General features: G+C 46.9%; 1 protein-coding gene across 2 annotated transcripts; it reads right to left on the bottom strand.

Annotated features, from left to right (window-relative positions):
* Window positions 1-189,834: 189,834 nt before the first annotated feature.
* Window positions 189,835-679,250, bottom strand: BEND4 (BEN domain containing 4). 2 transcript variants are annotated; one of them, XM_069631744.1, is made up of 5 exons: window positions 678,682-679,238; window positions 509,633-510,199; window positions 470,937-471,028; window positions 307,248-307,488; window positions 189,835-191,608 (listed from the first exon to the last, which is right to left on the bottom strand). In XM_069631744.1, exons 1-5 carry the CDS (start codon window positions 679,088-679,090, stop codon window positions 191,391-191,393), a joined length of 1,527 nt encoding a protein of 508 aa, XP_069487845.1. In that variant the 5' UTR covers window positions 679,091-679,238; the 3' UTR covers window positions 189,835-191,390. The 2 variants fall into 2 exon arrangements, with proteins under 2 accessions (XP_069487845.1, XP_069487844.1); XM_069631743.1 differs by having other exon boundaries at window positions 191,466-191,608; window positions 307,319-307,488; window positions 678,682-679,250.
* Between the last annotated feature and the right edge of the window lie 411,319 nt (window positions 679,251-1,090,569).

The raw sequence follows: 1,090,569 nt of genomic DNA, 5'->3' as shown, positions 1-1,090,569 counted from the left end.
ATAACTGGTGGCGCTACCAACAGAAACACATGTACACTGTTTAACCATGCGTGACTCATCACAATCACGCCAATACCAAACTGGAGGCGCTACCCCCAGATACCATAGCATGTGGCACTACCTCCCAAATTCCTTATGGCATACCGACCCACATCCATACTGAATATTAGGCTGAAGGTGCTACCCCCAGCAACCACATTGAGAGGACATGCTGAACTGGCACTCATACCATCAGCAACCATACTTAAACATTTCATATAAACTTCACCCAAAACCAAAAACATGGGAGGCGCTACCGCCTCAATCACCAGACAATCATATTGACACCCATACAAGGGATAATTGAAGGCGCTACCCCCAAAATGACTAAACTGCCCAGATCAATACAGATGTTCCATACTGTAAACCATACATCACATAACACAATATGCAGTTCACGTTGCATTGTTCTATACATTTGAATTGATGCATTTCTTAAGACACTATATATATATCATGAAGCCCAAACCAAATCCACTCCTGAAAGTCCACATCGCAATTTAGCGACCTAAATGCTGAAAATCCTCAAAAAGTTACATCTACTCTCTAAAACATTAGATGCCATGAACCGACCCAAATCCAATCCTAAAAATCCATGTTGTGGACTAAAAGTCCATGTTGTCATGGGACAACGTAAATGCTGAAAATCCTCAAAGAAGTCAAAACTAAACATTCGGGAAACCCCGACTTCCATGCTCATTTTGGACCATACCATACACTTTACTCCATACTAAAAGTCCATGTCGCTTACTGCGACCCTAAACTGCGAATCCTCAAGAGTGTTAAATCTAAAACACACTCATCACATCCAAACCATACCCATCCATAGTTAAAAACAAAACACCAGATACCAGCCTGCAATCCATGTATGTGCATCCAAGTAAATTACTTTTAGGGAGGTAACCATACCTGAGAAACTTCTAATCATGAAACGCATAAAACCATCACTGTGCAAGGGTGACATCTGCCCAGCAAGTGTAATCAAAGACTGTGCAGCAACATTAGCCCCGTTCATCACAGCCTTCATTAACGCCTCCTTCACCTCTGGCATTGTACCCGTCTCCCTTAAGGAAGCCTGGGACCGGCCTCTCCTGAAAAAACCGACACTAGACCCAGACTCCCCAAACAACTACAGGCCAATCACCACGGTGCCTTTCTTGTTGAAGATCTTGGACAAGGCGGCATACCTACAAATTCAGTCCTACCTTGAATTGCAATCTGGCTTTCGCTCACGGCACGGCATGGCACAGAGTCAGCTCTGCTAGACCTACAAAATCAACTTTTAGAAAACCTGGACAAAGGCAAGGCTGCACTCCTCCTGCTCCTCGGCCTCTCTGCAGCATTTGACCTGGTCGACCACGAGATCATAGCTAGACACCTCAGACACTCTGCCCACTTCTCCCAAGAAGCCACCATCTGGAATACATACTTTCTGGAAGGCTGGGCCATGAGGGTTTTCTCGGACCAGGCCCAGCCAACCCATCCCCTATTGGGTGTGGAGTGCCACAAGGCTTGTGCACCTCTCCCACACTCTACAACCTCTTCACTCTACCACTATTCAAGGACTTAGAAGACTTCGACATAACTTTCACCAATTATGCCGACGATACACAAATTCTTCTCCCTCTAACCGGTGACTATGAGCAAGAGTTGAAAACCCTACAGCATATCTACGCTATCATCCAGGCTTGGATGGCAGCTAACGCCCTCCGTCTCAATGGGGACAAAACTGAAATCTTACTAGTTGGCCCCAAAGAGACTTTAAAAAAACTAGACACCAAATACTGCAACTTCCAAATTGAAAGTGCTATCATCCTTGCTTCAACCGCAGTAAAAACTCTAGGCGTCTTCCTGGACGCCACCCTCTCCATGGACAGACAAGTTAGCTACATCGCGTCTTCAGCAGCATTCACAACTAAAATCATTAATGCCATCAAACCTCACCTCTCATCCAAAAACCGCCTCAATATTGCAAGAGCCACCATAGGGGCAAAATTGGACTACTGTAATGTCCTCTTCCTAGGTACTTCCTCCAAAAACATTAATAAACTACAAATATCCCAAAACAATGCCCTCAGAGCTGCGCTCAGCATCCCTAAGAGAGAACATATCTCTCAGGCTAGACAAGACGCCCACTGGCTCCCTATCAAAGAGTGCATTCTTTTCAAGGCTCTCACAATCACCCACAAATGCCTATCATAAGCTGCACCCCCTTATCTAACCGAACGAATACACCAAGCACCTTCCACCAGACCCAAACGTGACCTATACTCACACCAACTCATAATCCCCGACTTTAACAGAGCCAAAGCAGGAGGCTCTAGTTTTGAAGTGCTCGCACCAAAATCATGGAAGGCACTCCCGCTCAGACTTAGGAAAGAATCTTCTCTCATGGCCTTCAGAAAGGCCTTGAAGACCATTATTTTTAAGTAGACCATACTCTCTCTGCTGCTATGCCTTATAAGCTTACCTTACTGTATATTTACTGACCTTACAACTACCACCTTACTGTATAACATGTATGCCAACCAACAATGTACCCAACACGTAAACTGCATGTATGTAACAACTACACTGTAACCTAACACCAAGACTTTCTCCAGCACCTAAGCAAATATTCTTGTAACAGCGCCACGTTGCCTGAGGGCCGTTGTGCGCTTTATAAATGGAAATAAATAAGATAAATAAATGAAACACAGATAAGCACATAAGCAAAATACACACTAGGATGCTCCACATAGTTAATTTTCCTTCAATCCATAGAGCGAGCAACTCCAACCATTTTACCCAAATCCATAGCTCCATAGCTTAAAGCATACATAGTTTTACCCAAATCCAGGCTCCATGGATCTGTCCCACGCCGTACCATGTCCAAACACCTCCATCGTGCAGATGTGTCCACAATGTTACCAAACTGCGCAGCTTTTACCAACCTCCATTACATATTCCGATCCCCTTTCCTCAGACAGGGTAAAATAGCCCCGTATTGGCTGCCGCGTAGAACCAACGCAGTCCGAAATTCACTGCCGAGAACTTCCTAATCACGTTGTGGACGTCATAGGGTCCTTTATTCTAGGAGCGAAGCCGCTGCTTCCATTAATGGAAATGCAAATCCCTTTTTGTATTCGGAATTAAGAGAAAAGCCGTCAATTACTTTTGAAGCACTGAGCGTTCCACCGCAACGCCATCTCCCCGCACTCCTATAGTGACATCATCACTTCACACGGAGCACAGCATGGGTCAGAGCTCCAACTACAATGATCATTTCAGGTACATCTACACGCCTCGCAGTTGTAAGTGCAGTAATGACAATGCACATAAACTCAGCTATGATGTTAGGCTTCAGTGCACATAGCCGCAGAAGCAGTTTTTAGTGCACATAACCAAAGCAGTTATTCTCTAGACCATCAGACTCATCTCTCCTGAACATGAGACTCGCTTCACCTGCCATGCAATTCATGACCAGCATCCACGCGCTATGCATCTTCCATTAATTGGCACTACCCCAGAACTGGGAATATGACTCCATAAAGATGTCCCTGGATCATAATCCAGCTAATAACCAATCCGTTGTTCCCTCTCCTGCTTATGGGTCCTAGCTACGCCTCTCTCTCCTGCTGATGGAAACAACTTCCCTTTCTTCAACATAAGGGTTAGCGTCCCTTTTTTACCCCTGCAGTACCCTGCCACTCTGGGTGATGGGCCTTACTTCATTTGGGGGCAGTGTTGTCCTCTTCTTCCTTCCTGCACCCCCCCCCCCCCCCGCAGCAGGGCGGCAGCTTTACATCTGTTTCACATGTAGATTCTTCTTTTAAAAGACCAACTCGTCGCCATTGTAGTGAAGCAACTCCCAACCTTCTTAGGTTGACTTGCTAGGTTTATTACCAGCTTCATTGGTATCTTTACATTGCAGTCAATCAGGTTACATATAAGTTACAAGTAGAACATATAACACTGGCAGCCCATCACTCAGGCCTCTGGCTCCAACTGACCAAGTTAGAACATTCACCCATGCATTCCATCACTCGGGCATAAACACTCCACATGACATCACAACATTCCTTCTACAAAGCCATACACAACACATCTCCTCCCTTTACATTACACATAGCAAAGCATTACACAACAATGTGCAATGCCAGTAATGATACCTATACTGTGTAGAGTCTTTGAGATGAGCAATCCACTAAGAAAGCCATATGTGAAGTATCCCCGAAAGGCTGATCTCCTGAGAAAAGCGCCTGAAGTATGAAGATGTGAAAAGGAGAAGCTAGTGACGTCATGAAGAATGAGAACGATGACCAGAGAAGAGAATGCATAGGTGATATAGAATCTGATGGCAAAGTAAAGAATTGAGAAGACTTTCATGTGTGGAACAAAGATTGCACGAGTGTGCAGAATACTGAAGAAAATGCAAGCCGTTAAATAACTGTACAGATGCTGTAATGCAAGTAGGCTAAGTATTCATAAGGCTGGCTATATGTAGCATGTAGACTGCAGGCGGTGCCTCCAATATATGTGTATATATAAATAAGTTCTGGACAGTCGATGACATATTTTAGTAAGCGTATCTCCATGAAGGAAGATGGATTTGAAGCTACGTGTGTCGCAGCAAAGAATAGGCGTCAATTCGAAGCCAGATCAGAGAGGCTGTCTGGCTTGATGTCAAAGACTGGAAGCAACCAAGAATTGGTTATCAGCGTGCGAAGAACAGTACACGCAAGAAGCCACGGCATCCCTTGTTAAAGTTGCAAAGAAGGAACACCATGGGTACCAGGTTTCTTCACGAAAAACAAATACATGCTATAATACAAGCAAATTCACGGTCTCTGATCACGTGTCATGAGGGTGAAAATAGATGAAGAGCATGGTGCACCGGACTGAAGATAGCAAGGGCTCATACTCCCATATATTCCCAGAGACGAGAAGCTACTGCAAGGCCAAGTTCAAAGGCAATGTGAATGGCAGACTGCATGAATGAAGAGAGATGGCAGGCTAATTGGGTGGGAAGATAAGGTCAAGTCCACCCACCAGCTGCTGGGGTACCAGCTTACGTGCTGTTAGTGAGTCGAATGTTCCAGAAGGGTACAAGCGTGCCAACCAATTATAGAGGGCCATATAACAAAGAGCCTTATAGTTTAAGAGACAATGAGGTGTTATGTTTCTAATTATTGTTGAAGATGACGTGCACAAAGAGAGGGCATGAGTGGCCCACCTGACTATAGAGATCCAATCACAGTCTCAGCCCATATAGAAGTATACTCAGACATTCCCCTTGAGCCAACCACGATCCCATGAAAGTTTTCTTAATTTGCCACGTAGTATGACGTCAGGAGAGGTTTTGCTATAAAGGTGTGATTTTTGTTTTTGTTTCTAAGAATCGCTGAGTTCATGCTTTGCGATGTCTGTTGATGTCTGTTGTACTCCCTGTTTTAGATGATGGTTAATAAAACAATGTTGTTTGCCAACTTCCTGAGTCAGTCTTTTTGTCTAGTTTGAAAAGTTATTCTCTGTCGCATCCATAGTAAGACATGTTACCTTGAGTAAAAGGGCTTAAGGGTTCACGTGGTAGCATGTCAGATGGTTCAGAAGACCTATCGACCTAGTAAACTCTAGTGCTTCGGACGATCGAGTGCTCTTTCGCCATATAGCCGGAAGATCGCATGGTTTCCTGTGGAGAGCGCCAAGTAAAGAAATTCTTACAAGAAAATCAATACAGGTGGGACGGGCCCCTCTTTCATGAAATCCCTCCTGGTTTCCACTGGCTCTTTGCGGACGGAAGGCGAAAGTGGTCGATTGGAGAGGGGAGTTGATACTGAAGGTCTCAAGCTGAAAAAGCGAATGGTGAGTAGACTAAGGGGAATGGCAAATTGAGGGAATGGGATTGTGGTAAAATGTTTAAAAGTAACACGGAAATTTAGAAACTAGTGAAGAAACAGTGATGAGTGATATTTTTGTGTATATAGATAAGACCAAGATTCCTGGTTCAAGAGAATCACAGAAGAAGTCGTTATACACTTCAGTCGAAGTAAACTAAGCGATGCAGAGGATAGATCCATGTAAGATAACCACTATCACCCCTATCGGAGTATATTTTGTGGCAGGAATAAGGAATAGAGCACTTAGGATTAATGTGAAAAGTCGACTAGACTCTCTGTTTTGAGGTGTCAAAGAGTGACGATTATGTAAAAAGAGTTGGAAAAAAATCAAGGAGATATAGTCTATTTAGAAAAGTTGTCCGTACCGACTTATAGCTTGGCTGGGGATATTGAGAACTTAGAGGTTTTGAGCAGTAAATTGTTGGTGTGCACTCATATTTGTTGTTTTTCATAAACTAACTTTTAAATCACCGGTAAGTATTGACAGTCAATTGAGACTTGTCACAATGGAAGATGTTACTCTTCTTGATGCATCTGTGCAAAACCTTGCCAAAACTCATGCCCAAGCTCAAACAGTAAAGCGCGGAATGGGTGAAAGGCACGGCAGATGAGATGTTCATGTCGTGGCCACAAGGGGGATCTTTGCAAAGGTAGTATTGCAACACATGACCACATACTGGTACGCTGCATACACAGGAAAGAAATTAGAAAAAGAGGTTCGCTATTTTAGAGCTTTGGAAAATGTACCAGGAAGAGATAGGATCTGCCACCTGAGGACTGGGTGCTTAATCAGTGTAAGGAGGAAGGTGTTGAGCCTTCTGCTCTCCGTGACTGAGATAAAAAGCGTCAGTACAGAAAGCGAAGGATTGTATCCATTGAAGGAATTGAAAGCAGCGACAGGGTATAGTAATGCAATATACAAACTGCATGCTTAGAACAGTGACGGTAGTCCAGAGGAGACTAGGAGGAATGAAGAGACCTTTAAAGTCTTACAAAACAGGGAAGAGAAAAGTGAGCGATCGAATATATCAATAGAACGGGAATTTAAGAGATGAAGGGAGAAAAGCATAAAGCTGACAAGGTAACGCTCGTACAGAATGAATGGATGGGAGGACAGATATTGCTTAAACTGGATGGGAAAAGCATCGAGGAAGTTAGGCAAAGGGAAGCTCAAGATGAGCAAGACCGGAAAGACAAGGAACGAGAAGAGATTACAAGAAGATGAGCTAAAAAGGAAAAGCTGACAGTGGCGAGAACAGCTGTATCAGTAAGAGCAGCAGAGGAAAGAAGAAAGGGCAGAAGAACAAAAGAAGTATGAAAACAGGACAGAAAGAAGGAAGAAGAGGAAGCGCAGAAATTAAGAGATAAATGGATACAGAGACGAAAAGAAGAGGAAGAACGGAGGAAAGGAAAGAAGAAATGAGAAAGAAAGAGTAAAGAGTTAGATGGGAAGCAAGGACGACAAAGAATTAGAATGAAAAAGGAGACCACGAAATGCAAGACTATTCACATTCTGAATGAATTAATGGAGCCAAGTCCAGTGATACAGTGGAGCGATATAGAGGAGTTCCTCCCATTACAGGGAGCAACGTCAGGACCATCTAAGTTTATATTCGATGTGAATTTCGATATAAGAAGCATTGGAAATAGGATCGATAAAGCTTATTAGGATTTAAGAGAAAGAGGTGAATCGGGAAGCCAAGAAATGGGAAATCGATCTATAGTCTCCCAATCACAAGGCGAAGAGGGAAGCTCCCTCGGTTTTCAGCTTAGAGCCCTGTCTTTTAGCAGGCTAACTTTAGATAAGGTTGAAAGAGAAGAAAGCCATACTAGTTTGGGACTAGACATGCCAGATGAAGAGAGAGAATCCTTCAGTGGGGAGGGAAGGAGTATGTGTGCCCCCACAGGCGGCTTACAGGCAGACCTGGGGATAAGGTGGTCTGATTTAGAACTACCTAAGGATAGGACACCAGATCCTATAGCATACCCAGAGCACCCTAAAGGACGATCGTATAGCGAAAGGGGAGAATCTCCTCTTTATGTAAATCGGTTAAGATCTCTGCCAGGAAGAAGGCGTTCAAGAACTACTGTGCCTACCATGGATAGACAGACGATAGGAGCGGATTTTGGAATAGGATTTACGCAATTCCCCCTGTTAGAAAAAGGCGGGGCGAGACCACAGTATATTCTGTGGCCACAGATGGACAAGGATAATTTAAGGTGTAAACTTCCCAGCTTAATGGCAGGTGTGGGAAAATGGATTTATGAGTTAGAGAAAATGGCCAGAGGAAACACGTTTACAATAGGGGATATTAAGGGTCTTTTAGCAGCTATTCTTGGGGAAAGAGCAGATGACACTTGGACAAGAGCAGGCTGTCCGATTGTCGAGGCACAAAACATGGAGCACCATTTGATATGATAACTATAGGGCATATGTTTGGAGAGCCCTTAGAGTACAGTATCCTGACATGTCAGATATGGGTGCGATTATGACAAGAAAGATGAAAGAAGATGAAAATCTGCTTGCTTACATTCAGGACATTCAAGAGTGTGGGCCTCTTGAAATGCATGAGCCATGGAGTAAAACAGTGGTGGTATTTTACCACATTTTGTGTCCAGGACTGCCTGAGCCAGTACAAAGGCAGCTCAAGAAGTTAGTGGGGATGGAAGCAAAACCATGGCTTGAGATACAGTTGGCTATAGTGCATCACTGTCGACTGTTACAAGAGAAGAATAAAAAGGACGGTACTAGAAAAATTGAGGAAGCCAGGTTAGTTCAGCAGAAATTGTCAAAATATGCCATAGGAGGAGCGATATTGATAAGCAGAGAAGCGCCAGAAGTACAACAAGCAGTGAATAGGTTGCAGACGAATAATCAGCACCCGATGAATCAAGAAGGAAGTGTTTTATACCCTGAGGTAGAGTTATGGTTTACAGAGGAAGGGGTGGATTCCAGAATACTCAAGGTGGGTTTGAAAATGGGCAGAATGAGAATCAGAATATTCAAGGAGGATTTAATCAGGAAGGGCTAGTTAGATGCAACCCTCCTGTATGTTGGACGTGTGGAATGGCAGGGCACATTGTGGGCACATTTGGAAACCAAGGGTATATACAAAATGGTCAGTATTCAAGAGGGGGGACAGCTTATCCTCCAGCATATAGCTCAGAGGCTAGGGATGGATTCGCCCAGGATCAAACAGTGTATCAGACACGAGCGCCACAAGTGCTACAGATGAAGCAGCCACAGCAATCGCAGCAGGCACCATTGAGTTGAGTTTACCACAAGAGCAGTCGCAGCATGCCCCCATGCAAATGCAGGTGAATACGAACACAGGACAGGTATTGACACCTAGAATAAGGGGGTGTCCGCGTAGTAGGAGGGAATCCGTTCTCAGGAACAGGGGTATGTATGTATCCACAATAGGACAGCTCACAGGGCGACTTGATATGTTCAGTACTATCCGTGACACCGGACCCTCAAGAGGAACCAAGGATTGATGTGACAATATGAGGCAAATCCTTTTCACTTTTAGTTGACACTGGGGCTTCTCGTTCATGAATACGAGAGGGAAAATACCCAATGTCGGGAAATGCCATGAATGCTCAAGGATTCTCTGGAGCTACAAGCAGAGTTCCTTTTACTGATGAATTGCCAGTCTCCATGTGAGAATGTGATATGTCTGTTCCATTATTGTATTCACGGCAGATGCCAGTTAATATTCTGGGAAGAGACTTAATGACAAAACTTAAAATGACGATTTCCTTTACTGATGAAGGTATAATGTGCTCCACTCCTGGGATACACTATATGAATGTGGGTGAAGTTATTTTGGCATTTTACAGGGCAGATGGCTCTGCGAGGTGTGCAAATAGATCCAGAAGTTTTCCTTTACAGGGCGAGCATTCTGTCAACTTGGTTACCTGGTTTAGTGGGGAAAACTATGAGGATACCTGCTGAATTTCTGTTTAGACCACATGTACCAATGGGTGAAGGGGGGGGCAGACAATGCCCTTAGAATTAGATGCAGCCATAGTATGAGGGAAAATGGCAATGCTTGAAGGCACAGATAACGAGGGTAGAATATGTAGAACAGTGATTGCCATTGAGGAAGGGTGCAGATTGACGGAAGTCACTGACAATGACATGTTTAGAGATGATCCATTAGATAATGAAGTGGTGTTCTTCATGAGCATTATGTATTGGATCAGAATAAAGAAAGGGGAGATTCCACAATTTATGGCAATAATGCGTCAGCGTCCAGCATTTTTTGATGAAGACTTGGAGAAAGTGCCCAGTGTTTTGGACTACAGGCCCCTGTGATATAGGCCTGTTAAAAATAGTAGGAGAGGTCAAAATAAAGATGAAAGCACAACCAATTTTACCTCGAGTGAGGCAATACCCAAATTTTCGATAGGCAGATGAGGGCATTTTTTAAACCATTGTAGCATTGATGAAGCAAGGTAGTATTTTGCTACCGTTAGTAATTGTGTAATGCCGCGGTGTAACCTGTGAAGAAATTAAAGGGAGGGTCGTGTAGATTCATACAAGACATGAGACCAATTAACCAGATTGTAGCGGCTGAGTTTCCTTTAGTTCCAAACCTGGTAATGATACTATGTAGTATCGCAGTGGAAGCACAATCTTTTACAGTGATTTGTTTGAAAAATGCGTTTTTCTCAATTCCGTTGCAGAAAGACTCACAAGACTTAACTTCCTTTATGTTGCGCCAAAATCGACTGAAACATATTCTGTGGCCTCAAGGGTACTGTGAGTCCCCGTCGATCTTTAACAGGGCCCTGCAGATGGATCTTGGCAATATTGATTTGAAAAGCACTGTGATACAGTATTTGGATGACATTCTGATTTGTAGCATGACAAAAGATGTGTAGACAAGACTCGATTCAATTAATGACTATCCTTGCAGACAAGGGATACAAAGAAGATAAGGAGAAGTTGCAGTATTGTCAAGAAGAAGTGTTGTACATTGGTCAGTTGATCTCACACGAGGGTAAAAAGGTGACACCTGAAAGGTCTGAAACGATCACGAAAACTGTCAAACCGCAAACGATAAAGCAGATGCAACGATTCTTGGGATTGTGCAAGTATGTAAAAGCCTGGGTATTTGACTACAGCTCATACACAAGACCCCTTTTGCAGGCTTTGAAGAAAGCACAGGTGAATAAGGAAAAGATATAATGGACTGAGAAAAGAGAGGAAGAATTTGAAGAGTTAAAAAAAGCAATTTGTACAGCTTCCGTTTTAGGAATTCCCAACTATGCTGAGGAGTTCTTCTTCTAGATGCAAGAAGTTCGTAAATAAAAATATTCGTAAAGGGAGCGCTTCGTCGGGCTGTGAAAAATGCTCCCTGAAGACCCAGGAGTCCGGGACAGGTGAGCGTGTGCCATAGGCTTACAGAATCCACACAAAGCATGGATTGTTCTCTGGGCGTGGAGGGAAACAGGAAGTGCTATTCTACCTTACTGGCATCGAGGTCCCTGTGAGGTGAAAGGATGATAAACTGTCTGGCTCACCACGCCCTCATCCACCTTGTCCCTGCTTGCCTTTCTTCCTTGCCCTCATGAATTAAGAATGAAAGTGGCCTGGATGTGGGACTCAGGCCTGCACCCCATGACAGTCCTCCCCCTCAAGGCTCCACCCAATGGTGGGTTTCCTGGACCTGGTTTATTGGGGTTGTCTTTATGGAACTTGCTTAACAACCGGGGGGCATGGATGTTTTCACTTGGTTCCCATGACCTATCCTGGGGCTCGTATCCCTTCCAATCCACTAGGTAATACAGAGTGTTCCTCACCACCTTGGAATCTAGTATCTGCTTAACTTCATACTCTGGTTCGTCCCCCTCCACTACTATGGGACCCGGTGGTGTTCGTATTCTGGTTCCGGGGTGTACAGGTTTCAGTAGGGAAACATGGAATACCGGATGTATGCGCATCTGAGGTGGTAAGGTCAACTTCATGGCCACTGGGTTAATCACGGCTTCCATCGTGTGAAAGGACCTAAGAACTTGTGTTGGAGTTTTTTGGCCCCTTTTAACGTGATGTACTTTGATGCTAACCATACCGAATCCCTGGCTTGGTATTTCGGGGCTTCTTTCCGATGACGGTCGGCATACTTTTTCTGTGTTGCCTTCGCTATCTCTAGATGCGCCACTGCATCTTTGGTTGCCTGAGTGGTGCGTTCATGTAGGGTCTTGATGGCTGGCATTTTGATGGTATCAGCTGGGTCATATGCAGATATCCATGGGTTGCGCCCATACAGAGTGTAGAAAGGAGTCAGGCGTGTGGAGGTGTGCATATTCGGCCATCCACAGGATTTCCACCCAAGAGTGTTCTGTTTGGTGCAAAAGACAAAGGAGGTACTGCTCCAGAGTTTGATTTGTGCGCTCTGTCCATCAGTTTGTGGAAGATGGCTAGTGGACAATTGGATTTCAACTCCAGCTAAGTTGCAGCATTTCCTCCAGAACCGCAACACAAACTGGCTGCCCCTGTCAGAAATGATCACAGACGGAAATCCATGCAACTTAACAATGTTGTCGAGGAAGATTTGGGCTAGGGCCTGGGCGTACGGAATACCTTTTAAGGATATGAAATGGGCCATCTTGGTGAATAAATCGACCACCACGAGGATGGTGTTAAACCTGGAGCTGGGAGCAAGGTCCGTGATTAAATCCTTCGATATGGTGTGCCAGGGCGAAGGCGGTATTGCCAGTGGTTATAATAGGCCTGCTGGTCTTTGCCTCAAGGCCTTGTTCTGTGCACATGTTCCACATAAGTTGACAAATTCGGTGGTGTCTTGTCGCCAAGTGGGCCACCAGTAGGATCTTTCAATTTTTTCTCCGGTCTTTGCAACTCCAGGGTGCCCTTCAATGGGTGAATTGTGGTAATTGGCAAGTATTTCTTCCTGCAAGGCATGAGTTGGGAGATAGAGGCGGTCTCAGTGATATGGTAGACCGTTTTTGATGGAAAAGCGAGTTCCTTTTTTGCTCCACGTTAGTAGTTTCTTTGCGGGCATGCTGTCTTTGACTTTTTTCTTGAATGCCTCTCAGGAAGGGGTTTCACCTCCGCAAAGACCTAGGATCTTGTTTCCTGGAATGATGTCCACTGGATCAGAAATGTTGTAGGCTTGTTCCCCTTTTCCAATATGTGATAATGCGTCTGCCTTGCCGTTCTTGACTCCGAGTCGGTAAGCGATCACAAAATAGAGCTCCGAGAGAAACAGAGCCCAGCAAAGCTGTCAGGACGACTGCGCTTTAGCCGAGTGCAGGTACTGGAGATTCCGATGGTCAGTTATGGTTGTGATTGTATGTTTGGCTCCGAGCAAGTAATGCCTCCACTCCTTGAGGGCTTCTTTAATCGCTAGCAGTTCCTCATATGTGACTGCATAATTCAGTTCTGCTGGGGAAAACTTCTTCGACCAAAATGCCACAGGTGTAGGTGGCCGGTCTCGGGATTCTGTTGAGATAGGACTGCCCCCATCACAACACTTGAACAATCAGTCTCTATGATGTAAGGGAGCTCTGGTTGTAGATGCTGTAATAAAGGGGCAGAAGTAAATGTGTTCTTTAGGGCATGAAAGCCTCTTCTGCTGCAGGGGTCCATTCAAATTGTCAATGCTTGCGTAGAAGGGAAGTGATAGGGTGCACCATGTGCGAAAAACCAAGTATAAAGCGCTGATATAAGTTCAAAAAGCAGAGAAAACTCTGCACTCCTTTGAGGGCTGTGGGCGACGGCCAAGTTAGAATAGCCACCACTTTTCTGTTGTCCATTCTGATGCCCTGCGGTGACGACACAAATCCTAAAAACTCTACTTTCGGTGACATGGAAGGAGCATTTTTCAAGCTTGGCATAGAAGTTATTTTCACGTTACTTACGGAGAACTGCCTGTACATGCGACACGTGTTCTTGTAGGGTGGCCGAGTAGATGAGGATGTCGTCAATGTATACTACGGCACACACATCTAGTAGTTCTCGTAGAACATCGTTCCTGAAGTGTTGGAATGCCTCCGGCGCATTACATAGCCCAAACGGCATTACCTGGTATTCATAAAGACCATACCTGGTGTGAAATGCGGTCTTCCATTCGTTGCCCTAATTAAGCGCACCAGGTGATGGGCCCCTCGGAGGTCCAGTTTTGTGAAAACTTGTGCTTGCCTTACTTGATCGAGCAACACTGGGATTAGAGGTAACGGGTGTCTATTCTTCACCGTGACCTGGTTCAGCGCTCGATAATCTATGCATGTTCTTAGGTCCCTCTCCTTCTTGGGGACAAAGAAGAGGGGAGAGGCAGCAGGAGACTTGGATGGACGGATGAAGCCATTCGTGAGGTATTGGTCCAAATAGTTCTTCAGATGAGCATTTTCCCCTTCCGCCAGGGCGTAGGTTAGACTGCAAGGGACTTTTTACTTACCCCAGGTACCAGGTACCAGGTCGATTTGGCAGTCGTAGGAACGATGCAGGGGCAGTGTGTTCGCTTGCTCTTTGACGACTACGTCTTGGAACTCCTGATATTTGGTGGGCAGGGCTCCTAGTAACCCCAATACTGGTGCTGTCTTAGGATATGCGAGTAATGGATTTTTAGATATATGACTCATCCCATAACAGTGGCTGCATTTCTTTGGAAAAATTAGCATTCTGTCACGCCAATCTATTAGCGGGTTGTACTCTCGAGCCAAGGTATGCCAAGGATCAACTGGAATTGTGGGGCCGAGATAAGCTCAAAGAAATGTCCTCTTTATGTCCTTTTTGACAGAGCAGAGTGACCTTTGATGTGCATTGGGTTACAGGGCCAGAAAGTAGCTGTGTACCATCAACTGCGTTTACCTTGTCTATGGTATCTTTTGAGCGAACTGTCAATCCGATCCTTACTGCCATTTCCAAGTCCACGTAGTTTCCAATGGCCCCACTATCTATGAATGCTTCAAGAGCATGTAACTTGGAAGGATATTGTCGATCTACAATAATTACCGGGATGGCAAAGTGTGAGGTCAGGTGGATCTTTGCTGCGCTCGACAAACTGACCTCTATGTCTGTCGGGCGTTGAAGTTTTCCGCCTTGGTCGCTTCTTCGCCCCCATCTATAGCTCCTACAGTCTTTCGAGGGGGCTTAACCGGACAGTTACAAAGGAAATGGCCTGATTGGCCACAGTACAGGCATAACTGCTCTTGTCGTCTTCTGTCTTGCTCTGCCTTGGTGAGCAGACCTCGGACTCCGCCTAGTTGCATGGGTTCGGGTGTGTATCCGCGGGCTGACGAACAGGCGCCTCCTTGGGTCGCACGTAGAATGTTCTGCCCTCTGAACATGCACAGTCGGCTCTTCGGGTTCGCAGTCAGTGATCGAGCTGGATGGCTAAGTCGATGTATTCCGCACAACCATCCGGAGGGATGACGACTTGTGCCAGAACGTCCTTGAGCTCTCCTCGCAGGCCTCTGTAGAACAAGGTGTTCGTTTCTTCTCGGGCCAGTTTGCCTAGGCTACCAGGCAGTTAAATGTTGCCACCTAGGCCAGGAGATCCTGACTGCCCTGCCGAAGGGATAACAGCTTGTCATCCAAGGCCTGTCCTTGCGTACGGCGATCAAAGAGTTTCTGTAGCTCACGCTGGAATCCCGCGTAGTTTTGGAATAAGGGGTCGTCCCTGTTTACTAATGGCACCTACCAGTCCACTGCATGGCCTCCTAAATACGACAACACAAAGGCCACTTTTGATTGATCTGTTGGGAACAACCCCGGTTTGCACAGAAAGTGCAAGCGACATTGATTCATGAATGTTCCAAATTTCTTCGGGTCTCCTGTGAACCTCTCCGGTGGTGTCAATGGTACATTCCCTGGAATGACCACCTGTACTGGTGCAATAGTGCGATGGGCTGAGATTGCAGTTTTTGTGTTGACGTAGCCCCACCCGGCAACAGGGCCCATACCCGCCAGGGTCTGCAATAGTTGACGGGCGATCTCGTCGGTTTTGTCCCTATTCACCACCAGCTCACGCCTCAATGCATTTGTCTCTGCACGGACTGCGTGTACCTCCGCCCGCAACTCCCTCAATAACTGTGACAGCTGATCTACTTCCGAGGTCTCCATCGCTCAGGCAGAGAGCTTTAAGAACGCTCTTCGTGTTCCGTCACGCTCACCTGAAACTCTGCAGGAGCGATGCAATCCGCCGGTCCCAGTTTTACTTTCTACACCAACACGGAATTATGGGAAGGTTACTTGTCAAGAGAGTGATAAATTAGAAGGTTCCCCCCCTTCCTGCCTCCTGAATATTGGAATACTGTGATTGTGTTGGGGAGGGCGTGGCTCACCTTTTAGTTCAGGATGGTGAGCTCTCCGTCCTGCATCTGCAGGGGCGCTTTGGTCCAAAGCCCTGTGGCTGGTTACTTCACTCAGCGCAGGGTCTACTTGCTGTTACTGCTGTGCTGCTGTCAGGTTGTGGCAAGAAGACTGCGGCTGGTCTGGATAATGTCCATATTCCAAGATTGCCGCTCTTCAGTTAAGTGTCCCCAGAGACCATTTACTGCACTGGTTGAAAACAGTTGAATCACTGGATTCAGAGTCCGATTTGCCAGGTAAGTTTCCCAGTTGCCTCACTGGGTCTAGCGTATGATAGTTCAGATATGGTTGGTAAGAGTTAACGAGGTCAGAGCAAGAACTACGTGACCAGATTCTAACATTTTGCTCTTTTTCCTCTTCCTGCAGATGTCCAGAGTTGCTGTGGAGCTGGAGGGCTGCAAGCATCTAAGAAAAGGTGGAGCGGAGAAGACTCAAGGGTCTGCGCATCAAGGCAAGGTCAGCTGGAGGCTGGAGAAGTAAGTATGGAGACACAAGTACTTCTGCCTTCTTCTTTTAGATGCAAGAAGTTCGTAGCGCGAGAGAGCGCTTCCTCTGGCCGTGAAAAATGCTCGCTGAAGACACAGGAGTCCGGGACAAGTGAGCGTGTGCCATAGGCTTACAGAATGCACACGAAGCACGGATTGTTCTCTGGGCATGGCTTATGTAGGCAGCCACACCCAGAGACTAGAACGTGCCGCTCACTTCTGAACTGGCCTATACAGATCCATGTTGGAGGGAAACAGGAAGTGCTATTCTACCTTATTGGCATTGAGGTCCCTGTGAGGTGAAAGGATGATATAAACTATGTCTCGTTCGCCACACCCTCATCCACCTTGTCCCTGCTTGCCTTTTTTCCTTTCCCCCATGAATTAAGAATGAAAGTGGCCTGGATGTGGGACTCAGACCTGCACCCATGACATTATCTTAATGTTAAAATTTACAGCGGAGGAGGCTACCAGGGGGCGCACAGGTGATGGCAGCCTTAGTGCCATGCTCCTTCCAGGTCTAGCTGTTTAGGGACCTGAGCCCACCCCCACCCCCTGGGAATTTGGGATGTGGGGCCAGTGGGGAGACTGCCTACAGCAACCCCTGAGGGAAAACCCGAAGTTGGCAGCTGCCTGCATCCCAGAGAACGAGCCTGCATCGTCCCAGGCAGACGGAGAGAAGAAACAGCGTGGAACATCCAGGGCGGCAGGATCTGGGCCAAGCGGGAGAGACCGCAGCACTGCGAGGGCAAGGCGGCCCCCTGGGAGGTAAAACACCAGGCGTCGAGCGACCCCCATTGCCCCCACCTCCCCTCCGAGGCAACAAGGAGGGAAATTACGTTACCCCGGGAAGAGGGACTGCAGCGCGCCACACAGAGGGAGGAGCAGCTGAGTGGATGCACAGGCTCTAAAGAAAGTAAACCTCCCTGGACCACAGGACAGTGCCCCCCCCACCCGAACCTAAGGGGGAGGCGGCAGGAGGAGGAGGTTCGGGGCGGGTGATGGCCCCTGGGCCCAGAACGGAGCAAGCCCGGAACGGGTGCCCCGCAGCACGTCAGCAGAGAAGGCGGGCAAGGCGCCCGCCATACTGGGACTGCAGCGCCAAGCTCTGACAAGGTGAGCAGCAGCGGGACATCTGGAGGCCTCTCCGGGCAAAGGACGGGAACCCCCATCGAACTTTGCGGGGGCAGGTCCGGAGAGCACACTTCAAAGGCAGCCGACAGGCATTATCGGAGGAAGAGGCCACCAGTCAACATGCTACACCCCCCAACAGACGCCGCGTACACGGCCCTGAGCAAGGGGAAGGCCCCGGGCCAGGTAGTGGGCCTACACAAGTGTTCCCCCACAATGAGCTACATGACCCGTTAGGATATTGTGGCTGACCTCCCTCCCACCTCCACAACAAGCCTAATCTCATACGTTTGGTCCCCACCCAGGTCAGCCCAAAGTTGGAGTCAGCTACAGGGTGGGGGACCACACAGCGGACCCAGAGAAAGGAACCTGGCAGCCCCTGGCCATTTATCCCTGCAATAGCCACGGAGAACTCGCACAGCAAAAAGCACACCTGGCTGTGACTCTGGGGGGGGAACGGCCAAGATAAACCACCGCTTGAAGGGGCAGTAAGGCCAGAGAGAAGACGCCATCCTGGGTGGTGACAGCATTTGGCACAGACATTAGAGCGGATCGAGGAGAAGAAGACTCCAGGGTGGTCGACCGCCTAGGTGGTGGCCTCCGGAACCGTTCCCGGGGCGTGTTACTGCTAAGAGGGGCCTGTCAAGATAGCTCCAGGTCCCAGCACGAGCGGAATATCTAGAACAGTAGGGGGAGGCCTGAAGCCTTGAAGAGTAGTGGGACCACCCCGTTTCCCAGCAATAGCCCATCAAGACCCTGAAAGAAAGGGGGGGCATGAACAGAACCCTCACATAGTGAACATATTAGGTGAAAGTGACTGGGCCCCCCGGAGCCTCTCCCGGGGCGTGGTGCCCACTCAGGATAAAGCAACTGCACGGCTGAAGGCAGCCCCAGTAAAGAATCCCTAATCAACGCAGATCCGCCCAAATGTAGTAATAGCCTTTGGTGCCCGCCACCTCCCAACGGTCTGGCACCCTCACCCACAACGGGCCAACAGCAAGCACAAGGGCGCTGCATGAACTGGAAGAGGGCCCTACAGGAATTCCGGTTTCAGGAGACACCTGAAGATCAAGGGAGCCGGGGTGTGGAAATCAGTATGGATCAGGCAGGGAACCTGACGAATGACGCCTGGGCCATGGAAAAGGGCTTCGCCGCCGTACTACAGGAAATCCGAGACATGCGCTCAGACATAAACCAAAAACTGGAGAAATTGGATCAAAGAGCGGACAAAGCGGAGGACATACTGAACCAACTTGAGTTCAATCAATCGTCGTCCACCATTCTGGAGGCTCCGATAGAGGCAAGACTTCCCGCCCCGGGGCAAAAAAGACAAAGAAAGAGCCCTGCAAATGGATGACTTTCGAGAAGAGGGAGAGGAGGAACAATCTTCGATTCTTTGGCATTCCTGCGGTGAACGGGGAAACAGAGAGGGATATTTGTCGGGGTGGTCAGAGACGTGATCCGCCTATTGTTTGGAACCTACAATAGATGGGGCACACAGAGCGGGGGCGGTCGGGGGCCCCCCCGCTCCATCCCGGTGTGCTTCATTATTATACTGAGAAAATGAAAGTCCTTGAGGGAAGCCAAGAAACCTGAGACATTATGTATAATAATGCAAGAATATCGATCTTCCAAGACTTGTCTGCCTTCACGCTGGCCAGACGAAGGCTATGCCGCCCCTTGACTTTATGCCTGCAGGAGAAGGGGGTACACTACCGGTGGGGCTATCCATTTTCTCTATCCTTCGAATATATGGGCCAGAGAACACGCCTGGTCACTGAGGACGACATTAGAGGGGTCATCCAAGAATATGTGGACTCCTCTGACTAGAGACAACCCACGGGAGAAGCGGCCGCCGGATCGAGAGTAAAAGGAAATGTGAGGGACAGAAGACAGACCCCTGGATCCACGAACATTAAAAAAACTGAACACTCAATCTTCGACCCGTGATATAGACCGGAGAAGCCCCGACTGATGACAGGGGCCTCAGCCTGGACCGAGGAAACTGCCCGAAGTTTCGAACGGAAACACAGCGAGCTCCCCCAGCGAATAGTAAGTATGGGGGGAACGTCGGTGAAAATGCAGCATCAATGATGGGGGTCAGAGGGGAGAATTGGGGGCTCAAAGAGGGGGACAATTTTAGAAATGGGGCCCGGCCATGGCAGGCACAATGGTGGTCCAGTTGAGCACCAGGAACGGTCGAACTTCTTGGCTGGGTGTCGGGGAAGGGGGGTGTGGGAAAACGGATTTATCTTTGAAAGTTTTGCAGGAAGGATGGGGGTGCAGTTGGGGTTGTGCTCCACCCAGAGGGAGGGAGAAAGCGGTGAAATTGGGAGGGGGGAAGCAAACAAAGGGAAACCGTGGTCTCAAGCTCACATTGAACCCCTCATGCGGTGCTCATGCAAGTCAAGATAGGTCAGGGGGCTGACCCATTGATGTCTATTAGAGGTAACCTCGTTCTTGGGAATGGCTGAACACCTACCGGTACTGGAGATAGGCTCCCTCAACGTCAGAGGGATGTACTCACCCACGAAGAGTTCCCTGCTAGGCAGGGACTATAGAAGGGCCAAGTTAGACCTTCTCTTCTTCCAGGAGAGACACTGGGTGAAGGGGAGGGAGACAGTCTTTTGGGGTAGAGGGGTAGGGGAGGTAATTCATGCTTCGTACAAAACAACAAAAAGGAGGGTGGCGATCATCATGGGCAGCGAATTAGGCTTCAAGACAGAGGCCTTGATTAAAGACCCGGAGGGTCGTTACTTACTAGTAAAGGAAACCTCCAGGGAGCCCAGCTGACCCTAGCAGTGGTTTACGGCCCGAATGAAGGTCAGGGGTTATTTTGGGAAGGGGTAAGGCACAAATTAAAACTCTTTGTAGAAGGCACCCTAATCGTAGGGGGGGCTTCAATATGGTAATGGACCCCTTGAGAGACAGGAAGAGAATGGCACCCCAATCCCTTCAGGCGGCGGACGACCCTATATCCCAGAGCTTCCGCAAAAACACTTGTGAGCTGGGCCTGGAAGACACGCTCCCGTGCTCGGTGGAGGGGGACCCTCCGTTCACTTACTGTTCGAAAATCCATGAGACCTTCTCCAGGATTGATTATATCCTGGTAGATAACTCCCCGCTCGCCCACGTGAAGGACCATAGGGTGGACGCTGTCCACTGGTTCGACCATAATATGGCGAGGATCACCTTGATGGGTGGCTGTGGCCGACAACGAAGAGTCAGATGGAAATGCAATGAAGCCCTGTTGAAGGACCCGGTAGTTGCCAAAACTGTGCTGGAAAATATAACGGAATACTTTGAAGTGAATAACTGGGAGGTCCGTCCACATATCTTGTGGGACGCATTCAAGGCCATCATTTGGGGGAACCTGATAAAAGTAGGGGCACAGACGAAAAGGGAAAGGGATGCTCAGGAAAAGGCCCTTCGGGACAAAATAGCCGACCTTCCGCTGGGACAAGTGCCAGCCAAGTCCATCACCATAGAGCGGGCGGCGCCCCTAGACCAGTGTAGCACCCAGTTAAAAGACCTCTTACTGTCTAAAACAGAAAAGAGCCTTCAATTCCTCAAACAAAAATATTACAAGAAGGGGGACAGGGAAGACAACATTTTGGCGTGGAAACTGAGGGAAGCGCAGAAAAGTAAAATGGTAAAAGCTACAATATCTGACGAGGGTGAATTAACCTATGACACCCCGAGCACAGGTGGGGCCGTTAAGCAGTATTATGAAAAACTATACAAGTCTGAATTCGATGGCAACGATGCCCAAACTGAAGAATTTCTTGGAAAAATCTTGATACCTGGTCTTGTGAGAGATGCGGCAGAGAACCTAGAAGCCCCCATAACGGAGGAGGAAATTGTTCAGGTGATTAAGGCAATGGAGGGGGGCGTGACTACGGGGGAAGATGGGATCTCAGTGAAATTTTATAAATTGTTTCATTCCGCCCTCGCCCCGCACCTGTCTAGAGTCATTAACGCAGTCCTTACGGGGGAGATCCTGCCCGAGACGATGATGGGGGCCTTAATTGTGGTGTTACCAAAGGAGGGAAAGGACCCGACCGAGTGTTCCTCGTACCGGCCAATATCACTACTCAATTCAGACATTCAAGTTCTGACCAGAGTGATCGGTAAACGAATGGAGGGGATTATGGCCACACTGGTCCATGGGGACCAAGTGGGGTTCATTAGGGGACGGCAGGGCTCGGATAACATCCGCAATACTATAGACCTTATCCACATGTCCTGGAAACAGACCTAAATGCTTGCCTGCTTTCCCCCGACTCAGAGAAAGCCTTTGACCGAGTGGAATGGCGGTTATTGATGATGGTCCTCCAAAAGATGGGATATGGGGAGCATATGAGGAAATGGATAGCCGCCTTATACAGAGCCCCCATGGTGAAAGTCCAAATAAACGTGGGAGCTCACGGCTTCCTTTAACCTAACCCGGGGTACTAGACAGGGATGTCCTTTGTCCCCACTGATATATGCACTCACAATGGAACCCCTAGCTATAGCAGTGAGGACACTTCCAAAAATACAGGGGATCTGTAGGGGCCTGGTTGAATTCAAACTCTCCCTGTTCGCAGATGACATCCTGGCCTACATAGTGAACCTGCACTTGTCGCTCCCTCCCCTTCTCGCTTTAATCAACACTTTTGGGGCTTTTTCTGGGCTGAAAATAAATCCAAATCTATGTTGTTACCCCTCCGACCACACTACCCAATCTTGGACTCACTGTTGAGCTTCCATGGGGTGAGGGTCGAAAAATCTGGAATTCGGTACCTGGCTGTCCTTGTCCCAAGGGATCTCCTGACACTGGCCTCTGCAAACTATTGTCCCCTATTAGCCAACATCTAGACAGATCTAAACCGATGGGGCAACATGATTCTCTCAAGGTATGGCCGTATGACGGCACTGAAGATTAACATTTTACCAAGACTACTATACTTATTCCCGGCCCTCCCCACGAGAGGACCAGAGCATATTTTTAGAGATCTCTAATCGGCAGTGCAGAGATTCATCTAGCAAGGTAAGCCCTCGAGAACCAAGAGAGCCACTCTCACCCTTCCGTCACTATCGCAAAGCGGCTCAACTCCGGGTCCTCCTGGAACAGATGAAAGATGAAATTGTTACGTATTGGACCTACCTAGAGGGTATGGACACCCATCCGCTCAAAGTAAGGGACTTCCAGTGGGCCCCACATAAAGAAATTCCAAGTAGATTACGCTATCACCCCGCGCTGGGGTAACTGTGGTCCTTGTGGAAGAAAGGCGCACACAAACAGAATACCTTTCTACATGGCACTCTCCAATGGTATCATTATGTGGTCCTGTACTTGGGTTGGGAGACAGGGGATTCTGAAATGCACAGAACTGGTCAGAGAAAGTTCTGGAAAGGGTGGGTCAATTGTTTCGGGAAGGGGATTTCCTAGCATATGAGGAGGTGGTTGAGGCCCTGGGACCAGACACAATTGCAGTATTTGAGTGCCTGTGGTTGAAGGGTCTCCTGTGTGACCAGAAATTTGGAGAAAATTTCAAGAGACCCCTAACCCCCTCTGAGAGAGCCCTCGACTCAGAGAGATGAGGGTTCCCCCAATACTGGAATCACCTAGCAGGAGAGGAGCTCAGGGAAGCGGTGTGGGGCAAGGTCTTCAGAATAGCTTTCCACTGGAACCTGTTCACAGCAGATATGGAGCACAAGTTCAAGGTACTCCAGGGTTGGCACAGGGACCCCCTCAAAATATCTGAAATGTCCCCGGGAGCCTCCCCACGTTGCCTGTGGGGGTGCAGCCTCATAGGCTCGAGGGCCCATATGTGGTGGCACTGCCCATGAATACAAGCATATTGGGAAAACTTGTGAGGGTGGATGGCCGAGGTTACAGAGGAAACACTCCCGCAGGATCCATTGACTATGCTATTGGGCTTACCGCTGAGAGACTCTGAGACATACAGATACCCCAGGATATGGGAGACTATGTTATGGGCGGGGAGGGTAGCTCTGGCTCAGAAGTGGGAGAGACCAGGGATCCCAAATAAAGAAGTATGGCTGTCGAAAGTGAGAAACATGTTGTTAATGGACAAACGAATGGCCATGGTGAATGACGAGTTGGCACCTTCCGAACAGCCTGGGATGGGGCAAGGCAGCATTGGGAATGGGAAGTCCACTGAGGGAAGGAGCACTGGCAAACACTATAAAACAAGGTAGCCCAGACACTGAAGCAGAATTGACAAAGGAGGGGAGAGGAGGGGAGAGTACATCACACGAGGAAGGGGGAGGGGAGGGGAGGGATGGAGAGTCGCCGGAGGGAGGAGAGCCAATAATAACTAGCTTGATAAATAAAGGTAACCCGTAGCATCAAGATGGTCCACCGAACTGAGATCCCAGACCTGGGAAAGATGTCCACCGGAAGGGGTAGAGGACCGGCAGAGAACTGTCAGCCAAATCGATTTGTCTTCCCACACGCAAGAAACCACTAGCACTGTTTGGGAGGGGGGAGGGAAGGAGTTAGGGGAAATGTTAAGTCTATTAAGGACGGTCTCAAGGTTCAAGAAGATGTGTTCTGATGGTCCTTGTTTGTTTGAAATTCTAATAAAGATCCAAAGTAAAATAAAACTAATTTACAGTGCAGAGGCCGACACCCCTCCAAAGTTGTTGATATATTGTGGATATGATTGAGCAACAGCACCTAATAAGGAATTGGAAGCATGACCAGTGCGCTGATTCTTTTCGTACAACGCAATTGTTTGGTTGAATCCATGGTTCTGACAAATGATGATGCCCATAGGATCTTACTTGCTGTTTTTGTATATATACTTTGAGCTTATCCTGCTATTGTTGGAGCAGCGTTAGCATACCTATTTTTCTGCATGATCCTAAAAATGGCCCTGCGATAAGGAGGCTGCTTATGGCAGTAATTGAACAGATTCTGCAGTTACCTGAATTGCCTGATTCAAAGTAAGTATCCTTAAAGAAGTATATAGGCATGATGAGGAAACTTGAAAATAGCATGATTTCAGAGAATGAGCAAACTCAAGAAATACCGGAGTGGCACAAATGGTGGGGATTCTGGTGTATAATAGCTGCATGTACCGGGTCTAATTTTGTTTTTCTGTTTCTTCTTGTTCACACCTTTTACTTTTTGTTCAGAAATAGTGGAAACTCCTTTGGTTCTCCCTACTCTAGGAACTCGCACAGATTTGCCCATTTTAGACAAGCCTAGGTCTTGAGTGCTTTCTGCGCAAAGCAGAGCTGCTTTAGAGTTGTTTCCATGGGCTGCAACCATTATGATGGGAAGGCGCAAGAGAAATATAGAGGAAGATGATAATGGGATTAACACATACTTAGACAGTACAGTACATTTCAGTAATAACGTGGTATCAACACATGAAAAAGGTGGGTGAAAGGACATCTAAGGAGGGTTGCTACGTCTGTTCTCTCGTACCTTATGCCATGAGTACTGCTTGAACTTTCATTGCTACAGAGAAGTATCACAGTATGATGCCGGATGTCTCGTTCACCTTGCTGCATGCATGACTCGAGGACAGTTCCAAGGACATTGGGCCACCCTGCGATGGAGATCGAAATGGTCGTTCCTATTCCAAGATTATATGAAGACTACACGGATAGAAAAGGAGCCTGCATGGAAGAGAAAGATGCTCACATACCGTAGGGCAGGACAGGATGAAGTAGTCATAGCAAAAATGAATAGAAAGGACTGTCCAGATAAAGATGAACTGACCTGGATGCCTGGATGCTGGGAAAGAACGCAGATGCTAGTCTATGATATGATATGGCATTTATAACGCGCCTATACACAATTGTTTCAAGGCGTGACGAGGCAAGGGAGGGGAAAAAGGGGAGGACGGAAACAATCCTACTAGGCCAGGTATCAATCAGATCGCATAAGTGCGTGGGAAGGGGGCTGGGACAGTGCAGCAAGTAAGGACCAACAAAGGATGGGAAGGAGGATGGATGTCCTTTACAGCTCATCTTTTAAAGAAAGAATATGTATGAGAAGTACAGAATGTGAATGATGAATGTCTAAAGTCATGGGTCAAGCATGCCAAGCTGCTGACATGGGTAGAAGATGAATCAGGACCAATGTTTGTAATCCCATTGACAAATGTGACATTGTGTTTTCAGCGGAAAGGGAGAAGACATGTGGGAGATAGCCTAGGTTGCAAGACTATAGTCGATGTTTCCGCTTTGGGAGCCGGAACAGCGTTTCTGATCAATCCATATTGGGCATGTGGACCTAGAGCCTACATGAAGTTGCCCACGGATTGGGGAGGAATATGTTCCTTAGTGCTTGTCTATGCTCCAGCGTTGGTGATTCAGAAGAGTGTTCTGAATATTGACGAATTTCCAAAGGCAGATGCCCATTTGAGGAGGAGGAGATCACTCGAGTTCCTCAACCGAACAAGGAGAGAGAATTACTTTTCAGCAAAATCGATAGATGCTTTCGATTCCATTCTGTATGATCACAGGCTGTTCAACAAGACCTCCTCGATATTTTCGACTGTCTTTATGCCTGGGATCCAGATGATGGCAAATGCCAAATGGCTACAGATTACCAGATGGGTGCTCCTGCAGACGATCAACAACACTATTAAGGGATTTAATGCAATCAAGGAGGAATTGAGAGCCATACGACTGATGACTCTCCAGAACAGATATGTCCTTGGTATGATCACAGCAATGGATGGAGGTGTTTGTGCCAAAATCTGGCCATCATGTTACACATTCATACCTTCTCATGATGACGAGAATGGGACCTTGACGGCGGCCATAACGTTGCTGACGAAGTTACATAATAAGATGGATGATGAGACAGAAGATGTCGCAGATGACATTTGGTTTGCATCGATCTTCTCATGGGTTCCACAATGAATGGCGAATACCTTCAGGCTCCTGGGAGCCATACTTGTGATGATAATGTTTGGATTTTGTGTAATCAGGATGATTACACAGTGCAAGAAGACAACCAAGAAAGCAGTAGGAATGACGGTCATGATCAACGTCGAATCAAGGTTCGAATCCAAGGAACTGACAGATGAAGAAATCAAAGACTACATAAAGATCAGTATCTTAGCATAGGATGGAATGAAGTTCCTGCATCCAAAAAACCACAAGGAGTATGTGGGATGATGGATTTACTGCAACCCAAATGGCCGATGCAGCCTTATGATTTGGAGTGTTAATGAACACGTAAAATCAGCAGGATCCATGAAAGGAGAAGTGAAAATTTGGACTCCCTATTCTGGCTATATGTTGGAAACCAGAAGTTGCAACATGTGCAACACCAGTAATTCTAATTATACCGCAAAGAGTCTTTGAGATGAGGTATCGACTATCCCCGAAGGTCTGATGATCTCCTGAGAGAAGCGCCTGAAGAAGTATGAAGATGTGAAAAGGAGAAGCTAGCGTCGTCGGGAAGAATGAGTATGACACACTGAGAAGGATGAAAAAAGAAAGATGTGTGGATGCACTCCAAATTTATAAAATAAGAGGTAAATGATGTACACAATTTTTAAAGTTTTCAAGGTGCGGGGGAGGACAAGTGGATCTGGCACAGGTCCACTACTATAACTACGTAAAGAAAAAAGAGGGTCCAAGAATGTGGAACCTTCCCGTCCCCTGCACACTATTACTAGTCCGTTATAAAAAGGTTCAACAATTATTTATATCCAACTATTGTTATTCAATGACTGTAACTTATACACATGGTATTCAAGAAAATGTTTTCATTAAAAAAAGCAGTTCTTTATTTGCTCAATGATTTCTTAAACATCAGATTCTTAGATGCAGAAAATTAACACAAAGGAACAAAGGATTTTGTAGATAAATCAACAATTAAAATGGCTGACGCGTTTTGAGAATCCATTCTCTTCTTCAAGAGCCAAATTTAGAGCTGAAAAGCAAAAATAATGCTGTTTAAGAAACCTACCAAAGGATAGTCTTAGTATTTTCCCGATACATTGTAAGTGATAAATCAAACAACTAACAGTCCATGCTATTAACCGTGATCTTTACACACCTTTAAAAATGTCATTGTCACTGAGAAGGATGACCAGAGAAGAGAATGCATAGGTAATATAGAAACTGATGGCAAAGTAAAGAATTGAGAAGACGTTCACGTGCGGAACGAAGATTGCACAAGTGTGAAGAACACTGACGAAAATAACTGTACAGACGCTGTAACGCAAGTAGACTAAGTATTCTTAAGGCTGACTATGCATAGTATATAGACTGCGGACGGTGCCGTCAACATATATGTATATAGAGTTCTGGAAATTGTATGACATTTTAGTAAGCGAGTCTCCATTAAGGAAGATGGATTTGAAGCTACGTGTGTCGCAGCAAAGAATAGGCTTGATTCGAAGCAAGATCAGAGAGGCTGTCTGTCTTGATGTCAAAGACTGGAATCAGCCAAGAATTGGTTATCAGCAAAGAACAGTACACGTGAGAAGCCAAGGTATCCCTTGTTAAAGTTGCAAAGAAGGGACTCCATGGGTGCCAAGTTTCTTCATTAAAGACGAATAAATGCTATAATATGAGCAAATTCACGGTCTCTGTTCAGGTGAGCTGAAGCTGAAAATAGGTTAAGGGCATGGTGCACCGGACTGGAGATAGCAAGTGCTCATACTCCCATATATTCCCTGAGATGAGAAGCTACTGCAGGACCATGTTCAAAGACAATGTGAATGGCAGACAGTATGAGTGATGAGAGATGGCAGGCTAATTGGGTGGGAAGATAAGGTCAAGTCCACCCACCAGCACCTGGGGTACCAGTTTACATGCTGCGAGTGAGTCAAATGTTCCAGAACGGTAAAAGTGTGCCAACCAATCAGAGGTCTGTTTAACGAAGAGCCTTCTAGTTTAAGAGCCAATGAGGTGTTGTGTTTCTAATTGTTGAAGATGACTTGCACGAAAGGAGGTCATGAGTGGCCCATCTGACTATAGAGATCCAATCACAGTCCCAGCCCCTATAGAAGTATACTTAGGTGTTCCCCTTGAGCCAACCACAATCCCATGTAGGTTTTCTTAATTTGCCACGTAGTATGATGTAATGAATGACAAGTTTTTGCTTTAAAGGTGTGATTTTCTTTTGGTAGGAATCGCTGAGATCATGCTTTGCGACGTCCGTTGATGTCCGTTGTACTCCCTGTTTTAGATAATTGTTAATAAAACAGTGTTATTTGCCAACTTCCTGAGTCTGTCTTTTTGCGTAGTTGAGAAGTTATTCTCTGTGCCATCCATAGTACGACATGTTACCTTGAGTAAAAGGGCCTAGGGGTTCAGTCCTCACCATTGATACATGCTGGGGAGATGTGATGGATGCCCAAGGCTTGTTCCCTGGTTGCTGCTCTGCTGTGTTGCGCACTCCCAAAATGGCAAAATCATCCTTTAGGTGGTCTGTTCTGTGTAGAGATTCACTTGCCTGTTGGATGCCGCTAAACCTTCTTTAATTATCCCATTCTTCAGAGCCTCTTGTAGCCCATTGGCAGATGTCCATGGTTGACATGCCAGCAGCAATTCCCTACAGCCCACTTGCTGCATGGCTGCTTATTATTTCATAAGCTGCACTAATCCCTGGCAGGTTCACCATACCAGAGCTGCAGCATCAACCAATGCCTATATTTCCACTGCACTTGCTGTCCAGGCAGTAGACCTATTTCATCCGCTGCTCCCTTTTTGAGGATGGGTGTTAAATTTGGGGTGTGGTGGCATGTCTGTTCATGGCTGAGCACTCCGAACTTGTTTGGGTTGCTCTCAGTTCTCTACCTGTCCTTGACACTTTTATGAATTCAAAGAGTGTGATGGTTCCCAATTAGAGGCCACAGGAGAAGCCTCTTTGTATAAAAGTCCAGGATGCATTATTATACATTAATTTATTTCATTTGTATAGCACACATACAACCCGGAGGCATTGAGGCGCTGTTGCAGGTACACATCAAGAAGGCATGCTTGATCATACAGTCATGATTTTGTCAAATTAAGACCGAGTAACATTGGTGCAATTACAACTGTAGCAAAGTTACATTAATCGTGTGCCATTACCATACATGGTGATCATACTGTGTGGTGGTGTAGTAGAGTTAATTAATTGACGAGTAGGCGTGGTGGGCAGGGTTGTGGGGGGGTTAAGAGAAGAGCTGAGTTTTGAGAGCTTTGCGAAAGATCCAATAGGATTTCTCAGCCCTCAAGGCGGTGGAGGGGGGGTGTTCCAGAGATTTTTTCAGCAAGGGAAGCTGGAACCTCCGGCTTTGCATCTCCTTACTTTGGGCACAATAAGTCTGTTGGTGTAGGGGGTCCTAGTGGGTCTTGAGGAGTGAGATTTGATGATTCATCGTGTGAGGTATGGGAGTGCTGTATTGGAAGAGTCACTTGTGGGCCATGGATAGTGTTTTAAAGGTGATATGCTCCTGGATGGCGAGCCAGTGATCTTCTCTTCTAGCTTTGGAGATGTTCTCATTTCGGGATATTGAGGGATGCTCTCAGGGCATTATTTTGGATGACTTGAAGTTTGTGGATATTTCCATAGGAGGTGCCTGTGAATATGACGTTGCAGTAGTCTTATCTTTGAGCCGATGATAGCACGGGCAATGGTAAGTCAGTTATTTTTGGTGAGGAAGAGTCTGGGTGCATTGAGGACCTTAGTAGCGTAAGTTGCTGACAAGGCAATAATGCTTACTCGTCTGGACATAGTGAGTGAGGCATCAAGGTAAACTCCTAGGGTCTTTACTGTGGTTGAGACAGGAATTATGCAATTGTCGATCTGGAAGGAGTAGTATTGATTGTTGTTGAGCAATTTACAGGCATTGGGTGGGCCGACAATTAAGATTTCCGTCTTGAGGCAAAGACGGTTTGCTGCCATCCATGCTTGTATTGTAGAATAGGTGTTGTTGAGGAGTCCTCTGTATAGATGCCGGAGAGTGGGATCAAGATTTGGGTATCTTCGGCATAGTTGATGTAGGCTATGCTGAGGGAGTCTAGGTTGTTAGTGGCCTTGTAAGGATATTGTATAGAGTTGGGGCGATGCAAGACCCCTGAGGTACACCGCAGGTGATGGTAGAGAGGTTGGCGTTGGCCGTGTCTGAGAAGAACCTCATGACCTTACCTTCCAGGAAGGAAGCAATCCAGGCAGGTGGGGAGAAATTTGCGTGGGTGGTTGAAGAGGATTTGGTGGTAGACTAGGTCAAACACCGCAGATAGGTCTGGGAGGAGGAGCACAGTTTCCTTCATCCCTTACATCTATCAGATTTTTCAGGTCGAGAAGGGCAGATTCAATGATGTGCCCGGGGTGGAAGCCGGATTGGCGCATCCCTAGGATTTGGACACATGTACAGTTCCAGTTATTCATGCTTTATTTTTTACAGAATCCACCCCTGGATATCCTCATCTGCTCCTGCACCCCCAACTGACACACGTTCACTCAAAGCGTTCACCAACATTCTTTGCTGTCAATCATGGGTGGCCAAACAGACATCCAAACTCGAGGTACAACAGGCGCCTACATCAATGATCTAGATGTTCGAGAGTTGATCGACGGGAGACTGTACATACATCTGTTGGCGCTGAGACTGATTTGCCTCACTCTACATGCTTCTCAGTCACAATTGTAGGGCAAGAGACGATGATCCTGATGAAAAGCACAACTCCCATGCACTAGGTGAAAAGGTGTGGAGGCATGGGCTCTCTGATGTTTTGCAGGGAGGTACAAGCACTGTGGGTGTGATGGATTGCCAGGGGAGTTTGTCCAGGTAGTCAACCACGCAGGAGAGAGTAGGCACCGACCAGTGATGCACAAGTCGTCTCTGCTGGTGGACCATATCTTCAAGATGTGGGGTGATCCATAGGCGGACTGTAGTGCTCCAACTTCTATATTATATTTTTGTCTTTGCAGCGTGTGAATACGAGTGTGCATGTGTTCATATATTTTATTAGGCTCTAGGATCCAACCCACTTTACCTTTTTAAAAGTACTACATTTTAACATTATATTGTATTGCCTTTTAGAAATCATTGTGTTAGTTGAGTGCATTATGTTTTATTAGGCTCATTGTGTTTTTAATCGCTGTATCACGTCTGTTTAGAGCTTACCCAAGAAGTGAAATACGTTGTGAAATACAAATCCCAGCACTGTGGTAGTCACAAGGACTACAAATTTGCACAGCGGGTGCGAGAGCATCTAGTCGGTCTCCGCCGACTATTTAAACAGCTGTCTCCCCTTGTTCGGATACTTATATTTTTGTCCATGCAGTGTGTGAATTCAAGTGTGCGTGTGTTCATATATTTTATTAGGCTCTAGGATCCAACCCGATTTACCTTTTTAAAAGTACTACCTTTTAACATTATATTTTATTGCCTTTTATAAATCATTGTGTTAGTTGAGGGCATTACGTTTGATTAGGCTCATGAGTTGGGTGGTAACCCTTAAATCCGGCGGAAACGGTATTGGTGCTGCCAATACCGCTCCTTTGGATCACGACTGTAAATCCCACCAGCGCTATTACAGCCGGCGGTAATATCGCCGGCACCCAAACGCTAATACAGAGCCATCACAAGGCCGGCGTTGGCACTCTTAGCGCCAGAAAACAGGCGGGTAAACTGCCACAAATACCCCTGGCCAAATGCTGGAGGTAAAATTACACATGAGACAGCAATAAGGGCCCAGGTGAAAACAATGCACACCAGAGGTCTACAGAAGACCCACCCATGCACAACACACCCTGCCCAACACCATGTTGCCATTTGGAGCCGGGAGCCTTGATGTGGACATGTACTTTATGCGCCTGGAGCTACAGAGGCCTTCCAACCAGCTCAGGGCCCTGGGAGCACAGGGGGTGGTGGGGAAATGGAGTAGGAGGAGGCGGAGGAGGAGGAGCAGCAAGCACCAACAAGTTGGCCAGCCATCCCCAGGGTCAGGGCAACACCCTGGGCCCTGACTGACGGGCAGCTGGAGAGTGAGTACAGGTTGAACAGGGCAACTATCACCCAGTTGCTGGACACAATCCAGGCTGACATAGGCAGCCATCTGCACTACTGTGCCCCACTTGTGAAGCTTGTGTCCGTTCTACAGAACCTTGGGACTGGCAGCTTCCAACACACCATTGCCATAATGCATGGTATGGCCCAGTCCACCTTCAGTGCCATGCTGGGGCAGGTGCTGGATGCACTGCTGCTCCATGTCAATGAGCACATTGCATTGCCAGCCACACAGGCACAGGTCACCAGCTCAAGGCACGGTTACATGCCATTGCCCAAGTCCCTAACATCATAGCCCTAGACTGCACACATGTAGCACTAGTAGCACCCCGGGAACATGAGGCAGCCTACAGGAACCGTAAGAATTACCATTCCATGAACGTACAGATGACGTGTAGCCCTGACCTAACCTTCACCCACTCTGCGCTCGCTACCCAGGATCCACCCACGACTCCATGGTCCTGCGCAACAGTACCCTGCCAGCCTACACTGAGAGGCACTGAGGCCAAAACACATGGATGTTGGGTGAGTACAAATGTATACTGAAATGCATGCCAAATGACACCTGTTGGGGATAGGGGGGCATACACACAGGAATCCCTGCATGCCCGCAGGACAGGCTGCACTAGCGCAGCACCATTTCCAATCATGTGCCTTGCACGACAAGCCTTGCACACGTTCCGCACAGCAGAACACACCCATTCTGAATGGCACACACTTGTGAAAGCACAGTCGCATATGGAAGCCTAACTACCACAAAGCATCTTGTGTGTGTTGCAGTGCGACTCCTCACCCTGACACAGAAGAGATAGCCCACCCTGGCCACCAGACAGTCATGCCAATAGAGTCCTAATGTAGGCACATCCACAAAAGCACCATACACGAGTAGTTGGAGTCACGACAATGACCATCCCTGAGACAGTGACCCTGATTGGCCAATCACATGCCTGGCCAAATGTACATGATTGTGTCAGGTAGCAAATGCAACACTAGCCATAGCGAATGCCACAACACATGGCCTACCAAAATGTCACCTGAACATGCAGATATAAGGGTACCCTCATCCAGAAATAAGGGACAGAGTACTGTGGCATTTAGACACAGGGGTGGTGCATGCAGTAAGTACTTCTTGGATTGAATACTGCACCTTGCACATCACACACCACAAGGAAAGTAGGTATATGAAAAGTAGCGTATGTGTACTACATGAGTGTGACACACATAAGCATTAACATGTTAATTGATACACTGCTGCATGTAAACCTCAGCCCATGCATGTCCCGGAAGGCGAAGGATGTATGACAACATTGCACTGAGATAGCATGGACCTTTTCAACACATACTTCATTCTGCTGCCAATGTCACTGATGTCTGTGCCTTGTACACCCACTGAACCAACCTTGGCCTAATGTCTGCATTCTCTTCCCTGCAGGTGATTCAGAATACTTGCAGTACATATGGCTCATTACCCCTGTGCGTAATCCACACACTCTACGTCGTCCTCCAGTGTTGATTGCGTCGGATCCTGAGTATGAGGTGGCGGATCTATGTGATTCTCGATACCATCGAGGGCGGTTACAATACTTGGTAAATTGGAATAGATACTCTCCAGCTGATCGTACATGGTAACCAGAATCAGCAATTCATGCCCCACGTTTAGTTAGGAAATTCCATGCCCGACATCCCGACAAACCAGGGGGAAATATCTCTAAGAGGGGGCATACTGTGATGACCACTTCGTACCCTCTGCAAAACCCCTGGTGTAATGCCAATAAGGGGAGCGTTTCCCAAAGGGAATCCTTTCTGACTCCTTGCTGCAGTCTAGTGTCTTCATCTCCAGCTCCGGAGGCTCCGCCCACTTCCAGAAGGACAGTATATCCGGACGGCGAACCCCAGGCTTGTCGCGTTGCTACTCTCTTAGGAGTACGCCCACGCTCCGTGAGTTCGCCTAAGGATTATTCTCTCTAGGTTGCTCCAGAATTCTAATTTCAAATTTCATATTCATGCCTTTCCTCTTTTCTCTTACCGATACAGATCTGTTACTCTGTCTTCAGACCGAGGCCTCGTTCGGCTCGGTTAATCATCTTCGTTCAATCTCCTACGAGAACGTCGCTGCCAGACTTCACAGTAAGCGTCAGACTCCACCCCTTTTCTTGTAGGCATTATTCTACGCATAGGACGCGTTTCCCATTCTTCCTGTTTTTACTGCGCTCTTCCTATTCTTTGTCCCTCTGCAGAATCAGACTTTGGTTCCAACTTGTACTCGACGCATCGGTTCCTCTTTGGTTCGGAACACTCAATCTGTTCATACCCAAACGAATCTCGGTTCCAATCTGAGGTATAGGATTTCGGAGATATTTTCATTCAGCGGTGAGTTCGCTACACTGGATCTGTCTAAACGCTTTCCATTTCTCCTTTCTACTTTTCTTTCGTTCTGTCTCAGATTTCGATGGGAATCATCCTTAACTTCACCTTCAACATTTAACTCTAAAGATTCACGGTCCGAGGGTAAGGAAGACAGGAAAAGGGGGTGCTGTTAGGGGAGAGACTTACCATTTTTATAACATTCTCCTCTCTCTTTCGGATTCTGTAGACATCCAGCCCTGGTACCCATTCAATGGGTAAAGACAACAGTTCCACTTCGGCTTGACAGCCTGTCCTGATCCCAAGGAGAAGACATTCAGGAGTCTACGAACACTAGCTGCTCTTCTCAGGGTTTTTTCCCTTTGGGGTTTCCCTGGGGCCTTCACTGAGCCCAAGCCTCGGGCCGGGGTCCGGAGAGAGTCTCAGGGGGATTTCCTTTTGCCACGATCACGATTAGGAAGACATCCTTTCCTGTACCGGGCAGAGAGAAGACGGCTAGCAGGATACCGGTAGGTGCATGATGGGCCATTTAGTACTCTGGGTGAAAAGCGGAAATTTAGCATAACAGAGCTGGCATACAACATTGCCCATGGGCGTACACGCATCTGTGTGGAAATGGCATTTGGATTCCTGAAGGCATGCTTCCGGTGCCTAGACCATATGGGCGGGGCATTGATGTATGCACCAGAGAAAGTTGTCAAAATCATACTTACCTGTGCCTTGCTGCACAACATTTGCTGTCGCAGGCATGTGCCACTGGCCCCTCCGATGCTGATGGCCAACTACCTGGGCATGGGAGTGATGATGAAAATGTGTTCAAGGCCGGGGCACATGCACACAGGGATGGGGTGAGGGAGGGGAGGTTAGCCAGACAGGTCCTGATTGACAATTATTTTTGATCTGGTGGATGGGTACATGTAATACATATCACTTGTAAAATAAAAAGCACTTTAACACAATCATGGATGTCCATGCTTTGTATGCATAATGAACAGGATTTATTATTAGTTGAACAATCCCCCCTCCCCCTGTGAACTCCCCAGCACACGATCACCCCTGTGAACTCTCCAGCACACAATCACCCCTGTGAACTCCCCAAAAAACAGTGCAAGAGGTTTCTATGCCCGGGGTGCGGCACAACTGTACTATGGCCACCTAGGATGGTCGTGGGCGCTTCCTACGTCCGGGTCCCTCTGGTGAGTGGTGTGGGAGATTTCACAGGGAACAGTGCTTGGACAAAGCCTCCAGGGATCCCTCTGTGGGTGTTGTAGAGGTAGATGGACTAGCTCTTGAGGACTGCAGCTGCTGGCGGAGCAGATTGTTTGCCTCCCACATCTGCTCAGCATGTGCAGATTGGAACTCACACAGCTTGCATACTCTTTGCCCGAATCCTGTCAGGGCCCCTGTATATCCCTCCACCACTACAGGTGCACGCATTATCATGTGCCATGGTCTTGGCAGCATTGCGTATGGCATGGCTTATTGCCTTGATGTGGCGGTTGTGCTCAACATACATGGCCTCAATTCTCAGCTGTCTAGCCTCCATCACATCCAGCCGCCCCTTACAGCAGGTACCATGGCGATGGGTCTGTCAGGTGTGTTGTTGATTGGACTGGTCTGCTTGGAGCGGCAGGGGGACTGTTGGGGGACATGGTGGCATCTACGATGTGGCTTCTGTGGTTGGAGGGGGTGGCTTCAGGGGGAACCATATGAAGGTGTGTCCACATCAGGCACAGGTGTGCGGGCACAACATACACGCACAAGTACATGGGGAGTGTGTGCTTCCACTGACCCCTGCTCTGGGCTCCCTTGGGGTGTGCCCATTTCATGTGTGGCACTGTGGCTGGGTGAGGACTCCAGTGCAGTGTGCCGTGACGCAGTGGTTGTGTGGCCCTCATCCAAGTTCGACCCACTGGTGGCTCCCTCCACATCCTGAATGTCCATGGTGGCTCCCAGCGTTTGTGGCGGTGACACCCTGCGGCCTCGTGGACGTTGCGCCGGTCTGAGCGGGCTCTGGTGGGGTGACCTAGGATGTGTCCTACGTCTTTCTTTCTCATGCTGGGTCCTATGCCGGGGGCGGGGTGGTGGCAGTGCTGGTTGATGCACGTCGGGACCTGCGGCTGGATGTTGATGCTTGTTCACCATCATCATTGCCCTGCGATGTTCGCTGCGCGCCTGTGGGGTCCATAGGGTGTTGTATGAGTTGAGGTCAACTTACTTTTGTATCATGGATTTCATGCCTTACAGTGGGTTAGGGCACAGTTTTCATCATGCTTGCCCTTTGCATATTACTTCATCACTATGTTGTGATTGGTGGAACGTGCTACAGGGGAGGGACACTGCTTGGACATGTTGGTGTGACATCCTCAGATGTCTGTTGTGAATGCACAGCTCCCATGTCGCTGTGCCGGGGGGGGTGGCTTTGATACACACACACACATCAAGTTGCTGTGCCATGCCCATGAATGCCTTTCCCTTGGGGCTTAGGTTACCAGGGGGCTCTAGGGTACACAGTGGTGCGAGGGGGCACTAATAGGTGTCTGCGGTGCGTCACTCACATTGCAAACACATACTGGGATTGGAGGGGTTTGCCTAACATGATTATGCAGTTTTTGGGGGGGGGTGTACTCGCCTGCAGCCTCCTGGGTATCGGTGCCTGCCTCCGCTCCGCCGATTTACTCAATTGTGCCCATGTAAATCAGGGTGGTCATCTGCTCCTCCCAGGGGGTCAACTCTGTGGTGGTGGCGCAGGCCCTCCTCCAGTTGCCATGCTCTCGCTCCTGTGCTGGGCCAGGAGACCACAGACACAGATCTGCAAGTCATTCAGCCGCTTGCGGCAATCCTCCCGATCCCTCGGCACACGGCCCACCGCTGACACCTTCTGGCTCACTTCTCTCCAGGTCTGTGATCACCGCATTGGACTTGTCTTGCGCTGCTGGGGGCCATACAGCTCTTCCTGATGGCCCAGAACCTCCTCAACAAGTATGGCAAGCTCCTGATCTGTAAATTTGGGTTTTCTCACCCTATCCAAGGCTGACTTGCACCTGGTACGTTCCTGAGACATTTTCCAAGCTTAACAGGAGTGGATGGCTTGCAGGGGCTGTGATTTTTGACGGATTGTGATTTCCAAGTTGGCCGCTGCTTTATTTCCCGTTCCGGCAGTGACCCATTTCCTGTGCGCTATTAGCGCCGTGGCTTGGGGGTAGCGCAATGCGCGCTGGATTTATGAGTTCATGGCCACTTTTTCCACCAGGCGCAATTTGCGTTCACGCCATGACCCTGTGCACGACGACTAATGATCTGGCGTTGTTTCCGCCAGACATTGCGGCGTTATCGCAAATAACGCTCGATGGAAAATATGCCGGGGTTACCACCCAACTCGTGATGAGGCCCATTGTCTTGCTGTGTCACTTCTGTTTAGGGTTTACCCAATAAGTGAAATTCGTTGGGAACTACAAATCTCAGCACTGTGGTATTCACAAGGACTACAAATTTGCACCGCGGGCGCGAGAGTTCCGGCACGGGTGTGTCTAGCCGGTCTGTGCTGGTCCATTTAAGGTCCATCTTGTCTGAGAATTACTTCACTTTGGATCACCTGGAACACATCCATACATAATGGGAGTTGCAGAAGTATTGGAAGCCATCCAAAAGGCAAGGGATAGGCTGAATTCCAATTGTATGACTACCCCATGTCAAGGTAAGATCATTACACCGGAAGGCTTTAATCGCTTTTCATTGGCCTCGCCTGCCATCAGGGCGGCAGCGGAACCCAAGAAAACCCTTACCACACTCAGGATCATAACTGGCAGGGATCCGAACCCCCATGAGGACGCTTTCAAGGCCCTTGGGGAGGAAGACCTGTCATATCGATATAAAAAGGTGCCAAGCCTTGTGGAGAAGGGGCCCAGTTCTAAAACAACCAGTCCTAGTCCAATACGGTCTCTACCATATGGAATTAATCGCAGTCTTCCCCATCTGGACTTTGTCAGACCTGTACTCTGTCAGGAGGCTGCTTTAAAGACCCTGGAGAAGGGAGTTCTGATTACCCAGACGGAGGAAATACAAGACATAGAAATTGATACTTGATTTGAAATTCCCTAATATTATTCTTGATGGTGATTTTAATCTGGTTGTTGATCCTTCTGTACACTGCACTGGGCGTTCGGCTACTCAGAGAAAGGATGCGCATTTCTGCTCTTTTCAGAGGCTAATTGGTGATTTTTATCTGAAGGATTGTTGGAGATTGCAGCATCCTGACTCCAAAGAATATACGTTCTATTCTGGATCTCACAATACTTATTTGAGGATTCATATGTTTTTTACTGCTGGTGTGACGACTACGAGTCTTTTGAGTAGTCAAATTGGCTGTATTGCAGTCACAGACCACGCGCCTATTTTATGGGCCTGTCTTTGAGTTATGAATGTTGTAGAACTTTTCAGTGGAAAATGAATACCTCTGTTCTTCAGGATGAGGTTATTTTGGAGAAAATTAGAACAGAGGCTGAATACTTTGTGAGTGAGAATAGCTCGGATGAGTTTAGCAAGAATGTTACATGGGAGGCGTTTAAATTTACAATGAGGGGCATTGCTTTGGGTTTATCCTGAGGAAGGAGAAACAGAATGGTGAAAGCTCTGTTAGATATTGAGGCCCATATTGCTGTGGTGATGGATGGTTTGGTACGTGATCTGACCAACTCTGATTTGAGAAGGGAATTGAGGACTTTGAAAAAGGAACTGAACGATACGTTGTGCGCTAGAGCTGAGAAGGATTTATATGGAATCAAATATGCCTACTTTGAGAAGAGAGAAAAATGTTTCAGATGGCTCGCCTACCGACTAAGACAGCAGGCTTCGGAGGGGGCCATCACGTCTGTAAAGAATTTGAATGGGGCGGTCACTTTTGATCCACGTGACATTAATTCCATTTTCAAAGAATTCTACATGAAGTTGTATGATAATGAAGCTGGTATTACTGGTTGTGGCTATTGCTTTCTTACTAATTTGAATGTTCTGAAAATTTCTGATGAGGAAATGGCTGGCTTGAGCCGTCTGGTGACTTTGGATGAAATTAGGACTGCTATTTCCGGTTTCATTCTGGGAAAACACCAGGGCCTGATGGTTTACTGGCCGAGTTTTATAAAAGTCTTCCTGAGGCGGCGTTGGGGCTCTTGAGGGATATGTATATTGAGTCCAAAGAGAGGGGATTGCTTCCGGAATCAACCAATCATGCTAGCATTTCAGTATTTCTGAAAAAGGACAAGGATGGTGTCCTACCATCCAGCTATCGGCCGATCAGTTCAATGAATACAGATAACAAGATACTGGCTAAAATACTTGCTTTGCGTATTGAAGATGTGATTCAAAAGCTTATTCATTCTGAGCAGTCTGGTTTTGTTAAACACCATAGAACTTCTAGTAATGTTCGACATCTTTTGCTGACCATGTCACAAGCCCTGAATATAGATGAGGATGTGGGTGTGTTCTCTCTCGATGCTGAAAAAGCGTTTGATCGTGTTAATTGGCAATATATGTTTGCAGTGTTGAGGGCAATGAATTTGGGAGATGAATACATCTCTTGGGTCTCCCTCTTGTATGCTCGTCCCACGGCGGATGTTAAGACGAATGGCTTGTTGTCTGGAGATTTCAATCTTTGGAGAGGCACCAGACAAGAATGTCTGCTTTCACCTTTGCTGTTTGTGTTGGCCATAGAACCACTCGCTATTGCTTTGCGGGGTGATTTACGCTTGAAAGGTGTGTCGTTCAATGGGGCAGAGCAGAAAATTTGGTTTTATGCAGATGACCTCTTATTGGTTTTACGGGATTTGGAGCTTTACTTTACCATCTTTGATCAGCATCCTGGATCGTTTCCATGTGGTGGCTGGATTTAAAATTAATTGGTCGAAATCTGAGGTTTTGCCTATCACTGGGAGCTGTGATAAATCATTCGTAACTGGTTTTGGATTTCAATGGTGTTCACGCAAAATGAAATACTTGGGGATTTGGTTGACTCCGGTTGTGTGTGATATGGTGGAGGTGAATTTAGGGGAGGCCTGTCGTGAATGGAAGTAGTCTACGCAGAGGTGGTCGGCCTTGCGCTTATTGTTGTGGGGCAAGGTGAACGCCCTGAAGATGGTTGAGGCTCCAAAAATCAACTATGTTTTGAGTATGCTCCCTTTAAAGGTCAGTGCTTGTTGTTGGAAATTGATTGATATGACTCTACAATCCTTCCTTTGGGATGGAAAGCCTCCTATACTAAAATTATGGAAACTGCAGTTGCCTGTTGAGAGGGGGGGCTCGGGGTCCCCAATTTTAGGGCGTATCATCTTGCCTTCTCTTGCCAGTTTTTGCTTCCTTTTCTGGTCCGAATGTTTGGGCGGTGGCAGAGGGGAGCGCTTTGGGCCCTCTTGCCCCGCAAGCTGTGCTTACGACTGTTAGCAAACGCGGTAGCAGATCTCAATTGACTGAATTTCTGAGGGATGTGTGGAAGGGCGTTCATGATATGTGTGGTTTAGTTGCTTTGAAATCTCCTTCGTCCTCGATTTGGCTTAATAAAGAAATCACAGTGGGTGGTAGACCTATATTATGTCCGGAATGGTTTGTTGGTGGGATTCATTGGATTGGTGATGTTTACAGGGATGGGAAATGGTTTGATTTTTATGTGCTTTGCGCAAATTTCACGTTTGATAATCTTTCAGTTGAGGACTACAGGAAATTGGTGTGGTTGATGGGAATGAGTCTGTGGATCTGGATTTTTTTATGGTGGGCTATCAGTCTATTGCGAGCAAAGTGTATCGCCAAATTGTTGCTAACTATGAAGGGAAGACTGGTTTGAGGAATGAGTGGAGTAGAAGACTGGATTATGAGATCGATGCTGATATGTGTCTTGAGTTGTGTGCAAATGTGAGACTCTGTTCGATTAATTTGTGTGAATGCTCTAGGCAAATCAAAATTCTCAACAGAGTGTTTTGGTGTCCGGAGAGACTCAAGAATAGGGGCATGTCAGATTCTGATACACTTTGGTGCTGTGGTTTGGAAGTTGGCACTCTCGAACATTTATTTTGGGATTGTGTCAGGGTCAGGGGTTTTTGGCAGGAGGTTTGTACTTTGTGTTTGCGGGTACTGAGTTGTAGTATTGATTTGGATTTTAAGACGATGGTTTTGGGTTGTGGTGTTTTACTTGAGGATCTTTCCATCTCTGAAAGAAAATTTTTGTTCAGAGGAGCGTCGACTTCCAAAAAGATGATTTTGAGGGGGTGGAAGTCCTGGATCTCACCTATTTTGGATGATTGGGTTGATGAGATGGTTTCTTTGGCGGCTATTGAAAAGGTGATATACAGGAAGTTTGGAAAATTGCAAATGCATGCCAAGATCTGGGATGTGTTTTTGAATATGCACTAGGGTTTTTTTTCTCTTTCTTTTTCCTTTCTTCTTACTGTTCTCATGCTGTTAATATTCATACTCTTTTATGCAATATTGTGTGTTTATTCTATTACATGATTTCTGTGCTCTTGTTTGGTAAACTGTAAATAAAGAATAAAAAAAAGATATAGCAAAAAAAGACACTATAATAGGACCCCAGAACCTTATTTACCCACAACAAGCCAGCCCTTTAACTAAGTCAGGTAAAGACAATTTTGCCTCAGACAAATCGCCAACCAACACCTTGAAAATCATGCTGCTAAACACCAGGTCCCTAATAAAGCATGCCATAGAGGTTGCCACTCATATTGAAGAAACTCTTACAGATATCTGTGCATTAACAGAAACCTGGAGTAATGAGGTAGCCCGACCATCTTTAGAGCTTGCTATTCCTGCTGGATACAGCATCCTTAGGAGAGATAGAAAAGATGGTAGGGGTGGAGGCGTAGCTTTCATTTTCAGAACAGAATTTAACATATGGGAAACTAAAATTGAAGATATTCCGGAGTCAGAACTCGTTGTTAAAATCAGAATCAGTCCTGAAACGACCTTGTATATCCTACTTATTTACAGAGCGCCTGGGGTAGCCTCAGAATTCCCTGAGCAGTTTTGTAATCGGGTCTTACCCCTACATAAAACCAGCACTAAATTCCTAATATTGGGGGATTTTAATCTATGGCATGGCAATAAGTCAGACATCATATCAGGGGAGCTAGAGGGTTCTTTAGGCTCCTTTGCATTCTGTCATTTGGTCAACGTACCAACACACTCAAAAGGCCATACCTTGGACTGGGTGGCTGCCCACTCTGTGAATATGGTGGCACCAGTGGTCTTAACCTGTCCTTGGTCAGATCATTCGTGCATCTACCTTCAGATCACAAATGAACTCTTCTCAAAGAGAATTGTTAAGACCAGGACTTTAAAGGCAGCCAGAAGCTATAAGAAACTTACAGCTGAAGCAATTAAACCACAGGCTATATCCTCAGAGATTCTGAATTCAGACACACTGAATAAAATGACTCACTCATTTCTTAATACCTTCCATAATATAACGGAATCATTAGCCCCAATAAAGAATAAGCTTTGCCAGGAGGGCCACAAAGACAATAAATGGTTCTCAACTGATATCCAGAAATTAAAAACTGAGAAAAAAAAATGTATGTTTGGAGAAAAAGTCAGAAGTCATTTGTTTTTTTTAATACTTTATAAAGTCAGTTAAAGACCATAAGAGCAATAATTCAGGCCAAAAAACAAATGATTAATAACAGGATTGCAGAGTCAAGTCTACATCATGTACTTAAGACATTTTTAAAATGTTAAGAGAACAGGAAACTACGAAGGGCCCTAATAAAGAACCTTTGATTAAAAATGAGGGTTGGTGTACATCAATCCAAGAGACAATGTCAAACAAACTGGCAAACATCAAAAAAGATTTTGAGGCCAAAAGAGACTCTTCAATAAAGCAGAATACTGTAGAAAATACCCAGTCCATAGACAAAGCGAGATCCTGCCTGAAATTTTACTTCACTCAATTTCCGAAGAAGAATTAGCAATAATCATCAGATCACTTAAAACAACCAGCTGTAAGGGTGACCCGTGCTCGGCTATGATTATTAAGCAATGTCCTGACATCTTATTGCCGGCACTCACCAAATTCGTTAATGCCTCCTTCGAAGAAAACCTGGTCCCGACTCGACTTAAACAAGCATGGGCTACTCCACTACTAAAAAAACCTAACCTATCTCCAGCCCCTACTACCAATTATAGACCCATTACCAATACACCCTTCCTTCTTAAGATTCTGGATAGGGTGGCATGCAATCAGATCACTCTGCATCTTAATTACCATCCTATCCTTAACAATCTCCCATCAGGATTCAGGTAAGGGCACAGGACCGAGACAGCCCTCCTTGACCTGAAGTCCAAGCTTTTGGAAAGAATGGACAGTGGCTCCATCTCATTGTTAATGATTTTGGATCTTTCAGCCGCGATCGACCTGGTAGACCACACTATCTTGGCCACCCGGTTGAGAAATGTTGCCCACATTTTAGAACAGGCAACTCAATGGATGATATCCTTCTTGAGTGGGAGACAAAGTAGAGTGGCAAGCTCTGAGGCAGAAGCCAAACCGTTCACGTTGACTTTTGGCGTCTTGCAGGGAGCTTCTGTCTTGCCCACACTGTAAAATATTTGTATGGTCCGTTCTTTGACCTCCTGGCCCTTAACCATATCATGTTTACAAACTATGCCGATGACATGCAGTGTGTCATCCCACTGACCGGATCGCACAGTATGGATGAAAAAAGTGTCAACAGTATCTATGACATCATACATAACTGGATGGTGCAAAACGGACTGGCACTCAACAGTGCAAAAACGGAACTCATGGTGGTTGGCTCAGTAAACAAGTTGGCTAAAATAAGCCCCCAATATAGTAGTTTCACTGCAGACAATCACAAAATAGACACTCAAAGGAAAGTATAAACATTAGGAATTACTTTAGATTAATGCCTGAACAAGAAGGCACAAGTGGTCTTGTCTCGACCGCAGCGTATTTTATAAAACTACTTAAACATCTTCGCCCTTTTATATCACAAGAAATAGCAGAGACAAAAGCTAGAGCCATTATAGGTGCAAAGTTAGATTATTGTTGCATCCTCCTAATGGGTGTAGCCCAAGCCGAGATTGGTCGCCTGCAGGTCATGCCAAATAGCGTAATTAGAGTGATCAAAAAGAGGCCAGGCGTAGCTTACACTGGCTTCTAGTAAAAGCAAGATTCACCTTCTGCATGCTATTGATCACACATAAATGTCTGACAGGCCCAATGCCAGCTTATCTATAGGAATGCATTGTGGTGAAGCAGAACCAGAGACAGCTAAGATCCAATAACACAAACCCGTCTCTGTAAGACGTCCAAAACCGTGAAGGGGTCCTTCAGTATAGCGGCCCCTCTGGCATGGAATAAACTCCCACTTGACTTGTGAGAAAAACAATCTACAAATATGTTTAAGAAGAAACTGAAAACTCCCCTGTTTTACTAGACACATAAAACTTCATCAGCTACAATCACTTCGCTCTCTCCTCTATCATGGACCGATCATTTCCTGGTGTCCATGACACTTTCCACTACCAGAGAGACACTGATAGCACCCCAAGAAGCCCTACCTTGTCTAACCAGGCTAAAAAAGAACATAACAGTGGACAGTGTGATCCCTAATATTCTACCCACCTTAAACTCTCTGCCTGACAACCTCGACCCAAGCGCTATGGTGCAAGAATATAATAGGATCATGCTCTCCACCTTGGACAAATTCGCCCCCCTTAAACTGAGAGCGAGTAAACCTAAACTACATCTCAACAAATGGTTCACTCCTCAACTAAAAGATATGCGACTTTTAAAAAGAAAATGCGAAACTGACTGGCATGCCTGCCCCTCCCACGAGAATAAAAAGAAGCTAGCAACCACTGCATCACTCTACAAAAAAGAAATATGCCAGGCTAAAAGAAACTCCTATAATGAACGAATAGCAAATTCCAACTCCAGTATGAGGGAATTATTTACAATCCTCAAAGAACTAGAGTCCCCTATCTCCCCGCCTGACATCTGTACCAAAGACAAGAACTGGTGTTCAGAAATACAACTAGCTCTAACTAATAAAATCAACACCCTCCAAACCAAAATAAAAAACAAGAAAGACTTGCTAAACTTATCTCCACCGTCCGATACCAACAACTACCACTCCCCTCCAAATGGAAATACCTCTGACCCAAACACCATATTCTGCTTCACTAAAACAACTATCCTGGAAGTGGAAAAAACCATCCTATCTCTCAAACCATCGAATTGCAAAGGAGATATTTGCCCCGCATACATCATAAAAGAGGCTGCCAGAGACCTCTCCCCCTTTATATCTAAATTGATTAATGCTTCCTTTGCATCCGGCACCGTTCCAGCTAATCTTAAACAGTCCTGGGTGCTCCCGCTTCTCAAGAAGCAAACATTAGATCCACTCATCGCGACCAACTACCGACCTATCACAACGGTACCTTTCTTACTTAAGATTTTAGATAAAATTGCTTACTCACAGATCCAGAAACACCTTGAAAAGCATAAACTTTTGGGAGTCCGACAGTCAGGTTTCCGACCATTGCATGGGACGGAGACTGCACTGATAGACTTGAAGACTCAGATTGATGAGCTGAGGGATCAAGGGAAAGCAGCATTATTGCTGCTACTTGATCTCTCAGCTGCATTTGATCTAGTCGACCACAAGGTCCTTTGCAGACATCTAGTCATAGCAGCCCACTTTTCCACAGACGCTGTCAAGTGGATAGAATCATTTTTGAATGACAGAACGAGCAGAGTATTCTCACCCACTGCAGCTGCAGACCCTACACCGATTACGTGTGGAGTCCCCCAGGGTTCCTGTGTGTCTCTCACTCTATACAATATATTTACCAAGCCATTGTTCGATGATCTGGACCTTCTGGGTGTCACCTACACTAACTATGCAGACGACACTCAGATTCTCCTCCCTCTTTCTGGGGATCATGGCAGGGACCTGGCGTTGGTAAATAGAATTTATCTCATCATTCAGGCATGGATGGCAAGCCACGGCTTATGCCTGAATGATGACAAGACAGAGTTGTTAATCCTCGGTTCTCCCTCCAACATCTCCAAATTAGGACATGAATATACCTCCTTCATCATTGACGGCAATACTACCATTGTCTCCAAGGAGGTGAAAACATTGGGCTTCTACCTCGACGCAACTATGTCCTTTACCAAACAACTAAATTCCCTGGCGTCCACTACAGCCTACACATGTAAGCTGATTAGAGCAGGTAGGCCCTTCCTCTCTAAAGATAATTGCCTTACACTGGCCAGAGCTTTAATCCTATCAAGACTTGACTATTGTAACGCCCTTTACAGTAGTGCCACCAAAACGATCATTCAAAAACTCCAAACGTTACAAAATAACGCCATCAGAGCTGCACTAGGCATTAACAAAAGAGTGCACATCTCTGCCATCAGAGGTCACCACAAATGGCTATCTACCCACACTAAAATTCATCTGAAAATGGCCTCCCTGACGTACAAAGCACTACATAACGCTACACCAAGCTACCTAATTAACAACATTTCTAGAAGAACCTCCTTTAGACCGTCTAGAACCATCAACACGAACTGTCTGGTAGTACCCAGATTCAAATCCTCCAGGATCGGCGGCAACAGCTTCCCTGTTAAGGCCGCCAAACTTTGGAACTCCTTACCACACCAGTTGAGAGCCGACATACCTTATCCTCTCTTTAGAAAAAACCTCATTACTCACCTCAACCTGACTGAAAATGAGCTCCCCTCTGTAACTGGGAGACACTAGCGCGTCTTGCTGTTAGATTGTATACTTGCTAATTGTGCATACCTATAGCTACTAAGATGTAAATAAATGCCTTCCTCGTATTGTAAGCCTGTATATTTTATTACTTCCTGTGTAATGTTACTGGCCATTTATTGTCTGTATTATATGCAACACTTGTAAGCTTCGCATATCCTTTATGCGCCCTGCTACTCCTGGGTCTGGTGCGCTTTATAAATGTAATAAACAAACAAACAAACAAACATAAACTCTTCTTCACTGTGCTCGCGCCCTTAAGCCCACGGGTACTCGGTTGAGCGCTACAAAATACATAAGTAAACTAAAGGGACTTTCCCCATGAGGGGATTGTTGTGTAATGCTCTTCTAATTCTGTGAATGTTCTCTCCGATCCCCCTGATGAAGATGGTCCTGGAAATTGAGGCTCTGCAAGGGGACCATGATTTCCGTGGCCCTGGAGTGACAACAGATCTGGTATGCCGACCTGCACAGCATCAGTTGTGGGATATGTTGTGGGTGTTTACTTGTGTAGATGGCTATAGTTTGGGAAGTGTTGTGATTGACAGCAGATCGATCCTTTTGCTGCTTCACTGGCTAGCGTGCTGGAATTGGCACAGCAACTGGTGAGGAAAGGTCTTCAGGTGTCTACACTGAGATTTATCTAGCTATGTTGTCCATCTTCATAAGCAAGGCACAACAGGGATCGTTTTTTAGAGATCCTCAGTGTGGTTTAACTCTTGAAGGGTCGGGTGATCTGATCTGTCACCCACTGGCACAACACATGCTGTCGCAGAGGGACCTGAATCTGGTTCCAGCCCTTCTGATGGTTGCGACTTCCCATTTTTTACATTTCAATCCTCATTTTTAGTAGCCATCAGTTCGGCCCGGCGGGTGAGTGAGTGATAGACCCTGCCCTGCCAGCTGAAAGGTTATATACTTTTTTATTTTTTACCAAGGTATTGGCGTGAAGCTATCCTTTTTACCGAAAATGAGAAGCGAGTTTAACGTAAGTCAGGCAATGGAGCTTCTGGCTTTCTTTCCCATGCCAAACCATTTGAAGGCGGAGGAAAGGCTGTACATTCTTGAAGCCAGGAGGGACTCGAGACATATTGCCAGGTCAGATGAATACCGAATGGACAGGCGGATCGTAATGGCTTTTGGTCAGCATCCAGGGTGGTTGTCTATGTACAAACAAAGCATCTCCAAGTGGATTGTCACCTGCATCAGCCTTTGCTATGAGGCAATGCACATGTCTCCCAGGGAGGGGATTGTGTCACATTCTACCAAGGGTTATGCGCCTGTGGCCGCTTTCCTGGGAGGTGTTCCATTCGAGATTTGCAGGCGAGTAACTTGTGCGACTCTGCATACATTTACATGGCACTATTGTCTGGATTCAGATTCTAGGGTTGTGTCCTTGTTCAAAAAATCTATAGTGGCACACATTTTTGGTTGGGGTCTTTTCCCCTTCTTCCTGGTGTATCCGATACACCTGCATCCAAATTTGTCAGGCTTTTCTGGAATAGGGCTTCATTGGAAGTTTAGAGGTGTGTGGAAAAAAAGTAGTGGTAATTCCATTTTGTCCACTTTGTTCGGTGGTAACGGAATTACTGTTGTTATTCCCACACCGCAAAATTATTTTTTAGCGGGTTTACTGCCGGTGGAATTACTCTGTGGTAAATGCATCGATTTTTGGAAGAAAATGGCAGATTCACCTCCAGCTTGTTGCTAGAGGTAAATCCTCCCCTTTAGTTTAAAAAAATCAACATATTCACTGTGCGGTAATCCTGCCAATGGTGAATCCGTCAAAAATCCCCATGTAGTACTCTGAACTCCATGAACTCTATAAATGAGGAATTGCATCGCTCTACCAACACTTGTAATCCTGTGGTAACTCCATGGGACCAAGTGGCGATAATGGTAATGAAGCTTTGCAGTAACAAGGCGGATTTACCGCCAAATGACCAGTAAAGTCTTAATGAAGCCCATAGTCTCAAAGATGCGGTATCTGAAGAGGCAATAGGATAAATTACGTACCTTACAGGTAACGCTGGTTCAGATGGCCTCTTTGTCTCTTCTGCTGATTGCTTGTCTGCCTGCTCTCTTCCGCTCATTCGCCTTTGAATGTACCTAGTCTTTCTGTGGCAGGTAGCATCTGGGAAACTGTTTGGCTCGGAGCTCGTGGCACCATCACAACCCTTGACACCATCACAACCGGTGGAAGCTACAAGTGCACCCTTCTGGCACCAGAGGCGTGTGTGGCGTCACCTGGTGTTGTGCTACCCCGAGACTAGACCTTCCAAACTCTACACCTGCATTTTCAAGATCGGAAATCTCCAGGAGTCAGACACATTGGGCCTCATTACAGGTTGGGCGGTCCGGAAATAACTGTGGAGGTAAACCCGCCCGATCCCGACTCCTGCAATTGAGCTGGAGGTGATGTTCCCGCCAGGTCTGACCTGCAGGCGGACGTGGAAACACCAGCACCATCACGAGATGGTGCCGGTGTTTCTACTTCCCCATTCCCATTCAGTCCTATAGGACTCAATGGGAATGGGGGATTTACCGAATTCCGCCTCTGGAATTCCCGGGACACCAGGGTCGTAATACCCTGGTATTTCCGGGAGTCACAGAGGTGGAATGGTAATATGAGTCCGGCGGTAACCAGGCAGTTTTACCGCCTCGGTTACCGCCGGACTCGTAATGAGGCCCATTGTATCCATCATAGCCAACTTTTCAAGGTGAAAAATACAGGAGATAAAAAAACTTTGTATTTAGCTTAAATTCATTGTGCAAGATAAGCAAATGTGTTTTTTCCCGATTTATAGAAACAAAGGTGATTAATATTTGCCACCCTCAGTCAAAAATATGCACTTTTTAAATTCCATAGAGATTACAGTAAAAAATATGAATATTATTTTCCAGTACATTTTTGTAGTTTTACATCCTGGACTGCAATCGCCTGAAAACAGACCAACCAGAAATCTTGGTATGACTAATCTGTACTTAACTGTCAACCGTGGAAGTCACAATTTGTACTGGTGTAAAATAACCTAGAAGTCGTTCTAAATGTTTCTTCTGTGGCTAATATGTTTTCATCTATATCGGCTCTTTTTCCCTTTTATAATGGATAGCGTATTTGGAATTAGTTTGTCTCCCATTTGTTTATATTTTCCTAGTGTCTGACTACAAAAATCATTGAAGTGAATGTCCGTTCTCCACCACAGTGTAATGCAAGACAATACATTTCAACAAATTTGGGCTCTTGCATCAATGTCATCTGCGCAGACTATGCACAGGCTTCCACATATCAGTAAAGGAGACGTAATGTAGTAATACCTACCAGCAGCAAAGTTTATGTTTCAATCTGTCAGTTTTGAAGAGTCATCAGACATTAATGGCCTCATTCTGAGTTTGGCGGTATCCTGGTGGCAGAACCGGCAGGATACTGGCAAATGTAGATACAGTTTCCGGGAGCCAGTCGCTGGATTACGGGTGCCGGAGAGATGGTGTAAATCCCCATTCATGGAGTCCCATAGGGCTCCATGAGGGGATTTGCTGTCCTTACCTGCAATGCCGGTGCCGGTAATGGGGGTATTTTTGCTGGTAGGGTGCCTAGCTTACCTCCAGGAGGTAAAGTGCTGGTATCCATGAATACCAGCACTTTTTCACCAGATCGGCCAACTCCGAATGAGGCCGATTGTATGTTGATATTTGAAATTAACATTGAAATTCATAAGGCTGAATATTATGAGGGTACAGCTGGAATCTGATCATGTTCTGATTACAAATGAGGATTAAATGTGGGCTGGACCCTTCAAAATACGAGTCACAGTTTAAGGTGCCTGGTTTTGTCTATTGAATGGTTGGTAGGTCCCCATTTGTTGTTTAGCAATGTAACTGGTAGCCGAAGAGCTTGAGCATATATGGGTACTACGTTGTTTCATCAAAATAAATACCTTTGTGGTCCTTTATTTCGCAGAAATTACATTGTGGAATGTTTTACTTTTTTTTCTATAATTGGGCTGCCCACCCCCATACCACGCTCCACCCACCCCTATCTTTCCCATCCCACTTCCCCTATAGCATATATTTATATTTCTGGGGCTTGTGAATCTGCTTAGATTCACATGCTTTGCATAGGCCGTCATCTAGTGGTTGGTGCCGAGTATGACATAATGTTTTTTCGAATTCGAAAATGGGCTTCAAGATGGGCATACCTGCAACACGACCACTACTGTGTGTGCGGGTACTCATGCGTCGATGTCTTCAGATTGTTTTTTCCACCATTAAGTTTCGATGTAAAGCGCAGTCTGTTATTCTGAACAGATCAATTGATTTCAAAGCTTATATTTACTGACTTCCATGTGATCAGCGATGGCGGCAGCGGTTGACATCACGCTGCAAGGTGCACCACGCCAAAGGGTGGTGCAGTACGGAGAGTGGGGGAGGGTGCGATATGGTTGCACACTTAAAGACTTTTGTTTTGTGAATGCTTTTAACCCCATAAACATTTACACTAACAAGCTTGATCGGTTTCTTGCCACCCCAGGAAGAAAACTCCATTGAAATTTTGCCTAACTTGCAACAAGGTTGTGCAATGGCTGTTTTCCAAGGGACTATGACGACCCACGGTACCAAGCTTGCAAGTTCTTTAAACCCCAAACCCTTAAGGGGCACCAAACAAAATGCCATGCTGTGCAGGCAGAGAAGGCCGTGGGTGAGCGGAAGGACTCCAGGTGGAAGAATTGGGCATCAGCTTTTAGAGTAACACCAAAGAGCAAACCAAGGAGGAAACATCAAACTTTACCTCTCAGCCGGTCGCCAGCTACGTAGGGCCGATGTCGGGTCGAAGTATGGAGAAAACCACTGACGTCCACAAGGCTGCTCACGAAAAGCACAGGCCCAGATCAAAATCTGAGGACACGCCACACAAACATATGTCTGATCAACCAGCAGGGGGGAGAGTTGGGGAGTACCCCTTTTAAGCGATGGGTAAGGGGAGGATGAGGGGGAAGGAAGGCCTTTCGGCTCTGGGTTGAAGGTAGCTTTGGATGGGGCTCGTGAGACCATGAGGGCGTGAAGGGGAGACGGGGGAAAAGATAAGTGGACCCATCTTAAGAAAGGAGCCAATGCGAAGAAGTGATGAAACGAAAATGAAAAGAAAAATGGAGAGGCATCCTAAAAAAGGAGCCAGAGCGAACAAGTGATAATGAAATGGAAATTAAAAAAAAAATGCATTTAAACTGAGATGGGAAAATAAAATAAAAATAAAATAAAAATGGCCGAAAGGTAGAAAGGGACGGATAAGGAGGGACGGCCCCGCGACGGGTCCGCAAGGACCGGAAGGGGCGGGGGTCGGGTTAGGATGCTATTCCTCAGCGCAGAATCTGAGGGTAGAGGCGAAACGGAACACCTGTAAATTAACTCCTGGCTTTATGTATGTAATAAAGTTTGCTGTGGCAATTTTTCTCCCACTCAGTCAAATGGTCATGCCTCTAATTTGGGCTGTGGAGGGGTTGGGCCCCAAGGGAGGAGGGTAGCGGTTAAGGAATGGGCAAGCCTGGGTGTGTGTGAGCAGCGGATGAAGACGTGCCCCCACTGAGAGTGTCGGCGCTAAGTCCCCTTTAACACTGAGGCCTAAAAATACAGTCAATCAGTCTGTTTTATCACAGAGGCCTAAGCATATGGTCGAACAATTAACACTTGTGTCAAAAACAAAACACAGGAACACCGCTCAAAGACGAACATAGAAAAATACAGTTCCAAGGCCTTTTCAAACCCCAAAACACTGTCTTAGACATATGAGGAGGTGAGAGGGACTCTTTCAGCAGCTATGCAGAAAAGGTGTACTGTTTTCTCTTCAGAGTCCGAGAGTCTGAAGTAGTACTAGAAGAAGAGAGGTTTAGAAAGAAAAAGAGCCATCCGGATAGTTCACGGAGGATACCTTGGACAGAAGAGGGGTTTGCAAAATGCAATCCCTTATGGAATTTTGTGATGGAATACCTAAAAAGAGGAAAATTGATATTTTAGGGGAGACTATTAGGGAGAATTCTCATTCTATGGCTAATTTCCCTTACCCAGTGAGTCCCTCAGCAGCCTTGCTGGATTTCTGGAGTTTATTTTTTCCACTTAGTAAGAGTGTGAGCTTTTCCCCACTCTTACCTGTGTTTTGCCATGTGTATTTCATCTGTTTTTGTGATTGTGGACTCTGGAGTACACCACTTCAGTAGCCCCACTCTTTTGTGTGTTACACAGCACCATCAGTGCAGTGACACAGGGTTGTCTTTTTGACTTCTCACCGACTCCATTTCTGGGGCTGACTACTGTCCCCCAGAAAAGGGTAAAGTTGCCATTAACTTTACATAGTCATTTAACCACAGATCCAGTACACCCCATCTAACATGGAGTATTGGAAAGGGTTAATTCTTAGCCCTTTTTATCTGTACCTCGTGGAGCCTTGTTTTGCTCCCTTAACATTAAGACTTGGCTGGTGGCAGTGGTACCTACCTAATAGTCCTACCGCGATTATATTACATAACATGGTAGTGTTTTAGGCTATTTTAGTAGCCTCGAACTTTAAACCCGCTAGCCCAAATACTTTTTATTTCGACTCCGGTTGGGTTTAATCGCCATTTCTTTTTGTTAACATCCTTCTTGGGTCTTTCTTTGCGCGGCAAACCCCGTTTGCCTCCTTTGTTTGCCGACCTTTGGCGGGCTTCTGACCAGAAGCCCTCCTTTGGCGTATGGGTGTCTAGGTGGGCTGAATGTGAGGGAGGGGTGTAGTCATCCCCTGCACAGGGTCTCCTTGGAGACCCAAGTCGCACTTTGTGTTTATTGGCTGAGGTGGTTGTCCGGGCTGGGCAACCCCCCTGCTGAGTGATTGACAGCCAGGCTGAGTGAATGGGGGACTTTGACATAAAAGGCAGGACTCTTGGGCTAGAAGTCAGAGTCACCACTGGAACTGCAAGGAACTGAAGAGAAGCGAAGAAGAAGACTGCTGCTGCAACCCCGAGTCCCGGTGAAGCCCTGCTGCAGCCCTGAGCCATCTACCCCCTTCAACGACCAGAGAAGATCCAGTCCGGAGTCTTCTTCCCTTGAACCTGGTGGGATCAACCAGATCGTCTTTTCTTCAGTCAGAGAATCCTCTCCTGGGTCGAAATCACTGCTGTGCTGTAGTGGTCTGGATAGCCATCAGAAGAGCCCTCTCCTGATTTAAAGAAGCGCACCTTTTATTCATCGTCTTTTTCGCTGCTGCTGGCCTCATCCGTGGGTAGTGCAGATCTCTCCAGACGTCGTCCTTCTTGTCCCCACGACTGAAGCCGCAGGAACTGTGAGTCTGCAGGAACTACCAAGAACAACTGCCGTGACACCAGCTTTTCTCCAACGGAATAAGGTACTGTGCACACTTGGTCATTCCCTCCATCTGACCAGCCGGAATCGGGGTGAACCCTTTTCCTCCACAAAGATTTGTTCTTTCTTCCCTCCTTCTTATAACTTTTCCTTCCATTTGACAATCTTTACGAACTCTTGGCATCTCGAATCTCGAACTGTTCAACGTGTGATCCTCGGCAACTGAGTATCTGCTCCATTGACACTGGCACAGGCCTATTGACTTTAATCTTTATCTTTGAATAAGTCCTCGAGTCTCCTTGAAGAAGTATTGCCTATGATGTTTATCCACTTTTCCCTTGTTTGAAATTCTAAAGTACAAAGTGTGTTTTAACTTCGTGAGCATTTCTGTTCGCGGTTATGCGTTAGTATCGCAACACCGGTCTGTCAAATCCTAATGTACTTACCTTGAATTTACTGGAACAAGTGGAATTGATTGTGTGTAGTGTATTTTACGTGTGGTTTCGAATTTATAGAAGTGAAGTGTTTTCTAACACATGGTTTAAAAATAAATGTACTTATATTTTTTTACCTGAAACCTTGAGTCAGTGTTTGCTTGAGTCACAGAAAATGTGGTCCTTTGTGTAATCTCTGCTACTGCTCATTTACTCTTGAGATAAGTCTGGCTGCTCCACTACTGCCACCACTTTAACAGTGTGGCACAGGCTTGTACCAAAGGTGAACTTGTATTACCACTTGTAGTCTTAATTGTGTGTAGTGGTCCTTAAGGGCACTGCACAGGATTCTGCCTAACAAGACCACTTCAGCTAAAATGGGAAGGGTACACACAGAACAGAATAAACAGCCCTTATGTAGAGGACATAATGAAGGAAGATTATTCAGAGGAGGAGTTTGTTATAGAGGACGAGGATATAGACCCAGATGATTATACTTTACCATCACCTGATATTACAGTGCCGCCAACCACTTCCTCACCAGCAAATCATCTAGTTCTGTGCGCCAACCTTCTATAACAGGACAGCCACAAGATTTTACATTCAGATTCATAAATCTGAGCATGAAACAGATTAGAAGACATTTTAACGGAAAGAACATCTATCTACCAATCTATACCTCTGCTTAAACGTATACTGAAGAGGGCCCTTCTCTGGCAAACCCAGTACAAACCAAGCTGGCAAACACTGGCAAAGAAAAGAAGTACGAGCCAGTGGACAGTTAAAAGTAGCGTCACTGGCGGCTACAACATCACGGAAAAAATGAGGGGCTCATGTGTCAACAAGCGAGTACCCCCTTAAAAGGAAAACAAGAAACTGAATTCTTACGGGAGGGATGTGGCATCATTGGCTGCATATGAGCTGAGAATTATGAACGCTACAGTCCTTATGGCATGACATAGTAGGGCAGTAGGACAAAATAGAGCACCTAACAGATCAAGTGCAGAACCACTCAAATCGTCTATGATAGCAGATCACAAACATTCGGCTAACGCTGGTATAAAGAACTCATTGGATGCAGCAGATAATGCTGGTAAGATATTAGTGGATCTACTGCTATTGAGACACACTCTTGGCTTAGGGGTTCAGGAATTAAACCACAGACTCAGACTACCTTTAAACAAGAGTGTTGAAGAGTCCTACTTCTTTGGGTCTGTAGTTGATGAATCTCTTGAGAAAGCTAAAAAAGAGCAGGAGACGATTAAATGTCTATGCCAAATCACTGGTAAAAGTTTCCAAAAGAGGGGGACGTTTTCCCGGTAAGCCGTCTTTTCAGGCCTAACCATATACTCAACGAGCGGGACACCCTAGCTTTCCACAGGGATCCCCTGGCTACTAAACCACTTTTGCAAAAAGAACAGGGTCTCTCGAGAGGTATGAAAAAGTCTTCAGTGGTGGACAGTTGGAAATGTGGTAGGCTGCACATTGCTAACACCTTACAAAGAACCACATACATGTGTTGGAATTACTAGTAATCAAGATGGAACTTTGCTTTTTTCCAAAGCAAGCGAAGAGGAAAGAGCATTCTTATGAATACAGACAACACAGCAGTCATGTTTTGCATCAGCAAGCAAGGTGGCACACATTTAAAACAGTCGTCAGTGCACGCACAGAACCTTTGGCACTGGTGTATACAAACAAACAAGTTTATCCAACCAGGGGAACACAACTGTCTTGCAGACACCATTGTACTCAAACAGATATTTACAACATGGCAATAATCATCCATCGACCCCTTTGCAATAATCAGGAAAATAAATGCCAAAGCTTTGCGTCCAGTTACCCACAACCAGGACCCCTAGGTAATGCATTATGGATGACTTGGTAAGGGATATTTGCATCCGCTTTTCCCCCAACTCCACTAATTCCCAAGCAAATTCACAAGTAACACCAGGAGGGTAAACTAATGATACTCATTGTACCAACGTGGGCAAGACAACCGTGGTACTCGCACCTAATGACAAATCAAAACGTTGTGCTATTAAACACGGTTCATCATTCCATTTCTGCATCTCTGATGCAGAAATGGAATGATGAACTGTGTTTAAAAGTAAAACGATGGATTTGCGATCAGATCCAAGGACACAGTATTCCGAGCATTGGGAGCCAGACCGTTGTGATTTTTCATCAAACAGTGTACTGGTGTAGGCCATCTCATGAGACCTTTTTTAAAAAAAATTGTCCTGCCCTACTGTTGAGGAGCAAATGTGCACTTTCGCACGGATAAAGAAAATAACAAGCACCATAAGCAGTGTTTTGGGTGTTGGCTAGGCTGTGGAGACCAGTTTGCGCATCCGTCTATCTACTTAGAAACTGTGGCTTTTTAGCCCCTGAAGAAGGTCCTGTTGATGAATTATAGGGACTGAAACATGTCGGGCAGTTTATAGCACTACACAATGGGGCCTAATATTGATCTTTTCTAAGGCTTAGGTGCTTGGAGTCTAATCAAATCTTGTATTGATGTTTTTTTATGTATGTGTATTTTGTACAGCTTTTTTATGTATAGTGGATGCTATTTGGTATGTTACATTTTGTGCAACTTTACCCGTTTTTGATGATTTTAACACAATAAAACTATATTTTTTTGTTATGACCTTGTGTACTGTATGTAGTGGACTGTGTGTATGTGGGATTCTTGGGGCAGTGATCACTAATTCTTAACAGTTTTGATTTGTGTTTTGATTTTCTCTCTTCCGTATATACGAAGAATGAGTTTCCCCAGATAATAGAGAGGATAATCTTGAATCGGTTAGCCAAGGTTTTACCTGGGGCATGAAACCAGTCGCTCTGACCTCCAATCAATCTCAATCCAATCTCTGCCATGCAAAAGCACATATAATCTAGCCAAGCCCGCAGACAACTAGCCTCTCAGCCTGGCCATAGAATTTGGCCATTTGCAGTTGCCCACACGATGTATGGATATATTGTGAGAAGCAAGAAAGCCTAATATGAGACACTCTTATTTCAACAAGTGGAAAAGGTTTGTAATCTGTTATAACGAGATACAAATTCAAATTATCAGCAACAGAAGTAATGCTCTACCTACTGCATCTATTAGACTCCGATCTTGCTTACAACTCACTCAAGGTAAATCTAGCAGGATTATCTGCCTAAACCACAACAATGGATATCTTGGTGGAAAGTACCAGTGATTAAAGCCTTCATGGAAGGAGTAAAGCAAATCTATCCCCCCCCACCGAATGATGTCCCCTTTTCAACCTATGCATAACGCCTAGGTAAAAGAGCTCTCATATAAAGTGTCTTTTCTTATTGCAATCACATCATTCAGAAGGATTAGTGAACTGCATGTCCGGTCAGTGGCTGAACTTTGTGTAACAATACATATGCATAAAGAGGTACTAAGAAAATAGCCTAGATTTTCGCCTAAATTCATATCTGAATTCCACGTTAATCAGCCTATTGAATTACCTGCTTTCTTTCAGAATCCTCAAAGCAGGAGAGAAAGGGTCTTACACATGCTTGACGTTCTTCGGGCAGTCATGTACTACTGAGACAGGAGTAAAGAAATGAGAAAACACCCATTCTTCATATCAATGGCAGTGGTGCATTCAAATCTGCTATACTCAAGAAAACAAAACATTACCGTTTGCAACTAGAGCACATTCCGCATAGAGTACTTGAGCAGCCTTTGCTTTTATTATTTTAATTAGGGTATTTATTGGGGGTGGGCCTAGCTTCGGAAGGCAACAGAGCGCTTTATAATCATAGGGGGATTCCTTCCTGCACCGTAATTCAAGTCTGCACCTTTTCTTACTTCTGGTGGATCGCAGGCCTCTGGAGATGCTAAGTTACTCCATGAGGTAGTTTGGGGACTTTAGGATGACTGCCTTGTAGATGATGCAACAGGATTTGAAGAGGATACAGGCTTGTTGTGAGAGCCAGTGCAGTTCGATGAGGGTCAGGGTTATGTGATCGAATTTGCAGAGTCCTTTAATGAGACTTGCTGCAGCATGCAGGGCACCTTTCAGGGATGCCAGGGCAGTCACCGGAACACAAAAGCAAAAAGGCATTGCACCATCCAGGTGGGAGAGGATCAAGGCTTGGACAGCAGATCTGAAGTTGGTTTCTGGGGTGAAGGGATTGATTTTCTGTGGGGGAGAAAGTTGGTACCAGGCCGTTTGTGTCTTCCTTGCTATGTACTGTTTGAACATGAGGAGTCTGTCGATGTTGAACCCAAGGAACTGTGGTGTAGTTGCTACCCCAAGATGGGCAGGTAGGGAGGGTGATTAGGAATCTGTGGGGAGAAGGTCCATCAGAATGAACATTACTGAAAGAGAAGTAATTTGTGCTTCTAATGCACTCCTTCCGCCAATGGTATCCTCATCTATGATAGACTCCCAAAGCAGAATAACGACCTGGAGGAGGGAGGGTAGCAAGGACACCACCTAAACCAGACAGCCTTACCAAAATGAGCATCCTGGCTAGACATATACTCCAAGCAATAATGTTTAGAAAACGTGCAAAGAAGCCCATGTAGCCACTTGGCAAATATCCAGATCAGGCAGTCGGTATTGCAGAGCCGAGGTTGCGGCCAACCATCTTGTGGAGTGAGCACACAGACCACCCGGGACCTCTTTGGTGGCCAGATTGTAGCATTCCAAGATGCAGAGAATAATCCATTGAGATAGGGTCTGTTTGGTAAAAAGCCCTGCTCGCTCTGACACCCACATAACCAACGAAAACATTGGTCACCAAAGGCTTATCCCTCCTGACGAACCGTCACCAACTACAGACGCAGAAACACGTGTCGACATTTAAAAACTTGTTATTAAAAATGTATGACAAAAAATATACTTTTTTTTAAAGAAGGTATTATACATTAGTTAAATCTCTATGAAAATATATTGCACTAAACAAAGGAATATATTACAAAACTGAAAGGATAAAACTAATGTGACATTAAACTACAGTTTGGCGCAAGACGAAGGATTTCTACTTTTTCTTTTTGTTCACTGTGTTAACTGACACTGGCTTGGCCCACAGTTCCATCAATGGCACTACTACTGCCTGAGCAAAAGGTAGTAGTCTCCTTTCCAAGATATCAGTCAGATCAAACTGCACGTTTAGACATGAAGGAGCCCGAAAGTCGACCGGCTTCGCTATTGGATGCTGGAAAGCAGCCTGTGGTTTTCTAGGGGTAGCAGCAGGGATTATGTTGACCACTGGAGAGGTATCCAGGCCACTTGCCTCCTGCAAGTCAGCTGCTAGGTCCACCAAGTCACTGTGTCCCCATAAAACTCCTTTTCGGAAGTTTCTCCCTTCCCTGGGGTGGAAGGGCTGAAATCTGAAACGGACAGGATCCCCTTCCTCATCATAAATATCATATAACCGGGACAGATTTTCCCTTCTGGGGAGCGTTAGGAACTGTTTAGAGACTTTGACGTCAATAGGCGCCATTAGACAGAGACCATAAGTCAGGGCACTGGCATCCAGAGATAGAACGGTGTACCCCTTAGCTGCAATCTTGCCAGCTCCTCCAAGTGCAGTGAGATCTGTCGGCTTGGCCTAAGCCATCAGCGTCAATGCTGTGACCACCAGCATCAGGGCTGAAGCCGCCCAGGCCTTGGCCAAGATGTCTAACATTTTCATTCAGAATGCCTCCCATTCCTCTGGAGTAGAGGACTGGGTGGAAAAAAGTACCAGCATGGCCTCTTCCTCACTGCCCTCCTTGGAAGAAGAGTGATGCCGCAAAGAACTGCCTGAGGATCTCTACCTCTTGTGGTGCTTCTTCTACGTTTTGTCCTTTTGTACAGAGGACCCATCCTCTGTGCCACAGTCCACACCCGGCAACTTCGAACCAGACTGCTTATCACCTTTTTCCTTGTGGAGGAAGGTGAAAGGTTTTGCTTCACGGTCTGTAAGAGCCTTCAGATGTATCGATTTGCAAGACGCGCAGTCCTGCGCATTGTGGCCTTCACCAAGGCAGTAAAGGCATTTGTGGTATTGGTCCGAAACAGACATCTGACGCCCAAAATCCACACAGGGTTTATATCCTGAAGTCTGCGTCGAATTAGGCATCGCTACAAATTCGAGAGATGTAACACTCAAATTCAGTAATGAATAAGAGTTAAGAGCAGTGTTGCTAGAGCGAGCAGAGTGTGCAGAAAAAAGGAACTGAGGTAATGGGGCACGGCGCCTCTATATATACTTGCCCCGACACCATGCCTGGCATGAGGTGTGTAGAGATATCAGCACAGAGCCACGCTGTGCCCCCTAGCAGTGGAAGAGTGTGCGAATAGCAGTTGGCGCTGGGAGATAGTTATCATACATGAGGAATCCGTGGGAGTGAATTAGAAACACTTTCCATGTTCTTCTCCTTGGCATGTACCCTCTCCCTTGGTAAAATCGAAGCCCAAGTGACATGATTAAAATCCATATAATTCTTCCCAGCCAGTTTGGCCAAACTTGTTAAACCCCTTATCTCGATCAACTCCTCTATATTGAAATTTAGAGGCTATTAACATGACTGTCATTGATGCTACTCTGTTTTCTAGATATCCACCCATCTGACTGACAGCTTTTATCGGGTGGAACATTTTACTGCATTTTACTGTGGGGTGAGTAGAGGGATGGGGTAAAATAGAGGTGTGGAGTTGGGTGGGTGCTAAAGTTGAGCTATGGGGGCCTGGCTCCCCCATGGAAATACCCCGATCAAATGCAGTAGAAATGTCCCTGATGGCCTGTTAGGGTTAATCTATTTTCTTACAGCACTTGACGGGTGTAGGGAAGCACAAAAGCCATCTTCAACTTGCCCAGATATCCCCCAGTATTGACTGTACAGTTCACTCACAATGTTATTCTTACTAATGGACCCATTGTTAGTGTCCCTCTTTACTCTGTGGCTCTCACCGCCCCACATCATTGTCTGTATGCCATTCCTCCCCATATCCATTTCCTTCATACATTGGTCTTCAGCTACCCGTTTCAATGGTGCTCTTATTTTTTGTCTGGTGCTTATCAACCTCTTTTCCGTCTTGGACGTCACAATTCATGTGAAGATACCCTCAGCCTCTTTGCCACCCTAGGCTAACAGCAGGACCCTTGAACCCCTTCACTGGATCTGCCCTCACTCTCTGAAACAGTCAACTTCATGCCAATCTGGACAAGGAGTTAGTTTCTTCCTTTGAAAGGTACTTGCAACTGGATGGGGTACTCCTCCCTGCCCTGGGTTACTGTGTCCATTCTTCCCCTGCCTTTTATTCTTTGGCGTCATTGATTGGCACAAGCTGCAATCAGCTATTTCACGAGACACACTTTAAGAGGATACATTATCAACATGTATGCCGTTGTAATCCTCACATCTTTTAAAGCCAGGGGGCTTTGGCGTCGACATACTGACAAGAAAATCAACACGTGATATTCTGGAGTGTGACGATCGTTTCAGAGAAGCGTGCTGAGCATGCAGAAAAAAAGGAACTGAGGTCATGGAACGGGTTGTGAACTAGTAATACTGACATCATGTCTGCCCTCAATGATGAAGAGCACCTGAGGGACCTTGACACCTAGTGCTGCATGGCTCCTCAATCTGTCCTCTGTCTTTGACACAGTGAACCATTCTATCCTCATGAAACGACTCCTTGATACCCTTGACATCATGGACCGGGAAATGGAATGGCTAACCTTCTTCCTCACTAACCACCCTACTCAACTGCAACTGGGCCCTTTCTCCACCACCACACTCTCCACCTGTGGCGTCCCCTAGAGCTCTATTCTATCGCCTTGGCTCTTCAATATCCATCTCACCCTCTTGTTCACCTGATCTCTTCCTCCTCGCCTCATTTCCAGTGCTATGCTGATGACACACAGCTTTCCTTCAAACTGCCGTCTACTACTGTAACACTTGCCTCTGGGGCCCTGCAGGAGCGCCTGGTCCGGATCGTCGGGAGTGTGTCCCTCTGTAGTGGGATGTACTATCCAAGCTACTCCTTCCCCAGTGTTCCACTGAATGACTATTGCACAGTGCGCAGTGTGGTTGGGAGTAGTTTGGTGGATACCCAGTTCTGATGGCATAGTGATGGGACAACTGGTAGTTCAGTTTGGGTATCACCTAGAGTAAAGGAGAGAATATCAGTGTCTGCATGCCTGCACTCCCGCCCCTCCCTGCTATGATCACCCGGGTTTTCTGCCTGGCTGGCGGGCTGCACAAGCAATCTGGCTCACCTTAGATTCTGTAGTTGGGCACCCAAGTGCCTGGATATGCATCTAGTCCAGTTCCTTCACTGGAGAGTAGTGGTCCAGGCCAGCTACAATGCACGAGATGCACAGGTAAATGTTCTGTTACAATACTGCACTGATAAGTGTCTTTGTAGTGTTTTGTAATGTCTTTCCAGTCTTGTGGACGCTGCGATGCCAGGCGTGATCGCAGTTCAAAGGTTCATGTCTTTGTTTTGTCTTTCATTGCAGGTGCGGGATGCCGTGGTTCCCAAAGCCGAAGATTGAGGGATGCGCCTGAAGAGTTTGAACGGTAGCGAATGGAGCGCAGATGTCCACTCACAATACTCAGTGAGGTAAGTTGGTTCATGCTTACTGTGTCTTTCCTTTGTTGCACGTGCGGATCGATGCCGCAATGTCAGAGCGGTGACTTTCTCCAGCTGATCAGGGTAAGTATTGAAGAGGAAAGCTGTCTGGAGCTCGCGCAATAGCGTTGGAGTTAGAATCAGGTAAGTGGAAGCATGAAACAGGTAAGTGGAGGTTCCAGCCAGGCGCCGGAGTGAAGAAAACAGGAAACTCAGCACACGTGGAGCCAAGGAACCGGAGCAGTAAATATTACATTGCTTGCAGAGGAGCAGAAGAAATGCTAAGCACATGGTGTGGCCCGGGGCGTGGTTTTATAGCCCTGGGCTGCACCCTGCCACTAGACCACCAGGATTACTGAAAATATGAGCCATCTGGGGGCCATCATGGGTTCAGTCTTGCATCAAAACCTGGTGGCCATTTTGTGAGGGTAATCAGAGTTGCTAAACAGATGCTTGCGCCAACCAGCCACCACATTTAGTGTCCACACCGTGTTAGGCAGAATCCTGTGCAGTTCCCTTAGGGAGCACTACAGAAGATTAGGACTACAGGTGAGCGCGATAAATCCCCTTTGGTATCAGTCTGTACCACAAAGATTTAGTTGGTAGCTGTGGCTGAGCAGTCAGACTTATCTCAAGAGGGAGATGAGCAGTATTCAGGGTTTACACAATAGGCCTACAGTACTATGGCACAAGGAAACACTGACCAAAGCTTTGTATTAAAAAGTAGATATATATTTATTTTATACACTTCTAATAAAACTCATGTATCACAGTCATCAAGCAAGTTAAAATAAGTCAAAGGAAAAATATACACACTCCCTAGTTCAATTGTAGACCAAGTGAACAGAGTGAAAACTGAGGAAAACGGCACAGTGAAAACCACACACAAGGGATACTGTAGTAATTTCTCACAAGGGAGCGAAAGCACAAGTTCTATAGAAATAGCTTCTTACACACCCTAGCAACACTTCCCATAAGTTTGTGAACCAGTTTAAGCAAGACAGTGCATCAGTATAGGAAATACTTAGATGAAAACTGAGCAAAATGGCATTTCCCAAGGTTTAAAAAGGGGAAGAAAATGGTAGTTATAAGAAGTAGGTGCATCAACACAGTTCTAGTTGAGAATCAATCTAAAGAACGCAGTTCTAACAAATGTAGCTAGAGTCAGTAGGCCTGTGCCAGAGTCAGTGGTACAGGGCAAGGGCCCAGGAGCAAAATGTTCTTGTAGCTGCAGTCAAGTCTTTGGTTAACGATTTTGAAAAGGTGGATGCAGAAGTTGAAAGACAATGTTAAGAGAGAGGGGCGGCCAACCCAACAGGTAGGTAAAGGATTTAAAATACCTTTAGTGCTACCGCGAAGAAAGGGCGGCCTGGCGGAACAATGTACCTTTAAAATGAAGAAGTGGCTCCTGCGGTGGCGGTTGTTCCTGGTAGTTCCTGCAGTTCGGGTGATCCAGCAGAGGAAGAAAGGCTCTTGTCGTGGAGGAATGTTCGAGTTACTGCACTACCCACGGATGAAACCAGCCGCGGTGCTGCCCGATGAATAAAAGGTACGCTTCTTTAAATCGCGGTCCGGGTGTACTGGTGCCTGGCTATCCGGCCTCCGAGTACAGGGTACTGGTGATTCGACCAAGGCAGGTCCAGGAAGGCGATTGGCAAACTGGTTGGCCCCACCAGCTCAAGGGAAGAAGGCTCTTGCAGATGAAGATCTTCTCTCGTCGTGTGGAGAAAAGTGGTGAGACGCTGCAGCCGGGCTTCACCGGTGGTTCAGTTGTTGCAGATGTCTTTGGCTTCTCTCCTCTTCAGCTTTTTAGTTCCAGTGGTGACGTCTTGCTCTTCCAGTCCTCAGGACCCTGCTTTTATGCAAAAAGATCCCCATTCATACAGCCTAGCTGTCACTCACACAGTGGAGTGGTCATCTTGGCGGGAGACCTTCCAGCCTATCAGGATAGAGTTCGACATGGGTTGCTGAGGCAACCCTGTCCAGGGGTCCTACTCCCCCTCCCACCCAATCGACCCACCCCAGACTCAGTGGCGCCGAAAGGAGGGCTTCTTGTTCAGAAGCCCACCAAAAGGACGAACAAAGGATCCCCGACCTGGGTTAGGAGTTTAGAGAAAGACTCGAGAAAGAAGTTATATTAAAGTTCTGGCAAATAAAACCTACCGGAGTAAAGTTAATATTAAAATGCACCGGCGGTATGTTAGAGGCTGTCAGAAAAAGTGGTAGCCTCGAACCATGGGAAAATCCCATAGGAAAATATTTGCGGTCGAATATTTATGGTAGTAACCTCTGCCACCAGCCAGAAACTTTTGAGAGAGGGACTGTACGGTACCCTCTCGAAAATGAACATAAGGGAAAAACTATTAACCCTTTCCAGTACCTCCATAGTAAGATGGGTTGTACTGGTTTAGTTCATAGAAATTAACTAGTAAAGTCAATTGGGACTTTACATGCCCTGGGAGACAGTAGTCAGTCCCATGGAGTCTATGTTTGGGGGTTGTTACGACACCCCTGTGTCACTGCACGGAGGGTGCTGTGTAACACATGTGAATAAAGATGGTTCCCATGGAGGTGAGAAAAACCCATAGACATTAAACACAAAAATATCCTAGAACACACATAGCAAAAATGCCTAAGAGTGGGAAAAAGAGTCTCACTCTTAGCAGGAAAAAAGAAACAAACCCTTCAAATCCAGCAAAGCTGCTGGGGGATTATATAGGTAAGGGAAATTAGCCATAGAATGAGAATTCTCCCTACCACACCTTCGCTGTGTTCAAGTCTTTATGGGAGAGTGCACCCTGTAGCCTGCTAGGGTTCTTGACAACTATCACCTCTTCCTCCCCCTCTCATCCCTGATTGTCTGACCGCCATCCAGGCATGGTGTACGGCTAACAATCTCTGTCTTAATGCCAGCAAGACAGAGATCCTTCTCATTGGGACACCTGCGCGCTGGTTTCCTCCTATCCACTGACTGCTCACCCTGTGCCCTTTACCTTCTCTATCCTTTGAGGCCAAAAACCTTGGGGTCATCTTCGACTCTGCTCTCTCCTTCACCCCTCACATCTTGGACCTTGCCAAGAAGGCCCAATTCCAGCTTCACCGCCTCAGAGGCATTCTCCCTTTCTTCACCTTCCCTCAGAATCTCAATGTCTCCAGAGCTCTGGTCCTTTCTAGGCTGGACTACTGCAACCACCTCTTCCTCCATCTCCCCCTTACTCCTACGTCCCGTCCCCTTTCCTCCATACTGTATGGGCATCCCTTGCTAGGGACGGGAGACGGAACCTTTTTCACCAGAAAAGTCATCTTCCCCTTCAAATTTAGATGCACGCGGGGGTGCCGCCCTGGGAGCATGCGCTCCCTTGACACCCACCGGCGCCACTCCCTTGTCCTCTTTTCTGCATCGACAGGAACGGACCACTTTCACCAGCGCTCCTGGCTGAGGCCTCTGGTAATTCCACACGCTTTTCTCCAGAGAAGTATTGTCTTCTTTTTTCTTTTCCAATATTAGGTACTGCTCTGTCCTCTGGTGCCACGCTCCTCCACGACGCATGTCGAGGACGGCGTGCTTCAGCAGGTGTCTAGCCTGCAAGGAGCTCTTCCCAATGTCCAACCCCCATGCCCTCTGCCTCCGGTGCCTTGGCCCAGACCGCAGCTGGCAGGGCTGTTCCACGTGCAACGCCTTGACTCTGTGCACTCTCAGGAATCGATTAGCCAGGTGGAGGGAGCTCTTCGGAAGATCGCCTCCAGAGGACCTCAAAGCTTTCATGAAGCAGAAGACCAGGCCCAGGTAAGCGCCCTATCTCCTCCGCACCCCGCAAAGGTGACTCCTTCCCAAGGAAACGCCCAAGCGGGAGGGACCTCTCGGGTCCTAACACCAGCAAGAACACTGAGGCTGTTCCACACCAGGCCGAGGGGTTGCAAGATCCTACCAGTGCTACTGCTGAGGGGCCGCAAGGCACTATTACTGGGAACCAACCCGAGGGGCCATGCCCGAACACCAGACTCGTGGGCGCCTGTACGCAGCACTATCGGTGCCACAGCCGAGGGCACTCCGCCCACCAGGCCTCGACCTGAAGTGCAGGGAAGGCCCCAACCACCAGTACCACTCAGCATACTGGTGGAAGCCGGTCCAGCTCAGCAAGTTCCACGACACAGGCAGGTGGCACGGAGCAAAACAAAATGGCTGCTGGGCCAGACAAAATGGCGGCTCACCCGATTGGTGAACCTGTCACTTGGTCCATATTCTATCCATCCACTTTGCAGGGCAGATACACTTCACCCTCTGCAGCGAGACAGGGCATGCCCAGGACACAGCAGCCTCAGTGCTCGACCCCTATGTCCATACTATCAGGCATCCCTGCGGCCTGTGAAGACAGTTTGTTTGAGAAGTTCCTCACACTCATGAGATCACCACAGATGGGTACTATCCTCAGGGATGTGATCAGGGATATGCTTCCTCCTGTACAGCCCCAAACAACCACGGCCACACCGCCCCTGGGTCCAGCTCAGCCCACGGCTCCCATGCCTGTATCAGACATGGCAGCCCCGGCTCTGCCACATTAGCAGTTTACGGCACTGATAATCAGTACCCACCGGTGCATGCGCCCAGCACTCTTCCAGCTCCACCTGACAAGAAGGACACAACAGTGGACACAGACGAGGAGGAAGACCCGGACACCTCGTTGTCAGCCAAAGCTTTTCACAAGCAAATGGCGGGACTGGTTGAATACCTAGGAATCCCTCAGCCACAGGTGGAACAATCAGAAGCGGGGGTATTGGCAGAACTTCTTATGCTCTAGAATGGGAATTCCGTTCAGAAGGATGTCGTAGCAATTGCCAAAAATGGGTGCCTGAAGCCACACTCTACCCAACCTACCAATAGGTGTCTCAACGCGAAGTACAGGCAAATGGAAGGGGACACCCTTCTATTATCGGCACACCCCTAACCACATTCCTCTGTGATAGCAGCAGCATCACTGTACTCCAAGCCACAATCCTCCTCGGCATCTTCGACCTCTGCACTCCTGGGCAAGGAGGAAAAGCTGTTGGAGGAGTTTGGGAAGAAAATGTAGTCTAACACCACTCTACACCTGCATCAGGCCAACGCCGATGCAATGTTGGGAATTTGTGCGGGAAATTGCAGATTTCCTCCCTGAGCTCCCCACACGCAGCCAAGCTTGTTTCAAGGCTGGGCTCGCAGATGCCAAAATAGTGGCACAAGACATAATGGAGTCCACGGAGGCCCACATTGACATGTCAGGGCGAGCTTTTTGTATTGCCACGGACATGAGAAGGTTGGCTTGGCTGAGGGCATCAAAATTCAATCCAGATGTGCAGGAACGCATACTAAACCTGCCTTTGAAGGGGGGTGACCTGTTCCATTCAACAGAGGATGAGGACCTTGGTAAGAAAAAGAATAGCTCAAAGACAGCAAAATCTTTAACCATCCTCACTAAATCTGCACTAAAGTTGTGACAGGCCCATCCGGATCCACAAGTCTCCAGTGGAGGGGGGCAGGCTTGCCCTTCATGTACACCGCTGGTGGACAAAGTTCACAGACCCATGGATCCTCCCGGTGGTAGCCACAGGCTTCCAGCTCCCCATTCCTCCTTCTGCTCCTTCCTCCCTTCTGCTCCTGCAGATTGGTACAGCAACTCCCGCAGAAAGGCATGGGCTTCTATTCACAAATTTTCACCATACACAAAGAACCATGCTGGCCTGAGAGTAGTTCCACCTTTCCACCTTAAACCTTTCCCTCCCCTCCAAAAGTTCATTCCTGAGCTTCAGGATCATGGGTTTTCACTTTCAATACAGGGTTCTACCCTTTGACCTCAATTTGGCCCCCAGGGTCTTTACAAGGCCAATGAACGCAGTGGCAGCCCTATTCAGGGCACAGGGCCATCACATTTATCCATATCTCGATGACTGCCTAGTCAGGGCGAGATCTCTAGAGGCGGTCCAGCATACGGCCTCCGTTCTCATGGATACACTATTACGACCTGGGATTTTCCATCAATTTCAAGAAGTCACAATTATTGCCCACGCAGAGTCTGAACTTCCTGGGCCTTATCTGGGACACAAGTACTGAGAAGATCTTCCCCTCAGAGGACAAGATCGCACCTAACAAGAGGGCCACTGAGCATTTTCTCAGCAGAGCAGTGACCTCGGTTTGGTGGTACCAACACCTGCTGGGAGTCATGGCCGCATGTCTCCTCACAGTACCACATACAAGGCTCCAAATGAGGAGGCTGCAGCTACACTTTTCAGCCTCCTGGAACTAGGCGAAGAGATCGCAGGCGGAGCAGGTCAGCAGACCTCAACATCTCCACCAGGATCTAGTCTGGTGGGGTACAGACAACAACCTGTGGATAGGCAGGCCTTCCGGCAACCAATCCCTCAAGTCACCATTACCACAGACTCATACCTAGAGGGATGCGGGCCTACTCTGGATAGCCAGTGTCCAAGGAATATGATCCTGTCAGGAGCAGCTGGCGCATATCCACTGGCTCGAGATAATGGCTATCTGGCTCGCTCTCAAAGCCTTCCTACCCATGATCACCGGCAAGGCAATGCTCATTCAGACAGCCAGCTCCACCTGCATGTGTTACATCAACAAGCAGGGTGGCACGAGTTCTCATCCCCTATGCAGACTGGCAATCGACATTTGCGAGTGGGCTCTGTTGAACAACATGCACCTGTGTGCAGTCCACCTCCCGGGGGAGTCCAACCTAGAGGCGGACAGGCTCAACAGGCTGGGCATAGAAAACTACGAATGGCAGTTGAACGAGGAGGTTCTTCAGGGGACCTTCGCCAGCCGCAGGTGGTGAGGTGCCCTCAGTTTGCCTCCTGGATGGGACAAGGCAGGGGTTCACTAGGCGATGCAATACAGATCCTGTGGAACATGAACGTGTATGCTTTTCCCCCCACTTCCTTGGTACACACGGTCATCTACAGGATCCGGGTGTCGCAGGACCTTCCGATCATCCTGATAGCTCCATGGTGCCCAGCAAGACCCTGGTTCTCGGAACTTCTCAACCTGTCGGACCAGGTCCCGGAACACCTACTGCTGGGCGCAGCCCACCTACACTCTCAGCAAGGGGACACAGTGATTCAACGCTCGCGGTAGAAGTTATCCCTCGCAGCATGGTTCCTGAACAGGTCACCCTGAAGCATCTGCATCTGTCACAGGATAACCTGGCCATCATCCAGGGTGATCGGAGCGATGCTACCAGGAGCCAGTAAAAGAACAAGTGGATTCGGTTCTGCCATTGGGCATAATCAAAGGAAATTAATCCACTGACTTGCAGAATCAAAGGAAATTAATCCACTGACTTGCACGTTGGACGCATGTAGATGGCCATTGGAGCTTACTAAAACTTGGAAGAGGAAATATTTTCATTCTCCCTCGAATCCGGTGGTCAAAAGGCACTTGGCGGGCCTGACTAGACTATACCCACCTATCAAGAAACCACACCCCGGGTGGGACCTTAATGTGTCCTGGGCGCCCTGATGCATAAACCATTTGAGCCTATTTCGTCCGCGGACATCAGGCTAATTACCATCAAGACGGCCCTGCTAGTGGGCCTTACCTCGGCACGCCGAATCGGTGAAATTCAGGCACTGGTGGTGTTGGAGCCATATACTACATTTCACAAGGATGAGGTGGTGCTTATAATACACCCCGCATTTTTACCTAAGGTCTCCTCTTTTCACCTAAATGAGGGGATAGTGTTACCAACATTGTTCGTGGACCCCAAGGATGATGCTCAGAGGGTATTGCACTGTCTGGATGTCAGACGGGCGCTAAGATTCTACCTTGACAGAACCAAGAGCTTACGTAAATCAGATGCCCTCTTCATCCCCTTTGGGGTTTCAAAGCCAGGCTGTCATGCCTCCAAGGCTTCCATAGCAAGGTGGATGGTTATGGCCATTAAGGAGGCATATGAGAGGTAGCACAAGCCATTGCCAGCAAACATGCATGCCCACGCCATTAGAGCTAAGGCCACGGTGGTAGCTCTCCAAAGACACGTTCCGTGGCAGGTTATCAGCAAAGCGGCTACGTGGGTGTTACGCTCACCTGGTCTCTGCGGGGACGTTGGGGCATGGTTGGAGCCCTCCCTGGACTTGGCTCCCCTGGATCGGCACTCTCCCCAGCTGCTGCGAAATCAACTGCTCTGGATGCTGGTACTGCCCCTGTTTTTTCGTAATGATGAGCTCTCCGGCCTGCTTCTTGTAGCAGTGGCGCTTTGGGTGGACCTAGTTGCTTCACTGGTCTGTGGAAGTGGCGACCCAGACCGGCTGCGACCAACCACTTAGAAGGTGAGTATTCTTCGCAATGATTATTGTTCGTATTCTTATTATAATGTCTTTTGCCTTGATTATAGTTCGTAATTCTTGCAATGTCTTTTTTCTCCTCTATAGGTGTGAAGATAGCTTCCCTGAGTTGCGGTGTTTGGAGCGAGTCCAGTGATTCCCCAGAGGATGATGAAGCCTTAGAATTAGATGGTAAATTGGCTTTTGGGGTAGAACGCTAGGCTCAGGTATGGTGCGGCCGAGCGTTAGTTATTTATGCGACTTCTAACCTGTTGTGTTCTTTTCTCTTGCAGGAGAAGACTGGCGACGTCGAGCGGAGGATGACTGTTTGGAGGCCAGTCCGCGGCTGCAGGATAGAGGGTTCCGCGAAGTTTGTTAGGGAGAATTCTCATAAATGGCTGATTTCCCTTACCTAATGAGCCAGTCAGCAGCTTTGCTGGATTTATAGGGTTTCTTTTTTTTCACCTGGTAAGAGTGTGAGCCTTTTTCCCACTCTTAAATGTGTTTTACTGCCTCACCTACTCCATGAGCATCATTTTCTATGTGTGTTACACAGCACTTTCAGTGCAGTGACACAGGGTTGTCTTTTAGACTTCCCACTGACTCCATTTTTCTGGGACTGACTACTGTCTCCCAGAAAGATGTAAAGTTGCCATTAACTTTATGTAGTCTCTTTAAATCACAGACCCAGTACAACCCATCTTACATGGAGTATTGGAAAGGGTTAATTCTTATCCCTTTTTGTCTGTTTCTCTTGGAGCACTGTTTCACTCCCTTTTCATCAAGACTTGGCTGGTGGCAGTGGTAACTACTCTATTTTTCATACGGTGGTTATTTTATATAACCATGGTATTGTTTTAGGCTATTTTATTAGCCTCGAACATAAACCCGCTAGACCAAATATATTTTATTTCGGCTCCGGCTGGGTTTATTCGCCATTTCTTTTTGTTAAAGTCTTTCTCGTGTTTTACTTTGCGCGCTAAACCAGGTTTGGTCCCTTTGTTCGCCGTCCTTTATTTTGCTTCTGCACAGAAGCCCTCCTTAAGGCGCCTGAAAGTCTGGGAAGGCAGGATGTGAGGGAGGGGTCTTAGGACCCCTGCCATGGGTTCCCTTGGTGACCCAAGTCGCACTCCTGTTTGATGGGCTGGGGGACTGTCCTTGCCAGGACAGCCACCCTGCTGTGTGATTGACAGCCAAACTGTGTGAATGGGGGAAAACTGCATAAAAAGCAGGTCTCTGGGATTGGAAAGGCAGAGTCGTCCACTGGAACTAAAGAACCAACGAGGAGCTGACAGAAGAGGACCCCTACCACGACTGAACCGCCAGGTGAAGCCCTGCTACATGTCCGAATCTTCAGAATCCGACGACAGAGAAGATCCTCCAGCAAACATCTTCCCTTGAGCAGGTGGGACCAACCAGTTTGCCCAAACTTCAAGCCAGGACCCCACCTCTGCTCGTATTCGCTGTACAGAGCTATAGTGGGCCGGATAGCCAGGAAGATCGGACCCTGCTTGGGTTATAAGGAGCGCACCTTTTATTTGTTGCTTTGCTCCGCTGCTGGTTTCTTCCCTCCAGTCTTCCTACTTCTTGTCAGTCTGACAGTCGCTTCAGGAACAGTGAGCCTGCAGGAACTACCAGGAACATCCGCCTCAGCTACAGCTTCTTCTCTGTTTTAAGATACTGTGCAAATCCGGTTGTTTGTTTCGTTCAGCCACAGGGAAAGTGTTTGAAATCTTTCTCCAATCCGAGGGCTTGTCCTTCTCCCGTCTTTGAACTAACTTTTCTGCCAACCAACCTCGTCCGGAACCTGTGGCACGAACTTTACCGCAAACTACCCTGAAGCATGTGATCTTGAGCAAAAGACTTTTGACCCATTGACTTTGGCCTTAAGCCTTTTCTACCTGATTCTACTTACCTGTTGGTGTGGTTCAATTTCTATTAACTTTGTCTTTCCCTCCCTTTTAAATTGCTGGAGTGCCCTTTTGCTCCCACTTCATTTTGTGAGCTTAACTTGTCTGGAACTTATTGTGAGTGGTATGGTGCATTAAGATTGTGATTTTTAAAACTGCGTACCTTAGTGAAATGTTATATAACAAAAGAGTAAATAAATGTATATTCTTTTACTTGGATACCTTGAGTTAGTGTTTGTTTGAATCATAGTTATTGCTGTCCTTTGTGTAACTATTTGATACTGCTCACTTACTCTTGAGATAAGTCTGGCTGCTCAGCCATTGCTACCACTTTTACTGTGTAGTACAGGCTTGTACCAAAGGTGAATTTGTACTGTCACTTGTAGTCTTAACTGTGTGTGGTGTTCCCAAAGGGTACTGCATATAATTATGCCTAACAAAGCTCCCGCTTAGCTGGACATTCGGAACAGGTGAGGAAGCGCTCCAACTCCGATGACTATGGGAATCAGGTAAGATGCGACGCGCTGCAGAATCTGGAGTGCATGAGACAGGTAAGATGCACATACAGCGGTGGTATAGCTGAAGTCAGGTAAGGTGCGCTTTCAGCGATGGTGTAGCTGGGGTCAGGTAAGGTGCGCTTTCAGCGATGGTGCAGCTGGAGTCAGGTAAAATGCGCCTTCAGTGATGGAGTAGCTGGAGTCTGAAAGATGCACGACGAGGAGATGAGCAGCAAAACAGGTAAGGACGGCGGTAAGCGTTACGCTGCACAAGGTAGACTAACGCGAAGTGCCAGTATGTGGGTGGGTTGGCCTTAAGTAGGCTGACCCCGGCCCCTCCCTTTGGCCCCGCCTTGTGGCTCCACCTTGCCACTCCCAGAGATTCTTGCACGTGCTCCCCAATGATTCTCTATGGCCACGTGCCTTAGGCACAAATTTCAACAGGCAGTGCTAACTGTTATTCAGGGAGTTTCCTCCAAGAGGAGTAATGGGGGACACCTTCATCATGGATAGGAACTTTCTGCTACGGTGTGTGTTCCCACAGATCTGTGTTATTCCCCATTTAATGGGGAGTTTCAGAGCAACTATCATCCTAATTGCCCCGGATCTGGCTAAGAGAATGTGTCACCCGGATCTTGTGCACATGACCTTCTGGTCTCCACTGCGTCTTCCCCAGAGCTCCACTGTGTCGTCTTCCCCAGAGGGCTGATCTGCTCTTGCAAGAGGGAGGTCTGGTCGTTCACTCAGGAGTGGGCATGTTCAATCTGCACGCCTGGCTTCTGAAACGCTAAGGTATAGGGATTGGGATCTTCCTAAGGATGTTAGAGAGTGACAAAGCAGACCATATCAAGATGGATTCTATTGTGCACATCTGAATGGTACTCTATGGCAGGAAAGGACATCCCTAAGGGCTTCAGAGCACATTTAACTAGAGGTGTGACTGACACGTTGGCACTCTAAGGAGGGGTAACAAGCGGCAATGTGTGTTTCTAGCCACATCGTCGCAGAGCATTATTGCTTGCATATTCTATCAGGTCATGGGATAATGCTATTGGTATTCACTCCTCCTGCAATTTAATACTGCTATGGGAGTCTATCTAAAATGAGGAATCTATGGGAGGGCACAACTCATTAGAAGAACAAATTGCTTGCCCCTGGTAATGCTCTTTCTTATGGATGTTCCTCCCAAGATTCCTTATCGCCCTCCTATGCTAACACACAATAAGAGAGCTCTCTCCTTGTTAACTTCTTCAATGCTGGCAAGGTGGACCTCATAAAACACTTAATGCCCAATGAGGCAGAGCCTGGGCAAACAAAATCAAGAAACTGAGGTCACAGAGCACTTTGCAGGCTAGTTTTGCCGGCGGCATGTCCGGCCTTGGAAGCGGAGAGTGCACAAGGACCTAGACGCCAATGCCACAGGATGATATGAATCTAAGATGAGGAATCTGTTCGAGAGCATCCGTTGGAAATAACATTACCAGAGGCAATTCATGTATTCTTCTCACTAAAATGTTACATCTTTTGCTTTTTTAGCTGCTCTATATACCTCGGCAGCAGATTCTCTATCCATACCAATGCCTTTTAGACATATGTACAGTTTTCCTTGCACCAACAGGTAAGAAGCACTCCAGCTAGTGCCCCACTTGCAGTCTCAGTATGATGATTGCAGGTACACAGCACACATTGGCATCATCACCCACATGAAACAGTTACAAAGGCCTCTGCTATGCTCCGCCCACTCCTAGAACTACAGAACATGCTGCGAAAAACCTTGACTCGGTTGTTGGGACCCCTACCCCGATTGCCTTCTACAGTTGCACAACTCCCACTGTATCCTGTCCTGGATCCACTTAGTAGTAGAACAGCCTGCTCCTGCAGAAAACGCCTGTTACTGACTCCTTTACTTTAAAACATTTATTACGCGCATCCATGGACCCTGGGGCTTTAGGGTGCGACAAGACATACTCAACATAAATACAAGTAGGCCCTAGGGGAATCCTAATTCCAATTGTCAGTAGTTAACTTACCTATGAGAACAGAAGGGTTTTCAATTTCTTTTTAAATCTAGCCGTAGATTCCAAACTTCTTAGCTCTGGGTGAAGATTATTGCAGATTATAGGAGCAATCACAGAAAAGGCTGTGTCCTGCCCTTTCGTTTCCATCAGGACTATTTACAACACTGAGCTTTCTGATGAATATCTTGTGGTTGTCATCTTGAAGGAGGTGGATCATCTTTTTTGTGTGCTAAATGACCAAGGCTCTGGGATACAATCTCCCCCGCCTTCTACACTGGGGCCATCACTAGCAGCTTGAATGGCTTGAAAAAGAAGCGGAATGACGTTAGTACATGGACCTGCAGCAAGATCGTAAAACACTGTCGCAAGTCCATTGACACAGTAGCTGGCTCTCCACCAACGTTGGAGCTGCAACCATAGGAGGAGAAGGCCAGGACCATCATTGATCTTACTGGTCTGAAGAAAGGGGCCAATCTTGAGTACCAAGCAACTTATGCAACTCTGGCGCCAGATTATCATACCTAGTCAATGTGAATAATGCGGTCATCTGCACAACTCCCCGCAAGGATCGGTATTACTGTATATGACCATTGCATATGTCTAAAAGTGCTTAGCATCAGTTAACCATTTCAAATGCCTGCATTGTACCTCAGCATTACCACGACTGTCCACTGATTCTGCATAAACTGGTAGTTGGAATTGCAGACCCGATTCGGATGCGAGTGAAGGCCTCAGCCATTGAAGAGACACTGTGTGGTCTATCTGATCACACCAGGTTCTTCTGTGCGGGTTGTAAAACTGTCCTTAGTAGGCTTCCCCTTCCCTTGGTACTATGACATCTCCTTGTCTCTTATTTTCCAGCAGGCTTTATCACATTCTAATGAGATGTAATAGGTTTGTGTGAGGCAATGACTGTTTCCTGTTGGACTCTGTAGCATGCACATAAGGTAGGACTGGAATGTGCGGTCTTATTGAAACTGAAACCACAGTCTTTTAGATCCATGTGACTGTATAAATGGGTTAGGACCAGTACAAAGGATCGCTCAGAAAGGGTGAATGCCCCTTGGAAGGATGCTTTCACTGAGGACTTGTCGTATATGATATGATGGTAACCAGAAGTTCAGTTCAAAGGAGGACTAAATCTGAATGAACGAGGTATTGTGTTTGCGGGAGGCGGGATATTTCTGCCGGCTTGTGATGGTTTCCCGAATGTTCTTAAGTTTCGAATCTGACAGTTGTCTAGTGACCTGTAAAGTTGAGGAGTCTATAGGGCGGGTTAGAGCTTTTAGTTCCCAGTAGACATCAAACTCGTCTTCCAAGACAACAATAAAGCTACCTCTGTCATCACCCGAAACTGACGATTGATTCTGGTTTCTCTGGCCATTCTGGTGTTGTGGACTCTGACTTGAGATGCAATGCTGGGGCACCAATGACTTGTGGACTTCCTCCTCCCAAATGCCTCCAGCGCCGATGAGCTTAGGTAAGTAGTCCTAGTTCAATTCCCCTGCTGGGTTGTCGAGAGGAGACTGACCGTAAGGGGTGTGCTTGCGTAGCTGCTCAGGGGAACCAAGGTTTTTCAAGGTGGCAAAGTACAAAACAGACTTCTTTGAGGCTTATGCTAATACTCATCTTAAATTCTGGTTTGGTAAATTTTTTCTGGTAATTGTTTTGACCTGGTTAATTCATGTGGTACTTGTTCTGGTACATTTTATTCTTGTCTGGTAATGGTATAGTGACCCTCTGGTAAACTGTTCTGGTATGAAGTTAATTTAAATAAATGAATGCATGAAACCGGAAAGGGAGACAGAAATAATCCATTGTAAATAGGGCCAGTTGGGGTGAGTACTAAGTGAGTACCTAATCCCTTTTAGGACCATCTGATTTGTAAACCCCTTCCCTTTCAGGATCATGGAGAAAGTAAAGTTGCAGTTTGGGTGGAACAGGCACGAATAGAGTGTTGAATGAGTGGTGCTAAAACAAGGACAGTCATGGGTTACTCAAACCAAGTGCCAACATCACCTAAGTATATTGAGTTTTGGCACCATTTGATGCAGGAGAATAGAAACACGCAGTTTTCACTGGAGGCAATCTTCCATTTGGAACGGGGAGACGCATTAAAGTGTGCATTAGTACCAAAGAAGGGAAAAATAAATTGAGATAGTGGAGGGCTTACACTGCCTGGTTTGAAGAAGCTTCAGAGAGGCAAAACATGTCCAGAATTAAGGGTTTGAAGGATGAAAATGAAATTAAATGATGGTGAGATTGAAAAAGGTCAGAATCCCCTGCTCATGTATCCACAAATTATATATAAGGATGACAAAGAAACTGCAGATATTTTCCCCAATGTACGTACTGACTGTTCAGGGGGAGGTGGTTGCCATTGCGACAGCCCCACAACGAGCGGTCTCTCCGAACGTTGTTCCACAATCCCAACCACCCTCTGGTACCAGTGATGCACAAACCCACAACAAACACTCATGAACCTCTGTTCAGTTTCAAGAGGGAGCACTGGCCCTTGGGTCACTGAAATACCTGCTGCTTTCGCTTTCACAGCATCCCTGACTAGAAGTAGTGCAAACTATGGATGAGACAATATAACTTTCAAGGAGCCCTTTAGGCAGTTTCCTGGGGCAACAGGAGGCGAATGTGACGACAGCCCATGCCCCATAGACTTTGGGTGACTTGAGGAACCTGCCTAGCTATTTCCCCAGCATCCAGGAGGTGCCTCGTGATTTCATTGAGGAGCTCCAAATGGTTATTCAATGTTCTAATCCTACCTATGCTGACATTGCACAATTATGCGTATAATTATGCCGCTGGAGGTTAGACAGAGACTCTCTCTACAGGACCAAGGCAAGCAGCAGATCACAGGATAGATGGCCCATTAGAACAAGCCCCAAATAGACCCATAACAGCTATCCCTGAGGTGTGTTCGAAAAAGATAGATTGAGGAAAAATATGCAACTGCAGGCAGAATAATGGAGAATCAGTGAATTCGACATACTAAAGTTATGTTTTCTCAGCATTCAGGCATCGCGAAACTGGATGAGTTGGCCCGGGGGTGATGGCTAACGCTTTCATCTGCCATCGCCAACCCAATCTCCAAGCTGGGTTAAAGAAAAAATGTGTGTGGGGTTGAAAAATAAACCCTTATTGGAATTGGTGACGGTAGCGAATCACTGTGTCTAGCGTTCCAAGAGTAAAAGAAATAGAATATTAAAAACTAATTCATGGCACTACAGTTACAGAATTTACAGCGGTAGACACTTTTGAAGTGAGGAGGAGAGGGAGGGAAAGAGGAGCACCAGCTGGAACCCAACAGGGGCAGCCTAGAGAGTATACAAGTCCTATGACTTGTAATTATTGCAAGCAAGTGGGAAAAGGTACAAAATACCCCAGAACCGCTACAGTGGACACCAGAGGCAGAAAAGGCATTTTATACCATCAAAAAGCTTTTGCAAGTGCACCTACATTAGGCCTTCCTGATTCGAAGAAGAAATTCACTGTGTATTTTCAATAGAAAAATGAGTTTTCATTAGCAGTGTGTACACAAACAGATGTTCAAGACCAGAGACCCACTGTATATTACAGCAAGCAGATCTCCTATGTGGGAGTGCATAGATTAAGAAGGGAAGTGAGGGAGTGGTTGGAGAAGAGAGAGTCGAGTTCAAGTTGGAGACTAGCAGAACTTTTTGGGAAGTTTAAAATCGCCCAGTTTGGAGGAAGGTTTGAGAGGGTTCGGGGGTTTGTAAATAAGGAAGAGCAAGGGGTGTAAAGGAGGACTTGGGTAGTGATGAGTTCTAAGGAGAGCGATAATGAGTTGGAGCGAGTAAGGGGGCAAAGGAGTGGGTTTTGCTGATTATTAGGGTCACACCACCAACACTTTGGGAAGAACAGGAGGAGTGTGAGAGGGCAGATGGAAACATTGTGCAGGGGAAGCTGAGACAAGAGGGGGGGGTGATTCATTTTACAGTAGTGCCTTTGACTGCCAGTGGGTGGTTGTGAGAGTCAGTGATTTGAGATGTGGGGTTTGTTGCGGATGGAATGCGCTTTTGAGTGTAAGAATAATGGGTGAAGGTTGGTAGGAAGATGCATCATTCAGAGAGGGAAGGATAGATGAGGTTAGAGAAAGAGAGATGACAAGCATATCATTTAAGGGATGAGCCACGGCAGGGACGCAGCAGAAAGAGGTAGAGGGCAGCGAGGAGATGATGGGAATATGTAGACGGCTAGAAGACGAATGGAGTGAGAGAATGATAAGAAGAGGGGAGAAGTTGCAGTTTGGAGATGGAGGAATGAAAAATGGGCCAGGAGGAAGTCACAGTAGGGGAGAGTGACCAGGCAGAAGGAGGGAAGGTAAGTAGTGAATGGAGGGTTAGAGGAGGAAGGTTACGAATGGTAGGCTAGGGAGGAACACGACATGGTCGGTTAAGGGCATCCAAAATGTATTTTATAAGTTATACAAGTAAGGGGCACAGGGGCAAGGCAAGGGCAGTTAAAATGCAGTTTTAAAGTTGCACAGGGGCATTGCCAACCAAAATGCAGTTTTGGAGTTCACAAGTAAGAAGCACAGAGGACACAAATTGACCAAGTCCTTCATGAGTGTAGATATGATGATAGCGCTAGGGATGAGGGTGGGTAGGGGTCACAGAGAGATCATCTACACACTAGAGAGGGGAAGAGAAGGGCTGAACTCATGTTGTGCCCAAATGATACATGATGCACAAAGGTCAGCAGTGTTGAGACGAGGGCCAGGGCACAGGGCTGCAACCCTAACAAGGCCAAATGGACCACTACCTTAACAAGGACAGGAGGTGCAGGACGCAAACAGGAATGGTTTAAGAGCGGCACTTGACACACAGCCAATATCCAGAATTGTACTCCTTGAACTCTGGGGGTGTGATGAAATTGATCAACAAATCTTTGGTTCATTCCAGAAGTGATAGATATTGACACAGGAGGCACATACATCGGTTTCAAGGTCTACACATGAATACAGGCTGATACTGGTAAATGTATACACCCCGACATTGATGATCCAGATTTCCTCTTGACCTTGGCTGATCAAGGTTTTAAGCATTCAGGATCTAATATGGGCAGGTGATTTTATCTCTAGTTTAGACTTCGTTTGTTTGTTTGTTTGTTTGTTTGTTTGTATCGTGCTTGATAGTACTAAAATTAGGGGTCATCAGTTATCCGCATCCACAAATAATGACCCATATAGACATGGCAGAAGTGGGGCTACGATTTAATCTCTGTACCTTGAAACATATTACAGGCTTTGCAGAAATGTTATGTTCTTAGCAAAATCCAATGTGCTCCATACTTCTCTGCGCCCACTCTGTCAATTGCCCAATCGTGCAATAGCTCAATCTGGACATCAGCTCCAATGGCAACTATGGAGATGTCAGTCAATGGCCTTGAAGGATATTATGTTTCAGATTCTGAGCATATTGTATCCTGTTTTGAGAATAACATTGGTTCGATTTTTTGTCAATCTATGGTGTGTGATGCATTTGAATCTTATATTAGGGGAATATGCATTAGTTTAGAGAACAGCCTGTTGGAAGCTATCCATAAGGAGTTGATCTACCTTGATTTGTCACTCAAGGTTTTGGAAAATTAATATTCTGACGCTAATGATATTGGTATTATGCAGGATATCAAGACTACTCTAGATAAATACTACATTACTGTGGATCAGGGAAATGAATTTTCTATAAAAACTGGTATTCGCTTTTAGTTTCAGGCAGGGTGAGAAGGCAGGATGAGTTCCGTCCAAAATGGTTCATTGTGAAAGGTAAGGCAAAGCATGTTATATGCAACGAGCAGGTGGCATTAATGAGACATTCAATTTTCTTTAAAAAAATCAGGAATTCTTTCCAGACCAGGATCAATGGCGGGTTTGGAAACAGAGCAACATCTCTGGAGTATCCCACTGCAGGCACTTTGCACTGACATTGCTGCAGAATTAAACCTCATAGCACTACACAGGAGCTGATGAAAGCGATTGAGGAGCTTCCAACTGCCAAAGCTCTGGGATTAAACAATTTGAAAAAATGAATTTTATAAAGAGTTTTCACCGCTTCTTGCCACCGGCTGTTGGCAGTCTGGGAGGAAGGTAGGGTGATTGGTTGGCTCCCCTCCTTCCATGAGGGAAGCAGTTATACAACTCTTCTTAAAACCTTACAAGATCCTTATCTAACAATCTTAAAAAGGCTGTTATCCTCAATTAACATTGATGCAAAAATCATAGCTACAGGAGTTGCCTGCAGAATATGGGCCCATTTAACGTTTCTCAGACAACTTGACCATGCTGTTTATATCCCTGGTGATCTACAGCATTTAACCGAACATCTTTTCTGTGACTTTTCGCATATAAACCGTACATTTTCCACCGTTGCTGTAACGTTATATGCAAGAAAAGCATTTAATTCTGTGTGTTGGAAGTATCGCTTTGGGGTTTTGACTAGAATGGGAACATTGGAGGACTTTGTGAACATACAAGACCACAATTAAAAGTTTGTTCGTACAAAGAACATTACCCCAGGTATGTAATTTCTTCTTCTAATGGATAGTGTCCTCCCACAAATGCCTCGCCTTTAGATAGAGTCCCATGGCAGTATAGAGATACCAGAAGCAGGAAGAGAGCAGGGATACTTTCCTCAAACCAGATAACTCTGGAGAACCGCGTGACTGAATCAAGTATCTTGTGTGCATCAAATCTAGATAACGTTTGAAGAAAGAATGTACAGATGCCCAGAACAGGGAGAGCCACTCCTCTAGTGGAATGGGCCCTCAATCCTGAGGACACCTGTTTCTGATCCAGCTTGTAGCATTCAGTGATACAGAGGGGTTTCCACATGGATAATGTCTGTTTCAAAACTGCTGTACCCTGTTTAGGGCCTGTTCCCTGCATGGGCTATGAACACTTTGTCATCTTACCTGCATTCCCTTGATCTGGTGACATAAAAGCCAAGTGACCTCTTCGGATCTAAGCAATTAAGCCTTTCTTCCTCCTTGGAGGGGTGAGGCTGTGGGTAAAATACAGGCAGATTCCTTTCCCGACTCAAATGAAATTCCAATATATAGCCTTTCCAAAGGAGTGTATCACACAGTGAACGTTTGTTTCCTGAAGTATTTTTCTACATCTGCCATCTGCCAGCACTGCGAGCCTCAGACTGCTCTTGCTGCAAATCGTGCGTACTCGCCTTTAGGAGGAGGCGGAGCCCTCCAGCCTGCGCCCACGTGACAGATCACGTGACCCTGGGACTTGCCTTAACTCGGCTGCAGGCACCTTTGCGGCGATAAGCCCGGTGGAGACAAGTCCTCTGGTTGTTGTGCGGCTGTTTGGCGCTGAGGCAGCCCCCCCAACACCAGCTGCAAGAGTGAGTAAGAAACTTTATAGGCAGAGTGCGAATCGGTGTGAACTTACACACATTCAAGCCTCCTTTCATCGTGCTGTTATTGATTTATTTAACCTCTTACCTTTCGAAAGAAAGCCTCATCCATGAGTTTTCGTTCCTATACTCTAAAAACAAACATGCCTGATATACGTGATGCTTCAAATGTTTCGCTAACCACCTCTTTAACGACACCAAAATTAAAGAAACTACCACGCATTTCTAGGAAATCTATCACGCTGACTCCAATCCTACGTACTCCCCTGGCGAACAAGGACATCTGCACCTTTTGTGCGAAACGCAAAGAATGTATGTTGGATGAAGCCTCTATATTGCCACACCCACCCAGTCTAACGGCATCTAGTGCTGTAGGTTTAGGCTCCTTACCATGCCTTCCTACCGTCTCAGATGCTACCATATTAGCGAATGCCCAATCTGAGTCGGTGTGTCAGTAGGGAAGAATTGTTTTGCCAATTGTATGTCCATTAGCCACAGTGTTGGAGGTGTCGGCTCATGTGCCTCATTTGTCTGATGTTTCTAATATTTCAATACATGCGAGTGATGGGGATTTAAGCAGATCTCATGAAGATTCTCCTTGTGGAGAAGTCATCCGAAGCATCATGGGTTCCACCATTCACTCCGTGCATGACTCCTTCTTACTGCCCACACCTAGGCGATGTTTGCCAACTGGCGTTAATTGAAATTACCCTAGCAGCTGTAAATACAACTCTAACGAGCCTATACAAATTATTTGAATCTCTTGACCAAAAAATATCTACTCAAGCCTCCCAAATACAACAGCTAGCTGAAGGGATTGAGAAGTTTCCTAACATCGATTGGATGATACCAAAGCTCACCCGTAGGGCTGATGTGGCGGTAGGCCCCGACCTCCCCTTGTTTGTAACACAGGGGGCCAAGGGTCCTATCACCTCAAAGTCAGCCTTGCCTGCTTTTGCAAATATTATTCGTCCTGTTACATCGCTGTCTCCCGATTGCATGACCATTAATGACTCTTGGATTAATCTTGATAGTACCCCAAAAAATAAAAATATGCATGCTGCCAGACAGTCCATTCTTACTATCACTGACTTACAAAAAATATCAAAACTCTATGGTGCCCGAATAATAAAGTCAAAATTTAAAATTGCACCTAGAAAGAAGGGCACTCTGGCCTGCCAACATCAGGGGGTTACACAAACTCCGCCACCATCTTGCCTTCCCTCAGCACCAACAAATGTGCTTTTACCTCCAATCCCTAAACATCTATTTACCTCCAATGAAAAGCATGCCGCCTCTGTGAGCGTGGTTACACCCAATGCACCAAGTGAATATGCCCCGTTGACAGAAATCATTGACTTAATTGATGACCCTTTGAATAGGATTCCTGCCTTGATTCCTTTGCCTCCTTCCGTTACTCAGCTCTGGGCGACCACTGCCCTCAACAACAAAGCTGGACAAGCCGCTCTGGGATGTTCAAGGTTGGGGTACCCCGTTAATCAATCTGATCTTCAAGAGCAGATTACATCAATAAAGGCGGCGGTAGAGGCATATTTAAGCAAACGTGCTGCCTCCTGCCCATCTGTTAATGTCTCAAGTGAGACTAGTTTGGGCCTGCAGTCGCACACGCATCCAGTATATACTAACACCAATACAGTGTCCCCTGCGCACAAGCCTGCAACTGAGAATCTGGGTGGTTGGAAGAAAGTAAGCTTTGCCCCTGATTTGGAGCGTACTCAGAAAAAACAGAATAATTCATCCACTCCTGCAACCAGAAAGTTTGGCACACAAAATCGTAGGCAGACGTGTGGCAATACCTTTGCAAACTGTCTCTCCTTGATTCTTAAATGCAGAGATGCGCCACATGAACAATATGATGTATGCTGGGCTAGCATCCTAAATATCTTTGGGGATGTGAACAATCTGCAGGATATTGCATCAAGTGATATTGACCAGGTCGAATTTGTCTGTGATCAAAACCTTGCAATTGTCCGACTATGGATTAAATCTGGGTTAGTCCTGAATTCGATCTGGAAGGAGAAAAAGGAATTATTTAAAATGGGTTTCCTTATTGCCCAGGACCCGGAACGCCTCATAGCAGAGGCTAAAGAGTGTGAACTACCTCCTTGCACACAGTCCGTTTCCCAAGACCCTGCCAGATGCCTCTGTTCTTATTGTGGGCCGGCAAAACTTCCTATTAATTCTTCCACTAGTATTCCTCAAGCATAACCATTAACAGAGTATTCTCAGGAAAATTACACACTAGTTTCTTGGAACACCAGAGGCCACTCTAATTTGCAATGGTCCTCTCCTTCTAATATCAGTAAATATGATATTGTGGCCTTGCAGGAAACATGGCTTGTCACAACTCCTACATGGGATGACCATGATGTAATTTTGCTTCCGGCCTCTACGGCCACTAGAGGGAGACCAACTTCCGGCTTGATGGTGGCGGTCAGAACCAGGAAAGGACTAAGGATTACCAAATGGGCCTCACCTAACAATCTCATTCAATTGGTTAAAATCACAAGGAGCTAGAGGCGAGGTAGAGGCAGTCATCGGCAGTCTCTCTACCCTCTCTACTCTTACAGCAGTGGGTGGACCCACTTATACTTGTGTGCAGAGCGGAGCGGCGAGCGGAGCTAGAGGCGAGGTAGAGGCAGTCATCGGCAGTCTCTCTACCCTCTCTACTCTTACAGCAGTGGGTGGACCCACTTATACTTGTGTGCAGAGCGGAGCTGCGAGCGGAGCTAGAGGCGAGGTAGAGGCAGTCATCGGCAGTCTCTCTACCCTCTCTACTCTTACAGCAGTGGGTGGACCCACTTATACTTGTATGCAGAGCGGAGCGGCGAGCGGAGCTAGAGGCGAGGTAGAGGCAGTCATCGGCAGTCTCTCTACCCTCTCTACTCTTACAGCAGTGGGTGGACCCACTTATACTTGTGTGCAGAGCGGAGCGGCGAGCGGAGCTAGAGGCGAGGTAGAGGCAGTCATCGGCAGTCTCTCTACCCTCTCTACTCTTACAGCAGTGGGTGGACCCACTTATACTTGTGTGCAGAGCGGAGCGGCGAGCGGAGCTAGAGGCGAGGTAGAGGCAGTCATCGGCAGTCTCTCTACCCTCTCTACTCTTACAGCAGTGGGTGGACCCACTTATACTTGTGTGCAGAGCGGAGCGGCGAGCGGAGCTAGAGGCGAGGTAGAGGCAGTCATCGGCAGTCTCTCTACCCTCTCTACTCTTACAGCAGTGGGTGGACCCACTTATACTTGTGTGCAGAGCGGAGCGGCGAGCGGAGCTAGAGGCGAGGTAGAGGCAGTCATCGGCAGTCTCTCTACCCTCTCTACTCTTACAGCAGTGGGTGGACCCACTTATACTTGTGTGCAGAGCGGAGCGGCGAGCGGAGCTAGAGGCGAGGTAGAGGCAGTCATCGGCAGTCCGCTGTCATGTCTGCGGTTCATGACCCGCCGCCGCTAACAGTGAAACACCTTGCATCCAGTGAAGGATTTACCACCTTTATACTTCAAGACTCCCAAGTTTTGCAAAAAGTGCTTCCAGAATCCACACCGGAGCAAAGACTCCTTAGAAGCAACTTTAAAATCCCTGATGTGACGACAATGGTAAAGCCTCCTGGTATGAAACCCAAAGTCCCAAGGATCATTACGCTGACTCCGGTGGCTAGCGGAACTCCTGACTGCACCACGCTAACCCGGAAAACATGCTTTGACTTCGACTTGGAAAACCCTTATAGGGGTACTAACCACCAACTTCGTCTTTCTTCGGGGTCTTCAATGGAGCGGGCTGGCAGCATTACAAAGGCCCCAAAGCAGACGACTTTCTACCTAATCTATCTAATCCTCGGCTCGACGTAAAAAAACAAGAAGCACGTACCTTGGAGGACCGCACAACGTCAGCTGAGAGGGGTGGCGATGGGGATGGCTGTGCGGATCCGTCGGGACGCCAGGCTGTGGGTCCTGCGGCCCCCTCGCTGTCTCCCTCGGTGAGCCCTATTTTCCCCTCCCCTCCCCGTGCCGGCACCCAGTCTGTCCAGCCTCCCCGCCCGGCCACGGCCACGGCGAGAGGTGCGGTTTTTTCGGCGGTCGGAGGACCGTCGGAGCCTGCACCTGAGCTCGCGGGCAGGGTGATCGGCTGGGAGGGGGCGGAGCAGGAGGGTTTCCAGGGGGGTTTCCAGTCTGGCGACGGAGGCGCTGTCACGAGCGAGATCATGGATGCAGAGGCCCGGACGCGGGGGAGGCTGCTGGCGCCTTCGCCTCTTGGTGGCGCCCCGCCTTCTGCAGCGGCAGCATCCGCTATAGCTGATGACCAAACGATCGATCTAACAGACCCTGGTAAGAGTCCGCTAAAAACTATGGAAACGTATGACACACACCGGTCTCCGGTCTCAATTTTAGCCCAAATCCATGCCTCCAGTGAACCTTCCCCTACAAAGACCCAACAGAATGAAAATAATGTTGAAAATAATTCAGGTCCCAAAAATCCTTCGGTGCATGGTACTTTCAGACTCCTTAATGCCAACGCTTCGATGGAACACATCAAGGAAATAGTGGAGGAACTGCCCCTGGAACCTCTAACACCGAAAGCAACTTTTAAGACATCAAATCGTGAGGACCAACCTAAAAAAACAATAAACCTTAAAAAAAAATATAAGAAAAAAGACGCAGGAAAAAAAAGCTTGCCCCGCCCACTACTATCATCAGCGTTAAAAGATTTCTTTAAAAAACAATGTAAAAGAAAATTGGACGAAGTCAACAAACTATCGGACGCAGAAATTTTGGAAGCAATACAAGACCTTCCCCCGGCCACCAAAGCAAGAAAAACTTCTTTGTTTGTCAAAAAAAAACAGATTCTCCAGACACCACCAAAAAAGATCTGCATTTAGACAACTCCCAAAATAAAAAAATTACTTCTGTAAAATCCAAAGTAGGATTCATTCAAACAAATGTAAATGAATGCACCCAAAATCCCACGTTCGATCTAGGGAAACCAGCGGAATTATAAGTACTAATTTCGACTAACTTAGGTCAAATGGAGGCACAAAAAAATATCAAAGCTCCTATATCCTTGAATGAAAAAGATCAAATTGGTGGTTTGCAGCCCCAACCCATCGACCTATCTCCGGAAAAAAATCTCGACAATGGAAAGGCTCTTCCCTCTTGTCGAGATCTACCCAATCAACATCTTTTGGAGCTACAATCAGAGTCGCAGCCGTCGCGGGAGAAACAAATACAAAAAAACCAAGATCAACTTACTCAAACTGACGAATGTACATCTTCTTCGGAACAATCTTCATTCGTATCCCCACGTCTTCGCTCGCCACCAAGAAACAGGAGGCTTAGTGAAATAATTCCCCCTAACCCAATGGACTCTCCCTAAAAAAAAAACGATCTAGCAACCATTATGTCGGCGATTACAATAGCCTTGGCTCCCTTTGGGAAGCTTTATGAAAATATAAATGATTCACTAAAGGACAGCATCACGGTGTCGGCAATGATGCACACAAAATTGATTTTCGTAGGAGAGTTGGAGCAAACTAACAAGATTCATAGAGAAACCTGGGATTCAAGTTATCAACCTTGGAAGAAAAATTGAGGGTGCTACAAACGACAAATTCTGGAAAAAGTTCTCCGGCTGAGAAAGAAGGTTCGATTTCACCGCAAATACATCCCACAAAAATAGCCCCGCTCTTCGTTAACGAAAAATCCAACTTTTCACACAGAAAAGCTAACCCACCCAAAACAGTGTTGGTAAAAATAAATCCTAAAAAAACGTCATCTTTATCTTGTTCCCAACCTCTACTGAAGCTAACAAAAACTTCATTACCAGACTGCTCCAAGAGCAATATTGAATCCATAACAGAGCAAACATCACTCGCCAATGAACCACTCAAACAGACCAAAACCAAAACAATAGACAAAGAAATGGAATACGAAAATGGTCTCACTGACCTAGTCCAGCCCATTCATTCGCCCCGTTCTGTTGAGGAGTTCATCTGTCAAAGTTCATTGATAGATGTTTCTCAACACGACGACTTATTAGAAATCTTTGAATCTGATACCACGAAGGGAGAATCCAACAGCCATCCCGATAAAACCAGATCCCCACCAAAAAAGGAAGAAAGAAATATACCTATACTTAGTCATGCTGGCAAGGGCGAAGCGGATTTAAAGCAGGTGGTGGATTTGAGTATTGATCAATTGTATGAAAAATTAAAATCTACAAACTCTTCCGTCTCAAACAGATCCCGTCCGAACAAGGCAAAACGGGCTAAATCTATACATCAACAGGAAATCTTTGTAAGAGCCAATGAAAAGACTCTAGACTCAGTGCGGCTCTTCAAGATTGAACAAAAACCAGCTGATGATCATTATATGATCTTGAACAGGAGAACCGTCCTTAAAATTTTGAAAAGGGTCCATATACTAAATTCATTGAAATCTGACGATTTCGTCCTCATTGAGCCGTATCATAGAAATAACCAAGCAAAGGCCTACCTCCACATCAGGAACTCAGCTCTTCTAGATGTCCCTCAAGAGGCCTACGCAAAGGTGGCACAAGAAGGTTTTATCCTTTCGGAGATTATGCCTCAAAAAACCATCAAGAGCCAGTCGGAAAACACGGAAACCCCGGCAGCGAAAATAAAAACACATAGATATAAATCACAGACGGAAGATCTTTATAGATCAAAAAGACGGGAACGTACACCGTCCCGCTGGGAAAAACCAGCTTCCCACGAATCTAGAACGTCGAGGCAAGCCCAATCAAGATCCGCCAATTCAAGGCATTATCGATATGTAAATGAAGGAAAGGCAGACAGAAAAGATCCGAAATACTGGAACGATCACAGAAGATCAACCACACCACCGGATACAGCGCGCCGACGAACCCAACGACCTGTTTCTCCAGCATACATTTCACGAGCTAAACAAGATGCCGTCCAGTCCGCTTCACATCGGCACTGCACAGCCACAAAGGATACGTGGTCCTGGCTTCGTAACGCCTTTACTCCGGGACATAAGAAATAGCAGCAAATAAGGGAAGCCTCTCATTTCCATCGGCGACCCGACTTCACAAACCAAGATCAAATAAATGACAGAATATCTATAGCATCCTGGAATACGAGAGGTCATACGCATCTTACCAAGATTGGCAGCTACAATCTGGGAACCCATGACATCATTTGCCTCCAGGAAACGTGGCTCTTGAATAAACCGGCACTTGACGGTTACACGATTGCGATCTCGCCGGCGCTACAGGGCCCCTTTGGCAGACCGTCTGCGGGTCTCCTAACTGCCATCCGGTCTGGGTCCAATCTTCAACTTCTTAAGATAATTGCAGCCACCTATGCCTTTTTGGGAGTGCTTGTAAGAATAACCCACGGAAATGATGCTGAGATTTGGGCAATTGTCAATACATACTGGAACCCTCAAAGAATGTCCACTGATAAATTTTGTGATGAAGCCACAAAGATCATCGACGAAATTATGATAGAACACAAAACCTCTAACATCCTCATCTGTGGTGACCTGAACTGCAATTGTCAAACAGAATCTGAGTCAACGCCCGCAGCTAAAAGAGGTTCGAAGTGGCTTGATCTAATGAACTCCAAAAACCTACGCAATGCGGCGAACTCGACAAACCATTCCATAATTCCTACATGGGAGCGGGAACAATCGTCATCAACTCTGGACTATATTTTTGTTGCAGAAAGTATCGATGCAAGTATTACTACCTTTGAAGTAATCAGAATGGAAAAAAGCGATCATAACCTGCTACATCTTATATGTAGAACGAAGAGAGGAGTCCAGCAATTTTTCACCACAAAACTTGAATCAAACGTCCAACGCTCTCGCTTGCGTATGACGGCAAACGACGTCAAATATCTGAGCAAGGAACATGAATCGCTCACTAGAGATACCGAAGCAAACGAAGAAACATCTAAGAGCAGCTACATTCCCTTACTTTTGCAATTTAAAAAACCTGGGAAAAAAGTGAGCAACAGACCTGAAAATTTAAACCACACTTATAACAGGGCCTTAGTGCTTAGACGGCACAATTTAAGGAAACTAAAAAAAGAGGCATCGATGATGAACTCTATTAACATATGGGAAGCATACCAAACGGAGCTCAGATCTCATAGACAGTGGCTTCGAAGTAACAGAGCTTTACTCTATCAAGCCGATGCAGAATGTATGATGACAACTATGGCCAACAAAAGATCAAGGGAATTTTGGAAACTGATTAACGACATGAACCACCATTCGAACTCGCTAATGATAAACACTGTGTCGGAAGAAAGCTGGTTCAAACATTTCTACAAACTATTTGACTACCCTCCTTCTGATATTGAGAGGGTACACCGGCCATTTAAATCTAAAGCCAACTGGGTGGACCTATCCGATATAGATGACATAAAGGCAATTATCACGAAATTGAAACCTTCACGGGCCCCGGGACCGGACGGGCTGGCAAACAGCGATCTGAAGCAACATCCAGAAGAATGGTCAGCAGTCCTGAGCCTGATTTTCAAGCACTGTACGGAACGAAGGATAATCCCCAGCTCCTGGACGCGAGCAATTATCGTTCCGATATTTAAAAAGGGTAGATCCTTCCAATTACCGACCAATTGCCTTATTGGACGTTATTGGAAAAGTCTTCGCTACTTGTTTGTTGAAACATTTTCGGAACTGGACAACAACATCTCCAGCCATGGATATACTGCAAACAGGTTTCCAAAAAAATGCCAGTACTGCAGTTAACTTAATGATCCTTAACATCCTAAAAGAAAAAGTCCTACGTGGTTCGCCGAAAATCTACCTTGCATTCGTCGACCTGTCCCAAGCTTTTGACAGAGTAGACAGAGACAAACTGTGGGCCAAGCTGAATAAGTGGAACTGCCCTAGCCAGATTCTCGATCCCATCATGGCTTTGCATACGGATACTGAAATATTGGTCAGGCTAAACAACAGTGGCCTACTCTCCAATCCAATAACTTCAAACCGAGGAGTCAAACAAGGCTGTCCCTTGGCTCCAGCCCTTTTTATCTCTTTTCTTGGAGACTTTCAAACCACACAAAATTCTATCAGATCGTTTCCTCCAAAAATAGGAACTACAACTATTGCGAGACTTCTGTACGCAGACGATCTTATTATTTTAGATCAGACGAAGGTGGGCCTCCAACGTCAACTGGATAACTTGCAAAAATATATGGAAAAAAACAACCTGGAGATAAATAACTATAAAACGAAAATTCTGATCCTCCAAAAGCAAGGACGCAAGAAAAAAGATTTGTCAAAGTGGGTTTTGAATCAAACACAAATTGAAGTAGTATCCTCATTTAAATATTTGGGAATAACCATTGACAGCTCAAAAAAATCCCTCACTATGCAAAAAAACTCTGTGGACCAAAACTAAAAACCTAACAGCGCAATTACGTGCTGTGGACAGAAAGTATGGTAAATTCGGTCTTCTCCCTGCAATTCAATTCTACATGTCCAAAATAGTCCCAGACATACGGCATGGACGCGAACCTTTCCATTCCAGCGACCCTATGGGTTAAGCTAGAAGGCTTTATTTGGTCTGCCCAAATCAACAGCAATGGCGCCGATAAGACGTGAACTCGGGCTGCTCTCTTTGGAGGCGGCTGTTGCCCAGTCTACGATCCAGCTTTATAGAAAACTGCAGAACAAAGACAGTTTGGAAATATATAAAGTGATTTCTGAAGAAATATCAAAGGGAACTAACAAATCCCTCATCGATTGGGCAGAGAAACAAAAGCATACGCTACAAGAAATAGCCTGCTCAGAAGAGGAGCTAATTCAGAATCCAATGCGAATAAAATCAAAAATGAAATGGGTAGATTGGATAAGGACAAATGACTGCACAATTGCGAATAAGTTACTAGTCCATCTGCCGCCAATCTGCAATAAATTAAACAACCAATGGAGTATTGTCTGAAATACCCAAACAAACGTCTTATGAGAACTCTACTTAAAGCCCGCATAAATGCTCTGTCGACACAAGAAGTCTTGGCAATGCGGTCCGTATCGAAAGAAAAATCTTGCAGACTCTGCAATGATCCTAAAACAACAGAAACCATTAAACATCTTTTGATGGCGTGTCCGCCTATTGATCACGAAAGAGAAGCCTTCATTGGACACATAGTTAAATCATCTTCCTATGTTATGGACTACAATACATGGTGGAACCGTTTGATTACGGGTGCTAAAACAAGCTGGTTAATAACTGCATCTACATTAATAGACATTGCTTTGGAGAAAATTCGGCTAAGACAAGAAACTGAAACTGTTTGATCTTCATGTCGTTGCGGTTTGAACATTTCCTTTGACATAGGAGATGGTTGATTACTCTTTGTAGTCGATGACTAAGTAAGAAAGAAAGTTTCTGTTGTTCGACTTTTGTAAAAATCTAATTTTGATTATACACAAAAAAAAAAAAAAAGCAAGTTCTATGCAATCATTGGCTCTAATAAATTTGTATCGAAACCCCGTGGGATTGACCGATAACACCTTTTATAAAGATCTCACCATGATGCTGGAGTTGATAGCATGTGACAAGGATGTCAGCACCATCTTCATGGTTGGGGACTTTTACCTTAATTGCATTGCCCCGAAAAATCTTTGTCAAAAACGTGAGACAGCCAGATGGCTAACCTTTGTTAAAGACCATAATCTACATATGGCCAATGGTGCAGTTTCAGGTGACATTCTCGCGAGAGTGACATGGGAAAGAGGAAAGTCTCAATCAATCATTGATTATGTGTTTGTCTCAGATAGCCTTTTTGGGAGGGCCAATAAATAAATAAAATAACCCAATCTATTAGTGATCATCACATGTTAGTCTTTGAATGGCAAGACCATTATGATCCCATGCTAGCGACACAACGCTGGTCAAAACAGGTTTTAAGTGTAATAGCTGCAAGAACATGTTTTAGATGGACTGCTGCCTCTTTGCATGATCTTAATATTGCTACTCAGGGGTTATATCTATCCAAGAAGGACCTTTATGCAGATATCCTTCCTAGTTTTGGTTCTGTGTATGTTGATGGAATGCGCAATTCTCATACACACAAACATCAATTTGATCAAATTTTACAAAAAGCAAAATGCACCTATAGGAAGGCGTTAAGAGCCACACTCGGATTACCTATAAGCACACGACAACATAATAGACAGAGAATTAAATGTCAATATCGAAACTGGTATCGGTCTAGAAAGGCAATTTTGTATCAGCGTGATGGTGAAGCCTTCTTGGCTGCTGCAAGCAATAAAAACTCTGCTCAAATATGGACATTACTTAACAGTGCGACGTCCCAAGCTCAATCGAACCTTCAATTGTGTGGAGTTACTGAACTTCAATGGTTTGAGCATTTCTCGAAATTATATTCTGACCATAGATATGCTAATTCTGTTTATACACCTACTCCTCTGAACCATTGGGTCTTGGAATGCACACCAAACATTATTGAAAACCTTATCAAAAAGTCCTCCTCCTCCCGTGCTGCAGGGCCTGATGGGTTAAGTAATTTCATGTTCAAACAGAGCCCATCTGAATGGGCGATGATACTGAACAATCTATTCCATCAGATTATACGTTCCAAAAAAATCCCAACATCATGGCAGACCTCGCTGCTTGTTCCAATGTTCAAAAAGGGCGATAGGGAATCTTCGTCAAGCTATCGACCCATTGCCCTGCTCGACGCCCCAGGGAAAATCTTTGCTAGACTTGTACTGTGAGATTTTTCCCAGTGGACTGAGATCGACAAGCAGCGGGATCCCTGTCAAATGGGATTTGTAGCCGGGCTGGGTACGTCAGTCAATTTACTAACCCTTAATGCATTAAAGGCCCAGGCACAAGCAACAAAACAACCACTATATTTTGCTTTTGTTGATCTTCATACAGCTTTCGATTCCGTCTCCAGAACCAAACTGATGGACAAATTATATCTGGCTAATTGTCCTAAAACTCTGTGTGACATCATATAGGCGTTACATTCATCCACTTCCATCATGGTCCGATTAACTGTCTCAGGTCTTTTGTCTGCGGCAATTTCGAAATTTCGAGGGTTGAAACAAGGCTGTGTGCTGGCCTCTGCCATCTTCAACTTTTTTATACAAGATGTGAAACAGACCTTCCATCATGTAGTCTCAGACTCCCCTAAAATGAATGGCGTTCCTATCAAAGCTTTGTGGTACGCCGATGATTTAATGTTGGTCTCGAAAACACTGATAGGCCTACAAAAATTACTTGCCGCACTACATGAGTTTTTGAAATGTAATGAATTGGTAATCAATCTAAGCAAAACACAAGTTGTGGTTTATGCTCCAAAATCCACCAAACAAACACAATTCGACTGGAAAATAGACAATAGGATTGTCGAAGTAGTTCCAACATATTTATATTTGGGAATTTTGTTTGATGGCTCAGTACCTGTCGACTTGCACTCAAGGTCCTTAGACCATAAGATCATGTCTGCCATATCCCAGACAAAAATTATTTTGCACAAATTCAGAAAGGTTACCATTAGTCCAGCCATAACCTATTGGAGGCAAAAAGTAGTACCAAATATACTATATGGTCTTGAGACCAAAAAAATGGTCAGTCCAGACACCCTGCATAAATTAGAGGCAAAATATTGGCGAGGTGTTTTACAACTCAATGGAGGTCATTACGACCCAGGCGGTAAGTACATCAACTTTACCACCATGGTGTAAACTACGTTTACACCATGGTGGATGGTGGATTTACCGCCCCATTCCAAGGTGAGTGGGGCGGTAAATCCCTATTTCCCATTTACCCTTCCCCATTCCCATTTTTGCCCCATAGGGCATAATGGGAGTGGGGAAGGCGCTAATTACGGCACCGTAAACTACGGTGCCGTAATTAGCACCAAGGCGGTTTAGCACCATGGATTTTAACGCCTGCTAAAAGCAGCCTTTAAAATTGGAATCAGGCGTTAAGGGTTAACGACGGCGTTAACCCTTGACGCCTGGGTCGTAATGACCTCCAATGCGTTACAGGACCATGGCTAAGATTTGAATTGGGTTTGACGTCCTTGAGTGCAGAATACCATTGGAGGTTATGTGCCTTGTTTCGAAAATGCCTTGCTTATGACAAATCCGATAATATACTGGCCATTTTGTCATCCTATATGTTAACTTCGAATCATCATTTTGTTATAACATGGATGGCACAGATATACAACATTTTAGCGGGGTTTGATCTGTCTTTGAAAATGCTCATTGATAATCCGACAAAGGCAAAAGAGAAACTATTTAGATGTGACTGGATCCAAACAAGAATGATGTGCCTGTCATATAAAGATTTTGGAATGCTGACCTTTGAACATAAAACTCGTGTGGTATTGGCCTCATACTTAAATCAATCCCCCTCTCTGCAAATTAGAACAACTATTTTACGCCTGTGATTTAACCTTTTTCCAACTCGAGACATTTTGGTTAGAAGGAAGTTGTTGCCGGCAAACAAAAACTATTGTACGTTCTGTAAGATCTTGGCAATTAAAGAAACACTCCAACACATTATCTCAGAATGTCCTGCGTTAACTCTACTAAAAATGAAATATTTTGAATCCCATTTACCTTATTTTAGTGAATTATCTTCTGAAACTCGGTAGTCTGTCTTACTATCCACCAAATCAATAAGTATCCGCATTGCCACTCATAATTTTTTGGAGGCAATCATGTTGAAACTCAAATGTCTGTCATCCGAGGTATAAAGCTATGAGGGCGACTAAAACTTGGTGTTGTCTGCAAGTATAGGAAAAGTCAAACTAAATTTGAGATGGACCTATCTACAATTTACGGAAATTGTCATGTCGTTCAATGATGAGACTTATTGATATTATTAAGTTAAAATAGCATTGGGAATTTGATATATGCTCTTGTTTACAGTGTGGTAGTTAATATCTTATAAGTTAGTCTTAGTTAAGTCTCTCATAATTTCGGCCTATCCCAATTGTTCCAAACTTGTTCTTAATTGAATTAGATATTCATGGTTTCATCTTAGCTGTTGTTAACTGTCAATTTTATTATATATCTAAAAAAATGATTTTATACTGTATGACTGGTTCTTGTGCATATGTAATTTCTAAATGAATTTGTTTGAATATTGAAAAAGTTGTTTATTCAACTATATTCAATAAATATTAAAAAAAAAAAAATTCCAATATTATTTTGTGCAGAAAAGAGCGTCTGACATTCAGGAAAACCTTTGTTGTGGAAAAAGAAAGAAAAGGATTGTTAACCAAAAGGACTTGCCATTTGCTTACCCTCCTGGCTGATGTGACTGCCATTAAGAAAACCATCTTCAGAGTCAGTAGTCTCGGTGAACAGGAATGCATCTGCTCAAATGATGAGGAAATCAGAAAAGGGAGTACTAGATTCAAATCCCATGGTAGTACTGTCCTGGTAGAAACATGTTAACTAACCCTTGAAGAAACTGAACCACTATAGGCATTCTGAAGTAACACCTAAATTGGCAGCAAAGTAACTGCTCAATGTTCTGGTGTGTAGGCCGCTAGAGAGTGCCCATAGTAAATGCAGGACAATAGCTGCTCAACAAGCAAATGGATCCAGATTCCTCTCCCCAAACCAAGAGTAGAATGTTCTCCATCTGCAATGGTCAATGGCTTTTGTAGCTGACCTGCGGGTAGAGAGGGGAACCTCCACAACCTCTTTGGACAGACACCTTTGCCTATACCTCAGTTTATCAAGAGTCAGGTATGCCATGACCCCCGAACGAGTCTGGTGCGATCAGAATCATTGTGATCTGGAACCGCCTAAGAACCTGCAGGATGATGAGAATTGGTAGGAATGCACTGAGTTGATTAAATTCCAAACTACTAAGAGCGCATTTCCTACTGCCCCTCTCGGAGAAATTCCCTGGATCAGAAATGTTTGCACTTCCTTTTGACACTGGAATTGAACAGGTCTAGCTGAGGCATTTCCCAAAGTTTGAAGATTTCCACAACTCTACCCACTTGTGGTAGAGGGAACTCTACCTGCTCAGAGGGCCTGGCACCACATTCTCCTTTCCAGCTGGATGGGCTGCCTGCAAGAGGATCTGATTATCCAACACCCATAACAATAGCAGCATTGCTTCCCTGCAAAGGGACAGGGACACTACACCCCCTTTCATGTTGATGAAGTGCATAGCCACTGCGTTGCCATTCTGAATTAGGGCACCTTTCCACCTGATGGAAGTGAGGAAAGCCGACAGAGCATGTCTGATTGCCCACAGCTTCAACAGGTTGATGTGCAACCTATATCCTGCCAAGGTCCACTTCTCTGTCACTCTGAAATCCCTCAGGTGGGCATATCAGCCTTTAAAGGAAGCATCCATTATGACCTTTTCCTCCGGTCACGGCTGCCAGAATGGCCCACTTCACTTAAGGTTGGCTGTTGGGGCCCACCATGATAGGTCCTGGGACACTAGAGCCAAGACTCAGGCCCAATCCCTCATCCCACCTCAAATGTAAATTGGGGCTATTGTGACCTGATGGACCACAGAATAGATCTCATCTGAGATTGGGCCTGAAGCACCAGGCAAATGCAGAAAGCAAGAAGGTACAGAAAGACTAGGGCTGGCAGGTACTCGGAGGTCTGGAATCGTCCGACCATCTGCAAGACATTCTTTACCCTGTCCTCAAGGGAGGGGGTAAGGATGGCAAGAGGATCCTTTCCCAAGTGAGAATCCAACAAGGCTCTGATGAAAGGAGCATCTGTGAGGGGGGTCCTCTGGCTCTTCTTGAATGTGAGGGAGAAGCCCAAATTATATTGGGGTTAGCACGGCCAGTGTTGATGGAAAACTGCTTGCTCCAGGGAGCTGGCTTTGATCAACCAGTCATCAAGGTAGGGGAAGACATGGAACTTTTCCCTCTTAAGCCCCACTGCAATCACTGACATTATTTTGGTGAAGAAATTCAAGCGGAGGTCAGCCCAAAAGGGAGTAGATGATACTGGTAATGTGCCTGGCCCATCGCAAATATCAGGAACCGCCTGTGTTTTCAAAGGATAGTCACATGGAAGTAAGTGGCTTGGAGGTCTAAGGACACCAACCACTCTTGGATCTATACCGCCTATATTCCATGCCTTTCTTTGGTACCAAAAAACAGGGAGAGTATCATCGCTTCCCTCTTGAACCATTTCTATTACTGCTTTATTAGCATGAAAACATCTCCCATCGGGGCCAGGTCTGTGGATGTTACACTCCCTAGAGGACAATGAGCCGGAGATCTTCGAATGAACAGGAGGCAATACACGGAAGAGACCACCTGAAGGTGAAGTACTCAAGAAACCTCTGACTCTGCTCCCCACTAGTTATGTATGCAGAGGTGCCAAGTACAAGAGGTTTCTGGGAGATGGAAGAAATAGCCACCAATTTGTCTTGGGCTTTTTTGTGTGTCTCTTGAATCATCGCTAGACCCCTCTGCCAGCCGTGAAGCAAGGTTTTCCTTACTGGAAAGGCCTAAAGCCGCAGTCCCTAGACAAAGCCAAGAAAGCAGAGGCAAAAGGTTGACTTGTCAGCTAACGATTTGCCTCCGTTTTCTACTCTTTACATATTTCCATTGAGTCATCGGCCACTGCCCGGAATAACTGAACCCCATTGAATATTGTGTCGAGTAGCTTTGGTTGCACTTCTGCTGGAAAGCCAGAAGTCCTCATCCTTACCCTCTTTCACCAAATCCTTGAATCCGTCTCTGATCTCACCGTCAGGGAGATGGTTTGCCACTTCTGTTACCACCTTCCACAGACAGTGCAAAAAGTTTGCCAGTGCACATAAAGTGTTTATGCCTTTAAGGGCCACGCTACTAGCTACCAACATTTTCTTGCCAAGTGCGTCACATTTTTTCATCTCTCTGTCTGGGGACAGAGTGGGAAACACTGATCCTCTGGTGCCATCCGTTGCTGCCCAGACCACCAAGCTGTCTACAGAAGGGTGCCTGGAGAGATAGACCGGGTCTGTCGAACCCAGCTTGTATTTTTTTGCTAAGTCTCTGATACCCATCAGCATTGAACAAGGGATTCTCTATGGCATGGTTACCGGATTAGTGACCGCCAGATTAGATGGAAGCACAGTTTCTCTTTGGGGACCCCTGTCTAAGTTGTCTGTGAGTTTATATTGTTCTACCTTCCTTGATGGAGCTCAAGGCCACAACCATGTTTTGTATTGTTTGTGGGAAGGCTGAGTTCAGGTGGTCATATGGTGAGGCCTCATCGATGTGGAGGCATGCTGAGTTTGCTCGGGGCTCTGAGGTTGGTGCAAGGTCAATAATGTGCAGTTCTCTAATAATTGGATCGAAAACCAGATCTTGTGGCCCCAGACCTGAATCACCCTTGTCATGGACCTGTCCAAATGGTTTGAGGCTGAAAGGTTTTGAGTCACCTTCCTTGTCATAAATACTTTTCATGGTCTGAACATACCTGCTTCTGAAGACTGAAGCATCTTGTGCCACATCTGAGGGTAGCAAGAGAAAGTTGGCACCTCCTTGCCCGGATGCAATTTCTATGGGGGGGTTCTGTTATCAAAAGTCAGCATTGTGGCCTTAAGCGCCATTTTCCTTTTCCAGATGAGGTCAAGCCATTAGGTGTACAGACGTCTCTCTTCTTTGGTGCCCTGCCGGCATATAGAATCATGGTGAGACCCTCTCTATCCGTCAGTATCGATGTAGTGACCATCAATGCCAAAGCTTTTTTTTAATGATAAAAAATGTTATTTATTCTTGGCAGACACAAATGAACAGCAAATAAATAGCAGACATTACTTGCATTAAGAAAGACCTTGAGACTCCTGTTTTTACAGGGCATATGGCATCAACAGCATAGAACAATATTGGTAAAACCGTGTGCCCCACATAGACATTTGATCGTGTCAAGTTCCCTTCCCACCCAAATCACCCTCAGGAATCATTAATAATATACTGGAGGCTGGCCAGGTAGACCCAGTATTTACACCATATGTGCTTTGGTTTGGACATTGCCTCTAGCATGGCGATACAGAGAGGTCTTCAAAGTTCTCTACCAAAATCAAGTCGGACATCCAGTCTTTGGCCAGCAGTGCCTCAGCATCCGTCCACCTTCTTAGTATGCACCGCTTAGCAATGATGCACTCAATATTAAGGAAGGATATCATTCTACTCTCCGGGACATTTTCCCACAATCAGAACAAAACACTCATGGGCGTATATATGCCAGTGTGCGACTTGCAATTTGCGAAAATGTGTCTATCACATGCTTCCAAAACCCCTGTAGTTTATAGCAGCCCCACAACATGTGCAAACGATCTGCCTCCTCTTCGTGGCATCTGGGGCATCTACCATCAACCTCTGGATAGATGATTTTAAGCCTGCTGGGGATGTAGTGTCGTTTATGTAGTATCTTGTACTGAATGAGCTTAAATTTAGAATTAAGGGACAGTCTTGGTCAGCGAGCACATCCTGGCCTACTGTTCATTGGATATTTCGACCTGTAGCTCATACCCCCATTTTTGTTTAGCTTAGGGTGTATGCTCAAATGACTTATCCACAATCGGCCCATACAGTGTGACAAGTATTCTACGGCATACCGAGGAGTTGGAGATATTTGATTTATTTTTGTTTTTATTTTTCTTGTGATTTTAGTTGCAAGGCAACCTTACACAAAATAAAACCAATACACAGATACATGCAGAGCATTTACAATTACATTTACAATTATGATTCCATTATTATGACATGTATTTATTCAAGTAATTTCGCAAATTAGAATAATTGCTATATGTTAAAATGTTTCTTGTTATGTGGGCATACGACATTCTTCACTCCTAATCCTATGAATGATACTGAGGTATCCCTCAGCTTCACTGGTTTACATTTATAAATATTTTAAAAACATGCATTCTCGTTATATTTACCAAGTTAAAAAGCATAAAATCAATTCATGGACACTATCATTTACGTCTCTTTGTCACATACAGCATGACATTGCATATACTAAGGCCCCAGTGCAAACAAGATCTTTGTTTATTGATCACCTTCTAAATTTAACTTCCGTAGGAACTTAATTGTTGCAATGTTTAGGGAAATATCTTTAGGATTTAATACTCTAAACTTTCCTAGATATTTGTGAAAATGTTCCTTCCGCCAGGTTGTAAGATTTCTGTATTTAGTTAAAAGATTTTCTAACGTTTCATTTTCAGAAAGTACAAAATCTGCAGAACGTGTCGCCATTCGCTTGTTTATGTCTTGGGGCCCTTGCATCTCTAGTTGGCCATAAGTTAAAGCGTAGTCGCATTATGTGCGCTCTGTATTTGTGGTCAGGGAATTGTTGGATGTATGTCGGCATCTGATGAATTCATTTCATTCTAAAGTTACCGGCCTTGAAAATGTTGTACTTCGTACAAGAGTCCCATAGCGCTATCCAATCGTGATCTCGGAGGTTTTATTTTAGCCAACTCAGGGCTCTCCATTAGTATGGAGGCCTCTATATCAGCATCTTTCATGATGTTTATGCAATGTTCTCTCCAGGGTTTTAGTTATCTATCATGCTTGGCGATTGATGCTTAGACAAGAGCCGGGAGCAAAGTAGATGCTTCAGTATCCACTAGTAGGCATTTTCAATGTAGAGCCAGGGACTGCCATGCGACTATTGTTTGAATGGATGTTATGCCTAATTTGTTTGAATGGATGTTATGCCTAATTCAAATCTAACTATTTGAATGGGGAAGCTTTTGGGTAAAGCTAATAATGATTTCCAGTATATTCCCTCAATTAAGTTCCAATTTGGCTGGTTTTCTTTTTTTTTTTAACCTTTATTTAAGAAAGTGTGTTTGACATTAGAACAAGAACAGTATGATCAGCACCCAGCACAGCGAATTATGCATTCTTACCTAGACATTACAGTGAGTATTGTATAGAAGTGGGGGCACACAACATTGTACACCACGAGCGGGAAGATCATAGGGTGGAACTATTAACATTGGGTCCGGCTGGTTTTCTTGATATTTCACCTATGCGCCATAAGTCACGATTGGGGTGACTTTCTGTTTATAAAACATTATGATTGGCTTGCATGAGAATTTGTCATACTTATGTATTATTTTCGCTTTTGAGGTTAAAGTCTCCATTTTATATCTAATTTCATTTTTATCCGCTAATTCTTTCATGTTGTTATTAATGTTTGGCCAAGATATTTGAATTCATGCTCTCTTTCCAGATACATGTTACCTATGCTCCACTTATACGGTCAAGTCTTTATTTTGCTTTTTGAGATCACTAAAGTGTTCGATTTTTGGATATTAATTGTTGGTACGTTCTTTCCTGCGTATGCTTGTACCGCATTTAGTTTTCTTTGTAGCACTATCGGAGTTTGGTCAAATATTACAAGGTCATCGGCGTACAATGACCATGAAATTGGTTTGTTTGTTTTGTTTGTTTGTTCATTTTATTTCTATAGCGCACCTGACCCTGAGGTATCTGGGCGCAATTAGATCACAATAATAAGGTTACAGTCATAGGCAGTAGTCAGATAACAGTTACATAGGTGGGCATACATATGGCAAGAATACAGTTGAGTGAACATGGTAATACATTTGAATCAGTCAGAGGCATGAAGTAGAAAATTAGATACATTTGTAAGGAAATGAGGGTGAGAGCTCCTTATCTTAGTTAGTTCTTGCTAATCAGTCAGGAGATGACACCTCTCCGGAAGTTGGAAAATAGCTGGGTTGTCTTAATAGCAGGTGGGAGGGTGTTCCACAGTTGGGCCACCATGACGGGGAAGCTGCTCCCTCCTGATCTTTTTTAGGGACCAGTAGGCAGGTCGTGTTAGCTGAACTGGTGGCATGTGTGGTAGATCTGATGGTGAATTTTTCTGTTAGGTAGGGTGGCGCTGTGTGGTTCAGGGATTTGAAGGTAAGGCACAAGGTTTTTAGCTCATTTATTTCTTTTATGGAGAGCCATTTGTGTTGTCTTCTTATTGCTGAAATGTGCTCTCTTCTTGGTAAATTTAGGGCAGCTCTAAGTGCATTATTCTGCAGTATTTATCGTTTGTTCCACGTTGGGCGGGAAGGATCTAGTGGTTTCAAACGCAACCTTTATGTCTTTTCTGTAAAAATTAAAAAGTGTGGATGCGAGTATACAGCCTTGTTTTAGGCCTCTGTGCGTTGGTATGGGTTTGGTTAGTAAGCCTTGGTGGTTCCATTTTATCGGTATTGCTGTATCTGTGTAAAATTATTGAATTAGCTTAAGTAAGTATAATGGACAGCCTGCTTCTGACTAATTTATACCATAATAGTTCCCTGGGAATTGAATCAAAAGCTTGTTTAAAATCAATAAATGCAAAATACTATGGGTACTCCCGCTTCTAAAGAAGCCTTCTTTAGACCCGAGTATCCCCACCAACTTTAGGCCTATAACAACTGTCCCCTTCCTTTTAAAGATCATCGATAAAGTAGCCTATATCCAGATACAATCATAATTAGAGACCAATAATCTATGAGGACTCTGACAATCTGGCCTTAGACCCCAACACGGCACAGAAATAGCCCTGATTGATCTGAAGATCCAGATTGATGACCTAAAGGACAAAGGAAAATCAGCCCTCTTGCTTCTACTCGATCTGTCTGCCGCTTTCGACCTGGTTGAAGTTACGCTCACTTGGTCTCTGCGGGGACATTGGGGCACGGTTGGAGCCCTCCAAGGACTTGGCTCCCTTGGATTGACTCTCTCCCCAAACTGCTGCGAAATTGAAGACTCGGTATGAAGATGGCCCATGAGTGGGTGGTGATGGTAGAGAGTCAAATCCGGAAAACCTACAAGTGGTAAATTGACTTTTCCGGATGATGTACCACGTTCGCGAGTTGCACTGCCCAGCGTTGAAAGTTTTTGCAATTACTAACCTTGTGCTCTGTCTCCTTTGCAGCATGATGTCAAGTGGTTCTCGAACTCCTGCCGGCTGCCAGATGAGAAGATCCACGAGGATGCTGCACCGAGAGATGACTCAGTGTTGATTGGGAGTTCATGACAGGTAAGGATGCAAGGCGCCGCCCGAAGTGGATTCGAGGAGACAGGTAAAAGGCGTGCGGCCGCTGTTGAGTTGGAAGCGAGTAGAAGCGCTTGAAGCGATGGCGTGGATGATCTCAGGTAAAATGCGTGCGGTAGCTGCAGAGTTGGAAGCGGGTAGCAGAGCTTCCAGCGATGGCGTGGCTGGCCTCAAGGTAAGATGCGCACGGCAGCTGCAGATTAGGAAACGGACAGCAGTGCTGAACAGGTAAGGATCTGTAGATGGCGGTAAGCGTTATGCTGCACAAGCAGATTATCGCGAAGTGGCAGCATGCGGGTGGGGCTGGATTATATAGCCTGCCCCAGCCACTCCCTTTAGGCCCCGCCTTGTGGCCCCACCTTGCCACTCCCCCTGTCTTCTGCACGTGCCTTCCATGCATTTGTATGGCCCCGCCCGGCCTAGATACACGTGCCCTGAGCATACTGTGTGCAGAGCACACTTTGAAATGAGCTTGGTGTCTGAGGCGTGAAGACTGGGTCCATTGGGACCCTGCAGGATATAAAGTGAATGGCCCTTGACCAGTGGCCATGACAGCACTCCCCCCCCCCAAGGCCCCTCTCACGGTTGTCCTTTCCTCTGGTCCTGGTTTGGTGGGGTTGTCCCGGTGAAATTGTTTGAGTCGTGGAGCATGGACGAATTCAGCTGGTTCCTAAGTACGATCCTGGGGCCTGTAGCCTTTCCAATCGATTAAACAGTAAAGTTTTGAGCGCACTTTCTTGGAGTCCAGGATACTTTTCACCTCATACTCAAGTTCACCTGCGATGATCTCTGGTTCTGGTGGTGTTGAAATTGGAGTGTCCGGTTTCACTGGTTTTAGAAGAGAGACATGAAAAACTGGGTGGATTCGCATGTTGGCTGGTAAATCCAATTTCATTGCCGCAGGGTTTACAATGACTTTAATTGGGTATGGTCCCAGGTATCTTGGCCGAAAGGCATGAGGTCCCTTTAATGGAATGTTTTTGGATGCCAACCATACTTTACCCCCGACATGATACTGTGGGGCTTCTCTCCTATGTCGGTCTGCAAATTTCTTTTGTTGTTCCTTAGCTCGGTTTACGCTTTTGGTAGGTTCTTTAAGAGACTGAGTAAAAATTGTATGCATTGACGTGATCGCTGGCATCTCCAATTCGTCAAGTGGATCAAAGGAAGATGTTCTTGGGTGCCGACCATTCATTGTGTAAAATGGGGTCTGTCCAGTGCTGTTATGAATAGAGTTGTTGTACGTGAATTCACTTAACCAGTGGATGTTTTTCCAGGACCCTTCTGTTTGTTGCAACATACATCTCAGGTATTGTTCTAGCGTCTGGTTTGTCCTTTCCGTTTGACCATCGGTTTGGGGATGGTGACTCGTGGATAGGCGAAGGTCGATTTGGGCTAGTTTACAACATCTTCTCCAGATGGCTGAAACAAATTGAGGTCCCCGGTCAGAAACCAATACGCATGGGAAACTGTGCAGCCGGACAATTTGTTCCAGGAATATCATGGCCAGAGTAGCAGCTGTGGGGAGTCCCTTCAGTGGAATAAAATGTGCCATTTTGGAGAATAGGTCTACCACAACCAATACTGTATTAAACCCATCACAGAGTGACAGATCGGTAATGAAGTCCATAGACAATGAGGGTCATTACGAAGTAGGAGGTAACCATGCCGCTGTTTGCGGCATGGCTACCCCCTTACCGGGTATCGGGTCCGGGTTCAATGAATGAGGAATTACTGGGCCATTCTGACCTTGCAGGGCCCGGTATTTCCTCATTCAAGGAACCCGGACCCAGTACATCCCCATTCCCATTCGAGCTCCATAGGGCTCAATGGGAATGGGGAGCATGCTAACAACAGGCCCATTGTTAGCATGCTGGGCTGCTCGCGGGACCCGCTAAGGCCGCCTGGTAAAACCAGGTGTCCTTAGCGGGTCCCGCAAGGAGACTCGTAATGAGGCGGTAAGGGGTTGACGGCTCTGGCACCGTTTCCGGCGCTGTTAACCCCTTACCGCCTACCTCGCAGGTTACGGATGCGAGCACTGCAGGAGTTCCTCGATGCCTGTTGGATGCAAGCGGCGGGCAGCTTCAAAGACAGGATCTCACTCAGCAAGACTTTCCGCCAAGTGATCCGGTGGTGGGGCACCCGCACGGATCTAGCGGCGGGCATGGACTTCCAAACCCCGGCACATCAGGAAACGGTGATGACGGACGCCTCCCTGGAAGGATGGGGAGCGCACACCAGAGATCTCCACGCAAGAGGCCTTTGGCTCCCGGAGGAGAGGTCACTACAAACGTCCTGGAGCTCCGAGCCGTGTTCTGAGCCCTCAGGTCATTCCTTCCATCCCTCAAGGGCAAGGTGGTAAGGGTCTTCACCGAAAACACCACCACAATGTTCTACATCAGGAAGCAGGATCTGTGGCACTGGGCCATTGCCCAAGGGATGTTCCTGGTACCTTTCCATCTGGCAGGAATAAAGAAAACCATCGCTGACTTACTCAGCAGGGAGCTGCGCTCGTGCCACGAGTGGGAGCTTCGGCAGGATCAAGTGGATCTCCGATTCCGACGATGGGGCAATCCCGAGATCGACCTATTCGTGAAGGAGACGAATGCCAAGTGCCGGAGGTTCGCCAGCAGGTTTCCCCAGCCGGGGAGCATGGGCGATGCCTTCTCATTCCCCTGGCACGGCCTATTCCTGTATGCGTTTCCTCTGTTGCCGTTGCTGCTGCGACTCATCAGTCAACTCAGACGGTCCCGGTGCAGGATGATCCTCGTAGCACAAGCGTGGCCGAGGCAGATCTGGTTTCCGGATCTTCTGGACATGTCAGCGTCCCCCGGTCAAACTACCGACGGACGCGGATCTTCTCGCCAGGGAAGGAGGTGCCATCCTCCATCACGACCCAGGACCGCTGAACCTGCAGGCCTGGCTCCTGCAGCACTAGAGTTCGGAGGGTACAATAACCCGGCGGACTGCAAGGAGGTGCTCGCAAAGGCCAGGGCGTCCTCGACTCTCAAGTTCTATGGACAGAAATGGAAGAGGTTCTCTGTCTGGTGCCGTGCACAGAAGATTAACCCTCTGCGGATTACGGCCCCTCAAGTGCTGCCGTACTTGCTCTCGCTGGCCAAGGCGGGGCTGGCACATGCCTCCATCAAGATCCATCTGGCGGCTATCTCCCGCTACACCAGAACTCCGGGGCGGTCATTTCTGTGGTCTCATCGCCTGGTGAAGGAGTTCATGAAAGGACTGTTCCGGTCGTTCCTGCCGGTGAAGGCCCTGGCCCCGGTGTGGGAGCTCAGCGTGGTGCTGACCAGGCTCATGTGGCCGCCATTCAAGCCTCTGCATTCGGCACCGTTGAAGTTCCTGTCGTGGAAGACAGTGTTTCTTGTGGCCATCACCTCTGCACGACGAGTAGGAGAGATCCAGGCCCTCTCCTGTAAACCTCCATACCTGACATTCCACGAGATGAGCATAGTGCTGAGGATGCACCCCTCCTTCATGCCCAAGGTGCCGTCGGACTTCCATCTCAACAAGCTTTTTGTGTTACCTGTTTTCTTCCCGTCGCCTTCGTCGCTGGCTGAGAGGACTTTGCACTCACTGGATGTGGCTAGAGTGCTGAAGTTCTACATGGACCGCACGAAGAGTCTTCGGAAGACATCATAGCTGTTTGTGAACTTTGGACCTGTGAACTATGGGAAGGCTCTCTCCAAGGCTTCCATTTCCAGACGTCTCTCCGGCTGCATCATGCACTGCATCATGCACTGTCACCGGTTGGCAAAACGACCGTTGCCCAGCCGTCCGAGAGCCCATTCAACCAGAGCGATTGCTGCTACCATGGCGTTCCTGTCTGGTGTGCCCCTGCTGGACATCTGCAGGGCTGCTACGTGGAGGTCGACGCACACCTTCACGAGATTCTACTGCGTCGACCGGGATTCCAGGGAGGAGTCCAGAGTCGGCCAGGCAGGGCTGCGCAACCTGTTCGCCTGAAGGTGAGCCTGGTGAGGAGGTAAGAGATGCTTAGTGTTGAGTTGTTGAAATGCTTAATGTTGAGCCTTGCCACCTCCCGTGGTTGTGCATGTGTGTACTGCTATGTATTCTTGTATTCATGAGCATGTGAATCCATGCCAGACCCCATGCTGGAGAAGGAACAAGTTACTTACCTGTAACTGTTGTTCTCCAGCATGGGTCTGGCATGGATTCACATGTGAACCCTCCCTCCAACCCCTCTGCGGCTCTTCTCTTGGTCCTACTGCCACTTTACGTGCTACCAAATCTGAAGATGGCTGCCAGAGGAGGGGCTTAGGTAGAGGGCAGTCATTGGTTGGGAGCAGGATGACCCAGAGACCAGTGATTGGTTACTAGTACAAAGACAGTTCAGAAACAAAACTGAAACTGATTTTTTCTTTACCGAGGATTCCCAGCCCGACGACTGGGAATATTCATGAGCATGTGAATCCATCCCAGACCATTGCTGGAGAACAACAGTTACAGGTAAGTAACTTGTTCCTTACTTCCCTTGCTTTCTTATAGTTCTTAGGTCAAAGGCTTTCGACTGTACAGGGATTTTGCTTGACCTCCTGTATGACCACTTTGAGCTATCTCGACGGCTCTCCTACGGCCTTCTGATATCTGTAGTTTCACTCAGGGATCAATCAGAGTCGACCAGAGTTTCTCAAAGCAGCACCCACGTGGTGCTGGTCCCCTTCTGCAGCTGGTCTCCCCTTTACAATTTTTCTTTGAACTTCTTTTACTTTGCCACTTTGCAACTTTCATTCCCCACAGCCCGGTTCTTATCAATTTTCCCTTCGACTCACTGGCTGTGATGAACCGCTTGGTTTTCTTCGCAACTGGAGTCAAGGACGGTACCATGGTAGCAGGAGTCTCCCTCGATCCAGCTTATCAGCGTCAATACGCTCAGTGTACCTTTGACATCTGCTGCAGGACACTTGGGCTATTGTCCTCGGTTTTACGATTCCTTTTGCAGAGGTTTCGTTGGGTTTTGTCAAGAAGAACAAAGTCGTGTCTCTCCTCGTCTGCCTCTCGATGTTTGTCGCCTTTCTCCTCCTCTTGAACTGCCTGGTCTTGATAGCTGTCTCATTGTGCGGTCTGCCTCGCTCGTACTGTGCTCTCTATGCTCTCTTCCTCCCCTTTTTATCCCTCTGGGGAAGGGAAAGGGCCGTCAGGTGTGTGTGATTCTGATAAATTGCTTGACTTTTGCCTGACCCTGGTTTTGAGACAAGTCAGGTAAACGGCTCTGGTGTTAGTCCATTGGCTTTCATGTTGTGCGAAAGTGTTCGTGTCGGAAAAGGGGGGTGGGCAGTGTTTTTGAATGTCCTACGGAAGAGGATGGGGAGAAGGTGTTGAAGGAAGGGGGATACCACGTCTCACCCGTCAGTGTCCCACTCCCACTCCCCGAGGACACCCCATCCAGGTGATCCTCCCTCACTAGTCCACCCACAGGATACAATAGCGATGGCCATGTCTTGGCCACCTGGACGACAGATCTCCGGGATTTAGCCAGGGTGACACCTTCAGGTTTCTCACAGCGGTTAAACAGGCATAGGGTGAAAGCTTCAATCGGCCACTGAGTGACTACTGTATGTTTTTTATGTTGAAGGGAAAGTGTGAAAGGGAATTGTATCTGGGCAATCACAAACAATGGAGGCTCTGCCAAAACTAGGGTGAGTTGTCAGTTAGTTGACAAGTTGTCCCACTGAGCATGATCATAACCCTGGGGAGTGGCTTCCTCTGAGGGTTTGACAACTGAGAACTAGCGCTGCCTCCCATCACAGTCTTCAGCTACAACCCAAACAGACTCATTTTTGGGACACTGAGAATGCTAGGATCCCTCACTGATTGTTTCAATGTGTCCCTCCTCAGCACACGAGGGAAGCGGCTACAGCCCCCATGCACAGCCCCCACCCACTCACACAAATACTAGAGCAGCGTCTTCTGATTCTAGAATAGGTCTCTGAAGTACAGGCAAGTCCCAGTTCGGTCCAGAACCTTGCTACAACCCACCTCAGCAAGCTCTACCCCATGAGGCAGACGGGCGGCTGTAAGCACGGCCTGCCGCAGGGCGTCCTTCTGTATCTGGTGGGTGATAGGGCACTGCTGCCACACTAGCTCAGGGAAGCCTTTCAGAAGCTACCCTGTACTGGTGTAGCAGCAACGTCCTATTTAAATGAAAAGCTCCAAGCTGCTGTGTACAAGCGGAGAGCTTATCACTTAAATAGTGCGCCGCTGCCACATCAGCATGGGCAGTCTTTCAAAGGCTGTCCCATTCTGGTGTAGCAGCAGTGCCCTATTTAAATGAAAAAAGTCCTGCTCCCCTGCTGGAGAACCCAGAAGAAGGGACATTTGGTTTTATGAGGAGCAAATCGTACTATATTTTTCAGTTTTTCAGGGGTGGGCTGCAGGGGCCACAGCTCTTCCATTGTTTAGAATGGTAGGTATGTGCAGTGCATGTAACAGACAAATCCGAGCAGGCATATTAACCCTTTGTGCAATCTAACTGGGAATGGGAAATTCGGACCCGTAGGATACAAGTATATCTCTGTAACAGAGACATTAACACCCCTGCCTATATTACAGGGACTCGAACTTACTTTTATCTCTTATTTGATTCATTCTTTATTTGACTTTTTATTTTAGTAGAATGATTTGAGTACTGATTACATTTGAATTTTTAGGTTTTGGCTCCATGAGGTGGTGGTTTAGTTCCCCTCTGCATGTGAGCCAAAATTAATGCCCTAAATGATGACTAGGAGATAAGGCGTCAGGTTCAGTCCTTACCTCTTTGCTTCTGGACTCCTTTGCTGGGAAGAGGTAAGGCCTGTCCTTTCAGGTAGCCACCATGCAACCCGATTACAGGATAACAGGTAAGCACTACGGCTACCCCGGGAGCCAGGTCCCAGGGGGAAAAAAACCTTGAGCGGGGGAAAAAAACAAGGTGCTGAGAAGACGTTCCAGGTAAATTTGTTATTCTGGGAATTTGTCTTTACGGGAATCAGGAAAACACGAGGTCGCAAGGCAAACTAGCGTTCCGCAATACAAAACAATTGCAATGCGAGAAGCCTTCTGAATTACCTCTATTTATTTCCGGGTATCAGATGTTGCAGATCACGTGAACGCGATGATGACACCGTGTGGCAAGAGTGTCTGGGCGCCATCTTGGATCAGGACGCTATTTGAAAGCGTTTCCAAAATGAAACCTGATCAGATAAGTGCCAAGTAGGCAAAAGCATGACATAAGGGTTGGCAGAGGCAGATATAGAGTCTGGCTTTTGTTTGGCTGAACTGTCTTTTGTCTTGGTCATCTGCAGTTAAAAGGTTTTGCATTTTGCATTATTCATATTACCAAACGTTTTTTAGGATCAGACAACAGGCAACCATTGCCAAACACAGTTGGCCATTGCTGACTTTCGCCAGCGTCCAAACCAACCACAGTTGCCTATCCCCAAGTCAATCATTGCCAACCATGGCCCACCATCGCCAATCATAGCTAAACATTGCCAAGCATCGCCAATCATGGTCAAGTCTTGCAGATCATGGACAGCGATTGTGGACCATGGCCGATTATAGCCATCTGTTGAGCCAGTAAGGTTGTTCTGTGGGTTAAGTCCCCACCACAGAGATCTGAGGAACACCTCTAGACTGCACCTTATATACTTTCAGGGTCTATCAAAGACCTTGAAATGATATGAGGTTAATGGTCAAGTTATATTATTGAAGTGGCAAGAGTGCATTTAGTTTATGGAGGGTGTTTTGTCAAAGATTGTGTGAGAGAGACAGGCAGAGAGAGATAAAGACAAACACTTACCATTCCAGCACCCAATATGGCATCCTGAAAATCATCATGGAAGGGATAAACACATGTTATAAATATAATCCCCACCTGTGGAACACCACCAATCACTGGGGCACCCTTGAACTACATTAATAAGCATGCCAATTAATCTGTTTTTGCATACTGCCTGTGCCTGCTGTATGCATCTCCTTCTTAACAAATGTATGATATACACAGCCTATAAGATAGCTAGACTGGTAATATTGCTGTGGAGAGGATTAATACACTTGCTTCCGTGATCTCCAGAGGAGCAGGTACAATTTTTATTTTATTTATTTCAAATATTTTCATGGTGAAACATATTATAATGAGGCCTCACAGCGTTGACAACATTGGCAGCTTCCACGGCCGCAAAGTTGATGAAATAGGAACAGTTCCACTTTCTAAGAGTATCATCTGGTATGGAAGACTTTGCTATACCAGGGGATTACACCAAGAACTGCACTAGAAGCAGTGAACATGCTTTAACAAGCTTGTGGCAGTGGGGTTTGAAAGGGAAGGCTGTATCAATCCTACTCACTGACAAATAATTCGGCAGGGCTTCAGTATTGATCTGAGCAAAAGAGGAATACATCAGTACAGTACTCCACTCATGCACATCTTCTGAACTAAGGACGTGAGACCAAAGGACATACAGGAGAGAAGAGGTGGCACTTTGCAGCAGCACAACATCTCACTTATCTCCTGACTCAGGGTCTAAGCCCAGGCTATTGTAAAAGGGAGGCAACATAATGCGTGCCTGCTGCACCCATGCACCAAAGCAGTATCCCACGTGTGTTCGGAATTGAAGGTTTCTTACCTGCAGATGCTGTAATGGGTGAGAAGCACAACATGTATGCCTACTGTGTTGATGTTTCTGCATAGCATACTGTATTGCCCGCATTGCTCTGCCCCACGCCACAAGGGCACTCTGTTCGTGGTCGAGGAGGCCTGTCAAGGTCTTGCAGGGCGCTGCACAGAAAAGCGCAGAGAGGTTGCTCCCATGGGGCTCTCCTGCTTGTGGAGTGAACTACACTATGCACACCAGCCGGGTGTGATAGCAGCTGTTACCGGGCCGGCACAGTCGTAAGTCACCTTTATGTGTAGAAATGCTCATTTCTACACATATCTCTCAGGCATATTACCTCCATGTTCCTCTTCCTTGTCCCAGTACCTACTTTTAAGGTATCAGCCTCTTTGACAGAAACCCTTCAGGTATCGGCATATGAGGAGGGTCACACAGCTTGCAGACTTAATTGCTGCTGTAAACATACTACTGGTGTAATATAAATGAAGCCAGGTCTGCATTCAGCCACTTAATTTATAAGCACGCTGTGTTCATTTCATTGAAGTGCTGTTAAGCACAAGGATTGGCAAAGCCAACAGTTTTGGCTTGTGTATAATATTAGGAACTTGCCGGGCACTGCTTAGATGCCCAGGTACTGCCACCATTTTGCACCTGCAACTACCAATGGGCAGTTAATACCAATATGACTGTGCCTGACAAGTGCCTTTGCCATGCCTACAAAAAAGCACAAACTGTTCGCATTGCTAATGCTTGTTGTATCAGTGTGCTCTGTCTTGTCGATGTTCTTGTTGCTGTCTGTCACAAACACACCTTGTACCCACCGACTTTCCTTATGTATTGCTGTTTGTGGTTGTTTTTATTAGTGCCTCTTTGATGGAAAAATGTATTTGAAAGGTTGCATTTCTTGATTTGTGTAAGGAATCGGTGGCGGATATGATGAGGATGTATCACTTTGTTGAAATTACTGAAATTACTGTTCACACTCTTTCTTGAATATAACATTTTGACAAAAAAGTGTAGAACCTAATGGAGGAAGTCTTATGTGGTGTGTTAAAGCACTTCAATCAGGAGGATGGGTGAAATGCACAAGGGTGGTTCATGAACTAATAGATGTGGCACCAGGGACTGTAAAGTTTCATACCTTGATCGGCTGGAGAACACCTGGACACAGTGGTGTACCAAGCGGGGGCTAGGGGAGCACACTTTTGAGAGCCTGACCAGGACTTTCGTCAGTGGGCCACCTCTCCTGTTCGGCACGTCAATGAAGGTGCCCAAACGGGAAAGGTGCCCCCCTGGCAGGACAATGTGTGCTGAGTAATTCCTGCTCAGCACAGTAATTGTCCTGGCAGCAGGACACCTTACCCTTTCCGAAACATCTGCCAGGACAATGTCCCAAGGAGCTCAAGGTAGCAGCAGAGTGGCTCGCAAGTTGCTCTGTGTCAACAGAGCATTTCGATGTGAACCATTAGGCACTGATGGGTGGGAGGGTGGACTATTAGCAGGGACTTTTGTCCCTTTAGAAATGTGCATGGGAGGGAGTGATCAGGTGTGAGACGGTTGCATAATGCTGCAGGCTTTATGAAATAATGAGTATGGCTTTACCCAAGGGGGGTTTGTTGGGCTCACATTAATCTGCATGATGCTATTGTGACTTTGCATGCAGGATGGGGACAATAACACTAAACCCATCCTCTTATTGTTCAACATATTTCTATAATGATGTAAAGTTAATAATGAAAGGGTAGTTTCTTATGTAATGTGCTTCGCTTCCAAGGCATTGCTATAAATAAAGTATTATTTAAGCACATGAAATGCAAAGGGAAACATTAATAAATATCTATATAAACTAAAACTGTGAAGATGTGCTCAGTTGCTTAAATTGCCCACATCCCATTTTCACCATTTAACCAAAGTGTGTGATCCTGAGCAGACCATGTTATCAGACTGTGTCTTATCTGCAGCTCTGTAAGTGATTCACTTCAAAGTTTTAATATATCATGCTGTTATTTAAAAAAAAAAAGCCTGACTTGCTCCATATATAACAGTGCAATTTAGGTATTTTGCACCACAAAATTATTTGCCAATTGGCTTACTTATGACAACTTATTCTAAAGTCGGTTGCATTCTGCCTCCAAGTATCAAAGACTGATGATGCTCCTTGCGATTTTCTTTCTGTGAAGTAATTTCTGTTGGTGAAATCCATATGCACATGAGGAGGTTTGTATGTATTTTGCCCCAGAGGGCCTGGACAGAGCTCTAATGGATGAGTTCCCTGCATCTGTAATGATTCTGCCGTTTTTTTGTTGCGTTAAAATGCGAGATGCCACTAGTCAAGTTACCAAAAAAATAGATTGGGGCAGGGGTGGGCGGTTTGTGGGCACGAATGAGACAACCTGGAATTGCGTGCACTGCATTTGAGGGGAAAGTAGCAGGAGTTTCACCGTGGCTGTCCCCCTCACCACATCTTGCAATGCTAAATACTCCACTTACAGGATAATATAGGGAGGCTTGTCATAAGATGTAACGGTCTTGTTATTACCACAAAGCGCAGCTCGACATTTCATGAACTGTAAGGAGTCATTAATGGCTTCAGTCGAAGCCTCGTATTTTAATGACAAGTTAAAGTTTATGTAATGCCGAGCTTCGTTGTGGGTATAGATTAATCACTGTTTATTATTCTGAGAGAAAGCTTCACATCAGCGGCTTCCTCAAACACAGCCTCGCGTTTTAATGCAAAGCTTTCTCTCAGAATGAACAGGGTTTCTTTCATCTATTACAGCAACGGAGGCAGCTCGCGCGGTGCTCTGCTGCTTATGTCTGTGACAGCTCGGAAGAGGGGCCGCTGCTCAGGCTTAATGCAGCCAATCAGCAATGAGCCGAAGACATCCGAAGACCAGGGGATACTGGATCCGTATGGGATACCAAATATTACAGAACACCACCCCCTTATCGCCCGCACTACTCCCACCTTGTGCTCACTCCTGCCACACCCCAGAACTTCCATCTCCCTGTTGTGAAGTAAACCTAGGTATGGTTGGTGTGTGGTTAAGGGAATGCTAGAGTGTGTGTGGGGGTGGGGGGAGGTAGTGCAGTGGTTGGCGGTTAGAAAGTGATGGTTGGGAGAGGTCAGTGGAGGATCTAGACTGGGACGACTGATTGGGGTAGCCAAGATGAAACGTGCCAGGCAGGGGAGCAGCACCAGTGAGCTGTATAATTGGCCCTCACCCCCCGGAAATTCAGGACTGTTGCTGAAAGTGCTTGTCCAGTTTCAGAACCGTCATGAGCAGGACACAATGCAGCACCTCAAGAAAAGCCCCACAGTTACTTTCACATTGCTTTTGTTATCCGTAGCTTCATTGTGCGTGCTGTTTTAGGCCATTAGCGCTGTGATGGGACATTTCCAACTCAAGACACTATACACTTCCATTTACATAGCAAATGTGTCTCTGCTTACAAGGCCATTAAAGTGAGTAACACAATAAGGCTCCCATTTAAAGACAAGTTTATAGCCATGATGTTTACTAGCTTGACTTGCAAAAAATGTTTGCTTATATGTAACTAGGTAAATGTTAACATTGTGCATAAAAGCAAGCTGCAAGTTCACTATGTCCATTCTGTCCTAATTCCACATTTTGTTAGTGTGTCTCCAAATAAAGTAGTGTGAAACGGGGGTCCCTTTTTGGGCGAGCATTGTTTTGCATTCTGGGACATGCAGTTTTCCATTCTTTTGGTTTACAATGTTTAAGTATTTACATATTTTCCGGTTGCTTTAATATCCGATTTGTGTATTTTGCAAGATAACTCTATAAGACCGTATTATTATCGTCCTTCAAAGCACAAACTTAAATATGTGTATCAAGTAGCTCGCAGAACGTACATAATCGTGGTAAAATGTGCAGAACAGGTTAAAATACTGGGTTCCTTGTTTTACCAAAGTGTGTGATCAAGGACGAATAACTTAATCTCACTGCAACTTAACTTCAAAAAGTGGAGTCCTTAAAAATAATTACATCTACTCCATTTGAAGGAAAGACTCCCTTACAAAGGGGCAGAGTTGAATGATTTTAGGGACAAAGGGTGGCTTCTCGTGCTCCTCTGTTATTGGTGCCTGAGGCCATCACCAAGAATTACGTTGTTGCACTGTTCCTTTTTCATTCCCATATCACTTAATTTGACAGGCAGCAGAATAGTCTCATGAGCCAGTCGTTGCACCAGAAATTCTACTATGACGGACTGATTGAAGAAGAGCCAACGTTTGTTTCCTGCCCTTTTGATGCCAGTCACTGAAGTAAAGTTGCTTGGGCCATTCAGAGTACTGCCCCAAAAGAATGAGTGAAATTCTTTGCTGTGCCATTGAGTCTTGTATCTTTCATGTCATGGTTTATTCGAGCTTTATATCGCCAAGAAGTGAGTTATAGAGCTAAAATAGGAGCGGGGAAAGGTTGCTTTGTTGTGGTATTGATGTGTGCATATCTGATAAGATAAGACTTTGTGTGTGCGTTTTGAGATATTTTGTTACTTGTCTGGAGCAGTGAAGGATGTGTGCTCCAAGTTGCTAATGTACATATTTTTCTGAGCTTGTCTGTGGTGCCTGACGGTAGCATTTAAGGTGTGTAGAGAGTTGTTTTGGTGTGTCTGTGGTGGGTTAGTGTGGTGTTTAGGGAAAAATTTAGTGTAGCGTACATGCCCCACGTGGGGATCGTGGGAGGGGGGGGGAGGTGATACTTTGTCATTGCTGTCATGGAATGTGGCCCGAAAAAGAACAAGGTTGGCCTGCTCAGAGACACAGACCCCATTCCGTGAGGGGTCCCAGGAGGAGATTGTAGTGGATGATTTTGTTTCACACCAGTGGTTGGCATAGAGGAACAAGTGAGGGAGAAGTTATGGAGGGCTTTGTGTTTTGGTCAAGACACGCCTGGCGAGTGTGCAGGTGGTTCTGACAACTCCAGTGCCATATATACTGGGAGTTAAAATCTTTAGACCGGGCCAGGTGGACCTCTTAATAGTTAATTTCTACAATAGTCCCTTTAAACGGGATGGGAAAAACTGTCTGGCTGTGCTGGCTGCTGTCCTGGAGGCACTCTCTGCTGGGCTCTTTCTGGGTAATGTCTGTTTGATACTGGGAGGTGACTTTAATGCGAAACTGGGGGGGGTGGGCCGGAAGTTGATCTGTATGACAACACAGAAGATGCTGTAGCAGGGATATCTCCTCCTGTTATGATGGACAATGGGCTTTGTGCGGAAGGGCTGCACCTCTGGCACTATCTTTATGAGTGGGGACTGTGGTCAACAAATGGCCGTCTGGGTGGGGATACTCCTGGCAGAGTTATTTTTTCCTCTGCGATGGGTAGCTCAACAATCGATTATTTGTGTGCGCCGGTTGTGCATTGGGGCCTCATAAAAGGGTTTGGGGTGTTGGAGAATATCTGTAGCGACCACTTTCCCATTAAACTCGAAATTAAGTCAGCCTCAAGGGTGGATAGGCTGAGCCAAGTTTATCCTCTGGAAGTATCCCTAGACACCTCCCGGCGTAGGCTCAAATGGAAGGAGGACAAGGAGGATGACCTACTAAAAAAGGCAGTACTATCAGGCTCACGCAAACTTGAGATTCTGCTGTGGGGGAACCTGGAGAGTGAAACTATACTGAGGAGTTTGGAACAATGCTGACCCCGCTTTCCCAGGTGTTTCCCTGCACCCAAGGCAAATGAGAAAAAGAAAGGGGGGGGGATTGTTTTACTCAAGAGCTAGGAAGAATCTCCTACTCACTCTGAGTACCTTTGGAACCCCCCAAAAACTGCCATCATAGGTGCTAGATCCCATTATAAGAAAACTCTGGCCACCAGGAAAAGGGCAATTGAAGAAGCATGGGAAGCCTGGGTGGTGGCCGCAAGGGATGATGACATTAAAATTGTTTTGGGAAATTGCCTAGAGAGGCCCATACTATAAATTCAATATGGATACCCTGATCAATAATGTTTCGGATAGTGCCTGAATGGACACTTTTATAACTCAATATAGTGCAGGGAGAAGGATGAATGAAGAGGGGCAAGCGACCCTGGGTAGCCCGGCATGCAGTGAAGGGACGGGCACTGAGATAAGCATTGTGTTCTCAGTGGATGAAATAAAGAAGGCTATTGGTTACCAACGGTGTACCCGAGCTCCGGGCCCGGATAATGTTCCGGACGATTTATTCGTTATGGCTCCGGATCTCTTGCACCAGTATTAACACAAGGGTTTAATGCAATATGTGCGGGTGGGGCTATCCCACCCTCAGGGTCCATGGCGGTTATCCAGCCAATATACAAGAAGGGATCTCCGGCTGCCCCAGCTTCGTACAGACCCATATCCCTCTTGGATTCCCTATTCAATATATTCGGTCATGCAATTTTGGCATGATTCGAGGACTGGATTGTGAGCAGCGGGGTCCTCTCTCTGGTACAGCTAGGTTTTAGGCCAGGGCTGGGTACAGCTGAGCAGATACTCAACCTTTATTTGGTAGTGGCACATTCACTATATCTGAAAGAGGAGCCCATTTATCTGGCATTGATTGATCTGGGCATGGCAGTTGACAAGGTCAACTGTGCTAAACTGTGAGATATGCTCGGGTACATGGAGTTGCCCGGGCCACTGGTAAATCTTCTTCCCAGGTTGCATAGTACTACACAAGCATGTGTCAGGAGTGGTGAACATGGGCATTGTACTGGTTCCTTTCCAGTTGAACTGGGGGTACGCCAGGGATGCGTGTTGCACCCTTACTTGTTTGCCTATATATAAATGGTCTCTACAAGCACCTCCTAAAATCCTCTCTAAATGTACCCAAAAAGGGTGGCCGGACCTTACCGGTGTTAGTTTATGCAGACGATTCTGTTCTGATGGCCCACACACCAAGAGCTTTGCAGGCCCACTTTTCGGAATAAGCCGTCTTTATGGAGGGGTTGGACCTGGTGGTAAATGCAGCAAAGTCAGCGGTGATGACATGTTGGGGAGACGGAGAATCAATTTTAGAACCATGTATTGTGTGAATCGTGTTATCCCCAGCGTGGAATCCTTCCACTACTTGGTGGTCAGATTCTCTGCCAATGTAGGTGCCACAGCCCATGTAACCAAACAGGCCTGACAGTTTAAGCAGGCTTTGGATGGTTTCTCCAGGGCCATATCTATGTAGAAAGCCAAGCCCTGTTGCAGCTGCACAAGGGAAAAGTGGCCTTGGTTGCCAGATTTCGGATGGCACTGTGGGTTATTCAAATGTCAGTGCAGTTCAGACCGGAAACAACAGTGCTGATAAGCTTACTGGCACCGTTTTTTTTTCGTACGGCAAAGTACAAGTCTGCCTGCCGGAGCCGCTGTGCCCGACAGGTTGGACCCTGCCGGGCACAGCGGCCACGGTAGACAGACTGTCACGGAAGCACTGCCACAGTTAGCAACAGTGCTGGTGCTTCCGTGGTCCCCATTCCCATAGACTCCGACAGGACTCTATGGGAATTGGGACTTACAATTTACTGGCGCTTGACTTCCTGGATCGCCGGGGTTGGAATCCCCCGGTGTTAGCAGGAAGTCAGGCAAAGGTAAATCATTCTGAGTCAGCGGCAACCTGCTGGTAGCACCGGTAGGTTACCGCCGGACTCGGAATGAGGCCCAAGGTCTCCCTGCAGCCAGTATTGCACTCGCTCAACTTATGGGGTAATGATAAAGCGTCACTCACCCATGACCTGATTATCTTCCTGATAAACAAGGACCCGGGAGACAAGGTCTCATGGCTCTCGCATATTAAGAAACAGCTGAGGGTGATCAATACTACGCATCTGTACTGTGGGATGTATTTACCCATGCATCTGAGCCCTACCTCAAAACACTGCAGTACTGACATGGAAAACATCATGATGGCCAGAGCTTCCCAGAAAATGCACAGGGAAATGCATGAAGAATAGGCTGCCACCCATTTTTGCCGCTGTTATGGGCACAGAAGGACACTGCCTAAACCACCAGTGGACTACCCACACAGTAGTCTGAAACCATTGGGAGTGGCAATGCTGATTGCCAAAAGCAAACCCATAACTGTTGGGAATTCATTTTCTTAAATCCCAAAAAGGGGTGCAGTACCAGTACTCACCACTATCCAAAAGCCGGCGTTTTAAAACCACCAGATTTTGTAGAAAACTGAATAAATGAACCCAAAGCAAGCCAAAGAAAGACTTACTGAGAGGTGGATCCAATGTAAAGTTATATTCTGAAGTGACTTGAAGGTTTATAACAAGACTGGCTGAGCTGTGGATTTCAGCAGTTTAAGTAAATTTGGACTGAAAGACACTACAAATCTAAATGTTCAAATTGACTGAGTGACCTACTTTTGAGTGTCACATAGGTTGAAACTGTTTTAATGTCATAGTTTTAAACTTAGAATCAGCATTATAGCTGCATATGTGAAAATGTTTAGTTTTATTTGAATGCAGAAACTGGGGAACAAAAAGTGACATTTTATCTGAAACCTGGCTTAAAGAGATTCCAATTTTGCCTGGCAACTACCCCCCATCAGGAGTGAAACTTGAGTCACAGCTGTGTTCCCAGGCCTATCTGCCTTTTGCTGGCCACACTAAGGATATGCCATCTCTCTGATAATTGAATTAAGGGGAGCCCCCACAGAATACAGGAGCTCTGAACAAAGCCCTGTCCTGACTCAGGCAAATGTTTTATTGCAGATGTCGTAAACAAAATCTCTTGCCCCGGAAAGTCTGCCTCCTAAGGAGCAGAGGGGGGGTAGGAGAAACAAAAGACCCAAACAGACTCAGTTTGAGGAGGAGGTACAGATCTTCCAATTTGAGGGAGAGGGATCCTCAGAGGATCCTGGGAAAAGGATCTTCTCCTTCAGAGAGGGGGGAACTCCTCCCAAAGAAAAATGGGTCCCTAGGGATGCAAATCCAGACTGGGGAGATGTGGAGACTGAGCTACCGCCGCCCACCATCTCATCCCAGAACCAACAGCAAGAAAATCCCCTGGTTCAAACCCACCCTGGGGACTGCCTCCAAAAAGGGGGGGGCGGCCCAGAACCGGAACCAGGGGAACCCACAATGGCTCTGATCTCCAGTTGCCAAATTTTTCTTTCAGATTCCCAAGGCTCTCCACAGAATTCTGCCCAAAATTCTTCTCTCGCGATGTCCAGAACCAGAAAATTAGCCCACCAGTTGTCCAAAAATGTACATTATCTGTGCCCCCTTGAGGAGAAGGAGGGAAGATATTATGCCCCGGTACAAGTACAGGGGCAGGGTACAATCTCGGCACTGGTGGACACTGGATCTCAAGCTACCCTTCTGTCCAGAAGGGCCTTTGATGAACTGAATGCAGGAAGGGGAGAGAATTACCAAATTCCTCTCACCTCTCTTCCTGGACAACTGCAGAACTTTGACGGGAAGGAAATTCCCATCGAGGGGACGGCAGATTTGGACATTAAAATTGGGCGACATAAGTTGAAACACCCGGTCATAGTTGTGACCCCAGAGGGCACCCCTTGTTTACTAGGGAATGACCTCCTGAGAAGGTTGTCACCCCTAATAGATTGCGTAAACAAGGTCCTCTGGACCCAGACTAGCCGACCAATAAAATCAAAAAAGAGTGTCAACCATGTTAGTTTAAACGGCACCTGCCACATGGTTGAACAAAAATCTGACCAAGTAGAATTTCACTTCCAGAACAACCAAATTCCAGACGTGACAGTAATAGCAGTAGGACAACAGACTGGTGATGGGGGGTCCTCTCTATTTCTGAAAATCAACCTTCCTTCCAGTTTAAGGTGGTATTCCACGCTGGAAGGAAACACTCTGAAATTCTATACTAATCCACAATCAGAAACTCCCACTCCTATAGTCCAGAAAGATGTGAAATCAGCTCAAAGCCTGGCTGATATTCAGCAAATTGGGGAGCAGTTGTTCATCCCTGTTCAGTTAAATGATGGGAAGGACTCTGTTCTCGCTCGAGTGTGTGTGAACAACGGTAAGAGCTTCATCAGCGAAGCCATGTTTCGCCAACTCCCAAAGGATCCAGCCATTCCCACCTTCAAACTGATAGACAAATGGGAAATGGACCTGGAAGCACCTAATTCCAAACATCTCCTGCCAAGCAGGTGTATGCTCAAAATCTCCATTGGCAACAAGAGCATAGTCCACAATTGTTGGGTCGTGCGAGACGTCCCTGCCGCCTTTTACTTAGGCAGTGACATTCTCAATCGCTTTGCCATTAGTTTGGACATAATAAACTTCAAAGCTTGGTCCCGATTAGCGGATAATCCCATGAGCTTTGATGATCCAGAAAAAGCATTTAGGTCAGCTCAATTGCTACCTTATGCAGTTGAAATTCAGGTTAAAGAGGAAGTCACCATCCCAGAAAGGACCCGACAATTCTCCCTGGAAGTGAAAGTTAAAAGGGGACAAGAGTTGAAAAACCCTGATGCTTACATACATCTAAATGCTTCTCTCCCACAGCAAGGGTTGGGGGTAAACCCAACACCATTAGTCAACATAGAACGTGACACCATTCTAATAGAGGTGGATAACTGCGACTTAAAGAGTATTACTCTAGCCGCAGGCACCATTATTGGAATGGCGGTTGATGACCGACATTTCTCCATTGATCTTGGAAATGAACTGTTAGGGCCAATCCCCAAGGACTGCTTTGACAGTGACAGTGACGACAATACAACACCAGACAGGATTTTTACCCGGCATGGGGGGAACTTCCTGGTGTACACTTCTTGCCCTTATGGTAAGGAAGATGTGACTTGTGAAATCAGGAGGGATGAGGTGATTTTCCAAGTCCATGAGGGCTGCCTTTCCCACCTGAAGCCTCCAGTCCAAATCAGCACTCTGACCAGGGACTTCTCCACCCAGCTGGAGGAGGCCGCGGAGATAGCCAAACCAGAAGTCTTTCCAGGCTTCAGGCAGATGGTGGAAGAGAGAGTCAACCTAGCTGATGCCTGTGTGACTCTGGAACAAAAGCAAAAGTTGAAACAAGTTTTCTTGGATTTCCAAGATCTCTTTGCGGTAGACTCATATGACTGTGGTCGCACTGACATCCACACAACAACAATCCCCCCGGACCCTGGCATGACTCCTGTGTTTGTGAAGCAATATCGCTTGCCTCTCGCATCAATGGAGTCCCTTACTGAAATAATTAAGAACCTTGAGTCCCGGGGAATAATCCGTCCAGTCCACAGCACCTTCAATAATCCGGTGCTGGGAATATTGAAGCCAAACGGCCAGTGGAGACTCTGCGCCGACCTCAGGGAGCTCAACAAACGGGTCCAAACTTCCCGATGGCCACTGCCCTACATTGACCAAGGGCTGGCCCAGATCCAGGGGTCACAGGTATTCACTGCCATAGACCTGACCAATGGGTAATGGACCGTGCCTGTCAGTAGGGAGGACCAATACAAACTGGCTTTTACCTGTGGGGGCCAGCAGTACACATGGACCCGGACTCCCTTCGGATACCTCAACTCCGGCAATGAATTCAACATTTTTCTACATAAGGCCATGCCCGACCTGGGTGCGAGGGGTAACCTGGCTTATGTAGATGATGTCCTCATCAAAAGCTCAACTGTGGAGGAACACATAGCGGAGATCCGTTATGTTCTGACACAGTTGAGGGCCGCCGGAGCAAAACTTTCCTTTCAGAAAGCACAGTGGTGTAGAACCCATGTTAATTTCTTGGGGCATGAGATTACTCCTCAGGGTCTCTGTCCCCAGGAAAAGAAAGTGGAAGCACTTCAGAAACTGAAAGACCCCACAACTCTGCGGGAACTAAGGAGCCTCCTTGGACTGACTAATTACAGCAGAAAGTTCATTGAGGGCTACGCAGAGATCACCAGACCCCTGATTCATCTCCTGAAGGGGGGGGTCAAGTGGGAATGGGGTCCAGAACAAGCCGAGGCAGTAAGACAACTCAAGAGAAGCCTCTCACAAGCGCCTTGCCTAGCTTACCCTGTCAGAAACAAGGAGTTCTTCCTGAAGACGGGGTTCTCTAATACGTGCTTGACGGCAGTATTATACCAAAAGCATGCCAAGGTCAATAAAGTAATCTCCTATGCGAGCAAAACTTTATCCTCTGTGGAGGAAAAATTCAACGATTGTGAGAAGGCACTCCTGGCAACGGTGTGGGCATTGAAGAATTACCGCCCGTTTATCCAGGGGGAACACATCATAGTGGAGACTCCACACCAGCCTCTGCAATATCTCCAAAGTGACAGAATCCGGGCCGGAAATGTGAGTAATTCCCGAATTACTTCCTGGATTCTGTCAATGCAAGGCTTTCCTGTGGAGGTCAGATATGGCCAAAACAAGAAGAGTCCCCTCGCGCAAGGTCTGGCTGACTTGCATGATTGTGCCAGAGAAAACTGTCTCGAGGACGAAAGTCTAAAAATCAAGGACAACATGGAGGCATACCTTAATTCCCCACACAAAGTCTTTGAAGAAGACAAGTGTGAGGGAATGCCCACTGTCTATGTGGATGGATGCTCTTACCATGTTGACAACAACGGGGAGAAAGAACTGGTGGCTGGCGTAGGGAATGCATGGGTGAATGAGTCCCCAGAACCCTCCGCTGGATACAAAATTGGTCCCCGAAGTAGTCAGGTGGCAGAATTGATGGCTGTGCATCAGGCCATCCTCACTGCTGTCCAGCATCAACTCCGCGAACTGGTCATAATCACAGATTCGGATTATGTACGGAACGGGTTCGTGGAGCACCTGGTTAATTGGAAAACCAGAGGCATGTTATGTGCTAACAATAAACCCTTGAAACATGGGAAGTTGATCCAAAACATTGATGATCTGGTCACCTCGAATGAGATGATCTATTGGAAAAAGATCAAGGGTCATTCCAAAGTAGAGGGACCAGACAAAACTGGAAACGACTTAGCTGATCAGCTGGCCAAAACCGGGGCCATCCAAGGGGATCTAATTGAGATTGAGTCCCTGCTGGGGGAAATCCAGGTCACTGCTATCACTAGGTCCCAGACAAATGCTCACAACGACCTTTCAATTGCACAATGGAGTAAGGAGACCCCTGATGCTGATTTGATTACCGCTCAGAAGGGGGATCCAATTATTGGTAAATTTTACCAGCACCTTGAGGACCCTGAGAACTTTCCCCTGACGGATACCGATTACATTGGGAAAGAGGACCTAAGAGTGTTGATGAAATGTCCAAAAATGTTCCGAATCCAAGACGGTTTGCTGGTAAGGAAATCCAAAGCTGGCCACGATCAGTGGGTGGTTCCTACCTCATTCCGAAGCCTGATGTTAAGTCACGCCCATGATGCGGCCACTGCCGGTCACAGGGGGTTTCACACAACATTGGAAATCTTAAGAGAGGTTGCATACTGGCCACACATGGGGCAGGACCTCGACCAATACTTGAAGGGGTGTCTTGTGTGTGCACAATTTCAGCCATCATCCCTCACGCACCGTGCGCCTCTCCAAAAGCGGGGGATGACCCTGCCATGGTCAGATTTACAAATCGACTTTGTAGGCCCTGTGATTCGCTCTGCTAGGGGGAATAAGTACATGTTGACTGTGACATGCTTGTTTACCAAGTGGGTGGAATGTCTCCCAGCCCCAAACTGCAAGGCAGAAACGGCAGCTGCCTTGATGATTAACCACATCTTTTCCCGTTTTGGTCTACCTCAAAGGATTGAGTCAGACAGAGGTAGCCACTTCACCAGTGAAGTAATGACAAAGATGTGGGAGATACTGGGGGTCAAGAGAAAGCTGCATATTGCTTATAGACCAACTTCTTCTGGGGCAGTAGAGAGATATAACCGGACAATTGTGAGCATATTAAAGAAGTTTGTGGCAGATTCTGGGCCAAGTTGGGATATCCGATTACCTCTGGTCCTAATGGCCATCAGATCTACCCCTTCATCTGCAACCAAAATGTCACCATTTGAATTGATGACTGGGCGCAAGATGGTGCTTCCTCAGCATTTGCTCTACAGGACCCAAGAGCAGACACTAATAAATGCCTCCACAACTCATGAGTATGTGGAGAATTTAAGGAAACACCTCCAACATGCTTTTGCTTACGTTCAGCGGAATCTAGAAAGATCAGCTGATAGCATGAAGACCCATTATGACCTGAAGACTTCCAGGAAGGAATATCAGGTGGGGGACCGGGTCTATCTATACAACTTCCAAAGAAACCAGGCCAAGCAGCGCACATTTTTGCCTACATGGAAGGGACCCTTTGAGATCATCGACAAGATCTCCCCTGTGGCCTACAAAATCCACATCCCCAAAGGTCCTTTGGCAGCGGGGGAAGACAAGTGGGTCCACATAAACCAGTTGAAATGTTGCCATCCCAGGCACACTCTGAAACAACTGGAGGAATCCTCTGGAATCCTAGCGGGTACTGTCTCAGACTAATTCAGTTCCAACCATAAAACATACCACATCTAGTCTCTAAAATATTGTGATTTGCATGAAACTGTATCTTAGTTATACTGTTTTTTTTTCAAAATAAGAATGTAATGTTTCGTTATGATGAAATGCATATGCTGCCCCACTATCTCAACAGTGGTGGAAAAATGTCTATGAATAGGTATTGCCGCTCTTCCTTTGTCGTCCTAGGAGAGATGAAACCATGGAGAATGACCAAGGAGGACGATCCGGAGACCGGGAGCAGAGACGCAACGGGCCCGGGGTACCGCCCAATATTCCCATCAGGACCGGCGAGGAGAACCGATCGATCCGACCGGATGGAGAAAAGATGCTGAACTGTGCCATCTATTGGAAGAAGATGAAGAAACATCCAAGGTCCTGCGAGTCCCATCAGTGAAACCGAATGGCCATCGCAAGAGGGGGGCTTGTGGGATGTATTTACCCATGCATCCGAGCCCTACCTCAAAACTGTGCAGTACTGACATGGAAAACATCATGATGGCCAGAGCTTCCCAGAAAATGCACAGGGAAATGCATGAAGAATAGGCTGCCACCCATTTTTGCCGATGTTATGGGCACAGAAGGACACTGCCTAAACCACCAGTGGACTACCCACACAGTAGTCTGAAACCATTGGGAGTGGCAATGCTGATTGCCAAAAGCAAACCCATAACTGTTGGGAATTCATTTTCTTAAATCCCAAAAAGGGGTGCAGTACCAGTACTCACCACTATCCAAAAGCCGGCGTTTTAAAACCACCAGATTTTGTAGAAAACTGAATAAATGAACCCAAAGCAAGCCAAAGAAAGACTTACTGAGAGGTGGATCCAATGTAAAGTTATATTCTGAAGTGACTTGAAGGTTTATAACAAGACTGGCTGAGCTGTGGATTTCAGCAGTTTAAGTAAATTTGGACTGAAAGACACTACGAATCTAAATGTTCAAATTGACTGAGTGACCTACTTTTGAGTGTCACATAGGTTGAAATTGTTTAAATGTCATAGTTTTAAACTTAGAATCAGCATTATAGCTGCATATGTGAAAATGTTTAGTTTTATTTGAATGCAGAAACTGGGGAACAAAAAGTGACATTTTATCTGAAACCTGGCTTAAAGAGATTCCAATTTTGCCTGGCAACTACCCCCCATCAGGAGTGAAACTTGAGTCACAGCTGTGTTCCCAGGCCTATCTGCCTTTTGCTGGCCACACTAAGGATATGCCATCTCTCTGATAATTGAATTAAGGGGAGCCCCCACAGAATACAGGAGTTCTGAACAAAGCCCTGTCCTGACTCAGGCAAATGTTTTATTGCAGATGTCGTAAAACAGCTTCCTCTTGGCAGAAGCTGGGAGGGGCAGGGTCTCTGAGCTTGGCAGAAACTGGAAAGACTGGTTTCTGTACCATGTGACCTGAAAAGACACACCTCTATAGCCAGAATATGGTTTTAGAAAAAGATGAATAACTCGTAGTACGGACTTGTGAAAATTATTTAAATGATACCATAATTCTTGTGATTTTTCTGCCCACATTTTAAGAGGTTTTTCGAACCGGTGGCATGTTCAGGGGGGTTTTAGCGGAAAAGAGGATATTACTCAAAATGTGTGCATGTGAAAAATCTGACACTTCATCAATTAATGTCCATACTCCTTGCGCACATGTGTGTAAATTTGGGGTAATGTCCGGAGTTGCAAACCAGTTAAAAAGTGCAAAATATTGCCATTTCTGAATGCAAGCCCCCAGGAAGAGCAGAGTTTGAACAGGGTATACCTCCTGTAATGCATGATGGGTGCATATGATTTTAAAACAATATGTACCTCTGCAAATATGTGTTTGGGTCAAATCTAGATTTGTGTGCAAGTTGACAGGAGGAGTGGACTTTCTGCAGGCTGTAAAATGACATCACTCTGACACAACTTAGCTCCCCCAATCAAGTGAGAAATGGAAGTTTGACCAATTAGAAGCTGAGAGAGAGGTAGGGTCAGTGATGCTAGAACACACCCACATTCTAAACACATAAAAGCAGAGAGACAGGACAGATAGAGACCTTCAAATCCATTTGCAGCTGGAAGCTCTGCCGGAAAAATCCATACTTTACCTCCATCAACCTTCAGAGAGCCAACCTAGAGACTTCAATCTATCCACCTTCAGAGACCCAGACCAGACCAGAGGCAGAGCTGACCTGTTAGCAGAACCAGAGAGAGCTGACCCAGACCCATGTTAGCAGTTCCAGAGACCAGACCGCTGTGCGGAGAGACCGTCCGTGGCGAGTGAAGAAAACCTGACCAGATCCGTGACGAGGCCCATTTAATTCAAGAATATAGTGTGAGTACATAGTAAAACTGTACCAAACCAAAGCTCTTAGTTTAAATTCATCTAATTCAATCTATTTAACCTAAGTAGAACTGCCTGATAACTCCAAATCTGTCACCTGTCATTCTAGCTGCAAAATCTGTCACTTGTCATTTTGAGCTTTTAAAATTTCAAATCTGAAAAACAACCTTTACAAAATCGCTCATATCTCCGCGACCGTTTGTCTTAGAGACTTGCAGTAACTTTCATTTGGAAGCTGAGATCCTAGGCTTTCCTAGGACCCCAAAACGATAGTGATAGTCCTTGTAGTTCTTCTGTAATAGCGCCCGGCGCATTCGCGAATTTTACTGCGATTTGCAAATTTCTCCACGTGTAAAAAAATCTGCTGCTGCTTGCCTTCCATTTGCCAGAAATTCGTTTAACCTGCTAATCATTCCTGAATCATTGCAAGAGTGAGCCTGGACTAATATTAACTAGATACCACTCACCCTGAACCTCTGAAAGGGAATTAAAAGCATTTCCAGCATATTTCTCATCCATTGATAGCACATATAAAAGCATTTGGGCCTGTGTTTTCAAAACTCCTATCTGTTTTCTTTAAGCGTGCTTGGGGGGGATTGAACTGAATTACATTGATTGCATTTCTGAGAACTGTGTGCTTTCCTCCCATTTCCTTGCATTGCATCAAGAGGGGGGGGAGTGAATAGCCAGAGAAAAGTGATTACATTGTTTGGTTGAAATCATATTGAGTATTTTCTGTACTGCATTCATTGAATATTGCATCCACCTGAGCTTACATAAAGCATTCTGTACCACCTTCTTCTTTTGTTCCTATTCACCTGTGTGCTACCTTATCCATTTCATGTCAACTCCTTATTGATTATAGAGAAGCGTGTTGGTGCCAGATTCTCCGTTGTTAATCTTTATCATATCAGATTAAGTGTGCTATTCAATTAATAATTTATTATAAAGTGTGATATATATATCTATTGTTTAAAGTCTCAAATAAACCTTTTAACTTGCAAAACAGAACTACTTCTTGGCTCAGTGGGGTCAGGGGGATTCCAACAGAGGGGTGTTATATAGGGGTAGTCATCCAGAACGCATGAACTGGACATAAAGATATATCAATAAGGGTTTTCATTCAGTATTATAGACTAGGCGTTGACTTAGCTGTAGTGTTGAATTGAATCCTCTTACAGCACCCACCCAGTTACATGCTTTTATCTCGGGGAGATAAGTCGATGCACTGCATACTTTCATGAATCTGTGAGAAAGGACAGAGAAAGTATAGAAATAATGATACCCAAGAATCGTGGGTTGATGACCATTATCATTATGTCCCTGGGTGTTCAGCTCTGCAGATTGCAGCCTCATATCCAGGGCAAGGTTTAACTGCATCCACCTAAGGGCCATGGTGGCAGCATGGTCCGGGGGGCGTTTCGGGGGTGGGTGCAGATTGGTCCGGTGTGTGAAGCCCCATACGAGGGACCTAGCACATTTAACTTTCTTTTGCCCTAAGTATGCACAAGCTAGAAGACGGCTTATACGAACCCTATTGCAGAAATGTGGGTTTGTACAACACCGGCCTGCCCTAATATATATGTTGTGGGTGGACTCACCACGTGCGCGTTGGTCCTTACGCACATACCTGAAAACAGCACTTTATCTCAGGAAAAGTCTGCTAAGTATACCGCCCTGAAATGAATTGAGTTAATGCATATTATTTTATGAATTGTATTTGTAAATGCTTTTTAGCTGTTATCTTTGGTGAGGTTTTTATCATCATATGTTTTACTGTGTTATAATTGGTATGCATTCTGCACTGTTTTTATGGAATGTTTTTATGCATATCCGAAATAAACACATGATGATGATGAAGTCAATTCCCATGTAGAATGGTAACAAGATTGTGCATGAAATTTCGATTTAATTTGATTCCAACTAATGAATGTATAAGTATACAAACATAATCTGGCATAGCAGAACGTACCTGCTGTTTTTGTTAAAAACTAGATCCAATTGAAACATTAAACCATCTTTACATTGAGTGCAAGCCTTTCATTGAGGTTCGTGAACTGATCTTTTACCGATTTGCTGTCAAAGAAAATGTCCTGTATTGTGTTCTGAGCAAGACATGTTTGGCAAACAAGTTTCACTTATTATTGCAATTGCTGAGTATCCGATGAGAATTATGAAACTGCTTTAAATGGTTGCAAAGATTGTATATAGTGAGAATAACTTGTGTTTTATTGTATGGAATGAAAGGTTTTCATTTGTTTAACCAAACCACTATGAAATACATTTGTAAATGGACACAACATATGATCTCCTAACAATACCTTTGTGCAATGCAAGCATGTATTCACTGAAAAAAGCATGATTTATGTGTTACAAAGGACACTTTCTATTTGTAACTAATTTGTCTATTATCACTGATATGGTCCTAAAATAAACATGTGTGCATAATACTACTTTCTGTGAAAACCTGCAGACAAAAAAAAACCTGCAGAATTTGAACAGAAAGAAACCATTCCTTAATGTATTGTATGCTGTTCCTTACAGAAAGACTCAGTGCACACAGCTCAGAAAACAAATGCCCATTTCATACCTCTCTGGCTTGAAAATTCCATCCAGGCAGAAAAAAATCAAGATGTGTTCTGGTTTCTGTCAAGTCAACTGCCCTTTGCACTGCCTTTTTCTCTCAACTAGTGCATGAAATGATACACATGGAAAGATAAGAGTTGTCGTATTTGCAAGATTTTCATGAATAAAAAGGCCTTGTATGACACACATAGGGAGTCCTGCTTCCAGGAGAAGATGTGCATGATCACTTGAAAGCCGCTCTTGCATAGGATGTTGTAAAGGACCGGAGGGGGTGTCTGTACTTCCGCTCTCTATATGGTAGAGGAGAGGCACAGAAGACCCCAGCCAAGATTTTCTATTATTGGTAAACGTGGGCGAGCAATCAAGGCCTAGCTTCTCAGGAGGTGATGCAGGCTGGTTCTTAAGTACCGTGTAGTCCCCAAACCCCCACAAAGGAATGCCCACACACTGTATTACTGAAAACACAGTCTTTATATAGTTGATATTCAAAGGTATGTACACTATCACAATAACGCACTTTGTACTCAGAAATCAACAATGGTAAATATATACAATTCTAAAGTGGTACCACCAATATTATCAGATCTCATTAAAGTGCATCAACTATACTGTTAAAATGTCACACAGATCAATAAAAAGGAAACCAGCAATAGAGAGAGGAGGGAAAGCAAGATTGTTGAAACAATAGGCAGAATACTGAGTCAGTCACCTAAACACAGTTCTGTGTGGAGATCCCCCCACCTGGGCAACCTGTAAAATAAAGATATAGCACAAGCCCAGTCCATATATTGCTCAGTAGTCTTATTTCCTCCTATAATGTTTTTACCCCCCCAATGTACCTGGTAGAGCGGAGTTCTTCGAAGAAGCGTTGATGGATCCTTCTTGAGTGACTCCCTTTCAACCAGGAGTCACGGATCGTCGAGAGGCGTTGAAGAAGGTGAATTTGGCATCGACGGCGTCGATGAGAAGTTCGAGGGTGCCGAGACCATGGCGCCGATCCAGGCGGTGCTCGTCAGCGACATCCTGCGAGGATGAGGTGTGCGGGGCACCTCGGCGTTTGATAGTTCTGGACCGCAAAGAGTTTCAGAAGAACTGTGGCCCGGCAAGGGTGTCGAGTCGTCGAAGTCTTTGTGGCCGTCAGGTGGCGGGAAACCCACCGGCAGATTCTCCTCGGCACGTCGGCGGCCTTGACTCTCTCCGGCAGGATAAAGCGGTCGTCGGTGCAGACAAGGGAGTCCTTCGATTCAAATGTTCTTAGGCAAAGGAGCGGGCGGCTCCGGTCATCGGCGGCACGGCGTCAAGTGATCCCCTCTTCTGGGGCAACACAACTTCGACGGGCCTCCAGCGGTTACACAACCCTGCGAACCCTGGTCGACGGAAATGGACTTCGATGGTGGCGAAGTCCGGGTGCTTCACTTTGATTTCCTCGGCGGTCCCGTCTCCGGTCGGCAGCCTTTCGAGGGTCTGACTTCCAGGGAGCTTCGGCGACGGTCAGCGGTGCTCGATGGTCCCTCGGAGCACGGGAGGAGGGCGCCTTACCAGGTCCTCTCTTGGATCAGTCCTTGACGAATTCGTCAGCTTTCAGATCAGGATGAAGCAAATGCGACAGCAAGTCTTCTTCTTCCAGCTTGGTGTCGAGGATCAGCAGTTCCAGTTACTCTTCAAGTGTAGACACAGCTTCTGAACAATTTCCAGTGGTGAGAGGTCCCCAGATATACTATCCTGTCTCTCATCCACACTGCTGGGTCACACTCAGCAGCCAATCATACAGAAGGGCATTCATTCAGCCAATCAGGCATACAGTGCATTCAGGCCATCCTCCTCCCTCTCAGACACTCACAACAAGGAATGTGGATTGGGACAAGTACCCAGCCATTCAACACTACACACTGTATTCAGGCCAGTTTCGGGCAGGGCTGTCTCAGTCTTTGTCTCTCATACCAGAAACCAGACAGCCACAACAAGAAGTGCATATTGGTCACACACTCCATTCCCCCAGGTCCAACCCACAGGTTGTACCCACAACATACAGTCACTGGGAATGCTCCAGCCAGTCTGCACTGGACTTCACAACAACACCATATATGGAACTTCCACCCAACAGCCAGTCAGGGGGAAGGGACAGAGTCAGGGCTTCCCAGGACTTTGGGAAAACAAGGTAACAAGCAATAGAAAGCAAGAGGCCACAGGGGCCATCTTGTTTTCTATCAGGAATCAACTGATTCCAATGGCAGGGCCTGGGTATCCCAAAATGGAGGATACCCAGAGCACCTGTCGAATTCAGCATGGAGCTGCCACCAGCCCATACCCTGCTCTGTGGGCCGCCCAAAAACATACACTAGGGGCACAGGGTTGTACCCCCACCCATGGGTGCTATAAGGATATCCCATGGGTCTGTACACCAAACCAAAAACAGGAAGAGCTGCACTGCCAGGAGTCCCACATGGACTCCTGGGCAGAAAATAATACAGAACACAATGAAAAAGGACTACAGGACTGTCCCTCCAATGCATTTCCAGCATCACAGATGTGACCGAGGAGTACATGGTGGCAGTGGTCAGCCCAGTCATTAAGCGCAGGGGTTTGGATACAAAGTAGCAAAAGTAAACCACAAGGACAACCTTATCCTGAAGGGAATTGAGGAAGGTTCAGGAGCTGGAGAGCTCACAGTTTGAGAAACCGTTCCTGGAGTTTAAAAAAAACACTCAGCTAATTATGACAGCAGGGAATTCGGTTTCTCAAGTGGAACTTAGGGAGCAGGTCATGGAGCGGGCTTTCGAAGGACATCTCTGCAGCAACATAACAAAAAGGAGAATAGGTGAAGGGTACTAATGGCCCAGCATGCATGCTGGTGATAAAGATGTGGTCAGGGACTGGGGGCCTTGTAGGATAATTAACTAAACAAAGAAGACTGCATGCCAGTTTGTTCAGCTCGTTGAGATCCCGAGTAACGTTTGATCCAAGATAGAGATGGACATAGTGGGTCCGTATGAGACTTTGGGTTCATCAAAAATTACACCCTATTCCTGGTGGACTACATGTCTTAGTGGGTGGAATGGTGCATCATCATGGGAGGAGTTGTCTCCCACAAAGTAACATTTGTGACCACCATTTTTGACTGTGAGGATGCCTCAGAAATAAAGCAACTTATTGTGATAAAATTCTAATCCAACGAGATGCAAATCTTTCAAAAGGACTCCACATTAATTTACATATCTATAGCCCCTCTGATAGCAGCCTCCTGGAGCGAATGAACAGGTTCTTAAAAGGTAGGAGCCCAACTGCAGCTGGTGAGGTCCCTCGAGTGGAAGAGTTAGAGAAACATTGTTCGCCTACAGGCTCACACCGCATTCAAGCACCAGATGGAACCATTCATATTGATCCTGGAATGGAAGCCAGTCGGCCGAATCAACCAAACCTTGCTAGTCAAAGGGAATAAAGTAATAAAGGTAAGAGTGCTGTGTTTGTCAATGTCAACTAAACCCAAGGGCAGAATTGGGCCTATTATGATCAGAGGAGGGCAGTCAGGGAATTAAGGGTAAATTCAGAGACTGTGCAAGTTAAGGAACCAGGCATACACCTTAGGAAGAAGAGTCAATATTCCAGCCTTTGTAAAAGGTTCCACCAAAAGGAGAACTGTCACCCTGGAGAGAGGAAAATGGTGGTGTTACAATGACAATGGGAGAGTGGACCGAACACAGTTTTCCAAACAAGTCACAGGGATGAGCAGCTGGCATACACTCGATGTAAACATCAGAGATGCAGACCCAATTGTTGTCAGGAGTTGTTTTACTACTGAACTTCCCTTCCTTTCGCAGCTGCTCCCTCGCCTTTTATTTCTTGCAGTGTTAACAGTGATAGATGTTAAAGTAATCCTTATGATTTCATTGCCTGGAATATCATGCCATCAGAGGGAGAATATTGCAGTTCAAGTTATTGTCAATTTCCCACTATGCCTGGTCAAATGGCAGTACAGTGGGGGTGGGGTGTTAAAATAAGACACCCTTCCACATAGGTTATGTGTCGTCCATGGTGTGAATCTTAACACAAGGCAGAGGCCAGGATTCGGCCACAGGTATTTGGCCAGGGGCAGGGCTTTGTACAGCCTCGTGGTTGCAGGCCAGGGCATGGCTGGAGGACGACTACAGTAGGGATCATGCAGCAGGTAACAGATTGTAGAGTTTGCCAGGAGCCTGTGTAGTGGAGGAATGTGTCGCAAACAGTCGCATTTAGGCTTCCGGACTTTTCCAGCAGCTGGGATGGTGTCAGGGGGGTTTGCAGTGCTTGGAGTTGCTGGGCCCCTCGTACGTTGAGCAATTCTGCGCGCATGTGCATATGCGTCGTTTTGATGTAATAACCCGCATTTTTGTGTGTGCATATTTACACAGACCTTATTTACAGAAATTCGGCAGGAGCGCACGTTTTCACCACGAGGCCCATATTCTCATTAAAATCAGCCAGAAATTACCCAAACAGGATGCGTCAGCAGTAGGCTATTTTGGAACATTCACTCTATCCCTCAGAATGAAACTGTCCGCGTCCACCCCGTCTGCTGAGTCGGATCTTGAAGAAATATAAAAGGCAACTGCTATCCAAGAAGACACGTGATCATCAGTGCAAATGCACCCTCACGGCATCTCACGCTGTGTGACTTTATGTGGAATAGGCGCCATCTAGACACATAACTGCCAACGTGTGGGTACCTGGAAAGGTATGTTGCATGCTGTCATTAGTTCATGTGCTACATCAGAAGATAAGTGACGTTAAAGGTCCAATCAGGCGGGCACAGAAACAAGAAGCATCACTGGGAGGATGAACAGCACATTCTGTGATCATGCAATTGACGAGCCCATCGGGCTATTACACAGCCTTCCTTCATCAATCAGGTTGCAGTCGTTAAAGCAAAGCACATCAAAGACAGGCTGATTATTTGGCGACCTTTAATGCAGTCGGACACATGACCCGCTGTTACACAACGATTGCCAACACTAGGCATCTAACCAACACTTGGGACAGACTCAGTTACACATATTATTTTAGAATTCTCAATATTGGCTGTTTCAAAAATAGGCATACGATTTTAGGTTTTTCAAAGAAATGTGTTGTCCGTGCGTCGAAAGCGTGGGCTGCTTCTACAAACTGCTACAAGAAAAAATAATTTGTACAAAGTGCATCTTTAAATTGGCAGTTACAGACTGTTATTCTACCCCAACACTGTATTTACTTCACACAGTACAGCCAGCAATAAAATCTATTGAAAAATAATATACTGCATCGTTATAATACAAAAATATTACGGTTAAGGAGTACTGAATATGCTTGTTATCACAGTTTCTTCACAAGAATAATTTCTTTTAGAAAATAGAGGAAAAACATGGGCTACTGGTACAAGGTATTCCAATAAAACACACATGGACAAAACAGATTACTGGGCGAATATGGGAAGTATAGTTAAGCAACCGGTCCATCGTAAATCTGTGTCCAAGATAGGTGTGTGAGTGACATTACTAGTGACACACGTCTCTCTTTCTGTTTTTCCAGTGTAGTGCCTTGCACCCAGAGTTGATGGTCCACCATGGTCTTGAGCGAAGAGTGCATTGTCCCCTGAGCAGCCTCCCAGTGCACTGAGAGCCCGTGGCATCACAGCTCTGCTTCCACACAACATGAGAGCAGACCATGTTTGCAGGACAGTGCGGCCCTAGGGAAGACACCACTGTTTCTGCGCCATCCCGACTGGTCAGTCGTGGCGTTCCATTGCGCCCTGTCCAATTCTTCATTTCTAGCTCAATGTAATTATGAACAATGTCGGGTTCAGACAGTTCTGAAGTTAGCTTCCTATCACAACACATTACACGAAGACAGAACAGTTTACAATGTACATTGATCCGCACACAGTCAGTCTGAACACAGGAAATGCGTTTGCACTGTTGTCCCTGTGCTGACTGTAAATGAAAGTCCTTGCCGCTCTTCTTATGAGACAATTCTAACTTGCTAACACTGGGGCTCATCCGAGACTGCCTGTACAGGGACGTGTAGTCCTAATTCCTTTCTTTGCAGGCGGTGGACCATACCATGTGCGATTACTATCGACAAACAATACCAGGGATGTACAAACATATGCATTTTATGACAATAATTTCCTATCATGCCATTATTATTTTAAAATAACATTTGTGGTTTAAAATAAAGATCCAGAAATGAAATGTCTGAAGAGCAGAAAAGATGAAACAGATTAATGGGGAGGATGTTTGAGCAATAGAGGTTGCATGGTGATACATGACTTAAACACTGAGGTACTCAGCGCATGCCCCAATTTAATCACATCACCCTGGTCTGTATGTTGGTATATTTGCTTGATCAGGTGATCATTATCTTTATATCTCTCACACACACACACACACACCCCACCCCTCCCTCCCCCGCCATAGAATGTCCCTCGGTATTGACCTATGTAGCAAGAAATCCATATGTCAGAGTTTCTGACTTAACCCCTCAAGTTTTCCATCTCTGGTTCACACTATAACTGGACATCACATCGCCAATAGCCATCTTGACCAAACTCACCACCGTCTTCATGAGGAAGAAATGACATTGGCGGATCCCATTGGCAAAGGTATGGGGACATCCTTGAACTCCTGCTCGGATGAACACTGAGAGGTGGCACGGGGATCGGGGACTAATGCTAAGGTCACCCACCTGCATATGAACATTCACTGACCTGTGGTCCAATTACCGTCACGTAGCCAAGACTACAAGCAAAGGGGCCCAAAGTTGGCATTCAAGTGCCTCAAAAAATATATGGGTATGCAAGCAAGGCCTGTAGTGTGGACTTCACCAAACAGCTTTAACGGTGCATGTTTCTAACATATGACCTCCTATGGTGGCGGGGCACCCTAGGTTATAGCTACTAAATCAACCCTGCTTTTCTGGGCTCATAATATTGTGGTGTTTCTCACAGGTTCGCAACATAACAGTGTTTTGTTAGCTGCTTTCTGAAAAAGCAATGCCTCTGGAGTAGACCTGGCAGGCTCAGACCTGCCTCACCTCATCTAGCCCTTAACAATATGCTATGATATGACATTTATTACGCGCCTGTACACAAGTGTTGCTACACTTCTAAGCAATGGAGACATGAATCCCTGTGCATCTATAAACTAGGGTGTTATTGACGAAATACCCAAAGGTTTAGCACGGCTGCGCCAGTCAAAAAAGCAATTAACCTATAAATGTGTTCTTTAAATGGTGTGCCCATAGCCATGGGTAAAATGTGCATCTAATGGTGGTGTATTTTGGGCTATGAAAAGGGCTCCATCAAGGTAGGAGGTTCCGTTAGCGTCCTAGTGAGGAGGTAATGGAGAGGAGTGCCTACAGTTGTTGGTCAGAGAGGGCGAGCACAAAATGACCTTCTCTCTCGGAGGAATGTTGCCCTCTGGGCTGCCATGTAATGCAGTCTTCATCACTATATCAGTGCCTCACCCATGCTGCCACCTGCCCACTGGCCCACCTCGGATCCTCAACACTAACACCAGGCAACGACCTCCTAACAGTACTCCAAGTGCTGTTTGACCCTGGATGGCCACACCGAAAACCAAGGAACTAATCAAGGACGACAGGCAGTCCATGGGAATGGCAGGATACAGGGAATGTTGCCAGAAAGAAGCGTTAAAGTACCAAGGGCGAGTCCCTAGAACAGAGAGACCATTTGTTTCAGTTGAAGTTCTGTCTAGATCAGAGTGCAGAAACTTCGACGAATGGAGCTGCTGCACAGAACTTTCATCCTGTGAATTCAAGGTAACAAAACATTCAGCAGGTGTTCAGGGGATGTACAGCTCTGTGCCTCATTACGACCCTGGCGCTAATGGGTTAACGGTGCCGTAAAAGGCTGCGGTGCCTTTAAGCCATTAGCGCCTGATTACGAGGTCCCTTTGCGGGACCCGACCTTAACGGCTGGTCTACACCAGCCGTTAAAGTAGGGACCTGCAAAGGGACCTTGGTGCTAAGTACGGTACCGCAATTTGCGGTACCGTACTTAGCACCTTCCCCATTCCCATTGAGCCCTTTGGGGCAAAAATGGGAATGGGGAAGGGCCATGGAGGAAGGGGGAATTACCGCCCCGCCAACCTTGTAATGGGGTGGTAATTCCTCCTTTCTCCATGGCGGAGTCGGTAAGTTACCGGCATGGACCGTGGTGCTATCAGCACCATGGTTTTCCGCCTGGGTCGTAGCTTGTATTTCCCACAAAATGATAATCTCTTTCTAAAAGCAGCTACAGCAAAAGCACAACTACCCAGCACCAGTAGAAAGCCAGTGATGCCAGATAATAATAATGCCGGCTAAGGAAATATCAGTTCTCCTAGCCATAGTCTGTCATCCGGCATCTCCACTATTACTGGCAATAGAAGTGCCGGTTAATAGTGTTTGGATTGACTAGCTTTTATTGTACATTCTGAATGGAATATTGCAGAATTAATCAAACACAAATGGAAACATTCTTAAACGCATTTTAACAAAAGGAAATGTCACGTGTAGCCGCCAGTTTTCTCACACTTTTAAGTGGGAAACACTGGGATTTGCCATCCCTCACTCGCATTTGGTGTGCCCAGCCACAGTAAGCGGCGTAATACGTGTGAATACAATGTGGATATTATGAGACGGGGCCACCTGGCCTAACCGCGGCAGCCAGCGAGCAAAGCCTTGCTTGATTTGGAGGTACAGTGCAAAGGCATAATGAACGATGTTCCTAAAATGGCTGCAAGTCACAGTGCAGTGTGTGCGTAGAGGAGGGTGCCACATTCAGCTTCAGTGGCACTAACAGCAGCCCCTTGGCACCACAGGCTTCCAATGTATGCAGTGAATCCATTGAGGCCCTTAGCTGGCCCGTCAGCGGTATAAGACAGTGCCATGTTCTCCTCAAATACCCCAATAAATAATACAATTATTTTTGAGCTGTGCATGGGTTGCTCAGCATTTGCCCCTAAAACGGACACACAAGAGACAAACACACCACCACGGAAATAAAAATGTCTATTGATCGCCATGTGGTGTGGCTGGCCTGCCTTCTACATCCTCTGCGGCCTTTTTAGCTCATCATTCCCTTGTAAAGAAGCCACTCAAATAAAAATATAAAAAACGCCGTTTACTGGAGAATCCTCACTGAGTTTTCCAGTTTCATTTTAGTCGATCGCCAACCATCCGAGGATGCTGAAACCGGCGGCAATAATTGCTTCCCATTGAACGTCACTGACCAATAACAACACCATCACTGAACACATCGCCTGGTGATGGCACGGTCAACGACTCCACATATAATCACTACCCCGCCTGCCGGCAAAGACCATCCCATCAACCAGTACCATCATGCTGACAACACGATGGAGGTGGTTCCTTTAAGTCTAGAGGGCAAAAGGGCAGTCAGGTCTATGGGTGCGGAACCCTGCAAAGTATAAATCACCATTTTACATGAGTTCTTCTTGGGCAGTGCCCACTGCTCCTCCTCAAGCACACCATACACCTTCACTGGTGCTTTCCATCAGCAAGGCAGGTTTTCACCTGCCCGCCAAAGAACTTAAGCTAAACGTTAGTTGGAGATAAAGTGGTCTTCAAGCACCATCCCTGCTTTTTGCCAAATGAGCCCTCTGGGTTCCCTTTGGCATCATCAGTGACACTGCCTACCTTTTTAAGCTAATCACACTTCAGCTGTAGAGTGGACACGTCATATTCTGGATGCAAGATGGCTGCTCAGATACTAACTCAACAATGCAATGCAATGATATGTTATTTATAACGCGCTTAATACACACAGGTTTCTAAGCGTGGACCCGGGGGATCGAACCTGTGTTGCTCCGTGTCGTCTTGCTTCCAAGGCGAGCACGTTGCCCCTGAGCTATCCTCCCGACAAAATATTGATGCTTGTAGCATTGCGTGTTTTTTGCCTTCAGCCACTCTACAAGAGGCTACAAGAAGAGCATTGAATGCTGAAGCAATCTGCTGTATGCTGCTTAATGGAACACGGATAGGCGGGTCTCTCCATGGGCATTTCATCACTCATTCTGCAAGAGCTGCAGCTACAATGACGGCATGCCAGGAGAAGAGTGTCCATGAAGTCCGATTGCAAGGCCACAACCTGGAGGACACTCATATATTCACAAAGCGCTACTGAGTCAGCAGTGGTGCAGGCTGTCCTTCAACAAGGTGGGAACAGCCTCTTCCCATATGTATTTGTCACGGCTCTGAATTAAAAGCACGCACATCTATGAAAGCCAATTGTAAAGAAGAATTACTTTACCCTCACGCGCTACCCAGCCAGCTCTCCTGCAAGGCTGGTAACGTTGTGTATGTTGGCATGCAACACGAGTGCTGTGTTACAAATCCCAAATGCATCCCCAGGGTGGAGCTTACACCTCTCTCTCCCCATCACTGCTACACAGGACATTGGATATATAGCAGACTAACAGTTTATTTGACTGATTTGGTATGTGCTTATTTAAAGAATGAATGTCATTTCTTTAGGTAAAATAGAATTGATCATCGTTTTAGAGGCTACTCCGTATTACATTTTAAAAGACAAAATACTTCTAAAATTAAGTTAAACATGGCACCGGGCATGCATAAGCTAAAACGTCATGGTTGGTCTTTATAAAGCGCCTAATACTTGGGCTTAGCCTGCTTGCAATACTTTAAATTTGAATGCACTTCACAGATACTTGTATAATATCCACTCTCTTTATTTACCACTAACCAACAGCTAAATGAATTTAAAATCAAACATTCACACGTTGCGAACTCCAATTCCCATTGTGACTGCTCCGGATAACCCTGTGACTTCACTGCCTCGTTTGCTGAGATTGCTTTTCTGATGCAGATCTTCAGCACTGCTGGGAGACATGTTGTCTCGTGTGGAGGCATCCATTTTTAGCGGTTTGGTCCATGATTATCATTACTGATTGTGGATCTCCGGGTTCATGTGTAATTTCCCTGCTTTAGTAATCGCATTTGCTGAAATGTGTGTTTTATCAACCAAATCACTGTAAAGGACGATCCCCCCTGAATAGCCCCATTACTTGAGGCATTACTCCTTCCCTCCTCAGAGGTGGAACGTTCCCCTTTGGTTTTTCTCAGCTAGTGTCCGACTCAACGCCACCATCCCATTCTCCCATGACAGACATGTGGGCGTGAGGCGCTAAATGCTATTTCTGTCCTTGCTTTTCTGGGCACCTGTAACTACACCTACTCCCTGGCTCTGGGCCCACTCAAGGCACCTCTGTCTTTGATGGCATCTGTAAACGCAGAGCATTACAGTAGCTTTCTGTCCCAGGTGACAAAGGTCAGCACACCTTATCGCAGAGTCCTTGTCTGCTCCCATAGCATCCCTAAGGCTCTCATTCGAATTCGGATTGGTCCAGGCTCTTGGCTGGGTTCCCTTCCAAGCATGCTCCTCTCCTCACAACAGTGCATTAGCGCGGAAGGTTCTATACCTAGGAGGGCCCGAGATGGGTTTACTGTTCTGTCTGCCATTCGCTGGCCCCTTGAGAATGATGGTGTGCTGCATTCTCGCAACCATTCCACTTGGGATATTGGTCTCTCGGCTTTCCTTGTCCTCTCTGGTAAACCACACGTCTAACTCAGATTAGAAAATCTTGCATAACAAATGCAAGATATCTCCACACAGGGTGGAAAGGGCCCCATCAGAGAGCCCACAGGGAATATTTTTTGCCTGGAGATGTTGAAGCACATCACCAACTGGGAGCCAAGTTCTTATAGTGGGTTTTCTATATGCCCCTTTGAGAACATCCACAAGCTCCCATGCCCGATGTGCGATAGCCCATGAAAGTGCAATGTTCTTTATGGAACTGGCTCTAAAAGCCTCCCACTCCAGCTGCAACAGGTCTTACAACTGGTCTTACAGGTCCTACAATTGTTTTAGAGAATGCCAAAGCAGCCTTTTCTCCAGAATGATGTTGCATGGTCTATTTACAGTCCCTCCAAAGCTGCACAGATAGCCTCCTGGAGGTATGGGCCAGAAGAAGAGCACACACTCTTTGTCCTGCTTTGCTTTGGCAGAGCTGTGAAGTAACATTAAGACATTAAACAAGACTTCAGAAGTCAGTGATGACCCTTTGCAGTTCATCTGACAGCCAATGTGTTTGCCACAGGACTAGAAGTAATGGGTCGTACCTTTGTCCATGACTGGTTCTTTCCCAAGGCCTTCGGCAACGGTTTTGCTACTTCCACCCAGCTACAGGTTATGGACAACACAGGGATTTATGTGGAGGCTCTGCAAATGGAATGCTCAGGACAGATTTCTCTGTCTCCCAAAATGCAACTGTTCCTACATAAAGCAGCAGGTGAACACCAAACTTCCTTCTTCGTCATGCTCTTCTTTCATTTGGCCTTCTTCTCTACCTATGGGTCTTGCACTTTCTGGGCAAACCAGTTATGCAATTGGGTCTTGGTGGTGATGCAATGCTTACGCAGCAAATCCATCAGAGGTTTAAGCTGTACTTCATTGTGATTCTTTTTCGCGACTCCATTACAGAGAAGCTTTGCTTCAAAATGGGGAAGGTGCACGTTCTAGAAGAGCATTCCAATCTCACCCACAAAGCAACATACATACAGAAGGGTTTATTTTCCTATAGATGATAGCTTTGTATGCACAATGCCCACGGCAAAGAAAAGATACAGCATGTTACACCGGAAGACTCAAATGTTTCTAGTTTGCAATTACTTAAGAACCAGGGTACTTTTCTTCTCAGCTGTGGCTTTCTCAAAGAAGCGAGGATTGTAAAGTTGGACAAGAAGGACACTTACCTATTAGTTACAGTTCATTAAAAATATTGCTAATGGTTAGTTTTCCCTTGGAAAGGGGAAATATAAGAATTGGAAGGCCTTCTCTTTGGCTCATCGTCGCCCCAAAGATCCTTAAACTGGTGGTTGTGTGGATGTGCACGAGAGGTGTCTGGTTGACGATTACTTGGACAGAGTGATTTTAATGGCTCAAGGGAACAGTTGTCTGGGTACAAACGTGGCAGTGGTCATCAATCTTTTGGAAGAGCCTGGCTTTGTAAGCAATTGTTCCTTATCAGCCCTCGAATCCAAGCTAACATTGTTTTTCTCAGGGCTCGACTGAATCTTTGCAGAGCTGGTGAACTGCACTAAAATGGAGTTAAGTGCATGTCTCTTATAAGTTCCCTCTGAGAACCTTGGTGAAGGTCATCAGCCTATTGAAGAGTTCGATCCAGTCCATATTTCTAGGACCAGGACATTTACGTCATCTGCAGGATATCGGTGTAGGACTGAGGCAGCTCAACATATGCCACCATAAATACCAGGAACCTTATTTGGGCATGGTAGGGATGGTGGATTTATGAAAGATACTGATTGACATGCTCTTTAACAAGCAGAATCTTGTCTATTAAGCCTATAGCTTGATGGAAATGTTAAGTCTTTGTGCCTATCCATTTAATTCCCAGCAAGATCTCACCCCTATAGGTCGTTTTTCAAACAGTCCTTCCAGCATGGTAGGCATCATAATTTGCTGCAACAACATCAGCATTTTCTTTTTTCTTAAATGTATTTCTATTAAAGGTTTTAATAATGACATAATGTGAGCTGTGCCCACTATGTGAAAGGCCCTCACACCACATAAAGATCGACAGAAACAAATTAACAATCGGAGGTGCTCCTGGAGGTCCTCGTTAAAGCGTATGGTGGGGGCCGAGCCCACACTGAATTACAGGGCACACCATTGTGTCCTCTTTAACCTCCATCAAGAGCTCACAGATGTCTGGCAAAATAGATCGCCAGTGTACCCCCCCCCTCAAATGCCAACCCACCTGGACCTATATTTGTCTCAGATTCGCTAAACCATTGCCCAGAGTCCATGTACAAGGGTAACCCGAAACAAACCTTCTATAAGGACCAAAACACAGAGGCATGTAGCTGGTATCGCTCTGCTCGGTAAAGCCCCATGTCCGGAATACCCTATCTTCCAACCTCTAACCTTCTTCTGCAAATCGTTCTGGCAAGGTTCTCAGAAGTTCTTGGGATCCCAAAATAAATATTATTTCCCTTTCCAAGTTACCCTGAGTTTTGCAGGGTGCAAGATGACTGCCTTTACTCCACATGCAAGAATCGCCTCTTTAAGATATTTTTAAAAGTCTCCTTCTCTTTTCCGTGTCTGGCACCAGGTCCGGAAAAAGATGGATCCTCTTCTCTTCATATTCCAAGTTCCCCTTCTCTTTAGCCGCTTTTAGAATTCTGTCTCTGGCGTCGGACAGTTTGACACTGAGCGTTGGCACCACTGCAAGATCACTCTTTTTATCTGTTTTGTCTTGCTTGATTCTATTACACCTGTCGATGTATACAAGGTACTCTTCAATGTCCAAGTCTAGCATCTCGGGAAGCCAAGAGGAGACAAAGCCAAGCACTCCGATTTGCTAGGTGCGCACTCTATTTTCAAGTTGTTCCACTCTCCTTTCCATAGCCTCATTACTCTGTATCACTACTTCAACTTCCTTGCACATCCGTTTCACTATCGGAACCGTCTGAGTATTCTGCTTCTCTATTTCCGAGGTTTTGTGCTCCAAGATTGCTACCCTGGTCTCTAGCTGGGCCACCTTTTTGCTTAGGCGATCAAGTTTGCCTTCTAACCTAAGACTCTCTTGAGATCGGGATGAAGCCCAGGGATGGTGCTCCACGGAACACGGCTTGCTTGTTGAGCCTTGTGCGGTGAAGAAATCCCCATCAACCAGCTTCTTATTTTTCCCAGACGCCATAGTGGAAACACTTTCCTGATCGAATATGGCACCCCGCTTCACGGTTGGGGCCAATGTGGAAGATTTCCCTGCAGCACCTATGTTTATTCATGGTTCAATCACACTGTACATCTTAGTAGAATTACTCAATCGGGACCAGGGTCATAGCAACGTGTGTGCTACAGCTTAGCTTAGCGTCCAGCAGAGTTGGCTCAAAATGATGTTTTACATATTGCCACCTGTTCCCCAAAACTCCTACAGTGGCGAGTGTTCCAATTGATTGGTGAAGCCACACTGCTGTGTACATAGAGACCCTGACACGAGTTGCCTGAGACTAACTTGGCCGCCGTATGGTGACAGTCTATGCCCCTCTTCTGTTTTGGTTACCTCATTGTCGCATGTCTGCCACCTCTAACTCCACACCGGCGAAGCATCGGGATCAGCAGTTGTAGAGTTCATCCTGCTGGGCCCCCAAACCAGTTCACGAATGGACTGCACGGGTTTGTCCTTATGTATTGATTTAGGACTCTCTGGCCCTTGTCCAAAGCACTAGTCCCTCCCTTGGCGGAATTGGATGCTGCTCTCCTGACTTCTTATTATGAACGTATGTGCCTCAGCCTTGGAGTTCACCAACACCAAAGATGGCTGTACTTAACCGAACCAGTAGAGCACCACGTGCAGGAATGCTTGATCTCTCCGTGATACTGGGGCCCTCTGACACATCACATGTGGGTCAGGAGAGTAGCGCTGACTCACTTCGTCTACTCTTCCCACCTTAGCAGCCAGCACTCAGCGACGACAGGCCCCCAGGAACCGGCTTTCCCACTACCATTGGGCCCGGAGCTAACACAGGACGCTCCCTTACCACCGCCATCTTGGCCCCACCCACCCCAACAGCAGTATTATCACATGACGGTGGCCAGATGGTCAAGCCATGGAGGCATCTGCAGAAGCAATCCTACCTGGTCCCGCACCCTCATAGCCACAGGGTCAGAAACCAGCAGTTACAGCCTCGGTGGGAGTAGATGACTTACTGAAAACCAGTGATTGTTGAAAACAGTTTGGTCAGTGTCTACCGCCTGCCCAGTCTAGTTGCCTTTCTATCCCGGTGTTCCTTCTCTGCAGTATCATAATCTGGTTCAGGAGGATGCAGGGATTGTCTGCAAGAACCCAATCGAGTGGAGGCAACTTGGGGAGCTTACAAATGTATGGTATTTGAGACATTTTCCTATGCACAAAAAGGAAGGCCATCTACGGTTTATGCTAGACCTTCACTTCTTGAAGAAGTTACTGATAGGAAAAGTTAATTATAGTGACGTTGCCTTATGTTCCCCAACCACATCTGGTAGGAGACCGGTTAGTGTCCATAAACCTCCAGAAAACATATCCCTAAAACCATCCATGTGAAACACAGGAGATGCCTGAAATTCGTCATGGGCCAGGGAGTGTGGGGGAAGGGAAGTTACTAACAGTTTAGTTCAATGCCTTTTGTCTTAACATCAGCACAGAGGTCTCTATGAAGATCCGGGTTCCTGCCCGATGAGTGTGTTCATAACTTTCAACAGCTGGATGAATGGCTGTTCGTGTTTGAAGAGGCCACTGCACTGGTTGTATTTGTTGTCAAGATCATGCCACTCAAACCAGTGTCACCCAAAATAGGATAATCAAGAAAGATTATGCTGGTCAAGTGAAAACGCCAGTGGTGAGACGATTCTTGCTTACAGGAATGTGAATACGATTCTGTAATGGCACAGATCCAAGTACATTGAACCCATTTAAGTGAGTAGTTGATATTTCTGTATTTCCGAATGAGCAAAATACATTGACAATTGAATCAACAGATTATCATCACAATATTTGTAGGATTGGAATCAAAAAATGGCAAACACATTCACAAAAAAGTATCAAAATGAGCTTTCGCCGACATGGCCACCTACTTAATCAATGATTAATATTAATAAATCCATACATTTCGAATCGAATAGAGTTCTATTTCATATTGCCTTTCTCCTTTTGTGGCAATGTCAATCAAGATTTGTGCTTTATGGGAAGGAATTTTCTTCTTAATGGCTCATCTGTTGGGAAAGGAGACTATCCTTGCAGACCACTTCAGAAGGTGGTATCCCCTGAGTGAAAGCTGCACCTGGTGGTTGCGGAAAGTCTTAGTTACTTATCTGTAACTGTATCTCTCTAGCATTGGTATCTTTCATAGATTCACATGCTTGAATATTTCTCGTCGTCAGACTGGGAATCCTCTAAAAAATGTTTTAAATATATATATACAACTCTTTAAAAAAAAAAAACAGAAATAAAGATTGCCTTTTGAGCCTGAAAAGGCACTCATTTGTGTAGTCCTTACACATCATTTTGGTTCTTATGGCCTTAACCAATGAGATGGCGGGGTATAGGCTCCACCCCAGTCAGCCATCTTCAGATTTTGAGCTGCATAAAACTACAACTCGTGGATGCCTGGAGACGGGAGCCGCCTCCTAGGGGAGGAGGAGGCGGGCACATGTGAATCTATGAAAGATACCAATGCTGGAGAAATACAGTTACATGTAAGTAACTAAGACTTCTCCAGCATTGGAGCTTTCATAGATTCACATGCTTGAATAGAATACCAAGCAATGAAGCATGCCATAATTGACGACACATTGAAGGTTACACTTCAGTATAAATAGCGTATAGCAACTTACTTTAAGCTACATATACAGTAGAGAAGGAGAGAGAAAATAGGCTGCTGAGAAAATAGGCTGCATGTAGAGCGTGCTCCAGGTAGCCACTCTACATATGTCTTTTATTGCCACTCCTAGGTGGAAAGCGACAGATGCTGCTCTACCTCTGGTGGAGTGAGCTGTCGGTGGGCTAGGAAGCGGATCACCCTTGGACTAATGGCAGTGGCTGATGCAATTGGCTACGCGAGAGGCCTTGTTTGGAAATGCACTGTCCCTTAGTGCGACCTGCGAATGCAACAAAAAGTCTTGGAAAGTTACGGAAGTCTTTGGTTTGATGTATGTAGAACATCAGGACTTGCGCAGGATCTAGGGAATGAAGCGTGCATTGTGCCGCTGAAGATTGGTACAATATGCTCTGAGAGGATCATTTCAGAGACTACCTTAGGCAAGAATTGAGGACGCGTTTTTGGAATGACACAGTCTTTTTGGAATATGTTGAAGAGAGGTTCCATTGAAAGGGCCTGGAGTTCGCTGATTCTTCTAGCTGACGTAATGGTCACTAAGAAAGCAACCTTCCAGGACAGAAACCATAGTTCACATCTACGGATGGGTTCATAGGGTGCCTCCATGAGCGCAGACAAGTGTTTAAGCTCCAAGCGGGCACCGGTTCAGGTGTTGGTAGAAATGTGTAGAGTAACCCCTTGAGGAAGACTTTTACCGCTGGATCAGCAACTAAAGAAACTTGAGTGGGTTCGTGGAATATGCTGAAATGGCTGAAAGGTGTATCTTAATGGAGGATAGGATAGGGAAAGTCTGGTCTTAACCAGATGTAATAAGTAGGGTAACACTTGCTCTACAGATGTTGTAAGTGGCTCTATTTGTGAAGCCTCACACCATGCAGCGAAGCGGGTCCACTTATTGGCGTATGTTGACCGGATGGATTGTGCCCTAGATGCTCTAATGATGTCCCAACATTCAGAATGTAATGTAAGATTTGTTAACCTTCTCTACTCAGGAAACATGCTTTGAGTGACCGGCTCGCTGGATCCTGGTGGAGAACCTTGTTGTTCTGCTGTGTCAACAGCCGTTGATTTGTTTTGAGACAAATGGGCAACTCTTGGGACAGGAGTAGGAGGATCTGATACCAAACCTAGTGAGCCCACTACAGAGCAATGAGGATCATTTGACATGGTTGCTCTTTCATCCTGCGCTGGACCTGTGCTATCAACAGGGTTGGAGTGAATCTGTATAGAAACCGCCCCGTCCATGTTAGTGAGAACGTGTCCCCAGCGACTGGGCCTCTGGGTACCTGTGGCGAAGAGAGTGCATTTTGCATTGTTGCCGGTGGTAAATAGATCAATCTCAGGGTGTCCCCATCTGCGGAAGATCCACTGCGTTTCTCTGTCATCTAATTCCCATTCGTGAGCGATGTACACACCTTGACCTTGTACCTCCCTGTTTGTTGGTATAGGGCATGGAGGTTGCATTGTCCGTTTGTATTGTGACTACCTCCTGTCCTGATTGTACCAGTAGGAAAGCCTTCAATGCCCAGCGGAATACTCCAAGCTCCAGAATGTTGATGTGGAGCCGAGATTCTTGGGCTGACCATGTGGCCTTTATTTGGAGTTCTGCTAGATGCGCTCCCCAGCCGGATAGGGATGCGTCAGTCTGGAGTAGTAGTGTTGAAATGGGCTCTTCAAACGGCATCCCTTGTTTTAGATTTTGTTCGGCACCTCGACCCCCCACCACTGCAGTGCCTTGTGAAACGCTGGTGGCAGCCGTATGACATCTTCCCAAGAACCTGTAGACTTGCGTCCATTGGTGGTCCAGGACTTCCTGTATCAGTCTCATTCTGAGTCTGCAGTTAGGTTTGAGGTATATACACCAGGACATCCTGCCCAGGGTGTGACTTGAATCGATGTACTGTGGCGGTGGCATTGTTGAGATACCACAAGATCCGCTTTAGCATTGTCGATATTTTGTCTGAGGACGGTCGTACCCTGGGAATGCACGTATTGAGCTCCGCTCCGATGAAAAGAGCAGTTTGAGCCGGTACCGTTCTGGACTTGGCCTAGTTCATGGTTTTTAGCAACTTTGTCATTTTTGCAACCGCTGTAGTTGCAAGGATGTGCGAACCTGCCTTTATTAGCCAGTCATCTAGGTATGGAAAAAACTCAGTCTCTGTAAGCCTGAGGTTCGCTGCCATTGGTGCTAGGCATTTGGTGAAGACCCGTAGGCCCGACTTTAGGCCGAAAAGGAGGACGCAGAATTGAAAGTATGCATTTCCTATTGCGAATTGAGGTACCTTTTGTGTGCTGGGTGGATGGGGATATGGAAATACGCGTCTTCCGAATCCAGCATCGTTAGAAAATTGTCCTTGTTTATCCATGAAAGCACATTTTGAGGGGACGTCTTCCTGAATTTGATGTGCTTGACTAACTTGTTTAGGGCCCTTAGGTCTAATATCGGCTGCCACTGACAGTTATTTGTCTTGATTAGGAAGAAACGAGAATAGAACCCTCTTCCCTTTTCGTTTGTCGGTTCTGGTCCATCAAAAGTCATGACCAAGATTTGCGCCTGCACCTCTGGTCTAAAATTGGTTGCCTTCATCCATGCCTGCCTTCTAAGGACTGTTCCATGAGCCATTTGCCTATAACCTGATTCAGCCACATCGACAGCTGGATTGATCATGTGATCCGAGGTGGCTTCCCCATCAGCTATTATAGATTTTGGCTCTTCCTGGAATTCCGTTGGTAGAGGCTTGGCTAGCCTGGACATACGTAGCCAGAGCTCTCTGTCAAGCTGAGCGGTCATAGCTAATGCATTAGCTGCCCTGACAGTTAGAGATGCCGACAACAAGCCCTTTCTTCCCATGGCCTCCAGTTTGCAACCTTCTTTGTCTGGTGGTGCCGTCAGCAGTGAAGAGGGGTTTGCTAACTTCTTTTGCGCAGCCATTGTGATAACTGAGTCGGGTTGGCATGTCCCCTTAGGCACAGGGGGCTGTATCCGGTGCCTTGTGTTTTTTCTCCGGACGTGAGACTAAGGTGAGCATCGATAAAGGGGTAGATAGAATCTTTTCCCCTGCTTCCCAAATAGTGTCCAAAGTGGGATAGTTGTGGTTGTCCTCTATCGTTTATCTCTGTGCTCATAGAGCACTGATTTCTTTTCTTCTGAAGCCACTTGGAGATGGAAGATATCTGCTGCCTTGGCAATTATAGTGTGGAAGGACACTAAATCATCAGGAGGTGATGCTTCCCCTGGGGAGTCTCTCTTCTGCTATTTTTCTATCACATAATCATCCCATTCACTATTTTGTTGTGTGTCCTGTGTGATCTCTCCTTCCTTCGGTTCGTCTGTGTCTGTAAAACCCCTATACGGGTCACAGTAGGGTTAATCCAGTGTGTGTGTCTGGGTCGTCCTGCCAATCCGACACTGACACTGTGGATGGTACAGCTAAGATTAGATCTCTTGAGGGTGAAGTTCTCCTTGTTGGAGGTGAAAGCCTTCTAGATGGAGGAGAGAGCCTTCTTCGTTAAGCATTTCGTGACTGTGATCTCTCCCTGCACCTGTAATGCGGCTCCAGGGATAGCCAACGTTTCCGGGTCTACTGATAGTGGGAGAGCCCCATGGTGAAACCTGTGAGGGTGTCATGTTTTGAGGTGACCTGTCCCTTAGTACTTGGTACCTATTGTTGTTGTTGATGCATTTCTGTGTCTGGAATTAGAGGATCCTGAAAGTTGAACCCTTTGGCGTCTGTTGAACTCCTCAATAATTTGTTGCATGGACTGCATTAATGTAGAATCAAAGGGGGCCACAATGTCTACCGTGGCTGCCATGGTGGGCTATTTTCTTTCAGGGTATGAGTGTGTTCCTCACACACATCTTCAACCTCAGAAAACTCCTGTTGTAGGATAAAATCTGGTAATTTCACCTGGTCCTTAATTGGTGACAAGTGAATTGTAGGTATTGTCAGAGGTTCTTCCCGTCCTCCTGTCGTGGTCGGGGTTTTCTCAGGCAGATCTTTAGCCTTGTATAAGTTTTCCTCTATGGACGGTAGGCCTCCCATCAACTGGATGCTGCTTGTGGATGGCTTTTCTGGCCTAACCTTCTCCTCTGACGAGGACGTTGTCGGCCTTGTCGACGAGAGCTTTGTGGACGAGTGATGTTTTTCTTTATCCTTCGATGAGGATTCTTTCATCGTCGACAAAGATTTGGACAACGAGGACTTGCTCGTCGACGGTGATAGTTTTATAGTAGTCGTGGATATATTATCCTTTGTGGGTGGTTTAGGCGTTGATGATCTACTGTCAGTTTTGGCAGCACGGACGCTCGTGGACGATGTACCCATTGACGACGGCCCTGTGTATGGATGTTCCGTAAATGATTTTTTAGAGGCCGGTTCCTTACCTTTTAGACGTCATCTTTCCTTCATGGTGATGACTTTTAGAACCTTGAGGAATAGGCAAGGGAGCCTTTTTCAACCTTTTTCCTGCTGTTATGAGGCGGGGGGCCTCCCCTCTCTACTGAAGAGCCCCTTGTCTTGGATGTTTGTTCTCTCAGCTTCCGTGTGAGATGAGACAGGGAATGTTTTAGCAGACTCATCAGACGATTGGCACTTCGACTCCATGTGTAAAAGTAGACTTCTGTGTCTGTCCTTTAGGGTTTTGTTGGAGAAGTACTACAAATCCCACACTGATGTATATCATGAGGATATAGAGAGTAAATGCACTGTTCATGGGGATCCTTCATGCATACCAACTTCTTTTTGCACCGGTTACACTCCGTGAATAGGGACGGCTTCTTGGCAGGTTCTGCTTCCTCAGCCACGGTCCGGAGGTGGTGTTCACTCGACGAAAAATGGCAGATAAAATGGCTTTTCTCAGCGCAGAAAGTTGATTGACCTTGAAAAGGTGAATTATCTGTTGTAGCTTGTAAGCTAAAGATAGAAAAAGCCGAATGATAGCTCAGAGTGACAGCAGTGACAAATCTGAAGATGGCTGTCTGGGGTCGAGCTTATACCCTGCCCCCTCATTGGCTACACAAATGAGTGCTTTTTCAGGCTCAATAGGCAATCTGTATTGCTGTTTTTTTTTTTAAAGTTATATATATATATATATTTTTTTTTTTCTTTTTTTAAAACAATTACAGAGGATTCACAGTCTGACAATGGGGAATATTCAAGCATGTGAATCTATGAAAGATCCAATGCTGGAGAAGTATTGTTGCTACATGGGAGTTGGGAGCAGATGATCTGTTAACATGCAACCAGAAATACAAGTGCTCTCTACTTTCACAAAGAAAATTTCTCCTCGGCGTATCTCCAGGGGAAAGGATAGATTGCGGATTGGTATCGTCATTTAGTGTAGACCTCTAAATTCAATCCCCACGCATCGGTTGAGATGGTATAGCTCAAATCATGATCCTTGTGCTCCAGACTGGGTTAGAAGGACATCTTAGTGTGTATGCCTGCATCTCTTGAGTTACCTCTGTTGAGGGGCCCTCTAGTTTAAGAGGGACTAAGGAAAGTGTTTGCACTTGGCCATATGAACCTCAATGCCTGACTATGAAGAAGTGATGCACCAAAATTAGGACTGCTTTGACATTTTTCTTGAAGCAATTTTAAGACTGCAGGTGGAATAATATTGTCATTTGTTGCTGTTCTAAAGGTGTTGATGAGGTATTGTGCCCATCCATGCTTGATGTTTAGGAATCTATGCTGTCATTGTCTACAACTTGGCTTAATGTAGACACTGTTATGGGCTATCTAGTTGCTATATTTGTTTACAACAGTATTGTAATGTACTTTGTAATTCCTATTGTCATACTGTTGCTAAATTGGTTTACCATTTTCCTCTAAAGAATTACTTGGAAGAAGGGATCCATGCTCACTTCTCATTTCTACAAGAAGCTCATTTCAGGCAAAGGAAGTCGGCCCGTGTGTTTTACATGTATAACTTGATAATGGGATCTAAACAGTCCAATCTGACTGTAATCATAAGAGGGGTTGCAATCCCTGTTGGAAGAACCTGGATTGAGGCATCCTGACCAAGGCAAAAAACACTTTTTTTTATAAAAAGTGTTAATTGCATGGAGATCACCAACGTCAGCACTTATGTACTGGTCGATCCCCTGTGCGCAATTTTCCACATTTAAAAAACAGGATGTAAAAGCCAGGTATAAAAACAGGGCAAATCACCTTTATTTATTACTTGCGTTTATGCTCCATTTTGAAAACGGTGTAAATGTCTCTGGCCAATCAAAAAATTACAAAGTTGTTCCTTGAATATGCAATTTATACAGGTGTTCATACATGTTGAAATCCTAAGGTTGTGTGCTCGATCATGCATTAGTTAATGAAATAAACGAGACATACCACCAGTTGAGCATCCCAGGTGATTCAGCACTCAGTTTCACACGATGTTGTATAGTAAGGTCAATAGCTTTATTTTTTTTAAATCATAAATTGCATGCAGGGCATCACCAATGTTGGCATTTACATGTTGAGTACCCGGCATGCAATTTTAAATTTCCCATGAGGGGCAGTAGACCATGAAAGAGATAAAAGGCAGCCAAACATCCACTTACTCTTTGGTGTAAATCCAGAAGGCACTTGAAGGTAGAGGTGGAATCCACAGGGGGAATGTTACATTTGTTTTGGGTCCCTATTGCGCCTCCAAATAGTTTCAAAATCCCCCAGAGTGTGTAAGTAAGGTGCATATGACTTACACCTTGGTTTTACATCTTGCATTAGATTCCAGGGCTTAGAAAATGACCACCTGTGTGTCACACTTCTTCAAGGCAGGTTGGCCACATTTCGTTAATTTCTTATTATGGCCCTATAGCGGATCATCCCTTATCCTTGCAAGATATGGCTATGAGAGTTAATACATCTCTGGTCAAATAATCAGTGATGATTCTAACGTTACTATGCCGAATTATTCTGATATAGATATTAGTTTAAAGGGTGCTTTTGCACAACATTTGAAGAAAGAAAATAAGAATAGGAAAACAAAGTTGCATGCTTGTCTTAAACATATCATGCCCTTGTTAGAGGTCATCGATATGTGGAGACAAAAGTACCCAAATATCACAGGATCTGCTTGCATGAGCAGAAGATATGGGGTTCTGCTAAAATGGACTTTACCCTCTCATATAGATCCAACTAAAGTATGTATGTACGTACGTACGTACGTACGTAAGTCTGTATGTGTTAGGGTGTAGCTGTGAACAACAGCGTGTTGTACTGCAAGGGGATACAAAAATATGGATACAACTACAAGGGGTAACTATTAAGCATATAAGTGTGTTAATGCTGATCTACTTCCTATGATTTTTGTTTTAGACACCACCTTGATGTGTAATGAGTTTGAAATGATTGCACAATGATTCATTAAGGGTTGAGGCCATGTTGATTATATAATTCAAGCTTTTAGGAACAATACTTCATTTCCCAGACAGATCAGTGTAGGTCCAGCTAGCGATAGTATGGTCGGGATATACTCCAGGCTTAGTGCCCTGTTAAGAGTATGGCAGTATCCCTTATGAAAAGTCAGCCAGAGAAAAAGAGCCCTACTGCGGTGGTATTTGCCACTGTGGAGGTAATGGTATTCAAAATGCCATTACTGATGCAGCAAACCTCAGATATTTCTATTACTGCCAGCAGACTTGCAGAAGTTTGTTTCTGCCACCACATGGATAACATCCACCATGGTGGGCATTTTGGCATTTTTGATCCTTTATTGGTGAGCGGCATCTAATCACAATGAGTTAAAAAAATTGGATTATGGGGCCTAGGGACGGATGAGAAAAATCAAGGTCTCGGAAGATAAAGTTGCAATACGGGTGGATAAGACCCTAAAAGAAGTTCCTTACCTATCATAGAAAAATGCAGCACGTGGGGGCACCCCACTTCTGCCTCTGCTCCCCTCTCCCTTGCACTTATCACCTTGTCATGCACCTGCACGGTAGATTGTCACAAGACCAACATAACTGTTTTTTTGTTGTATTCTTAAGATTTCCCATTCCACCCTTCCCCTCTTGTCTTGCGGCGGTTGGAAACACCTGTTTATAGGGGCCATACAAAGGCGTGGCCTGGAGCTCATGGTGGAAGGAGGCTAAGGCACCGAGCTCTGGCCGAGACGCTGTATTACGATCCTTTCTCTGGCCGAGACGCCGCATTACGATCCTTTTTCGACCGCATGCAGAAGACCTTCAGGCGACAAATTTAATCAGAAGGTGGCGGAACCCACTGCTGACTAGTGACAGCAGTCCCGAAGAAAATCGGCGCTGGGAACACGCAAATATAGCCCTACACGGACCCCCCCCCCTCCGCCCTCACTGGTGTCCAAGATGGCGGCCTCCACGCTGCACTGACGCCGCCTGGGACTCCGCGGCGGACCGTCGTTGCTGCGGTCAACACACGGGGGAGAAGGAAAGAAGCGGACGCGAATCCGTGGGCACATAAACCCCTGTGGCTGCGAGGCTGGGCGCCCGTAGCCCCGACATCACGCAAGGCGTTGCGGGCCGCCGGGGCGCGCCGATAAGAGGGCGTGGAACCAGACCCCGAACTGCTCCTACAGAGTCGCGGCCTGATAAGGCGGAGCGCGGCCTCCCATACACCCGCTCCGCCCCGCCAGAGAAACTCAGATCACCGCTGGGGAGAGCCATCGGGGGGAGAAGACCCCAGACTGCTCCGGAGGCACTGAGGCCCCAGAAGGCTGAGTGTGGCCCCCCCCACACAGCCACCTGGCCCCACCGGAGGTGCGCGGCGCGCATAACACGGAAGAGCGCATACACCAGCGACCTCTGAGGAGGAAATCGATGGACGCCACCGGCTCGTGGCGAGAAGACACCCGATCCCCCGCCTGCGGACAGCACCGGCGCGCCCGCGGCGAGGAACAGGGGCTCACAAGGTGTGGAGACCGGGGTGCCCCGCAAAACAACACAGAGGCATCAGAAGCCACCTCCCCGGCTCTGTGCCTAATACTACTTAACCACCCATCCAACGTATCCTCCCCAGATCCTGCTACGGGAAGAAGACCCAGACCCTAAGGGGAGGTCAAATTTCCAGCCCCCCCCACCGAAGGGGTGCCTGGGGTGCATCTAGAACGAACTAAACACTCCTGCAAAACCTGCGGGCCACTGACATCTGACGCACTACCCCTTCATAAAGCAAAACCCCGCAACACTCTGGCAGGGCACCATCACCCGGTGCCCACCTGACCTAGCCAACGCAGGGAGCAACATTAATACCCGCCCAGGCAGGCTCGGCAACACATATCCACGAACTTGCCATGTCCTCCAGAAGCAAGCCAAAACCCGCTACAATGGACAACTATGTCTCTACTAAACCTAAAAACACGGCTGACCCGCACCCCTCCGCCCTTGAACCCACTCAAACAAGAAACGCGGACCCCCCCCGAGAGCCAGACCCAAGTGTTGGAAGACATAGCGTCTCTGCACACATTTATAGATTCCAAGACAGACGAATTCAGGTCGGACATTCAACTTGTGCGACAGGATGCCAGGAATTTAACCGACAGGGTTGCCACCTCTGAAGCAACAATAAAAGAAACAACTGAAAACACAGTTGAACTGAAAGCCAAGGTAGTGGATCTTGAAAGGAAGGTGGCTATCCTCGAGGCGAGGGCCGAGGAGGCTGAGGGGCGCGCTAGAAGGGGCAACATCAGGATACTGGGAATTCCGGAACGTGACGAAGGCCCAAACCTCACTGCATACATAGAGTCCCTGCTGCAACAGGAAATAGGCACCGGAAAACTCACGCAAGGCTTCGCAGTCGAAAGGGCACATAGGTCCCTCCAAAAGAAGCCTCCTCCGGGTTCGCACCCTCGCCCAATAATCGCAAAAATACTTAATTTCCAGGACAGGGAAATCATCCTGAGGTGCTGCAGGGAACGAGGCCCAATAGAACGCGGCAATTCAATGATATCCATTTACCCGGATTACACCCCAAAAGTACAAAGGGAGAGGAACTCATTTGTTCTAATTAAGGCCAGGTTGCAGCAACTAAATTTGAAGTACATGCTGCTTTAACCGTCCAGATTAAAGGTCATCTTCAAGGGCCGCTCGATCTTCCTAGAGTCTCCAGCGGCCGCCAACATGTGGATGGAGGACAATAACCTAGCTCAAGGCGAGGACACCCATCCCAGAGACAAATGAGAGAAGCTAAAGATCGGGACACATGAATCGTGCATGCTCGCCGAAACAAGAACTCACTACAAACACATGCACCCTGCATCGTGGAAGTAACTTACACTACAGTTAGCCAGCTAAATGCGGCACTCGCTTGGCCCCACACCGGACACAGGACTTTGCCCCCGCGAACAGACCAGGACAGGCCAGTTGCCTGACCAACCCCACTCGAGCCCGACGCCTGGATGGGTTCCGACGGCGCGAGAGCGCCTGAGCACAGCAACAAGAATGCAGTCGCTAGGCGCACTAGTTATAGTTATGTTAATCGTTACGTTGGCTGCACAGTCTTCACACTACTACATCCGAAAAGACAGCGGACGAGACCGACACAGCACCTGAACACAGGCAGAAATGAGAGACGAACGCCGAACCCCGTTAGCGAGAGGCTGAATCCACTGGGCAGACCCACCACGGAGGGGATTGGAATGAGCACCTATACACCCAAATGGCATCATAACTAAAAATAATGACGTGGAACGTGCGTGGGATGAACTCGTACCTGAGAAGGAACCGGATTCAATCCTATCTTCGCAGAAAGAAGATCTCTATTGCAATGCTTCAAGAAACCCACCTGACGGCGGAATCCTCATCCAAGCTAGCAGAACGATGGGGAGGTATTGGAAAAGGAGCACCTTACTCCAAATACGCACAAGGAGTCTTCACGTGGGTGAACCCAGGCGTTCCGTTTCGCCTACAGGGCGTGGAAGCTGACAAGGAAGGCAGGTACCTGATAGTGTGGGGGACCATCGAGCACACCACAATATGCCTGGTCAACTCCTACTTCTCACAACATGGAATACCATCACACATTACAATGTTGTGCTCCAAAATAGCTCATCGCAGAGAGGGCACCTTCATTTGGGGTGGTGACTTCAACTGAATTAGAAGTGGTGAAATGGACAGGTCTGTGCCCCCCCAACAACCACACAATGCCGCTACCACGGCTCTCAACAACGCCTTGGAACACCTGGACCTAGTAGACATCTGGAGAGCACAACACCCAGTAGAAAGAAGCTACTCATACTACTCAGCCCCGCAAAAGATCCACACGAGTCACTGTTCGTAGACAGGAAACAAATTGCATCGGTGGAATCCACCACATACCTGCGCAGATCGATATCTGACCACTCACCGCTAGTCATGCAGTGGAAACTAAAAGGCCTCAGGCCCCCGATACCGACATGGAGATTGCCCCCCACAACACTTACTGATCAGGACTTCAGGGAAGATCTCGGTACTAAGCTCGAAGACTACATCGACAACAACAAAGGATCTGTATCGAGCTGGAGTACGCTATGGGAGGCGATGAAAGTGGTAACAAGGGGTGAAGCGATCTCTGCAGCGGGAGGCATTCGAAGACATCTGAAAGAGTCATTAGAAGAATGTGAAACAGAAATAACACATCTCGAAGCCGACTCAGACGCCACACCGGAGACGGAGGAGATCATGCGGGAACTCCGAGACGAATGCCGAACAGCCTGGGACAGACTGGCTAAATTTGACTTTGCAGCTAATACCACCAAGGCCCATAAAGAGGCCAATAAGCCAGGCAGACTACTGGCATGGCTGTGCAGACGTGAACATCCAAGACACTTCCCTACAGAGATCAAAGATGCACGTGGAATAGCACATAAGTCACAACTGGACATCAACACTGCATTTGCGGAGTTCCACTCTGAACTCTACTCCACCCAGGGAGGAAATTAGAGCCGCCCTCGACGAGATCGGGCTCCCAAGACTGACTGAAGAACAGAGAGAAGCACTAGACACTGAGATCACCACAGAAGATATCACTGACGCAATCAGATCCCTAGCCACTAGCAAGACCCCAGGGAGCGATGATCTCCCACCCGAATTTTACAAAGCCTATGAAGCAACCATTACCCCGATACTATACGGGGTCTACACGGAAGCATACGAGAAAGGAATTCTCCCCTGCACCATGAAGGAAACCATCATAATCCCCATGCTCAAACCAAACAAGCCACCCGAATGCTGTGATTCCTATCGCCCGTTAGAGATGCTGAACTATGACAGCAAGATTTTGACCACCATTCTGGCTGAGAGACTCGCGAGGGTGGTGGGGTCTATAATACATGAAGGCCAAAATGGATTTGTCCCGGGACGCAACACCACGGCCAACCTCCGGAGACTACAACACGTCATAGCGGAAACTTATGAAAGAGATGAGGACCTGGCGGTGCTGTCACTAGATGCCATCAAGGCCTTCGATTCCATATTCTGGGAATGGTTGATCGAGGTGCTGAGGGAGTTTGGATTTGGAGAGGGCTTTGTGAGATGGGTCAAGGTCCTGTATAACTCACCCATGGCCAGAGTGAAAACCGGCGGAATAATATCTGAAGCCTGGGCGATACAGCAAGGCACCAGGCAAGGATGCCCGCTGTCACCCATGTTGTACATCTTGGGACTGGAACCGATTGCCATCTACTGCAGGAAGCAGTTCTTTGATGCGGGCATAAAACTAGGCAATCGACACTTCATAATCTCCTTGTACGCCGACGACGTACTCTTATACCTAAAGGACCCACATGTAAACGCGCAGGTCTTGCTCGATGTCCTTGGTAACTATGCTCGCTATTCCGGGATCAAATTCAGCAGATCAAAATCTTGTGCGTTCCCGCTGGCCAGACTTAACGAGGTGGGAGAAGCCGATTTGCCAGAGGTGGGAATAAAATGGCGACCAGGTATGTTCCGATATCTGGGAATTAATATAAAACATACCCCAGTGCTTACACATGACCATAACACCGAAATAGCAACAAAAGCACTCCGCAACTCCATGAAGTTCTGGTCAAAACTACCACTCACCATGATGGGCAGAGCAGCAATTGTGAAAATGATTATCCTTCCGAGACTCCTGTATTACTTCACGAACGTCTGCTACTACATCCCCCTGCCCTTCTTCAGAAAACTGGAATCACTAATCAGGGACTTTCTATGGGGCCCATCCAGATACAAGCTACCCCTAGCGATCCTCACGTTGCGACACAAAGAAGGGGGGGTGCAACTCCCAGATTTACACATGTACTATCTAGCTGCACAGCTTAGCCATGTGACAAAGTGGCTCCAAGAGGACCCGAACGCAGAGTCAGAATTACTAAGGCTAACACCCTCCAACCTGTTCCCCAAAGAGGCACTTTGGAACCCGCTGAAACAAACACGAGACGTCCCCATGAGCGTACAATTAGGCAGACAGATCTGGACCAGAACCTGCTCCACCCTCCAATTGAGTCACCCTTACTCTTCCAACACTCCCATCCTTGTAGATGCATGCAAAACCATAACAAACCTCAGGGTGGCGAGAAGCTGGGAGCGCGCTGGGATCTACGCATGGGGCGACATGTTCGAAGACGGCAAATTCAGAGAATTCGAATCGATCCTGGAGTCAGAGGGGCTCAGTGGAGGCCAATTCCTGTGGTACCATTGCCTCAGACAGGTCGCAAAAAAGAAATGGCCAGATTGGCCAGAAGAACCCAATTCAGACCCCTTGCTCCAAGAGATGCACCAGCTCTCAGACGGCTGGAAACCAGTAACCCGACTCTACGGTCGATTGATGGACAGACCCAACCCCAAAAGTGCAACACTAAAGGAAAGATGGGAGATCGACCTGGGGGCCACGCTGACGGACGGTGAATGGGAAAGAATACTACTTTACCCCAAGGAGGTCTCTAGGAACACTAGATTCCGACAAATCCAACTCAATGTCCTCTATAGAACGTACATGACTCCGAAGAGGGTGGCCGGTTTCAACAAAAAAGCATCGCCGAACTGCCCTTGGTGCGGCAGCGACGCAGCAGATCTGCTGCACATGTTCTGGACCTGTAACAAGGCGATACAACTGTGGTGTAAAGTAAAGCAAACTTGCATAAGTGCTGGCATCACCAGATACAACTGGGAACCGAAAGAATGTCTACTGGGAGCCCACCCCAGGGTGAGCAAGTGCAAACACGTGGTCAAGCTGATGGACATTTCCTGCATCCTGGCCAAAAGAACTATAGCTATGGCTTGGAAGTCAAAAGGGGGTCTGAGGTATGAACACTGGATCAAAGAACTAGATCGATGGACCACAGCTGAGACCAGAGCCTGGCAAGACGGAGCTAACACCAGTGCAGACGACATAAATAACACCGTTGAAGCATGGAAGGCCCTCCTTCGTGACATACCCTTCTCCGCAGACCACAAACCCCCCTGAAGAACCTGCCCGTCCCAACATAAAATAAGGCAAGAAACCACTCAACGCCTCGACTCGGACTTCTCGTGAGGCCTGAAACGTTTTCTTTTTACTCCGCCACTTCAGAACCTAAGCTGAAGACATCACCCTGACAAATGAAGACTGTGCTGTCTGTTGTTACTATGTTGTTATTTGTTAATATGTTTTTTTTATTTGGCTAATCAGAACCATTATTAAATCTAACCTGCAATGTGTACTTAACCAAATGCCAATAAAATGCGTTTAAAAAAAATAGGGGCCATACAAATGTCCTATAAATAAAAATAAAGAATAAAAAAGGCACCATGGTAGAGGATCACCACAAGATAACAAGGCAGCCACAGTGCCCACCCCTTACTGCACTGCTGACACAAGTCCACAAGAGGTGGGATGAATTGCAGGAATGAGGGTAAGGGCATGCGTGTCACAGCACAGGAGGGAGAGCATGGCCAACATATGTGAAATAGTGGAGCCACTGGTGCTGTGTGTCTGGGAGGACAGGGTGGGTGGGATCTTGGTACCTGTTGCAATAGCAGGCTCTGGTACCACAGAGGTTGGCACAGAATGCCAGTAAACTCGTAGTGAATACACACAACTCCTGCACGTACAGGACGACAGGTCCCTTACAAAATGGGAAATGGCCCTTCTGATCAGGTCCACCTGTTTTAATTTCTAGGCTGGTACAGTTGAACTAACATCTCCAAGATACAAATGGGCATTTTGCCATGTGTCACATCCTTTCCACACAGTAATGCAAAGACCATTGTGACAGCCATGCCTGTAGCAATATGAAATGTGGAGACCCATTCAGTAGTCTGGACCAATACTCACAACATCCAATTCCTTACACTGCATGTCGCACAGTAAGAAAAAGAAGAGCAAAACAAAGTATGGTAGTGTGTGGCAATGATTTGGAATTCTATGTCAAGACCGGAGGCAAGCATTATGCTTCATCTTCCTTTATTTCTACTCTTCCAGCAGATTAAAATCCCGATATTTCAATAATATTATTTTTTTGCATTGTTTATTTATTTATTTATTTATTTAACCTTCAAAACAGAAAACTATCCAAAAGACTTCATCTCCCATGAACCCCAGTGTCTTTGGTAGTGCCATGTCCATATCTTTTCCCGTGAGCCACCTCTTGCCCAGTTCCATTCCTCTACTTATTCTGCTCTTCTAAAGAAATAAGTGCATATCTGTGTAGCTCCGACTAAGGAGATTTGAACAGAATAACATGTGTTTTGATAAAGAAACTTTTATTTTGCCTAGCGGAGGCCAGCAGAGCACACACTACGGAAGCGCAGCCGGACCCATGAGTATCTTACTCACTGCAGGGCCGCAGCTGTGCTCCGCAAGGCACCCCCATTACGCTGACATCCTGCTGCCGAACAAAGCCTCGCCCAACTTCGATTCAGCCACAGAGATGTTCGGAGTAGAGGCATGGCTCGTGCACGCAAAGGCACAGTGGAAGGTGCCTTACTTTAAAGTGGCAACGTTTTCCACGCTGTCCCCAACAAGCACGACGCATTCGGTGTCTCCAGCAGCATTGGATATCGAAACACGGATTACAGCGGCTCAGCTCTACAGCGCTGCTGCCTTATATCACAGAAAGCATGTGCAAGCACCGGAGGGACTCGCTGAGCACGAGTTTGGTACACTCACAGCCACGGCAGTACAGAGCTGCAATAATGGGCTCAGAGAATCTCTGGCAGTCCAACTTTTGCTTCAGGCAGGGGGTGTTCTCAAGGCAGCATTAGCAGTATTGATCAGTACTGCAGCAGGACCTACATACTCCTGCAGACTGGGCTCCAGCTCCAGTGACATTATACAGCCAGCAAAGGAAAGAGGCTGAGTAGACTATACAACTGCATACCCCCCATAAGGCGCCAAACTCACTTCAACCTCCCAGAGGACGTGCCATTTAGCCTACACTGTTTAGTTACCTAGGCACCAGTGTAATAAGCACACATGATGGAATCAGATGATGGGATTATGGGGAGCCAGGAACAAGTGTTTTCCGAAGAAGAATCCGACCTGACACTTAGTTTTAAAAGAGTTTTAGGAGATTCCCTGGTCAATGCAGTTTCACAAGGGGTGCTCCCACTCCAGGATAGGCTGAAAGCCCTCAATTCATTAATTGGGGATGGCCCTAAGAAAAAAGGTCCCGAAGTGGTCATAAGCATGTCCTCTGAGCAGCCTACCACCAAGGCAATTGATAAGGGGAGAGCCCAGACCCGTAAACGAAAAAGCCCTTCGACTCCCCTGGGTCTTGTCGAGGAAGGAAAAAGAAAGCCTCCTAAGGCTGTCGACCCAATCGAAAAGCTTAAAGATGTCTTCATGATGCGGTCAAACGTGCCGAGCCTCCATATGGCACAAAATATAGGGGATGACGACGCCTCACCAGAGTCTGCAGTGTCCGACTCTAGAACCTTCCAGAAATCCAAGAGTGGCAAGAGAAAATGCAAGGAGAAGCATTTAGAGGAGCCCAAAGAAAAGTTGACAGACATGTTTGACCCCAATTCAATAGTGCATCTGAGATCAAACGACTGGCTGCCATCACCAAGAGTGACCACCTATATGACCCAAAGGCTACTCAAGACGATTTAAAAAGAATTGAGACTACGAATGTGCTCAGAGTGTCCCAGGCTGGAATGACCCAGTAAGGTAGCGGAGACTCCGGAATCAGACCCACAAATGATCACATTCATATCCAAGGCCTCCAGAGATCTTAGAAAGGGCATGGACCGAGCCTGGAAGGGCTGCCAGGAAAACGTCTTAGACATGGCAAGCCGCATAGCTAAGATCATGAACTTAGCAGAAAGAGCTAGGGACACCGGGGAACTGGTGGACCTGGACACCCAAGCCAACTGGGCACAAAGGGCAGTGTGCCTCCTAGGAAATGCGAATTGTGCCCTATTGTCCGAGAAGAGGAGAGGTGTACCATTGAAAATTGATTAAAAACCAGGAGATCTGATGTCCTACGAGGTAGGTGAAGCCGCTCCAGGATTGCTATTTCACGAAGCATTCGCGAAAGAAATTGGGAGATTTGTGGGCACTTATACAGCCCTCGAGAAGGCCCAGACAGCCATTAAAAAGATGTTACCATCAAGAGTTTTTGCCCTGACCGGTGGCAGCAGAGGTCATGCGTCTGATCATTTACACTCAGAGAAGAACTCAGTATCAAGGGCCCATTACTGGGAGTCCCAACAACAAGATGCGTTCAGCCCTACGCAAAGGCGCAGAAACCGAGGACGCAGAGGACAGGGTTATTACCGCCAGCCAGAAACACAGTCAGGTGAGAAGTGCATTAACCTAACAGGACACTGTTATGCTTAAGAAATTGGCAAATGCTTTCAAGCGATTCATGGCTGCTACAGACAGTGGCAGGTTATCAGCTAGAGTTTGGGGCACTCCCAGTGCAGCGAGCCAAGCCGAAGCGGTTCATGCTAGGGCGCAAGGAGTTTGATCGCCTGGACAGGTAATTTTCCCAGGTAGCGAGCAAAGGCGCCATAGAACGCAGCGACAAGGCAGCAACTGCCTTCATAAGCAACATGTTCCTAGTGCACAGAAAAGAGAAAGTGAGGCTGCTTATAAACCCGAAGGAACTGAATGGGTGGCTGGTTTACAGGCACTTCAAGATGGAATAAGTGCACCTCCTCTGAGGCATTCTCCAAAAGAGGGACTGGTTAGTGAGGTTGGGCTTGAAAGATGCCTACCTGAGAATTCTGATTGCCAGAGAGCACCGCAAGTACCTTGGCTTTCTATGGCACGATCAGGTATGGCAATTCAAATGCCTCACGTTTGGGCTTGCCTCAGCACCCCGGGCCTGCACAAAGGTCATGAGGCCAGAGGTGGCAGCCATGAGAGAAAGATGTATCCGCTTGATCATGTACTTGCACGACACCCTCATGCTGGTGAGCGACAAGCGAGTCCTCGTCAACCAGATGCAGTGGGCGTCCCAACTTCTCTCCTCCCTACGTTTTTGGATAAATCGGGTGAAATCAGAGCGGGTCCCAAGGTAACACCTGGAATTTCTGGGGTGTGTAATAGACACAAAAAAGGCAGCCCCCAAGATGAGAGCATTAAAGGGCTGCATTACCGAAGCCCATGATATCTCTTCGAGCTCTGGCGAGTAATGTCGGACTTCTAGCAGCCTCCATCCAGGCCATCTTTCCAGGGTCCTTACAGTACAGAGCCTTTCAGAGACTGAAGATCCATTAACTGCAAGAAGATCCAGGATACCATCAGCTAGTATCCCTAGATCAAGAAGGGAGGTCAGAGCTGGAATGGTGGCTTCCGAACATGAAAGCCTGGAATGGGCAAGCCATCTTCGCAGACATCCCGGAACTCTTAACAGAGTCCAATGCCAGCAGAGGAGGCTGGGGTGCGAGGTTCAGTCATCTAGAGACAGGCGGCAGATGGTCACAGGAGAAGCTATCCTCCACATCAATTGCTTGGAACTGCTTGCAGGCTCTTTGCAATAAAAGTCTTGACCAAGGACAAGGCAGAGAGTTGTATCCTGCTCAGGATGGACAACATCTCGGCAGTCTGATGCATCAACCACCTAGGGGGCACTCGGTCACGTATGCTGGTAGAACTGACCAAGGACTTCTGGCATTACTGCCTCAATCAGAAGATCTCTGTGACAGCGGAGTACCTCTCGGGCATGCAGAACGTAGTGGCGGATTGGAAATCTCGCTACTGGCACGATTCCAGCAACTGGATGCTGCACAGAGAAGTGTTCGCTCAGACTGCAGCCCTCTGGGGACTCCTGAACACTGACTTATTTACATACCGGTTGAACTAACAGTTACCAATGTTTTTCAGCTGGAGGCTGTTCCCAGAGGCGCGGGGGGTGGTGGGGGTTCTACAAGCGTGGTCGGGCACAGTGCACTACACCTATCCCCCCATTCATGATGTTAGCGAGGGTGTTAGGAGAGAAAGGGTGGAAGTTGTCCTAATAGCCCAGAACTGGAAGGCGAAAGTGTCTTTTCCAATTCTGATGGAACATTTTCCGGATTTCCAGCTAGTGCTTCCTCCTATGGAGGATTTCCTGATGGACTCATCGGAAATTATCGTCCTCTGACGAGAACATGCCAACTACCTCTGCTAGCGTTCAGGGTATCAGGAGCAGATGAAGCCTGCCGGGCATTTCTGGACCAGCTGTGTAATTTATCAAGCAATCGTGGGCCCTCCTCTACACTCAAGAGTTACAAAGCGACATGGGGGAGATGGTGCTTATGGTGCAGCCCGCGCAACCTTTATCCCGTTTCAGCCCCTTTAGTGCAAGTGTTCAACTTTGTAGTGTCCCGGGCCAGAGGCGGCAAAGCATTTTGAACCGTCGGGGTTTACAAGTCAGCGATCTCTGCAGTGCACGATCTGTTAGACGGAGCACCTATAGGGGAGCACCTTGTAGTAGTGAGGCTGATGCGAGGTATTAAAGTAAGTGCGCCCCCCATATGTTCATCACTGGGACGCCGACGCAGACCTGTGGTTGTTTATGAACTGGCCGCGAAACAAGGATTTCTTTGACCAACAGCTTCCAGGGAAGTTAGTGATGCTGTTGTGTCTGGCGTCATGTAGGAGAGTGTCAGATGTAAAAGCCCTTGAAGTTGACAGAAAATCCTTTGGGCCATGTGGAGTGACTTTCTCCATCGCAAAAAGGAGTTATATCCTATTCCTATTTTCTAGAACAGCCTAGGTTGTGCATAGCAAAGTGCATCAAAGAATCTGAAGTAAGGACGAACGAGGTGAGGCCGTCAGGAGTGCCTCAGCTGCTCATCATACGCAGAAAGGCGTTTAACGCGGTAGCAGCAGCAGCTACAGCCCAATGGGTGCGAGAAATTATGTCCCTGACAGGCATAGATGTGACGCGATTCGGAGCACATTCCGCTAGAGGCGCCATGGCTTCCAAACCTTTTGGAGCCGGGGCAAGTCTTCAAGACATGTTGAAAGCAGCGGGTTGGTCTAGCGACGTCACGTTTAAGACCTTTTACTTTAAGCCACTAGCGAGTGTGGCAGCTGCAGTAGTGAATAGCTTTAAACAAGCATAATGCTCGCCTCTGGGCTTGATATAAAATGAAGATTACCACTGCTGTAGCGCAGGGAGTCTTGATTCTATTAAAGACATGGAGGCAAGCATTATCCCGCCCAGCAATGCAAAGCGTTGTTAATGAGTTCTATTATAATGTATGTCATTCGTCTATAGTACGTTGCATCGTATGACCCTCCCTAATGAATGTCTTCTCTGACAGATGATAACCAGATGACTAGCTGAGAATTTGAGAGCAGTAGTGGTGAAGTTTTGCAGTCAAAGCTGCCGACGTTGGCCATTAGTGGACCCCTTGTTGGAGAGTTCCAGTTCAGGTGCAGCTGGGAGTGGCGTGTTGGTTTTTTCCATTTGCAGTGTGTTGGTCGAATGACCGGATGTCAGTTGGAAGGCATCAAAGAAGAGGAAAGGATCTGGGCAAGAGGTGGCTTATGGGACAGGATATGACCATGGCACTTCCAGAGACACTGGGCTTCATGGGAGATGAAGTCTTTTGGATGTTTTTCTGTTTTGAAGTTTAAAATAAATAAATATATATATATATATTATTGAAGAAATATAGAGATTTAAATCTTCTGGAAGGGTAGAAATACAAGAAGATGAAGCATAATGTTCACCTCTGTGTTGTCTTTAATAGAATCAAGACTCCCTGCGCTACAGCAGGGGTAATCTTCATTGTAGCTGTAAAGTGCAAGTCATATGTACATGTAACTCCTCGTCCACATACTGCATGCAAGAGGAGATGGTGAAGCATTGTGAAGTATGGTGGAGGAAGAGGCAGGCAGAGACCCTGCATCAATGTGGGCAGGTGTGAAGTGAAACACTGCCAAGTGTCCACATTGATATATGTAGAGAGTAGCAATCACGCTTGGATTAATGTTCAGTCTGATGCTACCCAACCAACATCCCTCATGCAACAGGTGGAGGACCATGAGTTATCTTTAGCTGAACTAATGTGGCTCGTAATGTAGTGTGTCAATAGGACAAAGGCAATGTATCTGAGGAGGGGCCATGGTGTCTGTAGACTGAAAGATCATTGCAATCCATGGAGGAGTATGAAACAGCACCCATGAATAGGCATATGACAATACTGCAAGGACAGACAACCATATGTGGTCAGGCCTGCCATAGGAGTGAGACTGAATGTCCAGTAGTGTGGTCATCATGTATCACTACATGTAGTCACTGCCTGGGTTCCTTGGATTTACCTGAAGGCCATTTGTCCCTAAACCTGTATTCCCAGGTCCGGCATTCATGCCACAGGGAATCCGTTGTCATGGTCCCGCTCCCCCCAGAATGTTCCTCTTGTGCGGGGGAGACCCACGCAATGCCCTGTAAGTCCCCCACCCTTCTCATGCGGGGTATAACTTCCCCTCCTGGGATACTAACCCCTACCACCAGTGGTGCCCTTCCCCCGCATGGTCACAGAACCTTTTCCTGGGCCTCCTTTGACTCTCACTCCTTACCTTGTTGGCGCACGGGTTGCCACTTGCGGGTACATGCCTGCATTGGTGATTTTGGCATGCGTTATTCCCAACAGGCTGTAGTTTGGCAAAAGCAGCATGTCAGGAATTTCTTTCTATCAAAGTGGCCTTTCCCACTGCTTGTGCGTACAGCATTTTATGATAATACCAATGCTATATGTAAAGGAAAACTGGGGATTCGAACTTCCCAACCACAAATCCACAATAGGAATCAGAAGGCCAACAAGTACCAAAAGAAAACACTTCTGCACCGGACAGGTATGTGAAGCATAAGTCTAATGGTGATCAAAGTAGTGTTGCAACCTCAGTACCGGGTATATCCACTGGTCATCTGTAAGTAAGAACATCTCTCCTGTGCTTATACGCATAAACCCCATGCAAGGCACTATGACATAACACAGACAGCACGTCAACATGCATTGGGTATATGACAGTATATGTGACCACTCACAGTTCTACATCATATCATCAATGGGCACCCATTCCATCACCTTCTTGAGGGACATCTCAGCAAATTGCAAAGGCCTAACATCCAAGGGAAGGACGTACACATACATCTGGATTGGCATGCGTCGCATGCACACTTCAGATTCACTCTGCCAAGAATCATAATGTGTGCTGTATACTTGGCCAACAGAGACAGTGAGGCAGAATCTCAGGAGAAAGGGACTTATGCTCAAAGCGCCACAGGATCCAAGCCAGCATATCACTACCACCGATGCAACCCTGAACATGGGTACAGCCTCTCATGTTCCCACTACTGCTCCACCTTTTGACATTTTTGCACCTCCACAGAAAAATAAATATACTGCAAAGCAACATCCAAGAAATCAACACTGCCATCTACTACGGCACCACCAGCTAATTCTCCTGTTGGAGCTTGGTACGACAGTCATGGCGATACTGCAGGAGGAGGAAGTTCAAGACACGACTGCACCTGAGACGGGTGGTCAATATGAGCATCTCCCTTTTCTGCATCAATATGAACCATTCCCTGGTACTGATGATGAGGGAGATGATCACATCCAGTTCCTACCCCCTCTGCAGCACATTCAACACCTTCAACAGGGCCCAGACCTGGTTGACTGGAACACACTTTGACTCTCCGGCAGACCTTGTCCATGTCATTTCCCAGTTCCAATAGATTGACAGGTGCAAGGACACACAGAATGATCCAATGACTCTCACTAGTATGCCGCCATGTACTAGGGTGATGGAGTTTGCAGCTGAGAGCCTTACATGGAGGAGGATGTTGAACCCTGCCTGTAAGAATGTCCGGAAGATGAGCCCATTTCCTTATGAAGTAGACAATAATATGCCCTGACCCTAAGCTAAACTTGAGGAAAACAAGATTTCCCCCTGATGTGTGTAGCATTGCAACAAATGAAGCAAGTATCTGGTTCCTAAGAGTAGTACACTTGACTCATTCTCACATGTGCGATTTCTGGATATTGTGTTCTTCCATAACAGGAAGGATAAGGGAAGCTACAGTGTTTAATCTTCAGGTGATATCAGAAGGGAAGACATTCTGTTTTGTATGAGTGCGGAGACATATGCCGATGCTCTATTGCCACCATAACAATCCTTGATATTATTGATCTGAGAAACAGGCTAACCAATCCTTGAAGCCCCACTCACCAGACACTGCTCTACAGGGGGAGGCTAGCATTGACATGTGCTTGAAGGTGGGTGGCTTCAGCTCTTTCAAGGATTGTGCCTAGGAGAAGAATGTATGTGATGCAGCAGTAAGTGTAGAAGACTTCCAGGATCAACATTTATTTATGGTTACAGCTGGTGGGTTTGTATACTTTTGAGGGTGGTGCAGAAAGTGTCCCGAGTCATAAGTATCAATAGGAAAAGTACATGGTCAATACAAATGGACCAAAGCACCCTTCAGGGCTTTCCTATATTAGCGTTATTACTTACTTTACTTAGAGCCCTTCACCAATAGGATTCAGGCGAAATTGGAATACCCTCCACAGTAGGTGAAACTTCAAAGATGACAGTTTATGTGCTCTTTATTTAACGCCAGACAAGATATTTTGAAAACCTGATGGAAAGTTATTCTACAATATCGTTCAGGATATCGTTTGTACGCTACGACACACTGAATACATTCTAACTAATACGACCAAACAGATGAATGCTGAACAACTACAAGGCATGGACTCTCATCGTAAAACCTTATCCTAGAGTAAGATTCAGTCAATGTCTAGAAGATTTATATAGTCTATGTTACACCCAATTCTATGACAAGACAGGAGGCTCACATTATGCTTTTCTTTCTTTAATACTGCCATAATAGCATTTCAAAAAACATGACTTTTTAAACTTTAGCATTTGTGCTTTTCTATTACAACAAAGAAATAGCCAAACTGAGGTTTTAAAAGTCCAATTAAAGTGATCCTTCCTTCAAGATGACTATAAAACTAAAACTCCCATGATGCCTATGGGGTGTTGTAGTCCTGACCCTAACTCCTGCTCCAGTCAGCTCATAGGTCAGTCTATAAGAACCTAGCTCCCCAGGTCCCTTCCTCTTTCTTTTTTGCTGCCAAAGATAAGTACCTCACATTATCTCTCTGTAGAATATTTGTGTGCGTATGTTCATAATCCCCATCGCAGCGTATATAGAACGCTTATATATATGAGTGTGTCCTTCATTGACATTAGAGCGTATATATATATATATATATATATATATATATATATATATATATATATATATATATATATATGGTAATATTTACAATTGAAGAGATTATAGTAAGTAATCCGTGTCGTTTGGACGTTTTGAATATTCTTTCACTCGTCGTTGTTCCGCGGCGTGGCATTGTTCAGGTTCTGAGGAGGCGGGGCTGGCGCTGCGAGCGAACGCGCTCACCTCAGGCACCCGGCCCCGCTCCTCGAGGTTCCGCGCCGACGAACAAGTTGGGCGGTAGGACCCAGGAGAACGGAAGGAAAGTTCAGTCTCCCAGCATTCCCTCGGGGCCTTTTCGCGCGCGCGCGCAAGTGATTTCATTGCGTTCGCAGTGAACAGTGAGGAAACAACGACCTAATACCGGCTATATAAAAAAAAAAAAAAAAAAAAAAACTCATATCTCACCGGAGTGCTATTTAGGGGACAGCTAGAGCAAGAAGTTCGGATACTTCTTTTCAGGCTCTGTGGAAGCAGCCCTGCACAACCCTGCAATACACATATCTCTGTGGAACAGGGGCCTAGCTGCTGTTGTTCCCTGCTGACAGCCCAGAAGTTGGTATTACCAACACTAGAGATGGCACAATCCAGCAGCCCCGGTGCTCCACCTTCCACCTCTCCGGAGTGGTCTGAGGAAGAGTGGGGAGAGAGCCCATACCAACAGGACACGGATCTCTCACAGAGTTTTAAGATGGTATTAGGTGATTCATTATCGAAAGCGGTATCGCAAGGTGTGCAGCCTATTGCGCAGAGGCTTGAAGTTCTAGAAGCCATGATTCAAGATCAGCAAGCCCAGCTTGCCAATAAGAGGGAAGCAGAAGAGTCAGTCGATCAGCTGTCAGCCAGACATCCCTCTGAAGGGATTGAACGTAAGGGGCGGAAAGCAGCTCGGAAAACTAAACATATTTTGACCCCCCCGAGCGATCTTGATAGGGAGGATGAGGCTCCCCAAAGACCAGACGACCCTGTCGCTAGGCTGAAAAGAGCCTTCCTGGAAAAGAAGAAGCAAGGCCAGGATAGATCCCCTACCCCAGGGGTGAACAATCTAGGGGACGATGATGAAGGCTATATGCCAGAGGACGAAGGTGGAGACGACGTTGACTCCGCGCAACATGCAGAGGAGATAGACAGTACCACCGATATGTTTGACCCAGAAGCTATCAGGCACCCAAAGTCTTCAGATTGGGTCCCGTCGCCCAGAGTAGCAGCCTATATGGCGCAGCATATTAGGAAACCTCTGGACAGGGAGGTAAGGTCCAGGATGCGGTCAGAATGCCCTCGACCAGAGTTGCCATTCAAACTGGTGGAGACACCGGAGCTTGACTCCATGATGGTCACTTTTGTGACGAAGACAGCGCGAGATATCCGGAAAGGAATAGACAGGGCCTGGCGAGGGTGCCAAGATAAGTTTCTGGACATTGCAGGTCCCTTAGCTAAGATAATGGACCTGGCGGAAAAAGCCAAGGACACAGGAACACCAGTAGACGCTTCGGCTCTGGCGAACTGGGCGCAAAGAGCTGTCTGCCTCATGGGCAACGCTAACTGCGCTATGTCTTCGGAACGAAGGAGAGGTGTTCTTCTGAAAATAGACAGTAAACTAAGTGAGCTGGCCTCGTATGAGGCTGGTGAAGGAGCCAGAGGTCTATTGTTTGGCGAAGCCTTTGCGAAGGAAATGTCGCAATTTGTAGGCACGTATTCCGTGCTGGAAAAGACGTAAAGCGCAATCAAGAAGATATTCCCTGGTCGAGTTTTTTCCGGGACCGGACGTTACAGGGGTCGTACGTCCGGTCGCTTCAATTATTCCCGTAGACCCCAAGGGCCGCGCGCCCAATACTGGGAAGGGAAGCAACAGGACACCTTCTTCCCGTCTAGAGCCAAGTTCCCCAGAGGCCGTAGAGGAAGAGGCTCTCACAGACAACCCAATGCCTCAGGAGGTGAGTGTAATAAGCGTGAAAGTAGGAGGGAGAACCCTTCAATTTCTGAGCGCATGGCAGGCGTTATCGCGCGATGCATGGGTATTACAGGCAGTAGTGGGATTACAGCTAGAGTTCATACAGGACCCCATTCAGGGCTCAGAACCCCGTCCTATCCAGGTGTCCCGGGGAGAAGAAGAGTTGTTACACAGAGAGTTGCTCAGCCTAGCAGACAAGAACGCAATAGAAAAAGATACGCAGGGGGGACCAGGATTCCTCAGCAATATGTTTCTAGTTCACCAAGGGGACAAAAATCATCCGGTGATAAATCTAAAAAGTTTGAACGAATGGGTTGTTTACAACCATTTTAAGATGGAGGGCATCCATTTACTGCGAGACCTCCTCCGAACAGGGGACTGGTTAGCGAGATTAGATCTCAAAGACGCTTACCTCACGATTCCGATGGCCCAGGATCATCGGAGATATCTACGGTTCCGCTGGGGCGGGGAAATATGGCGGTTCACGTGTCTCCCGTTCGGCCTAGCATCAGCGCCTTGGGCCTTCACCAAAATCATGAGGCCCGTAGCAGCGGCTATTCGGGAAGGAGGAATTTGTATTATCGTCTACCTGGACGACATTCTAGTTCTAGGGTCAGACAAAACCTCGCTATCCAAGAACGTGCAATGGATATTCACGCTCTTGTCATCTCTGGGCTTCTTAGTGAACTTGGACAAATCCCAGCTGGTACCTGTGCAAAATATAGAGTTCCTAGGCTTCAACATAGACACAATCAAGGCTACACTCGAGCTTCCAAACCACAAAGTAAGAGCGATAAAAAAGGAGATCAGAGTACTGATAGCAAAGGAGATGATCTCTCTTCGAGCTCTAGCGAGAGTAGTAGGCCTCCTAGCAGCCTCGATTCAAGCGATTTTTCCAGCCCCACTGCATTATCGAGCATTACAGAGGCTCAAGATAAAGCATCTACAGGGAGGACTCGGTTATCACCAGCTGATAACCCTAGATCAGGAAACGCTTTCGGAGCTTCAGTGGTGGCTTCTCAACATGGAAGCCTGGAATGGCAGAGCGATTTTCGGAGACATTCCAGACATCATTATAGAATCAGACGCAAGCAGATCCGGATGGGGGGCGAGATGCGAAAACGTAGAGACAGGGGGAAAATGGTCAGGACAAGAGTTACAACTACATATAAACTGTCTCGAACTACTAGCGGGATCGTTCGCAGTGCGTGCCTTTACGAAGGACAAAGTGCAATGCTGCGTGCTGCTGAAGATGGACAACATCTCAGCAGTGCGTTACATAAACAAACTAGGAGGAACGAGATCCCGCATGCTGGCAGAGTTAGCAAAAGACTTCTGCCATTATTGCCTGCAGAATCAGATAACGGTTACAGCAGAATACCTACCAGGGAATCTCAACAAAGTAGCAGACTGGAACTCACGATATCTGGTGGATTCCAGCGATTGGAGACTGCATCCCAGGGTGTTCAGAGCGTTAACAGACATTTGGGGTCCAGTACACATAGATCTGTTTGCGTCCAGACTGAATGCTCAGACACAGACATATTTCAGTTGGAGGATAGACCCGGGTGCAGCTGGCACAGACGCGTTTCCCCAATCATGGAAAGGGGCGCTTCATTATGCCTTCCCTCCTTTTCTGATGATCACGAGGACTCTAGCGAAGGTACGCAGAGAGCAAGCAGACCTAATAGTGGTGCTCCCTATCTGGAAATCTCAGCCATGGTTTCCAGTAGTGATGGAACTTTCTACGGATTTTCCGAGGATTGTTCCGCACCAGCCGGACCTTCTACTCGACCCGACTGGGAGAGCGCATCCGCTAATCTTAGCGGGCACTCTACGACTAATGGCCTGCAGGGTTTCAGGAGAAAATGGGAATTGCCTGGCATTTCGCGACTCGCTGCAGACTGTATCAGAGATTCGTGGGCGCCTTCCACCATTAAGAGCTATAACGCCGGAACGGTTAGGTGCACTGGTGTGCAGAGCAGACTGTGGATCCCGTTTCTGCCCCTGTAGTGCAACTGCTAAACTTCTTAGCAATGAGATTTCAGGAAGGCAAAGCCTTTAGAACAATAGGAGTATTACGATCCGCAATATCAGCAGGGCACGATCAAGTTGAGGGTAACGCCATTGGCGAACACCCCACGGTGCTGTGACTCCTGAGAGGTATGAAGTTGAAAAAGCCTCCAGAACCGAGATACACAACCCTATGGGATGTTAAAGAGGTCTTCCGGCTTTTCCTGGAATGGCCAGATAACGGTAATTTATCCCGATCCCAGCTGTCATGCAAGCTAGCAATGTTATTGTGTCTTACGGCATGCCGAAGAGTATCGGACGTTAAGGCATTAGAAATAAATAGAAAAATATTCTATCCCGAAGGAGTGGCCTTTACAATAACCAAGCGAACGAAATCAGATTCACGTGTTATCTCATACCCCTATTTTACGGGAAACAAAAAATTATGTGTAGCGCAATGTATCAAAGATTACAAGACCGTCACATCGCAGTACAGACCGCTAGGTGTTACACAGCTGCTAATAGCGCGCAGGAAGCCTTATCATGCAGTAGCGACAGCGACAATAGCTAGATGGGTGCGCGAGGTCATGCAGTGGGCAGGAATTGACTTATCCCAGTTTGGTGCACATTCTGCGAGGGGCGCTATGGCTTCTAGAGCTTTCTCCGCCGGAGTGCCACTCCAAGACCTAATGAAAGCAGCAGATTGGTCATCTGAATCGACCTTTAAGACATTTTATTTTAAACCTGTATCCGATATACCTGATAGAGTGGTAGCGAGCTTTGAATAAGCATAATGCGAGCCTCCTGTCTTGTCATAGAATAAAGATTGCCCACGCTAACAGCTCAGGAAGTCTTCATTCTATTAAAGACGAGGAGGCGAGCATTATATCCCACCCGAAGTGTAGACAACTGTTGAACTAATGTAAGATTTATTTAAGATGTTCAACTTGTTGTGATACCCACCCTCATAATTGGTTCTCCGTTTTTCCCTAGGAGACGACCAGAAAGTAGCATGATCACAAGGTCTTCAGAGCGGAGTCAAGTTATTCGCCCAGGAGTTGCAAAGAGTTACAGTTCATGGACCTGGGGCACAGTTAGATTGGAAATCCTGAGTTGATTGTTCATAAAACTGTTGAGTTTGTTACCGGAGAGTTGGACCGCAAAAGAAAGAGGAAGGGACCTGGGGAGCTAGGTTCTTATAGACTGACCTATGAGCTGATTGGAGCAGGAGTTAGGGTCAGGACTACAACACCCCATAGGCATCATGGGAGTTTTAGTTTTATAGTCATCTTGAAGGAAGGATCACTTTAGTTGGACTTTTAAAACCTCAGTTTGGCTATTTCTTTGTTGTAACAGAAAAGCACAAATGCTAAAGTTTAAAAAGTCATGTTTTTTGAAAGGCTATTATGGCAGTATTAAAGAAAGAAAAGCATAATGCTCGCCTCCTCGTCTTTAATAGAAATAAGTCTTCCTGAGCTGTTAGCGTGGGCAATCTTTATTATTACAGAAAAGGCCAAAAAAACTTTCCACTTGGCACAGGTTCCCCTTGATAATACAAAAATGGATTACACTCCCCAGTTGTGTGATTTTATTTCAGATGATCCCTGGCAATCTAATGTACTCTTTCTTTAAGGAATTTACTTTGAAATTACATATTTGTCTGAACAGGAAAATCTAGTCTGAGTTATAGGAAATAGTGTAGGACTCTGGGGGAATGGTCCTGGGCACTCCCGAACCTTCAAAAGTATTATTGGGTGCCAGTGATCCTATTTCTTTTCAGGGTGACTTTTATTGGCTGGTAGTGACCTTTTATATATCATATGTTAATTTCAAAGGAAAGTGTGTGTGCCTAATTACTGACCAGCTTCTTTTTAAAATTTTAAAACATGATATGTTTTACGAAAATAAGAAATACATGATGACAAAGTGCTTTCTTTTTAGTATTCCTGACTTGGATGATGCCACACCATTATGGGATAATCCAGAGTTCCCTGTGCCTATCACTAGAGACCATGAAAGGAGCAGGTAGATTGTGGTGGTGTTAAATCTGGTAATTTGTTTGAGGAAAACTCCTAAATCTTGTAGAACCAATATGGACTTGGATATAGATCACACATTTTAGTACATATGCAACTATTTGTAGAAGAATATCATTAGAGAGTATTACTCCAAGAAAATGCTCGAGTTGCTAAATGATGTGTGTGACTGGTAAGGATTTCAATGGAATGATCTAGACTACTCTAGACTAGACTCCAGGAATTTTATTGGGTCATATGTAATCTGTAAAAATTGTATTGCCACTGTGACTTTGTTCCATGTATCAGGCAGCCGGATGGAGTTCTGGAGATCAGGAGAAGCAACACACTATTTGAAGTAGATGAGGGATTAGGCACTAGAGGCTGAATCAACTCACGCGTGATATATATTGTATCCAAGTTTGAACTGTAGCAAGATCACGGGAGGGGAGGCATTGCCCACACCTCGTATATTGACTAGGAAGTAATGGACCCTGCATATCTTGTGCTGATGAGTATAATTAAATAATTACTAATCATGGTTTCCAAAATCTTTCCACAAAATGTTTTAATTAATAGTTTGAATTGGTCAGCCAATAAGTGTTCCAACCCATTCGTGTCTTTCTTAAGGCTTTGATGCTTGAAAACATGCCACGCACGGTGGGTTGGTTGGAGTGTCAGTTCGATGAATCCAGATTGGGACTAATGCGGATGGCACTCCTGTGCCATCCAGGTATCTGTTGCAACTCGATATAATAATGGCCCAGCTGGCCATGTAATTTTCGGGTGTAGTGCAGAATGGTACACGGCCATTCGGCACGGCTAATGTCCCTTAATGATTGGATTTGACTCCTGGTGGGGGTAGATGAGGGTTACCCCAAAGACACTTTCCCTGCTCCATCCTTCTAAGACATTAATTAATCTTTTTCAGCGCGCATAATACTGGAGACCAGTCTCTAAGCGTGGGACTGGGATTCGAACCTTTGTTTCTCTGCATTGTCTTGCTTCCAAGACAAACATGTTACCCCAGAGCTATCCTTCCCGCCCTGTCACCACATTGGCTATAACACCCTGTGAGGGAGAAACAAGTTGTATGGATTGGGTTAGAATGGCAGTCTGCAATCTGGGACCACAAGCTGAACTTTTGCGCACGTGCAAATTCAGAATAAGCGGTGCATGTGTCAGACCATAGGATCGCTTGTTCACTTATCAGACAACAGGGAGGTGTCTGTAATTTGTAGAGGAAGCTCACAGGGAGACCAGAACATAGACAGGAGAGTCAGTGCAGGATCAGGCAGCCACAATGGCAGTACTCCCCTCCCTGATCTCAAGTTGGCATAGGGCCCTTTTATGCTCCGTACCCATGGTGCTGCAGGAGTAGAAAGCATTGAGCCATACACCATTCAGGCAATGAGGCCACATCTGGCACTTGAGAAGGCGGGCACATTTAGAATGGGTCAATTCCACGAGCCAAGAGAACATGGGAATAAGCACGGGAGCGGTGTAGCACACACTACAAGAACAATCAGAATCTGCCTCACACCATAAAAACAGGCAAAAGGCCTTGAGGAAGTTGGGCGGAGGTAGACGGAGGAGCAAGGGACAGATTGGAGGAGGAGAAGGGAAAGGAGGAGACGGAAAAGGAATAGAAGGGAAAGAAGGAGCAGAAAACAAAGATCCAGAGAAGACAGAATGAGAATGAGGTAGAGCCTGAAAAAGGTTATTCAGACTTTTGTTCTTCAAGTGAAGTAAATTGCTCACAGCCTGCTGTGGGCCATAGTCGAGATTCTGGCCAGAGCCATTGTGAAAGTGTGATAAGACCCTGAGATCTCATACAAACTGCACTGTTGGATTTGAGCATGCAGTGAGCTCACCACCAAAGCTTCTGAGCCTGTAACAAGCTATTGTTGTACTGAACAACACTTAAAAGAACACAATTAGCACCACTTTTACACGTACCGTCTTACTTGCAATGAGTCCCATTATGTCCCTTTTATTTTAGGAGAGGTTTATTGCGCACACTTGTTTTGTAATGTGCTGTTTTTCCTCCATTAACTTTGCACTTTTGCACTTAAAAGTATCCCTCTTTTGTTTTAATTTCCAGCCAAAGGCTCCTGTTGGTTTTCTTTCCAAACCCCTGTGATTGATGTGAATAAAACAAAGTTAAGACTGGTCTTTCTGTGTTCCGTTCATACTGTCACACTACCCACTGTGACATTACCCAGATGAGCAATACAAACTAGAGATTGGGATAAAATATTTTGGTCCCGTTACAAGCTGCAATCGTACTGAAAGAGTATTTTTGAGTCCATTAGCATAAATATGCATCTTAAAATACTACAGCACTAATGCAAGGAGCCAATGGGGTTAATGGGTGACACAGAGCATTTTGTGCTTGAAGAAATGCCTTTACTGATTTTAAACACATTACAAGTCAGATCATGAATGACTATTACAGAAGCGCCTTCGGGGGAGGAAAAGTAAAATACAGAGAGCTATGAAGGCAGAAGAAGAGTAATATTTGAGGAAAAGTGAGTCAGAAAGGTTTATAAAGGATCTGGGGCTAGATATCCTCCATTCATTTATGAATAGAGGATAGCACAGGGGCAACACTCTAGACCACGCAGAGGAACAGAGGTTCAAATCCTCGATCCGCACTTAGAAACCAAACTCAGGTATGGTATTAGGCGCGTTATAAAAAACCAATTAAATAAAATTCTAAAAAAATATGAGAGTAGAGTGAGATGGAAGAATGACATTGAACATGACAAGTACATGGTTTTGTGTTAAGCACTTTAGCTCAATGTCTGTTTAATCAAAAATAGTTTTTGTCCATTTGGTATGGGTAATAGAAAAATAGTTTATTGTTTTGCACTTTACATTTGAATACATGCCAAATGTTATCACCTAATGACTATGATTTCTATGTATGCACCCTTATATTCAACGTTTAATATGGATGAATGGTAGAGGATTTACACTCTGTTTCTTCTTTACTTTATTATTTGTTTATACTTTTTGTTATTTCCAATTAAAGGGCAATTCATTGGCGAGTTCTTAAATCCGGCAGCCCTAGCTACCCTGAAAATAGAACATCTGAAGCTAGTTTCGTTAGCTTATGCTAACGATTTTTACATTTTTGGGTTGACCCTAATTGGATTACAGCATCTTTTGTCAGACTTTTCTAAATTTGCGGATGTTCCTAAATTGAAAAACAACCCCCCAAAAAAACTAAAAGAATACATTGGACTGGCAAACGTAGATCTAGATCAACATAGATCTTTTGTTTGGCAAATCAATCATGTGCCCCTCGAAAAAGTGAAGGGTTTTGTAAATATGGGATTCCGCATTTTGACCAAACAGAATATACCATTTATTAAGGACTGACTGTTTTCTCTCGGAATGGCACTAGGCAATCAATTGGTACGAGTGGACCTTAAGTATGGGAAGTTTTCAATTGTGCCAGCTTTGAAATTTTATGAAGGGAAAATTATACCCAAGATACTTTATGGCTTTGAGATACTTCTATTTTGGGCTCTAGGCTTGCTTTCAGATATGGCGGGTCGGTTGTGGAGGAGGATACTTCAGGTTTCTCATGGTACTCTGCTATTCGCTATGAACTGGGTTTAATCTCACTTAAAGGTCGTGCCCAGTGGAAGTACTTATCTCTTTACTATAGGTTTTTATGTCCACCTTGTGCTCCCTCTTCATACATGGAATTAAATAAGGTGTTGATTGATAGAAAGGACGTTTTTATGCTTCAATTTTCGGATTATTTGCTCGCTGATTTGGATCTGGTAACAGCTGATCTTAAAGACAACCCATTGCTTTATAGGCAGGACTGGGTAAATACGATCAAATCTTTTCATTCATATGAATCGCGTACCCATTCAAAGTACGACTCCAAACCTGTTGGAATGGTTGCTCCTTATCTCGCTGTGTAACCTTAAAGATTTCTGAGATTACAATTTTTTACGTTTCAAATGAATCAAGTATACACTAAAGAGATCTTGATTCGTTATAAAAGATTAACGGTTGACCATGGTTCATGCAGCTTCTGTGGCTCCATTAACACTGTCGAAACCCTGGAACATTTGATTACATCGTGTCCTCACCTTTGGGGTCTTCGAGAGTATCATTGTAGATGATTTTTTATCAATTTTAACTACAATGTCATGTGATTCTTTTATGCAATTTTGTTTAGCAGGACGCTTCACTTCGGTAGTCATGTCAGTAACAGGCTTTTTTAAATCTTTGCATTTGGAATGAATTGTCAATACTATGAGCTTTCTCTTTCCATAGTATGTTAGTTTTCTTGCATTTGTTAGTATTATGAATTTTAGTGTTGCATGCCGAGTGTTTTATAACAATAAATAAATAAATATAAATAAAGGGCAATTCAAACATTTTTGGGGGGAACTTGAATTTTGTCTTGAGGTTTCTCATTGAGTCTCCTTTGCAGCGTATCCCTTCTTTCTAAGACTTTTCACTATGCAGGTTAGCCTTTTGGTAGCTGTCACATCAGCATAATGTGTGCATGTCTTTGAGGAACTCTGTGAAGATCTTTTTTTACCGGTGTTTGAGGGAAAGGCTTAGCTTGAAGATGAAAAAGTCCTTTCTTCCACCAGTTCTCAGTTTCCCCCTCTCAGAAAATGAAACTGACAGTGTTTTTCTCACCTCTTAAACCCGATGAGATGGAAGGGAGGATACACTGCCTTGATCAAGAGAATGTGCTCAGCTTTTAGTGGGGTTGGCTGGTAGTCTGAAGGGCAAAACCACTACTAAGCAAACGTGATCCTAAAAGCATCTGGCCCATATTAAATGCAGAGGGGTGTGCACTCGTGCCCCGAACCAAACCAGTCAGGCTGCAACATGGGCTCCCCTGTATTCTTATGTCAAGCATTATCGCCTGGACCCTGTGTTAAGCCAGGATGCCCATTTTGGATGGTCTGCCATACAGCAGTTTCTTATTTAAGGTATCTGTTCATAATCTATTCCTCACCATTCTGAGTTCTAGTGTTCCTCTGGGAACCATTTAAAAGAAGAGTAAACCGTGGGAAGACGTCAGCCATAAGAAGCACAAATTACTTAACTTCAGTAACATTCATTCTGATACCTTCTACAGATTCCTCATCGTCCTAATTGGTAGTATGTGAGGTCACGCAATCTGGGTTGTGCTCTCGTCACTGCAGTTATAGCATTCTTTTTGGCTCTTGTGGAGCATGTGCAATTGAGTGACAGAGGTATGGGGCAGGTGGGGTCCCACATACATTTACACATATGCACCCAAGCTATGTCACTATTGGCACCAGTGATGTCTATGACAAAGCTGTCCTGGAGTCTCTCAGAAAGAATATTATGAAAAGGTTAGTCGTGTGTTCTTTTCCAGCAACTGGTGCCTGCTGCTAGCTGTGTTTGCATGCATTCACACTATCCGGGGCCTATGCATATTGGTTCTATTTGCAGACTGATTCAAGAGACACATACTGCTCAGCTAAAGCTGGAAAATGGATCTGAATGAGTTGTAACAAGTGCCACTCAACTGGATTGGTGTTGGTGACGGATTAAGCCTGCCCTCCATTTGCCAGGGATTGCTGTAGCAAATTGTCTTTCAAAGGACCTCTGTAATCCGGTTGCCACTGCAAACCCCTAATGCTAATGATGATAGTTTGTCACCCCCTTCACTATATGGAATCATCATCTGCAAGGAGATGAAGGCAGTTGCATCTCTTCAGTGTAGGTTAAATTGCCATGTTGGGCGGGGTTTAGCTATGTCAGCTTACATCATACTGGGGAGAGAATTAGGGACCTGCTATTTGTAGTGGATTGATTGTGGCCTCCCTTCTCACTGCTCAGGTGCCCTATCAACACCACTACGCTGTGCATGTTGTCTCAATACAATGGATATGCACATAATCACTAGCAAGAGGCCTATCCAACCACGCACAATGTTACAATCATGCACTTCTCAACTGGCGCATTAGCATGCTGACTTGTACCGACACGTGATAGATTACTGTCTGCTAATAGTTATGCATCAATTCTTTTCAAAGCATTTGTGTGCCAACTGTTTACCATTCTGCAATGCCTTACTTAATTCAATGTATTATCCAATGTTGTACAGAATGCAAAAACCGTAAAACCTGGCACACCCAACGCCCATCATGAGACTCATAAGCATTAGGAAGATCTAGCCATGCTCTAGATAAGCTGGCTGCTGCAGTGGGCAATGCATGGATCTGTATCAAACTACTCTGAGTTAACCGTTTCACTTTTTTAAAGAGGTTCTTTTGTAATGCACAACAAATGTGTACCGTGAGGCAATTTCAGTATCTACAGTTAGGATATTACTTTGTGGGATATCATCCATTGAAGGGGGTCAATCCTCCAAAACTGAAATATTCAGTTCTGTGGGACATGACCTTTCTTTTTGCAGTAGAATATGGACTGTGGGTCAATCTTTCAAGTTCTTATCTGTGAAAATAGAAATGTTGCTGGTTTTGGCACCTTAGGTTGGACTTTAGAGTTGGCCTTCCTAGAAGCTTTTGATAAGGCTTTTATAACAAAGGAGCTTGTTTCAAATTGGTGACAAGCACTAAGGTTTCCATACTCAGTATTCTTCCTCTTTCCTAAGACCCTTTCCTGTGTGTGGCTAGCAATGACACAACTTATTTGGAATCAAAGGTGGACATCTAGTTACTTACTTCAGAGAGTGCCTTCTGTTGTAAGACCTCACCTTCAGGTCCATTCAAGCACCTTAGCATGTTGGGTCAAGAACGTAATGGGGCGGAAGCTGGGAACAATGCCAGCTTTTTTCTTTGGAGTTCCTTCCATTTTTGGAGAACTGTGATACCTGACAGGATGCAAATGGAGAATTGTTTTAAGAGAACCAATTGGGCCTATGCCTCAATTTGAAGACCTTGCTGCCTCTGAAATAACATCACACTCTGCACACGTTAAACATTGGTGCCTCAAAATCACCACCTATAAGCCAAAACCGAACAGACAACTTCATCAAATGGAGCAGGAATTTGGCTGCAGGTTCACACTCATGGAAACAGAAGGGTTTGATTGGTTTTGTTTAGTACTGGTTGTAAGCAGTAAATAAAGAGACTGCAGATTACTTTAAGCCTATATAATTCATAAAGTTAGGAATGTCCAATTACGGATGAGAGAACAGCAACACTCTTTAATCAAGGCATGCACTTGGGATCTGAACTTGGTTCCATAGCCAATACATTAACCACATCACCTCACTCGAAATTTGACTTTTGATGATCCTGAGGAATCTGTTCGTTTTTGTAATAAACACTTTTAAAAGTTTGCATTTTGCAATGAGACTAGAATCACAGTGTATTCCATCAAAGAACCAATAATTTAAAATTGGATACAAGAACAACGTTAGTTCTCTTATTGCACAACTTGGAGCTTTAAGACAACTGATATTCCATTTAACACACACTAAAGATTTGGCTAGCTGCACTGCACACAAAAGAAAGTGTATTAGAGTTAACACTCATCAACAATTTGTATTACAATGATTGCTTATTGATATTATGCTTTTACAGTACATTAGAATATGTTTTGTGATCAGTACAAGTCACCCAGAGCTGCAACAACACCTTGCTCATGTAAGATGACAGAATGAATCTTAAAGAGGCATCAGCCGTTTGGATTGCTCAAAATAAATCTGGTTGATTCTCAGAACATTTCAAGGGATGAAAACATTTAGAAGCAAATGATGCATACTTTAGTGCAGACAGAGGACATGCAGTTCTACTATAGGCCTAATTTACTGTCATTTTACAAATTACAGTCTTCAGGGGGCAGATATACAGAGAACAACATACATGGACCTTAAACTGCATTTGCATGTCTCAAAGGTAAATACTGAGTGAAACTGCAATCCCCAATAGGACCATATTTTCAAATCAGACGCAGAGGTGTCTGTCTGCATGCATGGTGCAACATTACAAGATGAGACTCTCGCAATCAATATAGCATTATTGCCCTCCCCACCCTACAAGATGTCCACCATGGGGGAACCCCTTTTCTGAGCTCTGAGATTTATAGTGAACTTAAGGAGACCACCCATCTGTATGAGGTCATGTGTTCAAAGGAGGCTGCAAATGTGATATCATTTTGTAAAATGTTCTTCAAATGAAAAGTTCAACAGTCAAAAGCCAGAGTAATCAAATATTTACACTCTCAATAGACAGCTTGATTCCAATTGCATTATTAGTCCTTGGTATTATAATTCTAAAATATCCTAGTAAAGGCTATAAAAATGTCAACTCTAAGCATTTATGAAAATAAAATAACATGGAGGAGGTATTGGGGTTTGTTAACGACCTACAACATACACATATCCTTGCATACATTAATCTTTGTGAAAGTTTGATTCAAACCCAATCTTGCATATGTCCACATTCTATAGAACCTATAGGCTGATAAGGCAAATTATAAAGTGTTTATATTCGATACATCTCCTTTCATCAAAATGTTATGAATACACAGCATTGATGCAACCGCTGGCAACCAAGGAAATTGCAGGTGGACACAGAAATGTGCCTACTTTTGCTCCACTAGACTTGGTGCTGAGTCAAGGGCATGATCCTGTAGGACTGTGCATTGAACCATGGACAACACTTACGTACTTTGGGCTCCTAAAGGTGAACGTGAGTGAAAGTACATGTTCTAGTGGATACAGTTCTATCAAAGATCATCAATCTCCGGATCCATCTTGGGAACTTCGATTAAAGACCTCATTGTGAAAGTCGTGGTGGTCAATAACATCATAGTACGAGTTACCATTATGAAGGAATGTCCCTACAGCACGTCCTTGACGAGCATGTCCTACAGCATCACTGAACACCTTGTTTATCTGTTCTTCCGAAGGCATCCACCAATCTGGATTGGATGTACAGTGCATCCTAATAAATTCTGTTGGGAAAAGACACACCTGATTAATTGACAGCTTATTTGCATAGCTAAACATATAACCAAATGTGACACAACCTTTGAACCTATCATAGTCATTGACAATTTCTTTAGGCAGCTTTCAATTTTATCGTTATTTAGCATATGTGTGCTATCAGAGAAGAGATAAAGACGTACAGACCTCAATCATAATTCCACACCAGAAGGGGAGGTCCGGCCATGCTGCTATGTCGCCGCAATGTCACATCTCTGTCTGTCATTCTCATGGGGAAGGTATGTCATAGCAGTCTACTTTTGACTGCTAATTTTGGGATGTACCAAGACTAATTGGCACATGGATTATGTTGAGAATGGAATATTGCACAGAGGAATCTGGCAGTTGTCACAATTAATTTAAATAATTACACTGAACAGCATTCTACTTGGAGTTATACATATAGGCCCTACAATATTAAAGTAATGGCATCATTAAGATCATGTGTATTCTTTTCTTTTGATGCCGGTTATTGTTCATGAAGTTTGCATCACAATGAACCAATAAACGAAAGGTAGAAATAAGGTCATACTATGCAGCCCTTTCAATGAGTAATTGCACATTTTCATTGTTAAAATGAACAAGGTGTCATCTCCCTCCCTGCTGCTCAACAGAGGGCCCTGAAGGCTACATGCACATGCATTTACATTAAGCTGGCTGCCTTGGACATTAGCCCCTTGATAAGGGTGCATGTTGTGATGAAGTTCAATGCTTAGATGATGTGACTGGGAAAGCCATTGAGGCCCGGGACCACCAACTGCACCTTGATATAGGCCCCAAAGGAGGACCTGGTAGATATGCCAGGCTTCTGAGTCCATTCCTAGCCTTACATGTTTCAACACTTTTAAGAGGTCCCTTTACCTGTTTGGCTTAAAACCCTTAGCCACAGTGAAGAACACCTTGGGGGTTAGGTGATAAGCCGGACCTTGATGGCAAATAAACAGACCCCATGATTGTGCCAGCAGTCCATGTTAGTTAGATCAGGTTTAAATGGTACACTATTTTATGTACTATAAGGATTGTTGACTATGTCATCCCACAGGTTCACTCCGCAGACATCCGTGACTTGAATACTGGAAATAGCACTATCTGATTTGACTTCCTCTTGCGAACCCTGTTCTCGCACAGAACGGCCTGAGCTTGACGAATAAGGAGTCGGTGAAGGATTGCTCAGATGTTGAAAATCGTAACGTGTCCTTTATCTTTGCACCAAAGTGCAGGTCTATGTTGAACATCCCCGCCAGTGAGAGGCAGCAAAAGAAATCCAAGATGAGGGGAAACATGCACAAATGAAACAGATGCAACTGGGGGGTTGGTTGTTCAAGCAGTTGTTCAAGCACGAGCAAGCCAATACAAATCAATTATGCACTCAGCAGGCAAACTGACTATATTGGGGAGTATTGTGGGAGTTAGGAGAAGGAGGCAGACTGAGTTGTTGCATGGCAGGGATTCGAGGAGAAGGGAAGAAACGATTAAGAAGGGGAAGAGACAGAAAGAGGAGAGGAGCAGTTGGAGCAACGTAGAAGAGGTGAATACAGTGAATTGACAGATAAATAGAGAAGAGGCAGAAGGACCATCAGGTGGAAGACCTGAAAGAGGGAGAGAAAACATTAGTAGGAAGAGGAGAATAAGAGAGGTGTGGAGAGAAGCTCAGTAAAGGGAAAACAAGAGTAGAGAAAGGAGGTGGTGATTTGAACGTCAAGGGCTGGCGAAGCAGTAGCAAGAAGCATCCCAGTGGAAGGAGGGGCCGAAAATAAGACTATTGAAACACAGAAGGGTGTTAAGGAGGAGGTGGTAAAAAAGAAGAGCGCAGAGGAAGAAGAAAATAGAACACCAAGGAAAAGAGTCACCAAGGAGAAGAGTAAAGAGAAAGTTTAATTTGTAGCATAATGTCAAAGAAAAAAAAAGAGTAAATAACCAGATGGGTTAGAGAAGGAAGCAGTTAATCAGTAGGGAGGTTGCAAGGGAAGAGAAGAGAGGGGTATGAAGGAGAGAGGGTAGACCAAGACCTGGTCATCTGTAGAGACACCCTGGTCATCTGTAGAGACACCCGACTTGATGGGGAAGCCTGAGCTCGGAGAAGGGCTCGGAGAAGGAAAAACGGGGTTAACAGAGTTAAAGCACAAAACGCAATAAGGTGCACCTTACCGCTTGCACCAATCTCAGCTATAGAGTTCAGAGTTAGAAAAAAGGAAGCAGAAACCCTGCCATGCTGGTAGGGGTACTGGGTTCATGACGGCCGCCATATTGGTGTGTGAAGGACCAGCAAGCATTGTATTGCAGCTGCAGAGGGAGTAAAGACCCCAAAAAGGCCAGATGCGCCTGCCCCGACGTTGTGGGCCAGGTGAGGCATGACAGCAGTGGCGTAGGACTGCGGCCCTGAAAGGAATTTCATTGAGTTGTCTGATTGTTCACATTAATGACAGCCATCCCTAATCTGTTTTCCGTTGGAATAACCCTTGCTACTTGACATCTGGTTGCAAATTGCCTATTGATCTCTCAGCCTGTGACAGTATGAAGAGATGTTCATCTCCCAGGAACTATGTACATGATGTGGGGATCCCCCAGCTACGGTACTGCTGAATTGCATTCCACAAGAGGCTGTATTGCTAAGCCCAGCTATTCTGTTAGCAACTGAGAGCCGGGTCTTTTTCGATACACTGCCCCCTGGCTCCATACGTCTACTGTAGCAGCAGATGTGTGCAAGAAGGCAGGAAGTGAGATGCCCTGCTGTAGCATGCCCACCGGGTTTTCAAACACTGAAATATATTCAGCCCTTCCCTCAATATATCTGCTGCAGCGAGGAGGGGCATGGCTAAGAGACACTGCTGTGTAGGGTACACCTTGCCTCAAGCACTGGGCCATTAAAGACGGCTTCAAATGCTAACCTGGTGCAAATGTAAACACCCTGCTGAAGGGGATGTGATAAAAAAGTGAAGCACCATCAGACTGCTATGCAGAGCATGCATGCAGTAGAACTGCATAAGCATTGTATATGCTGGCAGACTTCTTTGCCAGAAAGAGAAAGACAAAATTAGGTCTGTACGTCCTCCTTTTCTAAATAAACACGTGTAAGTAGAGCGTCCTCGGCTACCTTTGTCTAGGTTGTACCCAATAAGGACTGAGGGGGATATGGGAGGGTGGGTCCCCTCCTCAATCAATAGTTCCAAAGTCTCTTTTCCAAAGCCCCTACATTTATAATAGATGCAAATCTTATATTTCACTCCCTCTGTATTTATCAATTGCAGTTCCAAGGAAAGAAGGCCTTAAGTGCAGCATACATGGAGCTGTAGTGCTTGAGTAAATGGATATGATTTGGGATTTCTGCTGACCTTGGGAAGGGAGATATTGTTGTGCCCACTTTTTGTTTTCATCATTTTTCTCTTGCTGGGAGACAGAGTTGGACCTTTTTCTGCGGTTGGTATCTTGTTTGAAAATGTTTATTTCAGCATCAACAGGAACCCGTCCATCGCAGATCTTTAGCTGGAGGTTGGATGGTGACAATCTGTTGAGCATCAAGCCACACATAAAATCAGTATTTATGGAACAGGGTCGTTTACAAAAAGATCTGAAATCATTTGGAAAAGGTCCAATTGTAAACAAGGAATTCCGGCTTGTTCATTGACAATACCACTCCCATGTGGGCCTGCCTTGGTTAGCTTAGAAGCCTTGTCTTTAATCTGAGCCTTCCCATTCATACATTATGGGACGGAATACGTTGAGCCTATGGTCATTGTGGAGCGAGTAATATTAGTGCAGTCTGTGAACACCAAAACCATGGATTGGTTGGTTGGTCAATGTGGAACCGCCATCACCTGCTTTGGCATGGTGGGAGTGCTAAAGAGGCCCTTCCATCTGCTACTTATGAAGTGTCTTGGTCACCTCCAAGGTGTTAGATTGCTACTCGATACTGGATAGCAACGACTGACAGCAACATCTTTACTGCCTGTCCTGAATAATTTGAATGTGGTCATCTAGGAACTTAAGCTGCATGAGCAGAGAGTGGTAAACAGTGTGCTGTAGGATTGAAATGCTGAGTCCAACCCTAGTAATGTGTAAGTATGAACATAGGAATAAAAAGCAAACAATTGTTGCTCAAGTGAAGCAACCACAAAGGCTGGCAGTGAGGGACTTTTTCAGACAGGACCTGGACGCTGTAGAAGGGTTGTGCAGCAGTCAAAGCACCTTCAGTCTTGCAATGTAATGTGCCAAAAATAGAAATGCTGTATTTATTTACTTAGAGCCATAAAACAGGGATTTAAGGTGGACTATTAAACATTTTTTGGTTATTTTGATTGCTATATTTCTGTTTTACAACCACTGTGAAAGATTTTGCAGCAACATAACATTACTGTAACCCACTACCTTTAATATTTATATCATAACACAACTTTAATTGAGTGGCCTGCATTTTTGCAAAGGTCTTTGCATCTCCTTTCAATTCTCTTTGCTTGGCCTTTAAATGCATTCATAGACTTGCCATGGCCTTTCTCACCTCCTTAATATCCCCCTATGTTCCCCTCCATCCCCCTTTACTCTCAGGCTCTAAATACATTCTGTTCCTAACCCTTGCTGTGACCAGTTTAATTTCTGATCCTTTGCCCTCGCTCTAAAACACATACTTATCTCAAAGTGTACTTTCTTTCTCTTCTCTCTAACTCTTAACCCCTCCGATTCTTTTATTTTAAAATAAATGTTTTTTATTCGTTTTTCAGAAACAGAAGAAAGAAAGCACAAGGAATAATTCATTGTGATTTCATGAATTGGCTAAAATGTAACTAGCGCTTTGGCGAAAGCGCTCTATGAACCTCAATAAATACAAATACAAAATACAAAGTAAAATCTCTACACAAGTGAGCTATACATTTAAAACTACAGTTAACACAATTGAACAGAGCAACAAACTGATATTCTTAAAAAATTACCTTAACTATAAATCAATATTAAAATTATTTTTGTTTGCCATTTTATATCTGCTTAATCTTGGGGACTGTTAAGTCACTCGCTACACCTTATACACAGCTCGCTTCGTGATCCAAACTTCAGCAGAACCTGACGTTTGTTTTGGTCATCCCTAAGACCAAACGAGTGAATGGTCTGGAAAGGTCTTTCCAGGCACAGGCGGCACGTCTATAGAATAATCTCTCAAAAGACCTTTGTGTAGATAGGAATCACATATCTTTTAGGAAATGCTGGAAAACAGTCCTCTTTGAATGAACAACTCCTGACTCTTCTGTTTGAACCATTCTTCTATCTTTTGCGCCCTGATGCCTGCCGGTGCATTACAAATATGTAAATAAATAAGAATAAATAAATAGAGGGAGAGGAGAGAGTGGGCAGGATGTCCTAAGTTTTAGTGGTGAAATGAGATGCCAGAGCCATGTAAAGGGCCTTTGAGGTAACAGGAGAGGTGGAGACTACAGCAGGATTGGACAGCTTTTTGCAGATTTTGAAAAGTTTGTCTGAGTTGTTAGAGGCCGCAAAGATGCAGGCTTGGATGTAGGCTCTTTTCTTAGACAGGACAGCAAGTCTGTATTGCCTTTGGAGCAGGCAGCATGCCAGTTTGTCAGAGGATGAACATGATGCCCTCCACTTCTGCTCAGCCACTATACACTTGCGCTTAAGGGTGGTGAGGTTGGATTTCTACCAAGAGTTGCAATTAGATGTAGGCTTCAAACGGATCCTCATGACAGGGGCAAGGACATCCAGGGTATTAGAGATTGAGAGATGAAGGTTGGAAAGGGCTTTGTCAGAGTGTTCTACCCCCCCTTGAAATGACCTGATCGCAATCCGATAAGGACTGCAGAAAGATTTGTGTGAATAATCTGACTGTGGTTGATTCAGATGCTAGGGGAAATTGGTCCTGGCTGGCTGGAGTTTTGCATTCAAATAAGAGGTAGCTGAATTTAAATACCAATTTAGGGAGAATTTCCATAGCCTCTTGGAACACTTGTGACTTCTCTCAGCTCTTCAACTTTGGGAATTGTCACTGGGCTCAATATATTTTTTCTTTGCAAGAAACATGGTTACAGACACCCCTATTGTTAGACGGCTATTCACTACTTTTAAACCCAGCAAGCAAGCAACCGAGAGGGAGACCGGCAACAGGCTTATTAGTTGCAGTGCATAATAATGTGGGAATAGCGGTATCTAGCTGGAAATCTCCAAACCCCTTTATCCAGTCAATCGTATTAGCCTGGGACCCATTATACTTTCCAGGGCTAGGTTCCTTTCTATTAATAAATGTTTATTGGAACCCAGCTAATGTGACTCCACAAGTCTTTCGGAATGCTGTTGAAGATCTGTTGGACAGTTGAATTACATGCCCAAACTCTAATGCAATTCTAATCTGTGATGATTTCAATGCCACATGTTTTGAGGGAAACAAAAATCTTTTGAGAAATGGAAAGTATAGTTCCTCATCGATGAAGTGTGGGGCAGCATGGATATACCTAATGGATACCTGGGATTTGCACATATTAAACAGGGAATGCATTGGAGTTGGAGATATCCCTGCTAGAGATAATTGGGGTCGGGGTATCCATTACATTACATTACATATGTTATGTGCACTATTGGTCCTCAGGCATAAAGGCGCAGACTAGACAGACAATAAGGAAAACAGGGAAAGGGACATAAATGAACAAGAGAAAAAAAGGAAACCCTGAGTAGTGTAAAACAAGGGTCTCCCGCAAAGCAACTGAAAACAGGGAATCACATCATAAAACTGTCTTACTAAGAGTCAGAAAGGTATGATTCCCGAGTCCTGGTAGAAGCAAATCAAAGAAAAGAAGGTATCCAGCATGCCTTTATAGATTTTATGTTTGTCTCCGGAAATATTTGTCAAAAATCTACTTCCTTCCAGATAATTCAGTCCAGACAGAGTGTTCATTCAATTATGCAAATGGTATGGAACCTTCGGCACGCAGGAGTTACTAATGGAAAGTGTGTTTCAAATGGGAGATAAATCCCAGGCGAAATAGACATCTGTGAAATTTAAAAAATGTTGAAAAGCTAAATAATCTTTGAACATTTTCAATAAGCAATATTAAGGACCCTGAACCCAACTAACCTTTGAATTAGGTAGCTATTCTGGTTGGTTTTTCATGAAATCACCCATAGTTGTGGAAAGGTCCAATTTAAACATAAACATGTTTTTGACCATGAAATCAAACAACAAAATAGACTGTATAAGAGCAACGGGCCCAGTTATTACTCCTGAAACTATAGCTAAGGTGAAAAAAGTGAAGTTAAAATATAAGAATTGGGTGTTGTGAGAAACCTGAAAGTGTCTCCCCGACTAGTCCCTGAGATCTGTCATCCAGGTGGCAAGGACACGGCCATCGCTATTGGATCCAGTTCCTGGGGGTGGACTAGTTAGGGAGTATCACCTGGATGGGGGGGTCTTCGGGGAGTAGAAGTGGGACACTTGACGGGGGAGACATGGTATGCCCTTCTTTAAAACACCTTTTCCCCATCCTACTCTGTAGGATATCTGAAAAATCACCCCCCCTTCTTAACACAAACACTTTCTCACAGACCGATTACCCTGAAAGAGAACGGACTAACATCAGAGCCGTATACCTGGCATGTCCCAAATCAAGGGTCAGGCAGTCAGGCAATTACCACTGATTTCACACACCTGATGGCCCTTTCCCTTCCCCATAGGGATAAAAGGCAGAGCACAAGAGCAAACTCGGCGCATGGCGGAACGTACAAGGACGCAGTGATTCCAGGACGGCAGTTCAAACAAAGGAGAAAGGCAGCACGACCTGAAGGGATGTCAAGGAGGGAATTGCCCTTGCCCTTTTTACCCCAGACCCGCAAAGCCTCCAAACAAAGAATCGTAAGACCGGGAATCGCAGCTGGCGGATGGTGTGACTGACGTCAGCGGTACATGGAACCCTCCTGCACTGATAGCCAGGGTTGGGAGACGAGGTTGCCATTGTGGTACCATACTTGACTCCAGCAGTAAAGGAAATGCCAATGAGTTCAGCAGGGCCAGTGAGTCGGAAGAACCTGATAAGAGCCGGACTGTGTCAAACCCAAGGTTGAAGTGGCAACACTATAAGATCAAAGGTATAGACTGAAAATACCCGACAGCCATAGGGGAGGCCGACAAATGGTGTCAAGGTGGTCATACAAAGGTCCAGTCAAATACCTTATACAATCGAAAGTCCTTGACGCCTTATTAAAAACGTGAGCATTGTGAAACTGGCGTTTGAACCGGTTGAGGGGAACGTCGTATGAACTCTGTAAAGCCTGACTGGGGGCTGAGAGAAAGCCTGACTGGGACTAAAAGATAGCCTGACTGGGGCTGGATGAGCTAGTGGTTGGTCTGAGCCCGAATGAGGGAGGCTAACATACACAAATGGATCAGAGCCCTGCCGGCTGAGGGGGATGCTTGGGTGAAAAGTAATCACCCAACATAAAGAGAAATTAGAAGGAACTTTTGTTTTATCATTTTGAAGCATCAGGGCATCGTAAGTAAGATACTTTACTTGAAGGAGTCTTGGACACGGAAGATGCCTGGTATAGTTGGAATGATACTGTAACCTTGTATTGCAGAAGCCAAGGAGTGCTAGAGAGTCCCGCCTTTGTCCTGTGCTTGAAAACGTGGGGAAGTGGGACCCCGGCCATAACATCCTGACCTATTATTTGTGAACACTTCTTTCTTTTCTTGCTAACACTACCCGATACTCTTTTGTAACTTGTAGTAAGAATTGGCAATAGTTTTCTTTTTAGATAGGCCCTTTTTATTTGACAAGATACCACTAGGACTGCCTTATTATGATTTGAGCGTTGTAGCTTGCTCCCAATTTAGATTTAAGTTTAGATTAGGTGTTTTCTCACCCAATTGTACAGTTTAATAAACACCTTTGAACTGTGATCACTTGTGTCTGTCTTTACTGTTGCCACCATGAGTTCCTTACAGTAGGAAGTTATAAAGCTTTACTAATTCAGAAAGATGTGGAAAGGATGTTAAATGCCTTATCTTCCAAAAACCCTGCAGACATTTGGAAGTTGGTAAAGGGTCTTTATAATCCTCAACTAGCGTTACATTTAAACCCAATTCCCAAAGCAACATAGGTCGCTCACTTCTCATCGATTTACGCAAAGGGGTTTTTGTTGCTTGCACCTATTATATTAAACTCTGAAGGATGGGACTTCTCATTTAATATTGATGATGCGTGTCTGCTCATCAAAAGAAGAAAACCTTCTGGATGGATTGTCCAATGTGATCCTGAAAAACTACCCGGACCTATGAGCCGATGTTTTACACACAATATTCAAGCAGGTATTGAGGGATAAATGCATTCCTGTTCATGGAAAACAGCAATAGAAGTCCCCATCTTTAAGAAGAGAGGCAGCTTAATCCCCAGAAATGATCGTCCCATCAAGTTATAAGACATGCCTGGGGAAATGCTTGTCTCTTTAGTCCAAGCCCAATTAAATGTGTGGGCAAAAAGTAACAACAAGGTGGACATTTACCAGGACGGCTTTGTGAAAGACTCAGGGACCGCCTTTAATGGCTTTGTATGATTTTTTTTTTTAAAAGATCTCTTTCCGAGGAGCCCATTGTATATCTGGCCTTCATCGACTTGCCCTAGCTTTCGATAGTATAAATAGAACGCTTTTATGGAATAAACTGCTAAAATTGGGATTTTCAACACATCTGGTAGGGATAATAAAGGATCTCCACTGAGACGCTTCTTTAAGAATTAGACTGAATCAAAGTGGTCATTTATCAAAACCAATCCCTACATATATGGGATTAAAACATGGTTGTATGCTATTCCCCGATTTGTTCAATCTTTTTATTTCAGATATAGGAGGAACTTTATGTGAAGCTAGATCCTTTCCTGTATAGGCGTCCATGCAATAAGCTAGCTTCTTTATGCGGATGACCTGCTTTGTTGGACCAAACCTCCATAGGATTGCATACGCCAGCTTGACAAATTACACCAATATGTACAATCTAATTATGTTTTCCGTAAATGTTGCTAAATCTAAATTGTTGGTACTTAGGTGCCTGACTAACAATATGCTAGATGGGGTAATGTCCTTCTAATACTTGGGGTTTTGCATTAAGGGAAGTTCAAACAATACATCTAGAATTACTATGCTAAAGCATAAGGCAGTTTTTCGGGCCTCTCAAAGGTGTGCATTAGAGAACCGATTTGGTTGTTTTTCGATAGTTCCATTGCTCAAATTTTATAAAGTGAAGGTCATCCCAACGTTGACCTACGGAGCTGAAATTTCCCTGACTATTTCCCCTACACTGTGGAAAAAATTAGAGGGATTGTTTTGGAGAAGAGCTTTGCATCTCCCAAACAGAGTTCCTATTCAGATTATACAATTTGAGTTCGGCTTCCTATCTTGGACTGCTATGGTCTAATGGAAATTACTATCGTTATTTAGGAAATGTTTGCTTTCAGAGAGGGACTCTTTATTTTACACGTTGAATGAAGTTTTGAAGAATAAAACGGGTATGTTTTTGACAAGTTGGGAAGAGAGATGTTTGAATAGTACTTAATTATTTGTTACTACATTGGACATATTCATTCAAAACCCTTTAGCTCTTAAGCAAAAGCTCTGGTTATATGACTGAATAAATATGGGACTGGAATGTAATAATGATAGATTATTTTACCATGTCAATCAGGAGGAGAAACCTCTCAACACTATTCCTAATTATTTAAATACATTTCCAGCTGCTTCATGGAGAGGTCAGTTATTAAGATTTCGTTTTAACGTATATCCTACAAACAAAGTTATTGTTGCCGGTTTCAAACAGGATAGAAGTTCTTGCATGGGTAGATTTTGTAAAGACATAAATGCCATAGAGACTTTAAAACACGTGGTGGTATCTTGCCCCCTGCATTAAGAAAATTGAGGCAATTACACTATGGCCCTTTTTTGATGCATTATAGAACTGTAACCCCCAGAGGAATGGTGGGCCAGAGTGATTAGCGGGTTGCATACTAGCTTAGCATTAGCTACTGCTAAGTTTTAAAAAATTTTTTTTAATGAAGATGATTATGTTCCTGAAGCTTAACCAGTTGGTGTTTTATCCTTTGACTGATCACATTATGTTTAGTTGATAAGCTTTTTACCATAAACTTGTATCATGATCTTTTATTTTGAATTATGTATATGAAGTCACCCATATCTTTGATTTATGATCGAGTTGTTCTGATATGTATTTGTGAAAGGTTTAAACTTTCAAGCCAAGCACAATAATAAAAATACATTACTGCCAAGGTACTCGTTATTCAATTGAATAGTTTCAAAAACATCTTACTATTTATATTATGAATTTATGGTAAAATATCTATGGAGAAATCACACAACAAAAAATAAAGTCTGCCGCACAATCACATTGCCAATAACAACCATATACTGTGCATTGCCAGATATCAAACATGGTTTTATTGTTAACCTTTCACAGATTAGGACTCTTTCACTGTTGCCAACATCCATACTAAAAATCACATTTGTTTTTCTTTCTATTCATTTTTAATTTTGATAAATATTGCATAGACGATGTTCAATATTTGTTATAAACACAATTTGCAATGCATGCAACTGTAACTTATTAATTTAGTAAAAACAAAATGTCAGCAAGTTATAACAAACTTCGGCCAGATATAAAGTATCACACCACAAATAATAGATTGGTACTTTACTGAATGAAACACATTCCATAGATTTACCCTTTTCTATTGCAATGAAAATCCACATTACTAGCTTGCACATGTACAATGGCATCTAAAGAACCTCTGCACATGCAGTAAACTTGCTGGAGCACAGGTCAATATTATTAGGATTTGAATAAAGAACGCTGGGAAAATTATGGGATCTAACAATCCTAACAACATATGGTTATCATGGAATTGACCCAGAGCTCTACTTATCTAATTTTACATTTATCTTTTTATGCTCTTTAGCAACACCCATGCAGCAGGTAGGGTTGAGTATAATTATATTGTGTTTCCTGTAAATATGCATAAACTCTGCCAGCTCATCAAGGAATTATGTATTACTATTATGAGCTAGTTTGCTGTACATTAACATACATATTTACTAACTAGCACAATGATCCACACAAAATGATGATCCAAAATCATAATATATTTCCCTATATGCCCAAGAAAAGTAAATAAACTCTGTATGAATTAATCGCATGTGTTTACTAATTGAGAAATACAGGTAAAACAAACCTTATTAGCAATTTAATAATCTACATAGTTATTTGATTAACACATTTCTAGGAGTTTGTGCTACACTATCCCTGGGTAGATCCCAATGCTTTGCAGAAAGAAACACTTTAGTGTATGTAAGATATAAAAATATAAAAATGCTGATACTTCATTTTAATCATTAACAATTTACTAACACAACATTGAAAATATTTTCCCAACATCAAAATGCACGTAGAACTTCTAATAATACACCAGAACTACTGCCATCATTAATAACAGTTTGGGCAAAACTAGACACAAGATAGAAAATAACTAGGTAGAACATCCATATTGAACTGTGTTAAATATGAACCGACAGTTACTTTCAAGATATTATTTACATGTTTTGTTTTGTATGCAATCCCCGTCACATTACAGCTTTCATGATAATGTAGTATAACAGTATGATATTGTGGGAACTTAACAGGGTTCGAAATTGAGGGTAGCTGTGAGCCATTTAGCCCCTGGACAGAGCCTAGAGGAGACTGGTTAGCTTGACATGAACAGCTATTAGAAGCTACTTTTGGCTACTCAGGCCAATGGATGCCGAACAAACAAACCTATGTGAATTTGGTTCAATCTGTAAATAAACATTCAAACACATCTGTATGACATTTAAAGCATAAGTGGGTCATAAATAAAGGACACAATGATATCTTTGCATCTTATGTGGAAGTCAGATTTGCAGAACTCGTTTCCCAGTGGTAGCTCCTGGTCACTGGTTAATGCTGGATACCTAGGCGCTACTTTTAGCGCCTTCTTATCAAATCTTAATTTTGATCCCTGAACAGTACTGCGTATTAATAACAATTAAAGACTTAATATGGCATCATTATTATTATGGTATTTACTGACCGTGGGCCTAGCTTTGAGAAGCAACAGAGCGCTTAACTGAGGTATACAACAGTGCAGACGCATAACAGCACTTTTCAGAGGTAACAACAGAACAGATATACAGCGGGGGTAGGATAGCGAGGAGGGGTACAGCTGTACAGGGTTGCAGGGAGGAGAGGGGCAGTCGGCATCTAGCAGGGCTGACGTGATGGCCTAAGTGTTGAGGAGAGACTCCTTGGAGAGGTGGGTCTTGAGTTCTTTTCTGAATTGTAGGAGCGTGGGGGCGAGTTTGATGCTGATGGGGAGGAGGTTCCAGTCTTGAGGCGTAGACAGAGAAGGTTTTCTGATCCTTTCCTTTTTGCAGAAGCAGATTTCAAGTCTGCACGCATCCTGGCTTCTGTTGGGCTGCTGTCCGTCGCAGATGCTGTGTGTCTCCACAAGGTAGCTGGGTGTCTTGAGGGCGACTGCCTTATAGATGATACAGCAAGGCCTTAAGATGATTCATGCATGCAGTGGGAGCCAGTGAAGGTTGATGAGGGTCGGAGTGATGTGGTTGTATTTGCGTAAACCCTTGATGAGGCATGCAGCCACGTGTGGGACACTTCTCAGGGGCACAAGGGAGGAGGACGGAAGGCCTTCAAGGAGGGCATTACCTCCATCCAGGTGGGATAGCCTGGGTGAAAGGGGGATAGCACAGGGGCAATGTGTTGGTCTTGGAAGCAAGACGGGCAGAGCAACAGAGGTTTGAATCCCGGATCTGCTCTATTTAGCGTGTTATAAAACAAAATAAAAAAAACAATTAAAATAAAATATAAAATAGGACCAGTGCTTGAACGATGGATCTAAAGCTGTCTGGAGGGAAGAAGGGCTTGACTTTACACAGGCGGGAGAGCTGATACCAAGCTGTCAGAGTTTTCTTAGCTATGTGTGTCTTGAAGGAGAGGTTTTTGTCGATGTGGAACCCGAGGCACTTGGCGCAGGAGGCGAGCTTTGGTGTGAGGCCCTCTGGGTTCATGGTTGATAGCCAGGTCTGTATGTCTGGGTGTTCGGTGTTGTTGGTGAGGAGTAGGAATTCGGTCTTGAAGGGGTTGAGCTTCAAGTATGTACTGGACTTCCAATACTGGATCAGTGAGAGGCAGGTTTTGAGCCTGTGGATGTCCTGGATGGAGTAGGTCTTGAGGTATAGCTATGTGTCGTCAGTGTATTGGTGGATGTTGTGTGAGGCAAGAAGGGCTCCCAGCAGCTCCGTGTTTAGATTGAAGATCAGTGGGGAGAGGAAGGAAGCCTGCGGTACACCACAGGTGACGGGTAGAATTGGCAATCTAGATGTGTCCATCTGAACAAACTGCTGGCAGTTGGCGAGGTAGGACTTGAGCCAGCGTAGGACAAGGTCACTGATCGACATGCGGCGATGTAGGATGTTCATGAGAGCCTGGTAGTCTACTTTTTCGAAAGCGGCTGAGTTACACTTTTTGACATTTTACACACTGATACTTTCATACAAAAATTATTTTTCCATCTTAGAATAACAGGCTTGCTGGCATGGGCGCTAGGATATATGAATTATTAGCGTGCACCGTTTCTGTGTGAAAATTTCCACATTTACCAAATTTACATAATGAACATAATGTCACAAAAATATTGTTTTACATTTAGTTGATAGAGCTTGTCACCATCAATATTTGCAAAACAAATTAACTCTAGGACATTTCATCCAAAGGTTACACGCAATACAGTGATACTCAATGCAAAATTCAAAGGGAATTTTTTTTTCTTATTTCCAAAATATTGAATGGCATCACCAGTTTCTCTGCATGGTGACAAAACATCTGGTGTCCTATACTGTTAGTTTCTTTGAACACACGGATAGGGAATTTACAACCCAGAGAAGCTTGGTCGTCAGGGCGGAGGTTCTTTGATGTTAGGCTGGCAGGGCTATTTACTACTTCAGTCCCACCTCCTTGTCATAATTATAGCCACTTTTTATCACTTCAGTCAGACTCACAGTCTTCGGCGGTCTGAAGGGTTCCCTTCAGGAAAGGCGTTGCTGATTGAAAGATCAAATTATTTGCGACGGGACGGCTGACGTGACCCTATTTATTGAATACTTAGGGTATTTTTGCACAGACCATGTGGCAGATAGATGTTGTAAATGGGCAGCCTTTGTTTATATTACCTAGGCATGTCTCTGGAAACCAGGATACAAACAGAGTCATAAGGTTATATGGTGAGCTTCTAAGGCCAGTGTTCACACATTTATTCTTGGGAAAGCAAACCACCCCTGTCCTGTAGCTTGTTGGGGAATGGAAGGCCATTTGGCAGCTGAGGCCTAGTTTCATTCAGGATGGTTTCATTCACAATATGCAGCCTTTAAAGTAATTTTCTTTTTCCCTTGCTTTTACATTTCCACAGAACATGGTAAAATGATAACTCTCTTTGCAATCAAAGTCCTTTCACAACTTATTTTTGATATCTTTGTCTGTTTCTTGATATAAAGCTGATTTTCAGTCTTGTAAAGGAAAATATTCACAATGCAAAGCCCAAATTCGTTTTTTCCTCTCATGTGACATGCTATGCTTTTCATTTCAGATTGGACAGTTCCTCTATTAACAATACATCTTGGATTCTTCCATGGGACTAAAAAGATGTGTTTTTATGCTTTGTCTTTTACTTACATATATTCTGATTTCCTTGAACATGTCTTTTTAAAATGCTGTGCGCAGGCTACAGCTCAAATGCTTGTTTTGAAACTGGCGCAGTTCTTTCTTTGCACACTTTTCTTTTGTATAGATTTCCCCACTGATCCCCCACTCTTGCTTTTGTCCCTTGCAGAAGCATAAGGAGGAGGAGGAGGGCATTTTTCTTTTTCTTCTGGATTCTTTCTGGTTGATTTTTGGGGATCAAACAAGGTTAACTTCTTTGGATCTTCTCCTATCTCCATTTTTTCTTGTAAGTACCCTTCCCCGCCCCTCAGGCCCTGAAAAGAATTCTCGAATTTGTTCACTACAGACCGGTGTAGAAAGGGTGGTTTAGTAGCACACAGACACTGGAGCTCTTTCCGACTTTGGCAGTATGGTAGAAAAGTGGCAGTAATTCCTTTACCGCCACTTTCTTTGGCGGTAACAAAATTACCTCACTTTTTCTCACCAAATTACAAGCTTTGGTGGAATTACCACTGGCAGAATTACCAAGTGGCAATTTCACTGTTTTGTGGAAAAAAAGTAGAGACTTTACCTTTAGCATGATGCTTGGGGATTTTTGTCAGAATTACCACCACCAGAATTACTGAGTGGCAATTACACCAATTTTTGAAGGAAAAGTTGTTTGCGCCGATGTTGAGTTGGCGAACGGTCAGGCAGCCTGGACCTCTGCTCTTGGAAGCCGCAGAACCATCTGTATCTACGCCCCTTGTCCGAGTGCTGCTCTGACTGGGTGTACGTTTTGTGCATGGTCTTTGTCAAGATGGATAAAAACGTGGGCATTTGTTAACTGTTTTTCTTTTTGTCCAGCTCCTCGTCCGTTGTGGAGTCGAAGAGGTCACTCCCTTTGAACGGAAGATCTAAGATGCGATCCTGGACATCCGGGTTGAATTTCGTAGCACAGAGACAGGCCGTTCTTCTCATGTCTGTGGCAATGCAGATGGCACGGCCAAAGGTGTCAATGTGGGCCACGGGGGACTCCATGATGTCCTGCGCCACCATCTTGACCTCTGCCAATCCCGCCTTGAATCGTGATTGGCTCTGTGCTGGAAGCTCTGGGAGGAAATCCGCAATATCCCGCCAGAGCCTCTGGTTAACGGCTGCCAGCACGGCATCCACGTTGGCTTGATGAAGGTGCAAGGACATGTTGGAATACAGCTTCTTCCTGTATGCCTCCAAGATCTTCTCCACCTTGCCTAGCAGCGCCGCAGAGGAGAAGGCTGAGAACGACTGAGGCTTGGAGAATAGTGATGTTGCAGCGATCACTGAGGAGTGTGGCTGAGGATGGGCCGATGGCAATAGTGTATCCCCCTCAATCTGCCTGTTCTTGGCGTCCAGGCGTTTATTCACCGGCTGGACTGAGTGAGGCTTGAGGCAACCCTTCTTGGCCAACGCAACTATGTCCTTCTGCATTGGGACCCCCATTCTGGTCACAGGGCATAGCGTGAGGACTTCTGCAAGGACCCCCTCTACTGGTTGCTCGACCTCGGGTTGAGGAAGGCCCAAGTACTCTGCCAGCCATGCCAGACGTTCATGGAAGGCCTTGGCTGAGGTTGGCGTGTCAGGGTCCTCCTCCTCATCTGTGTCCGCCTGAGGGTCCTGTTGATCAGGGACTGGAGGAGGGGAGTTGGGAGCCGGGGGCTGCGGTGTGGAGCCCGGAGCGGGAGGCTGAGGCTGTTACGGAACTGCCTGGACCTGAGGCTGAACAGGGACCACGGGCTTCTGTACCGGGGCCTGCGGCGCCGGAGTCATTGGCGGGAGCACGTCCCTGATGGCGTCCTGAGGATGTCCCCCATCCGAGGAGATTTCATGAGACCGAGGAACCGTTCAAAGAACCTGTCCTGGATGGCCGGAGTGGTGGTAGGCGATATTGACGGGGTAGCGAGAGGCTGCTGGAGCCGGTGGGTGCCCTGCCCATATGGACGCAGCGGGAACCTGCCTTGCACAAAGGAAGGGTAAGCTGTAGGCCACATACCTGGTTGACACCAGCCCACCTTGACGCACGTTCCTCCACCTGCTGCCTTCCCTGGAGAGGCATCGGCCAGATGTCTGGATTTCCTGGCACGGAGGCCATTTTGTTGAGCTGCCTTCCACGTGCCTGCCTTGTATTGCTTGGCTCACTGGGCCCAGTCCGTCCAGGACACTTGAGTGTGGATCATGGGGCCTACCCTGTTCCTCAGGCCGAGGCCCGGTAGGCATTTCGCCCTCGGCGAACTGGCGATAGACCTGCGCATAGGCGCCCCCTCAGCCATGTTGCTGGTACTAGGGTTTAGCCCCTCGGGTAAAGACCCGGTAAAAGAACCTTCCAGTCCCTCAGCACTGTTACCGGGAGGATCTACTGACCCCTCAGCCTGTTGGCCGGTAGCTGATTCAGCTTTGGTACTTGTGCTGGTACCAGGACCTGGGCAGTCCGTTCCGCGTGGGCGAGTCCTTGGGAAGGAGTCTCCCTTGCGGGGAGCACTGGAAAAGAGCGGCCCTACCTTGGGGCTGGATCAATGATAGACAAAGTCCTTTAGGTCCTCTGGAGGCGATCTCTGGACGAGCTCCCTCCACCTGGCTAGTCTGTTCTAAAGAGACCTCGAGGAAAGTGCGTTGCAAGCGGTACAAGCTTGCCAGCTGTGGTCTGGGCCAAGGCACCGTAGACAGAGAGCGTGGGGGTCTTAAGTCGGGAAGAGCCCGTCGCAGGATGGACACCTGCTGAATCCTGTAGAAGTTGACATTCACCGGGGAGGAGCGTGATGCCTGAGGACGCAGTACCTGAATGATAAAAAGACAAAAAAGACAGAAGAGAAGAAGCATCCGCGCGTGGAATTACATGGCCGAAGCCAAACCCAGGAGCGCTGGTGAATTCTGCCCGTTCCCGTCGACGTGGAAAAGGGGACTGAGGTGTGGCGCCGAAGGGCGGAGCCAGGGCAGCGCATGCTCCCAGGGCTGCACCCCCGTGTGCCTCTAAATTTAAAGGGGATGTCATGATTCCTACCCCCGGGCATCCGGACCAGGTCCATCTGTCCCGGGAGCAGGCATCCAGATACTTGGGAAAAACCCAGCAGCCCCGGCTAGGAGCTATCTGGGTACAGTCCTGGCGCCATAGGCGCCAGGCTCATAGAAGGGGTCAGTCCTGGCGCCGTAGGCGCCAGGCATTTGCTTTCACTTACCTCATGCAGACCATGCTGCTCAGCCAATGTGACGTCTGAAGGGGGACTACTTTATGTCAGGGACTATTTTCTTACTCGGGTGTGGTCTTGGGAACTTCTTACCTGGGACTACTTTGAAGACTATTTAAACCACGCCCGAAGAGCAGCTCACGCTTCGCGTTGTTCTGCATCCTGCAGCGTAACACTCCGTGCCTGCAAGCCAGCATCCAGTCTTCTGCCATGCCCACCTCGAGTCTGGAGCTCCTAGAGAAAAGGGAGAAAGAAGGAAAAAGGTTAGAACAAGAACAATACTTTTTCCTCACCTGATTCTGGATCCATCGCGCCTTCGAATAGGAAGAAAGACATTATTTGATGCGCGTCGCATCGCCTGCTGCAGTGCCGCGCTATACTCACCAGCCTTCGCAGCCCTCCACGATCCACCTCTGTCTTCTTCATTTCTTCGCCAAACTCCGGCACCTAAGAGGAATAAAGAACAGCAAGGTGAGCCGAGAGAATAATAAGGCAATATTAGTCACCACAATAGACTTACCTGATTTTACCGCCGGACGCATTCTTCATCTCCACGGGCCGGCGCAGTCTCCTTTCATCTTCGCCGAACTCCGGCATCTAAGGGGAACAAAAGGACAGCCAGGTGAGCCGAAAGAACAAACCAAGGGAATCTCCTTCACCATAATAGACTTACCTGATTTTACCGCCGGAGGTATTATTCCTCAAAACACCATAATTCTCACTCAGCACCTGTAATAAGGGAGAAAGCAACAGATTACATACAGGTGTAATTTACCGGACAGTGTTGGATACTACAGACTCTTACCTGAACTTTACCAGCCGCACTAGGCAATCTTCTCTAGGGTCAAGCTGCCAGGAATCGGACAAGAGTGAAAGTCAGACATTTTGAACTCTTACGAACTATATACTTACGGCTCCTCGCCAGGAATCAAGTCAATATTGTTCTGGAACTCTCCAATTCCTTTGGACCAATAAAGTAACTGGTTATCCACGCGCCCCTGCATTCTACGCAGGATGGAGAGGTCATCCTTTAAAAACCTAAGGTGAGAATATAAAAAGAGACATCGCAGGTGATTAGAGGGGAGAACAGTGGGGTTTGGGGGGGGTTATCACTCAAATCCACGGGTGGCTAATTCCCTTTCTCCACTTTCAGGAGAATACTTCTTCGGGTCAAGCAGATGAGATTAGGTGGGCCAGTCCAGTCTGTCATCTCTACACTACGCGTCACATGGGTGGAAACCGCACCTGTCCAGTTCCGATCGACACCCCTGTGGGAGCGCGGTGAGCGTAACAGGGGAAGAAGGTTTTTCTAGTGAAAAAGGTTCCATCTCCCGTCCCATGGAAGGGACGCCCATGCAGTATGGAGGAAAGGGGATGGGGTGGGACGTAACAGTACTCCTTTTGGGATGTGGATCTTATAGGCAACAGGAGAAATCTTATAAAAATCACCTTGCCAAGCAGATAAAAACTTCTTCTCCTGAGCTTGGTTTCTTTGAAAATTTGAGAGGTAAACCCGGTGACCTACCTCTTTCTGCCTTTTGGTTGTTATGAGGTTGTAGTATGTTCTCATCCCTTCAACAGACTTCTCGATAATGCACTAGGCATATTCAAAAGCATGCCATAGGTGTTTCTTCAAATTCTTAATGTATTCATGAGTAGTTGAGGCATTTAACTGGGTCTGCTCCAGAGATCTGTAAAGCAGGTATTGAGGTAATACCATGTTTCATCCCGTCATTAACTGAAATGGAGACATCTTGGTGGCAGAAGAAGGTTTAGCTCTCAGGGCCACCAAGACAAGTAGCAATCGCATCTTCCAACCTGGTCCAGAATCAACCACAAATGTTTTCAAGATACTCGCCATTGTTTCATGTATCTCTCCACACACATGCTCGATGCTAGGCAGTAGACACTGTGGAGTTTGCTATTCACTCCTACAATTTCCCACATCTTAGCCAACACTGCACTGGTAAAATGACTACCTTAGTCGGACTCAATCATTTGAGGAAGGCAAAAGTGAGAAAAGATGTAGTTGCTCATCAAAGAGGCTGCTGTCTATGCCTTGCAATTTGGAGCAGCAAGGCACTTAAACAACTTTGTTAAGAGGCATGTCACCATCAACATGCATTTGTTTCCTCTTGAAGAATGAGTGTGTGGTCCAATGAAGTCTACTTACAAATCAGACCAGGGCAACATCATTCCTCTTTTCTGTGGAGTAAATCTGTGTGTGTGTGAGAAGTCGGTTGAAACTGAGCACACACGAGACATCCATTTAAATATGTATTGAGATTGTGGCCCATGTGGGGCCGGTAAGCGACCTCTGGCAGTGTTTTGAAATCCCCTCTTCATCTTGATGGGACAGTTTGGGTCCAGAGAGCATACATAACAATCAGAGGGGTGAGACTCTGAAGGAAATTGTTCCTCAGTAAACAGGGTGCGCCCTCTGGAGCCACAATGATCACTGGAATTTTCAGACACTGTCGCCCAACTCCAATCCACAATCCCATTGACGGTAATATTCTTTCCGTCAACATTTTGGAGGTCTCTTAGAATAGGGTTGAGAGGAATTCTATGACTCTCCTTACTATATTGAGTTGGTATAAAAAGTGTGTTTTGAAATCAAGGTCGCCTTTGACTGTGTCTACCAGTGCTGATAAATCACACTGACCTTGTTTAGGAACAGGAGTATAGAATCTACCTTCTTTAATTTACAAAGAAAGTGTGAGTTATTAGACAGCACAGCGTGAATTTTCATTGTCATTTATTTCTCAAACTTGTCCTTGAGTTGCCACCATGTATGCACTTCCTTCTTTGAAATCAACTTCAAATGAGTTGGCTTTGGGAACCTGTCAGAATAAACATGCATTTGGAGATAAAATATGGAGTATGTGTGTGGAACTAAGCACACACAGGACCTTTTAAATATGTCCTGAGATCCTAGCCCCTCCATGGCCAGTAAGCGACTTTTTTCGCAGTATCTCTAGTCTTTTGAAATTCCCTATGGCCGGCGGTAGCATCGGCATGGTTTTAACATCAGACTTCAAATAAGATAGGTACCACCCATTGGTCAGAGTGAGATTGAGGTTTCCTCACCAACAGTCCGTCTTGAATCGTGAATATTTTCTGAAACGTCATCAGAATACAGCTCTTCCTTTCCTTGAAAACTGATTAGATCTTATAAATATTGATAGAATTTACCACTGAAGGAATCCTTCTTTTGAGCTGTGATCAAGCCTGCATCAGGAGAATCTTTACTTCTCTGAGCAGCTGAAATTTCACTGTCATTGCAGGTCTGTGATCGGGTCACCGCCGTGACTTGGATTTCTCCCAAGAGGTGTTGCATATCTATGAAATCCCCATGGCTGATTGGCCAGCCAAATAATTTCCAGATTTGTAAGGACCTTCTATCTTGGAATGACCTTTGATCTTTTCCCAATAGTTGTTAATTTCATCAGACTTCACCAGATCATCAATAGTCTAGATCAATCTACCATATTTTAACGGTTTATTATTTGCACAAAGCATTCCTCGGTTTTTACAGTTAATCAGGTGTTCCACAAACCCATTTTGCCCATAATCAGAATCAATGATAATCACCAGTTCTGTGAGTTAGTGGTTCATGTCAGTGAGTACAGTTTGATAAACTGGCATTAGCTCTGCCACCGACTACTTCAGGGACGTCTTTTGTAACCAGCAGAGGGATCAGGACGATAATGCACCCACGCGACCCCAACGCTAGCAACCAATTCTTTTGCCTGGTCTTCAGCAATGAAACTGCGGGTATCTTGTGACAAGCGTTTTCTTAATATACCTTGTGTGGGGATGCCAGGTATGGCTCCATATTATCAGTGGTTATTAGATGCTCATCCTCGAGACAGTGTTCTTCACCAAATCATGAAGTTTGCCAAACCTTGAGCTACAGGGTTCTTCTTCTTTTGGCCATACCCACACTCCACAGGAAAGCCCTGCAATGTAAGAATCCAAGAAGTAATTATTGAAAAAGAGAAATTATCAGCCCATATTTGATCACTTTCTAGATATATTAACAGTTGGTGCGAGTTCTCTACTATGATGTGCTCCCCTGGATGAATGGGCGGTAGTTCTTCCAACACCCACACCGTTGCCAGAAGTGCTTTCTCACAATCATTGAACTTTTCTTGTACAGAGGATAATGTTTTGCTTGTTAAGGAGATTACCATGTTAACTTTGCCATGTTTTTGGTGTAACACTGCCATCAAGCAGGTGTCTGAGAAACCAGTCTTTAAGAAAAACCCCTTAGTCTTGATAGTGTAAGCAAAACAAGGAGCTTGTGAGAGACTTCTCTTCAGTTGTTTCACTGACTCAGATTGTTCTTCACTCCACTCCCACTTCGGCCCGGCCTTCAATAAGTGGACCAAAGGTCAAGTGATTTCTGCGTGATGCTCAATGCATTTTTTACTGTAATCAGTTTGTCCAAGGAGGCTTCACAACTCACCAGAGAGTTCTGGGATTCTTTAATTTGAGTAGTGCATCAATCCTCTCTTCCTGGGGATTGAGACCCTCAGCAGTGATGTCATGCCCCAGAACTTTCACTGTGGTTTTGCACTATTGTGGAAAGATCATTTTGCCCAGCCTTTTGCAACAGGGCAAGAACATATCAGATTTCTGCCAGATGTTCTTCCACAGTTGTGTTTTTGATCAAGAGATCATCTGCATAGTCCACATTTCCTCTTTCACTCAGATTAGGCATGACCTTTTGAAGGAAAATGTAGAACTCATTTCCTGAATTGATGTATCCAAAGGGCGTACAGGCCCAAGAATATTTCTCCACCCCAAAGGCAAAGGCAAGCTTATATTGATATTGCTCATTCACAGGTACTGTCCAATAACCGTTTATCAGGTCAAGGGTTGAGTACACTTTTGATTCTTGGATCTCTGCCAGTACTTGGTCAATATAGGGAAGAGGCCACCTTAACATTTGGACATGTTTATTCCACTCCAGAGGTCAGCACAAAGTCTCCATTGTCATGGGGCCTTGCCCATTCTGCCCTGCAGTGTAGGAGGAAAGGGAAAGACACCATCCCATTTCAGAATGTCGCCTCATAATAGAAGGACCATTTTAGCAATGGTTTTAAAAGGCCAGGTACAATATAGTACCTTGAACGAGATAAGCAAATGGATTCCTATATTACATCCTGGAGGATATATTATATTATGTTGAATTATAGGTAGCAAAAGTAGTAGCATGATACATGCTTAAGGGCAGTACAGACGGCAATACCTGTAGTGTTTAGCACTGCAACAGTGTACTCAAAGCACGTTAGTGCTCAAAGAGGCTCCCAAGGGCCTAAATAAGCTTTGTGGCATGTAGCAGATCTGTATAGCAATGGAACTTTAGTAGTAATGTCTCAGACACAAAGAGAAGTCTGTTTTTGAGTTAGAATTCATTCATGTATGTAACCATATAGCATAGCAAGGCGCTAAGCAGCCTGGCCATATCATATCATACATACATACATGAATGCTAACATGTGTAGTGTAGCTAGACTAAGCAGTCCCGTTCATTCAGCCCTATGCAAACTTATAGTCAATATGAGTAGGCCATGGAAGCAGGTCCACTCCATTTTCTTATTAGCAAGATATACAGCAACTCATGATGTTGAGACCTTGAGCAGGGACACTCAGGGCATGTTAGATAGATACATTCTCTCTGAGCCGTTACTGATAATTCAGCTTTGGGATTCTACTGAAAAAAAAAAAAAGGGTCTCGGAGTGGTACCAACCAATATTGTTTACCACTGTAAACAGATTATCCTAAGAACGGGAGGTACTTTGAATCCAGAAGCCAGAAGCTGGGGGGATTCGTCTGACAGTGGAGCTTTTGCTTAGCGGGGAATTCCAAGTGGGAAACATTATAAATCGGCTTCCAACCCACAGAACCAGGCTGCTGATGCCATAGCAGGTATGGGGGCTGTGGGCTCTGAACCTCACCTAAATGTCATGGTTGCATTTATTCTTTGCAGTGCATTTGAATTGTTGATGTTGAGTTTGCTTGACTGAACAGTGTGCATTTCAGGTTCTGCGGCATTGTGCTTTGCTTCAAATAGTTTAGATGCACAAGCTGATTGAATTATGCATCTTGGTTTGTTTTAGAAGTAATAGAAATGGTTTGAGAACATTTAGAAGTGTTATGCCTTTTGTCACGGAAATGGCTTTAGTATTCAGAAGGTGCATTGAGGATACCAAGAGGTTTTGCTAAAGAGAAGTGACTAGATCCTCATCTCATGTACAGTTGAGCTGTGGTTTTTGTAATATTAATGACAATGTGTTTGGAAAGTTTGTTGATTTAGTGAGAACTCAATGGTGATTGTGATGACCTCTGTAAATAAAATGCTTATTTTCATACATTCACATTGCTTGCTCTTGTCTCTGGTACATTACTGGCACATTTAGTTTTATGGGCATAGCTTGTTTCTTGAACACTGGCAGAATACAGGCTTCCTCCGCATTGAAAAAGAAGTTCCCTGTACTTGTCAAAACACACAGTATTACCTTCTTTCCCAGTGACTGCTGGTTCTTGTAGTTCCTTTTGTTATGAGTACAGCTCAATATCTCAGTATCAGGACCTTCTGTGCCAAAGTCTCCTTGCCATTCAAAGTCTCTTTCTACAGAGGGTCTGATGTAGCAAACAAAACACAAAAATGATTTCCTTTGTCAAGATTCTCACATTCATAAGTTCACGATTGGTCTCCCTCCTTCGGGCTCAGACCACAAGTCTCCCTTGTCTGGGCTGAGATTCCTTTCCTACAATGTTCACAATTTGGTCTCCCTCATCGGGGCTCAGACCATGGATACCCCTCTTCCGGGCTCAGATCCCTTTTGACACCAGAATCAAAGATTTTCGACTTTGCGTGGGATTTTGCTTGACCCTTTGTATGACCACTTCGATTTACAATTCATTACAACTCTTTAACTTTCACTCTGCCACTTCTCAGCTGGGTAACTCACAGAGACCTTTGATTGGGCACACACGTGGTGCCGGACCACTCTGTCTCACAGCTTTGCTCTTTTAGACTACAAATCCCAGAATGCACATTGGAGATTTAGTTCCCACAGTTACAGGAACTTTTGGGATTTACACAAAGTTCTTGACACAACAGGTTATCCCGCCTTAGCTTCCCTCTAGTCACAGGGTCTCCATCTTTTACCCTCAGGGATGAGGTGTTAGCTGGTCCTCCATGGGGATTCACTTGAGGTCAGGGTCCCAGCACCTGCCCCTCAACTACCTGGATTTCTACAACTCAACCCAGGGAGCAAGCAGTGATTTAAACACTCCCAGAAAAGTGTAGCTGGAGATTTGGTTCCCTGGGGCACCACTCCCCTGCCACAATGTAGCCCCCATTATACTCAAAGGGCTCAGTGTCTTGGCAGTCTGTGCCCCCCTTCTGGCATCCCAAGGTTCTCCCAGCTGCTGAGTTCTCCTTCTGGTATTCACTGTTCCTTCAGCATTCCCAGCTCGCTCAGAGTGTGCCTGGGTGTCTGACCTTTTATACTCTTTGCAAGAGTTGATTGAAGTCATGTGTGACTAGTTGTCCCTCCCTGCCTGACTCTGCCTGACCTCATTATCGGGATAACATGGAGACTGCCGATAGGAATCCATTGCCCATTGATTCCAATGGGTAGTCCTCATGACTCCCATCTGCCTCTTCTTCGTCTCAGTAGTTAGACTTCTAGAATAGAAGAACAAGTTACTTACCAACTGGTAACGTTCTTTCGACTGGATGTTCCTCCAACGTATTCCACATCTTTGACATGTAATGTCCACAGCTGTGCTGCTTTGTAACTTTTTTTGGTAGAGGGCGTCCTGCGTCAATGGCGTCGGGTCGATGTCCCTCGAAGGCCTCCGTCGAGGGTGACGTCATCGGATGTTATAAGTAGCACGCACGGGGCCTGTAGCCTCAGTTCATGTTTTTTGCCTCCACAACGTGTGACATAACCGCACACAATGCCTCTTTGACTGCACATAGCCTTGTGAGAATGCAAGCTGCAATAGCACAGGAAATCCTTCAGAGGGGCAGGCTGGGAGGGCGATGAGGAATACATTGGAGGAACATCCAGTCGAAAGAACGTTACCAGTTGGTAAGTAACTTGTTCTTCAAATGGATTGTGTCCTCCAGCGTATTCCACATCTTCGACAGACTCCCAAAGCAGTATCAGTGATTGGAGGAGGGAGAAGAATTTAGATATACCCAATCAGATGGCAGAATAAAGCACTGCTTTACCAAAGGCCATATCTTGACCATGGAAAGTATCCATGGAGTAATGCTTGACAAAGGTGTGGATGGAAGACCACGTTGCAGCATCACAAATGTTCTTAACCGGAACTCCCCGTTGCAGGTCTGTGGATGTAGCTACGCTCGTGGTGGAGTGAGCTCACAAACCCTCAGGAGGGTCCTTGCCAGCCAATCTGTAACATTCAGCAATGGTGAGGACAATCCACCTGGACATGGTCTGTTTGGTAACAGCCTGGCCCAATCGGTGTGTAGTGTACCCCACAAAAAGTTGGTCGGCCACTCTGACCCTGGACATCCTAGAAATAGAAAAGCTCAAAGCTCTCCTAAGGTCCAACCTATGGAGTCTCTCCTCTTCCTTACCAGCATGAGGAGGAGGATAGAAAGCAGGAAGTACCACCTTCTGGCTCAAACGAAACTAACAACAATCAAAAAGGTGGATCAGTGGAATAGGATGACACTGGTTAGATATAAATCACATATTTATTTGGAAAAACGCATCACATGAACAATTATTTTACTTGCATAAAAATGACCTAAAAAATCTTCCATCAACTCATACCTTCATACGTATCCACATTCAGAAATACATTCGAACATCCATCGATACAACACCCTAGTGTGATAATAACACCAAATTGTGTTGTTCAAGAATTACTTTCTAAAAATATTCAATTAACATTTCCTATGGTGACCCAGTCCATAATATCAGGTGACATCATATAACCGGTGTCCAATATCACCAGCTATCCCTCCTAGAGATCACGTCGACACGTGTTTCGGTCAGAGACCTTCTTCAGGACGTCAGGCTAGGAGCACTTGCTCCGCCCGGTTCTCCACGTATCTGGGCCAGTAGCGAATCCCCACTTATTCCACTTGCGGGACGGTGAGGCAGGGCGTCGGAAATCAATCCTCCATGGACCTCAATTTGACTGTTGAGCACTAACAACGTAGCTGATGGAGACTCCTATCGTTCACAAGACCCAGGAGCACCTCTAGTCCACGTACATCTATGTCGGATGAGTCGGTCACACAAAAAATCTCCGTACCTCTAGCGTACCGCGCCGCTCCCTGCAGAATAGAAAATCAATCCTATCGTCCGGTCCTCCTGCTTTCACACAGCGCCGGAATCTTAAGCAATGACAGCAAAAATACCAAATGAAACTAAGACATTACCTTAGGTAGGAAGGACGGACGTACCCTCAGTACAACCCTATTCTTGTGGAATAAAGCAAAGGGTGGCTTAGATGAAAGTGCCTGCGAGCAGATGTAACTGCAATCACGAAAACCATCTTGAAGGTCAACAGTCTCAAAGAACAAGAGTGCAAAGGTTCAAACGGAGCACCCATCAAGAATTTCAAGACTACATTCAGATCCCAACCCGGCACCTGAAAAGGGGACGGTGGGAACACATTTGTGAGCCCTTTTAGAAACTGGTTAATCAAAGGAATCTTAAAATAAGAACATTCTTCAGACGAGTGCTTGAAAATAGATAGCGCTGCCAGGTAACCTTTAATGGTACCCACTTGAAGACCCTTGTGGGCCAAAGAAAGCAAGAAAGAAAGAACCATCTGAACGGAGCACTGAAAAGGATCAACATTGTGTCCTCTGTACCAGTCGCAAAACTTACGCCAACGGCAACGGGACAGGGATTTGGTTGCTGGACGCCTGGCCGAAAGCAACACCTCCATCACGTCATCCGGGAGGTCCCAATCCTTATATCTTAACCTTTCAGAACCATGCGTGAAGGTTGAGAGTCTTAACCTCTGGATGGAGAACCCACACCCCCCTCGCAGTGAGAGAAGATCCTCTCTGTGGGGAAGACGGCATGGAGGACAGATGGACATTTCTAGAAGGTCCGTGTACCAGGCTCTCATGGCCCAATCCGGAGCAATTAGGATCATGTGGGACCCGAAAGACCGCAACCTCCTTAGAACCTGAGGAATGATAGGGACCAGAGGAAACGCGTACAGAAGTGGGAATGACCAATCCAAGACGAAGGCGTCCCCTAAAGCTCCTCTCGGATGAAATTCCCTTCAGCAATATGCCTCGCACTTCCATTTGGCACCGGTCACGAACAGATCCACTTGAGGGGTTCCCCAAAGGGCAAAGATCTCCTGAAGGACTTCCTGAGCTCGCTCTGCCTGCTCAGAGCATCCGCTGTCGCATTAACCTCTCCGGCCAAATGAACTGCCGAGAGTGAGATTCCTTGCTGTATCGCCTCCGGCCACGGTTGCCAAAAAGGCTCTCCCTTGATCAGATTCCCTTCGCTGGCCCACCACAGAAGATCCTGTGAGACCGTGAGCGGAATCTGAAGGAAATCCGACATTTTGCCTGAGAATTGTGACCACTGCATCCTGAGAGTCCATTGAAGGGATCTCATCCTCAGCCTGGCCTCTGGCACCAGAAAAATGAAGGATGCCATGAGGCCGAGCAACCTTAAGAATTCAAAAGCCGGGAGACTCTGGGCATGTTGAAATTTGTTGACCATCTGGACAATGTAATGAGCCCTCACCTTGGGTGGCGAGACTTCCCCAAGGATGCGTCTAATACAGCCCTGATGTACTGGAGCTGTTGGGAAGGTGTCACATGCGACTTCTTGAAATTGAGGAAGAAGCCCAGCTTGTGAAGGGAGTGGCAGGTGAGGCTGAGATGATCCAAGGATTGTTCGGGAGAACATGCACAGATCAGCCAGACGTCCAGGTAGGGGTAGATGTGAACACCCTCCCTCTCCCGAGGTACGCTGCCACCACCACCATGAGCTTGGTGAAGACCCTCGGGGCAGAGGTCAACCCGAATGGCAGGATCCAAAACTGAAAGTGCGAGTTGCCAACCACAAACCTCAGGTATTTTCTGTGCTTTGGATGGATCAGCACATGAAAATAAGCATCCTGTAGGTCCAGTGACACCAACCAATCCTGAAGACGAAGGCCTGAAGGACCTGAGAAAGAGTGACCATCTTGAACTTGTCCTTCCTGAGGAACTTGTTCAAGCAACATAAGTCCAAGATGAGTCCTCCGTCTTTCTTGGGAATCAAAAAATATAGGGAATACCAGCCCTTGTTCCTCTCCGCCACAGGACTAGTTCTATAGCGCCCTTCTCTAGCAGGGTCAAGATATCCTGCACAAGGAGCGGATCCGGAATCTTCAAAGAGAGCTTCTGCGGTGGATTGGCGGGAGGCAGACTTAGGAAGGGTAGGCAGTAGCCGTGGGCTATTGTTTCCAGAACACACGGATCTGAAGTAATGGCTCGCCACTCTTCGAGATGCTGAGACAGTCTGCCCCCAACTGGCGAACAATGAGACCTGGCCTCATAGCTGTTTTGGAGCGGCTGCAGCAGCGCCTGAGGGCAAAGGGGCAGCTGCATGAGCGGCTTTGGCACCTCTTCCCCGTTCACCACGAGGAACTTTACAGTGGCCCCTTTGACTGGCTGCTCCTCTTGCTCTCCCAAAAGAGGAGTAGTAACGAAAGGAACCACCCCTCCACTTCTGTCCCCCCGGACGAAAAGGCGGAGGTTGACGCACAGCTGCGCCCAAAGATTTAGCAGCTACTTTGGAGGTCTGCAACCTCTCAAGGCTCTTGTCAGCCTTGCTACCAAACAAATGAGAACCGTCAAAGGGCATGTTGAGAAGACGGGTCTGCACATCCGTTGCAAAACCCGAGTTCTGCAACCACGCAAACCTGCATATCACGGTGCTCGCAGCCATGGACCGGCTGACACTATCAGCCGTGTTCAACCCAGACAGAAGGGATTCATACATGGCATCCTTGCCATCCTGCACAATAGCAAGAAACCCATCCCTTTCTTCCCCTTCGGGAATATGCTCAGCCGCCAGAGAGACAATTCCACAGAATGTGTGAACATTTTGCCAAGGCACAGGTGGAGTTGGCCGATTTCGGTGCCATACTCCCTGCCGAAAATACCTTGCATGCCCACCCATCGAAGCACTTGTCGTCCCTATCAGGAGGGATGGTAGAGTATGCCACCTGCCTCGAGGTGGCCGTGGCCGCCTGAACCACCAAACTCTCAGGAGTGGGGTGTGTGGATAGGTAGCTGGGGTTGCTACTGGATGGGCAGTATTTCTTAGTCAACGACTTGTTGACCGCCGGAAGAGATTCCGGGGTATTCCAAGTAGCAGCCACCCTTTTCTGTAAATCCATGTGAAAAGGCAACACTGGGTCAGTGGACGGTCCCTGATTTCAAATGTCAGTCAGGTTATCCTGATCGAATTCAACTGGAGGGCCGGACCACCCTAGGTACTCTGTAACTCTCGACATCAACCTCCTATAGGAGGATTCAGCATGAGACCCAGGCTCTGGCCTACCAAACTCCATTTCAGGAGATGTGTCAAGGCCACTGGCATCATGTAAAGACTGACGGAGATCCTCCATCTGACTGTCCTCAGAAAAGACCATGTCAGGAGCTTCAGGTGTTTCACCAGGACTATGAACAGCTCCAACTCCACATCAGACCTCTCCTCATCCTCATATATGTTCTGTAGAGAATGAAAGAACTCCTTCCTAGGTACAGGAGCAGACCTGGATTCAAGAATAGGCTTCACAGTCTTAGACAGAGGCTTTCTTGAAGGATCCACAGCCACAGGGGCCTCCAACGGCAAATTCTGGCCTCTAGGCCCTGATGACATCGAGGGCGCTGACCGCTTCGGCATCAACAAGGGCGCTGAAGGCTCCAAGGGCCTGACCGAGGGCAAAGCCCTGACAGCCGCACTTGATAGACACAGCGCCGATGGTGTCAACGCCTTCCTCAACACCTTCCCAGACTTCAACGGTTTCGTTGGGCCGAAGACCGTGACCTGGATCTGGCACGTCCCTGGCCATCTACCGGAGCCTTGTCCGAACAGGACCTCGGCGGTTCCCGATGTTTATCGCGCCAACAGCCCAGGCCCGACGGCGTGTGAGCGTCGGCCCGAGACCGTTCCCTGCCGGCTTCAACTGAAGGTTGTGAATAGAACAGTGCCCTGAGACTCAAAAATCTCCAGCATTTTCTCCCTGAATGCCTCCCATTCCTCCGGAGTAGAGGATTTAGTGGGACAAGCCACTTTCCTCGCTGAGCCATCATCCAACGAGGAGGGAGCAGGTGAACAGGGACGCTGTTCCCGGGAGTGCCTCGACGAGCAGGATGAGTGGCGGCAACCACTCTGGGACGAGATCCCCTGGACTCCCTTCGACAGGGAGAGTCACCCCTCGAGTCGTCAGTGGAAAGACCAGTAGTCTTTTTGGATTTACCGAGTTCGGATAACCGACCTACCTGCAATTTCCCCTTACGCTCCCGCAAGGCCTTGGCAGTCAACGACTGGCACTTCGAGCAGTCGTCCATGTCGTGGCTCTTGCCCAGACACCACAAGCAGATACGTTGAAGGCCCGTGATGGACATCTTGGACTTACGTTCCCTGCACCTTTTGAAGCCAGACCGCGGGGTTGGCAGGGTAGAAGAAGAAGACATTATCGAAGGGAAGTAGATAACACGAGGGGTGCCAAGTTCTCAAAGCAAACACGTTTGCGGAAAAAATGAAACTGAGGCTACGGCGCTGTGCGTGCTACTTATAACATTTGATGAGGTAACCCTCGACGGAGGCTTTCGAGGGACATCGAGCCAACGCCATCAACCAGGGACGCCCTCCGCCAAAAAGGTTCTGAAGCAACACAGCTGTGGACATTACATGTCAAAGATGTGGAATACGTTGGAGGGCACAATCCATTCGATTAGGGATTGTGGGATTTGTTGGTTTTCCTGGAGATCATGGAAAAAACCATGTACGTTTTTGTCAGGATGAAGAGGGTAAATGTACTGTGATGGGTAAATGGATTTTCTATTGGGTTTTAATTTCCCTGGTTGTTTTCTCCTTTTTCCTACAGAAAGGTACTAAGGTATGATGGGACTCTGGTGACAAGATCCCATGACAACTGAGGGGATGTTGGGTAGGGGTGTATCGGAACAGAAGGAATACCATTCTAAAGCCCTCGCAGGACAAGGCCACGGTGTTGAGCGACGCAGGTGTTTGGTGGCGATGGGGTTGCGGTGTAGACAGTGAGTACGGACAACCTCAACATCATGTCTGCGGCCGCCAGGTAAGAAGGTTTGAGGAGAGTTACTTGGCTACACTCCACAGAGCCCTCCTGACCCGGTGCCCCTTCTCACTCTTACACACGCATTGTTTTCCCCCTGTGACCTGTCCTCTCAGCCCCCCCAACCCCCTGCCTACTTGCCCTCCCTCGCATCTTAGGCCACACGCGCTCCCTCACAACCCTAGGTTGTGTGTGCTCCCTCCCATCTTAGGCCGCATGAACTACCTCGCATCTTATGCTGCATGCGCTACCTCGCATCTTAGGCATCGTGTGCTACCTCGTATCTTAGGCATTGTGCGCTTCTTCGCATCCTTGGCCGCGAGTGCTCCCTTGCAATTCTAGGCTGCGTGCATTCCCTCACATTCTTGGCTGCGCTCCCTCATAACTCTAGGCAGTGTGCACTCTCTCTCTACTCTGCCATGTGCACCCCTCCCTCTCTTAACCGCTGCACTCCCCCACATTCCCTGCAGGCCCTCTCCCACCCGACTTTCCTAGCTCCTGTCCCCTGACCTATTCTGTACTGTTCTTGAGGTTTTGTTCTCCACGTTGCTGGCTTTACATTGCATTGCCGGAATCCCTGCTGTGTTCATTCTTTTCTTCTAATTTCCTTTGGTGATTGTTCTGTTTGTGTCGTTTTTCATTTCTGCACGGTTGTTTGCTTACATTGTACTGCCTGCATCTCTGCTGTGTTCATTCTTTATTTCTAGGTTTCGCTGCAATCGTTCTGTTTTTGTTGTTTTTCTTTCTCCATGGTTGTTTGCTTACACTGTACTGCCTGCATCCCTGCTGTGTCCATTCTTTACTTCTAGGTTCCGTTGTTGATTAACGTTTGTCTATGTACTGCATCTCATTTTTTGTCGTCATTCTATCCTCTGTGTGCCCCTCCTCTTTCTGTGTGTCCCCCAACCTAGTGTTTCCCCCACCTGCCTGCTTCCCAGCGTTACCACCCATCCACCCCCCCCCACCCCCCAAATCCCACTCTTCCTCTCTCCACCCCTGCATTCCCTCTCCAGGCCTATGGACACTCCATATGGTCTCTGTTCTCTCTCCTTTTTCCTCTTCACCCATTAGTGGTGACACCCAGTGGGAGGCACTCTCGGCCCTCTTCCACTCCTCCAAGACCATCATTAACGTCTACCTAAACGGCACTGTCTTTGTTCAAGGCCCTCAGGCCAACCTCCTCCTTTTTGAGAGACGCTTTCTGTGCCTTATCAACTTCCTTTCTTCTCCAGCTGTCCCTTCTTTCCCCTCTCTGGCTCCTCTGCCGTCTCCATCCTCTGCCACCTCCACGGCTGCCTCTGCTGCTTCTCCGGACACCCTGTTGCCTCCTTCCTCTGCCAACCCTCTGGGATCCACCTCCTCCTCCTTGGCTACCTTGCCTTCTCCTCCTTCCTCCTCTGCCCATCCTCGGGCACCTGCAACACTTCCGCAGGGCATACCTCTGACCTGTACCCCTCCATGGAAGTCCTGCAAAAAGGGCCGCCCGCTCCACATTGCTACTATTAACTCTCGCTCAGCTGTCAAGAACTCCTCTGACATCTGCTTTACTCCTCGAAGAACTCAATCTGGATGTACTCGCTGTGACTGAGACGTGGTTCACGGCCAGCCCTGTCACAAGCTTTGATACTCTCCTTCCTGATGGCTATAAGATCCTCTCTACACCCAGAACCAACCTTCCCGGTGGGGGTGTAGCCTTGATCTTCCCATAGTGAATCCAAGCTTCTATCATTCCTATGCAGGACTCCTCCCCCTTTGAATGCCTGGTCTGCGGACTCTCTATCTCTCCTGGCCTCTCTCTCACTGTGGCCACTATCTAGAGACTGCCCAGCCAGGTCGCCTCCTTCCTCTCTGAGTGGGCGGACCTCTCCTCCTCCCTTCCCACCTCTCAACTTCTCCTCCTCAGAGACCTTAACATCCACCTGGATGCTACCTGTCCTTCTGCAGGACTGTTTTGCAACCTCTGTGACTCTCTCTATTCTTCCCTCTGGCCCGACTCACTCTGCAGGCCACACCCTGGATGTTCTTTTTTTTTTTTTACTTTTATTTTTGACGGCAGAGGTTCACAATAGGCACATACATCAAGACAAAGAATGTATATCACAAATATACTTTAGAGCAGCACATTGATCACAATACATTCATTACAGCAATGTCGACAGACCATCACCTGAGAGGGAATGATAGAGAAATTACTGTTGTGGGAGTGGTTCCTGGTGGGGCAGGGGGCAGATCAGGCCCGGGTCAACCTTCACTTTGGTTGTTAAGATAAGTGTTAAATTCGAGCCAGATGTTCTTGGGGCGAGAGTGGGAAGGGAGCATGGTCAGGTATTCCTTCTCACAATTTCGTGACCAAGTGAGCAGGCGCAGCCATTTCTGAAAGACCGGGCGGGAGGAACTTTTCCAGCTCTGGAGTATACATTTTTTAGCTATCATACAGCTTATGTTCAGAAATCTAGCCACACGTTTAGTGTCATCCGTTCTCCACACCCCAAACAGGACTGCTAAAGGATCAGGGTCAACCACGGCTTCAATAATTACAGTGGGAGTTTCTAAAATGCTTTCCCAAAATTCAAGCAGTTTATTACAGGTCCAGAACATATGTAATTGGTCAGCTTCTTCCGTTCCGCAAAGGGGGCAGGAATGCACCTTGGTGTGGGTGAACTTCGAAGTCCTATGTGGTGTATAATAGAGCCTGTTTAGAAGTTTGTACTGCATGGTGCGGTAGCGGAAATCAAGGGAGACCTTTTTGGTATGCAGGCACATTTCCCCCCAGACCTGATCGGATATTTCTAGGCCCAGTTCAGTTGCCCATTCATCTCGCGCCCTGAGAGCCTGCGTCTGGGCAATGTCCTGCAGGATCTTATATAGTGAAGAGACGACGCCACGGGCGCCTCCAGAATTAGCAATGGATGCAATTACCGGATCGTCTGGGGGCTCATCTGGGAAGGAGGGCCATTTAGTGCGAAACGCGGCCCGGAGTCTATAATATTGGAGGGTCTCTAGGGAGGATCTGGTGTGCCCTGGTTTCCATGTTTGGGGATCAATGAACCTGCCTTCGGGGTAGAAGTCAGCCAGTGCCTGGTATCCCAAGGCCCCCCAGTGTCGGGCCAAAGCGGCATCATGCGTGGGTTCCTGACCAGGGAAGGACTACACCGGGAGCCATTTATAGTATGGGGGAGGACTCGGTTGCCGGACATAGCAAGCGAGTCCAGGCACGAAGGTTCATGTTGATTGGATCGATAGGAGAGTCAGGTGTATAATGCTGATGTAGTATTAGAGACATTATGTTGGTACAAGCAGCTGCCAGACCCTCTAATTTGACATGCAGACCTGCTGGAGAGCCAGGAAACCAATACGTGGCGTGCTGGGCCTGGGCTGCAGTCCAGTAAAGTGTCAGTTCCGGAGCCGTGAGTCCCCCTTGTTTGTACGGAAGCACCATGTCAGTCCACTTCTTGCGCACTGCGCCAGAGTGCCATAGGAACTGTGCACATAGTGTGTGTAGTCTGGTAAAGTATGCCTTCCCAGGCCATATGGGTATGTTACTGAAGGTGTAAAGAAGCTTGGGAAGTAGAATCATTTTAATGAGGGAGAGCCGACCAGCCATGGATAATGGGAGAGCTCGCCACCGTGAGATTTTGGTCTCAACTATTTGTGCTACCACCAAATAGTTATCGGCAAGTAGGGTGGATTTGGTTAGGGATATCTGGACGCTCAAGTATCTGATACCAACCGGGTACCAACGGATGGGGTATTCAGTTGTGGGTTGCTGGGTAGATTTGGTAAGCGGGAAGATTTCCGATTTTGAGTAGTTAATTGTGAAACTGGAGTGTGTGCCAATGCGAGTGATATCTCTCAGTATGGGGTCAAGATGGGTTGCAGGATCTCTGATGTATAGTTGTACATCGTCTGCATATAGGGATATGATTTCGGGGTTATCTTTCAGTCTAATTCCCCTGCGGGCATGGCGTTCTCGCTCTATTGCCAGAGCAAAAATGATCGGGGAGAAGGGGCATCCTTGACGGGTACCCCTGAAGAGCGTGAACAGGTCAGATGTCAGTGAGTTAGCTCGTACTCGCGCCACCGGGGAAGTGTATAGTAATTTGATGAACCCAATCATGTTTGGGCCGATGCCCATCATCTCCAGCACCAGCCACATGTATCTCCAAGAGACCATGTCGAAGGCCTTCTGTGCATCTAGAGTAACCGCCACAGCTTGTACATCTTGGTCTATATGGGACATTACATTGAACAATCTTCTGATGTTATGGGAGGTGGATCTCCCAGGGACGAAACCTGCCTGATCCTCATGAACCAAATGTGTCATGATGGGCAAAAAGCGGTTCGCTATGATTTTGGCAAATATTTTTGTATCAAGATTCATGAGAGAAAGAGGTCTATAAGACCCACATTCGTCGTCGGGTTTACCAGGTTTGAGCAGTACCGTGATGGCAGCTTCACGCATACAGGGGGGAAGAATAGAGACACAGAGTGATTCATCCCAGACCTCAAGCAGCCTGGGAGCTAATATGGCGATGTGTTCTTGATAGAATTCGGTAGTGAGCCCGTCAGGGCCTGGCGCCTTACCTTTAGGCAAGTCGGAGATGGACGTTACTATCTCGTCTAGTGTGATTGGGGAGTCTAGTTGGTCCCGGGTAGGGGGGGAGATTACTGTGGTAGGGATCTGGCCTAGAAGCTCACGCATGTGTTGTTCAGTATGCTCAGCAGGCTAGGAGTAGAGAAATCTATAGAACTCAGTGAATATATCTAAGATTTGTTGGTCCGCCCATTGTGCGTTACCATGCTCATTCCTTGATGGAGGTAATCTGAGTCCGGCCAGATTCCCTTCCCACCAGTGTCGCTAGTGTTTTTCCCGGTCTGTCCCCCTCCCCGTACTTCCTGGCGGCCTGCGGGCGGCTGAAGTATTGGACTTAGTTGGAAGCGAGCGTGTTGTACGCCTGGAGTTCTTTGCTGATTTGGGCTAGTATGGCGGGGTCAGGACCAGTTGAGCATTGCAGCTCCAGTTGTTTCAGTTTGGCTTCAGAGCGACCAAGGGCGGCTCTGATTGCTTTCAGTACTCCAGCTTCCCGGGAGATAGACATTCCCCTAATATACACCTTGAAGGCGTCCCACCTAACTGCAGCTGACGTGACCTGGAGAGAGTTGTGTTCAAATAAGGATTCAATGTCAACCAGTATTTCAGCCTTGAACACAATGTCTCTGAGGGCTTCGGATTTAAAGTGCCAAGTGCTGAATGACGGGATAGCTATTCCCAGCCCCACAGACAATGTAACTGGGGCATGGTCTGACAATGTGCGGGGAAAAATCCGGGATCCCTCCACCCTGCCCATGATTTCACTTGACACAAAAAGTAGATCTATCTTGGATGAGCTGTCGTGCATCGATGAGAAGTAAGTATACTCCCGCCACTGGGGGTACAGTGTTCTCCAGGCATCACAGATGTTTAGTGTCTTAATGTGGCCCTGTAACCTGCGTGCAGCGCTGGCAGGGCTCGGGCAGCAGCACCAGTTCTGTCCAAAACAGTATCTAGAATAAGGTTCATGTCTCCCCCCATATAATGGTGGTTACTGTGTCAAAGAACTCAGGAGAGTCTACATTGGGGCAGTAGGTGTTAACAAGCAGATATTCTTTGTTGACCAGCATGCAGTGTAGTATAACATAGCGTCCTTCAGGGTCAATGTAGCTTTTATGTAATATGAATTTAATTGATTTATGGACCATCGTAAGGACGCCCCTAGATTGGGTGGAGTAGGAAGTAAAGAATCTAGCAGGACCCCATGCTGGGGCCATGGTCCTTGGCATGTGACCCTTGGAGTGTGTTTCTTGTAGAAATAGTACCTTGCAGCTATGCCTACTAGCGTGGGCCATGATCTTACGGGCCTTGGTATAATTGCTTAGCCCCCGGACATTCCAGGACATTATGACGGTAGACATTTCAATGACAGAGCACTAGCCCCATACCCCATGTTTAATGAACCTCCCAGATCCAGTAATTGCGTGAGCTCCTGAGATTGGAGTTCAGAGTGTGCTCGTAGCCTTTTAATGCGCGTGCCATGCAACCTTGTGTGCCTTTTTTAGATAACACCCCATTTTCATCCCCCTCCCTCACCACCAACCCAAGATTAGCAGTGTAAACATAACCCACCCTTAACTGTGCACAGCTGAGCCGTCCCCAACCTGGCCCAACCTGTGAGGAAGCCCAACTGGGACTAACACACAACCAAAGTGTATCAAAGAACAGTGCAATCGCAGTGGGGTGCGCCATTGCCGTGCACTAGCACGCATGGAACCAAATGGTTCCGTTACAAAACGAGCAGTATTAGCGGTCGTATAGTGTATGCCCCTGCATTTTTAAGTGGGAAACAGGGATCTACATATAGAACATTGGAGCGTTGCAGCTGGAACAGGAGGATGTAGAGATATGAGCAAGGTAAACAGTTCAGCATTGTATTGGCTCAATAGTATATATCCCAAACATTTTACGACAGAGATAAACAGAGTATGTAAGCCAGTGTGGCGTTAGCACAGCATCGTGTGCCCCTAGAGATCTGTTTGTTATGTGGACAGTAGGATCATAAAGTGCATGTGTTGTTTTCAAACGGAGTGATATTGCAATTTGGAGGCGGCACAAAGTTTAACAACATTTGACAGGCGGCATGAAAACCCCCTTTTTTTGGGATAAACACTATACGGAGGCTCAGCAGTGCATTTTATTATGCTAGGCTAAATGGAGATGCGTTTTTGTTGGGCTAAATAACATATTGAGCTCGGGCTTAGGATGTGTATATTGAGGCTCACTATTGGCGTATATGCCTTTATTTGGGGACGCACTTTGCAGATCATTTATGTGCCTTTTTTCGTGGCCTTGGAACTGCAGGAAAATTGTTTGTTTAAATAATACCCTAGTGAACACTAGTGAACACAGTGGTTGATTACTTCTTATTGTGTTTAATCTCCACAGATTGTGTTCGAAGATTTAGAACTTGACACAGTAGCCGTTTCACGTTAAAGACTGATCATTCTCCTCAAAGGTTTATTCTCTTTTGGGAACACATTTGGCTACCGCATTTTGCAAGGTATGTGCAAGCATGTTCCTTAGGGGGTGTTTTGACTTTTTATACTCCAGTATGATTATAGTGTGATACAGTGTGTCATTATGTTTTCTTCTCTAGTGTGTTCTTACCCAAATCCATTGAAAAGGATTACTAATATAAGCGGCTGATATCCGGCTGGATGTGACTGTATTATTGGCGACATTGGATCCTTGGAATACACAGATCCCAAGGTATATATGTTTACAGCAGATTTTTGGTGCTAAGGGTTCCCGAATGGGGACTAGGTACGGGTGGCTTTATTAATTCAGGCTTCCGTGTTTGTGTAATATTGACATATGACATTAAAAGTAGGTAAATCTTGGGAAATGTTGGTGCACACACAATTTTTTAATATGGTTGTATGTTTTTATACATTGCATTAAGGATCAAGTTCAGATCCATGCCCACCAGGACTGGAGGGGACGATCACTGTAGAATTTTAAGAAGAGCTACCCCTGATGAATGTCAGACATCTAAGAGTCAACAGACAGAAACATGTTGGGTTATATATAGATTGCAACAAATGAATTTTTCACTGATATTTGTATGGTAAATGTTTTTTTAGTTAATGTGGTATGGTTGTTTTTTTATTTTAACATTGATGTTGTGTACGTAATCGTCCTGTTTTTTGATAACCTGGTTTTAGGGTTGTTCCTTAATCTGTGTATTATTTAACACAGTTTTAATGAGAATTATGTCTTTTTTCTATAATAAAATATTTCTCTTAATGATATAGCTTTTGTGTGTTACACCTTTCCTTCCCATTAAAATGTGAATTTGAACTGTTTTCTTCTATACTATAAAATATTGTCTTGGGGTCCCCAGACAGTAAAAACAGTAGGTCTATGTAACGGACCTTGCTGTGGGGATTGCTTTTGTTTTGATTTGACCTCATTTGTACTGCTATCTAATTTTTCATGAAAGGACGCAAAATTTCTCGCCATGAATTCCATCATAACAGTTAAATCCGTGGCCGGTACCTCAGCGGGAGCCGTCTCATCCATATGGTCACTTGATGATTGGGCCGCGTCTAGCCTCGGGGTTGCCTTGGCAAATTTGTCCATGGCGCCGGTTTTGTTCACATTCCTGAATCTGTTCGATAACATGCGAGACAATGACCGAAACTCCAATTGCCAGAATGAGGTGTCAAGCAGTGGGGTAAGTGCGTGGCGCAGGGGGATGGAAACAAGACAGGACCCACTGAACACTCAACTCGGGGCGAGGGCCCTCTCCAGAGTCATGGGCATGTTACGGATTGCAGAGCAGGCCACCAAACCCCAGGGGGGCACCTCAGTGTGCAGAGCAGCGTATGCGTCACATATGACAACAGGGGTACTCGGCTCTGCCAGGTGGGGGCAGCCCGTGTCCCAAGTGGATATTGCAGAGGAGTAATGCAGGTGAGCCTGGGAAGAGAGCAGTTCAGTAGGCCCACAACAGGGGCTGCGCCAAGCCCAGCACAGTATTAGTACATGTGGCCAGGTCCACGAGTATACAGGAGCCCAGTGACACTGGAAGGCGAGGAGGCAGTGCTGGAGGGCGGCGGAGGGGGCCTATATGCATCTCCCCCCCCCACCAGCTCCTCACCTGATGTGTAGTAGCGTGTCCTGATGTCTGGCAGTGGGTAGCTCCCCGGGGCCCATGAGGGCTTCGTGCCTTTCGAAGGGAGGGAGTGCAGCCGCGCACTCCAGCGGATCTTCAGAGGGACGGAGCCACCGCGCCCCGTCTCCGCGAGTGCTTCCCCCTCTGAGGCCTGAGGGTGGATTCCCCCCAGCAGTAACGCTGCAGCCGGCCGGAAACCGCAAGACCGCAAGAAGCCAGGCGTCTCCCCAATCAGGCGAGGAGGCGAGAAGAGCCAGGGCGGCGGACACTACTGCGGGTCTCGCGGCCCCTCCGTCAGCTGGTGCATCTTCCAGCACGGTTTGCCGGCCGTCTGCATGAGTCGGCCCGCTCCGGCCGAGGGCAGTATCACCCCCGGAGCAGTCCGAGCCACGGCCCGCTACAGGCGCCACTCCGCAGGCCACCAGGTCTAGGGGGGCAGCAAAAGAATATTATCCGGCGGGCAACCACTGCAGGCACACGGCCCCAGCCTGGCCGCCAGCCAACACGGCAGGATCCCTCGGCAGTGTCGGGAGCGGCGTCTCGTAGACCGCCGCGTGACCCTCGGCAGTGGATGAGAGGGCCAATGCCCGGCCCGTTGGTACCGGGGGTCAGCAAGACGGCCTGGGAATCGGCCACGAGGCACCAGTTTCTGCCCAACTCACATGTATAGGTCGCCCTTAATGTCAGCAATGCAGGGGGGTAGGTGTAGAAGCCGGATGATACAGATTACCGCTGATATCAGCGGATAAGGCGCAGCTGTGCTCGGAGCTAAGAAGCTAAGCGGCCATATTGTCGGCTGCCCAACAGTGCCCCCTCACCTTGGATGTTCTGATCGCCTCAGACCTCGCCCTCTCCAACCCTCTCACCACTCCTCTCTCCTTGAGTGATCACTTTCTCCTTTCTTCCCACCTCTCTCTCTCTGCCCCTCAGGCCAATCCAACTCCATCACTGCCACCTACCTTCTCGGTCATCTGACTCATGAAGCATGTGTCAGTTAAGACTTTCGCCGCTACTTTCTCTCTGCACCTTTGGCTGGCTCATATCCTGACACAGCCCTATCTAACCTGCATATTTCTATCTCTAACACTCTTGATGTACTTGTCCCTGTCATGAGGATCCGCTTGAAGCCCAAATCCAAGTGCAACCCTTGGCAGGACTCCGAACTCATCGCCCTCAAACAGAAGTGCAGGTTGGCTGAGAGGAAGTGGAGGGCATCAGGTGTACCCTCTGACAAACTGGCTCCCGCCTGCTCCAAAGGCAATACAGACTCGCTGTCCTCGCCAAGAAGAGAGCCCACATCCAAGCTTGTGTCTCTGCGGCATTAACAACTTGGCCGAACTCTTCAGAATCTGCAAGGAGCTTGCCAATCCTGCTGCAGTCTCTACCTCTTCTGTTCCCTCCCAGGCCCTTTGTATGGCCTTGGCTTCGTATTTCATCACTAAAACTCATGACATCCTGTCCACCCTCTCTTCCCCTTCCTCCTCCTCCACTCCTGGCCTGCCTGTGCCCGGCTCTCTTCCCCGCTTCTCTTCCTTTCCCTTGTTCACCCCAGATGATGTTTGTAGACAAGTCCGATCTATGAAAGTCTCGTCAAAACAGGTTCTTCCCTGTTCATCCAGAACCATCAAGGACCACATCAACACTCATGTTCCAACCTTGGCCGATTTCTGCAATCGCTCTTTTGCCACTGGAACCTTCCCTTCCCCTTTTCCCCTTTAAGCACTCCTTTGTGCAAACGCTCGTAAGGAATCCCCGTGCTAATCCTTCCTCTCCGTCTAACTATCACCCAATCTCCATCACTCCTTTCCTGGGCAAACTCCCGGAATAGATGGCCATCTCCCAGCTTAATCTGCACACTGAATCCATTGGTTGGCTCCAAAAACCACCAGTCTGCCTTCAGAGCGGGCCGAAGCACGGAAACTGCTCTCCTGAACATCTGTTAAGACTTGCTCTCTAACCTTGATTCTGTTATGCTCACCTGGTCTCTGCAGGGACGTTGGGGCACGGTTGGAGCCCTCCTAGGACTTGGCTTTCCTGGATCGACTCTCTCCCCCAGCTGCTGCGAAATCGAAGAGTCGGGATGCTGTTACTGCCCCTCAGAGAAGATGAGAGGCAGTGAGAGTGGCGTGGTGGTGTTGTGATCCCCCTCAACACTTTTGTGCCAGAATGACGTGAGCAAGAGTTTGCCCATGCAAGCTCACCTGTTTTAATGTAAGGATGAGCTCCCCGTCCTGCTTTCTCTCAGCAGGGGCGCCATGGTTGGACCTAGTTGCGTCACTGGTCCTTAGTGTGGAGGGCCCCAGACCGGCTGCAACCTGTTCCGCCTTGAAGGTAGGTGTATATAACAATGATTATTGTCTGTATCCTTTGTGGAGATTTTCTCCAACGATTACTGTCCCTAATGTTATATTGTCCTTTCCTCTCTTTCTAGGTATGAAGATGGCCCACGAGTGCGAGGTGATGGAAGAGAGTCCAATCCGGAAAACCTACAAGTGGTAAATTGACTTTCCGGATGATTTGCCAAGTTTGCGAGTTGTGCTGCCCAGCGTTTAGAGTTTATGCAATTGCTAACCTTGTGCTCTCTGTCTCCTCTGCAGGTGATGGCAAGCGGTTCCCCGAATGCCTACCAGCTGCCAAATGAGAAGATCTGCGAGGATGCTGCGCCAGAAGATGGCCGCGTGTTGCTTGGGAGTTAGGGGCAGGTAAGTGCAAGGCGCCACCCGAAGTGGATTTGAGGAGACAGGTAAGAGGCGTGCGGCCGCTGCTGGGTTGGAAGCGAGTAGAAGTGCTCCAAGCGATGGCGAGGCTGATCTCAAGTAAGATGCGCGCAGTAGCTGAAGAGTCTGAAGCGGACATCGGTGCTTCCAGGGATGGCGTGGCTGATTCCTGGCAAGATGCTGGATGGGTTCCGTAGACTGAAGATGATCGTGCTGAACAGGTAAGGATCGGTAGACGGTGGTAGCGTTACGCTGCACAAGCAGAATGGCGTATATAGCCTGGCCCCAGCCACTCCCTTTAGGCCCCGCCTTGTCGCCCCACCTTGCCACTCCCCCTGTCTTCTGCACATGCCTTCCATGCATTTGTATGGCCCCGCCCGGCCTAGATGCACGTGTCATGAGCATACTGTGTGCAGAGCACACTTTGAAATGAGCTTGGTGCCAGAGGTGCCAAGACTGGGTCCATTGGGACCCTGCAGGAGATAAAGTAAATTGCCCTTGACCAGTGGCCATGACAGCACTCCCCCTCAAGGCCCCTCTCATGGTTTCCTTCCCTCTGGTCCCAGTTTAGTGGGGTTGTCCCGGTGAAATTGTTTGATGAGTCGTGGAGCATGGACAAATTCAGTTGGTTCCCAAATACGATCCTGAGGCCCGCAGCCCCAATCGATTAGATAGTAAAGTTTTGAGCGCACTTTCTTGGAGTCCAGGATACTTTTCACATCATACTCAAGTTCACCTGCGATGATCTCTGGTTCTGGTGGCGTTGAAATTCGAGTGTCCAGTTTCACTGGTTTTAGAAGAGAGGCGTGAAAAACTGGGTGGATTTGCATGCTGGCTGGTAAATCTAAGGGTTTACAATGGCTTTAATTGGGTATGGTCCCAGGTATCTTGGCCAGAAGGCACGGGATCCCTTTAATGGAATGTTTTTGGATGCCAACCATACTTTATCCCCGACGTGATATTGTGGGGCTTCTCTCCTATGTCGGTCTTCAAATTTCTTTTGTTGTTCCTTAGCTCGATTTAAGTTTTCGGTAACTTCTTGAAGAGACTGAGTAATAATTCTATGCAATGACGTGATCGCTGACATCTCCAATTCGCCAAGTGGAACAAAGGAAGATGTTCTTGGGTGCCGACCATTCATTGTGTAAAATGGGGTCTGTCCAGTGCTGGTATGAATAGAGTTGTTGTACGCGAATTCACTCAACCAGAGGATATTCTTCCAGGACCCTTCTGTTTGTTGCAACATACATCTCAGGTATTGTTCTAGCGTCTGGTTTGTCCTTTCCGTTTGACCATCGGTTTGGGGATGGTGACTCGTGGATAGGCGAAGGTCGATCTGGGCTAGTTTACAACATCTTCTCCAGAAGGCTGAAATGAACTGGGTTCCTCGGTCAGAAACCAATACGGATGGGAAGCCGTGCAGCCGGACGATTTGTTCCAGGAATATCGTGGCCAGAGTAGCAGCGGTGGGGAGTCCCTTCAGTGGAATAAAATGTGCCATTTTGGAGAATAGGTCTACAACTAATATTGTATTAAACCCATTACAGGGTGGCAGATTGGTAATGAAGTCCATAGACAATGTATGCCATGGTGTTGGTGGTACTCCTAATGGTCTCAACAATCCTGCAGGGTTTAATTTTTAGGATTTGTTTTGCGCGCAGACACCGCAAGTTGTAACAAACTGGGCAACATCTTTTCTCCAAGAGGGCCACCAATAGTTTTTATGGATCTTGGCGATCCCAGGATCTCCTTCCACCAATGACTTGTGATAGTTTGCTATTATCTTGGTTTGCATTTCCTTGTCTTGAACATATAGTCTTCCTTGAAAGTATGGTAGATTATCTTTGATGGAGTACTGATCCCCCTTACTCAACCATTCCTTTTGGGCTGTTTGGTCCATCTGCACTCGGATATCAGTCTTCGAGTCTTCCCAGCAGGTAGTGAAAGCAATATGATGTTGAATCCTGTCTTTGGGAATAATGGCTATCGGTTTGGATGGATTAAAGGTGTCTTTGTCCTCTCCCATATGCGATAGGGCATCTGCCTTTCTGTAATGCCCTTATGGTCAGTAGGTTATTACATAATCGTACTCGGCAAGGAATAAAGCCCAACGGAGTTGACGTGAAGATTGAGCCTTAGATGTTTTTAAATATTGCAGGTTACAGTGATCTGATCTGTGATAACGGTGACCGTGTGTCTTGCCCCTAAAAGGTAGTGTCTCCAAGTTTTGAAGGCCCCTTTGATTGCCAGGAGCTCTTTCTCAGTGATTGCGTAATTCTTTTCAGGTGCAGAAAACGTACAGGACCAGAATGCTATGGGATGAAGCTGCCCCGTCTCTGGGTCCTTTTGCGATAATACGGCTCCCATGGCAATACTGGAGGCGTCCGTTTCAACCACATAGGCTAAGTCAGGCCGAGGATGTTCAAGTATAGGTGCTGAGGTGAAGGCTTGTTTAAATTCCTGAAAGACGTTCTCAGCCTCAGCGGACCAAAAGAATTTCTTAATCTTTTTTAGAAGAGATGTGATTGGATGGACGATCTGTGAAAATGGTGGGATAAATCGTCTGAAAAATTTGCAAATCGGAGTACACTCTGCACCCCTTTGGTAGATGTCGGGGATGGCCACTGAAGGATAGCCTCAACTTTACGTGTGTCCATATGAACTCCTTGTGGAGTAAGCATGAAGCCCAAAAATTCGACCTCCGTCACGTGGCAGGAGCATTTTTCTAATTTGGCAAACAGTTGGTGCTGACAAAGCTTTTTCAACACCTCTCGTACATGGCCAACATGATCTTCCTTTTACTGCGAATAGATCAGGATATCGTCAATGTAAATGAGGACACAGACATCCAATAGTTTGTGGAGTACATCATTCATAAAGAACTGGAATGCCGCTGGTGCACTGCATAACCCGAAGGGCATCACCTGATACTCGAAAGGTCCAGAATGCTGTTATCCACTCGTCGCCACCTTTAACACGTACGAGGTGATAGGCCCCCCGGAGGTCTAGTTTCGTGTAGATTCGAGCGCTCTTTACCTGATTGAGTAATTTGGGAATGACTGGCAGAGGATACCTGTTCTTAACCGTGATTTGATTCAATGCCCTGTAATCGATGCACGTTCTGAGGTCGCCTTCCTTCTTGGGTACGAAGAAAAGCGCTGAGGAAGCAGGAGACTTAGATGTGCGGATGAATCCGTTAGCTAGGTACTGGTCTACGTCGGTTCTTCGGTGTTGATTTTCTTGCTCCGTTAAAGCGTATATTCGACTGCACGGGATTTGAGCCCTGGGTATCAGGTTGATGTGGCAGGTGTAAGGTCTATGTGGAGGCAGGGTGTTTGCTTGTTCCTTTTGGAATACGTCTTGATAGTCCAAATATCCGGGGGTAAGGCACCAGCAAAACCCAGAAGCACTTTTGCCTTGATTTTGTGGTTTTGCAGGTCCTTATGGTAACAAGTTTTGGCGCATTCTTGCGGAAAGGTATGCACTTGTGTTTTCCAATCTATTCTGGGATTTTCGGTTTCTAGCCACGGCATTCCTAGGATCATCTGGAACTGTGGTGCCCCAATATCTTTAAAGGCGATGTCTTCCCGATGACCGTCCTGACACATCAGCATAACTTTATCGGTGTGTTGAGTTACTGGCCCAGATGATAATTGAGAGCCATCCACTGCCGTTACGTTTTCCGCTTGTAGTTTCTGCCGAAGAGGGAGGCCTATTTGTGTGGCTAGATCCTGATCAATATAATTACCCACAGCTCCACTGTCAATATACACCTCCAAAGCGTGTACCCTTGATGGTTGCTGGTGGTGGACTATGAGTATCGGAATGACTAGATGTGAGGTCTCAACTACTTTCTTCATTTCGCTCGACAAGTGGACCCCTACACTACACTACCGCCTTCATAGAATATCATACTACTGCCATAGGTACAGGCCCCCCTCATTTTCCCTAAAGTAGTTCTCTATGGCCAGTGCAATACTGTCCCACAGGGCCATATCGTGCAAGATAGGGTCAGACAATTTCCAGGGGGACCTGCGAGGTGCGGATGGGTCATGCACTCAGGAACTTAACATATTGGGCACACGGTCCGAGAGGACTCGAAATCCAATGGCAATGTCATCTACGTACGACATCAGCTGGGGTGAAGCCAGCAGCAGATCTATGTGGGATGAGGTGCGGTTGACATGCAAGAAAAATTAGTAGTCCCGTTCCCAGGATGGAGTAGCCTCCAAGCATCCACCGCCCCCAATGTTTTAAATGGGTCTAATATCCCCATTGCTATCCTAAAGTCCCTTGCCGTGGGCAAGTAGAATCTATCTATGTTGGGGTCCGTGATTCCATAAAAATCCTCTCCTATTACCACTTCAAGCTCTTGAAACTCCTACCATTCATTCGGGGTATACACCGAAACCAGAGTGCAAAGCGGCCCAAATAGCGTCCACTTCATTCCCACATGCCTACCCCCCAGGCCCTGTTGGATCTCCAATTTGACTAATGGGACATCCTTCCCCAGGAGGATGACTGTGCCCCCTTTTTTGGAGCCATTGGATGCCATCACCTGCAGGGGCGAACTGTCTGCTCCGCATTCTTACATAATCCTGCAGAGCCAGGTGAGTCTCTTGTAGAAAGGCGTTTGAGCAGTTGAGGTCCTCCAGGTGCCGCTGAATGGACTTGCGCTCGGCTTGAGAGTTCAGGCCTGTTAGATTGAATGCCACATATTGTGACTTACAGTGGGGAGGGAGTGCCAAGAGATCCTCTGCCTCCTCCCTCATAGTGGAGATGGGGTGACGGGACTCATCTGCCACCTGTGCGTTGTCAGTGCAACCAGGGTTTTGTAATATTTACAAATGGGAACCAAAACTTTGCAAACAGTGCAAAAACAAAAATGGGCCAACCGTCTAAGTGGCCTCTGAGTGGCATCGCACTCCTGGACTGGGGAAGTCCATGCGAGGCCCACTTCCAAGTTTATTTTGCCAGAACTGACGGTCAGTGAGGTCAGTTAGACTGCAGCATACCGCTGCTTCTTATTGCAGCCTTCTGGTCGGGACTCATGTCTGGTGCAGAAGGGCTCTGGACTTCCATGATCTCCACACTTACGTCCACATGTTACGCTGGGGTTTGAGACCATCCCCCTCTGTTAGTGTAGGGAGTTTTGCTGGGGATCCACCATTTGCACTAGGATGGGTCTCCCCACACATTTCCACAGCTGACTCCAGCAAGCTGATGGTTCGCGTCGTGCTCTTGAAGGTGAACTGCAGCGTTGCTGGGAAGCGCAAACGGTACCTGATCTTCTTGTCTTGCAGGACGATCGTTAGCGGCCTGAGCACCTTCCTTTTCTGAATCGTGGCCACTGCTAAATCTTGGTAATTTAGATGGAAGCTCCCCAAAAAAATATCTCTGCTTGCGCCCAGCTTGCCACCATGATGTCCTGCTTGGCTGTGTAGAAGCAGACCTGTGTGATCACATCTGGTAGGGGGTCCGACGTAGATCTGTTCTGCCCTTATAGCCTGTGAGTACGGTCCAGTAGCAGTACAGCTTTATAGTGATGCAGAAAATGCATTTGAAATACCTTGCCTACATACTCCCGCAGGGCCTTATCTGGTATAGAGGTAGGAACCCCTTTAATTCATAGGTTGTTACTATGGGCCCTGCTCTCCAGGTCTTCTTGTTTGGATGCCATGGTCTCGTTTTTTTTCCCCTCTAGCGATTGAACTCAGTGGTGTAGGTCTGCAATCACTGACGCTTGCTCCATAGCCTGGTCCTCGACCTCCCCGGGCCTTTGCTCCACCTCCACACTCTGTTGTCCAGACGTTCCACCTTCGTTAGATCTCCACCATGTCCTCTTTAGTTGCCAGCTGGCCCAGGAGGCGTTCCAGGCAGTGTACCATGGCCCGTACGGTGTCCAACCTCTTCCCATGCCATTGCAGGAGGGCGTGATTGTCAGCACTCTTCTGGGACTTCTGCTGCTTGCCCATCTTTTGCTTCTACGGCTGCCACTATCACACCAAATCCTGGACTGCCCTCTGACTTTCACTACAGTGGGCGCCTGAGACCCACTCCTTGGCCCTCCTAATGGCACCAGCAAAATCAGTCACACAAATCAGGCACTACGGCTGGTGTTATTTAGCAGTGTCTACCAGATGGGTCTGGAGCCCCATGGCAACCATTGGGAACCACAGGCATCCGGGTCCCGGAAGCCTGTGCCTCCTCTGCACCAGCGGTGGGGGCAATTCACCCAGGCCAGCTCACCACTGTCTTAGGCCTTCTGGAGGCCTCTGCACCTCTCCAGATGACAGAATGTCCTGGGTGGCAACCCCAACTGCTCCTCCTCCCGGTTTGCATGGCCTGCACTCTGATGTCACAGGCACTCGCTCCCCAGGTTCCCAGGCAGCAGGGCTCCGTTCAGGCCTCTACACTGGCCTCCCGCTCCAGATGCCTTGCAGGCTCCCGAGCACTCCTGGGGCAACCCCCACTCCTGACAGCACCCTCTGCTTGGGCGCCTGCCCCAGGCCGCCAGCTGCCACCTCACCCCTGCAGGGGCTTCTACTCTGCTGCCACCAGTGGCTGTACGGCTCCAGCAAATCACGTCCCGCCAACATCCACTCCAGGATTCTCACAGAGGGACTGCCTCCTCCAGGTCCTCCCGCAGGGCTCCATCCAATGCTTCCATCACTGTGATGCAGCCCATCCCAGCACTAGGGCTACCACTGGGCTTCTCTGTCCTTGCTGCCTATTCACGTCAGCCAGGCCACCTGTATCTTCGCCGAACCCAAGGAGGTTGGATCAGGGCTATGGACCAGGTCTCCGGGGATGACAGGCACCATCTTAACTACTTGGCGTGGGGATCCGTGCTCCGAAACTCTCACTGCGCATAGGGAGCAATTACGCTGTCCCCCGCCGCTGCCTGTCACCTCAGTGTGCCCCCTGACTTTGCTGCACATGCTACCATTCGATGGGACCCCGGCCTTGGTCAAATACCGGTGTTAAAGGCCGATTGATATGGGCTTCGCGCAGAGGCTCTCAAAGGGGCAACCGCATAGTCGGCGCTCATAGCCCCTCCCCCCTCCCCTGGCAGCCTTTATTTTTATTACCTAGTCATGTACCTGTTAACCAGGATCCAAACAGGGAAATACGGTTTTATGGTGAGCTAAGGCCAGTGTTCATACTTTTCTCTGGGGTAAAGCAAGGCACCCATGAACTGTAGCTTGTTGGGGGATCGAAGGCAATGTGACAGTTCAGGCCAAATTTCACTCACAGTTGTAGTCACATTTTCTTTCCCCCTTGCTTTTACATTTCCATAAAACACTGCAACATTATAACTTTCTCTTTGCGGTCAAAGTCATTTAGCAATTTATTTTTGCCATCTCTGATGTTTCTCGATATAAAGCTGATTGATTGTCAGTCCTGTAAAAAATAAATATACACAGGCACAAATTCATTTTTTCTTTACTCACTTGTGTGACATGCTGTGCTTTTCATCTCAGATTGGATAATTCTTCAATTAACAAAAGATCACCGATTCTTCCATGTGACTGAAAAGATTCGTTTTTGTGCTTTGTGTTTGGACATATATTCTGATTATAAGTGGGCTGCTAACGGTATAGATTTCCCCACAGAGCTACAACAGGGCTTTGATCTTATATATGACAAATAATTATTACCTAGGATACATTAAATAAACATACCAACACATGTTAAGTGCACATAATTGAATACAAAAATCACATATATCCTGAACAAGGTGTGAAATAAAATAGAGCAGAAAAAAGAAAATAATCAAACAATCCATTAATTGTTTACCAATAATGAACACAATGCATCTGTTTGATGACATAGAATATGTAGAACAATACAATACAATATGAATTCAATCCATTTGAGTCAATCCGGAAATCAAGCTTTTTTAATGATTTGCTATATGAACAACCAACATTACATACAATAGTTAATTACATGATGCGATAGTAACAGCCATGATATGTTCTGCTTGAAGTTTGGTTTCAAATTTTTAGGTTATGGATAATGTTTTTTAAAACAATAGTATAACGGGCACGCATTGCGCTCCACAGAAATAATTTACTTAGACTATACTGGTGAATCTTAAATTTCATGTCACTTACCAGCTCACCTATTGGTTCCCTGTATATGTTAAATAACATGGGCGATAAAATGGAGCTCTGGGGACACAATTGCTGCAGGAACAAGAGATGACATTGATTTTTGTATTATCACAAATTGTGCACAATGTTGGCAGTATGAGGGTAACCATTTGTGCACTATTCAATTGATGTTTAAGCATCTATTCATGGTATTAATGTTGATCTGGCGCTCCATAGGAGCGAATACTGCGGATAGATCAAGAAGTAACAGTAGACAAGGTTCTCTGTGGTGGATTCTCTCATGCATCCTGCTCCGAAATTAGACTGGTAGTCTCCCAGTTTTCCACTACATGCCTGGTCAGATGAACTGCTACAAATCACTCAAAGGAGAGCCTGGTGATAAGGTGGTAATTGTCTAGATCGTCTGGGTCAGAAGGTTTCTTTGGCACACTTTTAGGCTGTTTGGGAATTCACCCAAGTTGTATTTTATTTGATTTATACCACGCTTCCGCTGAAGCGCTGAACAATAAGATAAACAGGACAATCAGGTGAAGCAGTATATTCTATATAATGAGAACAATTCGTGGGGGGTAAAGCTTAGTTGTTGTTAAGAGCGAATAAGAGATGAGATCTGAGATTAAATTGAAAAATATGTAGGGAAGAAGAGGAGAGCGTTCCAGTGCTTGACGGACAGTAGGGCAAAGGGTTGGAACCGAGAAGAGGCACAAAGGGGTTTAGGGAGAGAAAAAAGAAAGTGGTTTTGGGAGCGTAATGTGCGACTGGGAGAATAAGGTGATATTAGTGAGGAAAGGAAGAGAGGGGCGAGACCATGGATACACTTAAAGACAATAGAAAGAAAGTGAAAAGGAAGACGTGACTCAAGGGGAAGGAGAGACATGAAGAGAAGATGAAATTGAAGAGCGGGAGGAAGGGAAATAAGAAGACAAATAGATGATTTAAAGACAGAACGGGGGCCAGGTGGGAGCCAGAAAGACCAAGTAGAAAAGCAAAGCAATAATCAATGAGAGAAAATCAGAGAACTTATGTAGAGCTTGGTGGCATGAAAGGAAAGGTTAAGGATGTGCACAACAGATGTTCAATAAGGCATAGCGAGAGGAACTAGCTATGCTAGAAATATGGAGGGAAAAGGAAAGCGAGGGGTCAAAGGTGACACCCATATTACAAGCAGATGACGAAAAGGGGGAGGGAAGGATGAAAGGAAAGAAAAGGAGGGGGAAGGAGCAGAGATTAAATGTAGCGGGGGGAAAAAGAGGACCTCGGTCTTAGATGGATTAAGGTGGAGAAAGGTGAAAGACATCCAGGTTTGGACAGTGGAGAGACAGCTAGAAACAGTAGAGTGTAAAGACTTAAAAAAGGAAGACAAGTAGAAAAAGATTTGGGTATAGTCTGCATAGAGATTGAATAACAGGTTATAAGAAGCAATGAGAGAAGACAGTGGAAGAGTATAGCTGGAGAATAGAAGAGGCCCCAGGACAGACCCTTGTGGGACTATGTAACTTACGGGTAGACGAGCAGAGGACTTACAAGTCAAGTGACAGAGTAGGAACGATTAGTTAGATAAGAATTAAACCATTGGAGAACAGAACCAGAGATACCAAAAGAGGTGAAAGTAGAGAGAAGAACAGTGTGGTCGGCAGTCCAAAAGCAGCAGAATGATTGATAAGGAAAAGAATGGAGAATTTGGAGGGTGTTGGAGACGTGGAGAAGAGCAGTCTTGGTCGAATGGGATGGACGGAAACCAGATTTAAGTGAGTGATTGAAGATTGAGGTAAGAGCATGTCTGAGAATAGGCAGCACGCTCAAGGAGTTTAGAGAGGAAAGGGAGAAGAGAGATAGGGCAGAAATTAGCGAGTACAGAAGGGTCAGGAGAGGGCTTTGTCAGGATAGGGAGACTCGTAGCATGTTTAAATGCAGAGGTTATTTTTCAGGACCGTTGAAAAAGTAGACACTTAAGTGACCCGAGATGTCACCCCAATGCAGAGCGAAATCCCCTAGAAGGATAATTCATAAGTTGGGTAGACGTATGGTCAATACATGTTCTATAAGAGAGAATTGTCTTTTTTGGGGGGTTGTAGTTCATACAGATTCCAAGGGCTTTTAATGGGGAGGTACTGACTTCAACCACCAAGCACTCAAAATGGAGTATGATTGGTATTTTATCTATTTTCAGAGAAGGTTCTTTCTGTGGATGAAGAGCACCACTCCGTGGTAGCTGCCTCAGATGGAGGGGTCAGTTTAAGTGTTGTGGTAAGAGGGAGCTGAGGCAAGTTAATGAGGTCAGAGTTTTGGTCAGAAAGAGGAGGACACGGTTTACATCTCATATCATATCCACCAGTTCCAATGGCTGGACTGGACAGAGGCGGAGCTGCAATTGTAAAGCAGCCAAACCAAACAGGCCTTCTCAGAGATAGGAAGGGGGGCTGTCCCGCGTGTAGCAGCAGCAAATCACAGTGAGAGTGCCAGTGAGTGTCAGTCTGCAGTGTAAACTGCTGGAGGAGTGCTTTTGCTGGAACCTGCCAGCCCGCCCTCATCAGCTGATAGCAATCACCTGAAAGAATAAATACGGCTGAGTCCCTCATAGCACAAGCACGTCACTGAGAGAGTGTCAGTCTGCAATTTAAACTGCTTGAGGAGTGCTTTTGCTGGAGCCCACCCGCCTGCCCTCATCAGCTGATAGCAATCGGCTGAAGGAATAAATTTGTCTGTGTGTCTGAGAGAGTGCTGGTGAGTGTCAGTCTGTAGTCTGTGCTTGGAGGTAGGGTGGGAGATTTTCCTTCCCTTACTCAATGCGATACGGTTTCAAGCATTTGTAAGTGATTACTAAATTTACTGACACTTTTTTGAACTCATCAAACAAAATTAACTACATTTTTGACCTTACCACAATCATTTGAACTTGATCATGCCACCTCAGGCCAGAATGATTCCATCACACCCTCCTTTTAAAAGGCACCAGAGCTGGATAGTGGACATAGTTGAAAATGCAATCTACCCACTAAGATAGAATGTGGTAAAATGAAGGGCTATTTCACCACGGATAAAACCTAGGCCACTACTAAGTGGCAGAGATAATGAGCTAGCTCCAACAAATCATGACCCAACATAAACCAACAGAACTAACCTCTCGATTATAGTCAATCATTCCCTGTTAGATTCATGTTACCTCCTACAATGGGAAACAAGAGGATTAGCTTGCAAGAATAAGCCAAATGATAATCTGCTTGTAGCCGCAACTTCAGTTATATATCATGGGAGGCTATCAAATAGCCCCAATTTGGTCTGCAGTGAAACCAGTGGGCCTTCTACAATTAAGGGTTATATTGAAATCCTTACTGCCGAGGTGTACTGCAATACAAAAGGAACTAAAAGTGCATTTCAGCCTATTGAAAACAATTGAAAGCTCTATTATGATGAGGAAATCACAATCGTCCTTTCTCAAACTCAGTATTGTGGGAAATTATGAGAGGATGCGAGGGAAGTTATTGAAGATCCTAAGACTGAGTCTATCACACAAATTAAAGCAGAATTTAATGAGGTTCCGATGGGGGGAAAACAAAAATGTTAATCCATTTATCAAGCATGAGTCTGTGCAATTGAAGAAGTAATCTTGGAAAAGAAAGTCTAAGAAAATGAAGATAAAAATAAGATCCAACATAAAGTAAAACCTAACACAGAGTCTGCAACAACAACAAAAATCTGCACTATCTCTAGATACCAGTACAGATAACTATATAGTTGTGGAAACAGGAGTGGAGAAATTTAAGATCAAAGACGACAACAATGAAAAAAGGTGCAAGAAATCCAATAAGCGCAGAAAGAAGACATCAGCCCTTGATAAGTGGGTGGTCAGACCTAATACCACAGAATCTTCAAATACATCTTCAAGTCAGACAGTAAAATTATTACACGTCTGTGTGCGTCAGAAGAAAATCTCAAGATCTCTATAAGTAGCAACTCCAACATGGATAATTCAGTAATTACTCTGAATGACCAAAACAACATCACAGAGGATGAAATGAAAGCCTTGCCTATAAGACCTGAAACGAAATCTATGCAAACTATTGACTCAATACTGTCTAAGACCATCCTGCTGACTGACATTTTTGCCACTAGAGATAGTCTTCAGATGAATAGTTCCTTCATATTAAGCATATTACATATGATTCCATCATTAAGGGTGATCACTACGAGAGACATTCACTACATAGAACTATTTGATGAAACCCATTTTAGTAATTGGTCTAGAATACGTTGCTACTCTACACGAATAGTGGAATTAATCATCCAACAGGGCTTATCGCTATTGAAAATGGGGTATGGACTGGAAACCATTAAAATATATATGATATGATATAGCACTTATAACACGCCTCTACACAAGTGTGTGACATGGTGAAAGACAAAAAGAGGCAGTCAGAGTATCATCTCCAAGAAATCTTAAAGTCACATGTAATGGGAGTAGGCTTACACCTAGAGAATGATGAAACTGTTGTTAATGAAGATAGACATTTGAAATCAAAAGGCATTGACTTGGTTACCCAAAATCTTAAAATCGAGGGAAACATTAAGATTCCTAGCCCTAAAACAGGCCTTAGCCTGGTTTCCTGGAACACCAGAGGATACATGTGTCTTATTGAGAGGCAAGATATTGTAGACAGATTGAAGACATTTCAGATACTGGTGTTTCAGGAGACCTTGTCAACAGATAAAATGTCCTTGTAAGGTTGCCAGACCTTTATTAGACCTGCCCTAAAAAAGGACACGAGGTAGACCTAAATGCTGATTAGTAATAAGTGTTCAATCTCATTTGGTTAGAACTGAGTATAAAAATGTTGCAAGCAATAATATATTAAGTGTAGAAATATGTATGGAGAGTAGAAGAGTCAACCCCAACCTTTTAATCATAAATGTGTATGATCCCCCAGGAAGCGATTGCTCGGAATTAGTTAGGACCGTTATTATGGATGCAGTCTCCTCCTGGCATGAGGTAAATAAAGGTAATGTTATAATATTTGGGGATTTTAATTCATATTGCGTACATGTGCAGATAGAACAGAATGATTTTAAATTCCAGGAAACACAAGTATATGCTTCAAAAAAGCACTCTAAGCAAATGTCCCATGGTGATAAATGGTTGAATTTCATGGATGGATTATGGCTCCATATGGTAATGGTCCCTTATAAGTATTTAGACATGGTAAAATACCCTTGTATTACCAGAGTACAATCGAGCTAAAAATCGGTGGACATGTTAAGGTGAAGGGCAATATCCCAGCCTTCTTCCCTCAGCTTCTTGCCTAGGAACCTTTGCTATGCTGAGTCCTGCTACTTGTCTGTAGGTACCCATCATTGCTTCTTCACAACCTTGCCCTCATATGCAATTCTCATGATATCTCTTCCTTTCACTTCTACTTCGCCCTCCACTCTCCTCCTCTCAGAACAATCTCAACTCGCTTCCCATCACCATCATCGCTTATGCTCGACGCCACCCCTCTTCTCGCTTCACTACTACCCTCCATTCACAAAACCGACTCCAATCCCAGCTTTCATTACACTTCCTCTTTTCGCATAGTCTCCCAAAGCCTCCCCTTTTCTCAGACGCAACGTCACTATGCTTCTACATTTCACTCTTTCTATTGCTCTTTGGAATGCACAGTATGTCTGTAATAAAACCTCTTTTACCTCTGACTTCTTCCTCCTACCTCATTCTCTGTCTCTTGACCTTATTACTCTTATTGAAAACTGGATCTCTCCCTGTGAATCGGCAACCCTTTCTGCCCTTCATGACCCTGCCTACACCTTTACCCGCTCTCTCCATCTCACTGACAGGGGTGGTGGTGTAGGTCTGTTTTCATCTTCCAAACTTCCTATCCCTCCTACTCCACTATCTCCCACTAACTCTCCCTCTCCACAATCACTGCCTCCTACGGCATTCATATCATCTCTCTCTATCGATCACCTGGTCCAGTAGGTCAATTCTTCAACCACCTCTCCCAACTAACTGACTCTCTCCTGCCCAATCACCACCTCATTGTCATTGGTGACTTTCAACTCCCCTCAGTCTCTGTTGCTCTATCCATTGACTAACACTCTTCTCAATAACCACTCACTCTCTTATGTGCATTCTCTGGCCACCTATTCAAATGGAAACTCCCTCAACCTTAATCTCATCTCCGCCTCTAATATGCACTGCTCCTTCTCCCGCTGATTACTATCATCTTTGCCTCAATCTCCACTTCTGATTCGTCCTCACACTCTCCATCTAATATTATAGCTACTAGGTGCAAGTTTCCCGCCACCAAACTCCCGGACTACCTCTCTGACCTAGACCAATCTCTCTACTCCTATGCTGAACTCACCTTTCCATCCACTGAAGAAGCCTTCACTAACTTGAACACTGCTCTCTATGCATGCTTCTCTTCTTGCTACCCTCCTTCCACATGCGTTACTAAATCTTCCCCACCAGGGACCTGGATTACACTTCTGATCCACACCCTAAAAATTATACATAAAAAGCGTTGCACTTGGCAAAGGTCAAGACAATCCTCAGATCTCCAACTCTAGCTAACTGTTCTTCAAAACTACTCCTCGGCTCTTAGCTCTGCCAAACGTGACTTATCTCTCACATTTTGTCTCAATCCTTCCAACCCAGGCATATTCAAAAATCCCTCGAATCCATTCTCTCACCTGCTAAACCCTCCTCCATCTCCTCCCCTCTTTCTGAAAATTATATTGCTCTCTACTTTGCTTCCCGAATTTCTACTATTCGCAGTACCCTCACTACTCATCTTCTATCCCCTCCACCTGCTCACTTTTCTCTATCACTCCTACCCTCCTCTCCTGCTACTTTGTCTTCCTTTGCACCCACTAATCCTGATGAACTTCTTGCCTTACTCCTCATGGCTAACCCTTCCTGTACCACCACTGACCCACTGTGAAGCACATAGCTCACACTGTTGCTCCACATCTTACTTTCATTTTCAACTCCTCTCTTGATAATGCTATTGTTCCCTCCTCCTATAAGTCAGCTACTGTCATCCCTCTCCTTAAGACACCTGCTCTCCATCCTAACTGTCCTGCCAACTTTCGTCTTGTCACTTTTCTACCACATTATTTCAACCTCCTACATCGAGTAGTATTCAATCAAGTCACTGAGTTCCTTAATACTCACAATCTCTTATACACTCTGCAGTCTGGTTCTGACCTCTGCATTCTACAGAGACAGTGCTCCTCAATGTCAGTAACTCCATCTCTTTGCACGTCATGCAAACCATTCATCTATTCTTATTATTTTCAACCTCTCTGCTGTCTTCGATACTGTTGACCATTCTGACCTTCTCCCTACATTATCTCTCCTTGTCATCAGAGATAAGGCCCTTGCTTGGTTTGATTCAGACCTTGCTCCTAGACACTTTCAGGTGTCATGGAACAGCCTTAACTATCCACTCAATGCCCTTACTGTTGCTAGGGTCTGTCCTTCATTCTCTTTACTTCAGCTCTTGGCGCCCTGATCACCACTTACAGCTTCTCCTATCAACTCTTAGAGGACGACATTCAGATCTTCTCCTTTCTCTACTTATCCGACGAGCTGTGGTCAATAATTTCAAACTTTCTCTTCACCATCAAATATTGGATGGCGTCTCACTCGCTCAACTCCAAGACCGAAGCTCTCTACTTAACAGCCAAACATACTATAGTTTCCTTGCCACCTCTTCTTCTCTCCTGAATACCTTCCTTACTCTGATTCAACTTGTAACCTTAGTGTCATCTTCAGCCCATCTCACAACTTCTCGCTCTTCATCTCCAAGTCTGCCACTGCAGCCAGACTCAACCTCCTTAATATCAGAAAAATCTGTCATCATCTTCCTTTTAATACTGCTAAACTACTAATCTCTTTCTTAGTCCTGTCTAGATCCGACTACTGTGCTGGTCCCCTTTATGACCTTCCCAGCTATACTTTTTCACATCTGGACAAAGTCCTCAACTTCGTGACCACACACTTTTCAGCCTTTCTCACTTTACCTCTACTTCCTCTGCCCAGCAGCAGATTGCCTGTCTATCTATGAAACAGAGATAAGTATAAACTTCTTCTCATCATCTTCAAAAGTATCCATGGACTTGCTCCATCCTACTTATCTGCTCATCTCACACCTGACCCTCCTGCTCGCTCATTACAATCATCATCGGCTCACCTCCTTGCCACTATTTGAGACCATGCACGCTCTCGTTTCCTTTCTCTCCCACTCTTCGCTCCCCTAATAAGGAATGCTCTTCCTCTCCCTTTCCGGACTACTCCAACTCTACCACTATGTAAATCCAACCTCAAAGGAGTGAGTGAGAAGGAGAGGAACAACACAAGCGACTAATATACTAGGTCTGATGACGATCTAGAGCAGTGCTGGAGGGGGACGTGGGAGGGGAAGACAGGGAGGGAAGGGGGGGAGAGACAAACAAGCTGCTATCACAAAGGTCAAGAGACAAATGATAGAGTAAGTGCTAATAACAGTAATAGGTAGGGAGGAGTGCGGGAGGATGAGAAAGACAGGTGGCTACAATTATTATGCCTGATGGCAATTGAGGTAGTGCCGGAATTTAACAAGAGGAGGGGAGTGGTGGGGAGGAGGAGAGGGCCGGTGAATGATATCCTTCACTAACTACACTGACAATACACAAATACCATTGCCCTCTCCAGCAATTACCTTAAGGACTCATCCGCTCTAAATGCTGTCTGCATGACCATCCAGGCCTAGATGGCCACAAACTGTCTCTGCCTGAATGATTGGAAGAGATCCTCGTGGCAGGCCCCTCAGCGGTTATCAAGAAGCTTGATGCTACTCTAATTTATCATCACTCCAGGCCACATTTCAAGATCTGCTGCATTGAGCATTAATTGTAAGGCAATGGCACCTCGACAGCCTGCTTAATTAGCTGACCAATTGCACATTTCCGAAGGTTCAAAACCCACTGGGACGCCCAACATTCTCAGACTGATTTCGGTTTGCCTATTTTTCTGCCCAGGACTTCTCTGCAGCTGCTCTCCGAGCCATTAACGCCGTGCTTTCTTTCATACGATGCCTTCCTACTTTTCATTAAACTAACCGCATTTCAAATTGTAATCATCTCTCCTCTTCTTTAATCTGTTCTATTTTCAATTGTATCGTTTTTCTCGCTATATTGATTTGTTGTGTGATGGTGCTTAAAACTGCAAACGAAAATAGATTCTATTGCTAAAATGCATTTTACGTGCTTTACAGCGCCCGGCTGCCAGACATGAGCAGGCATTGTGCGAAGACAGGAATCTCCCAATGGAGATTTTTGGTTTCTGATTGGCTGTGCTTACTGCATTCCTGCAATTCGAGACTCCCGAGCCTCGACTCCCTGCAGCTCCAGCTTCCGAGCATAGATTTGAGTGCGCCGGAAACCCACTGGATCGCTCAAAGAATGCTCGAACTGCGTTTCAGGAGTTAGAACTCTGGCACTAGTTCTAGCTGCCTATATTCAACACCCACAAAATAAAGGCTTTATGGGCAGATTTGGGCAATGAAGATGCTGGAGGGAAAACTTAACTACAGGGCAAGTACAGTGGGACTCTGTGAGAATTCCATTGTGGAGGCAGCTTCTCCTCCATTTGCATAGACCATAATGGTCTAAATCAATGATATTCAAACGTTCATATGCTGAGCCCCCCCCCCCCCTTCGGGTAAACAATTAGTAATCAAGCCCCCTTCTTGAGTTACACCCCCGCCACCCGATGCCATATCCACAGTTGCCCCCCACACCCCACAAGGTGACACAAGCCCCACAGTTTGGAGACAACTGGAGATAAAGGTGAGGGTGATAACCAGGTGCAAGGCCCGTCTCTGGCCACTTCTGCAGGGCTTCACAGCTTTTGGGAAGGGGTCCCACCTCAGGAGTTTAGCATTGCAATGCAGCCAGACAGCACCATGGTTTATATTTACACATATGCCTTTTGGTCTACCCATGCTCTCATACATTTTAATAAGCAGGGCTAAGATGTTAAGCATCGAAGGCTTCTCAAAATAATAATATCCCTTTTTAGAAATGGTTTCAGACAGAAATCACTGAATTAAATGCAGAGGCGTAGACAGGGTAGACCTGAGCGGGCTATGCCCAACCAACATCTGTAAATGCCCACCCAGCAGCGCTGCGTGCTCATTTACAGATGTTAATGCCACTGCGGTGGGCCCAACTACATTAGCTCCAGGCCCCACTTGTTAGATAATCCTGGCTATGTCTATGATTAAATGCTTGCAATGGCATTGTTTATAACACTGCATGTCGGGTGCGTGTCTGAGGCCAGGAGGTCAAAACATCAACACAATAGCGTGAGCTACTTCCGACGAACGTAAAGCACTTGTGACGCATTACATTTAACAAAAGCGCGTTTAACCAAGGTTTGAGCTTTTGCTGGAAAAGGAAGCAGGCTGGTGTAATGGTTGTTCGAATAACTGAAGCCTCTTCATGAAGGTGCAGGTTCTAGACGTACTTACGTTCATATTGTTTTCATCAATATGTTTTCAACGGCGGGCTTGCCCCCTAGTTTCGGTTTGTGCATCCCTTCTATTCTATTTGCAATTCCAACGCGTGCAGGTTACCCCATCCTTCCTGAATCTAGAGCCACTATTAATTTAGTTCTGTATTTTTAATGGTTAAGTCAAAGCACAGGCCGTTCTGATGAAAGCTCCCCACAACCACTACAGCATGCTTGTGTGGGTCACTATCCATGGCATTTAAACCTTTTGGCTTATTTGATGGATCTTTAACATCCTGCCAGGTTTCAAGCAGTAGCTTAAAAAAGGCCATTTGTTAATTTGTACTTATGCAACACTGATGTATTTTTTTTTTAATTTTCACCCGCTTACATTTCTATATTGGAATTAAAATCTGCTTGACTCTTCTCCACTAATTACTAATGCAGTAAATGGATATGAGAAATAATCAGAAATGGAAAGCACAACGCTGGGTAAAACACAGGCTGGCTGTGAGGCACTAGCTAGAAGTATCTGCATGAAATGGGCCGGCTGATTTGCGAAAAAGGAAATAAGTGTCCACTTCCTGTAACACATGCCTCCAGGAAAGGTGAAGGAAACTGGTTTAAAGCATCTTCACACATCGTCAAAACACGATCAACCAGAATCTCAAAGTATACAAAAGGCGCAGGGAAGTTTCTAGACAATCATGGGCGAAACACTGGAACATGTATCGCCCCCTCTCGCCCCCCCCCCCCCCACTCCACGTTGCACCTCTACTGGTACCCAGCACTTATTATGATGCAGCGCAGGCTTTGTTTCTTTCCCCCAGCCCGGACAGATCTCATGTCCAAACAGAAAGAGCCCTTGCATCAGCTTCGCTCTTAAAATCATTAATCATTACTTCGCTGCGATGAATAGGTAGAGCTAGCCACACGAGGGCACTTGTAAGGCTTGGCGGTGAACTGAGCAAAAGACTTGCTCCGATGTAATGTGCTCTCCCCATATCTACCAGTTACACATGTCCCAGGGATCTGCTTGACGGGCAAAAAAGGTTACCGGCTATGCATGGTTAAACTTGGTATCTCCCTTGGGTAGTGCTTTAAGTGGGGTACGAAACTGAGGGATTGGGCGTGGCGTGCCTGATGGGCGTGGCCTAAAGAAGAGCATGTAAAAATGAACAGGGGTGGTCTCCTCTACATAACTAACCGCATACTGACACACTGCTGGTACAACCAAAACGTGTGGTCCTGGGCAAATCATTTAATTGCACTGTGTCTTATCTGCAGCACTTAAAGTCCTGGTGTAGTAAATAGTGACAGAGTGCGATATAATGCTACAGTATACAGCAGTGTAGCCCCACAGTGTACAGTAGCGCCTCCTCCATGTGAGATTATTTTGTGTATCCCCTCTTGTGAATGCAGAAATGACATGAACCAGAATGCAAAGTTAAGGAATCATAGAATCCAGTTGTGGCTCGTCATTTCATACCTGAAATGGGACAGGTTGCGTTTTTGAGTAATCATAACTAGTTTTTCAGAATGTTTTTTTTAAATTACAGAAAGTCAAAAAACTAAATAAATCTAGCTACGCCCCAATGGTAGAACGGCCAGCCAATCCTGAACCTCTGTTACCTCTGTCCTATAGAGGCCATAATCCACTCCAGACATGCGTGAGCTTCATAGGTTGTCATGAGTGAAGCACAGCCAGGAGCTATGGGCAACGCCAGCTAAGTGCCACATCTAAGCATAGCCGTGCCACCCAAGGCATCTTTCCATCCAACACTTTTTGGTGTTGTTCATTTAGTGAGTCCCCTTTTTGCATACTGAACCGAGCTGCACTTCACTGATGAGGCCCCACACAGTCCAAATATGTTGGGTGTTCCTTGCAGAGTGGGTGTTCCTTGCAGAGTGGGGCATGAACGTGCATTTAGGATGGATAACTTCCGGCAGCGGCAGGACGAAAACTGATTTGCATTTGGTTGGTACCATTGAGCAGCGACTTAAAATTCTGGGATGGAAGGTATCCAGAGGAATTGCCAGTGGCTATGATTAATTAAGAGCTTTCCATCCACCAAGGTAAGCCGAGACCTTGATTCAAGCAAGGTTGAAACATGTCTGGGGTTGCGCTTGGGGTTGAAAGGATGTGTTCTTCAAATACTGTCTGCAATAACAACAGGACTTCAAGGTGAGTTTCCATAATGCTCAATAGAGGTGACCTATAGAGTTTAATGCTCACACCTTACACTTATGAGATATGGTATCACTAGAATAATGTTTTTCTTTGCCGGTTGAATTTAGAAACCTTCAGTCAAATATCAGAAGTGTCTTAAGTGACGGATTCCTCGTGTTTTATCAGCTGTTTTTAAATCCCAATCAGTAGCGGTATGACAATACTGTGCCGCCCTTTGAGGCACTATTGATCTGCCTGGCAGGTTACTGTTATATTATGTTATACATGACGCGGTCCACAGAACCCTGTGACAGAGCTTCGATCTTGGAGAACTCTAACGTTCTCGTTTGTTCAGTTACTGCAGGTCCGTCCTCCGCAGAATAAAGCTCCTGCACATACTTACGTGTCCTGCCTCCTTTACTTCATTTGGCGACGAGGCAGCGAACCTCGGCCCCTGGAGCACACCGGACCGCGCTGCCTGCCAGCCACAGCCCACAGAGACGAGCTCCATCCGCTGTCGGGCAGTGCTGTGTGCACGGCCGCCGCGCCTCTCCCCAGCCCTGAGAGAGCAGCGCTGAGCAGCGGCGAGGAAGAAGGAAGAAAGTATCCCCAGCATCCGACATCCCGGCACCTACAGAGGTAATCCTTTACACTTAATTTTTGAGAGTTTCAGAATCTCCGCTCTCCCCTGTCATAGCATCTTACGAATCGCCGTCCAATGGCGGTTCGAGGAAAGGACCTTAGTACGTGGGATTACGTACGGCCATCTTTGTTTTCCTCTCCACGTTACCAAGACAACCATGACTATACACAGTCCCGATTCAGCATAGCCACATCAGCTGACCCAAATAAAAAAAAATAACTGTAATCTCGAACTTAATGGGACAAAACCAGTCAGCAATATTTATATCTCAACCCCGATCGAGCAACACTCGCCTCACCTCGTTCAAAAAAAAACTCGGAAAGGGAATCATAAAACAACACTGCAACCAGATCTACAACACATGTACTCGACCCCATCGATATTAACAAAAAAAAAAAGAGAAAAGCACCTGCAACAGTGGAAATCCATCTCTTAACCCATACTGGACAGCACCACATCCATATCCATCCCACCCGGTGCACATCAAGACATTTTCCCTGCTCCCTACAGAGTGCTGTCAACTCTCAGACTCCCCACTGATCATCTTTCCCACAATCCCTAAGACCACTGAACTGTGCATCACTGTCCACCAACCAACCACCGCCACACGCCGTTTACCACCATGCAGAACATTCCACACCCAACCAAATTTCTCGTTTGCCCAGGAACTCCAACCTGCCCCTGGGAACAGTGGGTTGATGGATTCCACGTTTACCTCAGAGCCATTGGGGGCAACAAGTTCAATGATGATCTTAAGAAGGCAACCCTCTTGAATTGTATAGGGGCTGAAGCTCTAAGAATCTTCAGGGCATTACCAGAACCAGACAACACTGGGGGCAATGGCAATCACAAATTTGACACGGCTCTAGCCAAGCTCACCAAACACTTTGGCAACAAAACCAACATAGTACTGGAAAGATACAGATTCTTTACAAGGAAGCAGTTGAAAGGTGAGTCAATCGACTCTTACATTGCATCACTGAGAGTGCTAATGTCAACTTGTGAATTCACTGGAGTCGGTGACGAGTATTTGAGAGATCAGCTTGTCCTTAATGTGGGCGACCCACGAATACAGCAAAAGCTGTGGCAAACAAGGAACCCCTCCCTGGACCAGGCCACTGAAATAGCAAGAAGCATGGAATTCGGTGACCACTGTATGAAAGAAAGGCTGACCCAGAAAGAAAGCTTCGAAATAAAGTCTGTTGAAACCAATCCTGAATTTGACGCCACCGATAATTTACTAGCCCTAGTCATAAAAGCTCCTACCTTCCGAGGCTTAAGACCTAAGCCCAGGGGAGGCAGAGCTTCAGCCAGCTACGACAACAGAGACTCTGCTCACTGTGGCTGGTTCAGGCACGAAGATCCTGAGAAGACATGTCCCGCGAGCAATGCCGAATGTTACAAATGTGGCCAATTTGGACACTTTGCAAAAGTCTGTCGAAGCATGCGAGGAAGGCCAGGTAGGCCCAACAGATACCACAGGATCTGTGAGGTTCATAGAAAACAATCCGTCTCACAATGACATGTTGCTCATTGACCAAGCTCCTCCATCAATACAGATACTCACCATCACCTCTTCACAGGAGCCAAAAGGCCCATGGGTCGACATGTACGTAGACGAGACACCTTTGCAAGTAATGGTGGACACAGGCTCCCCCTATACGATGGTGGATGTCCAAACGTTTCTAGGAACGCTCTCCAAGAAGATTCAAGACTTGCGACACACACTGGTGAGAGCCACGGGCTACAGAAAAACTCCTATTGAGATAATTGGATACACATGGGTGAGACTCAAGTTTCACAACAGGGAGACATATTGCAAACTTTTTGTGGCCAAGAACGGCTCTTCAGTTGTAGGATGGGAAGAACAGGCCGCCCTGCAAATAAAAATCCACCCTGGGGAAGAAATTCCTGTCCTAAGTGTACTGGGTAACACCACCAACATAGAGTCCACCGACATCAAGTCTACTTTAGACAAAACATTTCCCAAAGTTTTCACTGATAAGGTGGGACTTCTCCAAGGTTTTCAACACAGGATAGTCTTGAAAAAGGGCGCTATTCTCGTAGCCCATCGCGTCCGAGGAATCCCTTTTGGTACCAAAGAAGCCCTGAGAAGGGAACTCTCACGCCTGTGTGAGGAAAATATCATCCAGGCCATAGAGAGCTCTGAGTGGCTCGCTCCCATCGTCCTGGTAAGCAAGCCCGACAAATCCATAAGGATGTGTGTTGATTTGAGAGACTTAAATAAAAACATATGGTGAGATAGACACCCCTACCCAACATATCTGAACTTCTGTCAACCATGAAACCAGCTAAGTACTTCAGTACTCTCGACCTCTCGTCAGCATATCATCAGATTGCACTAGAGCAGACCTCAAAGAACCTTATGTCGTTTGTCACACCCTTGGGGGCGTTCATGTTCAACAGGATGCCCTTCAGTCTCGCCTCGGCTGCGGCGGTATTTCAGAGGTTAATGACACACCTGTTTGGAGGTCTTGACGGTGTACACTGTTTTCAAGATGGCATCCTCATATCAGCCAGTACGGAGGACGAGCACGATGCTAAACTTATGGATGTACTCCAGGTGACCCAGAAGAGTGGGCTCACTCTCAAATTGGAGAAATGCAATATAAAATGCAATCAAGTATCTTATCTTGGTCATTCCATGGATGCCAAAGGGATCAGCCCCAAGAGAAAACTCATGGATGCCATACTAAACATTGCTGATCCCCGAAAACAAAGACCAGCTCAAGAGTTTTCTCGGCATGACCGAATACTATCCAAATTCATAAGCAACTATGCCAACAAAACACAACACATGAGGAACCTCACGAAAAAAGCTACCAAGTTTGTTTGGTCCACAGAGTGCAAGAACGAGTTTGAACAAGTCAAATCCAACATCAAACAAGCTCCCGCGCTAGCGAAATTTGACTGTAAAGCAAAAATCATCATCTCAGTTGAAGCTAGTAAGACCGGTCTTGGCGGAGTTCTTGAGCAACAACAAAAAGGGAGTACAGTGACCATCGCCTTTGCTTCAAGAGTACTCAGAGGTGCAGAACTAAACTATTCCACCATCGAGAGAGAAGCGTTAGGGGTGAAATGGATCTTACAACACTTCAGGAACTTAATATGGGGCTTACCCATAATACTCAAAACTGATCACAAACCTTTGGTAAACGTCCTCCAGTCAAAGACACCCCATCTCATCTCTCCGAGGATTAGACGTTGGTTCCTCGACATCATGCAATACAATCTCCAAGTATGTTATACTCCTGGTCCCTCAAACCGAGTGGCCGATTGCCTCTCCAGATTGTCCACCCCCCAAGAAGATGAAATCCAACTCTCTGGTGAGGACATTATAGCTATTATCAATCCAGCAATTCCCAAGGATGACTGGGTGAGCATCGCCAGCACCGACATAGAGCAACAAGAAATCAGGAAGGCCATAGTCAATGGCTGGGTCGAACCTAGTCAAGCTCTTGCGGAATTCGTACCTATCAAAGATGAGATATGTATGGACGATAAACACATCTTCTGCGGTGATAGGCTGATCCCTCCCATACCACTCAGGAAAAACACTGCTTGAGCTGGCCCATGAAGGTCATTTAGGGAGAACTCTGACAAAAAACAGAGTGAGAAACAACTACTGGTGGCCGGAAAGAAGCTGAAGAGACAGTAAAAAACTGTTCCGCCTGCGCCATGAGTGACAAATCAAACATTTTAAGGAAGACTCCTCTTCAAATCATAGAGCCACCCAAAAATGTTTGGTCAAAGATTGCCATAGATATTATGGGTCCTTTTGAAAACATTGAAGCTGTGAAGATATACATAATAGTACTCGTAGACTATACCTCCAAGTGGACAGAATGGGGAATTGCCGAAACAAATGTCACCACCAGAAAAGTCACAGAGTTTCTGACAGAAATATTTAGCAGAGAAGGGGATCCCACAGAAGTGGTTTCGGACAACGGATCTCAGTTCATATCTTCTGAATTTCAAGAATTCCTCAAAAACAGATCCATCAAACATGTGACCACGTCCCTGTACCATCCTATGTCCAACGGATTAGTGGAGAGAATGAACAGGCTTGTAAAGAGCATAATTCAACTAGCTTTACCAATACTCTTCCATGGAGAGAAACTCTCAAAGATGCCCCGAGTGCGTACAGAACAACGCCACACACAACTACCAACATTGAACCGTTCACCATGATGCAAGGCAGAGCTGCAACCAACCGTCTTAGACCAGCTTGGATCTTCATGAATGGCAGAGAAGCTAAACTAGACATGGAACAAATTCGGAAAAGAATACACGAGAAGCAGACAAAGTACAAAAGATATTATGACTCAAAAAATGCTGTAAGAGAAATGCAAATTCGAGAAGGAGACTGGGTCTGCGTCAAGGAACCAAAAAAGACACTCAAGCGCGAAACCAATTTCAGATCCCCACAAAGACTCATCCATTGTCAAGGCAAATCTGCCGTATTAGATGATGGGAAGAAGTGGTCGGGAGATGACCTCGTAAAGATAACAACTGATATTCACAGACCCAGTACTTCAGAGCTCATGACATACGAGACTCCACCAGGAAAAAACTCCCCTTCCAAGGGAACACTACACCACGGTCAGCTGGAGGATAATGAATCACACAGAAATACCGATGAGACCTCAAGTGGTAGACTGTCGAAGAGAAATCGCAATATCATCCAAAATTTCAACAACGATTTCATATACTACTAATCACCTTCGTCTACCAACACTTCATCATACAACGTTTGGACATATACCTTCTTCTCCTACCTGCCTCCTCCCAGTTCATTCCTGCCCCCCTTGCCCCCCGCCACCCTCTCCTCTGTTTTGTTTGTTCTCCCAGTAAGGGAGATGTTATATTATGTTATACATGACGCGGTCCACAGAACCCTGTGACCGAGCTTCGATCTTGGAGAACTCTAACGTTCTCGTTTGTTCAGTTACTGCAGGTCCAACCTCCGGGGGCCACAGAATAAATCTCCTGCATATACTTACGTGTCCTAGCTCCTTTACTTCAGTTACTCAATGACAGGCTTTCCGTGAAGTGAAGGCTTTCAGAAGTTATTGTCTGCGCCACGGAGTTAATGGGTCAAACATTAACACCCTTTTGTCTCCACTACTGTTGTGCCTGTTACAGTGCACAGCTGAAACAGAACTCTTACTCTCAGCCTTACGCTGTAAAAGGCACAACAGGGAGTGGAGACAAAAGGGTGTTAATGGTGGGGATGCTGTGCATTTCCTAAGCTGTGACTAACAACTAACAAGTGCCAGCCAGCCACAGCTTCGCGCAAACTAGTTTGAGCGAAGCTGTGACTGCCCTGCACTTCTTTCAGTCACAGCTGCCTGACTTAATGACGGTGGGCTCATCTCCCGTCGCAGCTGCTGCGGGACAATGACCCGCTGTGAAGCGGTGGGACAGGGGGGCCCCGGCAGGGCCCCGACTCAACCTCACTTTTTGGAGACAGGCCCAGGCCTACTTAAAGCACTGCCCTTGGGACAATTCCTCACGTTAGATGAGTTCCGGCTCTTGGGGGCAGGTCAGCATTGGATCTGTTTTTATATTTCAGACTTAGGAATGTTTTAAAGGAATGGTGTCCCTCCTTTCCAGCGGCTCTTCCTCTTGCACCACTTTTACACGGCACGATAGAGTCAGAAGGCAATGGGAAGTTGGTTTCATGTTTGTACGATCAGGCTAGGTCAGTGAGTAAAATAATCACTGGCATCCATCTAGTATATACAGGCTTCCTTTTGCTGGGCACTGCCCAGAGCTGAAGGCGCATTTTCTACATTTCAGATACAAAAGTTAGATGCATCTTCAAATGTGTACATGAAAAACATGTAAGTTGTTTTCCACGTTAACTCCCTGTAAGAGCACACAGGCTTAGGCAGATGCCTATTAGCAATTCTACACATATCCATACGAAAGGATCGAGTTTGTGAACATATGCTATTAACTAAGGAAGTATGCTGAGGTTGAAATTCGCCTGGCAGCCATAGAGTTTTATTTAATTTCCTGAAGACCCATGTTAACGTCCATTGACATTACCAACATACGCTCAAATCTAGTGGGCATTTCCTAGCATACCATACATTGAATTCTATATAACACCAAAGTTAAAATAATTTGGCAAAGGAGGAAATTGTGGAGGACAGAGAAATGAAGCTATAGCCAATTCCAATGTTACTTATTCTAAGTTGCCAAACCTTGCCTCACTTTCACTAGTTGAAAAGATAACCGTAACATTCACTTTAAAAGCTTTCCACCCTCTGAACAGCTGGTATGTGGTTTTAGTCCCATCCTGGAAACCCCTTGCCCTCCCTTACATAAGACATTCACAGCCCAATAGCTGTGGGAAGCTGGTTCTCAAAGGTTGAGTTGATTGCATCAACAGAGCAGTGGAGACTAACCACTGGGCTTGACCAGGTAAGGGAGGGTAATCGCAGAATCACTTGTTTTTTCGTCAGGAAACTAGACATGAGCAGAGCTAACACCCCCAGGGAGATATTACCAGCTAAAGACCGTTTCACCATCTTTTACTCAACCCCAAAGTGACTTAATTTTTTGGAGTGGAGACCTCTAGGCGCCATTCACCTGCTAGTATTGTTCTACAAACATGGGAGCCCATCACTCTGCTCATTCTTGTTGGAGTTGAAGACAGCTCAAAGTTCCCTCATCACATACTGGAGACAGCCAGTGCTGGCCGTTGGCAATTTTCTACTAGGGTTTTCTGCTGTCATTCTTTCATCTAAATAGTGTCAGCTCAAGCTGCCAAATCTTTTAAAAGAAATTGCCAGTAGAAACTGATCGATTGTTAAAATAATTATACATGTGGAAATTAGAATGTACTTTAAAGTTGGCTTGTATACACAGAAACAGACTAGATCCTTGAAACGAGCCACATTCAAAATAAATGTTACTTGGCACTTCTTACATAACTCTCCACCTCCTGCAGGGTTGAGAAACTTCCGTAATGCTGTGAATAGGTTTTCTTTTTTTAACTGACCTTACTGGCCCCATTAAACAGCCTTTTTTCTTGCATGTATTGAGTCGGGGAAGTCTGTTAAAAAAATAACCGCACTCTGGGAAGTTTCCAAGTCCTAAATGAGGCTGCCTATTAGTTTAAAATGTCCTAGTAACATTTTATGTTAATTTGGGCATGCAAATAGTATTTTTCTATTCCTATTATTACAAGCACACGCCACATTTAACCACTTAACCACATACAACATGAGATAAATAAAACAGCAACTGTAAACACCAAACAGACATAAGGATGTTCAGTTTTTTGAGACATCGACTTTATCCTGAGCCTCTCCGCGCTTTGGTAATAATATTCTTTTGATTAGAGGGTGCAGTGTTAGTTTCTACCTGAGGAGCGACACAGAGGAATGAAGTTTTCCACCTGGTGTTCGTCGGAGGCTAGGCTACGGTGGCGGGTTTCGTTGTTGACTGTCTTGTCTTTGTTCTTCATCTGCACAAAATAGCCTATATGTCCCTCTGCCTAGTTCCTAGAGGTTGGATCTCACGATAGGTGTCTTCTTGAGTGTTGCCCCAAGTAGGGTCTTTATACAAGCGTTGCACGCAGGGTGAGTTTGGAGACCTTCACTTCGCAGCTACTTGGCGCTTGCTGTTACCAGGGCAACACCAAGGAAACTTCTAAACGCGCCAGTGAAGTCAAAAGCATTACTCAGCAGGCAAATAAGTGGATTCATAGCTACTTCCTCCTCATTTATCGCAGTTTGCTCCCTAACTAGCTCCTAAACTACCCCCTCCATACACCCCCAGCCCATGCTAAATGCAGAAAGTCAGTATTCAAGCTGTTACATCTCAGGCAATTGTCTTTAGCTTTGGGATCACATTTATTTGATCTTTGCCATGGGATAATACAGCGGGTGTAGGAAATTGAAATGTGTGAGCCCATGCTTTTGGTTAATGGATACCTTGCACGTTTGCGGGCCGATTTTCAACCACATTTCGTCCTTAGTTCGAGCAGGCATGCCTCCCACCTCTCTTTAGTTACAACACTGACCAGTTTACACAAAGTTATCATTTTTATACATAGTTGAGATAGCATGTTGAAGTGCACAGTTTCTGTCAAACTCTGCCGGGGAAGGTTGCGCTGTAACTTATTCCTGTAGGAGGTCTGTGCGTGGAGTGCTCAAACTACTCAAGAGTCCTCTTTCTTGGTCTACTAACAATGCGTCCCGCCAGCCTGCAGGAAGAGGAAGTGGGGTATAATTACCCCTGCACTCACGATATGCGCTGAAGTGCGCAGTGTCTACAGTCTTTGTGTTGTTGTGGGCTATTGGCAGTAGTAAATCTGCATTTAACTGCTATTCCAGTGGCAAAGCGGCTCTGGGATGCTGATGAATCACTCAGAGCCTTTTAATGGTGAAGATATTCAGCCCTCGTACAAGCAACTGGTTGCCCAGTATGGGCGATGAGTCCTCTAGTAAAACTTTCAGAAAACCTTGAAAATAATATTCTGAGTGCTGGAATGGAGGGAGATAATCTCAGTAAAATAACTTGTGTTGTGAACTTACAGGGCTCGCTGAGCAATATGGGTGGCTCTGATGGCTGTAAAGAAATAGTTTCTTCAGGGTTGGACTCCTGTTCTTTGGAGCACATTGATGCAGCTGCTCTAGAGCAATACCCGCATGCCAATTTGATAACAGATGTTTCAATTTTGGCGCCTGTGGTTTTGCATGAGCTGGCCAAAAGGGTACGGCTTTACTTGGATTTAAGATCAAATTTTTCACTGATGTTGGATGATGGGGAGGAAGTGAATCTGCATAAGGCTATGCTTTCGCACTCTATGGAATCCTCCCTAGTGAGTTTTGGAACAAGCAATTGTGTACAAAATCTGCTTGGAATTTTGCCTCAGCAATATGATAGATTCAGCCTGCTCGCCAATCCCTCCGTGCCGGGGTTCGGCGCCTGACACTGTTCTTGCTTATTCGTCTCTGGAAGTCAATATGAATGTTAAACGCTCTATTATTGCCATTGTGGCTCATCAGGTGGTTGATGCCCTTCGTTCCCTGTTCTTTCTTGCATTCTCAATACTATGTACAAGGGCAATGACAATCTTAACTTTGAGTTGCAGTAGGTACGGTCTGTTTTGAAGGATTTATGGTAAAAAATGTGCTTTTTAGAAGGTTTAATTTCGTGAGGGACGGTGGGATCTACTGCGGTTATGGTCTCGCGGATGCGGACACTGGCTTTGGGGGTGTTCTTGTGGCTCAGCAAACGCCAAGGCCTACCATTCCTGAAGTGCTTGTAGGTACCAATGAGGAGTTCTTGGTATTGGGGTCAGTAGATTAACAAGCAAAGCCACATTTGGTGGGGGAGGAATTGCTATTTCATAGGGGTGGTCAGGCGGGTGACTTGTGTCCGCACCCTATAGGCAGAGATCCCGAAGACCAACCAACCTGTAGCTTGCAGGAGCCCAGTGATCAACACTGAAGTATCACGTAGTGATTTACGGACTAGCTGTACAGAATTTACAGAGAAGGGTGTTACACCTCATAATACGCCCTCTAAGAAGAAGTAAAAACAAACTAAAAATATAGCAAAAGAGAACTTTCAGGCAGATTTTCGTGGAGGTGTGGATTTCTAAGAAGGAGGATTTGGCGGGTGGCTCTTGTGCCTTAACTCCTACCCAAGGGGAGCCTCTGGCAATTCAGAGAACTCGGTCTACAAATATGCAGAAAAGCCTAAAAATATGAAATCTGTAAAAGTCACTAAGAACTGTTGATCTAGAAAATTCTTAGGTAGCTTGAGAGCTCAAGTGCTGCCATTATAAAAGGAGGGTTCTGGTCCTGTAAGGAGTGGTCATCCTGAAGCCCCATTAGAAAACGCTGAGAAATCACACAAACAAAGGAAAGTTCCCGGTAATCGTGCGTCTCCCGTCCGGTTGAAAAATGAAAGCATTATCCCTCCTCGCCAGGGCTCCATTTTGCCTTTTTAAAATAAGATACCCCACCAGACCCAAGATGTTGAGGCGACGAAAATGGAGGAACATAATGAAGACACTTCTTTATCAGTTGATAGTAACAATGATTATGAGACTGAACAGGATGGGTTTTTGGGCAGTCTCATTTTGGAACAGATCCTGTCATCTGAAGATTCTGTTCTCTGAATAGGACTAATGTATTGAAGTTTTTCTCCTATATACCAGCCTCAGGGAATTTTTTTATTTTTATTTATTTTTTTAAACAATTTTTATTGATTTTCACAACAAACGACAAACATTCAACAAACTAGCAGTATACTTTATCGGTCTACAACATCTGATGCTTATCATTTAGGCTCTGCTGTTTACTATTAACCCTCCCCCCCAACTCGAGCCTACTCCACCTCGCATTTTGCTGCTCCTCCGGTTCAAGGAAATTCTGTAACCTGCTCCTCAGCTGAGTCATTCTCGCTGAGGTCATTCTGGGCGGGCTTATGTAATGTGGCCACCATATGTCTGCAGGCCATCAGGGATTCAGCTTCCTCCTCCCCCCTTCTATTGCTTGCCTCAGGGAATGTTTACTCCAATTATATTGTTTTGATCATTGTGAAGGGAATTTTATAGGGCCTCAGCCGGTGAGGTCAGTTGTGGTACATAATGCAGTGGATGCTTTGGTCCCTAAGGCTGATGAGTGCTGCTGGTTACCGGGAGGTCTTGCCAATCATAAAAACCAAGAGGATGGTTAGATTTCAAACATAGGATTCCCGGATCAAGATTGCCACTTGGAATTCCAGGGGATTTGCCAATCTTTTTAAATCAGGGAGTGATACAATTCTACTAAAAGGGTTCCATGTAATCAATCTTCAGGAAATATGGCTGGTGGATGCTCCTGTGCTTAATGGATATGAGGTACACTTCTTAGCATTATCCAAAGGGCTGATGGGGAGGCCTTTGGGGGGATTATTAACAGCCCTTAGGGGTTACTTGCAGTTGTCTCGTGCTCGTATTCAAACAGAGCATCCCAGTATTTTGGCTTTGTCATTATCCTGGAACTCGGAGGTGCCAGGTACAGTGAATGACATGTTGCTGGTCAATCTATATTGGAACCCTAATTTTCCTCAGGCAAAAGATGTTCTATTTAAGCAATATGACCCGAGCGGCGGGGGCATTACCGACTCAGGTAATGCCCGGGGCCCATAGTTATAGACCCGAGCGAAGCGAGGTCCTTAACGAAGGCCCCGGGGCATTACTTGAGTCAGTAATGTCCCTGCCGCGAGGCTCATATTGCTATTAGTACCCCGGCCCGCATTATGTGCGTGACCGGGGCACTAAAAGCATTTTTTTCTGTCCCGAAACGCTGTGGCATTTCGGGACAGAAAAAAAAAGAAACGATCAAGAAAAGTGTTCCCAGCGCATCCGCTCCCGAAAAAAAAGAAAAAAAAGAAGCAGAAGGTAAGTGGGGTTGGGAGGGCGGAAGGGAGGGAGGGGAAGAAAAAAAAAAAACTTACCTGCGTCCATGCTGGGGGACGATGGAAGCCTCCAGCCGTGTGGAGGCGCGGAGCGAGGATGGCCCCGCTTCGAGCCTTCTCATTGGCTGAGGGGTTGCCACGCCCCCGCCAAGGACAAGGCAGCTGGAATCCCGGCCGAGAATCAAAGGATTCTCGGCCGGGTAAGGACCCGGCGAGAGAAAATCAGAATGCTTGTTGCATTCTGCTTGACTCTCGTCTGGTACTAATATGTATTGAGAACTTTTAGGAGAATTGGCTATGTTCCGGAGGGAGGGACATTATCATTCTGCTGGGTGATCTGAATTGTCAGTGTGGGGATGAAATTGATGATGTGACTTGGAGGAAGAAGTCTTTGTCTTGAATGAGGAGAATAGATGAGGCTATTTTGGCACAATTTACATGTGATTGGATATGCATTGTGTGAACATGGCATTTGCTAATGGGAAACCTCTTTGGAAAATGTGGCACTCTAGTTCTGGGTCCTCAACCCTGGACTATATCTTTGTGTCATGATCTATGACGAATATTTGCTATAATTCTTATGTGAATGAACCCGAGAGCAGTGACCATTCCCTTTTGGGTAGCTCCTTTCACCTAAGGGTGATGAAATGAGAAGGTTCCTCTGTTACTAACCTACTTTTAAATAATTCTGGAAGTAGAGTAATTTGGAGACCTCTGTGAGGGGTCAGTAATGCGAGGCGGACAACTGCTTGTGGATTTGTCAAAATATGCTATTTTATTCAGTGGTCGAAGTATACGAAAACAAGTAGTGGCACTATGTTCCCTACTGGCCTGCACCGCTGCCCACAAACCCCATTGCCACGCACCCTCCCACACCCAATACAAACCCCAAAACACATGCTGCTGCTATTTAGGGGAACGCTCAGTGCAGTGCACTCAAAGTGCAAGTTTCAACTTCTTCCTGTACTTTCATTTTAAAACGAAACCATTCCGGAATGGTTTATTTTTAAAATGAAAGTATGGGAACAGTACAAATTAATTAAAAGAAGTACAGGAGCATCACTCCCGCCCACTTCGGCCACTGGTTTTATTAAATAAAATATAAAAGAAAAATGTCTTGCTTACCCTACTCTACAAAGGAATAAGGGAATACATTCTAGCATAGGGTGACTGGCCCTCACATTAAACAGCCAACATACAAAGAACATTTATAGCAATACAATAATAACACAATATCTGAATAACCTTCTTGTGTCCTGGATAAGGTCCCTTCCCCAGGATTCAAAGTCAACTCAAAATGTTTAACAGACAAAAAGAAACGTGTTGGATCAGTTCTTGATAGTTCCAAGTCAAAGAAACAGTTCATCAAACAAAAACCCACTGGAAACAACTCTTTGTTCCTGGATGATAAGTTCCCCTTCCAACTTCCAGAGAACAAATAGCACCATTGGTAATCCTGGTTATGGTAAATTGTCTCTTCTTAAAGGTAGTTTGTTACTGTTTAAAAGAAGGTATAATATTCTTCAATATCAATAATACACAGTTCTTTAGGACTTCATTGGTTACAACTTTACATTGGTGTATGTGTCAGGATGATTTCTTTGTGCCCCTATCACTTCAACAACCACACATCTACTGGTGGTACTATGACAACAGACACCTTTGTCCTACAGTACGGCTTATTTTTATATTATTTATATTTATATTATTTTTATTTTTTTGCCTTTATATAGCGTGCGCAAGACCTCAGGGCGCTTTGGTGAACAGGTTACAAGAGGCCCCATTAGGCCCAGAAGGTGGTTACAAGTTACATTGAAGAATAGATTACATAGTTGCATATGGTTAGGGTAAATAAAAGACAGTTACAGTGAAGCATTGATTACATAGTTGCATATTGTTTAGAGTCCATAGAGTCCAGTATAAACTGTAGGTACATATTGCTGAGGAGCTAATTGAAAAGCCAGGTTTTGAGACCTTTGCGGAAGGCCCAGCATGAGCTTTTGGATCTGAGATTGAGTGGAAGGGAGTTCCATTGCTTAGCTGCAATGACAGGGAAGCTTGAGCCACCTGCTTTTGCTTGTTTGAAGGTAGGTTGCACTAGCCTTTGTGCGTAGGGTGTTCTGACAGTCCTGGACGATTGCAGTTCGGAAAATCTTAGGGACAGATATGGTGGCGCGGATTTGGAGCTGATTTGGAGATGCATCTGTGTGTAATGGTTAAGGTCTTGAAAATAATTATTTCCCAGATGGGTAGCTAGTGTACCTTCCTATGGGCATCTGATATGTGTTCGGTTTTGGGGATGTTGAATACAGCTATTAAGGCATTGTTTTGTATGACTTGCAGTTGTTTTAGATTGTGGGATGAGATGCCGGTGAGAAGGGCATTACAGTAATCTAGTCTAGCGCCTACCACAGCGCGAGCGATCCTCAGGCAGCTATCCTGTGAAAGGAAGGGTCTTGAGGCGTTATGGAGTTTTGTGGTGTATGCCGCTGAGGAGGCGATGGCGTTGACTTTTAAAAAAAACTTTATTTAACTTTCACAGGGGTACAGCGTTGCAATGGAAGCATATTCATTGGGTGAATTATGAGCAGAAATTGTAGAGCAGTAAACATCTCTTGATATTGACATTTGTGTACATGTTATTTTCATATCATAGTTACATCATCATCTTCCTCCACACTTTGACGAGCTAAGTATTGTTGGAAACTGCACCATATGTCTCTTGGACGACTTGTCGGTGGTACCAAGACACCATACACTTCCTCCCTATCATTTGCGCAGCCAGTTATCATATGTAGGGGCTTCCTTGCTTTTCCACATTATTAAAATAGCCCTTTATGCCAACACCAGGCCAAGATGAACCAATTTGCGCTTCAATGGGTTCAGTCTATTCACATATCCCAATATACATGTCGATGGTTCCCACTTCCTGAGCTGCTCCACCACCTCCTCCAAGGCCTGACACACCTTATTCCAATATTCCGATAATGCCCTGCTCGCCCACAGCATATGTGTTATATCTGCATCCACATTTCACATCTGGGACACATCCCTTCCGAGGTGGGATACATCCTCTTGAGGCGGGCCAGGGTAAAATGTGTTCTAATTAATACCTTGAAACGTATCAGCCTGTGCCTGGAGTTTAATGATATCTACCTTGCATATTTGTAGCCAATGTGTGTCAGTGAAAGTGACTTCTAAATCCCTCTCCCAGTCACCCCTAATGTTTGTTGTTTGCACCTCCCAGGACGTCTGCGCAAGTTTATACAATGCTGAGGCTGACACTTTTAACTACATAGTGACCTTAGACGTGATGAAACACTGATGTGAAGCCTGTTCATGTGGGTACTCAGACCACACCGATGCCACAGCTGAGTGAATCCGGCAAAACTGGAGTTACCGAAGCGACGTGTACCCAACAAGCATCTTAATCATGTCCCATGACACAAATGACCCCTCATGGAATAAATTATCTAAGTTCAATATGCCCGCCCTACGCCAATGTGTTGCCAGTAATTTGTCTTTTGCTGGGCCTCTTGAAAGGCGTGCCCCAGATTGGCATGGCACGGTTATATAATACAGTATTCTTGGGCCGCTTGACTTGCTTAGTCCATGCCTCTTGCGTGACTGTCACTGGATCCAGTTGATTAGTGTTACACCATGTTCCCATGGCCAGCCTGTGCATCAGAGTTGCCGGTGCCACTCCTTGTCTTTCCAATCTGATATAAGATGCGTGCGGTCCTCTCTCAACCCAATACACTGCATAATATGCATGGGCAGGAAGGTAGTACAACTCGAAGTCAGGTGCTGATAACCCTCCTAGCTCATACAGTAGTGTGAGGTGCCTCCAACTAACCCTTATCTGACCCTTATATACAAATGAAGAGCATGCTCTGGCCACTGTAGCAAAGAAATCTCTGACAAGCCATAACAGAACGTTGCTAAATAAATAAAAAAGCTTGGGCAAAATAATAATTTTTATTAATGCAACCCCACCCCATCAAAGAAATGGGAGCTGGTTCCACCGCTCCAGTTTAGTACACATCTTGGTGATCAAGGAGTCATAATTAAGGGATTTGTCAGTTAGTGGGAAGACCTCAGACTTGTTACTATTCAGGCGCAGGCCGGAGTATTTCACAAACTCGCATACCACAGCTGGTATCCTCTGCAGGTTATTTCCCGGGGTCCCTGATATACATCATTATATAATCTGCATATAATGTTATGAGGTCCGCTTGCCCAGCAATGCTAATGCCGGTACAAGCGTGGCGAGCCCTCATAAGATCTGCCAGGGGTTCTATCACAAATGCAAATAGCAGGGGTGACAACGGGCATCCCTGTCTGGTGCCTTCTGCCAATGCTAATATCGGTGAGAGCACTCCGTTCACACAAATATTTACCCACTTCACAAAATTCGGTCTGAACACATAGTTGTGTAGAACCCTGAACTGAAATGGCTAATACACTGTGTCCAATGTTTTCTGCACGTCTAAAAACACAGCAATCCCCTCAACATCCCGTGGCATCCACGCCATTACGTTAAGCATCTGGTTAATATTGGATGCCGTTGATCTCCCAATATGAACCCTGCCTGGTCCTTGTGTACCATGTAGTGCATTAGCGGGTTAAGCCTAGATGCCAGTATTTTTGCAAACCCTTTTGTGTCAGTATTTATTAGCGATGCTGGTCGATACGATCCACATTCGTCTGGGGGCTACCCGGTTTTAGTAGCAGAATAATAACCACTTCACGCAGCGATTCAGGCAGGGTTCCGAGTTCCAGTGGGTTTGACCACACTGACAATAGATGGGGAGGAAGCACATCTATACACTCTTTATAAAATTCTGCTCCGAGTCCATCCGATCCCGGAGCTTTTCCGCCTGGAAGATCTCCAATCACTTCCTTAATTTCAGTCAATTTTATCGGTTCTTCAAGCACATTACGCGCATCTGCCGACAGTAGTGTTGTGGGGAGTTTAGATACATTTTCATCTATCTCGGCAGTCGTAGCCATACTTTGGGGGGAATATAATCTCAAATAGAAGTAATAAAATATCTCGCCCACCTCATCCACTTTGTTGGGCACCGTATCCTCTGCCCTGATTATGTTCGGGATATTGGTGATACCCCTCTCACTGCAAACTGTCTGCACCAGCAGTATCTCATGTCTCTCCTGTGCCCCGTATCAGAATGCTGCTGATGGCCTGCTAAAGTATCGTCCCCCACCCTCATAGTACCCCGAACCTCGATTATTTTTATCCCTTACCCTCTGCCCCCCCTACCCTACCCGGCCCAACAGATATATGCACTTGCGTTGGCAGCGACTGCTACCGTGGTGAGTGGAGATCCCCGCTTCAATAATATATTGCCGTGACGCATAACTTTAAGAATCAAAACAAGCATTGCCATTAACATATCGAAATTGCATAGTCATGGGCAAGATACTCAGATACTTTCATGTACTTATTTAGCTCCAGGGATCTGTCCCGTCAAGTGGAATGTTGGCCTCTATAAACGATTCAGCTTCCTCAGGGAATGTAAAGAAATAGGTCTTGTTGAATTGTAGACATAGTCGGGTGGGGTAGAGCATAGCATAGGGTATTCCCTGTTCCCTGAGTAGTTTATTAACACCAACAAATGTGCGTCTCTCCTACTGTACTGCCAATGTATAGTCAGGGAAAATGCAGATCACGCTAGAACCCATCCTTAATTCTGTTTCTCTTGCACGGCCTTCAGAGCTAGAGCACTGTTCCTGTAGTTCATTAGGCGTGCAATTAATCGCCTGGGGTACCTCCCCGGCCTTGGCTTCGCTATCAGCGCTCTATGCGCATGTTCCACCACAAACATCTGGGACCAGCCGGGATCCCCAGCAGTTCCTTCAGCAGCTCCTCTATTGCAACTTCCGTTGGCCCTTTCAACACATCCTCTGGTACACCCCTAATGCAAACATTGTTCCGCCTCGATCTCGCCTCTAAATCCTCACATTTCGTCTTGATGCTGCCCAAGTCTTTAGCCAGTGTCGTCACCATACCCTGTAATGCTGTTATGGCATCCTCCGCTGTGCCAATCCGTGTTTCAGTTTCTGTAATTCGTTGTATAGCTTTTTCCAGCTGGGCACGGATCGTAGTAACATTAACAGTGATTCCATCCAGCTTGTCGTTGATGGAAGCAAATCCTTGTTGCATAATGGCCATGACACCCTCGAGATCGAGTGATCCCTCTGCATGCACTTGGCTACCTGTCCCTTCGCACACTGTTTCCACATGCTTTGGGGGTGGGTTTCGCGTAATTATCCATAGGACCACTTTTCTTGGGACCAGCCCCTTTAGGCATAATGCTGCACCCTCTGGTACCCACTCCCAACTTGTAGTTCAATAGTTGCTGGGCCTCGGAAGTAGCAAAACATGCAATATGCACAGCCAGGGTGTATACTAACTGGACAGCCAACCATGGCCAGGGTTCTTGTTTAGCAGAACTTTCAAAAGTTGCCCGTTCAAACTGCACCCACAGCTGCATGCAAGTGCATCCTGAGGCCACTGGCACACTTAGACCCTCAAGCCACTCACTGTGGTACCGCAGGCGAAGTCTCAGCCGTAGTAGAGAAGGAGGTGGAGCAGGAGAACGACAGGTCGAACAGGAAGTGCAGCACCTTCCGGTCCACCCACCCAGCTTGCAGCCTAACAGCCACTAATCCTAGGACAACCAGAGAGCGTTATATGACCAGATTAGGGGAGTATTAACTGGGCAATGGGGTAGCAGTGTATCAGTTCTCCAATGCCACCCCAGTCAATAACCAGTTCTGTTCAGTGTACTTCTATGGCCGTCTCTTCAAAATGTGTTCAATCAATCAGCTTCCATTGCAGTGTTCAAACATGACATGGGACCATTAGCACTCGCAGTCCCTCATTTCACTCCCCACGACACCCCAGGGAAGGGCACAGCCGTAACATAGAGAAGAGAGTAATGGAAAAGAAAAGCGGGGGAGTGGGAGATTTACAGATCCCACCGGTCCCTGCTGCATGTGATCAAAGAAGGCTCCCACTTATCTGAATTGCTGGTGTCGGCGTGGTGTGTTCGTGAAGCTTGTATATGTCTTGGCGTCTCTCCTGGAGATGGTTGCAAAGCGGGTCGGGGTCCTCGCACTGGCTGCAATAATTCTCCCCCGCTCTCCAGCCAGCATCCACTGCCCGCAGTCCTCGGACGGTGGTTGCAGCCCAATAGGCTCTGTGCCACACACGTGCAACGCTGTGCACCTCTGGAAGTCTTCGATCAGGCCGTCCCTCTGCCCGATCGTTGCTCACTACGTTCCGGGGAGCCCCGTGTGTGGCAGGGCACAGCCACAGCACCGGCGGGAGACTACGGGGTGAACCGAGCGGTGTACCTCTCCTCGCCTCACTGACCACCGACACAATCCCCAGCTTCCTTCCCCACCTGAACCAGGAGGGGCCTCCAGTTGCGCAGTTCCTACGTTACGATCAGCCGCATTGTCAGGGCCTGCCATGACTCGCAGCTCCGTATCTCGGCCGGGTCTGCCTTTTACAATATCCAATCAGGGCTAGATGTGCCTTCACCCTTCATGCAACATCTCAACAGTTTTCTCCATCATGCAGTAAATTTGCGGGGATTTCACCTCTTCCGCAGAGCTCACACAATGGCCACCATCTTGGTAAACGCGCAACAGTGCCCCGCGATGACGTTGACTTGTCGGATGAGTGTAAGCGATGTGTCTAGATAGACTCCCAAGGTTTTTACTGAGGGTGAGACTGGGATAGGGATGCCATTGATAATCAAGGTCGAGTAATCTGGGTTCAGTTTGTTCGGAGCTGTAGGGTGTCCTATGATGAGGAGTTCTGTTATATCATAGTTCAAACAGAGGCTATGGGTGGCCATCCATGCTTGAATGATGGTGAACGTTGAGTGTGGCATCATCCTCTGAATAGATGCCGGTGAGGGGGAGGAGAATTTGTGTATCATCTGCATAATTTGTGTATGCAATGCCAAGGGGGTCAAGGAGGTCCAAGAGGGCTTTGTGAATAGGTTATAGAGTGTGGGCGAGACACATGAACCTTGGGGGACTCCGCAGTTGATAAGAGAGGGTGTGGTGCTAGCATTCTCAGAGAAGACTTTCATTTTTCTACGTTGTAGGAAGGAGGCTATCCATGCTTTTGCTTCTGGTGAGGAGGAAGCTGCTTGGGTAAGGTGTTGGTAGAGTATGCTGTGGACAACTAAGTCGAACGCTGCAGACAGGTCTAGTAGTAGCAAGAGGGTAAGTTTACCTTTGTCCCTGATGTCGTCCAACTGATTTTTTAAATCGAGGAGGGCCGATACGGTTCCGTGCCCGGGCTGAAACTGGATTGGCAGATACCGAGTATGTCATTATTTTCCAAATGTTGCAGTATTTGGACTTATGCAGCTCTGTCAAGTATTTTTTACAGGAAAGGGACAGTTGTGATGGGGCAATAGTTATTGGGTGATGTTGCATCAAGGGTTGGTTTTTTGAGGAGCGGTAAGACCCAGGCTTCTTTGAGGCTGGCAGGCACCCCACATAAGGTAAAAGATGAATTTACAACTGCCGTGATAAACGGTGCCAAGGTTTCAGCGCAGCCTTTGATCAAGGGGGCTGGGCATATGTTGCCTTTGCATTTAGATGGTTTGAGGCTTCTCATGATGTTTAGGGTGTTTTGGTCGGAGAAGGAATTGAATTTGAATAGTGGTGGGGTGCCGCGTGGCGCAGAGTTGGTGGCCTCGGGCCGGTGATGGCCTGGGTGAATTGCTTGGAGATGTTGTTGTTCAGGGAATTTGTTTTGGTGATGATTTTATTTTGGAGTAGGCTGTTTTTATTTAACATAGCGCTCTGGATGCTGTCGCACCATGCGTGATCTTTGGATAGCGGAGATGGAGGGGACACTAGGGCCTCCAGTTCAATGAGGATGGAGAAAAGTTCTCTAGTGTTGGAGGTTGCATTGGCAATTCTGGAGTTAAACGTATTGGCTTTGGCTTGAATAATAGATTTTTTATATTCTTTGGATAGAATCAAGAACTCCTGTTTGAGAGTGTCAGAGGGCAGGTTACTCCAGGAGATTTCAGAGTGTCTCTTTTTTGTCCTGAGTTCAGCGAGGTCATGGGCAAACCAGGAATTGGAGTGGGCTAGAGGTTTGGCTTTTTTAGGAGCTAATGGGGCTATCGTGTTGATAACATTAGCTATAGTTATGGTATATAGGTTTACCAAGTCGTTTGTGTCGAGGTTGGTAGGGATAACTTGGCTGAGGGCTTCTACATGAGGTTTCTTTGGTGAGCTTACCGGCACTACGTGCGAGGGAGGGGGAATCGTGGTGGTGGAAGTCTTGGTTGGTTGACCGATGGGGAATCTGAACTCAATGATATGGTGGTCTGATCATGGGGTGTTTGACATGATAGAGATCTTACAGTTAAGGTTGGCTATCCAGTCTAGGGAGCTCCTTTGTTGTGTGTGGGGCTATGGATGCAGTGGCTGAAACCGACTGCGGATAAGGAGTTTGCAAATGAGGTGGTTGGTATGTCATTGGGGTCATTCAGGACTAGATTCATGTCGCTGAGGAGAAGTATTTGTGAGGTCGGTTTGGTGTTTTCTTGTAGGATTTGAAGAAGGTCTTCTTCGAAGGTCTGGGTGGGGCCGGGCAGACAGTAGTCTAGATGGGCGGTGATAGTGTTGTAAGGAGATATGGGCATTTTTAGTGAAAGGATATCACAGTTGTTGTTGTGGGAGGCATTGGTCTGTCTGATGCAAAGGTGGTATTTGCTGATGATGGCTGCCCACCTCCTTTGGAGTCGAGTCTATCACTCCTGTGGATGGTGTATCCTGGTGGTATGGCGAGGGAGAGAGCTGGTCCTGCGGCCGCTTGGAGCCAAGTTTCCGTGATAGTTAATGTATCAAGGTTTTTAGTTGTTAGGAGGTCGAGGATGTCTAGGGCCTGGGCTGGTAGGGATTGGGCGTGATGAGGGTTTAGTTTGAGCGAGAGGTTCTTAGGGGGTCTAATACTTTATGGTTGGTGGTAGGGAGTGGGTGGAGAGGCAGGGGGGTGTCCATGTTGGATGGGCACGCACTCGCCATAGGCGTGCAGATAGACAGAGGGCATGCCGGCATTGTCAGAGGGCTTATTATCAGAGGGAACACAAGCAGCTGGTGGAATTATGCCAGTGGCAGTTAGTCGATCACAGCTAGGCCAACAGGCATTGGCATTGAGCAAGCCGTTGATTGTTGTGAAAACGCTAGCATTGGTGAGAGGGGGGTGCAGGCTTTGGTCAGTTGGGCATTAGTTAGGGTGTTAGTTGCAGGGGGCATATGGCATTGGGGTTGAGCAAACAGGTAATTGTAGTGGGCAGGCATGCATTTTCCGTATGTGGCCGGGGTAGATTAGGGGTCTGGCATGAGGGCTGTCTGTGTCAGGGGCAGGTTACTTATATTCGCAATACCTTGTGAGGGTTGCATGGGGCATGGTGAGAGCCTGGATCCGATTCAGAGGTTGTGTGATTGCGTAGATATCGGGTGGCTGATGTAGGGGCTGCGCACAGAGAGGTGTTGGTTTAGATGCGTGCGGCCTGGTACATTCTAGATGTAATTCTAAGATTGCGTGAATGCGTCGATGCCGGGCAGCTGGTGTAGGGGCTGCTGGCAGAGAGGCGCTGTTGCGTGTGGCCGACTTCGGGTTCTAGATGCAATAATGAGATTGCGTGATTGCATCGATGACGGACAGCTGATGTTGCGGCTGCGGGCACAGAGGCGTTGTGTTTGTTGCATGCAGGCTAGTGGTGTTCTAGAGCAAATTCTAAAATTACATAGTTGCGTGGTTATAGGAAGACTAAGGACTGGGCTAAAGGCCGGGAAGCATGTGGTGCTGGGCAGGCACCAGCAGAGAAGGGCATGGTGAGGGGTGGGTATGTTGGGTGAGCTGTATGGGATGGTCAGGGTGCGGGGGGTAAACTCTTGGGATCGTAAAGTGGGCAGGAAGGCAGTGGGGTGGAGGGTGGAATGTGGAGGCAATGTGGTTGCCAAGTTCAGAGATAGAGTGTGATTGCTACTTTCCCTGTGAGGCGGGAGCATGTACCGTGTGAGTCCGGCGGGCGGATGAGAGGCAGCCATCTTAACCAGCTGGAGCGATGAGCGTGGCGGCTCCAACCCACAACGCCTAACACCACCGGAGCACAACTACGTGCCCTTGGCCTGCGCTGGCTTTGGCGGAGAGGGTCGGGTGCGTGGATTTTATTATACGTGAAGGCAGAGAAAAGGCGTTATCGCGGCATCAAGCGTCGTGTAGAACGAAGCGTTGGGCAGCATGCTGTGTGGACCTGCGGAGCACAACACTGCGCCCTTGGCTTGCACAGGCTTTGCCGCAGAGGGTCGATGGCGTGGGTTTTATCATACATGAAGGAGGAGAAAAGGTGTCGCACGTGGTGTCAAGTGTTGTGTAGAATGAAGCGTCCGGCAGCATGCTCTGTAGGCCCGCAGAGCATAACACTGCGGCCTTGGCCTGTGCAGGCTTTGCCGCAGATGGTCGGGTGCGTGGGTTTTATCGTACGTGAAGGTGGAGAAAAGGCATCGAACGTGGCATCAAGCATTGTGTTGAATGAAGCTTTGGGCAGCATGCTCTGTGGACCTGCGGAGCACAACACTGTGCTCTTGGCCTACGCAGGCTTTGCCACAGAGGGTCAGGTACATGGGTTTTCTCATACGTGAAGGCGGAGAAGAGGCAACAAATGTGGCATCAAGCGTTGTGTAGAACGAAACGTCCGGCAGCGTGCTGTGTGGACTCGCGCAGCACAACAATGCACCCTTGGCCTGTGCGGGCTTTGCCGCAGAGGGTCGGGTGCGTGGGTTTTATCCTACATGAAGGGGGAGACAAGGCATTGAACGTGGCATCAAGCGTCGTGTTGAACAAAGCATCGGGCAGTGTGCTCTGCGACCTGTGGAGCACAACACCATGCCCTTGGCCTGCGCAGGCTTTGCCACAGAGGGTCAGGTACATGGGTTTTCTCATACGTGAAGGTGGAGAAAAGGCAACGAATGTGGCATCAAGCGTTGTGTACAACGAAGCCTCAGGCAGCTTGCTCTGCAGACCTGCGGAGAACACCAATGTGCCCTTGGGCTGCGCTGACTTTGCCGCAGAGGGTTGGGTGCATGGGTTTTATCTTATGTGAAGGTGGAGCAATGGCATTGAACGCGGCATCAAGCGTTGTGAAGAACGAAGTGTCGGGCAGCGTGCTCTGCGGAGCACAACACCTCGCCCTTGGCCTGCGCTGGCTTTGCCGCAGAGGGTCGGGTGCGTGGGTTTTATCATACGTGAAGGTGGAGAAAAGGCGGCAAACATGGAGTCAAGCGTCGTGTAGAATGAAGCCTCCGTCAGCATGCTGTGCGGGACACACCGCCGTGCCCTTGGCCTGCGCAGACTTTCAGGTGCGTGGGTTTTATCATACGTGAAGGTGGAGAAAAGGCGGCGAACGTGGCGTCAAGCGTCATGTAGAACGAAGCGTCGGGCAGTGTGTGCTGCGAACCTGCGGAGCACATTACTGTGCCCTTGGCCTGCACAGAATTTGCCGCAGAGGTTTGGGTGCGTGGGTTTTATCGGATGTGAAGGCAGAGAAAAGGCGGCAAACATGACATGATGCATCGTGTAGAACGAAGCGTTGGGCAGCATGCTCTGCGGACCTGTGGAGCACAACACTGCGCCCATGGCCTGCGTGGGCTTTGCTGCAGAGGGTCGGGTGCATGGGTTTTATCGTACGTGAAGGCGGAGAAAAGGCGTTGAACATGGCCTCAAGCGTTGTGCAGCGTGCTCTGTGGACTTACGGAGTACAACAATGCGCCCTTGGCCTGCGCGGGCTTTGCCGCAGTGGGTCGGGTGCATAGGTTTTATCATATGTGAAGGGGGAGAAAAGGTAGAAAACGTGGCATCAAGCGTCCTGCAGCGTGCTCTGCGGACCTGGGAAGCACAATACTGTGCCCTTGGCCTGTGCGGGTCTGTGGGTTGTATCGTACGTGAAGGCGGAGAAAAGGCATCAAACATGGCGTCAAGCGTCGCGTCGAATGAAGCGCCGGGCAGCATGCTCTGCGGACCTGCGGAACACAAACCTGCGCCTTTGGCCTGCTTCAAACTACTTCAATGTTACATCCACTGATAACTTAGTGTACAACCACAACTTAAGTACTGCTACCATTGCTCACTACATTTGAATTGTTAGGCAGGTTTTGACATTTCCACCTCTTTAGGTAGGCAAGGCACTCATCCTTTTAATGACTTTTCCAAAAGGGGCAGCCTCTTTGCCTCTCCTATCAGCTCAGTACTTTAATCTGTTAGACAGGCTTGGACAAGATGCATTTTAACCTCTTCAGGCAGGCAAGGCACTCTTCCTTTTAATGACTTTCAACCTTGTTAGCCCCATAAGGCTTACTTCTCTCTGTCTTCCACCGTCTTAGGCATTACAGGTTATGTCTACTTCAGGATATTCTTTACAAGCAGCATGATCCCCTTTCCAGCTTTACTCAAACCTTTCTGCCAGCTTTCAGCCCAAGTAGTTACCTAGAAGCCTTGGTGCCACTCTCTCAGCTTCAGGTAATACTGGTACACTTGTCGTTCAGCCCACTTGATTCTTAACAACTTCACAGTGCAAGTTAGATGGCTTTTTAACTCTTGGAAAGGCTGGTTTCACTATTAAAAGGGGTTGTCTCTTGGCTTTGGCAATGCTTGTTCTTCTCTTAAAGCTTAGATTATTTACTTATTAGAAATGAAGAGATTGTCACTTCTAGATAAAGTCCAAACTTCAGTCTTCAGTTGAAAACACAATTGGACACACACAACCTCTCTTTAAAGTAGATTTCAGGGTTTAAAGATGAATAGACAATCTTATTCCCATATAAAAGCAAAAGATAAAGTTCTGACCTCCTTTGGGAATTACAATTAGGCACACGCAACCTCCTTCTGATGTAGTTTTCACACTTTGAAACTTGTAACTCGTGTATTGTCAAGATTAGGATTTCGAAAATGGTTCAGAGCGTTCCCTCTTCTTAATAAGAGACACGCGACCACTCAGTTCGGTAGCAGTCTTTGAATAGTTCAACAATGGATTTCAACAACTTTAGCTTCTCATAGGAAGTGTAGGTGTTTCACGATAAATGCGAATGCAGCATTTCCATTGTTAACACTATTTTGAACACACCAAACAACTTCTACTCGCAGAAAACCATACACGAGTGAACCAGGAGCTAAATACAGTTACCGGCAAGGATCGTGCAATGTATTAGAACGCTGTGCTGCATTCACTGGCTTCTTAGACACTTGCGTTGCAGGTTTCTCTTCTTTCCCGACTTCCACTTCAACTTCTACTACTTCTGGCTCGCGGGGGACTCACACCATTCTCCTGCACGTGTGTTTCCGGTGCAGCCACTCTTGCCTGAGTCTCTGGCACGTCCACAGCTCTGCAATCACGGCAATCAGGCTCACATGGGGAAAACTTAATCTCCTGCACGTCTTCTGCTGAGCAGCCTCTGCACTTCAGATTTTGTGAGAACAGGACTTTCTCAGAACTTTCAGGTGAAATCTGCTGTCTCTGGCGTACCTCTTGTTCTTCAACTTTCTCATGAATTGCCAGCCTCGTGCTTCTTCTCTGCTTCTACTGCTACAGGCAGCCTTCCAGCTCTCCTTCCAACTCCTTCTACTACTTCTTTCCTGATGGGGCCTTTTATGCCCCATATGAAAAGAAAACATTTAAGCACGATTTTAAGAATTGGATGAGTGGCTCAAAGGTGTGATTATGTCAGCTGGAGGGATGAGATGGTCTTACAAATTGAAAACATTTAAATGATAACCCTATTAGGGAATGTGAGTGGATTAAATATATAGGTGGGCCACACTAAAGGGATGATAATCCCCCGATCTGGTGCCCAATGGGTCGATCAAAGAGTTTGGATTTAACACTGGATAAAATTCCTATAGACCATCTGTTAAGAAGCGCCAACCCCTCGATGGTGGCAGGCTCGGATGGTATTTCTAACTTTATATTGAAGGGTGACCCAGGCTTATGGGCCAACTTTCTCTAACTCCTGTTTAGAGATATCCTTATAAGGAAGGTCATTCCGGAAACCTGGAAGGATGCGGTCATACTCCCCATATATAAGAAGGTTGATAGTATTCTTCCATCTAACTATCGGCCTATTGCCCTTCTTGATGTGAGTAGCAAGATTTTCTCTGCTATGCTATCATATTGGAAACTCTGAATTAACTATGCTGATCAATTTCACTGCAATCAGTCAGGTTGTAGAAAGGAGATTGGCACATAAGTAAATGGTTTTCTCCTATCTATGATAATTAACACCCATAAAACAGAAAAAAACCTCTTTATGCTGCCTTTGTAGAACCAACGTCTGCCTTTGATAGGGTGGAAAGACAGAAAGCTAACGCTGGGATTTACCAACTTGCCTGTTAGAGATTCTTATGGCCCTTCATGATAACTCGAAGGTCCAGGTTCATTTGAATGGAGTGGGGAAATTGTCGGAGGCAGTGACTACTCTGCGTGGGGTTAGACAGGGTTGTGTCTTGGCTCCAGCTCTATTTAACCTCTACCTTTCATACTTAGGATCTTAGCTTAATGGAGAGGGATTGTTTCCTCCTGAATTAGGTTCTCAGACCTTTTTCTATCTTTTGTATGCTGATGGTCTGGTCATCCTTGACCAGACCCTCATCGGACTACAACATTCTTTGAATAGATTGACCTTTTCATGGATGCTCATGTACTTGGTATTAATACTCAGAAAACTAAGATCTTAATTTGTGGAAATAAGAGGAAAAACTGTATATTCACTTGGAAAGTGCAGGGAATGCCCTTAGAGAGGGTAGACAGTTATGTTTACTTGGGTTTTTCTATTCATGGCTGTCAAACTAAAATCGAACATCACAAATTTAAGAAAATGAAATGTGGATTATGTGCTGCACAGTTGAGACGTATTGTGTTAAAATTGGGAACATTCTCACTTATGCTAGCAATCACATATCATAAATCTAAGGTGCTCCTAGCTATACCTTATGACCCTGATAACTGCTCCTTAACACATCTACTTAATTGGAATATGTTGGAGGGCCTTATTTGGCGCAAAGCGCTTGGTCTCCCAAACGGTGTACCAGTGCCTGTTCTTAGGCACGAAATGGGTTTTATATCTATGAAAGCTTATTTTGAGTGGAAAATGTTGTCCTTTCTGAGAAAGATCAGGTTCCCTCAGGCAAAATCATTCTTTTAAAAATGTGTATTATTATATTGAGCTAATTCTTCCCCCCATTTCTCTGTATGGATTAGGGAAACCCAGTCTGTGTTGCTGGATCTAGATAGTTCTTTGAACACTCTTGATTTGGAACCAGCCAAAGTAAAGCGAGTGGTCGAGGAAAGAGATTGGATCCAAACGTGTGATACAGTGTATAACTACACCCTTTTTCGGAATGTTTTGAAATCTATAAAGCCCCCCTCTACCTCTGAGATGTATCTTCAGAAATTCCCGCCCCCATTGTGGAGAGTAATATGTATGAGATTCTGTTTAAATCTTTACGCGACACAAGAGATACTGGGGGCAAGGAATGGTATACAGAGGAAATATAGGTATTGCAGACTATGTGAAAGATGTGATGTAGTAGAAACAATAGAACATTTGTTATTATGCTGACTGCAAATGGAATTAATTAGACAAATGTTTTTTCTCCCTTTTCTAGCAGAGTACAAGATATATGATCACAATCTGTTTTGGACACAGATAATGGTTGGTAGACAGATTTCGTTCACGTTGGCAGTTTATAAATGGAATTATTTTGTACACTGTTTTGTGGATTGTATGAATTTTGACATGTATTTGGTATTTTACGTTTGTTCTTAATATTGTAATACAATGTTTGTGTAATGTTTACTAAAAATAAAACCATATGCACAAAAAAAGAGACAGCATATGTTTATTTGAGTTGCTGCCATGATATATGTTACAATTTGTTGTTCGACCGAAATTGCATGTAGATTAGAGAAATATTGGCGGTATTCTTCCTGTATCCTATAATGTAGGGGTTTTTGGTTCAATGTTGTTCCCCTGGCTTTAATATAACCCTGCATTGCGATGAAGCCATTGGCTCGGATAGATCTAACTTTACCAGTCCTAATTTAGCTAATTCCCTTATGTTTTGGGTGAACAGCTGTTTTACTTTATCACTATGATGCTCCCTCAAAAACCACGCCAACGGCTCGTTGGCAATAGCGAATAATAAAGGGGAGGGAGGGCAGCCTTGTATTGTTCCCTGCTCTAACTCCAACATTTTCGAGGTGAGCCGATTTACCTGCACTCTAGCTAGAGGTGATGTGTATAGGAGCTTGACCACATTTATTGGGTAGTCTCCTAACTCTATTCTCCTAATGTAAGGAACTCATGGTGGCATCAGTAAAGACAGACACAAGCGATCACAGTTCAAGGGCGTTTATTAAACTGTAAATGCAGGGTGCAAAACGTCTAACCTAAGCCTAAGATGGGAGCAAGCTTCGACCATCAAATGAAAAATAAGGCAGTCCTCGTGGCGTCTTGTCAAAATAAAAGGCATATACTAAAAAAAACTATTGCCAAGTCCTTACAACTAATTACAGAAAGAGTGTGGGATAGGGTTTTCAATAAAAAAAAAAAAAGTGTTCACAAATAATAAGCCAGGATGTGATTGCCAGGGGTCTCTCTTCCCCACGTTTTGGCAGTTCCGTACCAGCTATTAGGTTCTTCGTTGATTAAGTCTCTTTCAGTAATAAAAGTCTCTTGCCTTCGAGGGCCTGATGTATTCAAAAACAAACAAACAAAAAGTTCCTTTCCAAATGGTCTTTGGGTGATGACTTTCCACCCCTGGATCTACCTCTTTCGGGCTCGTACCCCTAGGCTTCCCTTGATCAGGCTCAGGCCTTTCTCTCTGGATCTCCCTCTGTCGGGCTTCGATCCAAATGCCAAGGGGCACAATCCACTTCCCCTGTTCTTACAATACTATTTGCATTCATGAATCGTAATGTCTTTTTCAACAGTTCTTCATGCTTTGCCCCTTTTTGTGAGCCTCCGTCTGCCGGGGTTCACTCTTGCCAACTTTTACAAAACAGTTCACTGTGGACATCCCTCGGTCACGCTCACACCTGTCAACACACTGTTCATATGGATTTCAGGCCTTGCCCCTTTTTGTTAGCATCCCTCGGCCGAGTTCACTTTTGACAACTTTTGCTAAACAATTCACTGTGGATATTCCCTCGGTCGGGTTCACTCTTGTCACCATACTATATTTCGGGACTTTAGGCTTTGCCCCTTTTATCGGCATCCCTCCTTCGAGTTCACTCTTGCCAATCGTATTTTCCTCACTCATCTCTTGTCAGACGGGACTCACTTCCCTTAACTTCACAATCTGTCGGCCAAAGACTTTTGACTGTACAGAGGATTTTACAAGACCCCTGTATGACCACTTTGACCCCCTTTTGCCTTTTCCCAAGACCTTTTGGTTATGGAAATTTCTACCATCGGGTAATCATCCAGAGTTTCCTGCGTGAGCACCCATGAGGTGCCGGACTCCTCTGTTGCTGGTTTTCATCATTTTTCATCAATAGCTCTTTAAGCCTTTCACAGTTCAAATTAGCCATTTGCTACTTTTCGTTCAACACAGTTTAGTTTCTTATCGACTCTCCCCTGGACTCACTGGCTGTGATGAACCGCTTGGCTTTCTTTCTCTTTGGAGTTAAGGTTGGAACCACGGAGACAAGCGTCTCTCCCCGGCTTGGTAATCAGCAGGGGAGCATCTCGTGTAGTGTTGACATCTGCTGCAACACACGCTGGCTATTGTTCACAGTATTACGATTCCTTCTGTGGAGGTTTCAAAGGCCTTGGTCGGAAAGGGCAAGGTCACTTCTCTCATCGTCACCCTCTCCTCTTGAACTGCCGTGCTGAGTTAGCTCTCACGTCCTGCAGTCTGCCTTGCTCATCTTGTGCTCTTGTGTTCCACCTTTTATCCCTGTGGGGAAGGGAAAGGGTCATCAGGTGTGCGTGATTCTGGTTAATTGCCTGAACCGTGTGTCTGGATATGTCAGGAAAACAGCTCTAGAGTTAATCCTTTGTCTTTTGTGTCGGGAGAAAATGTTTGTGTTGGAAAACAGGGGGAATGGGGGTAGAGTTTCTGAGTATTTCACATGGCAGAATGGGGAGGAGTTGTTATGAAAAGGGGGAATTGTATTCTTCATCCTAGGGGGATTGTGGCAATGTTAGTTTTTTATATGAACAGGTTGGGAGTGCGGGAAAATAATCAGAGGGACGCAAAAGAGAATTACTGGGAGCATTCGGGTGGAGAATAGGAAGACATGGATTCTGGGAGTTGTGATTTTTTAGGGTAACGGGGTTCCTAGTTGGTTTATCAGAGTTGTAGGGGTGGTAGGATTTTATTACGAGAGCTTCTTTGGGTGGAAGGGATGTAGATGTGGAATAACCAAAGAAGATCTCAGGGACTTCGTCGTCCTCCTCCTTTTCTTCCGCAGTATAGTATCACGTCTCATCTGGGGTACTTCCCCGAGCATAGCATCGGAGTCCCCCATCCAGGTGATACTCTCTTTCTCGTCCGCGCCTAGGGTTGGGGTCTGAGAGTGTCGGCCCTTCCCAGGCCACCTGAATAAGTGCTTCCCGTGGTCTGCTTGGGAGAATACCCTCAGGTTTCTCATACTAAGCACAGCAAACAGAAAGGTCCTTGTGAGCGAGTCAAATGCTTTTTCCATGTTGAGAAACATGGCGACATGGGAGTTATCACTGACAGGCTTACGAACAGTCTGCGAAGATAGTTGCACGTTGATATAACAGTGATAAAACCACACTGATCCAGAAGAACAATCCTATCCATCAGCAGCCCAGGTATACGTGCAATAACTTTGGCTAGGATTTGGTTGTCCATATTCCATAAAGAAATTGGATGGTAGGAGAAGCATTTTGTCCACCTTGGGCAGAACTATTATCTCAGGCTCTCTGCGAGTTTGTGGCAATGTACCTGCTTGAAGTGCCTCTTCATACACTTCAAGAAGAATGGGGCTAGCAGGTGAGTGAATTCCTTCTATTATTTCGTGGTTAGACCATCAGGCCCTGGAGCTTTAATGCTGGGTATTTTGGATATGATCTCTTCTACTGTAATGATGCCGCTCAATGTAGCTGTGTGTTGGTCTACTATCATCGAGATAAGCTATTATTTGCTTGCGGAACCTGCCCATGCAGGTGGAGTACACTTCAAACTAACCGTTTTGAAAGGACCCAAGATCTCCAGAGGCTCACTAAGTGCGCGCTCATTTTCGGTTATTGCCTCTATCCAACTATTTTGTGTCTCATGTCTGTGATAGAATTCTTCCCCGGCAATCCCCTTTCACATATTTCCATGCCATTACCTTACCCCCCAAAACCTCAACTCGCTGTCTGCCAGTTCTCCAAATTGGTCCACCTTACTTTACAAATATTCTAGTGGTGTGTGTTGACACAATGACATTTGTAGCTTTTCCAGCTCGTGTATGTCTTTTTCTAGTTTAGTTAGAAAAGTCCTAATTGATTTCAGCACTCCAGATTCTGTTTAAATGCATACCCCTCCTCCCCGTGTATACACTTTGTGTGCTTCCCACACTTCCCGCATGCTGCAGACTGCCCTATAATTGGTATGAAAGTATTCTTGCATGGATTTGCTTAGACCCACATTAAAGTCCACGTACAGGATGGCACCGGATTTGAATCTCTATATAAATTATTTCCTTGGCATTTTCCCCGAACTCAACTCTAATGACTTCTGTAGTGTGGTCCGAGGTTGTTCTCGGTAGGATGGTACATTATGTGATCAACCTTATCCAATGTTTGGACATTAACCAGCCATTAATTCTAAAATAGGTATTATGGATAGAGGAATAAAAGGTATATTCTTTGTTCACCTTATGCAGGTGTCTACATGCATCCATTAACTTGCATTTTCCGCTGAGCATCATCAGGGTCCTGGCTGCCGGGCCCAGGGGTCTCTGCTTATGCGTGGATCTAGCTAATCGTACGTTCCTGAGTGTATTGAATTCTCCCCCTATAATGATTGATGAAAGATTTGGACCGTATGGAAAGTGCTATTTGGAAAAATATATTATGTCCCCCTAATTGTGTACCCTTGGCAGTCAGGACAGAATTAGGTCCGTCGTCTCCAGGACTTTCAGACCTCGGTGGGTTTCCTCCAAGAGACCCACCTCGTAACGGAGGACTTCACTAGGCTACGATCCGGAGCATTCCCAATACAATACCTGGCCGCTGGCCCCAACAAAAAAGGCGGCACTGCGATTTTGCTAGCGAATGGTATCCCCTTTAAAGAGAAGGAGACCCTATGCAGCCCAGATGGCAGGCTTGGGGGACCTCTACGGCCAGCTTCACACGCTGATTGCCATCTATGCACCGAATGACGGCCAGGAGGCCTTCTACACTACCTTGGAAACCACCATTCTCCCCTTCCTCGAAGGCCTGGTGGTCCTAGGCGGGGACTTCAATGGGGTTTCCAACCCCTCACTGGACAAGTCGGGCCCCCCATCCAGCAGGGACTTCAGACTGGCTCTGGGCTTCTGCCACCTGTTCAAAACACTAGACGTGGTAGACACCTGGAGGGTTCTCCATACAGACACCGTGGACTATTCTTTCTTCTCCCACGTCCATCGCTCCTCATCTCAAATTGACCTCATATTGGCCAGCCCACAGCTCCTGCATTTCGCGGATGATGTAGAAATAGGGGCAAGGGCACTGTCAGATCACGCCCCAATCCTCCTCACTGCAAAGGTCTTTGACCCGGAGCCCCCAGAACATTGTAAATGGTCCCTATATGAACCAATGCTGCATGATATGGTGGTGCGGGACGCCATAGCCAAGGCGATCAGCAACTACTTCAAAGAAAACCCTCCCGACCTCACCTCTACAGCAACAAGATGGGAAGCCATGAAGGCCGCAATCAGAGAGAAATTAATAGCACAGGCGGCCGCTTATACGAGGAGGCGAACCATGCTCAGAAACCAACTGGAGAAGGACAAGAGGGAGGCAGATAAATCTCTAGAAAAGATGTGGTCCCCCAAGGCCGCTAAGATGGTCAGACTGGCTCGCACAATGCTGGAGGCCCACTATGCCGAGGACACAGCCCAGACCCTGATCCGGACAAAACAAAGCTATTACACAAACGGCAATAAAGCTAACAAATACCTGGTGAATAAACTTGCCAAAACCCGCTGACGGAACCACATCGCTGCACTGAGGGACCCGAAAGACAGTACCGTATATGGAGACGGGGCGAAACTACAGGTGGCGGCTACCCATCTAACTAACATCCTGACCGCAGCCCCCCGTCCACAGACTCTCCAGGAGCAATACATAGCAGACGCCCGGCTCCCACACATCTCAGAAGCAAATAGAGCAGCCCTGGAAGCCCCGATGACATCCGAAGAGGTGGAGGAAGTAATAAAAAATCTGAAGCCCAGGGCCCCTGGCCCAGACGGCTTCCCACCAAAGTTCTACAAGCTCTTTCGGCCCAGGCTGCTACACCCAATGACAGAGCTATTTAACTCCTTTCGGGATTCGGGCTCTATCACATCCTCTATGCAAGAATCCATCACAATCCTGCTTTTGAAACCCAGCAAGGACCCAAAGAAGAGCTCATCGTATAGACCGATAGCGCCGCTCAACGTGGATGCTAACACAAAGGTTCTAGCCAACAGATTGGCGCAAATCCTCCCATCTATCATAGACCAGGACCAGGCAGGGTTTATTAGAGGAAGAAGCACCTCAGACAACATCCACCGAGCGCTTATCTCATCGAAATTGCGACCCAAGAAGACCAGGGCATGGCGGTCCTGACCTTAGACGCCACCAAAGCATTCGACAGGGTGGACTGGAACTTCATGCGCCTCACCATGGAGGCATTTCGGATTGGCCCAATATTCCAGAAAATGGTGCTCGTAAATTACAAAGCGCCAAGGACATCAATCCGCCTAAATCAGAAGACCTCACCTCCGATTCAGCTTTCGTGCGGGACGAGACAAGGCTGTCCGCTCCCCCCACTAATCTTTGCCATGGTCATGGAGCCATTTGCCCAACGCACACGAGCGAACGAGAAAATCACTGGTCTAGAAATAAATGGCGAACAATTCAAGATCTCCCTATACGCCGATAATGTGCTGATCTCCATCACTAATTGCCCATACTCCATGCCCGCAACCCTAACTGATCTAGAGGCGTTTGAAGGAGTGGCTGGATTCCAGGTGAACTACGCCAAATCAGAGGCACTAAGCGTCAACCTGAGCGCCCCCCTCATAGCCAACCTCCAGGCACTCTGCCCGCTAATATGGAGTTCCTTCTCAACAGCTTACCTGGGTATCTGCCTCACAGCAGATCCGAAACAACTATACAACGTCAATTTCCCCCATTATTCAAGGAATTGGAAGAAGACCTCCGAAGATGGGACAATCAAGAGATCTCGCTTTTGGGTGGGTCACAGCGTGCAAAATGAACCTTCTGCCTAGGCTGCTGTATCTGTGCTCCACTCTTCCGGTCCCTCCCAAAGCAGGCTTTGGAACAGCTATAAAGGAAGCTAGCGAAGTTTGTGTGGAAGGGACGCAGAGCCAGGATACCTATGAGGGTCATGACGGGGGCCGCGAAAGGGGGCGGCTATGGTCTCCCCAACCTGATGAACTACTTCCTGGCGGCCCAGTTGGCGAGCGCAGCGGCCTGGATGAACCCGGAGACCCCCCCAAAATGGTCCTGCATGGAGCAATCCAGATGTCAGCCACAACTACATTCCCTGCTACATACCCCGGGACCACACCAAAGCCAGGGACCACAGATGCTAGCAGCCACCAAAGCGACTCTCGAGGCATGGGCCCGTCGGAGGAGGAAGATACCCAGGGCCCCGAGCCCGCTCTCCCCGGTCATCGGGAACCCTGATTTCAAACCAGGAATGGAGGCAGCCCGCTTCAGCCGATGGACCAAAGGTGGCCTCCGAACCCTCTCCCAACTCTACGAAGCCAACAACCCACTTAGCTTTGAGGAATGCAAAGCCCGTTTTCAACTAACAGAAGGAGAGAGGTTTACATACATCCAGCTCCGACACTGGATCTCGCAGCCCGCGGTCCGTCGGGGAGCCACCCGGGACCTACACCCTTGTACCGACTCCTCCAGGAGGACATGCTAAAAGTCACACCGCCATGCATTTCCGGATGGGAAAGGGACTTGGGACACCCCATAGAAGATCAAACATGGGTGGAGATATGGTCCAGGATCAACTTGACATCCAGATGCGTCACAAACAAGGAATGCACCCTGAAGCTCCTGCACCGCTGGTACTACTCTCCAGTCTGCCTACACCACTGTAACGCTGACATTGACCCGAGCTGCTGGAAATGATGCGGCGAACGAGGATCCTTTTTCCACATGTGGTGGGGGTGCCCGACAGTACAGACCTTCTGGAAGGAAGTCCTGCAGATCGCGGAGGACATCACTCAGCGCAGACTCCCAATGGACCCAGAGGTCATCCTGCTTGGGGTGGCGAGCCCGGACAGTTATCCCAGAGGGGGCCGATCAGCCAAACTGCTCACACATCTACTGCTAGCAGCCAAAATCACAGTGGCAAGGAAGTGGAAAGCCCGGGAAGGGCCCGCTGCTGGCCCTTTGGTGGATAAAGGTCTGGGAGATCCTGGTGGCGGAGAAGGTCACAACAGCGAAGGAAGGGGCCCTCCACCGCTTCACCGACTGTTGGGCCCAAGTACTGGACTACCACTCCCTCTTCCCAGCCCTAACATTTCAATCCCGTCTGGTGGCAACATTTCTGGGCCCTCAGAGCCCTGATGGGTCACCTACCCATCAGGACACCACGAACTAAAGGAGGGGAGGGGTGGGGCCAAGGGGAGCGGGCACAGAGCAAGCTGCATGCATATTAAATGCGAGGAGAGTCCTGTGGACTCATGTAATGTATAGATAATGCTGTAACCGAAATAAATAAAGTTGTTAAAAAAAATAATTAAGTATGATATATTGGTGTAGCTATCCCCCCTTGCCTGAGTAGAATAGTTTGCGTTCCCCCTGTATTTACCCCACTGACGACCAAACATATTAGTGGAGTCTTTCCCTAAGTGGGTTTCATAGTTTATTTGGTATACATATAACAAAACAAATGTTTTATATACCCTAATTACACATTATTACAATATTAAAATACTAGATTAAATATCAATTTACTAATTAAACACATTAAAAACGGTTACCAGTCATTTGGTCGAAAAAAATTGGTCGACTGGACAAATGGTGGAACCAATTTGAAAACCAAATGGTCGATTTTTTTATTTTTCACCCCCTTTTTTTTTTTGGGGGGGGTCCCCCCCCAACCGCCTTTTTTTCTAAAAAAAAACCTTTTTTAAAAAATGAAATCCCGAAAAATAAATATATAATTAAAAAAAAAATTCGACCATTTGGTTTTCGACCAAATGTCATTCGACCAGTTTTCAGTCGACCAAATGACTGGACACCATTAAAAACACATTTGGTTTCATACAATTGGTTTCATACAATACTCTTAAGATCCCCTACATAGTTATACAATGTAAAATCAATACAATTTTCTTATAAAATGTCACCATAAAATAGATTAGATTCATGTCATTGCCACTCATAAATAATGACCACAGTGTCTCAATTTCATCGAGGTTGGTGGTATTGTTGTATGATTTCATGTGTTTGTATCGCAGTGCATGCAAGCTATCACATATAATTAACAAATGATGCAGTGTCTCTATAACATTATGGCCACAGAGTCGACAGAAACGCCTGTCACGAGTAATACCCATTTGTGTTCCATATGTTTCCAGGGCCTCAGAAATATTACATTTTTGTAATAAATATTGCCGCACCGTTTGTGGGCTAGGGTATGCATTTATATATCCTGGAAGTTTGCAACGTGACAAGCGCTCGTTGTAATAGATTCCACTATATGTTTTTGTGGAGAGGTTTGTCATCTGCTGTTCATAGCAAACTTCCTTCAGTACATTTTTTAACTTTAGCTTAATAAGGGACATACTCATTAGACTGTATGGAGGATTTTGACAATCCCATTTACTATGAAGTTTAAGCAGTTTGCCCATTATTCGAAACTTAAAGTTACTCACAATGCGCAAGTAGGCAAGCATATATGCACCAGTGATTGTATCTATCTGGAGTCGTTTCAGCTTCTCAAAATTGGTAACACAATGGTTAACAAATACATATGAGATCCCCACCAGATCAAATTCCAGGTATATGTGTTCCGCACTTACACATTGAGGTAACCGAAACAACTTCCTAAGCAGACGAACTTCGAATTTTTCAACAAGTTTGATTAGTTTATGCCCCCAGATAACAATAGCATACAATAGTACTGCTCTTATCTTTGCAATATAGATTGTCAGTACCGCAGATACCGAAAAGCCACTGTTGCTTCCGATGTGTGGGGTTTCTTGTAGCATGAGTAGGTTTACTCTATGTCTCGCAGCATAGGACAGAACCTTTCTCGCCTTGATTGGGTTGCTCCGACCTCTTATATTACATGTCATTGCTTATATTTTAACCCCTTGGGTGTTCATCTTGTCACTACTCAGGGGGCTCATTCATTTGGCAGTGTATGCGACCAAGGCTTTGGCAATTGTGGTCTATTCCCATGTCTGCAACATTTATAAATTGAGATCTGTACAGTGTCGTCCTATGTGAAGGTATGAAAGTTGAATTAATGGCAAGAATGTTGCCTATTCACAAACGAAAGAATAACAAAACCTTCCACCAGCACTTTCAAGCCATCTCTAAATCACTTAGCTATTCTATACACAGAGGTTGCCTTTGTTGTACACACTTTTGAAATAACCCAAATGTTTAGTGGTCCCACTGCATATATTTGTCTGTTCATTTTTTTAGAGTCTGCATCTCTCATTCACCTCCTGATTTCATGATGAATTTACAGTGCATATTCAGTCTTGTGTATCGAAGTCCCCAAGGTTAGGGCACACATGCATGTTCAAATATTATTTTTTTAAGCAGGGTATAGATTTCCATTGCGTTGCACTTTCCAGTTTTAAAGATTATTTTCTCATCATAAACAATAGAATAAAATACATGCCCTGCACTTTAAACACCATCAGGAAACAATAGCAGCTTGAGGTTTAGGCGATAGAATGGTAGGGGAGGGTGTTACATAATGATACAGGGCCGGTCTCATGTTCCAGTTTCCTTTGCTCATGGGGAAAAGGGAATATGACAATGAAGGACACAAACAGCACATTAGACACAACTATGTAAACACCAACAAAGTGCATAAATAAGCATGGGCCAATATGACATATGATGTACTGTGCTCTCCTAGCTGGCCTGGCACATAATCATGTGTAATATGCATTGGATTTCGGCACTTATTCCATTGATAAACATCATTCTATAACTCTGGAGGGCCAACATGACCAACATCTACCCAACCATAATATTTCCTTTTAGTTGAGTCCATGGTGGTCTAAAATATAATGTCAGCAAGCATGGGCTGGGCTGATGCTGCATATTGTGCAATACAAATCTTTCAGCACAATTGAGAGCTCTACCTAATTCTAGAGATGAAGCAACACATTCGACCCTCATCCATGTGACAATGCTTTTCATGAGGGTGAAAAGCCCTCGTAGATAAGTATTCTATTTAACTCCTTTCCAATGAAGGTATACACGTTCATCACCCTCAGTACTCAGCCTGTTGTGTCCTGCCTCGCCATGATTGCAGAATTGTCATTGTAAGACCTCTTGGGTTTACAGGATCCTGTGTTCATTTGTAAGTATGGGTTAACTAGGTTTTCTTTTTCCTCTTGATTACTTTGCAGGCCGTCAGTAAGTGCCAAGAACATTGTTCACATGCTTGGCTGTGAGGGGCGGCCGTACAAATACCAGCCTGCTGACTCTATGTTTATACAAGGAGCTGCAGTGCGGATGCGTAGGTGGAATGTTCAGATACGTTGTGTCCACACTCCTTGCCCTTCCCCATGCTCATTTCAATGCAATGGAGGAGGCAGGGGGGGGGGAATTAGAGGTGGGATGAGTATATAAAAACAGCATGTCTTTCCTTCTTGGCATGCTGAATGTACACTGTTGTTCCTCGTGTCTATAAGAGTGAATCAAAAATGGATGTAGAAAAGGACAGAAGATATGTGTCCTCTGAGAAAAGATAGATCCAGTTTCTCCCACAAAGAGAAGGCCTAAACGTATTTGAGAACCACCTGCTACTCTAATGCCTCGCCATCTGGTACCAGTGTCATCAGGCCCCAGGAGGTTCTCCATCATGGGAGATTAGCTCCCACAGATGTCTGTAAGGACGTTAAGTGTAGTTGATACAAGGTTTTCAGGCATCTTCTTCCCTTTAAAGAGCAGGTCCCCACCCCGGATGATGTGAAATGCGGATAGTGGGTCACTTGGGAAAATCCTGAACATTTTGATTATTGTAGAGGTGGCTACTCACCACACTGCATATGCATCCTCATCATGAAGGAATAGAATAATCCAGAACTATCAGGTAAACCTAGATACTGGCCATTGATGTATTCTATTCTCACGTTTCTCACCTGATTGTTCTGTAGCAGCCTCCGTTGAGAAGCAGTAGCAGTCTTTCCCTTTTCCTCGTCACAAAGCTGCTGTGAGTAGAGGAAAGGATGGCCCTCCTCAGCCGACATAGTGTACACTTGATTTCAAGCAGGAAAGTACACAGAGGCGGAATTGAAGGGCAACGCCCCCAAAATGGGGAACAAGCTAAATTGGCATGAAAATACCTGTAAGCAGATTGAAGTAGTGGTGATCCAATAATTCTGTAGATGAAGTTAGGACATCCAAGGCAAATAATTGTACAGCAGAGGGCGAGAGAGAACAGGCCACAGAGTGGAAAGCGTTTTGGAAGTTTGAAAAGGTCAAAGAGTACATGAAGACACAGCAGTAAGGTAAAACAGGAAAAACGAGCGTCTCACCCGAAAGGGGAACTCCAGAGAGTTGTAACGCAGCGAGGGAGGCTCGCCAAGTGAAGAAAAGCCAGCATCCATGTGCCATCTTTAGAAAGAGTAGATGGCCCTCAGACTAGTGAGGCAGAACGTCACGACTAGCGGGACGTCTTCCCCCGTCTGTGCCTCAGTGACCATCACATTGCTGTGACACCTATACAGAGATTCCCAGAAAGACAATTTTGGATACAGTTTGAAGGAAAAAAGAGGGGCATCCGTGAAAGCTAATGCAGGATTAAAGATTTTTTAAACACAAATAGGGTAGCCTGTCATAGAAGTTGGGAATTCTTGGTTCCCCCGAGACCTGCCCAGAGTTCTCAAACCTGGACTGATCTTGCTCTACCAGGAGATTAGTTACTTCTTGCCTAAAACCCCCTAAAACCTTCCAACAGACAAAGAGGTAAATGCAGTGGGAGATCTTTGAATCCAAGAAGATGTTAAACTCCATTTATATTGCCAGTTCAACCCTCTAGAGTATAGGGAGTGGTCTCTTGCAACACTGCACCTTCACTTGTTGCCAGCTGGGCACATGATATAATCCTTTGCACCTTGTAGGACAGAGGCACCTGCACACATTTGGGTTGCGGACCTGGTGGTAGGATTATATTCTGGGGAATGCAAAACCTTTCTTCTTCTGGTCACCGGTATCCTCTTAACCAAGTGGCCCAGAGATCTTTTGATGAAACAGGCACTCAGTGCTGGATCATAAAACTGCTGGAGAATGTGGTGGTTTCGGCTGTCCAAGAAGAAATGGAAGAAGGCTTGTTCTCAATCTAGTTTCTTGTCCCAAAATCATTGGTAACCTATAAACTATAATGTCAACATATATTTGAAGTGGGTCAACTATTAGATGAAACAGACAGTTTAAAAATGTAAACTCTTCAGTGAATCGTTCTGTTGACAAGAGTTGAATAATTACTTGCATCAACAAGTAAGGTGCATATTTCCCCTTGCCTGGGTTGGGACTACACCAATAACTTTTTCCCTTTGCTACCACATTAGATCAGTTCAAATTCAGGTCCTTGCCATTTAGACAGAGTATTCACAAAGGACGTATCTCCACTGATAGGTTTTCCTCATCCCATGAAAACTGCAGTACAGCCGTACATAGACAATTTGATAATTCATGTTCAAGTCTTGTGTCAAGTACTGACAGGCACCCAGGACATGTGTCCTTGCCAGAGATATTTGGGCTGGATCATCAACACCAAGAAATGATCATTAAAAACTTCCCAGCACATAGAAAGTACAGACATATTATTAAACATATGCCTGGGGAAGACCTTGTTACCACGCCAAAGAATGCACAAGTTGCAGTGCTGCCTTCAAGAACTGTTAGTACTCGTCTTCGCACCTGGACTCTGATTAACCACCTGCCAAACAATTGGTCCCCCAAGTTGGATGATTTCTACTAGTTGGTTTGGATGTCACTTTCCCTAAGAAAAGGATCTAAACTGTACCTTGTGAAATCTCACCTGTATTCAGGCATGGATGTGAATCCCCAGATATGGTGGTGGTTCCCACAGATGCCATCTGAGGGGCATCAATGATCATCTGAGCACACTGGCATTGTTGTCACGCCAGGAAGCATATCATTTGTGGAATTGGAAACATTTTAATGAATTATACTGTCTAACCTTAGTACAAATCAGGCTTATGAGGAACATCTCAGGGGCAGCGGGGGGTGTTTGAACAGCTCTCATCAGGAGGGCCAATCTAGTTGTCAATTCATAATTAAAATGCCTCGGTGAACATGATCCAAAGCTCTAAGGGAAATGGTGCGGTCCATGTTCACGTGTCCCGAGAAGAATCTTTTGTCCATGATGGTATTAAACGTCCCACAGGTGGAGGAGAATATAGAGGTGGATCAACTCAGCAGGGTCTGTGCATCCTCAGTCAACAGGTCTCTGACACTACTGATATGGCTAAAGCTATGCCAACACTTGGGTTACCCAAGCATGGATAAGTCAGGATGTCCTCCTGCCAGTGTACTGCTCCTGGCACAGAGAACTTCTGGCCTGGATGTTGGATGCTCTTTCTTTCAGATGGGCAAAAATAATTATGTTTGCTCCCCCTTCTATTGTATTGCTAAGGTTCTGACTCAGATCAGGAGGGCAGGAAAGAGAGGGTTGTTGATTCGAATGGTTGGCATGGCATATGGAAAATTGGATTCCTTTAATAATGGGGGCCTGGGTGTTTTCTGAACCTATCCTTACATTGTTACCTAAGGGACTTTGCCTGCATTCCTCTCTTACCTTTGTTCCTAAAGTGGTATCTGATTTCAATCTCATTCAGGGTCTAGTTCTACCTGCCTTGTGTAAATAGTTTATTTTAGGGGCTGAATCACAGGTACATTGTCTCTATGTTGGCAGGGCTGTCAAGATTAATTTGGAACAAATGCCTTCCTTCTAGAAATGTGGCTTTAATTGTGAATTTTGGGCTGGGTCTTAGAGGAAACAAAATCAAACTGACCTTAATTAGGGTCGGGAGAACAGCTCGGGGGCAAGGCGCTAGTCGTGGACACAAGACTACAAAAGCAACACGGGTTTGATACCCAGTCCCATGCTTAGAGGCTGGAATTCGGCATGAAGGACGCAATATAAAAATCCAATGTAATGTGCTAAATTAAATGATTAACTATTGGAATCACTACAACCTTTGATCAAGATTTGTCCCCCTTCCATGTAGCCCTTCTTCCTGGCATCTACAAGGGTATGGATGCCTCATGGGGCAAATTGAGCGGAGAAGGTGACTGGAATTTGAAGGTCAGCTATGTGGAAGTATGGAATATTTTGACCCATTCAGCTGTGCTATGCTACATCACTTTGCTGCATTGGTGCAAGAAACAGCACAAAATGGCTGCGCTGACTCCTGTGCACGCCAAGATCTCAAAATTGTGTGTGTGTGTGTGTGTGTGTAACAACCAGAAAATGGATGCACCCCCCTGCCACACACATTTCAGGTGGGATGGAACAGAGTACTCACTGCAGGAATGTGTCAGTGTGCTCTGCAACATTTAAAATGGAGTGAAGTGAAAGAAGCAGCATTGCTTTGCTGGGAAACCCAAAATGTCTCTTTAAAATTACACTTTCTCAACCTTAAAAGTGCTGATTGGTGTTAAATTCATCAATTTCTCATGAACCACTGTGATCAAAAAGGCCCTGCAATGCCCAGGATCATTCATTGTGCCTCAGAGGAACCGGGCCTCATTTGAATGACAGCTCCTGTCAAATGTATCCTTGAAAAATCAACTAGGGGCTTTGTTTTCATTTTACACAGGAAACACAGCTATTTCTTTGGAACAGTATCAAGGATCAGCTGCCTAGAGAAAGACTCTAAATAGATGTCTGTAACTGTATCCATGCTGCAAAACAAATCCAGCACTCAAGAAAAAAACTATAGCTGCAGAAAGTGTATATTTGCTGGAGATGAAAACCGGATTTAAAGAAATAGTAAAATGTGCTTTTTTCTGACTGAAGGGGGAAAATCGCCTATTTAAAGTACATTGTTGTATAAAGGCCTGATTACTTAGAAATGTAAAATGATTTGTTACTGTTAAAAATACACATATAAACTGTTTTAATTCTATAGATTTAAAGTCAAGATTTAAAAGGAGAAACTCAAAGCTAAAACCCAGGCTGATTTGGCAAACTATATAAAGAAAAAAAAACTTGCTCTGCCAGTTGCTAGCCCTGAGAAAGGGTGACACCTCATAAACATCGGGCACAGGAAAGGCTAATTGCTAGCTTGGAGGCTTGGAATACCCAGGACAAAGGGACTTCCCAAGTTGCATCAGACATTCGTCTTTGCTCCAGGCTGGAACAATAGCAGGCTGAGACTCACCTGTCAAGTGTGAGGGGCAGTAAACTTCAATCAAAAGAGAGGCCCCTCACCCTGCTTCAAAGGAATTGACATTTGCTTGCAGTTGGGGAAAAGAAAAAAAAAACTGATGAAGTGACAATATACTTCCTTTTGGTTTTAAACAGCTTATTTTGTAACTGAACTTTAAAGACGTTTAACTTTGTAGCAAAAATGAGGAAAATATGAAAAGTTTGTAGTTTTAAATCTAATTTTATGCTCTTTCTGTGAAGACTTGGTAGAACTCATTACTACATAAGGAACAGAAGTTGTATGGAAGTATTGATATTGCGCACATAACATTTTGCACACACATCCCAGGGGTAAATGCGCATCTGTGTACAAAGTTGGGAAATTTTAGGCCAAATCTTTCATGGTGAAAATTGCCAAAATGTAGCAGAAAGGCGAAATCAGGTCCCCCAGACTTGGGGTTTGGATTGAAATATGACCCACAAAATATGTAACCTGGGTATCTGATTTTCCCAGAGGCTATAACTGTATAAATATGTATTTGTGGTATAATGAGATTTTGGTTCAGTGGCTAGGGGAGGTTTCTCGTCATTGTAAAAATCATCCCATAAACATGACATCCTTTCCTGTGATCCAATCAGCGAAAAGCAAGGCGGAAACTATGCTCTTGCCCAATCCTAGCATTATGGGTGTGGGTAGTAAGCCTTCCCCTGCCATATACTTTAGTGATGTCATTTGGCATGATAAATAAGGGAACCTGACAACACACAGAGACACACACTGATTCCTGACTTTCTTCCTGATTTCCTGCGTGGCATCCTGTTCCTGATTTCTTCATCCTGCTTGATCCTGATTCCAGATATCATTGCAAAGCAAAGCCAAGACCTATGCATTGCTGAACCCCTTTTCAGCTAGGCCTCAAATTCTAAAAATCCCAAAAACCCAAGGGAAGCATCCCGATCCAATCTGGCTTGCTACTGCTAGATGCATGCCCGCAAACTCGCCATCCCACTGATCTCCAGTCTCCAGTAACCAGAAGGGCCAGTCCAGTGCAGTCCGGTGACCAGAACGGCCTAGATGATCCTGTCCCACCAGAGTTGCCCAGCTGTCCTTGGTTGGACCCGATCCATATGATGACCAGAACCCTTGACGGTCCAAAACCCTAAATTAAAGTGGACTGTAAGTATTAATAGGAATCATAGAAAACCATAGCATACCTTGCCTTGCCTCATCCTAATCTCTAAACCATCCCATCCTTACCTTGATAACGTGTAACATTGTCAGAATCCTTATTGCAATCCTGTCTTTGATTCATCTTGCTAAGCACCATTTCTTTAGTCATTTTTATCTTGTGTAAAGCTTAAATTATCAATCCTACTTCGAGTGATCCGACTGGTTCCGCCAGAGAGGACACTGGAGATCTGGTGTTGAAGTCATGAATCAACTCTAGAGCTTACTGTGTCCCTCTTTGGTATTCTGGCCGGAATGCTCTACCATAGAGTAAAACTATAGTAAATATTTTGTTCTCCAAACTAAGTTTCTTTTCTGTTTTCACTACCCGACACACTATGACACTATTGCTCAAACTATAGCATGAGTGTTAGTATCTTTCCAATGTTGCTCCCATAGAGATTTGTATTGATTTAAGGATTTTTGCACACATTCATTGTTTTACCCAGCTATTTCCAAATGTCATTTTAAAGTGTAAGATTTCAAATCCGTTTTTCTCTCTTGTTTGGGGGAGGGAAGGTTAGATTTGTATTCTGTTTTCTCTTCCTTATTCGTGATTACCTGCTCGTTCCTTATATCCATTTAGAATTGTTTGTTTGTGGGTTGAGGAATCTTGCAGGGGGAAATCCTAACTTAAGTGCTATCTTTTCAAACAAGCCAAAAGTGTTCTTTTCCCTGGTGTTTTATATTTTGTGTTGCTAAAGAGTGAATTTAAGTGCATTACATACCTTCCTATCTGTTATTGTCACCACATTGGTGATTGCTGCTCCATATATTAAAAAGCATAGGTTTGAATTTTAAATAAATAAATAAATATTACCTTTACCAACCAGCCTGATTCCTGGTCCATCGTGACCACGGGTATTTGAGAAGGGGTGTGATATGAGTGGTATATCACTCAGAATATTGAACCTATAGATATAATAAAAAAAAGCATTTCGGGTGTGCGCTGCATACTAGGCTGAGACCAGGGTGTATCACCTGATTGAAATACTTTACAGAAGTCACTTCCTACCTTTTTGTCTTACATCAAATTGTTGATATATTATGAACCATCTGCTTTTGGCTCCATAGTACTTGGAAGTGCTTCCTTATAGGCGACTTTGTAGGAAAATATTTATTTATGTGCTTTGCATCAAGTTTGACTACATGTGATATATGATGAAAATATTAATCGTATACATGGATGTATACAAATTAATTTTATACATGGATGTATACAAATCATATACATCCGTTTTCTACTAGTCCAAACATGCCCATGGAGCTTTGTGGTTGACAGAAGAGACACAAGGTTCTAGTGTCTGTACCCTACTTTTTGATGAGAGTATTTCTCCTCCCTATTTTTAGGAGTATTTGCCTATTTTTATAGAGTAAAAGTGGCCAATACACCCCTTATCTGTAGGGCTGACTACGACCATATGAAGGCAGTGAAGGCTCCTCATGTGATGGTGGGAGACTGGTTTGGTGTAAAGGAGCCACATTATGTGCTCAAAGGAAGACTCAGGTTCCATCCACCATAGTCATCGCTGTTTGCAAAAGCAGTGTTATGCTGGAGAGTGCTGAGAGGTGGTCCCCCATCTATGTTTTCATGGTCAGAGCCCTGGAAGGACATGTTGCCAGTCCAGATGAGAACTGTTGCCAGACCAGATGGACCCAACCCTGCAAAAGGATGCATACTATAGTTACAGCCAGTCTTCTCTGCCACAAAGCAGGGCTGACCCAATAGAAGGAAGAAAGCTAGTAGTGGCAACTTCTACAGAAATTGCTACTGAGAGACGGACCCCCATCCAGCATCGGAGAGCATCTCTTCTCAATGTGAAAAACATTTTCACTTTTTACTGATCTACTGGTTCAACCCTCCCCACCCTTTCGTATGTTTTTTCTTTCTCTTCCCATCCTTCCCGGGTAGCCGGATGGGGAGGGAGATGTTGATTATGTAGAATTTGGGATGGAATCCACATTCCAGCCAGCGATTGTGGACATTACCCAACAGCTCCTGGGGAGTCACTAGCAGATAAAGAGACAGAGAGTGGGTCCACAGAATGAACAGGCTTTACCTCTTGTTTGTAGCTAGTGTCCTCCCTGTACAGTCACATAAGTAGTGCAATCACGAAAAGTAGTATCATGTGTAATGAAAATTACTGGTAATCTAGATGGCGCCAGTGTATCTTGAGGTAGAAGGCTCTTAACAGTGTCAATCCGTGTTGAGCAATGAATTCTCACATCAAGCAGTATGGAATCTCTAGCTTCGTACACCAGTAGACCAGAGGGAATTGGAAAAAAGGGGTATTTAAACAACATTTTAATATCAAGTAAGGAGTTGTGCAGACGGAAGATACCATAACTTAGCAAGATAATGGGCCTAATTCATGGAACATCTTCCTAGGGGTTGCGCCATTGTAAAACACTTCCATGAATCGGGCCCAATGTGTCTATCACAGAAATCGCTGCGGGATATGTTAAACGTTTGTTGAACTTGCTTTTGTCATTTTGGTGGCTACTAGGTTGGGCTGTAGTAACATTTATTATCTCTGCATATATAAAGCAGAACATCTGTTAGTTTGTTCCTTATACAGTTCCACAGTGTATCACCAATCTGCTTCAAATGTTCCATAGTTACCTGTTAAGACCCTCTGGGCATTACTAGCTACATGATATTTGAACACCCCACCCCTTTCCCTGGATTTCAGCCCCTTCACACATGAGACGGTTGCGTAGACGGTTGCCTGGAATCGGCGAAACATCAATTTGGTCGTAGAAGGACTGGACAAGGCTCATTTTAAGCGTCTTGACGAGAGGACGAGAGGAACAAAGTGCAGAGAAGGTCCCAGTGTGTTGCAGCATGCCAACTCTCGCCTCTCCTCCACGTTTGCTCCGTGCTATGTCAGCCAGCCACACGCACCCATTCTCAGTGAAGTTTGCTGCAGAGCGCAAAGCACATCAAGCGATAAGCGACTCAGAACAGCGACCTACAGGATCATCGATTTTCAACAGTTCATGATCATTATGTCTGACTACAGAACCCATACAGAGAATGGATACTTTTGGCTAGATACCTGATAAAGGCAGATCATTGCATGAATGAGTTTATTGAAGAAAATCTATACATGAACCTGTGGGCCACAGGTTTGAGTACTATTAGGGTTATGCCATACTTGCTACATCATTAATGTCAGGTGTCTTGTAATTATGCTATATCAGAGTCATTGGAGGGCCATACTGTGTGCTAATGGCTCACATTAGCAACCGGAAACAATGCCTGAGGTACACATTTCTTTTTGGTGTAAGTTAAAGAATTGAGTACAATGAGCGATGTTTGCTCCCAAGAAAAATTATATAAGAAAGATGGGCGTCATGGAAATGGTGAATGGAGACTCAAGAAAGAACCTAGCCTTCCATTTCCATGGCTGGTCTTGAAAAAGTTGTAGGAGTTTATGGCTGCTGTGCAGCATTACCAGACGCAGGTAAGCTGGACTTTTGGAATTATGCAGCTGGGTGGCAAGAGGGAGAGCCGGCATAGCCTACAAGTTGCTTAGAACAAGGTCTTGTACCATTAGGTAAAGCCTGAGAAACGAGCAACCTGATCAGTTCAATATACCAGTGTGTTTTAAAGGCTGCAACAGGATTCATATTGTAGCATGTGCTAATTAAATTTCTAATGATATATGATATGATATGGCATTTATAACGCGCCTGTACACACGTATTTCTTTATTGTGATGATTATTTTTCTTACAAAAACATATCCCAAAAAGACAGTACTTCATGTCTCAACTAATTAAGTTATGACAAGCTAAACACGCCCACACATAAAATGGCAGCGTAATGAAATGTGATCACTTATGATGGACACTGAGTGTACAGATGCAGTACCTCTGAGACACGTGACTTTTACTGGATCCAGAGGACGTCTTTCAGGACCTGTGTCTGCTGAATGAACTGACCTTTTCCTTTTCCCAAGGCCGCATGAGTACTTTAGCTCATCGGTTGTGAAAACAAATCGAATGAGATATCGAAGGAGGCGCCGACCATCTTTCTTTGAGGAATTAACTGCCTCGTCCCACTGTTTGCTGCTTATGTACACAGGGTAGTTGTTCAATAACTGTCTGCTTCCCTGAAATGAAAACACAACATGTACTATATTTATTCACCAGTATGACAGTAAACATTGAAATAACAAGTTACTCAGCTGTGTGACTCCTGCAATTAGTGCTTTGCAGCCCTTCTAACAGACGTATGTGGTTTTCTGGCCCCAAGGACCGTTGCATCACTAACACAAGAATGAGAATTTTATTCAGAGGCCAAGATACCTGATCACCAAGCAGGCTTCAACCCATTTTACGGCTGTGTGCTTTTAACAGATATTTTCCCACTCCCTACACTTAAAGGAATAGTGCGCTCAAAAATATTATTGTCCCGAGCGTTCAGGTATGTGTTTTTAAGCAAACTGTGATTGATCATAAAAACATTTCCTATGCACTTTACCTTCGTTTTCCTCACTTTTACACATGCGATATCAGGCAGCGGGGTGCGGCCATCGTGTGCTAATCTTATCCGTTGCTGCATCGCCCTAAGTTGAACTGCCCTTGTGGCACTAAATCATATCCCCCACCACTGAAGCTCACATCACTATTCCTAGGGATAGTCTCAACCTATTTTCATGACGTTAGTGTGCAGAGTAGCCAAACGCACCCAGTCATCACTTACGTCTTAACGTTAGCTGACGCAGAACCCGGAATACCAACACACACATCCTCTCACAGCACAGCGTGTCCAAAATCGTAATAGAAAACACTATTTTTAAAGAAAACACCAATACTCTGCAATTTATAATGTGCTTTTATTTGACAATAAACGCTCCGAGAAAATCTTCCAATTCCCATATTCAACCAATTTTTAATTTTGTTGTTTTCAAACATCAAATCTTTATCATGAGGCATACAGTGTTCCTTTCGGTAGAAGAAGCGCATTGGACGCACCTTGAATCGCAAGGCTTCGGCATCAACTTCTTGCTAGACCACCGTAAACGATGTCAGGTTGCTCCTTGTCGCTGGTACCGCGTAAGGGCATATCGGTCCGGGGCGCTCGTCCCACATCAGCGTAATTGTAAGCCAGCCATTTAGGTGTATCGGCCACTGCCTGCTGAAGAAGCCATCACTGGGTATCTGGAAAGGATGACATTAGCAGAAAGGAAGGATGTAGTTGTGTAGAAAACATAACAGAAATATATTTCAGTAGCTGTTCTTTATTCTAATTTATCCATTTACCATTTAATTCTGCACCGGGTGAAACCTAATAATGAACCCAAACCAGAAACAATGGAAACACGGAGAAAACATTGTGGAAAGTTGGAGTCTACGATGTGCTTGAGAGGTTAGTGCTGTGAAGTATGTTTAGCTCGCATTGCGATGCGTAAGCTGACGGAAGAATTCGAACAATACATAAACGGCATTATAAGGGAATAGTAGCAACGAACTTGGTGTTGGTGGAACCTGGGGGAACCCAGACGTGGACTCCATGCATTTCGGTGCTGGACTGCCCATGTGCCCGGGACAAAGACAAATATATACAGGTTGTGTTTGCGTGTCGTCACAATACACCCCAACCAACAACCCATTACAATGTAAGCCAGCAATACCGGTCAGAAAATGAAACCTTGACTCCTTTGTCTATAAAAATGTCTATAGTAAAACTTACATTATATTTTGTATTTCCATTCTCTTGGCGTACCGCAGAGTGCCCGCTCAGATCAACGATTTTCATGAAATGAAATGACATGTTCCTTTGTCCAGTTTTGAAATGGTGAACCTTATAATTCTTGCGGGTATTACACACCTCCTGTCATTCAATCCATAGCGAATCCTTCCTTTTCTTCCAAGTACGAACAACAATTGATCCTTCTTAGGAGCACGTATGCTAAGTTTCCTTTTGGTGAAGAAAGCCACAAATCAAAAACATACTGTACAGGATGTGTTAGTGTCAACAGCCCACAAGCAACATCAAACTCAATGACCTTCACTCCATGGGAGCGATTAGCCCGGCCGACCAATGTGGCATTTGAAATATGTTTAAAAAAAAACAAATAGTTTGCTGGCATCCACCAATGCCGCGGTACTTTCAATACTTTTTTTACTCTTCTATATTGATATTGATTTAGTTATTTTATGACAACAGTTCCAGTCAGTGTCCTCCCCATTGTCACATCTGTGTGCACCCTGTTTTCAAGAGGAATGAGCTCTGCAGATAACGTGAGACACTGACAAGTCATAAATCCAAGTGCCCTTCCATCTCCACTGAACTTCCCTTGCACTAACAAATGTTGGAGGAGTGGAGGTATATTCCGCCCCCTGCACCATTCTCGTATCGGGCAAATGACGTATAAGCTAAGGTGGGACACATTTCCACCCCTCCTGTACCTATTTGCATCACCCATGTTTCATATAAGTGTATTAACGCTGTTGCATACTTTGGACTCCATTTTGTGTCTTTTGAAATGCCATCTTTTTCGAGGCCCTCTGCCCCTCTGGCGAAATGTTCACTCTACCTCACCCAGCGCCGCGCACAGCCAGCCCCCACCACCTCTGTCTTCTGTCAGCACGTCTCCTGTTCTCACGGAAATGCAGCTATTCATTTTTGCAAGTAGTGAGTATGGAGCCCTGCCAAAATGTGCTCATCCAAGAATGTGAGACCAAAGCCTGCTCCAACTTTAGTGTCCCATCCATCTCTGCTGACTGACGTATGGCATCTCCAAACCCTCCCTGCCAGTCGGCGGTCCCCTGAACCCATGACCCCTATTCCCTTTGAACGCATCTGGTCACCAGACCCTAACCCCGCACCACCTCCAATTCAACTACCATATATCTAATCTACAGTGGTCATATATTTTGGCAAAACTGACATCTATCCCAACTGTGTTTGAAATCCTAAGACTCCAAAGGCTGCAAATCAAAGATCAGCCTTTCTGATAAGGCATCCAAAAGCAACAACCCCTAACACATGCCCCCATACAAATATAGGTCAGAAGACACCTTTTTCACATCAACAGCCCCCTTTCATGCTGTGCTTTGCTTACAGTCATTAGTTCTTCCATGCCAAGTTTGTTATTTAGCTTAGGTCTCATTCCTTAGTGGGACGCATATTTATTCTGTTTATTTGGACACATGCATGGTACCGCAACTGCAGACCCCGCAGTTGCTTTCATGCTGATATCCATCTCACCCTCCCGTGCCCTGATCAGTTAAGGACCGACAAGAGCTGGCCAAATGCGGGAAAGGGGAAAACACAGAGTTACACTGTATGGCATACTCCAAAAGGCACATCTTGCAAAAAAATGGACAAAGAGGCTACATTGGAAAAGACAATTTGGACGCTTAATACTTCTTAATACTTTTAATAACTTTGAACTTCATGTTAAATAGTTTTCCATTGGTCATATACAAACATTGTGGAACATACACACCGCTCATAATCATTTCTGCCGGGAAGTCAACTGTTCAACTAGGTTCTCTTTTGGTGGACAGGGCTTGTTTTGTGGCAATGTATGTGTCCGAGGAACAAAATCAGGATCGATTCAATGAGTATGCATGGCCAACACAGTCAAAATGAGATCATTCACAAAATCGAATTCCATTTCCTTGTATATTGGCTTGACAACCCATTTTTTGCTTCGTTTTGCAAAGGCCATTGTGTAATGAAGCATTCCAAAGTTTCCTGCAGTTCTCGATTGTTCTCTGCCTAGATTCTCATTATGCACTAATACGGCTACTAATGTTCGATATTGCATACCGTCTATGTTTAAATGCAACCTCTTGGGCCTGTACTTTAGGCACATATTGTGGAACACCTCCAAATCTCCGGTGTGACAGAAATCTGTGAGTCCCTTCAGGTCTCTTGAAAGAGTTTTATCAAACACGATCTTCTCAAGAGCTTTGTGTGGAGGTGAAGATGGAACCAACCACTTCTTCTTGCGTTCCTGTTCCTTTGATAAAGGCCCATGTCCATATTGGTGAAAATGTTGGTTTTCTGTCCATGAGTGAACGTTGAAACAGTGGTGCATCAATGAGCGCCATTTTCAAGTGGAATTTGCACAGACCCATCACAAGTTTTGGAGCTCCACCAAAGATGGATGCTGAAAGACTGGGACCACTGTCACATATTTTCTGAACCCTTTTTTTTTTACCTGCAGCTGTGATTTCTTTATTGATTGATTTGGCAACATGCCATACATCAAATTGATGGCAAATGTTTGGAAACTGCTCTTGCATGGCCTCTCGATTGAAGATGTTCGAGGGATTTTATGAAACCATGTTTCTCCATGGCCACTAAGGCTTTACATTCGGACACCTGCACGACCTCCGCACTCACCATTTTCTTTAGTTTCCATGTCCTGAAAGTGGTATGTGCAGTACTTTGCTGAAACTCCGGGGCTGTGACACTGTCCATCGCCAGCTACCTTGAACCGTTTGCCAGAGAATGTCCTTTCAATTGACGTTTGTTCAATTTTCCAGGCTTGACTAATAGCGGGGAATAAACATTCTCTTTGATATTTGTAGTACTGCGATTTAGCAAGGAACTGAAGTCCCACAAATTGACAGAAACTGGACAACTTACTAAAAGTTGAGCCACTGAAAAGGAAAGCTGCTGAACACAGTAGATTTCCAGCTGGCACTTTGCCCAGAATCATTCACCAATGACTCCAGCACCAGCAAGCTTGTCCACCACCTCTGATCCATGTGCCTCCTCTTCTAATTCCCAACCTCAAACGTTTTTCAAATCGTAAACAGTGTACGTCATTTAGCCGAAATATACATTTTGAATTTCACTGGGTTGATGGCAAGTGTACTCAATCAGAGATCACTGTGCAAAACATACTGATTATAATGTTGCCCTCAAACATTTTGCAATGTATTCTGCATTAGCGAGAAATTGTAACGTTAGAACTGAAATGAGAAATGTTTGAAAGACTGCACGTTTATAAGAATGTCACCGTTTTATAGTATCCTGTGTAGGATTTACTTTCTTTCATTCAAGGGAACTGTCAGTACGCATATCTCAAACTCTGGACCAGCTCCAAAGGACGATGTAATTGTAGTCGAAGTACCAGCATCCCCCTGTAACACAGTACTTGTTTTAGTATGGATGAAAAGAGCGAAATGGAATGGAGACAATGGGATGCAGACAATGGTACATATATAGAGAAACCCTTAAATGACACGTAGCGTAAACAACCGACAGGATACATAAACCATTTCATATTATCTGAAATTCCAAGCATAATACATTCTCGTAATTGAAAAGTGAAATAAAATTACCTGATAAGCGCTCAAAGTTGTTGTTCACTCTGGAAAGGAAACGGATGCAGAATCTTGCTCCTTCATTTTCAGTGCATTGCCACGAAGTTGTAAATGGGAAAATTAGTTTTGCATTAGATATGTGGGAAGAGCCAACTGTCGATAACATGAAATTCTGCAAGTCTGTAGGTCTCACCATTGGTATACTGGACGTGTCAGTGTTGTCGTCACTTGCGTGGATCTGTGCTCCCATCAGTATGCTCTCTTAAGAAAATGGACATGTCAAGCAACCGATTACGAAAAGATTATGCTTCTTTTGAAGGGCACTATGGCATTGTTTTCTATGGTCATAATTACTTTCTATGATGCTCCATAAACCAGGGACAGATGTGTAGTAAAATGTGGTATAGTTAAAAAGTAATACAATCTGGTAAATATGCAATTCATTATCCGGTACTCACCTGAGGCAGCGTGTGCATGAATAGAGTTGGAATTACATTTGTAAGCAATTTACGAGACGTTCTGAGTCGATGCTTTTTTGTGTACTGTGATTGGCCGTACATATCCGGGGTAATGTGCAGGCTGCAGATGCGGAATCGATTGGCCCTCGTGTCTCCCAAGACAGCCTGGACTCTACTTTCAAGCTCGTCTACCGGAAATCCACAATGTCGGACCCATTCTCTTATTAAATCAATATTCGTCAGGAATCTATGCATGATAGTGTCCTTACTTTTGACAAGGCTCCTAGAACAGCAACCGAAAACCATACAAGCAGGCATTCTTGAAAAATCTGTATAAAAAAAGTACACATAATTACAAAAAAAATCAATAGAATGCATGAGATTGATGGAATTATATCAAACTTTTCTATGCAATGTTTGTTTTGGTCAACGAAGCAAAACCTGTGTAGCGTAGTCGAATATACACCGGGATAACTTTCATACAGAATTGATTTATGCAACGTAAATCATAATGTGTTACTCGTCCGTTGAATGTACTTGCATGCATCAAAAGGAAACATGCTTATATGAGAAAGATGCAATTCTATCACAATTGACACTGAGGAAATTTGCTATATTTTCTATATATCGAGATCAGAACACTTTAAACAGTAGACAAGGGTAAAGTCATTGAGATGAATGAACATTACACACACTGGGTACATTTGTTCGAAATAGAATTACATTTTGAGATCAGAAAGAGATGATTAGGTGACCTGCCCTTACCTTGACTAACAAACAATTGGATTCAGCAAGCAGGGCAGTTTGTAGCAGGAGAACAGGTAGCACGATCAAAAGTTGACTTCCAGTGCTTAAAGATGTTCACAAGCAGCATGATCACAAGTTGAATTCCAGTGCTCACAGATGTTCTCAGTATAACTATCAAGGGGTTAATAAAGAATTAGAAAAGTGGGTGTGTATCTGATGCAGATGGTGTTTGGCACCTTGGCCGTTCTGACCCTGCCAGCCCCTTTGGGAGGGCACGGCCACAGGTGCAAACTGCCATTGATACTGGTAGGGGGATGGAGGGGCAAGAGGCGTGCACAAAAGGGCCGGAACACTGTTGAAGGAAGGCACACTTATGTGGATTGCTGGGGGCGCAATCTGCTTCAGGGTAGCGTTCCTGGAGACACTGGATCTGGTGCAGAAGATACCTTTAAAGTGTATACAGTGTTTGGCACCTTGGCCGTTCCCACCCTGTCAGCCCTCTTTGGAGGGCATGGCAACAGGTGCGAACTGCCATTGATACTGGAGGGGGGATGGAAGGGCGTGAGGCATGCAGAAAAGGGCCAGAAAACTGCTGAAGGGAGACAAACTTATGTGCATTGCAGGCGCGCAATCTGCTTCAGGGGAGCTTGCCTGGAGGCACTGGGTCTGGCTAGGCCATGTGAGCAATGGCCCCTGTGCGGAAGATACTTTTTGAAGTGTACATGGTGTTTGGCACCTTGGCTGTTCCCACCCTGCCAGCCCCCTTGGGAGGGCACAGCCACAGGTCCAAACTGCCATTGATACTGGAGGGGGGGATGGAGGGGCATAATACGTCCACAAAAGGGCCCGAACACTGCTGAAGGGAGACACACTTATGTGGATTGCATGGGCGCGGTCTGCTTCAAGGGAGCCTGCCTGGAGACACTGGGTTTGGCTAGACCATGTGAGCAATGGCCCCTGCACGGAAGATACCTTTGAAGTGTACATGGTGTTTGGCACCTTGGCCTTTCCCACCCTGCCAGCCCTGCTAGGACAAGTGAGCGTGTCCTTCATTCACTGAAAAATTGAAACAACTATTCATAAAAGAGGATTTTTATTTTATTTTGTTGCTTTTGTTGATGGCACAAATGTACTACAAATTGTATACTTCGTGTTGCAGCATAGTGTGGGAAAATCCCCTGTAGTGGCTGGTGTCTCTGGGGAATTTGGCTGTAAAGGAACGATAGGCCACTAGCATGTACCACCTGTGGAAGAGAAACATACAAACTGTATTTAAATGAACATAAGTGGTGTACAAAACGTAGTTGAAAATGCAGTCTTGTATCCTATGGCATAGTTGCCAGTACACATGTTACTTAATGGATCAATCGACTTGGGCTTTAAAGTGTAGACACATTACAAAAGTGAACACCCATGCAATACATAACGTTTGGGGGACAGAGAAACATTGTTTCTTGGTTGTATGTGGAAAAACACATGAGAAGACCACTATGATTTCCCCAAATCGCGAGAGATGTATTGAATTGCCAGACTACATTAATTTGGCAGTGATAGATCAAAGTTACGACAATATAGGAGACAAACATGAAATGTTAGTGGCCTAAGTGACCTCACATCAAGAGTACACTTACTCGTTACTTGGATTGCGAGGGCAAACTGTTGCCCTAAATTCGTGCATAAGCACCATCATAATCCTCCAAACGGACCTTGTGAGGCAGGCTGCCCAAGTCATGCAGCTCAGTAAAGCAGAGCGGGCGTGTCTCGTCTTCAGATATGTAGGCCAAGAATTCAGAGTTTTCTTTGCAGCAGCAGCTCTCCTCCTTGGTTGGCATGCCCTCGCACTGATTGCAGGTACACCGGTGGAGACGTCTTCCATGCGACTAGGCTCTGGCTCAGTATCCGGTGATACATCCCCCCAACTGTCGTCCGATGCCCCATCGTTTCCGCAACTTTCTCTTTCAACTAATTCCGCCTCGGAATACTCTTGCTCATACTGGTAGGGCTGTATTGTTGCCATTACACGTCAAAATTAAAATCGATAGTAATGCTTGTATTAGTATTTGTTCGCACAGGCTACGAGCAACGACGATAGCTGAACAGAGCAGAAACGAGTCACAGGATATACAAAAAAAGACAGAGAAACAATTGAAAAAGCAACTCTGATGTTGTCTGATGAGAAGCGGTCTGTTTATACTTATTGAGGAAAGAGGCGTCCTGCCATTTCCATGGAGACACGTCATTAGGTGGAGCACAGAGAACGTTCACACAAGATGTGCATTTGCATTGTGAAATGGGCCATACACATCTAGTGATGTCAGCTTCAGGGACTGGGGATATGATTTAATGCCTTGAGGGCAGTTCAACTTCAGGCGATGCAGCAACGGATAAGATTAGCACAAGATGGCCGCGCCCGAAGCCTGATTTTGCATGTGTAAAAGTGAGGAAAACTAAGGTATGGTGCATAGGAAATGTTTAACGATCGATCACAGTTTGCCTAAAACCACATACCGAACGCTTGGGACAATAATATTTTTGAGCACACTATTCCTTTAAGGATGCTCACAGAGAGGAAGTGATGGGTATTTGGAGGAAACAAGACTAAGAACTATTGGTACATAAATCACTGCCATGTGGAACATACACCTACTGGTACATCTAGTTCCCCTTTCTCCAGAATTAAATGAATTGAAAAGATAATCGACTCATTAGAAATTCAGACGGCCATGCCTAAAATGCTCCCTGATCAGAACCACAGAGGTTTAGTGGAAAAGCAGCCCTTTAAGAACTTTTCTAAATATCTTAATGTATGATCATTGGCCACCATTTGTAACTCCAGGGGAAGATTATTCCAAACCAGAATAGTCTGCTCATGAAAGCCATTTTTCCTAAATACCCCTTTTGAGCACTGGGATTCTACAAAAGACATTGGTTATAGGACCAGAATGGTCTGCTCATGAAAGGCATGTTTCCTAAATCTCCCCTTTCGAGAACTGGGATTCTTCAAAAGACCTCGGTTATAGGACCAAAAGTTACATATTTAAAATATATATATATATATATATATATATATATATATATATATATATATATATATATATATATATATATATATATATATATATATATATATATATTGTCTTACATTACATATGATAGAAACTCCACTACCTTAACATAAACTCTAAATTCATTGGAAGAGCATAATTCACAGAGAGCAGCAATTCATAAACAAGCCAAATCAATCCATGACTAATTCTTATTCCTCCCCCACACAAGTCAATCACCCCAACCCCACCCTGCTATTAGTTGGATGTCCACCAACAATGTAGGCAGTCCATTCCTCCTGCTCAGATTTGAAACCCAGGGACCCAATATCCGTGCACAGGAACTCTACTCGACCAGTCCATTGTCCCATAATCTCTCATGTCAAATAGTGAAAACTAAGCATTCATATTAAGACATATATTTTAAAATGCAGATGAGATATTTAGACGCTAGTGTGCAAGGCATCCTAATTTACATTGAACTCAGTCTTGTCAATGGAGGGAGATGTGATAATTTTTCCAGACTCGAGTTTGGGTCTTTCTTGGTTTGTGCAGGGGTCCTCAGGCTTTGGCATTATTTTTCCTAGACTACACTACCAGGCACGACCACCTGGCACCCTTAGATCGGCCGCCGACAGGTGTCAAGTGCAAGACGTTGCATACATGGATGAACCCAAAGGTGTGTCAATGTTTCCTCTCCTGTTTGGTCTCACAAACAAGCCTCCCAACTTAGATTGTTCTAGAAGTCAAAACCTCTATGTTCTGGTGTTTGGTTTAGCTTTCCACCAGCTTAGGAATACCCTTATAGCCCAGTTCTTGAAGACCGTCAGGCTCTTTGCCTTCCTCCCCAGATTTACTCCCACTCCCCACCTACTCGGGATCCTCTCTTCCCTCCTGTAGTTGCGTGTCTGCCTCCTCTCTGCACTCGCTTTTTTCCTTTTTCTCCTCTGCTTTATGACAGGTTCTGCATATTTTATGCTCTTTCTCATTGGGCCTCATTACACGGTAGGCGGTAACCATGGCACTAATAGCGCCATGGTTGCCGCCGGTATTTTACCGTGTCCGCCTTGGTGGATGGCGGAATTACCGCCCTACTCCAAGGTGAGCGGGGGCGGTAATTCCCCATTCACCAAGGCTCTTCCCCATTCCCATTTCTGCCCCTATAGGGCATAATGGGAATGGGGAAGGTGCTAATTACGGTACCGCAAATTGCGGTACCGTAATTAGCTCCGAGGTCCCTTTGCGGCCCCCTACTTTAACGGCTGGTAAAACCAGCCGTTAAAGTCAGGTCCCGCAAAGGGAATTCGTACTAAGGCGGTAGGGGTTTACCGGTACCGGTGCCCTTACCGGTACCGGTAAACCCCTACCGCCTACCATGTAATGAGGCCCATTGTCTCTATATGTTCTCTTTCTAACCTCCTCTCTATGGAGACTTAACAAGCTCCTATATTTGTGGCATCATCAAGTTTAACTGTTTCGGCGGGAGCTTTGGTTAATCTGTAGACTATTCTTTTTAGTTATTTTATTGTTACGGCTGAAACATTTCAACCTTCAAAAAATGTAGAACATCACAATTTCACATATTGACAAAATATACTAAATCTGTTTTAATAAAATATAAGAACAAATATCATACAATTCATTTCGATACAAATTATCAATCAACAAACAACTGGTATAATGCTTCCCCTCTGATACTTACTCTGTTCCTAAAATGTTAATTAGCAATACACCTCTCACAGTTGCTAAAATCAATGAAATATGCTACCCACTAAAAATCAGTAACCGACTTTGTCCTCCGTTAAAATCCTATAGTCCTTAAAATACTTAATAAAACAAATATTTCTCTTATCTTGCAGTTTCGGCCAACTCATCACCAAGTGTTTAAGTGTTTCCAAGGTACCTTGGATATTACAAAATCAACAATTTCTCTGTAGCAGAGGCCAGTTTAGTCTAGAACCCAAGACCTCCTTTGTCGGCCATAGATCACACCGAAATCTTAAAAATCAGGACCAATATCTAGGGCATGGACATTTTTGCAGATATTTAGGCAGAATATTCATTGATTCTATTTCCTGGTCATAATTTTGAAAAGCTTTGTACTTAATATATTGTTCCCTTGCAATCCTCCAATCATAGCACCAAAGCTTTTTCTTTGCTATATCAGGAATTCTTAACAGCATATCTAGTGATATATCCGCTGAGCCACCAATTCTTGACAATTCCCCTTCCATCCTTGCAAGGATTGGTCAAACGATTTATCCAAAAGCTTAGCAGTGATTGAGAGGATGGAATTCGCCTGGCCAATTAATAAAGAGCTAATGCTTTCCACTTCACCATTATTTCAAGTGAGAGTAAGCCCAACTCATATTGAATTAACTGTATTGGTAAACCCAGTGGAAGTGATAAAACTTTATTCTCAAAAAATACCCTCAATTTTATTCCACTCAGGGGTACGGTCTGACAACATGGGTTCTGCGCCATAAATCAAAGTGGGGACCACCTTATCTTTATACAAGGTGAACAACGGAAGACTCGAAAACGTTCCATATTTTTTATGAATAATAGGACTTTGAAAGGCAGCTGTTTCTGCTTTACACCTAATTTTGGGAGCCTCAGAGATGTTATCATTCATACAAATTCCTAAATACCTATATTTCATAATCACTTTCAGAGTGATTTTATGCAGGTACCAATTGAAAACTGTTCTCTTTCTAACTGTTTTCGGGGTTATAACCAATGCATTGGATTTCTCAACATTAATGTGTAAGGCGTTATCGTTTGCATAGTCCTGCAGGCACCTTATCTGCCTTTGGAGCCCCAATGGAGTCCTATCCAGCAGGACCAGGTCATGTGCGTATAATAGCCAAGAGATCACATGGTTACCTAGTTTTGGGGAAAATTAACCTACCTTAGAACTATGACTCCCTAAGTCTGCTATGAAAAGATTAAATAAAGCAGGGGCCAAAATGCACCCCTGCTTTAATCCTTTAAATGTCAGTGGCCCTCATTACGACCCTGGCGGAAAGCGAAAAACGATGGCGGAAATGCAATACCGCCATCGAATAGCGCTCGGTGCGACTATGACCCGTCACCGTAAAGTACGATGCCATTAGCGACACCGTAGTGAACGCCAACGCTAACTGCACCAAGTACGCGCGCGCGCGCCATGCCAAACCGTAATTAGCACCATGGCGCAAGGGTACGCGAATTCCGACCCTAGCGGACATGTACCTAACGCCATCAAGCACGGCGGAAAGTACCATTCCGCCATGGTGAGAAGTACGGCATCGCGAATCAACCGTAAACGGCCCCACTGAGTGCCTGTACACCGCTCCCTGGCCACATAGTACAACTCCCCGTAGGTGCAACGAAGTCACAATGCAACCAGTGAAATGTACAAGTCACCCATGCATGCCAACGAACAAAAGAATCACAAGAGGGGCCAATGGGAGCTGCAGGGCACAGATGGCACGAATACAGAAGCTATACCAATGGACATGACCCCAGTCTCCCACCAAGAAACGCACGCAAACACAGGCACCTGTGACCAGCAATATTCCGATAATCACATCATTCCACCAATCCACCTGGCTGACCGGCATCTGTTACACAAAACCTACCCCCCGCCCCTGAGCATGACATCATCCAAACAGTCATATTGGCAGCCCTCACCCCTGACCTCACTGGGCTTCGTAGGCAAACGCGCCCAGCACAGTACCACGCAACTATACTCCGAAGCTGGAACCCAATGCAGATCTCCTCACAATACATCGCTCCCCAAATAGGAATATGCCACATCACTTGCAAAGAAGAACGCTACACGGCCCATATCAGAATAGAAATTTAATGCACAACAGATTCACCAAGCCCATACAGCCATTAGGCCATGAACTCCAAAACACATTTCACCATTGTGGGCTGCATCCGCAAGAAATGACCAGCTACTTCCTGTGTGACGCCCTGTTCCCTCATGGTACACAGGGGCTACATTCCGTACGAAAAGGCAACATGGAAGCGCCTAGAACAGCAGGGCCGTCCCAATAGGGAGGCACTAGTCCAGCTGAAAGGCCGAAATGTTGCTCCGAGCCACTAGTACTGCGTAAGGGCATGTGGCCCATTGGCGATCGTCCCATAAGATCGTAATGCTGCTCCACTGATTAACACGAAGCAGCAGGTGTCGGGAGTAAAACCCATCTGCAGGAGTGGCATACAGATGGCAGTGGTAAAAGGGGAGGAGATACCTGTCAACCAAAAGAAAAGAAAAAGAATAGAATGGCCATCAGAACTACATTCGAACAACTCACTTCAATGATCACACTAGATCCACAGCCATATGCATGCTAGCCCACTCCAAAGGATCATCACCACCCCAAAACCACTTGCGACTCATAACTATCCATATCGAGGTGAAAACACCATCACAAACGAGTGTACCTGTGCATGCGTCTGTGAAAACAGAATCCATCAGATGGGATTGGTAACGTGCATGGACACAAGTGTCTGAAGGCGCGTCGAGACAGGGAGGGCTCAACAAGGCCAGATAGACGATGGTCCCACTATGGCAGCCCTGCATCACATAGCGCAGGGGAGGCGGACAGATTCCAAGAAGCCCTGTACATGGCAAACACCGTATCAAATCATCTGCCCATGCATTCATTCATCATTCCCTCATCCCGTAATGATAACGCCTGTTTCCATACTCACATAACATGTGAGAATTCCATTGAGTCTGTGCGTTATGCAGCCTGCAAAATCCACTGTGCCCCAGCCCGTAATTCCAGTGTTGTGAAGTAACATGTATTTGGGAACGTCCGGCCTCATCATCCACTTCGCTATTGCGCATCCCAAACTATTCATATCAATCATTGCATCCTCGCCATGGCCCCTGTCCCAAGGACACTGAACAATAGAACGTTATATTTGCAGTCAGACCTGTGGGCATCTCCTCGCCGCTAGCTGAAAACCGAAAGCGCCGCCCTCCGAATTCCTCATTTGCAACATCACGTCGAAAAGGCATCTGTGGCCGCTTGAAACCATAAATTAATCCATCTAGTGCGGCTGTGTGTGAAAATGGCAACTGCCTTCACTCACAAATGGAACGCCCCGCCCGTCGGTGCAACTCGGTACAGTGATGCATGAGGGCCCACCGTTACTCGAGTACTACGTTCCACTGACCCTTCACAAGTCTGTTCGCGACTGCAAAGAATGCATGTGAAACAATGGGACCATAGCCGAATGAACATATCAACCAATGTTACACGGCCATCGGGTACTAATACATGATTGTAATAGCAAGATGCCATTCCTCGAATTGCAGCGTTGTGTGCGGGACGTGCTCGCCCAAAGGGGAGAGCAGCTTGCACAGGTGGAATGAATCACCACAGGTGGAGGCCATACAGCCTGAAAACACATAAATTGCACGCCCAGTCTCCTCCCACAACCACTCCGAAATGCTACCGGCCGGACTCGCGATGTTGGCCCTGGGGAACCTGATAGCACTGCAAGTACTCCAACTCCAAGAAGAAGACGAACACCAACTACAACCGGCCGCACGGAGGAGACGCAGGAGGAGGAGGAGGGCAAGGCATGGCCAGCAAGGGCCGCCAGCACAGCCACTACCACCACGCAGGCAGCCCGCAATCCCACGCCTCCGAGCACATCCGTTCAACCTCACTGATGAGCAGATCCACACCCTCTACCGTTTGGACCGGGACACCATAGCCGCCATTGTGGACATGACACAGGCTGACCTTGTCAGCATGATAGATAGCCCAACCGCCATCCCACCCCTACTGAAGGTGGTGTCTGTACTCCACTTCCTGGCCACAGGCACCTACCAGCACACAGTCGGACAGTTGCATGGCATTTCTCAGCCACTGTTCTCACGGACACTATTGCAAGTGCTCGATGCCCTCCTGCAGCACGCAGACGACTACATCTCTCTACCACGCTCGGAGCAGGAAATTACCAACACAAAAGTGGGATTCCATGCACTTGGCGGCATACCGGGTTGCATTGGTGCCATCGACTGCACCCATGTGGAATTGGTCGTCCCACATGCCATGGAGGCCCAGTACCGCAACCGAAAACAATTTCATTCACTGAATGTACAAATGGTGTGTGACTCCAACAGGATCATTACACATTGTTGTGCCCGATTCCCTGGATCAACCCATGATTCTATGGTCTTGAGGAACTCTACAATACCACGCTACATGGAGCGACACGCAGGGAACAGATCCTGGCTACTCGGTGAGTCTCATTTCATGCATGATGATGTGGGGTATGTGATGCGGCAATGACCTGGCAGGAAGGGGGGGGGGTGCGTACGTAGCAATGGCATTCCACATAATTCGTTTATCGTCCACATACAGGTGATGCCGGATATCCACTGAAGAGATGGCTCCTCACACCAGTCCGGAACCCACGGGACCAGCATGAGGAGGACTACGACCATGCCCACTCACGTACCCGTGTAGTCATTGAACAGGCATTCGGCCTACTGAAGACCCGTTTCCGGTGCCTCAGCAGGTCTGGCGGGGCACTCCTGTACCGCCATGAGAAGGTTGCAAAGATGGTGATGGCATGTGTCATGCTCCACAACATGTGCGTACGTAGAAATGTGCCCATGCCCCCTGACGCAGAACTGCAAGCACCTGAAGATGGTCATGATGAGGGTGGGGATGTGGCAGCACCTCAAGGAGTCTGCGAGGCACAGGAGGGCCGTGAAATTCATCAGCATCTCATAGATGCATGCTTCTAGCACTCACGCCTGGTGGCTGATACATGGACACGGGACTCGTGGCACTGTGTGTGTCTGGTACATGCACAATATGGACTGTACGCCTATGATGGCCTAGTACACAAAGATCATTGTCCACACATCTCATTGTTTGATCGTGCATTGTTTATGGCATATGTGATATCATGTGGAACACCCTATCGACCCGCCACCCAAGTGAGCCCAACACACCCCCTCCACCCTCCTACCTCCCCCCCGAACACCAGTGTCCAAAGATGCTCATTGTCAGTGGGCAGTCGCTATTGCAAGCCCCCTCTGCGGGTATCAGGGGCACCCCTGCCTGTGGAGCGCAGGTTCCTCCCAGATCTACGTTGGGGGCTGCCCTGGACGGAACTTGCAAAGGATGATGTCTCTGCCTGCTCACGTCCATGCATGTCCCTAAGGGTTTGTGAGAGCTCAGTGAGCACACGGCGCACTGCGGCAAGTTCGGCACATACGTCTTTGGACGTCGCATGCAGTTCCCCCCTCAGGCTCTCGGTGCTTCTCTCCATTTGGACTCTCAGGCTCTCGGTGCTACTCTCCATTTGGACTCTCAGGCTCTCGGTGTTACTCTCGATTTGTGCCCTAAGTGTCTCAGTTGATGTTTCTATGTCTGCCTTAGTGCCCCCACATCCATCGGCATTGTCCTTGAGGAGCGTGGCCAGTTGCTGCTGTTGCACGATTAACTGGTCGAGGGACTGTTGCCTCTGCTGGGCCATGGCCATTTGCGGTGGTGTCACAGAGGGGCTGTTCGCCTCATGTTGCCCTGCCACAGGGCTTGTGGGGGATGGCCAGTCGTCGTCTTGTGGGTGCCCCTGCGTGGTATCCTCATGGTGTACGGGATGGAACAGACAGGGGGATTGGGACAGGTCATGGATGGATCTGACTTCGACATCCCCGTCTTCTGTGTCGGAGCATGCTGCCATTAATGGGGTGTCACCTATGGTGCTGCTGCCACCAGAAGCAGTGCCTTCTGTGGCATCCATTGGGGGGACCTGTGGTGGTGCTGTTGTGGGCATGCTGGCTGCTGGGGTGCCTGTTGATGTTCCCTCCTGTGTGCTGCCACTTGATATGTGCTGCTGCCGTGTCTTGATGCGTGCAGCTGAGGTGGAGGGTCTTTGGCCGTCGGTCTTGGCCCTCTTTGCAGGTGTGCTGGTAGGGGTGTCCTGGAGCTCGTCGTTTGGATCGGACCCTGTGGTGGAGTAAAGGAGGGCGAGCGTTATTGATGGGTCTGTGGGAATTGGAATGGCAATGTATCACATGCATTGGGGTGGTACCTGAGGGTGATTTGGGTCGGGGCCTTGGAGGTGCTTTCATTTGTGTGTGGAGTGAGGGTGCAGTTGTTTGGCAGCCTGCAGTTAGGGTGTGCCTGCTGCACGTGTAGTGGGTGTTATTGGGGTTTTTAATTATTTATGTATTTATTGTGGTTTTAAAGTGCGCTATCAGGCCAATGTGTGTGGACGTTCTCCTGGCCATGTGTTTCTGTTGCACTATGTGGGCACGTGGTACTTCACATGATTGTACATTGTGGTTTTGGCATGGTTTTATTTGGGCCACCTACCTGATTCTCCGGATGTCTGCACTCCTTTCTCCATCCCTCCGACTCCCTCTATGCTCTCCATTCCAATGGTGGAGGCACAGATTTCTTCCCAGGGGGTCAGCTTGATGGGTGATTCCGACCCTCCCCCGGTGGCTGTGGCAATGTTGCGGTTGGCAGAAAGTATGCTACGGACGCGTATCCGCAGGTCGTCCCACCGCTTCCTGCATTGCTGTGGGTTGCGGGGTGCGGTCCCCACCGCACTTACCCGCTGTGCCACCAGGGCCCATATGGCCTTCTTGTTCGCAAGTGCCGTCCTGGTCATTTGCGTGGAGAAGACGGCGGCGGCATTCTCCTGGAGGGTCTCTGTTAGCACGGTGAGTTCCTCACGGGAGAAGTGGACCTGCCGCTTGCGGTCGCACGCTTTCTTCGCTACTTTTCCCATTTTTCTTGGTTTCACTAGGGTGGATGACGGGTTGGGATGTGTCTCAGGGTGGTGTTTTTAGTGGTTGTGTGTATTTTGTGGTTTTATAGGTGTACGGGGTGTTGTTTCCCGTTCCGGGCCCATGTTTTTACTTCCGTTTCCGTATATTTACGGTCGCCGTACTTTACGGTTGGCGCTCACTGCGGTGTCCGCTATGATGGGTGGCGGTATTGCACCTAGGGCGCCGTACGGCGGCGGTGTGGGCCGTTTTGGGGTCATTTCCGCCATCGCGGACTTTGCACTTCCGCCATGGCGTGGTGCTCGTGCCCGATGGGTCGGAATGGGCCGCACTTTGCTCCATCGTGCAATGGCGGAAACGCTATTTGCGCTGTGGCGGTCCGGTCAGTCACTTTCCGCCAGGGTCGTAATGAGGGCCAGTATCTTTTCTGTTAGGAGTCCCTGTTGGTTTAATCTCACTTGAATTGTGGTTTGGGTATTTAGTTCCTGAATCACTGCTTAGATGTATTGGGGCCAAAATTCAATCCCTCAATTTGGGGAACAATTTTCCTCGACTAATGATATCAAAAGTGAGATTAAAGTCTATAAAGGCCATATAGACAGGTTGCCCTGTCTGAAAAACATTTCTCTTGACCAAGTTCAACACCAATAGATGACATGCTTTTCCAAGTCGCGGGACAAACTCTGACTGATAAATATCCAGTCTGCCAGAATCATTAGCCCATTGATTCAGTTCCATCAGAATTAATCACCCAAATATTTTGCCGGGGTCATCTAAAAGCTATTGGAGAATAATTCTCGGGAACTTTTCTAACCCCCTTTTAAAAGATTATTATTATTATGGATTTCTTCCAAGACTTCAGATTGATCTACATTCTAGGATCTTGGTGAATACAGTCATCAAGATCCTTGCCCATGCCTCTGAATGGGCTTTAAGCTTCCGATTTGTGAGAACATTTGGTTCCGGTGCTCGCGAGAGTCTAAATTTTCAAATAAAATTCTTAATATCTTTCTAATCTAATGGTAATGTCCATTCACACTTATTTTCCTCCTTTTCCCTATATTCAAACTCTGACGATGGAGCAAACAAATTGTTAAGATAGGTCATCCAGGCCTCCTCCGATATCAGATTTACATGGAGGGCCAACTGGTGCCCACTATTGGAAAGCTTTATTAAAGACCAAATACCAGTGCTATTTTTTGTAGCTATTGCCTCCAAAAAAATGTCTGCATCCCTCTGAATCAACAGGGATCTATGGCCTCTTGACCAATTACTATATTTTAATGTAAGGGCTTTCACCTTATTAATTCTTAATCTCGACTCTATAGAGCTTAAGGCTTGTATTTCCTTTCTTAAATGGTTCTTTTTCCTTTGCACCATAGGATCATACAGATGCTTGTGGCTATATGACCCTTTTGTCAGAGCAAGTTTAATATTGCAACATAATCCCTCCCCCTTTTCCCAGCATCTGGAGAAGCAGGAAATTGAAAGTTAACTAAATGGGAATGGAAATTCTCCAAATTCTTATCATTCCACTTAAACTTGTTTCTTCCTTCCGTTACCTCAAGTGAAGGGGAGTACACATCTCTGATTCTTTTGCAGGGGGAACCCCCATCTAACCAGCAACGGGTCATGGTGAATACTGGTTTGGTGTATGACGTTTAATTCTTCATTCACCATAAACAAATCCCTAGCTACAAAGAAATACTCTATTACTGCAACCTGAATATCTCTTTTCCATGTCGGGCAGGGATGGATATTGCATCTAATTGCCCCGTTCAACACGCAGAAACCTCTCCCTTTCATTAACTCCATCCACCTCTTTGATCGCAAATCATTACCATTCAGCCTTTCACTGAAGCATGAGCTATTCAAATCCCCTGATATTAATATTGCCAGGGTCTTAGAGTCCTCCACACATACATTTAACATGTCTACCACACCTTCTAAAAACATATCTGTAGAGATACCCACCTGGTTCCAATATACATTTAGCAAGGCAAAATGACCATGGATTAACCCCCCAAAATTAGCCAAATGCAACTTAGTTAATTGACTAAACGGTTTGGGGTTTGCTCATACCTCCAATGCAAAACCCTGGCCATTTCTGCCAGCTGTCCGTGAGCCAGATGACGGTCTACCCCTAATCCCCTTGATCGCCTTCACCAGGCAAACAGGGTAATTCATAGAATTTCGCAGAAAAATGTCGCAAGCGGCTGACACAGAGTGTCCGTGTGCGATTGTCAGCGCCAGGCGCGTGCGCCAAAACCGATTTCCGCGCACAGCGTATTCATGGATTTCAGGCTCCCAAACCAGCCGTGGCACAGAGTATCGCAGCGACCCTGCAGCAGCGCCAGTAACGCCCCCAAGAACGCCCTCGCGCAAGGAAAAGCCATCAAAATCGCTAAATCATCGCAAAGGGCTGCGCCAACCCTGGACCAGTTTACAGGGCTGCCAAACAAGGAACGCAAAGCGGGTAACGTTCATATCAGGGGTACGCGGGAAGTATTACATGCGATTAGCCAGGCTACGTGTATGACAGGGGTACGCGTGAAGTTTTACACGCGATTAGCCAGGGTACGTGTATTACAGGGGTACGCGGGAATTATCACACGCGATTTGGCTGGGTACGTGTATGACAAGGGTACGCGTGAAGTTTTACACGCGATTAGCCAGGGTACGTGTATTACAAGGGTACGCGGGAATTGTCACATGCGATTTGGCTGGGTACGTGTATTACAGGGGTGCGCGGGAATAATCACACGCGATTTGGCTGGGTACGTGTATTACAGGGGTGCGCGGGAATTATCACACGCGATTTGGCTGGGTACCTGTATTACAGGGGTGCGCGGGAATAATCACACGCGATTAGGCTGGGTGGGTCCTCACAGGTGTTTCCTGTACACCCTCCAAGGCCCCTGCAGGCAGCCCACAAAACAGGGGACTACCCTGCACACATGCTCATGTCTCCCCTCCCACCCCCCCAGCAGTGTGGGGCACCCTCCACCAGGCCCCCACTCATGTCCCCTATCACCCCCACCCCCCAGCCACCATGGGCAGCCCCAACCAGGCTCCCACCCATGTCTACCACCACCCCCACCCCCCACCCACCATGGGCACCCTCCACCAGGCCCCCACTCATGTCCCCTATCACCCCCACCCCCCAGCCACCATGGGCAGCCCCAACCAGGCTCCCACCCATGTCTACCACCACCACCACCCCCCACCAACCATGGGCAGCCTCCGCCAGGCCCCCACTCATGTCTCCCACCACCCCCACCCCCCCAGCATTGTGGGGCACCCTCCACCAGGCCCCCACCCATGTCTCCACCACCCCCAACACCCACCCACCATGGGCAGCCTCCGCCAGGCCCCCACTCATGTCTCCCACCCACCCCCACCCCCCCAGCAGTGTGGGGCACCCTCCACCAGGCTCTCACCCATGTCTCCCACCACCCCCACCCCCCAGCCACCATGGGCAGCCCCCACCAGGCCCCCACTCATGTCTCCCACCACCCCCACCCCCCCAGCAGTGTGGGGCACCCTCCACCAGGCCCCCACCCATGTCTCCCACCACCCCCACCCCCCACCCACCATGGCAGCCCCCGCCAGGCCCCCACTCATGTCTCCCACCACCCCCACCCCCCCAGCAGTGTGGGGCACCCTCCACCAGGCCCCCACCCATGTCTCCCACCACCCCCACCCCCCAGCCACCATGGGCTGCCTCCGCCAGGCCCCCACTCATGTCTCCCACCCACCCCCCCAGCAGTGTGGGGCACCCTCCACCAGGCTCCCACCCATGTCTACCACCACCCCCACCCCCCACCCACCATGGGCAGCCCCCGCCAGGCCCCCACTCATGTCTCCCACCCACCCCCCCAGCAGTATGGGGCACCCTCCACCAGGCTCCCACCCATGTCTACCACCACCCCCACCCCCCAGCATCCAGGGGCACCCTCCGCCAGGCCCCCACTCATGTCTCCCACCACCCCCACCCCCCCCAGCAGTGTGGGGCACCCTCCACCAGGCCCCCTCCATCAGGCCCCCACCCATGTCTACCACCACCCCCACCCCCCAGCATCCAGGGGCACCCTCCGCCAGGCCCCCACTCATGTCTCCCACCACCCCCACCCCTCCAGCAGTGTGGGGCACCCTCCACCAGGCCCCCACCCATGTCTCCCACCACCCCCACCCCCCACCCACCATGGGCAGCCGCCGCCAGGCCCCCACTCATGTCTCCCACCACCCCCACCCCCCAGCACTGTGGGACAGCCTCCACCAGGCCCCCACTCATGTCTCCCACCACCCCCACCCTCCAGCCACCATGGGCAGCCCCCACCAGGCCCCCACTCATGTCTCCCACCACCCCCACCTCCCCCAGCAGTGTGGGACACCCTCCACCAGGCCCCCATCCATGTCTCCCACCACCCCCACCCCCACCCACCATGGGCAGCCCCCGCCAGGCCCCCACTCATGTCTCCCACCACCCCCACCCCCCCAGCAGTGTGGGGCACCCTCCACCAGGCCCCCACCCATGTCTCCCACCACCCCCATCCCCCAGCCACCATAGGCAGCCTCCGCCAGGCCCCCACTCATGTCACACACCCACCCCCACCCCCCCAGCAGTGTGGGGCACCCTCCACCAGGCTCCAACCCATGTCTACCACCACCCCCACCCCCCAGCATCCAGGGGCACCCTCCGCCAGGCCCCCACTCATGTCTCCCACCACCCCCACCCCCCCCAGCAGTGTGGGGCACCCTCCACCAGGCCCCCACTCATGTCCCCCTGCATCCCCACCCCCCAGCATCCAGGGGCACCCTCCACCAGGCCCCCACTCATGTCTCCCACCCACCCCCACCCCCTCAGCAGTGTGGGGCACCCTCCACCAGGCTCCCACCCATGTCTACCACCACCCCCACCCCCCAGCAGTGCAGGGGCACCCTCCGCCAGGCCCCCACTCATGTCCCCCTGCCCACAGGCCCTGACAATCCTCAAGCATGTGCCTCATGGCCAGCCACCACAGCCCAAAGACACAACCAAGTATTACATGTGCCCATGATACTACTCCTATGGAAACAATGTAAATCAACACATGTGTCTCACACACACACACACACACACACAATGGTTGCAAGTGAACCTGAAAACCCATATCATGACATGCATGAAAACAATGAGATGAAACCACACATTGAAGAATGAAAAAATCCAAATAATGTATTAAAAACAACAGCAATGGCAATCAAAATTAACCAAAATACACAAGTAAAAAAATAACAAAATTAAGCTGGCTGTCCCTTTTCAACTTAAAATCAATAAATGATAATCCAAAAATATATCTTCCAAAGTTCAAGTCCATGAAAAGGAAATGAAGGGAAAAAAGAAATAGAAAACCATTGCTCCATGGGAAAAAATATTCATAGTAAATAAAATATCCAAATCCAACTATGTACAAAGTATTCAGGGTCCTTCATCCCAAGAGAAGAAATGAAACCTACCAAAAAACCTATCTAAAATGGAACTATATACAAAAGGTGGAGCAGTGTCCGTCGACTCCAAATAAAAATAAACTATAAAGGAAACCTATCACTAAATAACTATATACAATGGCGGCGGGCCAGTCCAGCGGCTCACTTAGTGGTGTTCCGGGCCAGGGCATCATCGAACTCCTCGTCTATGTCCCGGAGGCGATCCTGTTCCATGGCCCCGAGGGTCCGCAGGGACGCCGACATGTTCACCTCCAACTCCCTGCGGATTGCCTCGAGGCACTCGGCCCGCCTCAGGGCCCTCCGCATGGAGTTCTCCGCCCTGACCATCGTGAGCCGCGCCTCTTCCGCCCGCCGCCGCTCCGCATCTATGGCGTGGCCCAACCGCTGCCACACGGAAGACACTTCCCGTCCAGGGTCCTCCTGCCCTCCGGCCGATGCCTGCCCCTCCGATGTTGAAGGCCCCGAGCTATCGTGGCTCCCACCTACAGCCTCCTGCTGCTGCAGCTGCTGCTGTCCATGTGCCCTGTCCAATGGTGCCTGCACATCCTCCTCCAGCTGGGGTGCAGTCGTTGATGTGGCCACCCCTGCTGGACGTCCGACTCCCGACTGTGGCAGGGATCTGTTGTCCACCAGCCTGGCCGCACGGTCGGAGGCAGCTCCACAGGGCACCCAGGTGACACATGGGTGGGAAGATGGCATGGAGAACGACTGGGGCATAGGGGGTTCTGTGGAGAAGGGGGTCGGAACAAGGTCCAGGAAACGGAGGAATCCAGCCCTGGTGAGCTGTCCCAGTGGGTCAACGCGGTCAAAGAGCCATGCGAGAAGATGTGCAGACTCATCATGAAAAGACTGCAGGTCAGCTCGCATGGCCCGTTGACGCAACGCCACCACACCCTGGACAGGATCAACCTGGTGCAGGATAGCCACATCCGCAAGGTTAGGAAGGCCAGGTGTTGTAAGCCAATCCTCTCCCTGAGAACGGGTCTGGAAGTAGGCATCCCCGCTGGTGCAAGATGATGCAGTGACAGGAGCAGGGACAGGATTGCACACAGGCACCTCCGCGGCGGCCTGTGCTGCCTCCTTTCCCTGATCCTGCACTGCACCACTAGCACCAGTGGAATCCCCACCTCCAGACCCCGCCACTGTCGCTTGCACGGCCTCCTCCTCCACCAAACCCCCCACCAACCTGGATGACTCCGTGCCATCTTCCTCCGTTGGGCCCTGTGGGGTCCCAGCTGCCCCTTCTGCTGCCGAGGAGTCCAACTCCAACCTCCGCCTCTTGGACCTCCCCTCGGCAGCTGCGGCCTGGGACGCGGCACCGGACTCCTCACTCCCCGACGAGATCACAACCTGGGAGGGGATCCGGGCCTTGCGTCTAAGGCTGGTGGTGCGACCCCTGCCGCTGTGCTCCACAGCACCTTCTCCGCCCTCTTCATCAGTTGACGCTGCAGACAGGGAGAAAGAAAACACAGGCATCAGGGCAATGTAAAATGGACTCATACACACATGACAGTTATACATGAGTGGCATTGGTAAACCTCAGACATGGCATCACAATCCCCAACACACATGTCATTTCAACTTGCACACATGAGCCATACCACAGCCATATTGCAACAGCCAGCACCATCCATTCACATACAACAGCATGAGCAGCCAAAGGTCATCCACACATCACATGCAACATAGGGAGTACACTACACATGCACACACAACACCAAACTTGCATGCATGTGTACACCTCCGCCAACTGTCGCAGTGTTTTGATCGACATCCATGTTACACCTGACAATCATTCCTCCACATCCTGTGCCATGTATGCCCCCACACACACAAGCACCATCCATGTGTCACACACGAGACCCCTCGCATGTGTCACCCTCACGGCCCTGTACACCCCCCCTACTTGGCCACATAAAAATACATGTTCAACCTGCACACTCCTGGCACACCACCACACGCACAGCTTATAATCAGTATGCATGTACACTTACCGCTCGACTCCAGACGGGTCTGCTTCTCAAGGACCTGGATGTGGAGCGCTGGGGATATGCGTTCCAGGACCCTCATCTGATCTTCCGACAAGTGGCCCCGGCGCCCCTTAGCATCCGCTGCCTTCAGGAGGCGCCGGGCCTTGTTGAGGGTCCTGGACCTGAAGTCCTCCCAGCGCTTCCTGACACGTTCGTAGTCGCGGACTGCCACCTCCTCCGCGTTGATGGCAGTCACGATGTCCATCCAGATCCGAGTCCGTCCTTCCTTGACGGCACGCAACCTTCCAAAGAGGGCATCATACTGCCCCAGGACATGCTCCACCAGGACACCAACTTCGGTGGCAGTGAAGCTGGTGCCCCTCTGCCTCCTTGGCCGGGGGTTGCCACTGGTGCCAGATGTTGCAGTGCCCGACATGGCAACCCCAGAGGCAGGAGTGGGTGGGCAACTGGGTCCTGGGGCTGGGCTGTGGGGCGATGGAAAAGCAGTCGGGTGTCTTCGGTTCCAGCAGGGGTGGTCACAGCAACAGCACCCCTGGCTGATGTGCAGGCAGCAAATGGCAGGGCACGTGGGCAGCAGGCAGTCAGGCAGCAGCAGATGGCAGGTGGGAGCGTGCTCAGGGCTCTGGGGGGCAGTAATTCGGCCTTCTGGGCAGGAGCGTGGTCTTCCGTGTGTGAACGCCTGGCCAGCTTGATACAGAGTGATTTTGCACGTGAAAATCCAACACGTCTGCGTGTAATTCGAGGAAAGGCCCTTAGCGCGTAAACGCGTCAGCACACTGTACATTCATTGGCCCAAAGGCCACCAGCGTATGCGCGTCTATGAAGTCACGTGCACGTTGAATAGGGCACACGTTGGAAATGTTGCGTGTTAAAAAAATGAAAGACACGTCCGAGTGTCAAAGCGTGTAATTGGTGGAAATGGCCTTAGCGCGTACATGCGGAAGTGACAAAGCGTGTAATTGGTGGAAATGGCCCTACACGCAGAAGTGACAAAGCGTGTAATTGGTGGAAATGGCCTTAGCGCGTACACGCGGAAGTGACAAAGCGTGTAATTGGTGGAAATGGCCCTACACGCAGAAGTGACAAAGGCCCTCATTACAACTCAGGCGGTAAGGGGTTTACGGCGCCGTAAACAGCGCCGACCCTTACCGCCTGAGTACGAGGTCCCTTAGCGCCATGGCGGATTTAACACCTGCTTTTAGCAGGTGTTAAAATCCATGGCGCTAAGGGACCATGGAGTTAATTACGTCACCGTAATTTACGGTGGCGTAATTAACGCCTTCCCCACTCCCATTATGCCCTATGGGGCAAAAATGGGAATGGGGAAGGGTAAATGGGGATTGGGGACTTACCGCCCCGCCAAGGTCGGAATGGGGCGGTAAGTCCGCCAACCACCATGGCGTAAACGTAGTTTACGCCATGGTGGTAAAGTCACGGCCCAGGCGGTAACTTACCGCCTGGGTCGTAATGAGGCCCAAAGCGTGTAATTGGTGGAAATGGCCTTAGCGCGTACACGCGGAAGTGACAAAGCGTGTAATTGGTGGAAATGGCCCTACACGCAGAAGTGACAAAGCTTGTAATTGGTGGAAATGGCCCTAGCGCGTACACGCCGCGTAAGTGACGCTGGACGTGTGGACCTGCATAAAAGGTATGTGTAGAACACCATTTCCTTGTACGTGCTTTTCGTGGAGAGCGAGTGGGTGAATTCTGTACTTCTTGTTGTTTCACACGCGATTTACTTCACGGCGTTTCAAGTTCATACTCCCTGTTACCTGTTACCTCTGACAGCTTTTTCTCTTTTTTCTCTTTTTCTGGTTTTCCTGGGCCTGTTCCCTCAAACAGTGTTCCCTTCTACTGTTGTCCTGTCTCCTCAGACAGCGTACAAATCTTCTTTTGGCGGGGGTGTTGTCAACCAAACGCGCCTCTTTTTCACGCTCTTTTTCCTGGCAGACGGTGAGTCACGCACGTATCTAACATCTGTGCTTGCCCCGTGTGTAGCCTACCCTTTCAGAGGTCATTCTAGGCTGCGTGTGACACGCATACGTTCATTCTTGTGTTACTGGGTGCCACAGCGTAGTGCAGTTTTTTTTTCCGCACACGTGGTCTAGGAGGGGTTGCGTGCACGTCATCTCCCTTTTTTGGGCTTCCTGTGCGTTGCGTGACCCGTCATCTTTCCACAGGGGTCACATTCAGCCTTGCTAGAGCACTAGGGTACAATTACCATCTAGTACCCAACCCCTTTGACCCCCAATTGCCAAGGACAATAGTTTACACCCACTCCCATACGCACATTAACATCAGTGCCATGGTTGGGAGGCGAGGATTCCGTAAGGGTGGTAAAGGTGCCGTGGTGGATCCGGTAGGGGACGTGGTTGTTACTTGCAGGGTGACCCTGTCCCCCCATGTGTGGAGGACCAGTCAAGGGCACCCATAATAAACCCCCCCCCATGGTTGAGGCTGATGTGGCTGACACCATCCATGCTCAGCCCTTGTTGGACCAGCCCATTGTGGCACCAGACCTGGCTGACTCCATGGCTGACTTCCAGGTCAGCAGGCCTATGACACGTGCGCTGGTGCACCTTGATGTCATCAGGCCACGTGGATCAGGGGCAGCAAGGTCATCTGCTGCCCCAAGTAGGCAGGGTGGAGAGGCTGCAGGGGCAGCTGCGGCTCCATCCACCCCAGCTCTCACACACCCAGCCAGGACAGTGTCGGTCCTAGTCCATCCTGCTGACATTCCCCCTGACACCATTACACTTGAGCCAATGCCTGCACCAACTCCCATGCTGAGTGTGTAATCCCACACTCCTGATACAGAGTCCACCAGGGATCCTGCCCCTAGTGTCCAGAGTGGTGCAGGACACTCAGGATCACCACCACCTTCCAAGCGGAAGAGGAAGAGTGCTCGTCCGGCACAGGCTGATGCCCCAGACACGGCTACACAGTCCGGCCCGTCGAGGAAGCCCAGCTTCACGGATGCCGAACTGAATGCACTTGTCGAGTATGTGTCCGCACATGATAACGAGATGGTCATTGTTGCAGGATCCAAGACCACACCTGCACAACGCCAGGCACACTGGCAGACCGTTGCGGACATCGTAAGTGCTCTTGGAATCGTGAGGCGCACAGCCAATGATTGCTATAAGCGCGGGAATGACCTAAAGCGCAGGGCAAAGAATAAGCTGGCCTCAAGTCATGCCGCAACTCTAGTGACTGGAGGTGGGTCTCCAGTAGAAGACATGGAACTCACTCCACATGAGTCAGTCGCTGGGACCTACGTCACGGAGGAACAGATCCAAGGCGTGGGAGATCTGCCTGATTATGAGGCATTGTCCGGTGAGTGCACATGCATGTGTGTGTCATCCATGTGCATGGTGTGTGTGTGAGGGCTTCTGTTTGTGTGCCAGGTGAGGGTGTGTGCGCCTGAGTCGTTTGGGTCACCCATGTGCTTCATGCAATACATTCTGCGCAGCAGCATTTGGCCATAGCAGTATCCCTTCTGCCAACAGTAGACATCTAGGCCAACAGCACGCCAGTTGCCCTTGAAGTGTCACCTTGCCACAACATTGTTGCTTATTTTTCTCTGTTCATTCAGGCAGATTGTTTGCATTCCACCACTTTTACTAGGCATTTCTCAGTCCTGTAGTCACATGTCTAACATGGCTATGGTAAAGTGGAGTGACTTTGTTACCTGGATATCATTTGTTCACACATGTCCCTGTGCAATCGGACCATTTTGGACTGGCAGCTTCAGGTGATAAATCAGACCTGTTTGAATTAGAAAAGCTATTACATGCGGGAACCACACTGAATGAATAAGTGCTGCCCTCCTCTCCATCTTCACTCAATAGCAATGGTACATGCCATCTGTGTGATGGCATGTGTATTTCACCTGGCAATCACAGGCCAATGTGTGATGCCACTGCCAGGTAGCATGCAGAAAATGTGTTCATCTTCCATCTTGGTGTCATCAGTGTGTGCCATTTGCCTGCCCTTCATACGCAGTGAGGGTGCATGCATGGGAGGGTTTTAGTCATATGGGACATGTGTCAATCAAGTACTGGTTCTCTTGCTTCTCAGCCCTCATTGTGTGCCATGGTGCTAATGCCTGTTTCCATTTGTTTTCTTTTATGTCTTTGCAGGGGAAGACGCACCTGATACTGCTGGGGTTGTGGAGATGGTGCAGACCCAGGAGGGGTCCGAGGGCCGACCGACCACCAGTGAGGGACGTGGTGTGGTGGTGGGTGAGAACCCACAACTGCTGCAGGTCGTGCTCTAAGGGGTGTCTCTGGCTGCACCTCCCCCGAGCTGTACTCAGGTGTTGATTCGGATGATGAGACCTACGTGCCGTCGCAGGTGAGTGTTCCTGGGAGGGATTCTGTTCTGTCCCACCCACCTGCACCAGGGTCAGAACCCTCAATGGGGATGTCAGTGTTGGCAGCTACGCCTTTGGTGGTTACGGATGCAGGGTCACACTCCGCGACATCTGATCCTGTTCCTGGGCCAGCAGATCAGAGGGGGAATGCAGTCCTGCAGCCTCAGGCAGTGCCGGCACAGCAAGGCGCAGTTCGCCTTGCCCCAGACAGGTGTGGTGCCCGCCGACGTGGTGGCCGTACGCCACCTGGCAATACCGCATGGGAGCAATCCATTTACGGTATGGCAACCCAACAGGCAGCATCATCAGAGATGATGGCTCAGGCCATGGATAGGGTGGCCACTTCCATTGTCCCCCCCGAAAGGCTGATGGAGCGACTACAGCAGGCAACCGACTCCATCTGCCAGTCACACAGGGAGGACATGTTGGCGTCCAACAGGGACAGGCGGGCGGCACTGGCGACTCTGCAGGAAGCCATCTCCATAGAGTCCCAGGGCCACAGGGAAGCCCTGAGGCAGGAGCTCCTTCACCTCAGGGCGACTCTTGTTGAGCTTGAGGCTTCAACAAACCGAAGGACAGAACAGCAGCTGGAGCGTCTCACCCGTACGCTCTCAGCTGAGATGCAGGCAACTAGGGCGGAGGTCCGGGCATCCCGTGAGTTGTTGCATGGGGACCTCCGCACACTCATCCTCCAGAAGGAGACCTACCACACCCGCATGCTTGCAGCCATGGAGGAACAGACTAGGGCCTTGCGTGGGCTGCCTCCCATAGTGCAACCACCTCCGGATGCAGCTGCACAGGGTGATAATAGCGACAGCAGTGATACTCCCACAATAGGGTAGCCGTGTGGGCCATGAGCCCATGGAGGTGTTTTTTTTTCCCAAGAGCCACACAGGTGGGTTTTGGTGTGCACCCTGTCCTCGGACCTCCTGGGTGGCCTCCCCAACCCCCCCCCCCCACCCCCAGGCCCATTAATGGCCATTTTTTTTTTTTTTTTTTGGGACAATGTTTTGCCTTCCGTGGCTCCTGTGGGCATACGCTGCATTGTGGCTGGGCACATGCAGGCTTGTCATGTATTTGGTTCAGATGCTTGGGTTTTTGTCACACACACCCCTCCTGCTTCCCGTTTCCATGGGCTTGCAAAGGGTGTGCCCAAGTGACATTGACGTACATGGTGACATTGGACTCCCACTACATGTGTGGGTAGTCTAGTCAATACTGTGTATACATTCCTAGTGCATATTGCTGTTGTGTTGTACACTGCATGTTGCATTGATGTGTAACTCATCATCCGTGTCTACCTCCTAATTTGCAGGTCCTTTCCTCATGTCTACACAAGGCCCTCTACTTTGGAGATGGGGTCCATGTTGGCAGCAGTGCACCTACAACTCTACATGGCGGCAACACTGTACAGTTGGAAGTGGTGGGAGTGCAGGCATTTCCAGGTGGTGAGACTACTAATTCCTTACATTCGTAATGTCATGTTAATGGTAGTTTTGAGGGTCAGTGGCTGATAAGTGTTATTGCTAAATACCTGCTCAAGTGTGTTGTTGGTCCTGCATTACTGTGAGCATTTCAGGTGTCGCGAGTTTCAATTATGGACACTGTACATTGTGACACTTGTGTCATGTTGTGGGGATTACTTTGTTTACCTGCACATAGCATGACATGGCACGGTGTGTCGTGTGGCGGTGCTGGGGATGGGTTGGGTGACATGGCACTGTCCTCATGTTGCATTTTGCAAGTGGGTATTCATTTTAGCTGCTTGAATGTGTTTTTTCACAAAACTGCATTGGTGGTGTCTGTGTAGGTAGGGATGCACACATTGTAACACTTCCAGGTGAACAATCTCAGGCTGATATGGTTTTGACGGTTGATTCTCCAGACATTCAGGATCAGTGTCAGGTTGAATCATCATTGATTGTCAGATGGTATGTGCCAGGGCAGTGTGCACTCCACAGGGGTGTGATTTCTAGGTGAAGTAATTAGCCACTAGCTGTGTACGGGCTGCCTCCCCCCGTGCCCTTTCCCCTCCCATGCGCAGCGGTCGTGCATGTGGTTGGGGATGTGGGGCCACCACCATGTCCACGGCCAGGCCCCGGCGTGTTGCAACGTTGTGCAGGACACATGCTGCCACTATGATCCTGCACACTACTGGGGGAGCGTATAACAGCTGCCCGCCAGAACGGTTAAGGGAGCGAAAGCGTGACTTAAGCACTCCGAATGTGCGCTCCACTATGCCCCGGGTTGCAATGTGGGCTGTGTTATATCTTACCTCGGGTGGCTGGTGGGGTTCCAAATTGGCGTCATCATGTGGGGGCTGAGAGGGTAGGCACTGTCCCCTGTGGAGGTGGTGATTGGTATCATTGGTGGGGTTGTGACCTTGCTCAGTATCTGACATGCATGCATGTGCAGTGACATTCATACTCACCAATCAGCCATGTATCGCCATGCCGCCCAGCTTCTAGGTCCTGGCTTAGGGTGGACATTCGGTAAATGAAGCTGTCGTGGGTGGACCCGGGATAGTTGGCATATACTGAGGTGATGATTCCCTTGGCATTACATACTACCTGCACGTTGATGGAATGCCAGTGCTTGCGGTTCCTATAGATGTGCTCAGATGCCCTGGGGGGACGTAGAGCCACATGGGTGCAGTCGATGGCACCTAGCACTTTGGGGAATCGTGCCACACCGTAAAAATCCAGGGCGGCAGCATGCCTTTCTGCAGGTGTTCTGGGCAGGTATATGTGCCTGCGGACTGATGGGCGTGCAGTGATGATGTTCAAGACCTGGTGTAGGCAGCGTGACTGCGTGGCCTGTGACACCCCACCCACTATGGCACTTGTCCGCTGAAATGATCCAGTGGCTAAGAAGTGCAGTACATTGAGGACCTTCTCCAGGGGGCTGAGTGCTTGGGAGCACAGGGTGGGTGATGTGAGGTCATCCTCCCACTCACTCACCAGGTGTCATGCCGCGGCAGGGTTGGCGGAAGTGGAATCGCTGGCGGTTCTGTCCGCCGTAGCATTCCGCTACTCGTCATCCGTTTTACCGCTCTAGTTGTTGCACGCGTCCTTGACCCGGAAGTATTTAAGTCCTCACTTCCGGGTCGCATACGCGTTGCAACGTTTCCGGGTTCCTTCCTGTGTTGCTGCCGCTCCATCTCCCGGTTAATTATTCGTGACTTCTTCTTATCCTTTGCCAGCCTTCCCTCGCAGTTAATTCTACACCCTGCCCAGTGCGTGGTCTCGTCCTCGTCCTGCCTCTTTTTTCTCCCTCTTTTCCTTCCTTTCCTTCTTGCCTTGTTGTTTTTTTTCCCTTTTCTATCCCTATATCCTATTTGAACTGTTGCCAGACCCTTTGTCTGCCTACCGGACTGCCTGTGAATATCCCTATATCCTATTTGAACTGTTGCCAGACCCTTTGCCTGCCTACCGGACTGCCTGTGAATATCCCTATATCCTATTTGAACTGTTGCCAGACCCTTTGCCTGCCTACCGGACTGCCTGTGAATATCCCTATATCCTATTTGAACTGTTGCCAGACCCTTTGCCTGCCTACCGGACTGCCTGTGATTTCCTTAGTATCTCCGCATTGAAACCACCTTTTGCCATATCCTGGTCTACCGTTTGGATCCGCCTATTTCCCGATTCGGTGCCTGCACATCAGATCGCGCCATCTTCAGCTACTCACCTCCTGGGATCCTCCACGTTCAGGGGTTTTTTGTGCCTTCCGGCTTTTTTCCCCCTGTGAGGCGTTCTCGGTAGGAGTGCCCCCGCTGCCCCTATCTAGTGGCACGGTGGCATCCTATCGAGGGCGTCCTTATCTTCACAAGAAAAAAGAGAAGCCTCCACAACACAAGGACAGAAGGATTAAGCAGAAAGAGGAAGGTGAGGAGTTGAGGGAAGGGGGAGAACTTGTCATCTCTTCAGAAGAAGACGACAATCGGGACAGTTTGCAACGCCAACAAGAAACTGAGATGGCTACCCCCCAGCAAGTCCAGGAACTAGTAGCCGCAGTCCAAAACCTTAATATGGAGGTCCAGAATCTAAAAACCACCAACGCCGCGTTACAGTTAAGAATGAATGAACGGGAACGAACCCCTGCCGACCTACCTTCGTACCCTCTGGTTTCGGGCAAATTCGATGGATCACCAAAACGAGTCAAGGAGTTCCTAGATGCCTGCAACCTTCATTTTTCCTTCCGTCCACAGACCTTCACATCAGATCATACCAAGGTAGGATTCATGATTACCCATATGTCGGGTAATGCCCTGGCGTGGGCCACCCCTTTGGTAAATCAGTCAGATCCCGTGCTACAGAATTACAATGACTTCAAGACCCTGCTGCAACAAACATTTCTACGCACAGAAAGTGCTTTTTTAGCCTCAGAGGACCTCTTAGATGTCCGTCAGGGAAATAACGATCTCCTCTCCTACATCACTACGTTCAAACAGATAGCCGCCGAAGCTGGCTGGCAGGAACAAGCCCAATATACCATCTTCCGTCGAGGGTTGAGAGAGGATCTCAAGGACGAACTAGCCCGGATCGACCGTCCAGCCTCATTTTCAGATCTCATCACGGCCGCTCTTCGGATCGATTTCCGACTCTCGGAACGACGGTCAGAAAGAAAAAAGAACAAACTCTACAGTCTCCCTCCCTTAGAGACTCAGATACCATTCTCTCAACCACCTTCACGCCAGGGAAAGGAAGAACCGATGCAGATCGGTACTGCTCGTGCACCACTCACCCCGGAAGAACGGAAGAGACGACGGGAAGGCAACATGTGCATGTATTGTGGAGCCTCTAACCATCTGTTACGGGACTGTCCTAACGTTCCTCCGAGGTGTTCGGGAAACGAGCGCCCTCGGTGAGTATGGGGACGCACTCCCGAGGGGCTTTTTCTAGTCCTTATACATCTCTGTCTATAGCCTCGTCTGGTATACTAGAGGATTCTAGGCTGATGGTTCTGTCAGTAACCCTTACTATAGGCAGGACCGAAGTCCCAACTCAGGCTTTATTAGACTGTGGTGCTGCAGGCAACTTCGTAGATACCTTGTGGGCTAAGCAAAAGGGTATACCTCGTCTGGCCAAACAGGAGGATCAGAAGGTTGAAGGAGTGGATGGGGAACCCCTGATTTCCGGCATGATCACCCATACAACTGAGGAATTACAATTATGTATCCAAAAACATACCGAAAGTATCTCGTTTGACATATTCCGAGCAGCCCATTTCCCTATCATACTAGGGATAGGCTGGCTACGAAAGCACAACCCTCACATTGACTGGGCGAAGAACGTACTCAGTTTTCAGTCCACCTATTGTAGATCCGAATGTCTACCTGAACCCAAGTTCGAGACTGTAGAAACTAACATTGTGTACGACTCCAGACTCATCCATTGTCTTCCACGCCATCTACAAGAATATACAGAGGTAGTAACGGAAAAAACGCCTAGTGATCTTCCTCCACACAGACCAGAAGACTGTTGTCTGGATCTAGTTCCTAATGCACTGGTACCGTTTGGTAGAATGTTCCCATTATCCCTCAGGGAAAAACAATTCCTCCGGGAATATTTAGATAACAATCTGACCAACGGACTTATAAGACCTTCAAAGTCACCAGCTGGGGCATCCCTGTTTTTTATTCCGAAGAAAGACACACAAGAACTAAGACCCTGTATCGACTACAGGGGTCTAAACAAGGTGACCATAAAAGACAGATACCCAATGCCACTTATCACCGAAATTATTCAAGCGGTTCATGGCGCCACGATCTTCACAAAGCTGGACCTTCGGAATGCATACCATCTCCTTCGGATCCACCAAGGGGACGAATGGAAAACTGCTTTTAGGACCCCTTATGGGCTGTACGAATACCAAGTGATGCCTTTTGGACTTGTTAACGCCCCCTCTGTGTTCCAGCGCTTTATGGACCGGCTTTTTTCGGACCTGTTGTGTCAGACCACGATCGTCTATCTCGATGACATACTGGTTTATTCCAGAACTCCTGAGGAACATGTGGCTCATGTCAAAGAAGTCTTCCAGAGACTAAGAGAAAATCACCTCTCAGTCAAGATAGACAAATGTATATTTTCTGCAACATCTATCCCATATTTGGGTTTCATATTGTCCAGTCGGGGTGTCTCCATGGATCCCCGCAAAGTTTCTGCCATTTTGGAATGGCCTTCACCAAAATCCATCAAGGAGGTACAAAGGTTTTTAGGTCTGGCAAACTTCTACCGGAAATTTATATCCAACTTTTCCCACCGAATGGTACCTATCACCACACTACTTAAGAAGAGCTCCAAACCTTTCCTTTGGTCCAGTGAAGCTGAGGATAGCTTCCACAGTCTCAAGGAAGCCTTCTGTACCGCCCCCATCCTTCTGCAGCCAGACCAAGACCGGCCTTTCATCATCGAGACAGATGCATCTTCATCAGCTATGGGGGCAGTTCTTTTGCAGGAACACCAAGGCGAGGAACATCCAGTCTCTTATTATTCCAAGACATTGAATGACAGCCAAAGGAACTACTCAGTCATAGAGCGCGAGTTATTGGCCATGAAATCAGCTTGTCTAGAGTGGCATCATCTTCTACAAGGAGGTAAACACCCATTCTCCATCAGAACAGATCACAGAAATCTACAGGTTCTGCGACAGTTTGAGTGCTACAACACAAGACAGGCCCGCTGGGCTCACTTCTTTGCCCAGTTCGATTTCAACATTACTTACATCCCAGGACCACAGAATATAGTCGCAGATGCCTTGTCTCGCAGAGGAGACTATGGGAATGAATCCGACAGGTCGCCAGATCTTATGTTCCCCTTGACGAGGAGGATAGGCGTTCTATCCGCTTTCTTAAGACAAGTGAAAGAAGCTTCAAAGGGGGGTTTTGAGTCGGAGTGTCACCCACAAGACCCCGTCTACGAAGTCAAGGAAGGCCTATACTTTGTGAAAGGAAAATTATACTTACCTACTTCGGAATTTCGGAGAATGGCGTTAAGATGGTGTCACGATTCCAAGCTGGCAGGTCATCGAGGTATTAAGGGAACAATAGAATTTCTACAGAGGCACTTTTATTGGCCAGGGATGCGCCAAGACGTGACCAGTTACGTACAATCCTGTGTGACCTGTCTTCGCAGCAAGAGTTCTCGTCTGAAACCTTTGGGCCTTCTGAGACCAATTCCGGTTCCCGACAGTCCCTGGGAAGTGGTATCTACTGATTTCATCGTGGACTTACCTCCTTCTGAAGGAAGCACATGCATCATGGTAGTGATCGATTACTTCACAAAGATGGCTCACTTCTCCCCATTGCCAAGGGTACCAACAGCAGCAACCATGGCCGAGACTCTCATCAAAGACGTTTTTCGTCTCCATGGAATACCAAAGAAGATCATCTCCGATCGAGGTAGCCAGTACACTTCTCGTTTCTGGAGACATCTCTGCAACCGGTTGAGCATAGAGAGAGCTCTAACATCAGGTTTCCACCCTCAGTCAAATGGACAGACGGAACGTTTAAATGCCACACTAGAACAGTACCTACGGTGTTATGTGAACCTTCAACAGGACAACTGGGTTTCTCTACTACCCCTGGCTGAGTTCTCCTACAATAACTCTTTCCAGTCTACTCTCGGTTTCACCCCTTTTTTCTGTAACTATGGCTACCATCCCCGAGCTATACTACCGGTCTCTAATGTCTCAACCTCTCTGCCCACAGTCGACTCCACTCTCGCCGTGTTGAGAGACGTCCACCTACAGGCTAAACACAATCTTAGCAAGGCCCAAATGAGATACAAGGTCCAGGCCGACAAACATCGCAGAGCGGGGCCTGACTGGGGAATAGGTTCTCAAGTCATGTTGTCCACAAGATATCTACCACGATGGGCACACCCTTCCAAACTCTCCCCTAAATTTCTGGGTCCATACGAAGTCACACAAGTCATCAACCCGGTGGCCTTTCGGCTAAAATTACCCAAGAGTCTTCAAAGAGTCCACCCGGTGTTTCATGCCTCACAACTCAAACCTTTTCTTGCAGACATCTGGTCTCGCAAAAAGAAGAAAACCCCCTTGCCTGCTACTTCGACCCAGGAGGTATTCGAGGTAGCCCAAATCTGTGACTCCCGGTACCGCCGGGGAAGGTTGGAATACCTTGTACGGTGGAAGGGGTATCACTGGTCGGAAAACTCTTGGGAACCAGCCTCTCAGGTACATGCTCCACTGTTGGTCCGCAAGTTCTTTCGCTCTCATCCGGGAAAACCGGGGGGGGGTCTCCATAGGAGGGGGCATACTGTCATGCCGCGGCAGGGTTGGCGGAAGTGGAATCGCTGGCGGTTCTGTCCGCCGTAGCATTCCGCTACTCGTCATCCGTTTTACCGCTCTAGTTGTTGCACGCGTCCTTGACCCGGAAGTATTTAAGTCCTCACTTCCGGGTCGCATACGCGTTGCAACGTTTCCGGGTTCCTTCCTGTGTTGCTGCCGCTCCATCTCCCGGTTAATTATTCGTGACTTCTTCTTATCCTTTGCCAGCCTTCCCTCGCAGTTAATTCTACACCCTGCCCAGTGCGTGGTCTCGTCCTCGTCCTGCCTCTTTTTTCTCCCTCTTTTCCTTCCTTTCCTTCTTGCCTTGTTGTTTTTTTTCCCCTTTTCTATCCCTATATCCTATTTGAACTGTTGCCAGACCCTTTGCCTGCCTACCGGACTGCCTGTGAATATCCCTATATCCTATTTGAACTGTTGCCAGACCCTTTGCCTGCCTACCGGACTGCCTGTGAATATCCCTATATCCTATTTGAACTGTTGCCAGACCCTTTGCCTGCCTACCGGACTGCCTGTGAATATCCCTATATCCTATTTGAACTGTTGCCAGACCCTTTGCCTGCCTACCGGACTGCCTGTGATTTCCTTAGTATCTCCGCATTGAAACCACCTTTTGCCATATCCTGGTCTACCGTTTGGATCCGCCTATTTCCCGATTCGGTGCCTGCACATCAGATCGCGCCATCTTCAGCTACTCACCTCCTGGGATCCTCCACGTTCAGGGGTTTTTTGTGCCTTCCGGCTTTTTTCCCCCTGTGAGGCGTTCTCGGTAGGAGTGCCCCCGCTGCCCCTATCTAGTGGCACGGTGGCATCCTATCGAGGGCGTCCTTATCTTCACAAGAAAAAAGAGAAGCCTCCACAACACAAGGACAGAAGGATTAAGCAGAAAGAGGAAGGTGAGGAGTTGAGGGAAGGGGGAGAACTTGTCATCTCTTCAGAAGAAGACGACAATCGGGACACCAGGTCCAGTATTATGTGTGGTGGAAACCTGTACCTCCCATACACCTGGTCATCAGGCATCCCGAAAAAGGCTGGTTCTGGGTGTGAATATTCTGGCCCTGACTATCCTCCTCCTCCTCCTCCTTTGGTAGCCCACGGCCACTGCTGCTAGGAACGGTATATTCATCCTGGCGTCTGAGCTTGTTATTTTGTTTGCGCGCAAATTTATGCATCGCGGGTCGACGTATGCCTGCTTCCTACTGGCGTACGTGTTTCTTTGCGCGTGTTGTAGGCGAGCGTGTGAAACTTCCCGCGCACCCCTGAAATCCAGTACCCAGGCCAATATCGTGTGGAAATTCCCGCGCACCCCGGTATACACGTGCGCTGATGTACTCGCGTGTGTAAGTGCCCGCGCACCCCTGAAATACACGTACATAGGCCAATCGCGTGTACGCGCACTTTTGTCCAATTACACGCGATGACACTCTGACGTGCAGTCTTTCCACGTGTGCTCCGTCATCACGTGCTATGAGGGAAACACCCGTGCGGGTCACGTCACAGACGCGCTTACGCGCTGAGGGCCTTTGGTCCAATAGAATCGCGTATGCGTGCTGACGCGCTTACGCGCTAAGGGCCTTTCCTCGAATTTCACGCTGACGTGCAGGATTTTCACGTGCCAAATCACTCCGTATCAAGCTGGCCACGCGAAAACACACGGAAGACCACGCTCCTGCCCAGAAGGCCGAATTACTGCCCTCAGGTGCCCCGAGCAGCCTCCCACGCCTGCCTGCCTGCTGCCACCGTGCCCTGCCATTTGGTGCCTGCACATCAGCCATCTGCAGGGGTCCAGTTGCTGTGTCCACCCCTGCTGGAACTGAAGACTCCCGACTGGGATAACATCGCTCCACAGCCCAGCCCCAGGACCCAGTTGCCCACCCACTCCTGCCTCTGGGGTTGCCATGTCGGGCACTTCCACATCTGGCACCAGTGGCAACCCCAGGCCAGAGGGGCAGAGGGGCACCAGCTTCACTGCCACCGAAGTTGGTGTCCTGGTGGAGCATGTCCTGGGGCAGTATGATGCCCTCTTTGGATCGTCCCGCGCCAGCAAGGAAGGACGGGAGAGGATCTGGGCCGACTGTGTGGTTGCCATAAACGCGGAGGGGGTGGCAACCTGCGACGTCCAGAAGATCAAGAAGCGCTGGGAGGACTTGAGGTCCAGGACCCTCATGAAGGCCCGGCGCCTCGTGGAGGGGGGCCGGGGCCGCATGAGTTCCATCCAGATGAGGGTCCTGGAACGCGTACGCCCAGCGCTCCACGCCCAGATCCTTGAGAGGGAGACCCGTCTGGAGTTGAGCGATAAGTGTCCAAGCATTGCTGTGTGAGACAGGACATGTTGCGGTGTGCTGGTTGTCTGATACTTGCCTGTATGTGTGACATAGGCCATGTATGCATGTATGTGTGCAGGGACATCATGGTAATGCATGTGCGACCAGCGATGTGTGAACCACATGGTTGTTGCATGTGTTTAAATGCCACATGGGGAGCCCTATGCAGATTTTACACATGAGAGCATGCCAGTCTCTGTTCCTGGACATGGGTGGGGGTGAGGGATGGGTGCTGATGCCAGGTACATATATGGTAGCCATGTCTGTGTGCCTGACCTGCGTGTCTGTGACTTGTGAATGCCATGGATGCATGACACATGTGTGTGACAATGCACAGATTCACTGATGCAGCCTAGTTACCCTTGTATACGCTGTGTTTGGGGTGTATGAGGCCAGATGGATGTGACTGAGGTGAAGTGTGTGCATGTGATAGGCATGACCCATGATGCATGTGAGTTCCATATCATTGTATGTTTCAAGAGTCCATTGGACATGTATGGAAATGTCCATGGCATGCACCATGCCTGTTACTGTGTGTGTTTTGCCTGGACTTACCCATGTGTTGTGGAGGGACATGATGGAAGTGTACTTTGACAGTGGTACTCATCTGCTATTGCTTCCTGTCTAGGGGACCATTGAACAGTACCCTGATGCTTGTGTTCTATGTCTCCCTCTACGCAGCGGCTAGTGAAGAAGAGGGCGGAGACGGCGCTGTGGAGCAAGGCGGCGGGGATGCCCCCACGGCTGCAGCGGAAGGGGTGGGTGAGCCCCCACTGGGGTCTGCTACGGCGGAAGACGGTGAGGAGCCATCCAGGTTGGTGGTTTCCACAGAGGAGGAGGAGGCCGCCACTGAGGCACACATGGGGCCTGGTGGGGGCATCCCTGCTGGTGCAAGTGGTGCAGTCCAGGGGCAGGGGCAGGAGGCAGCACAGGTCACCGTGGAGGGGCCTGTGCATGTCGCTGTCCCTGACCCTGTGAGTGCACCACCATGCACCAGCAGGGATGCCCCGTCCCAAGCCCGTCCGCAGGTAGAGGGGATGTCCATGTCACCTGACTCCCCTCCACCTGCGGACGAGGGGACCCATGTCCGTATGGAGAAGGTCCTGATTGGGGTCGCGATGCGCGCAGGTGCAATTCGTGATGACGTGCGTGCTTCCCGGGAGGAGCACGCACATCATCACGAAGAGCACCGTGCCGACGTGGCCCAATTGGGATCTTCCATGTTCGGGGGTTTCCTGCATGTGTCGGCCAATCTGGCGGCCCTCTCCTCCTCTGTGGAGGCTATACGCCGGTCGTTCTCCTTGCCGTCTTCCGGCCCAGATGCCACCAGGGCCCCCTGTGGACCTGCCCTGACCAATGCAGCCAGCTCGGTGGGGATCCCATCCCTGCCACAGTCGGGAGTCGGAGGTCCAGCAGGGGTGGACACCACAGCAACTGTACCCCAGCAGATGGAGGATGTGCCGGCATCATCAGGCAGGGCACGTGCACGACGGCGTCGGTGGATTCCATCAGCCTGGATGCACTCGTGCTGGCAGAGGCAGTTGCGTCGGAGGCAGCAGCAGAGTCAACGTGGGAGGCATCATGGCTCGGGGCCATCAACATCGGAGGGGCAGGCATCGGCCGGAGGCAGGAGGACCCAGGACAGGAAGTGTCTTCCGTGTGGCTGCGGTTGGGCCAGCAGATAGGTGCGGAGCGGCGGCGGGCGGAAGAGGCGCGGCTCACGATGGTCAGGGCGGAGAACTCCATGCGGAGGGCCCTGAGGCGGGCCGAGTGCCTCGAGGCAATCCGCAGGGGGTTGGAGGAGCAGTTGGCGTCGTCCCTGCGGACCCTCGGGGCCATGGAACAGGACCGCCTCCGGGACATAGACGAGGAGTTTGATGATGCCCTGGCCCGGAACACCACGGAGTGAGCCGCTGGACTTGCCCGCCGCCTTTGTATATAGTTCTTTAGTTTTAGGCTTCATTTGTTTCTTCTTATGATTTGGAGTCGACAGACACTGCTCCACTTTTTGTATATAGTTGCATTTTAGTTAGGGTTTTTTGTAGGTTTCCTTTGTTCAGTTGGGCTCATGGACCCTTGAATGTTTTGTACATAGTTCTTCATTGGATTGTTTTTTTTTTTTATTTTTGATTTATTCTCCATGGAGCAATGGTCTTTGCATTTATTTTTATCTCTCGGATTGATTTTATTTTTAATGTGACTTTGAACAACATTTTTTTGGATTTGGATTTGTAGTTATGATTTTTTTGGACGGACATGCAGCTTATCTTTTTTTCATTGCCATTGTAGTTTGTTTCATTTCATTTGCATTCAATTTTTTTTAATACAATTTTGTTTTCATACTTCACTGTGTGGTATCATCTCATTGGTTTCATGCATGTCATGTTGGGTGTTTTCCCATTCATTTGCAACCATTGTGTGTGACGGACATGGGTTCATTTGCTTTATGAACATTGGGGGTGTAACATGTAATTTCCATGTGGGTGAATGGGTTACTTGGTAGGGCCTTTTGGCTGTGGAGGCTGACCATAACGCACATGATTGGGGATTGTGAGGGCCTGGGTGCAGGGGGACATGAGTGGGGGCCTGGTGGAGGGTGCCCCTGGATGCTGGGGGGTGGGGGTGGTGGGAGACATGAGTGGGGGCCTGGTGGAGGGAGCCCCACACTGCTGGGGGGGTGGGGGTGGTGGGAGACATGAGTGGGGGCCTGGTGGAGGCTGCCCCTGCACTGCTGGGGGGTGGGGTGGTGGGAGACATGAGTGGGGGCCTGGTGGAGGCTGCCCCTGGTGGCTGGGGGGTGGGGGTGGTGGGAGACATGAGTGGGGGCCTGGTGGAGGGTGCCCCACACTGCTTGGGGGGTGGGGGTGGTGGGAGACATGAGTGGGGGCCTGGTGGAGGCTGCCCCTGCACTGCTGAGGAGTGGGGGTGGTGGGAGACATGAGTGGGGGCCTGGTGGAGGCTGCCCCTGGTGGCTGGGGGGTGGGGGTGGTGGGAGACATGAGTGGGGGCCTGGTGGAGGGTGCCCCTGCACTGCTGGGGGGTGGGGATGCAGGGGGACATGAGTGGGGGCCTGGTGGAGGCTGCCCCTGGGGGTGGTGGGAGACATGAGTAGGGGGCCTGGTGGAGGCTGCCCCTGCACTGCTGGGGGGTGGGGGTGGTGGGAGACATGAGTGGGGGCCTGGTGGAGGGTGCCCCTGCACTGCTGGGGGGTGGGGGTGCAGGGGGACATGAGGGGGGCCTGGTGAAGGCTGCCCCTGGATGCTGGGGGGTGGGGGTGGTGGGAGACATGGGTGGGAGCCTGGTGGAGGGTGCCCCACACTGCTGGGGGGGTGGGGGTGGGTGGGAGACATGAGTGGGGGCCTGGTGGAGGGTGCCCCTGCACTGCTGGGGGGTGGGGGTGGTGGGAGACATGAGTTGGACATGAGTGGGGGCCTGGTGGGGGCTGCCCATGGTGGCTGGGGGGTGGGGGTGGTGGTAGACATGGGTGGGAGCCTGGTGGAAGGTGCCCCACACTGCTGGGGGGGTGGGTGGGAGACATGAGTGGGGGCCTGGTGGAGGGTGCCCCTGGATGCTGGGTGGTGGGGGTGGTGGGAGACATGAGTGGGGGCCTGGTGGAGGGTGCCCCTGCACTGCTGGGGGGTGGGGGTGCAGGGGGACATGAGTGGGGGCCTGGTGGAGGGTGCCCCTGGATGCTGGGGGGTGGGGATGCAGGGGGACATGAGTGGGGGACTGGTGGAGGGTGCCCCTGGATGCTGGGGGGTGGGGGTGGTGGGAGACATGAGTGGGGGCCTGGTGGAGGGTGCCCCTGGATGCTGGGGGGTGGGGGTGCAGGGGGACATGAGTGGGGGCCTGGTGGAGGGTGCCCCTGCACTGCTGGGCGGTTGGGGTGGTGGGAGACATGAGTTGGACATGAGTGGGGGCCTGGTGGGGGCTGCCCATGGTGGCTGGGGGGTGGGGGTGGTGGTAGACATGGGTGGGAGCCTGGTGGAGGGTGCCCCACACTGCTGGGGGGATGGGGGTGGGTGGGAGACATGAGGGGCCTGGTGGAGGGTGCCCCTGGATGCTGGGGGGTGGGGGTGGTGGGAGACATGAGTGGGGGCCTGGTGGAGGGTGCCCCTGGATGCTGGGGGTGGTTGGAGACATGAGTGGGGGCCTGGTGGAGGGTGCCCCTGGATGCTGGGGGGTGGGGGTGCAAGGGGACATCAGTGGGGGCCTGGTGGAGGCTGCCCCTGCACTGCTGGGGGGTGGGGGTGGTGGGAGACATGAGTGGGGGCCTGGTGGAGGGTGCCCCTGGTGGCTGGGGGGTGGGGGTGGTGGGAGACATGAGTGGGGGCCTGGTGGAGGGTGCCCCTGCACTGCTGGGGGGTGGGGGTGCAGGGGGATATTAGTGGGTGCCTTGTGGAGGCTGCTCCTGGATGCTGGGGGGTGGGGGTGGTGGGATTCATGAGTGGGGGCCTGGCGGAGGCTGCCCCTGGTGGCTAGGGGGTGGGGGTGGTGGGAGACATGAGTGGGGGCCTGGTGGAGGGTGCCCCTGCACTGCTGGGGGTGGGGGTGCAGGGGGACATGAGTGGGGGCCTGGGGGAGGCTGCCCCTGGATGCTGGGGGGTGGGGGTGGTGGGAGACATTAGTGGGGGCCTGGTGGAGGCTGCCCCTGGATGCTGGGGGGTGGGGGTGCAAGGGGACATCAGTGGGGGCCTGGTGGAGGCTGCCCCTGCACTGCTGGGGGGTGGGGGTGGTGGGAGACATGAGTGGGGGCCTGGTGGAGGGTGCCCCTGGTGGCTGGGGGGTGGGGGTGGTGGGAGACATGAGTGGGGGCCTGGTGGAGGGTGCCCCTGCACTGCTGGGGGGTGGGGGTGCAGGGGGATATTAGTGGGTGCCTTGTGGAGGCTGCTCCTGGATGCTGGGGGTGGTGGGATTCATGAGTGGGGGCCTGGTGGAGGCTGCCCCTGGTGGCTGGGGGGTGGGGGTGGTGGGAGACATGAGTGGGGGCCTGGTGGAGGGTGCCCCTGCACTGCTGGGGGGTGGGGGTGCAGGGGGACATGAGTGGGGGCATGGGGGAGGCTGCCCCTGGATGCTGGGGGGTGGGGGTGGTGGGAGACATTAGTGGGGGCCTGGTGGAGGCTGCCCCTGGATGCTGGGGGTGGTGGGAGACATGAGTGGGGGCCTGGTGGAGGCTGCCCCTGCACTGCTGGGGGGTGGGGGTGCTGGGTGACATGAGCAGGTGTGCAGGGTAGTCCCCTGTGGTGTCGGCTGCCTGCAGGGTCCGTGGAGGGTGTACAGGGAATACCTGGGAGCACACAGCCAAATCACGTGTAGAATTTCCCGCGTACCCCTGTCATACACGTACCCAGCCAAATCGCGTGTGGAAATTCACGCGCACGTACCCTGCCAAATCGCGTGTGGGACTTCCCGCGCACCCCTGAAATCCACGTACCCAGCCAAGTCGCGTGAGACTTCCCGCGCAACCCTGAGATCCACGTACCCAGACATGAGGGACATGAGGGGACATGAGGGGGGCCTGGTGAAGGCTGCCCCTGGATGCTGGGGGGTGGGGGTGGTGGGAGACATCGGTGGGAGCCTGGTGGAGGGTGCCCCACACTGCTGGGGGGGTGGGGGTGGGTGGGAGACATGAGTGGGGGCCTGGTGGAGGGTGCCCCTGCACTGCTGGGGGGTGGGGGTGGTGGGAGACATGAGTTGGACATGAGTGGGGGCCTGGTGGGGGCTGCCCATGGTGGCTGGGGGGTGGGGGTGGTGGTAGACATGGGTGGGAGCCTGGTGGAAGGTGCCCCACACTGCTGGGGGGGTGGGTGGGAGACATGAGTGGGGGCCTGGTGGAGGGTGCCCCTGGATGCTGGGGGGTGGGGGTGGTGGGAGACATGAGTGGGGGCCTGGTGGAGGGTGCCCCTGCACTGCTGGGGGGTGGGGGTGCAGGGGGACATGAGTGGGGGCCTGGTGGAGGGTGCCCCTGGATGCTGGGGGGTGGGGATGCAGGGGGACATGAGTGGGGGACTGGTGGAGGGTGCCCCTGGATGCTGGGGGGTGGGGGTGGTGGGAGACATGAGTGGGGGCCTGGTGGAGGGTGCCCCTGGATGCTGGGGGGTGGGGGTGCAGGGGGACATGAGTGGGGGCCTGGTGGAGGGTGCCCCTGCACTGCTGGGCGGTGGGGGTGGTGGGAGACATGAGTTGGACATGAGTGGGGGCCTGGTGGGGGCTGCCCATGGTGGCTGGGGGGTGGGGGTGGTGGTAGACATGGGTGGGAGCCTGGTGGAGGGTGCCCCACACTGCTGGGGGGATGGGGGTGGGTGGGAGACATGAGTGGGGGCCTGGTGGAGGGTGCCCCTGGATGCTGGGGGGTGGGGGTGGTGGGAGACATGAGTGGGGGCCTGGTGGAGGGTGCCCCTGGATGCTGGGGGTGGTTGGAGACATGAGTGGGGGCCTGGTGGAGGGTGCCCCTGGATGCTGGGGGGTGGGGGTGCAAGGGGACATCAGTGGGGGCCTGGTGGAGGCTGCCCCTGCACTGCTGGGGGGTGGGGGTGGTGGGAGACATGAGTGGGGGCCTGGTGGAGGGTGCCCCTGGTGGCTGGGGGGTGGGGGTGGTGGGAGACATGAGTGGGGGCCTGGTGGAGGGTGCCCCTGCACTGCTGGGGGGTGGGGGTGCAGGGGGATATTAGTGGGTGCCTTGTGGAGGCTGCTCCTGGATGCTGGGGGGTGGGGGTGGTGGGATTCATGAGTGGGGGCCTGGTGGAGGCTGCCCCTGGTGGCTAGGGGGTGGGGGTGGTGGGAGACATGAGTGGGGGCCTGGTGGAGGGTGCACCTGCACTGCTGGGGGTGGGGGTGCAGGGGGACATGAGTGGGGGCCTGGGGGAGGCTGCCCCTGGATGCTGGGGGGTGGGGGTGGTGGGAGACATTAGTGGGGGCCTGGTGGAGGCTGCCCCTGGATGCTGGGGGGTGGGGGTGCAAGGGGACATCAGTGGGGGTCTGGTGGAGGCTGCCCCTGCACTGCTGGGGGGTGGGGGTGGTGGGAGACATGAGTGGGGTCCTGGTGGAGGGTGCCCCTGGTGGCTGGGGGGTGGGGGTGGTGGGAGACATGAGTGGGGGCCTGGTGGAGGGTGCCCCTGCACTGCTGGGGGGTGGGGGTGCAGGGGGATATTAGTGGGTGCCTTGTGGAGGCTGCTCCTGGATGCTGGGGCGTGGGGGTGGTGGGATTCATGAGTGGGGGCCTGGTGGAGGCTGCCCCTGGTGGCTGGGGGGTGGGGGTGGTGGGAGACATGAGTGGGGGCCTGGTGGAGGGTGCCCCTGCACTGCTGGGGGGTGGGGGTGCAGGGGGACATGAGTGGGGGCCTGGGGGAGGCTGCCCCTGGATGCTGGGGGGTGGGGGTGGTGGGAGACATTAGTGGGGGCCTGGTGGAGGCTGCCCCTGGATGCTGGGGGTGGTGGGAGACATGAGTGGGGGCCTGGTGGAGGCTGCCCCTGCACTGCTGGGGGGTGGGGGTGCTGGGTGACATGAGCAGGTGTGCAGGGTAGTCCCCTGTGGTGTCGGCTGCCTGCAGGGTCCGTGGAGGGTGTACAGGGAATACCTGGGAGCACACAGCCAAATCACGTGTAGAATTTCCCGCGTACCCCTGTCATACACGTACCCAGCCAAATCGCGTGTGGAAATTCACGCGCACGTACCCTGCCAAATCGCGTGTGGGACTTCCCGCGCACCCCTGAAATCCACGTACCCAGCCAAGTCGCGTGAGACTTCCCGCGCAACCCTGAGATCCACGTACCCAGACAAATCGCGTGTGGAAATTCCCGCGCACGTACCCGGCCAAATCGCGTGTGGAACTTCCCGCGCACCCCTGAAATCCACGTACCCTGCCAAATCGCGTGAGATTTCCCGCGCACCCCTGAGATCCACGTACCCAGACAAATCGCGTGTGGAAATTCCCGCGCACGTACCCGGCCAAATCGCGTGTGGAACTTCCTGCGCACCCCTGAAATCCACGTACCCTGCCAAATCGCGTGTGAGACTTCCCGTGCACCCCTGAGATCCACGTACCCAGACAAATCGCATGTGGAAATTCCAGCGCACGTACCCAGCCAAATCGCGTGTGAGACTTCCCGCGCACCCCTGAGATCCACGTACCCAGCCAAGTCGCGTGTGGAAATTCCCGCGCACGTACCCGGCCAAATCGCGTGTGGTACTTCCCGCGCACCCCTGAAATCCACGTACCCTGCCAAATCGCGTGTGAGACTTCCCGCGCACCCCTGAAATCCACGTACCCTGCCAAATCGCGTGTGAGACTTCCCGCGCACCCCGGAATACACGCACACGTTATTTTTCAGTCAGCGGGTATCCGTGTTTGTGGGTACCCCTTTGCACGTCATTTGTCCTGGAGGGCCACAGTATAGGACATTCATCATGGCTGTATATAGGTGCTATTTGTTGGCGCACCTTTTGGCGCACATTTATTACAGGCACAGAGACGCTACCGCCTGCTTTCTTGTGGCGGTCGTGTTTGTGCCTGTGCGCTGGTTTGACCGTGCGCTTTTTTGCCCTATTCGATTCCATGAATACGGGTTGTAGGCGAGCGTGGGGGCATTCCGCGCACTTGCACCCTGTACTTCCCCCGTGACGCCCACATTTTGGCAAGTTGTTCCACGTACCCTGCCAAATCACGTGTGAGACTTCCCGCGCACCCCTGAGCAGAGACGCTACTGCCTGCTTTCTTGTGGCGGTGGTGTTTGTGCCTGTGCGCTGGTTTGACCGTGCGCTTTTTTGCCCTATTCGATTCCATGAATACGGGTTGTAGGCGAGCGTGTGGGCGTTCCGCGCACTTGCACCCTGTACTTCCCCCGTGACGCCCACATTTTGGCAAGTTGTTCCCCATTCCGAGTGCTATGCCCCGTGTTCCGCCTACTTTTGTTGTGTGCGCTGCGCTATGTGCGATTTTCGCTGTGGCCTGTGCGATTTTCGCTGTGACCTGGCGCACGCCGTTAGATGGCCTCTGCGCCAACGTGCGCCGCGCACTTTTTTAGCGCACATCCGATGGTTTTCTCGCGCATGGCCTTCCATGAATCGGTGTGCGCTGCTTTTCGTGCGATTTTCGCACTTGCACTGCGATTTTAGCTATTCCACTGCGAAATCGCACATTTTTGGCCACTTGCGCCGCGCTAATTATTCCATGAATCGGCCTGAAAGTGTATAACCATCCCAAACTGGCGTATGTAATAACCAAGTTTCTTGGAAAAAAACAATATCCAAAATAGCCAGTGGATTATCCTTTGCTGTTAACAGATGTTTTAATCCTCCGGAGATCCACAACCCCATGTTCCATAAAGGATGAGGGTGTTGGACAGTCAGCTAGCTTGCACGCCCCCTCAATGTCAGAGCACCAGCTAGCCAGCTCCAATCCTCTTCCTCCCCTTTATCAGTTCCAGGATTAAGAAACTCAATTTCCCTTCCACCTTTAGAATTCTTCTGCAAACAAGTCACTCTTAAAGGGATAAAGGAAGCTCCCCACACAAAGTTCTACTGGCTTGCCTCCCCTCCCCACAAACCCCATCACCACACCCCCATCAACACACAATACAAACTCCCAAATACATGCACTTGCTGTTTAAGGGAATGTTCAGTGCACTGCACTGAAAGTGCACATTTTTACTTTTCCCTACACTTTTATTTTAAAAAGGAAACCATTCCAGATCGGTTTCTTTTCAAAATGAAAGTATAGGAACAGTAAAACGAAATTTAAAAGAGTAGAGGAACACCGATCCCAACCGATCCTGCCCACTTCAAACACTGCCAATAAGACTTGTGAAGGCTCAGTTTGGCAATCAAGTTCAGTTCAGGCACAGGGGATTCAATTTAAGTCAGCCAGTCTAAACCTCTCTGCAGGGACCACAACCCCAGCAGAGGGACTACCACACTACACAAATTCAAAGCCCCAGCCATTCATTGTGGGTGTTTAAAGGCAGCAGGTGGTTTGGGGATAGGAAGTGAACAGTAGTGGAAAGTGCAATGAGCAGCAGTCAAGCCTAGAACAGGAGAGAAGGAGCAGAAGCTAAGGAAGAAGTTAGAGCACAGTCACAACCCAAACGTCACCAATTGGTGGGTAAGATATTTAATACCAGGAAGGTGAGCAAGAGTAACTTCTGGAGGTTAATGGGGGTGATAATCCAAGGGTGAAGGGAAATTATTTTCAGGAATTGGCAAGAGTTGAAAATCATGACATTGACAGAAGAGAATCACAGGAGATTGAAAAAGATACACACCAGGAGGCAGTACACATCAAGTCTCAGGGGAAGGAGGGAGGTTATGCTTTGTTAGCTTCTCTTGTAAAGCACATTCACTTGCCACCAAATTGGCTTCTTAGACTACTCTAATCATACTCAAAGGAAAAGAGGGGAAGGGTCTTTCACTTTTGTCAAAAGGCACCCCACCGTACCTGGAAAGTCTAAACTAAGGCACCATTAGCTGAGTATTATTAGAGGACCAAACGGTATTCCTTAATCTTGGACCTTAAAGACCAAAGTGCAACATTATAGAGAGCCGATGCATCATACGAAGGCGCTTGAACTCTACACTTTTTTTGCAATTCGCAACCAATGAAATATCAACAACCAGGGAAAGATATGACCTGTATTTTTTAACCATGGTAGAATTAGCACTGCAGCATTTTGCATTTCTTGAAGCCTACACATCGGATATGCTGATAGGTCAAGGTAGATGCTGTTAGAATAATCTAGGTGTAACAAAACCAAGGTAATCACTATCGGGACAATGCCTGGAAAAGTCAGAAAGGGTAATATCCTCTTTAGTAATTTCAGATTGTAGAAACCTTTCTAAACTACACTGGACTCCTGAAGGGACATAGTTAATTTTCCATTGAATAGGACCCCTAAATGTTTTACTGTTCTCAATGGATCAGTGCAAGGAACCAATTGATCTGATAGCCAAAGAGTTGCAGCCAACAGGTATATGTGCCCTTGTCTACAGAATCACTGCTTTTCACAGGGTCATTTTCAGGTAGCTCTTAAACATCCAGCAGGCCTAACTGTTTTAAGTATAGCGAGAAGTCTGCATGTGCTGCTGAGAGTGCAGGTTTTAAGTGTAAGATATTGCAGCATTGCTTAACACTTTTATGTTGAATGATTGAATCAGACTGAAGAGGAGACAGAGGAAAAGATAGCCCTTATTCTATTAGCGAGTGTTTGTTGGGAGTTGGAGCCAAAGGGTCGAAGAACGGAAGATAGAACTTAGATGAACCTAGATGACTGGAGATTGCTTTGTGGTAGGTGCCTGGAGAGGTGAAAATGGTGACAGAGGCTTGTGAGAAGAGGTGGTTGAAAGAAGTGAAGAGAATAGGGGCAGAAGAGAACAAGTTGATTCCGGTAGGTAGAAAGACAAAGGGAGAAGACCTGGAAAAGAGAGGCTAGTGAGGTGGGCAGGATGTGCAGAGGGCTGGCCTTGGAGGACAGCCTGGGGGGAGATTGAAAATGCAACCCGATGGATATGATTAGTGTAGTTGGCCAACCTCTCATCCTGCCACGCTCTCCAGTCCATATTGGAGACCCTTGGAGCTGCATTTGGCCTACCCAGGGCCCCTTACCTGGATAAAATGTGTGTCTCCAAAGAGCCCAGGAGGTGACCAGCACCAGACACTTGGAAGCTTGAAGAAGGGTACTGGCATCTTATAAACCCGAATTGAAGAAGACCGACAGCAGAGACGAAGGGTGTTTGGGAAGCCCAGTAGCCTGAGTTTGGGAATACTGAGGCAGTCCTTGGGCAAAACAAGAAGTCTCAGCCATGGAAGGGAACCCCCAAGACAAGCCATGGGGAAGGAGAAAAACTCATAAACGCTTAGTTTCACTTGAACTTTTAATTTGTGCTGGAACCTTTACTTAGACTATTTAGTTGATCCTAACAATTCAATTTTTCTGCATTCTAGTTTATTACTTGGCCCATCACTGGAAGCATTCCCCAATAAGTTGAATTTGGGTCCGATATCTTATCTAGTTCCTAATTCAAGTTGAGCACATGACAAAAGTTTATAAGGTGGCCATGACACTTCGAAAATAAAATAAATATTAAACTGCTAAAGGAAAGTGGAACCAACTGATGTTATACTTGATCTCCATATATTGCTCCAATCGAAAGAATCTCCATTAGCATTTAAAGCCACAATCCATTTGATGGGGAGAAAGCCAAGGGTTTTAAAAGTGGTATGAAAATGATAAGATTTACAAGCAACAATACATCAAAAGTTGAGTGTGTATTTTGTTGAAAGCAGAAGCCTGGTGGAGCTTTGCATTTAGTTTTTGTATCAGCCTAAAAAGTAGCACTGTAAGCTGGGGCTAGTGATCCAACTCTCCTGGGGGTGTGGGAAATGGGAGATGAAAAGAAAATTAAGCGTTGAAAGTGTTTAGGTTAATTTACAACCCAAATATCTCTTATGGTGTCAATCAACCCAGAGCTCCAAGATCTTCAATGAATCACATGGGGGGTCATTCTGAGTTGGGCGGTAAGAGAACTGGCACCGGTAAGGAGACCAGTGCTGGTAATCCATTACCGCCCAATTCCGAGGTCCCTTAGCGGGAACCGTAAAGGACGTGTGTTCTGACCACACATCCTTCACAAGTCCCGCTAAGGGACTAGGGCACTAATAACAGGCCTGATATTTGCGGGCCCGTTATTTGCGCCTTCCCCATTCCTATTGAGCCCTATGGGGGCTAAATGGGAATGGCGAATGGTTGGTTGAATGGGGACTTACCGGGTCCTCCAGGGTCGGAATGACCGGACCCGGTATGGGAGGCAGCCATGATGCTAATAGGACCATGGCTACCGCCCAACTCGGAATGACCCCCATGGTCCCCTATTTTAATTAAGAGATTTTCCAAAATAAACAACAGGTAATTTGCATCTCTACTGTAAAATTAAAATGCCATATACAGGTAGTTTTTACGGTTAGGCTTATAGCCACTACTGCTTTTTACATATAACCACTTTGGCACAACAACGTTAGGAGTATCTTCGATTCCCTCCTTGTATATTTAAGATATTACCTTGTATATCCCCATAACTAAAAGCGACTTTTATTGTTTGTAAACAATCTGTAAAACATTTGAGAGAAAAGAGTCAATTATTTAAAAAAATATTTTAGGACATTGAATTGGTTGTGAGCTTAGCAATTAAAAAACTGAAGGATCTATAGTCTTCATATCATAGCCTTTAGCCTACCCCACCACATTAGATACAGAGGAGACCATCTAGGAATATCATTATTGAGATTATGAAGGCCATTCTTTGTAGCTATTTTAACAGTTTTCAGTATGATGTTTGCAATGACAATTGTGCCGACATATTTAATATGATCAGTAACACATAGTATACTGTTATTTCCCAACTAAACTCTCAAGCATTTATGAGCAAGGTAAAAATGAACAGTTTTGGTCTTCTTTATAAATAATAGTTGGAAATATCAGAGTGGTTTTAAATAACAAGTGAAATATGCAGTATTTAAAAGGGTGGATTCATTGCATTAAGAATGTCATCTGCATAGGCATTTCGATGATGTGGGCCCAACAGAACACTCGAAACTCAGGTTCATGTTTGCTACTTTTTATTGTCACACAAGGAGGGGTTGGAGAAAGGCATTTCAATTTGGGTATAACGAAAAAAAGGACCAGCTCTAAAAGTGTCAGGATAGGGCTGTAACGAAACAAGTGATTTGGGGTCTTGCTACAAAAGACCCCTAGTCTTAGTGTCAGAGTCCAAAATTCCCTAAGGTTCAAGTCCAATCACCCTAGCCATAAGGTAGGACATAATGTCCCAGTCCCAAACATTTTTGCACAGAGCCTCCAGGTATCCTTTGTAGTCACTTCATGATGCTTCTTGGTCTGCTGAGCGCAGGCTGCCTTGAAGCTTGCTGTACCACACATCTACCAGCAAGAATGTATTATTTCTCCTTCTTAGTATCCCCTGCCTGAGGTGCTTGACAAACTGAAGGTTTTCCTCACCCACCATTAAGTGCCACCCATCGTGGGCTTGAGCCCAGTACAGGTCAGACAGTCTACTTCATTTTCTCTGGATCTCTGACTTTTGCCGGGATCTGGGTTATTGTCACTAGATGGTTAGGCACAACCTTTATCCCTTTCGAGTATTCTCAGAGTGCCTAGACTTGTCTGAAGGTTGGCCTATTGTGCCACAGCCTGGGATATTCAGACCTGTGGAGGAACAGGGTTAAGAGAAAAGGCGGGGGAAGAGAGTGCAGATGACAGATAGAGGGAAGGGAGGGTGCATATGGGGAAGAACAAATTACTTACCTCTTTGTAATATTCTGTGTGATTGAGGTTCCTTCCATGGATTCCTCATCTTTGATATCTATCTCCCAGAGCAGCGCTCTTGTGAAACATTTCCAATGCCAGGGGGCGCAGTGCAACTCTGCGTCAGCTCCGCCACAAGCCACAATGCACCCAGTGACATGACGTTGGAGCTAGGATATATAGAGGCGCTGCACCCCGTGACTTTAGTCCAACCTTTTTCCCTACCACTCTGACTCCGAGAGGCCACAAAACCAAGGTGTATGGTCAAGAGGGGCAGCTAGGGAGGGCGATGAGGAATCCGTAGGAGGAACAGCCATCAGAAAGAACATTACTGAGAGGTAAGTAATTTGTCCTTCTAATAGAATCACTCCTCCCACGGATTCTCCCAAAGCAGTACGTAGACCTGGGGTAGGGAGGATAGCTAGGACACCACCCAAACCAGAGAACTCTGAAGGACAGCTCTGCCAAAAGGAGAGTCCTGACCAGACACAGAATCCAAGCAGTAATGTTTAGCAAATGTGTGCAAGAAAGCCCATGTAGCCGCTTGGCACATATCCAGAACAGTGACTCCAGTTTGCAGAACAAAGGAGGCAGTCAACCCTCTGGTGGAGTGAGCCTTGAGATCCTCTGGGACCTCCTTGCCCGCCAGATCATAGCATTCTGAGATGCAGAGAATGATTCACCTTGACAGGGTCTGTTTCGTCACAGCCCTGCTTTCACGGGAATTAGCATAACCAACAAAAAGCTGGTCATATTTACTGGCCTCTCTCGTATGAGAAATGCAGTAGCTGAGGCCCCACACCATGTCTACCTGATGGAAACACTCCTTTGCCCTGGAAGGGTGAGACAGAGGAAACACGACAGAATCTTTTGAGAGAGATGGAAATTTGAGTCCACCTTCCAGAGGAAGGATTGTCTAACTCTCAACATTACGTTCGCCGTGGAGAACACCAAGTTCGGATGTTTAACAGATAATGCCTGAAGCCCACTCACCCATCCAGCGGAAGTGATGGCAACCAGAAAAATCACCTTAGGACTGAGCAGTCTTAATGAACATGAAGGAAGGGCCTCAAACAGAGCACCCATCAGATATGTTAACATGACATTGAAATCCCATTCAGAACAATAAACTGGAGTGTGGGAAACATATTGCACAGACCATGCAATGATTGCATGACTGTGGGGATCATGATAAAGGATGTGGGGTCCTGTTGCAGGCTGAAACGCCTGCAAAATAGCCCTTTTGAACAAAAACAGCAGAAAATCCAAAACCGAGGATGTGGCGCAAGTAAAGATCCCTCTCCTCGCACTAAACCGAAAACGTATGCCACCTGCAAGCATAGATGCATATGATGGTGGGACGTCTAGCAGAGAGAAGCATGCCCAGCACAAATCCCACTCCTCATGCCTCATCCTTTCAGCAGCCAGTCATGAAGGTTCAGGTGCAGGATCCACCCCTCTGAGTGGAAGAGGAGGTCTGTCCTCTGCGGGGGGCGCCAGGGTGGGCAGAAGGCCTTATTCAGCAACTCCCAGAACCATGTTCTCCAGGCCCAATCCACAGCGATCAAGATCACCATGGATCCGAACAGGTGTAGCCTCCTGAGAATCAGCAGTATGATAGTCCCTCTCGACAGTCAAGCCATCTCCCAGAGCTCCCTGCTAAATGAAGACTTGCATTTCTTGTTCACAACGGAAGCAAAGAAGTCCACTGGAGGAGTACCCAACGGGAGAAAATCTCTAGAACTTCCTGGCATAGCTCCTACTGGTGGGACATCAAAGACTGTGCTCGGTGCATTCACCTGCACGTCCTCCTTGATGAACTGGTGTCAAAGATACGCTGTTCTCCAGAACCCAGAACCACAACCAGGTGGCTTCTCTGCACAGAGGGAAGGCGCCAACACAAGGAGCCCACACCACCCTGGGAGCAGAAGAAAGTGTGAACGGTATGACCTTGAACTGGTAGCAACCATTCCTAACCTTAAATCTCAGGTACTTCCTGTGTGTCCTGTGGGCAGCTACATGCTAGTAAGCATCGTGGAGATCCAGGGAGACCAGCCAATCGTTCAGATCCAGGGTCTAAGAATCTGGCCCAGAGTGACCATTTTCATTTTGTCCTTGCGTAAGTATAACTTCAGAAGTCGTAGGTTCAGGATGGGTCTCAGACCTTCATCCTTTTTTGGCATCTGAAAATATGTTGAATATTAACTCTTGCCTCATTTCGAGCAGGGTACCAGTTCTACAGCACCTTTTACCAGAAGCCAACGGATCTCCTCGATAGGAGGAGTTCTGGTTCAAGGTGTGTTGACCCAGAGGGTGGTCTGGAGAGCAAATAGGAAAAGGGAGGCAGCATTCCTGATGGTTGACATGTAAGGCTCAGGCATTGGAAGTGGTAATCCTCCATCCCTTACCAAACTCAGATATTCTGCTTCCAACAGAGGTCTGGTGGTAGAAGTCCACATCAGAGAGGTTTCATACTAGAGGTTAGGGTGGGCACGGTGGAAGCACCGCCTCTGCATGCACCCCTGCCCGTACCCCTGTATTGACGATGTTTTCCGTGTTTGCCGGAGGGGCGCTGACCTCTTCCTCTTGGAGCATAAGAGGAGAAGAGGCAAACCCCCCTGCCCGCAGGGCTTACTGGACTGCTAGTCCCAGCGACTTTGCGGCTGCTTTTGAGGCTTGAAACTGTTTTAAGGACTTGTCAGCCCTAGCACCAAACAGGTTTATGGCATCAAAGGGAATATCCAGAAATGTTTCTTAAACATCTGGCACAAAATCTGACATCCTGAGCAAAGAAAACCTCTCCAATAGCGTGCTGGTGCCCATGGTTCTCGCCACAGTCTACAGTAGTCAGATATGACAGAAAGATCTGGCAGGAAGCTTCCTTCTCATCCCTAATCAGAGCCTCAAAACCATCATGCATCTTACATTTAGGGATGCGCTTAGCCGCCTCCGCAATAAAGGAGCAGAACCTGAAGGAGAACTTGTCTAGGGCACAGGAGGCTTTCACACACCGGAGACCCAGGTTCGAAAATCTGATAATCTTCCTTCACTATGCGCCAAATCTCTTGCTCTCCCTGTCAAGGGGCAAGTGGCTGGAAAGATGTATTCTATGGGTTCACTGTAGTAGCCTGAACCACCAACCTTTCTGGCGATGGATGGGCAGAGAGGAACATGGTACCAAAGGTGCCAGTCTGTCTATGTTTATAGATTATAAAGCGCCTATGCCCAAAAGGCATCAAAGCACTAGTACCAGGAAGGGAAAAGCAAACAGCCGTAGCTTTACTGGAGCAAATGTGTTTTTAACTGTTGTCTAAATTTCATGAGCTGTTCTAAGGCCTGAAGGTCTATGGGTAGACTGTTCAATAGCCTTATTGCTTTAACTTGCAAGGAAAGTCAAATCGCTCTTGTCCATTTTAATGAAAACTGGTTAGGCTCTGAAAGTGCGCAGATCGAAGGTTGTGATGCGGGCAATTCCATGGAGGGCCTTGAATACAAGAAAAAGTGCCTTAAATTGAATGTATGCTGTGAAAGGCAACCAATGCAATTTCTTGAAGACTGGTGAAACATGTGCTCTGAGCGGGGTACCTGTCACAATTCTGGCTCTCGTATTGTGGACTGTTTGGATGTGGTCTAGTACATTTCGAGGGGCTCCTAGTAACAGTGCATTGCCAATATCACTCCTTGAGGCTCGGGCTATAGATGCTGCATGGCTTTCTGAAATAAAAAGCCTAATCTGTTTGAGTATCATCAAGCAATAGTTTGCTGAACTGACTATTTTGCTGGCATGTTCAGCCATTACAAGATGGGTGTCGAAAAAGGCTCCCAGATTCTACATGTATGTTTGAACTTTGATATTATCTTTGTCGAGGGGAATTTCATTCAAACAAATTTGTGATAAGCTTAAAATTGTATTTCAACATTCTGTTTTAGAGGCATCTAGGCTCAACCAGTTGGTGTCCATTCAGTGTTCTATTTTTTTAAAGGTGTAGGCAATGAATTCTAGATTTTTTCGCTGACTGGAGATTGAAAAATCAATCAAGTGTTGTCAGCGTAATTCTGAAAATGGATATTTTGAGATAGGTTTTATATAAATATTAAAAAGCAGCAGAGGCATACAGGCACCCTGCGCTACTCCACAGGCGACCGTAATATCCTTCGACTCATGCATATCAAGTTTTAATCTGGCAAGTCTTCCTTTTGAGAATGAAAGAATCCATTTGGCAGCATTGTCTGAAATTCTGGTTACTTGTTTCAGCCTAATCGTGGGTATTGAGTAATCTAAGGTGTCAAAGGCTGATGATAAATTGAGTAACATAAGCCAGTCGGTAGAGCTCTGATCCAGGATGTTGAGAATCTGGTCTTTTACATTGAAGAGTGATATTTCCATACTTATGCACGGATGTAGATCTGATTGGTAATCGCCAAGCAGTTGATTTTGTGCCATGCGTTATTTGTAATTGAATGGTTGACATCTTATCTAAAATGTTCATAAGGAATGGACAGTTCTAAAATAGGTCAAAGCCCTTAGTCATGAGGGCCCATTGTTGCTTTCTTTAGCAGGGGAGTTATTCAGGTCCTTTTAAGATTTGTGGGAATGTGACCGTCATCAAAAGATTTATTGATGAGGTTGGTGGGAGCGAATTCCCTGGGCATGTAGTTGGATTCATGGATTTTATCATGTTGATCGTTTGTTCAATGGTAATTGCTTTTTAGCCAGGTCTGCATCAACAGTGAGCACTGAGGCAGACTTGGCCGAGACCTCAAGAATGTGACCCTCTACGGCCTGATTGAAAGGCAATAGAATAGTGTGTCTTTCTCTTTGGACCCTCATCCAGAATGTCTGTTACCTCGTAAGGAACTGCAGGGCATGAAGGTGAAGACTATCCCAAGGTGGAATCGAGCACTAAAAATCAGCTTGTGGCTTATCCGAGTAGAAGCAGGGAGCATGTCGACCTCTGGCGAGCTGTACAGACCACTTGCCTCCTGCAAGATCCACTTGGTCCAGCTGCTCCCCATAAAACTGCTCTGGGAAGTCTTTGACCTCCCTTGGATCTAGGGGTTCTAGTCTGCAGTGGACAGGGTCTCCTTCCTCATCATAAATGCTCTCCAAATGTGACATATATGCTCTTCTGGGGAGCAGGGCAAATTTCCTAGCGACTCTGGTGCCATGTAAGGGGGAGCCATGGTCAGAGGACTGACGTGCAAGCACAGTGGGATCTACCAGCTTGGCCGGAGCCGTCTGTGTCAAGGTCGAAGCTGCCAGAAACTGGAGTTTCGGCAAAAACGTCAAGCATCTTTTGCCTAAAGGCCTCCCGATCTTCTGGAGAGGAGGATTGGATTGGTAAAGGTACCTCTCTAGCCAGTTCCTCCAAGGCCTCCCTCGACTGGTGGCTACTCTTCTTCAAAGATAAAGAGTGATGCTTTGAGACCTTGATCTTTTGATGTGCTTGTTCTTTTTCTTGTCCTTTTGGACAGGAGACAGTTCCTCAGTGCTGTGATCCACGCCCAGCGACATCGAGTTGGATTGTTTATAACCTCTCGCCTTGTGAAGAAAGGTGAACAGCTTTGCTTAACGTTCTCACAGAACCTTTCTGTGCATCGATTGACAATGCACAGTCCTGTATGTTGTGGCCTTCACCAAGACTGTAAAGGTAGAGGTGTTGTGGGTTTGAAATGGACATCTGGCGCCTGCAGTGAACGCAGAGCTTGAATCCTGAGGACTTTGCAGGATTTGGCATTTGATTGAATAAGAACAAATAATTGTTTGAATTTCCCATAGGACGAGTGCACATGGATTAAAAGCCCCATGGAAGGGGAGCGCTGTTTCGCGGCGATTGGAATAGCGGCTCATGTTTGAGCTCCCTCATCGGGTGTCTTCCCGGACTGCATAGCACCTTCTACAAAACTGTGCCACGGCATCCACAACCCCTCACTGGTGACGGAACACTTTGCCCATGTACCGTGACTTCAAATGGTGACCGTTAGGCCGAGAAGCAAAAAACTCCAGTCTCTGTGGTGAGGAGAGACGCGAGTGGGCCGCGCACGGCTCTGCCCACAACACAACAAAGCCTACCGAATGCATCCCACTGGCAGGCCTGCACACAACGCGCTGAGGAGGTGCATATTTGGCTACTACTGGACATGGGCGAGGGGGAGTAGGAACACTCTTCCCCCCCCCTTGAACACATTGGGCTGTGAACGGGGCGGCCTGTGCTGCACACTGGCACCCACAGAAGAACATCTACATGAGAGGTAGGCAGCCCTGCACACGCAGTGCGGGGGCCTTAAATTAATCCAACCTCCTGCGGGGTGATACCAAAGTCGGGGGGCAGCAGACCACCCCTCTAGGTGCCGTGTACTCATGCTGCATGTGGTCAGCTAGACTGCCACCAGCAGCAACTTGGTGAGACTCAATAGCAGGCACTGGACCCTTTGTAACCTAGACAGGCCTGTTCGACCCCATATGCTGCAGAGCTTCACCCCGCATAGCGTCAACAACTGCCACCTGCACATGTGACCACAGTGACCACGAGAGCAGCGCTGATATCACATGCAGGCACTGGAGATCTCATCACTCTGGCTACTGTCAAAGAGACCACAATAGACTGGAGCAGGTACCCCAACCTGCTTTTTGCAACGATCAGGCGAACCCCCATGAGACTGGCAGCTCATATACTTGAGCCCAACTCTTCCCCTCCCGTCGTGGTGCATTGTAAATCCTGAACAACTTTCCCAAAGTGTACATCGCACCGAAGGACTGCTCATCCACTAGCAGGGGTCCACAGCCTACCCTGAGAGGATGACAAAAGGGTGCGCCAAAACCCATCACTCCACGAGTCAGTACACTAAAGCTACACCTAAGAAACCAACGACCACAGAGGCAACAGTCGCCATGGAGCAAGAGCTATCCCCTGACGAGCCTACCGAAACACAACGCATGATGACATGCAGGAAGGATTTGCTAAAGTACATAGCAAACTAGACAACATGATCAGTACCATCGACTCCATAAAGTCTTGTATAGACAGAACCGAATAGCGTCTTGACGAAGCTGAAACAAGGGTGGGTAAGGTGGAAGATGACATGTTCAATCTCTGAGCCGAACTAACTACACTCTCCAAGCAGGTTCTGAAAGTGGAGAAGAAAAAGGATGACCTAGAGTTGCAATCCTGCCCCAAAAAATATTCGCATTATAGGGATCCCGGAGAGTAACTCTGAGTACTCCCTGGAGCAATGGATTACAGACACGCTGCTACCACTTTTGGGCGACCCTATACTGTTATCGCAGTTTGCTATTGTACACGCCCACAGTTCCCTGGTGCCCAAGCCTAAACTCGGAGCCCCTCCATGCCTAATCATTGCTCACATTCTTAACTACAGAAACCGAGATGCCATTCTACGGGCAGCCAGCGAATAAGGGATCTTAAAGTTGGGATCAAACAAAATCCACATATATTGCGACTTCTCAGTAGCTGTACAGCAGGAAAGGAAATCCTTTTTAGCAATTTAAAGACAACTGCGAGATGGGAACTTGAAATACGCCAAGCTATACCCTGCTAAGCTCCGTGTGGAATGGAACGACAAAACCTACTTCTTTACTCTACCTGGTGAAGCCATGAAATTCCTGGATGGGATACTACCGGTACCCTGACTATATGCTTGAAAATCAATATGTGCCTGTGCTGTGGCCCAACACTTTGGATACTTACACACTTCGTGGGAACTCCCCATGTCAACTGCCTAAAGAACCATGGTTGAAGTCACTTTACCATCCAATTAGCTGGGAGTGGAATCCACCCCCCCTAATGCGGCAACGCGACCAATGATGAGAATCATAGTTATGGTTTATTGTTGACTTGAAAGAAGGTTGAGAACATATATCCTTTATCAATGTGGTTAAGTCTGGGAAGCACCCGGGTAGCCTGGCGTGCCAGCCCCCCATGCAAGGTTGCGCTCAGAGTTTGGGGTTTTGGAATTTATCCTTCTTGTTGGGTATGTTATTAAAAGGGAGTTAATTTCCTGAGTTGGGCAGGAAATGTGGGTGGAGGGTGGGACCGGGAAGTTAAAAGGAAAATATCACACATGGCTTAACATTGGGCAGACAGCTAGCGTTGCAGTGAACTTTGTAGGAGGGCTTGGACCGGGGGTTTGGGGCCCAGAGTTGGATCAAGCGATTGTTCCCAGCGCTGGATGGGTGACATGATGTGTTTGTGCTGGAACATATGTGGCCTGGAGAATTCAGTCAAGAGGCGCAGGATACAGCTGTATATAGATAGACATGAGGCCAAAATGTTAAACTTGCAGGAGACACATGCATTCTCCGCGACCTGTGAGGGATTTGCTAGACAGTGGGGAGGGAACCGATTCTACACAATATACTCAACGCAGGCAAGAAGAGTTATGACCCTAATACATAAGTACCTCCCGTTCCAGCGCAGACATGAGGACATAGATCCCTTGGGTAGGTACGTCATGGTATATGCACCCTAACGGGACGGGAAGTGTTACTAATGAATATTTATGGCCCTAATATTGATGACTCTCAATTCTATATGGACATCATTGATAAACTGGCCCAATATTCGCTAGTCCCTATAATGTGAGGAGGAGACTTTAACACTATTCTTGATCTCCTACTGGACAGATCCACGTCCTCTCAAAAATCACTAACGCGGGCAGCCAACACAATAAGGGGGGGCATGCATTCCCTTGGCCTGGTTGATGCATGGAGGGTGACTAATTGTAACGTTTGATTCTTTTTACTCATTAGCCCATGATTCATCCTGCCACATAGACATGTGGCTAATTTCAGATGGGAGGAGTCAAGGGGACACTGATACTTCCCAGGGCCTACTCCAATCACTCCCCTATCTGCCTCCACTCAACCTTATCAGCGCCCTCCAGACCCCGCAACACCTGGCGCTGTAAACCACAGGCGCTGCTGGATGTGGCGTTCGCATCTACTAAAGACAACCATGTGAAACTGTTTTTCGAGACCAATGTGGGCCAGTAACACTAATCAGCACACTTTGGGAAACTTTCAAGGTATACATACGTGGGATTGGAATGTCTACCGAGTTTAGTGTCCTCAACACTATACGACGAAACATTGAGGAAAACGAGAAAAAACTAAAAGAACTTGAGAGCGGCCTGACAGCCACTCCCCCACTGCCACATTGAGCAGATCAAGGCAACACTAAACACCTTTACAGCACACACGGAACGAGAAGTGAAGTTCTTCAACATCCTATGATGGCGCAGAGGTACGGTGAGGGGGATAGGCCAGGTAAACTGCTTGCTCGTATATCCCAACAGGAAAAGGCAGTGAGTGTATCCCGGTGATCATGGACACTTCAGGTAACCTGGTGCACACGCCGACAGCTGTTAACACAGTGATCACTGAATTCTACATGGGCCTCTATACCAATGCGGATACACACACATCAGACAACATTGACAAGTTTCTAGTCGCATTGTCACTTAGTCAACTGTCTCAAGATGCTAGAACCCTTATAGATCAGCCAATCTCCCTGACCGATACCCACCAGGCTATCGAACACCTACCATCTGGGAAAGCCCCAGGCACTGATGGCCGAGTGCTACACCCGATATAAGACCCACCTTGCCCCCCATTTACTGCTGCTATGGCAGGAGAGCCTTAAATTGCAGACACTACCTACCACTATGCGCAAAGCCATTATCACAATCCTACTCAAGCTCGACAAACCAGCAGAACAGTGCGGCTCCCATATGCCCCTCTCCCTATTCAACACAAATGTTAAAATATTCGCAAAATGTATTGCCACACGTCCAATGCCATTCATGTTGCACATCATTCACCCGGACCAATCTGGATTCATTCCTTCGAGGTCCACTGCATTAAATCTAAGATGCCTCTTTAATATGCTGGCCCAAATAGTGCCGGAAACCCAGGTAGCCACGGCCGCGGCCGCTTTGGATGTTTCAAAAAGCATCTGACTCAGTATCCTGAAGGTTCATGTATGCTGTATTGATGAAATGTGGGTTTGGACCAGAGTTTCTCGTCTCTCTTCGATACCTATACATGGCCCTGATCGCAAGGGTCAACACCAATGGGACACTATCTGCGCCCTTTGCGATATAAAGGGGCACCCGGCAGGGCTGCCCGCTGTCACACCTCATATTTGCAATTGCCATCGAACCACTTGCAGATCTAATAGGCCATAAACATAGACACTGAGGCATCAGGATGACAGGAGAAGCTGTAATTATTTCTCTATATGCAGATGACACGCTATTATATGTGAGGGACCCCTCTACCCATTAGAGGAGGCTTAGAAACCACAGCAGGATAGTTCTCAGCGAAGTCGATAAATGGTTTCCAGTCACATTTTTTCCATATCACCTTTCACACAGCGTTATGATTGTGGCCTTCATCACGGGTCTGGCGGTAACTGTGCCGGTAAAACTGACAAGTACCCGCCGGACACGTAAACAGTTCCCGGCGCCTGGCCTGCTGTTAACACTGGGGTATTACAAAGCCAGCTGCCGGTAAATCAGGTGCCGGTAACTGTGTTATTCCCCATTCCCAGAGAGTCCCAGAGGACTCTCTGGGAGCGGGGAACACTGAAACACTGGCACTGTGAATAACAGTGCTGTTGCTTCCATGAAGGTTTGTTGGCGGGTGCCGGTCCGCCCGGCAAGTCAGACCTGCAGCGCGGGAGGGAGTTCAGCTGCCCTTCAGACTTGTTCTTTGCCGGTCCGGAAACAACGGTGCCGGTAAGCTTACCAGCACCGTTGTTTCCGGACCAGAAAAGTTTTAATGAGGGCCCGTGTGGCAACCAAGGTATCCCATACTTTGACCTGCCACATTTGGATCACTGGGCCATCAGCAGATTTCCAATTCCAGGCGATAGTCAGTTTTACATCTAAAAGGAAATACCCAATGAAAGTAGCAATGTGACCCGTAAGGGAGAATGACCCAGCCCTCGCATCCCCCAGCACTACCACTCGTGGGTCCATGGGGAGGTATAACCCTCTGATATCTTTGATTATGGAAAGCACCTCCTTCCAGAAAAGGTTCACCTTACCACACAGTCACACCACATGAAAGAGAGAGTCTACAGCGTCACAACCTCGCCAACAAGAAGCTGATATATGATGCAACCTTTACGGGGTGAGGTACCACCTATAACAGAATTTATAGGAGCACTCCCTATCATTGACACAACTTGAGGACTTAAGCATCCTACTCCATATTCTCGGTCACTCATCCTCTATAGGCTCGCCCAAATTGGCCTCCCACTTTTTCACATATGGCAAGCGCACCACCGGAGCCCCCATGTCCAGTAGCGTATATAGCTTTGAGACCCGGCCCCGGGACAAGCCCTCTTGCAATGTCAAATCTAGAGCATTTAGTGGCCTACTGGCTCTCTGCTTTGTGGTAGGATGTGAGACCCAGTGCCGAAGTTGGGTGTAACGAAACCGCTCTTTTTATGGTAGTGTAAAGGGGAGCTTACACTCATTAAAGTTCATGGGGCTATTTTCCTTATAAAACTGGTACAAGCAAGTCGAGCTTCCTGCTACCCATCTCTGAAAATTCCCACAGTCGCATCCAGACCGGAAAACTGGGTTATTCCAAACAGGAGTAAGAGTACCCAACCCCATAGTCGCTTCCCATGTGCGCAGCGCTCTTCACATGTGCAGTTAGTTGTGGTCAGTAATGAGAATCCCCACTCCTGTCCCAGAGAACCCCTGTCAACATAAGGCAGCTGATGCACACTAACCGCTGACTTGGACTGTTCAATTGCCTTCCACTTCGGCTGCAAACTAGTGTCCCCCCAGGTGACCATGTGAGAGCTGCACAGCTAAGTTGTAGTGAAAAACATCAGGAACTCCCAAGGCCCCCACCCCAGTCAGCCTCAGGAGCACCTGCCTAGCGATCACAGCCCGCTTATTTCCCCAGATGAATTTAAAAATCGTACCCTAAAGCGCACGCAAGTTTGAGTCAAGCACCCTCACCGGGGGCGCTCTAGAAAGGTAAAGGAGATGCGGAATAAGATTCATCTTTATCACTGCAATGTGGCCAAACCAGGAGATCATTTGCCGGCCCCACCTAGTTAAGTCATCAGAGAGCTCTTGAAAGAGCAGCGGAAAGTTAGATTGATAGGTCTCTGGGATATTGCTAGGAATTTGCACACCCAAATCGAGGATAGACTCCAGAGACCATTGTATTGGGGCAAGGCCACAAATCTCACTTGTGTCCTGAGGTCTCAATGAAATGTCCAAACCATGTGACTGATCATAATTTACTTTCAACCTGTAGATCTGACCAAATTCCTCCAATTCACGCAGTACCTCAGACAATGAAGCACAGGGGTTACTCAGCGTGAGCAGCACATCGTCCTCGTAGAGAGAAACCTTGTAGTCCACCCCCACAACCTGGATCCCTTCTATAGCTATTTACCCAAATACAGCTGGCTAGCGGCTCCATACTTAGAGGTAAAATCAGCAGGGACAGCGGACAACCCTGTCTCGTGCCCCTGGTGATGGACGATAATGCACCATTGACTCGAAGGGAGGTGTAGCGATTCTGGTAGATTTCCATTACACAACTAATAAACCCTGTGCCAAACCCAAACCGTACTAATATTCCACAGAGATACCCCCAGTCCACCCTACCGAAAGCCTTGTGAGGGTCTAATGCCATGATTCCCAAGTCCGCCTCCAGATGTCGTCCCACCTCCAATAGGTTCACACACAGCTCACATGGGTGCTACGTCCCGTGATAAATCTTGTCTGATCACCATCGATGGGACTGGGGAGGAATTCCATCATCCGCCTGGCCAAAACTATACAGAAGAGTTTTGAGTCCATGTTATAAGGGTAAAGGGGCAATAAGAATTGCAAAGTACTGGATCCTTACCAGGTTTGGGGATTAGGGTGGTCATGGAAACACCCACAGAAGGAGCAACCGTACCAGAGACCATAAAGGAATTAAAGAGGTCCACCAGAAGGAACCAGGAGCACGCAAAACCTCTTGTCTTAATAGCCAACTCCACTTCCCCTGGGACTACAGGCACCTCTAGGGATTGCTGCTCTTCCCCTGATAGACTCGAGTGATTTACTACATGCTGCAGGTACAACGTCTGAGCCTCCCCCTAGGCCGGTCCCCCCTTTAAATACTACCCCAAAGTGGGCCTCAAAAATCTTCAATTTATCGACCTAGCCCGTTGCACCACCCCATGACTATCGCACAGCGCAATACTGTGTTTCGGTTTTGGAGTTTACACAGCTCAGCGACCAGAAGCCGGTTGGCTCGGTTCCCATTGGCATAATAATACTGTTTAGTCTTCATCGTCGCATGACCCATCCTGTCAGCCAAATGTTCCTCCAGCTTTTTACGTGACATCCTGAGCTCAGACAGCGCCTTTCGGGTCCCCAGTCTCTTGTGCTCCTGTTCTGCCCTTCTTTCCTCCTCCTCCAACTGTACTCTAATCAATCTGTCGCTCCCTGGTGTAAACTGTGGATTTTCTGATATGCTCACCTCTAACAATCGCCTTCATGGTGTCCCATACCATTTCACATTTATTTTAATTTTAATTTTATTTGCTTATATAGCGCACTGAACCTAGGGCTATCTTTGCGCTTGACTTAATGGAGAATCATTTTACAGACATAGGGCCTCATTATGACCCTGGCGGAATGGGTTTAACAGCGCTGGTAAAGGTGCCAGTGCCATTAAACCCATTCCGCCTCATTACGAGGTTCCCTCGTGGGACCCGCTCTGGACGTCTGGTCAAACCAGAAGTCCTTTGCGGGTCCCGCGAGGGGACCAGCATGCTAACAACAGGCCCGTTGTTAACGGGCCCATTGTTAGCATCATCCCCATTCCCATTAAGCCCTATGGGGACTCGAATGGGAATGGGGATGGGCCGGGTTCCCTGAATGGGGAAATACCGGGCCCTCCCAGGTCGGAATGGCCCCGTAATTCCCCATTCAGGGAACCCAGGCCCGGACCCGAGTTTGGAGGCAGCCATGCCCTTATTAAGGGCATGGCTGCCTCCAAACACGTAATGAGGCCCATAGAATTTAAAACAGATATTGAGCATACAATATGAGTGCAAGCAAAATTCCAACATATATACATAAATGGAAGTAAATATACAAAATATACATATGTGGAAGCAGTTATTTACAGGTAGGCAGCTTGGTTGAGGACTATTCAGGGGCAAATATATGTGAGCAGACAGGTATATACAATATGGCTGAGGGTGGTCAAAGTGGGGTTAGTGAGAGGAGCCAGGATTTGACTTTGAAGCGGAAGGCCGGGTAGGAAGCTTCACCCCTAAGAGCTAGGGGCAACGCGTTCCAAGTTTTAGTTGCCAGGACAGGAAAACTGGAACCACCTGAATTTTACAGCCTGAACTTTGGAATACTAAGGCAGTGAGTGTAGTTAGATCTGCTTGGTATAGTGTAGGTCTTTCTGCAGAATTTATCCGCCAGGTATTTGGGAGCCGTGTTGGAGAGGCATTTGTGAGTGATCATAAGTGTTCTGAAAGTGATTCTGTCTTGTATGGGGAGCCATTTTATGTTGCGTCTGGCTTGGGAGATGTGGTCTGAGCGTGGAATATTTAGTGCTGCACGGAGGGTGTTGTTTTGTAGTATTTGGAGTTTGTGAAGGTTTTCTTTGCTTGTGCCCAAATAAAGGGTGTTGAAGTAATCCAATTTGGAGAGTTTCAGAGCTCTGGCCAGAGTGATGCAGCTCGGCACAGATAAAAATGGCCTGCAGGCATTTATCAGTTTGGCGGTTTAAGCCGAAGAAGACGCAGTGGCATTAACCTGTCTCGATAGTGAGATGGTTGAGTAGCGGTGGACTTCCAGCGTTTTGGCATCTTTGGACACAGCAATGAGATTTCCATCTATGTTAAAGGACTTTTATTGAGGGTTGAGTTTGTTGAGGCGTTGCCTAGCGCCAATGAGGAGGAGCTTGGTTTTGTCATCATTTAGACAATGCCTATGCTTGGCCATCCAATCTTGGATTTTGCTGTATATGTCGTTTAGACGGGCAGCACCTTTTTCATAGGAACCTGAGAGTGATTTGCGTTTCGTCCACGTAGTTAGTGTAGCGGACTTCCATGTCATCTAGGAGGTCGAAGAGAATCTTTGTAAAGATGTTATACAGCGTTGGGGAGACACAGGAGCCTCGTGGGATGCTGCATGTAATGGGTGAGGGCACTGCAGAAGCAGTGGCAGAAAGACCTCATTGATCTGTCAGAGAGGAACGATTATATCCATTTGGCTGCATTGGGTGAAAATGCGGCTGGCTTTGTTAGGTTAGTGGTTAGAATGCTGTGGTCGACCAAATCTAAAGCAGCTGATAGATCAAGTAGAAGGAGTAGGGTGGGGGGACCCTTGTCTTCCATATAACTTCCAGGGGCGTCTGGGCTTCTCAGGTCTTCCCATGAAGGTCCTGAATCACTATTTTCACAATAATAGTTGGAGATTACCTCACCCATCTATCAAGATACCATCGGGTCTCTAAGCAACAGATCATATAACTTCCAGGGGCGTCTGGGCCCCTCAGGCCCTCCCACAATCGCCAGGGACAGAGATACTGGGGCATGATCGGACAGAGCGCAACCCCCCCAGCCACATGTGTACAATGTGCTTGGTATAAGTAAAAGGTCTAATCTGGAGAAGCCCCCATGAACGTGAGAATGAAAAGTGAAATCCCTCTGCTCCCTGTGAGCCAACCTGCGAATGCCAACCAGTGCCATTTCCTGAAGAAACAGCCCAAATGCGTGGGCATGCTTGAAATCAAGCTGGTTGGGAGATAGAGTCTTGTCAACCAGGGGGTTGGGTACCAAGTTGAAATCCCCACCGTCCGGAATTTGCCCCTCAGCAAAAGGTAGCACCTGAAGGAAGAAGGTATCCAAGAAAGCTTCCTGGGCCACATTAGGAACATACAAGAAAACTAGCGTGAACGGATGCTCCCACAACAGGCACTTAACACAGAGATGGCGCCCCTGCGGGTCACAAAGGACCTTGACCTTAGAGATTGGGTTCTGCTCTCCCACCAAGACAGCCATACCCTGCTTCTTCTCCCCCTGAGAAAAGCAAAAAACTGTTGTGGAAATGCTTTAGGGCCTCATTACGAGTTTGGAGGTAGCCATTAGCGCCATGGCTGCCTCCATAATCGTGTCCGCGTCCGGGTTCTGTGAATGAGGAATTACTGGGTCATTCCAACCTTGGTGGACCCGGTAATTCCTCATTCAAAAAACCCTTCCCCATTCCCATTCGAGCCCCCATAGAGCTCAATGGGAATGGGGATGGAGCTAATAACGGGCCCGTTAATAACGTTTAGCGCGGGTCCCGCAGGGGAACCTCGTAACAGGGCGGAATGGGTTTACCGGCACCATTACCGGTGCCGGTAAACCCATTCCGCCCACCTCGTAATGAGGCCCTTAGTCTTGATTCGCTTCTCATTCCGCTCAAGTAAATGAGTCTCTTCTAGGAATAGCACAGAAAGTGACTTATCCCTTAGTTTGCTTAGCAGAGATTTCCTTTTAACTGGGGCGTTCAATCCCTGTACATTCCATGTGCCCATTGACACCAGATCCTCACCTTCCCCTTCACCTGAAACATTAGCCAACAATTCCCCTGGGTATCAGGCTGTCCACCTCCCGTGACCACCTCTTGAATCACCTGTTTTACAGTGCCATAAGCCTAATGTCCATCCACAGCAACCATTTGTAAACAAACCCTCCATTCTCCCCCTCACCCCCCAAACCAACTGTTAAGATGGATTTCTGATCTCTGTCCTGGTGGGCAGGGGTTCAGAAGGCCAGGCTAGTTTCTTGGAACAGGGTAACCTTCTGGACAAGCCAGACCAATCAAGGTAGTATTGGCGACGGCCAAGATTAGGGGCCTCATTACGACCTTCGCGGAACGGGTAAACGGCTCCGCTAATGGAGGCGGACCCGTTAAACCCATCCCGCGATATAACAAGCTTCCCTCGCGGGACCTGGTAACGACGCCTGGTAAAACCAGGCCTTGTTACCGGGTCCCGCGAGAGGAAGAGGGAGCTAACAACGGGCCGGTCGTAATCGGCCCATTGTTAGCTCCCTCTCCCATTCCCATTGAGCCCTATGGGGGCTCAATGGGAATGGGGAAGGTCCGAGCCCGGATTCCCTGAGGGAGGAATTACCGGGCCCACCGAACTCGGAATGGCCTGGTAATTCCCCATTCAGGGAACCCGCTAAAGGAGCCCGGTTTGGCAGCAGCCATGGAGCTAATAGGTAATAGCTCCATGGCTGCCGCCAAACTCGTAATGAGGCCCAAGGTCTCAGGAGGGGTGAAGGTGATCGAAAGTCCACAATGAGCACACACAGTAAACAACACCACAAATTACTCTCAGTCAGGTGTATATATCAAAAATACATATACATTTATTAAAGGCCTTTTAAATGAAACACAAAGTAGAATCAAAGCAATATCAACTAAACTAACACAACTCTAACTATGAAACATATATACAGTAACCGATGGCTAAAAGAATATTACACAAGTAGAGATCCACAACCTACAAACGAAGGGGTCACACAGTGAGAATATACCTTAGGCAGTCCTTCAACAATTCAAACCCTAACTAAGAGGCAGTCCAGTCCCTATTCTGGGTGGAGCCTTGAACTCAAAAGTACATTTAGTGCCGGAGAACGCAATCGTGCAGTTAAGTTCAAAACGGGGTCCCTTCAATGGGCTTTAGCGACTCAGGAAGGTGGGTGAGGTGATGAAGAATAACTTCCCACTATTCAAGGAGGATCTCTCCAAGAGAGCAGAGCAGGTTCCACGAATTTGGAATAGCTCGGTAGCACAGGCTACCTCGATAAAGGAGAGTGGCCCTCAGGGGACATTTGTGTTTGAATGTCTATGGATGCGCCAGGGGCACTGATGAGATATGCAAGTACTTACTGACCCTCGGCGCACTCCGGACCAAACTTCGCCAGTCAAGTCCAGATCGTTCGCAGGTTCGAATCCTGCAGTTGCGTGGCTCTGCGGCTTTCAGGGGCTGCGTTCTGGAATTGATTCTGTGGCAGTACACTGGAAATTTCTCCGCTACTGGTGAAGGGATCAGGCCAGTTCCACTGCAGCGAGTCTTAGGGCACAGGGGGGCACAGCAGCAAAGCACCCACAAAGATAGTCACCACAGCTGGTCGACACAGTGACCGTGTATGCTTGGGTTCAGGGGTACTCTCCTAATTCCAGACCTAGGTATGCTAGGTGTATGAAACTCGGCAGGAGAGTGCCTTATACCCAGAGTTTACAGTCTCCAAAGGCACAGGTTGAAACTCGTGACGGCAGCGGTTCCAGGGCAAGGTTACGTACGAGCTGCTCAATTCACTGGCCGGTCCAGGAACACTTTCGAGCAGGCTTGTTTGCAGGCTAAGCAGGAGGTGCCGAGAATAGTTAGTCCCACTATTCCAATGGGTCGAAGTGCCCTTGCAGGCCTTCTGTGATCGATGAGAAACAGGGCCTCCGATGGGACAACAATAAAGTCAGGGTGCCATACCTTCCAGCGGGTCACGAGGGGTTCCACGAATCTGCTTCAGCGGTTCAGGACACTTGGCTCCTCTACTAAGATCGGTGTGAACTCAGAAGAGTGACCTGGAATGGGCTGAAGGTGCCTTCTCTTATCCAGAATCTCCTTTGCGGCAAAACGAAGAGATACCACTAGGAGATCTGCTCACATTCAACCATCCCTGATGTGGACCAATCACGAACCACAGTGGTCCCAATCACTCCCAGCACACCAGACATCCTGGAACCCAGGCTGTGTATTGGAACTAGACAGATCCAGCCCACATCCTGGGAGCACACACACAAGGCATGCAGAAGCCCGTGAATGCTTCCGTTTGCGCTGGGGTCTGCATGACCAAATAAGGAATTTCCCGGGTCAGCACGACCTGGGGAAGGCAAAGGGACAAGATGACCAAAGGACAGAACAAAGGACCTTGTGGCAGGGTCATTTTAGGCATTGGCCACTGTCCTGGTCCAAACACTGTAAACGCCGTTTGGACCATAGAAAAGAGTCAAAAATGCTTTAAAAGTAACTGCTGCCACCAGCTATGTCCTGGGTACACCTGTACATTCACGGAAAATCCTTCGAGGGTGTCTATGGCCTTAAAAACAGAAAAAGAGACACAACTGCACTGTACTGTAAGGTACATTGTGCACTGATAAAATGTTACTAAGCAATAGCAACAAAAGTGAAAGACTAAGGGAAACAAAGTCTCCCAGTATGGACAGTCTGAAGGGCAGGCCTGTTTCCCCATAGCAAAATGAGCAAAAGCCCAGCAGAGTACAGCAGGAGGCTGGGCCCCACTGGTAAAAGTCAGGCTAGGATGGTCAGACAACAGCAACATGTTGGGGGGTTCACAACTGGAGGGTAAATTACTCATAAATGGAAATATTTCCTAACACCAACCACAAACCATGCTCAAACATGTGCAAATTCCAGACATCTGGAAACTCCTCAGGGAATCCAACTTGGAGGGCAACAAAGAACAAATCACCCTTAAACTCCCTCTCCCGGCACTCCCATCTCACCCCAGGAACCATCCCCAGGACCACAACCTCTTAGCCCCCCATACAACACGATCAACCCAGGAACCAAAAGACATCCCCACCACCCACAATCCTCCATGTTAAGCTTCAGCCTATTCAGGTCTTTCTGATCGGACACTTTACCCTGCTCCCTCTACCCACTTTCTGCCATTTATGCAACACTGGACACAGGGTTAGTAGGTTGTCAACCAGTGGGGAGCACTATATATCATACTTCAAGAGAGGGCCGCCTCAGTTGCAGCTTTCATGGGCCCCATGCTGTATCATGGCACGGTGCAGGCCAACAGTTCCACTTTATGCCAGTATGTTGCAGTGACCCAGCCTAGGCTTTTACTGCAGAAGCACCACACCAGCCATTCTTGATGGACAGGGCTGCCAAGAAAGGAGCTGGAGCACATCCAGCAGTCCCTGGCGGGTGAAGCTCACCGCTCCATGCGTAGCAGAAGCTGGAGTTGTGAGGCATCCCCTCCCATCATCCCGGGCGCCTTGCTGCCGACATAAACACTGCACCAAGGGGACGCAGACTGCCTGTCACTAACCGCAGGCACTTTGATGGTCACCAGGGAGTCACTGCAGCATTGGTCCACTCCAGGACTTGCAAACCGGCAAGCAGTCTGAAAGCCGCGTTCACCACAGACCTCCCCACAGCCTCTGGGAGCCGACCCGAGCACCTCTGGGCGCACTACGTGTCACCCGCCGGATGGCACATACTGGGGATAGTGGTAATCAGGAACGTAATACACGGATCCAGCACCGAACACCTGCTGGAGCCACAGAGCCCTCCAGCAGATACCTTGCAACCCGGGGCCGCCATATTAAGTCGAGGGGGTCTGAACCCCATCAGGCTTAATCCTCGCAGTGCCAGCACACGCGAGGCATTGGCCTGATGATACGTAAAATGAGATATCAAGGACAAAAGGTTCCAACAAGGAGCCCTCTTCCAAGTCAGAGACAAAAGGTTCCAACAAGGAGCCCTCTTCCAAGTCAGAGGATAAGTTTCATGTATGCCACACCCCATGAGACAAAGCCACCACCTGCCTTAGGCCTGGTCCATGAGGACCACAGAAAGTATCTAGTCTGCGGCAACCTGGCTTTCGATTCAGGGTCCTGTCTTATGAAATATTTATTTGCTCACTTTTGCAACTTGTCAGCTGGAATATGCCTCTACCCTCACTTTAGCACATGTAAATCCAGTGCAGTCTAGACAACTCTTTGTTGCGGGTAACTCTTTGGTCCCATCGTAAACATGGAGTATTGAAGCCTGCTAGTGCATTTTGAGATTAAGGCATCACTGGAAAATAGGTTCCAACAAGAAGCTCTGAACAAATACAGAAAATTCAAGTTATGAAAGTTAAAAAATCAGACAAAAATCCATTTCAGATGAATAAACAATGAATTGCTAAAAAGACATTATGCACCTAATGGACAAACAAGGGAGAGCCAAACAAAAAAAATATTATCTGCTAAAGAAAGAATATGGATCAAAGAAATGGAGATGAGAACCTTGAACAGTGCAGGGATATATCACAATCAAAGCGAAAATAAAATGATCCCAACATGGATCCATCGCTCCGCTGAGGCTGTACTGGACTATATTTTCATCTCATCAGGCATTCAACAAGCACAAAGATGGAAATAACTCTTACCAGCAATGGAGCTTTCTATGCAATAAACATGTCTAAGAATTAACCCATGTCAGATGGATGCAATGATAGTAACTTTTATGTGTACAGAGAAAACTCAGAACGAAAAACGTAACTATGAATGACTATTAATCCCTTACCAGCGAGCAAAGATTATCAATTCAACAGCCAAAAAGCTGCACAAACATCAATTTGATCCACTAATCAGAGAAAAAAAATGAGAGTTGAGGAAGAAATGTAGACTACTACAGAAAACTAACAATCCAAACACCAAGAAAGCGGTACAAACAGAAATAAACAGATACCGAAAATGGATAAAAACGCACCAAAGTGCACTACTACAGATGGACGCAGAACGTATGCTACACTGCCTCAAAAATTGAAAAACCTGAGACCTTTGGGCTCTCCTTAATTCAGCACATTCGATACAACACCACCTCACACAAAATGTGCTGGAAAAAAATTGGATAGAGTATTTTGCCGAACTATTGTTTAAGAGATCCACAGTAATGAGGCATAAGACATCTAGCACCACTAAGTGGTTCATCTCCACCAAAAAAGGAGGACATTCTACAAATAATCAACAAGCTCAACACGTCATGAGCACCTGGGCCTGATGGGCTGCCAAACAAAGCCATTAAGAAATCCCCAGAGGTATGGGCAATGTTGATGGTTCACCTCTTAACTATAATAAACGACCACTACTTAAAACCAACTACATGGAGATGCGCAACCCTCATTCCAATATACAAACAAGGTCCAAAAGAAAATCTGGCTAACTATAGGCCCATAGCCTTGTTAGATCCCCTTGGAAAAAATTTTGCAACCATCTTGCTAAAAAACCTAAGAAAATGGGCTATTGACGAAAATCGTTTTTGCAAAAAGGCAAACAGGTTTCGTTCGACAAGCAAGTACATAAGTAAATCTTTTCCTTCTAAACTTGGTAAAACAGGAGGCCATGATGACAAAATCAACAGTATGGATGGCGTTTGTAGATCTCCATTTGGCCTTCGACACCATAAATCGTCAGATCCTCTGGAACAATGCACTGGAACAATTAAGAAGAATGGAACTGCCCAGACCACATTTTACAGCCGATTAAACTCCTATACTCTTGCACCAAAATCCGAGTGAGACTGACCAACAATGGTATCCACACAACCGAGATAGAAACATTGAATGGCCTTAAACAAGGCTGCCCACTGGCGGCCGCTTTATTTAACATGTTTACTGTGGAGATTGAGCAAGAAATAAGCGCTTCACAAACCAATCCAACAAAAATAAACTCAACACCGCTGCCCATAATGATGTATGCTGACGACATTATACTGTTAGACAAAACTCCATGCGGTCTACAACTCAGCGTGGACATACTGACTAAATATATGGACCAAAACAAGCTCAAAATAAACATCGTTAAAAGGAAAAACATGGCCATAACGAAGCTGAAACCAAAGCACGGAGCCCAACTTTAGGAATAAATGGTCATCAAATAAAAGTAGTACAGTCTTTCAAGTGTTTGGGCCTCACGATCAACCAAAACAAGGATGAAACAGAATGGACTGACATGCTCAAAAAGAAAACATATACACTTGCCAGGCAAGGAGTCCTGTTGCACAAAAAACATGGCAAATTTTCTTTTGTACCGATAAAACCTTTTAAAAAAGCAAAGTTATTCCAGCTTTAGTGTATTGGGCTGAAATACTGATAAAACAGGATCCAGCTATATGGGCCAAACTAGAAGCCATATTCTGGAGGAAAATACTAAACCTACCATCAAGTTTTCCAATAGCACGAATACGTTTTGAGCTGGCACTACAATCCATAAACTGCATAGTAAACTGGAAAAAACTGTGCCTGTATCGAAAGATAATTTCAAAGGAAAAAATGCCAGCAATAGAAATAATGAGAGTAACACCTAATTCAACCTGCGTAACAATTCTAAGAGAATGGACTTGAGCACAGAAGAACTATCTGGACCAAGAAGACATATCAGCAGAGATGCTGCTATACCGCCTCAAAACATAAAGAAAATATTGAGGTGGAATAACTGGTTTAAGACCAAAGCAGGAAAAAATACATACAAAGAAAATCTGAAATGTGAGCTAGAAACAAGGGCTATCACACAACTACCAGCGTATCTGAAGATCTTTCCAGATGTAAGAATAAGATCGCTCTAAATGAGATTCCGCCTCAACCTATTCCCCACTAGATCGAGACTGGTGGTACTAAAACAGCAAGATCAAGGAAAACAACAATGTAGGTTCTGTGAACAGAAAGGATCTATTGAAACCCTGCACCACATTGTAATAATATGCCCGCAATTACAGAAAGACAGAGAACTATGCAGAGCGTATTTTAACATCAGCAAAGAAGCGCCCACCCCGGAAGAGCGATGGGCACAAATACTGCTATGTTAGGACAAAAAACTGATATTCATCATAACAACATTCTGGGAAAAAATCATGAAATCAGCATTTCCTTGATTCATTAAACAGGAATCTAAGGTCAAAAAGGCAATCAGTAGTTTTGCCACAAAGAAACAAAATGTATGTAATAATGAAAGAAATGTTCAAGAAATTAAAAGTTTATGCATAAACTATATCACTTTAATAAAAAAAAGAAAAAAAAAAGACATCTGACTAGTTTCGATGCTGGTCCTCAAACCCATAGCCATTTCTTCTTCAGGGCAATAATATATACGAAATCTTGAACATCCAGAATTAATTAATGGAAGGAGTAACATCAATGTCTGAACCCAAATAAATTTAGTGTTATCACATCCCAAGCAGAACCAATTATGTTACTTGTTAAAAAATTATTAAACCTGACACTTATTGCTGGCTAGATGTCCCTATCCAGAAGACGAACTGTCCCTTCTGATGTAATAACCCTAGTTGGACGCTGGTGTATCGACTAACCGGGGAAGAAGGGAAAAAGGGGAGAATGGTTAGTGCTCTCCCTAGCCTGGCTCACTACTTTCCTATGCTAAAAGGCTGCACACTGGGGTCGGTCAACCGTTGATTTTAATAGTGTTGCTGACCTTTCGTGTGTCTTACCATAAAATACGATGGAGCCGCCTCCATCTCGTGGACTAATTCCACTGTAATTGCTATAAATATCTCTATGTCCTATATAGCAGACCTCTACAGAGTTATTGTATGTCTGGTAGGTTGGAATAGCAACTGGTTCAACCAATGTCTCTACAGAGTTGTTGTGTGTCTGATAGGTTGGAATAGCAACTAATTCCACCAATGTCGACCGGTTTCAGCGGGATTCTATATTGGCCACTTTCTTCAGGACCTATTATGCTGATTGTGCTTCAACATATGGACATATGTCCCATTGTTCAAAACAGTCCATTTAATTGCTGTCTTCTGATTCCTTTTTCTGGAGCGGATATCTTCTGTAAAGTCGTGACATCTTTCTTTTTGTGTCCTGTTGCCTGCAAGGCAAAACGTATACATATCAGGGGACTAGGCTTGTATTCTTATGACTACTGAATATTCTATTCCGATGTCCCTGTTCATCCTTACCCAAAGCTTGTTGCCTGTGTGATCTTGGCTTTTGCTTCGGTGTCTTCAAGAGGGTGGGTAGAGCCCTACAATATAAGTACCCAACCGTGAGTCATCTGTGCATATATTTAGTAATTCCAACTCAGTATCACATAGTGTATAATAATTAAAGTGATACTTACCCTGATAGAACAGAGGGAGTTCAACTTGTATGTGTGGTGAATTTCCACAATCATTTCGCTGTTAAATTACAACTGCATATTGATTGCAGCATTTGCCTGCAAATGACATGACATCGTCAGGTTAGATAGTCTCATATTTCTCATGGGTGTCTAGAGATTATTAGCAAGGGTTTTTTAGCATAAGTTTCAATCAGTTCCTTTTTCTATATATATGGATCTTGTATATCGAGTTCTCTATCGAATTTTCAATCAATCCCATGTTCAGTATTTCATTCTGCCCATTGGTTTGTTGAGCGTTACTACATGACTCGCAAGATCTAAATGCGTATGTGTCACATGTGTTTATGGGAGCCAGATTGTTCCATTCATCGGACCGAGCAAACCTTGCGGCTTAAAGCGGGGGCTCGTTGTCATTGCCCTAACGGTTTGTTGCTATGCGTATTCCTTTGTAAGTCTATGTTCCCATCTGTTTATGGGAACCAGATTGTTCCATTCATCGGATCGAGCGAACCTCGCATCCGATGTTGAACTGTTAACCCGGGCTCGATATAATTACCCTAACAATTTCTGGTGTACAACGGTTATTGCTATGCGCATTCCTTTGTAAATCTGTGTTCTCATCTCAACAAAAAAACATGTCCGGTCTCGCATCTTACCGCGGAACACCCAGGGTTGGCACTAACCTTTTCTGGCAGATCGGTTGTTGATCTCTCGTCTTGTATCGGCTTCCGCAATACTCGCGGCCGCCATCTTGGGAGGGTGCATCATTTATACTCGTCTGTATAGCGGTAGTCCCTTCTTTGTTTCTATGTCTAGTATGGTTAATCTGGTCTCTCGTGTTACTGACCCATCCATTATCCTGCCAATGCTGTAAAGTTAGCGGCCAAACTCGCTATGGCGACACATTGTAATATTCAGCTATTTTATCTGGTGGTTATGATTAAATTGGCAAGACGTTAAGAAAGTTTATATATATTCCAGGAGGGAATTTAATCCCAAATTTCATTGGATGTTATATTGCTGAAGTGTATCATCTGTTATTAATAGGGTGCTGTTCTTTTTTCATGGTGTCAAGATGCATGCACTCCTCAAATTCAAGTTCTATATTTGTAGCTGACACACAACTCATATCGATTCAGATGTCCTTCGAGGTTCTTATAAAACTGCAAGTGCTTGCCAGCAAATTGCCTCGTTTAAGCCAATGAGATGACTTTTTAGTCTGTATATCCAAGCTTGTTCTCTTAGCTCCCACATTTCCACCTCTTTTAGGCCGGATCACTTTTTCTAGTATTGTCCAGCTTATATCATTTTCTGTATGTTTCATTGTTAGAAGGGTCACACTATTTAACAATGAAACATACAGAAAATGATATAAGCTGGACAATACTAGAAAAAGTGATCCGGCCTAAAAGAGATGGAAATGTAGGAGCCAAGATCACACAGGCAACAAGCTTTGGGTAAGGATGAACAGGGACATCGGAATAGAATATTCAGTAGTCATAAGAATACAAGCCTAGTCCCCTGATATGTATACATTTTGCCTTGCAGGCAACAGGACACAAAAAAGAAAGATGTCACGACTTTGCGGAAGATATCCGCTCCAGAAAAAGGAATCAGAAGACAGCAATTAAATGGACTGTTTTGAACAATGGGACATATGTCCATATGTTGAAGCACAATCAGCATAATAGGTCCTGAAGAAAGCGGCCAATATAGAATTCCGCTGAAACCGGTCGACATTGGTGGAATTAGTTGCTATTCCAACCTATCAGACACACAACAACTCTGTAGAGACATTGGTGGAACCAGTTGCGATTCCAACCTACCAGACATACAATAACTCTGTAGAGGTCTGCTATATAGGACATAGAGATATTTATAGCAATTACAGTGGAATTAGTCCACGAGATGGAGGCGGCTCCATCGTATTTTATGGTAAGACACACGAAAGGTCAGCAACACTATTAAAATCAATGGTTGACTGACCCCAGTGTGCAGCCTTTTAGCATAGGAAAGTAGTGAGCCAGGCGTGGGAGAGCACTAACCATTCTCCCCTTTTTCCCCGGTTAGTCGATACACCAGCGTCCAACTAGGGTTATTACATCAGAAGGGACAGTTCATCTTCTGGATAGGGACATCTAGCCAGCAATAAGGACTTAAGTGTCAGGTTTAATAATTTTTTAACAAGTAACATAATTGGTTCTGCTTGGGATATGATAGCATGATTGGGGAAGGAGACAGAACCTGAATACCCTGGGGACTTCAATTGTATTGACACCCAAATAAATTTAACAAAACGTCAATCAGAAGTATATCCCTAGTAAACAAAACATTTAGGTATGAACGTGCATAAACAGCATCGCAAAACACACAATTTGATAAAAGGCTGCTCAAATGTAGCCACGAAATTCACAGGTCACACTGACCATTTAATGTAAATGTTCCATAGATAGATGGTGTGATTTGCAGAGATCCCTCGTGATTTGGAGTCAAATTCTGGTCTCGGTCTTCAAAATCCACAGGCGACAGTTTTAGCTTCTAGAGAACATCACATTTGTGGCTTGTCTACAGTGATAACATGCATAATAACGGCATTTGCACCCCGGTCTCGATTTCTGTGTGTAAAGCATTCATAAGAGGCTGCAAGAAGTGTGTAGTACTGTGAGGGACGTCATTTGGGGGTTGCTGGGAGTCCAATCCGCGACTACTGCCATTTTCCCAGCAACCACTAAAACATTTTTGTGGCCCCTGCTCTGCCCCCTGATAAAGCTTGCACTTAAAAAAAAATGGTTGAAACCAAACTATTTTAAAAAGCGCAAGCTAAATGATGGCTGTGGCCTGCCTCTGCCTGGGGCTGCGTGGCGGGTGCCACCATGCCTGGTCTGGAGTGGACTGTCAAGCTCATGGTTGCTTAGCAGCCATGAGCTAAGCGTTGCTGCCACTGCCTGCCTCACTCCTCCCAGCACAGGGGCTGTGCCGAACATGAAGCTCATGACACTGGTCGCTTGACACACTTCAAAGACCTCTCACTACTCACAGAAGGACAACATGACTTCTGAAGAGAAGTGCAAGTGGACCGAGTAACAGCCAGGGATGTCATTTGGGAGCTGCTGGGGGTCGCAGCTGTGACCCCTGCTGTTTCCCGAGCGACCCCTTACATTTTCTTGCAGCCCCTGCCGTGCTCCCTGCTAGGGCTTGCACTTTAAAAATAGTTTGTTGAAAGCAACAAACTATTTTAAAAAGCGCAAGCTAAATGGTGCCTACAGCCTGCCTCTGCCTAGTTCTGGGCAGCGGGCATCTCTATGTCTGGTCTGGAGTGGACTCTCGAGCTAATGGTTGCTTAGCAACCATGCGCTAAGCAATGCAGCCATTGCTGCCCGCCTCACTACTCCTCTCCGCCTCCCAGCACAGGGGCAGCGGCAAACATGAAGTTCATGACACTGCTCGCCTGACACACGCCAGAGTTCTCCCTTTAGTCACAGACGGACAACGTGAATTTCTCAAGAGAAGCGCAAGTGGACCGTAACAGCTCGCACCCAGCCAAAGGGGACGACAAGGTAATCTGCGTGAATGTTCAATTATCGGTTCATACAGCAGGGGCCCTGTTCTCGAAAGACACAGCCGTGTGTCACCTGGCAGACGTTCTGTTTGTTCTGCTTCAGCGTTTGTTTTTCCAGATTGCCGGTCTGAGGAGTTCCAGACCTATCCCTTTGCGATTGGCTTGGTCAATCAGTTGTATTAACAAGGATGCTCTAAGTCTTCTGCTTTCAACACCATTTGAGCAAATCGTTTTTCGCGATGACCTTCAGTGGCATGTGACCTGTCTAAAGGTGATCCTCAGTAAGTGCACAATGAGATGTCAGAAGTTAGGTGGATCGTCTGGGCTTCTAGAAATAATAGATAAAATGGGAATGTCCCAATTAAAATTGGTGATGGTTTAAGGAAAACGGATCATATGGAAGTTGAAACCTGACCTCCTTTCAGATCTCAATGACGTATTTATTTTGAACAAAGACAATGGAAACACAAACTCATTTAAATGAAGATTTCAATTTGACCTTCATGAACATTCATCCGTATGTCGCGAGAGTACGCTGTATTGACCGAATCTCACCCGCGGCTCGGTTCTCAGCTAATCTATTTTTCTTCTCTAGACATCTAAGATTGATTTTCCCAAAGGAATTCTTGTTTGAAGCTTTGTGGAAAATGGTGAGCGTTACAAGAAAAAAGCTGTGCAAGAAGCTGCCCATTAGTGCGATAGCACGTGCTCACTGAGAGAACTCGGCCTCAGCTCCAGTATTTATCATCTGGGTCGGGGGTCATGGGTGCTATTAGGGCAGGTTGAGAGGGGCCGGAGAATTTGGCTTCCAAACATGCATAATTCACTGGACAGATAACGTTCCATTGCAGATGCTGTAGACAGTCAAACAGCACGAGTTTAATGGAAGCCAGTACCAGTCTTATCCATGACAACTTCTGTCAGGGCAGTCTTCCCCCTTAGTTTAGTTTGGTCAGACAGGAAACACTGAAAGCGGTCCATACTCATCTTCCTACCGATGCCCATTACAGGCAGAGTAAGCAGGAGATCACAAATACCAGAAAGCAATTCTGTGCAAAGCAAAAGGAACACAAAAATTGCCTTTTTTTTTTTTTAAATGTACCTTTTGAGACTTAGGGCCTCATTACACGTTGTGCAGTAAGGGATTAACGGTAACGTTAAATGCCCATGCCAATTACGACCCGGATTACCGCTATTAGCGGGACGGCTAACTACAGTGCCACTAATAGCGGTTAGTTCGCGTGCGCGCGACCCTTCATCCCATAAATAGCGCCATGCCGTTAATAGCACACCATCAAAAGCCATGCGGACATGCTAATGGCGTCATGGTAAAGCCCCAAAAACCCCTTACCGGCATGGCGCTAATACCGGCATCGCAAACCACCCGTTAAAAGAACAGAGCAGTGTTCCCACCTGCCACAGGTGGACACAATCAGCATAGGTGGAGGCAATGGAGACTGTGGCAGCACAAAAGGAGCACACCGCACCCCTTCCCACACCAAGATGGTTCCAATACTAGCAGCATTACATGGCTGGAGGACATGATTGCAGTGCAGCAGCAACAACAACAGGCAGCACAGAGGAGACGCAGGAGGAGGAGGAGGAGGAGGGCAAGACAGGCGCAGCAAGCACCACCAGGGCACCTAGTCATACCACAGAGGCAGCCACCAATCCCCAGGATAAGAGCCAGTCCATTTAACCTAACCCCTGAGCAGATACACACCCTGTACCATCTGGACGGGATACCATCACCAGCATCGTGGACATGATACATGACGACATTGTGAGCCTCATAGACATCAGAACTGCCATCCTCCATCTACTGAAGGTGGTGACTGTGCTCCACTTCCTGGCCACAGGCACCTACCAGCATAGAGTGGGCCAGATGCATGGCATCTCACAACCAGTATTCTCACGCACGCTGAACCAGGTACTGGATGCCCTCCTGAAGCATGCACATGAACACATATTCCTGCCCCGGACTGCCCAGGAGATTGCAAACACCAAAGTTGGCTTCTATTCACTGGCAGGCATCCCAAGTTGCATCGGGGCCATCGACTGCACCCATGTGGAATTGGTGGTCCCACATCACAATGAAGTAGTCTACTGAAATAGGAAGCAATTCCACTCCATCAATGTCCAAATGGTATGTGACGCTAACAAGATAATCACATATTGTTGTGCCCGATTTCCCGGATCAACCCATGATTCCATGGTCCTGCGGAACTCAACCATACCACGCTACATGGAGCGACAAGCTGGACAACGTTCGTGGCTACTCGGTGAGTAGCCGGCCAAGCACATGGCAGTGTGATTGGGGGGGGGGGGGGGGTGAGAGATACATACTCCAACTGGGTTTGTTTGGGGGGGGGGGTGATACGTACTCCAAATGGGTGTTGACTGTCGTCCGTAGGAGAAATGGACATACAGATGTACCCCAATGTCCATCAGTGAAGGCCGCAATGTACCTGACAATAACCCACATGCAATGATAAGCCGCACAACATAGAGAACAATCCAGGTCAACGAATGCTACACATCCATCCACATCCACATTGCACACCATGCCACACCACATAATACACAAATCAGCAACATGGCGGCAAGATGGTAATACAGAATTAGCGCAGAACAACATCAATACAGAAATGTGCCCTTGAATGCATGCAAAGGGATCACCCCTAGCCATAGCATTCAACCACACACCTATAGCACCGGTGAAGTGATTCTACACAGCATTGCAATATCGATGTCGGAATGTCACCACACTAGCAGTGTGGTATCAAATTTGCTTGGGCCCAGGGACACCTAAGACCTGGCCTCACCCAGGGCATGTCAATTGCTGTCGGAGCCATGATTTGGGCATGTCCACTTGCAGGGTCAAGCTCACCTTTGCACATTGCAGTTACACAGATCGTCTGCATGCATGCTGCTAGTTGTGGATATTAATCACAATGCAAAGTCGATTTGTGTGATATGTACAGGCCACTCCAGAGGTGACCAGTAACAGGTCCCCATTCTTCCCCCCATACAGGCGATGCCAGCTATCCCCTGAAGAGGTGGCTCCTTACCCCTGTACGGAACCCACATAACCGGCACGAAGAGGACTACAATTGTGCACATAACCGTACCCGCGTCGTGATAGAGCAGACATTTGGCCTTTTGAAGACAAGGTTTAGGACATTTTGATACCGTGATGAATCACTTCTAAAGTCAAGGGACAGGAATTGCTGATACCTTAAGTTGGGTAAGCCTGATCTGAGACTCACCTCAATATTACACTTCTCATAGCATGGGATTAGCATTAACATATGAGGTGAGCACCTACTAACAAATACACTTTGTTAGTGATTGCTGAACCACTGAAATATCTAATATTTCTGCACTCAAAATACTATGACATGAATTTTAGATATATCGAACAGAACCACTGTGGTCTAGGCAGTATGGTTTCACAATATCGTAACACTAAATCTGATGCATGATTTGGCATGCACTAAAATTGGGTGCCAAGATGGAATAGTATCACTGTTTTTTTGCTTATCAGCAAACGAGTTTCTGTCTCAAATAAAGTAACTTGTGTTTTTTTACTCTCCGATTCCTGCTCATTTGCCATACAAACAACCTGCTTCCACCTGAATCCACACCTCTGTTTATGACCTGACCTATGACATTGTATGGTATGGTTTCAAAAACTCTAAAATTGGTATGATCTTGGTTGCTTAAATACTTTGTAACAACTTGTTATTGTATTCAATAATTATATAATTATACTTTCAACTCATTATTTCTTTCCAATTGATTGTGCATGATGCCAATAATGCACACATTTCTGTTGAATATTTGTTATTTATGTATGATTAACAGCCTTGAGAACAACCAGGGGGTCGAAACACGTGTCCGCTGTCTACAAACTGAAATAATACATTCATTTTTTATGTCTATGGTGATACTTGTTGATACTAGTACATTATTACAAACTGCAGGGGCGTATTGAATGTGAGCATCCTTCCCGTGTTTAATTCCTATGTTCTTTTATCTCAAACTTTGTGGGTAGTTTGAGGGAAGTTGAACTCGCTGCCACCCTGAACATATAACATCTTTTTTCTTTTTAACAGATATTTCATGATAGCTTTGGGAAAATAATCTCTACTCACAAATCGAGAGTGGTAACTAGGGAACACACTAAGATCGATCCCACACTAGCAATTGGTTTCAACAATCTTATAAATACTGTCCCATTAAAATGCATTCCTGTAACAAAGACAGTAGTATGTGTATTTGTAAAGCCCCAGTGGGTCCTGCTGTACCCTGGCAGCTGGAGAGATGGGGGATAACAGTTATCTCTTGGGTTCACAGGGCTGTGGTAAGTGACAGCACCGCGTTGCAAGGGACAGGCAGGAAAAGGACCTCATGCCTAAAAGCACTGTAGCCTCTCTACAAAGCACTCCATTAGGTGGAAGATGATCAGGTAGCAGTATTTGCCAAGGCACTAATTAAGCCATTTTAAACTTAGCGCTAGGTTCTGAAGGAGATGAATATATCGGAGCTGTCTGGATATTTGTTGCAGGAATAATTAAGTCCATGAAACAACTGCAAACAGTACAACACAACACAACACATCCTACTGAGAGGTAACCCTGAAAGTAACTTGTCAAATCAGAAGAAAATCAATGAAGACTGTAGATGGCATCGACCATAAGTGATATTGTAACCATATTTTTCTTAGTGTTCTGAGGGACGATGCCATGTGATGCCACTTCCTGAAATGTCAAGTGGTGAAAGGTCGTGTGCCACCACTTACTGATATATTTTGGGGCGAGGTCAGATGACATCACTTCCGATTATGTCACTTGGGTGTGGAGAGGGGTTCAGATGACATCAATTCACTTCTGCTATCCCTGGCATGTTGGTGAAATGACATCCCGGACTCCCACCTTATGCATTTCCGCCTCAGCCTCTGTTCTTTGTTGTTCCCAAGACTTGTAGAATATTCTCCAACCTTTCTAACTGCACAACTCGCCCGAATAATTCATTTACATGGGGTAGTTTCAACAAATAAGCAGATGACACCTTGAGCGTACAGAGTACGAATGCAAGTAAACCAGTACCTTTCCTGACACTGCCTAACGGATATCTAAGACCCCTTGACATAACCACATAGTGTAACAGAAAATATTTAGCTGCATCAAATTGTGTGTTGTTTCCAAATGAGGAATACAACAGAAACAGAAAGAATTAAGAACAAGTGGGGAAAAGTTTGAAAAGTGCGAAGTGAAAAGAAAAAAAGGACTGGGAGAAAAATTAAAGGCCCCCTCAGACTTCAGAAAAGGGACTGAACAACAACAATGTAGAGCACTATTTCATATACTTCCTAATGTTTGTACCAACTACAGGATTATAGGACATGAGGTATTTGATTCATGTGTAATTTTGGGACATTTTCAGATGCAGTACATTTTGCGTGATATTAGTTGGAAATCTGCACAGCAGTTCTGCAAATTTTAAATTCACTCAAAAGGTTAACAAAAATTGTATTCCTCTATGTGGAGAGATGCACTAGGTATCCTTTGCTTAAGAGGCAAAGGTATGCCTGGGGACCACCAAAGGTGATTCAAAATGGGAACATCTCATTTCTGAGCCTACTGCGCATTATTTTAACCGCAAACAGAAATGGAAATTATTTTTCATGAAGTTAGAAAAACATAATATGCATATATCCAGAAATATGGCATGCAGTAGTTCCAAAAAGGTGCACTTTGTACTGCTGGAAGAGCATTAACCGGCTATTTCAGCAAAGACCCCCCCAGTCTCGAGAGGATAGCTAAGCAGCAATGTGCTAACCTTGGAAGTTAGACGACATGGAGCAACACAGGTTCAATCCCCGGGTCCGTGCTTAGAAACCTCTGGGTATTAAGCACGTTATAAATAACTTATCATATCAATACCATATCAGATTTCTGAATATGGTATCTGGGGTGACCCTTAGTAGGGCTCCTAAGGAAGCCCCTCGTCTGCAGATTGGTTTGCAATTAGCTTACCAATGGATCATATATTCGCTGTTCAATAGCACCAAAGGCTTCCATTGTTATTAGAGGATATGCTGGTGAGATAGCTCAGTGGACTAGAGCATCCACTGCACCACTTATCGATGTGTAACTGGAAGGCCATGGTTTCAAATCAGGGCAAGTTAATTCAGCTGTTGATCCTTCTGATCTTCATAAAATGTGCATTATGTATTATAAACATGTGTTAGCAGAGAAACCTGGGTGATGAAACGATATTAATCTCAGTTCATTGGGGCGAGCACAAACTCTAATCACAGTCAGCTTTAAACCGCTCCCATTGTGGCATCAATTCCTTTATTCAAGTATATATTTCAGTTGGGGCCAAGACTCCATGGCGATCTCTTGATGCCAGTTGCCAGTTATGCATTTGGTTATTATGTAAGTTGAAGAGGAATCTGTGACAATGTATTGTTTGTGTGAGTTCTGCCTGACACACACATACCATGCTTTTAGAGTTGAGTGACATACTCTGCCTCACCCCTGCCAGCCTTTTAAAGATTATCCCGACTCCTGAAATGACAGATTTTCGGGATCACTGGCAATACTAATTGGCAATGTATATATGATTTTAGCTTTTGTTTCTTTTTTATTTATGATTGGTTATGTCATGTCTGTATGTGGTATGTACGAGTGGTGTGAAAGCAGTAGTTGTGTTTTATAAATGGTAGGTTAGCAGTGCCAAATTTGCATTGCCAATTAGTATTGGGCAACCACTTTTTGTTTTAGGTGAATTACTTATTTTGGTCTTTCACTATTTAGCAATATAGATAAGAATAAATCATTTGTTGTTTTATATCCATTGAAAGATTGCTTTCTTTGAAAACCTTGTTGTATGTGGCCAGAGGGCATTGTACTTCTTTTTTGTACATTGGCAAGGTTTTGCCATAGCCAACACTTTACAACATCTACTGTCCTGTAATGTATGCCCTGAATGCCATGCCCGGTGCATAGTGACATATCTTGTGTTTATACTTATATACACTTGTACCCGATTCCTAACCAGAGCACTAGTAGTGGACACTCGACTTTAAAACATGGAGCAAGCTTGAGAGCTGGCCATGGACCTCTGTGCCAGCGCTTTTTTTTTATTGTAACAGTTATCATAGAAAGTGGCCTACAATAAATGTTTTGATTGGAATTGGCCGAGTGCAAAAATAAAACAAAATATGTACAATAAGGGGCCGATTACAGGAAAACAGAAAAAAGTAGAATCCTTGGGGGATGCATTTGAATCTCTGCGCCAGTGACTGACTTTATTTTTCATTTAGTTGAATATTAAGTGACCGCTAGCCAAAGGGCTGCAATTATGCATAGTCCCGGAAGGATAGCTCAGCTGCAACGTGTTCGCCTTGGAAGCAAGACGACACAAAGCAACACAGGTTGGATCCCGAGGTCTGTACTTAGAAACCTCCGAGTATTTAAGCACTTTATAAATACGCAACTAAGACAAAAAAAACAACTACGGAACTAAATAAAAAATAAAAAAAAATAAACAATTCCTGTAACGTAACAGCGCTTCGATGCCCGCGGACTGTGTGAGCACTTTAAAAATGCAAATAAATAAAATAAATAAATGCAATTGCATTATTGAACTCACAGCATCAATGTGTTATTGTGGCGACAACCCCTGACTCACTGTTCTAGTGCACACACACTGTACTATCCTTCCACACAGTAACAACATCATTTTGTGCAGAGGGTTTGAATGGCGCTTTGAGCAACTGTACATATACACTTTGCTGCATTTCAAATGAAGGCCAAAGATTAGTCCCTCTGAATTAATTTCCTCTTATAGTTATGAAAAGTTTTTTCTTTCCATATAAAAAACTCTCCATACAAAAAACACATTTGAAAACGGCAAAAAGAAAAGAGTACTGGTTGTCTCTGTTGACCAAACTTTGGCACTCACTGTGACCAATAGCACCTAATTGCAGCACTCAAAGCAGCAGTTCCCTTCAGCTCCCAAGGCCACATTGTGATATTAACAATAATTTGGATTAAAAAAGGAGAAAAAAAGAATCTAATAATATGAAAACACATCTTTAAAATAATAGGTGCTCATTGGCTGAGTTGACAAAATAACATATTACTTCATAGCCCAAGTACAGTTAAAATACAGCTATGTTTGTCTAATTTGTAGTAAATGGAGCAGCCTGTCAGAATGTTCACATTAGTAAAGTTTTTAACACTGTGTTAAATATTATTAATGGGTGGAGTAAAAATAATTTGGGCTTCATAAGCAAAGAGTGGAGTCTGCTTTCCCTGGCTGCTGTTTTGTGTGTGGTAGGACCCACTTGAACTCTTTTCAAAAACTCCCTCGACCGCGGAGCGGACCGCGGAGGGAATTGTGGAGAAAATTGCAGTCGGCGGCAGTCCCCCTTGAGTCTGCTTTCCCAGGCTGCTGTTTTGTGTGTGGGAGGACCCACTTGAACTCTTTTCAAAAACTCCCTCGACCGCGGAGCTGACCGCTACGCCAAAAATCTGGCAAAAAAGTGCTGCATAGCCTGCGCTTAAACATCTCAAATGCACCTACAAGCCCTAGAAGAGATCAACCGAAAGGTGCAACGAAAATTGCTGCTGCAAGTTCGCCAGTAAAAAACATTTTTGCTAAATTCCGCAAACGGAAAGACACAGCACCAGAAGAACCCACGGACGCGGAAATCCTGATAGCGGTCGCTGATCAGGCCGCCCCCCAAACAGGACTGTTGGATCAACACTGTACAGGGGGGGTGCCAACGATGAATGCGGAGGGAGTCAACATGCCCCGGATTCCCCCTTCGCCTGCTGTCAGATGGCATTTTGGATCACCTAGACCACCCGACCCCCCACCCCGGCAGCTGCCGCTAAATCCAACTTTGCGGCCCTTAGTCAAGGGAGGCCCCCAGAGATTTACCACCAACTGTGGGCGTGAACACTTTGGATCCCAAGGCAGTTCTTCCTTTTGCCGCTACTTTACCCTCATCTGCACCCGATCCCATTGGCTTGCTGTCATCATCTGCAATGAGCTGCCCGGACATGGTGATCCCCCCATTGGAAACGGGGACTTCTTTCCCCATGCACTCGGTAAGCGGGTGTGGGGGGGGGGCAATACATAGCAAACCCAGGCTCAAAGTCGCCCACGGTAGACGTACTGTCTGCCACAGTCTCTAGTGCACTGCAGCAAATAGGTGTACATTTGCCAGACCAGGCTGTATTAGCAGCAGGTTTTAGACCCACCTCTTCTTCAGATCAATCGAGAGGCTCTCGCACTCAGCACAGCCCTTTGAGAAACCGACGGCTAAGTGAACTACCGGCAAAAACCCCTAAAGATTCTCCGGGGAAAAAGCCGGACTTGATGTCCATCATGTCCACAGTATCAATTGCCCTTGCCCCTTTTTGCAAATTGTATGAATCTATTAATGACACCCTAAAAGATCACACATCAATTGCAGCAATGATGAACAGCCGGCTGATTTTCTTTGAAGGGTATATTAACGCTTTGAACAATCGAGCAGAAAAGGAACAGGGGGGTCGCTGTGATTCACTTAGTAAACCTTCTCATCTTGAGCAAGCCAGTGCTGACACTTGTTCAGCAACAAGTCCATCAAAAACTGCTGACATTAGTTCTCAGACCCTCTTGGCATGGATGACCAACAAAAGCGAGATTTCTCTGGAACAGAGGACAGACCTGGTTAAGACAAATACTCCTACAAACAAGAAAAGAAAACCTCTGGGCCAGAGCACAAATGGCTCTATAAACAACGAGGTGATTGTGATCCAGTCCGGCAGGAATGACCAAATCAGAATCGACCCCATAGAAAAGGCTGCTCCCTCCTCAAAAAAAGACTTCTTTAATCCAGTTCTGCGCAAACCGAACAACCTGAAAGTCTGCTCACAACCTTTGCTTCAAGCAACGGTACCTTTAAGCAGTGAGGGGGGACCCTCTATATGGCTTCCGACTCAAGCCCCAGCAGGAACTGCCCCAAGCGAGGGGCCATCTAAGATCAAGCCTACAAACGCAGATACCACCTCCTACGCTTCTTCCCCTAAAGAAGTGGCGGCTCTTGGTACTGACGAGGACCTAATGTACCTAAGTGTCTATTGGGTTTCCGAAACGCCAGAAGTCACCCTCGCATCAAAACCCATTGAAGAAACCGACTCCCAATTCTTAACTCTTGAAAATCGCTGCAAGAAACTGATTGCAAACTCAACCTGGGGCCTAGACACAAGAAGCGTTCCATGTGTTCAAAAATGTTCCATCGATAAATCCAACACCGAACGCAAGCCGTCATTAGACACAAACCAAAACAAACAGGATGAAGCGAAAAGACGTTCTCTGTCCCCAGCATGGCAATCTGCAAAGAAGAGCAGGAGACAAACAAATAGAGTCTGTTTAGACACCATAACGAATACTCAGTTTGAAGATCTCGAAGACCCCTATCTAGAAAAAGACAGCCTGCATCATCAAAAACGTAATTCAAAATCAAGAAACCAGAAATTGCCAATAAGCTCCAAGATGACTCATACCTTCAAACTAGAACAACTTCTAAACAGTAAGAAATATATCATTCTCAACCGTGGATACGTGCTAAATCTTTTCAAATGCATCCCGTCTTTAAGGGTTCTGAGAACCGAAGATATTGCGTTGGTCGAACTGATCCATGAAGGGAAACAAGCGACCGCATATTTGTATATTTCCTCTACTTCAGTAAATAACATGATCTCGGATGTCACTGAAAACTTTCTAAAATTGGGGTTCGATCTACTTGAACTGACCGTAAAGGGTCTATCTCCGACCAAAAACCAGCGTGAACGCGTCCAGACCGTAAGGTCCAAAGGTTCAGTGGACCATGTTTCTGACACCCCAGAGCTCTCATCATGGACAACAAAGGATCATCTCCCAAAAGATAACCAACGCAAAGAACCCAGGGCAAATGCCCCGGAAGTACAGAGCCGAAGTGTACACCAGAGTTCTGGTATTTCCAAACAAATTAATTTTGAGACATCAAGAACGACCTTGGACAACTCAGTTTACAAAGTCCCCCTGGACACAGGTCGGTTCCCCAAAGAGCCATTAGACCTCATTCAGCGAACAATTTCGCAAGTTACGAAGCAAAGTGCAATGTCTCCTTCCTCTAAAACAAAGCAGACTCCTCTTGCACAACTCTGGTCCTGGATTCCGAAGGCCCTAACATTGAACAGGAAACAATAGCAACGCGCCAGTCTTCTTATGAACACTGCAACTGAAAGATCTAAGTCGTCAAATAAAGAGCTGGCCCTGGGGTCCTGGAACACAAGGGGCTTTCTACATTTGACCAAAGAAGGCGATATAAACCTGGGTCAATCCGACGTCCCTTGCATCCAGGAATCCTGGATGACGGATAAACCAACCATGGACGGATATACCATAGCTTTTGCCCCTGCAAGTAAAGGGGTATTGGGACGCCCCTCATCTGGCCTCCTAACAGCGATCCGTTCAGGCAGTGGGCTACATCTTTTGCAAACAGTACTATCATCTACGCATTTGCTCGTCACACTTCTTCAATAGGAGCATCTTATAGACTCGAAAACAAGGCCCCTGATATCATTGCTAGGTGTCATAAATGCTTATTGGAACCCTGTGAACATCGATGACAAAAACTTTCTTCTGATGGTGGAAAAAGCTACTGACACAATGCTGGTAGACCATCCAGCAGTAAACATAATTATATGTGGGGATCTGAACGCGACCTGCCGCCCACGGGAAACAACAAGTGTTCAGCAAACATTTGCGAGACACAGAGAAGCCAGAGGTAAAAAGTGGAACATCCTAATATCATCAAGAGCTTTCGTGAACGCAGGAGACCTACTCCCAAGATTAAACCAGCTTTCTTCCTGGTCGAGAGGAGGTTCTTCAGCGGACATCGACCACATTTTTGTGACCAGGCCTCTAGCGACGCAAGTCGTTTCCTTCGAGGTAATTGCCTCAAACGCGAGCGACCACAACCTGCTGTCGCTAAAGTGGAAATCACTTAACACTGAAAAATCCGCAATGCTGTGCCAAGTTGAGTGCAATCAACAAAGAAATCATCTGAAACTCTCTGCCAGATCGGTGGAGACCATTACATCACAATATCAAAGCATAACGAAACAACAATCAGCGAAGGACACTCCCACAGCTCCTGACTACCAGCCTCTGTCGGTCCCATTCACATCCCAAACTGCAAAACCTAAACCTATGTCTGGTCCTCGCAGCCATGCATATTGCAAGATCCTGGTAGATAAGCGTCGTGATTTAAGGAAACTGAAGCGGCTAGCTAACAACCAGCCTACACAAGAAAACCTAGACCAATTGCGCAAGGGACAAATTGCCAACAAATCCTGGGTTATGCACCATCGTCAAACGCTCTATCAACAGGACTCAGAACTGATGTTGCAGAAAATGACCCTTCAGAATTCCCGGGACTTTCGGTCATTGTTGAGATCTACCGTTACACCAGGGGAAGAAAGCTCAGCCAATAATATTGGATAAGAAACTTGGATGAAATTTTTAAAAGAACTCTTCAAACCTCCTTCTGCTATGATCGAAATCAAAGACGATGTCGTAAAGACACCGTGGCCTGACCTAAATAATAAAGAGAACATAATAGAGGTCATACATGGGCTCAAATCCTCAAGAGCGCCAGGGCCCGACGGGATCACAAATATTGACCTCAAAGATCATCCAGAGGAGTGGTCAGAGCTGATCAGTGCGATCTTCAAGCGATGTGGGGACTCAAAGTCTATCCCACATTCCTGGACTTCTTCCATAGTGGTACCCATATTTAAGAAGGGCAACAAAGAGGATCCTTCCAACTACCGCCCCATAGCACTTCTCGACATAATTGGAAAAGTGTTTGGGGCTCTGCTCCTAAAACAGTTCCAGGAATGGGCAAAAAATGCTGAGTGTACGGATCCTTTTCAAACTGGATTTACCAAAAACATTGGGACCTCGGCAAACATCTTGTTTCTGAGCGCATTAAAAGGCAAAATCAGCAAGGGGGCCCCTCGCGTCTTTTTGGCCTTCATTGACCTGGCTCAAGCATTTGACCAGGTCAATAGAAAAACTCTATGGAGAAAACTTCGCGAGTGGAACTGCCCCCATGAAATTTTGCAACCAATTTGTGCACTTCATAAGAACACCAGGATGAGAGTCAGGTTAAATCGAGCACGGTTGTTATCGAGGGAAATTCCATCAGGCAGAGGAGTGAAGCAGGGCTATCCCTTAGCCCCCGCCCTATTCATAGCATTTATGGGCGACTTCCAGAAAACCGAAGCCTCGATCCGATCTTTTCCTCCAACTATGGGCTCCAGGAAAACATCCCGCTTGCTATATGTGGATGATCCTGATGGATCTTACTCCTATTGGTCTCCAACGCCAACTGGACCATTTGACAGCATTTATACAGATCAAAGATCTCCAAATTAACGTAGCCAAAACCAAGATCCTTGTCGTGGAAAAGTCGAAAAGGAGAAAAGAACGACTGAATTGGTTCCTTAATAGTACAGCACTTGAAAAGGTTCACTGCTTCAAATATCTTGGTGTGATGCTCGATTGTTCAAAAACCAATGCAGCAGCTCAAGAAGCTCTCCTGAATAAGGTGCGGAAACTATCTGCTCAAGCTCGAGTGGTAGATAAAAAATATGGCCGATTCTCACTGGTCCCAACTCTAAGATTCTATCGAGCAAAGGTGGTACCCTCCCTGTCATATGCGGATTCTGCCGCAAATTCCAGCAAAGCTTTGGATCTGGCTAGAAGGGCTCTTCTGGCGCTCTGTCTTGGGCCTTCCTAAATGCACATCTATGCTGCTGATCCGAAGAGAACTGCATCTCCTCTCGCTGGCAGCAACCATCGAAATCAACAGCTTGATGCTCTACAGGAAAACCCGGCTCCCAAATTGTCCTACCATCTTGGACATAATCGGGGAGGAAATCCAAGGTGCGAAATGCACACTGCTGAAAAACTGGGAAACAGCGTGTAAAAACAAGCTAAACGAAATCTCGCAACTAGAAGAGGAGCTCCTACAAAACCCAATGAAAATAAAAAGGAAACTTGAGGAGCTCGACTGGATAAAGACTCTTGACGGGACGGCTCAGCTTAAGTCAACTAACCATCTGCCTTTACAACAAAACAAGTTGAGCACTATCCCAAACTACCTCGCCAAAATTTTCCCAACAAATCAGCAAGAAACCTCTTTTTGAAGGCACGCTTAAACCTTTTGGAGACCAACGAGATCCTGGCGATTAGAGGTCTATCCAGTTCAAACAGATGTCGCTTCTGTAAAAATGAGGAGCTCGAAACTCTTCGGCACCTTCTTTTGAACTGCCCGAGAACTCGGGCAATTAGTGAAAAATACGTCCGCCCACTTTTGTTGGCATTGCACACTCAAGAAGAAGAACTCTGGTGGGAGAGACTAATCAGCGGAGAAAGGACCGCCTGGACAATCGCCACAACACAGACTCTGAAACAGATTCTTGGGCTGGAACATCCTTTTGCAAATAACGGCAGTGAAGAACTGGATAAACAGTGACTTTCAATACATTGACTCTTAATATTCTTCAATATTTTCTTCTACAACTGTTGATTTTCTCTTCTTTCTTGTAGAAATCATTTATTTTGATTGAATCAAGTAAATAAAAAATAAATAAAAAAAAGAGATGAGTTCTAACCTACCTTTTTTTGTTTGTTTTTATTTAAATTTTTTGTTAATTTGGCATTGATGGGCTACTTAAACATGCCTAAAATAAGCTAACATCTCACAGGCATTTGTTGTGGGGTATCTAGGCATACGATGCTAAGCCTTGCTGAACGGCGCTTATGGAGGTGCTGTTGGAGTGTTCTGGTGCAGCAGGGACATTGCCTCACTGGGATAGTCACATCTACTTTATACATTACAGTACTTTGCATGGAAATATGCCATGATCCCTCTGATGAAAGCAGTCAAATGCTGTGCTCAAAGTTGGACAGTGCATCAGTGCATCTGATGTGGCGGGCGGAACTGTGGGATGCAAATAGCAGGCATATAGTCACAGCGCTTACCCAAAATGCCTGTCAACCCTGATGCCTGTAGAGGTGGTTGGAAGGAGCACATCTGTATAGATCAAATCTTTCAGACGCTCCACTGTCTGTGGCTAGCCATCACACTCCAGACGCTGCAGTCAGGGCGGGTGGGGGGGGGGGGGTGGAAGGAGTGGCTATGGAGAAATGGGGTAAGGGACAAAAACAGAATCAGTACATGCAGATAGGCAGAATTCGATGAAATAATAGGAAAAGAGCACTGGTTGTCTCAGTGGTGGAATGTGAAAGGTGGCACTACTATTTAAAAGAGGGGGAGCATAGTGCCCAACTTCAACGGTTCCCTTTGAGCACCGGTGGTTACCAAGCAGGTATTGAAATGGTTGAAGGCACGCGTTTAGTCTGAGGATGACACTCAGTGGCCTCAGCAAGATCTCATAGACTACCAAGGCTGCATCTGCACATCAGATTTTATGTAACTATTGTATAGTGTTTACACTACTATCATTTAAAATTCATATTTAAATCCTTTCACTGAAACAGAGAGCAGTCAGATGGTGCAGGTAAAGAAAGAAATGAAACCAAAAGATTGGCAGAGTAGAAATGACCCCCAATCATCTTACAACTAACTCCTTAGACACACAGATGACCACATGCCCCATTCCATTCTGGCACTCCTAATTTGCCTATTATAAATCCAGGACTACAAGTCCCAGAATGCAAAGAAACATCTTGGACAATTATCTCCTGAAAAGTAACTGGGGAGTACAGAAACAAGAAAAAGCCTGTTTCCATTGCGCAAACATATTTACTAAGTGGGTGTGACAAGTAGGAATATGACGATCAAAGCTACTGCTTCAGCGGCTTCACCATTTCCCAGACAAGTGTTCTAATCACTGTTCCACACATGCTTTGGCAATGATGCATGCTTGTGAACCTACTTTAAAGCTCAAGACACCCCCGTGCATGGCCTGCAGAGGATTAATGAGAGGGATGAGGGCACCTGTTGTATGAAAAAACATCTAGCAGGAAAGTAATCGACTTCAGCACATCAGTGATTTCTGAAGCCAAAATAATGGTGATGTGTGTCAATGAAACATCAATTTTATCTGACAAAAAAGCAATATGCTGCATTTTGTCTCTTTAGAAATGTGCAGGGGGGCCTGGCTAGCAGCCGGCAAATGCAAACGTGAAAATCTGCAGCTCTGCCGGGGCTGCTAATATTCTGGAAAATATGCCGTTTTCCGGGCTGTAAAACCTTTGAAACTGCAGTGCGGCATAGTGATATTGACCCCTGCATACTACCATCAAATTCTGTAGAAAATCGGGGCCGTCTGAGTCCCGCAGCAGTGCCCCATGCTGCGCGGGGTGGGCAGACGTGGAGGCGGCCCTGCAGCGGTTGGTGAGGTGCAGGCAACGGCCCGACATGCGGCCGAGCAAGAGCGGTGCAGTCCGGAGCACCGACCCGCTCACACAGCCGCATCGGAGCCTGGAGGTGCGAACCCAAGCTTGAGCCTGCGACAAGTGACAAAAAGAGAACGGGGGACGCCAGGAACCAGGGATCATCTGGCCCGTGAGGAAAGGCAACAGAGGCCTGGGGCTTAGACCGGCAGATCCAGACCCCCGCAACGGAAGCACGTCAGAAGCGGCGTAAGGAACAAGTTACTTACCTGTAACTGTTGTTCCTCAGCATGGGTCTGGCATGGATTCACATGCTCATGAATATTCCCAGTCGTCAGGCTGGGAATCCTCGGTAAAGAAAATATCAGTTTCAGTTTCGTTTCTGAACTGTCTTTCTACTGGTAACCAATTACTGGTGTCTGGGTCATACTGCCCCCAGCCAATGACTGCCCTCTACCTAAGCCCCTCCTCTGGCAGCCATCTTCAGATTTGGTAGCATGTAAATTGGCAGTAGGACCAAGAGACGAGCCGCAGAGGGGATGGCGGGAGGGTTCACATGTGAATCCATGCCAGATCCATGCTGGAGAACAACAGTTACAGGTAAGTAACTTGTTCCTTCCCCAGCATGGGGTCTGGCATGGATTCACATGCTCATGAGTACAAGAATACATAGCAGTACACACATGCACAACCACGGGAGGTGGCAAGGCTCAACATTAAGCATATCAACAACCCAACATTAAGCATCTCTTACCTCCTCACCAGGCTCACCTTCAAGCAAACAGGTTGCGCAGCACTGCCTGGCCTACTCTGGACTCCTCCCTGGAATCCGGGTCGACGCAGTAAAATCTCGTGAAGGTGTGCGTCGACCTCCACGTAGCAGCCCTGCAGATGTCCAGCAAGGGCACACCAGACAGGAACGCCGTTGTAGCAGCGATCGCTCTGGTTGAATGGGCTCTCAGACGGCCGCGCAACGGTCGGTTTGCCAACCGGTGAAAGTGCATGATGCAGCCGGAGAGCCATCTGGAAATGGAAGCTTCCAAAGTTCACAAATAGCTGTGATGTCTTCTGAAGGGTCTTCATGCGGTCCACGTAGAACTTCAGCGCTCTAGCCACATCCAGCGAGTGCAAAGTCCTCTCGGCTGGTGAGGAAGGCGACGAAAAAAAAACAGGTAACACCAAGGGCTCATTGAGATGGAAGTCCGATGGCACCTTGGGCATGAAGGAGGGGTGCGTCCTCAGCACTACCTTTGTCTCGTGGAATGTCAAGTATGGAGGTTTACATGAGAGGGCCTGGATCTCACCCACTCGTCATGCGGAGGTGATGGCCACAAGAAACTCTGTCTTCCACGATAGGAACTTCAACAGTGCCGAATGCAGAGGCTCAAACGGCGGTCTCATGAGCCTGCTCAGCACCACGTTGAGCTCCCACGCCAGGGCCGGAGCCTTCACCGGTGGGAATGCCCGGAACAGTCCTTTCATAAACTCCTTCACCAGGCGATGGGACCACACAGAGGATCGCCCCGGAGTTTTGGTATAGCGGGAAATCACCGCTAGTTGGATCTTGATGGAGGCATGAGCTAGCTCCGCCTTGGCCAGCGACAGTAGGTACGGCAGCACTTGAGGGGCCGTAATCCGCAGAGGGTCAATCTTCTGTGCAGGGCACCAGACAGAGAACCTCTTCCATTTGTGTCCATAGCACTTGAGGGTCGAGGACGCCCTGGCCTTTGCAAGCACCTCCTTGCAGTCTGCCGGGATACTATACCTTCCGAACTCTAGTGCTGCAGGAGCCAGGCCTGCAAGTTCAGCGACCCCAGGTCATGGTGGAGGATGGCGCCTCCTTCTCTGGCGAGAAGATCTGCGTCCGTCGGCAGTTTGACTGGGGGGGACGCTGACATGTCCAGAAGGTCCGGGAACCAGATCTGTCTCTGCCACGCCGGTGTGACAAGGATCATCCTGCACCGGGACGGTCTGAGTTGACTGATGAGTCGCAGCAGCAACAGCAATGGTGGGAACGCATACAGGAACAGGCCGTCCCAGGGGAATGAGAAGGCATGGCCCATGCTGCCCGGCTGGGGAAACCTGCTGGCGAACCTCCGGCACTTGGCGTTCGTCGCCGTCGTGAATAGGTCGATCTGGGGATTGCCCCATCGTCGGAATAGGAGATCCACTTGATCCTGCCACAGCTCCCACTCGTGGCACGAGCGCAGCTCCCTGCTGAGAGAGTCGGCAATGGTGTTCTTTATTCCCGCCAGATGGAAGGGTACCAGAAACATCCCCTGGGTGACGGTCCAGTGCCACAGATCCTGGGCTTCCTTGGGTAGGGCTGGGGATCTGGTGCCCCCCTGCTTCCAGATGTAGAACATCATGGTGGTGTTGTCGGTGAAGACCCTTACCACCTTGCCCTTTAGGGACGGAAGGAACAACCTGAGGGCCCAGAACACGGCTCGGAGCTCCAGGACATTGATGTTTGGTGACCTCTCCTCCGGGAGCCAAAGGCCTCTTGCGTGAAGATCTCTGGTGTGCGCTCCCCATCCCTCCAGGGAGGCGTCCGTCGTCACCGTTTCCTGATGCGCCGGGGTCTGGAAGTCCATGCCCGCCGCCAGATGTGCGCGGGTGCCCCACCACTGGAACGCTTGGGGGAAAGTCTTGTTGAGTGAGATCCTGTCTTCGAAGCTGCCTGCCGTTTGCATCCAACGGGTGTCGAGGAACTCCTGCAGTGGTCACATCCGCAGTCTGCATAGGCACAGGAGGTAGATGCACGAGGACATCATGCCAAGTAGGGACTTGATGGACCTCACCCTGGCCATGTCCATGGTCAACAGCTGTTGTACCTTGCCCAGGATGGCCTTCGTCCTTTCCACCGACGGTGAAGCCAATCGCGCCACTGTGTTGAGCCTGGCTCCCAGGAACAGGGCGACTTGCGACGGTACCAAGTGGGATTTCGTGAAGGTGATCGAGAATCCAAGATCCGTGAGCAGTTGGACGGTCTTCGCTGTGTGATCGACAGTAAGTTCTCTTGACTTTGCTCGGATGAGCCAATCATCCAGGTAGGGGTAGGCGTGGATCCCCTGCAGGCGCAGCCGCGCCGCCACTGGTGCTAGGCACTTGGTGAACACCCTGGGCGCCAACTTCAATCCGAGGGGAAGGGCCTTCAACTGATAGTGTCGCCCTTGGACCACAAATTGCAGGAATTTTCAATGTCCTTTTAGAATGGGGATGTGGAAGTAGGCATCCTCCAAGTCCAGGGACGATAGGAAGTCGCCTTCCTCCAGCTGTCCCAGCAAGTGCTGGAGGGTGACCATCCGGAACCTCTGGGACTTGATGTACTTGTTTAGACGACAAAGGTCCAGGATGGGTCGCCAACTGCTGGTCTTCTTCTGGACGAGGAAGTATTGCGAGTACACTCCAGAGCCCCAGAGCCTCTTTGGGACAAGCTCGATGGCACCCTTTCTTAGCATCGCACGTACCCCCAGCAGCAGTTGAGGGATGTAGTTTTCCTTCCTGGCCACGGGTGGAATACGGGGACACCTCTTTTGAAATTCCAGAGTGTTCCCGCGGGCCAGGGATTCCAGCACCCAACGGTCGGTGGAGATGGACTCCCACACGCTGACGAATTTCACCAGCCGGCCTACCAGCAGGGTACTCAGGTGGAGGCCCCGACGCAACGACTGGTTCAATCCTGTTTCGTCGTGGCCTTGCCACCTTGGCCTCGTTGGCAACGATACGGGATCCTCCTGTCTTGCCGCGTCCTCTGTAGGCCTCCTGCGACGAGGAGCGTGGCGCTTGGCGGTACGACGAGGAACCGCTGCTGAATCCTTTGGAGGCACCTTGCTTGCCTCCGTAGTTCCGAAAGGACGGCCGTCGTTGAAGAACACCCAAGGCCCGAGCCGTCTCGGTGTCTGCCTTGATGGCCTGCAGTGACTCGTCCACTGTCTTGCCGAACAGGTTGTTCCTGTCGAAAGGCATGTCCAGAACCCTGGTCTGTACGTCCTGTCGGAAGTCGGTGGCCTTAAGCCAACCGCGCCGGCAAAGGCAAACGCTGTTGCCCATCTAACGAAAGCCGGTGTCGGCGATGTCCGCCACCGTAATGGCATGGTCAGACGCCACTTTTCCTTCCGGCAGGATTTCCAGGGCCTCAGCTCTCTTGTCCTCCGGGAGGAAGTCCAGCAAGGGAGCGATCTTGAACCACAGCTCCCTGTCGTAGCGTGCCACGATCGCGAGGGCGTTGGCCGCTATAATCGTTGTTGCCGCTGACGAGATGACCCGTCGTCCCTTGGTGTCCAGCTTCTTCCCCTCGCCGTCTGGTGGGGATGTTGAAGTTGAGGCCATCGCCCCCGCCGCCTTTTCTTGGCTGCCGCAGAGACCACTGGGTCCGGGGACGGCTGTGCCCTGAGGCACATAGGGGCGGAGTCCGGGACCCGGTACTTCTTCTCGTACCGGTCTCTCTTAGCAGGAGCCGTGGACAGGTTCTTCAGGAGCGCTAGCCCCTCGTCCCAGATGTCGTCCAGTAACGGGACTGAGAGGACAGTCTTCCTCTTGGTGTCCCGCCGTTGGTAGAGGAAACCTTCATTCTTCTGTTCTTCAGGGCAGAGATGGAAGAGCACAGATGCCCTGGCGATCATGTCGTGGAAGGAGCCAATTTCGTCAGGGGGGGGGAGGCCCGAGGAGGTGGTGAAGGGAGGCCCAGTCCGTCGTCACCACCGTTGTCGTCCGTCCCCGCCGTTGCCGTCTCCGTTCCTGTCTCATCCCTCGGTGGAGGGGATGGGGGTGAAGGCTGGAAGGGGGAAGGAGGATGGACTTGTCTCCGCTTGTTAGGTGGGCTCCCTGACGGACCAGGCTCCGCTGGGTCGTCGGTGACGGGTAAGGGCATCCTTGTCCTTCTCTCCGGGCACAGGTTCTGAATAGCTATCAAGATAGCTCCTGAATTGTCCTGTGGTACGGGCACCGGCTGCAACGGGACCGATGGCTGGGGCGTGGGATCCTCCGCGGCCCTATCTTCCTCGTCGGCCCCCCCGTTACTTCCTCATCGGCCTCGTCGGGATCCTTCCCGTGGGCCCTGGATTCCTCGAACTTCTTGTCCAGGATCCTTTGGACGCTCGCCAACTCATCCTCAGAGGTGGTATCCGTGTCCGTTATGGCTACCTTGCCCCCCCCTTTCTCCTGCTGGGGTTTCACGGGGGTCTTCTCGTTAGGCAGAAAAGATGATTCCCTCCGGGGTGGCAGGGAAACTCTAGCCCCTGAAGCCGTCTCCATTGGGGAAGCCTCCTTAGGTTTCGCCAGGGCCGCCACAACTCACTCAATCGAGGCCTTAGCCGGGTGAATCAGAGCCTTCACGAACTTGGGCGTGCCTGAGGCCTTCACCTTGGGGGGAGGGTCACCCCCTCGTTGCCCCTCAGCTGTCTCCGTCGGGATCGACCGGGGCTTCTCCCAAAGCTTACTCGGGTTCTCCGACTTCCTCTTCACCGAGCCAGAGCGTTGGCTCGTGGTTGATGGCGTTGGTGATAATGCGCCCTGCCAGGCAACCGAGGAACCCGACCAATCGGCGCTCCCGGTGCCTGCGGTCTCGCGGTGCTTTGCATTTTGTTGGGCCCCCATCGCCGGAGCAGCCTCAAAGGTCTTAGAAGACAGTTCGGAATTCTTCTTCTTCTCACCTGCTGCTTATATCTTCCCCTCCAGCCAGTTGGTGGGTCTGATACGACGATCCTTCATAGTCCGTTCGGACATATTCTTGCAAAACGCACAGTCCTTCTCCACGTGCGTTTTGTCTTCGTGAAGGCAGTAGAGGCATCGAGAGTGCTCATCCGCCTTGAAGACATTTTGTAATCCCCATCTAGGGCAGCTCCTGAAAAGCTTGGATCCGGGCGTCGTGTTTCCTTTGTCCTGGGCCATGTCCACGCGGGGTAGGCCTCAAAGATCTTCCGGAATCCTCCAAGAAGTGAAAACTCGACGAAAATTCACCCTTGAGGGGCATAGAAAATTCCAAAACAGGTCCCCGTTGATCGGAAGTAGAATCGGTGGAGCTTGAGGCTCGATTGACCGAAAAAATGAAATAAACACTTTGAAAAAATCGCGAAACGCAGTAAAAGCTGAAGAGCTATAGCACGAGGACTCCCAACACTTGAACGTGCAGTAAAAATCTGAACATGGCTGCGAGAGGAGGGGCTTAGGTAGAGGGCAGTCAGAGACCAGTGATTGGTTACTAGTAGAAAGACAGTTCAGAAACGAAACTGAAACTGATTTTTTCTTTACCGAGGATTTCCAGCCTGACGACGGTGAATATTCATGAGCATGTGAATCCATGCCAGACGCCATGCTGGAGAACGGAACGAGTGCAAAACACTCATACTGAACAGCCACGACCAGCAGAGGACCCATCCGAAACAGAGTTTAGGTGGGTCCCCCCCCTCCATCCCTGGAGTCCCTGAGAACGGAGTGGGGAAGGGGGGGGAGAGAGTCGCGGCGACCCTGGAGTCTCACACATGCAACTACGGTACTACAACACAGGCCCTCAGAGCCCCTGTGGTGCTGCATGCTCCATGGGGGAGTTGTGGCAGAAGCCCTTATATCGGGACTAAAGCCGCACAGCGGAGCTCCAATGTAATCCTGAAGCTCTAAGAGACAGAAGGCCAACGGGCAGTGCCAGTGATCAGAAGAGGGTCTGCTGGTTAACAACTGTGGGGAACCCTCCCCGCACTGCGGAGGCTGCAACAAGGGGGGAGCCAGCACATGAGGGAGCAACGCAACGGAGGACCCAGAGGCTAGCCCGTGGATGGCATCTCGATGCAACTGGCACCAGAACCCTGCTGAGCTCCTGTAGGTGAACAACAGTGCAAGAAAAACAGTACCCGGTAAGGCGCCTGACAGGGGGACAGGAGACTGACACTCCATGGCTCCCAATTAGCGCTGCCGGAGCATTCTGGGGCATTACCAGGACCTCTTGAATTCCAGGTTCCAGGCTTGGGCAGGGGTTGACTCTAAAAGTAGACAGCCCTGTTAGCAGTCGGTCATGAGGGCCCATAGTTACCCTTGCTTCTTACCCAGGCTTGGATCATCGCCACAGGCGCAGGTGCAACTCCTGAAGAAACACAACAAATCCGAGGCTATGGTCAAAGACATGCCTTCCAAAGGGGCGGCACAGCATCAAATGGACCGGTACACAAAGAGTACCCCAGCAAAGGCCTTTGGGGCTACAGACAACATGGGAGAAGAGGTAGCAAATGGGGGCGCTGGCCAGATACCATCACTCATGGACATCATGGCTGCCATCGGAGAATCCAGGAAATCAGTGGAGACCAAAATCGACAGACTGGCCTCTGAAGTCTCCTTTTTGCGCCAGAATGTGCGTAATCTGACGTACCGGGTGGAAGAAGCAGAGCAACGCATATCAGATAGCCAAGACACAATAAAGAAAATGGAAGAACGCCTAGAGCGAATGGCACAAAAGCTCACCATCCTTGAGACACGCACAGAGGATAATGAAGGCAGATCCCGCTGGGTAAACTTGCATATACTCGGCCTCCCAGAAAAGTAAGAATGACCATCTATGGAGCTATTCTTGGAAAGTTGGCTCTCGGATCTCATGGCACCCAAAAAGCTTTCAAACATTTTCTCTATTGAATGGGTGCACACAGTCCCTACCGGCAGGCCAATACCTGGGGCCCCTCCGCATACTGCGATTGCCCGGCTCATGAATTACAGAGACCCGGACACACTCCTCCACATGGCAAGGGCGACGGGCCCGATCACATACAGTGGCAACCGCATCGGTTTCTTCCCAGACTACATGAGAAAAGTGCAAAAGTCCCACCAATTTTATGACTCCGTGAAGAAAAAACTTTCACCCCTCGGAATTAAATATGCGCTGTTTTTCCCATCTACTCTCAAACTTTACCACAACAACACGGTCCACATGTTCCACAATCCAAGTGAAGTCTGCGACTGGCTGGAAACACAGGTTCGCTCTGGCCCACATACGAGAGCATTGAGGGACCGTACAACCCGAAGGGACAGTGACGGAGGGAGCCTGACTCAAGCAGAGACCCTGTCACCACTTCTGGACGACAAGAGTGGAGGATCCCCAGGACAGACTGCCAACACCTGAGAGGTATTGATGCACAGCGATCCCACACCGGGGTCCTGAGGACCACAATAGAGGGGACCCCTACCCTCTAAAAGGCTTCAATCGCTCAGCTCTTTCAATCCTAAGACTGACAGCCCCAGCCGGGGGCGTAGAGGGAGAGAGTTGGACTGGCTCCCGGGGACTACCCCGATTATGTTCTCACAAATTCAGAGTTTCATGAGTTTGGCCGACAGATACTTCTAGTTGGGGGGAATTGCAGGGTGGGGAGTGTTTATGAGGCACTGTTGGTTGACCGCAGGAGAGAATGCATAGTGGTGCGCTACAAAAGGCTGTTGAAAACCCGGATTCTACACCTAATCCACTCAGTCCGTTAGTAGGTGTAGAAACCCAGGATTGGGGGTTCTGGGATGTTAATAGTTTAGTTTATGGTTTGCTTTGCGGGGTCACAAAGCAGTAGCAAGGTCGGAAAAGTGCGACCATGATACATGCAGTGGGAGCGCGGGGAAACGGGGGTTGGATGGGCCACTTATGGGGATGGGAAGCTTACATTTCACAATACCGTCTCCAGACACAACAAGAAATCACATACATATAGATGGCATGTGATGGGCATATACCCCTAATGACATTGAACGTCAATGGGCTAGGCTCTAGCATTAAAAGAAAACTAGTGCTACAAAATCTCAACCGCCATTCACCCGACATTTCCCTCCTCAAAGAAACCCACTTAATGGGCACAGAACGTGGTTTCTTTAGGAGGTCCAACTACCCGCTAGCATACAATGCTGGATTCTCAAGAGGGGTCAGGGGCACGATGGTTCTCATTCATAAGCGTGTGCCATTCCAACTGATAAAAGTTTGTGTCCATCACCGGGCCGATTTGTGGTGGTGTTGCGCGACATGTGGGAAGAAAGCTGGTGCCTTATTGCAGCCTATGCCCCTCCCCCCCACTCACAATGGAGCTCCTGAATGAGCTTCAGACAGTGTTGCTGGCAGAACGGGCAGACTCGTAGGTCCTGGGAGGAGACTTTAATGCAGTCATGGAGGTTAGTAGAGACAGGTCACACAGCGTCAATAGGAACCGGAATACCCCAACTAAACTATACACCTTTGTGGAGGCCTTGGGAATGGTGGATACTTGGAGGGCACTGCATACCAGTGACGCTGGATTTTCTTTTACTCTCACACAAATCGCTCTCGAGGATAGACTATGTCTTAGTCCCCCGAAGTATGTCCTACCGGCTGCTGTCCACAGTATTCCTTGCAAGAGGGATTTCTGACCACAAAAGACAAACCAGATCCTGCTTGGCATTTGAACACATACTACCCGGGCATACCTGAGATTGCAGAGAGCCTCTCCCAGAAAACCATAGAATACTTTGAGTTAAACGAGGGGGCAGTGACCTGTCCAGTCACATTGTGGGAAGCCCACAAGACAGTCCTACGGGGGAAAGCCATTTCCTTAGTGTCGACTCACCGCAGGCAACACACACAGGAGATCACCAAGGAAGAAAGACAGGTGGCTAGAAAGGAAGAACAGCTTCTGAACTGGGAACCCAGGTTGCACAGAAGGCTCGAGGGACGGTGCAGGAGGTTTTGAGAAATATCACCCTAAATAATGCACGAGCGGCCCACTGGTCGATTCGGAGTCAAATATAAGAAACAGGGGACAAGGCAGGTAAAACTCTGGCTTGGCTAGAAAGGCGCGAACGAAGCAAGGGGCAAGTACAAGTCATTTTATCAGGAGAAGGGGAAATGTTAATTGCGGAATTGTACATAGCAGAGGTTTTTGCTACCTTTTATGAACAACTCTACTCCCCTACTCTACTCTGTTGCAGCTCCAATCAGGTAAGACTCTTGGACCCAATGGCTTCCCGGTAGAAACCTGGAAGCGACTAGGGAGTGACATAACAGGGAATATACATTGCATTTTCCTGCGCAGTAAGGAACAGGGACAACTTCCTTTGGACCTTAGGAGGACATGCCTAGTGGTGATTCCTAAACCCGGGAAACCCCCGGAACGCTGCGCCTCCTATATGCCCATATCACTGATATATGGAGAAGCTAAAATTCTTGCACGAATCCTAGCCAACAGGCTGCTAATACACTTCCTTGTCCATCCGGACCAATGCAGATTCATGCTGGCAAATCCACCCGTATGAATTTGCGCAGGGTCCACCTTGCCATTGTTCGCGCCCCTGCAATCTCAGACCCACTGGCACTCCTGGCGGTGGATTTCGAGAAAGCATTTGATTTGGTGGGGTGGGACGCCCTTTGGGACATTATGGGACAGATGGGATTTCGGCATGGTTTCACGTCCTGGGTTAAACTTATCTATGACTCCCCCGAGGCAGTTGTGTGAGTAAACGGCAGGTCTTCCAGGGTGTTCCTGCTGGGCCGCGGAACTAGACAGGGCTGCCCCTTTTCCCCCAGTTGTTTCTCCTGGCCATCGAACCGCTGGCAATTTGACTTAGAATGGATAAGAAATGGGCCGAGTCCTCGTGGCCTTGGGGGGGTGAAGACCGAGTTTCTTTGTACGCTGACAACCTTCTCATCTATCTTAGCAATCCCACGATCTCCTGCCCAGTAGTGACCCATACTCTTTTAGAATACCAACATTTTAGTGGGATCCAAGTGAATAAACAAAAAACAGTCTACTTCCCACTCCAGGGATGAGAGGCAGCAATTTCTGAACACTGTCCATATCCCTTATCAATCCTGGTTTTCACCTGGCTGGGTATTCGCATCAGCCCAGCCCTAGACAATTTCGTCCAACTCAACCTGCAGCCTGTGGTTGATAGATTTGCAGCCAATGTTTTTCATTGGCAGTCCCTCCCCTTATCATTAATGGGCAGAGAGCGGCATTGTTTAAAATGTTGATGTTCCCCAGACTTTTATATGTCTTCCAGAATGCCCCACTCCCCATCCCCCACACAACCTTTGTAGCAATAGATAGTTTCCTCTGGGGAGTGATATGGGGGAATTGCCCTCACAACGCTGCAACTCTCAGTGTGGGAAGGAGGCATTGGATTGCCATGTCTCCGCACCTATTATTGGGCTGCGCAAACAGGGGTGGTCAACGAATGGATACACAGAGATCCTGTGCTCCCACACATTGGGGGAGAGTTAAACAGTGTAGGCTCGACCACCCCTCTCCAGACATTGCACGACGACAAAGGGTTGGTAGGAATGGCAAGAATGAAACTGCATATCCACAGGAGGCCCATCATCACATGGTGGAAAGCGAGACCGACACTGGTCCAACCCCTGTGGCATAACAAGCATGTTCCTGAAATTCAGAAAATGGGGCATTTTACGAACTGGGAGAGACGAGGTATACGCACACTCGCAGACATAGTACAGGATGGGCGCTTCCTAGATTTTGAGACTTTAAAGGGGAAATTTGGGTTACAATCTATGGACTTCTACAGACACATACAACATACACACGCCATAGATGCCCAATTACCTACTCTGAATGAAATTCCCAACTGTTCCCCCCTGGAGACTAAAATTCTCCCAGACCGTATCCTGACCAAGGTCACTTCCACACTATCAGGCCATCAACTCCTTTGGAACCCGAGATCTGGCTGGACTTAGAGAGAAATGGGAAAAAGACCAGGGCCCACTGGAAACGGAAGAATGGTTGGAGGCATTAATGTTTCCTCCTGAGATAGGTATCCAGCTCTGCATATTACACCAATCATACTACTCCAGAACAATGATGGCGCGATGGAGAGTGGTGGACATGGTCCGGGATTGCGATGTACTGCAGGCCTTTTGGGTGGAATGCATTAGCAGAATCTCCAAGGTCTTGGGGTCCACCAGACCCAAAACTGATACTACTAAGAATATGGGGGGAGGTGGAGTTTACTAAATATGAAAAGACATTTCTGGCGGTGGCACTGGGTGTGGGAAAGCAGCTGACGGCCGCAAATTGGGGATCAGATGAAAAACTAAGTGTAGACCGATGGCCCAATGAGGTGGACAGATGCGCATCCTTAGAGAGGCAAATCTATAAGGCCAGAGGATGCCCTATGAAATCCCAGAAAGTCTGGGGGAAATGGGAAGGTTCTGGATGATCTCCCCTAAGAGTCTGGAGGCCCGGGCGCCCCACGACCCTCCTCAACAAGCCAATAGCCCACACCCGGAAGACTGACTCCCTGGCCTGCCTGTGACACCCCTGTGCAGCTATAACAAAATTCATGGTTTATACTGCTGATTGTTTACCATGTGACGTTGCTAGTTGTTTCATGCTGTTGTGTACTTAGAAATAAAACAAATAAACAGAGTTATAAACAAAAAAAGAAACGTGCAACTCACCGAAGAAGGTACATATGTTGCCATCAAGTTCAGAAAGAGTTCAACATCAGGTATACAAATGGGCCAAATAAGACGAGAAGGGTTAGACTTGATTAAAAGGTTTGGTTTCAGTTTTTTTGATGCAATTAACACATTGCCTTTCAGATAGGATGAGATCTAAAAAAAACGGGTATTAAAAATCCCCTTAACATGACAGACGTAAGATACCATAAAGAATTTGCAACTGGAGACTCTACCGCATAGATCTAAACCTCCCTGAATGGCATCACACCTCTTCACAAGACTATATCAGGCTATTTGGGTGCAGCGATAACTATGCCCTAAAAACTGAAAAACTATTGAGACTAATCACTGCTGTACTGACTTGCAAAGAAAAAATAAGTGAGCAATGGGTTGAACCTATTGGAAAACTGCTCATTTATATTATGTGTATTTCCTCTAGCACCTTTGAGATGATCGCTATTAATAACTTTCACTTTAACAGTCAGGCTGTAAAGTGTGAAACGCCTATCACAACAATGCTATTTCAATATTATTGTAGAACCTATTTTTGGGGGTGTTAATGTGAGAGAACGGCTGACAGCAAATCTGTGAAAAATGCCTTGAAGAATCCGCGATGAAGCGGCCCTCTTGCCAGACAGGTACCAGCACCTGACTTGCATTGATGAGGAGTTGCAGCTTTCTAATGGTGATTATAAAACTATCAGAGCAGTTCAGATATAGTGTGGGGGAGGGGAATGTGTACAGATGGTCTTCCAAAATGATCCGTAAACAATTTCAAATGCTCTTCTTCGTCACAGTCTTTACTTTTAGAAAGAATCCTTCCGCAACACAGGCCCCTACTGTAGAAGAGGGGCATGTATTGATATTGATATTTTATTTCTATCGTGCTCGTACACAAGTGTTTACTGATTACTGTATACTGTTACTGGTTGTGCCCCACCCTGATGGTCTTCTAGATGCAGCAGCCTGATAATGCGAACGACTGTGCTACCACTGATCCTGCAAATGGACCAGCCTCATACATACCAGGGATCAGCAGGATGGCATCTACCATGACTGACACTATCCCATCAACAAATATTCAATAAAGTTCTGCGTTAACCAAAATGACAGTGACCTCCTCCTGCTGGGGAAGTACTTCAGTCTCAGTCTGATTGAATGGCAGTCTCTTGCAACATGGTCCGATTTAGCAACTAGACCTAAACCAGGAGAATGATTCCCTTCTCCGGGTCCGCCTGGAACAGTTACAAAAACGGGTTCTTGGCAGTTCTTATAAACATTGCAAAGCTTTTTTAGTTCTTCCCATGAACTTATAAACAATAGTGTTCAAGCCTCCCTCTTCTCCTGGTTCTCAATACTCCATTGGGTAAGTTACATTCAGCCAGTTCTTTATCCTTCTGGTATCTCTCACATACTTTAAAGTTCTCACTGTGATGAGGGAGCTCACTTCCGAGGCACTCTGGAACTTTGTAGCTTTTTATCTTCACACTATTCTGAGGGAGATCACCCTCAATGAAGACTTGACTCTTGGGTTTCTGGGTATTACTATTGTGATGGAGTATTCTATTTCTGGAGAATATATACTTCTTGTTTCTTTCAGTTTCACTACTGTGAGGAGGGAGTTCACTCCCAAGTGCTGCTTGACTCTTAGTTCTCCGGGTATCACTACTGTGACGAGGAAGATTACTCTTGAGTGTTTCTTGACTCTTGGTTCTATGGGTATCACTACTGCAACAAGGGAGATTACTCGAGGGTGCTTCTTGACACTTGCACCTACACTGACCCCACCCAGCTCTTGCACAGCTCCCATTACCTCTATTTCGTTGACGGAGCATTGCTGGATGTTCCCAAGGTCTTTGCTCTGGGTTTCGTCTACAGGCATCCTCTGTGCATGCTTCTGCAGCTTCATCCTTGTTGGTGCGGCTCCGCAGAGCCATTGCGGCAGTCTCGGTGCTGTTAATGGACCACACAGTGCATCTAGTAGGGGTTGCGCCACAACCGGGTTTATCTGCATCCACCAGCAAGTCGGTCATGTACTAGATCACACAGCTTTTTGCCCAGAGACTGGCTGTCTCCTTGGATTCTGTTTGCAGCGGGTTTGGATTTCCTGGACAATGCGGGTTGGACACAAGCTTCTCTCGTTGCTCTTCCTGCTTCTCTCCTCTAGTCAGTTCTCACTTTTTACTTTATACAGCTGGGCCTGCCCCAACACAACATCAAAAGTGTTACCTAATGCCTTTGATGCAATCTTCACACCACTTTGGGGCCACCAAGCCACAGTTCTTGGTTGATTCCTCCCATTGTTAGTCTGTATGTTTCTTTGGTTCATCTTTGTCTCGGTACTATTAGGATTTACAGAGGGAAGGCATCAACAATGGTAAGGCTTCTTGGGGCAAGGATTTAGGGAGCTCTTTCACCAGATATGAGTCTCCATCCCCATGAATGAAGTCTCTCCCTAGGAGCTCCTCCCACTTTCTACCGCCACTAGGGATATTATTGGGTAGTGGCCTCACCTCAGAATTCTCATAGGGAAGGGGTCCCCTCTGGGGAGAAGTGACAGGACGCGCACCAATTGCCCAGGGCTGATGAACTCGTGGACATCATAGGTGCTGCCAAATTTGTGAGCACCTTTCACCTCACCTCAGGCTATTGGCAAATAGCTCTGACGGACCACGCCAAGGAAAAGACAGCGTTCTCAACACCAGAGGGACTCTACCAGTTTAGGGTCATGCCTTTTGGATTGAAGAATGCCCCTGCCACCTTCCAGAGATTGGTCAACCATGCGCTCAGTGGGCTGAACGTCTACAATTCCACCTTGACACATCTGAATAAGGTGTTGCAGGCCTTGAAAAGGGCTAACCTCACTATCAAGGCCACCAAGTGCCAGATAGCTCAGGGGGAAGTCATATATCTTGGTCATAAGGTAGGAGGGGGTCAAATCAAACCTCTCCCCAGTAAGGTACAGGATGTACAGGACTGGGAGACTCCCAATACTCAAACCCAGGTGAAAGCCTTTTTGGGCCTCACTGGGTATTATCGCAATTTCATAGCGCACTATGGAACCATAGCTGCACCCCTGAGAGCTCTGACATCACCCAAACAACCTAGGAAGGTTAATTGGATTAAAGACTGTCAGAGGGCCTTTGATGGCTTGAAAGAAAGTCTGTGTAGGGCACCTGTCTTGTGTGCGCCTGACTACAGCTGACCCTTTATCGTCCAGACGAATGCCTGCAACACCAGAATTGGAGCTGTCTTGTCCCAGTTAGATGACGAAGATGATAGGATGTTCCCTCCCTTTATCAGTAGACAATTCAAAGTTAGAGAATTTAGGTGGGCTACTGTTGAGAAGGAATGTTACAGTATAGTTTGGAGCCTTAGGCGTTTTAGGCCCTACCTTACGGGGTCTACCTTCAAGGTCCAAACAGATCATAAGCCCCTGAAGTGGCTTATGCAGATGAAGGGTGAAAACCCGAAACTGCTCAGGTGGTCCATTAGCCTGCAAGGGCTAGACTTCACCATAGAGCACAGACCAGGGAAGAGTCATGATAACGCAGATGGCCTTTCCAGAAGGTATGTTGACCGTCTGGATGAGGGTGTCTATCCCGTGGGAGATTAGGCACCCTCCACCACAGTCTGGGAGAGGGCGACTCTGATGCTGGAAATGCATCGGAGGGACAGGGCCTCCGTATCCTTGTCCTTTACTGCCTTTTTATCGTGTGTTCTGTCGTGTTTTCTGCGCAGGAGTTCATGTGGGACTCCTGGCAGTGCAGCTCTCTCTCTTTTGGTTTGGTGAACAGACCCATGGGATACCCTTACGGCACCCATGGCCCGGGATACAACCCTGTGCCCCTAGTGTATGATTTTGGGCACCTGTGGGTGGCCCACAGAGCAGGGTATGGGCTGGTGGCAGCTCCATGCTGAATTTGACAGGTGCGCTGAGTATCCTCCATTTTGGGATACCCAGGACCTGCCATTGGAATCAGTTGATTCCTGATGGAAAACAAGATGGCCCCTGTGGCCTCTTGCTTTCTATTGCCTGTTACCTTGTTTTCCCAAAGTCCTGGGAAGCCCTGACTCTGTCCCTTCCCCCTGACTGGCTGTTGGGTGGAAGTTCCATATATGGGGTTGTTGTGAAGTCCAGTCCAGACTGACTGGAGCCTTCCCAGTGACTGTTTGTTGTGGGTACACCCTGTGGGTGGGACCTGGGTGAATGGAGTGTGTGGCCAATATGCACTTCTTGTTGTGGCTGTCTGGTTTCTGGTATGAGAGACAAAGACTGAGACAGCCCTGCCCGAAACTGGCCTGCATGCAGTGTGTAGTGTTGAATGGCTGGGTACTTGTCCCAAACCACATTCCTTGTTGTGAGTGTCTGAGAGGGAGGAGGATGGCCTGAATGCACCGTGTGCCTGATTGGTTGACTGACTGCATGAATGCCCTTCTGTATGATTGGCTGCTGCGTGTGACCCAGCAGTGTGGATGAGAGACAGGATAGTATATCTGGGGACCTCTCACCACTGGAAATTGTTCAGAAGCTGTGTCTACACTTGAAGAGTAACTGGAACTGCTGATCCTCGACGCCAAGCTGGAAGAAGAAGACTTGCTGCTGCATTTGCTTCGACCTGCTCTGAAAGCTGCCGAATTCGTCGAGGACTGTTCCGAGAGAGGACCTGGTAAGGCGCCCTCTTCCCGTGCTCCGAGGGGTTAACACAAAAGTTAACGAAATTATAAAAGCCTTTTTAAATTAAGAGTTTAGGTAAATATCACACAACAAAGTCTACAAACAGTGGGAATAACATAGTTAAGGTACAGAAACTCACTGTATGCCACTACAAATTCAACCATAAAACTCAAACTATAAACTCCTAGAGTTGGCATAGAGTTAGAGTTGGCATAGCCTCCCTGGTGTCTCTTGGCCGTATGTTGCTTTGTCAAGGCTTTCATCTAACGGTTTGACAAAAAGGAGGACCCCATCTAGGGTCTTATTTATAAGTGGTGCCTCGGTCTCTGCAGAAACGAGTATCGCTTGATTATTGAAGCACTTGCCACCTGGAGGCCTGCTATGTCTGCGGCATCCAAGCTGCTCTTGATTAGAACATTTGATGCTAACTGGCCTTTCTTGATTATGGGTCAATCTTTTGCTAGTATGCTCTCTGGCGGGCATGTACTTGACCACGTTTTTCATTGCATCCGTTAGGAGCAGTCTTACCTTCTTACCAAGGCTGTTGAATTTCTGATCAGACGCTACAGTGGTTGCCATCTTTTTCCCACAAAACGATCTTTCAATCTTCTTGTCACCGAGTGATTCGCTAGTGGAAGTTGGTGAGCTGCATCATTTACATGCAGTTGTTAGCACTTAAGAGTCTGTCAGTATCTTCCCTCTAATTATGAGGGGGTTAGATGGTCCACACCAACTCTTGAAAAAGGCTCAAGGGTTTTTATTAAAATGTTTGAAAAAGATCTCAGTAAATGCCGTCCCTCTTCCTCTCGTTTCCTGTAGACTTTTCCCTTCCTAGCCCAAGCATCTCTAAATCCCTCGGGAGTCAGTGGAGGACGGTAACCCCTACTATCTAGGATCTGACTGGACACAAGTGAGAGCCTAAAAGCATTCATCTCATCTATCCGACTCTCTATGGGAATTCCTAGGTGGATTCTTACTAGGGTACTCATGCACTGGTGCCTCTCACACCCTTGTATTCCCACCCTGATGTTCTCGTTTTTTTGTGTCCCTTCCTTCTACTCTCCTCACTTCCTCCACTTGGTTTTTCAGTCTGCCTCCTCCTCTTTTGACCTCACCCAAACACCCCAAACTGTCATGTTTACTGTGTCCCCTGTTATGCTTCTCCTCGCCCTCCCATTGGTCCTGGTACAACCTTGGTTCCCCACGCCAAACGTTAGCTTGTTCTTTCCCCAGGGTTGTGACATGCAGCTAGGTAGCTTTAAAAGGCCTCTGAAGCCCTGATCCTCACTTCAAACACCAGTTTGCCGGATGTCTGCCATGGTGGCCACGAGAAACAAAATCACTTACACACAAGTTGTTATGAGCGTGTTTTGAAGATTCCTGGTTGTCTGTCTGCAGCAGGTACTGCTCTGTGACACTGCTGTTTGCCAGCTCTCTTGCTGTTGGGTTGCTCATGCCCTCCTCAACAGCATGGGCTTCTCGGCTCTGGAGTCCTGAAAGAGAGGAAAAGGAATGCTATCCAGAACAGGGCGTGGCAGGTATGAGGTGATAACAAGTGCTACTTGACATTTGCAGCCAGGCACAGGTAGAAGGGAGAGACACTGGGGCCATGCCAACTCCTGCACCACACCTCTGGGACAGGACTGGCTCGGGCAAACACCCATGAATGCCTCTTGCCCATGGCTGAGAGTGGTCCATGTCCCCTCTTGAACGTGTCAGGTCCGTATCCCTGTCACACTGCTTTGAAGATAGCTGGTACTTGTTTCTCTACGGTCTCCTTGAAAGTAATGTATTGAGCGATCAGCTTAAACACCTTGCATGGGATGCAATAGTCTTAGAAGGAATACAGTCAGTTGAACAGCCAAGTCTTTAAGTTCATGCAGAAGGTCCAGTAGGCCTGTTCTTTCGTGAGATCTAATGGCAGATTGTTCCAAAGTATGGCCGCCATGACTGGGAAGCTCTTACCACCAACTGAGAGGCGGTTGAAGTTGGGGGTCTTCAGGAGGTGAGAGTTTGATGATCTGAGAGAACGGGCCAGGGCGTATTTCCCTAAGCATCGTGATAGGTAGGTCGGGGCAGTGTTGGAGAGACATCGGTGGACCGGGAACAAAGTTTTGAATGTAATCCTTTCCCGGATAGTTAGCTAGTGTGCCACTCTCCTGGCTTTCCGAGATATGGTCAGTTTTGGAAAGGCTGATGGCCGCTCGGAGGGCATTATTCTGGATCATCTTTAGTTTACTCAGGTGGCGTTCATAGCTGCCGGTGAATAAGGCATTGCAATAGTCAAGCTTGGCAGCAGTGATAGCTCTTGCTATTGTTAGGCGATTGGGAGTGGAGAGCAGTTTGGCAGTGTAGGCCACTGCTGAGGCAATTGAATTCACTTGGCGTGAAAGATTGAGGTTGGCATCGAGGTAGACGCTGAGAGTTTTGGCAGCAGTGGAGGTGGTGATGTGGTTACCATCGATGATGAATTCCCTGTAAGCTGGATCATTGTTGCGAAGTGTGGTGGTTGAGCCGACAATGAGGATTTCAGTTTTATCATCGTTGAGACAGAGTAGGTGCAAGGCCATCCAATTTTAAATGACGTCGTAGGCAGCGTTTATGGTTGCAGAGTCTTGGGCGTATGATCTGGTGAGGGGGATAAGGAGCTGCGTATCGTCAGAGTAATTTTTGTATGAAATGCCAAATAGTTTAAGGTGGTCGAATAGGGGTTTTGTGTAAATGTTGCAAAGGGTGGGGGAGAGGCAGGAGCCTTGGGGGACTCTGCAAGGGACAGGAGTAGATTAGGCAGAGCAGTCGTTGATGAAGACATGAGAGGTTCTGTCGGCTAGAAAGGATCTCACCCAATTGGAAACTGCTGCCGAGAAGTTTGCAGTTGATGCAAGTTGAGAGCAGAGGATTTGGTGGTCTACCAGATCGAATGCTGCAGACAGGTCTAGAATCATTAGAAGGGCAGGTCTGCCAGTGTCTTTCATTGCATCGATTTGTATTTTTAGATCTAGTAGTGCAGTTTCGGTCCTGTGTTTGGGTCGGATTCCTGATTGGCGAGTGCCCAGGATGTTGTTGTCCTCAAGATACTTTTGGACCTGGATGAAGGGAACGCGATCCAGTATCTTAAGGAGGTAGGGAACTGTGGCAATGTGGCGGTAATTTGTCAAGATGGAGGGGTCAAGGGATGGTTTCTTTTAGAGTACTAGGACCAATGCTTCTTTCAAGGAAGTTGGCACTGAATTGGTGGAGAAGGAAGCATTAATGATGGCTGTGAAGAGGTGTATGAGTGTTTCAGCACAGTCTTTAATGATTGAGGCAGGGCAGGTGTCGTCTTTGCAGCGTGATGGTTTGAGGCTCTTGACAATCGTAGTGACGTCCAAGTCAGAGACAGGGCGGAAGCTGAACGGGGTGCTAGAGTGGGTCAGCAAGGGGCTGGGTGCAGTGGTGGTTTGATGACTATAGCAAGTTGTTTGGCAATGATGTTTTCTTTGAGCGTGTTGTCCTTTGCAGTTAGGGCATCTTGGATATTTCCGCACCAGGTACTGTCTACTATCAGGTCTGACTGGGACTGTAAGGAGGGGACTCTAGTTCCCTGAGGATAGTGAAAAGTTCCCGGGAGTTGGATGAGGTGTTACTAATTCTGGAATTGTAGCTATTAGCTTTGGCATTGTGGATTTTCTTTTTGTAGATTTTAGCAAGTTAGGAAAAGAGGGCTTTGGCTGTGGGAGAGGGTTCTTTTATCCAAGATGGCTCGGCAGCACACTTCTTGGTGCGAATATCCAGAGGTTTGGGAGTGAACCATGCATTTTCTTTAGGGAGGGTTTGGATTTCCTGAGTTTGAGAGGGGAAAGCGTGTTGACTGCTTGTGCAACAGATTGCATATAGAGGTAAACATGTACTATTGGGTCTGTTACTGAAGGTGGGGGGTGTGCCAGGGTGGCAAGTAGCGGTGCGTGGTTTGTTGGGTTGAGGTTTTTTGAGCACCGGGCCATGCATTCAGGTTTGACAGGGTGAGCTGGTCTAGGGGCGTTCTGAATAGGGGATTCTGAAGGCAATATTGTGACCATGGGCAGGGGGAGGCGACGGGGTGGGGATGTCACAATTGAGGTCGCTTAGCTAGTCTAACATGCGGCTTTGGTCATGGGTGGGCTTGAGAGAGCATTGTGAGAAGATGGCATGATCAAGTGCCAAGGCTACGCTGGTGGCCGATGAGTGAGCTGTGTCATTAAGGCCAAGGTTGAGGTCTCCAAGGATTATGATTTTGGATTTCAAGGAGGAGAAGATGCTTTGCTTTAGGTTGTCTTCGAAGGTGAGGCTGGGGCCAGGTGGACGATAGATGAGGAGTGTGATGGAGTCGGTGGGCGACATGGTGATCTTGGTGAGTAGGGATTCACAATTTGGGATGACATTTGTTTGCATTACTCTGATGGTGAGGGTGTTTTTAAAGATGAGGATGACGCTACCGCCTATTTTCAGGGATCTGTTTTTGCTTAGGATGGTAAATCCAGGTGGGATGGCAATGGAGAGGGCTGGGCCTGCAGTAGGGTGGAGCCAGGTTTCTGTAATAGCAAGCATGTCATGGTCATTGGAGTTTATGAGGTGAAGTAGTTCGGCTGCGAGTGACGGAACTGATCGAGCATTGGTTAGCGCGCAGTTGGATGGGGCTGGTGGGCGTGCATGTTTGCGGAATTCGCAATGGTTGGGAGGCGTGGAGAGGGAGACATGGGCTGAACTGGGTACACAACCTGCGGAGGCTGTTCCTTGTGGAAATTGGTGGGTGCGCAACAATGGCTGAGTCAAGGATTTCGGGTTGCGAGGGGCCTGCACTGTGGGTTTGCGATGGTCCGATTGTATGTGATGCGTGGTGTGGGGTGCACGCAGTAAGCAGAGTGTGCAGGCTGAGGAGGCTCTTCCTCGTGAAGATCGGCGGGTGCGCAACAATGGCAGGAATCTAGGATTTCTGGTTGCGAGGACCCTGGACTGTGGGTTTGCGATGGTTCGACTGAATGCGATGCATGGTGTGCACACGGTAAACCGAGTGCGCAGCCTGACGAGGCTGTTCCTCGTGAAGATCGGCAGGTGCGTAACAATGGCAGAATCTAGGATTTTCAGGCTGCGAAGGGCCTGGACTGTGGATTTGCGATGGTTCGATTGACAGCCATGCGCTATGTGGTGAGCACGCAGTAAACCAAATGTGCAGCCTGAGGAGGGTGTTCCTCGTAAGGATTGAGGGGAGCATGGCGATGGCGGAGCCGAGAGAGGCGAGCTGATGGTGGAGTTGGAGAGGTGGTTTTGGGGAGCGTGGGAGGAGTGGCTAGGTGCTGAGGGGTGTGGCGCCAGGGCGCTTACCTGCGAGTCACGTGGAGCGAGCGTCCTTGGGATTGACTGGACTTGCGTGGAGGGTGTAGAAGTGGATCTTGGGTTTCCGGATGAGGCCTCCAGTCTGTTTGGGGTCCATGGTGATGTGGTTCAGAAGAAATAGAGATGCAGAGAGCGTGATTGGTGGCTCCATTGCACGGCGGACACCACTGCACCATTTGCCTGTGCGGACTTTACCGCAGAGAGTCAGGTGTGTATGGGTTTTATTGTACGTATAGGTGAAGAAGAGCATTGAATGTGGTGTTGAATGTAGTGCAGAACAAAGATCGGGCAGAGTGCTCTGCGGACCTGCGGCGCACAACACTACGCCCTTGCCGCAATGGGTCGGATGTGTGGGTTTTATTGTACATGTAGGCTGAGAAGAGTGTCGAACGTGGTGTTGAACGTAGTGTAGAGCCAAGATGGGGCAGAGTGCTCTGTCGACCTGCAGCGCACAACACCGCGCGCTTGCCTGCGCTGACTTTGCCGCAGAGGGTCGGGTGCATCGGTTTGATCCTATGTGTAGGGGATCATGTGTCATGTGTATTCTTCTGTAACATTATTGGTGGTTTATTCCAACCATGGGATTTTAGAAGATGGTTGATCTCGATTTATATGAGTTTTAAATATTTTCCTAGCTTTCTTTCATAGCCAGGTTAACATTGGCTAATGTTTGTGCCAATGCCTGGACTTGCCATGAATGACTAATCATCTAAGTTTTAGATACCTTCCTGCTCGTCCTCACTGCTTCCTCTTTGCTATACTCATCTTCTTCCTCAAACAGGTCTTGTTCTTGTGCTTTCCTATTCTGGAGTATGCTTGAAGGCGACGTGTGTAAGGTCTTGACATGAGATTTAAGGAAGTCAAAAAAAGAATTGACTATGTTCTTGGGTGTGTCCGAATCATGTGCCTGCACCAAACTGGACCTCTCAGTGGCTTGTTCCACGTAGACTCTTTCTCGGTACCTGATGTTTCAATCACTCGTTTTTTTGTGTGTTTTTGCCATTAAAGGTATTCCATCACTTAGCGATTTTCTAGTGCCTTTTTTTGTCGGTGTATCAGCACCTGACTTTTTTGCGCCATTATTGTGGGTGTAGATGGCAACAGTGTTTTTTGCATGTACTGGCTCCACCTCTATTTCGACTCTGGATACTGTGGGTTTAGTACTTGCCTTGGCCATGGGCTGTGTCAGAAGTTTGTCTTGTTTCGGCACAATGGATGCAAGTGCCCCCAAGCCTTTTGGTCACCATTGGTTGTCTTCTGAGATTGCTTCACAGCAACTTCTTTGGAGATGTGGGCCAGCTGTCTTTTAACACTATGGGTCCCATGTTGTCTAGTTTGTGGTGATTCTGTCTATTTGTGGTCTGACTGTGCCCCCTTCTCCACTGACATGACTTCCATCAACTGATTGCATTTTTTTGGTGACCAATGATTCATTGGCCTCCATGGTGTATGCCACACAGCACTGTTTTCTGAAAGTTTTTAAAGTTTCTGCCTTGAACGTCTTCTAGCATGCCGTGCAGGTGCATGAGTTTTCTGCATGCTCCCTTGGGTAGCCTCTATTTCACGCCTTGTGTGTGTGTCAAACCAGGGAAACTGTTTGTTGCAACCAGCACATGATTTAAATGGCGTCTCTCCATAGAAAACATCAAAGTTATGGATAAGAGAGACACATATTGCATTAAATAGGTGAGCCATTCTCTTGTTTATATTACCTGACCCTAGCTATGCCATGACATGGCCTTAAGGCCATGGTCGCACTCGGCACAGTAGGCTTTGGGATACGCCGACGCTTTTCATCAGTGTTATATTAAAAGCGTCTTTTTTCAGATCCAAAGATCACATGTTGATGTCTCTCCTTTTCTGCTAGACCTCCTGCACCCACACCTGAATCTGAGGGCGCAGGCATCCATGTGCCACATGGCGGGTGCCTGCACACGTAGGGTAGGGTTCGAATGACGGGGCTTTCCCCAGAGGCTGATAAACGTTCTGTTAAGCAAACAATATCTCAAAATTATCTGCTTTGATTTTTTTGCCAAAATTCTTTACCTAGACTGAAGTAGTTCATGGCACACAAAAGAAATTATGTAAGCCAAAGAGATTCACTTTGCAAGGCTGAAAAATGGAGCAATATTTCTAAATATTTCCAACAGGGGCGAGAGGCAAATAAAACGAACTTTATACCTCCTAAAAATGTGAAGTAATGAAATTAAGTTTATAACGCTTATTTCTTTTAAAATTGTAAATAGGCTTATTAAAAACCTTATACATAGAATAACACAAAGAAACAAATGCATATCAAATACATCTGCTAAAACCAAGAGATGATACTGCTTAACACACAGAAACATCCATCCACGACACACACAATACGTTTTCTACTGGACAACATTAAAAAACACCTGTAACCAGTATACTGAAAGAGGTTGAGGAAGAAAAACGGGGCCAGGTGTGGAAAGCATGGAAATCACACTAACTAACGCTAGAGCTTTCAGGCCTATGGCAAGTATCTATAGATTTGCTACTGTCAGTGATTAAATCCGCAACTCTAAAAAGGAACCGTAAATAGGTTATTCTGTACCCCTATGAAGCTCACCGAATATTGCAGAAGTGAAGTGAAATGTTAGACATCACACTAGTAAGACATTCGGAGAATAGGTTGTGTTTTGTCAGAAATGACTTGTCCTGAAGATAATCTGTGCGGGGCTCAATTGCCTCATGCATCTTCACTATACTGCATGCTAAATTCCACTTGAAACCACCTCAGGAGTGATTTGATAATAAGTGGCCACAGAAAACTGGGGTTAACAATGACCACTCCAGCCACTCAATCTCTGAACCACCAAGTGCTAGGGATATATCAACTAAGGGGTTCAGTTTCAAAACCAGATGCCTAAATAAACGAAGTTCCCGGCTGTGGGTCGTGTGCAAACACAAGGGCTGTGATGAAAAAGGAGATGTCTTCTACCTTAACATGCAGAAAATAAAAGCCTCAGGGAGTTTCTTCCCTCAATCAAGATAACCACCAATCTGAAACAGACGTTGCCACTACAATGTGTTCTATGAACAAGCAGGTTGGAACAAAATCAAGTATCCTCTTGAGGGAAACACAAACCATTTGGCATTGGCTCCTAGCAGGACGATTACCAATTAAGGTGCTGTACCTGCTAGGAGATCAGAGCACCAGGCCCATTTCCTCAGTATAGTGACTGCATGGTTCCTGAGTACCAACAGTACGGCCACCTAAATCTTCTTCAGGAGTGCACAAGTGTTCTGAAAAAGGCACTACTCGCATCAACTAGATCCTATTATGGCTTCAAGTGGAGGAGCTTCTAGCTGTGGTGCCTAGACAGCGGTTTGCATTAACTACCTTATTTCTTTCATTTGGAAACCTCTGGCTGGCAACTGCCTTCCATAAAGGCACATTTAGCAGCCATCATTTCTTACAGAAAGCACTGTTCTCAGGAATGCTTTTTCCATGATCAGGGATCAAAGATTTCTAAAACGCACCCTTGTGATAGGCATCCATCTACCCTACGGGAACTGAATATTGTTCTGCCCCTGCCTTCAAACAAATACATAACTCTGAGTTACAATACCTTTCTTGGAAGGTGGCTTCCCTAATGGCCATTGTGTTAGCAGGGAGGATCAGGGAAATTAATGCTCTTTGCATTACAGGACCGTACATGCTTTTTCACAATAATAAGGTGCCCCTTACATAACACACCCTTCATTGCTTCACAAGGTGGTTTTCTGATTTCAACATTTAACTATTTCATTACGATGGTTGTTTTTCAACTGCTTTTGATGAAAGGTCCTTTTACACGTATTATGTAAAGAGGAAACAGACATTATTTAGTCAGAACTATATATTTTAGAAAGTCAAATCAACTATTCATTACATACGGCTCAATAAATACACGTTTATTTGCTACTAAGCAATCCGTGTGTAGATGACCTGCTGACTGTCTCATTTGCAATCCAAACCCTGGGTGGGGACAAGCTGGATTATGCTCAGACTAGACAACATGTCAACAGTGCGTAATATCAAAGACCTGCGTGGTATCTGGTTAATATGGTTGGCAGAGTTGTCCAACGATTGTAGACATTATGCCTTCAGTTGAATACGTCCCAGGCGGGTGAAACGCAGTGGAAGACTGGATGGAATGCACAGTGCCTGCTGGAACGCAGCTGAAGTGACTGAACGCGCACCGTTCGTTATCCACTGCCTGGCAGGGTGAGTGAGGGCCCTACCGATCAAATCTGTTAGCAACACGCTTCAATGCCCAGACTTCTCGTTTATTCAGTTGGTGACTGGGCCCCTTCACCGTAGCATTGTGCGTTCCTGCATCCTTGGGGTACAGGGACAGAATAAACGTGTACTCCATTTTCCATTATAATGAGAGTTATAGCAAAAAAAGGAGTGACCCCTCTCTGGTTAGCCCAGGCTTATTTTTCGATAACACTGGAATTTTCCAGAGCGAATCTAATCCCACTCCCCCAGATTTTCAGTTAAATCCCTCGTGGAAGGGACCATCGATGATCCAGGATGGGACGCTCAAGCTGTTAGCCCTTGCTCACCCCATGGGACAGTTTATTTGGCTGTTTACGTTCGAGGGGTTCCCACATTTTTACACATTTTAAAACTCTAAATTGATAAGGGTAATCCAGACGTGCAACCCTTTCTCACTGAATTTAGAGGCACAGATTCACCTCTCTGATGAGTTAAAAAAAGGCAGAAAATAGGTTTGGGTTTACTTTGGTACTCTTGTTCAGAACAGAATTGCCTAGTCTTTCAGTACTGTAGTTTCCTTGTGGGTAGGACCAATGATATGCAAATTAATATTTCTCCCCTGTGAAAGGTACACAAAGCTAAAATGTGGTTGTAGACACTGATGATTGGGAACCATCCCGTAGAGCAGGTTATTTGGCTGTGTTCGTTCTCAGCTCAGGGCCACCAACATTTTTGTATATTTTGAAAGGCTTGGGGTTTAACCCTAAATTACTAAGGGTAATCCAAACGAGCACCCCTTTAACACTGTGCTTAGAGAGGCACAGCGTCACCTCACTGATGATTGTCAACAAGGCAGAAACACATTTATAGGACAGTGGAGTAACACAACATTTGGGGACCCCCCTGCGAGCCATGCTTAGGGCCCCCCCAACAAATAACGGGTCGTGCCACACTTTGGGCCGGCCTACATTATCATGTTTGCGCAATACGCAAAAAAGTGCTGCTGCAGGGTTACGCCACACACTGCACCAGGAGAAAGATATAAATATGCGTTATAATGCATTTTACAGCACGCTTTCTGGAAAAATTGGCTAAAAGGCCAGAGCATTTGCAATTGTTTTGTAGGGTAACACCAATACAAAAATATGATACATTCATGTCATCAACAGTGCACCGGAACATTAATGCTTTAATTAATATAATGCTTTGCTATTAAAAATGACATGCCACAATGAGAACATGTTCACCTGGCTGCACAATGTAGACCAGTCTAGACACATAATAACCTATTACAGTAAAGCATGCAAGGCCACATTTAGAAATACCTAGACTGGTTGCACCAAAATACCAGTCGAAGCGATTACACTTATCATGGTTATTCTATCACAGATGCCCAGAACGATATACAATGCTGCAGTAAGAAAAGGCTAGACTGGCAGCACCCAAATGCCAGAACTGCCTTATACACAAGTACTGGGACGAGGAAGAATAGGGCTATGAGTAATGAAGATTACCAATAAGTAACCAACGGATTAAACACAAGTAGTGGCACAAAACCCCATTGAGCTGACAGGGCTCCAGCCCCCCATTTCCCCTTTGATATTTAGGGCTATGTTGACTCGACCTGGCTGACCTACAGAGCAGGTGCACACAGAACAGGACACAGATGTTAAACTGCACCTGGGTTTCGCTGTTATAAAGGCCCAGCAATTACTAACATAAATCATTTCACTGTTAGTACCTGTATTCAAATGCATAATTCTTTAGGCAATTGAAATATTGATGTGGGTTTAGTACTTCATGCCAGGGAAGTGATTGGAAGGGTAGAGAGGGGACTGGAGACCGCTTAATCTCACAGCAGTCCATAAGTGGGTGCTTTCAGATTTAAATGAGAGAGTTAACTGCATGTAACACTGAAGCTGCACTAGAATAGTCTCATTAGAATGCATAAAGAACTTAGCTGCCCTACACAAATAAATTTGCCCCTCCCCCACCACCCGTGAAGTTAGCACTTCTCCCAAAATTCGAAGGGTTAGCACCACTCAGAAATTTAGGTTTGGTTGTGCCCCTGAACACAAACACACACACCATTCACCAAACACACGCATGCACACCCAGCAACCCATACATTTAAGTGTGCACCCTTTCACCATACACTCCCACAGGCAGCCACCTATACATTTAAGTGTGCACACTTTCACCATACACTCCCACAGGCAGCCACCTATACATTTAAGTGTGCTCCTTTCATCATTCAGGAACACCCAGGCAGCCACCCATACATTTGAGGTGTGCACCCTTTCACCATACACTCGACACGTACACCCAGCCACCCATACATTTAATTGTGTACCCTTTCACCATACAATCACAGTCAGCCACCTATACGTTTAAGTGTGCACCCGTTCACCATACACTCACACAGGCAGCGACCTATACATTTAAGTGTGCACCCGTTCACCATGCAGGCACACCCAGGCAGCCACCCATATATTTAAATGTGTACCGTTTCACCATACACTCGACACACACCCATACATTTAAGTCTGCACCCTTTCACCATACACTCACACAGGCAGCCACCTGTACATTTAAGTATGCACCCTTTCATCATTCAGGCACACCCAGTCAGCCACCCATACATTTAAGGGTGCATCCTTTCACCCTACACTCGACACACACACACACACCCAGCCACTCATACATTTAATTGTGCACCCTTTCACCATACACTCACACAGGCAGCCACCTATACATTTAAGTGTGCACCTTTTCATCATGCACTCACACCAGAAGCCACCCATACATTTAAGGGTGCATCCTTTCACCATACACTCAACACAGGCAGCCACCTATACAATTAACTGTGCACCCTTTCACCATACATTTACACCCAGGCAGCCACTCATACATTTAAATGTGCCCCCTTTCACTATACACTCACACAGGCAGCCACCTATACATTTAAGGGTGCACTCTTTCACCATACACACACACACGCATGTGTCATGGGGTTGAGGGGAGCCCTATTACTTCAAAGATAGAGCATAGAAACACTTGTGTACAGGCATCTTATAAATGCTGAATCATATCAAAAAGAAATGGTTTCCTTTTGAAGTCACTCCGACTTCATAAAGAAATTATTTCTGTTAAGGACCGAACCATAACGGAAATACTTTCTTTATGAAGGCAGGGTGACTTCAAAAAGAAACCATTTCTTTTGGAAGTCATAGAGCTCCCCCAACCCATGACATGGAGGCCTCCAGCCTAGAGGCTTCCATGTCTGGGGTGTGGGGACCCCTCAGACTTAAAAAATAAATAGTTTATTTTTGTAGTCACTCTGCCTTCATAAAGAAATTATTCCTGTAACCAAAATAATTTCTTTATGAAGGCAGAGTGACTACAACAAAAACATCATTTTTTAAAAATGTAATCCAAGGGGGCTCCCCTCCCAGGACACAATGAACACTATTCAAGTCTTTGAAAACCTAAACTTTGACCCCACTAAACAAATTTTAGTGACCATGGACATAACCTCCCTTTATACGAGTATCCCCCAGGCACAAGCTCTTGATTGCATGCGGGAATACTTGATTGAACTTGATTCCCAACAGAGGCTACCAACTAATTTTATTATGGAGCTGATGGAATTGGCGCTCTGCAAGAACTACTTTGAGTTCAATGGGACCTTCTTTCTCCAGACCAAGGGAACAGCGATGGGCGCTGCCTTCGCACCCAGTCTGGTGATTCTGTTCATGGTGAAATTTGAGGCAAATCCCTTCTTCAAGTCCATCACGAATTGGAAGCGTTATATTGACAACATTATTTTCATTTGGGAAGGTCTGGCAGTTGAACTACAAGCATTCCTTCTATGGTTGAACCAAATTGATACCAACATTCAATTCACACTGGAACACTCTAACAAATATGTCATCTTTTTGGACCTTGAAATCAAACACGATGAAGGGGTACTCAAATGTTGTCTCCACCGCAAAGATAGTGCTAGAAACACACTACTGCACTATACGAGTGATCATCCCAGCCATCTCAGGGATACCCTCCCATATGGGCAATATTTGCGCATACAGAGAAATTGTACTGACATACAGGATTTTCACAAAAAAGCAGATGAGTTGGACTCCAGATTGAAAGAAAGAGGCTACCTGAAGTAACTAATCAGCCGGTCTCGTAAACGTGCACGCTTTACGGACCGAGATTCTCTACTGACCACAAACTGTTCCTTCATTACCAATATGGCTACCATTTGCATACCTCATTTCCATTCTTATGTCCATTTTGGAAAATAAATTGTCTAATTTAGCAGACAGATTAGTTCCACATTTTTCCTTTTCGGAACGTGGACAAATTCCTCTGATGTGGCGCGCTATCTGAGCAAATGCCATGGACACCTACATACAGGTTTTTTACAATATTCATTTTTTCAAAAATGAGGCAAATCTTTTCCATTTATGTTAGACACATTCTAGACATGGACTAAAACGCCTTTGGCAATTAACAAATAGCAGTTAGCAACATTTTGAGCACATATGAGACCATGATCCACTTTCATCACAGTTGCTCTGTGGAGCACACTATTCAGTTATACTGGGTTTGCCGTTTCTGGCCGCTCTACCCGTGACACGTGAGCTAACCTCACCTTGAAAATACTGGGGGCTCTGTAAGAACCATATGACTGTATCCGCAGCTTCGTCAGCCGGGCCTCATCGCTTGCACTGGGGAGGTTTTTGCACATACGGGTCGATTACTTCTGGACAGCAAGTCAGCCCCGCTCTCTTGGTTCACTACCAAGGACAGGGTGTGTTTCCTGAGGCCAATCAGGCCGTTTCAATAGGAAACACTGTGCACGGCATGCTTGCAATTATAACTTCTATTTGCACTGGCACTTTCCGCAGCTTTGAGCGCTGCAGTGAAGTTTACATGATGATAATTCTGTGCACATACTTTAAGTTATGTATTTGCACACCACCAATCACCACGGTAATGCACCTTTGAATAATACACCAGCTTTGCAGACTAAGTCCGAGAGGTGGGTGTACCCCGCCTGACCAATCGGGAACGGCCACGTCACTAAACAACGTACCATTTTTTCTAGGAAACCATTCAGCCTCGGCGCTTCCGCTCCAGGGTTGGGTGTGCTGTTTCAGGCCAACCAAGTTCGTCCACGTCATTCAATAAAAAACACCTAGAGAGCCAAGCGAGCCTCGATCGCCAGCCAGATTTTTCCGGCTGTATGGATTCATTCCACAGCTTTCTCTGCAATGCTGCGGGTGAGTCTCCATGTTCCATTCTTTGCAGTCACTTGTCATTTAAAACCCAGTTACATGCAGCCTATTATTACGGCAATGTAGCATTTTGGATTAACCTCCTGCTCGTCCTCTATTCCCTTGTTTTCCAGCACTCGGGAGTTTTTGAAAGTGAACATTTAAACACGATTGGGTTTCTCCCACTTTGTTTTTTCAACTAGGTCTGCTGTATATACTCACTGGCCGACCTCACAAGCTCTAGTCACCTAACGAGTTAAATGTGACCTCATTACTCTTTCTTTTAGGTCTGTAATCAGTACATGGGATTTGTCAGTCTTCACCGACTCTAAGACATCGCATTGGCGTGCCCCGTATTTATTAAACAATGGAAATCCATCTGACTCACTAGCGAAGGAACTCAGTATTTCTTCATGACAAGTAAGCAACATTATACCATTCTGTAATTTTTTAACAATGATAACTTAGCAATTTGAGAATTAACACAAGTTCAATTTATCCCTACCAGGTTGCACACTGACAACTATGCTTCGACATTAATATCAGACGGTGATTCCCCTAATTTAGGGCCTCATCTCGCCACGGAGACAGCACAACGTTGTGAACCAGGTAGATACTTGCTTAGACCTTTTTTTTTTCTCTACATTTTCTAATTCGATTACTCTTTGGTAGAGTTTTACAATTGGATTTATTTGTTAAATTCACAGATGACATAGATGAGTGCTGGTGTTGATCATCCATCGTGCTTCAACGTGCTTGCTCGACACGAATTGGGTTCGTGTCAGAAAACTTTGTCCATGAAAACCACCCAGCATTGACCTGGGTAAAGCTCTTTCTTGGTAATGTTAATCGGTAGTCTTTTTAAATAGATGTTTTTAAAGATCATGTCAGACTTCCCTGTTAACCAAAATATAATCTACATAGAAGTAGATAGCAAGTTTCAGTTTTTTACAGCCCTTTCAGTATTTTTTGTTTGTCTGCTTCCCTGCAGGGATAATTACTTCATACTCTGCCCCGAGGAAGGCGTTTTTTGACATTGTGGGCCTTACAGGTGGCCCGCCGAAACGTAATCAGGTCTCTTGTTTGATGGAACTTTACGCTCTTTGAAGTGACAACATTTAAGACCGTTTTTTTTACATCATTAAATGTGAGACTGCACGTAGGCAGACCTGTCAATTCATATCATTGTGTAAATGTACTTATTCACTATTTTGCACTTTTTCTGTTTTGTTTAAACTTGTGTGATCTGATTGAACAATTTTAATAATAAAACACATATAGTCACTTATTGTCTATTTCTTGTTTAGGCATTCTTAAGGATCAATTAATGTTGAATCTCTTTGTGTCATTTTTTGGATACCTTTTTTTATTCTGAGCCACTGCGTTTCATGTGATCTTAATCTTCAAGTATTATGATTTGCAAAATTCATGCTTTTCGATTTAATAAAGAATAGAATTCATTTTCAACATAAGTTTTCATTCACTTCTTTAGATTAGATTTTTGGTTTTTGAGGGCAACTAAAATGTGGATATTTTAGATACCAACTTGACTGCGAAAGAAATTAATATTTAGGTTAAAATGTACCTTATACAGCTTTTTGGATTTCCTGTTTGTATATTATAGACCCCCACCATAGCTGTACCACATTTGGGGCAATCCCCTTCTTTAGTATTGGTGGGGCCCCCAGCACCACATGGGGTCAGGGGGGCCCCATTATGCCAGTGGTATAGGGTTGCCATTGGTAATCTTGATCAGCTGGAAATTGCCTAAACTTTCTGTGCTGTAGTGTGCTTATGTGTGGTACCTGAGTGATATGCAAATGGTCATTCTTCTGCGAAAGGTACAGGGAGCTAAAATGTGGTTGTAGACAATGATCTGTCCTCAGAGATCTATAAGGAATTTAGCGGTCTTCTGGCTCCATACCTATTAAAAATATTGGCTGAAACCCTGAGAGAAGGCATTATTGTAGTGCTGCTTATTCTTGACAAACCAGCATTAGAGTGTGGGTCTTACTGCCTGTGCTTCCTTATCAATCTTGATATCAAGATATGTGCCACGGTGCTGGCCACCTGTCACCTGGCCCTGAGGCCAAATATTAATCATCCGGATCAATCAGTTTTCATACCAGGTCGTGCTTAATTCGTATTTTATTTATTTCGATTTAGAAATTGCTTTCGCCAAAGTGCTGTACATATGAGAAGTCAAACAGTAATGACAAATGAAACAGTCTAAGTATTAAAGGATCAGCTAGAAAGCTTTGAAAGAAGGTGAGATTTAAGATGAGTACGGAATAGATGGATAGATGGTGCTGAGCGGATAGACAGCGGAAGGGAGTTCCAATGTTTTTGATGATATAAGTGAGAAAGAGCAGAAATGAGAGGGAGCACAAGGAGGATTAGTTGTACTAAGCAGGAATTGGGACTGTGAACGTAGAGAACGAGAAGAAGAGAATAAGGAAATAAGAGGAGATAAAGAATATGAAGAATGCACTTGAAAAGAACAGTGAGAAAGTGAAAAAGAAGACAAGAGTCAAAAGAAAGGGAAGAGATGGACAGCAGAGAGGAGGTAACAAAAGTATGTGGTGAAAGAGAAGAAAACAAATAGCAGAATTGCAAACACAGCAAAGATGGGTGAGATAAATAACAGACCAATCAAGCGAGCAGAATCTGAATCTGTGCCAGATTTGTAATAGTAGTTCTTAGATTTATCCCAACACATAAGCAGGGGCCTCAGCTTAAACACCTAAAGGCATTTGACTATGTTTCCTGGTAATTTTTGTTTTAAATAATTAGAACATGTGGGTTTGGGCCACAGTTTATTTCATATGTTGAATGATTATATACACAGCTTCTGGCCAGAATATGCACAAACTGGATTCTTTCATCCATGTTTGCATTAGGTAGAGACAAGGGTGCTGTGGTGAATCACAGTGCCACGATCGACAACAGCCCTACCTAGGACTGCCTGATGGTGGTTGAGATGCTACCTGCTGGAGCGGGAGGGTGGCAGCAGAGGCGCAGTTCACGATGCACGGAGGAACGCATTGGCATTCACCCCTTAGCATGCCTGCGCTGGAACACCAGGAGCCAGGACAGCAGCGTCCTCTGCTCTGAGGCATGGCATTCGAGAGAGGATGATAGAGAAATACTACAGGACCTCAGAGGACAGATCCCAGTCTTTTTCTTCGACAGAGCCAGGAAAAGTCCCAGATGTTTGGAATTCCATTGAGCCTATGGGGGGGGACCCGGGTTCAAATCGCCATAGAGAAACCTGGGGAAATGTAAGAGGTACCAAAATGAATAAAATAAAAACCTGAGCCCCAAGGATCAGACCGATAATATTTACAAGTAGCCCAAGATAAAACAAGAATAAAAAAAGCAAATAATACCACTACTATACATTTTTCTATGCACAAAAGAGTCAATTCTGACCCTTTTCTGCATCCCATGTGTAAGCTGATAAGAAGGGAGGGCAATCACGCCATTAATATGGTCTTTTGTTTTCACTCTATTGAAGGGAACCACATGCGCTAGCCTTCTGTACAGTAAAAAAACTAATTTTACCAAATTTGGGGCCAAGTTGTTTTTTTTGCCCGCTCTTCTTAGGTGTAGTACAAATAAGGGGATTTCCGTCAGAAAGGCTGCCTAAAATACTGTCGCCTATATTCCCATAGAATACTGCCAATAGTATTTATCAAATCCTCAATTGGATGAATGGTAAAATAGGCAGTGTGTGTCAAATATGGGAGATGTTACCGTTCCCACCCAATTCTGTGAACGTTTTTCATTGTCTTGTCCAGAAAACCTCTTATGTGACCAACAGAAGACACAAATGCAAATCAACAACAGATTCAGATATATCTATACAAAGTCACAGACAATTCCTTCCACCTATACTTTATATAGTCACAAATACACTCCACATGACCACAGTCACAAACTGAAAAAAAACACACTGTGACGATTCACGGGATCTTGTCACTTATTCCCAGAGGGAAGCCCTTCCCAATGAGGCTAGCGAGGTGAGGCCGCTACCCAATAGTCCCCTTACAGGTGGTGGAAAGCTGGACCTCACAGGGAGAGATTCCTGTTAGGGAGAAGGAACCCTCTAAAGCCATTTCCCCACAAACCCTAACCCCTGCAAATCCATTCAATATTCAATCTGAGAATGCTACTGTGTGTTGTTGTAAAGTCTCTTCTGTCTCACCTTCAAGATCTGATATAACCGAGACGAGAAAGAGACAGGGAAACATGCAGAGTAATCACGGAGTGGATTACTAAGAGACTGTGACAAAGTGGCCCCAAGGAGGATGAAGAATACATCGAAACTGCTACAAAGAGACTGTGACGTTGCGTGGGGGCAGGTCCCACTGCATACAGTAGAAACTGAAGAAGGACTGAGAGAATTGGGAATCAGGAGGAACTTTGAGGGAAGCTGGCATCTGTCCTGCTGAGCCTGAGACATTCAAATCCCTGGCAGCCAAGGCCTCGGGAGACAGTTGGTCTCTAGGCGAGAAGCGGAAGGAAACTCTGCGAGCCAGTGGGAAACCGACTTGCTGCTGAAGACTGGAAGAAAAGTCCATTGGTGGCGTGACTTTCGGGAGGTGTGCTATGTGGTCCAAGAATTGCACCAGAACCGTATGGCTCAAGTCTCCACGGAGCGATGAGGACGAAGCAAGGATATGAGTGAAGAAAGCAGAAAATGTTAAACCGTCGCGAGTCAGCCCAGCATCCCAGGAAGAACCGGCGATGCAGTCCCGACAGGCTACAGGTAACAGGAGTAGCGGGAGAACTGGTAATCTCCCTTATCACAGTGGTGACATTCAAAGTCCAGTACTCCTTATGAGTAACCTCCCTCGTCACAGTGGTGACACCCAGAGAAGTCAAGAGTTCATCGGGTGGGTGATGGTTAAGGAAAATATTGTAAATGATACAGAGGTAGACATATGAAAACGTAGGTCAACAAGTTGATTGTTGCTAAGATCTCTGTCTGACCTGCATGCCACTGCACCCAATTGTGGAACTGGCTCAACCCCTCTCTTTTTTCTGCTGAAGAGATGCATACTTGCTTTATGAACATAAGTTTCAATTAAGACTTCTCTTATATTTTCAGGTTGCTTTTTCATGAGACTTGGTACTTGAAAGTACACACAATTGTACAGACAAAAATTATAATTATAGGAATCATTTTTTTGTAATGCGCCTCATGCCGGACTCCAACTGCTAAGCGCCAGACCGGGTATCAAAGCCATCTTGCTCAGAGCGCAGTCTTGTTTCCAAGACGAGCACATTGCCCCTGAGCTATCCTATCATTATAATCATAATCTTAGTCTGTCCAATGGTGTGTACTCTAAATGTTTTTGCCTCAGGATTCAGACAATAGGCTTCCCTCTTGTAGATATTTTGGTGCTTTGAAAGCCAGATTTATTGAACAGTGTTCTATTTCAGCCATAGCATAATAAAGTTTCAGAAGATAGAATAGGAGAAGGCAACGTCTCCCATGCTCTCTAAATTGGAAACCATGGATCCAGGAAGAGAGGGCTTAAATCCCCACCTTCCACAATTCATACATTATGTGATCCTGAGCAAGACAATTTTCATCACTGTGCATTATTTTCATTAACGGGGTAATACGGTCAAAAATTGTATTGGCCCAATCGATCAGGCATGTATTTTAGAGCACGGGGGTAAAGAGTGGGTTCTAGAACCTGAACACTCCTGTGCTGAGCTCTGTATATTTCTAGGGTGTTTCAATTGTCACAGGGAGGAAGAAGCAAACCCAGTGCCTCTTGCGGAAAACGTTCACACAATGAGACACAGCAACCTGCGTGAGATCCTTTTTATCTACAAGGGTCAAACAATTTTCTTCTAATTGCAAGGTAACCAGGACCTTTCTGCATGTATTTTAGAGCATACATCGACCAGTCTTAAAAGAATTTCCAATGCAATTTACCCGAGTTCTTCTCACGTTAACAAATGCGAAAACGACGGGTCGGGTACCTCCATCTTGTGCTAATCTTATCTGTTGATCCATCGCCCTGAGTTCAAGTGCCCTTGTGGCACTAATTTAGATGAATCGCCCCTAACGCTGACATCACTAGACGCTCACGCCCCATTTCACAACCCCAATGCACTTCTCATGTCAACGTCCTCTGTGTGTAATCCACTGACGTGTCACCATGGAAATGCCAAGACCCCTCATTCCTCGACAAGTGTGAACACACCCTTTCTGATCACACAATGTCTGAGTTTTTTTCCTTTGTGTTAGTGTATTTCATTTCGAGCTTCCCTGACTCCTTTCTGCTCTGTTCAGCTATGTGCCAAGTACGACACACTGAGAACCAGTACTTATAATGCCTACAATGAACTAACTCAGTAGTTGCTTTTCATTTCTTATATTATGGACAAATATCTTCACCAAACCATATTTAAACAGGTGTCCTTGCGGACTTTTAAAGTTTGATCCTATCAATCTTGTCTTTTCACAATGTGTTTTCGTAACATGGCTGTTTCTTCGCTTGTCTTTTTTTAACATTCAGTGTTAATGGTAAACCTCTTTTCTTTACTGTATACAAACAAAACATTTTTATTTACCTCACTGTTGATTTTGTGCTTCTTCACTATTCGGGAACTACAGCAATAATTCAGTCCTACCTGTACGAGCTGAATATTCGGAAGAGGAAATCCTTGAAAGAGAAAAAACCTGAGACGATGCAGAATCAGATGAAAGTCATGAGGATCAATCACCGGAGCCTGAACCCAGTCGCATTGAACAGAGTTTATGCCTACTCTGGGGGAGAACTGCTGTTGTAGAGAAAACTCTGGCTACCTGGCCTACATTGCCAAAAAAGACACACCACCGCCATGTGTTACAGAGCTGCATGACGTCAGGGCCGTCTTCCTTACAAGATCTGTGTCGCGAATGATGATGGTCCTTATGCACGAACGTATTTCAAGTAACAAGTACGTTCACTCTATATATGTTGTGTGTTTGACAACCGAGACAGCTAACATCATATGGTTTTCCCCTACATCAATATAACTTCGATGAATCACTGACGAAAGAATTTTTCTGCAAATTGAAAAAATTACTCATTCTAATCTGAAACCAAAGTGTTCATCTTTAAATTTGTCGTCCGAACAATTATGTTTCTTTCACTTGGGAGTATCTCCCAAACTGTTTTTGCTGTAATGTGATTTCACATTTCTAATTGTTCCCTACTTGAAATCACAAGTAGTGTCAGTACTTCGCACAAAAAAAAGGTACTTTTAAAGCATAAAAATGCCTTACATTTTGCAAGGTAGTACAAACAAAATAAATGCAATGATTGAGTTCATTCAAGTAAACTATTTCTGTGTCTCTTCCAAAATTGCTACAGCCTTGTGGCATATCATACTTTTACATGGTGGATTCATGGAAGACTGGGATTTTGCATTTGATGAGTAATACCAGCCTGTGTGGTTTGAGCCATTTGTGATGAATTTCCCAGTGACCATGGACAATAGCGTGGATTTATACAGACAGTACTTCGGCCGCAGCAGTATAATTTGTAGTGCCATTGCCATCCACTTTACCAAACTAAAGAAAATAAAAAATGAGTTAATCTGAACAGTTCTTAGAAATGTTTTCTAAGTCCACAACACGTACAAACATTTAAGAGTATCGTAAAAGATTGATGTGCTTTAACAGGTTTACAGGCCTATCACGCTAACCTCATCCACATCGACCCCTCCCCACTATTAATAGCTGTTCGCACCTGTGGGTGTGCACTCGCAAGGGGGCTGGGAGGATGGGAACGCTCAAGGAGCAGAATACCATGTACACCAAAAAGGGCTTTTTCGCATGGGGACCCTTATCCACATGGCTACCCACGACCTGGTGTCTCCAGACTCCCCTTTGAAGACCCTGTACCTGCAATCATATTTCACTGTTCCGCGCCTATAGCAATCCCCTCATCCACATCCATCCCCCTCCGCTATCAATGGCTGTTCACACCTGTGAGCGTGTGCTCGCAAGGGGGCTGGGAGGATGGGAATGCTCAAGGTGCGGAATACCATGTATACCACAAAGGGTTCTTTCACATGGGGACCCTTATCCAAATGGTCACCCCAGACCCGGTGTCTCCAGACTCCCCTTTGAAGACCCCGTCCCTGCAATCAACATATGTCTGTGTCCCTTGACTGTGTTCCGTGGCTATTGCGCGCGCCTCATCCACATCCACATCCATCCCCCTCCTCTATCAATGACAGTTCGCACCTGTGGGTGTGCAGCCACAAGGGGGCTGGGCGGATAGTAACGCTCAAGGTGCTGAATACCATGTACACCACAAAGGGTTATTTCGCATGGGCACCCGTATCCATATGGCCACACCAGACTGGTGTCTCCAGACTCCCCTTTGAAGAACCCGTCCCTGCAATCAACAAAAGTCTGTGTGCTTTGACTGCGTACCATGCATATCGCACTCTCCTCATCCATATCCATCTCTCCTCTGCTATCAATGGCTGTTCGCACCTGTGGGCGTGCGCTCATAAGGGGCTTGTGAGGATGGGAACGCTCAAGGTGCTGAATACCATGTACACCACAAAGGGTTATTTCGCATGGGCACCCGTATCCATATGGCCACCCCAGACCTGCTGTCTCCACACTCCCCTTCAAAGACCCGGTCCGTGCAATCAACATACGTGAGTTCTGAGCCTACTGAGCTCACCTTATCCATATCCATCCCCCTTTGCTATCAATGACAGTTCGCTACTGAGGGCGTGCGCTTGCAAGAAGGCTGGGACGATGGGAACGCTCAAGGTGACGAATACCATGTACACCACAAAGGGTTCATTCGCATGGGGACCCTTATCCACAAAGCCACCCTCCAACATATGTCTGTGTTCTTTGACTGTGTTCGGGGCCTAGTGCGCTCGCCTCGTTCACATCCATCCCCCTCCGCTATCAATGACAGTTTGCTCCTGTGTGGGTGCGATCGCAAGGGGGCTGCACTGGCGGGATTGAGGAGGTCAAACATTGTTATAGAAGCCTGGTAGGTAGGAAATAACTTGTCAGACATTAACATACACACCCACGTCTGTATTCCTTTATAAACACTGTGGGAGTTAAGAAGAAAACAACTGTGAGATCGACAATGGATATCGCCAGCTCTCCACTTTTTACCTTTCTTGTTTAGTCAGCTCATCTGTTATTCTAAGTAAAGGCTAGTCAACTTTTACTATTGTTTTCTGTAATGTCAACGTTCTCTGCTAGGCCACTTTCTATTGCTTTATACTTAATGGACACCCTATTCTCATTTTATTTTATTAAAAAAGTCTAACCATTATCAACTGTTTTATGCATTATTATCTCTGTAATTAGCACATAACATTACAGAGTATTGTTTCCAAATGTAATCTTTCGTAGTACATATTTTCTTTATGTGCCATTTTTTATAAAGTGCATTTGTTTTTATTATCAAAGGAATATGAAGTTTGATTTACTCACTGTGATACTTTTTTAATAGTAATATTTATTTATATTTCTTTAACAGATCATAGGGACAATCCAACAATGCCTTCTTGTATCGTTTTTGGTTGCACTAATACCAGCCATGCTGAAAGTCAGAGTACAGTCCTGCATGTATTTCCAAAGGATTTCCATTGAAAATGGCTCCTGAACTGCGGATTTCCAGGTTCTGAAATTGAAAGCAGAGCCAAGGATGTCTTGGATAACGTGACGGGCAATCGTTCCGCATCTGCTGCATGCACTTCTCAGAAGATATGTATGAAGAATCGCAGTACATAAAAAGCATCACCACAGACTCGTTTGCAAATTACTTCCCAATGCAGTTCCAACTGTATTTCAGTACACACTTACCCAGGTGAGTATTGGAAGCTGAATTTTTAAATGTATTTTACAATTTTTTTAATTTGCCTGTATAATATGTCTTATGAATGAGCACTCATTATATGAACATAGTCTGTGAACGAGAGACCACCAGGGGGGCGCCGAGGGCAATGGCAGCCTGAAGCGTTGCTCCGTATACTGAAGGGGCTGAAGGAGATGATTTGAATAGCTTCCTAATTAAAGTTCCGGTGGAAAATATAAGAATACCCCTTTGGGACCATTCGGAGTCGGAAACTCAATGGGAATAGGGGGATTTAAAGTGCAGAGTTAGCGATCGCACAGGTGACCATCCCCCACCGGGCTGACGAAAATGGCAACCTACAGCCCGGAGTTGAAAACCTAGAAAACAACCAAGCTAATGTGGATCTCATAGAGATGAAGCTGAATGCAAGAATGACGGACATTGAACTACGGGAGGAGGAGATCACATTGAAAATGGATGACCTGGAAAATAGGGAGAAAAGATCGAATCTGCGGTTTTTGGGACTGGCGGAGAAGGATGGGGAGACCCCCTAACGAGTGGAGTGTAAGATCCAGGATATTGTTAACCTTCTATACGAGAAAGAGGGAGGAAAATCGGTGGAACTGGAAAGGGCCCATCAGGGCGGGAAAGTGTTTGGACGAGGTCTGCGCTCAGTAGTGGTTAAATTCCGGAACTACAAGGAAAAGACTGATATCCTGGCAAGAACCAAACAGAAGCAAGTAATTGAATACCAAGGCTCCAGAGTTAAGATTTTTCAAGATCTCTCCAATCTGACCCTGGCAAGGAGGAGGGCCTGTAGGCCACTCACGGGGTGGCTCCCTGGTCAGAAAATTAGATATAGATGGGGCTACCCATTTGATCTCACGTTTGAATACCGCAGAGAGGATTATAGGGTCACCACGGCTGAAGAGCCCAGCTGCTTCCTGGAGGGATTGAAAGAGGCAAATGACATGAGAGCTCCGAGGGGTCCGCATAAGGCCGCCAGCTTGCAAGTGGAAATTCAAGAGAAGGGCCCGCAACAGCAAAGAGCGAAGGTAGGAAGGAAGTACTTCAAACCGAATCCGGTGTCTCCAGTGAAACCGTCATGAGGAGGATATGAATGGGGGCGCATATATGATAAAGAATCCAGAGAGTACTTCAAGAGAACTTGGAGGAAATTGGGAATTGGGATGGCTAGTTATTGAACTGTTTCCCTTCAGGACTGTGGTTACTGTTCCCTGATGGCCCTCGAGTTTGGGAGGGCGTCTCCAGGAAGGGACCTTTTACGCCCTATTTGGGCGGTGGTCCAGTTTATATGGTTTACTCAAGTTATGATGTTCATGGTTGCTTGGGTTCAGGGGGGAATAGGGAGGGAGGAGGGGGGCATTAAAGGAGCAATTCGGGTGACTAGGGGATGGATACGAGTGGGGAAAACTATTGAGGATTACAGCAAGAAGCCATGGGATCTGATGTAGGAGCTTCGCTACAGTTGGCTCAAAAAAAGGGGAGGCAGGTGCTGAGGGTGGCTACTCTCAAAGTAAAGGGCTCAATTCCCCGGCTAAGAGGTCCCTTGTGAGTAGGGAATTTGATAAGGCGGGTCTGGGTGTCCTTTTTATTCAAGAAAGAAGGCTTAAAATGGGGGATGAGAGACCAATAAGGGGAAGAGGAGTGGGGCAAGTGTTTTGGGCTTCAGGGAAACATAAAAAAGGAGGAGTTGGAATAATCCTTAGTAAGCGATTAAGGATGGAAAATTTGGAAGTGGAGCGATCAATGGAGGTTAGAAAGATAATACTAAGGGGTGAGTGGGAGGGAACACAAATTGTGTTTGTGGGAATATATGCTCCAAATCAGGGTTAGGGGGCGTTTAATGAGGAGGCCCTTGCAGCGCTTGGAGGGAGGGTGGACAATCTGGTGGCGATAGGTGGGGATTTTAACACATGGGCAGACTAGGTAATGGATAAACAACAGACTAAGACCCAGTTTAAGGGACCTTACTGGGATGAAATTAGTAGGTTCGCGACTACCTTGCAGGAGAAGGGACTGGTAGATACCTAGAGAGAGTGTAATCTGGGAGAAAGGGGATACATGTTCAAGTCGGAGGTCCATAATACATTTACGCGAATCGATTACTTGTTGGTGAATAAAGAGCAGAGAACTAGGGTGCTTGACGTGAAGATCTGCCCTGTGGGGTGGTCGGATCATGATATGGTTATGGGCACCATAGAACTTGAAGGAATTAGCTGCAGAACTACCAAGTGGAGGTGTAATGATTCATTATGGCTGGATAAGAATTATGAAAGAGTTGAGGGAAGCAATAGAGGAGTACTTTAAAATTAATGACAATGGTGAAGTGGGTCCAACCATGGTGTGGGAAGCAGGAAAAGCAGTCTGGAGAGGGAACCTCATAAGGGAAGGAGCGAGGCGTAAAAGGGAGAGGAAACTAATTGAAGAGAGGCTGAAAGGGGAAATTACAGAGCTGGAGAAAAAGTTGCATGCCCAGGTGACATACCTTAAAGAGCACTTCCAAACCCTGAGGGAAAAGCGAGAGGAGCTGAAAAAGCTCGGGAATGGGGAGGTAATAAGGAAATTGAAATTCCTGAAGCAAAAATTTTACGAGAAAGGCGATAAAGGGGACAAAATGCTCAATTCAAGGCTTCGTGCCCAGAGAGCGGAACGGTGGGTGGAGGGTCTTCAAACGGAGGAGGGGGAGATAATTAGAATGTCAAAAGAAATAGCGGACCAATTCGCTGAATACTATGAGACTTTCTATAGGAATAAAGTGGTGGAGTGCATAGCAAGGGCAGGCCTGACACACCTAGGGGAAGTAGACCAAGCTTTGTTGGAATCAGATATAACTCCAAATGAAGTTCTGAGGGCCATAAAGAGGTCTCCGCCGGGGTGGGGGGGCGCCAGGGGAGGATGGATATGGCATGAGGTTTTACTAACTATTCAGGTATATCCTGGCCCCGCACTTGGCAATTCTCTTTGTGAGCATGGAGTTGCTCCGGAATCATTTTCCAAGGCGCAAATAGTAGTTATCCCAAAGGAAGAGAAAGACCCCATGTTTGTGTAAGTCCTATAGACCGATATCGCTCCTCAACACAGATGCTAAAATATTTGCGAGGGTATTGGCATTGGGCATGGAAGACATTATGCTTCGCCTGGTCCACCCAGATCAGGTAGGCTTTATTAATGATAGACAGGGAGCGGATGCGATGCGGAAGACTTTAGAAATTATGGAATTTACGATGGGGGAGGAGGGGGATTATACGCTCCTTAGTATGGATTCAGAGAAGACGTTTGATCGAGTTGAGTGGAGCTTCTTATGGGGGGTGATGCGAAACATGGGGTTTGGGGATACATTCCTTAGGGGGATTCAGGCCTTGTATAGGTCCCCGAAGGGGAGGGTGGTAGTGAATAATAAAACGTCGAAATAAATATCCATGACCAGAGGAACTAGGCAGGGATGCCCCATGTCGCCTTTGTTGTATGCGCTTTATATGGAAGCCCTAGGCAACAATATAAGGCGAAATCAAGACATTAGAGGGATCAAGGTGGGAACTAACAAATATAAACTGGCAATGTTTGCCGATTATATTTTACTTTATTTGGCCCATCCGCATGAAGACATCTCAAGGGATTTTGGGAAGTGGTCGGGGCTTAAGGTAAATACAGACAAGTCTACTCTTTTTTATACAAAAGCAAGGGGAGTGAGGGTAGCAGGAATGAATCAGTGGGCGGAATCCCAGTAACCTATAAGTCTCTTAGATATTTGGGTATTAATGTCACAAGATCCACTAGGGAGCTCTACGGGGCCAACTTTCCGCAGCTTGCAAAGAGCCTAAAAAATTATATGGAAAAGTGGGCTCGCTTGACGATATCATGGCTAGGACGAGTGAATGCTCTTAAAATGGCAGTGCTCCCAAAAATATTATATTTGTACCGGATGCACTGCTATCCCGAGAAGGCATTTTGTTGAACTAAAGGGGATGATCAAGAGGTTTGTCTGGCAGGGCAAAAGGCAAAGGATTGCATATGAGGTGCTGGCTCAACCGAAGGAAAAGGGAGGAGTGGGTCTGCCCGATATGTATGAATACTACCGAGCTTCCCAGTTTAGGGCTCTAGTGCCCCATCTGAGAGAGGAGAATCGACTCCAGTGGGTAGTAATTGAAAATTATAGAATGAGGCCAGTCTCGCTCGGGGAGTGGTTATGGGCGCCAAGGAAGTTTTTTCCGAGCAGTGTAATCAATAATTTTGCTATGGGCTCCCTTCTTGGCCTGTGGTGGAATAAGAGGGAGATGAAGCAGCTGACGACATAGCCTTTGCCGATGAGCTGTATATGGGCCCCTCCGATTCAGGATGAGGTCGGGGATCCGTTAAGGTTCCAGAGTTGGTGTGAGGCAGGGTTGGTGAGGGTAGGCCAAATGGTGAAGCAAACGGGATGTGTAACAATTCAAGAGTTGGAGGAGGGTCTTTAGATAGGCCCATTGGATGTCTTTAGATGTTTACAGTTGAAGGGTGTCTTGACGGCAAAGAAATGGAGGGAGCAAATAAAGAGAGACCTAACGCCTATGGAACGTATTTTAAGCTAGGTTGTTAGTATAAAGGGTCTCATCTCCAGACTGTATGCAGCTCTAATGGAGGCAAAGGTTGTCGGGGCAGAGGGTGCGAGAAAGAGGTGGGAAACAGATATGAAGGCCCCTATGTCGGACGCTTTGTGGTCACGGATCTGTGCGGTGGCACATAAGACTTCCATCTCAGCGCAATATAAGATCCACAGAATTAAGCTATTGCACAGAAGGCAGCTGGACCCTAAAAGACTATCTAAAATGTTTCCTCAAACAAGTTCTAAGTGCTGAAGGGGATGCAAGGGAGAGGCAAGCTATTGGCATATGTGGTGGTCTTGCCCGAAGGCGCAAATTTACTGGTCGGAAGTTCTAGGCTGGATTAAAAAAGTGGAAGGGGTCTCGAGAAACTGTGAGCCCATATTGGTACTTTTCGGCTTGGAAAAATAGGGTAATCGATGGGAGAGAATTCCGCATATGGCCCACTTTTTGCTCTTGGCTGCAAGGGTGTGTATGGCAAGATGGTGGAAATCGGAAAGCCTCCCGACTGAGCAGATGTGGTCTGCAAAGGCCAAGGAACTCTATGAGATGGAGACTTTAACTGCTCAGCTTCATGAAATGGCCTCCTCCAGAGAGATAGAGTGGGCTCCCTTCAATGAACTTTACAAATAATTGATGAACGCATGGCTTCTCGCCGCGTAAGGTTTATGATTGCCCGAAAAATGTGATCTGACTCTGTTTGCTCCTTTTATCTACTAAGGGGAGTGGGGAGGGTGATGGGGGATATGTTTTTGTTGAAATTGATGTTACTTTGGTGATTGGTGTGATGTCGCCTTTACTGTTGAAATTTGATACGAAATGGAAATAAACTCAAATTTTAAAAAAAATAGTCTGAACAGGTGACATAATTAATGTTTTTCAGTACTTGGGGAATATTTCCATTGATGTTTTATTACACAAGTTTCCTTTGTAACACAATGTACTGTGGTTTGTACATTTTGAACTTTAGATTACTTTAGAGATACTCAAATAGATCAGTGCAATGGGAGCCTGTCCAAACACATACTCAGATCGCGTCCTTTAAAAAAAGGTAATTTGTTAAAAATTACCATGTCTGTCTTTACGTAGACCGCACTGATTGAATTACAGACCGTTCCCATGGAGGAAACCACATACACATCCAACATCCTAATGGTGAGGCCAAACAACTTGCACAAAACATTTTTGTATCATTTTTGATGTGGTCGGAATTATAATACTAATGTCCATTTTCTATTGAACAATGGAATGAATATATACATTGATCAATGGACTGTGATGCTACATCGACCACCAATCCGGAGTCAACAGCAACCTCACTCACCTTTCAAGTCATTTTATTAGAATATTCCTTCAGATGCGACTATACAAAATATGTATTTGTTTAAGTACAACTTAAAACATATTGATTATTGTTATGTATAATATTAGCTTTCGATACAAACTGGTTTGTAGGCTTCTTTGTCAATATTGACCATCTTTTACATATAATTATTTTTTGATTTTACATCTTTATTATTACAATTATATAGTTATATACGCAGAGCATGTAACTTCAACAACGTACTATTCTTTTTCTGCAACCTGTCTGGAGCATGAGGTATGAGAAGGGATTATATATTGATTTATACTAATAGTTATTAATTAACAATATCTTTTTTACCATTTAAGATTACTTATTTTTCTGATCATTTATATAAATGTCAGCAAATTGCAAAGCATTCGATCAACAGCCTTGATTTATTTACGTGGAGAAACGCATGCAACAATGAAAGTAAACCTTCAGAAAAATGTACTTTGTCACTGAATAACATAGACTCTTTCACTATATGAATGGGGTATGTTTTGTTTAACTTTTGCATGCTTGGCGAAAAATGGAATCATTGTAAATAACATTACGGCGCATTAAAGGGGCCACAATGTAATCAATAAGTTTTGCAGGATGATCTCACACCAACTCCCTGCGACATCTCTGAAGGTTATCAGGTACAGTTTTCAAATACGTCTTTTTAAAATGTTACATGTAGAGTGTTTGACTTTATGTCGAAACTAATTTAAAAATTTTAATCAGACGATTAACCGTATCTTTTTACATAGTTTAACTGATATTGTAAGGTCGATACTCATTAAATCATCTTTCTCAAGATGTACTTTTGTGAGATCAAAGATTTTAACATGAAATGGTTTAACAATTTAATCAATGTTCTTTGAATTTGGAATGTACTACTGAAGCGGTCGAAATTGAAGAGGCACATGGACAAGAGGTATACATAACATATTGTAAAATATCAGTTATCATCCATTTTAACTGTGATTAAATATTTAATATGTTCTAATGGTTTCCACAGTGACATTTTGTTATATTTGTATATATGTATATATGATTCTTTAAGTGTAAGAGCAAATTTCAAGGATTATACAATTTCAAAATCCTGTTTTTAATATTGGTATGGTGGTCGGCAAATCCAATTTGACTCAATTTGGACAAAGGTTTTTTAGAAAAATAAGTTGTTTCTTAGTTATTTCATTGATATTACATTTTCATGTTGTAATCCATATATTCTGTATGTGTGCTATAAATTAAGCATTTGTTTTCTCTTCGATTAGAGGCTTAAGAAGAAAAGGCGCATAAAGGCTCAGACAGCGACACAAACTAATGATGTCACTTGCCAAACCATTGTCACTTTGGAGCAACTACATTTCGAGGCCCAGCCTGGTCGACACAAGATTCAGTTTGTGATGGAGTTGTCCAGTGGCTGGAATTTGAAATTAATGTCAGAAGTGACCCACGGAAAGGAACCCTGGATCATTGTTATAGCACACAACGTCACCCAGAAGAAACAGACACCACAGAAGATGTTTCAGAATTGCTTGTAGAATCGCTCACATAATCCACATCCTCTAAAAAAATACTAAGAAACAGACAATGTTCCCTATTTCCCCAATACATGTGGACAAATCGGAAACATCACAAACAGAAATGACTGAAGAATCTTCGCTACTGATTGACAATTGTGCTTGTGATGTGGACTTCACTCTTCCTAGTGTTGAAGACTTATCCACCACCATGGAATCGCAAACCAGTATACTTCTGGACAATTAGCTATTAAATGAACCAAAATACATTGGGGGTCATTACAACCCTGGCGGTAGGGGGTTAACAGGGCCCATTAACCCCCTACCGCCTCACTACAAGGTCTCCTCGCAGGACCCGCTAAGGATCCATCGTTTTACTGGGCGTCCTTAGCGGGTCCCGCAAGCAGACCAGCATGCTAACTACGGGCCTATCATTAACGGGCCCGTTGTTAGCATGCTCTCCATTCCCATTGAGCCCTATGGGGGCTCGAATGGGGATGGGTTCCTGGAATGGGGAAATACCAGGCCCTCCACGGTCGCAAATAGCGGCATGGCTACCTCCAGGGTCGTAATGACCCCCCTTGTATTCGACTGCTGCCTGATCAAGATTATGAAAATGATTAAATATGATAATAAATTGCATTGGAGGATTTGTGCAAGCCATTGGTGAAGTTTACTTGTGTAGTCAAAGGCACCAACCTGAAGATCAAGGGTAGCTGTGTACTCCACCATAACTCATTTTCATCGTCTGCTCAACCTATACTTGCAAAAGTGCTTGCTGGAAATGTACTTTGTTCATCTGCTCTGTTGTTTAGCGGATCAACATATAGTACAATTTCAAGTTTTTCTAACTATGTGGGACTCAGGTTCCTTTCAAAAACCCAGTACTACAAATATCAGAAGGATTTTTTGTTCCCTGCTATTAGCCAGACATGGACACTCGAAAAGATGTCAATGGACAATGCTCTCGCTGGCAAAAGGCTCTGGTTTGCTGGTGATGCACAGTGTGGCAGTCCAGGTTTTTCTGCTAAATGCTGCACTTACCACTTCCAAGAAATGGAAACCAAAAAGAAATAGTGAGTTCAGTCATCGTGCAAGTATCTGAATGTACATCTTCTGTTGCCATGGAAAAATATGCTTTGATTAAATCCATTCAACTTCTACAATCCAGAGGAATGTAAATAGACCCGATAGCCAATGACAGGCATGTTTCAATAGCCAAGGCCATGCAATAGCAGTTCCCAGACATAAAGCATCAATATGATAGATTGGCACGTCACAAAATCAATTTGAAAAGAATTACAGCTGCTGGAAAAAAAGGCTACAGAAAACAGTTTAAATCGGTCAGAGTCTATCAGCAACCATCTTTAGTGGAGCTCAAAAACCTGTGATGGATCTGTAAATATTCTGCTTGAAATTGATGCATCATTGTTCTAACATATACTCTTCACAGAAAACGAACATTTCCACAAATGTGTCCATGAACCGTTGAGCAAGGAGCAGGAGCATAGGAAAAGGTGGTTGATTCAAAGCTCCCCTCCTCACACAGCACTTGAGAGGATTGTGTACAACAAAACGCTTTCAAGAGCCATTAGGGGACTCTCTGAGTTCTGCCACACTGCAGATTTGGAGGTGTTCCATAATATGTGGCTAAAGTACAGGCCTAAAAGGTTGCATTTTGGCATAGACGGTAGGGAGGTCAGAACAATACTGGCTGTACTTGCACACAAGGAAAACGTTTGAAGTCAATCAAAAACTGCAGGAATTTTTGAGATGCCTTGTTACAACAAGGAGTTTACCAAAAGAAGCAAACAGTGGGTGGCAGAGCCAATCTTCCAGCAGATGGATTTTGAATTTGTGAAAGATTTGACATTGAATGTGCTGCCCATAAAAATGCATGGAATTGATCCAGATTTTGTTTCCAGGGCCCAGTCTATGCCACTGAACATTGCAAAAGAGGTTTGCCCTCCCAAAATGGAACTTGTTGAAAGGTTGACTTCAAGATTGAAATGATGTCTGGCTCTCTTCACAATGTTTAACAAAGCCAGTTTCAAGCTTTTGCACAGTGTTTGGAAACTGTTTTCATTGTACAATAAATGGAATAGTATGTCACTTGCGATGTAATTGTTAAATACTTTATTTTTGATTAAAAACTGTTTGTGAAGTAATGTCACAAGGGAGCGTATGTGTGTGTTTTGCTGTTTCCTACCAATACGGGGGACTACGATCTAGGGAACAGTCACGGACGTAACCTGGGGCCAGAAACTACAGCAGAGGAAGCCCTGAGATCTACATTAAAGGAGACCAACAGTTGGAGACCATTTGTTTCGCAGAGCTACGATCAAATGAATGAGAGATAGAATAGCCCCCCATGAGAAGGAAGCTAGATAATTTTGTAACTCACCACCTCGGATTTGTTTTTGAAGCCCACAGAGAGGTATTACTTGTTTACGATGCTGCATTACCTGACGGCGGAGTATCCAGCTGGACGAGACAAAACAAGAAACCCTCGTTAGGAAACCACCACCTAAGGTGCATGCGAAAACCATATTGATATGGGCCACCTCCTGATTTATTGAGGACGCATTGGCAACCCTAGAAGGACTTAACCCACAAGCTGGAAAAGCAGTTATGCCAATCTGAACAAGATAACGACTTCAACTACGGAGATCGATTTAATCTTTTATGATAATCTTGTATGAGATTTATTTTTAAACAGAACGTGACATTACTCCTGAAGAAAGTCCCTGAATAATAGTTGAGGACTGAAACATGTCGAGTTTAAGAGTCTAGTAATTACAGACTGTCTTAGAAAAGGATTAAAATTCATATTGAATACTAGAATATCAACATTTAGAAGATGTTCTCTAGATAAATTGAATTTATTGTGTATGAAGCCTGGAGAAGGTTTTTTGTCACGAAGACTAGTTACAAGTCTTTTTATGTATGTATTGTATCTTTTTACATTTATATGTTTCTTACTGAGTGTATAATAAAATGGTGATTTTGTACTTGAGACAAATTTTGTGGCCTAATTGCTGATAGGTTCTATCTACCTCTTCTTATAAATGTTGGCGGGAGGGTCCGTACTCCCTGGCCGCCCGGAGATGTGAACAGGGAGCCGCTGCTCCACCTGCAGGTGTTGGATGCACCTACTGGCGTCCTTGCCGTTGGCGGGAAGGTCTTCCCTTCCTCCCACGCCCGGATGGATGATGCACGGGGAGCCGCTATAGCTGCTCCACCCGCGTGGGATGTGTGCTTTGGAGCCTTGTTTGAGCTTTGCGCTGGGGCTCGTTTCGACGGCAGGGAGCCTTCTAGCTTCAACCCGCTGTTTCCGGGAAACCCTCGACCGGATGATGTCCTGCGACTCCAGTGGTGCCTCACTGCCCACCATGAGCGCTTTGGACCCGAGGTGGCGGGCACGGTGGAAGATACGTGTCCGCTTCATCGCCAATGTAGTATCTCGCAAGTGGACCTCCTCACGCTGCTAGTCAGCCACCCTCACTCAAACAAGGATACACCGACACAGGAGCTGGGGTGCAACACTTCTTTACTTCATAACCAGTAACCTTGAACGGACTTTCTGGCGGTAGCTCCGCCCCTTCCTACACGTGGGTCGCAGCCCACTGAGTAATGGTAATAGACAGAGGACTCGTCCTCGTAACACAAACACTGGTGACACCACACCCTCCCCTTACAACGCTCATGGAATACTTTACGCCAAACACAAATGTGGATTATGAACGGCATGTATTTCACACCACCAAGCAAAACAGAGGAGAACCATAGACGCATTCGTCATGAGGTCAAGAGCAAAAATGAAGCATTGTGACTTCAACAACTACTGAAACGAGGAGGCCCTCAGGTCGCAGATCATAGTGGGGTGCGAAAGCGCCGACTTCCGGAAACGACTACTTCAACAGCCAAGAAACCTAGAAGAAATACTACGGCTGGCACGATCAGATGCTGCCCTCGCAGCGCAAGTAGAGGGCCTGGAAGAAATAAAAATCACGCACGGTAAAAACGAAAGCCTCAACAAGCTAGAAGGAACAGCGAGAACCAACAGCGATCCGTTCTGCTACCGGTGTGGACACGAATACCCCCATGAAGGAACATGCCCCGCCATGGGCCAAACATGCTCCGCATGCGGTGGTGACAACCACTACAAGGCCGTGTGTTTGATATTCCGCAGCAAGATGAGAGGGGCAGGAAAAGGCGGGAAGCCCACAACAGAACTGGAGCAAAACCCGCCCCCGCAGCACCACCGGACAGCACACCAAAACCACGAAAAAGGACGTCACAGACACTACGACGAACAACCAGAAAGGAGACAAGAAAGGAAAAACTGGAGGGAGAACAAAACCACCCCATCCAGAACAAGGAGAAGACCCAGGAGATATATACGGTGCCTCATAGAACAGTCGCAGTCGGACAGCGTGTCAAGTGCGTCATCGGAAGAGAGAGCCCGCCAACAGGAGAAACACCAAGAAGCACCACGGAAAAAGGGGTATCTATAAGACCCTTGGAAACAACACATCAAAAGAACACAGCCCAATACTACGAATACAAATCAATCAAACTGCTGCTGAATTTCTGATAGATACGGGGCCAACCGTGAACGTAATCAGTGAGGAAGTCTACGAAAGCATACCAAACGCCCCTCACCTACAGCCAGCAAGAGCTCTCATCTTTCCATATGGCTCAAAAACACCCCTGGCATGCAAGGGATTCTTCATGGCATCGTGCAGATACAAGGAACATGAGAAAAGCATCCCCATGAGTGTACTAGAGGCTGCCACCGAGAGCGGGTGCATACTAAGCTATCAAGCAGCCATAGAGATGGGACTCATCCACATTCTATACCGCCTCATGGTGCATAAATACTTAGACCCGACAGCAAGCATTGACCAAGTCTTCCCATCATTATTCAAAGGCCTTGGAAAACTGAAAAAACAGACAGATCCAACTCCACATCAACGCCAGTGTCCCACCAGTGGCACAACACTACAGGGGCATCCCCATAAACATTCAAAAGCAAGTTGAGAATGAACTGGCAAAATTGCTCGAGGCAGATATCATTGAGTCAAAGAAGGCCCCACACCATGGGTCTCACCTATAGTACCGGTGCCCAAAAGAGACTCCCCTGACATCCGGATATGTGTAGACATGAGGAGACCAAACAAAGCCATCCTGAGGGAACAACATCAAGCCCCACGAATAACGGACATGGTGCACCTATTAAATGGAGCGACGGTATTCTACAAATTGGACCCAAATAAAGGCTACCATCAGCTGGAACTCTCCAAGAGCTCCTGCTACATAACGACTTTTGCCACCCACTTAGGTTTATTCTGTTACAAACGGCTCAGCTTTGGGGTATCCTCCGCGGCAGAAATATTCCAAGCAGAAATACACAATGTCATCAAACACGTACCTAACGGTTTGAACTATAGCGACGACATCTTGGTCTTCGGCCAAACTCAAGAGCAACACGATGACACACTAATGAGAGTCTGCATGGCCCTAGAAGAAGCCCAGCTCACTTTAAACAAAGAAAAGTGCGAGTTTTGCAAAAGGACACTCCGATTCTTTGGACACATATTCTCAGAAAAGGGCATGACGCCAGATCCGGAGAAAGTTAGCGCACTCCGAGAAGCTGAACCGCCCACCACCACCTCAGACCTCAGATCCTTCCTAGGACTTGCAAGCTATTGCACGAGGTACATACGAGACTTTGCGTCCATCAGCGAACCGCTCAGAGCCCTCACCAAGCTAAACACTGAGTTTGTCTGGTCACCCAAATGCCAAGAGGCCTTCCAAATAATCAAGGACCGCATCTCCGACACCCGAAACATGGCATACTTTGACCCAAAGAAAATCACGGAACTCATCGTTGACGCCTCTCCCGTCGGCCTAGGTGCCATTCTCACGCAACTAGACGACAGAGAAGGAAGTGGGAAGCACATAGTATCCTACGCCAGTCGAAGCCTCTCCAAAACTGAGCAAGCCTACTCTCAGGCAGAGAAGGAAGGGCTAGCGGTCGTCTGGGCCTGCGAACACTTTCACCCTTCCTGTATGGAAAGCCTTTTGTAGTAGTAACAGCCCACCAGGCACTCATATTCATCTATGGCAACCCCCAGGCGAAGATGTCACCAAGAATAGCCAGGTGGGCTTTGCGACTACAGGACTATCAATTTACAATCACACACAGGCCGGGGAAAGAACAGAACCCTGCAGATTTTCTCTCCCGTCATCCAAGAGAAAAGTGCGGACCAGAACCATCCATAGCTGATAAGTACATAAGGTACGTCATCCACAGCAGCACACCACAAGGGCTTGACATGGAGCAGAAAGCACACGAATCGAACACAGACCAAGCAATTCAGGTAATACTAAGATGCCTAGAAACAGGCCGGTGGAAGCATGCGAAGCAGATCCGTGAAACGATGAACGGTGACAGGAGACAAGACGTCACATGCCTGCTAGCCGTAAAAGAAGAACTTGCGAAGTCGGAGGAAGGACTACTGTTAAAAGGAACCAAGCTCGCAATCCCGCGAAGCTTGCGGCAGAAAGTGCTAGAAATAGCACACAAAGGACACAGGGGCATTGCATCCACAAAGAGGATGCTGAGACAGAGACTATGGTTCCCCCATCTAGACGCCTCAGTAGAAGAACTACTGCAGAACTGCCCAACGTGTGCACTCGTGAAGCCACATTCATCACCTGAACCCCTAAGCATGACAGCGCTGCCAGAAGGTACATGGGAGGAAATAGCCATCGACCATTTTGGGCCCATGGGAGGCAGTGAATACATACTGGTAGCTGTGGACGAATATTCAAGATACCCCGGCTTGCAAATAGTTCCATCCACCTCCGCACATCACACCATCCCAGCCCTTGATCGGATGTTTGCAACCTACGGAATACCCAAGATAGTCAAGTCTGACAACGGACCTCCATTCACGGGGCAAGATTTCCAAAGATTCGCCGAATACATGGGGTTTCGCCACAGAAAGGTGACACCCTTAGGCCACAGGCAAACGGAACAGTAGAACGCTTCATGAGTAACATCAAACGCACGACACAAATAGCGCGCCTCACCGGAGAACCTGTCAAGAAGCTACTATACCAACTCATGCAAGACTACAGAAACCCCCCACACAGCACCACTGTGAAGTCACCATCCGAGGTGATGTTTGGGCGAACCATCAGAACGCGGCTGCCACACGTGGCCGCTGAGGAAGATCGTTACGAGAATGACACTGAAATGAGAGACAAAGACACACTCGCGAAAGAGAACATGAAGAGAGCTGCCGATGCACATCGCAGGGCCAAGAGAAGTGACCTAGCACCAGGGGACCTGGTAGTGGTCCGACAACCTCAACAGCGCAAAAACGTAGCTCCATTTAATGAAGAACCACTCATCATCGTCAAGAAAAAGGGTTCATTCATCAGCCCAGAAGGAGACCGCAGGATTATAACAAGGAACTCATCTCACTTCAGAAGGATGCCTGATACCACAGGTTCAGGCAACACCAACATGAATGACACGTCAACGCAATGGGACGCTCCCTATGAAGGCGACAGCGAAGCCTCCGAGGGCGACACAGTGGCAGAAACACAAACAGACCTATCGGCGAAAGTGGATTGTCGGCCGCAGAGAACAAGAAAGAAACCACATCGCCTCATTGAAGAAATGAACTGAATGCACAACTAAATGTTTAGTAAGGGGAGGGTGTGGTGTCGCCAGTGTTTATGTGTTACGAGGACGAGTCCTCCGTCTATTACCATTACTCAGTGGGCTGCGACCCACGTGTAGGAAGGGGCGGAGCTACCGCCAGAAAGTCAGTTCGAGGTTAACGGTTATGAAGTAAAGAAGTGTTGCACCCCAGCTCCTGTGTCGGTGCATCCTTGTATGAGTGAGGGTAGCTGACTAGCAGCGTGAGGAGGTCCACTTGCGAGATACTACATGCCCTATTGAAGTATAGGGAAATTTGAGCCTGTCTGCACCTCGCCTAGGGTCATCTTTGAAAGAATACGTAAATGTTGTGGAACTAGGCACATTGATACCGTTCAAATGGAAGTAAATACTTTCATATGTGGGATACTTCAAATATTGGTTTGTTTTTCACTGCATAGCTTGCCATTAATAGTGTTCAATTCTGTGGCATGTGTTATGATATGGCATTTATAACACGCCTATACACGAGTGTTTCAAGGCGCGACAAGGCGAGAGGGGAAACAGAGGGAGGACAAGAAACAATGATCTTACTAGGTCTAGTGACATTCAGATTGCGCAATGGGAGCGGGGAGGGGAGAAGTGCCGGGGGTGTGGGAGGATGGACAAGTGCAGCACAAGGAAATCAGGAAAAACAAAAAGTAGTGCAGCCACCGGGTGGCAAGTGCAAGTGTTAGGATTGCAGCCACAAATGTCAGGTAAATGCGGGAGGGGGGCCTGTAGGGTTACAGATAAGTGCAGGATAGGGGACTGTAGGGTTGCAGATACAGACCACAACTTCAAGGGGTGCTGAGAGGCAGTGCAGGTATGCAGCTGGACAGGCAGGGACCAAAGCCCAGGTTCAGAGGGTTGTCAGGTGACCAGTGCGTGTAACAGGCAAGAGATCAGCAGGGGAGAGGAAGAGAGAAGGCGGAAGCAAAGAGGAAGGTCTTGAGGTGCTTCCGGAACCGGAGATGGTTCTACTCAAGTTTCAGACCGGTAGGGAGGCTGTTCCAGAGGGAGGCACCAGCTGAAGAAAGATCTGCCCCCAACTCGTTGCTTGGAAAAGCAACTGACCCTCAATGAGTGGAGGTAGAGGAGTGAAGAGCTCGAGTAAAAAAGATATTTATGTAGAGAGAGCTGGAGGTATTGCGGTCCAGGGCCCCAGAGAGCCTTGTGGACGATGCAGAGGGTCTTGAACTCAATCCTTGCCACCACTGAGAGCCAATGAAGAGATTTCAGTGCTGGAGAGATATAATCTGGGCTTGAGGCCAAGGATAAGTCTCGCAGTCCTTTTCTGGATGAGTTGTAGAGGACGAAGAGAAGAGGCAGGCAGATTTAAAAAAAGAGGCTGTTGCAATAGTCCAGCCTAGAAAGAACCAGAGCTCTGGAGACAGTGAGCTTCTGGGGGAAAGTGAGGAAAGGAAAAATACCTCTGAGGAGGTGCAGCTGGTAGTTTGACTTCTTAGAGACGTCAGAGATGTGAGGAGAAGGAGAGTGTGTAGTCGAAGATGACCCTGAGGTTCTTAGCCTCACAGGTAGGAGTAGGAAGAGGGCCCAGAGTGGGCAGCCAGAGAGTAAGAGGAAAGGAAGGTACTGGTGAGCCAATGAGGAGGATCTCAGTCTTACTGGCATTAAGGAAGAGATCACTGGCGGCACACCACTCCTGGATTGTGGATAGACAATCCGGGATGAGAAGGGAGACGAGGCGGCTGAGGAGAGCCTGAAAGCGAGCTGAGTGTTATCCGCACAGCACTGAAACATGGAGCAGAGATGGACTATGCGGTGGGTGAGAGGTGCCTGGGATTGGTTGAATAGCCAAGAAGAAAGATTAGACCCTTGGGGACACCACAGGTAGAGAGAGAGATAGCGATAGAGGAGAGGAAGAACCCAAGTTGGGCCTGGGAAGGTCGGTCAGAGAGAAAGGAGGTTAACCAGGCCAGAGCCTGATCAGTGATACCCAGGTTTTCAAGGAGCCGGTTGAGCAGGATAGCATGGTTGACAGTATCAAAAGCAGAAGAGAGATCGAGGAGATAGAGGACAGAGGGGTGATTAGTGTCAAGGATTGAGAGCAGGTCTTCACAGATGTTCAGGAAAGCAGTTTCCGTGCTTCTACCCGCTCTGAAGCCAGACTGAGGGTCATGGAGGCAACCAACAGATTCAGTGTGAAGGTTAAGCTGGGAGATGGCCAGTTTTTCCAATAGTTTTCCCAGAAAAGGAGTAATGGAGATCGGGCGATAGTAAGCCGGACAGGAGGGGTCGGGTGAGGGTTTCTTAAGAAGAGGGTGAGCAAGGGAGTGCTTCAGGGGGGAGGGAAAGGTTCCAGTGGATTTATTGCACAAGTCGGCCAAGGCTGGAGGAAGGGTGTCAATATGATCCTTGATGGTTTTGGATGAACAGGGAAGAACCTGTTTTGATGAGACTTTCGTAGATCAGACTTGTCTAGAAACCTTGTCAGGGGTGAACAAAGGAAAGGAAGAGAAGGGAGGAGGAGAGGCGGCCACAGGAAAGCCAGAGGTAGTGAAAGAGTAGAGGAAGAAGTAAGAGAGGAAGAGATGGAGGACAGGATGTCCTGGGTTTTAGAGATGAAATGTGAAGACAAGCCCATGCAGAGGGTCTGGGTGGGAACAGGAGAGGTAGAGACTGCAGCAGGGTTGGCCAGCTCCTTGCAGATTTTAAAGAGTTTGCCCGTGTTGTTAGATGCTGCAGAGACGCAGGCTTGGATGTGAGCTCTCTTCTTAGTGTGGACAGAGAGTCGGTACTGCCTTCGGAACAGGCAGAAGGCCAGTTTGTCATAGGGTGCACAAGATGGCCGGTATTTCCTCTCAGCCACCCTACACTTACATTCAAGGGTGACGAGGTCTGTGTCGTACCAAGAGTTGCACTTGACTTTGGGCTTCAAGCGGATCCTCGTGACATGGGCAAGTACATCTAGAGTGTCAGAGATAGAAGAATGGCGGTTGGAAAGGGCTGTGTCAGGATGTGAGTCAGCCAAAGGCGCAGGAGGGGGAGAGAAAGTGGCAGTGAAAGCCTCAACTGACACACGCTTCATGGGTCAGATGACTGAGAAGGTGGGTGGCAGTGCTGGAGTTGGCTCGGCCTCAGGAGAAGATAGAGAGGGAGCAGAGAGGAGAAAGTGGTCACTCAAGGAGAGAGGAGCGGTGAGAGGTTTAGAGAGTGGGAGGTCTGAGGAGATTAGCACATCCTAGGTGTGCCCTGCAGAGTGAGTCGGGCCAGAGGGAAGAATAGGGAGAGAAAGAGAATTGCAGAGGTTACTAAAGAGTCCAGAGGAAGGACAGGAAGCATCCAAGTGGATGTTAAGGTCTTCAACGAGGAGGTGAGTGATGGAGGCAAGGAGGAAGGAGGGAGGAGGACAGGTCTGGCCACTCAGAGAGGAAGGAGGCAACCTGGCGAGGCGACTGGTAGATTAGTAGCCACCGTAAGAGGGAGAGAGAGAGAGAGCCTCCATAGGAATGATAGAGGCAGGGTCCACTCTGGGAAGATCAAGGCTACACCCCCACCAGGATCGCGACAGATCTGGCCGTGAACCACGTCTCGGTCAGACGAGAACATCAAGGTCAAGTTCTTCCAGGAGACGGCAGAAGTCGGAGGAATGTTTTTGATAGCTGACCGGGAGTTGACAATGTGGAGGAGGTTGCCACCCTTGGAAGACTTCCGTGGAGGTTTACAGGTCAGAGGCACACCCAGCAGAAGTGCAGAAGGAGCCCGAGAGTGAGCAGAGGAGGAAGGAGGAGAGGGCAAGGTAGCCAAGGAGGAGGAAGTAGATGCTAGAGAGGTGGCAGAGGAGAGAGGTAACAAGGCAGCCAGAGAAGAAGTAGAGGAAGCCAAAGAGGTGGCAGAGGGTGGAGACAGAGGAGCCGGAGAAGGGAAAGAAGGGGCAGTGGGAGAAGAAAAGAAATTGATCAGGCGCATCTGTCAAAGAGGAAGAGGTTGGCCTGAGGGCCTTGGACCAAGACGGTGCCATTTAGATAAACATTAATAATGGTCTTAGAGGAGTGGAAGGGGGCCAGGAGGGCCTCCCCCCGGGTGCCACCATTAATGGAAGAGGAGGAAAAAGGAGAGAGCACAGAGACCATATGTGGAGTCCATAGGTCTGACGAAGGAATGACAAAGAAAATGTCATTGAGCGTCTGTCTGGAGGAAGCCCTGGTGTAGGTATCATCGATAGGGAGGTCTGGGTGGGAGACCATGATATCTCTTTTGAACTTCTTCCTCCCAGACATAGTAAGAAGGACAGGATAGGCAATAGAGAAGCAGTTAGAGAATATAGGAGAGACAGAGAGCACCATCGAGGATGCATTTAGAGAAGGGAGGGAGGGGGGGAGTGAGGGTGGAGAACCAAAGGTGCGGGGAGACACTAGGAGGTGGCCAAAAGAGGAGGGGTGCAAGAAGACGAGGCAAGAACAAGACACAAACAAATTAGTTACAATTCACAATGGGTTTGATGAGACAAAAAGAAGAGCAGCCATGTAGGTGTGAGTAACAAACCAGTAAAAAAGCAAGAACGACCAAGGGAACCCGAAAGAAAAGGAACACAACAGGGGTGGCGGCAGTACGATGTGAGGGAATGAACAGACAGAGTGAGGGTTAAGTAACAGGACAATGATCAAGGGAACCTAAAGGAGTAGAGTGAAAAACATCCAGAAGTAGGCAGTACAGTATACAGCAGCAAAAGATAACAGGTACAGGAACAGAGCAGTCAAGAAAATATGAGCCTAGAGAAAAAAAACAGCAGATCACAGAGAAGTAGCAAAGGGGGGAAGGGACTGGGATGGGGAAAAGGTCAGGGAGGAGAAAGGTAGGGTCCGCAGGGTGGAGCAGGGACGCACAGATGACGTGTAGGCGCGAGCGCAGCCAAGGATGGAAGGGGCGCAGAGCACACGTAATAGGTTTGCGAATGAACCACGCGGGCAGAGGACACGCAGGCGCGAGAGCAGCCAAGAATGGAGGGGCGCAGAGCACACGCAATCAAGGATAGCAAAAGAACCACGCAGACAGAAACAAAAAACAAAACTTCCTCTGACATGCTGTGAATGCTGGATGAAGGATCGCATTGTTAAGTGCCCTTGAATCCACTGCACTAACAATTTGAAGGCGAAAATGTGTTGAATATCCAAGAAGTGATAAGATTCACAATATTGAAAGCTTACGTAGGAATGTTACGTTTCTATTACTGAGATCTGTCTTTTGAAGCGGTTAGCCATCCGTCACATAGAGAGAATGGAAACAAGACACAATGGGGGTCATTCCGAGTTAGGCGGTAAGGGTTAACGGGCACCGGTAAGGATACCAGTGCCGGTAATCCCTTAACGCCCAATTCCGAGGTCCCTTAGCAGGAACTGCAAAGGGCATGTGGTCAGACCCCATGTCCTTAGCGGGTCCTGTTAAGGGACCTTGGAGCTAATAACGGCACCGCAATTTGGGGTACCGTTATTAGGGCCTTCCCCATTCCCATTGAGCCCTATGGGGGCTCAAATGGGAATGGGGAATGGTTTACTGAATGGGGACTTACCGGGTCCTCCAGGGTCGGAATGACCCGGCAAGTCCCCATTCAGCCAGACCGGACCTGGACCTGGTATTGGAGGCAGCCATGGTGCTAATAGCACCATGGCTGCCTCCCGTCTCGGAATGACCCTCAATGTAAGCAAAGCTTTAAATAATATTTATGCAAGTGAGGGTGGCAAGTGTGCTGTATGGTACATGATTTACGTTGTGACAGATGAATGTTCAACTTGCAGCAAATAATAGACATTGTACGTGTTAATTGTAACTTAAATTGATATTTAACATAACTGTATATACAATTATAAATTGGGTACTGAAATATATTTTTGCATTCTCTATGTAACATAGTTATATTATACCGATGTGCACCTGTCATGGGTACAGTTTATCGGCTTCTTCAACTGTGATTGGACAATAATCATCAACAACGCATCTGTGATAACCATAATCTAGGACGATCGCCAAACACCAATCTGTCCTTTTGCAGTTGCAGTAATAAGGAGCAACATGGCAGCCATAGGTCCTGAAACGTGGGGATGTGAAAGTGTTGCATTTGAAATTTAAACCACTCATTTCTTCTCTATAATGTAAAGCCACGTGCCTCAATCAGAAATCGGTGATGGAAGATAATAACTTTCTGTGAAGAATGCAAAGACTGAGATTAATCGATCGATGAACGGAATCAGAATTATAAAATCACCATTCACAGTTAAACAAAACAGGAGCCGACATCTCTAAGCACCCAAAAAACAGCGCATGTTTGGCACTGAGAGTGAAGCTATGGCCCCCATGTTCAGCAATGGGTCGATTCTACTAATCAATTCTCTAGCTCCTCTGCCACTTTACATTGGTGTAAAACTAAAAATAGGATTGGATGGGAGGAGTTGTAGCTTGCTTTCACATTGCATTGCATTTAAAAAAGACACACAGAAGGGGAACAGCACTTTGTGCTCATGTTGACTACCTCAGTTGGTTGGTCTGCGGGTGGTTGTATCACAAGCTGGTTGTGGTGCTGAAGAACCGTCTTCAAATAATCAAGGACAGTTTGACAGGGCACTGCAAAAAGTATATAAATTAAACAATTAATACAAATTAGTCGAATCGGACAAATCACTTATTTTAAGATGGCATATTTTTAACAAAATATAAAAGCTTAAACACTGTTGGCAACTATATTGTGATAACATATTACCCCTACAATCTGCCACCCACACTCCCCCAATTCCGCCACCACCACCAAATAGAAAAACTCTTCTAATAGACAGCATTGTACCCTTATTTTTATATTGTGTTCCAAAATGGATGCCACTGACTTCCTGCCGCATAACTCCAGCTCAAGCATCTATATACAATTTACTTTTTTTCATAGAGCCAAAAAATCTCTGAATAGGCTATACATTTAGTGAGCATCACATAATCGAAGAAAATCATATTGGGCCCTAGTTGAAACCACTACTCATCTAGCATACCAAACTGGCTTTGGTCCATGTGTATAGGAAAAGTCCATCGATTTCACCACAGTAAGCATAACATTTCCTCATACTCTAATGATATACAATATTATTGTCAAAGGCAAGAAATACAGGAAAAGTATTAAGTAAGACGCAGGGTCACAAGCACAAGAATGTTACAAAATCTACCTATTCGCCACATTAAGGGTGCAATAGTACCCTTAATGTTAGTAAAAATATTTTCGTGTAGCAGAGGGTCAAATGTGGCGGCAATCGTCCACACAGTAATGTAAGATGAGGCCTGCGCACCAGACTCTGCAACTACATACATATGCTGTATAGGCGCAAACAAAAACTGTGTCAGTGTCTGAAATTCCCAAAACATAAACATATATGTGCCCAAATCATCTGGCAGTTCCAACACATACCAGTTTCTGTCCATTTTTCAGCCAGCAGCTTCACCGGAGACTGGCACCGATAATTGGCAATTCTCTGTAGGGAGCAGCTCAGATTTAGGTCCACGGCCCTATGCAAAATGTTTGTTTTCCCTTAACAGGCTGAATCGAGTGGCCCAATTCAAGTATTCAACCCGCGAGGCCCAACAGACACCAATTTTGGCTTCATCTGCTGTCAAAATCCTATATATGACAAAGGATGACAGCGGGCCCACTCATTCCACGTTCAGCAGCATCAGAGGAGGAGGAATTTGAAACTGATGCCTCTTAGGTAATTTGTTAGAGACAAGAAAGTCAGAGATACTTTACATCTCTCAGCTCTTGTTTGAACTTCAGCTAGTCAAAGTCGGCAGAGGGAACATCACTGATTTTTGCAATTTCCACAGCCCTTCAGGATTTTCAGTACAGCTTTTAATTGATCGTACAGGGTTCTTCCAGAGAAATGAATGTTGAAATAGCATCAAGTTGTAACCCATTGCAGACAGAGCTTGTTTTTGAATTTTTGAATGGAGGGGTAAGGCTAGATGCCACAGACAGTAAGGCTTGCCACTCGATCAACAGACTCCTAGTTTTGTTCCATGGGTTCATGAAGGTGTAACCAATCGTAAAGGCTACTCATCGTGACAGCTCTGTGATATTTAACAATAAATGGCTAGGAAAATACACCCACGTGTACATTCAGCTTCAAAACAGACATTGGCATTTTTGTGTGACCCCCCCACCTACCTATGAAATGGCATTAAATACTTTTGCTATCGTCTTAACAACCTTTACCGACAGTATAAGAGGCAGCATGTGAAACACATAACAGATGCAGCAGGAGTTTAATTGTTACCTCCCCATCTTACCCAGGATGGCATTGTTAAGCTTTTCCCACCTTCTGCGCTGAACCTGCATCTCACACAGCTTGTCCTCAGTATTGGTGGCCTTGACAGGTTTCATATCCCTGCCAATTTGGATTCCTAAATATGTAAATCCCTCATGCCACCAACTAACTCCTAGGTCACAGAACATCACCATATGACATGCAAAGCAAATAGGAAAGATCAACGATTGGGAGTTCTTAACCTTGAGCCTAGAGACAGCACCCACAGACCCAAGAGTTGCGAACAGACTAGTGGAAAATTCAGATTTGGTCAACAGCCCAATAAGGTCATCACCATAAAGCACTACCTTGGAACAATTGCACCAAAACATACATCTGATTTTCCATCATATTCCCTTACCACCGCCACCGGGGGGTTGTTCGAAGAATGGAATCAAAATAATGAGAGGGGGCAGTCCTACATAGAACTTCTGTGTAGCTAAAAAAACCTGAACAGGACTCCATTCACAGCTACTTGGTCTGTGACCTCGCTGTATAGGTCCGTGAAAAGGTGCAGGAATGTCTTCCAAAAGCCAAACTTACTAAATACTCTTGACAGATAACTCAGAAATATTTTTGTTTAAATGATTGCAACCTATCAATTCCCCAGAAATGTCAAACGTATTCCTGTATCTCATAAAGTCTCTCTGGTTTTTATGGTTTACCCTGGATATAGCGTTCTCCAGGGACAAGACAAAAACTGTAGCCAGCAGTGTAATGTCCACATTAGGCAGGAACGCCAGTCGTTTGCACACTTAGGCTCTGATTCATGGAACGTTTTCCTATGGGATTGCGCCATTATAAAAAAACTTCCATGAATCAGGACCTTAGTCTGATTTCGTCCATGCTTAGGGATAGGTGAAATCAAAGCCAGTTTTGGGCAATGCTGTGGGGCCGCCCAAAGCGAGGCAGGGTAACTGCTGTTACCATCAGCAGGCCTGCAGAGGGGCAACACAGCCTCCCCCTCTTGTCTGCCCCTCTCCTTCCCCCAAGCTGGGGACAAACGCAGTCTGTGCAACAATACTGAGGAAGGGAGCGGTGTGAGCAATCACCTCACCCTTCCTCCATGCAGCAAGGTGCTAAGGACCTAAGGAAACCAACAGGCAGGCAGGGCTCAGGTTCAAAGACCTGCCCCCCCCAGGGGGCCAGAATGTCGGCTATCTGGCAGGGGCCTGAAACATAACAGCCCCCACTACTATACATATGAAAGATCTTATAAATACAGAGCGGCATGCTCTGAGAAAACATAGTTTGTGGACCCTGAACGGGGACCCAAACACACTAGGAGGTGCACTGTTTACTCAGTGCCTTCCAAAACTTTGCTTCTTTACCACAAAACCCTCCCATCCTACAAACAAGGGACAAGAACAAAGGAAAAGAAGTGCAGGGCACTGTCGGTGCCTACAACAAGTCGAGGGACAAGAGAAGGCGGGCACGGGCCAGAGGTGGATAACCCCAAGACCCGGTGCCCAAAAGTATGTTACCATCATGATATGTGATTATTGTTATCTCCATAACCATATCTGTACAATAAAAAACACAGCCTTTTATTGCCAACACTTGACAAACTATGTGTGAGCCAATTATTTCGGGTAAGGGGTATTGGGCCGGCAAGAATGTATGCATGCATATGGGTTCAGCAATTACATGGAGTTGGGCTCACACTTACATTCCACTTCATTAAAAACCCGACCAAGAATCGGGAAAAGTGTCCCCATAAATGTGCAGTCATTCTGTGATATTCTCGAAAATTAAAGGCTTCACAAAAAAAGACCGATTTTTTTCAGCCGATTTGCTGCAGCAATCTAATAAATATCACTTTTCACCCCCAGACCCACACTGAAAACAAATCCTCACGCGCACCCTGAAAATCGGGGCGTTTCACTCTCCCCTTTTACTCTCCACAACCCTCTCTTTATATCCTTGCCCCCGCGCCGCCATAAAGGTTCATCAGACAAGTACATTCGCGAACACGCATGCAGAAACACACACTTACTTGCCCAACCGCGACTCCGTGCCACGCAAAAAAAAATTCTCCACCAAACAGCCCGATCACCGCCCCACTACAAACATGAACCCACACAGGGATGTCTTTCCCTGCCCGTCCCGTGCCTCTCAGCCCCTGTGCCCACTCGTTTGTGCCCAGGGGCGTGACCGTTTGATTTAGAAAGACCCCTCTTATAAGCCGCCTAAGAGCGGTCTTTCTAAATCGGTCTTTTTTGTAAGAGAAAAAAGACCTTTTTACTCCACACTGTAAACGGTTCTATGTGACATTCTCAAATTCCTATCTTCGCCAGTTAAGCTTGACTTTATATCAGTTTCCGAATGCGTCGGGTGCAGCAGGACAAAGCTTTCCAGAAACGCATTGATTGCCCTCTATGACACACGTGTCCTCTTTATAAAATCTTTCACAAAAGTCACTGAAGGCGCTATTAATCAACACCTTTCCATTTTCCGTGACAATCGAGTTCATTGTGCTTCCCTGCAGCCTAGCAGCCAGAAGTCTAGCAGCCTGCTTGCCCTCTCTCGGGTTTCCTTATGTGCCTGTATCATGTAGAACACTTTCTTTTCAGCTCTGACTTACACAGGTGTCCATTTTATTCCTGGCTCTGTGCAGCTCTTCCCAATTACCTGCTGAGGTGTCCTGCATGTAGGTTAACGGTGTCTCCAAAAGGTTCCCTCCAGCCCTTCCTCCTGTTAAAAAGATGTGAATAACGTATTATCTTAACATTTAATGTGACCTTCATAGCCTCCCCAAAAGTGTAGCTATCATCCACAGATCCCACACTCTCTGTCACATAGCCAATCAGTTCTCCCTGGAGATGTCCCACGAAGCTCTGGTTGTTCTGCAGTAAACTCTCGGTTAAAGCCCACTGACATTGTCACGACAGCATGTTCAGATATTGCAATTCAGCCTGCATCAGCGCTCAACACCTTCACTGAATACCCAAGATGGTTAAAAAGTTATCAGTGCTAAAAATAGCTTGATGGCGACACGAGAATAAGGTATACTCCTTTTTCTAGTGCATAAAAGGCCTATAAATCTACAAGGTCTAGAGAATGCTTCAAAATGTTAAGCCACGTATCTGTCCATGGGACTGAGGTTTCCAGGGGTTGCGGTCTAGGGTTATATCTTGCACAAAAGTCCCCTTCTAGAATGATCTCTTCCCCATTCACCATCACAAGGTTTCTTACAATGGCCCTATAAATGTAATCTTCTTGCAAATTGGGAGCACATTGGGACTGCCCTCCAGCACCCCCTCCTCTAGCATATAACATCCCTACAGGTCCTTTATAACTCTGCCCACTAAGTGTCGAGATTCTTTTGAAATATTAGAAACCTCCGTGATTGTGCAACAAATAAGCTATTAAGGACCTCATCATAGCACGGGAGGAATTATTTCTACACCACCACTAATCTCAATATACCATAAGTGCAAAGGCATACATGACCCAGTAGGGTTACCCTGGAGCCAAAGCTGTGCAGTGAACCAGCCCACTCCACACAAGACAGATCATAGCACAGCAAGTATATTTATAGAGCCCACGTTCACCCCCTTGGGTGGGGCATCTTGGCGTTGATAACGGAGATGTATTATTAGACAACTAAAGTGTACTCATTTTTATCAATCTCAGAAGGATGATGGAGTGAGTGGACCCGCTGAGATTTAAAACTGTGGCCCAACACAGATCCCTGAAGCTGATGCATTAGTCCACTGAGCCACATGTACACAGGGCTAAGAAAACCAGATTCGTTGCTAATTTGGACATATCAGGCAAGATAGCCCAATCTACACAAGTTTTACTATATACAATATGAAATAACAATTCTCCGAAATTGATTATATAAAGGACCACATGCCTACTTTTCACATCTGCCCACCAGAGCAGACAATTTTCCATATTTGGGGGAATTATGGAATCATACATTGGCATTAAAATACGGCAGTAATGAACACATGAGCCTGCACATGTAAATGAAGTGTACATTTTTTTTTAAATAGGAGTTTGTAGAGAGGGAGATGTACACATCATCTATAGTGCCTGCCTCCTCACCTTTGTCATATTGGAAGAACAATAAGAAGACACTGTGCATAGCAGCAGGTATCATCCCAATACTGCATCGACGATATGAGTGACATTAGGCGCTCAGACAACCGTATCGAATGTACCCTCAAACTGACGTGGAAGAAGGATGTCTGCAGACACCATTGAACATAGAAGAGCTATAAGTGAAATCTGACAAGTGTAAAATGACATCATGAAGAGAAGACACGAGAATGCACTGAAACGATATGCAAATACTTAAAGAATGAAGATCTAACTGAAGTAACGACGTGAACATATCTGTGAATACGAAATAATCATATACACCAAGAAGATACGTGAGAAGGGATGCAGTAGATGTATATATGCAGAAACGCAATGAAGATGAGATATATAGAAGCTTGCTGCAGTAGAAAATATAACACTGGTAAAATCAGCCATGATGAGAAAATAGACGTCGACTCTATATATAAATAGCAAGCGAGAAGGGTAAGGAGAGAGACCAAGGCTGCAGAGCTCGCAGGTGCTGGAATACAGCTATGTGCAAGAACAAATAATATTTGCTTGGCTTAGGATCAAGGATGCCTCAGCAAGGGGGGGCGTGGCCAGCATGCGCGAGCAGAGGACGTGAGCCGCGTGAGCTCCGCTGGCCGCCAATGAAATCCTGATAAAATATCCTGGCTGGCGGTACGATTTGCGACGAATTTTGACACAAAGAAATGTGATTGTCCACTGGTGCCCTGACCGGAGGCACATAACTCCAATCTTATCCTCTCCGCAGTTATTCGCCTAACAGAGTCCTACGCAGCCGCAAGGACGGAGCCTCACAAGATGGCCGCCGGAGTGGAACGGAGGAGGGGGTGACTGGTCGGGAGCGTCCCACCGTGGGATGCGACTGAGAAGAGACACCCGCGGTGATACCCGGACCGGTGCAACTGTGACGACTGTGATCCACAGTCCTGCCCGGGCGAGAGAACTGCTTGAGGGCAAGCCCGCCCTGTATGCTGGGAAAACCTCCCGCGAAACGGAGCCCGTCTGCAACACCGAACAGTCGGTGCATCTGCCCAGAGGTCCCTGGGCACGAAGCTCACACCGCTTGATGACCCATAGGGCCCGCTATTGGATCGAAACGTGCCGGGACTCGAGGAAGAGACGGAGAGACATCCCCAAGCTGTGCTCCGGCTTTGTCGGCTCCCACGCCCGGGAACCCAGCCTTCCCCTTGAGGAGACAGTGATCGCTGTGGGCCGGACTGTGCCAGGAACCTGGGTAACTGCCGGGCCGGACCGCAAACCAGGATCCACCAATTGGCCGGCGAAGAGGTGATGGTGCTCCCAGTCAGCGAGACCAACAGAGCGCCGGTGTGGAGATATGAGCTACAAAAGAATAGGCCCCTGGACGGGCTCGCGACTGGTGCGGAGGCGCACAAAGCGGACCCTAGAGGCGCAGGACCCCAATAGCAGTTGTAACCCCCCACGGGGGGGCCCTGTTCAACCCCCCTCAAACAACGCTGATTCCATTCCAGTAGGGGGGATAGTGGACAGTGATAGGACATATAGGCCTGTCACTGGGTACCCCCTACCACCCTCACAGACTCTCTGGCAAAGGGAACGCACGTGACTTTATGCTGCCGCATTCAGTACCTCTACTGGGTGCCTGGTCCTGTGGAAACACTGTTGGCAACCGCAGGACTCGCGAGATTCCTGGAACAAGCCTGCAAAGGCGAGAGGCGGACCTCCCGAGGTGTTGACCTGGGCCCCAGCTGTCCCGTGGGAGGACACTATTTCTGCCCGCTCCGGGGGGCCTCCCCCTGGATGCTCGCAGGAGCTTCTACACCCCACCTAAACACAGAAGCAGCGGTGGACCACCTTGACCAATAACCAGACCGCCCGATCAGTGCACTGATCAACCACTGCGACAGATCTGCACCACAGTGTTGTGCCCACGTGCTGCGGCTGTTGCCCCGGTGGAGTGCATATCTGCCTCCCCTCCAACATACCCAAAAGACACTAAAAGGTGGACAGCGATGTTGCGACCAGCCACCGACGAGGGCATACCCCCCATTGTGACCAAGTGACATCATAAAGGTGATAAAGATACCTGGGACTGGAAGACGACACCCCAGGTCCGCCAGTATAAGAGAACAACCCGTATTGGACTTGCCCATAAGGGAATCCCCCAGGCACACCAGAGTGCCCCAGTGGCAAGGAGGCACGGGGCGTCCCAGCTCAGCACTGCCCTCATTCCATCAGTGGATAACACAGCGGATGACCTTGTGGCAAGGGGAGAACAGACAAGACACAGACAGCGGCGCCCCCCCCCCCTCCTGCCACGCATCAGTGGAGGGTCGGGAAGATCCATAACTGCCATGGGGCATCACCCCCATAAGGTAACCGACGCTTGGCATCTAATCACTGCGACCCATCCTGTGCCCCCTCGTCTCGCATTGTCGCGCCATACTGGGTACATCGCCGGAGGCAGAGATGGGCAAGGATAAAAGCAAGAAAACCACAACACAGTATGCCACGAGCTCTTCTGCCACACCTTCGGATACGGGAACGCTACAGACCTCGACACCACCAGATGACTCCCTGACATTGACACAGGACGTGATGGCAGCCATCGCCAACTCCCGCTCCTCGATGGAGAAAAAGATGGACCCTCCGTCATGATCTTCAAAACTCTCGACCCGCACGGGAGTAGAGACTCGGGTGTCCGGAGTGGACGACGGACTTGGCGTGGTACGGCAGCAACTATCACAGGCGCTAACATGCCTTGAAATGCTGGAAGCACGTGTGGACGAGAGTGAGGGCTGATCGCGCAGAAGCAACATCCGCATACTGGGCCTTCTAGAACATTCAGAGGGACCCAGTATGGAGTTCTTCTTGGAACAATGGCTGGCTGACCTGTTTGCGCCTAAGACCCTCTCAAAGTTCTTCACCATCGAGCGGGCGCACAGGATCCCAGCGGGCAGACCAATCCCTGGATCGTCACCGAGAACGGTCATAGCTAAGCTATTGAACTACCGTGATCGGGATGCAATACTGCAGATGGCCCAAACAAAGGGGTCGATCACGTACAATGGCAGCAAGATCACCTTTTTCCCGGACTACACTCGAGAGGTTCAACGAGCCAGACAGTCATTTGAACACCTTAAAAGGAGGCTACAATCAATGAATGTGAAGTATGGGCTGCTGTTCCCGGCCCACCTCAGGATACAACACCAGGTCACCACCGTCCACTTCACTGACCCGCAGGAAGCATGGAAATGGGCTGAAACTCACATTGACGGGGACTGGTTGGTGCCACCCCACGGAACAGACCGCGGAATAGACCATCCCAGGAAAGACCCCCGAGACAGCCCATCCCACAAGAAATGCCAGAGCTGGAAGGAAACGCAGAATAACGAGGACAGTCATACACTAGAAGTTAACGAGGCATGGCAGCTACTTACCAGCTGAACTTGGGTAGATCACCATCTCGCCCGCCATTGGCCTGACCAACACCGTAGCTGCCACTGCACTTCGACATCGGCGGCCATGCTGGCTGCTAATGAACCCCCCCCGGCACCTATTCGGGACAGTAAGTACCGAGACGACTGAGTTAGGAGAGTTTATTTAGTTAACTAAGCTGTAGCGCCATTTCCCCGGCGCCAGCATGTTCGGGCGACAGATACTTCAGGCTGGGGTGGAGTATAGGGTGGGGGTAAGGGGAGATCTTTATGGACACAATAAGAGGGTAGTTATACCAGTTTTTCCACCACTCACGAGACGACGCCTTGTAGTCCAATTCCTGAATAGACGTTCCCCCGACATGGCCCTCCTCACTGAAACCCACCTGGTGGGCTCCACCTGCCAGTTTTTGTGCAGAACTAATTATCGTTTGGCGTTCCACGTGGGGTATAGCATGGGCTCCCGGGGTGTCCTGATAATCCTACACAAACGTCTCCCATTCGAGCTGAGCGGGGTGGAACAGGATCCCAGTGGCCGATTCGTATTGGTGCAGGGCACCCTTTTGGGGGAAACACTAGCCATACTAGCCATATACTTCCCGCCCAGATTGGGGGAAGGACTGCTGGGAGATGTGACCACCATACTAGCTAATCACCACCCTGAGTTATGGATCCTGGGAGGAGATTTTAACAATGTGCTTTGCAACACCCGCGACCGAACTCGCATTCGGAATCGTAACCCCAATATACCCACCAGACTGGCCACCTTTTCATCAGCGCTAGGCCTAAGCGATGTGTGGAGGGAACTCCACCCCACAGAGCAGGGTCTGAGATGCCCACGCATCCCTTTCTAGGTTGGACTATTTCTTTCTTCCAGCCTCCGAGGCGTGTAGAGTCATTAGAGCTGAGGTATCTCAGATCACTCCCCCCTGGAGATGGTGATTAGTACGAATAGACCACGACCCCCCAGGACCTGGAGACTCAACAACTATTATATGGGCCTCCCCGAATTTGTAGAGTTCATCACTGAGAAATTAGAAGAATACTTCAAAATAAAGGCAGGCTCCGTCGAGGACCCTATCACACTATGGGAAGCACATAAACAGTGCTTAGAGGGGAGTCGATCGCCTGGACGAGTAATAGACGGAAAGAGCACCATAGGAAACTGACCGAGGCAGAGGGGGAAGTGGAAAAATGGGAAACTAAATACGTACTAGACGCCTCCCCAGAAATACATCGCTCTCTGATAAAGGCCAGGGAATCCCTTCACAACACTGCACTAGACAATGCAAAACAGGCGCACAGGGAATCAAGGACCAGAATCTATGAGTGCGGGGATAAGGCGGGCAAGTTATTGGCCTGTTGGAGAAACGGGAGGAGGGGCATAGATATGTCAGGCGGATCGTTGACAATGGGAACACCCCGGCCCAAACGGACTCGGATATAGCAGAAGCATTCACTGAGTTTAATACCAATTTGTACAGGGCCCCAACTACCCCAACAGACCTGTCCTTCTTGGACGAAAACATGATCCCACAAATATTGGAGCAACAAAGAACTTGCCTTGATAGAGACCTAGAGGAAACGGAGATAGCGGAGACCATAGCCCAGCTACAAACCGGGAAGATGCTGGGTCCTAACGGCTTCCGGGTTGAGACCTGGAAAAGACTGGGCAGCGATACCATGGCAACACCCCTCCATAATATGTTCCTCACAGCCAAAGAACGGGGCTCTCTCCCAAGGGACCTGAGAAAGGCCATCATCGTGGTAATCCCCAAGCAAAGGACACCCCCCGAATTATGTGCATCCTACAGACCGATATCACTAATTAATGGCGAAGCCAAAGTTCTCGCTAAAGTGTTAGCCACTAGGCTCCAATCGGTTATATCCTCCTTGGTCCATCCAGACCAGTGCGGCTTTATGCCACATAGGTCGACTAGAATGAACTTACGCCGACTCCATTTATTACTCAAACGCGCCCCAACTCTCGAACTGCCACTCGCCCTTCCGGCAATCGATTTCGAGAAGGCGTTCGATTCAGTGGGGAAGTCTGTGGGCAACGATGCGACGGATGGGGATTGGAGAAACCTTTATTGATTGGGTCCAGCTTCTATATGAGGAACCACAGGAGGAGGTCAGGGTAAACGGCCGGTCCTCCAAAACCTTCCTACTGGGCAGGGGCACGAGGCAAGGTTGCCCGCTATCCCCCCTCCTCTTTGCGCTGGCACTTCCACGGTTTATACACGTACTACAGAATGCACCACACGCAATACCAGATTCAGAATTCGTCCGAAAGGAACGCCTCCTTAGGAGGTTGATATGATAGGACGGGCAATTCCGTATCGCGTTAACAACACTGCAGAGATCCATCTGGGAAGGGGGCATTGGACTGCCACACCTCCAATCCTATTATTGTGCCACCCAGCTGCAGGTAGTAAACGACTTCCTCCATGGAACCCAAGAACTCCCACATATCAGGGCGGAGATGTCCGCTGCACAGGATACCCCGCCCCTTCCCATACTATACCAGAAACTCCCAAGAATCCCTCCGCAAACCACCTCTGCGCATACCGCAGCTATCTGGAAGCAGGTCTATACACACATTGGCTGGGGGAACAAACTCACCTTAGCACAACCGCTATGGTATAATTATATGCTTACCGAAGTGCGGGAACTGCGATGAAGACCCGCTGGATCGCGGCATGGATAACCACAGTCGGGGGATGTAATGACGGATGGCTCCATTCTTTCATTTGAGGCACTGAAACAAAAAATTTGGAATCCCTGGAAATGAGCGCTTCCACTACTTGCAATTTAGGCACGCCCTTAATGGTCATAGGCTGGCACTTGCCGAAGCACCGGAGTGCTCCCCCCTGGAACGCAGCCTTCTTCCACAATTCATTCTCGCTAAAGTCACATCAATCTTATACAAAGTTATAACTGCATTCGCCACACCGGAACTAGCCAACCTTAAGACCAAATAGGAAGGGGACGTGGGCCCATTGGAACCGGAGGACTAGATCCAAGTACTCATGCACCCACGCTAGATTGCTATAAACTCCAAATCAGACTGGTGCAACTTAAGATACTACACCAAGTCGATTATCCTCGTGTTGCCCTGTTCGGATGGGGATGAGCCTCGGACCCCAAATGTTTGAGATGTCGGGAAGGGGAGGGCACCTTCTTCCATTTGATCTGGGAATGTCCTCGGATACAAACCTTCTGGGCGCAATGTTGTCGTAGACTGTCCGGGGTCCTGGGACGCACAGTAGCATTGGCACCTGCGAAACTGCTGTTAGGGGTCCCGGATGAGAACGATCTGATTAAGTGGGAGAGAATCTTCTTATCTAATGCACTAGGTTTAAGTAAGAAGGACATAGTGCAAAAATGGGGCGCCCCGGATGCGCTGACCCTGGCCCAGTGGGCTGCCGAAATGGACGTCTGTGCAGCGAAAGAACATAGTATATATACTGCACGGGGGTGCCCAGCCAAAGCCGCCAAGATCTGGGGAAAGTGGGAGGAGGAAATGGACTGAGAGACAATGGGCTGAAACGAATGGGAGTAAATGTGGTGCGCACAATGATGCAATGTTTGGCCATACAGTTCTGGACACAAGAAGCAACAAAGCAAACTATACGGTCCGGACAAGGCGGCGAGAGGGGCAGGGGTGAGAGGGCTTGTATTTTGTATGTTGTATATTGTTATTGGAAAAATAATAAAACATGTTATTAAAAAAAAAAAGATGCGTCAGCAAGAAGCAATTGCAAGGCACAAAAGGAGTCGAAGAGGATAAGCTACATACGCACAACATATTTCTCTTAGATTAAGCAAAGGAGTGAACATTTGCAAGTGCCAAGTATTGAACAATCAAAGAGGCAGAAAGCATATGCAAGACGGAGCAACCAGGTCTCCAGAGGCCAAGAGAATAATAATAGCACCCAATATAATTGTAATAGCATTAAATAGAAGGCCAGAATGGACAAAATCATGGTCTCCTCATACGTGGTGCAGGACCAGGAAACAAGGCCTATTCATAAAGCTCCAGGCGAAGATAGCAATGTAGCTTCACTCCCTATAAAGTTCAGAGGAAGAGAACAGTCAGAAAAGTCAACTACAGAGAAACAGCCTTGGCTTAGGGCCTAACTGATGACAGATGGTAGGCTAATTGGCCAAGTGGGCAGTTGTCTGACTTTACCAGCACCTGGGTCTCATTTTGCTTACATGCTGCTAACGAGCCGAATGTCCAAGGTTGGGAGAGAATGCCAACCAATCACGAGGGCCTATGTAATGATGGATTATACATTTTTGCAGAAGCCAATCCACTGCTGTTATTCTACTATTATCCGTATTACAGTTAAAGGTAGTTTAAGGTGTGCTTACTTGATAAGGGGCAGCCAATGTTGTTACTAACACCTAAATAAGCAATGGATATGTTCCCTTAACCAATCCCTCAGTTCGATAGGTTTTTACTGTTCGCCACGTAGGGTGACATCATAGCTGATTAACATTGGGGTATAAATCCTTAATAGCTTGGTTAAGCAGAAGAAAGTTTGACCGAATATCAAAAGGAAATGGGTCGATGTGATGTTTAGTCAAACGGCCTATCTGCTAGGTCAGAATAGGCATTATATTCTAAACAAGACAAGACCACTACGAAAAACAGATCAACTGTTTTTCTCCATGGCACCTGGCAGGGAAGGTGATCACATTTTTTAAAAACACCATGTCCAGATGGATAGTGAAATGCATACAACTCTGCTACTCTCTACCAAACAAAACTCTGCCTTTCACACCAAGAGCTCACTCTACCAGGGGTACAGGAGCTACTTTGGCCTTTATTGCAAACATCCCGCTTGACGCCATTTGCAAAGCTGCTACATGGAGCTCGAATCATACCTTTACTCAGCACTATTGCATTGACACACATTTTTAAGCAGAATCAAAGGTGAGACAAGCAGTGCTAAAACATCTATTTGCTGCTGTACCTTCTCGCAACCCACCACCTTCTCCAGACACTGCTTGCTAATCTATGCATATCCCATTTGGCACTGGGAACGCTCCAGGTGCTACTGCACATTTTGTCAGCGGTGCGGATGGTTCAGATTCAGACTCTCGGAATCTTGACGCCTTCCACCATCAGCTGGAAGACTGTGGAATTTCCTGTGGCGAGCGGAAGAAATATACATGTAAACCGAGACAGTCGGCTGGTGCCTCTTTGAAGAAATTCCTGTCCGGTCCCCACGGGAGCCCCACAGATCACAGGCAAAGTGGTCGATTAGGGAAAGAGTCGATACCGAAGGGCTTGAACAAAACAACGGACATAAGTAGAAACATTGAAAGTGGCAAATAAAGGGGAGGGATCATATTGCATGTGTATATATGGGATACATTACTCACCGTAATCGTATTTCTGATGCTTGTATCTGCATAGATTCACATGCTGTGCATAGGCCGACATCTAGTGGAAGCTGCGGAGTATTACAGTTTGTTTTTCGAAACTCGAAAATGGGCGTTGACACAGGGCGTGCCAGTAATACTATCCCTAGTGTGACGTCCACTGTACCCAAGATCCCTCACGCGTCTAGGATCCTCAGATTGTATTTTTTCTGACATGAGGTAGCATGAGGAGTAGCGTGAGTACAGATAATCCAAGCAGATAGATAGAAAGGTAAGACTACAAGCAACCATGCGCCTTCTCTCAGAGGGGAGGAAGGGTGGGTCGCATGTGAATGTAAGCAGATACAAGCATCAGAAATACGATTACGGTGAGTAATGTATCCCTTCTGAGGCTTGTGGAATCTGCTTAGATCACATGCTGTGCATAGATTAGCGAGCAGTACCTGAAGAAGGAGGTGGGATGTGAGAAGGGTCATGAGCAAATAAGTGTCTTAGAACCGCTTGTCCCACTTGTGTATCTGCCTTGGAATGGGTGTCAATGCAGTAATGCTGAGTAAAAGTGTGAATAGAGCTCCAAGTAGCTGCTTTGCAAATGGTGTCAAGGGGTACATTTGCGATGAAAGCCAGAGTGGCCCCAATGCCTCTAGCAGAGTGGGCTCTTGGCGTGAAAGGCAGAGTTCTTTCAGAGAGTGAGTAACACAGCTGGATACAGTTAATAATCCACTTCGAGATGGCACCTTTAGACGCGATCCCCCTCTCTGCCTGTAGCTACGGAGACAAACAGTTGATCTGTTTTCCTTAGCGGTCTGGTTTTATTTACATAGTAGAGGACCGCCCTACGCACATCTAGGGTGTGTAGTTTCACCTCAGCCGAGCTTTGAGGGTCCTGGAAGAAAGCCGGAAGCTCGATGGACTGGTATACGTGGAATTTAGATATAAACTTAGGTGAGAACCTAGGGTGTGTGCGTAAAACCAGTTTGTCTTTATGGACAGTAAAGAAGGGATCCTGCACTGACAGAGCCTGAATTTCACTAACCCTTCTTATAAAAGTAATAGCTACTAAGAAGGCCGTTTTATAAGTCAGGTGTTTGAGACTGCTTTTATGCATGGGCTCGAAATTGGGGCCCATGAGCTTAGATAGCACCACATTAAGGTACCACCCTGGTGGTGGGTTTGAAATAGGAGGGTGAAGTCTCTTTACTCCTTCCATGAAGGCTTTAACTACTGGTACTTTCCACCACGAGACCTTGTTATGGGAAGTGGTGTATGCCAACAGGGCTGCCAGGTGTACTTTCAGCGAGTTAAAAACCAATCCTGCATCTAGCAGGTGGAGCATGTATGTAACAATAGTGGAAGGAGTGCAATCAACTGGGTTGATTTGTCTACTCTGGCACCAGATAACGAATCTCTTCCACTTGTCAAAGTAACAGTGCCTTGTGTTTGGTTTCCTAGATTCCTTTAGGATGTCCATACACCTCTGTGGTAAATTGAGATGTCCAAACTCTATGACCTCAGGAGCCATGCTGCCAGGTTCATTGAGTTGGGTTGCTGATGCACTGTTTGACCTTGGTGCTGGGACAGTAGGTTGTACCAGGTCGGAAGTTTGATGGGCTCACACACCGCCATCCTGCATAGGTGTGGGCACCACGGTTGTCTTGCCCACATGGGAGCAACTAGGACGAGGGTCATCGACTCTCTGTTCATCGTGTTGACCACCTTCCTGATGAGAGGAGTTGGTGGAAAAGCGTACGCAAACATCCCTGACCAGTTCGTCCACAGGCCATTCCCCTGGGAGTCTGGTTGGGGGAACCTGGATGCAAATCCTGTGCACTGTCTGTTTTCGCTTGTGGCGAATAAGCCTATAGTGGGGAAACCCCACTGAGAGAAGATATCTTCTACGACCTCTCTGTGTAGAACCCATTCGTGTTCCTCTGGGAGGGAGTCTCTGCTCAGATCATCCGCTAGGGAATTGAGCTCCCCTGGAACATGTTGTGATGACAGGAAGATGTTCCGTCTGAGTGCCCATATGCAGATTTTCTGGGCAAGCTTGGACAGATTTGGCGAACGAGTCCCTCCTTGCTTGTTCAGGTAGAACATGGCTGTCGTGCTGTCCGTCCGGATTTGCACTGACAGGTTTAGTAGGTGGGGCTCGAACGCTTGAAGCGCTCTGAATACTGCCAGAAGCTCTAGCAGGTTGATGTGGTTCTTGGCCACTGAGGGAGACCAGAGACCCTGAGCTGTGTGGTGGAGATGGTGAGCTCCCCACCCCGTCAGACATGCATCGGTAGTGACTACTGCCTGTACTTCGGGATCGTAAAAGGGTTTCCCCTGTGCAAGATTCTCTCTTGTCCACCAGTAAAGGCTTTGTACTAGTGTTGGCGAAACGACCACTAGTTCGTCCCACTGACCACTTGCCTGAGACCACTGTTTCGCCAACCATTCCTGATTGGTGCGCATGCGCAGGCGCATGTGGGGGACCAGGTAAATACATGACGCCATCATGCCCAGCAAACGCATTGCTTTGCGTACCGTTATTTGGTGACCGGACTGATATTGCGGAATTTGCAGTAGTATATTCCGAATTCTTTCCTCTGAAGGAAATGTCAACCCCTCTTGAGTATCTAGGATTGCTCCTAGGAACTGTTTGGAGGTGCTTGGCACCAGGCTTGACTTTTTCTCGTTGATTGAGAAGCCTAATTCGTGGAGGAGGTCGATAGTCCTTCGAATGTTTGTTCTGCAAATTACTGGGGTTTCCCCCGTTATGAGCCAGTCGTCCAGATAAGGGTACACCGGGATTGCCTCCCTGCGTAGGTGTGCAGCCGCCACCGCCAGTACCTTGGTGAATACCCTTGGTGCCGAAGCTATCCCGAAGGGCAGTACCTTGAACTGGTAGTGCCGACTGTCCACCTTGAAGCGGAAGTACCTTCTGTGCGCTGGGAACATGGAAATATGAAAATAGGCATCTTTCATATCCAAGGTTGCCATGTAATCCCCCTTTTTTAGGAGGGGGATTACCTCTTGTAGCATAGTCATTCGAAACTTTTGGGGCTTGACATACTTGTTGGCAGGCCGTAGGTCCAATACTGGGCGCATTGTCAAATCTTTTTTTGGCACAAGGAAGTAAGTTGAATAAATACCCTTGTTTACCTGGTGTCCCGGGACGAGTTCTATCGCGTCCTTTGCTAGCAGATTGGCGATGTCCTCGAGGAGAATCTTCTGATGTTCTAAAGAGTGTACTCTTTGTCGTGGAGGATGGTTCCGGGGACGCTGTAGTAGTTCTATACAGTACCCTACGGATACTGTTGACAGCACCCATCTGTCTGATGTGATCCCTTCCCAAGCCTGGGTGAAGTTGGAAATGCGTCCCCCTACTGGGGTTGCGTGAGAAGGGACCCTGAACTGAGCGTCACTGCTTTGGTGGAGGCGTGCCGCCTCCTTTACTGGGGCTGCCTCTGCCTTTACCACGTCCTCTCCTATTACCCCTGCCGTAACCCTGGGTAGACTGTTGGCTGTTGTTGTTCCACTGTGTACCCTGCCCCTGGGAATAGTTTGATCCTCTCTGGGAATTTTGGCCGCGTGAGCGACGAAAATTACTATTCCCTCTCTGGTTAGGGGGTGTATTGGTTAACTGGCCAAGGGACTTGAGTGTTTCGTATTCGTCCTTGGCATTCTTCAGTGCGTCCTCGACCGCCTTACCAAACAACAGATCGGCTTCCACCGGTTTGTGCAACAATGATGCCTGGGTTTCTGCCTTAAAACCAGACTGCCGTAACCACGCATGTTTCTTGATAACAGTACCTTCTGCTATCAATCTGCCTGCGTTGTCCGCGGCGTCAAAAGTTGCTTTTAAAATGCAACCAGACACAGTTCTACCCTCTGCGGAAATTCATGCTAACTGGCCCTTTAAGGGTTCTGGTGCAGAGGCTATGAGTGCTGCGACTTCTTCCCGCTGATGGCAGTTGTAGCTGGCCAACAGGGTGGTGGAGTTTGCAATCCTTGCCTGATAGGCGGACGTTGAGGCTACTTTCCTGCCGAAACCATATAGTTTTTTGCTCTCCTTGTCTGGAGGAGCTTCGGACGATGACAAGGGTGTTCCCGCCCTCTTACGAGTGTTAGTGACAACCAGGGAGTCTGATTTCAGATGTCCTCTTATATAGAGAGGGTCAGACTGGGCTGCCCTGAAAAGTTTTTCAACTCTGGGATTGACTGCTCTGGTGAGATTCGGGTTCACCAGGGACGGGTCTATTCTTCGCTGAATAGACTTAAGGATAGGGATGGTCTGGGCACCAGGCCTCCTTTCTCCCACTAACTCCTCGGCGAAGTCCCTCTCTTCCTGGACACCGTGGGTGTCAATATGGAAATGTTCTGCTGCTCGTGCTAGAACCTCGTTCAGGAGGGGTTGGTTATCGACAGGGGAGTCGGTAACCGGGGCTTCCTTCTCTACCGGGGAATCTACTCTGTAGGTTTCAGGGTCTTCCTCTTCTTGGTCCTCATCATCCCCATAGTAGCCCGTCCCGGTTTGCTCTTCTACCATGCCAAAATCTTGGTCCTCACCAAAGGAAGTCTCTCCTTGATACAGTGAGTATGGCCGTGAGTATGGTTGTACCTCGAAGGGGTCTGCAGACCTCATTGGTGTCTCAAACCGGGGCTTCTTACTCGGGGGGGATAGGATCATTAGAGCCTGAGGGTGTAGCCCCTTGTGGATTATATGAAAGGAAGTGGTCTGGATTTTTATCATAAAAGTCTGCCAAAGAAGACATCCTTGACATGACCCTATCTATGTCATCACTCCACCATTTTTTGGAACTGGGAATGACTCTCTCAGAAAGTCTAGGAGATTTATCTTGAGTAGATTTGCTGGTTTTAGAAATATCAGCAGACCTGGTCTTGCCTGTCTGTTTAGGAGGAGTGGAGTGTTTCACAGGTGTGGAAGAGTGCAGTGGCTGCTTCTTCTGCTGTTTTCCCCTCTCCCCAGGAGTGGAAAAGTGTTTTCCCTGTCCCTTTGTGGCTCCGGAGGTTTTCGACACCTGGCGTTAGAGGATCGGGGGTAGAGTCCCTGTCCTTCGAACGTGGGGCCGCGCTGATCTTGTCTGCGGGCTCCGACTCCTGGAGAGCGGCCTGGGGGTGGAAGTCGTCTTCGTCCTCCGACGATCGAACTTCTGTTAGCCTAGGGAGCGAGGCACTCTTGGCAAGAGTGGATGATTGCCTGGAGTCATGCGGCGATCTCGATCGAGAACGCCCAGAGGACACGGATTCGGACCGTTCTGTTTGTGCCTCTTTCCGAGAACTCAACGTCGTCGAGTCTCGGTTGGACTTTGTGTGTTTTGTGTGAGTGCTGTGTGAAGCGCTTGTGTCTCCGGGGGTCTTCCCCATAGCCACCCTGTCGGACGAACATCCGAGGTCGGGGACCTGCGCTCGGCTGTCTTTTGAAGCCGTAATGCCCTCGCCGTCCGAAAGCACGGCGTCGCTGCCATCGCTAAAGGCACCCTCCGCTGCCATGGCCGCCTGCCTGGCGTGGTGGGCCCAACGCTTCGTCGAACGGTCCTTAAGTGTCTTAGGTTTAAACCTACTACACGCTCTGCAGTTCGCTTTGGGGTGGTCCCTCGGCAAGCAGAGATTGCACGTGGCGTGCCTTTCGACCCAAGGGTATTTGCGATTGCACTTGGGGCAGAATTGAAAAGGGGTACCCCCCATACGCACCTTGAGGCAGCAGGCTGGTAAGTGTAGGAAATATATAAGGTTACCTATATACCAAGAGTGTAGAGTATGTCCAACCCCCCACTCTTCCTACTTGCAGGGCCGAGGCCAGAAGCCTTCCAAGCCCCGGGCCGAGGCCAGAGGCCTTCCGAGGCCCAAATCCGTCGTGCAGCAGCCGACGGTCGATTTCTTCTCCAAGCCGGCGTCGAGTGCCGAAGTTGGACGTTGGGATGGGGAAAGGATGTAAATTAATCAATATTTTTGCAAAAGTATGGCTAAGGCCAAGGGACTCCTCAAAACGCTTCCGACCAGTATGGCGGAAAAAAACAATCTGAGGATCCTAGACGCGTGAGGGATCTTGGGTACAGTGGACGTCACACTTGGGATAGTATTACTGGCACGCCCTGTGTCGACGCCCATTTTCGAGTTTCGAAAAACAAACTAATACTCCGCAGCTTCCACTAGATGTCGGCCTATGCACAGCATGTGATCTAAGCAGATTCCACAAGCCTCAGAAATATATAATATATATATATATATATATATATACACACACATATATATATATATATATATATGTAATGGGGAACAAAAGAGTATTTAATTAAGAAGAGATGCCCCATTTCTTTTTTTTAAACTTTATTTATAGAGTGCTTGACATTGCAACAAAAGGAAAAGATAGCAGCATTGACAGGTGTAATAAAATTACATTCTGATCGTTAACATTAACTTTACAGTTGAGAGAAATAGTTTATTATGAGCAGAGAATCGCTAATCGGCTGGCGAGCTCTCAATGTCCAGCACATGCGTTTGTGTAGATAACAAGTAATTGTGGTAGGAGGGCCATATGTCTATAGGTTTGCAGTTCAAAGGTTGCAGTGAGGACCAACGCTCCTCCAGGTCAGATGCCCACGTAACGGCCCACAGCCACTGTGTCACAGATGGGCAGGTGGGCCGTAACCATAGCAGCAGCACACATCGGATTGCTAATAGCATACAGAGGCTCACCAGTCTGTGAAGGCCGCGTTGTAGGTGTGCAAACTGATGGAACAGACAGTTTGACGGGGTGGGTTCAGTATTGCAATACAATATTGCAGGCATGATATCACAAATCCATTCCAGTATTCCCCCAATATCGGGCAGATCGAAAGCATGTGGAAGTATCCCGCTTCATCCGTGGGGCATCTGGGACACAGTGTAGAGTGAGTGCGTGAAAAGAGGTGCAGTCTAGCAGGGGCGTAGTGGAATCTGTGTAGTACTTTAAACTGTATTAGCTGAAATCTGGAATTGAGGGATACACCCTGGGTTTGTAGGCACATGGAATTAATCAGATTTCATCAGTAATGTTCATATCTAGATCCTAGGCCTCACAGAGTCTCACCAGGGGTTTGTTGCTGAGGCTCTGCAGCAGGTCATACAATCTGACCACCCTAGCCCGTGCAGAGGTTCCCCTTATGATGGTATCTAACAGTGGCTCATTGGGTGGTTGCACTGGAAACTTCCCCCAAGCTTTTTTAGCAGCTCGGCGGAGCCCAGCATATTGCAGCCAACGCAGACTGCCTGCGTACGGGCCCTGGTGGGCCTTGAAACGTGATAAAGGATCCCATGTTGTACATGTCGCCTACAGCCATGTACCCATCTGCCGCCCATTGCCATGCAGCTATTTTGCTTATTCTAGGGAGGGACGGGAAGAAATTCCATAATAGCAGGCCCCCATGGTATGGGTGAGGGTTATCTAATATTTTCCATATCTTGCCCCAAGCTAATGCAGTTATGGCGATTGGATTGTTGACTTCAGCGTCTTTCCACAGCGGTGGTAGTATTAACGAGCGAACATCACGAGTACCAGACACATGTCGTTCAATTTTAAGGTGCAGGTGTTGTGAGTCCTTCTCGAACCAGTAAACTGCATAGTGTGCCTGAGCAGCCACTCAGTATTTTCCGAAGGCTTGGGCAGCAAGGCCTCCATGTGCATAAGGTCTGGTCATGGTGTCCCATTTTAGCTGAGCCACACCTGCGTGCCACATGAAGTCATTGATCGCCACTTTAAGTGCATAAAAGAATACTGCTCCTGCACACAGCAATATATTTAGAAAGTAATATAGTAGTTTTGGGAGGATAATCATGTTGAGGAGTGACACACGGCCCGCTATTGTGAGTGGAAGGTTCGCCCAGACACGTAGCTTGGCCATTAGCTGGGGTAGATATGCGCCATAGTTGCGGGCATAGAGGAGTGCCTTGTGCCAAGACACGATGACCCCCAAGTATTTATTTTCCAGTGGGCACAAGGCAAAGCCCATGAGATCTGGTGGCGCACTAGTCGCATAGGTAAGTTGGAATACCTCAGATTTGGCACAGCTGACACGTAGTCCGGACAAGGTCCCAAAGTAGAGGACATCTTGCATAATTGGAGCCAGATGCCTCTCTGGATAGTGCACAAACTAAAGTGCGTCGTCGGTGTACAATGAGATAATTTCTGATTTGCCCAATAGTCTGACCCCTCTCTGTGCGTGCTTGCAGCAAATCGGGTCTGCTAATGGCTCCATCACTACAGTAGGGGCGACAGCGGGCAGCCCTGGCGGGTTCCACTGTGAAAATCAATGGGAGTAGAGAGAACTCTGTTCACATTAATTCTGGCAGTGTGTATAACAACTGCACCCATGATATGAACCCAGGCCCAAAGTTGCATTTACCTAGTACTGCCCACATACATTTCCAGGACACTGAGTCGAAGGCCTTTTTTACATCCAGGGCTGCGGCAACTGCCTGCGCTTCTGGATCAATCTGTGCCAGGATATATATATATATATTTTTTTTTTTTAACTCTTTTTATTAGTGGTCACAAAAGATACACAGCACTATTCCACATCACACCTCACATATTGTACAAGGATACATTACATGGTTCGTTAATACATTAGATATTAGAGACTCGTCGTCATCAGAAATCATGTCACACAAATACATTCTAAAGGGGCCCCTGATGTCCTTGGGCCTACTTGTCACAGGTTGGGTAAGGACAAATTGTTCTTCTGATTCATTAACATGTGTTAGTCCACGGAGAAAGTGGTTCATGCTCGTTGGCCCGGCGCTTTTCCATGTTTGTAAGATGCATTTCTTGGTCACTGCACATGAGATGTTGAACAATCCCCTGATTTTTTCTGAGCACTTGCCAATGTCTCCAAACAAGTATTTTTGAGGGATTAGTTCACTGGGAACCTGCGTGATCTCTTCGAACATCACAGCCACAGCATTCCAGAATCCCGCCACCACCGGGCACCCGCAATACATGTGGAAGGATCCCACCAGAGGCGCCCTGAATTTGGGGCATTTGTCCGGGCTATCTAAAGTAAATTTTGCTATTTTAGTTGGTGTGTAGTGTAATCTGTTTAAAATATTAAATTGAATTAAACGTAACCCAGCTTTCAGTGACACATTTTTAGTGAGCGAGCAGTACATAGCCCATTTCTTCACTTCAATGGGCATCTGCAGATCTCTCTCCAACTTTTCATTGACCAGGTTTACTGTGGGGGTATGGGCCTGCACCGCTACATATAGTTTAGAGATTCCCAGGCCTTCCTTAGCCGTAACCAATTGTGTACACGGATGTGAAGGAGGTTTGTCCGGGAAGAGCGACCATCTTTTTTGAAATGCAGATCTCATATGGTAATATTGAAGTGTCTTAAGTGGCCCCCCACCCAGCGCCCTCACCAATTCCATCAGGGCTACAAATTTCCAGTAGATGAACATGTCTCCCAGTTTCATCTCTCTATTTGGGTCCCAGGATTCTTGTAAGTTGCTATCATGCGTTGTGGCTATGCCTAGGAAATTCCATAGGGATATTTCTGGGTTATAAGGTGTTTCTAATCTCAGCCTCTTCTATATATCCTCCCATGCCCTGACTGTGCAACTTACCGGGTTATAGTCGCAAGTATCTTTGTATCGTGGATCAAAAATAACAGATTGTATGTTCGTAGGGTGTGTGGTGTATTCCTCTATCCATGTGTGGGGTAGGTCATCTGAAGTATTATACCAATATTTCGCAAATTGTGCTTGAGCAACATAATAGTAAAGCTCAAAGTCAGGGGAAGCTATACCACCCGAGGAGTATGGTTCAGTCATTTTTTCCCACCCTATCCTCACTGCTTTCCTGTTCCAAAGGAATGTTACCACCATAGATCGGAGTCTGGCGAAGAAGGTCCTTCCCGGCCATATGGGGACGTTCACAAAAAAATATAGTAACTTGGGTAAGACTATCATTTTGAGAATTGCGACCCTACCATATAGCAAAATTGGAAGGCACCCCCACATCTGAAGTTTAGTGTTTGGTGATTGTAGCGCGCTTTCATGATTATCTGAGTATAGTGTAAGTCTATCCCTGGAAACAAGGATACCCAAGTATCTGATATGCTGTTTCGGATTTAGCCCTATTTATAGTGTACCCGGAGTATGCAGCAAACTCTTGTATTTCTGCCATGATGGCTGCAATGTTCTTCTCGGGGTTACGGACATATAATAGCGTATCGTCAGCATATAATGAGATTAGTTGGGTGGAGCCTTTCATCTTTATCCCCCTATCTGCATGTCTTAGTCTCACCGCAGCTGCCATTGGCTCTATGGTTATGCAAATAGTATGGGCGAGAATGGACACCCCTGCCTAGTACCCCTGCCCAGTAGGAACAATTCGGAGATGGATCGATTAGTTAGTACCCGAGCGCCAGGATCAGAATACAACAGCTTCACGTATCTAATAAAATTGGGGCCTAACCCAAACGCCTCCAGTACAGCTAGGAGATAAACCCATGAGACCGAATCAAAGGCCTTTTCGGCGTCGAGAGATATAGCCACTGCGCTTCTCTCCGGGTCTATTTGTGCCATTATACCAAAAAGTCTACGAAGATTCAGGGCCGTGGACCTTGCAGGGATAAACCTGTTCTGGTCAGGATGGACTAGGGTAGGCACTGCTGGCAGAAGTCAGTTGGCAGGACTTTTGCAATTATTTTAGCATCAGTATTTATAAGTGACAGGGGTCTATAGGACGATACATCTTGTGGTGGTCGCCGAGGCTTAGGGAGCACAGTTATCACAGTCTCTCTCATTGTTGGGGGTAGTATATTACTCTCGAGGGCTTCTTCCCATACCTGCATCAGTATTGGTACTAGTTCTTCGCGGAACTCTTTATAGAATTCGCTGCCTATCCCGTCCGACCCCGGTGCTTTGCCTGATGACAGTCTTTTGATTGCCGCCGTAATTTCCTCAGAGGTTGCAGGCTGGTCCATTGCTAACCGGTCCTCATCTGGGAGTTTTGGCAGGGAGAGTGCCGCAAGGTATGATTTAATTTCAATGTCTGATTTTGTATCCTTGTATACATATAGTTCTTTATAGAATTTAACAAATTCCCTGTTGATCCCCTCCTCCCTCAGGAGTACCTCCCTTTGTGCTGTTTGTATGCTAGTGATCTGATTTGGTTGTTTGTCGTGTTTTAGCAGGTTGGACAGTGTTTTCCCCGCCTTGTTTCCCTTCCCGTATCTACGTGCCCGTATGGGTGCTGCTACATAACGCATTTCTCTAGTGGCCAAGTTGTCAAATTCCTGGAGGTGTGAATGTATTTCAGCCAGTATTCCTTTGTCTTGTGTACGAGTGTAGGCTTCCTCCAATGTATCTAATTTACTTTCAATTTCAGTTAGCTCAGCTCGCAAACCCTTCAGGAGACCAACGGATTTGGATATCAGGACTCCCCCGACCCAGACCTTGAAGGATTCCCACACAGTGGAGTACTTACCAACTGTTCCCACATTATTAGTGAAAAACTCTGCTATTTCGACGTGCAGTGATTCAACCACCCCGGGGTCACCCAGCATACCATTTGACATCCTCCACCTTCTTACGGGTCTGGGGGCATCTCGGAGCGCTACCTCCAACAACATTGGGGAATGATCGGATAACGTGCGGGCAAAATCTCACACATTTTCAGTGCAGCAGTTACAGCAGAGGAAACAAACCAATAATCAATTCTAGACTCAGAGTCGTGAACCAAAGAGTAATACATGTATCTCCTACTACCAGGGTGTAGTTCGAGCCAGGCATCCACCAGTGACAGTTGCGGCAGAATGTGACCCAGGGTCAGGACTGTTTTATTCGGTGCCCTGATAGTTGTCGTGGATCTATCAAGCGTGGGATCCAGGGCCACATTAAAGTCCCCCCCTATATTATAGTGGACACATTGATTGAAGTAATTAACTGATACACATACATATAAAAGGCTGGGTCATCAATATTAGGCCCATATGTGTTAACCAGCAGTAGTCGCTGGCCCGCGACCGCCACCCATACCACAACATATCTACTGAGCTGATCCACGTTTTGGCCTTCCAGCTTGAATCCCACGCTTGGATGAATAAGGGTGATAAACCCTCTGGATTGGGATGAGTATTCAGTATGGAACCTTAATTTGTACCATTTGGGCAGTATGTGCATATTGCTCATTTTTATTGTGTGCGTTTCTTGTAACATTAGGATTTGGGGGCCATGTCTGGCAATACAGTTGCCAATTTTCTTAGCTTTTATCTGATTATTCAGTCCCCGGACGTTCCATGACAGCAGTTGTACCCTCAACCCGTCACCAGTGCATTATAGACAAGTGTTTTGACTATGTCTCGTCTCTTAGGGTTATGACACTCATGCAATATGGGCAGCGCCAGCTTCCGAGCAACCACAAATTTAACAATGAACAAACATTTCACCTCCGTCAACCTCCCACCGGGACATAGCGCCTTCCAGTGGCCATAAACTTCCAATTTATACCATAATAGGTCTGTTTCAGAACAAAAACAAACTCCATACCCTCGTCCCTCCCACCCACCCTCATCATCACCCCCAACTTGACGATGTTTCCACATGAACTTGTGGAATATCCCACGGGTAGCCATGTTGCTTCACATGGCCGCCAACTTCAGCTCCGCTACTCCACTTAACCATAGTTCGTGGGGCCGCCTTTGACAACTAGTTTAACATAACTGCAGTCATAAGGATATGGTAGCTCTTGTATATATTCCTCCAGTGCATGTCTTTAGTCCGCCGGTCGGGGCCTGTTATTCTGTTCCGGTCTGCCCCCTCTGGGAGGCAGGGGTATAGAGGTTTCAATATACGTCATGCCTTCAGCCGGAGATTCAAAAAAGTGTGCTCTTCCTGCATGTTGAATTCTCATCTTGGCCAGAAACATTAAAGCATAAGAGATTTGGCATGCCTTCAGGAGTTTTTTGACTGGCTCATAGGATCTTCTGCTCGCCTGAACCCCGGCGGAAAAGTCTGGGTATATGTGTATCCGGTTTTCTTCATATTGCAGCGTTCCAGCCTCCCTCGCCATCCGCAGGATTGCATCTCTAGCCCTGTAATTAAGGAGTCGGGCAATTATCGTGCGTGGCGGTGCACCAGGCTTAGTTATTGGCGCCAGTGTGTGATGTGCTCTCTCGACTAGGAAGTGATTGTGAGAATGATTCTGACCCAAATAAGGACTTGAGCAATGCTTCAAGTTGCTTTTCCATTTGACCTTTCCCAAAGGATTCCGACACGCCCACTACTCGGATGTTGTTCCTCCTTGATCTCGATTCGAGGTCCGCACATTTATTCTGTAGTTTGGACATAGTCTCTTTAAGCTGGGTGATGTCGCGAACATGGTGTGCAATGGTGTCTTCATTGGTGCTTATTCTGTTTTCGGCTTCCGTGAAACGTGCACTTTCTTTGTCCACTCTGGCCTTCAGGGAGCCAATACTGGCTACTATATCATCCAGCTTAACATTACCTGCGAGGAATCCATTTTGCACTTTTGTTGTCAGCCTGTCTTCTCGTTTCCCAATTTCAGGCTCCGCGGTCTCCGTAGGACTAGTGTGCAATTCCGCAGTGGTAGTTTGGTTCTGACTGGTGGTGTAGGTATCCATTGGGCCTTTCTTTTTTTTGCCGGGGTCTTTGCCGCTTTTCCTGATTTGTGTGGTTCCCCCATAATAATATAGTGGTATATGATGTTGCAGTTTCCTCAATGGTCGAGTCAAGCCCAATGGTTAGGCTGTCACACTCCTGCGCAATTTCAACTCGACCCCTATATATTGTCTCTGTAAAGGATTAGGAAAGGGTTCTCAGATTGGGGGTGTTATGTTTGCGCAATCATCCGGATGTAGTTCTTCAACACGTGGTTGTCACGAGAGGACTGTGTCCTTCCACGTATTGTATTGCAGCACTGTTTAGTTTATATTAACTAATAATGTTATGTCCTTTCACAAGTTTACACAGCTTCCAGTGTTTGCCCAATAACTGCTGTGGGTCTGCCGCCCGCTTGCAGGCCTGCCGTTCAGGGGGTTATGCCTTCAAAAACTTAGAACGTCAGGAGACAGCATCCCCAGCGTGCAGTGTTGCATTCATGCACTCATACGTTGTTGTGTGTTCAGAACGTGGTTTCACAGTCTATGTTTGCCAGCAGGGCACAACCTATGTGCGAGTAGTCACAATCTCCCGTGTGTGGCTGAGCAAAGAGGAGCCTCCCTGGCCTGTAGTATTTCACTCATACGGTCATTCAAAGTTAGCCATACAGAACATGATGGCTGGGGCCCCGGCACTCTGGAGCCACGTGTGTCATGTGGGGCACTCCGCGTGCGCACCCCCACCACCAGCAGCAGGACCGCCGGGCAGACCAAGCGAGAGCTACGCCACGGTGCAAGCCCACCGCCCTGTGACAGCCAACCGTGCCACACGCGGCACCACTCCCCCTCCGCCACCCCTATGGCCCTCTTACTTGATGTTATGCGGCATGTGGTGAGCCAGTTCCAGGCCCTTCCATGTTGCAGGGATATATCACTCTATAACCTCTTTGGGGTTCTCTCACGATAGGGATCCTTCCCTCGATATGGTGCTCAGGAGGATCAGAGGGCGTTATCCATACTCCGGCGGCGGGAGCACAACGCGAGCCCCGGCCCAACCAGGAGGTCTGCTGGCCCACCTCTGTTTTGGTCACCTTTTCCGCACCCGCGACTCAGTTGAATGCATAGGACTCTGGGCTCTGGGCGCGAGTCGTAGGACCAGGCTCCACCCATCTGCGGCCTTCTGTCTCTCTGCATCCCCGGCTCCTGGGTGGCTCCTAGCGGTTCTCCCAGCCGGATCACGTCAGCCACGTATGTCGGCTGATGTTTCAACAGCCACAAATTTGGCAAACTTAATCGCTGCTTTTTAGGATTTCCACTGTATGAGCACGGGTATTTGGGCCGTCAGCAAATCTGTTTTTCAGCTCTGCAGGCGGCTCTTAAAAGTTTAACTCGGCTCAGGATGTTTCAGTAGAGGGGGCGCTCTCAGAATCAGGCAGCCATTCCTTCTGTGCGCAACAGCACCTCCTGCTCCAGGATATTAAAAAAGGCGTCTCGGATTGAGTACCGTGGAACGGCCAGGGACAAAACCAGATTGGTTTGGATGTTTAATGTGTCCTATGTAAGGGGATAATCGTAATGCTAGTACCTTGGCAAATATTTTTATGTCAGAGTTTATGAGGGAGAGGGGACGGTAGGAGCCGCGCTGATCAGGCGTTTATTGGGTTTAAGTAATACTGTAATCACGGCTTCTCGTAGTGTGGGGGGGTATCCCTGAAGTGCAGGCTTCTTTCCATAGGGCGGTTAATTTGGGAATGAGGTAGGACTTGAAGTGCTTAGAAAACTCCATTGTAAGGCCATCTGGGCAAGGGCCTTTACCGGATGGGAGGGCTTCGATGGCTTGGGATATCTCCTCAGGGTTTATGGGGCAATCAAGGTTTTCCCTGGCTTCTTCGGACAGAACAGATAGCGGAAAGTTATCTAAGAATATATCTATGTCTGGGATGGTCGCCACATCTGAGTTGGCATACAGCATAGAGTAAAAGGAGTGGAACACTTGGTTCACCTCTGATGTGGTATGGACTAGCGTCCCAGACATGTCTTGCACAAATGGGATACGATGATTACCCTTTGCTTGTCGCACCAACCTGTCCAGCAGCTTGCCAGGGCGTTCGCCCTCACCATACTTGCTCGCCAAGCCCGGGTTGTCCAGGAACTTCAATTCCCTATCTGCATCTACCCGGAATCTGTCATGTTTGGGCAGGGGTCGAAGTGTACGAAAAGAAGTAGTGGAACTATGTTCCCTGCTGGCCTGCACCCCCTCCCCACAAACCCCATCGCCACACCCTCTCCCACACACAATACAAACCCCCAAACACTAGCACCTGCTGTTTAAGGGAACAATCAGTGCATTGCACTAAAAGTGCAAGCTGTAACGACTTCCTACACTTTTATTTTAAAACAAAACCATTCCTGAATGGTTTCTTTTTAAAATAAAAGTATAGGAGCTATAAAACGTGATTTTAAAAAGTAGAGGAGCACCGCTCCCGACCGCTCCCGCTCACTTCGACCACTGTGTTTGGGCTCAGATGCATATGCCTGCTCCAGACAGAGCAGCTTGGTTTAGCTGGTGTGGATATCCCTTCATATTGTTTTGAGTAGCCCTGATTCCGTAACTAGGGTTATGCCACTTACGTATTCCTTGATGGCTTCCCAGAGCGTTGCATGCTTATCAACGGAACCAGTGTTTGTCTCAAAGTATTCATCAACTCGCCTCTCCATTTCAGTCCTAAACACAGGGTCTAGTAATGATTGCGGCTTAAATCTCCACTTCCTTCTTGTTTTCAGTGTGTCTCCGAGTGTCAATCTTAGTGTAACTGGTGAGTGGTCAGAGAATGTTCTGGGTAATATGTTGGCCTCATTAAGGTGACTCACAAGTGTGTTAGATACCCACCACATATCTATCTGGGAATGGGAGTTGTGTACTGTGGAGTAGTAAGAATATTGACGTGATGCTGGGTTGAGTACCCTCCAGGCGTCCACCATTCCCATTTCATACAGGCACCTTTGTAACACCTGGGCAGCTTTGGTCAGTTGCCGGGATATGGATCCTGACAAAACGGGCACTAAGGAGTTGGTAAGGATTCCAATCGGCGTCACACACTGGACCAGGATACTTGGCCTTGGCTGGGATGTGGTGCTCAATAGGAATGCTTTTTTTAAAAGTTTCAATGAATTCAAATTGAGCAGATACCCGACCCGTCTCACACCCCCTTTTACAAATACCCCAGGTCACAACAGACCTGGAACCAGGCCGGTTTTTGAAAAATACTATATTTATTTATTTTTGAAAATTCACAAAAATCACACAAATTTTAATATTGGGCAGCAATCACCAATGGGGTGATAATTATAATGGGAATGGAAGCAATGCACTTGATTACCTTCTAGTAGAACATATCCAAAGCAGAATTGAATAGGAGCACTTTTTGAATTAGGATAGATAGCGCCCAAGTTAAGGTCCCCCCCACCCTGCAATGTTCCCTCAACCATCAACCCAAGAGGAAGCAAACAAAATCAAAATCCGTCCTTCCCTCCAAAATAAGAGAGATTTTTAAACCCCTTAAAAAAACCTAAAATGACACTCGGATTTTGATAAAGAATTAATTATATGTGTTTTGAAATAATGCTGTGCATATGTTTTATCACAGTATCAGGGTTGTTATATCACTAGCAACCATAAGGTAAGGTATCACAAAAGCATACAGTTCACAAAACAGATTTGAAATTGAAACCCCAGTGCAGTCAAATCACACGTTGGAAAGTTGCATTTTTACACAGAAGCAGTTTTAAATGCAAAAACGTTTTTTAAAGAAAAAACGGGTGAAAAACACTGAATTGGAATGTGGTTTTTGGGCTGGGGGATAGATATATATCAAAGGGACAATATCAAAGTGAAAGGTCTCATCCTTGGAAAAACGTTCCGCCAGGGGTTCTAAATTCAGGGCGAAGAGTAAAGGGGAGAGGGAACAACACTGTCTAGTACCCCTTTGCAGGGGAAACAGTTCAGAAGAAAGCCCATTGTCTGTTACCTGAGCTTTAGGGTCCTTATACAATGCCATTACTCCCTCATACCAGAGAGAATTCCGGCCCACTCCGTGGAGGACTGCCTTAAGAAAATGCCACTCTGACCTGCCGGTGTGTATCGCCTCTGAAGTACTGCAGTTCCCGGAGCGCTGCATCCCTCACGGGATTCTCAGGCCGGCGCCTCCTCCTATCTCCAGGCCTCTGGTCGCGTTCATGAGGAAAGCCCTCAATGAGCCTGGCAGGGCCACAGAGTCACTCTCCCCAGCTGTCCGGGCTCCAAAACCCCTGCGCCTTAAATCAATGGCACAGTATCACCGAAGTGTCTCCCATCTAGCTGGGTCACCTTGCTTGATCCTCCAGTCAGCATCCGCCTATCTCAGAGGCGCTCTGTGCTTCCTTCTGCAGCACTCTGTTGGAGTCCGTCATCCGATGCTGGATGTCTGCTCTCGCGTTGATCCAGCTGGCTCCAGCGCATGCCCATATTAACTGCCGTTTCCATGTCATGCCAGAAGTTACCCAGTGTTTCTCTCAGAATATAGTACTCTTGAACATGGGAGAGGGATCAAACTGCTCCCGATAACTTCACACACAACCACATATCCTCCAGTTATCAGTCTGAATGTGTTTGGTTGGGGGCCTTTTCATGCGATTTGGTTTGTGGGTGAAGGGGAAGACATAAGAGGGAGATAACAACTCTCTGAAAGCTTTGTGAAAAGCAAAGAGAAACACTCCAAGTGGACTTATACTCTTGCGTAGTACATGCGTGAGCATCCTTCTTTAACTGCCCTTATGGTGTGAAAGACTTCTGATGGAAAGGTGAATGATTCCACACCAAAAGGAAGCATCCTTGATGGTAAAACGGTGGCTTGTGTAGTCACTTGCCCTCTGAGAAATTAGAACAGCAAGGAATTTTGGGTCTTTCCTTGCTGGCCATGGTGATGTGACAAGATCTGCCCGACAGGAGGTGGATGTAGGAACCAGTGAGGAGTTCCAATGAAGTTGGAGTTCAAGAAATGTGGGCAAAGCCATGAATATTACAGGAGCAAAGACGGTGCAGGGGAGAGCGGGCGATATTGAAAGAGAAGTCATAAGCAGGAGAGAGGACAAAACTGGTATCATACACAGATGGCACGAGAGCTGGAAGCAGCTGAGGGGACTATGAACGCCAGACGCTGTAACCATGCGGAGGTGCTGAAATGTTTCATGACCGTTAGATGTCAGAGTTCCTGAAAACCAGACAGAACGTATCAATAAGAACGCTTTGGATTTTTGTATCCAACTCTATTTATTTTCAGAAATAGCGGCAGAATTAGTATGCAACTGGACCGGATGATGAACTCCAGGTGCATAGAAGAAGGAAGCACTACAATCACGACGCTTCTAGATAGATGAGATTATGCAGAGATTTAGCAGACTTAGTCCACCTATCTGCCTATCAAATTCAGGAATAGTCATCAGATTAGATTTAAACAGTGCTAGAACTATATTACCCCTGTAAAATGTTGAGCCCTGCTTTAAATTGACCTCCAGATTGCTATTCCTGCTGGTTACTAGGGGTTGATTGCACCTATCTCGGGACATGCTCTCAAGAGGGTTATTGATGTTGGAGCAGGAGTTATCAACATAGGCTAAAGAGGGAATATGGCAATTTAGTCTTCAATTTTAGGGATGTTTCTTTTGAGGTATCTAAAGGAGGTAAGTAAAAGAGCTGATATGCTAACAGGTATGTCACCCATGGTTGCAAGAGATGGGACTCAGAACAAATGACTAAGGGACAAGAGGTTTTGGCTACATTTGCTCTCCAGCAATAAAACCTCACCACAAGATGACCAAACAAAAACCCTAGCTCACAAGGAATACAAGGATCGGACCATATGTTTGTTTTAGATTACCCACTCTGGCACAGCCTGTGGTTTCATACCACGCAGAAGGCCTAACAGAAAAACAAGGAAAAGTTGTTTCTTTAAGAGTTTATTTTTCATACATCTTAGTCAGACTAAGCATCCATCATTGGATGAGAACACTTTCAGGTAGGAGAGTATGCCAAAGACCATATCCGCGACTCAGTAGGGTAAGTCAAGAACAAGTTGAGGTGATAATAAAGTTGGGAGCGATAAAAGGATCATGTAATGAGTGTGCCGCCCCAATCTTCCTTGCCCCAAAACCTAACTAGTCAAGGAGGTTTTATATAAATTTACAGAAAGAGAATTTTACACCTATTCTATGTCTGCATGAAGGAGTTAGTACGCGGTTGGGGCTGTCCAAATATACTCCTACCTTAGACCTCTGTGGTAGATATGACTGAACAAGTGACACAAAATAACATCTTAAAAACTTTAATAATGTGGTGAGGATGGGGTTTGGATAAGTACCTATACGTACCAGGGGTTTATATAAAAGTACAAAAGGTTACATTTAAATAAAGAGTATCAAGGGGAATTAGATTAGGCTCTACTACCTAATAAGAATACTGTTGCTCCTCTGAAACTTCAATCAATCAAATGTAAGGGAGACAGTGCCCAAAACACCTCATAATTCACAAATGTCTATTGGAAAAAGCACCCAGCCCACTTTTGCCTTTTATACAGTTACTGTGATATAGCTAATCCATCCATGGGAGGGGTGTCTGGCATACTTCTATCTAGAAATCCCAATCTCTTCAGAAGGGATATAATGCCAAGACACTTCTAAGTGTCACACATGGCCTCAGGCACACATCAACTATCAAAGACAGTTCAGGGGGTTTTCATTAAATACTTACAAAGGTCTCACTAAGGGTCGTTCCACTCTCTCGCATCTACTGTGAGCATGGACTTCTCTAGCCCAGGCATCCCTATATCCCAGGGTGCTCACTAAAATTCGGTAACCCCTACTATCTAAAATTACAGCTGACTTCTGCTCAAGGCCTAAAGGCAAGCTCCTTATCTCACTAACACCCTCCAAGGTCAATGTAGGTGGATCCTAACCTGGGTTCCACAGTATGAATTTTTTAAAACATTGGCCCCTTCCAGTCACCCAGGTCTCACTCGGTCTTAATCTCTCACATACGTGTGTTCCTTGCCCTGGTGTTCAGTCATTCCTTTGCCTTTCTTTTACTCGCCTCCTTTCACTTCCTCCCACTCACTCCCTCCCTCTTTCTCTCCCTCTGCTACTCTCTCCTCCCGGCTCCGCTACGCTCCCCTACCCGCTCTACTACTCTCCCCTCCACCTCTGCTTCTCTCAGTCATCTTCCTTTCACTTACTCATCCACGTCGCTCACTCAGTCTCACTTAATCCCCTACCCTCGCACTTAATCACACTCCACCCCTTTTCTCACCCGTCACACACTTTCACATCCAAGTACCCCTTGATCTCTTGAGAACACATAAAACCCTTTTTAAACTCCACTCCCTTTTCGACAACGGTTCTTCGGGTAACCCGCAAAGGTGCCCTGCTTCAATCCAGTTCTGTTTCTGAGGTCGGGTGCTTAGCGGCGTGAGCTTCTGCACTGCTGGTCGCTGTCGAGCGCCCCTCTGCTATCTGGCGGTTCGCCGGCTCTTTCGTTGGTGAGCGGTTTACTTCTTTCTTTGTCACAAGGGATTCTGTTCTTAGCAAGCCTAGGATGCAAAAGAGGAAACACTGGCTAGCTTGTGGTTCAGTAGTTAGGTGTTGATCTAAGGTGGTACTTAACAGTTGTAAAATTGCTCTTAAAGAGGGGGCAGAGACTGCGGCCTGCCCAACTCCCTCACCACCCCCTGTGGGGCAGGACTAGCTCTGGCAAGCACCCTGGTAAGCCTCCTGCCCGGGGCTGAGATGGATCCTCACCACCCCTGTAACACTGTTAAGTCCCTGACCCTGTCACAAAGGTCTTTAGTGCCAAGCTCTATTTAAAGCAGTGGTATTCAAACCTCTTTATGCTGAGCCCCCCCTTGACTGAAAAGGTTGTTGCTGAGCCCCCACCTTGAGTAAAAATATTGCTGCTGGGCCACCTTAGATGCTTGTATTTCCTATTCAAATCAATCACTCTAGTCCTTTTGGAAGAGCATCATGCCCCCTCTGTACACCCTTTGACGACCCCCAGATGGGCTAGCCCGACACTTTGAAGACCACTGCTTTAAAGGAATGTGAGACACTGCTTGCTCTGCCACAACCTCAGGATATAATGCCCAGCTCCCTTTTACAGTCACAGATATTCTCACCCTCTGTCGTGTCCCCCCCTCCTGGGCCATGCTCATCTATTCTCTTTTGGGAGGTCCAGGTCTCGCAAGATTCCTCTGCAGCTTCTCTAGGGTCCTTGGACTTCTAACGTGACCCCCCTGGATCTCTTGGTCTCTCACCTCTCTTGGGTTTTTAGAGCTCCCAGGCCTCTCAGCAGTGGCAGGCCTCCAAGCTCTTTTAGCTCTCCAAATTGCTACACTCCTCTTGATCCACATCCTACAGCACTCTGAGCATTCATTGTGGAAGGCAGTTGTTTCGTGGCACTGATCTCATTGGCCATGATACTTTGTAGCTCCACACTAGGGATGGAAGACTTTGAAAGGCCTGGTGACCATTTTGGATTGCCACCATATGTTTTGTGTTTGTTTGTCTGGCAGCCCATTTTCTAATTGCCCAGCATGCTGTGTGTTTTCTGGGTAGTAAGGGGTGATATGAGGGCTTGGACACCTTGTGCTCTTTTCTATCCTTTTCCTAGTGATTTTTGCTTTGGGTTGCTCATGTGCGTTGGAGGTCTGTGTAAGGATTTTATTGTGAAAGTTCTGCTGCTAAATGGGTGAAAGGGAAGTGGGGTGTCTCTCCATTTTGGTTTCCCAGGTAATTGAATGAGGGGTTTGCACAAATGTGGCACACCCATTGTCTGGCATATCCCAGGGAAAAGGGAAAGTGGTCCCATTTAGGTACATGGGGAGTTTCTCTGCTGTGTGAGGAGTTGCAGGGATGTGACATTCCCGGGGTCAAAGGATGTCTTGACAGGGTCTTGGGGTGACTTGACCTGACCTCAGGGAACAGGGAACATGTTATCACTGAAGAAGTGCATGGCGAGTTACAAATTCCTATACATGTCTACCTTCTCTGAATCACCATGTTCTGTATGGGAGGGGAGGGGCAGAGGAGTACATTGGGACATGGTCAGGACAGGACTCTGCCACACCTCACAAAAGAGTATTGGTAGGTGCCACTCCATCTTTAGGATATACAGAAGTATAACTTGTATAACTATACAGACTAGTATAACTATACAGAAGCTACAATTAACTCGTAAATGCCTCTGTGATAACCATGCCCCCGCTTCCCCATCAGCTGAGCTCCATGTTTTATGTTTTTTATTGTCTGTCCTTGTTGCGCCCATATGCTTCTGGGTTCTGAGGAGCGCGTTACAAATTTGTAAAGATAAAATAACTTTGTCATGCTACAAGTCTTTTCCACAGCTTTTTGTACTAACATTCAGACTAGATGGGTCACTGACAACCTTCTAATGGCTGATGGACCATCAAAACAGAATGTGCCAGCTACTACCGTGATGATGTAACTTTCCAGTCTTACATGCAAATGCTACTGAAAGCACCTAAGATTTGACTGCTGTGCCCTCATGGATGTGGGTCTAATGGTCAACCTAAGCAACTGTTCCCCGACTACATCATCAGCAAAATACTAAGGATATCAGTTTGGAAAAGCATTGATAAAGCCTCTGGTCAAAAAGGTACAGGCCATACAATCCTTTTAGGCCTGGATTGGTTTCTGTCGTTTACTCCCCAGTTTCCACCAAAGCCAATGTCTTAAACAACATACTGCTGAACAAACACATTTCCCACTAAAACAATATAAAGCTGCCGTTAATGCCTACCAAGACCTGAAGTGTGCATTATGTCATCAACCAGTATGGATAGCACCAGATTTCAGTCAGCCATTTACCGTCTAAACCAATTCATCAAGGGAAGGTATGGATGCGATGCTATCGCAAATCTGAGATGGAGAGGGGAAGCCAGTCTTATTGAACAGCCTACAACTATTTCTATCCACAACTCATTCCACCATCATGCAGGAGTGTTTGGCCTCCAAGTGGTATGTCACGGCTCTAAGCTATTAAGTACAAGTTCCTATTGTCTTCTAAAGGTGACAGGACTGTGACTGACATCGAATTGAGAACAACTGTGGCAGCTCAACAGACAGACAGATTTCTGTACCACCTGTCAAATCTTGTAAATAACAAAGTTTTGAACTCTCCTCTTTTGTCTGCAACTTTTAATTTGAGAAATTGCACATGGTAACGCCTCATTCCATGTGGCACAACGTACACTCATGCGACACTTTGAACATGTGCCTATGTATGTAGTAAACTAGGCAAAGAAAAAAGATAAGTTATTTTAGAAAAAAAACACAATCTACCTGGAACGCTCTCCAGTTTTCTCCGAAGTTCCTCGTTTTCCTGTTGCAGAGAAATGACCTCTTGCTCCAGCTCTTGACATCGAGGACAGTACCCTTCCTCTTCATCCTCATCATCCTCCTCAAGAAGAGTAGAGGAAGAGGGATGGCCATGTGATTCAGAGGTTGCTGGTGATGTCCATCCAGCCAGTGGGTGCACTGGAGATGTTGAGCCAGGGTCTGCATCTGACAAATGCCCATACTCATTTATCGAAGAGATATTATCAGATGGAATATTTCCTGCAAGTAGGTAGTTTTGCAGAGATTCCGTAAAGACCCTAAGGAAGGCAGAGGTTTGTTGTTTCTTCTGTATGTACTGCATCTCTATGCCTACACCATTTGAAGTCTGGTGTTGCAGCCCATTCCCACGGTGGCATTGCTCTGGTCTTTCATTGTAGCCAGTGGCTTCCTGTTTTATACTAGAAATCAATGACTGGGAATGGTTAGAGTCCAGCAGTTTTCCACCACAATTCAGAAGGCCAAGAACTCGGCTGCACTGTTGGGCAAAGGCATCGAGGATCATACGACTTTCTAAAAGAGAAAGAAAAGATACGCAATTCAAACAGAGGACAAGTTCTTAGGATCCATATCGGCTAAGATAAAAAAGAAAAATCATTGAATTTCATGATCGCCATACTTTGCTTGTAAGAGTGGTGCATCAACAGGTTATGTCTACTATCACTGGTATTTTTTCTGACAGGCATGTAGATTTTTTTCTAGTAAACCAGGGGCCTGAAACCTTTGGCTCCCCAGATGTTTTGGGTTACAAGTACCACCGTCTCAAACCAGCATAGACAATGGTGAAAAAACATTGGGACTCCCACTGCAAAACATCTGGAGGGCCTCAGATTGAAGACCCCTGTAATAAATATGTGCTTTAATGTGGTTATTCAAGAAATGCCTTGCTACTTTGAATCAAATTGAGCTCTTAATAAAATTAGAAGCTTGAATAAGGTAGGCGGGTCCTTGCACAATAAAAAACAATGCAAAGATGACACTATACATCCTGCCAAGTACAATACATAGAAAAGGAGTGACAGGTACATTAGTATTATCACTGTTAAACCCATAAATACTCTAGTAATTTCACCCCATCAAAAGCAACAGAAAAATAGGGGCAACAAATTCTCAAGCCTTATGGCAGTTAGTCTCAACATAATGTCATGGGGGTCATTACAACTTTCCCGCTACCCTGCTGGTAATTCCACCAGGATAACAGGAAAGCTGCATTATCGTCTCCGCCACCCGATATCCCGTTATTACCAAGATATTACGGGTGACGTAGTGACGGTAAGTTCCCATCCCATGGAGTGATACGACTCCATGGGATGGGAAATACTGAACCATCATCACTGGCTTAACCGGTAACAGTGATTCAGTTATTTATCTGCCAGTGGGGGCCTGATCTACCGGCAGGTCAGGCCTGCCAGGAGATCCGTAGCCCCCACGGCATACTTGCACTTTGCCGGCCCGTGAAAAATACTGGTGCTGGAATTACCACCATTTATTCTGGATCGGCAAAGTTGTAATGATGCCCATTGTCACCTTCGGAAGTAGGTCAACAAATAATCAACAGAAACACTGGGCATCAAATCATATCCCGGCTGCTGCATATCATACACACTTGAATCCACTTGTTACAAAACAATGCCTCCATGATCTCCCAAACTATAGCATTTCCGGGTGGATTGCTTAGCATTACTATTATTATTATTATTATTATGAGGGTATTTATTGCGCGTGCACCTAGCTTCAGGAAGCAATGGAGCGCTTTACAATCATAGAGGGAAGAACAGAGTGAGGGAAGCAGAGAAAAAGGGATTGGTATGCTAACAGTTTCATGTAATATAAAGTGGTCTTAAATAAGGCACCTACAAGAAGGGGATGTTGAGGCGTTGGTGAGATGAGGGAGAGGAAGATGAAAACCCTGAGGAGTTGAAGTGTCCATACTGGAAGTAGCGCAGTCACCCTAGATGCTGGTATGATACTATGAGTTGTGGCATGTGTCACTTGGGCATATGTATTTTTTATCCAGAGGCGAAAGCCAAAGATCAATCAACTGCAAGTCAGCGCTGCAAAATAGGGTGTCATAGATCTAATGTCAATGTTTTATTTTTAGGCCGATTGCTACCGTGTGGGAGGTAGACTGGATCAGGGTCCGAAGACAGGCAACAAAAGACTGACTTTGCAGGACCCAGCCTGTGAAGGCCACCCCCACAAGGATGGTCTTTTGTTCCCAGCTCTTCTCCTATTCCTTTTGTTCATATCCAGATCCAACGCCCACAAGGGGGGCACACTTACCAACTACGAGAGTGACATGGCCACGTAAGGGTCACGTAACGTGGTGACGTCACAAGTGGGGATGTCAGGGCTGAGAGGAGGTGTGCACAGTGTAGTAGATGTCAGGGAGCTGGTGCGGTGTAGAAACGTACACGAGCAAGCGACTTGGGGTCAAATGGTAGGGTGCATGGCACTTATATGGGGCAAGTAGCAGAGCTGAAAGGTGGGGTCTTTGGGTCATATGTAGAGGCAGTGTTGCGCTTGTTAGGTAGCGGGTGTATGAGCAATATATGAAAAACAGGGCAGCCATTTTTGTGTAGGCCCACAAAAGAAATGCATTCTCAGCCAGCCATATTAAAGGCTGCAAGTTTCATTTTTTAGCTGTGTTTTATTTCTGCAGAGTGTGCAGATAGCTAGATGTCAGACAATATCCAACCATTTGTTGCAAAGGGAGTTCTTTCTTATGAGAAAGGGAACACATTCCAACCCAGAACGTTCTCAGCCGACAACGTGAAGGCCACAGTGCCATGTACGTGGAAGCCCAGGTCAAATTAACAGTACAAAAGCAAATTAAATACAGTAAATTGAAATCCTGCAATGGTGTCCTGAATGTTTTTCAAGCCCATTTGGCACTGTGCTATTAGAGGGGAGCTGGGGGTCATAGCAGATCATGTGCAGTGGGGCAAGAGGGGCAAGGGCAATATCGGTGGGATATTGTCACTCGCGCTGTCTCCAAACTAAGGGTCCAATTAGCTGGTTATCCTTGTGTATATTGAAGTGTGACAGCCAATCATAATGAAGGATTTCTTTTGCAGGTCAGTCAGCACATGATGTCATTGAGGGGTTGGATTGTTAGCATCAAGGCATCATGTAGGGGTGTTATGTTTTGTAGATTCAACAACCTGACCACTTGCGCCACCCCTTCCCACATTTATTGAATATTAAATCAAATTGCATTCAATTAGTATTCAAATAATCATCACTTAAACGTAATAGAGTTTAATAGACAGCCAACACGTCTCGACCCATTCATGGTCCTCCTCAGGGCTGTAATACCATGCCTTGTACAAACATATACATCCAACAAATACATGAGACAATATGAAGATTGCATGGTCCAAATCAAAACTGAATTAAAAAAAAGATTGATAGGACAATTTAAATGGTATGTCGCCCATTTGTATTATTCATGATACCACACACACACACATTTCAACCCAAGAAATTGGATAAAAGTTTCAAACAATTAGTGAAAACAAAAATAAAGATTTTTTCAAAATAGAGATAGAGATGGGTGTGTGGGGAATGAAAGACAGGAGAAAGACACAATATTAGTTACATATGGTGTGAGGAATCTGAGGGTGTCCTCACTTCTTTCCCCAATATATCCTCCTCCCAGGTGGCCAGGGAAAGACTGTCGCTTTCGGATCTTGACCCTGGGGACGGATATGATAGGAAAGATCATCTTTGTGAAGGAGTCTTGGGGAGTGAGGATGAGGCACCCTTGGGTGAGACACGGCAGCCCCCATTTGCCTTTTATAATGAGTCTGACATCCCCCAGGCCTCTGTAGGCTATTACTAGTGCCTTCCCTGTTTTTCCTGAAAGGAACACTGTGGTACTGAGACAAGGAAGAGGGATACTGAGTACCAATATCGTTATGTAATGAATGAATATTTCCTGCACTAAATCCAAGGGGATGGTATAAATGGCCTGCTCAGGTGAGGCTAAGAGAATCATCAGTGAAACGCTTAGTGGAGAAGCTGGAGGTGGAACCAAAGAGACGCCTGCCTGAAGCGCCTACCAGCTGCAGAGTTGTTGCAGCGTAAGATGATTGTGGAGGGAGCGTTTGAGAGGTCTCTGGTAGCAGAGCTGGTGTGCATACCTCATGGAGTCAGAGAGACTCACTCTCTGTACAACAGAGGCAGCGGAGACCCTGGAGGAGAGGAATGCAGAGCCGAGAGAAGCAATAGCCACCCGAGTCAGAACAGCCTGAGTGACTCCGGGACCCTGAGGTGTAGCCCGCGTGGTTGCTGCAGGTCAGGTCCAGTCGAATTTGAACACAGTCAAATTACTGAATACTTTTGATAATCACGCTGACATAAAACTGCTAAGTAAACCGAGCGAAAGGTTTTGTGACTACCGAACTGTAAAAGAGATGAAAGAAAAGCTAACCTGAGCCGAGTGAAACCCCAAGGTAAATTACATGGAAATGTGGGTTTAAGCAAGCTCTAACAAGTGCCAACAGGAGGTTGTAAGCCTTGATAGGAGTAGGAGAATGAAAGCAAGAAAATAAGCACTTTTTGAATACCGGTTAGAATGAATGCAAGTACTGTTGAAAACTGATCTGAATGAAAGCAGTTTTGGAAACTCCTTCGCTATAAAGGAACTGTAAATTATGAGAACAAGCATTGGCAAGAGCCATAGAAAGATGTGGAAGTGCAACAAATGAATACGGGCAAAACATGCAATGGTAAATCATCATGATGATGTGAAATGGGAATAAGCCAAGTACCACTGTAGAGCTGAAACAGTGGCAACGTGTATACAAGGAAGAAGAGACAAGACAGGTGTGTTAGTTGCATGACCTGTAATGGGTGGACCGTGTGGTCCGACAACTGCGCCTATTTATTTATTTATTGCATTTATTATACGCCCAAAACCTGCAGGTATCACGGCATAGGTTACAGAAGGCTTAAGTCTGGTTACAGGGAAGGTCAGTGATGCATTACAATACAACGTGAATTACAGTTTATGGACAAAGGGCTCGCTGCATGATTGGGCTGAGACACTAGGGCAGATCCATATTAACAAACAATACATAATTAGATTACTGAATATATACATAGGGCTCACTGCATACAATATTAACATACAATACATTTTAGATTACAATATATATACGTATGGCTCACTGCCTGGATGGGCTGAGCCTTTGCAGGGTAATCCAGATATACAGCATTTATTTATTATTTATTTATTTCCATTTATAAAGAGCACAACAGCCCTCGGGCAACGTGGGATCAAGTCTTGGTATTAGGTTAAGCATAACGTGTATCTGTTACATACATGAAATTTACATGTTTAGTACTTGGTGGTTGGCATACATGTTATACAGTAAAGTAGTGAGGTTATAGGCATAACAGCGGAGAGAGTATGGTCTAACTAAAGAGCATGGTTTTCAAGGCCTTTCTGAAGGCCATGAGGGAGGTTTCTTTCCTAAGTCTGAGCGGAAGTGCGTTCCAAGATTTTGGTGCTAGCACTTCAAAACTTGAGCCTCCTGCTTTGACTCTGTTAAAGGCGGGGATTTTGAGTTGTTGTGAGTGGACAACGTGGTGGGGCTGCAGGTCTGCTATTTGCTCAGAATGTATGGAAGAGCCAGGTTTTTATCGATTTCCTGAGAAGATGATGGGATGGCTCCTTTCTAGTGACAATGGGGAGAGAGTTCCAGATTTTGGATGCCGCTACTAGAAACTGCTGCCCCCTGCCCTGGATCTCTTGAAGCGAGAAACAGCTAGTTGGGTGCTGGTGGTGAATCTTAAAGATCTGGTAGCTATGCTATGGGAGATGGCATTGTTGAGATAAATGGGGGCTTTCTTGGAGATACATTTGTGACTGACACAGAGAGTTTTGAAGGATTCTGGCCCTAATGGGAAGACAGTGCGCATCCCTCCTGGTCTTGGAGATGTGGTCAGATTTCTTAATGCCTAAGGCAGCCTAGACTGAGAACACCTAATTATATGAAAGCCACTTAAAATAACTGCAAACAAGTTTGTAAATGAATATAAAGGAAAGTTGATGTGAACAAAAGTTAAGGAACTGTATTTTGTGAAATTGGTGAAAGGTAACGAAACCAGAAGAGCTGGAAAGTATCACAAAGAACTCTTTGTTGGAAAAGCTAAAAGACTTGAAAGCTTGGGGAAGGGAAGCCCTTTTCATTGTGAACTATCTTGAATCTTGCCAAAGGGAACCCCTTTGCATTGTGAACTGTCTTCAAGCTTGGGGAAGGGAACCCTTTGCATTGTAAACAATCTTAAACCTTGGGGAAGGGAAAACCCTTTCCAAACTACGAGCTGGAAGAAGCTGGAAGAAGCTCTGAACTTTTATTTGAACAATCTTGTTTTGACGCTGACATCCCTACACACTGTATACAAATAGCTGTGAGGGCAAGCTTAGGTTTTGGACATAGACAATTTGGACTTCCTGACGCAGACAATGCTTATTTTATTTAGGTAGGGAAATCCCACTTTGGCATTAGGCAAGTTAGGCCTTATTCCAACCTGCTTTAAAGTCCATAGCCCAAAACTTGAATTCAGTTGTCTGTGTCTCCTTCATGATGCCTTAACAACTGACACTTCCAACAATTTTGCTTATTGAGGTCGAGTGTGCAGCACCTCTTAACCCAAATTACAGCATTCAAAAAAATCCTCAAGACCGATCCTTAATCCACCACCAAACCATACTACACCTAAATGGATAGTTAAGTCCTTGATGCATGTAGTCACTCAAAGTATAAAAATATATATTTATCAAGTCCTCAATTAGATCTGTAAGGCTATCAACATCCCCACAGTCTGCAGACTAATATTCTTAGCTAAATGTGTCTCTGTATCTGAAATAATGTACATATCCGAAAGATCAAACAAACCTACAAATTTACCATCAATCTTAAACTAATAGTTCCGTACACAACTGAAGTCAACCCTGACCCACCTTATTCTTCAACCAATGTTGACACATAACTCCAAATAGCTTGACTGCAATTCCAAGTGACCATTACTACTACTCAGATTTTTTTTTAATTAATACGATGGTGGTTACCCAAATTAAATTCAGTTTCAGCTTTGAGTATAAAACAAATAGACAGAAAAAGGAATAGTCACAGTCAAACTCTATGCCATCACTGTCACATCAGCATATGATCTACCAAAGCAAGACCTCACATTAACCAGGCTAGTTAGGCCCAGTACTCCATTGGGTTTAGGACGCAGCGTTCTGCGTGGCAAGAGTGCCACCATTTTGTTTTGTTCCCTGATCGCGTGTATGCTTAAATAAATCAACAAAACATGCCTATTAAATAATATTGCTGATCTGTTCAGTATTATACCATACGCAATATAGCTACTGTTAATATTTCTTACTAAGAAATCATATGACATAACACTGAATTCCTTGTGTGCAAGTAGGAAACAAAACACCCATTTGGTTGTGTTCACTGTTGAATAACACTGAAGAATTGCGTGTTCACTTGAATGAATCTGATAACGAATACATGAGCAGACTTACAAAAGTGATACAAGACGGCTGACGTCGCGCAATAATTTCAATAAACAAGGAAGCGCATGATCGCGCATGTCCTTAAATAACCTCAATGAAACATACCTACTCAATAACATTACTAATCTATTCAGTATTTTTACTTCACAGTGCCTAATAAAGCTCCAGTTGATATCTCATACTAAGAAGCAATACAACATCACAATGAATCCCTTGTATGCAAGTCGAAAGAAAACTCCCATTATGGTGGTCTTCATTGTTGAACACTGAAAATATGCGTGTTTGCTTGAGTGAAATTGATAACACGGGCGTGGTGAAACTTAAAAAGTGATATTGCTAATCAAGTAGGTACCTTTACTTCCCGGTACATATATACCTATGGTTTAAATCTAATTCTATGGAACCATGGAACTCAGCATTGGATCACTCATGCACAATAGAGAAGAACTACCATAGGGTAATGTTCATTATTAAAGCATACGAAAAAGTCAGTATTGGCATATTTGAGTTCAGAACCCAAATCACATTATAAACATATCACAAGAAAACTCCCATGTCACGGGCCGTGTTCATACCGCTCTGAACCGGTCTGTATTTACAAATCAACTTGGCTTCAGTTTGTCGTAAGGTTCTCTCCCTATTTCCTCAAGTTGATTTGTAAAGTTGATGCTCCCCAACATCCGCTCAGCTATCACCCATGCAGCAGACATCACCGACATCATTACTACACACGACCTTAAAAATGTTAAGGTAAGAATGTTAGCACTTTGTCAGAAAATGTTGGCAAGATTGCCTCTACGTGCCCCAGCACTGTAGTGAGGTGTTCATCATTGCATGTGTGCGTTGATTGAAATTAATTGTGTATCTCTGCAGCAGCCTTTTCCTGTCCCGGATATGTAGGTATCCCTCCAGTCTGCCTTTGCCTATAGACGCAGTGATTCCTGAATGGGAGGGCACTCAGGACTTGATTCGAATGCTAGATTTCTAGCTCTTCATGGATCTTATTTTGTGGGTACAAAACTTCCTTTTTTTGTCCTTCGTAAATGCATTTAAGGAAGATATGTTTAATTCCACTTTTACACAACTTTAACTTATGGCAATATAGACCTGCTTTCATGTCTTTTGGGCGTTAAGAATGCTTTTAAAACCTGGTGTCTGAAATCATAAATAGAGGGGACTCTCTGCATAAGGAAGACTACAATTAAATCTGATATATGAATATACTATTGAGGAATTTATATGAAATAACTTTTACTCATTGTCAAATTATGTATATGATGTTTCAAAGATGTTTAATGGCTGTATTATATTGTAATGCTTTTATGTCATGTGAATTTATTTTTGCCGAAGTAAAGCTATGTTAGAGCCAATTGGGTGATACACTCATTTTATGCATAATGAAGTTAGCCTGTGATGTTATTCATTCACTTTAATGCATGCTGTCAAATTGATAAGAAACACTAGTATTTAAACATCAGAGGAAAGTCATTTATCATTTGAAAGGTTACAAGCAATGTTGAGTAATAACAACATTGAAAACCTGAGAACTGCAGAAATGACTATCCAATAGCGGTCTGATTTATAGAGCGCTCCTTTGTACATTCAGCCATTCCTTCCTCTATAAATGTCATGTCAGCAGCCAGATGTGGAAGTAAGAATGTTGATAAGGATGATGGCGGCACTGTCCCATTCTCAGTGCCTATATAGAGCAGCAGGCTTCTTGTGTCAGCTTTCTATGCTCTCTGGTTGCAGTGAGTACATGGAAACAACCTCACTAGACCACAATGGAAATCTCCTCGAGTGGTTAAAGAGAAGAGTGTGCATCACCAAGGCAGAGACATCACGCATACAAAGGCAGTGCTGGCCCATGCAGCTGTCATTTGCAGTGCCTATGGTCATTCACACTGCAGTGCATCTGGGAGAGGTCCAGTCAGAGGGCCGCTACTGCGGGGACTAAACAGTCATTGCTTGACCACTGAAAAAGGGTAATAGTTGAATATAATTGAGAACTTCAGGAGGTCTACTAAATTAGGTGCTGTGGGATGATTTGCCAATTTTGGACACGTACTAGAAATATACTCCATTTAGGGAGACCTAGAACATATTGTGGGCCCAGCATCATTAGAGTTTTTTGGCAGTTTACCATACAGATATTATTTAAAATGGGAGATAAAAGGGATCCCAGAGGATCTTGACTCTCCAAGATGACTGAAATGTTGTGATGCTTCCAATCTGGATTTGATGGGGTCGCTGTTAAAAAAACAAATTGCAACCAGTTAAAGGTCTGGGTTAACGTGCCTGCAATGGTAGGCGTTAGATGCATATTTGCTGCATGGGATGATTATCTTTGATCCTCAAAAGATCTTCCAAGATGAGCACTATAGCAGTCTCTGTACCATGCTTGAGGCAGAGCTTTGATACATTTTGAAGTGTTCCTCTAGTTGTTTACTGCCTCTTTATCATGACCTTACTTATGGCCAACAGGTTGGTCACACACTGTAACTAAATAATTAGTCTGGGCTGAATGATGGCTCTTTAGGTTGGTTAGGCAGGGTGGCCAGATTAATGCTATTTTCAGGCATGCAATCTTCCTCAAGTTATAGATACATTTTCTATAATACCAGAGAGAGTTGTGGAGAACTCTTTTAGGAGTCCCTCAAGGGTGGGAAGATATTGTTGGCTTTGTGTTTTAGGCCTGAGCTAATGGGTTCAATTTCAATGTATTTATTGGTGATTGTTTAGATGCCACCAATTTCCCCAAGCTGCTTTAGCGTCAATGTGGTTGAATGGGGATAGAGGGCAGGGTGAAGTGCTTTTTCGGAGCAGAGGACAATGAAGGAGACTTCATCAAGGGTAGCAATTGCCCAAGGGATTCCCTTATGTTTTGACTGTGTCATGAAAATCACCCCAATTGGTTAAAAGAGGGTCATTGGTGTAGGGTTTACACGCATGGCCATACATGACTGGAGCAAATATGTCATGGGCAAGTTTAACTCTTTAGGGTAATTAGTAGTATTAATGATTACAGTGCCTCAGGTGTCCTTCAGGCTTGAAACACCGTTTTGTGACACCGTGCAATGTGAAGCTTTTATAACGGATTATCCTCTGGTTATACCTGTTTTCTCCATTTTGATTCTAGTTTTCTCAGTTTGATTTTTAGTCAGTCATAGCTGAATCCATTTAGATGTGAAATATGTTTAGTAATTTTGACAAAAATGGAAGGATCGGAAGTAACTATCTTCTTTTGTCCCTGATGAATTTGATAGTTGAAACTATTTCTCAGACATCACAAATGTGAATGACGGAAATGTACTTATCTCTATATTGATGTATTAATTCAAATTTAACTGAATATCTAGGTTTGTAACTTCAGTGGCACAAGTGATATTCTTGAACAACAAGAATGAAATGTGGCTCTGAAAAGTGGAATAGTGTTGTCTCTCTATTTGGACAAACTTTGTTATGGCCACTTTCAGGGACAACAAAATAGCTAATAGCAAGGATTGCAGGTTATCCTGGCAGGTGGCTAAAAGGGAAAAGTTAGATGAAATGTCCATAATTTTAAACTAGCATTGGTTGGTTGTCAGCCATATGCTTTGACATATTATAATTGATGGTGTTAGTATCTATGTTGTTTGCAGTTATACTATATGCAAGTATTTTTTGTGACCAAATGCTAGCTCCTGGCATCTCCAGAGTAAAGGCTGCCCTTTTTTGTCTAGTTCCTGAGTGTTCCTGCTTGATTCCCATGTGTGTTAGCATTGTACTGTGTAATGAGGTCAGGAAGCAGCCACAGTCAATTTCTGCTGGAGTAAATTAGGCTTTTTCCTTGCTGTATCTTTGAGTTCAGAAACAAAGGTTTGCCCCTATTCCTCCTTTCCATGAGCTAACAAATAGCCTCTGTAACAGCAACATGTTCAGAAGGACATACGTTTGTTTGTAAGTTGCCTTGTGGCAACTCTGGGATCACAGGACTCTGCATACTCCCTTGATGAGAGCTTGCTTATCTTTGGTGTAATCGCCCTCCCCCTTCCAGTTCACAGCTTCTTCTCTCCTACCTCCACTTAGCTTTCGGCACTCTTACCCCTCTGTCTTTGATGGATGTCCCTTCTCCCAAAATCATTGGTAAATGATTTCTGCAAATGAGTGGATTCAAACAATCCACAATGCACGCAGCTTCCTAATATTTAAACATGACACAGGTGTTCATTTGAAAGATATGTCTCTTAATGAGCTATATACAATTTTCCAAATGTGGTCGACTGATAACAATATGTTAACTAATTTCATATGGGCATCATTTCAACTACTGACTTTACATACATACTGATCATTAATAATAGAACACATTTTCACTCCACAATAAAAGGTTATCAATGCATCCATTTTTGATCAAGGCCTTGCCAATTAAATACAGCATGGTGGTAGATGGACCAAATACTCTCTATATGAACATTTATGCGAAGGGGGTATAGGCCAATGTGGATCTCTGAAGATTTCTGGACCAGCAACACGCCACTTTGAATTAAAAATAAATCAATGGCATTCCTTCATGCCAGCCTACTACCTCTTCCATGATTTCACATAGCAGGACCTAGTATACTGAGAATCATTAATATAGGTAATTGATATACTCTGTTAATACCACAGCAGTGTCTCTTCAAGGCACATGCAGGGAAAAAAGGAGTAGAAGTCAAATACAGTATGGAATGCCCACAATGTATTGATGAACTAGGGGGAAGGCTCGGCACGAGAGCAATGGTTTAATCTGTTTGACTCAAATGTGGTTTTCTTCAAGCTGTCGGGATCTGATAAGAGATTTCAAGGTTAAGGTTCCCAGATGGACAAACTGCAGCCACCAAATATCAGTGCATTGAATCCAGACATACTCAACTCTGAAATCGGTGGTGCAGTAAGTTCATCAATACTCAATACAAGTTTCTTATGAAGTCATTTGATCTGTTCTGCAAGTTGTAGTTAACCCAGTCACTGGTCTCGGAGGAAGGATTGGCCTTGTGAGCATGTGATTTTCAACAATAATGAATAAAGAATTCACCTGTAAAAACTGGGTTTAAAAGGAAGGTGTATGTATTTATAAATACTATTCAATGAAAAAACTTTGTTAAGGGGACGTTATGGTTAAGTTGCACTAATAAACACCTTTGAAATTCACTGAAAAAACATTGTTAAAAGGACGTTATGGTTATGCTGGACTAATAAAAACCTATGAAATTCAAAGAAAAAACTTTGTTAAAGGGACGTTATTGTTTCAAGTAAAATCAAAAAACCCCAGAAATTCGCCAGTTATGGTAAGCTAAACAACCATAACTCGCGCCACCACCATGCACTGCTAAGACTAACACCCAGGACATCAAAGATGACATCACAAATGTCATTGATGACATCACTGATGACATCACATGTGAAATACATTTTGATGAAAAGTCCCAACAAGGAGTTGTGTTTATATTGTTGGTGACAAGATGTCAGGGGTGATCGGGAGACCTATCATGAACTACTTAAACTATTAAAGAATGTACTCATCTAATATCATTGTATTGGGGTGTTGTCGTTAATACAGAAACCTAATCAGATATAAACATCGGCAATGACTGCAGCATGCACCATAGAAGTACACTATTTATAATCTTGTAATTTTGGATAGTACAATAATGAATGCTACTGTATCAGAGTTTTGAGTAATGTTAAACATGTAATAACTAGCTAACAATTCAAGACTTAAAGCACTTGTGCTGGTACAAACAATACATATGAAGAATCACAATGCATACGAATCAGAGGCACGTACAGGGAAACTAAAGTAAGGAAGAAAGAAACTGCATCATCAGAAAATGTAAATGACATTAAAGTTTATCTTCATGTATACAAATGAATTGTGTGTTTGAGGCCTGCTCATTTCCCTATGTATGTGCACCATGAGCTGAGACCAAACCCTAAGGATATGACAAGGTTAACGTCTAGCTATATAACACCTTTTTCAATTTTATTATTCTGACTGCCAGTGAACAAAACCACCTGACCTATATATGTCAATAAACAAAAACAAGTGGCCCAGATTTGTGATGTCATCTTTGATGTCCTGGGTGTTAGCCTTAGCAGTGCACGGTGGTGGCACGAGTTATGGTTGCTTAGCTTACCATAACTGGCGAATTTCTGGGGTTTTTGGATTTTACTTGAAACCATAACATCCCTTTAACAAAGTTTTTTCTTTGAATTTCAAAGGTTTTTATTAGTCCAACATAACCATAACGTCCCTTTAACAAAGTTTTTTCAGTGAATTTCAAAGGTTTTTATTAGTGCAACTTAACCATAACGTCCCCTTAACAAAGATTTTCATTGAATTTCATAGATTTTTTTATTAGTGTAACTTAACCATAATGTCCCTTTAACAAAGTTTTTTCATTGAATTTCATAGGTTTTTATTAGTGCAACTTAACCATAAAGTCCCTTTAACAAAGTTTTTTAATTGAATTTCATAGGTTTTTATTAGTCCAACTTAACCATAACACCCCTTTAACAAAGTTTTTTCAGTGAATTTCATAGGTTTTTGCCAGTGCATGCTATTTTCCTACAGCTTACTAGTATCATACTTACCCAATATAGCAATGTTTGTGTGCAATTTACAAAGTGTCACCTTAAAACTTTGCCATTTCCCACCTTCTGGAATCATGTTTAACACTTCTATACACTTTTTGCAACTATTTCAACTAGTTTGGCATCCGTAGACGTCTACGAACATTTGACTTCATAGCGGACCTTCCGGATAGTGCCACATGACCATACGCTGGCGCGTGGCATGATGACGTGTCCGAGAACCCGTCCGCACTTCACGATAAGATCTCTGCTTCGAGGACCGTTCAGAACTGCAGTTTCTACTGATCTAGGAACTTTAAACTTGAAAATTTCCCTTGCACAGCTCCAACACCTATTCCTACTCATTATCCATTAACAATCTAGTACACAGTACATACTTTTAGAAAAACTGCTATTTATCTTAAAATGGCATCAGCTAATGCCATCCCTCCTCCCCAAGAACCACCACTACTGCTGTAATCAAGGAGCATGAGAAACACTGACCCCTACCGTAGAAATAACACACGCGCAACATTTTCCCTTGTCCACCTACCCCTCCATATTAGTGTTTGGTGCCTCATTTCCCTCCCCACCTTTTGTTCTTAGCTCTCCTGCCAAAAAATATACATCCAAAAACAACAAAAGACATATTCCTTTAGGAACCACCTTTCACAGTTAAAAAATAGAACTAAAAAAAAATGTATAGACTCCATCTACTTTATATTTCTCAGTAAAGGATTAGGACCCAGGCGGTAAGGGGTTTACGGCGGCGTAAACAGAGCCGACCCTTACCGCCTGATTCCGAGGTCCCTTAGCGCCATGGATGATTTTGTTAAAATCCATGGCGCTAAGGGACCTTGTCGTTAATTACGCCACCGTAATTTACGGTGGCGTAATTAACGCCTTCTCCACTCCCATTATGCCCTATGGGGCAAAAATGGGAATGGGGAAGGGTAAATGGGTTAATGGGGACTTACCGCCCCGCCAACCTCGGAATGGGGCGGTAAGTCTGCCAACCACCATGGCGTAAATGTAGTTTACGCCATGGCGGTAAAGGTACGATCCAGGCGGTAATTTACCGCCTGGGTCGTAATGAGGCCCATAGACTCAATAAGATTTTCCAACATTTCCATTTGCATTTTGTGTTATGCTAATGGGAATATTGTGACGTTCATCCTCCGTTCCAGGGACTGGAACGGTGAATACCAGCCCAACAGCCCAAGTTATCAGCCCAAGCGTAGCGAGGGTGGATAACGAGGTCTCTGGACCATTATCCGGCGTCCCGGTGTAGGAAGGAAAATCCTTTTGCAAGATGGTCTCCATGGAAAGGGAAGGCGAGGGTTCCATAAAGGGCCCCTCTTCGCGTTCGATGGCAGCCTGCAGAAGACAAAAAGAGAACCCTATGACCATTTTACCACAAGCACATTTTTCTTCCCTTTCAGATCTATCCTAATTTCGAATAACTTTACCACAAAGCCAGTCCCAGGTGGACATGGTCACTTTAATCCTATGTTTTGACCCTTGTGGTCATGGCCAGTAGCCATATTGTCCGGATCATGACCTTATTCCATGACCCGGACAATCTGGCCACTGCCCATGGCCACAGGCTATCCCTCAGTCACTAAAGGTATACCACTATTTTTTGTAACTACATAATGAACTTGTCAAATAATAAAACACTGGCACATTTGCAAAACCATGCTTGTAGGTCCTTGCCAATGCTCCTTACGCAAGTTTGCTGGAAATCCACCCATGTTTTATTTTTTCAAAAGTGTCAAATGTATGCACATACAATCATCATATAACCTAGCCCCCACTTGACAAAATCCATTCAGACTTTACGAAAACATCTATATCTAGATCTATAATCTTTTTTGCAAACCTTTGTGTAGATTCGTCTAATGGCACCACATTTATAAGCCTTTACAATATTTTGGGAGCCCCCCTCTAATTTTGCTCCCTCTTGACAGAATCCCACCAAACTTCGTAAAAACATGTATATCTAGATCTATTATCGGTTTGCCAAATGAAGTGTAGATTCATCAAATGGCACCTCATTATAAGCCTTTACATTATTTTGGGACCCCCCTCTAATTGTGCCCCCTCATGACAGAATCCCACCAAACTTTGCACACTCACTCAGAAATATACATGCAAAATTTCATGGAGTTCCATTAAGTGGCGCCAAAGTTACAAGCCATCCAAGAACTGCATTTCACCAACCCTGTAATGCTGAGGTGTTTGCGAACTTTAAAGGAATGTTCGTGAACATCCGAACTGTTCACAGACTTTCACGGCAAAAAACACCCGTTTTTATTTTGCTTCTTGCAGCCATATTCCATCCCATCCTCATCACCCCTCACCTCCCCAGAGATTATTTGTTAAATTTGACAAATGCAATGTTGTGTTTTTTAATATGTTTTTACTGCGATGTCTGTGGACACCGGCCGCTGTCCGCGAATCCAAGATGGCGGGCGTTTCCAAAAATCTGATGCACTTCACACTCTTAACCATCCAATCAGCGAACACGTTGCATGTCTGCAGACATGACGCAAGCCGAGTAACCAATCGGTGTCCTGTCTGCGGAGCGGACATAGCTATCACACATTTTTTATGACCTACTTTTTGGTCGTTTTAAAAAAACTACTGGACGGATTTCACCAAATTTACAAAAGCAAGCTTTGGGGACCAAGCCGCTGCCCCTGCCGCAAATTTGGTGAAAATCTGTCCAGCGGTTGCTGCTGCTGGCGTGAGCAAAGTTTTTTCCCCATTCAGTCTATGGGAAAAAAAGACCTTTTGGGACCCCCCCTATAACTTTGCCCCCCCTGGACCAAACCTCGCCAATCTGTGTGAAAAAATTCAGTGTGGGCCATATACTTGTCTTGCAAAGTTTGGTGTGGATTCGTCCAGGGGGAGCGAAGTTATAAGCCGCCCAAAAAGTGCTCTTCCTATGAGATGAGCAACTTAACCATAACTACATGGCCGCTACCGCAGGCCATGTAATTAGAGCGCAACATGAAAAGTTGCAGGTTCAATATCAATTTTTAATGGCTTGGAAAAAACAAATTAAGATGAAAAGAACCCCATGTGTCTTAGGCATGCAAACAGTGCAGACAAGTCAACATAACTGTGTAACTAGAAGCATGTAAATACAGCAAAGGCAGAAGCCTGGCTTGCAACAAAACTGGCCTATTACATCTGGTATGTATCTCGCTACTGTGACACAAAGTTCAATGCCAATACTCCGTTTTCTGTGTCCTTTCTGATACACAAATACTAAGGGCGTAAACTAATGAAAGGGAAGATGTTTTGTTGGGCAATCGAGAGAGGGCTAAAATTCAGACTGGTCGATGGTGAAGGAAATCATGATTATGTTAAACAGGGTAGATAGTATATAGATGTGCATGGAAGATGGTAGAAACATTGGACCTGTGGTAAAGGGTCAGGATTTGACTTGCAACAATATAGCACAGGGATATCGGACATGTATGAATAGAGAAGAGGGAAGCATTGAGTGTGCACAGATGCACTAAAGAGTTGGGGATGACTGGACATAACAGAAAGCGTGTCAGACAACCTCATGTTATGAAAGAAAGTGAGATGGCAATGGGGAAAAATCCAGATGCACAGCAAGCAATATGATAGGGCTGTTCATAAAGGTTAATGCCGGGGAGGGTCAACAATGAAAAAAAGTAAGTCACCAGAAAGGATTGGACATGCAGGAATGGGAGGAATGTAGCTGATCAGACACACGACAAGAATGGAGCATTTGGAAACTCTTGCAATTGTGTGTCTAACTTTGGGCACTCAGTGAAGGCAGACTGGATGCCTCATTTCAAAAGATTATACAAGCTTTTTAAAACTGCCAGTATGCCCACTTTGATATTAAATTACACTATCAAAGTAAAGCTTCTTATGCCTTTTAGTGAAGCTGCATTGAATGACACATGGAAAGCATTGCCATTGCAACAGGAAATCACAATGTCAATAGTTGAAGCTGATGGATAGGTATCGGCTAGTATAAAGGCATAATGAAGTAAGACACAGACAACAGATTCAAAGTTCAAAACAAAGTGTTTTATTAAATCAAATGTCAGGATGCAAGGCATAGAATAAGCAATTCTGTATGTTTGCTATTTAAATTGCCACTTGTCTAGCAAAGCTAGCTATTTAAGTTACCCTGTTCAATGAAAGCACAGTGCATCTTGCATTCCTCACCCACCCTCTTTTCACTGCAAGTTCAAAGGGGCTAATGGAGAGTGAGTACAACAGTAATCATTTGCTCCACTCTTAAGTGCCAAAGGCCTGTGTGGGCAAGACTTTGTTCTTTTTCAAATAATTGCAAACTAGAAGTAATCAGTATGTTACTTTTATTAAGCTATCTATATCCTGTCTGGTAAAAACCAGTATGTGTTTTTTTTAAAGACAGTCATGAAATTCCATTCCAATAAATGTAAGCTGTTACATAATGTATAGTTACAGTTTTACTACTGTAAAACACTGCACTGTCTTCATGCTTTACAGTAAAGTTTAGGTTAGTGTATCTAAGTCTTATAGTGTCAGCTATATTGTATTTTGTTGGGGAAGATGCATCATATTGACAAGTGAACACTTTTGAAAATGAACATGATCACATAGTCTATGCTAGTTCTGTGATCTGCTGGTTGCATATAGCTCAATCCATGAGTTGATCCCAATACCTTGACATTCTATCGTATCACCCTGTTGCTTTATACCAGCTGCCATGAAAGTGAGATGGCCTCCCTACAATATTCCTCCAAGTTTGCTCAGTTTTCTGTGTGCTTTGCCATCCACTGTGATTAGTCTTTTACCTTTGTTTCTCTTACATAATGACCACACAAAGCCAACTAGATGTTTACGCAAAGTAGTGTTCAATAGTTCCATCCACTCTATACATATACAGACCTACTGCAATACCAGAATACCTTAGTTAGCCATCCAGAGCTCACTTTGCTTTATGATTTTATATATATATACTGGTCCAAGCGAGCGAGAGCTGGCCAAACTGTTTTCAGAGCCTTTTTATCCTATCTATTTATTTGTGTCCATTCATGCAGCTAACCTTCTACATTTTACAGACACTCATCTATGGCTCGCAAAGTCTTGTTGTCCACTCGTATGGTCCAGCAGGTTTCATGAAGGACTAGAACCATTTGCTGGAGATGTTTGAAACTTTTTTTTAACATTTACTTTGAAGTAAATCTCAAATGTTTGTTTGTGCATGGCTGGCCAGCAGAGGCAGCATTGTGCCAAACATAAAGTGGGCTTGTGGTGATACGCACCATTTTACAGAAAGCACATTTCAATGTTTTGTCATTCATTGCCATGGGTCGAGTGCCTTTCTCCCAGGTCAAGTAGGTAAACTATGTTACTCATCCTGCAGGTCTAGCGGGATTTTAAAGAATTTGAAAGATCTGATTCACCTCACTAACGTCTTACTTCACTGGTACACAAAACTGCTGTATTGTTTCATATTTTGTGTCTTAGATACAAATAACTTCTGGTGACATTACAAATATTAGTGGAACGTTGCTAATCAAATAAGTTTGTTTGCTAATCAAGAAATGTTTAATTAGAAAACTCTAATACATTTTTGAAAACTAATTTATGCCATATAAAGACCTAAATTGCCCAGTGCTAAGGTGGGATTTCCCTACCTGAACAAAAGTCTGAGTCAAAAAGTTCAACTTAAAAGTCTGTCTGTGTCCAAAACCTATTCTTGCCCTCACAACTAAGCTAAACAATGTGTAGGGATGCCAATATTAAAAGAAACAGTGAATAAACAAAGTTCTGAGTTTCTTCCACCTCTTAGCTTCCTTTTCAGCTCCCCTTCCCCATCTTCAAGAAAGTTCCACAAATCCTTGGGGTTCCTTTCCCCAAGTTTAAGGCAACACAGTTCTGCACACTCCTTGGGGTTCCCTTCCCCAGGTTCAAGGCAACACAGTTCCAAAGAAAAGGGTCTTGAGGGCTCAGTCCTCAAGACAGCATTGCAGTTCATCAACATTCTAAGTGAAAAGATCTTTTTACTGAAACATCGATTGCGAAAGACCGCTCGTTGACTTCACAGAGTGGTTTTTATAAATCAAACTGTCACGCCCCTGTCACACATGAGTGTGCGCAGGCACAGACAGGCTCCGTGGGACCCGGAAGAGGAGGGCGAGGAGAACGGGTAAGTGTGGGTGTGTGTTTGTTGTGTATGTATGTGTTTGGGCAGGTGCTGGAGGCTGGGGCTGAAATCCCAATGGAGACGATGGGGGTAGGTGGGTTGGCGCACAGGAACAATGAGGGGTCAGGGAGTGAAACCCAGTGAATATTTATTTTTAAAAAAGCATATTAGAAGCAAGAGAAAAAGACTCATACAATGCTGTTTTTAAGATCAATAGAAAATCAGGCATTGTAAATTGGTCTTTGTCTCTTGAGACCTTTAAAATGAGGTCTTTTCACATAGAACCGTTCATCAAGCCTTAGGATTCCCTTACCCAAGACTCCAAAGTATCAACTTATACTTTTTTCAATCTTCCAGTGTTAAAAACAACTCCTGGTCATCTTGACACTCCTTCTGGATTGCATTAACTGTTTACTTAAAGTTCTCCTTTTTGCTTTGTTTCACAATGGGGGTCATTCCGAGGTTGGAGGTAAGGGATTACCGGCGCCTGTAAGGGCACCGATGGTGGTAATCCCTTACCTCCGTATTCCGAGTTCCCTTTGCGGGTCCCTCTTTACCTCCTGCTTTTAGCAGGAGTAAATTACGGGACCCGCAAAGTGACCTTGGAGTAAATTACGGCACTGTAATTTACGGTGCCGTAATTACCTCCTTCCCCATTCCCATTGAGCCCTATGGGGGCAGAAATGGGGATGGGGAAGGGCTATGGTGAATGGGGAATTACCGGTCCATCCAACCTTGGAATGGACCAGAAATTACTCCATTCACCATGCCGGTATTCCATGGAGTAAATAGCTCCATGGTTGCCAACCATGGAGCTATTTACTCCAGGGTGTAGTCCTAACTCGGAATGAGGGCCAATGTATTTATCTTTCACAATTGCGGGTTCCCTGGTATAGGTGCAGTTGTTAGACCACATGGTCCACCCCTCACAAGTCACGCAACCAGGAACCATAGGTTCTTCAACCCAAGCAGGTTCTTTTATATTTGCTCCTGTGTACAGTTTCACATTCACTTAGCTTCTCCTTGTCAGCCTCTTGGTTTTGTCCCCTGATCGCACACACGCCTCTCCCCTCCATGATGTGCAGCCCCACCTTTAATACTGCCTAGGAGTATTAAGGGTCCACAGGTGTGGGCCAGAAGGTTCAATTGTCTGACCTCTAATGAACCTATTTGTGGGACATGCTCAACTTCCCTTATAGTGTTCATTCACAGTCTTCTTCGTCTCAGCATCAGAGTGGTGAAAATACCTATTTGTGTTCACTATTCCTAGTCACCTTTTCCTCGTCCCAGTTCTGTAACAATTCTATTGAGGGGCAATTAGGGGAGATGTCTTACAGTAGCCCATAAAGGCCATGGGAGGGTTAGGTTGGTTTTCAGAGGGAAAAGTGGGATAACATGTCTTGCTTGTAGTTACCCCATTCCCAATCCCCAAAGACCCTCCACTGAGATGATCCTCCCTCGCTTCTCTATGCCCAGGGTCAGGATCCAAAAGTGATGGCCTTTCCCTGGCCACCAGAGAAGAGGGAGTAGGAGTGAGAATAACTTCAGGTTTGGTATGAACACCACATGCCTAAGTAGGCACACCATTTCCAGTTTTTGTCCTCAAAGGTAATGGAGAATAATGCATGCAAATTTGGATTACCAAAATGCATCCACGAAAATGAAACTAAGGATGGCCTGATCATTAGGAATAGAAGCTATATGCCTCATTACGAGGTGGGCGGTAAGGGATTACCGGCACCGGTAAGGGCACCGGTGCCGGTAATCCCTTACCGCCCTACTACGAGTTCCCTTAGCAGGTCCTCCCTTAACGCCTGGTTTTTTCAGGCATTAAGGACGGGACCCGCAAAGGGACTCTGGAGCTAATAACGGTACCGCAATTTGCGGTACCGTTATTAGCGCCTTCCCCATTCCCATTGAGCCCTATGGGGGCTCAAATGGGAATGGGGAAGGGCCCTGGTGAATGGGGAATTACCGGTCCCGCCAACCTTGGAATGGACCGGTAATTGCTCCATTCACCAGGGCGGAGTTGGAACGAGTTCGGAGGCAGCCATGGCGCTAATAGCGCCATGGCTACCTCCAACCTCGTAATGAGGCCCTATGTGTTGCTTAGAAGCATATATATATATATATATATATATATATATATATATTTTTTTTTTTAAATATTTTTTATTATATTTTCAAAACCAAACAAAACACACATTACAACTGTTTCAATACACAAAGAAAACATCATTAGACCATCACAATTCCATTAGAACTCCCCAACTCCCCCCACCCTCCTTGAACTAGAGCCAGTTCTCACATGTCGTCTACTGGAGCATTATCGGGTAGCACAATACTTAAGCGGTCATCATCCAAGTCCTCTGTTCCGTTGTTACCCTGGTGAGGATTTGCCATAGAGGACCACCAATTGCCACCAGGCCAGCAGGGGCCCTACTTCCTCTTCGCCCCCCCTAGTGACCGCTTCAACCAGACCAGAGATTCAGCTTCCGCCCATTTTAAGAGGTCCGCCAACCATAGCTCCACCCTAGGTCTGTGGGCCGCCTTCCAGCCCATGGCAATCCTGCGCTTGGCCAAAACATAAGCCAAGTCCTTCATCTTGCTTATGTGTTTTGAATGTCGGGGTCTAGGAAAAAGCCCAAGCATGCATGACCAGGTCGATTTCACGTCCAACATCACTCCCCCACCAGCCAGTTTCGTTTTAACCTCATCCCAAAACCTGTGCACTTCCGGGTAAGCCCAAAACATGTGTAGCAGCCCCGCATTCACCTCCCCACACCTGGGGCATTGCTGCGTAGCCGGTCCCCCAAACTTTGCAATTTTCCCGGGAGTCAGATAAGCCCTATGGGTAACGTACAATTGAAGTTGTTGGAATCTCGCGATCCTGGAAAACCTTTTTATGGTATCTCTGGGCCCACTCCCATTGCCCGTCTGTCATGGGTCCTCCCACCTCCTCTTCCCAATCTTGTCTCAATTGGAGAAATTCCTTCCCAGCCCTTACTCGCAGGAGCTCGTATATCCTCGATATTTCGTGCCCGCCCTCCGATACATCATACATAGTTTCCCGGGAGGCATCAGGATCCTCCGCAAGCACTGTCTCAGGCCATCTTTCTCTAGTCTTTTTCACAAGCCTAGCGTAAGTTATATATTGGCCACCATGCAACCCCGTCTCTTCCTGCAACCTCTGAAAGTCCAATGCCTCCCCTTCCTGCCATATGTCTCCGAGGGTGGCCAGGCCTACCTGTTCCCAGTATCTACGGATCGATTCAAGTAGTTGAGAGTCGCTCCCGCACAGCGCCACCAGTGGGCCTGCTGGGAGCACGGCTCCGAATCCCCCATCATCCTCCATGTCCTTTGCCAGATCTCCCAGCCCAGCCTCAGCAGCCGCCTCCTGCCCACCAGCTTGTCCCTACGCAACCACACCACTTCCTTCAAAAGGTATGGGGCTGAGTCCCCACGCAGAAGCCTAGCCTCTGCCGAGTCTTTGGCCGAAAGCCACCTGGCCACATACAGCAGCTGCCCCGCCAGGTAATAGAGTTCAAAATTTGGCAGGCCTATACCCCCCTTGTCACACGGGTTCTGGAGCTTCCACAGAGCCACCCTGTTCCTGGAGTTACCCTATACAAAACCCCTACACACGCTATGAAGTTTCACAAATAGGCTCCTGGACATCAAAAACAGGACATTCACGAAAAAGTGCAAGAGTCTAGGCAGGACCACCATCTTGAGCAAGGCCACTCTCCCATCATAGTCAGGGGCAATCTAGCCCAAAACACCATGCTGTTCTTGATCCCCTCTATCGCCTTTTCCGTGTTATGTTTATGTTCCTCCTCGATCCTGGGCGCATACTCCACAGGACATTATAAAGTCTCTGATATCTTTTTTCCAAGACGGCCACCAGAAGTAGCGCTTGATCTTTTCCGAGGTCTTGGTCATACCGGGATGTCCTTCCATTAAAGAATCGTGATAACAAGAGATTACCTTCTTCTGTAAATCTGTGCTGGGCAGGTATAACTGTTCTTGGAAATATAATAGGTTGTCCTTCACCGTAAAGTCCTTTCCCTGCAGATGCCAATTCTGTATGTCTGCTGGAGTTACCAGTAGCCTGGCTTTATCCTTAACTTCCTCTATGGATTGTGTGGCGATTACATCTAGAATTCTTTGTTCGGGAATGATAGGTACAGGTTTAGGATTGATCAAATGTTCTTCTACTCCCATCCGAGAAAGGGCATCAGCTTTACCGTTTTTTGTACCAGGTCGATAGGTAATTATGAAGTCAAACTCGGCAAAGAATAGTGCCCAACGGAGTTGCCTAGAGGATTGAGCTTTTGCGGTTTTCAAATATTGCAGGTTTCGGTGATCTGTAATCACAGTAACGGTGTGTCGGGCCCCCAGAAGATAATGCCGCCAAGCCTTAAAGGCGGACTTGATAGCTAGAAGTTCCTTATCAGTAATAGTGTAATTGATTTCAGGAGGCGAGAATTTGCGGGACCAAAATGCCACGGGATGCAACTGATTGGTTACTGGGTCCTTTTGTAATAGAACTGCCCCCATGGCAAGGCTCGAAGCATCAGTTTCAACGATGTAGGGGAGTTCTGGGCGAGGATGTTTTAAGATCGGTGCAGAGATAAATCTAGTCTTCAAATTCTGGAAAGCTTGTTCCGCCTCGGTAGACCATTCAAAACGTTTGTTTTTCTTTAACAAGGCGGTGATGGGCTTGACTATTCGAGAGAATTCGGGGATAAACCTGCGGTAAAAGTTAGCGAAGCCTAACATGCTTTGAACACCTTTTACGGAGGATGGCGATGGCCATTTGAGAATTGCATCGACCTTCTTTGAATCCATACGCACTCCGCTAGGTGATAATATGAATCCCAAGAATTCAACTTCAGTCACGTTGAAAACACATTTTTCCATCTTAGCGAAAAGTTTGTGTTGACACAATCTCTCGAGGACCATTTTCGCGTGTTTCCGATGTTCAGTTTCCGATGAAGAATAAACGAGGATGTCGTCAATGTAAACAACAACACACACATCTATGAGCTCTCTGAGGACATCGTTCATAAAATATTGAAAGGCGGCCGGGACATTGCAAAGTCCGAAGGGCATGACCTGATATTCAAATAGCCCATACTTGGTGCGGAAGGCCGTCTTCCATTCATCGCCCTCTTTTACTCGTACCAAGTGGCAGGCTCCTCTAAGATCCAGCTTTGTATATATGCATGCTTTTCTGACTTGGTCCAGGAGTTCAGGGATCAAAGGTAACGGATATCTATTCTTAACGGTGATCTGGTTCAGGGCGCGATAATCTATACAAGTTCTAAGGTCCCCTTCTTTTTTTGGAAAGAAGAACAAAGCTGAGGAAGCAGGGGACTTGGAAGGACGAATAAACCCATTCGCTAGGTATTGATCCAGGTATTGTCGGAGGTGAAGATTCTCAGGCTCGGTGAGGGCATAAATTCTACTACAAGGAGGAGTAGATCCAGGTATCAGGTCTATCTGGCAGTCATAAGACCTATGAGGAGGTAGAGAGTTAGCCTGATCCTTCCGGAAAACATCTTGGAATTCTAGGTATTCAGGAGGTAACTGGGGAGCCTCCGAGGAAGTTGCTGCCAGTGCAACACCAGGTCGAGGGTGACAAGTAGAGGCACATTCTGGAAACTGAACCGTTCTTGCTCGCCAATAGATCTGAGGATTGTGCTTCTCTAACCAAGGAATTCCTAGAATAATCTGGAACTGAGGGGCCTTGATCACATCGAACACGATCTTCTCATGGTGTCCATCTTGACTTACTAGCGTCACTTCTTGGGTGGTATGCGTTACTGGTCCGGAGGCTATCTCCGTACCATCCACCGTAGTAATGACGTCCTTTACAGCCTTTGGACAAAGAGTCAGATTCATCCTCAAAACCATTTCATGATCCACATAATTGCCGATGGCACCGCTGTCGACGTAAGCTTCAATCGCATGTAATCGATCCGGATGTTCAGGGCTAATGAGGACCATAGGTATCACGAAATGCGAGGTCACGGAACTGGTTTTAACGCTCGGCAAGAGGACCTCTATTCTTGTCGGGCGAGGTCGTTTCCCTGCTCAGAGTTTGTGACCCTGGTAACTGCAGCTCCTCCTGCCTTCTTGGCTGGTTTCACCGGACAGTCTCGAAGAAAGTGCCCCGAGTTTCCGCAATAGAGGCATAATTGCAGCTGTTTTCTCCTTTCCCGCTCCTTTTGTGTTAGTGGTCCTTTCAGGCCCCGTATTTGCATGGGTTCCCCGGAGTCTACCGCTTTGGTAGGAGTTGGTGGTTTGGAAAATACTCGAGCATCAAACTTGGAACGATCGGCCTTCCTGTTCTGCAGTCTGTGGTCAATTTGAACGACTAAGTCAATATAGTCCGAACAGTCTTGCGGGGGATTCACTACTTGGGCTAACACATCTTTGAGCTCTCCACGTAGACCTCTATAAAACAGCGTAATCCTTTTGTCCTCAGGCCATCGAGTTTCCACTATCAGTCTGTTGAAAGACGCAATATAAGCCAAAAGGTCTTGATTACCCTGTCACAATGAAAGGAGCTCATTGTCCAAGGCCTGCCCCTGTGAATGTCTTGCAAACAGTTTTTCCATACTGAGCTGAAAAGCTTGAAAATCATGGAGAACCGGATCATCTTGATTAACTAGAGGGATCGACCAGTCTGCCGCATTGCCACTAAGGTACGAAAGCACGAAAGCTACCTTAGCTTGATCAGTTGGAAAGGCTGCTGGCCGGCATAAGAAGTGCAACCGGCACTGATTAATAAATACTGCAAACCTCTTTAGGTCACCAGAAAATCGTTCGGGCGGAGCCAGAGGTACATTCCGAGGTAGGTTGATCTGCACTGGGTTCGTAGAGGATGTTGAAGGAAGATTTGCCCCTGATGCGGGTAACGGAGTTTGTCCGGCTTTTGACTGTAGCAATTGTCTAGCGAGATCGTCTGTTCGCTCCTTGGAAATAATCAGTTCCCTTCTTAGAGCATTCGTTTCCTGACGGGCTGCATGCACTTCTGCTCTTAGTTCCCCAAGTAACTGGGCTAGCTGGTCGGTATCCGAGGTTTCCATAGCGCCTGGGTGGGAGTTTTGCGGTAGGCTTTGCGTTCTGTAACGCTCACCTGATTCCCGCAGAGGCGCCGGTCTTGACTGGGTGAATGCCGTATCTTCAAAGGTGATGTGTAACACACGGTTGGCTCTTTGGGCTGGACCTCTGTGCACTGTATGTTTGACTCGAAGAGTAAGATGTCTGCAGATAGAAAATATGGGATTAATGAACTGGGGTTATTGGGTGCCTCTCTCCTCTTCCCTTTCTCTTCTCCTGTAGAACCCCAAAGGTTAACGCCCTCACCTTAGGTAAGTGAACGCAGAGCTCTCTATCTGCCTCGGGGCAGGGTGCCGTAACCAGTTTCTTCACTGGATAAGGGTGCAGGCCTCTTGACCTCAGAGGACTGCTGTCCGTCGTTAACTGCACGAACGGTAAGTTCTGGGCACTTCAAATGTCTTAAAAGTCTTTTGTAATGATATCTCTTGTTTTGCAGGGTTCCGGCGATGGCGGATGGCGGGCTGATGAGAGTTGAGGATCGAACCCGCGTGAGGAATAGAAGCGCCTGGAAGCACGTAAGTAAGCGCTTGTAGCCTGCTTCACGATGCGCACTAACTGTCCCTTTTATGTTGCAGGTACAAGTTCGGAGCTTTAGAGAAGCTGAAGGGTGCTGGAATACCCACTGGATTCGGCGTGGGAAGGAGTAATGGCACGTGAGTAATAAAGTTGCCCAATGTCTTTAAACGCACCTTCTTTTGTCTTTCAGATGCGGGATGCAGCGCCGAAGGCCTCCGGAGCGTGCGAAGAGCTGGTAAGCTTTTGTCTTTCAGATGCCGGAATGCAGTGCGAAGACCTCCGGAGCACGCGAAGAGTAGGTAAGCCTTTGTCTTTCAGATGCCGGAATGCAGCGCGAGGCGTTGGTGACAGCCGATGGACCAGGTAAGAGATGCGCTGCCACTGAAGACCGTAGTGCTAACCTGTTCTTTCTTTGTCTTTACAGGTGCTGCTGAAGACTGGATTCCAGGATGGTAAGCCTTTGTTCCCTTAGGCCCAGGATCAGAAGCAGAAGACACGATGAGCGTTCTGCTGCAGAGAATGCAGAATAACGCAAAGCAAGATTCATCCATCGGGTGTGGTTTAAATAGCCTCCTGTAGTGCTTAGGTGTCTCCTTCCACAGCCACGCCTAGGTAAGAAAAGAGTTCCTGCTTTCCAGAAGAGTTCCAGTGTTCTGAACCTAGGGAGTGGCTCCTGCCCCACCCAACAGGAAAAGTAGTCCCAAACAGAAGAGGATCAGGGGTTCAACTGGCAGGTAAGTAAGCAGCATGGTCTGCTGCAGGTAAGTCCACCCAAGCATTATGAGCCCGGCGCTTCCAGCGCTGGGACTGGGCATCTTTATGAGCCTGGTGCCACTGGCGCCAGGACAGGGTCCAAAAGGTCCCAATTGGGACTGGCTGGCACTCGGAACCGGGGTTATGGGTCTGCTTCCAAGGGAGTCGGGCAAGTCCTGATCTTTTGGAAGCAGAGATCATGACAATAATTGTGTCTGCACACCCTATCCCAAAGTGCACTGCAGGACAACCGTAGCTCTTTTATCTTGGTTCTGTTATCATGGGCAGTGTTCTCGCAACGTGTGAGATCTTCCAGCTCCCTTTCCGCTTCTTGGAGTTCCTTTTCTATACCCCCCTGGAGGCCTTTAGATTTGGAAATGGCTGCCCACGCACCTCCACCTTGAACGCTTCCCACAGTGTGCCCACAGAACGTACACTTCCCGTATTTATATCAAAATATTCTTCGATGGCATCCCTCAGACCCTCCCGGAACCCCTCGTCCTGCAGAGCCTCGGTCCCGAGTCTCCATGTTGGGATCCGCGGTCTTGGGGGCTGGTGTCTCCACTCTACTACCAAGGGCGAGTGGTCAGATAATACTCGGGCCTTGTATTCCGCTCCCACTATGTCTCCCACTATCTCGGCCGTTACAAACATATAATCTAGCCTTGTGTGCAAATCATGTGGCGCTGCGTAGTGTGAATATTGCCTATCCATAGGATGCAACCTTCTCCACACATCCTCTAGGCCTAGGTCTTTCAGTAAGGTTCCCAGCGCTTTAGCCGCCGGCGCCGTTTTCCCTGCCCTGTCCATTGACCTGTCCATCCTGTGATTCAGGGTACAATTAAAGCCCCCCCCACACCACAGTACCCTCTGCCAGGGGGCCAATTTTACTGTAAAGGGTCCTAAAATAAGCCGCTGTGTCATTATTGGGGGCGTACAAATTTATGATATGCACTTCCCCGTTTTCCAGGAGACCCGTTACCACCACCATTCTACCCTCCGGGTCTACCGTAGAGCCAAGCACCCGAAACGGCACATGCAGCGCCACCAAGTAACAACCCCTCTAGCGTACGCCGAGTACGCAGAACCCACAACATTGCCCTTCTATTTCCTCCTAACCACCTCCAGCTTCTCCCTAGTGAGGTGGGTCTCCTGCGGCAGGGCTATGTCTATACGCATCCTCTTTAAGTACAGCATCACTTTATTTTGTTTCAGGTAGCTGTTAAGGCCCCGTACATTCCAGGTCACAACTTTGAGATTACCCAATGCCATCTGTTCGGACTATCCCTATCCTAACCTTTCCCTGAATGCTCCCCTTGCTAGTTCGTTTTCCGGCTCTCTCCCCACTATTTACAAACAAAACCCCCCTTCCCCATCCCCCAAATCCACACCACAGCACACAACTCACACCCCCTCCCCCCTCCCTACCAACCCCCAACAGTTGCCCAGCTCCATCCCTGGATCTCAGGCCTACCCACGTCTGGACCTGTCTCGTATCCGAGAACAAGGACCACGCAGGGGGGCGTCACCAATCTAACAGTGACCTAACTAAGTATACTACTATTGGGTTCAGAGGGTGCTTCTCAGGAGCTCCCGGTCATCTATTTTGGAGAAGTGCGTCCAACGGGACCCGCCGGCAGATACCGTGACTTCCTCCCCACAAGCACAATACCATTCTATATTCCAGTCCCAGTGTCATGACTATGGGTGCCTCCGCAACGTGCTACTTATCTCCAGCCGCTTCCATCTGGACATCCGGTTCCTGAGGTCGACCCTGCATATCCAGCCAATCCATCGCTTCAGTCGGTGTCTCGAAGAAAAGGGATCTGTTCTTGTAAAACACCTTTAACCTGGCAGGGTAGAGCAACATGTAGCGATGGCCTGCTTCTCTAAGCCTCCTTTTCACCGATCCGAAGTTCATTCGACTACGCTGTACAAGCAGCGTATAGTCTGGATACGCAGTTATTTCCGCTGACCCCCTTTCTATCGTTCCTCCTTTCCGGAAAAATTTGAGAATCTTCTCGCGGTCACGATAATTCAAGATCTTCGCGATCAGCGGCCGCGGGGGGTGGGCTCCTGGGGCCGGTCTCCAAGTCAAGGCCCTATGCGCCCTTTCAACCGCGAACCCCTGGGTCAACTCCCCGCCTGTAATCTCCTGCAAAAGCATGGTTTCAACATATTCAGTGGGGTTCGGTCCTTCCATCCCTTCCGGTACACCCACTATGCGAATGTTATTGCGTCTGGCGCGCCCCTCTGCTTGCTCTGCTCTGTCCTCCTGATTGCCTACTCGTTGCACGAGGGCATGAAGCTCCTTAGCATGTGCAGCGCACGCCTCTGTGTTCAGGGCCAACTCCTTCTCCAGTGCCCCAGTGCGCTCCGCGATTGTTCGCTCGTCCTGCCTCAGCCGGTTCACCTCTTCCTGGACCGCTCAGATCTTGAGGTTCAGGCCCTCCTGCAGCTCTTTCATGGCTAGACCCAACTTCGTTTCACAGGCTACCTTCAAGTCAGCAATTGCTGCCAGCACCTCCTGGATAGTACCCGGTGGGTCCGCCACCGCCACAGGGGTCTCTTTACTTTTGCCCCCATCCGCGCCCGGGGGCGACTTGGCGTAGGCCTCCATTGTGGGCTGCTTGATCCGGGGTCGCACCACTTTGGAGGACATCCTGCTGAGTCAGTTGAGCAAGACCCTGCCGTGCTTCTCTTCACACCACTGTCTGCGTGGTCACAAACCACCCACTGCTGTCCAAACCTGCGCCTGTCCGCCGCACGCGCCCAGAGTGGGCTGTGTCCTCCCACGTACTCATGCACCCTCGGTGTTATGTTATCGGGCTCCGCCGTGTCTCATCCATGAACAGCACTCAAGAGCGCTCACCCATCCCCTTCGTGCCTTCGCTTCGCAGACACAAGGCCATCCGGTTTATAGGGCGGTCACCAATGTGGCACTCCCGCACCCATATTCAGGGAGCCCCTGTGTGCTTCAGAGGGGGCCCTAGTAGGCATCAAAGGATCAACAAAAAGTCTTAAATCAGCCCGTTCGGCTGATCCGCGCCGACGTTCCAAGGCGCAGGCCCGGCGTGATCAGGCCAATGCACACTCATATGGTGTGCCGTGTCCGTGTTGGACCCTATGGTGTCACAGCATCCACTTCACTCCATGTCTCCAAGGGGGGGCCCAGCGCACCCCACAGCGCCCACGACTGCCCTCCTCTCAGGCAACCCAGCCTGAGGGTATCCAGAGCGCACTGTAGATCAGCCTCAGTCTGTCGGCAGTCGCAATGGGGTTTTTCCTTCTCAGAGTAGGTTTGCAGTGCCGAGGGGCCTGCAGCAGCAGCCACTCCCACGATTTCACCGCTCACAGGGTCTGCAGCTACTTTGTTGCCAATGCAACAATCACGCGGCCTTTCCCCTCCGGCGCTGCCACAATGTGTCTTCCTGGGCGCCAGCGGCGTTCCAACGACTACGCCGCGGGCCCAGTCACGGCTAGCAGTTCGCTCGGCAGGATCCTGTGCCCTTACAGCCCATGGGTTAAATCCACTTCAGGTTCGTGCGTCCTCCGTTGTGCGCTCTCCCAGCACTCTCTCTCCGCTTCCCAGTCCGCCCGCGGGCGATAATCGCGGAGTTCACCGCAGGGGCCTTGCCAGTCCTAGATGGACGATTGCAGCGGCGCTCTTGCGATCTCTGCCATCTCCTTTGTTACAGCCGCCATTTTGTCCTTGTCCCCGATCCGGGACCCGCGGCAGACAAATAGGGATAGTTTGGGATCCGAGCCTTCTACACCCACCAGACTTTCAACGGGTGTCGCCTCCATGTTCACACGCATGGATGTAATTTTCCAGCGCCAGCTGGTCACCGCACGCGCACCGCTCCCACAGGATCATCTCAGGATCAACGGAGCTCCACACGAACACGACCCTCTACATGGTCGTCCAAGCCAAGCCCCCCTTAGAAGCATATTTAACTTGAAAGTAGAATGATTATCTTGAAACTGGAATGGTTTAATAATGTATTCTCAAGTAATTTAGGAATAATGAAACTAGCATATATTCTTTGAAGCACCTAATATTTCCAAGGTCATTGGTTAACGGATCTCCCGGGGCAGCTGCACTTATTAGTGAAATTGTAATTTGTCAACTTAATAGTTTTCGGGAACTGAGCTTAGAAATATTAAACAATGTTTTTGGTGAGATTTCAACACATAATGCTTGTATTTAATGTTATTTTGACTTTGAAACTAAAACACATTAACTTGAATAAACACAGCTGTTCTGCCCATGAGTTGATCTAAATGTTAAGTTAACAGAGGTCAATGAATTCATGCATTGATAGGTGCTAACTAATGGATGTTTTGCACGAACATATGGTATTAAAGTTGAATTTAAATTCACAGTTCACATGCGTTCATCGGATTTCAATAGTGCACACGGTGCATTCTGTCGCCTTTAAAAGAAAAAAGGTTAAATTATGATTTGTCCTACTTCTAATAATAAAGCATAATATTGGTTTGTCAACAGACCATTATCATTTTTATATGATTTAGATTGATTACTTAATTTTCTTTGTAACAGCGCTATAATATTAATCGTTGTTCTTCAGGTTGTATCTTGAATGGCATTAAACATGTCTAATCATCTCAATAATGTTGCCTTTATTTCAAAGATTTCTATATGAGTCTCAAAAGGAGAGTATTAGAGGGAATACATCCATCAGTCTAATGAGAAAGGAACAACAGTAAAACACTAAAAGAAGAAAAGATGCCTGCATACCAAATATACTGGAAAACTAGAATAGGACTGAGGAACAAAGGAGTAGGACATAGAAGAAATTAAAAAGAGTAATGTGGGGAAGCCTCTTATAACAGTTTGAGGTTAATCATAAAAAGTTATTTTAAGAGTTCTAAAACGTTTGCAGCAATTCCCAGCTTTCCCATGTTTGCGAACAATTGCTGTCTAGAAGCCGAACAGGATCAGACGCACACAAGAATAGGTGAAAAATTGTTTATTGAGGGAAGTCACAAACTTGACCTAGCTAAAAAGAAACCTTGTAGCTACTTGTCAACTCCTACCCATCACTGAGATTCCACAGTAGGGTACAAATACTGTGCCAAGTCTCAACAAGTTGTTTGCTTCTGTCACCCACTTCTATTTTTCCATTTTTCAAGTCCGGAGTGGGCTAACCAAGGAAAAATAAAATGTAACAATGGGCTGTCTTTTCTAGGGGTTCAAACATCAAAGTCTCTGTTAACTTCCAAAGTCTCTGACTTTATCACAGTTTCCAAGTGTAACAGTATCTGACTTTCATGCTCCGCTATCCAGGGGGCCACTCCTCCATCTCCGTGCATCAGCTTCCTTTCAGTTACTAAATCTTGTGGGATTAAGTGTCCACTTCCTTCTTGTCTTTTTTTACTATAGTGTGAGGTACTCTCCTGATTGTCCTTGGATCCTGGGGAGACTCCCTTCTCCTGGGGGCATGTTGGGCATGGGTAGCAGCAGAAGATGGGGTTAGCTGATATTGGGAAACGTCACAAATATTCGCCCAATTAGTTGGCAAGCTGAGCCACTTTACAGATTGGGTTAGGGAGCTATCTCCACCTCACTTCAAATCTTGATTGTACTTCAAAACACCATGTCCTTGTCTACCTTTGGCAAGTCACCGTAGTCTTGTGTCTAAGGGGGTTCTTGCCTGTGCCTCCCGTTTTCTCTACATTCTTTCTCCCTCCTGCCTCCTAAACGCTTAGCCACAGGCTCATATCCACATCCCTCCTCCACTTGCACTTCTGAACTTTGGGTTGTGTCTGCTCTTCTTTAGCTTCTGTCTCATATGGTCATATGCTCATCCAACGTCTTTCTTAACCCACTCCTCCTCATCTCCTGAGGGGTCACCTCCACCCCCCCTTGAAGGTGCCCCTCCCTCTGGATATTAGCTTCAATCTCTTGCTAAATGTACTCCTCTTCCTCCCTTTTGAAGGCTACCTCCTACCTCCTTCTGGGTGTACTACAGCTCCTCCCCATTCATGTCAGCTCCAAACTCCTTCTGAATGCACTCCTCCTCCTCCCTGATGTCACCACCAACCTACTCTGCACTCTACACTCCTAGCTCTTTTAGCTCTCCGCCATCCACCTTACACATCCTGGATCCCTGCATTCCCTTTTTCTGAGCACTACAGCTTCCATCCCCTTGCTCCACTACTTCAATCAGCTCTTTTAAGGATTCAACTCATGCCAAATCTCCTTACTCATGATCGTGGGGCTCCACTCTGCACAGCATGCATGGTGTGGTTCTGTTACCACAGAGCTCTGTTGTTCATGTCCATGTATGGTATTACTCAGCGGTGAAAGTAAATAGTGGAATAGAGTTTTCGATGTATACTGCCACTGTGGGAGCGCTATTTTTTTAAAGAAACATGTTTTTTTCCAGGTTTCTCTTGGCAGTCAGGACTTGGCAAATGCTACTTCCTCAGCGGTCTTAGTACTAATCTATCCAGGTTTAAAAAGTCTATGCGAGAACGCCTTGTACAAGGTGTCGGTCCTGTGACTCCCTTATCGGGTGTTCTTTGCTTACCGTTATATGGGGTGCTTGTTCTTTAGCAGTGTTACTCATGCATGCACCCGCCTGAATGAAGAGATATGGTGGAGTAGGCCAGGGTTTCCTCCCTACACAGGCCCCCTGTCCAAGTATTGCACAGCAGGCAGTAGCACCCAGAACTCATCCCCACTCCACCCTCAGAGCCAGGCAGAGCCATAGCACACTTAGGAGTCATGTTGTCCAGGCATAACCTTGTCTTTCAGTCTTGGTTTTGCACATTCCATGCTCAGACGTAGGCCAATATGTCAAATGGAAAAAATGAAACTAAATGTCACACCAAAGAGCAAAACCAGAACTGTCCGACGTTATCATGTGAGACCATTTAGCAACCATTAGCACAGTGCAAATGCTGATGTGTGTTTTGAATAGAAACGATCAGTGCAGCCTCTGATGTAACGTCACAGAAATCCTTTTGGAATGTGTCAATAAGTCCCATGCTTGATGCTCCAGGAAGGAGCTGGGGTGATCCTGAGCCAAGCACCCACACCTGTTACATGATGCAGGCCCCAATGGTAGATCCCCAGCACATCCTTGGATTTGTATGTGTAGTGATCCATGCCGTCCCTAGTGCTGCATGGTGGATTAACAAGAGGTCTTCTTGTGGGGAAGACCGGAATGATTGGAAGAAGGGCCCAAAAAAGTTGTGAAGTTGAAACTACAGCATACAGATACAGAAGTCTCAGGCAGAGGTTTGTGAATGGTGCCCATGCCATGAACTGCAAGCCCTGCTCAAGGGCTCCATCCAAGTTAGAAGCTTGAAAGTGTACATAATGGTAGAGCAGATGAGATGTTGACCCCTGCAGCCTAGACATGTCATCTGCCATTGAGCATGTAAGCAGAAACAATGGGTGATCCGCTAGCCAATTCCAAGCACCCGGCAAATATGAAGCAGTTAACACCAAAATCACCATCTACAACACACATATGAGCAATTGAACATACTGGGCCCAATTACATGTGGGGACATGAGAGGTTTGGGTTGAAGAGAGCTGTACGAGTCAGGAGTACTGATAGCGAGATGCAGGTTAGAGTTTGATAAGGAGAAAGAGAGAAGTGAGAGACAGAGAAGCAAGGGAGAAGAGAGTTAAGCAAAGTAGAGTGGAGAAGATGAGAGCAAAGCGGTGGATAGGAGATGGAGCGCAGTAGAGGAGTTGGAAGACAGGATTGTGTGAATCAAAGGAGTTGAAGGGAGAGACTAGAGAGAGAAGACCGTGAAGGAGAAGGAGGGGGATCAAGAACAAACCAGAGGAGTTAAAGGAGAGGGGGAGAATAGAGGGCAGAGAGAAGGGAGAGAATAACCAAGAGGTTTGAGCTAGTGCATCGCTCAGTGGTAAGGAGGAAAAGGTTCAAAAAGGGAGTATAAAAGAGGGGAAGAGAAGAAACAAAACACTAGAAAAGGAGGCAGTAAAGCGGTGTAGACATAGACGTAGTAGAGAATAACCAGGTCAAGGCCTAGGACCCTGTGTTTTTACTTCTTGAGGTGATGGAAGAGTAGGCTGAGAGAGCAAGACAGGCAAAATGTGGGAGAGAGGGAGTCTGACAACCCTATGGTCCTACTGAGATAGAGTGTGATCCCCGAACCCTATACAGAAGACTCGGGGCAAAAAGAGTGGTGATGCCAGCTAATCAACAAGTCCAGGAGAACCAACACGACATCCTGACAAATGCAACATGAACCAAGAAAGACTATACAGGAGACCAATAAAGAATTGGGCCGGGGTGGGGGCGAGGGGGTCTATAAACCCCAAAGACAGAGACTGTTCATGCACCCTAACAAAGATTTTGATTTGTGTCAAAAACAAACTACTGTGAACTTTTACTTTGTTTTAAGTCCTCTGTGGACCCACCTGTTGTGACAAACGCAAGACCTCGCAAATAAAGAAACATCAATGATTCTACCAAGATTAGCCCATAAACAAAACAAAAACTGTGTGGAATGTGCACTTTGTTTTACAAAGTAAATCATTGATTTTGCTAGCATGAAATGATGTGCTCCTTTCAAGAGCAGCCAGAAGCACGGAAACTGCTCTCCTGAACATCTGTTTAACTTTCTCTCCAACCTTGATTCTAATCTCCCCTCTGTACTCATCCTACTCGATCTCTCTTCTACCTTTGACACGGTCAACCATGCCATCCTGCTCAACCGCCTCAGTGATAACCTGGGTATCACTGATCAGGCCCTGGCCTGGTAGACCTCTTTCCTCTCCAACTGACCCTCCCAGGTCGAACTTGGGTCCTTCCTTTCCTCTATCTCACTCTCCACTTGTGGTGTTCCCCAGGGGTCTAACCTTTCTCCCTGGATTTTCAACCAACACCTGGCACCCCTCGCCCACTGCATTGCTGCTCTCTCCTCCAACTTTCAGTGCTACGCTGATGACACTCCGCTCGTTTTCAAGCTTCCTTCTGCCACCTCTTCTCCCTCTCTCATCTCTGACTACCTGTCTGCAATCCAGGAGTGGTGTGCAGCCAAGAACCTCTGCCTTAATGCCAGTAAGACAGAAATCCCCCTGATTGGCACTCCTGCACCTTCCTTTTCTGTCACACTCGGGCCGGCGTCCCTTGGACGTCTTCCTGCTCCCACCTGTGACGCTAATAACCTCAGTGTCATCTTAGACTCCATGCTTTCCTTTTCTTCACACATCTGTGATGTCTCTAAGAAGTCAAACTACCAACTGCACCTCCTCAATGGTATTTTTCCTTTCCTCTTTCTTTGGCTGGGGCCTACTTCTGGAACAGCCTCCCTGCAACTTGAGGAGAACCATCTTTAGTTCTGGGAGCACTTCAAGACCTTCCTCTTTGCCCTTCCACTTTGCTTCTGCCATCTCTCTTCCTCTCCCCTGCTGATCTCTGTCTCTGCACTGGACACCTGGCTACCCTCTGAATTTGGGCCCAGATCCTTGCCCACGCAGCTGCATGCCCGCACTGCCTCCTCGCAACCCCTGCACTTGGGTCTGTATCTGCAACCCTACAGTCCCCTCAGTTGCACTTATTAGACAACCGTTGTCTGTGCTTATTCTTTGCACTTTCCACCTGCCGGCCACACTACCTGTTGCTGTTTTAGTCACGTGTTCAGCACTTTCCACTCCTCCCCTGCCCCTTACACTTTCCCCTGCACTTGCGCTTTTTCAGTGTCATTGGGCCTAGTAAGATCGTTGTTTTGTCCTCCCTTGTATCCCTCCCTTGCCTCGTCGTGCCTTGAAACACTTGTGTATGAGCGCGATATAAATAAAATATATCATATCATATGAATTGCACAATTCATGTCAATGAATTAGCTTTCTATTAAGTCTTCTGACATCTCCTCCTCTGATGCCTGCTGGCAGTTTTATTTCCAGTCCCATTGCATGTTCCAGTTCAGATATACTGGCAAATAAGACACCAACTAAAGGTTCATGCACAGTGCCCAGGCCTACAGCTCACTGGAGGGGCTGACAGCTTCCTCTGGATCTGGCTGAGGTGTGAGACCCTTCAATTGAATGGACTGCCATGAGTGCAGCAAAGGGGAAAACCGCAGAGAATAAGATGGCGGGTGACAGAGGGTGAGGAGCCGAGAAGTGAAAGCAAGCAGATTACTTTGTAGGAATGTGGACTTAACGCTTCTGGTTTGGGGCGTACGGGGGACCAGAGGTGATAGAAATGGAGTGACAGGAGCAGTATTCGAATCAAGATATGCCCGAAGCTGAAATGTTAGGGTCAGGCATATCCTGCTTGGTTGTATGCTCCACAGGAAGGTAAAATATAGCCAAAGTACTTCTCTATCCTTTCACGCTGGAGGAATGTGCTGCTCACACTTGGCTTTGCCACCTTTCAGCGAAAACTAAAGAGGAATGTAGGAGGTGATAAATATTTCTAGGATCTTTGCTTTTTAAAGCTGTTTTGTGGTTGGTCTAAAATTACAGTTTGAAACTTTACATTGTAAGGAGATACAATACAGTGTTGCATTGTATTTAAATGTATAAATCTACAGCGTCTGAAGCCTCGTCGGTGAAGATAAAGGACATGTATTATTTCATTTTCAAAATGTGATATGAATGTAAGTCATATAGCGGGACAGCTTTATGAAATGCAATTTGGCCTTCAGCCAAGCCAGGCCTTGCCAACAAATAGCTCGCTGACTGTGATCGAACTGAATGGCCTTCATCAACATTTCTATATAACACAGATTGGAGAGGTTGATGCAATGTCATTGAAAAGAACAAGTAAACCATGTAAAAGCCATCACGCTGTCATAATGATTAATCAAACGGTATTAACTCAGGGTACACATGTAACGCAATTATTAAGTACCAATGATCTCTTAATAATGGCAGTAAGAACGATGGCTGCTCTTTGCAATTCTTTACCAATAGCTCAGAGTTGGAGGCTCAACCTAGCAAATCTTCATCTGCCTGAAAAGGATTACCTAAAATCTCATTCTCCCTACCAAGATCTCATTCTCCCTACCAAGAAGGATAGAGGAAAACAAGGTGATGTTGCTTAAGCTAATCTTTGCTATCGACAGGTCAAAACGTATAGTGAGGGGTTATTATACATTCCTATGTACATCGGATGAGCATATTCCCTCTTCAGCGCTTCCTGCCAGGAGCAAAAACTGAAAGGCTACTGGGGATGATCTCCCAGACTCTACCATATGTAAGGAACCAGAAAGAGCTCAAGCCCAGGAAGGTGACCTTTGTTTGGTGAGCGATGATAACTTCAGTTTGACAACCACCCTGGAAAGGGATAAGTACTTGCTGGTAAGCTAACGCGAATACCCAGCAAAGCGTGTGGTGGGGTGACATTTTTACTGATAGGGTAAATCCCCAAGCCAAAAGAAGTGCTTGCTGTTAAGCGGTTTCTACAACACGGAGCTTCAGAAGGCAAGCAAGGAACTGAACCAAGAGAAATCCCAAAACAACGTGCCTGCCACTGTACTCCGGATACAGCATCAACCAACATGCGAGCTGGGTCCTAGAAGGGCTTTGGTGAAAGATTAGGGAGCCTGCACTTGGACATTAGTTCCATTTGATGAGGCCCGAACACCTGTTACATTCCCCATTAATTCTGTCACTTTAATGTAGCTGTCCTTCCTGAGTTATAGTTCAACCACATAGAAAATATAGGGGATTGGCTTTTTCCAGGTCCAGTGGATCAGAAAAAGTGGTGGGAAAAGGGTTTACTGCCACTTTTTCCAATCAGCCAGAGTTTCTTACATTTGTAGGATGATGTTGAGGAGCGGGACAGACATACCACATACACCTGCAGTTCCCTTTCTACCTAACAAATGCTGCAGCATAATCACCAGTGGTGCAATGCAGTGGATTCCTACAGAATCCGCCTAAAAATAGCACCTGGTAAGAGCAGGCAGATTCCATACGAATCCAGTGCAAATGACTCCAGCAATCATTAATTCCATGTAGTGAAAACGTGAAGAGGATAGGCAATTTCTCCTACGTTTTACACTTAGCCTTTCCACTACGTGGTGTAAAAGTAAAAAATAAATACACAAAGTGGATCTTCTGCACTTAAGTGCCTCCCACCCCCTGCAATTTCTTTTAAAACGAAAATGACTACCCAGGCCTATATCCAAACCTCTGACCTTGTGAGGCAGATTAAGGTGTTGAACAAAATGTTCTGTGTTAGACACGTGTTCTGTTGATCGGACATACACATATGAGATGCCTTTCCTTGTTGGCATCCTTAGTTCTATCCTTTCTTGCTACAAATGTCAATCTTGGAAGCCTTGTTCACCTTCAGTAAATGTGCATATCCTAGAGTTCTCATTATCATGCATATTTAAAATGGCACCTTTTCTGAATGTCTTCTCTGGTTTAAACCAAGATGCCCCGACTATGACAGCCTCATTCCACTTCCCTTGTTTCCGAAATTGGAAGGTGTCCCACCTAATTGTACACTGAGCTAAGCACCTGCTTGGTGCTTAATGGTGCCCGCAGCCCAATGGGCGTGGTATGTTCTCTGTGCCCTCTCTGGGAAGTCAGCTGGATTATGCATCACCTATCTTCTTCCATCCCTGATCACCAGCCATTCCACCATTCGCACCCCTCTCGAGGGGCTTAGCCAAGAAGCCTCTTGTTTCCAAACACGCACTTTACAAAACACAGCCTGACATTTTCTTTGATTGGAGGTTTGACTACATTTAGCTTGCCTCTACCTATGACTCTTAAACGTATCTACTTTTAAGCAAACACGCATTGAGTGTGTAAATAATGAACCACTGTATTCACGTGCACAGCATTGTGGGTAAATAAGTGCTGTAAAAATGTAATGCAATAACTGATGACGTTCTCTTGGTGCTTTAATAAACCTAATCGCATTATTCTAGTGTACTGGATTTGCCATCATCAGGCTGTGCTGATTTGGGAGGATTAAATGAAAAAGAGAATAAGCTTAAAAGATAAGCCCCGATATGTAATTTAGAAATGTAAGTGGGAGCATCAAGCAACATGCCCACTGCTAGACATCGGCAGATTTGGAATTCACTAATGGGTGATTATAGCTACACGATGCTCTAAGCATCATGTGGGCACAAACGAAAGAGGCTTGAGCATGTCAAGAGCGAGCATCAAGGTTATTACAAACGTCGCAACAATTCAAAGTTGCCATTGTTTTAGTCTGAAATAAAGTAGGGCTCCCTCGGAAGAAAACAAAGCTACTGCGTACTTGGTTCCGGACTCTTTCGTTCCCACGCATTTCCTTACAAAGTAAAAAGCAGAAAAGACGGAGCTAATTCGGTGATGCAAACATCAGTAATACATAAACTGCACGTGGATGGGGCCTGCATGGAGTCCTCGTTTAAAGATACTTTGTCGAGCACAGCAGTAGGATGCGTTTTTCAACTATACAATTGGCACGAAATGTTACAAAAACGGACTAAAACATTATCATTGTTATTTTATTAATCACTTTATTTAAAGATTTTAACAACAAAGAAAAACAATCTCCAGTACATTGTATCGTGTTCAGATTGCAAAATCTAAAAGTAACTTAGAAATAGACAAAATGATACTGAATACATGGACATCAATAATATTTGCAAAAACAAATACAATTTGAACACAAATTCCTGACACTCAACCATTAAGACAAAACAACAAGAAACCAAAACACACAACTAACACCCAACGGAACAGCTCCCCAACTCCAGGAGTATCAAAGCATCCCCAATCCAAGGCAGGGATTATCCCCCCAGATTTGGAACCCAACCTTCAGCCAAAAAGGTCATTAAAGGGTCCCCAAAGTCGAGAGTAACGACCCTCTCTACCTTGTCCAATGAGCAGAACTTTATCAAAGTTCGACAAGACCTGCATATCTGATAACCACCCATCCACGCTCGGTCTCTTCCTTGACTTCCAGACCCGTAGGATTTGTTTCATTGCCAAAATCAACCCTTTATTGATCCATTCCGTACAGTCCCTAGCTCCGTCTCCTCTACCCCTGTTGGATAACAAAATGATTGAAAGGAAAGAGCGAGGAAGATTTTCTTCCAATACAAGGTCCAGTCTATCCAATACCCCAGTCCAGAAGTCGGAAACTCTCGGGCACGTCCACAACATATGTATCAAAGAGCCCACACCACATCCACAGCCCCAACATGAATCAGTGTCCGAGAGACCCAATCTGGCCATCTTGGACGGAGTCCAATATAGTCTAAAGAGGATCCTTTGCCTGATATAACGCAGCTGCAAGTCCATCTTTGCCTGTACTCCCACATGAAGTAAATACGTCCATTCCCGAACCGAGATGTCCACCCCAAGATCATCCGCCCAGGTCTGGCGAAGCTTATCCCATGCTCTCACATCACCCTCATCCGCCGGCATCAGCCTCAGATAAGTCGAAACTCCATACGATGCTGAACGGAGAAGTTCACACAATGCAGGTCTCTCAGTCATGCCTCCGTCTAACATCCCTGTCCTTTCAGTCAAGAGCATCTTTAAGGCCTCATAACGATTTCTTTCTCTAGCTCCAATACCAAAGGAAGTTCTCAACTGGTCAAAGGGGATCATGTCACCATTATGCCACACATCACAGACTCTAAGTATGCCTTTACCTATCCAGCTTTTCCAGCATAAGGGCCTATTTTCCAATTGCAAGCATGCATTTTGCCATAAAGACGCATCATAGTGCAACCCATCATTTTCACCTCCAAAGTCCAGAAAGCGCAGCACCGCTTCCCTAGTCGCACCCATTGTGGGCAGCTTCTGTACTGAGGCAGGCCATTTAGACATTGAATAGAGGTCTCTCAACGCATAAGGTGAAAACTGATAACTCTCAATTATATACCAATTGGGAACATATTCATGAACCTCAGAAAAATATGGGGTCGATTTTTTCAAGAGAAAACCTGTGCAATAATTCATCAAGTTCGGGAATCCAAATCCTCCATCCTTTACTGGACCATGCAAAATAAATTTAGGAATTTTGGGCCGCTTGCCTTCTCCCCAAAGAAAATCCCGGAAGACTTTATCAATAGGAGCAACAACTTTCCTCGTAAACTTCAAGGGAATGGACTGTATGATGTAAAGAACCTTCGGCAAAAGTACCATTTTAATGGCATTAACCTTGGCCCAAATTCCCAACTGCAACCGGCCCCATCTCAATATGTCCCTTTTAAGTACTTCCAGTATCCTTGACACGTTGAAAGCGGTCATCCTTTTCAAATCCCGAACTAAATGTATACCCAAGTATTTCATTGTTCCCACCTCCCAGCGACAGTCCCAAGAGTCCAAGACATCACGCGGGACACTAACATCCAAAGGAAATGCTACAGTCTTCCCCCAATTGATCCTATGGCCCGATAAACGTCCCACCTCATCAAACATCTGTTTAAGTAGTACACATCCCTCAGCCGGATTAGACAATATCACTGTCATGTCATCAGCGTAGCATAGCACTTTCATTTCCGTATCTCCAAATCTAAGCCCCCGAAGGCCCTGCTCTTGCTTCAAGTATAGAATGAGAGGTTCCAAGGCCAGATTGAACAGATACGGAGACAATGGACAACCCTGCCTAGTTCCCCTAGATAACAAGAAAGAGGAGGACATAACTCCATTGACCCACACCTTTGCACTAATATTAGGATTCATTGCCCTGATGATCTTAATAAACGTGTCCCCAAATCCCATTCTCTTGAGTGTGTGGTAAAGGAAGGACCAATTGACCCTGTCAAAAGCCTTTTCTGCATCCATAAATAACAACAAAGTATCCCTGGTCTTCGTCTTCGGTAGGCCCATCAAATCTATCAACGTCCTAATATGATCATAACCGTATCTGCCTCTCATGAAACCAACCTGTGATCCACTGATCAGTTTGCCTATGCACATATTCAACCTATTAGTCAGAATCCTGCTGAAGATTTTTAGATCCACATTCAGGAGCGAAATCGGCCTATAATTCTCACATCTTTTACCGTCTTTCCCCTGCTTCGGTATAACAATTACACAAGCCTCCTTCATAGTGGGACAAAGCAAACCATCCCGCATAAAACCATTATACAGATTGCACAGGAACGGTACAAGAACCCCACTCAGTGTCTGATAGAACTCTACCGGAAGGCCATCTATCCCTGGTGATTTACCCTTGTTGAGCTGACCAATAGCTACTGACACTTCCTCTTCCTCAATAGGGCTATCCATCATCACAGCTTGGTCCTCACTCAAATTTGGCATAACAATTTTATCAAAAAAGGAGTCCATGTCTACCTGACTTGGGAACTGATCTTCTTGATATAAAGTTTCATAAAATGTCCGAAAACCACTACATATCTCATTTTTCTTACTAATATGATCACCATTGTCATCAACTAGTTTTTGGATAAAGGAAGCATCCGATATTCCCCGTAACCTATTCGCCAACAGTTTCCCACTTTTGTCACCTTGTTCCCAAAACTTTTGCTTCATAATAAACATACCCTTCTCATATTGGGCATCCATTTTCTGTTTAAGTAAGTCCCTGAACCGTCCGACCAACAACTTATCCTCAGGTAGCTTGGACACTGCAAAATCCTTCTGCACCTTTTTTAGTTCCCTTTCCAGCTTCTGAATCTCCGCCAAAGTTTTTTTCCGCACCCGCGATGTAATATTCATCAGTTCCCCTCTCACAGTCGCCTTGAAGCTCTCCCAGACCATGACATCAGATGCGGTCCCAGTATTAATATCAAAGTAATCCCTTGTGAAACTATCCAGAGAATCAGCAATCCCCTGTTCTTGTAAAATATAAGTTTTAAGCCGCCACCTAGTGAACCCCGACCTTTCTTGTCCCATACTCAACTGCATCATAATCAAAGAATGGTCTGAAATACTCCTTTCTTTTATAGTTACCTCCCTCAAACCCTCAGCCAACCGTTCAGAAATAAGAAAATAATCAATCCTCGAATGAGAGTCATGTACCGGTGAGTAAAAGGAGAACTCCCTCACTGCAGGGTTAAAAAATCTCCAAGCGTCAATTAAATCCTGATTATCCACAAATTCTTTAAAGGATCTACTATTGTTTCCAGCAGTAAATCTACATTGCGCCGAACGGTCCATTTTACCGTCAATCACACTATTGAAATCTCCTCCTAAAATTACATGTTCCCCTCTCATCTCCCTCAATAGCGTCGATAGCATCCTAAGAAAAGGGCCACCACTACTACATGGACCATAGACCGAACCAATTGTGATTAATCTACCCTCATATGTAACGTCAATAAGAAGTATCCTCCCCTCATCATCCATCACCACTTTCTCCACCTGAAACATTAGGCCTTTGCGCAGCAGTATACCCACCCCCCTCGATTTAGAACCATAGCAATTAAAAAAGGTCTTAGTAAACCATCTATTTCGGAGTAGATGCACTGACTCGTTCAACAAATGAGTTTCCTGGATGAGGGCAATATCCGTCTTTTCCCTCCTCAGTCTGTTCAGCACTTCCTTCCTCTTCCTCGGAATATTTAGGCCCTTAACATTCCAGGTACACATTCTCAAATCACTCAACGACATTTGAACTCAAATCAAAACCAGCCATATTGACCAATCTTATTAAACTTGGAAAAAACCAAACCAAACCAAAAACTAAAGGGGAGCAAGCAAACTGAAATATGCAAACACTACAGAACAACACAAAACAATACAAAACAAACACAGACATAGCAAACCCATGAACACACAATAGCAAAACAAATGATACACCCCGCAAGATTGTAAGGTGATGTTGAGTGCAGTTATTTACAAAAAACAGTAAAGCCTCGAACTGCAACTACCCCAGAATCCACACCCAATGCATATACAGTGACAATCATAACTAATATTCCACCCCTATAACCCCTAACACTATCCATAAGAACCCCAGAATAGCATGGAGATCAAAGTAACCCATCAACCCTCCTTTAAAAGTATTAACCCATTCAAGTCCGCCACATCAATTCCACAGTGTGTGGCCCAGTAACCACCCCAATAGCATAGAACATATAGAATTCGTCCTTACAATCCCATTAACCCAATTACTCTTACTAAATAATAGACCGTAGGTGAATGACTACACTTATGATGCCCGACATCCACTTACACAAGTCAGTGAGAGACACCTTATACCATTAGGCTTAATACCCACGTCATCTCAGAATCCACAGCTGAAGAATAGTTCCAGCCCAGGCATGGCAAGGTCCACAGCGAGTCATTTCGACCATTGAAGTCATAAAATACCCATAATTCCCATTCTACCTCCTATACTAACTATGCACAACCAGTAATAAGTAATCTACCATACTATTACCCACCCAGTTGCCATCAAAATAAAGGAATTCCCCTGACCCACCACGTTCTCCCTAAGCCACTCCATTTCAGATATGTATTTCGCGTGCTGTGGATTTATAATCAATCAGCCAATTATGAAATGATACTGCGTATGAACCACACAAGGCAGGAAAATATCTGATTCTCAACCCATTCAGGTGCGTAGCCACAGTAGAAGACACCTGCATGTAACTGAGGCCAATAATGTACGCCTGTTTGCACTTCCCCTGTTTATGCTTTAACACATCTCATTCCATGCCCTTCAATATGATTCTTCAAGGTTGCGGTCACCAAGATAAAAGCAATCAAGTAAGATAAGATCACTGTTCATGGTATAATGAATGATAATGCAGCGTTAGAGGGGGAGGCGCTGCAAGTCTCCATGAGCGCGTTGTTAATCTCTGCCTCAGCCACCATAGTCCATATATATATATAACAGCTTGCACTGAATTTGGTTTCATATCCTAGCACAATTAAACATGGGCTTGTCGCGGCGTTTTTCAAGCAGGCTTCAACAGCATCTGGCAGTGCCCATTGACCATCATGGGCAGAGCAAGCTGCCAGAGCAATCAAAGGCTCAGGGAAGGTCACGCAATTCAACTGTAGATGCGTGTAAGCGGGAGACCCGGTTTCAGTTAGAGGCTGCGTACAGGCGGGTAAGGGAGGGAGAAAGCGGAAGAAACTCGGTCGCGGGCATTTCCGAGTACCTCATTCATGAATGTGAATTGTTTCACCTACCGCCAGTCCATTCCCCCAGCACAGCGTCCTCCATACACATGCGTGTCGTTCGTAATACACGCCGGCCTCCACTAATCATGTCCCCGTGACATGAAACGACGTGCGGGAGCGTCAAAAGCATTATGTCCTTTCCTCTAATGGCCCGTGACTGCGTTTGAACGAAAACATCTATCCTAACCGAATTTAGCGATCGTTACATCTAAAATAATTGCAAGTGGATGACAATCAGATAAAAATCAAATAAAATGAATAAAACACATTAAAAAAAAAACACAAAACCTTTTCAAGCATCCAGTTTGTCTATCTCTTCTTTTTGGCTGGTATTCTCTGTGAAGCAGACACAGTAGCCTCCATAGCCTCCATAGGCTGCTCAGGATCATTCCCGTTTTCAGTCCCTTCCAGGTCACTCAAAAAAGCCTCAGCTCCTTTGCTGTCATTGAAGGAGAACAACCTGCCATCCTTGATCACCCTGAAGATGGCAGGATACACCATGTAGTATTTGAGGTTCTTCAGTCTTGCTTTATCTTTGGCCATATTAAATTCTCTTCTTTTATCCAAGACATCCCGACTGAGGTCCCCAAATATCATCACTCTGTGTCCATTCCAAGTCAGGTCACGTAATTCACGGGCCTTCCTTAACACCATTTCTTTGGTTGGAAAGCGCAGGAACTTAACCACAAAATGTCTGGATCGCTGGCCTTGCGCTGGCTTAGGTCCCAAACTCCTGTGAGCCCTCTCCAATTCTAGATGAATCTTGGGATCCAGCTTGAGGACAGAAACCAAAACTCTCTCAATAAATTCAAGTGGCTTGCCTCTCTCCAAGTCCTCAGGAAGGCCAGCCACTCTCAGATTGTTCCGCCTGGAAAAATTTTCCTGCTCAGAGAGCTTCAGAAACAGTCTTTGATTTTTTTATTGTAAATCCCTGATTTGGTTTCCCATCCTTTCCACTGTGTTATCCACATTAGTCAGATGAGACTCCACTCTGTTAAAGTTTGAAGTGAGTTCCAAGTATCTCTCTTCCGCACTGGACATCTTATCCTTGATCTCATTTACATCCAAGGTCAGCTTTGTGAGCATGTCCAGAATTTTATCAACTCTCTCATCTGAGGATTTCTCACCAGTCCCCTTCTGCCTCTTAGCAGGTTGTTTTGTATCAGGTGAAGTTGGTTCAGCCATCACAGTGTAGGGTAGGGATTCAGTCCAGGTGCAGGAGCTCAGCCTTCAGGCAGCCATCCCTGAAGCTGGCAGTTCTAGAATCATCATTGTTATTTTATAACGCGCTTAATGCCAACGAGTGGTTTCTAAGCGCGGATCGCGATTCGAACCTGTGTTGCACTTTCTTGTCTTGCTTCCGTTGCCCCTGAGCTATCGTGCCTCCCGATTCTGCGGAAATATCATGGGCACCCGGCCCGGGTCATCTTGCCAAGAAACGTAACTGTTCGTCATCTTCAGTTCTGGAGTGAGAGGGTATGAATTACATTTTTTTAATATCAGCGAATTTTTGGAGTACTGTATCCGTGAACAGAGTACCCCCAACATGCCAGCCAAAGCCGGCTGGGAATGGATGTCCAGTGGTCGGTGTCCAAGACTGTGAAGGAGGTCCACCCCTTGGTGCATTTTGTTTTTTAAATGTGGGACAGGCTGGGCGTAGTGATGCACACTTGCACCTCTTGAACACAGTGTCCCCTCTGCAGATGGCACAGAGGGACATGTGTTCTGCCGAGGGGCGCACGCTCTTTCTGCACGTTACGACATGGACTACGCCACTGCACTGGGGAATGTGTGGCCACTACGTTTGATGCTGCATTGGATTAATGGATCAGCCCCAATGTTGGTCCAACTTTACATTACCGTGGAAAGACATTGCCCGGCAACATTATCCTGGAGGGAGGGCAACAGCAGAACATGTGTCCTTTTCAGATTGAAGAGGAGTGTAAAACGGAGATGGAATGTAACCCTTGAAATGAGGGTCACTCAACACTCCTGTTTATTTAGCTTGCAAGTTTCTCTGTTAAAGCCAGACGCCCCACATCCGCCTACTACACAGTGGGTTGTCCAGCACGGCTGTTAAACAGGCTCTGTAACGCTGTCCATTTCGCTGACCATCCCTTGCACAAGGGGAGCCTAATCCACGCACCGCAAGCAAAACCCTAGACCTCTGAAGCCACTGTCATTGCGCCTACATACTACTGTCTCCATAGCAAGCTAGGATGCGACCTTGCAATCTGGAGCCTAGGCTCGGCTTCCCAGTGGTCGGAGAATGTCACAGCCTGTCCCTTAGTATCCGAATAAGAGTCACTACTCTCTAAGCCTGATGCCTGTGTTCTCTCAGAAACCAGAGGGGTGTGCACCTACCCGTTCTCTCAGCTCTCCCAGGTTAATATTTCCATCACGGGGAGCTGCTGAGGACAGGAAGGGCCTGCCTGCAGACACCGTAAGTGAATGCAGTCTCTAACAAACCTCTAACCCACTGTCAGAGCCTGTTTATCTCAACCTAGTCTCCTCTATCCTGTGTGTATCAACATCCTACTCTTTGGTCTGAAGGCAGCATTAAGGACTAAACACAATAGATAACCATCAAAGAAATGAGTTGCCACAAATGCATGTATCAGTGCTTGCACACATTACTGGATAGCATTCTAGCAATCAATAACCATTCGCTGCTCACACATAAACAAAGTTCATACTGCATCCTCATATGCAGCACTCCACCCTCTCACTGTAGCTGCACGGAGAGGGGTTCCAGCCTTAGGCAAATGAACCTCTGGGGGATGCACTAGTCCCCCCCACCTACGTAAAAGATGCACCAGATGCTTCCAGGAACTTGACATCCCTTTCAACGTCCTACTCAGAGAACAGCACAAAGCCACCTGGTTGAGCCTACTTGATGAGAACATGGCTGGAGCTGGGAATGAGCGAAATTGAACTCAAAGCTTATCCCATCATGGAAACTAGGGCATTGTTACATGGCTGGATGACTGGGGAGGAAAAGCACCTGCTCGGGAATGCCTGAGGTGCAGGCACTGCCAAGTGAGACAGAGGCCTGTCACAGCATCTCCACGGCTTTCTCTCTCTTAACTCATACCTCAACAACCCTGAGAAACTTCCAGTGGCTCAACATCACTCCAGAGGACCCCGCCTGCTCTCTGTATGGCTCTGCCTCAGTCATCAACCTCAGGTTCGCAGGTGGCTAGTGATTATATTGGTCCTGAAAATATCGGTGAGAACAGATGCACAATTTACTGCTGGTTTGAAACATCGTCAGAATATAATATTGCGATGAACGATGTAAAGTGAAATTCCATCATTCTGATGTTGAGGAAAGGTGACGGTGGGTATTTGAAGGGGGTTCCGGGTGTTTCCCTCGATTTAAATATATAGAGCAAGCAAAGCAAAAAAGTAGAAAAACCTAATTGTCAGTAACGCAGTTTTATGTGCATTTTCAGCATGTGGGTGTTAAACGCCTCTAGATGGCAGTGATGGACGATATTTAAGGGATAATGTTTATTTGCTTGGAACGGGGGCAATATTTTGGTAGGCAATATTTTTTCAGCAAAGTATTTTGAACGAGATGTCTAGGAAACAGTGATTTAGGACCGATTAGATCACATACAAGCGTTAGCAACAGCATATTTCAACCTACATGTTCTTCATAGTAGATATCACGGTAGCCGATGATAGAGAGGAAACAGACATTGCGTTTGCATCAATGGGCATTCAGTGGTCTGCAAAGGGAAAGAGGCTCAGTCCTTGCTCCAGAGGAGATGCCACATGTAACTGGTGTAAATGTATACATTATTAACAATCATGAGATAGAGACAGATTCTGACAGGTTAGAACACTGAAAAGATTATACCATTAAATATTTCAGCATTATTAAAAACCATTTAATCATCAATAACATAATTCATTAAAAAAATCAAACACATGATTGTCTTAAACACAAACACCAGGTGCTAATCACTACTCCTGTCCTTTACAGTTTCCACAAAAGTGGTCTGGGCAACAAAATATACAAAAAAGTGTATGATGGTTTCAAAACATGGTTGTCTTGTAGTTCGTAATAAAGAGGAACTCGAAGGCTTACATGAGCTTAGTGCTCATAGGGATTTTTTAAACACTGTAAAATAATTCACAGGTTTTATTCTCAAAATGTTTCAGTTCTTAAATACATAAATGCCGAACATTCTTCAGGAGTGGTTCACCCAGAAATTTAAAATAGCGTAGATACACTACAGTGTTTGCAAATTCTAACTCCTAGTCTTTCTAGCACATATTCTTAACCTGTCAGATAAAACTCAAACATAGATAGTGCAAGCTAATGTTGCTAGGTATCTAAATGGGCCCATAATGGAGCTAGAAGCCTTAGTAGGTGAATGAGCACCTGTGTCGGTTTCGTGAGGGCGAACACACTGAGGTTAGTGGTTATCGGGACTCTTGTCTGGGTCCTTTTTGGTGCCTAATTAGGGGAAAAGCATGGGAATATGCTTTAGCTGTCGCTTCAGTTAGCCAACTAGGGTTAGCCTCCAGTTCTACAACATGAACCTACTGTGTGACTATTATCCAGAACATGATGGCACCCACCTCGCATAGGTCTTATGGGGAGCTTTCCGCTGATGGATAGCGTAGCCGGGCTTGAGTGGCGTCTGTTGATTTGGTCTCAGAGGTACGGTGTGCTATGTTCATCTGTTGTTGAACCTTTAGGGCAGTAGTATGGTAAGGGAATTTCTTCCTGAAAGAAGGAAAGTGTTATTCTAGTGGTTCTTATGGTAACCTTACTCTCTTTCATATTTTTGTTATAGGCATTGATGCAGTTGAAAAGATTTCTACCTCGCGGTACATTTCTCTCTCTCCTCATACGCGCATGGTGGCGATACAGGGGCAGCCAAAACTTGCTTCAGATGTGTTAACTTGTTGGCTTCAGCGCGTTTGCAGAAGCGCTGAAATGACAAGGGGATACAGTCAGTGTCTGACGTGGCGGATCCTTCCGTTGTCGGTAGGGGCTAATTAGTCCCTGTGTGTATTGTATTCTGCGACGTATCCGTAGTGGATTTTCTCACCTTGATAACAATGGTGTGCTCGCATGGGCCACTTCTCGGGATGCAGTGTCTATCAGTCCCCAAGGTATTGAGTGGGCAACGTGCGCCCAGCTGCGGCAGTGTTTAACTTGTCAGGTTACTCGCATCGGTTGCTAGGCTATCGAACCACACATCAGACTCGCTTAGTCCAACCTACAATTTTTTTTATGTTTTGTTGCCCAGACCACTTTTGTGGAAACTGTAAAGGACAGCACTAGTGATTAGCACCTGGTGTTTGTGTTTTAGACAATCATGTGTTTGATTTTTTGTATGAATTATGTTATTGATGATTACATTGTTTTTAATAATGCTGAAAGATTTTGTGGTATAATCTTTTCAATGTTCTAACCTGTCGGAATCTGTCTCTATCTCATGATTGTTAATAGTTTATCCTACCCCGGAAATAGATAGAGACTGCACTCAGGTTTTTGCTGTACGAGTGACCCTGGGGTTCCTCCCCAATCATTTGGTAAATGTATGCATGCGATCAAGGTTCCTCTTTCACCATGGCAGTGACTGTTCAAGTTGGCAGCCAAAATGACTGATATGGCACTGTTGTCACCAATTTGTACTGTATCCACACTTGTAAATATAACTGCACTTGCAAAGGGCATGTGTATGTGTGATGTCTCAGAGGACAGCTGAGTGGAAAGCCTGGTGCTGCTTTAGAGTGAATTAAGAGGGGTGCTGGAGGTAGTCCAATGCTTCCACAAAGGGGATAGCAGGTTAGTCCAGTGCAAAAGCAAAATTGTGACAATGTCTGACTGTATGGTACATATTGGTGTCATTGTTGGAGAAAAAACTGCTACGCTGACCAGGGCATCTCAGGATGTGGTGGAGCCTTGATAGGCACCACCTCTAATGGACTCCTAGCCGATTCCACTGAGCTTCGTTGCATGGAGCGAGTAGGCTGTAATAATGCAGATAACACAGACTCCTGAGTGAAGGCACCACGTTTTTTTCTGGTGGGTTGGAAACACAGTCCTCCTCTCTCACTGATACACTTAGCCTCAGAGTATTGACATATACTGGAGTAGTTATAACACAGGCTATAATAGAATAAACTTAAGTTGTAACCAACCCTATAGATTAGTGTCATACCAGCAAACTTCTCTCCTTTAGAACAAGAAAATACTTCCAACTAAAAGACAAATACAGAGTAAAAACACTCCCAACATAAAATAGGAAACAACTGACATGTAGGTGCTTGCCCACTGCTTCTACCCACACAGCCTCAGGGATATGTTCAGCTCAGTGGTACCAACAGAGCAGTGCTACAGAAAGGAGCTCTAATATGCTTGCCTATAATCTAAAGATTAACTTTAAAGAAGTAAACCTGCATTTTTTTGAGTGCATTTATTACTTGATGTGACAATTGACTTCTGCCCTGGTAGAGGCTAGTGCGCCCACTCAGCCCTCTTGCTTCTACAAACCAAGAGACGACACAGTCATAAAGGTAAAACAGGCACAGTTCAGAGATATATCGCCTTCTACTTTTGTGGTAACGTGGGATGCTATACTCTCAAGAGGGGTGTGAATGTGGTTCAGAAGCAACCCAAACAGCGAAGTATAACAGTTCAAAATAAAAGAATGCCCAATCAAGGTTCTATTAAAAAATATACTTTAATTAAACACACCATATACTGTAATAACTAACTAGAAAACTCTGTAAAATCCCCCCCTTCTAGAGGGTGTATAGCTCAGAGGCAACACGTTTGTCTTGGAAGCAAGACAACGTGGCGCAACACAAGTTCGCATCCCAATCCCGCGCTTAGAAACCACTCGCTGGTATTAAGCGCATTATAAATGACCAATAAAATAAAAAAAGGAACACAGAATATGCAAAGATAGGATAGATGCAACACTCTGGGTAATGAGACTGGGGAGAAAAGGCAATTAAAAGACCACAACGTTCAAACGATTTGTTCTGAGGTTGTAAAAGGGATTAAGGTGACCTATCCAGTCTCTAAGGCACAGAGATGGACCAGGGGAGCAGAAGTCAGTCAGTAATACCTTTGCAAATGTCTTGGCAGTTCGTCAGCGTCAAACCAGGCTTCTCGGCATCATTCACAGGTTCTTTACAGTTTGAAGGTACATCAGTCGCAATGGTCCAGTGGTAAACTGGCGTTCAGTTGCGGGTCGAACAGTAGGTAGCATCTAATTGGGCAGTGCAAATTGGGTGGTCACTAGGTTTAGTCAGGTCGACGGCGGTTGAGCTGGTACCGGGATGTGCAGATTAGTTGATTCGATGCAACGGCTCAGAAGTAGCTGTTCGGGGACACCAGCGTTGGGTCAAACGACTTAAAGGAGTGGCGATGAAGAAGCTGGTGCTTCTAATGATGACTCGAGGAATGCAAGGCAGCAGTACTTCGTTGGCTCGAGCCGAGTCAATGGGGTGTTTCAATTGGCACCATGTGGCAGTGAATGGAGTCGAAACAGCAAATGACAGTTCAGAGGGCTATGAAGGCCAAAACACTGCTTAGGATCCTGGAGGTTCGCTCAATGTTGAACACGCTTGAATCCCAGTTCACAGGAGATCAGCGTTGAAAACACAGGAATCTTGGCTGTTCGGGCTTTCAGGAGCTGCAAATTCCACTCCAGAATCTTAAGAGCCAAGGTTGGCCCTTTTCTCTGGCTCCAAACATAGGGGAGGCTGGCACACATTTTCACGGGTCCTGCAACACAGTGTGGTCCCAGGCAACAGGGTGGCTGGCAGAGATGCGGTCTTGGTCCAGCAGCAGAGCTCACCCTCAATGGTCCCGGGGGTGGTTAGGAGACAGAGCTCGCCTGCCTTCATCTCACAATTGGAGGACTTTAGAAAGGACTGCTCTTTCAGCAGGATCCAGGGAAATAATCTTCCTGGGTTGGATTGCAGAGATGATTCAAAGAAGTGATGTGAGACCCCGTCTTTTAAAGTTGAAAGCTCACATGAGATTGGACTAAAGCTAGCCTGCTGTAGGGGTCCAATCCCTGCCCCTTAAATGAGTGGACTTTGCCCTTCTGACATCACACCCACAGTGTGATGTGCTACAGGAACTTGTGGGGACAGGAAAGAAAGAGAGAAGCAGAGAGAAATAAGATGGCAGAATCCTTCCCAAACTGTACAGATGTCTCCCTGGCTACACTAACTCCACCCTGTCCCTTCTCAATAGAATGCAGTTTTTGGAACAGGGGTGCATATCCTAAATGTAGCACCTGAGCGTCAGAGAATTGGCTGTCACTGGAGCTGTCAAGAGGGCACCAGTGAACTCTGAGCCCGCTCTGTGCCACTGGTATAGCAGGTGCTGCCAATCAGGATACTGACGCAGCAGGGCACAAGTACATACTATGCTTTTGGTGTGGGGCTTATTAAAAGGTGAATCTGATCAATAGATTTCCCTTTCACAAATTGAATTACCAGCATCATTTAATTATGTAATACACATTTTAAAAAGCCAGGATTTCAGATCTTTGCCAGATGGCAATCCATCACACTTGGTGCAAAGAAGTATGCATTAAAAAGAGATCTCTTTTAGTGTTAAAATATATATTTACTAGCACGAACAATAACCCCATTGGGAATTGGAATTATTTACTGCCTAAAACATCTTTTTATTACCAACTTAAATAAATAGAAGTAAAATACTCCCACCTGAAAATCTTATCTGGAGCACAGGTTGCAGATACTGATATTGTAACAGGGTTGTCAAATTCAGAAAATAAAAAACATTGTGAAAACTGGGAGCATACAGCAATTAAGCTCGGGTGCCCTTGGGCCTGGTGCGCTATACAAATAAAACAAATACAAATTAAGCAATCAGAATATATAGGTATTGTCAAACTGAGAAATGTGCTATGTTTCTATAAACTGGATTTATTCTACCACTGGCAACTTCAGTAATATACTTGGATTGTCAAGAAGGTAGTGTACTTGAATTGCGTAAACTTGGAAACCACTGGGGTTTTTAGACTATACTGATAAAAGTGGCAATATAAACAGATGGGCAAACTGGGAACTAGGGCTGGCAAAAATACTGCCGGCGAAGTGAAACATAAATTTGCCCACACTTCGATTCACCTTTTTCACAACAAAACTGGGTTCCATGTGTCAAACAGCTGTTGTGAAATCCGAAGATTCACATGCTTCATGTTTCAGTGCAAATATTTAGTAATTTCATAAAAACATAGCTCTCAGACAACTACCAAGCAATTGCTCATGAAGCCATCCCCAACAATTACAAACTATTACAATCTAACAGAGAAACCGGAGGAGGAGGAATTGCACTAGCGCACAAAAATCACAAATGCTCCTCATCACTACCCTCAACAGACATAGAAAACTGCAAATCACTCCTAGTCAAGCTCACCGACCAATTCAACGTACTCTTCCTTCTGATCTACAGACTACACACCTAGAACCCTAATTTCGGGGAAAAATTCACTGACGCCATAGCTAACCTTTCTACAAATCAAGATAACATAATTGTTGCGGGAGATTTCAACATCCGATCAGAAAGAGAAAATAAAACCACAACAAACACCTATAGCACCCTACTGGAAACTCTTTATCTCAAACAAATACTGAACAGACCCACTCACAGACCTGGACACACACTAGATGCAATTTTCTGCAGGGATGGATTTTGGAACGCCACCCCTGTGGTACCAATCGTATGGAGCGATCATCGTATGATCCCTTTCACCGTCACAATCTCAAGCTGCATGATGCCCACAAGCACACAACTGCTGCGACAAACAAAAGAAACTGGAAAAGACTTGACCATGAAACTTTAACACAAATATTAGAAATGTTCAAACCAGACACCGCCCACCTAAACGAAATGACACCCAATACAGTTGAAGAGAACCTCACAGCTGGATCATAGATGCGTTAGACCAACTAACACCCTTAAAACTCTCCAAACCCAGACGAAAAGAATCGCAGCATGATGGTTCACAGAGGAAATAAGGGAACAGAAAAAAAACAACCGGAAACTAGAAACGCAACAGAGAAAGCACTACAACCAAATAGACAAAATTAACTACCAGCGACAAATTCGGCTATACAAATCGCCAGTCTGAAAGCCAATAAAGTGTACTATACCGCAAGAATCCAATCGGCAACAAACCCACAAAATGAAATGTGTAGAATCATCAAGGAAATAAAAAACCCAACTTCATGCAACAACAACAACATCGTACCATCACAAACCTTATGCAACAGCATCATGGCTCACCTAAGAACAAAAATAGAAGCAATACAACAGGCCATCAACATATCCCACAGAACCACAAACACCCTACCAGATACCAGCACCCCAACAGCCAACACAACACTCGATCAATTCGAACCTATAAGCGTGAACGAGGAAATGGTTGACAAACTATTAAAAGATACCAACATAGCGGGATCTCTGGGGAATATACCCTCGGAGTATACAGCATTTGTGAGAACTGGGAGTTTATCAGAGTTATCACATTGGTTATGTTCTATTGTTGTATAATCTGGGTTTATTCGGCTATAGGCGAGCTCTGAACGTACTGGTATTGTCAAACTGGAAGCGTACAAGACCGACACACAGGATGAGTGGGAGCCCAGGAATTAAAGAAGACTACTGAGCCCATCACTCCATGCCCAGCGCTCTGAGAACAGCAGAGGCCCAAAAACGAACTGCACTGGTGGTAAGCCTGCAGGAAACTATCTGCATGAGCACTGCCACTTAAACTAAGTGGGTGATGGGGACCATGGAGCACTGTGGCACAGGCCGTGTCCGACAGGCTTCACTGAGAAAATTTCTCTGCTCTTACTTCAGTGCCACCTCAGGACACATAGAACAGTGGTGGTTGTGGCTGTAGTGCAGTAGTCAGGGGGCTGCATCACAGTATGTCCTGCAGGCTAGGCCATGAAATAAAAATGGCAAGTGCTAGGGTTTGCATGGATCAGTACTGCAGAAAGGGATTGAGAGAATTGTGTCCAGATTAGGTATACTGACCGGCAGTGTCAAACACCTCCAATTTAACCTAGAGAAACATAACAAATTAGATGCAATGGAGCAGCACATTTTTCATGTTGAAGGCACATCCACCACTGTCAAAGAGATTAAGAAATTGGAAAATCTCCTGAAGGGATTCACGCACTCCTTGAGGAACGTTCTCACCACTACAACATATGAATCTTGGGGTTCCAGAGTCTTTATCTGTTGGCAATAAGGAAGAGTGCATTAAAAAGCTGGTCAAGACTATTGTTGGTAATCCTCAACTCTCCCACTTGTTCATTGTGGTACAACTGTGTATAGGCGCGTTACAAATGCCATATCATATCATATCATAGCTCTTTCGTCCCACCAGATCCTGCGCCACTCCTTGTCCAATAATAGCCAGATTCGTAGAATGTTTAGGGACAGAGATGGAACACTTTGAATGGTGAGAGAGGGAGGGGAGTTCCAGTTTAAAGATCCAACCATCTATTTTCCAAGATTTCAGTATTTCCGATAATCCTTTATTGAGGGCCAGCAAGCACTTAGACTACCCCATTTATACCGTGCAAGTCGATGAACTATTTATGAAGGAAACTGAAATGTGTTTTATTTATTTATTTATTTATTATTTATTTTACATTTATAATGCGCCGGTAGCCCACAGGCCTTGGGGCGCAGAAATAAGGACACGTTACAAATGGACGGTGCTTTGAGAGACGGGACAGACAAACAAGTGAGCAGAGGGCCTAAAGGTAGGTTCAACAGGGAGATTATTTAAAACAGAGAGTTTTCACTTGCTTGCGGAAACTCATGTCGTTGGTTTCCAATTGAATATGGGTGGGGCGATTATTCCAAATCCCGGCTGCCAGTATAGGAAAGGATCTGCCGAGACCACATTTAAGTTTATGCGGAGCAACTGTGATTTTACCGAGATGGGTAGATCTTAGTGTTCTGCCTGGGACATAGGAATGAATCCTGGATTTCAAGTGAGCCGGGGTTTTTCCATGGATACATTTATGCACGATTGTTAAGGCCTTGAAGTGGACCCTATCCTCTATTTTCAACCAGTTTAGCTCTCTGAAGTCATTGATGTGCTGTGATTTGGTTTTATGCTTCACAATCCTTACCGCGTTATTCTGGACAACCTGGTAGCTGTGTATGCATTTCTTTGAAGCACCCAAGATCAGGGCATTGCCATAGTCGAAACGGGACAATATGATGGCTCTGGCAATAGTGGCACTGTTGTCCTCGGATATATATGGCCGGATGGATTTTAGTAGCCTGAGGTGATAAGCACAGTTTTTTTAATATATTGTGCCTGCACATTTGTCCCCAATGAAGCTTCAAGCATCAAACCCAGAGTTTTAACTTTACTTAGGACCTGAATCTGTGTATCTTTTATTTTAAAGGATTTATATGAGGTGGATAGTTTGGCTGTGACTGAAGGGGAGCCGAAGATCATAAACTTGTTTTTTTTGTCCGTTGAGGCACATCCAATTGGAGTCCATCCAATGTTCCACGTTGTTGTAGATCAAGATGAGCTGGTCACTATCTTTCTGATAGTCTCCTATTAGCTCGATCACCAACTGCGTATCGTCGGCGTAGTTGGTAAAGAATGCATTGATGTAATCGAGGACAAGGCATAGGTATCTCAAGTAGATGTTAAAAAGTAGCGGTGACATATCTGCGCCTTGAGGAACTCCACAAATGATTTCTTTTTCCATGGAGAACTTGTCGCCCCAATGGACCTTAGATATCCTGTCTTTTTAGGAACGACATAATCCAGCCGATGGCTTCCTCTGAGCAGTTAGCTGTTTTCCTTAGAGTGCACTAGAGTAAGTTATGGTTCAAAAAGGTCGAACGCAGCACTTAGGTCGAGGAGAATGAGGAGACCTGCCTTTCCTTTATCGATAATGCTAAACATCTTGGACTGTAAATCAAGCATTGCCGACTCTGTGCTGTGAGCTGGGCGAAAACCAGATTGTTGAGGATGTAGTGAATTAGTGGATTCTTTTTTGACCAATGGTGTAACTAACTTTTTAAATGGCCTTAGGTGCCTCCTGATCTCTAAAGGATGCATTGATGATTTTGGTTAACATTGGTGCGAAAATATCCGCATTGTCCAAGATTATTTTAGGAGGGAGAAAGTTCTCTGCACATGAGGTGGGCTTCATGCAGGTAAGGGTTTTAGTCATATCTTCCACCGTGATTTCTGAAAAGTTGAAGGTTTCCGAGAGTGGAGGGGTAGTCTCCGGAGGCATAGTCATTGATGTAGTTTTATTAATTAATGAGTTTAGGATAGTGTCTCTGGCTTTCGAGATTTTATTGAAGAAGGAGATCTGAGTGGCATCACATTCTTCTTGTGTAGGTGAGAACGGGAGTGTGATAGCAATTGGGCTTTCCACTGATTTTAAGATGTTAAAAAGTTTACTAGTGGAATTAGCAGCAGCTTTGATTTGGTCGTTTTCTTGGCTTCTAGTATCATACATTTGTATTTGGATTCACTTTCTTTCCAGGAAGCTTTAATAGCCGGCGAAGGGTTTTTTCGCCAACTATTTTCTCTGTTTCTTTTAACCTTTTTTTGGTCTGTAAATTCGCTGGTGAAACAAGGTGTTTGTTTTTTGACTGGTCTGGAAGGTTTTGTTTGAAGAGGTGTTGCGAGATTTATTACTTTGTCAAGGTGGCTTAGTAAGTTAGACAATAATGTCTCACATGAATCCATTTTACCTTGACTAGCTTCCGCGTTGGAAAGGCATTGCAGAAGTAAATCCCTGTCTATGTTTTTATAGTTTCGTAGTTTCGATATGTCATAGGAATGGGGTGGTTGGGAATTTTGGACTTGGGGTAAGGCAAGGAGATGTAAAAAGTTATACTATGGTGATCTGACCATATGCACGGTTCTGTCACAAAGTCTTGAGTTACCAGATTGTTAGTGATAACCCAGTCCAACATGTGACCATTATCCATCGTGGGATGTTGGTTATTGATCTTAAAGTCAATGTTGTTCAGCAAACTTTGTAAGTTGCTAGCTTCTTTGTCCTTAAGGTCACCATGCCAACGATTGAAGTCCCCTACGACTAAGGTGGCTGTATTTGGCCCTTTAAGCATGTTAAGTTGGTGTGCAATGTGCTCATTAAACTCTGGGATGGAGGATGAGGGTCTATAGAGGACAATCAAATTAAGGCTACTATTGGCTGTGGGAAGGTTTTTTAGATGTAAGATTTCACTAACTGGGCATGCAATATCAGTGAGGAACATGTGAATTGAGTCCCTTGTGATAACTGCAACACCATCCCCATAACCTTCCTGTCTGTTGGAGTAGAAGATGGAATAGCCCTCCGGGACCGCGATATCGCATGTGGGACCTATCGGGTCCTTAAACCAGGTTTTGGTTATGCAGAACACATCTATTTGGTCCTCTATGATCCTGTCATGTACGCATTGCGCGTGTTTATTAAGGGAACGGGTATTCAGAAGGCATAGTTTAAGATCTTGCCTGGGATTGGATTGGCACGCTGTGCCATTCCATGATGGAATGCTCTGGTTTTCTTTCTTGGGAGCTCTTTTGATTGCCAGATTTCCCCTAAGTGGAAAAGTGTCCGGTTTGGGTCGGCCCAGTGCTATGGCAACTGCTTGTTCGACCATGTATAGGCATTGGATATTATGAAGGTTGGACACTAACGTTTCTACAGGGAGTAACCCCATTTTACCTTATATGAAGGTGATGACCTTGAAAAAGGGATTCCGGCAGCGTTTCCTGCACCGAGCGCCGTGGTTGGCGAGGACCGGCGCAGACCGGCTTGCCCCTGAAAGCACCTGACGTATCTAGATGTAGGCACCAGGTGCTCTTGGGAACTGTAGTTCCTGATGGCCAAAGGCAGACAGGTTAACCTAATGCGAGTGCTTGCTCGCTGCAATAGACAAAGAAACCTATTTAGGACACACACAAGTGCTTGGTACTACGCCTTCTCTTAAGGCCTCCTTGAAAGGTCTCAGATATACCCTGCAACTGGCGGTGATCGGCACACAGTAACAACAGTCGGTCTCCTAAGATTGCGTACTGTATAATCTGTTTCACCATTTCTTTAGAATCATTAGTCATTCTGTGGGTTTCTATTCCAGTTAGAGAGTCCCTTGATTTAGTTTCTAGTCCTCAATTGGGAAAATGTGTTGTTGGGGAATATACAGATTGGAGGAATCTAAAATGAGTTGCCGGAATAATGCCTTGCTTCATTTACGTGTTGTGCCTTTATTCAGCTACCACGAAAAGGCTGCCCCTACGGGAAGCAGGCAGTCACCTGCTCGCCTGAGACAATATCCAACAAGACTCAGATTTTGCCACACGCCAGGAACCTTCCTTTGCTCAACATAGTTGAAAATATACTTACAAGGCCCAAGGATTGGGTAGGAGCAACTTTAAATTGAACGCAAAGTATGCAAATAGACACTATAGTTCAGCAGTCATCTAGAATGCCGTCTTGCTGCACTGGAACAAAGTACTAAAAGACAAAGGACTGGCACCAGATTACATGTTATTTGTTCAAATCGGTCAAGCTTATGTTGTGAGTGCAGTAATACTATTGCATTTCTAGCTCGGAAACCACACCCGCAAATTCATTCACACATAATTTCAAGAAACCAAAATGTGTTTCCTCTTCCAGCAGTAAGCAAAATCAAATGGACTATCATGTTCAGAATATATGTCAGAAAAATGACTGCACTTATAGAGAAAACCTTGTCATTTTATAAACTCACATATAATCGGTTTCAAATGGAGTAAGTTTGTAGGTGAAACAAGAAGAAACAGAAATCTACAGTCTGTAAATTTCAATCTGCTGTTTATTCAGGATATGTAGTAAGTATTAAGAATGTCTTGTACACCATCAATACCATAGAAGTGAACAAGCCTTTTATATAGGAAATCATTGGTTTTCTAAAGTGACTTTGACAATGTTGGATTTCTGTTGATTCTTCAGTTAGCCTGCTCACATCCTAAACTCATGTTCATCCTAGGATATGCATTGCCAACAGGTTGGTTTGAAGGCCTAGGTGATTAGCTTGGCCATCATGAGAAACAGGCCTATATAATTATAGCTATAAAAGAAACCCATTAAAGTTCTTGGGACAATATCACCATCTATTCAAGGATCACACAAATACAGAAAAATAGCTGAAATGAAATTATAAAACATGAGCCTTAGAAGGATACAATCTCAACTGAAGTCACATTGTAGGAGCTTCCCCCAGGCTACATAGGGACTAGAGGGTTCGAAATGAAGGGGAGCTGGGAGTTACTTAACTCCTGCTTATAGCCAAGAAGAGCCCGGTTAGCTTCACACCAGCAGCTACGAGGAGCTGCATTAGGCTCCCCAGGACAACTGATGACAAACAGGCAATTTAACTGTGTATTCGGGACAATTCATAAATAGACATTAGGATACATCTATAGCCTTTCGGTGCTGGACTGCCCTTGTGGGTGGGTCAAAGACTGATATGCAAATGGATATTTCTTCTCTCTGAAGGGTGCAGTGAGCTAAAACGTGGTTGTAGACCCTCCTGAGTGGAAGGAATTCCATAGAACAGGGTATTTGACCCATGTTCGTTCTCAGTAGAGGGGCTCCCACACTCCTTCATAACTTTGCAAAACATGGGGTTTCACCCTAAGTAACCTTGGGTAATCCAGAGGTGGACGCCTTGCTCACTGTGTCTTAGAGAGGCTCAGCTTCATCTCACTGATGAGGCCCGACTAGGACGAAACACGAGTATGGGATTGCTGATGGTACTCTTGTTCAGAGGAGATTTGCCTAGCATTTCGGTGCTGGACTGCTCTTGTGGGTGGAGACTGATATGCAAATTGTTATTTCTTTTCTGTGAAGGGTGCAGTGAGCCAAAACATGGTTGTACACCCTCCTGAGTGGAAGAAAGTTCATGGAACAGGGTATTTGACCCATGCTTGTTCTCAGTAGAGGGGCTCCCACACTCGTTTGAAACATTAGCACACATCTATACAACATTTAAAGCATAACATATCATAAATAATTGATCAAATGATAAGTTTGCATTTTACACGGATGTTAGATTTGTGGAGCGCTATGTTCCCCAGTAGCTCCTCGTCACAGTTTAATGCTGGATAACCAGAAGTTGCTTTTAGCTCCTGCTCATCCAATGTTAATTTCGATCCCTGGAACTAAATGCCTTGTGAGCGTCACCTTTTGACAGGTGATAAAGCCCAATTAATGGACATTCAAACAAAGGTGATCTAAGAGCTGTTTACTTGACTTATGATACCAGCATTAGGTTTCATAATTCGGGGAAATGAAACTAATTTGAATTAGACCTAGAAATGCATGTAAAAATAATGATTTTTGACGTAACTACACACTGATATGAATTATGTGATGAATCCTGTGAAATCCTCACTAAAACCCTGGTATGGGCCTCCTCTCATGTTGCAAGGGGAAGGCAGTTGCTACCCGATCCTGACCCTGGCGGTGGTATTATGAGGGAGGATCATGTGGGAGGAGACACATATCGGGGGAAAGTGGTAGCTCCACTACCACATGATTCTTCCATTCCCCCTGAAACACTGATGGTGTATTGTAAAGTGGAGCCAAGTAATGTAACTGCTAATATTCACATAACATCTACTGGTTCAGAAAACCTTCAGTTGAAACTAAATTGTCTTGGAAACACTAAAACCATTATGGACTTCAGTGCCTATGATACTGGGACGAAGAAGAGAAGCAAAGAGCTAATTTTTTTATTGGGTATTTTTAATGCGACTATACAGTAAATGGTGTTTCAAGGCGCCACAAGAAAAAAGGTGGGGGCAGAACAGGGATGAAGAATAACAAAAAAACTGTCCTACTAGGCCTTGTGTCATTCGGATTGTGCAAGTGCAGTCACAAGAAGTGCACGGGAGTGTCTAGGCGCTTGGGGGGCAGTCAGAGCGGAATGCTAATGCTAAGGTGGGAAGGGAAGAATGGAGAGCACGCAAGTTCTGGGGGGGAAAGGGGAGGAGAAGCGGGCCCCTGAGCTAGGCAAATGCTATGGGGAGGCCAGGTGGACAAGTGCCAGGGGGAAGAAGGGAGTGCAGGGAATGAGGGTCTGCATACTAAGTGCGAGGATAGGGATGAATTGGGCTCAGTAGGTTTGTAGGCCCCGCCATGCTAGTACAGGCGGAGGGAGCCCAGTAGAGCAAATACAGTTGTGGGGGGTAGGGCGTCAGGGGAGAACAAAGTACTAGGGTAGACTAGGCGAGGAGGCGTCCTGTATGACTCAGAAGGAACCAGGCAGCCAGTCAAAATGCGGCAGAGGGGGACGTTAGCAGGGGGGGGGGAGAGAAAAGGAGGGTCTTAAGAAACTTCTGTAACTTAAGGAGATCCGGCTCAAGCCTGAGAGTGGCAGGGAGGCCATTCCAAAGGGAGGCTCCTGCAGAAGAGTGATATCTAGCCCCCACTCTCTGCTTGGAAAAGCATCTGATCTGCAGATCTAGAAGATCGAAGGGCTCTAGCAGGAAGGTATTTAGGGAGAGAGAGTTGGAGATAGCGGGTCCCAGACGGTTCTACGTTATAATAATGAAGCCAACAACAACTTCCTTTTTAACTGTCATTTGTCCCCCGCTTCCCATGTAATGGAAATAGGGGATTTGAGGACACCTCGCAACCCCTGCTGCTCTTGTTCAGCATTATGGGATTCAAAGTATTCGCCCATGCTGAATGCACACTAAACACGCATTCAGCATTTTATTGTCACTTTTTTCTGGATTTTATTGTCTAAATTAATGAGTGAGATTGGTTGGTATGCTGAGCAGTCATCGGAGGGTGGGTCTTGTTTAAGCAGCAGCACCACCACCGCCTCTCGTAGGGATTCCATTAACTTGCGCTCTCGTAGGCTTTGATGGTACATTTGCAGCAGATAGGGAGCAAGCTTCATGGTGTAGTATTTATAAAATTCAGGCGTGAACAATCTGGCCCAGGAGATTTTCCAGACGGGTGAGACCTGATAGCACCCAGCAGCTATCCAAAGACACTGGTCGGAGTGCGGAGAGTGTGTTGTTTGTGTTTGTCACTCAGAGGAGCTGCAGCGACCAGTCTCTTTACACTGTCTACCTTCCAGGAGGCGGACCTTTTGCTTAAAAACACCGGAAACACGCGGAGCATCACGGAGTGCGGCGAGTGTGTTGTTTGTGTTTGTCACTCAGAGGAGCTGCAGCGACCAGTCTCTTTACACTGTCTACCTTCCAGGAGGCGGACCTTTTGCTTAAAAACACCGGACACATGCGGAGCGTCGCAGAGTGCGGCGAGTGTGTTGTTTGTGTTTGTCACTCAGAGGAGCTGCAGCGACCAGTCTCTTTACACTGTCTACCTTCCAGGAGGCGGACCTTTTGCTTAAAAACACCGGAAACACGCGGAGCGTCGCGGAGTGCGGCGAGTGTGTTGTTTGTGTTTGTCACTCAGAGGAGCTGCAGCGACCAGTCTCTTTACACTGTCTACCTTCCAGGAGGCGGACCTTTTGCTTAAAAACACCGGACACATGCGGAGCGTCGCAGAGTGCGGCGAGTGTGTTGTTTGTGTTTGTCACTCAGAGGAGCTGCAGCGACCAGTCTCTTTACACTGTCTACCTTCCAGGAGGCGGACCTTTTGCTTAAAAACACCAGACACACGCGGAGCATCGCGGGGTGTGGCGAGTGTGTTGTTTGTGTTTGTCACTCAGAGGAGCTGCAGCGACCAGTCTCTTTACATTTCTACCTTCCAGGAGGCAGACCTTTTACTTAAAAACACCGGACACACGCGGAGCGTCGCGGAGTGCGGCGAGTGTGTTGTTTCTGTTTGTCACTCAGAGGAGCTGCAGCGACCAGTCTCGTTACACTGTCTACCTTCCAGGAAGCGGACCTTTTGCTTAAAAACGCTGGACACACGCGGAGTGCGGCGAGTGTGTTGTTTGTGTTGCTTGGGGAGCGGCGGGACGTGAGGAGACCGAGTTCGGATTGTTGACGCCGGCATTTGGAAAACATAGCGGGTCAGTCTGCAATATATTGCAGGTAAGAACTAATTAAGCTTGTGGGGATCCTATTTTGGAGCATAAACTCTCCCGTGGCACGCGTATTTTCAGGCGTTCAACAAATTGGTTCATGTCCCAGCGCACCCTATTAGTCCCTTCGAAGCCGTGGCCGTGACTGCGGGGCTCTGCCCTTTGAACGGCCTCAGTACAGAATTAACGGCCACTTCCACGAGACTTAGTCGTGACTGCGGGGCGTTGCCCTTTGAACAGCTTTATTTCGTGCCTGTGGGGCTTGGCCCTGGAACTATAAGGCGCTTAAAAGGTGTGGCTGTTGGATGCAAACCGGTGGATATTTCTTGCGATCAAAGATGTCTAAAAACTTGAAAATATCAAGTACGTCCCTCACTCTGAAATCTACACCTAATAAGATCTCGAAACTTAACATTCTGAAGAGAAAAGTGAGCAATCAATCTTTAGACATTGTCACTAAGAAACCATGCGAAGGAGACATTCGTGATTTCTGCAAATTAAAGTCCAGTGACAGTGTTTTGACCGATATTGCAGGTGCTATGTGCCCTCATACTTTCTCTAATGCTATTTCATCAGTGAAGTGTAACAGTGAGAAGCCTATTGACATCCACGATACTTGCATAACGGACACACAACTGAGGACGGCTGCGGAGCAATTAGCAACAGCTATAGAAAACGTGCCCGTAAACCAGACGGTGGCCCATATACCCCAACACCATTCTGTGACAACTGAACTCATTCAAACTTTGTCACTGGAAGTATGTTCAAATCCAATTCCTGTAGAGGTGTCAGTTATCTTGATTGAAGATCAGGTTCATTCTGACACTGCAAAGGAAATTGTATTAAATTCACTCAACAACTCTAAGTTGAAATCTGACAATGATCTTGTCTGTTCACAAGACGAGGGAAAAAAGATCATCCCACCAGTATCAACTAACATTGATCTACAACATGGAGAACAAGGGTCGAGATTAAATCCTGAGTGTCCATGTGACGAGGGAAAAAACATACCAACTGGCCCAGCTGACATCGACCTAGAAGATAGAGAAAAAGGGTCGAGTTTAAATCTGGAAGAACTGTCAGTCATAGCATCGTCATCTATGATTCCGGACCAGAACAACAGTTTGTACAAATCGCCAAGTCTATATGACAATACTGAAAACACTCTACACATGTCTTTGGCCGGATTAGTAAACGAAGGAAAATTGCCTCCCTCTCATGATAACAACAAGTCACCTTGTGTTGGGTCAGCTCAGGAACCACAATCACAATTCAATATGTTGGAAATCACCCTCAACTCAATCCACATGACTATAGTCACATTGATGAAGCTCTTTGAAACCTTGGACTCCAAATTATCTATACAAGCTAACAAACTTGACCAACTAGTCACCTGGATGAATACTTTGACGACTAAAGCAGGTCTCGTGCCTAGGAGTCCTGATAAACTCATATCCATTGATGCGTCTAAAGCAAAGGTGTATTCCGTTCTACCGGAAATTGATCATGTCATTGAAGAAGCACTTCCTCAAGAGATTTCAAACAAATCCGTTCTGATTATTGAAAAAATGCCCGAACAACCGCAAGATAACATTCAGGATGTTGTCTTTATTCCATCTCAGCAAAAGGATGATTTAACCTCCAATGTGCACACGCAAGAGAACAACCTTAAGTCAACTTCTGCTACAAAAGAAAAGAAGTCTTTAGAGATTCCCGAAACAATAATGTATAATCGGTTTCAAAATACCAACCAAATGAAAGACAAAACTAAAGATCTTGGTTTGAATAAAAAAAAAAAAAACAACACAGGAACGACTAGCAGTACGCTCGAGAGCCAACATCAAACACCTAATCAAACGGTTAATTCCCACAATGAAAGAGAACCCAAAGACGACTTTCAATAAGGCCTCCAAAAACCTGAAAAGCAAAAAAGCTGACTTAACATCTGAAACCCCGGACCATACTGTCAAAGACTATGCACCCTTGAACCAATTGATTGCCACTATAGAAGGCAACGATTTGACCAATGCAAAAACGAAAAAAAGGATGAATTATTCGATGCAGTGGCGGTCCAACCTGCGACTCAAGATGTACAAGTTCAATCTTCAATACCTCAGCAAGTAGGTCTCACCCAGGTGACGAACCCCAGCGACGCAACCACTATAACACAGGCGGTCACTGGCCTAACGCAGGGTGGTTGCTCAAAACGAGATGTATCGAACAGTGCCAAACAAGATGGAATTTTTCAATACTGGCTGACATTAGATCCCAGATTGAGAATTCCATAAAGAACTATCTTGAGCTGCAACAATCGATGAAAAGCACATTACAGTCACAAGATATTCGGCTGAACATGCCAATACCTGCTATAAGCTCTATCAATGTGAATTCTCAACCACCACAACAAGTCCAAGTTACTCAACAGCCTCAACAAGTCCAAGTTACTCAACAGCCTCAACTTGCCTTGTATCATCAAGCAGTGCAGCAGTTGCTACCAAGTTCCAACAAAAATTATTCTCTCAAGTCTGACACACATGACAAGAGAAAAAACCAGTTATACTCTCAAGAGTCTATCATTCAACATGAGATGACTGCTAGGTTCAATAGTCCTTACGTCCAAGTTGATTGCGAAAGTCAACAATCTGACACACAAGAGAAACAGCATTCAAAAGCAGCTGATATTGATACGCAAATAGCAAAAGCAATTGAAAATTATTTTATTCTGAATATGAACAAACCGATACAGTCCAATAAATCCACAACAGAAGTGGACCGAGACCAAATAATGAGTAAACAGCAAGAACTTAGAAAAAGACAGGAACCGGTTAAACAGAAAGAGAATAGCACCAGGAGAGGTAAGGAGACTAAGAATAAACAAAAATGGAATACTCATCATAGGCTGATCCTCAAATGACAACCTGCTCCATATCCGGATTATGCACTCAATCGAACGAGTATTCTAGCAATCTGTGAAGATATCGATGCTCTACATGACATCACTTCAATTGACATCGCACAGGTCGAATTCATCAAAGATCATGATCACTCTATGGTGAGACTTTGGTTACCTTCGAACTTGACAAGAAATGCGTTATGGCAAGCCCGAATGGAACTATTTTCCTTGGGATTTGTGTTAGCCAGAGATCCCATGTGTTTAGATGCGCAAGGAAACATAACCTTAGAATCAAAAAGTAATTATATGGAAGAACATGACCAGGGAAACTATACCCATTCTACAGATAATACCGCCATAAACACAGCAAGAAATTTACAAATATCAGCTAATGAGGAAGAACTAAAATCATAACAAAGAAATGAATTACGTACAGTATCCTTAATCAGCTGGAACACATGTGGCCACATCCATCTACTAGGCCCCAGTGCAGCTGTCTTACTACCTCATGATATCATACTGTTGCAAGAAACATGGCTAATCAAGAGCCCTACGTGGAAAGATCACACCGTTTTGCTAAATCCAGCAATCTCAAGGCAGTCTGGAAGACCCTCTTCAGGGCTGATGATAATCACTAAGAACCATAAGAACTGGAGTCTCTCTGATTGGGCCTCCCCGAATCCTTATTTGCAATTGGTCAGACTGAACATGGGAGGCAGTGCAATCGCACTACTCAACGTCTATCGCAATCCGAAAGGCATTGGGGACGAAGATATTTTTCTGGAGTTGGAACTCCTTTTGAACATAATCTCAGATGAACCGAACATCACCTCAATCATTGTAGCAGGAAATCTACACTTGCAGCTTCTACCTAAACACAACTTGAAATATAATCTCACTTGTGTAAGACTGAAGACCATAATGAAAACTCGGAAACTGGTCATGTGCAATGGTTCGTTCCCTGGTGACCTTATCCCCTATACTACTTGGAGTAGAGGAACAGTGTCCTCAATAATCAATTATGTTTTTTTGGACTCCCTTACTTTTAATAAGGCGGTCAGTTTTCAGATTCTTCCACAAATCAGTAGTGATCATAATGTTTTGAACTTAAAATGGAATGTCGAAATGAATTTTCAAAATGATAATCAAAAATTTGAATGTATAGTGTCATCCAATAATGCCCGTTCAAGGCTGGTATGGAATGGGAGGAAGTTGGAGGACTACTGCACAACTATTGAAGCGAACAGGCATCGTGACTATACAGCATATCTCCATCTTTTTCAAATTGTTTATAAAAACCGCAAACTTGACTTTGAAAAACCTAGGCATGAATTCGATGTGCTTGTACAACAAAAAAAAACAACTTTAAGAAAAAATAGAAAAACAATTCTACTTTCAAATTGTATCGATAAACATCAGAAGTTGAAATCACTCAGCTGTCAGTATACTAACTGGCTGAGAGGCCATCGTATTCTTATGTACCAAAAAGATGGGGAATCTATGTTGCATAATAGTATTAATAAAAATACGGGTCAAATGTGGGCTTTAATCAATGACGCCTAGAATTCCACACAAAAAGCAGCTCAATTAAATGGAGTGAGCGAAGATCAATGGATCAATTATTTCACCAACATGTACCAGAAAGAGCCTCGCCCACTAAGTAATATCATTAGACAGAATTCCAATTATGTAGGCCTCAAAATTGAAGAAGAGGATGTACTCTTCTACATAAACAAGCTCTCAAATTCACGTGCACCCGGACCGGATGGTATGAGCAACCACATGTTCAAACAAGCTCCGATACAATGGTCTAAGATCTTGATGCTAATATTCAATCAGATCATCAACAATGGGCCTCATTACGACCCAGGCGGACTTCGCGGTGCTAAATGCACCGCGAAGCATGGCGGAAAGCCGCCGATAGCGCCATGGGGGTTGGCGGATTTACCGCCCCATTCCGACCTCGGCGGAGCGGTAAATCCCCAATCCCCATTCTGCCCTTCCCCATTCCCATTTTCGCCCCATAGGGTATAATGGGAGTGGGGAAGGAGTTAATTACGCCACCGTAAAATACGGTGGCGTAATTAACAACGAGGTCCCGTAGCGCCATGGTTTTCTCCGGCTGGTAAAACCAGGCGGAGAAAACCTCCATGGCGCTACGGGAACTCGTAGTATGGCGGAGAGGTACGCCATGCACTACGCTGGCGTAATACCCTCTCCGCCAGGGTCCTAATGAGGCCCAATGTCATTATACCAGCTTCGTGGAAAACAGCAATCATCATACCGATCTTCAAAAAAGGAGACCGCTCATTACCAAAGAACTATAGGCCCATTTCCCTACTTGATGCTTCAGGCAAGTTGTTCTCAAAATTCATATTAAGAGACTTCAACAAATGGACATTCGAGTCAGATGTTAGAGATCCCTTTCAGACCGGTTTTGTAGCCGGTATGGGAACTTCTATTAATTTACTCACATTAACAGCCATCATTGAGCACCATAAAATAATTAAACAGCCATTATATTTCATCTATATAGATTTACGAGCCGCCTTTGACTCTGATTCACGCGAGTTACTAGTTCAAAAGTTAACTCGATTAGGATGTCCGAATTACATCATACATCTCATTGAAGATTTGCATACAAATAACACAATACAAATCCGTCTCACACATGAGGAGAAATTATCTCAACCGATCAAAACATTTCGAGGATTGAGACAAGGTTGTACCCTTGCATCAGCTCTTTTCAACTTTTTTATTTTTGATGTGGGTGAGTCCTTTAAAAACATTCTCATTGATCCACCAAAATTAAACAACAAGGCCATCCTTTCTTAATGTATGCTGATGATCTCGTGATTATGTCCAAAACACCGAAGGGCCTCCAAAAGGCTTTGGATGCAATCATTAACTACACAAATGCAAATCATTAAAGCATTAACCGTGAGAAAACAAAGGTGATGACCTTTAATGTCAATCGTAAAACATCTAGAGCTATGCTCAATTGGAACATTGAGGGAGAGAACCTCCAAATAGTAAGTCATTATACCTATTTGGGTGCTCAAATATTTACAAAATATCAAGCTGTGGCATATAAACAACAACAACAAGATAAGGTGACTACTTTCATTCAACAATCCAAAATAATTCTAAGGAAATAGGGAAAGTTCACACTGGCTCCGGCTCTATCGTTCTACAATCAAAAAGTCTCACCAATTTTGTTATACTCATCAGAATCGAGACCGGTAATGACCGAAAAATTTTGGAACACCTTGGAATCAAAGTTCTGGCGTAGTGTCCTTCAGCTGCCATCATCAACTCCACTAGTCATCATTAGACATGAGCTGGGACTGATTTCCCTATACTCCAGATACATTTGGCTAGTAATAGCGTTGTTCCGAAAATGCTTACTGGCGTGGAAAGCAACAACGGTCCTGGGAATATTGGCTAATTACATTTTTGATTCTAAAGACAGCTTCATAAATAAATGGCGAAATTTAGTCATTGACACGTTGCCGTTGGTTGAGGTTTCCCTTTCCATCTTACTTCAAAATCCAGATCACATTAAAACAAGACTTTTTGCAATGGACTGGAATAACACCAGAACCAAATGCACAAAATATTGTGATCATGATCCCACAACCTTCACATTCAAGAAGCATTCTCTTCCGGAACGCTATCTGATTAAATCTCCATCTGCAAAACATCGCAATGAGCTACTATGACTAAGACTCAACCTATGGCCGACGAGGCAGGTGATGGCCCGCCGCAAGCTTATTAACTAAGAGCACGCGTTTTGCAGATATTGTGAACACCAAGATACCAGTGAAACACTGAGACACTTACTTACTGAATGCGAATCCCTTGTAAACTCTCGTGTCAAATTCTTTAAACATCTAACCGAACCTTTTGGTGTTATAACATCTGACGCACCATGGAGAACTATATACTCTGGCATCGCAACAGCTGTGTCAATTGGGGCTCTAGCCTTTTTAAAGGAACTGAAGCTTGAATAAATCAAAGCAGATTAGTAGTATGGTAACTATAGTAACTGAACAAAAACTGATTTCAGGCAAATGTTTGACCCGTCACAAAGATGTACATGTTGTTTTTTTTTTTTTGTGGTTGTGTTATTCTGCATTTAGTCTGATGTTACTTAGCTTCAATAGTCCCCCCTTGCCTAAGGTTCGTTTTCCATTCTTTTTGACACAATTTTAAAACATTTTGTTTGTTCTTTCATTCACTTCATTTTTTTTTAAATTGTATATTTTAATTCATTTATATTGAAAAGTTGTAAAATTCAACTATATCAATAAAAAAAAAATTAAAAAAAGACACTGGTCGCCCCAACCTCTCTCTCCTCGTCTGTGCACCAGTGTAGAGCAACCTGATCCAAGTATTTATTTATCTCGTCCTGGAAGACCTGTGTGTGGGAGGAGTACAGCGGAACATAGAACTGACAGAAATCTTGTATGATTTCCAGGTCTGCAAACCTCTCCACTCCTTGTGTGTCTTTTACGGACAGGACCCGTTCAGTGCAGGTGTCCAACCTCGTGGCTCTTGCCAGTAGTCTGCCCGGTTTTTGACCCTCCCCAAATTGCTGTACTGCTGATTTCCACTGAATTAGTTTAGCTTTGCTATGAGCCAGATCACTAAACCTTCACAGGTGCTTCATAATCTCTGCTTGTTCTAGTGACATTGGCGTGGTTGCCGCTGACTGCAGTGCGCGTATATGGGTCTCTGTGTCGGTTACTTCCTGTCTAATTTGTTTCAACATCCTCGATTCTCTTGATACGCACTCCCCTCTCATTACACATTTAAAAGCTTTCCCAAAGGACCCCTGCTGATCCCACTGACCCTTCATTGATATCGAAGAATGTCTCTATCACACCCTTTAAGCCTTCTTATTGCGTGTTTTCAGACCCTCACTTTTAAACACCCAGAGCTTCCTCCATCTCTGATAATGTGCGTGCTAGTATAATAACCTCTGTGACTGCCCCCAACAGTGCTTGGGAGACCAAGAAGAAATCTAGTCGCGATGAATGAAACTTGTATTGTAGCGCCTTCCGATTCAAGTCTCCAAAAATCCTAAACCTCCCATATTTGGCGCATACCTTGCAATTTGCCTGTCCCCCTGGTTGCTAGGCTGTGGGAACCCCCTATGCAAACCCGGATCGGGTCCATTACTGCATTGAAATCCCTCGCCCAGATGATGTCCCCAGGTGGGAGTTTCTGCAGGTGGAGGTCTGTCCACTCAAGCGCTGTCACAGTGTCTTGATTCAGGCCATAGTAATTGACCAACATGTAAAGTGGACCTTGTATAGCTCCCTGTACTATCAGGCCCCTTCCCTCCTGGTCCTCGATTGTGGTAACCATATGAAACCCAACGGAGCTCTGAATGAGAATGCATACCCTCTTGCATATTAGGAATAGGATGAAAAATAGCGATGCCATCCCCAGTTCTACCCAAATTTCGACTCTACCTCTGCCGTTAAATGCGTCTCCTCTAAAAACGCTATTCCCACCTTATATCACTGCATGTATAGTAGGACCTTACAGAATTTACATGGGCAGTTTAGATCCCTTATGTTCCACATGATACTTCTAAGTGACCCGGTCATTACAAGTCCTTGGTGGCATACCCATCCTGAGTTGATTGATCTGCTCATTGCAGTCCCATGTGACACCCCATTGCTTGTCCCAGTTGCATGACCCTTGCTCTTTCTGGTTATTAATGTTCCTCCCCCTCCTTGCTTCCGTCCCTCCACCTCCCCCCTCCCTCACCGGCAACCCCAACCTGTCAGTAATCTAATCCCCCCCATCCCCAACTAATCAGCATCACCCCTTCCCCCATTAACAACTTGAGCTTTTGCTTGAGGTGCAACTAGATGCAGCGGGGGATGCTGCCATCCAGAGCGGCGCCGGGCAGCTATTGGCCCAAGTTAGAAACGAGAGTGCAGCCAAGGAAGGACCCGGTGCAGTGGGCAGTTGGCAGCCCTGAGCGGGAGAGAAGCGCCGGAAGAGCTGGGCGTGACCTGTGGCACCGGCAAAGCGACCCATGGGGCAGTTCTAGTGGAGGTAGCGGGCCGACCTACACAGATAGACCTGTGAGCCGGCATAAGGGCATCTTAACTCCTGGTATACACCACACTTAAAAACAATACGTACTAAAAAAAGGCAATGCGAGATATCCTGGAAATTACATCCGTCTGAAGAAAATTAAACTAATCTCAGCACTATCACAACCCTATACAATAAGGAAATTCTCTTAGCCAAACGTGAAACGTATAATGCCAGAATAGCCCAAGCGAATTCAAGTATGAAGGAGCTCTTTGTCATCCTCAAAGATCTAGAAGCGCCCATCCCAGTGCCAGACCACTGTATAAAGGACAAACTCTGGTGTTCGAACATACAGCAAGCACTAGCAAATAAAGTCTCAACCCTTCAAGTAAAAATTGCTAAGAAAAAAGCTTCATTAAGCAGAAATACACCCATCAAAACCCCTCCAGTTTCATCTAATAATACGGTCCCACCTCCTTGCTTTACATTTTCCAAAGACACTATAATGGAAACTGAAAAGACTATATTATCACTCAAACCCTCTAATTGTCAGGGTGGCCAATGCCCTGCTCAACTCATAAAGGGTGCGGCTAGAGACCTGGCCCCCTTTATCACTAAACTCATTAACGCATCATTCGCGTCTAACTGCATCCCATCTAACCTCAAGGAATCATGGGTGCTCCCATTACTGAAAGAACAGACTTTAGACCCCCTGATTCCTACTAACTACCGACCTATTACCACTATGCCATTTCTTTTGAAAATCCTAGACAAAATGGCCTATTTACAAATCCAAACATACTTGGAATCCAACTCTCTATTAGGAGTAAGGCAATCAGGCTTTCGCCCTCAGCATGGGACTGAAACTGCACTAATAGATTTGAAGGCCCACATTGATCAACTCAGGGACAAAGGCAGTCAGCCCTTCTTCTCCTCTTGGACCTATCGGCTGCTTTTGACTTGGTTGATCATCGGGTCTTATGCAGTCATTTGGACTCAGCGGCATACTTCTCAACAGAAGCCATAGCATGGATACAATCCTTTCTAAGCAATCAGATTATGAGAGTCTTTTCACCTATGGCGGCAGCTGACCCTATCCCTATTACTTGCGGAGTGCCCCAAGGATCTTGTGTCTCTCCTACCCTATATAACATTTTTACCAAGCCCCTTTCCGATGATCTGTATCATCTGGGTATCACCTACATGAATTATGCAGATGATACTCAGATCCTCCTACCTCTTACTGGTGATTACGACAAGGATTTGGCCTTGGTTAATAGGGTATATCTCATCATTCAGGCATGGATGGCCACCCACGGACTATGCCTGAATGATGACAAGACAGAGATAATCATCTTGGACACTCCATCATCCCTTAAAAAACGGAGTCCTAATTACTCAGCATTCAACATAGACCAAAATATCATCGCCGTCGCTAAGGAGGTAAAAACCTTGGGATTCTACCTGGACTCTACTCTCTTATTCAACAAACAGGTAAACGCCTTGACCTCTGCCACGGCCTACACCAGCAAACTGATCAGAGCAGGCAAAGCCTTCTTCTCTGACACTAGCTTTATTACCCTTGCCAGAGCACTTATCTTATCCAAGATTGACTACTGCAATGCCTTGTACATAGAAGCTAACAAACAAACCATCAAGAAAATCCAACTTCTGCAAAACAATGCTCTTAGAGCAGTGTTGGACATTAGTAGAAGAGAACACATATCTGAGACAAGAAGAGCCAACAACTGGCTGTCCACCCACGACAAAATTAAACTAAAAGTTGCCTCTCTTACACACAAATGCATGAACAATATGGCACCTTGTTACTTTTCAGAAAGAATCACCACAAAACTTGAGACCAGAACAACAAGACATGCCTCTTGATCCCCGGATTTAAGTTGGCAAGAGCAGGAGGCAGCAGTTTCCAGGTCAAGGCGGCCCAACTGTGGAACTCGCTACCCGCCCCACTAAGAGCTGAACATTCATACCAAAAATTCCGCCTGAGCCTTATACTGCGACGTAAAGACGCTGATCACTAAATTGACCTATGGCACCCAGACTACTGGCCCACTACACTGCATACATACTAACACTGGACACTTTACTGTCTATTCTCTCTCTGACTACCACTTACGAACCCCCCCAGCTCCACGTGCCTGCTCTATGCATGTATAATTCTGTATGTATATAACTTGTCTGTATGTAACCTAATTGCCTGATGTAAATGTATATTTCTACATGTAACCAAGCTTTGAGTGATCTTATGCAATGCGCCCTAATGCCCTTGGGTCTGGCGCGCAATACAAGTAATAAAACAAACAAGCAAACAAACAGCGGGGCGCGTGCTGATCCCGCGCAACAACCAGACTGCGCTGGAGATGGGCGAGACCCGGTGAGAGGACCTGGGACCTTCTTCCTCTGTAATCCCCTGCCTGGCTTCTGCGCCATTGCCTGGCAAGGTCTAGCACTTCCTTTGTGTCCATAAGCACTCGGTTTCTGCCTTGCGAGATTGACAATTTTACATTTACGGTTTGACTCTCTGCTGGAGACATTTCCTTTAGTCATAGCAAAAGTAAAGGCATTTTGATAATGGTTAGTGAAGTTACCTCCTGCTGTAAATTCAGAGAAACAAAAAAAGTAGTCAAGGATATTCCCGCAGCCATTAGCATACCATGTGGAATTAGCGGGAATATCACCCTTTGTCTGGCCATTCAGAAGGTGCAGCTCTCTGGCCTCTATCTCAACAACTATACAAAAGTGAGACTACGGACTACCCCGCTCTATGTCAAAGCAGGCTATGCTTGGTGATATATGATATTATCTAAATAGTTAGGTTACACCTTACAGAGTGGTGAAACAATCAAAAGTTGGTTTAAATAAGACCATGTGTAACAAATGCCACATCCTTTTGAACGAAATTGAACCATCTCGCTTTTACATACTCAAAAATACAATAAAAATCATCATTCTTAAATGAGTCCATCTAGATTTATTTTTAAGACCAATTTAGAAAAGTTAAAAAGAGAGAGAGCAAAAATACAAAAATACACATCTATATGACAAATCAACACTACATGACCTATTCAATCTATTCTTAAAAACAGTATCATCGACACCTGAAAACAGACTCATGCATTATTGAAGTCTTCTATCTGTATACTGCTTAAGTGAATAGAGTCAGTTTTTCTCATTAATTCAACTAGCCCCTCACAGATGATACTGTTTTTAAGATTTTTATTGTATTTTTGAGTATGTATTCAATTTCGTTCAAAATTATGTGGCATTTGTTACTCATGGTAGTATTAAAACCAACTTTTGATTGTTTCACCACTCTGTAAGGTGTAACCTAACTATTTAGATAGTATCATATATCACCAAGCCTAGTCTGCTTTGACATAGAGCGGGGTAGTCAGTAGTCTCACTTTTGTATAGTGTATCTAGTTTCTCCCGTTTCGAGACACTGACCCCCCTTAAACAAAAATTGAGGGAGATTACCTTTCTTAGAGGTAACTCCATCTCAACAAGCCATCTACTTGCTCTTTCATTCATTAACACACTCTGGCCCTCATTACAACCCAGGCGTTAAGGGGTTAACGGCGCCGTAAAAGGTGGCGGCACCGTTAAACCCTTAACGCCTGATTACGAGGTCCCTTTGCGGGTGGCACTTTAACGCCTGCTTTTAGCAGGCGTTAAAAAAACAACCCGCAAAGGGACCTTGGTGCTAAGTACGGTGCCGCAATTTGTGGCACCGTACTTAGCGCCTTCCCCATTCCCATTGAGCCCTATGGGGCAAAAATGGGAATGGGGAAGGGCCATGGTGGCATGGGGAATTACTGCCCCGCCAACCTCGGAATTGGGCGGTAATTCCCCATTCCGCCATGGCAGAGTCGGTAAGTTACCGGCATGGACCATGGTGCTATTAGCACCATGGTCCAACGCCTGGGTCGTAATGAGGGCTTCTGTCTTTTCAGTTGGTCTAAAGTCGTATGCTAATTTCTCAGATACCTCATATTCAAATCCTCACACAATATAGTATGTACATTATGCCATTCACGCCGCATAGTGCCGCATAGTGCGATCAGACTGGTGATACTCGACATAAATACCTGTTCCTTGATTTTTTCTGGGTTCATGTACACATTGGGCCTCATTACGCGGTAGGAGGTAACCATGGTGCTAATGGCACCATGGCTACCCCCTTACTGCATACCGGTCCGGGTTCTCAGAATGGGTACATACCGGGTCATTCCAACCTTGGAGGACCCGGTAAATCCCCATTCTGAGAACCATTCCCCATTCCCATTTGAGCCCCCATAGGGCTCAATGGGAATGGGGAAGTAGCTAATAACGGTACCGTTATTAACTCTGAAGTCCCTTAGTGGGTCGCGTCCTTAACACCTGGTCAGACCAGGCGTTAAGGAAAGGACCCGCTAAGGGTCCTCGAATATGGAGGTAAGGGATTACCGGCAGCGGCACGCTTACTGGTGCCGGTAATCCCTTACCTCCTACCTCGTAATGAGGCCCATTGAATAATTGCAAGATCTTATTTTGCCCATCACCACTCTCCTGAAATTCCAGAATCAACATTTCTATACAGGGATTAGGTTTATGATGTCACAGTAATGGGGTCTACCCTTAGTTCCCATTTCTGCCAGGTTTAGTATAGTTATAAATCCATCGCACAATGGAGGTTCTCGCAAACCAACATTCCAGAAAGCATAGGATGTCATAAACTTTTAAATCAAGTTATTTGCTTTCGAAGAGGTGTCGAAAGTCCCTTGTATTCCAGGATCTCTTGGTATTCCAGGTACCCTCTGTATTGCGTCCTTTTGCCGACACCGTTTTTTCCGACAGGTGTTTTGCTGCTGGAGTTTTGCAAAAAATTTCCATCAACATTTTGGGGGGCGGGAGGGTAAAGGGTTGGAGGGAGGCAGAGAAATTTAAAAAAATTAAATGACGGGGGGCTAAATAACAAAACATAAATTCAATAAAAATTTTCGGCAAAACTCCCACGGAAAAATACCCATCGGAAAAAAAGGGGTCGGCAAAATGACATGGAACCATTACCTCTGTGTTCTTCACATCTGCATGCTATTTCCTGGGTGTTTTGATGAGGGCTCCCAGGAGCCAATCCCAATCTGCCATTGGTTTCCTCTCTGGTTCCTCTGCGTGTAGACTGTTCACTACTCAATGTTCCTGCCTAGGAGTTGAGAAAGTGATCGTCAGAGGCTTCTGGTCCTCCTCCCAGGCGTTTCTTTTTGTTAAGCACATGTATGGGATCTTTTGGCAGTCTTATGTCAGCCGCCTTTTTTTAGATTCCTTCGCTTTTTAAGCAGAAAGATTTTTTCCTGTGGCTGTGCAGGTTTTAGGTTCCATAGGGTAGTGTTAACTTCTTTTAAATCAAAGCCCAATGGCCTAAGTGCCTCAGCCGCCTCACACAGCATCTTTTTAATCAAGCTGGATTTAAGGTGCAATATCACCCAGTCAGGTCTTGATTCCTTCACGAATTCTACCACCAGGATGTCATCCGAGGTCAGAGTTCGAAGTGTAGGGATGTGGTCTACTAATGTCCTAACATTTCTTCTATTCAGGATAAGCTTTTCCTTTGTCCTTCAAAGTCATTCATTCTTATGTGTTTTGTTGGATGATCTTGCAAGTTTTGTGGTTCAAATCACCCCACGCAATCTGGTTCAATACATTCAGTGTCACTAGCTTCTAACAGTGATTCACCACTTTCAACGATGGCACTTTCACACCCTTTAAGCCTTCTTATTGCGTGTTTTCAGACCCTCACTTTTAAACACCCAGGGCTTCCTCCATCTCTGATAATGTGCGTGCTAGTATAATAACCTCTGTGACTGCCCCCAACAGTGCTTGGGAGACCAAGAAGAAATCTAGTCGCGATGAATGAAACTTGTATTGTAGCGCCTTCCGATTCAAGTCTCCAAAAATCCTAAACCTCCCATATTTGGCGCATACCTTGCAATTTGCCTGTCCCCCTGGTTGCTAGGCGGTGGGAACCCCCTATGCAAACCCGGATCGGGTCCATTACTGCATTGAAATCCCTCGCCCAGATGATGTCCCCAGGTGGGAGTTTCTGCAGGTGGAGGTCTGTCCACTCAAGCGCTGTCACAGTGTCTTGATTCAGGACATAGTAATTGACCAACGTGTAAAGTGGACCTTGTATAGCTCCCTGTACTATCAGGCCCCTTCCCTCCTGGTCCTCGATTGTGGTAACCATATGAAACCCAACGGAGCTCTGAATGAGAATGCATACCCCTCTTGCATATTAGGAATAGGATGAAAAATAGCGATGGCATCCCCAGTTCTTCCCAAATTTCGACTCTACCTCTGCCGTTAAATGCGTCTCCTCTAAAAACGCTATTCCCACCTTATATCACTGCATGTATAGTAGGACCTTACAGAATTTAGATGGGCAGTTTAGATCCCTTATGTTCCACGTGATACTTCTAAGTGACCCGGTCATTACAAGTCCTTGGTGGCATACCCATCCTGAGTTGATTGATCTGCTCATTGCAGTCCCATGTGACACCCCATTGCATGACCCTTGCCCTTTCTAGTTATTAATGTTCCTCCCCCTCCTTGCTTCCGTCCCTCCACCTCCCCCCTCCCTCACCGGCAACCCCAACCTGTCAGTAATCTAATCCCCCATCCCCAACTAATCAGCATCACCCCTTCCCCCATTAACAACTTGAGCTTTTGCTTGAGGTGCAACTAGATGCAGCGGGGGATGCTGCCATCCAGAGCGGCGCCGGGCAGCTATTGGCCCAAGTTAGAAACGAGAGTGCAGCCAAGGAAGGACCCGGTGCAGTGGGCAGTTGGCAGCCCTGAGCGGGAGAGAAGCGCCGGAAGAGCAGGGCGTGACCTGTGGCACGGGCAAAGCGACCCATGGGGCAGTTCTAGTGGAGGTAGCGGGCCGACCTACACGGATAGACCTGTGAGCCGGCATAAGGGCATCTAAACTCCTGGTATACACCACACTTAAAAACAATACGTACTAAAAAAAGGCAATGCGAGATATCCTGGAAATTACATCCGTCTGAAGAAAATTAAACTAATCTCAGCACTATCACAACCCTATACAATAAGGAAATTCTCTTAGCCAAACGTGAAACGTATAATGCCAAAATAGCCCAAGCGAATTCAAGTATGAAGTAGCTCTTTGTCCTCCTCAAAGATCTAGAAGCGCCCATCCCAGTGCCAGACCACTGTATAAAGGACAAACTCTGGTGTTCGAACATACAGCAAGCACTAGCAAATAAAGTCTCAACCCTTCAAGTAAAAATTGCTAAGAAAAAAGCTTCATTAAGCAGCAATACACCCATCAAAACCCCTCCAGTTTCATCTAATAATACGGTCCCACCTCCTTGCTTTACATTTTCCAAAGACACTATAATGGAAACTGAAAAGACTATATTATCACTCAAACCCTCTAATTGTCAGGGTGGCCAATGCCCTGCTCAACTCATAAAGGGTGCGGCTAGAGACCTGGCCCCCTTTATCACTAAACTCATTAACGCATCATTCGCGTCTAACTGCATCCCATCTAACCTCAAGGATCATGGGTGCTCCACTTACTGAAAGAACAGACTTTAGACCCCCTGATTCCTACTAACTACCGACCTATTACCACTATGCCATTTCTTTTGAAAATCCTAGACAAAATGGCCTATTTACAAATCCAAACATACTTGGAATCCAACTCTCTATTAGGAGTAAGGCAATCAGGCTTTCGCCCTCAGCATGGGACTGAAACTGCACTAATAGATTTGAAGGCCCACATTGATCAACTCAGGGACAAAGGCAGTCAGCCCTTCTTCTCCTCTTGGACCTATCGGCTGCTTTTGACTTGGTTGATCATCGGGTCTTATGCAGTCATTTGGACTCAGCGGCATACTTCTCAACAGAAGCCATAGCATGGATACAATCCTTTCTAAGCAATCAGACTATGAGAGTCTTTTCACCTATGGCGGCAGCTGACCCTATCCCTATTACTTGCGGAGTGCCCCAAGGATCTTGTGTCTCTCCTACCCTATATAACATTTTTACCAAGCCCCTTTCCGATGATCTGTATCATCTGGGTATCACCTACATGAATTATGCAGATGATACTCAGATCCTCCTACCTCTTACTGGTGATTACGACAAGGATTTGGCCTTGGTTAATAGGGTATATCTCATCATTCAGGCATGGATGGCCACCCACGGACTATGCCTGAATGATGACAAGACAGAGATAATCATCTTGGACACCCCATCATCCCTTAAAAAACGGAGTCCTAATTACTCAGCATTCAACATAGACCAAAATATCATCGCCGTCGCTAAGGAGGTAAAAACCTTGGGATTCTACCTGGACTCTACTCTCTTATTCAACAAACAGTTAAACGCCTTGGCCTCAGCCACGGCCGACACCAGCAAACCGATCAGAGCAGGCAAAGCCTTCTTCTCTGACACTAGCTTTATTACCCTTGCCAGAGCACTTATCTTATCCAAGATTGACTACTGCAATGCCTTGTACATAGAAGCTAACAAACAAACCATCAAGAAAATCCAACTTCTGCAAAACAATGCCTTTAGAGCAGTGTTGGACATTAGTAGAAGAGAACACATATCTGAGACAAGAAGAGCCAACAACTGGCTGTCCACCCACGACAAAATTAAACTAAAAGTTGCCTCTCTTACACACAAATGCATGAACAATATGGCACCTTGTTACTTTTCAGAAAGAATCACCACAAAACTTGAGACCAGAACAACAAGACATGCCTCTTGATCCCCGGATTTAAGTTGGCAAGAGCAGGAGGCAGCAGTTTCCAGGTCAAGGCGGCCCAACTGTGGAACTCGCTACCCGCCCCACTAAGAGCTGAACATTCATACCAAAAATTCCGCCTGAGCCTTATACTGCGACGTAAAGACGCTGATCACTAAATTGACCTATGGCACCCAGACTACTGGCCCACTACACTGCATACATACTAACACTGGACACTTTACTATCTATTCTCTCTCTGACTACCACTTACGAACCCCCCCAGCTCCACGTGCCTGCTCTATGCATGTATAATTCTGTATGTATATAACTTGTCTGTATGTAACCTAATTGCCTGATGTAAATGTATATTTCTACATGTAACCAAGCTTTGAGTGATCTTATGCAATGCGCCCTAATGCCCTTGGGTCTGGCGCGCAATACAAGTAATAAAACAAACAAGCAAACAAACAGCGGGGCGCGTGCTGATCCCGCGCAACAACCAGACTGCGCTGGAGATGGGCGAGACCCAGTGAGAGGACCTGGGACCTTCTTCCTCTGTAATCCCCTGCCTGGCTTCTGCGCCATTGCCTGGCAAGGTCTAGCACTTCCTGTGTGTCCATAAGCACTCGGTTTCTGCCTTGCGAGATTGACAATTTTACATTCACGGTTTGACTCTCTGCTGGAGACATTTTCTTTAGTCATAGCAAAAGTAAAGAATGATCGCTCGTGGGCATTTTGATAATGGTTAGTGAAGTTACCTCCTGCTGTAAATTCAGAGAAACAAAAAAAGTAGTCAAGGTTATTCCCGCAGCCATTAGCATACCATGTGGAATTAGCGGGAATATCACCCTTTGTCTGGCCATTCAGAAGGTGCAGCTCTCTGGCCTCTATCTCAACAACTATACAAAAGTGGGACTACTGACTACCCCGCTCTATGTCAAAGCAGGCTAGGCTTGGTGATATATGATATTATCCAAATAGTTAGGTTACACCTTACAGAGTGGTGAAACAATCAAAAGTTGGTTTAAATAAGACCATGTGTAACAAATGCCACATCCTTTTGAACGAAATTGAACCATCTCGCTTTTACATACTCAAAAATACAATAAAAATCATCATTCTTAAATGAGTCCATCTAGATTTATTTTTAAGACCAATTTAGAAAAGTTAAAAAGAGAGAGAGAGCAAAAATACAAAAATACACATGTATATGACAAATCAACACTACATGACCTATTCAATCTATTCTTAAAAACAGTATCATCGACACCTGAAAACAGACTCATGCATTATTGAAGTCCTCTATCTGTCTACTGCTTAAGTGAATAGAGTCAGTTTTTCTCATTAATTCAACAAGCCCCTCACAGATGATACTGTTTTTAAGATTTTTATTGTATTTTTGAGTATGTATTCAATTTCGTTCAAAATTATGTGGCATTTGTTACACATGGTAGTATTTAAACCAACTTTTGATTGTTTCACCACTCTGTAAGGTGTAACCTAACTATTTAGATAGTAGCATATATCACCAAGCCTAGTCTGCTTTGACATAGAGCGGGGTAGTCAGTAGTCTCACTTTTGTATAGTGTATCTAGTTTCTCCTGTTTCGAGACACTGACCCCCCTTAAACAAAAATTGAGGGAGATTACCTTTCTTAGAGGTAACTCTATCTCAACAAGCCATCTACTTGCTCTTTCATTCATTAACACACTCTGGCCCTCATTACAACCCAGGCGTTAAGGGGTTAACGGCGCCGTAAAAGGTGGCGGCGCCGTTAAACCCTTAACGCCTGATTACGAGGTCCCTTTGCGGGTGGCACTTTAACGCCTGCTTTTAGCAGGCGTTAAAAAAACAACCCGCAAAGGGACCTTGGTGCTAAGTACGGTGCCGCAATTTGTGGCACCGTACTTAGCGCCTTCCCCATTCCCATTGAGCCCTATGGGGCAAAAATGGGAATGGGGAAGGGCCATGGTGGCATGGGAATTACTGCCCCGCCAACCTCGGAATTGGGCGGTAATTCCCTATTCCGCCATGGCGGAGTCGGTAAGTTACCGGCATGGACCATGGTGCTATTAGCACCATGGTCCAACGCCTGGGTCGTAATGAGGGCTTCTGTCTTTTCAGTTGGTCTAAAGTCGTATGCTAATTTCTCAGATACCTCATATTCAAATCCTCACACAATATAGTATGTACATTATGCCATTCACGCCGCGTAGTGCCGATCAGACTGGTGATACTCGACATAAATACCTGTTCCTTGATTTTTTCTGGGTTCATGTACACATTGGGCCTCATTACGCGGTAGGAGGTAACCATGGTGCTAATAGCACCATGGCTACCCCCTTACTGCATACCGGTCCGGGTTCTCAGAATGGGTACTTACCGGGTCATTCCAACCTTGGAGGACCCGGTAAATCCCCATTCTGAGAACCATTCCCCATTCCCATTTGAGCCCCCATAGGGCTCAATGGGAATGGGGAAGTAGCTAATAACGGTACCGTTATTAGCTCTGAAGTCCCTTAGTGGGTCGCGTCCTTAACACCTGGTTAGACCAGGCGTTAAGGAAAGGACCCGCTAAGGGTCCTCGGAATATGGAGGTAAGGGATTACCGGCACCGGCACCCTTACTGGTGCCGGTAATCCCTTACCTCCTACCTCGTAATGAGGCCCATTGAATAATTGCAAGATCTTATTTTGCCCATCACCACTCTCCTGAAATTCCAGAATCAACATTTGTATACAGGGATTAGGTTTATGATGTCACAGTAATGGGGTCTACCCTTAGTTCCCATTTCTGCCAGGTTTAGTATAGTTATAAATCCATCGCACAATGGAGGTTCTCGCAAACCAACATTTCAGAAAGCATAGGATGTCAAACTTTTAAATCAAGTTATTTGCTTTCGAAGAGGTGTCGAAAGTCCCTTGTATTCCAGGATCTCTTGGTATTCCAGGTACCCTCTGTATTGCGTCCTTTTGCCGACACCGTTTTTTCCGACAGGTGTTTTGCTGCTGGAGTTTTGCAAAAAATTTCCATCAACATTTTGGGGGGCGGGAGGGTAAAGGGTTGGAGGGAGGCAGAGAAATTTAAAAAAATTAAATGACGGGGGGCTAAATAACAAAACATAAATTCAATAAAAATTTTCGGCAAAACTCCCACGGAAAGATACCCATCGGAAAAAAGGGGTCGGCAAAATGACATGGAACCATTACCTCTGTGTTCTTCACATCTGCATGCTATTTCCTGGGTGTTTTGATGAGGGCTCCCAGGAGCCAATCCCAATCTGCCATTGGTTTCCTCTCTGGTTCCTCTGCGTGTAGACTGTTCACTACTCAATGTTCCTGCCTAGGAGTTGAGAAAGTGATCGTCAGAGGCTTCTGGTCCTCCTCCCAGGCGTTTCTTTTTGTTAAGCACATGTATGGGATCTTTTGGCAGTCTTATGTCAGCCGCCTTTTTTTATATTCCTTCGCTTTTTAAGCAGAAAGATTTTTTCCTGTGGCTGTGCAGGTTTTAGGTTCCATAGGGTAGTGTTAACTTCTTTTAAATCAAAGCCCAATGGCCTAAGTGCCTCAGCTGCCTCACACAGCATCTTTTTAATCAAGCTGGATTTAAGGTGCAATATCACCCAGTCAGGTCTTGATTCCTTCACGAATTCTACCACCAGGATGTCATCCGAGGTCAGAGTTCGAAGTGTAGGGATGTGGTCTACTAATATCCTAACATTTCTTCTATTCAGGATAAGCTTTTCCTTTGTCCTTCAAAGTCATTCATTCTTATGTGTTTTGTTGGATGATCTTGCAAGTTTTGTGGTTCAAATCACCCCACGCAATCTTGTCCAATACATTCAGTGTCACTAGCTTCTAACAGTGATTCACCACTTTCAACGATGGTTCCTGTTGAGTATACTGAGTAATTCAGGATCGATTCCTCCGAAATTTCGATAGTTCTGTTATTGAGCTTGGTCTTCCTTTGTTCTCTCATATGGTTCATTCTTGTTTCCCTGCCCATAGTGGTGTTCTAGTTAAAATTGCTTCTTTGAAGTGAATGCACTGTTTGCAGCGGAGGAGGGGTTTTCAAATTTCTAACACATTTCTTAGCTGCATTTGATTTTGGAGGTTTCAGATCTGGGTTGTTTTTGGATTTCTTAGGGATATGATGTTTAACCTGGTCCGACAATTTAGAGCCTTTGTCGAAGATTGTGTAGTTTACCTTTAGATTGGAGCTTTTAGTTGCTTTCCTAGGTTGAGGTTCAAGCACATCTTGTTGAACGGTCTGATGGGGATACAATAGATCGTCACCTAATTCCTCAATTGTCAGTGCCCTCCTTCCAGTTGTTTTATTGAGTTTATAGGCTGACTCATCTTTTTTTGTAGGGTGGTTTCATTAAAATTCTCCTCTGATCTTCCCAATATAATTTCTTGCCTGCCGTCAGTCACTTCAATGTTTAGGTGGGCCTTCACTGGTGGCTCAGTTGACTCTAGGCAGATCATTTTTGAATGCATTATGGCCAACAAAGTAGCTTGGTCCTGTTAAGGATTTCGATCAGGTGATACACTCTGCTCCCGGCCTAGTGTACAGCGCAATGGAAAAACATATTTGATATATAGATTCAATTATTTGAAAGATGTACCACTCGTATCACACCCCATATTTAAGAATACCCCGGTCACACTGGCCGAAATCAGGCTGGTTTGTAAAAGGTATTATTTATTTACTTATTTAAGATCAAAATCACAATATATATATTATTAGTACCCCGGCGAGAGACAATCAGAATGCAACAAGCATTCTGATTGGCTCTCGCCAGGTCCCTACCCGGCCGGGAATCCCTCCGTCGGGATTCCACGGCATTTGTCCCCGGCAGGGGGCGTGGCAGCCCCTCAGCCAATGAGGAGGCTCGAAGCGGGGCCATCCCCACTCCGAGCCTCCCTGCAGCTGAGAGGCTGCCTTCGCCCCCCGCCGGGGAGTCAGGTAAGTCTTTTTAAATGTTTTTATTTTTCCCTTCCCTTCCCTCCCAACCTTCTCACCCGCCCCTCCAACTTACCTTTTTGATCCTGCGTCCCCGGCGGGGGACGAGGGAAGCCTCCAGCCGTGTGGAGACTCGGAGCAGAGCCATCCCCGCTCTGCGCCTCCACACGGCTGTTCTTTTTCCCCCGTCCCACTCCCGCCCTCCCAACCCCACTTACCGTTTTTTTATCCTTTTTCGGGAGCGGACGCGCTGGGATCACTTGTGTTCCCAGCGCGTCCGCTCCCGATGGCCGCCATGGAAAGGGAAAACGGACTCCGTTTTCCCTTTCCATGGCGGCTGCCATTTTCTTGGTCATTTTTTTTTTCTGTCCCAAAATCCTGCAGCGTTGAAACGCCGCAGCGTTTCGGGACAGAAAGAAATTGCTTTTAGTACCACGGTCACGCAAATTTTGTGGGCCGGGATACTAATAGCAATAGAACCCTCGCAGCGGGGGCATTACCGACTCAGGTAATGCCCCGGGGGCTTCGGTAAGGCCCTCGCTTCACTTGGGTCCTTACCTATGGGCCCCGGGCCATTACCTGAGTCGGTAATGCCCCCGCCACTCAGGTTCTATTGCTTAAATAGGTAAACAACAATCACCAATGGGGTGACAGAACACAGAATATTATCTTTAATACAATAGACTAAGTAATGAGCAAAACAAATTCAGCACAGAAATTAATACCTTTGTGTTGGTTTCAAATCAGATAGCACAATGGTTAGAAATTCCCCCTGCAACACCCCTCAACCCACCAATAGGCAATACAAAGAGATGGAAGGGGAGAGCAGGTATTCAGGACTAGTACAGAATACCTTTCCCCCTGCCCCCATCAAGGGGAAGATCTGTGCTATGGAGGGAGTTGTTTCCAGCCACCTGCAAGAAGAAATTATGCAGGAAAACTTGACTGGCAACAGAGTGTGTGCCTTGTCACTAATTCTTAAACATTGTTCCCGGAGTCCCGGGCTCAAAAGGGTGCAGCACCAGGGCCATCATGCCTTACAATGGAGAGCCATAAACATGGCTTGTCCCCTCCACATCAAGGGGAAGATCTGGGCTATGGAGGGAGTTGTTTCCTGCCACCTGCAAGAAAAATTATGCAGGAAAACTTGACTGGCAACAGAGTGCGCACCTTGTCACTAATTCTTAAACACTAGTACAGATCAAACAGTGTCTCACTTCCCTCTTCCCCCCTTACACAGAAAGAGAAAGACTAAGTGAGCTTTTCAACTGTCAGATTGACTTTTAAAGTGGCTGAGCAAGAACTCTAAATGTGTGGAAAAATGCTTAAATTGTTGTTAATTCCTATGGGAGCCGCTTTGAAAAGTTGCACACAAGCATAAGCAATGATTTAGTCAGCAGAAAACATTTGCAGCCTTAACATCCAAGTCGGGAGCAGTTTAAATCTATTTCACACGTGTAAAATTTCTCAGGATTTTAAAATCGCGGCAAACTTTTCCATGCGCTATAATCGCGATAACGGGAGAACCGCACTGTTTTGAAATGTTTTGGATTCTATGGATAGATATGGATGTTAGGTACAAGTAGACGTTGAAATTTCATTTATATGACACAAACTGAGGGAGTTATAGCGGTTTTAGTAAAGGTCGTTTTTGCGAGAATGGAAAGAGGCTTTAGTTTTAAAATCAGAAAAATATTGACTATGGACTAAAGCATCCAAGCTAAGCCACCAGGATGGCACAGGTAAGAGTCAGGAGTGATTCGCGACACAGTCCTGGTTCCTCGCTGTCCATCTTGGAGCGTTAGGCTGGTCACTCGAATGAAATTAATAGATCAAAGTTGACGAAATGACTAGGAAAAGGATGCTTTTACAGATAGACAGAATAAGACTTCCCTACAAATGTAAACAATATTACGTATTATGGAAGTAAGGATAGTTCAGAGGTTAGGAGGGGACAAGATAATGCACGGGAATCAACAGTTTCCAGCTTCCTGTGAATACTCATAAAACAAAATGGATTTAAGATTTTGGACCGTCAGGATTCTGGACCGTCAGGATTCTGGACCATGGAATCGGATCTATCAGGGACTGACAGCTGGGTACATTGGACTGGACAGGGTCAGCAAGGCGCTCTGGTCACAGCACGGCACAGCACAGCACGGGATATGCCCTTCTTGGTTCTGAGGATATTTCAATTCAGCAGGCAAGCAGTAACAGCACAGCCCGGCTTTATTATGATGCTTCCCTAGGCTTTTGGGGTTCTGTTCTAGGATTTGAGGCGTAGCTGAGAATGGTTCAGCTATGCAATAGGCCTTTGCTTTGCCAAGTTTCTGGAGTCTGGAACTAGGAAGATGTAGATTTCAGCAGCAGGGTGCTCCGCCAGCATCAGGATAGTGAGTGGATCTGTGTGTCCCTATGTGCTCTCAGTTGTCTCTATTTATGCAATAAAATGACATCATAAAGGGGGGGGTGTGGGCTGGCTTAGCTAAGCTTGCCCCTGTGAGCTGGGATTGGACCCCACTTCATCTCCGCCTTGCAATTTGAGTGATTGGCTCAAGGCTGGGTGATGTCAGGTTTTATGATTTGCTCTACAATCCTCAGAGACCTCCCTTTAGCCACTGGTCTCAAAATCGGATTTTACATTAAACACACATTTCTTCATTAGTCACTTTTATACAAATCACATATAAAGATGCCATATTTCACATAGTCGCTATTCCTCAAAACCCTGCATCGGTGGGATCTTGTCTCCCCCTTTCTACAGAATTCTGCCCTTTTCGCTATGTACATGCTTTCCAATTTGGCTGCAAATTTCCACAAGTATGCGTGTTTAACATGGGGACATGCGTGTAAATTTTCACAATTCTCACAGTAATACATTTTGCATAAAACCACATAGCTTGCCATTCCTGCCCAGAACCTGTCACACGATTCTGCCGCCTTTTTACACGAGCAGCCGGAAATTAAATAAACAACTCTGTCATTTTTATATTTTTCACCATTTTGAATAGCAAGTTAAACGTCTTTTAAAAAGTGTTCTTTGCTCATGTTTAGCAACAGATGGTCGCTTGGCTCCGCCTCTGCAGTTCAAGGAATCCCAGCTCCTTGCCTGCTCCTTCCAGAGGCCATTTACGACCCCTTTTCACACTTGCAATTTCCTGAGCTGCACTTCGTCATTGTTCCTCTGCTCTCTGTAGACAAATGCCTGGGCTACCCAGCACTTAACACCTCCCCGTGAGTTTCTGCTGGTGAGGAGGAAACCTGCTTTTCCAGTTCTGGCAGCCCCAGCCAGGCTAATTAACTTTTAAACTTATAAAAAAAACAACTTTGTTGCATCAAACATACAAATACATTTCTTTCTTGGCCTTAAAATCTGTGGAATCAAAAACAACTAAATCTGTGTTCCTTTTTGGCAACAATAATGTTTATGTTTGTTAATTCAGCAGACTTTTGAGTTTTAGGTCATTTTAGAGCTTTCTCAGTCCTCTCTGACAGCTGTCATTCTGGCGGCCCTGGGTACTGCACCGAGACTTTGGCATAGAAGCTGTCAGTTTCCAGACTTTGTATGTTTCACAATGTTTCATTTGATACATGGCTTTTAGCACCAAGCAAGATTGTGAATGTTGAAAGTGTTGTGTTATAGGCATTTTGGAGTTTTTGCCAACAAAGCAAATGTCATATGTAGGCACATTTTTGGGTTTTATTTGCAATGTGCTGCTTTTCTCTCTGCACTCTGTTGGCTGATCATGGAACACACTGGCACATTTCTGCAGGGTGTGCTCTATTTCCTCTGCACATGCACCATGGGTGGCAGGTTATGCATCCCTCTTTTTGGGAGGTTTTTGTAGGTTTTTGGCGCACACAAGGGTTTTGCCGCCATTGTTGCTGTTTCTTTCCCCATAACTGGCAAGAGATTCCGCATAGCACAGTGGAGTGGGTCAATACATCCCACAGTCCTTAGAATTCTCATTTAATGTCGCATATAATTTCATGAAAGGGGCCAGGGAGATAGACAACACTGACATTATGGTCCCCTGTTGGTTTGCCACCAGGTGTTCCATTTCCCCGTATCTGGGAAGAGGAAGGTTTAGGGGAGAAGATAGATTTGTTCAAAGAGGAGTCTGATGCACAAAGGGAAGGAGATGTTAAAGTCGTTTGGGGCCTCTCTCCTTTGGGTGGCGAGTTTTGGGAGTTACATCTAGTAGAGTTCAGACATAGGGATTCTCTCCTTGTGAAATGGCTACTTTCTCTTTTGTCTTCAATTACATTGTATCTAGTAAGCTGCCAGGTGTTAATTTAGATATTTTTGGGCTATTAGCTCTTTTGAGCCAGATTCCTTTTGGGGCTGTTCAGAGGCGATAGTTGGTGATAACATCAGGCCGTATAGGCCCCTTTAGGCTTTACGATCCACATTTTCCTGGATGGCTGCTATGTTTTTTGACAATTGTAGCGCTAGGGTTGAGGTAGATAGTTCTTTCCTCTCAGTCCCTTTTCAAGTTTCTACTCCCTAGTTCCTCCATAGGTTTACTTCTCGGCATTTGAGATAACTCAGTTACTCTGTTTTCCAGAATTTGCATTTCTACCCCTTCAATTACATCTTGCGTTTGCAATTGAGGGTACTTTTGCTTCGCAGAGAGGGGCGTATTTGGATAATTTCTTCTTGTGTCATCACTCCGCGGATCACTCCTAGTCAATTTGATTTCAGTGAAGTCTCTCCTCTCGTTAGTTTCCTGCATTGATTCTTGTGGTGGGCTAAAAAAATCTTCCTCTGCTAGTAGCATTTCTCGGTCAGGTAAGTCCAATTGACCTTGAGTAATTTCATCTTGTAGATCTCGAGTATTCCTGTGAGTTCTAGTTGATTTGGGTGTTTCTATTACTTTCCCTAACTCGTTATCCATCTGGCCTAAATTCAGGTCATGATCCTGTTCTGATTCTGACATACATCTTGCAGAGGAGGGACTTTGTAATTTCAGTTGACTTCATGTGCTATTAGAGTTTGGGTGGGTTGGGTGAGTTTTGGCTGTGTTGATATTGATGTCAAATAGAGGGTGTAGGTTGATACTCTCTGCTGGTACAGGGGTTTTGGTTTGCTGTCAAATACTGACTCAAAGGCCCAAGGCCCGCCCGCAGTCACCATGAGTTACCAGTTCCGAAACAGAGGATCCTGGTTGTATGTCAATTGCTGGCTAAAAGGCTCAAGGCACACAGTCGCCAGCAGTTACCGGTTCAGAAACAAGGGATCCTGGTTGAATGTCCATTGCTGGCTCAAAGGTTCAAGGCCCACAGTCACCAGCAATGACCAGTCCACACACTCTAAGCTGACCAGTCCGCACACTCCAAGCTGTTGTATAGTTTTTCCACACCAAAACAGAGGTTAGTGGTTAACTGGTGCTAATTTCTCAGTTCACAGACTGTAGCTCCCCCAGTCACCAACCTCTTCGTGCATGCACATTAGTTGTTGTTGCTTTTCTCTTTTTTGTTTCTCCACCTCTCCCCTTTCACCAGCGCTGGTGCAGGATTTTTCCCACCTCAGTTTTTGATATAGCTCGGGTGGTAGTGCCCAGGGCATAGTACATAAAACATCCACAGCATCAGCACTTGTCAGCACTTGTCTCTGGGAGCAAATGGGCAGGCGCGGTCAGAGTAAAAGAATAAACTCCCAACCCACCGCACAATGTAATCTAAATATGGAAACAAGCAACTTCCAAGAAAGATATCACATCTGACCTATTTCCACATTGGAGACAGTTATTTTTAATTTCCTTGGTCTGATGGTCCGTGCCCTTATTCTTATCCACTCTCGGAAAGGTGTCTTGGTAGGAGGGAGGGAGATTGCAGTCTTCGGAGTCTGCAGTAGCTTTACCCTCGCAGGAAGCTCGCACCCTCGCAGCCCTGCACGAACTGCGCAGACTGCTCCTCACGCTCCTCCGCTTCGCTCCTCTCAGCGGGTAGCAATGGATTTTAAAATCAGGGACCGCCTCCAAAAAACAGCAACAAGGAAAGACCACAGCCAGAGTATCTACACAGACTGCTCCTCACGCTCCTCGCTTCGCTCCACGGGTAGAAATGGATTTTAAAGTCAGGGACCGCCTCCAACAAACAGCCGCAAGAAAAGTCCAGAGCCAGAGTATCTTCACAGACTGCTCCTCATGCACCTCCACTTCGTGCCGCCCAGCGGGTAGCAATGGATTTTAGAGTCAGGGACCGCCTCCAACAAACAGCAGCAAGGAAAGACCACAGCCAGGGTATCTGCACAGACTGCTCCTCACGCCCGTCCGCTTCGTTCCTCTCAGCGGGTAGCAATGGATTTTAAAGTCAGGGACAGCCTCCAAAAAACAGCAGCAAGGAAAGACCACAGCCAGAGTATCTGCACAAACTGCTCCTCACGCTCCTCGCTTTGCTCCACGGGTAGAAATTGATTTTAAAGTCAGGGACCGCCTCCAACAAAAAGCAGCAAGGAAAGTTCAGAGCCAGAGTATCTTCACAGACTGCTCCTCATGCTCCTCCACTTCGTTCCGCCCAGCGGGTAGCAATGGATTTTAAAGTCAGGGACCGCCTCCAACAAACAGCAGCAAAGAAAGACCACAGCCAGGGTATCTGCACAGACTGCTCCTCACGCTCCTCCGCTTCACTCTGCCCAGCGGGTAGCAATGGATTTTAAAGTCAGGGACCGCCTCCAACAAACAGCAGCAAGGAAAGACCACAGCCAGAGTATCTGCAGAGACTGCTCCTAATCACTGGTTTACCTGAAGGGAAGGAAGGACAGTGTGCAGAATTATATTTGGAGAAGTTGTTACTGTACACCCTGCAAATCAGGACCTCTCGAAATTCTTCACTATTGAAAGGGCACATAGGGTGCTGGGACGACGGCCTCCTCCGGGAACCCCACCAAGAGTGATGGTGGCGAAATTCCTAAACTTTAGAGAAAGGGATACTGTATTGCAGGAGGCGTGGAGGATTGATCACTTCAAAGTGGGGTCTGCCCTATTCTATTGTTCCACGACTTTACCCAGGAGGTTCAAAAACAGCGTGGTTCCTTTGATATGGTGAGAAGGAAACTGAGAGAAGAGAATATTTAATATATTATAGTCATTCCAGAAAAACTGAAGATTATTGTGGATGACATTGCACGGTTCTTCGTGAAACCACAGGATGCATGGGAATGGCTGGAGTCCTGAACCCCCCAAGTTGGGCATTATGGATCACGGGGACCCCGTGTGGGAACAACATAAATGATAGTGGACTGAGTATGTATACTTGAAGGTGATAGAAGAGCATGGTTCATCTCTGAGGGGATTCATCCTGACACAGAGAAAAGATTGGACCCTGGGTAATTGTTAGATTTTCGATATTATTTGTCAGAAGGGAGACTGGAACGATGACACTGATATTAGACTCCTGATGACTCCTTTGGGACGGGGATACCTATGCAGGATTTTATTTGAAATGTGTCCAGTTCCAAGGGGAAAATGATGAATGATAGTTATAACTGTCTGGTTAGTTTGTGGTTTGGGGGTTTCTTAATGTATCGTTTGGATTAGGGGTTTTGTGTAACAATTAGCATGTTATCTAAGAGCGGATTCCAAATATGTTCACTACATGCGGATATGGTGTTGGGATGGTGGGGTTCAGAGCCACAGGGGTCCCCCCCAGCTCACGGTTCGATTGTTCATCAAATGGGAGAGGTTCCCACGGGACTGTGCGAGTACTCATTACAGGTATTTTACGGGGGAGGCGGCCCCTTATGGTCTACAGAAAATGTTTGTTTTTTAAGTATGTGGTTACGTTGTTGGGATTTGGGGGTGGGATGCGTGAGATACACAAAGGTGGTGGGGTCAAAGGGTCTAAGGTACCTTTTTTACAAATGGAACTGACTTACAGAATGGTAAGAGAAATGAATACTGGTGGGGCCCGGATAGTTCCCAGGCGATAGTTTTTTCGGTTTGTTTCAATGTGGCTTCTATGACATTGAGAGATTGATGGGGGCGTGGCCTGATGTCCACGGAGTGAGGACGCGAGTTCTCTGAGCTCCGTCTGGGCCGCAGCAGTCTGATCCTTTTCTAGGTGCTTCTGCCCACAGACACCGCATCCGGGGAGATCCACCGGTGGCCGAAGCGGGGGACCTTCTCTTCCACCCAACCCCGACGAAAATCGGGGCCTGAGAGGCTTCTACCGCGACCCGGCGCTGGCTCCCCCTTCTTCCCGGGCGAGGCACACAAGATGGCGGCCACCTCGCGTTGACAACCCAGCGGCTCGCACTGGATCCGGGAGCCAGTGACTCGCTGACTCGAGCAGTCCCACCCTGCAGTCGAGTGCACCCCGGCCCGGGCCACTCGAGGGCACCGCCAGGACCCGGTGCAGCAGCCAAGAAGGGCCAGAAGGAAGATCGCTACGCGGCCGATAGACACGGTGAAGAAGGTGACGACGGTATCAAAGAGGCAAGATGGCTGCCGCGAGGAACAAAGCCAAGCACGCTACTCTGGACCCCTTTGTAACATCCAAGCCTGCTGCTCAATCCACACCGAAGACCTCACCAGCACAAGATGCCTCTGGAGATGAGACCAGACATAATCAATTGCTTGAGGCGATCGCGGCCCTGAGGACATTCATCGATACGAAAATCGGGGAGGTTAAGATGGACATACAACTTATCAGGCAAGATGCCCGCAACTTAACGGAGCGCGTCACCATAGTCGAATCCTCCCAGAAGGACATCTCAGATGAGACGACGTCTCTACAGAAAGAGGTAGCGGACCTCAAACGGAAAGTGCACTTCTTGGAGGCGAGATCCGAAGAAGCAGAGGGTCGGGCCAGACGGAACAATATCAGGATCCTGGGCGTACCGGAGGGGTCGGAGACCATGGATCCGACGGCTTATGTGGAATCCCTGATACAGCAGGAAGTAGGGGTGTCGAAACTCTCGCAGGGATTCGCCATTGAAAGAGCTCATAGATCCCTCCAGAAGCGGCCCCCGCCTGGATCCTACCCCCGCCCCATCATCGCCAAGGTCCTCAATTTCCGCGACCGAGAGGTGATCCTGAAATTCTCGAGGGAAGGAGGCATAATCGAGCGGGGTAACTCAAAGATTACCATCTACCCCGACTATACCCAATCGGTGCAAAGAGCAAGGAATTCCTTCGTCCCCATCAAGGCCCAGCTGAGGACACTGAACATAAAATACATGCTGCTCTATCCATCACGACTAAAAGTAATCCACAAAGGGCGGGCGATATTCTTGGAATCACCAGAAGCGGCTACTATGTGGATGGAACACAATAACCTTGCTGAGGCTCCCAAAGAAACCACGCCAGAGGAACGCACCTAGCACGCCCAAAAAGCTGACCGCATACTAACGCGGCTGGAGCACCCATTTCTCTGGTATTATACTCCAAACCGAACTGAAGCTATATCAATACTGAAGCAAAACTACCACATCAGAACGCTAAATGACTGCGGGCTCACTCGACCTCCCGCCCATGGACACAGACCACGGACCCACCGTTGACCAGTGCGGACCTTTTTCCTGCACGCAACCACTCGCGCCAGAGACCTGGACTAGGTCGGACGGCGCGAGGGCCCCCGAGCACTCCACCTCGGTGGCTGAAGCTGGGTGCATTAGTTTTAGTTACTTGTTCCAAGTTGTTATTGTTACGACTGTCCCAACCCGGATGAATAAAGATTTCCTGGGCCTGGGTGGGCCTACCCACCCCACACAAGCGGCTCATCACCCACCCTACAATACGGCTCATGCAACACAGGGAGAAGGGGTGGTATACCCCTCATCAAGGAACCCACTTATGCAATGGCAGCAAGACTCAAGCTAATTACATGGAACGTTAGGGGGATGGGAACATACATAAGAAGAAACCGGATTTTTTCCTATCTAAAGAGGAAAAAAATATCATTGGCCCTCCTGCAAGAAACACATCTCACCTTGGAGGCCACAGACAAAATCCCGAACTACTGGGGAGGCCAAGGCAGCGGCGCATCCTTCTCAAAGTACGCAAGAGGAGTCTATACCTGGGTGAGCCCGGATACACCATTTCAACAAATGGGAACGGAGCTGGATAAAGAGGGCAGGTATGTGATAGTGTGGGGCATGCTTGAGAACACTCCCCTGTGTATAGTAAACTCGTATTTTCCCCAGCACAATATACCCTCACACATCAAGGACCTATGTGCTAAATTGCTGCACTACAGAGAGTATACGTTCATATGGGGGGGGGACTTCAACTCTATTATGAACCCGGAACTGGATAGATCGTCAGCTCCACGCATGTCCCACAGCGCCTCTCCGGGGGCCCTCTCCAAGATGGTGGCAGACCTACACCTAACGGACATTTGGAGAGACCTCCACCCCTCGGACAGATCATATTCATTCTACTCGGCTCCCCATAGCCTCCACACGAGACTGGACTACTTCTTCATCGCCAACGAACTAACCCCGCAAGTTGAATTGGCAGAATACATGGGCAGAACAATATCGGATCACTCCCCCTTGTTGTTGCAGCTCTCCCTCAAGGGCCCCCGCCCCCCCATTCCGACGTGGCGCATGCCATCAGATGCCTTGACCAACCCAGCATTCAAGGAAACCCTAAGAGAAAAGCTGGAAGAATACTTAGAGATAAACAAGGGTTCGGTCGAGAAGTGGAGCACGCTTTGGGAGGCGCTGAAAGTAGTGACAAGGGGGGAGATAATCGCCGAGGCGGGCGGGATCAGGCGACAACTGAGGAGAGAACTGGAGGTAGTGGAGGAGAGAATAAAGCGACTTGAAAGTGGCGCCCCACCAACCACCGAAAGGGAGGCTGAACTGAAACTGATCAGAGAGGATTGCAGGGAGGCATGGGAAAGACTCTCGAAGTTTGACTTCTCTGTGCGCACCTCGAAGGCCCACAGGGAAGCTGACAAACCGGGCAGAATACTCGCATGGCTATGCAGGAAAGAGCACCCGAGACAGGCCCTCAAGGAGATCAAAGATACGAATGAAAAGACCTGCAGAACACGACAAGAGATCAATGATACCTTCACGGAATTCTACAACGACCTATACACTCATGAGACGAAGGTCCCCATAGCAGATATAAAGGATACGCTGGCTGAGGTGGGATTGCCTAGGCTGAGCCAGGAACAACAGGACAAACTTGGGGAGCCTATTACGGTGGAGGACATCACAGATGCAATCAGATCCCTCTCCACAGGCAAGGCTCCTGGCACAGATGGCCTCATCCCAGAATTCTACAAGGCCTACGAGGAGATCTTCTCTCCTATACTACACGCAGTATATATGGAGGCATACGAGTCGGGCACTCTCCTTAACACTATGAGAGAAACCCTCATCGTCCCGATGCTCAAACCAGGCAAACCAGCCGATAGATGTGACTCATATCGCCCACTGGCGCTCCTAAACTACGACGGCAAAATATTGACGACCATATTGGCCAAAAGGCTCTCGAGGGTGATCGGTTCCCTGGTACACGAGGACCAGAATGGCTTCGTTCCGGGGCGTAACACCTCCGCCAACCTCAGGAGGCTCCAACATATCATTTCACAGACGTCCGAAAGCGAGGAAGATCTAGCAGTACTCTCACTGGATGCCATAAAAGCCTTTGACTCTATTTACTGGGAGTGGCTGATCGAAACCCTGAGGGAGTTTGGACTTGGCGAACACTTCATCCACTGGATAGAGGTCCTGTACAGCGACCCATTGGCAAGAGTTAAAACGGGTGTCATGATATCGAGGGCCTGGCCCATCCAGAGGGGTACCAGACAGGGATGCCCACTGTCTCCAATGCTGTACATTCTAGGCCTGGAGCCGGTGGCAATATACTTCAGGAAGCAGTTCTTTGACGCTGGCATTAGCATTGGAGGATCAGACAACATCATCTCGTTATATGCCGACGACGTCCTCCTATACCTGCGCGACCCCCTGGAGAATGCCCCGATTGTATTGGATGTTCTGGACAACTTTGCAAGATACTCGGGGATAAGATTTAGCAGGCAGAAGTCTTGCGCGTTCCCACTAGCAAGACTGAAAAATAAACCTGAGGAGGAGCTTCCTGAGATCGGGATCCGTTGGCAGGTGGACACTTTTCGATACCTAGGCCTCAACATCACACATTCACCAATATCCACCCACAAAGCCAACACGGAGGCCGCAATGGGCGGAGTGCGGAGATCTATGCAGTTCTGGTCAAAGCTCCCGCTCTCCATGATGGGGAGGGCGGCGATAGCTAAAATGATAATCCTCCCCAGGTTCCTCTACTATTTCACCAACGTGGTGTACTACATTCCCCCACTCTTCTTCAGGACACTCGACTCTCTGATCAGGGACTTCCTCTGGGGACGAGCCCGGCACCGACTCACACTGAATACCCTCACACTCCCTTATGCAGAGGGCGGCATTCAGCTTCCCGACTTCCAGAGATACTTTCTGGCGGCTCAGTCGACACACCTAGCAAAATGGATCTCAGACGAACCTTCAGCTGAGCTAGAACTTCTATCCCACTCCTCTTCACCGCTGTATCCCAAGGAGCTACTCTGGAACTCCCGACTTGGACCCCCCAACCCACCCACTATACTAGAGGTTGGAAGACGGGTATGGAGCAAGGTGAGATCTGTGGCGGGCCTGCAACGCTCTTATACACCCGACATCCCCATGATGACGGATGTTTGCAAAACCTCCACCGACCTGGCAACTATGAGGAGATGGGAGAACCATGGTCTCTACACATGGGGGGACATGTTTCATGATGGCCTCTTCAGGGACTTCGAGTCGCTTCGAGAAAGAGATGGACTGCCATTGGGCCATTTCCTCTGGTACCAAAAAGTGAGACATGTGGCCAGAAAGAACTGGGTCGCATGGCCTGAGGAACCAGAAACTCACCCCCTCCTGAGAGAAATGTATGACGTTGGTGACGGATGGAGACCGACGTCTAGGTTGTACACTCAACTGAACAATCGACCCAACCCAAAGAGCGCCCGGCTGAAGGTTAAATGGGAGGCAGACCTCCGGACTGAAATCACAGAGGCCGAATGGGCGAGAGCCCTGATATATCCAAAGGAGGTATCCAGAAACGCCAGGTTTAGACTGATCCAACTGAACGTACTCTACAGAACGTATATGACCCCTCACCGGATATCCACGTTCAACAACAAAGCGGACTCAAGGTGCCCCTGGTGCTCCTCGGACCTGGCGGACATGATTCACATGTTTTGGACCTGTTCCAAATCTCAGAAACTCTGGCAGGCCGCTGAACGGACCTGCAGGAATGCTGGCCTAGAAACTTACGAGTGGACACCCAAGGAGTGCCTACTGGGCACCTACCCGAGACTTGGTAAAATCAAACACTTGACGAAGCTTATGGATATGGCCTGCCTTCTAGTCAAGAGATCAATTGCCATGGCCTGGAAGGCCCCAGCGGGCCCCAGGTATGACCCCTAGATCAGGGAAATGGAAAGATGGACTACGGCTGAGACTATAGCCTGGGAGGAGGGAAACAGATGCGGCGGCGACGATGTGAGCAATGTGCTGGAGGCCTGGAAAGCCCTCCTTAGAGACATGGTCTTCGCAACGAGCTACAAGCCACCTTGAACCCATCCCCCTTGCATCCTAGAAAGCAACAGACACTACAGATTAGCCCACCACACCCATGGGCTCCACCCAGCAACTGTACTGAGGGAGCAAAGCTGATACCCGCCTCCGGACCCACTCCCCGAACCTGGCTACATTGATTGAGAAACCACACCGAGAGTTGGGACAATCACTGTTAATGTTATTGTTATTTCTTTTCTCTTCTTTTCCTTCTCTTCCTTAGTTTGTTTGTTCTTTATTAATAGTTTTGTCGTTGGTTATAAGCTGATCAGCACATCACATTTACGCCAGTTATTGCATTTTGAATGTAACTGCTTCCAGAATCTTATCCTTGTACAAGCTTATTCACAAATGCCAATAAAGACATTTAAAAATAAATGACATTGAGAGATTGGTTACGTGGAATGTGCAATGCCTTGGTAATAAGGGGAAACATGCTAGAATTGGTACCTATTTGAAAAGACATGGGGTCCAAATTACACTATTGCGGGAAACACCTCTTATGGATTCGGATTTGGAGAATGTGAAATGCAAATTGGTGGGAGGGGTTAGTATTTGCATCTGGATATTCATTTTATGCGAGAGGGGTTATGATATGCGTGGTGGGAGGAGGCCCCATAAGTGTTGAGAAAAACTTGAGGGATTCTGAATGACACTGAAAGGTTGCTTGAATGGGAGAGCAATGTGTCTCATTAACTCCAATGCACTGAATGCTGATGAAAAGGAATATTTCTGAAGGTTACTGGAATTGGCTGGGGGGTATAGACATGATATCTTTCTCTGGAGTGGAGATTTCAATTGCCTCCTGGATCCAGTACTGGACAGATCAGATGTGCCAGGTAACTTAATAAAATGTGTGTCTACAACTCTGAATCTGTAACGCTCACCTGATTCCCACGGAGGCGCGGGTCTTGGCAGGAAGCTGTCTGTGACTCGAAAAGTGATGTGCAGGACTCGATTGGCTTCTGGGGTCGAACCTCTTCGCACTGTGTGTCGGACTGGAAGAGTGAGGTTTCTGGAGGTGAAAGAATATGGGGGTTAATGGTCTGGGTAGTTGAATGTCCCTCTCTCCCTCTCTCTTCCCAGCTTTTTCGTAGAGCCCCCAGGTCAACGTGCTCACCTTATATAGGTGAATGCTGGGCTCTCCATCTGCGTCTGGTGCAGGGTGCCGTTGCCAGTTCCTTCACTGGTGAAACATAGGCCTCTTGAATTCAGAGGATGGTTACCGTCGTTGTCTGCACGAGCGGTGAGTTTCTGGACACCTTTTGTCTTTATAGTCTTTAAATGCGTGGCACGTTTATATGCAGACTCTATATAATGCTTTTCCCTTATGTATTGCAGGGCTCTTGAGATGGAAGATGAAGTAAAGCGCCTGGAAGTTTTTAAGTATGGCAAGCGCTCTAATTGTCTCTTTCCTTGCAGCTTAGTTCGTGTTAAAGAGACGCCGGAGTATTTGCAGGCGTTTTATTGCGACGCGCGGGATGGACGTAAGTAAATACCTGCTTAATGTCTTTTCTTTTGCCTTTCAGATGCTGGTTTGCAGCGCCGGAGTCCGCGGAATGCCAGTTAGTTGTTAACGATGCTTTGTCTTTACAGGCGGCAATGCAGAACGAAGAAATCCGGAATCCACAGCGTGCCGGTAAGTATGGCAATACTTTTGCCTTTGCAGGTGGAGATGCGACGTGACGAAGCGGCCGCAGCCGATGGATCAGGTGAGTAAGTGCTGCGTGTAAAGTTCGCCTTGCTAACCTGTTGTTTCTGTTCTTTGCAGGTGCTGATGATGTCTGGATACTGAAATGGTAAGTAGGATTCTTGCAGGTCCAGGATCAGAAGAAGAAAAGCCGGAGCAGACTCGGTGAGCGTTCTGCTGCAGATGCAGAATAACGCGAAGCACGCTTCATCTATCGGGTGTGGTTTAAATAGCCTTGGAGTGATGAGGCATCTTCTTCCACGGCCCCGCCTAGGTAAGAAAAGAGTTCCAGTTTCCAGAAGAGTTCCAGTGCTGTATCCAGGGAGTGGAGCTGCCCCACCCAGGTAAGAAAGTAGTCCCTGTTCTTAGATAGCTTCTAAGTGGCTGGTAAGTAAGCAGCATGGTCTGCTGCAGGGAAGTCCACCCAAGTATCCTCACACCTATTATGAGCCCGGCACTTCCAGTGCCGGGACCAATGGTTTTGATGAGCCTGGTGCCACCGGCGCCAGGACAAGGTCCAAAAGGTCCCAGTGGGGACCGGCTGGTGCCTAGGATTAGGGTTAGGGGCCTGCTTCCAAGGACGTTGGGCTGGTCCTGGCTCCTTGGAAGCAGTGATCATGACAGTACCCCCCCTCAAGGCCCCTCCTAAGCGTGTCTTCTCCGGGGGTTTCGGCTTGTCGGGGTGATTCAGATGGAATTTATTGACCAGACGAGGTGCGTGGACGTATTCTGAAGGTTCCCAAGACCTTTCCTGGGGGCCGTAACCTTTCCAATCAACCAGATAATATAACTTAGATTTGGAGATTTTGGAGTCTAGGATGTTCTTTACTTCGAATTCAAGTTCTCCATCTACTAAAACCGGTTCTGGGAGTTCAGTCAATCGGGTTTCTGGTTGCACAGGTTTTAATAAGGAGACATGGAATACTGGGTGTATTTTCATATGCGTAGGTAACTCCAATTTGACAGCCACCGGATTAATTATGGCAGATATGAGATAGGGTCCAAGGTATCTCGGGATTAAGGTGCGGAGTCCCTTTAGAGGCAGGTGCTTAGTGGATAGCCAGACTTGATCTCCTACAGCGTAATGAGGAGCCTCTTTACGGTGTCGATCTGCTCCTCTTTTGAATTGAGCTTTAGCTCTTTGCAGATGGGCCGAGGCTTCCTTAAAAGCACGGGTGATCTCCGAGTGCAAGTGATCCACAGCAGGTGCTTCGAATTCTTGGGGAGGATCCAGGTTAGAGGTTCTAGGATGGTGTCCGTATAGTAAGAAGAAGGGAGTCTTCCCTGTTCCAGAATGAATCGAATTATTGTAAGCGTATTCAGCGATCCAAAGAATATCCTTCCAGGGGTTTTCAGTTTGTTGGAGCATGCAACGTAGATATTGCTCTAGAGTTTGATTTGTCCTTTCGGTTTGTCCGTCAGTTTGGGGATGGTGACTAGTTGAAAGTCTTACATCAATTTGGGCTAGACGACAGCAACTGCGCCAGAAGTGAGAGATGAATTGACTTCCCCTATCGGAGACTAAAACCGAGGGAAAACCGTGTAGCCGAACGATGTTTTCTAAGAATTCTCGGGCCAATACTGAGGCTGATGATAGACCCTTTAGGGGAATGAAGTGAGCCATCTTGGAGAATAGATCCACGACTACTAAAATGGTAGTATACCCCGAGCATGGAGGTAAGTCCGTGATGAAATCCATGGACAGGGTATGCCATGGACAGGGAGGGATGTCTAGTGGCTGTAGTAGGCCGGCTGGTTTTTCCTTCTGACTTTTATTCTGGGAACACACACACCGCAGGAGATTACAAAGTCTCTAATATCCGTTTTCCATGACGGCCACCAGAAATGTCTTTTAATCTTTTCCATGGTTTTGGTAATGCCAGGGTGACCCTCCATTAGAGAGTCGTGATAACAGGAGATTACTTGTTTTTGTATTTTCTCACAGGGTAAATGCAATCGTCCTCGGAAATATGGTAGGTCTTGATCCACTGAAAATTCTTTCCCCTTTAATTGCCAATCTTGTAAATCGCCCGGAGTTAGGAGTGATTTAACCATGGTCTTGATGCCTTCAAAAGATTGAGCGCTGACCAAACCCAAAATTCTTTGTTCTGGAATTATGGGTATTGGTTCTGGATTGGTCAAATGTTCATCTACCCCCATCCGGGAGAGGGCATCTGCTTTTCCGTTCTTACTGCCTGGTCGATAAGTAATTATAAAGTCAAATTCGGCTAGAAACAGAGCCCAGCGAAGCTGTCTGGAAGATTGAGCTTTGGCTGTCTTTAGATATTGTAAATTGCGGTGGTCAGTCATTACGGTGACTGTGTGTCTGGCTCCTAGAAGATAATGCCGCCAGGCTTTAAAGGCCGATCTGATGGCCAAAAGTTCCTTGTCTGTAATTGAATAGTTGATCTCGGGAGGCAAAAACTTGCGGGACCAAAAGGCAACAGGATGTAGTTGGTGTGTGACCGGATCTCTTTGTGATAACACTGCCCCCATAGCAAGACTAGAAGCATCCGTTTCCACGATGTAAGGAAGTTCTGGGCGAGGATGTTTTAAAACAGGTGCATAAATGAATTTAGCTTTTAAGTCTTGAAAAGCCTGTTCTGCTTCAGAAGACCACTCAAGACGTTTGTTCTTTTTCAACAGAGCAGTGATGGGCTGGACTATCCGAGAAAATTCAGGAATGAATCTGCGGTAAAAGTTAACGAATCCTAACATGCTTTGAACTCCTTTTACAGAGGTTGGTGATGGCCACTTGATAATTGCATCAACTTTCTTTGAATCCATATGGACTCCGTTAGGCGACAATATTAATCCCAGGAACTCGACTTCCGTTACGTTGAAAACACATTTCTCAAGTTTAGCAAAGAGATTATGTTGACGCAATCTCTCGAGAACCTTTTTAACATGTCTCTGATGTTCTACTTCAGATGATGAATAGACGAGGATGTCGTCAATGTAGACAACAACACACACGTCCATGAGTTCTCTAAGGACATCGTTCATAAAATATTGGAAAGCAGCAGGAGCATTACACAGTCCAAAGGGCATCACTTGATATTCGAAGAGCCCGTACTTGGTGCGGAAGGCCGTTTTCCATTCATCGCCCTCTTTTATCCGTACCAAGTGGTAGGCTCCTCTGAGATCCAGCTTTGTGTATATACATGCATCTTTGACTTGGTCCAGGAGTTCAGGGATCAAAGGTAACGGTGGGTATCTGTTTTTAACGGTGGTCTGATTCAGGGCGCGGTAATCTATGCAAGTCCTAAGGTCTCCTTCCTTTTTCGGAACGAAGAACAAAGCCGATGAAGCTGGAGATTTTGAAGGACGGATAAACCCGTTAGCTAGGTATTGGTCCAGGTACTGTCTGAGGTGAAGGTTCTCTGGCTCGGTGAGGGCATAAATCCTGCTGCAAGGAGGAGTTGTTCCAGGTATCAGATCTATTTGACAGTCGTAAGACCTATGAGGAGGCAGGGTGTTAGCTTGATCCTTCCGGAAGACGTCTTGGAATTCCTGGTATTCAGGAGGTAATTTGGGAACCTCCTCAGAAGAGATTGCCGCCAGTGAAACTTCAGACCGAGGATAACAAGTGGTAAAACACTCTGGAAACTGAACCGTCTTTGCTCGCCAATCGATCTGAGGATTGTGCTTCTCTAACCAAGGGATTCCCAGAATGATCTGGAACTGAGGGGCCTTGATTACATCGAACACGATTCTCTCCCGGTGTCCATCTTGACTCACTAGCATCACTTCTTGGGTGGCATGCGTTACTGGTCCGGAGGCTATCTCCGCGCCATCCACAGTAGTGATGACGTCTTTTACTGCCTTAGGGACAAGGGGTAGATTCATCCTTGATACCATTTCACGGTCCACATAGTTACCGATTGCTGCGCTGTCAATGTAAGCTTCAATTGCATGCAAACGATCCGGACGTTCAGGACTAATGAGGACCATGGGTATCACGAAATGCGAGGTCACGGGACAGATCTTAACGCTCGGCAAGAGGACCTCTACTCTTGTCGGGCGAGGTTGTTTCCCTACTCTGACTTTGTGGTGCAGGTATCCGCGGTTCCTACAGTCTTCTTAGCTGGTTTCACTGGACAGTCCCGAAGAAAGTGTCCTGAGTTTCCGCAATAGAGGCATAATGGCAGCTGCTTTCTTCTTTCCCGCTCTTTCTGGGTTAAAGGTCCTTTCATGCCCCCTATTTGCATGGGTTCCACAGTGTCAGCTCCATTATTCGAGGTCTGTGGTTTAGAAAACACTCGGGTATCATATCTGGAACGATCTGCCTTCCTGTTCTGTAGTCTATGGTCTAATTGGACAACTAAGTCAATATAATCAGAACATTCTTGTGGAGGATTCACAACTTGCGCTAACACATCATTGAGCTCTCCACGCAGGCCTCTGTAGAAAAGCGTTATTCTCTTGTCCTCGGGCCATTGTGTTTCCACTATGAGTCTATTGAAGGAGGCTATATAAGTCAAGAGGTCTTGATTACCCTGTCGTAATGAGAGAAGTTCATTGTCCAAGGCCTGCCCTTGTGCATGTCTTGCGAACAGTTTCTCCATGCTGGACTGGAAGGCCTGAAAATCATGTAAAACCGGATCATCCTGGGTGACTAACGGGATCGACCAATCTGCAGCGCTGCCACTGAGATAAGAAAGCACGAAAGCCACCTTGGTCTGGTCTGTTGGGAATGCAGCTGGTCGACATAAGAAGTGTAGGCGGCACTGGTTGATGAACACTGCGAATTTCTTTGGATCACCAGAAAAGCGTTCGGGCGGAGCAAAGGGCACATTACCGGGCAGATTGATTTGCACTGGATTTGAAGCTGATGCAGAAGGATAACTCCCTCCTGGAACGGGCAAAGGTGTCTGTCCTGCCTGCGTTTGTAACAACTGCCTAGCAAGGTCCTCTGTTCGCTCCTTGGAAATTATCAGTTCTCTTCTTAGAGAGTTTGTTTCCTGACGAGCTGCATGTACTTCTGCTCTTAAGTCCCTGAGCAACTGGGCTAGTTGATCAGTGTCTGAGGTTTCCATTGCGCCTGGGTAGGAGTTTTGTGGTGGGCTTCGCGTTCTGTAACGCTCACCTGATTCCCACGGAGGCACGGGTCTTGGCAGGAAGCTGTCTGTGACTCGAAAAGTGATGTGCAGGACTCGATTGGCTTCTGGGGTCGAACCTCTTCGCACTGTGTGTCGGACTCGAAGAGTGAGGTTTCTGCAGGTGAAAGAATATGGGGGTTAATGGTCTGGGTAGTTGAATGTCCCTCTCTCCCTCTCTCTTCCCAGCTTTTTCGTAGAGCCCCCAGGTCAACGTGCTCACCTTATATAGGTGAATGCTGGGCTCTCCATCTGCGTCTGGTGCAGGGTGCCGTTGCCAGTTCCTTCACTGGTGAAACATAGGCCTCTTGAATTCAGAGGATGGTTACCGTCGTTGTCTGCACGAGCGGGGAGTTTCTGGACACCTTTTGTCTTTATAGTCTTTAAATGCGTGGCACGTTTATATGCAGACTCTATATAATGCTTTTCCCTTATGTATTGCAGGGCTCTTGAGATGGAAGATGAAGTAAAGCACCTGGAAGTTTGTAAGTATGGCAAGCGCTCTAATTGTCTCTTTCCTTGCAGCTTAGTTCGTGTTAAAGAGACGCCAGAGTATTTGCAGGCGTTTTATTGCGACGAGCGGGATGGATGTAAGTAAATACCTGCTTAATGTCTTTTCTTTTGCCTTTCAGATGCTGGTTTGCAGCGCCGGAGTCCGCGGAATGCCAGTAAGTTGTTAACGATGCTTTGTCTTTACAGGCGGCGATGCAGAACGGAGAAATCCGGAATCCACAGCGTGCTGGTAAGTATGGCAATACTTTTGCCTTTGCAGGTGGAGATGCGGCGTGACGAAGCGGCCGCAGCCGATGGATCAGGTGAGTAAGTGCTGCGTGTAAAGTTCGCCTTGCTAACCTGTTGTTTCTGTTCTTTGCAGGTGCTGATGATGTCTGGATACTGAAATGGTAAGTAGGATTCTTGCAGGTCCAGGATCAGAAGAAGAAAAGCCGGAGCAGACTCGGTGAGCGTTCTGCTGCAGATGCAGAATAACGCGAAGCACACTTCATCTATCGGGTGTGGTTTAAATAGCCTTGGAGTGATGAGGCGTCTTCTTCCACGGCCCCGCCTAGGTAAGAAAAGAGTTCCAGTACCCAGAAGAGTTCCAGTGCTGTATCCAGGGAGTGGAGCTGCCCCACCCAGTTAAGAAAGTAGTCCCTGTTCTTAGATAGCTTCTAAGTGGCTGGTAAGTAAGCAGCATGGTCTGCTGCAGGTAAGTCCACCCAAGCATCCTCACACCTATTATGAGCCCGGCGCTTCCAGTGCCGGGACCAATGGTTTTGATGAGCCTGGTGCCACCAGCGCCAGGACAAGGTCCAAAAGGTCCCAGTGGGGACCGGCTGGTGCCTAGGATTAGGGTTAGGGGCCTGCTTCCAAGGACGTTGGGCTGGTCCTGGCTCCTTGGAAGCAGTGATCATGACAGAATCACATAGTGCAGGAACTTGAACTGGTAGAATTATGGAAGGAAAGTTGGGGGGAGATGAAGCGATATTCATTCTTCTCCCATCCCCATGGGTTTTACTCACGCTTAGATTATATTTTTGTGGGAAGGGAACATTATGAGCTATTTTCTAATACTGAATATTTTGGGAGGATAGTTTCTGATCATTCCACTCTCGCTACTAGGCTTTCCTGGGTGTGGAAGACACCTCATATATCAACCTGGCAATTAAGGGCAGAGGCTCAGGAGGATGGGGTATTTCAGACTCCATAGGGAGGAAATATCTTCCTTTTTTGATAGGAGTGAGGCTCTGTCGAATACTTTGGCTCGGTGAGGGAGGCCTTTAAGGTTACAATCAGAGGGCTGTGTATGGCTAGCACTTAGGGAGTAGACAAGACTCTTGATAGGTAATTATGGGAAGTCGAACCGACAATTCAAAGACTGGAAGGGGAGACAGAGATGGGGCATCAATGTGGGGATGATTTCAAGGGAACTTCACAAATATTGGGAACTCCAGGAATCTCTAAACAAGTTTGAATATAACTAGCGTGCATATTTTTGGTGAATGATAAGGCGGGCAGACACTTGGTCTGGTTGATCAAAAGGAAAACTGCTAAGACCGCAATACCCATATACATGATGGGGTTGGAGCGTTGGTGTCATCGCAGGAAGGCATTAATAAAGTATTTAGGGACTATTACAAAACCTTCTATTCAAGCACTGGAACTTATGATGAGGTAGAGGCTTCAGAGTTGTTGGAGCAAGTGCAGTTATTGCAATTGTCAGTTGAGACCAGGGACGTACTGGACACGCCTGTAGAGGGGGGAGACATTTGATGCACTATTCAATCACTGAGGAGGGGAAGGACGCCTGGGACCGATGGCCTCCCGATCAAATTTTATTCCACTTATGTGGATGAGTTGGCTCCTCAACTGCAGAAGTTACATGATCATGCCATGCGGGTTGGAACCCTTCCAGAATCAATGCGGGAGGCTATGATCATTGTGTTACTCAAGCCCCATAGGGTTCCAAGACTCTGATTATTACCGTCCCATTTCATTGATTAATATAGACGCAAACATGATAGGTAAGATCCGGGTAAACTCAGAGCCCTACGATTACTTTAAAAAGTTCCTCGGTTAATCCACCAGATCAATGTGGTTTAATTGGGGGGAGAAATACTTCCATTAATCTAAGGAGACTGCATCAGATTACGGATAAAACTAAAAATGCAAGGCAGGAACTGCAATAATGTCTCTAGATGCAGTTAAGGCCTTTGAGTCTCTTGAATGGACCTGGCTATTTAAAACATTACAAAATTATAGACCGGGTCTGATTATACTACAATGGATCAGTCTGTTGTATCATAAACCATTGGCAAGAGTTAAAACAGGAAACTGGATTTCTGACAGGTGGACCCTGGAAAGGGGAACCAGACAAGGATGTCCGGTTTCACCGATACTATTCAGACTAGCTTTGGAACCTCTGGCTGGCTACTTTAGGAAATATATGTCAGAGGCAGGTAGAAAGGGGCATGCATAGTAGTTCTTTACATGCTGATGATGCATTGCTGTACATGTGTAACCCTCTGTACAATATTCCAATTATTCTAGAGGTACTGGGTTATTCTGGCACACTATCCAGGTTCCCGGGTAAATCGGGCTAAATCCATATTTTTTCCCCTGGATGATGTGAGGCGCAGACCACAAGACACATTTCCAGATTGGGCTGTGCAATGGGAACATGAATCGCTCAAATATCTGTCAGTCCAGATTTTGCACCCAATTTAAGATACATTTGTGTACAATACAGGTAGGGCACTGTGAGGCGTTAGACATATGAGATGGGCATTTAGGTGTACGTTTGTTACAAGTCGCCATTTTAATAAATAAGGGGTGAGAAAAACACCTATCTTTCCCTAGCCTAACAAAGGATTCCCCTACCTGAAAAACTAAGGCTAAAGGAAATCGACCTAATTCCAAAATATCTGCCCCTCACACTAATGCACACAACAAAATCATACAGGAATAATTTGTCGATTCAATATAACCTTGGCAAAGTGACTGTCTCAGTTCAAAATGTTTTTCACACTTGCAAACAATAGTTCAAGTCACCACAACCTTTTGCTTGGCAATTCAAAAAGACTCTTCACAGCTCCAGTCAGATGTCAAAGAAAGTTAGTGGAATTGCCACTTCTTTCCCACCACAACCTTATACCACATTCATAGTACTTCAAGTTATCTTCTTCCTGGTCCACTCGCCTGCCAGGACTAACCACTATTTGTCTCTTTCCTGGTTTACTCTCTGGCCATGTTAAAAAGTCCTACTACAACTTGTACTCTGTGGAAAGGCGTGTTTACACATTTGGCATACAGTCTCTTTCTCCAACATGCTACAGAAAAGGACAATAGTTCTCACATTGGTCTGTTAGCCATAAGCAATGCAGGTTACACTTCTCTTCCCTTGTTCCTTGTTACAAATAGGGTTTTTCTCCTGCTGTATCTGACTTTCCTTTACACAACCTTTTGGCTATGGGTAATGTGGGTTACAACTCCCTCCCTCTGGGTATCTTGTTATGGGATTGTTCAATTCAGCTTGCCTTGGTGTCACTCTCAGCTTTCTTTGGCTTTGGCAATGTAAGTTACAATGTCCCCTTTTAAGATATCCCTCTTCAAGAAAGTTGTATCTCCTTTGTTTAATTATTGCCCCTCTTTGGCTATGGCAATGCTGGTTATAATATTCCTGTGTTTGATATTCCCCAGTTTGGTTTCGGCAATGCAGGTTACAATATTCTCCTATTCAACATTTTATAATAGGAGAGTTGTGCCCAATTTGCTTAAATTTAAATGTTCAGTATCCAAAATTATTCAGCTGTCTCCTTCGAAGCACCCCTGGGTCACCTGTATTAGGCCAACTCACCGATCTTTGCTGGTGTCTCCTTCGGACACGCTTGTTCCTGCTCTTTGCTCGTTGGGACTCCTACAATGTTTGACAGCTCCCGCCTGATTGCCACTGTCCGCGCTGACGGTCAACAGAGCCTGGACAACCCTGAACCCTTACCGTTGAGAATGTCACACAGGAGTGGTTTGTAGGATGCAGGGAGCTTCTCTCTCCCTATGCATACACCAGGGATCCTGACATCCATCAGGCTCTTCGCTCGGCGTCCATTCTCGGCTTCTTCCTGCTGCTTCTGCTGACTCTGCTTCTTCGCTGCCTCTCTGTGGCCCTCACCTGAAAGGCCTTTAAATGTTTAAAGGTCCTGCTCAGGTGTAGACTGCTCATTACACTTTGGTAACTCTGGACCCCTCTTCCTTGTCTCAGTACTAGGAGAATTATGGGAATTGAAGTCTATATGTTCCTAGTTGTTTTAACATCAGAATCCTCAATTTCACAATAGGCCATTAAAACTGTATGGTCACTAGGGAAATCGTTCAGAGAGTTTTCCCATTATGCCTGGCTCGAGTCCCCTCATATGTGATCCTCCTGCACACTACCACCCCCAGGGTCAGGATCAGGTAACGGCTGCCCTTCCCTGGCCACATGAGAAGGGTTCCAGGCCAGGGTTTTTGGGATTAGCACCTCCGATTCATCACAGGACTAACAGGAATTGGAGATGCCATAACCTTTTGGCAGAAGCTACCTCTCTATTTAATGGGTAAAATAGCTCTATGTAAGATGGCAATCCTCCCAAGGTCGTATTTTTTTAACAATGTCTCATACATGGTAAAAAGGGTCTTCTTTGGTATGCTAGACGTTAAAATTACTGAATTGCCCTGTACTGGCAGGAGGAGGGTGAGATCAGGTCATGAAGGTGGTCTCTCTCTTCCGGATTATGATTTATATTTCCTTCCTGCCCACTTACAATATGCACTACACTGGAACGATTCACTGAAAGGGGAGGTATGTATGATATTGGGAGGCCTTCCAAAATGTCGACAGGGGATTGAATTGATGTGGTATACCATGGGGTCCAGAAAGGATACGTATATTGTACGTATAGCGCAAATGGAGTGGAAGATACGTCTGACCAGGTTCCACATGAAAGGATACTATCACCTAGAGATACCTATTTTATTTTTTCATTTGTGTTATGGTTCAACATGAACCTTTCACAATACATCAAGACTTTGCATACATTACTCCAATATAACATTTTAAGATCCCATATTTCAATGCTTTTCATATACACACTCCTCACATTATATTATACCCCCGTTCAATAATACGTAATAAAAGAATAATTTAATCACAATAAAATCATATCACTCTCTAAAATCCTCCTTGAAAAAAATTGAAGAGCTAAAATAAAATCCTATTACAGATAAGTAACAGTTAATCTACTATCTTGTAATCCTCTCTGCTAGTTTCAAGATTATTTCTAAATTGTTGTCCATAAGTACATTAGATGCCTCCCTCAATAGGTTAAGCCTCCTCAATCTTTGTTTAAACTTCCCCAAACAAAATTAAGTATCTAAAAAGTATCTGTGGAGAGCACAGAGGTAAAACATCTGATAACTGCAATAGACAACAAGACATTGTCCCCCGAAATTAGTTTACACTAACAATCTTCAGGAGTCAAGTTTCTGTATATCCTTAAGAAGTGGTGAAAATGTTATTGTCTTAATTCACACAATATTTTACATCCAATCACAATGCGTTTTAGAGTTTCAACCTTAGTTGGATGCTTGAAAAACGGACAAAGCCCGAGTGCCCTCACAACCCCTTTCCGGGTGCCTAACACCTCATTAGTGGGAAGCACATTCAAGTGAAAATGAAGACATTGGGCCCTAATCACATATATATATATACGTTTTGCAGGAGGAAAGGAGAATCATCTTTCTCCTTTCTTTAGGTTAAATGTTTTTGGCAACCATATAGTTTCCTGTAGTTTCTTCTTCTCTCTGCATAAGTCTTCCCCACTAGTCTTCTAAGAGGCTAGTAGCAGTTTTTTCAATTTTTCGAAATTAGGATACTCCAGCCACCTCCAGTCCAATGTTCTGAAGAAATTGTGCCACGGCGATCACAAATTATGTGCTTTTGCCATTCATTAGACGACTCCACCAGAAGTCCTCATCGTAGTTCTCAGAGTCCTGAAAAGGTGTCCCATGTGAATGAGTCTTTTTGTGGAAGTTCCTGAGCAGGACAGTATCAAGTGTCTTATCGGTTCCACTTTGACCTTGGCATCACAATAACGACAGTTGTTATGGTTAGTGCTTCTTCTTACCGCTAGGATCTCATTTGTTTTCAATACGTTTAGGTGTGCTCTTAAGAAAGTTGTTCTGAGCTTCTTATTGGGAAATATTAACATGTATTCCATTGTTATGTTCACTTTTTGTGTGTTCAATGGTAAGTGTAAAGTTATTTTATTCTTGGCAGCAAGGTCTAATGTTTGGATCCAATCCCATTCTTTTAGTCATTTTTTTGTTTTCATTGGATTGTTTTCAAGTTCCTCCTCTGTGCTTCCAATCTCTTGCAGTAGTGTTAGGTTCTTTTTTGCCCACTGGGAAAGCATTTGGTTTTTGCCACTTCCATTTCCAAGTGAATTATCTCACAGATTTTTGATCGAGGATCATGAATCTTTCTAAACAACATCAAGCCATTTAGGTCAACCGTAGCTTTGAGGGATACCAGGCTCAGTTCTCTCTTGATTGAGGCCATCAGAGTAGAAGGTGGGAGGTTAAGAACTTTCCGCCAAAAGTAGCCCTCAAGTTTTCACCAGATCTTATCAGGAATAGAGGGCATTGCTTCTGCTTGCTGTGTAGGTGATTGCTGGTGTCACTTTAGCTTTGTAAAAGTTGATCACCGGCTGCAAGGAAAAACAACCCCATTTTTTGACCATTACCTTTGTTTATGATGTAAAACACTTGATTTTGGCAATTCTGGCATTGCTGTTTCCCGAGGGCTGCCATTTAATGTGATGCCCAATATGTAAAGCTCTTAACTTTCTCTAGTTGATCTCCCTCTATGTACCATCGGGCTTTTTCGTTGCGCTTAGATGTTTTCTCCAAGACCATGATTTTTGTTTTACCTGTATTAAGTTCAAGGTCGTTCTCTTTCAAATATGCAAACAGACCGTCGAGTTTGCGCTGAAGACCAATTACGGTCTGGTCAAGATGATGTTGTCTGCATATAGTATTCGGTTGACTTTCTCGTTCCCCATCATTGGCGGAAAAGATCTTATGGTTCTTTCTTTAACCAGAGGGCAACCTTGTTTAATGCCTGTGAAAGTCCTGATTTCATCAGAGAGGAGCCCTGCGGCACTGAGTCGTACAAGCATTGATGTTCCAGTGTACAGTTCTTCGATCGGTTCCAAAATTGTGGTGGGACACTTCCAGCTTTTCAATTTTGACCACAGTTTTTCCCAGTTAATCCGGTCAAATGCCGGCCTTAAATCTACAAAAACCAGGAACACTCTCGGGCTCCCCTCCAGTGTTTTCGCTTTTAATGTGCTTAATAGCATGATGTTTGCTGAGCTTCCCAAGTTCTTTACGATACCAGATTGGAAGGGGTCCATACACTCTGTAGATTTTACCCAGGCTTGGAATTTATCCAATAATAAAGACCTGAAGAGTTTCCCGAGAACATCCAGCAGGGCTATTGGACGATAGTTTCCTGCATTTCTTTTATTGCCCTTTTTGTTTGTTTGTTTTATTATTTATAATGAGCAGTTATACCCAAGGGTATCAGGGCGCAGCATTTACAAGAATATGCAAAGCTTAGTTACAAAATATAAAATGTACATGTTGGCAGAGGGAGAATGTACAAAGCAAAAGAGGGAAACAGGCAATATATACAGTATATACAAAGTAAAAAGTGGTCACTCGAGGTTACACAGTGTACGTATCGCATGTGAGGATAGCCTTGGCACTTAGCTATCTTGGTGGTCCTTCAGTTTCAGCCATGAAATTACCTTAGAACCGAAATTCAGGTAAGGCATGCCTACTCTAAGGTTGGGAGGCAATGAGTTCCATAGTTTGGCTGCTTTTACCGGGAAGCTGTTACCTCCTATGGTGGCAAGTTTGAAGTTAGGGACAGAGAGACAGTCTTTGTATGCAGTTCTGATGGGTCTCGAGGAGGCTTGTCTATGGAATCCGTTAATCAAGTAGATCGGGGCGGCATTGTTAAGGGATTTGTAGGTAAGTGAAGCCGTTTTAGGAGAATTTTATCTCTAGTGGAGAGCCAGTTGTTCTGTTGGTTGAGTCCTGAGATGTGCTCTCTTCTGGGGATGCCTAGGGCTGCTCTCAGGGCGTTATTCTGGAGAGTTTGTAACTTACTCGTGGTAGCCTTGGATGTTCCCAGGTAAAGGGCGTTACAGTAGTCAAGGCGGGATAGTATAAGGGCTCTAGCGAGTGTGAGGCCGCTAGTGTCTGACAGAAATGGTTTGGCTGAGCGGATTAATTTGCACGTATATGCAGATGAGGATGCCAGGGAACTCAGTTGCCTTTTGAAGGAAAGGTTAGAATCCAAGTAGAATCCCAATGTTTTGACCTCCTGTCCAACTTTGATGTTGTTCCCATCTATCATGAATGAGTTGTAGGCCGGGCTGAGTTTCTTTAAGCTGTGCGTAGTTCCCAGGATGATAAACTCTGTTTTCTCATCATTCAGGCATAGTCCATGAGTGGCCATCCATGCCTGGATGATGATGTACACCCTATTTAGCAAGGCCAAATCCTTTCCATAATCTCCAGAAAGTGGAAGGAGGATCTGAGTATCATCTTCATAATTAGTGTAGGTGATACCGAGATGATCCAAATCATCGAAAAGGGGCTTGGTAAATATGTTGTACAGTGTGGGGGAGACGCAGGAGCCCTGTGGGACACCACAGGAGATGGGTATGGGGTCTGCTGCAGCTGTGGGAGAAAAGACCCTCATAGTTCTTCCGTTAAGGAATGAGGTGATCCATGTAATGGCCTCGGGAGAGAAGTGTGCTGCTGTGTGGAGATGTGAACATAGGACAGAGTGGCCGACCAAATCGAAAGCTGCACATAGGTCAAGGAGGAAGAGCAAGGCAACTTGTCCTTTGTCCCTGAGTGTATCAATCTGAGCTTTCAGGTCGATGAGTGCAGTCTCAGTCCCATGTTGAGGGCGGAACCCTGATTGTCTGGATCCTTAAAGGTGGTGTTCTTCCAGGTGCTTCTGTATTTGTACGTAGGCGACCTTGTCTACGATTTGTAGTAGGAAGGGAACAGTCGTTATGGGTCGGTAATTGGTAGGTATGGCTGGGTCAAGAGTAGGTTGTTTTAGTAAAGGAAGTACCCAGGATTGTTTTAGATTAGTGGGGATGGAGTGAGTAGTGAAGGAGGCTTTGATCAGTTTGGTGATGAAGGGTGAAAGGTCACAGGCGGCATCTTTGATGAGCTGTGCTGGGCATAGGTCTCCCTGGCAGTTGGAGGGTTTCAAGGACAAGATGATTTTTTCTACGTCGAGAGTATTGACTTTAGAAAACTTGAAGCGGGTAGGGTCTGTGGTCGTGCACTTATCCGGACTTCTGAATGGGGGCATGTCTTTTAAGGCTGCTTTTTTGCTACAGATTTTGGTTTGAAGGGTCTTGATCTTATTGGCCAGGGCATTCTGAATTTCTGAGCACCAATTTTTTTATCTTTGGTGCAGGTATCAGGGGGTAGTATGGGGGTTTCAACTTCTTTGAGAATGGAAAAGAGTTCTTTCATGTTGGATTTGGCTGAAGATATGCGAGAGTCAAAGGAAGTTTGTTTGGCCATGTATATTTCTTTTTTGTACAGTGCAGTTATTTTGGATAGATTGAGTTTGTTAGCACCTGAGGGAAATTTTTTCCAGGTAGCCTCACAATTTCTCTTTTGTTGCCTTAAGTTTTTAAGTGTCTACCATTTGTTAAGGTGTGATTTCGGTTTGCTCGGTCTGAGTTTGAGTGGGGCGATGAGGTCCAGTGCTGTGGCCATGGCCTTATTATATTCCTCAACTAGGATCTCTGGGTCCAGGTCGTCTGAGACTGTATCAAGTTTGGGGAGTAGGTTCGGGATGAGTCTTTCTAAGGTGATGTTTTTCTTATTTCTGGTGAGATTAGGGGGGGGCGTTGTAATGGGCGGAGGTGTAGGTCTGTCGGTGGTTAACCAGAACGAAACTAGGTGATGGTCAGTCCAGATTAGAGGTGAGATGTTAGTGATATTTGCTACACAATTGTGATCGGCCACCCAATCAAGTATTCTGCCTTTCGAATGAGTGGGGGCCATGCTTCTTTGCGCAAAGCCTAGTTCAGCAAGGGTGGTGACTATGGAATTAGATAGTGGGTCTGCTGGGTCGTTATAACCTAGGTTAAAGTCCCCCAAGGTGAGGACTTGAGATGAGGTTTTGAGATTGCTAGTTAGAATGGCGTTAAGGTCTTCATCGAAGGTGCCGATGGGTCCTGGCGGGCGGTAAATCCGATGGATGGTAAGGGTTTGGGTATTAGTGAGTGGAACTTTGACAGATAAGATTTCGCAGGATTGGACATTAGTGGGAGTTACTAGTCTCATGGGTAGACTAAGTTTATGTATGATGGCGACACCCCCTACTCTGGAATTGTGGCGATCTTGCCTCAGGATAGTGTACTTGTCTGGGACTGCTAGCATGATCATAGGGCCTGCTGCAGGGTGTAACCAGGTCTCCGTAATAGCGAGGAAGTCAAGGTCGTCTTTGAGGATCAATTCTGCGATTTCTATCGCATGTGCTACTAAGGATCTAGCATTGATCAGGGCTCCCTTGATTTTAGGGCTAACTGTCTTTAAGGTGGTGGATGTGTTTTCAATAGTGCCTGTGTGACGGTTATCTTGAGTTAGTCCAAGAGTGCTCTGGCTAGGGTGGTTGTGCAAGGGACTAGAGGTGAGGTTATGGTGTGGATTAGAGGTTTTAATGTTAGGCAACTGCTTTGTGGACTTTTGTAAGGTAGGCAGCGAACGGGCGAGCGGCTCGTAGATTTTAGCTAGTCTAGCTCTGAGTCCTAGGTTCCTATATATGGTAGTACGAGGGAGACTGGGAAGTAGCTGAAGGTTGGCTAAGTCTGTGTGGGGTGGAATCTGGTCGGTGAGCATAGTAGGAAGAGGCATGCTGGACAATTGTGGTACCATCTTAAAATGGATTGCGAGGTTCAGGAGGATGAGGACAGAGGTGCGTAAGCTTGAAGTAGATAGACACATTCTAAATAGCGTTGAAGGTATGGGCTATAGGTCTTGACTGAATTGGCACTAGTAAACCAGTGTGTGCTTGCCCTCTGAGCCTGGGAGGGAGGCTACATAATGAGGTAGCCTATTTTTTGAAAATAGGGACGACGTTTGCCGTTTTCCATGAATTTGGGATTGAATGAAACAGCACGCAGGTGTTTATTATTTCTGAGATGAGGTATACCAATCTTCAGGATTTTTTTTCAAGTCCATATTGGTGAACCCGTCGATCTTGAATTTTAAAATTTTACAATTTTGTTAAAATCGAAGCTTTGTCGTGCTCGACATTCCAAATTTGTAATGGTAGTAAATGGTGGTTAATTAAGTCAGTCGATGCGTTCTGGAAAACCTCTGTAAAGTAGTCCACTCATTTTTTTGTTTTCAACGTTGTTGATGAGGGCATCTTGAGTAGCGTTAGCCGACGAGGCTATTAACGACCAAAAGTTCATGAGTTAAGCAGATGTTCCGGGGCCGTGGCTAGCGCGCATGGAGTGAGGAAGCAGCCTGGCTGAGCTCCCGTCCGAGAGCCTGCATACGATCCTTTGGCAGCCGAATAAAACGACGTACCCGGTGGTAAACAGCAATATATTGTGCGCAAACCTTTTGCCAATCATCCGGTGCATCCTCCGATGAGAATCGGAGCCGGGAACTGCGAAAACGTTCGCCTCATTGCGATGCCTCTGCGGCCTCAAAATGATGCTGGCGGCTCCCTCTGCCTAACTGCGGCAGGAAGGAACCACGGAGCAGCCGTGACGTCGGCGGCTGGCGCTTTGCTGCGGCCTGCGGTGAGGGACTGCCCGGGAGCGCTTGCTGGCTCCCATTGCTGGAGGAGGAGAGCAGCGGGTGGTGCTGGGCGCTGCCCTGAAGGCGCTGAACCTTCCATCGTGAGAGCGGAGAGACACCCGCATTCCCTGCGGGGGCAGTGCTTGCTGAGCCACGGCCGCAGACAAGGACGGAGCCGGAGCGCGATCGGGCTGATGAGCCGAACTGGAGTGACCAAAGAATGGCCCCTGCTCCCCGTGGCTGGAAATTGCCTGAGCGGAGAGGCTGGAGGAGTGACCCTGCCATCATGGGACTGCCAGGCAGCAGCTGGAAGTTGCAGACGGCTCCCGCCGGAACAGAGGGCCCCAACGAGTGCGAGCGACCAGCGGACTGGCGGCACACCGGTCGGTGGGTGCACACCCCTCACCCATAGAGTGAGAGGACCTGAGGCCCACATTAGGGGGAGCGCGCGGAGACGGATGGGGGTTGTGCCCAGTGAGACTCCCTTGCATGCGCTGGGCCCACTCTCCGTCTTGGAGGTGCCTTTGGGTGCCTGGCTCTGGGAAGTGGTATGAGATGAGCCACACCGCCAGGAAAGAATAAACATTGGCGGAGATAGCCCCCGCTGCAGCACACCTGGCGGGACCCTAGAAAGGCAGTATATACCCTGCGGGCACACGGAGGGGACCCGAGGCGAAACCGTAGACCCACAGCCAAAGGCCTACTACTGGGACTGCAGCCCAACTGGGACACCTGAATCAATGCACAAATTGGCACACTCAGGGCTGCGGACCCCAACCCAAACTCCCAGCATTTCAGAACACCGCCCCCAATCAAAGGGGCAATTGGACTAAAAAGCTGCAACAATATAAACAACAGACCACCGCTCAGGCTCGCAAATACGCAGTACTTGTGCACTCCTACCTCCTGACGACCACTTACCTTGGCCAACCTACGACCTCGAGGGTGCTACTCAAAGGAGGGACCCTCAACCACAAACACTAGGCCGCGATCACAGAGCCACACGCAAACGCGAGTCTGCGCCACTGGGGGATTGGTGCGGCCGGACACCCAACTGAGGGCCTAGTCAACGAGGCGAGGCAATGTCCCCCCCAAAGGGGAAGGGAAAAACCAGTATCATTGAATCCTTCGCTGTGGTCCGCCCAATGGAACAAAGGTCAGAACCCGAGACCCCCGACCCTACTCAGAAAGCTCCCGAGGGACACACCAAAGACGCACAGATCCTAGAAGCAATATCGGGACTCTGCTCATTTATCAACACCAAGATAGAGGAAGTGAAATCGAACGTACAATTAATGTGCCAAGATATGCGCAACCTTGCAGAACGAGTGACAACCACAGAATCTAACCAACAGGAGATGGCCACAACGCTGAAAGAGGTCCAGTCCAAAGTAGACAAACTAGAAAAACACAACAGGATACTGGAGGAGAGGGCTGAGGATGCCGAAGGAAGATCTAGGGGCAACAATGTCTGCTTACTCGGGGTTCCGGAGGGGCTCGAGGGACGCAATCCCACTGACTTCGTAGAATCACTGCTGCAACAGGAGGTGGGCGCCGGCAAGCTTTCTCAGGGATTTGCTGTCGAGAGAGCACATAGGGCACTCCAGAAAAAACCACCACAGGGCTCGTACCCTCGCCCGATTTTAGCTAAGTTTTGAACTTCCAAGACAGGGAGGTAATACTACGCTACTCACGTGAGGAGGGTGCAATAAGCAGAGAAAACGCAAAGATAACAATATACCCGGACTATACCCCGGCGGTCCAGAGGGCAAGAAACTCCTATACTCCAATTAAAGCCAGGTTGAGACAATTGAACCTCAAATACATGCTGTTCTACCCTTCCAGGCTCAGGATCATACACAAGGGACGGGCCATCTTCTTAGAGACTCCAGCAGCAGCAAACATGTGGCTTGAGCAAAACAACATGCCGACGACGAAGAGCCGAGGACAAGCTCGCAGCACTGACATAGCAGGACCCCACAAATGGAACTCTGCCCAGGACAGGCTACCACCCACACCTGAATCTCTGTCAATAAGGACGGGGGTCCTACCACGCTGCCCAGCCCACGCCGAATGGCACGACCCCATGAACGAACAGATGAAGGCCCGTTGCCACCGCATCGCAACCCGCCAAGGAAGGCTTGGAAAGGCCAAGAGACGGCGGGGGCACCCGAGCACCGCCCAAGTGGTGCAACTGCTGGGTGCAGTTGGTTGAGTTTATCAAGTTACTGTTTAAAATGTTCTGCACTCTTTGCCACAATACACATCCAGAATCAGAGCGCAACAGAGACCCTGATCAAGACAATGCAACATGATGATGGTGGCTAACATCAGGGTATTGACATGGAACGTCAGGGGGATGGGCTCCTACATGCGTAGGAATAGAATCAAATCATACTTGCAGAGGAAACATGTCTCTATCGCGCTATTGCAAGAAACACACCTAACAGCAGAGGACGACAACAGAATATCGGAATGGTTGGGGGGACAGGGCTTCGGCGCCCGCTACTCCAAATACGCACGAGGAGTCTACACCTGGATTGACAGCTCAGTGCCTGATCTCAAAGGAAGCAGATGCGGAGGGAAGATACTTGATACTCACTGGCAGCATCGAGCAGCAAGAAATATGCATTGTCAACACGTACCCCCCCCAACAACGGCATCCCAGCGTACCTGTCTCATATAAGTTAAATGTTAAAGGTATTTGTAGCGCGCACTGTCACCAACGGAATTGGTCCCCAGGCGCTCTGGCGGATCTGTAAATGATAAGGGGAGGATTGGTTAGTAGGGTGAAGAGGGAGTAGGATAGTGAGAGGAGTGGTGTTCTGTTGGCAGCTTCAACTCGGTGTACACCGGGTGCTGAGCTTTGGTGCGGGTAATGGATCGGTGTCAGTCCGCGGGTGCTGTTGCTCCGGCTTATGTGTTGTTGCAATGTTGTGAAGTGCGTGCGGCTTGTTGTGTGAGAGATGGTTGTGTGAGATTTTTGAGTGAGATAAGTATGCAGAGTTTGAGCTTATATTGGTTAGTGGGTGACATGACCTTTAGCATGCTAACATTCACAGTTTTGTCTAAGTGTGGCATTTGTTGGCCTTCACATGTGGGCATGCCAACATTCACAGTCTTTTCCACGTGCGGCGCAGGCCAGTGTTCAGAAATCTGTCCAGGTGTGGGCATGCTAACATTCATAACCTAATCCGGACGCGGCAGAGGCCGGTGCCCACAACTCCAAGTGCGGCACCCGCCAACATTCAAGTTTCATCTAGGCGCGGGCATGTTATCCTTTAATCAATCCTATCTAGATGTGACGCAGGCCAATTGTCCACAACTCTAAGTGTGGCCTGCACTAGTCTTCACGTTTAGCGTAGGTGTGGGCATGCTAACATTCAGAGTCCTATCTAGATGCGACGCAGGCTAATACTCACAAATCTATCTATGTGTGGGCATGTTGACATTCAGGTTTCACCTAAGTGAGGGCATGCCAACATTCAATGAATGGAGTTGACTTCAGTTCTGGTCTCATGCTTTTTCCCTCATGTGTAAATGTGTACTGGCCTCACTGTTAGTTGAATTATCACTCATGATGACCTCCCCCTGGTCCACCTGTATTACTGGTGTTGCACTGTTGATTGTGTTGGGTCCCTTTTTGCCTTGTGCCGCCACCAGTTTGGGACTCACTTGGTGCTCCATTCAGTTCAGGAGACGAGCCCTTATTCCTGTCAGGAGTCCTGAATTCATTCTCACCTTCTATGCCACTGGATCATATAGACATACACACGCCTGCAGCACTGTGTCATATAGACGTACACACGCCTGCAGCACTGGATCATATAGATGTACACACGCCTGCAGCACTGTGCCATATAGACGTACACACGCCTGCAGCACTGGATCATATAGACGTACACACACCTGCAGCACTGTGTCATATAGACGTACACACGCCTGCAGCACTGTGTCATATAGACGTACACACGCCTGCAGCACTGTGTCATATAGACGTACACACGCCTGCAGCACTGTGTCATATAGACGTACACACGCCTGCAGCACTGTTTCATATAGACGTACACACGCCTGCAGCACTGTGTCATATAGACGTACACACGCCTGCAGCACTGTATCATATGGACGTACACACGCCTGCAGCACTGGGTCATATAGACATACCAACGCCTGCAGCACTGTATCATATGGACGTACACACTCCTGCAGCACTGGGTCATATAGACGTATCCACGCCTGCAGCACTGTATCATATAGACGTACACACTCCTGCAGCACTGTGTCATATAGACGTACCCACGCCTGCAGCACTGGATCATATAGACGTACACACGCCTGAAGAACTGTGTCATATAGACGTACACAAGCCTGCAGCACTGTGTCATATAGACGTACACACGCCTGCAGCACTGTGTCATATAGACGTACACATGCCTGCAGCACTGTCATATAGACGTACACACGCCTGCAGCACTGTGTCATATAGACGTACACACGCCTGCAGCACTGTATCATATAGACGTACACACGCCTGCAGCACTGTATCATATAGACCTACACACGCCTGCAGCACTGGATCATATAGACGTACACACGCCTGCAGCACTGTATCATATAGATGTACACACGCCTGCAGCACTGTATCATTTAGACGTACACATGCCTGCAGCACTGGATCATATATGCCAAATTAACATCATATCGGGATGGACTGTTTATGTGGGGGGCGATTTCAACTGCACACGAGATGGTACGCTGGATGGGTCTAGACCCCCACCACCACCGGCCTCCTCCTCCCAGTCTCCACTGAACAAAGTACTAGAGAACCTTGACCTGGCTGAGGTGTGTAGGGAACTCCACCTGAATGACAGAATATATTCATATTTCTCATCTCCCCACCCACTGTACACCAGGATCGATGACTTACTGGTTGACAGGCTACACTTACCTCAGGTCGAATCAATATCCTATCTAGGCAGAACAATATCAGACCACTCCCCGCTACTTATGGAATGGAAGACTAGAGAGCCCAGACCACCCATACCAATGTGGGGCATGCCGACTGAGGTCCTCACTGACGGGGCCTTCAGAAAAGACCTTTGGGTCAAATGACATGAATACTTAGACACCAATATAGGTTCTGTGGAGGGCTGGGGCATGATATGGGAAACGCTAAAAGTGGTGATCAGGGGGGAGGTTATTGCCAGCGCCGGGGGTATAATGAAAACCCTACAGAGAGAACTAAAGGCGGGGGAGGGAAGAATCACCCAGCTTGAAGCCATGGCACCCAAAACAAGGGAAAAGGAGGAGGAACTAGCCACAGCCAAAGATGACTGCCAGAACGCATGGGCCAGATTAGCTAAATTTGATTATATAACTAGGGCCACTAGAATGCATGCAGAAGGCGATAAACCAGGCAGACTTCTGTCGTGGTTATGCAAAAAAGAACACCCGAAATACCCAATTACTGAAATAAAACCCCCCACTGGAGAGACCTGCAGAACACAACTAGAAATTAATGACACATTTAGCCAATTCCACGCCCAGCTATACAGTCACACGACAACAATACAGCGGGACAACATACTAGGCACCCTTGAAGAAATAGGCCTCCCAACGTTAGACGAAGCCCAGGCGTCAACCCTTAATGAGGACTTGTCGCTAGAGGACATAACTGAGGCAATTAAATCGCTGTCCACAAGTAAGACCCCAGGCACTTATGGACTGCCTCCTGAGCTATATAAAACATACAGTGAGACCCTGGCCCCATCCTCCTTGAAGTCCTTAGAGAATCCTACGAAAGAGGGTCCTTGCCCAAAAGCATTAGTGAGACGCTGATAGTACCGATCCCCAAACCTGGGAAACCCAGAGATGAGGGCGGGTCATACCGACCGTTAGCCATGCTCAACTACGATATTAAAATACTAACCACCATTTTAGCACAGAGGCTCTCCAAGGTGATAGGCACACTAATACATGAAGAGCAAAACGAGTTTATACCGGGTCGGAACACGTGTCGGGACTATGAACATCCAGAGGGGTACCAGGCAGGGCTGCCCACTGTCACCCATGTTATATATCCTGGGTTTAGAACCGCTAGCCATATTCATGCGGAAGCAATTCTTCAACGCTGGCATTAGTATAGGGGGAGAACATCACATCATCTCATTATACGCCGATGACGTTCTACTATATCTCAGGGACCCCCACCTCAACTTACCAACCATCCCGGAGGTGTTAGAAAACTTTGCTCGGATCTCAGGTATCTCCTTTAATAAAGACAAATCTAGCATATTCCCTCTGGCTGCCCTAACCGCACGTACCGAAACTAGCCTCCCAACGGTAGGGATTCAATGGAAGCCCCACACCTTTAAATATCTGGGAGTCAACATTTGGCACACACCAGAACAAACACATGGGGGCAACACACAGGTGGCGGTGCATGGGCTTAGAAAATTGATAAAATGTTGGTTAAAACTACCATTATCAATGATGGGTAGAGCTGCAATAGCTAAAATGATAGTATTGCTGAGATTCCTGTATTTCTTCCACAACATACATTACCTTATCCCTTCTTCCGGGTACTGGAGAGCCTGATGAGAGAACTACTCTGGAACAACACTAGACACAAGATATCCCTGAACACACTGACATTGCCGTATAAAGCGGGTGGAATCCAACTTCCAGATCTAGGGAAATATTATAAGGCTGCGCAACTAAGCCATGTGGCCAAATGGATGTCCGACGAACATACCCTGGAAACCAGATTGCTCCAGCAACACGTGGCCCCAGCGACCTTCAAAGAGATCCTATGGGTTCCGGCAGACTGCCTAGGGGAAACTCTGATGCTAGTAGTGCTGGGCAAAAAGGTTTGGGATAGAACCCAGAAGAACACCAAGGGTGTACACTCCTACTATACAGACATACCTATAGCAGCAGGAGTATGCAAAGGGAAAACGGACTTAGCCCGAATGAGACAATGGGAGGGGTACGGTATCTACAGCTGGGGAGAAACGTATGCAGAAGGAACTTTCAGGGAATTCGAGGCCATGGTAACCGAGGAGGGCTTGCCCAAAGGCCAATTTCTATGGTACAGAAAAGTCAGAGAAAACGCCAAATCAAAGTGGCAAGGGTGGCCGGAAGAGCCGGAATTGGATCCACTATCAACACTGTTATATAGCCTGGGAGACGGCTGGAAACCAATATCCAGACTATGGGCCTCATCAGGACTTGGGCGGTAACGGTAACGCTATTAGCGCGGGCGGTATTAGCCCTACCGCCGAACTCCCAGGCGCTAATAGCGCCGAATCACGAGTTCGGCGGTATTGTAAGTCCCCATTCCCCACTGAGCCCATTCGGGAATGCCCCATTCCCCATTGGGCTCAATGGGGAATCTTCGCGCTACTACCGCCGGCGGATTTCACGCCGGCGGTAATAGCGCAAATTTCCGGCGGATTTCCCCCCAGCTCAGAGCTGGGGAGAAATCTGCCAAAGCCCTGATTCGGCGGACCCTTAAATCCGGCGGTAATAGCGCTACCGCCGGATTTAAGGGTTATATATGCCCAATTATCAGACAGACCCAACCCCAAAAGCGAGTCTTTGAAAGCAAAGTGGGAACTGGACCTGGGGGAAGAAATCGCAGAGGAGGAATGGGAGATAATCTTACGCTTTCCCAGAGAATTGTCGAGAAATGCCCGATTTAGACTAACTCAATTGCAAGTTTTACACAGAACATACATGACACCAGTGAAAATAGCCAAAATCAACAAGTCCAGCGACCCACTATGTCCTCGATGTGCACTAGAGGGAGCGGGGATGGTGCATATGTTCTGGGGGTGCCCGAAGATCCAGGCGTTCTGGTCCAGAGTGGAGCATACCTGCAGAGATGACCAATACACATGGTCCCCAAAGGAATGCTTACTTGGTGCGTACCCGAGAATAAGCAAACTGCGACACATAGTGAAGCTCATGGACATGGCATGTGTGCTAGCCAAGAGAGCCATAGCCATGACGTGGAAATCCTCGAAAGGCCCACACTTTGAGAGATGGTACAAGAACTAGAACACTGGACAGGGGCCGAAACAAAGGTGTGGGGAGATGGAGTAGACAAAGAGAGACAAGCCCGACATTTGAAGACGGGAAAGCACTAACACAAGACATGTTCCTCCCGTCGGATGACAAACTCCCCTGAACCACCCCCTGACCACTGAAATAATACTGAACCAGATTTGAAACCCAAAGCCCCACAAAAACACTTGCAGATCTATAAGATCTAATACTTACCCGCCAGTACCACACCCAAGAATTCCGACGCTGAAGATCTACATGAACCGAAGGAAAACCCCTAATGGACTCAGATGGCAAAGAGACCAGTTGTTTAGTTGTTATTGTTTAAAGTTTATACACTAAATTTGTTTTCCCCTTCCTTCCCCTCCCCAGCTCTTTCCCTCTCCTATTATTCCCTTCCATTCCCTTCTTTTTGAGAACCCCCATTCTTCCCCTCCCCCTTTATGGAAATGATGCTTTAAATGATTATTATGTAAATGCTACTAAACGTTAAATGCCAATAAAGGCATTTCAAAATAAATAAGCAGATGTTACTCTTGGGGCTCCAAGCCTAGCTCCAAGTTTCGTACAAGAATGATCTCCATTGATCATCGGAGTACTAACTGGGCTCTCCTCCTCACATATGTTAAGTGGACGATCTCTCAGCCTTGTTCCTTTAGCAGGTAGTGACCCCTTAGGTCAGAATCATCCTCAATATTCATGGGGAGGGACTCCCCTCCTGGGGATAAGGACGGACCACTGGGGTACAGCCCATTGAATGTCACACCCCAACATTCCCTAGCCCTCGTCTGTCCCAAACCACTTCACTGAGAGCAGATCAATGTATTATTGTAGTAAATGGGATACAGCCAACACATAAAGTACCAGGACGAAGAAGAACACCGAAGACATGAGGATTACTGCCACTGCTGGTACTCATACGAGGTGGCTCAGAGGAGGCACAAATATCAAGGTCTCAAAAGAAACAAAGGACTTTGACAATCCACCAGGGAGGGACTGGCAACAATGTATAAGAAGAGACGATGGACTAAAGAAGTGGTTGAGGCCAGCCGGGAGAGGCAGCAGTGGTGGTGGAAACTCTCCAGCGCAGTTCAAACCCTGACGGCAGACCCGAGGAAGAGAAGAACGGAGGACGCCAGCGAGCCACAGAGTTCTCCGGGGTTCCTGCTGGAACAGACCGAGGCACGAAACCGAGGAGAAGCAGAGCCAAGTGGAGCTGCGTGCTGAGACACTGCATTGCAGCAAGAGCAGAGGAGAGAAGCCCGAACAGCCAGGGAGACGGACCCCAGTCCTAGGATGCCCCGATAACATTCCAAAGCCCCAGTGAAGGTAATGGGTGGTAAGCATGGCAGGCTCAGGCGACACTCCCTCAGCTCACGAGCAGTGATACGACTGTGGGGCCTAAGAAGGGTCATCCGTGCAGTCAAGCTATTCTTCCACATAGCAGTGGTAGAGATAAGTCCACTGACCATCAGAGAAGGGTCAGGGACCCCATAATAAGTGAAACAAGCACCAGAGGAAATCATCCTCACAGCAGTGGCAGAGGTAAGTCCACTGACCACCAGAGAGGGCCCAGGAACCCAATGCCAGTGAAGCAAGTATCCGAGGAAATTGTCCTCTTTACAGTGTCAGAGAGAAGTCCACTGAAACCCAGAGAAGGACTTGGGACTTAGTTGATACCGGGAGAGAGTGGCAATGTAAACCCGTAGCCTTTTAGGAAATAGACTCCTTACAATCAGTGTATCAAACGAGTTTGATTTTGACGGACATCTGACAGATCCTTGAGTATTAATTTGAGGCATGGAAACCCCTCATAGAGATAGGGATATTGAGGGTTCTTTTTGCTACAAATAATAGTTTATACCAACCAACATGCCACCTTTGTGTCAGCATCCTTCTTTGACACCCTTACACCCTCTTCTTTCATTCACGGAGCTCCATGGATATGCTTGGTCCAGTAGTACATGCAGTGCCACAGGAAGAAACTCTTACTATTATTACTGGCTGATCTGAAGAAGTAAAAACGTATATTTTAATGTGCATGAATAACTATGTGCAAAGAAATATTTATTACAAAACATTTCTGTTTTACATTTAAAATATATTTTACTTGCTTATTAAACACTCCCACTGGGAATGGGATTGACTTTTTCACTCCCTAAAAACATTCTACTCCCAACTTTAAAACATAGGGAGTAAAACTTCCACATCAAAACCGTATCTTGTGCACTGGGTGTGCATCATATAAACGATTCAGTCTTTTTCATGATATGGGTTGATGTGTTTAGTTTGATGCAACATAATGATTAGTTTCCACTTGTTATAGCGACAAAAACAAGTATTAGGCTTTCTTGGTCCCCTTTCTTTTTTCCTAATCATATTCATAGTTTGTTTAGACAATCCTATATGGGCAAAATCTACGAGCGCAAGAGACATGCTGCTAAATCCATGTCACTGGATTGCGATGTATGATCTTCCCCTAATTTTATGTTAACTGTGTTTGATGCAGCTTAGACTTTATGTGGACTGCTACTCAAGGTTTAATGTTATGTTATGGTATGTGTTATGTTATTTAATTTATAACACGCACCAATGGCCCAAAGTTATATGGGCGCACACAAAATGTACAACCAGACATAACAAAAATACTGCCCAAAGGTTGACTCCCAGACAGAGATCACAAGCATTAGTTGATATCACAATGGGCATCATCACGAGTTGGGCGGTATCCCAGCAGTATTCCCGCCGGGATACCGCCCGTGCTAATAGCGCTACCGCCAACCCCCTGCGCTATTAGCACCGGATCACGGCTTTGGTGAAACAGTAATTCCCCATTGGGCCTATTCGGGAATTCCCCATTGGGCCCAATAGGGAATTCTTGGCACAACTACCGTTGGTGGTATTACCACATGGTAATTGCACCGAATATCAGCAAATTCCCGGCAGATTTACCCCCAGCTCATAGCAGGGGGTTAATTCTGCCAAACCCATGATTTGGCAGACCCTTAAATGTGGCGGTAATAGCGTTACCGCCGCATTTAAGGGTTACTGCCCAACTCGTGATGACCTAAACAGGTGGGTCAGATTATGGTACCAGATTTGCCTGGCCCACATTGCAGCAATGTGTTTTATTATCATGTGTAAGTACATCATCTTGTACAGTGACCTTTGAATTAATGGAATTGGTGGGAAAACGTAAGCAAATATCCCTTACCAATTGATGAACGGTGCTTTACCCTAAGACCTCCATTGTGGGTTAGCTGCAGGAACGGTTTAGGGATTCTGCACTGTTGTGGAAAATACGTCTACATCTGGTGGTGACCTCGAAGATGTTTTTCTAAAGGCATTAGTGCACAAAACCCATGGGGGTGCTCCTAATTGTTATCGGTTTAAATTCTCTGCTGTGTGTTATGTGTTTAATGTCTGGAACGTGGTCTGGAACCAAAGATATTCAGCACTTGCATATGTTCTCGGCTAGGTTAGACAACTGGGAAGAATGTGTCACTGCCCCGTTTATTAATGTAGTACATGGCTAATGTGTTGTCTGTCTTGATTAGAAACTGGGTCTGGAATTACTGTAGTGCCATGTTGACTGCAAGCAATTCCAGTACATTGATGTACACATTACTTTGAGCTACTAACCATACTAAAAGAGTTGTCCGTTGGAGTAAATGTGCTCCCCAATCTTTTTGAAGACTCTGTTATCATTAGTGGAGGATGGGGCCTGGATAGTTATCACTCATTTAGGTGTTATTTCACCAATGTAGCAACTGGACAACTCTTGTTTACAACCACTAGATCCTCTCAGTCAATTTGTACCTGTGACAATTTCATGGAGAGTTGAATGTTCATAGATCCATGGATGCATTGTGATGCCTTTTTTGGGAATAAGGAAGTAGGTTGAAAAAATACCTTTTCCGCTTTCTAGGGAAGGGATCTCGCTATATAGAACCTCTTCCATGAGTTTAAACTATACTTAGCAACGTCTTATCACTCTTGTGGGAATAACTTCAGTCTCTGTTCCACTGGGCACTGCGGTTGGGAGGGATTTTTACAGAGCCACTGCTTAGAGAGGAACGCCCCTCTTCCTTAGCCACCTCTACCTCTATCCCTTGTTCTTTGTTTGAATGATTGGATGGCCTGTGTGATCATGTACCTTGCTACCACCCTGGTTGGGAGCGTGAAGGACTGATAGATATTGTCCATAGGTATTGGGGGGCAGGAGTAGGATGCAGGGCTTCAACTGTTACTTTAGTTTGCAATAATTCACCTTTAAAAGTGCCATGGATTCCACCATAGACTTTGCTGTTTTGGTTTCCTTCTTGCCGTACCTAATTTCCTCATCAACTGCAATTCCAAACAGTGTGTGTTCATCAAAGACCCATCATTATCTTTTGTGATGGCATTTCGGATCTGAAACATGAGACCGGTGGCCATGAATAATGTACTAATCACCCGTCCTGTCAATGCTGCCTGCTATCTCTTCCACGTTAAGGCCTGTCCACATCATTTTATTTAAGCAATTTTCCCATCCTGCAAAATTAGGTCTGTACCAAGGGATTGCACTCAGGGTGTTACAAGTAGGGTACAAGGGTATCAGAGGAGCTGTGGTGGTTAAGAAGAGTATAGGAGGGGGGAGTGACCAGTGATTGGAGAGATGTTCTTTGAAGGGCAGGGTATTCAGGTCATTCCTGAAGTGTGTTCCAGGAACAATTCTGGAGTAGTGATTAGAGGATGTGGCAGGAGTCGTCAAGAGCGCACACTCCTGCTGAATAATGCATTGTTCTACCTCTTGTACTATTGGTGCGGATTCAGACTTAGAGATTACAACTTCAGATTGTATCAATATCAATATGTGGTTTAAGTGATTTAAGTTCTGAAACAACTGAATGCATCTCGACCACGATACTATCTAGTCAATCTTGTTTTCAACCATGAAGTGTTTAAGAGAGGTCTATTCTTCAGGGCATACTCTGCCAATGTTTGTGGACTTAGTGGGTGTGTGGCTATTTTTCTTTTCAGCGATTGTTTGCCACTAGCAAAAGATGATGGTGCACTTGCATGGACCCTGCGGATGGTAGATAGAATGAGGATGGTGCTCTTCCCCTTCAGAAACGCATCATGGTCTCCACTTCTTTTTTAAACATCCTTGATGATTCAGGCTCCCTGTCCTTGTTGTCAGACTCCATAGTTGTTTCAGGCTCTATTTCTTCACCCTTTGCTGAACCATAAACCAACATGGAAGCCATGGAATGGCTGTTGCAGGCCATGACTTTTCCTTCATAGAATTTTGGTTTTGGGCTAAAACCTCTGGCAAGCAGTGCTTGTGGTATTCTCTACAATTATTCCACAATTATTGTACAGTTGGGGTTTATCTACCTACGGAAACCAGCGAGTAGGTCTTAGGCAAAACATGAATCAGTGATTTATCCTTGAGTTCAAAACCAGGTTTACTTTGTAATTAGCAAAATATACTACATTCTCACATACATACAGGATCTGTGTCAAATATGATGCTTCCCACTTCATTTTGAAGTCTAGGACGAGAGGATGTTGAAGATGTCCATCTGTGGAGACAGTTGTATAGGATTTGATACGTTCTGCTCAAAGTCCTTCACAGTGTTCTTTCCCATCTATACCAGACTGCGGGATTGGGGGAAAGAGGAGGAGATTTGAGGAGCGAAAACAATCTGAATATGGCTCGACTCAAGGGTGCATTGTGTGAGGGGCATGTATTCTTACCGGCATCTAGTTACTCATACTCATACTTAAAAAATGCTAAACAAGCTGTCATTCTGGACCAAACGCACGATGACATATGCACAACATGGGAATCTAAAAACAGATCCATGCTGCAAAATTATACAATGCTTTCTGAAGCCTGACTAAATGGTAATTGTGTCATGTACGTTTCTTTCAGCCCACAAGGCAAACAGCTGTCCCGCCTAAGACTTTGTGGTAAGAGACACAGACCAAGGAGACTAATTAAAGGAAACACACACATTATTCAAACCTGCGAAAAGTCACTCGTTTTTAAGTGGGTATTCAGCTTGGTTGAGAAGCAGGCACAGCTATAAAAATAGATATCTAGAGCACACAAGTCAAATCAAGACTGGCATTAGGTTTCCGTGGACAGTTGCTATTAAATTTGCTTCACAAGCATTATCCCAAATAAAGACAGTGGTCAGATCACTTCAGTCGTTCTATAGTTATATTGCATAATGGGGCACATTTTTGCAGGCCCTGGCTGAACACCTATCTTCTGGTCTATGGGTTTACCTGGGATTCAGTGGACAATTGGGAGGCTAGAGTACCCTTCCTTGCAGGCACTGATGAATGGGGATTAAGGTAGCCCCCCAAAAAACCTGAACCTCCAAAATACCTGAATTTGAACAACCCACAACCGTCTAGTGAAGAATGAAATGGCTTCATGATCTGGTTCTTTTAGACAAACGCTTCCTGAGGTAAGTTCTGTTGCTATTTGCTGAATAGAAATGTCCAATGAGCAAAGGTTGTGAACAAAATAGATGCTTGCTGTGAGATAACCCAGCAGGAGTGAAAGAAGACAGCACTTTAACCAGAGTTTGTTCAAATGGATTGTAGGCGGGGTCATGCCATCAAACATGCCCGCAGTAGACCTCATTAAAAGTAGAAACAACGGAGCAGATGAAAGGACATGATTCAGGGAAAATCAGTTTCCGACCACAGTCTCTGAAGCTGGAATACATATGTGAGGTTCATGTGTGCCCCTATGGGCCATACATGTTAGTGTGAGGAGCTGTGTTTAAAAGGTAAATGGTAGGGAAATATGGATTGTCAGAGGTGCACAAAACTAACTCTATAGAAGATGAATGTAACCTTTCTGAAGAGCTATAACACACAGTCTCAGGCGGGAGGAGCTGATATATATTTTCTGATCATTTACATGTGGTCTAGGAAGGACGCAGACTCTGATTACTGAGGTGATGGCCTCCAACTCCTTTATGGGGCGCTCTTTCCAAGTGAGAATGATCAAAGACATCTCACAGGAGAGCTGAAGGATGTCAGCCCAAAGAGGGAACAGGGAATTACAAGTTCAGATTGGCTGCTTCTTTCTCCTCAAAGTCAAGAATACCAATTGGCAGCCATCACTCCTGGGCTCGCCAAGCTCGCTCTACAGATACTGCCTTCCTGTCTGATTTGAGCAATAGCCTAGGAGATCAACAAGTGTATGTCGTTGAGGCTCATGTCAGAGATAGGGCTCTGTGACCTGAATCATGGTTTGAGGGCTGGGCTTAAAGAGGACGGAGCAACATCATCCCAGGAGGGAGGCTTGGAGCTGCGCTGAACACCGTAGACAGTCCCGCTGACTATTGGAATGACACAGCTTGACAATGCAGCTCTCATCGGAATGGCTATAACCTTACACACCTTCTATTTCATACTATGAGCAGGCCGTGCTGCCATTGGATTTTCCTGCGCCAGTGGCGTCGCTAGGGGGGCCAAGGGGGCCGGCCCCCCCCTGTGAAATCATGTGCCCCCCCCTTGTGCCCCCGTACCTAAGATGAGCAGTGACCCTGTTCTCCCCATACTTTAATCTGTGCTCCCCTACTTTTGTCTTTGGCCCCCTCTGTGCCCCTCCTAAATTTGATTCCTGGCGACGCCACTGTCCTGCGCCCACTCCTCCAAAGTAGGCAGGCCTCTATTTGTTTTATGAACGTTCAAGCTGGGCACTTTATGGACTCTTATAAGCCAGCTATCACATTGGTTGGAAGTTTGAAATAAATCGACTTTGTAACCAATGGTGATTAGAATAGGGAATGGATGAGGCTAGAGGATTGTCCAGTGTAACTAGAGTCTACGAGGGGTGTAGCGGGCAGAGAGGATACTGCATAAGTAGGATGTCACTATTGGATACCTGTGGGCCTATATTATACTTTCTTAATAAGCCTAGGTTGCTGCAGTATTCTGGAACTACTGGCATCTGCTTTCAGATCTAGTCAGTGGGACACAAGTGAGCAAGCCAGAGTGAGACTAAATTCTGAAAAGTGGCCTGGATCCTGAGAAGTCCATCTATGCTGCTGGCCAGTCTCCATGAAACTAAGAAGTCCAGGGCATACAGAAGATCCAAAGTAATTCTGGTGAGGAAGGTCAGTCCATGGAGCGGTGTGAACGATTGCCATCTGGCCAGGGTAGGGAAGCGACCTTTTTTATTTGTATGGCGGTGTGCGATCTGTGTGTTCCGTGTTACTCGTGCAGCAGGTTGTGCATTTTCTCTTTGGTCTACCTTTGCTTGTCCTTGTTGGAGGAGGAGGAGCTACAGAGAGGCAGAGCCAGCATCAGACTTTAAAACACATCTTTGGCGCGGTGTGCGCGCAGTGTGCGATCTATATGTTCCGTGTTCGGTGGATGGCTGGACTGTTGGACCATTGCTGGCCGAGCGATACAAGCAAATTGGTAACACATTGTTGCTGCATCCTGCCTTGCCTTTCGAACGTGAGGCATTGTAGTTTTATAAAGCTTTACTTATGCACTCGAACAATGAACGGAGTAGACCAAACGCCAGACAATTTACTGACCCATACTGACTTGTGAACATCTAAGACTTTATGCCATGGGCAGCATTGACTCTTTCGACGCTGCTGTAATACCACAACTCTGTGTAAATGAATTCTTTGGAGATTTGATTTTCGAAGGGGAGCTGCTGATGCCACTGCATGCTTTGTTTCATGATTATATTTAGTAGCGGGTTTACAAGGTAGAGAAAATCAAAACTTAGCCTTTTCTTGAACACTTGTGTATACACAGGAGTGTGTGTCAGAGTATGAACCCTCTTAGGAGTTACCAGAGGTCTCCATAGCCCCTGTTCCTCTATCCATACTAGAAAGTGCATAAGTGGGAGTGTGTGTCGGAGTGTGGACCCTCTTAGGAGTTACCTGAGGTCTCCATAGCCTTCCAATGCCTGCGTTCCTCTTTCCATACTAGAAAGTGGCTTTCAATCTGTCCAGAAAACCAAAAATAAAAAATAATCTAATAAAACGAAGGCGGCTCCTCAGCCTTCAGTGCTGTGCCTTGTGGTGCCACCTCTTTTTGCTACAACCTATCTGTTGTGATACAACTATACTAACCTCTGTCCGCATGTGACCTGTGAATTCTCAACCCAGTTAGCTTAGTTGACTGAAGCGCCTTTTCTCTACTACAGCACGTGTATCCGAAATATATTTAATTACGATTCGGTTGTTTATTGCTAAACAGGAAAGTTTGTATTCTTTTTTTTTTTTAAACATATTTTTATTAAGAGAGCAGTTCACAAGCACGGCATTGATTTATACAGTGTCATTAACATACAAAGAGGGAGCATTCAAAAGTGAGACACCACAGTATTCATATTATAAGTACAAAAAACATCACTGGCAAGATAAGCAGATAACACAAATCAGGGTGTATGTTCAGATGCTGTGTCCGAGTCTGAATCCAGGTCACAGAGATAGAAGCGCAGCAGTGACCAGATGTCCTTGGGGCGAGAGGGCGATGGTACTGACAGTATAAATAATTCTTCATCATCATTTACCATACATAGTTCCTTCAGGAAGGAGGCCCTAGTCGGGGCATTGGGGGATTTCCAGTGTTTAAGGATACAACGTTTTGCGATGACGCATGATATATTGAATAGCCTCCTCGTAGTTTCCTTCACCTTCCCTATATCGCCCAAAAGATATTTCAGGGGCGAGAGGTCTGCCGGAATGGCTGTGATGTCCTCGAGGAGCGTTGCCACTTCCCTCCAGAATTCAGCCACCCTGAGACACATCCAGTACATGTGATAAGGCCCTGCAGCAGGGGAGTCGCATTTAGGGCAGGCGCCCGTACAAGTATTCATAAATTTAGCTACCCTGGAGGGGGAATAATGGAGTTGGTTCAGTACTTTGAATTGGATTAGACGTGGCCCAGAGTTCATAGACACCGATCGGGTTAGTTGACAGTACCGGGCCCAGCGGACCTCAACTATCTGGGTGCCTGTGTCTCGTTCCCAGACCTCTCTCATCATGTTACGTGATGGGGAGTGGGCTTGAACCAGGGTGTATAGCATGGAGACCCCCTTGCCACAGCTATCCGTGGACACCATTGATCTAATACATTCATGGGAGTGGGGTTCTTGTGGAAATGTTGGCCATTTCGCCGAAAAGGCCGCCCTCATTCTGTAGTATTGGAGGTGTTTAAGTTGACCTCTGCCCACCACAGCAATGAAATCTGTGAGATCACAGAATTCCCCTTCAGGGAACATATCGCCCAGTGTAAAAAGCTTGTTAGGATCCCAGGATTGCTGGAGGGCCCGATCAAATGTGGGGGAGATGCCAGGGAAGTCCCATAAGGGAACTTCCGGGTCATAGGGGGATTCCACGCTGATTCTTCTGTATATCTTGGCCCAGGCCTGCGTCGTTGTATATACCGGGTCAAATGGGCATATGCCGCCATAGCGCGGGTTAAGGAGGACTGAACGTATGTCGTTAGGGCGGACTGAGTGTTTTTCAATAGGTATGTGTGGAGCGGTGTCCTTAGGATCAAACCAGTGTTTTACGAATTGTGCTTGTGCACATATATAATATAACTCAAAGTCCGGTGCAGCAATGCCACCCTTAACGAAAGGTTCCACCATTTTATCCCAACCCATCCTGGCCGTTTTCCCATTCCAAATGAACGAGGAAGCAAGAGATTTAAGTTTAGTGAAAAAAGGTTTACCAGGCCAGAGAGGGATATTATTGAAATAATATAGGAGCTTGGGGAGAACCACCATCTTTAGTAACGCCACCCTCCCGTATAGTGATAGTGGCAGGTTAGCCCACATCTGAAGCTTAGTCACCAGAGTTGACAGCAATTCCCCATGGTTGTGTGCGTATAGCAGGTCTTTGTCTCGAGCCACTAATATCCCCAGGTACCTTACCCTGGAGGGGGCAAAACGAAAACCCTCTATACCAGCCAGGTCCCCTGTGCCATCCGTAAGGGGGAATATTTCGGACTTGGGCACATTGATTTTGTATCCAGAATGTTCCGAGAATTCCTGTATGTCTGCCATGATGTGTTTTACGTTCTCGATGGGGTCTCGGACGTATAACAGGGTATCGTCCGCATAAAGCGAGATAATCTGAGGTCCAGACATCCTAAGCCCTCTATGTGCGTGGTGTTGGCGTATGAATTCCGCCATTGGTTCGATGGTTAGAGCAAAAAGTATGGGTGAAAAGGGGCATCCCTGTCTAGTCCCCCTGTATAGGTGGAAAGCGGGGGAGAGAGTGGCGTTGGTCAAGACCTTAGCTGTCGGTTGTGTATATAATAAACGCACACAGTTGATATAGTAGCGACCCAGGCCAAACCGCTCCAACACCAAAAAAAGGTAGGTCCAGGACACCGAATCGAATGCCTTCTCGGCATCTAGTGCAATTACAGCCGCCTTGGCATCCGGGTCTAACTGTGCCATGACATTAAAGAGGCGCCTCAAATTTAGGGCAGTAGATCGGGCTGGAATAAAGCCCGCCTGGTCGGGGTGGACAAGGATTGACATGAACGGGAGGAGTCTAGTGGCCAGCACTTTTGCAAAAATGTTTGCATCAGTGTTAATTAGGGATAAGGGTCTATAGGACGCCATGTCGTGTGCTGGTCTACGGGGTTTCAAAAGAACAGTAATGATTGCCTCCCTCATTGACTCCGGAAGCACCTGCCGGTCCATAGCCTCCCCCCATACCTTCAACAACAGCGGGGCCAATTCATCACTGAACTCTTTATATAGCTCCGCAGGTAGACCATCAGAGCCAGGGGAGCGACCATTCGATAAAGCCTTTATGGACTCAACAATCTCTTCCACAGTAATAGGACTATCTAGCGCCTCCCGGGTCGCATTGGTTAGTGTGGGAAGGTCAAGGTTGTCCAGATATCTGAACGTGTCTTCTTTATTTTTTTGATCATGATTGGAATAAAGGGTGGAGTAAAACTCCATGAATGCAGAGTTAATGTCCCGTTCTCCATTCACCAGTGTGCCATCAGGGGCGTATATACTCGGGATCGGGTTGTGGTGCCTGTCAGATCTAAGCATGTTGGCGAGGAACCTCCCAGCCTTATTACTCTCCCCATACCGTCGTGCTCTGGCCGGTGCGGCCATGTACAGGACCTCTCTATGAGCTAGTTTATGGAACTCGTCCAGTGTTGTGTGCAGTTGAGCAAGGGTTTCCTTGTTCTGTGTAGTACTGTATTCGGTCTGTAGTAAATCAAGCTTCGCCTCAGTAGAACCCAGCTCCTCCCGTACCGACTTCAACATACCTGTCGACTTCCCCAGGATATTACCCCTGACCCAAACCTTAAATGCATCCCACAGAGTCGCATAAGTCGGGACTGAACCCTCGTTTATTTCCAAAAATTCTGCGATCTCCACATGCAGCGACTCACATACATTGGGGTCTCTTAGGATTGTGGATGGCATTCTCCATCTTCTCGCCGGGGGGAGGGCGTCCCTCAAATTTATATCAAGTGTTATCGGTGAGTGGTCAGAAAGGGTGCGGGGGTGTATATCACATCTAGAGATAGCCTCGGCCAGGGATTGACTAATGATCCAGTAATCAATGCGCGAGTGAGAATCGTGCACCGACGAGTAGAAAGTATATTTCTTCTCCTTCGGGTGTAGTGCTCGCCATGCATCAAACATGCCCATCTGTTCCATCAATTGTTTAACCACTAGTGCCGCCCTAGCGGGGGCCCTAGGGGCCGTCGATGAGCGGTCTAGGGATTGATCTAGTATCATGTTGAGATCTCCACCCCAGACGACCCTCGCCTCCCCAAACAAGATTAACATATCTGCCAGGGTACTATAAAACTGTGGATCATCTAGATTAGGGCCATATGTGTTGATCAGGATCGTCTGGTGTCCCGCCAACTCCCCCATTACCAACACGTATCTTCCTTGTGGGTCTATTTTGCTGGACTGATATTTGAAACACAGTTTAGGGTGTATAAGGGTCAGCACTCCCCTGGATTGTGACGAGTAATCAGTGTAATACCTGTGGGGTCCCCATTTAGGCAAAAATTTAACATTGACCTGTCCAAGTGCATGCGTTTCCTGTATAAACAGTATTTGGGGGTTATGTCGCACCACATACGCTGAGACCTTTCTTGCCTTAACTGGGTTATTTAACCCCCGGATGTTCCAAGATAGGAGCTTGATGTCTAGTCCTTTATTGTCCCGTGTCATGTTCATACCACAAATCAAGTGGGAGCCCACCCTCTAGTCCCCCGTGCAAGGGAAACGAAGGACCTGCTATAGAACTGCTCTCAGGTTTAATCATAGCAACACTTAGCGTACAATCCCCAAACAGAGCCGGCATAACCGCTGGCCTAACCGTGCCATTTTCCCATCCCCACCCCCCACCCGCATCATCAACCCCAACTGGACGATGTACCCTTAGAACCATAACCTAGGAACACTCCTGGGGGGTATGAGCGACACTCACGCGGCCTCCAGCCCAAGAGATCTGCGCGGCCTCGTTAAACCAAACATTAACATTCAGGGCCGCCCAGTGGCCAACAGGCCGCAGCATTATAGTAGTGCAACATCAGGAGAATCACATCAACCCTCGGGGACACTGGGCTCCGCCCCACCCCGGGGCGGCGGGGTACGACCCCCAGCCCGGTCCCGAGCTGGCAACGGGATGGAGGCCTCAACATACAACATGGCTTCTGTTGGATTCTCGAAAAAATGGGCCCGGCCACCATGCTGCATCCTCATTTTCGCCGGATAAACAAGTGAATACGGGACCTGGCGCAGCCTTAGCTGCCTCTTGACGGGTTCATAAGATCTTCTTAGTGTTTGGACATTCGTGGAAAAGTCCGGATATATGTGTATTCTGTTATTCTCGTGTAGCAGGGTGCCCTTTTCCCTGGCCGCTCGCAGGATAGCGTCTCTGTCCCTGTAGTTTAGGAGACGGGCGATTATCGTACGGGGCAGAGCGCCCGGTTTGGGCGGGGGTGCCGATGTACGGTGTGCTCGCTCAACCAGAAAGTGGGCCGAGAATGTATCCGGGCCCAGCAATTCTTTCAGGAGGGTTTCTACTTGGCGCTCCATGGCTCCTTTACCGAAGGTTTCAGCCACCCCGACCAGCCTTATGTTATTTCGCCTTGAACGAGATTCCAAATCTTCACACTTACAAGAGTTTTCCGGAGGTCCCCCTTCAGTTGGGCAATGTCACAGTCATGTTGCGCTATCGCCTCTTCGTTGGTGGCGATTCTACCTTCGGCCTCAGTGGTGCGGGCACTCTCCTTGTCCACCCTCGCCTTGAGGGAGCTAATTGTTGCCCCAATGTCATCGAGTTTTGTATTCACCGCCAAGAAGCCACCCTGGACCATAGCCATCAGTCTATCCACCCTCTCCTCCATTGGCGGCTCGGGCGAGCCAACTGCCCGCTGCGTTGGCGGATCCGCGGACCCACCGGGCTGAGCACTTGCAAAGGAGTCCATTGGACCGGTTTTCCTGGAGCGCGCTCCCTTCAGATCGTGGCGGCTCATATGCAATAGGGAGCGAGCCGGGGTCTCTACTACCTCCAGTGTTTCCCGCGTCCGCGTGTTGTAGAGGCGTTTATAGGGTGTTTATCTCAATAGCCGTTTCAGGGGGGTGAGTCCAACGAAGCCGCAGTGGGAACCAACCAGGCAAGGTCGCAGTGGCCCTTATAGGGGGGAGTTATGGATAGGTGACCACGGGGTCAACAGTACACTGCATGCCGATTTGTGTAACTGCCAAGTTCAGGCATATGGATAATATTGTGTCGCGTAGTCCAGCGCCCCAGCCACCTAGGCCCAAGCCCGCACCAGGAACGCAAGGAGTCTCGCTATGTGTGTGGCGGGCCCCGTAGACCCCAACAGGATTATTGTCCGGGGGGGACCTCCCTGAGTGCGTCCACACCCTCCAGTGCCAGTCCCCAGTTGAGGACGGTCTTCCCTCCGTCAGCCACCACACAGGACCTACTTGTGGCGGGAGTCGTCCAGCCAGACCCCGCAGATGTCGTTGCAGGGCGTCCTCCACGGGCTCCGCGCAGGCTCAGGAAAAGCAGGGGAGACGCACGGGCGATCCGACAGTCGCACCCGTCAGATCCCCGGTCCACAGGATCAAGACACCAGCAGGGAGCTTCCGCGTCCACCAGGCCTAGACGGGCCACACGCGAACAGGATGTGTATTCGTACGCGGCCCCTCCCCCCGCGGCTCCGGATGGGTTGCGTGCGGAGCCCGCAGGCGGCCAGTGACGCGGCCACAAGCCGCCGGATTTTCTGGGCGGCGTATCTACCGCACGGTCCGGTGCCCAAGCCCCAGTTTTTGATGAGTGGGGGCCGCGACCGTCCGCCACACAACGGCGTGTTGATCGTGCTGCTAGGGCGGCCCTGAGCAAGGATGGTCGGTCTTCAGGATTGATCGAAGCCAGAGCTCACGGGTTAGTCGGCCATCTTGTCGTGCGCTAGCCACGCCCCCCAACGGAAAGTTTGTATTCTTAACAAATTATCTGTGGTTACGTTATAATAATATAGCACAAGATCAGGATCTAGCTGTAGTGGAGGTGTAGTTTGCTCTGTCACTGCCGCTGGAGACTGTTTTGCTGTCTAGCTGCACCCCTGGGACGTGGTGACCGTGGGACGTGTGTCCTTTGAACCACGCCATAGGGTGGAGGTTGGGCTTGTTTTCAGTTCTCCAAAAAAATAAGCAAAAAGAGCTTCTAGTTGAGGGGCGGACTGGTTCCTCTTGAGATGATTTGAATAGAATAAATCAAAGGCAAATATAATCATTAATGATGTTACACTGAAGGCTTTTGATGGGCTGGTCAGTTTGGCAACACCGATCCTGGTTGACTTTAAATCAAAAAAGTGTCTTTCATACCTTGAAAAGGTCACTCTTGCTGTCGCGTCTTTTCTGAGTGGGGTGGTGAAAAAAGCCTATTAATCCACCAAGAGGTAACAATTTGTGAGCATACTCAGGCATAAAACATGCGCCAGTTGGTTTGTGTAAGGTATACATTTTAATTGGTCATCTTAGTAGCACCCGTTGATGAACTCTCCTGTAGGGATATTGTAAATTGTAGATTTTCGGTGACAACTCTTGGCATGAATATGGGAAGGGACAGATGAGCAATTTCAACAATTCACAGACATAATAAACAACAACCAATTTGGAATCCAATTCACTGGAATGTGCAACTGAGAAACAATGAACTTTTTAGATCTTACAATTTATGTGGAGAATCATGAATCATGTACACGAACATTCAGAAAAGAAACAGAAGTTAATTCTACACTTCATGCCAAGAGTTGTCACAGAAAATCTACAATTTACAATATCCCTACAGGAGAGTTCAGACACGCAAGGAGAAATTGTTTGTAACAGGATTCCTTTGATCAAGAATGTACCCTCCTAAAATCCAGATTCCTAGCAACACAAATGTCTAAATGGACTATAATCAAGACTGCAATTTCAAGAAAGCATGAGCCCTGATTTGAAAAAGGCGCTTTAAGCCGAAACACGTGTCATCAACGGGGGCTACTAACATGACCAATTAAAATGCATGCCTTACACAGACCAACTGGCGCATGTCTTATGTCTGAGTATGCTCACAAATTATAATCATTAATGGTAGTTGGGTTGAGGAGTGGCAAGTGCGTTAAAGATCTGCCACTAAAGAAAATGATGCAGAGCAAGGAGGAGGAAATGGGGTCGGATTATAAGAATTGCTGTGAAAGGGGGTCAACTGCTTACGGGGGCAATAATGTCTGTGATAAAGGGGATGTGATTAAAGAGGTAACAATTTTGGTGAAAGTGCATGATGGATGTACCCTGAACCAGGCATTGTTAAACAGTAGCTCACCTATGCTGGATGTCGTTGAGAGGAAGGCCTGTACCACATTTAGGCGATGTATCATGCTTGTTAACACATGTTGACCCTGCGCACGTTCTAAACTGTGTAGACAATAACTTTGTGTCTGATGTGTCCATCCTAGCTCCTGTTGTGATGGCTGGAATGGGAAAAAGAGCATGATTGTCAATTGGACAACCTACCCCACGATCAATGCTTCCACCTTCAGTGGATGAAGTGTGTCTATATGACAAAACCAGTGCACCTACTGTGAATCCGGTGAGAGCAAATTTAAATAATTTGGCTAACAACTCCTCCTTTAACACTTCCTTTGATACTCACCTTAACCAAGTTGCTAAGTCGAAACAAAATGAGGGTGCTACCTTTTTTGATAGACTGAGTGAAACACAGAGACCCTTACAAATAGATCAGGAATTTCTAGATTCCAGCATGAAAGCCCACCAATCCACACCAGTAGGAATCAACACTCCACCTTGTGAGCCAACTCCTATCGATATATGTTCCTTTCCAGTTCTAACCAGAATATTGAATTTACTGGATAAGGGACACGATATCACTCAATACGGAATTTGCAAGGTTAAATCCTCATTGGCTCTAGTTCTTGCCAAAATGAATATGATGGAGGGATATATTATGTCTTGTGATACATAAATGGTGAATAAATGTGAAAGAACAGAAGGGAGAGAAAGGTATTGTGTAACCATTGCATGCCAGTCGCAGTTAGATGCTAATGATATTTGCTATCCCACTATTCATAATACCCAGGCTACACAAATATCGCCAGAAAAATGGGGTAGAAAATCAAGGTCGATACCTGAGGTAATATCGGGGTACGCCAGTGTATGCGTAAAAAAAGCAGTATTCAACAAGAAAATTGGGGGGATGTGTGGGGCATAAATTCCAACACAGCCAAAATTGCCTTAATTGAAAATAACTTAAAAACCCTAATGTGTATAATGGATAGTGGAGTTGGATCAGAAATGATGCAACCTAGAGAGTGTCAGAATGTAGAGGAATGAGAATCTCTGCCTCCAAATAGTCCAACGCCATTGATTTACTGGAGCAGAACTTAAGCATAAATGACTTGGAGGTGGTGGATAACCTGATATCTGAGACTGATTGTCCAGATTCTTTTACTATCTTTAACTGTCGTAGGATTAGGCGTAAGGAAAATAGAGCTAGAAGAAAAGCTAATAAGAATGCCATTGATGACAGGGGTACGGCTAACTGCCATGCAGCGAAGACGTGCCTTATGGAAGCTCCTGCTAGATCCTACATAGATCTGGAGAAAAGGCAGATCTCCTAAAATACATCTGGGAAGGAAAGAAGCCGCAAATACCAAGACGCATCATGCTCAGAGTACCGCGGCAGGCGGCCTAGGGGTCCCAGACATCAAAAGATACTGCCTTGCATCCCAGCTCTCCCACGCCTTTGCATGGAAACTACAGGACCCTCGACCCCATTGGCTAACACTGGAGGACAACTGGTGCCAGTCGCCGATAGAAGGCCTACCACACATGAAAAGCCCTAACCACTCCACCAACGAGGAGCCTCTGACGACGACAAGAAACACAGTGACAAGCTGGAAAAAAGCAGCCTGCTAATGGAACCGCAGAACTACGATAGGCCCTGGGACAACCCTAACTTCTCTGCCGGCGTCACCCCGAACAGCTTCGACAAGTGGAAAGCGGGCGGACGACGCGCCATCGCAGACTTCTTTGAAAACGGCGACCCGCTGAACTTTGAAGCCTGTAAGGCCAAATTCCAGGTCCTGGAAACAGAAAGGTTCAGATACGCCCAGCTCAGGCACTGGCTATCAAGCGAAGGAGTCAGGCAAGGCGGAAGCAGAGAGCTATCAGCCCTAGAGAGTACTCTCACGACCACCCCCCCCATAAAGGGAAAGTGGCCACCCTATACAGACTGCTAGATAAAACGGACCCTAACAAGAAGGAGCCTTACATGATAAGATGGGAGAAGGACATAGGTAGAGAGATTGACCCAGCGGAATGGAACCATATCTGGTCCCGTGTACACAAAAGCTCCAAATGCATAACCAACAAAGAAGGGGCCTTCAAGGTGTGTTACAGATGGTACTGAACCCCAGAAATCCTCAACAAATGCAACCCCTCCATCCCACCAATTGCTGGAGAGGATGCTCAGACAAAGGTACACTATAGCATCTACTATGGGCCTGTCCTAAAGTGGCCCAATTTTGGGGGAATGTCCTCGACCAAATCAAACTAATCACAGGCCTCACAATCCCGTGGGACCCTGGAGTAGTCCTGCTGGGGGCAACAGGCGAAGGACGATTCCCTCTGACCGGCCGTCTAGCGGACCTCTGTCTGCACCTTCTAACGGCAGCAGAAATATCGATCGCCAGACTATGGAAACACCCCAAGGGCGCCCATCTCACTCAATCACACGGCCACCGTACATCTCATTTACAGGCCCCCGGCCCTACCTCTTCATTCGCAGAGGACATCTCATCTATCCTAGCGACGAGCACTAAGTCCAACTCGCAAATCATTATATTGGGCGACTTCAATCTAGGATTCCAAGACACGAATGACACCAAAGCCATTGACCTAGAAATAATCCTAGCTGACTTCGGTTTCACCCAAAATGTCACTGAGCCCACCCACATCAAGGGTCGCACTCTTGACTGGGTCTCTGACATGAACTGTGCGCTCAACGTCACCTCCATGTCGCCTTGCGCATGGTCTGATCACCACAAAATATCATTCTCCATTAATTCCAGTCCACCCATTGATAAACCCAACCCTGCCCCTCCCACCTCCACACGCAACAAAAAGGATATTACGGTTGAGAAATTACTCCCACTTATCCTTCCTCTTTTGAACTCTGCATCCACCACTTGCTCAGACCCCACAGTGCTAGTAGACACCTACAACCGCACCATGCTAAAAGCCCTAAACACCATTGCCCCCCTCAAACTGCGCAAACAAAAAACGCGGCTCCACCTTAATTCCTGGTTTACCCCACATTTACCTGATTGGCGCAAAGAAAAAAGAAAAGCTGGGGCTCATTGGAAAAGTTCACCTTCACTAGTCAACAAAAACATCCTTACTGTAGCTTCCCTCACCTATAAAGAAGCCATACTAGCTGCAAAAAAGGAAGTTTATAACAAAAGGATCACTCAAGCCCAATCAAATAACAAGGAACTCTTTAAGATCCTTAAGGAACTGGAGTCTCCTGTCGCCCCTCTTGATACATGTACCCCAGGCAATGAATGGTGCTCTAATATCCAAAAAGCTTTGCTTGACAAAATTGTCATGCTCCAAGACAAAATCATCACTAAAAAAAGCCACCTCTCTGACTAAACGGGTAACCCTCCATCTTACAAAACACCTACTCCCAAACACTCCTTCAAACCTTTCAGCTTTTCACCCCTTACCATCAAGGAGGTTGAAAACATCATAACGAAGCTTAAGCCCTCCAAGGGGACGCCTGCCCTGCACAGGTCATAAAGGAAGTTGCACGTGACCTCGCCCCATTTATTACCTCTTTCATTAATGCCTCCTTATTTATTTATTTATTTATTTATTCACATTTGTTTAGCGCACAAGGGGGCATCGTGGCGCTCGTTACAGATATGATTTGTTGTACATACAATGAAGTCATTTAATAGTTGCATGAGAAGATTGCAGCTATGAGAGATGGTTAGTTGTGCATACATTGAAATCATTACTTAGTTGCAAGAGAACGAGAAATAGCTACAGGAGAGGAAGAGAGGAGTGGAGATAGATGAGGAGAGCGTAGCGAACTAGAAGGAGAGGAATTAGTTAAACAAGATGGTTTTCAGCTGTTTTCGGAAGGCAATGAGAGAAGTTTCTGCTCTGAGTGTGCTAGGTAGAGCGTTCCAAAGCTTAGGGGCAATGTAGGGGAAGCTTATTCCCCCTGCTCTAGCTCGTTTGATGCGTGGGACCCTGAGCTGGTTGGAGTGGCATTGCCTCGTTGGTCTGGAGGAGTTGGTTCTGACTATGGTGTCAGACAGGTAGGAGGGTGCGGACAGGTTGATACACTTGTGTGCAATGGTGAGTATTTTGAATGTGATGCGATCTTTGACAGGTAGCCAGTGTGCTGCCGTTCTTGCTTGTGCAATGTGGTCCCTTCTTGGTATATTAAGAGCTGCTCTTAGAGCATTGTTTTGTGTTGTTTGGAGTTTAATGAGATTGGAATTGGAGGTGCCAGCCAGTAACGCATTACAGTAATCTAGTTTGGCTCCAATGGTGGCTCTGGCGATAGAGAGGCAGTTATCTTTAGTTAGGAAGGGTTTGATGGCATTGATGAACTTAGTGCTCAGAGCGGAAGCAGAAACAATGGAGTTAACTTGTTTGTCCATGGAGAGTGAGGCGTCAATGTGTACTCCTAGTGTTTTTACAGAAGGTAGTACTGGGATGATGCAATTGTCTATGGAGAAGTTGGTGTAGAGTGGGTCTAGGTTAGTGAGGGTGGATTTTTGACCGAGGATGAGAATTTCGGTCTTGTCTCCGTTGAGACATAGGCCGTTTGTGGCCATCCAAGCTTGGATGGTGGCGTATATGTTCTGGAGGGTGGCTGCGTCCTGGTGGTAGAGTCCTGTGAGCGGGAGGAGTACTTGGGTATCGTCAGCGTAATTGGTGTATGTGATCCCCAGTGCATCCAGTTTATCAAAGAGGGGTTTGGTAAACAAGTTATAGAGGGTAGGCGCCGTGCATGAGCCTTGCGGGACTCCATGCTTGATGGTAGTAGGCTCTGCATTAGCTATATTGGAGAACACTTTCATTACTCTTCCTTCGAGGAAGGAGGTGATCCAGTTTGTGGCTTGTGTGGAGAAATGTGCGGCCTGGGTGAGATGGTTAGTGAGGAGGGCATGATCAACTAGATCAAATGCCGCCGAGAGGTCTAAGAGGAGCAGAAGGGCCAGTTTCCCTTTCTCTAGTATTATGGTAATTTGGTTCTTCAGATCTAGTAGGGCGGTTTCAGTGCCATGACCTTTGCGAAATCCGGACTGCCTTTTACCTAGGACAGAGTTGTTTTCCAGGTAGGACTGTATCTGCATGTGTGCCGCTTTATCTAAGATTTTCAGAAGGAATGGGACCGTTGTGATGGGTCGGTAATTGTTAGGTTGGGAAGGATCCAGGGTTGGTTTCTTTAAGAGCGGACGCACCCAAGCCTCTTTAAGGCTGTCAGGGACTATGCCCATCTTGAATGAGGCGTTGATGAATGCTGTGATGATCGGAATGAGGGGTGCTGCGCATTCTTTAATGATGTTAGGGTGGCATATATCTCCTTTGCATTGAGATGGTTTAAACTGTTTAAGGATTTGGAGCACATCTGCTTGACTGATTGGAGAGAAATTAAAATTGGAGGCGTGCTGGTTGTTAGCGGTATTGGCGACAGGGGTCTGTTGGGGGTGCAGAGCCTTGAAGTGTTCTGCTATTTTATTTTGAAGAAGGTCTATTTTATTTAACATCGCTATTTGGATGCTATTGCACCATGCTTCGTCCTTAACAATCTCATCTGTACAGATTGGGGGGATAGTGAGCTCTTTAAAGATGGTGAAGAGCTCTTTTGAGTGGGAGTTGGCTTCCAGAATACGTTTATTGTATGTTTCAGACTTAGCCTGAAATATAGCACTTTTGTACTTTTTAGAAATATGCAGAAAGTCTATTTTGGTTGCGTCACAGGGATTGGCCTGCCATGTTTTGAGGGCTTGGCGCTTGCACTGGCGTAGGTTTAATAGGTCCTCTGTGAACCATGAGTTGGAATGAAACGATTTTTTTTCTTTTTTGCTTTCAAGAGGAGCTGCGGCGTTGATGGCATGGGTGAGTGTATCTTTGAAAATCTCTGCTAGAATGTTGGGGTCAGAGGAGAAAGGAGGTGCTAGGCAAGGGTTGTTGAGAAAGGGACGTATATTGTCTGCTGTAAGTTTTTTGGCACTTCTGACCATCTTGGCTGGTGCAGGTATAAGTGGTTGTATGAGGATATGGGGATGTAGAATTGGAGGCAGTTGTGGTCGGACCATGGGAGGACTGTGTTAGAGTTGATGGTGGAGCCACAGTTGTGATCTGCCACCCAGTCTAGGATACGGCCTTTATTGTGGGTCGGGCAGTAACTATCTGTGTGAATCCTAGGTCTGTGAGATTTCTAGCGAGTGAGGTGGCTGCTTTGTCAAGTTTATCATTGTATCCAAGGTTTAGGTCTCCTAGAAGCAGGATTTTAGAGGTACAATTCAAGTCGGGCATTGTACCTGACAACCTTAAGGATGCGTGGGTCATCCCGTTAATCAAAAAACAACCAAACCTCGATCCCAGCAACCCTTCTAACTATAGGCCCATACAGTGAGGAGAACCATCTCCGGTTCCGGAAGCACCTCACAACCTTCCTCTTTGCCTCCGCTTTCTCTCCCCCTCTCCCCAGCTAATACTACTGAAACTGCACTGAATCTGCAACTGGGCCACTCACCGTTCTTGGTCCTTGGCCCAGCCACTCTCCCCTGCACTGCCTCCATGGCAACCCCTGCACTACGGGACTGTCTGTATCCCTACAGCCCCCCTTCCCAGCACTTGTCTGCACTTACTTCGCACTTGCCACCAGCTGGCCCTTGTTATTTATCCTGTTTGCTGTATGCTGTTAACCTTGTACTGCACTTTCCCCTCTCACTTTCCCCCATGCACTTTTCCCTTTCCCTCTACCCTTTGCACTTGCGCGATCTGAATGACACCTGGCCTAGTAGGATCGTTGTTCTATCTCCCCTTGTTCCCCCCCCTGCCTCGTCGTGCCTTGCAACACTTGTGTATAGGCGCGTTACAAATGCCATATCATATCATATCATTACCACAGTGCCCTACCTTCTCAAAATTCTGGGCCGCGCAGCCTATCTCCAAATCCAGGATTATCTCGAAACCAACAATTTATTAGGGCTTAGACAATCTGGCTTCCGTCCCAGACACGGTACAGAGACAGCCTTGATTGATTTAAAAACCCAAATCGAGGAACGGAAAGACAAGGGCAAACTGGCACTCTTGCTCCTCCTTGATCTTTCAGCAGCCTTTGATTTGGTTGATCACCAAATCCTCTACCACCACCTCAAAATTGCGGCACACTTCTCTGATGCAGCTGCACCTTGGATCAGCTCTTTTCTGGAAAACAGAACAATGAGGGTCTTCTCTCACATAGCCGCAGCTGACTCAGCCCACGTCCCCTGCGGAGTTCCACAAGGATCGTGTGTATCTCCTACACTCTATAACGTGTTTACTAAACCGCTCTTTGATATAAGAGATTATCTGGGTGTCTCCTACACTAATTAAGCAGATGACACCCAGATACTCATCCATATCACTGGCGATTATGTAACAGATGCAAAAGCACTCAATGCAGTCTACATTGTCATCCAGGCCTGGATGGCGCATCATGGGCTTTGCCTCAATGATGAAAAAACTGAATTAGTTATTCTGGGTTCACAATACAAACTCACTAAACTTGACCCCAAATACAAGTCCTTCATCATTGACGGAAACAATATCAAAGTCTCCAACGTCACTAAAACACTTGGAATATATCTAGATTCCACTCTATCCCTCAATCGGCAAACCAACGCAGTTGTCTCAGCATCATCATATACCTGTAAATTGATTACAGCATGTCAGCCATTTTTGACAACAGAGAACTGTCTGATTCTCGCCAGAACCCTTATCATGTCCAAAATCGATTATTGCAACGCCCTTTACCTAGGGACTAGTCAAAGAAACATCAATAAACTTAAGGTCATGCAGAACAACGCCATAAGGGCAGCCCTCAACGTTCTCAGGCGCTCCCACATCTCTAACACTAGACGCAGTCTGCACTGGCTACCCATCACTCACCGCATATCCTTCAAAGCACTTATGCTAACACACAAGGCCCAGAACAACGCAGCCCCGGCCTACATATCCACGCACTTCATACAACATACTGCAACTAGATCACTAAGATCGTCTCAGGCTCACACCCTGACTATTCCTAGTTTCAAGCTATAGAAAGCCGGTGGCAGGAGCTTCCCAGTCCTTGCGGCTAAGCTCTGGAACACCCTACCTAATGATCTCAGAAACGTGCCTCACATCCACCCCTTCAAAGCAAAAACCAAACTGTGGCTACATGAACGGGATGCACTAGACTCCGCTTTATAATCCGTACATCCTTTATCCACTGTTTGTTCACTCTAAAAGACTGTTTCTACTGTATACCTAGATTCAGTCCTTTCCAGTATATTCGTTGCTCTGAACCTCATGTAAATATATGTAAAATGTATACTGTATATATCCTCTGTAACCTTTAACTGCTTGTAAACATGCGCCCAGATGCCCTGGGGCAAGGCGCGCAATACAAATAAACAAAATACAAATACAAATACAAATATCAATCCCAATGTGGTGGACCAAATGTTGGGAGATAGTTGCAGCAGAACAAATCATGGCCGTGCACTTCGACAACAGAAGCAAATTCTACCAAACCTGGGCCCCATTTCTAGACTACACGCAGCAATTCCCGGTAGTGGCAAGACAGCCCCCAACCTTGCGATGGATGGAGAAACTGAACTGAACACCCGACGGGGGCAAAACGGAGACACACTCTAGTGGCCAAGCCGGAGCCCAACACTGACAACCCCCAGCCTCCCTAGCAGCAGGGCGTACACAGGCCTAGAGCACGGCCCACCTCCCGCCCTAAGACAGTGCAGCAAGAAAGAGACTGACTCCCAATACAGCTTGTTGGGTAAACCTATGCTCCCTGTATCTCCACTCTCCCCTTCCTCCCACTGTTTCTTTTTCGGAACTCAGTTTTACTGTTCTGTCAGTTTTGTTGAAACAAAGCTTTAATGTCACCTTAGACCCAGTGTCTCGCCGAAAGCTGCATGTTTCCTTTTTTATTTTGTATTACTGCTCACCTTTATAAAACAATAAAAAGAAATGTTGAAAAAAGAAAACAGAAACAGATCTGGTCCATTCCTCTGATGGCCTGTTAGCCATCAAAGTTGATTTTATGGAAAAGGAAAAACGCACAACCCTATTTTTGAACTTGCATTGAAACCCCGCTAGATTTAAGCTGGTGGAATTCCTCTTTGAAAATAACGAAACTTCTTGAGGACTGGGCTATTTCCTTTCCCAATATGCAAATTGTCATATTTTAACGGTGACTGTTTTGAAGGTCTCAACATTAATAACGGATTGATCTCATACGGTGCAATCACCAAAAGTGGTCGAGGCAGAAGTGTATGGGACACCTATCTTGCTGAATGGGCGATAGTGCAATTGAATATGAAAGAGGAAGATCAAAATGTAACATACACCTGGCACAGAGGTAGACTCTATTCTAGAATAGACTACTTCTATGCGTCCGCATCAATAAAATGTAATTGTGGACAAGTGAAAATTGTGGACCCTGGCCTAGGTGATCATATGATCTTGGGAGTTTGATCTGCTAAAAGAAACCTCTGTTCATGAGATTAACCCTACACTAGCATTGCTTGATCACGACCGTCGGGTCTATCCCTATGATGGAACAATAGGACAAGCATGGATTTTGTGAATCTTCTAGATACAGAAGTTTATTCCTCTGGTGTACTCAGTAATATAAACTTGGATCCATCAAAAAAGGCTGACATAATTTCTGAGATGATTCTTCAATGTCTGAGGATAATTGTCAGATCATCAAAAACAAGTAATTCAAAACTGAACTGTCATGCTTATAATAAAGCAATTGATGAGTCTAAAAAATGAACAAAAAAAGATTGGATCTCTACAAAAGTCAAATCACTAATATGTAGAATACATTGAAGGAAAAAGACATATATACCAGGCTCATAAGAACCTTGTTAAATCCTTGAAAATTGGTATCTATATCGGAGACAATCAGGCTATGATAAGAAATCTTTGTAAAAAGAACTTGAGAGCATTTCGGACTATAATCAACAAAACTATAGGGCAAAATAGAGGGAATATGGATTCTCAAATTAAAGAGGAGGTGTGGGTTAATTACTTCACTAAGAAATATCAAAAACTGTCAATGTTTGAGGAAGAGTGGAATCCCTGTGAAGGAATTTGCCTGGTGGGACCATGTCCTTGGGAAGAGGATGAAATTCATTGGGCCATTAACAGACTAAATCCATCAAGGGCTGCTGGCCCGGACGGCATTCCCGTTTATGTCCTAAAAAAGATCTTAAAAATACTCTCCCTGATTTACAAGTGCTGTCACGACAAAGCCCCCCAATACCATATCAACCGTCTTACTACCTTTCCACCTGATCGCATCCTGTGGTCTTATGACCCCTTAAAACGTATCCAACCTAGCTATCGCCTTAAAACCTTTGGTGGATCCACTTTTGATGTTCTGGCTCCATCATCCTGGAACAAACTTCTGCTTGAACTCAGGCAATCCAACTCCTGTCTCGAGTTCAAGAAAAGTCTTAAAACTCACCTGTTCAACCTTGATCCAGATAGGTCACATGCCTACAGACTTTATTAGAACTGGTTTGGTATGTCTGCACCCATTTCTCAATAATCTGTTTTGTTATGTCTGGTTTTGTTTCTCGTGCGCTTTGAGGCCTAAGGGCGAGTAGCGTTTTATAAAAAGTACAAATAATAATAATAACATTTGATAAGATCTTTTTTTCTAACTGTATCCCAAGTACATGGTCTCAGACATTAATAATTCCAATCTTTAAAAAGGGCGAGCCCCTCGGTCCATCTAACTATAGACCCATAGCGCTTGTGGATGCCTCTTGAAAGGTATTTGCCATTTTCGTTCTGAGGGATTTGGAAAGTGAAATGCTGCACTAGATGCACTGTCACTCTTCCAGGTGGGATCTCGTAAAAGAATGGGGACTCCACTTAATGCAACCATAATGGCACATCTTTTGGAGACAGCGAAGCATGGTCAAACGGATCCAATTTTTATGGCATTGCAGGATATGTCCTCAGCATTTGACTGTGTAATTAGATCCATTTTACGGCCAAAACCTTTAAGATATGGAATGCCCGCAAAACTTAGTACAGATGGTATCAATGCTACATCGTAAAACCTACTATAAAATTCGGATCACTCTACAACCCTTTCTCGATAATTTGTTTTGTTATGTCTTGTTTTGTTTCTCGTGCGCTTTGAGGCCTACGGGCGAGTAGCATTTTATAAAAAGTACAAATAATAATAATAAAATTTGATAAGGTATTTTTTTCTAACTGTATCCCAAGTACATTTCCTCAGACAATGATAATTCCAATCTTTAAAAAGGGCGAGCCCCTCGATCCATCTAACTATAGACGCATAGCGCTTACGGATGCCTCTTGAAAGGTATTTGCCATTTTAATTCCGAGGGATTTGGACAGTGAAATGCTGCAATTAGATAAACTGTCACGCTTCCAGGTGGGGTTCCGTAAAATAATGGGGACTCCACTTAATGCAACCATAATGGCACATCTTTTGGAGACAGCGAAGCATAGTCAAACGGATCCAATTTTTATGGCATTGCTGGATATGTCCTCAGCGTTTGACTGTGTAATTAGATCCATTTTATGGCCAAAGCTTTTAAGATATGGAATGCCCGCAAAACTTAGTACAGATGGTATCAATGCTACATCGTAAAACCTACTATAAAATTCGGATCACTCAGGAGGGCTGTCTCACAAGAAAGATTCTGACCTTCACCGGGGTAAAGCAGGGCTGCAACTCTATTCAATCTTTACCTCAGTGATATGGACGAAATATAGAATAGTGAAAAAATCACCCGTTAGATTGGGTAGATTAAGATTGCATTGGCTAGCATTTGCCGATGATCTGGTATTCTTTGATAAAACAGCCATGGGGTTGCAAAAAAAGCTACGTTTATTTCAACAGTATGCCAAAAATAACACTCTACAGGCTAATGCACTTAAATCTAAAATCGTGGTCTTCTTAGGGTGGCAAAGAAAAAAAACTATGGTATGGACCATGGACTTTGAGAGGACTGAACGAGTTTTACAACTACGCTATCTGGGATATAATTTATGGAACTCATCTATGGTTATCTGGAAAAAGGCTTTACTTCGACCTCTGATATCTCAAATGAAATGCCTCTTTGGCAAGGTCTGTACATTTTCATTGTTACCATTACTGAACTACTACGTCCTTAAGGTTGAACCAATCCTACTTTATGGCCTTGACACATGTTTCATGGATTTGGGTGATTACCTTAACTGTCTCCGGGGGCGTGTATGGAAAGAAGTGCTTGGGTTCTCTGGGTCTCAACCAAATGCAATTATGAGGCATGAATTGGGGTTAGTTTCCTTATATTCAAGGTTTCTTTGGAGGGCACTGCTAGGCTTCTATAAAATCTTAGATCCGCCTCAAAACTCTCTATACGAGGATCTGAGTAGTGTGTTGAAGGAATCTGCACCAAAGTACGTGATGGAGTATGGGCAAAGAATGAAAGCTCTTTTGTGCTCCATTGACTCAAACGATGAGGAACTGAAATTACCAGAACGTGTTAAGAAGAAACTATTTATTCATAATTGGGTGAACACTATTGAGTAAATGGGGACTTATGAGAAGCCTTACCAGCTCCTTGCAGTTTTTAAAGAATTCGGCCGAGTTGTTAGATGCCGCAGAGACGTGGGCTTGGAGTTGGACTCTTTTCTTAATACGGACAAAGAGCCGGTATTGCCTTTGGAGCAGTTTGTCAGAGGATGCGCAGGAAGCTAGCCATTTCCTATCCGCCACTCTGCCACCCTGCACTTGCGTTTAAGGGTGACAAGGTCAGAGTCATAGCAGGAGGCGCACTTAGCGTTGGGCTTCAAGCGGATCTTCATGACAGAGGCAAGAACATCAAGAGTATTAGAGATAGAAGAGTGGAGCATGGAAAGGGCTGTGTCAGGATGTGAGTCAGCCAAAGGAGGAGGAGGAGGGGGAGAGAAAGTGGCGGTGAAAGCCCCAACTGACACACGCTTCATGGGTCAGATGACAGAGAAGGTAGTTGGCAGTGCTGGAGTTGGCTTGGCCTTAGGGGTAAAGAGGGAGGGATGGGAGGAAAGGAGAAAGTGATCACTTCAGTTGAGAGTAGTGGTGAGGGGGAGGGAGGTCTGAGGAGATCAGAACATCCAGAGTGTGCCCTACAGAGTGAGTCAGTCCTGAGGGGCGAATATAAAAAGAGAGAGAGTCGCAGAGGTCGCAAAGAGTCCAGAGGAGGGACAGGAAGCATCCAGGTGGATGATAAAGGAGTTGAGTGGTCGAGGTCAGGAGGGAGGAGGAGAGGTCCGCCCACTCAGAGAGGAGGGAGGTGATCTGACCAGGTGGCCGATAGATAGAAGCTACCCGAACAGCATTTGTACAGCAGTGCAAAATAAATAAACTCGCCAGTATGAAATAAAAAGGGTATCTAGTAAATCCATAGATATGTTTTTAAAGGGCAAAGGGTTAATTTTTAAGGGCGGTTTAAAGGGTAAATAACAGGGGTTAAATGGGGGGGACAAAAAGAAAAGAATGCATTTGATGAAAGTTTTTTAGATGCAAAAAATTTGATGGAAATGTCCCTCGAGGCTAAAAATTCAATGGAAAGACCATAAACCAATAAAAAGCAGTACTAGAAAACCCTAACAAAAATCCACCCTTGTAAAGGAAGACCGAAATGCAGAATGTAAGGATGCAAATATTCTGGATAATTAACATGGAGGAAAAGGCAATACATCACTTCAATGTGGTTAAAAAAGGATAGGTCTTTGGGAAAAGCAGTGTAATCAGTTCTTAGTGGTTCTGTGGTGTTAAACCAGGCTTCTGAATGGTGTCTGAGCAGGTCTAACCAGTTTCAGATGCACTGAGGTGCAGGGATCCAGATGGAGGAGCAGGCGCAGAATCTGTTTCGAGATAAATCTTGCTTGGTTTGATGCAGCTTTCAAAGGATGCGGGTCATTGAGACCACTGTGGTCGGTTTGGCATTCGAGCAGGGATAGACGATGAAGATGCTGGTGATTCAAAGGCATGGTTAGAGATGTGGCGGTCCAAAGTCTTCTGCAGCAGCAAGCTTCTTATTCGAGCCGGGGCAGTGCGTACTGGTTTGAAGAGCAAAAACAATGGTTCCAAGAGTTCCGAAGAAGAGCCAAAGGCAGCAGCAAACGATCTGTTGGTTCGAATGTGCTCAAACATGGTCGAAGGAGGCCTGACATGGTAGACTGCAGAAAAACAGTTTCTTTGCTTTTTTCGGTTGTTATGAAAGACACCCCAGGGGCTCAGGTACAAGAGGCATCCTTGTTCTCATTCTCCCACCCCGGGGAAGGCTGGTTCATACCTTCAGGTGTGCTTCACCTCCTACGAAGTCCTGTGTACCAGTGTAGCTGGCAGAGAGGCAGGTCTTGCTCTAGCAGCCTTTCACACTCAATGTGCCTTTGAAATGGGTATGGAGAAGAGCTTTCCTCTGCCTTGGAACACTCCTTCTTCATCATCTCACCGGTGCAGGACTTTGGAAAACGAGAGAAACAAATTCTTCTTGAAGCCTTGAAGGTCCAAAATGAATCAAATGAAGAGGGGATACCACTTCTTATGAAGGCAACCAGCCACATAGGATTGGTTAAAAACAAGCCTGCTTTAAGGGGTCCATTCCTTGTTACAATAACAAGTTACTTTTGGCTTTTTTCATCATACCCAAAGTGCTTTGCTGTGCAGGAAGTGTAGGAGACACTAGTAAGATAGAAATCAGATGTGGCTTTTAATTATGTGAACCATCAACCACGGTGACAAAAGCCATGTATGGCTCATATTTTCAGATTATCCTGCCACCATCATGATATTTTAGAATAATTATGTGCTTTTGGAACAGAGGTCCAGATATAAATGCAGCCTCTTCACTGCAGTTACTTTCCTGTCACAGTAGTGGATAAATAGGGCACCTGTGACAGGGATAATGATGCCGCCGAGCACACAGGGGCATTGCTAGATCTGGAAAAGATCCAGTGTTATGCTAATGTCAGGACTGTCGGGACTAGCCCCTGATCTTCTATCCGGGGCTACAACCAAAAGACCCAGGGCCAAACTCGCCCCCCCACGCTAGCAACGCCTCTGAAGGCATAGGTGTACAGTATGCTTTTGCCATGGAGTTTGATGAAAGGGGGGGCCGAGTAATAGACCACCTTTTTCTGAGATGGATTACCCACATCATTATATAGCTTCCTCATCTCCGGCACAGACTTGGGCTTCTGACTCCTGCAGATTGGCCGATCAGCCGCATATCCAGCAGCTGTTGAATATCAAGACCTCAGCCATGGCGTCAATCCATGTCTGCATGGATGACGCTCTTCCCATTTAACCCAGTCTGACTATGACCCTTACGTCCTGAAGACAGTTCGGTACCTACCCTGCAGCGCTGCTCCATTTCTTCCAGCCACTGCTCTTTGCCAACCAATTACCGAACCAGAAACACCTACCTAAGTGTCGACAATGTTAAATGTATTGCGATTTTGAACAATACATAAAAATAGACTGTCACTACTATGTACTAACCCACTATTGTGCAGACTACAAATACACTTTTATATGTATATGTGTTGTGCTATGGTACACGAAAATTCAGAAAATATGTCTTCTTGTTAAAATAAATCTTCATGGTTTCTTTGTATCCTACGTTGAATTCCTTTATTCTGAGCTATTAGTCACATAGCTCTTTCGCAAGGCCCTGTGGACCCAATGTCACGCCTTTGGCTAGGGAAGCCTTTGCCTATACCCCCCTGTAATCTTGCATTTATTTAACTCTCTAGAGTCAGGCCCCCCAAAAAAGAGGGTTCCGCCCATATATATTTTTCCCCCCTGTGATTTATTAAAACCTTTACTAAATCATCCATACTCATTAAAAACAACATTTGTTAATTCATTACAATAATTTACAATTTTCTACTTTCATGATTGTTTCAAAACAGTAAATAGCAATATATAAACATCATATCAGTTAATACACATAAAAAACTTTAAAGAAATTTCACTGATTGACAGATCTATGATTGTGAATCCAACTCAGTTAAACGTCGATTTTGGGCTATTATAAGTGAGTTATTCTCACCCCACATGAGCCTTGCCCAAAACAGATTTAAGGAAAATCTCTAAAACCCAGGACATCCTGTCCACCCTCTCGTCCTCTCCTCTTCCTTCCTCTACTCTCTCCTCTACTTCCGGCCTCACTGAGGCCACCCCTCCTCCCTCTTTCTCTTCCTTTCCGCTGTACTCCCCTGACAAGGTTTCTAGACAAGCCCGATCTATGAAAGTCTTGTCAAAACAGGTTCTTCCAAAACCATCAAGGACCACATTGACACCCTCGCTCCTGCCCTTGCTGACTTCTGCAACCACTCCTTCGCCACTGGAGCTTTCCCTTCCACCCTGAAGCACTCTCTTGTGCACCCTCTTCTCAAGAAACCCTCAGCCGACCCCTCCTGCCTGGCTAACTATCACCCGATCTCCATTACTCCTTTCCTGGGCAAACTCCTGGAAAATCTTGCCATCTCCCAGCTTAATCTGTACACTAAATCTGTTGATTGTCTCCATTACCATCAGTCTGGCTTCAGGGTAGCAAGAAGCACAGAAACTGCTCTCCAGAACATCCGTGCAGACCTGCTCTCTAACCTTGATTCCAATCCCCCCGCTGTCCTCGATCTCTCTTCTGCCTTTGACACGGTCAACCATGCCATCCTGCTCAATCGTCTCTGTGATGACCTGGGTATCACTGATCAGGCCCTGACCTGGCTGACCTCGTTCCTCTCTGATCGACCCTCCCAGGTCCAACTTGGGTCCTTCCTTTCCTCTATCTCACTCTCTGCATGTGATGTTCCCCAGGGGACTAACCTCTCTCCCTGGCTCTTCAACCAATTCCTGGCACCTCTCGCTCACCGCATTGCCGCTCTCTGCTCCAACTTTTAGTGCTATGCAGATGACACTCAGCTCGTTTTCAGGCTCCCCTCTGCCACCTCTTCTCCTTCTCTCATTTCTGACTATATGTCTGCTATCCAGGAGTGGTGTGCTGTCAACAAGCTATGTCTTAATGCCAGTAAGACGGAGATTCTCCTCATTGGCACACCTGCACTCTCCTTTCCTGTCACTCTCGTGACGGCCTCTCTTCGCCCTCTTACTGCTCCCACCTGTGAGGCCAAGAAACTCGGGTCATCTTCGACTCCACATTCTCCTTTTCTCCTCACATCTCTGATGTATCTAAGAAGTTAAACTACCAACTGCACCTCCTCAGAGGTATTCTTCCTTTCCTCTCCTTCCCCCAGAAGCTCACTCTCTCTAGTGCTCTGGTTCTACTCTGGGCTGGACTACTGCAACAGCCTTTTCTAAATCTGCTTCTACTCTCTGCCCTCTGCAACTCATCCAGAAAAGGACTGCGAGACTCGTCCTTGGCCACAAGCCCAGGGATCGTATCTCTCCAGCACTGAAATCTCTGCATTGCCTCTCAGTGGCTGCAAGGAGTAAGTTCAAGACCCTCTGCATTGTCTACAAGGCCTTCTGGGGCCTGGGTCCTCAATACCTCCAACTCTCTCTTCATAAATACCTCCTACTCGAGCTCTTCGCTCCTTAACCTCAAACCCCCTGGGGGTCAGTCACTTCTCCAAGCAATGAGTTGGTGCTAGATCTCTTTCTTCGGCTGGGGCCTCCCTCTCGAACTGCCTCCCTGCCTCTCTGAAACTCGAGGAGAACCATCTCCGGTTCTGGAAGCACCTCAAGACCTTCCTCTTTGCTTCTGCCTTCTCTCTTCCTCTCCCCTGCAGATGTCCTGTCTGATACTGCACTGGTCACCTGGCTACCCTCTGATTTCGGGCCAAGGTCCCTACCCACCGAGTTGTACACCCACACTGCCTCCTGGCAACCCCTGCACTTGGGTCTGTATGTCTAACCCTACAGTCTCCCTACCTGCACTTTTTGACACCAGCTGTCTGCACTTACCCTTGCACCTACCGGCCGCACTTCTTGTTATTGTTTCGATCCCATGTACAGCACTGCCCCCTCCCCTTTCCCCTGTCACTTTTCCCCTCTCCGTCCCCTGCACTTGCGCGATCTCAATGTCACTTGGCCTAGTAAGATCGTTGTCTCTGTCCTGCCTCTGTTTCCCCTTCCTTGTCTCGTCGCGCCTTGAAACACTTGTGTATAGGCGCGTTACAAATGCTATGTCATATCATACTGTCTCACATTCACAACCCTATTTAGAATATAGACTGCCCTTGGGCCCACATTACCACAAACAGCAAAGGGGGTGTATTTCTTACCTGTGCCCGTTTAACCTTTTTGACTGACCTCTCTGTTGTTTTGTAGAGGCGCGAGGGCTGAGTAGGCAGTTTAGACTCTACTGATCCTTGACTTCTGCAGGGCAGTAGTCATTTTGTCACTAGCGGGGAAAGTCCAAGGCTGCTCCCACCTCCAGTGGAACGAGTGGTAGTAGAAAGGTCAGATGCACAAAGCAAGGTGATGAGTCAAAAGGACCAGTACGAGGTCGCTCTCGCCTCTTAGCAGGTGGACGGCACTAGATGTGACAGCTTGCCGACCATAAACCACACATTCAAACAAATACATTTTTCATTACAAAAAAATTACTGTTTAGCTGGGGCAATTTGACAAACTGTCACACAGGACTTGCTGGTTTGTGGTCCTCGCTTAAAGTCCGCTCTATTCTGCCCTTTCCTTCCCTTTGCTATATTTAGCAGGATTTCCCCAACTACAAAAGCAGCGAGACAGAACAGTGATTTCAAGAAGTTCCAAGAATATTTTGATGATGCCAGGGCTTGTACAAATATAACTATTTACCTCAGCGTACAAAAGGTGTGCACAGATGCGAGCTCCACGCCAGGGTGTAATTACTCAATGTGTAACTCTTCTTCGTTTATGAATTTCAAAATGCCTGCACAACAGAACTTAAAAAACTATTCCACCATAACCATATTTTTCAAAACTCTAATGACACCATGGAAAGCGAGTGCGTCTTGGAATGTAAAATTGTCTTTAAACCCATAAGAAATTAATGTCAGACGCTCAAAAAGGGGAAACCGAAAACAATGCATTATTGTATGTCCATTCCCATAGCTTCATAAAAATCAAGGCAACTGAATTATAACATACGCCAAATCTCTCCAATAACAAAACAAAGAGACAGCGCCTACCAGGAAACACATTGATTCCACCTTTTAGTCAATGATGCTGTCATCACGTTTTCCCCAAGCACCCACTGTCGTTTCCAAATTGAATACCTTCCATTCATGAATAAATCAGTGCCCCAACAAGTCAATAAAAAAAATCTACGAACCTTGCATGCATTTTGCTATGCGAGCCAGATGGAGCTTCGTAATATTTACCCTGTACAGTCAAACTCTGAATATTTCCTGGGCCATCGGTGTGTGTGAGTGTGAGGACAAACAAAAAGCGCCACGCCTGACAAGCACATAGCATAGCAGGCAATGGTTCAGCTCTGCTAGACTGAAAGTAATTAGAATGCTTTTAATGTCCAAATGGGTGACGCTGATAGGCTGCCACAGATGTGTAGATTCATGAATATGTATGCGCTGGTTTATAGTTGACAGATTGATCAGTTGAAAAAGATAAAATGTCCACCAGACCCCAGCGCGTGACAGCCAGGTTAATAAAATCTCATTAAGGAATACGACTTATGCAATTACATAGGATTTATTCTGATTCCTTTTTGATTGTATGCTGCTTAAAGATGCAATTTCCCACTGCCTGGAGCCAGATTTTAGTGGCGTATCAAGATTTAAGTTAACCCTAAAGCGCCCATGGAGACAAGAAGACGGTCCTCCATGGGTGGCATAGTGCATGTTTAAAGGATGGTGAGCTTTTCGCTGGGCACTTTTGGGGTATATATTAGTAAGGTGGACAGAGAGATGGTATTGACCGTTGTAAACATGTACAGCCGTCTTCTAATTCACAAGACGTCAACTGATGTCATGTTTAGATTTTGTTATGATACATCATTTTGACAGCATTCTCCTGGCTCTCTCTTTCACGGAAGATGTGTAAGGTTTTGTGGTGGGGGAACAGGAGGAAGATGCGAAAATGTTTTTTTTAAATCCTTCGTTTAATTACTAAATATCACATAACAATGCGCACAAATCACCTTTAAACGCAAACCCATATACCCAAAGATCCGTAACGTTTCCCGCGCAGAGTTATTAAAAATGAACACGAAAAAGTGTTCTGTTCGAATGTGTATTGGGCTAGTGTTATAATAAACCAAACCGTTCACGCGACACGAGTTTACACCAACACCGATTGATATTTCCATTCTTTTATTTTCCGCATTTTTTCCCAAAAAATTAAGTTGAACGCAAATGTACACGGTTTAAATAGTTGTGCGCATAATGTATGGCGACATAATAAATATAAGCTACGCTAACATTTGCCAACCCTATCCTCAACCTACACTTCAAATTCCTACATGAGAAGTAAGTACGGATTTGCCAAACCACAACTTGTTAAACAGTGAGTGATACTTTAGTTTTTGCCAGCTTTCATTAAACGAGTAATTCACTTCTGATAAGACAGCCCTCTGCCTCACACTCACAAATAAAATCATTAATAGGCATTTTGCAATCTGCACACTGACTACACTCCAAAGATCCCCTCTCACCCGCCCGCCCCTTCAGCAATCAATCAAATGGATACATTTCGGTCTCCTGTGCCCAGCTGTGGGCATGAGCTGGCGCGAGCCTCGGCATTTTGTACCGTACCTGCGCTGAGCTCCAGGGTGCCCTCTCTGGCTGCTTTCTGGCTGGCCCTGCTCGCTGTGGCCAGGTGCCCGTTCCTCTGGTGACACTGGGAGGAGGAGGAGGAGGGGGAGGTGGTGTGCGAGGCTGTCCTGCTGGACCTGTTCTGGTAGGAGCTGTGCGCTCCCTGGTACTGCTGGCGCTCACTGTTGTTGCTGATGGAGGAGGTCGGGTAATGCTGGTAGTGCTGTTGCTCATTCCGCGCGGAAGAGCATCCCAGCCTGGGCATAGGCACCATGGTGGGTCTATCGTACCTCCTGCTGGGGGACCTCTTGCAGGGGAATGTCTTCAGGAGGCTGTAGGGGCTCCTCTGCCTGTAAATCTTCTGGAGGCAGGGCCCCTCCTCTGCCTGCTGCTGCATGTTCCCGTCCATGGCTCGGTGGCTCCCTTCTCGGGCTGGACTCCAGGCTGCTGCACTGGGTTTAGCTGTGCAGGGGTGCCGCTTGATTGACAGCCGCTTTCGCCAATGCCTGCAGGGAGAAGAGAAGTCAAGAAGCAAGTGTTTAGTGTAATCTCTGCTAATGATAACCGGGGGAAGGGGCGGGACCTACCGCTGTTGAGCGCCTGGGGTGATGCCTGCTGCTGTGTCTGCTGAGCCAGAAAGGAGGTAACTGCAGGGGGCGCAGCGGGAAGGAGATCCCAGTTTCCGGTTGCTAGCCAGGTCAAGCGGCAACTCAGGACATCTTCCCTTTATAATTCATTTCCTAGGTACGGTGTACTGTGATTACTCGAATCCCCTTGGCAGCCAAAGGGAACACGGCAGTGTGTCTGGTTCACACTGAACTGAACTTCAATGTGTCTCAGGACAATGGTACACGCCTCCGTTTTACGTGTTTGTGTTTTGACTAGTGGGTGCGTAAAATGGGCTTCATCAATGCCATACTTGCCAACATTCTGTGACCAAACAGATGTAGGATTTTTCAAGTTTCAAAAATAATACTTAGCATAACAACATCACATGAAATTACAAAACATACATTGTTGGCACCACTGGAGCATTCTAAAATGCACAACCCATCAAACAGCACAACATGGAAAGATGTTAAAATGTTTAAAATGTATAATTCTGAATGGTAAGCTAACACCACATTCAATTACCTAACTTCACAAAGATAATAACACAGAGCTGGCAGGCAACGTTGGCCACTGCTCTGTGGCAGCAGCCCAGGCAGTACATATTTATTCCTGCAGTGCAGGTTGAACACAGAACAGCATGGAGATTGATACCGCCTCTCTCTGATAGGCAGATGCTGTGTGATGGTGGTATGCTCTGCCACTTGTCTTCTCTGGTGGTTCACCTAAGGTCTGTCCCAGCAAGAGTGCAGGGCAGAGTCATGCAGCTGTCAGGTGAGTGGGTTGATGTGAGCCCATCACTCAAATGTATCACTTACCCGCTCACCGCACAGACAGATTAATTACCTTGGAGTCAAATAAATTACCTGCCACTGTAAAAAGCAGTAGGATCTGTCACCCAAATCTGTAGGCGGTAGGACTGCTTAAAAAGCAGTAGCCTACTGCCTAAATCAGTAGGGCTGGCAAGTATGCAATGCTGCGCGACTGCAGTTGAGGGTTACATCTGTAAAAGATAAATTACGGGTACAATCCTTGAATTGGAAGGCGCTAAAACGCTGTGAAGTAATATATAATGGGAGGCAGCGACTAACAAATGACCCACAAGGCCACCAAAGAAGGGTGAATGGGAGAACATCAGCAAGGTGGGTCTTGTAGTGTCAGCGCTCTCCCTATCAAGTAATTCAACAAATTCAATGCTAGTCCCAATACAAAATCAGTATCCCATTAAGTAGGAAGTCTTTTAATAGTTTGGTCAGTACAGCCGTCACGTGTTTCGATCACCACTTGATCGTCTCCAAGGCTGTTATTCCACAAACATTTTAAAAATAACGATAAGCAAAGGTCCCAAATCATCATGTGTTGTCCACACATGATGGTTAAAAAGAAAAGTAAATAATTTAAACAGAAAAGACGTTCCCCAGGTGTAGGTAACCCAAAAATTAACATCAAAATAGCAATTACAGAAATTACATACCCATTGTTGTCACATGGAATAGGGATCTAGGGTAGCGGGAAAAGGAAACAATGCGAAGTCATTGTTCATATTACAGATACCATGAAACATGTCTAAAATACATCAATCATCAGTTCAAGTCAATAAGCCAAAATAGTTTAAACTAAAGAATGTTTTGGGGAATCAATGCCTGATTATGCAGCACATAAGGTGGAAAAGGCAGGTGCCCAACCTTACCCAAGCACACCCATGCATCTTGAAAATACGTCATTAAAGAATAAAGTGTAAAGTTTCACGATGCCAAGAATTTCCGTACGTGTGTGTCATTAACTTAAGACAAGCCTGAAATCCTGTAGTCACCACAATCACCAGCATCCAAAAGGTGCGTCAAGGCAAAATGGTCATTATAGGTAGAAGCTTACCATGATGATAGATTATGACCATCTCTGAAAAACAATAGTATATATTTGTGTTCGAGTTCAAATGATGAGAGAATCAGTAATAGAGCTCACATATAGAGATGACTCGAGAAAGATATTAATCACATACCAGGTTTTTAGGTTTGCATAACCCAATTATACAGTTGCAGCTGATGGGAGAAGCTTTTCCAAAGGTACCATATCCTCATGTTAGCAGCGAATAGCACATTTAGAGCTGTATGAGTAAAACATGGATCAAATGTCACTAGCTTGCTGGGCCACAGCCCCAAAAGAAAAATAACCTCCTAAGAGTCATTCCCAATAATAAGCGATACAGAGACATTCTTACCTAATTAACGTGATATCTTGTCATTCAGAAGCCAAAGTATACGGGTCAAGTACCTCGTGCTCTATTTACGGGATTAATCCCTGATAAAAGAGCGACATTCACATTATAGCTATCTACTAAAATCATACACTTGAGAGATAATCTGCAGTAGTAAACTCCAAAGAATAAAAGTTTAAATGGTATGATTACCTGCGCATTGTCAATGAGCAGCCTGTCACCAGCGGCGTGTTCGCGAAAGCGGGCCGACACCAGAGACACTTCTTCTTCTTCTTCTTGATTATCGGATGCATGGGCGGACCCACGCAGGCGCTTCCCCATCCTAAAGGATGATGTGCACCAGACCCACCATTCAATACTTAGCTTACATGAACTCACAACTCCTCCCACCGCCCCGTTTGCCGTCACACTATTCCTCCTCCTGCCTCTCTCCCCGTCACCTCCCAGCAAAATCTTCCCACTCAGCTCAGCCACACCCAGCGCAGACAATCGAACCCTCATCAATTCTCTCTCCTCAACATGTCTCTCACACCTAAGCAGAAAATGTCCCAGAGTCTCAGGCACCCCACACACCGCACAATCCCTCGACTCACGCTTCCCCACTTGAAACAGACAATCATTCACCAGAGACACTAAAATAGTGTTGCATGGTCATAGTGCGTGTGGCGTCACGTGTCCCGTGACAAACCGGTACGCGCGGCGTCACACGTAACTTGACTCCGAAGTTTATTCTGGAATACATTGCATATCCTCGAAACTGTTTCAAAGAGGGATGCTGTTATAATGTAGAATGTTAATGTACATAGATCTACTTCGGAGCGTCCTTGTATGGTTCTGATCCTTCTTGTATGGTTCTGGTTAGAACCATACAAGAAGATGCCTGCATGAAGATGGTTGGCTGTTGGGGACTTCCTCCCGTTAAACGATATTTGATTACAATTTACTACGTCTGAGCTTCATTACGACAGATGCGCAGGATATTCTGTCTGTTCCCCCTCGACGCTAAAATATAAACAATAACAGTGAAGGTAGCCTATTTTAGCACATTTATTTATTTCATTTATTGGTAGCACCCAGACCCGGAGGTATCACGGCACTAAAAGCAGTATAAAGATGCCAACTATCACATACATCATGTTATTTTTCATAGTTTTTCTTTCTCCATCCTAAAATATCACATCCTTATGCAAGGCAGTGTGCACATTTAATTCTACCACGTCTACCTCTTGGCTGGTCTCGAATGTTGACATGCACGTTAACAATATCTGAAGATCAGACACTATCTGGTCTCCCATAAAACACGCCATGCATGCCAGATTTCCAAAGGAGAGTGTAAAACGGGGGCATACACGCAGGGGAGGACTGGCAACATTGGTCCTAGGGGGCACGTTTACGTTTCTGGCCCATAGTGCAGGCCAAAGCCCACAGTGTACCAGCCCCAACTTCCAGAATAAGTAATCTCAATACCAACTCGCTCCCTCCCACACATTCTCAAGTACATATAGTAGCCATTATTGACATTACGTTTCTTTTATGTAACATATTTTTAAGTTTTGTTGCTGGTTTGTTAGAGACCCGCTCCCCTGGGAATTCTCCCACTTACCAATCACAACATTATTTCACCAGTATAATATAATTGGTAAAATGCAAAAGCTGGGAGTAGAGCCCAGTATTCAATGTATTACAGTATGCAATTTTACAGCATGCTCCTTCTCCTCCCATCTCATCTCATCTCATCTTTAGTTTGAGAACAATTTAAATAGGTGTTTGCTCTCAAAGTCAAACATGAGTTAGTATGGCAAAAGACCCATACCTGGCTTACTGCCTTCCCAGCCCACAACACAAAACCCATACCTGCACCGCGTGTACCTGCCCCCCCAACATAAGACCCTGAATTGTCATATTGCCTCCTCACCAGCATGCTTAACACATTGTTAACATTAAATAGTAGCACTGTAGAGTATAAACCCATTTGAGTGAGGCTTTCTCTATAGATAGTTAAGGAAAATAAGTCACAGTGATAAAAAGTGATTGGCTCAGGATCACATAACGTATGAATTGTGGAAGGTGGGCATTTGAGCCCTATCTTCCTGGTTCCACAGGTTCCAATTCAGAAAGCAGGTTAGACTTCAACCTCTCATTTCTGAAAAGTTGTTATTCAAGGGGTAAACTAGTGTATTGTATAATAAATGTGTTTTTCAAAGCACCAAAGTATCTGCCAGAGGAAAAGCCGATTAATCGCCTGTATCCTGAGGCAAATACATCTAAGAAATATACTAAGATTATAATAACAATTTAGTATAATTATAATTTTATTCTCTACACTTGTGTGTGCTTTCAAAGCATCAAGTCACATGATAAAGCAACCTGAAAAAATATACGTAGTCATTGAAGCATATGTTCATAAAGCAAGTATGTTTCTCTTAGAAAAAGAAAGGGGGCAAACCAGTCCCACAAACAGGTGCAGTGGCCTGCAGGTCAGGCAGACCTCAGCAATAGTCAACTTTCTGACCTACCGTTCCAGATGTGTACCTCAGTCTCATTTACCCTTATTTTCCTTAGCCATCATCCTCAAGTGTCATTCCCTTGCAAGACATTCCCACTGCCTCATTTCTTCTTACAATTAACTTTCAGAACTCTGTTCCCCTTTTGCTCCATCCATTAACTAGTAATTCAACCGCCATGTGAGGAAGCCGTACCTTGGAGGAGCTCCGTGTAATACGCCCAATGATCCGCCGCTAACTCAAGATAAATAGTTCAAAAACGCTTGAAAACAGTCTCATCGGACCGTGAATGCCTGGGGAACTTGCAGCTGTGACTAGGAGCGGCTCCGTACCCTTATTCCGACGCTGCGACGCATGAGAGGGGAGAGACGCCGACGCCGCAAAATGGCGGCCGCATAGATGTCCGCCGCCCTGTGGAAACCAGCGGCCTGAATCGAGCCGAGCCCAGGGAGCCCGGCCCTTGCCGCGAGGTGCGGGTGACCAGCGACCGGCACTGGCGCGCTGAGGAGGCGGGCCGGCGCCCCGGTGTACCCGGTCGGCAGAACAGAGGGAGGAGCGTGGACCCAGCCCGGCGCTCCCCCGATCACCCAGCGCCCCGGGACGGGGCTCCGGGAGGCATTTCGGAGCGACCGCGAGGCCGCGAGGCCTGGAGGCGGAGGACCAGCTGAGCGCCGCGGCCCCACAACAAGATCCCTGGCCGACAGCGGGAGGAGTCAAGGAAGAAACAGCGACTGAAGTAGGGCGGTAAGGAGTCGGTGGGGGGGAACAGAGATCTCTATCCCCCCAGCTTCCAAAACCGAGGGCCTGGCACCAGGAGGCGGAGCGGTGCGCTGGTGTGGGATGCCAGCGGGGGCCAGCGTGGTGGGCCCCAGAGTAAACAGTGGCCTACACAGGGTGGGGGCTCCTCCAGTGACCCCCAGTGACCGGAGTGTCCAGTGAAACGAAATTGATCGTGAACCCCCGGGGTGCCGAACCTGGGGCGCCCTGGCTGTAGCGGAGGACAAGACACAGCGACACACCATACCCCAGATAAGACACCAGCGGAACTAGGCATCGCGGGCCCGTTTCCCCCGGACTCATTAACCCCTGAACGGCTTCTGCCAGCCCTAACGCCCCGGCTTTGCCTCTGACCACCCCTGGCAATACACTCGGACATACAACGCAGCGCTGCGCTCCCAAGAGACAGACCACCCTGACTACCACCCAGGGCCAACAGAGCACACGGCAGGTCGCCACACCACTTAAACCATGTCGGCTAAAAACGCCAAAGGCAAACATAGACAGACCACTATGGAATCCTTTGCCGCCTCTGGGGCACCCGGCCCGGACGCCACCCACGCCAGCAATGAGGCACCAAATGCAGACGCGCCTGAACCATCGAATTCGCAACTTCTGGAGGCCATCATGACACTCCAGAATACCATGGAAAATAAGATAGACGCTGTGGCCATAGACTTGAATCTGCTACGTCAAGATGTGCGATCCATTGCCAACAGAACAGACACCCTAGAAACCCAAATAAAGGAACACTATGAGTCCAAAGCGAAGCTCTCAAAGGAAGTGGACGTCCTAGTACAGAAGGTAAAGAACCTCGAAGATAGAGCCGAGGAGGCAGAGGGAAGGGCCCGCAGGAGTAACATCAGAATCATCGGCCTACCCGAGGGAATCGAAGGCAATGACCCCACGAACTACGTCGAGGACCTACTTATACACGAGATTGGCGCGGGGAAGCTGTCTCAAGGCTTTACTATTGAGAGAGCCCACCGTTCCCTGGCCAGACGGCCGCCACCTGGAAATCCGCCCAGGCCTATAATAGCCAAAGTACTGAATTATAAAGACAGGGAAGCAATCCTGGCCTTCTCCAGGCTGGGCGGTTCCATACAGAGAGACTCCGCCAAGGTCACCATTTACCCCGACTATACCCTTCAGGTCCAGAGAAGCACGGCTATGTTCAACCACACCAAAGCCAGACTAAAAAAGGCATGATTGCGATACATGCTACTATACCCGGCCAGATTAAAGGTCCTTCACAACAACAAGGCCCACTTATTCGATACTCCCGCTGAAGCGACTGAATGGATGGACAGAGCACAGATCCCAGACTGGGAACCGAAACAGCACAAGCCTAAACCGCCCGTCCCATGAGACCGCTCATACTATCCCCAAGCAACATCCACCACATGCTCAGTACTACTAGATAAAGAGCGGCAACCCAGATGCAACCGGAGCCACACTGACCATGGAAGTACTTCACACTTGGTACAATCAGGAGGTGAAGCCACACCCGCCCTAGAACTATCTCTTTTTTTTGGGTAATTACCCGCCCGTAGGGCACCTAGGGACTTAGGTCGATGGGGCAGAAACGGGAATTCAGAACGGGGGATACCCCGCTAGACGAGTTATGTTACAAGTTCAGTTAACGGTTAATGTTTATGGAAACAAGGAAGTTCAAGACCAACGAACACACCGCAAACCACTGAAACACCCGAAAATGTCAATGGAACTGATCAGATTCACTCGCCACAGGATAGGCCGCCGAACCAAGAGCCAGACACCGCTGGGCAGCCCACCCAGGTACTCTCACCCACACCACATTCATGGCTAATGCGATTAGAATAATGACATGGAATGTTAGAGGGTTGAACAGTTATATTAAGCAACACAGAGTCTACACCTTCCTTAAACGCCACAAGATAGGCATTGCCTTATTACAAGAGACCCACCTGAACGCACGGAAATTAGCAGCGCTGGCCGGGGTGTGGAGGGGAATCCTAATAGGCACCAAGTATTCCTGCTTCGCCAGGGGGGTGCTAATCTGGATAGCCCCTGACATGCCCATCAAGGTGACGCACACTAACATCGACGATGAAGGTAGAATGGTCCAGATACGTTGCACTATAGAAGGCAAGGAACTATGCTTGGTCAACACTTATGCCCCCAACCACGACGCCACTGTCTTCTTTAAGTCATTGTATACCCGATTGAGCCCAAGCCGAAATGGCACGGTCATATGGGGGGGGGGATCACAATTGTACTTTAGAGCCACGCATGGATAGATCAGACGGTAAACATTCTCAGCCCTCCCCGCCTGCAAAAATATTAAAGGCCCTTACACAACAATATGCCCTATGCGACCTCTGGAGAGCACAGCACCCCGAGAGTAGAGCCTACTCCTTTTTCTCACCACCACATGCAGTACACACTAGAATAGATAGCATACTGGTTAGTGATGAACACTTAGACGCGTTTGAAGACACTCAATACCTGGCTAGAGTGCTGTCGGACCACTCCCCTCTGATGACCACATGGTCCCTAACTGCACCCAGACCCCCCATAACCACATGGAGGCTCCGGAGTGAAGCGTTACTAGACAAGGCATTCTGTGAACAGATAGGGCAATGCACATCCGCCTACTGGCAAATAAATATAGACAGTGTCCAGCATATCAGCACTGCGTGGGAGGCATACAAAGTAGTGATAAGGGGGGACATGATAGCTGCCGCAGGGGGCGCCCGAAAATCCATCACTTCCCAATTGACGCATGCAGAAGACGAGCTACAACACCTAGAGGCTGCGGCCTCATCGGACCCTGCCCAAATATGCAGAGTAGTTGAACTAAAGCAGGCTTGCCTACTGCACTGGGAGGCGCTCGGGAGGCTCAGCTATGCCAAGCACATTGAAAGAAGCCATGCTCTAGGCGACAAACCTGGGAAGTTGCTAGCGTGGCTATATAAACGAGAGGCCCCTAGACAACCCATCTGCCAAATCTGGGATGCAGCAGGGCTAGAAACATACTCACAAATAGATATCAACCGCACTTTTGCAGAATACTACCAGAAGCTATACACTGACCCCTCACCCTCCACTGACATGGCAATAGAGGATGTGTTAGACATCATTAGGCTACCACACCTGGAAGAACAAATGGCAGAGTCCCTGGAAGGCCCTGTCACCCCTGAGGAGGTAGCGTCCGCCATCAGATCGCTGCCCTCCGGGAAAGCACCGGGACCAGACGGACTCCCAGGAGAGTTCTATAAGACCTACGAAGATACACTGGCCCCGTTAATGTCCCAGGTGTTCAATGAGGCGTATGAATTAGGCTACCTCCCGGACACCATGAGAGAAGCAACCATCATCCCACTGCTAAAGCCCAACAAGGATGCCACAGACTGTGGGTCATACAGGCCCTTGTCCCTATTAAACGTGGACAGTAAGATTCTGACGGCAATATTAGCCACGAGGTTGCGCAGAGCCATCCCGATCCTGATCCACCAAGACCAGACAGGGTACGTGCCGGGCAGAACCATCACGGAAAACCTGCGCAAACTACACCATGTCATTTACAGTACCGAGGGTAGACAAGAGAAATGCGCAGTAGCGTCTCTGGACGCCTCAAAAGCGTTCGACTCGGTTCGCTGGAGGTGGCTCCTAGCTGCCTTGTCCAAAATGGGGATGGGGCCTAGCTTTATTAAATGGGTCACACTCATTTACACTAACCCAGAGGCCAGAGTGCGCACCAACAAAACATATTCGGACCAATGGAGGTTATCCCGAGGTACTAGACAAGGTTGCCCCCTGTCCCCCATGCTATACATCCTCGCCGTCGAACCCGTAGCAGCATACCTCAGACAGGAATATGGAGACGTAGGCATTGAGATAGACGGTGTATCCCATTTGCTCTCTATGTACGCAGACGATATGCTCCTCTATATGAGGAACCCTGAACACACACTACCCTACATTCTAGAGACCCTGGAGGGGTTTCACAGAGTCACTGGCATCCGCATCAACCATAGCAAATCCTGCTTGTTCCCCCTGGCGGCCTTGAGCGAGCTTGCAGCCGACAAGCTCCCTACATTAGAATTGAAATGGGAACCCACCTCCTTTAAATACCTGGGCATAGTGATCCACAGAGACCCTAAGACGGAACACATCCTTAACACAGTCAGGGCAAAGGAAGGCCTAGCGAAATCAATGAACTTTTGGGGCAGGCTGCCGCTTTCGGTGGCTGGAAGGGTGGGGCTGCTCAAGATGGTAGCATTACCTAGGCTTCTTTACCATTTTATCAACGTGCCATACAACATCCCACACCAATTCTTTAACGACCTACATAAGCTCTGCAGAAAATTCCTGTGGCAAGAAGGAAGGCACAGAGTGGCCCTGGACACGATGCAAAGACCCTATGACAAGGGAGGCCTGAGGGTCCCCAACCTCGAACTTTACTATTTGGCCGGACAGCTAAAACATGTGATCCAGTGGATGGCGGATGACGCTTCTACAGACACCCGCCTGCTGCAGCCAAGCATCGCCCAATCGCTACTGAGAGACCTGCTGTGGGTCGAGCCATGTCAAAAACACCAATACCCATACTTAGTCCAACTGGGAACTCAGATTTGGAAAAGAGCCAGTAAATCCATGAGCCTCAAAGACCCCTACTCTCCACAGATCCCGATAGCCGCACTCATGGTAAACAGGCCGGGGAGTCGGAAAATAATAAGAGACACATGGAAGCAGTGCGGCATCGCCACCCTGGGGGACCTAGTGGATGACCAGGGCATCCTGACATTTGCTGAACTGCAGGAAATCTCTGGATTACACACGGGCCAATTCCTTCTGCACAATGCTGTAGCGAAGAGGGTTGCTGCCCGCTGGCCATCCGTAGAAAACTTGGACACAGGACATGAAAGGATCGAGAGCCTGCTGGCGGCGGCGGAAGGGGGCCACGAGACCTCCAGGGTTTACGAAACGTTGCTAGACAGCACTACCCGGCACAGCCTCAAGTGCAAGGAAAAGTGGGAAATGGAACTTGGACAGCAATTTGAAGAAGCTGAGTGGGAATCCATTACAAGATACCACAAAAAGGTATCTAGAAACGCTAGATTTCAACTTATACAGTTTTACATAACAAACAGAGCATACCTCACCCCGGCAATCATTTCCAGATTCAACAATGCCAACAGCAGGGGATGCCCCAAATGTAACGAACCCCACGCAGATATGACCCACATGTTCTGGGGGTGCCCCGCAATACAAACCTTCTGGACACTAATCAAAACCAAAGTGGCTGAAGCGGACGTCACCCTGGAGGTGCATACGCCCACAGCATGCATTCTAGGAAGATACCCCAGGAACCGGAAGAACAAGCCACTGAATAAGCTAAAAGACCTAATGTACATTCTTGCAAAGCGACGCATCGCCATGTGTTGGAAACGCCCCCAGGCCCCGTGTTTAGTAACATGGTGGGAAGATCTCCGGAGATGGACACAGGCCGAAACAGGGGCCTGGGAGAAGGCCCGAAGCCAGCAAAGACTGGACACCTCTGACGACCTACTCCAATGGGTGGAGCGCACGGTGACGCTATTCAGCCCCAAGATGGTGGACTCAGCGAGTGAAAGTACGATCACTGTAGAATAAAGCGGAATGGACCTTGCGGTGCGGAGCGAAATGGTCTTACAAGTTGGGAGGGAGGGAGGGACGGAGGTGCGGGGCGGGGGGGGAGTTCATAAGGGGTTGTATGCGGCCAATTCAAGGCCCTGCTGTTGGTATGTTTATGTTTAACTTAAATGTAATAAATAAATTTAAAAAAAAAAAAAACTAGTAATTCAATCCCCATCCCTTACCTTGCATGCACCACCTTCCCTTGCCCACACTGCTCAGTCACAAGTTCCTTGCCACTCACACCCCGTTAATTGCCCATCACACCAAGCTCATTCTGATGCCCTTGCTTACAGTTAGATAGTAGACCACCTTGATTTGCCAGTCAGCCTCTGCCAGACATGATAAGAAGCCATGGTTGGGGTCTTGCTGGTAAGCTGGGCTATGCGGTCTGCACTTGGATAATGCAGAGCGAAAGACAGCAAGGAGACGCAGATTTCTTTGTGCTCCCATGTTGCACTTTCATGGAAAGTCGGCTGCATATTTCACCTCAGTAAAGTAGAGAGAACTGAAAGAGAAATACACCTTGGACCTGGTGATGTAGAGAGAGAAAGAGAGATTGAACATATGTATGTGTGTTTTCAAATAATGTGGATTGTGTGTTTATGTGTGTTTCAGTTTCTGTGACTCGGTTAATGTGTTTCAGTGTATTTGTGACAGTGTAAAATATAGGTGGAAGGATGTATCTGTGTTCATGTGACTTTGTATCTATATACCTGAATCTGGTGTTGATTTGTATGTGTCTTTTGTTGGTCACATAAGAGTGTCTGGACAAGACAATGAAAAATGATCACAGGCTTAAGGGGTCATTCAGAGTTGAGCGGTAAAACTAACATTGTCAGTATCTGGCAAATATTGTTGATTGTACCATCCACCCAAAGGGTTTGATCAAATACCATCAGTCGTTTTCCATGAGAATACCGGCGGGGGTATTTTAGGCAGACTTTTTGCATAAAATTAACCCATTTTTGCTTCCACCTTGAATGTGGAGGTAAAAGTCCAAACTGGCCACGCATTTTTAGTCTTTCTTTTTACTGTACAGAACGGAAGCAGAGGTGCTTCCCTTAAATACAGCGAAAAAGGTTTATACAAATGGCCATGCTGAGGCGATTAAAAGGTGGGCATATCTGATTGCCTCCTCTTACCACCTAGGGCCACCTTTTGTGCTTAAATAAAATCACCAATTATGATATGAGCCACAACTGCACATAATCAATTTCTCCCTTCACATTGATGCCGAAAATAATTGTTAAAAAACCTTTTTACATTACCGCCATCACATTTCTGAAATAGCACTGGAAGAAAGGGCAGATTTCCAGAAATACCACTGCCGGAGCTGGTAACATTCTTCAGCGGTATTAAAGAATCATCCCAACTCTGATTGACACCCCTTACTTTGTAGTTTTCTAATAATTAATACCTGAATATTACAACTTTCTATGTGTGTTTTTCAACTGTGTCCAAAAGTAAGTATCACAAACAGTAAAACAGCCATTTCTAAAACCACTATCTAAGTAACATCCTTGGGTGCTATTCAGGGTGCTATTAAACTCTTTTTGCATGAACACACTGGTGATCAAGAAATTCACCAAAACATAGGATAAGTATTTGTACAGAAACAAACCGAGGACAAACTCTGAAAAGATATGGACGCTTACTTCCTTAGCAAGTAGGAGTCGTGATAAGCTGCAGTGGATTGTAACAGACCCATTTTGTATGGGGAGCAGTGGTGCCAACATTACCATCCAGGGTCACAGAATCTGTTATTTAAATGCATGCATTGTCACTGGGCGGTATGAACATGCCCCTGCTGCCTAGACTCCTCTCCATCTCACTCACTGTGGAGGCCCATGTTTGGGGGCCATCCAGGGAAATATACACCATTGCTGCAATCAAGATGAATGCCTTGCCCCATTTACACAGAATCTGAGCAGGCTTTGCAGCACTCTGTCCCTTTGTGGCAGGCTAGATTCTAAAGGATTTCATCTTTTTTGATTATTTTTTAATATTTTGAAGCTCTTGCCCAGGGGGCAACAGCCCAGCCAGCTTGGGGGAAATTGCCCCTTTGCCCCCCTTGCCAGTACGCCCCTGCATGCACGTATGTACACCACCCTTTTGCACTCCACTATGCAAATTAAATAAACGTTACTTGCCATTTACACATGGCAGGCGGGGTGTTTACCATAGCTCTCAACCCTTTGTGTCACAGGGGCAGATGAAAACACCCAATTCACAGGGTAATTCATGGAATAAATGTACACCGAAAAGGGGAGCACAAGCGTAAAAAACGCAGCGCACGTGTGCTAAAGTCGCGCACACAGCCGTTAGTCGATTCATGGAATGCGCTGCGCGTGTAAACCCTGGGATGTGCGCCAAATCCGTGGGTGGCGCACGCGGGCGCACATGTCACCAAACGTTGTGCGCGAAGCGCACAGGGAAAGCGCACAACGTGTAGCGCACACAAGAAAAGTGGGCGGAACACGGGGCGTAACATGTGGAATGGGGAACAACGCGTGAAAATATGGGCGTTATGGGGGAAGTAAGGGAGGTAAATGCTCGCAACGCCCACACGCGCGCTAACAACATGTATTCATGGAATCGAACAGGGGAAACCCGTGCGCCAAAAAAGACGTGCTAATCCGGAAATATGTACGCCAGCAGGAAGCAGGCGTAAGCGGCCCCACGCAGAATAAAAGTGCATGCAAACAACAAACAAGCTCATACGCTACGATGAATATACTGTTCCTCGCAGCCGTTGTCATGGGACACCGCAGGAGGAGGAGGATAGCCAAGCCCCGCATTTATTTACCCAGGACCAGCCTTTTCGGGATGCCTGATGACCAGGTATATGGGAGGAACAGGTTTCCACCACTAATAATCCTAGAAGTGGTCAGGGAGTGGGAAGATGACCTCACATCACCCACCCTGTGCTCCCAAGCACTGAGCCCCTTGGAAAAGGTGCTCCATGTACTGCACTTCTTGGCTACTGGGTCGTTTCAGCGGGCAAGTGCCACAGTTGGGGGTGTCTCACAGGCCACGCAGTCACGCTGCCTACACCAGGTGTTGGCGATCATGACTGCACACCCCTCAGTCCGCAGGCATGCATGCCATATACATGCCCAGAAAACCCGCAGAAAGGCAGGCAGTCGTCCAGGACTTTTACGGGGTGGCACACTTCCTCAAAGTGCTAGGTGCCATTGATTGCACCCATGTGGCTCTACGTCCTCCCAGGGCCACTGAGCACATCTTTCGAAACCGCAAGCACTGGCATTCCATCAACGTGCAGGTTGTATGTGATGCGAAGGGAATCATCACCTCAGTATATGCCAACTATCCGGGGGCCAGCCATGATAGTTTCATATTCCGAATGTCACCCCTAAACCGGGACCTGAAAGCTGGGAGGCATGGCGACACATGGCTAATTGGTGAGTATAAATGCCTCTGCACATGCATGCATGTCAGACACTGAGAAATGTGAAAATGCCACTAATGACAACCATTATCACCTCCCCAGGGGACAGTGCCTACCCTCTGAGCACCTACATGATGATGCCAATACGGAACTCCACCACACCACCAGAGGTAAGATACAACACAGCCCATATTGCAACCCGGAGCATAGTGGAGCGCACATTCGGAGTGCTGAAGTCACACTTTCGCTCCCTTGACCGCTCTGGTGGGCAGCTGCTATATGCGCCCCCAGTAGTGTGCAGGATCATAGTGGCAGCATGTGTCCTGCACAACGTTGCAACCCGGCTGGCCGTGCCGGTGGACATGGTGGTGCCCTCACATCCCCAACCATATGCACAGCCGCTGCGCATGGGAGGTGAAAGGGCACATGGTGACGCAGCCCGTACCCAGCTTGTAGAAAATGTCTTCACCTAAAATCCCACCCCTGCGGAACGCACACAGGCCTAGCACATACCAGCTGACAATTTATGATGATGACAAAAGGGACAGTCAACTGTCACAACCATACCACCCTGAGATTGTTCACCTGGAAGTGCTACATCGTGTGCATCCCTAGCTACTTAAACACACCCAATGCTGTGTCAGTAAAAGGCACACATTCATGCAGCATGAATGACTACCCCCTTGCAAAACACTACATCCAAATAATGCCATGTCACCCAACTCCTCCCTAACCACATCTCAGCTACCCAACACACCATGGCATGCAATGTGAAAGCAACCAAATTAATGCACAACATATGACACAAGTGTCACAAAATGCACCGTCCCAAATGGAAACAGGCCAGAGACAATTTCCTCTCACTAATGAAAAAAAACAGCACACATGAACAAATACTTAACAGCAACACAACACATCAGTACAGGATCCAACAGTGGCAACAAATGACAGAAAAAAATGAAAGTAGTGCAAGTGTCACAACCTGACAAAGGCAGCACATCGACCCCTTCCAACTGCAGTGTGTTGCTGGTAGCCAAATCTGGCAGTGTACTGCATACAACATGAACTGCATCTGCAATGGAGATGGGCTCCTTAAGACATGAAGAAGTTACATGCATATATGCAAAAGTCCTGTATGTAAAACCATATGATATGACATTTATAACGCGCCTATACACAAGTGTTTCAAATCCACCATGCAGTGGAGAAATGAACACCAATCCCCACTAGGGATGTATACACAGTTTGGACTACAGACTGCCCACACAACTTATGGGAGCCCAATGCCTCTGTGTAAGTTACTGTCACTTGGTCACACCCTTTGCAAGCCCATGGAAAGGGGAAGCAGGAGGGGCTTGTGTGTCAGGAACCCACGTTTCTAACCCAAAGACAGGACACGCCTGCATTTGCCCAGTTGGAATACACAGTGGATGCCTACGGGAGCCACACAAAGCAACACACTGTAACATGAATTCACAATCTGAAAGAAAATGGTTATGAACAAAAAAGTAAAAGCAAATTAAAGGAAAAGAAAAAGAAAATGTAAAGTAAACCAAATAAATGAAATAATAAACAAAAAATCAGAATACAATTTAAATTGAAAAAATGTATGAAAATTAAAATAACAAACTACAAATGAAATAAATTGAAAATAATAAATAGAAAAAAGAAGATTAAAAAAACATAATAAATTAATTAAATACTACTTTCATTTTGCAATTTGGAGTGAAATTTGAAAAAACCAAAAGAATTAATAAAAAAAAAATCAAAAATGCCATGTGTCGACCAGGGGGGGTGAGGCCACCCAGGAGGGAGGAGGTACAGGGTGCACCCCAACAGCCACATGCATGGATGTTGAGAAAAAAAAGAAACACCCTCCATGGGCTCATGGCCTGCACGGCTACCCTAGAGTGGGAGAACTGCCGTCGCTGTCATCACCCTCTGGTGGTACATCAGAAGGTGCACGTGATATGGGAGGCAGACCATGAAAAGCCCTGGCATGCTCCTCCATGGCAACAAGCATGCAGGTCTGAAAGGTTTGGTTCTGCAGGATGATGGTACAGAGATCCCCATGCAGCACCTCACGGGTAGCACGCATTTCTGATTGCATGGCCTCGCGTGATACCCAGATCTCCTCACGGGTTGCCTGGAGCTCAGCTGAGAGTGTGCGTGTTAGCTGCTCCAGCTGCTGTTCTGACCTTGTACTCTGGGACACCTCAAGTGCACCCAGAGTATCTCTGAGGGACCTGTGTTCTAACCTCAGAGCATTCCTGTGGGCCTGTGACTCTGCAGAAATGGCTGTGCGCAGAGTCTCCAGTCCAGCCCGTCGGTCCCTGTTGGACGCCAACATGTCCTCCCTGTGTGAGCGGCACATGGACTCTGTTGCCTGCTGCTGGAGCTCCACCTGCCTTTCAGGGGGGAGAATGGAAGTGGCCACCCTATCCATGGCCTGAGCCATCATCTCATATGATGCCCCCTGTTGTTCTGTAATAGTATATATGGAGTTCTCCCACACAGTATTGCCTGGTGGCACACGGCCACCGTGCTGGCAGGCACCACACCTGTTTGGGGCAAGGTGATGTGCACCTTGCTGTGCTGGCACTGCCTGAAGCTGCAGGACTGCATTCCTCCTTTGATCTGCTGGCCCAGGAACAGGAGCAAATATAGTGGGGTGTGACCCTGCATCCGTAACCGCCACAGGCGGACTTTCCAACACTGAATGGCCCATAGCGGGGTCTACCCCCAGTGCAGGTGGGTTGGACAGAACAGCATCCCTGCCAGAAACACTCACCTGCGACGGGACAATTGTCTCAATGTCAGATTCAGCACCTGAGCTGTAGAGGTCTGTGGAGGTGTACCCAGTGACACCCGTGGACAAGATGGTCTGTAGGAGTAATGGATTTTCACCCACCACCACCCCACGGCCTCTACTGGTGCCTGGTTGTGTCTGTGAGTACTCCTGCCTCTGCGCCATCTCCTCCTCCTCAACAGCATCTAGTGCCTCATCACCTGCAAAAACATAAAAGAAAAGTAATGAAGACAGGCATTAGCAGCATAGCCCACACACATAGGCATCACGAGGTACACATCGAATACATAAATGACACATGTCACACATGACAATAACTTTGGCATGCATGCACCAGCAATGAAGTGGAAGGGGAGCCTAAAAGCAGCCACTGAGGACTCCAAGATGTGAAAGCAACACATGTTCTGCATGCTGCATAGCACCGGCATCAGACATTAGCCTGTGAGTGGCATGGACATTCCACATACATGACACATGCCAGACACATGCCAGCCCACAGATGGCATGTAGCATAGCCATGGCAGATTTGACAAGGACACACAGATGGTAGCAAATCAGTACTGTCACCCATCCATGTGAGATGAACATCATGAAATAGAATATGCAAAACACGCATGTGCCACACGCTGCAACAAAGCCACTGTTCACTAATGCAGTGATGGGAGGCACATGGATACATCAATGGTTGGTCACTTGGACATGACAGAACACAATTGCCATGTGGAACATTCATACAGGGCCCCGAAGTGATTGTGTGCAGGGCATGTGCAGGTGCACAATACTCAATCAGCCTGATTGATTAAATAATTCCCATAATCAGCAAAGAAATGTGGGCCTTTGTGGGGTGTAATCTGTGTCTGAAGTATGTTACATTTGGGGCAGAACGGCACAAAAATGTGTGGTAAACATGCAAATGATTTCATCAATCAGGCAGAATTAACAGGATAACAGTTTGAACAATGTTGTGGCATGATGTTTCTCACCAACTAGGATGAGGATAAGGAGGTGACCAGGACTGGTATTCACAGGGTTTGATTGAAGAGCTCGGATGGGGCCTCCAACCGAGCCTCCTCTCTGTGAGGGTATAGATCTTTAAAATGATATGACCCTCTACTGATTAAAACAGTACAAGAGCCCGATCACCCAAAAGAGCGGGGAGCACACACCGTCACTATTTTACCAGCTGTAAAAATAAAGAAGAAGAGATGAGTTTTATGATTGCAGACCGGGGATGGATTTTCCTACCTAAAGACAATATCGCTGTCAAGACTATTCAAGGAACTATGACAATGGGTTGGAATAGGAAAGAAACACTCCTTACCACTAGTAGAGTTGGGATCAATCCAAGGTGAACAAAAACGGCAGTATAAAATAATAAACGGGAATGTTAGTGAGGGTTCTAACCCGAACGGCACGAGGAGCGCACTAGGTCCGGGTTGGTGCACACTCTGCGCAGCGTCCCCCTGTGCACTTGTTGAAGAAAGGTAAACGCAATCCCCAATGTCCAATAGATCCGAAGTGATAGAAATGTCAATGAATCCCAGATGGTAAATTCCCAGATGGTAAGTTCCACAGAGGTAGTTTGAGATCCTGTTAGATGTGCTGTTCGGGGCTAGTAGCAAGGGCCAGTGTAATGACAGAAGGCAGGTGTGGTGTGAATGGAAAACTTATAAGCAACCGCAGTAACAAGGCTTGCAAAAGGGAGAGCAATCCGAAATGCACGGGCACTTTCCTTCTTTTTTACAGGCTAAAATAGCAGTGATAAATGTTAGGTGAATCACTCAAAGAAGGCTGGAAAGGGTCCTGTTAACGTGCGGGCGGCAGTAGTACAGATTCGTGAGGCAAGGCAGTCCGTGAAAACAAGATATAGGTCCCGGTACACTAACCTGGCAGTAAAGTACAAAGTAGTAGACAAGACGGTCCGTTAGGCAGGCAAAGATCAAGAAATCCAGATTTCCAAGAAAGGACGAAGACGAAACTTCAAAGGCGCCAGCATCTTCAATCAGAAGCAGCGAGCCAAATGAAAAGACTGCTTTTACCCGAAAGTGAAAGCAAAACGTCAGAGCATGGTGATTGGAGGCGCAGGACACATGATAGTGCAGTGGAGCATCATGGTACTCGTAGTTTGTTCGATGCCTGCCGCAATCTCCATTGTAAAAGGAACGGGGGAATGAAGCGCCGCACACCATAAGGAAGGAAAACAGGTTTGCGCGTACCCTTTAAAAAACAAGCCCGTCTTCTGGAAGGATGTGCACGGCGGGATGTAACAGTATCCACCCCCAAAAACGGCGCCAACCCCCTACGGGCATGGAAACGGCGCAAAAGGGCAGGCGCATGTATATTGCACAAAGGCTCCCAAGACCGGTCCTCGGGACCATAGCCCTTCCAATCAACAAGGTAGAAGGGACGACCCCTGCGCAGACGATAATCCAGTATGCCAGCCACCTCATATTCCAGGTCACCATCCACGTGCACCGGAGATGGACGAGCCGGCAGCCTGGTGGAGGCAATACAAGGTTTCAGCAGACTCACATGAAACACGGGATGCACTTTCCACGAAGAAGGCAAAGAAAGACGTACCGCTGCAGGGTTGTTCACGGCCGTTACCGGATAGGGACCCACAAATTTCGGAAGGAGCGCACGTTTGCCAGGTATGTTCAGATTGCGCGTGGAGAGCCATACCTTCATGCCTACCGTATAATCGGGTGCAGGGATCCGATGCTTATCGGCATAGAATTTGGCCCGTCTCTGAGCCTTCAGTAGGTGTCCATGAACAGAGTCATGCACAGTCTGCATGTTCCGGACGCAATCCAGAGCTGCCGGGTTATCAATGGGAAGAGCCGGATCCAGAGGCAAGGAACGAGGGTGTTGCCCGTATAAAGCAAAGAAGGGAGAAACACCAGAAGATGAGTGTAAGGAATTGTTGTATGCAAATTCAACCGGTGGGAGCATCACCAACCAATCCGACTGGAACTGAAGACAGAGACACCTGAGATATTGTTCCATGGTGGCGTTAACCCTCTCTGTCTGGCCATCCGTTTGTGGATGAAAGGCCGAGCTGAAACGGTCCTCGATCTGAAGTGACGCCGTTAAGGCTCTCCAGAAACGTGACGTAAATTGGGACCCACGGTCTGAAACGATGATAGAAGGAAGGCCAAAGAACCTAAAAACGTTCTTAAGAAAGAGGGACGCCAATGCTGGGGCAGACGGGAGACCGATACAGGGAACAAATAAGGCCAGCTTCGTGAACTAATCGACCACAACCCAGATGGTGTTGAAGCCGTTCACAGGAGGTAAGTCCACTACAAAGTCCATGGATACCATATACCACGGCTTATGTGGCACAGGGAGCGGTTGTAGGAGACCCATGGGCTTGGACCGAGTAGTTTTGCATTGGGAGCAGACTGAACAGGAGGCAAGGTAGTCAATGACATCTTTAGACATCGAGGGCCACCAAGCCCAATGGCGAATAGCCTCCAAAGTCTTCTGTTGACCGGGATGAGCTGCCGAAATCGAGTCGTGTGACCAGGTTAAAGCACGAAGACGTGCTTCTCCGGGAGCTAAGTATAGCCGACCCTGGATGTAAGGCAACCCCTGAACAATGTCAAGATTGAGGTCGAGGCATTCCTTTTTATGAGTGGCAACCCATTCCGTAACTATGGAACGCAAAGACGGATGTGGGGTGCATCCGCAGACCAGCCTGCAGGGTAAAACCAAAGGTCGGTCAAGAACGGTACTCTGAGGATCTTGAGGCAGGCGAGACAAGGCGTCAGCACATGTATTGAGACGTGCCGGACGATAGGTGATAGTGAAGTTGAACTGTGAAAAGAAGAGGTGCCAGCGGGCCTGACGAGCAGTGAGACATTTCATAGATTTGAAAGCCAACAGACTGCGATGATCTGAGAAAACCGTAACAGGATGCTGTGCCCCCAGCAAATGATGTCTACATTCTGAAAAACCCTCCTTGATGGCCAACAATTCCCTTTCCGTAATGGGGTTATTCTTCTCATAGGGAGTGAGTTTCCTAGAGGAAAAAGCTATAGGGTGTATTTCACCAGAATCAGGACAACGCTGAGATAAGACGGCCCCAACAGCGGATCCCGAAGCATCCGCTTCCACCAAGTATGGTAACAGTGGATTAGGGTGCTGTAGTACCGGGGCAGAGGAGAAGGCCTCTTTTAGAGCATCAAATGCCTCTTGTGCCTCAGGAGTCCAAAGGAAGGGTTGCTTGGAACTAGTCAATGCTGTCAAAGGAGCTGAGATGGAGGAGAAGGAGTGTATGAAACGTCTATAGAAATTTGAGAAGCCCAAGAACGACTGAAGTGTTTTGACTGAGGTGGGAATAGGCCATTCTAAGACTGCCTTAACTTTCAAACGGCTCATTCTGATACCCTGATTAGTGAGATCATAACCAAGGAATTCGACCTCAGTAGTATTGAAGACACATTTCTCGGCTTTAACAAATAAATGGTTCTCTCGCAGTCTCTGCAGAACAAAAAGCACATGTTCCTTATGTGCCTGCCTAGATGAAGAGTATATCAGGATATCATCCAGGTAGACTACTACGAACTGGTCCAAACAGTCACAGAAGATATCGTTCATAAAGGCCTGAAACGTGGCCGGAGCATTGCATATCCCAAAGGGCATGACAAGATACTCGAATAATCCGTACCGGATTTTGAACGCCGTCTTCCATTCGTCCCCCTTGCGTATACGTACAAGATTGTACGCTCCCCTCAGATCCAGTTTGGTAAATATAACAGAAGTACCTAATTGATCCAGAAGAACAGAGATTAGCGGAAGGGGGTACTGTTTTTTTTACTGGGACCGGATTTAAGGCCCTATAGTCAATGCAAGGGCGAAGATCACCCTCCTTCTTAGGAACGAAGAAGAGCGGGGAGGCTGCAGGGGACCTGGACGGCCTGATGAACCCGTTGCTCAAGGCTTTCTCAATATAGTCTTTTAATATTTTATCCTCTGGTAACGTAAGGGAGTACACTCTGCCAGCTGGAATTTTGGCCCCAGGTGTTAAATCAATAGGGCAATCGTATGGACGATGTGGTGGTAAGTGGTCGGCTCCACCCTTGTCAAAGACATCACGGTAGGCCTGATATTCCAATGGAATCGTTATATCAGGAGCAGTGGTAACAGCCCCGATAAGGGCTGTGGAGGCGACTAATGCCTGACAGGAAGAATCGGGTGACACATTAGTGCTTTGAAAGAATTGTTCATTGCAGACCGGGGATGGAAACTGAATGACCCCCTTAGCCCAGTCAATGGCGGGGTTATGTTGTTGAAGCCAGGGAACCCCTAAGATGACCCGGAACTGGGGGGCCTTGATCAAGTTGAATATTATGTTCTCGGTATGCCCTTCTTTGGTTTGCATTCGAACCAGAGAAGTGTTTTGGGTGACCAACCCAGATACCAAGGAGGTACCGTCCACTGCATGAACGGTTTCTGGACGTACCTAAGACACCATAGGCACATTATGAGAACTAGCATAGTCATAGTCCATGTAGTTCCCTGTGGCGCCGGAGTCAATAATGGCTAAAGAAGAAAAAGAGATGTCAGGAGTCGCTGTAAAGACCACAGGCAAGCTAACAGGGGCAGAGGTGACCCCGTGTGAGTCCAAAGAATGTACCCCCGGCGTAGGGACTCTTACTAGCGCCGGGTTCTGGCATTTCCCGCCTTCCTAACAGGTTTCTTTGGACAGTCCTTAAGTAGATGGTCCGCCGAACCGCAATACATACAAAGATTGTTAGATCTGCGGTGTTCCCTTTGGGCTGGAGTAAGGGGTCCCCGTATAGCCCCCACTTGCATGGGTTCAGGGGCGGACAAGGAAGAACTGGCGGTTTCCAGCAGTGGAGGGGTCAAACCTGCTGGTTTGCATTCCCCTTTTCTTTCTGCTCTTCGGGGTCGATCTGCAAAACCAAATCCATGAGTTCACCAAAAGCCGTGGGAACTGTAGGTACGGTTGCTAGTACGTCTTTTAATTCCTCTGATAGCCCTTTGTAAAAGACTGCCAATTTTTTCTCTTCTGGCCAGTCCGTTTCAGCTGCCAGTTGATTAAACCTAGTAAGATAGGTAAACAGAGAGGATGTCCCTTGGCGTAAGTTCAGGAACTCAAGGTCCGTAGCCTGGGATTTGTAACAAGTGTCAAAAACCCTGTTCATAGCTGTGATGAGGGCATCGCAGTCATATAGCAGGTAGCTGTTTGACTCGAGTAGAGGGTTAGCCCAGGCTGCAGCGGTTCCACCAAGATTGGAAAAGATAAAGGCAGCTTTTGTCGTTGAATTAGGGAAGGCAGTAAGGCGACAAAGAAAGTGCAGCTTGCACTGATTAATAAAGGTCCTATAATTCTTTGGGTCTCCAAGAAATCTCTCAGGAGGAGCTAACGGGAATTGGGAAGCCATCAGTACCGGGGCCGCAGCAAACCCCGATGCTGAGGGATTAGAGACCCCTGAAGTCGATGCAGAAGCGTTAGACACGTCTACCCCCAAAGACTGCGGCTGCGGAAATCTTTGTAGGTTATCAATCCTGTGACTCAGAGCATCATGAGCTACTGAAATCTCAGCCCGGAGTTCTGCCACCAGACGTACGATGGCGGCTAAGGGGTCCTCTCCTTCCATTATTAGTAAGGCTTCTGATTCTGTTACTCACCAACTAGGATGAGGATAAGGAGGTGACCAGGACTGGTATTCACAGGGTTTGATTGAAGAGCTTGGATGGGGCCTCCAACCGAGCCTCCTCTCTGTGAGGGTATAGATCTTTAAAATGATATGACCCTCTACTGATTAAAACAGTACAAGAGCCCGATCACCCAAAAGAGCGGGGAGCACACACCCCACGATTTTACCAGCTGTAAAAATAAAGAAGAAGAGATGAGTTTTATGATTGCACACCGGGGATGGATTTTCCTACCTAAAGACAATATCACTGTCAAGACTATTCAAGGAACTATGACAATGGGTTGGAATAGGAAAGAAACACTCCTTACCACTAGTAGAGTTGGGATCAATCCAAGGTGAACAAAAACGGCAGTATAAAATAATAAACGGGAATGTTAGTGAGCGTTCTAACCCGAACGGCACGAGGAGCGAACTAGGTCCGGGTTGGTGCACACTCTGCGCAGCATCCCCCTGTGCACTTGTTGAAGAAAGGTAAACGCAATCCCCAATGTCCAATAGATCCGAAGTGATAGAAATGTCAATGAATCCCAGATGGTAAATTCCCAGATGGTAAATTCCACAAAGGTAGTTTGAGATCCTGTTAGATGTGCTGTTCGGGGCTAGTAGCAAGGGCCAGTGTAATGACAGAAGGCAGGTGTGGTGTGAATGGAAAACTTATAAGCAACCGCAGTAACAAGGCTTGCAAAAGGGAGAGCAATCCAAAATGCACGGGCACTTTCCTTCTTTTTTACAGGCTAAAATAGCAGTGATAAATGTTAGGTGAATCACTCAAAGAAGGCTGGAAAGGGTCCTGTTAACGTGCGGGCGGCAGTAGTACAGATTCGTGAGGCAAGGCAGTCCGTGAAAACAAGATATAGGTCCTGGTACACTAACCTGGCAGTAAAGTACAAAGCAGTAGACAAGACGGTCCGTTAGGCAGGCAAAGGTCAAGAAATCCAGATTTCCAAGAAAGGACGAAGACGAAACTTCAAAGGCGCCAGCAACTTCAATCAGAAGCAGCGAGCCGAATGAAAAGACTGCTTTTACCCGAAAGTGAAAGCAAAACGTCAGAGCATGGTGATTGGAGGCGCAGGACACATGATAGTGCAGTGGAGCATCATGGTACTCGTAGTTTGTTCGATCCCTGCCGCAATCTCCATTGTAAAAGGTACGGGAGAATGAAGCGCTGCACACCATAAGGAAGGAAAACAGGTTTGCGCGTACCTTTTAAAAAACAAGCCCGTCTTCTGGAAGGATGTGCACGGCGGGATGTAACACATGATGGCAGTTGAAGGGCAAGTGCAGTAATCAGGTGCAAATTGTCAACTGCGGTCAGAAGGGATACTGCAAAACCCAAGGCCGGGGATGGTTTGGAGGCACCACATGGGTGACCCATAGCAGTCATGACTACACAGCCTCACCTGGCACTCAATCATAACACATCACCCAAGCAACATACACATGGTTAGCACACACATGCAGGGCCACTCACCGGACATTGCCTAAAGATCTGGTAGGTCTCCCACGCCTTGGATCTGATCCTCTGTGATGAAGCCTCCAGCTATAGACTCATGTTCTGTGAGTACTTCCTCCTCTGGTGGAGACCCACTGCCAGTGACCAGAGTAGAGGCATGATTGGAAGCCAGCTTGTTCTTTGCTCTGCGTTTGAGGTCATTTCACCACTTAGAGCAATCATCAGCTGTGCGCCTCACAAATCCAAGGGAACTAATCTGGTCCGCGATGCACTGCAGTGGGCCCTACATTGAGCAGTCGTAGTCTTGCACCCTGCAGTTACCAACATTTCACAGTCATGGGGCGACACGGAGCCCACAAGTGCGTCTAGTTCCACATCATTGAAACTACGCTTCCTTGACGTGGCGGAGGGGGGAGCCGTGTCTGGGGTCCCAGCATGTACCGCAAGAGCACCCTTCTTCCTCTTGAGAGGTGGTGCGGACCCTGAGTGGTTTACGCCGCTCTGGTTGGTAGGGGCTGAAGCTCAGGTGGACTGGTACTGGGAGTAGCCAAAGGCACAATGACCAAAGGTGTCACTGCAGGCATTGGCTGCTGGGTGATGTTGGCAGGACCAAACTCGGTGTGATGGACTTGGACCAACACTGTCCCGGCTGCGTGACTCGGAGCTGGGGTGGACTGAGCTGCAGCTGCCCCTGCAGCCTCCTCACCCTGGCTACTTGGGGCAGCAGATGATATTGCTGCCCCAGATCCACGTGGCCTGGTGACAGCAACTTTCACTGCCACACGTGGCTTTGACTTGATGACACGGAAGTCAGCCTGGAAGTCATCCTGTGCCGGTTCGGTTGACAATATGGACCGGGTTAACAAGGCCTGAGCTGGGATGGTGTCAGCTGCATCTCCCCGACCCATTGGGGGGGCATAGGTGTCCCTGATTGGTCCTCCACACACTGGCCTCTTGGGCCACCCTGCACATCCTTGCCACGTCCCCTACCACGGCCACCTCTTGGAGGTCGGCCACCTTTGCCTCCCTTACCACTTGGTCGCCTCTCAACCATGGCACTGATGTTCTTGTGCGAATGGGAGGTACAGTAAACAACTGTCCTGGGCAATTGGGGTGAAAGGGGCAGGGTACTAGATGGAATACGTACCCTAGTGCTCTAGCAAGGCTGTCTGTGACCCCTGGGGGAAGATGATGGATCACGCAACGCTCAGGCACCCCAAAAACAATATTTAACGTGCACGCGACCCCTGGTAGCCCACGTGCATGGAATAAAGCACCTGCACTATGCTGTGGTACCCAGAAACACCAAAAATAAGTGTACACGTGGTACACGCGGGCTTCAATGACCTCTGAATGGGTACGTGACATACAGGGGCCACCACAGTTGAAAAATACATGCGCGACTCACCGTCTGCCTGGTAAAAGAACGTGAAAAAGACGCACGTGTGCGCGTTGGCAACACCCCCGCCAAAAGAAGAATTGAATGCTGTCTGAGTATACAAGGAGTACGAACTGGAACCGTTGTGAAGTAATCGCGTGTGAACCGACGAGAAGTACAAGAATCACCCGCTCGCTCTCCACAAAAAGCACGTACAAGAAAATGACATCCTCCGCGTACCTTTTAACCCAGCCTACATGTGCGATGTCACTTACGCGCATACGCGCTCAGGGCCTTTCCTCCAATTACACGCAGTGACACACGGACGTGCAGTTTTTGCACGTGTACAATCAACATGCATCCGTGTGGAGGGAAACGCCTGTGCGTGTTACGTCACAGACGCGCTTACGGGCTAAGGGCCTTTCCTCGAATTACACGCTGACGTGCAGTTTTTACACGTGCCAAATCACCCTGTATCAAGCTGGCCACGCGACAACACACGGAAGACCACGTTCCTGCCCAGAAGGCCATTTTCCTCTCCCCCAGAGCCCTGAACCCGCTCCCACCTGCCATCTGCTGCTGTCTGCCTGCCTGCTGGCCACGTGCCCTGCTGTTTGGTGCCTGCACGTCAGCCATCTGCAGGGGTCCAGTTGCTGTGACCACCCCTGCTGGAACAGAAGACTCCCGACTGAAGTTCCATCGTTCCACAGCCCAGCCCCAGGACCCAGTTGCCCACCCACACCTGCCTCGGGGGTTGCCATGTCGGGGAAACACCATCGGAGACCACTGGCAACCCCCAGCCAGAGAGGCATAGGGCTGCCAGCTTCACTGCTAATGAAGTTGGCATCCTGGTGGAGCAAGTACTGGGGCATTATGATGCCCTCTTTGGAAGTTCACGCGCCGACAATGAAGGACGGAAGAGGATCTGGAAGGACATTGTGGCTGCCATCAACGTGGAGGAGTGGCAGCCCCCAACATGCAACACGTCCGGAAGCACTGGGAGGACTTCAGGTCCAGGACCCTTTGCAAGGCCCGCGCCTCTTGAAGGCAAAGCATGCAGAGGGGTGCCAGGTCCGCCTTACCAACATCCAGATGAGGGTCCTGGAACGCATGCACCCAGCGCTCCATCTCCAGATCCTTCAGAGGCAGACCCGTCCGGAGTCGAGCGATAAGTGTCCATGCGTACTGATTGGACGCTGTGCATGTTGAGGTGTGGCAGGAGTATGCAGGTTGCACATATGTCTTGGAAGGCCCATGTATGGATGTGCATGTACAGGGACATGAGCCTGCCGCATGTGAGTCCAGTCATGTGTGAGGCACATCAATGGTGTATGTGTTCAAATGCATGGTGCCCAAATGCATGTGTAGGTGCACACATGTTTACATTTCTGTGTATGTACTGTGTCATGGTTGTGGTGTGACACATGGATGCTGGTTCCACCTTCATGTATGTGCACAATGTGCATGTGGTGTGTGTGTGTGTATTTGACATGTGTGCCACTGTGATAGACCATGGATGCATGTGACACCGACATGTAGGGGGCTGATTGGCAGATGTGACATTGATGCCGATGATTTCACTGCGACAGGTGGTGGAGATGTACAGATGCATGTACGTCTGGTGGTGTTTGTGCATGTGTTCGGCACTCCCCGTGTTGCATGTGACGTCAGGCTAACCTTCGGATGCTCATGCTGTTGTATGTGTATGGATGGTGCTGCCTTCTGCAACATTCCTGTTAATTTGCGCATGTGTCTGGGTTCAAATGATATGTGTGTTGGGGAGTTTGATGCCATGTGTGAAGTTTGAGACTGCCACTCCTGTGCAACTGTCATGTGTGTATCAGACCATTGTAAAGTGCCCTGATGCCAGTGTTCTGTCTCTCCCTGTCTGCACGTCAACTGATGAAGAGGGCGTAGACTGTGCTGTGGAGCACAGCGGCAGGGATCCCACCGCCAGCCGGAGATGCAAGGCCCAGCTCCCCTCCCATGTTGTCATCTCGGCGGGGAGTGAGGAGTCTGGTGCCCCGTCCGCGGCCGCAGCTGCCGAGGGTAGGTCCAAGAGGCGGAGGTCGGAGGTGGACTCCTCCGCAGCAGAAGGGGCAGCTGAGACTCCACAGGAGCCTATGGAGGAAGATGGCACTGAGTCATCCAGGTTGGTGGGGAGTTTGGTTGAGGAGGAGGCCATGGAAGGGCCACATAAGGTGTCTGGAGGGAGGATTCCACTGGTGCTAGTGGTGCAGTCCAGGGGCAGGGACAGGAGGCAGCACAGGTGGCCGCGGAGGTGCCTGTGTGTAATCCTGTCCCCGATCCTGTGACTGCATCATCCCGCACCAGCAGGGATGCCTTCGTCCAGACCCGTTTTCTGCGAGGGGATCCGCTAACAACAACTTGCCTTCCTCTCCCTGCGGACGTTGCAATCCAGGACCGTGTTGAGCCTGTCCTGGCTGGGGTGGCGTTCCATTAACTTGGCATCCGGGATGACGTGCAGGGTTCTCGTGTGGACGCTGCACGTTATTTCAGATGCCTCGTTGACTGCGTCGACCTACTACGACAGGTCACCAGTGCTGGGATCCTCCGTGTGCTGGACCTTCTACCAACCCCCTCCTCAACTGAACCCCCTATGCACCAGTCGTCCTCCGTGCCATCTTCCTGCCCAAGTATCACCTGGGCACCCTTTGGAGCTGCCTCTGACCCGGCGGCCAGGTGATGGAGAACACATCCCTGCCACAGTCGGGAGTTGGAGGTCCAGCAGGGGTGGCCACCCCAACAACTGGACCCTAGCAGGAGGAGGAAGTGCAGGCATCAACAGGCAGGGCACATGCACGGCAGCAGCAGGCTCAAGGTGGGAGTGATGATGGCTCGGGGCCATCAACATCAGAGGGGCAGGCATCGGCCGGAGGGCAGGAGGACCCTGGATTGGGAGTGTCTTCCGTTTGGCTGCGGTTGGGCCGGCAAATGGATGCAGAGCGGCGGTGGGCGGAAGAGGCACGGCTCACTATGGTCAGGACGGAGAACTCCATGTGCAGGGCGTTGAGGCGGGCTGAGTGCCCCGAGGAAATTCGCAGGCAGTTGGAGGTGGACATGGCTTTATCCCTACAAGACCTCGGGCCAGGGAACAGGCCCGCCTCCAGGATATTGAAGAGGAGATCGATGATGCCCTGGCCTGGGACATCAACAAGTGAGCCGTTGGACTTGCCTGTCGCCTTTGTAAATAGTTCTGTAGGTGTAAGTTTCCTTTCTATTTTTTTTTTCCTTTGGGGCGCATGGACTATGCCCCGCCTTTTTGTATATAGTTATTTATTAGGTATGCTTTTTGGTAGGTTTCCTTTGGATTGTTGGGCTCATGGACCCTGGATTTTTACATTGTATATAGTTCTGGACTGGATTTGACTTCTTTGATTTTTTTTTTACCATGGAGCAATGGTTTTCTTGATTTTTTAAACTTTGGATTTGGTTTAATGGAAGAACGCTTTCAGGCATTTTTATTTGGATTTAATTGGATTCAGCATTCACATTTTTTCATTCATTTTGGACATCCAGGCTTTTGTTTATTATTTCTTTTCTTGTGTGATTTTCTTTCATTCCGTCAATTTTGTATATAATACATTTTTGTTTCATAATTCATTTGTGTGGTATTCGCTCATTGGTTTTGTGCATGTCACAATGTGGGTTTTCTCATTCACATGCCCCCATTGTGTGTGTCTGAGGGACATGTATTGATGTGCATACTTGTCATTTGGGATCTATCATGACATGGGGATTTCAATATGGAGAGGATGGAATGCTTGGTTGGGTGTTTGGACTGGGATGGCGTGGGGTGGAATTTGGGTGGCCATAAGGGCCATGAGTGTGAGTGAGGGGCCTGCTGGCAGGTGCTCGTCATGGGGGACATGAGTCGGGGCCTGATGGCAGCTGCCCATCAATGGTGGGTGGGGGGCACATGAGTCGGGGCCTGCTGGCAGGTGCCCGTCAATGGTGGGTGGGTGGTTGGGGGACATGAGTCGGGGCTCACAAGTGCATGGTGCCATGTGGCTGCCTGCAGGGCATGGTGAGGGTTGTAGGGGAGCCCCCTGTGGTGTGGGCTGCTTGCAGGGCATGGGGAGGGGGAAACGGCACACCGAGGAGGGCCCACGATGCCAAATCGCGTGTAAAAATTCCTGCGCACCCCCCAAATACACGTACCCCAATCACACAAGGCCTATCACATGTGAAACTCCCCACGTACCCCCCAAATACACGTACCCCGCTCTCGCCTGGAGTATCACGTGTGAAACTTCCTGCGTACCCCCAAATACACGTACCCCGCTCGCACAAGGCCTATCGTGTGTGAAACTCCCTGCGTACCCCGCAAATACACATACCCCGCTCTCGCATGGAGTATCGCGTGTGAAACTCCCTACGTACCCCCAAATACACGTACCCTGCTCTCGCCTGAAGTATCGTGTGTGAAACTTCCCGCGTACCCCCCAAAATACACGTACCCCACTCGCACAAGGCCTATCGCGTGTGAAACTCCCCGTGTACCCCCCAAATACACGTATCCCGCTCTCGCCTGGAGTATCACGTGTGAAACTTCCCGCGCACCCCAGAAATACACGTACCCCGCTCGTACAAGGCCTATCGCGTGTGAAACTCCCACACGTACCCCCCAAATACACATACCCCGCTCGCACAAGGCCTACGCGTGTGAAAATCCCTGTGTACCCCCCAAATACACATGCCCCGCTCTCGCCTGGAGTATCGCGTGTGAAACTTCCCGTGCACCACAGAAATACATGTACCCCGCTCACACAAGTCCTATCGCGTGTGAAACTCCCCGCGTACCCACCAAATACAGGTACCCCGCTCTTGCCTGGAGTATCGCGTGTGAAACTTCCCACGCACCCCAGAAATACACATACCCTGCTCGCACAAGGCCTATCGCGAGTGAAACTCCCCGCATACCCTCCAAATACACGTACCATGCTCTCGCCTGGAGAAATACACGCAGGCACACCATCCACCCCGGGCATGCCCCACAGGCAGCCCACTCACCCTCCCCATGTCCCGCAGGCAGGCTCTCCACCCTGGGCATGCCCCACAAGCAGCCCACACCACAGGGAGGTGCTTTTTCTACGCAATTTACCTGGCACGAGTGGGGAACGCCTATTCCGAGGGGTGCGCCAGTACATTTTCACGCTTTTGGCTGCCGTGAGCGGGGTACGTGTAGTATTTTCACGCGATTGCAGTGTACCGGCCCTGTAAACTGGTGCAGGGTTAGCGTGGCCCTTTGCGCTGCATTGGGGATTTCAATGTCTTTTCCTTGCGCAAGGGGCGTTCTTGGGGGTGTAACTGGCGCTGCGGGATGTTCTCTGCGCCAGCGCTCAAAATGGCTTGGAAATTCCATGAATACACAGTGTGCCAGAATGCTGTTTAGCGCACATGGCTGGCGCACGCTGGCACGCGCTCCCTCTCAGCGCTGCTCGAGTGCACTGCCTCTGCGCTGAAATCTATGAATTACCCCCTTATTTTGGCAGTGAGAGCCTATTCAAGTCAATGGGCATATAGGGGGCTTGGCAGGTGGAGAAGAAATCCTAACGCTCCAAATTGCCTTAGACCGAAACGTCTTAGGACGCCATATAAACAATTTACCATGGAAACCAAGAAAAGGGTGTTTTCACAGAAGATAGCAGCTTCAACCCATTCATCCAAAACCCTTTTCAAGGTCTTTCATGAAAAAACGAATACAGGCCTGAAAGATGAGACTTCTTTCTTTCACTCAAAAATCAATGGCATTGAATGCACACATATTTTAAGATCAAAATAAATAACAACAGGGAAGGTATCTCTGCTCTGCTGTCTATATTAGGACCCAAATGTGATATATTGACGGTCATACACGATAGTACAAATTATGCAGCTGTTGTACTGTCACCACATGCCTATGCCAACACAGATTATTTACCTAGTGGTAAGCTGTACCACCCTGCAACTCAAAAAACGGAACAGTTCCATCTGAACGATTTATCGGTCACAGAGACCCCGAACAGTTTTAAGCCAACAAATTGTCCCAGTGACGAATATGATGACAAACTAATTAAAAACAGCGCAGAGGTGCTGGTGCCTGTTATTGCAAAAATCATAAAACCATCTTTCAAAGCTTTGAATATCCTAGACCACTTGAAATCAGTATGGGTGATGCCACTACTGAAAAGAACCTCCCTAGATCCCCAGATCATTGCCAACTAAAGGCCCATCTCCAATGTCCGCTTTCTGCTAAAAATACTAGACAAAGCAGATAAACAACAGCTTCAAACAAACTTGAAAAACAAGGGCCTGATCCGGGATAGATAATCTGGTTTTCAATTTTTCAGGATCCGAGAGATAGCACTTTCAGATGTTAAAGACACTCTTTTGAAGAAAGCTGATGAAGGACAAATCGGCATGTTGATTTTGTTAGACCTCTCGGCCGCATTTGACACCATAGACAATGACATTCCACGGACCCACCTTGGTAATCTGGCACTTACCTCGGACTCGACCACTAGATGCTTTGGTTCTTTTTTGAAGAACAGAGTCTCTAGAATCCAAGTCGATGGTTTTACATAAGGAGAGGACATTTTAACTTCCGGTTTTCCGCAACGTTCCTGCCTGTCCCCCTGCTTTTTAAAATATATTTGAAGCCGCTTCATGATCTACTCACAAATCAGGGGGTGCGCTTTCAAAACTATGTGGACGACATGCACATTATTTTCAATCTCCTTCAATATGAAAACAAACTAGGCCACATACAGTCTGTTTTTAAACACATTCCTGAATGGATGTCTCTCAATTGGCTTGGCCTAAACCAATCAAAAACAAAGGTCTTGCTCATTCCTCCCTCAGATATGTAGCTCAAGGAACTCCCCAAACTAGTAATCGTGTCAACATCTGATTGTCCGTTGAAGTGGCAACTAAAGTTAAATCTCTGGGAGTTTCTCTCGACTACTTGTAGCCATTGAACTCCAAATTGGTCACCTTGTGAGCTCCACGAATGATCAGATGGGAATTCTTAAACAACTACGCCCCCCAATATCGAATGCCGATTGTGTGACCGTAGCCAGGGCTATTATAACTTCTAAACTAGATTACTGTAATTCCCTCTATCTTGGTACAAACCAACAGCAGATCATTCACCTCCAAAGGATACAGTACATGGCTATCTGGATCATTTACAATATCGGATACTGGGAGCACATATCCCCTCTATGCCGAAAACTGCACTGGCTTCCCGTCCAGACCAGAATTAACTTTAACATTCTGACCCTCATCCATAAGGCTCTAGAAGATTCACCTCCTACATACCTGAAGAAAATCTTTGGCTGGTATCACGCCGACAGACTACTTTTGGGAGGTTGGGGGCAGTGATAGGGAGAACACTATGGAATAGCTTGCCCAGGAACCTCAGAGAAATTTTGGACTTGCTACAGTTTAGAAAAAGATTGAAGACCTTCCTCTTTGAAGGCAAACCCCTTTCCACGTCCAAAGAACTATGTTAAGACATGATAGAAATAAGTTACCCATGGTAACGTTTTTTCGACTGGATGTTCCTCCCACGCATTCCTCATCTTTGATATTCGATATCCAGCTTCAGCTGCTTCGGAAAATGTTTTTCGGCCGAGGGCGCTGTGCGTCGATGCAGTTGACTCAATGTCCCTCGAGGGCCTCCCTCTCCAGGATGATGTAATCGAAGCTATATATGGCACGCGCAGAGCCCGTTGGCTTCAGTTCTGTTTTTCTTACAGTAGAAACTACCTGCACAACCACAGGTTTGATCGTACTAAACTTTGAAGGAGCGAAAGCTGTAATAGCATGAGAATCATACTATGGGGTAGGCTGGGAAGGCGACGAGGAATACGTGGGAGGAACATCCAGTCGAAAGAAGATTACCAGGGGTAAGTAACTTGTTCTTGAAATGGATTGTCTCCTCTCACACACATATTCCTCATCTTTGATAGACTCCCAAAGCAGTGTTTGCTTAGGTGGATGGAGTAAGAATTTAGTTTTCAATGGTTTTCATGAACTGAATGGAGGACAGCTTTTCCAAAGCTTGCATCCTGACCGAGGGAAGACTCAAGGCAGTAATGTTTTGTGAACGTGTGAATAGTAAACCACGTAGCTGCCTCACAAATGTTTTTGATCAGTACACCCCTTTGCAGGGCTTTAGAGTTAGCCATGCCCCTGGTGAAATGGGCCTTAATCCTTCTGGAGGATCCTTGCCTACCAGCCTGTAGCATTCCAAAATTGTCAGAATGATCCACCTAGATAAGTTCTGTTTTCTCACAGCCTGACCCAGTTTGTGACCTGTATAGCCTATAAAAAGCTGATCGTCAATACAACGTTTGGTAGTATAGATATGTAAAAGCTCAGAGTGCTGCGTGGATCCAATCTATGTAATCTCTACTCCTCTTTGCCAGGATGAGGTGGAGGATAGAAAGTGGGCAATACAATTTTCTGTCCTACATGAAAATCAGAAATGATTATGGGTAAAAATGAACGCTTAACCCTCAGAACAACTCTAACCTTGTGGAAGATAGTAAAGGGTGGCTTGGATGATAGTGCCTGCAATTCACTCATTCTATCGGCTGAGGTTAATGCTACCAAGAGAATGGTTTTAAATGTTAACAACCTTAACAGACATGAATGTAAAGATTCAAAGGGTGCACACATTAGAAATATCAGTACCAGATTAAGGTGCCAAACAGGAACCTGGAAAGGAGATGGGGGAAACACATTGGTCAGCCCCTTTAAAAATGGTGTCACCACTGGGATTTTGAATTACGAAAATTCTTCTGATGTGCCCTTAAAGATGTATTGCACCACCAAATAGCCCTTAATAGTTCCAACCTGTAGCCCCAGATTGGCTAAGGATAGTAGAAAAGTTAACACTTCCGGTGTTTTTCATAGAGCAGTGTCTACATTCTTGTCTGTGCACCAGCTGCATCATTTTTTCCAACAGCAAAGGTACAAGGACTTTGTTGCAGGCCGTCTGGCCGAAAGCAACATTTCCATTATGTCACCCGGGAGGCCCCAATCCTTGTATCACATCCTTTCAGAAACCATGCGTGAAGGCTGAGTGTCTTGACCTTGCGAGAGAAGGTGCTCTCTTAGTGGAAGACGTATTGGAGGGCAAATAGACATGTCCAGAAAGTCTGGGTACCACATCCTCCTGGCCCAATCCGGGGCAGTTATGATCATGTGCTTCCCGAACTTTCTAAACCTCCTGATCACGTGAGGAATAACGGGGACTGGAGGACATGCATACAGGAGTGGAAACTCCCAATTTACTGCAAACCCGTCCCCTAGAGCTCCTCTTGGAGGAAACTCCCTGGAGCACTACAGTTTGCACTTCCGGTTGACACTGGTTGCGAACAGATCCACTTGAGGGGTTCCCCAAAGGGTGAAGATCTCTTGAAGGACTTCCTGAGCTATTTCCCACTCGTGGGAGACTGTGCTCTGCCTGCTCAGAGTGACTGCCGCTGTGTTCTCTTCTCCGGCTAGGTGAACTGCCGATAGAGAGATTCCTTCTTGAATTGCCCAGTACCAGAGCTGCATTGCCTCTCTGCACAGTGGTAGTGACCCTACACCTCCTCTCTTGTTGAGGTAGTACATGGCCACTCATGTATCCCTCATTATCAGGACATTCTTTCCCCGTACAGAGGGCAGAAAAGGCTTCAGCGCACATCTGATTGCCCTCAGCTCCAAAAGATTGATGTTTAGTTTGGACTCTGATGGAGACCAACAGCCTCTGATTGCCAGATCATTGGCGTGGGCTCTCTTCCCTGTGAGTGAGCGCTCGTCACTACTGTTATCTCCTGCCATGGTTGCCAAAAGGGTTCTCCCTTCAGAATGTTGTCCTTGCAGGCCCACCACACGAGATCCTGTGAGACCCTGCTTGGAACCTGAAGTAGGGCTGACGTGGTTCCTGAGAACTGGGACAATTATGTCCTGAGGGCCCATTGAAAGGATCTCATTCTCAGGCGAGCCTCTGACACCAGGAAAATGCAGGATGCCAAGAGGCCGAGCAACCTCAAAAAATCAAAGGGTGGGAGATTCTGAAATCTGGAGACCATCTGTAGAATGTCTTGAGCCCTCACCTCGGGTGGCAGGCTCTTTCCCAAGGATGTATCCAGTACAGCCCCGATGAACTGGAGGTTTTGAGAAGGTGTCATATGGGACTTCTTGTAAGTGAGGGAGAAGCCCAGTCTGTGATGAGAGTGGCAGGTGACGTTGAGCTGATCCAGGACTTGTTTAGGAGAACACGCCCTGATCAGCCAATTGTCCAGGTAGGGGTAGATGAGAATCCCCCCTCTCCTGAGTCTCGCTGCCACCACTGTCATCAGTATGGTGACAACCCTCAGAGCGGAGGTTAGCCCGAATGGCAGAACTAAAAACTGATAATGAGAACTGCCAACGGCGAACCTCAGGTATTTTCTGTGCTTGAGGTGGATTGGCACATGAAAATAAGCATCCTGAAGGTCCAATGACACCATCCAATCCTGGAGTTGGAGGGCCTGAAGGATCTGAGAAAGTGTGACCATCTTGAACTTGTCCTTCCTGAGGAACATGTTCAAGTATCTCAAGTCCAAGTTGGGACTCAGTCCCCCGTCCTTCTTGGTATTAGGAAATATGGAGAGTACCATACCTTGTTCCTCTCAGCTACAAGCACCAGTTCTATAATGCCTTTCTGTAGCAGAGTAAACATTTCCTGCACAAGGAGCGTATCTGGAACCCTCAAAGAGTGGCTCCCCAGTGGATGGTTCTGAGATCTCTGAAAGAAAGGAAGGCAGTAACCGTGGGCTATGGTTTCCAAAGCCCAAGAATCTGAAGTAATGTCTCGCTCATCTCTCAGGTGCTGAGATAGTCTGCCCCCCAGTGGTGTTTTGCGACTCAAGACCTCAGAGAGGTTTTGAGGCGGATGATGCAGTGGCTGTTGTTAAGGATGTCCCTGCTTGAGCGGGCTTTGCACCGCTCCCTCGTCCACCACGAGGGAATCTTCTTTGGCCTCTTTGACCAGCCATTCCTCTCGCTCTTCTAGCTGTGGGGAAGTAGCAACAAGATCTACTCCTCCAAGACTGTCCACTGGGACGAAAAGGCTGAGGCTGCCTAATAGTGGCACCTAAGTATTTGGCTGCCGCCTTTGAGGTCTGCTACTCCTCAAGGCTTTCGTCAGCCTTGTTGCCAAAAAGGTGCGACCCGTCAAAAAGCATGTTGAGGAGTCTGGATTGCACATCCAGCGCAAACCCCGACTTCCTCAACCACGCAAATCTGCGTATTACAGTGCTTGGTGCCATGGCTCTGCTGATGCTGTCAGCAGAATCCAGACCCAATTGAAGAGACTCACGCATGGCTTCCTTGCCGTCTCTAACAATAGCCAAGAACACGTTTCTTTCCTCCCCCTCGGGAATGTGCTCTGCCGAAATGGAAATATAGTCCAAGAGAGTGAAATAGAATTTTGCTAGGGCACATGTGGCTGATTTAAAAGCCATGCTCCCAGCAGAAAATACGTTTCTTGCCCATCCATCTGCTCTCTTGTCATCCCTATCTGGAGGGATAGTTGGATAAGCTGCCTGCTTGGAAGTTGCGGTAGCTGCCTGTACCACCAGACTCTCTGTAGTAGGGTGTTTAGACAAGTAGTCAGGATCACTACTGGAAGGGCAGTATTTTTTGGTCAGGTTTTTGTTTACTGCCGGATTAGTCTCTGGCGTCTCTTGCTGCCACCCTTTTCTGGTGAGCGATATGAAATGGTAAACTAGGATCCATTTGTGGACCCATATCAAGGATGTCTGTCAGATCATCCTGTTCAAAGACGAGGGTAGGCCTACTCCACCCCGTATAGTCTACAACTTTAGACATTAGCTGTCTATATGAAGCATCTGCATGCTCACCAGCTTCAGGTCTACCAACGTCCAGCTCTGGTGAGGTGTCTAACTCACTTGCCATTTGTAAATTATCATAAAGATCTTTCAGTCTAGGCTCTTCCAAAGTAAGCTCTCAGGCACATTTGGTGTTATCAAATAGAAGACCAAAAGGCACATCATTGTCTGATGGCTCATTTTCCTCATAAATTGAGGTGAGAGATTTGAAATAATCTTTCCTTGGTAAATGAATATAGGTCTTGTCTGGGATAGGCATCGAAGGCTTGCGAAACTGTGAGCTCGACACTCGAGGAGTCATCAAAATCATTATCGGCTTCGATGGCGCCATTGGTTTAAATGGCGCTGTCGGTGTCAACGGTACTGCTGGCATCGAGGGCACAACTGGCGTATATGGTGCGGCTGGCGTCGATGGCACAGCTGGCATCGATGGTGCCGCCGATGTCGAGGGCGTAGCTGGCATCGAGGGCACAGATGGTGTTGATGACCTCAACCTCGACTTATGTTTCGACGTGGAGACCTTGACGGCTCTCGATGAGGATCTGGCCTTCGTCCCGGGCTTGAGAGTGCTCTAGATTTGGCTCGAGCCCTTTCCTTACCGGCTGCTTTGGAAGGCACGGTAGGAGCATGGCTTGCCGAGGGTTTTTGTTTTTGAAATATTTTTAGCATTTCAGCTCTAAATGCTTCCCATTTTGTAGGTATGGATCTTTTCGTGGGACAAGATACCCTCTCAGTGGAGGGGTCCGACGACGAAGTCGAAGAAGGCAACCTGTGGTGCCTCTTTTTTGACTACCTAGGCGACTATGAGGAGTTGTGGGAGCCACTCCTCGACCTTGATCTTTTAATCTTCTTCCTTCCCAATTTCCCCTTTCGCTCCTTCATAGCTTTTCCAGTCATTGACTGGCACTTGGAGCAGGCAGAGGTCTTATGCTTCACCCCGAAACACCACAGACAAACTCGGTGTGGGTCGGTTAACGACATCTTAGAATCACAGTCCTGACATTTCTTGAACCTGGTCTTCGGGGTAGTAGGTGTCAAGGAAAAGACATTATCGCGAAGAACAAAAGAAGCATGCCTTAGTTTCTCGAAGCGCTAGCTTACTGGTAGAAACGGAACCGAAGCCAACGGGCGCTGCGCGTGCCATCTATACCTTCAATGACATCGTCCTCGAGATGGAGGCCCTCGAGGGACAGAGAGTCGACTGCATCGACGCACAGCGCTCTCTGCCGAAAATATTTTTCCAAAGCAGCTGAAGCTGGATATCGAATATCAAAGATGAGGAATACATGGAAGGACACAATCCATTCGAAAGTGGTGTTCTCCCCTGTCCCTCTTCTTTTCAGCTGGCTAATATCAGAGCACTGTGAAACCATCTCGGTAGTAGTGCCTGTTAAGATGGATTTCTAAACTCTGACCTGGTGGACAGAAGTTTAAGAGGCAACCCTAGTTTAGTGGAACAGGGGAACCTTCTGGAAAAAACCAGACCAATCTAAGGTAGCTTGGCAGACGGTCAAGACTTAGGGGATCATTACGAGTGTGGTGGTAAGGGGTTAACGGCGCCGGTAAGGATGCCGGTGCCGTTAACCCCTTACCACTGCATTCCGAGATCCCTTAGCGGGTCCCACTAAGGCTGGCTGGTAAAACCAGCCGTCCTTAGCGGGAGCCGCTAAGGGACCAGGGAGCTAATAATGGGCCCGTTAACGGGCCTGTTATTAGCTCCCTCCCCATTCCCATTCGAGCACTATAGGGGCTCGAATGGGAATGGGGATGGGTATTTTGAATGGGGACTTACCGGGTCCTCCAAGGTTGGAATGACCCGGTAAGTCCCCATTCGGGGAACCTGGACACGACTTTGGAGGCAGTCATGGTGCTAGTAGCACCATGGCTACCTCCAAACTCGTAATGACCCCCTAAGTATCAGGGGGTTGGGAGTGTCATCGGAAGCCCACAATGAGCACACCCAGTCAAGCCCCACAGATTACTCTTATGCAGATGTATATCTAAAATACATTTATTATAGGCCTTTATAATCAAAACACAATTAAACCACAGTTATGAAGAAACAATACCACACACAATCATTCACTATCCAACATATATACAATAATGCGATTAGCCCAAGGCCGGTGATGAGGGGAGAAAATAACCACGACCTGTAATAGAAAGGGGTTAAATCAACATAGATATCAGTTTAGGTAGTCCTTCATCAACAATCCCTAACTTATGTAGTCCAGCCCTATGAAGAGAGGAGCCTAAAGCTCAAAGTACAGTTGTGAGTTAACAACGTGGTTTCGTGCGTAAATGAAAAAGCGGGTTCTCTTCAGGGGGTTTTAGCTGCTCAGGAAGGGGCTTAAGGCAATGAAGCATAAGTTCCTATTTCTAGAAGTGGGTCTACCCTTGCAGGTAGAGTGACTTTCGGAGCTCGGGAATAGCTGGGGAGCGCAGGCTATCAGAGCCAAGGTAAGTATCTTTTGAGGGACACTTGTGCGTAAAAATGAATGGATGTGCCAGGGGGCCACCGGTAAGTTAGGAAAGTACTCACGACCCTCAACAAAGTCCATAACACACTTTGGCAGTCTAGCCCACTTCGCCTGTAGGTGTTAACCCTGCAGTTTCAGGATGCTCCGGCTCTCAGCGGCTGCGGTACGGGACGATCGTCCGTGACTCAACGTTTGCTTTTTCTCAGCCCTCAAAGGATGAAGAAGGATAGTTCTGATGCAGCACGTCTCAGGACACGGTAGGCAAGAACTGCAGGCACTTTCAGCGATGGTCACCACAGCGGGACGACGCAGGGACAGCAAATGCTTGTGGCATGGTGCACCCTCATAAATCGCGATGCAGAGGAGCTAGGACAACAAGTCTTGGAGGGAGAGGGCCCAGGAGCACAAGCTAGCGATTCCCAGAGTCTTGAGTCTCGACTCTGGATGGCAGCGTTCTGGTACGATACCCCGGGTTTGAGCTGGCCAGTTCACTGAATGGCCCAGGAACACTTGCATAGAGGCTCTTTTCGAGGGTAAGTAGGAGAAGCCGAGAGCAGTTGTTCCCACTCCTCCAAAGGGGCGAAGCGTCCTTGCAGGCCTTCTTGGTACAATGAAGAAACAGGGGACCGACGGAACAACAGCGGGGTCAGGGTGCTAAACCTTCCAAGCACATCACCGGCGGTTCCTTGAGGCTGCTTTCTTGTTAAGACTACTTGGCTCCTTATGAGGTTCAGTGTGAACCTCAGTAGGTCGATCTCAAATGAAAGCAAAGCCCCTGCTCTTATCCAATATTCGGTTTGCTCTCAAATCTCAGATAGCCAATGGAAGATCTGCTCTCGTGCATGCCCGCCAGACGTGATCCAGTTGTGGCCCACGGTGGTTTCAGTCATTCAGGTCTATCAGACATACTGGCATCAGTAGTGTAGATTGGGACCAGACAGTCCCAACCCTCTTCTTGGGCACTAGCACACGTGACTTGCAGGAGCCCGCGAAAGTTGCAGTTTTCGCGAGAGGCTGCATGCCCAAATAAGGAATACCAGGGTCTCTCAACCTGGGGGAAGGCAAAGGGACAAAATGGCCAAAGGACAGAACAAAAGACTTCATGGCACAGCAATTTTGGGCACTGGCCACAGTCTTGGGCCAAACGCGGTAAATGTGGTATGGGCCGTAAAAACGAAGTAAAAATTATTTAAAAGTAAACTGCTGTCACCATTTTGTCCTAGGCACCCTTGTACAAACACCAAAGAATCCTTAGAGGGTGGCTAGGGCCATAAAACAAAAGGATCACTATGCGCGATACTGTAAGGTACTTGGCACATAGATAAAAAGTTACCAATAAATGACAACTAAGTCAAAGACGAAGGCAAACATAGTTTCCCAGTACTGACAGCCTGAAGGATGGGCTAGCTTCCCCATAACAAATGAGCGAGCGTCAAGGAGAGTGCAGCTGAAGGCTCTGCTTCACTGGAAAAAGTCAGGTTAGGTACTCCAAACAAAAGCAAAAAGTTTGGGGTGTTCACAAATGGAGGGAAAATTTCACTGAAGCAAAATCTTTCCTAACACTGCCCCCTCCCAGAACTAAGGACAGGGGGACTTAATCCGCCCCTGGATGAGTCTCATGTTCAGGTCGACTAAGCATTCTGGACAACCCATCAGACTTGCAATGTTGGACACCTGGCCTGTGCTCAATGGTGATGTCAAACCCTTGCAGGCTTATGGACCACCTGAGCAACTTTGGATTCTCTCCCTTCATTTTCATTAGCCACTTTAAGGGCTTTTGGTCAGTTTGCACAGTGAAGTGGTTCCCATAGAGGTAGGGCTTCAGCTTCCTTAGGGCCCATCTGACAGAGAAACATTATTTCTCTACAGTGGACCACCTGAGCTCTCTGTCCTTAAACTGGTGACTAATTAATCTAATCGGGTGTTCCTTGCCTTTCTCATCTACCCGTGATAGCACAGCACCTCTCCCAGTGTCAGAGGCATCTGTCTTCACAATAAAAGCATGTTTGTAATCAGGGGCCCTGAGGTCAGGGGCCTGGCACAGTGAGCCTTTTAAGCCATTGAAGGCCTTCTCACACGCCTCAGACCAAGATACCTTCTTGGGGTTCTTTGGAGTGGTGAGAGCAGTCAGAGGGGCAGCTATGGTGCCACAGTCTGCCATGAAGTTTCAATAGTACTCAGTGAGACATAAGAAGGCTCTCACCTGAGTTTGTGTATTGGGGGTAGGCCAGTCTTGTTCTGCTTGTACTTTACTGGGTAGAGGGTGAATCCTCCCTCCACCTACTTCATGTCCATGGTAGACCACAGATCCATGTCCAATATGGCACTTGCGGGCCTTTATGGTCAAGTGGACGTCTGAAGAGACTGCAATAATATTCCCAGGTGTTTCAAATTCTCTTCCCAAGGGGCACTGAATACTGCTATATCATCCAGATACGCTAAGCAGAATTAATTCAACCCATTTAGGACACGATTCACAAGCCTTTGAAAAAGGTAGCAGGTGCATTCTTCAATCCAAAGGGCATTACCTTGAACTGGTAAAGAGCCTATGGAGTTGGAATGCTGTCTTCTCCTCGGCATGTTCTGCTAGGGCTATTTGACAATACCCTGCAATGAGGTCAAATGTGCTGAGGTACTTGGAGACACCCAAGGTATCCACCAGCCTATCAGATCTAGGCAAGGGGTGAGCATCTGCAAGTCCTGGTGACAGCATTCAGAGCCCTATAATCCACACAGAACCTCCGTTCAGAGGTACCTGCCTTTGGCACCAGAACCACAGGACTAGACCATGGACTACTAGAATGTTCAATAACTCCAAGATCTAACATCTTGTTGACCTCCGTCTTCATGTAAAATCTCACCTTATCTGACACCCTGTACCCCCTACCTTTGGTAGGCACACTGTTTCCTGTGTCAATTTCGTGTTTGCACCAAGGTGTCAAACCAGAAGTCAGAGAGATCAAGGGGGAGAACTACCTAAGCAAAGTTCTTACTTCCTCTTGCCGGGTAGAAGTCAGGTGAGGGGCCACATGGACACCCTCAATTGAGCTATCCGAAGGGCCACTTTGGAAAAAGTCAGGCAGCAGCTCAGATTCCTCTTCCTCTCTGTCTGATGTGAAAAGTAGTGTTGCTATTTCAACCCTAGGGATGAAAGCTTTCAGCCTATTTATGTGAAACACTTTGGAGGCCTGACCAGGTCCCTTAAGGTCGACTAAATAATTAACCTCACCTAGCTGCTCCACAACTGTGTAAGGTCCTGACCATTTGTCCTGTGGGGCTCTAGGCCTTATAGTATTCATAATCAGGACTTCTTGGCCTGGGGTGAAGTGAATAAGTGAAGCCTTTTGGTCATACCAATGTTTCACCAAAGCCTGACCTGCCTTCAACTTATCATTGGCCTGAGCCATCAGGACCATTCTCTTCCTTAAACCTAACACATAGTTCACTACATTGGTAGTGATGGAAGAAGTAGGGAGCTCCCACCCCTCCTTGACTATGGCCAGTGGTCCCCTAACAGGATGACCAAAAAGAAGCTTGAACGGGCTGAAACCAACACCCTCCTGAGGTACCTCTCTGTAGGAAAAAAGTAAACATGGCAACAGGAGATCCCATTTTGTCCTTTGAGGTTCTTCCAGAGCCCAAGTCATGCTTTTGAGAGTTCTATTAAACCTCTCAGCTAAACCATTAGTTTGTGGGTGATAAGCTGATGAAAACTTATAAGCGACCCCACACTCTTTCCACATGGCTTGCATGTACTTAGACAAAGTTGCTGCCTCTCCCTGACACACCTTCTTTATGGAAGCCAACCCTATTAAATATGCCTAGCAATGCTTTTGCAACTGCCCTGGCAGTCACAGTCTTCAATGGGATGGCTTCAGGATATCTGGTGGCATGGTCGACCAGCACCAAGATAAACCTATTGCCAGAGGATGCCTGAAGGTCAAGGGGACCAGCAATGCCAATCCCTACCCCCTCAAATGGCACCCCTGCCACATGGAGTGGTACCAATGGAGCCTGGATTGTTGAGCCACTCTTACCAGAAATCTGACAAGTGGCATAACTCCTGCAATGGCCTTCTACTTGGAACCCCATCTTGGGCCAGTAAACATGCATGGCTAGCCTCTGCTTGGTTCTCATGATCCCAAGGTGACCAGCTAGATGAACATCATGTGCCAATTGTAGGAGAAAGCGTCTGACTTGAAGGGGGACCACCAACCTCCTATAGCCACCTTCAGTAGATTCTGTGGGCTCACTGTACAGGAGCCCACCTTTCCAATAAATCCTATGTTTCACAGGAGGTACACTCTCAAGCTGGGAACAGGCATGTCTCCTTAGGCCTTCTAAAGATGGCCACTCACGTTGGCCCTTACTAAACACTTCCCTATCAGGACCACCTTCAATCAATAAACTTTGGAGTTAAGGATGGTCATGTGGGTTAAGAATTTCAGGCTGCACCTCTTCCTCACCAGGTTCAGGTGTTTGGCCAACTACCTCCACCTCAGTGGTAGGTGTGATACCGGGAATGTTTTCTTTCCTTCTTCTTGGTTTCGTGACTCCCTTAGCCTTGGATTTCTCCTTTGGCTCAGCATTGGACTTGGCCTGGGCATCCTTTGATTGTGACCTTGTGCATGGCCGTTATGCTGTGTCCCCCACAAGGCCTAAGTCTCTGAGGTCATTTCCCAGCAAAACATTTCCAGGGACTTGCCTCTGAACATTCAAAGGAATCCTAATTACAGTACCATTTATGTTTAGATTGACAGGCGTTAATGGGAACTTGAGAGGGGGCCTATCAGCTAACCTGGTGGGCATCAAGGGAGCTCTGTCAAGCTCCTCTTGGTTTACCAATGTGGAATCCACCACAGTTCTGCTGGCCCCACTATCCCCAAGGGCAGGAGTGTCTAATCCATTGATTAGCACACTGTCTTTAAAGTAGTGCTTGCTTTTATCCAGAATGCTAGCATAAGCCTCTGAAACTCTAGGCTCCCAGGAATCCAAGGATACTAAGACTACTTCAAATTCTATCTCACTGGGGAAGCAGTCTGAAGAGAAGTATTCCCCTGTGATAATGTCTTCCTCCTCATATGAGGGTAAGGCCAGACTCCCAGAGTGGACCCCCAAGGCTTTGACCTTACATCTGGGATCCCCCTTCATGTGATCACTTGCTCCACAAGCCACACAAGATCCACTGGGCCTTTGGTCATAGGGAGGCATACTGTAACCCGAATTATACTTGGGACGATGAGTCCCACTATTCTGAACATTCTCATGTGACTTACCCTGTTATGGTTTGTGTGGCCTCTTGTGGAGGACGTTTTATCAGATTCCCCCACCCTCCTTCTCTTTGTGCCTTTTCCCCTCCTCCTGCTTACCAGGAGCAGGCTTGTCCTTATGAGACACTCTGTGTGACACCCATACATCTGCTGCACTGGCTAGCATCTTAGGATCTACCTCCTTAGAATTAGCCAAGTGCTGCTTAAGCTCTGGGGAACAAGAAGCAAAAATATGTTTAAGCATGACTAAACAAATCATACCCTGATAGGTGGTGACCTTGTAACCTTCCACCCAGCCAGGCAAGTTTTTCACAGAATCAGTTACATATGAGAGCCAAGTATTACCTTCTTTCTTTTTGTAATCCCTGAATCTTTTCAAGTATTGGACAGGAGTCTTCCCAAACTTTAAAACCCGGGTTTGCTTTATTTTAGCAAGGTCTTTTCTGTCAGCTTCAGACATTTCCATACTGGCACTGCAGCCAGAATGGGGTAGTCCACTGAGCAATCAAGCAATTTTATCAGCATCCACAACTTCTTGCACTTCACATGCTTACTCAAATGCAGTTAACCAATCCATGATGTCATTCTTGTCATCATACACACTAAGCAGATCTTTTGGCAACCTGGGATGAGAGGAGGAGCTAGACCCATTACCAGATCCTCTAGATGAGCCACTGGCAGCTTGTATCCGAGCAAGCACCAACTGGTGATCCCTGTCCTTCTGTTTCTCTGCTTTGTCCAATTCTAGCTTAGCAATGTGGAATGCAAGCTCCTTCTGCTTAAACAGAAGCTCTTGCCTTTTGAATTCCAACATAGCCTCAGCCTCAGGGACAGCAAAAGAAGCATGGGACTCTAAATCATCCTGATCATCACCTGTCTCTTCGATGAAGGCAGCAACAGTCCTGTCAGCACTGTTAGTGAGAGCAGCCCCAGCACCTTCTGCACTGTCATCGGAGGGACAAGCTGAGATCTGGCCTTTCTGCCACTCCATGATCTTTTGGATCATTTAGCTTTCGTGGCAGAGGCTGACAAGCCTCTTTCAGCACAGATCTTTCTAAGCATGTCAGATTTGGAAGCACTCAAAGTTATGTTCGCAATTGCTTCTAATTAATAAGTGAGACAGGTTGCTTACAGTTAAATTAAACTAAGGCAACTGTGTTTTCTGTGTAAGTACAACCTGGGTATTTCACCAGTGCACAACACTGGGTACCTCTGATCTTATCCCGATGTACAGCAATTAGTTAAGATGGATTTCTAATCTCTGACCTGGTGGGCAGACATTTAGGAGGCCACCCTAGTTTAGTGGAACTGGGGAACCTTCTGGACAAACCAGACCAATATACGGTAGCCTGGCAGGCATTCAAGACTAAGTCACAGGAGGGGTGAGAGTGATCGGAAGCCCACAATGAGCACACACAGTAAAACTCAGCAGATTACTCTTAGGCAGATGTATATAAAAAATGTATTCATTGTAGGCCATTATAATGAAACCACAATTAAACCACAGTTATGAAGAAACAATACCACATACAATCATTCACTATCTAACATATATACAATAATGCGATTAGCCTAAAGCTGGTGATGGGGGGAGAAAATAACCACAACTTGTAACAGAAAGGGGATAAATCAACACAGATGTCAATTTAGGCAGTCCTTAATCAACAATCCCTAACTTATGTAGTCCAGCCCTATGAAGAGAGGAGCCTAGCGCTCAAACTACAGTTGTGCAGTAACAACACGCAGTCGTACGTAAACGCGGGTTCTCTTCAGGGGACTGTAGCTGTTCAGGAAGGGGCTTTAGAGCGATGGAGAATAAGTCCCTATTCCTAGAAGAGGGTCTACCCTTGCAGATAGAGCTGGGGAGCGCAGGCTATCCCAGCCAAGGTGAGTATCTTTTGAGGGACACTCGTGCGTAAAAATAAGTGAATGTGCCAGGGGACTACCAGTAAGTTAGGAAATTACTCACCGACCCCTGTCACAGTCCGGACCAAACTTTGGCAGTGTAGCCCACTTCGCCTGTAGGTGTGAACACTGCAGTTTCAGGATACTCTGACTCTCAGCGGCTGTGGTATGGGACAATCGTCCGTGACGGGACGTGTGCTTTTTCTCAGCCCTCAAATGAAGAAGAAGGATAGTTCAGATGCAGCACATCTCAGGACATGGTAGGCAAGAACTGCAGGCACTTTCAGCGATGGTCACCACAGCGGGGTCGATGCAGGGACCGCAAATGCTTGCGGTTTGACACATGCTCGTAAATCACGACCCAGAGGAGCTAGGACAATGGAGAAGTTAGGAGAAGCCGAGAGTAGTTGTTCCCACTACTCTAAAGGGGCGAAGTGCCCTTGCAGACCTTCTTGGTACGATGAAGAAACAGGGGTCCGACGGGACAACAGCGGGGTCAAGCTGCCAGACCTTCTAAGCACGTCACCAGCAGTTCCTTGAGTCTGCTTTCTTGTTAATGATACTTGGCTCCATATGAGGTTCGGTGTGAACCTCAGTAGATCGACCTGGAATGGATGCAGAGCCCCGTTTGCGCCCAAATCTCAGATAGCCAATGGAAGATCTGCTCTCTTGCATGCCTGCCAGACGTGGGCCAATTGTGACCCACAGTGGTTCCAGTCATTCAGGCCTACCAGACATGCTGGCACCAGTAACGTGGATTAGGACCAGACAGTCTCAACCCTCTTCCTGTGCACTAGTGCATGTGACATGCAAGAGTTTGCAAAAGCTGTGGGTTTCTCGTGAGGTTGTACGCCCAAATAAGGAATACCCGGGTCACTCGACCTGGTTGAAGGCAAATGGACTAAATGGCCAAAGGACAGAACAAAAGACTATGTGGCATGGCCATTTTCAGCACTGGCCACATTCTTCGACCAAACGCGGTATGGTCCATAAATACAAAGTAAAAATACTTTAAAAGTTAACTGCTGCCACCAGTTTGTCCGAGGCACACTTGTACAAACACCAAAAAATCCTTAGGGGGTGGCTAGGGCCATAAAAAAAGGACCCCTCTGCCCAGTACTGTAAGGTACTTGGCACATAGATAAAAAGTTACCAAGAAATGGCAACAAAGACAAAGACGACAGGAAACATAGTTTCCCATTACCGACAGCCTGAAGGATGTGTTAGTTTCCCCATAACAAATGAGTGAAAGCCCAGAAGAGCGCAGCTGAAGGCTGTGCTTCACTGGAAAAAGTCAGGTTAGCTACTCCAAACAAAAGCAAAACGTTTGGGGGGTTCACAAATGGAGCGAAAATTGCACCTAAGCGAAATCTTTCCTACCAGCACATTTCACCCTGCTAAATAGAAATAGATACCCTCAAAAAGCATGTGAGTTGAGAGCTATGGTTTACAATGGATTCCTACAGAGTCCGCCTGCTTTTTGCTGGTGTAAAAAGAAGCAGGCAGATTGCATAGCAATCCACAGCATTTGCATGGCATGAAATTCCAGGCCAGCGCAAATGCTGTAGTATTTCTATGGCGGAGATGAAGGAGGTGTCGGAATCGTAAGTTACGATTTTCCTTTCCTCTCGCATACAAACACTTGAAAATGAGGCGCGATGGAAAATAAATGCCTACAAGCTTTTACACATTTTTCTTAGGGCACGTCTCAAACAAAATGAGCCCCATAGATACAAGTTGCCTGTCTCTTTTTTTTCCCTCCATGCCATTTGTCATCTGGTTTCCCCTGTGAGAGGAACGTCCAATTTTGATGTGGGAGGAGAGGCTTGTATCCTCACTAAGTACTTCCTGCTTTTCAATTGTGAAAAAAAGAAGACAGAATGCATATGGGTTTGTTGCAATGCCAACTGCCACTCACATTCATGGCAGCCGGCATTACCAATTGTTTATTGGTTGGGCTGAAAAATGCATAGGAATCTAGGACTGACCAGATTCCCATCCATTATTTCCACCTCAACCAGCAAACATCAAAGTCTCCCAGAGAGGCACTAAGGGCCTCATTACACGGATGGCGGAGAACCATGGCGCTATTACCGCCCCGCCAACTGTAATTAGCTCCCTGGGTCCCTTTGCGGGTTGGTTTTTAACCACTGCAAAAAGCAGACGTTAAATCCCCCAACCCGCAAAGGGACCTCGTAGTAAGGCGGTAAGGATTTACCGGTACCGGTATTTTACCGGTACCGGTAAATCCTTACCGCCATCCGTGTAATGAGGCCCTTCTTTCTTGGGAAATACTTCCCCATTTGAAATGAGTACATTAGTACTCATTTTATTCACCTTAGAATGAGCAATCGGCTATGCCCTGTCAGGATTCACACTTATCCTATGAAGGTCACAGACAGAGACTCAGGCCCATCCCACTGGACCTATCACTGTTTGACTTCAGACACTCTCATCTCTCTCCTATTACGCCCTCGGACACTTTCTCTCTGACTCCTTCTCAGATGCCCCATCCACACCCCTCAAAGTCATTCAGCACTTTTCCTCATTTACTGCTTTAAGCGTGTCTCACATATGTTCTCATTTCTATTTTCATCTAGCGCAATCTCCCTAGAGATTCACAATCGTCCTACTAGAGTTTCTTACGCTCAACAATGTGCTAGTAATACACAATTACAAATCGTTAAAACCTCTATACCAAAAGACTGAATATAAAACATTAGGTTGTAAAATCATCTGGCAGTGCCAGCAACCAGTTAGAAACAGAATATTTTGCTCTGTTTTTCATAACTGCTTAGTTCGTAATATTCTTAAACTGGTCCAATAATGTTGATGTAGTTTCTCTATTAAGGCTAAATTCAGTCAACTGCATGATCTCCTGCACCATAAATCAAGAAGTGACAGAGTAGACTATTTGATTCTGTATAATGCTGGGAGTGGTTCCCCGTATTGGCAGTTTTCTTTTAAGTCCTGCCACTACATCATTTTAACCAGGCAAGTTACAGCTGCATCACAAGTGCCTGAAAATGAAACAGCCTTGTTGTGGTGGATTGCCATCTGAAAGGGTGTGAAAGCTTTGCTTTTTTATCTGGATTAATATAAAATGATGCAGGTAATTCTGTTTCTGAAGGGGGGCTCTATGATCAGAACACCTTTCTGTTTGGCAGTATGCCTAAATTATTGTACACATGTGCCTTTACTGCAAACAGTCTTTATTTTATTTTATTTTATTTTTTACATTTGTAGAGCGCACTACAGCCCGAGGGCATTGAGGCGCTTAAAGCGATCGTAAGAAGGCATATTTAAGGGTTACAAAAGCCGCCCATCAAGTATTCTTGAAGTTACATGTTACAGAACACATTGGTACATACATTAGCAGTAAACATACAGATTGTTGGGGATGTGCACGGGAGGCCTGCAGGTTTACACGAAGAGCTTGGTTTTGATGGCCTTGCGAAATTAGCCTAAGGTGTGGTGGTAAGGCGTTCCAGTGGGTGGCAGCCATGGTGGGGAAGCTTGTGCCATCAGCACGTGCTTTGTTGGTTTTTGGAACAGTAATCATGTTGGCATATGCTATTCTGGCTGGCCTGGTGGCGCAGGGTTTGGCGATCCTTCGGACAAGGTAAGGTGGCGCCATGTCATGGAGGCATTTGTGCGTCAGGGCAAGGGTTTTGAATAAGATTCTTTCCTTGACTGGGAGCCAGTGGACTTGTTTTCTGAGACCTGAGATATGGTCCCTGCGTGAAGTGCCAGTGGCAGCCCTAAGGGCATTGTTCTGAACGAGTTGTAGTTTAGCAAGGTTTTTCGCTGAAGTTCCTATGAGTAGGGCATTGCAATAGTCAAGCCTTGAGCCGATTATTGCCCTGGCGACCGTAAGGCAGTTCTGTTGGGAGAGATATGGCCTCACGGCATTAAGCAGTTTGGAGTGGTAGGCTGCGGCGGAAGCTATGGCATTGACCTGCCTGTCCATAGTCAGGTTCGGATCCAGGTAAACACCAAGGGTTTTGACTGTATGAGAGACTAGGGTGGGGATGTTGTTAACGGTGAAGGAGCTGTATTGCTTGTCCAGCCTGCCCAGGGTGGACGGGGGTCCAATAAGCAGAAGTTCGGTTTTCTTAGTATTGAGGCATAGCCAGTTTTCTGCCATCCAAGATTGGATAGTGGAGTAGATGGAGTTGAGGGTGTTAAGGTCGGACGTGTAATCACCCGAGAGGGGAATGAGCACCTGAGTGTCATCAGCATAGTTGGTGTATGAGATGCCCAGGGCGTCCAGAATTTTGAAGAGGGGCCTCGTGAAGAGATTGTAGAGGGTGGGGGCAATGCAGGAACCCTGTGGGATGCCGCATTGAATGTTGCTGGGATTGGCAGAGGCTGTGTCGGAGAAAACCTTCATTACTCTTTCTTGCAGAAAGGAGGTTATCCATTTACAGGCCCTGGGGGAGAAATTAGCTGCAGTGATGAGATGTTGGCATAGGGTCTTGTGATCAACAAGGTCAAAGGCAGCAGATAGGTCCAAAAGGAGAAGTAGTGCTGGTTTGCCTGCATCTCTAAGATCGTCCATCTGATTTTTAAGGTCAAGGAGGGCCGTTTCGGTGCCATGTCGCGGCCGGAAGCCGGATTGCCGAAGCCCTAGGAGGTGGTTGTCCTCCAGGAACTTTTGCACTTGCAGGTAAGCTGCTTTGTCCAAAATGTTTAGTAGGAATGGGACAGTGGTGATAGGTCTGTAATTCCCTGGGACCAATGGGTTTAGGGTGGCGTTTTTGAGGAGTGGTCGGACCCACGCTTCTTTGAGTCCAGCTGGGACGTGGCCAGACTGGAAGGATGCGTTGATGAAAGCGGTGATAAAAGGCGCCTGACTGTAATGGCACAGAGCAGGTTGAAAGGTCCTATATGCATCCCTGACAGCTGCTAGAGACCAAAATTCCTGCAGTCAGAGGTAGCCTTTTAAACTTCCTCTCCTCTGAGCTAAAGTATAATAAGTGTATGCCTTTAGTCAATCTGGTGGTATGTAAATCTGTAAATATAGCCATGCCTAGTTGAGGCAAGGTGACTGCTAAGTGTTGTGAAGGCATCATGAAGTAAGACACAGACATACAACTAAAACTAAACAGCGTATAGTCAAAGAAATGGTGATAAACACAAAATGCTGAGCTTCTTCCAGCTCCCCGTTAAAATTCCCTTCCCCAAGTTCAAAGTAATATAGTTCAAACACAAGAGGTCCTTAGGCCCTGTCCTCAAGACGGTAGTTTTAGTTCATCAAGTCTCAGGGTTCCTTTCCGCAATACTTCCACATAGCAGAGTTTAAACAAAAAGGGGTCTTGAGGCCCTCTTCAAAGACGGTACCTGTAGTTCATTAAGCCTAAGGGATCCCTTCCCCAAGACTTCAATGTTGCAACAAATGGATGATTCACTCTTCTAAAAGCTCAACTTAACTCTGGGTCAACTTGGCCCTTCTTCTGGTTTGTGCCACCTGCTTTCTCATAGTGTTCCTTTTTGGTAAGTTTTGCAGTGTCTTTTTATAGTGTAGGGCTCACTGGTCTAGGTGCAGTTTTCAGACCGCATGGTCCACCCATCACAGGTCGCGCAACCAGAGCCTCTTGGTTCTTCAGCCCACATAGGTTTCTCTGCATTCGCCCCCATGTGGAAAGGCATGCTCTTTTAGATTCTCCTTGTTGGCCTCTTGTCTTTGTCACACTCCTTTTCCCAATCGTTGGCTTTTGCGCACTGCATTTATTCCCAAAGTTCATTTGGTGGTGATTCTGTTCAGGCCCACCTTTGGTTGCTCTCCTTCACATATATTCCTTTCCCCATATGTTTCATATGGGTACTCTCCTTTTAAGCTGTATTGATTCTTAGTTTTGCTTATAAAGTTCATTCATGTTCAATATAGGTATGACTTTTGTATTTTCAGCCAATTCTGTAATCAACCTGCATGATTTAACACTGTTGTAAGCTTTCATTCGCTCAGCGTTCAATATGCGTGGTGTAACGCTGTTTGGAACGTCCACTTAGATCAGTATTCAATATATATTGTTTTAAGGCTGGTTTTAACTTTCATTCAGTTTGATATGCAAAATGTGTAGGTTAGCGCTATTTGGAAACTTCCATTCTGTTTGGTGCGCAATATATTGAGTTCAGCCCTATTTAGAAAACTTCAGTTTAGTTTGGTATTCTGGTTCCGCTTTGAAGCGTTAATGCATACAGAGCTTCATTCATAATAAGCAGCCTGCCCGGAGCGCCCCGGTTTCCGATTGGTTTTCCCCAGCACTCGACGGTTTGGGGCGTATTCCTGTGGCTGCTCTTGCTGCTTCTCTTGGCTTCCCTGGATGGCACCCAAACTCATTGAGTCCCGCTCGCATGTTGCTTCCGCTTTTGCGGGCACTGGCGACTTCTTTGCCACGGGGTGGACGCGGACAGGGTCCCTTGTTTCTCTGGTGTTTGTTAGCAGCTCGCAGCTGCTCCGGCTCCACCACAGAGGCACCCACACCATGGGATTCTCTGCCAGAATTCTGGTCACACTTCCATGTCGGCTGCCTCGACATGGAAAGGTGCCCTTTGTTTCTCCTCCCCAGGCCTCCTTGCTGCTGCCCATTTTGTCTCTTCAGTGGTTTCCCTTTATACACCTGTAGCCCTTTAACAGGCTGCAGGTGAGGACGTCTAATTAGACTGGCATGATCCTGTTTAAGAGGACATGCCTGACCCTCACCATACTTTACAGGCATCTTCCACGTCTCAGTACTTAAGTGGTGAAAAGATGTAGTGTTCATGACTCGTCTCCTCTTCCTCGTCCTAGTAATTTCAGATATTAAATGTGGGGAAATGAAGGTAGAGATCCTACATTACCCCATAAAGATTGGGGAATGTTCAGGTTGGTCACAATTAGGGGGGTACCATATCTCGTCTAAAGTCACCTTTCTCTTTCTCACTCTCTTTCTGCATCTCTGAGGTTTATAATTCTTCCTGATGCTATCTTGATCAAGGTAAATGGTATAACAACACCCTACAACAGCTTCTGGGTCTATAGTTTCATTATGGAATGGAAAGTGGGAGTAGCACGTCTCCCTCAGGACTGTCCTCTCCCCAGTCTCCTAGTACCCTCCACCCAGGTGATACTCCCTCGCTTTTCTAAACCCAGGGTCGGGCATCAAGAGTGATGGTCCTTCTTTAGCTACCTGAGAAGGGGATCCAAAGGAAGTAAATGTGAGGACGCCCTCAGGTTTCTCACACTGTACAAAATTGTACAGTCACTGCAATTCTATGTCACACTAGTGTTAGCTCTGTTAGTAGGGCACAGCTATGATAGGACTGATGTGTATTGATGTCTGGGCTGTCTCCACAGAAGCTATTTGGAACAATAGCCAGGATGCTGCATCTTTGAGTCACCTGCAGAAAGGTTAACACCTCCCCCACTCCCTAGGGCATAGGAACTTCCTCCAGCAGCTCTCCTGGGAAATTGCCATTCTGAGGCAGCACTGACATAATAAAACCCCTCTCACATCAACGTTTTGATCACTGGAGTGCCTTTTAAGCCAGAAGGCATGGGAAGGGGGCAGAGGTAGAGTAGCCAGAGAGGTGAGGTGGGCTTAGTGAAGGGTCCCACCATCTTGGTTTCTGTTAGGGCTCTCTTACTTGTCCTATACCCTCATGTCATGCAGGCAGGGTACTCTGGGTGTGATGCCATAAGGCAAAAGGCACTTGTTACAACAATCTAGATTAAAGCAAGTTGGCTTTGGGCCAATTCCCTATGACAGTGTGCCCTTAAAAGGAGAGTAGCACCCCTCATTATTTGGTTAATTTTTGAACCATGAAGACAAGATGTATACACTGGATATCTGTTGGAAACTCAGTCCATTCATATGTCCTCTATCTTTGAGTTGAAGACAAAGGTATCCAAGGTAGAATAGCTGTGGACCAAGACCTGCCTCTCTGCTAGCTGCACTGGAACCAGGCACCTGGTCACTGGAGGTGAAGGATTCCCTGAAGGTGATAGCCAAGCTCCCTGGAGTTAAAGAGCAGAAGTGTAGAACTCAAATTCTCACAGGAGACACCAGATGATGCATCTTCAGCAACACAGAAGTAAAGGAACAGCTGTGGGCCCTGATTCCTATATCAAGCTGCTTGTTAGCTACACTAACTCGGACATGCCTGCCTGCTCATAGGTTCTTATTGCCTTCTGCTGTTACTGCTTGTGAACTGCAATGTGTGTTAGACCTAGTTGTCATGTTTGCCAACTTGACACCAAATCACTGAGTGCTATGAAGCCTAGCTTGATGCTGTTGAGCTGCAAACAACAAGACAAATGTATTTCAGGAAGCCCTGCCGCCCTTGTCATTTTTAAAAGACCATAGTGACTTTAAGCCCCCTTCTCTGCCTTTTAAAGAGCTATTCTTGAACATTGATATTGCTGCCAGTCTTGTACCTGAACACCCCTACTCATCTACACAGATTGCACTTTCACAAATGTATGTATTCTCTGTCTTGATTTGCAGGGGTGGGTTTTCCTATGGGTTTCTGATTAGTTGATTGCATTTGTATTGTTTGATTAAACGTATACATTTTAATAGAACCTTAATTGGACATTCTTTAATTTCAAACTAATGTACCTAAACTGTGTGGGTTGCTACTTGTTAGGACTGATTTTCTATACTCTGTCCTGGTGGACAGATGTATTGAAGGCCAACCTAGTATTGTGACATGGACAACTCTGGGAGCTGTAGCCAAACCAGTTCAAGGTAGCCAGGCAGTAGTCTAGGCTAAGTCTCTAGAGGCAGTGAGCTTGTAAGGGGTCCACAATGACCACACACAGTGAAACAGTCAAGGAACACACTTAGACAAACAGGTATAACAATACTTCTTTACTTATGGCCAAATAACACTGTGAAAAATGACTACTAACAGATAATAATATCACAGAACACTAATAACAGATACATATACACAATCACAGGAGTAGGGCAAAATACATATCAAACCCCTGAAAAGGAAAGTACAGATTAGTATAAGCACTACTGGTCCTGTGAAGGCATCATGAAGCAAGACACAGACAACAGATTCAAAGTTCAAAATCAAATGGTTTATTAAATCAAATGTCAGGATAGTTGAAGGCCTAACTTTCCGTATCCTAAGGTGTGATTACCCTGCCTGAATGAAACTAAGGAAAGTGTGAGTCAGAGAATTCAACTTAAAAGTCTGTCTGTGTCCAAAACCGACCCTTGCCCTCACAACTAAAGCTAAACAATGTCTAGGGATTAACAGAAAGTTCTGAGCTTCTTCCAGCTCCTCGCTTCCTCTTCAGCTCCCCTTCCCCAAGTTTAAGAAAGTTCCAGAAAAACCTCAAGATGATCTTTTTCAAGTTCAATGCAATACAGTTCCATAGAATCCTCGGAGTTCCCTTCCCCAAGTTCAAGCCAACACAGTTCAGAAGAAAAGGGTCTTGAGTCTCTGTCCTCATGACAGCATCAGCAAATTAATCAAGTCTCAGGGTTCCCTTCCCCAAGACTTCAACGTAGCAACTTGTACTTGTCTCTGGTTTTCAAAGTTCAACACAACTCTAGGTCAACTTGACCCTCCTTCTAAATTGCTTCAACAGGTCCCTTACAGTGCTCCTTCTTGGTGTGTTTCACACCCACACAGGTTCTTCTGCTTTTGCCCTGTGTCCCAATTCACATTCACTTAGCTTATCTTTGTTGGCCTCTTGGCTTTACGTGCAGCTTCACACTCTCCTGGCTTTACCTGGTCAGCCCCATGGCTTTGCCATAAAGTGTTGCATGCCTTATGTCAATCTTTGGCCTTGCCAAACTGTTAAATTCATATAGTTCACTTTGTGGTGGTATTATTAATCTCCCACCTTTCTGTCGCACTCTTTCACACTTGCTCCTTTCCATAGGTGGTTTTCCAATGGGCACTTTCATCAGCTAACAGCCTCGCCCACAAAGTTTCACTCAACTCGGGAGCCAGTTTCCCTTACCTTGCAGCCCAGCAATGGAACACCCGTCCCCTCAACACTGAGAGGAGAAAACTCACATATTGCCTTCCGCAAAGCAGTTAAAACCTTGCTCTTCACCTAAACTCACTAGCACTCACCCAGGTGCCACATTCACTGTTTGTCTAAATGTATTATTTATGTTTGCAACTAACCTGTTTTGACTCCAAAAGCGTCTACAACGCACTGTAAATAAACTTTTGCATGTAACAGCGCCTCGACGCCTCGATACGCCCGGGCTGTTTGTGCGCTATATAAATCTAAATAAACAAATCAATAGATAAATCCAATATGCTTAATTAAACTATGCTTCAAGTTTTCATTCAGTTGGGTAATCAAGTGTGTTTTCCATTCATTCAGTATTCAAAAGGTTGCATGTATCAGATTATGATTGCGCTCTACACCTTCTAGACCACCCTCGCACCACTGGTGTCTGGCAGGCTCACCAGTCTTTGCAACATTCGATGACCTCTGCTTGCATTCGCTGGGGTGATCCAGCTGCCTCTCCCACCTGGTACATGGCTCTGCATGTACTTGCCGGCTTCCTCTTTGCCGGCGGAGCAGCGATATCTGTGCAGGTGAGCGGCCGACCCTCTGAAGCGGTTGCTTCGCTTCTGGTCCTCTCGCGGCGCCTTCTGCTATTGCCTGCCGTCTTGCCGTTTGCTCCCTCTCTCCGCTCTGCCTCGCCAAGCGCTCCAGCCTCCAGGTTGCATTGCGGTCTCTTTCCTGCAATGCACCACAGCTCCTGCTTCCCGCCAGCAGGTTTCTTCGCTCTCTCTCGTCTCCCAACTGCTCGCCTTATACTCATGACAATTGTTAAATGACCTCAGGTGTGAGTCATTTGGTCTAAGTGCCGGACCATGGTTAAGGACACATGCCTGATCTCTAAACTACTTTACATGCCTATTCCTCGTCTCAGTACCAGAGTGGCGAAATAACCCACTAGTGTTCATCCCTCTTAGTCGCCTCTTCCTCGTCCCAGTACTGTCATAGGTAAAGTTTGAGGAAATGAGGGGAGATGCTTGACAATAGCCCATAAAGGCTGGGGGAGGGTTAGGTTGGTTTTCAATAGGGAGTGGGTACCCCACTCCCAATCCCCAAAGACCCTCCACCCACGTGATCCTCCCTCGCTTCTACACCCCCAGGTTCAGGATACAAAAGTGATGGCCTTTCCCTGGTCACCTGAGAAGAGGATCCAGGGGAGTAGTAGTGAGGATACCCTCAGGTTTCTCACAGTCTACAGAGATTCAATCCTAACTTCAGAAGTTCATCCCTAAGATGTATGGGGCCTTCTGCCCAAAAGTTCAGCAAAGTTCCATACAGTTTTGGGAAGCTGGAAAAAATGAAGGTAGGGTGTATGGGGTCCAATGAACAGTTCTAACTGTTAGGAGACACGTTAATCTAACTAACAAACGTGTCCCCAATTTTCTGAGTGCTTGTGTGAACAAGCAGTGGCAAAGCCAAAGTAATACAAAAGTTTATAAAAGTTATCAAAACTTTTTAAAAGGGTGTTTCCACCAGGGGGCGCCGAGATGTGTTGACTCATCTCCGTCGGTCTCCTCCACTGGGCTAGCTAAAAGGGTTCTGAACCCCCCCGTCCCTCTGGCACCCCAGGAGTGAGATCTAAACCCCTGGGGTATTTCCGAAGCTTTTGAGCACCTTCAGCCGCAATCCCGGTGTCTCTACGCCCTGTAATTCCGAAGATATGGGCGTAAGAGTGGAGATGTCTGAGCCCCGGAGATCCTGATCCCACCTGGCCCATCCGTGAAGGCCGAAACAGGGGGCGCTGTTCCCCAATCTGCAATGGGGACCACCCGATGAGGGCACTGCAGGGAGCCGAAGGCAGGGACTGAGGCCTAGCGGAGCCACCCGTCCTCTGGCTGAGACGGCGGGGTTGGCGTGCCCGGAGGCAGTCCTTCCCCAAGCCGAACACTCTCCAAACCACTGCGGGGCTCCGGCGCTGCACTGTGTGTCACAACCATCTGCGAGCAAACTCCCCATGAGAGCCGCAGCCACCACTGCTGCTGCTACTGGAACTGCATTTCTGAAGTCCTGAGTTCCCACCCCGCCTCCGGGCCGGGCATTCGGCCGCAATCCAAAGGGCAGGCTACCCACCATATTGTCATGCATGCGGGTGCTCTGGTAATCCTGCTGTAGAGCGCTTGCACATGCATGAATTATATTAGCACCAAGCTCCGGCCCCTGTTGCTGCGTGGGCGGGTGGGCCCATATCCCCTCCCAGCCCAACGCTGCATCGCACCGCCTGTTCAGTGTGGAGTCGGTGGGTGCCTAAAGGCCGCTGCGCAGAAGATAGATCCACGGCTGCCCCACCAGGACCTGGACCGTTGCCCCCCCCTACCCCGCTTGGACATCTCGCCGCCTGGTCCTGCCGGGGGCCCCCTGGCTCTGTGGGTAACATCCCACCTCAACAAGGCCCCCGCTCACAGTGAACCGCTCTGCCGGCCCCACCCGCCTTTCTGGAGATCCTGCGTTGTTTCGCCTTCATCCAAGAGTGAGCAATCGCCCGCGTATCCTCCTGAGACCTAGAGGTACAGTGGGGGAACTCATGACTCATCATTTGGGGAGAAAGTGACACGGATCGGGGGCCCCCGGTTGCATGGATCCAACGGGGGTCGGGGGCTGTCCCCCTTCGCCCACAGGAGCACAACTTAACTTCTGCTGGGGTGCGCCCTGGAACTCAGAGAGTGGACACTAAAGATCATACCTCCACTACGGTCTTGCTCCCCCGCTCCCGGCCCACAGCTCCGAGCGGCCGTACAGAACAACTGAGGTAATTTGCACAGCCCAACAGCATAGTGCCTAGCAGTGGATCTCACAGAACGCTTGGACGCTCTGCTACATGGAACACTCCAACGGCCCGGCTAAGTAGTGGGTTTATTTTTTTTTTGCTGCACAGTCCCTCTTTCAACACGGTGGGATTACCTTGACCATTGCCGCCTCGTGCCACGGTGTGTTGGGGCCCCTCAGGGGCACTGGATTTGTGGGTCCTGGGGATCCTTTGCAACACATAGCGGGGTGGACGCCTCGCTCCGCCTGCGCCCCACTCAGCCCCTGACAAAGCCAATCTGCAGGAGATCACTGCAGTGAGTGTAAGAAATTTGGACCCTGATCTACCAGTGAAGGTGACCCCCTGTTCCAATCTGCAGAATCGATAAGGGCCGTCCCCCCAATCTCCGCTCTCCTAAAGGAATGCCGGCCTCTGGTACTCGTCACTACTGTGGGGAAAGCAGAGTGAGCTGTGGCCTGTCTCCTTGGGTCTCCTGCGCAGAGCCCTATTGGGGTTCAGTTCAGCTCTGGGGGGGCGAAGGTTGCCTTGGGGGGACGCTGTGTCTTCTCCCACCAGTCTTGTACTACCATCGTCTCAGAGCTCCGCGTAAAGCTCACCCCCTGCTCCAGTGGGGCTCCAGTTAACTGTGTGAGTTTGCCCAGCCAACGGCTCCCCTTAGCCGGTCCCCGGGGCTCTCCCCCTGGTTCCATGGGGGGCTCTCCCTGGAACTCCCCCTGGGTCGGGCCCTCTGTGCCCTGGGGAGGCCCTGTTCTGGGGGTAGCCCCCGGATGGAATGGGCCCGATCGTTGCAAAAATTCTGTTATTCCTCAGCGTCTACAATGGAGGCAGCCACCGTCCCCTCTATTCAACCAGGAGTAATGGACGCTCAAGCAGTGAACAAGAGCATGACAGAACGTCTTGAAGAGATCCGTGGATTTAGGGCTGGCATCAGCAAAAGGCTGGACTCCCTTGATAAAAAAGGTGGACTCTATAGAAGATCGTGTCCAAGCCTTGAAAGGGAACCAAACTTTAGTTGATATCCTAGAAACCCAAATAGATATGCGCCTGGCGGAGCTGGAGAGCTGTGAAGAGAAATGTACACTAAAACTCGATGACTTGGACAACAGGGAACGCCGGAGCAATCTGCGATTCTTGGGGATCCCGGAGCGAGACGGTGAAACGCAGGTGGACATTATTAGAGTCGTCAATGAGGTGATTAACAAACTATTTGATGATGCCAACACCACGGAGCCGACCATTGACAGAGCCCACAGAGCGGGAGCCCCTGCTAGAGGCCCCAGATCAATCCTGGTGCAGTTCCACTACTTGGCCGAAAAGAGCAAGATACTAGAGCTGGCACACAAAAAAGGTCCAATAAACTGGGAAGACGCAAAGGTCTCGATCTATCAGGACCTCTCGGCACTCACCCTGGTGAGGAGACGCCTCTGTGGCCCCCGTACAAAATGGCTCCAGCCCAAGGGAGTCTGCTACAGATGTGGCCACCCCTTCTCCCTTTCCTTTGAGTACGACAGCTACAAGTACTCCTTCGTCACTGAAGATGACATACAAAGAGTGACCCGAGAACTACTGGGTGAACCCTTCCTCGAGGGTACCCAGGAGCGCACTGAAAAAGCATCGGGGAGTCCACGGAAACCAATTGGGAGAGTTGGCGAACTCTCAGAAAGACGTTGAGTTCGCGGCAACAAAAAATTCAGACGTGTGGCCTGGCCCTCCCCCAGGACGACCAACAAATAACTTTCTCTGGTTAGCAGGTCATGCCAGGGGAGGCAGGGGGCCGATTTCACCGCTAGCAACTACTATGCTCATGTGGAGATGAGCCCCGGTCGGCGTTCCTGGGAGGTGCTCTGCACCTGAGCAGGCCGGGCTCCTTGGTGTGCTTCAGGGGGGGGGATCCGAAGCAACGTTGATGTGCCCTGGCGGGGGCGCAGTTGGGGGTACGCTCAGATTAACAGTGGTTTGTTGTCGATGACTGCCCTAGTGGAGGCAGACGCTGGTGGCCTGGTTGGATGGCTTTTACCATGTCGCAGACAACTCAGGCATTCATGGAAGGGGGGGAGGGTAAGTTGGGGAATTTGTTATTGTTGTTAAGGTTTTATTATTGGTAGAATTTACCGATAGGCGATCTAATTGCATTGAGGGCCACTTATGCTAAAGATTATTCTAAGTTGCAAGCCCAGAGGAGAGAGACGGGTTTCTCCTGTCCCCCCATAGTGTTGTTGGGAGCAGGCTTACCCTCTGATGGCTGATACACTTCTCTCGCTGACTTTAGGTTCGCTTAATGTCCGGGGTCTTAACTCCTCGACCAAGAGGTCACTGGTGATAAAGGAATTTAATAGGCTGAATCTCCACTTTTTGTTTCTTCAGGAAACCATTGGGCCAGGGGTAGGGAAATGCGCTCAGTTTCAGATCCATACAGGAAGTCTTCCATGCCTCCTTCCCATCTTAGTAAAGAGGGGTGGCGATAGTTGTCTCTCCCAAAGCTCATTTCATACAGAAAGTAAAAAGTGCAGACCCCAACGGCCGCTTTTTAATGAAAGGGGTCATCAGGGGCAATACAGTGACACTAGTATCAATCTGTGCCCCTAACGAGGCACAAGACCAATTTTGGGTGGGGGTGAAAACGAAAATCATGGCTTTCACGGAGGGGATTCTCTTGGTGGGGGGGATTTTAATATGGTTCTTCATCCTGACTGCGACAGGAAATCTGAGCGTCCCTGTACGGACCTGCACACTCAGAGGAGAATGGCCTCATCCTTTCACACCACGAAAAGCACTTGGCCTTCTGGACTCTCACTCGACGAGTCAGGGCTGTAACCCCTTTTCACATTTTTTTCCAACCCACACTCCTTTTCGAGGATCTATTATGTCCTGATTGACAAACCTTGTGTGAAAGCATTGCAGACTTCGCTGTGGAGATAGTCCCGTGGTCTGATCATGACTTAGTCCTGGTCCAAGTGGGTATCTCCCCGGTCACTCCAGGGTCCACAAGGTGAACGTACAACAACCTCCTGTTGAAGGATAGGGAGTCAGCTCAGACCCTCCTTGCAGCCATAACGGAGTATTTTGAGATTAACGATAGCGGGCAAGTGGGGGAGGTGGGAGTCATGGAGGCCTTCAAAGCTACGATCCGTGGGGTGTTGATGGGACTGGGGGCAACAAGAAAGCGGGTCAGAGCCCAGGAGGAGAACATTCTTAGAGACAAAATAGAGGCGATACAGCCAGGGGGCAAACTTCAATCCCAAATGAAAATTCAGTTACCAAAACAGAATGTATCAACTTTCTGAAAAAAACAGCTCCAGGTAACCAGCAGCATGAAAAGCAAAACAAGTGAGTGTGCCGGGCTTGACAGAAGGGTTGTGGGGGCTGTAATACAGTACTTTACCCCTCTTCCCCCATTGCTAGACATGTGTGCATTTCTAGGCAGTCGGTGGCTGACTTGACTAGTAGATTTGCAATGGTAAGCCAGGCAGCAAGCCCATGGTATGTATTTAATAGAGGGCATAGAGGTAACCTATAATACACACAAGCAAGCGTGTGAAAGAAAATGAGTGAATGGCTGTGTATACGGGTCGGTATTACCAACACTTCTGTGTCGTAACACATGTGGGTGATTTTCTGCTTTGGGCCTCGGAACGAGCGCCTGCAGAATGCTTTCCAGTTAAAGCTGAGGCCACATTTCAATACCAGGACATGCCGCTTTGAAAGGGGGAGGTTTGCAGTAGAAAGAGAACCCACATGGCAACAAGTCATTTTTAAGAAGGTATACGAACAACATGGAAAGGGGACTTTGCTCCTCACCAAAAGAGCCACCCTGACCAATGCTCATGTGATGACTGGGGTCATTCCTGCAAATGCCACCAAGACTAGAACAATCTAATTGTTTTAACATGAGACTGGTAAGGGTTCATTAAATGTATGAGGTGGCGGGAGGGGCTTGCTGTGATTCTGAGATAGCAGCAGGGCTGGTAAGGCATGAGACTATAAACAATAGACTGACTTCTCGCAAATCCCGCCACAACCTCGTGGATGTTAGCCAACAATCCCACCACCTACCGACGCATACGCACTACAGCAACCACAAAAAAAGATGGGGAATATAACGGACCACTGTGTTTGTTTGTCTCCACCAGTGCTCACCGCCGGCCTGCAAAAAGTCTACACGGTAAGCATCGGCTGCCCTCAAACAATAAAAACAGCGGTTGCTGAGAAAATGTCTGCCTTGGGGAAACAAACACAGACTGGTTACCCAATAACATCATACTGACATCACTAACTGCGCACCCAATCAGGTACTGCTTACATCACAAGACACTAGAGCAACACCTACAAATCAGTAAATGGACATTTTCAAAGACATTTTACTCAAAAACTTTTCTAAAACAGTAATTTGTTTGTTTTTAATACAAAATACATTAAAATATGTTACATAACTTAAAAGCTGTAGACATATATTTGAAAGCATCAAACAAGTCAAATATCTTTTTATTAACATTAACCTATGTCGGTGGCCATTTTGGAAGTAAAAATGGTTGACAAATTCAGCACACAATACAAACGCAGGTAAAGACTGCAAAAGGGGTGTGGTTTTGGGTGCAGATAGTTGTGAATGGGTGGAAAATCATAAAGATTTGACTTAGAGATGGGTGTTAAATTGGTGGGACACATAGCCATACAACACAAATCCATCCTCATATGTCATCTGCATTGAAAAGCATTAGAGACCCTCATTCAAACCCCTATTTGAAGTTCTTATTTTAAAGCTCGTATTTTAATGACAATAGTTTCGCTTAATGTTAGCGCTTTGAGTGCCACCGAACAGCCAAAACTAAAAATTTTCAGGTGAAATAAGGTGTGCTTGAAATAAGGTGTGCTGTTTTTCCAAGCGTACTGGGCTATGGGGAAGACCAGGAAGAACATGACCAAAGAAAAGTACAAGAATAACAAAAAACAGATTGAGTATATAGGTCATATCTTTTCAAGGAGATGAGTGCAAATGAGAAAGTATTTGGCAGAAACAATCAAGGTGTCACCAGAGTTTAAGGATAAGGAACAGGTTTTGTTATTTCTTGACATGATAGAGCATGGTAGAGCATTACTCGTGCTTTAGCCCAAATGTTGCTAATTGTACCCGAAACATACAGCTTTTACTAAAAGAGGGGAATATATTTGAGTAGAGTAAATTATGCAATTATGAGTTTGATAAAGTTAAATGGGGATTGGACCAAGGCCTTTCACTCATCAACTAAAGCATGGCAGGGAGACACCCATCTCCCTCAATGCGAGAAACCTAGGATCAGGGACAGTACTACTCCAAACAGAAGTTGACACAGAATATGTATTTGCTTTCACACTCTGTGTTGTGAGAGGGGCTTAGTTTGCATATGCAGTAATCATGAAGGAAATGTTAGGAATCTACAGTGCAATCCAAAAACTTTATTTGGGGTATAAACCTGGATCCGGACACACATCAGAAACCCCTTCATGATGTCCTGCAATGGAAGGATAGGGACAGGGCTTCCTCAATAATATGGGCATGAGTCACCATCCTACCGTATCACACCCTTTTCTTGGTATATGCACCAAGAGTAAAAATAAGTCTGTTGATTGCTTGGTGCTTCTCGCATAAAGAGGAAAACAAAAACAAGGACAGTGTACAACAAGTGTTGAACAAGTATTGAAGCTTGTACAAAGGGCAGTGAGCTGTCATGAATGTGAGGACTATGCAGAATGACATGGTCATGTTGAAGATCATGGAAGATCAACAGATACTCACTGAAAGGAATAGGCTGTAAATTACATGCTGAAAGTGGATTAGTCAAAAAGGGAGAAAGAGGGATCCCTCAGCCCCCGCAGGAGTGCAGAAGTGCATCATAGCCCTGGGCCACAAAGGGCACCAGATAATTACAGAGCCCTAACACTGAATAAAGGTATGATTGCTGGTGATCTAGTTGTGACTTGTAAATCAAGGGCAATGTTCGTGAATGCATTTTGTTTGAAAACAGAAAGAGGTGGTGTGCAGTTTACACCAAGTTTGCACCCTAAAAAGAGGGGGAGAAATGCTTTCTGGGAAGAGGTTACGAAGAAGTAAATTGCCACTATGTCCTGGGGCCTTCTAAGCCAAGATGTGAGCTTGGTCCCTTAAATCTGACTATGACTAAAATGATGGGGTAGAATGGTGAATCCAGAGGAGACCGGTTGTTCATTAGCAAAGGCCAATATTCTGGTTTTAATTGACACATCCTGACAGCTTTAGTAATAGTTTATGCTCTTTCAGAGATGATTTTCAAATGCACGGAATTATAGAGAAGAATTATATCTTACCATTAGGATTCTACTGCACCATTTGTGTAAAACCGTAGAGGGACTTTAGTATACAGTACCTGAGAGTGATGTTTATATGTAGCACTTTTTGTATCAGCCGAATCGGCCACATTGTCCACAGATCTCGACGCTCATTTGGCCCCAATCGATCTTTTGTACTGGTTGTGTATGGACATTTGATATGCGTTTTTATCATTTCACCACTAGATGGCTTCTTGATTTCAACAGGGGTGGAAGCACTCACATCTTCATGTGCTAGCCCTAGCCCTGGTCATAGGTGCACTTCCAGTGTGAAAAGAGTGTGATGCCCTTTCAAGTACATATATTTCAATACCTGCTCTTTGTAACAGCCATGGTTGCAGAGTTAAAAGCCTACCTGGTGCACCTTTGATCAGGAGTAGAACCTGGTGTGAATCTTATCACCTGGGAAAATGCCTCATCAAATGGGTGATTTCTAATCAATGGAAATCCCAGGATTCAATCAGCCCCCCATTGTTACTTTTAATATCCGAAAGTCAGAAATGAAAGAAGCAGCTGAAACCATACAAATCATTTTTTTAAAGATGTCCCAATAAACAGACCCTGCCGTGATTATTATTATTTTTAGTCAAAAGTCAAAAATGATGCTTATTTACAAGCAGATCTAAACCTGTTCTATTTGGTCCCCAGGCGGATCATTTTAAATGTTCAGGGAGCGAGTCATTACACGGTACCGTCGGCCAACCTAGTTAAAACAGTAAATGCTTCTCTATGTATACATAAGCGTTCAAACAATACTGTAAACTGTGAGGAGTATTTGTAGTCTGTTTTTTTTTAATTATATTTTTGGCAAACCTTATTATTGCTTTACCAACAAAACTGTGATGGTGAATCTTGGAGAAGAGTAGAAGTGTATCCACGCATCCCCATCATAAGTCACAATGCATCATGTGACTATCGCATTTCACCATACCACCGTCAGGCAAGACTCATTGCCGCTGGAAGAGTGTCTGTTTCTATTTCCATTCGAACTACTACAAAACCAACCAAAACTTGGCTTTGGCTTCTGTAGAAGTATTTTGCCAGACATTCACCTCATACCAGTTTATTCACTTTATATTAGAGGTGTTACTATCACTCAGTAGCTATTGCCATAAGAAGACAAGTTATTCACACCATTGTCAGGTTTTGACACCAAATGTGCTTATATAATTGACAATGAAAATGCTTAATATTTATTACACAAGAAACCACAAAAGTAGAATTCGACTCGAAGGGTGGGGATGGGTAAGGCTGACCACTTAATAGTCTATAGTACAGCTTTTTTTCTCAGCAGCTGCGGACATTTATTTCCGCAGAAATGCAGTGTAACATTAAAAGTTGACATGCACAACACAAGATGAGTACTATTGGGAGATATACCACCACTGTTTAGGGGAGTATACTGCTGCTCTGTGTTATCAAGTAGGGAACCTTTAGTGATAGTACAGGTACATCACTGAAGGCATTTTTAAATGTGATAACATAGGCACATTGCTGAATTCACTTTTAAATTAATAGCCACGTCCTGCATGTTAGGGACCTTCTTTTGGATTGCATTGCTTCCTTGACAAGAAAGGACAAAGGGCAGAAATTTAGAATATGCTAAACATACACATGGGGCAGAGAAATTAGAGACATGACACATGTATTGTGCCCCTAGGCAGTTATAGGATCTTCATCAGGAGCATTTACATCAAGATAATGTCTTCATGAATATGATTAACCACAACAATGCTCTCTGGAGGGTTATCAAGAATGAGGAAATTCATTAGTATTTCTTCACATAAACTACAGTAACCAGTGACCACTTTGCTTTTTGTTAGGGTTTACCCTATCCTTGGTCTTCCTCTGGAACGAGGACACACATATCCTTAATATTGAGATCCCAATATCGTTCCATCTGTCCTTAGTTGCCAAGCAAAACAAATTCTACATAAGGATGCGGGCATCTTGCAGCCATATATTTGCAACTCGATTTTCACATGAAAACAAACTACCATCGAACCAAAATATCTTACCAGTGCTGTAGCACCCTTTATATATAGGTTGCCAACGCTCATCCGACTTGTATTATGATTGCCGTCTATTTAATCAAATTCTTTTATTTGGTACAAGAGTACAAGAGACAAATAAAAGAGTATACTGTATGGGACATGACCCCTCCTCTTCATAAAAAACACTGCTGTCTAAACACAAAGCAATCATTCACTGCCGATACATCATTTTGGTACCCACACCGCTCTTCAAGTACTCATTTGTTTGTCCAGTACTATTAAAATCTTATTTGAAAAACCTGCAAAGTCTGCAGACGCATGTGTGTCTGCTTATCTGCATAAGGACATCATTATGTCGTAACATCAAAATGGTCCATAGGAGTATTTTCTGCTATGAAACACGTGGGTATAGGTGCTTTATAAATGCCATATCATATCATATCATATCATATCATATCATATAGCACAAGGTGTCGAACATACTTGGTTAATGAACTTCGCACCACATTACTCCAAAAAACAGGGTCCATGTAGCTGTGGTTTCATCATCATGACCTGTGACAATGCTTTTTTCAACAACACAGGTTGTTCCACTTTTTTGGGATGTGATTTTCACCAATATTGCACCATTACTAAAGGGAAAACGATTCATGATTCTACAAAATGTGAATCCATACTTGGCTAAAATAAAGGGATGTTACTGTCTGGTCTGACATAATGTATTTAACTCACTCCTTTACAATCGACTGGTGATTACTAAACCTATCAAGGAATGTACCCAACTTCATGAATTGGACAATAATATAATGGTTACTTGTCCCAATGATCTTCATTTTTTAAAACATTTTGTGGAGTAAAATAACCATAAACAAATGTTGTTAAATTTCCAATATGAATAGCTGCACCTTATCACAGCCATCATAACTCCTTTATATCCAATAGCCAGAATACACCATACTATGCGCTCAGACATGCCCATTCATTGTTTTCATTAAGGCCTCGTTTGTGACTAAAATAGTTGAAAAAGCTTATGAGCACCATTAGATAAACAAACAAGAAGTTGAATTTTTAAATCATTTAACCCAGGACTTCGCCTACTATATATTCCCAAAAATTCATAAGAACGTTACCAATCTCCTAGTGCGTTCCATTGTTTTGGGTGTACACTCAATATTTGAAATTTGCCTAAATACGCTGATCAGTATCTGAAACCTATGGTGCATAAGATGAAGTTCTATATAAAAGATAATAAAGAGGCTATTAAGATAGTGGAAGGTTATATGTTTGACTAGACTACTGTGAGAAACCAGAGGGTGTCTCACCCGCTAATCGCCGAGGATCTCTCTCTCGGGTGGCCAGGGCACAGCCGTCGAGTTTGGATCCAGACCCTGGGAGTGGACCAGTGCGGGAGGATCACCAGGGTGAGGGGTCTTCGGGAGTGGGTGTGAGACAGCCGATGGTAAGACGTGGTATTCCCCCTCTTCTGTTCATCTACCCCATCCTATTTTGTTGGATTTTCTGAGGTCCCAGCTTCCCTCTCCCCTTTTTACACAGACACTGGCCCAAGGAGGAGGGTGATTGAGAGTAACCAGACTAACTCTCTCACATCGTACTGGACATGTCCAGTTAATCGGGTCAGGTAAAGTCAGGCACTTTACACTAAGTGCATACACCTGATACCAGTTAGCTCTCCTCACATGAACAAAAGTCAACACCTAAATACAGATTCTGAGCAAAGTTGACCACGAGTACGAGCAGAACTTCTGGGATGAATGCACACCTACTGGAACAGAGCAACAGACCAAGGGATGACAGCAGCGGGCCGAAAAGCCCAAGGGTTCCCTACTGGAGGATGTTGCCTCCGACAGACCGCGAAAGACACGGGGAGAAGGCCAGATCCCACAAGTGAAGATTGCATTGTGTTTCAAGGACGCCATCGACCCTCCCAGGTGAACGGCAGAATTGGGGAGGCAAGGCCAAGCCTGTGGTACTAACGTTGACTCGTGAATTGGAAGTAGCAAAACAAGAAAGAAGCACACACAGCTGGCTAGTGACCTGAGAGACCAGTGTGTGTTAAAGCGAATGAAGTAGCAACATTATATCACAAGTGAAGACTGCACATGTGTGGATGAGACAGGCAGACCTGTGGATTAACTTTGAAGTAAAAGGCAGCTGTGAGATCAGCAATACTAAGTAAGAGAGTGGTCCAAGAAAGAGACTTTAACGTGGAGGGCCAGGCGGGCCTCAATCCACGGTTCGGAACTGCTTAGAGTGTTTGAAACTGAGCCAGAGTGTGTCATCCTGCCTACAAGGACAGCCTTACTCTGTGCGTTTTAACGTGAGGAGAATAGCTGGTTCAACTACCTTTATTCTTTTGAACACTGATTTTTCCTTTGCATACATTTCTCCTTTTTACACTTTTTGTACAAGAGATAGGGCAGGCATTAGGTTTTTGTTAGCATAGGCTATTTTGATTTGATGGACTCCACAAGGACTGTTTTGTTTATTGTTTGATGGTCGAGACTACTCTCATCTTAGTTAAAGGGCAAAATAGGAGTTTCTCTGACCCCAACATTTTCAATAAAGGTTTTAAAAATTGTATCCCATTGTGTCAGTGTCATACTTGTGATACCATGCCTTCCCTACAATACTTACTAGGGTTGGACATACTATTTGTGTGTACTAGTATTCCACAAATTGAATATTCCAGGCACGGAGCAGGATCTGCTACATACAGTTTTATCTCATAGTGCACAGAATTCCCACAAAAGTAATCTGTTTCCAATTTATGGCATCATTTAATCAACTGGGGGGCACTGCAATAGGGGCCAAAATGGCCCAGAGTCCGGCCAATCTATATGTACAACATGTGAAAATCTCTTAAATCTATTCCAGTGTATATCCATTCCTTAACAATATATGTATATAGATGAGGTTATTGTATCGTAGAGTGTCATGTTATGCGAAGCTTACAGCCACTCTTGCATAGTGAACAACACAACTGAGACCATGCTCTCCCGAAAGACTCCCTAAAAACAAAGAAGCTAATTCATATACATTCATGTTTTTATTACTGCAGCACAAAAGCATTTGCTTGGAACAAAGCAGCTGTCATGTTGTCTGCTTTCTGAAACAAATTCATTATGCAGTGATAAAGCATAGCCCTTAGAGGCAGCCCAATGTATTTGAAACTGCCAAGAAGTGTTTACAAAAGTAACCATGCAAAAAGATAGCTCATTCATAGCATGCACACAGCCAAGAGGGATTGGTATTTTGGTATTTTTCACAAAGAGGAATTAAGTCTGACCACATCATTAGAAGCCATTTAATGAGTTAATTTGTGCCTGTTTTAAAGGCAGAGGCTGCAGAGATGCAGAAGGCATTAGCAAAGTTAGCATTTGTTGTGTTACAGGAGCAAAGTTGATATAAAGTGAGGATTATGCACTCTGAATTGCTGTGTTAGAAAGCAAGGACTTCAATCACATCCGATAAGGTCTGTTTAGCTCCGATCATGACTGTAGCACTGAGATACATGAAATATGCATGTGTTCATTGACGTTACGTAGATGCTGAAGCAGGATTTGTAAATAGCCTGATATTCAGTGAATTTCTACTTATAATGGAAATCCAATATGAATTCACACAGCTGCCCATGAAGAGAGATTTTTACCTATATTAAAGGTCCCTCTGCTTCTGAAAAATGAGTAAAACTGACGTGGAGAGGTGGGGATTAAAGAGATGACAGTTTTGGCTATTCTTAACTTAAATGATCAACTGAGTCTTTTTCTACCTCAATGGGAAATTCTCTGAGTTGAGCCTGCTTGCCACAGAGGACCAAAATGATAAGGGCGCGGCAAGAGATGGTTCATTAGCAATCAAGGACTGAGGCTTTGCTGCTGCTCTGATGAGATACGGCGAGACAGCTTAAATTGGCTGGGGCGGAGCACATTGTAATGAATCCTACAGACGCCTCACTAATTCCCTGCCTAAAGCCTCCTCACAGGCGGCCAGGCAAAGGCAGACACTTTCTTTTCCTGACCTTGGGGGTGGTGTCCTGCAGGAGGATCACCTGGGAGGAGAAAAGGCACAGGGAAATGAGAGGACTCCGTGGGATGATACACAGTATTTGTCTTCCTCTAGGGAGGGTGACTGTGTAATACCAAAATGTGTAATGGCTTGTAAAAACGATCTTGCTGTGTTACAAAATACACATGTAAACAGGGGAAAAACATCCATGAACTCCTAGGCCTTAGAAGAAATGAAAGCCCTTTCAAAGCCCCAGAGATGTGTAAAACTAAAAACCTCTGTTACACCCAAAGGTACAGTGAAAGGGAATTCATGGATAATAACGACCTAAAAGAATTGCCTTTCCCTCTTCAATCACGTCTAGTGACTAATCTGCATGATATTCCTTTAAAAAGCGGTATAAAGAACAAATCGAGGTGTAGAAATTAAATTTAAATAAGAAAACCTAACTTTGTTATTTGGGACTTCAAGTCCCAGTATCCTCTAAGTACTGGGACGAGGAAGATGGCTGAAGAGGTGCAGTGTTATAGGAGTGGTCAAATTATTAATGTAAATGACCCACACCTGAGGGAGACTGAGAGGCTTAAAAGTCCCTCTCAGGTGCAGGCCATCAAGAAGGAGGGCGAAGGAGAGAAACGTTGCTGGAAGCAGAATCAGCGTGGTTGGCAGCACAAGTAGAAGCTAGAGGAGAGAGAGAGAGGACACCGGGACCGTTGCCTGGCAGAGAGCAACGGCCGGTCCTGAGAGGGTCTGTGCCTCTCGAAACCTTAAGTGCAGCAGTCACGCAGCAGGAAGTATTCAGGAGGGAGGCTCGCCCTCTGGTGACTTACTCTGCAGAGGCTGCGCAGCAGGAAGTGAAGGCGCTGGAAGCTTTCGCACCCCAGGGGCCATTTCAGGTGGCTGGCATGCACTCAAGGGCCTCGAGGTCTCTGGTGGCTGGCGTGCACCAGAGAACCCCAATAACGACAAAGGCTCCATTAGCAAGTGACGTGGGAGGTGGTGGACTTAATGAAGAGGTTTGCTGAATCGTTAGAAGCAACAAGAAGAGGAATCCTGCAAGCAGCGAGAGGAAGAGAAGAGCACGTCTTACCCAATGAGTTCACCACTTGCGTGTAACACCTGAGTGCTCCTTCCCCACTCACGTATGCAAGGGAAGTGTTTTGCGAGTGAGAGACACTTACGTGTGACTGAAAGTAACTGGAGAAGCAAGTCATTTTGAATACCAAAGTCATAAAAAGCAGCTGAACCACATTATACAAAAGTCATCAGACTATAATGTTATAAATGTGAGTCTACGGAAACAGCAACAATATAAAGAAGCAATATGGTTAAACGGGAACACCTACAAGCATTGCCCAAGCCAAGAAAGAGATAAAACAAGTACGTTACAAACAAACATATATTGCCAACTGTGGCTAGGGGTCATTGAAAGATTCATAAACAGTAGCAATTGTTGCTCATATGTTCCACATCCTGTGATGAAAATGTACATGAAGTCATATTATCCAAGTCAAAGGAAGAGAATTAAAAGAACCTTTGCATATCAGTCATTGGTTCCTTGTGTAGTGGGCAAACGAGACGGTCACAAAGGCTGCCCTTCTGGGAGAGAGATACAGGGGGAGCATTATTGTGAGAAGAGTGTCAAAGAACACTAATATAAATCTTGTTTTCCCTGAAGAGTTGTTGAAAGTTTTGAAGCTGCAATTTGTAGGACAATTTGAAGTTGTGGTGAAACATTCATCAAATGATATTTAACCCCAAAAGCACTTGTGGTTGTGAATTGCTGTACGGGCAGGGAAGTATACCTGACTGTATACTGTTGGGGGTGTGGGCATGGCATGGAAGTAAACCAGGTGGAAGTTGAAGAAGTGTTTAAAAAGGGGTATTGCTGAATGCAATTTATGCTGGAGGTGATACTAAAGATATTTGTGGCAAAAATCATCCTGACCAAGACAATTATTGTTTCTATTAGGGGACTGAAGAATTGTTTAAGGAAGGGAAAGAACCTTCTATTATTTTCTGAGTTGGAGCTTTCTGTTGACAAGTTGAAGTTACACCAAGTCCAGTTGGAACTTTTTGTTGACAAAGTGGAACTACATCAAACTGAGTTGGAACTTTATATTGACGAGTTGAAGTGGAAACAAACTGTGATGGAATATTATTGAAAATCAGGATTTCCTTGTTTTCATTTTTGAACTTTGGGAAGGGGAATTCGCCCAAGTTACACAGAGAGACTGTAGTGATATTTCAAATTCAAAAACTATTGTTTGTTGAGAATGTCCATACATTTCCTTGTTTATTTGTTGTATGTATAAGTATGAGGGACATATATTCTTTGCTAGAGTATTTCCTTTAGTTTATTTTAGGCAGGGAACTCCTCATCCAGGTAGGGGATAGAGAGCCATTCATCCAACTGTATCTTACAATATAATGGCATTTGTTGAGAAATCTTCACAAAGTAGTCCACCTCACATTTCTGACCCCTCACAACACACAGACCAGGGATTGGTGATAGAGGGCATTTGTTGAGAACATCTCAGGATGGACATTGTGTGAGAGCAAAGCAGACCAAAAGTATTGTTTACATTTTTTATTTTATCTTATTTCATGTTTGGTGAGGAGCTCAGCTGACCCCAGATACATTTTGCGGAATACTGTAGCTAGCTTGGATATGATTATTCACCCCATGATAGACTACATTGCATACCTGATGTGTCTACCAATTGCAGTAAAGCATATGAATCTGATGACTGAGATTTTCTTTTAAGTTTTATAAATATTAGTAAGGACACAGCCTTATTTGAAAAATAATCTGTTTGAACCTCTTTATTTGCATTCAATGAATAGATGGTTTCTGCCTTGAGAGTAGTGGCAGACTAGCCCAGTTATACAGGTTAAATACCTTACTGTTAAATACATAATGTATCTAACTCACTCCTCTCGATTTAGAACAAATTTAGATTGACCTAGACTGGCAGACACAAATTGGGGGCTAGCAGTAGTCTTTTAGGGATAGAAGGTACATTATAGTTGTAACTGAGATAGAATAGATATACAGTTTTGACTGTTCATGGGGAGTCCATGTTTCCAGTTATCTATTGTATGATAAGCGGAAATATGATTAATGTGTTTTAGCACACCATTTTAACATACTGTTTTTATGCAAGCAAAACTGTGAATTCATCAATACACTCCATTTTTTAGCATCTCAATTCCTTGTGCCACTGTAGGCCAAGGCCAGGGTGAATGAAGTATCTTGTCTTGTTTTTTAAAAACCTTTAACATCTAGAAGTATAAAGGGGCCGGCGCTGTTAAACCCATTCCACCCTATTACGAGGTTCCCTCGCGGGACCCGCTCTGGACGTCTGGTCAGACCAGAAGTCCTTTGCGGGTCCCGCGAGGGAACCAGCATGCTAACAACGGGCCCGTCATTAACGGACCCGTTGTTAGCATGCGCCCCATTCTCATTGAGCCCTATGGGGGCTCAAATGGGAATGGGGATCGTCCAGGTCCAGATTCCCTGAATGGGGAAATACCGGGCCCTCCAAAGTCGGAATGGCCCGGTAATTCCCCATTCAGGGAACCCGGACACGAGTTTGGAGGCAGCCATGCCCTTTTTGGGCACTTGTAATGAGGCCCATATCTCAATAATGGTGAGAATGAAATCCAACTCTGTGTTAAAATGTCTTGCCCTGGTTAGGCCCGCACGATCGATCATATGATTCCTGTGCTGTGGTGCTTATGGGATCCCACAAGGAGTTTAGCTATACTCTCTCAGAAAAACCTGCTCCTGATGAGGGGTTGAACCCGAAACGCGTTCAGCTCACTTTATCATTTATGGCTTATTAAAATACAGATATGTATGGAGACTTTGTCACTCCTACTTTTAATCAATTTCATGTAATAATTGAAATGTATTGAACACGTTTAAGTTTTGACTGACTTGGATCAGTATTAATGGTGTGCAGGGGGCGGGAGTGTCCACTACTTTCGGACACTATACTTGTCTTTTGAAAGGTCTGGTAGGTGAGACATAGGAGATGGACAAATTGATATTTTGAAAAGTGTTTAAGTTGTATTATAGTAAAGAAAATGCCTCACCTAGTCCTTTGGCTTCAATGGAGGTTCCCTGTTCTCGAAAATAACGAAAGGGTGGTCATTAGGATAACTTACTCAAATCAGTCTTGTCCACACCTCTACTGGCTGTCCCTAGCACTAACAAAGGAGACAAAACATGGCCTAGAGAAGTATTTTGACTCCCTTTCTTGGATCGCGCTGGACCGCCAATGTCTCTTGTAAGTACTTTGCTGGGTTTTTCAGGCCTGGAGCTGCTTGTGTAGTTCAATAATAGGTTTGTCCAAATGGCTCTTTCGAATGTGATTTTCTTGGGTTTTCAGACTTTGGCCTGATCTACAGTTCAGAAATAAGCTTCCTGGTTTTCAACACAAAGCAAATGAGGGCACTCCTGTGCCTCTCTGCAAAGTCTTCGTTAACTGAAAAAGTTTGTCCCTTAAATGTACTACTGAGGTTTGTAAGTCTTTCTGCCTTAAAAATGATATCTTTTGCTCACCGCTCCTCTGCGGGCAATGAGCATCTGTGGTCCAAACTGGACCTTCTGCCTGTATTGGAGGACGTGAGTTGTTGTGCTTTTACATCTTCTGTAAGTGTCTTCGATTCTCAGCCCAGACTGAGCTTTGGGACTCCTGCTGGGTTTCCCCCTCTCTCAGGATCTTTCTTTTGTGTGCGTCCCTCTCTGGTATTTCTATTACTTTCTGGTTTCTGGCAACCCCTCATAGGTCAGTTGATTTCAGGTTCTAGGTTTTTTTCTAGTCTCTGGTTTCTAGTAACCCCTCACAGGGCCTGGATTTCAGGATCACCCCATCTGGGTGTTTCTCTTGCTCCCGGGATTAAGGTAACCCCTTGTGGGTTATTCATTTCAGGTTCACTCCTTCTCCGGTTTGGGGTAAACCCTTAGAAGTTATGGTTTTTAAATTAACCCCCTCTGGGTATTTGTCTTGTTCTGTGGTTTCTGATAACCCTGTCGGGGGGAAATTCTGCCGGGGTCGGCCGGGCCGTCCGCAGACCTCCGGGCAGGGAGGCCCCAACTCCTCCCGTATATCCCAGATGAGATAGAGTATGAGACACACACAAGGAGCAAGGTGACTCTGCTGTTTATTTAGACAAAACGGCAGGGATGGGTCAAGGAGCGTACGCGTTCGTCCTGACACACACACAATCGTGGGGCTCGCAGGCCCTTTTTACTGCATTATGACGCGCTACTTGCGTCACTTCAGAAAGTTAACAAAAAACCTATCGCCACTCTTAATTGGTTGCTCGAGTGGTAGGGTTAGTATAGTACACATATAGAGAATGATATTAGTGGACAAGGTGTAGTCAGGTGGTATATCTGGGTTGTCCCTACAATTAGATACATAAGAATTGTTACATGAAGACTCCTGAGGATTGGCTAATATTACTGACGTCTGAGATAAGAGCCCCATGTTCTGATTGGTGCACTCGTGAGCTTCCCAGCCTGGGACCACCGTTGTTCCCAGCTCTCGGTGTACCTGTGATTGCAACAATGTTTCAATATGGGTACGTGCAGACAATGTGAGGATTTATTCATAGGTGGAAGGCTGACCGCTCCCACTGTAGCAGATGTCCATTGATCCTTTCAAGTGTATCGGCCTGTGTCTCGTAGCGAGGGACCCAGACGCCTTTTCTCTCCTGGGTTTTGGCATCTCGTCAGGTTCGGCTTGGTCACGTGGGGAGGGACCGTGAAAGAGGCAGAATTCTGCACAATTAATATTGTTTTTTATACTGCGCGTCTGGTTTAATTTGCCGGCGTGCCTTTATCGTTGAGGCGCGGAGTGCGAGGTTGCAACATCGTGCCTTTGATGATTTGTTCTTGGATGTGGGTTTGCAACATTGCGACCTTGGCTGGTTGCTCCACCGGGTTCTTTCTGCAGGATCAGCAACCTGACTCTTGCTTTGTTAATGTCCATGGGAGCTCTTGGTTGAGGCCTACTTGGGCCTGGTGCATAAGTAGTCTGTTTGGTACATAGGTGCTTTTAGGGTATAATAGCATATATTTCCATGACCAGTATCGTGTTTCCATTATACCTCTCATGGTGGTAACGGGTTTCAAGAAAAGCGTGAGCAAGCGTTATAGATGAGTTCATGATGCGTCTTGCGTTTCTGCATTCTGAAAGCCTATGTAAAAATAATAAAGATGCACGTCCGTGAATATGCCTGTCGCCTACGTCAGAGCACTGAGTATGTTCTTCGTGTAGATTGGTGTGGAGATGTTCAGTGTGTATATTTGTACAGATGTGCTTCCCGTTGTCTAGGTCGTCATGGCATCTCTAACGACGTGTGGATTTTAGTCTAGCTGATCCGAGCCGCAGGTGTCGGCATGGCCAGTGCGGGCTGCTGGGCAGGCAGATGGACACATCCGTATGTTCCTGTACCAGGGTACCTGGTCGTCTGGTAAATGGACAAACTCTTCTCGCGGCGGGTGTCTGGGCCGTGACCCTCTAGGCCAAGCGCGAGAGGTGAAGGACGGGAGCCTGGTCTTCCATTCTCCCACTTCAGTCCCCCCTCTGGTCGACTTGTCGACCACAAACATATCCTTCTCGTTATCTCCTCTTACCCTCCATATCTTAGTTATCCCTCCGAGATGTCCATAATGGTTTACATGATCTTCAAATGACCAATACATATATTCACATGTTCCTCCAGGAGTACAGTATACCCATCTTCCTATGTAGCTCCTGGGGTTCCTTGGGTTCTCGATCTTCACTGATGGTGGGTCTAGATGGTTGGTGATGATTTGGGTGCGCAACTTCTCCCTCTCTTGTATTATCACACCTGTATGCTGGCCGTCATCTGCTGGCATTAAGGGGTGCATTCCCACCATTTCCAGCAACTCGTCAGTCGTGCGTGCCTTCCGGGCCTTCCAAAACCTAATTATGATCAGAGTAGCTCCAGCCAAAATAGTACACCCCACTATTATTTTTAGTCCATCTGACAGCCAAGATGGCATCCATGACCATAATAGTGAAAACCAGCTCTTATCCTTGTCTACACCGTTACTTTCATCCATCATTTTGGAGTGCATCCGGGCCAATTGTGACACTGCTTCTGTCAGTGTACCATTGTCAGCATCGTTGGCAGGTATGAACGTGCAGCAAGATTGTCCTATCTTTGCACAAACTCCTCCTTCCATTGCTGTGAGAAGGTCCAATACATATCTGTTCTGGAGTGCTACCATCCTTACAGCTCGCAGCTCCTCTTTAATTGCGTTGAACCCATTTACTGTTGAATTGATGGTCATCATTAGTTCCCATCTGGTTATTTGGAGCCATTTTGCGTTTGCGTATGCCTGCAGTCCCGGATGTATTATTGAGGAGAAGAACATCGCTGCTCTGCTGAATAGTCTGTGTTCTGGCGGTATTGATGTTAGTTCCGTTTCCGACCTTCCCCACAGGTAATTTCCTGTCAGTGGCTCTCCTTGTCTTTTTCTCCTATTTAGGACAGTATCATTGCTGTTGGTCCTGTTCTCTTGCTCCTTCTGAAGTGGTGCAGATCTCTTTCTTCTCCTATCCCCTTCATCCATTTTAGGAAATTTCGCCACATCGACATTCTTCTTAGGTACCACTAGTGATGGTACATTGACGTGTACCATTGTGCACACACCATTCCACAGGGGAGGCAGTGTATGATATGCCTTTTCTCCGCAGGCCCAATAATGGTCCATTATTACTGCTGTTCCCGCTCCCCCCTCAGGTAACTCCACCACGCTTGCACAATTGGTGTTATATCCTACGTCCACCTCTCCTTTATGCTGGTAGCATACTTTGGGCGCAGTCAATGGTAGTATTGTTATTGGGTCTTCATCTTCTTCTACCCACGTGAGCATTGGTACATACTTGATCCACGTCGTCCAACATCGATGACTGTGTGTCTCGATGGTTGAGATAGTTTCTTTTGTTACCATGTTGCTGCCAATCACTCCTATCTCCCAGCTGCTGCCCAGATACACCTTTCCTGTTATCGTCAGTAGCGGCCTCTCCCAGCATCCTTGTTTACCTGGAACTTCAGTGGCGTACCAATCACATGGTAGATACTGCAGTGTTACCTTCTTTGTTTCTCCTTTTGCAGGGCCACTTGTTATGTATCTGAATGCTTCAGCATGTAAACTGGTCTTGTGATAACTCAGATAGGTCTTGAGGAAGTTGTTTTCATATGGGTATGAGTCTCGTGTTTTCCATGTCATGTGCACTACTGTTCCTTGAAATCTTCCTTTCGTTTGGAACAGGGCCAAATATATTATGCACTGTGCTGTCTTTTCATCTATTTCTGTGGCAACAAATGTTCGTGAAGCGCTCATGGCGTATGGTATTAATGAGCAAACGTAACAGCTATCCTCAGTTGTCTGCTTACCAATGCGGGTCATGTGCTGGTACCACATGTTGTTTGCGACGTGTGCTGAATCTTGTACATAATTATCAATACCTTTATTGTCTGAGTATGTGCTGCGTTTAACTCTATTTTGCTTGGGTGCAAAGTTACTATTACCACCTGACGTAACACCTGTTGCAGCAGGGAACGGGGGTATATTAGGTTTGGGTGCAGCAATAAAATCGATAGCATAGCTGTACTGCCAAACAGAGGCAGCCAAGAACCCGGTGATCATAAAAATCCCTATTATTTTTATTACATATGCTAATCTCACCGGCATTTTGCTCTTACCTTGCTGCAGTCCTGGCAGCGTATTCTTGTGACGTTAAAGTTGCCCGCCTAAAAATTCTCAAAAGTGCTCGTTATTAATATGTTAGTTTTGTTTCCTTTAAGCTCTCCCTATCAAGTAGTCATTCAGTGCCCAGGCGAAGAGCTGCTCCCACGCTACTCTAAGTGATCGGTCTCTTAGGACCGGCAAGTATGGGCGGAGGTGGGGCATGTAATATTCTATGGCCAGGAGGAAGGCTGTGTAGTAGACACGTACCCTTCTCCTTTTTAGGTATGTTGGCCTTTTTATTTCGTATACAAATTGATGTGACAATTCTTCTGGGTAGTTATCGTCTGGCAGCACCATCTACGCCTGTACACTGAACTTGTTAATTAGCTTTTTCTTAACAATACAATATTACGCAGTTCCTGTATGTGCGAGAGAAAAAAGAGAACATTCACGTGTTTACATGTGTATTGGTGCAAGCAATGTCCTCCAGTTTTAATTACAACTGTACTTAGCAGTCAATGGGGGGGGGGGGATTTGCGCTCAGATGGCGGAAGTATTTTTACTCTTTGAGCGTGTGACCATGGGGTGGGCAGTATGGGGATCACCCCTTTCTTCGTCAGTTATCGTCTCCGAGGGGACAATTGGGTCGTTGTCTGTGGTGGAACTTTCTTCCGCTGTCGGGGCTGTTGTTGCTGTTCTTCCAATGGACCTGTCGTTGGCGCTGGGGCGGGTCTGCAGTTTGTAGATCTTTACGTCATGTAGGTGGTTCCAGGCACGCTTATCCTTTAGTTTTACTGCTCTTGTTGATACGTCCTCTACCAGATGGGGGCCAGTGAACCTCTTCTCGTTCCACTTTCTATTGAAATTGCGAAGTAGCACGTGGTCACCTTTGGCAAGTTTGCACAAGTTCTCCTTTCCCGATTCTGTACTTGCGCCTTTTTCTTGATTGCTGGTAGACCCGCCCCGTGTGCGCTCGAGCTGTTGAGACACAAACACGACACTAGTAATCAAAGAAGACACATATTGATACATTTCATCACCTAACACACTCGCTGAACTTTCGTGGTCGGTGAATGCCCTTGACGTTGGGGTTAGGGGAAGGCGCATTTGACGTCCAGTAACCACTTCGTGAGGGGTGAGGTGGTGGTCGGACCCTGGCCTATTTCTAAGTTCAAATAAAGCTAACGGAAGGCAATACAACCAACTTTTCTTTGTTGTTTGTTGTATTTTAGCAATTGCCTCCTTCAATAAGCCATTCAGGCGTTCACATACACCATTAGCCTGTGGGTGGTATGCACATGCAAATTTGTGTTTAATGTTCAGCAGGGATGTGATATGCTGGAACATTTCGTTTGCGAAATGTGGGCCGTTGTCTGATCTTAACATCTCGCACACTCCCCACCTGGGGAAAACCTCCCTTACTATGAATTTGGCTGCTCTAAACGCATCAGGGTGTGAACAGGGCCCTGCTTCAATCCACCTGGAAAATGGGCATACTACTACAATCATATACCTATTACCTTGACATATGTTGATCATATCAACATAGTCAATGTGAAGGTGCCGAAAAGGTCCTTCTGGCCGGGGTATGGTACCTCTTATCACCTTTAGAGTATGACCGGCCGTAAACTGTTGACATGTGAGGCAATTGCTGATAAAATTTGACACATGAGAGTTTAACTCAGGACAAAACCAATCTTCTCTAATTCGTGCTGCTATTATTTCCTTGCCTGTATGGGCAGGGTGATGTAATTGGCTCAGGGCGGTGTTTAACAGTGCCAACGGTATTACAACTTTCCCAGTGCTACCCTGGCGCCATAGTGCGTCGGTTGGGGACATTGTACATCCTCTTTTTACCCATACTTCTTTTTCGGCCATTGGTGCAGCCGCTTGTAGCTCCATAATCTGTGTGGCTGGGAGATGGGTGTACCCTTCTCTTATTAACATCTCCCTAGCTATTCCCCTCCCTCTCCCTCTCTGTGAATCTGTGGGGTTCCATATCTCACCAAAGTATGCAGCATATTTCGCATGTGCGTCTGCTGCTGCATTCCCTTTTGAGACGTAGTCTTCACCATTGGTGTGTGCGGTGCATTTGACTAGGGCTAGTTCTTGGGGGTCGTTTATTACTTCAATTAGTTCAGCCAACAAGAGGGCATGTTGTACTGGAGTGCCATCAGCTCTCCTAAACCCTCTTCTTCTCCATTTTGATAACCCTGAGTGGACAGTGGATGTAACATATGCACTGTCGGAATATATGGTTACTCTTTTATTAAAACTTTCCTTTAATGCCAATATTAGTGCAACCAGTTCCGCGGCTTGAGCAGAGTAATGCTGTGGTAATTGTACACACTTCATAGCCACACACACCGGCGCCTCCATCATTTTTACTACTGCTGCCCCAGTCCTTCGTATCCCATCTCCTTGATCAATAGTTGATGACCCATCAATAAACAAAAGCTCACCTCCCTCTAGTGCGTTTTCTTCAACTTTTCTAGTACATGAGTACATTTTAGTTATTTGGGTGCAGTCGTGGGCGTAATCTCCCTCTTCAATTACTTCTGCTAGGAACCTTGCAGGGTTAACCGTGCTACATCTAACAATTGCTAGTTCAGCTTTAGACAAAATAATCTCATAACCTGATGCCCTCTGTGTCGTTAGTGTGGACTTAGGTTTATTCAATATCGCAAATAGTGCATGTTCCACAAACAGTGTAGTTGGACACCCCATAGTTATTGCTGATGCTTTTTCTACTGCAAAAGCAGCTGCAGCAAGACCTTGTTCACAAGGGAAGTGGCCTAACATCACAGGGTCTAAGTGCCCGCTGTAAAATGCTACTGGTTTATAGCCCATGCTCGTTTTTTGTGCCAATACTGCTTTCATCACTGCTGAGTCGCAATGTGAAAATATAAAAAAGCGTCGCTCATAGTCTGGGGATGCCAGTACTGGAGCAGTTGATATCGCGTCTTTCAATTCGTCAAATGCCTCCCTCATTTCCATAGTCCATCCCAACTTTTTCTCCCCTTTATTTGCTTCCTTCAAACCCTCAAGCAGGGGTCCTATGTATGAGCTGTAATCAAATACCCATGCTCTACAGTAGTTGCACAGCCCCAGAAATTGCTGCAGTTCTCTCACAGTCTGTGGCACGGGAGTGCTTGAGATGGCCTGTGCTCTTTGTGGTGCAATCCTTCTTCCATGTTGGGATATCAGTTGGCCAATGTAAAGTACCTGTTCCTGACAGTATTGTATCTTTTCCATGTCTACCTTGTACCCCTTTTCAGCCAATATTGTCAACATTTTTAAGGAGTCCTCTCTACATTTACTTTCGTTTGTACTGCAAATTATTATGTCATCCACATACTGTAACACTGTGCTTTCCACCTCAACGTTACCCAAATCCATCTGTATTACTCTATTGAAAATTGAGGGTGATTCACAATACCCCTGTGGTAATCTGGTATGTTTCCACTTTGTATTTCGGTAAGTGAAGCTTGTCAAATCTTGTGAGTCTGGGTGCAATGGTATTGAGAAAAAAGCATTTTTAAGGTCAATCACTGTAAATCGTGATGCTTCTGCTGGAATGCCACACAATATTGTGGCTGGGTTTGCTGTTACTGGATACTCTGCTTCTACTATGTTGTTCAAGGGTCTGAGGTCCTGTATGAAGCGCCAAGACCCCCCTTTAGCCTTGCGCACCGGGTACACAGCTGTGTTACATGGTGATTCTGAGGGGACCAATATGCCATTGTTTATAAGGGCCGTTATGGTTTCATATATGCCCTCATCTGCCTCTTTTGACAATGGGTACTGTTTCACTCTTGGTAGTATGGCACCTTTTTTCAATTTTATCCTTACACCCCCTATGCTTTTTATGCATCCCACGTCATAAGGGCTAATAGTCCATAATGATTTGGGCACCTTTGACATATCCTCCTTAAAAAATGGGACTGGGGTGCCTGCGGGTGCCTCAAGTGCCATTGCAATTTTCTGTGCTACTTGTTTGTGAGCCACTCTTAGCCATATTTCTACACTCATCATGAACACCATTTCATCTTCCTCCTTTTCTTCTGAGAACAGCTCTTCATCTGACACCTGGGTCAGCCTACATCCTTCTGCTAGTGCTATCACCGCCCTCCATGCTCTCCCTTCTTTATCTTGGGCGTGCACAGCAACATAATCAGCTGTTGCAATAATGCTCTCAATGTCCATTACAAACACCTTCCCTTCCAGTTCATTAACTGGTGTTTCTGGTCGGAACAGATAGGCTGCTGGCCTCCTCCATATTTTCCCTTCTATCCCTGGCATCCATGCAAATGCCATGTCTGTGCCATACTGGAATAGCTCGCCATCTACTGGCTCCGCCCTAATCGCTGTTTGTCCACAGTATGCTTGCAAAATCTGTCGTGCTGCGAGCATGTTAATCCCTGGAGTAGAGCAAATTATGCCATCCTCTGTAAAGGAGATCGTCATATTCAACCTGTTCATTATGTCTCTCCCCAGTATATTTACTGGTGAGGCACTATAATACAAAAGTGGGACTGACAGATCATAATCTCCAATAGATAAGGGAACGTTATCAGTAAATGGAACCAACCCTTTAGCCCCAGAAAATCCTTGGGTGTTCATGGCTTCGCCTGACATCTTAAATTTACCTTCCCTTATGCAAGACCGGGTTGCCCCGGTGTCAACAAGGAATGATAATTTTTTGTCACCTATCGTTACCTCTATGCGTGGTTCCTCCGCACTATTAGGTGTTACTGACAGGATGGGACACACCAAGGCCGTCTGTGGGCTGACCTATTGGGGGTACAATGATTGGCCATTCCCTGTGTAAGGGTTGTGTCCCAACACCGTCTCCCTACCCAATTGCGTTTGTTGAGTTTGGGGTGGTGGTTGTATTAACGCTACTTGTTGTTGTGGCGGTGGCAGTTGCTGTGTTATTTGTTGTTGTGGCAGTGAATAGGTTTGTGGCTGTTGTGTTGTTTGTTGTTGTGGGTCACTCCCTTGTTGTGACATCTGCTGCCGTTGTATGCCCTGCTGTTCTTGTGAGGTCCTAGGTTGTGCTTGTTCATTCCATGCTGGTGTTCCTGGCCTGACCCTACATTTACGTGACATGTGTCCTAATAGTCCGCAGCTCCAACACACGGGTGGTTCCCTGCTTTGCCATGGGAAGCTCCCTGTGTTGTCCTGGTATACGGGTTGCCCTGTGGGGTAGTAATTTCTAAGTCCCCCAGCCTGTTGTTGGGTATTATATCCGTATCCTCTCCCCCTCATAAACCCTCCTCTCCCTCTGTTATAACTATAATACCCAGTTCCTTGCATTGGGTACCCTCCTCCCATGTTTGGTGCGTGTAATTGCAGATGCGGCACTTGCTGTATTACACCTTGTGAAGGCGCTATTTGAGCGGGATCTTGTGCAGCCACTACTTGCGTTGGGCTTTGGGCCACTGGTGTGGGCGTAGTTATTAGTGCCCCTTCCATTGTGTATTTAGTAAGTTTTTTCTGTACTAGTTTGGCCTCTTCTGTTTTCCTGTCCTCTTCCTTTTGTTTCATTTTTCCTTGCCATGTCCTGCAGTGATGTACTATAGTCAGTTGTATTTCTGGCCATGGTTTTGCTTCCATCCCCACTACTTTCTTTAGTTGTTTCTGAACTCCTTCTGGGAGCCCTTGTACTAGTATATGATAAAATATGGCTGGTGTTTTGTCCCATTGTTCTCTAGTTTCCATGCGCCACTTCTCTTGAATATCCTGGATATAATCAACAGGATCCTCATTTTCACCCATCTTACGGGAAGTAATGGCTCCTATGTCTGATGTGTCTGGGTACTGCACTCTCAGTGCCTGCCATAGCGCATGTCTGCAGTTTGCAAATGGTGCCCCATCATGCGATGTGTTCGTTATTGTTACCCCATGGAATCCCGCTCTTTTCCAAATGTCATCCGCTCTATCCCCTAATATTGATATTAACAGGCCCTTCACATCTCCTACTGCTAGTTTCTGTCCTGCAGTGTGTTTTTCCATTTCATATATCCACTTACCCGCACCTCCACTTAGCGATGGGAGCCTACATTTTATATTTTCTTTATCCGTATGTTTCCAAGGTACATACTGTGGTCTAACCCCTCCTCTCTCCAACAGTGGCATTAAATTCTGTCTTGTGTCACCCTTTACGCTCCATAATATTGAGTCTTCACACCCCTCCTCTTCCCCCGTTTCCTTTACTACTTCAAATTCTTCCTTACTACCTCTGCTCCTACCTCCCTCTTCTTCCTTTCCCCTTTTTTCGTCATTTCCTGTGTTCAATACGGGTATGTTTATTTGTCTGTCTTGCCTGCGACTAGGGAGGTCCCTAAGCCGACATGCATAAGGTGTAAGTTCGTTCATGAAGGGCGCGAGCTTTATTCTGTGCAGTGAGCGTGCGGTGGTTGAACATGTAGGGTGTGACGTGGGAGGGCGTGATGGGGATGTGGGTGGCGTGGTTTCATGGGTTTGTGTTTCCCCTATTCTTTTCACTCCCTCCTTACTTCTCTCCAGCTCCTCCCATCTTCTACTCATCCAGGGCGAATCTATGTTTGTTCTAGTGAGGTATAGCTTATCTAAGCTTTCCCTTTCACTCTTTCTTCCATCCTTCTCCACTCCTTCTTCCTCCTCACTGCAAAAGTCATTCATAAATGGCACCCCCCACTCTGCCTTTTTTCCTTTTATTGTTACTGTTTTTAAGTCTATTAGGTCTCTTTCTCCCCTTTCGTTGTTACCAACTGTTCCCCCTAGTGCTGATGTTGTTGCTACCTCTCTACTTTTATATACATCTCCCCACCTTTCACTCTCCCTACTCCTCCCTTCTCTTCCCCCTTCACTTCTCTCCTCCATTTCCCTACTATTTTCCTCCCTTTTCCTTTTCAATTCCTCCATTACTTAGTTGCTCATCTGTTCCAATATTCTTTCATCCTCTTTCTTCCTTTCCCATTTCACCCTTTCTCTTTCTACTATACTCTCTATTACCTTCCCCTCTTCATATTTCTTAGCTGTCTCTGATACTACCCTCCTCCTCCATATTTCCATTTCCTTTTCCTTTTCTTCTTCTTCCTTCTTCTTCTCTCTCAGCACTACTCTTGATACCCTATCTGCTGCTGCTTTTACCCTTTCAGCTTCTTTCTTTTGCTCCTCATTTCGTTCCCTTAATTTTTCCAATTCGTTCTTACCTTCTTTCCTTTTCCTCACTCTCTCTCTTTCCTCCCTCTCAAGTTGTTTGATCAATTCATTCTGCTCATCCCTTAGTTTTGCTAATCTTTCCTCCAAAATCTCTTCCTTCTACCATAGTAGCTCCTCTCCCCTCATTTCACTCTCTCTGGCACTATCCTCGTTTGTTCTCTTTACCGCCTCCCTTTCTTCTCCAGTTAGTGAGCCTCGTAATTTCAATAATATCTGTGCAGCTACCCACTCATCGTTTCCTATCTCTACAGTCTGCTCTCCTCCAATCCTCTCTTCCCCCATTGGTATCTTCCTATGAGCCACATATGGTGGAGGGCTGTATGCCGGGTTCGAGTATCCTTCAGCCGCCCTGAACTGTCCTTCTATTTCTCCTAATTCTCTTAAAGGGTACAACCCTCCTCCCTCTGTTTTCACTCCCGGTGTTATGGGTATCTCATTGTTCGGTTCCTTTTTTATGTCGTTTGATTTATCAATCTTTTCTCCTCCCTGTCCTTCATTTCCCGTATTCTTTGTCCTTTCACACCCCTTTTCCCCATCCGTTCCTTCTTTCTTAATCTCCTTTTCTTCTGGTGTTTCCCCCATAGTGAACATTCCATTTGGTCCTGGTCGGGACCCCTGGAACATCCTCCATAAGTTAAACACTTCCACATGGTTTGCCAACTTCTTCCCCTTGTACGTATTGTGCAGATGGTTTAGTAGTGAATGTTGGGCATATGGATCGAAACTACCATTAGGCGGCCATGGTGTTAACATTTTGTTGTCCGTCCCCTGGGTCCACTCTATGCTGTACTTAATTAATTTCTCCCTATGTGGTGGCAGTGTGGTGCATATGTGTTGTAGTGGGGTAGTGAGGGTATTCCCCCACCCTCCCGACCCTCTCCCGTATGACATAATGGCACTCCCCTTGTTACCCTTCCCTTTACTAGCAGTTTACAATATACAACCTTATATTGCTTACCTTGCCCCGCACGTGTGGGGACTTACGACAATCCTTTGACAAATTATGCAATACTAATAATAAAAAAATAAACATAAAAAATAAAAAATAATAATAATAAAAACAAATATATATATATATATGTATGATGTTAGATTATATTCCTTCCCCTATGGCCCCCTGCGGCCGAAGCGCACGCAGCACCCCGCGGCTGCGTACCCCTTACGACGATCTTATACAGTCGTCCTGTTTCTCCGTTCTCCTCCCCCTTTTACACTTGCCGTGGCCGGCGTTCTCCGTGCGCAGCCACGCCCCTTTCCCCTTCTCCTCTTTCGATCCACTCGTTTATCGTTTATCTCCGTATCCGCTCCTTTATCATGTTTCTCTTCCCCACCACTCTCAAACCCAAAGTTTCTTGTGCTCGCGATATCTTATTAAATCCCTACTGGTGACGTCACCGATTTCTTCGAGCTACTGGTACATTCTTGTTATGTTCTTTAAGATCAAAATACACTTGCAATCTACCCCGCTAACCCTACAGCTGTCTTCCTGTCTCTCCTGGAACAAGGTAATCTCATCAATAATATAACCGGACTGCGCACTGAAAGGAAGCGCCCCCAATTTCAGCACGATCCTCCCCGCAATGAGAGACAATAAGGGACTCTCCCGTAGTGGGAATAAGACCAAGACAGAGTGCGGGTGAGCGTAAGTGGGAGTTTATCCAAAGAATAGGGCATGCAAAGAACTCTGCAACCTCCGAGAGCGCTCTGTCTGACAATAGCAAAGACAGGCGTATTTCTAATACAAAAAACGTCATCAGAACCTACACACTATAGGGGGCACAAGTTAATTGGGATTGGGTGGCGTCGACTAACTATAGGTGTTGCTGCAGCGTGGTTGGTCTTGGCGTGAGGACGTCACTGGTCAGCCTCGTGGGTTGGGTTGGGCCTGGCAGGCCAGCTTGAGGTCATCCGAGCGGTGTTGGTATGCTGGGGCAGCCTGTGACAAAGATGAATACCTCTCCTGACTCGTTTGCCCTAGGCCATGCACACTGCAGTTATTCAAGAAACGACATCTAAGTTCATCAATAAATCGCTCGGCAGTTTGTCTTATACAATAAACGCAACACATGAGGAATGCACCTCTTGAGAGGTCCGGTGATTGTCGGTTGGGGTGAGATTTACCTGTGTCCTATTGACCGGTATTTTAGGTCGAGGGGCTGAGTTCTGGGGCCTGAGCCGACTGGTACATGCCTGTCTGCCGCGTTAGAAGTTATTATATAAATGGGTCTCTGTGTCTTGTCCCAGTGATGGGGGTCGTTCTTGGGGTGGTCTAGGGGGAGGGTTGTGGACTTTACGAGAGGGTGCTGGTAGATCAGTGGATTCAAAACGTGGGTTTATTACCGTGCTGTAAATAACACAGGTGGTGGGCTGTGGCCTTGGGTGCGGTACCGGGGCCTCTGACTCTCTGAAGCGGCTCCAGCTTGGTTGGGGGAGGTGAGGGAGCGCGGCACAGGCCTTAGCTTCCTTATCTGGCAGGCTTGGCAGGGTGGGAGGGAGAATGGCCTTGCATATACTCACAAAGGTTTTTTCCTCGTGCGTTGCTAACTTTTAAATGCAGACCTTTTATAACGTTCCGCCTTATTTTGATGTTATTTAAACACACATATATATTTCCATTTCGTTACACATTTCTTTAATACAGTCGGTCTGAGTACCTTTTCGTTACCTAACATTATATTTACTACATGATGTGATTATTTTATGTACATTAAACGTTACACGAGGTCGTTCTAGGTTATGGCCTACAGAAATTGATGCTCGCTGCTTTAGGTGATTAAGAAAACATATATGAGTAAGTAAAGGCTATACATTTGGTCGACATCTTTCTCTGTGGTTGTAGCAGCACTAGTCCAGACCTGGGGTGGTATCATGTAACGTTACATCTTTATGGTTTATTCACAGTTTACAGGATCTGTTTAAACCGAGGTAGTTTGTTAATACCAATACTTGAATTATTTTCTACTTTCTTCAGATAGTGATGCTTCAGCTTTTTTCCCCGTCACCCCGGCCTCGCGGACCAGGTCATGCAGGGTGCGATATTACATTGTGGACGAGAATAATGTTACAGTGTTAGCATCTCGGGTTAGCTCATATCCGACTTTCTCATGGGAACGCGCTCGCAGCGGATCTACCAGGGCTACTGCGGCGGCAGAGATGCATGAAAGGTCCTCCAAAGGTGGGGGCCTCGTTACAGTGTGCTGAACTCACGCCATGTTTGCTAAACAAGATGGCTTCTAGGCCTAACTGAATTTGGGTATATGCAGGGAACGGATATGTGTGGGCAATGTCGTCGGCGGGTGACCCCTCCTCCACCTGGGCCCGGGTGGCATGAGGGGACGGCCACCGAGTCATGGTCCTCACCTGGGGAGAAGGCTGCAGGTGAGGAGGGCCTCGCGGCCAGTCCTCCCCTACATTTCCCCCCTTTCGTTACTAAAGTAACGAATTCTTTAGCTCTTCTAATCTTCTACATTCTTGCTCCTCTATCACTGCGTCATCCCATGCAGGTGTTCCTTTTCTAGGCATCCAGGCTCTGCATACCCCCCTCAAGTTCTCACCTCTTCTAGCATACTCATCTGGGGTACATGTTAAATATATACAGTCACCCGTCCCTTCCAAGTCTACCCAGACCTCCTCATACCATTCCAGTTCCACATCTCGGGGTTCTTTGATAGTGGTGTGCCATAATTTATCTACTATGTACTTATCACGGCACATAGGCACTAACTGGTATCTGGGAGTGTTATCTGGTCCTGTCTGTACATGTACTTCTTGTGTCGCCTTAATTGTACCACCAGAGTTGCCCATTGTCACCATCATCATCGCACCGTTAGGGACTGCGTTAGCACAACATCGAAGGCCCACCTGGCACAGGCAGAACACCACGAGGAGGACCACCGCAACTGGTATCAATAATTTCATCGTCATTCCAAGCCAGGAGGGAACCCAGGAGAAGATGTTGTCGAACCATGAGCTGTCTTCAGCCCCACCTTCCAGCTTCATTTTCTCTCCCAGGTTATGGACTGCTTCAATGACGTGGGACAGGGACCCATTTTCTGCGTCTTCAGAAGGTACGAACGTGCAGCACGCACTTCCTATTTTTCGGCAAACACCTCCATCGATTGCTGTTAGCAGGTCCAGAACATACCTGTTCTGCATGGTCATTAGTCGCAGAGCTCGTAATTCCACCTTTATTATGTTGAACCCTTCTTCAGTGTCATTGGCCAGCTGAATCAGTTCCCACCGTGTGATCTGAAGCCATTTTGCATTTGCTCTTGCTTGGACACTTGAAACCAGTGAGGCAAAAAATGTTTCCACGGAGCTGAACAGGCGATACCTGTCTGGGATCTGTGCCAATAAATCGGATGACGCTTGTGATATGTAGTTTGATGCTCGCTTGTTCCGTGATAGCTCCTCTTCTTTCCCTCCGGAGGACAGGACATAGAGGCGTGCTTCTGCAGTGGGGGACGTCTCGTCCTTGTTCATGTTTCCTTGCGTCTTTTTATTTTTGTCGACGTGGCTTTCTGGAATCACCATTAGGGCCGAATGCAAAGTGGCCATTGAGCAGCTGCCACTCCATGCCTGGGGAAGGCGCAAGTAAGCCTGATTCCCGCACACCCAGTATGTGTCCATTAGTGCTGCTGTTCCTTTTTTCATGTCTGGGATGGTGAGAGTTTTGTTACAGTTTTTGTTCGTTCCCATTGCCACTTTTCCTTCTCCCTTGAAACATAGTTCGTTTTGTATTTCACTTTGTAGCTTGAAGGGTTTCTCCATCGCTGTTACCCATGTTAGTTTAGAGATGTGTTCTTTCCATATTGGTAAGCACGTTTTTTCCATCCATCGCAGCTTGTCTGGTTGGACACCTCTCAGTGCTTCCGCTTTGCACAGTACTTCTTCATCTTTCCATTTGTTTTCTGAAAACAGCGTCCCTTGTATTGCAAAGAAAGGTTCTTTAGGACAGACCACTCCAGACGCTTTTGAATAGCACGTTTTGTTGTCCTGTATTATTTTGAAAGAGACATCGTGTGCTTGAAAGGTGTTCTTTATTCTACACAGTGTGAGATGAAGGAGACATTGGGCATCCACAATGGGCAATTCTCTTGGCAACAACACTTTGGGTGTACCTGATGCACGGGGGATGAGCGAACAGACATAGCAGCTTTCATTAGTTGTCTGTTTAGCTGTTGTACTCATATCTGCATACCATTTATTTGCTTGGTGGGGGTGTCGTGGGTCTTCCATCTTGTCTAATCCTAACCCATAATACTCATCATACCCCCTCCTGCTTGTCTCTCTTCTTCGCCTACTTCTCTCCCCCCTCCTATATCTTATAGTTTCGATAGGTGAAACAATAGGCCCCCCTTTCTCATTCCCTCCCCCCTTTTCCAATTCTTCATATAGGGACTTGTGTTCTGTCATTGTAATTACTTTTCCATTTTCCTCAATAAACAACAAGTCGCTGTTTTGTATCGGGGCGGGAAGGGTAGTGGGGCTGTTATATATTTCAGGTAGGGATATTGTGTCATTTTCCATATCTTTATCTTTTGATCGTGACGGGGCAGCAGTGGGTGGTGCAGTGTAGTAACCCCATACAAGGCGGGATCCATCCCAGATCAAAAAATCACCTTCTTTAATATTCATATTTGTAATTGAATTCGTGCCAGGGGCAAGGGTGGTGTTACTCCCCCCTCCCCCCTCGTTCATCTCAGTAGAGATGAACGCTATGACCCAATGTGTCATTAGGCAAAATATTGAGATGAAGAACACAATAACACACATTGATAAACCGCATTCGTATGAATATGTCAATCTATCTACCAACATTTCTCTAAATCTAACAAATCTATTAGTTGCAGGCTGCCCATCCGATGCCATAGTAAATCCTGTTTGAGACATAAAAGTGCGTTAAGTACAAGCATGTAAACATTTAGAACGTTGTGAAATTTTTTCGGCAAAGTATGGGAGTGGGTTTTGGGGGGGGGTATGTCCACAGACAAGGTAGCTTTACAAATATTACTATCAGTACATTATTTTATACATAAAGAGAAAAGTCGAGAGAGAGAGAGAGAAAAAAGAAAACTTCTCCAAAACCCAAAAAGGACCACAAAAACCTTCAAAAGTTGTAAAAAATTATTTATATATATGTATATACACAGGTTCATTTCAGTACGCATGTCGTGCGCCATTCGTGTTCAGTGTTCAACACTTAATGCACACAAAATTCCCATCATCCATTCTGCACAACTTCATTGTCCGCAGTTGTCTGTGCCTCGTCCTGTACCTCACCTTCCGCGGCGCTATAAGCTCTACGTACGTCTGTCAAATGCACCCAGTATCGTAGGCCCTTTACCTTTACTGCTGTGGGTGTGCAAAACACTACCTCATAAGGGCCATGGAAACGTGGTGCATTCCACCTTCGCACAAAACTTCGGACATATATAAGGTCACCAGGCATTAGTTGTAATGGTTTTTCAGGCATTGTCTCTGTTTCTGTTGTGTTCCCCTCCTCTCTTGTAGAGGGGGGGGCTAGTTGCTTTGCAATTACGCGCGCTGCCCGTGTCAGTTTTCTCAAGTACTCTGTGAACTCCTCTCCTAATATCGCTGCACTTCTGTGTGCATCAGAACGTTCACGGAGAGGTGAATGCGCTGTGTGCATTCTCCTTCCCGTGACGATCTCATGCGGGGACAAGTGGTGGTCTTTACTTGGCTGATTTCGTAACTCGAACAAGGCCAAAGGCAGGCAGTACATCCAGGTCTTTTTAAGGGAAAAACACAGTTTTGACAATCTGCTTTTTAACAGACCGTTCATCTTTTCCACTACGCCATTACTTTGAGGATGATAAATTGAACATAATTTGTGCTTTATTCCCAATAGGGTAGTCACTTCCTTGAATAGTTCATTAACAACATGCGTGCCGTTATCTGAGCGAATAACTTCGCAAATCCCCCAGCGTGGGAACACTTCCCGCACTAGGAACTTCGCGGCGCCCTTCGCATCAGGGCGCGCACAGGGGCCTGCCTCCACCCATCTCGAAAATGGACATACAACCACAATCATGTAGCGAGCCCCGTTACATCTTTCTCCCATGTCTACATAATCAATGTGGAGCTCTCTGAATGGGCCATTTGGTTTGGGTATCGTTCCTCTCAGTGTGCGCAATGTCATACCTGAGTTGTAAATCTGACATGTCGTGCATTCTAAAGCCAGTCTTGTGACGTGTTCATGGAGGCAAGGTGCAAACCAATCTTCTTGTATCTCTGCCATTATGTGTTGCTTTGCGTTATGTGCGGGAAAGTGTAGTTGTTGAAATGCTATTTCTAACAATGTTACTGGCATTACCGCTTTTCCTGAACTTTTTTGTCGCCATAACAAATCAGTCGGCGATTTGCTGCATCCCCTTTTAGTCCACAGCAATTTTTCTTCTGCACTAGCTCCCTCTTGCAGCTCTATTATTTCCTGTGTGGGCATCATGTTGTATCCTGTGGGGACCTCTTGGCTTGCTGTGTGGTGCAACATGTATTCTCCTACTACACCTTTCTGTAAATATGAAGCTTCTTTGGCAGCGGCGTCTGCTGCCGCGTTCCCCAAAGATACAAAATCTGTATTTGTGGTGTGGGCTTGGCATTTTACAATGGCCACTGCCGTGGGGTCTTGCAGAGCCTCAATCAGTTCTTTCAATAGTTCTGCATGCTGAACTGGTGTTCCATCTGCTCGTCGGAACCCTCTCCGCCCCCACCGTGCCAACCCGCCGTGTACTGTCGTTGTCATGTATGCTGAGTCGGTATATATTGTCACTGCGCACCCCTTGGCGGCATGCAATGCTTCTATTAACGCAATTAGTTCTGCTGCTTGGGCTGAATAGTGGGATGGGAGGCGGTGTTGCACTAGTGTCTCGTATTCACCTTCCTCTAATCGTACAACTGCCATACCCACATGTTTCTCTCCTGTCTCCATATCTATTGATGCTGACCCGTCCACGAAATACACCTCTCCCTCGCTCAGGGCATTCTCAAAAATCACTTGATCCTGACCTTCGTCACCTGTGAACGTAGCGCAGTTGTGGTTTTGCATGTCCTCTACGGTGCACGCCTCTGTGATGAATGTGGCTGGGTTCACTATTTTACATCTTACTATGTGGATGTTTGCGCTGGACAGTATTATTTCATATGCTGTGGCGCGTTGTGTTGTCAATGTGCTCTTTGATCGCTCTAATATTGCAAAGAGTGAGTGTTCCACAAACAGTGTCACAGGACAGCCCATCACTATCGTGGCACTTTTCTCAATCGCGAACGCGGCTGCAGCTAGAGATTGCTCGCACGCGAAATGACCTTGCATTACTGCGTCTAGGGTGCCACTATAGTAAGCCAGTGGTTTGTGCCCTAATGATGTCTTTTGTGTCAATACTGCTGTCATCAGTGTTCCTTTGCAGTGTGAGAATAAGAAGAATTCGCGCCCATAATCTGGATTTGCCAGTACTGGAGCGCTTGATATCAGCTCTTTTAGTGAGTCAAATGCTGTGTTCATCTCTTCTGTCCATTCTATGTGTTTGTTCTCCTGCTGTGCCTCTTTTAGTGCCTGTAACAAGGGCCTCGTGTATGCTGCATAATCCAATATCCATGCTCGGCAATAGTTGCACATACCCAGAAATTTCTGCATCTCTTTTACTGTTTTGGGCTCCCCAACTGCTCTAATCGCCTGTGCCCTGTCTGGTATGATCCGCTTGCCATCCTTTGATATCAGCTGTCCCAAGTATAGGACCTCGGTCAGACAGTATTGTAACTTCCCCTTGTCCACCTTGTACCCTTTATTGGCCAATAATGTCAGGAGTGTTATTGAGTCCTTTCTACACTCTTCCTCAGTTTGTGCACAGATCAATAAATCATCAACGTACTGAATCACTGTGCTTTCTACACACAAATTCCCCAGATCTTCATGTAGTACCCTGTTGAATATGCTTGGGCTCTCGCAATACCCTTGTGGTAGTCTGCAGTGTTCGAACCTCCTCCCCCCTAGTGTAAACGCTGTTAAGTACCTGCTCTCCTCTGCTAAGGGAATCGAGAAAAATGCATTTTTTAAGTCAATAACTGTGAAGTGGGATGCCGTTTTCGGAATGTTGCACAGTATTGTTGATGGGTTCGGGACTAAAGGGAACTCCTTCTGAATCACATCATTGAGTGGGCGTAAATCCTGTATCATCCTCCATGAACCTCCCTTCGCCTTTTTAATCGGGTAAATGCATGTGTTGCATGGGGAGTTTGAGGGCACTATTATTCCTTGTGCTAGCAGTGCATCTAGTGTCTCTCTGATCCCTTCTTCTGCTTCGCGTGACAATGGATATTGTTTTACCCGGGGTATAATTGCTCCCGGTTTCAGTTTTATTACCACAGGCTGAACCTCATGTAATAACCCCACGTCATGGGGGCCATTTGTCCATATGTTAGTGGGTACTAACCTCATGTCGTCATCAAAAAATGCATGTGGTGCCCCTACTACTGCCATTAATTCAACTTGAGTTTTTCTGGCTGTAACTACAATGTCACACGGCATTGCTAGTTCCATCACTATTTCGCCATCTGTCTCAGTGTCTGAAAATAGCTCCTCGTCCGAGAGCTCCCTCAGTGGGATATTTGCATTTGTACACAGTACTGTCCGCCACTCACATCCTTCCATGTCAACGCCAATCACACATATTCTGTTTGCTGACACGTGTACTGCGTGTAAATCCAACGATACCACTGACCCGAGAGCAGTGTCGGGGCTTGCTATGGGGCGGAAGAGGAATTCGGCTGGAATCCTCCAATCCATCCTTTTCAGTTCTGGTACTATGAGAGCCAATGTTCTCATGCCCTCAACAAACATCTCCTCGTTTCTTGGTAACCCTCTGATCTCTTGCATAATTGTGTGGCCGTGTATTACTGCTAATATGCGGAGGGGGCATATGCCTGGCGTCGAACATACGATACCGCTCCCTGTGAATGATATTGTCATATTTAGTTTGCTTAAGAGATCTCTCCCCAGCAAATTAATGGGAGAGTGTTCATAGTACAGTAAGGGTGCTTTCACTGTTTTACCCCCCACTGTCACATCCAATGCTTCTGTGTAAGGAACTTCAATTACAGCCCCAGAGAACCCCTGCGTCTCTAACGTTCTATTAGATAACGGGAACCGGCCCTCTCTAATGCATGATTTCTCCGCTCCCGAATCCACCATGAATATGAACTGCTTGTCTCCTATCTGCGCTCCTATCAATGGTTCCTCTGATGCATTGTGGGTCGTAGATAGTACTGGACACGCAAGTGCTCTCTGTGGGCTGTCCTATGCGGGGTGTCTCATTGCCCCCCCTTGATCAAAAATGTTCCCCGAAACTACTGACACCCCGCTGTAAGGTGCGGGAGCAGGTGCTCCGTTAGCTACTGTGGCGAAAGTGTTACCTGGCGTGTATTGCATATTGTCATTATTCTGTGGGTGGTTTTGTGTCCTGTACTGATGTCCGTGTAGTTGTGCGTTACTTCTTTGCCCTACATTTTCTGGTTGTTGGTATTGTCCCATGGGGAGGCCGTAGGGGCTTCCTGGGTGGGGGTGACCGTACTGTTCTGTCTCCTGGAACCCGTTGTTTTGTCTGCTCCTGCACTCTCTTGAGTAGTGCCCCCATCTCCCACAATTCCAGCAGCTCCCCTGTGGACCTCTGGGACCCTGCCACCCATTACCTCCCATTCCTCCATACCCTTGTCCTCCTCTTCGGCCCCGGTACCCACCTCTTCCCCCTCTTGGGGCCCACTCTTGCCACATTGGACCTCCGTTCTGCTCCTGCTCAGTCCACTGTTGTTGTCCTTGTCCTGCCCAATTTGCTGCTATTCTTCCTTGTATTGCTATTTGCCCCTCCTCTCCTTCGTCTCCCTCCCTCATGAGTGGGAGTCCTGCTACCGCTGCTGCAACCTTCACTAGTTTTGATTGTACCAACTTTGCCTCGTCTGCCAACCTTTTCTGTGCTACTTCCCTCTCTCTCTCTTTGATCCTTTTGCAATGGTGCACTATTATACTTTGGATCTCTGGCCACCCCTTCGCCTCAACGCCCGCTATCTTATCGAGTGCCTTCTGCACCTCTTTTGGGAGCCCTCTCTTAATGATAAAATAAAATAGAGATGTGGATTGGTGCCAGGGCGTGCCCGTTTCCGCTCTCCACATCTCCTGCACCCGGAGAATGTAATCCATAGCATCCTCCCCGTCATTCATTGTACATTGCATTACTGACTGTAAATCAGGGGTATCTGGGAATGTCTCCCGCAGCGCGTCCCACACCCTTGCTCGTACTGTATTAAAGGAAGCCCCATCATGACGATCACAATCTAACGTCACGGCCGGGAAACCAGCCTTAGCCCATACTCTGTCCGCTTGATCTCCTACTGCGGTTACTAGTAGGCTTTTCACATCGCCTACTGCCAACGGTATGCCGGCGGTATGTTTCTCAAATGCATATATCCACTTGCTCGCCCCTCCTGACAGCTGGGGCAATAATTTCATTAAATTAGCCTTATCCATCTGAGCCCATGGTATATAGTTTGGTCTCCCCCCCCTCTGTGTATCAATGGAAGTTGTAACTTCCCTTTTGCAGTTGCACCCTCCCTTTCCTTAGTCGCTGCTGACTCCAATGACGCCATCTTCCCCACCCTATTTCTTAGTCGTCCCATCCATTCGTCGTCTATAGTCCCTAGTGAACATGCACCGTCCACTTCCTCGCTTTCCCCTCCCACTGCCATACTCAACCTATCACTGTCATCCAACCCTCCTCTGACATCACATAACAAGTCCTCTCTGATCCCTCTCTCTCGTGATACATCACCAATGCTCCCTTCTACTGCTCCTACCTCTATTATTCGTGTCGGCTCTTCCTCAATCCTGAACAGTATTTCCCCCTTTTTCCATCCTTCCTCAATCTGTCTACCTTCGCTCGACGCTCTAGACGTGCGTCCTGATTGTGTGGGGGCACACGCTGTGCGCTCACATATGTCTTTTATTCTTGAGAGTTCATCCCTTGCCACAGTAAGCCTCGACTCTAAGTCACTCGTTAGCTTCTCTATATCCACCCTCTGTGTGCTTCCCTGGGCGCGCTCTCTGGTGCTTTCGTATGGCGGGGGGGCTGTTGGTCTTTGTGGTGTACCAGTTGTGGGGGGAGGCACATACGTAGGGTCGCTGTATCCTGCTGCGGGGGCTGGTTTAGGTAATATCGGGTACAAACTAATCACCTCCGCAGGTTGTGCTGTACTTAGCTGTTCCTTTTCCTCTCTTGGAATCATCAATGGATTATCTGTGGTGGAAGGTAGATCAATATTTGGTGCCGGGGCTTTGGGTGGGGGTACCTCCTCAAGCAATCTCCAGAGGTCTAATATCTCCTTCCTATTTTGCCATTGTTTCCCCTTATACTTGAGGCTAATACATGTTCGTACCATATCAAGAACGCTTTTGTCAAAAGACCCTCCCTCGGGCCAAATCTGGGGCAGACCCTCCCCCTTCAATTCTGTTACCCATTGATCGTGATATTTATTTATTCGTTCAGCGTATCCCGGTAAGCTCTTGCAAATATGTGACAAGGGAGTTTCGGCCCCCATCCTCTAAATCACTAACACAGCCGTGTCCACCTTCTTTACTTTTAGTTAGGTGTAGGTATGTGTGTGTATACCTTTATGGCACAGACAAGAGCGGACGTCTCAAATATTATCACCCAAGTTTATTCACTGCGCAAATCCTTTCGCACTCACCATAGCTCATCTCCTTCCCATTCCCATACACTCTCATGTGATTCCGTTTGCAACTGATCAAGTACTAGTTATGGTCAACACTCTCTGGCGCCACCTCGCGGTCAACCGATCGTCTCCAACACTCACACGGTGCGCGCACCCATCACAATGTCTTTCCACTCACACCTCGTCTTATTTCCTCCCTTTCCTCCCTGGCCAGCTGTCCCTTTTTTTCTGCTAAGGTTGCTATGTTCACGTCTGTACGTGCCACTACTTAGTCCCCACTCCTCAAAATGTGCTCCCTATTTTATAGTTCTTCTACAAGTATATTTATCTTATACCCTTTTCGCTTTCTTCCCCTGCCCCGTGGAATGGAAAAAAGAAATAGAGAGAGTAGCAATCACTAAAAAATATTCCCGGTGTCTCCTTTTGCCAGACACCAATAACTTATTTCTTACTTCTTCATATATTCCCAGTACTAGTTTAGATAGCACTATGCGGCGCCGCCTTCCACCCCCTTTCGGAGCTAGGTTTCCGTCACTTCTACCACTTCACTTATTTCTTACTCCTAATGGCCATATGCAAAGAAAAGATAAAGAAAGTTTCAAGACCCGTCTTTAGTAGACCCCCGTTATTCTTCTCCTCTACCTGTCCCCGTTCTCCTGTTCATAGTTTCCCCTCCCTTCCCCTTTACGATCGCTCGCACTCAGTACTCACGTGCCCGTCTTGAACCGATAGTCTCCGAAACTGGGTCCGTCCAGGCGGTGTCACCGGTAACTCAACGGTCAGCCCCTGGCTCCGGCGAGCGGCACTCAAAGGGGATTTTTTTCCAATCGGGATCCCGTACCCTTTCTCATTGAGTGCGCACTTCTTATTGTGCCGGTCGCCGTTGGCGGGCAGCCTCCCGGAGCCGGCTCACCGTGCGTATCCCTTCTCGACCGGAGATTCTCGTGCCACAAGGGGGTCGTTAGAAAGGAGTTAGGAAAAATAATTTGGAGATATCACGCTATCGGGGTCACCACTGAAAGGAAGCGCCCCCAATTTCAGCACGATCCTCCCCGCAATGAGAGACAATAAGGGACTCTCCCGTAGTGGGAATAAGACCAAGACAGAGTGCGGGTGAGCGTAAGTGGGAGTTTATCCAAAGAATAGGGCATGCAAAGAACTCTGCAACCTCCGAGAGCGCTCTGTCTGACAATAGCAAAGACAGGCGTATTTCTAATACAAAAAACGTCATCAGAACCTACACACTATAGGGGGCACAAGTTAATTGGGATTGGGTGGCGTCGACTAACTATAGGTGTTGCTGCAGCGTGGTTGGTCTTGGCGTGAGGACGTCACTGGTCAGCCTCGTGGGTTGGGTTGGGCCTGGCAGGCCAGCTTGAGGTCATCCGAGCGGTGTTGGTATGCTGGGGCAGCCTGTGACAAAGATGAATACCTCTCCTGACTCGTTTGCCCTAGGCCATGCACACTGCAGTTATTCAAGAAACGACATCTAAGTTCATCAATAAATCGCTCGGCAGTTTGTCTTATACAATAAACGCAACACATGAGGAATGCACCTCTTGAGAGGTCCGGTGATTGTCGGTTGGGGTGAGATTTACCTGTGTCCTATTGACCGGTATTTTAGGTCGAGGGGCTGAGTTCTGGGGCCTGAGCCGACTGGTACATGCCTGTCTGCCGCGTTAGAAGTTATTATATAAATGGGTCTCTGTGTCTTGTCCCAGTGATGGGGGTCGTTCTTGGGGTGGTCTAGGGGGAGGGTTGTGGACTTTACGAGAGGGTGCTGGTAGATCAGTGGATTCAAAACGTGGGTTTATTACCGTGCTGTAAATAACACAGGTGGTGGGCTGTGGCCTTGGGTGCGGTACCGGGGCCTCTGACTCTCTGAAGCGGCTCCAGCTTGGTTGGGGGAGGTGAGGGAGCGCGGCACAGGCCTTAGCTTCCTTATCTGGCAGGCTTGGCAGGGTGGGAGGGAGAATGGCCTTGCATATACTCACAAAGGTTTTTTCCTCGTGCGTTGCTAACTTTTAAATGCAGACCTTTTATAACGTTCCGCCTTATTTTGATGTTATTTAAACACACATATATATTTCCATTTCGTTACACATTTCTTTAATACAGTCGGTCTGAGTACCTTTTCGTTACCTAACATTATATTTACTACATGATGTGATTATTTTATGTACATTAAACGTTACACGAGGTCGTTCTAGGTTATGGCCTACAGAAATTGATGCTCGCTGCTTTAGGTGATTAAGAAAACATATATGAGTAAGTAAAGGCTATACATTTGGTCGACATCTTTCTCTGTGGTTGTAGCAGCACTAGTCCAGACCTGGGGTGGTATCATGTAACGTTACATCTTTATGGTTTATTCACAGTTTACAGGATCTGTTTAAACCGAGGTAGTTTGTTAATACCAATACTTGAATTATTTTCTACTTTCTTCAGATAGTGATGCTTCAGCTTTTTTCCCCGTCACCCCGGCCTCGCGGACCAGGTCATGCAGGGTGCGATATTACATTGTGGACGAGAATAATGTTACAGTGTTAGCATCTCGGGTTAGCTCATATCCGACTTTCTCATGGGAACGCGCTCGCAGCGGATCTACCAGGGCTACTGCGGCGGCAGAGATGCATGAAAGGTCCTCCAAAGGTGGGGGCCTCGTTACAGTGTGCTGAACTCACGCCATGTTTGCTAAACAAGATGGCTTCTAGGCCTAACTGAATTTGGGTATATGCAGGGAACGGATATGTGTGGGCAATGTCGTCGGCGGGTGACCCCTCCTCCACCTGGGCCCGGGTGGCATGAGGGGACGGCCACCGAGTCATGGTCCTCACCTGGGGAGAAGGCTGCAGGTGAGGAGGGCCTCGCGGCCAGTCCTCCCCTACAGCACGCTGCGTCGCCTCGCGTGTGATACGCCCCTCAACAGGAGGGCTTAACCAGCCAATTATCTTCCGTTTTGGGCAACTATGTAACTAGCTACCGTCCACAGGGAAACGTCATCTACCTATCGAGTTTCTTGCTCGAACAATAGGGAACCTCATCTACTCATTGATCAATAAATGTCAAATCGTAGGAAACCACACACACCCACCCTCACACGTAGTCGCAATCTAGGCCATCAGTGTCTTACGAGCGGCTGCACGTGATGTTTTCGTGCCCCGCCCCCCTCTTTCGCGTAACTTAGCCTACTGCTCTCGCACTCGTCCGCTACCATTCATTCCATTGGCAACCCTCAGTTAAACCTTCGCCGCACATCTGTACAATACCTCCCTCCTCCCTTATTTACTTCCTCCCCCTCCCTCACAATTTCGCATTGCTTGTTGTGCGTGTCATGCTCACCAAGTTCTCTCGATGCAGGGCCGCTCGACTGCGTGCACCCCTCCAAGCGGCTCGCCACCTCCCTTCGTCTGGACCACGTCTGGACACTCGCCGACCGCGGGCGGGATACTTCTCAACCGGCTCCCGAGGGCCAATATCCGGATTGCGCTGTCCGGTCTTCTCGCAGCTCCGCGATGGTCCTGTAGTCCTCAGAAGGGGGCAACGGCAGAGGGGGCCGTGCCGCCGGGCCTCCTCGCAACGGGAGTGCCTGGAAAAATTAAAAATAAAAGTCGATCTTAAACAGATCTCAGCAGTGCCTCCAACTTGTCGGGGGGAAATTCTGCCGGGGTCGGCCGGGCCGTCCGCAGACCTCCGGGCAGGGAGGCCCCAACTCCTCCCGTATATCCCAGATGAGATAGAGTATGAGACACACACAAGGAGCAAGGTGACTCTGCTGTTTATTTAGACAAAACGGCAGGGATGGGTCAAGGAGCGTACGCGTTCGTCCTGACACACACACAATCGTGGGGCTCGCAGGCCCTTTTTACTGCATTATGACGCGCTACTTGCGTCACTTCAGAAAGTTAACAAAAAACCTATCGCCACTCTTAATTGGTTGCTCGAGTGGTAGGGTTAGTATAGTACACATATAGAGAATGATATTAGTGGACAAGGTGTAGTCAGGTGGTATATCTGGGTTGTCCCTACAATTAGATACATAAGAATTGTTACATGAAGACTCCTGAGGATTGGCTAATATTACTGACGTCTGAGATAAGAGCCCCATGTTCTGATTGGTGCACTCGTGAGCTTCCCAGCCTGGGACCACCGTTGTTCCCAGCTCTCGGTGTACCTGTGATTGCAACAATGTTTCAATATGGGTACGTGCAGACAATGTGAGGATTTATTCATAGGTGGAAGGCTGACCGCTCCCACTGTAGCAGATGTCCATTGATCCTTTCAAGTGTATCGGCCTGTGTCTCGTAGCGAGGGACCCAGACGCCTTTTCTCTCCTGGGTTTTGGCATCTCGTCAGGTTCGGCTTGGTCACGTGGGGAGGGACCGTGAAAGAGGCAGAATTCTGCACAATTAATATTGTTTTTTATACTGCGCGTCTGGTTTAATTTGCCGGCGTGCCTTTATCGTTGAGGCGCGGAGTGCGAGGTTGCAACATCGTGCCTTTGATGATTTGTTCTTGGATGTGGGTTTGCAACATTGCGACCTTGGCTGGTTGCTCCACCGGGTTCTTTCTGCAGGATCAGCAACCTGACTCTTGCTTTGTTAATGTCCATGGGAGCTCTTGGTTGAGGCCTACTTGGGCCTGGTGCATAAGTAGTCTGTTTGGTACATAGGTGCTTTTAGGGTATAATAGCATATATTTCCATGACCAGTATCGTGTTTCCATTATACCTCTCATGGTGGTAACGGGTTTCAAGAGAAGCGTGAGCAAGCGTTATAGATGAGTTCATGATGCGTCTTGCGTTTCTGCATTCTGAAAGCCTATGTAAAAATAATAAAGATGCACGTCCGTGAATATGCCTGTCGCCTACGTCAGAGCACTGAGTATGTTCTTCGTGTAGATTGGTGTGGAGATGTTCAGTGTGTATATTTGTACAGATGTGCTTCCCGTTGTCTAGGTCGTCATGGCATCTCTAACGACGTGTGGATTTTAGTCTAGCTGATCCGAGCCGCAGGTGTCGGCATGGCCAGTGCGGGCTGCTGGGCAGGCAGATGGACACATCCGTATGTTCCTGTACCAGGGTACCTGGTCGTCTGGTAAATGGACAAACTCTTCTCGCGGCGGGTGTCTGGGCCGTGACCCTCTAGGCCAAGCGCGAGAGGTGAAGGACGGGAGCCTGGTCTTCCATTCTCCCACTTCAACCCCTTGCAGATTATTGGTTTCAGATTAACCCCTCTCACCCCGATCCCTCTTCCCCCGGGTATTTCTTTTTTTCCATGCCCTCTGCTAACCGCTCGTGGATTATTGGATTCAGGTTCACCACCTCAACGTGCTTCTCTTGCGTTCTGATACCTGGTAACCCCTTGTGGGTTATTGCGTTCAGCTTTACCACCTTGGGATGCTTCTCTTGGTCTTTGGTATCCGATAGCCCTTGTGGGTTATTGGGTCAGGCTCGCCCCCTTGTGGTGTTTCTCTTGGTTGCTGGTTTCTTATCGCCCCATAAGGGCCCTCGGATACTTTATCTGCTTTAATAATTCTTACTCTGGTTTGGAGCATTTTGGAGCTCAGTCGGCATCCTCCCTCTCCTCAGCATGTCCCACCTACCTGTTTCTCTGCAGTGCTCTTCTGTGGGGGGCGCGGTTACTTCTGTAGTATAGGAACAGCACTTCTCGGGTCATCGGCTCCTTGGCTGTGCTCCTTTTTTCAGGCAGGCATCGTCGTTTGGGCACGCTGCTATGTTACATTGGTGCCTGTTCGGTCTCTCGGCTTCGGAACCCGCCACGTCTGGGGCTCTTGGAAATCCTGGGCTCGGCAGTGTTCTGCTGGCTTTCCACCCACCACATAATCAATGTGGTCCCTCTTCCATTCAGAAGGACCAGGATCCACTCTTCAGCGCAGACTCCCGCTGAGCGGCTGGCTCCTGCCTTGTCAATGGTTTTCTCCACAACGGCGACTCCTCTCCAGGTAAGGGTCTCGGCCCCTGTGCAGCAAGAGACACAACACCATGGTTCTGGGTTGCAGTGAACAAGGTCAGCAGCCACAAAAAACAAATGTAAAGGCCCCTTTACATTAACATTTTGATTACCTCCATTGTATCCAACAAAAACTGGGGTCATTTGTGTTAAGGGAAATGTTATAGAATTGTATACTGGGTATTCCTTGTCCCCTAAAGAGTGGGTCACCCCCAGTGAGATCCCACTTGCCCGGTCCCCTAGTGAGTGTTTTGCTTAGCAGGCTCACCTCCCTAGTCTCAAAAGGGATGGCTCCCCCTTGGGGAGAAGGGACATATTTCCTCAATTTGCCAGCCAGGGTGGGGAATACCATGCATTGCAGAAAACCATAGTAACGGTGTTAATGCCATGAAACATTGTCCATGAAAATGTATTGTTCTAAGAGAATATGTCTTGGTGTATTAATTTACCAAGTTGTCCTTACCCACAAAGGCTTTTTCCTAGACACAGAGTAAATCTAATGACGCATGATCAAAGGATAATGGTTCTCAAACCAAGAAGCTATAGAACCTTACCAAATCATTCTCAGATTAAGATTTACAGATAGGTAAATGCCATGGTCTAACTCTCTTGACATCCACCCTAGTTTAAACCTAGGGCCAGAGGGATTATGTATGGTGAAACTGAGTGGTTCACAGGAGGTTTACATGTTAAACTGTATCAGGAGGGCTACAGTGCAAATGTGATGAACTTGCACACACAACATAGATATTTGCGATTTACCAATAACATAAGCAATAGTATTTTAGATGTTATTTATATCACTGTATATCAGGTTAAAGGAACACTTCTGAAGGTTACACATTTTGATAAATTGACAGACAAGAAAACATTGCTTGACTGTCTGAGTTTTCATCGAAAAAACAAATAGGGCATAACTCTCTTATGGACAGTTTATTATACTTATGCGCAATAGTACAGATAAGAGATAATGTACTGAAGAAGTGGTGGTAAACCAGCCACGATAATATATACCTCTAGGAAACACTAAAATCGCACTATTCAAGCATCTGGAGAAGTCTGACATTAAGAGTTAGTCAGGCACCTAGAGATAGGTAAACATACATATAAAGCAGAAAAATAACCCCAATATTCATGTTCCAAAGCCTGCAGAAGACACAAGTCTTTTCCGCTAGAGAAGGAAAACGAACAATACAATTCAGCCAAGTGGTGGATCTAAATATTTTCAGAAATCCTCAGAAAAGTCTTTTTTCACATACCAAAAAGCACAAAGAGACACATTCACCATGGCATAGAACCCTGAGCGATGACATCCAAAACTATGTACAGTAAAATAAATGAGGCAATCTAAATCCACCATTTTGATGTCAAATAAAGTCTATTTCTGAAAATATAATATATAACTCTACAAGCTATCTGGGATATACAGGCAGCAGTGGAGAAGACATCCAAGAATACAACATGAAATAAATCACTTCTAAAACATGAAGTCATTAACAAAATGAGACAAACATTTTAGGCTGTCAATACACATTAAACACAAATATTTATTCCTGATCAATTAAACACAAGCTATAGGAGATAGCATATAATACCTGCTTTAGTGAGCTGTTGCACATAAATAACACATTAACACATCATTTACACGTTATCCTCAGAGGGCATAATGATACCTCTAGGCTGTAACACTAGTTCATGTTCTCTAGAAAGTGCATATGAACTGTCAGTTAGTTAACAGTACAAGCAAACCGACAAGCAGTCTCAATCTATTGCAGTCAGATGAAAAGTCAAAAGAGTTCTGTAAAGATAATTGCGTACGTTCAGTTAATTCATGTGTTAAACATAAGTGAGCATTCCTTTGGAAAATGCACTGTAAGAAGTAAGGGTCAGTACATTCTCATATCGGCAAACATGTTTTAAGCTATAAACAAGCACATTTTGAGTACAAGGCTTTCATCTGATGCAGGAAAAGCATACACGCACTTTCCCCAGCTAACAGCAATGTTCATGGCAGAGTGAAAGTTAATAAAGAACACATTCAGATGTAGAATTATACCAACACAGGTCATATGCAAATATTACATGATATTCCTCTATAACTCTATACATAACTGTATAAAATCATACTCTCCAGAATATGGTTATAAAACATCACAAAATGTAAACGAGCTATCGAGCACAGAGACGGCAACCAAACAGGTGGTTGACGACATCCTTGACGACGTCCACCCCTGCCACCTGGTCTACTCGACCTCTCGGGCGCTTTTGACACAGAAGACCACCAGGCGCTCATGGCCACCCTAAATCGGTGCATGGGGATCAGTGACCTTATCCTACACTGGTTCAAGTACCATCTCGCCAACCGCCAGCAGTTTGTTCAGATGTACTCCTCTAGATCACCAGTGCCACCCGTCACCTGTGGAGTCCCGCAGGGTTCCATCCTCTCCCCAGTGACCTGCAATCTATACAAGGAGCAGCTGGGAGCCCTCCTAAACACACATAACATCCACATCCACCAATATGCCGATGATACATAGCTATAACTCAAGATCGACTCCACCCAGGACAGCCACAGACTCAAAACCTGCCTCTCACTGATCCAGTCTTCGATACCCAGTGCATACTTGAAGCTCAACCCTCAAAGATCAAATTGCTACTCCTCACTAACAACACCAAACATCCAGACATACAGTCCTGGCTATCAACCATGAACCCTGGGGTCTTCACACCCAAGCTCACCTCCTGCACCAAGTCCCTCTGATTCCACTTCATAGCTAGGAAAACTCAGACAGCTTTGTATCAGCTCTCCCTCCTGCGGAAAGTCAAGCCCATCCTCCCTCTGGACAGCTTTAGATCGACCGTTCAAGTACTGGTACTATCCCACCTCGATGGGGGCAATGCCCTCCTCGAAAGCTTTCTGTTGTCCTCCCTTGCGCTGCTGAGAAGTTTCCTACATGCGGATGCATGCCTCATCAAGGGTCTGGGCAGAAACAATCACATCACCCCGTTCCTCATCGAACTTCACTGGCTCCCACTGCACACTTGAATCACCTTCAAGTCTTACTGCATCATCTATGAGGCAGTCGCCCTCAAGTCACCCAGCTACCTCGCGGAGGAACTTAGCATCTCCGGCGGACAGCGCACCACCAGAAGCCAGGAAACATGCAGACTTGAAAACCGCTGCTGCAAAAGGGAAAGGACCAGAAAATGAACCTTCTCTGCCTATGCCCCAAGACTATGGAACCTCCACCCCATCATCACCAGACTCACCCCCATGCTCCTAAAATTCAGAAAAGAACTCAAGACCCACCTCTTCAAGGAGTCTCTCCTCCTCAACACTTAGGCCATCACATCACACCCCACACCACCTGACTCACTAGATTCCTTCTGCTCCTCTACTCCCCGCCACTCTGTACTGCTGAACCACGCATCTGTGCCCCTATGTATCCTACCCCCCACTGTATAGCTATTCTGTTGTTACCTCTTCAAAGTGCTGTGCTATGCATCTGTACTGTGGCATATCTCTCTAAAGCGCTCTGTTGCTTCTCGAAGCTGTGCCCGTGCTCAATAAATACAATAATAATGATAATATTCTGAAAGAGCATGGTTTTGTATTTATATACATTTTATTTTGTAAGTTTGTTTTTGTATTGATAGTGTATGTAAATAATATCTTTTATATGTTTGTCTGAGTGATAATGTATTTTTAATGATCTGTAATGTGAGAAGTGGAATTGGCAGCTATAACACAACAATACAAAAATAAAAATAATAATATTAAACCTAAATAGTTACAAATGTCATGGGAAATACTTAATAGGTGCTATGTCAAGCTGTAAAGGTTTGTAAAAAAGAGACTATAAGCATCCAATAACACTAACACAATAAATGATCTAAGACCCAAGCATACATTCTTGCTGCCAGACATCAGGCATAACATGCCTGCTTATACATGCATGTGCACCACACAAGCACATGATGCAAAGGCTACTAAAAGCTTCACCACAGCATACAAGGTTGTCTTAATCTAGGTTAGCACATACAAGGAAGCTTCATAACTAGCGCTTAGAGAGTAAACCAATCTAACCTAATAGAAGAAGTGAATAAACCAAAATACTGACAAATACTAACTACTAATCACATCATTCAAACTGTTATATCAAAACATAGGCAGCGTAAAATATGGAATTTCTGTGTGTACAAGGTATCATTTCATTGAGTGATACAAACAGACGGCAATAAAAAGTAGACTATGCATTTAGCTAAAAGATAGGCTAAATATTACAGACTCATTGGAATAGAAAGTTGTCCAACTTGAGGTTAAAAACAAAAAGAGAAACACTTGCAGTTTAAAGGAAGATGCAAAGCAAAGTTATCTCTCCTAAGGTTTCCCTAAAAGACTTTTTAGCAGAGACATCTGACTCAGTACATACAGGTTAAATTAAGGAAATGTTTCATAGATGACATTTTTAATAAATATATGGCAAGGCACTCATGTTTAACAGGAAAAATTTCAAATTTGGCTAAATTGAATCAATACTAACTTACGGTTTACCATGTCCTACAGCATGACTAAACTACCATTCTTGGATATTTACATTGTGTGTGCTGGGTAAAGATTATACACTACTTTATATCGTAAGACAACAAATCACACTTTACTTCATTATGAAAATCAAAATCCCAGGGCACTCAAGCAGAATTACCATATGGGCAATTTTTGAGGATAAGGCGGAACTGTATGCTTAGAGAAGACTACAAAGAAGAATCAGATGATTTACCTGCTAGATCAAAAGCAAGATGTTATCCCAAAAAACATCTGAGGCAGGCCTATAAAATGGCCCTCTATAAGGATAGAGAAGATTTATTGAGGCAAGCACCCAGAGATACAATGAATGATAAGTTATTTTGTATAACACCTTTTTGTAAATATAGTACAAAACTTTTGAATAATTGCCATCAGAAAAAAGAAGCAATAGAAATATCAGGACCATTGTTTGCAATGGAAAGAGGCCAAAATATCAGAGATATGATTCTACATTCTAGACATTTGACACCTTTACCCACACAGTCTACTATCAGAACACAGTGGGGTTTACCGCCTGTCATTGGCCACTACACATGTGGTCAATGTCAGGCATGTATATATACAGAGAAAAGAAAGATGCTTGAATTCCAGAATATCAAACCGGTGCTCAGATTGTTTTCTTACTGCAAGACTAATCATGCCATATATTGCATCATATTTCCTTGCAACAAGCTCGATATTGGCAAAACTATTATAAATATGTCAGTTAGAATTTCCTGCCTGCTTCCATCCTATTTGTTTTCATTTTTTAAAACACTTTTTGAATTGGCCTCAAGGTTGTAATTCCAAACTCCTATAATTTCAGAAATGACCAATGTGGTATTCACTAATTTCAAAACATGAATATTTATTATATTTATTTATGTAGCATTTGTAAAGCGCACATACATGAAAACAAGCAACAATAGGCATTAAGAACAAAGATAGTATACATTGTGGCCTATGGGTCTTGTGTGAAGAGCCAAGTTCTTTTGTAACATTTTCTTTAAGCACTTTATTTTCAACAACAACACAGACAGACAGCATGGCATCATCAAATAAGGCTACATATAAGTAGCAACATGACATGGTACTCTTGTTCAGAGATGAATTGCCTAGCATTTCAGTGCTGGACTGCCCTACGGTAGGACAAAGACTGATATGTTTTGGATATTTCTCCTCTGTGAAAGATAGCTAAAGACTCTGGGTAAGTCTCCCATAACCGGGACTAATGTCTGGCAGAGGGACTCCCAGGACCCCTTTTGTTTTTTGCATATTTAAGTAACTTTGGTTTTCACCCTAAATTACTAGGGGAATCCAGATGTGAACCCCTTGCTCACTATTCTTAGAGAGGCACAGCTCCACCCTACTGATGAGGCCCAGCCAGACCGAAAAACGTGTCTGGGGTTGCTGTTGGTTCTCTTGTTTAGAGGCGAATTGCCTAGCATTTCGGTGCTGGACTGCCCTAGGGCAGGACAAAGACTGATATGTTTTGGACATTTCTCCTCTATGAAAGATAGTGACTCTGAGTAAGTCTCTCGATACCGGGACTAATATCCGGCAGAGGGACTCCCTGGACCCCCCCTTGTTTTTTGCTTATTATTACAACAGACAGTCTAGCTCACTACAAAATACAGCCCACCCTTTAAAGGAAAACAGAAGTTGTCTTGCTCACTAGTCCCCAGGGATCTGTCATCCAGGTGGCCAGGACACAGCCATCGCTTTTGGATCCAGTTCCTGGGGGTGGACCAGTGCGTGAGGATCACTTGGATGAGGGGAATTCGAGGAGTGGGAGTGGGACACCGGATGGTGAAATGCGGTATCCCCTACCTTTACCCCATCCTACCAAGTATATTTAGGAACTCAAATCCCCACCCCTTTACAACACAAACACTTTCTCACGGACTGCGCCATATGAGAGAAAATGGACTAACACCCGAGCCGTATACCTGACGTGTCCCAATACAATGGCCAGGCAAAGTCAGGCAATTATTGACCATCACACACACCTGACTTCCATTAAGCTTCCCCAAAGGGATAAAAGGCGGAGCACCATCTGAGCGAGGCCAAACACATGAGGAAACAGCAGTTCCAAGATGGCAGTTTAACAAGAGGAGAAAGACGGTGAAACAGAAGGGGATTGCAAGGAGGGAAGTTCCTTTGACCTTTTCGACAAGGAACCGTTGCTTTCATGAGCCCTCAAGATTGGAAAGTGTAAGACCAGGAAAACTGTTTGAAGAATCCTACATTGTATGTCGGAGATCCCTGGAGCTGTCCCGCGTCAAGAATCAAGGTGGGGAAAATTACCTGCTGTGGTACTGTCCTTGACTCCAAGATCAAAGCAGCGTCAGTGAAATTAACTTAACCGGTGAGTTGGGGAGACCGTTATAAGACCGGTCTGCGTTGAAGCCAAGGTGGCAAGCGGCAACATTGTATGCCGAGTGCTGAAATTAACATTGTTTGAAATACGTGGGATAAAAGACGCAAGTAAAGTTGAACTGCTGATGAGTGATTGAACTTTGAAACGAAGATACAATACCTTTGACAGAGTGGTCCAGCACCACGTGAGTGCTCAATCGAAGGTCTCTGTAAGGTATCCAGTTGAAAAGTGAAAGAGTTGTGGAGAGTTGTGAAACAAAGTGGTCCTGCAATGGGTCAAGCAAAACCCTGCGCACAATTGAAAGTCTTCGATGTTGATACAGTATAGACTGTTAGGGAGATTTCTCACACAAGTGCTAAATTCCCTCTACTTTAGAGCCCTTCAGCTCTTTTGCTGTGTTTTTGGGCTTTGAACTTTTCATTTTCAGTGTGTTGTACATTTTTGCTCATGGGCTATAGATTCTCACCCATTCCATAGGCATCATCTTTTTACTGTGTGTCACCCAGCACCTTCAGTGCAGTGACACAGGGTTGTCTTTTCTGACTTCCCACTTTAAAACTCCATTTTCTGGGACTGACTACTGTCTCCCAGAGCATGTAAAGTTACCACTAGTGTTTTTAAATGTACAGACCCAGTACACCCTATCTTCCAATAGAGTACCGCAAGGGTTAATAGTTATCCCCTTTTGTATGATTCTCATGGAACATGAGTATGTTCCTCTTTCTCTAAGATTTGGCTGGTGGCAGTGGTATCTACCATTTTTATTCTACCACAAGCTATGAAAATAGCCTCGGTACCGGTAATCCACTTTTATTTTAACTTGGTTCCGGTCGAGTTGTTTCGCCATATCTTTTTGTAAAGGTCTTTCTAGTGTTTTATTCTGCGCGCCAAACCAGGTTTGGTTCCTTTGTTCGCTGTCCTTTGGCGGGCTTCTGCACAGAACCCCTCCTTAGGCGCCTGAGTGTCTGGGTGGGAAGGATGTGAGGGAGGGGGGTTGAGGCTCCCTGCACAGGGTCTCCTTGGAGACCCAAGTCGCACTCTTTTTTGATTGGCTAGGTGGCTGCCCTGCCAGGACAGCCACCCTGCTGTGTGATTGACAGCCAGGCTGCGTGAATGGGGGATTTGGTGCATAAAACGCCAGTCTCTGGGACGGGAAGGCAGAGTCGCCACTGGATCGAGAGAACCAAAGAGAAGCTGAAGGAAGACAACTGCTGCAACTAATGGACATCCCGGTGAAGCCCTGCTGCAGGTCCGAATCGCCCGAAACTTCGACGACTGAGAAGATCTGCAAGGAATCTTCTTCCCTTGAGCTTGGTGGGACCAACCAGCTCGCCAAACACCAAACGCTGGCCTCCCTCTCCTGGTCGAATTTGCTGTGCATAGCTGCAGTAGATCGGATAGCCAGTGGGAAGAGAACCAGTTTGGGTCTTAAGGAGCGCACCTTTTATTCTACGTTTTGCTCCGCTGCTGGCTTAATCCCTGGGCAGTGCAGGACCCTACAGCTGTCCTCCTTCTTGTCACCACGACTGAAGCTTCAGGAACAACGAGCCTGCAGGAACTGCCAGGAACAACTGCCTCAGCTACAGCATTCTTCTTCTTTTAAGGTACTGTGCAAATTCGGTCGTTTGTTCCGTCCGAATGCGGTGAAAGTGCTTGAAATCTTTTGCCTCTCTGAAGGCTTGTCCTTCTCTTCTCCTTTGAATAACTTTTCCTCCGACCAACTTCATTTTGAACTCTTTGCAAAGACTTAACCGCAAACTACTTTGAACTGTGTGATCCTCTGCAAAGACTCTGAACCATTCACATTGGCCCAGACCTATTGACTTGAATCCTAGTTTTAGTAACCTTTTCTAGATTGCCCTGCCTATAACTTGTTGGTGTTATTGATTTTGAATAACCCTGTCTTTCCTCCCTTTTAAATTGCTCGAGTGCCATTTTGCTCACACTTCATTTTGAGCCTAACTTGTCCAGAATTGATTAGGTGTTGTTGTAGTATATAAAAACTGTGATTTTCTGCTTCTTTATGATAGTGAACTGTTTTATAGCTGATGGTGTAAATAAATGTATATTCTTTTACTCAGAAACCTTGAATCAGTGTTTGTTTGAATCATAGGGCCTCATTACATGGATGGCGGTAAGGATTTACCGGTACCGGTAAAATACCGGTACCGGTAAATCCTTACCACCTTACTACGAGGTCCCTTTGCGGGTTGGGGGATTTAACGCCTGCTTTTTGCAGGCGTTAGAAACCAACCCGCAAAGGGACCCAGCGAGCTAATTACGGTCCCGCAGTTTGCGGTACCGTAATTAGCACCTTCCCCATTCCCATTGAGCCCAATGGGGCAAAAATGGGAATGGGGAAGGGCAATGGTGGAAGGGGGAATTACCGCCCCGCCAACCTTGGAATGGGGCGGTAATTCCCCTTTCCGCCAAGACGGTGCTGGTATTTTACCGGCATGAACCATGGCGCTAATAGCGCCATGGTTCTCCGCCATCCGTGTAATGAGGCCCATAGTAATATTTGTCATTTGTGTAAACTCTTGTACTGCTCACTTTACTCTTGAGATAAGTCTGGCTGCTCAGCCATCTCTACCACTTTACTGTGTAGTACAGGCTTGTATCAAAGGTGAAATTGTACTTACACTTGTAGTCTTAATTGTTTGTAGTTGTCCCAAAGGGTACTGCATATGATTCTGCCTAACACTGGTGTACAATGGTGAGGATAAAGTATAGTGATTACACTTAGAGTGCTGCTATTACCTTGGCTCACCTAACCACAAAGCTAAACACCACTAAAAGCTATTTTAATCATGCCTGATATGGAAAGTTGCAGTCAGGAGACCCTCCTTACTTACACTGTTGATCATTTGAAAAATCTGTGTAGAGATAGGAATCTCTCTGTTAAAGGCAAAAAGTCAGAATTAATTGAAAAGTTGTTGGAGAACCAAAGTCTGGGGAGTGTGTCTGAAATGCCTACCCTCCAGCAAATGTGGAAAGTGATGAGGAAGATAATGTGTCAAATATTATGGATGAGTCAGATGAGGCAGATGAGTCTCACAATGTAGGCCTTACCTTTGTCCACTGGGACCCCTACAGGTTCTACACTCAGTCCTGAATTCATTGTTCTAGAAAAGATGAGTCTTGAATTAGAATTCAAACTTATTAATGATCAATCTGACCAAAAGCATCAAGAACTTAAGCTCAGAGAAATGGAGTTGAATCATGCACTAGAAATGAAAAAGTTGTCTATTGAGAATGCTTCTCTCCCAGAGTCTACTACGTCTTCTAGGTCTTCCAGTCCTAAGAGACCCGATATGCCTAAATAAATTGTTGGTATGTATGAGGGTAAGCTTGATATTTTGGATTGGTTGGCAATGTATAACCATGGGATTCAAGACATTACAGGGAATCAGTTGCTTCCTTGGCTCTTCTCCAGGCTACCCACTGTTGCATCTGATGTTGTGATGGAGTTGGGGGAGGTGGATCGGATGGATTATGAGTGTGTGAAGCTAGCTCTAATTGCTAGATTTGGGAAGACCCCTTCCCAGTACCTTAAGAGGTTTAGCACCCTCAAAAAGCATGATGGTACCACTTGGGCTACCTGGGTGCGTGAATGTTTGAAGAACTTAGAGGGTTGGACTAAGGGTTACAGAGTTAACACTTATGAAGGTATGAGAAATCTTGTTATGTTGGAGTCAATTTATGATGCCTGCTCTCCTGAGCTCAGACAGCACTTGGCTGATTGTACGGCGATAGATCCAAAGAAGTTAGCTAAGGCGGCTGACTTGTGGGTTGCCAACAGGGCTACTCACAAGGATTCTGAAGCAACTCCAAAAAGGATGGGGGGGAAGAAGCACAAAGTTGAGAACACAGATACATCTAAATCCATCCAACCAGAAGAGGCCCCCAAACATAACCAGGGTAAGCCACATGGGAAACCAAATAGGGCTAATGAATCCTCTAGTGACCAACCAGAGGGAGGTCAGCAGAAACCCCCATTCCAGAGAGCATTTGGTAAATGCTAAGTTTGTGGGTCAACTGACCATATGAAAGGAGATCCCAGGTGCAAGGGTAAACCTGCAGGGATCAGCACTGCCTCCTTAGCCCTTTCCCCAGAGGAAGAAGTACAAATGGCTAGTGCCCACTTTCAACTATTTGCTGAAGCACCCTTGGGTCTTCATGCTACTGTAACCTTAGAGTCCATGGGTCTGGGTAAGAGACAGAATATGGATGTGTACAACTCCATTCCAGAAAGCCCTAGAGGGTATTACATGGACAGTGTTCTTGTCAATGGCCAGGATACTCCTGCCAGGAGAGACACTGGGGCCAGCAGAACAGTAGTGGATGAAAGCTTTTTTTTTCCAAGAGTGAGGATGTTGCTAAGGCTCCCAAAGGTCCCACTAAATTCTCTGGAGGCCCTACCCAGTTGGTTCCAATTCTACCAGCTCTCATTCAGTGTAATAATATGACAGTGAGGATTCCTGTCAGTGTCCAGAATGAGGTGTGTGGGAGAGTCCTGTTGGGGAATGATTTAAAAATTCTAGGAGTAGTATCCAGTACCCCCAAGCCTTCCAGTGAGAGAAAACACTACCAAACCAAATTGGCTAGAGAGGCAACCTTAAGAGACCACTCTGAGCCTGTGGAAACCTCTACAGAGAACCCCACTGAAAGCCCTGGTGTTAGTAATTTGACCTCTAATCCAGGAAAATCTGAGGCTAGTATAGTAGGGAAATGGGAGCCCCAACCAAGCTCCATCATTGCCCATTCATTTATAAAGTCTTGTAAAGAGTGATTGACAACCAGGCTGTGTGAATGGGGGATTTGGTGCATAAAAAGCCAGTCTCTGGGACTGGAAGGCAGAGTCGGCACTGGATCGAGAGAACCATAGAGAAGCTGAAGGAAGACGATTGCTGCAACTACTGGACATCCCGGTGAAGCCCTGCTGCAGGTCCGAATCGCCCGAAACTTCGACGACTGAGAAGATCTGCAAGGAATCTTCTTCCCTTGTTCTTGGTGGGACCAACCAGCTCGCCAAACACCAAACGCCGGCCTGCCTCTCCTTGTCAAATTTGCTGTGCATCGCTGCAGTAGATCGGATAGCCAGTGGGAAGAGAACCAGTTTGGGTTTTAAGGAACGCACCTTTTATTCAACGTTTTGCTCCGCTGCTGGCTTCATCCCAGGGCAATGCAGGACCCTCCAGCCATCCTCCTTCTTGTCACCATGACTGAAGCTTCAGGAACCGTGAGCCTGCAGAAACTGCCAGGAACAACTGCCTTAGCTACAGCATTCTTCTTCTTTTAAGGTACTGTGCAAATTCGGTCGTTCGTTCCGTCCGACCGCGCTGAACGTGCTTGAAATCTTTTGCCTCTCCGAAGGCCTGTCCCTCTCTTCTCCTTTGAATAACTTTTTCTCCAACCAACTTCGTTTTGAACTCTTGCCAAAGACTTAACCACAAACTACTTTGAACTGTGTGATCCTCTGCAAAGACTCTGAACCATTCACATTGGCCCAGACCTATTGACTTGAATCCTAGTTGTAGTAGCCTTTTCTAGATTGCCCTGCCTATAACTTGTTGGTGTTATTGATTTTGAATTACCTTGTCTTTCCTCCCTTTTAAATTGCTGGAGTGCCATTTTGCTCACACTTCATTTTGAGCCTAACTTGTCCAGAATTGATTGGTTGTTGTTGTAGTATATTAAGACTGTGATTTTCTGCTGCTTTATGATAGTGAACTATTTTATAACTGATGGTGTAAATAAATGTATATTCTTTTACTCAGAAACCTTGAATCAGTGTTTGTTTGAATCATAGTAATTGTTGTCCTTTGTGTAAACTCTTGTACTGCTCACTTTACTCTTGAGATAAGTCTGGCTGCTCAGCCATCGCTACCACTTTACTGTGTAGTACAGGCTTGTACCAAAGGTGAGATTCAACTTACACTTGTAGTCTTAATTGTATGTAGTGGTCCCATAGGGTACTGCATATGATTCTTTGTTGTTTGTCGTATTGCATCAGGCCCTCTGGAAAAAAAACTTTGAATGGCAAAGAGACTTCGACATAGAAGGCCACGATGTTGGAGTGTTGAACTGCACCCTAGTGCTAGAGAAGCCAGAGACTGTGCTAAGCTTCAGTGTGCCGCCTTGTCCCTTGCTGAAAATGTGGGGAAGGGAAGCCAACGGCTTGAATATCCTGAAATCTAATTTCTTGAACACTTTTATTTTGCATAACATTGTTTCCCACAGTATTTATTTTTAGAAGTAAGGATTGGCAATAGGTTTATTAGTATAGGTCCTTTTATTTTGACAAGACACCACTAGGACTGCGTTATTATTATGTTCTGGTTGTAGCTTGCTCCCATCTTTAGATTTACATTTAGATAGGAATTTTTCAAACCCAATTGTAGTTAATTAAACACCCTTGAACTGTGATCACTTGTGTCTGTCCTACTGTTTGATACCATGCCTTCCTTACAACAGCCAGTTTCATGAAGGAAAGAGATGCAGTCTGGATACTGACAGGAGGGTAGTCAGTAAAGCAGTCTGTCTTAACTGTTCAAGATTATTTGGTTTCAGCAGCAAGGGAGCAAGGAGTTGTAAATGTCACTAGGGGCCTTCGGAGAAGGACCAGGGGGACAGAACCACAATATACCTGGTGATTGAGATGATCGTGATGCTTGACAGCGTTGAGTCGGTTTCAGGACGCTTTGCAGCTCCTGCGACAGAGTTCAAGACGGGAGACAGCTGTGGGTATCAGGCGGCAGCCAGTTCGGCAAGCAAGGTTGGATGGACCACTGTAGGCTGGCCTACATGGCAGCTCACGGTCAAGAATCCTTGTCTCTGTGCAGGTTGGCGGATCTGGAACGCTGGTCGAGGCGTCTCAGGCGGCTTTAGTGACTGTAGCATGATAACAGTCATTGGTGCAGCCGGTCGTGGTTCGAGGGCTCGACAGTCTCAAAAATGTCCTTAAAAGATGGACACTGGTTGATGCTTGTTGTGGCACTCTTCCTAGCTTCTTCGCAGGGCTTGTGTCGTCTTATAAGGCGGACAGCCCAACGCTGAGGAGAGTGTTTGCAGGCCATGACCTTGTGCTTTGTTCAGAGACTATCTGGCACTTCCCACCTAGGAAACTTGTTGGCAGAACCTAGCAGGGCACACTTTGTGCTGGTTGGGTACCGGTTCTGGAGCTGCTGGATGGGTCCTCTGAGTCAGGTATCTACTTCTGTTCCCTGGAGATGTTTAGGGGAGGGATCTTGCTTCCCTCTTGGAAAACCTGGACTTCCTTCACTGGCAGAAGCTTTAAGGCAGGCTGTACCTTCAGCCAGGGTCCAAATGAGTCCCTCTTCTGACTCCTTTCGAAGTTGTCGGATGATCTCCTAAGTGAGGGGCTCGGCCCTCTTTTAAAGCCAAATGGGCCCCAGTGATTGGTGCGGGCTAAGCCAACCTTAATGAACCAATCCTGGGTCCCTACCAACAATCTTCTGTTATGCGTGAGGTCATAACCAGAGTCCTTTGCAACAGGAACAGTAAGGAGTGACAACATGTACTACTAAGTCCCACCCATCTTCCTGTCTGTTGTGGATCAACTTGTCTATCTGGATTATTGAGCTCTCTGAGACTCCTGATCAAAGTGCAGGTATCCCTTGAAGTTTGTGGCTAGAACAGACTTTCTGTCTCCATCAATTCACATACTTCTTCCCTCTGAAAGGGGGTCTCCCTGCAGGGTTGCCTACTGTAAACAGTTGTCCCAGACATGCCATTCATACAGAGGAGTGGGAGCTAGCTTCAAGTTGACACATTGCATCTCAAAGAGGTGTTGGTGTTTCCTGTTCATTGTGTTCTGTGAAAAAGCCCATTTGCAGACCTGCTTCAATTAAATCTCATCAGTATGCGCTGCCACCACACAGAACTACAATAGAACAGGGCAGGTCCATGGAGACTTTGATATTTTAATTAGGCTGGCCATGGCCGGAGGAAGGTGTTGCCTTCTCCCCATCTTAAAATGCTTTCATGTACTTTTGGCTGTAACATTCCAGCTGAACATGACAGGCAGGACTGCACCTGTAGGCAGTGTTCCTCCAGAGTACAGTTGACTTTGTGTTTGTTGTGTGGCGAGCATAGCAAAATGTGCGTGGATGTGTGCTGATTAGCCCCACCCATTTTCTGAGGTTGATCTCCCATCATTCATTTTAATGACAAAACTTTAATAAATCCCAGACGACGGCACACTCACCGTGCGGATGGTCGAATCCCTCACACTTGTGTATGTTCTGTTTGACCACCATCAGTGAACAGGTTTTCCTCTTCTTGAGAGACAATGACATGCGTCTCACAGAGCTACTGGTTCTGGCAATATTTCACTTGTGTTAGTGGTGCTTGATTGCTGTCTTTGTTGTAATTATGTTTACCTACCTCAGCTTGTATACTGGAAGCCAAGATGGCTTGTTGTGCAAAACCGTGCTTTTTAGATTTTCTGCTGGTTTTAGTCTGCTTTTTCTTGCTCTGTCCACTTTTAGTGGATGTGGTTGGCTTCATGTCGTCTTCTGCTTCTCCATCACCTTGGTAGAATGGACACCAGAAAATGTCTTTATTTGTTCTGTAGAAGGAAAAAGCAATAAATGTGTTTTGCAGTGTACTCCGCAAACCTTTTTTCCTTAAGCAGATCAAGAGACAGCTTCCCCCTAGATTCCTGAAGACATTGTATTTCTTAGTACATGTGACAAGATTTGTATTATAAAAAATATGCAAAAAGAGATATCTGCATATGCCCATCTAGGGGTGGTCCCTGTATCTTTTCCCTCATTCTTGAAGGGGGCTCCCGACCTCCCTAACCCAGTCTAACTACTCCAAAAGGACTGATACTGGTTCTCTGCAGCCAGGATACCCCTACTGTCTAGTCTGTCCCTATCCAAGGGAGAACCTAAAGGCCACATCCCTAACTCTCTAACTCCCATAGGAACTTCCTAGGGTCCTAGAGGGGCGGTCTGACTGCCCTGGCATGCCTTTCCACCAGATAACAATCTCTTAACCATTTTTCTCACTCGCCTGTATCGCCTCCCTGCTTGGCCTCCATCTCTCTCTCTTTCTCTCTCTCTCTTTCTTTCTTTCTTTCTTTCTTTCTTTCTTTCTTTCTTTCTTTCTTTCTTTCTTTCTTTCTTTCTTTCTTTCTTTCTTTCTTTCTTTCTTTCTTTCTTTCTTTCTTCTTTCTTTCTTTCTTTCTTTCTTTTTCTTTCTTTCTCTCTTTCTCTCTTTCTCTCTTTCTTTCTTTCTCTCTCTTTCTCCCTCTCTCTCTCTCTTTCTCTCTCTCTCTCTCCATGCTCCATCTCATAGTCTTACCACTCTCTCACCCTTCTCATGTCTCCACACTCCAACTGATCTCTTCCCTCTCTCTACACTCTATAGCCTGGTCTTACGGATCTCTCTCTGTTTTATCTCGCTCTCTCTCTCTTTCTCTCTCTCACACACACACACACACACACACTCTCTTTTCTCTCTCTCTCGCTCTTGGTCTTTCGCTCTCCAGTCTCTAGTGTCCACCCGCCATCTTCCGCCCAATCTTATTCGCTTCCCTTCACATTTCACCTCTCCCAACACTAGCCCTGCCTTTAATCTCCTCTACCCTTCCTGCCTCTTGCTTCCCTCTCTCTCTGCCCATGCTCTCTCTCTCTCTCTCTCTCTCTCTCTCTCTCTCTCTCTCTCTTTCTCTCTCTCTCTCTCTCTCTCTCTCTCTCTCTCTCACACACACACCTACTTTCATCCCCATTCCTATTCCCTTCAAAACTACCTTCAATCACTCTCTCACATAGAAACAACCAAATTGGTACCACCTTCTCAATCCAACTCATCTTCACTCTCTCAAAGCATACAAAAGGTCATCTCCAAGTCTGCCTCCAACTGCTACACTCTGCTTGCTGGTCTCTTGGTCCACTGTCTCCTCTTCTGATCTCACCTGTCCACCTCTCACCCTAGAACTACTTTGTATAGCCTCGCCCTTCCTACCTAGAAGCATGCTTCTTTGCCCATTGGCTACTTGGATCTGCTGATTCCCTAGGAAAATCTCTTTCTGAGCTATTCCTTTGAAAGCTAGGACTTACCCCGGATTTCTTCAAAACTCCTCTAGCCCCACCCACGTTTTAGTCTCCATTTTGCTTCAACCAGCCATGTGGTCGTAGTGGTTGTTTGCTCACTAACAGGGTATGGGGAGTGTTCCTGGGCCTCCCATATGACTATGAAATCCATTGCCTCGCTGCTTCCTTGTAGCCCATCTGGGGCCTGTCGATGGTGCTTCTGGAGGCGGAAATGTTAGGTTCGGTATTGGTAGGAAATGAAGAGAAAGACCAGGAAGCCTTCAAAGTGCTTTTTAAAATATTGGCCCTCATTACAACACCGGCGCTAAACCATGGCGCTATTAGCACCATGGTCGGTGCTGGTGTTGTAACGGGTCCGCCATGGTTCAATGGGGAATTACCACTCCATTCCAAGGTTGGCGGGGCGGTAATTCCCCATTTAACCATGGCCCTTCCCCATTCCCATTTTCGCCCCATAGGGATCAATGGGACTTGGGAAGGCGCTAAGTACGGTACCGCAAATTGCGGTACCGTACTTAGCACCAAGGTTCCTGTGCGGGTCCCTACTTTAACGGCTGGTCTAGACCAGCCGTTCAGGTCGGGTCCCGCAAAGGGACCTGGTAGTAAGGCGCTAAGTGTTTAACGGCGTCGCAGCCTTTTATGGCGCCGTTAAACACTTAGTGCCAGGGTCCTAATGAGGCCCATTGTCACATAACAAGAGAGCTGCGCCAGAGCTCCGCTCACAGAGACAACCCCAATGGGCCTGCCTGCACGTTCGTGCCATCCGCTTGTGCAGTTCAAAGGATGCACACACGGCTGTCACAAGCATGACAACAGAGCCACCAGCTGACTGCAGTGTGTGCTGATATCTCAGCTTGCGCTGCAGTCCAGACCACAACACATCTCCCCCTTAGGATAATACACTTTTTTTATTTTTTTTTTTATTTAATATTTTTATTTTATTTTAAGTAAACCAAACAACAATACAACAGAACATAAATAAAACACACCAAACAACAACAAAAATGAAATCCCCAAACCTCCCCCCTATGAGCCTGTGTGGTGTCCGCCATCGGTATTCGCTCCGTGCGGTGGGGCCTCATCGCCCTCAGATCCAGCCGAGGCCGACCCTGTCCTAAACAGCTCGGCTATCAATGACTTCCATGCCGTGAGGGAGCCCGTTTCTTCCTCCTCCCCTGCCATACAGACATCCCGCCACGCCGCTGTCTCAGCATCTGCCCATTTTTGGAGATCTCGCCACCAGACCTCAACTAGTGGCTTATGACATTCCTTCCACCCCATGGCAATCCTACGTTTGGCAAGCACATAAACCAGATCTTTAAGTTTCTCAACGTGTCGGAGCTTACGCGCTCTGGGATACCCCCCCAGCAGACAGGCCCAGGCTGAATCCACTTCGAGTATAATACCCCTTCCCGCCAGCCTCTGCGCCACTTCACCCCAATAACTTGCGATCACTGGGCACGCCCAGAACATGTGTATCATGTCCGCATTCTCTTCGTTACACTTGGGGCACGCCTGGCGCCCAGCATCCCGAAATCTGGATATTCTCAGGGGGGTCATATATGCCCTGTGCGTAATATAGAGCTGTATCTGCTTAAACCTGGCGTTCCTCGATACCATTTTGTGGTACCCCAAGGCGCGCTCCCACAACCCATCCGCCATCGGGGCCCCCATCTCTGCTTCCCATTCCAGTCGCAAGTGCCCCAAATCCTTCCCAACCTTTGTCATTAACATCTCATACAACCTGGAGACCTCATGCCCACCCTCCGATGTGTCGTATATTATCTCCAACGTAGCATCCGGTTCATCGGCCAAGGTAGCTTCAGGCCACATACTCCGGATCTCCCGCACCACCCTAAGATATGTTACGTATTGACCCGTGTGCAGCCCCGACACCGCCTCTAGTTCCTCGAACTCCATTAGGGCCCCGTCCTGCCAGATGTCTCCCATGGTGACCAACCCCACTGATTCCCAGTATGTCCGAAGGATTGCTCTTAGCTGCCCGTCTCCCTTCGCCAGTGCGACCAGTGGTAACTGCGGCACACACGGCGAGGGGTCGCCCATCATCCGGCAGGCTCGCCGCCACATGTCCCTACCCAAGGCCAGCATCTTAGGACATTCCCTCATAAAGGCATTGGCCACCCAGATCACCTCCCGCAAATAAAAGGGGGAACAGTCCCTCCCAAGCAGCCTGTGTTCAGGGGTCTCGTCATCCGAGAGCCACCTGGCCACATATTGCAATTGCGCAGCCACATAATAGGCCTCGAAGTTCGGCAGTTTCACGCCACCCTTCTCGTAAAAGTTCTGCAGTTTCCACAATGCAACTCTATTGCGTGTTCCGTGCCATAGGAAATCCCTACATACACTATGTAACCTCACAAAAAACTTCTTAGGTATCATATAAGGGATGTTATTAAAGTAGTGCAAAAGCCTGGGCAGCACCACCATCTTGAGCATAGCTCCCCGGCCCATCATCGCTAAAGGCAATCTTTCCCAGAACCTCATGCACTTCTCAATCTTCCCCACAGCTAATTCGGTATTATGCTTATGTTCCTCCTCGGTCGTGTGATACACGTCAATACCCAGGTACCGGAAGGAGCGCGTTGCCCACGGGATCTGCAGCACCGGCAACCTCTCCACGGGTGTCCCCACATAACCGCCCAGCGGAAATAGTATGGATTTCTGGGGGTTTACTGCTATGCCGGACAGCCAGGCGTACCTCTCCATTACCTCCAAGACATACTGCAAATTCTCTTCCGGGTATTTCAGGTATAGCAGCATATCGTCTGCATACAGGGATATAAGGTGACACTCCCCTCCCACCTCAATACCCACCGGGTCATACTGCTGCCGAAGGTAAATTGCTAAGGGTTCGAGGGCCAATATATACAACATTGGGGACCAAGGACACCCCTGCCAAGTGCCTCTGCCCAACTGCCATCTGTCTGACACCACTGCGCCCGTGCGGACCCTGGCCAGAGGTGCACTATATAACATCTCGGCCCACCTAATGTAGCCTGGTCCCAGTCCAAACCGTCCCAAAGCCGCCAGCAACCACGGCCATCGAACAGAGTCGAACGCTTTAACCGCGTCCAACGCCACTATCGCCATTTCGCTCTCGTCACTACATCCCCCCTCAACCACCCTGTGAAGGCGTCTATGATTGTGAGTGATATTCCTGTTCGGGACATAGCCCGTTTGGTCAGGATGGATCAACTTGCCGATCACCCTCCGCATTCTGGCCGCCAGGACAGCTGTTAGGATCTTGCTGTCTTGGTTCAGCATCGACAAGGGCCGATAGGAGCCGCAACCGTGTCCCGGCTTATTGGGCTTGGGGAGCGGTATTATAATCGCCTCCCTGAGCGATTCAGGCAGCCGCCCCACCTCGAACGCTTCATTAAGCATCTCCAGCATGGGCGGGAGCACCTCCTCTCCATACGCTTTATAAAATTCACTGGGGAACCCATCCGCCCCTGGGGCCTTGCAAGTGGGTAACTGCCTCACAATCTCTTTCAACTCTTCCAGAGTGATCGGAGCATACAACTCCTCTCGCTCTTCATCACTTATCCTGGGCAGACCTATGTCTTTGAGTACTTCATCTATCTCCTCCCGGCTCCCCCCCTCACGATCCTCGTATAATGCCTGATAATATTCCGCGAATGCCCCATTTACACCTTCTTGGGTATCCACCTCTTCACCCTTTTCCGTGATCACCGATCGGATCGGGGACCTCGGGGTCTCGCTCTTATAAAGCCAAGCTAGAAGCCTGCCCGTTTTGTCCCCCCCCCGCATGTAGTCTCTCAATATACTTTCTGTAGTTTAGATTACAGAGCCTGTCCCAATGTTCCGCACACCTCTGCTGCAGGGTAGAGACCGCCTCCGTATCGATTCCACCCTCCTCCAACTCTCTTTCCAACTCAATCTCGGCCATATGCAGATCGGCCAGGACTCCCCCCATCAACCCCTTGGACTTCGCAATGGCGACCCCCCGCATTACAACCTTAAAGGCCTCCCATAAAGTACCAGCCGACTTAACACTCCCTGTATTCACCTCAAAGTAAGCAGTTATCTCCTCCCTCATATCCTCTCGGAAGACTGGATCCTTGAGCGCCTCCGCCCTAAGGCGCCATGTTGGAATGCGCGCTCGTGGGGGGTAAAGCTGCCATCGCAAGACCAGGGGCGAGTGGTCCGAGAGGACTCTCGCCCTGTAGTCTATCTGGTCGCACTCCGCGACAACGTCCGGAGTGACGAAGAAGTAATCCAGCCTCGTGTGCAGTTGATGCGGGGCCGAATAATGCGAGTATTGCCTCACGCCAGGGTGACTCGCTCTCCAAACATCTACCAGGCCAAAGTCCGCCAGCAACGTCTGCAATACTCTAGCCGCCGGGCTGGGCTTGACTATCTTGTCGTCCGACCTATCCTCCCTGGGGTTCAGAACACAATTGAAGTCCCCGCCCCAAATCACCGTACCCCCCATCCCATCGCTAAGTCTCGTGCACAGCGTCCTAAAGTATGTCGCCGTGTCCTGGTTGGGAGCATAAGTGTTTATAATACACACTACTTTGTTCTCCACAAGCCCCCTTACCATGACCAGCCTCCCATCAGACTCCACAACCTCCCCAAGCAGCTTAAACGGGACATGTGGTGCCACCCAAACCAGCACACCTCTAGCATAGGCAGAATATGTAGATCCCGCTACTGTCCCCTTCCACTTCCTTCCCACTAGTTCCAATTTTTCTCGTGTCAGATGCGTCTCCTGTAACAAGGCCACATCTATCTTTTGCCTCTTCAGGTACAACATGACCTTGTTTCGCTTTAGGTAGCTGTTAAGCCCTCTAACGTTCCACGTTAGCATCCTAAGGTCCCCCATGGTCTATCAGTAGCTCCCACCTCCCTTCCAGGGATTCCCGCCTCCCCCCCACCTCGCAGACACCCATTCCCAGTTCCACCCCCAGGCTCATATAAAAACTAACACACCCCACACCCCTAACCCAACCAACTGCCCAGCTCCATCCCTGGATCTCAGGCATCCCCGTGTTCGGTTCTCTCTGGAAACCCAAGCAGAGAACCCGACGGGGTGTCACCCCACTAGCAGTGACTAACCTAAACTCAAACTGGGGTACAAAGAACGGCCCCTGGAGGCTCCTCTCCCTCGCATTCGTATCCGTGCACGCGGACCATATTTCCAACACCTAACGCGTACACGTTCTCACACAAAGTCACAGACTATATTCCAGTCCCAATGTTCATAGCCCAACCGGGCCCGCAGCGTCACTTATCTCGTCCCGTTCCAGCAGCCGTCCGAACATCTGGCTCCTGAGGGCAGTTTTGCGCGTCCAGCCACTCCATGGCATCCTCCGGAGTGGCAAAAAACAGCATCTTGCCCTTAAAGAGAACCTTCAGTTTGGCCGGGTAGAGTAACATGTATTTATACCCAGCCTCCTGCAATCGCCTCTTAACCGCTCCAAAGTTCATGCGACTGCGCTGTACCTGCAGGGTATAATCGGGGTAAGCAGTTATGGTCGCCTCTCCTCGTCGTATAGTGCCCCCCTTGCGAAAGTATTCAAGGATCCTTTCCCGGTCCCGGTAATTGAGGATCTTGGCGATCACAGGCCTGGGCGGATTTCCCGGCGGTGGCCTCCCAGTCAAGGCCCTGTGCGCTCTCTCCACCGCAAACCCCTGCGACAGGGCGCCCCCCGTGATCTCCTGCAGCAACAAGTTTTCAATAAACTCCGTGGGACTTTGGCCCTCAGCCTCCTCCGGCAGGCCCACAATGTGGACGTTGTTTCTCCGGGCGCGTCCTTCCGCCTCCTCAGCCCTACTCTCCAAGTTACCCACACGTTGCACCAAGGCATGGAGATCACGCTTGTGCGCGGCGCAGTCCGCCGCGGTAGGGCCCATCTCGTTCTCCAAGGTCTCCGTGCGCTCTGCCAGGGCTCGCACGTCGTGCCTTAGGAGGTTCACGTCCTCCTGCACCGCCCCAACCTGTAGTTCCATCGCGGTTTTCAGTTCGGCCACTGCGAGCTGGAGCTTGGTCTCCCACGTCGCTTTCAGGTCCGCGATCGCAGCGAGGACATCTTGGTTCGCACCCCCGACGGCCATTTCCTTGGCCTGAGCCTTCTCCTTGCTCCTGGCTCCGTCTGGGCCGGGCGGCGTCTTGGCGTATTCGTCGAGCGTGGGCTGTTTGTTCTTTGCTCTCAGGAGCTTGTTCGACATGTCTCCCGTCAGAAGGGCCACGCTCAGGTCCAAGGCAGGGAGGCACTGTGCCCACTCACCCCAATTCCGTCTTGGGGATCCTTTGTTCTCCGGCTCACCCGACCATCTTCACGACTGTTGTTGTCCACCGCTGTCCCAAGGTGGGCCGGGTTGCGCTGCACCCTTCGTAACGCCCCGAGGGCACACGTGCGTTGTGGAAACCGCCACTGGGGTCCCGATCCCCCACTCCTTTGTCCCCTCGTCAAGCGGCGGCGGCCATTTTCTCGTCCGTCGAGGTCTCGCCTCCAATTCCTCACCCGGCCTCTAATCACACTTCCGCAGTGCGGACCCGGATAAGAATGTATCCACACGTGCAGCCGAACTTCATGTACGCAGTCAGCACCTTCTCAACCGAATCGCATCGGTCCTTGCACGGTTTTCAGTCGGATAATGTACGGATCTGCGGGAGCCCCCGTACAGACGCGTCTTTTCACATGGCTTCCAAGCCACGCCCCGGATAATACACTTAACACATAATCTTTCAGTTTGCTAGGGATCCGTCTCACCCTGAAACTTTCCTCTACCTTTTCCCCAGTACACTGTGTCGGTACGCTAGAGTCTTCCATGTCCATGGTTCCTTGGGCTCCACCCAGAACAGGCTCCTTCCTGTCTATGGGACCATCATTTGCAGATCTTGATTCCACACTTCCTCCTGAGACAGCAGGCCTAGATTCAGTGCCAGCTGCATTGGTTCTCAATTCCAATGAGACTACTCATCAAAATTGTCTTTGTGATGTCTTCTCACATCCTTCGATCTTTTGATCCACCCCTCAGTGCCTCCAGCACCACACTCCAAAGCCTTCACATCATTCGCAATTCTACCGCCACACTCTCTGCTTCGCAACACTTGACCAGCTGTCTCACACTCCACTTAGTTCCATCTTCCAATATCACCACTGTACCCAGTACCCTCCAAATTCTTTTAGGACTTGAAAGATACATAATATTCTTCCCCTTTATCCTGGGATTCTTTATTCGCACTATGTCTCCTACCTGAAACATTTCCAAGCGAGTGCGTCTCCTGACATCAAACCATTTCTTATATCTCTCCTGACACAATTCCGCTCTGCGAATAAGTTCTTCCCTGTTTACTTTTTCTGTGCCCCGTGTGCCCAACCACTCTGGAGCCAACTCACAGGTAGGTCTCCTTCCCCTAAGGGACACAAATCGAGAGAACCCAGTTGATGAATAAGGCGTGGTTCGGTATGCCCACACCATATCCCTCACCATCTTTGCAACATCAAATTGAGACATGTAGACGAGCTGTAGTGTTCCCTTCACCACACGATTACATCTCTCTGCCAAACCATTCTGCCTTGGACAATATAAAGCTGTGGTCTCATGTCTCACACCAGCACCACTCAGGTAGCTCACAAATATATTGGATTGGAACTGTACACAATTGTCCATCAGTACAACTGATGACAAGTCCTTCCTATGAAATATATCATCCAAAAACTCCACAACTGCGTTGGGTGTAATCTCATCACCCCAACCTACACACAGCCATTTACTGTGGTAATCCATCAAAGTGAACATAAACCTTTTGCACTGATAGCTTCTTTGTAGGGGTTCAATAATGTCCAATGCTACCTTATCCCAGGGACATGTTGGCATCTGGACCGGTTCTACGGGCGGCTTCACTGAAACATGAGATTTGCCGCTAGTCGAACTGGGGAAACAATTCACTACAATGTGCTCAACCTCAGAGTCCATACCTGGCAACCAATATGTTTCCCTAATTAATTTCTTTGTCATGTTACAACCCAGATGACCCTTGTGTGCTACTTCAAAGATCACTGATCTCATCCCTTTTGGAGGCACAATCTTATCTTCTCTGCACAACAGACCGTTCTCCATCCACAATTCTTTGAGTAATGTGTGCTACTACTGATTCTTGCTCAACAGGCAGCTCATGTACCCCCTCAATTGGCAACCTGGACAAACAATCTGCAACAATATTAGTCAATCCAGGGGTTTGTACTATTTAAAAATGATATTCCTGTAAAGCAAGAGCCCATTGATTGATCCTAGGGGAACCACCACTGTTGTGCCCTACCAAGGCACGCACAAACGGTTTGTGGTCGGTCTTTAACAAAAATTGTTTGCCCCAAAGGAAACATTTAAAATGATGTACTGCCCAACAGCAAGATATTGCCTCATGCTCCACAGTAGAATAGTTTCTTTCTGCTCCTAGTAGGGCTCCAGAGACAAACACCACTACCACGTCTTGCCCCTCTTTTACCTGGGTAAGCACAGCTCCCAATCTTACTGCCCTAGCATCAGTTGTTAGCACAGTTTTCTTACACGGGTCAAATATCCCCAGCATCGGGCGTGAAGAACACCGTCCTTTATTCTTCCAAAGGCGTCATCATGACATTCAGACCATGTAAAAGCTACCTTTTTCTTCATTAAGTCCCTCAGCGGGGCACTCAAAGTGGCAAATCTCTCTACAAACTTAGAATAATACTCAGCTAACCCAAGAAATGCTCTCAAGGTGTCTTTGTCGTGGGGTGCGGAAGCTTTTACTATTGCTTCTAGTAGACTGGTCTTAGGTTTGATTCCCTCTTCATTGATAACATGTCCTAAGTGAGACACTTCTTTCACTTTGAACTTACACTTTTCTTATTTTTTTCTTTTTCAAATTACCATTTTATTGAGTTTTTACAACATAGTTAAACACGACAACTGTAACAAAAACAAAAGGGTATTACAGAGGAGCAGAACAGCAGGCACTGCTACAGTGCATCAAAGAAACGACAGCGTTGTGCTTAGAGTATTATTCAAAACAATTAAGTGACAGGAATCAATCGTAGGGCGAAGTTGATGGGTTTTAGTGTCTAGTTCTGGGTTTGCTGTGATGGTAGGAATAGTAGCCTATTAGTGGGCTTGGGGTTAGCCGCATGGGTGTGAGGCTTGTGCACCTCTGCACCGTGAGAAGGATTGTTATTGGGGAGGATGGAGAGAGGGGGAGGGCAGAAGGTGTGTGGTCAGTTCTTCATTCACCAGCGAGGTGCGGGTAGTTGGCGGGCCATCCCCAGGAATCGATCAGCATAATCTTGAAAGGGGGCCCAGCTGTAGTAGTCCCGGGAGAGAAGTCAGGGTTGTTCCATATCAGGGTAAGAGATCCCAATGAACCTCTGTTGCGCCTGTGATGGAGTTTGGAATTCCCTGCAGGTGGATATTATTGCAGCGGGAATGGTTTTCGAATCCTCTTGTTTGAGCTCCAGGGCCTCACATCTGTCTTCCTGTCTGCTCCTTCCCCAATCTCGTATGACTGGGCGCACAGTGTGGACTCAATTTCAGTGGTTCTGCTTTCGACCTCGTCCATTCGTTTGTCCAGGTTGTTAATTTTCTTCACTAGTTCCTGCGTGCCTTTTTTGTATTCCTTGTTCATGGCTGCCAGTAGGTCCTGAAGGTCTGTCTTGGTCACAGCTTGTGCATGAGGAGTGTTGGTGAGCTCAAGATCTCCCCCTTGTGTCTGTGCCTCAGCCTGTTCCCCCCTTTTCAACTGCTCCATCGTGGTCGTTGAGAGCAGGGTGGAGTGGCCATTTGCTTCACTGCTTTATGTTTTTTTTGCCATTTTTGCGATTATGGAGATGAATAAGATTAAGTCTACCCTGACCTAGATATGCGTCGTGCAGTTCTGCTACTCCTCCTTATATGCGTGATTAGGCGTGTCCCCTGTAAGTTTTTGTGTTATACTTGCACTCATTCCTGCTCCTGTAGTGCCTGGCTAGTACTCCCTTCCCCTTCTGGCCGCAGTGTATTGAGGCGGTCTTGTGCAAATGGGGTGTGAGTTTCTGTGTGTGGGATCTTTGAAACCCTTTGGCTAGGACAGAGAGATGGTCAGCATCCTCCCAGAGGGGTGGCGGGGAGTAGCATTGTAGGGGATGCTGGTAGAGATGTGCCCTGAGCTCAATCGCCCCCTGTGAAGATTGCAGGGAGGGGATCAGATCCCAAGCAGTTACCAAGCATATAGGTGCTCCAAACAATATTTCTTTGTATTTGTGAGTACCTGGAGTTGTGCGTTCCCAAGTGTGGACATGGGGGTTTGCTGCTGCCGGATGCCTCGCTTACCAGTAGGGTAACAATGAGGTTGAGGGCACCGTGCACCTGTTGTTGCTCAGTTGATGTTGTGGCAGTTGTTCTAATGTTTTGCAGACTGGCCGCTGCTCGTTGAATCCTTGTGCATCCATGGCCGCATCAAGGGCTTGATGTAAAGAGAGGGTCCCGCACAGTGGTTGGGTATTATTCCCCGTGGTGGCTGGTTAATGGCGCATTAACTCAGGCCAGAACGCCTTTATCAGGACTCTGGGCTGGTGCGGATGGAGTGATGGGGAGGAGGCTGGGGGGACGGTACCTGCAGTGTCGCTGTGGGGTCCCCTGCCATTGGTTGATCCTCTGATGCAGTCCCACAACTCCACGTGTCCTTGATGGGGTGAGCAGCTGGATATTAGCATGATGTTCCTTTGGAGCCCTGGGACTGCAAAGTTGGCCCTATTCCTGGGCGGACGGTTGTCGTTGCATCCACTCGGCCCTGCAAGCCCCCTTCAGGTATCCCCACTGTAGCAGTGGGGAAGAGGGTGTGGGGATGGCGCCTTTAGGGTCGCTGTGGGGTTCACCACTGTTAACTGATTCTTCGGTTCAGTGCAGTCCTGCTTCTCCTTGTCTGCCTTGGCAGAGGAATCCACTCCGCGTTATCGCGTGGCTGCCGGGAGACCCATGCCTTGTATTGATTTCCTACCAGAGCGTTGGCTTGCTTCTCGCTCTGGATTGCCGGAGGGTCGCCATTGTGCGTCGGGGGCCATGCTGGGAGGTTGAGGCATTGGGGCTTAGTTGGGTCTGCGGGAGGTGCTGTGAGCGCTACAGCCATCCCTCATTAGTCTGAAGAGTCGGCTAGCCAGGTCCCGACCGCTATCTTGCGTGGCCTGTTAAATGGGTGCCCGCTTGATGCCGTGGCTCAGTGTGCGAGAACAGGGACACCACCTGGGGTCTTACTCCAGATCGCCGTTCTCCATGTTCTTTGTCTTGGTGCTGGGTTTCACATCAAACCGTGTGTTTTAGCTGCTTTTAGCCGCTTTTAGCCATTTGCCGGGAGCTATCAGGAAGCCATGCCGTGCGCCACGGGTCCACGCCATGCCCACGACACTTTTCTTTTTTAACTGTCAACCCTGCATTCTGAAGTACAGACAGTACCTTCCTTACACACGCATCATGCTGATCTGTTTCTAAAGTGAAGATGAGGATATCATCTTGGAAACATCTCACATTCCCCATACCACCAAACAGAAACGTTGAAATACAGCGGCTGCAGAGGCCAGACCAAAATGCATTCTCCTCAACCGATATAATCCGAACGGAGTCATGAATGACTCCAGATACAACTCTATCTATGCACTAGAGCGATCATCAATCGTTAAGTACCTTTCCCCATGTAACAACGCTATAATTTCCGGCACTCTCGGAAGAGGGTGCCGGTCAACCGATAAGCTATTGTTCAAGGAGCGGAAATCAACACACATGCAAATCGTTCCAATCGGTTTTGTTGCTATGACCATCGGGGAGACCCACTCAGCCGATTCCATAGGTTCAATTACATTTGCTTGGCATAGCTTATCTAATTCAGCTTTGAGTTTGTCCTTAAGCATTAGGAGCATAGGCCTTACTTAATGGGCAACTGCTCTTGCCTCTCTTTTTAAAATGATCTTGTGCTGAAATCCTTACAAACAACCAATCTTGTCAGTGAAACTTTTTTAAACTCACTGCACAAATCTCCCTCCACCAGCATCAATGGGTCACTTGCATTTGTGTTAAGTATCATTCTCAACGCTTTCCGATGTAGCAAACTCAGCAGAGACACCCCTTTGTCTGCCACATACATTCTACCCCAAGTGTATCTGCCCTTAAATCCAATCTCCACAACTTTTGATCCTAAAATCCTTATTGGAACACCCCCATAACCTTTAGGACTAATGTCAGAGGCTCGTATGACAGACTTCTTGAACCCTACATTTTCAAATCCATTCAAGCCAACTATTGTGTACTTTGATCCCGAATCAGCCATCATGCACAAATCGTGACCATCAATCTGGACAGTGCACCAAGGCGCAGCCATATCATGTTCATCAATCGTAGCAATCACAATATCATGTACTTCTTCCTGCAAGAACTGACTGCCATCATCTTCACACCGCACCTCATTTGTAGCTCTGTCCTTTCTGGGCAATTTTGTTACATGACCCAATTTTCTGCATTTACCACACATTACATTTCTGAGGGGACAAGAGTTGCTTGTGGATATATGTCCACTCTCACCACATGCAAAACAGTTAATTCTGTGGACTTTTGCTTTGTACTGGAATGGTTGTTTCTGAGATCTCCACCGCCCACTGTATTTCATGGTGTTCTTGCCTTCCCTGCCAGTTTTCGTGTTCCTCATGTCTACTGCATGCACTTCACTTGTCTGTGCTCCAGATAAGGTTCCGGAGTAAGCTGCGGATTGCTCAGCAACTTTGCATTGTTCACAGTTTGCTCTAGGGTCAATACTTTAATCATCAATAGTCTCTCTTGTAACCCCTTATCCATTGAGCAACGCACAATCTGGGCCCTGATGAGGCTGTCCATAAGGTTACCAAAGGCACAATTCTTCATCAACTCTCTCAGAGCTGCAACATACGAGATCACGTTCTTCTCTGATCCTTGCTGGTGGGAAAAAAACAGATGCCGTTCCATAACAACATTAGCACAGGGCCCAGATTGCTTGAAAAGTGCTTGTTTTGTTGCCAAATAGACATCTTGTGCATCACCGTCACCATTTCCAACAGGCACTGGGGGAAGAGTCTCAAAAGCCCTTCTGCCATCCACACCAAGGCAGTTCAACAAAATGGCGTGCTTCCTCTCAGCATCAAATGCTCTGGCAATCAAGTAAGAGTTTTTTCCACTGTTCCCACACTATCCTGGGCTCTTCGGTGGTGGGCTGGAAGGGTGGGGGAGCTTGAATGGTGGCTTCCATGGTCTGCACAATACAATGTGGGGCAGAACGGTTCTATTAACTTGTACAGTGCTTTCAAGTCATAGCTATCGGTGTAGCACTCAGCAGTCCATGGCCACAAACATTGCTGCTGATTCTACTTACAGTAATCTGCACCTGGTAGCCACCATTCAAGCTACCTACACTAATTATGCAGATGACACCCAGATCCTCATACACCTTTCGGGCAACTATGAATATGACCTGGCCTTGGTGAACAAAATATACCTCCTCATTCAGGCATGGTTGGCAACTCACGGCCTCTGCCTGAACGACGATAAAACCGAGATTCTTCTCCTCAGATCTGACTCTAATTTAAAAAAAACTAACCCCAACTACACATCTTTCAACATTGACAACAATATCATTAAGGTTATGCCAGAGGTAAAAACTCTAGGATTCTACCTGGACTCCTCTCTTATCCCGAAAAAGCAAGTTAAATCTCTCTCCTCCACTACTGCCTACACCTGTAAATTAATCTGAGCTGCCAGACCATTCCTCTCCACTGCCAGCTGCATTACGCTGGCTAATGCTCTTATTATGTCTAGACTAGATTATTGTAACGCCCTGTATTCAGGAGCCAACAAGTATGTTACTGACAAACTTCAAAGATTGCAAAATGACGCTCTAAGAGAAGCTTTGAACATCCCTTATAGAGAGCACATCTCTAAATTCAGGAAAGAGGCCCATTGGCTAAAAATAAAGGACAGAATCTTCCTCAAAACTATATCTCTCACTTCTAAATGTCTCAACACCCTAGCACCGCCCTACTTATTGGAAAAAATCACCAGGAAATCCACCTCCCGACCACTGAGATCCACCAATACTTTCTTGCTCAAAATCCCCAGATTTAAACTCACCACGGCCAGAGGAAAGAGCTTCCCAGTTAAAGCTGCTCAAGCATGGAACACACTCCCATTAGACCTCAGACGCCCCTTACCTTACGCTAGATTCAGAATCAATGCTCTCAAATGGCTTTGGTCCAACGACCCATAACCTCTACACCTCTGACAACCATTGCACTTGACAGCACTACTGTGACCGACTCACCTGTTCTCTCATAGCTGTAACCATAGGCCTTCACTAACCTATGCCATGCTAGCCTGACCCTTTATCCGGTATACCTCTCCATGCTCCACCCTTGGCAAATGCCTACTCCACCTTACTCACTTTTTTCACACTGTATTCTGATTGTACCGTTTCATTTATTGTACTTCACACTGTAATTACATGTATGTACTAAACTGTGACAGGCACTGTAACTAAGCTTTGAGAATTCTTGTACTGCTGCGCCCAGCTGCCCAAGGGCTGGGTGCGCATTATCAAATTAATAAACAACAACAACATAAAATGAAATCCTTGGCATTACTTCAAGCGAGATCCCCGGTGCTTCTTTATGCTGGTGGCTGCAGTTCCGGCAGCCATCGCCAGAGGGCAGTGCAGTACAGGGAAAGCAATCCAAACAGACGGAAAAAAACAATGTCGCTTGTCGCCAGTTTGTTAAGTTCAGTACTGGTAGGAAATGAAGAGGAAGACCAGGAAGCATTCAAAATGCTTTTATTTATATTGGCACATAACCCCAACGATCCGTCCCGCACGTTCATGCCAGCCGCGTGTGCAGTTCAAAGGATGCGCACACGGCTGTCACAAGCATGCCATGACAGCAGAGCAATCAGCTGACTGCAGCATGTGCCGATATCTCAGCTCAAGGCGCTGCAATCCAGACCACAACAGGAAGCTCAGTCCAGCACCATTTCCGTAACCAGTCTATTCCTCCTGTTCCAAGCGAGTCCTGTATGTTTGGCCAAGGTGCATTGTGGTAAAAGAGATCTGGCCATGACAGAGGCTGACAGGGGTCCCGAGAGGGAAAAGGGTACCAACATGCCTCCACGCAGAAAGGAGTGAGCCCGTGACAGGGCCCCCTCCGCTCCCACAGTTCTTTGGCCCCCGTTGAACCTGTCACATACAGTATCTGCAGTGGGCTTGACTTTAGATTATGCTCCTCAAACATATGTGAACAAATACTCAAACCTCCCCAGGCTCTCACGGTCTGCTAGCAGCTCTTGCGCAGTTTCTTTTCCATGTTCCCTGCTGTTTTTCTCATTTCGCAGAGCATAGTGCAATTACTTGCGTTGTCCTTTCAGAAAATGCAGCTTGTTTGAGTGAAATACACCTTTCCATACATGGCACTGGATCCATGTTTGGTCTTATGTTCCAATATATTAGTACTAGATCTGCTTACTGAAATTGTTGTTACAGGTTGGGAGATAATAACCCTAATATTGCTATACATCATCAGGCCTTTATTGTCCTGGAACACAACATTTTTCTTTATACTAAATTCATTTTAACCGACTCCTTTGAGGAGACTTTGATGGGCCTTGTTGCTAGTAATAGCAGGGTGAACTCAGTTAACCAGGCTTATATGGAGCTTCAAAAGACATGTGTAGATTTTCTTAGATTCATTCACTTACCTTCGCCTACTTCTACATTATGCAGAAATTAAACATTACATCTGTGGACTGGGATGGCTCTTCTAACCTGGCAATGCTTTCCCGTAAAAAGAATGATCAAGAAAACATTGCACAAAGCTTGATGCCATCAACGCCTTGCAGTCATATCAGAAAGGTTAGTTCCATTATTTTCGGATGATACATCATGAAGCTTTGTTTCAACTGTTACCTACTTCTCATACAGGGAGGGGCCTGGCAAGGCTGCCCACGTGATTTTAGTAATGTCGACTCTGCAGCGGCTGCATAGAAACAGCTCGACATATATGAACTGAGTGTCCTGTTCTAGTATCAGCATATGCGAAGGGTTATACTAAGCTTGAAATCGCCACAAAGAAATGTTGCTCTTGTATTTATATGGCGGATGCTATAGTTATAACGGGAGCCTTATTGTACCTCTGGAAATTGGATGTGAGCCTTATTCATAAGAAATGTAGTTGATGTATTTTTTTTTTAACTGTGATGTCTTACTTATGTCACTTCTATGAAATGAATTTAATAGGTTCATATTTTACTACGAAGAAATGTAATGATTTATTTATAAGTATTGTATTTTAATGATGAAATTAGGATTTCTAATGAATTAATATTATATGTATTGTTTGTATGATATGATCAGTTTATGAGATTGAAATGAATTTGTTATGTGTTTGGCTATCATATTATTATTGTGCAAGTGTAAAAGATTTTTATATGTAAACCAAATGCACTTAAATACAAAACCTTTTATTGTAGAGCTATGGTACGAGTTAGGTTGGAGGTGGTGAAATTGGCGGTAACTAAGTTACCACCAATTTTACCACTAGGCCAAATTATGAGGTTGGGTCTTGAGTGGAGGATTTACCTCCAGGAAAACTCTGGAGGTAAGTCTTCCCACTCAACGTTGATAAATCGGTAGAAATGGCAGAATTACTGGGCCGGTAATTCCGCTGTGGTAATTCCACAAAAAAAGCCATATTGGGTGTAACAAAGGCAAAATAAATGGGGAATTACACTGCAACCACCACTTGTAATCAGGCGGAAATTCCGCACAACCAAGTGGCGGTAATGGTAATTCCTCAGGGCGAATTTTTGGGCAGATTTACTGCCTAATTACCGCCACACTCGTAATGAGGCTCACAGTACTGTCTCTCTGCTCATCTGGAGGATGTTCTTTTAAACCAAAAAGGTTTCTTGAAAATCTTTGCTCATCAAAGGCAGATACAATTCCATTAACTAGGTTCTTTATTGGCTCATTTGTAGGTCTTTCTTGCCCATGTATCGGTATGTAACATGTAGACTTTTGGCTCACATGTTAAAAACCTAATGATTCAAATTATTTGTAGATATATTTTTTATTAAAAATGGCAAAATATGCTTTGAAATAAAAATCTGAAACTCTGTTCTAAAGATTCTTGATATGTGCTTGATGTAAGGTTCTTAGTTGTGGAGATTAATGCTCGCGTTTCCCTCTTCTTCCTGTGTGGGTAGTACGACTGCCGCTATGTGGGTTATGGAATTGGTACATTTCGCAGATGTCATCTCCCACGGGTTCACACAGGTGGGTTTCTGTTTAACATTTTGTGACTGACATGTTTTGGAGTTTTGGTGGTGAAATAAAAACGTTACTTTAATAGTGAGTCAATTAAATAGAAAAATTCAGTAAATTAAATGTGGTTTTATTTTGTAGTTTTTAAATAACTGGGTTATCTTCATAAATTAAGTATTTTAATTGCAAACTTAGTTAAACTGTAATGGGTTTAACGTGAGCATGTATGAGGCATCATTGAAAAGTAAATGGTTTATCTATAAGAAAGTAAAAAGCATATTCCTCTGGTGTGTTAAATAGGGCGTTGCCATGAAAACAGGTCTTTCGAGAAAGGAAGTGTCTTTTTGAAAGAAACTTGCTGGAAATTGCATTGTGGTTTCCCTGTCTGCTTTTAAAGTCAGAATGTTCAGAATGCAGTCCATACCAGTAGTTATTGACTGTACATTCAATGAACATTCTGATTGGTTGAGAGTACCAAGTAGGAAAGTGAATTTATATATCACTTTGTGTATGGTAAATTCAGATTATCTCACGTTATTGCTTTGAGGATTTTCCGCTTCCTAAAAGAGTTGGCATTAGTCATTTTTGGCTTAAGTCTTACTACAATTGTTTTATGCCACATCTTATGCGTTGCAAGCATAAATATCTATTGATGTTAAGTGTTGCCTGGTCTGTCACATTATAGCAAAGACTCAGCATGTTTAGATTATGGCATGTTTATTAATGTGCAAAGCTTGCACGTTAAATAGAATATACTTTGTTCATATTATTACCTAGTAATTATAGGGGGTTACACAGGGCCATGAACCATTTCTATGCTGGCTTCCTTTAGGCTTTAAAAATAATGATGACACTTTGGGATAAAACCTTTCAACAATAACATGGGAAAAACCATGATCCATAAATACGACTATCTGAGTTCTTTCAGTTGGAGGGTTGATTTAAAAAATAATGTTCACACAAAATAAGGGTTCTGATCAGCTTATCACGAAAAGCATAGAAATATGTTGTCTTTCATCTAATTCTCCGGCTTGTCAGGTAAAACAGAGGTGGGTCTCTTTTCTCTGGGAATCTTCATCTTCTCACTGTAAACATAATTACCAGGTGGGTCCTTAGTAAATAAAATAATGTTCAGGTGTGCACAAGAAAAGCTTGGTTGTGGCTGGAGCTTTTTCTATAGCTGGCTTGTGCTTACTTAGTAGTATCTAGATATGTCTGCAGCTGATGAGTTTACTTACCATGTGTAGGCCTACTGTTAGGCCTGTTATTTGGCTGGTGGTTTGACTCAGTGTTTGGCTAACAGTTTAGGCCTGGCAGGCAGCAGAGTAGGCTTGCTTCCTTGTGTCAAGGAGGAAGTAAAAACGTGTCTCCTGTATGCCTCTTGCATTCACTAGTGGTTTAAGGTAATGTATACATGTATTCACCTGGACCTATGACCATTGAATTGGATCTTTTACTGACATTGTGCATTAAATAAACCATATCAACAGTTATATATATCACATGGAAGATACCAAATGCGATTTCCTCTTTTCCTGAAAATGCTAAGGTGTACCCACATTTCTTTCTGTCTCAAAATAATACTTGTAATCAAATGGTGCTTAACAATCTCTGGTGTCTCTTCGCCTTACACATAATTTGTACACCTAATGGTTACATTGCATATCAGACTGCCTAGTCAGACTTAAGGAGACCCTTGGATAACTTCAGCAGTCACATACCATACATTACAAAATCCTTTGATTTGAATGCCTTTCGAAATCTTTATGAATGCCTAAAGGATATGAAATTTCATCCAGTTTCAGCCAGTTGGCACGACCTCAAATAGATAGGATGACATTCACTCGACAAAATGAATTACATTGGATTCTCACACCACCTGAACAATATGTCATTAGAGGCCTCAGGTATGATTAGAATTCGATCAATCATTAATATATCAATTTTATAACATAGGTATCATCATGTGAAAAATTACCATAACTTTCCACTGCATACAAAATCAAAATAATTTAAAAAAATAATTCTTTTGACCTTATAGCATTATTTCTTTCTTCATGTACCTAAAGATTTATGAATCTCGCCCTCAGGATTGTGTCCTCTAAGAGATTTGGTATCCACAATATATCTTAGTTCCCAATTTCATTCTCTTGTAGAATCAGAAATCCAAGGTATTCCAAAGATCTTAACATCAGTGTTGTTTGAAAATGTTTAGCAGTAGGATATATGTGATCTAATTTATTTTATAGCTCTCACATGCTGATGAATGCACAGTTTTAGTTTGCCCGTTTTACTTCCCATGTACCATTTCTTACAGCTACAGGTCAATACCTTCACTACAAAGTCTGTATCACATGTCATTTTGGTCTTAATGTTTACTTCTTACCCATGGCTGGATGAATGTATGTAACATGGTGGCCAGTATACTGACAGGTTTACATTTAGTGCCTTTATGATAGTATTTATTTCTTTACATTTTTGTAACACGCCTCTCGCCCGTGGGCCTTAGAGCGCACATGTAAACAAAACAAGACAGATGACAGAAAGCAGTTTAGGCAATCTAGAGTGGAAGGGAAACCAGAAGGCAAAGTATTTCATCTGGATTAAGATTAAACAAGTGAGACTTGATCCGTTTCTTCAAATCCTTGAGGGAGTTTGCCGGTCTTAGCTTCAGCGAAAGCTTGTTCCAGGCTGAAGGGACTTGGACGTCAAAGATGGTTCAACTAAACCCTGTAAGCTTGAACCTGAGTTGCACAAGTTTGTGTGGGTCGTTACATCGTAGGTTGCGGTTCACTTGGAGAGATATGAGGTGATCGGCCAGATACTGAGGTGCTTCATAGTTGCAACAATTGTAGGTAAGAGACAGGAGTTTATGCGTGACATAATGTTTTATGGGTAACCATTGCAGTTCCCTTCTGGCATCAGTGATGTGAATGCTCCTGGACAACCCAAAAACAGTCCGCATGGCATATTGTGTGACTTGCAGCGCCTTGATGTTAGTTTTTGATGTGCCTAGCAGCAAACTATTGCAATAGTCGATGCTTGAATTCACAAAGGCGGTAGCCAGTAATGATCTGTTGCTGATTGATAAGTATGGGCGGATGTATTTAAGGAGTTTGGTAATTAATCACATGATGGTGAGTATGAGCAACCTGAGGCTTCAAAGTAAGCTCTGCATCCAAAATAATGCCCAGGGTCTTGACACTCTTGGCTACTCTGATGTTACTGCCAGAGATGGAGAAGCTCTCATATTCCTGAAGTTTCTGTCCCGCGGCTAGAATCAGCAGCTCGGCTTTATCAGTGTTCAAAGCCAAGGAATATGTTGCCATCCATTCCTGGATGGACTCATAAATATAATTGATGGCATGCAAGTCCTGAATGTAGCAACTAACCAATTCCAGATGACATGGGTGTCATCTGCGTAATTAGTGTACTGGACACCCAGGTTATCTAGGAGGGCAAGGAGAGGCATGGTATAGATGTTGAACAGTGTAGGGGAGATGCAAGACCCCTGGGGGACCCCACAGGTGACAGTTGCCGAGGCAGAGCTGGCATTATCCGTTGCCACAATGGCATTACAGGGACCAAGAAAGGATGATATCCAAAGTGTGGTAGAACTGGAACAATGTGCCCGTTCCACTAGCCTGGCCACCAGCAATGAATGATCAACCAAATCAAAGGCCACAAAGAGGTTGAGAAGGGCTCACTGTCCTTTATCTACAATACTGGTGAGGTTGGACTTCAGATAAAGCATGGCGGTCTTGTTGCCATGCCTGGCTCTGAAGCCCAATTGTCGTGGATTGAATGTATTGGTACTTTCAATCAACTCTTGAAGCTGGATATAAGCAACACGATCCAAGATCTTCAATAGAAATGCAACATTCACAACAGGGCAGTATCATCATATATAACAAGAACCCAGGATAGTGGAAAACATTCACCGGAGTAAAGACTACGGAACTATGTTCCTTCATGAACTATGAAAAAGAATACTGTTAATGGATCGATACTGAAAACTAATTTCTTGCACTGTACTGAAATGAAAGAAATGTATATGTTCTGAACCACATTGAATACACTAAAAGAAATTGTTAGTGCCTTGAGAAAGCCCAGGAAAGGGCGAAACAGATGCACGTGCCTCCTAGCGAAGTGATGTTGGCACAAGGTTAACATAATTCTCACCAATGCAAAACACTGTATATAACATCACTAAGCTAATATAACTCTCACTGATGTATAACACTGTATAAAATTGGCACAAAGTCAATATAACTTTCACCAATGTGGATAAAATTGTAAAACGTTTCAATTGAAATCATTTACCTATTACTCACTAAACAGTGTGCAGTAGCTAATTGTTGCAAGATTGGACTATACAAATAACATATAAACACATGTGCAGAGGTCTACATAGAAAACCACTATCTTTATCCCAAATAACCGGCCAACAGTTGGATGTTGGCTCTTATGTAGACATGCAGCCACTGGCCACCACATAATGTGGGCAAGTGAGAAAAAGAAAAAAGACTAAAAAGAACCATAAACAAAAATCAAGGGGCGGAGAGCACATGGACTAGTGTTATTCACCCAACCATAAACCAATACTGTTATGGGATGTGTTCAGCACAACGCATATACTGATACCAAAGCGCATATCCATGTAAAAAACAGGTCTTGAGATTTATTAAACCATACATTTAATATGACTTAAGATCATTATAGCATTGTCTGTAACAAAGGCATACATATATCATAACTCATTGCTCATCAGGAGCAACCGATTGGATAGCCTCATTCCTTCAAAACAGGCATTCCAGGATTGTCTGGGGAAATAAAACATCAAACACCAAACCGGTGGATTGTGGTGTCCCACAAGGGGCCAGTTTCTCCCCTGTTCTTTTCAACCTTTACATGCACTGCCTTTGCACCATGTTATCCCAAATGGGTATTTTCTTCACGAACTTTGCTGATGATACCCAGCTAGTCTTCGAATTAAGTGGGGATTACAATAAGGACAGTGACAAACTCTCATCCCTATACAACACCATAGAGCGCTGGATGAAAGAAAATTGGATGTGTTTGAACGGCTCCAATATCGAGCTTATGATTTTCGGCTCTACACAGTCCAGAAAGAAATTGAGCCCATTCTAGTCTGCATTCTCTATTAAAAACACCCAAATTCCGATATCGGAAAAAGTGAAGACACTAGGAGTATATCTTCAAGCCTCGTTAGGTGCTGAAGCACACACAGCCTATCTAAAGAAAAATTGCCAATACCACCAAATGCTACTGAAAAAAATCAGACCATTGCTAGACCAAAAAAACAGCATGACCATTGCTAGAGCCACTATACTATCTAGACTAGATTATGGAAATTCCCTACTCTTAGGCGCAAACAGCAAATGTGTGAAGAAATGTCAAACAATCCAAAATAACGCCATCAGGACCATCACAGGAAGAACCTGGAGGGAACATATCACTGGAGAAAGGAAGGCCCTCCATTGGTTGGCTATGAAAGAAAGAATTACTTTTAAGTCTCTCACCATGGTTCATCTTTGCTTATACGGCAAAGCACTGGCCTACCTCAAGAAACAATTCAAGTGGCATGAGCCACCAAGGCGGCTCAGATCCTCCAACACAGGCCAATTGCAAACCACCATAACAAAAAAGCAGCACGGCCTTGGCAAGGCTTTCCCGACACTAAGCATAAAAAAATGGAACGAACTTCCCACCTCACTGAAGCTCGAATCCAACTACATTCTTTTTCGGAAGAAATTGAAAACAGTACTTTTCAACTAACTCCGGGTAACAGGCCCGTTCGATCATGAGGAAATCGGTCATTCACACTCTGTACTGTTTTTCCACTATCTGTTGTCTTGTCTCTTTATCACCGCTCTGATGCCTGCGGGCTTTTAGCGCTTTACAAATAAATAAATAAATAAATAACTTGTGGTCAATATGTCATTGACTATAGCGAACACGTGTTTCGACCTTCTACGTCTTTGTCAAGGCTTTAAACTTGGCTATCATGTATCAAATAAACCTTGTTTAGGAAAATAAACATGACATGAATAGCTAATGAAACTCTCAGTATATTTCAGTACATGATTTGTCAATGCAACCGCACTGTACAACTGAATATTCAAAAGTCCATGTTCTACCAATAAGTTAGCATAAACGTTTCTAGGCCGAGTGTATGCTCCCTATGGTGTTAGGTCACTAAGAGTAGTGAGAGAGTTATATAATATATAACAAGTACATGATCCTGTATAATTGAAGAGATCAAACAGGTGCCTTATTTCAGGCGACCTCAGCCTTAATAGGTGTTCCGCCTGTTTTACTGGATGTGATTATGTGAGTACGCAGATATGTGAGCTCTGTTTTACCTTTTCTTTTGCTTTTTGCGATACAGCAAAACTCTGTGAACAACGAATTACACAAAAATGTGAATTGACTTGTGTTTTAGAATACAATTTTGCTATGGGTCATGATGATATCACTAAGCAGCATGATCATGTCATCATGCTTCTATGCTGATAAAAATGTGACTGTGGGTTTCATCGTTTTTTATATATGGTTAGTAATGTGGAAATGAACACAGGTTTAGTAGTACTGATTGAATGAGCTGTATGGATACCAACGCGATGTATAAGCAGTAAGTGGTTGCTTTGTGTTAAAACAGCAGTATTTATCTGATGATGAGGGGCGATGTGCGATACAATGTGTTGTTGAATTTTTCTCTTGTAGAGAAGAAAATAATTTCATAATGTCAATACAATTCAGAAGAGCGTTGACCATCCTGAGCGTTGACCATCTTTATACATAAAGAGCTGGCAAGATCTTTTGGTTCTGTGGAAGTTTGTTTCCAGGTGAAAATTAAATTGTAACTATGTGGTCCAAACATTACCTAGAATTTGTCGTGCTCGGCCATTTAGGGCAGTTTCAATGGCATGGGAACACAGTGATACGGATCTGTTTCGCCTGGTTTTAGAGGAAGACCAAGGTTTATGTAAACCCTAACACAAAACAAAATGGTAATATGTTACTGTAGTTTATATGAAGAAATACACAATGTTTTCCTCATATTTTATTTTGTAGAGTACCCAGTGTGGCTAATCCTATTCCTGATCACATTATCTTGATGCAAAACCTCCTGATGATAATCCCATCACCGCTAGAAAACAACGAAACATGTAGAACTTGGTTACGCAACCTAGTAGTGTTAGCTACTAGGTTGCATAACAGAGCCCTACAATACGCCCTGAGACCTCTGGGTGTGTTGCACTCTACAAGAAATGTAACAATAATAATATCTTATATTAACATGTGGTGTAAATATAAGTTACTGTACAATATGATATTGTTGCCTTCAGCAGTAACTGTTGAATAAAACAGCACTGTGCATGTGTCATATGTTTACTACAGGCTTTAATCTAGATGTTAAAAATATGTTTTTCCCATCGAATATCCAGGTGGGGCTGACGGTATTTGTAGTAAAATACATAAGGGGCATATACATACCTGAATGAGTACTCTCCGTCGACTCTTCTCTCCCCTGTGACCCTATACAGTAAATACAAAAGGTCACACACCTACACTACTGAACACACCGTTGCATCACGGTTGCAAACTAAGGGCAGTGCTTAAGAGCATGATTCGGCTTGAGCGCAAACTTGGACTTGTGATCTAAAGTCAACAGGATTAACACTTCTTTCAAAGGTAAATACACAAATAAAACAGTGCAGTCCACGCCATCGGAAGGCATTGTAATTCTGCAACATAGACAGATTGGCAATGCAGCATATCTCAGGTACATACAGGCAAAACCCACATTAGTGATGGGTACACTGCAACTGCAACTTATACTGTAACAAAAAAAGTCTTACACTATGTTAGTTTGCCTGATGACTGATGGCGACGGGGGCATTACGTCAGTCTTCAAAAGGAGGATGTAATTAAACATTTTAAACATGTCACCGTAGCGCTTTGCACCGTGCACATGAGTAATAATTATTCGGATTTTAATAGCATAGTACATGATCACAGACGCAGGGACTGTACGTGGTTCAGCAGTGGGTTGAACATACGTGACATTAGTTTGCCTATATAACTGTGTTGTTCTACGGATTAGTAGCAAACATGACCTTAAACGCGGCACAATAATGTTCCTGTAAGGTGGTCTGAGGGGGATCCATATCATGGATGCGGTTATCACACTGAATGCGGGTGTTGCCCTGCACCATTATTTATTTATTTATTTTCGCATCTATTTCAGCGCACCAAACCCTCAGGCATAAGGGCGCTAGTTACAGAAAGTGCATAGAGTGCATTAATACGCACGTGGATTACAGCAATAGTAGGTGGTAAAAGCACACTTTGTCGGGCATCACCTGAATGCATGTGTGTCCTAACAAGCTCATATGTATAAACAGACATTAGCTAAGTGATTCACTGTAATAGTCAGGCTCAAACTCACCTTGCATAACGAGTAGACACAAATCACTGACGAAAAATGTGCATATGCACACCTTTGTAAGTGGCAAACAGCCAGAGAACAGAGTGTGAACACATGACTCAATACCAGCCAGATCCAGAACAAACATTGAGTGGCCATGCCCAGCATGGTAAGGAAAGGTGGAGAGAGCTGAGAAAAGAAAAGACCAGGAAAGCCATCATATACTGCTGTTTGTGGTCCTAGGAGTGGTGCATTCCCGGTTTTCATTTCAGCTAATTATTAATATTTTGTTTGTATAAAAGGCGCTGGTTGTCAAGGGGCTAAGAATTGGTGCACTCTGATACATGGATGGACTCTCTCCAGCTGTCAAGTGAGCACACAGAAGAAGCCACGATTCTCACTGCTGCCCCAAATTCGCATAAGCTTTTCCCTCATATTGTATATGTTTTTGTACTACTGTACTTGTTGGTGCATAATCAAATGCAGCAAAATAAATTAAGCAGGGGGGTGAGATACGAGCCCTCCCGTGACTACGAATCACTATTGAAGAAAATGCTGTAACCTCAAAGTCAGTAGAAGTGTACATAAGCTTTAACACAGTCAGCTAATCATACGTCACAATGCACTCATCTCTGCCAAAACCCTGAGGATGAGCAGCACCATTTCTTTAGTGCCAGACAATGGAGAGAGGGTAGAGGTGCCATTAGTTTCTCTTTAGGCCTATTGACAATGAAAATAATGGTAATGACAAGTACTGTTGATCAAATACTTTCCTTTGTAAATTGTAGAGTACAGCTATGGTGTCTCACACAGCGACAGCGTCACCTGCGGCCCGTGACGCAGGTACTGAGGCTGAGGTGCACGAGACAGGAGTAGAACGTGAACAGCAGGGGCAGATGGACGGTTGGTGAGGCTGGTGAGAGATGAGACTGGCGGGGCTAGCATACATCCAACTTAGAATATAAATGTATCTTTGTATAAATAAATACATGTAAATTAAGTACTGCGTTTCCGTGCTTACTTTGCTGCTATTCTACAGTGGCGACGAGGATGGGATTCCTCGAGTGACGAGCCCTGCGACTCCTGTTTCATCTACCCGTCAGGCCTATTCAGCATTTTAAGGTAAGCTGACAACTGTGGGATATATTGACCACCTCAACAGCATTGCATCACATCACTAAGTTGCAGTTGCGCAAGAAACAGCAACCTGGCTGCGCTGGCTCCTGTTCGCACCAGGACTTCAAAATTGTGTTTTGGCAGCAACAAAAGATGGCTGCACCATCCTGCCTACTATACTTCCGGCAAGATGGAACAAGGGGACACATGTGTTATGCTATTTTCATCTGTGAATTCTCAAACCAGTGTGATGGAAACCCAGGATATGTCATTGTGCCTCAGAAAAACCGGGCATAATTCCTGAATGACAGGTCCTGTCAAAGTAGATTTGAACAAAATCAACAAGCAACTTTCTTTTCACTCGCACGGGAACACGCATTTATTTCTTGACAAAATGTATCCAGACGCAGCAGTTCAAAGAGACTTTTTACGCTCTGATCCAGGTCAAGGACAAAAGAATCTATACTTCCGATAAAACTCCTGCTGCAAGGAAAATGACTACAGCTGCAAAGAAAGTGGCAATCTGAGGAGCTGCAAACCGAATTAATGAAAGAAATGATAGCAGTTTTTAACACATGTGGAAAAATTAGCTGTGCCGACTGAAGAGGAAAAAATGACCTGTTTAAAACTCAATTGTTAATGAAAGCCCGCTTACTTAGCAATGTAAAGAAATTATGTTAGTGGTGATAATACACACATAGGATATCTTCTGTCATAGGGTTGTTTGATTCAAGACCCTAAGTAAGAACTTATACAGTTTTAATCGCATTGGCTGGAGTTGCAAGCTCTCAGAAAAACCTGTTATTCCAGTTGCCAGCCATGAAACTCCTCCAAAGAAAGAGATACACCCTAAATCCAGGACATGTAGGTGCAAAGTGCCAGCTTGAAAAACTTTGAATGGGATAGGACAATGAAAGTTCACATGCTCATCAGACATTCGTCTGTGCTCCAGGCTGGGACAATAGCAGTCCTGGGACACTCACCTGTCAAGTATGAAGGGGAAATAAAACCTTCAATTAAGACTGGAAACCCCCTTGCCTGGAAGGAAATGACAGCTGCTTGCAGTTGGAGGAAGAAAAGAAAACCAGGATCAAGTAACAAAGGGACTGCCTTTTGGTGCCAGAGACTATGTTATAAAGAAACATTAAAGACTTTTATTTCTGTAGCAAGAATTAGCTAAAATTTTAAAAGTTTGCAGTGTTAAATCTAATTTTGTGGGCTATCTTTTAAAATTTGCAACCCACTGCATGCTGCTGGGGAACAGAAGTTACGAAATATGACAGATTCCAAGGAAAGTATTAATGTGGCAAACATAATATTTTTTACATACATCCCTGGGGACAATTCGCATTTGTGTATAAAATTGTGGAATTTTAGATCAAATCTTTAACGTGTAGAACGACCAAAATGTAACAGAAAGCCGAAACAAGGTCGCAGAGACCTGAGGATTGGACTGAAATGTGATGCACATAATATGTAACCTGTGTGTATAATTTGCCAAAAGATTGCAAGTGAAGGAATGTATGTTTTTGGCAAAATCGGATTTAAGTAAAGTAAATGTGGGAGTGTTGGGACATTGTAAACCTCACCTCATAAACCTGACATCATCCCCTTAGAAATCCAACCAACTGAGAGCGAGGCGCAGACTAGCTCCCCTGCCCAATCCAAGTAGTTTAGGGGCAGGCGTAGTTAACTCTACTCAGCCTCTACCTTGATGATGTCATTTGGCATTATAAATAAGGGTCCCTGACAAGACCCTGGACACACATTGATTCCTGATTTCCTATGCCGGCGTCCTGTTACTGGCTGTTCCTGTCTTCATCTTGCATTTATCCATCTAGACTCCAGATCTCAACCAAAATGCCAAGTATTGCTGATCCTGCTTCAGCTAGGTCTCAATTCTAAATTAATCCCAATAATCAAGGGAAATGCTGTGGTGTTTTGGGAAGCATCCTGAATTAACCTGGCTTGCTGCTCACTAAATGCATGCCTGCCGCAAACCTGCCATCCAGCTGATCTGTAGTATCCAGTGCCAGTGGCAGTCCAGTGCCATCCGGTCACCAGTCTATGCCCAGCTGATCCTGCCCCGCTGATTTTTCCGGCTGTTTTTTGTTAGACCAGATCCATGTGGTGAAAAGAGCGCTGACTGTCCAAAATCCAAAAACTAAAAAAGTGGACTGTGAGTATGAATAGGAACCATAAAAATTCATAGTATACCTTGGCTTGCATTGTTCCATCCCAATCTCTAAGTCATCCTAGACTTATCCTGATAACTTGTAATATTGTCAAAATCATTCTTGCCACCCTGTCTTTGATTCCTTGATCTGGCGCCAACATCTTTAATAATTTTGTCTTGTAAAATCCTAAACTATTAATCCTGTTTGGAGTGATCGGACTGGGTCCGCCAGGGCGGGCGCCGAGGTGCTAGGGTTGAACTTGCGAGTCAACCCCAGAGCTTACTGTGTCTCAATCTGGTAGCCTAGCCTGAATCCTCTAGTGTAGAGAAAAACTGTTCCTTGTCCAAACTGATTTCTTTGCCTTTTTCGTGCCTTCATTTTCTCATAACGCACCTCACTAGATCTTGCATAACTCACTAAATTTAACAGCTAGAGACCTAATTTCAATTCCATATTGTACCTATGATCTGTAGCTACACTCCAACACAAAAACCGCATTTACAATATTTCACTGTTTTGGTAAATTCAGGCGGGAATTGCAAAAGAGTGTTAAATTTCCAATGTGTCATTTTGATTATAAACTGTTTGTCATGATTCCTGCCCCTCATGTCCCCAGCCCTCCAAGATATCAGGCTGGAGCCAGGCCACGATCACCTACATGGCCCTCAAGGGCCTCTCCATCCCTCCAAAGGCCCACTTGGAGTCAGACTTGGCGCTTGTGGCACAAGACTCACTCACTCCAATAGGATAACATTGGGGATTGGATCTGTAGTGCATTGATGGGGACAAGATGGATGCCCCCACATATTTCGGTTCCCAGAACTGCATGTGCAGTCTAGCCTTTTGGGTGTGGTTCAGCCCAGAGACACCTGGGATACCCAGAGACTATTTAAGCCAGACCCAGGCTGAGAAACACACTTTGCGTTTTCTGCACCTGCAGCGTGACACTCACCGTGTTCGGATCGGTCTCTAGTAGGCCTGCATCTTTCTTCTGCGCCCAGCTCCTGTAAGAACAAGAACACTGTTAGGAACAGCCTTACCTTGCGGAGCTTCTGCCCATCATTCATCGCTCCTTCTGTTCTGCGGGCATCTTCGGCAGTGTCATTCCCATCCTGGCACGCCGCTTCCATCTGCAAAAGGGAAAAGAACAGAAAAAAGGCATTAGTCAGCATTCAGCAAATCTTCGCTTACTTTAAAGACTGTACGAGATTCAAATGCTTACCTGAATCCCAGCCGCTCTGGGGGAACTTTGTCTCCGGAACTTCTCATCCATCTCCAAGAGGGAAAAGACACACCAAGTTAGCATGGAAACATCTAGAGGCGCCGCATACCGTGCTTACTAACTGCAATTTATTCTTCATAACCGGCATCCACGCTGAAAATGTCGCAGCACCTAAAAGACACAGAAAAAGAACTCAACTCTATACAAATACGAAAGGGTCGCATCGCATATTGTGCTCTCACTCACCTTCAGCGTTACCCATCTCAACAGCACGCCGCCATCCCCACACGCCAGCCTTCCTCTAAGGAAGGAAAGGAACGAAGATTAGAGAACTGTTTAAAAGACTCATTATACTTACCGGTCGGACTCTTGCCAGTGAAGTAACTAGGCAGCAACAAGCCCGCATCAATCAACGCACCCCTGCGCTGAAAGCAGGATGGAGAGCACACTATCCAAGAAAACAAGGTGAGCTGTGGACCAAAGGGAAGGGTTGGACCCCGGGGAAGAAGGGGTTCAAGCACGCAGAGACAATAGGGAGTTAAACTCTACCAATCCTGTGTTTCAGGCCCAGTCTCCAGTCGAGTAGACTCCAGGGAAGGGTTTGAGGTCGTAGGAGGTCAGAGCAGGCTGAGTGACGTCCCTGTGGATACCAGGTGAGCGTTACACTGTTTTAAATCTTCCATTCAAATTCGAATTGTATGCATTTGCTCAATCCATTGCTTGGGATTACTAGTATCTTTCCAGTGTTACTCCAGTAAAGAATTGTTTTTGTTTCAAGGGTTTTAGACACATTGGGCCTCATTACACGGAAGAATGGCGGAATTACCACACCATTCCAAGGTGTGCGGGGGCGGTAATTCCCCATTCACCATGGCACTTCCCCATAGGGCTCAATGGGAATGGGGAAGGCAAATTGCGGTACCGTAATTACCTTCAAGGTCCCTTTGCAGGTCCCGTCCTTAACGGCGGTAAGGGATTACTGGATTACTGGATTAATCCAGTAATCCAGTAATCCAGTCCCTTACTGCCATCTGTGTAATGAGGCCCATTCATTGTTTTATTTATCTATTTTCGAGTGTCGTTTTAGCATTGCCAGGGTTTTAAATCTGTTTTACTCTCCTGTTTGGGGAGGGAAGGTCGGATTTAAATTCTGTTTCATGTCAGTCATTCCTGATTACCTGCTGATTCAGTTTATCCACTTAAAATTGATTATTTGTGGGTAAAGGGAATCTTGCAGGGGGAAATTCTAACTCAAGTGCTATCTTACCTAAAATCAAAAAGTGCTCCTATTCCCTGGTGTTTTGTAGATGTGTCAATAGAAGGTTAAACAAAGTGCATTGCTTACATTCTGTTGTTCTTATCACCCCATTAGTGATTGCTGCCCCATATTACAAATTGTATGATTTCTTTTAATTTTCAAATAACTAAATAAATATTATTTTTCATCAACCAGCCTGGTTCATGGTCCATTGTGACCCGGGGTATTTGAAAAGGGGGTGTGATATGAGTGGTGTATCATCTCAATATTGAATCTATATGCCAAATTTTGCAATAAAAAGAAGTTACAAAAAAAAAAGAATCTATTCTGTCAAACGTAAGCATTTCAATTGCGCATTGCATACTGGGTTGAGACCAAGGGAAGCGTCGCCTTTTTGAAATCCATAACAAATTTGGGGGCTCGAGTCCGGGATTAAGTTTGGTTACCACCCGTGACAGTCTTGCACAGCAGACTAACCTGCAGGGTAGGGATGCTTTGCGTGGTGTGGATACTGGGTTACACTGTAAAAGCGCCTCCTACAACAAATACTCCAAGACCAGGCCTGTGTCTATAAAAGTAAAATTAAATCAACCCTGAGATAATTAATACAGAAAGAACATTTCCAAAATGGCTGTTGCAGTAGAGATCAACATCCTGCACAAGCATTTTGTCAGGGGTGAATTGTCAGAACAGGATGAAAATCACACAACAGGTCACCGCCATGAACCTGGATACATGGCAGGACAATGGCCTATTGCACCAAGCTCTGAATGAATTATACATGGCCCCAAAAATTAAAGAGGAGCAAATCAAAATTGCCAGAATTGCGGCCTACCTATATTTCCACATGGGAGTGATACAGGAAAAGCATGTTGAAAGCACAGTTATGACACAGAATCAAATTGAATTATTAGATAAAATCCAGACTGATCTAGATTCAGCAGAACAAAAATGACTCAAGAGCCAATAATTGGAGGCATAATCTAGAGATTATGCCACAAAATTAAAAGAGGATTTGGCTCTCCAACAGCACGAAAAGGCAGATCAAGAGACCGAATTACAGGCATTGAAAGAGGAGTGTAGGGAAAAGGTTGACTCTCTGCAAGAGAGTCACCAGAAGTTAAATCAACAGATAAAATATAATAGGGTCTGCGCAGAGCAGATAGTTACTCTGCAAGATCAGATAAAGAAATTGGAAGAGGAAAATAATACATTCATTGTGAAAGACCTCCACTCTCAAGAGCAATTTGATCAGGAGCGCCAGAAATCCAATAATATCAACAAATAAAAAGGGATGACCTGGCGGAGCAGAGGGGCACCCTAAATCAAGAGAAAGACACCCTAGGGCAGGAAATAAGCAAGTTAAAAACCGAGTTACAGGAAAGTAAGTTGGCCCTGCAGGAGCTAAATGAACTAAGAACAGAGCATAGGAAGCTACTGGAGTACGCCAAACAGGTAGAAGGAGCTCTGAAAGAGAACACCCAAGCAAAAGATACACAAACCCAGGAGATGACTCTCCTGCAACAGAAAATGTCTCAGTATTCCCAAAACATGCAGGAAGCGCAGAGAGACAATGAGGCCCTCTGTGAAAAAATTGATGGGCTCCACCAGCAAGTGGCAGCACAAGAGCGGATCATTGAGACCAGTAAGGCCTTGATAGATGAACAAAAGGCTCAGATCTTTGCTTATTACCAAGAAATAGGGGCTGAAAATGAAAAGCTAGCAAAGTTGGAGAAAGAGGGTGCTAGACTAAATCCTAACTGGAGGGACCCTGGACAGGTTGAGAGGGACAGGGCAACCCCTGATCATAGCATAAGGACCTCTGTGCTCAGGGACTCAAACCCATTCAATACCAGGAACACTGCCGACTTCATGTCTATTGGCTCAAATGAGCTAGGAGCCATGGGGCTGGCAGAACCCAAATATTAGGGCTGATAACTCTGACAAGGAAGACTCCTATGAGGGGAGGGTCAGGGATGAGGGGAGGGTCAGGGAATCAGATCCACTGAAATACCACCTTCCAAGGGACTAGTTGGTTAAATTTGATGGCGAACTAAAGGAAATAAGGCTCAAAAAGAGCATCCTGAAGACCTCTACACAGTTAGGGCAGTGGGAGGGATACTCTGCCAACCCTGGGAGCAGGGAAGAGTCCGAAGACTCTTCTGAGCACCACAGGAGTAGAGAAACTAGGCCCCAATATTCTGTGAGCCCTTCTCAAGCTTGCAGAATCTGGGAGTGCCTAGAGGATCAAGAAGGGACATCCAGTAGCAGTGCCTCTGAGTCTGAGGGCGAGTGGACTTGGGTGATTAAAACAAAGAAGGCAAACACATTTATGAGAGCTATGAACAAAGATCCCATTAGGCAGATTAGGGCCATTAGGAGTGTCATAACTCCATATCATAAAAATGCAAATGATGGATAATTTTCATATGAAGGACAGCCAGAATTGCATAAGGTATGTAAAATGGACCTTCTCCCCTGAATACTCCAATTTCTTTGCGGGACTGGAGGACCAGCACCACTCCAGATGGTCCATCTACAGGGCGGCCCTCTTGAAATATTTTTCTGCTCACAGAAACCCCCAAGAGGCCCGCAAGGCGGCCTACAATCTGCAGTGCGGGGAAGATCAGGCCCCCCAAGAATTTGTGCAGGAGCTGAAACACGCCTTTGCACAGACCACCAGGAGGGTGCGCACAGATAGTCAGGAGTACATCACCACCTTCTTTCATGCCCTCCCAAAATATATAATGACCCGGCTGTTGAGGGACTTTCATGAGAAAAGATCGCTGGACTGAGTCATAGAGCAGGCAACCCGCATTTATGAGGTCCAAAAACCGGCAGATAACAAAAACACAAACAAAAACCCCAAACCAGCCAACATCCCTGCTGCTGCTAAGGTGGCAGAGGTGAAGGTTGCCCCCATTTTAGATCTGGAGATGGGAGGGCCTAAAAATACACTTGTACCAAATCAACCCAATCAAAGACACAGAAGGCCCTCAAGCCAATCCCAGACAGGTGGAAGTCAGGGAGGTAATCCCACAAATGGGATCCCTAACTCCCCTGATTACATCAGCCCCCAATACAAGGGTAACAGACCAATCCTGGGGTTTGTATGGAATCCCCCAGCCCAGGGGGGATCCAACCAGGTCGGTACCGCCCCAGGAAAATTCCCTCCTAATTTTCCCCAGGAGGCCAGTAATCCTCCAAATGCTGGGTTGAGTTTCTTTCCCCGGTACCCACAAAACCCCAACCTGCAGGACAACCCTCCTTTCTTTCCCTGCTTTCAGGAGCCCAGACAGCCCAATCCGGGAGAGGGGAGGTCAAGGGTGGAGGGTTACCAAAATTCTCAATACCCAGGGTACTATGGGAGAAGGGATAGTTACCCTTCCTGTGACTCACTTAGGGTTCACCAGAGAACCCTGTACCAGCCGGAACGGGTGCCCCAACTGGAGCGCCAGATCCAGAACCTATCCCAGGATCTGGGTAGCATGTTGAGGGCTCAACAGAACCCTCAGATGAACATGGCGGCTCAGAACCCCACCAACCAAGGGTCTGGTACTCCAGAACAATGACGGGGAGAGCACCCCGACAACTCACCGATTCCAAAGGAGGAGGCACGGGGGAAGGGAGGTGTAAAGCCCTAGAGGAACCTTCCTTCCTCACCCGTGAAAAGCCCCTGGACACCCAGGAACTGGAACCAAAATCTCCTGCCCCCGAAAACCTGCCACCCAAGGAACAGAGGGCGGTTAGGAGAAATAAAGAATACAAAAACACCCATTTTGTGGAGGAGGTTAATGTCCTCCAATTTGAAGGATAGGAATCCTCAGAGGATTCGTGGAAAAAGATCTTCTCCTTCAGGGACGGGGGAACTCCTCCCAAAGAAAAATGGGTCCCAAGAGATCCAAATGAAGACTGGGTGAATGTGGGGACTGAGTCAGAATCGCCCATCATTGAACCCCAGAATGAGCATCAAGGAAACCACACTGTCCAAACCAAGTCTGGCGACTGCCTCCAAAAACGGGGGGGGGGGGGGCAGAATCAGGAAAAGGGGAGCCCAAAACTCCCCACATATCCCAATGTCATATTCTTCTTTCAGAGTCAAAAGTCAGGAAATTGACCACCAAACTTGCCCAAAATGCACATTAACTTTGTCCACTTGAGGAGAAGGAAGTGTAACGCTCACCTGATTCTCGCAGAGGCGCCGGTCTTGACTGGGCGACTACCGTATCTTCAAAGGTGATGTGTAGCACCCGGTTGGCTCTTTGGGCTGGACCTCTGTGCACTGTATGCCTGACGTGTAGAGTAAGATGTCTGCAGATAGAAAATATGGGGTTAATGAACTGGGGTTATTGGGGTGTCCCTATCTCTTTCCTCTTCTCCTCTCCTGTAGACCCCCAAAGGTTAACGCTCTCACCTTAGGTAAGTGAATGCCGAGCTCTCCATCTGCCTCGGGGCAGGGTGCTGTAACCAGTTTCTTCACTGGATAGGTAGTGCAGGCCTCTTGACTTCAGAGGACTGCTGTCCGTCGTTTACTGCACGAACGGTAAGTTTCGAGTCATTCAAATGTCTTTAAAGTCTTTAGTAATTGTTTTGCAGGGTTCCGGCGATGGCGGATGACGGGCTGAAGTGAGTTGAAGATGGAGCCCGTGTGATGAATAGAAGCGCCTGGAAGCACGTAAGTAAGCGCTTGTTGCGTGCTTCACTATGCGCTCTAACTGTCTTTTTATTTTGCAGGTACGAGTTCGGAGCGGCTGCAGGGTGCCGGAATACCCACTGGATTAGATGTGGAAAGGAGTAATGGCACGTGAGTATTAAAGTTCCCCAATGTCTTTATAGGTGTTGCTGAAGACTGGATTCAGGATGGTAAGCCTTTTTCCTTAGGCCCAGGACCGGATGCAGAAGATACGATGAGCGTTCTGCTGCAGAGGTTGCAGAATAACGCAAAGCAAGATTCATCCACCGGGTGTGGTTTAAATAGCCTCCTGTAGTGCTTAGGTGTCTACTTCCACAGCCACGCCTAAGTAAGAAAAGAGTTCCTGGTAAGAAAAGAGTTCCTGCCTTCCAGAAGAGTTCCAGTGTTCTGAATCTAGGGAGTGGCTCCAGCCCCACCCAACAGGAAAAGTAGTTCCAAACAGAAGAGGATCAGAGGCTCAACTGGCAGGCAAGTAAGCAGCATGGTCTGCTGAAGGTAAGTCCACCCAAGCATTATGAGCCCGGCGCTTCCAGCGCTGGGACTGGGCATATTTATGAGCCTGGTGCCACTGGCGCCAGGACTGGGTCCAAAAGGTCCCAATTGGGACTGGTGTGCACTCGGAACCTGGGTTATGGATCTGCTTCCAAGGGAGTTGGGAAAACCCTGACCTTTTGGAAGCAGAGATCATGACAGTACCCCCCCTCAAGGCCCCTCCCAAACCGGGCTTCTCCGGGGGTTTTGGCTTGTCAGGAAATGTTTGGTGAAATCTTTTGATTAGGCGAGGAGCGTGGACACATTCAGCAGGTTCCCAGGATCTCTCTTGGGGGCCGTAGCCTTTCCAGTCAATTAGGTAGAATAGTTTAGATTTGGAGATCTTGGAGTCCAGAATGCTTTTGACTTCAAACTCGAGTTCTCCATCCACTAGGATAGGTTTTGGAGATTTGGTTAGTCGGGTTTGAGGTTGCACGGGTTTTAATAGAGAGACGTGGAAGACCGGATGTATCTTCATGTGCGGGGGCAAGTCCAACTTGACCGCTACTGGGTTTACTATGGTAGTGATGGAATAGGGACCAAGGTATCTTGGGTTGAATGTGCGTGGCCCTTTTAGAGATAGATATTTGGTGGATAACCAGACTTGATCCCCTACTTGATAGTGAGGGGCTTCCTTCCGATGTTGATCTGCTCCTTTCTTGTATTGTTCTTTAGCCCTTTGAAGGTGAGAAACAGCTTCCTTAAAGGCTTGGGTGATTGTAGAATGCAGGTAGTCTACTGCTGGTGTTTCAAGATCTTGGAGGGGATCCAACTCCGAGGTTCGAGGGTGACTGCCGTACAAAAGAAAAAACGGGGTTTTCCCAGTTCCCGAATGGACAGAGTTATTGTAGGCATACTCGGCTATCCAAAGGATATCTTTCCAAGTTTTTTCAGTTTGTTGCAGCATGCAGCGTAAATACTGTTCCAGAGTTTGATTGGTCCTCTCGGTTTGTCCGTCGGTCTGAGGGTGGTGACTGGTCGATAGTCTCACATCAATTTGAGCCGACCGACAGCAACTTCGCCAAAAATGAGAAATAAATTGACTACCTCGATCCGAAATTAGAACCGAAGGAAAACCGTGCAGTCGGACGATGTTTTCGAGAAATTCTCGGGCCAGAGTTGCTGCTGTTGGCAAGCCTTTGAGCGGAATGAAATGCGCCATCTTGGAGAATAAGTCCACGATTACTAGAATCGTATTGTATCCGGAGCATGGAGGTAGATCGGTGATGAAGTCCATAGAAAGCTATGCCAAGGGCGAGGTGGGATGTCAATAGGGCGTAAGAGGCCTGCTGGTCTTTCCTTTTGACTCTTGTTTTGGGCGCATACTCCACAGGACATTATAAAGTCTCTGATATCTTTTTTCCAAGACGGCCACCAGAAGTAGCGCTTGATCTTTTCTGAGGTCTTGGCTATACCGGGATGACCTTCCATTAAAGAGTCGTGATAACAAGAGATTACTTTTTTCTGTAAATCTGTGCTGGGTAGGTATAATCGTTCTTGGAAATACAATAAGTTGTCCTTTACTGCAAAGTCCTTTCCCTGCAGATGCCAATTCTGTATGTCTGCTGGAGTTACAAGTTGCCTGGCTTTATCCTTAACTTCCTCTATGGATTCTGTGGCGATTACACCCAGAATTCTTTGTTCGGGAATGATTGGTACAGGTTTAGGGTTGACCAAGTGTTCTTCCACTCCCATCCGAGAAAGGGCATCGGCTTTACCGTTCTTTGTACCAGGTCGATAGGTAATTATGAAGTCAAACTCGGCAAAGAATAATGCCCAACGGAGTTGTCTAGAGGATTGGGCTTTTGCGGTCTTCAAATATTGCAGGTTTCGGTGATCCGTAATCACAGTAACGGTGTGTCGGGCCCCCAGCAGATAATGCCGCCAAGCCTTAAAGGCAGACTTGATAGCCAGAAGTTCCTTGTCAGTAATCGTGTAATTGATTTCAGGAGGCGAGAATTTGCGGGACCAAAATGCCACGGGATGCAACTGATTGGTTACCGGGTCCTTTTGTGATAGAACTGCCCCCATGGCAAGGCTTGAAGCATCAGTTTCCACGATGTAGGGGAGTTCGGGGCGAGGGTGTTTTAAGATTGGTGCAGAGATAAATTTAGTCTTCAAATCCTGGAAAGCTTGTTCCGCCTCGGTAGACCATTCAAAACGTTTGTTTTTCTTTAACAAGGCAGTGATGGGCTGGACTATTCGAGAGAATTCGGGGATAAACCTGCGGTAAAAGTTAGCGAAACCTAACATGCTTTGCACACCTTTTACGGAGGATGGTGATGGCCATTTGAGAACTGCATCGACCTTCTTTGAATCCATACGCACTCCGCCAGGTGATAATATGAATCCCAAGAATTCAACTTGTCACGTTGAAAACACATTTTTCCAACTTAGCGAAAAGTTTGTGTTGACGCAATCTTTCGAGGACCATTTTCACGTGTTTCCGATGTTCAGATTCCGATGAAGAATAAACGAGGATGTCGTCAATGTAAACAACAACACATACATCTATGAGCTCTCTGAGGACATCGTTCATAAAATATTGAAAGGCGGCCGGGGCATTGCAAAGTCCGAAGGGCATGACCTGATATTCAAATAGCCCATACTTGGTGCGGAAGGCCGTCTTCCATTCATCGCCCTCTTTTACTCGTACCAAGTGGTAAGCTCCTCTAAGATCCAGCTTTGTATATATGCATGCTTTTCTGACTTGGTCCAGGAGTTCAGGGATCAAAGGTAACGGATATCTATTCTTAACGGTGATCTGGTTCAGGGAGCGATAATCGATACAAGTTCTAAGGTCTCCTTCCTTTTTTGGAACGAAGAACAAAGCTGAAGAAGCAGGGGACTTGGAAGGACGAAGAAACCCATTTGCCAGGTATTGATCCAGGTATTGTCGAAGGTGAAGGTTCTCAGGCTCGGTGAGGGCATAAATTCTACTACAAGGAGGAGTAGATCCAGGTATCAGGTCTATCTGGCAGTCATAAGACCTATGAGGAGGTAGAGAGTTAGCCTGATCCTTCCGGAAAACATCTTGGTATTCTAGGTATTCGGGAGGTAACTGGGGAGTCTCTGAAGAAATTGCGGCCAGTGCAACACCAGGTGGAGGGTGACAAGTAGAGACACATTCTGGAAACTGGACCGTTCTTGCTCGCCAATCGATCAGAGGATTGTGTTTCTCTAACCAAGGTATTCCTAGAATAATCTGAAACTGAGGGGCCTTGATCACATCGAACACGATCTTCTCATGGTGTCCATCTTGACTTACTAGCGTCACCTCTTGAGTGGTATGCGTTACTGGCCCGGAGGCTATCTCCGTACCATCCACCGTAGTAATGACGTCCTTTACAGCCTTGGGACAAAGAGTTAGATTCATCCTCAAAACCATTTCATGATCCACATAATTGCCGATGGCACCGCTGTCGACGTAAGCTTCAATTGCATGTAATCGATCCGGATTATCAGGGCTAATGAGGACCATAGGTATCACGAAATGCAAGGTCACGGAACTGGTTTTCACGCTCAGCAAGAGGACCTCTATTCTTGTCGGGCGAGGTCGTTTCCCTGCTCAGAGTTTGTAACTTTGGTAACTGCAGCTCCTACTGCCTTCTTGGCAGGTTTCACCGGACAGTCTCGAAGAAAGTGCCCTGAGTTTCCGCAATATAGGCATAATTGCAACTGTTTCCTCCTTTCCCGCTCCCTTTGTGTTAGAGGACCTTTCAGACCCCCTATTTGCATGGGCTGCCCGGAGTCTACTCCTTTGGAAGGAGTTGGCGGTTTGGAAAATACTCGAGCATCAAACTTGGAACGATCGGCCTTCCTGTTCTGCAGCCTGTGATCTATTTGAACGACCAAGTCTATATAATCCGAACAGTCTTGTGGGGGATTCACTACTTGGGCTAAAACGTCTTTGAGCTCTCCACGTAGACCTCTATAAAACAGCGTAATCCTTTTGTCCTCAGGCCATTGAGTTTCCACTATTAGTCTATTGAAAGATGCAATATAAGCCAAAAGGTCTTGATTAACCTGTCGCAACGAAAGAAGCTCATTGTCCAAGGCCTGCCCCTGTGAATGTCTTGCGAACAGTTTTTCCATACTAAGCTGAAAGGCTTGAAAATCATGGAGAACCGGATCATCTTGATTAACTAGAGGGATCGACCAGTCTGCCGCATTGCCACTAAGGTACGAAAGTACAAAAGCTACTTTTGCTTGATCAGTTGGAAAGGCTGCTGGCCGGCATAAGAAGTGCAACCGGCACTGATTGATAAATACTGCAAACCTCTTTGGGTCACCAGAAAATCGTTCGGGCGGAGCCAGAGGTACATTCCCAGGTAGGTTGATCTGCACTGGATTCATAGAGGATGTTGAAGGAAGATTTGCCCCTGATGCGGGTAACGGGGTCTGTCCGGCTTGTGACTGTAGCACTTGTCTAGCAAGATTGTCTGTTCTCTCCTTGGAAATAATTAGTTCCCTTCTTAGAGCATTCGTTTCCTGACGAGCTGCATGCACTTCTGCCCTTAGTTCCCCAAGTAACCGGGCTAGGGGGTCAGTATCCGAGGTTTCCATAGCGCCTGGGCGAGAGTTTTGCGGTAGGCTTTGCGTTCTGTAACGCTCACCTGATTCTCGCAGAGGCGCCGGTCTTGACTGGGCGACTACCGTATCTTCAAAGGTGATGTGTAGCACCCGGTTGGCTCTTTGGGCTGGACCTCTGTGCACTGTATGCCTGACGTGTAGAGTAAGATGTCTGCAGATAGAAAATATGGGGTTAATGAACTGGGGTTATTGGGGTGTCCCTATCTCTTTCCTCTTCTCCTCTCCTGTAGACCCCCAAAGGTTAACGCTCTCACCTTAGGTAAGTGAATGCCGAGCTCTCCATCTGCCTCGGGGCAGGGTGCTGTAACCAGTTTCTTCACTGGATAGGTAGCGCAGGCCTCTTGACTTCAGAGGACTGCTGTCCGTCGTTTACTGCACGAACGGTAAGTTTCGAGTCATTCAAATGTCTTTAAAGTCTTTAGTAATTGTTTTGCAGGGTTCCGGCGATGGCGGATGACGGGCTGAAGTGAGTTGAAGATGGAGCCCGTGTGATGAATAGAAGCGCCTGGAAGCACGTAAGTAAGCGCTTGTTGCCTGCTTCACTATGCGCTCTAACTGTCTTTTTATTTTGCAGGTACGAGTTCGGAGCGGCTGCAGGGTGCCGGAATACCCACTGGATTAGATGTGGAAAGGAGTAATGGCACGTGAGTATTAAAGTTCCCCAATGTCTTTATAGGTGTTGCTGAAGACTGGATTCAGGATGGTAAGCCTTTGCCTTTCAGATGCCGGAATGCTAACCTGTTCTTTCTTGTCTTTATAGGTGTTGCTGAAGACTGGATTCAGGATGGTAAGCCTTTTTCCTTAGGCCCAGGACCGGATGCAGAAGACACGATGAGCGTTCTGCTGCAGAGGTTGCAGAATAACGCAAAGCAAGATTCATCCACCGGGTGTGGTTTAAATAGCCTCCTGTAGTGCTTAGGTGTCTCCTTCCACAGCCACGCCTAAGTAAGAAAAGAGTTCCTGGTAAGAAAAGAGTTCCTGCCTTCCAGAAGAGTTCCAGTGTTCTGAATCTAGGGAGTGGCTCCAGCCCCACCCAACAGGAAAAGTAGTTCCAAACAGAAGAGGATCAGAGGCTCAACTGGCAGGCAAGTAAGCAGCATGGTCTGCTGAAGGTAAATCCACCCAAGCATTATGAGCCCGGCGCTTCCAGCGCTGGGACTGGGCATATTTATGAGCCTGGTGCCACTGGCGCCAGGACTGGGTCCAAAAGGTCCCAATTGGGACTGGTGTGCACTCGGAACCTGGGTTATGGATCTGCTTCCAAGGGAGTTGGGAAAACCCTGACCTTTTGGAAGCAGAGATCATGACAGGAAGGTAGATTTTATGCCCCGGTCCAGGTGCAAGGGCAGTGTACATTTTCGGCACTGGTGGACACTGGATCCCAAGCCACTCTTCTATCAAAGAGGGCCTTTGATCAGCTGAATTCAGGAAGGGGGGAGAGATACCAGATTCCTCTTCCGGGACAACTTCAGAACTTCGATGGGAATGAAATTCCTGTCGAGGACTGCGGATTTGGAAATAAAATTTGGGTGACACAAGGTGAAACACCCGGTCATAGTCGTTACTCCAGAGGGCACACCCTGTCTATTGGGGAATGACATCCTGCGTAGTTTGTCCCCCCTAATTGACTGTGTGAACCAGGCCCTCTGGACCCAGACTAACAGGCCAATAAAATTAAAACATAGTGTCAACCATGTTAGTTTAAATGGCACATGCCACATGGTTGAACAAAAACCTGATCATATTGAGTTCAATTTTCAGAACAACCAAATACCTGACGTGACAGTAATTGCTGTAGGACAACAAACTGGTGATGGGAACTCCTCTCCATTTCTGAAAATCAACCTTCCTTCCAGTTTCAAGTGACATTCCACACTGGAAGGAAATACTTTGAAATTCTATGCCAATTCACAATCTGAAAATCCCAATTCTATAGTCAAGAGTGATGAGAAACCAGCTCAAAGTTTAGCTGACATTCAGAAAATTAGAGAACAGCTATTCATCCCTATTCAGTTAAATGAGGGAAGGAATCTGTTCTCACCCTAGTGTGCGTGAACAGCGGTAAGAGCTTCATCAGCGAATCCATTTTCCGACAGCTCCCAAAAGATCCAGCCTTTCCCACATTTAAATTGATCAATAAGTGGGAAATGGGCCTGGAAACTTCCAATGCCAAACATCCCCTGCCTATCAGGTGTATGTTAAAAATCACTATCGGAAACAAAAGCATAGTGCATAATTGTTGGGTCGTGCAAGATGTCCCTGCTGCATTCTATTTAGGCAGTGACATTCTCAATCGTTTTGCCATTAATTTGGACCTGATAAACTACAAAGCCTGGTCTAGATTAGGGAGTAATCACCATGGACTTTGATGATTCAGAGAAAGCAGTTCAGTCAGCCCAATTGCTGCCATATGCAATTGAAGTTCAAATTGGAGAGGAGGTCTCCATCCCAGGATGGACACGGCTATTCCCACTTGAATTAAAAATTAAAAGAGGACAGAAACTGCAAAATCCTGATGCCTATGTTCACCTCAACACCAATCTCCAACAGCAAGGGTTGGGATTAAATCCAACACCATTAGTCAATGTAGAACACAACACCATTCCAATATTGATGGATAACAGTGACCTTAGGAGTATCACTCTGGGCGCGGGCACCATTATTGGAATGGCGGTTGATGACCGTCATTTTTCCATAGATCTAGGTAATGAACTGATGGTACCAATCCCCAATGACTGTTTTGACAGTGACAGTGACAATGACATAACACCAGAAAGGATCTTCACCCGGCAAGGGGGGAATTTCCTGGTGCACTCTTCCTGCCCTTACGGGGAGGGGGAGGTGACCTGTGACATCAGGCGGGAGGAAGTGATCTTCCAGGTCCACAAGGACTGCCTCCCTTGCCTGAAACCCTCTGTCCAGGTCAATACTTTAACCAGGGACCTCTTCACTCAGCTGGAGGAGGCATTGAAATAGCCAAACCAGAAGTCTTTCCCGGCTTCAGGCAAATGATTGAAGAGCGAGTTAACATAGCTGATGCCTGTGAGACTCTGGAGCAAAAGTTGAAGCATTTGTTCTTAGATTTTCAAGATCTCTTTGCGGTGGACTCATATGACTGTGGTCGCACCGAAATACATACAACAACGATTCCCACGGACCCTGGTATGACTCCCGTGTTTCTGAAGCAATTCCGCTTGCCTCTCGCATCCATGGATCCCTTACAGAAATGATCAAAAACATTGAGTCCCGTGGGATAATTCGTCCACTCCACAGCACCTTTAATAATCCGGTGCTGGGGATTTTAAAACCGAACGGCCAGTGGAGACTCTGTGCTGACTTAAGAAAGCTAAATAAATGGGTCCACATGTCCCGATGGCCCCTCCCCTACATTGACCAAGGGCTGGCCCAGATCCAGGGGTCAAAGGTATAAACTGCCATTGACCTGACCAATGGGTAGTGGACCGTGTCGGTCAGAAGTGAAGGACCAATACAAGCGGGCCTTTACCTTCCGGGGGCAGCAATACACTTGGACCCGGACTCCATTCGGATACATCAACTCCGGCAACAAATTCAACATCTTCCTACGTAAGGCCATGCCCGACCTGGGTAAAAGGGGTAACCTGGCCTATGTGGATGATGTCTTGATAAAAACCTCAACTCTGGAGGAACACATAGCGGAAATCCGTTATGTTCTGACACAGTTGAGGGTTGCCGGAGCAAAACTCTCCTATCAAAAGGCACAGTGATGCAGGACCCGTGTCAACTTCTTGGGGCATGAGATAACTCATGAGGGTCTCTGTCCCCAAGAAAAGAAAGTGGAAGCACTTCTGAAACTCAAAGACCCCACAACTTTGCGTGAGTTAAGAAGCCTCCTTGGACTGACTAATTACAGTAGGAAGTTCATTGAGGACTTCGCAGAGATCACAAGACCCCTGATCCATCTGTTGAAGGGGGGTCACGTGGGAGTGACCAAGAACAAGCCGAGGCAGTAAAGCAACTCAAAAGAAGCCTCTCACAAGCACCTTATCTAGCTTACCCTGTCAGAAACAAGGAGTTCTTCTTGGAGCCAGGGTTCTCGAATACATGCTTGACAGCAGTATTATATCAAAAGCATGGCAAAGTCAATAGTGTAATCTCCTATGCAAGCAGGCCTTTATCCTCTGTGTAGGAAAAATTCAACGATTGTGAGAAGGCACTCCTGGCAATGATGTGGGCATTGAAAAATGACCACCCGTTCATTCAGGGAGAATACATCATACTGGAGACTCCACACCAGCCTTTACAATATCTCCAAAGTGACAGAATCCGGGCCGGAAATGTGAGTAATTCCAGAATTACTTCCTGGATTCTGTCAATGCAAGGCTTTCCTGTAGAGGTCAGATATGGCCAAAACAAGAGGAGTCCCCTCGCGCACGGTCTGGCTGACTTGCATGATTGTGCCAGAGAAAACTGTCTCGAGGACGGAAGTCTTAAAATCCAGGACAACATGGAGGCATACCTGAATTCCCCACACAAAGTCTATGAAGAAGGCAAGTGCGAGGGAATGCCTACAGTTTATGTGGACGGGTGCTCCTACCATGTTGACAACAACGGGGAGAAGGAACTGGTGGCCGGTGTTGGGAATGCCTGGGTGAATGATGCCCCGGAACCCTCCGCTGGGTACAAAATCGGTCCGCATAGTAGTCAGGTGGCAGAGTTCATGGCAGTTCATCAAGCCATCCTCACTGCTGTCCAACACCAACTCCACAAACTGGTCATAATCACTGATTCAGACTATGTACGGAACTGGTTCGTGGAGCACCTGGTTAATTGGAAAACCAGAAGCATGGTATGTGCTATTAATAAACCGCTCAAACATGGCAAGCTCATCCAAAATATTCATGATTTGGTCACCTCTAGTGGGATGACCATCTATTGGAAGAAGATCAAGGGTCATTCCAGAACAGAGGGGCCAGACAAAACTGGAAACGACCTAGCTGATCAGCTGGCCAAAAGCAGAGCCATCCAGGGGGAACTCCTCGAGATCGAGTCCCTGTTGGGGGAAATCCAGGTCACTGCTATCACTAGGTCCCAGACAAATGCGCACAATGAACTCTCAACTGCCCAATGGTGTAAGGAGACCTCAGATGCTGATTTAATCACGGCACAAAAAGGGGATCCGATTATTAATACATTTTATCAACACATTGAGGACCCTGAAAACTTTCCCCTGATGGATACCAATTACATTGGGAAAGAGGACCTCAGGGTGTTGATGAAATCTCCAAAAATGTTCTGAATCCAAGGCGGTTTGTTGGTAAGGAGATCCATATCTGGCTGTGACCAGTGGGTGGTCCCTACCTCATTCCGAAGCCTGATGCTAAGTCACGCCCATGATGCGGCCACAGCCAGTCATCGGGGGTTTCACACTACTTTAGAAATATTGCGAGAGCTTGCATACTGGCCACACATGGGGCAGAACCTCGACCAATACTTGAGGGGGTGTCTTGTGTGTTCACAGTTTCAGCCAACTTCACTCGCACACCGAGCTCCACTCCAGAAGAGGAGGGGAGCTCTGCCTTGGTCAGATTTACAAGTAGATTTTATCAGGCCCGTGATTGTTTACAAAATGGGTGAAATGTCTCCCGGCCCCAAATTGCAAAGCAGAAACAGCAGCTGCCCTGAAGATCAATCACATCTTCTCGTGTTTTGGCCTACCCCAAAGGATTGAGTCGGACTGAGGTAGTCACTTAACCAGCAAAGTGATGACAAAGCTGTGGGAGATACTTGGGGTAAAAAGGAAACTTCACATTGCATAGCACAGTCCTCTAGTGGTGGAGTTGAGAGGTACAATAAAACCTTTGTGAGCATTTAAAACAAGTTTGTGGCAGATTCTGGGCCAAGTTGGGACATCCGATTACCGCTTGTCCTGATGGCCATCAGATCTACACCTTCTTCTGCAACTAAGATGTCTGCATTTGAGCTGATGACTGGATGAAGGATGGTGCTACCTCAGCATCTGCTCTATAGAACACAGGAGCAGACACTGATTAACGCCTCCACAACTCATGAGTATGTTGAGAGCCTAAGAAAACACCTTCAACATGCTTTTGCTTACGCTCAGCGGAATCTAGAAAGATCGGCAGAGGGGATGAAGACTGAGTATGATCTAAAAACAACCAAAAAGGAATACCAAGTAGGAGACAGGGTCTACTTGTACAATTTCCAAAGGAACCAGACCAAAGCGCACAAATTTGTGCCTAGCTGGCGGGGACCTTTTGAAATTGTAGACAAAATCTCACCTGTCACCTACAGAATCTGCATTCCCAAAGGTGACTTGACAGAAGAGAAATGGGTCCATATTAATCAACTAAAGAGCTGCCATCCTAGGCACACTTTGCAACAGATTGAGGAGCCCAGAGAGAATCAAACAGAGGAGACATCGGAAACATGAGAAAAAAGAAAATAAGAACCAGAAGGGAGATGATAGGATTTATAGATATGAGATTATGTAACAGGGAGTATTTTCTTCATTATCAATTGTTATTATCAAATGCCTGTGTATCCCACTGCTGTCAACCCAATTCGTGGGAAGTTAGTGGGAAATTGTCGTAACCAGTTTGTGTTTTCTGTCATAGATTCGTACTAGTTGCACCTATCTAACAACCAAGGAGGGCCGCCCCGGCAGCCTGGAAGGGAGAAACCAAAGGAGATCCGGGAGTGTTGCACCACGTACCGACCAGAGACAACAAGAGCAGCAGGACGCACTGTGCTCTGATGGAAGAGAGACTCATACCTGCCTGATCCTGCTGGAAGCCCATGGAGAAATCCCACTTGACCAACTCCCCCTCGACTTGGAAGCCCAGAAGAAGTCGGGGGGGATGTGTGGGATATATTGACCCACACAACAGCTTTGCATCACATCACTAAGCTGCATCTGCGCAAGAAACAGCAACCTGGCTGCGCTGGCTCCTGTGCGCACCAGGACTTCAAAACTGCATTTTGGCAGCAATAAAAGATGGCTGCAGCATCCTGCAAGGACACTTCCAGCAAGATGGAACAAGGGGAGACACGGAAAAAGTATGCCAGTTTGTTCTGAGACATATATATGGCATCAAGTGGAAAGGCAGCACTGCATTGCTGCAAAAGCCATAAATTCCCCTTCAAAGGGAAACCTTTTTTCACCCCTTCTAAATGCTGTATTATGCTATTTCCATCTGTGCATTCTGAAACCACTGTGATGGAAATGGCCCTGCCAGATCCAGGATAAGTCATTGTGCCTCAGAAAAACCAGGTATAATTCCTGAATGACAGGTCCTGTCAAAGTAGATTTGAAAGAAATCAGCAAGGAACTTTCTTTTCACTTGCACAGGAACATGTGTTTATTTTGCAACAAAATGTATCCAGGTGCAGGATTTCGAAGAGACTTTTTACTCTCAGAGCCAGGTCCTGGACAAATGTATCCATACTTTGGATAAAACTCCTGCTGCAAGGAAAATGACTACAGCTGCAATGACAGTGGCAATCTGAGGAGCTGCAAATCATATTAAAGAAAGAAATGATAGCAGTTTTTAACACATGTTGAAAAATGGGCTGTGCTGACGGAAGAGGAAAAAATTGTCTGTTTGAAACTCAATTGCTAATGAAAGCCTGCTTACTTAGCAATGTAAGGGAATTATGTTAGTGGTGATAATTCACACATAGGATATCTTCTGTCACAGGTTTGTTTAATTCAAGACCCAAAGTAAGAAATTAAACAGTGTAAAACACATAGACAGGAGTTGCAAGCTCTCAGAAAAACCTGTTATTCCAGTTGCCAGCCATGAAACTCCTCCAAGGAAGGAAGATAAACCCTAAATCCAGGACACGTAGGTGCGAAGTGCCAGCTTGAAAAACTTTGAATGGGATAGGACAATGAAAGTTCACATACTCATCAGACATTCGTCTGTGCTCCAGGCTGGGACAATAGCAGTCCTGGGACACTCACCTGTTGATTGTGAAGGGGCAATAAAACCTCCAATTTAGGCTGGAAACTCCCTTGCCTGGAAGGAAATGACAGCTGCTTGCAGTTGTAGAAAGAAAGAAAAAACAGAATCAAGTAACAAAGGGACGGCCTTTCGGTGCCAGAGACTATGTTATAAAGAAACATTAAAGACTTTTATTTCTGTAGCAAGAATTAGCTAAAATTTTAAAAGTTTTCAGTGTTAAATCTAATTTTGTGGGCTATCTTTTAAAACTTGCCACTCACTGAATGCTGCTGGGGAACAGAAGTTACAAAATATGACAAATTCCAAGGAAAGTATTAATGTGGCAAACATAAGATTTTCTACATACATCCCTGGGGACAATTCGCATTTGTGTATAACATTGTGGAATTTTAGGCCAAATATTTAATGTGTAAAACCACCAAAATGTATCAAAAAGGCGAAACAAGGTCGCACAGACCTGAGGATTGGACTGAAATGTGATGCACATAATATGTTACCTGGGTGTTTAATTTGCCAAAAGATTGCAAGTGAAGGAATGTAAGTTTTTGGCAAAATCTGATTTTAAGTAAAGTAAATGTGGGAGTGTTGGGACATTGTAAACCTCACCTCATAAACCTGACATCATCCCCTTAGAAATCCAACCAACTGAGAGCGAGGAGGAGACTAGCTCCCCTGCCCAATCCAAGGAGTTTAGGGGTGGGCGTAGTTAACTCTGCCCAGCCTCTACCTTGATGATGTCATTTGGCATTATAAATAAGAGTCCCTGACAAGACCCTGGACACACACTGATTCCTGATTTCCTACGCCGGTGTCCTGTTCCTGGCTGGACTGTTATCGTCTTGCATTTATCCATCTAGGCTCCAGATCCCAACCACAAGGCCAAGTATTGCTGATTCTGCTTCAGGTGATTTCAATTCTAAAATAATCCTAATAACCAAGAGAAACGCTGTGGTGTTTTGTGAAGCATCCTGAATGAACCTGGCTTGCTGCTCACTAAATGCATGCCTGCTGCAAACCTGCCATCCAGCTAATCTGTAGTATCCAGTGCTAGTCCAGTAGCAGTCCAGTGCCATCCGGTCACCAGTCCATACCCAGCTGATCCTGCCCCACTGATTTTGTCCGGCTGTCCTTTGTTAGACCAGATCCTTGTGGTGACAAGGGCGCTGACTGTCCAAAATGCAAAAACTAAAGAAGTGGACTGTGAGTATCAATAGGAACCATAGAAATTCATAGTATACCTTGCCTTGCTTTGTTCCATCTCACTCTCTAAGTCATCCTAAACTTTATCCTGATAACTTGTAATATTGTCAAAATCATTCTTGCCACCCTGTCTTTGATTCCTTGTGCTAGCGCCAACATCTTTAATAATTTTGTCTTGTCGAATCCTAAACTATTAATCCTGTTTGGAGTGATCGGACTTGGTCCGCCAGGGCAGGCGCGGAGGTACTAGGGTTGAACTCGCAAGTCAACCCCGGAGCTTACTGTGTCTCAATCTGGTAGCCTAGCCTGAATGCTCTAGTGTAGAGTAAAACTGTTCCTTTGATTTCTTTGCCTTTTTCGCACCTTCATTTTCTCAAAAACGCACCTCACTAGATCTTGCATAACTCACTCATTTTAACAGATAGAGACCTAATTTCAAATCCATATTGTACCTATGATCCATAGATACACCCCAACACAAACACTGCATTTACAATATTTCACCCTTTTTTTTAAATTAAAAACCGTTTTGGTAAATTCAGGCGGGAATTGCAAAAGTGTGTTAAATTTCCAACGTGTCATTTTGATTATAAACTGTTTTAAATCTTCCATTCAATTTCGAATTGTATGCTTTTGCTCAATCCATTGCTTGTGATTACTAGTATCTTTCCGGTGTTTCTCCAGTAAAGAATTGTTTTTGTTTCAAGGGTTTTAGACACATTCAATGTTTTATTCATCCATTTCCGAGTGTCATTTTAGCATTGCCAGGGTTGAATACGTTTTTCTCACTTGTTTGGGGAGGGAAGGTCGGATTTAAATTCTGTTTCTTGTCGGTCATTGCTGATTACCTGCTGATTCTGTTTATCCACTTAAAATGTATTATTTGTCGGTTGAGGGAAATTATAACTCCAGTGCTATCTTACCTAAAATCAAAAAGTGCTCCTATTCCCTGGTGTTTTGTAGTTGTGTCAATAGTATGTTAAACAAAGTGCATTGCTTACATTCTGTTGTTCTTATCACCTCATTGGCGATTGCTGCCCCATATTACAAATTGTATGATTTCTTTTCATTTTCAAATAACTAAATAAATATCATATTTTATCAACCAGCCTGGTTCATGGTCCATTGTGACCCAGGGTATTTGAAAAGGGGGTGTGATATGAGTGGTGTATCATCTCAATATTGAATCTGACTTATGAAACATAAGCATTTCAATTGCGCGCTGCATACTGGGCTGAGACTGAGGTGTGCGTCGCCTGATTGAAATCCTTAACACAACAGTGCAGCGTCCATCCTCCCGCTGTGGGGACGTATACATATATATTTATGAGGCCATACGCCAACGCCTGTAAGGACTGTCACTGCGTCCCAATGAGCGTTCCTTTCCCGTTGTGGAGCTACATACAAAGCCATCTACTAATTCTGGAAAAAATAAAAACTCATTAGAAATGAGCACATGAATACTGGCTCAACAGTGCCAACTCACGGATCCTCATTACGATTTAGCATATTGCAGAGTATAGGAGAGCACTCTTCCACTCTCCACGATGTAGTAGGCGCACCAGCGGATCCAGTCAAAGCAAACAGGGGACACAAAATCAGGCATACCCAACATTAAGGAGAACATTGAGGGCTGCACTTCCACAAAGGAAAAGCCACATGCATATATGTGAAACATTACACCATAATGGCCAACAAATAAAAGGGCAAAGGAGTAAACCTGAAAGGAATCTGAAGAAACCGGCACACCTCCGACCATCATAGATTCTGCCTGCGCACTCATCTCAGCACTAACAATGGCGTTCAACAGTGTACCACCTTCCTGCCTGAAGCCGGGGAACCTGCAATTCCTTGGAAAAGGTAGATAAAACAATTTGAGCATTATGCAGGTGTAGTATGCGGTACCAATTACAGCGTGGAGAGGAGGACATCTCTACTATTACTTTGCCTAGGCACCACTGTCGAAGAAAAATTTGAAGACTTACCAGACCTCCTGGAAAGTGAAGACGGAAAGCTGAAAGAATACAAAAGAGCCGTAAAGAAGATCAGCAAACACTATGAAAAATAAATGAGCAACATACTAGAACACTATACTTTTGGGAAAAGAGTACAAGAAGAAGGTGAAAGTGTGGAACAGTACATCACAAGCTTAAGGAAATTGTCCGGGACATGCAATTTCAATGATCAATTAGATGAATGTCTAAGAGGCCAATTCATGTTAGAGTGCAATAGCACAAAAGTCAGAGAAATGTTGTGGTCAGAAGACAATCCTACCCTGGATACTGTCTTAAGAGTGGCTAAAGATGTGGAGCATACAGAAAAATGTGTCCACATGTTAGAAAACAGAATGAAAGATGTGAGTTTGCAGACGGAGATCACACCACAGCCTGGCTTATTAACTAGGTGCTTTGAGGTTCTGATCAAACCTACTATAACAGCCACGACAGTTATTGAGCTCTTAGAAGAAGTCTGTGGATGGGAAGAGTTCCCCAGGGTCATTGTGACTGACAATGGGTCAGAATTTAAATCTAGGGAAATGGTAGAGTATTGTCAGAAGAACTCCATCGAACATAAGAGGAGTGCTATATTTCATCCCCAAACCAATGTGATTGTCGAACGTTTCAACAAAATTCTCAAGGAAACTATCAGGTGGGCTTGGGCCAATGGTAGAGACTGGGAGAGTGCAGTGGGGGAAGCGATTATTATTTTTTGTTTAAAACTTTTATTTATTTAGCTTGGCAGCATAGACTTAGGCGAGTAACATACAAGGCAGGTACAATACATTAACAGTATAGATAATACGGGCATACAGAGTCAACTCACAGTTTGCTTACACAGTTGGAGAGTGTATGTTCAGTGGGTGCAAGACTGGGGAGACAGCGGTGCAGGAGGGGGAACCGGGATGGGAGGGGGGGCTGGGGATGTGGTGTCTGATGCAGCATCCATAGTAGACATATAGGAGCGAAATATGAGCCAAACATCCCTGGGGCTTGAGTGAGGGGGCTGCAGTAGGGACCAGGATTCCTCGGTGTCCGAGGCCCAAGTAACCGCCCTGAGCCACTGTGCATGAGTGGGTGGTGTGGGCCGAAGTCAGCAAAGTAGAATAGACCGTACTGCGAGCAGCATGCAGAGGCCGGCTAGTTTTTTGGAATCTCGACAGAGTTCAGGGAAATCGTGAAAGAGACATCTCATTGGGGATGGGGTAATGGGACACTCAAGAATAGTTGACATGGTACAACATATCGAATTCCAGAATTGGGTGAGGTGAGGACAGGACCAGATCATGTGAATGTAGTCAGCGGCATCATAGCTACATCTGGGGCATCTTGGGGAGTGGTTAATACTCATGCAATGAAGTCTGTTTGGGGTGTAGTGGTACCTATGGAGTACCTTAAACTGAATTAATTTGAAACGGGAGTTGAAGGATACCCCGTGTATGCGTGTGCACATATGGGCCCAGCGTTCGTCAGTAATTTCCAACCCAAGGTTATCCTCCCATGCGTGTTTCAGTTTAGTGAATGGTGGGATGTATCTGGTTTGTACCGTGGTGTAGAGTCTAGATACTTTACCCTTCATGGGCATGGGGGAGGTGAGTTCCAAAATTGCAGGATCGTCTGGTGGTATCACTGGGAACATGGGGTATTTGTGCTTAAGGGTTTTCCGGAGAGATGAAAACTGAAGCCATACAGATGGTCTCTGTCGCAAGGGCAAGGGGAGGACCGGCCATTCAATGAAGTTGCCCTGCTCAAAGATGTCTCGGATCAGCTCATACCCTGCCTCGGCCCAACGGCGCACTACGAGTGGTGGCACATGTGGGACCTCCGGGAGGAAGTTCCAAAGAGGGAGGTTACCGTGGAATGGGTGAGCGATGCCGAGTAATTTCCATGCTTTTGTTAGGACCAGGGACGTGCAGATCACCGGACCGAATTAGTCTGGCACTGACGGGGTGGGTTGAACAACTAGGCAACAAATGTCCCGGTCGCTAACCGCTAGTTTTCGAGCCTGATGTGTGGAGGGGGGTCCACACGCCAGTGAGACGTGAATTGGACTTGCGCAACCAGCCAGTATTTGAAGAAGTCAGGAGCACCGAAGCCGCCACCCTCCATTGGGGTGGTCAAGGTTCCAAGTTTAAGACGGACTGCCCCTGAGTGCCATAAGAAGGTATTAATCGTGCGAGTTAGTGTTCGGAAGAATCCTTCACCTGGCCATAAAGGGATATTGGTGAACCTGTAGAGAAGTTGGGGCAGCACTATCATCTTGAGTATCCCTACTCTACCTGCCAAGGAGATCAGCAGTTTACTCCAGCCCAGTGCCCTAGTTGCAAGATTCGTGAGGTATTTTTGGTAGTTTTCTTCGAGTAACAGTTCGAAGTGGCGAGTTATTTCTATTCCGAGGTAAGTGAATTTTGATTGAGCCCAAACGAACCCCAGAGTATCAGGGGGAGGAAGAGTGCAGTCTGTAAGCAGAAAAAGGGTGGATTTCACGCAATTCACTTTGAGTCCGGAGATGTGACCGAAACGGATAACGTCTTCCAATATCGGAGCCAAATTGATGGAAGGTGAGTGGATAAAGAGGTGCGCGTCATCGGCATACAGGGACACTATATCAGACTGGCCCGCAGTTTGCAAGCCTCTATGTGCATGGGATTGGCATAGCATGTCAGCAAATGGCTCCATCGCTATGGCATAGATCAGGGGAGAGAATGGGCAGCCCTGCCTTGTCCCCCTAGCAACCTGGAAAAGGGGAGAGCATCGGTCCTCAGTGCGGACCCTGGCCACGGGATCAGAGTACAGTAGTCTAACCCAGGAGAGAAAGGAGGGGCCACATTTACATTTCGCAAGAACCCGCCAGAGGTACTTCCACGAGACAGAATCAAATGCTTTTTGCATATCAAGTGCGGCGGCTACTGTGTGAACATTCGGGTTAGTTCTGCTAATTATGTTAAAGAGGCGCCTAAGGTTCAAGGAGGTAGAGCGTCCTGGGATAAAACCTGCTTGATCAGGGTGAATAATGTGTGACATGTAGGGAGCAAGGCGTAGGGCTAATAGTTTGGCATAGATTTTGGCATTGCAGTTAATGAGCGAAAGTGGGCGGTATGAGCTGCATTGCGTGGGGGGTTTGCCTGGTTTGAGCAAGACAGTAATCGTGGCTTCACGGAGTGAGGGGGGAAATTTGCCTGTCTCCACTCATTCCTCCCAGAGGGCTATCAGACGGGGAAGTAGGAGCGATTTGTAACGCTTATAAAATTCAATTGGGATGCCATCAGAGCCAGGGGTTTTCCCTGAGGAAAGTGAGTCAACAGCGTCTGAGAACTCCTCAGGAATGAACGGGAAATCAAGAGATCCGATGGTTTTGGGGGAGAGTAGCGAGAGGGGGAGGGCATCGAGATAGAAATCAATCTCCAATGTTGGGGCATTGTCTACATTGGTATACAGGGATTTATAAAAGGTAAGAAATTCAGAGTTGATATCCTGCGCTGAAGTGGCTAGGGAGCTGTCGGGTCTTTCCACCCCAGGGATATGTGGAGCACTGAACCCACACCAAAGAAGCCTAGCCAGGAAGTGGCCAGGACGCTCACCCTCCCCATATTTCCTAGTGAGGCCAGGGCTGTCCAGGAATTTTTGTTCGCGGTCCGCCAAAGAGCGAAACGTGTCGAGTTCAGCCCCTATGGATGCCAAGGCATCGGCGTTTGGTGCAGTAAACATTGGGCTTCCAGGGTTGATAATTTGGACTCACTTTCGGCGATATCCTTCCGGATTGTTTTTAGGATCCCACTTTCCTTGGACAGTGCTATGCCCCTAATATAGGCTTTAAAAGACTCCCACAGAGTGGCCTACGAGGATACCGAGTCAGTATTTATTTTAAAAAACTCTTCGATGACCATCTCCAACTCGGAACTAAATACAGGGTCAAGGAGAGAGTGAGGTTTCATTCTCCAGTGTCTAGACCGATCGCGATCCGGGCCCCAGCAAAGGGTAATAGTCACTGGTGAATGGTCAGATAGGGTTCTGGGAAGGATCAATAGCCGCGTCACGTTTATTATTAGCATAACAGAGATTAGCCACCTATCTATCCGGGAATAGGAGTCATGCACCGAGGCGTAGAAGGAATAGGAGCGGAATCGGGGTAGAAAAGCCTCCATGCGTCGACCAGCCTAAATCGGGGGAGGGATGACAATGTGGTATAGGCCACTTTAGTAAGTTGGCGAGGTCGGGAGCCGGATCTCTCAAGGTTCACGTCGAAAATTGTATTAAAGTCACCCCCCCAAAGGATCGGTATTAAGGGGAAGCCATCAAGGAGGGACGTGAGATTTGAGTAAAATTCTGGATCGTCTATGTTAGGACCGTAAACATTAAGCAGAACCACCTCCTTGTTCTGAAGGGTAGCATGAAGGAGCACATATCTGCCCTGGGGGTCGATCTGTGAGGATATAAGATTGAACTTAAGGCTCTTGTGAATTAGGGTCATACCCCACGACTTTGGGTGGAGTAACTAGTAAGGTATCTTTGGGGGCCCCACATTTCAGTGTTCAGTACAGGCATGTGTCTCCTGCAGGAAAAGGATTTGGCCCGTGCCGCTCAGCCTGCAGCTGGAGTTGCCTCATTTTCTCATAATTACCCAGACCCAGGACATTCCAACTCATGAACGTTAAATTATCTACAGTTACCAGTAAAGAAATGTTTGTTTAGGATCAATGTTGATGACCGATGGGTCGGGCAAGTAGTCCCGCAACACCATTGGTTCAATACTACCTCGCACTCAGCCCTTGCTGCAGCCACCAAGCCTTTTATAATGTAACACCCAACATAACCCACCCCCACCTACATCCCTCCCCCAGAGGGACGATAACCCCATTCCCCATTAACCAAATCCAAACCAACGGCATCAACGCCGGGGGGCTCTCCTCAGGTATCCCCCTAACTGATGGGGCTTTCCTGAAGGTAGCCTGCACGGCCATCCGGCTAACCCTGTCAGGGGCCCACGGCTCAAAATACAATAAACCTGTGTCCAGGCCGTTCTTTGCAAGAGTTCCTGTCTTCCTGTGGCGGCGAACAGATGGTTTGCTTCCGTCAATCTGCTGGATCTCGCCTCTCCTCTCCCGGTCGTGGTCTAGCGTTTTGGTCAATCCCCCCGTCCCTGGGAGGCATTGGGATAGAGGCCTCAAAATATGCCATTGCTTCTGCTGGATTTTCAAAGGAGTGGGCCCTACCACCATGCTGGATTCTCATCTTCGCCGGGAAGATGAGGGCATATGGCATGCTGCGCATCCGCAGTTGTTTTTTCACCAATTCGTAGGATCGTCGCTGTGCTTGTATACCAGCTGAGAAATCTGGGTATATATGGATTCTGTTATGTTCAAAATGTAAGGTACCTTTCTCTCTGGATAGAGTATAGCGTCCCTGTCCCTGTAATTGAGGAGACGTGCTATTATGGTGCGAGGTGGGGCCCCTGGCTTTGGCGGTGGCGCCAGAGTGCGATGGGCCCTCTCCACGAGGAAGTGCCCCGAAAAGGATTACGCTCCCAGGATATCTTTCAACAGGTTTTCCACTTGCCGCTCCATGGCACCCTTACCAAAAGTCTCTGCCACTCTGACAATCCGAATGTTGTTTCTTCGTGATCTTGATTCTAAATCTTCGCACTTACTTTGGGTTTTACGCAGTTCCGTTTGTAGTTGGGCTATGTCGCGGCCATGTTGTGAAATTGTGTCATCGTTTGTACTTATCCTGCTTTCCTCTTCCCTGATTCGCGTGCTCTCCTTCTCCTCTCGAGCTTTCAGGGATCCTATCGTTGCCACTATGTCATCCAGTTTGACATTGACCGTCATGAATCCGTTCTGAACCAGTGTTGCTAGGCGTTCTAAGGGATCTACTTCCTGACTGTCGGGCACCTGTGGCACCCCATCGGCCCCTCCAGGTGGTTGGGAGCTTGCGAAGGAGTCCGTTGGGCCGGTCTTTTTCCCTACCGTGCCCCTCCTCTCAGTGCGGCCCATGTGTTGTAGTGTAGGGTTTGAGAGTGGACTGCGTTCTCCCACGTTTCGAAGTCAACCGTAAATGTTTTTTCAGTGGACAGAAGCTGAAAGTATGGAGTTGCACAGGGTGGTTCCCCACTTATTTTGTCCCTGCTAAGGAGCCGAGGTCTTTGTGAGGCGGGCCCCAGAGGTTCGAGCAGGGTGTTTTCTTAATGCGATCCGTGGTGGAGTGCACCTCGGCACAGATGGAGGGTAGCCTGGCGAGGGCCACCTAGCTCTTGCCACACCTGGGGCTGTATAGATACCCAAATGACGTTTTTGCACCTCAACGTGGGGGGCGCAGCCCTCTGCACCACCTCAAAGTGACAGTTGTGGCTCACAGTGCCCGCTCAGGGGTTCTCCCAGCGATCCCCACCTCATCCCATGTGTTGTACACCCAGGGCTTGTGTGGCCATCCAGTGGCCATTTTTATCTGAGCATGGGTGGCGCAGTCCCGGTGCCCCTCAGGGAAGAAAAAAAAAAAAAAAGGGGGACAATACGGGCTTATGGAGTCATTCAGGGGCTGTCCGAATGATCCTCACGACCGTCCATGTGGTGGGTGCAGTTTCCGCCACGGTGTTTGTTGTCGTGGGGGGTCCCCTCCCCACCTCACTCCACTTACTTGATGTGGGGGGTGGGAGTGCGCCCTCCCTGCCTGTCACCACTGTGGTCCACGGCACTCCAATGCGTCTCTGGGAGTGTGCCTCCGTGCGAGGAGCGGGGGCCGGACCCTCGGGGCGGCCGCAGCGTTATTCAACGCACGTCAACAGGAGCAATGTGCAGCCCCTCCGGTGTCGCTGCCGGTTTTCCGCTCTCCTCCTCCTCTGCCCTCGCGGCTCCAGTCATGTGCGATGTCCTCCGGTGGCAGCACCAAGTACTAGGCTGGGGGGGCGGCCGCGTGTGTCCATCCACACAGCGTAATGGCAGTCACCATGGTGCCCCTCCCCCAATGCAGGCCGCTCCTTCCCTCAGCACCTCCTACACCCAGTGAATGTCTTGCGGAGCCGCCGGGTGGCTACGTCAATGCCTTCCCGGCCGCCCAAGCACTTCAAGCGGGATAGCACGGTGCTCTCACCACACAGGAGCCCTTTTCTTTGGGGGTCTGCCCAGGAGGCCCTCCGCCACAGGAGTATTCCCTTGTCCGGGGTTTGGAACGGCGTTGGAAGGATTTATTTCAACAGGATCTTTCTTTCGAGCCGGAGCTCACCTTTCAGGCAGCCATATATGATGCACGCAACAGCTCCTCCCGGGGAAGCGATTATTGCTCACAGATTTACTCCTCTTTGCACCACAGGGGTTTCTTCTTTTGAACTTAACAGAGGCAGGAAAGCCAATACCAAGCTGGTACCGGCATGGTTGGGCAGAGATTCTGCCTTTGAGGACAAATTGGAGAATGTTGTGGTAACATCAGGTGCAGTCAATTGAGGAACAAAGAGGCTCATGATCGCACTGGTATTAGGAAGGGTGATATTTTTCCCACTGTAGGAGATAAAGTAAGGATTAAACTTCCCCCTGTCCTCAGAGATGGATGCTGTAGATGGTCCAGGACAAGTGTGGTTACTGAAGTTTTCAAACATGCTGTCAGAGTGGATGATGGGAGAGTATTAAACATTGAGCGGGTGTTTCTGGTGAGAAAGGAAGAGGGTATTACCAGAGAGAGAGAGAATGTTACCAGAGAACTCCAAAGTGATAGGAAATGTACCCCCTCAGATAATGTGAGAACTCTAGGCAAGCACAAGATTGTATTTTCCTTGCCTGGTCATGCAGCTGGGTTTCCGGCCTGTCGAGGTCAGGAAAAATGTATCGGAGATCCAAACGTCTAACGGGATATGTGTAGAAGGCAGCTGCACAGATTTTTCTCAAGTTGTACATAGTTTCTTCGAGAAACGAACTGGCGTTTCCTCGAGCTATGTAGTTTTTTGGACTGGTTTTGTGAAGAGAAGGGGATTTGTAGAGTACAGCTATGGTGTCTTGTAACAAAGTCGTATTGTCATCAACACACCTGAGCCAGCAGGTAAGTTATATGGGTTTATTAGTTACATACACAGCAGGAAACACCGGTACATCCTTGCCAGCCAGCTCTCCATCTCCAACTGTCCACCATGGAACACACATTCAGATGACAACACTCTAAGCACAGTGGCCTCACCACATTCCACTGACATCAACACTGCAGGAAAGACACAGAGGGAAGACACTCATTATAACACTTCTCCCTCCCTTAATTTAATAATTGGACACACCAACATTGGTAGAGTACTAGTCATTCCCATACACAAAGTACCATCCTACACAATACCGATACAAATATGCGTGGCCACCACGTACCTGCCCAGCAACACCCAAGCTCATATGAACACGAGACTCAACCCCAGGAAACGGTCCACATGAAGCCCAGTCACACACCAAGGCCAACAACAGAGCACAAACACTCTAGACCACCATAAAGGTACGGAAGCGCACTGACACCATTGAAACCATCTCCCCACTAATATAAAACCCGAAGCATAAAACAGGTGGAAACATAACCTTGCACAATGACTCCTTCTCAAGCGGAACACAGATCCACCCTACAACACTATAAATACCCCTTGTCCACCAATAAACTCACAACAGAGGAACCCACCGGCATGGAATAAGGGCTGCACCTCCCTTCTACTGAACTGGAATTACAACTCGGGGAACAAAACAATAAAACCAGCACTCCACCTGCTTCAAGCTGCCTCTTGAAGCCTAGGGCCTGCCACACCCCAGCGTCCCCCAAAAACGGATATACACCCTAACAACCACGACCTTTCAGTGCACCTACATCCTCCTATCCTGTTCTGCATCCCAGGGCACCAGGGCGGCCACCCCCGGGCACTAACCCAAACTCAAATGAGCAACCACTGGGCACTAACCCAACTCAATTGAGAACAACAAGCACAACATCAGTTCCCAAAAACTCAATAAACTAGGGAACACATTACTCCAACCACAGCCAAATCTGAAAATACCATACAGATCTAGTCCCTGTGAAACAACGCACAAGCTCACCAAAGGATCTAAAAAAAAAACTATATCACAATGCAACCTAGACACCACACCGAACACCACGGGACCTCTAGTCCCCGCCAAAAACAAAACACTGCTACACCCGTGGGACCACTAGTCCCAGCCAAATACCGAACACCTCTACCCCCATGGGACCCCTAGTCCCTGCCAAATACATCACACCTCTACACACCCCGGTACCCCTAGTCCCTGCCAAATACAGCACACCTCTGCACACCCCGGGACCCCTAGTCCCTGCCAAATACAGCACACCTCTACACTACCCGGGACCCCTAGTCCCTGCCAGATACAGCACACTACCTCCTAATGTGGGACCCCCAGCACAAAACAGGCTACCACGGTGTCACACTCACCACAAACTTCCAAAATGGCACCCAAAATGGCACACACCACCTTAAAATTGGACCCCTAGAACCTACTAGGCTACCACAAACGCTACGCCACACACGCACCATAAACATGCGCACAAGCAACATGCGCACTAACACCCACACTCACACTAACAAACGCACACAACACATCATAAATATCACTGGAGCACAAACAAATGGCAAATGTTCCAAAGACATAGAAACAGCATATTATTCCTGGCGTCTTCACACACTGGTGTGTGCTATATTGCAGAAATATTTTTTTTTTTTTGCTTGAACTAAATGTCAGTAGAATTGCCAACTAAGTTACTGGCGAAACGCCAGGCAAGTTCAAACGCAAAACAAGTATCCCATGTCCTCAGTCAGGAACGGAAACTGCCCGTTCAATAGAGATAAAAATAAAATCAAATGTCTACATAACTTCACATTAACACATCTCCCGATGCCATTTCCGAACCCCTCCTGTAAGCAAACATGTTAATAGACACAACATTGTAACCAAACAATTCTGAACCCCTCCTGTAAAAAAAAAAACACGTTAATTACACAACGACATAATCCTTCAACAATTAACGCTGCATAAATAAGGCCACAACATGAACATTTACACCCATATTCACACCCATACTGGCCAAGGACAGAAACCATTTCTAACATAGGGGCCACAACACGCATACACAACTTCACGCACACTGACCCAATGGCTACACAATACCATTACTATATTGCATAATGGCCCTGCCCGATCTTGGCCGTCAATATGGAAAAATTCCAACGCAGTTCTTTCCCAAGAGTCACTGCCGACAAAACCACTGTCCGCAACATTGTCCTCATCCCCTGCACAAGGGAATACTCCGGACCCTGGCAACTTACCTCACTCACCAACAGCAAGAGTACTTTAAACGGAGTCCACTCCCCGCAGACCACCAACGCCCGGACAGCCGAACTGCACTGGAAAGGACGTTGAACCGTTTATATCCATTTCCTGGATGAAGGAACTCACGTCAGTCCGCAATACGCGCGTCCACAACATCACGCACACCATTACGTTCCATTCTCTGTGATCGAAACGCTGGAACATATGGCAACACCCCCTCGATGTCATCATTATTCGTGCAGGACCGGAGGGATCGTATCATTCCCTGCTCTTCTCCAGCGACCCTGCACTGAGGCACACGCCAACACGACAGCAGAACCTACCGCCTCCAGGTGGATAACACTGGCCACACTGCTTGCCAACTCCTCCACGCACGCTCTTAATTACACTGGGGAACGCAGTACGCCTAGCTCTGGCTGGACCACCCGGCCTCCAGTCGACACCAGGAAAATTCACTTACTGCAACGCTCAGCGGAGGCCACGGGGGAATTCCGTCGCCAGATTCTTGCGACCACAGGCTCCATCAGCTCACAAAACACCCGGCACTCGCAACACCAACCTCCTCAGATGCTGCGACAATGGCACTGGACCCGGGGGCAACTGGGCTTCCAAGCCCCCGCTACAGGCTACAAAGGAACACTTTGGGGCGCTCCAGACAGTCCAGGCTCCCACTCACGCTATATCAGGAGCCACTTCCCGTCGTTCAACACCACCTGGCCTGTTGAACTGCAAACTCCGGTCCGGACTCCAGAGCTGCACTGCTGGTTGCTACAAGGACATGGACACTTGGAGGGCGGTGTCCTGATCAGCTGCTGTCCCCTCCATGACAGGATCCCATCCTCGTCGCCAGTGTAACAAAGTCATATTGTCATCAACACACCTGAGCCAGCAGGTAAGTTATATGGGTTTATTAGTTACATACGCAGCAGGAAACACCGGCACATCCTTGCCAGTCAGCTATTTATCTCCAACTGTCCCCCATGGAACACACATTCAGATGACAACACTCTAAGCACAGTGACAGTGACCTCACCACATTCCACTGACATCACCACTGCAGGGAAGACACAGAGGGAAGACACTCATTATAACATGTCTCTCACAGCCACAATGTCACCTGCAGCCCGTGATGCAGGGACTGAGGCTGAGGTGCACGAGACTGGGGAGAGCGTGAGCAGCAGGGGGAGACGGACGGTTGGCGAGGCTGGAGAGAGATGAGACCGGCGGGGCTTGCATACATAAAACTTAGAATAGAAACATATCTTTGTATAAATAAATACATGTTAATTAAGTACAGGGTTTCCGTGCTTACCTCGCTGCTATTCTACATAAATGTGTCCTTGGGTCTGATGGCAGTATTCCATAGTGAGACACTATATTGTCCTATTGGTCTCTATTCAATAGCGCTAACATCTCTTATGCTACTGCCACCTCTGGCCCTCAACTCCATCCTACTAAAGTAATGAAGTTTATAAACTGGATTTTTTGATTTGCCTATCCTGATCTGCACTAGGGTGGTATGGAGGTATAGGAAGTGGCTTGCTAAAAACCAGACTTGATAGATGGTCTTCCCACAAGCTACCTCCTAGCCCATAGTTGAAGGGGTAATCATGGAGATGGTTGTGAGGAAGGAACATGAGGATGCTCTGTCTGGTTACCTGAGGGCGTCCTTTGAGTGACTCCCTTCAGAGTGAGGCAGGCTGTGCCGAGCACCACAGACTGACGAGGTGTTGAAAATAATTTGAATGTGAGCAAGGGTGTAGCTAAGGTGCAGACACTTTTCCGGCTATTATTATTGAAAAGTTCCTCCATTGGGGTAAAATCACAACTGGCTGTAATGTGACTATTCTTGAGGACATCAGTAAGTCCATCCTCTGCTACAAATGCTCTCCGAAATGTTCTCCATATCTTCACAGGTTGCCTAGCCCTTTTTCTGGCGGTTTATAGTCAAAATGTCGAAAAAAAAAAAATGTCGACAAACAAAAATGTCGAAAAAAAATGTCGAAAATAATAATGTCGACATCCTATACTTATAATGTAAAAAGTCATTTTTTCGAAAAAAAAATGTCGACAAAAAAAATGTCACTTATAACTATCAACACCTCACCCAACACCCCCCTGCCACCCCCCCACACCCCCCCACCACCACCCTCCCACCCCTCATACTCAACACATTCTAATTATATATTTATTTATTTATTTTTTCAATAAATAAATAACCAAAAAGAGTATCATTTACTATTGGGGGGTCCCCCCACAACCCCCCCCTCACCCAACACCCCCCTGCCACCCCCCCACACTCTCCCCAACCACCCTCCCACCCCTCATACTCAACACATTCTAATTATATATTTATTTATTTATTTTTTCAATAAATAAATAACCAAAAAGAGTATCATTTACTATTGGGGGGGGTCCCCCCCCAACCCCCCCTCACCCAACACCCCCCTGCCACCATCCCCACACCCCCTCCAACCACCCTCCCACCCCTCATACTCAACACATTCTAATTATATATTTATTTATTTATTTATTTATTCTTACAATAAATACAAAATTTCGAAAAAATATCGAAAAATGTCGACATTTTTGTTTGTCGACATTATTGTTTTTCGACATTTATTTGTCGACATTTTGACTGTCGACATTTTGACTGTCGACATTATGACTGCACACCTTTCTGGCCATATAGAGTTCCCACCCAGGACTGTTGGTGATTGTCAAGCCACCAGGCGGGGTCAAAAACTCTAAGAACATGTACCTATTACCCCTGCTGCTGGACCACACGCCTTTCCCAATATTTGTCATTGCCATCTCCCTATCCCTTCACTCTCCTACTGCCTTCTGCCCTTTCCTACCCATTTTCTCTCCTACCCACTTGCCTACCCTTCCCCATAGCATCCCTCTCTTGTACCCTTCTCATTCTACCCCGCCAACTGCTATCTGACACTCCAGCTACATTCCGCTATTCATTGCACCCTACATCAAACTCCTATCCAGCCTCTTTGCTACCTAACCTCACTCGCTTATCCTCCAACTCCCCTCTCTCCCTCCTCATTGTATACCCACACAACCCAACCCTGCTATAAACATCTTCTACTGCTCACTTCCAAAGCACCTCATCCTAATCCCCAATTGTACTCTCTACACTATCTTAACCCACCCCTACCCTCTCCTAACACAATTCTCTTTCCTCCTATTCCTACACCTGTGCTACTCATATCTACTCACCAATTCCCATCTGCTCTAAACTCCCTTCCTCCTACATTTCCCACCTGTTGGTCACCCCCCCTACTCACCTACTGCACTTCCCTTACCCCTGTCTCTCTGCTTTTTTCCTACCTCCCCCACCTTACCACCTATTCTTCTCCCGCCTACATACCTTCTCTTGGGCTTAAAATAGAATGCAGTCCAAAATACTTTATTGGCATAAGAAAGCATACATGTGTTACAAATGTATACACACAAGTGAACATTTTTGTTTTGTACTTTGCCTTTCCAGGCTTTTGTGTGGCAATCATGAGCCTATACATGCATTGTACTTTCTGGGGACGTGCAGAAACACACTTTGCTGTCCTCCATCTTGCAGTAGGAATGAAATCCAAGAATGAAACCGAACTTCTCCACCTGTGCTTTACTATAGAAGTCTTCCTTAATTACACCATCATCATTTTCTCTGGTTGGCCTCTCCCACAATCTCCTGCGCGGGAAGCAACTGTATGCAGGTCACTCCCTCTACAGCATACCCCTAATATACAGCATACCCCATGATAGACAAGTTTCAGAAGCCAGAATTTCTCCAGGGTCATCTCCTAAAGCCCTTTCCACCTTCTCCCTCACATGACCAGCTGAGGCAGAGAGAGGGGCTGACACCGAGGGCAGAGCCAGCAAGCCCACCAGAACTATGTAACAATGATGACCGCCAGTACTCCAGGTAAGTTCTCAGTGTCTTTATTGTCCTTGTCCAGTACTCCTCCACAAGACACAGGGATAGTAGGGGACACAAGATCACAAGGGAAACACCGGGCTCACCCCCACACCCATCTTCTCTGCTCACAGCTTCTTCCTCTCTGACCAACCGTCACCCAGCAGAACACTTCCACCACAACATTCCACAAGCATATGACCTCACAGACACTGCTACTCAGTAAGCCACATTACTACACTTCTCCTCCCCTAGGAAACACATAACCAGATAGCCACATTACTACACTTCCCCCTCCCTAAGGAAACACACAGAATGACTAAGGTAGAGTGACCAGCACCAGACCTTAAACATCCTACACAACACAGTACCAAGAATTCCACACACAGCGGCCGCCTATGCACAGAACCCCTGGCAACTACACTTTATAGGAACAACACAAAAGGAAACCTTCACAGAACAAACCGGACCAGACAGAAAATGCCAACGGCAATGCCAACCGCAAAACACAACATGCCAGATCCCTCGGTTGACCCCTCGAAGCTAAGAAAATAATAAATAGAGCACTTACGCCTTTCCTGAGCTGCCCCTCAGGACCTAAGGCTGCCACCCATAGCCACACTATTATTAGATAACTCTAACACAACTACATAACCATCTTACCCTTCTTCGCACAAAACACCTTCCACTCCGGACTGCCACCCCGAAGTATCAGAGCTGCCCCTCTGTGCACAAACCAAACCGCCCCTAAGGAAGCAACAAAAAAAGCCCTACCACAACCGAGGAACCCACGCAGCACAACACTGACCGCAGTAAAAAGAAGAAGCACATCTACAATACTGCTCTACTACCACAACCGTTGGCCATTTCATCTTTCTAACACAAGACCATTACCAGACACACCAGCAAGACAACCAGACCTACCAAAACTCTGAATCAGGAAGTAAACTGGCAAAGTTAAAACCCCAAACCATAGTAACCTATAGCACGGCCAATAGGCCACACACTATGGGGGACCTGAAAATTCCACAACTCAGGCATAGCGACCACAACTGAAGTTACAACAAACGCTATGAAAACACTGCAGAAAACAACTGCCTTGAGAAGAACGCCTACGCCAAAAGTGACCAATCCTGATAATCTTCAGGCACTAATGACCCAACACCACTACAAACTACCGAACAACTGGGACCACCAACACCACAGCGTCCTACCCTGGCACCTAACCAGGCACTATGAAACCTACATCAACATAGCCCTGAGATACACCACAGAAACATAGTGACCTGCCCTGACCTAAATCAGGCACTACCTAATAGACATAAGTCCAATGAGGACATGCACTCCTCACATTGTAAACACAACACATGGGGATAAATCCGAACCCATAACCACAACGCCACAGTGACCTACCCCAGTGTCAAAACCGGAAAACAACAGCCCCTTATATCAATCAACTCAACACACACTCTCACCCACAAACATAGTGACCTACCCTAGCACAACTAGTGCCAGGCACTAAGAACTAAATGCAGTAACATAACATGTGACCACAGGTGCACCAAACCACTTACATGTACCCATGCACCGCACTCACACCCCAAACACTGATAACATTAAGCATGCACAACATGACATTTTGTTAACATTGCATAATAAACATGACAATAGAATGCAGACATTATAAAAGAAAACACATGTTCAAAGTTGAAAACATTGCATAATACATGTGAAGAACTAGGAAGTTGACCCACCCCCAGCACTGCCCAAAGATGAAAAACCGACAAGAATTACTGGGCACCAAACAATGTCAATGTTGTGTGAAAGACAGTGTTCCAAAATGTGAAAGTCACATTAATGCATTTCCCCATCATTACATAAATAAGTTCAAATCCCAATTCACGCTCCCTGGGGTTGACACTCCCTGGAAGAAAACCCCCCTCACCAACCCGGAAGTTGCAAAGGGAAAAATACCAGACCCCCATAGTAAGGTCCTGCCTTCCCACGTAAGGCCACAACATTAGACGCCACAGGGAACAACCAATGGCCTTCTACACCTAACTCAGGACCCCACCCCCGGGACTTAATTAAGGGCCCAGCAACCTCTAGAACAAATGAGCCACAACACGTAATATGCACCCATCCTCATGCACACGGCCCGGTACACTAACCTGACCGAAGACCCAAGGTACACCGTACACCAGGCAAATTCAAAGTACATCATTGCCCAGCACTGAGTAAGAAAGCGCTGCAACAATTGCTCCGACCGCTGCAGCCTCAAATATAATGACAGGCATGAAATTGCCACAAAATAAACCACTCGAAACTAGTGTTTCACTCTCGATGCGTGCTGCGATCACATGGTAAACTCCAATCAGCAATTACTGCTGCTTTCCGACACGCCAAAAAACGAGGCTAGGAACGCATGCAAGAGACAGCCCCTGTCACATGACAAGATTCGTAAACAAACAATCAAAGAAGTTCTATGGTAACATCCGGACAACTGTGAGCAGCAACACGTGGGAAGAACAAAGGCCACTGTCCGCGTGAGTCACTGGGGACGCCCATCCAAACTGTGATGTCACCAGTCCGTGTCAGGATACCGACCAGGCAACTCCACAAGAACCATCCAGGGCACATCCACGCAGCCCTCCCACAACACACGCGCCCGATCCAACAGCGCGGACACACCTCCCAGGTACCGACGCGCACGGACTCCTTACTGGCCACTGAGAACAGCAGAGCTGGTCTGCGTGATGACAGTCTCAACAGGGGTGCACCGGAGACTCGGCAAAGTCTCTTACTGATGAATGGCACACGGGCCATTCTCATTACTCCCCGCTGCAGCCGCGCTCAGAACTTCTGGGACAGGAACTCGGGCGGTGCAGCTGTGCACCCTGACAGGGGCCCACCGGACTGAACAGCAGAACGGCGCGCAGCCCACTCCTGAGTAGGAAAGCGCCAGCCCGGTAGACAATTCCTATCCCGCGCCGCCATCCTTGCCACAGAACAGCTGTCTCGATTAAACTGTCAACACAGCAACGGTTGCCCCTCGCAGCATGAAGGGAACTCCAGTCTGACCTCCAGGAGAACGCAAAGGGGCATGAACTTCGCACGGCGGGCCAAATTGACACGGACCCGCCTGGGTGTGGGGGGACATCACGGGGCGGTGTTCCAGGAGTGCTGCACCCCCCCCAGCAGCACCAGTGAGCAGGCAATCCACCTACCATCCCATCCTCGTCGCCAGTGTAACAATGATGTCAAATGAGAAATTATATCGTGCCTCCTATCACAATAAATATATGTATATTGGCCTAGGCCAAGCTGCTTATAAGTCGCTTGCGAAGAAATCCATGTTGCAAGGTCCTGACCTTAAAATCAATGTAAACCGCCATTTTAGGTCAATCCGCCATTTTAGGTTTGCTTTGTAAAGTCACCCTGTGAGTTAAAATGGTGGATGATGTCATTCCGAAATACAACATGTCTGTCTTGACCGTGAACTGAGACCTTGTCCTTCGTTGACCTGTGTATAAAGGATTACTCGTGCAATGAAACTAATCCACGAGCATATGTTAAGAACAATGTATTCAAATACACAAAGTAGAACACTTGTTTAACTACATTGTATTAATTTTTGAGAAGACCTGCATGGAAAATCCCAGAATACACAGTTGCCATATAGGCTTGTTTATATAAGTATTAAAAGCAAACCAGTTACATGTGGATGTGCGAAACTCGGCATGAACCCTAGATCGATGATGTATTAGCGGAATATTAACCCGAAGTAGGGCTGGACATCGTGCTCACGAAGAGTATAAAAGACCAATGCATTCTAATGTACAGCGTCTCTCACTGTACACACTGAACCACGCTGGAGTTCGTTGTGTTGCACTGAGGACCGATAACTATCTGATTTTTCTCTGTTCTTCATAACTGGATTCAGTATAAAATAAAGTACTTTGTATGTTCCTTTGTAACCCGTGTTCGGTGCATTTCCTTTTGGGGTACTCAGCCTCGATATTTTGATTTTGTTTTCACAGTTGGCGCCCGAATAGGAACCCTCAAGATTGATGCCGGATTGTTGAAGGTTGACGCAGGCTATCGGACCGGGATCGGACGTTGTGACAAAAAGGGGCCCCACTGAACAAGACGCAACACCTCAGCAGCGCTGCATGACCCGATCCCTGGACAATTAGCTTGTGGTCTGAGACTGCATCTTGACGAGGGTCCACTTATCGAGGTGGGCAAATTTGCCGAAATCACCATACACGAGGTAAGATTATTTAGGTAAGATTCTTTGGAATCTGATCGGACCTCCTTAGGTTTGTTCAGGTGAGTCATGACCCGACTCTTAATTCAACCCTGATCATTTGAATTTGGCGCATTGTATCTGCAGACACAATTATTGCCCAGGTAACACCAATAATTTGATATGCCTGGGAAATTGTCTACCTGCTTCAGGACGTTGTTCCGCAGCGATAGACAATATTTGGAATTTAGCCGTCCCGAACCACAGGAGGGGTCGCCGGCATGTACTATGTACTGTAAGCATGGAATTGGAAGTATAGTATTTAATGACATTTGGCACAGACAAACCAGACATGTCTCCGAACTTCAGTGGCCAATCAAGTTTTGAAATCCCTCGTATTAAGTATTTAGAGTCAATTCTAATTAATTCTTCTATTAAAGAAGAAGGCTAGACCTGCAGCATTTGATGTTTTGCAGAATTGGAAAAAAGAAGCGTTGCAGCAACTTAAAAGTCATAAAACGAACGCCGAAAAAGCATTATTCTATGACCAAGGTAAACATTCTGAATCGACTAGGAATATGGATAGGGCTTTCTCACTTGGAATTCAGAAAATCTATCCTTCCAAAGACCTCCATGCTTCCGATGAATTCATAGACAAATTGTTAAATGAACGAAGGCCTGGTGCCTCTGCGCCACCTCCGTATGTTCCTCTTCCTGCTGCTTTGCATCTTCCTCCTGCTATTCCTGCTCTACCTGCTGTTGTTCCCGTTGTTCCTGCTCCTCCTAATGTTCCCCTTCCTCCAGCTCCTCCACCTCTTCTTATCGCACCAGTTACAGTACCTCCATTATTTGCCTGCTCCCTCTCTTCCAAGTGGTCCTGAGCCGCTTGTAGTCAATTGAGGTGCAGGGTCGAAGGTTGTCACTCGCAATACTGTACCACCAGAGAAGAAACATGATTTCATTGCATGGGCTAAGCATTGTATGGAGAGGGATAATCAAGCTAATGTTTTTGCCACACTTTGTAATATGGATAATTTTCCTGAGAACATTCTTTTTATTGAAGGTTTAGGGATTCATTTATGTGTAATGTGGGGAAAATTAAATAATACAGATCTCCCGCAAGGGTTAAGGGATCTAAATACTTTAGCGTTTTCTAGAGACACTCTGGAGAAAGTAAATGAGCATGTTGAGAGGTTATTAGGGTATAGAAAGGAGTTAGAAAAGTTGCAGAATGAGGATGACGAGGGGGAAAATATGTATGTACAGAAACGGTTCCTTCCTTGTCGTAGATCAATATCTGAGGAAGCACGAATTTGTAGGAAGGACGCGCTTAGATGGATTTCAGATATGTCGATAACTCCAGTTGAAGTATATGACACATATAGTCAGTATATGCCAGAAATGCAGAGGAAAGTGATACAGGTAATGATAGAGTACCTACAGGATGATTGTGTAAAAAGAAAGATTAGTTGTCCCACAGAGTTATTGAGTATTTATAAGCTTTTTCCTTTGACACTTTTTTGACTGCTTTAGCGCTCGACTTAGCTCTGTTGCTTAGTAAGCGTTCGGAGTTACCTAATTCTCAGTTGCCCATGAGAGAGGTTCCTCCGACATTGGTCCAAAAGGTTGAGATTGTGGCTGATGCTGCACGGGGTATAGTCGCTGTGGACATTCCTGCACATTATGTATCACAGTCCGTTCACGTCTCGTTCTCAAGACAGGAAGTGAATACTATTAGGCAATCTATTCCTGATATTAGGAAAAATCCGACAGGATTCTATAAAGAAATAGAGTCCGTCTTGCAGTCCTCAGTGTTCACCTTAGGAGATATTGATCTGTTATTTCCTGTACTCCTGCCCGTAGATTTGTGGAAACAAGTTAGAACTATAGACGACGTGCCAGGTTTCTTTGGGAGATACATGGGTGAATATAACTAGACTCGATGGAGAAAGGCCAGCTGGTGAAAGACCGCCTCAGGTGATACTAACTTTGCCTGATAGAATCATTGCAAAATTGAAAACTATAATTCCAGACAAAAGAATTATTTGGGACAAACTTACGGCTTGTGTCCAAGGGAAGTCTGAGGGTGCTACCAAGTTCTTTAATCGGTTCGAACAGGTATTCTCATATTTCAGCGGACAAGACCTAGGCACAGAGTCTGGGAAAAGGTTATTTGTGGACAAATTTGTGCGTGGATTGCTGCCTGACATCCAGTCACAAATGATGTCTTCTGAGAGCGCTTGGCAGGCGAAGTCCCAATCAGAAGTGCTGCATATGGCTCAGTACTACGAGAACCGTGTCAATAATGAAAAAGATAGAGTTGAAAAACAAAAAGGAGATTTGAAGACTAAAGTGCTATTACAACAAATTGTTGGAGGCCCCAGAGGGGATAGTTCTCAGATTAGAGGTCAGTATGTCCCGCAAGGGAATATGCCCTTGGGTCCTGTGAACATTAACCAGTGCGCCTATTGTCGTCAAGAGGGTCATTGGCGTGCACAATGCCCCGTCCTTCGACAAAGGTCGAAAACACATTTGGGAATATGGGTAGACGATCCACAGGTCGCCGGGTGTACACAGAATCCTCAGCAACCTTTTTCACAGGATAATCAGACTACGAGTGTGGATACGAGGAACATATTTGATCATCCTTCTGCTGCATATTTATCTGAAGAGCTTCCTTTTGATGACATTCTGTTTCGTTAGGATTGCCCAAAGCAGGGTTTGGAACCTACACCTATTCCCGTCAATCAGAAAGGTCCCTACGTTGAAATGGTGGTGGGAAATAGGAAACATCAGTTTTTGATAGATACTGGACCACAGAAGTGTTCCATTGATCATTCACGGGTTCCAAACATTCCACTATCAGGGCAAACCAATGTTTCTGTAGGGTTTTCTGGCACACCAGTTGTTTGTCCGGTTTTTTCACTGGTACCAATTTCTTTGGGTCCCTTTACGGACCACTGTCCATTTCTGTTGACATTTGAATTGTGGAGAGAACTTGTTGGGGTTGAATCTGTTAAAAGAATTAAATGCAGTGATTTATTGTTCTTCTGATGGAGTGCGCTTGACGATTTCACCACAGCAATTTTCTGTCTCGCAATTCTTGATTAGACCTTTGCCGCCAGAATTCATTAATGTACCAGAGAGCTTATGGGCTGTTGATGAGAATGATGTCAGTGTTTTACAGATTGAGCCTGTTAAGATAGTTTAGAAACATGGAATTGAGCTGCCACCCATTCCCCAGTATAAGATTTCAGTTGAGGGCGAGCGAGCTTTGAAATGCATTGTTTCCGATTTTGTGCATCGCGGGGTGATTGAAGAAATTTCAGGAAGTTTGTGCAATAGTCCGATTTTGCCTATGTAAAAAAAGGCGATAATGCAATTCCATTCCGTTTCATAATTGATTTATTTGCCATTAATAAGGTTGTGGCTCCGCAATTTCCAATTGTGCCTGATGTGACGACAATATTAACCATGATTCCAGCTGCAGCTACTTACTTTAGTGTTGTGGATCTAAAGAATGCTTTCTTTAGTATTCCTATACACAAGGATAGTAGATACTTGTTCGCGTTCACCTTAGGGGGACACTCGTTCACATTTACTCGTGCACCTCAAGGGTACACAGAGAGTCCTATCATCTATAGTAGGGCTTTGAAAGAACAACTTGATACCCTTGAATTGCCCTCTACTTGTACATTGCTTCAGTACGTTGATGACTTGCTTTTAGCTGCTGACTCTGAGAGCGCCTGTGTGGAGGGCACTGTGTTGTTGCTTATACATCTAGCTAAACATAGTCACAAAGCTTTGCTTAGAAAGTTTCAATATTGTTGCCAGGAGGTCGCCTATTTAGGCTATCTCCTGTCAAAGGAGGGAAGAAGATTGACACCTGAAAGAATAAAACACATTTCTGGCATGTCTGTCCCAAATACACAGAAGGAAGTTAGAGCCTTGATAGGTATGGCTTCTTACTGTAGGTTGTGGATCCCAAATTTTTCTCTAGTGATCAAACCGATGTTGGCTTTGACAAAGAAGGGCATTTCTTCGCCATTGCCGTGGAACGCGGAACACCAGCATTCGTTCGACTTGTTTAAGACTGCATTATGCTCTGCACCAGTTTTGGGCACACCAAACTATGAAAAGGCCTTTGTGTTGTTTGTGCATGAATGTGATGGATGTGCTTTGGCTGTATTAACGCAGGAACATGGAGGGAAGAATAGGCCATGTGGTTACTTTTCTTCCGCCCTTGATCCTGTAGCATGCACTTTGCCAAGATGTTTGCGAGCTGTCGCTGCTGCTGCTCCATCTGAAAAACAGAGTGAGGGAATGGTCCTAGGCCATGATCTAACCCTGATGGTGCCTCACTCTGTAGATGTTCTACTAAACCGAACCCAAACACAACACCTCACTTCTGCATGATTGACAAGATATGAATTGATCTTGTTTGCTCCTCACATTCAAATTAAGAGGTGTTGTGTTCTTAATCCGGCTGAACTTGCGGCGATGAAGAGTCGCATGATTGTTTGTATACTACCGAACAAGAAAAAAAGGGTAGAATTTATTTGAAAGACACTCCACTGAAGTTCGTCGTGTTGCACTGAGGGCCGATAGCTATCTGATTTTGCTCTGTTCTTCGTGACTGGATTCAGTATAAAATAAAGTACTTTGTATGTTCCTTTGTAACCCGTGTTCGGTGTATTTCCTTTGGGGATACTCAGCCTCAATATTTTGATTTTGTTTTCACATGATGACCGCCAGTACTCCAGGTAAGTTCTTAGTGTCTTTATTGTCCTTGTCCAGTTGTTACGCTCACCTGGCTCCCACAGGGGTGTCGAGCGGAACTGGACAGCCACGGTCTCCACCAACGTGATGCATAGTGCAGAGATGACTGACTGGACTGGCCCACCTAGCTTCGTCTGCTTGACCCGTAGAAGTAGTCTCCTAAAGACGGGGAAAGGGAATTAGCCACCTGTGGATTTGAGTAGTAACACCTCACTGCGTCCCCACTTATCACTTCTGACATTCCCTTTCACAAAGCTCATCTTATAGTTTTGTATGATGAGCTCTCCATCCTGCGAAGAATGCAGGGGCACGTTGATGGCCAGTTACTACACTGGCTTGAGGGTATTGGAAGAGTTCTGGGCAAATCTTGGCTCCAAACCTCCAGGCGAAAGGCCGTAAGTATATAGTTCTAAAGAGTTCAAAATGTCCGAATAATCACTCTTGTCCAATTCCTTGTTTCTTTTGCAGCTTAGACCCAAAAGATGATCGTCTTGAGGCAGCTGAAAGCGTTCAGGTAAGAGTCTGTGTTTTGTAACACTGTCCGGTAAATGATGCCAAGGTTTAACTCGCTGCCTTCTCTTTTCTTGCAGGTGCAGCATAGGAAGATTTGGCGTGCTGGTGGAAAATACCTCCTGCGGTAAAATCAGGTAAGCATATGGTGGCAAGAGATTGTCCTTGTTTGTTCCCTTGGCTCACCTTGTTGTTTTCTTGTCCCCCTTAGGTGCTGGAATGCGGCAACCTGGTGATGGAGACAGTACCGGATCATAGAGATGCTGCAAGGAACGGTGAGTATAGCGCGGCACTGCTGCTGGCGATGCGATGCGTTTAAAATGAAGTCTGTTTCTGGTTCGAAGATGCGCTGAATCCGAAATCAGGTAAGAAATCCAGTATCTTCTTCTTTCCCTTCTTTCTAGGCGCTCTGGACTCGAGGCGGGCGTGGCAGGATGCTGGATGCTGACTGCAGACAAGGCGAGCGTTACGCTGCTGGATGCAGAATAACGCAAAGCATGTGCTGCTCTTCGGGCGTGGTTTAAATAGCCTTCAAAGTAGTCCCAGGTGAGTATTCCTCCACAACCACACACCGAGTAACAAAATAGTTCCTAAGATAAAATAGTCCCTTCAAGCCTCACATGGGCTTGGATGATGGGATCCCTTGCAGCATGGTCTGCATCAGGTAAGTTTTAACATATGAGCCTGGTGCCATAGGCGCCAGGACTGATGTCCCATATGAGCCTGGCGCCATAGGCGCCAGGACTGTACCCAGATAGCCCCTAACAGGGGTTGCTGGGTTTGCCTCAGGTAACATGATGCCTGCTTCTGGGGTTGATGGACTTGGTCTGGATGTCCGGGGGTAGGCATCATGACACCAGTACTCCTCCACAAGACACAGGGATGGTAGGGGACACAAGATCACAAGGGAAACACCGGGCTCACCCCCACACCCATCTTCTCTGCTCACAGCTTCTTCCTCTCTGACCAACCGTCACCCAGCAGAACACTTCCACCACAACATTCCACAAGCATATGAACTCACAGACACTGCTACTCAGTAAGCCACATTACTACAAACTATCCACTGAGACACCATGGAGAGAGCATGGCTACTGCCATGGGGGCCTGCCAGTCTCCCTATCATGGATGCCCTGATGGACCTACAGCTAAACATCTGAAACCAAAGTCAGCTGGATGACTCAGGTGAGCCACCAGTCATAAAGACTGCTGAACCTTCCCTAATGTGGGAGAGCAACATTAATACAAGATGACTGTGTACCACAATGGTATGTTATATATGTACTTATGCAATTGAAGCATGCAGGTACTAAATGCATATTGCATCATGTTCTGCTGTCTTCTGCCAGATGGTGCCCTTTTACTATAATGCTATTCCTGTGTTACTTTGTTGCCATGCTATCATTTTATAACCCTAGGATGCATTTGGAGGCCCTTTAGATTCTCCAACACCTTTTTTGATGCATTTTCCATACCTTCCTGATACATCTGTGAAGTTGTGTTGTGCCTTGTTATGCACTATTGTGCAATGTTTGGCTAAGTCAGTTTATATAAGGGAAGACTGCAGTGTTGACCACCAGTACACTGAAGAATCGCTTTGTAATTAGAAGGGCCCTGAAGAAGGACTGTAGACACACAGCGGCGAGACCATCACAAAAGGGCTAGTTACAGGATGAGGGTAAGAGGATCTGGTGAAGGGTACCCAGACTGAACAGTTCTGAGAAGAAGGCCCAGGAAATGGGGTCCCTTTTAGCATCAGGATTATGTCAGGCTAGCCAATGTTTCAGGACTCGGGCTCAGATTGAAGTGTCCAATTAGGTGCCATGACCAGAACTCAGGAACCAAGATGAAAAAGGACTTCTTGCAGGCGACCCATGACAAGGTGGGCACAGCTGCAGCATCTGCAATTAGAGCACAGGTTTGACCCTTAAGAGCAGGTCACAGGCAGTCCAGGTCATGACAAAGGCTAAGCAAAAGGTAGCAGGAATGGTCCTTCAGTGCAACAGTGTGAGGCTCAGTGTCTATGACAAAATAGTACATTTGGCAGAGCAGCGGATATCAACTCTGGTCCAGCAAGTAACACAAGGACAGGGAGGCTTCAAGAAGGCAACAGAAGCTACAGGCACAGAGGTTCCAGCACACATTCCTGCAGGAAGAAGAAGAGCTTGGGCCACGATTCTTCAGGCCTGGAGAAGGAGGGATGAAGAACCTGGAGGACAGATCACACTCATTAAACTAGTACCAGGGACCTTGGGGGCAGTCTATCTCTCCAATAATCTTTCAGTTATATGGCCCAGGACCCCCCTAGTTTTACATGGATACACACACACACACACACACACACACCCACACACACACGCAGCGGTAACCCTTCAACCCAATCCACAACCATGCACCTTTAGCATTTTTAGCCGTTAACCTTTGCACACACCCTCAAAGTTGTGGATTGAGCTGTTTCCAAGACCATCATCCACTCTAAACTGGAATTCATTCAAACTGAGAAGACGTTGTAGACTCTGCAAAGTGCTTATATTATCATAACGACCATTTTGGCTGTTAATTATGTTCCAAGCAAACAAAGAGAAGACTACAAACAAAATGGGACAAAAAGTCTACAGGGGTGGTGTAGCTAAAAATACAACATGCAGCTGCCACCAACGTACTATCCAGCACAGCACACTTTCTGCTTGAGCAAATATACACAGGCACAAAATAGGGCGATCAAGAATCGCTCCTGCCACTGTAAACACATGGGCTACTAAAGCCAGCACACAAGAAAGGATTTGCAAATGTAGTGAGACTTCAGTAGAAGGCCCCCTGACAGAAAAACAAAATCAATAAATGAAAAAAGCGGGCACACAGTTTAGGAGACTCACAAAGTTAATGTTTAAATGATGTTGGTACTCCTCACATGCCACGTGTACACATGTGTTCCCACATTGAACCAACTCCAACTGGTATAACATGCCTAACCCAGCGAAAGTAACTGACAACCAGTTATCAATGAAGACGTCCATGCCATTTTATTTTTCATGTTTAGACTCCAAACAAACTTTCACTCTGACAACTCTGAGGAGAGTCTGTCTTCCATCTTCATGAAGCACTTGTTTACTAACGTCCTGTTCCAATGTGAAACGAGATATGCAGCACGCTTGGATCCCGTGACTGGAGCCTGCAAACATAAATTGACAGCCTGCGAACGCCACAATTAAGAATTTACATCGCGTCACTCCCTGGAAGGAGATGCAATCCCTTTGGGGCCTAACAATGCGCACTGAATGGGTAAGGAGGGGGTTGCTAGAAAATGAATTCCTTCATATCTGCCTTTTCAATAGCTTATGCGTAAATGTAGCATGCACATCGTTAGCTTGCGTATGCCGCATTTAAGACACTATATTGCGGCACTCGTGTATAGGAGATGTTGGCCCGTTTCGAGTCCAATAACAAGCATTGGATGGGTGAGGAGGGACGTTGATAAATCCTTTTGCATGTGCCCATCAAACAACTCATGCATACAAAGTAAGGCTCATGTATTTTAGATGGCCCTGCGTATTTTGGGTTTTGACAAATGAGTTACATTGAATTTTCGAGCACTGCTAACATCATGCAGGGTGTGGACATACATGCTGTCCTCCTTATGATTACTTTGCCAATGCATGATTGTGTATACAAACTGCTTAGTATACACATTCTTGTGCCAACACAAAACGTTGCTTTGAAGATCTAGCGTGAGATGGGGGTTTAGATTCTATTAAAGACAAGGAGGTGAATATTATGCATTAGCTTTCTTTACTCTGACATACACACTTCAACAAATATTTTGGTAGCCAATGGGCATGCAGCCCAGTCCATAAATGTTCCTTTCTCCAATAACAAATCCTCTTTCTGATGCTGTCCTTTAAGATAATTCACTGCAGCCATCCTTCACACGATTCCAGAACGAAGAATCCATGTACCAGGCAAACTTGAACCTTCTCCATAGAACCAGAGCCGAACTCCTTAAAGCAGGGCTTCTCACCCGAAAATCTGAAACAACCAGAACACAATTCTAATATTCGCCTCCTTGTCTTTAATAGAATCTAAACCCCCATCTAACGCTAGTGTGGGGAATTAGGTATTCTATGGCAAGACAGGAGGCTCCTATTATGCAAGTTCAAAGCCCTTGCAGAACATTAACCGCTACGTGAGCAATGCGTTTATGATAAAACGTTTTGAAAGTTGACTCTCTTGACCAATCAGCTGCTTTAAGGATCTGTTCTAGGATGCCGCCCAAAAAGGCGGCCTTAGAGGCCATAGCACCCCTAACAGAATGGGGACCGAAAGAGGAAGTGTCAACACCCGCCTCCCGCATAACCCACTTAATCCATCTGGCTAAAGTGGAAGGGGATACCGGTTTATGTGGTTTCCTATAGGAAATCAACAACTGAGAGGTATTAGGAGGTCGTAGACTTTTAGTTTTTAACTCAAAACATTTTAAACATGCTATAACACACAATTTATCGTTTTCAGGGAAGGCCGGGATAAGAAATCGAGGAAGTCATACATTTTGTTCTTCTTGAAATAAAAAAGGTAACTCCCTGTGGGGTAAACATTTTGTTATCCACATCTAAAGCTCTGATATCGGACACTCTTTTAATAGACACCAGGCACAGCAGCATTGCTAATTTGGAAAAAAGTTGTTGCAAAGACAGATCTTCATTAGGGGGCCAGGCTCCAAAGAGATCCAATACTAAATTAACATCCGCAAGGAACTAAATATTTAGGCTTTGGAGGAATTTTAATATGAATGGACTTGAGAGCCCTACGTACCAAGAAGTGTCTACCCCTGGTTCCCCTTTAACCAACAGATGACCTGCAGAGATAGCGGACCTGAAGCCATTAATGGTCCTGTAAGCTTTACCTTCTTTAAATAAAGCTACTAAGAAATGAACTACTTCTACAGGAGGGGCAGAAATGGGATTGAGGTGCCTAACCACACACCAGCTAGACCAGCGGTTCCACGCTGAAGAGTATCCCACTTTGGTAGAGGGGACCCAAGAGTCTCTGATGACTGACATAGAGTCCTGCGAAAGGCCTCGGAAGCACCAGGAAGCGCTGAAATCTTCCACGCCATAAGGGAGAGGTGCCCCTGAAGGACCAACTCGTGAGCAAACCCCTCCCCCCGGGTTCGTTAGTAACTGAGGATGACAGGGAAGAAGACGGGGAATGTCTACTGAAAGCTCTAGGAGAGCCAGAAACCATATCTGGGAAGGCCAAAAGGGGGTTAGAATCACTAACATGACCTCCTGCCTGCGTAGTTGTACCAATACTCTGGCTATCATTGCAAAGGGAGGGAAGGCATACAGCCTCTGACCTGACCAATCCTGAAGAAAAGCATCGGTAGCTAGAGCGCCAGGATCTGGTCTCCAACTGAAGAACCTGGGCACCTTACAGTTTAGCCTCGAGGCAAACAGATCTACTGTAAACGGACCCCAAAGGTATTCTATCTTGGCAAAGAGGTCCCTGTGTAACATCCAGTCGCTCTTGTCTTGGAGGTGTCTGGAGTTCCAATCCGCTACCTCGTTGCTGATGCCTGGCAGGTACTCTGCCCTCAACACAATATTGCAGTCCAGACAGAAATGCCAAAACTGCTTCGCCAGATCCGCTAGGACCTTGGACCTGGTTCCTCCCAGACGATTGACATATCTCACTGCTGAGACATTGTCCATGCGTAGGAGCACACAACAATTCCCTTGATCTTTGAGGAAACTGCTGACTGCAAAAGAACCCGCTAACAATTCCAGGCAATTGATATGGAGATCCCTCTCTTCCTCTGACCATTTTCCCCCCGTGGAGACCTGACCTAGCCTGGCACCCCAACCTGCTCTGCTGGCATCGGACTCCAGAACTACATCCGAGGAGGGACCAAAAATCGCTTTCCCATTCCAGGCCTCCATGTGTTTGAGCCACCAAAGGAGTTCCACCAGGCCTCTGGGGACAGCTTCACCATCTGAGAGTAAGAGAGACATCTGCACAGATGTCGAGCCTTCAGACGCTGCAGCACCCTGTAATGAAGAGGGGCTGGGAAAATTGCTTGGATGGACGCAGACAACATCCCCACTATCCAGGCTAACAACCTGAGAGAGATTGTGTCCCTTCTGAGGATACCCCGGATCTCTTTCTTTATCTTGGACAGCCTGCTGTTTGGGAGGAGAAGGATGCAATCTTTTGAATCTATATCGAAGCCCAGAAACGGATACATTGCGTAGGCTGCATTATGGACTTTTTGGCATTTATCACAAACCCCAGACTCTGAAGAAGAGTTACCGAGAACTCTAGATGAGATAGCAAAACCTGAGAGTTCTGGGCCAACATGAGCATGTCGTCTAGATAAATAATTATCCTTATCCCCTTGGACCTGACAAGAGCCATCACAGGCCTCATCCACTTGGTGAAGCACCATAGGGCCGAGGACAGGCCGAACGGGGGGGATGCAAATTGCCAAATCCGACCCCTCCACTGGAATTGGAGGAACTCTTGGTGTGAAGGGAACACGGGAACCACTAAATAAGCGTCCTTGAGGTTCAGCTTGACCATCCAATCCGCCGGAAGGAGGGTGTATCTGAGAAGGTCAATTCCTTCCATCTTGAAGTGGTGGTAAACCACAAAGGAATTGAGGGCTTTTAGATTTATCACTGGCCGGAACCCTTGATCCGGTTTTGGGACTAGAAATATGGTGCTCAGAAACTGGGATGCCCTGTAAGAGGCTGGTACCACCGCTCCCTTGGAAATGAGGTCCTTGACCTCCACATCTATCAGTGACTGCTTTACTCTGTCCAGAACCAAAGGGGCGGGTATTGACAACTGGCAAGGAGGGAAATAGAACTCTATGTGATAACTTTGGACTGTCTGCAACACCCAGGGGTCCGATTTGAGGGATTTCCACTGTGGGAGAAATTTGGCCAGCCTGCCTCCTATACCTTTGGGGGAAGAAATATTTAACACTCGAGAAAATACCTGATGCTCCTCTGGACCTCCTGGTACCTCTGCCACCACGTCCTCTCCAACCCGAATTCTGTTGCGGGAAGAATTGGGTATATGCACCTCGAGCAGAGGATGAATTCTGGGCACCTGGTGAAGCAAACTGACGGGGGCGGGAATGGCCCAGGCAAAAGCGGCCGGAAGAGCGGGTTCTACCATGTCCGGCCCTGGGGAAAACCTTTTGGGGGAAAACTTTCTTTATATTGGCCTGGGCCTTATCCAAGGCCGTAAACGTATGGACATACGCAGACAAATGTTTGAGGAAATTCTCACCAAACAAAGCTCCCTGAGCGGAAGAGCCTGCTTCCCTCTCTGACATATCCGCCAGCTTGGAGTCCAGCCTCATTAGCAGAGACTTGCGCCTCTCCTTTGACATAGCCGCATTGGTATTGCCGAGCAGGCAGACAGTTCTCTGAATCCAACCTCGTAACATATGTACATCGACAGGGGAATTGGAGGCCGCCGCCTCCTCAGCCATTTCAAAAATCTGAGTCACAGGACCCAGAACATCTAAGAGTTTGTCCTGGCAGCCGCGCCAGGCCTTGTCCACCCCCTTCCTGGGATCTTTGCCTTTCTGAGTCAAGAACACTGCCATGGGCTGATCAATCTCAGGAGTACACGCTACCTTGTCCTGCAGGACTGGCCTAGGGCATTCCGATCTTAACTTGCTCCTATCCCCTTTAGGCAGTGGGCACCTGATCCAGTACTCGAGGAACGTGGCAATCTCTGGAGAGGGTTGCCACTCTGTTGATCTGGGAATGCGAAATGAGGGCCGGGTCAAAAAAGGGGACCCCATTAATGTCCAATACAGGACCTTCCTGTGTGGGAACGGGAGCAACTTTCCTCTTACGCCTCTTAGGGGGTGAATCAGAGTCCTCAGAAGAGTCAGAGGAAGAGACAGGTATAGGAGATATCTGTACGAGAAGCTGCGCATAAAAAGGCCAAGGGGTCGAGGAAAGGGGCTGAGACTCATCCCGCTGACGCTTTTGGGCTCTGCTGGGGGAAGACTCAGGGGAAGTGACTGGGTGAGGACTGAGTTGTCCTGAAATATGCTTCACTTTTCTAGTACACTTTTTGCGGGGCTTGGGGCTCTATAGAGGGGCCAGCACCTTGAGGAGGGTGAAAATCCGCTATGCGATGAATTAGCCTGTCAAAAGCTGAAGCCAGTGTATTATTAAGGCCAGACAAGGCTGAATCAATGGATGACTGGATAGCCTGCTCCACTGTAGGCTGTAGATTCGTCTGCCCCCCCCATTAACTGTTTTCTTGGAAGGGCGCACCTGTCTACTGGCATCCGTTAAATTAGGGGCAACATTATTACTTCCCATGCCAGACTTATCCATCATTGGTCACCACAGAAGTGTAAAAACTTCCAATCAAGGCAGCCGAGCAGGCTGTGTGCCACAAGCACCCAAATTAGCCGAGCAGGCTTAAACAATTAAAGCGTACACCCTACTGGGTGAGAAACAGGCTAAAAACACCCGAGCAGGGTGAAAGGAGTGGGTACAGCCAAGCAGGCTGAGCACAAAAGGAGCACAAAAGGAAATAAAGGGAAACAGAATAAATGAAACTTAACCCACTCCTTTTAGGTGCAATGAAAATATTGGAATGCTCCTGCACCTTTACACAACCAAGGCACAAACAGGCAGTCCTAGCCAGAGGGCCTCCAATGATATGTGAGCAGCGTATAGAAACAAACACACGCCTCGTGTGAAAGAAATGCCCATAATTGCAAAGGCGGTGACACGTGTCAGGAAGAAACAACGCTTCAGTAAATAAACAGCAAGCGTCACGGGCCCGGCTGCAAGAAAGAGCGCGAACGCTCTGGAAGGCCCAGCTATGCAAACAAATCCCCACTCATGAGGAGAAATTCACACATGTGCCGCTGTCTGGTTCCTGGAAGGCAAGCGGCTAACCAATTGTAACAAATAAAACGGCATGAACGCCCAGTTCAAAGTGAAGGAAATGAAATAATTCAATTAGCAGGCGAGCGCTCCACACGGAGCGGCGGCACAATGTAACACTTCTGACCTGAGGACAGCGCTCGAACGAACGCAACTTATAAAGAAAGAAAAAATGAAATGACAATTTCAACCAATGATACAAAACAACTCAATATGAAACGAAGTAACACCAATTAACACTCTAAAGTCTATAGAATGCATAATAAGGCACAAGCTAGAGAGAGTAACTTAGCTGTGTCAGTCAGCAGCAAAGAAAGAGGATTTGTTATTGGAGAAAGGGACTGGGCTGCATGCCCATTGGCTATCAAAGGGGTATGACCTGTCCGCCATTTTGGAATGGGACATTTATAAATGTATTTGTTGAAGTGTGTATGTCAGAGTAAAGAAAGCTAATGCATAATAGGAGCCTCCTGTCTTGCCATAGAATAGGAAGGTTCTGGGTAGTACAGGGAGCTAAATTGTATGATTGTAAAATAGCCTATACTTTGCTCTTTTGAGGTAACATTACCTTGGCCCGGCCATTAATGATATGTTTTTTCCATTGTCTATTTAGGTGACAACTGATTGTCTGTCTACACCTATGAATAAGGGAGAGACAACACATTATGTTAGGTAATTCAGTTTATACTGATGGAATGGCATTTTTGCACCAGCACCTTGGTATGATGTCGAGTCTCCCCTCATTGAGTGGTTACTCGCTTGGACCATGGCTTGATTTTGTGGCACAAAGGTTTTTCGGGGACTATTGGGATTCACCATATGTTCTTTTGCGCATGATAAATTAAGAAGGGTGGCTAATGGCACTAATGTGTTTTAAAATGTCGATTGTGTATGTTTTATGTGGGCCAATGAACTATTTTATGTGTAATCCTTGAAGAGTACTGTATATATTCCCTGATGAAGACGTGGCCAAATTGTGCCTATAATGTTGAAACCGGTCGGTCCTGTTCAAGTACCTGGAAAAGTAATTGTGTTCTTTAAAGAAATTAAATGGTATCGCTTCTAGGAGAAAGATAAATATACAGTTTGTAAACATTGTTTATTATATTGTGATATTTTATAATTATAATTGTTGTTATGTATAAGTGTGAGTAGTGGATATGGATATGAATTTTGGCACTAAGGAATACAGCCCAGCACAGATATGAGAATTATGTATGATTTCTTAATTTACCTGCATTGAATTAATTGTTTTATGATTTATTCATGATTTAGCCAATATAATTCTGTATTAACCAATATTAATAATTTTGATACTTTTGTAAAATTGTATGCTTTGGACCTTCTTTCTGAAAATGAGCTTTGTATTTTACCCAATTCAGAGTGTGGGGATTCCCTGATCCTCAGTTTATCAATAGACTCCAAACAAAACCATTCTAGATTATAGATCAGGTACAAATAACGTGACCGAGATGATCCTTAATGTCAACCACTGCTACATGATAATGTCAAGGAAAACAGAGATACATTCTGCATGACTGTTTATTTAAGATACTCGTATTGGAGAGATGACCTAATGCCCTGAAGAAGCTCCTAAATAGAGGAAACGTGTTGCTCTAATGTTTTGCAACATATGTATACAATTATACATTGCATTGGTTGGTCCATAAAAATGGAGATACAACTTTTTGTGATATCTTTGATTAAAATCAGAATTTTTTCTGTAACAAATCTCAACTGCTCAGTTTCCTCATTGTTAAATTGAGACATTGTGTTAATTAACTTTAACCTTACAGTTTCAGGTCAAGCACATGTTCTATGATTTGTTAAAATTGACTTCTAGAGTTAGCAAAAGGAACCCAAAACACTGAATTTGCTCACTTGCAAAGTATAGATTTACCAACTATTTGTTAATCTGCAATGTTACATTGCATAGAGTTGTGATACACTCAACGCCATTTATTATGCAATGTCAGACGTGAAACCATCCAAGCTGGAACACCGACACTTCCTGACGTGCTATAAAGCCATATCATTGGCAGCCGGTGGCCCTACAAATGACACAATTAACAAGAAATACAATCAGAAAATACAACATAGTGAATGCCAAACAGATGGATTTTATTTATTTTATTTATTTGACAGTTATATAGCGCAAAAATAAACAGAGGTATCTAGGCGCTTTTAACTTAAGAATACGGTTACAGTAAGTGCTTCATGTTACAGAGAAGGAAGCGGTGAATTACATTGTGGAACGTGCAAAAGGTAATACAACATACGCCAAGTGCAAGAGAGAAGTACATGGTGAACACATCAATTGGGCCTGACCGCATGTTGTCAGGCGGCAGCAACACACAGATGCAAAGTCAATCAATGGGCAAATACATGGTGCCTACCTCATGTTGCAGGGCGGCAGCAGCACACAGGTGCGATAATGGGCAAATACATAGTTCCTATCCCATGTTGCAGGGTGACAGCAACACACAAATGCGAAAGATGTAGTAATCGGAGATAATAACATGCCAGATGTGACAATGGTTTTCTCATGGCTCTTGCAGAGTGTAGGTAGACGAGCAATGCTGCTCTTTGCAGTTAACAACCTTAAACAATCTGAATCTTACACACAAAATCACACACCTTTTCATGCTCCAACATACACAATTGTTTTAACTATTATCATAAAGCCAAAACCAGTTGGATTTACCAATGCTTGTTTCACTTAACACATGCACCCTCTACAACCTACCTAGATCCTCTTCCACCTCAGATTACTGCCACCACACTGGGTGGTTCACAATGCAAAATCACTTCTTTTCATGTTTCTACTCTTTGTGTTCATATCCATCTATGCCCTAGCTCACCACTTCCTAGCAGATTGCATCTTCCTCTACTCTTTCACTCTTGCTTTCTGCTCTTGTACACTGAACAACCTTCCTGTCCCCCCTCACCCTTGTGGTATCTCCACTCCTTCTCTCTACAGCAGCCACAACTTAAACACTGCCTTACACGGCTAAGAAACTCACCATTTCCAGACACCATAGCACCGCCAGGAGCCACAACATCACTGGAGTGAACAACAGAAATTGAAGAGGGACAAACACATTAAATCGGCCTTTTGCTGCTATGCACCCTATTTCTGGAACAAGTTACCAATGCAGATAGGACTAACACCCTCCATCCTAGACTAGAGGAAGCACCTTAAGTCCCTACTCTTAACAGAACATCTTGCCATCGCTGATTACTCCACTCAACCCTAATTCTCCCCTTCTGGTGCTGGCCCTCCCATGATACTCTAGCCGTCTCAGATCCTTTGCTAGCCCACACTCTTACTTGTAACCCCCTGGGTGTCTCTCTGTGTACATTGTCCTTTTGCTTATCAGCTAGGTCCTCACTTTATAAATCATATACTCTCCCCAGGCATCAATGCTATTAAATAATTGGAACCTTTTAAAACCGAGCTCAAGCTCCACCTGCAGCCAGAGAAGGGACATACTCCATCTACTCCACCTATTCCCCCCTACGTTCCACCACCCTAGCCCGATGATAAACAATTGTTCATATGCACATTTTATTCATGTAAAATTGCCTGTATGCACACTACACTTGTGTGTGCTTCCCCTTCACCAAATATGCCCCTTTATTAGTGGTGGCTCCTCCATAATGGGTGTGGGGTGTCGACATGCTAGAACCCTCACCCATTATGCAGAAGCCGAGCTAGCCCAGTGTAAACACTGAGCACTCCTTCAGATGCTTACTGAACTCCGGGCAGGCTAAGACTGTTCGCAGGGAAACATTGTTTCCCTTTGACAGCTTTGTTCCCCAGCACGCTTGCTCAATAAGCCATGCAAGCTCCTCTGCCTCCCCACAAGTTCAAATGGTCTGGGGCAACATAAAAGTTGTGCTCAGGCTCCTGCGCACGCATGGACAGGAACCAGGAATCAAGCTTCCTGGTTCCTGTTTGTGTGCAGTGGGAGCCCAAGAGCTTCCTTGTTGCTGCCGGCCGTGGAATGTACTGGGGCAGAAGGTAAAAGAGATGTATTTTATGTATATGTGCATGTGTGAATGAATGAATGTGTGCATGTTTAATGCATGGATCGGTGCTGGAAGTGCATATGAATTAGCAAGTGTATGTTGTATGTGTGCACAAGTGAATGTCGTATGAATGAGCAAGTGACTGCTCCTGGATGTGTGTGTTTGTTGATGGAGGTCGTGATGCTGGTTTTGGTGGGAGGGGTTCCGGCATAATCAAAGGTGCCCAGTACAAATTCATGCTGTGATGACATAACCTTTTACTGGCATTTCTGATAAAGCAAGCATCAGAACAAAATATACACCCTCATTCAGGCATGGATGGCATCCCATGGCCTCTGCCTGAATGACGAAAAAACAGAGTTACTAATCTTAGTCTCTGAAGTCAATATCCAAAAACCCAGCCCAAACTACACATCCTTCAACATTGATAACAACCCTATCAAGGTGATGTCTGTATTTAAAACTTTAGGATTCTACTTGGATTCCTCTCTTTCTCAAAAAGCAAGTCAATTCCCTTGCCTCATCCACAACATACACTTGCAAACTCATCAGAGCCTCCAGACCATACCTCTCGAGAGCGAGTTGCACCACACTAGCCAATGCTCTTATTATGTCAAGATTAGATTACTGTAATGTCCTGTACTCAGGAGCCAACAAATATATTACAGACAAAATTCAAAGACTGCAGAATAACGCCCTGAGGGCAGCTTTGAACATCCCCTACAGAGAGCATATTACCAAATTCAGGAAAGAGGTTAACTGGCTGAAAATCACAGACAGAATTCTCCTCAAAACAGCATCCCTCACCTCCAAATGCCTGAATAACTTAGCCCCTCCATACCTCATGGATAAAATTACTGGAAGAACAGCTACCCGCCCTACGAGATCTGACAACTCATTTATGTTGGAGACTCCTAGGTTCAAACGCTCGACAGCAGGAGGAACCAGTTTCCCTGTTAAAGCTGCACAATATTGGAACAAATTACCAGTTGACCTCAGACTAGTACAACCCTACCCTAAATTCAGACATAAGATACTCAATTGGCTACATACCAATGACACCTAACTGACGAACTACATTTCTTTTTTTTTTTCATAACAACATTTTATTAAGGTGTACAAAGTCATCAATACATCAACAACAGAATTTGATCAATAATCGCAATATTCAGAAATATAAATTCATATGGAGGGTAAGAAAATAGTCTGTGGACGGCATAGCTCGAATGTCTGATATTTTATTTGGGCTTAGCGGAGTTGTCAAGAGTTCTGGGAAGGGTGACTGTGATTGAAGGTTATGGGTTGGTCAGTAGAGGGGGCTGCTTTGTAGCCATCTGGTGAGTGGTGGCCTTCTGGATAGGGCCGGGAATTTCGTTGCATAGTCCATGAAAGGATCCCAGATGTTCATGTTTTTGGTGAATGAGTTGTTCAGGATCGCGGTCACCTTTTCTACTACTGCAATGTCCCAACATTTGTGCCACCATAATGCTATTGAGGGTCCCTCCTCATGCTTCCACAGATGGGCCATGGCAATTTTCGCTGCAAGGAGTAAGTGCGTACACAAACGAGGTATGTGACCTGAAATCGGTAATGCCCCTCCCCCTGTTTCCCCTAGGAGAACGATCCCCGGGTCCCAAGGAATAGTGAGTCCCGTAATGTCCTTTATGTGTTTAATCACCTCCCTCCAGTATGCGTCCGCCTCTGGGCAGGCCCATGTCATGTGAAATAGTGAACTGGGGGTGGCGCAGCCCCGCCAGCATTGGTCCGAGAGATGTGGATTAGCTCTGTTGATTTGGACCAGGGTCACATAGTATCTATTGCAACATTTGTAGCCCCCCTCCTGGTTTGTAATGCATTGTGAGCTTTTATGCAGCCTGGTCCATATTTTTGCCCATTTCTCCACCTCTATTTCCCGTCCCAGGTCCCTCTCCCACTCATCATGTATCTTTCTTTTTTCGTGGGGTCCACCCTGTCCAGGAGACGGTACAGTGTAGAGATTTTGCTTCTTTTTGTAGGGGTTGTAAGGGTGCTCTCCAGAGCCGTTAGCTCTCTCGGGCATTTCTCGCAAACCGCCCTATTAGATAACCAGTGTCTTATTTGGGTGTAATGAAATCTTTCCCTCTCCTCCACCCCAAATTTCTCTTTGCATCTTTCAAATGTGATGGGCATGCCCTCCTCCAGAAAGTCACCTGTTTTAAGTAATCCGCTCTCCCTCCAAGACTGGAAATTATTGGGGCTACAGCCTGGCGAAAACTCCGGGTTGTTCCAAATCGGGGATAGAGGGCCCAACGTGCCCCTACTACCCCACTTCCGAGCCGCTGCTTTCCAACATCGGGCTGTTGTGATTGTAGCAGCCAGAGGGCCTGTGCTAGCCTGCCCTTTCCTTTTTGGCGGGAGGTCCGCGGGGCTACCCAGGCAACAGGTCTCCTCTATCTGCGTCCATTTTGGGGGATCCTCTTCTTGCACCCATGAGAAGGCATGTGATAGTTGAGCTGCTAGAGTGTATCTGGCTATGTCTGTGTCGTGATATACAAAGGGCTTTAGATGACAGCATTAGCCGCTGAAAGCCAATAGTTTATTCAAAGTATGTACTAAATGCTGAAAGTAATGCTGAAAGTAATGCTGGAAGTAATGTGTGAGAGCGCCTCCATTACGCTTTAGGGAGCTACAAGGAATATGCAGGCCTAGTAGGGGTGGCAGGTCACATTATGCATTGTGCATAGTCAGGCAGGGCGGAAGCCCCCGTTCTGTAGCTAATAGAGACATTATTGGAGGGTTTGGAGCATTATAGCACCTATATAGCGCTTAGATCTTTGAAGCGCTATGGGCACTAAGCTATGAGTGCATGCCTTTTAGAGTTTGCTCACATGGGGTTAACTCATCTCGGCTTCCCTTAGAATATTCTGCCTTTCTGCAGCTCTGCATGGCTATGTAAACAAATCCTGTTTCCCTGAGAAGGCCTTGTATGGCCTTGCCCACATGCTGATAAGGACATTCCAGTGCTTTCACGGAGAGGGCTCCAAGGGAGGGGTAGGAGCGAGCGGGGAGCATCTCAGAGAGAGTTGGGTTTTTTCCATGAGCAAGCCTATATTTTGCACAGGGAAAGTTCTGGAACTGTGCATCATGCTGATTGACGGCACGAGAGCACAAAAGGTACACTCACCCAGAACTGGCGATCTGTCGGCACCCTGCAGCGCTGTCATCTGAGCGGGGCTGGCAACAGCTAGCTTATGAGGGCCAGGGTCTCCCAGCGCTGATTGAAGGGGCGTAAGACTGTGTTTCTCTGTATTTCTCTAAGTTTTATGTTTCTCTATATTTTGTATTTGCTCTAATGAGCTTTGTAATCTTCGCTAATACTTGAATTCCAAAGTGTTGCTAAATTCACTGTTTATGCTTTTTTGTCTAATAAATGCGAAACATTTTGAAGGTGTCATTTTTCACTAGCATGAGTTCACTGCTCAGCACGATAGAACCTGTATTTTGGGCTGAATTGGGTAATTTTTGCTCTCAAGGGCTGGTCCCGAGGAAGATTTTTCCCTTTTCAAGACATTTGGTGGCAAGCTTTGGTAGGTTCGTGCAGAGCAGTGCCTTGCTGTGAAGTGACAAATTGTGTGAGAGAACACAGTGCAGATTGAGGAGCAGGCTGTCGCATTTCCTTTGTCGTCTCACTGCAGCTCCGAGACACCCAATAGACCGCACTTTTGTGTCGGCCCACCGCGGCAGATAGCTTGTGTGTTTAAGACTTTCCCCTTCAGTAAATCAGTTGTGGCTGACTTACTGCTTGGGAATGAAGCCAGGGAGCAGAAGGCGATGAACAAGCGGGAAATGGCTATGTTCAAAGCGCTCCGATGAATGGTGAAGAAAGATTTATGTTCAATTAGGAGAGAATTTTTTCATGCGGTTTCCCTTGACAAAGTTGTAATTTGGATTGCAAAGACGAAAGTTCTTGCTCTATTTTGGCATGAGGGCAGAGAAAAGAAAAAAAAGTTACAAGGATTTGACATGCAAATTTTGAATAGTGATTTAAACATTGAGATCCAGCCCCACTGTGCTAGCGAGTGGGGGACTGTAATGTAAGGAGGCAAAGGTTCGCTTTTTAAATTTATGCTTTTTGAAGTGTTGACATTCCTGAAGATAACGTGGGAATGAGCTGAGTTTAGGAGAAAGAGTAACATCTGTGTTGAAAGCCTTAAGGGTTTGTTTTTTGGCAAATGTAAATTCCATGTGCTGGTGGTGCATTCTGTTTAAGGAAACACACTAAAATGGCTACATTGCATTTTAGCTGTGCCATGCTTACAATGGGTGAGAGACTCACTTGGAAAAAAAAAGTGAGTGAATGGTATTTGGATTTTCGATTTTTGTGTATTGATTTGAAATAGCAGAATCAGTTTGCAATGGTTTGGGGGAAAAGACAATTTATATTTTCTAAATTGCCCCTAAATTGCCCCTAGAGTATGACTGTTCCCACACTATGCCATGGATTTGCTGCTAAGGACAAAGTACTATTGCTATAAAGTGATGTATGTGTTGGAAATTATAGTGACATGTTGACTGTGATACATGGTGAAAAAAGTTGTTGACAAATTAACAGCCCACAAGCAATACAGAGTGTGGGTTATTCATGCAGAAATCGTGCAGGAAGCTGCACTAAAAATGACACCTTTAAATGCACTAACGTTTGGCACTGTAAAGGAAATAATTGGTTTTAGTTTGGCAATGGTACAATAGAATGAAAAATCTGTGTGTGATAAGACAGCACAACGATTCAGTGGGTTGCAGGTTCTTTTGAAAGATCGCACATTGCACTGGAGTGAGTTTGTGAAGCCAAACTACAAAGTCACCAGAAAGAATCCTGATTTTACATGGGGCCTAGAGCAACAGTCTGACTTTCAGCAGGCTAAGGACGCTTTGTAGAATTACATCACACTGGGCCCCATGACGAAAATTGATCCTTTTGAACTGGAAATTCTTGTCTACAATGATGTTGCTGTGCAGAGCTGTGCAGAGCTTGTGGCTTGAAGAAAACTTGCACAGAAATTCCTGTCATGGGCTGGCTGCGTGAAATGGCTGTGGGAGGAAAGCAGAAAAGCAGAATGCCGCGCTCCTGTCCAGTAAAATGGTGTTTACAGAAGCTGGCAGATATGGAAGTTTTTTTTTGAGTTGCTGGAGCAGCACAGAAAACAGTTAATCTGGATGAACTGTCTGAAACGAGGCCTTCCATTGAAGCCGCCCCAGCTTATAAATTATAGGCAAAGAGACAGGCTTGCCGTGTGCATATGGTGCTGCCATGTGCACAGGAATGATAAACAATGGCCGACATTCCTGCTTTCCATCCCCTGTGAGAGACACTGTCAGTGTGAGCAAAGAAAGAGGTGGGGGTGCAAAGCCAGAATGCTGAAACTGAACTGAAGGCAATAATTGCCGTGAGCGAGGAGATGAAAAAGAGCGCAATCTACCTTACACATGCTGACGTACGCATGCTTTCTGACACTGGCATGCAATAACAGCTGATCAGAAGCAAGGAATTTGCCCAGTATCAACACTGGAAGAAAAAGAAATGCTGCATGCAGATGGCAGGCTAGGCGCATCGCGCATTTGAACATTTGGGGAAACTGTGCACCTGTGAATGGGCTAAGAAAAGACAGCTACCCATTTCAAGAGACATTGCCGTGCAAGCTGCATCCCCGTGCCCCATGTGATGTGAAGTGAAGAGACATTGCCGTGCAAGCTGCATCCCAGTGCCCCATGTGATGTGAAGTGAAGTATAAGCGCTGTGCACTGGAGAAGAAACGTCTAGGCGCTTTGAGAAGTGAAAATACACAGCCAGCGAAATGCAAGCTACATTGCCAGGGCTGGAGTAACTGACAAAGACATTATGGCGTTCCAGATGGAAGCAAAACTGACAAAGGTAGCCGTTTTGCAAGTAACCACATGCAGAACTGAGTATACCAAGAACACTGCACATTAGCCATGATCCAGAAGCCTTCACGGCTTAGTGCAAGAATGAATGATTTGTTGAAGCAAATAAAGAATCTGACTTAGACTATCGCTCTCAAAGGGGTGGCCCAAGAAATCAGCAGACACCCTTTGGGAAAATGACAAGTGGAAAACCAGAGGCTTTAAAGACACTGGCTGTATGGAGAAAAATAAACAAAGCTGCTTGTGCAACTGCAGGCGGTATTGGACTGAAAGACTTTACCTTTGAAAAATGGAGTGATGCCATCAGGGCAACCTAAATCAAGATCATGAAACACTGGAAGCAAGTTGGCGCCTGGCATTCGTGATCGCTTTGGTGACAAAGAAAAGCATTGATCCATTGAGAAGTGCGATCTGGGTACTTATTATATGGCTTTTGTAAAATCACAGATCAGTCTGAAGTACCATTGACCAACTATGATCGCATTGCAAAAATGAGTTGGTGATTAGGCAGTTACAGCCCGTATGGTTGAGTGTAAATAAGCCCCCAGTAACACACAGAAGGGTGACAAATAATTGCAGTAGCAATGATAAAGTGTGTAGTTACCTGATGAGACTTCTGAAGGTGGGGGTGGTGTTAAGGGAAGGGGTGGATAGTGCTGATATTGTAGTTTTGATGACATCCTAACGTGGATAACAATGATATTGTACTTTTGTGAAATTCTAACATTTCTGTTTGTATTTTGCCTAGGCAAAATAAACCAAGACAGTTGCATGCCATGATTTGCAACTTGTGCAATTTGCGGGTGATTCTGATCAGTCAAGCAGACGCATTCTCAGAGAAAGCGGGTCACTGCAAGGTGCTATGTGAACTTTGAACCTGTCCTGCACCGCACTCAATGCTGCTAACGTGCGTGACGCATGAGGACATTTGTTCTGCAACCTGCGAGAAGTGTCCAACAGAGTAATAACTTTTGCTAAACTGTCACGGTGCGGACTTGGCATATTGTCAAACATTTGATGCTGCACATTCAAATGACTCAGTTGATGGTTTTAAATAACCCATTTGATATGTTTTGCCTTTCTTGTTTAAAGGACTGTGGACAATGGGTTGTGGACTGTGACATGATGCACCACAAACCGCTGTGGGAAACAGCACTTGAAAAAAAAAATGCCCTTTAAATGCACTTTTGAGATGAATCTGAAAAAAGCGAAATGTTTTCCTCTTCCAACTGAATTGCTTTAACCAGAGATGCTTTGCCTTTTTTAAAACTACTACAGTGAACGTAGCCAGGAAAATGATTTATGAATTGTTGGGGCAGCAGGGTTATGCAAGCAGGAGCGTAATATGTTTTGAGATAAAATAAGTGTGCAAACCAAAGTTAGCTGTGCGTAGGGGAAGGTTCTTAATTTGTAGTAATGCTGCCAAGAGTGTGAGCTCTAATTTGAGATGGTAACCTTTGAAACACTGGATACTTTTACAGCCAGCCTTAAGGCAGGTAAATGAAACCAAGACACGTCATACTTGATTTTATGACAGTGTGTGACACGGTTTTTGTTAAACCAACCAGTTTCATGTTTCTGTGGGGACGGCTGTCTCCAGCACACTGATACAAAGAGTCACCTTTTGATTGTAGACATTTAGAGTAATTCATTAGAACAGCGCTAAAAATGAGTATCCACATGGAACTGCTAACGTACTGGCCTGGCACATTGTCGGGCATCTTTTGTCACTGACTCATATGACTGGTGCTTATGAAATCCTAGGCCCAAATGTTTCAGTGAATGGATCCAACAATTTGTTTGATGTTTCATGTTTTTTCTGACTAAAGAACTGCAGCGAGTGTTGTCGCCAAGATTTTATGGACTATAACTTGACTAAATGCATTTCATACAATTGTACGATGAAACAGCCACTGCCGGATGGTAGCATGGTGTTTGTATCAAAAACTAATATTTTATATGGTAGGCATCCCACTTGGAGAAGGGTATTCTCCAAGTCACACAAGGTAGAAACTGTGAATATGCTAGATTTTCCAGTAGTTAGACATTTAAATTGCAAACACGTAATGCACGCGTATATTATTACAGAAGTACACTTAGATATAGATATGTCACGAAGCAATGTGCCATTATTACAACCAAGCTGCTACAAATGGAGTCAATTTCTATGGCCCATCACCAAAGTGCGAGTAGCTAGGGAGCTAGATTCATTAATTGCGGGAGCAGCGGGGGGTAACAGGAGCTTTAAATGCTTTAATATAGAAACTGTGCGCAATAAGTGTTACGCTCATCTGATTCCCACGGGGGCGTCGATCTGGACTGGCCCGCTGTTGCTTCCACTAGAGTAACACGTAGAGCCGAGATGACAGACTGGACAGACCCACTTAGCTTCGTTTGTTGGACTCGTACGAATATCTTTCTGCAATGGAGAAAGGGAATTAACCTCCCGTGATCTGAGCATTAACCCGCCTTCCCACTCCCCTTGTCTGCCCACAGAACACTCCTGAAGTTCCCTCTAAATCTCACCTGAAGATTTGGAAAGATGAGCTCTCCATCCTGCGTCGAGCGCAGGGGTGCGTAGACGACCAGTTACTTCACTGGCGTGGAGGAATTGGTGAGTTCCAGTATTGACTCTAAGTCCAATTGTTCATAAGAGTTCAAAAGTCTGATCTTCACTCTGCCAGATTCCTTGCAGGTTGCAGATTTAAACCACCAGAAGAGTTCCAAGTGGCAATTGGTAAGATCCTGGTAAGTCTATTGTGGTTCTCCCCTTTGGGGCCGGGGTACAGCGATGATGCAGAATTAACTGTGCCGACCAGAAATGAGGTGAGTACCCCCCTGTGGTAAATCAGGTAAGTCTTTGGGGGTAGGTTGTATTGTCCTTGTTTTTTCCTCTTAGGGGCCGGGGTGCGGCGGTGATGCGGAATTGACTGCGCCGACCCGAGATGAGGTGAGTACCCCCTGTGGTAATCAGGTAAGTCTTTGGGGGTGATTTGTATTGTCCTTGTTTTCCCCTTATAGGCCGGGGTGCGGCAGTGATGCAGAATTGACTACGCCGACCCGAGATGAGGTGAGTACCCCCCTGTGGTAAATCAGGTAAGTCTTTGGGGGTGGTTTGTATTGCCCTTGCTCACCTATCTGTTCTTGTCTCCCCCAGGTGTTGAAGAATGTCCTGGAGATGCTGGATTCTCAATGGAGTAAAGGAATGCAGCCCCGGTTGGTGAGTTCAGCGCGGCTCTGCGAGGTGCGTGGCAATGCACCTGAGAAGGCTTCTCTCTTCCAGATTGACGATGTGCTGGATCAAGGATTCAGGTAAGGGTTTTGTTCTGACCTCTTCTCCTTCTCCTTTTCTTGTTCCAGGTGTTCCAGGGCTGAAGCGGGCGTGGCTGAAGACTGGAGCTGCTGAAGACACAGTGAGCGTTACGCTGCAGCAAGCAGAATAACGCGAAGCACATGTGGCTGTCCGGGTGTGGCTTAAATAGCCTTGGAAGAAGTCCCAGGTAAGTATTCTTCCACAGCCCCACCCGAGAGGAAAGGAGTCCCTGAGGTAAAGTAGTCCCTTTAAGCCTCATTTGGCTTGTGGCTTCGTGCAGCATGGTCTACATCAGGTAGGTATGCAGCATGGTCTGCAACAGGTAAGATTTCTGTAATGAGCCTGGCGCCCATGGCGCCAGGACTGACTTTATTCTTATGAGCCTGGCGCCATAGGCGCCATGACTGTAGCCAAAGAGCCCCTAACTGGGGTTTTTGGGCATGCTTGAAGTGGCATGATGCCTGCTTCCGGGGTTGCTGGGCCTGGTCTGGCTTTCCGGGGGCAGGCATCGTGACAGCACTCCCCCTCAAGGCCCCTCCTAAAGCTGTTCTCCCTCTCGGCCTTGGTTTGTCTGGAAATTCTTGGTGGAACCTTTTCACTAATTGAGGTGCATGCACATGGTCACTAGGCTCCCAAGATCTTTCTTGTGGACCATAACCTTTCCAATCAATGAGATAGAAGAGTTTTGATCTCACCCTTTTAGAGTCCAAAATATTCTTGACTTCGAATTCGGGTTCCCCGTCTATGAGGATAGGTTCAGGTGGGGTGGTTAGTCTAGTTCCTGGTTGCACAGGCTTCAAAAGAGACACGTGAAAAACAGGATGAACACGCATATGACCAGGTAGGTCCAACTTGACGGCCACTGGGCTAATAATAGCCTTAATAGAATAAGGTCCCAAGTACCTGGGGTTAAAAGTCCGTGTTCCCTTGAGTGGTAAGTACTTGGTGGCTAACCATACTTGGTCCCCTACTTGGTATTGCGGTGCTTCACTCCTGTGTTGATCAGCATCCTTCTTGTATTTATCCTTAGCCTTTTGTAAATGTGCAGTCGCCTCTTTAAAGGCTTGTGTGATAACAGCGTGGAGATGGTCCACCGCAGGCATCTCTAAATGCTGGGGAGAATCTAAGTCTGAGGTTCGAGGATGGTGACCATATATGGTAAAAAAAAGGGCTTTGTTTAGTTCCTGAGTGTACAGAATTATTGTATGCATACTCGGCGATCCAAAGAATGTCTTTCCAATCCTCCTCAGATTGATGTAGCATACAACGTAGGTATTGCTCAAGAGTCTGGTTGGTTCTCTCAGTTTGACAGTCGGTCTGGGGATGGTGGCTGGTTGAAAGTCTAACATCAATTTGTGCCAGCTGGCAGCACTTCCTCCAAAAATGTGAAATAAATTGACTTCCCCGGTCTGAAATTAACACAGAAGGAAAGCCATGTAGACGGATACATTTTCAAGGAACTCCTTGGCCAGGATTGAAGCTGAAGGTATTCCTTTTAAAGGAATGAAATGGGCCATTTTAGAAAAAAGATCTACAATAACTAGAATGGTGTTATAACCTTTGCATGGGGGTAAATCCGTGATAAAGTCTAATGACAAGGTATGCCAAGGAGTAGGTGGTATGTCTAACGGTTGTAATAATCCAGCTGGTTTTTTCTTTTCCCCTTTATTTTGAGCGCAAATGCCACAAGACATGACAAACAACTTTACATCTTTTCGCCAGGTGGGCCACCAAAACTGTTTCTTGATTTTGGCTTCAGTTTTAGCAATGCCAGGATGTCCTTCCATCAAGGTGTCATGGTAATGAGAAATGTCAAGTTTCTGTAGTTCCTCTAGTGGCAAAAATAGCCGGCCTTGGTAATAAGGTAGATTGTTGGTGACAGAATACTCTGGGCCTTTCCTTGCCCAGCCCTGTAAGGCATCGGAATCAAAGAGTTGATGGACCTTTTCTTGAATGTCCTCCAGAGAGTGTATGGATGTCAGACCAAGGATCCTCTGTTCAGGAATTATGGGTACAGGTTCTAAAGCTCTTTCTGTTTCTCCCATTCCTATTCGAGACAGGGCGTCAGCTTTTCCATTTTTACAACCTGGTCGATAGGTTATTACAAAATCAAACTCGGCGAAGAACAATGCCCAACGGAGTTGGCGTGAAGATTGGGCCTTGGCTACCTTTAGGTATTGTAAGTTGCAGTGATCAGTGATGACCATAATGGTATGCCTGGCGCCCAGCAGATAGTGCCGCCAAGCCTTGAAGGCGGACTTGATGGCCAACAGTTCCTTGTCGGTTATAGCATAATTTAATTCGGGAGCCGAAAACTTTCTTGACCAAAACGCCACTGGGTGCAGCTGGTTAGTTTCGGGATCCTTTTGGGAGAGCACTGCTCCCATAGCTGAACTGGATGCATCTGTTTCCACTATGTAGGGAAGCTCTGGGCGCGGGTGTCGTAATACAGGAGCGGACGTGAATTTCTTTTTTAACTCTTGAAAGGCGTTCTCGGCTTCTTCTGTCCATGTAAAGCGTTTATTCTTTCGCAATAGTGTTGTAATGGGATGTACAATGTGTGAGAAGTCCGGGATAAACCTGCGGTAGAAATTGGCAAAGCCGAGCATGCTTTGAACTCCTTTGACTGAGCTTGGCGAAGGCCAATTAAGAATTGCGTCCACCTTCCGTGTATCCATCCGGATTACTTTCGGGTCAGAATAAATCCAAGAATCTCTACTTCCGTAGTGTGAAAGATGCACTTTTCCAGTTTAGCGTATAACTTATACTGGCGTAACTTTTCTAGGACTGCTCGGACGTGCTTTACATGATCGGATTCTGATAGGGAGTATACTAAGATATCGTCGATGTAAACGACTACACAAACATCGATGAGCTCTCGGAAGACATCGTTCATGAAGAACTGGAAGGCTGCTCGTGCGTTACACAGTCCGAAAGGCATCACCCGTTACTCAAATAATCCGTACTTGGTGCGAAAAGCAATCTTCCATTTGTCACCCTCTTTGACGCGTACCAGATGATATGCCCCCCGAAGGTCTACTTTTGTGTATATACAAGCGTTCTTTACCTGGTCTAGTAGTTCAGGGATCAAAGGCAATGGGTACCGATTCTTGATAGTTATCTGATTCAGCGCGCGGTAGTCAATGCATGTTCTAAGGTCGCCTTCCTTTTTTGGCACGAAGAACAAAGGGGAAGATGCAGGGGACTTGGACGGGCGAATGAAGCCATTAGCGAGATACTGGTCTAGGTACTGGCGCAAGTGGAGATTTTCAGGTTCCGTGAGGGCATAGATTCTGCTGCAAGGTGTTTGTGCTCCTGGTATGAGATCTATTTGCCAATCATACAATCTGTGCGGTGGTAAGGTGTTTGCCTGCTCCTTTTGAAAGACATCCTGAAAGTCTTGGTATTCAGCAGGTAATTGTATGGCAGCTGGGATTATTGGGGCCAGTACTGAATTTAGAGTTCTCTTTGGGTAACAGGTATTAGCACATTCTGGGAAGGTTAGTCTCTTCTCTCGCCAATCAATACAGGGATTGTGTTTTTCCAACCAAGGGATTCCCAGTATCAGTTAAAACTGTGGAGCCTTGATTAAATCAAACACCATAACCTCTCGGTGTCCATCCTGACCCAGCAAAGTCATCTCTGCTGTGGAATGAGTTACGGGCCCAGAGGCAATTTCAGTTCCATCAACAGTGGTGACGACATCGGTAGTGGTCTTTCCGGTGAGAGGTAGATTCATCCTGGAAGCCAATCCGTAGTCCAAATAGTTCCCTATGGCTCCACTATCTACGTACGCCTTTACCGCGTGCATGTGTGATGGCTGCTCTGGATCTATAAGGACCATGGGTATGGTGAAATGCGAGGTCAGAGTGTCCTTCTTTAAGTTCGGCAAGCTGACCTCTACGCTTGCAGGGCGTGATCGTTTCCCGAGTCAGGTTTCAAGTGGTTTTCGTCTGCTGCTCCTATAGTTTTCTTGGGTGGTTTTACAGGGCAGTTCCGAAGGAAATGACCAGTAGCTCCGCAATATAAACATAATTGCTGTTGCCGTCTTCTTTCCCTTTCCTTCTGGGTTAAGGGTCCTCTAACCCCCCCGATTTGCATGGGTTCTGAGGCATCTACCCCCTTCGAGGGTACGTAGGTTTTAACCAAGACCTTGTTTTCAAACTTGGTTCGATCAGCCTTTCTGGTTTGAAGACTGTGATCTAACTGGACCCCAAAATCTATATATTCAGCACAGTCTAAAGGCGGGTTCACGACTTGGGCTAAAACATCCTTGAGTTCTCCCCGAAGCCCTCGATGGAATAATGTAATTCGCTTGGCTTCAGGCCATTCGGTTTCCACAACTAATCTATTGAAAGTTGCAATGTAAGATAAAAGATCCTGATTACCTTGCCGTAAGGATAAAAGTTCGTTATCCAAAGCCTGTCCTTGGGAATGTCGGGCGAACAGTCTTTCCATGCTAGTTCGAAAACCTTGGAAATCTCGAAGAATCGGGTCATCCTGATTTACTAGCGAAATGGACCAGTCCGCTGCACTGCCGCTGAGATATGACAGTACAAAAGCTACCTTGGCTTGATCGTTTGGGAAAGCTCCAGGTCTACATAAAAAGTGTAAGCGACATTGATTCATGAATATAGCAAACCTTTTAGGGTCTCCGGCAAAGCGTTCAGGCGGAGCCAAGGGAACGGCTCCAGGAAGGTTTATCTGCACCGGGTTACTCAGTGGCACCGGAGCTGGGCTGGCCCCCGAGTCCAGGTAGAGGTGTTTCTCCAGCCTGGCTTTGTAATAGCTGTCTGGCCAAATCATCAGTTCATTCTTTTGACACTATCAATTCCCTCCTGAGGGCATTGGTTTCCTGGCGGGCGGAATGCACTTCGGCCCTTAGTTCCCCTAATAATTGGGCCAACTGATCGGTTTCCGAGGTCTCCATGACGCCCAGGTGGGTATTTGTGGGTAGTCTTCGCGTTCTGTTACGCTCACCTGATTCCCACGGGGGCATCGATCTGGACTGGCCCGCTGTTGCTTCCACCGTGGTAACACGTAGAGCCGAGATGACAGACTGGACAGACCCACTTAGCTTCGTTTGTTGGACTCGTACGAATATCTTTCTGCAATGGAGAAAGGGAATTAACCTCCTGTAATCTGAGCGTTAACCCGCCTTCCCACTCCCCTTGTCTGCCCACAGAACACTCCTGAAGTTCCCTCTAAATCTCACCTTAAGATTTGGAAAGATGAGCTCTCCATCCTGCGTCGAGCGCAGGGGCGCGTAGACGACCAGTTACTTCACTGGTGTGGAGGAATTGGTGAGTTCCAGTATTGACTCTACGTCCAATTGTTCGTAAGAGTTCAAAAGTCTGATCTTCACTCTGCCAGATTCCTTGCAGGTTGCGGATTTAAACCACCAGAAGAGTTCCAAGTGGCAATTGGTAAGATCCTGGTAAGTCTATTGTGGTTCTCCCCTTTGGGGCCGAGGTACAGCGATGATGCAGAATTAACTGCGCCGACCCGAAATGAGGTGAGTACCCCCCTGTGGTAAATCAGGTAAGTCTTTGGGGGTAGGTTGTATTGTCCTTGTTTTTTCCTCTTAGGGGCCGGGGTGCGGCGGTGATGCGGAATTGACTGCGCCGACCCGAGATGAGGTGAGTACCCCCCTGTGGTAATCAGGTAAGTCTTTGGGGGTGATTTGTATTGTCCTTGTTTTCCCCTTAGGGGCCGGGGTGCGGCAGTGATGCAGAATTGACTACGCCGACCCGAGATGAGGTGAGTACCCCCATGTGGTAAATCAGGTAAGTCTTTGGGGTGGTTTGTATTGCCCTTGCTCACCTATCTGTTCTTGTCTCCCCCAGGTGTTGAAGAATGTCCTGGAGATGCTGGATTCGCAATGGAGTAAAGGAATGCAGCCCCGGTTGGTGAGTTCAGCGCGGCTCTGCGAGGTGCGTGGCAATGCACCTGAGAAGGCTTCTCTCTTCCAGATCGACGATGTGCTGGATCAAGGATTCAGGTAAGGGTTTTGTTCTGACCTCTTCTCCTTCTCCTTTTCTTGTTCCAGGTGTTCCAGGGCTGAAGCGGGCATGGCTGAAGGCTGGAGCTGCTGAAGACACGGTGAGCGTTACGCGGCAGCAAGCAGAATAACGCGAAGCACATGTGGCTGTCCGGGTGTGGCTTAAATAGCCTTGGAAGAAGTCCCAGGTAAGTATTCTTCCACAGCCCCACCCGAGAGGAAAGGATTCCCTGAGGTAAAGTAGTCCCTTTAAGCCTCATTTGGCTTGTGGCTTCGTGCAGCATGGTCTGCATCAGGTAGGTATGCAGCATGGTCTGCAACAGGTAAGATTTCTGTAATGAGCCTGGCGCCCATGGCGCCAGGACTGACTTTATTCTTATGAGCCTGGCGCCATAGGCGCCAGGACTGTAGCCAAAGAGCCCCTAAATGGGGTTTTTGGGCATGATTCAAGTGGCATGATGCCTGCTTCCGGGGTTGCTGGGCCTGGTCTGGCTTTCCGGGGGCAGGCATCGTGACAGCACTCCCCCTCAAGGCCCCTCCTAAAGCTGTTCTCCCTCTCGGCCTTGGTTTGTCTGGAAATTCTTGGTGAAACCTTTTCACTAATTGAGGTGCATGCACATGGTCACTAGGCTCCCAAGATCTTTCTTGTGGACCATAACCTTTCCAATCAATGAGATAGAAGAGTTTTGATCTCACCCTTTTAGAGTCCAAAATATTCTTGACTTCGAATTCGGGTTCCCCGTCTATGAGGATAGGTTCAGGTGGGGTGGTTAGTCTAGTTCCTGGTTGCACAGGCTTCAAAAGAGACACGTGAAAAACAGGATGAACATGCATATGACCAGGCAGGTCCAACTTGACGGCCACTGGGTTAATAATAGCCTTAATAGAATAAGGTCCCAAGTACCTGGGGTTAAAAGTCTGTGTTCCCTTGAGTGGTAAGTACTTGGTGGCTAACCATACTTGGGCCCCTACTTGGTATTGCGGTGCTTCACTCCTGTGTTGATCAGCATCCTTCTTGTATTTATCCTTAGCCTTTTGTAAACGTGCAGTCGCCTCTTTAAAGGCTTGTGTGATAACAGCGTGGAGATGGTCCACCGCAGGCATCTCTAAATACTGGGGAGAATCTAAGTCTGAGGTTCGAGGATGGTGACCATATATGGTAAAAAAAGGGCTTTGTTTAGTTCCTGAGTGTACAGAATTATTGTATGCATACTCGGCGATCCAAAGAATGTCTTTCCAATCCTCCTCAGATTGATGTAGCATACAACGTAGGTATTGCTCAAGAGTCTGGTTGGTTCTCTCAGTTTGACCGTCGGTCTGGGGATGGTGGCTGGTTGAAAGTCTAACATCAATTTGTGCCAGCTGGCAGCACTTCCTCCAAAAATGTGAAATAAATTGACTTCCCCGGTCTGAAATTAACACAGAAGGAAAGCCATGTAGACTGACACATTTTCAAGGAACTCCTTGGCCAGGATTGAAGCTGAAGGTATTCCTTTTAAAGGAATGAAATGGGCCATTTTAGAAAAAAGATCTACAATAACTAGAATGGTGTTATAACCTTTGCACGGGGGTAAATCCGTGATAAAGTCTAATGACAAGGTATGCCAAGGAGTAGGTGGTATGTCTAACGGTTGTAATAATCCAGCGGGTTTTTTCTTTTCCCCTTTATTTTGAGCGCAAATGCCACAAGACATGACAAACAACTTTACATCTTTTCGCCAGGTGGGCCACCAAAACTGTTTCTTGATTTTGGCTTCAGTTTTAGCAATGCCAGGATGTCCTTCCATCAAGGTGTCGTGGTAATGAGAAATGACAAGTTTCTGTAGTTCCTCTAGTGGCAAAATTAGCCGGCCTTGGTAATAAGGTAGATTGTTGGTGACAGAATACTCTGGGCCTTTCCTTGCCCAGCCCTGTAAGGCATCGGAATCAAAGAGTTGATGGACCTTTTCTTGAATGTCCTCCAGAGAGTGTATGGATGTCAGACCAAGGATCCTCTGTTCAGGAATTATGGGTACAGGTTCTAAAGCTCTTTCTGTTTCTCCCATTCCTATTCGGGACAGGGCGTCAGCTTTTCCATTTTTACAACCTGGTCGATAGGTTATTACAAAATCAAACTCTGCGAAGAACAATGCCCAACGGAGTTGGCGTGAAGATTGGGCCTTGGCTACCTTTAGGTATTGTAAGTTGCAGTGATCAGTGATGACCGTAATGGTATGCCTGGCGCCCAGCAGATAGTGCCGCCAAGCCTTGAAGGCGGACTTGATGGCCAACAGTTCCTTGTCGGTTATAGCATAATTTAATTCGGGAGCCGAAAACTTTCTTGACCAAAACGCCACTGGGTGCAGCTGGTTAGTTTCGGGATCCTTTTGGGAGAGCACTGCTCCCATAGCTGAACTGGATGCATCTGTTTCCACTATGTAGGGAAGCTCTGGGCGCGGGTGTCATAATACAGGAGCGGACGTGAATTTCTTTTTTAACACTTGGAAGGCGTTCTCGGCTTCTTCTGTCCATGTAAAGCGTTTATTCTTTCGCAATAGTGTTGTAATGGGATGTACAATGTGTGAGAAGTCCGGGATAAACCTGCGGTAGAAATTGGCAAAGCCGAGCATGCTTTGAACTCCTTTGACTGAGCTTGGCGAAGGCCAATTAAGAATTGCGTCCACCTTCCGTGTATCCATCCGGATTCCTTTCGGGGTCAGAATAAATCCAAGAAACTCTACTTCCGTAGTGTGAAAGATGCACTTTTCCAGTTTAGCGTATAACTTATACTGGCGTAACTTTTCTAGGACTGCTCGGACGTGCTTTACATGATCGGATTCTGATAGGGAGTATACTAAGATATCGTCGATGTAAACAACTACACAAACATCGATGAGCTCTCGGAAGACATCGTTCATGGAGAACTGGAAGGCTGCTCGTGCATTACACAGTCCGAAAGGCATCACCCATTACTCAAATAATCCGTACTTGGTGCGAAAAGCACTCTTCCATTTGTCACCCTCTTTGACGCGTACCAGATGATATGCCCCCCGAAGGTCTACTTTTGTGTATATACAAGCGTTCTTTACCTGGTCTAGTAGTTCAGGGATCAAAGGCAATGGGTACCGATTCTTGATAGTTATCTGATTCAGCGCGCGGTAGTCAATGCATGTTCTAATGTCGCCTTCCTTTTTTGGCACGAAGAACAAAGGGGAAGATGCAGGGGACTTGGACGGGCGAATGAAGCCATTAGCGAGATACTGGTCTAGGTACTGGCGCAAGTGGAGATTTTCAGATTCCGTAAGGGCATAGATTCTGCTGCAAGGTGGTTGTGCTCCTGGTATGAGATCTATTTGACAATCATACAATCTGTGCGGTGGTAAGGTGTTTGCCTGCTCCTTTTTAAAGACATCCTGAAAGTCTTGGTATTCAGCAGGTAATTGTATGGCAGCTGGGATTATTGGGGCCAGTACTGAATTTAGAGTTCTCTTTGGGTAACAGGTATTAGCACATTCTGGGAAGGTTAGTCTCTTCTCTCGCCAATCAATACAGGGATTGTGTTTTTCCAACCAAGGGATTCCCAGTATCAGTTGAAACTGTGGAGCCTTGATTAAATCAAACACCATAACCTCTCGGTGTCCATCCTGACCCAGCAAAGTCATCTCTGCAGTGGAATGAGTTACGGGCCCAGAGGCAATTTCAGTTCCATCAACAGTGGTGACGACATCGGTAGTGGTCTTTCCGGTGAGAGGTATATTCATCCTGGAAGCCAATCCGTAGTCCAAATAGTTTCCTATGGCTCCACTATCTAAGTACGCCTTTACCGCGTGCATGCGTGATGGCTGCTCTGGATCTATAAGGACCATGGGTATGGTGAAATGCGAGGTCAGAGTGTCCTTCTTTAAGCTCGGCAAGCTGACCTCTACGCTTGCAGGGCGTGATCGTTTCCCGAGTCAGGTTTCAAGTGGTTTTCGTCTGCTGCTCCTATAGTTTTCTTGGGTGGTTTTACAGGGCAGTTCCGAAGGAAATGACCAGTAGCTCCGCAATATAAACATAATTGCTGTTGCCGTCTTCTTTCCCTTTCCTTCTGGGTTAAGGGTCCTCTAACCCCCCCCGATTTGCATGGGTTCTGAGGCATCTACCCCCTTCGAGGGTACGTAGGTTTTAACCAAGACCTTGTTTTCAAACTTGGTTCGATCAGCCTTTCTGGTTTGAAGACTGTGATCTAACTGGACCCCAAAATCTATATATTCAGCACAGTCTAAAGGCGGGTTCACGACTTGGGCTAAAACATCCTTGAGTTCTCCCCGAAGCCCTCGATGGAATAATGTAATTCGCTTGGCTTCAGGCCATTCGGTTTCCACAACTAATCTATTGAAAGTTGCAATGTAAGATAAAAGATCCTGATTACCTTGCCGTAAGGATAAAAGTTCGTTATCCAAAGCCTGTCCTTGGGAATGTCGGGCGAACAGTCTTTCCATGCTAGTTCGAAAACCTTGGAAATCTCGAAGAATCGGGTCATCCTGATTTACTAGCGACATGGACCAGTCCGCTGCACTGCCGCTGAGATATGACAGTACAAAAGCTACCTTGGCTTGATCGTTTGGGAAAGCTCCAGGTCTACATAAAAAGTGTAAGCGACATTGATTCATGAATATAGCAAACCTTTTAGGGTCTCCGGCAAAGCGTTTAGGCGGAGCCAAGGGAACGGCTCCAGGAAGGTTTATCTGCACCGGGTTACTCGGTGGCACCGGAGCTGGGCTGGCCCCCGAGTCCAGGTAGAGGTGTTTGTCCAGCCTGGCTTTGTAATAGCTGTCTGGCCAAATCATCAGTTCGTTCTTTTGACACTATCAATTCCCTCCTGAGGGCATTGGTTTCCTGGCGGGCGGAATGCACTTTGGCCCTTAGTTCCCCTAATAATTGGGCCAACTGATCGGTTTCCGAGGTCTCCATGACGCCCAGGTGGGTATTTGTGGGTAGTCTTCGCGTTCTGTTACGCTCACCTGATTCCCACGGGGGCGTCGATCTGGACTGGCCCGCTGTTGCTTCCACCAGAGTAACACGTAGAGCCGAGATGACAGACTGGACAGACCCACTTAGCTTCGTTTGTTGGACTCGTACGAATATCTTTCTGCAGTGGAGAAAGGGAATTAACCTCCCGTAATCTGAGCGTTAACCCGCCTTCCCACTCCCCTTGTCTGCCCACAGAACACTCCTGAAGTTCCCTCTAAATCTCACCTTAAGATTTGGAAAGATGAGCTCTCCATCCTGCGTCGAGCGCAGGGGCGCGTAGACGACCAGTTACTTCACTGGTGTGGAGGAATTGGTGAGTTCCAGTATTGACTCTACGTCCAATTGTTCGTAAGAGTTCAAAAGTCTGATCTTCACTCTGCCAGATTCCTTGCAGGTTGCGGATTTAAACCACCAGAAGAGTTCCAAGTGGCAATTGGTAAGATCCTGGTAAGTCTATTGTGGTTCTCCCCTTTGGGGCCGGGGTACAGCGATGATGCAGAATTAACTGCGCCGACCCGAAATGAGGTGAGTACCCCCCTGTGGTAAATCAGGTAAGTCTTTGGGGGTAGGTTGTATTGTCCTTGTTTTTTCCTCTTAGGGGCCGGGGTGCGGCGGTGATGCGGAATTGACTGTGCCGACCCGAGATGAGGTGAGTACCCCCCTGTGGTAATCAGGTAAGTCTTTGGGGGTGATTTGTATTGTCCTTGTTTTCCCCTTAGGGGCCGGGGAGCGGCAGTGATGCAGAATTGACTATGCCGACCCGAGATGAGGTGAGTACCCCCCTGTGGTAAATCAGGTAAGTCTTTGGGGGTGGTTTGTATTGCCCTTGCTCACCTATCTGTTCTTGTCTCCCCCAGGTGTTGAAGAATGTCCTGGAGATGCTGGATTTGCAATGGAGTAAAGGAATGCAGCCCCGGTTGGTGAGTTCAGCGCGGCTCTGCGAGGTGCGTGGCAATGCACCTGAGAAGGCTTCTCTCTTCCAGATCGACGATGTGCTGGATCAAGGATTCAGGTAAGGGTTTTGTTCTGACCTCTTCTCCTTCTCCTTTTCTTGTTCCAGGTGTTCCAGGGCTGAAGCGGGCGTGGCTGAAGACTGGAGCTGCTGAAGATACGGTGAGCATTACGCTGCAGCAAGCAGAATAACGCGAAGCACATGTGGCTGTCCGGGTGTGGCTTAAATAGCCTTGGAAGAAGTCCCGGGTAAGTATTCTTCCACAGCCCCACCCGAGAGGAAAGGAGTACCTGAGGTAAAGTAGTCCCTTTAAGCCTCATTTGGCTTGTGGCTTCGTGCAGCATGGTCTGCATCAGGTAGGTATGCAGCATGGTCTGCAACAGGTAAGATTTCTGTAATGAGCCTGGCGCCCATGGCGCCAGGGCTGACTTTATTCTTATGAGCCTGGCGCCATAGGCGCCAGGACTGTAGCCAAAGAGCCCCTAACTGGGGTTTTTGGGCATGCTTCAAGTGGCATGATGCCTGCTTCCGGGGTTGCTGGGCCTGGTCTGGCTTTCCGTGGGCAGGCATCGTGACAGCACTCCCCCTCAAGGCCCCTCCTAAAGCTGTTCTCCCTCTCGGCCTTGGTTTGTCTGGAAATTCTTGGTGGAACCTTTTCACTAATTGAGGTGCATGCACATGGTCACTAGGCTCCCAAGATCTTTCTTGTTGACCATAACCTTTCCAATCAATGAGATAGAAGAGTTTTGATCTCACCCTTTTAGAGTCCAAAATATTCTTGACTTCGAATTCGGGTTCCCCGTCTATGAGGATAGGTTCAGGTGGGGTGGTTAGTCTAGTTCCTGGTTGCACAGGCTTCAAAAGAGACACGTGAAAAACAGGATGAACACGCATATGACCAGGCAGGTCCAACTTGACGGCCACTGGGAACTTGACGGCCACTGGGTTAATAATAGCCTTAATAGAATAAGGTCCCAAGTACCTGGGGTTAAAAGTCCGTGTTCCCTTGAGTGGTAAGTACTTGGTGGCTAACCATACTTGGTCCCCTACTTGGTATTGCGGTGCTTCACTCCTGTGTTGATCAGCATCCTTCTTGTATTTATCCTTAGCCTTTTGTAAATGTGCAGTCGCCTCTTTAAAGGCTTGTGTGATAACAGCGTGGAGATGGTCCACCGCAGGCATCTCTAAATGCTGGGGAGAATCTAAGTCTGAGGTTCGAGGATGGTGACCATATATGGTAAAAAAAAGGGCTTTGTTTAGTTCCTGAGTGTACAGAATTATTGTATGCATACTCGGCGATCCAAAGAATGTCTTTCCAATCCTCCTCAGATTGATGTAGCATACAACGTAGATATTGCTCAAGAGTCCGGTTGGTTCTCTCAGTTTGACCGTCGGTCTGGGGATGGTGGGTGGTTGAAAGTCTAACATCAATTTGTGCCAGCTGGCAGCACTTCCTCCAAAAATGTGAAATAAATTGACTTCCCCGGTCTGAAATTAACACAGAAGGAAAGCCATGTAGACAGACACATTTTCAAGGAACTCCTTGGCCAGGATTGAAGCTGAAGGTATTCCTTTTAAAGGAATGAAATGGGCCATTTTAGAAAAAAGATTTACAATAACTAGAATGGTGTTATAACCTTTGCACGGGGGTAAATCTGTGATAAAGTCTAATGACAAGGTATGCCAAGGAGTAGGTGGTATGTCTAATGGTTGTAATAATCCAGCAGGTTTTTTCTTTTCCCCTTTATTTTGAGCGCAAATGCCACAAGACATGACAAACAACTTTACATCTGTTCGCCAGGTGGGCCACCAAAACTGTTTCTTGATTTTGGCTTCAGTTTTAGCAATGCCAGGATGTCCTTCCATCAAGGTGTCGTGGTAATGAGAAATGACAAGTTTCTGTAGTTCCTCTAGTGGCAAAAATAGCCGGCCTTGGTAATAAGGTAGATTGTTGGTGACAGAATACTCTGGGCCTTTCCTTGCCCAGCCCTGTAAGGCATTGGAATCAAAGAGTTGATGGACCTTTTCTTGAATGTCCTTCAGAGAGTGTATGGATGTCAGACCAAGGATCCTCTGTTCAGGAATTATGGGTACAGGTTCTAAAGCTCTTCCTGTTTCTCCCATTCCTATTCGGGACAGGGCGTCAGCTTTTCCATTTTTACAACCTGGTCGATAGGTTATTACAAAATCAAACTCGGCGAAGAACAATGCCCAACGGAGTTGGCGTGAAGATTGGGCCTTGGCTACCTTTAGGTATTGTAAGTTGCAGTTATCAGTGATGACCGTAATGATATGCCTGGCGCCCAGCAGATAGTGCCGCCAAGCCTTGAAGGCAGACTTGATGGCCTACATTTCCTTGTCGGTTATAGCATAATATAATTCGGGAGCCGAAAACTTTCTTGACCAAAACACCACTGGGTGAAGCTGGTTAGTTTCGGGATCCTTTTGGGAGAGCACTGCTCCCATAGCTGAACTGGATGCATCTGTTTCCACTATGTAGGGAAGCTCTGGGCGCTGGTGTCGTAATACAGGAGCGGACGTGAATTTCTTTTTTAACTCTTGGAAGGCGTTCTCGGCTTCTTCTGTCCATGTAAAGCGTTTATTCTTTCGCAATAGTGTTGTAATGGGATGTACAATGTTTGAGAAGTCCGGTAGAAACTGTGAACATGCTAGATTTTCCAGTAGTTAGACAACATTTAAATTGCAAACACGTAATGCACGCGTATATCATTACAGAAGTACACTTAGATATAGATTTGTCACGAAGCAATGTGCCATTATTACAACCAAGCTGCTACAAATGGAGTCAATTTCTATGGCCCATCACCAAAGTGCGAGTAGCTAGGGAGCTAGATTCATTAATTGCGGGAGCAGCGGGGGGTAACAGGAGCTTTAAATGCTTTAACATAGAAACTGTGCGCAATAAGTGTTACGCTCACCTGATTCCCACGGGGGCGTCGATCTGGACTGGCCCGCTGTTGCTTCCACCAGAGTAACACGTAGAGCCGAGATGACAGACTGGACAGACCCACTTAGCTTTGTTTGTTGGACTCGTACGAATATCTTTCTGCAATGGAGAAAGGGAATTAACCTCCCGTAATCTGAGCGTTAACCCGCCTTCCCACTCCCCTTGTCTGCCCACAGAACACTCCTGAAGTTCCCTCTAAATCTCTCCTGAAGATTTGGAAAGATGAGCTCTCCATCCTGCGTCGAGCGCAGGGGCGCGTAGACGACCAGTTACTTCACTGGTGTGGAGGAATTGGTGAGTTCCAGTATTGACTCTACGTCCAATTGTTCGTAAGAGTTCAAAAGTCTGATCTTCACTCTGCCAGATTCCTTGCAGGTTGCGGATTTAAACCACCAGAAGAGTTCCAAGTGGCAATTGGTAAGATCCTGGTAAGTCTACTGTGGTTCTCCCCTTTGGGGCCGGGGTACAGCGATGATGCAGAATTAACTGCGCCAACCCGAAATGAGGTGAGTACCCCCCTGTGGTAAATCAGGTAAGTCTTTGGGGGTAGGTTGTATTGTCCTTGTTTTTTCCTCTTAGGGGCCGGGGTGCGGCGGTGATGCGGAATTGACTGCGCCGACCCGAGATGAGGTGAGTACCCCCCTGTGGTAATCAGGTAAGTCTTTGGGGGTGATTTGTATTGTCCTTGTTTTCCCCTTAGGGGCCGGGGTGCGGCAGTGATGCAGAATTGACTACGCCGACCCGAGATGAGGTGAGTGCCCCCCTGTGGTAAATCAGGTAAGTCTTTGGGGGTGGTTTGTATTGCCCTTGCTCACCTATCTGTTCTTGTCTCCCCCAGGTGTTGAGGAATGGCCTGGAGATGCTGGATTCGCAATGGAGTCCCTTTAAGCCTCATTTGGCTTGTGGCTTCGTGCAGCATGGTCTGCATCAGGTAGGTATGCAGCATGGTCTGCAACAGGTAAGATTTCTGTAATGAGCCTGGCGCCCATGGCTCCAGGACTGACTTTATTCTTATGAGCCTGGTGCCATAGGCGCCAGGACTGTAGCCAAAGAGCCCCTAACTGGGGTTTTTGGGCATGCTTCAAGTGGCATGATGCCTGCTTCCGGGGTTGCTGGGCCTGGTCTGGCTTTCCGGGGCCAGGCATCGTGACAATAAGTTAGCTACTATGGGTTCTGATGCCAGCGCCGCTACAAAACCTCTGGCCTAGTGGGGCCCATTGATAAGCCCTACCCTGCGCAACACTGCTACAATTATTGGCAACCAATGGAAATGGCAGAATTTTAGCTATGAAGATGTTTTTTCTGCCATAGGGCAGGTCAACAAGACTGCTAAAGACATACAATGCATTTTATGACAAACATTGTTAAATCAGCAGGTGTTGGCTTTTCGCTCAGAGTGGGGGCGACTATCCTCAACCCACTGGCACACAGAGTTACAGCTGCCAGCAAACATATGGATTAAACCGCTTGCTTTTGATTGCATGAATAACACATGCCATGCTTGAATGCAAATTAGTAGAATTGTTTTTATTTAGATAGCCTGGTGCCCATGGGTTCACCTTGCTCATGAAATTAGATGCTTTTTGGTTGGGTTCTACTAACATGGGGGAAGTGTCTAATCACCCAGCCCATAGTCACGTTTGAAATCCCTGGGATCAGGGGGGAGGGTAGGTCCTTAGAGTGGAAGACTGCCAGGTTTAGAGTTAGTAACCATACATAATGCAATAGTGTATTGTAGATTAGACTACACCAGATTGCCTTGACATTTTAACTGCAAGCTGCTTTTTGACTGACAATCAGTTAAATGAGAATTTTTTAGGTATTTTTGTGTAGGCCAGGTTTTGGCTCGGGTAAATGTCCTTGTTCACTTTGTATATGATAATTTTTTAGGTATTTTTGTGTAGGCCAGGTTTTAGCTATAGTAAATGTCACTGTTCACTTTGTGTACATTTTTGTTTAGGTAGTGTTTTTATTAACCTTGCATGCCACGCTGACTAACCGCTAGAAGGTAGTTTGCTTAAACCTCTTGCAAAGCCCCAAGGTCTTTAACTACCTCATTTATCACTGCACTACATACTATGTTGATGGGTATCAGCCAGCATTGTCGCCCACACTTTGAAAAGGGGTGGAATGTCGTGATATACAAAGTGCCATTTTGCCAATTAGGGCTTTAGATGGCAGCATTAGCCGCTGAAAGCCAATAGTTTATTCAAAGTATGTGCTAAATGCTGAAAGTAATGCTGAAAGTAATGCTGAAAGTAATGTGTGATAGCGCCTCCATTACGCTTTAGGGAGCTACAAGGAATATGCAGGCCTAGTAGGGGTGGCAGGTCACATTATGCATTGTGCATAGACAGGCAGGGCGGAGGCCCCAGTTCTGTAGCTAATGGAGACATTATTGGAGGGTTTGGAGCATTATAGCACCTATATAGCACTTAGATCTTTGAAGCGCTATGGGCACTAAGCTATGAGTTCATGCCTTTTAGAGTTTGCTCACATGGGGTTAATTCATCTCGGCTTCCCTTAGAATATTCTGCCTTTCTGCAGCTCTGCATGGCTATGTAAACAAATCCTGTTTCCCTGAGAAGGCCTGGTACGGCCTTGCCCACACGCTGATAAGGACATTCCAGTGCTTTCGCAGAGAGGGCTCCAAGGGAGGGGTAGGAGCGAGCAGGGAGCATCTCAGAGAGAGTTGGGTTTTTCCATGAGCAAGCCTATATTTTGCACAGGGAAAGTTCTGGAACTGTGCGTCATGCTGATTGATGGCACGAGTGCACAAAATGTGCACTCACCCAGAACTGGGTGGGAGATTGATCTGTGGACTTGGTTCGAGCAAGAGCAAGTGTCCGGAACCCTGCAGCGCTGTCATCTGAGTGGGGCTGGCAACAGCTAGTTTATGAGGGCCAGGGTCTCCCAGCGCTGATTGAAGGGGCGCAAGACTGTGTTTCTCTGTATTTCTCAAAGTTCTGTTTCTCTATATTTTGTGTTTGCTCTAATGAGCTTTGTAGTCTTCGCTAATATTTGAATTCCAAAGTGTTGCTAAATTCACTGTTTATGCTTTTTGTCTAATAAATGCTAAACATTTTGAAGGTGTCATTTTTCACTAGCATGAGTTCACTGCTCAGCACGATAGAACCTGTATTTTGGGCTGAATTGGGTAATTTTTGCCCTCAAGGGCTGTTCCCGAGGAAGATTTTCCCCTTTTCAAGACAGTCTGGGTCCCCCATTCCCCTCTGGTTTTTGTCCTGCATCATTATTCGTTTACTGATGCGCGGCTTTTTCCCACCCCAGACAAATCCCTGCAGTTTCTTTTGCATGTCCACCAGTACCGAGCCCGGTATACTGGTCGGTATTGCGGCGCAGGAGTATAGCCACCTGGGGATAATGTTCATTTTTATGGCCGAAATACGGCCGAACCAGGACATTTCCTTGGAGGACCAGGACTTTAGGTCATTCTTAAGATTTGTAATCAGTTGCGTAAAATTTGCGGCGTATAGTTGGGCCGGGTCCTAAGTAATTCTCACCCCTAGGTAATCTTTTGCCGCTCTTGCCCATGGAATAGGCATTAACGAGCGGAGGGCTGCTCTTTCCAGTTCAGTGACGTTGATCGATAGGGCTGATGATTTATCTAGGTTAATTTTGAACCCTGATAATACTCCAAATTCGTCGATTTCTTTCCATAGGGAATCAAGGGATGTTGTCAGGTTTGATGCTGTTATTAAAACATCATCCGCATATAGCGCAATTTTATATTCCCAGCCCCCTATTCGGACCCCCCTTCTCCTGGTATTCTGCCTAATCTTGGCAGCAAAGGGCTCCATAGATAGAGCAAAGATCAGTGGGGATAGTGGACACCCCTGTCTGGTGCCCCTTGATATCTGTATTGCCTCAGATCTCCTGCCATTAACCCTTAATTGTGTTGAGGGAATTTGGTAGTTGGCCATGACCCATTTGGTGAAGTTTGGGCTGAATCCGAAATGTTCTCGGGCCTCCCGCATGTACCCCCAATCCATCATGTCGAATGCTTTGTGAGCATCTAATGAAATCACTGCCATTCCGTCCCCAGACCTGTTGGCATGTTCAATAATGTCTATTCTTCGAATATTGTCATGCGTCCCTCTCACAGGTATAAACCCTGTCTGATCACTGTCAATTAGACCCGGCAGAGCCGGGCCCAACCTGCCCACCAGCACTTTAGCAAAAATCTTACCGTCATTGTTCATAAGCGTGATCGGGCGGTAGGAGGCCGCTAGTTCAGGAGCTCTCCCGGGTTGATGTAATAGGACTCTCAATGATTCCGCCATAGATCTGGAGACGGAGCCAGATGTCAGAAAAGAGTTGAATAATTCCACCAGCTGAGGGACCAGGAGCCTACAGAACTTCTTATAAAAGGATGCGGATAAGCCATTGGATCCGGGAGCCGTAGGTTTCAATGATTTGATGGCGTTGATTATTTCCTCTGCCGAAATAGGCCTCTCTAGGTGCTCCAGCTGATTTGCGTTCTGCTTGGGTATGGACTGTAGATACTTTGGTAAGTTATCTAGCACTGTCGGTGACCCTCTCATGATTTCTGAATGGTATCTCAATAATTACGCCATTTTATCCGCATCAGTGTAGAGGGCTTTGCCGTCTGCCTCAGTTATTGTGAGGATGTTGTTTCTGGCTCGAGTCTTTTTCAATTTTTGTACTAATACTCTATTTGCTTTGTTCCCCTTCATGTAATAAAACTGTTTTGTGAAACAAACTACATTTCTATCTCTCCAGCCCCTACACGACCCTTTGTTTCCACCAAACTACACTGTAGCTTGGTTAACTGTGCACACAGTGTATATGTAGGTGTGCATATACTGATACTCTTGATAATGCTTCCTTGACTTACCAAGACCATTGCTTTATATTTAATGTATCTTGTACCTTGTATCTTGTTCCTATTACTATCACTGCTCTATATATTGCTACCTTTGCACTGTAACTAAGTTTTAAGATTTCTTGTTTCTGTTGCGCTCGTCTTCCCAAGGGCTTGGTGCGCATTACCAAACAAATAAATAAACAAACAAACAAGTGTTATAACGTGCTAGACTGCCATTTTTGTGCAGCCACTCTAGCTATTTTGTACTGTGGCATGACATTGTTTACTTGGCCTCTCTGATAAAGGTGGCATGATAATTGCTATTACCTGGCTAGACTGGCATTTTTGTGCAGCCAGTCTAATAATTTGTGTACAGTGGCATAACTTTTGTATTGGGCACTTTTGATAAAACTGGCATGATGAGTGTTATTACCTGTCTAGTCTAACATGTTTGCTCAGCCAGCCTAGCCATGATTTACTGTAGCATGACATTTTCTATTGGATTTTTTTGATAACGCTGGCATGATAAATGTTAATACCTGGCTTGACGGAATGTTTGCCCAACCAGACTAGCCATTTTTTTACTTTGCCATGAAATATTTTACTGGCCATCTTTGATACAGTTGGTATGATAAGTGTTATTACATGCCTAGACTGGCCTTTTGATGCAGCCGGCCTAGCCATTTCTTTTACTTTGATATGGCATTTGTTTTTTTAATTATCATCTATGGTAAAGCAAGCATGATAGCTGCTATTACCTAACTAGTCTGAAATGTTGGTTCATTCAGTCTAGCCATTTCTTACTGTGATATAACATTGATGAGCCAGTGCTGGGTGCACGTATGAATGACCAAATGTATGGTGTATGGGTGCACAAGTGAATGCGGTATGAATTAGTGAGTGAATGTTGCATGAATGTGTGCGGTGGTTTGTGTGCTTATTGATGGAGGCTGGACAGCTGGTGTTGGTGGGGGACTCTGGCATAATCAAAGATGCTGTGAAGGCATCATTTTTTCCTGGGCATCTTTGATAAAGCAAACATGATACATGTTATTACCTGGCTAGACTGGCATTGTGGTGCTGCACGTCTAGTTATTTCTTTGGCATGACATTTTTTACTGAGCACCTATGATAAAGCATGCATGATGTGTTATTATGTGGCTAAACCGGTATGATGTTTCTCCCAGTCTGGCAATTTCTTACTGTGGCATGACATTGTTTACTGGGCATCTTTGATAAAGCAAGCATGATAAGTGTTATTACCTGGCTAGTCTGGCATTTTGGTGCAGTCAGTCTAGCTACTTCTTTGGCATGATATTTTTTTACTGAGCATTTATGACAACATAAGCATGACATGTTATTATATAGCTAGACTGTCATTTTGGTGCAGCCTGTTTGGACATGTTTTCATATTGTGGCATAGTATTTTTAATGAAAACGCCAACTGGAGTATGTTTGGAAGTGGTGGTACTGCCATATATTGGCAAAGCCAGCGTGGACATGTTTTCATATAGTGTCAGTACTGCCATTATAGGCAATGAAGACATAAGTGTGTTCTTATATGGTAATTCTGGAATATATTGGTGCAGCCAGCGCGAAAATGTTTTTATCTGATATCATATGATGAGTCATTTATAACGCGCCTGTACACAAGTATTTCTAGGTGTAAGAAGACCAAGGAGGGAAAACAGAGAGAGGACAAAACAACGATCTTACTTGGCCTTGTGTCATTCATATCGTGCAAGTGTGATAACGAAGTGGAGGGAGAAAGGGAAGAGAGGTACAGGGTGTGTATTGTGGGCAAGGGCATCACAAAGATGAGTTTGGAAATGCTGCTGTGCCTTGTTGGTGATTTGCATGTCTTGAATTTTTTCATGAGTTAGCCTACAAAACCAATTGGAAACTGCCTGGCTTTTTAACTAATTTTTCATTTAAAGTCTGCAGTAAAATGCACCATTTTAGCCCATTATTCAAAATATTTTCTCCGGTAGACAATCCCCCCAACCCACCCATGGTTGATTTTGGTTCTCTCGCGCTGCTTGGCTGCTCGGGCATGTTTGAGGTAAATATTTATGCCCCGCCAATTAAAAAAATCACCAGACACCCCTGCCGTTTATGTACTAGCATATCACCCACGTGTGGCTTGCCTTGAACAATATAATCATTTAATCTCTGTAAAGGCACTCTGACAACAGACTGCGTCTGCTGTTTGTGTTTTTGCTCAGCACTTTTGGTAGATATTTCTGATCAACCAGCCAAATAGCTTCAAATGCAAAGGCTTTCATAAAAGATTTGCTTGTTTAATTTAGGAAATTAAATCAAATCCGACACTGAAATTTAGATACTAATATATACCACAAGATGGCAGAACAACGCCACACATACTTAAGGCACTGCCAGATGTCGACAGCTTTTACAAATCCTTTCTGCACTGTGCGACTCCTGGAATTTAAGTCAGTGCGGTTAGAGCATGACTGTCAGAAGATGGGTGGGGTCACCCTTGAATACAGCTGTGAAAAGCTGCCTTCATATGTAAACATAAGTTAACATGGAAGTTCAAAGGCAAAAGTGCATTGAAAAATGGGAAATACTTTTATCGAGCACAAGTAGTTTAAGTTGTACATCTGACCACCAGCCAATATTGTCTACGGAACGGAAATAATTCATTCAGTTGGGCATGGAGGACAGCTCTGGTGCATTGATTATAATACGGAGTATATTTAATAAAGCAAATAACAATGGGTGATTCCCCAGGCTTTATCACTGAGGTTTCATAACATGAGCCCCGCTTTGATCTTCATAAACCTCATTGCAAATCCCCTGTCCCGCACTAAAGAACTGAAAGCAGAGTGAAACATGTCTGTGATAACTGAACGTCTATACGAGGCATGTCTTTGACGAGCATAATCATGTTTTTGACACAGCCTTAAATTAAGTTACTTTTGCAAATTGCTACAAATATTACTATATTTATCGTAAATGGGATAAGTGTTACTTTTAGGTCACTTTGTTATTTTGTGTGCGACAGATTTGTAGATTTACATGCACGCAGAAACATAACGATGAAACATTGTGACACGGAGGGCCCCTTCACACTCCGGTGAAGCAGGCGATCAATATATGCACGTGGAGTTTAGCTGTATGAATGGAGGTCATGAGAGGAGATCATAATACGTTAAAAGTGCGCACATAGTGGTATACATGTATAGAAAGTATTTTTCGAATTTAGTAAAAGTGATTAAATATATGAGGTGTGGTTGCTCTATGTATCAAGGGGTGTTTTTGCAATCATGGCAAAGGCCCACCAGCAGTTAGGGAACAGGCTCTGTAAACTGGTCAATGGGTGGTTGTGGTCAGTTTGCAGATGGCTCAATTGCTGGAGGGCAAAGGGAAGCTATGATCTCTGGTAAACAGAAGAGTTCATTGTTGCAAGGGATTGGCATTTATGAAACCCGCTGGGTTGTTTGAATAGATGGCTTCTCCTAGGACACTTACGGAGATCAGTAGTAATACATTTCAGGAGAGCGATTGTGTTGTCAGAGTGTGGGCGGAACTCATGTGAATAGGAAGGGTCAATAATCATAAAAATGGGACACTGGACAGGTTTGGGCAATGCAGTTAGCAAATACGAATAGGTCAAATGGGGATCTATGTGTCTTTCTCCCATCTTCATGTGCTTAGGTATTTTTCAGGGCAGGTCCGTGTGCGTCACTAATAGGAATTTTGTTATTTTGTAAATAAGAGGCAAGGCTGCTACTAAATATGGAGAGGATTTAGGGATGGGGTGTGTTTAAAATATCGACCTTGTAATTATACGTTTTAGGGAATTGTGTTATAATATCTGTGGCCAATGAACTGTGTGGGTTTTAGATTTCTCGGTACAGGGCAACAATCATGTTTGGGGGATGCCTTTGCAACAGTATCTGGGGGAGTGTATTAACTGTTGCAATCTTTATTTAATATGTGTTCTTTGTGTGGTTCAGGGAAACCAGGGTTAGTTTGACTGTTAGATGTCATCTAAGCCCCCTCCCAGCCGTTGTACAATAAACTTGCTTTATGGACAAAAGGCGCACTTACAAATTTTAGAGGTGGGCCTAATTTGGGTAAAGGGGTGGAGTTAAAGGGCTGCACCTACAGAGGTTACACAAGTAGTAAGTGGCTGAGTTGGGATTCAGTCTGACCACTCTTGGATCCCAAGTAGCAAGTCAATCAAAACGTTTTCATTACTGCTGTGTGGGACATGTGTCTCCAATGGTGCCATTTCACAAGCACAAAATGTGCACTCTTAATTCAGCTCCTATATGCAATTCAGTTTTTGCAGTATGTGCTATACTGTTACGCTCACCTGGTTTCTCCGGAGGCGTTGGGGCACGGTTGCAGCCCTCCGTGAACTTGAATCACCCCCTTCAGGCCTCTCCCTCGGTAGAAAAGCTGTGAGCAGTGCTATGTGATGATACTGCTCCTGCGTGGAGAAAAGAATGTGTGAGTGATTGTTGTACCTCTCGAAACCCTCTTCCCCAAAGTACAGTTTCTGTGAGCATACACCGGCCCATAAAGCTCACCTGTGAATTGTGGAGGGTGAGCTCTCTGTCCTGCTACTTCTGGCAGTTTTACGCTTACCTGGTCTCTGCGGAGGCGTTGGGGCACGGTTGCAGCACTCCCTGAACGTGAATCACCCCCTTCAGGCCTCTCCCTCGGTAGAAAAGCTGTGAGCAGTGGTACGTGGTGATACTGCTCCTGAGTGGAGAAAAGAGTGTGTGAGTGTGCCAATCTGTGATTGTTGTACCTCTCGAACCCTTCTCCCCAAAGTACGGTTTCTGTGAGCATACGCCGGCCCATAAAGTTCACCTGTGAATTATGGAAGGTACGCTCTCCATCCTGCTACTTCTGGGATATAGTTCCTTCACTGATCCCTGATAAGGATTAGTGCAGTCCAGCTCCGACTATGCTTCTCCTTATGATTGGTAAGTGTCTCTTGAGCTCTTGTGATTCTGTTCATTCTGTGTAATGTCTTTATATGTTGCTCCTTATGCCCGCAATAATGTCTCTCTTCTATTTTCTTCCCTTAGATGGAAATGCGGCCTCAATGCAGCTGTGAGACTCGAGATGCGGCTGGATGGAAGATTGATGCTACCACAAAGTTGAACAGCAGGTAAGTGATGGTTTAAGGAAAAGCACAAAGTATGGTGAAGCGCGACCTTAAACTGACTGTTTTTTCGATGTCTAACCTTGTCTTTTGTTTTTCCTTGCAGGCGCTGCTGTCGACGATGGAGCGTGTCCTGCTGCGGTGCCATGATGAAGATTTCAGCATTCATGAAAGTGTAAAGATGAATGCTCGGTTCGCCAAAGAGATGTACAGGTAAGAACAGCTTCCCCCAGTTGGTAAGTATGCTGGCAGGAAGCAGGATGTCCAGGAAGCAGGGTCTTCAAAGGTAAGCAGGTCTTACCTCAGGTGACGGTGAGCACTATGCTGCTGGTAAGTGCAGAATAACGTGAAGCATCTGTCTTGAGGATCAGGGCAGCTTATATAGCTGTGAATCCATTAGCAGCCACACCCAAGAATACAATTGGGGCTGCTTAATGGATGGAATGTTCAAGGTTAATGTGTCTGAAGTGCTAATGGATGGAATGTTCAAGGTTAATGCATCTGAAGTGCTATGTCCATAATAAAAGCTTTTTGGTGTTAAATGGATGTTCTTGTTTACTTTTGTTCATGAGCCTGGTGCCAAAGGCACCAGGACAGTGTCCAGACAGGTCTCTTGTGCATGCGACCCCTGCATGCCTGTGCCCCTGACTTCATGACCATGACATATACATTTAATACACAGATAAATATGTGCATCCATTTTCTAACATGCCACTGAAACTTTTATTTCGAGAAGGGTACATGGGGTGGAGGTAAAAAATAATTTGACATTTTTAGCTGGCATTGCAGTCTTCCACTGTCATAAAAGGCTGGTTCTGGAAAGAGCACTCTGGCAGGATCTATGGAAAATGTTGTATTTGCCTAAGTTTGCAAGGTGGATTTTATTCAGATTGCTCTTGTGTTATGCTACACATGCTTATAAAGTACTACCAGAATCGAACTTGGGTGCCTTTTGGTACAAAATACACTCTTTTCTTTTTGTCTCACCTGCAGGGCTGGCTCTCCAATCTCATCCGGTCTGGAGACGCTTTACAACTGACTGCATGTTTTATTTATGTTTTAGATAGCTGGCTGTCAGAAGTCAAGCTGCAAAGCATCAGATATGAGAACAGCTAAAGGTGCCTTTCCTGTTTATGCGAGAATAAAAGGGGACACAGTAAGCATGCATTTAATGTAATGTGGTCTGGTTTGCGCTCTACTGACAATTTGGTGGCCTTGATGTGCATTGGGCTTGTTAATGAGATTGAAGAAAAAGCAGATGCAAAACCTGTGTGTTGGTGGCTGCAAGTTCCAAGTACTGGCAGTGACACTTGGGAATAATATGTTTAAGCACAGAGGAGAGCTCAAGATCTGATCAGTTAAATCGCTCTGCGTCTGAGTTAGCCGCTAAAGTGGAGGGATGTGGTAATGCTAAAAAAGAGGTGAGCTTCATCATAGCCTGATTGATGTTACTGTGGTAACAGATAGGCTCGAGGTGTCAATGCGGGGGGGGGGGTTGATCTCTGTAGTGCTAGGTGCTAAGAGATTTTACAGAAGAGTTGGTTGATGGGGGAGAGGTGAGTAAACTAAGAAGGGGCACATGCAGTGTGGGGGTTAGGGGAGAGATCAGTGCCACCTGGGAGTGAGGTAATTGGCACTTTCTAGGGAAATTATTGGGGTGGTCTGTTAGCTATTTGTGGAAATATTAATTCGATTCCATTTCAGTTCTTAGTTCATTGGTGTCTGACCCAAACAAGTCAGTTCTCCAATGTTATTTTGTCGTTGAGTCTCGTGTTGGGTGTTTTCTATTGAGCCCCATTTGCCGCGAGTAGCCGTGTAGTTGGTTGAGGTTTCTCTGCTGGTCTCATGCTGGTGTTAGGTGAATAGGTTTTGGTGTTGGAATTATGCCATTGGAACAGCTGCGTGTTTAGCTGTGTTTTGAGTTTGAGGTTGTCTTTTACAATACGAGGTGTTCTAGCAGGGAATTCTAGGGTTTTGCTGAGGGAATGATGATTCCTTCCACTTCCGGTTTAAGATTGGCACTAACAAATATATCGTTGTTGGATTGGGGGTCTCTTGAAGGTTCATAGTGAATTAATTCCCTTCTGATATACTCAGTGTCCCTGATGTGGAAGGAACAGTGAGTGGGCAATGCACAAAGTTTTGAAGTCAATTCACTGTTTGATAGCAGTGAGTGTACGACGGGCAATGGTATTGCGTTTGGATCTTTCAATCTGAGAAGTAGTCTGTCTGCCTTGTTTTTGACTCTTTGAAGTCTGTTGGGTAGATGTCCAGGGTAGAGACTGTTGTCATAGTCCAGTCTTGAGAGCAAAAGTGCAATAACTGCCATGGTCCTGCCAGCGGAGATCAGGTATGGCTTGATGTGTTGAATCATATGGAGCTGGAAGAAGCAGCTCCTTAAAATTACTTTAACCTGTTGTTTCAGTGTATGAATGCTGTCCATCATGATTCTGAGGTTTCTGACAGCTGTCTTTGGTAGGTACCCCTTTCATCCAGCCAAGGGACAGGTGTGGGATTTGGCGGTATCGGGACACAGGTCATAAGCTCTGTTTCGGTTGCATTGAGTTTAGGTCCGTGTAAATGTTGATTAGTATACGCAAGAGAAGGACTCCTTGGGGTGCTCAGCAGCTCATCTTGTGTATATGTGTCCTGAAAGGGGCTATGTGTGTTGTTCGATACTCTCTATGAGGAAACAGGGACTCCAAAGTAGAGCGATTCCTTTTACTCCAATGTCCTCTAGTCTATTAAGTAAGATCTCATGGCTGATAATGTTGAAAGTGATGAAAATATCCAGCAAGATGAGTATACTGGGTGAGTTGGTGTCATTTTGCTTTTTAGTATGTCACATATTGAGCATTGTGTGGATTCTGCTTCACTTGTTGGACTGATTCTGTGCTGTGACTCGTGCAGGAGGCTGTTGTTTCTGACATATTTCCCTAGCTCTTGGTAAACAGAGGCATCTTACCCAAAATAGACGATGGGGCACTTACCTGCAATCCATTCTGGATGAGCCAGGACAGCCCAGTGAAAACACTGAGCACTCCTTCAGCTGCCTGCTGCAGTTGAGAAGGTGCCCCTGGGCTGGCTGTAACTGTCAAAGGGAAACATGGTGTCCTTCACCACCAACTCTTGTCATCCCATCCGGTACCAACAAACATGGTTTCCGTTTGAAAGCACGGATTCCCCAATGCACATGCTTAATGAGCCATGCAAGGCTGGGGTACTTTGCACCCCAGTCTTGCATGGATATTTGGTGCTGCAGCCTGGAAAACTGCATGTTGGAATGTGTATAGGGTCGCTTATGTGCGTCCCTCCATATCCAGACATCCTGGGGCATTGTTCTAGGAGTGCTCTGACTTCTCTGCTCATGTGCAGGAACCAGGATGTGCTCCCTGCTTCCTGGTTCCTATCCTGCGTGGGAGCCGGTGGGCCTACGTGTGAGGCAGCATGTGGAACAGCTTCCGGACCAGGGCAGAAGGTTAGGAAAAACAAGTATGAATATGTTTGTGTGTATGTATGTTTGTTTGTGTTAATGGGTAAACGAGTGAGCGTATGATCTGTATGGGTGTGTGTGTGTGAATACGTGAGTGTATGGTTGCGGGTGCGAATGAACAAGTGTATGGTGTATGGGTGAGCATGTGAATGAGTGAGTAAATGCTAAATGAATGAATGAATGAATGAATGAGGGAGTGAATGTGTGTGCTTGCGTTTGTTCCAGGCTCGGGCGCTGACTTAGGCGAGGGTGTCAAACATCACAAGTGTTACTTTGTGGTTGGAATTGCAAACAAGAGAAGTATTATTACTTGCCTAGAGTGGTATGCTTTCTTACTGTGGCATGATATATATATATATATATATATATATATATATATATATAAATATATATATATATTTTTAAAACCTTTATTTATTAGACTTGACAACGCAGAACAGCAAGAGACGCCCACAGCATGACAGCAGGGTTCAATCTTATACAATGAAAATTAATTCTGGTACATAGTAGTCATTTCGTACACACAAATGAAGCAGGGTACAGGTAATGTTGCGGATAGAGGGGTGAAAGAGTGTCTGCTCACGGGGTGATAGTAGGAGAGGGAGGGGCAGAGTCGGAGGACTCAGTGTCCGAGCCTGAGTTCATGGCAGACATATAACTGCGGAATCTCTGCCAAATGTCCCTTGGCCTTGAATCTGGATGCTGCAACGTACCCCAAGTTTCTTCATTATCTGACGCCCAAGTGACCGCTCCGAGCCACTGCGCATACGTGGGTGCTCTAGGCCTGAGCCAGTTCATTAATATACAACGTACAGTCAGTAGCATGCAGAGGCCAGCTAGCCTCCTTGAATCGCGACCCAATTGGGATAGGTCGTGGAAGAGGCACCGTAGTGGGGATTAGTGAATGATGGGGCCGCTCCGGTTTGTAGCAAAGTGTAAAGCCTAGATATTTTCCCTTTAGCTAAGTCGAAGGAACTCAGTTCCGCTATTACAGGCTCATCAGGCGGTCTTGTGGGGAAGTTGGGGTATTTAGTTTTGAGGTATTTCCGGAGAGAGGAGTATTGCAGCCACACTGACAATCTCCGTATAAGGGAGAGTGGGAGATCTGACCATTCCAGAAAGTTGCCCTGTACAAAGGCATCTCGGAGCGGCATGAAGCCAGCGTCGGCCCATCGGGAGACAATGGACTGTGGGACACACAGAACCTCTGGGAGCAAGTTCCAGAGTGGGAGGTCCCAATGGAAGGGCTAGGGTAGGCCAAATAGTTTCCAAATTTTAGCAAAGCCAGAGATGTATTAACAACCGGATCTGCTGAGCCAGTGTTAGTTGGGATGGGTTTGAGAATAAGGGAACAAATGTCTCGATCACTGACTGTCAGCTTCTCTAACCGAACATGTGGGGAAGGGTCTGTGGTGTTAAACGAGTGGGAAGCAAATTGGGATTGTGCTACCGACCAGTACCTAGGAAAGTTCGGGGCGCCGAATCCACAGTGTTCCATAGGGGCGGTCAGTGTTGCTAGTTTAATGTCGGACTGCACCGGAGTGCCACAAAAAAGTGTTGGTTGTATGGAGTAGTGCTCGGAAGAAGTCATCACCTGGCCAAAGGGGTATGTTAATGAATCGATAGAGAAGTTGGGTCAGTACCACCATTTTAACTATTCCTATACGGCCTGCTAAGGAGAGGAGGAGACTGGCCCAGCTCCCAGTTTTAGTGGTTAGGTTTGTAAGGTAATTCAGGTAGTTGTCCTCTCGCAACAACTCAACGCTACGAGAAACCACTACTCCAAGATAAGTGAACCTGGACTGGGACCACTTGAACCCCATAAGGTCTGAGGGGGTTTGGGTGCAATCGGTGAGCGGAAAAAGGACCGATTTGGAGCAGTTCACCTTCAGCCCGGATATGCGCCCAAATCGGACTATGTCCTCCAAGATTGGGGCAAGGTTAGTATCTGGGGACCAGATATAAAGCAGGGCATCGTCAGCATATAGAGAGACAATATCAGCCTGGCCCGCAGTTCGCAAGCCTCTATGAGCATGTGATTGACGGATCATGTCAGCAAAGGGTTCCATGGCTATAGCGAATATTAGCGGGGAGAAGGGGCAACCTGCCGTGTTCCCCTGGCTATCTGGAATGGGGAGGAGCACCTGTCCTCAGTACGGACTCTAGCCGATGAGCCTGCATAACATAGCTTAACCCAGGACCGAAAGTTGGGTCCGAATTTGCATTTCTCCAGGACTCGCCATAGGTATTCCCATGATACTGAGTCAAATGCTTTCTGCATGTCCAAGGAGGCCGCCACTGCTTGTATCTTCGGGCTGATCCTACTGATCATGTTAAATAGACGTCTCAGGTTAAGGGAGGTGGAATGGCCCGGAACAAATCCCGCTTGATCAGGGTGAATAATGTGGGGCAGAAATGAAGCTAGTCGCATGGCTAATAATTTGGCATAAATTTTAACATCGCAATTAATTAGTGAAAGGGGTCGGTACAAACCGCATTGGGTGGGAGATTTGCCAGGTTTAAGTAGCACCGTTATCATCGCCTCCCAGAGGGAGGAAGGGAGTATGCCCTTTTCGCATGCCTCCTCCCATAGGGCCATTAGATGTGGGACCAGCAGTGATTTAAATTTGTTTATATAATTCAATAGGGAGGCCATCTGGGCCCAGAGCCTTGCCAGCTGCCAGAGACTCAATGGCCTCTGTAAGCTGTTTGGGGGTGAATGGCCTTTCCAGAGAGACACTCGTGTCAGAGGAAAGGATACAGAGAGGGAGGCATTCTAAGAAGGAGTCTATCTATGATATCTGGACACTATCCGTTTTTGAATATAGTGAGCTATAGAATGTTAGGAACTCAGACTTGATGTCTTGTGGTGATGTGGCTAGTGTTCCATCGGACCTCTCTATTGCTGGTCTGTTGGGAGCTCCGAACTCATGGCGTATTAGCCTAGCTAACAGTCGGCCCGGTCTTTCTCCTTCACCGTATTTTCTTACCAGATGGGGGCTATCTAGAAATGTAACCTCCCGCATGGCCAGACTATGGAATGTGTCCAGTTCTGAACCCAGAAACGCCAAAGTCTCGGGGGATTGGTCTAGTCCATATTGGGCCTCAAGGGTAGCTAGGGTCGATTTGCTTCTCGGGATATCCAAACGGATTACCTTCAGGATACCGCCTCCCTTGGGAATGGCGATGCCCCTAATGTATGCCTTAAAGGATTCCCAGAGGGTAGCTTGTGACGAGACAGAATTAGTATTAAATTCAAAAAATTCCTCGATGGAGGATTCAAGTTCTGAACTAAAGACCCGATCAAGTAGGGAATGAGGTCTCATTTTCCATTGTTTGGCTCTGTCATAGTCCTGATACCAGCTGAGGGAGATGAGCACTGGTGAGTGGTTAGATAGAGTTCTAGGGAGAATCGACAGATGGGATAAGTGTCTAATCAATATATCCAATATGAGCCGCCTGTCAATCCTGGAATGCGAATCATGCACTGAGAAGTAATAAGCATATGTTCATGAATCAGGGTACATGAGCCGCCATGCATCAACAATCGATAAGCGAGGGAGCGTTGCGAGGATAGAATGGGCTGCCCTAGAGAGCCGGTGAGGTCTGGAGCCCGATCTATCTAGGTTAACATCTAATATCGTATTGAAATCACCTCCCCACAGGATCGGGACAAGGGGGAAACTTTCAAGCAAGGAGGCCAGGTGCAGGTAGAAGTCGGGGTCATCAATATTCGGACCATAGATGTTTAGGATAGCCACTTCCTTATTCTGTAGGGTACCTAGGATCAACACATATCTCCCCTGTGGGTCCACCTGTGAGTGAGTGCACGTGAATTTAAGGCTTCTGTGTATCATAGTCATCACACCTCAGCTCTACGTGGAATAATTGGTATAGTACCTCAGGGGCCCCCACTGTTTAGCAAACTTATCACATTGTTCAGAGCGGGCATGGGTCTCTTGTAAACACAGGATTTTGGCACCATGGCATTCAACATGAAGTTGAATCTGTTGCATCTTTTTATGATTGTCTAGACCCTGTACATTCCAGATCATGAGCGTTAGATCGTTATCCGCCATTTGTGTGGAGATGTTGGACATACACTAATTCACGGAAGAGTGGTGGACAATACTATCCCAGTTGAAGTGAACCCATCGCCGCCCCGGTATTACCATGATCTAGTCCTGCAAATTGCGTGGCATCACTTATGGTCATCAAGTCATTTTTAACATAATTCCCAATTCCCACCTCCCTCACCCCAACCCTCCCCCAACTAGAGGAATGATAGCCCAATACAACCATAACAACAACCAGATCAATGGCATCAATGCCTGGGGGCCTGTTAGCTGGCCTGGTGGTAATGCTCCAGACAGAGAGATGCATAAGGGTGTTCGCAGTGTTATATGACTTTAACCAGTGTGACCAGGAAGGAACACGTGGACTGAGGAACAACAACACAACTAAAGTAAGACAAAGTATTAATGTGTCTCTGTGGAACACAACAATAACTTATGTACTTGGCTGTATATGGGCCTACTACCAGGCAAAAGCTTAATTCACAAAAAATGGGGCAACAGTCAAACTGCAGCACTGGGGGGGGGGAATCCGCCAGGGAAATGTTCATCCATGAATTTTGAAGCCTCTTCAGGGATTGTAAAAAAGAATCTCTGATTGGAGTGTTCAAGTCTCAGCTTAGCAGGGAACAGCATGGAGTAAGTCTCGAAGTCTCTTTTTGACCACCAAAAAGGTTTTTTGTTCCTGTTGAACCACCACAGAGAAATCAGGGTAAAGACGAATCCTTGCTGCTCCAAGCAGCAGTTCTCCCTTGACTCTAGCCGCCCTCAGGAGAGCATCACGATCCCGATTTAAGATTCTGGCTATGATGGGACGAGGAGGAACTCCAGGTTTGGATTTCGCGGTTAAGGATCGATGAGCCCTTTCCATTGCAAATTGTGGGGACAATTTTGGTGAATCCAGAAGTGTTAGAAGAATGCGCTCCACATAGTCTTCCATGGGTTCCTTGATGACGTCTTCGGGCACCCCGACTATGCGCAGGTTATTATGTCTTGAACGGGATTCAAGGTCGTCATTCTTCTTTTCTACTGCTAGCACTCGATTTGAGAGTGAGGAGACCGTAGCCCACAGAGAGCCCAGATCGTCCTCAGCGGCGCCCACCCTTGTTTCAATCTCGGCCACCCGGCCATCAGTTTTCTTAATGTGTGCTTTTATGGATGAGTTGGTGCCATTCATATCATCAAGTTTGGTGTGTAGAGTGGTGAACCCCTAGCGAATATACTGCAGCATCTTCGGAGAGTCATCAGGGGCCAGTGTGGTTGACGTGGCGGGTGCGTCCTCCAGCATTTCGGCTGCTGTTTTAGCCGGCGCTTTTGCAAACATGTTTAAAGAACTCTGCTTTTTCCCGGCACCAGCCCCCTTGGTCATGGTGTTTGCCCGGGGGGTTCTGAGGATATGGGCAGGCGTGGGTGACCAGAGATGCCGGAGGGAAGCATGGGGAAGAGAGACGCAGGGTGTCTGTGAACGGATTGCTTGGATTTCCTATTGAACCGTATCAGATTCTCCTCGCAGAAATTCAGTTCTCAAGGCCATTTAAAACTGATGGAGGTGTCCCTGCAGTGCCTATATTGCTGTCCTGACTATTTGTGAACACGTTCCAGTTGCTGGTGCTCCAGTTCTGTCTATCGATGCATCCGGTAGTGGTAGCAGAGGATCATCCAGAGAGAGTTCGGGAACAGAGTTATATGACCACGGCAGTGGCCAAGGGACAGTGCACGTAGAGCGAATGCCAGGTTTAGTAGGTCAGTACCACCATAAAGGGACCCTCCGTGGTTGCCGCCTGCCGAGTACCAGGGCATGGGCGCGTAGTTTATGGTGAGAGTTCAGCGTTTTACTACTCAGGTGGACCGGCCGCTAGCGCCAGTAGATGTCAGGGGGGCAGTCCCTCCAGTGCCAGTGAAAGGCTGGCTCGACGGGCGCAGGGGCCACCCCCTGTAAGTGTTGGAATAGGAGGTGTCTTTAGCTGTTTTTAGCAGCTATTTTGGGGGCGATATCCCTTTGCATGAGGGGAATCAAGGGGTTGCCCAGGACCAAGAGTGTAAACAGCGCCGCGGTGTTGGCGCACCCCGCCATGGTCTGCTGCCCCACCAGATCTCCTACTGTATCAGCCGCTCCACAGTTCCACGAAGAGTGCCTCCGCAGGCAGCCGGCGGCAGGGGGGGTTCGGAGGCCGGCACCAGCGCGGCCAACAGCGGTGTAGTAACCTCCATGCAGTATATCAGTCCCCCGATGCGTCTGCCAGGCGGGAGCCCGCGATGGGCCGTGCCACGTTCCGGGTCGGCGGGGGGCCCGGGGAGCCGCCGGGCCGATCACCACAGCAGCTCACAGCCCCCAATCCAGCTTCACTCAGGGGGCCAAGGAGCGGGTTCGGCCGTGAGATGGCTGCCGAGCGCGTGGACAGGGCAGTGACGCCCCTCCCCAGTGCAGGCCTGCATGCCGTGAAGAACAGCAGCCAGACAGGCCACAGTTACTGGAGCCGCCACTCGGGGCGAGCCAGGCGCTTTCACCACCAGTCCTAGATGTGGACATGTTTCCTCATCCACAAGGTCTCTGGGCTTGCAAACCGGAAGTAATATGGCGTGGAGGTCCCTTCCCCAGCCACAGCAAGGAGCGGGAGATTCACTTCACAGAAAGGGTTATTTTTATCTGGAGGATTTTCTCAGTCCAGAGCTTGGCACTCAGGCTGCCATCTTCATTCCGCGCAACAGCGCCCCCCTGGCATGATATTTTTAACTGGGCCTCAATGTTAAATCAAACATGATCAGTGTTATTTCATGGCTGAACTAGCACACTTTGGAGCAGCATGTCTGTTTATATTTTCTTACTGTGGCATGGCATTCACTGAGCATCTAGCGTAATGCAGACATGGTGAGTGTTATTACGTGGCTGTGACCCCAAATCCCATCTTTTCCATGGTGTGAAAGAGAAACTGCCATTTGACCCTGTCAAACGCTTTCTGAGCGTCTTGGGTCATGATACATGCTGGGATCCCTGTATTATTCCCTGTATTATTAACCTTTTTGATGAGGTGACTGACCCTTCGAGTGTTGTCACAAGTTTGTCTGCATCTTATGAATCCCGACAGGTGCGGATCGACAAGTCCCGGGAGGAGCCCGTCGATTCGGTTTGCCAGAAGTTTGTGTAGATTTTTGGATCGATATTGATGAGGTCGATCGGTCTGTAAGATCTGCATTGGGTACTGTCTTTCCCTGGCTTCGGCAACATCACCACCATGGTTTCTTCATTGGTTGGTGTAATTTCCCCCGTTGGCCAGAAAGAATTGAAGAGCGGTACCAGGTATAGAATTAGTTTCCCTGTAGGTTTTATACAATTCTGCTGAGTACCGTCTGGGCCCAGCACCTTCCCCCTTGGTAGGCTTGTAATGGCAGCCTTTACTTCTTCTGGTGTAATGTCACCGTCTAGCTCCTCCCATTCCTGAGTGGTGATTATTTTTTTTAGTGTGCATGCTTTGAGATATTCCTTTTGGGCTTGTTCTGCCGGGGAGTCCTATATAGAACAGAATAATATTTTGTGAATGCCCTCATGATGCCTGGAGCTTTCTCTGCCGTCCTCTGTTTAAATTTTCAGTATCATTCTTGACGTCTTTCTTCCTCAGCACCCTTGCCAATAGGTGGTCTGCCTTGTTTGCTTTAATATAATACCTCTGTTTGTGGTAGATCAGTAATCATTCAGCCGCTTTCATTTGTAGGACCTCCAGTTTGCCCCTTATCAGCCGGTATTCCCTTCTGGTAGCCCCTCCAGCGCCCTCCGCTATGCGCTCCATTATTTGTTTCAGTTTTCCCTCTAGCTCTGTTTCTGATTATCTCAGTTGTCTATCCTTCGGAGATTTCAAAGCTATAATCGTCCCCATCTATCCTTTACTTCTGCCCTTAGGATCTCGTCTTTCAATATATGCGATGGGTATTGACATCTCCACAGCCCGGATGAACCGTCCCCCATGTTTATGGATAATGTAATGAGGGCATGGTCTGACAGGGCGATAGCACCCACCTCTATTTCTGTTACTTCTCCCAATAAGGCCCTTGACACCCAGGCATAATCAATCCTTGAGAAGGTTCTATGCGCGCGTGAGTGGAATGTGTACCCTTTCGCATTCCCACGCTTTTCCCTCCAACCGTCCACCAGTGACATAAGTGTCATAAGTGACATTTTTTCTTTTAGCTCTTTCAAGGGTTTGTCCTGGTTATTGAAGACCCTTGCGCTCCTATCTTCGCAGGTATCCCATGCCATGTTGAAGTCCCCCACCAGAATTTCATGACCTTTTGCGAAGACCTCCAGTTTTCTTAGTGTTAGCCTTAGGAACCGATCCTATCCCACGTTGGGTGCATGTATCACTGCTAGTGTATATGTTCTCCCCCCACCCCTATGAAAGGCTACTGCTAAAAACTGACCATTCTGAGTGTCTCTCTATGGTGGAGACTTGAAAGCCCATATTATCTTGCATAGCTATCAGTATCCCACCCGTCTTTCCCGCTGAGTTGGCCTGGAATATTTTCTGGTACCCTCTTATTCTCACTTTGTGTTTGTCCTGATTGCTGATATGTTTCCTGGAGGGCTAGTATCCCTGGCCCCTCCAGTCCCAGGAAATGTTCCAGTTTTTCCTTTTCACCAGGGAATTTATCCCCCTAATGTTCAAGGAGATGATCTTAAGTGTGTCTCTTTTAGACATGGTAGTGGTATGTCATTCTATGCTCTACAGCGTGAAACTTTCTTTGGTTACGACTCCCCATTCCTCCCCCTCCCTTTCAGTCTACCCCATCCTCCTCCCCCCTTCATCCCCCAAACCCCTTGTCCTCCCTCACTGCGTGGGCTCAACCAGCCTCTAGCCCCCTCGGCTTTCCTCTTGGGAGTTGAGCCCCTGCACCTTCCCAACAGCTTCTTGTGCCGTTCTCACCAGACCCATAAGTGATTCCAGTCTAGCCTATATCCCTGATCTGGCTCCTTACTCCCAAGTGTATATCTTGGTGTTGGGCACTGGACCATTTTGACTCCGACTTCTCCCTTTCCTGGGGAGGATTTTATTTGCTTAGATCTGCATTTCTAGACCCCGGGGGGGAGGGGGGGAAGAGCTCTGTTTCACGCAGCTCTCCTCACGGTGGCCATCTTGGAATCCCCCAAACTGGGAACCTTTAATTAAAACTTTCAGTTTCCGAAGTATGATTTTATTAACTTCTGGTACAAGACATAGGGGGACTTGTTCTGGTGGCATAACACATATCATAATACAGGTTTCTTCACCAACGGGCATCAAAAGTTTGGAAGTAACTGGTATCAGTGTAATCAGTATTACATGGCAGGCACCACTGCAGGAGCAATTGGTGGTGGTGTTACCCTTTCACTTTTTTGGACCAGTTTTGGACTAGGGATGGAATTTGTCACTCTGATCTGGGCAATACTGCATTGACACTTAAGAGTGATGGTGAAATTGCACTTAGTTATACAAAGGTGGTGGTATTTATCATGTATCATAGAGCCTGTGCATGCATGAACACGGAGGTTGTGGCAATGAGTCAGGTGTTAAACTGTATCAGTACAATGGATATGGAATTGACCTGTATTTAATGGAACCATAATAATGGAGTGTTTTTTGTATTCTCTCTTATTTTATTTATCTTTTTTGTTTTATCCTGTGATATAATATTACATTTCTGCTTCACCTCGAAATGCAATTGAACTGGATGCCCTGGGTTGAAATGCATAAACTATCACCAACTATGGTGGGTACTTTAATAAATCAATATTGAAAATGATGTCATTCTCGTTTGACGTTGGTATCCTCATGGATGTTTAGGGCCTATTTGTAATGGAATTATTTTTGGTTAGGGGACCTCTTATCAATTATTGCTGTACATATCACATACATATATTCATTTATGTGTTGTATTGGTGGTTATGTGTAACAATGACCTACTCAGCCTGAAAAAAGGCCTTCGGGGTCGAAACACGTGTCGGCTGTGTGTTTGATTAAATATATATGGAATCTGCGCAGTGTGATGGCGCTTCATTTCACTTTGAATGGGATACCATGTGATTCACAACACTGCTAGCACAACCTGTTTCTGTCCTTTATTGAAGACATAAATGAACCTATTTAAGGTCACTTTTTTGTACTTTAACATTTCCCTATTTGAGGTTCATCCTTATTGGCAGATGGAAAGCAGCACATGCAAGGTGTGGAGGTTCAATGATACACCACTAACAGTGTGTTCTTGCAAAGGAGAGCACTCTCACAAAGTGTTGTTTTTTAATTTAAAATGTTATAAACATACAGACGGTTTTGAGGTTTCTCCTTATTCTCACTGACAGTGTGCTAGTAAACCCGGGGGTGGGGGTGTATCCTTTGCTGAAATGGAGGTCCGTCTCCACATGGTGGGCCGTGCAGTGCTGGCCTCTATGGCTGTGAATGCTGCCTGACTTGTGAGTGCTAGGATAAACAGAGGGGGTGATGAGGCCACATCTGTTGACGGGAAGAGAACCAATACATTTGGGAAGGGAACTGCAATGCTTCATTTGTGCCACAGCCAAGAAACAGCACGCCCAAAGGTGGCTTGATATGCAACTCTAAGGATTCATGCTTCAGCTGTCAGACTCAGCCAAACCACTAGGCTTTATTGTGGACAGCAGCCTCCGCTACCAAAAACACATAGCCAAAAAAGCCCAAACGGCCTTGCTACAGATTGCTGTAGTCTGCAATATCAAACCGCTCATCCCACCCCCATATGGGGTCCACACTGAGGTTCAGGCTCTCGTGATCTCCAAGATTGAGGGGTGAAACACCCACTCGACTGAGCCCCTGCTGTGCACCTGCCTCCCCCTCAAGAATGTTCACCACACCGCAGCCCACCTCATTACCGGCTCCCACAAATTCAACTACATCTCTCCAGGGTCGGATTGGGGCATAAAATTGCCTCGGCCACCAACGAAAAAAAAGGGGCCCGGAGTTGCAAATGGGAAGTCATTCCTTTTGTGACGCTGTTTGAATAGTACCCAAGGAGGGAGGTTTTTGATAAAACTTGATGCAAATTGTACATTTTAAAGAATATTTATTCAGCAAAACTCGTCAAAACTGTTGGACGCATAGTGAAATAACTCATCAAACTGGCTCACATTGGCTCACATTGGCCAAAAAAGTGCCCCACTTAGAACCAAAAACCCACACAAGCATTTTACGTTTCTGATTCAGCCATGGGCCTATTGCCCTATGTTCGAGCCTGCATCTCTCCCTCCCTGTGTGAGCTTTACTGGCTCTCCCTCACCACTAGGGTACTATTCAAAACTGCTTGCATCATCTACAGAGCACTCTTGAACTGCACACCGACATACCTGGCGGCTAAACTCCACACCTCTGGAATTTCTCACATCTCCTGCAGCAAATCCATCAAAAGGTTGCAGTCAAAGCGAACCTGCAAAGAGAAGACCTGGAAACAGTCCTTCTACTGCCATGCAAGACCCTTTTGAACTCTAAGCCCTCTCCAAGTTCGCAACACCCCCAACATCCTCCACTTCTGCAAAAGACTGAAAACCTTCCTGTTCCATTGATACCTTTTGCACGGCTAAATCCATGTGTTTCGCCCTTCCACCAACAGCACTGCACGACTGTTCAAAAACACCATTTCTCAATGCTGGCTTCCAATGGCCCTCATTACGACCCTGGCGGAATTCGGAAAACGATGGCGGAAATGCAATACCGCCATCGAATAGCGCTCGGTGCGACTATGACCCGTCACCGCAAAGTACGATGCCATTAGCGACACCGTAGTGAACGCCAACGCTAACTGCACCAAGCACGCGCGCCATGCCAAACCGTAAACACCACCATGGCGCAACGGTACGCCAATTCCGACCCTAGCGGACATGTACCTAACGCCATCAAGCATGGCGGAATGCACCATTCCGCCATGGTGAGAAGTACGGCATCGCGAATCAACCGTAAACGGCCCCACTGAGTGCCCGTACACCGCTCCCTGCCCACAAAGTACAACTCCCCGTAGGTGCAATGAAGCCACAATGCAACCAGTGAAATGTACAAGTCACCCATGCATGCCAACGTACAATAGAAACACAACAGGGGCCAATGGGAGCTGCAGGGCACAGATGGCACGAATACAGAAGCCATCCCAATGGACATGACCACAGTCCCCCACCAAGAAACGCACGCAAACACAGGCACCTGTGACCAGCAATATTCCGAAAATCACATCATTCCACCAGTCCACCTGGCTGACCGGCATCTGTTACACAAAACCCAATCCCCCGCCCCTGAGCATGACAACATTCAAACTGTCATATTGGCAGCCCCCATCCCTGACCTCACGGGCTTCGTAGGCAAACGCGCCCAGTACAGTACCACGCAACTAAACTCCGAAGCTGGAACCCAGTGCAGATCTCCTCACAATACATCGCCCCCCAAATAGGCATATGCCACATCACTTGCAAAGAAGAACGCTACACGGGCCAAATCAGAATAGAAATTTAATGCACATCAAAATCACCAAGCCCATACAGCCATTTTTCCCTAAAAGTTATTTTTGAGGTAAGTCCATGATGGCAGCAGAACGGACTAAGAGTTATGACGATAAATATGTCCTTGAACTGCTGGCACAATCTTCGTTGTTTTCAGATGAAGGAGAAGGGTCCCTCATAGCAAATCTAAGCAATTGGGATGAATTGTTGCAGCTTAAGAAAAGACTAATCCGGACAGAGCTTCATGGTTCAATCATGATTGAATACTTACGGTCAGGCACCCTACCACAAGGCCTTGTGGTTCGCAATTAACCCCGCTTGTTTTTGGACAATAGAGACTTCATTTTGCAATGGAGTTATATTGCAAATAAATGCGGGAGGGACTGGACTATACTTATAATAGATACAGCTCGTGCCATGACAATCAAGATCTCAGGTGATCTTGAAAAAATGGAAGAGGAAATTAAGAAGCTAGTTCCTCTCGATACCTACAAAAAGCGCCTAGAAGAGATTCTGAAAGAGATTATTGACTTTAAAGAATTCTGTACACAAGATCGCATTACGCGTATGAAGAAAGATCTTCTTCAATTTTCGCATGAAAATACGTTCCGCTACACTAAAGAAGGTTATGATCCTTCTGCTGGTCGACATCCTAACGGACAAAAGCAGGGTGGTCAGAAACGTGTCAATTTTGGCAACACTTCTTTCAGTTCAGGTAGCTCTGACAACAGTAATTTTTTCCAACAGAGAGGCTATAAAGGTTCTCGGAACCGAGGGAGGAACCAAAGGAGAGCAGGACGCAACACACGTAATTCCCGCAACAGCAATAGGAATAATTTTTATTCCCCTCATCAGGGCAATCCTGTAGGTGCCCCCCCACAACAATTGCAACAGCTAGGTTTTTTAGACCCGCATCAGGATACAGACATCTGGGACGAGGCTCCCCGAGTGCTGCGCAGCAACAGACCCTATTAGTAAATCTATCGACTTATAGCCCATCAGCGGAAGAGGTTTCTGTCATTAATAAAGGGTTGGGTTTTGTCCCAACAGTTCATTATGATAAGTTCCGTACACGCGTGGAAGTTGAACAATTGCTACGCAAAATTCACTTGCAACAATATTTCTCTCAGAACAGTTATGATGATCAGAACAATGAAAGCGGTTTTCGTAATAAATCTTCTTTTAACCCCCCGGCAGCCAGCTTTACACCCGAAGCGATTGTGTTTGCTAAGAGAGTGTGGCATGATATCGAACGTTTCGAAAATCTACTACCGCATCATACTTTTCAGAATATGAGTAATTCAGAACGATTGGCGGTTAAACACTTGGCCAGTCACTCAGATATCATTTTGCGAAAAGCGGACAAAGGAGGAGCGGTAGTCATGCTAAACAGGAGTGATTACATTAATGAATGTTTACGTCAGCTCAACGATAAAAGCTTCTACCAACCTATCACTGAAGACCCTACTAAGCGGTTAGCCACACTCATTACCAGCAAAGTTGAGAAGGCACTTGAACGAGGTTGGATATGCCAACAGGAGTGTGATTACTTACAAGTTAAAGACCCTACTATACCGAAATTCTACATTCTTCCAAAAATTCATAAGGCTATGGTGAACCCTCCGGGACGCCCGATCGTCTCAGGCACTGGTGCGATTTTAGAACCACTCTCGCGTTTTGCCGACAGATATCTTAAACCGTATGTCGCAGCCATGTATTCCTTTGTACAAGATACCACAGAAGTGATTAATATGGTTGAAGACATGCAATTCGACCCGCATCAGCAACTAATGGTTAGTCTTGATATAGTGTCTCTCTACACTTGTATCCCTCAGCAGGATACATTACAAGTATTGGAAGACACCCTCCTAACCAAAAGAACAACGGGCAAAGTACCCAATAGCTTCATTCTGTGGTGCGCCGAAATGGCCTTAACCGAAAATTACTTCGGGTTTAACGGCCAGCTATACCATCAAGTTCACGGCACTGCCATGGGGTCATCAGTTGCCCCCTCAGCAGCTAACCTATATGTAGAAAGCTTTGAAAGAGGCGTTATTTATAACCCCTCTAACCCCTTTTTTAATAACCTGGGGTTGTGGCGACGCTATATTGATGATATATTAATCATCTGGAATGGCTCTCTGGCCATGTTTGAAGAATTTGTAGTATGGATTAATAAACAAAACCGATATCTGAAGTTCACCTCTACCCATAGTAACAAGGAACTTAATTTTCTAGATGTTACCATCTGGGTAGACAGTGGGTCTAATATTTTGAAAGTTAAACCTTTTCATAAACCTACCGACCGCAACTCACTATTAGAATTTAAGAGCTGCCACCCTCGACATACGAGGGAAAATCTTCCTTTCGGCCAATTCCTGCGCCTTAAAAGGAATAGTTCTACACGTGATATTTTCCGTCAAGAAGCTCAAGCCTTAGGGTCCAAATTGAGAGCACGTAGTTATCCTGAAAAGATTATTAAGCGTGCTTACAAGAGGTCCTCGAACAATGACCGAGGCGCACTTCTAGAATATCGGGACAGGTCCACAGAAAGTAAAAACCTAGTGTTTGTCAGTACTTTCAGCCCTTCAGCTAATCAAATTGTGAAGATTATTACGAAAAATTGGCACATCCTTCGTCAAGGCGAGTGCCCGTTGGATCCACCTATGTGTGCATTCAAAAGAGGACCCAACCTTAAAGAACTCCTCACGAAGAATGACATCTCCAAAGGCCAACACCGACAAAAGAGTGTTACTGAAATGTGGGGTCTACCCAAAACGGTGGGCCATGCCCCGTGCGGCCAGTGTACCAACTGTATACTTACCAGCAGAACATTGCAGGTCGACATCGGCCTTAAAAAACTTTGGTTACAGAAAACCTTTACTAACTGCAATTCTAGCAATGTGGTTTATGCAATCTGGTGCCCTTGTGGTAAAATGTACATAGGAATGACCAAACGCAAAGTGAAAGTAAGAATCTCCGAACATAGGAGTTGCATCAAGAATAAAGTGATGACAGCACCTATGGTAGGCCATTTCGTTGTTATGAACCATAAAGCAGATGAACTTAGATGGACCGTGTTATTGCATATTGCTGCTGGCTCGGACGGCGACTCAGTTACGAAACGACTATTGACTAAAGAAACCTGGCTAATTTTTCTGTGCAATACAACAGAGATCGGTTTAAACGAAGCCATTGATTGGAATAACATTTAAAATCCCAGGTCCGTATTTTCTAGTTTTCGCTAGCTTTGCCGTGCAGTACTGAATTGACATATAGTGCAAGTTTTCCACCGCATTTTCCAGACCAGAGCCTACTTCTCTCCAGGATGTTATTTGTGTTTGGGCTCGGCTCCTCGGCGTTCACTAACAGACGTTGCCCCTTTAATGATACAGCCAGCAATACCTTACACAGGTGGTCTTGTTTCACATTCTCCAACGCGGAGCCTTTATAATACGTCACATCCGCTAATACGGCTGACGACGGCCAGAATACGTAACCCGGAAGTAGACACTCGCGAGCTTGACAAACTGACAAGAAGTAAGGGGTGATCGAGTTTAATTACCTTAGAGATCACAGAGGCCAAACAACATCTTGTTGCCACTTTATTTAGTAGTCAATAAGACATTCCTTTAACAGCAACTTTTCTGCTACAATGGCCCTACTCATGGCGCTTCTCCTTCTTTTTATTTAGGAGTTTGCCATTGTATTCAACAGTAAACACAAGTAACGCATGCAACATAGATCCGGCCTTTGAACAGCCTTGCTACGCCGAGTGGTTGTTCCATCTTGTCCTTGTCGCCATCGGGGTTAAGTTTACAATGGGCTAGTATTAGTCCCCACACACTGGAGTTGGCGAGAGTGAACGGATAGGTGCCTAGAATACAAGGTAAATGTTGCTACATGCGAAGATGCTGATTACGAGGGCCTTCAAGCTTTGGTTGAACAGATGTTATACGTTTAACCGTCTCAGAATGTTTTCACGTGGACTTCAGAATAGGTGAACTAGGTAATAAATAACCAACTTTAGATTGTGATGAGTTCTAGTTATTTATCTTTTTATCCATTTTTCGGAGTACGCTCCGCCTGTAAGAGACCCTTCATTCATTTTATGATTTATCTGTTTTTTGAATATTTAGGTTAAAATTACAAAAGTTTTTTGTTGCGAATCCCGTGATGAGTTTTTTTTTTTTTTTTTTTCCTCAACCGTTGCTGTATTGTCTGTTCTAGATTCACCTGTATCTACTAAGAAGATACCTTTATCCACCCGTCTCTTCATAGCTTATCTGATAACGTGGACGGTAAGCTCACAGTGGCATAATCTATAATTCCTGCTGTTTTTTGAGCTTTGAATAGTATTGACAGCTTTTACTTATAGCTGTTTTTTTCATATTGTTCCCCCTAGGTAAATGAAAATCACCGTGAAGGAAACCTAACTGAATTGTCTGAAGTTTTGAGTTTCAAGACCTATTACGTTTGTTGTTGTTTTGTTGCTCTACCCCTGATGAATTTCTCGCAATTGTATAAATCGTTGTTTGAGAATGAAACATGTAGGGTTTTTGATTATGTTGTATTACTGCCAACATCTTAATACATTAAAGTTATATTTAACTGTTTAGAACCGCCAATCATACTTAAGGCGGATTCACTGAACCAGGTATTTGTTATAGAGAGGTGGTACTCTGTAAAATAGGGACTCCCGCAGAGTTTAGTATCAAAACACAATTCTTTCATGAAATTGGGTCTTTTTTACTCTGGTCTTACAACTTGTTAATGAAGTCAGTTGTTTATATCAGAGTTTATTTCCATTTTTTAAAAAAAATGTTTCCCAAGTGTTTTGGGTTCACTGTGCACTTTATTATGAGTGAGAATGTCTTTGAGATTCTTAATGTGATTTTAGGCTTCTAGTGAAAGTCATTGTTTTTTAACAAATATATTTTTTGTAAGAAAATTGAACAGTTTAATATGTCAATTTAATAAAATATTATACCGATTTAGACCTCTCAGTGGTGTTTAAGGTTTACTGTTTGTAATTTTCGATCTCTGGTGAATTTCAATGCCTAAGAGGGGGTCCTACATGGAAGCTGCGAGATTCTTTATGTTTTGAAACGATCGTAGGCTGTGTCAAGGGGGACGAACCTCGCAGCACTGTCTAGTAGCCCTTTCGTCTTCCTTTTGGTTAATGTTGTCATACAGCCATCAGGCCATGAACTCCAAAACACATTTCACCATTGTGGGCTGCATCCGCAAGAAATGACCAGCCACTACTTGTGTGACGCCCTGTTCCCTCATGGTACACAGAGCCACATTCACGTACGAAAAGGCAACATGGAAGCGCACAGAACCGCAGGGCCGTCCCAATGGGGAGGCACTAGTCCAGCTGAAAGGCCGAAATGTTGCTCCGAGCCACCAGTACTGCGTAAGGGCATGTGGCCCATTGGCGATCGTCCCATAAGATCGTAATGCTGCTCCACTGATTAACACGAAGCAGCAGGTGTCGGGAGTAAAACCCATCTGCAGGAGTGGCATACAGATGGCAGTGGCAAAAGGGGAGGAGATACCTGTCAACCAAAAGAAAAGAAAAAGAACAGAATGGCCATCAGTACTACATTCCAACAACTCACTGCAATGATCACACTAAATCCACAGCCACATGCATGCTAGCCCACTCCAAAGGTCCATCACCACCCAAAAACCACTTGCGACTCATAACTATCCATATCGAGGTGTAAACACCATCACAAACGAGTGTACCTGTGCATGCGCCTGTGAAAACAGAATCCATCTGATGGGATTGGTAACGTGCATGGACACAAGTGTCTGAGGGCGCGTCGAGACAGGGAGGGCTCAACAAGGCCAGATAGACGATGGTCCCACTATGGCAGCCCTGCATCACATAGCGTAGGGGAGGCGGATAGATCCCAAGAAGCCCTGTACATGGCAAACTCTGTATCAAATCACCTGCCCATGCATCCATTCATCATTCCCTCATCCCGGGATTAAAACGCCTGAATATTTACTCACATAACATTAGAAATATCCATTGAGTCTGTGCGTTATGCAGCCTGCAAAATCCACAGTGCCCCAGCCCGTAATTCCAGTGTAGTGAAGTAACATGTATTTGGGAACGTCCGGCCTCATCGCCCACGTCGCTATTGCGCATCCCAAACCATTCATATCAATCATTGCATTCTCGCCATGGCCCCTGTCCCAAGGACATTGAACAATAGAACGTTATATTTGCAGTCAGACCTGTGGGCATCTCCTCGCCGCTAGCTGGAAACCGAAAGCGCCGCCCTTCGAATTCCTCATTTGCAACATCACGTCGAAGAGGCATCTGTGGCCGTTTGAATACACTAATTAATCCATCGAGTGCGGCTGTGTGTGAAAATGGCAACTGCCTTCACCCACGAATGGGACGCCCCGCCCGTCGTTGCAACTCGGTACAGTGATGAATGAGGGCCCACCGTTACTCGAGTACTACGTTCCACTGACCCTTCACAACTCTGTTCGCGACTGCACAGATAGTATGTGAAACAATGGGACCACAGCAGAATGAACATATCAACCAATGTTACACGGCCATCGGGTACAAATACATGATTGCAATAGCAAGATGCCATTCCACGAATTGCAGCGTTGTGCGCTGGACGCGCTCGGCCAAAGGGGAGAGCAGTTTGCACAGGTGGAATGAATCACCACAGGTGGAGGCCATTCAGCCTGAAAACACATAAATTGCACAGCCAGTCTCCTCCCACAACCACACCGAAATGCTACCGGCAGGACTCGCGATGTTGGCCCTGGGGGACCTGATAGCACTGCAAGTACTCCAACACCAAGAAGAAGACGAACACCAACTACAACCGGCCGCACGGAGGAGACGCAGGAGGAGGAGGAGGCCAAGGCAGGGCCAGCAAGGCCTGCCAGCACAGCCACTACCACCACGCAGGCAGCCCGCAATCCCACGCCTCCGAGCACATCCGTTCAACCTCACTGATGAGCAGATCCACACCCTCTACCGTCTGGACCGGGACACCATAGCCGCCATTGTGGACATGACACAGGCTGACCTTGTCAGCATGATAGATAGCCCAACCGCCATCCCACCCCTACTGAAGGTGGTGTCTGTACTCCACTTCCTGGCCACAGGCACCTACCAGCACACAGTCGGACAGTTGCATGGCATTTCTCAGCCACTGTTCTCACGGACACTATTGCAAGTGCTCGATGCCCTCCTGCAGCACGCAGACGACTACATCTCCCTACCACGCTCGGAGCAGGAAATTACCAACACAAAAGTGGGATTCAATGCACTTGCCGGCATACCGGGTTGCATTGGTGCCATCGACTGCACCCATGTGGAATTGGTCGTCCCACATGCCATGGAGGCCCAGTACCGCAACCGAAAACAATTTCATTCTCTGAATGTACAAATGGTGTGTGACTCCAACAGGATCATTACACATTGTTGTGCCCGATTCCCTGGATCAACCCATGATTCTATGGTCTTGAGGAACTCTACAATACCACGCTACATGGAGCGACACGCAGGGAACAGATCCTGGCTACTCGGTGAGTCTCATTTCATGCATGATAATGTGGGGTATGTGATTCGGCAATGACCTGGCAGGAAGGGGGGGGGGGTGTGCGTACGTAGCAATGGCATTCCACATCATACGTTTCTCGTCCACATACAGGTGATGCTGGATATCCACTGAAGAGATGGCTCCTCACACCAGTCCGGAACCCACGGGACCAGCATGAGGAGGACTACAACCATGCCCACTCACGTACCCGTGTAGTCATTGAACAGGCATTCGGCCTACTGAAGGGTCGTTTCCGCTGCCTCAGCAGGTCTGGCGGGGCACTCCTGTACCGCCATGAGAAGGTTGCAAAGATGGTGATGGCATGTGTCATGCTCCACAACATGTGCGTACGTAGAAATGTGCCCATGCCCCCTGACGCAGAACTGCAAGCACCTGATGATGGTCATGATGAGGGTGGGGATGTGGCAGCACCTCAAGGAGTCTGCGAGGCACCGGAGGCCCGTGACATTCGTCAGCATCTCATTGATGTATGCTTCTAGCACTCACGCCTGGTGGCTGATACATGGACACGGGACTCGTGGCACTGTGTGTGTCTGGGACATGCACAATATGGACTGTACGCCTATGATGGCCTAGTACACAAAGATCAATGTCCACACATCTGATTGGTTGATCGTGCACTTTTTATGGCATATGTGATATCATGTTGTACACCCTATCGACCCGCCACCCAAGTGAGCCCAACACACCCCCTCCACCCTCCCACCTCCCCCCCGAACACCAGTGTCCAAAGATGCTCATTGTCAGTGGGCAGTCGCTATTGCAAGCCCCCTCTGCGGGTATCAGGGGCACCCCTGCCTGTGGAGCGCAGGTTCCTCCCAGATCTACGTTGGGGGCTGCCCTGGACGGAACTTGCAACGGATGATGTCTCTGCCTGCTCACATCCATGCATGTCCCTAAGGGTTTGCGAGAGCTCAGTGAGCACACGGCGCACTGCGGCAAGTTCGGCACATACGTCCTTGGACGTCGCATGCAGTTCCCCCCTCAGGCTCTCGGTGCTTCTCTCCATTTGTGCCCTTAGTGTCTCTGTACCTCTCTCCATTTCTGCCCTAAGTGTCTCAGTTGATGTTTCTATGTCTGCCTTAGTGCCCCCACATTCATCGGCATGGTCCTTGAGGAGCGTGGCCAGTTGCTGCTGTTGCACGATTAACTGGTCGAGGGACTGTTGCCTCTGCTGGGCCATGGCCATTTGCGGGGGTGTCACAGAGGGGCTGTTGTCCTCATGTTGCCCTGCCACAGGGCTTGTGGGGGATGGCCAGTCGTCGTCTTGTGGGTGCCCCTGCGTGGTATCCTCATGTTGTACGGGATGGGACAGACAGGGGGATTGGGACAGGTCATGGATGGATCTGACTTCGACATCCCCGTCTTCTGTGTCGGAGCATGCTGCCATCAATGGGGTGTCACCTATGGTGCTGCTGCCACCAGAAGCAGTGCCTTCTGTGGCATCCGTTGGGGGGACCTGTGGTGGTGGTGTTGTGGGCATGCTGGCTGCTGGGGTGCCTGTTGATGTTCCCTCCTCTGTGCTGCCACCTGATTTGTGCTGCTGCCGTGTCTTGATGCGTGCAGCTGAGGTGGAGGGTCTTTGGCCGTTGGTCTTGGCCCTCTTTGCAGGTGTGCTGGTAGGGGTGTCCTGGAGCTCGTCGTTTGGATCGGACCCTGTGGTGGAGTAAAGGAGGGCGAGGGTTATTGATGGGTCTGTGGGAATTGGAATGGCATTGTATCACATGCATTGGGGTGGTACCTGAGGGTGATTTGGGTCGGGGCCTTGGAGGTGCTCTCATTTGTGTGTGGAGTGAGGGTGCAGTTGTTTGGCAGCCTGCAGTTAGGGTGTGCCTGCTGCACGTGTAGTGCGTGTTTTAGGGGTTTTTAATTATTTATGTATTTATTGTGGGTTTTAACGTGCGCTATCAGGCCGATGTGTGTGGCCGTTCTCCTGGACATGTGTTTCTGTTGCACTATGTGGACGCATGGTACTTCACATGGATGGACTTTGTGGATTTGGCATTGTTTTATTTGGGCCACCTACCTGAATCTTCGGATGTCTGCACTCCTTTCTCCATCCCTCCGACTCCCTCTATGCTCTCCATTCCGATGGTGGAGGCACAGATTTCTTCCCAGGGGGTCAACTTGATGGGTGATTCAGGACCTCCCCCGGTGGCTGTGGCAATGTTGCGGTTGGCAGAGAGTATGCTGCGGACGCGTATCCGCAGGTCGTCCCATCGCTTACGGCATTGCTGTGGGGTGCGGGGTGCGGTCCCCACCGCACTTACCCGCTGTGCCACCAGAGCCCATATGGCCTTCTTGTTTGCAAGTGCCGTCCTGGTCATTTGCGTGCAGAAGACGACGGCAGCATTCTCCTGGAGGGTCTCTGTTAGCACGGTGAGTTCCTCACGGGAGAAGTGGACCTGCCGCTTGCGGTCGCACGCTTTCTTCGCTACTTTTCCCATTTTTCTTGGTTTCACTAGGGTGGATGACGGGTTGGGGTGTGTCTCAGGGTAGTGATTTTAGTGGTTGTGCGGTTTTAGTGGTTTTATAGGTGTACGGCGGGATGTTTCCCGTTCCGGCCCCGTGTTTTAACTTCCGTTTCCGTATATTTCCGGTCACCGTACTTTCCGGTAGGCGCACACTGCGGTGTCCGCTGTGATGGGTGGCGGTATTGCACCTAGAGCGCCGTACGGCGGCGGTGTGGGCCGTTTTGGGTTCATTTCCGCCATCGCGGACTTTGCACTTCCGCCATGCCGTGGTGCTCGTGCCCGATGGGTCGGAATGGGCTGCACTTTGCTCCTTCGTGCAATGGCGGAAACGCTATTTACGCTGTGGCGGTCCGGTCAGTCACTTTCCGCCAGGGTCGTAATGAGTGCCATTGTAAAGTGCTCTGCTGCTCTCAAGCTAGTTTCACTCTATAAATAGTAAGATAAAAAAGGAAAACAAAATGAAAGAAATCTCCAGATTAGCTGAAATATAGCAACGGCCGGGACTTATACCCACACAGCCACATGCTAGTATTACATTTGCCCTGATCTTTTTATGTTTTATAAACTTTCTTTATTATGCACTCGGTGTACACCTCATAGGACACACAAAATAACAATTACGCACTATATGTATTGTGTGGATATTCAAGGTCCATAAATGTTAGGCATATTTGTTGCATCACAACCATACATACATTGTCTGAGTGAGACACAAGACGTCATAGCATCCTCCAGGAAACACTGCTACTTGTATTAAAGACAATTGTTAGCAGAATCGGCCAATTATTGCCGAACGTCTTGCCATAGGTCGTTAGGACAGTGTGCAGCAAGCAGGCGTCAGAGATATATATAGTTCTTCCATGGTATTAGCCCACATCACCTCATGGAGCCAGTCTGACCACTTTGGGGGAATTCTTCACTTTGGGGGAATCTTCCACGTTCAACGCTGCAGGATAGATCTCTTAGCAAGTAATAAACACAAATGTAACAATCTGCTTTGTGATTGCCCATCTTCGTAGTATATCCCAATATACCCTGCACGTGCGATAGGTGTACTCTATGTCCCAATATGTCATCTAAGGTGTCCCTGAATTTCTCCCAGTACTCCGTCAGCCTGGGGCAGTCCTATAGCATATGCAGCAGATTATTCCCCACGCTGTTACATCTGGGGCCCTCTCCAGTACTTGGGGAGCTCCATTTTGATAATTTGGCCGGTGTGTAGTGTAGCCTATTTATAATCTTAAAATGTAAAAGTCGATGCTTCAAGATCAAAGACACTCCCTTTATCAATTGACATTTACGTTCCCACAGTGCTTCTGGGATCGCCACCCCTATATCTGTTTCCCACTTCATTCTAATGTCTGGGCCGTTACAGAGTGTCATTGTATGTGCCAATTTATACAAAGTCGAAATGGTTTTCCTGCCCCTACCCTGTGACAATATGTACTTTAAGCACGCATCGAGTCCGATTCAGAAGGAAACTTAGACCAGTGTGCCGCTATTGCTGTTCTGATGCGTAAATACTGGAGTTTCTGGAGTGGCGTATGTCCAACGTAAGGCTTCACTATATCCTACTCAATAAACCTACCCTCAACAAACAGGTCCCCCACCATTGGGATCCCAGCCCCTTTCCATACTCTCCCAATCAACTTGTCCATAGTAGGCTTCACGACTGTCATCCCCCAAAGAGGTAAACTATTATCATATGGGGCTAGTGAATTCGTCATCTTATACAATCTAAACCAAGCATTCCAAGTCGCCCCCACTGGGTCGAGTGTATGCGTACTACGGTATGTGTTACCTGCCAGTAGTACTAACAGTGAAGAGGAACCTCCCTGGGGTCGTTCTAGTCGGACATGAGGTAATTCTGAGTGCTCCTCAACCCACTATGCAGCTTGGTGTGACTGAGCCACCAGGTAGTATAGTTCAAAGTCTGGGTCAGCAAGCCCCCCCTGTATGTTAGGCTGAGCTAGTCGCGTCCACTTCATATGCACTGATTCCTCTGCCCACACGAAAGACGAGCACATGCCCAAATGTTCTGAGAAAAAGGCCCGCCCCGGCCACATAGGAATGTTATGGAAATAGTATAAAAGTTTAGGCAACACAACCATTTTAACCAATGACAGTTTCCCGGCAAGCGAGTGTGGGATGTGGCCCAATCTCTGTAATTTAACCTTTAAATTAGCCTACTAGCTGCAGATACATTAGGGTTAGGTGCGCTCTATAAATGTATAAATGTACAAATAAATAAATAGTTAAATTTGTATGAGAAGGTTCTTGGGCGGGCTGCCCTGATCCCCAGTCCGATGTAGCCCATGATAGTCTGGAGATGTCCGCTGTTCATCGTGTGGTCTCTGTCAAAGGGGATATTTCAGATTTAGAGGGGTTGAGGCGCAAGCCATAATGCCTACCAAACTCCAACACCACCGCCAACAGCCCGGGCAAATGAATCTCAGGATCTCTCATATACAGCAGTATGTCATCAGCGTACAAGGAAATTATCTTAGCTTTCCACCACAAAGCTAATCCTGCATTGCCAAACCGATCCCGAATGAGATTAGCCAGAGGGTCAATCACCATGGCAAACAGTGACAGGGGGCATCCCTGCCTTGTGCTGCCTTCCAGTGCAAGATTTAAGGAATACATACCATTTGTGCAGACTGTGGCAGACAGCTGCAAGTACAACTGGCGCATCCACGCAACAAATTTGGGACCAAACCTGTAGTTTAGCAGGATCTGGAACATAAAAGGCCAAGACACAGTATCGAAAGCTTTTTGCATGTCCAACGCCACAGCAATTCCCGGGCTATCCTTAGGCACTTTCGCTAAAATATTTTAAAACCTTTGTATGTTCAGTGCCATCATATGCCCAAATAAAGCCAGATTGGTCCACATGAACTATATGTGGCATCAATGATGAGAGTCAAGTTGCAATGATTTTAGAGTCTTTATTTATAAGCGACAGAGGTCTATACGATTTGCATTGATTCACTTCCTTGCCAGTCTTCAAGAGGAGTATAATTATCGCTTCCCGCATAGTTTCTGGCAGCATTCCAACCGTAAGTGCCTCAGGCCACACATTCAATAAATAAGGGGCTAACTCATCCTTGAACTCCTTGTAGAATTCGGCACTAAAGCCGTCCAACCTCGGTGCTTTCCCATTAGGGAGATCCACTATCTATAGCAGCTTTGATTTCCCTGAGTGTCAACGGGTTCTCAAGTGACTCCCTAGACTCTTAAGACAGCGAAGTTGTTGGAATCTTACCCAGATAACTGTCAACCTCAGATGTCATGACCTTAGGTGAATACAGTACAGTGTAAATCTGGTGAACACTGTAGTCATATTGCTGTCTGTGTGTACCGTGATGCCATCCCCATCTACTATACATGTTATATACATATTTCCCTTCTCCTTGTTAGTGGCTCGGGCTAAGAGTCTGCCAAGTCTATCTGCTTCTCCGTAACATCTCGCCACCATTAGTCTATCTTTAGTATTTCAATTCACTATCAGCAGTCTCCTAAATGTACCCAATCTCACTTTTATGTTGTGTCTAATCTGGCGAGTATGATCCGTTGCATATGCCTGCTAAAGTCCAAAAAGCTAGAGCTTTACAGCATTTTAATTCGTCCATAATGACCTTCTGTGAGGAATTCGACCATCTGCATGGGGAGTGTTCGCTCACCTGGGCTTTTTTATTTTTTTAAAATGAAAATGAATGATGGGAGATCAACCTATGAAAATATGAGAGGCATGGCATTCGGCACACATTTTCCCTGCTCACCACACGAAACGCATAGTCATGTGTACTCCGGGAGCACACAGCCTATAGGCGCGGTTCAGCTGGAATGTGACAGCCATGGGTACGTCAAAGCATCGCTAGAAGGGTAAGGCAACCCATTCCTCCAGCCATGGACAGCCTAATTCAAATATCAAAGGCTCCATGGATCTGCCCTCCTGTTATCTCAACTGCTGGTGACAGCACATACTGATAAGAGTTAAAAGAGGCAAGCCTGTTAAAGGGGCTTGGTCGCAGGACAGTAAACAGGAAGGCGGGGTAGCACCTCTTTGATAAGCAATGTGTCAACTTGGAGCTAGTTCCCACCCCTCTCTATGAAGGACAGTGAATGGCATGTCTGGGTCCACTAGTACAGTAGGCAACCCCTGCAGAGTGGACTCCTTTCAGAGGGAGAAGTATGTGATTTAAGGGAGACAGGAAGTCTGCTCTTGTCACAAACTCCAATGGAGACCTGCACTCTGATTAAGAGCCACAGAGGGCTCAGAGAAACACTCTGATCTTCAACAGACAGGAAGATGGGTGGGACCTAGGAATACATGGTGTCACACACTACCTTTGCTGTCGCAAAGCACTCTGGTCCTGATTTCACGCATAACAGAAGATTGTTAGTGGGGACCCAGGATTGGTTCCTTAAGGTAGGCTTAGCCTGCACCAATCACTGGGGCTCATTTGCTTTAAAAGAGGGCTGAGCCCCTCACTTACCATACCATCCAACGACTTTGAAAGGAGTAAGAAGAAGGACTCATTTGGACCCTGGCTGATTGTGCAGTCTACTTTACATCTTCCACAAGTGAAGGAAGGCCAGGATTTCCAAGAGGGAAGATAGATCCCTCCCCTAAACATCTCCCAGGGAACAGAGGCAGATACCAGACTCAGAAGACCATCCAGCAGCTCCAGAACTGGTACCCAGCCAGCACACAGTGTGGCCTGCTAGGTTCTGCCAGCAAGCTGCCTAGGTGGGAAGTGCCTGAGAGTCTCTGAACAAAGTACAAGGCCATTGCCTGCAAACATTTTCCTAAGCCTTGAAAGAACACCACAAGCCCTGCGGAGAAGCTAGGAGGAGTGCCACACACGTATCAACCAGCGTCCATCGTTTAAGGAAATTTTTGTGGCCGTGGAGCACTCAAACCGCGACTGGCTGCACCACCATCCGTCCAGACTCGCTTGCCAAGCTGCCTGCCGCCTGATACCCGCAGCTGTCTCCCATCTTGAACTCTATCACAGGAGCTGCAAAGCATCCTGGAATCAACTCGACGCTGTCAAGCATCAAGTACATCTCAAGCACTAGGTACATTGTGGTTCTGTCCCCCTGCCCTTCTACGAAGGCCCCTAGTGACATTTATGACCCCTTGCTCCCTTGGTGTTGAAACGAAATAACCTTGAACAGTTAAGACTGATTGCTTTACTGACTACCCTCCTGTCAGTATCCATAGTGCTTTCCTTTCCTTCGTGAAACTGTCTGTCCTCTGTGTTCCCTTACAGGGTGGTTTGTGTTTTGTAGTGTGCTAGAACTGTTTGTTGTAATAATAATAAAGTAGATATGTATATAGAACCTTGACTAGACAGTCCCTTTATCATTGGGTAATAATTGTATTTTTCCTGTGTTGCAACTAACCAACGATCCACGACCTTGTGGAGGTAAGCCTGCTGTTCCATCCATATTACCAAAAATTGGACAAGGTTTCTAATTGACTTGTGTTCTAATCATTTCGGATCCTTTCTGGTGTACTAGAGGTGTGGGGCTGATTGATGATTTAGAAACCAATATCCATCCCTGGACCACCTGTGCCCCGGAAGTTGATTCGTCACACCTTCAGGAGTACACATTCCATTGAGAGAATTACACTCCGTATATATGCCTTTAATGCTTGCCACAGCATAGCAGCAGACTCAACTGATCCCACATTAGTGTCGAAATACAATGCAATTTGGTCTCGCAAATTGGTATGAAACACCGGATTCCTCAGCGTTGCAGGCTTAAAGCGCTACGGCGCACATCTCCAAACTCCCACCCTCAAATGCAGCACTAATAGTATGGGAAAATGATTGAAGAATGTGCAGGGAAGGATCTGACATTCCTTTACCTCTGTCATTAGTGATCCGGACACTAACCACAAATCTATCCGGGAGTGCATATTGTGCACTGTCAAATAATACATGTAACCCCTCTCGGCCCTATGTGTCACCCTCCAAGCGCTCAATAGGTCAACATCCGACATGTGCTCCTGTATGGTTTCCACAGATTTAAGGAGATCCCTAGGTGTGTCAAATTGCAACAAGCGGTGCACCAGCGTCATCCGCCCCCTGGCTCTCGTGGAGTACGAGGTATAATACTTGATGCTCCCCCACTCTTTAGCAAATTGCTCTGCCCGTTGCCCCACCATATGTGTCTCCTGAAGAAATAGTATCTTGGCCCAACTTCTGTTAACATACGTTATCACCTTGCATGCTTTAATAGGGTTGCCCATCCCCCAGACATTCCAAGAGAGTAAGGTAATATGTGGGTTCAGTCTGGTTGCATATCTGTAATCACAATGGTATAGTATCCACCACAGTGTGTGTGTGTACTTCCGGAACTCAAGAAGGATGAATGGGAAAACTGAAGAGGATCTAAGTGCGACACTCTCTGAGTGAATAGTAAAGATTGCAATGCCTAATTGGTTTGGTCTGTCACAGCGTGTGCAGGCATGAGAGTTATCCCACTATACTCCCGTTTGAAAAGTATGAAGAAATGCTACCACGCTTTCTGCGTCAGTTAACTTGTATCCGTTTTTTCACTGGTTTATAAGAATATAGTCATATAATGTGTCCAGAATGTGACACTTGTTTCGTCCGATAGCCTTCTTCACAGCTGGACAAGAAATGAACAATAAGTAACCTTCGATTACATAAATTAAATAAACCAGGAACAAATAACCACATATTCACATATGGAATAATACATGTATTGTAATAGATTGAACATAGAGGCAGAGACTGAGGGGGTTGGGTTAGGGTAGGATGAGTTGGGTAGTATGAGAAGAGAGACAATGAAAAAAGAGAAATAAGAAGTCATAAGCAAATGATTCTTTGCATATTAGACATAAAAAGTACATTAAGCTTTCATTTCGTTACTGCATTTAGTTTTTGCTAAGACTATATACTGTCAAGCCTAATTATCCATCAATTCATTATTTTTCAACAATGTATACTGTAGTTCGCTTGCAACGAACCTGTTTTTAACCCTATTAGTTGGGTCTACTGACTTTTATGATATTATCAATGAGACTTATCCATCGAGGTTTTAAAGGTTGTCAATCATCGTGATTAGTAGAATCAATAAACTGGTGTACACTCACCATGCCTGTGAATATTAAGAAAAAATCAGGGGAACTCCTCATGGTTTGACTGGGTACATGTTACTTTATGCCTATGTTTTACTATAATTATGTGCTTGTGATGCAGCAGTAAGCTCCTTTTTAACTGTCAAATCACAATGATTGACAATCTTTAAAACCCAGACTTGTAAGTCTCATCGATAATATCATAAAAGTAATTAACTGAATTTGAGATTAAGTTTATGTTTTTAAGGAAAGTGGCAAATGGGGCACTTGTAATCACAAAAGACCATTAACACTAGTCAAAACATATAGGATTTAAACTGTACTTTACTTAGACTTTAGAGTCATCGTCCAAGAAATATTTGGCAAATGATGCATCTGTAATCATGATAGTCCTGTAGTTTTGGTCACGTAGTAGAACATTCAGATACTGCTATATAGAGTGGTGTGGTAGTTTGACATTTGGAGAAATGTATTGACATTTTAATTAGAAATTATTAACAAGAAGTTCATTTGCATATGCAATGTGTTCAATCATGGACAATTTGCAAAGTTTCTTGCCTATTTCTGCATTATCCAAATGTCAGATGGGCAAAAAATCAGATGACAATTGTTTCTCAGGAATGCTGCAATGAGTAGTGGCAGCTAGTGATCTATTTAAATTGGTGCGTGTAAATATTTGCTCTAAATATGAGGGAGCCCGGACCAACCAAGAGGGGAAGGGTTTATCCCCCTAACAACATTTTTAAAATAATCGGTTGAAATTGTGCATTTTACAGCACACATCCTGTGAGAAATCGGGTATAAATCAACACATTTTGCCAGTGGTCGAAGTGAGCGGGAGCGGTCGGGAGCGGTGCTCCTATACTTTTTTAAATTACCTTGTACAGCTCCTATACTTTTATTTTAAAAAGAAACCGTTCCGGAATGGTTTTCTTTTAAAATAAAAGTGTAGGAAGAAGTTGAAACCTTCACTTTCAGTGCACTGCACTGAAAGTTCCCTTAAACATCAGGTGCAAGTGTTTTGAGGGGTGTATTGTGTGTGGGAGGGGTTGTGGCAATGGGGCTTGTGGGGAGCAGGGCCAGGCCAGCAGGGAACATAGCTCCACTACTTCTATTCATACACTTCGACCACTGCATTTTGCACTTGGTTTTGTACAGGAAAAAGCCCAATAGATTAAGTCCCCAACAGTGCACAGCAGCTTTTTTCAATGAGCTTTCATGATGCTTTTTCTGACAGCATAATGCCAGTATTAAAACCATTTTCATGCTAGCCCTGCCCATAAATGTCCATGCAGGCTGCAACAATATATGTCAGTTACAATAGAAGAACTCCAAGCTAGGAAGCAAATTTCACAGAAAGATAGCATATCAATGCTGGCTGTAACGTAGGGCAGTCGTCTAGCCACGTAATGATTTGTGTCTTTTTTTGTATCCTTGATGCCTAATCCAAAAATGCCACGCCACACTAAACATATATGGCCAGCTAGGCACCACAAATGTTATCCACTTTATCCACCTAAGAACACTTATGTTGGCTTTTACCCTTGATGCCCTGTAAAAAATGCCATGCCACAGTAAGAAAGTAAATGTAGACTGGCACAACCAATGCATGCCAGTCTAGCCATGTAATAACACTTATCATGTTTGCTTTACCGTTGATGCACACTATAGAATCTTTACAGTGTATCGGTTAAAGGGATAGTCCAGTAAAAAAACGTATTTAAAAAATAGATAGGCAATATAAAAAAAATAATACTAGCACTATTTTTTTTTAAACTTCCTTTGGAAAATTTTGAGCTATTCAAGCTCAAAATTCGCAAAAGCAAGCACATGGGCGCATCCATTTTGTGAAATGGATGCCCGCCTGTGCTGGCTTTTGCTTTTGCAGCACTAATGAAGGAAAAGCCAGCCAGCTGTAGTAAACAAAAGCTACCGCTGGGTGGCTTTTCCTTCATTGGTGCCGGGACTCGGAGGACGCGGACCGGAGACCAGAGCAGGAAAGCTGCAGCTGAATCTCGCTAAGTGCTATTTATTTATTTTTAAAAAATAAGCACTAGCTGCGGTTTTTTTTTCTAAGTTTTCCGGGCTGGAGGAGCCCGGAAAAATTAGAAATAAAACTGCAGCTTTAAAAACGTTGTATTTATGTTTGCGGTCGCTTTTGAAGCAACCGCAAACATAAATCCAACGTTGTGTTTGAAAACGCTGCGGTTTTTCTTTCCAAGTTTCTCAGGCTCCTCCGGCTCGGAGGAGCCTGAGAAACTCGGAAAGAAAAACCGCAGCGTTTTCAAACACAACCGTGTTGTGTTTCTGCCTGCTGTGGCTATCACTTTGGTGAAAGTGAAAGCCAAGGCAGGCAGAAACACAACACGGTTGTGTTTACATGCCGCGGTGTTTCTCCCTACAGCTGATTTCCCATTTGGGGCTCTCGGGCTCCCCACGGGGGGCCCGAGAGCCCCAAATGGGAAATGCTAAATGCTGCAGTGTTTCTGCCTAAATCTGATTTCCCATTTGGGGCTCTCGGGCTTCCCACGGGGGGCCCGAGAGCCCCAACTGGGAAATGCTAAATGCTGCAGTGTTTCTGCCTAAATCTGCCTTCCCATTGGGGGCTCTCGGGCCCCCCATGAGCCCGAGAGCCCCAAATGGGGAAGCAGATTTAGGCAGAAACACAACCGTGTTGTGTTTCTGCCTGCCTTGGCTTTCACTTTGGGTCTTTCCTGCTCCCTTGGGGGAGCACCGGAGACCCAAAGTGATAGCCACAGCAGGCATAAACACAACGCGGTTGTGTTTGAAAACGCTGCAGTTTTTCTTTCTGAGTTTCTCAGGCTCCTCCGAGCTGGAGGAGCCTGAGAAACTTGGAAAGAAAAACCACAGCGTTTTCAAACACAACGTTGTATTTATGTTCTCGGTCGCTTCAAAAGCGACCGCAAACATAAATACAACGTTTTTAAAGCTGCGGTTTTATTTCTAAGTTTTCTGGGCTCCTCCAGGCTGGAAAACTTAGAAAAAAAAATGCAGCTAGTGTTTATTTTAAAAAATAAATAAATAGCACTTACCGAGATTCAGCTGCAGCTTTCCTGCTCTGGTCTCCGGTCCGCGTCCTCCGAGTCCCGGCACCAATGAAGGAAAAGCCACCTAGCGGTAGCTTTTGTTTACTACAGCTGGCTGGCTTTTCCTTCTTTAGTGCCACAAAAGCAAAAGCCAGCACAGGCGGGCATCCATTTCACAAAATGGATGCGCCCATGTGCTTGCTTTTGCGAATTTTGAGCTTGAATAGCTCAACATTTTCCATAGGAAGTTTTAAAAAAAATAGTGCTAGTATTATTTTTTTTATATTGCCTATCTATTTTTTAAATACATTTTTTTACTGGACTATCCCTTTAATGCAAAAAATAATGCAAAAAATAATGCCTTGCCTCCAGCAGCCCTCAAATCTAAATGTAGTGAACCGCTCCCCCTTCATGCATGCATACACACATGCTCTCATACACCCACATTCATACAACATGCCCTCTCTCATTCACCTGCACATTCATACATCATTTAAACAGCTCCTTGCATGCAACCATGCATATAAACAAACATTCACACATACACGTGCACATACATACAACATTACATACACAAAAGTCACTTTACTTACCTACTTGCACCCTCAACACCTGCCAGCATGGAGGACAGGATGACACACCCCTCTTCTCGATAGCGTGAACAGGCTGACTGACAGGAGAGGACTCTGTCAGTCACTTTGTGTTTGCTGTTAGTTCAATAATGAGAGGCGGCAGGGCCAGAATTCCAACGCTGCACTGGCCTTTCATTACTGTGATTACAAGCAAAAAGAATATGTAGCAGGGAAATACCCCATGTCAGAGGCAGGCTGCACAGTCCCCAAAAGCACACTTGTAGATTGAGCTACCTGCCACTCAAACCAGTCGTCAACCCTCAACCCATAGTGAGGAGCTGCCACTAGCAATGAGTATGGAACATGAGTATGGAACATTGTTGATAAATATGCGTGATTGCATTAAATGCAAATCTCGCCTGTATAAATTATGTATATGCAAATGTTTCAAAGATGGAACATTGTCCATGTGTACACCTATTGATCAATGATCCACATTTTAATTGCTCATAGGAACAGAAAAAATACAATTACTCACAAGGGTACACACATGGACATATGGGTTACTTATATTGTCCTTCCAGATCCCAACCAGAGCACTCTATTCAGTAGCAGAAGGGTTGCTGACTTTACCAAAGACCAGATACATAACATGGGGTACAAGCAGCCAAACTGTGGAAGCATCTACCCGCTCACATCTGCCATATCTCAAACCAGTGTTTTGTCATAATATCAAACTACATATATTTCTACACTAATTAGTTTGGTACATGCACATGGTTTGAGGGTTTTTTACAGTGCCAAGATGCCTTTCAAAGTAAACACTGACTGTACAGAAACCAATTATCATACAACCACCAACCATTTTATTGGTGTACGGAACATTTCCAATAAATGATGTGAATGATGGGTACAAACACAAATCTTGCATGTACAAAAATGCCAATTGGAACTTGTGTAATGTTCACTCCTTTGCCCATTATGCACCTGCCCAGCTTCTGTTAGCATATGTGAGGAACCTGAGTCAGTCCTCACACTGTTACCCTCTGGGCCCTCCTCTCAGGTGGCCAGGGAAAGGCCATTGCTCTTGGATCCCCACCCTGGGGTTGGATATGTAAGGGAGGATCACCTGGGTTTAGGGAACTTGAGGAGTGGGAAGAGGACGTCCTTAGGTGTGTCATGGTATCTCCATTTCCTTTTTAGAACATGTAAACGTACCACCAAGAGGTGGAAATTGAGAAAAACTGTTAAGGCAATGTGAAGCCATATGAATCTGTAACATGGACTGTTGTGCTACAGGATTGAACTTTGAAACAGAAATGGGTCATTTCTTGTAATGAACACAATGTTTTAAGCCATATATTTAGTGTATGCAGAGGAATTGTCTAAACACGTTGGTTAATATTGCTATACATATACACTCAACCGTGACTAGATTGCCAATAATAGATCTATAATAGAAGATAATAATTGATTGCATGAATTAAGAGGGTATATTACAGAATAATTAACAACAGTCAATCAGTTACAAAAGTGAAGATTTGATTTATTTTTGATCATGGCTTGTGTAATAATCTGTGCAACTGACAAATCACGCTCTTGCAAACAAGTGATAACTAGTGGATGGGGCAGTATAAACACGGAAATCCTAACAGCAGTAAATACACATAATCCCAATACAAGATGGATACGCAACACGATGACGTCATGACGCGATCAATTACACGCTTATGTCTAGTGTAAGGCTTAAAAAGCGGCCATTTTAGAACCAGTCAATCGGTCATCATGCCGACAATACACACGGAACTAATGAAAAAGGAAACAAGAAAAACAAACGCCCAGAGGTAAAACAACAGAGGCATATAATTAATGCTACCAGATAATGGATACTTTCATTGTGACAAAATGTAAAATTCACACATGCTCTTTTTAGATACGAGGTGCACAAACCATCACAAGTAGACAATTGACAAGCAACAAATGTTGAATTGCAAGACACACAGCGTGAGGAGCAAGAAAGGAGCTATACATCATAGGAGCTATATAGTGAGTGTTCTAAATATTTTGTTACATAATCCAAGTAAAGAATGTGAATATAGATCAGAATGGAATTATTACACGGCCACTGTAGTGGCCGTGTAGTTATGGTTAAGTTACGGTTAAGTTGCTGTTTCCATAGTAGGAGCACTTTTTGGGCGGCTTATAACTCCGCTCCCCCTGGACGAATCATCACCAAACTTTGCAGTAAAAGTATATGGGCCACTCTGAAAGTTTGGTGATGTTTGGTCCAGGGGGGGAAAAGTTATAGAGGGGGTCCCAAAACGTCTTTTTTTACCCATAGACTGAATGGGGGAAAAACTTTGCGCACGTCTACAGCCTAAACCGCTGGATGTATTTTCACCAAATTTGCGGTAGGAGCAGGCGCTTGGTCCTGAAAGCGTGCTTTTGTACATTTGATGACAATCCGTCCACTACTTTTCTTTAAAAAGACCAAAAAGTAGGTCTAAAATAATTTGTGATATCTATGTCCGCTCCGCGGTCACACTTCCCTGTTCGCTCCACGAACAAGATACCGATTGGCTAAGGGGCTGGCGTCATGACCGCGGACACGTGCTGTCTCTGCCCATTGGCTGCTGCGAGAAGTGTTGTGCGTCAGATTGTTTGGATGCGCCCGACATCTTGGATCCGCCGAAAGCGGAGCAACAACCAGATTAGACATGCTCTATTTATAAAACTCTTTTGCTGTGTCACAGAGCGTTGGGAAATGTTCAGACAGTAAGACATGGGTGAGCAATGCATTTGGTCTGGGGGTCGGTCTTCATGATGTACTCTCTATGGACACCTTGTACGCACAGAAAATGAGGGGTGTAATAACGATAGCACTTCAGTCCATGCAGTGGACAGGAAACTTCTAACTGTTGAAAGGACACGCGTAGTGGTAGCCAACATTGAAATTGACAACATGCCGTGATTGCATTACTTTTTCCGATGGCTATTATTATATTCATTAGTACGCCACCATGGGTGTCACATGCTACAGTGGTTGTGGCCAGGGCCTAGAGTCTTGAATGCATGGCCGTCGGCCGAAGGCCGAAGGCCTTACTTCCAAGACTGTAGGCCCTGGCCACAACCACCGCACCATGTCACACCCATGGATACACCCGTAGTATTGCATTTCGATTGCCAAGTTCTGGTGAGTGTGTGCAGTCTTGGGTGCATGGCCAAAGGCCATGCGCCCAAGAACAAAGTTATAAGTACTAGACGTGCAAGCCACTGCACACCCATCCCATGTAATATCTATGGACATACAGCTAGGAGTGAAGGCTCTGGCCAGAAGCACTGAAGGATACCACACCTATAGAAAAACCCCCACTACTACACATCACTGAGGTGGTTGTGGGGAGACCCTGCACTCTTGGGTGCATGGCCAAAGGCCAAAGGCCATGCACCCAATAACACGGTAATACCTTCTTCAAGATGTATTTTCTATGGCCTCTTTGTACGCACAGAGGGGTCCAATAAGTGCAGTATTTCAGTCCGTGCAGTGCAGGGGGAACTTGTAACAGTTGTAAGGACACATGTGGTGTTAGGGAACATTGAAATTGACACCATGCCGTAATTGCAATACTTTTTCCAATGGTTATTGTATTCATCAGTACGCCGCCATGGGTGGCACATGCTACGGTAGTTGTGGCCAGGGCCTAGAGTCTTGAATGCATGGCCGTCGGCCGAAGGCCGAAGGCCTTACTTCCAAAACTCTAGGCCCTGGTCACAAACACTTCGGCATGTCACACCCATGGATACCCCCTTACTAATGCGTATCGATTGCCTGGTTGTGGGGAGTGTGTGCACTCTTGGATGCAAGGCTGAAGGCCATGCCCCCAACAACAAAGCTATAACCTCTTCACTTACAAGCCCACATGGGTTTCATGTAGTGCAGTGGTTGTGGACAAGATGTGTACTTTTGGGTGCATGGTTGCAGGCTGTATGCCATACACCCAAGCATGCACCCAAAAGGAAACTTGTAAGCACTGGAGTTATAAGCCACTTCACAACCATATATTGAAATGTATGGACATACACCTAAAACCTTAGGCCCTGCCCACAAACAGTGCAGCATTTCAGAGCTACAGAGACACACCTAGTATTGAAAATCAGTCAGGTGGTTGTGGGGAGAGTCTGCAGTCATGAGTGCAACAGAACAGTTATATGTAGTGTACTTACAAGGCACAATGGGTACAATATGGTGTGGTAGTGCATCACTCTGGCGGCTGTGGGGAGGGTCTGCAATCATGGGTGCATGGCCAAATGCCATGCCCCCAAAGTACATTTGTTCATTGTGTAATTATATGCCACAATGGATGTCATATGGTGTGGTAGTAGTGGCCAGGATGCAGAGTATTTGAACAAAGTAATAAGCACTGCAGTTGTAAGTAACTATGCATTTTAAATACTGTATACCCATACATTCATAATGCTATGTCCTCCAACTCATCTCTGTAGCCTGTGGCTACAAACTACTGCACCATATCACAGCTATTGGTACACTTGTACTATGCAACATCATTAAGATGGTTGTGGGGCGGGCGTAGCGTTTTGGGAGCATGGCCAAAGGCCATGCTCCCATACCAAGTTTGTACATAGTAAAATGACAAGGCACAATGGTTCCGATATGTTGTGGTGTTTCTGGCCAGGACCCAGACTCTTGACTGCATGCCCAAAGGCCATGCACCCAAGACTGAAGTCATAAGCAGTGGAGTTACAAGTCAATATGGGTGTGGTGTAATGCGCTAGTTGTGTGCATGCCCTAGTGTCTTAGCTGCAGACGATGGTCCGAAAAGTAAATTTATAAGTAGCTAATTTGCAAGGACCATGGTTTTGATATGCAGCAATGGTTGTGGCTAGGAACTATACTCTTTGTACCTTGGTCGTAAGGCGTAGGTGGTAGGTTACACACCGGAGATGCAAGGGCCAGCCTACAGGCACTGCAGCATATTAGTACCATAGATTAGACATGTAGATTTGCATGTGTAGAAAATGACTGCCAATATACTTACTCCTTACTTTGTTCAGAATCCACATAACATTTTTAAATGCTATCGTACTTGGCGGAAGTATCCCTTTTTCCATTTCTGTGATAAAAGAAAAAGGTATGTTAGTCTTTGCATTTTTTGAAAATGTACTACATTGCATAATAGACAGTTTACCTTTTCTTTTTGACCCTCCTATTTAGTTTACAAACCAGTGTACTGTGCATTCTGCTCAGTGTCTGTGTTTGCTTTTCTAATCCTTTGGTCTGGGGAAAATAAATCCTTGTCGGATTTAAAAAAAAAACCTTCATTTACTATGGTACTAACTACTTCCTTGTTTCCGTTGAGTGTTTCCTTCATCTTTCCGATTAATGTTATGTTTGTTGCCTTCCTGCCGATTTATAACAACAGTTAGATAGCTGTAGGCGTATTCTAACTGGGTATTTGTTCCTACAGATTTGTGATATTCATTCATTTGTGTCGTTGTTATATCCTGTTTCATCTTTCCCATTAATGTTATGTTTGTTGCCTTCTTGCCGATTTTTAACAACAGTTAACTACCTGTAGGCATATTTTACCTGTGCATTTTTTCCCAACAATCTGTGATATTCATTTATGTCTGTCATTCTTACATCCTCTTGGGTAGTTAGATACCTGTTGGCGTTTTCTAAATGTTTGTAGTCTTTCACATAATTTTTTGACAATCTTGAAGTACACATTATTTCGTAAATTTTGGCTTTAAGAACATTAAATACGCATTTGTAAGATTAGCTGGCAATCTCTGCTTTAGAGTAATGGTGCATTACATTCGAACCATCCACAATTCTTTTTAATGTATGCAGTGTAGTGACCTTCATTGGTTGTAGCTCCTGCATGGTAGTTTATACCTACTGTTGTAAAGGTTTTCTTTCCAAGTGACACTTGACTGTGTGTGAATCCAGTCAGTTTGCAGTTTTTGGTGCCAACTGCATTATAACATAGAAGCATAAGTATTATGTAGGCACTATGTGATTGTATCAGTAAGGTGGAGCGATTGTCTGAATTGCAAATAGTACATAATCTGCCATGGTTTGCATTTTGTACAAGTTGCTTAAATGGAATGCTCTCACAATTTGGTATGGAAACATACACAAATCGCTCATTTGGGATTTCTTCCTGTATCACTTTGCTACACAGAGTGCATGTATGTTTCCACATGTACGAAATCTGGAAGATTTCATTTACAGGTATGCTTTTATTTTCCAATACTAATAGTATGTATATTAGAAATTCTTGTGGATCTTCTTGTGAGTTCATAGAGACTATCACCATTCCAGCACAGTCGTCCAATTGTTGCCTTACTCCATGAACACTGTATGTGTTGTCAGGATTGCTTGTTGCATTTCTATGCAGCACTAACATTTGCAAACACAATTGGTCTGCACTGTGCAAGTAAATATTGTTAAGAATTGGTGGCAATTGAAATAGAAGATTCATTGCTACATTTGCATAGCAATTTACCCCACTTTCATTTGCAAATTTGAATGGATCAGCAGGTTCTGTATCTGAGTGCATTTTACTGAATTTCTGTTGATTCTTTGCCGACGTCCCTGGTTTACATTCCCTAATAGGTTCTTCTATGTTGGCGATAATTGATGAAACTTTAGCTTCTTTTCTTTTTTTGCGGAATTTGCTGTTGGATTCTGTTGCATTTCTGTTTCATTTATTTTCTTTTACCACGTTTTACTTTATCTGGAACAGGGTATTGTTTCAGATTAGGGGTGTACAGTGAACGCAGTCTATTGGATTCTAGAATGCAGGGAATATCAGCTTTGACTTTACTTGCTTCAAAGTTCATTAGCAAAAGACCGCCAAGTGTACGTAAGTGTGATAATGCTATGTAGCTCATGCCTTCCTTAAAGACTGTATTTCCTATATCTATCAATGCTTTGTCTAGGGTAAGATTTATGAATGGTAACTGCATATGCAAGAGTTAGAGAAAATTGCTCTCTACGTACATGCATGTCTTTGAAGAGAAGGAATCGAGCAATTGAGCACCCTATCCTTTTCACTTCTGAAACATTATCAAAGCGAATATTGACAAACTGAATGTTGCTATCACGTGGGTATGATTGAAAGCCAACAACTGTGCCCAGTGCTCCATTAACTAGCCCTTGCTCTACGTCTAGGTTACATTTAAGCATTACTCTACAATTTAAGGATAATTTCAATATTTTTTCCAACCCAGCTGTGTTGGAGATTGAATTTTCTAAACTATTTAGGCTTCTTGTGGCTTGCTCACACATGGGTACTGTCATACCATGTACGTCTAGTTTGTCTGTGGCGCTAATTTCCATTATTGGCTGCATTTCTTTATTTAACATAGTTTCATTGAATTTGAAACAGCTTGCAAGAGTTGGCATTAAGGCCATACAATTGACATTTTTGTGCACTATTTGTTACATAACATCAGTTGCACATGCATTATCGCCATAAAGTGCATGTATGTGCCGGTTTTCCAATACAACTTGTGCTTCTTGCGATAATACACCAACTCTAATACTTTTTAAGATGTTGGCATAAGTCAGATCTGCAGATTGCCGCATGTTCTCAGTTAATTCTCTGTATTGGAAATGTTGCCAACGGTTAACATTACCTATGCTACCAACAGTTTTCCGGCAGAGTTTGTGGCCTAAGGTTTTAAAAATCAGTTCACCTTTCACTGGTGTCAATTGTAGAAGATCTCCGAAAACGATAATGTGTTTCCCTGCAAAGAGTTCTTCGTTGTTACTTTTAAGTACTTCTTGCAATCTGAGGTGAATCAAAGCCAACATTAGGTTGGAGACCATGCTCACTTCATCTATTAGTAGCATTTTCTTTTGTTTCAATGCTCTGCATAATTCCATTGCAGCTTCTGCAGAAAGTTTGTAGTAGTCTAATTTATTTTGATGCTCTACTGAAAGCAGTAGTAATCGGTGTAAAGTGACACCGCCTATGTTGTAGGCAGCTAAACCTGTGGGGGGCCGTTACAACAGCTGACAGTTTGTTGTTTGCAATTTTTGAAGGACCTTGCTGATGATTTTGATTAAGAATGTTTTCCCTGATCCAGCTTCACCACTGATGTACAGCAGTATAAGTTTGTAATTTTGGCAGGTACATAATTTATTTTCGTGTTGTACACCATGTACTATTTGTTTTGTTATGTCTTCAAAAATGTTTCACTGATCATTGTTAAGTTTTGCTTGTTGTACAGTTAAGTCTTCTGTATCTTCTTGATGCTGATACATGGTGTTTTCTACTTCTGCCATAGCTACTTCAACCTCATTTGCTATTAGTGGTTGTCCTAGTGGTTCTTGACTTCCTGTTACAGAAGGTTGACTACTGTCAGAAGAGTCCTTATCTAGTTGGGCCTGAAGTTCTTCTTCCTGTTGCTGCTCATTGTGTAACATTGTTTTGTACTGCGTAAAGTTCACATCGGTGATAGCGCTTTCATTTGCTTTGAAAGCATCTTCATAGCAGTCATAGTTATCTAGTATGTCTTCCTCTATTCTCCATGGTTTGAAAAGTTGTAACAGAGACATGTAATATAGTTCTTTCTGTCTGAGTTTTTAATGACAATTTTACATGATTAATTAAGCTTTGTTTGGTAAGTTTCACTAAACTCCCTTCACAATCGGTCACTCTATATCTATGTTTGCTTTCATCGGGTTTTACATTATTTTTGTATGCAAAGTTTTGAGCAATGTGGTATAGACACATGCTTTCCAGAGTGCTACTCCTGTTCGGATAGTATGTGTCCAGGTAATTGTTTTTTAGAATGCCTTGGCTGCTGGGATCATTTCTGGCAATTGTTTCTATGTCCTCATATGATTTTAGCACTCTTTTTCTAGATTTTGCAGGACCAAGACTTAGCCATACTATGTGGTCTGATTTTCCATACAAAGCAGTACCGGTTAAACGTTCTGCTGCTTCATAGGTGCCACATTCTCTATGAGAGAGCATTTTTATGCCTAGGCTGTACTATTTCTGACATAATGTTTTGTCTGATGCTAGGTCATCCCAGAGGTCTTGAAGCTCTGTTTTTTCTGCTTTTGTTAAGTAGGCTGTAACATATCGTGCAACATCAGTTGAATTGTCTGCAATGTACTGCACATCTATGTTTGCTTTCCATAAGAGGGCAATGATTGCATTGAAATCATTGATATATTTTGATTCTTCACTTCTTTTTATGTAATAAGTGTTCTTAGGTGATTTACCTTCGACACTATGTCGAACTGAAGACATGAAGTTGTTTACTTCACCAGTTTCTGTAACTGCTCTAGGGAAACCAAAGCAGCATTTGGAGTAGTATTTGCCTATGTTTTTGTATTTGCGGCGACAATATTTGCCACATTTGTGTCTTTGAAATTGTGAAATCTGCCCATGCAGCTCACTATTTGTCTGTTGTGAAGGAATTTCACAAGTGACATATTTTTGGATAAACTGCAAAACAGTGCTATCACTGTCATGGCCAAATTTCGGTGCACTTTTGATCCATAACAGCATGTGAATATGTGGTGCTCCTTTCGCTTGATATTCTTTTCTCCAAAAGAAGTGTTGCAAATAAAGTGTAGCATGATAATGAAACAATGATGGAAATATCTTGACACATTAACTGGATCTAGAGAGCAAAGTTCTCCAGGTGTTAATATATCTATGTTGTTTTTGTTGCTGTTTGCTATGCGTAGGAACTCATGTAAATCTTCCCATGCATATTCTGCACAATTTAGCGTAACAAACCGTAATTCATAGAATTCAGCGCACAAGTAGCGCACGCGGCTGGCGCACAGTGTGCGCGTGCGATAGTCTGCGCCAGCCGCGTGCGCCAAAACCGAATCCGGCGCACAGCGTATTCATGGATTTTAGCTTCCCCAGGCAGCCGTGGCGCACAGTGGCGCAGCGACTCGCTGCAGCACCAGTTACGCCCCCAGGAACGCCCCTTGCGCTGGGAAATCTCATAAAAATCACAAACCAGCGCAAGGGGCTGCGCTAACCCTGGACCATCACGGCAAGCGGCCCATGCGATTTTCAAGGGTGCACGGGAAGTTTCACACGTCAAATCCCAGGCTACGTCCATTTCAGGGGTGCGCGGGAAGTTTCACACGCGAAAAGCTAGGCTACGGGAATACCAGGGGTGCGCGGGAAGTCCCACACGCGAAAAGCCAGGGTACGTGTATTTCAGGGGTGCGCGGGAATTTCCACACGCGAATAGCCTGGCCGCGTGTATTTCAGGGGTGCGCGGGAAGTCCCACACGCGATTACAGCAGGGTACGTGTATTTCAGGGGTGCGCGGGAAGTTCCACACGCGAATAGCCTGGCCGCGTGTATTTCAGGGGTGCGCGGGAAGTCCCACACGCGATTACAGCAGGGTACGTGTATTTCAGGGGTGCGCGGGAAGTTCCACACGCGAATAGCCTGGGCGCGTGTATTTCAGGGGTGCGCGGGAATTTCCACACGCGAATAGCCTGGGCGCGTGTATTTCAGGGGTGCGCGGGAATTATCACACGCGAATAGCCTGGGCGCGTGTATTTCAGGGGTGCGCGGGAATTATCACACGCGAATAGCCTGGGCGCGTGTATTTCAGGGGTGCGCGGGAATTTCCACACGCGAATAGCCTGGGCGCGTGTATTTCAGGGGTGCGCGGGAAGTGTCACACGTCAAATCCCAGGCTACGTCCATTCCAGGGGTGCGCGGGAAGTCCCACACGCGAAAAGCCAGGCTACGTCCATTACAGGGGTGCGCGGGAAGTTTCACACGCGAAAAGCTAGGCTACGGGAATTCCAGGGGTGCGCGGGAAGTCCCACACGCGAAAAGCCAGGCTACGTCCATTACAGGGGTGCGCGGGAAGTTTCACACGCGAAAAGCTAGGCTACGGGAATTCCAGGGGTGCGCGGGAAGTCCCACACGCAAAAAGCCAGGCTACGTCCATTACAGGGGTGCGCGGGAAGTTTCACACGCGAAAAGCTAGGCTACGGGAATTCCAGGGGTGCGCGGGAAGTCCCACACGCGAAAAGCCAGGCTACGTCCATTACAGGGGTGCGCGGGAAGTTTCACACGTGAAAAGCTAGGCTACGGGAATTCCAGGGGTGCGCGGGAAGTCCCACATGCGAAAAGCCAGGCTACGTCCATTACAGGGGTGCGCGGGAAGTTTCACACGCGAAAAGCTAGGCTACGGGAATTCCAGGGGTGCGCGGGAAGTCCCACACGCGAAAAGCCAGGCTACGTCCATTACAGGGGTGCGCGGGAAGTTTCACACGCGAAAAGCTAGGCTACGGGAATTCCAGGGGTGCGCGGGAAGTCCCACACGCGAAAAGCCAGGCTACGTCCATTACAGGGGTGCGCGGGAAGTTTCACACGCGAAAAGCTAGGCTACGGGAATTCCAGGGGTGCGCGGGAAGTCCCACACGCGAAAAGCCAGGCTACATCCATTACAGGGGTGCGCGGGAAGTTTCACACGCGAAAAGCTAGGCTACGGGAATTCCAGGGGTGCGCGGGAAGTCCCACACGCAAAAAGCCAGGCTACGTCCATTACAGGGGTGCGCGGGAAGTTTCACACGCGAAAAGCTAGGCTACGGGAATTCCAGGGGTGCGCGGGAAGTCCCACACGCGAAAAGCCAGGCTACGTCCATTACAGGGGTGCGCGGGAAGTTTCACACGCGAAAACCTAGGCTACGGGAATTCCAGGGGTGCGCGGGAAGTCCCACACGCGAAAAGCCAGGCTACGTCCATTACAGGGGTGCGCGGGAAGTTTCACACGCGAAAAGCTAGGCTACGGGAATTCCAGGGGTGCGCGGGAAGTCCCACACGCGAAAAGCCAGGCTACGTCCATTACAGGGGTGTGCGGGAAGTTTCACACGCGAAAAGCTAGGCTACGGGAATTCCAGGGGTGCGCGGGAAGTCCCACACGCGAAAAGCCAGGCTACGTCCATTACAGGGGTGGGCGGGAAGTTTCACACGCGAAATTCCAGGGTACGTCCATTTCAGGGGTGCGCGGGAAGTTTCACACGCGAAAAGCCAGGGTACGTCCATTTCAGGGGGGCGTGGATATTTGAACACGCTACTCCGATCATTGGGTCTTCACAGGTCTTCCCTGTACAGCCTCCACGTCCCCTGCATGCAGTCCACACCACAGGTGATTACCCTGCACACCTGCTCATGACTCCCACCCCCCAGCAGTCATGGGGCACCTGCCAGCAGGCCCCCACTCATGTCCCACTCATGCCTCCCACCACCCCCACCCCCCAGCACTGTGGGGCACCTGCCAGCAGGCCCCCACTTATGTCCCACTCATGCCTCCCACCACACCCACCCCCCAGCACTGTGGGGCACCTGCCAGCAGGCCCCCACTTATGTCCCACTCATGCCTCCCACCACACCCACCCCCCAGCACTGTGGGGCACCTGCCAGCAGGCCCCCACTCATGTCCCACTCATGCCTCCCACCACACCCACCCCCCAGCACTGTGGGGCACCTGCCAGCAGGCCCCCACTTATGTCCCACTCATGCCTCCCACCACACCCACCCCCCAGCACTGTGGGGCACCTGCCAGCAGGCCCCCACTCATGTCCCACTCATGCCTCCCACCACACCCACCCCCCAGCACTGTGGGGCACCTGCCAGCAGGCCCCCACTTATGTCCCACTCATGCCTCCCACCACACCCACCCCCCAGCAGTCATGGGGCACCCTCCATCAGGCCCCCACCCATGTCCCACTCATGCCTCCCACCACCCCCACCCCCCAGCACTGTGGGCCACCTGCCAGCAGGCCCCCACTTATGTCCCACTCATGCCTCCCACCACACCCACCCCCCAGCACTGTGGGGCACCCTCCACCAGACCCACACAGATGTTCCCCTACCAATAGGAAATCACAATACAGATCCCAGGATCCCATGGGCAACCACATCCCACCCCATGTCACCCCAGTCCATACACACATCCAAGGTACACATCCATTCAAAAATCAAATACCCATTACATGATACATAACCAATGAGCAGTATGCGCATGAGTCCAAGTCCGTCAGACTCACACATGGGCAACACATGACTGTGAAAACCCAGATTGTGACAGTCAACAAACCAATGAGAGAAGTCCACACAATAGAATCAAAAGAACAATGTATTAAAATGTAAGAAAGAAAAAAAAATAAACACCTAAATGAATACACAAAGTAACAGGAAAAAAAAAAAATTTCTAATGAAAGGTGAAATCCAAAAGAACGGGTGCAAAGTCAATCAAAATGGAAATCAAAAACAAACACATTGCCCCATGGTCCAAATAATAAAATCGAAAACATCCACAAACTATGTACAAAGATGATTGTCCGGGTCCAATATCCCTAAAAACCATAAAATGAAACCTACCCAAAACCTAACTAATGCGAACTATATACAAAAAACGTGGGCCATTGTCCAATCAACCCAAATAATAAATTAAAATAAAGGAAACCTACTATCTACATAACTATATACAAAGGCGGCGGGCCAGTCCTGCGGCTCACTGAGAGATGTTATGGGCCAGGGCATCATCGAACTCCCTTTCTATCTCCCCGAGGCGTTCCTCCTCAATGGCCCCGAGGGCCCGCAGGGCTGACGCAGTGTCCACCTCCAAGCCCCTGCGGATCTCCTCGAGGCACTCGGCACGCCTCAGGGCCCTCTGCATGGAGTCCACTGCCCTGACCATAGCGAGCCGCCCCTCTTCTGCCCGCCGCCTCTCCGCATCTATTGCGTGGCCTAACCGCTGCCACACGGAAGACACATTCTGTCCAGGGTCCTCCTGCCCTCCAGCCGATGGCTGCCCCTCCGATGTTGATGGCCCCGAGCCATGACGCCTCCCACGTCGCTGCCGCTGCCTCTGCAGCCACTGCCTCTGCCAGCACGACGGCATCCAGGCTGATGGTATCCACCGACGCCGTCGTGCACGTGCCCTGCCTGATGATGCCGGCACATCCTCCACCTGCAGGGGTCCAGTTGCCATGGTGTCCACACCAGCTGGACCACCGACTCCCGACTGTGGCAGGGATGGGATCCCCACTGAGCCGGCTGCATTGGTCGGGGCAGGTCCACAGGGGGCCCTGGTGTCAACTGGGCCGGAAGACGGCAAGGAGAACGACCAGCGCATACTTTCCACAGAGGAGGAGATGCCCGACACATTGGCCATCACCTGCAGAAAACCCGCGCCAATGGCAGATCCCAACTGGGCCACGTCGGCACGGTGCTCTTCGTGATGATGTGCGTGCTCCTCCCGGGAAGCACGCACATCATCACGAATGACCCCCGTGCGCAACGCGACCCCAATCAGGACCTTTTCCATGCGCCCACGGGTCCCCTCGTCCGCAGGTGGAGGGGAGTCAGATGACATAGACACCCCCTCCACCTGCGGACGGGCCTGGGACGGGGCATCCATGCTGGTGCATGGTGGTGCACTCACAGGGTCAGGGACAGCGACATGCACAGGCACCTCCACGGCGACCTGTGCTGCCTCCTGCCCCTGGCCCTGGACTGCACCACTTGCACCAGCAGGGATGCCCCCACCAGGCCTCAGGTGTGCCTCAGTCTCGGCCGCCTCCTCCTCTGTAGAAACCACCAACCTGGATGGCTCCTTGCCCTCTTCCGCTGTAGCTGGCCCCTGTGGGGGCTCACCCACCCCTTCCGCCGCAGCCGTGGGGGCATCCCCGCCGTCTACCTCCACAGCGCCGTCTCCGCCCTCTCCATCACTAGCCGCTGCATAGAGGGAGACATACAACACAAGCATCAGGGCACTGTACAATGGTCCCCTACACAGGAAGCAATATCAGATGACTGGCAATGGTAAAGTACACTCCTATCATGTCCCTCCACAACACATGGGTCAGGCAATACACACACGCAACACCCATGGTCCATAGCATGCACATCAACATACATGTCCACTGCACTCTTCTAAAGTACGATGTCATGGAACACACATGCATCATTGGTCATGCAAATCACACGCACACACTTCACCTCTGTCACATCCATGTGGCCTCGTACATCACAAACACAGTGGATACAAGGATGATTAGGCAGCATCAGTGAATCTGTACAGTGTCACAGACATGTGTCATGCATCCATGCCATTCAAAAGTCACAGACATGCAGGTCAAGCACACCGACCTCGACACCATACATGTACCTGGCATCAGCATCCATCCCTCACCCACACCCATGTCCACGAACATACACTTGCATGCTCACATGTGTCCAATCTGCATAGGCCTCCTCAGGTTGCATAGCAACACATTCAACAACCATGTGATCCACAAATTACTGGTCGCACATGCATCGCCATGACAACACTGCACACATACATGCCTACAAGGCCCATTCCACACATACAGCATCACACAACCAGCACACTGCAACATGCACTGTCTCACACAGCAATGCCTGCACACTTACCGCTCAACTCCAGACGGGTCTCCCTCTCAAGGACCTGGGAGTGGAGCGCTGGGTGTATGCGTGCCAGGACCCTCATTTGGATCGAACTCATGTGGCCCCGGCCCCCCTCCACGAGGCGCCGGGCCTTTGAGAGGGTCCTGGACCTGCAGTCCTCCCAACGCTTCCTGACATGTGGGTTGTCGCGGACTGCCACCCCCTCCGCGTTGATGGCAGTCACGATGTCGTCCCAGATCCGAGTCCGTCCTTCATAGTTGGCGCGGCTACTTCCGAAGAGGGCATCATACTGCCCCAGGACTCGCTCCACCAGGACCCCAACCTCGGTGACACTGAAGCTGGGGCCCCTCTGCCTCTCTGGCTGGGGGTTGCCAGTGGTGCCAGATGTTTCAGTGCCCGACATGGCAACCCCAGAGGCAGGAGTGGGTGGGCAACTTGGTCCTGGGGCTGGGCTGTGGAGTGGTGTTCTTCCAGTCGGGAGTCTTCAGTTCCAGCAGGGGTGGACACAGCAACTGTACACCTGCAGATGGCTGATGTGCAGGCACCAAATGGCAGGGCACGGTGGCAGCAGGCAGGCAGGCAGGCAGGCAGCAGCAGATGGCACGTGGGAGGCTGCTCGGGGCACTGGGGGGCAGTAACTCGGCCTTCTGGGCAGGAGCGTGGTCTTCCGTGTGTGAACGCGTGGCCAGCTTGATACGGAGTGAATTGGCACGTGAAAATCATGCACGTCTGCGTGGAATCCGAGGAAAGGCCCTCAGCGCGTAAGCACGTCAGCACGCGTACGCGATTTCATTGGTCCAAAGGGCCAGGCGCGTAAGCGCGCCTATGACGCACGGGTGTTTCCCAACCCGCGTGAAAAATAAACACGTGCCGCGCGAGCGCGTCAGCACGCGTACCCGATTTCATTGGTCCAAAGGGCCAGGCGCGTAAGCGCGCCTATGACGCACGGGTGTTTCCCAACCCGCGTGAAAAATAAACACGTGCCGCGCGAGCGCGTCAGCACGCGTACCCGATTTCATTGGTCCAAAGGGCCAGGCGCGTAAGCGCGCCTATGACGCACGGGTGTTTCCCAACCCACGTGAAAAATAAACACGTGCCGCGCGAGCGCGTCAGCACGCGTACCCGATTTCATTGGTCCAAAGGGCCAGGCGCGTAAGCGCGCCTATGACGCACGGGTGTTTCCCAACCCACGTGAAAAATAAACACGTGCCGCGCGAGCGCGTCAGCACGCGTACCCGATTTCATTGGTCCAAAGGGCCAGGCGCGTAAGCGCGCCTATGACGCACGGCCGTTTCCCAACACGCGTGAAAGAAACACAAGCCAGTGTCAATGCGTGTGATTGGAGGCTGGCCCTTCAGCGCCTACACGCGGAAGTGACGCAGGACCTGTGGGCCTGCATAAAAGGTACATGTAGAACGCCATTTCCTTGTACGTGCTTTTCGTGGAGAGCGAGTTGGTGTATTCTGTACTTCTTGTCAGTTGACACGCGATTTACTTCACGGCGTTCAAAGGTCGTACTCCCTGTTACCTCTGACAGCTTTTTCTCTTTTGCTCTTTTTCCTGGGCCTGTTTCCTCACACAGCGTTCCCTTCTACTGTTGTCCTGTCTCCTCAGACAGCGTCCCATTCTTCTTTTGGCGGGGGTGTTGCCAACGCGCACATGCGCGTTTTTTTGACGCATTTCTCCCTGGCAGACGGTGAGTTGCGCACGCATCTATCATCTGTGCTTGCCCCGTGTGTCACGTACCTCTTCAGAGGTCAATCTAGGCTGTGTGTGACACGCATACGTTCATTACTGTGTTACTGGATGCCACAGCGTAGTGCAGGGTTTTTCATACGCACACGTGGTCTAGGAGGGGTATCGTGCACGTTCCTTAACTTTTTTGGGGTGCCTGTGCGTTGCGTGACCCGTCATCTTTCCCCAGGGGTGTCATATAGCCTTGCCACTGCACTAGGGTACGAATACCATCTGGTACCCAACCCCTTTGACACCCAATTGCCCAGGACAATTGTGCACACCCACTCCCATACGCACAATAACATCAGTGCCATGGTTGGGAGGCGTGCAAGCCGTAAGGGTGGCAAAGGTGGCCGAGCCACACGTGGTGGCCGTGGAGGATCCACTAGGGGACGTGGTTGTGACTTGCAGGGTGCCCCTGTCCCCCCCAGTCTGGAGGACCAGTCAGGGACACCCATGCCCCCCCCTCACCCCCCCCAGGTTGAGGGTCATGTGGCTGATACCAACCCTGATCAGCCCTTGTTGGACCAGCCCATTGTGGCACCAGACCTGTCCGAGGGTGACTCCATCGCTGACATCCAGGTCAGCAGGTCCACTGCACGTGCACCGGTGCACATCGGTGTCATCAGGACACGCGCATCTATGCCAGATAGGTCATCTGCTGCCCCCCGTGGCCAGGGTGTGGCTCCATCCACCCCACCTCTCATACACCCTGCCAAGACTGTGTCGGTCCTAGTTCATGCACCTCAGATCAGGCCTGACCCTATCCCTCTACCCCCAATGCCTGCACCTACTCCCATGCTGAGTGTGCAATCCCACACACCCAGTACTGAGTCCACCACGGCTCCTGCCCCTAGTGTCCACAGCGGCGTAGGACACTCTGGATCCCCACCCCCTTGCAAGCGGAAGAGGAAGAGTGCACGTCCGGCACAGGCTGATGCCCCAGGCACGGCTGCACAGTCCGGCCCATCAAGGAAGCCCAGCTTCACAGACGCCGAACTGAATGCACTTGTTCAGTATGTGTCAGACCATGATAGGGAAATGGTCATCGTTGCAGGGTCCAAGACCACACATGCCAGACGCCAGGCACACTGGCAGACCATTGCTGACAAAATAAGTGCCCTTGGAGTAGTGAGGCGCACAGCTAGTGATTGCCAGAAGCGCTGGAATGACCTTAAGCGCAGGGCAAAGGATAAGCTGGCCTCAAGTCATGCCGCAACCTTGGTGACTGGAGGTGGGTCCCCAGCACAGGAAATAGAACTCACACCACACGAGTCCGTAGCTGGATCCTACGTCACCGAGGGACAACTCCAAGGTGTGGGAGATCTCCCTGATTACGAGGCATCATCCGGTGAGTGCACATGCATGTGTGTTATATCAATGTGCATGGTGTGTGTGCGAAGCCTTCATGTTGGGTGCCTGTCAAGGGGGTGTGTGGCAGAGTTGATAGTGTCACCCATGTGCCTCATCCAGTATGTTCAGTGCAACACCATGTGCCCACACCACTATCCCTACTGCCAATAGTGCACATATGGCCCTACACCATGGAAGTTCCCCTTGAATTGTCATTTTGTCACGACATTGTTGCTCATTCTCCCCTGTCTATTCATCTTATGTCTTACATACCATTCCTACACTTTCCCCCAGCCATTCAAGTTCCATCGTCACATGCCTGACATGCAATGATACCACATGCTAATGCGTCCTCTGTATATACAAGGCACTCAACATGCTGTCATACTCTGGAATTTGCCTTGACACCCACCTCCTACCTGTGTGCTCTTGTTCCGTCTGGTTTCAAGCCCCATTCCCTCACACTCCATGCTGCTCTTCATGGTCTATCTTCCCTGACTTCTACTGTTCAGACCATCGTGCCCTACTCACGACACCTGCTTGCAAACAGTCAAATGAGGGCACCCTGCCCTCCAATGCGACCCACCCTATTGCTGACAAGTACATCTGAGCCTACTCAAGGTTAACTCTCACTGACATCTGCTCATACATGCCTTTGCCTGTCCCATGGACCCTTCACATGGTCCCAGTCCTCTCTCCTTGCTCCTCTTCCACCATCAATGGTGTGACCCGTTGGGGTGTACTCTTGGCCTCCTTCCAATCCTCAGAGGCCACAATTGATGAGTATGGTAATGGGAGCATCTCAGTCCAAGGACCTCAGGCCAACCTTATTCTCCTTGACAAATGCTACCCACATCTCATCAACTTCCTTTCCTCTCCTGCTGTCCCCCCTCCTCTCTCCTCATCTATCCTGCACTGCCTCCCTGCACCCTCTCATGATCCTTCTCCGCCTCCCACTCCAACTCCTACACAAGCTGCACCTCTGATCTGTAGCACTCCCCGTAAGTCCTACAAGGCTGTCAACCTCCTCCACATTTACACTCCTTACTCTGCCGCTGCATCAGGCATTCCTCCAATATATGTCACTTACATGAGGTAATGCACCTTGACATCCTTGGTCTCATGGAAACATGTCTGACGGCCAGCTCTGTCTGCATCTTTGACACACTCCTACCTGACGTTCAGGAGATCCTCTCCTTGGCCCGGCACTACTGTGCAGGGGGGGGTGTGCCCTTGCCTTCCCTGAGGGTATTCCTGCCACTGTCACTCCTACGTAGACCTACTCCCCTCTGGAATGGCTTGTGTGACGTCTCTCTCCATCTCACCTCGACATTCACAAACTGTGCGTACTGTGTATCGGAAAAATGGTCAAATGTACTACTTCCTTTCTGAGTGGCCTCACCTCTCCTCCTCACTCATGTCCCCAGACACTGAAATCCTCTTCCTTGGTGATGTACGCATCCACCTGCATGCTTGTTGTCCCCCCCACGTGACTTTTCCGTGACCTCAGCAACTCCCTATCAGCCTCTAATCTCCCGTCTGTCCCTACTCATTCTGCAGGGCACACTCTTGATGCTCTGATCTCATATGACCTTCCCCTCTCCATCCCTCTCTGCACTCCTCTCTCCTGGAGTGATCACTTTCTCCTCTCCTCCCACCTCACCCTCACCACCCCACAGGCAAAGCCACCCTCACCACTGTCACACACCTTCTTGGTATTCCAACCCATGAAGTGTGTGTCAGTCGAGGCTTATGCTGCCAAAATCTCCCCCCCCCATCCAGCTCCCCCTTAGGCTCACTCCCATCCTGACAGGGCCCACTCCATGCTCCACTCTATGTCAGGTACACTGGATGTCTTTGCCACGGTCATGACAATCCGCCTGAAGCCCCATGCCAATGCTGACTCCTGGCATGACTCGCATCTTGTGAACCCAAAACACAGGTGCCGGGTGGCAGAGAGGAAATGGCCTGCATCATGCTCATCCTCTGGCAAACTGGCCTGCCGCCTGCTCCAAAGGCAATAGCGTCTCACCCTTCTCACCAAGATGAGAGCCCCAATCCAAGGGCACATATCTGCGGCATCTGACAACTCTGCAGGACACATTGAAATCTGCAAGGACCTTGCCAAGCCAGATGCAGTGTGTACCTCCCCTGTCCCCTCCGAGCCCACAGCACTGCATGACTGTCTCTGTACCCCTATAGGCCACCCCCCCAGCACTTGTCTGCGCCTACCACCATCTGCCCTCGACGTTAAGTCCTACTTACCTTGTACAGCACTACCAGCCGCAACTTCCCCTTGCACTTCATTGTGCCACCCACCTCTGCACTTGCGTTACATGAATGACACCAGCACCAGTAGGATTGTTGAATGGCATCCCCTTCTGCCCCACCACCCCTCAGTGCTCCGCTGTTCCTTCATACATTTCTGTACAGGTGCTTCACGAATGCTATATGAATCCATTACAGGTGATGGGGAGGTGGAATCTCATTGTCTACTGCATTTTGTTAATGTTGACAAGGCACTGTGCATCGTGGCCAATTGGGACTAGCAGATCCATGTCCAACATGTTAACTTCTTGATGTGATGAAGCAATGTCAGGACCAGAGTGGCCAAAATCCAAAATAGTTGCCCTCCTCTCCCTCTTCACTTGGTGGCTATGTCACATGCCATGTGTGTGATGGCATGTGCATTTGACATGGCAATCACCGGCCAATGTGTGATGCCAGTGCTAGGCAGCATGGGGAGCAGGCGTTGCTCTCCATTCTCTGTGTCATCATTGTGTGCCCTGAGCCTCCCCTCCAGACCCAGTGATGGTGAATGCATAGGAGGTTTCCCAGTCATGTGGGACATGTGTCATTGAACTACTGGCTCTGTTGTTCATCAGCCCTTGTTGTATGCCATGGTGCTAATGCCTGTTTCCATTTCTCTCTTTCATGTCTTTGCAGGGGACGACGCACTTGTTGATGCTGGGGATGTGGTGGTGGAGCCGTCCCAGGAGGGCAACCCGGGCCGACCTTCCACAAGTGAGGGACGTGGTGTGTTTGTGGGTGAAAACCCACAAGTGCTGCAGGTCGTGCTGTCGAGGGGTGTCTCTGGGGGTTCCTCCCCCGAGCAGTATTCAGGTGTAGACTCGGAGGATGACACCTATGTGCAGTCGCAGGTGAGTGTTCTTGGGAGAGAATCTCCTCTGTCCGACCCACCTGCAGCCGGGTTATTGCCCTCAATGGGGATGTCAGTGTCGGCAGCTCAGCCTCCGGTGGTTACGGATGCAGGGCCACACCACACAATCTCTGATCCTGTTCCTGGGGCTGCAGATCAGAGAGGGAATGCAGTCCTGCAGCCTGAGGCTTTGCCGGCACAGCAAGGCGCAGTCCGCCTTGCCCCAGGCAGGTGTGGTGCCCGCCAACGTGGTGGCCGTATGCCACCTGGCAATACCGCTTGGGAGCAATCCATCTACGGTATGGCCACCCAACAGGCAGCATCATCCGAGATGATTGCACAGGCCATGGATAGGGTGGCCACTTCCATTGTCCCCCCAGAAAGGCTGATGGAGCGACTGGAGCAGGCTACAGAGTCCATCTGCCAGGCACACAGGGAGGACATGTTGGCATCCAACATGGACAGGCGGGCAGGACTGGCGACTCTGCGGGAATCACTTTCCATGGAGTCCCAGCGCCACAGGGAAGGCCTGAGGGAAGAATTCCATCACCTCAGGTCGACCCTGTCAGAGCTTGAGGCTTCATCCCATAGAAGGACAGAGGAGCAGCTGGAGCGTCTGACACGGACGCTCTCGGCCGAGATGCAGGCAACTCGTGCGGAGGTCAGGTCATCCCGGAAGTTACTGCATGGGGACCTCCGCATGATCATAATCCAGAACCAGACCTTCCAGACCCGCCTGCTTGCAGCCATGGAGGAGCAAACTCGGGCTTTGCGTGGGCTGCCTCCCATTGTCACACCATCTTCTGAGGCAGCTCCCCCACCTCCTGAGTCAGCTGCAGGGTCTGGCCAGAGCGATAGCGACTCATCTCCCACAACAGAGTAGCCGTGTGGGCCACGAGCCTATGGGGTGTTTTTACTTCCCATGATCCACACAGGTGGATTGTGGCGTGCATCCTGTCCTCGGACCTCATAGGTGGCCCCCCCCTCCCCGCCGGCCCTTTCATGGCCATTTTTTCTTATCATATTTTTGTTTTTCAAGTGTGTTGCCTTGTGTGGGTACCTGGGCATACACTGTATTGTGGCTGGGCACATGCAGGCTTGTCCTGAGTTTGGTTTCGATGCTTGGGTATCTGGCATCCACACCCCTCCTGCTTCCGTTTCCATGGGCTTGCAAAGGGTGTGCCCAAGTGACAGCAAATTACACGGTGACATTGGACTTCCATGAGCTGTTGGGCAGTCCATAGTCAATACTGTGTAGACATTCATGGTGTACATTGTTGTTGCACCTAACTATGCATGATGGTTTGATATGTGCCTCAACTTACATATGTTACTCATGTTTTGCAGGTATTTCACACAGTTCTTCACACGGGCATACTCTCTGGAGTCAGACTACATGTCGGTAGATGTGCAGTGACACTTTTGCGTGGCGCCATCACTGTACATCTGGACGGTGAGGACATACCAGCACAATCAGGTATTGAGACTAGCATTGATTACATGAATTGTGTCTTGTTTTGGTGGGCTTCAGGGTGGGTTGGTGTGTAATTTGATTGAAATGACTCTTACACAGGTGTGTAGTAGTGCCTCCATCACGGTTAGCTGTTCAAGTGCGGCTATGTTCCATTTGGGGCACTGCAATTTGTGACACCTGTGTCATGTTGTGAGGGTCAGTTTGTTTGCTCTCACATACCATGACATGGTGTCCTCTGTGGCGGGACTGTGAAGGGATTGGGTGACATGGCAATGTTGTAATGTAGCAATTCGCCTGTGCCAATGCATTTTTGATGAATGGAGTTGTGTCTTTTCATAGTTATGCATTGCTGGTGTATGTGTAGGTAGGGGTGCACACATTGTGACACTTCCATGTTAACAATCTCAGGCTGATGTGTTTCTGACAGTTTATTGCCAAGAAATATTGTGACATTGTCAGGTAGTGTCATCATTGATCGTCAGATGGTATGTGCCAGAGCAGTGTGCACTAGCCAGCACTGTGATTCCTAGGTGAAGAAGTTGGCCACCAGTTGCGTACGGGCTGCCTCCCCCCGTGCCCTTTCCCCTCCCATGCGCAGCGGCCGTGCATGTGGTTGTGGATGTGGGGGCACCACCATGTCCACGGGCAGGCCCCGGCGTGTTGCAACGTTGTGCAGGACACATGCTGCCACTATGATCCTGCACACTACTGGGGGAGCAGATAACAGCTGCCCGCCAGAACGGTCAAGGGAGCGAAAGCGTGACTTTAGCACTCCGAATGTGCGCTCCTCTATGCCCCTGGTTGTAATGTGGGCTGTGTTATGTCTTACCTGGGGTGGCGTGGTGGGGTTCCGAATTGGCGTCATCATGTGGGGGCTGAGAGGGTAGGCACTGTCCCCTGTGGAGGTGGTGATTGGTATCATTGGTGGGGTTGTGACCTTGCTCAGTATCCAACATGCATGCATGTGCAGTGGCATACATACTCACCAAGCAGCCATGTATCGCCATGCCGCCCAGCATCTATGTCCCGGCATAGGGTGGACATTCGGTAAATGAAGCTGTCGTGGGTGGACCCGGGATAGTTGGCATATACTGAGGTGATGATTCCCTTGGCATTACATACTACCTGCACGTTGATGGAATGCCAGTGCTTGCGGTTCCTATAGATGTGCTCTGATGCCCTGGGGGGACGTAGAGCCACATGGGTGCAGTCGATGGCACCTAGCACTTTGGGGAATCGTGCCACTCCGTAAAAATCCAGGGCGGCAGCATGCCTTTCTGCAGGTGTTCTGGGCAGGTATATGTGCCTGCGGACTGATGGGCGTGCAGTCATGATGTTCAAGACCTGGTGTAGGCAGCGTGACTGGGTGGCCTGTGACACCCCACCCACTATGGCACTTGTCCGCTGAAATGATCCAGTGGCTAAGAAGTGCAGTACATTGAGGACCTTCTCCAGGGGGCTGAGTGCTTGGGAGCACAGGGTGGGTGATGTGAGGTCATCCTCCCACTCAGTCACCAGCTCCAGTATGATGTGTGGTGGAAACCTGTACCTCCCATACACCTGGTCATCAGGCATCCCGAAAAGGCTGGTTCTGGGTGTGAATATTCTGGCCCTGACTATCCTCCTCCTCCTCCTTTGGTAGCCCACTGCCACTGCTGCTAGGAACGGTATGTTCATCCTGGCGTCTGAGCTTGTTATTGTTAAAGTCCGCAATTTTATGCTTTGCGCGTGTTCTAGGCGAGCGTGTGACCCGCGCACCCCTGGAATCCAGTTCCCAGTCCAATAGCGTGTGGAAATTCACACGCACCACGGGATACAGGTTCGCTGACGTACTTGCGTGTGTAAGTGGCCGCGCACCCATTAAATACACGTACATAGGCCAATCGCGTGTACGCGCACTTTTGTCCAATTACACGCAATGAAATACACGTACATAGGCCAATCACGCGATGACACTCTGACGTGCAGTATTTCCACGTGTGTTCCGTCATCACGTGCTGAGTGGGGAACGCCCGTGCGGGTCACGTCAGACGCGCTTACGCGCTGAGGGACTCTGGTCCAATAGAATCGCATATGCGTGCTGATGCGCTTACGCGCTAAGGGCCTTTCCTCGGATTTCACGCTGACGTGCAGGATTTTCACGTGCCAAATCACTCCGTATCAAGCTGGCCACCCGAAAACACACGGAACACCACGCTCCTGCCCAGAAGGCCGAGTTACTGCCCCCCAGTGCCCCGAGCAGCCTCCCACGTGCTATCTGCTGCTGCCTGCCTGCCTGCCTGCCTGCTGCCACCGTGCCCTGCCATTTGGTGCCTGCACATCAGCCATCTGCAGGGGTCCAGTTGCTGTGTCCACCCCTGCTGGAACTGAAGACTCCCAACTGGGATTACATCGCTCCACAGCCCAGCCCCAGGACCCAGTTGCCCACCCACACCTGCCTCTGGGGTTGCCATGTCGGGCACTTCCACATCTGGCACCAGTGGCAACCCCAGGCCAGAGGGGCAGAGGGGCACCAGCTTCACTGCCACCGAAGTTGGTGTCCTGGTGGAGCATGTCCTGGGGCAGTATGATGCCCTCTTTGGATCGTCCCGCGCCAGCAAGGAAGGACGGGAGAGGATCTGGGCTGACTGTGTGGTTGCCATCAACGCGGAGGGGGTGGCAACCCGCAACGTCCAGAAGATCAAGAAGCGCTGGGAGGACTTGAGGTCCAGGACCCTTGTGAAGGCCCGGCGCCTCGTGGAGGGGGGCCGGGGCCGCATGAGTTCCATCCAGAAGAGGGTCCTGGAACGCGTACGCCCAGCGCTCCACGCCCAGGTCCTTGAGAGGGAGGCCCGTCTGGAGTTGAGCGGTATGTGTCCAAGCATTACTGTGTGAGACAGGGCATGTTGCGGTGTGCTGGTTCTATGATACTTGCCTGTATGTGTGCCATGGGCCATGTATGCATGTATGTGTGCAGGGACATCATGGTAATGCATGTGCGACCAGTGATGTGTGACCCACATGGTTGTTGCATGTGTTGAAATGCGGCATGGGGAGCCCTATGCAGATTTTGGACATGAGAGCATGCCAGTCTCTGTACCTGGACATGGATGGGGGTGAAGGATGGGTGCTGATGCCAGGTACATATATGGTAGCCATGTCTGTGTGCCTGACCTGCGTGTCTGTGACTTGTGCATGCCATGGATGCATGACACATGTGTGTGACAATGCACAGATTCAGTGACGCACCCAACTTACCCTTGTTTCGCCTGTGTTCGGTGTGTTTGGGGCCAGATGGATGTGACTGAGGTGAAGTGTGTGCATGTGATATGCATGAGCCATGATGCATGTGAGTTACATATCATTGAATGTTTCTAGAGTCCATTGGACATGCATGGAAATGTCCATGGCATGCACCATGCCTGTTACTGTGTGTGTTTTGCCTGGACTGACCCATGTGTTGTGGAGGGACATGATGGAAGTGTACTTTGACAGTGGTGCTCATCTGCTATTGCTTCCTGTCTAGGGGACCATTGTACAGTAGCCTGATGCTTGTGTCCTTTGTCTCCCTCTACGCAGCGGCTAGTGAAGAAGAGGGCGGAGACGGCGCTGTGGAGCAAGGCGGCGGGGATGCCCCCACGGCTGCAGCGGAAGGGGTGGGTGAGCCCCCACCGGGGCCTGCTACGGCGGGAGACGGTGAGGAGCCATCCAGGTTGGTGGTTTGCACAGAGGAGGAGGAGGCCGACACTGGTGCACACATGGGGCCTGGTGGGAGCATCCCTGCTGGTGCAAGTGGTGCAGTCCAGGGCCAGGGGCAGGAGGCAGCACAGGTCACCGTGGAGGGGCCTGTGCATGTCACTGTCCCTGACCCTGTGAGTGCACCACCATGCACCAGCAGGGATGCCCCGTCCCAGGCCCGTCCGCAGGTAGAGGGGATGTCCATGTCACCTGACTCCCCTCCACCTGCGGACGTGGTAACCCCTGGCCGCGTGGAGAAGGTCCTGATTGGGGTCGCGATGCGCACGGCTGTGATTCGTGATGACGTGCGTGCTTCCCGGGAGGAGCACGCACGTCATCACGAAGTGCACCGTGCCGACATGGCCCAATTGGGATCGGCCATGTTCGGGGGTTTCCTGCATGTGTTGGCCAATCTGACGGCCCTCTCCTCCTCTGTGCAGGCTATCCACCGGTCGTTCTCCTTGCCGTCTTCCGGCCCAGATGCCACCAGGGCCCCCTGTGGACCTGCCCCGACCAATGCAGCCAGCTCGGTGGGGATCCCATCCCTGCCACAGTTGGGAGTCGGAGGTCCAGCAGGGGTGGACAACACAGCAAGTGGACCCCAGCAGATGGTAGATGTGACGGCATCATCGGGCAGGGCACGTGCACGACGGCGTCGGTGGTTTCCATCAGCCTGGATGCCGTCGTGCTGGCAGAGGCAGTGGCGTCGGAGGCAGCAGCGGGCTCGACGTGGGAGGCATCATGGCTCGGGGCCATCAAGATCCGAGGGGCAGGCATCGGCCGGAGGGCAGGGCAACCCTGGGATGGTGGTGTGTTCCGTGTGGGAGGAGTTTGGCCAGCGGATAGGTGCGGAGCGGCAGCGGGCGGAAGAGGAGCGGCTCGCCATGGTCAGGGCGGAGTTCTCCATGCGTCGGGCATTGAGGCGGGCTGAGTGCCTCGAGGAAGCTCGCAGGGAGTTTGAGGTGGACATGGGGTTGTCCCTGCGAGACCTCGGGGCCAGGACAGAGTCCCGCCTCCAGGACATCGACATGGAGTTAGATGATGCCCTGGCCAGCAACATCACCAAGTGAGCCGCAGGACTTGCCCGCTGCCTTTGTATATAGTTATTTAGTTAGTTAGTGCTAGGTTTCCTTTATTTATTTTTATTATTTTGGACCGCTCGGACAATGGCCACTTTTTTGTACATATATTTTTCATTAGTTAGTGGTAGGTTTCATTTTTGGTGTTGGGCTCATGGACCCTGGAACATTCCTGTATATAGTTTGTTTTTTTGGGAGATACATTTTTTTAATTTCTTATTGTTTTCACCATGACGTAATGGTTTTTCATTAAAATTTCCTATGACATGATATTGCTTTGGACAAATTCATTTTAATTTTTTTTCCTTTGTTTTTTTGTTTATCACTTTTGTTCTCGGACATGGGCCATTTATTTACTTTGCCACATCGTTGTATGTTTGTAAATTTCACTTATTTTTGGTATTTAATACATTTTTTATATTTTCTTACACTTGTGTTATTTTCTCATTGGTTTGTTACATGTCATGATATGGGTTTTGACATTCACTTGCACCCATTGTGTATGTGTGTGTGACGGACATGTGTTCTTTTGCATACTTGGCATTGGGGTTGTGTCATGTGATTGCATTCACTATGTGGGTGGATGCAATCCTTGCCTGGGTGTTTGTGCTGGGTATGCTGGCCATTACTGCCATGATTGTGTATCGTCAGGACCTGGGGCCAGGGGGACATGTGTGGGGGCCTGCTGGCAGGTTCCCCACAGTGCTGGGGGGTGGGGGTGGTGGGAGGCATGGGTGGGGGCCTGGTGGAGGGTGCCCCTGGATGGTGGGGGGTGGGGGTGGTGGGAGACATGGTTGGGGGCCTGGTGGAGGGTGCCCCTGGTGACTGGGGGGGTGGGGGTGGTGGGTGACATGAGTGGGGGCCTGGTGGAGGGTGCCCCTGGTGGCGGGGGGGTGGGGGTGGTGGGAGGCATGGGTGGGGGCCTGGTGGAGGCTGCCCCTGGTGGCGGGAGGGTGGGGGTGGTGGGAGACATGGGTGGGGGCCTGGTGGAGGCTGCCCCTGCACTGCTGCGGGGTGGGGGTGATAGGGGACATGAGTGGGGGCCTGGTGGAGGCTGCCCCTGCACTGCTGGGGGGTGGGGGTGATAGGGGACATGAGTGGGGGCCTGGTGGAGGCTGCCCCTGGATGGTGGGGGGTGGGGGTGGTGGGAGACATGAGTGGGGGCCTGGTGGAGGTTGCCCCTGGTGGCGGGGGGGTGGGGGTGGTGGGAGGCATGGGTGGGGGCCTGGTGGAGGGTGCCCCTGGTGACTGGGGGGGTGGGGGTGGTGGGTGACATGAGTGGGGGCCTGGTGGAGGGTGCCCCTGGTGACTGGGGGGGTGGGGGTGGTGGGTGACATGAGTGGGGGCCTGGTGGAGGGTGCCCCTGGATGGTGGGGGGTGGGGGTGGTGGGAGACATGAGTGGGGGCCTGGTGGAGGGTGCCCCTGGTGACTGGGGGGGTGGGGGTGGTGGGTGACATGAGTGGGGGCCTGGTGGAGGGTGCCCCTGGTGACTGGGGGGGTGGGGGTGGTGGGTGACATGAGTGGGGGCCTGGTGGAGGGTGCCCCTGGATGGTGGGGGGTGGGGGTGGTGGGAGACATGAGTGGGGGCCTGGTGGAGGGTGCCCCTGGTGACTGGGGGGGTGGGGGTGGTGGGAGACATGAGTGTGGGCCTGGTGGAGGCTGTCCCTGCACTGCTGGGGGGTGGGGGTGGTGGGAGACATGAGTGTGGGCCTGGTGGAGGCTGCCCCTGCACTGCTGGGGGGTGGGGGTGGTGGGTGACATGAGTGGGGGCCTGGTGGAGGGTGCCCCTGGATGGTGGGGGGTGGGGGTGGTGGGAGACATGAGTGGGGGCCTGGTGGAGGGTGCCCCTGGTGGCGGGGGGGGTGGGGTGGTGGGAGGCATGGGTGGGGGCCTGGTGGAGCCTGCCCCTGCACTGCTGGGGGGTGGGGGTGGTGGGAGACATGAGTGGGGGCCTGGTGGAGGGTGCCCCTGGATGGTGGGGGGTGGGGGTGGTGGGAGACATGGTTGGGGGCCTGGTGGAGGGTGCCCCTGGTGACTGGGGGGGTGGGGGTGGTGGGAGACATGAGTGGGGGCCTGGTGGAGGGTGCCCCTGGATGGTGGGGGGTGGGGGTGGTGGGAGACATGGTTGGGGGCCTGGTGGAGGGTGCCCCTGGTGACTGGGGGGGTGGGGGTGGTGGGTGACATGAGTGGGGGCCTGGTGGAGGGTGCCCCTGGATGGTGGGGGGTGGGGGTGGTGGGAGACATGGTTGGGGGCCTGGTGGAGGGTGCCCCTGGTGACTGGGGGGGTGGGGGTGGTGGGAGACATGAGTGGGGGCCTGGTGGAGGCTGCCCCTGCACTGCTGGGGGGTGGGGGTGGTGGGAGACATGAGTGGGGGCCTGGTGGAGGGTGCCCCTGGTGACTGGGGGGGTGGGGGTGGTGGGTGACATGAGTGGGGGCCTGGTGGAGGGTGCCCCTGGTGACTGGGGGGGTGGGGGTGGTGGGTGACATGAGTGGGGGCCTGGTGGAGGGTGCCCCTGGTGACTGGGGGGGTGGGGGTGGTGGGAGACATGAGTGTGGGCCTGGTGGAGGCTGCCCCTGCACTGCTGGGGGGTGGGGGTGGTGGGAGACATGAGTGGGGGCCTGGTGGAGGGTGCCCCTGGTGACTGGGGGGGTGGGGGTGGTGGGTGACATGAGTGGGGGCCTGGTGGAGGGTGCCCCTGGTGACTGGGGGGGGGTGGGGGTGGTGGGTGACATGAGTGGGGGCCTGGTGGAGGGTGCCCCTGGATGGTGGGGGGTGGGGGTGGTGGGAGACATGAGTGGGGGCCTGGTGGAGGGTGCCCCTGGATGGTGGGGGGTGGGGGTGGTGGGAGACATGGTTGGGGGCCTGGTGGAGGGTGCCCCTGGTGACTGGGGGGGTGGGGGTGGTGGGAGACATGGTTGGGGGCCTGGTGGAGGGTGCCCCTGGTGACTGGGGGGGTGGGGGTGGTGGGAGACATGAGTGGGGGCCTGGTGGAGGGTACCCCTGGTGACTGGGGGGGTGGGGGTGGTGGGAGACATGAGCAGGTGTGCAGGGTAGTCCCCTGTTTTGTGGGCTGCCTGCAGGGGCCGTCGAGGGTGACAGGACCCACCCAGCCTAATCGCGTGTGTAACTTCGCACGCACCCCTGTAATACACGTACCAAGCCAAATCGCGTGTGATAATTCCCGCGCACCCCTGAAATACACGCGCCCAGGCTATTCGCGTGTGGAACTTCCCGCGCACCCCTGAAATACACGCGCCCAGGCTATTCGCGTGTGGAACTTCCCGCGCACCCCTGAAATACACGCGGCCAGGCTATTCGCGTGTGGAACTTCCCGCGCACCCCTGAAATACATGTACCCTGCTGTAATCGCGTGTGGGACTTCCCGCGCACCCCTGAAATACACGCGCCCAGGCTATTCGCGTGTGGAACTTCCCGCGCACCCCTGAAATACACGCGCCCAGGCTATTCGCGTGTGGAACTTCCCGCGCACCCCTGAAATACACGCGCCCAGCCTATTCGCGTGTGGAACTTCCCGCGCACCCCTGAAATACACGCGGCCAGGCTATTCGCGTGTGGAACTTCCCGCGCACCCCTGAAATACACGTACCCTGCTGTAATCGCGTGTGGGACTTCCCGCGCACCCCTGAAATACACGCGGCCAGGCTATTGGCGTGTGGAACTTCGCGCGCACCCCTGTAATACACGTACCAAGCCAAATCGCGTGTGATAATTCCCGCGCACCCCTGAAATACACGCGCCCAGGCTATTCGCGTGTGGAAATTCCCGCGCACCCCTGAAATACACATACCCTGCTGTAATCGCGTGTGGGACTTCCCGCGCACCCCTGTAATACATCCGGCCAGGCTATTCGCGTGTGGAACTTCCCGCGCACCCCTGAAATACACGTACCCTGCTGTAATCGCGTGTGGGACTTCCCGCGCACCCCTGTAAATGACGTACCCTAGTTTTTCGCGTGTAGGATTTCACGCGCACCCCTGGAATTCCCGTAGCCTAGCTTTTCGCGTGTGAAACTTCCCGCGCACCCCTGTAAATGACGTACCCTAGTTTTTCGCGTGTAGGATTTCACGCGCACCCCTGGAATTCCCGTAGCCTAGCTTTTCGCGTGTGAAACTTCCCGCGCACCCCTGTAAATGACGTACCCTGGCTTTTCGCGTGTGGAACTTCACACGCACCCCTGGTATCGACGTGGCCAGGGCAATCGCGTGTGGGACTTCCCCGCACCCCGGGATACACGTACCCAGGGCAATCGCGCGAGTGACTTCTCGCGCAACCCGTTGTACACACACGCGCGAATTTTTGAACAGTGGGTGTCCGTGTAAATGGCGTACACCTTTGCACATCATTAGTCCTTTGGGGTCACGGTATGGCCCATTGCTGTATGTGGGTGGTATTTGTTGGCGCAGGTTTTGGCGCACTTTCGTTGAGTGCGTCGGGACGCTACCGCCTGCTTACTTGTGGCGTACGTTTTTGGGCCTGTGCGCTGGTTTGATCGAGCGCTGTTTTGCCCTGTTCGAATCCATGAATACGTGTTGCCGGAGAGCGTGTGGGCGTTCCGCGCACTTGCCTCCTGTACTTCCCCGTGCCGCCCACATTCTTCCCCATTCCGAGTGTTGTGCCCTATTTTATTCCCCATTCCGAGTGTCCCGCCCTGTGTTCCGCCTACTTTAGAGCTGTGCGCTGCGCTCGGAGTGATAGCGCAGTGGCCGTGGCGCACGCCGTTGGTTGACCTGTGCGCCGGCGTGCGCCGCGCACTTTTTCAGCGCACGTCCTATGCTTTTCTTACGCACGGACTTCCATGAATCGACGTGCGCTGGTTTCCCTGCGCTTTTCGCTATTTTTCGGCGCAGCGCACATATAGGCCCCTCTGCGCCGGTATTTTCGGCGCACATTTATTCCATGAATCGGCCTGTGGTCCAAGGTTTCTGATCATACAACGCTTGTCTCTTTGTCGTCGGAATCAGTATTCCTTTGTACTACGCATATTTGCAAACAAATTTGTTATGCTTGCTTGTAAAACCTTATCTTTTTCCTGTACCTTTTGTATTAACTGCTTAGCTGACATATTTTGAAGTGAGTTCCAAATTTAAGAATGTGTGCAACTCCGTAACATAGGGCCTCATTCCGAGTATGGCGGTAAGGGATAGCGGCCACCGCTAACGAGAGCGGTGGCGGTAATCCCTTACCGCCATACTCCGAGTTCCCTTTGCGCCATGGAGGTTTTAACACCTGCTTTTAGCAGGTGTTAAAAACCATGGCGCTAAGGGACCTTGATGTTAATTACGCCACCGTAATTTACGGTGGCGTAATTAACGCCTTCCCCACTCCCATTATGCCCTATGGGGCAAGAATGGGAATGGGGAAGGGTAAATGGGGATTGGGGAATTACCGCCCCGCCACCCTTGGAATGGGGCGGTAATTCCGCCATCCACCAAGGCGCTGCCGGTCCGGGTACGGCGTCAACCAAGGCGTTAATAGCGCCATTGGTTAGCGCCGTACTCGGAATGAGGCCCATAGTGTTGCTAATTCACTTTCATAGAGTAGGTGGAATATGTATTCCACATTTTGTCTAAATCTGCGATCTTGTGAATACATTTGTAATGAGCGGTATTCTGATGCCCCAATCTGAGTGGGTCTATCATCGTATCTTCCACCTTTGCTAGTAGGAAATAGCAGTGGAAAAGCATGTGCTTCTATACTTTTTTCCCATATACTCATTGGTGACCCTTTGGTTTGTCGCATTTGGTAAGTTTCTAGTGCATCATCTATGCTTTCATTGGAATGCAATGGATTAATTGTGTAATGGTCCAAAAGAGTGGATACTGTAGCAGGATCCAGAAGTTCGAATTGTTCAGTTTCTGTTGGCTCTTGAATTATTTCAGTTGTTTCCCTTAAGCTTTCATCAATATTTATTTCCTTGTAGTACTCATTATTGTCTTTTAGATATTGCAGTGCTTGTCTAACTTTGTGTAAATCCACTAATTGTTGCCAATTTTTTTTTGTCCTTTGTTGGTACACCATTTACCAAGACTATTAAAGAATGCTCTATTGAACGTTCCACTCCTAGAGTGTGTACATTTTCCGTTAGATCTAATGGCAAATAAACTACTTTGCCACGAATGCCTTTCACCAATTCAGAGGAAGGTAATTTTGCTGTTTTTGGATGAAGGCATTTAATTGCTTTAAATGGGTGAACTGTTTGAATTATTATGCTCTCATACAAATTGAGCTGTTGCAAGATTTTTGGTAATGGAAACAATTCCAAATTATTTGTAATAGCAAGTGAAGGAGTGTGGTTATTGTCTAATTGTGTAGTACAGTAAATGCAACATATTAGGCATTCAGTTGGTTCATATTTGTTTTCTGCTAAAAGGTAGAGAGCTAATTCAAACCATTTAGAATCTTCATTGTCTTCTATTTTGTATGCTATGTCCACATTTTTTTGTGTTCCTTTTGTAAAACATTCTGCGCCAACACACACACATGGTTTGGTACTTCAGCCGATGACCTTTTAAATTTTACTATTTCTTTTCTGTATGTGTGTAATAGAAGGTTGCTATGTGCAGAATTGTTGCTACTATGTTCTAAAACTGTTGCATATTGTAAGTGGCTTTCACTTCCAAAATACTTTCTCTGAATACGGTCAATTTCTTCTTGTAAGTATTTGGGTGTACCATGCAGAAGAGTGGTATTTAAATTACCTAATTCTGAAGCTGGACTTTTTGAATAGTATATTTTATACACTAGATTTCTTACGTTGGAATGATGTATTGATATCCTTTTGATATCATGGAAGGTGATTTTACAAATAGGCCCAGAAATTCAGGCTAATGAATGTCCTTTCAGTCCTGTGTATTTCCGCATTGGATAAAAATATCCATATTTTGCAGCACTTTAATTTTACTTTTGTCTTTACCTTTCATATATTGATTGAAGAACTGACGTAAAGATTTGATAGCTTTGTTTGGAATGGCACACATTGATGTGCACGGCCATTTGTATATTGGATGGTGTGGTTCTGCTGAATCGAGAGGTAATTCTGAGTAGTTTTCAGGGGATACTTTTGTAAGCAGTGTTTCTTGTTCCATGATGGTAGTATTGATTTTCTCATACCCTCGTCCACTGCTATGGATGGCAATTGTGTTTGTTTGTTTTTGTTTGTATGCTTCTTCATTAAAATATGGTTCTGTGGTTGTTGTGTGACTCCATTCACCACCACAAACATGCAAGAAATTATTTTTGTTCACATTCTGTTTATTTCTGAGTTTCTTTTGCAGTTTGGTACTTAGTTTTGTTAGTGCTTTCATCCTATTTAACACTAATATAAACAACTTCCTTTTGAGAAGGATTGCATTGTCCAAGAGAGCTTGTAGGATTAACTTTCTACGGTAGGTTTTAAGGGGTGAGGATGATTTCGGTCCTCTTCTTAGTAGATTCTGAAGGACTCTGTGACAAAACATTTTTGATAAAATACTTTTTTTACTATGGGTTCTTGTTACACTATCAGGATTATTAGGAGCATTGTTAACTTTACTGGTGGCCGTTTTTTTTTACAACATTTTTGTGTTTTGTGACACATTTTGATGGAAGAGGTAAAGTTTTGGTAGTTGAGACTTCCTTTGTTTTGCTAACCAACTGTATTAGCTGGTTTGTTCCAACATTCTCTATAAACTCTACAACAGGTGGATGCTTACATTGGGCACTTTTATTGTTATTTGCTCTACTTCTGCGTTCCTTTCTATGGAGTTGCTTTTTGGTAGGCATTCTTTGGTGTCTGTTAAAAAAAAAAGGTATACTTTGGTCTGTTGTCCAATGTATGTGTGCTGTGTGCATGTGTGCATGAGTCTGATGGGGAAGCTCTTTGTCATGGTGTGTCAATGTGCATTGGACTCTTACAATGATTTGGTAAGGCTTCTTTACTGTTTGTACTCTCATCTGAAGCACATTGTAGTAGTATACAAAGTGGGCTACTTGTGACGAGAACCATTATTAATAAACGAAATGCCATAAACTTGCAACAGCAACCTCTTTTCTAAATCTAACCTTCTAATGATTTCGTATGTTATTTGAGTTCCAAACACACAGGGATTTGTGAGCCATTCTGCCTGTTATTCTTTGTTCAATAAATGGATATTTGTAGGTAGAATGGTTCAGAAATCAATGTTTGCTTTGGTGCCATAAATAAACAAATAACCCACACAGCCTTTTGAGGAGCAGTTACAATATAAAGGTAGTACTGTACTTACTTTTATTTGCAAAATGACCAGGTTTATTTGGATATGTCGTCTGCAGTTTAGATGCTGTTGATTCTCAGGAGAGTAGTCTTCACTGCGATTCAAAAAAATAAAATCAATTACTTTGCATGTTTACAGCAGTGATGATACTGCACACATTAATTGTGCTTCTTTCGTCAGAGCATTCTACTTTCATATTTCAACCCAGTGCATGTGTGCATTTCACTTCACTCTGTGCAGTCTTTGCATGGTATTTGCAATATGTTACTTGAAAGTCCTTCAAAATTGCTAACAATTTTAAGGTTATGGAAATGCCTTGTTTTTTACCAGGTGTACTATGTATAGGAGAGAGGTTTGTAAGCTATAGGGCACAGTAGTAGATGGGGGAAAAATGTTCTACTTGCGAATTAAAAGCATGATGCCGAGAAATCGGCAGACCCTCAGAGGGAGATGTCACCACAGCAATCGGGAGCAGTTTCTTCTCTCATACAAATACATTGCAAGTAGCATTACTGTAGGCCGTACACAATACACAACTCTGACATTTTCATATACAAAATTGAGTTCAGCCCTAAATAGGCATGCTGGCAACGTATTTATAGGTTATGTGGAAGACAGTAAGCAGACCTGCGGTTTGTCAATGATAAATCGGACATCTTCGACTTAAAAGGGGGAGTGTTGGTATGTATTGCCTATGCACATTTAGTGGCATTAATTTGTCTGAATTAAATCATATGGGTTGCACATGTTCTCTGATTAAAATATACATACCTGTACTCTATACTCATGCATGTGCGCATGCATGGAGCTGTACGTAGAAATTTGCAATACTTGCACAGTGGCTTGTGAAGTAGGTGCTTTGCAATGATATGCGACTTCATTCAGAATCATCAACAGTATTTTTGAAGTGCGCAATGTTGATGACGGAGTTAGAATTAGCGATGTTCAATGTGGTTGGTGGATGGTTGTGTGACTGCTTAGTTGTGTCCAATGAGGGACTCGATTTGCTACCGCTGTGGAAAGGGTAGAAGGACTGGGTAAGAGTTACGTGCCGCACACAGGCAACACTTGCCCGCAGGTAGGGCGTGTCACATACGGGTTTCTACAGCAAATCCTGCATGGAAAGAGGACTGTAGGCATCGGCCAATCAGATGTTCACATTGCTCTTTTGTGTCGAAAGACGGTGCGTAAACTGAAGATGGCAGAGGTGGAGAGAGTCAGGGTTTTGGTGCTTGGAGACATTTCTGTGCATGGCTTACAACACTATGTCGAGAGTAGGCATGTGGCACACAGAGGAGTGGAGGTGATGTGGAGCGCTGATACTGATGCCAATGCTTCGGCAATTCTGCAAGTTTGCAGAGACATGCGTCCAATGACCACTCCTCATGTGGTAATTTTGCACTATGGTGCTTGCCATTTGGGATACGTGAGTTCATGTACTTTGTTGGCAGATTTGGCACAGTTGGTTGAAGCACTCATGACCATCTTCCCAACAACGAAAGTCATTTTTTCTGCTTTACTCCCTTGAATAAAATGGGACAACAATTCTGTTTTCTGTCCAGATCAAAGTATTGGGAGGTGTGTCATCAATCGCGGCATGCGTGCATTCATGTTACGAGCTGGTATGTTTTTCTGCAGCCACGATAACATTGCTCCAAGCAATGCAGATTATTTTGAAGCAGATGGTGTTGCGCTATCTTCTTTGGGAAATGCGATGTTCTTTTGAAACGTAAGGCTTGCTTTAGAAAAAGTTCTGTAATGGTTGTAGGAGTAAAGCAAGGACAAAAAATACCAAAAAAATTATAAAATAACAGATGTCTGTGCGGTATCTGGCCAAAAAACTAAAAAATGGCTTTTTTCAGAGCCCACCTTAAAGGGGGGAAACAGGGGAATAATACTTTAATGTACCGTTGTCACGCTCTGATCCTATACATGTCCGTGAACATGGCGGTAGTTTGCAGCCAGCGCATATCACCAACGGGGATTCAGGGGTGGAGACGCATGCAAATGAGAATGAGCGGAGCTAGCGATTGGTCAATAAAGTTTAGTAGGTGTGTTCTGAACGGCGCAATTTAGTAAGACCGTCTTCTCCCTGACAGGAGACCACACAGCCCTGGCTTTCCTTGCTCGAAAACAGATTATCTGGATTTTGGGAGACTCATGGATACATTGGTTGAAGGTGCAGAAAGCTGCAGTTTATCTGCAGATCTCGTATTTCCTCATGTGGAAGTGCACTGGCATGGCTTGCGTGGCATGAGGTGGCTGGACATCGTACCTCTCTGTGTTACATTACTGACAGAGCGTCCTCCAGATATACTTATCATTCATTGCGGAGGAAACAGTATAGGCCATGTCTCTGGAATTTCTTTGCAATTTGCAATGAAGGAAGGACTTGCGAAGCTCATGGACATGTTTCCAATTTGTCAAATACTTTTTCCCCGTATTGCACAAAGACAAATGTGGCTGCGTTCTTCTGCTTTTGGTCCACAAATGGAGAAAGTGAGACGCAATGTGAATAAGGCTGTTTGTGCCTTTTTAAGAGATGTTGGCATGTCTTGCTTCCACAATGAAAACATTTTGTTTCGCAGCTCTTTCATTTTCCGCAGAGATGGAGTCCACCTCACATATGCTGGCAATCAGATTTTTCTTTGCAATGTACAAAATGCATTGCAACCTCTTTTGAATTCACACTAACCTATCTGACAATCCGTTTTCTCCAATCCACAGTTTTTGACCCACACAACACACCACCGAAAGGCTCTTTTCAGAGCCACCATTTACTCCCAGCGTACACTTCATTGTGTTTGCTCCGCTTGCAGCCTCCCTTTTTCCCCTACGACTGTCCGCAAACTTTTCCACAACTCCGCGGGGGTCTACGACTGTCACTTCATAGTTCTATTGTTAAACTGAAAAAGGCGGCTCTGAAAAGAGCCTTTTCTGTAATTTTTATTGTTTTCACGTTTATTGCTTCACAGCACACGACACACTAGGAGAGGAGGCCAAAGGAGGGTAAGGAAGGGACACCAGCCATGGGGATAAGTAAGGGCAAGTGAACACAGAAAGATATAGGGTGAGCTTTATTTAGGTAAGAAGCAGATCTTCTGGTGCTCTGTGACCATAGCCTCAAAAGCTCTTAGAAAACTCTCCCCGCTGCAGAGTACTGCGTCACAATACTTACACACTATTGTCACCTTTGTAAGGTAAGGGTCAACAGAATTGCAAATGGCTTGTGAGCCAGCTGGAGGGAGGCGCTCCCCCACAGGAGTGTCTCTTGTGGTGGGAGGATTGGACACGGAGGATGCTGCGGAGGAACTCATTCGGCTACGCTCTTCACATGGCACCACCTTGCGAATGTCTGCAGTGTGGAACGAAGTGAGCTGTTGCTTCATGGTTGTCGTACCAAAGTTGTACGAACCAAGTTACACTGCACTAGGTTCGCACATGCTTTTGGTACGTTCCCATAAATGGAAAACAACCACCACACCCACGACTCCCGGCGAGTGCTCGTAGTGCGGAGTTCCTCCACCTCATTCTCTTCCTCCTGTTCTTCCTCGCTCTCTACATCCCCACCCATACATCTCTCTGCAGGCCCTTGGGGAGGGGGTGGTGGTGGCGGGTTTGGGGGTGGTGTAGAGGCTAAGGAACCAACAGCAGCCATGGAAGCCATACCGATTATTAGTTTCCTTTTGGTCACTACAGCAGTAAAGGCAGTACACCTCAATCTGCTATAGCTAGAAGGACAATGAAGATGCACTCGGGGTGTGGCCATTTGTAGGGGTGTGCCTCGTGACCAGCTTCATCACTGCAAAGCGGTACAAAAATTTTACACACCTAGTCCTCAGGTCAGCTCTTGTCTGGGATATGTGAAATGATATTTTTACACTCTGCAATACTTTGACTTATTTCTACAAGTTCTTTTGTACTGTTGCGGAAGCACACAAACTGTGCAAATTAGTCCACACGCTCAGCGTGGGTGCGGTCACATGATGACGTCCTGAACACATCCGCGCCAGAAATGGGAGTCCGGCTGGACAGCAAATGCAGAGTAACAAATGTGCGCATGCGCGCAAGTGTCCTACGGACAGTGTTCGGGTTCTCAAACTAATTCAAAGTGCGACACAAGTGAGACGGACAGTTAAGGACAGGCGCGATGTTCGCTATACTTACGGTTGTACTGCGCATGTGCATACATGATATGCTCACTGTACGGACAGTTCCAGTGTCCTTAGGACAACTCCATTTTGTTTGCCTACGAACTTGCCGGCCACCACGCCTGTTCTACGGATGGCATCATTTTGGCTGCGCCCGATACGAACAGGTATACTGTCCTTCACACACTTCCATTTTGCTAATTTACATCCATCCCGGACATCTGGTGTGTTCTACGAACATGTTTCATCTTGTTTGCAAGTGGTACGGCGAGGCAAAATGTCCTTAGGACGCCCCTTTCTGTTTATGTACGCACAACTTCAACAGATGGTGCGGTGAAACATCAAGTCCATCTTACTTGACATTACTAACAGTAGGTGTACTGCCTTTACAGCACCCACATTCCATTCCTTACGGATAGGTCAAACAGGTGCGCTGCTCACGAACATTTTACGTCTTTTTTAAAAATAACTGTTTTACTCAAACTCTTTAACTACTACTACTGTACAAAAACATTCCAAACACACACACACATCACTCCAAAGAAACAGCGGGGGAAGCGGATACTGACACAAATATGGGGGAATTAGGATTCAACACGGGCTGGTTATGAGGAGAAGATTTGTGAGGGGAAGAAGGGGTGGATATTTCGTCAAAACGTCTATTTTCCTCTTGAAGGTTTGGGGATGGTTCACTAGGGAATGGAGAAGCGGGCAGGTACAGGTGGGACAATGGTAACAAACTTTTCCTCTCACACAGTCCTCCACAAACTCCCGTAAACTTTTAAAATTCTCGTTCAATATGTCCATTTTCTGCTCAATCTTTTTTATCCTGTCTTCTTCTGTCTCGTTTGTTGCCCTTTCTTCTTTTGTTTCCTGGTCTGTTCAAAAAAATATTCATATGTTAAATGCCTATAAAATACTGGTCATTATTTTGCATATGCAGAGCAATGTGTACCATTATTATCGCTGTCTTCAGACATTTCCCCATGCGGAATATTCTCCTCCAGCCACTCCAAAGTACTAGCCATTACTGAGTCAAAACAGAAAGAAATGATTATTTCTGCACCATATACCAACAAAAAAAAAACACACACATACAAAAAAATGACCTCCACTCACTGTTTTTATGTAATCTCCCTTCGTCCTACTGCTTCCATCCACTGTCGTTCCAGGCTGCCGAGTTTCTGTGGAGTGATTACGATCGAGGCATCCTTTTTTTTATGGTACCATCCATTTCATTCTACATGGTTATTAAATGTGTCGTTTTCTTTTCACATCTTCAGGTTTCCATATTTACTTGTTACTACGTATAATATCTTTATGTCCTTCTACGTTGCACACTTTTTGTGTAAGACAATAGTACATTTTCAGATACCCCCCACCTCTTTGGGTAATGTTGCTCCTGTCCGTCCCCATCCGCAAACAGGCGCTCAGTCCGTCCCTTTCTAATATCAATAGGGAGGGGGTTATGTATGTTCTATGTTAAATGCATATCAAGTACTTGGATTATACTACATATCTCCCAAAATCACATGATGACAGTGTATATTCCGCACAACAACTTCATTGACACAATGTCATGATTAAGTTCCCCTTCCAAAAACCTGTACAATTCACTACAAAAAAAACTTTGTTAAGGGGATGTTTTGGTTAAGTTGCCCTCCCAAAAACCTGTAAAATTCACTACAAAAAATACTTTGTTGAGGGGACGTTATGGTTAAGTTACCCTACCAAAACCCTGTGCACTTCACTAAAAAAATAATTTCAACCTCCCATTTATGGTTCAAATTAAAACCGAAAAACCCCTGAAATTCATCAGTTATGGTAAACTAAGCCCCCAAACCTGCCACCACCCCTGTGCACTGCTACCACTTACACCCAGACCATGAAAGATGTTATCTCAAATGTCATTGATGCCATCACTGACGACAACACATGTTTAGCCCCTTTGTTTTAGTTCCCTGCCATATATATATACATATATATATATATATATATATACATATATATATATATATATACATGTACATTCAGTAAAAAAAACTTTGTTAAAGGAATGTTATACTTAACAGTGAAACCAAAAAACACTGCACATTCCCCCATTATGGTAAGCTAAGCAATCATAACTCACACCATCTACGTGCATTGCTAAGACTAACACCCAGGACATCAAAGATGACATCACGAATATATATATATTTTACATGGCCTGCGGTAGCGGCCATGTAGTTATGGTTAAGTTGCTAAACCCATAGGAAGACCACATTTTGGGTGGCTTATAACTTTGCTCCCCGTGGACGGATCCTCACCAGACTTTGCAAAGAAAGTATATGGCCCACTCTGAATTTTATTGCAAAGTTTGGTGAGGTTTGGTCCGGGGGAGCAAAGTTATAGGGGGGTCCCAAATATTATTTTTTTCCCATAGACATAATGGGGAAAAAACTTTGCTCACGCCTTCAGCCCAAACTGTTGGACGGATTTGCAGGAGCGGTGGCTCGGTCCCGAAAGCGTGCTTTTGTTCATTTGGTGTAAATCCATCCAGTAGTTTTTTTTTAAAATGACCAAAAAGTCAGGCAAAAAAAATTGTGATATCTATGTCTGCTCCGCTGACACATTTCCCTGTTCGCTCCGCGGACAGGACACCGATTGGTTAATCGGCTTGCGTCATGGCCCGGGACATGCAACATGTTCGATGATTGGCTGGAGTGAAGCATGAGGTGCGTCACATTGTTTCGATGCGCCCGCCATCCTGGATCCGCGGACATCCGCAGACAGTGCGGTGGCGAACAGAGGCAAAAAGCAATTTTGGGGAGTATGTTGGTGTGTAGGAGTGATTGGGGAGGGTTTGGGAGTAAGAGATGAGTCAAATACTGTATTTGTGTAGGTGGCAGGTGCCCCTGATGTGTTTGCGGTCACTGCAGCTGTCCTCGGCCATAATAAATGCACTACTAGCTATTTTACTTTAGTATGATGTTGGTTTTGGGTTTACGTAGAACATTGATTGTAATTAATATCCCCTATAAGCAGCCCACATACCACAGTCAAAATGTTTGGTAGCATGGGTGTGTTATGCTGCAGTGGTTGTGGCCAGGGCCTAGAATCTTGGGTGCATGGCCGAAGGTCACTTCAGCCATTTATTAAGACAATTAAAGATTGATCTATTGGCCGTTGCACTCCTAGAGTGTGTACATTTTTTTAAGATCTAATAGACTACTTTGCCACAAATGCCTTTCACTAATTCAGGGGGAGGTCATTTTGCTGTTTTTGGTTGAAGGCGTATTATTGCTTGAAATGGGTGCACTGTTTGAATTATGATGCTCTCATATAAATTTAGTTGTTGCAGGGGTTTTGGTAGTGGGAATAATTCCAAGTTATTTGTGATAGCAGGTGAAGGTGTTTGGTTGTTGTCAAGTTTTGCAGTGCAGTAATTGCAAAGTATTAAGGGGTCAGTAACTTCGTATTTGTTTTCTGCTATAAGGTAGAGAGCTAATTGGAACCATTTGGAATCTTCATTGTCTTCTATATTGTACGTTTTGTACACAGTTTTTGTGCTACTTTTATAAAAAGTCCTGCCGCAACACACGCACACATGGTTTGGAACTTCAGCGGAGGTACTTTTCAACTTTAGTATTTCTTTTTTGTATGTGTGTAATAGAAGGTTGCTATTTGTACAGTAGTTGCTAGTTTGTTGTAAAGCTATTGCATTTTGTAAGTGGCTTTCGCTTCCCAAATATTTCCTCTGGATATGCTCTATTTCTACGAGTAGTTGTTTGGCTGTACCATGTAGAAGATTGTTATTTAAATTGGCTAGTGCTAAAGCAGGACTTGTAGCATAGTAGAGTTTATGGACTAGATTTCTTATAGTTGAATGATGTGTTCATATCATTTTGATATGATGGAAGGTGCATTTGCAAATAGGTCCTGAAAGGCAGGCTAATGAATGTCCTAGTAGTCCTGTGTATTTGCACACTGGACAGGCATCCATATTTTGTAGTTTTCATTTTGAATGTGTTTTTGCTTTTTACATACTGATTGAGGAACTGGCGTAAAGATTTTTTGGCAATGTTACACATTGATGTGCATGGCCATTTGTAGACTGGACGTTTTGGTTCAGTAGAATGGAGAGGTGATACTGAGTTTTCTGGGGATATTTTTGTGAGTAGAGTTTCTTGTTCCAAAATAGTGTTAAGTTGTTCACGCCCTCGTCCACTGCTATGTATGGCAAGTGGGTTTGTTTGATTTGTGTATATGCTTCTTCATTAAAATATCGTTCTGTGATTGTGGTGTGACTCCATTCACCTCCCCAGATGTTTAAGAAGCTATTTTTGTTGCTATTCCATTTATTGAGAAGTCTTTTTTGTAGTTTAGTGTAACAATTAGGTACTCACGAATGTCCGGAAACAGCAGAGGTGTAGAATTGGCTCTGAAGTATATAGGTAATTCCCCCAAAGTGTTCAGAGGCCAGAAAACTGGACTCAAAGCACCCCGGGGGCAGTACCCTTGGGAATCTCCAGGAATCTGCTCGGTGAGAAGGAGTCGAGCTGCGACGTGGGTGGAAGCCCGAGTACAGCAGGCTGAGGAAGGAACGGTTCAGGAATCCACGCGGAGAGGAGGAGTCGAGCAGCAACAAGGAAGGAAGACCGGTCGTGCTCAATGCTGTAGATAAGGAGTAAGGAAAGGAAGGAAACAAGGTAAGAAGTAGCGAAGAAAATAAACCGCACACGAGTGCACGGGGAAGGAAGGCAAGAAGAGTAACAGGGAAATACGGAAGGTAAGGAAAAGGTAGAATAAGTCGAGGCGGAGCTCAGATAGCGTGCGCAGGGCACAGAATAGAGGAGAAGAGGCTTAGAGAAGTCTCAACGGTTGTACAGCAGAATGCTAGGAAAGGCACCAGCGCAAACAGCGAGGTGTAGCGAACAGAAGCGACGCATCTTGCCCAACCATAGAGAGGAAGATATAGAATGGGCAGACACGGTCGCCATGTTGAAAAAACTAGAACGGTAATCGTCTTGTGGCAATAGCGCTGATAAGCTGCCATCTTGAGTTCCATTGTTGGTATCTTGAATGACTCCTCCATTTCCGCCAAGCGTGTCGAGCTGAATTCCTGACATTTAGTAGTTAGTTTTGTTAGTGGTTTCATTCTGTTTAAAACTAAAATAAATAACTTCCTTGTGAGAAGGACTGCACTGTCTATGAAAATTTCTAGGATACATTTTCTACGGTAGGTTTTAAGGGTTGTGCACGATTTCTCCTCCTGTTTTTATAAGATTCTGAAGGACTCCGTAGCGGAATTTTTTTTGTAAAATATTTTTTTTGGGATGGTTACTTGCCACTACATCAAAATGTATAGGTGCAGCGTTAGCAGTAGTGGTAGCTGAAATCTTGATAATCACTTTCTGTTTCGTTTTACATTTTGATAGAGTAGGCAAAGTTTCTGTACTGGAAGCTTGTTTTGTTTCGCTTAATGACTGTATTAGCTGTTTTGTTTGAACTTTTTGTGCAAAATCTGCTAGAGATGGATGCTTATTTTGGACACTTTTATTTTGATTTGCTCTACTTCTGCGTTGCTTTCTATGGAGTTGCTTTTTGGTAGGCATTCTTTGGGGTCTTTTGGAGAAAAAACAAGTGTGGGTTGGGCTGTTGTGCAGTGTATGCGTGCTTTGTGCATGAGTGTCTAAGTATGATGGTAAGGATGTTTGTGGAGGTGTATGATTGTGCAATGGGCAGCTACATCAAGTTGGGAAGGCTATTCTTGTATTTGTGTGTTACTATACTGGGCTTCAGATGACAATATAAAGTATGCAGTTAGCAAGGGGAAGCCCTAATACTAAATCTAATGGTAGATGGTTAATACACTTGTTTGTTCTACAATACTAAAATGTTATTGTGTTTGAGTAACAGTTAGAATATTATGTTAGTATTGTACTTACTTTTTTGTATGGAAATAATAGGTTTCTTCTAAGTTCTTGTTCATACTTCAGACGCTGCTGCTTTTCTGGAGAGTGGTCTTCACTGCAATTGTAAAAGAAAGAAGTTAGTGAATATGTGTGTTTATAGCACTTTTGTTAATGTAGACATTGATTTTTTGGTTTTTGTAATAGTAGTGTTTTCTTATAACTAAGCATAGTATGCACATGCACTTTCCTTTGCCTATGTGCATCCTGTATATTTTACTTAGAATCTGTTAGTTGAATATGTTTTACAAATGAGTATAATAGTAAACGTATAGAGCACACTTGTTTTTTTAAGGCTATGTTATTGGATGTTAAGAGATAGAAGAAATAATCATATGCATGTTTTGCTATTTTTACAGGGTAAATTGCAGAGATTGTACAGAAAAGCATGCAATGTATGCATTTGTGAAGTGGTATGAAATAAAGCAGAAGGATTTGATATAGAGGCAGTGGTGTTCTTTCAGCTGGGAGCCTTTCTAATGATATTGGCCCTCATTCGGACCTTGGCGGAGGACCATGGCGCTATTAGCACCATGGTCCATGGCGCTAAGCTGCCAACTCCGCCATGGGGGTTGGCGGACTTACCGCCCCATTCCGAGGTTGGCGGGGCGGTAAGTCCCCAATCCCCATTTACCCTTCCCCATTCCCATTTCTGGCCCCATAGGGCATAATGGGAGTGGGGAAGCCGTTAATTACGCCACCGTAAATTACGGTGGCGTAATTAACAACAAGGTCCCTTAGCGCCATGGATTTTAACGCCTGCTAAAAGCAGGCGTTAAAATCACCATGGCGCTAAGGGAACTCGTACTCAGGCGGTAAGGTGCGCCATGGTTTACGCCGGCGTAAACCCCTTACCGCCTGGGTCCTAATGAGGGCCATTGTCTGTGTGTGTGCATGAATGAAGATGCATGTACTCATCCTGGCTGCGTGTAATTTCATAACACACTAGACAGCCTTTTTCATAATTATACTGTTATTTCTCCCTTCTTTTAATATGCAATAACATTTTTTTTAGATAGCTGTGTGTGTAAACAAACATTTGGAGAGCCGACGGGTTTGCAAGTGACACTTCATCATAGCAGATGGGAGAAATTACAGTAAGTTAATTTTACAGTTTATACAGGGTAAGTGGCAGTTACTCTGTTTATATGTATTCCTAGAAGAACTGTACATGTACTGTGTAGAAAATATTCATACCTGTAGTCTGTGTTCATGCATGTGGATGTGTATGAATCTGCAAGTAGAAATCTTGGGGAGTTTTATAGTAGTTGTTGCTGTTGGTCCTTTGCAGTCACAGTCCAATTTTACTGAGAGTGATCAATAGTACATCTAAAGTGCTGATCTATGATGATGGAGTTAGATGTAGAGTTCTTGGCTGTGATTGGTGGATGATTGTGTGACTGCTTAACAGAGGCCAATGAGGAAATGGTGCAGAGAGTGAAGTGGAAAGGGTAGAAGGGCTGCCCTAGTGTTACACGCTCCACGGACACCGCGGCTGTCCGCGGACAGGGCGTGCCACATCCAGGGTTTCTCAGCAAATCCAGCATGCAAAGGGGACTGTAGGGATCAGCCAATCGGATGTTGAGGTTTTCGTTTGTGTTGAAAGAGGCTGTGTGTAGTGAAGATGACAGAGGTGGAGAAAGTCAGGGTGTTGGTGGTTGGAGATATGTTTGTGCATGGTTTGGAGCAGTATGCTAAAGGCAGGAATGTGGCAAACAATTTTGATGTTAAAGGAGTGGAGGTGGTGTGTAGCACTGTGCCTGGTTTCAATGTGCAGGGAATTGTACAAGTTTGTGGAGATATGGGCAGGGTGAACAGTCCACATGTAGTTGGTTTGCACTGTGGTGCTTTGCATTTGGGCTATGTCAGTGCCCCTACTTTGTTGGAAGACTTGGAACACTTGGTTTAGGCAGTAATGAAAATACTTCCAAATGCTAAGGTATTTTTTTCTGGTTTAGTACCTAGGGCAATGTGGGACAATAGTTCTGTTTTTTGTCCTCAGCAAAATATTGCTGGGTGTGCAATCAACCGAGGCATGTTTGCTTTCATGCTTAGAGCTGGCATGTTCTGTTGTAATAATAACATTGATTCTTGTAATGTTCTTTATTTTAAAGAAGATGGCATGTCTTTATCTTTTATGGGAAATGCCATGCTGTTTTGGAAGATAAGGGTTGCTTTGGAGAAGCTAATGTGAAGATTTTTGGAGGAAAATAAGAAAAAACAACAAAAAAAAATACAAACTAAAAGGTGTTTCCGAAGCATCTGCAAAAAAACAAAAAAAGGCTCTTTTCAGAGACAACCTCAAAGGGGAAATGGGGGAGACTATTTAACTTTTCATTCCCCATGCTCAGATTTTTCGACACACAGGGATTTTGGGGTTGAGAGGCATGCAAATGAGACTGAGCGGAGCAAGGGATTGGTCAATAAGGTTTACTGGGTGTGTTGTGTAAGGAGAGAGTTTGTCAGAAAGTACTTTTCCTGAGAGAAGAGCAGATAGCCATGGCTGTGTGTTTCAGAAAGCAGATTGTTTGGATTTTGGGAGATTCATGGATAAATTGGTTGGAGGTGCATGCAGATCACTGTGGAGTGGCTGCACATCTTGGATTCTCTCATGTGGAAGTGAACTGGCATGGAGTGCGTGGAATTAAGTGGCTGGACTTGGTACCTCTCTGTGCTACTTTGTTGACATAGTGTCATCCAGACATTATTATTATTCATTGTGGAGGGAACAGTTTAGGACATGTGTCTGGAATCTCTTTGCAATTTGCAATGAAAGAAGGACTTGGGAAAGTCATGGACATGTATCCAAACTCCAGAGTAATTTTTTCCCGTATTGTGCAGAGACAAATGTGGCTGCGTTCTTTTTCATTTGGTGCACAAATGGAGAAAGCAAGGCTATTTGTGCCTTTTTGAGGGATGTTGGTATGTGCTCTTTTTAGAATGAAAACATTATGTTTTGTAGTACAGACATTTTACCCAGAGATGGAGTACATCTTACTTATGCCAGCAATCAGATTTTTCTGCGAAATATACAAAATGTATTTATGTGGTGCTTTTTGAACATGTTCAGTGTTTTTATTGTATGATACAATAATATAAGATACCCCCTGAGTTTTTTCATAGTGTTGATGGTGACTGCGTCTGTCCGCGGACATTCGCACAGTCCGCGGACATCAAAATCACTAGCGGGGGTAGGGGGTTCAGTATTTTCTATGTTATATGTATGTAAGATAAGCGAATCCTAGTAAACATTTATCAAATTTATATTATCTATATCTATATTCAGTGAGAAAAACTTTGTTAAAGGAGTATTATGGTTAGGTTGAGCTACCAAAAACCAATGAAATTCAGTAAAAAAAACGTTGTTAAAGGGACATTATGGTTAAGTTGCGCTACTAAAAACCTATGAAATTCAGTAAAAACACTGGTTAAAAGGGCGTTATGGTTCCAAGTAAAACCGAAAAACCCTTCAAATTCGAGACCCAAGCTACTCCTCACTGATGAGGCTCAACAAGGCCGAAACATGTTTGGGGATGCTTGTGGTCTCGTGCAGAAGGGATGTGACCTAGAAGTTCGGGCTGGACTGCCCCTTTTGGGGTGGGGCCAAGCCTGATTTGCAAATGGTCTTTCCCCTTCTGTAATGGCTTGGCAGGCGAAAAACGATGGTCTGGAGGGTTGCCCAGAGCAATGCCAGTGGTTACAATTCATTCAAAACCTTCCAGCCATCACCTCTTTGTTTTTGCTTTGTCACCCCGAGTGGGACGGGTATGCCCAGACGTGGGTCCCGTGCCTGCTGGGCCTAGAGACCTAAGCTACTCCTCACTGATGAGGCCCAACAAGGCCGAAACATGTTTGGGGATGCTTGTGGTCTCGTGCAGAAGGGATGTGACCTAGAAGTTCGGGCTGGACTGCCCCTTTTGGGGTGGGGCCAAGCGAAATTTGCAAATGGTCTTTCCCCTTCTGTAATGGCTTGGCAGGCGAGAAACGATGGTCTGGAGGGTTGCCCAGAGCAATGCCAGTGATTACGATTCATTCTAAACCTTCCAGCCATCACCTCTTTGTTTTTGCAGGAGGTGGTTATGGCATCTGATTTTAATAGTTAGATCTTCATACAGCCATCCTAATATAAAGCCTCAACATTCACATCATGAGTTTCCTACCAGGCTCTCTGTGCTATGCAGAACCATGTGGCCACCCAACCCCTGTCCTTCAGTCTACCGTGTGATGCCTCCACAACAAGTACTATGTCATCTACCTGCTAGCTTTCCCTCACTTTCCTGGTTCTTCCTACACTGCCATTATTCTCTCATCATTGTGGCTCCTCCTCCTTCTTGGCCTCCATACAGTATGCCAGAGCAACTGGCAAGCAACATTTTAGGGTTCTGCAAGCAACATGTTGCTCTCGAGCTACACGTTGGGGATCACTGGCATAGAGCATTCCAAATACATTTTGAATCATCTTTTCGGAATCAATCTAACATAGGGGACCTTGTCATCGGGAAACCCAGTTCCCCCAGAAATGTTAAAAAGGAATTGCCACCAAGAAAACGGTTTTAAAAAACTTGCATCTCAGAGGGAACTCTGAAGGATGTAAAAATTAAAACACCAAGAGAATGTCCCAAGGAGGATGCATCTTAGTGGCAGGTCGTACAAATTAGAAGCCTCCAAGTAACCGCCTTCACAGTGGTAGATAGTCTCTCCAAAGGACCCAAAAGGCCCTATTGGCAGAACAATGCACTCTAAGGGTGCAGACTCCAAATCCCATCTGAAACCCTTTCAGCAACCACTACAAAATAAGAGGAACATCACAGTTCCATGGTGGCATGTCTTGCTCCTTGCACAATGACTGACTGGAAGTCCAGTGTTGATTGTAAGATTTTCCATTGGAAACACTGTTGGAACTCTGAATAGAAATAGCCATATGCCGTTAGAGACCGAAATGTTAAAGATATGTCCTTTCAATCTCCACAACATGTGGCGTGGCTGGTGATACAATGGGTTTGAAAGTGGTGATATGATATGATGTGGCATTTATAACACGCCTGTACACAAGTGGACAGTGAAAAGTGCTGATCTGCACTGGTTGAATACATTCCTCACCATAGGTAAATGACAGAGACAGGAAATTACCTTATCCTCAGCTACAAAGGCATTACTCTTGACACCTGTGCTATCTCCCTTAGAATCTGTGACATCAATGTGGGAATGTAAGGAAATGGGTGAAAGAAAATATAAGGAGCAGAGGTGTTGGGGGCCGAAGCATATCTGCACCCTGAGTCTTCCGCACTGTAAAACATGAGAATGAACATGGTAGGAGGGTGTTGTGCTGATGAGAAAAAAGGCCTACTCTTGAATGCCAAAATCGTCTTCAAATTTCTTGTAATATATCCTGAAAAAATTATGCCTCTGCTGATGATGGAAACCTCGAGTTCAGACTGTCTGCCCTTGTGGTGTTCACTACCATGTCATGTGCAGACCTCTTGTAGTGTATGTGAATTCACAAAGAGTGATGTGCTATATGAACATACCACTGAAATCTCACCCGAAAAGAATGCCTGATCAGGATCCTTCGCAGATCTGACTATTGGAGTCTTGGATGACATAGGTATTTCTTTATCCTGCACACCAACGAAACTGGTGAGTTGTTTATCTGTGCAATGCCCAGGCCCAGTGGCACATTTTTTGTATCATTTTTTCTGGTGAACATACTATTTTGAAAAGGCTGTCAAGTGTATTGTCTTCACTCCACCTTCCTCTGCCCTTTTCCTTCCCCACCCTTGCGTCTGCCTGTTTTTGATTAGTTACCGGGGGTCCCTGTGACTGAATCCAGGAACTAGCTATCCACCATAGCAGCAGACTAAGTGCTCCATTTGATCCACAAATGTGTACCACCCAGAGCCTCCAATGAGTTGTTTTATCATTTTTCCCAGTGAATTTACAATTTTGAAACGTTTTCCCCATCCAGCCTTTTTGCCCATCTCCACCCAGCCTTGATTGGTTGTCTGGGGAGTCATGTGACGCAAACCTCTCCACAAAACTGCATTCCCCTGTGCAGCCAGCAAAGGGTGATGCCTTTTAACTGTACACCGAGGTGCACAAGCCCTGCCGAGACACAACCTAGTAAGCAGTCCCACACGGTTCAACAACAGGGTAAGAGATGATGCCTGTGACGAAATAATTACTGCTCTGCGGGAGTATAGGGATGGTTTCTAACCTCCTGTTCAGCCCCACAATACTACTAAACCAACAGTGATCCCAATCATAAATGTAAAACAGGCACATCATGAATAGTACACCTCCTTCTCCTCTTTAAAACAGAATGGGCTGAGGGCAGGCTGTACTGGTCAAGAGGCGAGTGAGCCAGCAAGGAATTATCCAAACACTACAATAGTAATTTGGTACCAAAATAAAAGAAATACCAAATAAAGGTTCTACCAAAGTAAGAGTTTTTAATTAAACTAGAAGCATATTGTTAAAACATTAATAACCTACCTCTGTAAAAAATATATGCAGACTTTGGATAAAGAAGACACTGGGTATGAAGAAAGGGGCTGTAATGAACTGCGACACCAGTAGAGGTAAGTAGGAGCGGTGGGCAGTCATAATGTCGACAGTCAAAATGTCGACAGTCAAAATGTCGACAAATAAATGTCGACAAACAAAAATGTCGACATTTTTTCGATATTTTTTCGAAATTTTGTATTTATTGTAAGAATAAATAAATAAATAAATATATAATTAGAATGTGTTGAGTATGAGGGGTGGGAGGGTGGTTGGGGGGGCGTGGGGGGGTGGCAGGGGGGTGTTGGGTGAGGGGGGGTTGGGGGGGACCCCCCCAATAGTAAATGATACTCTTTTTGGTTATTTATTTATTGAAAAAATAAATAAATAAATAAATATATAATTAGAATGTGTTGAGTATGAGGGGTGGGAGGGTGGTTGGGGAGGGTGTGGGGGGGTGGCAGGGGGGTGTTGGGTGAGGGGGGTTGGGGGGGACCCCCCCATTAGTAAATGATACTCTTTTTGGTTATTTATGTATTGAAAAAATAAATAAATAAATACATATATAATTAGAATGTGTTGAGTATGAGGGGTGGGTGGGTGGTGATGGGGGGTGTGGGGGGGGGGTGGCAGGGGGGTGTTGGGTGAGGTGTTGATATTTTTAAGTGACATTTTTTTGTCGACATTATTTTTTCGAAAAAATGACTTTTTACATTATAAGTATAGGATGTCGACATTATTATTTTCGAAATTTCTTTTTCGACATTTTTGTTTGTCGACATTTTTTTTTCGACATTATGACTATAAACCAGTAGGAGCTTTATTTTACGGCCCCCGGAGGTTGGGGCAGTCAGGGAGGGAATGACCAATGCGTTCCGTGGTGGAACGAGAGGAGATGAACATTCTCCGTTCTGGTTGCAACGGAAAGCATGGGAGCATCAACATATATATATAACATCTCCTTATCTATGGAAAAAATAAAAACGGGAAGGAGGGAAGGGAGGGGGAAAACAGAGGAAGGAAGGGCAGGGTGGACGGGGTGAACAGATGCTGATCAATAGTAAACAAAATCATTCTTGAAATTCTGGATGATGGTGCGGTTCCTTCTCGACAGACTTCTGGCAGAGGATCCCTCATCGTTGAGACGGTGTTCGCTGTGCCAGTTTGTGCCGACGTGTGAGTCTGTGGAAGTACTGGGTCTGTAGGTGTCAGTGGTTGTTCTTTTCACATCTTCTCTTGACCGGGTACCCATGTGGTTGTTTTTGGAAGTGCTCGGTCTGTGGTTGTCATTCGTTATTTTCACAAGATCGTCGTGGGACCATCTCTTTCCATCCTCTAAAGTGACTGACTTTCCGTGGCAGTGCGTGACTTTTTGTGGGGATCTAAACTTCGATTCGCCCTTGATTATCTTCTTGGGTTCTCTGACACAGACCCAGTCACCTTCCTGTAGTGTCAATTGTCTTGTTCCATTCTTCTGGTCATAGTAATTTTTGTACTTCCTTTGTTTCCATTTTATGTTTCTATGGATTTGTTCCATGTCCGCCTTCCGTTCTGTGTTTATTCTTGCTTCGCCAGTATCTAAGAAAATCCATGCTGGTCTCAGTTGGTTGGTTGCTGTTCTTCCACGCATCAAGGTGAAGGGTTCTGAGTTGGTGGTGGAATGCGGCGTTGTTCTGTATGCGAGCAGGGCCTCCTTTAGGGTTTCTCTCCATGGCATGCCATTGGCTGTGGCTAGTTGGATGACACTTTTTATTAGTCTGTTCATTCTTTCCACCAATCCGTTGGACATTGGGTGGTAGAGTGATGTGGTGATGTGGTTGATGGATTTCTTTGCAAGAAATTCACGGAATTCCAACGAGGTGAACTGGGACCCGTTGTCTGATACTATGTCTCTGGGGTCACCTTCCCTGTTGAATATTTCTGTAAGGAAGTCAATGACTTTTTTCGTGGTTGCGCTGGTTTCTAACACACCCCATTCGGTCCATTTGGAAGTGTAGTCCACGATCACGATGATGAATATTTTTTCGGCTTCCAGATTTTCAAAAGGGCCCATGATGTCTATGGCCAGCTTTGACCATACGTGTTTGGGGGCTTCTACCGGCTGAAGTGGTGTTTTTCTTAAGATTTTCGATATGTCGCTGGAAGCGCAGGCACTACAGTTTTTTACTGTTTCTTCTGCTTCTTTCCACATGTTGGGCCACCAGTAGTTGCTCCTTATCCTGTTCTTTGTCAGACTCCTTCCCAGGTGTCCTTCATGGGCTAGTTCAAGTAATTTTTTTCTGAGTGCGATAGCTGGAATTATTCTGTTACCTCTCAATATAAGGTTGTCGTTAATGGATATTTCATCTTTGAATGGGGTGAATTTTGCCAACTCTTGCCCGACATCTTCCCAGTCGTTCATTACGGCTCTTCTGATTTCTTGCTGCACCGTGTCAGCTTTGGTGATGCTATGATGTCTTCATCTTGAACTTCAGTGTCTGGTTTGTCTTGAATGGTGGTTAGTCTGGAGAGGCAATCTGCCACTTGGTTTAGTGAGCCCGGATTGTAGAGAACCTGAAGATTATATTGCATCACATCCAGGAACCAGCGTCTTATTCTAGGAGATATTAAGTGTGGCGTTTTGGATTGTAGGATGTTGACAAGAGGTTTGTGATCAGTCTTTAAGAGACTGGGTAGACCCCAAATTAGATTTCTGAAATGTTGTAGAGCCCACTTGACAGCCAAGGCTTCTCTCTCAATGGTGGAATAATTCAATTCTGCATCCCTGAGCACTCTTGTTGCAAATGCGATGGTCACGATGTTGCCCTTCTGTTGTTGTTCTAGTACTGCACCAAGGCCGATCTTACTGGCATCCACTGACACTATTGTCTTAGCCTTGTAATCAAACATGCTTAAAGCTGGAGCTTGATTGATGTCAGACTTGAGGCTCTCGAACTCGTTTTTGCAATCCATGGACCATTGGAATCTGCTACTTTTCTTCATGTGTTTCCTCATGTTCTCTGTCTTATTAGCATAGTTACTAACAAATTTGGAGTAGTACTCCGTCATTCCTAAAAAACTTTTCAACTGAACATTCTCCGTTCTGGTTGGAACGGAAAGTATGGGAGCATCAACATATACATATATATATAACAGGGGCCTGCTGGCAATTGTCTTAGCATCAACATAATTTTTTAAGGATATGTTGTTAAACAGTTATTACAGGGGGATAGAACCACTGTGAATATCTTTCTTCTTCTTCTTTGGGGGCCAGGGGGGTTGACAGGGTCAAGCGGCTTCTTGGCACTTTCCAATGGGTTGAGTCAGCATCGAGACGGTAGAGTCGTGTACTTGTAATGGATTGAGTCGGCGCCGAGACGGTTGAGTTGGCTCGACATGATTCAGCAATGCAATGTGTTTCTGCAGCAATTATCAGCTAGAAGCAGTAGGAGAGCACACAGGTGATGTCTGAGTTGGTGGCTCGAAAACGGGCAAGACAGTTCAACACAGTACAGCAAAGAGGTGCGGTTCTGCAGCAGGGATCGGCTTGAGACAGTTAGAGAAGCAGGCATGAAGCAGTTGAATCGGCAGCTCGATTTCTCAATGTTGTTAAAAGGACGTTGTGTGTCAAAGCTAGCTCTGTTGGTTTTGCAGCCTCTTTAAAATGATGTAAAAGCAATTGAGTCAGTGCAAAATTGGTTTGAGGTAGGAAATAGAGCTCAATACTGTTCCTTTACATCTGGTTACTATGAGACCCTGCTTGACGTTGCAGGGAGTAAGGAAAGCCCTTCTTCTAACCTTCCCATCCACAAAGGTTGCCAGAGAATACTTTCAGGTCTGCCATGTCCTGTAGGTCGAGTCCAGAGTCCTGGTTATTAGTGTCCAGTCAGCAGGCAGTCCTTGCACCAACAGCAGATCGTTTCAAATAGTCATCTGAAGTGGGTGAGTGTAGGGTCGTGTTCCCTCCTTGGAAGACTTTATCTTCACCTCTTTGGAAGAGGACTTTGGTCAGACTGTACCTGAATAAGGCTCCAGGTGATACCTTCTTCTTCTGTAGTCCAAGGATAATTCAATTATGTGGAGGGGTCTCACCCCATTATGTAATCATTTTGCTGTGGTGGATTGGTCCACTTTATCCCTCATGTAAGTTACCAATCCATGCTACTGTAACACGTTTTCCCCCCTGTTGTCAGCTTTCAGAGTGCCTTGTTTGCAGGAAGTGAGGAAGGGGCACAGGAAGTGTGTGACCTCAGAAAGTCCAAGCTGTTGGATCCCGTCTCTCTTCGGTGTAACTTGTCTCCTGTGCTAAACTTCCCCTTCTCCTGTCTATCAGCACTAAAGAGACACCAGTCACTATCGCCCTGGTGTGATATCCCAATTGGTCTGGCAGATCCGTCTTTGAAGCAGCGATTACTATCTGGCTTCCTGGGGTCAGACCATGATCTCCTGGGAAGGTGTCAAACCTTCCTAGGAGAGAACGATATGAGCATCTGAGACTGGACTAACATCCTGTTGTTGGGGGAACCCAGGCCTAGACAGTGATACGCAAAACTCTTAACAGTCGCAGGGTTCACTGGAAAGCTAGTTGACTAGAAGAACATCAAATGGGTTTGGACGTTTATAACTATCGTTCCAAAGCACATTATATCAAGCCAGCTATAGTTATATATTTATTTATCAATATGCCACTAGGGCCTTGGGGAGGAATAGTTATATACAAGTTTAATCATATGGGCTCACTGGTGAGAGCAGCCGATTGCTCCTGGGCCAGGAGGATAGCTCAGAGGCAACATGTTTGTCTTGTAAACAATACAATGTAGAGCAACACCGGCACAAATTGCGGTCCTGCGCTTAGATACTGGTCTTCGGTGTTAAGCGCGTTATAAAACATTTTAATTATTTCTGGAATTTATTTGGATTCCAGCAGGCTGTCAAAAATGTACATATGTATCTGTGGCTGCCATGTCAGCAAACTACATACAGTTTGCTGGTGTGTCAATAGGCAGGACCCAGTCAAGAGAACACATGCGCACTATTCTTTTAGCATGGAGCATTTAAAAACATAAGGTCTGATTAGTAGAGCTCACCTTTTGAGATCGAATTACAAGCATCATCTTCTCTCACGGAAATCAAAAAGGCTTGGGTTTGCCTACCTGCCCAGATGCCATTTTGTCATAGTTCCATTATGCAATGTGCTGCCTATTATCCCAGTTTTAATTGATCTTTCCCTCCGGGCAGCCTAGATTTATTGCTGCCTCACTTCCACTGTATGAATTATTTTCAATAGATTTACTGTTGCCCATGATATTTTCAAGCCATGCACTGTTCTTAACCAGTGCTCTAGATTAATTGTTGCCCCCTGGTATTTTGCTCCCTGTTATCCAGCGTACTTGCCACCCCACTTGCCATTTAAAATCACTCTCTACAGACATCCAAAAACAGAACTTTACACCTCTTTAATGAACTTACATACCACCACATCGACCAGGGCATCCTAGCCCCAATGGCACACGATGCTCCCACCTGGACATATTTGTGTGTATGCCCTCGATACAAAACACCTAGAAACAGACCCACACACAGTAACTGGGTGTTTTTGAACTGCATGCCCAAACACAACAGAAAAAACTATCTAGAATATTCCTTCTCTTTCTGCTAACCTACATTTTTCAGATCTTCCAGAGTGCCTGGAGACCATGCAAAGGGCTGTGGGGTGCATGGTATAAATCCCAGTAACTTGACTTGACATATCCTGATGGAGACTGCCATAAAGGAGCATAGTTGTGACTTGATCTGGAATATTGAAGTCCTGGATCTCGCTCCTTCCTGTCTGTATTGCAATGCCAACATAACCGAGTTGTCCAGACTCGCCAATTCTGCCTGGCTATTTGTTGCACCTCTGTCCTTGTGCAGATTGGGATAACAGCCTAGTTGTCCATGAGTGTCTGCTGTCACTGATCACTGGCGGTGAAGGCAGAGTAGTATTCCCCAGATACATTATGGAATTGAATCCCAATCGTAAGTTCCCCTCTGATTCCAGTTGAAGCCTGGATCATCTCTTCATAATGCTGAAATGCTGGAGTACAATATCACAGAAGGCAGGGATCTGGATAAGATTGGAATTGGGAGTATTTTACTTACTATATTTTAAACCTGAATTTAAAATGTTTTTAGGGAGGAAAAAAGTAATTGCCATTACCAATCAGCGTACCTTTTAAGTCTAAAACAAATATCTTTCTATAAACTATACGTCATTCCACCACCTAGTAATTCATGCAGATTAATAAATGCATATGCACCTTACGGTTCCTCTTCAGATGAGGCAGTAATAAAATCAGAGCTCCTTTCTATGGCACTGAAAGATGCAGCAGGTGGAAACGTAAAATCAGCCCCATAGAATGTCCTGGGAGGGGATAAAAGGTAGATTTCCGTGGTTCAGTAAGAACCCAGTCAGAAAATGCCAGTCAAAGCAATGTCCTCTTCCATTCTCCTCCCGGGAAGGGAAGTGAATAGGCCTGTTGCCCAGTGATGGGTGAACCAGTCTTTCCCTGTTTGCATTAAGCTACCCAAAGGAAGCTACCACTTTTGTGAATATCCTTGGAGTTTACTTCAACCCAAATGGCAGGACCGTTATCTGAAAAATGACAACCTCGGGTACAAAATGGAAGACCACTTTGGCGTGATCGCCTGGTTGGGATTTGACAAAGGGTTCTAGGACATAAATATAGAAAGTCGAAACTCTCTGGCGTTCACTAAGGAAAGTATAGTGCCTCTTCCGATCTATTGTCACCTGGTAGTACTCCAAAATCTCCTGGAACATGAAAATGATGGGTACTCTTCATGTCACATTTGTTTGGTTAATTGTCGTTCTGGAAAATAGACTGGACCCCTGTCCACTAAGGCTTTCCTTTGGCTGGGCTTGTAGGCCAAAACCTGACTCAGCTCCACTGCTGTCATACTATGGAGACTAAGTTCTGGAGTTGGCACTCAACCATCTAAACAAGGCCCCACTAATGGAGGGCATTTGAAGGGTGAAAAGAAGAGCATTTCCTTACAATGCACCAGGTGGTCTAGGTAGAAACCTGCATCTGAATTGCAGTGATACAGCAGATCTAAAGATGACTCTGTTACAAACAGCACAAACATGACACTTTTTTACACTGACACGTTGCCTTTCCTCCCATCTTTCTTTCATGCTCTAATTGACACTGTATATTATGTTCTTTCTTTTGCTCTTCAGGTCTTTGCACTAGTTTGTTCACTCTTTCTGTTGCTCTATTTATTATATGCTCCTCATTTTGCCATTTCTTTCCCTATATATTTCATACTCCCTTTCCTTTGGTTTTTCTATCTTTTGGGCTTTCTTTATTTCCTGTGCTCTTGCTTTCTTTCACATTTTCCTTTTATATTGCAGTGTCTTTTGCTGTTTGTTTCTTTCTTTTTGTTTTCTTCTGCTGCTTCTTTTTGCTCTTTCTTTAATTATTTATTTCACTTTTCTCTTTTGTTTGCTCTTTGGTTTATTCTTTATTTCTCTTTTTTACCCCTTTTCTTTCATTGGCTTTCATTTTCAATTGATATCTTTCATTCCTCCTTTTTCACTTTTTCTTTTATATTCTTCACTTTGCTGTTTCATTCTATTTATTTTGCTGTATCTTTCTTTTCTACTTTTGACATTCTTTATTTAATTAGCTCTTTCTTTCCCACCCAGCATCTTTATTGTGCCTATTTTTTGCACCTTTTCACTCATTTGCTCATTCTTTAATTTGTTTGCTCTTTCTTTCAATGTGTTTACTTTTCCTTTTGTCTCTTGATCTTACATTCGCACGTCCTTTCAGTCTTCCATTTTCTCTTCCTTTCACCATTTCCCTGTACTTTTGTTTGCTCTTTGTATCGCTGTTTGCCTATCCTTTCTTAGCCTCTGTTCTCGCTTCCTTTCTTCTCTCTCTTTATCCCACCCTCTTTTTATGTTAATTCTCTCACTATCACGCTTTCCTTCTTTTGCACTTTTGCTCTTGCTTTCATTATTTCATTCACTGTGTTATGGCTCCTTGATGTGCTGTTTTCGGACAGTTTGCTATTTCCATCCCTCTTACTCTTCTTTTTGCCTCTTTCGTCTTTTTTCTTTTTTTCTTTTTCCCTGTTCTCATTCGTTTTCTGTTTTACTCACACTTTTGCTTTTCCTTTCACTCTTTCGCTCCATTAAGCATCAAAGAATATTTCGTTTTCGGTGTGTTAAATGCATATTCACTAGTACATCAGCTTGTGAATGTGATTTGTTGAATTTGTCTTCTTCAAAGCCTTAAATAGTGATACTGGAGAGAAATAAAGTGATCTGTTAGTAAATCAGTTGGTTAGTACCTTACACTTGTAGACCACGTAAGACACACAGGTGCATTTGGAGTGTTTCTTCAAACCTCCCACACTGACGTTTCATACCTGGATTTCCTTAGAGGCTGGTGGTAAAGGCGGATTTAGCAGAGGCCGCCCCAACCACAAAACAATTGTGAGATACATGTCCACCCACTGAGCATAGCAGAAAAGCTGCATGAAGAGGCATGTGAAAAGATTTTGCTACAGTGTGAACCCTCTTACCATGCAATGGGCTCCTTGCTTTCTTTACTTCTTTCAACAAAACAGACAACACAACCTCCACTGTGTCCATAATGCCTCGAGTTGTTTCATCTCTGAAATGATCCTGTGTACGGTGCCTTACAACTTTGGACAAATCCAAGGGGAAATCTTTGCCAGTCGTGTCTCAAAAAAGTAAAACTGACCTTCCATCCTCTGCCTAAAAGCCATGATCCAACGTTGTGGTCATATCATTCAAGTTTGAGCTTTTACTACAGCTGGTAGCAAAGATTAAACACGGCTTCAATCTAGAATAAAATTAATGCTGGAAGAATTACTTTACCGTCCTGAGGAGAAATCGTTGCATATTTTATGTAATGTTCTTTGATGCTTAAGGAGGAGAAAGAATTAGCTGGTGTAGGTGACCCCTGCAGTGTAGGGAATACCATGAACAAATTAATATTTCTTCCTTTGCCATGGCTATGTGCCGTGTTGTGTGGTACCTTGGACAATACATTAGTCAAGAGAGAAACTGGTAAAATCCTGAAGGAGAAGAACACTGGGGGCTGTGATGGATCAGAGCAAAATAATTAGCAGAAGAAGAACACAAGTAAGAACAATAGAGTGAAAAAGTAAAAGAAAAAGCAAAACAATGCAAAAAAGTGTGTACTAAAGCATCATAGGAAATGTGAAACAAACATTGCAAGAAAGAGTATCCTCACCGGCGTTAAAACCTGTTTTACCCGGCACAAACATCCACATGCCAAAAAGCCTCTGCGAACTCGCCTAGTGTTGTAGCAGTTCCATACCTTCAGTTTTAGAATATTGCCGAAACTCTGAAGGATTTTCTTTGTGATTAAGTTGATGATATGAGGAGCAGGAAATTTAAAAGGTGAAGTGAGGATTCCTCAAAGTGCCACACAAAGCAGGATGTGTCATCCCTTGGCCCTTAAGAGAGTGCTATTCTTTCAGGAAGGGGGAGAGAGGCATTCAGCCTGTAAAAGAAAGAAGGTGGGAAAGTGTAATATGGAATCCAACAACGGTACAATCTTGAATTTGCTGCATCTCTGGCTTGCTACTAGGAATTGATCTCTGTGGAGTAAAAAGACAGCACTGAGTGACAGAGATGCAGAGGCCATGCTAGGCCCCTATTTTGAGAGTGAAGGTGGCTAATGTGAAGTTCCATTGAAATATAGAAGCCAGTACAAAACAGTGATTTTTTGACATAAGGCCTAGTGAAATGGAAGGAAATTATGTAAAACTGCAGCAGTGTACGTGGAAAGAAAAGACTCATTGGAAACACTGCACATTTGGAAGATTAAAAGGAAGAATGATGGCTGACATTTAAGAAATAAAGTCAGGTGACAGATTGCTTTTATTAGGAATAAAGAGCCTTCATATTCATCATATAAAATGAGAGCCTGTAAAAAGAAAGGTCTATTTCGTTTTTGTAGCAGTGACACTGGTTTCCTATGTTAACTGTGGCCTATTTGTGAGAATTAAATTAAGAATGAATCTATCTCTGTTCTAATATAGTAGAAAAGAAATATTGTACTTTATTCCCCATGGCCAGATATAATGCTAAAATGTTACATGTAAGCACATCTTGTCGATTTAAAGCATCTGAAGTGTGTATGCAGCTGGTATTTTCACCACTGAACTGAAAGTTCTGTGCCTTTGCAAATTTGAACTCAAGACCTTTTGGCTGGCCCTCCCAGGAAAAGCAGGCCTGGCCAACAGAAATGACCCTTAAGGTCAAACGTCCCCATAAATTGTGCATTCAGGCCGAGCAAAGACCATTGAAGCCAAGGAGGAAGAGGGTAGAATACCTATTGGCCCAAGCAGATGGGCTGGTCACATGTTTAAAGGTAAATGCAACTTAAGGGAAGAAATGGTGGGGGCCATAAGAGTGAAACTAGGAGCACCTATTATGCAGTGCCATTGATTAATATTGGAATATTTTTTCCATAATAAAAAGAAAATTGTGCGTCCCAGTGACCCCATCCCGGATCCATATTAAAGGGTATAAAAAGCCTGTCGGGACCATATAAAAATAAATGTGTCTGATGAATATAACTTAAGTTTATGATTTTGGCATTTTCATACAGCAGCGGAACTGGAAAAATGGATAGAGTGTTAGACAGTGAAATAATAAATAGATTTATGTAGTTATCTGAAAGATTAGGGTAGCTGCCATCTGCCATGTTAGTAGATTTTCAGAACACAAAATGTTAAACCCACCTGTCATTTTGGGATGAGGAATCTTTCTCCTCCCTCAGCCTCTCTAACCCACACCTCTCAACTCCTGGTCCTATCAGCATACAGTGGGAGTATTGGTCGGAGGTGAAGCGAGACTGTTAGCCAATCCTTATAATGGGAATTATGATAATGCAGGAGTGTCATCAGCCCTATAACAGGTCAATTTTTCATCAGAACAGGGTTTTTTCCACTTTATTGCTGGAGCAGATAGGCCTCAATCCTTGCATTGGAGACAGTGACAGGAAATCTAGAAGCTAGCAGGTACCCCTAGAGGAAGTCTGGGTGCAGGCGCAAATCCTTGACTGAAGCCCTTGACCAGATTTGTGCTGTCTTCAGAGGAGCCCTGCTGTTTTTCCCCAGATGCCCCATAATCGGGGCCTCCCATGTAAGGAGATTCATCTAAATGCCATCAAAGTGTGAGGGGGAAACTGCCAGCCTTTAATCTCCATTTCACGTAGTGGGTAGGGGGTGGTACTGGAAAACCCTTGGCACATTTTATTAGGTCTAATTCAAATTAATTCTACTATAGAAAATCTCCCTATCCATTGTAAATTGAAGTGTGTTGGGAACTGCCTGCCTTAATCTTTTCCATTAAATTGTGGGGCGGGTGCAAGGTGTATAGATCGTTGGAGCATTGAACTGAAGTTAAATCAATTAAGTCCCATGTAGAAAATCACAGGATAAATGTTGTTAGAGTTCAAAACTAACAAAGTTCATGCCCATTGTGTTAGAGATGGTATAGATAATAAAGACTTGGGTGACTGTCCTTCTGAAACACCTGACTCCTGTCCAGAAGGGGGGCTCCTGAATCCAAAAAGAAGTAATCCTAAAATGCTACCTTTCAAGTGAATGGGGAGGGAGTAAAACAACATTTCCCATTTATTTCCTTGCATCCCAAACTGGAATTACCAAGCATTACATCACGATTGTATGTGTGTTGTAAAACAAAATTTCACATTTATTCCTTTGCATCCCAAACCAGAATTCCAAAGCACTGCAGGTCCTTTGAATGTGTGGTGAAAAATGATTTCCCCATTTGAGTTCCTTTTTCAAATAAAAGCCCACAACGATTTTCCCATTGAGTTCCCTTTCCCAACCTTGCCTTTGAAATAAACGCTTAAAAATGGTTTTCCCATTTGAGTTCCTTTTCCAAACATTGCCTTTCTCAAAATAAATCCAAAACAATGTAGGTTGTGACTGCATATTTCTAAATTCTACCTCTGCTGTTTTAATAACAGAAAGTAATTTGGAATTGTGATATGGTGTAGTGCCACAGTATTGATGGTTGAGGTTTAGGTTGCTATTCCATTTTGTGAAAACTTAAATAAATATATATATTCTTACTATACACCGACTGGCCTGGTTCTTAGCTCATTGGTGGCATAGAGGGTGTTTGTTGGGGTGGCGCGAGACGGGTCAGAGGCCTCACCAAAGTTGAATCTGTATAAGCGCTTTGAGTGTGCACCACATTGCTTGGAGGAGGAGGAAGAACGCAACGAGTTGAGAGTGACCTCCTAATAAACGTTGTCATCTCTGTCAGACCAGATTGGAATGCTCTGCTCAAGAGCACACACATAATCCCTGACCTTGATATTAAAATGGAAGGTTCCCTCACAAATGAGAAAAGGGAATTATTGCCCTACAGAGTGATCTCAAGGAGTGTCAAATCTGCCTATGGAAACAGTCAATGTTGCATGAAACATTTTCTTTATCCTGTGTTCCAGAATGGGTCTGAAGCTGTGGTAGGTGGATCTGTAAAGTCTCCCACAGAGCAGGATGTACCCTCCTCTGTGCTATGATTCCTTGGTTTTCAAAAGAAACGTACATTGTCAAACAAGCATGGAGTATTTATCTAATTTAAGAGGGCGCCCCTTTCTGTGTGTTGCTAAGGGGGGGAGAAGTGCAATGGGGGGGGGGCGGCTATCAGGTTTTATCATCTGTACAAGATGTGAACTGTCTCCAAGGGACTCGCAACCTTGTTTGCATCAATTCCAAAAGCTATGAAATTACAGATGTTTTGGGCATGTGGGAATTTTGATTGGCAGGTATTTCATGCCTCATTGCACTTGGTTTGGTTTAGCATGTGTTAAAATATATTACACATATTAAGATTTAAAACTTGGTGGCATTTTTGCACTGTGCGGCCACCCTGTGTCAGGATGTCACTTATGTGTTTTATCTTTCCCACCGTCATGTGGAATTAATATGGTTCCCATTTCCAGTGTGAAATCCCTTTTAGAATATAGTTTGCTTGACCCTTTTGGAGCAAGTTGATACTTTTTATAACTGCTCTATTTTCCAAACCACACTTTAATGGTGTCATTCCACATCAGCATACTTTGCTTAAATTGATCGAATATTTTTTGGACCTCAAACATATAAGCTCTTAATGTTGTAGCCTTTATTTATGAGGATTATGGTTGCATGTCGGTGCTATTTCTGTACCTTACATATGGAGACTTCAGAATGCATGTGATGGCACTAGCTGGTAAGAGTTGCACTTGCACCTTTGCACTTGAGCCAATGCGTGGTATGTAATGACTGCTCTGCTCCTATCCATGCGAGAATGTACTTTACATATTTCTTTTATTTTTGTTCATTACAGTATTTATATTGCTCATTCATCAAAGATGTTGTGCAGGATTTTGAAGAAACGGTTCAATAACCGCAATTAACAAAAGGCATCAACCAGAGACTAACTATTGTGACGGAATCACTGAATCAAAAAGTAACATCTTGTGGAAATGCAAACATCAGAAAATAGATGTTAGCCATTTCTTGAATTGGGCTACGCTAGAACAAGAATGAACAGCAAGAGGAAGGGCGTTCATAGTTTAGAGGCAATAAGGTGAAAAGAGCGGAAATAGGAAGATGCACGTGGAGGACGAGGAACAAAAAGAACACATTGAGAGGCTGAGTTGCGAACCCTTGGGGAATGATACGAAAGAAACAGAAAGCACAGGTAGCCAGGCGCCAACGCGTGAGCACATTTGAATACCAAGCAAAGGAATATATGGTGGCTATACAATGCGTATAAGGTATTAACTGGCATTAGATAGGATTACTGAGGCATTTCAGGTTGCACTTGGCAGACCTGCACGTGTGAGAACGTACTTTATATAGGACCATACGATATAAGACACAAACTGTCTCGAGATAAATTGAGTGTGCTCCTGCATCAATATTTCACCACGTATAAACCCCCCAAGAATGTCATATTAAATTCGATTTCAATATTTTACTACTGCCGATGCATGCCCTTGTTTTTGCTGTAAATGGCAGCGATACGGAGGCTCATGTGTGGTGATCTGATTCCTAACCATGCAGGAAACCGCATTAGTTGGAATCAGATTAAAATAACAAAACTATGCACCACCGGATTCTCACAGATGCAATTTGATTGGAGAAGTCTCAAAGGCAAAAACGCTGACGAAATTGGTGAATGGCTCTATCAATTGGCACACGGCGCAGGCGGCTGCAATAGGAAACCTACCATGATCAGCAAAACCAAGTTAAGTAAACCATTTGATTTAGAGATTCGTGATTGTAAGCATAAGAAATGCAGGGCCATTCGGGCTTTAATCGTGGAGGGCAAGTCCTACAGCCTCCCTGTTGCTTGTGCAGCGTGCATTCACTACCATAAAAAGAGAATACCGAACCTGGTTAAAACATCATCAGCTATGTATCTTGAAGGCCGTATGGCAGCACTTTACCCAAGCTTTAAAGTCACGAGATGCTGGTGAAATATGGAAGAGACTGGCCACAGGTCGGGGGGCAAAGTTTAATAAAATTATAAATCTGATATCCGGAGCTGAATGGAGTAGTTACATAACTTCAATTTTTTTTGACCCTGCAACCCCTTTTGGTGTTAAGAGAGCTACAGAACTGTGTGGACTCTAACAACATACTCCACCGAGCTCAGACTGGCTTCCGGCCTGGATCCTGAACTACCCATGACATCAGAGCCCTTGATTACCTGATACAGACAACTCATAGCAAGATGGACACTGTATGTCGCATTTGCGGACTTAAGAAGTGCTTTTAACCAGATGAATCGGGACACACTTTGGTCTAAGCTTAGGAAACTGGAATGCCCTGACTGGCTTGTACATATTCTGATCCTACTTCACAGTGACAATAGGGCAAGAGTGAGGTTAAACAACGAAGGAACGCCCACTACACCTATAATCACTAAACATTGGATTAAAAAAGAGTGTGTAGTGGCTTCCCTGCTGTTCAATTCGTATTTAGCCAACCTCCTTTTTCACCTGCTTGGCAAAGCAAACTGTCCCCTAAGATAGGTGAACAACTCATGGTGGGTATGTTGTACGCAGACGATCTGGTCCTGTTTGACTGCACTTATACCGGCATGAAGAACATGCTAAATGAACTTGCAGTTTATGCCCAACAACATGACCTGACCATACATCTGGAGAAGACTAGCATAATGTTAGTATAAAGGAAAAAGGAGGACAAGGATGAACACCATGGTTGGAACCATCAATTATGTTCAGTCTTATCCTGACTTGGGATTAGAGATAAACACCACTTCTGATTATAGCCATATGATTAACAACAAAAGTAGAAGAGCTAAGCAATTGACCCTCCAAGCATACTCTATAACTGGTATTATCATGCTGTATAGGCAGTGCTTTGTACCTGCAGTACTATATGGTCTTGATGCCCTCGCCATGCAGGACTTCTCTTGATTGAATGAACTAGAGGGCTCCTTTTAGCACGCGGTCCTCGGTTTGGGCCCCTCGTGCTCTGCAGAATATATACGCTTAGAACTTGGGCTGACTTTATTGAGGGGAATGGCGCTGCATGCTAGAGGCTGCCTCTACATAAAATCTAGATCTTGCGTTGCCTGTAAGTTACTGTCAGGCTTGGGCCAGAGTTATACCAGAGAAGCCTTATTTGGGGGTTCCAATTACAAGTCCCAGAACAAAGCTATTTTTATTGATGTTAACTGGATCCCATATTTCAGCAAAGGCACACCTTACATTTATCTGAAAAAATCTTTTGAGAAGCAATTTTACAAATACGACTAGTGTAATAACTATACCCACCTTTCAAAATTAAAGGGATATGATGCTGTGTCCCACATGGTGCATCGCTACAGGAGGAAACAACCATTCTTTTTATTGTGCCCAGATGCATGCATGTAACCCATGGCTGCCCCATATAAAATGGTGGCGCCGATTTATCATTGACATCATCTTTATATGGGAGGGCAGTGAAGAAGGTCTTGTGACCTTCTTCCGGCTCAATAGCTGTGATGCAGACATTCAGTTCACGATGGAGTTCAATAAGGAAACAATACACTTCTTAGACCTAGAAATGGCAAACTTACATGTAATTTGTTCCAGAAGACAACAGACTGCAATACCCTTTTACATTTTACCAGTGACCATCCGGTAGATATGAAAGAGAACTTACCCTAGGGGCAATTTTTACGTCTATTGAGTAACTGTACGTCAATTGAAGATTATTATAACAATGCATCAGCTTTGGGGGAAAGACTCAAGCGGAGAGCATATCCTAAAAAACATATATCTGAATCCAGAAAGCACGCACGGTTTACGTGCTGAGAGATGATTCTCAGCCCCCAGGAACCCCAGTACAAGGTTAAGGAAACCAGGCTTACCTGTGTACACATGGACCTCACACATTTGATATTAAAAATATCATTCTTAAATATTGGTCTTTGGCCAGATTAAATCTACCTGACGAACCAGTACCTAGATTTGCCTTCAAGAGATCCCGGAACTTACGGGAACATCTGGTACACTGAATGTTCAACAGAGAAACCACATGTGCAGGCCCTTGGAACCTACGAGCAATAGTGGGACATTTCCCATGTGGTTCATGTGTGGCCTGTAAATACTGGCTAAATTCAGTACATATCAAATTTTATTCAGTAAACTCATCACAAGAAAAAATCAATCTTGATATAATAAAGATCCAATAAAAATCTATTCATACCATCAATCATAACCACATACAGAACTCATTCAAACATTCAAGTGTAAAACACCACAGTGTTTCCTACATCAATAAACATTGGAAATATTGTTACACCAATTGTTTTCAGTAATCACGTTAAACAGTGACCCAGTCCATAATATCAGGTGTCGTTGTATATCTGGTACCAAATTTGACCAGATGTCTCTCACAAAAAAGCGTCGACATGTGTTTCGGTCGGAGACCTTCTTCAGGACTTAGGGCATGGAGCAAATACTCCGCCCTGTTCTCAATGTATATGGGCCAGTAATAAATCCCCAAGTTCCAAATCTATGGAAGGTGAACGGGATGGTGGAAATTAATCCTCCACTGGAATCAATGTAGAACATTGATTCCAGTGGAGGATTAATTTCCACCGTCTACCCCTTTACTTACCCTTGGCCTGTAAATACACCAGGAAAATGCAAACTTTCATGAATGGAAATAAAACTTGGGTACTAAAACAATTTCCCAACTGCAAGTCGGCGCAAGTGGTTTATTGCATAGAATGCCCATGCGGGCTCCGATACTTGGGACAGACTTGCGTAATATTAACATTCTCATTTTGGAGCACTGGTCCAGAATCGGGTGCAAAAACGTGTCCTCACCATTAGTAGAACATTATTTAACTGTGGGACATTCGCCAGGTGATCTACTGTGGTGGGTACTGGAGAGTCAGGACTGGACCCAATGTACAGCAACATCTACTTAATCTTGAGTGCAGATGGATCCACAGATTGGATAGCGTAGAAAAGGGCATGAATGAGTAATATCTACCTCCCCATGATAATCAGATGTTTGCCAAGGGGGATATTTTCATACAAACTTTCATAACCAGGAGTCATTCATGCATTTATTAGCTAGGGAAAAGGCCGCCTGGGTGTCTCATCTACTTATACGAGGCCATGCACCTGTTTCCCTTGTCTCAATCCCAATAGGTGGAAAGCATTATTAACTAAATGCCTGGAGATAACACTGACATATATGGTCACAACATACATATTGACATGGGTTATATCCAGGCTTGGGTCCCATTACACAACCACCATTACCTTGTACTGGCAGGATTTAAATGAGTGTGATCTTTATGCCTATACCCCATGAATGAGATACGCTAGCAAGGCTGCTTTTCGATTGTGAACACAGGCGACATGGTGTGCACCTTTTTGGCTGTCCGACTCGCTGCATTTGCATCGTGTGCAACGCACGGCTCCTTTAGGTTTCTCTTTCTCATTTCCGACGGCCCGGCAGGGAAAGTTAACCGGAGTGGAATAATAGGACCGTTTCCATTGGCTCCCTCTCCACACACCCTTCAGCAGTCTGATGCCACTTTACTCATGATTGGTCACCATGTGGCGAACCCACGCACGGAAAACTGATGCTCAGATTGTGTCTACCTGTAACCTAGCAACGGTGCAGGTTACGGCTTTTTCCGTGGCAATCAGTATGTTGGCTTTATTATGAGCATTTAAAGAAATTAGAGGAACGTACAGCGCCGCGCCTCTACTCTACAGTCCTTAAACCGCAGATCTATTCTCAGCCGACGGCAACACGTTGGACATCAGGTACTGTTTATATGAACCTACGGAGCTTTGTGGAGTATGTTTTCTCCCTCTCCCCCTTTCTTTACATATCAACGTGAGACGAAAGGGAGCTCGTTTTCACTTACAAGCAAGCCTCATTAGGGCCTATTCTTTTTTCATATCCCCCACACAGACCAGTCTGGCCGAAACCACTGGGTAGGTGGCAAGGAACTCTCGGCCGCCAGGCGCTCGCCGCCCATAGCCAGTTTGGCGCTTCTTTCTCTCGGCAAATTCAACATGAGTGGCATCTGGGAAAGCTCACACAGTCAGTTTTCTCCAATAACCTACCAATGGAATTATCGTATTTTCTGTATGTTAAACCACATGGCAATTAGGTTGCTTTTAGACACAAAGAAAATATGGCTTCTGTGTTTTTTTCACCCTTCACAAACCAATTCTAGGGGTGATTTATAGGTCCTAGATAATACATGCACAGGAAGCTGTAACACCAGATGTTTTTTTCCAGAGACGGTGCATTTGCTGATTGCGTCTTAACAGCCCCAGCTGCGCCAGAGGGAACCAGCATCTAATTCTAGGCTTTTTTGGCATTCCCCTCACAGTAAGATTTATGTCATGCCTAAGCGGGGTCCCCCTCGATTGCCGTAACCTCTAATACAACTATACTCTACCTTATAGATCCAATCCTGTATTTATGTGTTGCCACCTACACACAGCCCATTTGTGATGTCATCTTTGATGTCCTGAGTGTTAGTCTTAGCAATGCACGGTGGTGGGGCAAGTTATGGTTGCTTAGCTTACCATAACTGGCGAATTTCAGGGGTTTTTCGGTTTTACTTGGAACCATAACGTCCCTTTAACAACGTTTTTTCATTGAATTTCATAGGTTTTTATTAGTGCAACTTATCCATAACGTCCTTTTCAATAGATGAAGACCACTAGCATCCTAGGTCCTCAAAGTGGGAACCCCGGGTGGTATAAAAAAGATTTTTCTTCCCAAACCGGTACGCCTGCGGCGTCCCGTTGTAGGAAGGAAAATCCTTTACAAGATGGCCACCATGGAAAGGGACGGCGGGGTGTATAAAGAGAACACATCAGGGCATCAGCGGGGGGTGGGGGGAACAAGAGGTCAACAAGGGGCATCATAGGAAGGGGTACAAGAGGAAGACACAGGGCTTGCGCGGGGGGAACAGGAGGAAGACTCGGGGCATGAGCGGGGGTGGGGGAAAAGGAGGGAGATACGGGGCATGAGCGGGGGTGGGGGGAAAGGCTGGAGACACGGGGCATGAGCGGGGGTGGGGGGGAACGGGAGGGAGACACGGGGCATGAGCGGGGGGTTGGGGGGAACAGGGGAGACACGGGGCATGAGCGGGGTGTGGGGGCAAAGGAGGGGGACTCGGGGCTTGAGCGGGGGGGTGGGGGTGAACAGGGGAGACACGGGGCATGAGCAGGGGTGGGGGGAAAAGGAGGGAGACACAGGGCATGAGCGGGGGGTTGGGGGGAACAGGGGAGACACGGGGCATGAGCGGGGGTTGGGGGGAAAGGAGGGAGACACGGGGCATGAGCGGGGGTGGGGGAAAGGAGGGAGACACGGGGCATGAGTGGGGGGTGGGGGGTAACAGGGGAGACACAGGGCATGAGCGGGGGTGGGGGGGAAAAGGAGGGAGACACGGGGCATGAGCGGGGGGGTGGGGGGGAACAGGGGAGACACGGGGCATGAGCGGGGGTGGGGGGAAAGGAGGGAGACACGGGGCATGAGTGGGGGGTGGGGGGTAACAGGGGAGACACAGGGCATGAGCGGGGGGGAAAAGGAGGGAGACACGGGGCATGAGCGGGGGGGTGGGGGGGAACAGGGGAGACACGGGGCATGAGCGGGGGTGGGGGGAAAGGAGGGAGACGCGTGGCATGAGCGGGGGATGTGGGGGATTAGGGGAGACACAGGGCATGAGCGGGGGTGGGGGGGAATAGGGGAGACACGGAGCATGAGCGGGGGGTGGGGGGAACAGGAGGGAAACACGGGGCATGAACGGGGGTGGGGGAACAGGGGAGACACGGGCATGAGTGGGGGTGGGGGGAACAGGAGGGAGACATGGGGCATGAGCGGGGGTGGGGGGAACAGGAGGAAGACACGGGGCATGAGCGGGGGGTGGGGGAAACAGGACGAAGACACGGGGCATGAGCGGGGGTGGGGGGAACAGGAGGGAGACATGGGGCATGAGCGGGGGTGGGGGGAACAGGAGGGAGACACGGGGCATGAGCGAGGGTGGGGGGGAAAAGGAGGGAGACATGGGGCATGAGCGGGGGTGGGGGGGAACAGGGGTGACACGGGGCATGAGCAGGGGGTGAGGGGGAAAAGGAGGGAGATGTCGGGCTTGAGCGGGGGTGTGGGGGATTAGGGGAGACACGGGGCATGAGCGCGGGTGGGGGGAAAAGGAGGGAGACACAGGGCATGAGCGGGGGTGGGGGAAAAGGAGGGAGACACCGGGCATGAGCAGGCGGTGGGGGGGAAAGGAGGGAGACACGGGGCATGAGTGGGGGGAACAGGGGAGACACAGGGCATGAGCGGGGGTGGGGGGAACGGGAGACACGGAGCATGAGCGGGGGGTGGGGGGAACAGGAGGGAGACATGGGGCATGAGCGGGGGGTGGGGGGTACAGGAGGGAAACACGGGGCATGAGCGGGGGGAGGGGGGGAACAGGGGAGACACGGGGCATGAGTGAGGTGTGGGGGGAACAGGAGGAAGACACGGGGCATGAGTGGGGGGTGGAGGGAACAGGAGGGAGACACGGGGCATGAGCAGGGGTGGGGGGAACAGGGGAGACACGGGGCATGAGCGGGGGTGGGGGGAACAGGGGAGACACGGGGCATGAGCGGGGGTGGGGGGAACGGGAGGGAGACACGGGGCATGAGCGGGGGGTGGGGGGAAAGTCAGGGAGACACTGGACATGGGCGGGGGTGGGGGTAACGTCAGGTAGACACGGGGCATGAGTGGGGGAGCGAACAGGGGAGACACAGGGCATGAGTGGGGGGAACGGGAGGGAGACACGGGGCATGAGCGGGGGGTGGGGGGAACAGGAGGGAGACACGGGGCATGAGCGGGGGGTGGGGGGAATGGGAGGGAGACACAGGGCATGAGGGGGGGTGGGGGGAGCGGGAGGGAGACATGGGGTATGAACGGGGTGGGGGAACACGAGGGAGACATGGGGCATGAGCGGGGGGTGGGGCGGTACAGGAGGGAGACACGGGGCATGAGCGGGGGGTGGGGGGGAAAAGGAGGGAGACACGGGCATGAGCGGGGGTGGGGGGGAACAAGGGAGACATGGGGCATGAGCAGGGGATTGTGGGAAAAGGAGGAAGACACAGGGCATGAGCGGGGGTGGGGGGAAAGGAGGGAGACGTGGGGGTGTGGGGGAAAGGAGGGAGACACGGAGCATGAGTGGGGGTGGGGGGAACAGGGGAGACACAGGGCATGAGCGGGGGGTGGGGGCGAAAAGGAGGGAGACACGGGGCATGAGCGTGGGGTGAGGGGAACGTCAGGTAGACATGGGGCATGAGCAGGGGGTGGGGGGAACAGGAGACACGGGCATGAGCGGGGGGTGGGGGGAAAAGGAGGGAGACACATGGCATGAGCGGGGGTGGGGGGAATGTCAGGTAGACACGGGGGATGAGCGGGGGTGGAGCGGAAAAGGAGGGAGACACGGGCATGAGCAGGGGGTGGGGAGGAACAGGGGAGACACGGGGCATAAGCGGGGGATGAGGGGGAACGGGAGGGAAACACTGGGCATGAGCGGGGGTGGGGGGTAACAGGGGAGACACGGGGCATGAGCGGGCAGTGGGGGGGGAATGAAGGAGACACGGGGCATGATGAGCAGGTGGTGGGGGGAAAGGAGGGAGACACGGGGCATGAGCGGGGTGTGGGGGGAGACACAGGGCATGAGCGGGGGGTGGAGGGAACACGGGAGACATGCGGCATGAGCGGGGGTGGGGGGAGCAGGAGGGTGACATGGGGCATGAGCGGGGGTGGGGGGTACAGGAGGGAAACACGGACATGAGCGGGGGGTGGGGGGAACAGGAGAGACACGGGGCATGAGAGGGGGTGGGGGGGAACGGGAGGGGGACACTGGCATGAGCGGGGGGTGGGGGTACAGGAGGGAGACACTGGGCATGAGTGGGGGGTGGGGAGGAACAGGAGGGAGACACAGGGCATGAGCGGGGGTGGGGGGAAACGGGAGACATGGGGCATGAGCTGGGGGTGGGGGGAACAGGAGGGAGACACGGGGCATGAGCGGGGGGTGGGGGGAACATCAGGTAGACAGGGGGCATGAGCAGGGGGGAACAGGGGAGACACGGGGCATGAGCGGTGGGTGGGGGGAATGGGAGGTAGACACGGGGCATGAGCGGGGGTGGGAGGCAACGGGAGGTAGACACGGGGCATGAATGGGGGGTGGGGGGAAAAGGAGGGAGACACAGGGCATGAGCGGGGGGTCAGGGGAAAAGGAGGGAGACACGGGGCATGAGCGGGGGGTGGGGGGGGGAAGGAGGGAGACACGGGGCATGAAAGGGGGGTGGGGGGAACAGCGGAGACAAGGGGCATGAGCGGGGGAACAGGGGAGACACGGGGCATGAGCGGGGGGTGGGCGTAACAGGAGGGAGACACAGGGCATGAGCGGGGGGTGGAGGGGACAGGGGAGACATGGGGCATGAGCGGTGGGTGGGGGGAACGGGAGGGAGACAAGGGGCATGAGCAGGGGGTGGGGGGGAACGGGAGGGAGACACGGGGCATGAGTGGGTGGTGGGGGGTACAGGAGGGAGACACGGGGCAGAGTGGGGGGTGGGGGGAACAGTTGAGACACGGGGCATGAGCGGGGGGTGGGGGGAAAGGAGGGAGACACGGGGCATGAGCGGGTTGGGGGGAACAGGGGAGACACGGGGCAGGAGTGGGGGGTGGGTGGGGTACAGGAGGGAGACACAGGGCATGAGCGGGGGGTGGGGGGAATAGGAGGGAGACACGGGGCATGAGCGGGGGGTGGGAACGGGGAGACACGGGGCATGAGCGGGGGTTGGGGGGTACGGGAGGGAGACACTGGGCATGAGTGGGGGTAACAGGACAGGAGGAAGACACGGGGCACGAGTGCGGGGTGGGGGACAACAGGGGAGACATGGGGCAGGAGCGGGGGCTTGGGGAGGAATCAGGAGGGAGACACGGGGCATGAGCGGGGGGTGGGGGGAACAGGAGAGACACGGGACATGAGCGGGGGTAGGGGTGAACGGGAGGGAGACACGGGGCATGAGCGGGGGTATGGGTGAATGGGAGGGAGACACGGGGCATTAGCGTGGGGTGGGGGGTACAGGAGGGAAACACAGGGCATGAGCGGGGGGTGGGGGGGAACAGGGGAGACACGGGGCATGAGTGGGGGTGGGGGGAACGGGAGGGAGACACTGGGCATGAGTGGGGGTAACAGGATGGGAGGAAGACACGGGGCATGAGCGGGGGTGGGGGGGAACAGGGGAGACATGGGGCATGAGCGGGGGGTGGGGGGAACAGGAGAGACACGGGATATGAGCGGGGGTAGGGGTGAACAGGAGGGAGACATGGGGCATGAGCGTGGGGTGGTACAGGAGGGAAACACGGGGCATGAGCGGGGGATGGGGGGAACAGGGGAGACACGGGGCATGAGTGGGGGGTGGGGGAACAGGAGGGAGACACTGGGCATGAGTGGGGGTAACAGGGGAGACACGGGGCATGAGCGGGGGGCGGGGGGAACGGGAGGAAGACACGGGGCATGAGCGGGGGGTGGGGGAACAGGGGAGACACGGGGCATGAGTGGGGGGTGGGGGGAATAGGAGTGAGACACGGGGCATAAGCGGGGGGTGGGGGAACAGGAGAGACACGGGACATGAGCAGGGGTAGGGGTGAACGGCAGGGAGACACGGGGCATGAGCATTGGATGGGGGAACGGGAGGGAGACATGGGGCATGAGCGGGGGTGGGGGGAACAGGGGAGACACGGGGCATGAGCGGGGGGTGGCGGGGAACAGGAGGGAGACACGGGGCATGAGCAGGGGGTGGGGGGAACAGGAGAGGCACGGGACATGAGCGGGGGTAGGGGTGAACGGGAGGGAGACACGGGGCATGAGCGGGGGGGAACAGGGGAGACACGGAGCATGAGCGGGGGTGGGGGAATGGCAGGGAGACATGGGCATGTGCAGGGGGTGGGGGAACGTCAGGTAGACACGGGGCATGAGTGGGGGGTGGGGGGAGGGAGACACGGGGCATGAGCGGTGGGTGGGGGGCAACAGGGGAGACGCAGGGGATGGGGGGAATGGGAGGGAGACACGGGGCATGAGTGGGGGGTGGGGGGAAAATGAGGGAGACACGGGGCATGAGGGGGGGTGGGGGGAACAAGGGAGACACAGGGCATGAGCGGGGGTTGGGGGGAAAGGAGCGAGACACGGGGCATGAGCGGGTGGTGGGGGAGAACAGAAGAGAGACATGGGGTATGAGCGGGGGTTGGGGGGTACGGGAGGGAGACACGGGGCATGAACGGGGGTGGGGGGAACAGGGGAGACACGGGGCATGAGCGGGGGTGGGGGGAACGGGAGGGAGACACGGGGCATGAGCGGGGGAACAGGGGAGACACGGGGCATGAGCGGGGGGTGGGCGTAACAGGAGGGAGACACGGGGCATGAGCGGGGGGTGGGGGGAACAGGGGAGACACGGGGCATGAACAGGGGGTGGGGGGAATGGGAGGGAGACATGGGGAATGAGCGGGCGGTGGGGGGGAACGAGAGGGAGACACGGGGCATGAGCGGGTGGTGGGGGGTACAGGAGGGAGACACAGGGCAGAGCGGGAGTGGGGGGGAACAGTTGACACACGGGGCATGAGCGGGGGGTGGGGGGAAAGGAGGGAGACATGGGGCATGAGCGGGGGTGGGGTGGAACAGGCGAGACACCGGGCATGAGCGGGGGGTTGGTGGGGTACAGGAGGGAGACACGGGGCATGATCGGGGGTGGGGGGAATGGGAGGGAGACACGGGGCATGAGCGGGGGGTGGGTGGGGAAAAGGGGAGACACAGGGCATGAGCAGGGGTGGGGGAACGGGAGAGAGACACTGGGCATGAGTGGGGGGTAACAGGACAGGAGGAAGACACGGGGCATGAGTGGGGGGTGGGGGGGAAGAGGGGAGACATGGGGCATGAGCGGGGGGTTGGGGGGGAATCAGGAGGGAGACACGGGGCGTGAGCGGGGGGTGGGAGGAACAGGAGAGACACGGGACATGAGCGGGGGTAGGGGTGAACGGGAGGGAGACACGGGGCATGAGCGGGGGTATGGGTGAATGGGAGGGAGACACGGGGCATTAGCGTGGGGTGGGGGGTACAGGAGGGAAACACAGGGCATGAGCGGGGGGTGGGGGGGAACTGGGGAGACACGGGGCATGAGTGGGGGGTAACAGGGGAGACACAGGGCATGAGCTGGGGGTGGGGGGGAATGGGAGGAAGACACGGGGCATGAGTGGGGGGTGGGGGGAACAGGGGAGACACGGGGCATGAGTGGGGGGTGGGGGGGAATAGGAGTGAGACACAGGGCATGAGCGGGGGTGGTGGGGAACAGGAGAGACACGGGGCATGAGCGGGGGGTGGGGGGGAACGGGAGGGAGACACGGGGCATGAGCGGGGGTGGGGGGAACGGAGGGAGACACTGGGCATGAGTGGGGGTAACAGGATGGGAGGAAGACACAGGGCGTGAGCGGGGGTGGGGGGAACAAGGGAGACATGGGGCATGAGCGGGGGGTGGGGGGAACAGGAGAGACACGGGATATGAGCGGGGGTAGGGGTGAACAGGAGGGAGACATGGGGCATGAGCGTGGGGTGGTACAGGAGGGAAACACGGGGCATGAGCGGGGGTTGGGGGAACAGGGGAGACATGGGGCATGAGTGGGGGGTGGGGGAACGGGAGGGAGACACTGGGCATGAGTGGGGGTAACAGGGGAGACACGGGCATGAGCGGGGGGTGGGGGGGAACGGGAGGAAGACACGGGGCATGAGCGGGGGGTGGGGGAACAGGGGAGACACGGGGCATGAGTGGGGGGTGGGGGGAATAGGAGTGAGACACGGGGCATGAGCGGGGGGTGGGGGAACAGGAGAGACACGGGACATGAGCAGGGGTAGGGGCGAACGGCAGGGAGACACGGGGCATGAGCATTGGATGGGGGGAACGGGAGGGAGATATGGGGCATGAGCGGGGATGGGGGGAACAGGGGAGACACGGGGCATGAGCGGGGGGTGGCGGGGAACAGGAGGGAGACACGGGGCATGAGCAGGGGGTGGGGGGAACAGGAGAGGCACGGGACATGAGCGGGGGTAGGGGTGAACGGGAGGGAGACACGGGGCATGAGCGGGGGGGAACAGGGGAGACACGGAGCATGAGCGGGGGTGGGGGAATGGCAGGGAGACATGGGCATGTGCAGGGGGTGGGGGGAACGTCAGGTAGACACGGGGCATGAGTGGGGGGTGGGGGGAGGGAGACACGGGGCATGAGCGGTGGGTGGGGGGCAACAGGGGAGACGCAGGGGGTGGGGGGAATGGGAGGGAGACACGGGGCATGAGTGGGGGGTGGGGGGAAAATGAGGGAGACACGGGGCATAAGCGGGGGTGGGGGGAACAAGGGAGACACAGGGCATGAGCGGGGGTTGGGGGGAAAGGAGCGAGACACGGGGCATGAGCGGGTGGTGGGGGGAACAGAAAAGAGACACGGGGTATGAGCGGGGGTTGGGGGGTACGGGAGGGAGACACGGGGCATGAACGGGGGTGGGGGGAACAGGTGAGACACGGGGCATGAGCGGGGGTGGGGGGAACGGGAGGGAGACACGGGGCATGAGCGGGGGAACAGGGGAGACACGGGGCATGAGCGGGGGGTGGGCGTAACAGGAGGGAGACACGGGGCATGAGCGGGGGGTGGGGGGGAACAGGGGAGACACGGGGCATGAACAGGGGGTGGGGGGAATGGGAGGGAGACATGGGGAATGAGCGGGCGGTGGGGGGGAACGAGAGGGAGACACGGGGCATGAGCGGGTGGTGGGGGGTACAGGAGGGAGACACGGGGCAGAGCGGGAGTGGGGGGGAACAGTTGACACACGGGGCATGAGCGGGGGGTGGGGGGAAAGGAGGGAGACATGGGGCATGAGCGGGGGTGGGGTGGAACAGGGGAGACACGGGGCATGAGCGGGGGTTGGTGGGGTACAGGAGGGAGACACGGGGCATGAGCGGGGGGTGGGGGGAATGGGAGGGAGACACGGGGCATGAGCGGGGGGTGGGTGGGGAACAGGGGAGACACAGGGCATGAGCAGGGGTGGGGGAACGGGAGAGAGACACTGGGCATGAGTGGGGGGTAACAGGACAGGAGGAAGACACGGGGCATGAGTGGGGGGGTGGGGGGAACAGGGGAGACATGGGGCATGAGCGGGGGGTTGGGGGGGAATCAGGAGGGAGACACGGGGCGTGAGCGGGGGGTGGGAGGAATAGGAGAGACACGGGACATGAGCGGGGGTAGGGGTGAACGGGAGGGAGACACGGGGCATGAGCGGGGATAGGGGTGAACGGGAGGGAGACATGGGGCATTAGCGTGGGGTGGGGGGTACAGGAGGGAAACACGGGGCATGAGCGTGGGTGGGGGGAACAGGGGAGACACGGGGCCTGAGTGGGGGTAAGAGGGGAGACACAGGGCATGAGCTGGGGGTGGGGGGGAATGGGAGGAAGACACGGGGCATGAGCGGGGGGTGGGGGGAACAGGGGAGACACGGGCATGAGTGAGCGGTGGGGGGGAATAGGAGTGAGACACGGGGCATGAGCGGGGTGGGGTGGAACAGGACAGACACAGGGCATGAGCGGGGGGTGGGGGGAACGGGAGGGAGACACGGGGCATGAGCGGGGTGTGGGGGAGGAACAGGGGCGACACGGGGCATGAGCAGGGGGTGGGGGAACAGGAGGGAGACACGGGCATGAGTGGGGGGTGGAGGGAACAGGAGAGACACGGGACATGAGCGGGGGTAAGGGTGAACGGGAGGGAGACACTGGGCATGAGTGGGGGTAACAGGACGGGAGGAAGACACAGGGCATGAGCGGGGGGTGGGGGGAACAGGGGAGACATGGGGCATGAGCAGGGGGTGGGGGGAACAGGAGGGAGACACGGGCATGAGTGGGGGGTGGGGGGAACAGGAGAGACACGGGACATGAGCGGGGGTAGGGGTGAACAGGAGGGAGACACGGGGCATGAGCGGGGGTAGGGGTGAATGGGAGGGAGACATGGGGCATGAGCGTGGGGTGGTACAGGAGGTAAACACGGGGCATGAGCGGGGGGTGGGGGGAACAGGTGAGACACGGGGCATGAGCGGGGGGTGGGGGGAACGGGAGGGAGACACTGGGCATGAGTGGGGGTAACAGGGATACATGTGGCATGAGCGGGGGGTGGGGGGGAACGGGAGGAATACACGGGGCATGAGCGGGGGTGGGGGGAACAGGGGTGACACGGGGCATGAGTGGGGGGGTGGGGGGAATAGGAGTGAGACACGGGGCATGAGCGGGGGGTGGGGGGAACAGGAGAGACACGGGACATGAGCGGGGGTAGGGGTGAACGGGAGGGAGACACGGGGCTTGAGCATTGGATGGGGGGAACGGGAGGGAGACATGGGGCATGAGCGGGGGGTGGGGGGAACAGGGGAGATACGGGGCATGAACGCTGGGTGGGGGGAACAGGAGGGAGACACGGGGCATGAGCGGGGGGTGGGGGGGAACAGGGGCGACACGGGGCATGAGCAGGGGGTGGGGGAACAGGAGGGAGACACGGGCATGAGTGGGGGGTGGAGGGAACAGGAGAGACACGGGACATGAGCGGGGGTAAGGGTGAACGGGAGGGAGACACTGGGCATGAGTGGGGGTAACAGGACGGGAGGAAGACACAGGGCATGAGCGGGGGGTGGGGGGAACAGGGGAGACATGGGGCATGAGCAGGGGGTGGGGGGAACAGGAGGGAGACACGGGCATGAGTGAGGGGTGGGGGGAACAGGAGAGACACGGGACATGAGCGGGGGTAGGGGTGAACAGGAGGGAGACACGGGGCATGAGCGGGGGTAGGGGTGAATGGGAGGGAGACATGGGGCATGAGCGTGGGGTGGTACAGGAGGTAAACACGGGGCATGAGCGGGGGGTGGGGGGAACAGGTGAGACACGGGGCATGAGCGGGGGGTGGGGGGAACGGGAGGGAGACACTGGGCATGAGTGGGGGTAACAGGGATACATGTGGCATGAGCGGGGGGTGGGGGGGAACGGGAGGAAGACACGGGGCATGAGCGGGGGTGGGGGGAACAGGGGTGGCACGGGGCATGAGTGGGGGGGTGGGGGGAATAGGAGTGAGACACGGGGCATGAGCGGGGGGTGGGGGGAACAGGAGAGACACGGGACATGAGCGGGGGTAGGGGTGAACGGGAGGGAGACACGGGGCTTGAGCATTGGATGGGGGGAACGGGAGGGAGACATGGGGCATGAGCGGGGGGTGGGGGGAACAGGGGAGATACGGGGCATGAACGCTGGGTGGGGGGAACAGGAGGGAGACACGGGGCATGAGCGGGGGGTGGGGGGCACAGGAGAGGCACGGGACATGAGCGGGTGGTGGGGGGAACAGAAGAGAGGCACGGGGTATGAGCGGGTGTTGGGGGTACGGGAGCGAGACACGGGGCATGAGCAGGGGGTGGAGGGAATGTCAGGTAGACACGGGGCATGAACGGGGGTGGGGGGAACAGGGGAGACACGGGGCATGAGCGGGGGAACAGGGGAGACACGGGGCATGAGCGGGGGGTGGGCGTAACAGGAGGGAGACACGGGGCATGAGCGGGGGGTGGGGGGAACAGGGGAGACACGGGGCATGAGCGGGGGGTGGGGGGGAACGGGAGGGAGACACGGGGAATGAGCAGGGGGTGGGGGGGAACGGGAAGGAGATACGGGGCATGAGCGGGTGGTGGGGGGTACAGGAGGGAGACACGGGGCAGAGTGGGGGTGGGGGGGAACAATTGAGACACGGGGCATGAGCGGGGGTGGGGGGAAAGGAGGGAGACATGGGGCATGAGCGGGGGTGGGGCGGAACAGGGCAGACACGGGGCATGAGTGGGGGGTTGGTGGGGTACAGGAGGGAGACACGGGGCATGAGCGGGGGTGGGGGGGAATCAGAGGGAGACACGGGGCATGAGCGGGGGGTGGGTGGGGAACAGGGGAGACACGGGGCATGAGCGGGGGTGGGGGAACTGGAGAGAGACACTGGGCATGAGTGGGGGGTAACAGGACAGGAGGAAGACACGGGGCATGAGCGGGGGGTGGGGGGAACAGGGGAGACATGGGGCATGAGCGGGGGTTTGGGGGGGAATCAGGAGGGAGACACGGGGCATGAGCGGGGGGTGGGGGGAACAGGAGAGACACGGGACATGAGCGGGGGTAGGGGTGAACGGGAGGGAGACACGGGGCATGAGCGGGGATAGGGGTGAACGGAGGGAGACGCGGAGCATTAGCGTGGGGTGGGGCGGTACAGGAGGGAAACACGGGGCATGAGCGGGGGGTGGGGGGAACAGGGGAGACACGGGGCATGAGTGGGGGTAACAGGGGAGACACAGGGCATGAGCTGGGGGTGGGGGGGAATGGGAGGAAGACACGGGGCATGAGCGGGGGGTGGGGGGGAACAGGGGAGACACGGGGCATGAATGGGGGGTGGGGGGGAATAGGAGTGAGACACGGGGCATGAGCGGGGGTGGGGGGAACAGGACAGACACGGGGCATGAGCGGGGGGTGGGGGGAACGGGAGGGAGACACGGGGCATGAGCGGGGGGTGGGGGGGGAACAGGGGAGACATGGGGCATGAGCGGGGGGTGGGGGGAACGGGAGGGAGACACTGGGCATGAGTGGGGGTAACAGGACGGGAGGAAGACACGGGGCATGAGCGGGGGGTGGGGGGGAACAGGGGAGACATGGGGCATGAGCAGACGGTGGGGGGAACAGGAGGGGGACACGGGGCATGAGCGGGGGGTGGGGGAACAGAGGAGACATGTGGCATGAGATGGGGGGTGGGTGGGATAAAGAAGGGAGACACTGGGCTTGAGCAGGGGGTGGGGGGGAACAGGGTAGACACGGGGCATGAGCGGGGGGTGGGGGGGAACAGGAGAGACACGGGACATGAGCGGGGGTAGGGGTGAACAGGAGGGAGACACGGGGCATGAGCGGGAGTAGGGGTGAATGGGAGGGAGACATGGGGCATGAGCGTGGGGTGGTAGAGGAGGGAAACACGGGGCATGAGCGGGGGGTGGGGGGGAACAGGTGAGACACGGTGCAGGAGCGGGGGGTGGGGGGAACGGGAGGGAGACACTGGGCATGAGTGGGGGTAACAGGGGATACACGGGGCATGAGCGGGGGGTGGGGGGAACGGGAGGGAGACATGGGGCATGAGCGGGGGTGGGGGGAACAGGGGAGATACGGGGCGTGAGCGCGGGGTGGGGGGGAACAGGAGGGAGACACGGGGCATGAGCGGGGGGTGGGGGAACAGGAGAGGCACGGGACATGAGCGGGGTGTAGGGGTGAACGGGAGGGAGACACGGGGCATGAGGGGGGGAACAGGGGAGACATGGGGCATGAGCGGGGGGACAGGGGAGACACAGAGCATGAACGGGGGTGGGGGAACGGCAGGGAGACATGGGCATGAGCGGGGGGTGGGGGGAACGTCAGGTAGACAAGGGGCATGAGTGGGGGGTGGGGGGAGGGAGACACGGGGCATGAGCAGTGGGTGGGGGGCAACAGGGGAGACGCAGGGGGTGGGGGGAATGGGAGGGAGACACAGGGCATGAGTGGGGGGTGGGTGGCAAAAAGAGGGAGACACGGGGCATGAGCGGGGGGTGGGGGGAACAAGGGAGACACAGGGCATGAGCGGGGGTGGGGGAAAGGAGCGAGACACGGGGCATGAGCGGGGGATAGGGGGAAAAGGAGTGAGACACGGGGCATGAGCAGGGGGTGGGGGGAATGTCAGGTAGACACGGGGCGTGTGCGGGGGTGGGGGGAACAGGGGAGACATAGGGCATGAGCAGGGAGTGGGGAGGAACGAAAGGTAGACACAGGGCATGAGCGGGGGCTGGGGGGAACAGGGGAGACACTGGGCATGAGCGGGGGGTGTGGGGAACAAGAGGAAGATGCGGGGCATGAACGGGGGTGGGGGAGAACGGGAGGTAGACACGGAGCATGAGCGGCGGGTGGAGGAGAACGGGAGGAAGACACGGGGCATGGGGCATGAGCAGGGGGCGGGGGGAACAGGGGAGACACGGGGCATGAGAGGGCGATGGGGTGAAACGGGAGGAAGACACGGCATGAGTGGGGTGGGGGAACGGGAGGAAGACACGGGGCATGAGCGTGGGTGGGGAGACAGGAGGGAGACACGGGGCATGAGCGGCGGGTGGGGGGGAACGGGAGGAAGACACAGGCATGAGCGGGGTGGGGGAACGGGAGGAAGACACGGGGCATGAGCTTACAATGCAGGTGGCAGATTCCACTCCTCGGCTCTCATGCAAACGATAAACAAAGATGGCGGCCGTCTTTCAAAAAACGACGCACTGAACGCTTCACTGCATCCAATGGGAGAGCATGTCACATGTCCGCGGACATCACGCAAGCCGCTTGCCCAATCTCTGTCCTGTCCGCGGAGCGAACAGGGAAGTGTGTCTGCGAAGCGGCCACAGATATCACTAATTTTTTTCACTTACATTTTTGACATTTAAAAAAAAACTACTGGTGTAAATCCGTCCAGCGGTTTGGGCTGTAGGCGTGAGCAAAGTTTTTTCCCATTATGTCTATGGGAAAAAAAGAAGTTTTGGGACCCCCCTATAACTTTGCCCCTCCAGACCAAATCTCACCAAACTTTGCAAAAAGATTCAGAGTGGGCCATATACTTTTTTTGCAAAGTTTGGTGAGGATTTGTCCAGGGGGAGTGAAGTTATAAGCCGCCCAAAAAGTGCTCTTCCTATGGAAACAGCAACTTAACCATAACTGCATGGCCACTACCGTGGCCATGTAATATACATATATGTGTGTGTGTAATCTTGGGACCCTCGTTCACAGGTATGAGGCTATTGTATTCAAATTCTTTAGGGACTATTGTCTAAATATCGACAACATTTCTTTGCAAATTGCCTTATATCGTGTTTGGTCACAAGTGATGAAATTATTATTACTATCACAGTTGTCCGATAAAGGAATTATTTCTGAATAAAGTATCCGTAAGGGGAGCTAACTTATCTTCAACAAAAAAAAAGGGCTTGTAACAAACTATGGGTGAACAGACGGTTGTGGGAATACTGAATTTATCTCAACCAAGTTTGATGTTTCTAAAGGAATTATACAAAATAATGAACAGTTTTATTACTTTAGCAATGTTTAATGTTTAATTTAGATTTTGGACATTTTGTGAAAATTACATCTGATAAAGAATTTTATGGATTTTATGGATTTGTATTGTATTTTATTAAATGTTTTCTTTTGTGTAAAGTTCAATTTGAACTAATCACAATAAAATATATTATTATTATTAAAGTAATTTCTCATAAACAATATTCAAATATTTGACAATTATGCCTTAACCAGCTGCTTCCAAAGGAACTGATTTGTTCCTTGGATTACACATCTTTGATGCTAATTTGTCAGTTCAACATGTACACGACTTGTGTTATTCACAAAAATCTTTCTCTTCTTATTTCAAATTTTCTTATAAAATAAATAACATTGACCAACAAGTGTTTCGCACATTTGTTAGACGTCATATGCTGCTTGCGTGCTTCTTCAGAGCCACTTTATGTATCAACAATTCCCCTAATATGTTGACAATGTATATATTTCATTAAAAGATGAAATTATATAAAATCAACATTATTGTAGAATCAGTAACAAACCATGAGCACAATAAATGTATTACAAATTGAGAACTTATTTAACAATGTATTTGGTAGTATAGTTTTACCTTTAATTTCTTCAATTGGGACAATCTTTTTCTCTATTGTTGCAATCATAAAATAAATATATTTTTCTGTATATCACAAGCAACATCACCTGTGGAAGAAATCAATGCAATCTTCTTCAATTTGTGACAATGTAATATGTGATCATCTCTACAATGTGTTAGTCACTATTCCAAATACAATTCTATATTTACCTTATTATCTGTTCCTCAGTCCCATGTGTATTCACTAATTCAATGTTTAGTTCTTTTCTCTGACGTATTTTTATTTCTGCAATTAGATCCGGGGTACAACTTATTACAAATGTACCCTAGTGTCATAATTGTCAATAAAAATGACTATCCTAAGATACTAAGGTAATGCCTATTGAATTCCTTCTTATCTGTCCTGATTCCCTCTTTCATTTATCCAGTGGCATCCACGTGTTTGCTTTATCGTGGCAGCATCCTGGATTTGCCTTTATAGAAAACCTTTTCATAGACAATAAAAACAAACATACCTTACATTTTCCCCTTCTAGGTTGGCCATCTATAAATGTACATGTGGCAAAATTGTAGCATCTGTTTTATATTTATATTTTAATCCAAACTGTGTCTTTCTTTGAAAATGGTTACACATTTGTTACATTTCCTGCAACAATAGTATTAATCTACTTAGACTTGTAAATCAATCTAATTTACAATTCTAGCCCAATTTCTATTATCAATTAGTTTCCACTATCCTGTTATTTTCTAATTATTATATATTTCTTAGATCATCATTTTAGATGACCTCTTTTGATTATGAGTCCATTAAGTTGTAAATGATGTTAATTTTTTTATTTAGGACTGATGCTTCTTCCATAGATCAAGTTGCAATCATTTGTAACTCCTATTATTTACCTGATTTATTATTACCTTCCAAATACCTTTATTTATTAGAGATATACACGTAGCCCTTTATCTTTATTCAATCATGTTCTTGTAGTTCTGTATTGAAAGAACTTACTTTTGTCTCATCTGTTTCTCCTTGTGTCCACCTCTCTCATGTGTTACCATTTTCTCCAGAACCAATAAAGTATTCCTGTTATGTCTTCAAATGGATGTTTTTCTTTCCAATATTGTCCCATCGGGCATCACTCATGTTTCATTCTCTTAGTTCTAATATGTTCTGCAATTCGTTCCCTTAGTTTTCTCTTAGTGCTGCCAATATATATTTTACCACATATACAAATAATGACATAAATTGCAAATGTTTGTGTTACAATTGATGAATTAAGTGATATTGTAATTATTGTGATAATCAAAAGGAGGTTGTCTCAAATGGTGATCTAGGTGATATTATATAATAATTAGACTGTGGGTGCTTTTGCAAGTCATAGTATAGCGGCAACCAATACATAATAAAAATTGGGTTTGTATTGTAATTGTGATTAATGTCTGTATGTGTTGTAATTTTGTCCATATTGTATTGACAGTTGCTATATCTACCACATTTGTAAAAACATTTCCCTTTTGTTTTAGTCATGTTTCCTTAGTGTAGTTCCTTTGTTTGGCAAAATGACTAGGAGAAAGTATGCATTTCAAGGCCTGGGCCTTTTTTAATGTGATCAGTGGTTTACCACCCAAAACGTCTCTGGCATCTTTAACCAGTCTCAAAGTATGCCAATGTTTGCATAGCCATTTGTACAGAAGTTCACTTTCACAATTCTATTTCATGATAAACCTGGTAGGTTCACACGCTGCAGTACAAGTCATGTAAAGCAGTGGTTCCTGTGTCTTTTGCCACAGTATGTGGCGGCTTCTCAGTCCTTTGCCACCGGGCCAGGAGATGGACGAGAATCTGGCTGAAAGAGCTGACCTGCCCTGATGGACATGCAATCGGTTAGGCATTTTCATCTGGATTCGCATGGGGCGTGAAAAGGACACCCAAGAACCATATTAAATCATAGGAGGTTTCCCAAAACAACTCCCGTATGTCACTTTGTACGAGAGCCATACGTTTGTTTTTGATCATGGACCCTTTGTCCACACTCAATTGCAGTGTGAGCTCAAAAATCATAAAACCGAATTGTAATTCTATTTTAAAAACTCTCGCGCGCGGCACGTTATTTCCCATTGCTTTTCTGTTGGCATGGTTTAGCTGTGTTCTGTTAAAAATAAATGCCTTTGACAAGTTTCCATTTCAGAAATGCATGACTTGTCGCCCGTGACCCTGCAGTGACCTTCCACTGCAGGTTTTGTTTTGGGTAAGTTCCTCAGCTGGTGGACTGTGTCATTTTATGCCCCCTGCTCCCACAAGTACCCAGAACGTCAGGAGCCGTCCATTGTGATTCCAGCATGCCCCATGGTTTGATAATGTTTTGTTAGATTGTGACGCCCTTCACTACATGTGTCCCTGATAATGGAATTTACTCGTTAACAGAAGCATTATAAAATATTGTTCTCGGTTCTGGAACATATTTCTCACTGGAAGCGTTGATACATAAACCATTCAAATAACTGGCATGCATGTCTTGGTGTCCCGCAGCGTGAGTGTTGGACGCCGGTGTTGGACGCTGTGTGCTGCTGTCTGCCAGCGTGGAGCGAGCGCTGCATCCACCTCCTCTGACCTCGCCCATTCTCCGGCCTGTCCTCCTCTGCACGTGCAGCTCTCTGGCGCAGTCGCACCGGAAGTAAGCATCTCTGCAGCTGTGTAAGCAGACCTAGCCCCATCTCTCCTGTAAATCTCCACTGACCCGTTTGACTGCCGGTGGGTGGCCCAGGCCTTCTCTATTAACACCTCCAGCTCTGCATAACCATTCCGACTAGTCCTTGATGGACCGTCAGGACCTCGCAATTTACCGCCTCCCTAGTGATTTGCTGTATTTATGTTAGGCCTGGCTCCTCTTCACTCCTCACCAGTGGATATCTAGGGTGAGTATATTGAACACAGGGGCGTAGGAGACCCATAAAATATGGGGGAGGGGGGACAGGGGACACCTTGGGACTTTGTTTAATTTATTTATTCACTTATTTATTGTATTTTAGTGAAAGAACTCGACTTTTCACAAAATTAAAATAGCAGTACGTAATAAATCACATATATCATCACTGTATAAAACACGAGAAAAGAAGACAGAAAACAGAAGAAAATTAAGAAAAAGAAAAGCAGTTTAGAGTACAAAATCCTTCAATTCTGTCGTCGCTCTTAACACTATGTTTACTTTTTTCAATGTTATAGTCGTATTCACCATTTTTTTAACACAATAGTTTCAGGGTGTTTAAACAGCATGGGTTATTATAACCTAACGCAATAGCATTTACTTGGGCAACCTCAGGAATAAAGCACCAATTCTATCCCACTCGCAATCAAACCTGTGGCTCACATGATCAATAGATCTTGAATGTCTGACCCGAAAACACCTGCTCTCAGGCTCCCTTTATTGGGGTGCAAGTTAGGGGGAAACCAGCCAATTTTGCACCATGAGGGGGGCAGGCTTTGTCTGCTGTGCTCCTCGGAGCAGTCTTTGCAGCCACAGGACTGGAGTGGCTGTCTCAGCTACCACATCTGCCATGGCGTGAGTAGCCACCCAGCCAAATGTGACTTGCATGGATCCCCTTACGTTACCAAGAACAGTAAGTTACTTACATTTGGTGACGACAGTTAAACGACTTGAATTCTTGTATGGACTTTAAAAAGCGCGGGCGAACGTTGCACAAAAAACTGTAGGAGATGTTTGAAAAGGACAGGTTGCTTTTTGGCTTACTGCACAAAAACCCAGACTCATTTAAAAGTGGAAAAGGTCGCTTTAATGTGACAGGCCAAAGCTTACAATTAAACGCTTACCTGGCTCCATGGCCTTACAAACTAAAGACATATTTTAAACAACCAATTAAATAATTAAACATTCTCATTTTTACCCAACAATTAAATAGTTAAATAAAGCCATTTCCTCCCTAACTATCCCTTGGACCCTACCGTCTCCTTACCGCTTTTCCAGGCGTCCCGCTTTCTCCCCGGGGCCATGCCCCTCCAGGCTCAATACCTGTTCCCCCGTGGTGGCCTGCTTGCGCAAACAGCGCCACCCCATCCTTTCCCGTGTCATTCCACAATTGTGCTTCCCTCCCCCCACTTCAAAAGGGGCCATGCCCCCGGAGCCCAGGACCACTTCAATACCCCTCAGACTCCCCTCTACACCAATCTCCCCCATCCTATGACCTGCAGCCAGCCTGACCTGCCACATCAGCAACAAAATTTCACCTTCCAACTTCACTGATGCCCCGACCTGTCACACAAAACTACCCTATAATAGCTCCTTAACAGACCAAAAAACCCTGTAAGACCTTGACATGGGACGTAAAAAACCCCCGCCGAAACCAAGTACAATGGTCCCCCATCCCCCTTTCCTAAAACCAGACACCAGACCTAACCCAAAATGAAGGGGGTGGGAGGGCGGGACAATCACCAAGTCCAACTGTCGCCTGCCTCCCGAACCTTCCCTGGCCCCTTAAATACTCTGGGGAGGCGCTCTGCCCCCCACGGGCACTCGCTGGCCGTGTGCAGCGCCAAAAACTTCCCCGGGGGGAAACGCTTTGCGTTCCCACCGGGGTCCCCCTTTTGGCTTACTGCACAAAAACCCAGACTCATTTAAAAGTGGAAAAGGTTGCTTTAATGTGACAGGCCAAAGCTTACAATTAAGCGCTTACCTGGCTCCATGGCCTTACAAACTAAAGACATATTTTAAACAACCAATTAAATAATTAAACATTCTCCTTTTTACCCATCAATTAAATAATTAAATAAAGCCATTTCCTCCCTAACTATCCCTTGGACCCTACCGTCTCCTTACCCCTTTTCCAGGCGTCCCGCTTTCTCCCCGGGGCCATGCCCCTCCAGGCTCAATACCTGTTCCCCCTTGGTGGCCCGCTTGTGCAAACAGCGCCACCCCATCCTTTCCTGTGTCATTCCCCCATTGTGCTTCCCTCCCCCCACATCAAAAGGGGCCATGCCCCCGACACCAGAAAAACCCTCCCACGAGGTGTTCTTTCTGCCCCACCCCCCCCTCACCAATTCTCCTACCTCCAACTCCTCAACCAATATCCCAGCCAAGAGCTCAAGTCCGCCAGATAATGATTGTTCCCCAAACCGGAAAGTTTTCCCATCCTCTCTAACTCTCATCAATCCTTTCTAAACCATCTCCTTACGTTCCAAAACCTGTACTAACACCGATGTACAAAATTCTACCATCTCTCTGTTTTCCCCTTCCTTGCCCGCTCTATCGGACCCTCATTTCTCGCTGCCCTCCCAACTCTCTGTGGCAAACCCTTAATCCCCCCTACAGTTGCTTGAGGCCACACTTGTCGGACCCATAACAAAAACCCTTTTTATTTTCCTGAAAAGAGCCACACCCGTATCCCGTACCAAATCCTTTTCCCCACCAAGACTAATCCCCCCCCCAACTGGAGGCCCCTAGTTTTCCCTCAACCCAGCCCACATAGGAAGCAACTGATCCCAGCCCAGCCCCCCAAAACCGGACCATTTTACCACCACATCTTTATAGTTGCAACCCAGTTGCCTGTCAACAACCCTTTCCTCAGCTTCTTTCCCTACCCACTTAACCCTAGAATGTCCCAAAAACCAGATTTTTGACATCTGACCGTACCTCCTGACAGCATCTGAAAAAGAAATTACAAAATCACTTACAAATCAACAACATCCTAATAAATGCAATACTCCTGCTACCTACTGCAAAAATGTTATAACGACCTTCCGTTTGACCCGGTCCCTGGCATACCCTTTGCATCTCCCTTACTCCCAGCGTCCCAACCTATTCCCCTACTCCTCTGAATAGTCCAGCCTGCTACCTTCAGATGCTGCACCCCTCCTAGGCGAATGAGTTCCAACCTCCTAACCCTTCCCACACCACTAGTAACACCTTCCTCCGTACCCTATCCTTTCTGGCCATCTCCTTAACCCTCTCCGGAAACACCCAAGGTCCTCTCCTACCTGTCCCCCTATATTCCGCCCCTTTCACCTAACCTTTAAACAATACACCTAAACCCACTTGCCCCCCCCCTTTTTCTCCTAAACTATTACCCTCCTGCTCCCCTTGCCCCCCCACCTTCCATCACCTTATTAATTTGGCCCTGCGTGGCCCCCCTGCACCGGGGGCCCACGTGCACCCCCGTCCATGCAGGTCCTTTACTTTATTACTCCTCTCGCCACTGCACCAGGGGCCAAACCTGCACCCCGTCCATGCAGTCCCTTCCATATAACCATCTTCAAGCTCCTTGCGTCCCTTACCACCTGTTTCCCACCTGCACCAGGGGCCCTAGTGCACCCCCGTCCATGCGGCCCTTTTTCTGCCTTACTCCTCTCCACCGCTGCACCAGGGGCCAAACCTGCGCCCCCGTCCATGCAGACCATTCCTCATAAATTCCTCTTCCGGCACCTTGCTTCACTGCTCCAATTTTTTCCCCCAGCTGCACCAGGGGCCCTAGTGCACCCCCGTCCATGCAGACCCTTCTCCTCACTTCCCCCTGCAGCCTGAAGCTTACTCACCCTGTCGTGCGGCAAGCGTGAGGGCTTCGCCACCGTCAACCATGCCCTCCAAACGACGGCCACCACCCCTTAACAATTTCCACAACTACACCCCCCTGCGGCCCTCCCCTACCTACTATTCTTCCTCCTCACCTCTCTCCTACCCCCTTTAAATCGCCCCCCAAAACCTTTCATCAAACCTTGTACCTCCCCACCTTTTACGCTAAACTGAGCCCGACCTACCAGCACACCCCAATTTACTTGGCATGCGGTCCTTCCCCCCACCTCCTTGCCCCGCTCCTCGCCCTGACCCACTGTCCCCTGCCTGAAAACAATCCGTAACCGGATGCCGACCCGCACACCTGCTGCACTCATGTTTAAATTTGCATATCCACCTCGTGCAGCCTTCTTTATTGAACGCCCAACATGCTGTCGAGGGCTGACCTCCGCCTCCTCCCCCCACCCCCTCATGGGCGGGGCGACCAAGAAAGGGCCGGTAAGGCACAGGCAGCCCACTTGCTGTGTGCAATGTCGGGCAGGCCTCGTTGGAGGCATCCATTGCAGCCAAAGATCCATGTCTATCTCCCCCCAGACCGCCTGACTGTCCTCCGCCATTCTCGCTCTGAATTCCTCATCATAGCGTACCCAGGCAAAACCCCCAAAACTTGTGAACGCCCTCCTAATTATGTCCATATATTTAAGCAGGGCCACGCAACACTCTGGGAATTTTTCACAATATACACTGGCATAAATGATAAATGCCGACGTCCAATTCTCAATAGTCACCGGTACCCTTGGTCGCGCAGCCAGTTCCCTCTCCTCTTCTTTAGACCCCTCCTTAGCTCTCACTTCCCTATGGAGCAATTTAAGAACATCTACAAATTCCCCCGCCTGAATCTTTTCCCTGGTCGCCGCCATCAAGTGCGCTCCCAACGGTTTTGTTATCCCCATGTATGGCAATTTTCTCTCCTTTCTTTTCATTTCAACCTCCTTTTCTTTTCCCCCTTGCACCTCGAGCCCCAATGGCTCCACCACCTTGTCCGTCTGAATCTCCACCGGGCAAATGCTCTCCTCAAACCCCAAGGCTCCAATGGCCTGTACACCAACTTCTTTCCTCAGCCCTTGCAAACCAGACCCTTCATTTCCCGTTCCCCCTCTTGTGACCCCTCTCTGCCATGCAGATGCCCATTCCCTTTCCCGCTCACCTCTTTCCGCACCTGCCGTCTGCTGTCTCGTGTCCACACCAATGCTCCTCATCTCCTTCCTTATAGGGCTCCTACTGCGGGGACAAAACATGTCAGCAGACTCACCCAACCAACCGTTCCCCCGCCTTCTTGCCCCCCGACCACCCTGCGCCTGCCTTTCCCGCTCCCAATACCAACTTCCTCTCTCCTCCCCCCTTTCACCCACAGTCCTATAACCATCCACCTCCCACTGCCCCACATAATCCTCAAACCCAACTTCATCACCCGTCCAATACCATTGTGGCTGCAAGCCCGTGCCCCAGTCGAGTTGATCTTCTTCTTGCGAGCCCGGGGTGTCCACCCCGCCACTCCTTTGATGTCTTCTCGGCGGGGCCGTGGAAACCCCAGCCTGGTCCTCTTCACTCGGGCGAGGCGCTCCGACCTCCACCCTGGAGTCTTCATTGATAGGGGCCGTGCTGCACCCTCTAGGCTCTCCGTACGCTGACCGAGGATGGGCCGTTCTCAAACCCTCTACCTCCAACTGACCAGCGGGGGCTGCGCAGCGCCCTCCGCCCCCACTCCTCCTACCCGGGCGGGGCGTTCCGCACCCCGCCCTATCCACCTCAATTGATGGGGACCTCTCCCTCCTCCTCCCACCCACACTCTTACGCAGGTATTTCCCCCCTCTTCCCCGCTGCCCTTGCACCCCCTTTTGTGCCCCATCTCTAGCCCCGCCGTGGTTCCTTTGAGCCTCCTCCATTTGAGCACTCCCTGCTTCCTTAGTGCTATCTTTCATTCCCTCCCCACATGGCTGCCCACCCGAAATCATCTCTTCCCCGGACGCCCTCCTGTCTATCTCCCTCCTCATCTTCCTACCCCTGTATTCCCACACCTCCCCTCTCCCCGCCGCGGGGGTGCAAGCCACCAGTGCCGTGAGAGCCCCATCCGCTGCCGCTCTACGCTGCGGCCTACCCCCACTTGTCTCCCTCTCACCCGTGACCTCTCCCACCGCCCCCTCCAGCTGGGCCTTATTTGCCCTGCCAATTATTGCCAGGGCCTCCCTCAGAGCCCTCGCATCAACCAACCCCTTCCTGCCCGCACCTTGGCCCACCATAGTGCACCAACACTGAATGGCGCACTAAAATATGCCCCTTGTCGCTCACCCGCTATCTAAGCCCCCGAGCCGGGCCTACCCGTGGAAAGAAGGACCCCTAATAGTGGGGAAACCCAAAAGAAATTGCACTAACCAATAATAACACAAGGAGTTAAATAACTCCCGCTTTGCAACCAACCTTATACCTATATTCTATTTATTTTATTTATTTATCTAGCTTTTTTTTTTTTATATTTGCCCCCCCACCTAAAAACTACCCCCCCTACCCACAACCCCCTCTCCTCACTGCCCCTCTCCCTACAGTACTAGCAGGCCACCCACAAGCCCCCCCCAAATGCTAATAATCAACACTAACAACCCTGTGCAGCCCGATGACACAATCACCCAATCCGCAGCCCGCCCTACCCCCTAGTGGCACACTATATTCCCGCACCCGACAGAAAACACCAGACAAATGGAGCGGCCCCTTTAAGGAGCTCGCTCTGCCCTCTCTGGCCGGCGGCTGCCACCGCACCCCGAGCAACGCCCCCGATATGGGGCCCACTGGTCTCGCTACCTCTTACAGGCGACCCCCCCAGCACCCGGAGGGGCCGTGCAGCGCCGCGCAGCCCTGCGGCCGTGTGCTGCTGGGCGGGAAGTGTCCACGTGCTCCCTGCCCTTATTACACTGCCCGAGCCCGCCCCCCAGCCCGAGCCTGCGCTCCCCTCACTAACGGGCGCAGGACCCGACACACGCGCAGGCCCCGCCAAAGCGACGCGTCCTGCACCCCCAACCCCGCTCCCACACAGACAACCCGGATCCCCGAAGCCCGGCGCCTAAACAGGACGAAAGCCTCCCGAACCCAAGCCGCCCACCGAGACGCAGTTAAACCCCGGCGGCGGATCAGGTAAGGAGGTGGGGGGGTAACTTATCTACGCTACCCCCAACTAGCCAGAACTCCCCCACCTTCCTATTATTATTATTATTATTTTTTTTTTTTTATATGCCTGACAATCAACCCTCACCCACTCTAACTACCCCCACTACCCTACCTCACCTGCTCTAACCACGACCTGAGCCCCACTCACTCAGGGAAGGCTCGGGAGCAGGCAACGGGACAATCACCAAGTCCAACTGTCGCCTGCCTCCCGAACCTTCCCAGGCCCCTTAAATACCCTGGGGAGGCGCTCTGCCCCCCACGGCCACTCGCTGGCCGTGTGCAGCGCCAAAAACTTCCCCGGGGGAAACGCTTCACGTTCCCCCCGGGGCTCCCCTTCAACATGTACTAGTGGTCGCGGGAACACATCTGCCTCCAATGGGCCTAAACAGATTTACAACTAAAGGTAATGCACACACCTCCCCTCAGCCACTGTCTTTTCCTGTTATCATGATTCATGAAATAAAACAAGGGTACGCCCCTCAGGTTTTTCAATTCATGAAACAGATTAAGAGGCCAGGATTCCTTCCCTGAAGTGCCCATCTTCCTGTAAATACCTGAACAAACAACTTGTTTAATGTTCTCAGTCGCATGTTACAATAACTCTGCACTCACCTACTGCTCCATGTACACGCACTAGGGTTGGGACCTCTCTACAAGCTCCACTGGAGGCACCAATGTTTAAGCTTTAAAATACATATTTAAGGTCTCCAAATCCTTATTGGAATCATCAACCATGGGAGTGCAGCAAACAAGGTCTCCTGTTGATAATTAAAAAGCTGCACTCGTGCAGCAGCATTCTCAGTGAATGTACGCCTGACATTGCTGCAATTAGATAAAAGAACCAGAAGCTGTGTACATTCTGATTGGAATACAGTCTGTGCGCTCTTGGCTTCTGTCGAGTTGAGATGGGCCAGATATGCTAAGGACTGGGAGTATCTAAGACTTCATAATGGTAGGTGATGCCCAATCGAGAAACACCCCTGGTTTCAATACATACAAAGTTTTGAAAGCTTCAAAGTAGTATCTAAGAGACGCATACTACTATTTAACATATCGCACAATAAGAGGCAACCACTTCTGGCGAGGATACCATACACAAACTCCTTACACTGAGGCATGACTCAGCGTTTCCGATTATCGCCATTAACTGAGCTGAAATATTAACAAACTTTAGAAACATGATACACCGCATAGCTCTCAACTCTCACGCTTTTGGCGGGTGTCACCCGCCTTGTAAACAGCTGACTCACCCGCCAAGCCTCCTGCACGCCCATTCATGTCAATGGGCCTCTCACCCGCCAAAAATAAAATCGGGTGTTTTCACCCGCCTTTGCGACACAAATGGTTGAGAGCTATGACACCGATGGAATGACAGAGCACGATGTTAGGCCTTGTCCTAGTGTGATAGATTTTCCTGTATGTGCAAGCAAATAAATAGCCAGGGGAAACAGTAAACAGCAAAATAAAGTTCAGGAGAATGCTTAATGTAAAACTCTGGCTGATACTGGTCTTTGATTGTGGTGTGCGCTGCTCCATCCAGTCCTAAACCTGCCAGGAGAATGGCCCCTTTTAGCAGAGTTACATCTTGAAAATATTTGAAAACATACAGCATTGTGTTGTTTGCTGTGGTAGCCCAGGGTTGTTGGTGCGCGGTGCGCCATCTGCTTAATGGGTTTGAACTATGCAACTTGAACAGAAAGCTTTTCGATTAAAGTTCACGATGTGTTTCTCGCTTAAACCGATTTTAGTATAAATAGTGCACTACGCTCTGTAGTGAGTGGACACACGGGGTGCAATGCAGTGGGCCTGCAGCGCATACACGCTCAATTTCCTTAAACTTAGTTGCCATCGACTCATTAGCACACGATACATCTCCAAGTGCAAGTCATGTAAAAAAAAGTTTGATCACTTCTTTGGATGTGACAGCCAGGTGAGGGGGACTCTGCCAGGTTGGGGTGGGGGCACTGCCATGTGAGGGGCCTCTGCCAGGTTGGAACATCTCTGTGTATTCAGTCCAATAGACTTATTGCTTGCACGAGTTCAGTGTTCTGAAAGAAGAGGAGGGGTCATAATGGGAACACCCCGTTTGTAGTCAGCTATCAACCTACTTCCTCCCCATAAGGTGTGTGCTGCAAAACACAGACGTGCAAGGGAGCACATGTATGTGACTGCAGTCAGAGAGGTAGGAAGGCACATGCCCCAGCCTGCAAGGCCCCTGTGCCCTGCAAAGCCTGGGGCAGTTTGCTGTCTGGCACCCACCTCATGACAGCCCTGTACATGATCACTCATGCCATGAAGTTTGCATGTTTCATAATGTAAGGAATCACATTTTGCTTCGTCGCTAGCCACTAGCAGATTGAAAAACCATGACTACACTGTGCGCAGTGCCCTAAGTAAAGTGGGGCTGGGGGACTGTCTAGTATATAGAACAGAACATCAGGACTCATGCAACAAGACATTGTTTTGCCACGGGTTGCTCCTAAGCAGAGGACATTGGATTGGTGGTGGGTGAATGTCTTCCTCCCATAAACTCTCCTCTCCTAGCTCAAGTGCGAGACCTGGCAGTGGCTCACAGCCAAGCTTGGGCGACAGTCCAGCCAGCCTTCAGCATTCAGTGTTCTGGGGGTCCCAGAGCTTGTCCTGCAGGGGGGTGGGGAAAGGCTAGCACAGGCAGGAAAGGGTTCATCCAAACCCTGGCCCCTGGCAGAACCCACCCGGGCATGGGCTTGGTCCAACGCCCAGTTTGGAGCTTGAGACTCATCCCGTCCACAGCTGTGACAGAGAAGATCATCAGGGTTCTACTTGCCAACCACTGCCATCTTCTCTAAAGGAGGAGAGGCCCGAGGACACCTCAATGAGGGGCATCAGGGCACCCAATGCCCACGAGGAGAGTGGGGAAAAATAAGGGGATGTTGGTCATCGCCATTCTGGCGTTGTAGAGTTATCTTTGGGTAAGAATGATGCAAATACCACTCTCGTCCCCATCATTATCAGCCGACAGAGGTTTGGAGATATTTTGGCATGGCGAACGAAAACAAGTCCCAATGGCTGTTTAACGTGTGCCTTATTCTTTTAATGTGCAGCTGACATGAGGAAGAAAGGAAGGAAAAGGAAGGAAAACGAAGGAATGAAGGAAGGAAATTGAAGGAAGGAACAGGAAGGAATGAAGGATGGAATGAAAAGGAAGGAAGGAAATGGAAGGAAAGAAAAGGAAGGAAGGAAAAGCAAGGAATGAAAAGCAAGGAAGGAAAATCAAGGAAGGAAGGAAGGAAAAGAAATGAAGGAATGAAGGAAGGAAAGGGAGGGAAGGAAGAAAGTAAAAGGAAGGAATGAAAAGGAAGGAAAGGAGGAAAAGGAAGGAAGGAAAAGGAAGGAAAGAAAAGGAAGGAAAGAAAAGGAAGGAAAGAAGGAAGGAAAAGGAAGGAAGGAGAAAGAAGGAAAAGCAAGGAATGAAAAGCAAGCAAGGAAGGAATGAAGGAAAAGCAAGGAAGGAAAAGGAAGGAAGGAGAAAGAAGGAATGAATGAAAAGCAAGGAATGAAGGAAAAGCAAGGGAGCGGAAGGAAGGAAGGAAAAGGAAGGAAGTAAAAGGAAGGAAGGAGAAAGAAGAAAAGCAAGGAAGGAATGAAGGAAAAGCAAGGAAGAAGGAAGGAGAAAGAAGGAATGAATGAAAAGCAAAGAATGAAAAGCAAGGAAGGAATGAAGGCAAAGCAAGGAAGGAAAAACAAGGAAGGAAAAGAAAGGAAGGAGAAAGAAGGAATGAATGAAAAGCAAGGAAGGAATGAAGGAAAAGCAAGGAAGGAAAAGCAAGGAAGGAGAAAGAGGAATGAATGAAAAGGAAGGAAGGAATGAAGGAAAAGCAAGGAAGTAAAAGCAAGGAAGGAATGAAGGAAAAGCAAGGAAGGAAAAGAAAGGAAGGAGAAAGAAGGAATGAATGAAAAGCAAGGAAGGAATGACGGAAAAGCAAGGAAGGAAAAGCAAGGAAGGAGAAAGAAGGAATGAATGAAAAGGAAGGAAGGAAATAAGGAAAAGCAAGGAAGGAAAAGCAAGGAAGTAAAAGAAAGGAATGAAAAGCAAGGAAGGAATGAAGGAAAAGCAAGGAAGGAAAAGCAACGAAGGAAAAGCAAGGGAGGGGAAGGAAAGACTGAAGGAAGGAAGGAAGGAGAAGGAAGGAAAAAAGAAGGAAAAGGAAGGAAAGAAAAGGAAGGAAGGAAAAAGAAGGAAAAGGAAGGAAAAAAAGGAAGGAAGGAGAAAGAAGGAAAAGCAAGGAATGAAAAGCAAGGAAGGATTGAAGGTAAATCAAGGAAGGAAAAGCAAGGGAGGAAGGAAGGAAGGAAGGAAGGAAGGAAGGAAGGAAGGAAGGAAGGAAGGAAGGAAGGAAGGAAGGACCTTGTTTACCCGCTGCTGCTGTATGAAGTATGTTGCACGCATCACTGCACAGGTTGCAGAGCGACACAAACTGTGGGAAACTGGGGGGGTTAAATGCCATTGTATCCCCCCCACTTAAAATTGTGGGGGGATTTGTCTCCCCTGCCCCCCCATGTCCTATGCCCATGTGAACACAGCAGCCGGAACTGAGTGCCGTCAGCGTACTCTGCACAGTCTCCACTTTATGCATATCCACTGGCATAGACGGCTGCTCAAAATTGATGTGCGTGCAACACATAGCAATTTAGCACCTTAACAAATGTTCACATGTGTGTTTGTTGCCTATATTAACCTACTTCCCATTTCCTGGTCACTCACAATCCTTACTATATGAAGGCTGACAGTCTTCCCAGACAGATACCCACAACATTCTACACATTTTTAGTTTGGACTATTAGCTATTAAGCCCAAACTATTGCATTAGCGTACAGCTAGGGAGGAATGGCATAGGAGGGACACACAGCCTGAAGGTGTTGTTTGGTTTTGTGCCCACCTATTGACTGCCCATGGCTATGCTAATCCCTATGGCCATTCCTACCCAGTCCCCCCTCCCATGCCCACCCAAAACACCTCCTCATGGAAACTCATTGAGCTTGCTTTAATCAAGCCTTACCAAACTGTGCATTTGAAGTGCCTGTCAGTGTACTTTCAAATCAGTCTTATGAAAGTTAATGAGTTGTAAACCCACTACAGGTGTAAAAAAAATGTCTTACCAGCTCTGCCAATAGCCACGTGATTTATAAGCCCTCCACATGTCCTTCACGGAAGTCCTGTTAAAAACAAGCATTGGCAAAGCCAACAGTTTTGGCTTGTGTATACGTATTAGGTATTTGCCAGGCACTGCTATTAGATGCCCAGTTACCTGCACCATTTTGCACCTGCTACCACCAATGGCCAGTTAATACCACTACGGCTGTGCCTGGAAAATAACTTTACAATGCCTACACAAAATCCCAAACTGTTGGCATTGCAAATGCTTGTTAGATTATGCCATACAAGGCCTTGCCTCTCCTGCCACCCTTTTGTGTTTTCAGACTGTACATGACCTATGATGCAGGGCTGTTGCCATGGGTCATCAGAAATAATGTACGTATAAAAGGTTTACTGGTGGCACCGTTGTGGGCTAACATATCTTCACTGCTGAAACTAAGACATTCAGGAACAGGGGAAGCGCTATTGCAGGCTCCGTACCACCTACTTGGTGAAGCATGCCTCTATTGTTAATACTGTAACAGGAATAGGGCCGCGCTGTTGCGGGCACTATAGCTCCTGCTATGTAAATAATACTATCCAGAAAGAATGGTTCCACTTTTGCAAGCACCATAACCCCTGACATGTAATTAGTGCTCTGGAGGAAGAGGGGGTCACACTGTTGCAGGCATGGTAACTCCTATTATGTAAGTAATGCTGTGCAACAAGAGGGTTTGCACAGTTACAGGCACTGTAACTCCTGTTATTTAAGTAATGCTGTGCAGGAAGAGGGTCCGCACGGTTGCAGGCATGGTACCTTCTGTTATGTAAGTAATGCTGTGCAGGAATAGCGTCTGCACGGTTGCAGGTGCTGTAACTCCCGCTATGTAAGTAATGCTGTGCAGGAAGAGGGTCTGCACTGTTGCAGGTGCCGTAACTCCTGCTATGTAAGTAATGCTGTGTAGGAAGAGGGTTTGCACTGTTGCAGGCATGGTAACTCCTATTATGTAAGTATTGCTGTGCAAGAAGAGGGTCTGCACAGTTGCAGGCATGGTAACTCCTGTTATGTAAGTAATGCTGTGCCGGAAGAGTGTTTGCACAGTTGCAGGCATGGTAACTCCTGTTATGTAAGTAATGTCATGCATTAATAGCGTCTGCACTATTGCAGGTGCTGTAACTCCTGCTATGCAAGTAATGCTGTGCTGGAAGAGGGTCCACACTATTGCAGATGCTGTAACTCCTGCTATGTAAGTAATGCTGTACAGGAGGTCCCAGATATGACCTGCACCCCTGCCCCCCATTGGGAGTTGCCAGTAAGGTACTCGCCGTGGTACGTGACGTATGAGGAGCAAATCAACCAACAGAGAGCCGCACTGGGACTCTGCCCCTTCTACGTAAGGAGATCAATACCGGTTGAAGCAGCAATAACGTGACAACCATGGGCAGCACGATACCCTATCAGACAGCCATATCAGCCACTGATACGAAATGAGGAATACCTGCACACGGTCCATGAGGAGACCCCTAAAGCCTTAATGGAAGGCCAATGAAAATAAACCAAGGGCCCGAGCAGCCCCGAGAACAAACAGACTTGACTGCTGAAAGCACGAATGCCAGTACTAGTACCTGCAAGGATAATGATAATGGATGCAGGGGAGAGACACTGTTAAAACGTAAGAGAATGGTGCCATAAGACAAGATGGAAGCAACCGCCCTGCTGAATGTGTTTAAATAAGCTTGAAATGCAAGAGGCTAAGAAATCGATACTGCTTGCAATGCCTAGCAGAAGAGTAAAGCGGCAAGCGCCAACCATATATCTTCCTCAATACTGCACAATGTACACGTGCAACTCCATTTTGTGAAAGCAGAAATGTACCCAGGCGGCCAAAGGCCTGACAGGCCGAGTTTAGAAACCCAGCAAGGACCAGAGAAGGAGCGGAATCGAAACTCAACAAAGAGAGGCTTATGTCGGGGAAATCGAGGTCAACCAGAGAAGGGGAGGTGAGCATGAGCTCACGAGACTCCAACTACAGAGAATACCAGCCCGCCCGTGAAAGTCAAGATAAGAGAGGCCCATGCAGGTGGCCAAGCGCACACAGAATTAAATGCACAAAAGGTTGGAAACTGAAGCAGATTCATGGTGAACCAACACGTGACCAGACAGGCGCGAAGATGTACCACCACCTGATGTCATCCAGAACCAGGGGGTGCATAACTTTTCCTGATAAGAGACTACAGATCCGAGGCCATACCCAGCCAACTAATTGACACACAGCCCTAAAACACTGATTGATGGAAGGGAGGAAGGGTGAATCTTGGGACACTAGGCACCTGGGTGTCTACTCTGCATGCTGCTAATTAAAATGGAGATTTATGTTTAGGGGTGTAACTTGCCCAATCACAAGGGACCATGTAATCTAGGGTCCTATAGACACTGTAACCAATGGGACGTTGTACTTGTAGTGACGTCAATCACGTGTGTTGTAGAGGGAAGGGCGTAGACGCCCACCCGATAAGAGTTATCCAATCCACTTGCATTATTTCCATGTACAGATATAGCACCTATACTTAAATTACCTTTCCCAACCAATTGTATTGCACAATGATTTTTTGTAGAATTAGACGTCAATGATGACAGATTTTGCCCATAAAAGAGGCTATTTGACTAATGTTCGAGGAAGTCAGGGTAAGGCAGGTGTTCGGGATGCTGCTGATTTCCATAAGCTGATGTATGTATCATTAAATGGACTTCCCTTTGCCAATTTACTGAGTCCTGATTATTGAACCTTGCTGGAGTATGTGAATCCTGCACTCTGTCCTTGCATGGTGCAGCTATCTTGTATTACTAGTTTTCGAGGGTGAGTACTGACCAATGGGCCCGTCAGTACTTTCCTCTCCTCGCCAACACTTGGTAGCAGAGGATGGTTTCGGCCATCGATTATAGATCATCGATTGATGTAGTACAAGACACCTTTAGACCGACGGCACGAAGTGGACACTGATAGTGTAATCATTCCCAAAAAATCTGCAGTGGGTCTGAAGGAACCCGCCTTTACAAGCATAACTCTTCTCATTCCCACGGGCAGCGGATCGGACGAAAACCATAAAAGCAGGAAGAGAAAGGGGCAGTAATCTTGAAGTTACAGAGAGGAAAAGAGGCGATCGGTGAGTGAAAACAATGAAACTCGTTACCTTGGCAAATGTCTTATAGGCCTTAGAGTAAGAAGGGGAAAGGTAACGGAGGGTGGTGGAGAAGATTAATACAGTTAAAAGTAGGAAAGACTGTAGATATATAGAGGGTAAAAACCAGGGCACCTGAAGTAATTGGGAAAAATACCGGGCGGGCACCCAAGAAAAAACTGTAAGGAATACCGGCGGGGGTAGCACCCGAGAAAAACTGTAAAATTCGCCTTGTTCCTACGCTTTAAAGAGTGGTCAGAAGGAACTTGAACCCAGAGCCCACAGAGGGGTGACTTTAGGCTACGATGACGTTTAAAGACGTCATAAAGGGGTTAGTTCAAATCCCATGATGGGGTAACAATTAGAAGGCAGGTATACGTATGACCAGCTGGCGTCTGTCTAGTCTGTCAAGCGTCTGTCCTATATGTCCTCTTATGTCCTTTATATGTCAAATGTGAAATTGTTGTACTGTTGATTAATTGTAATGCATTTTGGTTTTATGCGATTCCGTGATTGAGAGGGAATCGCCACTGAATTGAGAAGTGTTGAGCGAAACCGCTGGTGTAGAGCTTGGTGGAAAAGTTGGATTGGAGCTTGCGGATGTGGTGCTCGCTCATAGTAGTAAAAAGTTAAAAACTGTGTGAATATTGTTGGAGACGAAACTAAGAATGGAGGAAGTTACCCCGCTTGCACACTTATGCAAGCAGTTGCCAAAGCATGCACCAAAATTGAAGAAACATAGCCAGGAGTGGGTTAAGGGCACCACAAATAAAATGTTTATGCTGTGGCCCAAAATGGGTCACTGTCAAAGGCTGTTTTACAGCACATGACCACCTTCCTACATGCCACATATAGCGGGAAGAAGCTCGAAAAACGCCTTGCTGTTCTCGAGCTTTGGAAAATGTTTGAACAAGCAAAAGCAGAAGAACCCCCCGCAGACTGGATATTAAATGTATGTATGGAGGGGGGTGAGACACCTACCGCGCCACCTGCCCTGCCAGAACCAGTTGTTGAGGGAAGTAAGTCAGAGGGTCTTTACCCACTAAGAGAGCTTAAGGCAGCCACAGGTTATAGCAACCCTGCATATGAGTCATCTGCGTGTAGCAGTGACGAGACAAAAGAGAAGGAACAGGAAATTGACTCGGCCTCCACAGTCCCATAGGGAAAAGAGAGGTGAGGTGAGGAATGGAAGGACCAGGCACAAACGAGTGCACCTCTAGATAGGGAGAGAGAGGGAAAGAAGCCGAAAGGAACCGATGAGTTAACATGTACAAAGGACGAATGAATGTGAGGGCAGATACTGTTGAAGTTAGATGGAAAAGGAAGTGATGGTGCAAGGCCGAGTGAACGGTCTGATGAGGCGCAAAGAAAGGAAACGGAAAAAGAAGTGGACATAAGAAATGAAAGGGCAAGAAAGAAGGATCGGTTGCGGCAAGAACAACTATATCGCGAAGAGCAAGGCATACCGCTCAGTTGCCCGCAATATGCAGCCTGTGAAAAGTACAGGCAGAACATGCTTAGGTTAGAGGAAGAGAAGAGAGTGCACAAAAGAAAGATAAAAAAGCGAGAAGACAAGGAAAATAGAAGGACAAAGGAATGTAGAGATGAACAGATGAGGAAAGTTGATAAGGCTAGAAAGGAAGCAAAGAAGCGAAGAGAAATGGATGAGGAAGCAGAACGTAAACGCAGGCAAAGGGCGCGAGATTTAGAATATTTGCAACGGTAAGTGAAAAAACCCAATCCTGTTGTAGACTTGGAAGACATAGAAGAGTTCTTCCCTGCAAGCAATGTGGTACCAGGTACAAGCGGGACAATTATTGATGATGACTTCGACACCAGAAGCATCGAGGAAGCGATTGATAAAATATATGATGAGATGGGACTGGAATGAATCTCCCAAGAGGGAAGGGAAGATGAGCGCTTAGAGAGCACTCAGCTATATGGACACTGAGGATGTCACCCAAAGTAGTGGGAGTAGGGGATGCTCCCTAGATAGACTAGAAGTTGGGCAGAATGAAGTTGATGCAAGAAGCTGTGTAAACTGGGAGTATTCAGAGTCAGACTCCGATGGAGAAGTGGAGGAAGTGGCGTATGACGAAGGGAGGCGGTGCGAAAAGCAGCACCCAGGGAACCGGGAGATACGATGGTCAGATGTAAGCGGGTCCATAAATAGGACACCGAAGTCCGCTGGACAGTCCAGCCGACATGAAGAGACACCCCACGGTCGGAGGGGGGCGTCGGTACCTGCTTATACAGATAGGCTAAGGGCATTGCCAGATAGAAGGCAAGGCGGGAATGCCGCCCAGGCAAGAGACCGAGGAGGGATAGAGAAGGAAAAGGAGGATTGCGCATTCCAATTCCCACTGTTAGAAAAGGGGGGAAAGACTGCAGTATATTCCATGGCCACACATGGACCGAGAGAATCTTAAAAATAAGCTTCCAATGCTGACCTCGGGAGCCGGAAAGTGGATACATGAGCTAGAGAAAATGACGGGGGGCGTCACTCTAGCCATATGGGACATTAAGGGTCTTCTAATTGCTATACTTGGTGAAAGAGCAGACGACGTGTGGAAAAGGGCAGGATACCCCAGGGTAACCATAACTAACAACTCCCATGATGGAGCTCCATTTAACAAGTGTAGAGCAGCAGTGTGGAAAGCGCTGCGTACGCTATATCCAGACACATCTGATATGGGAGCTATAATGACTCCAAAAATGAAGGAGTCAAAGGATCCTTTGCTTTATATCCAGAATTTTCAAGACGCGTGGGTGCTCGAAACGCATGAGTCTTGGACAAAATCTATCGCTGTATTCTACCATATATTGTGCCAAGGGTTGCCTGAACCAGTGCAGAAACAGCTCAAAAAATTGGTAGGAGTAGAAGCTAAACCATGGGCCGAAATCCAGTTGACGATTGCCCATTACTGTAGATTGTTGCAAGAAAAGAATCGGAAGAAAGAGGCAACACGTAAGGGAGAGGAGGCGAAGCTAGTGCAAAGGAAGCTCTCAAAGTATGCTCTCGAGAGAGAGCCATGCTAACAAGCCCAGCCGAATCAAGTGCACAACGTGCAACTAACCCGCCGCAGACCAATCAGGGTAACGCAGGATATTACCCGAGAGGAAGGGGATTTGGAGGAAGAGGATGGCAGAGCAATCCGGGAGGCTTTAGAAGTAACCAAGGAGGTTTTCAAAATGTTCAAGGTGGTATCCAGAGCGCACCAATGGGCAGTCCAACTATGTCAGATGGACAGATGGCCTGACCACCGCCAGTGTGTTGGCTGTGTGGAGTGACAGGACATGTGGCGCGCAGGTGCAGGAGCCAAAGCATGTGGCAAAACAATCAAGGGATGGGGGCAGGCATGGTGAGTCAACCTGCTACCCCATAACAGGGCAATGCACAAAACTATACCGTGCAGCAGCAGGCGGTTGGCTTGCAGTAAGATGCACAGCAAATGGTCCAACCACTGAACATGGGGAATGTACCACAAGGGCAACCCCAGCAGACACCGCCGCAAGTGTCTCAGGGCACTAATTCGGTGGGAGAAACCCACAGGTATACAGTGGACCGAACCTATATATGAAATAGGATGGCTCACAGGGGACTCGGATGTGTTCTATCCTATCAGTGACACCAGACCCTAACAGGGAACCTAGGGTAAATGTCACCATAGGGGGGAAAGAATATTCCTTCTTAGTTGACACAGGTGCAACGCATTCGTGCATACGAGAAGGTAAGTTCTCCTTGTCCGGCGAGGCAATAGATACCCAGAGTTTTACTGGAGCTCATAGCAGAGTTCCCTTTACTGATGCACTCCCAGTCTCCGTGGGAGAGTGTGACATGAATGTACCTTTATTGTATTCTCGTCAGTCCCCACTAAATATCATGAGTCGGGACTTGATGACAAAGTTGAATATGACCATCTCATTCACTGAGGATGGCATAGTGTGCTCCACCCCAGGAATGCATTATTCAAATGTGTGCAAAATGATTAGAGCATACTCCGGACGTGCAGCCATGAGAGCCATACCACTGGAACCAGAAGTGTTCTCATATGGCGTACGAGTGCTTATGGCGGGGTTGCCAGGCCTCGCAGACAAAACTATGAGAACTCCGGATGAGTTTCTATTCAGGCCAAGAATACCCATGCACGAAGAGGAGGGACAAGTATTTCCCTGCCGCAGTGCGAGGAAAAGTGGTATTGGCTGAGGGATGTGACGATGAGGGCAGACCTTGGTGTGCGATTGTCGCCATCGAAGAAGGGTATCGAGTGACTGACGTCACCGATGACGATCTGTTCGAAGAATACCATGACCTAGAAGAGACGCAAGTGGAAGTGAGTCTCATATATTGGGTCAAAATTATCAGGCAGAGGTATCGCAGAGGATGATGTTAGCATTAGTACGTCCAGAATACTTTGATAACGACATGGCCCTGGTGCCGGCCAAGGTATGGACTACAGGGCCCTATGACGTAGGTCTCCTGAAAGGGGCCGGCGAAGTAAAAATTAAATTGAAACCAGGAGCAATTCTGCCGTGGGCACAGCAATATCCCATGTCCAGAGAAGCGGATGAGGGGATCGCAAAGACAATCTCTGCCATGATGGAGCAGGGCATCTTTATTACGTCAGAATAACCTTGCAACACAGTGATTTATCCTGTCAAGAAATCAAAGGGAGGGTCCTGGCGTTTAATCCAGCATTTACGAGCCCTAAACGACATAGTCGAAGCCGAGTTCCCTCTAGTCCCGAATCCATCCACAATTTTGTGCAACATACCCACTGAGGCAAAATACTTCACGGTGATTGATTTGAAAAATGCATTTTTCTCGATCCCACTACACCTGACTCACAAGACCTGATGTCATTTACCTTCAGGCAAATGCGCCTGAAAAGTACGAGGTTGCCACAGGGGTATTGCGAGTCTCCATCTATTTTCAACATAGTCATGCAAATGGACCTAAGCAATATTGCAGTGGACAGTGTTGTTTTGCAGTATGTAGATGACATTCTAATCTGCAGCATCACTGAGGAACAATGCAGGTGCGACTCTGTCCAGCTATTGACTATATTGGCTGAGAAGGGGTACAAAGTGGACAAGGGCAAGTTGCAATACCCAACAGGAGGTGCTGTACATAGGGCAACTGATCTCACATGAGGGGAAAAAGGTAACCCCAGAAAGGGCTGAGGCTATCATGAACACAGCCAAGCCACGCACAGTAAAGCAAATGCAAAGCTTCCTAGGCCTGTGCAACTATGTCAGAGCATGGATTCTTGACTACAGCTCGTATACCAAACCCTGGTTGCTGGCCCTTAGAAAGGCCCAGGCGACGAGAGAATAAATTGAATGGAATGAAGTGATGGAGAAAGGGTTTACATAACTCAAGGGGGCAATTTTTAAGGCCCCAGTCCTCGGGATTCCTAACTATGCTGAGGAATTCTATTTGTTTTCTCATACTGATGGCGATTTTATGACGGCAGTGCTAGCGCAGCGAACCTCACTGGGCTATAAACCCCTAGCCTATTACAGCGGGAGTCTGGACCCGGTTATGAAGGGCCACTTCCCATGCAAACAAAATCTAGCTGCCGCCGCGTTTGCCGTTGAGAAGGCATCATCCATTCTGATGGGGTATTCCATGACATTATATGTTGAACACTCGCTATTCGCCATACTAGAGAAGCCAAAGGGCACGCTGACTTCTCAGAGAGCATCTGCCTACGAAGTGATATCTCCAATCCATCGATCAAAATAATGCGATGCAAAATGGTGAACCCTGCTATGTTTATTGCTGAGCCAGTCACAGAGGGAGAACCTGTGCATGACTGTGCGAACTATGAAGAATACTATGATGAGATCCCCAGGGTCAAGGAAAATGCCCTGCCAAGTGGAGAGATCGTCTTTATTGATGGGTCTTCTAGAATCGACCAAGAAGACGGACAAAGGTATACAGGCGTGGCCGTAGTGAAACACATGGCAAATGGAGAGTATCAAGTACTTGTCAGTGCACGAATACCATCTCATTATTCGGCGCAGGCTGCAGAGCTACTGGCACTGATACTCACCATTGAGAACCATGCAGACCAGGAAGTAACAAGGTACAGCGACTCCGCCTATGTGACGTTAACAGTGCACGCAGGATTAGCACGCTGGAAGAGGAGGGGCTAACTCCGAGCAGACGGCACGCCAGTGCAACACGCAGCCTTGTTGGACAGGTTGATAAAAGCACTACAGCTCCCAGTGGGCATAGCGGTCGTAAAATGCGCCGCTCATACCAAAGGGACAGATTTTGTGTCACGTGGAAATCATGAAGCGGATGTATGGCATCCAAAACTGAAACAATCATGGACGTGGAGGTGGCACATACCCATGAACGAATGATGGTAGCACGAGCCACTCCAGAAGCCTTTAGCAATATGGGGCAGTCTCAATTGATGGAAGACTGGTTTATACCGAATTTAGCCGAGCATGTTGCATTCTATGTGGTAAACTGCATTGTCTGCCAGCAATTTTTTTTTGTCACACATTAAAAGTAGTGAGAGGAGTCATCCCCAGACCAAATGGACCTTTCCAGCACCTACCTACATATTGATTATGTCGATATGATTCAGGTGTGTAATGGGTACAGGTATTTACTTGTGGTGGTGTGTCCCTTTTCCAGATGGGTAGAAGCAGGCCCCTGTACACACCCTGACGCTGCCTGTGCTGCCAAATTCCTGGTGAGGGAGGTTTTCCCTAGGTGGGGGGTGTGTGAGGTTATGAGATCAGACAATGGACCTCATTTCGTGAACGCAGTGTTCAAACAGATTAGCTTGTTGCTTGGTATAAAGCACAAATTCTCGTTGGCGTATCACCCAGAGGGAAACGGGATATGTGAACGGATCAACGGCTTGCTTAAGGAAAGGATAGGCAAGTTGAAGCCCACATTAAGAAAGGGATGGATGCACTGCCTACCACTGGCATTGTATGTGCTTTGGAACAAACCAGGCTCTGACCATCATCTTACGCTGCACGAAATAATTACTGGGAGAAGAATGAGAACTCCCTTTACCCCCCGAGACAGAGCTAGATGTGATGCCCAGTCAACTAGGGAGGTTCTACGAGAGGAGATGAAAGCCTATCTGGATTGTCTCACAATAAGTGCCACTGTCATTGCAGGCCAGCTACAGCGACGGCGGAAAGGGGACAGCACAGCACGAGCCACTACAGATAGTGCTGATGCAGGAGCAGCTATCAGCCTTGGCGCACCCCTTGTCTTCCCTGGAGACAGAGTTCTGGTAAAGAACTTTGCGAGAAAGAGATGGGACGAGCCGAGGTTTAATGGCCCATTCATCGTAGAGCACTGCACCCCGTCAGCTGTCAAGCTCAAAGGCAGAAGAGCCTGGATCTTCCTGAACGATATAAAACCCTTTATAGGAGAGAGCACTCCTACTACATCTACTGCCGAGGAATCCACAGACAACGGGGAAGGACCACAGCACGTGCAGACAAGGTCTATGGCAAGGAAGAAAGACGCACGAGCAGAAAACACAAACTAAGGAGCTCACTGTGAAAATTGTGGCTGTACACTGAACTTCTCCTCCAGGCACTGAATGAGGTACAAGACCTTCAATTGAACGCAAAGTGCAGCTGAACTCGCAGGGTAAAGGAAAAAGTCACACACTCTGAACCTGCAGTAACACTGAAAGCTTGATCACGTTGAGCCACAAAGCATTGAACATGAACTCTCAGACTCTGATAAACTGTAAAAACAGGACACTCTTGTAAACTAAAACTGGTATCCTGAAGCATTCAGTATCAAGACTCTGTTCACATATGGTTCACCCCAGCAGTAGTCTCAAGTGGGATGTGCACACCTATATTCAGCTAGTAGTACTGTCCTATCCATCACTCATAGGGAGAGAAACAAGTGTCACAGAATATGTTCAGGATCCAGAAAATAAGAAGATAATCAGGCAACTACTGACTGTCATCGCAGGGGTCTTTACCGAGTTGCCCGAGCACAGTGAACAAAAGACTAATGCTCCCGCCTCAAGCAGTTATTGACGAAGTTACCTACATCTTATTCTTTCGAATCGTTGAGGAGTGCCCAGAACTTGTCGGGAGAACTACAGACACCTTGACTTTCATCAGAGATCCCCAAAATAATCACATCCTGAATCAAATATTGAGTAAACTGAACAATGTGGTAGCAGACCACGCAGCAGGAAAGTGCAAGAACTGTTCGCAACAACAAAAATACTTGTGATCGGGGCACAGCAAAACAAAGAAAATGTCCCTGTCCCCTGCAGACACGCAGCTAGCCCACAACGTCCTGATTAGGCTAGTCACAGACTATCCAGAAATGGTGGGAAGGCCTGTTGATGTCGATGTTGTTACCTTCCTTAGAGATCCAGTCAATTTCCTACCCATGAAGACTCTTCTCCATGGCATTATGCTCCAAGTGGAACTGTCCAACTTCCAGCGAGAATTCCTAAGGAGATTCCTATGAGACTATTCGGTGAGGGACAGATCGAGGAGGCAAAGACAGATCGCACTGCATGAAAGGCCTGTGACCTAAGAGCCAAAGCGTCAGAGCAAATGTCATTAACACCCGAAGACAGTCGGTATGCGTTTAGTGTTGTCTTTCACCTCATTGAAAACTTTCCAGAACTATTGGGCAGACCCCACAACATTGATGTGCCCACTTTTCTTAATGATCCAGCAAAAAATGCCCAATTGAATCGGCTCCTGAGGGCTATTGCATCACAACTAAGAAGCAATTATGGACATCCACTGCTAAGAAGAGCTTTAGAAGGTGGAGATCCAAGATAAAACTTTCCATCATCCCCCAGCCGGGACAGAGCAAGGAAACAAAGACACAGTTCTTTATGCTTCCAAGGTAGAACGGACCGAAAAGGCAGAAACAAGGACAACAACATCTTGAACTTCTTTTCCTATATTTCTTATTTTTTCTATTTTTTTGCATCATCGTTCCGTAGCAGAGTAAATGGGGGAGAGAGAGACTATTCACCAACTCGACCTCGAAAGACCAAGCGAAAGGAACAGAGACACGAACTTCATCGCCGTGTTTTCTTTTTTCAACCTTTTTCTTATTTTTTCCTACCTTCTCATATGTTCACTTCTATTTTTATTTTTTGAAAATTTCATTTTGCGTGATTTGTAGCGAATCCATCCTTTCATGGTGTCACAGCAAACAAGGTCCTGTATGTCCCCAGGGCCAAGGTGAGTTGGAAGAGTGCCCTGGGCATACGCTGGCCATACAAATACAGGATAATTATGATGTGTTGAAAACGATAGTCTAACCTTTTTCCATAGTCTAGTAAAGGAACTGTACTCCATACTCAGAGACTATCATCATCAGCACTCATAAGAGGGGGGACATTGAACTGCACTTGTCCCTTTAGTGTTTATTGAACTTTGAACGACGAAAACAGAATAAGAAAAAAAATAAACTATTGACTGTGGACGTATTTGAAATGGGGGCCCAAAACAGTAACTTAGTCGTGCCACCAGTGGAAGGGCACCCACGGTTCCCTGGAAGGAGATGCTGCAAGCTGTCTTTCAAGGCCGTCATATGTATATGCATTGTGATTATTGTAGTATTTTTTATCGCTAACTATTAGAACTGCATTTTTTATTGATGTACGAAGCGCCCCAATGTCTGTGCATCCACCAGGTAATGAACGTCGGGGGCCCACAAAAGCACCCAGACCTTATATCGTCGTCCCTGTTCCAAGAAAAACTGATGATAAAGCAAACTATTTACAGTTGAATGTAATTAGCAGTAACACATATACACTTGAAGTAATGAATGGTGAGACAGGCTGGAGACAGGGTCAGCACGGAATGAATGATAGCATAGCATTGTCCACGGCACGCACCCATACACTGAGTGCACACAAACAAGGGCAAGTGTCAATGGCTACGAAACCGCAGGCCAAACCAACGGAAAGGGAGATATCACCTGTGAAACAAGCAGCTCCAGAAAGCAGGGAGCAACGCGAGAAACCGAACCGAAGTGAAATAGCAAAATCACTCAATAGAACAGAGGAAGCAACGAAAGAACTCACTGAGAAAACACATGCGGTAGTTGAGTATGTGTTTCCACTCATACTTAGAGCAAAGAAGCTACAGGAGGAGCTGAGCAAGACAACCACCACAACTGTGATAGCGAGCACTCCAGCTCCAACGCCAGAAGTAACTACCGAGCCTATGACACAGCCACGTGTTGGAAGGATGATAAATCACATGCAGTGGGAGGAGGTCTACAAAAGAATGCAAGAGGGAAGGAAAAGAAGCGCAAAACCTCCCCCTATTACTGCAGGGCAGGAAATTGAACCTGCCCCTCCTAGGATAACGCTGAGAGTCTGCCTGAACGAAAGAGCAGTACAGACGCATTCAGAGACATGGTGATAGCCAACCACAGAGAAACGCTAAGGATCAAGAGAAGTCCATATGAAACTGATAACGAGTTAAACGATTACTTGGACAGCACGGCCCATCTTGGAAAAAACATATGGTACCAGCACATGAAGGATGTTGGACGAAGGCAATCAGAAGGAGAATGTTTCGTCTGTGCACTCCTGCCGTACAGCATGGGCAAGTCCAAAATCTTTGTGGCTTTAGAAATAGATGTCCCCATAGCACACTGCTTGTCACATGTGGCAATGTGTAACACCAGAGGACAATTCATGGGGAGAGACGCCTCGTTGATATGGGCCAACGAAAAAGACTACCCTGATGAAGACGGATATGTCCAGGACATCAAAACAAGAAACAGGGCGCACACCAAGAATCATGTGATTAGATATGAGAACCCTGGCTTTGAAGGATCAGGAATAAGATGGGAAATAAACTCAAGACTGAACCTCCAAGGGAAAACGGCAGAAGAAACGCAAATATGGAAGAACCGAGGCCAAATGCAGATATGGGGATAAGTTGTTTCTCCCGATGGTTGGGAAGAAGGAGTTGTAATCTGCCGAGCTTGGGTGGTCCTTGGAGCCTGCCAAGAAGCCATAGAAAACTCTCAAAGACTATGTAAACCACTCTGGTCAAAATCGGTAAAGCGGTTAACATGGGTCGAAGACAGAGGAGGCCCCCTGCAAATAGTACAGCTGGAAAACCGGAAACTGTGCTTTAGAAGTAATGGCACGAGGAAAATGGGGGAGAATCAAAACTTCGGGCGAATATATGAAGCCCCTGGGATGTCGCAAGGGACTGCAGTCCTGATGGACCACTATTGGGCATGTGGATCCAAGGCCTACATAAGACTACCGAGGAACTGGGGAGGCATATGCACACTGGTAAACGTCCACGTTCCTGCACTAGTGATCCCAAAAAATGAACTGAATTTGGACAGTTTCCCAAAAGCAGACGCTCACCTGAGGAAAAGGAGGTCTGTGGAACTAATGTCAATGATGAAGAGAGAGAATTACTTCTCCGCCAAATCAGAGGATGCATTTTATGCCATTCCCTACGAACACAGGCTGTTTAGCCTGACTTCATCCGTATTTACAACAATACTTTTGCCTCACACCTAGGATGGTGCAAATACCAAGTGGTTGCAGATAACGAGATGGGAGTTACTGCAGACCATCAATACCACCATAAAAGGGTTCAACGCAATCAAGGAAGAACTGGGGGCAGTCAGGTTGATGATCCTCCAGAACAGATATGTGCTTTACATGATCACCGCAATGGATGGAGGTGTTTGCACAAAAATTGGAGAATCATGTTGCACATTTATACCATCACACGACAAAGAAAATGGAACCCTCAGAGGCCATAGACATGTTAACAACCCTGAAAAACCAGATGACAGATGAAGTGGACGACGACAGCTGGTTTGGGAACCTATTCTCATGGGTCACGCAATGGATGGCAGATATATTCAATTTCCTGGGAGCTTTGCTAGCATGGTGCTGCTAGGAGTCTGTGTTATCAAGATAATCATCACACAGTGCCAGAAAACAGCAAAGAAGGCCATTGGGATGAAAATTATGGTCGATGTCGAGCCAGGCTGGAAGCCCAGAGACCTGACAGATGAGGAAATAAAGAACTTCGTGAAGGCCAGTGAATTTGCACCAGAAGGAACAAAATTCACTTATCCCAAGAAATGAAAAAGGTACGAAGGCAAATGGATTTACTGCAGTCCAAATGGACAATGCCAGTTGATGACCTGGAACAAAGATGAGCATGTGAGAACAGCAGGAAGCTTGAAAGGGGTGATAAAGATATGGACACCAAAATTGCATACTTTCACGCCTTCTTTGTAGAAAAGGTGAATCTTTATTATGTTACATGTTACATAGAGGTTGTTGACTAGGAGACCAAGATGAAGACAACCATGTTCATGATCCCTTCCTTTCTTTTTTTAAACTTCTGTTTATTGGCAGGTGGTCAAGACAGGTACAGTACATTTATCGTGTAAGTGAGAACAAAATAAGAAGCAGTATTACAGCATCAATATACATTGCTACCATGATAGCGAAAGGTTTACATTGTAGTGGGGCAGACATATATCAGAAAAAACAGATTTGTACTCCAATGGCGCGTGTCAGGAGGAGTCAAGTGGTGCCGGGGAAGGGGCTGATGTTTGTACGGCACCATCCTTGCCATTGAGGTAGCTACGGAATTCAGTCCATACATTTGCAGGTCGGGATGGAGCTGGCAGGGTGCCGATGTACTCCTCCTCGCATGTTTGTACCCACGTAAGGGCGTTCAGCCACATGCTGAGGGTGGGGGGAGTACGGCGCTTCCAGCATTGTAATATGCATCGTTTGGCAACCATAACACTGACATTCAAGAACCTCGACATTTTCGTCACATTTTCTCCCGTCCATATGCCAAATAGCAAGGCCAGCGGGTCCATCTCAACCGGGGCATCTATTATCTCAGTGAGCGCTTGTGTCACCTCCCTCCAGAACCTGCGCAGCGCCACACAGGACCAAAACATGTGAGCGTGGTCTGCTACGTTTGATTCGCATTTCGGGCATTTATGTGTCGAACTAAGCGTAAATTTTGCCACTCTGTACGGGGTGTAGTAGAGTCTGTTGAGTAGCTTGTATTGGATGCAGCGGAACCTGGCACTGAGTGATACCTTTCGCGTGTGTGCACACATCTTACCCCACATCTCATCGGTAATCTCTGTTTCGAGCTCACTGGCCCACAACTCTCGTGGCGCCGGAGAGGCATTCTCTATTTTTCCCATCTGCATTTTATACAGGGAGGATACTATGCCCCTACAGCCTGCGGAGTTCGCAATGTACTGGAGTTCAGGTGAGTCAGGAGGCTCCTCTGGAAAGGAGGGCCACATTGTCCGCACCGCTGCCCTCAGTCTGTAATACTGTAGTATGTCGAGTGCGGAGCCGGAGTGCCCGGGGCGTAGTGTTAGAGGTGTAATGAATGAGCCTTCATGGTACAGGTCAGTCAGGGCGCGGTACCCCAGGTTCTCCCATCGCTGGGAGAGGTGTTGGTCGTGCGTGGGGGTTAGGCCAGGGAATTGCCATAAGGGAAGCCGCTTATAATATGGGCGCCGTATTGGACTGGGGGAGAGTATATTGTTCCATGCCCTAATCGTGGATGCTATGCCCATGGGGCATCCGCGCGGTAACCATGGTGCAGTAGCAGGGTCATAATGTGGATGCCATCTCCCGCCATTTTTTCCAACTTGACATGTGGGGGCGGGTCGGGGTGTGAGTACCAATGGGTAGCATGCTGGGCCTGCGCTGCGTTCCCGTAGAAAGCTAAGTCGGGGCAGTGAAGCCTCCCTTCTCGTACGGGAGGGTCATGTGTTGCCACTTCTTGCGGACCGCCCCCGAGTGCCAAAGGAACTGGGCGAACGACGCATGGAGTCTCTTGAAATACTGCTTGCCGGGCCAAATCGGCACATTTACAAATATATAGAGTAGCTTGGGTACCGCGATCATCTTTATGAGGGAGAGTCTCCCAGCGAGGGACAGAGGGAGGTTGCGCCACCTGAGCATCTTGGTTTCAATGAGCAGCGCCGCTGCTTCATAGTTATCCGCCAGTAGGGAGACTCTCGCCCTTGACACCTGAACCCCGAGATACTTAATCCCAGACGGGGACCAGCGCAGCGGGAACTCGCAGGTTGGCTGCTGGGTTGTCATGGTGAGGGGGAAGATTTCGGATTTTGAGTAGTTAATAGCGAAGCCTGAATAGGTGCCTATTTTTGTTATGTCTCGGATGATATGGTCCAGGTGTGTGGAGGGTTGTCTGACGTAGAGGAGGACATCGTCCGCGTACAGCGAGATGATTTCTGGTGTGCCCTGCAGGCGGAAGCCCTTGTTAGTGTGACGGTTCCTGACATGATCGGCCATAGGTTCGATGGCGAGTGCAAAGAGGATGGGGGAGAATGGGCAGCCTTGTCGGGTGCCCCTATGCAACGCGAAGGGGGGAGAGGGGACGGAGTTGACTAGTACCCTTGCCGACGGTCCCGTGTATAACAGCTGTATGTAGGCGATCATGTTCGGCCCAATTCCCATTTTCTCCAAGACTGCCCACAAGTATTGCCACGAGACCATGTCGAACGCCTTTTGGGCGTCCAGTGTGACTGCCACAGCATCCGCATTCGGGTCAATTCTCGACATCACGTTGAATAGGCGCCGGATTTTAAGTGCTGTAGAGCGGCCCGGGACAAATCCACTCTGGTCGGCGTGGACCAAGTGGGGCATTAGTGGGAGGAATCTGTTGGCGTTTACTTTGCGAAAGATCTTCATATCAGTATTGATAAGGGATAGGGGTCTGTAGGAGCCACATTCGTCTGGGGGTTTCCCTGATTTGGGGAGAACAGTGATTAGTGCTTCTCTTAGGGAGGGGGAGAGGGAGTGTGAGCGGAGTGATTCGGTCCAGACCTTGTGTAGTGGTGGCGCTAGTATGGCCACATGCTCCTGGTAAAACTCAGCAGTGAGTCCATCGGGGCCAGGGGCTTTGCCCTTAGGGAGGTCTGAGATCACCTGGACTATCTCTTCTAGTGAGAACGGGGCGTCTAGGAGTTCCCTGGTGTCCTGGGAGATCAGGGTCATAGGAATGGATTCCAACAAGTCGTCTAGGTCGCGGGTCGTGTGCTCTGGCTGGGGGCCGTACAGGGTGGCATAAAAGTTGGCGAAAGTGTCAAGAATAGCTTGGTCTGCCCAATGTCTGGACCCATTATTATCGATAATGCTATCTATACGAGTCCCGCCTCTCTCGGCCCGGGCCAGCCTGGCCAGAATTCTGCCAGGTCTGTCTCCCTCGCCATATCTGCGGGCGGTTGCAGGGCGGGTATGGTATCTCACTTCGCTGAGGGCATGCGTTTCAAATAGTTCCAGTTCCGTCCTAATTTTCGCTAAGGTGGCAGGCACTGGCTTGGAGGCATAATCCCACTCCAGTGTTTTGAGTTTAGATTTGGAGCGACTTAAGGCCTGTCTTATGGACTTGAGGACTCCCGCTTCTTTGGCAATGCACATTCCTCTGATGTAGACTTTGAAGGCCTCCCAGCGGGTCCCTGCGGACGTGTCGGGGGCCTTGTTCGTTTCGAAGAATAGGTTTATGTCAGCCAGTATCTCTGCTCTAAAAACGATGTCTGATAGGGCGTCGGACTTAAAACGCCAAGCGGGGCGGGCCCCTGCAATGAAACCCAGCTGGATCTGGAGCAGCACGGGGGAATGATCTGAGAGTGTGCGCGCTAGGATCTTGACTTCGGACACTCTACCCATCCGACTCCTCGACAGGAGGAATAGGTCTATTCTTGAGGAGCTGTCGTGTACCGTGGAGTAAAAGGTGTAGTCCCTTTCCTGGGGGTGGAGTGTTCTCCACACATCGTGTAGTTTCAGGGAGCTCATGTGGGTCAGCAGCCGCTTGGCCGCTCGGGCTACCGGTCTCTTGGCCGTGGTTGTCCTGTCTAGGGCTGTGTCGAGAATGAGATTCATGTCGCCCCCCCACACAATGGGAACCTCAACATATTTCATGAGAATGCCGTGCAACGTGTCCACGAAGTCGGGAGAATCAATGTTGGGAGCGTACGAGTTCACCAGCAGGCATTCTTCGCCAGCTAATGAGCAGTGTAGGATCACAAACCTGCCCTCGGGATCAATGTGGGATGTGTGAAGCGTGAATCTAATTGATTTGTGGATGAGAGTGAGGACGCCTCTGGACTGAGTGGAGTACTGGGTATAGAACCTGTTGGGGCCCCAGGACTGTGCGAGGTTTGAAGCCAGAAGTTTCTTGGCATGAGTCTCCTGTAGCAGGAGAACCCTGACTCCATGCCTTTGCGCATAAGCCGTAATTCTGCGAGATTTGGTGAAGTTGGTCAGCCCTCTTACATTCCATGTCAGTATTCTGATAGCCATGATAATGAGTTAAGGGACATCCCAGATGTGTATTCTCATCTTGAGCCTAAAATGGAGCTCTGTAATGTAGCAGGCCTGCCGCCCTGTCGCACCGGTCCCGACCAACCCGCCTTTTTGAGAACAGCAAACCCCAACTTTCCCACCCCCCACCCTCACTGCCCAGCGATACCCAGCAGTGTATAGGCAGCCACCCTGAAGCGAAACTGCGTGCCATCCCCAACTCGGCAACGCCTTGAAGGGAGCCCAACGGGGGCTCGAACACAACTTAACTGCCATCAACGGCCTTGCAGCTGCAGTGGGGGCTGCTGCTGCCGTCAAGCACACCCATAATGGAACTTTGAGTGAATGTCAACATATATATTCTTACCAGCATCATTAGACAATTTGAGTGGAGGTTACAGGTAACGGATAATCACAGTTTTCAGTATAGCTAGGACGACGTGGAGTCTATCGTGGGACTGTGGACAGCGGTGCAGCCCCGACCCTGGGGTAGTGACCTGGGTTGGTCATGGAGTCATGTAATAGCCGCAGCAAGGCCTCGTCTACCACCCAGGGTCAGGGGAGGAGCCCAGAAATTACGGTGTCAGTCGCCATCCATCTGTTCCTCAGGCGGGTCCACCAGGGGGACCTGAGCCTCGATGAACTTGACGGCCTCGTCAGGGACCGTGAAGAAATAGCTCTTGCTGCGGTGGATGAATTTCAGGCGGGCAGGGAAAAGCATAGAGTATTCAACTTTTCTGTCTCTCAACATCTTCTTGACCCCGCTGAACCGGCGTCGCTCCATCTGGACTCCCACCGAAAAATCAGGGAAAATTCTGATGACTTGGGATTCCAACCTCAGTTCACCCCTCTCTCTGGCCAAGCGGAGGATGTGGTCCCTGTCTTTATAGCTGAGTAATTTAGCGATGATGGGCCTGGGGAAGTCTCCGGGCTTAGGGCGGGGTGCCAGGGAGCGGTGTACTCTTTCAACAGTGAAGAACGGGGAGAGCTCAGGATTGCCTAGGAGGTCCTTGATGAGCTGCTCACCCGCGGTCTCCATGCGGCCCTTGAGTGCGGATTCAGGAACCCCCACTATTCGGATGTTGTTTCGCCGTGATCTCGATTCGAGGTCGTCGTTCTTGGCCTTGACCTGTTTCATGTCGCGGACGAGGTCTGAGACCGTAGTCTGGAGGGTGTGGATGTGGTCCTCGTTGGTCCCTATCCGCTGTTCTGTTTCCGTGAGCCTGGACCCGTGCTGGTCAATTTGGGCGCGTAGGGAGGCGACATTAGCATTAATATCGTCCAGCTTTTCATGGAAGGAAGCAAAGTTTTTGGCCATGGACTCCATCATGGTAGTGAGGTCGGGTTGTGGGGGGTCCGGGAGTGCCTCGCCATCCTCCTGTGTCGCGGAGGAGGACGCCTGGTCCGCCCTATGGGCTGGCTTGGTAAATTTGTCCATAGCACCCGTTTTGTTGGCGCCCCGCGCCCTGTTGGACATTGTTGTGGCAGGGGGTTTCCAGCGGCTCCGGCCGGGTCAAAGATGGGCAACGGTCGTGGAGTCGGCGGCTGAGGCAAGGGCCGGACTGTAGGCACAGGGGGGCCACCCGTGCGCCCGTTGGATGGGAGGGGGGGCGACAGAGTGGCCACCGAGGTGGTGTGGGTTGGTAGGGGGGGGTGCGTGGTCCCGGGCGGTGAAGTTCCGGCAGGGGGGCAGAGGCCCCAATCATCCAGGGAGCCCAGGGGCCCTGCGTATTTTATGCAGCTGCCAGGCGTCAGGCCAGGCCCAGAACTCAAAGTGGAGAAGGCAGGTGGGGCCCGGGCCCAGTGGTAGGTGAAGGAGACCCCCACACGGTGTCAGCTATGGTCCCTCCCAGGAGGGGTCAGGGAGGGCAGCGCCCAAGCACCCACCTCAAGGCCTCCAGGAATGCTGTGTCCGGCGTGGGCCCACAGCTGCAGCAGTGTTCCAAGGCGATCCGCGTGGCAGGCTCGGGGAGGCGGGGGGCCCAACAGCGGTGTCCTCAGGATGCAGCACGCAGCCCTTTCAGGGGCCAGCGCCCGACTCCCTCTCTCTCTCCAGCGGGAGCGGGCGAACGGTCCGCCTTCCCCCCACGGAGGCAGCGGGTCGGCGCTCTGTCTGGTGCGGGGCCCCGCAGGCGACGCAAGCCACGGCCGTCCGGAGCCTCACGCGGCCGAGGCGGGGCCGGTCTCCCTCGCGGGGGCCTCTCTTTGGCGGCAGCGGGCAGTGGCGCGGGAGGAGCGGGGACCACAGCTCCTCCCGATCATGTGTATTCAGGTTGGCCCCCGGGGCAACGGGCCTGCAATCCGCGGCGCGGGGGCCCGCGGCGTCTCTGTGTCCTCCGGCGGCGATTAGGCCGCAGTGGATCCGGGAGGCCTCGGACGGCCCTGGGCTACACAAGTTCGGGTCCCGGGCGCCGTTTCGCCTCGGGATCACAGGGGAGTACAGCGGGCAGCGCCGCTAGTCGAATCGCTAGCTTTGTGTGTAGCAACGGACCGGATTCGTGCTGGTGCAGCAAGGATTGGGTGTGCTGTGACGGAGCTCCGACACTAAGCGGCCATCTTGCTTGGCTGCTCAACAGCGCCCCCACTTTCACGCCTTCTTGTGTAAACCCAGGAGACGATGAGCAAGAAGCTGAGGAATCAAAGAAACTGAATATAAAGGAGGAAGCAGGAATGGTCGATGAACCGACCAGAAGGGGGAGTGTAGAGCCAGCCTAACTGAAAGAAACAGCTTAGAAAGTCTCTAAAGGTAAGTTCTATTCTCGTCCGTAATCAACAACATAATTTGCAGTGCTGAGCACTAAGAGAACATTCTTCCATGGTACCCATTTATGGGTATTTCCCCATTAAGGAGGCCCTTACATCCTTGAGGCTTCCAAGGGAAGTTACTTGGCACCCCAATCTTATATGTTCCCATGAACATAACGTGTACTCTTATCCTGAACGTACATGCTGAGTATTAATTGCACAATTCATGTTGAAATGTGCCAGAGACCACAAAAACCTTTCCAATCGTATTTAAAAATGTTGTTTCCCTTTGTAAGCCATCTCAGAGGGAGCAGCAACAGTATTACAGATGTCTGTCAGTACTGTACAGCTAGTAATATGTGAGGCTACATTTGAGAGAGGAAAGCCTTTCCCATCACCTGGCAAATGCTGTATAGCCTGTGTGCACCCCTTGAAGAAGTAAATGTGTATATATACGTACATACGTATTCAAACACAACCATAAACAATACCTTTATATATACATATACACACACATTGTGCCCCAGGCCCACAGACTTTTTATTCTTCTGAATCATGGATCCCTCCCCAAAGGGAATGAAGCAGTTGTGTCCCAAAATACCTCCCCGGAAGGTGGGTGGGAAAATGCTTGTTTGTCTCTGTCTTTAATAGCATTGGGACCCCCACTCACAACAGTGAGAGGGATAAGACATTCTATGTCGGGACCGGAGCATTCCTATAATGCAGGTTTAAAGTGAGAATAATGTAATCTACAGCTTGTTGGGGGTGTGAATGTTGGACCTTGTGAGCAACAGGCATTCTAAGGAGATGCTCCCTCATTATCCCCAGCATCCATAGAATGTAAATGACTCATGTCTCCTGCACCTGTCCCTCTGTGCAGGGAATGTCTAGAGAATTCATTAATGAAGAACAAGTATCATGTGAGCTATCCCTGATCTGGATACTGACAAGCAATCGGATGAAGATTGAAGGGAACCAATAAACCCCCAGTATATCAGCAGTCTTGAGACCAGTCAAGGAACACCCTTTGAATGTTGGACAACTGGCACGGGTAGAGGCAACTGAAGATGCCCATATATGCAAAATAAGGGTGGAGAGGGAAGGTAAGCAGAGACAAATCGATCGTCAAGATGTAAGCAATAGTCACAAAAATAAAAATACACATTATAGGTTGGCAGTAGCCATCCTATAGTTAAGGTGAGTCAGCAACACATAGGAACCCCTCCAAATTCGATTGTTAATAACTTTTGATTCAAGTAACAGATTTAGTGCTGAAATCCAGGGGTTGCTCACATCCATTTTGATTTCCCAGTCAGCCATGTATTGGGCTACCTCCTTCCAAAACCCCTGTATTTCGGTGCATGACCAAAACATATG

Source organism: Ambystoma mexicanum, chromosome 6q, assembly GCF_040938575.1.
Source record: "Ambystoma mexicanum isolate Mex_15411 chromosome 6q, UKY_AmexF1_1, whole genome shotgun sequence".
NCBI lineage: Eukaryota > Metazoa > Chordata > Amphibia > Caudata > Ambystomatidae > Ambystoma > Ambystoma mexicanum.
The sequence above is the reverse complement of the archived record's forward strand: the minus strand, read 5'-3'. Positions and strand labels throughout refer to the sequence as shown.

What these genes read in the sequence shown, in the direction of transcription:
- BEND4 (XM_069631744.1), bottom strand. Translation starts at nt 679,090, where the DNA reads ATGGACGGGAACATGCAGCAGCAGGCAGAGGAGGGGCCCTGCCTCCAG. An exon ending in CACCCTGGAGCTCAGCGCAG is followed by an intron (nt 510,200 to 678,681) that starts GTACGGTACAAA and finishes TTTCTCTTTTAG; the next exon opens with AAAGTCGTATGATCCTCGAT. An exon ending in AAAACTGGAGAGCGTTCCAG is followed by an intron (nt 471,029 to 509,632) that starts GTAGATTGTGTT and finishes TACTTTTTGCAG; the next exon opens with TGCCCTGTCAAACTGTCCTT.